The 1,011,750-nt window shown below is 41.7% G+C and overlaps 3 protein-coding genes across 14 annotated transcripts; 1 reads left to right on the top strand and 2 right to left on the bottom strand.

The window, feature by feature from the left end:
* Nucleotides 1–12,151: 12,151 nt before the first annotated feature.
* rasal2 (RAS protein activator like 2) lies at nt 12,152–430,507 on the bottom strand. 10 transcript variants are annotated; one of them, XM_063063734.1, is made up of 18 exons: nt 430,126–430,507; nt 291,487–291,611; nt 266,584–266,710; nt 190,568–190,665; nt 138,068–138,186; nt 103,245–103,398; nt 84,750–84,848; nt 78,100–78,654; nt 71,400–71,544; nt 66,348–66,492; nt 65,041–65,277; nt 64,360–64,561; nt 54,555–54,736; nt 50,351–51,227; nt 49,241–49,372; nt 31,264–31,466; nt 24,696–24,783; nt 12,152–17,753 (listed from the first exon to the last, which is right to left on the bottom strand). In XM_063063734.1, exons 1-18 carry the CDS (start codon nt 430,256–430,258, stop codon nt 17,589–17,591), a joined length of 3,786 nt encoding a protein of 1,261 aa, XP_062919804.1. In that variant the 5' UTR covers nt 430,259–430,507; the 3' UTR covers nt 12,152–17,588. The 10 variants fall into 10 exon arrangements, with proteins under 10 accessions (XP_062919804.1, XP_062919809.1, XP_062919810.1 ...); XM_063063733.1 differs by having other exon boundaries at nt 12,153–17,753; nt 54,555–54,757; nt 430,126–430,506; XM_063063735.1 differs by lacking the exon at nt 430,126–430,507 and adding an exon at nt 377,846–378,096 and having other exon boundaries at nt 12,153–17,753; nt 54,555–54,757.
* A 70,833-nt stretch (nt 430,508–501,340) lies between these two features.
* Nucleotides 501,341–925,147, top strand: atf6 (activating transcription factor 6). Its single transcript, XM_063063732.1, has 16 exons — nt 501,341–501,596; nt 538,584–538,651; nt 549,967–550,078; nt 552,434–552,513; nt 554,634–554,754; nt 580,028–580,210; nt 608,480–608,697; nt 641,432–641,617; nt 644,574–644,665; nt 652,873–653,007; nt 665,905–666,015; nt 671,044–671,143; nt 698,180–698,247; nt 721,427–721,538; nt 812,697–812,781; nt 922,804–925,147. The coding sequence occupies exons 1-16, from the start codon at nt 501,521–501,523 to the stop codon at nt 923,043–923,045; spliced, it is 1,989 nt and encodes a 662-aa protein (XP_062919802.1). The 5' UTR covers nt 501,341–501,520; the 3' UTR covers nt 923,046–925,147.
* A 12,843-nt stretch (nt 925,148–937,990) lies between these two features.
* Nucleotides 937,991–1,008,644, bottom strand: LOC134354655 (olfactomedin-like protein 2B). 3 transcript variants are annotated; one of them, XM_063063730.1, is made up of 9 exons: nt 1,008,544–1,008,644; nt 1,007,910–1,008,123; nt 1,007,111–1,007,374; nt 991,694–991,801; nt 984,472–984,654; nt 974,297–974,519; nt 968,492–969,925; nt 960,018–960,194; nt 937,991–938,844 (listed from the first exon to the last, which is right to left on the bottom strand). In XM_063063730.1, the coding sequence occupies exons 2-9, from the start codon at nt 1,008,078–1,008,080 to the stop codon at nt 938,243–938,245; spliced, it is 3,162 nt and encodes a 1,053-aa protein (XP_062919800.1). In that variant the 5' UTR covers nt 1,008,081–1,008,123; nt 1,008,544–1,008,644; the 3' UTR covers nt 937,991–938,242. The 3 variants fall into 3 exon arrangements, with proteins under 3 accessions (XP_062919800.1, XP_062919799.1, XP_062919801.1); XM_063063729.1 differs by lacking the exon at nt 1,008,544–1,008,644 and having other exon boundaries at nt 1,007,910–1,008,475; XM_063063731.1 differs by lacking the exon at nt 1,008,544–1,008,644 and having other exon boundaries at nt 984,472–984,651; nt 1,007,910–1,008,475.
* Between the last annotated feature and the right edge of the window lie 3,106 nt (nt 1,008,645–1,011,750).

The following is a 1,011,750-nucleotide window of genomic DNA, read 5'->3' as shown; positions in this document are numbered from 1 at the left end:
TCAGAAATTTGGAGATTTCTACATCCAAATGATAAGGAATTCTCCTTTTTTTCACATGTTCATCGTTCTTTTTCTCAAATTGATTATTTCTTGATTGACTCTTGTTTGATTTCATATGTAGTTGATTGTAATTATGACAGTATTGTTATTTCAGAACATGCTCCAATGAAACTTTCCATCAAGTTAATGGACACCTCTTGTACTAGCAGACAATGGCGATTTAACCCTATTTTGCTTCAAGATCAGGACTTTGTCAAATTTATAAAGGAGCAGATTGATTTCTTCTTTTCAACTAATACTACGGAAGAAGTTTCCAATGGAACTGTTTGGGACGCCTTTAAAGCTTATATCCGTGGTCAGATTATTTCTTATTCGGCCGGTTTGAAAAGATGTGTTAATAATGAAATACTTTTGTTGGTTGATAAGATTAAAGAAGTCAATAAAAAATATGCTATTTCTCTCAGTAAGGAGCTGTACAAACACAGAGTTGAACTCCAATTAACATCCTCGATCGAAAATCAACTAGAAGTGATTTTTATATTCATAGCGATAAATCGGGTAAATTACTGGCCAACCAATTGAAATTTGATTCGGTTAAACGTCAAATTACTAAGATTCGCAAACAGGATGATACTTTCACAGTTGATCATGTTGGGATAAATCAAACCTTTCAAGAATTTTATACCTCTCTATATCACTCTGATTTTCCTCATGATTCTAATTTCATGCATGATTTTTTTAGGTAAATTTAGTTTTCCGAAATTATCAACCGAAGAGTCCCTATCATTAGAAATTTCCATTTCAGAGGAAGAAATAATTACTGCAATCTCATCATTGAGTTCCGGTAAAGCACCCGGTCTGGATGGGTTTACAGTGGAATTTTAAACATTTTTTTCCTCCATTCTTTCTTCTAAGTTGTCTAGAATATTCAAGGAAGCAATCAGTTTAGGTAAATTACCACAATCGTTTGACGAAGCCTCTATTTCCTTAATTCTTAAAAAGAATAAAGATCCTACTGATTGTGCATCATACAGACTGATATCTCTTCTGAATGTAGACTCTAAAATTTTTTCAAAAATTCTAGCAACTAGGTTGGAGAAGGTGTTACCTCAAATTATTTCTATGGATCAAACCGGATTTATTAAAAATCGCTATTCATCCTTTAATATTAGGAGGTTAATGAATATTGTTTATACCCCCTCATTTACTACCCTGGAATGTATTATCTCTTTAGATGCTGAGAAAGCCTTTGACAGAGTTGAATGGCCTTATTTATTTAATGTTCTTGAGAAATTTAATTTTAATTTGACATTTATATCTTGGATTAAATTGTTATATTACTCCCCGGTAGCCTCGGTTTGTACAAATAATTATAGATCTCCTTTTTTTCGTCTTTTTCGTGGCACTAGGCAAGGTTGCCCTCTTAGTCCTTTACTATTCAATATTGCTGTTGAACCTTTAGCAATTGCTATTCGTGACTCGCCAAATATTGTTGGGATTACCCGTGGAAACGAAATACATAAATTATTATATGCAGATGATTTGTTGTTATACACCTCTAACCCGGAGAAGTCAACTCCTGCTATCTTAGACCTGTTAGCTCAATTTAGTAACTTCTCTGGTTACAAATTGAATCTTAATAAGAGTGAATTATTCCCTTTAAATAAGCATGTACCTACTTATGGACGTTTACCATTTAAATTGGTTACTGATTCATTTATATATTTAGGGATAACAATTACAAAAAAAATAAAGATTTATTTAAAGCTAATTTTTTACCTTTAATTGATCAGATTAAACTTTTATTTACCAAATGGTCACCAATCTCTTTGTCTTTGATTGGTCGGATTAATGCTATTAAGATGATCATTTTGCCCAAATTTTTGTATATATTCCAATCGGTTCCAATTTTCATCCCAAAATCTTTTTTTGATCACGTAGATTCAAAAATTTCCTCATATATTTGGCAGAATAAAAATCCTAGGTTGGGAAAAAGGTATCTACAGAAATCTTAAAAAGGAGGGGGGGCTTGCCCTCCCGAATTTTAGATTTTATTACTGGGCAATTAATATTCGATATTTAAAATTTTGGTTACGAGATTTGGACGTATCTTTAAACCTTCATTGGGTAAATCTTGAATCTAATTCATTACAAGGGTTTTCCTTGGGTTCGGGTTTAGGAACTTCACTTCCTTTTACTTCTTTTAAATTATATAAACAAATGAATAACCCAATAGTTAAGCATACTTTACGTATATGGTTTCAATTCCGAAGATTTTTTGGGTTTAATCAATTTATTCTAGCAAGTCCCATTATATCAAATTTTCTTTTTCAACCTTCCACGATGGATCAAGCTTACTTTGATTGGAAAACCAAAGGTATAATATCTTTTCGCGATTTATTTTTGGATAATCGTTTTATGTCTTTTGATCAACTCTCTAATAAATACAATTTACCCAGATCTCACTTTTTTAGATATTTACAGATTAGAAACTTTTTAATTACTGTTTCCCCTAATTTTCCACACCCATATCCAATGGACATTTTGGAAAAAATCTTAGATTTAAATCTCTCTCAGAAAAGTGTAGTAGCAATTATATATAATATAATTGTGAATTTATGTCCTGATGCTTCTAATAAAATTAAAGCTGACTGGGAAAGAGAACTTGAGATTAATATACCGACTGAGAAATGGGAAAAAATTATTCAGTTGGTGAATTCATCCTCTGTATGTGCTAAGCATAGGTTGATACAGTTTAAAGTAGTGCACAGGCCTCATATGTCCAAAGGTAAACTATCTCGTTATTACTCTTATATTAATCCAATATGTGACAGATGTCATTGCGAGATAGCTTCTTTAACCCACATGTTTTGGTTATGTCCCTTATTGGAGAAATATTGGAAAGATATTTTTGATATTATTTCAACGGTCCTAAACATAGACTTACAACCTCATCCAATTACTGCTATCTTTGGACTACCAATGATAGACTTAAATAATTTAACCTCTTCATCACAAAAGATGATTGCATTTCTTACTTTAATGGCTAGAAGGTCCATTTTGTTGAATTGGAAAGAGATTAACCCTCCTAAGGTATTTCATTGGTTTTCACATACTATGTTGTGTTTGAATTTGGAGAAAGTTAGAAGTGCAGTTTATGACCCCTCCATTAAGTTTGAAAAAACTTGGGAGGCCATTCATTCAGCATTTTCACTTGATGTAATTTGATCATTTCCAAACTTGTTTTATCTCTCTGTACTGTTGTTGGAGGGGAATGGAGTCGTCGATGCTGAGGTCTTCTTCTTTTCCATTTTTAAATTGTTAGTTTTGCCCAAGTCTTTTAGTTTAGTTGATTAATTCTGTTTTTCTTTGGGGATGGGGTTTTTTTTTTTGGTTTTGTTTTTTTTTCTTTTTCATGATTTTTTTTCAGTTTTTTTTTTGATTTGTATTATCCGTTGTAAGTTCTACATGATTGGGAGCTTTGTTAACTTACACTATTTGATTTTACAATTACTTTTCCTAAGTGTAACAATATTTCTCCTACTATTTGTATTATTGCTATGTTTTGTTTCTATACTTCGAAATTAATAAAAAGATTGAAAAAGAAAGAAAAGAGCCTTTCTCCATGCAGCATTCATCTTGCATCGACAAGAGGTGGGGTGGGTGGCTGTGAGACGGGTGCATCCTAAGCACCAACCTACAAACCTGTTTAATTAACCAACCAAATGTTACTGGAGATAATTGAGGCCTGCCAGTTTGTCTGTATTGGTGTTTTCTTGAGATTTAGCAATTCAAGTTTCTCTTTAGTTGCCTCTTAAATGTTGTGAGAGTATCTGCCTCCACCACCTCAGACAGAGTACTTTGGGCTCCAATCATTCTCTGTGAGGAAAAATTCCTCTCAGATTATCTCTAAACCTCTCAATTTTAACTAATGTCCTTTTATTTTAGTTTGCCCAGCCACAGGGAAATCAAGTTATTTCCCCACCTCAAGAGCTCTCTCACCCTCTCCATCTTCAGTCCCTCCACTTTCCCACCTCTTTGGCCTCCTCCTGCTCCCTTACCCTGCATAACTCAAGGTCTCTGTGACCACCTTCGAGATTACCACTTCACACTTCCATCACTAGCCTCCATCTGAACTTCCCTCCCACAACCTCTCCTCCACTGAGACCATAAGACCAAAAGTGATAGCAGCAGAATTAGGCCATTTTGGCCCATCAAATCTACTTCTCCAATTCATCATGGCTAATTCATTCCCCCGCCCCCCCCATTCTTCTGCTTTCTCTCTGTAACCTTTCACACCCTATTTAATCTGCTTTAAACACACCCAACGATCTGGCCTCCACAGTCACCAGTGGCAATGAGTTCCACAGATTCAGCACCCTCGAGCTAAAAAAATCCCTTCTCATTTCTGTTCTAAGTATATGTCCCTCTATTCTGAGGCTATGTCTTCTGGCCCTAGGCTCCCGCACCATAAGAAATATCTCCTCCACATCCACTCCATCTAGGTTTTTTTTTGAGACATCCCTCAAGACTTCATTCATTGACTACTGGGTCCCAGTATCACTTGACCTTGCAGTCACTGGGTCCCAGTATCACTTGACTTTGCTCCTTGATGGGTTAAATGTACCATCAACCCTTGCACCTCCCCACTCTACCTCCTGAAGCCCATCTAAGATTTCACAACTCTATCTTGACCCTCTATGTCCCATAACCACCCCCCTTCCCACCCAGGGTAGCTCCAAAATACCAGCACAGCCAGGCTTTTGCTGTCCACTGACATCAGGGAGCTCTGTACCAGATCTGCAGACTGTGCTAAATGTGGGACAAGTGGTGTCAAACAGGACCAGTAATTTGAGCTGAACACACCTTCTGCTTATTCTGTTGTTTGAAGCTGGTTTCTGTAGGCTCTCCTTGGAGAAATTGAAGGCATTCAGCATTTTTCCATTTACTTCTCCAGACTGAGTGTCTTTTGGAGTAGGGACACCAACCAGCCAGGTAGTTTTGATGTTCCACTTTTTCAAGGAGGCTTCAGAAATGCTTTCTCCGTTTTTCTGGAAATCTCACAAGTATTGTAAGGTTAATTCCTAGTGTGCTGGGGCTGAAATGTGTAACACCTACAAACTGCAGAAGAAAGAGCAGTGATCTTATTGAAACATGTATGATCCTGAGGGTTGGTTATCAGGAGGAACCTAGGTGCCTGGGAGTACTATAGCACAGAAGCAGACACTTCTCGCCCACCTTGTCCATGCTGATCACAAAATGCAGGGTTGTGGAGTACAAGCTGGCAGGTCACCAGTTCATCCCCCCTCTCCCTTCTCTTTTCCCCCATTCTGGCTCCCCTTTTAACTTTTCTCTACACTTTACCTGCTTATCATCTCTCTCTAGCGCCCCTTCTCTTTCCCTTTCTCTCATGGTCCACTCTCCTTTCCTATCAGATTCCATCTTCTCCAGCCCTTTACTTTTACCACCTATCAACTCTCAGCTTCTCAATTCATCCACCCACCCATCTATTTTCCCCCTCACCTGGCTTCACCCATCACCTATCAGCTTGTACACCACCTTTTTATTCTGGCTTCTTCTCCCTTCCTTTACAGGCCTGTTGAAGGGTCTCACCCCAAAACATCGACTGCTAGTTCCTCTCCATAGATGCTGCCCGACCTGCTGAGTTCCTCCAGCATTTTGTGTGTGTTAGAATTTAGAATTCAGAATTTATTTAAACTTACATCCATCTCACAATGTGAGGGAGTAAAAATCTTTGCATTATGACTCCATTGCAATGTACAGATGTGAATTTAAGTCTAATGGCTTGCAGAAAAGAAGCTGTCCTGTAGCCTGTTGGTCCTGGCTTTCATGGTGTGGTAGCATTTGCCAGATGGAAGCAGCTGAAACAGTTTATAGTTGGGGTGACTGGTGTCCTTGATAATCTTCCAGGCCTTCTTTCTACACCTGCTGCTATAAATGTCCTCAGTGGAAAGAAGTTCACATCCACAGATGTGCTAGGCTGTCCATACCACTCTCTGCAGTGCCCAGCGATCGAGGTTGGTGCAGTTCCCGTACCAGGCGGTGATACAAGTCAGTCAGTATGTTCTCAATGGTGCCCCTGTAGAAGGTCTTGAGGATTTGGGGGCCTATGCTGAACTTCTTCAGTCTCCTGAGGTGGAGGAAATGCTGTTGTGCTTTTTTTTTGCTACAAATCCGAGGTGTACAGTCCAGGTGAGGTCATCAGTGGTGTGTATACCAAGGAACTTGAAACTACTTACCTTCTCAACGGCGGAGCCATTGATATTGATCGGACCGAGCTTGTCTCCATTCCTCCTGTAGTCCACAATCAGCTCTTTTGTTTTTTGGACATTGAGGAGGAGGTTGTTGTCCTGGCACCACTGTGTCAGAAGTGTCATCCTCTCCTCTGTAGTCTGTCTCATTACCGCTAGAAATAAGGCTGATCAAAGTTATATCATCTGTGAATTTGGTCAGCATATTGGAGCTATGTGTGGCAGCACATTCATGGGTGTGAAGGGAGTAGAGGAGGGGACTTGGGACACATCCCTGGGGGGCACCTGTGTTGAGGGTCAGAGGTGAGAGAGCCCATCCTTACCACCTGTCAGCGATCCGATAGGATCCAGCTGCACAAGGTGGGGTGCAGGCTGAGGTCTCTGAGCTTCCTGTCAAATCTGGAGGGAATTATGGTGTTGAATGCCGAAATGTAGTCTAGGAACAGCATTCTAACATATGCATCCTTCTTCTCCAGGTGAGTGAGGACAGTATGTAGTGCTGTGGCTATGGAATTATCGGTAGACTGTTTCCGTCAGTAGGCAAATTGTAGGGGATCCAGTGTGGGTGGTAGCATGCTTCAGATGTAGTCTTTAACCAGCCTCTCAAAGAATTTGCTTATAATTGAGGTGAGTGCGACAGGGCGCCAATCGCGCAGGCATGCTACCTTAGTTTTCTTAGGCACAGGGACAATGATGGATGATTTCAAACAGGAGGGTACTACATACTGGGAGAGGGAGATACCAAATATGTCCGTAAACACGCCAGCCAGCTGTTCAGCAGACACTTTGAGGACCCGCCCTGGGTTGCCATCTGACCCCGATGCCTTGCGGCTGTCGACATGTTGGAATGTTCTATGTAGCTCACCCTCAGAGATGACCAAGGTGCAGGACTCGTCAGCGGCTGTTCCCGGGGGTTCAGTCCTATCAATCTGAAATCGAGCATAAAAAATATTTAGCTTGTCCAGGAGTGAGGCGGCAATGTTTTCTGTACTGTTGCGTTTCCTCTGGAAGTCTGTGCTGGTGTGTGGTCCTTCCCATATGCTGTGTGTCATTGTTGGAGAGATGTGACCAGATTTTGTCCCTGTGTTGCTGTTTCTCTGATTATGGAGATTCATTTATTTATCACATGTACATTGAAACATACAGTCAAATGTGTTGTTTGCAATGTAAGGAACCTAGGGATATACTGTGGGTAGCCCACAAGTTTGGCCACACATTCTGGTACCTGAGCGTATTGGTGTCAGGACCCAGGTCCGGGAGCAAGGAATGGACTAAGATTTGGCCGATCTTAGCACTGGGCCAAATCGAAAAGGTCAGCGTGACGAGGGATGGGCTGATTTGTCTCTGCGATGAACTGAGGCTGTGGCCTACAACTAATGAACTCCTGAATCGGCTGCAGTGATGACTGGCTCCATGGCTGTGAACTCACTTTCAGGAACATCAGTTCTGAATTAAATTTGCTTGCTTTTGTTGTTTACATGATTTTTTTTCTCTCTGCACTTTGGGTGTTTGATGGTCTTTTTTAAAAATGGGCTCCATTGGGTTTTTTAATTTTTTGTCTGCCTGTAAGGAAATGAATCTCAAGGTTGTATATAGTATACATACTTCCATAATAAATGTACTTCAAACTTTGAACCAACAACACATGCCCACAATGGCCGGCAGAACAACACAGAACACATCAACACACCACCAGCAAAACCCATCCATTCATATACCCACACACATACACAGTTCTCCAACCACAAGACAGCCTCGAGGCCTTTGGCCTTCAGTGTACTTGCAGACAATGGGCTTCTGACTCCCCCAGTGGACTCTCAAGAGTTTGTAGACTCAGGGTTTTGACTATCGGGCTTCGATGTCCAGAGAGCTGAAGCTGTGAACTGACTGTTATTTGGCTGTGGTCCATGGAAAGGATTCCCAAGACTATGAGGCATCCAAGTAAAATGACCCAAGATGGAATTTGTATACTTTTCCAAAGCACTTTCAATATATCTTCTGCCACATTTTTTGGATTTGTAAACTAGTTTCCAGGGATTCAACATTACCAACTACATCTGCCTGGATGATCCAGAATGTGCATTTTGTGTATAAAGTCTTTTGAAAACTTGATGACAGTATAAAGAGATCTTTACAGATTTAACTCTGTACTGCAGTCATTAGAGTTGACCATATTAACCTGTAGTCCTTCTGTTCCATGTCAAATGGGATGAACACTATACTCTTCAATGAGATGCAAGTATGTTTTGGGTCAACAAGTGGTTTTATCCACATAAACCAGATGTGAACTGTACAAAGTATAACCTTTTCAACCCTTTGGGCAAAATAATAATGGAGTTTCTGATGAATTTCTTTTTAAGAGTAGCTCATAAAAGCTTACAGTTTGTAACTTCAGTCTAGCCTAACTCCCCAGTTGAAAAATATCGAGACTTCCACATGAAAACTTTTGATTGTGATTTTAGAGCTGAAGTGTCAATTTTTTGTCAACTTCATTGACTGAAGTTGGTTAGAAATTCTCACACCACAAGATTCAGGAACAAAGGAGTTTAACTTCACTTACCCCATCATTGAAATGCTTCCCAACCTATGGACTCACTTTCAAGGACTCTTCATCTCATGTTTTCTCAGTATTTATTGTTTATATATTATTATTCTTAAGCCTTTCTTTTTGTATTTGCAGTTGTTGTCTTTTGCACTTTGCTTGAATGCCCATTAATTCTATTATGGTTATTATTCTATTATCGATTTGAGAATGCCCACAAGAAAATAAATCTCAGGGTTATACATGGTGACATATATGTACTTTGATAATATATTTACCTTGAACAAGGTAAAACAATAACAGAATGCAGAATAAAGTGTAACAGCTAGAGAAAGCGCAGCACAGGTAGGACAATAAAGAACAAGGTCATAAAGAAGTAGCTTGTGAAGTCATGTCCGTTTTATCGTATAAGATAACCACTGAGTAGTCTCCTAGCAAGGTAGAATCTGTCCTTGAGCTTGGTGATATGTGCTTTCAGACTTCTGTATCTTCTACTTGATGCAAGGGATAGAAGAGAGAATGTCCAAGATGAGTGGGGGCTTTGATTGTGGCGGCTGCTTTACTGAGGCAGCAAGAGGTGTAGATTGAGTCCATGGAGGGAGGCTGGTTTCTCTGAACTGCTGAGTTATGAACACAACTTCTGCAGTTCCTTGTGGTCATGGCAGACAAGTTGCCCTACCAAGCCATAATGCATCTAGAAAGGTTGCTTTCTGTGATGCATTGATAAAAACTAGGGGTGTCAATTGTGATATGCCAAATTGATTTCGCCTTCTGCAGAAGCAGTACAGCTGGTGAGGTTTCTTGACCATGGAATTTACATAGTTGGACCAGTACAGGCCATTGGTGCAGTTCACTCATACGAACTTTCAACTCTCTCAACCTCAGCAACATTGATGTAAGCAAGAGTATGTGCAATGAATACCCCCTTTGTGAAGTCAACGATCGGCCCTTTTGTTTCATTGACATTGAGGGAAAGGTGTTCTGCATAGCACTAGCGCCCTATCTCCTTCCTGTACTCAGATCCACCATTTTTTGTGATACAGTCCACTACACCGGCATCATCTGCAAACTTGCAGGTGCTTGAAATTGATCTCCCCTTGTTTTTTGTCTATCATTAAAGAGGGATTATTTCCATTTATTCTGGCAAAATTTCTAACCATCTGAAACACTTTAATCAGGTTAAGTGAATACAATTGCTTCTATTAATAACCCTCTAAATCCTCAAATGATTTTGGTGAATCTGGGGTGCAGCACCTCCAAAGTACATTGTTTCTGAAATGCATTGCATAGAACTGAACAAATACAGTGTGAAAACAAGTCTGTTAGACCACCAAGTCCGTGCCAAGCCTCAGACACACATTTACACTAATCTATCCCTGTATTCCCATCAGATTCTATGACTTACCTGCACACTTGGGGCAATTTACAGTAGCCTATTAATCCAGCAACTAGGCAGAAACTGGAGCACCCAGAGGAAACAGATACGGTTACAGGGAGAACGTGCAGACTCCATAGACTCGATTGAGCCAGGTCTCTAGAGCTGAGAGGCAGCAGCTCTGCCAGTTGTGCGATTGTGCCACACATTGGCAGAGCATTTCAATTTCTATGCCATTAGTTAGCCATATTCTGCCTGTTGAGATAAAGGCTAACTTAGCATTAGTTTTTCTGCTGATATTTGTTCCTGTCTTGCTTTATTTGGGGTTTTATAATGTGGACTTCTGAATCTCACTGCTTTCTTGTTGTCCCTAGTTTCTTGGCATTTAGAAAGTGAACTTATCCATTTTCTTAGGTTGGAAGTGTACGGCTTCACACATTGATCTCCAATTGTCAGAATCGTACAGTGCTTCAAAGATCTGATTCACTGTAATTCACCAGGTTGGGGATTTCAGCATAAAATTTGAGATTTTTAAAATATTAATTATTTTTCTTCCTTTCCATTTCCCATGTGAACACTAGCAGATGGGCCATTACTCCAGGTGAACTTACTCCTGCGCACAAAGGGGTGCAGAATTTACATTCACATTTCCCTCTGGAGTAGACCAGAATCAGAATCAGAATCAGGTTTATTATCATTGACTTGAAATTTGTTGTTTAGCACCAGCAGTACAGTGCGAAGATATAAAAAAAATTATAAATTACAACATTTTAAAAAATAGGCAGAAAAGGAATAATAATGTTCATGAATTTGTGGACTTCAGAAATCTGATGGCAGAGAGGAAGAAGCTTTTCCTAAATGTGTGTTGAGTGTGGATCTTCAGGTTCCTATACCTCTTTCCAATGGTAGTAATGAGAAGAGGACATGTTCCAAATGGTGAAGGCCCTTGATAATGGATGCTTCCTTCTTAAGGCAAGTTCTGGATGGTGGGGAGGGTTGTGCCCATAATGGAGCTGTCTGAGTCTCCAACCCACTGCAGCCTCTTGTGATCCTCTGCATTGGAGCCTCCACACCAGATGGTCAGAGTGCTCTCCACCATACAGCTATAGAAATTTGCAAGAATCTTTGGTGACATAACAACCTCCTCAAACTCCCAGTGAAATATAGCTGGTGGTATGCCTTCTTTATAATTGCATCAATGTGCTGGGGCCAGAACAGCTCCTCTGAGATGTTGATGCCCAGGCCCAGGAACTCGAGGCAGCTCACCCTTTCCAGCATTGACCCTTCAAAGATTCAAAGTACATTTATTATCAAAGACTATAAATTATACAACCTTAAGATTTCTCTGCTGACAAGCAACCACAAAGCAAGAAACTCTAAAGAACCCAATTAAAATAAAATAAAGAGCAACATCTGATGCACAGAAAGTGAAAAAAACACAAATCATGCAATCAATAGAAGCGAGCAACAGCATTCTGAACCAAACTGAGTCCTTAGATCTGAATCCCTGGAGTGGGCCCAAACCTCGGTCTCAGTTGGTCATATTAGTAGGACAAATCGCTGCGAAGCTCGCAGACACCAAGCACAGCAGCCAGCCAGTCTCACAGCCTCAGTGTCATGGAGAGAGGAGTGAACATCACAGGAAAGCAAGCAAAATCAGCCCGACCCTCACCTCCGGTCCTGACACCATACCTTTCCAGTCTATCTGGGCCGGCATTTAAATTGTTCAAACAGTAGATCGTGCCTCACATTAGGACCTGAGCAGTGAAGATTGGTGCACATTGTCTCAAATTCCCCTTCTTGAAGTCCAAAGTTTCTTGGTTTTGCTGATGCTGATACTAAATTGTGGTTGCAACACCCCTCTACTAGCAGAACTCTCTCACTCTTGCACTTTGCCCGATTGCCATCTGAGATTTGAGTAGTGTCATCTGTAAATTTATAAATGGTGTTTCAGCTGTCCCTTAGCCATACAGTCACGAGTGTAGGGAGAGTGGGTTAAGCACCCATTCTTGTGTTGATAGTCAGTGAGGAGAAGATATTATTACCAATCCACACTGATTGTGGTCTCCTGAAAAAGAAGTTGAGGATCCAGTTGCAGAGGGAGGTACAGAGGCCCAGGTTTTGAAGATTGGTGAATATTGATTTGTATATGATTCAATAACCATAATCAGAAATTTACTTTGTGCTAATTTTATGCAGCCTCAAGATCCTTAATTTCTCCCCACAGAAACTTGTTTCATTCTTAGATTTTAAAAATACAGCAAATGCTGAAAAAACATTAGCTCCATTTTTCTTCTCTCAGATGCAGTCTAACCTATCGAGTATTTCCAGCAGTTTCTCTTTTTACATTCTACATGTACATGGCACAGTTTCGGATTTCACTATTGTGTTTGATCAGATTTCACAAAAATTCTCAAGAATGTTTCTGAAAATGAGTTGATTTATCTTTTATTGAAATATCCTTCCTACATTATTTTTCTTTCATCAAGAGGCTTGTAATTATATTTTTGCAGAATAAGGTGAGGAACATTCATTTCTATTTTGTTTGGAAATACAGATTTATTTTTACAAAAACCCAATAACCTCAATAATCTAGCATTTAGATTAAAATTCATTTTGTTGCTTTGGTCTTCAATTCAGTTCAGAGAAAGCCAACAAGCAGAGCTCCCTGTTGTTACCAATCTGCTCCTTTCAACAAAATCTGACTATTCTATTGCTCTGCAATGCAACAAAAATGGAGACAAAAGTAATTTCACTCTGGTGACTCAGAAAATAGCCATGTCATCCTGAAAACAAAAGGTCTTTCACCTCCTACAATCTGAGGTTTATGTGGTGTGCTGATCTTAGTAGCATTGTTTGAATGCACTTACTGAACAGGATGTGAACCGTTTTGTCATCCTTCTCTTTCTGAAAAAAAGCTTATTATTAAAAATAGGGTAACAAACATAAGATCAGACAGCAAACACTTAAGCCACATTTTACAAATATAGGTAATATTGCATTACCAGCATTGAAGGCTTTATTTCAGTGTTTTACTCTGACTACATAAACAATAGTGCTTTTCTGTTAGAGCGTTAAAGACGCAGATTGCAATACAATGCAATTTCCACTGATACAAAATCATTTGAGAATGTCTTTGAACCTTCATGTCATGTTACAAAACAAACAAATTTAATGTGTTTTCCGAACAATAGCCAAAAATTTCATCAGCTCCTGCCATTCAAGAATTCCTCAAGAGACAAAAAATGAACAATAATTCTCAAGTTGTTCTGTGATACAGTTGATTTAAATACTGCTTCAGCTGAGCAGCAGAATCATATCATCTCAAAGCAGACCTTTAATCAAATGGCATATGCAAAGCAACTGACCAAATGTTCTAAACTGAACATTGAGACTCGCAATCAATTTGACATGGACTGTTGTGAGGTGGACGATGCTGGTATCTCCTGTTCAACAGTTGCCAGGTTCAAAGCACACTCATGGTTGAGTAATTCTTTCATTTTACATTTGTCAAGTGGTTAACCACATATGCAGTTTATGCAAGTTACCTTCTGTGCTAGTCGAGGCCAGGTAGCTCCTGTGATGGGCCTTCAATTAGGTGTTCCTTTGGGATATCTCTTTAACATCTCTGATTGCTTGCATCCATTTTTTCAATTCATTCATGTTACCAAGCCAGCATTTTTTACCCATCCTTAAATGCATCTAAACGAATTGGTTTCCTGAGCTATTACAAATGACGGATTTGAGTCAACTAGCAACTAACAGTCTCCTGGAAGAACTCAGTGGGTCCAGAAGTTGAGAAGTGGTGTTAGTGGTGGGGTGGGGGGATAAATTACTAACATTTCAGGTTGAAACCCTGCATCAGCTGGTAGTTGATAAATAAGAAATGGAACAAGAATATACTATATTGTCCCTCAAATCTACTCTCCCAAACAAAAACATAATTGATCTCTTCACGTGAACTTCACTTTCCTCTCCATAATCCAAACAATGCTTGATTTGATGCTATCCAAAACTCCCCCTGATCCTTCAATACAGCAGATGACTCAGCATCCAGAGTTCTCTGGGGAAGAGCATTTCAAGAATCTATATCCATCAGAGAGAAAAGAAAATCCCTCTCATCTCAGTCTTGAGTATGTATATCCTGAAGTTATGCCCATGAGTTCTGCATTCTCCCATATGGGGTGGGAGGGAGAGGGGAGAAGCAGCCACACAGCAACCACTGCCAACATCCTCATCAGAATCAATAAAATCACCTCTTAATCCACTAAATCCAATGCAGATGGTTTAATTAATCCTATTAAGATGAATTCTTCATCCCAGTAATTAATGTAGTGATCCTTTTCTGCACTGCTCCTTAAGCAAATATATTCTTAAATAAGGAGACCAAGACTCCAGCACTTTACATGTAGTCTCAACAAAGCCCTGCAGATGTAAGAGTATTCATTCATACTCCATTCTTCTTTCAATAAAAGTCAACATGCCAAATTATTTGCTTCACCTGCATATTAACTCTGTGCATAAGGCAACAGGGCAGGTGTATGTCCCTACCATTTTATATGGATGGTCAGGAGTAGGTCCTCAAAGTCCTCCCGCCACTCTACATGATCATGGCTTCATCTTGTCTTCTGTGCTAGTTCAGTCCTCAATTCACCAATCTTTCAAAAGCATACCTATCTCCTCTTCAAGTACCTTCAGTGATCCAGCTTCCAAAACCCTCCAGGGTAGAGAATTCAGGCGATTTCCCACCTATGAGTAGAAGTTCCAATACACCTCAGTTTGAAATGACCAGCCTCTAATCTTGTAACTGTCTCTTCACTTGACATTCTTCCACTGGTAGAAATCTATGTATGTAATACTTTACCTTTTGATATCTCTTAACACAATGCATGATCTCACATTTTCCTATGTTAAACTCCATTTGCTACAATACTGATCACTCACTTAACCTACCTACAGTACGTCCAGTTGCAGAGTATAAAACATGCCCTCCATCCACGTCCAGCAAACTTGGACACTTTGCACTCTGCTATCTCTTCCATCCAGGTCTCTGAAATAAATCATATATCACTGAGGACCAAGAACTGATCCTTGAGATATTCCACGAGTTACAAATTTCTGGATGAAAAAGACCTGTTTATTCCACCTCTCTATTTTCTATACAATAATCATTCTTCAGTCCATCCTGATCCACCTCCCTTAACACCATCAGCAGTTTATCTTGTGTACCAACTGGTTGTGTGGCACCTTGTCAAACACATTCTGAAAATCCAAATACTTACAGAATTCCCAAATGTATCACGTGATCTACCTTTCATAAGGAAATTGAGCATTTTCTAAAAAAGATATTTAGCTGTCTTGGCCTGTTGCTCTCAAGCTTCTCTCCCTTGCCACATTTTGTTTCCAATCCATTATCATCTTTTCAGGAGATACGGAAGTACTTATTCTCATCTATTTACTGAGTATATATTGTTATAGTAATAATCCCAAGTTCTTGCCTCCCTTGTTCCTGCTATTTTTAATTTCTTCCAGTTGTGAAGACAGATGCAAACTGTTTGCATTTCAATAATTTCCCTGTCTTATCTTCAGTGGAACCAACATTTACTTCTGTTATTCCTTTCTTCTTGACATATTTAAAGCTCTCACAGTCCATTGCTTGGTAATTGACTCTCAGCCTTTTTCTCTTTTTATCAATTTTTTGGCCATATTTTGTCTCTAAAGTTCCCCTAATTCTTCACAACAAAAGACTTCTTTTTACCCTAACACCATCATTAACTTCTTGATCAGTTATGCTTGGACCCTCTTTTTCCCTAGAGTCTTTTACCATCATAAGGGAGGGAGGGAGATCCAATTTTAATAAGTGACTACAAAGTTCAAGTACTTTTAGACTCTTTAAAATAAGCCCCAGGAACTACAAGAAGTCTACCAGTAGTCAAGTGCAACATTTCATCTTAAACATTACCCGCAGAACAGTTGCAGGAGATACTTGTACTGACTGGCTGTGACAGAATCAAAGTTGAGTTAAAGATAATCTGATCAGTGTTTTGGATCTCATCCAGCTTTTGTTTAATTTTCCTGATAAAAAGATGCCCTGCCATATCTTTTAATGCTGTTTCCTTTCAAATCAGCATGCAAGATTGTATGCAGAAAAGCTACAGATATTAAAAGAAAAAAAAATTGAACAGTATTTTATTTTCTTTGTCTCATTGCAACAGTTCTCATCAAAAGTGAGCCAACAATTTAAGATTAAACTCACACTCTTCACATCTTCAATAAACAAAAACAGCAGCAGTAACTGCCAGAAATCTACCAGCAGTTGATTGGAGGGAAGGGAAAACTTTCTAGCTTCAACATTCTTGCAGAACAGCTCCACGAGACATTCAAATTGGTTAGTTAGATACAAATTTGGCAAAACATTATTCTAATAAAGTTAGATGCATTGAGTTAAAAAAACTAAGGAGATTCATTTGGAAAATGAATTGACTTTAGAAAGTAAAGCGTGCTTGCAAATCATGCTCTGCATTATTACCGTTCCCTTTATCCATTATGGCAGAACCATCATTCCCCAAATCACTTTGTTTTGTAGAACCACAGAAAATGGTCATTATCATCATCATGTATCTCTCTCTCTCTCCTCACACACACACACACACACACACACGGCAGCATTTTACTTTATACAGTTTTCTAAAAGAAGTAATTTTGAAATATTTCTTCCTATGGTTGCATTCTTGAACACTTTTCAATGTGATAAAGTTTGATTTCAAAAACAGAATTATTTCTAAGGTATTGTGATATACAACTTGTCTTTGTTCATGACAGATTTTCCTGCCAAAAAACTCGTAAAATATCTTAGTTTTAACATATTTAACATGGGGTATTTTACCCTGCAAGTAACCAATGTAGTGTGTTAATTAAAGAAGCAGACACTTCACATACTGTAATCTCTCTCTTTTTTTAAACAGACTAAATTCTTTCTATGTGCTTCTTAGTTAGATATGTACACCCTCTAAGCCAGAATATTTAAACTTGAAAATACACAACACTTGAAAATTCCACTGCTTGTGAAATAATTGTTCCATTCTCTACTGTTTCTTTGGAACTTCTTGCAGAGTAGGAAGTCTGACAGAAATAATTAGAAAAAAAGTTACTTTAAATTCTAAAATTATTTACCCCAATACAGTCTTACATTTCATTTCTGTACAGGTTTCATACAGTTTCCACAGTGGAGTAAGACTTCCGCAGACTGCACATGATGATATTAGGCATTGTCCCCATGAATAATCTTTTACAATCCAAAGCATTATAAAACAGTCTTAGCAGCACCTGTGAATAAATCAGGAGTGAATTCAGAAAGCTAAATCCATGTGAGTCTGCCGAGAAACATCTAGATTCTCCCTCAACAGCTGCTGTTCTTGAACTCCCCGTTCTCTGTTATTGACAGCTTGGTGGGGTTGGTGGGAGAGATCCCATTGCGAGTTTGCATGCTGTAACGTTCCTTGACCTGTGTTAGAGCATTCATCAGCCGAGAGTTGGCAGAATCCAGGGTGACGATTCGTTTCTCCTGAGAGAAAAGCGAAAGCAGGTCAAGTACTGAGAGCTGGGAATGAGCTGAATTTCTCTGGCAGCAGTGTTTGGGTGATTTTTAATAGTATAAAAATGAAACAAATATCCATACCATTCATTGAGATTATCAGCAAAGAAAAGACACAACACAGATAAAGGAGAAAGGAAGTGGACAAAGACCTGAAGAAAATCCTCCGATCCAACTTCCTCCAAAGTACAGACTATTGCAATGGCTCAGGCATTTTTTCTTCCGTTGCTTAAGTTCTTTATTACAAGATGCAATGCAGACCCCAGCATAAGCACCATCTACTGTAAAGGCATTGGCTTCGTCACCTACAGATGTTTCACATATCACCTCCATAACATGCACATTTTGCACAATTCTCAAACATAATAAAGGTGAGTGCTTTTCTTATGCTCTGAATTCATCTGGCTATATTAACAGAGATTTTTATTTGCATTGGAGCACGTTGAAGAACTGAATTTCCACTTCTGGGACCAGTTGAATTTATACAGAAGGTGTTACGATTTCACAAGCATTCTGATGACTGGGTGGCAGGGAAAGTGAGATGATGCAAATTTCGAAGGCAGTAAGTGAAGATGAGTAGAATGAACCAAAAATTGTAAAAAAACAAAAGTGATGCTCTCCCTGAGTGTAAATTGCATGCTATTAGTTCAATATTTCATCTCCATTATACAGTATGTGCTCCTTTCACTTCCTAGAGGAAAAAAAATGTTCTTGGCTGGTATCACTATGTCAAATGATGAACTTCTCTATATATTTTTTAGAAAAGAGTCAGAGTTTCAGATAATTCATCGAAATATCTGGCATTCCAATAAAATTATGCATTTGACAGAACATCAGCTTGTAAGCTTGAAGCTTCATTATTCATCCCTTTAGGTATTGTGCAGACAATGCTGATGAGCTATTTGATCAAGGAAAATGAGAGCTAATTATTTCCAGTATCTCTCACTGGATAGCCACTGGGAGCTAGTGCAATGGCTGATTATAACATCCACAAACCAAGGGCACAAAGGAGGAATATGGTGTTTTAACTTCACTCTAGTTGAGATCAACCAAGAACCAACTTAAAGTTTGAAACTTAGAGCTTTCTGATGATAATCTTTTAGACGATGCTTTGTTGAACCGATTATGAACTTGAACATTCTCTTGGAAATTAGGAGGACTCCTGACTGGTGTGGTGGCCCAGTACATTTCATTATCTGTTAATAATTTATATAGGCTATAAGGATTCTGGCTTTGGTGCCTAATCCTTTGTTGATTGATCTCACCCATGGCCCATTTCCCATGGCTATTAAGAGAGTCTACTTGAAAGAATTATCCTTGGCATTCATGATCTCCCACAACTGAACTGTGTGGCAATCACATTTCAAGCTCTGCATGTCAAATGGCCATTTGACCAAAGAGTTATCAATGCCAAGGGTATCTGTAGATGGAGGGAAAACAGGTTAAAGAGAATGGAAAATTTGGATGTGTTCCTTTCAGATCCTTTGTGTGTTCACCATAATCGTATGGAGTTACACCATGTTTGGTAGTCATGAGTGAACCACATACTTGCATTGTGATGCTTCATTTACATCTTCGAAATTTCTCTGATCTTGCCATTGCTCTTTTTCAAAAAAGAATATATGGTGTTGATATATGCAGTGAGGAAAATAATATACACAGGCAGAACGTGCAATGACAAGTCCATACAATGGTAGCTGGAGAAGGAAAGGACCAGTGGGGTTTTCTCATCTCTGTGAACTTCTTTGCTAGAAAACAGAATCTTACTTGCCTGTTATGCTCATCCCATCCTCACAATTGACCTGTAATCAATACAGTGAACATGTCATGGGCAATATTTGGCAAGCGTAGCTACTTTCTGAAGAAACAGCATCTTTGTGATGATTACACAAATGAGGGAATAAAGCACATTATTACACACAAGGTGACCAAACAATCGATGATGTTAGCCAAAGGTCATGTCAAGGTAGATATTAATTATTCAAAAAATTAAAGCAGGATGGATGTGGAAGTGTTTCAATGTTGATCGAATTACCTCCCAACCAGTGACCTCACCAAAAGTGACATTGCAGTTCTCAGCTGGGCCACTGGGAAGAACATCTAATGGGGTGGTGAGCAACTGGAAGAGATTTTGGGAGAAAGAAAATTTGTGGAAGAGCAGAGAACAAAAGAAAAATATAAGATAGAATGGTAAGAGAAATTAGAGGGAACAGGGAATAATTATGTTAGTGCTGTGGATAGCACAGCACTTTACAGTGCCAGTGACCTGGGTTCGATCTGCACTGCTGTCTGTAAGGAGCCTACATGTCCTCCCTGTGGAATGTGTGGGTTTCCTCCAGATGCTCCAGTTTTCTCCCACAGTCCAAAGACACACTGGTTGGTAGGTTAATTAGTCATTGTAAATTGTCCTGCACTTAGAAAGGTTTAAATTGGGGGTTGCTGGGTGGCGCGGCTTGAAGGGCCGAAAGGGCCTATTCCACGCTGTAGATCAATAAAAATAAATAAATAAGGGCTGAAAATGACAAGAGCGAGGACAGGACAGAAGCAGAAACAGATAGTTGGAGTGATTGGCCAATGACTGGCAAATGGAGTTTAATGTGGGTAAGTTTAAGGTTACTAGTAACTTCAGTAAGAGAAATCAACAAAGATTATTAGCTAAAGGTAGAGAAGATGAAAGTGAGTGAAGTACAGAGGGATCTAGATGTTATATTAAATGAATCACAAAAAACTATTAGACAGATTCAACAATATTTAAGAAGGCAGGAGGTATTTTGTCCTTCGTTGTAAAGGCGTTGGAATTTAAGAACAGTGAGGTTGTATTGTAATTGTACAGTGTTGGTGAGGCATCATTTAGAATACTGTGCACTGTTTTGTTCCCCTAACCTGAAAAAGGACATAGAAACATCGGAGACAATATGAATGTGATTCACAAGGCTAATTACCGGGATGAGGGGGTTGTTCTACCAAGAAAAACTCAATAATTGTGTCTGTATTCCTTGGAGTTCATAACAATAAGGGATGACCCGACTCAAACATATAATATGACGATCCTAAGGAGGCTTGACGGAGCAGATGTTGGGACATTTCCACTAGCGGGAGAGTCTTGAATTAGCTACAAAATAAAAGGTTGCTCATTAAGAACTGAGGTTCACAGAAATTCCTTCTTTCAGATGGTGGTTAATTTCTGGAATTCTTTGCCCTGGTGGGTGGCAGAAGTTGAATCATCAGACAAATTTAAATTGGGAGTGAATAAATATTTGATAGGTTGAGGTATATATGCAGTGGAGAAATGATATAGATGAGGAGTGAAGGCCACCATTGATCAACCCTGATCATTTTAAATGATGGGACACACTTAAAGGGCCTGATTGCCCACTCTTGCTCCTATTTTCTAGTATTCTTGTATTCAGAGGAAAGACTATTATAAAAGAAAACAGCAGAAAGATACAAGCTTGCCAATCCAATTAGAACATAAATGATGTCTGTGCTGACATGATGCCAAATTAAACTCATTCCATATACATGGTCTATGTCCTCCCATTCCTTGAATGTTCACGTGCCTATCTAAATGCTTCTTAAACATTGTTCTCATATCTGTTTCCATTACCTCCCCTGGCAGTATATTCCCAGCATCTACCCCTCTCTGTGCAAAAAAAAACAACTTGCCTTGTAATCTCCTTTAAACTTTCTCTGTCTCACCTTAAAGCTATGCTCCCTGATATTTGACCATTTCATCCTGGGGAAAACACAGTTCTGTCTTCTATATTTTTATCAGGTCACCCCTCAGCCTCTGATGCTCCAGTGAAAGCAATAAAAATTTGTCCACCTTGTCCTTATTACTAATACTCTCAAACAGGCAACATCCTAGTGAACCTCTTTTGCACCCTCGCCAAAGCTCCTACATCATTTTTGTGATGGGGTGACCAGAACTGTACATAATATGCCAAATATAGCCTAATCCAAGTTTTATACAATTGCAACGTGCCTTCCCTACTGTAATACTCAATGCCCCAACTGATGAAGACAAGCACCTTCTTTACCACCCTTGCTACTTGTGTCACCACCTTTAGGGAGCAATGTTTTGCATTCCAAGAAACCTCTGCATGTCGCATCTGAAGTCCTGTTGTTTCTCGTACACTTTTCTCTAACATTCCATACTTGGCCAGATTAAACTCCATCTGCTATTTCTTCACCCACATTTCCTAATGATTGATATTTTTTGTGTCCTTGGACAACCTTCCTCACAACCCACAATCCCATCAATGTCTGTGTCCTCTACAAATGGCCTACCTACATTTTAATCCCAATCACTTATATCACAAATAACAGAGTTCCCAGCACTAATCCCTTCAGAACATCACTGGTCATAGACCTTCAGTCAGAATAACACCCTTCATCACTATCCTCTGATTTCTATGGTCAACCCATTTTGAATCCAATCTACCAAGTCACCATGAATTCCATATGCCATAATCTTCTTGATCTCACTGCTTGTCAAAAGCTTTACTAAAGTCCAGACAGAGAATATCCACTGCCCTAACCTCCTCATAAAACTTGATAATCAAGTTTCTAAGACATGACCGTCCCTGCACAGAGCCATGCTGACTGTCCCCATTAAGACTGTATCTTTCCAAATGCAGGTAAAACCTATCCCCTAAGAATTTTCTCCAATAAATCTCCTACCATAATCTGCCTACATATCTGTTCTATCTCCTGCTGAATACTGGGAGAACTATAGTATAATCCTTCAGGATGATTACACCTTTCTTATTCCTAAAACCTATCCATGTAGCCTCACTGGATGAGCCCTCCCAGATACCTTTAACTACCACTGACAATCTCCCTGATCAGTACTGCAACCTCCCCCCTCTGATACATCCATTTACATCTCATCTGAATCAACTTTGGATCATGTGCTGACAATCCTGCCTTTCTCTTAGCCAAGTCTCTATAATAGCTACGACATTGTAGTTCCATGCATTAATCCTGGCTCTGCCTTGCATTAATACAAATACAGTTAGGCTCTATCAGCCCCACAGTTCATAAACCTGGCTCTGCCTGTACTTCCTATCAGACTTACTTGACTTAACCTCTACATTCCACTACAGACCTACAATTCTGGTTCCTATACCTCTTTCACACTTGTTTAACCCATCCTGGGTAGCATTTACAAACCCCCATGTAAGGATATTGTTGTCCCACCTGCTCCGAAAAAGAAACCAATATTCCATATAGCTGAAGTCCTCTCCTCTGCAGCAGTTCCTTAACCATGCATTCAATTGGACTATCGTCCTCTTTCTTGCCTTGCTATCATGGAATATTATTCAAGGCTAACCATTAATCAATAATGTGGAAATTTCAACTGCTCAGACCGATTTCCAGTGAAGGAAAAGTTTGTGAATGGCACAAAATATTCCTTCCTTTGCTCTCATCCACCGTTCAACACATGCAAAATATTTCAGTAATTATTTGACTTACTTAATCAATATTTCACTGAACAGTTAAATAAGCAATGAAAAGGAAGTTCTTGGTTTAATTTGGATTTGTTGCTATGTTACCATTTGCCTATTCTTTTTGTTTTGTAGATGGTGCTGGTGTCCCTGGATTATAGTTATCTTTTGTTCTTTCCACAGCATGAATATGAAACTAGTTGTTGAAAAATGTAACAAATGAGCAATAAAGTTAGCTTTCGCCAGTGATAATTCTCAAAACAATGAAAAAACACATTAAAAACACACATGAAGATCAATTTAACCACAATACTGACTAAAAATCAACATGCACAAGCTTAACACTGAACACTTCTTACTGAAATGAGAATCCATTCAAAAATTGAGACACTAATAAATCACAAAAATCTTGCAATGAGGTAACACTAGAACAAATTAAGAAAGTTATAAATAATACTCCTAAATGTCTTAAAGAAAAGTGACTATATGATGAAGATGACTAGACAGATAGCAGTAATAATCGGTGCCAGCTTCTGCAAGTGCTTGGAAAAGAATCTCACAGTAATTTCAGAACTAGTTGATATGAGGAGTGCGGAGGGTGTGAGCTGCAGTGTCCAACAACTAAGCTGAAACCAAGTCATAGCCTTTTCTTGTCCTGGTATATTTATGTAAACCTCTGAATTACTCGTAATGCTCATCTTCTGAGCCCCTTTTATTATAGGCTATTTTATTTTCAAAATATAATGAAGGACTCCTGCATTCCAAGAACAAGCCATAGATAGCAATTGTACATCGCGGTTTGCCTGGTCGAAGTTTAATGATGACATCTGGTTAAACCTAAGGAAGACTGAGGATACCGACATTGATCCAGGTTACAACTCCATTCTTTCTTCCTAGTAACAGAGGCTGAAAGAGACACTTCATTAATTCAGTGTCATACCTGACTTTGAGATGAGCATCCACCCACATATCTGTGCCATCAGTAACTTGGGATATTATACCAGCTGAAGGAATTGAATTTGCAGAATTGAGTACGTGTTTTGTGTAAATGACTCAAGATAAATTTATCCCCAATTGTACTTTGTTTCTTCCTGTAGTCAACTTCTGCTGACTTCACAGCAGCAACTCCCAGCAGCTTCCAAGCTTGTGTGGTTATCATGGGTTTCATTATAATTCTCAATTAAGCACTTTTCTTCTCTGTGTAATTAACTTAATCTCACCCCTAGGATTCTCTCTGCACTACATAGCATTACCCCTCACATGGTAGTCTTTTTATTCCTTATTCATTAACTTTCAGGAACAAGTGTTCTACATTCCCTTTAGACTTCTCATTATTCCCACAACTGATAAAAAAATAAGTACATTCAGCGGTCATATTGTAGACATTGTGAATCAAAATGAAATGTGATCATTGCAATGTTCACAATAAAAAGCATTTGACTGAACACTGAAGTATACTCACTTGGGCTTCAATAATCTTCTGTTTGGCATCAATTACCGCCTGCATTTCTGAGTGATCTTTCCTCAGTTCTTCTTCCACTGCCATGAGTCTACAAACCAGAGAAGATAAGCAATGTGTTATAATTGTTAGAAGTGCACATAAGACACCAAGAGCAGTTTATGTTTTGTGACGAGAATACACATAAAGTTAAGATGTTTGCTGGCCTGGGCTAGCATCAGTGGCATCAGCAGTTGGTCTGCCACCTGCCCTCAGGGGAAGGAGAGATAAGGAACAATGGAGCAGCGTCTGGAGATGTGTAATGAAGGGATGTGGGAGGGAGAGCTGTCTGGAGCGGCTCCCCCCTTTGAACCCTGAACTGTTTGAAGTGATGGACAGGCGATACCCCAGCAGGGGGATAAAAAGGGACAGGTTCGCTAAGACGACACACGCCACCCGAGGTAACGAGACCCTGGAAGCGGTACGCTTCTCACGAGTGGGTGAGAAGTACCAGACAACGACCAGGGTGGAAAGGTACGATCAGCGGGAACCCGGTGTGTGTCCGCCCTTGCCTGGGTGCTGGGTTCACTGCAGAGGATCGACCGCATCTGGAGGAGGGGTCACAGTCGGTGACCTCAGGTGACATCACCAAGGACCCGCCCAAAAGTTGCTCGTGAGCAATCTCGCTGGTCTGTGAGTGAAGCTGTGCTGAATGATGAGTTGTTCCTATTCTATGTCTCTCTTCCCCCACCTTGTCCATCGCCATGGCACGATTACTGCGAACTGGACTACTAACTGGACTGAACTTTGAGTCATTTTGAAATTGGTCATTTACCCCTAGACAACGATAGAGCTTGATTGATGCTGTTATCTTAATGCTGTGCACATGTGTGTTTATCATCACTGAACTGTTGCATTTATTATCCTTTCGATTACTGTGTTGCTTGTTTCTTTAATAAAACTTTCTTAGTTCTAGTACTCCAGACTCCAACTGAGTGATCCATTTCTGCTGGTTTGGCAACCCAGTTACGGGGTACGTAACAGTTTCACCAGGGATGACATCTAAATCTCTTTCAGTCCAAGTTCATCTTTTTTTTTATTTACCCTTAAGCTCCTTCAGTCATGCAGGTTATCCAGATCCAGCAACCAAACACCATTCATCAGTTCTTATTCCTGCTGCTCTGATCTGGCAGTTGGTGCGATGCCCAGCATTGATTTGTTGCTCTAATTCCTTCTCCCTGTACTGCAATGGTTCAGACTTCATATCTAGCATAGTTGAATTTTGGAACTTAGTTTCAACATCTAATAGAAGCCTAAACTGATAGGCTAACCCATGAAAAATTTGGAATTCACATTTGTACACCATGTTGTATGCAGCTGTTGTGCTATTTCCCATTCAGTCACAAGACAATTTAATAGCGGCAAATGAATGCTGTGCAGAATAGGTACTTGATGTCCTTAGTCTTCTAATTGACACATTTTTCAGTTTATTGCTTATTGCTTATGCTCTATGGGTTGTGGTCCCAGTGCAGGTCAATGGGAGTAGGTAGTTTAAATGGTTCGGCGTGGCCTAGAATCAGAATCAGGTTTAATATCACCAGCGTATGTCGAAGGGTTGATTCCGTGCTGTACTTTTCTATGACTCTATGATCAATAATGCTGCTAGTTTCTAACTTTCAAGGTACTGACGTCAATGGGCGACATTTTTCCACTGACTGGACACTATATAGTTTTTACACTAAACAGAAATATTTCACAACCTACCATGCAGCAACAATCAGCCTAAACATGTAGTGATAAAGCAGGAATTATTACAAAATTAATTGGTCAGTCTGGTGTATACCTTAGATCTAGTGATGCTCACACAACTTGTATTTATGTTATGTCTTTAAGCGTAGAACAAATGACCCAAGACAGTCCATATGACAGTATTTCAGAGAAAGGGGGCTTACAGCAGAAAATATGTCACCAATTATGATGTCATTGTGTGGATCGAATATAGGATGGTTTGGTATGCAGAAGAGACCAGATTCAGAAAGTTTTGCAGGACTTGAAGAGCATGGATTGCCTACAACAGGAAAAGTTGCTAAGATTTCGAGGGAGATGACAAAAAAAGACATTTTAAGAGCCTGTAGATAGGGGTTGGAATGATCAAGGGGTACTTTCTTGTGGTTTGGGAGAACAATGCATTAATTAGTTACCACGTTGGTTCAAGCCTGGTTGTTTCTTAAGTCTTAAAATTTATGGCATCGGGACATTTCACACAACCATGGATACCTATAATAGTTCTGATGCTATTTCTGGTTTACATTCCTTGAAGCCTCCTGGGGCCATGAATTTAAGAAGATGCAGGAACATACCTATGTGGTTTTGAAAGCTCTCATTGTCATATCCAAGTTGCATTTAAGAATTTCATAGTCTTTTCCTCACTATGACCATACAAAATAAAATCTGGTAATCTAATAAGAACGGCCTTTCCTCTTATGGCTATGACAGTATAGTAATTGAAGTCCTAGACTGTTGACATAGAAACACATTTTTAAATGTGAAAAATGTAAACACAGAAACCTGGTTGCAAGGTGGAGATGACTGGGAATTAAATATCCAAGGGTATCAGGTAATACAGAAAGATAGGCAGGAAGGCAGAGGAGGTGGTGGTGGTGGTGGTGCTCTTGATTAGAGAGGAGATCAGGGCAATTGTGAGACATGATATAAGATCTACGGAGCAGAATGTTGAGTCCATCTGGGTAGAAGTTAAGAATAGTAGAGGAACAAAATCACTGGTGGGTGTTGTCTATAGGCCACCTAATAAAAATATTGCAGGGGCGATTAACCAAGAAATTACTGAGGCTTGTAAGAGCGGAACGGCAGTTGTCATGGGGGATTTTAACTTCCACATAGATTGGGTGAATCAAGTTGATCAAGGAAGTCTTGAGGAGGACTTCATAGAATGCATCCGTGATGGCTTTCTTGAGCAGCATGTCAGTGAACCTACAAGGGAAAATACTATTTTAGATCTAGTCCTGTGCAATGAGACAGGTAAGATTAACGATCTTGTAGTCAGGGATCTTCTTGGAAAGAGTGATCATAGTATGATCAAATTTCGCATTCAGATGGAGAATGAAATAGTTAGATCTACATTTGTAAAACTAATGTATTATGCATGAACAAGGGAGACTACAACGGGATGAGGGAGGAGTTGGCAAATGTCGATTGGGAGCACAGGCTATTTGGTAGAACAGCTGAGGAACAGTGGAATACTTTCAAAGAGATTTTTCACAGTGCTCAACAAAAGTATATTCCAGTCAAAAGTAAGGACAGTAAGTGTGGGGAGAGCCAGCCTTGGATAACTAAGGAAATAAAAGATAGTATCAAATTAAAAGCTCATGTGTACAAAGTCGCAAAGAATAGTGGGAGACTGGGGGATTGGGAAACCTTAAAAAGCAACAGAGAACTAAACAAGAAATAAAGAAAGGGAAGACAGAGAATGAAAGTAAATTAGCACAAAATATAAAAACAGATAGCAAAGGTTTTTATATAGAGCGGAAGAGGGTGGCTAACGTCAACGTAGGTCCCTTGGAGGCAGGAAGGGGAAATTGATATTGGGTGATAAGGAAATGGCTGAGGCATTGAACAACTATTTTGTGTCGGTCTTCACGGTGGAGGACATGTCTAATATGCCAAAGAAGGATGTTATGGACGAAATGGGAGGTGAGGACCTCCAATGAATCACTGTCATGAAAGAGATAGTGATGAGCAAACTAGAGGACCTGAAGGTAGATAAGTCCCCTGGTCCCAATGGGATGCATCCCCGGGTGCTGAAGGAATTGGCGGAGGTTACAGTAGATGCGTTGGTAATTATTTATCAAAATTCTCTAGACTCTGGGCAGGTCCCGGCGGATTGGAAGACAGCAAATGTCATGCCACTTTTTAAAAAAGGTTGTAGGCAAAAGATGGGCAACTATAGGCCAGTTAGCTTAACGTCTGTAGTCGGGAAAATGCTTGAAGCTGTCATTAAGGAAGAAATAGCGAAACATTTAGAAAGGAGTGGTTCCATTAGACAGACACAGCATGGATTCAGAAAGGGCAGGTCCTGTTTGACAAACTTATTGGAGTTCAGTGAGGACATAATGAGTGCAGTGGATAGAGGGGAACAGGTGGATGTCGTATACTTGGATTTCCAGAAGGCGTTCGACAAGAGACTTATAAATAAGATACAGATGCATGGAGTCGGAGGAAGTGTATTGGCATGGATAGTGGACTGGTTAACCAACAGAAGGCAGAGAGTTGGTATAAATGGGTGTTTCTCTGGTTGGCAGTCAGTGGTGAATGGGGTGCTGTAGGGGTTGGTGCTGGGCCCGCAGCTGTTTACCATTTACACTGATGATTTGGAAGAGGAGACTGAGTGCAGCATAGCAAAATTTGCTGATGATACTAAACTGCGTGGAAAAGCATATTGTACAGAGGATGTGGAGAGTCTGCAGAGGTATATAGATAGGTCAAGTGAGTGGGCCAAGGTCTGGCAGATGGAATACAACGTTGGTAAACGCAAGATTATCCACTTTGGAAGGAATAATAGAAGAGCAAATTATTATTTAAATGGTGAAAGATTGCAGCATGCTGTTGTTCAGAGGGACTTGGGAGTGCTTGTTCATGAATCGCAAAAAGTTGGCTTGCAGGTACAACTGGTTATTAAGAATGAATGTTGGCCTTCATGCTAGAGGGATTGAATTCAAGAGCAGGGAGGTCATGCTGCAACTATACAGGGTACTGGTGAGGCCGCACCTGGAGTACTGTGTGCAGTTCTGGTCTCCATACTTGAGGAAGGATATACTGGCTTTGGGGGCAGTGCAGAGGAGGTTCACCAGGTTGATTCCAGGGATGAAGAGGTTAACCTATGAGGAGCGATTGCATCGCCTGGTACTATAGTCTCTGGAGTTCAGAAGAATGAGAGGAGATCTTATAGAAACATACAAAATTTTAAAAGGGATAGATAAGATAGAAGTAGGAAAGTTCTTTCCATTGGTAGGTGAGACTCGAACTCGGGGACATTGCCTCAAGATTCAGGGGAGAAGATTTAGGTGGAGATGAGGATTAAATCTTTTTCCAAGGGAGTGGTGAATCTGTGGAATTCTTTGCCCAGGGAAGCAGTTGAGGCTTCTTCACTAAATATATTTAAAAAACAGTTAGATAGGTTTTTACATCGTAAGGGAATTAAGGGTTATGGGGAAAAGGCAAGTAGATTGAGCTGAGTTTACAGACAGATCAGCCACGATCTTATTGAATGGTGGGGCAGACTCGATGGGCCGCCTGACCTACTCCTGGTCCTATTTCTTATGTTATGTTCTTAAAATCCATAGTGGCAGTTAAAGACTTAAATTGAATGTTACTGCTCTTAAGAAAATTTGGCTTATGCACTCCGGAGTTTAGGGAAATGAGAGGTGATCTCATTCTTACATGGCTTGACAGTCTAGATATAGCGATGGTGCTTCACTTGCTCGTGTGTCTAAAACTAGAGTAACAGTGGAAACTTAGGGAGATGGCTCTTCAGGACTAACATGATTACAAAAATATTCCACCCAGAAAAAAATGAATCTGGAATTTTTTACCCAAGTGGTCTGTTGGGCTCAGTAGTTGATCGTATTCAAAATAGAAAAACAGATTTTGATATTAAGGAAATCAAAGATATCGGGTTAGTGAAGGAAAGTGGTTCTAAGTGGCCAAAATCTATTGCTGAGGCCCATTCCTGCTGTTTCTTGTATCCTCATGTGTACTTATATATAACAGAGATTGGTGAGTTTTCCCAAAGTTACTAGCAATCCAAGGATATGGCTCACAAATGTAACCTATTCTGATATGATTTAAACAGGTTCCAACTTCACTTGCGGCAATATTCACTTGAAAATGGTGAGAAAGCGTAATGAATGGATCTCTCAGAATGAAATTATGCCACTCAAACACAAGCACTGACAGACCTAATAACTGAACTCCTAAACTTTCAGACAATTTGCTTATTGTTAATATTTTGCTGGTAGTTGCTGTGCTCTTGTTAAAACATAACAGTCTTGTTATGTATAGGTCCTCCAACCCACTGAGTCTGCGGCATCAAGCAAGTTCCCATCTGCACTAATCCTATTTTATTCTCTCCATATTTCCATGAACTCCCTTAGATTTTATCACTCAACCACAAGGGAGGGGCAACCTAGAGTGGCCAATTAGCTGACCAACCTGCAAGTCTTTGGGATGTGGGAGGGAACTGGAGCAGTCACAAGGAGAATGTACAAATGCCACAGACAGCACCCAAGGCCAGGATTGAGTCTATGCCTCTCATTTTGGGAGGCAGCAGCTCCTCTAGCTATGCTATTGTGCTTCCCTATGAAAAAAAGTGGGATGTTTGTTGTTTACACAATACTCTCTGTTGATTTGGCACCTTAACTTACAGCAGATCAATATAGGTGATAGGGAATTAAGTGCTTTAAATATGCTTCAGAGATTTAGTTCAACTTAACGTTGTGTTTGATATAGATATCATTGCCCTGTGCTATGTTCGATGTAAGTACTCACTACTCCGACAACCTGCAGTGTAGCTGACCTGCTGATGATTGTTTTCATCTGGCTGTCCTTCTCTTCCTGCTGCCGACGCAGTCTCTCCTCACTGTCCTCCAACCTAGACTTGTACTCAAGCAAGAGCTTCTGCATCTGTTGCTCCTGGGCAAGCAGGCGCCGCTCATACTCCTCGAGCCTGCGACTCGACACCTTCAACCGATCCTTCAGCTTCGTGATCTCCTGCTCATACTGGAAGAGAAATCAGGTGGTGTTACACAACCAAACAGAAAGCACCAAAGGTGAAGTTTGCTTGCTTTCCCATTTGTTACAGGTCAACAAAGATGAAGCTGTATGAATGGTCTAGTCCACTGTAAAGCAAAGATATTTAATAATTGCACAAAATGATCCCAACTCAGCCAACAGAAATGCAGTAGGATTTGGGGGAAATAGAGGATGACCTTGTCCCTGTACACAGTGTAAAAGTGGCTGCTTCTCTCCAGAGAATCTCCTTGTCTCTACTGCACATTCTACACTGGCAGCAAAGCCAAGATGAGATTTTTTTTTAACATACCAAAAAGACTTCATTCATAAGTCTTCTGGTCAGCTAGGGAAACGTACCTTAAAAGCAGCTGGGCATGGAATGATCAAAATGTTAAAAAAAATATCTTTTTGTTTCCCTAGGTGGGACAGTCATTTCTGGTTTATGTTTTCAAATAGACAATTTTCCTGTTGTAGTCTCCACAGAGAATTCATGTAAAAAATGCATCAACTGTAGACAGACCCATGTCGAGCAGATTTGAACCTCAGACACTACTGAAGATCACATTGTTTTCACCCACAGAATTTTAGAATCATAATCAAAATCAGGTTTATTGTCACTGACATTGGTTGTGAAATTTGTTGTTTTGTGGCAGCAGTACAGTGAAGGCATACTAAATTAAAATAAATCACAACTAAAATAAACACTGCAAAAGAGGAAGAGCGAGATATTGTGAATGGGTTTACAGACTGTTCAGAAATATGTTTGTAGAGGGGAAGAAACTGTTCCTAAAATGTTAACTATGGATCTTCAGGCTCTTGTACCTCCTCCCTGATGAGAAGGCATGTCTCGGATGGTGAGGGTAAATAATGATGGCTGTCCTCTCCTTGAGACACCAGCTTTTGAAGATGTCCTCAATGGTGGGGTACTGCTAACTACTTATCTCTCCTTGTAAAGAACACTAAGGATAGTGGTAGGGAAATAATTATGTTGAGGATAAGACTAAAACTGCTTTTAGATTGAGAATTAAGTTTTAATTCTGAATTTGAATGACAATATTTTGGAGAAACAGCCTAAAGATAGTTTCAATGATTAAGTTTACTTTTAGAGGAGAATATTAAGATCTCAGATGGTTTCAGTGGTCTGAGTCAGGGGTCCCCAACCTGTTTTGCACTGCGGACTGGTTTATTATTGACAATATTCTTGTGGACTGGCCGACCCGGCGGGGGGGGGGGGGGGTGTAGGGTTGCCAACGGACAAGAGTAGCAGTCTTTACCCTGAGAAAGACTACAATGACCATGAAGCCTTGCGCGGGCACCAGTGCGCATGAGTATACGTGCCAATTTTTATCTACAAATCGTTTTTGGCGATTCTGTTCGGGGGGGGGAAGCGACCAGAGCGTGAGTGGGCCAGTGAAGGAGTGGAGCTTTGAGGCTTTGACTCGAGAGATTCTAGCAGTTTTGGCAGTTGGTCTGTGCAATCAAGTCAATCAAGATTTGAATAGATCAGCAGAAAGCCATTGATTAGACAATCAAGATTTGAATAGCTCAGACTCAGCAGAAAGCAGCTGATTGGGCAGTCAAGGTCAGGTGACCAAACATTTTGAAAAGCTCAAACAGATAAATAGAGGGATAGCTCAAGCGAAGCGGCCAGTGGAAAGCAGCCAGTGAAGGAGTGGAGCTTTGAGGCTTTGACTCGAAAGGCTTCGACGAGAAGAGGCGGAGGACAAGCTAGCTCGCAGTTAGTTTTTACAATGTCCCCTGAGACGGTGATGTGCCTCTCATGTGAGATGTGGCAGTCTTGGGGGAATGCCCCTCTCCCGCAGAGTCACATTTGCCAGAAGTGCATACGGCTGGGCGATCTGGAAGACCGTGTAAGGAATCTGGAGCAGCAGCTGGATGACCTTCGACTCATAAGGGAGAATGAGGCAGTCATAGATGAGAGCTACAGGGAGGTCGTCACACCGAGGCTGTCGGAAGCAGGTCGTTGGGTGACAGTCAGAGGGGGGAAAGCGAAGGTGAGCAGACAGGTAGTGCAGAGCACCCCTGTAGCCATTCCCCTGAATAATAAGTTTAACGTCCTGGATACTGTTGGCGGGGATGACCGACCAGGTGTGAGCCACGGTGGCAGGGCCTCCGGCACTGAGTCCGAACCTGTGGTGCAGAAGGGTGGGACGGAGAAGAGGAGAGCTGTCGTCATTGGAGACTCTATAGTCAGGGGAGCAGAAAGGAGATTTTGTGGACGTGAGAAGGACACCCACATGGTTTGTTGCCTCCCGGGTGCCAGGGTCCGGGATGTCTCTGACCGGGTGCACGACATCCTGGTACGAGAGGGAAAGCAACCAGAAGTCGTGATACAGGTTGGGACCAACGACATAGGCAGGAAGAGGAATGAGGTCCTGAAGTGTGAGTTTCGGGAATTAGGCAGAAGGCTGAAGAACAGGACCTCAAGGGTGACGTTCTCAGGATTGCTGCCAGTGCTACGTGACAGAGATGGTAAGAGTTGGAGGAGATGGCAGTTGAATGTGTGGCTGAGGAGTTGGTGCAGGGAGCAGGGTTTTAGATTTTTAGATCATTGAGATTTCTTCTGGGGAAGGTGGGACCTGTACAGATTGGATGGGTTGCACCTGAACTGGAGGGGGAGCAATATCCTTGCAGGTAGGTTTGCTAGCATGGTTCGGGAGGAATTAAACTAATTTGCGAGGGGGATGGGACCCAGAGCAATAGAGCAGTGAAAGAAGTGCATGGAGTAAAGCCAGATCTAACATACAGAGAGGCTTTGAGGAAAGAGAAGCAGAATAAACGGTGTAAAGACAGTAAGGTAGAAGGGCTGAAATGTGTGTACCTCAATGCAAGAAGCATCAGGAACAAAGGTGATGAACTGAGAGCTTGGATACATACATGGAATTATGATGTAGTGGCCATTACAGAGACTTGGCTGGCACCAGGGCAGGAATGGATTCTCAATATTCCTGGATTTCAGTGCTTTAAAAGGGATAGAGAGGGCGGAAAAAGGGGAGGAGGGGTGGCATTACTGGTCAGGGATACTATTACAGCTACAGAAAGGGTGGGTAATGTAGCAGGATCCTCTTTTGAGTCAATATGGGTGGAAGTCAGGAACAGGAAGGGAGCAGTTACTCTGCTGGGGGTATTCTATAGGCCCCCTGGTAGCAGCAGAGATACAGAGGAGCAGATTGGGAGGCAGATTTTGGAAAGGTGCAAAAATAACAGGGTTGTTATCATGGGTGACTTTAACTTCCCTAATATTGATTGGCACCTGATTAGTTCCAAGGGTTTAGATGGGGCAGAATTTGTTATGTGTGTCCAGGATGGATTCCTGTCACAGTATGTGGACAGGCCGACCAGGGGGAATGCCATACGAGATCTAGTACTAGGTAATGAACCGGGTCAGGTGACAGATCTCTCAGTGGGTGAGTATCTGGGGGACAGTGACCACCGCTCCCTGGCCTTTATAATTATCATGGAAAAGAATAGAATCAAAGAGGGCAGGAAAATTTTTTAATTGGGGAAAGGCAAATTATGAGGCTATAAGGCTAGAACTTGCAGGTGTGAATTGGGATGATGTTTTTGCAGGGAAATGTACTATGGACATGTGGTCAATGTTTAGAGATCTCTTCCAGGATGTAAGGGATAAATTTGTCCCGGTGAGGAAGATAAAGAATGGTAGGGTGAAGGAACCATGGGTGACAAGTGAGGTGGAAAATCTAGTCAGGTGGAAGAAGGCAGCATACATGAGGTTTAGGAAGCAAGGATCAGATGGGTCTATTGAGGAATATAGGGAAGCAAGAAAGGAGCTTAAGAAGGGGCTGAGAAGAGCAAGAAGGGGGCATGAGAAGGCCTTGGCGAGTAGGGTAAAGGAAAACCCCAAGGCATTCTTCAATTATGTGAAGTAAAAAAGGATGACAGGAGTGAAGGTAGGACCAGTTAGAGATAAAGGTGGGAAGATGTGCCTGGAGGCTGTGGAAGTGAGCGAGGTCCTCAATGAATACTTCCCTTCGGTATTCACCAATGAGAGGGAACTTGATGATGGTGAGGACAATATGAGTCAGGTTGATGTTCTGGAGCATGCTGATATTAAGGGAGAGGAGGTGTTGGAGTTGCTAAAATACATTAGTACAGATAAGTCCCCGGGGCCTGACGGAATATTCCCCAGGCTGCTCCACGAGGCGGGAGAAGAGATTGCTGAGCCTCTGGCTAGGATCTTTATGTCCTCGTTGTCCACGGGAATGGTACCGGAGGATTGGAGGGAGGCAAATGTTGTTCCCCTGTTCAAAAAAGGTAGTAGGGATAGTCCGGATAATTATAGACCAGTGAGCCTTACGTCTGTGGTGGGAAAACTGTTGGAAAAGATTCTTAGAGATAGGATCTATAGGCATTTAGAGAATCATGGTCTGATCAGGGACAGTCAGCATGGCTTTGTGAAGGGCAGATCGTGTCTAACAAGCCTGACAGAGTTCTTTGAGGAGGTGACCAGGCATATAGATGAGGGTAGTGCAGTGGATGTGATCTATATGGATTTTAGTAGGCATTTGACAAAGTTCCACACAGTAGGCTTATTCAGAAAGTTACAAGGCATGGGATCCAGGGAAGTTTGGCCAGGTGGATTCAGAATTGGCTTGCCTGCAAAAGGCAGAGGGTGGTGGTGGAGGGAGTACATTCAGATTGGAGGATTGTGACTAGTGGTGTCCTACAAGGATCTGTTCTGGGACCTCTACTTTTCGTGATTTTTATTAACGACCTGGATGTGGGTGTAGAAGGGTGGGTTGGCAAGTTTGCAAACGACACAAAGGTGGTGGTGTTGTAGATAGTGTAGAGGATTGTCAAAGATTGCAGAGAAACATTGATAGGATGCAGAAGTGGGCTGAGAAGTGGCAGATGGAGTTCAACCCGGAGAAGTGTGAGGTGGTACACTTTGGAAGGACAAACTCCAAGGCAGAGTACAAAGTAAATTTGTAGGAAGGGGAAAAAAGATTATGAGAGAAAACTGGCAGGGAACATAAAAATGGACTGTAAAAGCTTTTATAGATATGTAAAAAGGAAAAGACTGGTAAAGACAAATGTAGGTCCCCTGCAGACAGAAACAGGTGAATTGATTATGGGGAGCAAGGACATGGCAGACCAATTGAATAATTACTTTGGTTCTGTCTTCACTAAGGAGGACATAAATAATCTTCCAGAAATAGTAAGGGACAGAGGGTCCAGTGAGATGGAGGAACTGAGCGAAATACATGTTAGTAGGGAAGTGGTGTTAGGTAAATTGAAGGGATTGAAGGCAGATCAATCCCCAGGGCCAGATGGTCTGCATCCTAGAGTGCTTAAGGAAGTAGCCCAAGAAATAGTGGATGCATTAGTGATAATTTTTCAAAACTCGTTAGATTCTGGACTAGTTCCTGAGGATTGGAGGGTGGCTAATGTAACCCCTCTTTTTAAAAAAGGAGGGAGAGAGAAACCGGGGAATTATAGACCGGTTAGCCTAACGTCGGTGGTGGGGAAACTGCTGGAGTCAGTTATCAAGGATGTGATAACAGCACATTTGGAAAGCGGTGAAATGATCGGACAAAGTCAGCATGGATTTGTGAAAGGAAAATCATGTCTGACGAATCTCATAGAATTTTTTCAGGATGTAACTAGTAGAGTGGATAGGGGAGAACCAGTGGATGTGGTATATTTGGATTTTCAAAAGGCTTTTGACAAGGTCCCACACAGGAGATTAGTGTGCAAACTTAAAGCACACGGTATTGGGGGTAAGGTATTGGTGTGGGTGGAGAATTGGTTAGCAGACAGGAAGCAAAGAGTGGGAATAAACGGGACCTTTTCAGAATGGCAGGTGGTGACTAGTGGGGTACCGCAAGGCTCAGTGCTGGGACCCCAGTTGTTTACAATATATATTAATGACTTGGATGAGAGAATTAAATGCAGCATCTCCAAGTTTGCGGATGACACGAAGCTGGGTGGCAGTGTTAGCAGTGAGGAGGATGCTAAGAGGATGCAGGGTGACTTGGATAGGTTGGGTGAGTGGGCAAATTCATGGCAGATGCAATTTAATGTGGATAAATGTGAAGTTATCCATTTTGGTGGCAAAAATAGGAAAACAGATTATTATCTGAATGGTGGACGATTAGGAAAAGGGGAGGTGCAATGAGACCTGGGTGTCATTATACACCAGTCATTGAAAGTGGGCATGCAGGTACAGCAGGCAGTGAAAAAGGCAAATGGTATGCTGGCATTTATAGCGAGAGGATTCGAGTACAGGAGCAGGGAGGTACTACTGCAGTTGTACAAGGCCTTGGTGAGACCACACCTGGAGTATTGTGTGCAGTTTTGGTCCCCTAATCTGAGGAAAGACATCTTTGCCATAGAGGGAGTACAAAGAAGGTTCACCAGATTGATTCCTGGGATGGCAGGACTTTCATATGAAGAAAGACTGGATGAACTGGGCTTGTACTCGTTGGAATTTAGAAGATTGAGGGGGGATCTGATTGAAACGTATAAGATCCTAAAGGGATTGGACAGGCTAGATGCAGGAAGATTGTTCCCGATGTTGGGGAAGTCCAGAACGAGGGGCCACTGTTTGAGGATAGAGGGGAAGCCTTTTAGGACCGTGATTAGGAAAAACTTCTTCACACAGAGAGTGGTGAATCTGTGGAATTCTCTGCCACAGGAAACAGTTGAGGCCAGTTCATTGGCTATATTTAAGAGGGAGTTAGATATGGCCCTTGTGGCTACGGGGATCAGGGGGTATGGAGGGAAGGCTGGGGCGGGGTTCTGAGTTGGATGATCAGCCATGATCATAATAAATGGCGATGCAGGCTCAAAGGGCTGAATGGCCTACTCCTGCACCTATTTTCTATGTTTCTCTTTATGTTAAATGGCAGGATACTTGGTAGTGTGGAGGAGCAGAGGGATCTGGGGGTACATGTCCACAGATCCCTGAAAGTTGCCTCACAGGTGGATAGGGTAGTTAAGAAAGCTTATGGGGTGTTAGCTTTCATAAGTCGAGGGATAGAGTTTAAGAGTCGTGATGTAATGATGCAGCTCTATAAAACTCTGGTTAGGCCACACTTGGAGTATTGTGTCCAGTTCTGGTCACCTCACTATAGGAAGGATGTGGAAGCATTGGAAGGGGTACAGAGGAGATTTACCAGGATGCTGCCTGGTTTAGAAAGTATGTATTATGATCAGAGATTAAGTGAGCTAGGGCTTTACTCTTTGGAGAGAAGGAGGATGAGAGGAGACATGTTAGATGTGTACAAGATAATAAGAGGAATAGATAGAGTGGATAGCCAGCGCCTCTTCCCCAGGGCTCCACTGCTCAATACAAGAGGACATGGCTTTAAGGTCAGGGGTGGGAAGTTCAAGGGGGATATTAGAGGCAGGTTTCTTACTCAGAGAGTGGTTGGTGCGTGGAATGCACTGCCTGAGTCAGTGGTAGAGGCAGATACACTAGTGAAGTTTAAGAGACTACTAGACAGGTATATGGAGGAATCTAAGGTGGGGGCTTATATGGGAGGCAGGGTTTGAGGGTCGGCACAACATTGTGGGCCGAAGGGCCTGTACTGTGCTGTACTATTCTATGTCCTATGTTAATCACGACCGGAATATAGGGGTTAAGAGGCTAATACACTCAATTTCGTTTCTAAAAGGGCTTATCTAACGAATTTAATATTAAACACACAGCGCATATTTTCCTTGCACGAATATAGTGATAAGACAATTATCAGGGGAGGACAGGGGAGCTTGAAGTAAGTGTTGAACGAACTTCCAGTAGAAGTGGTAGAGGCAGGTTCGATATTATCATTTAAAGAAAAATTGGATAGGTATATGGACAGGAAAGGAACGGAGGGTTATGGGCAGAGTGCAGGTCAGTGGGACTAGGTGAGAGTAGCGTTCGGCGCGGACTAGAAGGGCCGAGATCGCCTGTTTCCGTGCTGTAATTGTTATATAGTTATATAAGTCACTTAGAAGTCAATAGCATCATAACATTTTAAGTAACATTTGGATATTAAACACACAGCACATATTTTCCCCGTATGAACGTATAAAATCATTGCAACACACCAATATCGCTGAATCAGTGGGAGCCCTGGGCTTGATTCCATGCAACAAGACCGTCCCATCGAGGAGTAACGGGAGACAACGATACTCTAAGGGGGTTCCTTATGTCCAGTCTATTCCACAATTTAGTTTTCGTTGCATTCATTGCAGAGATATGTTGGAAATGGAAGCAACATTTTAAGTGCTTTCATGGCTATCTCAGGATATTTAGCCTTGACTTTGATCCAGAATGCCGGCAGAGATGTTATGTCAAACATATTTTTCAGCCCGCTGTCATTTGCAAGTTCGAGGAGTTGATCTCCTTCCCGCGCTGACATGGGTGACGGAAATGAGGAAAGGTGCAGCTGACTCATATCGTTTCCTCACGGCCCGGTAGCGCATGCTTTGTGGACCAGTACCGGTCCGCGGCCCGGTGGTTGGGGACCGCTGGTCTGAGTGATGCAAGGGGTTTGAATACTATTAGTTGTCCTAGTGATGGTGACAATGGGAGCAATGATAGCAAGATGGCAATGCTGTGACAGCAGATATATGAGTGAATGAGATTGTAGTATAATATCCCACTCTTCTGTAAGTTCTAACAAAAGGATTTTTGGCTTTTAGTGGTTATTGTGAGCATAATGAAAAACATCATCCCAATACAGATATTAGAGTGGATGCAGTGTAGTGGATGAAAGAAGTTTGATAAATATTCCACTACAGTCTCTCATTCCATGAAATGTCATGTTGATGCAGGCTGCTGTCGATAAGATAGCTGAGGAGAGTTTAAATGTGCAACATGTAATGTTTTTTTAATCTCTGAGAGGTCTCAGCCGTCATGAGACACCCAGTGGTGTACTATCAAGAGTACTGGAAGATAAGGCACTGAGTGAGAATGACAGTAAGAATGGAGCTAATAGAAAAATGGTTGGTTGATGTCAGTCTGGATTAAAGAGAAAATTGTTAAGTTATTAGAACTGAATAGGATAGTATGCAAAGTGGAAAGATATTAATGTGTTAGTAGCCAGAGAGATGCCAGCTAAGGCTACGACCACACTACGCCTGATAATTTTGAAAACGCCGGTTTCGAGTAAAAACGACAAGCATAACACTAAGCGTTTTTCAAAATATCTCTGTCCACACTAACACGGATATTTGGGCGAATCTCCTCTACTGGGCACGCGCAGGACCCACAGAAAACAAGCGAAGAGGAAACGGTATACTTAGTGCACGTTTGTCCAGTTACAGAGTAGAAAAACTTCAAAGGAATTGCTCTTGGCTCTCACGCAGGAGGACTTAAAACTGAAAAGAAACAAATACTGGAGCGTATGGAGGCAACCAACAGGGAGTTCATGGACAGTATGACCCGGCTGATGACGAACATTGAAAAACTGACTAACTCTGTTGCAATAATAAAGCACCTTGTTAAATGTATCAAACGTCTGCATCAGTGTTATCTTGTATTTCCATACAATGTTATATTACGCTGTTACACATCTATTGTCAGAGAAGTACTTGCATAAATAGGTAAACCACCTTCATACAAGCAAGGTCAGAAAACAGGGCAAAGTGAGTATACTTATTTATTCAGTAAGCTATGAGTCAAAGTATTTGGTGAGTACATTTCTAACTCTTCTGGCTTCAGTCTCGTTGCCGTCTGTTCTGAAATTGTTAGGTTGTGTGGGGGGTTGTGTTCAAGAAAACAATGAAATGCCGTGCTGCGGCTATCTGTTCCGGCACGTCATGACAGCGTTTTTAAATAGTCAAAAAAGCTCACTTTACAATTTAACTCTCATGCCATTCACACCGACTGTGCGTTATAACAGCCGTACGGCAGTGCTTGCGCAGTACCAAGCAGAAGCAGAAAAAGCATTGTTGTTGTGGTGTTGTCATGACAGCGTTTTTAAATCTCTCCGTTTACCCTGTACACACTACAAAGGATATTAGGTGTTTTCAGATTTATTCACTCTGGAGACCGTTTCTGAAAATCTCCGTTTTCGGGGGATGAAACCGCCGCTTTAGTGTGGATGGAGGGTCAAAACGAAGAGAAAAAGCTTCGTTTTCAAAATTATCCAGCGTAGTGTGGACGTAGCCTAAATCTACAGGTAAAAGGCACATAGCCAACATTAATAGGAGGCATACAGGTTTGATAAATAACTGTTGAGTCACACAAAGAACTGGAACCAGAACCTCAACTACATTAAGGTTCTATTTCTAGTATTTGTCTGTTGTAGTTAGTAAACAAGACTAGGTACCTTGTGGATAGATGGGATACTAAAAGCTGAAATTCCTGCTTGGAGTTACTGAATAACAATTAGGTCTAATGCATTGAAAACTTTGGCTGAAATTCTCACATGAAGACAAGATCATCTTAACTAATGAACAGCAAAAATAGTTTCTTTATGGCAACCCCTGGCAGCAATCAGGATATTGCTATTTTAAATAATTTTTTAACCGGGTCTAAAAAGAATTTTAAAAATTACCACAGTTTAGAACATAGAATAGTACAGCACTGTACAGGCCCTTTGGCCCACAATGTTGTGCCGACCCTTAAACCCTGCCTCCCATATAATCCCCCACCTTAAATTCCTCCATATACCTGTCTTGTAGTCTCTTAAACTTCACGAGTGTATCTGCCTCCACCACTGACTCAGGCAGTGCATTCCATGCACCAACCACTCTCTGAGTAAAAAACCTTCCTCTAATATCCCCCTTGAACTTCCCACCCCTTACCTTAAAACCACGTCCTCTTGTACTGAGCAGTGGTGCCCTGGGGAAGAGGCGTTGGCTGTCCACTCTATCTATTCCTCTTAATATTTTGTGTACCTCTATCATGTTTCCTCTCATCCTAATTTTTTTTAATTGACTTGGCAAAAGCCTTTGATTTGGTTTAACACAAACTAATTAGCAAGACATTATGCCTGTTAGGGGTCTGCAAGGATTTTATAGGGTTAGTTTTAGATCTATATTCCATATGTTCCACTCTTTTTCCCAAAGGAAGGACCCATGAGAGTGCTCCCACTTCAATCAAAGTGGAATTAAGCAGGACAATCAGCTTTCAACCATTTTATTTAATTCCATAATGGACATTTTATTGCTTGTTACAGCAAAATGGGAATGGTTTTTATCTCAATGGTTTTGACATGTCACGTGCAGCACTTGTCTTTGCTCATAATGGTGCATTAATTAGCAACAGGATATTCTAAGGGCATGGCTATAAAGCTTAAAAATTGTGGAAATGGTTTGCAGTAGGACAAGTTTAGAGCGAATACTAAGAAGCGTTTCCTGTGATGGTCCAAAATATGAGTTTTATTTAAAACAATAGCAAGAAATGGAAGATGAAACATGAAGAGCATCATTTTATTTTTCACATCAACCTTCCTGTATTAACAATAAGCTTTTGGGGACCTGCTCCTGGGGACCCATGACTGGCCATTTTTTGATATCCCAAGGACATGGCCTAGAAGACAAGCAGGTATTCGGGGTTCCAAGGCTTTGTGGCCCTAGGGACGAGCTGATTCTATGCCCATGCCACCGACTAAAGCATCGTGTGAGAAAACAGGAGATATAACTTGGTGAATCACGCACAGTCTCCCTTTCTCTTGTTGGTGGGGGAGAGTTTCTCAAGTCAGAGAACTCAGGGAAAAAGAAGTGACGCAGTAGACTTTTACACTGTAATCAGCAAGTTGTTTGTCTCCTCTCTCACTATGAAAGGGGAGAATGAGCCTGTGGTATGTTGGACTGTCTGGTGAACAATAATTAGTTTTTGTTGTATTGGAGATCACGGTCTTTCTTAGGGGCTTTACTATTATTTGCTTGTCTGGTGGAGGGTGCTGATGCTTTTTTTTGCTGAAGTGGGGGACTTTGGGGTTCTAACGTTTTTATTGACACTCATTCTTTAGAGCACTCTTCTGATTTCATGGATGTCTGCGAAGAACAAGAATTTTAGGTTGTATATTGTATACATTCTCTGACAGTAAAAGGAACTTTTGGACTTCTGAACAAAAGTATGTGATGTTTGGGATGAAGGGGATTGTTCTAGAAATTCTAAAATTGAAAATCCCAATACCCAGAACTATAATAAGAATATTGAAAAGATTTACTAAAGCCACTCATAAACTTTGTTTAAGTTTACAGGGACTGATTTATCAGATTAAATTAGATAGAACGTGGGATTCAAGCAACTTGATAATAATGGTACAAATTCAGAGAGTGTTTAAGTTGGGGAACCTCAGAGTAATGTCATTGTTTCGAGGAACTTAACTGACAGATAAAGAGTTTGTGTACTGGGTGTGTTTGCCTCAGCAAGGGGTTGGGGTAAACTATTTTAAAGAAGACATTAACTCCAATGATTGGATTAAAGATTTCAGTCCTTTCACCAAGTCAAATGTTATTAAATGCATTTTAACTAGATCTGATACATACCCCCAGAAATATAGTCTTGCTACTGCAAGATAAATCACGGATAAGACTGTAGAAATTTGGGGGTGCGGGGTTAAACAAACCTTTCCAGATGCTACCCTGCAATAAAAAAGCCCTGGTCAGAGGTCCAACTAAAGTTTAGATATGTCGATCTATTCATTTTAAAAGCTCTTGGTTTGTTGATGCAGATGGACAAAGATGGACTTGCGACAACATATTTAAGAAGGGAAATGCCACTGCTATCATTGACATCAGAACAGTGACTCCTTGGGTAAATCTTTCAGTGAGAATTAAAAGATGTTATTGCCTGGGCTGCTAAGTTCCTCCAGTGTTTTGTGTGTGTTGCTGTCCTTTTTAAATGTATTTTTTATGATCTCAAAATCCAGCTGGTCATCAAGAACTTAAAGTACTGCAGGTCTACCCCTTCAAGGAGTTGCTCATTGGCAAAGCAACTGAAAGAACTACACATGGTACGGACTGTGCTGCTGCCTGCGTCAGAGTGGCATCGAAGCAGTCGGTGAATGAAGGCAGTGTGCAGTCCAACAATGAATGATCACCTTAGGCGCTTTTCTTGTGGCCGCAAGACCCCATTGGACATTGTTAATACGGAATGCTGCAAGTTCAATTCACTGATTTATTGGCATGGGAGGGGAGCTGCATGGCTTAGGTCGTAGTGAGGATGTGTGATATTGCCTATTTGCGGTTGCCCAGGAGAGAAGCGCCAGAGTCACTGCAGCACGATGGCCAGCCAAGCTGGAGTTGATGTGGCCCCCATTGTTTGCTCAGCAGAAGACACCCATATTGTGTTCGATTACAGAGTGCCCCGATGTTCATGGTCTCAGGAGCATGGACTTTTTTTTTCTGTGACTGTATTTTACTGGTAGCGAATACGGCTTGCTATTTTATATGTGCTTTATGTGCCTTGTTGTGTGTGTGACTGTTGATACTGTGCTTTGAACCCTGGCTCTGGAGTACTGCTGTCCCATTTGGCTGTATCCATGGAGTTCATGTATGGCTGAACGACAATTAAACTTGAACATAAGACATGATTAAAGAGTGATACTCAGTGGAGTTTGTTAGCTTTTTATGGCTTTGTCAAGGGCGCAGGGGAAATGGTCCCCTGAGAAAGATGAATGAACTTCCTAGGATCACAAAATCTAAAAGGTTTCAAGTTCAGCACTTAAGTAAATAAATTGGTTGATTATTGTCATAAGTACCAAGGTACAAAGAAAAACTTTGTTTTGCATGCTATCCATAAAAATTTCATTACGCAAGTACATTGAGGTAGTACAAGAGAAAAACAATAACAATGTAGAATATAGTGCTTTAGTTACAGAGAAGGTGCATTGCAGGCAGACAATAAGGTACAAAGCAATGACATGGTATTGTGAAGTTAAGAGTCCACCTTATCATACGACCATAAATATAGGAGCAGAATTTGGCCATTTGGTTGTTTGCTCCACATCATGGGTGACCCAATTTTCCTCAGCCCCAGTCTCCTGCATCCCTTCAAGCCATGACCAATCAAGAATCTATCAAACTCTGCCTTAAATATACATAAAGACTTGGCCTCCACAGCTGCCTGTGGCAAAGAATTTCAGAGATTCACCACTCTCTGGCTAAAGAAAATTTGTGGACAGAACTGAAAAAGTGTGTGCGAGCAACGAGGTCTACAAATCTGACTCAGTTACACCAGTTCTGTCTGGAGGAATGAAACAAAATTCCAGCAACTTATTGTGAGAAGCTTGTGGAAGGCTACCCAGAATGTTTGACCCAAGATAAACAATTTAAAGGCAAATACTAACAAAGTGTATGTAAACTTCTGACCCACTAAGAAAGTGATGAAAGAAATAAAAGCTGAAATAAATCATTCTCGCAACTATTATTCTGACATTTCACATTCTTAAAAAGGTGATCCTAACTGACCTAAGACAGGGAATGTTTTCTAGGATTAAATGTCAGGAATTGTGAAAAACTGAGTTTAAATGTATTTGGCTAAGATGTATGTAAACTTCTGACTTCAAATATACCTATCCAAAAGTCTTTTAAAAGACTCTATCATATCCGCAGCCGGCAGCCCATTCCACGCACTCACCACTCTCTGAGTAAAAAACTTACCCCTGACATCTCCTCTGTACCTACTCCCCAGCACCTTAAACCTGTATCCTCTTGTGGCAACCATTTCAGCCCTGGGAAAAAACCTCTGACTATCCACACGATCAATGCCTCTCATCATCTTATACATCTCTTTCAGGTCGCCTCTCATCCTCCGTCACTCCAAGGAGAAAAGGCTGAGTTCACTCAATCTATTCTCATAAGGCATGCTCCCCAATCCAGGCAACATCCTTGTATATCTCCTCTGCACCCTTTCTATAGCTTCCATATCATTCCTGTAGTGAGGCGACCAGAACTGAGCACAGTACTCAAGTGGGGTCTGATCAGGGTCCTATATAGCTGCAACATTACCTCTCGGCTCCTAAATCCAATTCCATGATTAATGAAGGCCAGTACACCGTATGCCTTCTTAACCACAGAGTCAACCTTTGATTCTGTCAACCATAGATGCTTTGAGCGTCCTATGGACTCAGACCCCAAGATCCCTCTGATCCTCCACACTGCCAAGAGTCTTACCATTAATACTATATTCTGCCATCATATATGACCTACCAAAGTGAACCACTTCACACTTATCTAGGTTGAACTCCATCTGCCACTTCTCAGCCCAGTTTTGCATCCTATCAATGTCCCGCTGTAAACTCTGACAGCCCTCCACATTATCCACAACACCTCCAACCTTTGTGTCATCAGCAAACTTACTAACCCATCCCTTCACCTCCTCATCCAGGTTATTTATAAAAATCATGAAGAGTAAGGGTCCCAGAACAGATCCCTGAGGCACTCCACTAATGACCGACCTCCATGCAGAATATGACCCGTCTACAACCACTCTTTGTCTTCTGTGGGCAAGCCAGTTCTGGATCCACAAAGCAATGTCCCCTTCGATCCCATGCCTCCTTACTTTCTCAATAAGCCTTGCATGGGGTACCTTATCAAATGCCTTGCTGAAATCCGTATGCTCTACATCTACTGCTCTTCCTTCATCGATGTGTTTAGTCACATCCTCAAAAAATTCAATCAGGCTCATAAGGCATGGCCTTCCATAGAAACTATAGAAACTACAGCACAGAAACAGGCCTTTTGGCCCTTCTTGGCTGTGCCGAACCATTTTCTGCCTAGTCCCACTGACCTGCACACGGACCATATCCCTCCATACACCTCCCAGCCATGTATCTGTCCAATTTATTCTAAATGTTAAAAAAGAACCCGCATTTACCACCTCGTCTGGCAGCTCATTCCATACTCCCACCACTCTCTGTGTGAAGCCCCCCCTAATGTTCCCTTTAAACTTTTCCCCCCTCACCCTTAACCCATGTTCTCTGGTTTTTTTCTCCCCTTGCCTCAGTGGAAAAAGCCTGCTTGCATTCACTCTATCTATACCCATCATAATTTTATATACCTCTATCAAATCTCCCCTCATTCTTCTACGCTCCAGGAAATAAAGTCCCAACCTATTCAACCTTTCTCTGTAACTGAGTTTCTCAAGTCCCGGCAACATCCTTGTAAACCTTCTCTGCACTCTTTCAACCTTATTTATATCCTTCCTGTAATTTGGTGACCAAAACTGAACACAATACTCCAGGTTCGGCCTCACCAATGCCTTATACAACCTCATCATAACATTCCAGCTCTTATACTCAATACTTTGATTAATAAAGGCCAATGTACCAAAAGCTCTCTTTACGACCCTATCTACCTGTGACAACACTTTTAGGGAATTTTGTATCTGTATTCCCAGATCCCTCTGTTCCACTGCACTCCTCAGTGCCTTACCATTAACCCTGTATGTTCTACGTTGGTTTGTCCTTCCAACGTGCAATACCTCACACTTGTCAGTATTAAACTCCATCTGCCATTTTTCAGCCCATTTTCCAGCTGGTCCAAGTCCCTCTGCAGGCTCTGAAAACCTTCCTCACTGTCTACTACACCTCCAATCTTTGTATCATCAGCAAACTTGCTGATCCAATTTACCACATTATCATCCAGATCATTGATATAGATGACAAATAACAATGGACCCAGCACTGATCCCTGTGGCACACCACTAGTCACAGGCCTCCACTCGGAGAAGCAATTCTCTACTACCACTCTTTGGCTTCTTCCATTCAGCCAATGTCTAATCCAATTTACCACCTCTCCATGTATACCTAGCGAATGAATTTTCCTAACTAACCTCCCATGCGGGACCTTGTCAAAGGCCTTACTGAAGTCAATGTAGACAATATCCACTGCCTTCCCTTCATCCACTTTCCTGGTAACCTCCTCGAAAAACTCCAATAGATTGGTCAAACATGACCTACCACGCACAAAGCCATGTTGACTCTCCCTAATAAGCCCCTGTCTATCCAAATGCTTGTAGATTCTGTCTCTTAGTACTCCCTCCAATAACTTACCTACTACCGACAAAGCCATGCTGACTATTCCTAATCATATTATACCTCTCCAAATGTTCATAGACCCTGCCTTTCAGGATCTTCTCCATCAACTTACCAACCACTGAGGTAAGATTCACTGGTCTATAATTTCCTGGGCTATCTCTACTCCCTTTCTTGAATAAAGGAACAACATCCCGAGCCCTCCAATCCTCCGGAACCTCTCTCGTCCCCATTGATGATTCAAAGATCATCGCCAGAGGCTCAGCAATCTCCTCCCTCAGTAGCCTGGGGTACATCTCATCCGGTCCCAGCGACTTATCCAACTTGATGCTTTCCAAAAGCTTCAGCACATCCTCTTCCTTAATATCTACATGCTCAAGCTTTTCAGTCTGCTACAAGTCATCCCTACAATCACCAAGATCCTTTTCCACAGTGAATACTGAAGTAAAGTATTCATTAAGTACCTCTGCTATTTCCTCCAGTTCCATACACACTTTCCCACTGACACACTTGATAGGTCCTATTCTCTCACGTCTTATCCTCTTGCTCTACACATACTTGTAGAATGCCTTGGGGTTTTCTTTAATCCTGCCCGCCAAAGCCTTCTCATGGCCCCTTCTGGCTCTCCTAATTTCCTTCTTAAGCTGAAAGCTGCATAATGTTGTGTCCTGGAAACAGCCTGATTTTTTTCTTTCTTCATGTGAACTTTGCTACTACTAATTTGCAAAAAAAAGTCATTTTTATCAAGATTCCTCATTCCATAATGTTAATTTGTTGAGCAAGCAAATTTTATCATACCTTTTCTGCGTGTTTGCTCTCCTCCTGAGTTTGGTCTGTCTCGTCATCCTCTAAGTACTGTCCATTATTTAGAACCCAGGCAGCGGTCCTTTCCACTGGTGACATTGTGGCAGTCTCAACCGGTGACTGAACCTTCAATGAATAAAGTCAGAGGACTAACTCAAACTTGCACACTGTCAGTGTCACAATCACAATCTACAGGCTCAAGCATCAGACATTGTCTTGCAGTTATGCTCTTGTCCTCACTGTGTTACTCCAAGTAACAGGACTACACACTGGCTGCAAATGAAGAAACCAATGCCAAAGAAATGTAGGAAATATTTTGTAATTATCACTGTCTCAGGTAATTGATGTTCACAAGAATGAAGCAGAATATTCTAGTGGAAACAGCTAATGTTCTCCTTAGAATATGGAGCTTATTGTTGACAAAATTACAAGTACAGATTTACATATTTATATTAACATTAAATTTTCTCAATGCATTGTGAAGTTTGTGAAGGAGAGGGAATCTGTTATGGTCATCCAACTGAAGAATGCTAGTACTGGAGGGCTGTTTTTGGCATGAATAACCTCTTCCTATTCTCAAACCAGGTGTAATGGGAATTAAGTACAAGAAGCAGTGCTGTAACTTCATTTTTAGCTCAGCACTGCTGCACCTGGGTCAAATTTCCAGACCCAGACCAGGCACTATGCCACTTCTTTAGAGAATGAGGATGCACATCAATGAGAGAACAGCAGAACCAGGAAATATACGAAATGAAAACCATCAAAAGTTCCTTCTTGCTGCTGCTAATCAACTTTAACCACACAAAAGCAACTGGTGCTGAGGGCAGCACCAGCTGCTTCTGAGAACTAGCCTGATGGTTCTCACACTAGCAGTTTAAGTGAAGCATCTGCAGAACAGCACCCCAGCAGAAACCAACATATTCATCAGGATGGAGCTCTCAGTAAAGTCGATAAACAAAACAGCTGATAAAAAAAACAGGTGCTACACAGTGTCAATAGCTTAGAGCAGGGGCTCCCAACCTTTTTTATGCCATGGACCAATATCATTAAGCAAGGGGTCCATGGGCACTAGGTTGGCAACCCCTAGCTTAGAGGCTTTCTCACCTGGTGTGCCTGCTGCTGCCTATGTACTGCCCGGACTTTGGGCACCGGACTTTCTCCTTTTGAAGAAGTTGATGGTTGTCGTGAGCGGTTTTCATTGTGTGGTGGCTCGGGTGATGTAGATGCTAATCCTGTTATGCTCCCAGTGCTTCTCTGTGACAAACTAAGAGGTAACAAATGTGATGCTTTTGCTCGACTGCTGGAACCTGACAAATCTGTCCTGCGGAGCTGTGAATGCCCAATGCTGTTCTGCCGTGGCAATGCTACGGGAAGATTGTTCCTGTCTGGCATGGTGTGTCGTTTGGAGTAGTCTTCACTGTATGCGCTGCGTTTGGCAAAATCCTCAATGCTGCTATTACTGGGGCCACTCAGTTTGCTGATCAGCTCCTCGCTGTTGGTATGGCTCCGGGAGCTTGTGGAACTCAGGTTTTCAGAACTGGAGTCCATGCCAGTTTTACTGCTTCCTGCTGGAGGGTTGTTCAGTTGGTAAACAGGGTTTTGGAAAGACAGAGGTTGAAGGCTGCTCTGTTGGTTCAGAGCTGGATGCAAAGGCCTACGGATTTGAGGAGCACTCTGTGCCCCACTCTGCAACTCTCGCAGCTGCTTGATGTTTGCTGTATGTGTAATTGAAGCCTGGCTGCCAAGTTGCCGGACCTGTACACTGGAAACAACAGGAACACTATTTGTCCCTTGAGTTACAGCTGTGCTCTGCAGATCCACGAGTGATACACTCCTGCCGTTATGTAGAGCGGACTCTTCTTCATCCCTGTCAGAGTACGTCATACTGTGTGTGGAGGCTGGCTGACCTGGAAAGTGCTGCTTGCTCTGTAAAAACACTTCAACGTTTTCTTGAGTTGGAGATTGCAATTGCTGCACATCACTGAAATAAAAATGTATTTTTGCTTGCATATTTACACTTCTTTAAAAAAATCTCTCTCCAAACATTTATTAACATTTATTAATATATTTATTCTCTACCCAGCTCTTCAATTCTCTTATACTAGATAGTGTTGGTTATTCACTGATCAGGGTGCCATGCTAGTTGACCAGTTTGCTGAGCTCTGCTACTTTCACAGAGCATAAAGAATTATGGAAGATCATTAAAAAGATGAATCTCAGATAACTGTTAAGGAGATGTGATGAAGAGTGTGCAAATAAATAGTGCAGGAGGGAAGCCTGGAGTTTAGTTTTCTGGGAGGTGCGACCAGTGCTAGCCAGAAGGTTTGACATCAGTGCAAGAAGATTTGAGAGTCTAATTGGAGAGAATTTAAATAGTTTGGCATGGAGGGAGGTGCTTGTGGACAGAGAAACAGGAGCGAGAAAGGCAAAGCTGATTGTGAAAACAAGAAATTAGCAAAAGAAGTTTGCCAAGGAAATAAACAATGGAAAACAATGTAACAGATGAGTGCTTCACAATTCTGTATTTCAAGGAATTAGGACAAGTATAACAGGAGGTTAAGTACTCCGTGCAAAATCAATGTATAATGATACCACAATCACTGAAAAGAACCTTACAGCAGGCAGGATAGCAGTGTGATGTTGCTAGCTATTGACTTAAAAAGGGAGGGTTGGCAATATTGGTTTCAGGAATACGTAATGGCTGAGTAAAAATTCCCTGAGGTTAAGTTTCTAAGGTGGTGTAGGAAGAGCATAATGTACTTGTTCCATTTCAATGTATTGGTAACGGTACTTCACATGAATTTGAATGACCCGACCACAGACACAGCCTAACCATTAATTTCTGAAGGGGGTGCAGGTAGGGGGTTGTCAACGGAAGTCAATCCATTTTTCCACTGTCTTGATAGCATTAAGCTCCAAGTTGTTACAGGTACACCATGCTGCAAGACGGTCTACCTCTCTTTGATAGCAAGTCACATCACTATTAGAGATGAGACCAATTACAGTCATGTCATCTGGATTTGTCTGTGGAGGCAGTCATTTGTATAAAGTGAAATAAAGTGCTTATAGACATTGACTCAGACAAGTAGGAGCCCAGCCTTCCTGTCAGGAAGTTCATAATCTGCGGACAGATACTGTCAGCTCGCCAGGTTAGCTCGTTGGCTGTCAGCGACCAAAATTAAAAGACCTGTTCATTGCCAGAATGAAGAAAAGAGCTGGTAAAATTACTGCTGACTCCACTCATCCTAGCAGTCATCTATTCACCAAATTGCCATCAGGGCAATGCTACAATTCCATCACTACCAGGACCACACGTCACCTCCGAAGTTTCTTTCCTGCAGCTATCCAGCTTCTCAATAAAACTCACTAGAGATCCCAACGGAGGTATATTCAGTGACCAATTTATTAGGTACAGTAGTGGAACCCGGAGTGATCTCCTGCTCCTGTAGCCCATCCATTTCCATTTCAAGGTTCAATGTGTTATCTATTCAGAGATGCTCTTCTGCAGACCATTGTTGTAATGGATGGTCATCTGAGTCACTGTCACCTTCTTGACAGCTTGAACCAGTCTAGCCATTCTCCTCTGATCTCTCTCATTAACAAGGCATTTTTGCTCACAGAACTGCCACTCACTGGACTTCTTTTTTGTTTTCACACCATTCTCTGTAAACTCTAAAGACTGTTGTGTGTGAAAATCCCAGGTGATCACCAGTTTCTGAGATAACCAAACCACCCCATCTGGCACCAGCACTCCATGGTCAAAATCACAGATCACATTTCTTCCCCATTCTGATGTTTGGTCTGAATAACAGCTGAACCTCTTGACTGTGCCTGCATGCTTTTATACACTGAATTATTGCCAAATGATTGGCTGATTAGATATTTGCATTAATGAACAGGTATACAGGTGTTCCTAATAACATAGCCACTGAGTTTTGGCAAGATGGTTAAAATGGTGCAGGTTGCATTTGCCTTTATTGGATGAGGCACAGAATATGAGAAGGACAATGTTCAACCTACACATAATCCCAGCTATTGAAGGAATGCACATTTAGGAGGAGATATGAGTCAAAGTGGAAAAGGGGAAGATGACAACAGATTCCCTCATGAAAGGTTTCATATTTCATTTCCCTTGTGACAAAGGAAAGAGGTCATTTGGCTCACTGGGAGTATGCTGGCTCTCAGAGCAATCCTATCAATGTCATTCCCCCATGTACCCTGGGCCAGGACACTGTGGAAAGGACCCATCACCCTCAGGAGAATATTCCATCACTGGGAGCCAGAGATTTAATTCAACAGATTGAATGCTTACCAGGATGTTGAAGATTTCTTTGAACCAAAGGGTAGCATGGAGCTGAAATTCATGACTGAAAAGCTCTGACCTCACTATAAGCATCAACAGAAAATGCTGCAATGTATCAGCACAGAGAGAATTGCAATGTTAACATATAAGTATGTTGAAATTTTGTGCAAACCTGGGCGCAACAATTGCAGCAGGTATGGAGAAACAATTGTTTCAATCGACAGAAGTAGTAATTTGGAATCATTGAGTTGTTCAGTACAGAAATGGGCCCTTAGGCCCAATTCATCCATGCTGACTGCAGTGCCTATCCATGCTAATCCTACTTGCTCCCATTAGGCCCATATCTCTCGACTCTTCCTATCGACATCTCCATCCTAATGCCTTTTAAAGACCATAATTGTATCCACCTCGATCACATCCTCATTCCACAAAGCCTCTGAGATTTCTTTTAAACTTCTTCCCTTTCACTTAGAACATATAACCTCAAGCGACTCATACTAACTATCCTATCAATGCCCACCATAATTTTATAAATCTTAATGGGGTCACCCTCAACTTCTTATGTTTCAATGAGGAGAAACACAGCCTTCCCAATCTCTCCTCCATTGAAAGCAACATACTGGTGAATTTACATTCATTAACAGCAGCTCAGCTTTGGTGTGAGAGAAAAAAATAGAAAAAGGTCCAAAATTCTCTGTCTCTCCAATCCCTTTCTTTGAAGACAAAATACCTTGATTTAGACAACTAATTCTAAACTTCATTCTAAAAATCCCCTTGCTTCTGGTCCTCAACCTCCAATTGAATTTTGACACAGTTTGAAATAGTGTTCAGAATTAGGGCAAGCAGACTTCTACAGTCCATTTCAGCAGTAATGAGTTCACTCACGGACTAGTCCAAGGGAAGGAGAGAAACGAAGAGTTTATAAAAGACCCTTTTTCAACCAGGGCAGCCACACAACAGACAACATAGAGGTGAATGTGAGAAAATTTGGCAAAAATATCCTACCTGTCAGCTGGATCCTCGAATATCCGCTGCAGCCCAGATGATACACTGCCACTCACATTTGGGGATGAGCTGAGGTTCTCCCCAAATCGCCGCACCTGCTGCTGAATTGGTGTGGGGCTAGCTAGTGATTTGGTGATATCGCTGAGTATGCGTGGGAGAGGACCGAGCTTCGCTACTGTTGCCTGTAGAAATGAATTTTCACCCTGGTTGGACAGTACCACGGAAAAGCCCACAATTTATTTGGTGGAGGATGGCGATTGATGTGAACAGACCAGAATGCAGATGTTCCGAACAACATAACCATGATGATTGAGGGAAGGAGGGAGGGAACAAAATGATGCAGGGATGAATGGAAGGGAAGAAGAGAGAAAGGGGACATAAAGAAATTAGAAACAAAACTAATGTTACTTAATGTGGCTTCAAACTGCTCCACAACTTTGCAGCATTCATTTATTGAAAACATGCAAAATAAATATCTTAAATGACTAAAAAAGAAGCAACTTAAAAGAAAACATTCCATCCATCCAGACAGAGTGAAGGTCAGGCAAAAGAACAGATACTAACAAAAAGAGTAAAACCAAACTATATAAACATGCAAACAATTTAAATGCCAGTTTGATGTTCACAATGTTAATTGTTACTTCTAATTAGAAAGACAGAAAAAATACAGTACAATAATACAGAATAAATTCAGCCTTAAGACAAATGATGAAAGAAAGTAGTCTGCATTGGACTTTCTACAAAAATACTACTCTTTGTCTCACCATTTCTCTCACACTAAAGTCATCCACCTTCACAGGCATGATACAAGGTAATCCTGTCCATTTCCCCCCATTAGCTTCTACAATGGTATGATTCCATCATCTCAATTTTCTTGTCCTCATCAAGCAGGATCTTTACTTCTTTCACCCAAAGAGTCTAAATCCCCTTGCAATCTTTTTCCAAATTTTGACCAATACTAACTACAAACCAAGGAGCAAATTAAGTCCTAAATGTGGAGAAAAACAATACACCAACACTCTAAATGAGTAAATCCTACTTTAATGCCATTCCAAAAATAAATAAAACTATTTATCTTCATATGGAAGCTTAAAGTGAAATTAAAACGATTAAAATTAAAACATATTTTATGCCCTCCTTTTATTTTGCTGAAACATGCAGAGACAAGAAATTAATTTCTGAACAGGAACATCAGTGAATGAACTGGCCGTCCAACCAAACCCCTTCAACAGTTAAAACAGCCAGATGCATGTATGTAATTCCTATATCTTAGCAAAAGCTCCCCAAGGCATTTCATAGTAGTGCTATCAATCAGAAATGGTAAGTAGCTTGTAAGATTTGTTCACAAAAGATTTTAAGAAATGCCTTAAAGGAGACAAAAGAGTTACAAAACCAGAGATTTACAAAGGGAATTCAGAACAAATGACCTGGACAGTTAAGGACACAGTAACAATAGTGTATCAACTATAATCACAGACAATTAGCAGGTCATGTGGAAACATGCAGATATCTTTAGAAAATTACATGTCTTGATGGAGACAGAGGGGAGCCTGTAGATATGGTTTACAGTATTTAGATTTCCAAAAGGCTTTGAATAGAAACACTAATAGAGGCTGATACATAAATTGAGGGCTCATGGCACTGGAGGACATGTGCTAGAATGAGCAGTATACAGAGAAAACAGAATTAGTGCTTTTTCAGGGGTAGGAGAATGGAGTACCCCAGGGATTAGTTCTTTGCCTTCGATTATTTACTTATATGAATAATCTGGAAGATGAGGATGGGTCGTGGTAGTGGGGGTAAAGCATAAATTTGCCAAAAGAGGGAATTCTAACAATATGAGAATATTGTGACCCAGGTGTAGGGTAGAAATAGATTGATTGAATGGGCAAAAACTTATAAAGTGTAATTCAATGTGGCCACACACTTTGTTAGGAAGAACTAAAAGTTGGTTATAATTAAAATGGCGAGGGATTACAAATGAGTGGAGGCACAGACATTCTTATGCAACAATTACATAAAGTTAGCAGACAGGTGCAACGGGTAGTTAAAAGGGCATAAAATATGAGTACACCCTGGGAAAGGTTTCACTGGTAACGTAATGGTTTTTCTGTAGCAGCAGTGTTTGGGTTATGGCTAGAGATAACAGGGGTTTGGAATGTGCGCCGTTGAATGAAGGGAGTGTTTTTTTTTCTTGTGTGCCTGAGACTGAGGTGATCCGGGTCTTTTGTTCTGCGGAAGATGGGTAGACAAGATGCCACAGACACCAGGACGGAGTGGACTTGGAGTGGAGCTGGGAGTTGACAAAGCCCAGGAAAATTGATGGAGGACCAACAGAAGGAAAACCGTGAACTCGAACTAATGCACATTAGACTGTTTCATTAAAATGGATCCTTTTTCTTTTGTTTTACTTTACTAACTTTTTGGTCAAATCAGGAATTATAAAGCTAAATTGTTTAGTTGTACATGGTGTACTGTCTGTTACTTTGTGGTACTGATATGTAACGGGGGAACAGATCACACAGCATCCACACAAACAAGAGATATTGCACCTCAGATTTCACATGTTTGATGGGGCCAGAGACTGTCTTCCCTAGACTAACGCTGCCAGCTGAACCTGAGGGTTACAATTGTGGGAGGTGATTTCATTGGATGCTGTGTGATTGCCCCGAGCATTTAAGTCTTTAAGTCTGTGCTAAACTATTGTCTGGTAAAGCGATTACGATATGTAGGTATGGATGCTGCCAGGTTTGAGTGGTGGTGTGCATCCACCCGGTTGCCAGTAACAAATGCATACGTGTTGAGTGGGGTGGATATTTGTACTCTGGATGAATTGCAAATTCGAGTTTTAAGTACCATTAAAGCTGTAGGCAAAGTTATAATTGTGGAATGGAGAATTGATAAAATGACGGGCACAAACTTGTTTTAGTTCACACTAGCACTGACGTAACAGCAGTGGAACTGCCTGGTACTACTGGGGCTCCAGGAGAGCGGGGGGGGCCATGGACTGTCTATACTTTCCAGGAAGAGGAGAGTGTAGGTGAGCGGGCCGAATCGCAAGTCGAGTCTCCTGTAGCTGGGTGCAGAGACTTCAAAGACAGGGTTCTCTCATTTTTGCTTAGCAAAAGGAAGGAGTGGTCTGATTTGGAATGTCTAATGAGTCCCCCTCCTCCAGGGAAGAGTGAGAATTCTGATTTAGTATCTGCCCTTACTTCTCCGGCGAATAAATGGGAAAATGGCCAGGTTCAAAGTCCCACCTATCATAGGCTCCGCCTATTCTCAGGAACGAAGCCAACCCCTAAAAGGGAAGAGGAGGATGAGACTTGGGTGGATCAGACCTCTCAGTTGTTAGATGAGCGCCAGTGCTCTGATGACATGAAGCAACAGCGATTGGTTGAAAGTTTGAGTGAGCGGGCTGCTGACTGAGTGAGAGCCGTAAAGGCACAGAACCCCCTTGCCACTTCTGCGACCTACATGCAAGCACTAGAGAAGGTGTTTTGTGCGAAGGGAAGCCCAATGGAACTCATGATGGGGTTTCAGAACACATGTCAGGAGAAGGGGGTAGAAGCTTTCAGCCTACATCTTTCGGCTAGAGAGGCAGCTAAATTGCTTGCGGCGTAGAGGCGCCATTCAGACTGCTGAGGTTGATCAGTTAAGACTGGACCAAATAGCGAAAGGCGCCCAGTCCCAGAATCTGATTACTTGGGGTCTCCGACTGTCTTGTAAGACTCGCCCCCTCCCTCATTTGTTGAGCTGATCAGAGAAGTACGAGAGGAGGAGAATGCGTCAGAGGCATTGGAGATCTCTGTCAGCAGGGTACAGTCCTCAGCAGTGGTCCCCTGCGGTGAGGTGACCACAGATAGCCTGCCCCAAGGAGTGGTAGAAGAGATTGTGGCAGAGTTGAGAACTGAGATGTCCTGGTTGTTATCAGCGGGTGTTATCACAGGCCAATTTACAATGACCAATGTAACCAGTATGTCCCCGGCCCATTCAAGGAAACTGGAGTACCTGGAGGAAACCCACACAGTCATGGGGAGAATGTATAAACTTCTTTTGAGTCCAGATAGGGTAAATGCAAGCAGGCTTTTTCTACTGAAGTTAGGTGAGACCAAAACTAGAGGTCATGAGCCAAGGATGAAATCTTAAATGTTTAAGGGAAACATAACATGGAACGTCTTTGTTCAAGGTGGTAAGAGTGTGGAATGAGCTACCAGTGGAAGTGGTGGATTCGAGTTTGATTTCAAGTTGAAGAGAAGTCTGGATAAATACATGGAAGGGAGGGGTATGGAGGGCTATGGTCCAGGACCAAGTTGATGAGACTAGGCAGAATAATTGCTTAGCATGGACTAGATAGACAGAAGGGCCTGCTTTTGTGCTGTGCTTCTCTATGATTCTATATGTAGAATTATAAGAGGAATAGAGCAGGTCGATAATCAGAATCTTTTTCCCATGGTAGGGGTATCAAAAACAAGAAGGTAGATGTATTGTAAGAGAAAGGAGTTTTAGAGGAGATCTGTGAGAATGTTTCTTTTTTTACACAGACAGTGGTTGACATTTGGAACTCATTGCAAGAGGAGGTGTAGAATCAGATATAACCACTCTGTTTAATAGACATTAAGATAGGCACTTAAACAGGCAAAATAGACAGGATACAGACCTAACAAGGCCACGTAAAATTAATGTAGGGGGCAAAGGCAAGAATATGATGGGTTGAAGGGCCCATTTCTGTGCTTTACAATCCTATGATAAGGCAGGCTTGAAGGGTCAGATCTGCTCCTTCCTCCATTTTCTTGTGTTCTTATGACACAAATTACCAAGTTGGGTAGAGGTGAAATCAAAGAGAGATTTAAAATATAGATGAGGATGTTAAAATCAAACACAGGCAAGAGATTATGGTAAGCAATTTAATGCGAGGGATGGGACATCATCCCCACCCATTTTCCTGTTGCAAATATATCAGTCATAACAGTATTGGTGTGAGAGATGTGACGACAAACCAAGTTATCAGAAGATTGATGCTGATGAGAAGAGATAAGTGAGACAATGGAGAAACATTCAAAATGCTAATAAGAGAGAAGAGAGAGATTAACGAGAAAGAAACACATTTCAGAATATTGACAGGCCGGTTGCTTTGAACCTGAACTGTTTGAAGTTTGATGGACAGGCGATACCCCAGCAGGGGGATAAAAAGAACAGGTTCGCTAAGGCACGACACACACTACGAGATCATGAGATAACGAGACCCTGGAAGAGCAGTGTGCCCCCACAAGTTGGTGAGAGTTTGGAGGTCTAGTCGCGGGAACCGACCATTGACGCACAGGGTGAAAAGGTACGATCAGCGGGAACCTGGTGTGTGTGTCTGCCCTTGCCTGGGTGCCAGGTTCACCGCGGAAGAACGGTCGTATCCGGAACGGAGGGGTCACAGTCGGTGACCACAGAAGACAGAAAAAAGGGTCCGCCCGAAAGCTAACTGCGAAGAACATCTAAGGTCTGTCTGAATCAAAATTTGCATTCTCTCTCTCTCTCCAACGGCACAACAGCGATTACTGCGAACTGTACTAAGCTGAACTGAACTCTGCGTCACTTGAGTCTGATCATTTTACCCCTAGACTGCGACAGAGCTTGGTTGTTCCCTATTACCCTAGTTCTGTGTACATGTGTGTTTTATCATTGCTAACCTGTTGCATTTATATCCTTACGATTAGAGTACTGTGTTACTTATTTCTTTAATAAAACTTTATTAGCTTCTGTTAAACCAGACTCCAACTAAGTGGTCCATTTCTGCTGGTTTGGCAACCCAGTTACGGGGTACGTAACAGTGACCACTGCAGAAACAAAGTGATGTATAAAATCACAAGGGGTATTGATAAGGTGACACACACAGTCTTTCACCTGGGAAGAGGAATTAAAGAGTGCATAGGTTTAAGGTGAAGAGTGAAAGATTTAAAAGGAATCTGAGGGGAAATTTCTTCACACAGAAGGTGGTGAATATATGGAATGAGCTTCCACAGAAAGTGGTTGAAGTAATTACAATAACAAAATTCCAAACACCTTCACATGGAGAAGAGGGGTTTAGAGGATATGGTGAATCTAACTAATTTGGTGAAGACTACTGTTCGGATGGATGCATTAGGCTGAAGGGTCTGTTCCCATGTTGTATATGCATTACTCTATGAATGTCCACACATTAAGAACCATTAGAAATTACAAATAATTGTGACACATGTCCCTCACTCAAAAACCATGTTTCTCTGAGCCCCTGCTGTGCACAACATGATTTTATTTGTGGCTCAAACATTATTTGATTCCATTTTGCCCTTCACACAGAAGAGTGCACTGGCCACTTACGGCGACAGTGATTGATGGCCATTCTCTGGGCTGTTCAGTAATGTCTTGGGAGCTCAGTGAAATGTCACCTTATGTATTCCAGACCTGTATTCTGAAGCACTATACAATTCTGCTCACTAACAGAAGTGGTGTCCTGAAGATCACTTTGAATTCAGCTGTTTTATATAATGACACACATCTGATTAATAATGTCAAAGGATCCTAGCAACATCAATAACTGGACATTAATCAGCAACTAATAAGTCGTACTTGAAGTCCAATCTTAGTCATTATTATTATTGAAAAGCAATCTGTCATGGCAATACATGATTCTAGATGCTCTAATATCTATTATACACACTAGGTTAAGAGTTCTGATTCTTACTGCAAACATTAGAGATAAAATAAACAGATGTTGATTTGAGCCAACGAAGGGGAATCAGTGATTGCAAAATGAGACTCAAGTTCCAGCAGCATGTTTCACGAGCACCATCAACACTGGATTTCAATTCTCTAATGGGAGGAGCAGTGAATTGGAAAGGAAGTGGGAGAGGGGAATGAGGAGCAATAAAATTGACACTGCATCTGTACAACAGATGAACGACCAAATGTCCTATCCTGTGGCCTTCTTAAAACTGGAAATCAATTGCAGTTTCTAACTCAACTTGGAGTCTGCATCCCAATGGCACGTATAGTTAAAGTCAGAAGTTTACATACACCTTAGCCAAATATATTTAAACTCAGTGTTTCACAATTCCTGACATTTAATCCTGGAAAACATTCCCTGTCTTAGGTCAGTATGGATCACTACTTTATTTTAAGAGTGTGAAATGTCAGAATAATAGTAGAGAGAATGATTTATTTCAGCTTTTATTTCTTTCATCACTTTCCCAGTGGGTCAGAAGTTTACATACACTTTGTTAGTATTTGGTAGCATTGCCTTTAAATTGTTTAACTTGGGTCAAATGTATTGGGTAGCCTTCCACAAACTTCTCACAATAAGTTGCTGGAATTTCTCCAGACAGAACTGGTGTAACTGAGTCAGGTTCGTAGGCCTCCTTGCTCGCACACGCTTTTTCAATTCTGCCCACAAATTTTCTATCGGATTGAGGTCAGGGCTTTGTGATGGCTACTCCAATACCTTGACTTTGTTGTCCTTAAGCAATTTTGCCACAACTTTGGAGGTATGCTTGGGGTCATTGTCCATTTAGAAGACCCATTTGCGACTGAGCTTTAACTTCCTGGCTTAAGTCTTGAGATGTTGCTTCTATATATCCACATAATTTTCCTTCCTCATGATGCCATCTATTTTATGAAGTGCACCAGTCCCTCCTGCAGCAAAGCACCCCCACAACATGATGCTGCCAACCCCATGCTTCACGGTTGGAATGGTGTTCTTCAGCTTGCAAGCCTCACCCTTTTTCCTCCAAACATAACGATGGTCATTTTGGCCAAACAGTTCAATTTTTGTTTCATCAGACCAGAGGACATTTCTCCAAAAAGTAAGATCTTTGTCCCCATGTAAATTTGCAAACTGTAGTCTGGCTTTTTTATGGCGGTTTTGGAGCAGTGGCTGCTTCCTTGCTGAGCAGCCTTTCGGGTTATGTTGATATAGGACTCGTTTTACTGTGGATATAGATACCTGTCTACCTGTTTCCTCCAGCATCTTCACAAGGTCCTTTGCTGTTGTTCTGGGATTGATTTGCACTTTTCATGCCAAAGAACGTTCATCTCTAGGAGACAGAATGCATCTCCTTCCTGAGCGGTATGATGACTGTGTGGTCCCATGGCGTTTATACTTGTGTACTATTGTTTGTACAGATGAACGTGGTACCTTCAGGCGTTTGGAAATTGCTCCCAAGGATGAACCAGACTTGACATCATTTTCTGACTTCAATCCGATAGAAAATCTGTGGGCAGAACTGAAAAAGCGTGTGCGAGCAAGGAGGCCTACAAATCTGACTCAGTTACACCAGTTCTGTCTGGAGGAATTCCAGCAACTTATTGTGAGAAGCTTGTGGAAGGCTACCCAATACATTTGACCCAAGTTAAACAATTTAAAGGCAATATTACCAAATACTAACAAAGTGTATGTAAACTTCTGACCCACTGGGAAAGTGATGAAAGAAATAAAAGCTGAAATAAATCATTCTCTCTACTATTATTCTGACATTTCATATTCTTAAATAGTGATCCTAACTGACCTAAGACAGGGAATGTTTTCTAGGATTAAGTGTCAGGAATTGTGAAAAACTGAGTTTAAATGTATTTGGCTAAGGTGTATGTAAAACTTCTGACTTCAACTGTACATTGAATTTTCCAGTTTCAGAAAGTCCACATTCCATCTCCTCCTTTCTCTCTGCTTCTGATCCACACACATTCTCCAGTGACCTTCCTGGTCATACAGTTTTGATTTCCTCTCCCATTTGGTTCTATCTACTTGTCACCCACACACTTTATCTATTGAATCTCAACTGGTTCCATCACATCTCAGCACATACAGTTTCTTGTATATGTGTATTACCTTCCAAACTCTGTCTCTACCATCATCCTCTCTTCTCACCTGGCTCCATCAGCTCTTTGTTCTCCCTTGCCCGATTTTCTTTATCTCTGCCTATCACCACCAGTCAGTGTCTCCCAACTCCTCCCTTCTCCTCCCCTACCTAGCTCTATCTTTCCATCGTCCCCCTCCCTACCTGGATCCAGCTACATCAATAAGCCCATGCCTTGCTCCTCCCTTTCACTTCTTTACCTTGGCTATATCCACTCTACACCCTCAATCCTAATGCAAGGTCTTGATCTGCAATGACGACAATCAATTGCTTCCTGATCTGCTGTGCTCCTCCAGTGATTTGTTCTTTAGGGCACAGCACCTGGAGTCTTTTGCACCTTCAATCAATTGTAGAGCTAGTTTTTAAAACCATTCTTCTTCTAAAATTTTGCTGAAGTAACTTGAGAGAAGTTCAGCCAGACCAAAAAAATTTGTTTCAATTTAATTACCAAATACATTATCATTCCTAACCAACAAAAAGCATAATCCATTTTCAGTAACTACAAGATTACTAACTTCTCTTCTAAATTAACAACCATTATGCCAACTCCTTGATTTTATAGATTCTGTTGAGAGAAAAACTCCTTAGCTTGCATTATTTCTCTGGGATGCATCTCATGTTTGCCCCCCTAAGTCATCACAGCTCATATTAGCTCCACAGCATCACTTCTCCAACTATACCTCACTATTCCATACAACACAAGTCTCTCAAATAGAAACATCAATGAATAATGTTTTCTGGCCTTCTGAAATAAAAATGCTAGCCTCATTATTTCAGCATTAATCAGAAAAGTGAAGTTTAAAATGTTAAAGCAGTAAAGTATTAAAATGTGCAAAAATAAAACATGCATAAGATTAAAAATATCAGACTATTAAAATGCTTAATATTGTGCCTCAACTACAATACTAAATAGTCAATTCAAATACCTTATCAAGTTGTGACACCACTTCCCAGAGCAATGAGTGCAGGACAGAGAGCTCACGACCAAGGTCAATATATCCTTCAAAGCCTGGCGTGTTAGATATTGTGTCTAGGTTTGAGATTTCCACCAGAAAACGTTTCATCCCACTCCATTCATGTTCCAAAAAATCATTCATAAACGCCATGTATTCTTCTTTGTTCCCAAACCTATGGAAATCAGTGGAAGTGATTGAAAGATGAAGTGCTGACTGTCACAGTGGGAAATGATGTATGGGTTAAACATTTGTTATCAGTGTAGCCTGCAGAACATTGTCTCCAACTAAAATTAGTTCTTAACAGACTATCTCTAGCTACCAGACATACATGAAGTTGTAGATTTAGCATCCTGCACCCTCATATTCAGCAAATCAGAATGCTGAATGGACTCGTAACCATAGTCAACACACTTCTTTACTTGTCTTTAGAATTACTTTCTCTAAAGCTCACTATAAACTGCTGATCCCCATGATTAAATTATTCACTCTCAGATATTAATTTAGACTTTCAAGAATTACAAAATACAAATTAGGGCTATCAGAATTCATAATACAGATGAAATTTCAATACAAAACAAATAATTAACCTTGACTCACATAACAACTCAAGCAATGAGATCAATTCAGCACACATGGCACTGCATAACGTACTTGGTAAAATTGGCAAGATTCTGGATGACTTTGGCAATGAGGGTGAGGGTGCGAGAAGTTCGATCATCTGGATACTCCTGCATCAGGCCAAAGAGGCTGGGTGACATGATTGCAGGACAGAGGAAACGTAGGAAGAGTGAGGCACTGATTAGGCGCTCGCTGGTTTCGTGCTTCCCACGGATTAAACATTGCTGCTTCCACGAGGCAAAGACTTCTTTAAGTTCCCGTGGAAACACACTGAAAAAAAAACAAAGTTAAGAAAAATAGATGAGTCATGTGGCAGACGAACTGGTATTTGGCCTGCACAGACTTTAGCTTCCTCTCATCCATCATGGATATTCCTAATTTTCTGGATGCTATATCAGAATTATAGTGCTTATATTTATTCATACTGGGTTTGAGATCATCTTCTGGCTACCTTCACATTCCAAAATTCTCCATAAAATAATTAACTAACAAAATATTTCTGTCGGAGTAGGTGCAAGAAAGAGAAAGATAAATACAAATTCAGCACTGATGGGAAAACAGAATGTAGAAACATAAACATAACAGATAAAAATTCAAACTGCTAAAGAGAAAAAAAGGAAGATTTTGTCACACAAGATGTGCAATGGATTTCTAGATGACTGAATTTGGCAGAAATAATTAAGGGCCACAGAAAGCTCAAGAGACAGGTACATGAATGAACAAGGATTGCTGAATAGCCTCCCTATTGTCCCATTAATTTGTAGCATAGATAAATCAATAAGACTGATAAGCTGGCACACTTTGTACTTTGGTGGTGCTAGACTGGCAGGCTTTCTGGATTATTCGATGTTATTTCTATAATATGCCAACAGCCTATTAATTCATTTTTCTCAATGTTACACAGTGTGACAATAGTTTTTTCAGTGAACCAGAAAGGTTCAAAGGAAATGCAGGAACAGGAGTCCCAATGAGTGTAAAAGGGAGGCTTAAAACCAGGACCCTACAGAGTAAAATGGAGAAATGGGAAGTGGGGCCTCAATGAGCATTGATAAGTATGGGAACCAAAGCCCCATGAGTGGAAAAAGAAGAATGCAAACCTGGGTCCCAATGATGGAGATTACAGAAACAGGGACCTCCTGGAGTGTAAAAGGGAGCGCAAAACATCACTGGGTGAAGCAGATGCCAGACTATGCAGATTTTCAAATTGATGAATAGTGGATTATTGGAATTTAACTGGTACTATTAACAGACCAGATAATTCAGAAATCTGACATCTTCTTTGAAAAAAAATATTTACATTCAGTTTCCCTTCACTTCCTTCCCAAATGACAGTTCCTTACCAGTAAGAGTTGATAATCTTGCAGAAAGCCAATTCACAACACATTTTGAGGTTACTCTGATGTTCTGGCAGTTCACTCGACGAACACTTACTTGGGTCCACCTCACAATTTTCATCTGATTCATAAAGTGCCTTTATGAACTCTCCTGAAACAGGATACAAGCAGGTAAAATTAGGTTAGTATTATTGTTTACTGGAACAATAGGACCACTACATTCTAAACCACAAGAACAGTGACACCTCATTGGTTCAACAAAGATCAAATTCTTGCCTCTGTGCTCACTGATCATCATTAAGCACAATCTTAAGAAATGGAAAAGTACACAGATAATTTGCAGCAACAAAAGCTCTTTTTATTTAGCAAACAAGTCCAGCATCAAAATCAACACATTTGGTTTCAAAGAGAGTTGCTTTTGATGAATCTTGAACATGAGAAAGTCTGCAGATGCTGGAAATCCAAACACACACAAAATGCTGGAGAAACTCGCAGGTCAGGCAGCATCTATTGAAATGAATAAACTGTCGGCATTTCGAACCAAGACCTTTCTTCAGGACTGAGAGGGAAGGGGGAAGATGCCAGAATAAAAAAGCTGAGGGAGGAGAAGGAAACTAGCTGGAAGGTGATGTGGGAAAGGTCAAGGGCTAGAGTGCAAGGAATTTGATAGGAGAAGAGAGTGGGCCACTGAAGAAAGAGAAAGGGGAGGGCACCCAAGTGGTTTGAGGGTGGTTGATTACCTCTGCTCCATTCAGCACAAGCAGAACTTCCCAGTGGCCAAGCATTTTAAATCTGGATTCCAACATGTCGGTCCATGGCCTCCTCTTGTGCAACGATGAGACCACCTCGGGTGGAGGAGCAACACCTTATATTCCATCTTGGTAGCCTCCGACTTGATGGCATGAATATTGATTTCTCCTTCCGACAAAAAATCCACCCCCCCATACCCCACTCTGACATTTTACCTCTTCTCACCTGCCTATTACTTCACGCTGGGTCCCCTCCGCCCTTCTCTTTCTCCTTTGGTCCACTCTCCTCTCTCATCAAATTCCTTATTTTTCCAGCCCTTTACCTTTCCCACCCATATAGTTTCACCTTTCACCTTCCAGCTTGCCTCCTTCCCCTTCCCCCACTTTTTATTCCAGCATTTTACCCCTTCCTTTCCAGCCCTGAAGAAGGCTCTCAGTCTGAAATGTCGACTGTTTATTCATTTCCATAAATGCTATCTGACCTGCTCAGCTCCTGCCACACTTTCTGTGTGTTGCTTCTGATGAATTATTTTTTTTCTTCTGAGGGTCTTGGTCCAAAATTGTTTATTCCCCTCCATAGATGCTGCCTGACCTGATAAGTTCCTCCAGCATTTTGCGTGTGTTACAAGAATAAAGATGTCATTTTTAGATGTAACCGGTGGCCTTCCACAAGAATCAGTGCTTGAGTCTCAGGAACCTAACGACTTTGATCAGAGGGCTCAGTGTTCCTAAGATACAATGTAAAATCAGGTAGCAAGTAAACACAGAAAATTACATCACAAACAAGAGAAAATCTGCAGATGCTAGAAATCCGAGCAACACACACAGAAGGCTGGGGGAACTCAGCAGGCCAGGCAGCATCTATGGAAAAAAGTACAGTCGACATTTTTGGCCAAAACTCTTCAGCAGGACTGGAGAAAAGAAGCCTAGGAGTAAATGTAAAAGGTGGGGGGAGGGGAGGGAGGGAGGGAGGGAACGTTGACTCAGACCATGAGAGGCCTGCATCGGGCATTTTCATGCCTTACAAGGCATGGATTGGAAGTCTGTGTAGCGCGCCACTCCTCGCACGGACTCAAGCAATGTGTGATTAAGTGCCTTGCTCAAGGGCACAGACACGCTGTCACAGCTGAGGCTCGAACTAGCAACCTTGAGGTAACTAGACGGACACCTTAACCACTTGGCCACGTGCCCAACACGTGGAGGGAGGGGACAGAGAAACACCAGATGATAGGTAAAACCTGGAGGGGGAGGGATGAAGTAAAGAGCTGGGAAGTTGATTGGTGAGATGAGGTGAGAGAGGGAAAAGGGGATGGGAAATGGAGAAGTGGGGGGGTGTTGGGGGGCATTACCAGAAGTTTGAGAAATTGCTGTTCATGCCACCAGGTTGGAGGCTACCCAAATGTAATATGTCTTGTTCCTCCAGCCTAAGTGTGGCCTCATCACAACAGTGCAGGGGGCCATGGATGGACATATCGGAATAGGAATGGGAATGGGAAGTAGAATTTAAATGGGTGGACACTGGAGATCCCACTTGTTCTGGTGGATGGAGCATAGATGCTCGGCGAAGCGGTCTCCTAATCTACATTGGGTCTCACCGATATACAGGAGACCACACCAGGAACACCAGACACAGTAAATGACCCCAACAGACTCACAGGTGAAGTATCACCTCACCTGAAAGGACTATTTAGGGCCCTGGATGGTAGTGCGGGAGGAGGTGTAGGGGCAGGCGTGGCACTTATTCCCTTTATAAGGATAAGTGCCAGGAGGGATGAATGGACAAGGGAATCCTGTAGGGAGTAATTCCTGCGGAAAGCTGAAATTTGGTGGGGTGTGGGGGGAGGGAAAGATGAGCTTGGTGGTGGGATCCCGTTGGAGGTGGCAGAAGTTTCGGAGAATGATGAGGTTAGTGGGGTGCTAAGTGAAGACAAGGGGAACCCTATCCCTGGCAGGGTAGTGGGAGAATGGGTAATAGCAGATGTGTGTAAAATGGAAGAGATGCGGTTGAGGGCAGCATTGACGATGGAGGAAGAGAAGCCCCCTTCTTTGAAAAAGGAGGACATCTCCTTTGCTCTAGAATGAAAAGCCACCTCCTGAGAGGATATGTGGCAGAGACGGAGAAATTGAGAAAAGGGGATGGCGTTTTATGCAGATGATACTAAGATAGGTGGAGTTGTGGATAATGAAGTAGGTTTTCAAAGCTTGCAGAGAGATTTAGGCCAGTTAGAAGAGTGGGCTGAAAGATGGCAGATGAAGTTTAATGCTGAAAAATGTGAGGTGCTACATTTTGGTAGGACTAATCAAAATAGGACATACATGGTAAGTGATAGGGCATTGAAGAATGCTGTAGAACAGAGGGATCTAGGAATAATGGTGCATTGTTCCCTGAAGATGGAATCTCATGTGGATAGGATGGTGAAGAAAGCTTTTGGTATGCTGGCCTTTATTAATCAGAGCATTGAGTATAGGAGTTGGGATGTAATGTTGAAATTGTATAAGGCATTGGTAAGGCCAAATTTGGAGTATTGTGTACAGTTCTGGTCACCGAATTATAGGAAAGATGTCAATAAAATTGAGAGAGTACAGAGGAGATTTACTAAAATGTTGTCTGTGTTTCATCTCCTAGGTTACAGAGAAAGGTTGAACAAGTTAAGTCTTTATTCTTTGGAGCGTAGAAGGTTGAGGGGGGACTTGATAGAGGTGTTTAAAATTATGAGGGGGATTGAAAGAGTTGACGTGGATAGGCTTTTCCCATTGAGAATGGGGGAGATTCAAACAACAGGACATGAGTTGAGAGTTAAAGGGCAAAAGTTTAGGGGTAACATGAGGGGGAACTTCTTTACTCAGAGAGTGGTAGCTGTGTGGAACGAGCTTCCAGCAGAAGTGGATGAGGCAGGTTTGATATTGTCGTTTAAAGTTAAATTGGATAGATATATGGACAGCAAAGGAATAGAGGGTTATGGGCTGAGTGCAGGTTGGTGGGACTAGGTGAGAGTAAGAGTTTGGCACGGACTAGAAGGGCCGAGATGGCCTGTTTCCGTGCTGTAATTGTATGGTTATATGGTTTTTACTAGTAGGGTGGGATAAGGTATAGTCTAGGTAGTTGTGAAAGTCCGTTGGTTTGTACTAGACATTGCTGGATGAGCATTCTCCAGAGATTGAAATAGAGAGGTTGAGAAAGGGAAGCGGGGTGTTGGAAATAGACCAGGTGAATTTGAGGGCAGGGTGGAAGTTGGAAAATTACATTTAAGTGATTGGGCATTGAGATAATACTTGAACTGAAGTATAGTGAACTTATTTACAAGGGTACAAATACAAAGAGAACTTAGTAAATGTCGACATTTGAGAACCTTGGGAATGCTTCTTTCAGAATTACAATCATTTGGAAAGTACTTTTTACTCTAGGCTACATTGCGAGAGGGTAGGAGTTAAAATGTAAGGAGGTGCTGTATGCACACAGGGCTTGGGGAGACTACCCAGGTCACAATTTTGGTTTCCTTCACCAAAGAAGGATTTATTTGCTTCAGAAGGATATTCAACAGACTCTGGGATGTAAAGTTGCCCTTTGAAATAAGGCAATAGACTGTGCTAGTGTTCTCTGGAAATCAGCAGAATTAGAGGTGGTCTTAAGGGTTTCACAGGGCAGGTGGTGAGAAGCTATTATATAAAAATAAAGAGTATGGTATATCCTTCATTCCCTATTTGAATATATATTCTCATGAGAGGAAAGCATCCACTAGTTTGTGTTGTAAGCACTGCAGCAGATTGCAGGAAAGGTCCCTGGTTGGCTCTCTCCACTGGAAACCAGTTTTGGAAGCAAATATCATTCTGCACACTGTCACAGGGTATCAATACTGCAGTGTCAGAACCAGCCGTGCACCTACTGTGGTGAATACGTCTTGGCCTATACTCTTATGCTTTCAATGATTTTGTGTAAATCAACTCTAGATTTGAAGTCAACAATTGACCTTGGGGACAACAACGGCCAGCACTTGCTTCTGAGTCTGATTTCTACAGCAAGTGTACATTCACGTAAACTTTTCTTATGGCATGATTTTGTCACTAATGTGAAAGAGGACAGAGTTTCCCAATACTGCAAAAAGATCGAATAATATCCCAGGTAAATCCAGTCAAATTTGGGTCATTATTATTTACATTTAGAGGAGGGGGGAAATACAATGTTTGTCATCCTCCCTCATATATTTGCATGTATTTTCCTATACCAAACTGCTCCAGGGCACCTGTGTGATAGCAGTAGCATCAGTGAACCGAAGACAGACCAGAATATTCATATATCATTGTATCTTACCTAAGGCATCATGGAGGTACTTCTGGCCAACAAGCTTCAAATATTCTTCTATGGCTTTTGTTGCTAAGGTATTTTCCCTGAAGAGGAGAACATCATGCTCCCCACATCGATCCACCTCAGACATCACCAGGTCCGTCAGGAAATCCTGAATGCAGAATGAATTAAAAGCCTCAATGGTGGGCAACAGCTGATGTTCTATAAAGTGTTGAGAAAATGAAATCTTCACCTTCACTAACATGAGCACTCACTCACAGAGCTTCAATCTAAAGAGATTAAGACCAATTTGTGAAAGCATAGAGACTGGAAATGAGGCCTATCTAGGTGAGTGGATCATTCCCCATTACCTACTGTGTACAGGAGCTGGCACTGAGCCAAACACGGGGCATTCAATATGTGACTCTGTGTAGCTTCAGGTTAATTCTTTAAATGTAGTTATTGGGAAAGAGAAGCAATGTAAAAACTTCTGTTTCTGAGACATTGAGATCTTGACGTTTATGCCAATGAAGAAAGAACATTTGATATTGAAATCCTCTTATGTGGGCATTCCAACACATAAAATTATCCAAAAATTTGACTGTTAAGAAGAAATGACATGATACCTGTTTCTAAAGTAGCTGAGCATAATACAGACAATACTGAAGACTGTAAAAACATAATAAAGATTGAGCAGCAGCATGAAGCGCTTACTGAATAAAAAAATCAAGTGGTTCCAAGCAATTACAATCAACATACATCTCCCTTATCTTTCAGACCGTCCAGGATAATTTGAACCAGTGCAGATAATGTCATAGCAGGCACCACTTTGACCGAGTTTTATAATGTGGTGCAGTCAAATTAACACCAATTCAGTTGTTAACCTGAGAATGCTGTGCTATAAATAACACGTCAATCATGAGTAGTGATTCACACATTTCTCAAAAGCATTAATTAAACAAAAAGACAAAATGTTAGCAAGAGAGAATTTAAGCAAAACTGAATGCAATACTGTTCGGTGGAATCAGTTTTCAAACCATTCAGTTGCATTGGAGCAGGGTTAGATAGGTTACAGTCACATTATCATGAAGAGATTCTGCATGGAAATAGGTTCTTCAGCTAAATGAGATAACGCAGACCACCAAGCGCTCATATTGACACCAGTTTTACTCTAAGCCACTGTATTCTCCTTGTATTCTTATCAATTTTCTCCAAATACCACACATCCACACATAAGAGGCAATCTACAGTGGTCAATTAACCTATCTGTGGAGGAAACCAGAAGAAACCCATGCAAACATAGAGAGAAAGTGCAGATTCCACACACACACAGCACCCAAGGTAAGGACTGAACAGATGTCACTGGAACAGCGAGGCAGCAGCTCTACCAGCTACAGCACTGTGACAATTATCAGTTTCATCAACAGGTTGGTAATAGTTCCAACAAGAAATTAATGTTGTATACATATTCATAACCATATAACAATTACAGCACAGAAACAGGCTATCTCGGCCCTTCAAGTCCGTGCCTAACTCTTACTCTCACCTAGTCCCACCGACCACTATCACCGGCATGACTCGTGAAGTTGGTTGACTTCAGGCTTCTGTACCTCCTACATGATGGTATCAGTGAGAAAAGAGCATGCTCTGGGTGCTAGGGGTCCTTAATAATGGATGCTGCCTTTCTGAGACACCACTCCTTGAAGATGTCCTGAGTATTTTGTATGCTAGTACCCAAGATGGAGCCGACTAAATTTACAACCCTCTGCAGTCTCTTTCGGTCCTGTGTGTAGCCCCCCGCCCATACCAGACAGTGATGCAGCCTGTCAGAATGCTCTCCACGTTACACCTATAGAAGTTTTTGAGTATATTTGTTGAAGAGGAGAGCCATCCGCAGTACCACTGATGTGGCAGAGGGGGCCTCAAGATGGCTGTGGCTCAAAAGAGGGGAGCCATGGAGTCATAAGAAGCTAGCCATCTGGACACAAGCTGAGATCTGATCAGCCCCAGCTGGGTCACCTGGAGGAGGTTGTATGATGTCGAAAGACCCAAAACACCCGATGATTCCAGGAACATCACTGAAGATGTGTCCAGAAGCATCAGAAGATGTATGTATACAGCCTGACATACCAAATCTCTTCAAACTCCTAATAAAGTATAGCCGCTGTCTTGCCTTCTTTATAACTACATCAATATGTTGGAACCAGGTTAGATCCTCAGAGGTCTTGACACCCAGGAACTTGAAACTGCTCACTCTCTCCACTTCGGATCCCTCTGAGGATTGCTATGTGGCCCTTCGTCTTACCCTTCCCGAAGACCACAATCAGCTCTTTCGGCTTACTGATGTTTTAGTGCCAGGTTGTTGCGGCAATACCACTCTACTAGTTGGCATATCTTACTCCTGTATGCCCTCTCGTCACCATCTGAGATGCTACCATCAATGGTTGTATCATCAGCATATTTAGTGTTTAAGCCTTGCCTAGCCACACAGTCATGGGTACATAGAGAGTAGAGCAGTGGGTTAAGCACTCACCACTGAGGTGCACCAGTATTGATCGTGAGCGAGAGGATATGTTATCACCAATCTGTACAGATTGTGGTCTTCCAGTTAGGAAGTCAAGGATCCAATTGCAGAGGGGGTTGCAGAGACCCACGTTCTGCAACTTTTCAATCAGGATTATGGGAATGATGATAGTAAATGGTGACCTATAGTTAATGCACAGCCTCCTGACATAGGTGTTTGTGTCATCCAGGTGGTCTAAAGTCATGTGAAGAGCCATTGAGATTGCATCTGCCGTTGACCTATTGTGGTGACAGGCAAATTGCAATGGGTCCAGGTCCATGTTGAGGCAGGAATTCAGTCTAGTCATGATCAACCTCTCAAAGCATTTTATCACTGTAGAAGTATTTTGTTGTTTTACCTGTAAAAGATGTTTGGTTGGTGGGAACAGAAGGATGCAAAAGAACAAGTACGGTATCTTATGTGGCTGGAAAGCAAGATGGTTTGGGACGGGAATGTTTCTTTATGAATGCAGAAAGGAGAGTGAAAGATGGGTGTGAGGATGGCTGTGAGTTTGAATGTTGGAAATGGCAGATGACAACTCACTGAACTTCTGGTTTGCCAAAAGATGGATTCAGGAGTAATCCCATGAGGAAATGGGTGAGAACCCAAAGTAAGTGAAATGGAATGGTCAAATCAAAAGCCCTGTCAAGTGCAGTGCATAGAATTTTAGGAAAAAGAAACAGCACTTCGTTTTCCAACAGTTCCATCTTAAAGGTTCTACAATTCAAGAAAAGAAGCATTTTTTTCTGCAGATTTGCAGAAAATGCAGTAATTTTGTACAAAGTTCAAAGTATCAAGGTACATATATGCCACCATATGCAACCCTGAGATGCTGTAATTTCAGACAATGATGTTTTAGCGAAATCAATGTGCCACAATTAGTGAACTGGCAAAGACAATGACTCTAAGCCAAGCAGTTTCCAGTTGGCAAATTATTCCCCCTCCCCACATATCTCATCCTTGTTCCCCTTTGGTCAGATAATTCAACACACAATAAAGCAAACAAAAACATGTTCGTGAAATTTTCAGGAAACATAAAATTACACTGTTTTATAAACACGAGATTTTGCAGATGCTGGAAATCTAGAGTAACGCACATAAAATGCTGGAGGAACTCAACAGGTCAGGATCAACAGCATCTATGGAAATGAATAAACAGTCAACGTTCCAGGCCAAAAGCCTTCTTCAGGACGCTGTTTTCTGTTATAACACTGGCAAACAAGAGTACCTTGGTTTTAAAAGTCTGTAAATTGCTTTCAAGGGAAGGTATGAAGATTAAATATGGGCCGAAGGGCCTGTACTGTCCTGTACTGCTCTATGTTCTATGTTCTAATTTTTAAAAACAGCCAAGTATAACATTCCAGCTAATCATTTAAGATCTCTTTCATTCATTGTCACACTCAAAGAGACAAAAGTCAAACTTAGGATTCTCCAACACCGTTCCGTCAATACTGAACTTGCATATTTATGGTACCTATCACAATCCTAAGAAATTTGAAAGAATTGCAGATCTAGAGGAGTATCTTCTTTGAAGTATCATAACACTGTGATATGAGAAATGCAGAAGCCAGCTTTAGCACACCGCATGAACATCAATGTGAAGTGCGCTGGGGAAAGATGGAGGGCTACTGTCCCCAACTCTGCTGGAGGCTCAGCGGTCTATCCTGGGGTTGGAGGGGTGTGTGGGTGAAGAGAGGAAAGGGGCTTGTTTGCTGTTGTGTTGTTTTCTGCTAAGCAGTGTGAGCATGCTATGCCGGCGCCCGAATGTTGGTTGTTAAGGGAAATGACACATTTCACTGTATATAACAGGAATTCTGCAGATGCTGGAAATTCAAGCAACACACATCAAAGTTGCTGGTGAACGCAGCAGGCCAGGCAGCATCTCTAGGAAAAGGTACAGTCGACATTTCAGGCCAAGACCCTTCGTGTCTCTAGGAAGAGGTACAGTCGACATTTCAGGCCAAGACGCTTCACTGTACAGTTTGATATACATGTGGCAAATAAATTAATCTGAAAATGGTCAGATAACTTGTTTTTATGATGTTGAAGGACAGCTGCAGTGAGGGAATGGGGAATCCCAGGTCTTGTAAACTGTGACATGGTACGTTTTACATCCACATTAGTGATAGAAAGGGCCTTGTACAACGTTCCAGGGTGTAGATCAGCCCCCCTCACCCCCGCCACCCCGGTCTCAGGACTCTTTTATCAGACAGAATATCATTAACCCACTGAGCCAATGCAGCAGCTCAGAAGGTTGCTCTTGCAGACAAAGGTTACTAAATAATCAGAGATATAGCCCGAGTTCACATGGTCCATTATTGCCTCCTGACAGTTACCTGACCTGGGGCACAGTTCTGAAACACGAGTTGCAACAGAGTTTCCATTGTAATTGCTCATTCAATATAATGACAAACACAGTAGCTGTGACCTTATTCTAGCAAAGGTTCTTTATCTTCTGAGCTTTAATGAGAATTTTCTGCTGCAGACAGCTGTAGCAACAATTATGAATGATTGGCATGCCTTTCTCTCGCAAGTGGAGACAGAAACGGAAGAGATTTAAAACTGAACAAGAAAATATTGGAAATCTCAGCCTTAGTGATAAATATTCCAAAAAAACAAATAAACAATAAACCACTCCAATATAAAACAGAGAACATAACACAAAAACAGATTAAATTGCCACAGTGGGGATTATTTCAAATGTTTAAACTTCAAAAGACTGTGACTGAACTACAGACAAGACACAGCTGCAGAGAAGTAATATTTATTTTCATTTGATGACATCAATTTGCAAAAGCCCAGAGATGGGAAGTTCAAAGACCCAGGGAGTAGGAATGCCAACGACACACACAGCTGCAAGAAAATCTGCAGATGCTGGAAATCCGAAGTAAGACACACAAAATGCTGAGGGACTCAGGAGGTCAGGCCGTATCTATGGAAAAGAATAAACAGTTGATGTTTCGGGCTGAGACCCTTCTTCAGGACCGGAAAGGATGGGAGAAGGTGTGGGGAGGGGAGGAAGAAATACAAGGTGGTGGGTTATAGTTGGAACCAGGAGAAGAGAAGAGGGTGAAGTAAAGAGCTGGGAAGTTGGTTGGTGAAAGAGATACATGGAGAAGGGGCAATCTGACAGAAGAGGATAGAAGACCATGGAAGAAAGGGAAGATGGAGGAGCGCCAGAGGGAGGTGATGGGCAGGTATGGAGATAAGGTAAGAGAGGGAAACAGGATATACACAACTGACAGGGTGGACAATTCAGTCCATTTTGATAAAGGCTTGACATTGCAAGATCTGTGATTTACACACTGCTGCAATAGATATAGGCAATATCAATGACTGTATTTTACTGGTTGGTCAAAAATAGCATCGATAAAAGGGCTTCAGCTATAATGGATTCAAACCACATCAAAGATTATATTTAATAATTTAATCTAAATTATGTCATATTCAACAGCAAGAAATGTGAGAATTACTATTTGGAAAGATATAGAATGATAGAATATTTTCTGCTTTAGGAAGACTGATAAAGATTTGAATGTGTGTGGGTTCTCAGTGGAAACCCCAGTGAAATGGTTCCAATGTAATCCCAGAAGAGCAAACCGATGATGGTGTAAGAATTCTCCCCATTCTCCCCAGCTGTCCTTCATCAATGAGCCTCAACAGTTACCGTCAGCTGACTGGGCGGCAATCACTGAATGGTTTGTTTCCTTGCCTGGTATCATGGTAGAAGGCCAATATGTTTTCACATTGTGTTGTCTCACTGCATCAGAGTTCTAAACCAAATAAAAAAGTGCCATCAACTGAGACAGGTCGCAGGAGATCAGCTAAATTTGTACCAATATGTTCATCTCTCAGGAAAATCCACGACTCTACTGGTTTTTAACATCCAAACTTAGAGTTTCAAATGACAAATATGCACACAGATTAACAACCACCTAGAAAATATCAATTACTTCATGGGGTCTGAATAGAACAAGATGCCGCTGAAAGACCCAGCAGTTTAAATTGACTGAAATAAACAGTTGAAACATTAAAAAAAACACAGAAGAATTTCATTGTTCAAATTTGCTGATAAGGTGTCAATATTTTTATCTGGTTCAGCTTATTATCACAACAAAAGATAGAAGGCAGTTCCAATATCACTGTAGTAATTGTTTTGCCTACCTTTGCACGACCAGTACTTTGCAGGATATGAACAAGTGCACAGGCCATCTCTTCTTTGTTCTTCACACTGATAACTGGCTCCAGAACAGAGCACAACATGGTATAGTTATTGGTGACAAACTCTGCAAACTCCTTATATAGTTCCATAGGCAGAATGGCAATTGTCTGATAGCGGCATTTAATGCGGATACAAGGGCTTCCTCCTTTGCCCTTGTTTGAGTTTGGTGTGCTGACAGGGTACCATTTCTCTATGAACTGTCGTCCAGTGACACTAGTGATTGGAATATTGATTAATCCCACATAATTATTCTTATCTTTCTTTTTCTTCTTGTCCATATCCTTGTAAATATGCACAGTAATATTCCTGACCATTGGCAAAGTGTAAAATTCAAAGTGCTCACCCCAAAAAAGGTTATCTGCTTTCATTTTACTGGTAGTTCGTGCATAAAGTGTGTCATCCAGGCACAGTTCACAGAAGTACCTCTTTTTAGGGGCTAAATCTTTTGCTTCAATAATCCAGAGCCGGAGTACATTTTCTGCACGGCGACAGTTGTCCTGCAAACATAAAGCAGTTCATCTATCAGTATTTCTTAGTCCAATCACTTCTTGATTATTTTTCATATGCACAAAAACCCACCCAGGTTACTGAGTCCAAAGCATGCCGTTTTTTTGTAATTGATAATAATGATGATGATAGGCAGAACTGAAAGGCTGGATATTTGATCCCAGCATGAGTTACATTCCCCTCTAATTTCCTAATAATACATTTTTATAATACGTGATAGACTAGGACTTGTTTGAAGGCTTTTCAAGTCAACTCCAAATTGAAGCTAAGTTTACTGTCATTCATCCATTCACATGTATATCACCAAACGAAACAACATTCCTCCGGACCAAGGTGCACAACATAATACATATAACTCACGCACACAACACATAAAGTAATATTACCACAAATAAATTAACAAGGTGCATTTGCAGCAGAAGTTAAAGAGTAAACAGTGACAATAACAATAATTCCCAAAAATACAGCTGGAAACTGACCATCAAAGTAGATCATCCTGTCAACCTCCGGTAAATTTATAAAAATGTAATGATTAACTTTACCAGTACTTTATATGGCTTATCTGGAATTATCAAATCAAGTTGCCTTCTGATAAAAAAATCTTGAGAAGTGACAACTGGGGATTAACAGCATGAATTTTTGGGCACTTCCAATGGTCAAAATGCACTTTTAATAAGGGTCCACTTGATGCTCTGTTGTCTGAATCATTAACTGATTAAAATCACTGATTACCAAGAATAAAATTGGGAGGAAATGGAGTTTCAGTAACAGTGAAATTGGAAGGGGGCTGGTGGCAAGGATTCAAACATTTCTTGCTCATTTGCAAAATTCTATGAGCAATTGTTTTTCAATTGGTTTATAGATAGTCTTAAATAAAAATCTTCTGATGAGACATGAACTTATAAGCCAAGGAGCTAGAGCTACTGCACTGTGTGGTTGACTAGTAGGCTTGTCATGAGGCACATCAAGACCCTGCTGTCCCCCTCACTGGACCCCCTGCAGTTCGCGTATCATCCCAACTGCTCAAGAGACGACACCATCGCCAACACCTTCCACCTGGCCCTCACCCACCTGGACAAAATGCTGTTCATAGACTTCAGTTCAGCATTCAACACAATCATTCCTCAGCACCTGATTGGAAAGCTGAAACTGCTGGGCCTGAACACCTCCCTCTGCAACTGGATCCTAGAGTTCCTGACTGGGAGACCTCAGTCTGTCCGGATTGGGAGCAGCGTCTCCAACACCATCACACTGAGCACGGGGGCCCCCCAGGGCTGTGTGCTCAGTCCACTGCTGTTCACTCTGCTGACCCACGCCTGTGCAGCAATACATAGCTCAAATCACGCATCAAGTTTCCTGATGACACGACCGTGGTGGGTCTCATCAGCAAGAACTATGAGTCAGTATACAGAGAGGAGGTGCAGCGGCTAACAGACTGGTGCAGAGCCAACAACCTGCCTCTGAATGTGAACAAGAGATGGTTGTTGACTTCAGGAGAGCACGGAGCGACCACTCTCCGCTGAACATTGACGGCTCCTCTGTTGAGATCGTTAAAAGCACCAAATTTCTTGGTGTTCACCTGGCGCAGAATCTCACCTGGTCCCTCAACACCAGCTCCATAGCCAAGAAAGCCCAGCAGCGTCTCTACTTTTTGCAAAGGCTGAGAAAAGTCCATCTCCCACACCCCCATCCTCACCACATTCTACAGAGGATGTATTGATAGCATCCTGAGCAGCTGCATCACTGCCTGGTTTGGGAATTGCACTGTCTCGGAACGCAAGACCCTGCAGCAGATAGTGAGGTCAGCTGAGAAGATCATCTCTCTTCCCGCTATTACAGGCATTTACACCACACGCTGCACCCGCAAAGCTAACAGTATTGTGAAGGACCTCACGCATCCCTCACTCAAACCCTTCTCCTTCCTGCCATCTGGCAAAAGGTACCGAAACATTCGGGCTCTCACGACCAGACTATGCAACAGTTTCTTCCCCCAAGCCATCAGGCTCCTCAATACTCAGAGTCTAGACTAACATCTACATCATTTATTATTATGTTGTAATTTGTCCTCTACTGTGCCTACTGTCTTGTTTATTAATTATTGTACTGCCCTGCACTGTTTTGTGCACTTTATGTAGTCCAGTGCAGTTTTTATGTTGTTTTACGTAGTCTAGTGCTATCTCACATAGTCTAGTGTAGTTTTATGTTGTTTCATGTAGCACCATGGTCCTGGAGGAACATTGTTTCGTTTTTACTGTGTGCCGTACCAGCAGCTTATTCTCGAAATGACAATAAACTTGACTTGACTTGACTTGACTTCCTGCATATGATGAGGAGAAACCCATTTCCCTCTACAGATGCTGTGATACAGTAGCAGATGTAGGGCTGTAGCTAAACTGAGGGGAAGCCCCACAATTTGCAGAACCAAACTGAATGAGGGTCAATCCTGTACACGTTCCTGAGCACAGTCATTAGAGCATGACAACCACTGGCCCTCTTTGGTATGCTCACATAATTGATTGAAGAGGTTGAATCGAGGATTTTGTACTTACAAAAGTAATTTACCATTGCTTCAAGGATGTCCAATTGAGAATAGAACATTTGAAAATATATAACACAGAGCACCAGTAAACCTCATAATCAGAACTTCTTGTGTGATTTCGTTTGGTGTTATGTTTTGTTATATTTCCAAAATACTTTTGAAATGTTCAAACTGTAATCACGACAAATTATTATCTTTCATGAAGTTGAACAGAAGGCAGGCAAAAAACGTTCGTCGGCATGTTATTAATGCAATCTGTAATTTAGCCTGCTTTCAAAAAGAATATCAATGCAAAGGAGAACATTTAAAGATCTGATGACCCGTGTACTGAAAGCATCCTATGCATAAATTAATATACACTTAGAGATAACATACAAAGCTGCAGATGGAAACGGAGGAAAATTAATAGTCACAGGTGGAAGAGTGTAGTAATTAATCAACACTAATGGAAAACGGAAAAATGTGATCGAGAAAGTACTAAGTACACACGCGTGAGGAGAGACATAATCAATCCCAGAATGCAACCAGACCAGGTTGAGCACACCCCATTGATAATATTGACACAAATTCTGATTAGGTGGAAGTTTGCAGCAGGCGCACTTGAAAGCAGCTGGCTAATGCAGGGCGGACTATTGGTTCAGGTGGTAAATTGAATGAAACATTGCACTGGGCGAATAGTTCACATACATTGCCACGTGAGTGACTTGTGGGCCGATTCAGTTTACTCACAAGACTGACAGTATGAACAAGGTTGTGGATAGAGCAATGTCACGTACACACGGGTGAGCACACTGTAATGTGCTGCAGTTTTAGAAAAAGCCCTGCTCACGTGAAAGCAATGCTTGCCTCATGCAGTCCCACAACACCACACAAGCTGTACATCATATTACTATTTATCTGAAGAACACACCAGCATTTGAGCTGCCGGCAAGCAGCAATGAAAAGACCTGAAAGAAGAACAGAATGTGACGGTGAACTGCGACAAATATAAAAGCACAGAGTCAGACACAGGTATGAACACTGTCAAAATTGGAGTGCACCCACCGTTTCCAGGTTTTACAGTCCTTGGAGACAGAAGGCAGAGTCCTAACAGCATTATATAAGGCTGAGAGGTGAATAACAGCATTACTGTTAGGAGCAGAAAGTTGCAGATTAAATCAGCAAGACAGACGTGATTATTCAGACCTTATGAGCATGCACATCATTACATTCTGCATCTTCCACATCATGATGAGTATACACAGAACTTTGTAAACGTGGTTAGTTGAAGTTATGAGCATTGCAGTTCAATAATAATGGCCCCTCCAAATGCTTAATTCTGTTCAGAAAGATCAGCATAACATTAACATCCTTGAGAACACTGAATCTGCCACGACTTCCTAAGTATGACAGCATAAGTATCATTGACCACTGCATCTGATGAACCACGTTAGTAATGCAGCAAGTAGCATTATTCAGAAGAGTCTTTTACAGCACCCTTATTGTAATCTGAATCCAAAAACAAGATGAGATAAGCCTTATTACCTAACTGCAGTGCAGAATAAAACTGACCCAATGAATCAATGAGGTTTAGGGCAGGTTTCAAGTGATAATTCAAAGTGACTTACTGCTAGAGTCAGCATTACTTCATTACTTTATATGCAATGTATTTGACTCAATTGAAAAACGCATCCAATTTGGCTGGACACCAGTGTCATGAAGTAGTAAATGCTGGATGAACACGCATCTACACTCAGTGGCCACTTCATTAGGTACATCTGTACACCTGCTCGTTAACACAAATATTTAATCAGCCAATCATGTGGCAGCAACTCAGTGCATAAAAGTATGCAGACATGGTCAAGCAAATTTCAGAATGGGGAAGAAATGTGATCTAACTGACTTGGACGGTAGAACAATTGTTGGTTCCTGATGGAGTGGTTTGAGTTTCTCAGAAACTACTGATCTCCTGGGACTTTCACACACAACAATCTTTAGAGCTTACAAAAAATGGTGCAACCCCCCCCCCCCCAAAACACCCAGTGAGTGGCAGTTCTGTAGTTCTGTGGGTGAAAACACCTCGAGGAGAATCACCAGATTGGTTCAAGATGACAAAAGGTGAGAGTAACTTAAATAACCACATGTCACAACAATAGTGTGTAGGCGAGCATCTCTGAATGCACAACACATCGAACACTGAAGTGGATGGGCTGCAGCAGCAAAAGACCACATTGGACTCCACTCCTGAGGTCACTTTATTAAGCCAACTCCTCTACTCTGCAACATCTGATCTCTTCTTTAGAGAAGGAATCACCCATGGATGCTATCAATTGAAAATGACGTATCCTCAAACCTCTGAAATACAAAACATCCTCTTGCATGTTAAGTTTTGTATGATATTGTGTCATTGCAGGCCAAAAGGATACTGAATCTGAGAAAAAAGAATGTTATATGCTGCAGGAAACAGATTGAAAATCTGGGAAGCTGAAATAAAGCACAAGACGAACACTTGGTGCAAAGTTTAGTTCAAATAATAGTTTTGGAATGGTCAGCTTGCTTGAGGACAAGAATCTCAGGGTAGTGGAAAGTGACTGAAATGTGACATATATGTACTTTGATAACAAATTTACTCTGATGTTTGCAATGAGCAGTGGGATCTCTTATCCCACTGCTAAGTTAAGATGAATGGCACACACATGAAAAGCACCCTGCAGCATGTGTGCTTCAAGGAACAAACTACAGAGGTGAGCTACTGGACCCTGATGAGTGTGTAAACAAGTAGATTACTCACACGCTGCTCAATAAAATCATGACATTGATCTGATTTGAGCAATTCCGGGAGTAAAAGATTAAAAGAGTAGCTATATATCACATATACATCCAAACATTGAAACATACAGTGAAATGTGCTGTCTGCGTCAATGACCAACACTGACTGAGGATGTGCTGGGAGTAGACTGCAAGTGTTGCCATGCTTCCACACCAGCACAGCATGCCCACAATTGACTAACTCTAACCCGTATGTCTTTGGAATGGGGCAGAAAACCAGGAGCACCCAAAGGAAACTCAAAGGTCACGGGGAGAACGTACAAACTCCTTACAGACAGCAGCGGTACGGTATTGAACCTGGATCACTGGTGCTGTCATAGCATGACGTTAACTGCTACGCCACTGTACTACCCATGTACAGTATTAATTACCTCAATAACTCTTGTTTTCTTTTTCCTGAGAGACCCTTGATGAAGGGGCAAGAAGGGATCCCTTGATTTAAGAAAGGATCACGGCTTTGCAGGATATCCATCCCACCCTCGGAGTTAGTTCCTCATTAATGCAGAATGATTTAAAAGCATGTCTTTGTCATTTACAGATAACAAGACTAGATAAGAGCAAACTGTCCTGACATTCACTTGCTCTTGGTAATAATCTTAATACTGTCTATTGGATTGCCTAAAGCGCACATTTTTATCAGCTAGGTTTGATAATCCAGCTGCCAAATTTCTTTACTTTGAAAGTACAACAAACAATTTTAATATATTTAGTAACACATTTTTACTAAAACATAACTACCTTGTTTGGTTGCACAGTTCTCCGAAGGTTCTCCATCCACTTATCTCTCTCTGCCACAGATGAGCAGCTAAAGCACTTACTTCCTCCTGTGTATGACACCTGCAACACAAAATATGTCAGGTTATACCTGGGCATGCTACAAGTGCAAGGTGAAAAGTGCTGCTTCTTTACGTATCGAGACAGAGTAAAGAATTCAATTGTACCACAGAGACAAAATTCAAAAGAGCGAAGAATGCAGGACTGAAGATGCTGTATTTAAATGCGCGTAGTATTTGGAATAAGGCGGACGAATTTGTGACACAGTTAGCGACTGGTTGGTATGACGTTGTGGGCATCACTGAGTCATAGCTGAAAGAAGGTCATAGTTGGGAGCTTAGCATCAAAGGATATGTTTTGTATCAAAAGGACAGATAGGAAGGCATAGGCAGTGGTGTGGCTCTGTTGGTAAGAGATGGAATTACATCTTTAGAAAGAGGTGACAAAGAGTCAGAGAATGTTAAATCTTTGTGTGTGAAGTTAAGAAACTGCAAGGGTGAAAAAACCATTATGAAATCATATATAGGCCTTCAAATAGTAGCCAAGATGTGGGGTTAAGATTGCAAAGGGAGCTGGAAAAGACATGTAATAAGAGTAATGACACAATTGTAATGAGGGACTTCAATATGCAAAGGGTCTGGGAAAATCAGGTTGGTATTGGATTGCAAGAGAGGGAATCTGTTGAATTCCTGTGAGATGGCTTTTTAGAGCAGCTTGTGCCTGAGCCTACATGAGGAAAGGCCATCTTAGATTGAGTGTTGTGTAATAACCCAGATCTCCTTGGGCAGCTTAATGCAAAGGAACCCTTAGGAGGCAGTGATCATAATATGATTGAATTAATTCTACAATTTGAGAGGTAGAAGCGTAAGTCAAATGTATTAGTATCACAATGGAATAAAGGGAATTACAGAGGCATAAGACAGGAGCTTGCCAAGATGAATTGGCAGAGGATACTGGCAGGGATGATGACAGAGCAGAGATGCCTGATGTTTCTGGAAGTAGTTCACAAGGTGCAGGATAGGTATGTCCCACAGAAGAAGTTGCTCTCAAATGGCAGAGCTAGGCAATGGCATGGCTAACAAGGGGAGTTAAGGACAGCATGAAAGCCAGGGAAAGGGTATATAAAGTAGCAAAAGAGAGTGGGAAGTTGGATGATTGGAAAGCTTTTAAAATCCAACAAAATGCAACTAAAAAAGCTATAAGAAGGGAAAAGATTAAATATGAGGGCAAACAAACCAATAATATAAAGTAGGATACTAAAAGTTTTCTCAGTTATATAAAGAGTAAAACGGAGGTGAGAGTTGATATTGGACCACTGGAAAATGATGCTGGTGAGGAAGTAATGGGGGACAAAGAAATGACAGATGAACTTAATGGGTACTATGCATCAGTCTGGCTGTGGAAGACACTAGCAGTGTGTCAGAGGTCCATGAGTGTAGGGGAGCAGGAATGAGTGTCATTGCTATTACAAAGGAAAAAGTGCTAGGCAAACTGAAAAGGTCTGAAGGTAGACAGGTCATCTAGACCAGATAGGCTACATCCCAGAGTCCAGAGAGAGGTTGCAAAGAGATAACAGATGCATCAGTCATGAATTATTCAAGAATCACTTGATTCTAGCATGGTCCCGAAGGACTGGAAAATTGCAAATATCACTCCTGTCTTTAAGAAGGGAGGAAGGCAAAAAGGAAGGAAATTGTAGGCCAGTTAGCCTAACCTCAGTGGTTGTGAAAGTGCTGGAGTCTATTATTAAAGCTGAGGTTTCAGGGTACTTGGAGACTAATGTTAAAATAAGTCAAAGTCAGCATGTTTTCTGTAAAGGGAGATCTTGCTTGACAAATCTGTTAGAGTTCTTTGAGTAAGTAACAAGCAGGGTGGACAAAGGAGAGGCAGTGGGTATCATTTACTTGGATTTTCAGAAGGCATTTGATAAGGTGCCACTCATGAGGCTGTTTAACAAGATAAAATCCTATGGCGTTACTGGAAAGATACTGGCATGGATAGAGAAATGGCTGACAGGCAGGAAAGAGCGAGTAGGAATAAAGGAGGCCTTTTCTGGTTGGCTGCTGATGACTAGTGGTGTTCCTCAGGGGTCAGTTGGGACCACTGCTTTTCACATTGTCAATCATTTAGATAATGGAAATGATGGCTTTGTGGCCCTCAAAGATAGGTCGGGGGTAGGTTGTGCTGAGGAAGCAATGCAATTGCAGCAGGACAGACAAATTGGAAGAATGGGCAAAACAGTGGCAGATGGAATACAGTGTTTGGAAATGTATGATAATGCATTTTAGAAAAAGGAACAATAGTGCAGGCTTTTAACTAAATGGGGAGAAGATTCAAACATCAGAGGCGCATTGGGACTTAGGAGTCTTCATGCAAGACTTCCAGAAGGTTAATTTACAGGTTGAGTCTGTGGTAAGGAAGGCAAATTCAATGTTGGCATTTATTTCAAGGGGAATAGAATATAAAAGCAAGGAAATAATGCTGAGGCTTTACGAGACACTAGTCAGGCCGCATGGAGTATTATCAACAGTTTTGGGCTCCATATCTCAGAAAGGATGCGAATCCAAAGGAGGTTCACCTGGTTGATTTCGGGAATGAAGGCCTTAACATATGAGGAGCGTTTGGCAACTTTGGGCCTGTACTCACTGGAATTTAGAAGACTGCGCGGGGAATCTCATTGAAATCTACCAAATGTTGAAAGGACTAGATAAGGTGGATGTGGAGTGGATGTTTCCTATGGTGGAAACAGCCTCATAATTGAGGGGCAACCTTTTAGAACAGAGGTAAGGAGGAATTTTTTTAGCCAGAGAGTAGTAAATCTGTGGGATCTGCCACAAACTGCAGTGGAGGCCAAGTCCATGGGTATATTTAAAGTGGGAGTTGATAATTTCCTGATTGGTCAGGGCGTCAAACAATATGGCGGGAAAGCAGATGTATGGGGTTGAGTGGGATCCGGGATCAGCCATGATGGAATGGCTGAACAGACTCAATGGGCTGAATGGCCTAACTCTGTTCCTGTGTCTTATGGCCTTACGTAATGAAGCATTGAAAAAAATACCAGTTCAATGCTGATATCAAACATTTGAGTGCACCATTGGATCATGGATCTTAAAAGCCAGCTTGAAGACATTTTATGGTTTTACAGGAATGCTGGAGTCATGTATTGTGTACTAAGATAAAACTGTTTCATGTAAATTGTGTAAGTATCCCTCAGAAGAATGGATGTTTCAGTTACATTTGCACTTTGCTGTAACCCAGTCAAGAAGGAAGAATTTATCAGGCTGACAAAACAGAGCACAGTAGCACCAGTCAAAGCCAAAGGAATACAAATAAGACTGACAACATTTAACTCCATCCCTTCACAAGGAAGGTCAGTGCGGAACTACCTTTCCAGGAATTATACACTTATTACTTGCAAAAAGCTTTTGTTTAAACCACTAATCTTTACCACAGTATGCCAAAGTGCAATAAAAACTACTGGAGCGCTACACCACTCACATTCTCCAATGTCAGGAAAGTTCAAATACCATTTACATCTCTTAGCTAAGTGTTTGAAACTCCTTTCAGGCAGGTCAAAAGGACATCCTGTAACATTGAGTGGTATCTGTTTAACCCAGAGGTAGCATTAGAGCAGCAGCACCTGGGAAACCATATCCTTTGTGGTTAAGGAGTCATCTCTGTGCCAGTAGAGGCACATTGGCATTTCCTTTACCAGCAATGGGAGGTCAGTGCCAGGATCCAAATTCAAATAATGTTTGCTGTCTGAAGTTAGCAACCTAGGTGTCCATAGAACTACATATGGAGTATTTGAGGAAATAGTCACATGCTAAAACTTGGAAGAAATTTTGCCTGCAGCCTTCTGTTACCATGGTGAATCTGGTATTTCTGAGGAGAGCATTTCCTATTAAGAAGGCCATTGACGGAACTTATTGACAGAGGATAATAACATTACATTAAAATAAGCAGATCCAGTAAAAATACTGAAAAGGAGAAATCTCAAAGTTCTGTGAGCTCTTATTACAAAATGCTGTTTTAATAAGTGAAATTACAAATGCACTGTCCCTTTAAATATCATTATTCATTCACACATGAATGAGGAGGCTCTGCCTTCAAACCACCGGACGTCCTCAATGAACCTTTGATGATACCACCGTTGCACAAATTTTAAACTTAAGCTAATCTTTCGGGCTGCAGTCTGTCCATCACCTATACCACCCTTTCCAACATCTTCTTGAGGATTCCTCTCTCTTTCTCTCACTTAATGCTTGAACTTTGTCATGCATCTGAGTCTATATCCTTTATTTCTCTAATTCTACAATGGTCTCCTCTTCACCATTAGAGTTTATTATTTCCATTATTATACTTACTGGAAGGAGAGAACACACCAGGTTACTTCACCACTCAGTGAAATACCAGTTTCCACTGTTGCCATTTAATTATACATTCAATAATCACTTTATTAGACACCTCCTGTAAAGCGGCCACTGCGTGTATGTTGGTGGTCTTCCGCTGCTGTAGCTCATCTGCTTCAAGGTTTGACGTGTCGTGCATTCAAGGATGCTGTTCTGCACATCACTGTTGTAACCTGTGGTCATTGTCAGTTTGAACCAATCTGGCCATTCTCCTCTGACCTGTCATTAACAAGGCAATTTTGCCCACAGAACTGCAGCTCACTAGATGTTTTTTTCTGTTTTTCACATCATTCTCTGTAAACTCTAGAGACCGTTGAGAGTCCAAATCTCAGGAGATCAGCAGTTTCTGAGATATTCAAGCCAGTCCGTCTGGCACACACAATCATTCCACAGTCAAAGTGACTTTGATCACATTTCTTCTTCGTTCTGATGTTTGGTCTGAACAATAACTGAACCTCTTTGACCATGTCTGCATGCTTTTATGCATTGAATTGCTGCCACATGATTGGCTGTTTAGATATTTGCATTAACAAGCAGTTGTACAGGTATACCTAATAAAGTGGCCACTGTGTATAATTATTAATTCGGTCTCAAAGCAACACAAGGAAAACCCAGCACTAGTTCAAGTGTTGAATTGAAAGAACTCAAGTGAGATAAACAGACTCAAGCCAACACTGGGCTGAAGGATGGTGGGGTAACTGAAAAAGATTTGGGAAGGTACAGAAAGAGTGGAGAAGTTCCAGAGATGGGGTGAAATGATGTGTGTGGAGAATAATAATTTTAAATTTTATCTGCTGGGCAAAGGGAGACAATATTGGAAAACTATATATACAAGGGGTGATTGATAAGTTCGTGGCCTAAGGTAGAAGGAGTCAATTTTAGAAAACCTAGCACATTTATTTTTCAACATAGTCCCCTCCTACATTTACACACTTAGTCCAGCAGCCGTGGAGCATATGGATCTTGGACCTCCAGAAAGTGCCCACAGCAGGGGTGATTGATAAGTTCGTGGCCTACAATAGAAGGAGGTGAGTTATACAGCTCTTGTTAAATGCACAAGCAATTCAACTTTGGGTGATTATGCAGAAAGTTTGAAGTTAATAACTCATATCCTTCTACCTTAGGCCATGAACTTATCAATCACCCTTCGTATGTAGGGTCTCGGGCCCAAATGTCGACTTTTTTCCATAGATGCTTCCTGGCCTGCTGAATTCCTCCAGCATTTTGTGTGTGTTGCTTGGATTTCCAGCATCTGCAGATTTTTTCGTGTTTACAATTTACGGCATTGTAAGATTGCATGCAGGATTTGGCCAATTGCATTGTAACTAGATTGAGGCGGAAGTCAAGAACAAGACTGTGGACATTACATGTCCAGGATTTGGTCATTCAGCTCTCAAGGCAACTCCACTATTCAGTGAGAACATAGCCAATCTCTATCCTGAATTCACCCACATGCTTTGGCTCAGCAAAAATCTCAGATTTATATTTATTAACTGAACTAGTATATCTTGTTTTTTATAGGAAGGCATTGCACAAGTATTTAAAACTGATTGCTGACTTTGTTCTAAAACAGCCTGGTTCTGATTAAGGATTTCCTTAAAAGGCATCTATCTTCCTCAAGCATTTCAATAAAATTATTCATTATCCTTTAACTTCTGCTGGGATTCCCTCAAGCTTTAATTGCAGATAACTGTATCTTATTTGGAAAGTTCCTCAATATCTTCTAGTAGTGTGTGAAAAATAATCCACTGTAATTTTAGTTAGTTCTTTAAATAAAATTCAACAGCCCATCCCATAACAAATGCACGTTGCTTCTCTCTAATCACTTTCAAAACTCTGCTCTGCTGCCCTGTCATTCTGTCCTCCATTATAAATTTCTTGTTTCCCCCCCCCAAATGATGAATGTTAATTAACAGAGCATTATTGCATGGTTTCTGTTTCACTGTAAATCCTCAAGCCAAAGAACAATTTCAGAACTGACAGAGCTTGGAGCCATAAAGCAATAGAATCTGTAAATCCTTCACCATCTTCCTTAAAATGCTGGGATGAAAACCAAGAGGACATGGGTTCTGTAAGTCTTCACAGACACTTTATTTTTCCCTTAAGCTTTTTGTGTGTCCCCTTTACCTTTATTATGCCTTTTATTTATTATTGGTTTACCCAGAATGGCAGGTATATTAATCTTCTCTTTTACTGTAAGGGCTGAAGTATTATTCATCGAACTTACCATTTCCTTATGAAATCAAGGCGAAAGAAAATTAGAAAATAAACATTTGAAGAGCATAGGGAATGAGAGAAGGGTAAACAACACAGCAGTAATATTTTGTATTCATTGCTAAAAGGCAGTATTGCTCTGAAACAAGAGGGCCATTTGTAAAGTATAATCACCAGTGCTGCAGTTAGCAACATAAATGTGTCAATATATCTCACGTTGATAGCCAGGATGCATTTCTTCCATGGATCTTAGGAGATGCTGCAGTATTTGTCAGCTCACAATGGACAGTAGCACCAATGGCAACTACCAATGAGGGAAAGCAATAGGGAGTGATTACTAAAGTGTTTTCCTTCTCAAATCTGATCTTTAAATGTACTACACATTTTAGCAAATTTTAAACATTTTGGAAAACAGAGTACTGTGTTGGAATGTTAGTTTTCTGGAGGTTGATGATGCAATTTTTTAGCAACCTTGCTGATTTGACCAGGCTAGCAAGAATGCACTACAGGTGTACAGACTCAATATGCTAAGTGTGGCTTGATCTGCAGCTGTTTCATGTCACTGTCACTCATAGTATTCTCTACAGACTGCTTGGTAACAAGGGCATGAAAGTTCATTCAAGAAAGACAATGCGCAAGTAGCACAATCATTTCTGGCAGAGTAGAATAATTAATCACTTATTGTTCAAGGTCATTCAAAAGGACTACGCAGAGCTGTGCAGTTCTTTGGTATATTGATGCACTTTTCACACAAGGCTCAGAAAGCGCTCCTGCTTTGGAATTCACAACAGCACTTGCCTGATACTCAGTTAAGAACACAAGGATAGAAGCAGGAATAGACCTCTGGCCCCTGAAGACTGCTCCACCATTCATCAAGATCAAGGCTTGCCTCCTGCCTCAGAGTCATGACCATCACAATTCCCATATCTCTTGATTTCTTTACTGGTCAGATATTGACTGACTTCTGATTTGAATGAACGCAACATCTGAGCCTCTACAGCTCCGCCCTCCAGACTACTAAATATCTAAGGATTCAGTGAAAGGCATCAGAATCTTAGTTTCCTGGAAGCTCAGACCCAAGTTCAAAAGAACATTAACAAGATCTATTTACCCCTGTAATCAAACCATCTCATTTTAAAGGTTATCATTTGCCTCTTAATTGCTTTCTGCACTGTATGGTAGCCTTCAATAGCACACCAGATCCATTTGAGTATCAAATCTCTCATCACTTAACAAGTACTCTGCTTTTCTGTTATATGCACAAAAGTGAATGACCTCGTTTCTCCACATTATATTCCATCTGCAGTGAACGTACTCATTCACTCAGCTCATCCACACCCCCTTCAAGCATTTTACAACCTTCTTTGTACTCCCAATTCTATTAGCTTTGTCTCAACGAGAATCTTAGCTAAATTGTTGATATGGACAGTGAAAGGCTAGGGAACAAGAACCAAACCTTGCGTGCTTGGCAGTTTGTCAATCTGAAATGTTCTTAATTCCAGCGTCTTCCTTCTATCAGTCCACATCAGTCCATGTTAGTAAATGAACTGCAACTTCATCCCTTACAACCTTGTTGACCAACTTTCAATGTAGGACCTTATCAAATGTCTTCCAAAATTCCAATTATATTTCATCCAATATAGCTTATTATGTATTCTACTTATCACATCCTGAAAGAATTAGTCGAATAGGATGTTCCTTGCTTAACCACATGGACTTTGCTAAATCTTATTCTTTACAAGGTATAGGCCATCTCCATGTTATGAACACTCAATTTATGGACACCTATGTATACGCAGAGACCACATCATCAGCTACTTCTGTACACCTAACTGCTTGTTAATGCAAATATCTCATCAGCCAATCATGTGGCAGCAACTCAGTGCATAAAATCATGCAGACATGGTCAAGAGGTTCAGCTGTTGTTCAGCCCAATCATCGGAATGGGGAAGAAATGTGATCTAAGTGACTTTGACCATGGAATGATGGTTGCTGCCAGATGGGGTGGTTTAAGTATTTCAGAAACTGCTGATTTCTGGGGACTTTACAGAGGATAGTACGAAAATCAAAAAACATCCAATGAACTTTATTAGGTACAGGAAGTACCTGATAAAATGGTCCTGATGATGTGCCTCAGCCCTAAATGTCAACTGTTCATTCCAATCCACAGATGCTGCTGAGTTACTCAAGCATTTTGTGTGTTGCTCCAGAGTTCCAACATCTGTAGAATTTCTTATGTTTATACTCCGCTGGTTACTTTTGGACATCTGATATTCTTAAATGCAGATACCAGATTTTAATTAACCATGATGTCAGTCCAACAAGCCAGATTTCCCTATTTTCTCTTTCCCTCCTCTCTTAAAATGTGGGGTCAGATTTGCTAGCCACTGATCCTTGGGACAATTACAGAATCTTCAGAACCTGATAACCAGAGCACTCACATCATCAAAAGCCAACACCATTAAAACTTTGGGATACACATCAATGGGATTTATCAGTTTTTAAACATGCCTCCTTCATCAGTACTATTTTTTGTGAGTAAATCTTTGTTCCTTCACTTCTTCATTGTCCAAAGTATTTGGCAGGGTTTGTGTATTTACTTCCCTAAAAGGAAATGTTTAATTTTTCTGCCTTTACTCCTCATTATAGGTTTTGTTTGTCTGAAAGGAGCTTTGTTTGCCTGCACGATTGCATTCCTTTTTATTTCCCCACAGAAGTTTTTAAAAGTTGTTTTAATGTTCTTCACCAGCCTGCATCTACGTTCTGTATTTCCTTATGACATGAGAATATCAGACCATAAGACATAGGAGCAGAATTTAGCCATTTGCATCCACTCCACCATTCCATTATCCCTCTAAACCTCATTCTCCTGCCTTCTCCACGTAACATTTGGTGCCCTGATTAATCAAGAACCTATCCGTTTCCACTTTAAATATACCCAATGACTTGGCCTCCACAGCTGTCTGTGGCAATGAATTCCCCAGATTCACCACACACTGGCTGAAGAAGTTCCTCCTGATCTAAGTGGACATACCTCTATTCCAAAGTTGTGCCCTCTTCTCCCAGATTCCCCCACTACAGGAAACATCCTCTCCATATCCACCCTATCTAGGGTTTTCAATATTCGATAGGTTTCAGTGAGATTTCCCCCCTCCTCATTCTTCTCAACTCCAGCGAGTTAAGGCAGAGCCATCAAGCACTCCTCATATGTTAACCCTTTCAGCACCTAAATCATTCTCATGAACCTCCTCTGGAGTCTCTCTAACACCAGCACATATTTTCTTAGATAAGAGGTCAAGATTGCTCACTACACTCTAAGTGTGGTCTGGCTAGTGCCTTATAAAGCCTCAGCATAACATTCTTGCTTTTATATTCCAGCCTTCTTGAAATGAATGCTAACATTGCATTTGCCTTTCTTTCCAGCAATTCAACCTACAAGTTAACCTTCAGGCAATCCTGCACGACGACTTCAAAGTCCCTTTGTACCTCTGATTTATAAATTTTCTCCTCATTTAGAAAATAGTCTACACCTTTATCTCTTTTACCAATGTGCATGACTATACACTTCCCTGCACTATATAAAGTTCCCCTGAAGGAAATCAAACTGACTTTGACCTAATTATTTTATCATGTGCCTCCAAGTACCCAGAAATCTCTTCCTTAATAATGGACTCCAACATCTTCCCAATCACAGGCTAACTTACCTATAATTTCCTTTCTTCTGCCTTGCTCTCTTCTTGAAGAGTGGTGTGATGTTTCCAATTTTCCAGTCTTTTGGAACTATTCCAGAATCTAGTGCTGCTTGAAAGACCACTACTAATGTATCTAAAATGTCTTCAGCTACCTCTTTCAGAACTCGGGGATGTAGGCTATCTGGTCCAGGTGACTTCACACTTTTCAGCTTCCAAGCACCTTCGCTTTAGTGGTAACAACTATACTTACTTCTGCCCCGAAACTCTTGAATGTCTTCCATGGAGAAGGCAGACGCAAAGTACTTCGAAAGTTCTTCTGCCATTTCTTTGTCCCCCCCAATTACTATCTCTCAAGCCTTATTTTCCAACAGTCCAATACCTGAAGAGAGAACTGCTGGCTTCACATAATAAACAGAGTCCTGACGAAGGGTCTCGGCCTGAAACGTCGACTGCGCCTCTTCCTATAGATGCTGCTTGGCCTGCTGCGTTCACCAGCAACTTTGATGTATGTTGCCATAATAAACAGGTTCTGTTTCTACAATATTGTTCAAAATAAGTCAATTTTGTCCATAAATAAGAAAGTACACAAAAGTCATTCAATATGGTAACCAGAACTCCATGGTACGGTAATAAACAGCATCAAAAGCACAAAGACTGATAAGAAAGAACAGTAACTATGAGTGGAGAGAGAAAGTGTTTCTGTTTCTGCTATTTGTTGGAACGAGCATATACATTGGGCGTCTGAATTTAATAATATTATGGGAGCTTGTTTGTTTGTCAGGTGTCCCTAAGTCAAGTGATCTTAATCCAGGGATGGCCTGCAGGCTATTCAGCAAATTGTGCCTCTGCCATCTCCCAATTCAATCCCACCAATGTCCTTCCCTCATTTACTTCCTATAACCTATTTTCTCACACTTGTCCAACTGTCCTCCTCAGCACAGTTCTTAATGCATCCAATTCTTGGGCAATTTTTGAACTAAATGCCCAGAGCTACCGAGTTGATATCACAACATTCAATGTATTCTCTCAATCAACCACAGCCAACTCTCCTATTATGCCTTCAAAGCTTCATTAGTTTGCCATAGTTTCACACTGAAATTGCACAAGTTTAACTTTCAAATTTATTATCAATTCTTTTCCATTACTATCAATTCCCCAAAGGCTCTTGTCAACAGAATTATTCTGTAATCAATTTCTTCTTGCACAAAACACGATTCAAACCAACATTTTTCCCTCTCAGTCATTCCTCAACATATTAATTAGGAAAAGTGAATACACTCCATGAATTCATCTTTGACATAATCATAGCAATTTTGATTTAGAGTGTGTGGAAAAGGAGTTTAGCATGCTGGCCTTCAACAGTCAAGGCATTTTGTATCGGAGTTAAGACATGATTTGCAGTTGTACAAGTTGTTGGGTGAGGGCACATTTTCAGTACTATGTTCAGTTTTGGTCACCTTGTTAGAGGAAAAACATAGTTAAACTGGAAAGGGTGCACTAAAGATTTACAAGGACACTGCCAGGACTAGAAGGCCTCAGCTGTAGGAAGAGGTTGGCCAACGTTGGAATGTAGAACGATGGGTGATCTTATTAGAGGTTTATAAAATCATAAAGGCATAAAATAAGGTAGAGGGGAGATTTAAAAGGGATTTAAAAGGGCAACCGTCTCACACAGAAGGTTATAGCATGTGGAATGAGCTGCCCAAAGAAGTATCATTCAACAAGCACTTGGATAGGTATACACAGAGATGGGTTTAAAGAGATACAGGCTGAGCATAGGAAATTAGGATTAATTCCATGCTCACATGGAATAGTTGGCTAAAGGGCCTGTATTCATGTTTTATTGCTCTATGACTCTATAATCTTATCCAGCTACCATTGGGTAGAAGGTATAGAAGTCTGAAGTACCAGGTTCAAGAACAGCTACTTCCCTTTAATCATTTGGTTCTTGATCCAACTAGAAAAACTCTAATCACCACTACAGTTTAGCAACACCATGGGCATTCTAGTCACTCTGGGGTGTTTTTTTTTCTTTTGTCCTAATTGTACTTTTTCTTGTAAAAATTGTATATAATTTATGTTTAATTCATATTTTTCTTGCGAATGCCGCCTATATGATGCTATGTGCCTGTGATACTGCTGTAGGTTTTTCATTGCACCTGTACATTCAAGTATGTGCACCTCAACTTTATGATTCTATGAAGGTTTAGTGGTTGCTAAATAATTCCTACCATGTTTTCTCCCTTTGGGATGTCTTAGCCTACAGCAAATTGATTCAGTTTTACATCATGATCCGTCAAGCTAAGATTATTTTCTGTCAGTGCACTGATCTCCTCCCTTACAAATAATGCTACACTATCCCTATTCCTTTTTGTCTCCTTTTCTTCAATGTAGAATATTTGGATTCAAATATATAGTTCCCAGCTTTGGTTACAATGCAGCCTTGTTTCTACAAAGGTAATTAGCTCACAGATGTTTACTTCCATTTGTTCTTTTGCAATCAGTGGATGAAAAAGTCCCCAAATGTTCCATGGTTATATGCATACAATCTGAAAAGCAGCCAGTGGTTGTAAAGTCATAGCACACAAGATTGAACAATTTGGGATGGGGACAATTAGCATGAAAGATCAGTTATTTATATAGGCTGTTTTCTGCAACAGCTTTCATATCAACGAGGCTTCTCAAAGTACAAAGTGCAAGCCACTTCTACATTTGAAGTTACTACTAGCCTCTAATGTTCAGTATAGCAACTCATGTCTTCCAATCAGAATCCCATAAAAACCAGACCACTCAGTTTCGTAGTTTCTTGAGTGGCATGAACAAAAGGTATATGTGGCCAGAACAGCATTCCAGTTCTTTGAATTTTTACATGAGGATCTTTGACTAGGAGCTTTCACTGAATGTCTCAATCAATGATTCATACCTCGAACAATGCAGTTCTTCCTTTGCACAGAAAAGTCGATTTTAAAAAAGTATTCAAGTACTTCAACTGGATTTCCACAAGAGGTCAGCTGACTTAAAAATTGAATATTGAACCTTGCTGATGTCAGGCTTATCAACATCAAATATATTTTCTCTCACATAATAATGGTATAAATGCAGTATTTTACCAGGGAACTACCTGCATTAGAGGGCATATGCCATAAGGAGAGATTCTTCTTTACTCTCTCTGGAGCAGTGCAGGCTGAGGGGAGATCTGACAGAAGTTTATAAGATTATCAGAGGTAGAGATAGACAGCTGGTATCTTTTTCCCCAGAGCCAAAATGTCTAAATACCTGAGGTCATGTATTTAAGGTGAGATGGGGTAAATTCAAAGATGTGTGGGAAAGTTTTTTTTAAAACAGAGTGGTGGGTACCTGGAACATGTCGCCAGAAGTGGTAGTGGAAGCAAATATGACAGAGGTGCTCAAGAGGCTCTTAGATAGGCCGATGTGTGTGCAGCAATGGAGGGATATGGACCTCATTTATGTAGAAGGGATTAATATAATTATAGATTAATTAGTTCAGCAAAGCACTGTGGTCCAAAGGCCTTGTTTCTGTGCTGTACTGTTCTATGGTCTTCGTATGAGCAAAAGTCATTGAAATACAAGTTCATATCTCACTAATCTGTGTGAATGCAATATTTGTATAAATATGGAACTCAAAGTCCAGTCAGTATGACTGACATTTCACATAAAGTTGTTAGTAGAGGTACCAGAGTCTGATGATCAATTAAAAAATGAATCCCTAATGTCCAGTGAGTGCTTGTACATTTAGTGGATCCTATTGTAAGCTTCGCTGCATTAAAACTTCATTTAAAAATTCACACAAAAAAGAGCAGAAACTTCAAAAAGCACCCATATTACACTCTCCCAGAATTCAGTGTCTTCAAAAAGGTAACTAAACAAAAACTGCAGGAATAAAAAGGGGCACAAAATCTGTGTTGAGAATAACAGTGAAGTCAACAGTAGAAGAAATTGTGACAAAAAATATGCACAGTGAAGCAGTAAATTCAGGAATCCAGAAATTGCTCAGTTGAAATCTTCTACAATAAGCAGAATCAATGTATTGACAAGAACTTCAACTGTGTATGAATACTGAAAACATTCTTTGTTAAACAGCATATTGTGCTGTTATCCTTCAAGTCAAACAAAAACCTGTGTCTTGTAGTTCAGCACTTATTCTTTCAGGCTTATCCTCTCAAAATTATATTTAAAAATAATTTAATATATCTTTTTCAGCTTTGACTTTAATCCTCAGCCTAGAAATTGCTATCATGCCTTCCAGCACTATTTGTGGAAGTCTTGCAAAGATTATCAGGTTTCTCAGTGTAACACTGTAGTGTGTTCATTTCAGTGTGGCATTACTCTATTGATCTATTAACAATTCTCACTGCTGCAGAAAGCTAGCAGAACAGCTGCAATTTTGCAAGCTACTCTTAAGGAACATACCAAATTACAACCAAGATTCTTCCAGCTTCAGAGGTGTGCTTCTACTTAATGACTGAATAGTACAACGATTGGGGTAGGTGAGTGGGGGCAAAATCAATGAATATTCACATTGCAAGCACCAACCACCTTCCAACCCACCCATCCTCTCTTCCTAATCTTGTGGTCTGAAGGAAATGCACATATATTCTTCCCTCACTGAGCATGCAACATGGGTAAGCTTCCAATTACAACATTCAGCAGTGAACTGTGAAGGTTATGAATCTCAGACTGTAGATCTTTCCTCTCCCACCACACCCCACCATCTTCTATTACTCTCCAACTCTTCAGCTGCAAGTGGGTTAGGGGGAGAACAGCTGAGGAGAGAGGGGTGATTACGGAATGGTTTGAGAAAGAGGATACCAACATCAGTGGCTTTGCACATACTGTAGATTAGCACACCTTGTGTGAATATGTCCTAAACTCTTGTAGCAGTCCCTAGTTTTCAATTGTCTTGAACTTTTTGTCTTTGCATGAAGACCTTGATTTTTTAAAGATCTCGAGTTAACACTGATCACCTCACTGTAACAGAAATCCCACCCAGACATAATGTTGCTCTCCTCCAGATTATGTCTCCTTTCAGTTATACAATCTCTTTCCTTATGCAGTGGTATTAAGAAATTTCTAGTCTCCAATTCTTTCTTTCTGTAAAATGTAAAATATTTGGTCCTCTTCACTTGTTAGCTTTATAGAAGGAATTCTTTAGTAAAACTGCTTGTTGATATGACTGTTCTAGATGGCAGAGATCCAGTTGGAAGGAGGAATGGCACATCAAAAAGATGATTTCATCTGCTGGCAATCCTCCTTAAGGTCAGCAGCAAACTCCATCATCTTGAACCAGAATTTGCGGCTATAGAGTTACTCGTGCTGCTGTAGATTATGAGCTTGAGATACATGGGATCACAGGATGCGATTCAGTTTCTGCATTATCATTTGTAATGATCTCTGAAAACGATTTGTAAATCCATGTTTCTATGTGACAGTGGAGTTCCAACCAGAAGTGAAAGGGGATACAGGACATCTGGTGCTGCAAAATGAAGAATGGAATTGAAGTTTGTGCCTTTGATACATAAGGGATTTCAATTGTGAGAGATTAGAAATGCATCACTCAGGGTCACCAGGCTGGTAGGTTAGTCTGGTAACAACCTGCCTTGAGAGCTCACCAAAAGCTTGCACTCTCTAGCAGATAACCACAACTTGCTTAGTTGCAGATAAGTATTGGGAGTAAGGAGCCGGTGATTGTATTAACGTTAAAAGGGTAAAGGCTTTGAGGTAAAACTGCAAATTAATAAAATCACCTGCTCCACCAACATGTTGCATATGAATTCTGTGCGCTCCTACTCTCACTGACTGTACTTACAGCTTGAAATAGTTATATGCTGTGAGTTATACTGCAAATCCAGTCTCTCGAGGCAGACATGACAATTAGTCTATAAGAAAATTTCGGAGATTCCTTGTATATTAAAATTGTAGTCATAACTACTTAAAAAAAATCTCAGAAATCATTCACCAAGTTCAAATCTCCTTTAAATATTGGGTAATATATATAACTTTACTGAAATTTTAAACACGATCAACAATAATATTTGGATTTAACATGTTTCAGGACATGGCACAAGCTCCTAAAGCAGGGATCACTTCCAAAGAAGGCAATGACCCAATTCTTTCTCATCAGATTTAATTTGTTCCTATCAAATTGAATTTACTCAAAAGGAAAACTTAATTCCTGCTTACCGGTAGCTACTTCCTGTCTGTCTTTCAGTTGACCTAGACAATATGTTAAACTAAAATTGTTCATATTTATCCAAAAAATTTACAGTGCTTCTTTCTTGACAGCTGTATACTTAACACACTTGATTTAAAAAGTTACCTGATTTTGGTCTCCTCAGGACAAATAACTCCATCTGAGTTTCCAGGCTTCAATTAAAGGCAGTAAGATTTCCCCTCTCTTGAGGGGAAGCCTTGTCCTTTCAAAAACAATTAGTAACACCACTTGATGCATAATCAGCAAAAAATGTCATCTCATTTCATAATGCAGCCATAGATTAAAAGTTGGTCAATTCATCAGAATTTCAAAACATCAGACTTTTACAATGAAAGCTATTAGACTTGTGACCAAGTCAGGAACATTGTAGATATTTCAGAATTAATGAACATGAATCATTAACATCATTCTCAATGACTGTTTAATGCCACGAAAAATCAAATGTTAAAACTAGGAACTTAAATATTTCTTTTAATAAACATAAAGGACTGGCAGTGATTTATAGATGAGCTTGCGTTGCTTAACATGAATCATCAGCTGAAATGTAACTACCTTGTTAAAGGAACTTAACAGGTAAGGCAGCATCCGTGGAGAGGAATAAACGGTCAATGTTTTGGTCGAGACATTTCAACAGAACAGTTTATTCCTCTCTATAGGTGCTGCCTGACCTGCTGAGTTCCTCCAACATTTTGAGTTTGTTGCTCTGGATTTCCAGCATCTGCAGATTCTCTTGTGTTTATACCCTAAGTATAGTTATAAGTGGCACCAAAAGTGCAGCCATTGTATATCCAAATAGTATGCAACAGTAAATTCCGGGACCGATTCCTGCTCACAGAAAATGTTCCTTATACCTACCAAATAGGTAAGTGATTACAGATTGTGGAGAAAAATTTTAAAAATCTATCCAGCTCATGGTGGAGCCTGCGACTGAGAAACAGGAAACCACAAGCTCCTTGTGCTTTAGTAAAAGGTTTGCAAATTCCCAAATCATAGCCATGCCACAGTCAGCATCTATCTCATATGTGGTACACAGGAGCATGCTCTCTTTGGGATGTCTCTCTGCTGGTGGTCATTCATTAAAGTAATTGCAGGAGGGGAAGAGAGGGAAAGAGAGAAATTGGCAGTGGTTAGAAAATGGAGGGTGGAAGTTAGAGCTTGTTTAAGGGTGGGGGGTAAGGTTTGATATCAAATATTGGTGTGGGAACAGTGCATTGTTTGGTAAGGGAGAAGTCTGGCATATTAGAAACGCATGTTTATGGGGAGGAGGTATTTGGTACAATGAAGGATGTGGGAAGGGACAGCAATGCTACAGCTGGCTGTTCCTCACTGCCTCAGACAGCAATTAAATTTCAAACAAGAGGAAACTTGCCTAGGATCTGCTCCAGGAGACTCCCCTTAGGCAGTAGTGCTCTGAAAACATAATTATTCTCAGAATGGCCAGCAATGGGCACTCTGGGGAAAGTGACCTAATTTCTTGGGATACACTCCAAATTAAGTCATTCCTTGCACAAGTGAAATGAAAAGTGTGCCAGGTGAACAAAGGTGCTACATGTTCAGAAAATGCAGCTCAAATTTCCAGATTGATGCAATTTGACCCAGAGATAGTCACAATCACATTCCAGTCCACCACGGGGACTAAAGAACTAGATGACTGAAATTCTCAGTTACTTCATCTATACTTAAAGACGACTTGCAGAATTCAAGTTAAATTAAATTCATAAATTATGAGAGCTACAAAATTTACCTGCTCAACTATGCTGGTGAATAATGTGTTTTGTAAATCACCTATGACACAAACAGGCATTTAAGTTCTGTTGTATCACAATTTAATTCTGAGTCATTCGTAGCCTTATAAAATGCACCATACTTCTGATCCCAGATAAAACCTAGTTAGATGATAAAACTGTACCTCAAAGCAGAAGTCTTGCCCCAGGATACTACTGTGCAAAGGTTTAATAAAGACATCCTGCTCCATGCTTAATTCCAATGTCTCGATTGCACTGCTAGGGCTCAGCAGGGATTCATGCGAATGAGATTCTTTCAATTTTGGTAAAGCACGAGACCTGCAAAGAACAATAAATAATTCATGGTAAAATGCATCACATAGAACAAATAAAAACTTCAGTTTTACCAATCCTATTCTATAAACAAACACAAGAGATTTAAGAGATAATGAAGAGTAGAACCATTAATGATTGTACTTGTCTGTTAGAAAATAATACAGTGGATTCCAGTTAACCAGGACACATCAGACCAGCACATTTTGGTTCAATTAAGTGGCTGCGCCAGTTAGCCTAAGTTACATTGAATTAGTTAAAAATGCATTAAAAAAGACAAACTACATTTAACTGAGCAACAAATTATGTATTTAAATGTAATACAGAACAAATTAGAACATTGCCAATACTACTACTGTACTATAAAGCTGTGTATTAGTTATCAAAGGAGAATAGGCTGTAAATGAAGAAAATCAGCGCAAACACTTAGCAGATAATGGACTACCTTCATACAATGCTTCTGACAAATGCATCTTCCAAATCTTCAACTTTATTCTAACATTCAAGATGATCGATGGTACCTTCAAATTCTTCCCAGCTTAGGTAGTTCCTAACTTGTTAACTTCACTCACAGCCATTTCTAGCATTTTCAGGCATGAAGCTTGAAACTGCAGTGAGCTAAACGGTTCTGAATTGTCTTACTGCTTATTCTTTGCCAACTATCAGTGACAAAAATCACTGCTTTTTGAACACAAACACACGCTACTAATGGAAGTTACAAACTATTTGCTCCAATCGCAGTGTAGTATCTAATGGCCACTCATGTGCAGGCAACTGACGATAGTTAGGAATTGTTCAGCAAATCTGCTGTCCCAATTAAGCAGCATATTGTCCCAAATAAATGAAGGAAATCCCAGCTATTTTTTCAATTAGTTTTTATATTTTAAGGGTTGTTCTAATTAAGCGGCTGCCCCAATTAAACAATGACCTGAAAGGGGGCCTATTTTGGTTTGCTGCTGGTGACAAGTGGTGTTCCACAGAAGTCGGTACTGGGACCACTTTTCATGTTATATATCAATGATTTGGATGACAGAATTGATGGCTTTGTGGCCAAGTTTGTGGACTATACAAAGGCAGGTGGAAGGGCAGGTAATGTTGAGGAAGCACGGAATATGTAGAAGGTCTTAAACAAATTGGGAGAATGGGCAAAGAAAGAGCAGATGGAATATAGTGTAGAGAAGTGTATGGTCATGTACTTTGGTAGAAGGAATAAAGGCTAAACAGGGAGGAAATTCAAAAATCAGAGGTGTATAGGGACTTGGGAGTCTGTGTAGAATTTTCTAAAGATTAACTTGTAAGGTTAAGTCAGTAGTAAGGAAATGAAATGTAATGTTCGCATTTATTTCGAGAGGATTAGAAAATAAAAACATAGATGCAATATGAGGCTTTATAAGGCACTGGTCAGACCACATTTGGAGCATTGTGAGCAATCTTGGGACCCTTTCAAAGAAAAAATATGCTGGTACTGGAGAGGGCCCAGAGGAGATTCACAACAATGGCTCTTGATACGAAAAGGTTAACAAGTGAGGAGCATTTGACAGCTTTGTACCTGTACTTGCTAGAGTTTAAAAGCATGAGGAGAGATCTTATTGAAACCTGTTGAATAATGAAAGGGCGAGACTGAGTGGAGGTGGAGAGGATGCTTCCTATAGTGAGTGTCTGGGACCAGAGAACAGAACCTCAGAAAAGAGGGATCTCCACTTAGAACAGAGATGAGAAGGAATTTCTTTAGCCAGATTGTGGTGAATCTATAGAATTCATTGCCACATACCGCTGTGGAGGCCAAGTCATTGGGTATATTTAAAGGAGATTCTTGGTTAGTCAGGGCATCTAAGGTTATGGGGAGAAGACAAGAGAATAGGATTGTGAGGGAAAATAAATCAGCCATGATGAATGGCAGTCAGACTCAACGGGCCATTTGGCCTAATTAACTGAAATCCACTGTACATGAATATAATAGTGGGAAGGGGTAAATTCACAGAAAAAAAACACACAACAGAAATATATCTTTCTTTATATAGAAACTAAAAAAAGTGGTACCTTGCAGCAAATGAGTGATTATACTGGACCAATGTCCATAGTTTATCAGCATATCATTGCTGAAACCTTCAGGTATTGAAAAAAATTGCAAAATGACAATGCAATATCACACATCAAGATTACACAGCAAAATGACAATGGGAAAAAAATCATCAGCTTATTTTCATTTTGAACAAATTTGATTAGAATGCAATATTCTAATTTACTTTGCAGAGTAAATCCTTTTAGGAGTCAGAAAGTATTTGCCTTCTTAAAGCACCTGCCTTTTCACAGTGACACCACTATACCCTTGAAGTTCTCTCTGCAAAAAATTTGCACACAGCCAAGAGTTAACAGAAAACATGGTTGTTAAGGAAAATATGAAGCTAATTCTCCATCAAGATATGAACGTCTCTGATCTCCTCTTCACAACTAACCAGCTGATCACCTGTTCACTGAAATATTAACTAGTTCCCCAAATAAAGTACTTAATAGCAATGGCTGACAAATAAAAAAAATTACAAAATGGAATCACAGACTGCTTTGCTCCCATTTATTTTTTTCTCCCTTTTTTAAGTGGCACCAACCCAAACGTGATATCAGGAGCTCCACAATGCCTCATTCCGCTGGTAATACTTGTATGTCAGCTTTGACTAAAGATGTAGGTAGTTATTCACATTAAGGGCAGGGCAGGGAAATCACAGCCAATACGTTCAATATTTGCTGGAAAATGTACACAGTGTAATTTCAATTTAGACTGGCATCATTGGCAAAAACCAGGATTCATTCTTTTATCACTCAAATCCACACAAGAGTAGTGATTAAACCTCAGGATGCTCCAAACTATTTTGGCTCAACAGCACACAATCTGCTATTTTTTTTTTGAAGAGGAATATACTTGCATTTTACTGAGGGGATGGGTGTGTCATTAGCTGTCATAACTATTCTCTCAGTTCCTAAATAGAAAAATACATTCTCCCATGAAAAACTTACTCAATGGTTTATAACCTCAGGCAAGTAATGCGGAAGATATTTAAAACATAGTAACCTTGAACAATTAAAATTACTTGCTTATATTTTAGTAATTAGAAAGACATTTAAAAAATCACCTTCTATAGTTTGTTCTTCCTCTTTACAAGCCTGCAGGCACCATGCCATGCATGCCTATCAGACCAATGCTAATGCGCTGGATACTTTGAAGGAACTGCAAGAGCAAAAATCTGCTCTCTATTTTTTTTCCAAATGAAGAGAGAAATGCCTGGACCTTGCCTGGAAATTTCTAATAAGACAAAGACCAGGAACTTACCAGCATTCACTGCAGGTAATATGGACACCCTTAATATAAATTTGAAAATAGAAATTTGTTCCCTGTACAGCTCCAAGGTCTGTTCTCTGATTAACAGGAAAAACATAGATGTTTACCCTAACCCTCCTAACATTGCTGCTCCAGTGAAAGAGATGCAGAGTACAGATCTTCAAAAACGTATAAAGCTTGAAAAAGTAAGGTTCCATGAGTGCCAGGGCCATGCTTCAGTTTAGTTGGGAAACTGACAAGTCAGCACATATGCAAAACAAAAAATGAAACCGCAGCTTGTGTGCAATGTCAAATACTGCAAAGCCATTAAACAATTCAATTCAACCAGTACATTAACAAACGCTTTGGGGACGTGAAAAAGCACTGAACAACAAACAAGCTTAGATTTAAGAAGGCACATTTAAAGCATCCTCCATTTAAAGTCTGGAACAATTGTGGTTTTCCATGGATTCCAAAAATAGATTTGACTCAGAGGTAGGAATGGATACTGCTGTTCTGCTTTTGTACCGTTTTTATTTTGAAAAACATTCAGAGCTTAAGAATAAAGACAGCATGAATAAAAAAAAATAGCTCACTAAGTCCTCCCAGAAGAACAATGTATGCACAATAATGGATATATCTTAATGCTCTCTGCAGGCGGAGGGGTAGGAAGGGTGACTTGATGACTTCCTTGCTCACTAGCAAACCCCCTCCTTTCACTATAGTCCACAAACCAGCCTGCAAAAGGTAATTCTTTCATGTTCTCACATTGATGGGGGTTAAATCTCCATGTGCAGTCTCACAACCTTTATGCTTGCAATTTAAATTCTTTGAAAGAATTCTATAACTTTATCTCTTCCCATAATTCATCAAGAAACCTGCATGCAGGGGCAAAACAACCATACCAGTCACAGTTTTCTTTAAAAAGCAAATCTGCATCCGTAAAGTGAAAAAGTACATTTATAAGCTTGTACAGTATTTTCATTAAACACATAGAATTGCTCAGAAAAATGTTCCACTGTTTCAGTGGAACAAGTTGACCGATTCAGAAATATGACCCAAGGCAAGGCATACCGTACACATTCTTATTCTGTATCTTTATTCTAAGAAATGTAGTGAAATCAGTTAATCTCCGACCCTATTGAATTCTTCATCATAGAAGCGCTGACCCAAGTGTCATTTCAATGCACCACATTTAGGCTAGCTTCTGATATCTTGGGGTTCCTATGCACAGATAAATTTAGCTAATAGTCACTTCTAATTTGCCTTTATAGCAATAACACATTCTCATTTGCAAAGGAAACTTAGTGTGAGTCAGTGAGTAAATTTACAAAGACTTCAACATAGCATGAATGCTTGCAACTGCAGTAACACCTATAATCACTTTTCTTCATGTGGAAATTATAGTTGCAAATTCGTATCATCAACTCTTCATTATAGGCCTGGAGAACATGCTTTTGTAATCAGCTGGAGCTGGGCAAGGAGGTTTGAAGAAAAATGAAACAATAGCAATGATTAACTAATGCTAGTCATCATTTTGTGGTAGGTTGCCACACTACAGCTGAAGACATGATAACAAGTCAGTGGGCCACACACGTGCAGGCAATAAGAAACACACAGGCCAGACACTGGGGCGCAGAAGAAAGCATCCAAAAATGTAATCTCCATGTCAAAACATCAATGGCATCAAGCACACATAGTATTTTTCAAAATTCTGTTGTTAAGCCTGGAAAGTGCTCAAACAAACTGACATAATATTATACTTACATTAGACAGCAACGAAGCCACTTAACAGAACATCCCCAGATCATGATGATGGTGCTACCAGTTATGGGAAAAAGTGACTTCACCTTCCCCCTTCTCCCAAGACCAAAGGTAAAGCCAATTCTCACAACAATCTTCAAAACACACCTTGAGTATGATGGTTCTCCAGTATTTTCAAGACCTCAAGTGGCCTTCAAATCTTCAGAGGTTAATTCCATCAATGATAGTTTTGCTCCTGAAAACATTATGTCTGTTAAAACAAACTACCCTGGTCATCTCCACATTGCAGGCTTACACACTTTTAAAACTCCATGGGAAAAAAAGTTTCAAAATAAAGCTTTTTCAGAAGAGACTCCAATTTTAACAATTGAAGTATTCCATTACAGGCCAGTTATCAGGTCATCTCCAGTTATTACTCCTTCTCCCATAAGACAAAAAAAAAGCAGTCCTCATCATTTTAGTCAAAGCCGTGAAACATACTAGTTTTTCTCCTGAAAGAGCAGAGCCAAGTATCCACCATGTTCTGATCACTCGAGGGCTGGGGCATTTCCCCCCCTTGGTTAAATTACTTGGCTGAATATGTGAATTATCTTCACTTGTTGGCAATCCTTGTGCAGAAGAAGGCAAGATTCTTCCAAGTTCTACCCATCAGAGGCATTAAAACAGCCAGTCTTCAAATTCTCCTTTCAAACACACAGCTAGTCTAGGTCAAAGCACTCTCATTTCTTCCTGGAATACAATGGGATTCGAATGATTTTCTTCACTTCCAGGCACAAGAAGCAGTGATTCGTTCTTTGCATATTTCAGTACTCTGCTCAACACAAGGAAGCACACTGTTCAAAGGGCTGTTAGTGATTCTTAAACAAATCTAACAATTCATCACTGCCTCTGAAACAGCAAAACATGGGCCTGACGTATATTGTTTTGACCCACCTGGGGCAGTTGTTATGGCAATGCACCTATGAGAAGATTAGTGTCTGAAGCCAGCAGGGGCCATGAGCACCACAGTCACTTGAATCCTGCTTCTTTACTGCAGCGCTCGCTTAATAGCACAACAAACACAGCAGAAGAAATCAATGTGACCCTCAAAATGAACAATAGTAATTTCACCTCGAGATGTACTGTCCATCACATGACATCTTCAGCCTCTCTGAGCAAACTCCAGCTGAGCAATGAGCTCGAGTGCAGCAGCCCACTGCGTAAAATGCTCTCATACAGATGCTTTCATCTGGATTCAGGCCAAGTTAAACTGTAGTGACAGGGATTAAATATAGAATGATGGATGGTCAGAAGTACAATAAAAGATACCTACTAGCCAGAACACAGCTTATTAATTGTACAAAGCCAGGAACAAGGGATAAAATGTACACCATCATAATTTATCCTTAAAACAACAAGAGAAAAAAAAGATTTTAAAAATATTTTAAACTGGTTTACCCCCTATTAATATGAAAGCTGACATTTAGCAAGTATGAATTTCTTGCATAGGTAGCCACACAGTTTTAATTAAATGCAACAAATCAGGAAACTGAATGATGAAAGCAAAAGTAAAATATCGACTGAACAAAATAAATGCTAATTAGAACCACACAGGATGGCAGAATAACGGCTGCATGAAGCAATCCCAGAAAGGAATATGCCTTTCATCAATAAATCTCAAATTTAGCAGGCACAATTGTATTATGCCAAACAAGATATATAGGATTGTGTGCCATTAAGTCTTTCACAGAGAGTAAGGTTATGAAAGAAAACATGAACAGTTAAGGAAAGGAAATGAGCACATTCATAAAAAAACATTCTTTGAAACAGATGAGCTACAACAGAATTAAGGTAACATATAATCTCACTTCACTGCCTAGCATCTACATTCAAATGAAGAGGTAAAACTGACACATGCAGTTAAACTCTCATGTTACATGGGCCACAATGATACTCTAAATCATGTAAAATTACATTCTGCACGTTGAACAGCAGCACTCCCATGGTACTTAACAAAGTGTTTGCCTTGGTTTGTGCTTGTCCTAGAACTCAGATCCTTTGAATAAGGATGAAAACCTCACAATGACTCATTTGTTTAATTAAATTGCCTTGGACAATTTAATTTTAAAAATGCCAAAGATTGCAAACTCCATGCAACCTTGTTTTGAAGAATATTCGTTGCACAACAGCTATTTTCAATTTTAAGATAATTCCTTGCTGTTATTCATTAGCAAACTAAAATTCAGCAATTTTGTACGAAGACAGGCATCCAAAATTGAAAGTGAACACAGTATGTATGAATATATGTATCATATTTTCATTAAGAATTTTTTAATATGCAGATACTGAAAGTCTGAAATAAAGACAGAAAATGCCACAAACACTCAACAGGCAGTCAGCATCCATGGAAAAAGAAATGGTTAACGTTTTAGATCCAGGATCCATCATCAGAACAAAGAAAACAAGTTAGTAGAAGAGATGGGGGAAGGGTAGGGAGGACAAAGGGAACATCTCCAATAGGATCTGACCAGAGGATTTAATATGGCAGTTAAAACCAGATTGAACTTCTTTGTCCATGTAACGTGCTGCTAATGGTAAGGTTCTGGGTCACCCCCAGCAGACCAGACGCTACTAAAGAAAAACTATGCAAATATGATGATAGCAAGAAATGGCCGGTACTGATAGAGACAGAGAAAAAGGGTTACTTAATTTTGATTCTGAACCTTAAAGGCTACTTTCTGATGAAGCATCCCAGGTCTGCAATATTAAAGCAATTCTCTCTCCATAGATGCTGCCTGATCTGTTTTGTCTATCCATCATTAGTTTGTCCATCATTTTGTTTATACAGAACTTTGAAAAAGTATTCAGCCCCAACAACTACTTTCATATTTTACTGTCTCATTTTCTAAAATTTAAAATATATTGAAGGAGAATTTTGAGTGAATCTACAAAACATCATGTCAAATGTGAGGCTGAAAAAGTATACATCCCCTTTGTAATTACTATGTCAACTTTCCTCAGGTGCAATATATAGTATTGTCGTACCAACTCACCAAATGTGTTCATGTAAAAAATTTCAATGAATTCATAAGAATAAGTACCCCTCTCTTTGAAAGGTCCAATAGCATGGTAGATTTTCAACAGACCAAATCAAATGAAGAAAAAAGAGCACTCAAGACAAGTCAGGGATTGATAATAGAGATAAGGGGGAAGGGTACAAGTCCATCTCAAAGACAATGAACATCCTTTGGAGCTCAGTGCAGACCATTGTGAAAAAAGTAGAAAAAATATGAAACTACAGCTACACTACCTAGGTCAGACCACCCCTCTAAACTTAATCGCCAGAGAAGAATGACACTTGAAAGGAAGGGTACTGTGATGTCTGTGGCTGCAAATGGAGATGAATTTCATGGTTTCACAATTTCTAAGGCCTTGTACAAAAAGGGTATTTATGAAATAGTGGCAAAGAAGAAGCCCTGGCTAAAACAAAAAAGCACATTCTTGCCTGTAAGGGTTTGAAAAACATCACTTAAAAGAGACTGTAAAGATGAGCAAGAAAGCTTTGTGGTCAGATGAGACTAAAGTTGAATTTTTTGGCCTCAACACTGAATGGATGTGTGGCATAAATCTAATACTACGCACCAGCCAGTTAACACCTTCCCTACTGTAAAGTATGGTGGAGGTAGCATCATGCTATGGGATTGCTTTTCAGCAGCAGGGAATGGAAATCTGAACAGGATTGATGGAAAGAGATATACAGAGAGATCCTTGATAATAGCATGCCAGCTTCTGCCAAAAAGCTTAAACTGGGAAGGAAGTTCGTCTTTCAGCAGAACAATGACCCAAAGCATAGTGCCAGAGCAACCATAGAGTGGTTTCAAATGAAGAAAATTGATGTCCTTGAGTGGCCTAGTCAGTGTCCAGACCTTAACCCAGTCGATTATCTCTGGCAAGAGCTTCAGATTATTGTCCACTGCCACTCCCCAGCTCAACTGGCACAGCTTGATTGGGCAAATCTTGTTCCATCATGTTGTGCAAAGTTAATTAAGACCTATCAAAAAAGACTACTGGCTGTAATAGCTGTGAAAAGTGGTTGAACTAAGTACCAAGCCCGGGGTGGGGTGGGGGGGGGGGGTGGGGTTGAATCTTCTTGAACTGATGACATTTCAGTTTTTGAATTTTTTTTGTTTTTCATGCTTTACAATTTTTCTTGTTTTTGGGCTCTGATGTGAAGAAAGGGCCACGTGATTCACAAATAAATATCTCAGTTAAACTGTTCAAAATCCTTAATTGTAATACTCATTTATGTGAACAAAGGGTTGAAGGCTGAATACTTTTACAAGGCACTGTGTTCTTGACTTGCAAATACCTTTAGCTACCATTCAGTCATCCCCGAAGACTTGAGCATATCAGTGGTACAAACATCCCACCCTGCAAAAACTCATTTCAGGGAGGTAGCACCATCAATTTGCGGGAGACTCCCGGAACTTCCGGGAGAGGTGGGATGTCTGCATAGAGTAGCTCCTTAGCAGCTAGCCAGCTAGTTTAAATAACGTTAGTTATGCTAATGAACGAATGACACCTGTTAAACTCACCTCAGCATGTCTTTTACAGTCTTAACCCACCATGGGCAATAGAAAAATCACTGTTGCGAACAGTGCAGCGAGCAACACTGTCATTAATTTTGACCCCTATTAGGCAGGGGTACACTTTAGTGTAGTCTAGGGTGACGTACGTTTTATATTTTCTTTTTTTTTGGAACACTCTGCCATGGCACACACTCCCTCTCCCCTCTCCCTCCCCCCCCCCGTGGTCGCTCTCCCGCGCTCTCTCTCTCGCTCTCAAAAAAATTGGTTTCCCGGACATTGTATATAATTTGCGAGCATCAGGGAGCCACTATTAATATGCGGGTGACTCCCGGAACTTCCGGGAGAGGTGGGATGTCTGGTGGTATTTCAGTGATTGGACGTCTCAATCAAAGTGGTCATCGCGACACCCATTCTGCACATCCATTTCAAGCTACTGGAACACTAGGCCTTGATAGTTAGAACTTCTGCTTGAGCTGGGATATCATTACAGTTCAGAGTGTTTATGATGATTTACTGACTACAATCAGTCTCTGCAACATGGGTGTGTTTAGACTAAGTAGTGGGGGGAGGGGACGAACTGGAAATATAAGGATGGAGATAAAGGAAAAGTGAGAATAAGAAAAGTTAAGAAAGACAGCAGAATCAGCAGAGCAGAAAGCTCAAGAGGGGATCGTACAGTGTGGCCAAGTGAAATAGGAATTGATATGGGAGGGGAGGGGAGTAATGAATTAAAAGTATTATATATGAATGCACGGAGTATAAGAAATAAAGTGGATGAGCTTGAGGCACAGTTGGAAATTGGTAAGTATGATGTTGTGGGAATAACAGAGACATGGCTTCAAGTGGACAGGGCCTGGGAAATGAATATTCAAGGGTATACGTCCTATCAAAAGGACAGACTGATGGGCAGAGGGGGTGGGGTAGCTCTGTTGGCGAAGAATGATATTCAGTCCCTTGCGAGGGGGGACATAGAATCAGGAGACGTAGAGTCAGTATGGATAGAACTGAGAAATTCTAAGGGTAGAAAGACCCTAATGGGAGTTATCTACAGGCCCCCAAACAGTAGTCTGGATGTAGGGTGTAAGTTGAATCAAGAGTTAAAATTGGCATGTCGCAAAGGTAATGCTACAGTTGTTATGGGAGATTTCAACATGCAGGTAGACTGGAGGAATCAGGTTGGTACTGGACCCCAAGAAAGGGAGTTTGTGGAGTCCCTCCAAGATGGATTCTTAGAACAGCTTGTGCTGGAGCTTACCAGAGAGAACGCAATTCTAGATTTAGTGTTGTGCAATGAACCGGATTTGATCAGGGACCTCGAGGTAAAGGAGCCATTAGGGGGTAGTGACCATAATATGATAAGTTTTAATCTACAATTTGAGAGGGAGAAGGGAAACTCGGAGGTGTCAGTATTACAGTTAAACAAAGGGAACTATGGTGCTATGAGGGAGGAGCTGGCCAAAGTTCAATGGAACAATACCCTAGCAGGGATGACAGCGGAACAGCAATGGCAAGTGTTTCTGGGAATAATGCGGAAGGTGCAGGATCAGTTCATTCCAAAGAGGAAGAAAGATCCTAAGGGGAGTAAGGGGAGGCCGTGGCTGACAAGGGAAGTAATGGACAGTATAAAAATAAAAGAGAAGAAGTATAACATAGCAAAGACGAGTAGGAAGCCAGAGGATTGGGAAATTTTTAAAGAGCAACAGAAGGTAACTAAAAGGGCAATATGTGGAGAAAAAATGAGGTACAAAGGTAAACTAGCTAAGAATATAAAGGAGGATAGTAAAAGCTTCTTTAGATATGTGAAAAGAAAAAAAAATAGTTAAGACCAAAATTGGGTCCTTGAAGACAGAAACAGGTGAATTTATTATGGGGAACAAGGAAATGGCAGACGAGTTGAAAAGGTACTTTGGATCTGTCTTCACTAGGGAAGACACAAACAATATCCCAGATATAATAGTGGCCAAAGGAACTAGGGCAATGGATGAACCAAAGGAAATTTATATTAGGCAGGAAGTGGTGTTGGATAGGCTTTTGGGTCTGAAGGCTGATAAGTCCCCGGGACCTGATGGTCTGCATCCCGGGGTACTTAAGGAGGTGGCTTTAGAAATCGTAGGTGCATTGGTAATCATTTTCCAATGTTCTATAGATTCAGGATCAGTTCCTGTGGATTGGAGGGTGGCTAACATTGTCCCTCTTTTCAAGAAGGGAGGAAGAGAGAAAACAGGGAACTATAGACTGGTTAGCCTGACATCGGTGGTGGGAAAGATGCTGGAGTCAATTATAAAAGATGAACTTACGACACATCTGGATAGCAGTAACAGGATCGGTCTGAGTCAGCATGGATTTACGAAGCGGAAATCGTGCTTGACTAATCTTCTGGAATTTTTTGAGGATGTAACTATGAAAATGGACAAGGGAGAGCCAGTGGATGTAGTGTACCTGGACTTTCAGAAAGCCTTTGATAAAGTCTCACAGAGGAGATTAGTGGGCAAAATTAGGGCACATGGTATTGGGGGCAGAGTACTGACATGGATTGAAAATTGGCTGGCTGACAGAAAACAAAGAGTAGCGATTAACGGGTCCCTTTCGGAATGGCAGGTGGTGACCAGTGGGGTACCGCAGGGTTCAGTGCTGGGACTGCAGCTGTTTACAAAATATATTAATGATTTAGATGAGGGAATTAAAAGTAACATTAGCAAATTTGCCAATGACACAAAGCTGGGTGGCAGTGTGAAATGTGAGGAGGATGTTATGAGAATGCAGGGTGACTTGGACAGGCTGGGTGAGTGGGCAGATCCATGGCAGATGCAGATAAATATGGATAAGTGTGCGGTTATCCACTTTGGTGGTAAGAACGGGAAGGCAGATTATTAGCTAAATGGAGTCAAGTTAGGAAAAGGGGAAGTACAATGAGATCTAGGTGTTCTTGTACATCAGTCATTGAAAGCAAGCATGCAAGTACAGCAGGCAGTGAAGAAAGCTAATGGTATGCTGGCCTTCATAACAAGGGGAATTGAGTATAAGAGCAAAGAGGTCCTTCTGCAGCTGTACAGGGCCCTGGTGAGACCACACCTGGAGTACTGTGTGCAGATTTGGTCTCCAAATTTGAGGAAAGACATTCTTGCTATTGAGGGAGTGCAGCGTAGGTTCACAACGTTGATCCCAAGGATGGCGGGACTGTCATATGTTGAAAGGTTGGAGCGACTGGGCTTGTATACTCTGGAATTTAGAAGGCTGAGAGGGATCTTAATGAAACATATAAGATTATTATGGGATTGGACACGCTGGAGGCAGGAATGTTCCCACTGATGGGTGAGTCCAGAACCAGAGGCCACAGCTTAAGAATTAGGGCTAGGCCATTTAGAACGGAGTTGAGGAAAAACTTTTTCACCCAGAGAGTGGTGGATATATGAAATGCTCTACCCCAGAAGGCTGTGGAGGCCAAGTCTCTGGATGCTTTCAAGAAAGAGATGGACAGAGCTCTTAAAGATAGCAGAATCAAAGGTTATGGGGATAAGGCAGGAACTCTGGATACTGATTGTGGATGATCAGCCATGATCACAGTGAATGGCAGTGCAGGCTCGAGGGGCCGAATGGCCTATTCCTGCACCTATTGTCTATTGTCCTTAAAACCCTTCCAACTGCAATTTATGGAAGGAAGAACAGCCAAACTATTTCAATCCTTTTCAAATGCATAAGGTTTCAAGAAGCTACATTAATTTTAAGGGCAGACTACTCGCAAATTCACAGAGCAAGTGAAAGACAGGTATTTCTGCTTTAACACAATGGTTACATTCTTACAAACCTCATAAACCTCATTGAAAGTCTTGACATAGAAGAACAGGCTACAGTTGCCTACAAAGCTCAGGTTTAAACATGTTTCCTGTATGTGATCACACTATAACTAATACAACCTGTGTAATGCAAATAATGTTCCTAAACCACTAATCTTGTTATAACCAATTTTCATTATGGTAATGTGCATTGTAGCAGACTTAGCTGCAGTCATTATTGCTCTATTTAATATAGTTGTGTCTCTGAGCAGGAAAAAAATCTGATTATAATGCCTTAAAGCATCAACATTATATTTGCAAAGGTAGGTAATGGCATTAAGCAAGAATGATGAATTGAATGATTTTATGAAATAACACAAGATTTAAACCCAGCAATGTTAAATGGATCTGCATTTCAAAATGTGTTTGATATGGAGGAGTTACAGGTGGTGGTGTTTTTATACATCTGCTGTTCTTCAGACTGAAATAGGTTTCAGATTTGGGCAGTGTTGTCAAAGGAACCTTTGTGAATTGCTGCAGTATGGCTTGTAACTTGTGCACACTGTGGACATAATAATCTAGCAGTAATGGGAGTGAATGTTCAAATAATTAGCCAATCATGCAGACTGCTCTCTCCTAACTTTTGTTGAGCCTTGGATGTAATAAAGCAGTTGTACTTATGAAAAAATGTTCAATTACATAAGTGGACTGGCCTTTGGGAATCCAGAGGCAAGTCATTTACTACCAATTGTATCATCATTATTGTAGCAATTGTGTGGCAAGCATATTTAAGCTTCTGTCAACAATGACCAACAGCATGTTGACGAGGAAGACAATGATAGTAACCCTAGTGAAGCTCAAAGGATCTTGTCAAAGTTGATTATTGCCCAGCACTTTGTTGACACCAAAATTATTTGATATTTATTAGCAGACAGGTGAAGCTTTGACGTACTGTATGTAAACAGGGACTGCTCTGTATTGGAAATGAACTGCAAAATGTGAACGTGCCCTACTTCAGACAAACCAACAGAGATAGCTGAACAAAGGACAATGAACTCAGGAACTCCTGCAGGAAAAAATCCTGTGGCCACATTGAATGACCTGCAACAACCACAATCTTTGGTTCTTGGTATGAATCCAATTATTGTAAAGAATTTTCCCTCAATTCTCATTAACTTGATTTTAACACGAGCTGCCTTGGTGTATAACACCAAAATAGCCTTCCACTTGTTACGGATGATTGAGAAAAGACTGTCATTGATATGATTGGATTCATCTGCATAGCTTGATCCTGACCTCCAGCAGCTCCTGTATGAATTAGCATGTTAGTGTGGAATTTTGTGAGGGATTTTTCCAAGTGCTCAGATTTCCTCCCACATTCTAAAGATGTGCTGGTAGATTAATTGACAGATGTAGTTGCCTGTGTTTTGTGTGAGTAGCAGGAGAGTTGATGAGCAGCTGAGAGATAAAAGGAGATAAAAGTATGTGAGGCAAAGGCACTGAGGGGAAAGGTCTGGAAAATGTTAGTTTTCTGCTTCTTGTGGGCAGTTTGTATCTGGACAAAATTGCATGTTGTAGCTGGCTCTGAAACACAAGCCTTCAGCCACGGTACAGTCATGTAAAATACGGAAGGAAACATCTAACTGGAAAGAGTCAAAGATAGTGGAGGTAGGCAAACCAGATGTCTTTGTTCTTGCCATGTGGTTGAAGGAATAGAGGTCTCCATTCCATGAAACTGCTCTGCAATCTCCATTTTGTGAACTGGTTATACTCAAGAACAGCTGTATCAAAGCACTTAAAATTGGATACAGTAAAGCTCTTGATAACCTACTGAACTAAAGATTATTTCCAAATAAAAAGTTACTTGTGAGATTTGTTTTGGTAAGATGGAACTTGCAGGTTTATGAATAGATTTATCAATAGGGTAGTTTATGTCTGACCTGAGTAACTTGAGCCTAGAACTGGCTGATCTGCTCTGATTCAGAACAAAGAGATATCAATTACAAGTTGATACTTGTGAGAGGGGCAAAAAATGACACTGTCTTGGACTAATGAAAAGCTGACACACATTATTAAGGCAGGCCAGAGCCAATAAGATCGAAACACAGCATATTGAACTGATAGGGAAAATAAATAAGAATGAGGGGCATCAGATGCAATTCCAGAGGCTAACTATTGCAAGGAAGACCCTAATGCCAGGGGCTGGGAGAAGAAGGATCAATTGTTTGGCTAATGGGAGTTCCCCTATTTCAGTGTTATAAATTGGAGAAGTGGTCTGTGAGTATTGGCACACAGGGAACAGTAGGATCCATAACATAAGTTGTTAGCTGGGATCAACATATTTGTGTAAAGACAATAAAATACAAGCTTTGAATTAATTTAAAGTTGTGTAGTGAATTGACTAACTTAGATCTGTTCACGATAGGTCATGTAACTATGCACTGAATGATGTTGAGTCAAATTGGAGGAAATCAAATTAGATCTTTGAAGGAGACACTTCTTTTGGTGGATAATCTATAGGGTGTTTCTGGCTGAAGGCAACTGGAAATACCTGCAGAATTGTCTTTTGTACTGACACATGGGTCCACTACTCATGTATATATGGTAGACCTTAATATGCATTGTTGACTATCAACATTCTGTGAAGGAGTTCCTTTGGAGTGACACAACATTGAACAGGATGTAAGCTTTTTAAATTCACACAGAAGTTGGTCAGGAAATTCCACAATATGGAATAAAAACCAGTGTGGGTTCAGTTCTGTTCTCTGGCCTGCACAGGGTGGTATAAAAGATCTACAATTATCCTACATGACTGTGACCTGGAACATGAGAAAAAAATGTGCTGCTTTTGATTGGTTTCAGTAAAACATGGCAAAAAGATCACGATGAACATTATGTTAAAAACCTCAAAAGTTCTATTAGCAAAGCAGTTGCTTGAGTGAACAGTCAGGGAATAACCAGAACGAATGGAATTATGCTCAATCTAAAGTTTAAATCAGAAACACTGGCCTATTTTAATAAAATGTATATTTCCTGCAGAAGCCCCAGGAGCCATTTATCACTATATAGTAAAGAAAACTTTATCATGCAAACCTTCTTGGAGTCAAAGATATTTATTTTGTATCCTGTAGATGTGATATGCTCAAAAAGAAATCCACACACCAGAGACAAGGATGAGAAATTGTAGATATTTACTATAACAAAAAAAACAACAAATGAGCACCAAGAAATCAGCATAGGACACCTTGCTGTGGCTGTGCTAAAGCAGTTTACAAGTTGCAAGGAAAACAGCTCATATTGGGGTCCACAACACAGAAAATTCTCAGCTTTGATGCCAGATAAATCATATCTTATGGCAGCATTTTCACTGCCCAATTAAATCAATTTCTTTAAATACTAAATATTTCAACCCTTCCCTATGCTCATACATTTGAGAAAGAATGAACGTAGCAGCCTGACTGACAGCAGATGGTATGAGTAATATCTGAAGGAAGCTCTATCTCTGATCCTCATGCAGAATTAATCAGCTTAATTACAAGATAAACAAATGCAAATTAAAACTGGTGATGATCAAATATGATGACTCCAATTGTTTTAACTGAGGACAATTTGTTTAGTACTGAAACACTCCTTTTGTGAAGACCCACCAGATATACAAGAGTAGTTGCAGTAAGATCAGAATATTTCTCTCAAGGTCAAAAGAACTAAGTTGAATCTATTTGTCCAATTTCTAGCATGAATTGATAAATAACAATCATGATTGGGTTACACTTTGCATCCCAAAGGTTTCAACTGCTAATCCACGTTCACAAACACATTTTCTAACATCAATAACTAATCAGTGGTACCAGAACTTTTCCTTATTAAGCTGTCATAATTTCCTCTTGTTAGTTATGAGGTTGCTGAATTCATTGCTGTCCAATCAAGGTGAATTCAGCAAAGGTCAGGGATCAGACTTGGGATCCTTATGGTAAATACAGCTCAAAGTTCCACTGGAACAAAAATAGATACTTGGCTCATTTAGCATCAGTTCTAAGACCCAGCACTTTATCAGTTTCAACCTCCAGATTCATTGGCAGTCTCACCTATGCTCATTGAAAGTGTTACGTACCCCATAACTGGGTTGCCAAACCAGCAGAAATGGATCACTCAGTTGGAGTCTGGATTACTAGAACTAAGAAAGTTTTATTAAAGAAACAAGCAACACAGTACTCTAATCAAAAGGATAATGAATGCAACAGTTCAGCAATGATAAACATACATGTATATAGAATTCAGATAACAGGATCAATCAAGCTCTATCGTTGTCTAGGGGTAAATGACCAGTTTCAAAGTGACGCAAAGTTCAGTTCAGTTCGCAGTAATCGATGGACAGTGGGGGGGGGGGGGGGAGGAGAGAGAGAGAGCAAAACGAATGAATATTCAAAACGGCTTCCACACACAGACCTTCGCAGTCAGCTTTCGGGCGAGTCCTTTGTGATGTCATCTGAGGTCACCGACCGTGACCCCTCCGTTTCCAGATACGATCGTTTCCCTGCGGTGAACCCGGCACCCAGGCAAGGGTGGACACACACCAGGTTCCCGCCGATCGTACCTTTCCACCCTGTGCGTTTATGGCCCGGTACTTTCCACTGACTTGTGAGAGACGCACCGCTTCCAGGGTCTTGTTACCTCGGGTGTCGTGTGTGTCCTGCCTTAACGAACCTGTCCCTTTTTATCCCCCTGCTGGGGTATCGCCTGTCCATCACTTCAAACAGTTCAGGGTTCAAAGGGGGAGCCGATCTTGACAGCTCTCCTTCCTTCATTAACATCTCCAAATGCTGCTCCATTGTTTTCCTTATCTCTCTCTCTCTCCTGAAGACAGGTGGCAGACCAACTGCTGATTCCACTGGTGCCAGCCCAGGCCAGCTACATCTTAATCTATGTGTATTCTTGTCACAAAAGCTATAAACTGCACGCAAAAATGCAGGTATCAAATCAACTACTGAGGATATACTTTCTGCAAGGAACTATTTTGTACTCCTTTTCAGAGGAATAACACAATATGGACTTGATAGACAATGCTTGACTGCTGCAAAGCGCCCAGCATGACACCATAAATACAGTTTTTATTCCCAGCCATCTGATCTAATAGACATCTAAGGCATCATCTACCTATTCAGAAATACAAACAATAATTAATTAGACAAACTTGCTCAAGTCCATTAAAGTGCTCTCTCCAGAAAACATTTATTTTAATTCAGGCCTGTAAGGGGCACCTGAAATGATCTGGTCTCCCAGGATATAAACTAATTGCAGAAAAAAGCTTTTGTTCAATTTTGCCAACTGCTGCATTTTGTAAAATGGAATTATTCTTCCTTTTGCCATTTAATTTGCCTAGTTATTGTTCTACTTTCCAGAAAGAATGTAACTCTATTCTAAAATGCCTTTTGATCCCTCAAAGGCCATTCCATTTTATGCGCTTTGACAGCAAAATTCAATTAAATTTTTGTCATTATTTATCTAGAGATTAAAATAGGCAATGTTGATCAAAGATATCAACAAAATATATTTTTGCAGGCTAATGTCTGTATCTAGCTCTCTTTGGCAATGAAAAGCTGTGTTTAGCTTTATTCCATCAGCCAGCTTCAATTGCTCTGGACTAGTCTAATTTTCTCATAGCTACCATCCTATTGAACTTAAATGAGATTTCAAATTCCATTAAAGCAGTCCAGTGATTGTAATGGTTACCTGGATAAAGCTGAGAGTTGAAATCACATCAAGGTAAGTTGGAAAACTGAATTCAATAAATCTGGTAATAGCATGGCTAGTAACAACCCACGCTACAATGAAACTTGAAAGCATCTCATTGAGGACCAAATATTGCCCTAATCTCATCCAGGAAGGTAACCTTTCACTTTTACCTCATCTGGATGTGACAGAATAAGGTTAACAGTTAACAACATTATAAACAACTAGGGTCAAAACTTAGCAACCTTATTAAAAATATTTGAAGATAATTTTGAGCCATAGAGTTCTATAGCATGGAAACAGGTCCTTTGCTCCAACTCGTCCACGCAGACCAAGTTGCTTACATGAGCTACTTTCAATTGCCTGTTTTTGGCCATTATCCTCCAAACTTTTTCAATCCATATACCAGCTTAAATACCTTCTAAAAGTTGTAATTGTATATGACTATACAACTTTCACACAACAGCTCATTCCATATACCTAACCTGTGTGTGGAAAACCTTGAGCCTCAGGATCCTTTTAATTCTTTCCCCTCTCATCTTAAATCTATGCCCTCCAGTTTTAGACTCCAAAAATACTGTGAGTTTTCACCTTATCTATGCACCTCATGGTTATATATACCTCTACAAGGTTTCCCCTCAGCCTCTTACATTTGAGGGAAGCAAGCCCCAGCTTATCCATTCTCTCCTTATACTCAAGCTGTTCGATCCCAATAGCATCCTTAAGAAATCTTTTCTTTGTCCTTTCCATTTTAATGTCATTATTCCTATCATTCACTGACCAGAAATGTACAGAATATTCCAAATGTGGACTCATCAACAACTGGTACAGTTGTAACAAAATGTTCCAGCATCTGCAGTCCAATGTCCCAACTCTTCTACTCAAAAGTCCAGACTGATGAAGGCAAATGTGCCAAATGCCTCCATCAAGAAACTATGAACTACCCTTTAGTCTCTGTTACTGGAGATTCCCTCCAGTAACTCCACAGCCCTGAAATTTACTGTGCAAGTCCTGCCATGATTTAACTAAACAAAATCAAAATGCATGTCTGAATTAAGTTCAACCTGCCATTCCTTGGCCCACTTTTTCAGTTATTCTAGATTGTGTTATTATCTTAAATAGCCTTCTTCACTGTACACTATCACCGTTAAATATTTATTCACTATAAGTTTTGGTATCATCCACAACTTTATTAACCATGCCAATGGTACTCTCTTCCAAATTATTGATGCACAGTAGATGACAAACAAGAGGGGACTAGCACTGATCCCAGTGGTATACTGCTGGTCACAGGCCTTCAATCCTGACGTTTCATTACCTACTTCTGACTCCTACCATTAAGCCAATTTTTATGTCCAATTTGCAAACTCACCTTGGATCCCATGTGCTCTAACCTTCTGAACTAGCCTATCAGATTGGTAGTTTGTCAGAGGTCTTGCTAAACTCCATATAGACAACATTACCACCCTGCCCTTGTCATTCCTCTTGGTCACATCTTCAAATAATTCAATCAAATATGTGTGAGATGAGTTCTCATGCACAAAGCCATGTTAATCACTTCTCCATTATTACCTTTCCAGATGCAGGTGGACCCTGACTCTCAGATTCCCCTCCAGTAACTTCCACACCACTGATATCAGGAAGTACCAAGTAAAGCAGCTACTGAGTGTATTTCTGAATGTTCCTGTTCTTTTGCTGCTGCAGTCCATCCACTTCAAGATGTGATGTGTTGTGCGATCAGAGATGCACACCACTGTTGAAATGGGTGGTTAATTGAGTTACTGTCGTCTTTCTGTCAGCTTGAACTAGTCTAGCCATTTTCCTCTGACCTCTGGCATTAGCAATTCACTTTTGCCCGCAGAACTGCTGCTCACTTGATATTTTCAGGGTTTTTTTTGCACCATTCTCTGTGAACTATAGAGTGTTCTGTGTGAAAATCCCAGGAGATCAGCAGTTTCTGAGATAGTCAAACCAGTCTGCCTGGCATCAACAATCATTCCACTGTCAAAGTCACTTTGATCACATTTCTTCCCCATTCTGATATTTGGTCTGAACAACAATTTAACCTCTTGACTATGTTTGCATGCTTTTACGCTTTGAGTTGCTGCCACATGATTGGCTGATTAGATAGTTGCATTAACAAACAGTTGTACCTAATAAAGTGTCCACTGAGTGTCAATACTATAGCTTTAACCACATTTCAGATTTATAATACAAGAGCAAATGTTCCGTTATTTTGGCAAACACGAGGAATTCTGCAGATGCTGGAAATTCAAGCAACACACATCAAAGTAGCTGGTGAATGCAGCAGGCCAGGCAGCATCTTTAGGAAGAGGTACAGTCGACGTTTCAGGCCGAGACCCTTCGTCAGGACTAACTGAAGGAAGAGCTAGTAAGAGATTTGAAAGTGGGAGGGGGAGATCCAAAATGATAGGAGAAGACAGGAGGGGGAGGGATGGAGCCAAGAGCTGGACAGGTGATTGGCAAAAGGGATATGAGAGGATCATGGGACAGGAGGCCCAGGGTGAAGGAAAAGGGGGAGGGGAGATTAAACCCAGAGGATGGGCAAGGGGTATAGTCAGAGGGACAGAGGGAGAAAAAGGAGAGAGAGAGAGAAAGAATGTGTGTATATAAATAAATAACGGATGGGGTACGAGGGGGAGGTGGGGCATTAGCGGAAGTTAGAGAAGTCAATGTTCATGCCATCAGTTTGGAGGCTACCCAGACGGAATATAAGATGTTGCTCCTCCAACCTGAGTGTGGCTTCATCTTTACAGTAGAGGAGGCCGTGGATAGACATATCAGAATGGGACGTGGAATTAAAATATGTGGCCACTGGGAGATCCTGCTTTCTCTGGCGGACAGAGCATAGGTGTTCAGCAAAACGATCTCCCAGTCTGCGTCGGGTCTAGCAAATATATAGAAGGCCACATCAGGAGCACCGGACGCAGTATATCACCCCAGCTGACTCACAGGTGAAGTGTCGCCTCACCTGGAAGGACTGTCTGGGGCCCTGAATGGTGATAAGAGAGGAAGTGTAAGGGCATATGTAGCACTTGTTCCGCTTACAAGGATAAGTGCCAGGAGGGAGATCAGTGGGGAGGGATGGGGGGGACGAATGGACAAGGGAGTCGCGTAGGGAGCGATCCCTGCGGAAAGCGGGGGGGGGGAGGGAAAGATGTGCTTAGTGGTGGGATCCCGTTGGAGGTGGCAGAAGTTACGGAGAATAATATGTTGGATCCGGAGGCTGGTGGGGTGGTAGGTGAGGACCAAGGGAACCCTATTCCTAGTGGGATGGCGGGAGGATGGAGTGAGAGCAGATGTGCGTGAAATGGGGGGGATGTGTTTGAGAGCAGAGTTGATGGTGGAGGAAGGGAAGCCTCTTTCTTTAGAAAAGGAGGACATCTCCCTCGTCCTGGAATGAAAAGCCTCATCCTGAGAGCAGATGCGGCAGAGACGGAGGAATTGTGAGAAGGGGATGGCATTTTTGGAAGAGACAGGGTGAGAAGGCGAATAGTCCAGATAGCTGTGGGAGTCAGTAGGCTTATAGTAGACATCAGTAGATAAGCTGCCTCCAGAGATAGAAACAGAAAGATCTAGAAAGGGGAGGGAGGGAGGTCCCCACTGAACTCGTTTCTGCATACCTCGACACGGTTTTATCCCCCCTTGTTCAATCCCTTCCTACCTATGTTCGTGACACTTCTCACGCTCTTAAACTTTTCGATGATTTTAAGTTCCCTGGCCCCCACCGCTTTATTTTCACCATGGATGTTCAGTCCCGATATACTTCCATCCCCCATCAGGAAGGTCTCAAAGCTCTCGGCTTCTTTTTGGATTCCAGACCTAATCAGTTCCCCTCTACCACCACTCTGATCCGTCTAGCGGAATTAGTCCTTACTCTTAATGATTTCTCCTTTGGCTCCTTCCACTTCCTCCAAACTAAAGGTGTAGCCATGGGCACCCGTATGGGTCCTAGCTATGCCTGCCTTTTTGTTGGCTTTGTGGAAAAATCTATGTTACAAACCTATTCTGGTATCTGTCCACCACTTTTCCTTCGCTACATCGACAACTGTATTGACGCTGCTTCCTGCACGCATGCTGAGCTCGTTGACTTCATTAACTTTGCCTCCAACTTTCACCCTGCCCTCAAGTTTATCTGGTCCATTTCCGACACCTCTGTCCCCTTTCTAGATCTTTCTGTCTCTATCTCTGGAGACAGCTTATCCACTGATGTCTACTATAAGCCTACTGACTCTCACAGCTATCTGACTATTCCTCTTCGCACCTTGTCTCTTGCAAAAATGCCATCCTCTTCTCGCAATTCCTCCGTCTCCGCCGCATCTGCTCTCAGGATGAGGCTTTTCATTCCAGGACGAGGGAGATGTCCTCCTTTCTTAAAGAAACGGGCTTCCCTTCCTCCACCATCAACTCTGTTCTCAAACACATCTCCCCCATTTCACGCACATCTGCTCTCACTCCATCCTCCCGCCACCCCACTAGGTATAGGGTTCCCCTGGTCCTCACCTACCACCCCACCAGCCTCCGGGTCCAACATATTATTCTCCGTAACTTCCGCCACCTCCAACGGGATCCCACCACTAAGCACATCTTTCCCTCTCCCCTCTCTCTCTGCTTTCCACAGGGATTGCTCCTTACGTGACTCCCTTGTCCATTCATTCCACCCCCCATCCCTCCCCACTGATCTCCCTCCTGGCACTTATCCTTGTAAGCGGAACATGTGCTACACATGCCCTTACACTTCCTCCCTTATCACCATTCAGGGCCCCAGACAGTCCTACCAGGTGAGGCGACACTTCACCTGTGAGTCAGCTGGGGTGATATACTGCGTCCGGTGCTCCTGATGTGGCCTTCTATATATTGGCTAGAGCCGACGCAGACTTGGAGATCGTTTTGCTGAACACCTATGCTCTGTCCGCCAGAGAAAGCAGGATCTCCCAGTGGCCTCACATTATAATTCCACATCCCATTCCCATTCTGACATGTCTATCCACGGCCTCCTCTACTGTAAAGATGAAGCCACACTCAGGTTGGAGGAGCAACACCTTATATTCCGTCTGGGTAGCCTCCAACCTGATGGCATGAACATTGACTTCTCAAACTTCCGCTAATGCCCCACCTCCCCCTCGTACCCCATCCGTTATTTATTTATACACACACATTCTTTCTCTCTCTCTCTCCTTTTTCTCCCTCTGTCCCTCTGACTATACCCCTTGCCCATCCTCTGCGTTTAATCCCCCCCTCCCCCTTTTCCTTCTCCCTGGGCCTCCTGTCCCATGATCCTCTCATATCCCTTTTGCCTATCACCTGTCCAGCTCTTGGCTCCATCCCTCCCCCTCCTGTCTTCTCCTATCATTTTGGATCTCCCCCTCCCACTTTCAAATCTCTTACTAGCTCTTCCTTCAGTTAGTCCTGACGAAGGGTCTCGGCCTGAAACATCGACTGTACCTCTTCCTAGAGATGCTGCCTGGCCTGCTGCGCTCACCAGCAACTTTGATGTGTGTTCCTTTATTTGGTATAGTTTTAGTGAAGTATGACTTGCAGAAACTCCCTTTAGCTATTTTCCACATAGAAGTATTTCCTATCATAAGTGCTCTTTGAAATGACATAGTTTATACCTTATCTACTGCATTATCTTCAATTTACCCCCTTTAAACAAAACATTTAACTGTATGCTGATTGCGTTCTCTGATTACCAATGAAAGAATTGCTTTCCATTCATAATGCCTACTGATATATATCAAAATATCTGATCAGTACTGCTATACCATTGCAAAACTTCCTGTTGTGAAATCCTAACTGGAGCAATAACAGCCATCACAAACTTTCTTTATAATATCAACTGCAATATATTATAACATATTGATGCAATTATGAAGCAGTTAAATCATATTTCATTAGAAGTTTGATGAAATTTGCTATGTCACCAAAAACTCTGGAAACTCTGAAAAACTTCTCCAGATGCACTTGGAGAGCATTCTGACTGGTTGCATCATAGAGGCACCATTGCAAAGGACTGGAAAGGAGCTGCAGACGGTTGCAAACTCAGCCAGTTCCATATGAATACTAGCCTACCCATCATCAAGGACCTCTTCAAAGGTAATGCCTCTGAAAGGCAGCATCGATCATTAAGCCCCCTCTCTACCCAGAAAATGCCCTTTCCTCATTACTACCAAGAGGGAGGAGGTACAAGAGCCTAAAAACACTATGATTCCATGTTTCAAGACTCAACATTTCGGGAACTGCTTTTTGCCCTCCACCATCAGATTTTTGAATGGTCCTTGAGTACATGAACACTACCTCACTACTTTGTTCTCTTTTTGCACTACTTATCTTTCATATTTCTTACCATAACTTACAATACTTTTTAACGTATTGCAATGTACTGCTGCTGCAAAACAACAAATAACATGACATATGTCAGCAATAATAAAACTCAATCTTATTCTGAATTCAATTATGATCTATAGTCTGATCTAGAGAACTATCTCTGTAGTTTATGTCAATAGCATGGAATGATAGTTTTTTAAAAAACTACATCGGATGTGATCGTTTAGCCCTATGTGATCACTTGCCGAGATAAAAGTTATCTGGGCAGATCAGTATTTCTACTAAGCTTTCTAAGTTTAGCAGGTTTCAGCAGTTGTGTATACAGGTGTCCCCCACTTTTCAAACATTCACTTTACGAAACCTCACTGTTATGAAAGACCTACATTAGTACCCTGTTTTCGCTAACAGAAGGTGTTTTCACTGTTACGAAAAAAATCAGCACGCGATAAAAGGCGATAATTAGGTGCCACCCGACAAATAAATGTCGGCCCAGATCGGAGGGGATGCAATCGGCACTGACCTGGGCCGACAATTATGTGCTGGGCGGCACCTAATTAATTAGCATGTTTATTTCGGCTTTTTTTCTTAAAGATGTGCTGTGTGCCTTCCAGCTACCGCTGGACCCCTGCATGCTTCGCGGCAATGTATCGGTCGGTGGCCTGGAGGGTGGGGGCCACTGCACCACCCCAGCCTGTGACGACTCAGTCTAACACACCATCATCAGTGTGCTCTGCGCTGAACCAATTCCGGTAAGTGATATTACACTGTACATACATTATTTCTACTTTATATAGCCTGTGTATTTTTACATGTTATTTGGTATGATTTGGCAGCTTCATAGCTTAAAGGTTACTGGAGAGAGTGTTTTTGCCAACAGCACTTGTGTGAGATTTTCTGCCGAGAGCGTTTGCGTGAGATTTTCACTTCGGTGAACAGTGCCGGCAATGATGGTGGAAAAGTATTTCTACTTTATATAGGCTGTGTATTTATAATATTATTCCTGCTTTTACTATATGTTACTGTTATTTTAGGTTTTATGTGTTATTTGGCATTATTTGGTAGGTAATTTTTGGGTCTGCGAACACCCATAAAATTTTCCCATATAAATAAATGGTAATTGCTTCTTTGCTTTACAACATCTCGGCTTACGAACCGTTTCACAGGAACGCTCTACCTTCGGATGGCGGGGGAAACCTGTAATTGAAGCATTTTTTCAACATGAAGTTTTCAACTTCTGCACATCACTTAAATATTGAATTTCAGACTCCCCTTATGCTCTGATTAAAAAAATTACTTAAAATTTGACTATAATCATTCAACACACCAAGTTTAAATTCCACATTAGTAATCTCTCAAGCTAATAGGAAACTGTAATTCTCAATCACTTTATCCAGACTAATTGTAATTTCACACATCATAATTATAAGGCACCTTCAATAACAATTACAATAACAATTACAAATACTAGCATTCCTGTCACCATGCCACAGAATGAGACAACAGGCATTCTAATACTCTGCTGTTCCAAAAACAATCTGTAATTATATTTTATTTAGGAAGAATCAAGAACAAAATGTGAAATAGGTCACTTGCCTGCAGCTCAATGAAAGTAAACAACTTCACTGGAGATAGAAAGCCAGAAGCTTTGTGCAGATGGCTTATAATAGATAAGACTATTTAATGAAGGCATCCATTGGAGCTAATGTTTTCTTCAGGAGTAAAACTGTTCAAAGGAAGACCCCAGTGCTAACATACCTTCACTATGGTTCCTGTATGATAAGTGAAGGCAGTGTACTTTGAATGGCTGCTGCTCATACAGATTATCTTTTTCATCAAACAACACCAAACAACATCTGACCACATGACTTTTTTTAATCCTGAGGGTGTCTTCCATGCAAATGGAGATGCAATGTCAAATGAAGTAAAATAAATGAAATGTCCTTTTTATTAAAGACTCAAAGATTCAAAGTACATTTATTATCAAAGTACGTAAGCGGTAAACAACCCTGAGATTCATCTGCCCCACAGACAGCAACAAAACAAAGAAAAACCATGGAACCGTTTCAAAGAAAAACATCAAACACCCTCTCCCCACATGCACAAAGTATGCACAAATCGCCCAAATGCCAACAAAAGATAAACAGGTGAAAAACACAGAAGATAAAACACAAAATCAAAAGAGTCAAGGCATATACAATTCAGCTCAGTGTTTGTTATCTGCAGCCTGCCTCAATTCAAAATTACCCAAAATAGCAACAAAAAAATTGAGCAACCAGAACCCAGAAACACATCATGACATGAACTAAACAGACAACCACACTTTCCAGAAACAAGGAAAATATTTTTATTTTGAATGTAACATCACTCAAAAAGAAAGCTGATATGATCTTGCATTCGTCAATACTGGCTGCATATTAAGTATTCAGTGCTGGTAAAAGATGTGACCAGAATTTGTTTAACAAAACATACTGATCACATAGTTAGAACTCCTTCATGCTGACAGAAGAAGTCAGTCTCCTTGCTCAGTCTAATTCAGACTCATCTTATACTATAAAGTCTTCTTGCGTCGAATCACAAATTTTCCACAATTCTTTCATGAGATGGATCAGCTGCTAAACCAAGAGACCAAAACTTTTTTTTAATCTGGTTTTTAATTTGTGCTCCAGTTGTCCATAATAACCTACTTTTGAGTTTGCTAACCTAGCCAAACATGAATCATGACTCTAAGTGAAGGAGATCTGTCATCAAGAACAAAAGAGTTATACATTCAAAAAGAAAAGAGACGCTACAACCCACCGACTCTTCAACTACTTGGACTACACCTCTCTCCACCCTGTTACTTGTAAAAATGCCACCCCTTCACTCAATTCCTTCTCCTCCACTGCATCTGCTCTCATGATAAGGCCTTTTATTCCAGAATTAAGGAGATGCCCTCTTTTTTCAAAGAAAGGGGCTTCCTTCCCTCTAACATCAGCGCTGCCCTCACCCACATTTTTCCATTTTGCGCATGTCTGCCTCACCCCATCCATCTGTCACCCCATCAGGGATAGGGTTCCTTTTCTCCTCCTCACCTACTACTCCACCAGCCTCTATGTCCAGCACATAATTCTCCGTCACTTCCGCTACCTCAAACGGGATTCCACCACCAAGCATCTGCCATCTCCAAGCACATCTTTCCCTCCCCTCCCTCACTTACCGCAAGGATCGCTCCCTACACAACTCCCTTGTCCATTCATTCCTCCCCACTGATCTCCCTCATGGCACTTATCCTTGCAAATGGAACAAGTGCCACACCTGCCCCTACACCTCCTCTCTCACTACCATTCAGGGCTCCAAACAGTCCTTCCAGGTGAGCTGACACTTCACCTGTGAGTCTGTTGAAGTCATCTACTATATCCAGTGCTCCCAGTGTGGCCTCCGACATAGATTGGAAGACCACCACCCTGTCCGCCAGAAAAAGAGGGATCTCCCGGTGGCCACCCACTTTAATTTTATTTCCCATTCCCTTTCCTATATGCCAGTCCATGGCCTCCTCTACTGCCGCGATGAGGCCACAGTCAGGTTGTTGGAGCAACAGCTTATATTCCGTCTGGGTTGCCTCCAACCTCATGGCATAAACAGCAATTTCACGAACTTTTGGTAACTGTCACCATTCCCCATTCCTCCCTCTCATCTTATCCCCTTACCTGCTTATCACCTCCTTCTAGTGCTCCTCCCCCTTTCTTCCATGGCCTTCTGTCCTCTTCTATCAGATTTCCCCCTTCTCCAGCCCTTTATCTCTTTCACCAATCAACTTCCTGCTCTTCACGTCACTCCTCTCCTAGTTTCACCTATCACCTTGTGTTTCTCCCTCCCCTCTCCCTCACCTTCTTACTCTGACCTCATTCTTTTTTCTCTAGTCCTGATTAAGGGTTTCAGCCCAAAACATCAACTGTTTACTCTTTTCCTAATGCTGCCTGGCCTGCTGAGTTTCTCCAGCATTTTGTGTGTGTTGCTATAATTTGCCATGTTGACTTAGCAAATACTGGAGGAAATAATGAGTAGTGCCTAGCAACAGACAGCTTGTTTATTGTATTGGTTACAAATCAAAGTGAAAAAAAGTCAAGATCGTTGGATTCTTTATTATTTTGGTTGAAGCTGCACAAACTGCAAATAACAGTTGGTGCCTCAGAGAAGAGGCCTCCTCACCATCTCGTAATTAAAATGACAGTAGTGAACTGTAAAAATAAAGTTCTCGAGGTTAAAGCGTTAGACATGCTATTATAAAGTTGCATAAAATCTCAAGTAGAGCATAATGGGAGTCGTTGCCATCTTTGTCCCCTTCCTGGTCCCAACCAATCACCATATACAGTTCACCACTGGTTTCCACCTCTCCCTATCTGGTTCCTGTCCCATTGACCAGTCACCTCTCTGCCCATGGTTCTCACTATCACCTTATTAATTCATCATGTTCCAGCATTCGTAGCCCCTTATTTTCTTGCTTATCTCTCTCCAGCAGCTGTCTCCAATCTCTACTTTCCCTTCCCTGTACCTCACTCCATTGGTTTCTCATTTTTTCTCTCTGTTGGCCCCCATCTGCCATTGCCTCCAAAATCATTTCCCCTCCTTTTCCTTCCCTGGCTCAACATGCCCATCATCTTTCATCCCACCCCAGTCCACCAATTACCTCAGACTCTTATCGCACCATTAGCCTTCTTTTTAAGTTGAACATCATCAGTTCCTTTCCTTCCACAAATGCTGCTCAACCCACTAAATTCTTCCAACAAATTGTGTGTTGCATCAAAAAGTATCTCCAGCAGCTGTTATCTGCTGTGGAAGCCTATTGATAACTTCATCTAAACTCCATCAAATTCTGTATCTTGTACTACAATCTGGAGAAATCAAAGGTGCACTTGCATATTTCTCAACTGTTATTTTATAAGATGTAATTGTTGATAGTAGTTTTTTTTATAACATGTAAATTTTTGGTGAATCATGATATCAGAAAGCTTGAACTTCAAGAATTGGAAAACTGTAAAGGGTTTATAGAATTGTCATCAGCTTCACTCAGATTTACTCACTATCACTGTGTTTTTCTCTTCAATGAAAACTCTGCTTTAATTCCTTAAAGAATATAAAAAAGTTCAATTCCATCAGTGTCGGTGAATTGCAGTCATCCAAATTTTGACATAACTTTGAAGGAAAGCCTTTCTCTCAACTACTCTTTTGTCACTGAATAACAACCCAACAACTGTGTCAGAGTTTGAAACCCATCACCTCCTACAAGCAAAACCAAGCAACATATGTAAATGACAACAAGGTTTCATTCCCAAATGAGCTCAACACCTTTTATGCTCACTTGACTGAGAGAGCATGGAGGCATTCTTAAGAATCCCCATAGCTCCTGACCATCTTGTGAGTTCAGTCTCTGAGGCTGGCATGAGAACATTCTTCAGGAGATTGAATCCATGGAAAGCATCTGGCTTTCCTGTGCTAATCAACCAGCTGGAGTATTTTTACAGACATCTTCAACCTCTTGCTTCAACAGTCTGAGGTACCCATCTGCTTCAAGCAGGCTTCAATCATTGCCCAAGAAGAAAGTGGTAACCTGCCTCATTGACTATCATCCAGTAGCACTTGCATCCACAGTGATGACGTGCTTCAAGAGGTTGGTCATGAAGCATATCAACTCCTGCTGGAGGAGCGAACTGGGTTCATTCCAATTTGCTTCCCATCATAACAGGTCAACAGCAAATGCCATTCCATTCGCTGTTCACTCAGCTCTGGAACATCTAGACAATGAAGATGCATATATCAGGATGACTGCAACTCAGCATTCAACACTATCATTCCCTTCAAAATCATCATTAAGCTCCAAGACCTGGGCTTTGGTTCCTACCTGTGCACTTGGATCCCTGATTGCCCCACTGGCAGACCCTGTTGGTACAGATTGGCAACATCTGCTCCACAATCACCATCAAACCAAGTGCACCACAAGACTGTGAGCTTATTTTTTCACCATGCCTATGATTGTGCGACTAAATACAGCTCCAATGCCGCATTTAAATTTGCTGATGAACCACTGTTTTTGGCTGAATCATAGGTGGTGGCAAATCAACAAAGAAATTTGAAAATCTGATCGAGTGGTACCACAACAACCTCTCACTCAATAACAGCAAAACCAAAGAGCTGATTATTGACTATAGGAGAAAGAAACTGGAGGTCCATGAGAGAGTGAGTACCCACTAGGGGATCAGAGGTGGAGAGGGCCAGTAGCTTTAAATTCCTTGCCAATAACATATCAGAGGATCTGTCTTGAGACCAGCACATAAATATCATCACAGCACGTCTGCTTTCTTAGAAGTTTGTGTTGCTTCACCATGTCACCACAAACTTTGACAAACTTCCATAGATGCACCATGGAGAGTACCCTAACTGGCTGCATCATGGCCTGGTATGGAAACACCAATGTTCAGGAAAAGAAAAGGCCACAGAAAGTGGCAGAGAGAGCCCAGTGTGTCATAGGCAACACTCTAAGTACATTTATAATGAGCACTGACACAAGAGAAAAGAATCCATCATCAAATAGGCCATAAACAACAGGAATTCTGCAGATGCTGGAAATTCAAGCAACATACATCAAAGTTGCTGGTGAACGCAGCAGGCCAGGCAGCATCTATAGGAAGAAGCGCAGTCGACGTTTCAGGCCGAGACCCTTCGTCAGTCCTGATGAAGGGTCTCGGCCTGAAACGTCGACTGCGCTTCTTCCTATAGATGCTGCCTGGCCTGCTGCGTTCACCAGCAACTTTGATGTATGTTGATCAAATAGGCCATGCTCTCTTCTTGCTACTCCATTGGGTAGGAGGTACAAAAACCTTAGGTTCTACACCAATAGGTTTTTATTTTGTTTTATTTAGAGATGCAGCATGGAACAGGCCCTTCCAGTCCAACAAGCTGCACAGCTCAGCAACCCACCAATTTAACAGTAGCATAATCACTGGACATTTTACAATGATCTTCTAAACAGTACTTCTTCAGGCTGTGGGAGGGAATTGGAGCGCACGGAGGAAAACCACATGGTCATGAGGAGAATATACAAACTCCTTACAGACGGTGCCGAATTGAATTCCAAACTCTGGAACTCTCCAAGCTGTAATAGTGTTGCTGTAGCTGCGCACTACCACACTACCATAGTTATTACCCTACAACCATCAAGCTCCTGAACCAGCGTGGATAACTGCAATCACTAAAACTCTGAACTGATTCTGTGACTTACAGACTCACTTTCAAGGACTCTTACAACTTAAGGTTTTAGTACTTTTTTAAGTTGCTGTTTGCCTTCTTTTGCACCTTGGTTGTTTATGTATGGCTTGTCAAATATTCTATTGTATTTCTTTACTTTTCCTATAAATGCCTGCAAAAAAATTAATCTCAAGATGGACATGTTAATATACCATATTTTGATAACAAATATGGTTTGAATGTTGAAATCTGGGAACAGCCCAAAACCTAAATTTTTATTAGTGCTTCTAGAAATTTGCTCCTAAGTTGTGATAAAGAAATGAAATTTCACAATTTCTTTTTCTCAAAAAAACACTGCAGAAAATGCTGTACTCCTCCACCTGAATTCCACTTAATTCTTTGGCATGCTAATGATTTGAAGAACTAATTAACATTCTCAGAGACAGGGAGGCACTTAGACAAGAAGCAATAAACTATAAGAGGATAAAGGGGAAGACAGATACACATTAACAGCCATTATATTTCTGCTTTTACATAATTCAAGACAATAATGTAATACAGATGACTGCCGTTCCTCAAATAATCCACAGACACAATTACATAAAAACACATCATGTACAGTTTGAATTCCCCTTATCCGAAATGGTTGGGGCTGGAAGATATTCAGATTTTTTTTCGGATTTTGGAATCTATAATGAGGTTGCTTGGGATCGCCATCATTTTTGACTCACTTCAGGCTTTGTCTTAACACTTGCTCATCACGTGTATGTACTGATACTGCTGTTCTGCATGTTAGATTTTCCTCAGCGACTATCTTGGTTAAACGCATCAATTATTTTTTTCTGCTGCTTCATGATTAGCAGATGCTTTATCACCTCAAATCTTAAAAAAAAGCTGTGCCTTTTCTGTGGAATATAGTGAAAAAGCCCTGGTATTCTGCATTCCATTATTCGCCAATAAAATTCCAAATTCTTCACCAAGTTTCTTGTTGTTGGCTTAACATCTGTTCAAATTTGATGAGATCAAGTTGTGTATTTTAAGAGAATTGTATTTTTAAATGCACAGCAATTAAGAATTCCCTACAAAATTTTGTATATGGATCAGATGAGAGCATGTCAGGATGTATCATTAAATCAAACATAAAAGAATCATCAACAGCCTCACACTCAAAATGCTGGTGGAACGCAGCAGGCCAGGCAGCATCTACAGGAAGAAGTACAGTCGACGTTTCAGGCCGAGACCCTTTGTTAGGACAAACTTAAAAGAAGAGAAAGTAAGAGATTTGAAAGTGGGAGGGGGAGGGGGAGATCCAAAATGATAGGAGAAGACAGGAGGGGGAGGGATGGAGCCAAGAGCTGGAAAGTTGATTGGCAAAAGGGATACAGAATTGGAGAAGGGGAGGATCATGGGACAGGAGGCCTAGGGAGAAAGAATGGGGGAGGGCAGCCCAGGGGAAGATGGAGAGCAGGCAAGGAGTGATTGTGAGAGGGACAGAGAGAGAAGAAAAAAAGGGGGGAATAAAAATAAGGGATGGGGTAAGAAGGGGAGGTGGGGCATTAATGGAAGTTAGAGAAATCAATGTTCATGCAATCAGGTTGGAGGCTACCCAGACAAAATATAAGGTGTTGTTCCTCCAGCCTGAGTGTGGCTTCGTCTTGACAGTAGAGGAGGCCATGGATTGACATAACAGTCTCCATTCCTTTTATCCTGTGCTTCTGACTTCTGCTCAACTGAAAGGCCAGACTTTACATAATCCCACTCCACCTAAAAGCATGTCCTCTCTCGCTCTCTCTCGCTCTCTCTCTCACAGACACAGAAAATCTCTGCAGGTTTAGCCCTCAAACGGATTTCACATCAACAGGAAAAAGGAGTCAGAGTTTTAAACACATGTACAGTTTTCTACAACTAGCCATCTTCAATACTCTAAAATGCAGGTGAGTAAAACGATAATGTTTTACCGGTCACTATCAGAGTTCCTCAGTGATGGTAGTATCTGACGGAAGCTGGTGTTGCGGTCAAGTTTTGGCTGGCTCTTGGTTCGTTTGATAGACCCCTTTAATCTTTTACTGAAAAATCCCTGCAACAAAGGGAGAAGAAAAAATAATTAGCATTTCAAGTAAGTCACATTTAAGTTGATCTATGAAAGACAAATAAAGCTAGCAATGTACTTGCTGGATAGTTGTTAAAATATGAAAACAAACTATACTGATTCTGTTCTCAACATAGTACATTCTCCATTCAACCCTTTCAAATTCAAACCACAAATGATAAAAATTTATGTCTGCTGAATTAAAATTCCATGATATTTCCAATTAAAAATTATTAATAATACTTGCATTAAAGCCCAAACATAATAAATACTGCCCTCTGCAAACGTATCCTTGACTTCCTGACCAATAGACCACAGTTGGTAAGGACGGACAACCACAACTTTAACACGATCAACCTAGTGCCCCACAAGACAGCATTCTTTGCCCCCTACTCTACTTGTTATGCACTCACAACTGCGTGGCCAAATACAACTCTAATTCCATCTACATGCTTGCAGATACCACTGTAGGAAGCTGTATCTCAAACAACGACAAGATGGAGTACAGATAGGAGGTAGAGAGCCCGCTGATGTGGTGTCAAAAGAACAAACTTTCTACCCATGTCAGTCAAACAAAAGAGCCAGTCATGGACTTAAGGAAATTCGATATGGTATCGACGATTCTTACCAATGCTTACAGATGTACAACAGAAAGCAACCCATCTTGATCTATCTCAACTTGATTTGGCAACTACTTTGCCCAAGACAAGAAATTGCAGAGAGTTGTAAACATAAGCCCGGTCCTTCATGCAAAACAGCAATTTCATTGACTCTGTCTACATTTCCCACTGCTTTGGGAGAGCTGCCAAGGGTTTCAGCTCAAAATGCCGACTGTACTTTCTTCCATAGATGCTGCCTGGCCTGCTGAGTTCCTCCAGCATTTTGTGTGTATTGCTCAGCTTCTATCCTGCTGTTTATAAAATTTTTGAACAGCCTTCTTCTATGTTAAATATAAATGCCTTAATCTGTCAATCTATTTGGTCATGGACCTTGCACTTGTTTACCTGCCCTGCATATTTTCTGTAACTATAGCACCATATTTTGCATTTTTAAAAGTTTTTCGTATTACCCTGACATGTGTATGGAATGATCTGTCTCAATGGCATGCAAATGAAAGCTTTTCACAGTATCACGATACACCTGACAATAATAAACCAATTACTCTATTTTAAAAAGTAACAGAGATTTCAAAAGAAACAAGTGGGACAATCAATACATTCTGTGTGCCATGATTCCCAAGAAGACATTGGAGTGTGCATAATTAGGCAACTGGCAAGGGCCAATAAAAAGAAGTCAGGTTTAAGCGGAGTGGCCATTGTATGAGTAGGCCAGAGTTAGAGGGGGAGTTCACACTTTGGCTCATAGAGGTAGAAGTATATTTTTAATATATATATTTTTATATATTTTTGTGTTTTTTTTTCTTTCTTTCTTATTGCATAGTTAGAGCAGTGGGGATGCCTGGCAGGACAGTGGAATTCTCCTCTTGCGGAGTGTGATAAGGCAGGAGGCCTCCAGTGCCCCTGATAACAACACCTGCAAAAAGTGCATCTAGCTGCAGCTTCTTTCAGACCTTGTTAAGGAATTGGAACTGAAGCTGAATGAACTCCAGATCATTTGGGAGGCTGAGGGGGTTGATTGATAGGATTTACAGGGATGTAGTTACACTCAAGGTGCAGGACCCTGGTAACTGGGTGATCATCAAGAGGGGTAAGGAGATAGACAGCCAATGCAGAGTACCCCTAGGGCTGTTCCCCTCATCAACAGGAGGATTGCCACAGTTAGGGAGGATGACCAAGCAGAGTAAAGTCACAGCAGTTGGATTTCAGGCACTGAGTCTAGATCTGTGGCTCAGAAGTGAAGGGGGTTGAAGAGGTGAGCTCTGGTGATATGGGATTCCTTAAGTGAGGGGCACAGAAAGGAGGTTCTGCGGACAAGAATGAAATTCCTGGATGATATGTTGCCACCCGGGTGTCAGCATCACGGACATCTCAGATGGCGCCCACTGCATTCTTAATGTCAGGGTGAGCAGCAATGTTTGTGGTACACGTTGACTAATGACATGGGTACGAAGGGCGAAAAGGTCCTGCAAAGTGATTTCAGGGACTTAGGTGCTAAGTTAAAGGACAGAAGCTCCAGGGTTGTGACTCAAGATTGCTAACCATGCCACATGCTAGTGAGGCCAGAGGTAGGAAGATCATACAGTTTAACACGTGGTTACGGAGATAATGCAGAAGAGAGAGGGCTTCAGATTTTTGGATCATTGGGCTCTCTTCCAGGATAGGTGGGATCTGTACTGGCAGAATGGTTTGCATCTGAACTGGAGGGGGAAGAATATCCTTGCAGGAAGGTTTGCTAGTGCTGCATGGCGGTTTAAACTAGAGTTGCAAGGGGATGGGAGCCAGTGAGCCAGTGCAGTAGTGTAGCTGTTGTGGAGAAAGATGTTGTTAAGCCCACATACAGAAACAGGAATCAAAAGGTTAAGCATGGTGTAAACGATGTTCTGAGTTGCATCCCTTTCAATGCAAGAAGCATTGTAGGAAAGGCGGATAAGCTTAGGCCATGGATCAGCATGTGGAATTATGACACTGTAGCCATTAGTGACACTTGGTTGCAGGAGGGGCAGGACTGCAGCTCAAGGTTCCAGAGATTCATTACATTAGATGCAGTAAAGTGGGAGGGATTAAAGAGGGAGAGGTGGCATTACTAGTCAGGGAAAATGTCATGGCAGTGCTCAGACGGGACAGGCTGAAAGCTCGTAAACTGAGGCCATATGGGTGGAATTGAGGAATAAGAAAGGGATGACCATATTAATGGGATTATGTTATAGAGTCCACAACAGTCCAAGGGATTTGGAGGAGCAAATTCGTAGAGAGATTGCAGATGCTTAGAAGAAACAAGGTTGTGATAGCAAGTGATTTTAGCATTACACCTATTGACTGGGACTCCCATACTGTGTAACAGCTGGATGGGATAGACCAAATGTGTTCAGGAAAGTTTCCTTATCAGTATGTAGAGGTTCCCACAAGAGAGAGTGAAATACTAATCTCCGATTAGAGAATGAGACAGGATAATTCAAGATAATTATGGAGAAAGATAGGTCAGGTCCTCTGGAGAACTGCAGAAAGACCAATTTTAATAGTATCAGACAATAGTATCTGGCAAGTATGGATTGGGATAAGTTGTTTTCTGGCAAAGGTGTGCTTGGTAATTGGGAGGTATTCAAAAGTGAAAGTTTGAGAGCACACTGTTTGTATGATCCTGTCGAAGGCATGGATAACACTTTTAGGGAACCTTGGTTTTCGAGAGATATTGAGGCCCTGGTTAAGAAGAAGGAGGAAGTGAATAGCAGGTATAGGCAGCAAGGAACAAATGAGGTATTTAAGGAAATATAAGTGCAAGATAACTTAAACAGTAAATCAGGAGAGCTGGAAAAAGGCATGAAGTTGCTCTAGAGATATATTAAGAGTAAAAGGATAGCAAGGGATAAAATTGGTCCTCTGGATAACCAAGAGTGGAGTAAAAAGAATTGGGGGAGATCTTAAATTGAATTTTTTTTTGCATCTGTATTTACTTGGGAGATGGACACAGTCTATAGAAGTGAGTCAAAACAGCAGTGAGGTCATGGACTGCACAGATTACAGAGGAGGAAGTGTTTTCCTGTCTTGAGGAAAACTAGGGTGGATAAATCCCCAGGGCCTGACAAGGTGTTCCTTTGGACCCTGTGTGAGGTTTGTGCAGAAACTGCAAGGGCCCCAGCAGAGATATTTGAAATGTCCTTAGCCACATGTGAGGTGCCAGAAGATTGGCAGGCAGCTAATGTTGTTCTGTTGTTTAAGAAAGGCTTTAAGAATAAGCCAGGAAATTATAGGCCGGTGAGCCTGACATCAGGAGTGGGAAAGTCACTGATAGGCATTCTAAGGAACAAGATATATACTGAAAGGTCTCAGCCCAAAATGTCGACTGTACTCTTTTCCATAGATGCTGCCTGGCCTGCTGAGTTCCTCCAGCATTTTGTGTGCATTGCTTGGATTTCCAGCATCTACAGATTTTCTCTTATTTACGCGCTGTAAGTATTTGGATACACAGCAACTAATTAGCAATAGTCAACATGGTCTTTTGTATGGTGGGTCATTTTGAGCCAACCTCATGGAGTTTTTTGAGGAAGTTACCAGGAAAGGATGAAGGTAAAAGCAGTGAATGTTTCTTAACATGGTCTTTAGCACAGCCTTTGACAAGGCCTCACATGGGACGTTCAGTCGTTTGGCATTAAAGATGATGGAGTAAACTGAATAAGACAATGGCTTCACTGGAAAAGTTAGAGAGTGGTAGGAGATGGTTGTCTCTCTGACTGGAGGCCTGTGACTAGTGGTGTGCTGCAGGGATCATTGTGGATTCTGTTGTTTGTCGTCTACATCAACAATCTGAATGATAATGTGGTTTACTAGATCAGCAAATTTACTGATGGCACCAAGACTGAGATGTAGTAGACAGCGAAAAACACTGTCAAAGACTATGCATATCTGGACCAGGTGGAAAAATGAGCCGAAAACTGGCAGATGGAATTCAATGCATACAAGTGTGAGGTGTTGCACTTTGGAAGGACCAACCAGGTTAGGATATATTTTTATCTGTCTGCAAACATAGTTAGTATACATTTGCCTCTTTCTTCCAAGTCACTAATATATATAGTAAATAGCTGTGTTCCCAGTATCAATCCACACGTTGCTCCACTGGTTACAGGTTGTGAACCTAAGGACACCTCTCTTATCCCAATTTCCTGATTCCTGCCTATTTGACAACCCTCTTTCCATATGTATGCATAACCTTCAACACCATCCACCCTCCTTGTTAGATTACCAGTGGGCAGAAAAAAAGAGGATTTGTGGATGTTCTCAAAATGCAACATCCCCAACAACACCTGAGAATCAATGGCACATAGCTGCTCAAAATACAGAGTAACCATTCAGAATGGCACCAAAATAACTATTCCATGCAGCAGCCCAGTGTATGAGGGACACAGCACACTACCTCCCAAACTGCTCAACCACCAATCCTGCCACAAACTTCCTAGTCCCTCCTATGGCACACGGCACCCTCCTCAGTCACTTCTGAACCCACAGAACTTCAGTAAAGTATAACCAACTGAAGAAATAAGACAAATCTTAAATTTAACTTCAAATCATCATCTTCTATTACATAACATAAGGAACAGATGCAGGAGTCAACATTTGACCTCTTCTACCTGTTCCACCATTCAATGACATCATGGTTAACATTTCATTTCAGCACCACTCTGTTGTATAAATCGTATATCCTCCAATTTTCCACATTCCCAAAATCCTATCCATCCGTCTGCCCTGAAGAGACTCTGTACTGAGTGGCACAGCCCTCTTGGGTTGAGAGTTTTAAAAATTTAACATGCTTCAGATGCGGAAATTTCTTCCCAGTCATGAATGGTCAATTCATTATTTTGAGATTGTAACCTGATTCATATCAGGCCAGCCAAAGGAAACGTCATTCTTACACCTGGCCTGTCAAAGCACCTGAACCACCTCATTCTCCATCTCTCACCTCTCTGTTCTTTCCCTCACCTCTGCCATACCATCTCACACACCCTACACCGCCCACCTACTTAAGCAATTTAAAACTTTCTTTAGTTCTGATGGAGAGTTCATGGCCTGAAAAGTTGACTCTTGTTTGTCTGCCCACCGATAGCTTTTGTCCTGCTGCTGGAAAAGTGTTTCCAGTATTCTGTATTTTCTTGTGGATTTCCACCATCTGCAATCTTTTGCAGTAACTGCTTATCTGTTGAGCATATCACATGCAGGAGAGACTGAATGCTTCCAGAGTTAGAGATCATTCAATCTCTAATTCCAATTAGATTTATTAACCCAATGTCAGTTACAGCTAGCTACAGAACAATATGAGACTCCTGCAACTGCTTTCATCCAGCAGGAATGGATGATAGCAAGAAACAAAATGGTAATTCAGAATTGAAACACAGTAGTGTAGTACCTTATCCCTAACGCCACTGGCTTTCTCAGAAACATCAACAGGAATCTTCGAAGCATAATTTTAGGTGTTTTCCAATACACTGCAAAACAGGTTTGTTCACATATACCTGCTGAGAGCTCCAAAAATTCTGTTTGAATATAGGCAGGCTAATTAATCACAAAACCAGAAAGCTTGTTTCAAAAATAACTAATTTGCTCATAAAAGAATCACGTCATCCTTGTAATAGGAGTATAAATTCTTCCAACTGAAGTGAAGCAGTTGTCAAATCTAAATAATATGTCTTATTAAAAATCACTCAAGATTTTATGCAATCTGATCTCTCTGAACTTAAGACTATTAGTGTAATATAGGAAAATGAGAGTAAAAGTTGCAATGAACTTTAACAGTCAGCACTCTCTGCGTTCTGAACACCAATGTGAAGCAGGGTAAATATATCTGCTTTTTTTTTGCAGCCTGAAGAGCTATGTGCATTTCAATGAAATCACCTCTGACTCCTCTAGCCCACTTATCCTATCCTCATATGACAAACCGTATATTCCATGAATCAATCTGGGGAACCTTTGCTTGCTCCCTCTACTGCAGGTATACATTTCTATAGGTAGGGAGACAAGACCTGTGGATAATATTGTAGCCACATGCAAACTGACCAGGTCCCTATACACTCAATGCAAGAATTAGGGAATATTTTAGAATCTATTATTAAGGAGGTGGTAAAAGGACACTTTGAAAATAATAATCAGACTGGTTAGTGCCAGGAGGGATTTACGAAAGGGAAATCATGTTTGACAAACCTGCTTTTGTAATTGTAGCAAGCAGAACAGACAGAAGGAACCCAGTGGATACCATGTATTTGGCCTTTCAGATAGCCCATAATAAATTCCTACACAGTGCAGTTACAAAATAAACTTAAAGCACAATGGATTGTGGTAATGTACTGGCATAGATTGATGATTGGTTAATAGACAAACAACAAGGTAGGCATAGGAACTCAAGGGGTAGCCATAGGCACCTGAATGGACCCCAGCTATGCCTGCCTTTTCATTGGCTACATAGAAAAGTCCATGTTCCAAGCCTTCCTTGGTAATGCTACCTAACTCTTCCTGTGCTATATTGACTACTGTATTGGTGCTGCTTCATGCACCCATGCTAAATTCAAAAATTTCATCAACTTTGCCTTCAACTTTCACCTTACCCTTAAATTCACTCGGTCCATTTCTGACATCTCTCTTCCCCTTTCTCGATCTCTCTGCCTCTATTTCTGGACATCTTTTATACACCTAATGTTTCCCACAGTTATCTTGATTATACCTCTTCCCACCCTGTCTCCTGTAAAAATGCTATTCCCTTTTCTCAGTTCTTTTACCTCTGCCACATCTATTTCCAGGATAAGACTTTCCTTTCAAAGACATCAGAGATGTTGTCCTTCTTCAAAGACCCCTTTCTTCGATCATTGATGTTGCCCTCACCCGCATCTCCTCCATTTCTCGGACATTCATGCTCACCCCATCTTCCTACTGCCTTTTGTCCTCATCTAGCACCCCATCAGCCTCTGCATCCAACACATCATTCTCTGCAGCTTCCACCATCTTCAACTGGATCCTATCACAAAACTCCTCTTTAACAACCGCCCCCCCAACTCCTCCACTTTCCACAAAGATTGCACCCTCTGTGATTCCCTTGTTCATTTGTACCTCCTGGCATATATCCCAGCAATTGACAAAAAGTAGAATTTCCCCATGTCTAACCATCTTAACTACTATCCCCATTCCTGTTCCAACATATCAGTCCATGGCCTTTTCTTTTGCCATGATGAGGCCACTCTCAGGTGGAGGAGTAATATCTCATTTTCTGCCTTGGTAGCCTTAAACCTGATGGCATAAACATCGATTTCTCCTTCTGGTAATTTTGCCCCCCCCCCTCCAACTCTAGCCTCTTACCTATTCTCCTCACCTCCCCCCAGTACTCCTCCTCCTTCCCTTTTTCCATAGATCAACTCTTCTCTCCTATCAGATTCCTTCCTCTCAAACCTCTACCTTTCCCACCTCCATCTGACTTCACATATCACAGTCTAGCTAATCCTGCTTCCCCCCACCAACCTTTTTATTATGTCATCCTCCCCCTTCCGTTCCATCCCAGAAAAATGGTCCCGGCCCAAAACATCAACTGTTTATTCACTTTCATGGTTGCTACCTGACCTACCAAGTTCCTCCAGCCTTCAGTTATGTGTTTCTTTGGACTTCCAGCATTTGCAGAACCTCATTTTCAAGGTGGGAATAGCTGGGTCAAGAGACTGATTTGTGGAGCTCTGATAGAGTTGATGCTGGATCCCAGTTGTTCTGAATCTGCATCAATGATTTGATGTGGGGTGACGATATAAAGCTGTGTGTGTTGTGAAGAGAATGCAGAGAGGTCTCAGGAGATATTGGTGCACAAGGTAAATGAGTGAGGCCAAAGCAAATTAAATATAGAAAAATGTGAGGTCATCCATTTTTATACAAAATATAGAAACTCAGAGTATCATAATGTGGGTACGAAGACAATTTGAAAGGGGCTTGGTGAGACTGCACAAGAAACAATGTGATCACTCAGGAAGGATACACCTGCAATAGAGGCAGTGCAGCAAACATTTCATCAGCTGGTTGATGGCGTCCTGTGAGGAGAGATCAGGCAAAATGGGGTAAATACTCCAGACTTTAAAAGAATGACAATACCAAAAACAAAACTCTTAAGGGCTTGACATGATGGATACAGGAAGGATACTTCCCTCCAGTGGGGATCTGAAACTAAGGGACACTGCACTAAAATAAGTGACTTGCCGTTTGAAACACACACAAACAGCATTTTCTTCACCAAAAGCATGATACATCATTGGAACGGTGTACCTAAGAAGATTGGAGACTCAGTTCCGAAATCTCTGCAAGTCAGAAGTAGATTTTTAGATACAAAGGAAATAGAGGGAATTTTATGTTAGTTGAGTAACGTGAACATGGAATACAAGAATAGCCGTGGTCTTACTGATGATCAGTATGTACATTCACAGTGACCCAATCACCACCAGCAGCAAGTTTATCAGAGTAATATTGCATCAAGAAAGCTTGAAATAAATAAGATTTAGAATGATGACACTGCCTCACTTGACCAGAGTCTGCACTGGGATTGGGAATCTTGTGGACCAGTGGATCATTAAGAGCACCAAATTTCTTGGTGTTCACCTGGCGGAGAATCTCACCTTGTCCCTCAACACCAGCTCCATAGCAAAGTCAAAGCTCCCAGCAGCGTCTCTACTTTCTGCAAAGGCTGAGAAAAGTCCATCTCCCACCCCCTATCCTCACCACATTCTACAGAGGTTGTATTGAGAGAATCCTGAGCAGCTGCATCACGGCCTGGTTCGGAAATTGTACCATCTCGGATCGCAAGACCCTGCAGCGGATAGTGAGGTCAGTTGAGAAGATCATCGGGGTCTCTCTTCCTGCCATCACAGACATTTACACCACACACTGCATCCGCAAAGCAAACAACATTATGAAGGACCCCACGCACCCCTCATATAAACTCTTCTCCCTCCTGCCATCTGGAAAAAGGCACCAAAGCATTCGGGCTCTCACGACCAGACTATGTAACAGTTTCTTCCCCTACGCCATCAGACTCCTCAATACCCAGAGCCTTGCTTGACACCAACCTACTATACCCTCTACTGTGCCTACTGTCTTATTTATTATTTATTGTAGTGCCTGCACTGTTTTGTGCACTTTATGCAGTCCTGGATAGGTCTGTAGTCTACTGTAGTTTTTGTGTTTTTTCTTACGTAGTTCAGTGTAGTTTTTGTATTGTTTCATGTAGCACCATGGTCCTGGAAAATGTTGTCTCATTTTTACTATGTTCTGTACCAGCAGTTCTGGTTGAAATGACAATAAGACGTGACGTGACATGACTTGAATCGAATCAGAGCTTGGAAGCCATCATGTAGTAAGCAGAAGCTGCAAGTTTCTGAGGGCAACTAAAGGATTATCTGTCAATCCTCTTGATTGAAAGAATCAAAAACTTAATATGATCAGAACCAATCAAGATTGATTGATATTGTTCCTTGCAGTTTTCCTGGAGTTGTCATATGTTGAAGATCGCATTGATTGTGCTCGCAGTGGATGGAATCCACACTGTATTCAGGGAGCAACTTTTTAGTTTCTGGAAGCAAGCAGTGGAGAAGACCCTTGCAATGAACTTCCTGGTGGCAGACAAAAGAGTAATCCCTTGGTAATTGCTAAATACTGTTTTGCTTCCCTTCTGAAGATAGTCACGACATTTCTGAAGTCTCCCAATGTATGTCTGAGTCATGGAGTAATACAGCCTGTTGGCCCAATTTGTCCGTGCTGAGATGCCTCTTCAGTGGTACAGGAGATGTCAATTAATGCATGTATGAAGTTCTTTTCCATCAACCTTTAAAACTTCAGCTGGGATACTACCTGCTTTGGAGGCTTTCTTGTTTTCTCAGTTGATATATGGACCTTCCAGCCCCTTGCCTGACTGGAATGGCAGCTAGACTGTGTTGAAAAATGTGCAGTGATTAAGGGTCAAGGGCACTTGCACCAAGATAGACTCTTGGACAATAAGTTCTTCAAAGTGCTGTTCAAGTGGGCATTAACTGTGTCACTATCTGTGATAAGTCCTCGATCTTGGCACTCTACTAAAACAGCAGTGAAGAAGGTGATAGCCATATCATGACAATTATCATTAATTACTGGACTAACCATTCTTCATGCACTATATCCCTATCAGCTTCGCCCGAAATAAAATGATGGAACAGAAACTATACTTCCAGAAAATTAATGTTTTAGGTTTCAAGGTTCCCACAAAGAAAGTGTTTCTAGTACATTGCTCACAACCCATCTGATGACTCCTAAACAACAGAAGATGAAAAATGTCATTGTAGTTGGATTGCCCTGAAATTCTTCCATAAGCTGTTAAGGAATTCTGTTTCTCCTCCAGAAAATTGCAGGACCAGCTCAATGGAAACCGGGAGATCCAGAAGAAGATATAGCATATGCTAATTAATCATAAATTCAAAGTACTCTTGCATCGGAAATTCCATCATTTCTCAAGGGGAGAGCAATACTCTGCAGACATTAGAAAGCTAAGGCATTCTCTGTCAGACCGTAAACAACTTGTACAAACAAACACGCAAACACCAGGAAATCTGCAGATGCTGGAATTTCAAGCAACAAACATAAAAGTTGCTGGTAAACGCAGCAGGCCAGGCAGCATCTCTAGGAAGAGGTACAGTCAACGTTTCGGGCCGAGACCCTTCGTCAGGACTAACTGAAGGAAGAGCTAGTAAGAGATTTGAAAGTGGGAGGGGGAGGGGGAGATCCAAAATGATAGGAGAAGACAGTAGGGGGAGGGATGGAGCCAAGAGCTGGACAGTTGATTGGCAAAAGGGATATGAGAGGATCATGGGACAGGAGGCCCAGGAAGAAAGACAAGGAGGGGGGGAAGCCCAGAGGATGGGCAGGGGGTATAGAGAGAGGGACAGAGGGAGAAAAAGAAGAAAGAGAAAAAGAATGTGTGTATATAAATAACAGATAGGGTACGAGGGGGAGGTGGGGCATTAGCGGAAGTTTGAGAAGTCAATGTTCATGCCATCAGGTTGAAGGCCACCCAGACGGAATATAAAGTATTGTTCCTCCAACCTGAGTGCAGCTTCATCTTTACAGTAGAGGAGGCCGTGGCTAGACATATCAGAATGGGAATGGGACGTGGAATTAAAATGTGTGGCTACTGGGATATCCTGCTTTCTCTGGCGGACAGAGCGTAGGTGTTCAGCGAAGCAAAAAGAAAGGGGCTTCCCTTCCTCCACCATCAACTCTGCTCTCAAATGCATCTCCCCCATTTCACGCACATCTGCTCTCACTCCACCCTCCCGCCGCCCCACTAGGAATAGGGTTCCCCTGGTGCTCACCTACCACACCACCAGCCTCCAGGTCCAACATGTAATTCTCTGTAACTTCCACCACCTCCAAAGGGATCCCACCACTAAGCACATCTTTCCCTCCCCTCCTCTCTGCTTTCCACAGGGATTGCTCCCTACGCGACTCCCTTGTCCATTCGTCCCCTCCATCCCTCCCCACCTATCTCCCTCCTGGCACTTATCCTTGGAAGCGGAACAAGTGCTACACATGCCCTTACACTTCCTCCCTCACTACCATTCAGGGCCCCAGACAGTCCTTCCAGGTGAGGTGACACTTCACCTGTGAGTGGGCTGGGGTGATATATTGCATCCGGTTCCCGATGCGGCCTTCTATATACTGGCGAGACCCAACGCAGACTGGGAGATTGTTTCGCTGAACACCTACGTTCTGTCCGCCAGAGAAAGCAGGATCTCCCAGTGGCCACACGTTTTAATTCCACGTCCCATTCCCATTCTGATATGTCTATCCACGGCCTCCTCTACTGTAAAGATGAAGCCACACTCAGATTGGAAGAACAACACATATTCCGTCTGGGTAGCCTCCAACCTGATGGCATGAACACTGACTTCTCAAACTTCCGCTAATGCCCCACCCACCCCCTCGTACCCCATCCGTTATTTATTTATTTATATACGCACATTCTTTTTCTCTCTCCTTTTTCTCCCTCTGTCCTTCTCACTATACCCCTTGCCCATCTTCTGGACTTTTCACCCCCTCCCCCTTTTCTTTCTCCCTGGGCCTCCTGTCCCATGATTCTCTCATATCCCTTTTGCCAATCAACTGTCCAGCTCTTGGCTCCATCCCTCCCTCTCCTGTCTTCTCCTATCATTTCGGATCTCCCCCTCCCCCTCCCACTTTCAAATCTCTTACTAGCTCTTCTTTCAGTTAGTCCTGACGAAGGGTCTCGGCCCGAAACGTCGACTGTACCTCTTACTAGAGGTGCTGCCTGGCCAGCTGTGTTCACCAGCAACTTTTATCTGTGTTGTACAAATAGACAGATCTGATGAAGTGGCAGCTCCTTTGTTTTCAGATTGGTGACACATAATATATTCAAAGAACAAAAGAAAGCACATATTTCATCTACAAACCTAGCAGAGACGGTGGAAAAATTGAACTTTTGTGTCACTGCCAAGAAGAATATTTTGTTTAAAACCTACATTCAAATTGTTAAGAGTTTTATATGAAACCCATAAGACTATTTAAATTTAAATAGCCAGAAATGTATTTCCACATTAACATTTAACGTGGCCCTTTTTTTGTTGAGATACAACACAGAATAGGCCCTTCCAGCCCTTTGAGCCGTGCTGCCTGATTTAATCCTAGCCTAAATATGGGACAATTTGCAATGTACCTACTAGCCGGTACATCTTTGGACTGTGAAAGGAAACCAGAGCACCCAGAGGAAACCTGTAGGGTCATGGGATGAACATACAAGCTCCTTACAGGCAGCGGCGGGAATTGAACCTGGATCGTTTGGTACTATAGAGTGTTGTGCTAACCACCACACTACAGTGCTGTAGTTTTCTGAGATTCCTTTGTCTCCAACACTTCAGCTTTCTGAAGTGGCTGAAGAGAGCTGGACTATGCATGCCAATACTCATGACCTACAAATGGACAGCTGAGAGCATCTTAACAGGTGGCACCATATGGAAACTCCACTGCGGCAGACAGAAGGGCTCTACAACGGATAGTTAAAACTGCCCAGTGCACCAGCCTACTCACCATCAAAGACATATATACAGAAAGGTAGCAGAAAAGGGCCAGCAATATCATGAAGGATCCCACCCACTCTGCTCATCAAGTGTTTGTCCCACTCCGATCATGGAAGAGGCTATGCAGCATCCATGCTTGGACCACCAGACTCAAAAAGTTACTTCCCCCAAGCTGTCAGGCTGATCAACACCTCCACCCACTAACCCACTCCACCACACTCCTCATCACCACTATTTCATCATTTCCGGTCGGAATCACCTTATATGCAGATATTCCTGTACCTAGCATTGTTTTATCTATATATAAGTCTGTGTATTTAAGCTAATCTTTAACTAACCAATTCTGATAAAACAGAAGACAAAGACTTCTCCCAAGAATCAAAGCAGACTAAATCAAAGTTAATGAACCTTAAACATAAATCCAATACAGAACATGTTTTTAAAACAAGCTCTATCTGCCACTCCGCTTGGCAACAAATGTGCTCCAATTCATTATGGTTTTTCACATCAACTTTTGGAACTTCCGTACAAAATAAGGCCTGAACAAAAAGAAAAAAACTAAAATTAAAGATGTGACAATGACAGCCAGCTCATCAGTCACAGAACTTCCATCAAGTTCCAGGAACCACAAGGCCTATTATCAGAGATGGCATAATTTCAGACCCTCATCAATTAATGTTGGGCCTCAAAACTCAACTCTATTACTTTCAGACTCCTGGGCTGCCAATAATGTTTAAAAATAATTATTTCTGTAATAATACTTAATACCTCCAAATCACAATAGGCAGTCCCAGGGGAGAAAGGCTTATGCATTTTCAAGAACTCCTGAAGGCAAGAACTGTCAGAACGGATATTGGCCCAGATTTTTAGGGCCACCTGCATTTAGCCATTTAAATGGAAACAAACCTAGATTTCAACATATTGGTTTTCAAATGTAGAAGTCCGGAAATTACATGAATATTTGGAATGCTGAACCTGTTAGTTTATCCTGCTACTTCACTGGAGGAGCTCAATCCAGCCAAAATTCACCATGTTTTATGCTTAGGAAATTATCATTTATATCCAGCACCACATTAGAACTCCATGTGGCCTCCCCCCCACCCATGCCACATAGTAGCTAGACAAAAGGAAGACAATAGCAATGGGGGAAGGCAATTATCGTTTTCTAAAACTATTTCAGTTGTTTTAAAAATTATTTTCATTTCTATGTGCTCCAGCTCATCTTAATTCAAATTGTTTGAATTGTTTACTTACTTTTAGTATTTAAGCACAGCAGCACCCCTATTTCTTTCGGAGTTTACAAAGGTTTGGCATGACATCTAAAGCTTGGACAAACTTCTGTATATGTATAGTGGACAGTATATTAACTGGCTGCATCACAGCCTGGTATGGAAACACTGATGCCCTTGAACAGAAAATCCGACAAAAAGTACTGGATTCGGCCCAGTCCATCATGGGTAAAGCACTTCCCATCATTGAGCACATCTACATGAAATGTTGTCACGGGAAAGCAGCATCCATTATCAGGGACCCCCCACCAACCAGGACATGCCCTCTTCTCACTACTGTCATCAGGAAGGTGGTACAAGAGCCTCAGGACTCACACCACCAGGTTCACCAGGAGCCTAATAGTTATTACCCCTCAACCATCAGGCTCCTGAACCAAAGGGGATAAACTTCATGCCCCATTGAAGTGTTCCCACAACCTATGAACTCACTTTCACAGACTTTTCATTTCATGTTCTCAATATTTATTGTTTATTTAATTTATTATTATTATTTCTTTCTTTTTGTATTTGCACAGATCTGTGTCTTTTGTATACTGGTTGAATGCCCAGTTAGTACAGTCTTTCATTGATTCTATTACTGTTAGTATTTTATTATGAATTTATTGAGTATGCCCACAAGAAAATGAATCTTGGGTTGTACATGGTGACATGTATAAACTTTGATAATAAACTTATTTTGAACTTAGAACTTCTAAAAAATCCTTTGAGTGGTAGAGAATTTCAGAGATAATTGAATTCCTACAGCTTTGAGAATTGGACAAATTCAAGACAGTGCTTTACTAGTTCTCAAAGCCCTTGGGTGTTTCTTAAGTAACGAGGTAGCTTTACTTTACTTTTCTGTTTTTCCATTATGAACTACACTTACTGTTCTGAACTCACTTCATTTCAGGTTCAGCAGCGCAGAAAATTTTTTCAAGTCTATCACTGGATCTGAACCGGAGAGGTTAAAAAACAGATTTTGTAACATCCAGTGACATGGGCATTAAATCTGTTGGTCACTTACTTCAAGTTGCAGTTCAGAAAAAAACATACTGAGGCTATACGTTTAAGATAGATATGGCTGGCTAATTTATTTGTAGGTAAAGTCAACAGCAAGTTACAAGTGCAGTGGCACAATTGTTGCTTCACTGTTCCTGCAATCGTGAACCCCAGTGCTGTCTGCATAGAATTTGTACATTCTGGCGGTAATGTTCTGAGTTTCCTCCCATATTGCCATAGCTGGTAGAGCTGCTGCCTCACAGTTCTAGCAACCTACGTATGACTGATCTTCAGTGTTGACTGTGTGGAGTTTGCACATTCTCCCAGTGAACATTATGTGTTTCCTCTCATATCCCAAAGACATGCAATTTGCCACCGCAAATTGATCCCATTTGTGTAGGTTAGTGGATAGAAACGAGAGGAGAACAAAAATGGAATTCATGTAGATGGGTGCTTGGATTCAGTGGGCTAAAAGTGTTTGTTTCCATTCAGTTGAACCTTATTCTCCGACTTGAACATTTTGGGAGAGGTGCAGAACCGTGGACCATCAACAATTGTGCTCAAAACGGCAGATCATTAATAACAGTAAAACACTTCACATGATAAAAGGACAATGTACAAGGTTAAAAGAAACAACTACCTATCTTCCTTGACAAAAAGGACAATTAACAGCACAATGCTATTGATAACCTAATTCACTCAGAACTCAATAACAGAGATAGGGCTGCTACCCATCCAGTTATTTTCAATGCTGAAGAGAACATACCCATTGCTATTGATGACACCAATGAATTGCTATTTACAATGTAGTTAACAATATGCTTTTCGTAATTTCAGCATATATTACCTAGAAGATTGACTCTTTCTATACAACACTGCCCTCTTCATTTAATCTATTATTTAAAAAAACACACAATAAAGACACATGACAGTGAGTTTTCATCCATTATTTCTCCGTGAGAAATTCCTTTTTATTTGAAAGCCCAGCAGAATAGGCACAGACTTTATGATACAGTACAAAGATATACACAGAAAAAGCATTAAATCCAAATCCTCAGTCTAACGTGATGGCAGCAACAGAAAGCAAAGCAGATTCATGGCATTGAAGCAGAGAAGGATAAATGGGTCAAGTATCAGTCAAATCTTGCAAGAGGTGGAATAGCAGAGAAATAAATGAGAAAATAGTGTAAAATATCTTATTTATGACTTGCTTCCAACCCTTTTAATGAGCCACAATTAAATGAATAATCTGCCCCAAACTGATTGATGATCCAATCTTCTTGCTTTGTCTCAGATGAGGTAATAAGATAAAGGACAAAAAGTTAATGCTGGGAACATACACAGACAAAGTGGGAAAAATGAAATGGCATAAAGATGAAAATGTTCAAAGAGAGAAAAAATATTTACATACTGTAGACATTGCACTTCAATTTACTTGAACCTTTTCCTGCGGATGTGCTGCGCTTCAAGTACTGTTCTACACATCCATTACTTTGCATTATCTTTGACCTTCTCTTCTGTGCACTCAGTGGACACAGAAGTAAAAAACTACAGAAGCAGAAAACTTATAGGGGTACAGGTAAAGTATATTAATTTAAACACCAAATTTAAATTAATTTCACTATTACGTTGAAATCATTGTGTTACTCCTAAAGTGCTGTCAGTGGATGTTCGATCATTCTAGCAAACAAGGCAAAACAATATTGGACTGCACTTGATTCAAGACTGTTAAGTTACATCACTACTTTACTACTCATTACTTACGAGAGCACATTTGCACCCTTTCACAGATATTATATATGTATATATAAATAAAAGAGAGAGATAGTGTGTGTGTAAGTACTGTGCAAAAGACTGGGCACATTTATATAACTAGCATGCCTAAAACTTTTGTACAGTACTGTAGTAGTTATGTCTTATGTACTGCTGATAATAATGAGTGATGATAAACCTGATTCTGATATGGGTCTCTTTTGTGGACTGAGATTGGGAGGGGTAGGGAGAAGGGAATTATAGTTGGGAAAGGAGAAGGGAGACATTCTGTAATGATCAATAAACCAATAGTTTGGAATCAAATGACCTTGCCTGGTGTCTCAGGGCTGAGTATGTCTGCACCTACACCAGCCTCGTACTCTTTTTCTGCTACCTATCCCACACCCCTCCTGTGGCCTCTGCCACCCTCGCCATTCCCAACATTCTTTCCTCCCACCAGATTTACAAACTTGCTCTCCACTCCACTTTGACAAATATAGTACTGTGCAAAAGTCTTAGCACACATGCTATCTACAACATTGAATCACAGTGGATTTAATTTGGCTTTTCTGACACTGATCAACAGAAAAAGGCTCTTTATTGGGGGCAGAGTACTGACATGGATTGAAAATTGGCTGGCTGACAGAAAACAAAGAGTAGTGATTAACGGGTCCCTTTTGGAATGGCAGGCGGTGACCAGTGGGGTACTGCAGGGTTCAGTGCTGGGACTGCAGCTGTTTACAATATATATTAATGATATAGATGAGGGAATTAAAAGTAACATTAGCAAATTTGCCGATGACACAAAGCTGGATAGCAGTGTGAAATGTGAGGAGGATGTTATGAGAATGCAGGGTGACTTGGACAATAGACAATAGACAATAGACAATAGGTGCAGGAGTAGGCCATTCGGCCCTTCGAGCCAGCACCGCCATTCACTGTGATCATGGCTGATCATCCACTATCAGTATCCAGTTCCTGCCTTCTCCCCATAACCTTTGATTCCGCTATCTTTAAGAGCTCTATCCATCTCTATCTTGAAAGCATCCAGAGACTTGGCCTCCACAGACTTCTGGGGCAGAGCATTCCATATATCCACCACTCTCTGGGTGAAAAAGTTTTTCCTCAACTCCATTCTAAATGGCCTACCCCTTATTCTTAAACTGTGGCCTCTGGTTCTGGACTCACCCATCAGCGGGAACATGTTTCCTGCCTGCAGCGTGTCCAATCCCTTAAAAATCTTATATGTTTCAATAAGATCCCCTCTCAGCCTTCTAAATTCCAGAGTATACAAGCCCAGTCGCTCCAATCTTTCGACATATGACAGTCCCGCCATCCCGGGAATTAACCTTGTGAACCTACGCTGCACTCCCTCAATAGCAAGAATGTCCTTCCTCAAATTTGGAGACCAAAGCTGCACACAGTACTCCAGGTGTGGTCTTACCAGGGCCCTGTACAACTGCAGAAGGACCTCCTTGCTCTTATACTCAATTCCCCTTGTTATGAAGGCCAGCATACCATTAGCTTTTTTCACTGCCTGCTGTACTTGCATGCTTGCTTTCAGTGACTGATGTACAAGAACACCTAGATCTCGTTGTACTTCCCCTTTTCCTAACTTGATTCCATTTGGATAATAATCTGCCTTCCCGTTTTTACCACCAAATTGGATAACCTCACATTTATCCACATTAAACTGCATCTGCCATGCATCCACCCACTTACCCAGCTTGTCCAAGTCACCCTGCATTCTCATAACATCCTCCTCACATTTCACACTGCCTCCCAGCTTTGTGTCATCAGCAAATTTGCTAATGTTACTTTTAATTCCCTCATCTAAATCATTAATATATATTGTAAAGAGCTGCAGTCCCAGCACTGAACCCTGCGGTACCCCACTGGTCACCGCCTGCCATTCTGAAAGGGACCCATTAATCGCTACTCTTTGTTTTCTGTCAGCCAGCCAATTTTCAATCCATGTCAGTACTCTGCCCCCCAATACCATGTGCCCTAATTTTGCCCACTAATCTCCTATGTGGGACTTTATCAAAGGCTTTCTGAAAGTCCAGGTACACTACATCCACTGGATCTCCCTTATCCATTTTCATAGTTACATCCTCAAAAAATTCCAAAATATTAGTCAAGCACGATTTCCCCTTCGTAAATCCATGCTGACTTGGACCAATCCTGTTACTACTATCCAGATGTGTCGTAATTTCATATTTTATAATTGACTCCAGCATCTTTCCCACCACTGACGTCAGGCTAACCGGTCTATAATTCCCTGTTTTCTCTCTTCCTCCCTTCTTGAAGAGAGGGACAACATTAGCCACCCTCCAATCCACAGGAACTGATCCTGAATCTATAGAACATTGGAAAATGATTACCAATGCATCCACAATTTCTAAAGCCACCTCCTTAAGTACTTTGGGATGCAGACCATCAGGTCCCGGGGACTTATCAGCCTTCAGACCCAACAGCCTATCCAACACCAGACAGGCTGGCTGAGTGGGCAGATGCAGTTTAATGTGGATAAATGTGCGGTTATCCACTTTGGTGGTAAGAACAGGAAGGCAGATTATTATCTAAATGGAGTCAAGTTAGGAAAAGGGGAAGTACAACGAGATGTAGGTGTTCTTGTACATCAGTCACTGAAAGCAAGCATGCAAGTACAGCAGGCAGTGAAGAAAGCTAATGGCATGCTGGCCTTCATAACAAGGGGAATTGAGTATAAGAGCAAAGAGGTCCTTCTGCAGTTGTACAGGGCCCTGGTGAGACCACACCTGGAGTACTGTGTGCAGTTTTGGTCTCCAAATTTGAGGAAAGACATTCTTGCTATTGAGGGACTGCAGCGTAGGTTCACAAGGTTAATTCCCGGGATGGCGGGACTGTCATATGTCGAAAGATTGGAGCGACTGGGCTTGTATACTCTGGAATTTAGAAGGCTAAGAGGGGATCTTATTGAAACATATTAGGTTATTAAGGGATTGGACACACTGGAGACAGGAAACATGTTCCCGCTGATGGGTGAGTCCAGAACCAGAGGCCACAGTTTAAGAATAAGGGGTAGGCCATTTAGAATGGAGTTGAGGAAAAACTTTTTCACCCAGAGAGTGGTGGATATATGGAATGCTCTACCCCAGAAGGCTGTGGAGGCCAAGTCTCTGGATGCTTTCAAGATAGAGATGGATAGAGCTCTTAAAGATAGCGGAATCAAAGGTTATGGGGATAAGGCAGGAACTGGATACTGATTGTGGAATATCAGCCATGTTCACAGTGAATGGTGGTGCTGGCTCAACGTGACAAATGGCCTACTCCTGCACCTATTGGCTATTGTCAAAGGAGAAACAGATCTCTACAAAGTGATCTAAATTAATCACAAACATAAAACACAAAATAATTAATTACATAAGTATTCACCCCCCCCCCCTTAATATGACACATCAGATCATCACTAGCACAGCCAATTGGTTTTAAAAGTCTCATAATTAGTTAAATAGACATTTGTTTTTGGAGACCTGTGTGCAGTCAAGATGTTTCAATTGATTTAAGTAAAAATATAACTGTATCTGGAAGGTCCAACTGCTGGTGAGTCAGTGTCCTGGCAAAAGCTACACCATGAAGACTAGAGAACATTCCAAGCCACTCCATGAAAAGGTTATTGAAAAGCACAAGTTAGGAGATGAAGACAAGAAAATTTCCAAGTCATCAGATATCCTTTGGCGTACAGTTAACTCAATTGTCAAGAAATGAAAAGAATATGGCACAGCTGTAAATCTGCCTAGAGCAGGCTGTCCTCAAAAACTGAGCAGCCATGCAAGAAGGAGACTAGTGAGGGAGACCACCAAGAGACCTATCGAGGAGTCACAAGCTTCAACGGCTGAGATGGGCGAGACTGTGCATGCAACTGTTGCTTAGGTGCTTCACCAGTCACAGCTTTATGGCAAAGAGAAAGACTGTTGAAAAAAAAACTCACATGAAATCTGAGCCAGAGTTTGTCAGAAGGTAAGTGAGAAACTCTGAAGTCAGCTGGAAAAAGGTTCTGCGGTCTGAGGAAACCAGAATTGAGCTTTTTGGCCATCACTCAATGCTATGTTTGGTGTAAGCCAAACACTGCACGTCATTAAAAACACACCATCCTTACCATGAAGTATGGTGGTGGCTGCATCATACTGCGGGGATGCTTCACTGCAGCAGGCACTGGAAGGCTTGTGAAGGTAGGGGGTAAAATAAATGCAGTAAAATATAGGGAAACCCTGGAGGAAAACCTGATGCAGTCTGCAAAAGAACTGCAACTTGGGAGAAGATTTGTTTTCCAGCAAGACAATGACCCCAAGCATAAAGTCAAAGCTACACAGGAATGGCTTTTAAAAAAAAAACAAATTTAATGTCCTGGAGACCAGAGTCCAGACCTCAATCCCATTGAGAATTTGTGGTTGTACTTGAAAAGAGCTGTTCACTCACGATCCCCACGCAATTTGACAGAGCTTGAGCAGTTTTGTAAAGAAGAATGGGAAAAATTGCAGTGTCCAGATGTGCAAAGCTGTTAGAGACCTATCCACACAGACTCAAGACTGTAATTGCTGCCAAAGGTGCATCTACTAGATACTGACTTGAAGAAGGTGTATACTTATGCGATCAATTATTTTGTGTTTTATACTTGTAATTAATTTAGATCACTTTGTGGAGATCTGTTTTCACTAAAGAGTCTTTTTCTGTTGATCAGTGTCAAAAGAGTCAAATTAAAACCACTGTGATACAATGTTGTACAGGTGTCCCCCGCTTTTCGAACATTCGCTTTACGAAACCTCACTGTTACGGAAGACCTACATTAGTACCCTGTTTTCACTTTCAGAAGGTGTTTTCACTGTTACGAAGAAAGGCAGCACACGATAAAAAATCAGTGCGCGATAAAAGGCAGCATGCGCCCCGAGCAGCCGCTCTGCCCTGGATTTGGAACGGCATTGCTTAAAAACGTTGCATTGAGCAGCCGTTAGCAAGATGAGTTCTAAGGTGTCGGAAAAGCCTGAAAGAGTAAGGGTGTTACACTTAGCGTAAAACTAGACATAATTAAGCATTTTGATCGTGGTGAACAAAGCAAGGACAAAGTGAGTTTGGCTTGTGGAAGTTGACGAAGATGATGTTGAAGAGGTTTTGGCATCCCATGACCAAGAAGTGATAGACGAAGAGCTGATGCAATTGGAAGAGGAAAGGATAATAATCGAAACCAAATGCAACTGAATGCAGAAAGTGAAGCAACTGCGTGAGATTTTCGCTGCAATGATAAAGTACAACTTTAATTTTGAAAGGGTACGTAGGTTTAGGGGATATTTGCAGGATGGTTTGAGTGCTTACAAACGACTGTATGATAGAAAAATGCACGAGGCTCAGCAGTCATGCAAGCCTTCCACATCAGCCACAGCAGACGATGAACCTTGACCTTCGACATCGAGGCGGGCAGTATTGGAGAAGATGAGCTGCCTGCCCTGATCAACGATGAGATGACACCCCCGTGTCCCAACACCCTGGCCCAGGACAGATACTGTACCAATTCGCGAAGAACGCAGCGGTAGCCGGGAGGCACACAGCACATCTTTAAGATAAAAGCCGAAATAAACATGCTAATTAATTAGGTGCCGCCTAGCACGTAATTGTCAGCCCAGATCAGAAGCGATGCAATCAGTAATCGCCTCTGATCTGCGCCGACATTTACGTGCCGGGCAGCACCTAATTAATTAGCATGTTTATTTCGGCTTTTATCTTAAAGATGTGCTGTGTGCCTCCCGGCTACCGCTGCATTCTTCGCGGCAATGTACCCAGTCAGCAGCCCGGAGGTTGGGGGCCACTGCACCACCCAGCCTGCGATGACTCAGTCTAACACACCATCATCAGTGTGCTCGGCGCTGTTTTCCCAATTCCGGTAAGTGATACTATACTGTACATACATTATTTCTACTTTATATAGGCTGTGCGTTTTTACGTGTTATTTGGTAGATTTGGCAGCTTCATAGTTTAAAGGTTACTGGAGAGCGCGTTTATGCCAACAACGCTTGTGTGAGATTTTCTGCCGAGAGCGCTTGCATGAGATTTTCGCTACGGAGATCTGTGCAGGCAGTCGGTGTAGAGAAGTACTTCTGCTTTATATTGGCTGTGTACTTATCTTATCATTCCTGCTTTCACTATATGTTACTGTTATTTTAGGTTTTTTGTGTTACTTGGCATGATTTGGTAGGTTATTTTTGGGTCTGCGAACGCTAACAAAATTTTCCCATATAAATAAATGATAATTGCTTCTTCGCTTTACGACATTTCGGCTTACAAACCGTTTCATAGGAACGCTCTACCTTCGGATGGTGGGGGAAACCTGTAAACAATAAAATACGAAAATTTGCAAGGGGGAAATACTTTTTATAGGCACTATATACACATATACACACATATACAGGTTCCCCCCGCCATCCGAAGGTAGAGCGTTCCTATGAAACGGTTTGTAAGCCAGAATGTCATAAAGTGAAGAAGCAATTACCATTTATTTATATGGGAAAGATTTGTGAGCATTCGCAGACCTATACCAAATCATGCCAAATAACACATAAACCTAAAATAACAGTAACATATAGTAAAAGCAGGAATGACATGTTAAATACACAGCCTATATAAGGTAGAAATACTTTTCTACAATCATTGCTGCACTGTCCACCGTAGCGAAAATCTCACGCAAGTGCTCTCGGCAAGATCACTCTCTCCAGTAACCTTAAGCTATGAAGCTGCCAAATCATACCAAATAACACACAAAAATACACAGCCTATATAAAGTAGAAATAATGTATGTACAGTGTGATATCACTTACTTGAATCCGGAAGACAGCACCGAGCACACTGATGATGGTGTGTTAGGCTGAGTCGTAGGAGGTTGGGGTGGTGCAGTGGTCCCCAACCTCCAGGCCGTGGACCGATACCGATCCCCGAAGCACGCAGGGGTGCAGCGGTGGCCGGGACGCACCCAACACTTCGTTAAGAAAAAAGCCGAAATAAACAAGCTAATTAATTAGGTGCAACCAGGCACATAAATGTCGGCCCAGATCAGGATATCATGAGCGATTGCCCATTGCATCACCTCTGATCTAGGCCAATATTTACTTGCCAGCTGGCACCTAATTAATTAGCTTGCTTATTTAGGCTTTTTTCTTAAAGATGTGCTGCGTGCGTTCCGGCTACTGCTGCACCACTGCATTCTTCGTGGCAGCTCTGCAGCCTGGAGATTGGGGTGGTGGGAAACTGGGGTGTCATCTCTTCGTCATCTGTTTCCATCAGGGCAGGCAGGTCATCTTCTATGTCTGCCTGCCTCGATGTCGAAGGTCGAGGTTCGTCGTCTGCTGTGGAAGGCTTGAAAATCGACAGTATGCTTGACTGTTTAGCCTCGTGCATTTTTCTATCATACAGTTCTTTGTAAGCACTCAAACCATCCTGCAAATATGCCCTAAAGCTACGTACCCTTTCAAAATTAAAGTCGTACTTTATCATTGCAGCAAAAATCTCATGCAGTTGCTTCACGTTCATTTCGCTACTGCATTCGGTTTCAATTGTTATCCTTTCCTCTTCCAATTGCATCAGCTCTTCATCTAGCAGTTCTTGGTCATGGGATACCAAAACCTCTTCAACATCATCTTCGTCAGCTTCCACAAGCCAAACTCACTTTGTCCTTACTCCGTTCACCATGATCGAAACGCTTAATTATGTCTAGTTTTACGCTAAGTGTAACACCCTTACGAGCTCTTTTAGGCTTTTTCCGATACCTTAGAACTCACCTTGCTAACGGATGCTCAAAATAAATCGACATAAAGCACAGATGCTCACAGGCACGTGTTTAAGGAATGCCGGCTAGAATGCAGTTCCGGGGGAGGTGCTTGGCTGCTCAGGGCGTGCGCTGCCTTTTCTCGTAATATTGAAAACACCTTCTGTTAGCGAAAACAGGTAACTAATGTAGGTCTTTCGTAACAGCGAGGTGTCATAAAGCGAATGTTCGAAAAGGCGGGGACACCTGTATATAATACAATCAAAAGAGCCTTTCTCAATGACATCACCAGATTCCAGCAACTGTAGATTTATCAAGAGTATACATATCCCATCTATCCAACTATTGATTTACAGAAATATCATGTCTTATCTCAGCTATCATCCTGTGACCAAAGTGGGACTGCTTATTAATTCATAAGTCTTCCATTATTGATGGGCAAGAATATAATATTGCAAAATGTGCTGCAACTGCAAATAGTTTGAGATTGAGAAATGGAGCTGTGTATGTCAACCACTCATTCAAGTGGACATTGTGACATCATAACTGAATAAGTAATATTTAAAGATAGAACAAAAATAAAAGAAGCCCTTCTATAACAACTTTTGCAGCTGGGTGGATTGTCTTAAAGAAAAAAGTTGTTTGCAAAAAGGAAGACCCCAGTAATAGCTATGTGACAATGATCACGTAATCTAATGTTGGTTGAGGGAAGAATATTTTTCTGGTGAAAGGAAACACGTTCCCTGGCATTCCAACACAATTGCAGCGTTATTTACATCCAGCTGAGATGGAAAACCAATTTTTAACATCACATTCTAAGTATGGCAATGCTAGAAGAACAGCAATCTTTCAGTACTACACTAAAACATCAGATTGGAATCTATGCTGACAGCACCAAACAATCGATACCAATTCAGAAAATAACATGAGCTACAATAAGCATCACACAAAATTTTAATTCACATCAAAATTGAAGGCTACTCGTTGAGATAATCTCGCAGAAATGGAAAGGTCCTGTTTCCTAAATTAACCTATTTTCTTCACTTCCACTGGCAGCTTGTTCCACAACACTTACCACCCTCTCAGTGAAGAAGATCCTCCTCATGCTTCCCTTAAGTATTTTATCTTTCACCCTAAATCCAAGACCTCTAGTTTGAGTCTCACCCATTCCTAGTGGGGGAAAAAAACTGTTTTCATTTACCCTATCTATTCCATTCATAAGTATGTATACCACTTATAAAATTTCCCTTCATTCTTCTATGCTCCGAGGAATAAAATCGTAACCTATTCAATATTTCCCTGTAACTCAGGTCAGCAACATCTTTGGACCACTGGATGACGCGATGGGAAGAAACATTAAAGGTACAGCCATATCAAGAGCATGTTACCCAAAATTGTTAAATTCAATGTAGATTCAGAAACTTCAACATATCCAGACAAAAAATGAAGTGCAACTTATTTGAGCTTTTGGTAGACAATATTGGAGCAATGTAGAAGACTGGAAGTAGAGAGAGCAGGGAGAAACTGGACCAGAGAGATGAAGTAACAAGAGGATGAAATCTCAGGGAAACTCTTGTAGATTAGATGGATGTTCTGCAAAGTGGACACACAATGTGTATTTGGTTTATCCAATCTCCAAAGGATATTGTGAGCACTGAATACAATACACTAAAAACAAAGAAGCAGAGTCAAGGTAGGATCTTGGAAATTGCAGCACCACCAAGCTAGAGTCAATAAAGAGAAGTGTCTCAAGGAAGGAGATCAGAACTGCTTGGGAGGCAATGCATGATTTCTTGACAGCCATTGCTTATTGCAAGAAAGAGGTGTTGCCAGTCAGGGTTGAAAACTTCCCGCCAGAAATAGGCATGAAGTTGAAGGTGATCCTAATTCTAAGTTCAAAATCATTTCTGTCTCTTCATGTTCTGGTCCAATTTCTTTCACTTTTCTTTTATATCTCCATCTGCCTCGTTTTAAAAAACTGGTCTGCAGTCTATCACAGATGCTCCCTTTGTTCTCACCACTCACCACCTTTACTGCAGTTGAAAAATAACATTTATCGTCTTCTTTTCCAGTCCTGATTACAAGTGCCTAATTTGAAATGTCAACTCTGTTTTGTTTACCACTTATGTTCCCACTGACCTTGAGCATCCTGAATCTAGCTTTGCACTCTTTTATTTACGACGCATTTACAAGTAGTCCAAGCAGAGACCAAGTATAACCTGTAATGGGTTCAACACCCCACATCAAAGGGAACCACTGCATTAGTGGAAAATATGTAGGCAAATTTGTGCAGACACAAAATAACATCAGAAAATGATGCAAATTTTCAGCAGTTCAAGCAACTGATCATTGATTTGTCTTTTAATCGTAAGATGTGCAAAGATTTTTGGGAAGTAAAGGTATCTCTAGAATTAAAAACAACCGGATTAATGCAGGATCTATATAAATAGATGGTTGATGCTTGGTTTCCATGCTGTATCTCTTGATGACAAACTAATTGCAGCTTTTTGTAAGCACCTAACTTGGCATGTTAAATCAAAATTTCCATAAATGTTGACTTAACAGATGTATATTCCCAATATTTTTTATTTAATTCGTAATTTCTACAACCCAAAGATCCAAACTATCCCCTTGGTTCAGTTTGTTCCCAACTACATCAGTGAGACTTCTCATGCCCTCAATCTCCTCAGTAACTTTCAATTCCTTGTCCCTATCGGCTTCATCTTCACCAAGGATGTTCAAAACTTTTCTATTCTATCTCCCATCAAGAATGCCTCAAAGCTCTCTGCTTCTTTCTTGACAAAAGAACCAAGCAATCCCACTCTACCACCATCCCTCTCCGTTTGTCAGAACTGGACTTCACCCCGAACAATTCTTCCTTCAGCTCCTCTCACTTTCTCCAAACGAGGGATAGCCTAGAGCATTTGTCTGGGCCCCAGCAATGCCTGTCTCTTCGTTGGCTACATAGAACAGTCTATGTTCGAGGTTTTCCCTTAATACTTCCCCTCTTCTTCTGCTACATTGACAATTGCATTAACGCTGCTTCATGCACCCATGCAGAGCTCACCAATTTTTATCAACTTTCCCTTTAACTTCTACCCTGCCCTTAAATTCACTTGGTCCATCTCTGACACCCCTCTCCCCTTTCATGTTCTCTGTGTCTCCATCTTTGAAGACAAACTGTCAACCAACATCTTTCATAAACCTACTGATTCCCACGGTTATCTGATTATACTTTGCTTCACCCATCTCCTGTAAAAATACAATTCCCTTTTCTCAGCTTCTTTGCCTCCACTGCAACTGTTACTAGGACACGGATTTCAATTCCAGAACATCACAGTTGCCCTCCTTCTTTAAAGGGAGGAGCTCCTTCCCTCTACTATTGACACTGCCCTCACCTGCATCTCCTCCATTTCCAGTACATCCGCGCTCACCCATCCCGCTGCCATAATAGCAACAGCCTCTCTTGTCCTTACCTACCACCCCATCAGCCTCTGCATCCAACACAGTAACTTCCACCATCTTCAAAGGGATTCTACCACTAAGCACATCTTTACCTCTTCCCCCCAACCCCTCCCAACTTTCTGCAAGGATTTATTCCCTCTGCGATTCTTTTATCCATTTGTCCCTCCCTACTAATCTCCCTCCAGGCACTTATTCCTGCAAGCAGAAGCACCTGCCCATAAACCTCCTCCCTCACCTCCATTGAGGGCCCCAAACAATCCTTCCAAGTGAGGCAACACTTCACCTGTGAATCTGCTGGGGTCATCTATTGTGTCTAGTGCTCCCAGTACAGCTTTCTCTACATTACTAAGACCCGATGTAAATTGGGGGATCACTTCATTGAGCACCTCTACACCATCCACAAGCAGAACTTCCTGGTAGCCAAACATTTTAATTCCGATTCCCATTCCTGTCCTGACGTGTTATCTATGGCCTCATCTTGAGCCAAGATGAGGCCACCCTCAGGGTGGAGGAGCAACGCCTTACATTCCATTTGGGTAACCTCCAACCTGATGGCATGAATATAGATTTCTCCTTCCGGTGAACAAAAATTCCCCCCTCCCCTATCCCCCACTTTGACTGTTCAGATACTCTCAGCTGCCTATTACTTCCCCCTGGGTCCGCCCCTCCTTTCCTATGTCCGCTCTCCTCTTGTATCAAATTCTTTCTTCTCCAGCCCTTGACCTTTCCCATCCACCTAGCTTCACCTATCATCTTCCAGCTAGCCTCCTTCCCCTCCCCACTTTTTATTCTGCATTTTCCCCTTACTTCTCAGCCATAAAGAAGGGCCTCAGCCCAAAACGTTGACTGTTTACTCATTTCCTTTGATGCTGCCTGACCTGCCGAATTCCTCCAGCACTTTGTGTTGATTTGGATTTCAGGCACCTGCAGACTTTCTCATGTTTGCATTTTGCTTTTATATCTGTATTTGTGTACAAACATATGTAATTGCATTTGAGTGGAATCACCACATTAATCAAACAGAGCTTCCATCCCATTGCCCTGACTGACACAAGAAGAGACACCCAGGGAAGAAGTAAGATAAAGGCAGTTGCCCACATTTCCACTTTTCCTTTGTGTTGACTTCTTCAAAAGGGAATGGCACAAATGGATAAAATAAAAATTATAAAACATGATTTTTTTTAAATTAATAACTAATGATACTGTAACAAATTGTAGGTGGTCAATAATAAAATTTTGCTTGGCAATTAATGCACACTAAAAGGTCAACACAGACAAACTCAAGGAAGGAAGAACAGGGAAGCCACACATTATCAAATGGTTGAAATACTAATTGAATGGTAACATACCTATCACTGCAGCAAGGTCTTAAAAAAAAGCACTTGGATTTATTTCTGGACAGATAGAAAAGTAGGGAAGTTCTGCTGAATCTCTATTGAGCCTCCATTAGGCCACTTAGAATGCAGTACGAGTTTGCTAGATTATTTAAAAAAAAATCAAGATATTGGAGAGAGCAAAAGGAACACTTACAAGGATAATAAAATATAGAAAAGTACAAGATCAAAGATTCAAGTTTATTCGTCATGTGCATATTGTAATATATAGTGAAATGTGCCATTTGCATCAACAATCAACACACCAAAGGGTGAGCTGGGGGCAGCCTCGAAGTGTCACTTTACATTCCGGCACTAACATACAGAACTGTGCAAAAGTCTTGGGCTTTTATATGGATTCAGATGGTATGACCTTCACAGAACTCTGATCTCAACATCATCACGGCTCTCTGGGATTACCTAGAGAGACAGTCGAAGTTTGCAGAACGGTGGCAGGTTCTCCAAGATATTTGGAACGATCGACTATCCGATTTTCTTATAAAACTGCAGCATTACTGCACCCAAGAGAATTGATGCAGTTTTAAAGGCAAAAGGTGGTCACACCAAATATTGCTTTGATTTTGTTTTTTTTTTACTGAATACTGCTCTTTAATATATTTTTTGATATTTAGAAATGTTTTATTTCATCTTGGTGATTGTATATTTATATCTTGGTGTTGTAGTGATGATTTGCAGCAGACTGAAAAGCTTGAGCATGTAGATATTAAGAAAGAGGATATGCTGGAGCTTTTGGAAAGCATCAAGTTGGATAAGTCGCTGGGACCGGATGAGATGTACCCCAGGCTACTGTGTGAGGCAAGGGAGGAGATTGCTGAGCCTCTGGCGATGATCTTTGCATCACCAATGGGGACAGAAAAGGTTCTGGAGGATTGGAGGGTTGTGGATGTTGTTCCTTTATTCAAGAAAGGGAGTAGAGACAGCCCAGGAAATTATAGACCAGTGAGTCTTACCTCAGTGGTTGGTAAGTTGACGGAGACGATCCTGAGAGGCAGGATTTATGAGCGTTTGGAGAGGTATAATATGATTATGACAGCATGGCTTTGTCAAGGGCAGGTCATGCCTTATGAGCCTGATTGAATTTTTTGAGGATGTGACTAAACACATTGATGAAGGAAGAGCAGTAGATGTAGTGTATATGGATTTCAGCAAGGCATTTGATAAGATACCTCATGCAAGGCTTATTGAGAAAGTAAGGAGGCATGGGATCCAAGGGGATATTGCTTTGTGGATCCAGAACTGGCTTTCCCACAGAAGGCAAAAACTGGTTGTAAATGGGTCATATTCTGCATGGAGATCAGTCACCAGTGGAATGCCTCAGGGATCTGTTCTGGGACCCCTACTCTTTGTGATTTTTATAAATGACCTGGATGAGGAAGTGGAGGGATGAGTTAGTAAGTTTGTTGATAACACAAAGGTTGGAGGTGTTGTGGATAGTGTGGAGGGCTGTCAGAGGTTACAGCGGGACATTGACAGGATGCAAAACTGGGCTGAGAAGTGGCAGATGGAGTTCAACCCAGATAAGTGTGAAGTGGTTCATTTTGGTAGGTCAAATATGATGGCAGAATGTAGTATTAATGGTAAGACTCTTGGCAGTGTGGAGGATCAGACGGATCTTGGGGTCCGAGTCCATAGGACACTCAAAGCAGCTGCACAGGTTGACTCTGTGGTTAAGAAGGCGTACAGTGTATTGGCCTTCATCAATCGTGGAATTGAATTTAGGAGCCGAGAGGTAATGTTGCAGCTATATAGGACCCTAGTCAGACCACTTGGAGTACTGTGCTCAGTTCTGGTCGCCTCACTACAGGAAGGATGTGGAAGCCATAGAAAGGGTGCAGAGGAGACTTACAAGGATGTTGCCTGGATTGGGGAGCATGCCTTATGAGAATAGGTTGAGTGAACTCGGCCTTTTCTGCTTGGAGCGATGGAGGATGAGAGGTGACCTGATAGAGGTGTATAAGATGATGAGAGGCATTGATTGTGTGGATAGTCAGAGACCTTTTCGCAGGGCTGAAATGGTTGCCACAAGAGGACACAGGTTTAAGGTGCTGGGGAGTAGGTACAGAGGAGATGTCAGGGGTAAATTTTTTACTCAGAGGGTGGTGAGTGCGTGGAATGGGCTGCCGACAACGGTGGTGGAGGCGGATACCATAGGGTCTTTTAAGAGACTTTTAGATAGGTACATGGAGCTTAGTAAAATAGAAGGCTATAGGTAAGTCTAGTAATTTCTAAGGTAGGGACATGCTCGGCACAACTCTGTGGGCCGAAGGGCCTGTACTGTGCTGTAGGTTTTCTATGTTTATTATTTTTGAAAGCATCTTTGCTTTACAGATTTTCTTTTTACATGGCCTAAGACATTTGCTCAATACTGTAGCATTCTAACAATGCTTGGCAGAGCAACACTGAAGGTTGTGTCAATCTTCTAATCTACTCTAAGATCAATGTAACTCTTTCTTCCCCTATAGACCTCTATTTTGTTTCGTCCATGCGCCCATCTAAAAGTCTCTTAAATGTCCCTAATGTAGCTGCCTCCACCGTAATTCCACCACACTTTCCACGCAACAACCAGACTGTGTAAAAACCTTACCTCTGACATCCCCCTATATATTACTCCAACCTCCTTAAAGTTATGCCTGTCATATAGCCATTTCCACCCTGGGAAAGAGTCTCAGGTTCTCTACGCTATCTTGATCTCTTACCATCTTGTACACATCAATCAAGTCACCTCTCATCCTCTTTCACTTCAAGCGATATCCCGAGCTCGTTCAATCTTTCCTCATAAAACATGCTCTCTAATTTGGGCAGCTCCCTGGTAAATCTCCTCTGCATCCACTCTAAAGCTTCCACATCCTCCCTATAATGAGGAAGACAGAGCAGAAATATTCTAACTGTGTTCTAACCAGTTTTATAGATTGGCAACATTACCGAATAGTTGTTGAACTCAATCCCCGATTAATGAAAGCCAACACATCATACACCTTCTTAACAATCCTGTCAATTTGCATGGCAACTTTGATAGATTTATGGACATGGACCCCAAGATCCTCTGTTCCTCCACACCAAGAATTCTATCATAAACCCTGTACTCTGCTTCCAAGTTCAACCTTCTAAAGTGCATCACTTCTCACTTTAATGGATTGAACTCCATCTGCTGCTACTCAACCCAGCTCTGCACTCTGTCAATGTGCCACTGTACAACAACAACCTACACTATCCACACCACCACCAATCTTTGTGTCATCTGTATGAACTTACTAACCCACCCTTCCACTTCCTTATCCAAAGCATTTATGAAAATCACAAAGAGCAGGGGTCCTAGAACAGAGCCCTGCACAACACCACTGGTTACCTACTTCCAGGGAGAATACGCTCCATTTACTACCATTCTCTGCCTTCTGTGGGCAATCCAATTCAGCATACACAGATCCCATGCTTCCTGACTTTCTGAATGAGCCTACCATGGGGAACCTTATCAAGCATCTTACTTAAATCCAGATACACCACATCCACTGCTCTACCTGTTTTCACTCCCAACTCAAAGAATGCAATCAAGCCCGTGAGGCATGGCCTGCTTCTTACAAGGCCCATGCTGACCATCGCTAATCAGACTATGCATCTCCAAATGTTCCTAACTAGTATCTCTAGGAATTCTCTCCACTAGTTTGTCTGCCACTGACATAAGGCTCACTGGTGTATAATTCCCAAGGCTATCACTATTACCTTTCTTGAACAAAGGATTAACATTTGCCACCCTCCAGTCTTCTGGTACTATTCCTGTGGCCAGTGAGGATGCAAAGATCATTGCTAAAGACACAGCAATCTCTACCCTCCATTTTTGTAGTAACATGTGGTATATCTCATATGGCCCTGGGCCTTATCTATCCTAACGTTTTTCAAAAGTTCCAAAACACAACATCTTCCAGTATAACACGCTGTTCTCTCTGCTGTCTTCACATTTGTCAAGGTCCCTCTCACTGGTGAATACTGAGAGTATTCATTACAGACAATGCCTATCCTCCTCCAACTCCAGGCACATCTTTTCCTTTTACCTCTGATCGATCCTGCCCTCACTCTAGTCATCCTCCACAACCCCTCGACTAATGAAGACCAGCACACCATATGCCTTCTTAACAACCCTTTCAATTTGTGCACCAACTTTGAGGGATCACAAGATCCTTCTGTTTGTCCAAACTGCCAAGAACCTTCCCATTAACCCTGTACTTCACCTTCAAGTTCGATCTTCGAAAGCATATTACTACATACTTTTCCAGACTGAACTCCAACTGTCACTTTTCAACCCAGCTCCGCATCCTATCAATGTCCTGTTGTAACCTACAACAACCTTCTACACCACTTACCTTCGAGTTATCGACAAATTTACTAACTCACCTTCCAACTCCTCATCCAAGTCACATACAAAAATCACAAAAAGCAAAGGTCCCAAAACAGATCCTTGTGGAACACCATCGGCCACTGACCACCTGGCAGAAAATATACCAGCACATCAGCAGGTTCCAGTCAATCAGCCTGTTCTCTGCTGTCCTCATATTTGTCAAGGCCCCTCTCACTGGTGAATACTGAAAGTATTCATTACAGACAACCCTCTACCACCATCTGCCTCCTGTGGACAAGGCAATTCTGAATCTACACAGCCAAGCTTCCCTGGATCCCATGCCTCCTGATTTTCTGAATGAGACTACCATGGGAAACATTCACTCACAGAATCTGGTCCACGTCCCTTTAAACTAGGGGTTCCCAACCATTTTTATGCCATGGATTCCCACTATTAACTGAGGGGTCTGTGGAACCCAGGTTGAGAACACCTGCTCTAAATTGGCATCAATGCCTAAATACTTCTTTAATATATCTAATGTACCTGCCTCAACCACATCCTGTCAGCAGTTCCATATACCTCCCATCCACTGTGTAAGGAAGTTGCCTCCCAGGTTCTATTCCAGCGTTTCACCTCCGACAAAACCATGTCCTCTTGTTTTTTGCCTCCTTAATCCTTGGATGGCAGGGTGAAGATACATCTCTACCAAAGGAGATGTAAGGCTCTCCTTCCCTCCACGAGCCTGTGGGTCACAATTGGGCAAGGTGTAGCACTTGCTTAGCACCCACCCCCCCACCGATCAGGGAGGAGGCAGTGGATGGTCATATGAGCAGCTGGTGCAAATCACATGTCCTGATTATGTGACTACAGACAGAAGGCAGACAATCTTGAAGAGAATTGATAATGGCTGGGGTCACTCGTCTTGTAAAGACATTGCCAAGAAGAAGGCAAATGCAAATTACTTCTGTAGAAAAATTTGCCAAGAACAATCACAGTCGTGGAAATAGAACTTATGAAAATAATGAAGTATGATGCATTCAAATTCCTTCTGTATGAGCCACTCTACTGCAAAGCACAACACAGAGTTAAAGCGATAATGTTTGTGAGTGCTACACGCAGAACAAGGAGACAACAGAATACTTAACCCAAAGCTCTAACACATTAAGTGCCTGCAGTAGCTAAAAACACAGCCTGCACATACATTTCCATGCCGACAGAGATTATTCATAAATACATTAATTTTCTGCACGTATACAGATGTAAAATGTTTGAGGACCAACAAGAGAGATCAGAAATAACATGGCGGCCATTTTCACTTTTCTGGATGGGAGGGGGGAGAGAGTGGGGGGTAGAGAGAGTTGGGGGCGTGGGGGGCTAGAGAGCTGGGGATGAGGGGTGTGAGGGTTAGGGGTGGGGGAGAGGGGTGCAAGGGGGAGAAGGTGAGGGGGTGAGGCAGTAAGGGGGGTGAGAGGGGTGGGAAAAGAAGAGAAAACGACACTCTATTTAGTGGAGGTGCCGTTGACATACAAATGGTGAAAAAAAAGGCACCAGTAGTCTCGTGAGACCGTGGATTTGCACCTTGGAAGATGTCCAGAGCGCAGGCCTGGGCAAGGTTGTATGGAAGACCGACAGTTGCCCATGCTGCAAGTCTCCCCTCTCCACGGCACCAATGTTGTCCAAGGGAACGGCACTAGGGCCGATACAGCTTGGCACCGGTGTCATTGCAGAGCAATGTGTGGTTAAGTGCCTTGCTCAAGGACACAACACGCTACCTCAGCTGAAACTCAAACTAGCAACCTTCAGACTACTAGACCACTTGGCCACATGCCAATACAATGGTAACCAATGGACCAATTTGACCAAAGAAACACACCCATATGGATATCCAGAAGGTCAACGAACAGTTTGCATATTTTAATAAACTTTTTGTGTTTATTTAAACACAGGAGGTAGGATGACAAAATTTGAAATGGCACTGCAAATATGTCAGTTTAAACTTGAGAGACTGCCTGGACTGACTTGCCCAGGTTTGCTCGTCCAGTTTATGCTGCAAACATTGATGGTAAAGCCCCATGTTCCTGCATAATTTTACTCATCTCAACAAGTTATTTCCTTTGATTACCTTTGTTGTATAGTCCACTCAATGAAATTAAACATTCATCTGTAGCTTACCTTCTCATTTGCTTCTGCCCCAATTATAACTCGACACCTCACAATATCAAATCTTTACCCTAATAAATATAGTTCACCCTCCTGTTCACAAGGCTGATATTTCAAAATTTCCTCCAACAAAAACAAGTTTAATAAACAAATTCAACAGATCCAAATGACATCCCAGAAAAACTGTAATAAAAAAACACCATCAAAGTCGGCTACAAACAATATGAAACAATATATGCTTACATCTGCTAAAGGTAGGAATCAGTATATCATTACCTGCAGTGGATAAACAGTCCGGCCAATCCATATTGTATGGATTCATTCAATTAAGCAATTCACAATTTAACCCTGTCTTTGGCTTAGCAGTAACAATGCAGCGTGTAAATGCATCTATTTCCCGCCATATTATATATTTAACAAACTCACGCCAGTAGCTGAACATTCCAAATGAAAACTCCACACCTTCAAGAATTCCACTGTGTCCACTTGGGAAGGTCAGAGTTCAACTCAAATATTTCCTCACTCTGCCACTCCCAGTTTAAACTCAAGTCTACAACTCTGCTCACTGAAACAGTGAAATTCTTTCCCAGAAGTTGCCATGGTTGGAGACCTCTCCCTAGCAACAGGCACTTTCCTCCTGTAGCCTATCAGTGCATTCTTTTAAGGCGGAATCAGGTACTCAGTTCTTCCTGAATGACTCCCGGTGTAAATGGCAACAGATTGCATAATTAGGAGAAAGGAATAATTTTCTTTGTTTAAAAAAATTCAAACCAGTTTACAACCCTTGCCAAATCCAAAGAAGCTGCTATTTCAACACTTGGCAGCTGAATAAAATAACACACTGGTAAAAATACAATCGCTTTCAATGATTATTATGGAGATCAAAGAGGACAGGAGTAAACCATACAATTACTGCAATCCACCTTAAGCCTGTAGCAGTTCAGTCATGTAAAACCAGTGTTGAATTACAAGTTAACCATTTACCCCAGTATCCTTCTATTTTAAAATAAAGCCAGTACCAGTTTCTGCAGTGACTCATGAAAACAAATCCAGTACATCCATTAAATTGCAAAGCAGGCGTAATGCCATTCCTCAAGAAAATAGAAAGCAATCATGAAAAAGTTTGCTTGGTGTACTTAAACAAGTATTTAGGCTGAGAATGAAGTCCATAACCATCCACAGAGAACAAACGAAAAACAAAAGGAGGAGCTCACAAGAGTAAAGAGCGACATTTCCACTAGGACTGGAAAGAAAGGGGGAAGATGCCAGAGTAAGGTGGGGGTAGGGGAAGGGCTATAAGCTAAAGGATGATAGGTGAAACCAGGTGAGGAGGAAGATAGGTGGATGGGGAGGAGGGATGAAGTGAGAAGCTGGGAGGTGAGAGGTAGAAAAGGTAAAGGACTGAAGAAGAAAGAAGCTGACAGGAGAGTGATCATGGCAGAGAAAGAAAGAGCAAGAGCACCAGAGGGAGGTGAGAGGCATGTGAGGAGAAAAAAGGGGTAAGGGGAGCCAGAATGGAGAAATAGAGGAAGGGGATGGGGAGCTATTACTGGAAATTAGAGAAATTAATGTTCATCCCATCATATCGGAAGCTATCCAGACAGAATCTGAGGTTCTCCTCCAACCTGAGACTGGCCTCATCGTGGCAGTAGAGGAGGTCATGGACTGATATGTTGGAATGGGAATAGGCAGTGGAATTAAAATCCCACTTGTTGCAGATGGAGCTAAGGTGCTTAACAAAGAGGTCCCCAATCAATTTTGGGTATCAACAATATAGGGGAAGCTGCACCAGATACAGTAGATTACCTCGAAAGAGACTCAAGAGAAATGTTGCCTCACCTGGAAGGACTGTTCAGGGGTGAGGAAGGAGGTGAATGGGCTTCTGTAGCACTTCTTCCACTTGCAGGGATAAGTGTCAGCAGCAAGGTTAGTGGGGAGGCACGAATAGATAAAGGAAGCAGGGACAGAGCCATCTTTGCAGAAAGCAAACAGTGTGGTGTGTGTGGGGTGGGGTGGAGCTAAGGTATGTTTGGTCACAGGATTCCATTGAAGATGGTGAAAGTTGCAGAGAATGATATGCTGAACGCGGAGGCTCGTGGGGTGGTAGGTAAGGATAAGAGGAACTCTATCCCTGTTAAGGTGGTGGGAAGATGGGGAGAGCGTGGATGTCCAGGAAATGGAGGAAGACACAGGTAAGGACAGCATAAATGGTAGAAGAAGAGAAAACCCATTCTCTGAAGGAGCAGGATATCTCTGGTGTACTGAATAGGAAAGTCCCATCCTGGGAACAGAAACAGCGTAGACGGAGGAACTGAGAAAAAGGAACAGCATTTTTATAAGTGAGAGGGTGGTAAGAAGTATAGTCAAGATAGCTGTGAGAGTCAGTAGATTTATAAACAATATCAGCAGAAAGCCTGTCTCCAGAGATGGAGTCAGATAGATCAAGGGAGGAGAAGTGTCAGAAATGGACCAAGTGAAGTTAAGGGCAGGGTAGAAGTTGGAGGCAAAGTTGCTGAAATTGTCAAGCTCAACATGGGTGTATGAAGCAGCACCAATGCAGTTGCATCATACCACATCCTAAATATTGAGCAAATACAAGTTGTCTCTGTGTAATGAATGGGTTCTGATTTTGTCCACAAATCAATATTGTCCATTAGTTGAAAAATGCACAAAAATCACTTGATATGGTAAGTATGCCTCTGCTGTTTTATTATGAACAGCATCAAAAGCACATAAGGCAAATAAGAAAGAAAATACTATTGGGGGGAGGGTGAGGGGGAGAGGGAAGATGGGTAGAGAGAGGGGAGGGGGGAGGGGGAGGGGGGAGAGGGGAGAAGAAAGAAAGAGTTCTGCCATTGGTAAAAACAAACATATGTCAATACCTGTGACTTGGTTTGTTTAGATTTTTATGTCCATAAGTCAGGAGTTGGTAAAATGGGGACTGCCAAAAATGAGAATGTCCTCCAAGACTTTTTGGGACTCTCAGAAATACAATCTTGTCTAGTCTAATATCATTCTCCCCTCACTGCTCATCTCCTACAATATGCTACCACTCTCACCCCATTGCCCCTGTATCACTGCTGATCTATTCTCTCCGAGATTTGACTCCAGTCACAAAAAACACAGACATCTCTACTGATACCTGTAGGGTCCTCTTCTTCCTGCTGTCTTTGGGACCCAACAGCACACATAAAATCTGTTTCCCACATTGCATCCACCTCCAGTAATGGAAATAGCAATAACATCAGAACAAGGGATCTTTATTTTTAAATCATCCAGGCTGTCTCAACCAAACAGGGGTGTTGTAATCCTTGATAATAATCATACCAGCACTTTCAAATTACTGCTTTGTTTGCAAAATGCCCAATGTTATAAACTGCATTATATAAATACTAATCTCTCTTCTTTGCATTGGTCTTGCAGTTGTCTCACAATTTGCTTTCCAAAAAAAAAATATTCATTCATTTTCAACTTATTGAAATACATGAAATTAGCAGTCTGTTTTGAATTTGGTCATCCTTGAATTGCAATTCACTCACATCTGCAGTATTCTGGAATGCACTGAAAAGTTAAAACTATATTCATTTGAGGAAAACCTTCCCTTCTTTGCAAAAGCTTCAATCAACTTTAGGAGACAATTTGATCTTTTTGGCTCTGAACTTTATAAATATGTAGCATTATTATTGCAACATATTAAATTTTCATACATCATTATGAAAAAAACCAAATTATTGTCAGGATGCTCATTTATTTAATCTGGTAAGGAGATACCAGGGCACTTTGAAAAAAGTTCTTAAAATGATGTATTGTACAACCAATTCTTGACAACCTCTTGGGATCACCATGCAGTGGATTCTGGTTAATTGGGACACATTGGGATCAGTACATTTTGGCCCAATTAAGCAGCTGCCCCAATTAACCTAAGTTTCAAGGAAATAGTAGAATGGTATAAAAAAGACAAACCACTGCTTAACTGAGTAACAATTTATGTACTTAAATGAAATACCGAATAAACTGTAACACTGACAATACCTTTACAGTACTATAAAAGCGTGTATTAGTTCCTAACGTATATTGACAGAGGAATTCATCTGCTGTGTTCATTTGATTAATGGTAAATGAACAAAATCAGTGCAGATAATGGACTGCCTTCGTACAATGCTACTGATGATTGCATCAACCAAATCTTAATTTTCATTGTAACATTCAAGATGATTGTCAATACCTTCATAATTCCTAACTTGAAGTTTCATTTACACTCCGGCCATTTCTGGCATCTTCTCCAAACCTGAATGCTTAAAACCACACTGAGCAAATCAATTCTAAATCATCTTGCAGCCTATTTTGCACGAACTATCAGCGACAAAATCACTGCTTTTTGAACACAAACACACCTAATTGACACTATTTAAAAACTGCTCCCTCTAAGGACAGTGTAGTGTCTAACATCCACTCAAAATGCATGAGACTAACACTAGTTAGAAACTGCTCGGCAACAGTTTCTTGCCTTAATTAAGCGATATAGTGTCCCAAATAAACAACTGGAATCTCGACTATTTCATCAATTTAGTTTTTGTTCTTTAAAAGTTGTCCCAAATAAGTGGCCACCCCGATTAACCAACTATCCAGTTAACCAGAATCCACTGTGTCCATGTACAAAGTCACTAAATTATTTACTTATTTAGCAATACAGCACAGAGTTGGTCTTTCCACCCCGTCGAGCTATGCCACCCCAGCAAACCACAACAAATCCGATTAACCTTAATTAATGATCAGGCATCCTACCCAATATATCTTTGGACTGTGGGAGGAAACTGGAGCACCAGGAAAAAACCTACTCATTCTACAGGAGGATATATAGAAGGCGCCGGAAATGAATGCTAAATGCAAGAACACACCAAGCTGTAATACATTTGTTCTAACTGCTATGCTAGTGTGGCACCCAAGTGTTCAAATGCCTGAAATTATCCTTAATTTACAACCCTTGACAATGCATTGTACAAGACCCTATTCATAAATTTGTTTCCTTAAATAGAGGGTGCTAATATCCTTTTAGAACACTTTTTATGATTGCAAGATCTTGCTGGAGATTAAGAACTTAAAGTACCGCAGGACTACCCCATCAGTGAGTTGCTCAATGGCAGAGAAACTGAAGGAGCTGGATTTGGTGCAGATCGTGCTGCACTTGCATCAGAGAGGCTTTGGTGGAGTCCATGTGCGAAGGAGGCATGTAGTCTTACAGCGAGTGACCATCTTAGTCATTTCCTTGTGATCACAAGACCCTTTTGGAAATTGCTAATGTGGAATGCTGCAAGTCCAATTCACTGATATAATGGCGTGGGGGAGCTGCATGACCTCGGTCATAGCGATGACATGGCCTCAAGCTGTGGAGTTGCCTGTTTACAGCTGCCGTGAGAGAGATGTCAAAGCCAGTGGACTCCATCGCGAGTGGTGTGACCTACTGTCCAGGCTGGAGTTGGTTTTGCCCCGACCCCAGTGTTTGCTCTGCTGAGGACAAGCTGCATTGTGGTTGACTGCAGATTTCTGCGGCAATCATGGACTCAGGATCTGGACTACTTATTTTATGTGGCTGTATTTCACTGATATCTTACATGTGCTTGCTACATTGTATTACTACAGTTATGCTGTTGGGTATTTTATTTTCTACAGATGTTTTGAAAAACACTGTGGGTTCTGTTAATCAAATCTTACAGTTCAGAATTTTGTTTTCTGTTAAGATAATGAGCCATTTGATTATAGAATAGTACAGTACAGTACAGGCCCTTCTTGTACAACATTGTTGTGCCGACCCTCAAACCCTGCCTCCAATATAACCCCCCACCTTGAATTCCTCCATATACCTGTCTAGTAGTTTCTTAAATTTCACTAGTGTATCTGCCAATCAGGTTTGTCTTGATAACATTCTGTCCAATGGAATGCCATAGAACATTCAACAGAGAGTAGCTGCATCCAATTTCTAGGAGAATGTGGGTTGCTGTTGGGAGGGGGTCCTCTTTTGCCTGAGTTGAGGGAGAGGTGAGGAGCACAATGAAAGATACTTGTGGAACCCTGCTCGAATGACAAACACCATTGTAAGAAATTTTTTGTGCAGACAAATGGTTCCACGGAGGAAGTGCCAATACTTCTGAGTTAACCAGTTAGTTCATAACAGACCGAGGAAAGTTCGAATCATAGCAGGTCCTTTTCACGCAGAATGTGGGTTCAGCACCATGAGTAAGTAAAGTGAAGCACGCAACTACACAGCAATGAGAACATGAGCCTTCAAAGTGTATTTGTAGGTCATAGAATCAGTTCAGAGTAGTTGTAATTTAAATTCAGATTCAGATTGCAAGATTGCAAGACTGCATTGAGTTGGCGGACTACAATATTCAGGAATTCGTCCTCGAAACTAAATTAATATGCCAGTTGTCATCCATTTCGTCAAGACCTGTGTGGATGAGTGTGTGCTTTTGAGAACAATTTAGACATACCCAAACCAAAAACAGTGGATGAACAAGGAGATTAGTAATCTGTTGAGGACTAGATCTGTGGCCTTCAAAACTGGTGACCTTGAAGTCCAGACACAACATGTGGAAGGCTCTTTTAAGAACAATTTTGATCTAAGTTAGAGACTGAATCAGATGCACGACAGCTCTAGCAGGGTTCCCACCTGCTTCAAAAGGGCACCAATCATACCAGTGACCAACAAGAGCAGGGTGAGCTGCCTCAATGACCATCACCTAGTTGCACTCACATCCACTGTGATGAAGAGCTTTGAGAGGTGAATTATGACCAGAATCAACTCTCAACTAAGCAGGGACCTGGACCTGCTGCAATTTGTCTATCGCTACAATAGGTCTACAGCGGCCATAATCTCAATGGCTCTCCATTTGGCCTTGGATCACCTGGATAATAGCAACACCAAGGTTAGGCTGCGGTTTGTTGATTACAGTTCAGCGTTCAGTACCATCAACCCTCAGTGCTAATCAACAAGATCTAAGTCTTGGGCCTCTGTCCCTCCTTCTGCAAAAGAATCCTTGACTTCCTCATTGGGAAATCTAAGTCAGTGGAGTTTCTGTGCATCCTCCCTGTGGAATGAGTGGATTTTCTCTGGGTGCTCCGGTTTCCTCCCACAGTCCAGAGGGTAGGTTAACTAGTCATTGTAAATTGTCCTGTAATTAGGTTAGAGTTAAATCGGGGTTGCTGCGGCAGCAGAGCTTGAAGGGCCAGAAGGTCCTATTCTGCACTGTATTTTAAATAAATAATAAAAATTAATTAATAATTAACAGAATCTCCTCCTCACTGACAATCAGCATTGGTGTACCTCAAGGATGCATGCTTCGTCCACTGCTCTACTCTCTTCACCCATGACTATGTGGATAGACTCATCTCAGATGCCATCTGTAAATTTGCCAATGACACAACTATTACTGGCAGAATTTCAGATGGTGACAAGGAGGCGTACAGGGGTGAGATAGATCAGCTGGTTGAGTGGTGTCACAACAACAACGTTGCACTCAACATCAGTAAGATAAGGAGTTGATTGTGGACTTCTGGAAGGGGAAGTCAGGGAACATACAAGTGTCCTCATTGAGGGATCAGCAGTTTCAAGTTCCTGCATGTCAACGACTCTGAAGGACTATCCTAGGTCGAACATATTGATGTAATTACAAAGATGGCAGAACAGTGGCTATAATTCATTAAGAGTTTGAGGAGACTTGGTATGTCACCTAAGACTCTCACAAGTTTCTTTGAATGTACTGTGGAAAGCATTCGAGCCAGTTGCATCAACATCTGGTATGGAGGGGCCACTGTATAGGACCAGAAAAAGCTGCAAAATGGTGTAAACTCAGCCAGCTCCATCATGGGCACTAGCCACTCCAGCATCAAGCCATCTTCAAAAGGCAACATCTGCCATAAAGGACCTCTATCACCCAGGAATGCCCTCTTCTTACTGTTATCATCATGGAGATGGTACAGGAGGCTGAAGACACAAAGTCAATGCTTTAGGAACAACTTCTTCCCCCTCTGCCATCAGATTTCTGAAGACAATGAACCCATGTACACTACCTCACCAGTTTTTCTGTTTTGCTCTCTTTACGCACTACTTATTTAATTAAAAATTTTTAAATATCTTTCTTATTGTAATTTATAGTTTTCTTATTATGTATTACTGCTGCAAATACAAATTTCACGACATATGCCAATGATATTCAACCTGATTTTGAGATTCATTTATGTATCATGTGTACATCAAAACATACAGTGAAATGCATCATTTACGTTAACAACCAATATAATCTAACGGTATGATGGGGCAGCCTGCAAGTGTTGCCACACATTCCGGTGCCAGTATTGCATGCTCACAGTGTTCAACAGAATGACACAAAACACAATAAAGAACAACAGAAAATAAGCCCCAATGCTCTCACCTACCCACAAACACATACACAACCCTCCAACCTCAGGACAGGCCATCTTTGGCTTTCAGCAGACTCGTAGATTTACATACATTAGGCTTCAACTTTCCTAATGGCCTCACAGAAACTTTCAGACCCCAGCTTTGACCATTGGGCCTCAGCTTCCGGATATCTGATCGACCTTTCAGGCTTCGATCTTCAGTATCAACCCCAGGACTAACTGATGATGATGTATGAAGACCCTGGATGAGGATCCCAAACACTAGACCTCAAAATACAGGTCTCGCCAATGACTGAGACCCAAAATATTCAGCCTCGATCAACAAATTCTCTGATGATCAAGACCCTGAACACTAGGCTTAGTGTTATCAACACTGGTAATCCATACAGGTTCAGGAACCTGATGGTTGTAGGATAATAACCGTTCCTGAACCTAGTGGTGTGGGATTTAAAGCTTCTGAACCTTCTGCCTGATGGTAGTAGCAAACAGAGGGCATGGCCTAGATGGTAAGGTATACATATTTTGTTAATAAATTTACTTTAAATTTTGAAGAATACAACATTCTATAACCCAATAAATGTGTTAGTTTTGGTAGCAACAACTATAAGGCAAAATTAAATCGTGAACCTAAAAGACAATGAAAACTTCAGATTTTTCTTCCAAGCCTGCCTTTAACAGAATACCAATGGTACTCACGAGTTGAAAGATTAAGATAAGTTCCAAACCCTTATCAATATTCCAGCAGCAAACACATTCAACTAAGTGCCTGGAGAGTATGGGTTTAGGCTCTCCCGCAATATCCAAGATTGAGAATTTGTCACAAATCAACAAGTTTCATATACAAATAAGGGCAACACAAACAAAGTGCCAGAGGTACTCAGTGTTATTTATTAGACAGAGAAAGGAATACAGCAAACAATAAAACTCTCCATCCAGGATATGCCCTCTTCTTGTAATTGCCATCAGGGAGGAGGTAGAGGACCCTGAAAACCCAAAGCTCAATAATTCTTCCCCTCCACATCAGATGTATGAATAATCCATGAATATTACCTCATTTCTAGGAAGAGGTACAGTCGACATTTCAGGCCGAGACCCTTCGTCAGGACAAACTGAAGGAAGAGTTAGTAAGAGATTTGAAAGTGGGAGGGGGAGGGGGAGATCCAAAATGATAGAAGACAGGAAGGGGAAGGATGGAGCCAAGAGCTGGACAGGTGATTGGCAAAGGGGATATGAGAGGATCATGGGACAGGAGGTCCGGGGAGAAAGACAAGGGTGGGGGGGGGAACCCAGAGGATGGGCAAGGGGTATAGTCAGAGGGACAGAAGGAGAAAAAGGAGAGTGAGAGAAAGAATGTGTGTATAAAAATAAGTAACGGATGGGGTGCGAGGGGGAGGTGGGGCATTAGCGGAAGTTAGAGAAGTCGATATTCATGCCATCAGGTTGGAAGCTACCCAGACGGAATATAAGGTGTTGTTCCTCCAACCTGATACAACGCCTTATATTCCGTCTGGGTAGCCTCCAACCTGATGGCATGAACATCGACTTCTCTAACTTCCGCTAATGCCCCACCTCCCCCTCGCACCCCATCCGTTATTTATTTTTATACACACATTCTTTCTCTCACTCTCCTTTTTCTCCCTCTGTCCCTCTGACTATACCCCTTGCCCATCCTCGGGGCCCCCCCCCCGTCTTTCTCCCTGGACCTCCTGTCCCATGATCCTCTCATATCCCCTTTGCCAATCATCTGTCCAGCTCTTGGCTCCATCCCTCCCCCTCCTGTCTTCTCCTATCATTTTGGATCTCCCCCTCCCCCTCCCCCTCCCACTTTCAAATCTCTTACTAACTCTTCCTTCAGTTAGTCCTGACGAAGGGTCTCGGCCTGAAACGTCGACTGTACCTCTTCCTAGAGATGCTGCCTGGCCTGCTGCGTTCACCAGCAACTCTGATGTGTGTCGCTTGAATTTCCAGCATCTGCAGAATTCCTGTTGTTAGCGTTTTTAAAAAAAATACTACCTCATTGTTTTTTTTTGCGTTCATTATTTACTGTATGTAATTGACAGATTTTTTTTTACCTTTGCACTGTACTGCTGCTGCAAAACAACAAATTTCACTCAAAATGTCACATGTGTCAGTAATAATAAATATAATTTGGATTCTTCTCCAATCTACTGGATATAGGATTTAATATTGTAAATGTAAAGAACATCAGACAAATGGAAGTGTTTATTTTAATTGTGTAATTTCAAGAGACACATCTTCCAATTTTTTTTTAAAAAAAGGACAAGAATACCTATCATCAGGAATTAGAAATTCATTTACTGAAAACATGTACAAATCTGGTATCACTCCTGCTATGAATGCAGGGATTACAATAAAGTATCACCAGCAAATCTTGTGGGGAAAATATCCTGTGAGAAGATACTCAACAGAACTGGTCCTACATTTTCTACAGATGATCTTATTGAAACATATAAAATGCTGAAAAACAATCAAAAAGCTGCAGAAGCTGGAAACTGAAATAAAACTAAAAATGCAGGGAATATCCAGCAAATGCAAATAAATTGCTGTCTCACTTGAAAGGAGTGTTTGAGTTCCTGGATGATGGGAAGAGAAGAGGTAAAAAGAAAGCCAGCAAGGCATCCCTTATAGTTGGAAAAGTAAAAAGAAGAGTGGGTGTAGCAAAAGATAGAGTGAACTGGAAAGTCACAGAGAGCATGGGAGAATGCCAAAAGGGAAAGTGACACTATACTTGGCAATGGTTTCCCACTGAAGGTGGCAGGAATTACAGAAGATGCATTGAGCATGGAAGGTTGTAGTGTAGACAACCAGGGATTGCTCTGCTTGTGCTAAGTGGAAGGAGAAGAGACTGAATCTGAAGTCTGGTAAGTAGAACTCATAGTAACAATGTAGAGGGGGGACATGGTAAGGCATCTCACAAGCACTGTTTTACTTTGTCTTATGAGAAAAGTTATAACAAAACTACTGAAACTGGCAAAATCAAAGTAAAAATGAGGTGAAGCTAGAGGGGGAGAAGCTGTTCCTAAAGAAATAAATATGGATCTTCAGGCTCCTTTACCTCCTCTCCAATATTAGTAATGAGAACAGGCCATGTATCAGTTGGTGAGGGTCCTCTTGAGGCACTCCCTCTTGGAAGATGTTCTCAATGTGAGAAGGACCATGCCCCATTGGAACTGGCAGAGTCTTTTTCAATCCTGCACACTGAAGACTTCTTACAAGTTGTCAATGCAACCAGTCAGAATGCTCTCCACCAAGTATCAAGAGAAATTTGCAAGAGGTTTTTGTGATGTAACAAATCTCCTGAAACTTCGAATGAAGTAAAGCCACCTGGGTGCCTTCTTCATGACTGCATCAACATGTCAGCCCCAGATGTTGATGCCCAGGAACGTGAAGCTGTTCACCCTTTCTACTGCTGACCCTTCAATGAGAACTGGTGTGCTTGCTCCTGATTTCCCCTTCCTGAAGTCCACAATCAATTCCTTTGTCTTGATGACATTGAGTATGAGATTATTTGTTGCAACACCACTCAGTCAGCTGACCTAATTCACTCCTGCATGCCTCCAGTCACCATCCGAAATTCTGTCAACAACAGTGGTATCATTGGTGAATTTATAGGTGGCATTATAGGTGTGCTCTGCTAAGCCACACAGTCATGTCAAGAGAGAGTAGATGGGAAGATGGTGTTTAACAGCAAGCTGTAATTGATAAACTGCAGCCAGACATATGTTTGCTATTTTCTGGGTGCTCCAAAGCAAAGTTTATTTGCTATGTTCTTAAATTTTTTAAACATAGAAAATAAATTAATTTTAAAGGAACTTAACTTTTCTTCAAGTCCATAATTTACAATGATATGTTTTGTTGTAACTATATCAGCAATTCAACCAGTTGCAGTAAATCAAAAGAGGCTTTGGAGGTTTGGGACTGAGGATGGTCTTGCATAATTTTTGCAGCCAAAAAGTGTAGAGATGAAATCAATATCTGCTATTCCCACTGACCTTTGAGAGGAGCTATCAAGGAAGTGCATGATGTTCTCTACTGATCGCAGGAGTGTGCATTGCTGTGCCTGAGCAATCATAACCAGGATTAATTATCTTCTACTGTTTTCAGTCAGGATCCCTTTTGTTTAAAGACTCATCTGTCCATGTAACAATCACCCTGGGTCACATCTCAGTTTACATAACAACAACTTGGGTCCTTTTGACTCAAAAATGTAATATGGTTTGCAATAAACAATTAAATTCTGCCATTTCTCCCAATACATCACTTACCACCAGTCCTCATCGAGAGATCAGTAGGGGAAAGGGTGAGCAATTTCAGGTTCCTAGCTGTCAACATCTCTGAAGATCTATCCTGGGCTCAGAATATTGATGCAATAATGAAGGAGGCACGAAGCGGCTTTATTTCATTAGGAGTTTGAGGAGATTTGGTATGTAACCAAAAATACTCGCAAATTTCTACAGATGTACAGTGAAGACCATTCTAACTGGTTGCATCACTGTCTAGCATGAAGGGGCATTAGGTGCCTGGCATGTAAGCTCAGCTTGCAGCCATACAATCACTCTATGCTTTTTTTTTGGCGGGGGGAATCAAGGGGGACAGTGGGGAAGGAGGGCTGTGTGGGATTGTGGTAAATCCACAAGCCTGCTGGTTTGGATTATGATAAAATATCAAGGAAATGGTTACTTTGCAATCCTGTTAAATTGATCGCATTAACTGACAATACTAGCTTACAGCAATTGTTACCTTTACTGCTCAGTAAGTAATGTTCACCTATTAAAAACATGGTTACACATGAACGTTCAATAGTAATTAACAGTTTGATGCAAATAACCCAGATTAGATTTGCAATTCAGCATAGAGAGCATTTAAGATCAGCATGTTGCATGTAATAAAGCAGATTAATTGCACTAGTTTGTGATATGTGGTACAGCAATTTTATATAGATATTAATTTGTCTAAAACTCCAGAAAATAACTGTATCCTTACTGATTGTTTCTCAGCATCATAAAAGGAATTAAATGGTAAGGTACAATCAGACTAAACATCAGCGCCTGTAAATTCATGAGAATTTAGATGATATGCTTTCATTGAAGTGCAGAAGTATCATATATCCCAAGGACAATTGTATGAAATCTGATCTCTTCTTTGAATGACACAAGGTTGAATTGAAATAATACACTGACATGAATCAGGGAGTATCAGTTGTAGGTACACGTACTGTATATTCCTGGAGATTTTGAAGAACTCGAAATATTTTGAATGGAATTAGTGGATGCAATGCAGAAACATGGAATATTTTTGTGGTAGTGGAGGACAAATGGCGAGGGATCTTCAGCAGTGTGAGCAAATGCAAAGACTTTCCACTGAAACCACAACTTGTTTTTTCACAAAATCCTTAGCAATGTCATGCATGAAATTCTGTCAATACATTACATTGATTATTTTAGGGAAGTGAGGATTATTACAGACAATAGAGTCCACTATATATTTCTGATGTAATATTTAACTGCTGGTTTTAAGATATAACTTCTGAACACAATTCAGTGATGTCTTGGTCTGCTTTGTTTTAGTTGATCTCACTCAAAAATTATTAGCAATTTGATGAAGGGAAATAAACAAAACATCCATATTTTCAGTGACTGATCAGAATCCTATGTTTTCACACTCGTAACAACCAGCCTACTATGTTTGGTTGCAATGGATTCCCACATAGCACGTTAATATTTGGTTGAGAATATAGCTACAGAACAAATGATTTTAGTGCCAAACAATGGCTAAACAATTGAACCTGCAAGCATCTTTGACTCCAAGGGGAGCAACACAAAATTAAAAATGAAAAGTTAACTAAATACTCAGTAAAGTTAACTCCTGCTTCTCAGGCTTCCCCATCTATTCTTTAACCCATGCTTAACAACACCAATACTTGCAAGCACACCAAATCATCTTAGAAACTTTGAGTGGCATTTCCTTACTCTATTCCTTTATGGAAGTCAATGAGTCATCTTAATGATACTCTCAAAAGAACCCAAATCAATATTCTGTCTTACAATTGGAATTGTAATGTGGAAGCTTATTTGGGTGGGAAGGGAGCTGGGAAAAATGTTACTGGTTGGTTCTCTGAATCCCTGAAGTCAAATATAGACTCAATTTCCAATACTAAATTGGAACTCCATGTGGTGTTACACTATAGCTTGTTTGAACCCCTTCAAAAGAAAGCACAGTTGTGGCCAATGCAATGTTCTGTTTTAGGCTAGAAAGTTTGGGACATGACAGTCGAAAAATTCATAGTATGTTCTGACCAGACATTTTAAGTGTGACTCCTGAGAAAGAAATCAATACAGTCACTCAGTGTGATGGTTCCATGGAAAACATTGGCTATCAATGTATAGTAACATTCTTTCAAGTTTTGGTTGCCAAAAAATCAAGCAAGGAATTGCAGAAGATAAATGTCAAGTAAGAGTTGGTGATTCAATAAGAAATCAATGCTGAATGACACTGCAATATTTTATAATCTGCACTGTAATATCCCTGCCAAGACACATGGTATTCAAGTGGTACTTCTCTGTACACCACACTTAAAGATCACAGCTTCTAAATAATGACAAAGTGGTTTTGTTTCCTGCCTGGACAAAGAAACAAACAATTCTAATATTCAAGACTGAAACATCATAGCTGAATTATTTCAATATTAATCTTCTACTTTCATGAATGACACATTTTAAGATCTGTCTCTTTAAGATAACTTTGAGTACATAGATTTGCTATGTGACCAATGAGTGATCAGTTCACCTGCTTAGGGTCAGCTAAACTGAGAGATGATTATGAAATATTAGAACAGTTTGCTCATCTGATGCAATTGAAATCCACAACTGCCTTCTGGGACTATGTAGTTATATTGTTGGTCAACGTGAATTAGTATTTAACTATTTTGCACTTGATGAACTGTTAGTGACATAATTGAAACTGATCATGTTAAATAGATCTATTAAGATATCACTTATAGTTTAAAAATTTGTGTGTTTATTGTAGCACATACTGGGACGAAAAGAAACATGTATATTCCAATTGAGGATACGCCACCTTGAATGGGGATGTGGAGTCCTCCATCCCATTTGCTTTCTCAGATGATCCTGGCCCTGATATACTCCTACGACGTGGGGAGCGGTCTCCAGGTGGCTCTGCAACATATATATGTCTAAAGTCAGCTTTTGATTCATTTAAGCACAGTACTGTTGAAGAAACAAAATGAATTAGGATTGCTTTTGCTGAAACCTTAATATTCATCAGAATAAAGTCTCCAAATACTCACTGGAAATGAACAGTACCACACACAGCAGGTAAATCAAACTCTTTGTACCAAAAGTCTCAATGCTTTGAAATTCATTTCATAAATGAGACTACATTGCAGCAAGACAAGGGCAGGGACATGAGCCATGGAATAACTGGAGACTAAGAATTCTCAAACTTGCCCAAGAAAGACAATTGTAAAGCAGCCTTCACAGTACTCTGCTGCTACTGGGTAATGAGTTGTCATAGTCTGCAACTTGGGAGCTAGGATGGTCCTTCTTGTTATACCCACTGTCAAAAACCTTTTCAGCCAAGGCTAGAGAGTCCACAGGGAAAAACATGTGGAATTTCTTACTCCCTATAATTCATAACTTAACAAAATTTGACATTATAAATAAATACGCTCACATTTTTTTCAGTGAACAGTCTTTCTTTCTTCAATGGAGTTTATGACACTCTAGACTTTACACCTTAGCTACATAATCTAGTCTACATTGGAACTGATCTATTAATTTAGCACCACCTCAGCATCTCAAGTCTTCATAGATCTCCACCATAGATGTAACCTGCTTAGTGAAAAATATGTCAGACTCTGTTCACAACTTTCTCTCCTGCCAAATTCAAATTACACCAGCATAATCACAGTATAATGGTGGGAAATATAGGATAAGCCATACAAAAAATTTTACACTTCACTTCTCTGTTTAATCACTAAAAGAAAGTAGAAAATCAAGTTATTTGTTCTACCTTCTAAACCACCAAAAAAACCCCTCAGATGATACTAAGAATGTTGTTCTATCCTTGACAATTATCTAGTCATGATGTGGAGTTTAAACTTAATTGGTTTAGTTTTACAATACTTGGTAAGCTTTTGTGTTTTGATGCTCCCATAGAAGACTAATTTTAAGTCAGATGACAAAATTATTTTAATATTCCTTATGAACATCAGGAATTTTACCATGTTGCAGATTATCATAATAGGGACTTAAACAAAATTTAACTGTAGTTTTATGATCTCCACAAGAGATAGGATGTAATATGGACAATTATTTACTGTTTCTGATAAATACCTGGAATGTGACCTATGCTGAAGGGTGATGTCATTGTAATCTTGGAGAAGAGACAGAGAATATGTAATTGTCATAAGGTGGTGGCTGGGAATGGACCTAAGTGCAAGACACAGACACTGAAGTACTAGGGACAGGACTAGGATACAGGGTGAGAGCTAGGAGCCCGGGCTGGGACTCCGAGCCAGAGACTGGACAAAGACCCAGAACCTGGGTCTTGCCTCTGGCTTGGACCCCAGAACTAGGCAAGGACATGACTTGGCTAGCAGGCAGGACGAGGCTGGAGTCTTCAGACTTGAGGCGAGGCTGGGGACAAGAGACGAGGTGAGGCTGGGGACCAGAGACTTGAGGCGAGGCTTGAGACTAGAGGCTTGAGGCTTGGGGTCTTGAAGCTTGGCTTGGGGCGAGGCTCGGCTAGAGGCTTGAGGCGAGGCTTGGCTAGAGGCTTGGGGTCTTGAAGCTCTTCCTGGGCAGGGCGCGATACTCCTGGGCAGGGCGCGGTACTCCACCTGACGGTGGCAAGGGACAGGAAGGGACAGAACCCACTGCAGGGTAACGGCAATACGGCCTGGCTTACCAGATGGAGGCAAAGGACAGGAAGGGACAGAACCAACTGTAGGTAACGGCAAGATGGCCTGGCTTACCTGGCAGAGGCAAGGGACAGGAAGGGACAGAACCAACCGTAGGTAACGGCAAGACGGCCTGGCTTACCCAACAGAGGCAAGGGACAGGAAGGGACAGAACCCACCGCAGGGTAACGGCAAGACGGCCTGACTTACCTGGCAGAGGCAAGGGACAGGAAGGGGGCTAGGTACAGGGTGGCTCCAAGACAAGACTTCAGGTGATGCGAGGCGAGAGTTACCAGCAAGACAAGGCAAGGCTTCAGGCAATGCAAGGCAAGGCGAGAGTTACCAGCAAGACAAGGCAAGGCTTCAGGCGAGGAAACAGAAGGCAGGGGAAGGGACACAAGGAGTAAGGACAAGAACAATCCAGCAGCCATGCCCTGGTCTCTTGAGGTATTTATGCAGCCAGCCCCAATGAGAATCAGCTGCCTCAATTAGTGCTCAACAGGAACAGAAACAGGGTAGATAGGAAAACCTGGAGCAAGGGTCGATGGACCGGACCATGAACCGGAATGCGGACTTCATGGACCAGACCATGACAGTAATTTGCAATGTGGAACAGATAGTAAGGGGCAACACAAATGCAAGGCCCATCAAATCAAAGGAAGTGTAAACACCCAACTTCAAACTGTCTGACTGTTATTCTTATTACAGCAATGTTGAAATAGCCTGCCAAATGATAAATTTTTTTTGGAGATAGTTTTGATTGTTTCTACACGCATGTAGATAATAATCGTATCACCAACAGTTCCCAGAAAGTAGAAGCATTTGTGAGAATTCCATTACAAGTATTTTAAATTTCAGCTTCTGCAGCATTTTCTTCATTCTTTTCCACTTTTTGGTGAAACATCTTCCTTTCTTTGTTCATCTTCTCATCCAGGGTCACCCAGCTGATTCTCTTAGTTCATAATTGATGGTTTTAAGCTTTTAAAAATGTCTCCCCAGCAAAATCATTCACTGAGGCCACTCTCATTGTTTCTTCATTTCTATAACACAGGGGAAATTGCCAAGACTCCAGAAGCAATATTTTAAAAAGTGCTTGGCAAGGACATTACTAATTATATTAAACCAAGATTGTATCGGCAAGCTTTAATCAATTCCACTTTCAATAAATACATGTATAATGAATGGCTGGAAATGCAGCCAAAATAACTTTTTGCAGAATTAATTGTTGATAATGTAGTAATCATTTATTTAATAAAACTTCACATTAAAATTCTGAACAACTTCATTCTCATTTGATGACAGTATAGTGTTCGGCTTGACAGAACATGAATGCATAAATTGGATTAAATTGGGTTGGTTTCTTATGTCCTCAGACTCATATTGGATCAAGCTAGGCAGTTCGTTTTAAATGCAAACAGGAAGTGTTGGAAACACCCTGAAGGTCAAGCAACATGAGTAGAAATTGAATACCAGTCAGTTAGCATTCAGGTCAAAGACTCTTCGTCAGAAGTATTACCTATTTTTCTCAATCCACAGATGCTGCTGACCTGCTGAGTAGTTTCAGAATGTTGTTTTTTAATTTTAGATTTCCAACACATGCAGTTGTCTGGCAGGTCAAGCTATCTAAATCTGCCAAAAATATTACAAAGTTTTTGTCCCAAAACAAGGGCAATTTTGTCAGCTGCTAATGCTTGGCAGTAGACCAGGCTAATTATCAGTTTCACCACTTGCTTATAGTACTGCTTTGGTGTAGATGCCAGGCTCTAAGTTGGCTCTCTATTCTACCCTACCCGGCCAGAACCACCTAAACCTTAACACCATTGTGATATCCTGCACCTTTTTTGGCAACACATCGAAATGGCCAACATGGGAAGCACTGCAAAAAGGAAGCATAGTTCATAAATAAGCATATTATCGAAAAGAAATATGTGCACACTGTCTGAAATTCAAAGGAATCCAAAATACAGTACTATCCCGAGACATAAGAACTGCAGATGCTGGAAATCTGAAGCAGCTGGAGGAACTCAGCAAGTCAGACCACACCTATAGAGTGAAATTAAAAGTTGACATTTCAGGTCCTGATGAAGGGTCTTAACCCAAAACATCGATTGTTAATTTCTACCCCCACCTCCCCATAGATATTGTCTGTCTCACTGTGTTCCTCCAGCTCCTTTGAGTGCTACTCCATTGCTGTCTGGGTACCAATGAAGCCATTGAAAGCTGCCAAATAGGTGAAGACACACACTAGATCTGCCGTCTTTCCTCTGAAACCTGGATATTTAGTCTGAATTGATGGGCCACCATCACAGCATCTGACGGGGAACAGAAGAGCAACAAACAATCTGCTGGAGGAACTCAGTAAATTGTTGAGTTTCAGGTTGAAACCGTATGTCAGCACTGAGAGTGGAGAGGTGAGATGGCTGGCATTAAGAGGAGAAGGGGAGGGGCAAGAAAGGATTCAGAGGCCATTGGAGAACTGAGGAGGGTTGTATGATGACAAGCATATAGTGTCATGTAGAGGTGGTGAGCGGGGTGGCACTCGAAGACAGTGGGAGGTGAATGATCAATGGAAATAGAGGCAAAAGCGAAAAATCAACAGTTGGAGCAAGGTTGTGGGAGGGTTGTGTGAAGATGGGATACAACTGCCAGAGGGAGATAAGCAGGACTCTGTAGAGGTTGATTACCTGACCCAAGTCAGCCACGACTTGTCAGTGTGCCAGATTTGGATACAATAGGGAATTTTAAGAGACTCCTGGCTAGGTACATGGAGCTGAGAAAAATAGAGGGCTATGGGTAACCCTAGGTAATTTCTAAAGTAAGTATATGTTTGGCACAGCATTGTGGGCCGAAGGGCCTGTATTTTGCTGTAGGTTTTCTATGTTCTATGTTTCTATTTGGATTGGGTATCAAAAAAATTAATCTAAATTCACTAACTTGGTCTGGATTAAATTTGCCTGCGGTTGGGTCAGGTCTTAACTTTATGCTGAAGCACAGCCCCAGAACACTGGTTTTAAATGTCAAAGCAACTGAACTGGGGTCAGTAAAGGATGAATGAAAATGAATCAAATCCGCCAATGCTTCTGTTCTCTCTTTGGTGACCAGCCTGGAAGAGAGAAGAAGAAACAGAAAAAAGAGAAAAACAGAAAACCAAGCAGCAATCGGTGAAAATTGATGGTAGTTAAGAAAAGATCAGAGTGTGGAGAACAATCTCTCAGCCATGTGCAATCTGCAAGATGCAGTGTAGCCACTGACTGATGTCTTTTAGACAACACTCACATTGCAGGAACCGTAAATTCTAAAATGGGCCAGCAGAGTGGATGAATGGGGAAAATTTTCCCTTCCTGTCAAGACACCATCTCTCACTGAGAACTATTTAGCCCTTCCTTCATCAACATTGCATCAAGATCTTGGAATAAATTTCTTAACAAGACCACAAGGGCAGCAGCAATTCAAGATAGCAGCTTCCCACCTTCCCAGGGACAACTTGAAAAGGGCAATAAAGCTGGACAGTCACATTGTCCACATTCCATGAAAATAAAATGGAGAGGGTCCATACATATAGAGCATGCACCCAAGGGGTGGGGGGGGGGGAATACCGTGTGTTCATACCTGTATGCAAGTCCATGGCTCTATAAGCATATTCTTGTGCACATATGTGTGTGTGTGTGTGTGTGTGTGTGTGTGGGGGGGGGGGGTTCTGTGAGTATGGATAGAATGAGGAAAGTGTATAATAGCTGTAAATTAACTGTAGTTATTGTGGCCAGATCAGTCAAGCAGTTGTTTGTGCTATCCTGTGAATATGTAAGAGCCGCCATTAACTCTTTCAGAATAACACTATCTGTCCAATTGGGAGTGAAGAAAGGTAAGAGCATTACTGAAATGAAACAGGGTAAGAAGAGAAGATAAAGTCTGGAGTTGCACGATAAACGACTCCTTCAGGATACAGAACATACAAAGATGTCAATAAAATATTCATTAATGACAGAAATGTCTCTTTATCACCAATTGATTGCCATTTCTGACAAAATAACAATATTAAATATCAGGAAGAATTTCATTAGATGCCTTTTGTCAACTAAAAAGGATGCAATATACCTTTCCTATTGCCTCATGAATAGCAACCGAAGCTGCATCTCCGTCTGTTGCATGAACTGATTACCAGATTTGATTAGTTGAGAAACCAACAACCCTGATATTACTTTTGAAATGTGAGGATCTAATACTTGTTGAAAAATTGTTGTGAAGTTTTATACCCTGTTTACACTTCATAAATTACAGCTGTATTCATCTCCACATCAAATTCAGAAAATATAGTAACACTTCTGATTATTCAGAAATCCTACATATAGCATCTCTCGCCCACTTCTTGGAACATGAATCAAAGGGACGAGGTATGCAGCCAGAGCTAGAGTTAGGGCCGGAAACATGGGTAGATTTGCAGCAAGAGCCGGGGTCTTTACATATCCTTTTCCCTTTAAACTCACTAATATTTTGAAAATTTATTTTGCATAAAATGTAAAAATAGTTGGACATTAATAGGAGTAATATCCAGCAGTCCAGAAAATTTGGTAGTCTGTCACTCCCAATGACCTGAGTGCTGAATTATTACTAATATACCACATGCCAATGTCTATCTATGTATGTCTAGTACATATGTCTAGCATTGGCAAACTTGAACCAATGCAACAGCCTCCTTGGATTGAAGCTAGAGGGAAATAAAGGGCTTTACCCAGATCACGCTGTCACAGTCATTAGGATTTACATCACATTACCTGGGCCTTCTGTAAAAAAAAAAGTCACCTCTGCTTACTATAAAATTTGAGAGGTCACAACTGTCATTGAGTTATTTTCGTAAATGGCTCTATATTGCACGTAACCCTCCAGTTCGGCTGGTGGCGTTAGTCTAGGGAAACTTGCCAAACTTATGAAATCTGAGGTGCAATATCTCTTGTTTGTGTGGATGCTGTGTGATCTGTTCCCCCGTTACAAATCAGTACCACGAAGTAATAGACAGTACACCATGTGCAACTAAACGATTTAGCTTTATAATTCTTAATTCAACGAAAGGAAAACGAAAAGGAGAGGGCCCATTTTAATGAAACAGTCTAATGTGCATGTTGGAGCTCATGGTTTCCCTTTCGTTGGTCCTTCATTGATTTCCCCGGGCTTCGTTGATTCCCAGCCCCACTCTGTCCTGCTGTCCATGACCTCTCCTTTCTCGCGTCTTCTCTGTTCATCTCTCGCCAAACAAAGGAACCCAGATCACCTGGGTCTCAGGCACACAACAAGAAAAAACACTCCCTTCATTGGATGGCGCACATTCCAAAGCCCCCGTTATCTCTAGTCATAACCCAAACACTGCTGCTACAGAAAAAGCATTACATTAGCAGTGAAACCTTTCCCAGGGCGTTACATTCAGGTTTAGCATCAGACACCAAAACAGAGAATACACTGAGATGGTTAAGAAACCAATAGACTTGCAAAAATACAGTCACTTAAGATGCAGATGCTATCATCTGGAGTCTAGTATAAATTACGACCCATTGAGTTCATACAGCAGTTTTGTTTTATGCACCAGAAAAAGAAGTTAATCTCTTTACAACTTAGATTATACTGAACACATCACATTTCTTTAAAGTGCTTTGATGAATCTACATAAAATCTTATCTGTAATTTACTCATTAGTCTTGACTGATGTAGAGTCTTAGCAGTTGATCATAATACGGTGAAAGTCGGTTGTGTTATCAACATTATAACTGCAAGTTTCAGAAATGCATAACAAGAAATCTGGACAACAACAATATCTGAGTCATCAGTGTTACTGCTTCCTCTGTTTAGTGGCTTATTGCTACCAATTCCAGAGGAATGTGATGTATGAATCCAGTTTATTCAATTAATGGATCCATTTCCCCCACAGAACCCCATTATTCAAAGCTGATTACTAATGATTAATTACTTACTATTCCCTGCAGTCGATGGGTCAGACAAATGGCTCAGGAACAAGTGCTGACTGAAATATTTTTCCAGCCAAGACTTAATACATCATTTAATACATTAAGACTTAATACACTAAGTTATTTATCACTTTCTATGACTCAAACAAATCCTTCTATCAATTTGGTGCAATGAAAGAAATTACTACGCTTTACAAATAAACCTTAAGCATTATGTACACCATGCTTCAATGTAGATTATGACCGCAATATGTTTGAGAGACAAAACAAGGTACTGGATTGCTATAAAAACAAAACTGGCTGGGGCTCCCGCTACAGCACTATAAATACTGGTATTTCTTATATTTTGTATCTTACAAATATCTAATTTATGAAGACTGGCAGCACAAACTTTATCCTCTGAATAAGTTTTAAAACCGTTGCTCTTACAGCATATCAAGGTTATGTTCAAAAATACATCCATTGCATGTTGAAGGGGTGGAAGCCAATACAACAGCAACATTTAAGAGGCATTTAGACAGGTGTACAAACAGGTGAGGAACTGAGGGATATGGACCACATGCAGGCAGATGTGCAATTAAATTCTGCATCACGGTCAGCAGAGACATCCAAGGCCAATGGGCCCATTCCTGTGCTGTACAGGTCTATATGTGGAACAAAAAAACACGCTCATTTCCTGGACACAAATTACAGGAAACTCAGAGATAGAGCAGAAAACAAGATAATTACCACCCTTTCAAATCTCATCGCAAGAAAAGTAATCCATGGAAATCAAATCAACAAATAAATTCATACTGTTAAGTTTCCAGATCGGCTTACTGCTACTGCATTATAGCTCTACTGTTCAGTTGCTGGCATACTGAGCATGAAAGTTGTATGTCAAAGTCTAGTCTTGCAGCCCACAATACACTAGGTCTATTCCAGCTTCAGACCCAGCTGTCCCGGATATTTCATGTAACTCCGTTACACTCTTGACCCCGTTGAGCATACGAACACAACATAGCTAATGTAACCATCAACATAAAAATTAATAGTTTGCATATGAAACTGTTAATTGGATTAATCAGATCTCAACTACGAATGCAGTTGCAATTAATAACCTAATATAGTTTTAATCCAAATCAAAGCAATTTCCGAGAGAAAACCATATTGCAGATACTGGAAATCTGAAATAAAAACAGAAAATGCCAGAAATATTCAACAAGGCAGGCAAAATTTGTGCAGAAAGAAACAGAATTAATATTTCAGCTCAACCTCTTCACCAGGTTTAGTTATCGTGAAGTCATTAAGCAAAAATAACTAATAAATGTGCTTTTATAACTAGTAAGCAACATTACCTTCCCTGCCTCACCATACTCTGCTGGTACAGTTCAGTGACCATCACAGGAAATGGGCAGACTTAAGTAATTATATATTAGGTATTTTACAGGAAATATTTCATTGCCCTGCATTAGTTTTTGATTAGAATCACAAACAGGCTCTGGTGTTTTTGCAACAAATATAGAAAAAGCTATAATTCAGCAAGACCCAACTAATATCAGAAATAGGTGAAATCAACAATTCTATTCATCTGTAAGCAGCTCAAGCTGCAGATCTCAAATTATTATTTGGCATTCTGCTTGGAAATTCATAGCTTTTATAATTCAGACTCTTATAAAAGTGCATGTTCTCAGTCATTCTTTAGCCAGCAGTGAGACAATAACCTTCCAACATACTGTATGGCTTTAAATGGAAGAAACCAATACAGAAATGGACGATTGTAATCAAGATGCTTGGATCATGGTTAGATTAGCAGAACTTCTTCCATTGATATTTGTTTGGCTTTACCTCTCCATGGACACATGGCTGTGCACTACATAATGTACTGGGTGGGCACAGGAGTACATTCAGCCAGAGACTCATTCCACCGAGATGCAGCACAGACCGTCATAGGATGTCATTCCTGCCTGTGGCCATCAAACTTTACAACTCCTCCCTTGGAGGGTCAGACACCCTGTGCCGATAGGCTGGTCCTGGACGTATTTCATAATTTACTGGCATAATTTACATATTACTATTTAACTATTTATGGTTCTATGACTATTTATTATTTATAGTGCAACTGTAACGAAAACCAATTTCCCCCTGGGATCAATAAAGTATGACTATGACTATGACTATTTTACATATTTATCAAATCTGAAATTTATACCTACCCTCAGGGTATACTGGATCTGACTAAGTTGTATTAAATGGACTACAACATGGGCAACTCATAATCCGTATGTGCCGTGAGAAAGTACAAACTGAATGGAACAAGAATTGGTGGGGAAGAGATGGGGATGGAGGTTTGTGCTGGGAATTAAGCATCAACAGATTTAAAAGCAATCTCAAGCTGTGACTCAGTGATGGCATTTACACATTACTCACACTTCTGAGTGAATTCTGGACATTTTATAGAAGCCATCACAAATTCCAAGTATAATTCAGTTGTATATGGGGAATATAATTTTCTGAATTGGCACTACAGATACAAATGGAATAAATGCAGATGTTCAAACAAAGGTTAGTATTGCCCCACAAATGGTTTAGGATGCTATGATTTGGTTTAAGAATTAGTGAAACTAACGTTTCAAACAAAATTAGACCAATCAATAATTCAACTCAATTCTTTTCACATGCTTGTGCCATCAATTGCTATCATGCTACCTGAGGTAAATAACTGGCACTCTACAAGCATCAACTTCCTCACTGATTGTTAGTTACATAATCACATTACCTGCTGTGATCAAAACATCTTTCATGACCAGCGTTTTCTAGCAAGGAAACACTTCTGAATGTATGAGAAACTGCAGTGCAAGCAAATGTAATACTGCCCCAATCTTGCTAATCAAGCAATGTGTTTGGTACACTGAACATATAAGCTTTTAAACAAAAACTCGTGTAACTCCACCAACTTACCACATGCACCGAAAGGAGAGCTGGGACTTGGCTGATCTCCGAGACAGCCATATTCGCCGGAGGCCTGCACTGTACAGTGGTGACAAAATGAAAACACCAGCGTTGACAAGGGAGTTGTTATCGAGCATGACTGCATTGGCACCGAGCTGGCACCAAGATGAGGCTGGCCCGCCGATGGAAAGAGTGGCTGGTGATGCAAATAAATCCAAGTTATAAACCACTTGATGTAAGGAAGTACAGTATGTGGTAGAGTGTTAAGCAAGTGATACTCAGATTCCTCTTCCAAGTGATGATGAATCATCTTATTCATGATTTAACACATATAATACCAAACTGTTATTATGCAAAATCTGTTCTCTTAAGAACGGTACCCTAACTCTAATGCATACTAAGCAGATCTGAAAATTTTGTTAACAATACATTGTCTTTCAAAATATTACATAGAAACAGAAAAAAATCTATCTCACTCATTCCACTTCTCAGGTCTGATTATAATACTTAGATTGTGTGAAATCTACATTGAAAATACAAAGCTAAACCAGCCACCTTGCCTAATAAACAAACAATTTGAATAATCAAAATAGAAGGTAGTCCAAAACAACATGTGAAACAAAAATCTTTCATTTGCTCCTCTTTATATACCTCCTCTTCTGAAGATGCTGACTCTTGCTTCAGGCTGTGATAACTCGCTTGTGATCCTGCACAGTCAAAGATGGACAGAAACAAATTTCTAGCCTCATACTTTAGTCACAATATCTATCAGGGTGTTTTGACAGTTGGGGATCTGCCTACTTTCTTTTAAGCGAACAACTATAGCCTCAAACAAAACACAAATTTTAATCACAAGGCTAAGGCTCCTTTTAACTTATTCTAACAGCATTTTTTCCATCAGAAAGCTTAAAGAGTGAGCCAGACGATTCAATCTTGCAGTGCCCCTTCTTGACCTCATGCGGTATACATTCACACTGCTTCATTTTCCAGTAACAGCCTCATTATCATACCAGGCATTGCATCTACCAGCCTAATTTGTGACACACTAAAAGATCAAAGACAGGCACCATCAATGAAAGTTCAAGGCCCACAGCCAGTAATTACTCTTCCTTAATTGTGACAATTTGCCAAGACAAAATATGAATAATTTTTTTGCCATTCCTACACAACCAAATTTAAAAACACACTTTGCCACCACCATCTAACATTCAAGAATATCAACATGCTTTTGAAGATTCTTTCACTACAGACATCCTCTAGTCATCTACCTGAAACACGTGCTCTCACCCAATAGATCTGGCTGCCTAATGGAGCATTTCCTGCAATATCTTGTTTAGTGAAGTACATGAAGGTGGTGTTGGATTCCTGTCTCAACAGAAAAAATCCACAAATATGAGATAGGTTTCAATGCAGAAGCAGCAGCTGTAATTCTAACACTTTATAACATCAACTGCGGTGAACATGACAATAATAGCCCAAACTCCTCTGCAAAGAAGAACTAATAGTAAAAAAACATAAAATGGGAAGCAAGAGTCTTTCAAATGGAAAACATAATCAACCTACAGCTAAGTGGAAAAAGTATTTAAATTCATCGAAGTACTGCATGCGCTACACGCCACTCCCTGTGCAGTCAGAAATAAACTGCACTAACATTATGACCATCATCAGTTAAACTAATTAGAAAATTGACTATTTGCAATATACTCTGATTTTTCCAACAAATGATGCTATTTCTTCCAGAGCTTCAAAGAAACACAGAAAATCCACCCACACATTTATATAGAGCTTCTTTTTTAAATTGATTGGCCCAATAAAAATCTCTTTTACTCAAGATCTTCTCTATAAATGGATCAGAATAGTAGACCTAGGATCACTGTACAACAATGCCGTGCCATGAACTAATACCCCAGCTGATATTATCAAATTAAAAGTGAGCATTCCAGTGTGTGATCATTAGGACGAATAAAAATGAAAACATAGCAGGTGTTCACCTCCCATCCCAAGTCCTCTTAAAGTAAACAACAATGCACTCTGCTGCAGCATATAGGCAAAACACTTCTACAAACATGTCTTTGTTTTTATATTCTCTAGTTATCAAGTAAATAAACCTATACTGATGTCCGGCAGGGTTCCAATTTACAAGTTAATAGTCCTGCTTTGTAGAAATAAACTCCAGTGCTGACATCTACAGCTTTCTTGCTGCAAACTGGAAATATTAAAATGCTCCCTTTGTGTTATAAACACAATTATTCGGAATGCTTAAATTTTTTTGAATATGAAACTCCTTTGTCTGCAGTCCATTGACACTACACAACTCTCAACTGTTCTACATCACTGTTTTTGAGCAGAAACTTAGCACTTTCAACAGGCAATCACAAAATTTTTATTTTCAATTCCTTTATCTGTACTTCAAGAGAATATTTTAAAAAATCAGAAATTCCTTTGTCTGCAGTCCATTGACACTGCACAAAATCTCTCAACTGTTTTACATCACCATTTTTTGAGCAGAAACTTAGCACTTTCAACAAGCAATCACAAAACTTTATTTTCAATTCCTTTATCTGTGTTTCAAGAGAAACCCTTTGAAGCAAACATACACACCCAGCAGCAGCATTTCAGAGAACAAATCAGCTAAGCATGAGATCAAAGGTTCACAATTACCACCAGCACCAGAATCTCTGCATACTTCTCAAACACCAACTCGATACAGCGCATCTCACCCTAACAAGCTTCAACATCCCAATTAGCCTTGCATCACCCACTGGCGACTGGCACTTTGATCAAATACACACAAGACAAAAGACCTTTCCAAGGGTTTAGGGGTCAGGTAAAATCTGCTTTCTACCGAGCAACAAAAGAAGCTGTTCCTCATCTTCAACGCAGTTTGACCACTCTGCTCTACCATGGATGAATGAACTCATTGTCTGTCCACAGAATCTGGACTCTGGCCACAAAGGCTGCACAAAATATACCAACACCTTTCATACAGCTCTGTTATCCTTTCTCATATATTACAACAAGACAGCCAGCCAATAAATGGATATGCAAAGTGTTTTATTGATCACTGGCCTCTCTCATTGGAGCACAACACGGTTCATATTGATGGATTTTAATGGATTGTATAAAAGCTGCCAAGAGAGATATTAAAGCTTTTAGTGCATTTCCTGGATAAGATTTTCTGTGCCTGTGCATCTGCAGTCAGCAGCATTAACGATTACCAGCTGATTTTATCCAGCAAACCAAGTACTTTTTGAAGTCCTTTTATCACAACCAAAGCAAATGAATTTGTTTTCTAACGTAGCCTTTATTTTCAAGAAACACAAGAAGTTCCCATTTCCACATTATTTATTTATTTAGAGATGCTGTGCAGAGTAGGCCCTTCCCGCCCAGCAATCCCTGACAACCCCGATTTACCCTAACCTAATCAGAGGACAATTTACAATGACCAATTAACCTACCTGGTACGTCTTTGCACTAAGGGAGGAAACGGGAGAACCTGGAGAAAACCCACACAGTCCACAGGGAGGACGTACAGAGACTCCTTACGGAAGATGCTGGGATTGAACGCCAAACTCCAATGCCCTGAGTTGTCGTGGTGTCCCATTATTATTCAGGAAAGCAGGAAATTCTCGAGAAGTATACTATAACAGGACACAGCACTCCCAGGCATAAACTATCCCAAACAATATTTTCACATCTTTAAGGGAATTATCCAATCCCATCCTGGCCTCTCTGCAAATTATATCTGAATCATTCTAAAAATCACATCCTGAGTAAAGTGTTACCCAATTAAGTGACAACAAACTTGACTTTGATTTAGAGGTGAAAAGAAACACAAAGAGAAAGGCAGAAAGAGCTAAAGAGACAGAGAGTGAAGGTTTCTCATTTTTTCATGCAGAAGTGGAATTACCTGTAGAATTCATACATAACAACTGACATACATAGACTTGGTATGTCCCGAAGTGCACACAAAGATACTCTGAGATGTAACAAATATCTGAGCCTCAAATTGTGCACTTGTCCCATATGATGACTCTTTTCTTGGGTTGAAGCATGGATGGAGTCAGGGAGTAAAAAAAAAGGGCATAAATTACTCAGTAGTCAATTTTCAGCAATGCAGCACATAAATCAATTCCTAGTCTACTAAGCACTACGAATAGAATTGAATCTCAGTCTATAACTTGCATTACTGTGCAGACATCACAAAGGAATTATGGAGAGAATATTTGTCCAAGTATAAATGTAATCACCACAGAAAAATAATGAAAAAGCCGTAACAGAGAAACAGCACTGGGGAAACTAACTAGAAAACATTTCAGTACAGGGTTTACTGGCACTTGTCTATAAAGCCTGACAAGGTGCTATAACCAATCCAAGATACGAATAAATTAATGTGGCAAGTTATAATTTAAGTGGTGCTTATTGTGTAAGGAAATGAGTTTATTCACCCACGTTACCAAATTTTGAAGATTCTAGCTTTGTCTGCTGTGATAAACAAAAAGGAATTCAAACTGAATCCAAAAGAACAACACTGGACACAAGTACAAAGATGTCATGCACTTATAGACATCATATCACAGAAACACAGGTGAAAGATGGACAGCAGCATTTTACTGCCTGGGCTTTCTGACACAGTTTGTAGGCTTATAGCAAAAGAGGAGAAAGAAACAGGAAAATCGATCAAAAGCAATGGGCAATATCAATAGTTTCAAGCCACCCATGAGCTAGCTTCTCTGTTTCTTTAACAGGCTCTGAAAATCAAGTGCAAAAGTAGTTTTCTTTAAATAAACAACCTTTACCAAAATAGTAGATTACTCCATGAATGCTCTTCAATGCTGTAGCTTCTGAAGAAAAATAATAAGACACCCTCCACTAAGGGCAGCAAGCTCCCACATAAACACCAGTGACTGGTATAATAATGCATCAAAATCACAACATGGGATAGTCAGCTCTTTGAGGTATCCTTTCTTATACAAGCTACCCTGGAGCATTGATAAATCACAAGTTGAAATGCAATTATCTGTTGATGACAGCTGGTGTATATTGTCAATACAGTACAGGTTGAGATAACTGGCATTTTCACTACTACTGGCTGTTCACCAAATTAGCATTACTTACAACTGCTCCTTGGTAGTTTAGAACCAGAATCTGGTTTATTGACATGAAATTTGCGATTTTGTGAGTAGTACAAAGCAAAAACATAAAATTAGTATAAATTACAAAATACTACCCGGGGTGCTTAAGGAGAGCTAATCTGCCCCAAAAATTGCTGGCTAACTTTTAACAATGTGGGATAGAGAGCATACTGACATATGGAATAACAGTGTGGTGCTCTAGCTGCAGCAAGACAGATCACAAAGCACTCCAACGACAGCTAGAGTAGGACAGCTCAGCACATCATTGGGACTCAACTACCGGACCTGGAGATAATCTACAACTCTCGATGCCTATGGCACGCTCGTAACATCATTAAAGACCTGTCCTATCCCAGACACTGTTTGTTCAATTTTCTGCCATTTGGAAGGAGATACAGAAACATCTTAGCCAGGATAGCAAGACTGAAAAATAGCTTCTTCCTGAGGGCCGTTGTGCACCTGAATAATGCTACAGCCTGAATAATGCCAATGGTCTTTGAGTGTTACGGACTATCAAAGTCACTTGTTGCATGTAAATAAGGGATTTTTTTTTAATTAAGCTGCACCACATGCATTGTAAATATGTTTTTGCACAGACTGGAGTAGCACTGCAATCTTATTGTCTAGGGCAATGACAATCAAGTTCTACTCTATTCTATAATAAATAAATAAATAAATAAATAAAAGAAAATAGAAATAATTAGGTAACATTCATGGACCGTTCAGAAATTTAATGGAAGAATCATTGAACATGAGGCTTCAGACTTCTACACCTCCTCCCTGATGGTAGTAACGAGAAGAGGGTATGTCCCTGATGGTGAAGGTTCTTTCTGATATATGCCACCTTCCTGAGGAAAAGCCTCTTGAAGATGGCTTCCATGGCAAGGAGGGGTGTGCCCCTGATGGAGCTGGCTGAGCCTGCAACCCTCTACAGCCTCTTGCAGGCCTGTACATTGGAGCCTCCATACCAGACTGCTGTTGGTAAAATCTCGGATGATGACAAGGTGCACTGAGGTGAGACTGATCAGCTAGTTGAGTGGTTTGCAACAACAACCTTGCATGCAACGCTAGCAAGATCAAGAAATTGATTGTGAAGAACACACAGCAGTCCTCACTGAGGGATTAGCAGTGGAAAAGTGAGCAGTTTTAAGTTCCTGGATGGCGATATCTCAGAGGATGTGCACTGGGACTAACATATTGATGCAATAATGAAGAATGCACACCAATGGCTCTACTTTGTTAGAGGTTTGAGGAGAACTGGCATATCATCAAAGACTGTTGCAAATTTCCATAGCTGTACAGTGGTAGCTCAATTACTGCATTATGACAACAAAAGTGAAAAAGGCGGAGCTTACATGTACTGTACCTCCAAAGTGATTATTTCTACGGCAGTCTTTTCTGATGATATATGGAATATTGTTTTTCCAATCCTAGAGGAGGAACGGATGCAGCAGGTAGTGCTACTGCCTCAGAGCTCCAAAAGTCAATATTCCATCTTGGCTTCTGGTGATGCTCATGTGGTATTTATAGTGTCTCCCAGTGGACATGCTGATTTCCCACTGTACTCCACGCTTGTACCCACATTCTAAAAATATGCTACTTCAACTGACTGCTGTAAATTATCCCTAATTTTCTGGGTGGGAGGAGAATAAAGGTGCAGTTGCTAGTTACATAAGAGAAAATACAGGGAAACAAACAGGGGAAATGGGATTGATCGGCAAACTAGCATAGAATTGATGACAGAATGAAACCCAATGAAAAAAATACTCTGTTCTCTTCCTCATCTCTTTTTGTGGCACATGGATGACTGAAGTCTAACCAAACTGTGGATGATTTTCAAAAGAATTGTAAATGTTACCAGCAAAAGTGTGAAAAAGTAATACTGTTTTTTGATAAGAGAAATGTGCCAAAATTGGTAGTCACTTTCACTTGTGGCGTTCAAACCACATTTTTAAAACATATAAATTGGTTATCTTATGGATCCTGTGGTGAAACAGCTTCAGGTCCTCCGCAAACATCATTCTTCATCAAGGACTGGGAAGTAAACAGAACAGCAGTCAGGTTGTGATTACTTCACTACCTCTGAAAGCCAGGCCAATGGAGACAGTCTCAACACATGCCTCAATCCAACCCCAGAACAACTTAACTCTAACTCTGTAATGAAGTGACAACTCTTCCACACCACACCAAACTGCCTCACCTTCACCAATAATCCTTCATCCCTATCACCTCCTTGATCTCAACAAATTCAGGCAGCTCCACTAGTGAATTCCTGACTGTGCTTGAATGCTGGCGTCTAAATGGAGTGCTTTGTTGCAGCAGGTAATGCTGCTGCGTTACTTCCCCTGCCATCTGGACTGGATTCTGACCTTGCAAGCTATGTAGTTTGCACAGCATGGGTACCACAACTTCCTTTTCCAAGGCAGAGATATGCTGGTTAGTTAACTGACTGTGGCTAAATATTCCTCAGAGGCGATGAGTTGCAAAAGAATCAAAATGGAACTGATGGATTTGTGCGTAGTGGTTAACATAAAGCTCTTATAGCTCGGAGCATCAGAGATTGGAGTTTAAGTCCAGCGTCCTCTATAAGGAATGTGTACATCCTCCCGTGACCACATGGGTTTCCTCTGGTGTTCCAGTTGCCTCCAACAATCTAATGAGTTACTGGGCATTACAACTCATTGGGCTGGAAGGGCTTGTTCCGTGCTGTATCTCTTAAAAAGAGACAGGGGAATAAGAGCAGGAGTGGAACCGATGACACTGCTCTGCTGGGACTCGGAGTGGACACAATGAACCAAAAGACCACCTTCTGTATTGTAATCAGTAAAGTCCAGATCAGCTGTCTAATCCACAAGAGAACAAAATGAAACTGAGCAAAACATACACAAATGAGTCCTGATAAACAGTCAACTGTTTATTTCTCTCTATAAATGCTGCCTAACCTGCTGCGTTCTTCCAGCATTTTCTTCGCTTTACTCTGGATTTCCAGCATCTACAGAGTCTCTTGTGTTTCAAAATTGATCAAAAGCTATTTTCTGTACATTGCTTCAGACCCCACATTTTATTTGACTTCAGTAAGGTTAGAAGGATACTAGTCTTAAAGGAGTTACAAAATCTCTAAAAGGGCATTTTCTTTGCCATGTACTTGACATTCCATGGCTCTCACAGACTGGAATAGAAGGCAGATATAGAGAAGGCATCTGTCTATCTCTCATTATGAGCAATCTTTGACTGCTTCACTTCAATTCTCTCTGCTCACAGCATGAAGTCAGTGTACTGATATGCAACACACATCAAAGTTGCTGGTGAACGCAGCAGGCCAGGCAGCATCTCTAGGAAGAGGTACAGTCGACATTTCAGGCCGAGACCTTTCGTCAGGACTAACTCAAGGAAGAGTGAGTAAGAGATTTGAATGTGGGAGGGGGAGGCGGAGATCGAAAATGATAGGAGAAGACAGGAGGGGGAGGGATGGAGCCAAGAGCTGGACAGGTGATTGGCAAAAGGGATATGAGAGGATCATGGGACAGGAGGCCCAGGGAGAAGGAAAAGGGGGAGGGGGGGGAAACCCAGAGGATTGGCAAGGGGTATAGTCAGAGGGACAGAGGGAGAAAAAGGAGAGAGAGAGAGAAAGAATGTGTGTATATAAATAAATAACGGAATGGGGTAGGTGGGGGAGGAGGGGCATTAGCGGAAGTTAGAGAAGTCAATGTTCATGCCATCAGGTTGGAAGCTACCCAGACGGAATACAACCTGAGTGTGGCTTCATCTTTACAGTAGAGGAGGCCGTGGATAGACATGTCAGAATGGGAATGGGATGTGGAATTAAAATGTGTGGCTGATGTGCATTTCTGTAGGAAGGCCTCTGTAGCATTGACAAAATTAATTTATCATGACTGCTTGAACGTTACCGGTTTCACCATGCTTTGCAATTTCTTTTCTCAGATCATATAGAGAGTGCATTGAAGGAAAGTGACTGGGCTGTTGAAGGTCTTCACGTACCTCACTGACAGAAGGTAGATGCTCCATTGTATTGTTCTGTGTTCCTGGATGCCTGAAGTCACTCACACTGCCTGTATGCTTTCTGCATGCCTTAAGCATTAGTCACAACATGGACAATAAAAGGGTCTGGCTACTAGTGATTGAAAGACATGGCCCCAAATTTTTCAGACATCACTCAAACACCTGCTTCGCTGCAGTTAAGGTCCTTAAGATAAATAACCCTCTACTCTTGTCAGTTCAGCTGTTCAGGGGTGACTGTCCTATGATTTTTGTGGAATTACATCATAATTTTTCTAGTATTTATTAAGGACAACCATAGTGCAAAATAAAATCCTTTTCACTTTAGTTTTTCTTATGGTTTTATGGTCCAATTTGCCAGCTGCTATCAACTGAATAAAACAAAGCTGTTTATTTACATGTCCTCTTGACAGCACATGTTGTAATTTCACTTGGAATGAGATTCCCACTTTTCACTGGGTTTCATGCCTTAAATATGACTTAGAACATCGAGACTATTTAACAAAACAGTTTAATGAACAAAAATGAAGGCAACAATCAGAAACTAGACAATGCTGGGAACAAATTAACTCACATTGCATATATTTGCTCAATATTCAACAGTTATTAAAATAGGACCAACTTTTCTGCTTGGCAGTGCTGGCTGTGGGTGACAGCATGTTAGCTGCTTTGCAAAAATACAACCTGAAGTTTCTCTGAGAAACTTAGTTAGAATCTGATGAGCACTATATTGGTTCGCTATAATTACATGCTGCTGTAGGCTTGTTTTTGCCAACATCATCCATGGACTCAGGGATTTGGGCTATATGATATTTTTGTGTGACTCTATTTTTACTGCTATCTGTTAAGTGTCTTGTGCTGTGTATGACTGATGGTAACGTGTTTTGCATCTTGGCCCCGGAGGAACGCTGTTTTGTTTGGCTGAATTCATGGGTATTCATGTATGATTGAATGAGAATTAAACTTGAACTTGAAAGAAATAATAAAAAGATGTACCAATAATTGCACAATGGTTTAGGAAGGGGTGTAATATTTAACAGAATCTTTTCTGCACCATTCTCTGCTCCACAAGAGGGACAATATAAATTTCCAGATCAACGTATATATCCCAAAAATATATGTTAAGACACCTATTGTCTCCTCATCTAGATTGAAAACAAAAGATCATAGTGGTGGAAACACATTGCAGGTGGTCTCAGAGTTACATACGCCCAACTATGGACACCCCAAATGAGAACCTGTATTACTAATTTCAAAGGTACAAATTACATACAAACTTTCATTCCTCTCTTTCCATTTCTTGTAATTGTTCAGGTCCTGAAGATCTCTTGGTCCTTTCCACTTCTTATCAGTCTTAATTATCTTTGATTCATTCATTGTAATACTATAGAAGTGCAGTTACCCTATCAAGTGACTTTTTTAAAACATGTATTTTCTGAGTTATGGACAAAATTGACTTTTAGACTTCTATGAAAATGAAACCTATTTGTTAGCTGGAGACAGCCCACACTTTAAAACATTAAATTCAGGGTGAACCATAAAATGATTGTCAAAATCATGGACTAACAATACAAGTCATAATAAAATTATTGCTTCAAAATTTTCATTCTGCCTTCTGCCCTTTTGAATGATTCAATCGTTAATTTTTGGTCTTTTACTTTAAAATGCTTCTTTTCTCCTCGTTTCTCCACTTTACTATAAACAAGGAATTAAACATGTGGAATATGTCTGAGACCATCTAAAAAATACCCACTCAGAACAATTCTGCATTACAGGCATTTAAGTAATGGGTAGAGACATGAATGGGATCAGAGCTCAAACTCATCACTTCTAAAGTATTTCAGATTGTTCTGCCAAAATAAAAATGACTGTGGATAATTTTCATTAGAGCAGATTGCATTCCAAGGCCAAGTTCCCAAATTAAATGACTGCAGAATCACCTCATTGAACTGCTGGACAACTAGGAGAACGTACAAAGTAATTTCCTAAAACCTTATATGGCAGCAAATTATGAGCAGTCAATTCAAGAATGTATAACCATGTAATAAATAGGACCAAGAGATCTTCAGGACCTGAACAAATGCATCATAGGAATTTGAAGGTGATGACACTGCACTGTGCCAGGGACCTGGGTTCAATCCTGATCTCAGGCACAATCTGTTGGTTTGCACTTTCTTCAATCTGATCAAACAGGTTTCCTCCAGGTGCTCCAGTTTCCTCCCACGTCCCAAAGATGTGCTGCTTAGTAGCTAATTGCCACCATAAGCTACTCCCTCATGAAAAGGTTAGAGTTGATGAGAATATGGGGAGAATTTAAAAAATGGAATTAGTGGGGAGAATAAAGAAAATGGGATTAGTGTGGATTAGGGTGATTGGATATTTGATGGGTGAGTGAAAGGGCTGTGACTCTATGACTCTATAACCTCCAAAGTTCCATCGATACTAGAAATGTATTCCGTATACATACTTTGATAACAAATGTACTTTGAATCTTTGAATTGTAAGAGCGAATATAACACTACACTTTCAGGATGAAGGGAGAGTGTAATCAAGGAACTAAAGACAGTTAGAGTGACATCATCAGAAAGTAAATGGCCAGATTCTATTATGAATGAAGTGGTAATAAAGCATTAGGAAAATAAAACAGTTTTGGAGTAAACATGAATTTGTGTCTGACAAATCCACTGGAATTTATTGACGTTTTAAGAAACAGATAAGCCAGTTGATGTGATGTATTTTGACTTTCAGAATAAAATGTCACAAAAGAGATTATCCAACAAAATAAGGATGCACATTATTAAGGATAATAGACTTGCTAATAGCTGAAAGAGTAGGAATAAACAGGTCATCTAAGGAAAGGAGGCTTTGACCAGTCAAATCTGCCAGAAATCTGTATGAGAGTTCCAGTTATTTACTATCTGTATCAATGAGTTCAGTGAAGTAGTATCAAGTGTATTATATCCAGATTTCTTATGAAACATAGCAAAATGCAAAGAAACATCAGGGGACCGTAGACAGATGACGACTCTCCAAGTTGGATAGAACGTGAAAAGATATGAAGTTATCTCTTTTGATCAAAAATGTAGCAAGACAATGATGTTTTCAACAAGAAAGATTGAAATGTGATGGTTTCCAGAAGAACAGTCCTTGTATATAAAATATATAGGTTTAGCAGACAACTGGAAATTAAGCAGATTGATCACCTTTATTGCCAGAGGATTTAAGTACAACAGCAGACATGGTTTTGCTCTAATGCAATAGAATACTAGGGAAAGGGGTTGAGGAATATTGTGCATAAGAAGAATAACCAGGTTGTTTCCTGGGATGGGGCTTTGTTACATTGCACAAGAGATGAAGGAGACACAGCGTGTTTAGTCTTGAATTTGGAAGAATGAGTTGCATTCACAATTGCATAAAATTTGTAAAGGACTAAGCAGTGTAGTAGAGTTTACATTTTCACTGGCTTGGATGTCTAGAACAAGGGTTTAATTTCAAAGTAAGGAATAACAATTCAAGATAGAGATAAATTAAATTTCTTCAGCCAGACTATACTAAACCTAAGGAACTCTCAATCCAAAAAAAGTTGTGAACACCCGGTCACAAAGTACAGGTCAAAATGGAAATCTAACCAATTTTCAGATATTACGGAAATCAAAGGAACTGACACTGATGCAAAAGATCAGAACGGGTCAGATTGGATGGCAGAGCAAGGCAACACCTGCTTTGATTTATCTTACATTAAGTTCCTATTCAATCATTGTAGCTCACTGTAAATAATGAATTAGGAGTTCCATTGGTTGGTCTGATGTAATAATAATAAAAACTAGAGTCTTCAACAGATAAAACACACATTTATGAACCACATCTGAAGAGGCTTCAGCTTCAGAGAAGTATAAAAATTTCCTGAATTTTCTAAAAGTGCCTCAAGTAATTGCAGTTACTGTCCACCGAAGAGAAAGGGGACCTCCATTTCATTGCATACGAAAATCAAATACTTCCAACTCACAAGATGTAAAAATTCAATCATACTACCTTATTGACACATCTAAACGGTCTATCCATCACCAACTACCTTCAGGAGAGAAATCAAACAGAGAAGTGAAACATTACGTCCCCGCTGTATACCATCGCCATTTGCTTGTAGTATTTTACTAAGTTGGAGATAGATACGCTGCTACTTGCTAGTATGGCACTAATTACAACAAAGTGAACTTACTTTGAACCTATAAAAATTTCCAATCATCCATGCTGAACTTGCACTTTCCACCAATGCCAAGAATTAAAACAATTCACGTACATCTTTACAGAAGTATTTACTACACACAAAACTATTTTAACAGAATTTTTCCACTGTAAAAAATGTTTCCTTGTAACACAACACAATGCAAAGCACAGAAACCCTCAGGCACTGACACAAGTAAGCCAATACCAAGACATGATTGCATGCAAGTTTTAAAAATGTTCATTATGCAAGAAGTTAACTACTGGTAAACAGCTAAATAAAGAAAGCAAATGCAGTATTATGTCTCAGTGAAGTGGAAGGAGTAACTTTGTGTGCAGAATAGGGCATCAAACAGAAAAAATGTCCCAAGGACTCATCGCAAAAATTATGTTAGGATATATAATCAGAAGTTTGGTTTAATAGGTAGATTTTAACAACTATCTGAAAGTGGCTTAAGTGGTATCTCCAGATCTGACCTCACTTGAAGGAATTCAGAATTCTTAAAGGGTTGCGAGATCTGAGATGGATTAAGAGATTAGGAAGAATATGGTCATTTTCTCCCCAGTGAGAACCTGCTCTCACTGGAGTTCTATAGATATGCAATTAAATTTATTGAAGGATAAGCCCTGACAAATATAATTGAAGATTGGCACTGAAAATTAAAATATTTTTGGAATTCCTCTTAAAATGAATTGTGGACTTGATCAGGCATTTCCACTGCTGTCACTGTGAATTCATAGCAGATGTTCTTGTATTTTATGATATTCAGAAAGAGTTAATGTGATACTGCTCAGTACAGTGGTAGGGGGAAAAAGTCTGTTTCACTTATAATTGTGCAGAGTTGAAAATGTATGGGAATTAGGAAAGGATGGATCAGTACACAACCTTAAGGAACATTTTAGTATTGGTAATACAAATAAATCTTGTTTCATGTGGCAAAGATGAATGATTTATGCTAAGTAATTCAAATAAGGTCATCATTGGGACAAGCTAAATCAGATGAGGTTGTTTGACATGCTTATAATTGAATTAAACAATGTCACTATGAAAAAATGCACCTTGCCCACTTTCATGAGAAAAGGCAAAACAATTGGGTGTTGCAAAATGATAGTAAGGTTTAAGAGTCATTTAGACATATGGTAAGCAATAGAGTGATATGGATCACATGCAGGCAGATAAATAAACCTTCAGTAGACCATGACCATAAGATACAGGAGCAGAATTAGGCCATTTGGTCCATCAAGTCTGCTCCACCATTTCATCATGGCTGATCCATTTTTCCTCTCAGCCCCAATATCCTGCCTTCCCCACCCCACCCCTCGTATCCCTTCCTGCCTTGACCAATCAAGAATTTATCAACCTTTGCTTTAAATATACATAAAGACTTAGCCTCTACAGCTGCCTGTGGCAATGAATTCCACAGGTTTGTCACTTTCTAGCTAAAGAAATTCCTCCTCAACTCTGTTCTAAAAGGACACCCCTCTGTTCTGAGGCGTGTATTCTGGATTTAGAGGCTCCCACAATTGGAAACATCCTCTCCACATCCACTCTATCAAGGACTTTCACCTTTCGATAGGTTTCAATGAGGTCACCCCTCATTCTTCTGAATTCCTGTGAATACATGCCCACAGCTAACAAACACCCCTCATATGACAAGCTGTTTATCCAGGAATCGTTTTCGTGAATCTCTTTTGAACCCTCTCCAGTTTCTGCACATCTTTTCTAAGATAAGGGGCCCAAAACTGCTCACAATTATCCTTGCTTTTATATTCTAGTCGTCTTGAAATGAATACTAACATCGCATTTGCCTTCTTCACCACAGACTCAACCTGCAAATTAACCTTTAGGGAATCCTGCACAAGCTCTCCCAAGTCCCCTTGCGCCTTAGATTTTTGTATTTTCTTTACATTTAGAAAATAGTCAGCTCTTACATTTCTTCTACCTAAGTGCATAACCATACACTTCCCGACACTGTATTCCATCAGCCACTTCTTTGCCCATTTCCCTCATCTGTCTAAGTTGTTCTGTAGCCTCTCTACTTCCTCATAACTACCTGTCAATAGTCAGTGTAAACATGGTGGACTGAAAGGCTTTTCCTGTGTTATACTGTTTCATATTCTATGTTTCTGGAATGTTGTTTTAGACTCTTCATTAAATGCTGGAATTCAATTCTGATTATGCCCCATACTACCTCATGGTTGCTTGTATTTTTGTTATCTCTATTTCATATTGCAAAATAGTTGTACTACAGAGGAGAATACCCTCCATGTGAAGATGGGACTTTGAGTGCATCAAATGCAGACATGGTGGTGGTTCTTCATCCTAATAATGTTGTGAATGGATACATCAGGAAATGATAGTTTACAAAAGCTGAAGTCAATTGGGTTTTGGTTGTCTCGCCTTTACAGGTTAGTCTGATATTTTACCAGATTCATCCAGAGTGACACTATCAAGCCAAAATTGCTGATAAATACTGCCCTCAGGGATTACAACGACATGCTCAATAGAGAGCAGGATAACAATCAACTGAGGAATGCTGATGATTAGCAAGAGTTTTCCTACCCCTATGTGTGACCAAATGCCATAAGAAAACATAAGGTCAAGTGTCACTCAACAACCTTTGGGTCTCTATTGCTACAAAGCAAGGCACAGTTTAGGAAGCTAATAGAAAGGTGTTGAACCATGATTGAAATATTCAAGTAGCCCCAAGACAGTAATTACATCAGCCTTTTTATTGAATTATCTGTGGTCAACCGTCACAACTTTCTAGCCCTCAGATATTAACAAAGAGGTTCTTGCAAAGTTCATTGGATTGGGTTGCTTGAATCTAGTGCCTAGGATTGATGTAAAGCAATTATAATTTTAGATATCTTACACTCAATTCATATAACTGGGTCCTTGGCAACTTCAATTGAAAGTAAACCAGTAGCAAGCAAAACTCATCTTGACACAAGGTCAATAAAGTTATTGCTGAACACAATATTGAGAACACTGCTAATTCTTGTTCGGCCAGTATATCATGCTCAAGCAACATGACTATAAACCCGCAGAAATGGGTCACTCAGTTGGAGTCTGGATTACTAGAACTAAGAAAGTTTTATTAAAGAAACAAGCAACACAGTACTCTAATCAAAAGGATAATAAATGCAACAGTTCAGCAATGATAAACACACATGTACACAGAATTAGGATAACGGGATCAATCAAGCTCTATCGTCGTCTAGGGGTAAATGACCAGTTTCAAAGTGACGCAAAGTTCAGTTCAATTGAGTTCAGTTCAGTTCGCAGTAATCACTGCCGTGGGAGATGGACAGTGGGGGTAGGAGAGAGAGAGCAAAAACGAATGAATATTCAAACGGCTTCCACACAGACCTTCGATATTCTTCGCAGTCAGCTTTTGGGCGAGCCCTTTGTGATGTCTTCTGAGGTCACCGACCGTGACCCCTCCGTTTCCAGATACGATCGTTTCTTTGCGGTGAACCTGGCACCCAGGCAAGGGTGGACACACACCAGGTTCCCGCCGATCGTACCTTTCCACCCTGTGCGTCTATGGCTTGGTCCCGCGACCAGCCCTCCAAAACTTCCCACCAACTTGTGGGAGACGCACCGCTTCCAGGGTCTCGTTACCTCGGGGTGTCGTGTGTGTCTTGCCTTAGCGAACCTGTCCCTTTTTATCCCCCTGCTGGGGTATCGCCTGTCCATCACTTCAAACAGTTCAGGGTTCAAAGGGGGAGCCGATCTTGACAGCTCTCCTTCCGTTAAACTCTCCCGTCCCTTCATTAACATCTCCAAATGCTGCTCCATTGTTTTCCTTATCTCTCTTTTTCCTGAAGACAGGTGGCAGACCAACTGCTGATCCCACTGGTGCCAGCACAGGACAGCTAACATCTTAATCTATGTGTATTCTCGTCACAGATACAATGTAGAAAAGGCCCTTCTGGCCAAAATAGCCACACTACCCAGCAACCCACCTACTTAACCTTAGCCTAATCAGAGGACAATTTACAATGACTAATCGGAACATCCTTGGAATGTGGGCGAAAACTGACACCCAGAAACACACACATTCACAGAGAGGACGTACAAACTTCTTACAGCTGCCACCAGTAGTGAGCTCTGACGCTTGAGATTAATAACATTATGCAAACCACTATACTACCATGGCACCTCTCATTTTTGTTACAGATGAAAATGTTATTCTCTTCCAAAGTAGCAATTGAACTCACACTGCAGAAAATAAGCTAATCGTATCATTAGATCTAGGTTAATCAAGTCACCAACCAATATTGCCTTGACCATCAATTGTTTACACAGACACAATACCACAAATGTCCTTGCCTCGTGACCAAGTAACTTTCTCCTTTTTAGATCATTACTCCTTTCTCATTTCTTTAATAATAATTTGGACGCTCCAGTAGGAAGTGCTTCAATTTGCTGCACTGTGGTCACTTGATACTATCAATATCATCACCATTTGTCTCATATCTACTGGGCACATCTCCAGTCGCACCATCACCACGCAATCAAACAAAATAAATAATTCTTCTTCAACTAAGATGCTGTAATGTATTCAAATGCCAGCTTTGAGAAAACGATGTAAATTTTGAATTCATTTCTCCCATTTGGCTACATGAAAACAATATTTCAGTCCCTAGATGAGACTGCATGGATCATTGAAAATTGAGAAGGCAGCCAGAAAGTTATGGAGTCCATAAGACATAGGAGCAGAATTAGCCCATTCAGCCTGAGGTGTTTTCTCCACCATTCCACCGTGACTGATTTATTATTCCTCTCAAGTCGATTCTCCCACCTTCTCCCCATAACCCTTAACACCTGACTGATCAAGAACCTATCAACCTTCAATTTAAACATACCCAATGACTTGGCCTCTTCTAGCTGTCTGGCAATAAATTCCAGAGATTCACGACCTTATAGCTAAAGAAATTCCTCCTCACTGTTCGAAATGGGCATCCCTCTATTCTGAGCCTTTGCACTCTATAGATTCCTCCACTACAGGAAACATCCTCTCCACATCCACTCTATCTAGGCCTTTCAATATTCAATAAGTTTCAATGAGATCTCTCCCCCCCCCCCGCCCATTCATCTAAACTCCAGTGAGTACAGGCCAAAGGTAATCAAACTCTGATCATACATTCCAGGAATCTTTCTCATGAACTTTCTCTGGATTCTCTCCAATGCCAGCACTCTTTTCTTTGATAATTGGGCCCAAAATTGCTCACAATTCTGCAAGTGTGGACTGACCAATGCCTTATAAAGCCTTAGTATTACATCCCAGCTTTTATATTCTAAACCCCTCAAAATAAATGCCAATGTTACATCTGCCTCCATCACCACTAATTCAAACTGCAAGTTAATCTTTAGGGAACTCTACCAAAGCCTTTCAAGTCCATTTAAACATCTGATTTTTGAGTTTTCTCCGCCTGTTCAGAAAATAGTCAACAACTTTATTCCTTCTACCAAAGTGCATGACCATACATTTTCCTAAACTATATTTTATCTGCCACTTTTTTGCCCATTCTCTTCATCTGTCCAAGTCCTTCTGCAGACTCACTGCTTCTTCAACACTTCCTGCCCTTCCACCTACATTCATATTGCCCACAAACTTGGCCACAAAGCCATCAATTCTGTCATCCAAACATGGGCATACAAGGTGAAAAGAAGCGGTCCCTATAATTTCCTTTCTTCTGCTTCCCTCCCTTCTTAAAGAGTGCAGTCACATCTGCAATTTTCTAATCCTCTAAATCACTCCAGAATCTAATGACTCTTGAAAGATCACTACTGAAGACCCTAGAGAGGCTCGTCCTCGCTCACCTCTGACCCTAGGTCAAATCAGCCCTTGATCCCCTGCAGTTTGCCTACCAGCTCATTGGAGTTGATGATGCTGTCATGCACCTGCTGAACACAGCTCACTCCCACTTGGATAAGTAGGACAGCACTGAGACAATCACGTTTTTTGATTTCCCAAGTGCCTTCAAATACCATACAGCCCTCATTGCTGGGAGAATAGCTCCATCCATTGCAGGGTGGTACTTCCATTGTATCCTGGAAAATGCAGACCACAGTTTGTATGGCTTCAGAGCTGTGTGATGGAGATGGCTATAAGCAGCACTGGAGCCCCATGGGGACTGTATTGGCTCCCTTCCCGTTTACCCTGTATACCTCAGACTGTAGATACAACACTGATTCATCTGCAGAAATTTTCTGATTAACTCAGCAATAATTGGGTGTATATAGGGAGGACAGGAGGACGAATACAGGGCCCTGGTGGAGGACTTGGTCAAAGGTGCAAGCTGAATCATTTGCAGTTCGAGTAAGGCAAAGGAGATGGTGATGGACTTTAGGAAGACTAAGCCTGCACTGCTCCCGGTTACTATTGATGGTGAGGATGTGGATGTGGTCAGGACCTACAAGTACCTGGCAGTGAACCTAGATGACAGACTTGAGTGGAGCACCAACACAGAGGCTATGTACAAGAGGGGCCAGAGTTGCCCCTACTTCCTGAGATGACTGAAGTCCTTTGGAGTATGCAGGCCTCTCCTTCACATCCTCTATCACTCTGTTGTCACCAGTACAATCTTTTATGCTGTGGTGTGCTTGGGCAATGGCTTCAACATGGGTGATGTCAACAGGCTTATTAAACTGATTAGAAAGGCTGGCTCTGTTATAGGAGTCAAACTCGACACACTGGAGGCTGTGGTAGAACAAAGGACCCTACAGAAAATCCTGGCAATTCTGGACAATGTTTCTCACCCTCTGCATGCCAACTTGGCTGAACAGAGAAGCACTTTTAGTAATAGACTAAGGTAACTGCACTGCTCCAAAGAGCGCTATATGAGGTCATTCTTACCCTCGGCCATTAGGCTCTATAATGAGTGAACTTGTAGTTGGAGAAATGATGATCTCTTTCCTGTTATACTGTTTGAGGTAGTTTATGTTTTATTCTTTCTTATTTCTCTTCTGATACATGTATACATGTGTACTTGTAATGCAACTAATACCCTGTAATTTCCTTTGGGATCAATGAAGTATCTATCTATCTATCTATCTATCTATCTATCTATCTATCTATCTATCTAATGCCTCTACAATCTCCTCATCTATCTCATTCAGAACTCTGAGGTGTAGTCCATCGGGTCCACATGGCTTATCTACCTTCAGACCTTTCAGCTTTGCAAACACCTTCTCCTTTGTAATAGCAACTATATTTACTTCTGCCCCCACTCAATTTTCTGGCATACTGTGAGAGACTTTCACAGTGAAGACTGACACAAAATATTTATTAAGTTCAATGCGGCATGACTTTGTCCCCCCAATTGCTCTCTCCAGTGTCCGTTTCCAGTGGTCTAATATCCACTCTTGCCCCTCTTTTACTCTTTATATATCAGAAAAAAATGTTTTGCATCCTTTTTATATTATTGGCTAACTTACCTCAATATTTAATCTTTTCTGTCCTTATGGCTTTTTCAGTTGTCTTCTTTTGTTTTTTTAAAAAAGCTTCTAATCCTCTAACCACACCAGTTTTTGCTATATTATATCCCCTCACTTTTGCTTTTATGCTGTCTTTGACTTCCTTTGTCAGCCCAGTTGTGTCATCCTGCCCTTAGAATAATTCTTTGGGATATGTCTATCCTGCACCTTCTGAATTGCTCCCAGAGAATTGAGCCAATGCTGTTCTACCATCGTCCCTTCCAATTAACTTTAGCCAGCTCCCTCTTGTGCTTCTGTAATTCCCTTAATTCCATTGTAATACTGATACATCTGACTTTAGCTTCTCCCTCTCAAACTGCAGGGTGAATTATATCATATTATGATCACTGCTTCCGAAGGGTGCATTTACCTTAATCTCCTTAATTAAATCTGTTTCTTTGCACAACATCCAATCCAGTATTGCTTTCCCCTGGTGGGGTCAACCACTTGCTGTTCTAAAAAGCCATCAACAAATTCCTTCCCTTGGGATCCAACGTCAACCTGATTTTCCGCATCTAACTGTATATTGAAATCTCCAAATGACTATCGTAACATTGCCCTTTTTACATGCCTCAGCTATCTCCCATTGTAATATGTACTCCATATCCTAGGTACTGTTCAGAAGCCTTTAAATAATTCCCATCACAGTCTTTTTACACTTACAAGTTCTTAACTTTACCCACAAGGATTCTACATCTTCCAATCCTATGTCACGTCTAATGGTTTGATTTCATTTTTTACCAACAGAGCCATCCACCCCCTCCGCCTACTTGCCTGACCATTCAATACAATGTGTATCCTTGGATGCTAAGCTCCCAACTATGATCTTTCAGCCACAACTCAGTGATGTCTACAACATCACAGCTGCCAATCTCTCTACCCTACAAGATCATCTACCTTATTATGTATACTATGTGCATTCAAATATTACACTTTCAGTTCTATATTAATCATCTTTCTTGATTTTTCCCCCATTTTACATTTCAACCCATCCCACTGACTGCAATTTAGCCCTATCATCTACCTGTCCTTCCTCAGTCTCACTACATGCTGCATCTACTTGCATACTAACCGCCCTATTCTTATACCCTTTCACTTAAGATCCCATTCACCTGCCAAATAAGTTTAAATCCTCCCCTATAGCTCTAGCAAACCTGCCCACAGAGGTATTAGTTCCACCGTGTACCCCACCCCACCCCCGGTTTAGGTGTAACCTATCCTTTTTGTACAGATCATATCTTCCCCAGAAGAGATCCCAATGATCCAGAGATCTGAAATTCTGACTCATGCACCAATCCCCAGCGACACATTCATATGCCAAGTCATTCTATTTTTACGCTCATTAGTGCATGGCACAGGCAGCAATCCAGAGATTACCGCCCTTGAGGTCCTGCTTTTCAGTTTTCTACCCAACTCTCTACATTCTCTCTTCAGGGCCTCATCCCTTTTCCGACCTATGTTGTTGGTACCAATATGTACAACAACTTCTGGCTGTTCACCTTCCCCCTTTAGAATGCTGTGGATCCAAAACATCCCTGACCTTTGCACCTGGGAGGCAACATACCATCTACGTGTCTTTTTCCATATCCATAGAATCTCCTGCCTGCTCCTGACTCTATTCCTCTTCCCCCTCCCCTTCCTTATTGAGCAACAGAGTCAGACTCAGTTGCAGAGAACCAGTCGCTGTGGCTTCCCCCTGTTGGTCAACCCAACCCAGCCTTATCCAGAACAGTATACTTATTATTGAGGGGAATGGCCACTGGCTACTCTGCACAGGCTGCCTATTCCCTTTCCCTCTCCTAACAATCATCCAGATACCTCCTCATAGCTCCTATCTATCACACCTTCACTCTCCCATATGAGACAAAGATCATTGAGCTGCAGCTCTATTTTCTGAACACAGTCTCTGAGGAGTATAGCTTGATACACTCCATGCAGATATAGTTATCAGAGGGACTGAAAGTTTCCCAGAGTTCCCACATCTCACACGAAAAACATATCATTAAACCTGGTCTAATTCTCACCCCCCCCCCCCACTAACTATGTACTAATGGGCAAAGAAAGAAAAAAAAATTCACTACTTACTTAGGGCCTCCCCCGGTTTACACCAAAGCCTGACCACTCTAACCCTGGCCGCCCTGCTTTTAACTTACTTCTTTTTATTGGCTCAAATAAAACTCACTCCCAATGATACTTCCTGCTTTTAAATGGCTCCTTCTCTGCTCAGCTCCCACTCCCTCACTAGCAGCTATGAGTTATTGAGTTATACAGCACAGAAACAACCCCTTCAACCCAACACATCTATGCTGACCAAGATGCTTATCTGAGAAAGTTCCATTTGCCTCCACTTGGCCCATATCCAGCTTGGATCTATTACCCATCCTTCTATCCATTACCCATCCAAATGCCTTTTAAACCTTTTAATTATACCTGCCCTTACAGCTTTCCCTAGCAATATACCCACAATCATTGTGTGAAAAAAGTTGCTCCTCAGGTCTCTTCTAAATTTTCCCCTCTCACCTTAAATCTCTGCCCTGCAATTTTAGACTCCCTCGTCCTGGTAAACAGGCTGTGATCAACCACCTTATCTGCTCCCCTCACAATTTTTATATATCTCTACAAGGTCACTCCTCAGATTCCTCCAGAGAAAGGTGACACAACCTGGTGAGTCTCTTCTTAAAAACTTAAGACTTCCAGTCCCAGTAACATTAATTGTGAAGCTTGTCTGCAACCTTTCCAATTTAATGACCTCCTTCCCTGAGCTTGGCAAGCAGAACTGAACACAGTACTTCAAGTGTGGTCTTACCAATGACTCATAGAATTGTAACATGACATCCCAACACCTACACTCAATGCCCTTTATGATGAAGGCAAACATGTCATACACCACCTTCAAAAACCTGTCTATCTATGTCAACACTTCCAGGGAACAATGTACCTGCATGTTTAGGTCTCTCTGTTCTACAGTACTGTCCAGGTCCCTGTGCAAGTCCTGCCCTGGCATAACTAACCAAAATCTGGCCACGTAGGGCTGCATTCCATGCAAAGTGACTGAACGTCAGCCACCTAAACCATACAAGGAAGATGGCATATTTACTCCAACTCATGTTAATAAAACCTGGAGTGAAGTGTTAAAATTAGGTAGGTTGAAGAAATTGGGTTTCTTTTTCAGCCTAACTGAATCATCTGCTGTCTGGCCCAGACTATGCTGATTTAATACAGCTCAAAACAAAGGTGCTTCCAGTTCAAACATCCTCCATTCATGACTTATAACAAATCAAGAGGTTCAAATTATGAGGATTAATCCCTTAAAAGCAGAGGAATTATATGGGTTCTATTATTCAGGTAATCAAAATATCAGGTGAAACCCTTCACATTTATTTATCCCAAAAGCTTTCACTCTACTGTAAGTAATCTTTTTAACAATTCTCCCTGAAAACAATTACACACAGCATGTCCTGGAAACAGTCAAAAGTCATGTTCTAAAGCAGGGGCTCCCAACCTTTTTAACTGCCGTGGACCTCTACCATTAACCAAGGGCTCTGTGGATCCTAGGTTGGGAACCTCTGCCAGAGTATTGGTTGAACAAAACTTCACCATTGTCCAAAATCAGTTCAGACCTAGAAGATTAACCCAAGCATAAAGAGTATGTGATTGCACAAAATCAAGTAGCTGCTGCAGAAAGAGAAACTGAGTTAAAGCTTCAGGTCAACAATCCTTTAGAATGACTTGCTGAGGGCTTCCAGCATTTCTTTTGGTCATTTTTTCAGATTTCCCACATTCTGCAGATTTCCTCATTTTTATTTTGGGCATGCAATTACGCTGACCTGCGTAATGTCTTGCCACCACTGAGCTGGAAAGCATTATCAAGGCACATACACATCTTTGAATAATTACATGCAGCAACATTTCCAAGAGGTTGTTTTCTCTGGAGCTTTGGAGGCTGAGGTGCAGTGTGGAAAATTATGAGAAGCAGAGATAGGGGACATATTTGAAATATTAGAGCTCTTTCTACACAGAGAGAAGTAGTTGCATGCTATGCACTGAAGGAGGAGCAGAAAAAAGCAGATACAACTGCAATGTTAAAGAGTCAGGTGGACAGGTGCAGGAACAGGCAGAAGATGGAGGGATATAGGATCATTCTGGGCAGATGAGACTAATTTAATATGGCATCATGATTGGCACAGGCATGAAGGGTAAAACACCTATTCCTGTCCTGTAACATGATAAATTATATAATGTCTTGATAGGGAAGGGTAAATGGGAAACTACTGTCATTTTTTTTAAAAAAGTAACATCACAACTCCATAGAGAAAGTTGAGTTTTTAGTTTGACTGCCCAAGGAAAAATAGGTCTTTCAAATAAAGTGATTTGAAATAGGGGGGTGTCAAAATACTGGAATAAAAATGGCATAACCTATTACCATAACTGCAAGAGCATTCAAGAATAATAAGAAAGTAATACAAAAATAAAGATAAATAGGACCAAAAAAATTGGAACACAAATATACTGCTTTATCTCGGTGTAACTGCCAAAGTATGAGTTCTATGAAAAAGGAAGTTTCACACAGCTGCTACATAACCGCAAACAATTTTAATGGATTATCAGATCTCAGCTCATCTGGTTAAATTACAGATTTTATCTGGCCATCAGTTAAGGTATCCATATGCAGTCCAATCTGCAAAAGTGCCCATGTGCAAATACATAATGATAGAAGCTAGAAAATCTGGTATATTGCTCCTTAATTGATTATTAATATAAATAAAAAATAACAATAGATTTTAAAACATTAGTAATCGAAAACACTTGCACTGTATGACTGGGGCAATGAGGTGGGGAGTGGTAGGCAAGTGAACACTTTGAATGTTACTGGGAAAAGGAGTGAAGTCTTTCTGAAACACAACGAGCTTTGATCTGGAAAGCCGCATCTGGATGGATGGTAGAGCAAATTCAACAATAGCTTTCAAATATGAAGTACAGAAGTAAAGCTGAAGAAAATAATCAAAGTTTAATGGAAAGAATTGGTGAAGATTAATTGGACTGTGACTTGAAGGGAATTGCAGGATCACAATGATTAAATATATTTTAAAATCCTGAATCAATAAATATAAATGGGACTTACTCCAAAGCCACTTTCTTTGGAACTGTCAACAGTTTTTTTTTACTTCAAAACTAATCTTTCTTTAAAATAACTCTCAGCTTCCATGCTTGAGTAGAGAGGCAGATATGTGGTTGAGTTACATGCATCAAGAGAATCAGGCTTGATAATCAAATGGGGAAGAGGAGAAACAATGCAAAGTATCCATTTAGTTTTCTGCCACCTTTCTAGGATTTCTTCCTTACCCAATACTATACTCCCAAGAATGCACGGGTATCTGAACAGACAGTGGCAGTGCCAATATGCCCATATGAAACCACCTTTAAAATCCTTTCCTTCAATATGATATGGAGAACATGGGACAGGAAGCAGATACATAAAAATAAATCAGTGTCACAGCATGATTGGCTTGATCAATAATCCTTTTAATGCAAGCAATCTTTCCCTGATCCAAAGACTGGATCGCATCTCGGGTAAATCCCTCACCACTATTGAGCACATCTATATGGAGTGCGTTGCAGAAAAGCAGCATCCAACATTAAGTACTCCTCCACCCTGGTCATGCTCTCTTCTCACTGCTGCTGTCAGGAAAAAGGTAGAGGAACCTCTGGACTCACACCATCAGGTTCAAAAACGGTTACAATCCCTCAACCATCAGGCTCTTGAACAAGAGAGACTAACTCACTCAACTTCATTCACCCCATCACTAAACTGTTCCCACAACCTAAGGACTCACTTTCAAAGACTCTACATTTTATGTTCTCAATATTTATTGTCTTATTTATTTGTTATTATTATCATCACACTTTTCTTTCTTTTTTTATTTGCACATTTTATTCTCTTTTGCACATTGGTTATTTGTCTGTCCTGTTGGGTGTAGTCTTTCCATTGCTTCTATTGTGTTTCAAGTATCTGCTGTGAATGCCTGCAAGAAGATGAATCTCAGGGTTGTATATGGTGACATATATGTAAGTTGATAATAAATTTACTTTGAACTTCGAACAGAGAGCCTAGCTGCTATGATTTTGATGAGGCACTTGACAAGACAAACATCATCCACTAGCAAGCGAACATTTTCCAGCAGTGTCTTTCATCGCACATACATTCAGGTGTGAGGAACAATCATGCCAACCGACTCTTTAAAAATACCACAGTGACTTCTGGCTGAAAAACAATCCACTGTATTTAAGAGATTTTAATGACTAAAAATAAAAAAGCTTTTTAAAATTTTCTTTGTCAACCACACAAAGTTTAGGTTTATACAAGTCAATTGTGCTTGTATAGCACATAATAGCTACAATAGTGGGCCACAGTATATTTTTCTGTCTTAAATAGCAAGGCACATATCCATATGCATTTGTGATATAGTCCCATTTAACCTGCATTGTAATGTTCCTGTTGCAAACCTCCTTTAATGAATGCTGTGAATGCTGTGAACACATACCAATCCTCATAGAGGGATCAGAAGTGGAGAGAGTGAACAGTTTCAAGTTCCTGGGTGTCAAGATCTTTGAGGATCTAACCTGGCCCTAACATATTGATGCAGTTATAAGGAAGGCAAGACAGCGGCTATACTTCATTAGGAGTTTGAAGAGATTTGGTATGTCAACAAATACACTCAAAAACTTCTATAGATGTATCATGGAGAGCATTCTAACAGGCTGCATCACTGTGTGGTATGGGGGGGAGTTACTGCACAGGACTGAAAGAAGCTGCAAAGGATTGTAAATTTAGTCAGCTCCATCTTGGGTACTAGCCTACAAAGTACCCAGGACATCTTTAGGGAGCGGTGTCTCAGAAAGGCAGCATTCATTATTAAGGACCTTCATCACCCAGGACATGCCCTTTTCTCAATGGTGTCATCGGGTAGGAGGTACAGAAGCCTGAAGGCACACACTCAGCGATTCAGGAACAGCTTCTTCCCCTCTGCCACCCGATTCCTAAATGGACATTGAACCCTTGTAAACTACCTTACTTTTTTGAATATATAGTATTTCTGATTTTGCATAATTTTTTATCCATTCCATATACATATACTGTAATTGATTTAGTTATTTATTTATTTATTATTATTTTATTTTGGTTTTTTTCTTCTATATTATGTATTGCATTGTACTGCTGCTGATGCTAAGTTAACAAATTTCACGTCACATGCCAGTGATAATAAACCTGATTCTGAATTCTGAATTCCTCACATAGGCTAGCAACAGCCAGCTTGTTTGTTCTTCTGCACTTACAGTTACGTCATTTTCTTTAAACCATCAGGCCATCCAGGAAAGGGATAATATTTTTCATTCCCAGATTGTGAAATTAAAAAATGGCCTGTATAACACAATTAAATTCAGACTCTAGTACAGCTAACCATCTCTGCAAGTTTAATAACTCCAGCAGTGCTCTGCACAAAAGCACATGATGACTTTTTTGCTGATGTGCTCATAGCTAACTATTCAAAAAAGAGGTAATTGTATAAGAAATTGGCACTGTCTTGTTCTTTTTTTAAAAAATCATAATCCTTCTGTTAATCAGTTCCATTTTCTACTGAATATTTTTTCCCAACTTCACACAATCTCCAAAGTCTCTTCAATGGTCAAGACCACACATTTGCTCTTGACCATTGAAGATATATTTAGAGTTCAGCATGGCGCTCTAGGATGCTGGTCTACAGTGTAATTAAGCTAAGCCTCAAGAACCCTCACAAGTTTTAATCATTTCACTGAAGTCACCATGTTCTCTGGAGGTTATTCACCAATTAAAAATGGCTATTTAATACCCAAAAGCATGAGCTTTTCCAACTGTAGCATAATCCTTGAAAACTCCCATTATTAATTTACACTCAAAGGAGGCGATCTGAACAATGAAGTCAAGAAGATATGAGAAATAATGAGCATAAAAAAAGAGAGAGGATACCTATGATTGTTCCAGTGCTCAACAGTGTGAATAAATCATCAGGTCCAAATAACTCGTATCTGATACAGTTTGGAAAAGGTGGATGCACTGACTATCATTTTTTAATTGTCTATAGATAATTATCATGGAGCTAAAGTACTATAAGATTGTCAGGTGGTACAGGTTCTTAAAAAGAGAGAAAAAGAAGACACTGACAAATTACCAAGCCTGACAGTCTATCATTGATACTTACAAAACTACTAAGTGATTGCAGCACAGGAAGAGACAATTTGGCCCATCAATAACACTGAATGTATGCACGAGCAATGCAGCTGATGTCACTCACTATCCTTTTCCCTATTGGCCCCGAGAAAATCTTTCATTTTACATACTTATCCAACTCCCTTTCAAATGCTACATCTGAATCTGCCTCCAGTAATACCCTTGACAGTGCATTCCATATTCCAACCTATGTTGCAAAAATTAAATTTCCTCATCTAATTTTTTGCTCTTGTCAATTACTTTCATTTTATGTTCCCAGGTTCTTGACCCTTCCACCAATAGTGGCTATATTCTGTTTTCTTCAGTTTTGATAGAATACCTATGATATGCCATCTTATCCAATGTCATTTGGATGTTTATAACTGGCATATCAACCACACTTCCCCATTAATTCTCTCCAGTAACTGATCAGGAAGTATTACCCAGTGAGTTAGGTGTTTTGTCTTTAACAAATCAGTGCAGCCTCCCTATATTCAATCCACTAAAGTGACAGTAAATTTCAGTTTCTGATGATACTTTCCAGAGCCTCAGCGTCACTGAAATTAAACTGACTGGTCTGTTATAACCAGGTTCATCCCAACATCTGGTTTTGAATAAATGTGTACCATTAATAATTCTCCAGTACCCAAGCACACCCCCTGAATTCGATTACGTACAGAACATGTCTAACTCCTCTCACTTCCTTCAACAACCTAGGATACAGACCGACTAGACCATGTGTTTTATCATCTCAATAGAGTTAAACCATTAAGTACCTCCTCTTCAACACACACAAAATGCTGGAGGGACTCAGCAGACCAGGCAGCATCTATGGAAAAGAATAAACAGTCGACATTACAAGCCAGACGCTTCATCAGGACTGGAGAAAAAAGATGAGAAGTCAGAGTAAGAAGGTGGGGGTGGGGGAAGAAAAAACATAACCTAGTAGGTGATAGGTGAAATTGGGAGAAGGGGAGGGGTTGAAGTGAAGAGCTGAGAAGTCGATTGGTGAAAGAGATAAAGGGCTGGAGAAAGGGAACCTGAGCGGAGAGGACCGAAGGACATGGAAGAAAGGGAAGGGGGAGGAGCACCGGAGGGGGGTGATGGACAGGTAAGGAGATAAGGTGAGAGTGGGAAACAGGAATGGGGTATGTCGAAGTGTGGGGGGAAGCATTATTGGAAGCTTGAGAAATCAATGTTCATCCCATCAGTTTGGAGGCTACCCAGACTAAATACAAGGTGTTGCTCCTCCAGCCTGAGTGTGGTTTCATCGCAGCAGTAGAAGAGGCAAGCACTGACATGTCAGAATGGGAATGGGAAGTAGAATTAAAATGGGTAGCCACTGGGAGATCCTGCTTTTTCTGGTGGACGGAGAACAGGTGCCTGCCGAAGCAGTCTCCCAATCTATGTCAGGTCTCACTGATATACAGGAGACCACACCAGGAGCACCGGATACAGTCGTTGACCCCAACAGACTCACAGGTGAAGTGTTGCCTCACCTTCAAGTGGCCCTGAATGGTAGTGAGGGAGGAAGTGTAGGAGCAGGTGTAGCACTTGTTCTGCTTGTAAGAGCCTGCTGAGTTCTTCCAGCATTTTGCGTGTGTTACTTGGATTTCTCTCTTGTTTGTGATTGAAGTACTTCCTCTTTTTACCTACTTTAATCCTATCAACAATATCAGTTTTATCTTTCTTTGTTGATATTTTAGCAGCTTCTTCTTCCTTGTTGAAAACTGATACAAAATAGTCAGTTAATACCTGTGCTATGACCATTGCTTTCATCAGTAAGTCTTCTTCGGACCTTGGTCAATTCCACCTCTTACAGTCCTTTTCCTGTTTAAAAAAAACACTGCTGGAGGAACTCAGTGGGTTTTTAGCATCTGATGCAGGGTCTTGGACCCAAAATGGCAACCATTCATTTGCCTCCATAGATGACCAGTTGAGTTCTTCCAGCAATTTGTTTTGTGCCCCAGATTCCAGCATCTTCAGTGTCTTATGTTTCCATTTTCCTATTCATTGGCTATGGCATATTTTTATTGCCAGGTTTCCTCGTGTTTTCTTTGCCTTACTCATTTTGTTTTTGTTTTGCTTACCCTCTGAAGTTACTGTTATCAGCCTAGCTTTCATGTGTTAACACATGGCAACTGATCTTCTTTTCAGTATTTTTTTATTAAGATCAATAGAACTCTGGTTTTAGTTTCTCCACACTTTTCTGTCAGGGGAGCATACCTTGACCATGGCTGGAACATCTACACTTCAGACTCCTCCCAAGTTCAATTATATTTTTGTCTTGCCAAGCCTTCGTTCAAGTTTGCACGGGTGATGCAAATTTTTGAAGAGATAACATGAAGGGATGTGGAGGGCCGCACATCTGACACATAAAGAAGCAATTTAGCAAAATCAAAGCCAATGGATGTAAAACTTGCTTAGTGACTGCAAAAGGTCACAATATGTGTGGGTAAGAGTTTAAATGAACGAAAGGTTGCAGGCAAAGGTATTCTTCAGGGAACAGTATAGGATTTGTTGATTTGCATGATAAATCTGCATTAATGATTTGTATTTAAATAGCCAAACCATGTCCAATACACAAAAAAATGGCAGTGTGCCCAATCACAAAGAAGGCATTAGCCTTCTGGAATTATCAATACATTCAGATAGGTATGTGATAAATGAAGTTCAGTCTGAAATATTTTTGAGAAGGACAAATAAGGCACTGTAAACACAACAAGTTGAAGGATACATTAAGAGCATTATTTAGAATCAAAGGACATTCACAAGGAAATCACTAAAATGGCATATGAATTGAGTTCAGCTGAGGTTGTTAACCCAGCTATAAATGAAGCAGAAGGGAGATTAAATTGAGGTATATGAAACTGGTGACGAGAGGGCATACAGGAATGAGATATAGCAGGTAGTTGAGTGGTCTCACAACAACAACTTTGCACTCAACGTCAGTAAAACCAAACAAATGATTGTAGATTTCAGAAAGGGTAAGACGAGGGAACACACACCAGTCCTCAGAGAGGGATCAGAAGTGGAAAGAGTGAGCAATTTCACGTTTCTAGGTATTAATATCTCTGGGGATCTAACTTGGTCCCAATATATCGATGCAGCTATAAAGAAAAAAATAGTGGCTATATTTCATCAGGAGTTTGAGGAGATTTGGTTTGTCACCCAAAACATTCGAAAACTCCTACAGATGGAGAGCATTCAGACTGGCTGCATCGCTCTCTGGATTCAGGGGAGATGGTGGCTGCGGCACAGGATTGAAGTCAGCTGCAGAGAGTTATAAAATTAGTCAGCTCCATCATGGGTACTAGCCTCCATTGTATCCAAGACATCTTCAAGGAGTGGTGTCTCAGAAAAGCAGCTTCCATCATCAAGCACCCCAACCACCCAGGACATACCCTCTTCTCATTGTTACCATCAGGAAGGAGGTACAGAAGACTCCCCTCCACAACCGATTTCTAAATGGACATTGAACTCATTAACACTACCTCACTGCTTTTTCTAAAATTTCTGTTTTTGCACTACCTATCTTAATTTATATATACACACACATACATACACACACACATATGTAAGTATATATATATATATGTATGTATGTGTACACACACACACACACACACACACACACACACACATATACGGAAGGGAGGGTGGAAGGGAGGGTAGAAGGGAGGGTAGAAGGGAGGGTAGGAGAGAGAAGCGGCTGATATAGACTACTAACAACATCAGCATGTTGGAGAAAAAAAAGTGAATAAGTTTTTTACCAAAGTTTGAAAACTTTAAACAAGTTTTGCTTACAATTAATTGAACTGATTAGAACAACAGTTCCATCTATTTACACAGCAATAAGGAGCTAATTCCTTCTTTGTCCTTGGGAGTTAAAATCACCAGTAGTCGCAGTTCAGTGATATGATCCATGTTGAAAGGTTCACTATTTTTAGCTCAGCCTATAATTCAGCTCCAAGCTGAGTGATGTCTCAATCACATTAAAGTTCCTTTTGTTAGAAAAGGAAGACAGTGCCACTTTTTCCTGGCCTTTCTAATGACCCTCAACTCTCTCATCTTTCACATATCAATACATCCCATCTCCTGTAAATTGCCAAAGCCGTGCATCAGATACTTCATTCTATAAAACTACTGCTATTTAAATTGTGAATTCCCAACATACAGACTAGAATAACATGCACATTCAGTATAGCTTCATTGATTATTGATGATCTTTTACAAGAAGAGCCTTAAGTCAAAGTGATTCTGAAATGCACTGAACAAAAATAGTGACAACATAGTTTATGGGGAAATAAAAACTAAGCTTTGCCTGCTTTACTCAAAACAGTAATACTGTCAGCTGCAGCTGTGGATAAAGTACTAGGCAGGTCATCAAAATATCACCTGATTAATGTATCTAAGTCTCAAAATTTACTCACTGTGATACTCATCTGTGGACTGCATGGTCAGAGTTCTCCTTTTTCAAGCTTCTTCAGCACTGAACAAAATAAGAAAGAACTACTCGTTTTCAATCAGCCCAAAGGAATGCACAAAAGCATGCAGGAAAGCCTGTTTCAGAATCATTTCTTCCTTTTTTGATTTCACAGACAATATCTCTAAAGTAGCAAACCAAAGTCAGTCTCCAACACTCAGCTCAAAAATAATCTTGTTCTTACTGAGCACAATACTGGTAACATCAGGGACAAATAGTTTGACTCCACCCTCTCCCTCCACTCCCTGAGAATTTGTATAGAAATGACAGTGAACTTTGAAAGGCTTTCAGAAAATAAACGAAATAGCTCAGAATAGCTCACGCATGTACCAGAAAACCAGGTATGATTTGCGGAGGACAATTTCAAGGGTGAAGACACAATTTCAAATGAGGTTGGAGGCAACATTGGATCCATGGCATTTCTGGCAGGGTCTGCAAGACATTACTTCCTACAAAGCAAAACCCAATAGCATGAATGGCAGCAATACTTCATGACCAGATGAACCCAACGCCTTCTATGCCCACTTTGAAAGGGAGAACACAACTTCAGCTGTGAAGATCCCTGCTGTACCTGATGACCCTGTGATCTCCATCTCAGAGGCCGATGTTAGGTTGTCTTTAAAGAGAGTGAACCCTTGCAAGGCGGAAGGTCCTGATGGAGTACCTGGTAAGGCTCTGAAAACCTGTGCCAACCAGCTAGCAGGAGTATTCAAGGACATTTTCAACCCCTCACTGCTACAGGCAGAAGTTCTCACTTGCTTCAAAAAGGCAACAATTCTACCAGTGCCAAAGAAGAATAATAAACACAAAATACTCTGCAGATGCTGGGGTCAGAGCAACACTCACAACACGCTGGAGGAACTCAGCAGGTCGGGCAGCATCCGTGGAAACGAACAGTCAACGTTTTGGGCCGCAACCCTTCGTCAGTAACATAACAGTAATTTAAATAACCACACATTACAATCTGGTGCACAGGACTATCTCCTTATTAGGTACTCAAGTGTATTCCCCTCCCATTTTAGCATTTCCAAGGGACCACTCCTTTCAGTCACCTGTTCCATCCCCACCAACAATGACTTGTCATAGAGTCATAGAACACTACAGCACAGAAACAGGCCCTTTGGCCCATCTAGTCTGTGCCAAACTATTAATCTGGCTAATCTTATCAACCTGCACTTAGACCTTAGCCCTCCCATTCATGAACCTATCCAAATATTTTAAATGTTGAATTCTTACCTGCATTCATCACTTCCGCTCGTTCCATATTCTCACCACCCTCAGAATGACGTAGTCCCTCCTCATGTTCCCCTTAAACATTTCACCTTTCATCCTTAACCCATGACTTGTTGCCTCACCCAACCTCAGAGGGAAAAACCTGTTTCCATTCACCTTATCTCTACCCCTCATTCTACTGCACTAGGTAAATCTGCACGAGAAATAGGTCTTAATCTATTCAACCTCTCCCTATAACTTATGTCCTCAAGTTCTGGCAACATCCTTGTGCAATTTTCTCCACACTGTTTCAATTTAATTGAGATTTCCTGTAGGTAGGTGACCAGAACTGCGCACACACACAATACTCTAAATTAAGCCTCACTAATGTCTCAAACAACTTCAAATGCAAAGGTACTCTCCCATGCAGGAGATATAATGGCTGTCCTTTGAACTCTTCCCTTCCCAGTATCTTGGGACTCAATCATTCGTTCCACATAATGCAGCAATTCACTTGAATTATTTCGAATCTCATATATTATATTCAATGTCAACAATATGGTCTCCTCCACGTTGGGAAAAAACAAATATACAGAAAGTTAGGTGATCACTTTACAGAAAATCACTGCTCAGTCTGCAAGCATAACCCTGAACTTCCAGATATCTGCCACTTCAATTGCCCATCACATTTCCACTCCAACATCTCTGAATGTGGCCTCTTTCACTGTCGAAATGACATTCAACATGGTTTCAAGGAACAACACTACCGTTCATCTGGGCACAGTGGAGCCTTCAAACTCGGTATCAATTTCTCCAGTGTTAGACAAGCTTCTGTTTGTTTCTGTTTGAATTATGGCTCCTGTCCATAAATAAAGGCCACCAACCCTTTTTCTTTCATTTGTGTACTCTACTCTGCTGGGGTATATCCCCCGGACTGTACAGCATTACACAGACTTAACAGCATTAGCACGTTACATAGACAACAATGATTCTTTGCCACTTCACCCAATGACAGCTGCATACTTACAAGTTTCATTTTGATTTGCAGAATGCCCAAAGGCTTCTCAGCCCTTCCCATTTGTGAACTTAATTTGAACCCTGATATACCGTGCATTTGCATGCTTCTAAAGTCATTTGATTTAGATTTAAATTAGTGCACTAACAACAGGCAGCAAGGGAGACAAAATGAGCACTTCAGAAGAAATCTGCTGTAACTTCAAAATTAGTTGTAAAATATCAAAATAATCTGAATCAGAATCAGGTTTAATATCACCGGCATATGTCATGAAATGTATTAACTTAGCAGCAGCAGTACAATGCAATACATGATAAATACAGAAAAAAACTGAATGGCAGTAAGTATATATGTGTATATTAACTAGCTGAATTAAGATAAATAGTGCAAAAACAGAAATTTTTAAAAAGTAGTGAGATAGTGTTCATGGGTTCAATGGGTTCATCAGTTAAATGGAGAAAGGTGCTGTTGTGCAGTCCCTCGGTCATTTTCATTCCCAGCAGACACTTAAAAAGCAATTTTAATAACGTTTGTTGCATGGTTTCCAAATTAGATCTATTTAATATTAGCCAAGTTGATAGCATCATCACAACTTTCAATGAATTTCCTGAATTCATGCCTGAAAGAAACAGGCTTCAGTCAAGGGGAGTTTTTAGTTACAAAGATAGCTGGAAGAAGAAGAAGACAAAGACGAAGAAAAGAAGAAGAAGAAAGCCCTTAACTCCAAGTGGAGTCATCGGGACGCCGTCATGACGGCGTTTTTTTTAGCAGGTTTTCTTATTTTTATGAGGTTGAGTTGCTAGCTCGATGCTCAACCCAGCATGGATGGAAAGCGTGCAAGGGAGCCGGCTGGATTCGAACTCGGGAACCTTCACTCCGAAGTCCAACGCTGATGCCACTACGCCACCAGCCTGCTTAAAGAAAGTTAGAACCTTATGACAAATGATTTTTCATTTGAGATTCATTGCTGACCTCAAATTCAGAGCCAATACTTCAGAACAAGTTCAATTTATTCAGGAACGACAATGTCCTAAAGCAATTTGAACCACATAAGTTAATAGGAAACCAAAAGCCCAAGGATGAGTCATAAAAGTATCATTTAAGGAGTGAATTGGAAAGTGTGGAGGAGAGGATTTAAGAGGAATTACAAGAGGTTCAGATCCTGATAGTGCAACACAGAAGATTAGTCATCAGTTTTGCCGACTGTACCATTAAAGGATCATCAGCAGCAAAGATAGAATTTCATATTAAAGTTGGAAATCAGGGAAGCTGGAAACGGTTATTTTCCCAGAATGGAGGACACCAGAATGTTTTGTTCCCAAGGGGTCAGCAATGGGACTTACTGCTTCCATTCGATATAAGTCAGTGACTTAGACATGGCTTGTTATTAAGTGCATCAATATCTACAGTTGTAAAAATTAAGCCAAGACTTTAATTCTTATTGTTATAGATGTCTATCAGTAACCTCACGTAGTCATAGAACACTACAACACAGAAACAAGCCCTTTGGCCCACCTGGTCCATGCCAAACTATTAATCTGCCCGTTCCATCAACCTGCACCTGCACCACAGCCTTCTGTATCCCTCCCATCCATGTACCTATACATATTTCTCTTAAATGTTGAAATTGACGATGCATCCACCACTTGCACTAGCAAATCATTCCACACTCTCAGCACTCTCTGAGTGATAAAGTTCCCCCACCCCGCATGTTCCCTTTAAATATTTCATCTTTCACCATCAGCTCATGACCTCTAGTTCCAGTCTCACCCAACCTCAGTGCCTACTTGCGTTAACCCTACTTATACCCTTCATAACTTTGTATACCTCAATCAAATCTCCCCTCAATCTTCTACATTCTAAAGAATAATCTATTCAGCGTTCCCCTATAACTCAGGTTCTCAAGTCCCAGCGACATCCTTGTAAATTTTATCTGCACTCTTTCAACCTTATTTACATCTTTCCTGTAGGTAGGTCACCGAAACTGCACTCAATATTTCAAATTAGGCTTCACCAACGTCTTATAGAATTTCAACATAATATCCCAACTCCTGTAGGCAATACATTGATTTACGAAGGCCAATGTAATAGAAGCTTTCTTTACAACCTTATATACCCATGACACCACTTTCAATGAATTATGGATCTGTATTCCCAGATCCCTCTGTCACCTCGCATCTTAACTGCCTTCTAGTATTTACATCTTTTCCCAGTCATTTTGTGATGATCTCATCTGCATGTTAATGTGTTCACAACTGCATTGATCAGGTCAGACAGCAGGAGTTTAGGTTAACAGACAATGTTGTTTCTTCTGATTAGGTTGCAATCTCAGTCAGTCACAAATAGAGTCTTGAGCCTGGACAGCATTGCTTCTTCAGAGAATTGCTAAATAATAAAAGTTTTAAAAAAACAACAAACATCTTGATACTTAAACAGTTACTTCTGCTAAAAAGCAGAGATCAACAAAAAGCCTCTGACCCTGGATAGTGAATACCCATCACAGGCAATGTAAGGTAAAATGACCAGATTTACAGATAACAGAGTTTGGAAATGTAGCATACAGTGAGAAGGAGAACAAAAAAAATTCAAGGTGACGTTGACAGAATGGTTAGACTGGGCAGACTAGTGATTGAAAACATGCAGAACAGAAAAGTGTGAAATGCTACAATTCAGCAGAAAGAACGGAGAGACGATGAAGACTAAGGAACACAGTTCCAAATAAAGTGCGCATAGGGTCTTGCTGTATATGTACATAGATCACTGAAAATTCTTGAAAATTGCAGGTTATTTTGAGGGAGTGCTTCACACAGCACAAAGAATTCATAATTAAGGTGATATTGAGTATAAAATCAGGTATTTATGTGGAAAAATTCTTAAAGTACAAAAACTAATCAAGAAAATAGCCACAATTTCATCCATTTATTTGGGACACTATGCCACTTAACTGGGACAGGACACTGTTGCTGAACAGCTTCTCACTAGAATCAGTCACAGACACGTGTGGCTGTTGGACACCACGCAGTGCTTAGAGTGAAGTTATTTTAAATCACACCAGATGCACGTGTTTGTGTTCAAAAAGCAGTGATTTTCCTCACTGACAATTGGTGCAAAATAAGCCGCAATACAATTTGGAATTGTTTTGCTCACTGTGGTTTCAAGCATTCAGGCTTGGAGATGCCAGAAGTGGCCAGGAATGAAAATGAATCGATTTCACTACTTCAACAAGTTAGGAATTATAAAAATTTTTAAGGTATTGACAATCATCTTGAATATTCCAATGGAAATTATGATTTGGAAGATGCAATCATCAACAGCATTGTATGTAGGCAGACCATTATCTGCATTAGGTGACTGTTCAAAATTTGTTCACTTTCAGTCAATCAAACAATACGGCAGTGTGTTGGCTGTCCATCACACTGAATGGTAACGGTGAAACCTGTGTGGGAGAGTTTTAAAAGTGGAAAAGCCATTGCACTGGGACAGTTCCACTCTCTTGACCTTGGAAGTCTGGGTCCAGTGGTTTGAGTAGTCATCTAAACCTGGGGTCTTCCTTGTTTTCAGCGGATAACCATGATTTCTTCTGTGCCTTATCATGCTCTTTGCTCTCCATGAAGTGCTACAGAACCGCCATCTTGGCCATTGGATCTCACCGGCCCAGTCCGTCAAACTGACTTCAAATGCTAGGAAAGGGTATTTCCCTATTTCACTGAGGTATGAGGCCCACCAGCCACCTTCAACTGGTTTAACCCGCCTGTCAAAGCGGTGGACAGGGGTGTAGCCTCTATCACATGCAAACTGCTACTTGGAGCATAAGTGAGAGCCCAGAGTCCGATGGGGACCAAAGGCAAGGGAGCTACCCCAGAATGGACATGACAAGCCCCTTCACCAGAGGTGCTACCCTTCCCTGGACACTCCACACACAGCAATGTATACTTAATGAATTCCTCTGTCAGTAAATATTAGGAACTAATACACAGTTTTATGGTACTGCAGTAGCATTGGTTTTGTGTTCCAATTTGTTCTGTATTTCATTTAAATATATAATTTATTGCTCAGTTCAACAGTAATTTGTCTTTTTTATACCTTTTTAACCATTTCCATGAAACTTCAGCTAATTGTGACAGCTGGTTAGTTGGGCCAAAATGGTCCCAATGTGTTTCAATTAACTGAAATCTGTTGTTTTTCAAAATACAATTACATAGGCACTTAAGATAAAATATTTGTACGGCTGAGTAAGGAGCAAAGAAATGAGGATGACAACTAGGAATTGGCTCAGTGGTCTATCTATATGCCACTAGAACAGCAATTATTTTGGTAGCTAAAGGTACAAATATCATTGGTGAAGTGATTAAACCATGGGATATGTACCACAAGAGAGCTAAAGAGCCAGAGAATTCTTGGGAGGTCAGTAGAAGAGATAAGAAAACCTATAACCTTATGGTCTGCATCATTAAATTAACATTTTCTTGTTCTGGAAATTAACTTGTTCTAGAGCTGCTCCAGCCTATGGTTAGGCCACACTTAGATCCCCTCCAGTTCACCTACCAGCCCCGACTAGGAGTTGAGGATGCCGTCATCTACCTGCTGAACCATGTCTACACCCAGCTGGACAAACCAGCGAGCACTGTGAGGGTCATGTTTTTTGACTTCTCCAGTGCGTTCAACACCATCCGCCCTGCTCTGCTGGGGGAGAAGCTGACAGCGATGCAAGTGGATGCTTTCCTGGTGTCATGGACTCTTGATTACCTGACTGGCAGACCACAGTACGTGTGCTTGCAACACACTGTGTGTCCAACAGAGTGATCAGCAGCACTGGGGCTCCACAGGGGACTGTCTTGTCTCCCTTTCTCTTCACCATTTACACCTCGGACTTCAACTACTGCACAGAGTCTTGTCATCTTCAGAAGTTTTCCGATGACTGCCATAGTTGGATGCATCAGCAAGGGAGATGAGGCTGAGTACAGGGATACGGTAGGAAACTTTGTCACATGGTGTCAGCAGGATCATCTGCAGCTTAATGTGAAAAAGACTAAGTTGCTGGTGGTGGACCTGAGGAGAGCTAAGGCACCGGTGACCCCTGTTTCCATCCAGGGGGTCAGTGTGGACATGTGGAGGATTACAAATACCTGGGGATACAAACTGACAATAAACTGGACTGGCCAAAGAACACTGAAGCTGTCTACAAGAAGGGTCAGAGCCGTCCCTATTTCCTGAGGAGACTGAGGTCCTTCAACATCTGTCGGACGACGCTGAGGATGTTCTACGACTCTGTGGTGGCCACTGAGATCATGTTTGCTGTTGTGTGCTGGGGCAGCACGTTGAGGGTAGCAGACACCAGCAGAATCAACAAACTCATTCGTAAGGCCAGTGATGTTGTGGGGATGGAACTGGACTCTCTCACGGTGGTGTCTGAAAAGAGGATGCTGTCTAAGTTGCATGCCATCTTGGACAATGTCTCCCATCCACTACATAATGTACTGGTTGGGCACAGGAGTACATTCAGCCAGAGACTCATTCCACCGAGATGCAACACAGAGCATCATAGGAAGTCATTCCTGCCTGTGGCCATCAAACTTTACAACTCCTCCCTTGGAGGGTCAGACACCCTGAGCCAATAGGCTGGTCCTGGACTTATTTCCTGGCATAATTTACATATTACTATTTAATTATTTATGGTTATATTACTATTTAATTATTTATGGTGCAACTGTAACGAAAACCTATTTCCCCCGGGATCAATAAAGTATGACTATGACTATGACTATGACTATAGCTCAATTTCTCACAGCTTCTGCCTGACCTGCAAAATGTAACCAGCAGGTTTTGTGTAATTGAATACTCTTCACTTGTTTTATCAACTGACCATTCCCATGACACTGCACACTATGGCTGTAGCATTTCTGCCATCTACAAAAAGCACAAATGCCCAGATCTCCATCAGAAGGCAGAATCTCAGGTGGTGACAAGAAGGCGTACAGAAGTGAGATATGCCAACAAGTGGAATGGTCACATACCAATCCTCATAGAGGGATCAGAAGTGGAGAGAGTAAGCAGCTTCATGTTCCTGGGTGTCAAGATCTCTGAGGATCTAACCTGGTTCCAGCATATCGATGTAGTTATAAAGAAGCCAAGACAGTGGCTATACTTTATTAGAAGTTTGAAGAGATTTGGCATGTCAACAAATAAACTCAAAAACTTCTATAGTTGTACCGTGGAGAGCATTCTGACAGGCTGCATCACTGTCTGGTATGGAGGGGCTACTGCACAGGACCACAGGACCAAAAGAAGCTGCAGAAGTTTGTAAATCTAGTCAGCTCCATCCTGGGCACTAGCCTACAAAGTACCCAAGACATCCTTAGGGAGTGGTGTCTCAGCAAGGCAGCATCCATTATTAAGGACCTCCAGCACCCAGGGCATGCCCTTTTCTCACTCTTACCGTCAGGTAGGAGATACAGAAGCCTGAAAGCACACACTCAGTGATTCAGGAACAGCTTCTTCCCCTCTGCCATCCAATTCCTAAATGGATACTGAAGCTTTAGACACTACCTCACTTATTTTATAATATACAGTATTTCAGTTTTTGCACATTTTTTAATCTATTCAATATACGTAATTGATTTACTTGTTTGTTTATTTATTATTATTTTTTATTTTTTTTTCTCTCTGCTAGATTATGTATTGCATTGAATTGCTGCTGCTAAGTTAACAAATTTCACATCATATGCCAGTGATAATAAACCTGATTCTGATTCTGAATGTCATATCTGAGGACAGTGAGAAATGTTTCCTGATTTTAAATGTTTAATCTGAACAAATACTCTTAGATGCTTGGCATCATATTTCAATAATTAGGCAATATGTGTTGTTTGCATCAGTGTAAGTGACCTTGTCTCTAAATACTAAAATCTGTATTTTCAATCCTGGTCAAGAGCTTGATACCTTTCTCACTGATACTCTGTGCTGAAATCAACAAAAGTTAATTCACGCAATTCATCATTTAACAAAATCTGAAGTTTCAGTTGATTATGGTATCAAAATTTTACAATCACAACTTATTTAAACACTTGGCATTGTCTGCTTGGATCAGTAACACCTACAGGCCTGAATCATGTTCATATGAGACAAATTCCCATCACAGTGAAGATACAGAAGTTCTTATTTCCTCGTTAACAAACATCACAAGCTGATTAGTGTTGCAGGAGGAGCCTTGATATTTCATTGCAATTTATTAAGTGAAGCAGTCTGGACAAGTTGCTAAGGTCAAACATAAATATGAGTTCTTCAGTTGTTGCCATTTTCAGTTGTTTTACAGTTGAGAGTACAACACAAAAGGGGACTAATAATGTATTAAAATGTAAATAATGCACTGTGCAAAAAGCCTTAGGCACAAATATATATAGCTAGGGTGCATAAAACTTTTGCACAGTACTGTATTTATCAACATGGAGCGCAGAGCCAGTTTGTAAATCTGGCAGAGGCAAAGGATATTGGGAATGGTGAGGGTGGAGTGCTGTGGGGGCGGTGTAGGGCAGTTGGCCCTGAAGTGTCAGGAGCAGGGAGTGGCGCGGGTGCAGACACATCCAGCCCCAAGACATTTGATTCTAAACAATTAGTTTATTGATAATAACAGAATGTCTCTCTGGTGCTTCCCACTCCTTCCCCCTTTTCCCCAACCATGATTCTCTCCTCTTCCTGCCCCCTTCCCACTCTCAGTCCTCAATACAGACTCATATCAGAATCAGGTTTATCATCACTCACATATGACCGCTAGAAAATGAGGCAGGAGAAATAATAACGGGGGACAAGGAGATGGCTGATAAACTAAATAAGTATTTGGTGTCAGTCTTCACTGTGGAAGACACTAGCAGTATGCTTGATGCTGTAGTGTGTGAAGGAAGAGAAGTGGGTGTGGTTACTATTACAAGACAGAAGGTGCTCAAAAAGCTGAAAGACCTAAAGGTACACAAGTCACCCAGACCAGAGGAACTGCATCCTAGGGTTCTGGAAGAGATAGCATTAGAGATTGTGGTGGCATTAGAAATGATCTTTCAAAGATCATTGAACTCTAGCATGGTGCCGCAGGACTGGAAAATTGCAAATCTTACTCCACTCTTGAAGAAAGGAGGAAGGCAGCAGAAAGGAAATTATAGACTAGTTAGCAATGGTTGGGAAGATGTTGGAGTCAATTGTTAAGGATGAGGTGATGGAGTATTTGGTGACACAGGACAAGATAGTACAAAGTCAGCATGGTTTCCTTCATGGAAAGTCCTGCCTGATGAACCTGTTGGAATTCTTTGACGAGATTACAAGTACGATAGGTAAAGGGGATGCAGTGGATGTTATATAGTCGGACATTCAGAAAGCCTTTGACAAGGGTGTCACACATGAGGCTGCTTACCAAGTTAAGGGCCACATGGTATTACTGGAAAGTTGCTAACATGGTTAGGCCATTGGCTGATTGGTAGGAGGCAGCGAGTTGGAATAAAAGGATCCTTTTCTGGTTGGCTGCCAGTGACTAGTGGTGTTTCGTAGGGGTCAGTGTTGGAATCACTTCTTTTTATGCTGTTTATAAATGATTTAGATGATAGAATAGGTGGCTTTGTTGCCAAGTTTGCAGATGATATGAAGATTGGTGAAGGGGCAGGAAGTGTACAGGAAACAGGCAGGCTGGAAAAGGATTTAGACAGATTAGGAGAATGGGCAATAAAGTGGCAAATGAAATACAATGTTGGAAAATGCATGGTCATGCACTTTGGTAGTAGAAATAAATGTGCGGTCTATTTTCTCTTTGGGGAGAAAATCCAGCAATCTGAGATGCAGAGGGACTTGGGAGTCCTTGTGCAGAACACCCTGAAGGTTAACTTGCAGTTTGAGTCGGTCGTGAGGAAGACAAATGTCATGTTAGCATTCATTTCAAGAAGTCTAGAATACAAGAGCAAGGATGTGATGCTGAGGCTTTATAAGGCACTGGTGAGGTTTCAACTTTAGTATTGTGAACAGTTTTGGGTCCCTCATCTTAGAAAAGACGTGCTGACATTGGAGAGGGTCCAGAGGAGGTTAGAACATAGAACAGTACAGCACAATACAGGCCCTTTGGCCCACAATGTTGTGCCGACCCTTAAACCCTGCCTCCCATATAACCCCCCACCTTAAATTCCTCAATATACCTGTCCAGTAGTCTCTTAAATTTCACTAGTGTATCTGCCTCCACCACTGACTCAGGCAGTGCATTCCACGCACCAACCACGCTCTGAGTAAAAAATCTTCCTCTAATATGCCCCTTGAACTTTCCACCTCTTACCTTAAAGTCATGTCCTCTTGTATTGAGCAGTGGTGCCCTGGGGAAGAGATGCTGGCTGTCCACTCTATCTATTCCTCTTAATATCTTGTATACCTCTATCATGTCTCCTCTCATCCTCCTTCTCTCCAAAGAGTAAAGCCCGAGCTCCCTTAATCTCTGATCATAATCCATACTCTCTGAACCAGGCAGCAACCTGGTAAATCTCCTCTGTACCCTATCCAGTGCTTCCACATCCTTCCTATAGTGAGGCAACCAGAACTGGACACAGTACTCCAAGTGTGGCCTAACCAGTTTTATAGAGCTGCATCATTACCCCGCAACTCTTAAACTCTATCCCTCGACTTATGAAAGCTAACACCCCATAAGCTTTCTTAACTACCCTATCTACCTGTGAGGCAACTTTCAGGGATCTGTGGACATGTACCCTCAGATCCCTCTGCTCCTCCACACTTTCTAAGTAACCTGCCATTTACTTTGTACTCTGCCTTGGAGTTTGTCCTTCCAAAGTGGACCACCTCACACTTCTCCGTGTTGAACTCCATCTGCCACTTCTCAGCCCACTTCTGCATCTTATTAATGTCTCTCTGCAATCTTCGACAACCCTCTACACTATCCACAACACCACCAACCTTTGTGTCGTCTGCAAACTTGCCAACCCACCCTTCTACTCCCACATCCAGGTTGTTAATAAAAATCACAAAAAGTAGAGGTCCCAGAACCGATCCTTGTGGGACACCACTAGTCACAACCCTCCAATCTGAATGTACTCCCTCCACCACCACCCTCTGCTTTCTGCAGGCAAGCCAATTCTGAATCCACCTGGCCAAACTTCCCTGGATCCCATGCCTTCTGACTTTCTGAATAAGCCTACCGTGTGGAACCTTGTCAAGGATGATTTCAGGAATGAAAGGATTATCATACGAGGAATGTTTGGTGGCTCTGGGTCCGCACTCGCTGGGATTCAGAAGGATTGCGGGCGGGGGGGAATCTCATTTAAACCTTTTGAATGTTGAAAGGCCTAGACAGAGTAGATGTAGAAAGGATGTTTCCCATGGTGGGAGAGTCTAGGACAAGAGGGCATAGCTTCAGGATAGAGGGATGCCCTTTCAAAACAGAGATGCAGAGAAATTTCTTAGCCAAAGGGTGGTGAATTTGTGGGATTTGCTGCCACATGCAGCTGTGGAGGCCAGGTCATTGGGTGTATTTCAGGCAGAGATTAACGCAACGTCAAAGGTTACGGACAGAAGGCCGGAAACTAGGGTTGAGGAGGAGATAGAAAAGAAGGATCAGCTATGATTGAATGGTGGACCAGACTCGATGGGCCAGGTGGTCTAATTCTGCTCCAATGTCTTATGGTCTATGTTCTTATATATCATGAAATTGTTTTTCCCATTTGCTGCAGCAGTACAGTGCAATACATAAAATTACTACAATCCTGTGCAAAAAGTCTTAGGCATCCCATCTATATACATGTGCCTAAGACTTTTGCATAGTACTGTATATGCAATAATGTGAAAGGCAGAAACAACAGAGAGTGAGAATAATCATTTAAGCATTTACTAAAACAAGCTACTTTAGAATCAACACATTTACATTTGCAATTTGCCCAAAGGTTTTCAAATTCAGCACTGACACCTTCAATCATTAGTACCACATTTGGAATCCAAGACACTAAGTGACATTCTGTAGATCCATAAAACATTAAAAGTAGTAGCACAACTAGAAAAATGACACAGAAAGTATAAAAGCTAACTTCTACAAAAGCCAAGGAGGTATGTTAAACATAAATTCAACTTTGGATAAACCACACTTAGAATACATAAAAACCGAGAGACATAATGTAAAGGTGGACAAGGATGATTCTATTTATCCAGTCCTTTCACAATAAATTCTTTAAGTCTCAGCTAGAAAAAGGATTCCAACCTGGATCTGTTCAAAAAGATGATATTGAGTGGGTGAAGAAAAGAGTTGCAAGATGATTCTCGGTTTTAAATGTTTCATGAAGATTGATTATAAAAGCTGGCATTCCTCATTCAAGAGATAAATGGACAAGGAATGTATTTTCTAAATTTTGTCAAGATTAATCAAGGGAAAATATTATTTCTGAGTGGAAAATTTAATTCAAGCAAACAAACAAGTGGAGAACCTCAATGTACAGGTCATGTTGCCATTTATCAGTATTCAATGCCATCATCCCCACAGTACTAATCAACAAACTTCAAAACCTGGGCCTATGTACCTCTCCGTAGAACTGAGATTCTTGACAGTCAATGCGAATCAGAAACAGCAACTCCTCTTGCCGACAATCACACTGGAACACCTCAAGGATGCATACTTAATCCACTGTTCTACTCTCTCAACACTCATGACTCTGTGGCTAGTGTGACGAGAATACACATAAAATTAAGATGTTTGCTGGCCTGGGTTAGCATCAGTGACATCAGCAAGTGGTCTGCCACCTGCCCTCAGGGGAAGGAGAGATAAGGAACAATGGAGCAGCGTCTGGAGATGTGTAATGAAGGAACGGGAGAGAGAGAGCTGTCTGGAGCGGCTCCCCCCTTTGAACCTTGAACTGTTTGAAGTGATGGACAGGTGATGCCCCAGCAGGGGGATAAAAAGGGACAGGTTCACTAAGACAGACACACACGCCACCCGAGGTAACGAGATCCTGGAAGCGGTGCGCCTCTCACGAGTGGGTGAGAAGTACCAGACAACGACCAGGGTGGAAAGGTACGATCCGCGGGAACCCGGTGTGTGTCCGCCCTTGCCTGGGTGCCGGGTTCACTGCAGAGGATCGACCATATCTGGAGGAGGGATCACAGTCAGTGACCTCAGGTGACATCACCAAGGACCCGCCCAAAAGTTGCTTGTGAGCAATCTCGCCGGTCTGTGAGTGAAGCCGTTCTGAATGATCAGTTGTTCCTGTTCTATCTCTCTCTTCCCCCACGTTGTCCATCGCCATGGCAACGATTACTGCGAACTGAACTTTGAGTCACTTTGAAATTTGGTCATTTACCCCTAGACAACGATAGAGCTTGATTGATGCTGTTATCTTAATTCTGTGCACATGTGTGTTTATCATCGCTGAACTGTTGCATTTATTATCCTTTCGATTACTGTGTTGCTTGTTTCTTTAATAAAACTTTCTTAGTTCTAGTACTCCAGACTCCAACTGAGTGATCCATTTCTGCTGGTTTGGCAACCCAGTTACGGGGTACGTAACATAAGTGGGGGCTCGTCCAGGATTTTGAACGCTAAATTTGGGACAGAGTAAATTGATTGGGTTAAAATTCTCGAAAGAAAGAAAAGACAAACAGCAGAAATGGAGGCTGAGGAATTTCTAAAGGCGCTGACCTTGGAGGCATTAGAGGATGCCAGGAAATCGGAATTGATAGCTGTGGCCAAACGGTTAAATCTTGCTAAGGTGAAGTCGACAATGAGGAGAGAGGAGATACACAGAGCTATTGTAGAGCACTATGTATCTAAAGGTGTGTTTCCCCAAGGTGAGCTGGGGGTGGTGTCTATTGAAAAACCTGCTGGAGACGCGGTACAGGTACAGTTTGAAAAACTGAGACTCGAGCACGAGTTCCGGGTACGACAGTTGGAAAGAGAAGAGAAAGAGAGAGAGAGACAGTTAGAGAGAGAGGAGAAAGAGAAGCAATGGGAGCGAGAAGAGAGAGGGAAACAGAGGGAAAGGGAATTTGAGCTGGAGAAGTTAAAGATAAGGGCCGAGCAGGGGCTCGTGCCGAACCAAGGTGGAGGGTTCCGGGCGACCCAGGAGGTTAGGCTGGTTCCCCCATTTGACGATACCGACGTGGATCGGTACTTTCTCCACTTCGAAAAAGTGGCTATAAGTCAGGACTGGCCGAGGGATAAGTGGGTTGTGTTACTTCAGAGTGTACTGAAAGGGAAGGCCCAAGAAGCTTACTCAGCTTTGTCCGCGGAAGATGCCCAGAGGTATGAGGTGGTGAAAGAGGCCATCCTCAGGATTTATGAGTTGGTCCCGGAGGCATACCGGCAGAGGTTCCGGAATGCGAGGAAGCAGTGGGACCGCACGTATTTGGAGTTTGCCCTTGAGATGCAAACATATTGTGAGCGTTGGTGCGCCTCGAATGGGGTAGAGGGGGATTATGACAGACTGCTGCAGCTGATCCTGATTGAGCAGTTTAAAGGTTGTGTCCCTGAGGGTATGAGACCCTACCTCGATGAGAAAGAGGCAGCCACATTAGCCGCAACTGCTAAGTTAGCGGATGAGTATGCGTTGACGCATAAAATGAAGTTTGCCCCGAGTAAAGGCTACCAGAAGGGTAGTCAGGACGGTGGGGAGAGTCCGCCGGAAAAGTCAGAAAGTAAGCCGGGGACTAGTGAAAAGGATAAGGTAGACCGGAAGCAGTCTGGTAGGAAGACTCCTGGGGTCGTCTGTTATAATTGTGGGAAAGTCGGACACTTTGCGTCCAGGTGCTTTGCCCCAAGGAAGCAGATGGGGAAAGGAAAAGCGGAAATTTTGAATGGCTGTATCGAGCTGTTAAGCGAACCGCTAGGGAAGGACAGGTCTGAAAAAGTCCAGGAAGGGCGCGAGAGGATTATCTCGGCCGGACTGGTGTCAGTGAAGGAGAGGTTAAAACCAGTTCCAGTGCGGATCTGGAGAGACACGGGAGCGTGTCAGTCACTAATACTGAAGAGTGTATTAGAGTTTAGCTCAGAGACCCAGACTGGGGAGGTAGAGGTCAAAGGTGTTGGGGAAGGGACAGAGTCAGTCCCTTTGCACCAGATACACTTACAGAGCAACCTGGTCTCTGGACTAGTCACGATCGGGGTGAGGTCCGAATTACCGATGAAAGACGTGGAAGTCTTGCTCGGTAATGACATCGCCGGAGGAATCGTGTTCCCAGTCGTGAGATTGACAGATCAGCCTGCCAGCATTGAGGCCCCGCCCCTGGACTCACAGGTTCATCGCGGGCCCGCGATAGTGAATTTAGCTGAAACATTTTTGCCAACCTTGTATGAGACAGGGTGTAGTGAGATAAGAGGTAGTGAGGGAGCTGGGACGGACGTAGCAGTAGCCAGGAAAGAATTTGTGCAGACGCAGGAGCGAGACGAGGGGCTGATAGTTGTGGCAGAGACCGCTCTCTCTGACACAGCCTTGACAAGCTATTGTGCGGAGGAGGAAAGGGAAATCAAGGACAGTATCCGCAGATGAGGAGTGGGGGGTGGTGCAAAAGAGTTATGGGGATGAGGTTTTTAACATGGCCCACGAGGTACCACCCGGTGGACATTTTGCGGTGCTGGAGGAAACAGTTGGTGGAATCATGAAAGAGATTTACCGGCTGCCCAGGGGGAAAAATGTTATTGATCATGACCGACGCGAACTGAGACGGTCACCGGCTTTTGATATGCTAACAAACCTAGTCGGTGTTAGCGTGGAAATCAAAGAAGCTAGGGGCCCCCTGATAAGAGGAAAAAACCATTTTGAAAAGATTAGGATGGGATCGGTCAGATGGGAGAAGGCTATTGTTTTGGCCAGGTCTACTGATAAGGTCTCTCCCTTAATCCCCAAACAAAGCGAATCTTTAGCAGAAGTAATTAAACGACTCGCACCCATGTGTTTGATTGTCCCGAGGAAATGCAAAGAACTGGGACGTTGGGTGATTGTGGTTACAATAGGGCAGCCAAGTAAACAACACCCATATTTAATGAGTAATTCAGTGACTAAAGGGCTGATGAACACAGAGGTGTGTATTGGCAATTTAATATGGCTGTCTGAAGCCAGTTTGATAGTGAACCTTGAAAAAAATGAATTCGGCCACACGAGGGTCACTTACCTGGGAATTGTGGTGACACAGGAGCAGCTGGCAGTGATGCAAGCTACAGTGCAGGCTATCGCTGACCTCCCAAGCCCGACAGACAAGAGGGCCCTCAGAAGGCTCTTGGAGATGGTGGGGTACTGCAGGAAGTTTTGCAATAACTCTGCGGTCAATACCCGTTCCCCTCCTACTAAGCCCTTGCGAGAGAAAACTGAGTCGGAATGGGACGACCCTTGTTATTGTGGTCCGGGACAAAACCAAATGAGAGGTTACACTGGTCGCAATTCATCAGTGTTTTTGGCCACTATGAAGTTTGCTGAGTTGGAGCCTGGTCTAAGGGATTATTAACAACACGTGTAAAAGGAACAGAAAATGTGATGACTGTCTGTCAAGGCGTTGACAGCTTCAAATTCTCTGTATTAGCCAAATAACTGATAAAGATGCATATTTGTGTGTGTATCAAATAATGTAGTCATGTTTGTAATTTTTACCTCCCGGTAAAAATCCTTTAAAGGGGGGAAGTGTGACGAGAATACACATAAAATTAAGATGTTTGCTGGCCTGGGTTAGCATCAGTGACATCAGCAAGTGGTCTGCCACCTGCCCTCAGGGGAAGGAGAGATAAGGAACAATGGAGCAGCGTCTGGAGATGTGTAATGAAGGAACGGGAGAGAGAGAGCTGTCTGGAGCGGCTCCCCCCTTTGAACCTTGAACTGTTTGAAGTGATGGACAGGTGATGCCCCAGCAGGGGGATAAAAAGGGACAGGTTCACTAAGACAGACACACACGCCACCCGAGGTAACGAGATCCTGGAAGCGGTGCGCCTCTCACGAGTGGGTGAGAAGTACCAGACAACGACCAGGGTGGAAAGGTACGATCCGCGGGAACCCGGTGTGTGTCCGCCCTTGCCTGGGTGCCGGGTTCACTGCAGAGGATCGACCATATCTGGAGGAGGGGTCACAGTCAGTGACCTCAGGTGACATCACCAAGGACCCGCCCAAAAGTTGCTTGTGAGCAATCTCGCTGGTCTGTGAGTGAAGCCGTTCTGAATGATCAGTTGTTCCTGTTCTATCTCTCTCTTCCCCCACGTTGTCCATCGCCATGGCAACGATTACTGCGAACTGAACTTTGAGTCACTTTGAAATTTGGTCATTTACCCCTAGACAACGATAGAGCTTGATTGATGCTGTTATCTTAATTCTGTGCACATGTGTGTTTATCATCGCTGAACTGTTGCATTTATTATCCTTTCGATTACTGTGTTGCTTGTTTCTTTAATAAAACTTTCTTAGTTCTAGTACTCCAGACTCCAACTGAGTGATCCATTTCTGCTGGTTTGGCAACCCAGTTACGGGGTACGTAACACTAGACACAGCTCAGACACCATCTATAAATTCACCAATGACACCACTGTTGTTGGCAGAATCTCAGAAGGCAATGAGGAAATGTAGAAGAGTGAGATAGATTGGCTGCTTGAGTGGTGTGCACCAACCCTGTACAACATCAGCAAGACCAAGAAATTTATTGTAGACTACAGGAAGGGAAAGTGGGGAGAATACAGACCAGTCCTCATGGAGGAGTCAGTGGTGGAAAGGATGAGCAGCTTCAAGTTCCTGGGTGCTAACACCTCAGGTGATCTATCCTGGGTACAATGTATTAATAAACCATAAAGAAAGCTATACTTCATTAGGAGTCTGAAGGGATTTGGTATGCCACAAAAACTCTAACAAATTTCTCTAGATGCATGGTGGACTAGATGCATTCTGACTGGCTACACCATCGCCTGATCTAGAGGCTCCAATTTAAAGGAGTGAAAGGGGCTGTAGAGTGTTGTAGACTCAGCCAGCTCCATCACAGACACTAATTTCTCCACCATTCAAGTTATTCAAGATTGTTTAATGTCATTTCTAAGACACAAGTGTAAAGGAGAATGAAATAATTGTTACCCTAGATCCAATGCAGCGCAAAAAAAAAGATAAAGAGAACAACAAAAAAGACAATAAATATAAATACAGACGTTTAATATGTACAGACTGATTGAATGTACATAAAGTGACACTTAGCACAGAAGTGTCTGAACAGAAGGTGACTGACAGGAAATGATAAAGCAGTCATGGTGGGAGTTTTGGGGAGGTTAGTGGGTGGAGGGGTTGATCTACCTTACGGCTCAAGGAAAGTGACTTTTCAGTGGTCCTGTCATGGATGTTATGTTGCCTCCTCACTGACAGGAGTGTGGCAAACAGTCCATGAAAAGGATGGGTGGGATCCTTCATAATATCACTACCATCATAATACTACCATCAGGGAGGAAGTACAAGAATCTGAAGACCTACATTCAGCATTTTAGGAACAGTTTCTTCTCCTCTGCCATATCATTCCTGAAAAGTCCATGAAGACTACCTCATTATTCCTCTTTTGCAGTACTTTGGTTAGCTATTACTTTTTTTGTAACATAGTAATTTTTTTGTCTTGCACTGCACCACTGCCACTGACATATATCAGTGGTAATAAACCCAATTTTGACAATTTTAAGATTATCAAAGCCAACTTTAGGTTAGATGTCAGAAGTGGTTCATTTCCCAGAGAAATGAGACTGCAGGAAGGTTTCATCTTTACTTCAAGCAATTTTGAATCTGCTTCTACACAGTGATCCCAAAATAGGTACTGCACAGAATTATTCAGACCAGAGTGATATCCTGAATTCCAGTTATGCAAGGTGGTCTGAGTTTCCTAGATTTGTTTTTCCCAAATTGCCCAGCTACTTTTAAATCACTTTTCTCTTCCTCACACAAATCATATCTAGGTGTCAATTATCAGCTTCAATTTTTCTTATTGCTTTTTGATTTTACATTTGGTTCAATAGTGCCTTTTTTGCGCGGGATTTCCAAGAACTCTGCAGTAAGGTCTGATGGATACCAAAAATGAGAACTGAATCTACACTTTGACAGAAGTAATTAATCTTAAGACACAATGGAAACAGAAAATCTATTACATATCAGGTCTATAATAGAGAAGCATAATATAAAATATACCTGGCAACAGAATTAAGGGGCAATGAATGTATGAAAAAAGATCTAATGCTAAACATATAAAAACGAAGACTGGAAACAAAAAAATATTGTTATGCAGGCAAAGAATATTGAAAAGCACAAATTGAATGTTTTGCTTTAATCTTTACAAAGATTGTTGGAAATGTCACAATAGAGGAAGTTGTAGAGAAAATAGCTGGAGAGATAAAGATGAAGTTCTTAAATACCTGTACTGCTCACGATGAAATATTATTTGGGTCACTTCATATGTAACCACGCTAATGAGGAAAATAACGATACTTATGGCTGCAATTTTTCAATTATCTTGAACACAGGAGTAGCAACAGTGAACTATAGGGTTGTAAATGTTACAAACAACTTTATTCAAAAGAGATATAAACCTGTTAACTTCAGGCCTTTCTCATATAAATAAAAACTTCTGGCAAAAGAGAAGAAGGGTAGGAGTAGGGGAATCAGTAGAGCTGAAGACCTATTTAATGCTGCAGGTTAGGAACTGGAAAGCAGAATCTGAAAAGGTGAAGAAAACCAATGTAATAACAACTTATAGACTTAACTTGGATCATTACCTGCGAAGGAAAAGTATGGCAATATGGCACAAATTCTTGCTGAGCAGATGTTACAAACCAATGTTGTGTAATTTTCCTTCCTCCCTTCTGGTAAACATAAAATGACACAGATTGAGGTGTTTTGGGAAGGACAGGTATGGTTCAAGAATTCACTTCAAAAATGCAAAAGAATCATTATTAGTACTTAAGCAAAGCAATGTTCTGAAATGACTTAACAAATGTGCACAGAAAACGCTTACCAGAATTGATGATCCTAACTAACTGCTCCATTTTGCCCCAATAAACTGAATACCACTGAAGGTAAATAATATCTTCCTTGGATGCTCCTGGTGAGTTGGTGTACAAAAAGAAAGCAGCGTATCCTAATACAGCTGGCCAATGATATTTTCAGAAGTTGTACAGTTAAATAAATCAAGAACTGAAGGAAACTGCAACTTTCATGACACCAGCAGGAGTTATAACCCTTCTGTGGCCAGTCAGGTTGCCAAGAATATACTTCAGATTTGTCTTAAGAAAAATCATTGGATTCTGTGCTCTCGCGGCAGCCTCAGCAAGCTGTCCTGAATACACACATTTTGTTGAATGTAATTAAAACCCACTCCATTCTTCAAAGGTCATTTCATAAATAATAGTGCCCTGTTTACAATAATTCCAGTCACCCACTTGTTCAGTTATTTCATTACTGTGAGACACACTTGCAAAGGGTTTATTTATCCCAAAGTTTCAATATACAATAGAAAGCTGATCCCATGCAATGCATCCTTTTGTTGAGCAGAAACCTGATCCAAAACTTTTGCTTTTAAATTGAAGTCTGCTCGATGATAACCCAACATCTTGTTTTTGCATTAGGAAACAAGTACAAAATTGTATGCAACTGTGTTATTGCTATCTACTCAAGGTTCTGAGTAACTGTTATGGCACCAATATCATGAACACAATTATAACCCCTCAGTTTTCAATTTTAATTAAACCTCAACTACTTGCAGCATGAACAGTACACATTTGCCAAGAAACAGCAATCAAAAGAATGTTTAGTGTCAGAAAAGCCCACATGGTAAGGAGTGGGTATCTGAGATAATTTGCCTTTCTTGCTAACTGAAAGATCCTTCAGTACAACTGATAGCTTTTTAAAAAATCTGACCAGTTCAGGTTCAAACCACTTGGGTGTTTTAGTCACCTAGCAGCATTGTTCAGTTGCATGAAAAGATACACAATCATCTATCTATTAAAACAGTGAGTGCGCCTGTTGCACACTGTTTTTAAATGTCTTAAACATCTTGATCTTTAATTATGGGTCTCCCAGAACGGTGTTAATGGATATTCCTGTGTTGATTTCACTGCAAGTTCCACTACTGATCTATTTCAAGATAATGCAAATTGCTGGCAAAGATCACAGCTTGCAACCTCAGCAACAACCCTTACCAGGTCATATTACCATACAAATCCTCTTCTTGGGCAGTCCTTTGGGAATAAAATGACTTGCTTCCACTCTGGATTCTGAAATAGCCTCCAAGTCAAAGTGGGTGATTCTCTCTTCCACATAAGAAACAGGAAACTGCTATGGGGAAGTGGTTAGTTTTGTGAGGGAGCAACATCCTTTCATCCCAGAGCTGTTGTGAGCTCCCAATGCATTGCCTTGAGGTTCTCAATACCATCCCAAATCATGGTCCACAGGTTACTAGCTATCAACAGGGATGTTACATCTCTTTCAGTAAATTTTAAGTGTAACCTTAGATCTTTTTTTCCTATCTGCCTGGTAATCTCCTGTGAGAGTTAGGGAAAAAAATGATAGTTTCTGGAGTTTGGTGTCCGGGATATAAATGACTTAACTAGCCCAGCCTAGCCAGTGGAGAGTAGTTAAGGCCTTGATGTTGCAGACACTGGCCTGAGAGAGAACATTGGTTCGTTTAACCTGCCAGTGAATTTGAACAATTTTACAGACACAACATGAGTGTTATTTTTCCAGCGTCTGGAGATAACGGATGATAAAGGTAGTTCAGGTCTCAGAAGAATAGAGGAGGGCAGAATCAATGCTATATATAAAAGCATGCAGTAGCATTTGCAGCCTCAGAGTCTCTTTGCTGAAAAGCATAGGAGTGTTCTCAGATGGTCAGGAAAACAGGTGAGGGACAGTGTTTGTAAGAAGCGTGTTCTTAGTGCAAAGGGGCTGCAAAGGTCCTCTAAGGCTACAGCCAAGCACTCCTGACAACAAACTTTCAGGAAAATCTTTGCTGTAAGTAATACAACATAAACGTAAAACCAGAATCAATGAGTTTTGGGAAAGTTGGTGATGCCAACAAATTCCCATGTTTGCTCAAGAATATTGAAAAAACAGTAGACGAAGCTTTCTCTGCTTGTGTCTATGTGGAGCTTGGGTGATTCTACCTCCCCTCAACAACCCCCGTGGCCACTTTATTAGATATATCTGTACACCTGCTCATGAATGCAAATGTCTAATCTGCCAATCCAATCACGTGGCAGCAAAATACATAAAAGCATGCCAACATGGTCAAGAGGTCCAACTGTTGTTCAGACCAAACATCAGAAGGGGGAGGAAATGTGATCTCAGTGACTTTGACCATAGAATGATTGTCAGTGCCAGATGGGGTGGTTTGAGCATCTCAGAAACTGCTGATCTCTTGGGATTTTCATGCACAACAGTCTCTTTACAGAGAATAGTGCAACAAAACAAAAAAACATCCAGTGAGCAGCAGTTCTGTAGACGAAAATGCCTTGTTAATGAGAGAGTTAAGAGAAGAATGACCAGACTGGTTCAAGTTGACAGGAAGACAGTAACTCAAATAACCACATGTTAAAGAGCATCTCTGAATGCATAACATTTTGAACCTTGACGTGAACGAGCTACAGCAGAAGAAAACCACAGATATAAACCCAGTGGACACCTTATCAAGTACAGGGGATATCTAATAAAATGGCCACTGCGGGTAAATAGCAAATTATGAGATGTGGTAGAAGTCTCAGCAGCGTCCTGGAATAAACCTGAAGATAAGAAAGTGAGACATTACCATCCAACTGCAAAGCAGCCCAAGCATTTTGGTGAAACTATAATTGATCTGTGAGGTGATTACCAAACTCTGTGAGGATGGAGAGTCCAACATGACTACTAAAACTTCAAATCGTATGAATTCACAGAAAATGCCATCAGTTAAAGCTGACTATTCAATCATCAAATGAGTTTTAATGTCCAGGACTATACATCTGAAAATCACACCACAAAAGAATGTTGAGTATTACACTATTGTTGATGTCACTTTAAGAATCAACATTAAGATCAACATTAGAATTTATTTTCAGAGCAGATGAAACACTTGCCAGAAAATCAGAGGTCAAATTTATCACCAGGTACAAAGAGATTAGGGAATGGATACACTATTGCTCTACCTCAAATTACACTTTTTTCAGCTGCACAGCATCCATTTTTCCAGGTTTAAGCAAAAGAATTGTTGGTTCTTCAGTTTCAAACATTGTCTATCACCAGTTTGTACAAAGGCCAAGCATACCTACAGCTTCAAACCCCAAGATTCTCAATAAGTGTTTTTGGGAAAAACTAAATGTTGCCCAATAAATCAAAATGGTCTCCGTCATTAGCAGAAAGACTGTATCTACAATAACAAGATGATATGAAAGGCAGAACGCATCATGATATGACTGACCTGGGCAACCACAAAAGCTACTTCTCTCTGCATTTGCATAATCAGGAATGGAACAGTAATAACTCTTGCCAATTTTTGTTTTAGGCTTACACTTAAATCATACAAAGAAACACAGCAACTATATGTCTCAGCTCTACTCTCTTGAGAGGACACATAAGCAAACTACAAATGCAAATATATTTGCTAATGGAGTCATTCCAGATGAAAAATGAAACAATACCAGTTTTGAAGGAAATAATGGCACTAATTTCTTGTAACCAATAAGTAATTTCTTCAGAAATTATGTCGGTTAAGTCAGACCCATTTCATAGATATAAAGCAAATACACCTGCAGATGCTGTAATATGAAACAAACAGCAGAACTGCTGGAAGAACTTATCCAAATAAGCAGCATCTCTGGAAAGTTGAAATCGTCACTCCAGAACAAAAGGAATAGTCCCCACAAGATTCACCAATCCATAATGTTCTAGCTGATCCAGTCTTAGTTGTGTCCCCTACTTCTTTGCTAGTTCCCAAAAACCATTAACTTCATTATAGTCTGAAAACCTGACCAATTTAGCGATGAATAGATTCAGTGATTCAGATTGCACAACTCTGTGTGGTACAGAATTGCAGAAGTTCATAACACTCAGGAGAAATTCTGCCTTAGCACCAACGTCCTCTCAAACTATTCTCCCTGGTTTAGGACATCCCCACAAGAAGAAAATATCTCCTTTATCAAGCTTTCTTGCAATCTCACTTGTTTTACCTTTCACTCTTCCAAATTCCCAGTATACTCAATCATTTCTCATAGACAAACCTTTCTTCCCACAAAATCTAATAAACTGCTCCCAGTGCCAAGCATATACTTCGAAATATGGAGATCAGAACTGTATGGAGCACTTCAAATGTGACAGCAAGAATTTCCCATTTTTAAATTCTGCCTCCTGTACATTAGAGACCTCAATCCCTTCTTTGAGACTGCAACCAGTAGAACAGATAAGAGCATAATTTGACAGTGTATTGGAACTGTGGAAAAGCTTTCAATAAGGTGCCACACAAGACAGAAGCAAAAAAGGCTGGAACACACATTTTGAAGATGACTGATGCATGGATTGTGGATTAGCAACAAAATGGAAAACACAGGGTAGAAATATCTAGGCCATTTTTAGATTGTGAGTTTGTGACAGCAAGATGACAGACAAAACGGTGCTGGGGCCCTAGGTGTTGACAATCTGTATCAAGATTTTGGTATTAAGTGTAATACATCCAGTATTGCTAACGATACAAAACTGTGTCAATGGTTAACAAGAGGATGTTCAGGAGTTAATAACAAATTAAAAGGATGGGGAAGGATAAGGCAGATGGAATACATGGGAGAAAAACTGTAAGATCATCCACGTCAAAGTAAAAATTTTTTTCTTTTTTGAAAATAAAGGTGAGATTGAAAAATGTTGGTGTCAGAGGCACATGAGCAATTTCATGACACGAATCACTGAAAACACTGGTCAAACTCTGATAATTCACTCTTTAAAATCTGGCCCATCATCTGAAATCTTAATGATGCCCCACTTGGCTCCAGGGAGAACAAAGAATGAGGCAAATGGACAGAGGCTACCCAAAGTAATGCTTCCAAACAGGTAACATAGATGACCTATTATTTCCAATCAATGCTTGCCTGGCTCCCTTCCACTTACCAAGGCCTCTATTCCCCCATTCCCTTTCAACTGCTCAGTTCCCCCATGCTCTTTAAATTGATCTTTTTCTGTTGTCTGTGTTCCTTTGAATGACGTTTCTGTTAAGTAAGTGAGGTGCAAAGACATAAAACTGCTATAACTTACAAAATAAATACTGCTAAGATAAGAGAATAATCAAGTGGTGATCATAGGCTCATGGATCGATCAGAAATCTGATGGCGGAGGGATAGAAGCCATTTCTGAGTCATTAAGTGTGGGCCCTCAGCTTCCTGTATTTCTTCCCTAATGCCCCAGTAAAGGGAAGAGAGCATATTCCATGTGGTGAGGGTCCTTACTGATGGACGCCACCTTCCTGAGGCACCGCCTTTTGAAGACGTACTTGATGACTCCGCAACCTTTTGCAACCCTGTGCATTGGAGCTTGCGCACTGGACAGTGTGCATCTATAGAAGTTCCTAAGTATTTGGTGACATGCCAAACCTCTTCAAACCCTAACATAGAGGCACTGGCATGCTTTTTTCTTGATTACATCAACGTGTTGGGTCCAGGATAGACATTAACACATCCTCACCCTTTCCACTGCTGAGACCTCAGTGAAGACTGCATGTTTTCCTAACTTCCTCTTCCTGAAATCTACAATCAATTCCTTAGTCTTGCTGACACTGAGTGCAAGAGTGTTGTTGTGACACTGCTCAACTAGCTGATTTATCTCATTCCTTTCCCTCTTTGTTGGCAGTTGAGATTCGACCAACAACACTGGTTTTAATGGTGAACTTATAGATGGCGCCTGAACTGTGCTTCACCACACAGTCACGAACATAGGAAGTGGAACAGTGGGATAAGCACACATCCTTGAGGTGCATCTTTGTTGAATATCAACAAGAAGGAGATGTTTTTACTGATCCACACTGATTGCGGTCTCCTGATAAGGAAGTCGAAGATACAGCTGCAGAGGGATTTACAGAAGCCCAGGAAAGTAGGAATGATATCATGCAACACACAAAAAGTGCTGGTGGAACGCAGCAGGCCAGACAGCATCTACAGGAAGAAGTACAGTCAATGTCTCGGGTCGAGACCCTTCATCAGGACTAACAGGAAAAAAAGATAGTAAGAGATTTGAAAGTGGGAGGGGGAAGGGGAGAGCCGGAATGATAGAAGACAGGAGGGCGAGGGGTGAAGCCGAGAGTTAGGAAGTTGATTGGCAAAAGGGATACAAGGCTGGAGAAGGGGGAGTATTGTGAGACGGAAGGCCTTGGAAGAAAGAAAGGGGGAGAGAAGCACCAGAGGAAGATGGAGAACAGGCAAGGAGTGATTGTGAGAGGGAAAGAGAGAATGAATGAATGAATGAACGAATAAATAAATAAATAAATAAATAGCTAGATAGATAGATAAATAAATAAATAGGGTTGGGGCAAGAAGGGGAGGAAGGGCATTAACAGAAGTTAGAGAAATCAATATTCATGCCATCAGGTTGGAGGCTACCCTGACTGAATATAAGGTGTTGTTCCTCCAACCTGTGTGTGGCTTCATCTTGACAGCAGAGGAGGTCATGGATAGACATATCAGAATGGGAATGGGACGTGGAATTAAAATGTGTGGCCACTGGGAGATCCTGCTTCCTCTGGCGGACAAAGCGTAGGTGTTCAGCGAAGCGGTCTCCCAATCTGCATCGGGTCTCACCAATATATAGAAGGCCACACCAGGAGCACCGGACACAGTATATCACACTAGCAGACTCACAGGTGAACCGTCGCCTCACCTGGAAGGACTGTCTGGGGCCCTGAATGGTGGTGAGGGAGGAAGTGTAAGGGCAGGTGTAGCATGTGTGCCATGACGCTGAACTCTTCTTCTGCTGGCTCCATCTTCGAGCTTACTTCTTTGGCAAGGACTCTCCTACCCCCACCGATGACCCCTTCTCCTGTCTTCAACCCTCCTCCTCTTCATGAACACCCCGCTCTAGTTTCCTGCCTGCTCTGGATCTTTTTATTGCTAAATCACAGCTGCCTGGACTATCCCTCTTCCTGCCCTGTTACTTGTAAAAATGCCATCCCCTTCTCGCAATTCCTCCGTCTCTGCCGCATCTGCTCTCAGAATGAGGCTTTTCATTCCAGGACGAAGGAGATCTCTTCCTTTTTTAAAGAACGGGGCTTCCCTTCCTCCACCATCAACTCTGCCCTCAAACGCATCTCTCCCATTTCACACACATCTGCTCTCACCCCATCCTCCCGCCACCCCACCAGGGATAGGGTTCCCCTTGTCCTCACCTACCACCCCACCAGCCTCCGTGTCCAACATATAATACTCCGTAACTTCCGTCATCTCTAACAGGATCCCACCACTAAGCACATCTTTCCTTCCACCCCCCCACTTTCTGCTTTCCACAGGGATCACCCCTACACAACTCCCTGTCCAGTCGTCCCCCTCATCCCTTCCCACCGATCTCCCTCCTGGCACTTCTCCTTGTAAGCAGAACAAGTGCTACACATGCCTCTACACTTCCTCCCACACCACCATTCAGGGCCCCAGACAGTCCTTCCAGGTGAGGTGACACTTCACCTGTGAGTCTGCTGGTGTGATATATTGTGTCTGGTGCTCCCAGTGTGGCCTTCTATATATTGGTGAGACCCGACGCAGACTGGGAGACTGCTTCCCTGAACACCTACACTCTGTCCACCAGAGGAAGAAGGATCTCCCAGTGGCCACACATTTTAATTCCACGTCCCATTCCCGTTCTGATATGTCAATCCATGGCCTCCTCTACTGTCGAGATGAAGCCACACTCAGGTTGGAGGAATAACACCTTATATTCCATCAGGGTAGCCTCCAACCTGATAACATGAACATTGATTTCTCTAACTTCCGTTAATGCCCCTCCTCCTCTTCTTACCCCCATCCCTATTTAATTTATTTTCTCTCTCTTTCTCTCTCACAATAACTCCTTGCTGTTCTCCATCTTCCTCTGGTGCTCCCCTCCCCTTTTCTTTCTTCCAAGGCCTTCCGTCCCATGACACTCCCCCTTCTCCACCTCTGTATCCCTTTTGCCAATCAACTTCCCAGCTCTTAGCTCCATCCCTCCCCCTCCTGTCTTCTCCTATCATTTCAGATCTCCCCCTCCCACTTTCAAATCTCTTACTATCTCATCTTTCAGATAGTCCTGACGAAGGGTCTCGACCCAAAATGTTGACTGTACTTCTTCCTATAGATGCTCCCTGGCCTGCTGCATTCCACCAGCATTTTGTGTGTGTTGCTTGAAATTCCAACACATGCAGATTTTCTTGTGTTTGCATGATATCACCCAAGAAGTGAATGATTAGCAGACTAGGCATGAGCATTCAAATCGACTATTCCTGAGCCTATTAGTAAATCTCAAGCATATGGCAACTTATATGTACTTTGATAATAAATTTACTTGGAACTTTCTTGTTTATATTCTTGGGGTCCATGTCATTGATTGTAAACAGTTGAATCATTAACAGTGATCCCTCTGGAACCCCAGAAAGTACAGTTTCATCACCTGAAAATGACTCATTTATTTCAACAATCTTGTCTGCTCTGGTACCCATCCAACTGTTCTTCTTACTATGTTACACCTATCTCAACAGACTTTTGCCTTGGGAAATTACCTTTTATGTGGTGCCTTATCAGCAACCACTGGAAAATCCAAACACATTCCTCTTACCCACAGTGCCAAGGACATCCTCAACAAACTTTGATTCATCATAATGGTTGCCCTTAAGTTCACCTTGGTTTGGTGATACTGTGATTTTCTGGGTATCCTGCAGTTACTTCCTTCATAATGAATTCCAACAGTCTCCCATTTGCTGTCTTGCTTCATCTTATGTAGGACATGAAATCATTGCCTCGATGGAATTAGGGAATTTTGCTATATCACAGAACTAATTTCTGTAGCCAATTAGACTTGCAGTCTTGTCAGCCTTCAGTCCTATCATTTCATAAAGTCATTTCTACCCTTGTTAAGACTTAAGTAGCCCCAACCCCCAAATTTACCTGGGCACGTTAAAATTATTCCATTGTGAAGAAAGATACATAAAATTGGTTCATGGCCCAGATCTTGACCCAGATCTTACCCTTCACCTCCACATATACTGCCTGACCTGCTGACTTCCTCCAGTCATTTGTTTTTTTGCTCTGAAGTTAGGAAAATTTTGGAATAACAATATTATACAGCAGTAATGGCCATCTTAGGGTATAACTTATTTCTGCATATCATGTCAAATAAAACACAGCATTATTCAGTACTGGGAGTGAAATTTGAACGAGTTCCAACAATTAACAAAGGTCAACATAAAATAGTTACTGGAATTTTTGTGTTTTATGTTCACAAATTCTACAAAGAGATATGTTCAATTTTCTTTTCCCAAATAAAAGTGACAGAAAATGAGGCATGATCCCAGTCGAAAATAACACTGCTTAAATTACAGAGATAAATTGAAAAAAAAGGGAGAATTTTCCCAACAAAACAGAAATAATTATGACTTGGGTTTTCGAGCAGCTTTGTACAGTGATGTAAAACATAACCTATTAATAGTCACAATTTAATGATCTCAATCTTCACCATGCTACTGGAAAGATGGCATATAAAAAGAATGCATTTATTCCCTTACTGGGAAAAGGAACTGAGTCAAAGCAGTAATATCTCATACTTCTCAAACAAGATCAATAACATTTTGAGCAGTAATGGTTCAAGCTCTACCATGAGGCTACTTCTCAAATTCATTGGAATCTCTCACATCATACCTCATAGAACTGAAATTCATTGGCAGCTTTGTTTTAATTTTGTTCCAGGCCTTTCAAAACTCATTGAAACTTCTCCAGTCTGATTAGAAATTCTACCAAAATCAGACAAAATATTTTGATTGAAAACAAACAAAATGTTGAACATTTTTAAACAAAATGTTGTTTCATAAAAGGGTTTGTGTTTTAGACAAACAAATCCCATTCCTCACAACTGATTTTGTATCTCCAAAATCACATTTCCAAAAAACACCAAATTTCCCAAAAAGGAAATCTTCGAACAGTGCAGAGAACTGATTCTGCTGATGCAAGCTACTCATTCGGGAATACATTATCTCACATATCTATTTTTAAATCTTTTTATTTTACGAAGCAGGACACAAGAGCTTTAGGGAGAAAAGGGGCAGAATAAAAATATACAAGTGACCCTAGCAAGCTGTATTGAACTTGGGCAGGTAGTTAACACAACAGCCAGGAGATGGCGACATTACCTGTTGAGCTGGAAAGATAGTTTCCCTTTGCAAATTAGATTTCACATTTTGTCCATTAGAGGGCATCCTTAGAGACAATGTGCAATCAAGATGTGAAAACCAGAGATTCAATCAGTAAGCATTACTCAGTACTGCAGCCCGGCTGAACTCACCCAGTTTAGTGTTGCCATCCTGTTGATAGTCTGGGAACTGTCCCTCGGATGGAACGCTAACTGTCCGCCGCAGCATTCGTCCTTTTGAGAACTCCACCTGTTGATCTTGTAGCATATCGACGTTTACCTGTGCAAGAATGACATTGGTCAACCCCACAACTTCAAGCCTGCCAAAAGACTGCACCAACTGCAGGATTATTCAAATTGCAAGACACATTTCTATGCTGAAACATGTGACATGAAGATTAAAGCAGTGTTTTAACTACAACAATCTGGTTACCATGAACTTGCCAGAACTGCATTCTTACACAAATGGGCTCAGTAGATACAACCAATGAAATTTCCATTCAAATTTTGATCAAGGGAAAATGGAGAACTCCCCAAAACTGAGCAATCTGCTCCTTTGTGCTATACCATCACGGGTAAAGGCCTCCCCACTGTTAAGTACAACTACACGGAGCACTGACGCAGGAAAACATTCATCATCAAGGTTATGCTCTCTTCTCATCGCTGTCAAAAGAAGGCACAGGAGCCTCAGGACCCACATTACCAGGTTCAGGAACACTTATTACCCCTCGACTATCAGGCTCTTGAATCAAAGGGGATAACTTCACTCAACTTCACTCATTTGCCCCATCACATATGGACTCACTTTCAAGGACTCTTCATCTAATTTTCTCTTATTTATTATTATTCTCTTATTATTGATTATTTATTATTAGTTTTCCTTCTTTTTGTACTTGTACTATTTGTTGTCTTTAGCACATTGATTGTTCGTCCATCATAGTGGGTGTGGTCTTCCATTGATTTTATTCTGTTTCTTCTACTGACTGTGATAGCCCACAAAAAAAAGAATCTCAGTATATATATGTACTCTGAATATAAATTTACTTTGAACTTTGAAAGTTTACGAATTCCGTGAATCTATTGGTTTGGCTTTGATTACCTCAGACCCTCTTAGCTGAGTGTTATTCTTCTTCAAGAAAGAATATTTGTTTGGAAAAGGCTATGTCAATCACTTTGGTGATAATCAACACCAACATCTTCCCGACCACTGAGGTAAGACTAACTGGCTTACAGTTTCCTTTCTTCTGCCTTTCTCGCTTCTAGAAGAACGGAGTGACATTTGTAATTTCCCAATCTTCTAAAATCATTCCAGAATCTAGTGATTCTTGAAAGATTATTACTAAAGCCTCCACAATCTCTTCAGCTATCTCTTACAGAACCTTGGGGTGTACACCATCTGGTCCAGGTGACTTATCTACCTTCAGATCTTTTAGTTTCCCAAGAACCTACTCTCAAGAAATGGTAATTTCAAATGCTTCATGACCCCTAGCACTGGAACTTCCACCATGCTACTTGTGTCTGATGCAAAATACTTATTCAGTTCATCTATCATTACCTTGTCCCCCATCTCCAGGATCATTTTCCAGCAGTTTGATATCCAATCTCACTTCTCTTTTACACTTCATGTATCTGAAGAAACCTTTGGTATCCTCTCCAATATTATTGACTAGCTTATTTTCACATTCTATTTTTACTTTCTTAATGACTTTCTTAGTGGCCTTTTATTGGTTTTTAAAAGCTTCCCAATCCTCTAACTTCCCACTAATTTTTGCTCTATTATATGTCCGCTTTTGGCTTTTATGTTGGCTTTGACTTCCCTTGTTAGCCATGGTTGTGTCTTCTTGCCTTTAGAACACTTCTCCCTCTACGGGATGTAAATATTCTGTGCCTTCTAACTGCTTCCAGAAATTCCAGCCATTGCTGCTCTGCCATCTTCCCTACCAGTGTTCTTTTCCAAACAATTCCTCTCTCATGTCCTCTGTAATTCCCTTTACTCCACTGTAATATTGATACATCTGACTTTAGCTTCTCCTTAGATTTCAGGGTGAATTTGATCATATTATGATCACTTGTCCCTAAGGGTTCTTTTACCTTAAGTTCTCTGATCAATTCCAGTTCATTGCACAACTCCCTATCCAGAATAGCTGAACCCCTAAGTGGGCTCAACCACAAACTGCTCTAAAAAGCCATCTTATAGGCATTCTCGAAATACCCCCTCTTGGAATCCAGCACCAACTTGATTTTTCCAATCTACTTACATATTGAAATCCCCCATGACTATTTTAACACTACCCTTTTGGCATGCATTTTCTATCTCCCACTGTAATTTGTAGACCACATCCTTACTACTGTTTGGAGGTTTGTATACAACTCCCATCAGGGTCTTTTTACCCTTGCAGTTCCTTAGCTCTATCCACAATGATTCATCACCTTCTGACCCTTTGTCACCTGTTGCTAAAGATTTGATTTCATTTTTTACCAAGAGCAATGTTCCTGCCTTCCTGCCTACCCATTCGATACAATGTGTATCCTTGAACATTGAGCTCCCAGCTATAATCTTCTTTCAGTCATGATTCAGTGATGCTTACATCATACATGCCAATCTGTAACTGTGCTACAAGTTCACCTACCTTATTCTGTATACTGCGTGCATTCAAATATAACACCTTTAGTCCTGTATTCATCTTATTCAATTTTATGTCTTTTAAGTTGCAACTCATCCTGCTGACTGCAATTTTGCCCCATCAACAGCCTCTCCTCACTACACATTTCCTGTTTGTAAAGCAGCTCCCTCATCTTCAGCAGCCTTTCCTATATACTTCTTGCGTTGAAATATAAGCAGCTCAGGTTACTAGTCCCATCACACTCAACCTTTTCCCATTCCCCTGCAACTCCTAGTTTAAACCCCACCATGCAGCATTAACAAACCTTCCCACTCATTCCGCTCCAGTTCAGGCACAAACATTCTGTTCTGTACAGGTCCCACCTTCCATGGAAGATAGATCAATGATCCAAAAATCTTATGTCCTCCCTAATATACCAACGCCTTAGCCACATGCTCAACTGTATAATCTTCCTAGTTCTGGCATCACTAGCAAGTGACATGGGTAGCAATCCTGAGATCACAACCCTGGAGGTCCTGCCCTTCAACTTAGCACCTAACTCCCTGAACTTCCAATGCAGAACCTAGTCACTCATCCTACCCAGGTCGTTGGTACCTATGTGGATCATGAGCTCTGGCTGTTCACCCTCCCGCTTAAGAATGCTGAAGACTTCATTACAAGATGTCCCAGGCCCTAGCACCTGGGAGGCAACATACTGTTGTTCTCGCTTACAGAAAATCTCCTGTCCATTCCCCAAACTAATGAATCCCTTATCCCCACAGCGTTCCACCTCTCCCCACTCCCTTCTAAGTCACAGAGGTAAACTCAATGCCAGAGACCTGACCACTGTGTCTTTTCTATGTTTGGTCATCCACTCCCTCTCCCCTAACAGTACCTAAAGTGATATACCTTTTGTTCAGGGGTACTCCTTAACCCCTTTCCGCTTCTGGACCCCTGTGTCCTGCACCTTGGATGTAACTACCGCTCCATATGTCTTACCCATCTCCCTTTCAGCCACCTGAATGATCCAGAGTTCATCCAGTTCCAGTTCCAACTCCTTAACACAAATTGTCAGATGCTACAGCTGGATGCCTTTCTCACAGCATTTGCAGTTGTCAGGAATACCGGAGGTCTCCCTGCCTTTCCACATCCTGCAAGAGGAGCATTCCACTGTGCTGTCTGGCATCCCTACTGTCCTAACAATGCAGATATAAAGAAGGGAAGGAAAAAAAACTTAACCTAGTGCTTTTTTTTTGCTGTTTCTCTAAAGTCTCGAAGAGCTAAAGCCTCAAGATCACCACTCTGACTTTGTCCACTCAGACGACGGCTGCTGCGTTTGGCCTGCCTTCCTTTAATTTGCTCTTGCTAATCAATCACAATCAGTGAATTGAAATGAATTGATTTTATTACATACATCCTTCGTATACATGAGGAATAAAAATCTTTACGTTCCATCTCTGTCTAAATGTGCAATATGCAATTTATAATAAATATTATGTACAACAGGAGTCAATATAACATAGAAATACAGTTGAATTAAGCATGAATTACAGCATGAGTTAAGCAGTCTGATGGCCTGGTGGAAGAAGCTGTCCTGAGGTCTGTTGGTCCTGGTTTTTATGCTGCGGTACCATTTCCCAGATGGTAGCAGCTGGAACAGTTTGTGGTTGGGATGACTTGGGCCCCCCATGATCCTTCGGGCCCTTTTTACACACCTGTCTTTGTAAATGTCCTGAATACAGGTTTCCCCCGCCATCCGAAGGTAGAGTGTTCCTATGAAACGGTTCGTAAGCCAGAATGTCGTAAAGCGAAGAAGCAATTACCATTTATTTATATGGGAAAAATTTGTGAGCATTCACAGATCCAAAAATAACCTACCAAATCATGCCAAATAACACATAAAACCTAAAATAACAGTAACATATAGCAAAAGCAGGAATGATATGATAAATATACAGCCTATATAAAGTAGAAATACTTTTCCACAATCATTGCTGCACTGTCCACCGTAGTGAAAATCTCACGCAAGCGGTCTCAGCAGAAACACGGCGCAAGCGCTCTCCAGTAACCTTTAAGCTATGAAACTGCCAAATCATATCAAATAACATGTAAAAATACACAGCCTATTATAAAGTAGAAATAATGTATGTACAGTGTAGTATCACTTACTGGAATCGGGAAGACGGTTTGTTGAGCACACTGATGATGGTGTTTTGATTGTGGTGAACGAAGTAAAGACAAGGCGAGTTTGGCTTGTGGAAGTTGATGAAGATGATGTTGAAGAGGCTTTGACATCCCATGACCAAGAACTGATAGATGAAGAGCTACTGCAATTGGAAGAGGAAAGGATAACAATCGAAACCGAATGCTGCAGCGAACAGGCCGTGGACAGAGACCGATTCGCGGAGAATGCAGCGGTAGCTGGAATGCATCCAGCACGTCTTTAAGAAAAAGCCGAAATAAACATGCTAATTAATTAGGTGCCGCTCGGCATGTAATTGTCAGCCCAGATCAGAGGCGACCCAATCGCCTCTGATCTGGGTCGACATTTACGTGCCGGGCGGCACTAAATTAATTAGCATGTTAATTTCGGCTTTTTTCTTAAAGACGTGCTGGATGCATTCCAGCTACCGCTGCATTCTCTGCGAATCGGTATCTGTCCGCGGCCTGTTCGCTGCAGCATTCGGTTTCGATTGTTATCCCTTCCTCTTCCAATTGCAGTAGCTCTTCATCTATCAGTTCTTGGTCATGGGATGTCAAAGCCTCTTCAACATCATCTTCATCAACTTCCACAAGCCAAACTCGCCTTGTCTTTACCTCGTTCACCACAACCAAAACACTTAATTATGTCTAGTTTTATGCTAAATGCAACACCCTTACGAGCTCTTTCAGGCTTTTCCAATACCTTAGAGCTCACCTTGATAACGGCTACTCACAGGCACGTGTTTAAGCAATGCCGGCTAGAATGCCGTTCCGAATCCGGGGGAGAGCGGCTGCTCGGGCGCGTGCTGATTTTTTTTGCGCGCTGCTTTTCCCGTGCGCTGCCTTTATTTGTAACAGTGAAAACACCTTCTGTAAGTGAAAACAGGGAACTAATGTAGGTCTTTCGTAACAGTGAGGTTTCGTAAAGCGAACGTTCGAAAAGCGGGGGACACCTGTAGTGGGAAGTTTACATCTACCGATGCACTGGGCTGTCCACACCACTCTCTACAGAGTCCCGTGATTGATGTCAATAGGGGCTAGCTTGTCTCCATTCCTCCAGTAGTCCATAACCAGCTCCTTTGATTTTGTGATGTTGAGGGAGAGGTTGTTTTCTTGACACCACTGTGTCAGGGTGATGACTTCTTCTCTGTAAGCTGCCTCATTAATATTACAATGCTCTATTACACTGCCATATCCCACTTGCTGCTGCCTTTTCTACTTGGGCAGTGGACCTGATTGAAATCCACTCCTCTCAATCTTCTGATATCTGCATTGGCTGCTGGTCAATGCTCCATTATGCTGAGGTCTATATTGCTGAGGTCTCAAAGATGATGCAAAGTTGATCAATGCAAACATACGTGTGAAGATGGTGGTGATATCATCACCAGTTGAAAAATACAAATTGGTAGTGAGTGTAGTAGTGCCGCACACCATGGCCAAGATCTCTCTTGAAGATATAGTTACAAACCCTGAAGTGACATTTTAATCAAGCACCCCCAGAAACTTAAAGAGTTACACATTTGGATCATACAACCTAGAAATTGATGAGATGATTGATGAATATTTGTCAGATTGAAGAGAATAATTATATGCTGCCCCTTCAGACCTCACTAGATTGTGTGCTTTAGGATCTTTTAGCATGCGGGCTGACAAATGAGAAAATCCAAGCAATGGATCTGACACAAGAGGAATTACACAAGACTGCTAAGTGCATGGATAGTGCACTGAATTTCATTCTTGACACGACTAAGAGGTATTGGATAGCAGCTAACCCCAAGTTGGTAAAGGCATCATGCACTTACTGTCAGCTGAGTCCCACTGATGGCACAAGCAACTTGGATTGATGAAAAACAATGGACCACAGTCCTGCCAGAGATGGAAAGTCAGCCAAGAAAATTGGAAACAAGAAGTCTCATTTCTGCTTTTATACAAGTCACCTGGCTTCAGAACATCTACATTTTAACTGCCACCAAATAGGACATAGTGCACGGGTTCATAAGGAGGATCAGCAAAATGAGTCCTGTTCACCTCATCTGCAGAATGTACAGAATAGCAAGTTTGAGGTACTATCCATGGGACAGAATTAAAGAACAAACAGGTGGAGTCCTACATGACAAATTAATCTACTGTTCATCATCAGGAAAGATTATTGAGAACAGCTTTCTTACTGACTGAAAATATCAACATCTGCATCGATACTGCAGCAAATTAATCTGTTTCATGTATCAAAAATACCTCAACCAATTTTGTTCGAAGCAAAGTAAACTCAAATCACCGTCACACCAGAATCACTGAGTCAGAAACATGAAATAACAATACAATAAATGTTTAATTTGTTATTGACTAAGTATTTATAAATAATTAGCTGCCTGTTGAACTTCTATTCAATGTAAGCAACTAATGAACAAATTTTGATTTTTTTTTAAAAGTTGTTTTTTTTAAGGGGTATGGGTGCGCTATATTCAAAATGCATCCAGACCTACAAGAACCTGGTTATTATTGCGTCAATGTCTTTTCTGCTGTGTTTGCTTACCTTCAATAAGTTTGCCTATTTGTTACTTACTTAACTGTACAGGTTCCACAAATAATAATGACAACAAACAAAGGCATGTGATGTTCACGTATTCAAAAGTGTACAGAACATGTATTTGTCATAATACATTTTTTTTTACTTCATTCAAAATTCTTCTGCAATATTTCCACATTAGCACAGAAAGATCCAGGCTCCCTAGTTTCCTTCCTTTGTAAGTGTCCAACATACGGCAAACATTCTAAGTCACATTGGAGGAGATAAAAGCCTGAAGAATCTTACAGAAGGAAAGAGTGCAGAGAGGTTGAGAGAAGGAATTCACGATTTCAAGGTCTACATTGCTGTAATATCGCCATAACTACAAATGGTTTCATTAACTTTAGAGATGGACAAGAGGCCATTAAAAAAGTAACACAGCTTAGAAAAGCAAAAGGGCTGGAAAAGTTTGTCATGAGATTGCATAAAGGGGGTTTCAGCGAGGGATAAAATCTGAAGCAGATGCACGCTTATTAAATTGCAAAATAATTCATCTTGGTTTCCTGGAGAATTACATAGAATGGAATTATATATTTTTTCCTCCAAACACAACAAAGACACAAGCCCACACTGTCAAATGTACAGTGTATGAGAGTATGCTATATACACAATCCTCATCTTCCACCAACTCCACTTTAAGCAAGTCATTAAAGGGCAAAACAATGATGGACTGACTTCCCTAGTGACTTCCATGTAGTTCTGGGGCTCACATCAAAACAAATGCATCCAATTCACTGTCTATGGTCATATTGTCCTAGCTATACAACACAAAAAGGGCAGTTAGGCCCAACTACTACTGGACTTCTGGTGTGATGTTCGAAATTCTATGTGTGTTTGCCTGTGCATTGCCATTTGTGCAATTCGTTCTTTTCTCACACATTGGGTATTTGATGTTTTCTTGAATGTGTTCCACGGTATTTCTTTGTTTTTGGCTCCCTGTGGGAGGATGAATCTCAAAGTCAAAGTCAATTTATTATCAAAGTACATACGTCACCATATACAACCCTGAGATTCGTTTTCTTGGAGACATCCTTAATAAATCGGTAACAGAATAATAACCGTAACAGAATCAATGAAAGAATGCATCAACTTGGGCATTCATCCAGTGTGCAATAAACAAAACACTGTGCAAGTAGAAGAAAGAAATAATAATAATTATTGAACTTGGTGGTGTGGGTCTCCTGCACTGTCTTACTGATGAAAGCAGTAAGAAGAGAGCATGTCCAGGGTGGTGGTAGCCCCTGAGGGTGGATGCTTCTTTCCAGTGACAGCATTTCATGTAGATGTGCTCAATGGTGGGGAGGGGGTTTACCCATGCTGGACTGGGCCGTATTCACTACTTTTTGCAGGATTTTCCATTCAAGGGCATTGGTGTTTCCATACCAGGCTGTGATGTAGCCAGTCAATACACTTACCATTACCTATCTATAGAAGTTAGTTAAAGTTATAGAAGTCGTGCCAAATCTTCACAAACTCCTAAGGAAGTAGAGGTGCTGCCATGCTTTTTTTGTAATTGCACTCGTGATGGACGCAGGAAAGGTCCTCCAAAATAATAACACCGAGGAATTTAAAGTTGCTGACCCTCTCCACCTCTGATCCTCTGATGAGGACTGGCTTCCTCCTCCTCCCAATAATCTCATGCAGACATTGAGTAAGAGGTTGTTGCTATGGTACCATTCAGCCAGATTTTCAATCTCCCTCCTATATGATGATTCGTCACCATCTTCGATTTGGCCTGACAGGGGCATCATCAGCAAACTGAACAGGACATTGGAGCTGTGCTTAGCCACACAGTCATAGGCATAAAGCAAGTAGAGCAGGGGATTAAGCACACAGCATTGTGGTGCACCTGTGCTGATGGAGACCGTGGAGGAGATGTTGTTGCCAATCTGAACTGACTGGGGTCTACAAGTGAGGAAATCAAGGATTCAATTGCCTAAAGAGGTATTGAAGTCTTGGAGCTTATTGATTAGTTCGGAGGGAATGATGGAATTGAATACTGAGCTGTAGTCAAGAAAGAGCATCATGATATATGCAGATGTTCCAGGGTTGAGTAAAAAGCCAATGAGATAACATCGGCTGTGAACTTGCAGGCAAATTGGAGCAGATCTAAATCACTTCCCAGCCAGGAGTTGATACGTTTCATCACCAACCTCTCAAAACACTTAATCACTGCGAGTGCAAGTGGTAATGGACGATAGTTATTGAGGCAGATTACTGTGTTCTTCTTAGCATTGGTATAATTGAAGTCTGCTTAAAGTAGGTGGGTACCTCAGTCAGGCAAAGCGAGAGGTTAAAGATCTCAGTGAACACTCCAGCCAGTTGATCAGCACAGGTTTTTAGTACTTGGCCAGGTATCCTGTCTGGGCCAGATGCTTTTCATGGGTTCACCCTCCTGAAGGCTGCTCATATATCGGCCTCAGCAACTAAAACCACAGAATTATCAGGGGCTGTGGGTGTCCGTGATGGTTCCTCCATGTTTTGACAGTCAAAGTGAGCATAGAAGGCATTAAGCTCATCGGGAAGCCAAGCCTTGTCGTCATATATGTTGCTTGATTTCACTTTATAAGAGATGATAGTATTTGAGCCCTGCTATAACTGTCAAGCATCCTTTGCTATTTCCAAGTTTAGTCCTGAATTGGCACTTCACCCATGAGCTGGCTTTCCGGAGACGGTACTTGGACCATTTAAAACCTTCTTGGTCAAAGTTGTAATCTGTGGCACAAACAAGAGAAAATCTGCAGATGCTGGAAATTCGAGCAACACATACAAAATACTGCAGGAATTCAGCAGGCCAGGCAGCATCCAGGGAAAAAAAGTACAGTCGACGTTTTGGGCTGAAACTCTTCGGCAGGACTGGACAAAAAAAAAAGCTGAGGAGTAGATTTGAAAGGTGGGGAGAGGGGGGAGAGGGGAGAGAGAAATGCCAGGCGATAGGTGAAACTTGGTTGGGGACGAATGAAGCAAAGAGCTAGGAAGTTGATTGGTGAAAGAGACGGAAGGCCACGGAAAAAGAAAAAGTGGGGGGGGGAGGGTGAGGAGCACCAGATGGATGGGCAAGGAGATAACATGAGAGGGAAATGGAGATGGGAAATAGTGAAGGAGGGGGGCATTACTGGAAGTTTGAGAAACTGATGTTCATGCCATCAGGTTGGAGGCTACCCAAACGGAATACAAGGTGTTGTTCCTCCAAGCTAAATGTGGCCTTATCACGACAGTGGAGGAAGCCATCGATGGTCATATTGGAATGGGAATAGGAAGTGGAATTAAAATGGGTGACCATTGGGAGATCCTGCTTGTTCTGGCAGACGGGACGTACATGCTTGATGAAGCAATCTCTCAATCTATGTTGGGTCACTGATATAAGGAGACACCAAGAGCACCGAACACAGTATATTACCCCAACAGACTGACAGGTGAAGTGTCACCTCAACTGGAAGGGCTCTTTAGAGCCCGGAATAGTAGTGAGGGAGGAGGTGTAGGGACTTGTTCCGCTTGCAAGGATAAGTGCCAGGAGGGAGATCAGTGGGGAAGGATGAATGGACAAGGGAGTCGTGTAGGGAGTGACCCCTGTGGAAAGCAGAAAGTGGGGGGGAAGGGAAAGATATGTTTGGTTGTGTGATCCAGTTGGAGGTGGCAGAAGTTTTGGAGAATTATGTGGTGGGGTGGTAGGTGAGGACAAGAGGAACCCTATCCCTTATAGCGTAGTGGGAGGATGGGGTAAGAACAAATGTGCGTGAAATGGAAGAGATGCGGTTGAGGGCAGCGTTGATGGCAGAGGACAGGAGGCCTCTTTCTTTGAAAAAAGGAGGGCATTTCCTTCATTGTAGAATGAAAAGCCTCAACCTGAGAGCAGATGTAGCACAGAGGGAGGAATTGAGAGAATGGGATGGCATTTCTACAAATAGCAGGATGGGACAAAGTATAGTCCAGGTAGCTGTGAGAGTCCATTAGTTTATAATAGACATCAATAGATGAGAGAGAGGAGAGAGGAGGGAGGAGGGAGGAGGGAGGAGGGAGGAGAGAGGAGGGAGGAGGGAGGAGGGAGGAGGGAGGAGGGAGGAGGGAGGAGGAAGGAGGGAGGAGGGAGGAGGGAGGAGGGAGGAGGGAGGAGGGAGGAGGGAGGAGGGAGGAGAGAGAGAGAGAGAGAGAGAGAGAGAGAGAGAGAGAGAGAGAGAGAGAGAGAGAGAGAGAGAGAGAGAGAGAGAGAGAGAGAGAGAGAGAGAGAGAGAATATGAATGAATGGACCAGGTGAACTTGAGGACAGGGTGGAAGTTGGAGGCAAAGTGGATGAAATTGACGAGCTCAGCACGGGTGCAGGAAGCAGCACCAATGCAATTATTGACGTAGCGCAGGAAAAGTGCGGGGTGATCACCAGTGTAGGCTTGGAACATAGACTGTTCCATGTGGTATGCCACAGGGATCAGTGCTGGGTCCATTGTTATTTGTCATCTATATCAGTGATCTGGATGATAATATGGCAAACTGGATCAGCAAATTTGCTGATGATACAAAGATTGGAGGTGTAGGGGGCAGTGAGGAAGGTTTTCAAAGCTTGCAGAGGGATTTGGATCAGCTGGAAAAATGGGCTGAAAAATGGCAGATGGAGCTTAATACAGACAACTGTGAGGTATTGCACTTTGGAAGGACAAACGAAGGTAGAACATACAGGGTAAATGGTAAGGCACTGAGGAGTGCAGTAGAACAGAGGAGTCTGGGAATACAGATACAAAATTCCCTAAAAGCGGCATCACAGGCAGATAGGGTCGTAAAGAGAGTTTTTGGTACATTGGCCTTTATTAATCAAAGTATTGAGTATAAGAGCTGGAATGTTATAATGAAGTTGTATAAGGAATTGGTGAGGCCGAATCTGGAGTATTGTGTTCAGTTTTGGTCACCAAATTACAGGAAGGATATTAATAAGGTTGAAAGAGTGCAGAAAAGGTTTACAAGGATGTTGCCAGGACTTGAGAAACTCAGTTACAGAGAAAGGTTGAATAGGTTAGGACTTTATTCCCTGGATGCGAAAGGATTTAGAAGGAGTGGATTGGGACAATTTGTTTTATGGGAAGGATGTAATAGAGAAATAGAGGTCATTTAAAGGTGAAATTTTGGGGGTTCAGAATCTTTATGTTCCTGTTAGGTTGAAAGGAAAGGTTAAAAGTTTGAGAGAGCCATGGTTTTCAAGGGATATTGGAAACTGGGTTCAGAAAAAAAGAGGGATCTTCAATAAAGTTAGGCAGCTTGGAGTTAATGAGGTACTCGAGGAATATAAAGAATGGAAAAAGAATCTTAAGAAAGAAATTAGAAAAGCTAAAAGAAGATACGAGGCTGCTTTGGCAAGTAAGGTGAAAATAAATCCAAAGGGTTTCTACAGCTATGTTAGTGGCAAAAGGATAGTGAGGGATAAAATTGGTCCTTTGGAGAATCAGAGTGGACAGCTATGTAGGGAGCCAAAAGAGATGGGGGAGATTTTGAACAAATTCTTTACTTCGGTATTCACTAAGGAGAAGGATATTGAATTGTGTAAGGCAAAGGAAACAAGAAGGGTAGTTATGGAAAGTATGACAATTAAAGAAGAGGAAGTACTGGCGCTTCTAAGGAATATAAAAGTGGATAAGTCTCCAGGTCTGGACAAGATATTCTCTAGGACCTTGAGGGAAGTTAGTGAAGAAATAGCAGGGGCTCTGACAAAAATATTTCAAATGTCATTAGAAACGGGGATGGTGTCGGAGAACTGGCGTATTGCTCATGTGGTTCCATTGTTTAAAAAGGGTTCTAAGAGTAAACCTGGCAATTATCGGCCTGTGAGTTTGACATGAGTGGTGGGTAAATTGATGGAAAGTATTCTTAGAGATGGTATATATACACTGTAATTATCTGGATAGACAGAGTCTGATTAGAAACAGTCAACATGGATTTGTGCGTGGAAGGTCATGTTTGACAAATCTTACCGAATTTTTTGATGAGGTTACTAAGAAAGTTGACGAGGATAAAGTGGTGGATGTTGTCTATATGGACTTCAGTAAGGCCTTTGACAAGGTTTCACACGGAAGGTTAGTTAGGAAGGTTCAACCATTGGGCATTAATATGGAAGTAGTAAAATGGATTCAGCAGTGGATAGATGGGAGACGCCAGAGAGTAGTGGTGGATAACTGTGTGTCAGATTGGAGGACGGTGTGTAGTGGTGTGCCTCAGGGATCTGTACTGGGACCAATGTTGTTTGTCATATATATTAATGATCTGGATGATGGGGTGGTAAGTTGGATTAGTAAGTCTGCAGATGATACTAAGATAGGTGGCATTGTGGATGATGAGGTAGGTTTCCAAAGCTTGAAGAGAGATTTAGGACAGTTAGAAGAGTGGGCTGAAAGATGGCAGATGGAGTTTAATGCTGAAAAATGTGAGGTGCTACATTTTGGTAGGACTAATCAAAATAGGACATACCTGGTAAATGGTAGTGCATTGAAGAATGCTGTAGAACAGAGGGATCAAGGAATAATGGTGCATAGTTCCCTGAAGGTGGAATCTCATGTGGATAGGTTGGTGAAGAAAACCTTTGGTATGCTGGCCTTTATTAATCAGAGCATTGAGTATAGGAGTTGGGATGTAATGTTGAAATTGTATAGGGCATTGGTAAGGCCAAATTTGGAGTATTGTGTACAGTTCTGGTCACCGAATTATAAGAAAGATGTCAATAAAATTGAGAGAGTACAGAGGAGGTTTACTAAAATGTTGCCTGGGTTTCATCTCCTAAGTTACAGAGAAAGGTTGAACAAGTTAGGTCTTTATTCTTTGGAGCGTAGAAGGTTGAGGGGGAACTTGATAGAGGTGTTTAAAATTATGAAGGGGATTGATAGAGTTGATGTGGATAGGCTTTTTCCATTGGGAGTGGGAAAGATTCAAACAAGAGGACATGAGTTGAGAGTTAAAGGACAAAAGTTTAGGGGTAACATGAGGGGGAACTTCTTTACTCAGAGGGTGGTAGCTGTGTGGAACGAGCTTCCAGCAGAAGAGGCTGAGGCAGGTTCGATGTTGTCGTTTAAAGTTAAATTGGATAGATATATGGACAGGAAAGGAATGGAAGGTTATGGGCTGAGTGCAGGTTGGTGGGACTAGGTGAGAGTAAGAGTTCAGCACGGACTAGAAGGGCTGAGACGGCCTGTTTCCGTGCTGTAATTGTTATATGGTTATATGGTTATAAGAATGAGGGGAGATTTGATAGAGGTATATAAAATTATGATGGGTATAGATAGAGTGAATGCAAGCAGGCTTTTTCCACTGAGGCAAGGGAAGAAAAAAACCAGAGGACATGGGTTAAGGGTGAAGGGGGAAAAGTTTAAAGGGAACATTGGGGGGGCTTCTTCACACAGAGAGTGGTGGGAGCGTGGAATGAGCTGCCAGACGAGGTGGTAAATGCGGGTTCTTTTTTAACATTTAAGAATAAATTGGACAGATACATGGATGGGAGGTGAATGGAGGGATATGGTCCGTGTGCAAGTCAGTGGGACTAAGCAGAAAATGGTTTGGCACAGACAAGAAGGCCCAAAAGGCCTGTTTCTGTGCTGTAGTTTTTCGATGGTTTCTATGTAGACGAAAAACAGGCAGCCATAGCTGGGACCCATACGAGTGCCCATGACTACCCCTTTTGTTTGAAGGAAGTAGGAGGACCCAAAGGAGAAATTATTTAGAGTGATGACAAGTTCCACTAGGCGGAGGAAAGTGGTGCTGGAGGGCAACTAGTTGGGTCTGGTGTCCAGAAAGAAACGATGAGCTTTGAGGCCTTCCTGGTGAGGGATGGAGGTATATAGAGACTGGACATCCATAGTAAAAATAAGATGATGGGGGCTAGGGAACCTGAAATCCTTGAAAAGATTAATAGCACATGGTGTGTCACAGATGTAAGTAGGAAGGAACTGAACAGGGGGGGATAAAACAGAGTCAAGGTATGCAGACGTGTTCAGTGGGGCAGGAACAAGCTGAAACAATAGTTCTACCTGGACAAGTGGGTTTGTGGATTTTGGTTAGGAGGTAGAAACATGAGGTGTGGGGCATGGAAACTATAAGGTTGGTGGCTGTGGATGTGAGATCCTCAGAGTCAATAAGGTTGATGATGGTGTGGGAGACAATGGCCTGGTGTTCCTTAAGTCCTGTTCAAGGGGTAAGTAAGAGGAGGTGTCTGAGAGTTGGTGTCGGGCATCAGCAAGGTAGAGGTCAGTTCACCAGACTACTACGGCACTTCCCTTATCTGCAGGTTTGATGATGAGGTTAGGACTAGTGGCGAGCCGAGCACTCTGAAGGAATGAGGTTGGAATAGGAGAGAGGAGTGTTAAATTATTGACTGTTTATGTCCCATTGGCAGTTGGCAATGAAAGGGTCCAGAACAGGCAGAAGACCAGGGCGGGGTGTTCAGGAAGAGAAAGTGGAAGAGGGTTGAAGACGGGAGAAGGGGGTCATCAGTGCGGGGGGTGGGGTCCTTGCCAAAGAAATAGGCTTAGAAACAGAGGCGGCCAAAGAAGAGCTCAGCATTGTGGCAGGCACGGAACTCAGTGCGTGGGCACAGGGGAACAAAAGTGAGGCCCTGCTGAGGACAGAACATTCTGCCTCAGAGAGGGGAAGGTCTGAGGGAATAGTGAAAACCTGGCATGGATGAGAGCTGGGATCGGAGTGGGGGAAGGGGATTGGTGTGACTAAGGGGAAGGGAGGTTTGGAGTGTTCAGGGGTGGTGGTGTTAGAGGAAGGTGGAGTCTCCAATGGCCCAAGAGCAGGCAGTGGGACCTGAGAGAGATGAGATTGCGGAGTGGTGGTCAGGGAAGGGAAAACAGGGGTTCCAGCGGCAGCCTGTGAAGACACGGCCTGTTATCTGTCTACATACTTTGACAACAAAGGTGCCTAGAACTTGCCCATGCTAACCAATTTGCCCACCAAGCTAATCCCATTTCCCTCTAAAGCTTTTCTATCTATGCGCATGTCCAACTTTTTAAAAATTTATAATTGTACCCAACTCTACCACTTCTCTGGCAGCTTGTTTGAAAAAGATGCTCCGCAAGTCTCTTTTAAACCTCATTTTAAACCCATGCCCTCCAGTTTTGAACTCTCCTATCCTGCTAAAACAGCATGCTACCCATCAGACCATGCCTATGGTGAAGAATATTACTGCTGAACAAATAAAACTTCCATTTTCACCCAGGAAACATCAAGCACTCCCAGGTCAATTACAGTGCTAAACTCTTTCATGTTTGGTCTCACCATCCCATAGAGCGGAGAATGCTAGCTTTGTCTGAACTCGCATCGAGCTCAGTCTCAAGTTACAGTACCATGTGCTGAATGAATTGCAGTTTCTCAAATAACTTTCAAACCTCCGTTTAATTTAACCTGGACATGCTACAATGTCAAATGTTTACCAACATAGAAATGAACCATTCAGCATATGCAGTTGCTCTTTCTAATTTTCAAGCTTGTCTTCAATTTTATTGCACAGAGCAGAAGTGGGCGTCAGAATCATCCAGCAGTGAAGCCCAATCACTTCTGCAGCTAAATTGAGAAATTGGCCAAGATATATCAAAGGAACTTGATTTTGGTGCCCCTTTGAAAGAATGGTCGATTCGTATTCTCCCTTTAGCCTGTCACCCTCAAATGATCCTCTCTACTGATTATGAATTTATGACCCTTGTTGCTGTATGTTGCACCAGAAATAGCTTTCCTTCACCTAAACTGGTAAATTGATTTATTATTCACATATACTGAGAAAGTATGAAAACTTTTGTTCTGCATGCAAGCCATTTATCACAGCAAGCCACTGAGGCAGTACTTGGGGAAAAATAGTAACAAAATGGAGAATGAACTGTTGATAGTTCATAAACAAGATGCTTGAAATCTAAAGCAATACATGTAAAATGTTGAATGAACTCAGCAGATCAGGCAGCATCTATGGAAATGAATAAACAGTTGACAATTCGGGTCGAGACTCTTCTTCAGGACTGGAAAGGAAGGAGGAAGATGCCAGATTAAAAAGGTGAGGGGAAGAGAAAGAGGCTAGCAGGGTGATAGGTGAAGCTCGATGAGTAGGAAAGGTCAAGGGCTGGCGAGGAAGGAATCTGGCAGAAGAGGACATTGGACTACAGGAGAAAGGGAAGGAGAGGAGGGGACCCAGTGGAAGGTGACAGGTAGATGAGAAGAGGTAAGAAGCCAGAGTGGGGAATGGAAGAAGAGGGGAGGAGGAGGGAATTTTTTCCTTACCAGATGGTTGAAATTGATATTCATGCTCTCAGGTTGGAGACCACACAGACGGAATATAGGGTGTTGTTCCTCCACCCTGAGGCGGCCTCAACGTGGCAAAAGAGTAGGCCATGGACCGACATGTCGGAACAGGAAGGGGAAATGGAATTCAAATGTTTGGCCATCGGGAATTACTACTTGTGGCAGATGGAGCGGAGGTGCTCAGCAAAGCGTCCCATAAATGTAGACGAGGTCACATTAGAAGCACTGGATAACCCTAGCAAACTCATCCTAGTTGCCTCACCTGAAAGAACTGTTTGGTACTTCAAATGGAGGTGAGGGAGGAGATAAATGGTGAACTGTTAACAGTTGCAGAGAAAGTGCAAAGCAAGCAAGACAGTAAGGCATTCTATTCCATTCAAACTTATCATCTTGGAAGTCTCCAGGTCATCTCTTGAACTTCCCACATTCCAGAGGGAAAAGTTTCTAACTTTTTCAATCCTTTATCAGAGCCAAAGTCCCTGATAGTAACAGAGTAACAGAACAAGCCCTCAGCCCAATTTGTCCATGCCGACCAGGATTCCCACCTAAACTGATCCCATTTGCCAATGTTTAGCACAGATCTCTCTAAACTTTTCCTACCCATGTACCTCACCAAATGTCTTTTGGCTATTATTATTATTGTATCTGTCTCAACTATTTCCCTGAGAACTCTTTCCATATAGGTATCATCCTCTGTCTGAAAATGTCCCTCAGGTCCCTTTTCATTCTTCTAAATCTTTGTTGCACTCTTTCTATCTTAACAATGTCCTTTCCATAATGATCTTTAATAATATCCAGGGCTACAATTAATGCTATCACTCCAAGGCTTTAATTCATTACACACAATCATTATGGCAAGGAAGGCCATTCAGTCCATCAGGTCCATGCTAGTTAAAATATAGCTACCAGAAATTCCTTGTTTGGTTTATTATTGTCACATGTACCAAGATATAGTGAAAAGATTGTATTGTATACTTGTTTATACAGATCAAATCATTACACGGTGCACTGAGCTGGAACAAAGTGTAAAAGCTACTGAAAAGTGTAGTACAGGTAAATGCAAAGTACAATAGGTTGGGTGAGTGGGCAAACTCATGGCAGATGCAATTTAATGTGGATAAATGTGAAGTTATCCACTTTGGTGGCAAAAATAGGAAAACAGATTATTACCTGAATGGTGGCCGATTAGGAAAAGGGGAGGTGCAACGAGACCTGGGTGTCATTATACACCAGTCATTGAAAGTGGGCATGCAGGTACAGCAGGCGGTGAAAAAGGCGAACGGTATGCTGGCATTTATAGCGAGAGGATTCGAGTACAGGAGCAGGGAGGTACTACTGCAGTTGTACAAGGCCTTGGTGAGACCACACCTGGAGTATTGTGTGCAGTTTTGGTCCCCTAATCTGAGGAAAGACATCTTTGCCATAGAGGGAGTACAAAGAAGGTTCACCAGATTGATTCCTGGGATGGCAGGTCTTTCATATGAAGAAAGACTGGATGAACTAGGCTTGTACTCGTTGGAATTTAGAAGATTGAGGGGGGATCTGATTGAAACGTATAAGATCCTAAAGGGATTGGACAGGCTAGATGCGGGAAGATTGTTCCCGATGTTGGGGAGGTCTAGAACGAGGGGTCACAGTTTGAGGATAGAGGGGAAGCCTTTTAGGACCGAGGTTAGGAAAAACTTCTTCACACAGAGAGTGGTGAATCTGTAGAATTCTCTGCCACAGCAAACTGTTGAGGCCAGTTCATTAGCTATGTTTAAAAGGAAGTTAGATATGGCCCTTGTGGCTACAGGGGTCGGGGGGTATGGAGGGAAGGCTGGGTTCTGAGTTGGATGATCAGCCATGATCATAATAAATGGCGGTGCAGGCTCGAAGGGCCGAATGGCCTACTCCTGCACCTATTTTCTATGTTTCTATGTTTCTAATAGCATAACAAAGTGTCCATTGTACATGATCTGAGATTGAAACAATCATTTATAAAGTCCCAGAAAGATGTCTTTCATTTAATAAATTTGAATTTGAACCTGAATAGCCTATGAAATTTGATCGTCATACACTTCTTTTGCCACCTACAAGGAATTTTGTAAAAGGACATCTCTTAGTGCTTAGCTATACTCAAAGATCATCCAATGTATCATGTACCCTTTCCATGCAAGCCCTCCCAAACTGCATATTTTCAGGTTATTGAGCTCCACCTGCCATACATATGACCTGTCTATTTCATCATAAAGTCTGCAACGATTCCAATTAAGTTTCTTTTTAATTATCAACAAACTTCTTACACCATGAATGAAGATTAATGGATACAAACCTCCACTTGAAGATGACCAAAGTAAATCACCATCATAAGAGGTGCAGTGGTGGGCAGTGGCTGTTAAGTTACCAGAAGACTACAGACAAATCAATAAACCAACATGCAAGTTGTACAAGTTAACTTCAGTTAATAACTTGGAACTTTAAAACAAAAAAATCGTTTGTTACAATGATAACAAAAATGGATTGTAAAATGAAAAACAACCTATTTCACTAATACCCCTTTAGGGAAGAAACTTTGCCTGGCCAATACAAGAATGAGGTTATCCATTAACTATCTATTTAAATAGACTAGCAAACTTCTCTGTTTTATCCAACTGCAACATGAAAACAGGAAAAGAATGAACTACATGGACCACCAAGCATAACCCACTCACTGATTTCAGACAATGCAATATCACTGCCAGGTCAGTCAACCATCCAATATCCTCCTCACAAATATCTGTGTGGGAGTGTTATCTAAATTGGAAAAATAGTTTCAAAGTTGAGTCAAAGTAGAGGCTGACATAGTTTATCTCAGTGAAGAGTGGATGTGGAAAGGATGCACAGATTCTGAATATGCAGACCTCTCTTTAAAACTAAGATAAAGTGGACTTTCTTCAGCCATAGGGAAGTGAACCAGAGGAATTAATTGTTACAGATGGCTGTGGAGGTCAAGTCATAGGGAGCATTCAAGGTAGCAACTGATGGTTCTTAATTGGCAACGGAGGTTAAGGATCATGAGAAGAAGGTAGGAGAATAGGGTTTTCAAAAAAATCAGCCATTATTAAGTGGTGGAGTAAATCCGATTGGCTGAATAGCTTAATTATGCACCTATATTTGATGGTCTTGATGTGCCAGAGTCCTCAATCACAATCGTTGGCAAATCATTCTACTAACAGGACAAATCTGCGAGAGATGGCAGTAGCAGAAGGGAGACCTCAGACCTCACTGCACCAAATAAACTTAGGCAAGGTAACCTTCTCTTGAATACACCTGCCATCCTTCTTCAGCTCATGAATCATTATCGTTCCTTCATGTTGAAGAACTATTCTGATAGAGGTCAAGGACCTGAAATATTAACACCATTCCTCTCTCCAGGATTCTGTCTAACCTGCTGTTCTCAGTATTTTGTGTTTTATTTCAGATTTCCAGCATCTGCAGTTTCTACTTTTCCATATGAGGGATAATCCTGTAGCCACAATATGCCGATGCAATCATCCATAACATTTTTGGTAATAGTGAGCCTGTAAGAAACATGGGCAGACTAAATTCCATGTACACCAAAAATATTATCCATGCATTGTGTTGCATGGCACAATAATTATGTTAAATGCATTGGTATTGGTTTACTATTGTGAGATGCACCAAGACACAGTGAAAGCTGGTCTTGCATACTGTTCATACAGATTTAAATCATTATACAGTGCAATGAGCTAGAACAAAGTAAAACAGTAAAGTGTAAAAGCTAAAGAGAAAGTGCAATGCAGGGAAACAATAAAGTGCAAGATCATATCAAGGTAAATTGTGAATTCTTTTTATCTAACAAGGTCCGTTCAAGAATCTGACTGATAACCGCGGGATAGAAACTGTCCTTGAGTCTGGTAGTACATGCTTTCAGGCTTTTGTATCTTCTTCCCAAAGCCGGGGGGGGGGGGGGGGAGAGAGAGAATGTCTAGGGAGAGCGAGGTCTTTAATTATACTGGCTGCTTTACTAAGGCAGCAGGAAGTATAGTATATGTCAGAATCAGAATCAGTCCACAACTCTCCGCAGTTTCTTGCAGTTGCTATACCAAACCACTAAACATTCTCATAGCATGCTTTCTGCGATTCATCAATAAAAATTGGTAAGGGTCAACAATGAAATGCCGAATTTATATAGCCTCCTGAAGAAGTAGAGATGTTCGTGTGCTTTCTTGGCTGTGGCATCAAAGTGGTTGGACCAGGTCCATCTATTGGTGATGTACACACCCGAGAACTAGAACTTCAACACTATTGATGTAGACAAGAGCATGTGCACTGCTCCTCTTCTGAAGTCAATGATAAGCTCTCGTTTTCTTGACATTGAGGAAAAGGTTATTGTTATGACACCATGTCACCATGCTCACTATTACTTCCAGTACTCCAAATCAATGTTATTTGAGATACAGCCCACAACAGTGGTACCATCTGCAAACTTGCAGGAGTTAAGAACAGAATCTGACCAAGTCATGAGTGTACAGGTGTAGAGAAGGAGACTAAGGACACAACTTTGTGAAGCACCACTGTTTAGAATAATCGTGGTAGAGGTGTTGCTTCCTGTCCTTCCTGATTTGTAGTTTGTTGATCACAAAGTCAAGGATCTAGTTGCAGAGGGTGGAGTTGACTCCCAGGATCTAGAGCTCAGTGATGAATTTGCTTTGATTAATAGTAATGAAGGTGGAACTGTAATTAATAAACACTGATCTGATGTAGGTGGCTTTATTATCCAGATGCTCCAGAGATGATCGTAGCCAGGGAGCTCCCATTTGGTGTAGACCCATTTCTCCAATGGTAGGCAAATTGCATTGGGTCAAGGTTGTCTGGGAAGTTAGAGTTGATACATACGATGACCAGCTTCTCAAAGTATTTTATGATGGTGGATGTCAGAATCACTGAGTGGTAACCATTATGACACATTACCTTGGTTTTCTTGGGTGCCGGGATGATAGTGCTCTCCTTAAAAGCAGGAGGAACCTCAACTTGAAGCAGGGAGAGGTTAAAAATGCTTGAATTACCTCTGAGAGCTGATCAGTACAGGGTAAACAGACGCAGCAGGGACACCATTCAGGCCTCATGCTTTCCATAGGATCACCCTCCAGAGACTGATTTTACATCCATGACAGTGACTGCAGATGGTCTCGTTTCATACTCATTTCCCTTCTGCTCAAAACATACAGAGAATTGTGAAGCTCATTACGAAGGAATTGTGCTGCTGTCAGCAATGCTATGCAACTTTGGTAGCCCATTAGGTATGCAAGCCCTGCCACAATTGACGGCTGGACTGGGACTCAGTTTTAGACTGGTACTGTCTCTTAACATCTCTGATAGCTTTAGAGAGTACATATCTTGTTTTCTTATAAAACTCAGGATCACCTGATTTGAATGCTGCAGACCTAAACTGGAGAAGAGAGTTGATCTCCCAGTTCATCCACGGTTTCTGGTTTGGGAAAACCCAGATTGTCCTCTTTGGTACAAATCCTCAACATACTTGCTGATAAGGTCCCTGATGGTGTTGTCATACTCATCTTGGCTGGCAGCTGAATCTTTGAACATGGACCAGTCTACTGACTCAAGCAGTTGCATAAAATCTCATCTGTTTTCCCAGACCAGCATTGTATGACTTTCTGTACTAGATTCTATTTGTATGCAGGAAGTAGGAGCACAGCCTAGTGGTCTGATTTACCAAAATATGGATGAAGGATGGTTTAGTAGGCACCTTTGATGGTGTATACCAATGTCAAGAGTGCTTGATCCTCTGATGGGTCAGGAGACATGCTCTTGAAGTTGTTCTGGTTAAAGTCACCGTCAATGATGAAAAAGGCCTTTGGGTATCCCTTTTCAAAGCTGCTGACCACAGAGTATAGATCACTCAATGCAGGCTCCATGTCAGTTTGAGGTGGGGTGGAGACTGCCATCAGGATAGCTAAAGTGAATGCCCTTGTCAGGTAGTATGGGTGACACTTCACCGTTAAGATATTCAAAACTGAGTGAGCAAGAGTTACTCAGAACTGCCACGTCTGAGCACCGCGAGGAGTGCAGATTCCTCCATCTCTGATTTTGTCTGAGGATGCCATATAACTGACTAAATAAACGTCCTTTATTTAGAACAGACCTGCAGTTCATATCTGAAAATTCATGGATGATAAATAGACAGATCAGGATACAGCCACAAGGTGTAACCACATAAGCTTCATTCTACCATTACATTCAAAATAAGATGATCAATTATGGGGAGGCAATCAACAGTGAGGAGTGCAGTAAAGGAACTGGATCAGACAAATTAAACATGGTGGTCACCTGAAGCACCACAGGATGACAGAAGTGGTGAACAACAAAAACAGCATGAAATGGACAAGGACATACATCTAGTAAATTAGATCAAAACTCCAAACTGCAACCACATCTTAGTATAAATTGTGATGGACAATTCAACAGTTAATGAAAGGACAATCTAAAGACCTTAATGATGGCAGAGCCCCTGCATGTGCACTCTTGCAGGTTTAAGGATTCATAAGCATGTTTAGCCAGAGGGACTGAGAGGATGATCCACCTTAGCTTCCTCTAGAGATCCACAAAATCACAGAAGCCAATCTTCAGCTATGTCCATTCACTGTACATGGTATCAAGAAATGGCAAAAAGTACTGATGCAACAAAGTAAAGGAACACAACGACACACCAGGTATAGTACTCAAGACTTGTGCTAAAGTACTAGTCACACCTCCAGTTATTTTTTCCAGTATAATTCCAACTTGGGTATCTACCAGACAATATCTCGGGTGTGGTGCTGAAGACTTGTACTACAGAACTAATCACATCCCCAAGACAAGCTGTCCCAATATAATTACAAAACTGGTATTTACTTGACAATGAAGAAAACTGTCCAGGTAGGGTTCAGGACATGCTATTTTTCTAGTGATTTCAGTGTCAGATAAGATTTCCTTGTGCCAAAAAGCATGATAATCCCAAAAATCGCATAAAATCTCCCCCATCTCTTTCATGTCAGCCTTTTGTTTTTTTAAAAAAGGTTTTAGAAAAGCAAAGTGATCAAGGAGATCAAATGATGCAAAACATTTCTTTTAATTCATTTAAAAATTATTTGACCACGTTCTGGAATACTCTGTCTCTACTGAGAAGCGTCAAAAGCTATAGAGTCTATTCATGCAAACCTCAGCAGCTTATGAAAGCCTGACTGAGGTACCCCCTGTACATACAAATGAGCATTAGGGAGACCAGCGAGATGGAATTGCAGGTTGTGCAGGGCTGCAGCCATCTTCTGGGTGACAAACAATTCACAGAATTGCAACAGAATCCTATCATAACCTGGGGAAGAATTGCACATAGTTGTTGGTCATTTTGCTGATTAGCAATACAGGCATTATGATTTTTACCTCTTCTTCCCTGTTCAGAAGGATCATCTGGCTGTCAGTTAGCATACAATATTTCTGATCCCAGGCTGTTTCTGCATATGGGGACTGGCCACAAGACAGTCTGTGTGTTGGAGGACCTTTCACATCTGCAAATAAAGAGACACAAAACAGATTAAACGTCTTTCTCTATAAACTTCAAAAGATGTCAAAACAAAATCTACATTTCCAGCATCTAACTTAGGGAAACTATTTCCCTTCTGTTGTTCACCAGTTGAAAGCATTTCTGTTTGAGCTTCAGAATGTCAACCTTCAACAATTCATGGACAACTCCCATGAGAATTGAGAGGAAGTCAAGTTCTATTGTTAAAGTAGGAGGTCAAGAAGTACAAAGTAAAAGAACATTAATAGATTGAAGCAAGAGTAGGGCATTCCACCAGTTGTGTGTACATGATCATTTAGTAAGATTGCAGCTGATTTTCAGCAACAGTACTACTCCCCTATTCCAACCCTACATCCCTTCACCTCTTTAATATCAAAAATAATTTCTTGTGAATTGACTCATCAGGTGAGCTTCCACAACTGCTTTAGGTTGAGAATTCCAAAGATTCAGTGCAGTACGTGAACGTCTTCTCATCACTTTGAAACTGTGATCCCAATTTCTGGACAATATTGCCAAGAGAAACGTTAATTCCACATCCACGCTGTCAGCTCCTCAGAGATTCATATTCATTGAGATTGTTTCATAATTTTCAAAAATATGGAAAGGACTAGCTCACTCGCTCTCAGATTCAGATTTATCTGCCACACATACATCAAAACGCAGTGAATTGAGTCATTTGCATTAACAACCAGCACACGCAAAGATGTGCCGGGAGCAGCCTGCAAGTGTCACCACACATTGTAGTGCCAATATACCATGCCCTTTCCTCTTTTCATACAAGTCTGCTATCCATGAAATCAATTGATGAACATTGCAGAACTCCCAAAATCACAGGGGATCCTTTCTCAAGTTGGAAAATTCGATCTATGACAACATTCTAGAGCTTTATTATAATGGGAGCATCACATTTCTGTTACTCTGGTCGACTTTTGCAACATACTGACTGCCTTCTTAACAGCTTTCTCAACCTGCATTTTAATTTCCAGAAATGTATTACAAGGATACGAAGATCTCTTTATACTTCTCAACAAATGAAAATTTCAGCACGAAAATTTTTGTGAAGAGCTTCCATGCTGAGCAGGAGCCACTTATTTCCAAGCTGTTTTGTTTTGATTAATCAAACCTCAGTTTGAGTTATTAAATCCTCAAAATTATATGCTCTGATTCTGTTCAGAGGCATTGTAAGACATCTTACTGAAGGCCATCTGAAAGTCCAAAATCAACAAGCAGTCTGCTTGTTCCAACCTCAACAAATATCTAATAAGTTTGTAAATCACAATCGTAAATCCATATGAACTCCACCCATTATATCATTAGCTTCAATGTTGCATTGTGAGAGTGGCTGCAGTGAGGCTGAAGTGTTGTACTTGAGACGCAAGTGCTGGAGCTTTGTTTTCAGAGGCTTTGTCAAGGAGGCTGCATGTGGAAAGGGAAGATAAAGTGAGATCTTTTACTTTCCTCTGTAGTCCTGGTGTTCTACAGATGAATGGGAAAAAAAAATCACAGAAACCTCCATTGTCTCTGTTAGAGTACCTAGCTGTGGCTCCTACCTCACTGCAACAAGCAGCTGAACTTACTCAGGGACATTTGCACTGCTAAGAATGACAGAAGCTTTAGTTAGACTACACAGGTGGAATGCAGAGGGCTCCACAGTAGTGTAGCGGTTAGCACGATGCTATTACAGCTTGGGCATTCCGGAGTTTGGAGTTCAATTCTGGCACCATTGTAAGGAGTTTGTACGTTTTACCAATGACTCTGGGTGCTCTAGTTTCCTCCCACAGTCCAAAGGTATACCAGTTAGTAGGTTAATTGGTCATTGGAAGTTGTCCTGTTAAATAGGTGGGTTTCTGGGCAGTGCGGCTCATTAAGCTAGAAGGATTGTTCCATGCCGTATCTCTAAATAAAATTAAAAACATAAATGAGAAGGGAATGATCACTTTGTTGTGTTTGCATAATAGACCTTCCAACAGTCAGCAGGAATTAGAGGAGCAAATATATAGGGAGATTACAGAGAGCTTTCGAAAAATGACTTGGTGATTTTAATATTGATACGCTAAAAGAAATTGTTAAGTACGCGCAGGAAAGTTTTCCTTAATCATTATGTGGTTGGTCCAACGAGAGAGGGGCAAGCAATCAACCTCCCAGCACAAAAATCAGCTGAGCAAATGACAGACATGTCTGTGGGGATGCATTTGGGGACTAGTGACCATGATTTATGTTTCAAAATAGAGATGGACGATCCACAAATTGAAGTCTAAAATTGGGAGAAGGCTAATTTGATGGCAGGATTTTCACTGGACTTACAAAGGTTGATTGGAAAAAGTTGTCAGTGAGAAAAGGAATCTCTGACAAGTGCATGGTTTTTGAAGTGAGACAGTGTAAGAGTAAAGGACAAGGGGAGCCTGGTTGAGGAATGATATTGAGGATCTGGTAGAAAACAGGTGGTCCCTGTCAGATATAATCGGCTGAGACCAAATCTTTATACTATCTGCCATTCTTCAATAGCAACAGCTGTACTTTTTTTTCCAAATGTATTTTATGCTTGAAACAAAAGAGCAATCATGTAATCTCAATTCTTTAAAAGTCAACTATTACTTGTTTACCATCAGACCTTTTGATGTAGCTTCTCAATCTACCATAACCAACCCGTTTCCCCAAATTTTGCTTCAGTCTGATTTGAAAGACCCATTTCAAATTGCAAGTTCTTTTGAACAAAAGGCTCTTAACAAGCAGATTTTCAACCTATCCATTCTCAAGACAGAATATTAGATCAAAGACAGATAGCACCTGCATTACTTACTTAACATACTGATCATTAAAATTATCTCTTATACAGTTATAAAAATTCATCTTCAACAGCATCGCTGTTAGCTTGGTTTGCCCAGTCTACATGTAGACCAAAGTCCCATATGGCTATTGCATTACCCTTGTTATCTGCTCCTCTCATTTCCTGATACACTGTACACAAGGGGAAAACAGAACCATTACTGTTTGGGGGCCAATATATCATTTCCACAACTGTTTTTTGCCTTTGCTATGTCTTATTATCCACCCAGATTAATTCCACTTCTTGGCAATGTAGATCTCAGGTCCATTGTCCCAAGCCTTTTTTATCTATTAAGTTAATACCAAACTATATGATGATTAGGATATCAGAATCATAGTCAATAATTCACACTTGCAGAAAGGAGTTATAAAATCAAGCTGCTTGAGGGAGGGGTTTAGAACAAGTTGGCAAACTTTGCAGTTTTTATTGTTTATCCATGGGTTATGTGAACAGCTGGCAAAACCCTCCTTTAATGTTCATTATTAATTACTTTTGTGAACGTCATGTGAGCCACACTCATGAACCATTCCTTTCACTGACAGTACCAACACAATTTTATAACATCAACAAAGTTCAAACCCTGCTCAACCCAGACTGTGAGAGCTGAGACTGCTACTCCTTCATTGACTATGATGATAAAAGACCATTGTGAATGAGCATGTCTTCACATTCACCACTTAAAACTCTGTGAAGATATAATGTGATACAATGTGATTCAATGTGCAGTTAAATCAATGTTGGAAAGGTGCACCAAAGCTAATATGGTTTTCACTCATACTATGCAAACTGGTAGTACAGTGACATACCTGCAACGCTATGGCTACTAGCGTCAAGCAGTTTGCGATATACTTTTTTCCAACACAATAAATTTTTTAAGAATAAACTTATATTAAGAGCAAAAATAACGAAGTCTGAGTGAAATTCGAACACAAAACATCAAAGCTCACAACTAATTGATACACCTATGTTTTCTATCTTTTAAATAAATCTGACAGAAAACAATAAGCACTTGACCAATGAGTCCTTTACGACCTGATATGTATCTTCATGTGCTCTACTAAGTTACTTGCTTTCACTGTTGAACAAGTGTTCCAACAGACCTCAGAAATCCATCGAAAAGGAAGATACAGACAGATGAAGCAGTTGTCAAAGAAAACAGAGGTGCAATAAGTCCAGTGTAACCTAGAATGTGCATGCTTTATTGTCAATGTGATTATCAATTCAACTGAGATCTATTAAAGGAACCCAGGTTCATCAATCTTACCAAAGATATTGATCAAAAATATAATAAATGAATAACCAGTCACTAACAGAACAAAGATTAAAGGAAATATTGAAGATCTAATCACAAAAATTGGTATTCAAGCTCCAAATATACCACATTATAACAACAGCTCATACAAAAAAAACTAATTTATACTTCATAAGTTAATTGGTTCTCTAAACTGGGTGAAACAAACCAGTTCCAGCATTGCCAATCTCCTGTAGTGGTTATCAGCCTATACATTTTCTTTTGCATGCTACACCTCTTATACTTTAGCTTGCATGGGTGCTATCCCATCAAAATACTGAGGTTAGAATTTCTTAGTTTTGTATATTCATTGTGTATCAGATGTTTAAAAAGGCCAGCTAGCAGGGCTGCAACACCAGCACAATAACCTGACCCACTATACCTGAAATCTCAGATGCACACGATTTCGAACAGAAGTACAACAACCTTCTTTTCAGACCCATTCGATCCATCAGGAATTGCCAACTGCTGCATCCAATTCGTCACTACGTTCGACACTTGCAGCAGTAGAAGTCCTTATTCATTCTAAAAAGGAACAACTCTGCTGCAGAGATGAGCACACTAACTAATGCCCTGCTCCATGTAATGCACAGCTACCAAATCAGTTTGCACATCACATAAGTCTTCTTTTACAAAATTCTATATCTTCTCAGCTTAGGTGAACACATTCCCTTCTCTGCAATCAGAAATACTGCAGTACAGTTACTGGCATTGAACTGAGCAAAGCGACCACCCCCTCCTCTTTTTAAAAGCACTACATCACAGAATCACAAGACGCCCAACTTTGTGTGTGACAGGAATGCACAAACTGCAGTCTGCAACATCCTTGCCCTGCAAATACAAGTCAAACTGTCTTCAGCCTGATAGCAACAATAAATATTCTGATCAAATACATCCCAGAAACTGCAGTACGTAATTGGCGCGTGGTGTTGACTACCAAATATGATCTTCCCATTTGTAGATATCCGTGTATGCACCATGTTTCTTCTCATTTTCTAATAGTAAATATGGGTAATATAATTATGCTTAGGACTTTAGTGAAGTCTTCTACTTCATAGATTTAAGCTCAGCTAAATCTGAAGTTTTAATTTTTACATTGCTTTACTTGTAATCTACCAACCCCAGTTCATACTGACAACTTCAACAGAAGTAACAACTTAATTCCTCTGATAAAGGTGATTTCTTTGGTGGGGGTGGCATGGGAAAAGAATGCAATCAATTTCTCAACAACAAATAAGTACAATAAATTATTGGAAGTACACAACTATATAAAATAAAAGAATCCAAAATAGAGAAAATACTCTTTTTCCCTCTTCAACATTAACAAATCTTTTTCCTCAAATTTCCTTTTTTCAATATTGGAGACATCCTCTTTCTTCGAAGAACAGAGTTTGTTAAAGCTGAATCTGAATAAAACTCGGGAGACCAACTTCTTATAGTTACAATAGTTTATTGCGCACCCTCCTTCAAGAGTTTCAGACCCAGTTGTCAGAGGGAAGGCAAGTAAGTACTGCCACCATCCGACAAGTGGGCCCACTCTCCCCGGTTACAGCCTTATATTTATACATAGTAAGCCCCACACATTACTATTGCAAGATGTCATTTGAACTGGTACGCCCACCAAGTCTGTTGGTGAGAAACTTAGTAACAGATAAGAGAGTCTGCTAGATCAAGGCTTAACTACAGATGGATGTGTTGTCCAGTCCTTATCAGTTATTCCCTTTGCTAGGCCCTGACTTAAAACAGATGAATGTTCATTCCTATCCTTATCGGTGAGTCCTCCTTCCCCTACTCAAACGAGGGTACAGTCGGCCCTCCTTATCCGCGAGGGAATGGTTCCGGGACCCCTCGCGGATACCAAAAAACGCAAACGCTCAAGTCCCTTATTCAACCTGTCTCAATGCAGTGGACCTTAGGACCCAGCGGAACCCCAGACCTTATTTAACCTGTCTCAGTGCGGTGAACATTAGGGCCCAGCGGCGGAGCTCTGAATCCGCAGTATTTCTGTTCACGAAAATAATCACGATTGCGATTTAAAATAAAGTGGAAATAATAAAGCGATCGGAAAGAGGTGAAACGCCACCAGTCATTGGAAAAGCGTTAGGCTACAGTCGGAACGATTTTAAAGGATAAAGTGAAAAAATCCCTGCCCCGATGAAAGCTACAGTTATTACTAAGCAACGCAGTGGTTTAATTATTGGGTTTTGGGATTTTGGGTTTTTGATCCTCCAGATCAACCCGGCAGGGACGGAGAGCGCGCTCGGAAGCAGTCTGTCACTGGCCTGAACTTGGGAATTTCCGTTCCCGAGCCCGCCGCTGAAACATACATTTCTTAAGTGTTTTATATGCAAAGAAAGGTAAAATATATACTATATACTAAGACAAACGTTTGACTAACTGACACTAAATAATATCGGATGTACCTGTTCCGACTTACTTAGTAAGAGAACTTTCGGTTTTTTTTCGATCCCGATCCATGATAACCTACTTACATCCTCCCGTATACTTTAAATCATCTCTAGATTACTTATAATACCTAATACAATGTAAATGTTATGTAAATAGTTGTTATACTGCATTGTTTAGGAAATAATGACAAGAAAAGAAGTCTGTACATGTTCGAACAACAAGTGCTGGAAAAGCACTTACGGGTTTTCTCGATTCGCAGTTGGTTGAATTCGCGCATGCAGAACTCGTGGATAAGGAGCGCCGACTGTACAATGTACAATGCTATCAAACTCTCAATGTCTCTCTGCAAACCAAGGGAGAACTAGTATAAGCCGGTTTTAGCTAACTGCTGAAGACAGAGTTTACTTCAGTTCAAAAATTCCTTTTCAGTCCCAATTATTCTTTTCGCCAGAGGTTACATAGGTTCAAAATTATTTTCTATATCCTCAATTCCTCAGGTTCCCTCACTCTATCATCAGTGCTGCCCTCACCTGCATCTCCTCTACTTCCCAGACATCTACCCTCACGCCATCTTCCAGGTGCAAAACAAGACAGGATTTCCCTTGTCCTTACTTATCGCTCCCAGAGGCATTTACATCGAACACACCATTCTCTGTATCTTCTGCCTTCTTAAGATCACAAAACCGTAACACACAAGAGCAGAATTAGGACCATTCAGCCCGTTCAGTCTACTCTACCATTCGATCATAGCTGATCCTGTATCCCACTCAACACCATACACCTACCTTCTCGCCACATCCTTTGATGCCCTGGCCGATCAGGAAATGATCAACTTCCGCCGGACCTGGCCTCCACTGCAGTCTGTGGCAGAGTATTCCACAAATTTACTACTCTCTGGCTAAAGAGATTCCTCTTTATCTCTGTTCCAAAGGGTTACCCCTCAATCTTGAGGATGTGGCCTCTATTTCTGAATATCCCCACCATATGAAACATCCTCTCCACATTCACCCTACCTAGCCCTTTCAACATTTGGTAGGTTTCAATGAGATCCCCACCCATTCTTCTAAATTCCAGTGAATACAGGCCCAAAGCTGCCAAACGCTCCTCATATGTTAACCCCTTCATTCCTGGAATCATCCTCATGTACCTCCTCTGGACTCTCTCCAATGACAACACATCCCTTCTGATATGGGGCCGAAAACTGTTGATAATACTCTTCAGTGCGGCCTGACTAGCGTCTTATAATGGCTCAACAATACCTCTTTGATGTTATATTCTATTCCACTGGAAATAAATGCCAACTTTGCATTTGTCTTTCTTACCTCAGACTCAACCTGTAAATTAACCTTCTGGGAGTCTTGCATGAGGACTCCTAAGTCCCTTTCCTCCTCTGATGTTTGAACCTTCTCCCGATTGAGCTAACAGTCTGCATTATTGTTCCTTTTACCAAAAAGCATTCTCATACATTTCCCAACACTGTATTCCATCTGCCACTTTTTAAGCCTATTCTTCCAATTTGTCTAAGTCCTGCTGCAATCGCATTGCTTCCTCAGCACTACCTACCCCTCCACCTATCTTTGTCATTCACAAACATTGCCACAAAGCCATCAATTCCATTATCTAAATCATTGGCAAACAATGTGAAAAGCAGCAATCCTAATACAAACCCTGAGGAACACCAAAAGTCAACCAAGAAAGGTCCCTTTTATTCCCACTCACTCTCTCCTGCCTGTCAGCCACTCCTCTGTCCATGTCAGTATCTTTCCTGTAACACCACAGGATTTTATCTTGTTAAGCAGCCTCAAGTGTGGCATCTTATCAGACATCTTCTGAAAATCCAAGTAAATGACATCCACTGCCTCTCCTTTGTCCACCTGCTTGTCACTTCCTTGAATAATTCTAACAGATTTGTCAGGCAAGATTTCCCTTTACAGAAACCATGCTGACTTTGACTTACTTCATCGTTAGTCTCCAAGTACCTCGAAACCTCATCCTTAATAATAGATTTCAATACTTTCCCAACCACTGAGGTTAGACTAACTAGCCTATAATTCCACAACAGCCCTTTGCCTCTTCCACTTATCATCTCCTAACTTCTCATATCATTTCTTTTCATTCCCCCTCTCCTACCCACCTACCTCCCCCCTCTCACACTCAAGAGAAAATCTGGAGATGCTGGAAATCTGAGCGACACACACAAAATGCTGGAATAACTCAGCAGGCCAGGCAGCATCAATGGGAAAAAGTACAGTCAACATTTTCGGACTGAAACCCTTCGGCAGGACTGTACAGTCAATGTTTCAGGTCGAAACCTTCGGCAGGACTGTGCAATTGACATTTCGGGCTGAAACATCGACTGTACTTTTTCCCATAAATGCTGTTTGGCCTGCTGAGTTCCTCCAACATTTATGTGTGTGTTGCTTGGCCTATAACTTCGTTTCTTTTGCCTTCCTCTCTTCTTAGAGTGGAGTGACATTTGCAATCTACCAGCCTCTGACACTAGGCCAGGATCAAGTGATTCTTGAAAGATTATGGTTAATGCCTCTGTTATCTCTTCAGCAACCTCTGTCAGAACTCTAGGATGTAGTCCATCTGGCCCAGCTGACTTATCCATCTTAAGACCTTTCGGTTTGCCTGGCACTTTTCCCCTTTGTAATAGCAAAGGCACTCACTCCTGCTCCCCGACACTCACATTCCTCTGGCACACTGCTAGTGTCTTCCACAGTGAAGACAGGTGCAAAGTACTCATTAAGTTCATCTGCTATTTCTTTGTCCCCATTACAACCTGACCAGTGGTTCAATATCAACTCTCACCTCCCTTTTACCCTTTATATAACAGAAAAAACTTCTGGTATCCTGCTTTATATTATTGACTAGCCTGCCTTTCATCTTTTCCCTTCTTATAGCTTTTTCAGAAGCCTTTTGATGGATTTTAAAAGCTTCCCAATCATTCAACTTCCCACTCACTTTTGCTACCTTATATACCCTTTCCTTGGCTTTTATGCAGTCCTTGACTTCTATTGTCAGCCACGGTTGCCTACCCCTTCCAACTGAGAACTAGTTCCTCTGTGGGACATATCTATCTTGCGCCTTGTGAACTATCTTCAATGGGATCCTACCACTAAGCATACCTTTCCTTCTCTCCCCATCTCTGCTTTCCACAGGGATCACCCTCTCTGTGACTCCCTTATCCGCTCATTCCTCTCTACTGATCTTGCTTCTGGCAGTCGGATAAGTGCTATACCTACCCTTTCACCTCCTCCCTCACCATTATTCAGGGTCCCAAATGGTCCTTCCACGTGAGGCAACAGGCCCCCTGCAAGTCTACTGTATCCAGTGCTCCCAGTCTGGCCTCCTATGTTGCAGTGACACCTGATTGAGTGTCTGCTTCATCAAACACCGTCGCTCCATTTGCTACAAGGTGCAGGATTTCCCAATGGCCACCCATTTTATTTTTACTTGCTATTTCCATTCCAACATGTCAGTCCATGGCCTCCTCTACTGCCACAATGAGGCCACTCTAAGGTGGAGGACCAACACCTCATATTCTGTATGGTAGCCTCCAACCTGATGGCATTAACACTGATTTCTCTAAATGCCAGTCATTTCTCCCCTTTTCCTTTCTCTCTTTTTCCATTCCCCATTCTAATACCCATCTTACCCTTACCTACTCTTTACATGCCTATCACCTCTTTCTGGTGCGCCTCCTCCTTCTCTTTTCCCCATGGTCCACTCTCCCCTGCTACCAGATTCCTTCTTTTTCAGTCCTTTCCCACCTATCACCTTCCAGCTTGTACTCCTTGTCCTCTCCCCAACTGCTTATTCTGATTTCTTCCCCCTTCATTTCCACTTCTGATTAAGATCTTGGCCCAAAACATTGACTGTGTATTCCTTGCCATAGATGCTGCCTGACCTGCTGAGTTCCTTCACAGTATTACGTGTGTGTGTGGCTCTGGATCTCCAGCATCTGCAGAATCTTATATTTATGATTTGTCAAAGTAGTCACTCTATCAGTGTCCAATTTCTCTATCACAGAGACAACTGCACTGAATGTAGTTTACCAAAATGGAAGAGGTACAAATTGATCATTATTTTATCAAAGAAAACTATTTGGACCCCTGGACAATGGGAAGGGAAGAGGTAAAAAAAACTAGTGTTGCATCTCTTGCATATCAATGTCATTTATTCCCTCCAGTACTCCCAAGTCCAGCCTCCATCCACGTCATTGAGACCCAAAGTAGACCGTGCTCAGCTTTCTTTGCTCCACCCATCTTAACACCCATAATCTTCCTCTAGCCCACCATTTTAATTCCACTTCCCATTCCTACACGGACATGTCTGTCCACAAACTCCTCTACTGTTAAGTTAAAGCCAGACATAGAGAGAAGAACAACATCTCATATTCATCCTTTATAGTCTCCAACCTATTGGCATCAACACCAACTTCTCTAACATACAATAATCATTCCTCTCTGTCTCCACCTTCCCCTTTGTTTTCTCTTATCCCACTGGCTCTTTAATCCCTTCTCTTTTCCCTCCCCCACCTTTCCAACCTGCCCATTACCCACACATTCCTCTCACTGTTTCCCCATCTCCTTCCCTTTATTCCATAGTCTGCAGTCCTCTCCTATCAGATTCCATTTTGTTCAGCCATTTGTCTCTTCCACCCATCATTTCCCAGTTTCTGACATCATTCCCACTTCTGCACCCTCCCACCTCACTAGGGAGCTTCCCACTACCCCAACCTTTTATTCTTTCTGCGTTCTTTTATTCTATTCCTGATGAAGGGTCTTGGCCTGAAACAATGACTGTTCATTTCTTATCACCCTCCATAGATTCTGCTTGACCTGCTGTGTTTCTCCAGCATATTAGTGTGCTGTATCTCCTACAGTTGCATGGGTATGTCCTGCAGGCAGACAACAAGATGTTGGACAAAATAAGCCTATAAGCATATATGTTGAGGAAAAAACAGTCTCTTAAGGATACTAGAAGGGGACCATAATGATAAAGTATGTAAAGGGTTAACACGGTCAGTTAAAGAATAGCAGCCTGTTTTTCTGTAAGAACCTGCTGATGATCAACAGATGTGCTAAGCCATGCTGAGCCACATTTCTTCTTGGAGTTAGACAGTATTTCAAGCTCCTTGGTACTGTCATGCACATAGATAAGTCTGGTTCCAGCCTGTCTTGTGTGGGGGTATCTGAACATCTATATCTCTCCTGCAAGAGAAACTGCCAGTTAGTCGGTGGACCGAGCAGGAACAGACTGTTCCTGTTTGAGCGACTAACTGAAGTGCCCCGGAGGCTTTGAATAAAGAGTTTGTACTTATGCCGTATGAGTGACTTTATCAGGATTCGACTTCCACAATAAACTTATGGTGTCACTTCATTGAAAATGGCAGAAATTTATACATCACACCAAACCGTCTATTTACGAGTACAAGGTTGTCAATAGATGATGCCAAGATAAACATACAAAAGATACTTCAAAAAGCTACAAACAGGAAAATAACAAGAAAAATTCAAATGCAGTATTCAACACAAATAAATAGGAAATTCTTCAGTATATACAAACAGGAGATGGTCACTCAGCTCATTCAAACCGCTCCATCGTTCAATAGACCACAGTTGATCTGGCTGCAATCGCAACTCCATATCCCCCTACCCTTAATAATCATCCACTCCCTTACTTAGCATGAATCAATCTAATTCTGTCTTAAAAATATTCAAAGTCTCTGCTTCCACCAACCCTTTGAGGAAGAATTTTTCAAAGATGCAGGATCCTCAAAGAGAAAAAAGATTTCACCTTGTCCATCTTAAATACGTGACCCTTAATTTTAAGCACAATAGGTCAAGAATTTTCCACAAGAAGTATCATCTCCATATCCATCATAGATTTTTGTGCTTCAATTCTTTTCTTTCATTTTACTAACATTCAGCAGTACAAGCCTACCCCACTCAACCTCATCTGATCAGGTAATCCACCCACTGGAGGCCCAGTAAACTTTCTTTGTTCTGCTTCCAATTCATTGACATTCTTCGGTTAAGAGGGAAACGCTATTGACAGTACTCCAGAATGAATTGCACCATTGCCCATAACTGCATCATAAACACACAAATTTTGCAATGAAATCCCCCTGCAATAAACAATAACATTTTGTTAGCTTTCCTAATCACTTTATGTTTGCCAATCATATACCAGGGTATTCAGATATGCCTGTATTTCAGAGCTCTACAATGTACGACCATTCAGATAACATGTTCGTTTTTATTTTCACAAATGCTGGAGCAACTCAGTAGCTTAGGCAACATCTATGGAAATGAACCAACAGTTGACATTTCGGGCCGAGACCTTCTTCAGGTCTCAACTGAAACGTTGAATGTTTATTCATTGCTACAGATGCTGCCTGCCTTACCGAGTTCCTCCAACATTTTGTGTGTATTGCTTTGAATTTCCAGCATCTGCAGAATTTCTTGTACTTTTCCTTTTACTGCCAAACTGAATAATCTTATATTTATCCACATTATCCTCCATTTGTCAAATCTTGGCCCATGCACTCAATCTATCTAAACTCCTTTCAAGATTCCTCATGCCTTCTTTACAATTACTTTCCTATTTCTGTGCCATCAGCAAATTTAGAAACCATATCTTCAGTGGCTTAATCCAAGTCTTTATTATAATTTGCTGAAAGTTGACAACTCGGCATCAATCTGTCACATTGCAGCTCACCAACTGAGTAAGATCCATAAATACCAACTTTCTGTTGCCAATTACTCATTATTCAGATAGATATTTTACCTCCCACAGCATGAACTTTGGCTTTCCGAACAATCTCTGATGAAAACATATTTATAGAATGTCTTCTGGAAATCTAGGTTCATTGCATCCATCAATTCCCCTTTATCCACAGCACATGTAACTTTAAAGAACTGTAGAAAAAATTAAAGTACAGATATATACAGTGTATGACATTTGGAAAGATATCATTCGTGGCATTCCAAGTAATCCAAGTCTATCCCAAGGATCCAACGCTTCACCAGATTTAACAATGACACAGATAGTGCAAGGTTATGGAACTCTATAAGGATATAAAATGGTCCTCCGTTGGTCAGGGTCGACCAAGGATGTTACATCCTAGCCAACTGCTTCGAAATCAATACACTAATCAATATGCAAGCCAGGGCAGTAAAATATGGAAAGAAAACTGTTGCCCATGCAGTAGGTTCCTTCTCTCCAAGCAGCTGATGAATCCAAAAGAATGGCAGAGGCCGATACAGTTTGGCAGAAGCGACATCACAGGAGTTGCCAGTCAGTGCTGAACTCAATGTAGGACTACCTTAGGAACTTCTGCTCCAAATTTTTCCTTGGGCTTTACTTCCGAAGCCTTCCCCATGAGCAGGTATAGCCGCAAGGCAGTGAAGGTTTGAGATTAGAGTTTTCTTCCTCCTGCACCACAACTGAGGAGCCCCATCAGCCTAAAGTGACTGGTTTAAGGTGCCAGTTGCCTGCCTTGCCTCTTCTCCGGTCAGTAGAAACAGTTCCACCAGGCTTAGCCGCAAAAGAAAGCCAAGAGATGGACTCTGTTGTCCAGGAGGTGTACGCCATTAGGAGCATTTAACAGATAGAGGGAGCTCATCCCCATGCTCCACCCATCCCCCCCCCCCAACCAACTTCGCCAGCCTTAGGAACGAGGATGTAAAACTAATATTCAATCTAAAAATGGCAAAATTGAACACAGAGAGAACACAAGGAAATATAATTTTTTGGATACGCAACTACAGCCTTGCCAACAGTAGATGAGTTATGCTAGTAAGTGGGCTTCACTGAGGGGTTGTCTTCAGCAACTCCTGTAACTGAGCCACTGCTTCTGCCCATCAATTCCTGGCTTGCTGGCTTGTCCTGTCACTCTGAGATGTTTGCATAGGGATATTGTGCACATACTGTAACCCAGCTAATTAATCAGTGATTTTTTAAAATTATAGTTATGAAGAAATGAATGATCAGAGGCTAAGAATGCAATGATCACTTTTCAAAGAGACTTCATCCCAATGCATGGTAAACTCACGTGAGACTCAGAATCAGAATCAGGTTTATTATCACCGGCATGTGATGGGAAATTTGTTAACTTAGTAGCAGCAGTTCAATGCAATACATAATATAGAAGAAAAATAATAATAAATAAATCTTATTTAGTATACTTTATACAGTATATGTATATTGAATAGATTAAAAATCATGCAAAAACAGAAATACTATATATTTTAAAAAAGTGAGGTAGTGTCCAAAGGTTCAATGTTCATTAGGAATCAGATGGCAGAGGGGAAGAAGCTGTTCCTGAACCGATGAGTGTGTGCCTTCAGGCTTCTGTACCCCCTACCTGATGGTAACAGTGAGAAAAGGGCATGCCCTGGGTGCTGGAGGTTCTTAATAATGGATGCTGCCTTTCTGAGACACCGCTCCCTGAAGATGTCCTGGGTACTTTGTAGGCTAGTTCCCAAGATGGAGCTGACTAAATTTACAATCCTCTGCAGCTTCTTACAGTCCTGTGCAGTAACCCCCCCCCCCAAATATCAGACAGTGATGCAGCCTGTCAGAATGCTCTCCATGGTATATCTATAGAAGTTTCTGAGTGTATTTGTTGACATACCAAATCTCTTCAAACTCAAAGTATAGCCGCTGTCTTGCCTTCTTTATAATTCAGGTAGAATACTCTGCTTCTATATCCAAATAAGTTGTTAACACTTAAGGGGCACTGCAAATTGCTTGGAAGGATGCAGAAAGCTGCAAAAGCAAGTTGATTGATGGGAGAAGTCAATGCAGAAAAAATGCAACAGCATCTATTTTGAACCTCAGAAAGATCCATTTAAATATCTTCTAAACAGTGCAAAATTGAAAATTATACAAGAACAAAGAAACTGGCAAAAGCTGAACTGGTAGCCAAAAAAACTGGCATATAGTATCATGTTTCCCCATGGAACCTAGAAGGCAAAGAGATGAATAAATGCTGCAGATGTACAGATTTCTGAGCACATTTGAAGTGCAATCCCCACTAATCAGACCAGAACTGATTACAATACTCGGAATGGGGTCTAACCAGAGTTTTATACAGCTGCAACATTACTTTGTGGCTGTTGAACTCAATCCCCTGGCTAATGAAGGCCAACACACCATACACCTTCTTAACCTCCCGATCACTTGCACTGCAACTTTGAGGGATCTATAGGTGTAAACCCCAAGATCCCTCTGTTCCTCCACACTGTTAAGAATGTGCCATTTCATTATAGAAATTTAATATTACTTCGCTGGTTTGAATGTACAAAACAAAACCTATATTTACTTAGCACTTTCACTATTATTAATCATGTTTACAAGTTTAATTTTGAAAATTCTATATGGAGAGAAACATTAAATCATCACACTTACATACTGAAGGCTAAATAAATTTAAATTGTGCATTATCACATCATTCATAGTGATAGTCATACTTTATTGATCCCAGGGGAAATTGGTTTTCGTTACAGTTGCACCATAAATAATAAATAGTAATAGAACCATAAATAGTTAAAATAGTAATATGTAAATTATGCCAGGAAATAAGTCCAGGACCAGCCTATTGGCTCAAGGTATCTGACCCTCCAAGACAGGAGTTGTAAAGTTTGATGGCCATAGGCAGGAATGACTTCCTATGACGCTCTGTGTTGCATCTCGGTGGAATGAGTCTCTGGCTGAATGTACTCCTGTGCCCAACCAGTATATTATGTAGTGGATGGGAGACATTGACCAAGATGGCATGCAACCTGGACAGCATCCTCTTTTCAGACACCACCGTGAGAGAGTCCAGTTCCATCCCCACAACATCACTGGCCTTACCAATGAGTTTGTTGATTCTGTTGGTGTCTGCTACCCTCAGCCTGCTGCCCCAGCACATAACAGCAAACAAGATAGCACTGGCCACCACAGACTCGTAGAACTTCCTCAGCATCGTCCGGCAGTTGTTAAAGGACCTCAGTCTCCTCAGGAAATAGAGACGGCTCTGACCCTTCTTGTAGACAGCCTCAGTGTTCTTTGACCAGTCCAGTTTATTGTCAATTCATATCCCCAGGTATTTGTAATCCTTCACCATGTCCACACTGACCCCCTGGATGAGATATTGCACACCATTGAGACTCTTGTTGGTCAGGATCAATCATGGATATTGCATCCCAGTTGTCAACATGACACGCAAGCCAGAGCAATACAATATGGAAAGCAAACTATTGCCCATGTAGCAGGTTCCCCTCTTCACGCAGCTGATGAATCCAAAGGAGCTGCAGAGACCGACACAGTTTGGAACCAGTGGCGTCACAGGAGTTGCCAGTCATTGTTGAACTCAACACAGGACTGTCATATGGACTCCAGCTCCGGATTATTTCCCCGCGGGGTTTACTCCCATAGCCTTCATCGTCAGTGGACATAGCCACAAGGCAGCAGACGTTTGAGATCAGACTCTTTCTTCTCCTAGATGAGCTGCCTCCCACAGCTGAAGAGGCCCAACTGCCCAAAGTAACTGGTTTTAAGGTGCCAGTAACCAGCCTTCACCCTTTTGCCTGTCAGTAGAAATAGCTCCACTGGGCTCACACGTGAAGGCCAGGAGCTGAACTTGATTGTCAGAGGCTATTTGCATACCACTCATTGAGAAAAGGGATCATAATCTTGGAAAGTGTGTAATCACAAAATTCTCAATAATACGTGGGCTAAAAGTGTTAACTGTGAATGGAATTTATATAGGATAGGTATACATCCTACTGAGTATGCAACAATAAATAAGGGTTAACATAATTATGTTTTAGATCAGTGGTCCCCAACTACCGGACCGCGAGGAAACAATATGATTTGGCGATATGAAACAATATGAGTCAGCTGCACATTTCCTCATTCCCTGTCACGCACTGTTGAACTTGAACACCTCCCCCTCCTCCCGGTTGGCCGGTCTGCAAGATTATCGGCAATATTAAACTGGTCCGCGGTGCGCCAAAGGTTAGGGACCCGTTTTAGATGATTAAAATATCTGGCAGATATAATGAGGAGAAAAGAAATAAATCACCCTTAAAGTCATTCCATCCAAATCCACTCACCTCAACACTCTTGAGGATAAAGAGGCCCTATGGGGGATTTACAAGTATATTTCCTGGGATAAGGGATTACATTTATGATAGATGTGAGAACATGGATTGTTATCCTAGGAGCAGAGGAATCTAAGTAATGTGTTGTAGGTGTTCAGATGATATCGTTCTTAGTTTCTCTGGACTTAAAGCATTCAGCAAACGATCAAGGACCAATGGATTTAGAGTAATCAGCAAAAGATACAAATCTTACATGAAAGAAAACATCAAAATTAAAATTGTTATGAATTGCTCCTTTCACATTTAAAAGGATGCTTGAAGATATTCAGCAATCATGATGCATGGGGTTGAACAACATCCATTTTCCAGATTTATTCAATTTGTGCATGCACACTTGCTGAATAAGCAGAAAGGTGCAATCTGAAAGTGCGGTGGATGGTGGTTCAATTACTACCTTTTGAAAAAGAATTAGATATTTACAGATAAGCATCAGAGAAACAGGACTTAACTCAATTGCTGCACAAAGAGTCAGCAAAAGATTCTCTGGGCCATGCAGCCTACTATAACAATTGCCGTGTTTGATTTTATAACTGAGCTGTCCAGAACAAGGGACATAATCTTGAAATGGGAGAAGGGATGTTCAATACAGAGGTCATGAAGCACTTCTCCACACAAAGTGGAAATCGTAAACTCTATCCCAATGAAATTTTCAGCTGGTTTGATTGTGTATTTCAAGATTCAGACGAAAAATGAAACCAATGTTGGTATATGTGATTAAACCATAGTTCAGGTATAATTTAGTGAAATGGTGGAATAGTTGAGAGCAATTGAATGGCATTCTCCTGCAACAATATAAATTATCCGTAGTTTGATTCCCCATGAAATAACAAGTGTCAAGTACATTCAGATATAAACTTTTTGGCATGTATCTTATCTCCTAACTTCCCAGAGCTGATTTATCCACCAGCAATGCTAAATTCAGACTCCTTCTTGACCCACTGAGTTCCTCCAGTACACTGATTGCAGCTCCCATCCTTGCAATATGTACTCTCTTGTATCTCCATTAAATGCTGGCTCAGCCCACACCCCTTTAATGAATATAATAAAAAAAAACGAGTAACACCACTATAGTAGCATCAGAGCGTAAGTTCCACCTTAAATGTGGATCAAGAGACTAACATATGGTACATACCTTTACAAACAAAAACTGCATTCAGTGATAATGCTGTTCTCACTCATGATGATTGGGTCAGTCAAAAACAAAATAACATTGTGGCTTGAAATGTAAATTAAAACAGAACTTCCTGAAAACACTCAATGAAAGATCACCAGCATGAAGCTCTATCGTCTCCCTTTCCACTGATACTGCTTGACCTGATTTTATAATATCCTATCTATCAAGCCTGATGATTAAAATAAAATATTTCAAAGAATATAATTTGTAGGAAATAATTTGGAAAGTGTGTAATTCCAATGGTCGATGGTTGGGCTGAGTTGTTCTCTGATCCTGGCAGGAAGAATTTCACCTCAAACTTGAAGAGAAACATGGTCAGCATCGAAAAGAAAGACATACTGATCCTCCTGGTCAACTTCAACTTCCTTATTGCTTTTGTTTTGGGAGATTGTCTCCTTTCTTTTAAGGATGAGAAATTGCTTGAAGAACAATCCAGTCATAATGAACATTCTATTCCATTGAAGGGACAAAAGCAAAGCCACATAGCAACAACCAGAATCATGACACAGGCAGTGATTACAATACATGAAGGACTGCCAGACATCACACGCACCATGACAGGAACCAGTAACAGTTAGACCATCTATAACCTAATCTGCTCTATCATCTCCATCAACCATGTCCTCAACCATGAACACCAACAGAAGTGTTGTGCAAGAAAATCAATGTTGAAGCTCTCAAGCACTCCTCAAAAGGTAGCTCATCTGAGGCAGTGTTTCAAAGGCAACTTATCAAAATCAAAGATATATCTGTAGATGCTAAGAGCAACAAATGCTGGAAAACTCGTCAAGTTATGTGGTATTTGTGGAAACAATTTGAGTTGGAACCACAAAAAATAGGTCACTATAATCAGTAACTGTAAAGCAGCGGTTTCCAACCCAGGGTCCACAGAACCCTTGGTTAATGGCAAGGGTCCATAGCATAAAAAAGGTTGGAAGCCCCTGATGTAGAGTCTCTTGGCCTCTTCTATGAGGAAGTACAAGGAATGGTCCAATGAGAGTGACCATAAGACCAAGAAACTAGTAAACCACAAACAAAGTGCATCTGGATCCACCATTTTAGATCCACCAATTAGCTCCACCATTCATCAAGAGAAAAGGAACATTAATATAAGCACCTGAAAGATAAAGTCCTGGAGAAAATCCTCAATCTAACAATTGATGGACAGAGGCTCAGCAATTCACCAAGAGCCACTTTCGGTGTGGTTTTTTGGCACTGTCAATGCCACCCATGACCCGAATTACCTTGAGGACCCAATGGGAAGATGAACAAAGATAAGGAGGCAGTCAACACCCACTGAAAAGATAACTTCAAAGGCCTGCCCAACCACAACTGAGTGCTTGATTTCATCCCACTGTAACCTACTTGGCCCAGCCTTACAAGTCACTTCTGACCAACAAAACAAGTCAAACAGGCCATATTCAAATAATGTACATCAAGTACCAGGCTTCAATGCAGCAGATTTTCCCATTTCAGAAAACCCATTCATCCACAACCAGAGTAAAATAGCTCAACTGTATCTAGCCCCTATAAGTCAAAATCTGTGGATTCAAGCAGAAAAAAATGAATAATGTTCTTGAAATCCTGTTAGAAGTTTCACTATGAAATTATACCAATTCATTATGTACTAGCTGATTCGATAACTACCATCTTCCTCATTGCATAACTATTAAACTTCCACACAAGCACGTAATGCTAACAGAAAAGTTGATGTCCATAACTAAAAATATTTATGCAAATGTTCTGAAATGCCACTTCGTTGCATTACATTGATTGCTCATTGCAGAATGACAAAGCTTTTCATCTGTGCATATCGCCATTATACAAGTGTTTAAAATATTTGCAACCTACCTTTTATTTAACACTTTTATTAAGATGGCATGATCAATGGTACAGTTATTTTTCTGGGATTGTGTTACGTAACATTTCGTCTTAATTACTGAGCAAGGACAATGACTTCCAGCTCATACTTAATCTTGATTTGGCAAGTCGATGGTAACATGAAACCAGAAAGGTCTTTCATATTTCACCTAATCTCTCAAAGAACATTTGCCTCTTTTCCTCACGGCCTCCTCTACATTGGTGAGATCCATCAAAAATTGGGGGACCACTTCACTGAGCATCCCCGCTCAATCCGCCAAATGTGGAACTTTCTGGTGGCCAAATATTTTAGTTCTCATTCCTGTTCTGATATGATGGTCCATAGCCTCCTCTTGTGCTGAGATGAGGCCATCCTCAGAGTGGAGGAGCAACACCTTATATTCCATCTGGGTGGCCTCCAACCTGATGGTATGAATATTGATTTCTCCTTCTGGTAGAAAAAAATCCCACCCTCTCCCCACTTCTTTTCCCCCAATCAGGACTTTTACCTCTTCTCTCCTGCCTATCACTCCCCCCTTGGGTCCCCTCCTCTTTCCCTTTATCCTATGGTCCACCCTCCTCTCCTATCAGATTCTTTCTTCTCTGGTCCTTCAACTTTCCCATCCATCTGATTTCACCTATCACCTTCCCTCACTCCCACTCACTTTTTTTTTATTTTGCCGTTTTCCCCTTTCCTTTACAGTCCTGAAGAAGGGTCTCGGTCAGCAACATTGACTGCTTATTCATTTCCATAGGTGCTACCTGACCTGATGACTTCCTCTGCCACTTTGTGTGCGTTGCATTGGATTTCCAGTATCTGCAGACTTTCTCATGCATATGATTTGTTCCTCTTTTAAAGTTGTTTTGTTTAATGTCTATAGTTTGAGTGGTAAAAAGATCTGATAAGGAACATAATTGAGGTCTAACTCACTTCAATGCAAGTAACTACATCACTATGAAAACATTATTTGTAACATGATGCTGTTCTGACTAATAACCAGACAGCAACAATGTTGAGAAGTTGTTTAAGTTACTTAGTAGCTAGCGAAGTATTTTTCCTCAAAGAGATTTCTTTAAAATCCACATTTCACCGTACTTAGAGAGATGTCATAAACAAAAGTCGCCCAAGATAGACTGGCTAAGAATGCAAAGGCTCATCAGTTGTCCCCGTGCTGTTTCATACTTCCATTTAACAGTAAAAGTACCATATAATGAGATAGATTTATCAAATGAAAGTAAAAAATAACAAACTGAAGATGCTTCCAAACTATTTCCAAATACAAACATTTCACAGTGCTTCAGTAAAAGAATCATAGTTTTAATATGTCTGCTGCCAACATTAAAGAACATAATCACTCCTTGAAGAGAAAACTGTTCACTAATACATCTAGTCCAAGTCCAATTTTGAATTTAAATTGCTCTTTGGCAGCATAGCACTTTACTCTTACTTGAAGGAAATTTTTTAAATGTAATAAAAAAAAGTACCTACATCTTTGCTCGCAGGAGAAAAATCACCACAGACACACACAATTTAGTTGATGTTTGTAAATATTGTATGAAATTTTTAAATTTGCTTGCATTGCAAAAAAGTTGACCAAACATCTAATAAAAACAAAGAAGTGTATGTGAAGATGGGAACAACTAATCATGTTGTCTAGCTACCTTCTAAAAATGACCAATAATGTGACAGCATTCAAATGTAAAGGATGCAATAAAAAACTCATTCACATTTGAGAGCTCTTACCACTTGCATAATTTATGTTTGTTAAAGAAATACATCTCAGAGAACCTCAAGTATTTTATATGTGGCCCTTTAAGATACTTCTGACAGCTGTGATTACATGGAATATATATGGATTGCTGTATCATCTTCCTTAGTCATAAATGGACCACAAAAATTAAAGAAAGGAACAGCGCTGGCATAATGGTTAAGTTTCTGGACTGGGGGGGCCAGCATTAACAATCCAGAGACATGAGCTCAAATCCCACAACGGCAGCTGTGGAACTTAAATTTAGTTAAAAATAACCTGGAATTTAAAAACGAAACATAAAAACAATTGTGAAACTACTGGATTATTACATTTAAAAACATCTAAGGAAATCTGTTGCGTTTACCTATTTTGAGCTGTACATAACTAACTCTAGACACATAGCCATGTAGTCAACTTCAGCTTACCACTGAACTAGTCTAGCGAATCACTTGGATATATTATGATAGTAATGTTAAAATGAAAAAAGAATAAAACCAGTAAAGGCTTCCTGGGATTGACCTTAGTATGACAAAGTCACAGCCAGTCACTCAAACATGCAAAATCGTCCTCATAAACATTTGACCATCGACATTCCACGAACAAGTCAAACAGCCACTAGACATAGTTATACTTAGAATCATATCTTTGACAGAATACGGCAGACTCTGCCAATCCTTGGATACCTCCTGTTCCACGGACAGGGATACAGGTAGGTGGAATGAACCTGACAAATTTTGTGAGGTCTCAGCATCAGATTAAATGTGGGCAAGAATCCTACTGATTTCTACCTACTTTCTTCCCTCATGCTGATGCATCTGTACATCTCCATGCTTTACAACACTCTGAAGAAGCACTGAATCTCAATGCCTCAATTTCAACACCATTTTCTGACCATATTCCTGATTTTTTCAATATCCAAAAATCTATCGATTAATTATATTTTAAATGCAATTAATCTCGCAATTGCTCTGCAGTGTGGCGAATTCCAAAGATTCATCATGCTCTCATTAAAAGGCATTTCTCCCCATTTTAATCCTAAATGGTCAATGCCTAATTTGTGACTGAGACTCCTCATTCTGGGAAAACATTAATCATTCATCAATACCACCAATCACTCCCAAGGATTCTGTACACTTTAATGAAGCACCTCTCATTCTTACAAACTCTGGTAATGGTGGCCTAGCCTACTTCAACTTTCATCATAAAACAAAACCTGCCTTCCCAGTCTGGTGATTATTCTGCTGTACTCATGTCCAATAATGAGATCAATATTGGACAAAATAATCCAGGTGCTGTCTCAACAATGCCCTATAAAATCACGGTAAGAAATCATCCTTCTTGTACTTAAATATTCTTGCAATAAATATCAATTTACCATTTGCTTTCTATATTACTGCTGCAACTGCATTTTTGATTTCAGTGACCCATATACAAAGACATTCAGGTTTCTTTGAACATCAACATTTCCCAATTTCTTTGCATTCACAAAGTATTCTGCTTTTCCATTTTTGTAACAAAATGGACAACCTCACGTTTTTCCACTTTGTAGTCCATCTGTCAAGATATTGTTTCCTCACTCATCTTGTCAAAATCTCTTTGTGACTCTATTCCCAGCAAACTTGGAAATATGGTCACCTCAGCCAAATTATTAACGTAGATTGTAAATATTTGGAGCACAAGCTCTGACTCTTGCATTGCTCTACAGATCACAACCTTCAAAGGTGAGGAGGACCTATTTATTCCTATTCATCGTTTTCTGTGTTACCAATTATCAATCCAGAGAGAAAATATAACAACAATTTCACATTTTCCTAACTTGATCATCAATCTCCTGCATGAAACCTTATTGAAATCCTCCTGAAAATTACGTGACACATACAGGTCCCTTTCTCTACCTTTTTTATGCACAACCTCAAAGAACTAAAACAGCAGTCAAACAGGATGCCTTTTTTATTAATCCATACTGACTTTGCTCAATCATATTCTTTTATATAGTGATCAACCAATCTTTTTATGCAACATATTCCTAGCTGTCAATGTCAGCCAACAGGGTGGTAGCTCCCTAATTCCTCCCCCCCTAACTTCAGACATGGTAAAGTCTGCTGAAAGACAAAATAAGTATTATTTAAAGAGCAGATGCCTATTCCAATTAGCACAGCATTACATCTATTTTAATAGGGTTTGAAGATTCATTCCTATGTGGCTTTGTTGTTTCTCTATGGATTGTGTAGACAGTGTTCCATAAAAATGTCATGGCATCAGAGAGATCTAATTTTCAGAAAGTCACAAATTGGAGCTAAATCTTGCTCACAAAAAAGTCCTTATGGAGAATGCAAATTATTTCGCCAGCTAGAGAAAAGTTTAACATCTAGAGGGCTGAAAAGGTGAAATTATTACTGAAATACTGTGTTATGTAAATTTACCAATGATCAAAAAGATGAAAGTAATACAAAGCCAGCCTAATTAACTTGCCCAGTTTTGGTTGACAATGAATTTATATTAAAAATACTGCATTTATTGCATATTATTTTGACTTCTTACAGATGTCGAGTTCTTTTTAAACTCAAAACCAGAAATCAATGACTTCAGCTGAAATGCATCATGACTGCGTGGCGGGGGAAGCCTCACATCATTTTCTCTTGCCATGATACACGACTTGCAGCCTTCAAAGTATTCAATGGACTCATTTAACCTTAAAGGTACAATGTAAATCTGCTTTGTCCTATTTCATAGAATCTTATTTTGCCTTCTCAAAGCGTAATATATTTAACTTATTCACAGAGGGATATGTTCTCATTTGTACCAAGTTATGCACATAGCTCCCTTGGGCAATTGTTAATCTAAGCCAGTCAGTGTGAATGTGATTTTGTCTGGATGCAACCTGAATTACAGCTGCAGAACTAAAGACTGTTTATACAGTATAAACGTTTCCTTGGTTTTGGTATGGATTTATGTTCAAAAATTCCGATGACCATTCAGATTTCCAAGAACAATTTAGGTAGAGCTACTGATACATTTGGGACTTAGAACTCCAAGAACAGCTGCAATCAAAGCAGAAACCACACAGCATGTGGTCACCTAAGAATCATATTTAAAACTTCTTAAAGTCTTAAGCTTTTATTGAACAAACAAACAAAGCCATTAATGAAGGGATCTACATAAATAAATCTCAAATGAAATAAGTACAGTTTTGCTCTGTACAACACTACTTTGAAAATGATTCCTATTAACAAATGTGTGAGTTCTCATAATTCCATATGTAATACTTGATTCAGCATTGCGCGTAAAACTATGAGAGTTCACAAGAACACTTTGACTTTATTTGTAGACATATCATAAATATTTTGGCATACATGAGAAAATCTGCAGATGCTGCACACACCAAATGCTGGAGGAACTCAGCAGGCCAGGCTGCATCTATGGAAAAGAGTAAACTGTCAGCGTTTCAGGCTGAGACCCTTCATCAGGACTGGAAAAAAAGATGAGAAGTCAGAGTAAGAGGGTGGGAATAGTGGAGGAAGGAGTACAAGGTAGTAAGTGATAGGTGAAACTAGGAGAGGGGGATGAAGTAAAGAGCTGGGAAGTTAAGTGGTGAAAGAGATAAAGGCCTGGAGAAGGGAGAGTATGCCAGGAGAGGGTAGAAGACCATAGAAGAAAGGGAAGGGGAGGAGCATCACAGGGAGGTAACAGGTAGGTAAGGAGATAAGGCAAGAGAGGGAACCAGGAATGGGGAATGGGGAGGGGGAGGCTATTACTGGAAGTTCAAGAAATCCATATTCATGCCGTCAGGTTAGAAGCTACCCAGACAGAATATAAGGTGCTCCTCCAACCTAAGTGTGGCCTCATCGCAGCAGTAGAGGAGGCAATGGACTTATTGTACTGAGAATGAGAAGTAGAATTTAAGTGGGTGGCCACCGAAAGATCCTGCTCTTTCTGGCGGATGGAGCATAGGTACTCAGCAAAGCGGTCTCCCAATCTGCATCAGGTCCACCAATATACAGGAAGCCACAATGGGAGCACCAGATACAGTAGATGGCCAACATCTACTGAAGTATCACCTTACCTGGAAAGACTGTTTGGGGCCCTGAATGGTAGTGAGGGAAGAGGTGTCAGAGCACGTGTGGCACTTGTTCCACTTTCATGGGTAAGTACCAGGAGGGAGATCAGTGGTGGAGGGACGAATGGACAAAGGAGTCGCATAGGGAGCAATTCCTGTGAAAAGTGTGTGGGGGAGGGCAAGATGTGGGATTCCATGGGAGAATTATGCGCTGGATGTAGAGACTAGTAGGATGGTAGGTGAAGACAAGAATAACCCTATCCCTGGTGACGTGGTAGGTGGATGGGGTGAGAGTAGCCGTGCGTGAAATGGAAGAGATGCAGATGAGGGCGGTGTTGATGATGGATGAAGAAAACCCCCTTTCTTTGAAGGAGGAGGACATCTCATTAGTTCTAGAATGAAAAGCCTCATCCTGAGAGCAGATGCAGCAGAGATAAAGGAATTGAGAGAAGGGGATAACATTTTGACAAGTAACAGGGTGGGAAGAGGTGTAGTCCAGGTAGCTATGAGAATCAGTGGTTTATAAAAGATATCAGTGGATAAACTGTCTCCAGAGGTAGAGATACAGAGATTGAGAAAGGGGAGGGAGGTGTTGGAAATGGACCAGATAAATTTGATTGTTTCACGTAGCCGGCCAAAAGGCAGGCATAGCTGGGACCCATGCGTCTTCCCATGGCTACACCTTTCATTTGAAGGAAGTGGGAGAAGTCGAAAGAGAAATTATTGAGAGTGAGGACCAGTTCCGCCAGACAGAGGAGAGTGGTGGTTTAGGGGAACAGGTTGGATCTGTTGTCTAGAAAGCAGAGAGCTTTCAGGCCCTCCTGATGCAGGATGGAGGTGTAGGAGGGACTGGACATCCATGGTAAAAATAAAACGATCAGGGCCAGGTAACTTAAAGTCATTGAAAAGATCCAGAGCGTGTGAAGTGTCAGAGATACAGGTAGGAAGGGACTGAATCAAAAGGGGTAAAACAGAGTTAATAAACGTTTGGTGAGGTAAAAACAAGTAGAAACAATGGATTTGTGGATCTTGGAAGGAGATAGAAATGGGAGGTTTGGAGTAAGGGAACCATAAGGTTCGTGGGAGTGGATGGGAGATTCCCCAGAGTTAATACAGTCAGTGATGGTGCAGATGAAATGGCCTAGTGCTCTTTAGTGGGGTCCTGTTCGAGAGGTAAGTAAGAGGAGGTGTCTGAGAGTTGTCGCCTGGCCTCAGCAAGGTAGAGGTCAATCCGCCAGACTACTACAGTTTCCCCCTTATCGCAGGATTGATGGTGATGTTAGGATTGGTGTGGAGGGAGTGGAGGGCACTACATTCGGAAGGAGCAAGGTTTGAACTGGATCTTCTTGCCCTTGCCCACCACCCCATTAGCCTCCACATCCAGCACGAAATTCTATGTAACTTCCGCCATCTCTAACGGGATCCCACCACCAAACATCTTTCTCTCCCTCCACTTTTGACTTTCCGCAGAGATCGGTCCCTATGCGATTCCCTTGCTCATTCATCCCTCCTGGTACTCACTCTTGCAAGAGGAACAAGTGCCACACCTCCTCCCTCACTACCATTCAGGGCTCCGAACAGTCCTTCCAGGTGAGGTGACACTTCACCTGTGAGTCTGCTGGGGTCATCCACTGTACTCGGTGCTCCCGGTGTGGCTTTCTGTATATGGGCAAGACCTAACGTAGATTGGGAGACCACATTGCCATCCACCAAAAAACAGCGGGATTGCCCGGTGGCCACCCATTTCAATTCTACTTCCTATTCCTATATGTCAGTCCACAGCCTCCTCTACTGCTGCAATGAGGCCACACTTGGGTTGGAGGTGCATTATAATTCATCTGGGTAGCCTCCAACCTCATGGCATGAATATCAATTTCTTGAACTTCTGGTAATTGCCACCCCCCTTTCCATTCCCCATTGCCATTTCCCTCTATCATGCTATCTCCTTGCCTGCTCACTACCTCCCTCTGGTGCTCCTCCCCCTTCCCTTTCTTCCATGGCCTTCTGTCCTCTCCTAGCAGCTTCCCCCTGCTCCACCCCCTCATCTCTTTCACCATTCAACTTCCCAGTTCTTTACTTCACCCCTCCCCCTCTCCTGGTTTCATCTAACACCTTGTACTTCTTACTGTGACACCTTTTTTTCCAGTCCTGATGAAGGGTCTTAGTCCAGAACATCGACTGTTTACTCCTTTCCATAGATGCTGCCTGGCCTGTTGAATTCCTCCAGCATTTTGTGTGTGTTGTTTGTTACAAAGATTTCAGCACCTGATGATGCCTGCATTAGAGGTGGCCAGGGACAACAAGGGGCAAAACCCTTGTTTCCAAGAAAACAGCACAGGAAAAGCAGCACACATCAAAGTTGCCAGTGAACGCAGCAGGCCAGGTAGCATCTCTAGGAAGAGGTACAGTCAACATTTCAGGCCGAGACCCTTCGTCAGGACAGGAAAAGCAGATCAGATGATTTGACCCAAGCGTAAAAACATTCATAGTCTTAAGAAACACGTTTATGGTAATCTGATGCATTCCCTCCTAAATAAAACAAAATACTCAAGCTAGTTTCATTTTTTAAAGCAAAATCAACTTAGATTATACACACTTTTCAAAAAAGCTGTCAACTTAAACCTCTATTTCTATAATAAATCCTGTGCAATTATGTATCCAGACCCCACCATATTAATTATCACATGCCATCCCAAGGAAAGTCCCCTCCCATTTTCAGTTTTAAATTGGCAGCTGACAGGTGCAATGACTATTTGTCTGATAATGGAAATTCATTCAGACAATTTAAACTTAAATATCAGTTATATAATGCAAAAAGTCCTGCAATGTAAATGCAACTGGCTTATCAACCAAGAACATCTTAAGTTCCCTAGCAGCACAATATTGTGGAGAACATCATGATTTCAAATAATATCTAATCACTGATCCTTTGTTAGCAAGTGTGTGAAGAGCATTTTCCAGTTTGTTATCCAACAAATGCAGTTTCAACAGATCAATTTCATGCTTCAGATACTTCAACATGTGAAAAATGCTAATCTGTGGCCAAAATACCCCTCTAGTGCAAACACAGCTACCATCTGCTCATCACAGATGTAACTGAACAGTTACTCACAATCTTCTGTATAACTTGAATAGGATATTAAGCACAATGGAGAACTAGTATACCATAGTACACAGTGTTCTATCTCATGATTACTCTTCTGCATACTGATTAACAATTGTGTCCAGGTTCAAGAGTACTTTTTTCCCTGTTCAGTACGTGCAAATTTGAGCACAGGTCAAATACCCTGTAATGAAAGCCTGAACAAGAAATTAAGAACATCTAAATCAAAAAGCAGCTAACACAATCATAATCAAGACAAAAACCTTCAATCAGAAGCATTTGATAGCCTCTAAGTTCATCCAATACTGTGGCCTGAGCAAGATTACACAACAGTGAAAAAAAATAAGATGGTGACTTTATTTGAAAATGGAAGAAGATCTGCTTTGAAATTGTGCCATTAATTTAATTTATCTTTACAGCTTTTTCGTCTCCATGTCGTTCCCAACACACTCAGCTGAAAATTAAATCCGTCTTTCTAAAATTCCTGTTTCAAATAATCACATTTACCTCAGTTTTAAATTTAAACTATTTTCAACATTTTGATCTGAAGACAATTTCCAAAAGCATTTGAAAGGGAAGAACTATTTGGTAATGGCAAATACACAGTAACATTGAAATTTCATCCATCAATGCCAGCAAATCATTTTCTGCTCAATCCCTACTTATATATAATCTTCATATTAAAATAACTTTAATCATATTCTGAAGGAGCATACAATACTTAACAAAAGAAAATAGCAGTTTGCAAAAGCTAAGACATTCATTGCTTAGTACAGCTCAGTGTTCATTGGTTTTTATGTATCCAACTTCCACAGTAACAATAAATAGATGCTTTTCAGCAGGAGACAGAATGGTGATCACATGAAAATGACTGATAAAATTAAAGAACATGTCTCCTAAAATTGAAAGTGTAAGCAAGTACTTTCTGTGATCAAGCATATGCACAACTGCATCTATCTGAATTGGTTAAGCTCACTGTGGCAAAATAAAATTATAAGCACTTAAGCAATATTCAACAACAGAATAAAAAATCTGTGCAGTTCAGTAGTAGACCCTGCTGCCATATTTACACTGGTAAGTCCGACAAAATACCACAGTTTAAATATTATCTTGTACTTTGAGCACATTTAAAACATCCAACAATTGCAGTATTTTGGTTACAAGATTGCTGACTCACTGGTGCTTCTCACCTTCAACTGTTTCAGTTGTCATCAATGAGGGCTCCAAATTACTTGGCTTTGAAAATGCTGACATTTGAATGCTTTTCTATTAGCTCTATTAAAATTCTGCAATCAAGAGAACAGACTGGCCATGTCCAACTTGCAATGCCAAATTTATTGAAGATATCTTACAAATACATTTGCCAATCTGAAAATGACTCCATTCTTAGTTTTTCCCTCTTTCATCCATGCTAATACATTGCCCTCAACTCAATGAATAAGTTCTTTTATACCTTCCACAAGACAGCCAAATATCCTCCATCCTAGGTCATCTTGCTCAAATAACTTAGCAAAATTTGTGAAACACAACTCCCCTGCATAAAAATATTTTGTACTCAACTGATCATATTATAACCTTCTAGGTGTCCTAATTGCTTCCAGCACAAGGAATTCAGCATTTTGTTAACAATAAATTGTAGGCTAATTGGTCTACTTTCTTTTATCCTCCTTTCTTAAGATGCAGTGTTATATTTACAATTTCCGATCCAGGGAACGTTGGAGGGTCATCCTCCTCCAGTGCCTACATGGGCTGGACCTCACTACATGGTCCACAAATAATCTACTCAAACACAGGCGATAGGCACCGCAGTAGCGTATTGGTTAGCGCAACACTATTACAGCTCTCGGTGTCAGAGTTTGGAGCTCAATTCTGGCACCATCTGTAAGGAGTTTGTACACTTGCCCCATGAATGTGTGGGTTTCCTCTGGGTGCTCCAGTTTCTATCTGTCTGTCTGTATCTTGTTTTACGGCGGTTGGCATCCAGCTTAATGGTGCATTACTGCCACCCTCTGCTCCAGAATGTGCACTAGACATACATTCTAAATCCCTTCACCCAATCGCGCGCGCGCGCACACACACACACACACACACACATATAAATATATATATATATATATATATATACAAACCTACACTTCACCCTCCCATCTTTGACCATCCTAGCATCCTATTCCTGTTTATTCGTCATATTCTATAAAAAACCCCTGTATCCCTTCAAAACACTAAAAATACCCGGACTTGTGCTCTCTCACCCATGCCCAGCAACCCTTTTAATGTGAATTCCTGCATCCCCAACTCCCTTAATTTATTTCTCATCATCTCTCTCTGTATCCCATACTTCCTGCAACTCAGAACTACATGTTCTACTGACTCCTCTTCCTGACATTCCTCACACAATCCTTTTTTGTTTTTTCCCTATCATTTTCAATGTTTTGTTTAATGCACAATGCCCCAGCCTTAACCTAGTCCACACAATTTCCTCTCTTCTATTTCCACTACCTACCCTAGTAAATGCAACACTCTTTTGCATTTGATATAAATGCCTCCCTTTCCCCTCCCTGTCCCATCTTTCTTGCCACATTCGGTTGACTTTTTCCCAGATTACACACTTAACCTCTGCTTTACTGATACTAATGTGCATTTCCACATTTTCTTTCTTTAACGCCCTCTTTGCCAACTCATCCACCCTCTCATTCCCCTTCACCCCCACATGTGCTGGAACCCATAGAAATTTTACCTGACCTCCCTGATTACTAACTGAAGGACTTCATAAAGTACATCTTGCCGACTGTTTGTGTGAAAAGACCTTAAATTTGCTAGAACTGAGAATGAATCTGAACATATCAATGCTTTGGCTTGTCTGGCTTTCTGCAGCCATTGCAACGCAACCAACACTGCCAGCATCTCCACTGTAAACACCCCTAACTTATTAGATGTTCTTCTGCTGATTCCAGTGCTCCAGTTTCCTACCACAATCCAAAAGATGTACCCTTGGTAGGTTAATTGGTCATTGTCAATTGTCCTGTGATTATGCTAGGGTTAAATAGGCCAATTGCTGGGTGGCAAGGTTCATTGAGCTGGAAGGGCCTGTTCTGTGCTGTATCTCAAAATAAAATAAAAATCATGAATGACTTTATGCTTCTCGCACCATCTGATATTGTTCATGCATTTAAACCTCATCTTTGTCTATTCCATATGGGCACATCAGTGTTCAACAAAACACACCATCACGCTGCTGACAGATAACTCCACCTTTCGAGATCTCCTGCTGTCATTAAGTTGTCAAACACCTTTTTGAAATGCAGCACTGAATAAATAGATATTCCCTCTTAATTTAAAATAAAAGAGCAAAAGCCATGACCTTCTCCTGCCATCAACAACCTTCTTCCCCAACTACATCCTTTTCTGCTTCTGGCATATCTGCAACTGAACAAGACTGCATAAACTTTGACGTCACATGACACTGCAATGAGGTTCAGAAAATCTATTCCAGCCATGAATTATGGAAATTACTATCTCCATAACATCATCCATCTCCACTAACAAGCTGCCAAAATCTCAGCCTATGCTTTATACTCAAGTCTTGACTATGCCAGGTTAGCTTCCTTCATTATACTCTTAAATCCCGTGGATAAAACTTTGTCACCCATTCAAGCTTCAACTTCAAGTTCAATTATCATTCAACCACACATGATTATAGTCAAATGAACAGTGTTGCTCCAGGGCCAAGGTGCAAACCCATTACCAATAGCACACAGAACATTGCACATAGCACAAATAACACATATGGTTTCCGATTTCAGAAAAACATGCAGTCACAAAGAAAAAATAATTATAGCCCAAGTTCCTAAGAGGCATTATTGTAGATTGTCCTTGTCCAGTTCCAAGCAGGAGAGCAGCAGTGAGTGAACACTAAAGAGCAGCACCAACTGAAGGCACCAGCCCCCGACCCAGGACAGGCTCCAGGATGCCCAACAGAAGCCCATACTCTCTCCTACACAGTCTCGGCTCTCATCCCCTGGGCACCTGCAACAAATCATACTGTGGCCTCAACATAGCCCTCAACACAACCGAGGCAACGCAGCTCCCCCGCCATCGGTCTCACCAGGGAACCAGACTTGCAGCATTACCAACGTCCAACAGGGCCTTGCGAACACAATAAGAATGTCCAAGACAACCACACAGTCCGTTTGTTGGATCATACACCATCACAACACAACAGTACACAACAAATCCAGGCAATACCACAACAGTGGACGTCTACATCTGCGCCAAGTGCATCGAGATGCAGCTCCTAAGGGACCGCGTTACGGAACTGGAGCTGCAGCTCAATGACCTTCGTCTGGTCAGGGAGCGTGAGGAGTTGGTAGAGAGGAGTTGCAGGCAGGTGGTCACGCCGGGGCCACGGGAGGCAGACAAGTGGGTCACGGTTAGAAGGGGGAAGGGGAAGAGTCAGGTAATAGGGAGTACCCCGGTGGCTGTGCCCCTTAACAATAGGTACTCCTGTTTGAGTACTGTTGGGGGGGACAGCTTACCCGGGGGAAGCGACAGTGGCCGTGCCTCCGGCACAGAGTCTGGCCCTGTAGCTCAGAAGGGTAGGGCAAGGAAGAGGAGGGCAGTTGTGATAGCGGACTCGATAGTAAGGGGGTCAGATAGGCGATTCTGTGGACGCAGTCTAGAGACCCGGATGGTAGTTTGCCTCCCTGGTGCCAGGGTCCGGGATATTTCTGTTCGTGTCCAAGATATCCTGAAGTGGGAGGGTGAGGAGCCAGAGGTCGTGGTACATATAGGTACCAATGACATAGGTAGGAAAAGGGATGAGGTCCTGAAAGGAGAATATAGGGAGCTGGGAAGGGAGTTGAGAAAAAGGACCGCAAAGGTAGTAATCTCGGGATTACTGCCTGTGCCACGCGACAGTGAGAGTAGGAATGCGATGAGGTGGAGGATAAATGCGTGGCTGAAGGATTGGAGCAGGGGGCAGGGATTCAAGTTTTTGGATCATTGGGACCTCTTTTGGCGCAGGCGTGACCTGTACAAAAAGGACGGGTTACACTTGAATCCTAGGGGGACCAATATCCTGGCAGGGAGATTAGCGAGGGCTACTGAGGTGACTTTAAACTAGAATGGTTTGGGGGAGGGAATCAAATTAAAGAGGCTAGGCGTGAGGAGGTTAGTTCACAACAGGGGGATGGGAACCAGTGCAGAGAGACAGAGGGGTGTAAAGTGACGGTAGAAGCAAAAAGTACTAAGGAGAAAAGTAAAAGTGGCAGGCCGACAAATCCAGGGCAAGCATTAAAAAGGGCCACTTTTCAACATAATTGTATAAGGGCTAAGAGAGTTGTAAAAGAGCGCCTGAAGGCTTTGTGTGTCAATGCAAGGAGCATTCGTAATAAGGTGGATGAATTGAAAGTGCAGATTGTTATTAATGATTATGATATAGTTGGGATCACAGAGACATAGCTCCAGGGTGACCAAGGATGGGAGCTCAATGTTCAGGGATATTCAATATTTTGGAGGGATAGACATGAAGGAAGGGGAGGTGGGGTGGCGTTGCTGGTTAAAGAAGGGATTAACGCAATAGAAAGGAAGGACATAAGCCGGGAAGATGTGGAATCGATATGGGTAGAGCTGCGTAACACTAAGGGGCAGAAGACGCTGGTGGGAGTTGTGTACAGGCCACCTAACAGTAGTAGTGAGGTCGGAGATGGTATTAAACAGGAAATTAGAAATGTGTGCAATAAAGGAACAGCAGTTATAATGGGTGACTTCAATCTACATGTAGATTGGGTGAACCAAATTTGTAAAGGTGCTGAGGAAGAGGATTTCTTGGAATGTATGCGGGATGGTTTTTTGAACCAACATGTCGAGGAACCAACTAGAGAGCAGGCTATTCTGGACTGGGTTCTGAGCAATGAGGAAGGGTTAATTAGCAATCTTGTCGTGAGAGGCCCCTTGGGTAAGAGTGACCATAATATGGTGGAATTCTTCAGTAAGATGGAGAGTGACAAAGTTAATTCAGAAACAAAGGTTCTGAACTTAAAGAGGGGTAACTTTGAAGGTATGAGACATGAATTAGCTAAGATAGACTAGCAAATGACACTTAAAGGATTGACGGTGGATATGCAATGGCAAGCATTTAAAGGTTGCATGGATGAACTACAACAATTGTTCATCCCAGTTTGGCAAAAGAATAAATCAAGGAAGGTAGTGCACCCGTGGCTGACAAGAGAAATTAGGGATAGTATCAATTCCAAAGAAGAAGCATACAAATTAGCCAGAGAAAGTGGCTCACCTGAGGACTGGGAGAAATTCAGATTTCAGCAGAGGAGGACAAAGGGCTTAATTAGGAAGGGGGAAAAAAATTATGAGAGAAAACTGGCAGGGAACATAAAAACTGACTGTAAAAGCTTTTATAGATATGTAAAAAGGAAAAGACTAGTAAAGACAAATGTAGGTCCCCTACAGACAGAAACAGGTGAATTGATTATGGGGAGCAAGGACATGGCAGACCAATTGAATAATTACTTTGGTTCTGTCTTCACTAAGGAGGACATAAATAATCTTCCAGAAATAGTAGGGGACAGAGGGTCCAGTGAGATGGAGGAACTGAGCGAAATACATGTTAGTAGGGAAGTGGTTTAGGTAAATTGAAGGGATTGAAGGCAGATAAATCCCCAGGGCCAGATGGTCTGCATCCTAGAGTGCTTAAGGAAGTAGCCCAAGAAATAGTGGATGCATTAGTGATAATTTTTCAAAACTCGTTAGATTCTGGACTAGTTCCTGAGGATTGGAGGGTGGCTAATGTAACCCCACTTTTTAAAAAAGGAGGGAGAGAGAAACCGGGGAATTATAGACCGGTTAGCCTAACGTCGGTGGTGGGGAAACTGCTGGAGTCAGTTATCAAAGATGTGATAACAGCACATTTGGAAAGCGGTGAAATCATCAGACAAAGTCAGCATGGATTTGTGAAAGGAAAATCATGTCTGACGAATCTCATAGAATTTTTTGAGGATGTAACTAGTAGAGTGGATAGGGGAGAACCAGTGGATGTGGTATATTTGGATTTTCAAAAGGCTTTTGACAAGGTCCCACACAGGAGATTAGTGTGCAAACTTAAAGCACACGGTATTGGGGGTAAGGTATTGATGTGGATGGAGAATTGGTTAGCAGACAGGAAGCAAAGAGTGGGAATAAACGGGACCTTTTCAGAATGGCAGGCGGTGACTAGTGGGGTACCGCAAGGCTCAGTGCTGGGACCCCAGTTGTTTACAATATATATTAATGACTTGGATGAGGGAATTAAATGCAGCATCTCCAAGTTTGCGGATGACACGAAGCTGGGTGGCAGTGTTAGCAGTGAGGAGGATGCTAAGAGGATGCAGGGTGACTTGGATAGGTTGGGTGAGTGGGCAAATTCATGGCAGATGCAATTTAATGTGGATAAATGTGAAGTTATCCACTTTGGTGGCAAAAATAGGAAAACAGATTATTATCTGAATGGTGGCCGATTAGGAAAAGGGGAGGTGCAACGAGACCTGGGTGTCATTATACACCAGTCATTGAAAGTGGGCATGCAGGTACAGCAGGCGGTGAAAAAGGCGAATGGTATGCTGGCATTTATAGCGAGGGGATTCAAGTACAGGAGCAGGGAGGTACTACTGCAGTTGTACAAGGCCTTGGTGAGACCACACCTGGAGTATTGTGTGCAGTTTTTGTCCCCTAATCTGAGGAAAGACCTCCTTGCCTTAGAGGGAGTACAAAGAAGGTTCACCAGATTGATTCCTGGGATGGCAGGACTTTCATATGAAGAAAGACAGGATGAACTGGGCTTGTACTCGTTGGAATTTAGAAGATTGAGGGGGGATCTGATTGAAACGTATAAAATCCTAAAGGGATTGGACAGGCTAGATGCAGGAAGATTGTTCCCGATGTTGGGGAAGTCCAGAACAAGGGGCCACAGTTTGAGAATAAAGGGGAAGCCTTTTAGGACCGAGATTAGGAAAAACTTCTTCACACAGAGAGTGGTGAATCTGTGGAATTCTCTGCCACAGGAAACAGTTGAGGCCAGTTCATTGGCTATGTTTAAGAGGGAGTTAGATATGGCCCTTGTGGCTATGGGGATCAGGGGGTATGGAGGGAAGGCTGGGGCGGGGTTCTGAGTTGGATGATCAGCCATGATCATAATAAATGGCGGTGCAGGCTCGAAGGGCCGAATGGCCTACTCCTGCACCTATTTTCTGTGTTTCTATGTTTCTAATGGCTTGCAATGGCCAGCTTCATTACTAACAAACAACTCAATGATAGGATAGTCATGCAGTACATGATGGTCTTAGTATCCAGCAGTGACTTGCGATTGTATAAAAAGACCAAAACAAACAAAAACATCTTTAATATTACCCAGAGTGGCCGCTGAATCTAAGCATGCCGGAGTCTTACTGGAAGCTCGATTCTGACTTACACCGAATTCTGTTAATCTATCATTCTTGGGCATGCTTAGCCGACAGTCCATATTAATCAGAAATGTTCCAGCTTCAAGACACTCACATCCCCCGCCTCCAAACTCTTCTATGGTTTCCTCCCTCCCCATCTGTATGATCTCCACAAACCCTTTGAGGGCCGTACTGAAATCCAATTTTGACTTCCCATATTTAGTTCTTCCAGCAAGTGGCTGTTTTATATTGAGACATCAAAGCCTTACAGTTCTAAAATTCCCTACATCAACCTCCCTCCCCACTCTGATCTTCTCCTGAAAAAGAACTTCAACATTTGTTTACCTCTACCTGATTCTCATTCCATCAGCATCATAATGGCTTTGATAACATAGATGTGAAACTGCTGGAGTCATTTTATTTATTGAGATACAGTGTGGAATAAGCCTTTCTGGCCTTATGAGCCACACCGCCCGGCAATCTCCCGATTTACTCCAAGACTAATCACAGGACAATTTACAATGACCAATTAAGCTACTAATCAGTACGCCTTTAGATTGCATGAGGAAACTGGAGCACTGGGAGGAAGCCCACACTGTCACAAAAAGAATGTACAAACTCCTTACGGGCAGTAGCAGGAATTGAACCGGGTCGCCAGTTCTGAGAAGTGTTGTGCTAACCACTATGCTACCGTGCCATCCATTAAAGTTGCTATATAAATATAGTTTCCAAATTAAGATACCAAATGACATTCGAAAGATCAGTCTCAAAAGAACTATAATAAAAAGTAATTGCGAGAATACACGCTCCTTCATTCTATACAGACTTATGACTTAATCACAGTGCTGTAGTAGTCAATGATCTCATCAAGTGCAATAATATGACTCAAGCAAGGATAAGTTAATCCAACTCTTGCTGGCAATGCAAAAAAACATGCATTTAAAACAAGCAAATCAGATACAATGAATATTCTGTAAAACTTAACTTTTCTGAAACTAAATCCAAAGTGGGAGCACAACCTCAATGATGAACTGTTGCGTTGTGAAAGCAAATGCCAGGAGATTCTCCAACTACATGATACTTCATCTGGTCACCAGTCATTATTGCAACATCAAGTAGAGCATTATTACTTCATTGAGTAGAAGTTTCCAACCTCTTTTTATGCCATGGTCCAATATCACTAATCAAGGGGTCCGTGAACCCTAGGTTGGGAACCCCAGTCAGATAGCACCCACGGAGGGAATTACTGTCCTCTCTTATCAGATTCCTTCTTCAGCCCTTTGCCTCTTCCACCTATCATCTCCTTACATCTATCATTCCTTTTCATTCCCCCTCTCCAACTCACCTACCCACCCCACCCCACAACAGGCCAGGCAGCATCTATGGGAAAAAAGTACAGTCGACATTTCAGACTGAAACCCTTTGGCAGGACCTTCTCACTTGGACTCACCTATTACCTGCCAGCTTGTCCTCTTCCCTCTCCCCCTATCTTTTTATTCTGGCTTCTGCCCTCTTCTGTTATGTATTCATGGATTTCTTGAACCTAACGGGTTACCGTCAAGCTTTCCTGTAAGTTACATATTGAACGCAATGTGAGAGGGCATTCTGGGTAGATGACTTACAAGTAAATAAACAGCAGCACACTTGTTCCTCACCTCTCTGTCTCTCATGTGTTATTCACGGTCACCGGGCTGCCCAGTACCACAAGCCTAATATCTTCCTTTCCAATCCTGAAGAAGGGTCTTTGCCCAAATGTCGACCGTTCATTTCCCTCCTACCTGGCTTGCTGAGTTCCTGTAGTATTTTGTGTGTATTTGTATGTTAAGTGTTGGTTAAGGAAGTAGAAGGAAATTTAAGAATCAAGTGACACTAAGCAGCTTAGATACTCTTCTTTTATTTTCAAAAATGTGGTCCCCAATGAAAAAGTAATGCAATTAAATTAAATGCATTCAAGCACATAAGAATAGATTGGGAAAAAGCCTCTTGTCAGGAAGTTGAGCGAAGGTTAAGAGGGACAATTATTCAGAAATAAGAGCTACAACCAATGCTCCATTAGACATCCTCCCCCAACATTCCCACAAGACCTTTCCCACCACCACGTTAGCACCTTGCAAACATACAGCCAACTGTTTATGAATTATTTCAACTATAACTGAGCAGTAAACTTTTCCGTATTGTAATGCAATGACAAAATACATACACATATAATTCTTTACTGGGTCAAACAACTCTTTCTCATCAGTTCCCCAGAATCAAGGGTGACTTCAGATTCTGAGTGCAACTGCACAAATGCCACTGAAGGTGGGGGGACAAAAAACATTGTGACCACACAACTGTAGTTTGAAGCTCATATACCAGACCTTTGCAAGTAATCCAATCAAGGTCAAACAAATATAACAAATTACCCATCAGCTGGCACGACTGAAAACACAACTGTTTCTGGCGGCTTAACTATTCTAACTGACTTGAACTAACACAAAAATGAGAATTATTCAATCAAAATGTTCTTCATATTTATCAGAGAAGTGCTGACATGAGCACTGGGTGCAGATCATTAGAACAGTCAAATGGAGCAAGAAATATTAACCTGCCTTTCTCTTCAAGCACATATAAATTAAATTAGCATAGAACCCTTGAGAATATATAATTAGAAAACAGCTAATCTATGATATAATGCTATTAACTGGTTCATTTTTCCAGTTAACTTGTTTGGGAAATAGAGAAAACACATTATAAATCAATTATTTAAGACACATTCCCACTATCATCACACTTCCTTTGGCTCAATTTAAATAAAACAATCAACAGGAAAATTTTTCAAACTACATGAAAAGTCAACAAAACTTTCTTTCATGGTGGCTAGGTGTTATTTTTGGCAAGAATTAGTATGGAGCATTCGGGTATTTACAATCTGTATTAATGATTTTGATGAAAATATGGAATACAAGATACAAACTTGCTGATAAAAAGCTTAACGGAAAAATAAACTGCGAGAAAAACAGAGTTGGAAAGGAATGCAGATGAGTTACAAGAATTAATATAAAGATGGCAAAAGGGACATGAAGTACGAAAATGAGAGGAACTTGGAGGAAAAAAACCTTTTTGTGTACAAAAATTTGTTGGTTTACAGAGGAATTTTAGTGGCTTGTGTATGAAATGCAGAGAAAGATCTAAAATGTGTAGCTGTTGGGAATCTGTGGGAACAGCTAAGACAATTAATGTTTTGGTTCAAAGACTCTCCATCATCCACAGAATTTCAGCTCTGTATGCTTTGTGGACCTATATTGCTGCTTCACCTTATTCTGAGCTTTAAATTCTGCTCTGATCAACCGAATCCCAAATTTATGAATTTTATTTTGGATTTCTGTATTCAGCATCTACTGTATTTTGCTTTTGTTCAATTACGTTTGCTCTTGATAGTCACATAGACATTCAGTTACATCTGCACACAATTTCCTTTGGACAAATAAAGTTCATTGATTCAAATAATGAGTCTGATTGATTTGCAGCTCATTGACACAATAAGCTTGATTAAAACAGAGCTGAAAATATTCCTAAGCACATCAATTTGGTTAATTGAGATGATAAATATAAATGCTCTAATTAGTTTTACTCTGGGTTTTCCCACCCAGAGTTCAAACCACTAGATTTTCAAAATATACTTACAGTATTTTCTTCTTGCAGTGCCAGGCGTTAACCCATGAACATTGAATAAGTTGCATCTATTTTCATTTCCCACAGTAAAACACAGATGTAAATGATTTCTACATTCAAGATAAAACAGCAATGTACTTAAGAACATAAGAAATGGAAGCATGAGTAGACCACTTGGCCCTTCAAATATACGCCTCCATTCCATGAAAGTTTGGCTAACTTTCTACTTCAACACAATTAGCCTGCTGTGTCCCCATACCCCTCGGTGCCTCGAGTATCCAGAATTCTAGCAATCAATCATTATGACTCCACAGCCCTCCAGGAAAGAGAATTCCCAAGGGACACCACTCTCAGGAAGCAACAAGAAAGTCAGCAACTGGACTGAAGAAAGGAGGATGAAATAAAGCAATTTAACACAATGACAAAACCTTGAAAACACGCCAGGGATTCATGAAGGCACTCGGTAGCCACTTTATTAGGTATAGGAGTGGAACCTGCAGCGGTCTTCTGCTGCTGTTGCCATCCACTTCGAAGTTCAACATGCTGTATGTTTAGAGATGCTCTTCTGCACACTGAAGACTGAAATGACAAACTGTGAACATCCTCAAGGAAGACATTGCATCCATCTGTATTAAGTGGAAGTTGACATAAGCATTTACACTGAAGAATGTAAAGTAATGGAAATGACAAAATATAATATATTAAGGCACCTGGCACACTTAAAAGTAGCAGTGTACCCGATGGTGAGGAAGTATGCTCAAGAATATGGAAAGATATCAATGGATTGTTCAGGATAGCACAAATGCCCAAGTGGAATTCAATCTGTACAAGTGTGAGTAATGCATTTGAGAAGGGCAAACAAGGCAAAGCCATAGGTGATAAATGGTAGGATACTGAGAAAGGTCAAGGAACAGATCGATTTTGGATTCTGTCCACAAATCCATTAAGATACCAGGACAGGTAAGTGTGGAGATCAAAAAGGCATACTGAAAACTTTATTTCCAAAATCTTCATTTGCCAAAGTATAAAATACACTAGACAACGGGGTGACCCGTTGGGGCACCCTTTAAGAAGGGTAGTGCAGTCTGATGTGACCAGAATGAACATTAAATTTTCCTGAATGCTATTGGTATCACTTTGCTTTGGAAACTGAAGTAGAAAACCTCAGTTTATTAAAGAAGAGTGATGCACAGCAAAGCAAATATAGCTCCTCCTCGTTTAACGAAGGACATTTTTGATGGCATCATTTCTGGTTTATCTGCCACCCTCGTGCTTCTCGTTGTCATTCTGGAGATGTGCAGTCCTTTCATCCTCCGGTCTCTTCATCTCTTCTGCTGTATGCTCTTTGTCTCTGATCCTGGAGACGTGCATTTCTCAGCTCCTTTGTCTCTTCCTCTCTCCTCCTCCTGTGCCTGTTTTTGTCATTCTCTGGATTCTTTCAAGAAAGAGTTAGATAGAGTTCTTAAAGATAGTGGAGTCAAGGGATATGGGGAGAAGGCAGGAATAAGGTACTGATTGTGCATGATCAGCCATGATCACAGTGAATGGTGGTGCTGGCCCGAAGGGCCGAATGGCTTACTCCTGCACCTATTGTCTATTGTCTCTTCAGCTCTTCTGCTGTTTGTTGTTTGTCTCTGATCCTGGAGACATGCATGCCTCTCCTCCTCTGTCTCTTCTTCTTTCATCTTTTTTTGTCCCGACTCTTTGATCCTGGAGTCGTGCGGCCCTGGCCTCATCCGATCTTGTTCTCTCCTTTCCTTGCCGCTTCCCGACGACGTTTGGCGTCATCTCTTGACCATAATGTCCCCCTTCCCCTTCCACACAGCATAATTAGGCTGACCATTTTTTTTACTCTAATGCTGGATAGAAGATACGAAGCGCTAACACCAAAGGATGTTGATTATTCTTGATGATGTGGTTGGCGCTCTCCTTAATGGACAGGATATAGTCACCGCTGTCCTTTGAATGCAGCAAAGGGTTTTATGGGTGTCTCGAAGTACGTCATTACAATAAAATTTAATTATCTCTTATTGATGGGTGGACATTAGATCTGACCCAATCCTGCACATGCTGATGGTGATTAGCAGAATGTGACCCCTCGAAATAGAGCTGCCCTGCCCTTTTGCTCCGGTAGGTGTTGCTGCTGAGGCTGGCCGTGCACATGCGTCGGGCTGTCGCGTCCCGATTTCCATGATGGCCAATCGGGTCTTGGGTGAAAGTGAGCCTGTTGATTTTTGGCGAATGAGCAATTTTATATGAATATATAACCCTGAACTTTGCCTGAATTCTGTAAGTTAGTGCATTTTAATTCGATTTAGCCAGAAAAAGTGCCACCGTAATGCACCATTTGCACTAATTGGAGGTCACAAACAGAGCATAAGAGTTTTAGTAGTATATAATGAACAGACAACAAGTAAACGGAAACTGGGCCACCGCTTTGTACTGTATACTTTTCTGACTACGCAGCACTGCATGGAGAAAGATAATTGCACAAGATAACAGAGTAGATTTAAGAGGATGTTGCTAGAGCTTTGGCATTATAGCTTTAAAATTAGACATCAAGACTTGGGTAATTTTCTGAGAAAGAAAGAGGCCAAGATTTAATTGAACTATATAAATTTGTGAGAGGCAAACAGAAAACAACATGTTTACTTTAGCAGAGAGATCAATAGATTTAAGTTAATTGAATTTGGACAGTGATAAGAAGGGAGTTGAGGATAAATTTTTTAAAGTTAAAAGTACATTTATTATCAAAGTATGTATACTATATCCAACCTAGAGATTCGTCTCCTTATAGGCAGCTACAAAACCTAATAGAAAAAAAAAGAATGGTCTTATTGCTTTTTTTCCATTAAAAAAGACCATCAAACACCCAACGTTTCGGGGAAAAAACAAATCGTGCAAACAATAAAAACAAATAACAGTCAGAACTGAAGTTCACTAAAGGGAGTTCACAGCCACGAAGCAAGTCATCACTACAGCCTCTACAGGCCACGGCTCAGTTCAGCGCACAAATGAGAAAACCTTGCGGAGAAGCAAGATGAACACCAGCCCATCCCACTCCTCCGGCCCTGACAACTTAACCTTTTCAATCTGGCTCAACGCTTAAATCAGCCATAACTCAGGTCCGTTCCTCACTCTCAGACCCAGGTCCTGCCACATCAATATGCTCTCAGGCCCAGGCCCAACCGCCTGAATTCGGCCCATACCCAACCTTTCCAATCTGACTTGGTGCTTAAATTGGCCAAACAGCAAACCAATCTCTTGGGTTCCATTGGCTCAATTCAGACCATACCCACCAGGCCGCAACCATCTAACACCTTCGAAACTTCACACCGCAAAAATGCCGGGTTCAAAAACTCAACTCTAAAGTTACGGGATATTGAGTGCAGTGATCATTTCCAAGAAAAATTGTGATTAATAAAGTAGGTAATAGCTTTGTTTGCTACCAGCAAATCATTGCTGTTTTTCACCAGCACCATCTTAAACCAAAACCATCTTTATCTTAAATAAATGGTGGGGATCGAGAGTCCATTTCCTATTAAGCAGAAACCCTCAATACACAACAAAGCCATAATTTAAAAATCCTGGACATTTGTACCACTTGGATAAGCACTTTAAATGCCAGAACCAGTGAAGCTTTAGAAAAGGGATGCAAAGTAAGATCAGCCAAGTAGAATTATACAATATGGCTACCTGATGTGTAGAAACTTTTGATAATTTTGTCCATTGAGTCTACAAAAGCACACTACTCCAACCCCAAACTATTCTCTATAAAGATTCTTCCATTTCATCACAAATGACAGCTATACCGACAGCTCTGAACATCAGTTTAATGGGCACTTATATCAACTTAGACAATTTCTGTGAATTTGATTCACACCTAAATCAATTTAAAAGGTTGTCTGCCAATGGTAGCACAGTACTATATTAACAATAAATGCTCATATAGTAGGCTTTTAGTATTTGAAGGTTTGAACCACTGCTTAAAGTAAGTCAACCTTGCACGATATTTTTGATTGGGTGCATGTGAAATATAGGCACAAATAATTTACATATTTACCTTTTGACAGTGAATGACATTATTGCAAGCTTGCTTCAATTCATTTTCCATCATTCTGCTCATATTTTTAACTCACACACACCAATTTTTGTTGAAATTACATTGAAGCATGTAAATACATTTTATTTTGAGAGAATTACAAGCATTAAACCAACCTAGCAAGGAAAAGCAAAAAATAGTATAGAAGTGCTGAACATAAGACAAAAAAATCAGTGTGGTTACATGATAAACTGCATGTAATTAGAAATCCAACAAACTTTCATTTCTTCACATATAATTGATACACTGTGGAGTCAAGAGCCATGCATCACCCAACCAAATCATAACCTTTTGTTTTCATTACCTGATCGATTACTGTCACAAGTTGGCTATAATTTGACAATAATCACAGTTAATCATATGAAAAGGTGTTCTTTTTTCTCTCCACCTATCCAATCTCTCATGAAATGTCTTCACCAAATTTCTAAATCAATGAAAAATTGATCATATAGTAAAGTGTTCAAATAGAAGCAGGTTGCCAATGTTTGGGGAAGACCCAGAATAAATGACATTCTTTGATCATAACACAAACACACACACAGATAAGGAGAAATAGGATTAAGATCCTACAGTCAGATTCTCAGGAGCTATTGAAGAATTTTGAAAGTAAATGCTTAAGGGATAATGTCCAGTTCTATGTTTTACATTTTGAGATTAGGATTAGAAGGCAGACTAACATTTGTCTCAAGATGATGCTTTAATTTCATGGGGAACTGGGACCAGTTCAATATGGGTGTATTGCGTTTTGACAGGACAAGAATCAGTTTTTGAAAAGGTTCACTCATGTAGTTGGAAAGGTTTGAACTAAAATGGCATTGGGGTAAGCAAATACATATAACAGTAGAAACGAGAAATACTTTATACTTTATTGTCGCCGAACAATTGATACTAGAACATACAATCATCAGGGAGGGATAAGGGAGGGTTAACCAGCAGTAGAATTGGAAATAATGCTTCATTAGGGGACAGTGTAAGACAGAAGCATGACAGGTAATGCAAAACCTTGAACTGGAGAAAAAATTTAGACAAGATGCAGTAGAACCAAATACATGTACAAAAATTGAAAGAGGATAATGGGTGACACATTAAAATAGTAACATTTTAGATGTAGAATACAGGTTTGCCCCCCCCCATCCGAAGGTAGAGTGTTCCTATGAAACGGTTCGTAAGCCGAAATGTCGTAAAGCGAAGAAGCAATTACCATTTATTTATATGGGAAAATTTTGTGAGTGTTCGCAGACCCAAAAATAACCTACCAAATCACGTCAAATAACACACAAAACCTAAAATAACAGTAACATTTAGTAAAGCCAGAAATGATATGATAAATACACAGCCTATATAAAGTAGAAATACTTTTCCGCAATCATTGCCGGCACTGTTCTCCATAGCGAAAATCTCACGCAAGCGCTCTCGGCAAAAACATGGCACAAGCGCTCTGCAATAACCTTTAAGCTATGAAGCTGCCAAATCATACCAAATAACACGTAAAAATACATAGCCTATATAAAGTAGAAATAATGTATGTACAGTGTAGTATCACTTACGGGAATCAGGAAGACAGCGCTGAGCACACTGATGATGATGTGTTAGGCTGAGTCGTCGGAGTTTGGGTGGTGCAGTGGCCCCCACCCTCTAGGCAGCAAACCGATACCGATCCGCAAAGCATGCAGGGGTACAGCGGTAGCCGGGAGGCATACAGCACATCTTTAAGAAAAAAGCCAAAACAAACATGCTAATTAATTAGGTGCCGCCCGGCATATAAATGACGGCCCAGATCAGAGGCAATGCAATCCGTAATCGTCTCTGATCTGGGCCAACAATTATGTGCCGGTTGGCACCTAATTAATTACCATGTTTATTTCGGCTTTTTTCTTAAAGATACGTTGCGTGCCTCCCGGCTACTGCTGCATTCTCCGTGAATCGGTATCTGTCCGCGGCCCAGGGGTTGGGGAGGTGGGACACTGGGGTGTCATCTCATCATCGATCAGGGCAGGGAGGTCACCTTCTCCTATCTCTGCCTGCCTCGATGTCGAAGGTCGAGGTTCATCGTCTGCTGTGGCTGATGTGGAAGGCTTGCTTGACTGCTGAGCCTCGCGTATTTTTAGATCATACAGTTCTTTGTAAGGACTCAAACCATCTTGCAAATACGCTCTAAACCCAAGTACCCTTTCAAAATTAAAGTCGTACTTTATGATTACTCATTTGGTTTCGATTGTTATCCTTTCCTCTTCCAATTGCATCAGCTCTTCATCTATCAGTTCTTGGTCATGGGATGCCAAAACCTCTTCAACATCACCTTCGTCAACTTCCACAAGCCAGACTCACGTTGTCCTTACTGCATTCACCACGATCGAAATGCTTAATTATGTCTAGTTTTACGCTGAGTGTAACACCCTTACCAGCTCTTTTAGGCTTTTCCGATACCTTAGAACCCATTTTGTAAACGGCTGCTCACAGGCATGTGTTAAAGCAATGCCGGCTAGAATGCAGTTCCGAATCCGGGGAAGAGCGGCTGCTTGGGGCGCGCGCTACCTTTTATCGCGCGCTGCCTTTTTCTCGCTGCTGCTTTTCTTCGTAACAGTGAGAACACCTTCTGTTAGCGAAAACGGAACTAATGTAGGTCTTTCGTAACAGTGAGGTTTTGTAAAGCGAACGTTCGAAAAGTGGGGGACACCTATATATATAGGTATACACCTATGTGTGTGTGTATGTGTGTGTGTGTATGTATATATATACACGTACACACACAAACACACACATACATATATATACACTTATAGAAGGGGAAGTATAGGGAATCAAAACTTGAATTTTAACAATAAAGGAAATAAGGAATAAGATGAAATAAAACAAGATTTATGAGGCACATCAGGGGAATAGTTCAAGTAAGCACCTGACTGAAAGAGACCATGGAAATGGAAATAGGAAGGGAAATTTTTTTTATTGCAATTCATATTAAAGAAGATCCAGAGGTTTTCTATAAGTATGTGAATAGTATTAGGGTACATTGGCAAGCAACCACCCTTACACTGGTTGCAGAAATCTCTGGGTTGAGAGCTGTGCAGCCAAACAGAGGAATTCAATCTAAGAGGCCATGCTAAGTACTCCAGCCCACCCAAACCCAGACCTCACAGGCTGCCATTGCACATGGCTCACTCCACACTGACAAGTAGCAAAGAAATAATTTTAATTGTTTCATTGCTGAAGGAATGCTAATGGAGGACTGAACCACAACCAAGTCTATATCACAGCAGCAGGAAAGGCAAATGTTTGTGCAGTTAGCACAGCATTTTGACAAAACTTCAAAGAGAATACTACCAAACTACACCAAGTCATTGATAGATAGGAACAATGAATTTTAATGGAGTGAGGTGTGATATTTTTGACAAAAGAACAAGAGTCAACATAAACCAAATGGCAGAGATACAAATGGCTTATAAGAAAAGAAGATTTGAATGCATATATTGAGAAACATTTGAAAGTGGCAGCATTTGTAAGAGTAATTTACAATCAATTTAAAAGGTAGAACACAAAAGCTGGAATGCTATAATACATTGGTTTAGCAACAATTCAAGTATTGATTCTAAAGACAGTCATGAAAATACAAGTAGTACACAGACGTGGTGGAGGAAAGTTTCCCTACAATAGTTCTTGGAATGACTTGATTTCAGCTGCAGAAAATGAGTTTGATTTCTTTGAAGCAAAGAAGGAAGTTGGGCCAAGACACAAAATATATGCATATCATAACTGCTATGAGTAAACACAAAGATATTGCTTAATGGCAAATGGTTTTAAAATAAGGGAACTGATGAGCAAAGATGTGGTGAATACTGCAAAAAAAAACTTGTGTCGAACGTAGTTATGAACTGGAATCCACCGTCTATAAGCCAGTGCTAGGGAAAATGTCAAAGGCAGCTTTCAAAGGGGAATTGGATACTATTTGTAAATCATTTCTAGAACTACAAGAATAGAACAGAGGAATGGGATCAATCAGAGACAAAGTCATTAAAGACTCAATGGGTAAAATAATCTCTTACCACTGCACTAAGAGATTACATGTCAGAGCTTTTTTTAAGAAATAAATATTAATTCTCAGATACTGGATTGTTAGAGCAATTTTTGGGGTTTAAGACACATACATTTAGCAATGTAGGTGTCCTAAACACATACATTTACCAGACTTCACATCTTAAAATGTATTGTGGATTTAATTTGGAGCGCAGCTCTGAACAATGGTTTCCAAACCAGACAATGCTGATTAAAATTTATTTGGATGTCTATGATATGGATGCGAATCACAAGCTGTGAAGGTTGTATGTAGTTACAAAGAAAGCATTGTCCATACACTGTAAATTTGGAATTGTCCTTTGATATTTGGCACACAAGCCCCACGTTGGCCCAGCCAGACCTTTGAGTGAAAGCATCTCCCATATGATGCCCTGATGTACCTTGTTTTGTCAAATAAAGAAGCTGCTTTGATTCTACCAGTACGTTTCTCCAGTGACTTCATTCATGCAACAATATGGATATTACTTGCAAGGTTACATGAATTACCCTGCTCTAGTTGCATTTGATCAGGTAGTGATGGAGATTTAGCGCACAAAGACATCACTCAACATGCACAACACTAAAATAGAGTCTGATTTTCTTGCTGTTTTGCTTGCGTTTTCATAAGAATTGGATGATCACATTCCATCAGATAATACAACAAATCTCATTCACCAAAAATCTATAATAATTTATAATAAATAGAACAGTAAATGTAACATAGAATACACTCAAATCAACGTGAGTTAATCAGTCTTATGATCTGATGGAGGAGGCTGTCCCGGAGCCTGTTGGTCCTGGCTTTTATGCTGTGGCACCGTTTCCCAGATGGTAGCAGCTAGAATAGATTGTGGTTAGGGTGACTCGGGTCCCCAATGATCCTACGGGCGCTTTTTACACACCTGTCTTTGTAAATGTCCTGAATCATGGGAAGTCCACAACTACAGATGCGCTGAGCCATCAGCACCACTCTCTGCAGAGTCCTGCGATTAAGGGAAGTACAGTTCCTATACCAAGCAGTGATGCAGCCAGACAGGATGCTCTCAATTGTGCCCCTAAAGAAGGTTCTTAGGATTTGGGGGCCCATACCAAACTTCCTCAACTATCTGAGATGAAATGGGTGCTGTTGTGCCCTTTTCACCGCACAACTGGTATGTACAGACCATGTGAGGTCCTCGGTGATGTGGATGCCGAGGAACTTAAAGCTGTTCATCCTCTCAACCCCAGATCCATTGATGTCAATAGGGGTTAGCTCGTCTCCATTCCTCCGGTAATCCACAACCAGCTCCTTTGCTTTTGCAACATTGAGGGAAGGGTTGTTTTCTTGATACCACTGTGTCAGACAGATGACCTCTTCCCTGCAGGCCACCTCGGTATTGTTTGAGATAAGGCCAATCAATGTAGTGTCGTCGGCAAATTTAATGAGCAGATTAGAGCTGTGGGTGGCGACACAGTCATGGGTATACAGGCAGTAAAGGAGGGGACTTAGTACACAGCCCTGAGGGGCTCCTGTATTGAGAGTCAGAGGGGTAGAGGTGAGGGAGCCCACTCTTACCACTGCCGGCGATCTGACAGGATCCAGCTGCACAAGGCAGGGTCAAGGCCGAGGTCTCAGAGCTTCCTGTCGAACCTGGATGGAACTATAGTGTTGAATGTTGAACTGTGGTCCAAAAACAGCATTCTCACATAAGCATCCTTCTTCAGATGTGTAAGGACGGTATATAGAGCAGTGGCTATTGCGTCGTCTGTCGATCGGTTGTGTCGGTAGGCGAATTGTAGGGGGTCCAGTTTGGGTGGTAGCAAGCTGAAGGTGTAATCCTTGACTAGCCTCTCAGAGCATTTACTTATTATTGAGGTAAGTGTGACAGGACACCAGTCATTCAGGCATGTTACCTCAGTCTTTTCGGTACAGAGACAATGGTGGATAATTTGAAGCAGGAGGACACTCTACACTGGGAGAGGGAGAGATTAAAAATGTCCGCAAACACACCTATCAGTTGAGCTGTGCATATCCTAAGTACCCGCCCTGGGATGCCGTCCGGTCTCTCAGCCTTGTGACTGTCCCCTCGTTGAAAACATCTGCATACCTCAGCCTCAGAGATGACCAGGTTGCAGGTTGTAACGGTGGCTTTCCTCGGAGGCTCAGAGTTAGCAACATCGAGCTGAGTGTAAAAGCGATTGAGCTCATCTGGGAGAGAGGCCACGATGTTGGTGGCACCATTTGGCTTTGAAGTCTGCGATGGTATGCAGCCCTCGCCACAAGTCACGTGTGCTATTTGTTGTGAATCTTGACTCAATTTCGTCCCTGTATTGTTGTTTCGCAGCCTCGTTAGCTTTGTGCAGATTATAGCTGCTTTTCTTGAGCTCCAGCTGATCGCCAGCAATATAAGCTCAAATACAAATTTATTTATCCCCATCTGTTTAATTAAACAGCCATCTCCTAAAATTTGTTTTGGTGGTTTCCTTAAAAAAAACACAGCCTCATTCTAATTCAAAGCTAACCTCTACAAAAGACACTTTTTTTCCCCACATTGCTCAAATTGGAGGGCAGCAATCTCTTTTGATCAATGTTCAGGTATTACTGACAAGATATCAGGAATTAAAAAGCCCAGACAAACCTTCAACTTATGCAAAGAATGAAGAACATGAAATAAATACAGGTGTCCCCCGCTTTTCGAACGTTCGCTTTACGAAACCTCACTGTTACGAAAGACCTACATTAGTTCCCTGTTTTCGCTTTCAGAAGGTGTTTTCACTGTTACAGTAAAAAAGCAGCGCGATAAAAGGCAGCGCGTGCCCCGAGCAGCCGCTCTCCCCCGGATTCGGAACTGCATTCTCGCTGGCATTGCTTAAATACGTGTCTGTGAGCAGCCGTTAGCAAGATGAGTTCTATGGTATCGGAAAAGCCTGAAAGAGCTCGTAAGGGTGTCGCACTTAGCATAAAACTAGACATAATTAAGCATTTCGATCGTGGTGAACAAAGCAAGGACTAAGTGAGCTTGGCTTGTGGAAGCTGACGAAGATGATGTTGAAGAGGTTTTGGCATCCCATGACCAAGAACTGATAGATGAAGAGCTGATGCAATTGGAAGAGGAAAGGATAACAATCGAAACTGAATGAGTAATGATAAAGTACGACTTTAATTTTGAAAGGATACATAGGTTTAGGGGATATTTGCAGGATGGATTGAGTGCTTACAAAAACTGTGTGATAGAAAAATGAGCAAGGCTCAGCAGTCAAGCAAGCCTTCCACATCAGCCACAGCAGACGACGAACCTCGACGTTTGACATCGAGGCGGGCAGTCATAGGAGAAGATGAGCTGCCTGCTCTAATGGAAACAGACGACGAGATGACACCCCAGTGTCCCACCACCCCAAATCCCAGGCTGCGGACAGATACAGTATCGATTCGCGGAGAATGCAGCAGTAGCCAGGAGACACACAGCACATCTTTAAGAAAAAAGCCAAAATAAGCATGCTAATTAATTAGGTGCCGCCCGACGCGTAATTGTCGGCCCAGATCAGAGACGACGCAATCGGAAATCGGCACTGATCTGGGCCGACAATTACGTGCCGGCCAGCACCTAATTTATTAGCATGCTTATTTCGGCTTTTTTCTTAAAGATGTGCTGTGTGCCTCCCGGCTACCGCTGCACCCCTGCATGCTTCGCAGCAATATATTGGTCGGTGGCCTGGAGGGTGGGGGCCACTGCACCACACCAACCTCCAACTCAATCTAACACACCATCATCAGTATGCTCAGCGCTGAGCCAATTCCGGTAAGTGATACAACACTGTACATACATTATTTCTACTTTATAAAGGCTGTGTATTTTTACGTGTTATTTGGTATGATTTGGCAGCTTCATAGCTTAAAGGTTACTGCAGAGCGCGCTTGCGCCGTGTTTTTGCCGAGAGAGCTTGCATGAGATTTTCGCTACGGAGAACAGTGCAATAATGATTGTGGAAAAGTATTTCTACTTTATATAGGCTGTGTATTTATCATATCATTCCTGCTTTTACTATACGTTACTGTTATTTTAGGTTTTATGTGTTATTTGGCATGATTTAGTAGGTTATTTTGGGGTCTGCAAACGCTCACAAAATTTTCCCATATAAATAAATGGTAATTGCTTCTTCACTTTACGACATTTCGGCTTACGAACCGTTTCTTAGGAATGCTCTTCCTTTGGATGGCGGGGGAACCTGTATTGCACTTCAATAGAACTGAATACTATGTTGTTAATTTCTCAAAATGTTTCATGAAGTGTCTACTTAAGCTTTAAAACTTTGCAATAGATCAAAACAACAAATAAGACACGTCTGACATAGATCATTGCTATTGTTAACAAATTGTCAGAATCAGATTTAATATTACTGACATATGATGTGAAATTGTTGTTTTGTTGAAGAAATTCACACCAGTTACTGAACACATATATGATTAGAAATGCATACATTCCAAAAATGATCCCCTCTAGGACGACTTCCATTACTGTTATTGTTCCTTACAACACATCTCAAATAATAAAATGAGGTACTAGAGTTCTGCACATCAGTCTTCAGAATCAGAATCAGGTTTATTATCACGGGCATGTGACGTGAAATTTGTTAACTTAGCAGCAGCAGTTCAATGCAATACATAATCTACCAGAGAAAAAAAAATAATAAATAAACAAGTAAATTAATTAACACACATCAAAGTTGCTGGTGAACGCAGCAGGCCAGGCAGCATCTCTAGGAAGAGGTACAGTCGACGTTTCAGGCTGAGACCCTTCGTCAGGACTAACTGAAGGAAGAGTTAGTAAGAGATTTGAAAGTGGGAGGGGGAGGGGAAGATCCAAAATGATAGAAGAAGACAGGAGGGGGAAGGATGGAGCAAGAGCTTGACAGGTGATTGGCAAAGGGGATATGAGAGGATCATGGGACAGGAGGTCCGGGGAGAAAGACAAGGGTGGGGGAGGAACCCAGAGGATGGGCAAGGGGTATAGTCATATAGTCAGAGGGACAGAGGGAGAAAAAGGAGAGTGAGAGAAAGAATGTGTGTATAAAAATAAATAACGGATGGGGTACGAGGGGGAGGTGGGGCATTAGCGGAAGTTAGAGAAGTCGATGTTCATGCCATCAGGTTGGAGGCTACCCAGACGGAATATAAGGTGTTGTATCAGGTTGAAGGAACAACACCTTATATTCCGTCTGGGTAGCCTCCAACCTGATGGCATGAACATCGACTTCTCTAACTTCCGCTAATGCCCCACCTCCCCCTCGTACCCCATCCGTTATTTATTTTTATACACACATTCTTTCTCTCACTCTCCTTTTTCTCCCTCTGTTCCTCTGACTATACCCCTTGCCCATCCTCTGGGTTCCTCCCCCCCCTTGTCTTTCTCCCTGGACCTTCTGTCCCATGATCCTCTCATATCCCCTTTGCCAATCACCTGTCAAGCTCTTGGCTCCATCCTTCCCCCTCCTGTCTTCTTCTATCATTTTGGATCTCCCCCTCCCACTTGCAAATCTCTTACTAACTCTTCCTTCAGTTAGTCCTGACGAAGGGTCTCGGCCTGAAACGTCGACTGTACCTCTTCCTAGAGATGCTGCCTGGCCTGCTGCGTTCACCAGCAACTTTGATGTGTGTTGCTTGAATTTCCAGCATCTGCAGAATTCCTCGTGTTTGCGCAAGTAAATTAATTACATATATTGAATAGATTAAAAAACGTGCAAAAACAGAAATACTATATATTAAAAAAAAGTGAGGTAGTCTCCAAAGCTTCAATGTCCATTTAGGAATCAGATGGCAGAGGGGTAGAAGCCATTCCTGAATCGCTGAGCATGTGCCTTCAGGCTTCTATACCTCTTACCTGATAGTAACAGTGAGAGAAGGACCCTGGGTGCTGGAGGTCCTTAATGATGGACGCTGCCTTTCTGAGACACCGCTCTCTAAAGATGTCCTGGGTACTTTGTAGGCTAGTGCCCAAGGTGGAGCTGATTAGGTTTACAACCTTCTGCAGCTTCTTGCAGTCCTATGCAGTAGCCCCTCCATACCAGACAGTGATGCAGCCTGTCAGAATGCTCTCCACGGTACAACTATAGAAGTTTTTGAGTGTTGAGAAGTTTTAACATTAAGAACAATGTTACCGCGAGAATCTCAGTAAAGAATGATATCCTGGGAAATGAGCCACGCCAAGTCAGCAAATGTCAGTGAGGGAACATATAGGAAATGGTGATAATAGTATTGTTAAATAGTAGGATATAGACCACCCCAAGATTAAAGCAGTCGGTTGGGGAAGGGTGCGATTTAATGAATAATAACACATCTGGTCCATGTTAAGTGAAATAAAGGCTTGGCAGGTAATACCGTAATTGAGCAACAGGGAGGTTTTAAAGTGTGCATGTTTCAGCCATAGCTGAGGCAAGTTCTCCTGAGGCAGATAAAAATATCAATGCCAGAGCTCCAGGATGGCAAAAAGCACATTTAAAAAAAAAAGGAGGTGCAAAGTAAAGCATTTGACAGATGCTGAATTTTAATACATGTTAATCAGGTTCAGAGGGCAAGTGAAAAATGAAATGAGAATGGACTAGTAACAAACATAAAAGGATACTATAACCATGTGAACAGAAAATAACTAAAAGGAGGTGGGGCTGACCAGAGCAAAAATAAATTTACTCATCAGGGCAGAGGACATGAGAAACTTTATGTTAGTGTTCACCAGCAAAGAAAGATGTAATTGAGATTCTGAATGTCCAAAATATTGATAAAAATTTGGAACTATAAGGACTAGTTACGCTTCACATCAATAAATCATCTGGCTACATGGTCTGCATGCCAAATTGCTGAGGGAAGCACAGCTCTGGCTTAAACTACCAAACATCTACTCATTCAAGAAGTACCTCAGGGTCAGGATGTTACAACTGTTTGAAGAAAGAGGATGCAAGGGTAACTCCAGTTAATTACAGACTCATCAGTTTTATTGTAATGGGGCAAGCTTCAGAATCAATAATCAGGAACAGAATCTGTGGTCACTTGAAAAAGTGTTGATAGATTAGAGAAAACTAGCATTGGTTTGTTCAAGAGATAATATACTCAACTAGTTGGTCAAAGTTTTTGATGAAGTGGTGAAAAAGGTTGATGTGGCCAATATGGTTTACATGCACTTCCAGAAGACACTGAGAAGGGGGCACATAATATTCTTTCCATTAGACTGAAAGTCATGTTGTGTAAGATGACAGCATTGACAGAAATTGACTGAGTAACAGACACAGAGGGCAGTACTAACTGGGGGGGAAGTGTCCAGTGGGGAAACTCCAGGTGTCAGTATGAATGATTTGGACTTGGCTATAAAAAGCACCATCTCCAAATGTGCAGATGATACAAAACTTGGAAGCCCAGTAACCTGTGAGAACAAGGGCAATATATTTCAAGGAGACAGAGACAGAGACAGGCAGGTGAAATGAATGTATCAACGGTAGATAAAATAGCAGCCTGAAGGCCCACATTTAACATTTTAGGAACAGTTTCTTCCCCTCTGCTATCATATTTCTGTTACAGAGGGTAACAAAGAAGTTAATAAAGCATATGGTATCCTGAGCTTTAATTTATAAATAGAAGCATAAAATACAAAAAGTCATGATGAACATTCATAATGCACAGGCTTGGCCTCAGCTGGAGTACTGGAGGACTGATCATAGTTCTAGGTGCCTTATTTTTGTAAAGGTGTAAAGGTTTTGGGGACCCTGCAGAATATATTTACCAAAATCATTCCAAGGAACTGAAACAGAGGGATAAATCGTTTCTAAAATCCTTGAGTCGATAAGAAAAATAAATACAGTGGATTCCGTTTAAATGGACCATCGGTTAATCAGGGCAGCCACTTATTTGGGACAACTCTTAAAAAGAACAAAAATTAATCAAGAAAATTGCAGGGATTCCCTTCATTTATTTGGGACACTATGCTGCTTAATTGGGACAGGAAACTGTTGCCAAACAGTTTCTGACTAGAGTCAGTCGCGTGAAGATGCCACAAACAGCCAAGAGTGAAAACGAAACAATTTCACTATTTCAACAAGTTAGGAACTACAAAGGTATCGATAATAATCTTGAATGTTACAATGAAAATTCAGATTTGGAGGTTGCAATTGTTGAAAGCATTGTATAAAGGTAGTCCATTATCTGCACCAGATGTCTGTGCAGGTCTTGTTCATTTACAGTCAATCAAAACAGTATGGCAATGTAAGCTGGATGAATTCCTCTGTCGATAACTACTAGGAACTAATACAGTTTTACAGTACTGTAGTAGTACTGACAGTATACTAATTTGTTCTGCAACAAGATCTAATTTGTTTCAGGCCTTCACTACATTATACCTATTTTGTCGTCCCTGTTAAATAATACTTGATCACCAAACCAAAGTTAAATTATTGAATTTCACTTGAGTTCACACTGATGAACTTTCCAAAGTCTTTTCCAGAGCGATGAATGCAATGTGTATAGCTGCACCAGCATACAGAAATGCCATCAGTCCAATTCATAGGGAAGCTTTGACATTCAAAGCATCAAGTGTTAAGGTCATAAAACAGACTAAGTATCTATTTCAAGAGATATGCAACAGCTGATGGGCCATCATGACTTAGAAAAGGAGTGGCCAGCACAGTTCAAAATACATGCTTTGAAACCATCAAGTAAAATCCTCTGCTCACATTTCATATTTTAATTTGCCAAGAATTCCAATCAGCAATAACTCCTTATTCCCACTCTGTATTAGTATGATTAGATAAACACTGTAAGCAAGCTACAGGAGAAGCCAGCAGGACATGTGACATGGCTGACCATAAAAGTATTAAATGGGAAGCAATTGAGAGCAGCAGTGGAGTCCAAGCTAGCTAACAGTAGCAGAGATGAATTGCCTTAATGTTCTCATTTTTGGACAACTGCAACAGAAAATGTGCACTTTCAAATCTGAAGTGGATTCACAAACCTGATTAGTTTTACCTTTCCATCAGTGTCATTTCCTTACAAGCTGTAATACTTTGCTGCTAATTGCAAATTTGAACCTTGAAGTAATTAACAACCAGTTTTCCTATTCTCAAATTTTGCTCAAATCATTAATTGAATTCTGGGAAAGAACAATGTACATGTGATAATCTACTTTCTACTTTCTGAGAAGTTTATGTAAATTGACAAACTTCTGGAGATGGACAGTGCAGAGGAGCCTAACTGCTTGCATCACAGCCTGGTATGGAATTACCAATGCCCAAGAATGGAAAAGTCTCCAGAGAGAGGTGGATACAGCCCAGTGTATTACAGGAAAAACCCTCCCCACCATTGAGCACAATCCTAAGAAGCACTGCCACAAGAAAGCAGCATCCATTATCAAGCATGGCCACTATCAAGGCCATGCTCTCTTCTTGCTACTACCATCAGACAGAAGATACAGGAGCTTTAGGTAGTATATGGTGACATACAAAGACCTCAATAATAACTTTCTTTGATTTTAAAGGAAATTATGATAACAAGAATATCAAACAAACAATTTTTGTAATTAATTTACGATGACCAACATGGAAGAGTTATTGAGAGTCACGAGGCCACAAAAGACAAACATGAAAATTGTCAGAGATGCAGATGCAAGAAGTAAGAAAAGAAAATACTAGAAATTCTGGCATTTTTTGTTTTTATTTCAGATTTCCAGTAGATCCAATTCTTTATGACTTTCACCAAGTCGGTTATTTGGCCCGATGTTAAACTGCAATAAAAACAGATCCCTTTCAACTTAAATTTGACAGTGCCCCCATCTCCTACTTTGTTTATTGGCTCAGTGATCTCAAGGCTACAATTAGCTTGAAGTCTGACATGATCTAATGTTCATTTTATTGTGGACCTGATGAGCTCTGAATATTAACCTGTTCTGTGATAAATAAGTGCTATGTACACATATCAAACTGCAGAAATTCAATTTCAAATCCTGTCAAAAACTGAGCCCAAAGTTTTATGAATAACATTTACAAATGCCCATATAGTTTGCACATTAATGGATCAGTAATGAACTCGTAAGAGTGACCAAATTAAAAATTCTGCTTTCCAGATTGACGTTTAGCAGATTGCAATGTAGGTCAGTTTTTTTTTTGATAATCCTCTGTGAGTTATCTCATCCTTGAAATCTGCAGTTATACATACCAACTATAAATTTGAGATATAGTTAAAAGAATAATGACATTTTATTTATGGCTCAGAAGTAAACACTATTTCAAGCAAATGGCACAATGATGTTAAATTATTTCAATTAAATTCCTCTAAAAAATGCAAGAATTCTTTATTGAAAAGTGTAGCTTAACTTCAACTAAGACCCATGCTCAGATTTATTACCTTTTCTCTTCTCTTTGAAATCTTGGCAATGTACTAAACGTAACACCTTGGATCCTACCAACAGTTTTTTTTAATTGATGAAAAATCTATCTCCTGCTTTACTATGAAATCAATACGAAAATTTTAATAAGTTGTCTTCATTGATCTTCCATGAACAAATCAACATGCAAAACTTATTTGACCTTTTATAAGATAAACAGGAACCTTCATCAGACATCTTGCTTAACCTCATCAGGTCAGCCAACAAATTTTGATAAACCAATGGCTTTGTGGTGTGATTGGCAAAGTTAAGTCAGCATACACCCAAATATTTTATTACCTGTATTTCACTTAGAAATCAACTATCACCTGCCTGCTGTGTTCCTCCAGCATTCTGTGTGTGTTGCTCGAATCAACTATCAAATATGCTTTCCCTCTACATGGCTTCCTAATACTTCCAAGTACTTAAGAAAATTTAGAATTTCAGTGTCACCACTTTGGCGGTAAATTACAGTACTCTAAACACCAAGTCCTGATGCTGGATCTCAACCTGAAACATTCGTAATTTCTTTCCTCCCAAAGATGCCACATGATGGCTGAATTCCTCCAGTAGATTGCATGTTGCTCCAGGTTCCAATGTCTGTGATCTTATGTATCACCAAGAAAAGATGATGTGTTCAAAGGGAGTAATCAGTCTAAATAAACCAATGCAGGTCTTTGCTGACCTGGAAGAAAAATCGGAGGTCACCTTCCAAAACCTATAATTCCAAACAAAAACGAAATCCTAGAAAAGGCCATAATTTGTGTGAATCCTTAGTTCAATAACAACACCACCTCTAATGATGAAAGCTCTATTCAGCAACAATACACCTAAGATCCACACCACTGATAGATTTTAGTAATCCTTTTGAGAAACAAAAACAGATTTCAAATGCAGGTTTTAGCTTTTCGGGTTGCTTTGTCAGCAAAACACACTTTGAAGCAGCATCACAGCAAGGTAACAACACCTCAGCAAACACAATTCTGTTATTATTCCAACTGTATTAGCTTTTTCACATATTTAACATGCAATGGAAATTTTTGTTCTAGAACTTCACTCCATTCAAAGGCAGATATTCAGGTTCTTCCAAGAACTTAGCTTTTTAAAAAATACAAGAGAGATACACATTGTTAAATTTTACAAAAGCAATGTGCAATGCATTATGAACATATTCCTAGATCATGACTACTTTGCAAAAAAGTGCACAAAGGTGGACTTTCTGCCAACATCGCATATTTTGTTCCCAAAGAGACTGCTGGAGGGAAATAGACAGTAAAGACTTTTCCTTTTGACAATTTAAAACAGTTTTGGTTTATGGCTGAAAACCTACCAAGATGTAATTTGGTATAGCAGACAGATGTTGCGTTCTTTATCACTGTCATTTTAGTTTTTAAATCACACCGTTAGTTCTTTGCACTTTTCAACATCCAACATATACAGATTAATTACTTGTCTTGTTTATTATTTATTGTAATGCCTGCACTGTTTTGTGCACTTTATACAGTCCTGGGTAGGTCTGTAGTCTTGTGTCAGACATCCCACCTCTCCCGGAAGTTCCGGGAGTCTCCCACATATTGATGGGGGCTCCCTGATGCCCGCAAATTATATACAATGTCCCGGAAATTGATTTTTTTGAGAGTGAGCGTGAGAGAATGCGTGAGAAAGAGCGAGAGAGAGAGCGCAAGAGCAAGAAAGCAAGCGCGAGACAGCGAGCGTGAGTGAGAGCAACCACGGGTGAGAGAGCTCAAGAGAGAGAGCGAGAGCAAGAGCGACAAAGCAAGCACGCGTCAGAGAGAGAGCGAGAGAGAGAGAGAGAGAGAGAGAGAGAGAGAGAGAGAGCAAGAGCGAGAGAGTTCCAAAAAAAAGTCAGAGTGGCAGAGTGTTCCAAAAAAAGAAAATATAAAACATACGTCACCCCAAACTACACTAAAGTGTACCCCTGCCTAATAGGGGTCAAAAATAATGACAGTGTTGCTCGCTGCACTGTTTGCAACAGTGACTTTTCTATTGCCCATGGTGGGTTAAGACTGTAAAAGACATGTTGAGATGAGTTTAACAGGTGTCATTCGTTCATTAGCATAGCTAACGTTATTTAAACTAGCTGGCTAGCTGCTAAGGAGCTAAACTATTGCAGACATCCCACCCCTCCCGGAAGTTCCAGGAATCTCCTGCAAATTGATGGTGCTACCTCCCTGAAATGAGTTTTTGCAGGGTGGGATGTCTGTAGTGTAGTTTTGTGTTGTTTTACATAGTTCAGTGTAGTTTTTGTATTGTTCATGTAGCACCATGGTCCTGAAAAATGTTGTCTCATTTTTACTGTGTACTGTACCAGCAGTTATGGTGGAATTGACAATAAAAAGTGACTTGACTTGACTTGAAGTAGGTAGATTGAGAAGCAAGACCTTGGAATGTGGAAATTTAATCTAAAACTGAATTTTACACTTCCTCTTTCACGAAACCCTTTTCACTTGAAAATTCTTCAAGCAAAAAACCACTTGCCTTCAAACATAGCTAGTAAAGTTTTTCCACAAAACCCTTCCTGAAGGATCTTAGCCCAAAACGTCAACTGTTTACTCTTTTCCATGCTTCCTGGCCTGCTGAGTTCCTCCAGCATTTTACGGGTGTTGCTTGGATTTCCAGCATCTACAGATTTTTTCTTGTCCACAAAACTCAAGTCTGATGGCATATTTCCCATTTCCCTGGATGAATACAGCTCCATCAAAACTCAATAAACTCAACATCATTGCTGTTTAAATCCAAGATTCTGTTAGAAGTCAGGAATGAGGCATTAAACTGGTTGCTTCACAATCGTTTTATTAAGAGTTGATAGAACAAAAAGAACAGGAACAGAACAGTGACAGAGGGGTCTCATTACTTGAGGACAAGAGGATCTAAAGAAGAGAGAGATGGCACTTAGCACAAAACAGCTACTTTTATACCATAGCGGTAGGAAAATTCCATTCTAAGCTATAAATAACAATAGAAAATACTTAATCAATACTGCAGTAAAAAGTTAACCAGAGAAAATACTAGCCACTTAATGAAATACAAAGTTTTCCAGAACTAGAGGCATATTAAACTGTTAAGCGTAGAACAGCTACTTAAAATACAAGCAGATAATTAATTGTTCAACTGCAAAGAAAATAGCAATTAAACAGTCAGATTCAACAATTCCCCTTTGATTCTAAATCACATGTTTAGACTCATTACATCTAAAAATTCAGAGGCAAAAAAACTTGTGCTATATATGTTACATATAGAATAATCAAAGACATACTTAGGTTATAAAGTATCAAACTATATATTCTTCGAAATATTCATAAGATCATATCATGGTTAGGCAGATTATGCAAGTTTGAACTATTCTGCTTATGTTCGCCTTTAAACAAGTAAAAAAGATGTAAGTTATGATAAGGTATATTAGTATGAATAATATGACTCATAATATTGAGTAACCCCAGCTTCCAAGGCTTTAATGAATCCAATCAAAAAAATCCCATCCATCACATCAGTGTATTTTAGATACTTCTTTAAAAATATGATCATGCCAAATTAGTTATACACCTGATGAATCCAAAGATACAAGTAAAATGCTCCTTGCCTATAACTGCACATATTCCCCCCTTAACTGGTGAGATCTAATGCCATACCATTTTGAAGAACCATCTTACGCATGGCAACCATTTCTGTTGTTACTTTTCCCAAGGCTTCAGCAGTGTCTTCGCTTACTCTTTCCAAGGATGCAGGAATATTTTTAATCTATTTTATATTCTTTGCAAACCATAAAACAGGAATAAAATTAATGCATAATTATCTTTTCTGAAATGCCACATTTACTTCTAGACTTGGGAGGTAAAGATAAGGTGTGTGCAAGTCTCATGGCAGAAAAGGCCAGTGAGCACTGTGAGGGTCATGTTTTTTGACTTCTCCAGTGTGTTCAACACCATCCGCCCTGCTTCGCTGGGGGAGAAGCTGACAGCGATGCAGGTGGATGCTTTCCTGGTGTCATGGATTCTTGATTACCTGACCGGCGGACCACAGCACGTGTGCTTGCAACACTGTATCCAATAGAGTGATCAGCAGCACTGGGCCTCCACAAGGGACTGTCTTGTCTCCCTTTCTCTTCACCATTTACACCTCGGACTTCAATTACTGCACAGAGTCTTGTCATCTTCAAAAGTTTTCTGATGACTCTGCCATAGTTGGATGCATCAGCAAGGGAGAGGAAGCTGAGTACAGGGCTACGGTAGAAAACTTTATCACATGGTGTGAGCAGAATTAACTGCAGCTTAACATGAAAAAGTCTAAGGAGCTGGTGGTAGACCTGAGGAGAGCTAAGGTACCGGTGACCCCTGTTTCCATCCAGGGGGTCAGTGTGGACATGGTGGAGGATTACAAATACTTGGGGATACGAACTGACAATAAACTGGACTGGTCAAAGAACACTGAGGCTGTCTACAAGAAGGGTCAGAGCTGTCTCTATTTCCTAAGGAGACTGAGGTCCTTTAACATCTGCCGGACAATGCTGAGGATGTTCTACGAGTCTGTGGTGACCAGTGCTATCATGTTTGCTGTTGTGTGCTGGGGCAGCAGGCTGAGGGTAGCAGACACCAACAGAATCAACAAACTCATTCGTAAGGCCAGTGATGTTGTGGGGATGGAACTGGACTCTCTGACGGCGGTGTCTGAAAGGAGGATGCTGTCCAAGTTGCATGCCATCTTGGACAATGTCTCCCATCCACTACATAATGTACTGGTTGGGCACAGGAATACATTCAGCCAGAGACTCATTCCACCGAGATGCAACACAGAGCGTCATAGGAAGTCATTCCTGCCTGTGGCCATCAAACTTTACAACTCATCCCTTGGAGGGTCAGACACCCTGAGCCAATAGGCTGGTCCTGGACTTATTTTATAATTTACTGGCATAATTTACATATTACTATTTAACTATTTATGGTTTTATTACTATTTAATTATTTATGGTGCAACAGTAACGAAAACCAATTTCCTCCGGGATCAATAAAGTATGACTATGACTAAAACATACCCGAAATAAGATTCTAACCAATTACATGGAAGTGAGATGTGGGCTCACATACACTACACCTTGGTCCATGAACGTAGACCATTTCTTACTACTTGACAAGAGATTTGCAGAATTGTAATATTTCTGATTGTCAATAACACAAGTATACATTACAGGTGTCCCCTGCTTTTCGAACGTTCGCTTTACGAAACCTCACTGTTACGAAAGACCCACATTAGTTCCCTGTTTTTGCCAACAGAAGGTGCTTTCACTGTTATGAAAAAAGGCAGCTCATGGAAAAAAGCAGTGTGCAAAAAAAGGCAGCATGCAAAAAAAAAGCAGCGCACGCTCCAAGCAGCCGCTCTCCCCTGGATTCAGAACGGCATTCTATCCGGCATTGCTTAAACACTGCACCAGCCCAGCCTCCAACGACTCAGCCTAACACACCATCATCAGTGTGCTCTGCGCTGTCTTCCCAATTCCCATAAAGTGATACTACACTGTACATACATTATTTCTACTTTATATAGGCTGTGTATTTTTACATGCTATTTGGTGTGATTTGGCAGCTTCATAGCTTAAAGGTTACTGGAGAGAGTGTTTTTACCGAGAGCGCTTGCATGAGGTTTTCTGCCGAAAGCACTTGCGCTGTTTTTGTCGAAAGCGCTTGTGCCGTGTTTCTGCCGCGAGCGCTTGCATGAGATTTTCGCTACAGAGAACAGTGCAGGCAATGATTGTGGGAAAGTACAAACGTTTGTATTTCTACTTTATATAGGCTGTGTATTTATCATTCCTGCTTTTACTATATGTTGCTGTTATTTTAGGTTTTGTGTGTTACTTGGCATGATTTGGTAGGTTATCTTTGGGTCTGCGAACGCTCACAAATTTTTCCCATATAAATAAATGGTAATTGCTTCTTCACTTTATGACATTTCCGCTTACAAACCGTTTCATAGGAACACTCTACCTTCAGACGGCGGGGAAACCTGTATAATCATCTAAACTAGCACATCTTTAGGGAAAAATTGGCAAAAATATAACAACAACAAATAATACTGGAATAAACTTTACAATATCCAGTGGTTGGTGACTTGCTTGAAGTCTTCCAGCTGGTTAGTGATTTGCTCACTGTAACCCAGCAGCATAGCCACAGTGACAGAGGTGACCAGTACATTAACCATAGCATTTATTGTCTTTGCCAGACAGCACTTCCATTCACTTGCAGTGATTGGCATGTATCCACTTACTTTTATCTTCTACTTTCACTGTTGGTAATTACAGCACTTGATAAGGACCTTTCCATCAAACTCCCTGTACTTCCTTATGAGGTTTCTTAATCAGAACCCACTCATCAGGAATCAGGGTGTGTCCTCCTTCTGTTAGGTCTTCCCAAGCAGCAGAAACCCTTTGAGAGCTGACTGTACAGCTTGGATTAATTTCACACAATTGTTAACTAAATTGTCTGCCTCTCTCAGATTGAGGGCTCCCAGCAGTGACATAGGACACCCAGTAACGACTTCAAATGGACATAGTTTTGTTTTCTTGGTACACAAGACCATAGGCCATAGTATACTTTCCTTATGATACTTAGTCAATCTCTCAATGGTCTCATTCATTCGTTCAATTTATCCAGATGAGTCTGGATGATGTGGACAATGAAAAGACCATTCAATGTTCATCAGTTGACATAATTCCTGACGAACACTCGCAGTGAAATGTGCTCCTTGGTCAGCATCGATATGACATGGCCATTCCCAATCTGGGAATATAGCCCTTGATCAAAGTTTTTGCTGTTTGTACGGTAGTAGCTTTTACATTTTAATACAGCAACTTCTGATGGCAGCTGTATGACATCCATAAGTTCTTTTAGCAGTTGCTCATTCTTGACAAAAGTTTCTACAACTGTAAGAAATCCACTTTGTCGCTATAAGTTGATCCAACAACCAGATTGATCCAGCAAATAGATCATGATCCAAATAGATTACAACCAAGTAGATTGTGCAACCACAATTTTCACCAGATACCAAAATAGATTGTCATGCGACCAAAATAGATTGTAACCAAATAGGTTAGGACCAAATAGATTGCAACCAATACTTCGACAGCTGTTTCTCTTTCAAATAGCAGCACAGAAGTTCTCAATCCTGATATCCATCTGATATTTGAAGCCAGAACTTTTCTCTCAGACAGCAGAGGAACAGAGGAAGTTCTTACCCCTTTTGTCGTACACTAAAAAATCTCTCTATTTGTCTTCAAGTGTAACAAATTTTAAGCTTTGGAAGATCATCACTAACTACTCCAGTTTGTTGGGATTCTAGTGTTTAAATCTAAGGTTCTTTTAGAAGTCAGGAATGAGGCATAAAATCTGTTGCTTCATGATCATTTTAATAGGAGTTGATAGAACAAAGAGAACAAGAACGGAACAATGACTGGGGGGGGGGTCTTATTACTTGAAGAAAGGATCTAAAGAAGAAAAAGATGGGGCCTAGCACAAAACAGCTACTTTTATACCATCATGGAAAGTTCCATTCTATAGATAATAATACAATTAGAATATACTTAACCAATTTATAGGCATCTGTTAGTCTCATGAGACCATGGATTTGCACCTTGGAAGGTTTCCAGGGCGCAGACCTGGGCAAGGTTGTATGGAAGACCAGCAGTTGCTCATGCTACAAGTCTCCCCTCTCCACGCCACCGGTTTTCCAAGGGAAGGGCATTAGGACCCATTCAGCCAAGGCTCGAACTAGCGACCTTCAAATCACTAGACGAACGCCTTAACCACTTGGCCACGTGCCAACACACTTAACCAATACTGTATTAAAAAGTTAACCAATAAGAAAATACTAGCCACTTAATGAAAGACAAAGAAGCTTTCCAAAATTCCAAAGTCAGAGTGGCAGAGTGTTCCAAAAAAAGAAAATATAAAACAGTACGTATATTTCAGTAGTTATAAGATTCTGGATGTCCTGCACCTATTCAAAGGATGAGGGGGAAAAAAAGCATTCTTAAAATTATAAAATGCAAGCAGATAATTAATGGTTAAACTGCAAAGAAAATGGCAAACAGTTGGATCCTACACCATCCACGACAAAGTGATATCCTTGATTGGTACTCCATACACCTCCACAAAATATTCCCCTCCTCCACTTTGATGCACTAAGTCTGTAGTGTGCCACACAAAGTCCAAAGCCATTATTCACCAAGGCTATTTTGATAGTACCTCTCAAACCCACAACTTCCTCCATTAAGGCAGATGAGTAGTAATTACACGACCCAAGTTTCTTATGAGAGAACATGAATCCTGAAACACTCTGCCCAATAACACTATAGGAATTCATTCAACTGATGCTCTGCAGCTCTTCTTGGTGGAGCCTCGCCACCACCTTATCAAATAATGAAAAATTAATGCTGGCCTTGGCAGTGAAACAACATCACTTAAAGTGAATTAAAAAGAACATACCCACTTAATATTCTACAAATGTTGAGTGCAAGTTTTAACCCTGGTACCAAAAAAGTAACACAAAGCAAAAGAGCAAAAGGATGCACTTTTCTCATACAACTACTTTGAGAGATCTATGCATCAGAACAGCCGGATTTTTTCTTTCTCCAAATGCTTTACATCATGGATATATCTAGATTCAGCAAGCTCCCCATCCATATGAACACCTCACTTGCACAAGTGCCTGTCAAGGCCCTATAAAAGTGCTAAGCAGCCACACATCATCTAGGTATTACTTTCTCACACAGATTTCACATCTGGCTCTTCTTTATGATTCAACTGGCTTGAAAACCAATCTGATCAAAATTGAGTGAAGACAAAAACAAATGTCTGAAGATGAAACAAATGGAAGGTTGGATTGGTGGTGTGGCACTGTAGCCAGTTGATACTGGTTTGTGAGACATGAACTGAATGCTGCTCCAAAATATCAAACACGGTACATTTTAGATAGTCCTTAGCTAAATGTGCCTCATCCGAGTCACTGAGGCCCATGTTCAAAAACATACTCCAATTATTTTTCTTTCAAAACTTCAAGAGTAGGTTAAGCAACACACACAAAATGCTGGTAAAACACAGCAGGCCAGGCAACATGTATAGGAAGAGGTACTGTCAACGTTTTGGGCTGAGACCCTTTGTCAGGACTAACTGAAAGAACAGATAGTAAGAGATTTGAAAGAGGGAGGAGGAGGGGAAAATGATAAGAAATGATAGGAGAAGACAGGTGGGGGAAGGATGAAGCTAAGAGCTGGGAAGTTGATTGGCAAAAGGGATACAGAGCTGGAGACATGGAAGAAAGAAATGGGGAGGGGAGCAGCAGAGGAAGATGGAGAGCAGACAAGGTATGATTTTGAGAGGGAAAGAGAGAGAGAAAAAAGGGGGGAATAATAAATGAAAAAATAAATAAAGGATAGGGTAAGAAGGGGAGGTGGAGCATTAGCGGAAGTTGGAGAAATCAATGTTCATGCGATCAGGTTGGAGGCTACCCAGACGGAATATAAGGCGTTGTTCCTCCAACCTCAGTGTGGCTTCATATCGACAGCAGAGGAGGCCATGGATTGACATATCAGAATCGGAATGGGACGTGGAATTAAAATGTGTGGCCACTGGGAGATCCTGTTTCCTCTGGCGGCCAGAGCGTAGAAGTTCAGCGAAACAGACTCCCAGTCTCACCAATACACAGAAGGCCGCACCGGGTGCACTCTCACCAATATACAGCAGGATCTCCCAGTGGCCACACATTGTAATTCCACGTCCCATTCCCATTCTGATATGTCAATCTATGGCCTCCTCTACTGTCAAGATGAAGCCACACTCAGGTTGGAGGAACAACACCTTATATTCCGTCTGGGTAGCCTCCAACCTGATCGCATGAACACTGATTTCTCCAACTTCCGCTAATGCTCCTCCTCCCCTTCTTACCCCATCCCCTATTTTATTTCTTTATTCATTCATTATTCCCCCCTCCTTTTTTTCTCTCTCTCTTTCCCTCTCACAATCACTCCTTGCCCGCTCTCCATCTTCCTCTGGTGCTTCCCTCCCCTTTCTTTCTCCTGTGTCTCCAGCTTTGTTTCCCTTTAGCCAATCAACTTCCCAGCTCTTAGCTTCATCCTTCCCCCACCTGTCTTCTCCTATCATTTCTTATCATTTTCCCCTCCCCCCTCCCTCTTTCAAATCTCTTACTATCTCTTCTTTCAGTTAGTCCTGACGAAGGGTCTCGGCCTGAAACATTGACTGTACCTCCTCCTATAGATGCTGCCTGGCCTGCTCTGTTCTACCAGCATTTTGTGCGTGCTGCTTGAAATTCCAGCATCTGTAGATTTTCTTGTGTTTGCGTTCAAGAGTAGGTTACTTGTAAGCATTCATTGATTTATCAGATTCTGAAAGGTTCTTGATTTTGTTTTACCTTTTCAGCACGACTGGTCAGTATTCAGATTGGTTGTATTCCTTTCACTGTGAACTGGTTCTTAGAATGATCATCTGAATTTGTCCCAAAAGGAAATGTGTTTTTAATGTGTTTTGTTTTCACATATTCATCTTTTAAATACACAAAATCTCATTTCTCCGATTTTGAACCCATGCACTTCATGTTGAGCACCAAATTTGAAAGCCAATAGTGCACACTATAGCAGTTTCAAAATTTGCCAGTGAAGATGCAGACTGCAATGAGATGTCACAACTACTTCCCATCAAACTTTTTTTTTAGCTGCATTCTTTAAAAGAACAGAAGTTGGATTTTTCACAATCAATCACATATTCAGACCTAAAAATCAGTGGTCCAGAGAATTAATAAGCACTTTCAGAACAGAAAGATATTTCATAAAATTTAAAATAACATTTCTCCTGTATTTTTTAGACAAATACTGTGACAAGATATATTCTGAAAAGTGCCAAATTATGCACATCATGAAACTGTTAGAAGAGGAGTGCATGAAAAAGGATCTAGTGCTTTCAATAGAAGAGAGTATATTTGAATAAGTTCAAAAATAAAATTTCGCATTAATCAATCATTGTACTCAAGTACTACCAATTGAATGGCTACAGATTGCATGCAGGAACTTTATAGATTTTATTTCTAATAAGATCTATTTCAACATATCTTCTTGCTGTTGAAGAAATCTGCTGCAATAGTTCAACTGTATTGCTTATGAAGACTTTTCCCTTTTCCTGCACGTACTGAATATGGGTAATGGCTGGTGCTGCAGTTTGTCATGCAGAACAGGTGGCCCAAGTGTATGCGAAGTTACAGTGATATTCCAGTTGGTATCTAATCAAAGAATGAAGAAGAAAACTTAAGGTTGAGGGAATGGAAACTTTTTAAGAAACAGGTCTTCTATCCCCAACACCCTACAGCTAAAAGCATTCTGAGAACAAAAGAAAGTACGTATATTTCAGTAGTTATAAGATTCTGGATGTCCTGCACCTATTCAAAGGATGAGGGGAAAAAAAGCATTCTTAAAATAAAATTGTGGCAAATTATCGTCTCAGCTTTGCACAAAAGAATCAGAAATAACAGATTGAAACAGGAAATTAAACTGCACAAACACTAAATACTTGACACGTGTAATTTATAAACAAAATCTGAAAGATAAGTGTTTTATTTCAAATTTGGAAGGTCAAATCTGCCAGTCATTCGATCACGAGACTCTATGTGAAGTCCAACAGAGGATTCTTACTCTGCTAGAAGTACCCTTCACCCAGGTCTGGGGAAATCATTTCTTAGATGTTGTGCCAGTCAGACTTGATAAAAGATCCAACACACCTTGGATGTAATGGGGAGTGTAAGGCAAAATATTAGGATGGAAAGGCTGCTTTTTAAATATTATTTTGTTTTATTGGTCTTGATTACTTAGAAGGACTGATATTTTAGTTAAGTTTAATTTTCAAGCTGTATTAATAATTGCAGTTAAATTTTGTCATCTTTAACAGGGCTATTAACATCAGAGTCATTCAGAAATTCTTATGAATAAACTGCAGCTCTACTGGATGTCAAGTGCTGTCATGGCTGTCATAAGAACTTAAGAACATAAGGAATAGGAGCTGGAGAAGGCCATCCGGCTCATTGAGCCTGCCCTGCCATTCAACAAGATCATGGCTGATCTGTCCGTAAACTCAGCTCCATCTACCTGCCTTTTCCCCATAACCCTTAATTCCCCTACTATGTAAAAATCTATCTAACTGTATCTTAAATATATTTAGTGAGGAAGTCTCAATTGCTTCCCTAGGCAGAGAATTCCACAGATTCACCACTCTCTGAGAAAAACAGTTTCTCCTCATCTCCATCCAAAATCTTCTCCCCTGAATCTTGAGGCAATGTTCTAGTCTCGCCTACCAATAGAAACAACTTTTCTACTTCTATCTTATCTATCCCTTTCAAAATTTTGTATGCTTCTATAAGATCCCCTCTCATTCTTCTGCATTCCAGAGAGTATAGACCCAGGTGACTCAATCTCTCCTCATAGGTTAACCCCTTCATCTCTGGAATCAACCTGGTGAACCTCCTCTGCACTGCCTCCAAAGCCAGTATATCCTTCCTCAAGTATGGAGACCAGAACTGCACACAGTACTCCAGGTGTGGCCTCACCAGTACCCTGTATAGTTGCAGCATGACCTCCCTGCTCTTGAATTCAATCCCTCTAGCAATGAAGGCCAACATTCCACTTGCCTTCTTAATAACCTGTTGTACCTGCAAGCCAACATTTTGCGATTCATGAACAAGCACTCCCAAGTCCCTCTGCACAACAGCATGTTGCAATCTTTCACCATTTAAATAATAATCTGCTCTTCTATTATTCCTTCCAAAGTGGATGATCTCGCATTTGCCAACGTTGTATTCCATCTTCCAGACCTTGGCCCACTCACTTAATCTATCTATATCCCTCTGCAGACTCTCCACATCCTCTGTACAATTTGCTTTTCCACTCACTTTAGTGTCATCAGTCCCCCCTTCCAAATCATCAATGTAAATGGTAAACAGCTGCGGGCCCAGCACCGACCCCTGCTGCACCCCACTCACCACTGACTGCCAACCAGAGAAACACCCATTTATACCAACTCTCTGTCTTCTATTGGTTAACCAGTCCACTCTCCATACCAATACACTTCCCCTGACTCCATAAATCCATATCTTATTTATCAGTCTCTTGTGCAGCACCTTATCGAACGCCTTCTGGTAATCCAAGCATACAACATCCACCTGTTCCCCTCTATCCACTGCACTCATTATGTCCTCAAAAAACTCCACTAAGTTTGTCAAACAGGACCTGCCCTTTCTGAATCTATGCAGCGTCTATTTAACGAAACCACTCCTTTCTAAAAGTTTCGCTATTTCTTCCTTAATGATAGCTTCAAGCATTTTCCCGACTACAGATGTTAAGCTAACTGGCCTATAGTTGCACGTCTTTTGCCTATGTCCTTTTTTTAAGAAGTGGTGTGACATTTGCCGTCTTCCAATCCGCTGGGACCTGCCCAGAGTCTAGAGAGTTTTGATGAATGATTACCAACGCGTCTACTATAACCTCTCCCAATTCCCTCAGCACCCTGGGATTTACCCCATCAAGACCAGGGGACTTATCTACCTTCAGGTCCTCTTGTTTGCTCATCACTATCTCTTTAGTGACAGTGATTTTATCGAGGTCCTCACCTCCCATTTTATCCATAACATCATTCTTTGGCATACTAGATGTGTCCTCCACCGTGAAGACTGACACAAAATAGTCATTCAATGCCTCAGCCATTTCTTTATCACCCAATATCAATTTCCCCTTCTCGTCTTCCAAGGGACCTACGTTGACTTTAGCCACTCTCCACCGCTTTATATATTTATAAAAACTTTTGCTATCCGTTTGTACATTTTGTGCTAATTTACTTTCATACTCTATCTTCCCTTTTCTTATTTCTTGTTTAATTGTCCTTTGTTGCTTTTTAAAGTTTTCCCAATCCTCCAGTCTCCCACTACTCTTTGTGAATTGGTACACGAGCTTTTAATTTGATACTATCTTTTATTTCCTTCGTTATCCAATGCTGGCTCTCCCCACACTTACTGTCCTTACCTTTGACTGGAATATACTTTGGTTGAGCACTGTGAAAAATGCCTTTGAATGCATTCCACTGTTCCTCAACTGTCCTATAATAGCCTGTGCTCCCAATCAACCTTAGTCAACTCCTCCCTCATCCTGTTGTAGTCTCCCTTGTCCAAGCATAATACACTAGAAATCATGATCTCAAAGTCAACATAAATTTACTATCAAAGCACACATATTTCACCATATATTACATTGAGATTCATTTTACTGTAGATATTTACAGAAAAATAAAGAGATATATGATGATGATGACTTCGACTCAGACCTGAGAGGCCAGCATCGGGCATTTTCATGCCTTACAAGGCACAATTCGAAAGGCTGTGTGGGACGCCACTCCTCGCACAGACATTTCACTGTATTATTTTACGAGGCCGAGTTGTGAGCTTGACATCAACCCGGCGCGACTGGAGAGGACGCTTGGAGGCGGTCTGTCACTGGATTGAACTTGGGAACCTCCGTTCTCGAGCCTGGCGCTGATCTCACTGTGTCACCAGCCGACATCATAATCAAAGAGATACAATAGAGTTTATGACAAAACTGTATAACTAAATATGGACAAATATGCTAAAGAAAATAAACTGCATAAATAAAAAGACAAATAAATAATACCAAGAACATGAGTAGTCAGTCTGTAGGTTGTGGAATCAGTTCAGAATTGAAGCAAGTGAGCCCAAAAGTGATTTGAGAAAGTGGCTGAAGAAGAAAGAACTGTACAGATTTATTGAAACAAGCAAAATAAGTACAAAGGCTGCAAACAGATATAGAAGAGGTCAAATTATTGGGCCGAAAAGAACTTATTTATGCTCCAATGCAGCTTATCCCTTATAGTGATAATAGCAACAGTGGTCCAGACAAAACTTCTCAAATTGTCATTTAATGCTTGTAATCATTGTCTATTGCTCTCAGTCATAAAGGTTGTGATTTTTGTAGATACAGTATACAGATGGTTGCTGCTCTGATTCACAAAGAAGGCACGACTGCACCTCTACTTTCGGAGAGGTTTACACAGATTTAGCATGCCCCATAAAACCTTTCTATAGATGCACAGTGGAAAGTAACCTAACTGGTTGCATCAACTATGCAAAACACCAATGGCCAGGAATAGAAAAGGCTACAAACGTGCTGGATGGAGCCCAGAACATCCAGGCAAAGCCCTCCCTACTACTGAGCACTTTTACAAGCAGCACAACGAAACAAAAGCAGCATCCAACATGAAGGACACCCACCATCCAGGCCATGCTCTCCTCTCAATGCTGCTATCAGGCTCATGAACCCAACATGGATAACATCGCTTACCTCAAATCTGAACTGATTCCACAAACTATGGACTCACTTTCAAGGACTTTTCATCTCATGTTTTTGGTGTTTATTGCTTATTTATTTATTATTATTATTATTTCTTTTTGTATTTCCACAGTTTGTTGCCTTTTTCATATTGCTTGTTTGTCCGTCCTGTTGGGGGTGGTCCTTCATTGATCCTGTTGTGCTTCTTGGATTTTCTGAGTGTGTCCGCAAGTAAATGAATCTCAGGGTTGTATATATGTACTTTGATAACAAATTTACTTTGAAGACTTCAAAGAGATCAGCAATAGCATGTAACTTGCATTTATTTTGTTACAGTTCCAACTTTCGGTTTTTCACATCAGAATTCTTTATGGAGTCTGGCTGAAATCAAAACGTGCAGTTTAACTGAACTTCCATGATACCTATGTATCAGCTTGAAAAATGATTTTCTTGCCACATAGTAAATGAAGTGCTCTTTCAAGTACTGTCCGATTCCTCACTAATTTGACGGAACTAGTACAAATCTGGTTCTGCAAGAAATGTTAAACCCCAAAAAGGCTAATCAATTTTAAAAATACAGTGCAAAATATAATGCTCCACATATGTTGCAACAAAGCATTTTACACAACCCTGGAAGACTTGAACTCATTACCACAGAATTTGCAACTGTGTTTTGCCAGCTGTCTCCAGTGCCGTAGTGATAATGTTTAGAATACAATACTGCTGATTAATAATGTTGGCATTTTTATTTTCTAGCCACATTGATCTAAATGGTCATTAAACTTTAAATCGCTACAATATTCAAGAAACTTCTCCCAATGCACAGCTAATAGATTTATTCCCATTCAAAAGTAACAACTATATTAGTAGTATGTAAATGTGTCAGTGCAGGAACCAATTTGTTTATTTACACTCTTATCACATTAGCTGATTGTTCTTTCCCATGTATTCTTCACGTTTACTATGACAAGCAACTCAAAATATAAATCCATATCTGGCTTCTAAGGCACAGCATCTTCAAACTTCTATTCAGAAACTGAGTGAAAATATTTTCAAACAATGCAATTACTCTGAAGGGAACAGAATACTGGTATCCTTTGGGAAAATTGCTAATGTTGTTTTATGTTCACTAGGTATTTTTTCTTCTACCCTCTTTCCCCTCAACTCCAAAAGGAGGTCCTGATGCTATTGAGTGGAATTCACCTGCTTTAAACACCTCCAACAGTAGAATTAAGAACTTGATTGAACTATGTTGCTGACATGTAGAAATATTTTTGAGCTGTAATATTGTGATTTTTTTAAAGAAACACTTTTGCCTCCATTGGTACAATAAAGGGTGAATTTGGAATTTAAGGTCTTCAGTTAACACACACAAATAACTGGCTACTTGTGACCTTAATAAAATCTGCAGGTTATGGTCTGCAATCTCAAATTGAGCTTTCCCCTGCTGCACTCTTTTTCTTCAGCAGTTCCTCACTTGTTTCCATTCCAGTTTTGTGAGCTGCAAAGCCAATGTAGAAAGATGAGATGCCTGCACTGCTGTGCACTCAGAACCCAAGGTCTAAGCCATTTCTGATTCGTTTTTTGAAGCATATGATAGGATGGGTTTTACACTCAACACTTGTAAGGTAAAGCAGCTTGGCTCGATCTCTGAGCATACACAAATATAGACAGGCAGCAGATGCCAGATCTGACCAGCAGGCAGGCACTCAGTGCAACACCTTACAGCGCCAACTGCAAGATCAGGATTTGATTCCACGTGCTGTTTGTAAAGAGCTTGAACATTCTTCCTGTGACTGTATAGGTTTCCTCTGGGTGCTCTGGTTTCCTCCCACATTCCAAAGGCATACATTTAGGGTTAGTGAATTGTGGGCATACTATGTTGGAGCCGGAAGCGTGGCACACTTGCTGGTTACTGTGGCACACTTGCTGGTTACTAAGCACAACCCTCGCTGATTTGATTTGACAAAAACGACACATTTCACAGTACGTTTCAACTTACATGTGACAAATAAATAAAGCTAATCCACTGAGATAATGGCCTTCCTCCAGCTTTGACCAACTTTTCCTTGCTGCCCTCTAAAAATAAAAGCTAATGGAAAATGTAAGCTGCTTCTCTTATCTGAGGAGCCACATCACAGCAAACCCACAACAGCGTCCAAGTTCAACATCCCCAGCATCGAGGTTCTAATTACACTCAGTCAATTCTGTTGAGCAAGCACTCATGAACTTTAAAATATACCTTCCCCACTAACTCTTAGCGATCTGTGACCCACGCCTGCACAGTCTAGTGAAGGAGCGTTCAAACCGTATTAAAAACCTTGGGTGAATGCACTGGCATCATAATGAAACCCTGTGTAAAAGCAGGAAGAGTACACTACACAACAAACTACCTACCTGCCCACTCGTCAGATCAGCCATCGTCTGCCCATCTGCATTTGCCCGAACTCACGAACCGAACTTCCAGAAACATTGACTCAAGTTTCTACGTGCACACAAATGTTACTACAGCCGTAGTAAACACAAAGTTTAAATTATTAATAGATAAATTGATGCCGAGGGAAAGATGAACAGAAACAGCACATGCCTTAATCATTTACTTCAGTATCACAATTGCCATCTGTTTCCCAATTCAAACATTTCCTGTGACAGTAGCCAGTCCGATAAAGCAGCTACTAAAAATACACCTGCTACAGGAGTTATGTGAAAACATGAAACACATACAGGAAGTGCTTCAAATAACATGGAACACTTTACAGCCATGTTGTTCTAAATTAAATCTCAATCCCCACTGTGTCTGAATTTATAAATCATGAGACACCGCAGAATTTAACTGAAGATTCCAACTGAGAACACAAACTCTCCCATTGTCGGTCTCTATATGTTGTGAAACAGGGAGTTTCAGTGGCTACACATGCAGGTTTGTTGTTCATAGTGGCCCCAGCACACCACTTCCTTTTAGTACTTCCCTGAACTCCACTCATAGAAAAGTAACTCCCTGTACATCCCTGAAAAGGCATTTATCCTCCATCTGTTTTGAACTACATTTTCAACACTTGAGGAAATAGTTGCCCACATCACAGATCAGTATGGATTCACTTTTTCTTGACAAATCTAAAAAAAAAGCAGTCTATATAAAACAGAAACTGTTGGAAATGTTCACTGTCGGTAGAGGGAAATCAGTGAAGCTTTCAGTTTGGACTATTTTTCTGCAATTGCCAAAATTTAAAATACATTTGGTTTTAAGCAAATACATAGATAATGTGATTGCAAAATGTGTGGGAGGTAAAAATTTGAAGTAAGGTTATTAACAGGATTACAAATATGAATGATTAATTGACATGAGAGATGCAAACCAAAAAGTGGTGTTAATGGTTAAAAGGAGAAATAAAATACGATATACAAGTACCTATAACTGACAACATCAATCACTGCAATCAATAAAACACTTGTAACATAAAATTGGTGAACTCAGTCTGAAGTTCATCCGGGTGCAAAATCTGCATAACTGAAAGTTGAGGTGTTGCTCCATGGGATACAGACTAGTTATTAGGAACAAATTAAGAACAGATCATTAAGGCAATACTTCCTAATGAGAGGGAGAAGATGTATTTGAAGGTAGCATCATCGTAAAGGTTGTGGGAATAACAGAGGATGGAAAAATTCAACTGAAGGATAAAAGGAATCCATTTATGGTTCTAAGAAGAGGGAAGACAGAGAGCAAAAGTGTTGGAAAAAGAACAGACATGGACCAGGGTTCAATCAACCATTCTGTAAAGTCATCTTTAAGAAATATATTAAAAGCATCAGTGTGGAAAATCACACCATTAGAACATAGACTAAGAAAAAAATGTGAATGTTTCTTGTGAAAATCAAGTTCATCCAGCTCATGCTTGCTGCTTAACCTTTTCAGGACTGCACTGACTCTCCAGGCACTTCAAGCCTAGTCAGCTAGTCTAGGAAAGATCTGGATCTTGTCTTGATGGTTTTACAACCTCAAATTGTTGATACAAAAGGGCCTTCAGAGACCACTGATCCAAAATCAGTTCTACTGAACTGGATTTGAGACTCAAGCAGCTTTAAGTCAGTTTATAATTTTGAATAGAAATTACAAAAAAAAAGTAAAGGTAATGAGAAAACAGGAGAAATAAGACAAAATTGCTAGAAGTTAATTGCTGGTTAATTTTAAATTTGCTTGCAGAGAACTGCTTAATGTACGTTAATTCAAACATTTTAATTAATTTATTACCAAAGTATACATTTACAGGAAGAAAAACCTTGATTAAACCTTGCTCACTCCAGCCTGGAGATCCCCAAAATTTCTGATCTAACAATCCAGAAATTTCATGAGTAACATAACTAGAAGCAGTGCAACTTTTAGAAAGGAGTGTTTCAATTAAAGTGTACACACCCTTTCACAACACACCAAACTAAATGTCATTCAAAAACCCCTCTGTTATTTTTTCTTCTTTCTCTGCACTTCCCCAAAAGTTAAAAACTCACATTAAGTGCAGTTTCGGCGTGACTATGCTGGATCGGGAGTGGTGATGGGCTCAATATCTTGTTAGTGATTGTGCTGAGTAAGAAATCCATAGATCCATAGGGTGCTAAAACAGACACTTGGGTCCAGTGAGCTCACAACAACCACCAAGTATCCATTTACATTAATTTTATTTTATTCTCCTCATATTCACATGAACTCCCACCATTTTCTTCCACTTGTCTACACACTACAGGAACTGAGGGAAGAGGTTGTTGGGGCTTTAGCCATAGAACTCATCCAGATGATTGGAGGTGGCAAATGTTATTCCTTTGTTCAAGAAATGTAATAGGGATAACCCTGGGAATTATAGACCAGTGAGTCTTACATCAGTGATGGGTAAACTATTGGAGAGAATTTTTTAATTCCACAATTTATTTAATTGAATGTAAACAACCCAGCTCATGTAATGGAATGTGAACTCTAGCATATTACACCACGCCCCCTGATTGCTAGCCTTGTACTTCAATCCAAAACAAATTGATTCATCTGACACCACAGTACACCAGCATGTTTTCTGAGAGGTTGCATTGTTACGCCTAAACAGAGCTGGAAAAGGTTCCCAACTAGTATGATAAATAATAGAAGAAAGACCAGCTCATGAAACAATTCTCCTGATTTCAATCCCACGATAAACAGGAGTTCATCAACTGTCAAAAATATATAGCTCTGAGACATGAGAAATGTAACCACAATTTTGATCCTCACTCAATCATAACTGGAGCACAGAATTACATGAAATAACAACATGAGCTTTGAGGAGAACAGTCCACAAAAATCATGTTTAGAGTAAAAATTTTCCAATTACCTACCCGTCACTTCCCTGGCTGAATGAATAATTGTAACATTGTCACTTCTATGCCAAACCTTAAAAAATCTGGAACATTAGCTTTGCAAAACTGTACTTGTTGTTTTGTGTTCAGTTTGAATTGCTGCATTAAATAATGACAAACACTTTTCCAAGAGCAAAAATTTATACCACGTTTATATTAGATTCTTAGTCAACCACAATCCTGATCCAAACACAATATTTCATAAGATTCAAGAGTCAATTCTGTAAGGCCTGAACTTGCCAGCAAATTCCTGAGGAAGTTTGAAGAGAAGCAAATATTTAGCAACTTAAAACAGTTTTTTTCCTGGCTTTGAGTCAGGCAAAGCAACACACACAAAATGCTGGAGGAACTCAGCAGGTTAGGCAGCATCGATGGAAAAGAGTAAACAGTCAACATTTCAGGCCAAGACTCTTCTTCAGGATTGCTTAGGGAATGCCTGTCTGACTCAAGAAACACACCTAAAACATGCAGGATTCTACCAGCCACCAATCAACACGTAATCCACATAATCCAACTTCTACTGTGATTAGCTTTTCATCCCCAAAATGTTCAGAATAACAGGATATGAACCTAGAACACTTTCATTGCCAATGAACATGTTGGAAAGAAAAACAGAAATATTGGGGCCAATTACAAATTTACACAGCTACAAGAGGAAGTCTAGGCAGCATTTTGTATGTCTTAATAGTTACACACCAAAGCTCAAAGCTCAACGCTTCTTTTTGGATTCCAGACCTAATCAGTTCCCCTCTACCACTACTCTGCTCCGTCTAGCGGAATTAGTCCTTACTCTTAATAATTTCTCCTTTGGCTCCTCCCACTTCCTCCAAACTAAAGGTGTAGCTATGGGCACTCGTATGGGTCCTAGCTATGCCTGCCTTTTTGTTGGCTTTGTGGAACAATCTATGTTCCGTGCCTATTCTGGTATCTGTCCCCCACTTTTCCTTCGCTACATCGACGACTGCATTGGTGCTGCTTCCTGCACGCATGCAGAGCTCGTTGACTTTATTAACTTTGCCTCCAACTTTCACCCTGCCCTCCAGTTTACCTGGTCCATTTCCGATACCTCCCTCCCCTTTCTAGATCTTTCTGTCTCTGTCTCAGGAGACAGCTTATCCACTGATGTCTACTATAAGCCTACTGACTCTCACAGCTATCTGGACTATTCCTCTTCTCACCCTGTCTCTTGCAAAAACGCCATCCACTTCTCGCAATTCCTCCATCTCCGCCGCATCTGCTCTCAGGATGAGGCTTTTCATTCCAGGACGAGGGAGAGGTCTTCCTTTTTTAAAGAAAGGGGCTTCCCTTCCTCCACTATCAACTCTGCTCTTAAACGCATCTCCCCCATTTCATGTACATCTGCTCTCACTCCATCCTCCCGCCACCACACTAGGAATAGGGTTCCCCCACCAGCCTCCGGGTCCAACATATTATTCTCCGTAACTTCTGCCACCTCCAACGGGATCCCACCACTAAGCACATCTTTCCCTCCGCCCCTCTCTCTGCATTCCGCAGGGATCGCTCCCTACGCAACTCCCTTGTCCATTCGTCCCCCCCATCCCTCCCCACTGATCTCCCTCCTGGCACTTATCCGTGTAAGCAGAACAAGTGCTACACCTGCCCTTACACTTCCTCCCTTACCACCATTCAGGGCCCCAAACAGTCCTTCCAGGTGAGGCAACATTTCACCTGTGAGTCGGCTGGGGTGATATACTGCGTCCGGTGCTCCTGATGTGGCCTTTTATATATTGGCGAGACCCGACGCAGACTGGGAGACTGCTTTGCTAAACACCTACGCTCTGTCCACCAGAGAAAGCAGGATCTCCCAGTGGCCACACATTTTAATTCCACATCCCATTCCCATTCTGACATGTCTATCCACGGCCTCCTCTACTGTAAAGATGAAGCCACACTCAGGTTGGAGGAACAACACCTTATATTCCGTCTGGGTAGCCTCCAACCTGATGACATGAACATCGACTTCTCTAATTTCCGCTAATGCCCCACCTCCCCCTCGTACCCCATCTGTTACTTATTTTTATACACACATTCTTTCTCTCACTCTCCTTTTTCTCCCTCTATCCCTCTGAATATACCCCTTGCCCATCCTCTGGGTCCCCCCCCACCTTGTCTTTCTTCCCGGACCTCCTGTCCCATGATCCTCTCATATCCCTTTTGCCTATCACCTGTCCAGCTCTTGGCTCCATCCCTCCCCCTCCTGTCTTCTCCTATCATTTTGGATCTCCCTCTCCCCCTCCAACTTTCAAATCCCTTACTCACTCTTGCTTCAGTTAGTCCTGACGAAGGGTCTCGGCCTGAAACGTCGACTGCACCTCTTCCTGGAGATGCTGCCTGGCCTGCTGCGCTCACCAGCAACTTTTATGTGTGTTGCTTGAATTTCCAGCATCTGCAGAATTCCTGTTAGTTACACACCAATCATACTTTATACATGGATCAGAAAAACTCAAATTTTAGATTGCTAAAATATTCATGCAATATTACGAAATACTTTTTAAACTGCTTGCCACTGCTATGAAATAAGATCGACAAAGTTTGTTGTTAATGTCATTACTTGCAAAACTATAAAAACAGCTAAATCATGAGTTCTGCAAATGTCCTAACAACTTTAAAAAACTAACACCACAGTAAGTTCAAGACATCCAAACAATCCGTTTAACCAGCAGATGCAGCATAAACATTTCTCCACCCACAACAGAAGTAAAAATGACTTCTAAATGTGCTCTTAATTTCAATTGTTTTCATATTTTATAAATAATTTTAAGGCAAAATGTATATGAAGCTATCAACTCTCACATCAATGTTGGTCTTGATACTTCCATGTGCAAATACTCGATTTCTTCACTTGCAGACCCAGTCAGTTTGGATTGGCAACATCTCCTCCACAACCTCCATCAGCACAAATGCAACACAATGACATCATTTTATCAGAGGATCTGTACTGATACCAGCATGTAAGTGCCATCACAAAGACAGCATCTCATCTTTCTTAGAAGTCTACACAAATTTGGCAAGCCATCTGAAACTTTGACAAATTTCTATAGATGCAAAGTAGGGAGTATCCTGACTGCTTGCATCACGGCTTGGTATGGAAACACCGATGACATGGAACGGAAAAGCCTACAAAAAGTGATAGATAATTATGGGAAGGGCACTGCCACAAGAAAACAGTATCCATCATTAAGAATCTCCATCACCTAAGCCATGCTCTCTTCTCACTGTTGCCATTGGGCAGGAGGCTCAGAAGCCTTTGGCCCCAACATCACCAGGTTCACCCCTCAACCTCAAGCTCCTGAACCAGCATGGATATTTCACTCACCTCGACAGTGAACTGATTCCACAACCTACGGACTCACTTGCAATGGCTCAACAACTCATGTTCTCAACATTAATTATTTATTTGTGATTTTTTTTTTTTTTTTGATTTGCAGTTTGTCTTATTTTGTACAATGGCTGTTTGTTAGTCTTTGTGTTTAGTTTTTCATTGATTCTATTGTATTTTTTCATTCTACTATGAATGTCTGCAAGAAAATCAATTTCAGGAGAATATATGGTGGCATATACTGCACATACTTTGATCATAAATTTACTTTAAATTTGAACACAAAAAGCTGTTTATAAAAGTATTAAGCACATCCTTGCTCTGTCTCTCCGGTTTGAGATAATAATATAAAATCCAGCAATTGCTTGCTAGGATTTAAAAATTTTTTTAATTACATTCACCTGCTATGGATTGAATTTAGCATTGTTTCCCCCCTCCTACTTCATACAAGGACTTTTAACACAGAATACCACAACAAAATCATGCTGGCACTGAGGCAAATTCCCACTAATGCCTTTCAACTGTCTGTCGCATTTGCCATTCAAGGACCCTCCTGTTCTTATCCATTGTGAACCACCACCTGTTATTTCTGCCCCATTTCTTTATGCTCATGTTTTCACTTACTCCTATCCTTCCTCATTCATTATCTTTAACCCCTCAGAAACTCCTGCAGTTGAGTTAACTTTAATTATTATTATTCAATAGCCAGAATTGTCAATGACCCCCAACCCTGTTGTCATGCAGTTCATTTTTTTTTACTGTTCTCTCATCAAATATGGACATCACTGGCATAATCAGGAAGAGGCATAACTAATTTTAAACTGAGTGACTTTCTAGGTAACTATACTATTGTTAATCTGGATTCATGCAATTTCAACCAAGTAAAGGTTCATGAATAAAATTCTACAAAACTTATAGTTTATTGGACTTTATTACCAATACAGGTTGAGTACCCCTTATATGAAATACTTGGAGCCAGAAGAGTTTTGCATTTTGGAGTTTGGAATATACAATGAGATAAATTGGGATTGCTATCATTTCCAACTCTGAATGTATGTGCTACCAGTAAGCAGACTTTGTTATACACTCGTTCATCACATATGTGTACTTAACAGCAAAAGCTATTGCATACCATTAATATAATGAAAATATAATGTGTGAGGGTAACAAAAGCAGCTCAGCAGCATTGGGGAAATTCAAGTGGAAAATCAACTTGTCGGTGAACCACGTCAGAACAAACCCTTGTTCAAACCGTATGACATTTCTATTTGAGATCCTGAGGAAGGAGTATCAGCACTTATAATTACTTCACTGGTAATTAATTTCTTTGAAATGCTCTGAAAATGACATAAAAAGGACTGGATTAATACCATCACTACCCAAATTGACACAGAAACAAACAAGTCACAAGAATAAACACAGAATTAAAGGATTGATGATAGAATAAGTTCCTTTTCATCAGACACAATACTGGGACGGAAAACATTTACACCAATCACCCAATCAGAATGACATGATGTCCTTGCAGAGCAGACCTAAAGAAATAAAAGCAAAATCTCTAGGAAAGAAGCAAATGCTTTGAGCTGTCAAGAACCCACAGGCTTAAAGACCAGGAAAGTGGTGATTGTTCAACTTGAAAGATTTGTTTGCAAAAAACAAACCTAAATATAAACAAAATAAGTAAAATGAACATAAAACAGAATTAATTAAGAGAAAACATTAATAATTATGGAATAAATATATTCCAAAAGTCATCCAACATCTTAAAAAAAATTATGAGACTTGATACTTAATCAAATGTGGTTGACAATGTTTTAGAAGAAGAATCTGATGCGTGAATGGCAAACTTTCAGAACACTTACCACATGGAGGTACAAAAGTCCACTTTTTCTGGGGCTTCAGCTTGTACACTGGTGGGTCTCTACGGTGATAACACCTTTGACCTGACTTCACCAGCATGTGCAAATGTGGACAAGGCTCTTAAAGTTGTCTCTGATCTTTTAAGACTTTGCTTGACCTTGTCACTATATCAGAGATTTGGCCTTCACAGAACATAGCTATTTTTGGGTTGGTCAAAGAATGTAGCCTTCATTATCTGAGCTTGAGGCACGCATTTCTTGTATATCAGCCAGAGAAGACTGCCTGTATCCAATTATATTTGTGTGAACTATGCGTGAGATATGCTTGCTAAAGTCAACAGAAGCTTTGCTGATTTCTGCACCATTTGCATTAAGGCTAAATTAACACTTAAGAGCTCCTTTGGCAGAGAGCCATTTGTCAACAGATCTTGTGGATACCATTCCTACTAACCATGTCGAAGTTTCTTATACAGGTCAACAAATGCTGCATCAAGAGGTGCCTGTTAATCATGTTGACAACAGTTGCCATGGGAAACTGCAGAATAACCTAAGCAGGAAGGAACTCAAAACGAATAAGTTGTGTGAAACACAATATTACACAGTAAAATCAAAAGTATATAGACCGTGCAAGCGTTCAATAATTATCTCTCCTTTTAAATTCCTGTCCAGTCAGGTTAGTTTATTCGGTAAACCATCTATTTAAACAGCAAGGAAAAAAAACAAGCCACAGCAACTTCTTTCTGTAAAAATTAGGGTATTTCATGAGAAAAGGAGGAAAGCTGCAAATGAATTTGTACAAATCCAAGACATATGCAGCACAGTGGTAACAAAGTTTAATTTATTACATACAACTAACAGTGTCCTTTTGTCATCAGACGCAGACTTTTATTAAGCAGAGATGAAAGATGCAACATTTGGTCACTTATTGGAGCAAATATAGGTTTTGGCATTAGGTAACAGTTCACACTGGCAAATGACTCACACAACAAAAAGTGATATTTAGAACCATCCTAAGAGCAAGAAACCAAGTCATGGTCCTACTATACACACTCCTCATACTACCTCAACTGCGGGTTTATTTTCCCGCCAATCAAAATCTTTGCAAGCCCAAGCATAAAATTTAAGCGAACAGATTGATTTCTCTTTAGAACTAGAATAATGCTCCGCATAGATCAGTAATCTTCAAATCTATCACATACTCACACAACATACTTGCATGGAAACTACTGTACATGGAGCATTTCAGATTTAATTTTCAGAACATAGCAGGCAGACCTAGTTAAACACTTTTGCAGTATCTTCTCATTTGTATGCCATCATGTACTGAATGTTTCTGATTAGTGAAAAACTTGTACTGTTGTTAGCTTATCAGCTGATAAGCCTTCCTTAAGATAAAATTCTTTTTCTAAAGCAAATCAAGTAAGTAACTTCAATGTAGTTTTCAAAGAGGAGCACGCAAACCTTCTTGGCATGCCAAGAAAGGCCTCAATAGAGTGGAGAGGATGTTTCCTATGGTGGGGGAGTCTAAGACCAAAGAACAGTGTCAGAATACAGGGACATCAACTTAGTACGGAGATGAGGAATTTCTTTAGCCAGACAGTGGTGAATCTGCAGAATTCACTGCCACAGGGAGCTGTGGAGGCCAAGTCATTGGTTATATTTAAGGCAGAGGTTGATAGATTCTTCGTTAGTCTGAGCATGAAGGAATATGGGGAGAAGGCAAGCGACTGGGGCTGAGAGGGAAATGGATCCAGCTTTGATGAAATGGCAAAGCAGACTCAATGGACCAAATGGCCTAATTTTGCTCCTATATCTTATGGTATAATGTATTAATATCTGATTTACACGACTAGATTGTTGCAAAATAGCAACAAACTCATACTGGGGTATCGACTTTTGGTCCAAATACTGAGTCATAGTTTTGAAAACTACAGTGTCTTGAAGGCTGCATACTTCTCCAGATTTAAACCTTAGAAAAATACAATCTTGTTGTTATGGCCCGGACAAGCTGGCCTTCACCTATAGACAGAAACAGGCACTTCCAAAAATTGAGACATTTTTCACAAACCCAATCAATTGAAAACAGCAAATGAAATACTACTATTATAGAAAAATAGGGTAGAATTAAAATATTTAACTGTGGATAGCGAAAAATCATCAGCAAGCTAATCTTCAGTACTGACCAGATGACTAATGTGTGATATACATGATACAAAATTAATCAAATAACCTCAACTTAACAGGATATCCCATTGAAATCAACGGACACAAGACACTTACCAAAATTCTTCAAACCATGTGGTGTTTAAAGGAAGTGGAGATAATTAATGCTTCATAAATAGGCAAGTACACTAAAAACAAAATACCACTTGAAACCTCAGCCAAAATCTTTCTTCAAGTGAAGGACAAATGGATGCTCTGTAGCAAACTGAACAGATGGACCAAGATCAGTGAACACAGCTGTTTATTCAAAATGGATTTCCAAAATACAGCAACAGGAACACACTTATCCTTCTTCCTTTATCCTCTTCTAATATATATTTGATGTAAAATACTCACTGCATCTTTAGCAACCATGTTAATTCTAACCATCACATTTCATGGTCAGACAGACGTCTCTTTTACCATCTGTCATGATTAAAATTCTCTCCAAAACCAATGCAGCACATGATTGAATAGCAGACATTATCAGTTATATTCCTCATTCAAAACAGAACTGTGCATGATTTTTAAATGCTAGATTTAATCACAAGACTCAAATGAGAAATGGAACTATAACATCTTAATATTTAAACACTTTTGCTTGAACTACAGTCCAAGCAATATGGATAATACAGGTCGACCTTCACTAATCCAGCACCATTGGGACCTGAGGAGTGCCGGGTTAGTGAAAATGCTGAATTACAGAAGGATCACATTAAGCATAATCAGTGCCGGTTTATCGAAGGAACCGGATTACAGGTAGTCGGATTAGTGAAGGTTGACCTGTATTAATTAATTCAAAATTCAAAGTAAATTTATTGTCAAAGTACATGTATGTCACCACATACAACCCTGAGATTTGTTTTCTTGCAGGCACACTCAGTAAATCCAAGAACCATAAGAGGATCAATGATGTGGACAAACAACCAATGTGCAAAAGACAACAAACTGCAAATACAGAAGTTAAGAAATGATAAATACAGTAAATAAGCAATAACTACCAAGAACATAGATGAAGAGTCCTTGAAAGTGAGTCATAGGTCATGGGAATATTTCAATAATGGAACAAGTGAAATTGAGTGGAACTATCCCCTTTGGTTCAATAGCCTTGTGATTGAGGGGTAATAACTGTTCCTGAACCTGGTGCTGAGAGTTCTGAGGCTCCTGTACCTTCTTCCTGACGGTGGCAGTAAAAAGAAGGCACCTTCTGGGTGGTAGGGGGTCCCTAATGAGGGATGCTGCTTTCCTGTGACATTGCTTCATATAGATGTGCTCAATAGTGGGAGAAGCTTTACCCGTGGTGGACTGGGCCATAGGATTTTCCACTCAAGGGCATTGGTGATTCCATATCAGGCTGTGATGCCGTCAGTCAATATATTCTCACCACATATCTACAGAAATTTGTCAACATCTCTCTGGAATAGTCTAGTATCCCCTTGCTTTTCAAGGCAGCAGCCATCATTCCAGTGCCAAAGGAGGTTATAGGAACCTGTCACCTGGTGGCATTAATCATCAACCATTATGAAATGCTTTGAGTGGCTGGTCATGGAGTACATTAAAGCTTTACTCCCAACTACATTGGAACCTGTTCAAAGTAACACACACAAAATGCTGGAGGAACTCAGCAGGTCAGGCAGCATCTATGAAAAAGAGTAAATAATTGACATTTTGGGCCAAGACCCTTAATCAGTCATGATGAAAGGACTCAGCCGAAACATCAGCCTGACCTGCTGAGTTCCTCCATCATACCGTGCGTTGCTTTGGATTTCCAGCATCTGCAGATTTTCTCGTGTTTGTGGTTGGATCCTTTACAGTTTTCTCATTGCTCAAATTAATTCACTGATGATGCAATAGCCTCTGCCCTCCACCCTCTCCTGTCCCACCTGAAAAATGGGGTCCCGTATGCCAGGCTGCTATTTATAGACTTCAGATTGGTATTTAACATCATCATACCCCAGAAACTGGTGGGAAAACTGCCCTTACTGGGTCACAACACCTCCCTCTGCAACTGTATCCTGGACTTCTTAACAGAAAGGCCATAGTCAGTCCACGTGGGCAGCAACATCTCTAGTCCTATTACACTGAGCACTGGCGCTCCCCAGGGCTGTGTACTCGGCCCACTTTTGTTCACACTGCTGACACATGACTGTGTCACAGGATTCAGCTCAACCGTGTCATCAGTTTGCAGATGACACATCAGTGGTTGGTCTCATCAACAATGATGATGAGAAAGAGTACAGAGAGGAAGTGGAAAAGCAGGTGGACTAGTGTGAGAAGAACAACCCAAGTTTGAATGTGGAGAAGACCAAGGAAATGATTGTGAACTTCAGGAAGGTACCGAGGAGCCATCCCCCTCTAAGAAAACATGGCTCCTCCATAGAGAGTTAAGTGCACTAAGTTCCTGGGAGTTCACATCACGGATGACCTTACCTGGTCCCTTAATATCACCTTCCTGAACAGAAGGGCACAGCAGCACCTCCACTTCCTAAGGAGATAGAGGGAACTGACAGTCCCCTGTCACCACCTCATCTTAACTGAATTTTATAGGAATGCCACTGAGAGCATCATGACAAGTTTCATCTCCAGCTCATATGAGAGCAGCAGAGCATCAGACCAGAAATCCTTACAAAGGACTGTGAGAACGGCCTAGATGATCACAGGGGTCTCCCTAACATCCATCGGGGATATTTATCAGGCACACTGTGTATGCAGGGCCCTTAGTATTACTAAGGATCCCACCCACCTATCCAACACCATCTTTGACTTTCTACCATTAGGCAGGAGATGCCAATGCATAAAAACAAGAATGCTCAGGATGGGAAACTGTTTCTTCCCTCAGGCCATTAGGCTTCTGAACTCCCTGTCATATCACATTCGAAGTATCGTTGCCTAATACATTCTGTACCCTACAATATTTAATTTATGCACTTTAGTTTGTCTATTTATGAGTAATTCATCTGTAGATTTTATCCTTACTTTCATAAGTTATTGTGTTATATGTACTACTGTGCTTTGCACCCTGGTTTGGAGAAGCGTCTCATTTGACAGCATACATGTATATAGTTAAATGACAACAAACGTGACTTGACACGTCAAAGTTTTAAATGCTATGCCAAATCTGCAAACTAAGGAAGTAGAGGTGCTGCCGTATTCACTTCATAATTGCAGTTATGTGCTGAGCCCAAGACTGGTCCTCTGAAATGATTACACTGAAGAATTTAAAATTGCTTCCCCGTCCACCTTTGATCATCTGACGAGGACTGACTCATGGACATCCGATTTCTTCCTCCTGAAGTCAATAATCAGCTCCTTGGTCTTGCTGATACTGAGTGAGAGATTGTAATTGGGGCACCACTCAGCCAAATTTTCAATCTACCGCCTACATACTGCTTTGTCACCAGCTTTGACTGAAGAGAATGTGGCTTAGATGGTGGGAGTTCTTCATGATGAATGCTGGCTTTTTGTGGCAGTGCTCCTTGCAGATGTGCTCAGTTATGGGGAGGGTTTTGTCTGTGTGGACTGGACTGTATCCACCACTCCATGTAAGGTTTTCCATTCCATGGCATCACTGTTTCCATACCAGGCTGTGATGCTAGTAGTCAGGATATTCTCCACTTTGCATCTACAGAAGTTTGTCAAAGTTTCAGACGACTTGCCGAATTTGTGTAGTCTTCTAAGAAAGATGAGGTGCTGCCGTGCCTTCTTTGTGATGGCACTTACATGCTGGTATCAGTACAGATCCTCTGATATAATAATGGCAAGGAATTTAAAGCTACTGACCCTCTCCATCTCCAAACCCTGATCCCCTGATGAGTACTGGCTCAATGACTTCCAACCTCCTCCTCTTGTAGTCAATAATCAATTGACTGTGCTGACATTGAGAGAGAGGTGATTGTTGTGGCACCATTCAACCAGATTTTCAACCTCTCATCTATATGGCAATTCATCACCGCCTTTGATTTGGCCAAGAACAGGAGTATCATCAGCTAATTAGCATATGGCATCGGCACTGTACTTAGCCACATAGTCATAAGTGTGAAATGAGTAGAGCAGCGGGCTAAGCACACAGCCTTGTGGTGCACCTGTGCTGATGGAGACCATGGAGAAAATATTGTTGCCAATCTGAACTGACTGGGATCTGCAAGTGAGGAAATTGAGGATTCAATTGCACAAGGACGTATTGTGGCCAAGGTCTTGAAGCTTATTGATTAGTTCTGAGGGGATGATGGTATTGAATGCTGAGCTGTAGGTGATAAAGAACATCCTGATGTATGCATTGTTGCTGTCCAGATGTTGCAGGATTGAATAAGGAGTCAATGAAATAGCATCTGTTGTGGACCTGTTGTGCCGGCAGGCAAAATGGAGCAGATCCAAGTTGCTACTCAGGCAGTTGTGTGCTTCATCACCAACCTCTCAAAGTACTTCATCACTGCTGATATAAGTGTTACTAGATGATAGTCGTTGAGGCAGGTTACCACATTCTTATTAGGCACCAGTATGATCGAGGCCTGCTTAAAGCAAGTGGGTACCTCAGACTGCCTAAGTGAGTAGTTAATGATATACTCCAGCCAACTGATCAGCATAGAACTTTAGTACTCAGCCAGGATGCTTTTTGCAAGTTCACCCTTCTGAAAGATGTTCTCACATCAACCCCAGAATCTAAAATGACAGGGTTATCAGGGCCTGTGGGAATTTATGAAGGCTCCTCCATGTTTTGATGGTCAAAGCAAGCATAGAAGGCACTGAGCTCATCTGGAAGTGAAGCCCTGTTGTCACCTATGTCGCTTGATTTCACTTTGTAAGAGGTATTAGCATTCAAGATAATACCACAGCTGTTGAGCATCCTTCATTGATTCAAGCTTAATCCAGAATTGCACTTCGCCCATGAGGTGACTTTCCAGAGATTGTACCTGGACCTCTTGCATCTTTGATCGCCAGACCTAAAGGCCTCTGATCTGGCCCTTAGCAGATCGTGAATCCCATGATTCATCCAGGGCTTCTGGTTGGTGAAGATTCTGAATGATTTTGTGGGGACACACTGTTTTTATTAAGTCAGTGACAACCGTGGTGTATTCATTAGATCCACTGATGAGTCTTTGATCATGGCCTAGTGACCTGACTCAAAGCAATCCCATAGCCACACCTCTGCCTCCCACATTGTTCCTGTCTCTGGAGCTTCACTCTTCAGCCTCTGCCTATCTGCAGGTAGGGCAGCCAAGTGATTAGATTTCCCAGAATGCAGTCTGAACATGGAATGGTAGGCAATCCTTATCGTAGTATAGCAGTAGTCTAGCGCGTTGGAACCTCTGGTAATTGGGCAGAGATTTCTTCAGACAAGCCTGGTTGAAGGCCCTGATTGATTTAAAATGCGTCAGGGTAGACTGTTTCTTGTTTGCTGATGTCTCAAGTGATGATTACAGTTGGCCAATGGTGGTATGTGAACTGCAGTCAGGATCATGGAGAACTCTCTTGGTAAACAGAACTGCAAATCAGCTGATTAATTTATTCGATAATTTCAAAGGTATAAAACTGAGAGTTTCAGCTGAAAGTCGTAAGCTGCAATTTCATTTGTTCTGCTAACTGCAGTTCAGAAATCAACTAGAAACTTATTATTGGAGTTCTTGTTGGTTCTTTCTAATGAGTTTAAAAGATAATGGAAAAGACAATTAAATGGATGTAAGATTAACTTTGAAAAATAAAACCAAGTGGTTAAATTTGAAATATCATTTTAAAATCCTCCATCAACATATGTACATCTATTAAAATAGGCATTCTTCCTTTCTCCATTATATCTAAATATTGACATAGAGGGGAAAAATATACAAAAGCCATTTATTTAAAATTAGTACTTCCCAAGAGAGCAGGAAATGATCCTGCCCATAGTCTTGAATGCAGATTTGTTTATATTTTTAAAACAATGACAGTATCTCAAAATTTGCATCTCTGTTATTTAACATACTATTGTTCTACAGTATGTTGGCACATGGTTGCAACAATGCTTCAAAATCCATTGCCTAGGAGTTCAAGGTCAGCAAGTGTCAAGGATTTCAGATCTCTTAATGCTGAGATGAAGCTGTAGATTAATAGCAATCTGAAACAATTGCTGCACTGGTTTGAACAACACATCAAATGAACAGCTTTCATTTATATGATAACTTTAACACAACGAAAGGACCACATAGAGCGTCCACATGGTATCCCTACATGTCTTTATGAATGCTGATCTTACAGTCACCAATTAAACCAGTGTCACAATATGGCCAATGACCTCGATCGATACACAGGGAGATCAGCGAAACACACAAATGTGCTTGACCTGAGTGTTATCCAAAAAGTAAAATATATTGAACCACAAAAAGAGCTTGTATAAAGACATATAACAAATATTTAATAGGAGCAAAACAGTGGCTCCCCAGTCTGTTTTGCAATTCACTAAAATTAAGACTCTTATCTCAGAGTCCAAACTTCCATTGCAGACTTGAATGTAATTGATCCACAGCACTCAGGGCAGAGTTGAATAATAAAGATAACCAAAAGCTTATCCACTCAAACATCTCGAAAGGAGAGGAAATAAGAGAGGTACAAACCAGTGTTCAACCTCTATGTAGATGTTACCCCTGTTCCCAGCATCAACACCCAAACAAGGACAAGTTCTCCTTTTGTTTAAACAACTTTACTTTCAATGTCTCCGTTCAATACCCAAGGGCCACCACCTTTACATCCCACCATTCCCCACCCCCCGTCCACACGCACACGCATTATAGGGAGAGTGCACATACGTAATAAATAGTTACATAGTCCAAACGAACAGAACTCAACACCCAGTTTCCCATCCCATAACCTTCAATTTCCTTTATGACCACTTCTCAAATCATGACATGTTTAATTACATGCTGCCTCTCTCAGCCTCTTCCGTAAAACAGATTTCTGCTGCTCTGTCATAACTCTTACTTAATGGCATAACTATATCCTGTGCTCTTCACCGTGTTGTGCTGAAAACCGTTCTTTCCTATTTTTTAAATTCCTCTTTAATATTCGTTAACCTCAGCCATTCTAATACAAAATATCTTTATTTTTCAGAAATTTTACATAAGTTTGAATCCAAGAGGAATTTGCATGTGCCTTCTTCATTGGCTTACAATTCATCTACTGGTGCAAGTAAAAAGTAGCAAAGGTTGATAGGTAAATGGGACATATTAAGGGAAGTGAATTTTAAGGGATATATCAAGGCAGAGAGGTAGAAGTGTTTGTCAGGAATCTTTACGGGGATAACAAAATTCCTGAAGGAATCAATTAAAATAGTAATCTGTGAAAATACAAGAAATGCCAAAACAAAAGAAAGTGAAAGATAGCAGAGATCTGCACATGTTACAGGGCTACAAAAATGGTTGCAGAGAAAAGGATGAACAAAATCTTGGAGGAATACGAAAACAATGAATAGAAGCTGGGGAAACAGTCTGTTTGAAAATTAGTAGTAAAAATTTTAGATGTTCAAATGTACACAAAATGGAAGTTAGAAATTTGGCCAGGAGTCTTATTGATATTAAAAATAGCCTGGGTGAGGGTTCAGAAGTATTGGAATGGAATTAGGCTTGGACAGGCATGTGGAGTTCCAGAACCAAATACTCCTGTCAATGGAACATCTACATGTTTGAAAATTTAACTCAAGTTCAAAGCGACGCTATGAATTTGGCAGGTTTTGAGAAAACTGTCTTCCATCTTCCCACAGTCAAGCATCAAGTAAATCAATAAATCAAGGGTTGTGCAAGATGGCAGCAAAAAAGAAGGGGTTGCCAGTGAAGTTGGTGGTAAAGTGAGGATGGGAATCTGTCGTAGAAATGTGAGATTTTCTGACTAAAGGCAAAGGCAGGTGTGATAGTGTCCTAAACAACATCTCTTACTTAGTTAGAGCACTTTCCAAGATGTTTCAGAAGCAAAAATCACAATTTGCAACAATAGCTTGCAGGAGGGCTCATTTGATTCAATTAGCAGGATTTGGCCCAGCAACAGAAGAAGGATAAGTTCATCTGGACAGTAAAAAGATGAGACAGATCACCCATCATTAAGCAACTGCACAATTAAATAGGCTGACATAAGCTTTTCCTTTATATTCCTGTACGTTTCCATCAGCCTAAAATAGCTTCACTCCTTGTGTTGTTCAACCAACTTCTCCTTGCTTGTTTCCCTTCTCTTCTAAAGTGTTTTACTTACTACTTGTTGCTCCTCCTTCAATTGTACATATGGTAGGTACACTGCTAAAATACGAATTAACTAACTTGCAGGTGACAGGCTTGTGCACATTGGTACCATATATTCATGCAAACGGATTCAAATGTGACAAGAGACACCTCCTTCACTTGGCAACAGCTTGGAATGGAATTTACTAGTTCATTGTGATTTTGAGCTTCTCTATTAATTTGGTTGGGAAATTAGTCTTAAGTTTTGACATGAAGATTCTGTGCACCTCTAGGAACTATCTTAAATTTTCGATAGCTTAGTATGATGAGATTTCACTGCCTTATAAGGAGATTACTGGGGGGCAGCAACTTAAAACAACAGTTCAAAATTAAACTTGGCCGTTCCTGTTCCTAATTACAATAACTTTCAGGTAAAGACAGAAAAGACCCAGTGAGAAGAAAAGCATCAAAATTATTCCATTAGCTGGCTTTACCCAAAGCAAATGAATGGCAGAGAATATCCCTGGGTACATAAATGGTTAAAAAACAAAATTTCTTTAGAAAATGAAATGATCTATTATAAGATAGTGTATAAGATGATGAGAGGCATTGATCGTGTGGATAGTCAGAGGCTTTTTCCCAGGGCTGAAATGGTTGCCACAAGAGGACGCAGGTTTAAGGTGCTGGGGAGTAGGTACAGAGGAGATGTCAGGGGTAAGTTTTTTACTCAGAGAGTGGTGAGTGCGTGGAATGGACTGCCGGCAATGGTGGTGGAGGCGGATACGATAGGGTCTTTTAAGAGCCTTTTGGATAGGTACATGGAGCTTAGAAAAATAGAGGGCTATAGGTAAGCCTAGTAATTTCTAAGGTAGGGACATGTTCAGCACAACATTGTGGGCCAAAGGGCCTGTATTGTGCTGTAGGTTTTCTATGTTTCTATTTACTCCTGAAATATGAATATAATTGAAAATGCTCATAAAGGTGATTGTGAACTGCTGTCTTCAACGATTGGCAGTGAAAGTACTTCCAGTGTTTGATTAGAAATCCCAAGGTTCTGGCCAATCTATGATGAAAATATAGTTGTATTTCTAAGTTCTTGGTTAACGATAAACAGGAGTATAAAGGTGATGGCATTCCCTTCTTGTCAGTGTACGGCTAATGACTTGAAATCTTTTAATTTTAAGCAAATCTTGTGGAGCTTTATTTCTGTTTTATTTTACAAAGCCTGGAAGTGGTTTTCCTGTTTGGAAAAAGAGTTTCGAGGAATTTCCTATAGGTATTACAACTAACTGACTGGATAACAGGAAAGGGAAGGTTAACATCCTGCATAAAGGTGGCGTTGTGAGTTACAAAAAGGGCTGGAAATGATATCACTAATGGGCTTGAGAATATGTTATATTTAGAATGAAAGAGTATTTTGTTGAGCAGAATACATTGTTGATAGCTCAAGGAGATGACAGATTTAGATGCACCATCTATGGCTACTGATGGGGAACAGACATGAAGCCCCCATTAAGAGTATCTGTATGCCAGAACAGCAATACGTTTAAAAACTGGGATTCAGTTCCATTGGGAAATGATGCTCAATCAGCTACTGTATAGAATTTTCTATATGTCTGTATCTCTGCATTCTAACTACTAGTCACCCAAGCACGAAAAACAGGTATATAAACCAAGCTGTAATTAAGAACTTGAAAATTTTAAATATAATTTTTAACTGAAATGATCAGACAAAAGCTTGTGCACATCTTTATGACGGGAAATTCTTGCTGGCATGGTCATTTGGTGTTCATTTAAAAACCAAAGGGAATTTTCTGCTATGGAGAAGATTTCTTTTTTAAGCAATATTTTGTGCTAATTATAGCAGCTTGTTGTAAATACTCAGCTGATCAGGTAGCATCATTCGAAAGAAAAAAAACAATCAACATTTCAAGTTGATTACTCATCAGAATCTTACTGAAGATCATCAATCAAAATATTAACTGTTTCTCAACAGATGCTGACTGTCTTGCTGTGTATCCCCAGCACTCTTTTTATTTCAGAGTTTCAGAATATGCCAATTTTTTTAATGACATCTTATTTTGGAGTAGACCACATTGTACTCGTTGCCTGTAATGCCACATGTATTATTAGTATGCAACTGAACAGTTTTATGCTTTCAATACATGGTTCTTGAGATGAAAGATCAACATTGAGATACAGAGTACAGTGCTTGGCAACAGCACTAATAAATTGTGCTACACAGAGCAGTACTGTAGCTTCATGTTCAATTCATCTTCAGAGCTTTGATGAATCATTGTTATAATTTATCAGGCATGTTCCTGATCATTATTTTAAATAATATTATCATGACAGAGGGGCTGAAAGAGAAACTCACAGCCCCATCTAGCTATCCTAATTGGAACTGTGTTATTATAGATACTAAGTGTTGTGGCTTAATGCCAAATAAGTTACTGATGTTAGTTACTTTGATCGAAAATATAAAGTGGCAACTTGGCCAAATAATCAAACAGTTCCTGCAGAATTAAGTCCAGGTGAAGGAACTTGGATTTCTGGCACAGGAGGAAAAGTTCTTCCTTCGTTCCCACCACTGACTTATTCTTGGAGATCAACTTCCAATGCCTTACTTCAGCAACCGCTTCTTATATTGCGAGATGAGCAACAGGCAACCAAATACATTTGCCACATTTACAGTCAAACTCGTAGTGATCCGGCAAGGCCTCTGAAGCCAAACCTGAGCAGTATCTCCTAACCCCTGTACAAGCTGACAGCCTTCTGCTGATGAGGGTGAAGCAGGAATGATTGAAGTGACTAGCAGAGTGGGACTCCAGAAACCATCAGTGTGACTGAGATATGGAATAAGAGGTTGCAGGCCATAATTAAACCTAAGCTCTGGGATGCAGTGGAGTTTCCGTGTGGTAGACAACTCTGCCTCTTCAAAACACAATGAGGGAGGAGAAAGGATGTCATGCTTTGTTTGAAATCCAGGAATGGTAAGGAAGTGTGTATCTATATTAAACAATCGCCTAATTAAAAGCAATGTGGATCCCTGTCTGCTAATTAAAATGGTAAACGAGTGGAACATGTAACTGGTTTGACTACTCATCTCAAGGTGATTTTTGAAATAATGTGTAGTTCAGTTAATTGTGCAATTAATAATAGCAGCTGAAAGTATTGTACTTACTGATCAATTCATAATACTAATTTAAATAATTTTATAATAAACTCAGTGTTTTAATGGGAGTGAAGCAGCTGATGATTAAGTGATACTTCTGGCACAAAGCAGCATTTACCACTATAAAACAGGACACAGGTTTTGTTTCAGACTTTTCAAGTTCTTATTGTTTTTGCCCCATTCTATCCCATAAAACACAGATAATATACATGAACTTTTTTTAAGTCTAGATTAAGGGTTTTTAACTTTTACATGAACCACCACCACCAATTTACACCGTCACCCCAGCCCCGCACAACTCCATGAAAGGCCCTCTATTTTAATGATGGACTAGAAGGAGGATGGAATACTAAATTTGTGTTAAACATCTTTCTTTTTAACGTGAGTATGAGATAAAACTACATTTTTGTTTCATACTAGTGACAAAACCACAAAAAAAATTTTAAAAATTCACTTTTTAATTGTAATCCCACTTCTTTTTACATTTGTAGTTAACTCCCAAATCTGTTTCCCCGCCCACAAAATAAATAAATAATACAAGAGATCAAATTTAGTTTAACCTATTTGCAAAGATTTTACAATTATTTCTGCTCCTAAGGATTATAGACAACACTGAATAGCAGGAATCATTTCCTGCCTGCTCAGATCAGAATGGCCATTTTAGGAATCTGGTGGAGGGCAAACATACATCATGTCCTTCCCAGTGGAGCACAGCGAGTATAATTTGGGCCTCCCTGCAGGGAATATACTTAAAGTGACTCTTTCTATAGTCCACATCTCATAGTGTAGATAAGGACAGGCACCAATGCTACCTAGAGCTCTTGGTTTTCAAATACTTTTTTCCTTTAAACAGCCATTGCTTATGCTGTTGCACAGAATACAATGGTGAATTTTACAAAATATCGGAGAAGTGGTCTCGTCATTAACTTCTATCAATTGTGGGGAATGGGATGAAAACTGATGCAGGCACAACTGACCCTATTAAAATAAATGGAGGATAATGCCTTCAAGGAGAAAGATGAAATAGAGATATACTTATGATTTTAGTTTCAATGTTCTGGCTGGTTTTATCGAGTAGATTCAAAAATAACAATTTGCTTTCTTTTAGCAGATCCTAAGTGTTAGTGAATTTTTTACTGTCAAAGATGCACAAAAATGCAATAACCACGACAGCTGTAGATACTGGGGCGGAGCTTCACCAGCTGTCAAAGCAGTTCTCTAAGTGCAGCTGGCTGTCTGCACTTAGACAGCTCTGTACTGCATTCTGCTATGCTGAAATGCTCACACCTGGCCTCCCTGTGAAACAGTATGCTTGGAGCCACACTAGAAAAAACAGCTGTAAGATTTTACCCTTCAACATGCAGACTGCACTGTCTTTCTGTGTTAACACAGCAAATTTCCAATGGCCATTGAGTTTCCCTTTTTGTCTAAACACCTGGAGTTACATATGGCCAGACTGGTTAAAAATGGCAATTTTCATCCCCTTAAGGATATCAGTGACATATTTCATCCCAATCCAGAGGATTCTTCATTAACAAATTTGCATTTAAAAAGAACTTCTATTAACCGACTAGATCAACAGCCTCTTGGTGCTGACTGTTGCACCTCGCTTTTACCGTTAAGTTTCATGACATCAAATCACCAATAGGCATTGAAACCTCCCAATTACACCTCCTTTAATCACTGCTCTTCTGTCTTGAGCAACACTTGGAAATTCAGGCAAAGAAACTGAAAACTACTGAAGTACAGAGACCTGGATGCCCTTACGCACAGTTAATAGATATACAGCAAGCAATAAGTTGGAATAGTAGCAAGAGGATGAGAATAATTGTTAAGTCATTTTAAAGTAACTGTAATTTCATTGTGAGGCTGCATCTTGAATACCATGTACACATCAGGGCCCCTGATCTAGAGGAGGACTTGATCACCACCTCACAAGTCCAGCAGTTGCAAATACACCTGTTCAGAACAGACACAGTAGGTGCAGCCATCATATCCTACTTGCAGAGCCCCATCGTTTCAATGAGGAAACATTTCATCGTGCATGAAAACTGGATGGATGAACAGATGCTATTGGTTTAAGACGCAATGGAATATCAACCTAGTCAGCTGGTGGTGTAGTCGCATCCGCAATGGACTTCGTGGAAAGTGGGTCCGGGTTCAAATCAGGCCAGATCCTTGCACGCTTTCCATCTGTGCAGGACTGAGCACTGAGCCAGCAATTTGGCCTCTTAGAAAACAGACAAACATTAAAGAAACAGCAAGGTTGCTGCCCAATGTGCCATAACATGCGATGAGGAACAACAATGAAGTATCAACAGCAGCAGAAGTCTACACCATTACAATCCCTAGCTACAATGCTCAGCATATCTCACCCACTCCATCGTCACAATCAGGCCTGGAGAACAACCGTGACAACCCTGGTTCAATGAGCAGAACAGTACGAGGCACACCTAAAAATAAGGGGCCAACCTGGTGAAATTGCAAGACAAGATGACATGCGCTAAGCAGCAAATGCAAAATGGAACAGATTTAAGCAATCCCACAATCATGAGTGAAGATCACAAAGTTCTGTAGTCCTGCCACAGCTTATCATAAATCGTGGATATTAAATACCTTGGCAAGGGGGTAGCTCCAAAATCATCCTCACCCTCAGTGATGGCAAGACCTAACATACATGGATAAAAGACAGCAGTGAAGAGTTTGCAACCATGTTAAACCAGATGTGCCAATTGATGATCTCAGCCAGTTCACAAAATTCTCATAATCGTAGAAGCCAATTTGATTCATTCATATGGCATCAAGAAATTATTTTTAAGAAGTGGGTGAAAGACAGACTGGAATGTAGAGTTGAGAATGCAATCAGATCAGACTCAAATCATATTGAATGGCAAAGCAACTCAAAAAACTGAGTAGCTTATTCCCATTCCTAATTCACATGTTTATAAATGGCTGCAAAACACTGCATTTGACAGATGTCATGGGATCAGACAGCATCCTGGATGGAGTAATGATGAGCTGTACTTGGGAATTGTACCTCCTGTCAAGCTGCTCCAGTACAGTTAAAGCACTGGCATCTAGCCAATAATGTAGAAAACTGCACAATGTTTTGTTCAAAAAGAAGGGATTGATCCGATATTGCTAACTATTGCAGTCTACTCTCAACCATCACAAAGCAATGGAATGCGTTATTGAGCGTGCTATCATGTGGACATACCAATAAACTGCTTAATTATTCACAGTTTGTTTTCATCAGGACCACCTGGCTCCAGACCTTATCACAACCTTGTTTGAAACAAGATCAAACAGCTCAATTCTAGAGGGAAGTTAAAAGAGACTGCCCCTCACAATATATGGTCAAATATGCAACTAATAAACCCAAAAAATCTTAAGCAACACACAAATAATGCTGGAGGAGGAATTCAGCAGGTCAAGCATCTATGGAAACGAATAAAGATTTGAAGTTTCAGGCCAAGACTCTTCAGGACTAAAAAGGAAGGCATGGGGCGGTGGGGGTGGGGGGGGATGGAGGAAAGAGAACTAGCAAGAAGGTGATGAGTGAAGCCAGGTGGGTGGTGGAGGGGGGATGAAGTAAGAAGCTGGGAGGTGAAAGGCAAAGGGCTGGAGAAGAAGGTATCTGATAAGTGCAGTGCATGGCATGAAGAGGGAAAGAAAAATACTTCAATGATTAGAGTTACAACTTGTCATTTAAGAGGCAAACATCCCAAAATACCAATGTAAATACCAATTTACATCGGTGGTGCGCAAGTGGAACAGGTCAAAAGCTTTAAGTTCCTCGGGGTCAACATCACAAATGACCTGACTTGGTCCAACCAAGCAGAGTCCACTGCCAAGAAGGCCCACCAGTGCCTTTACTTCCTAAGAAAACTAAAGAAATTTGGCCTGTCCCCTAAAACCCTCACTAATTTTTAAAGATGCACCGTAGAAAGCATTCTTCTAGGGTGCATCACAACCTGGTATGGAAGTTGTCCTGTCCAAGACCGAAAGAAGCTGCAGAAGATCGTGAACAAGGCACAGCACATCACACAAACCAATCTTCCGTCCTTGAACTCACTTTACACCGCATGCTGTCGGAGCAGTGCTGCCAGGATAATCAAGGACACGACCCATCCAGCCAACACACTTTTCATCCCTCTTCCCTCCGGGAGAAGGCTCAGGAGCTTGAAGACTCGTACGGCCAGATTTTGGAACAGCTTCTTCCCACCTGTGATAAGACTGCTGAACGGATCCTGACCCAGATCTGGGCCGTACCCTCCAAATATCCGGACCTGCCTCTCGGTTTTTTTGCACTACCTTACTTTCCATTTTTCTATTTTCTATTTATGATTTATAATTTAAATTTTTAATATTTACTGATTTCTACTATTTTTAATATTTAATATTTGTAATCCAGGGAGTGGGAAGCGCAGAATCAAATATCGCTGTGATGATTGTACGTTCTAGTATCAATTGTTTGGAGACAATAAAGTATAAAGTATACTGCTGCAAATGCTGTTCAGGGCAGTTTCCCTGATCAGCTAGCTTCAGCTTTTTCATCCATTACTTTTCTTTCATCATTGGGTCAGAGGTGATCATTGCAAGAAGTTCATCAGCCTTGTAGGGGTTACTTTAGAGATGGTCAATAAATGTAGAAGTAATGAACCTTTGTATGAAAATAAGATTACATATCAAATCAAAACATGGTATACCCTTGCATTCACTATAGGTTGCATCAATCGGGCAATCTGAGGTGACATATTTCTTGTGTGCAAAAGTGCTCTTTCAATTGAGAAATTGTCCAGGTAAACCAACAATGGGGAAAACACTACCCTAGGACCCATGAACAAGTGTAGGTTAGGTCTTGTTTGGCAATACCTTGCCAGCTCTTCCGTTAATGATGCTTCCACGAATAGCTCAGAACAGCATTTAGACCAAACACATCAACAGTGGCATTTTCCATTCTCTTCATTGGTTTTGTGTTTCTAGTTTCTGCAGTATTTTCTGCTCCAACTATCATACGCACCATTATCAGCAGAAACCACCATAATGAAACAGCTCTTACTGCATCTAATTGTACCGTAATACTCTATCAATATTATGCACTAACTTGGGCAACATGGTAGCTTAAAAATTAGCTTAACTTTACAGTGCCAGTGAACCAGAATTCACTTCCACTGCTATCTGAAAGGAGTTTATACATTGTCTCCGTGACCACGCCTGTTTCCTCCAAGTGCTCCAGTTTCCTCCCAGGCAGCATTTAAGCATCTAAGCAGCTGAAAGGTCTAGGGCCAAAACGTCGACTGTACTGGTTTCCATAGATGCTGCCTGACTTGTTGAGTTTCTCCAGCATTTTGTGTGTATTGCTTGGATTTCCAGCATCTGCTGATTTTCTTTCGTTTGACAATGCCATCAACATCCTTTATAATTTAAAATTTTCACCAAAGTCAGCACACAAAAGAGTTATCTACTTAAACATCAGAGACTTTTCACGACTAAAGACAATAACAATAGGAAAAGTGTTACACTGGGGGTATAAAATTAATACCACAAAAGTACACAAAAACAACACATTAATTTAGCATATTTGGTGCAATAAAATATTAACAGGCATATTATCAAACAAATGCAAGCATTATGAAAAGAGTAATCAAACATTTGGTCCATGGTGTGTCTGAAACAGAATCTTAATGGAAAAAATAGTAAGGTTGAGAGAAGAAAGGGAATTCCAAATCCAGGGACTAAAACACCCAAAGGCTTGGCTGCCAGTAATAGAGGGATAAAACAGGGCTTAGGACCTCCTGCATACTTGCATAATGTTTTTCCACTGATTAATTCAGAGATAGACATCTTTGATTTCCAGACCTACACTTCCGGTTGAGCTGAAGAATTGCCACTGAGGATGGAGAGATATGCAGCCTGAATCCCAAATACGCTTGAAAAAGAAGCCAAAAGGAAAACTTGCACGTTGATGAAGCAACTAAAAGAGTTCTGGACTGAACATCAGTCTTCCAATACCTCAAGATCTTAAGCACTCTTGTTAAAGCCTTGTAATGGCACTTGCACAATTTGAACAAAGTTGCTACAGTGCAGGAAACTGCATCAGCAGCTCTAGCTGTTTTCAGAACCTGTTGAAGGCAGACACATGAAATTGAACAGTGCAAGTGGCAAGTTTCAACATGAAATCTGACTGAGTGAAATATTTAATTATCCTTTACTCTAAAATGGCCAACAACTGTTCTTTGAAAAATCATGAACAATACTCGGTGAAAATCCATAGAAACAGCAAAGTGTTTTGGTAGTGTTAAAGATACTGATGAACCATATGCTTACATGGATTGTAAATCTCCTGTTATCACATAAAATATCACAAACAACAATGTAAAAGTAGTTATAATCATAAGACACCCGAAGGGTAAGAGACTCAAGCAAGCCAAAGAAATACTTCTTTCCAGACCCTTTCATCTGCCCCATGGATCATTAACAATAGTACAGCCCACAATTTTTCTCTGTAATCTTCTACCCATGCCACTTTCCAGAAAATTAATTCCACATATTTCACGCACAAAATATTGTCCACAAAGCCACTAAAAAAAGCAGTTAAATAATTACCTATTTTAGTCATAAATAGCTACATTATTAAATAAATTGAAGCAAACTTAACAATGAATAATCATTCACCTCAAGTGTTCATCAACACAATACCAATACTTACAAAAATTGACTGTGGTTCTGGAGATGTTAATAAAAGTTATAGCAATTTCCACCAAAGATTCAAAACTAAAATATCCTCAGTTACTGAAAATCTGAAATACAAACAGAAACCACTGGGAAGAGGCAACAGGGATCAATGCAGCTGAACTACGAAAGCATCACTGGCTGAGAAAATTAACATTATTTCTTTGTACTACCAAAGCTATTGAGAATTTCCAGTCTTTGTTTTTTCAAGTATTTTAAATTGACACACTTATGCCCTCAATTGGCCCAATGAGAAGACAGCACTAACTGTGCTCAAAACTGCTGGGCTAAAAGAGTCGATAGATATCTCAGTCATTCCTGAATCTATATCTGTAAAGGATGGGTAAAGTAGAAGAGGCTGTCTAGCAAGTTGACAGATTGGAAGATATGCAAGGGAGCGTCTGTCCATCTTGGGGAGGTGTTAAGATTCCTGGATGGTGGTAAGGGAGGTGATGAGGGGACAGGAGGACAGGTGTTATACTTTCATAGGTGGAAGTGTCAGAGGTTGGGGAGGGGTGGGCAGGGTGGGATAAGCAGTCCTCAGAAGAGCTGTCCTGGCAGAAGGGGGGTGGGGAGTGAGATTTATTTATAAATTGAGATACAGTGCAGTGTAGGCCCTTCTAGCCACACCACCCAGCAATTGAACTCCGAAGCCCTGAGTTGTAATCACGTCGTACTAACCTCTATGCTACCATGGCACGCAGGGGAACAAAGAGGAAGTATCACTAGTGGTAGGATTATGATCAAGCTGGTGGAAATGGTGGAGAATGAATGATGTGTTGGATGCAGAGGCTCATGGAGTGAAAGATGAGGAACTCCATTGCTGTTCCGACTGTGGAGCAAGGGATGAAAACAAGAACAGACAAATGTTTTGTGCAGAACATGTAGTCTGTCTGCAATGGCCAGATCAAGCTTCTGGTTATATATTATTCTAACTTTTCCTTCTCTCTCACACTAGCCTGTCTGCTCTTGGTTTTCTCCATTGCTGCGGAGTGGCCAAATGCAAATTGGAAGAATACCTTATATTCCATTCCATTTGTTGTGTTTTTTTCTCTCCCTTTCCTCTACTTGATACCATCTGCCTATCACCTCATTTAGTTCCACCCCCTCCTGCACATAATTTCATCTCACATCCCCACTCCATCTGCTTCCACTTTTAACCTATCAGCCACTATCCTAACCCACCCATAATGTTATATTGACAGTTCCTGGGTAACAAGTACCTTCTCGCTTTACAGACACCCTTGGGTCAATTTAGTCCCCAAGTCAGAAAATATATGAATACCATTCAATGTCATAACCATGCATCTGGAGTATTGCAAGAAAAGGCATCAAAGAACAAACAACTGATAAAGAACAATTACTAAAAGTAAATAGGGAAAGAGGAAATCAGTTCTACGTATGTACATTGAACTATCAAATTTATTAAAAATATGGGAGTTTGTTAATATGCATGGATGTCCGCAAGTTGGGTGTTCATAACCTGGAGATAAATGTTTACTGGTCATCTTCCATCTTCCCTCTCCACTCTGATGCAGAGTCCCAACTAAAACGTCCACTTCTACCTCAGAGATAATCTAGCATTCTGCTAATTTTTTTGCAGATTGCAGGATCTGGAGTCTCTTATGAGGCCTGTTTCATGCACACAGTTATTATTCATATTGTACCTCTTGATGATATCATAATATGAAACCACATAATAATTCACAAATCAATCTAATGTTGTCCAATCCTGATGAGAGCACCCAGAATTTTAGCTATACATCCACCAAGTCAGGGACATGATCAATTTTATTCTCCTTTAAATATAAATAAAAATTGATGTCAACAACTTTCAGATGCATGTGGCTCAGCCACTCATTGAATAAGATTGCCACTAGAGGAGACAAAGACTTGATGGGTTTCCATAATGATCAATTGCTTGGACAAAAGTTCAAATCACAATTTGTCCTGATTTTACTAACATTAGTCACAAAACTAGAGCCAGTTTCACTATGCTTTCAAAAAGGTAAACAGGCTGTCAAGCTCCACCAACTGCCCTCTAACAACAGCTATTTGATGTGAAGTTTCCAGGTACAATATCGGCATTCCCTATCCCAACTCCTTTCCTTGTTGGAGTCAGGTCAAGGTCACACATTTTAAGTGGTGACCTGGATAAGGCAATGCATAATTTTAGGGAAGAGATATAAATGGATAAAACAGGCAAAATAGCAGAACGAAATTTCAGACAAATTTCAAAATTACAACTTCCTAGTACAAATGAATTCTAACAACATTGAAAGCTATGAAAGTGGCTTCACTGTCTATCAATATGAAAAAAAAGATTTCATCCTGACATAGGATCCCAGTCTACTCTGGAATAATCCAGAAGGGAAATGGGCCCTTCAAACCAGCTAGTCCATGGCAACCACAGCACCCTCCCTACAAGTCCAAGTTGCCCGCATTCAGCCCATTACTCTGCAAGCCTTACTCCTCATAATTTTATAAACTCCTAGGTCACCCCTCATTCTCCTGTGCTCCAGGGAATAAAAATACAGCATGGTTAACTTCTCCCTATATGTCAGGCCCTCTTGTCCCGGCAGCATCTTCAGAAATCTCTACTGTATCTTTTCCAGCTTAACAATGTCTTTCCTGTAACAGGGTGACCAAAACTGAGCACTATACTCCAAGTTGTATAACTGCATCATAAAGTCCTAACTCCTAAATTGATGGTCTGACTGAATTAAGGCCAGCATGCTAAATGCCTTCTTCACCATCTTACCAACCTGTATGGTCACTTTCAGTAAACTGTCACTTGCACTCCCAAGTCCCTCTGTTCTACAAGATAACATTTGTCAGTGCCCTGCCATTCACAGAATAGGTCTTCCATTGTTTTGACTATCCAAAATACATCACCTTACCCTTAGATAAGTTGAAATCGATTTGTCATTCTTCAGCCCTAACTGATCAAAATCTCTTTGTAAGTTATTGTAAACTGTTTCACTATCAACAACACATCCAGTAAACTTGCTATTCATGCCATGTACATCCATATCCAACTGATTTAGAAGATTAGTTTTATTTGTTTACATCAAAACATGTAGTGAAATGCATTGTTTGCATCAAGGACCAACAGAATTGAGGATATGCTGTGGTCGGACGGCAAGCAGACTGCTTCTGGGGCCAACATAGCATGCGCCACTCCTAATGCTAACCTGTATGTCTTTGGAATATGGGAGGAAACCGGCGCACACGGAAGAAACCCACCCAGTCACAGGGAGAACTTTTAAACTCCTTACAGTGATGGAAGTTGAACCTTGTTCTCTGGTGCTGTAAAGCATAACACGAACCACTATGCTACCATGCAATTTACATAAGTAATGAATAACAGAAGTCTGAACATCAACCCCTGGGGCACTCCACTAGTCACTGGCCTCCATTCAGAGAATGAGCCTTCAACCATCACCCTCTAATTCCAAACATAGAGCAAGTTCTGAATCTACCTCAGTTGCTCCCACCCACCCGAATCCCATACAATCTGACCTTTAAAATCAGCTTGCTATGTGGGACTTTGTCAAAGGCCTGACTGAAGTCCAAATAGACATCTACTGTCCTACCTCCAGCAATTCCCTTACCTACCTCTTTGAAACACTCCAAAAGATTTGACAGGCCTCCCACACACTGATGGTAGATCTTGTCCGACAGAATTCTCTCCAATAATTTTCCTTCAGCTGAAGTCAGGTCAGGCTCACTGGCCTTTAATTCCTTGACCTGTCCTTGCTACCCTTCTTGAACAATGAAACAATATTAGCCACCCTCCAGTCTTCTAAAACTTCACCAGTGGCTAACAACAAAGCAAGTATCTCTACAAGGGCCTCTGACTTCTTCCTTGGTCTCCCTTAAGGTCTGGGGATGCACTTGGTCAGGCCCTGAAGATGTGACCATCTCAATGCACTTCAAGGCAGCAAATATCTCTTCCATCTTAATATACCAATGATCCAAGATGTCACTACTTATTACCCTTATTTTTTTTTGGCATCCATAATGTTCTCCTTAGTAAATGCCAAAGAGAAATAGAGATACAAAAACCTCAGCCCTTTCTTATGGCTCTACACATAAGCAACCCTGGTAATCTACAGAAGACCAAATCACCTGTTTACTGTTAATGTGACTGAAGAACCACATTTTCTGCTTTTTCCTTACCAGAGCCTCAAAATCTCTCATCAGCCAGGGTTCCCTGAGCTTCAAATTCCTACCCTTCACACTAAAAGATACATGCTGCCCTTGGACCTCTGATATGACCCTTTCAAAAACTTCCTGCTTGCCAATTGTTCCTTTGCCTTTAGATAGAGATACCAATCGGCCCCAGCAAGATCCTGCTTAATGTCATCAAAGTTGGGCCTGCTCCAGTTCAGGACTTTAACATGTGGACCTGCTCTATCTTTTTTTTGTTGCCTATTATAAGATTGAGAGAATTGTGGACCCAAAGTGCTCCTCAATTGCCAGTTCAATTACTTAGCCTGCCTCATTTCTATGAGGTCCAGTATTCCTACCCCAGTTGGTTCCTCTGTATATAGCAAAAGGAGATTGTTTTGTTTGCACCACACAAATTCTGACCCATCCAAGCGTCATTCACTCAAAAATCCAGAAAATAAGTCATGCAGAGACAACAAATCAAAGAGCACAGAAATAGGTAGTTCATTCCACCACATTCATGCCAACCTTTTTGCCCAGCTATACTAATCCCAGTTCCCCACATTAGGTCCATGTCCTTCCTTGCACTGCCAATTCAAATACTCGCCAAAATGGAAAAAAATTCAGAAAATGTGTAGCTCAAGTGTCGATGGTTGGGTTGTGTTGCTCTCTGATCTTGGCAATTTACTTGCAAACGGTTTGTCACCATATGAAGAGCATCACAATGCACTGATGTCGTCTCCTCGCATGGTGACAAAACATTTGCAAGGAAATTGCCAAGATCAGAAAATAACTCAACCCAACCATCTGTCTAAATATCTCTTAAATGTAGTGATTGTATCTGATTTAACCACCGACTCTGGTGGCATGTTCTAATATCTACCGCTCACTACATAAAAAAATTCCCCTTCGAATCTCCTTCCTCTAACCATAAATCTGTACCCTCTTGTTTATGATACTCCAACCATGGAAAAAAATTATCTACCTTATTCTGACAACTTTATAAACTTCAATCAGTTTACCCCTTAGCCTCGTTTCCTCCAACAAAAACAAGCTTAGCCTATCCAATCGCTTCCTTTAATTAAAGCCCTCCAATCTTGGCAACATCCGACTCTATCCTCTCCATCACAACCCACATTCTTTGTATACTATGGTGCCAGAACGGCATACACCTCTCTGCCTGCAGTCTAATTAATGGTTTGTAAAGTGGCAATATTAAATACCAACTTTTATATTCTGTGACTTGGTCAATGAAAGCAAGCTTGCCATATACCTTCTTCACCACACTATCTACTGTGCTGTCGCTTTCTGAGAAGTATGAACTTGAACCCCAAGTTCCCTTTGTTCATCAATCTTTCTTAGCACCTTACCATTCTCTCAATGCCTCTTACCCTTATTTGACTGAACAAAACGCATTACCTTGCACTTGTTGGAATTAAATTCCATCTGCAAACACACTGTCCAACTTTCCATCGCATCCATATCCTGAGGTAGCCTTTGACAACCTAGCTAATCACAATACAATCAAGTTTATGTCATCCACAAATATACTAATCACATTTGTCTCTCAGAAATGCAATGCAAAATCAAATGACTGTTCTGAGAATGATTACCTATAATAAGTGCAAAATGAGTCATTTTTATTAGTTTGGAAATGTCAGCAGACCTTAGCCAAGTTTCCAAACAGTTGCTCAGAAAGCAGAGAGAAACATTGCATCTAATCTAAATAATTGCACTCAGAGAATTAATCCCACTTAATCACACCAAACAGTAAACAGTAATTTCTTACTTATGAAATTAAATTACATAAGAAATTACAATTGACACATGTATTTATGATCAAAAGCTCATAGTTTTCTGTGAAAAGCAGCAGGATCCAGGAAAAGATGTTTTATAGGATCATAAGAGATAGGACCAGAATCAAGCCATTAAGCCCATCTAGTATGCTAAACCATTTATCATGGCTGATCCATTTCCCTCTCAACTCTATTCTCCTGCCACTCCTCAAAACCTTTCACATCCTGATTAATCAAAAACCTATCTAGCTCTTGATTAATCAAGAACCTATCTAGCTCTTGGTCTCCACATATGCATGTGGCAATGAATTCCACAGATCTGTTTCAGACAGGGGGAGCAGGACTGACAGGAAACAAAGCCAATAGTGGCAATTGTTAATACTATAGTTTCTGGGTCCAGTTAAGATTATCCTTAACATAATGAAGAGGAAATAATATGCTGGTCAACATCTGCAAGACTTGAAATTTAACACTGCTGCAGTTTCTCAGTTTTTTCCCCTATGAGATTGTAGGCAATTCATTGAAACATTATGACCAATAATTCTCCAAATTCTGCAATTTGGAATAACATCAAATAGTATGAAAAATCTGCCAGTCTGGCACCACTACTAAGTGTGCCAGATTAACAGAACTTCATTGTATTTTAGCAGTGGCTAGTCCTACTTGTCACGGAGAAATGAAATCTCAGTAATCATCCTTCATGCTTTCAAGTATGGTTTTTGAATTGCTTCCTTCAGATTGAGGGGTTGATGGGGGTTTAGTCTGATCAAAGCGCAATTGGGCCATTAATTTTTATTCTTAAATTATATTTTATTGCATATGATTGAATGCTGGCAGATAAGAAAGTTCTTGAAGCATGCAACCTAGAATTGAATCTGCAAGAAGGCTTTAAGATCAAAGTAGTTAGTGTACCAATCCTTTCCCTAAACATTCCTATCTGTAATCAATATCCTGAGAAGATTACATTTTGTTGGCTGAAAATGCTGACTGAGTTTTGTGGCTAAATTGGGAAAAATACACAACATTGTAGATGCTTTGCAGGTTCATTAAAGGAATCCCACAATTTTTAACCAAATTTGATGACACAAAGGTTGAAGATCTTGCGGATAGTGTGGAGGGCCGTCAAAGGTTACAGCGGGACATTGATAGGATGCAAAACTGGGCTGAGAAGTGGCAGATGGTGTTCAACACAGATAAGTGTGAAGTGGTTCATTTTGGTAGGTCAAATATGATCGCAGAATATAATATTAATGGTAAGACTCTTGGCAGCGTGGAGGATCAAAGGGATCTTGGGGTCCGAGTCCCTATATAGAGGAAGCTCAAAGCAGCTGCGCAGGTTGACTCAGTGGTTAAGAAGGTTAACACTGTATTGTCCTTCATCAATCGTGGAATTGAATTTAGGAGCCGAGAGGTAATGTTGCAGCTATATAGGACCCTGGTCAGACCCCACTTGGAGTACTGTGCTCAGTTCTGGTTGCCTCACTACAGGAAGGATGTGGAAACCATAGAAAGGGTGCAGAGGAGATTTACAAGGATGTTGCCTGGATTGGGGAGCATGCCTTATGAAAGCAGGTTGAGTGAACTCGACCTTTTCTCCTTGGAGCAATGGAGGATGAGAGGTGACCTGATTGAGGTGTATAAGATGACGAGAGGCATTGATCATGTGGATAGCCAAGGGCTTTTTCCCTGGGCTGAAATGGTTGCCACAAGAGTACACAGGTTTAAGGTGCCGGGGAGTAGGTACAGAGGAGATGCGAGGGGTAAGTTTTTTTTTAAAAACGCAGAGAGCGGTGAGTGCGTGGAATGGGCTGCTGGCAACGGTGGTGGAGGTGGATACGATAGGATATTTTAAGAGAGTTTTGGATAGGTACATGGAGCTTAGAAAAACAGAGGGCTATGGGTAAGCCTAGTATTTTCTAAGGGAGGGGCATGTTCAGAACAACTTTGTGGGCCAAAGGGCCTGTATAGTGGTGTCGTCGTCATTGACATGGCTATCCCTCGAGGTCGAGGATGATGGTCTTCATTCTGTTGATCTACTTATGGGCTCTCAAGTGGCTTATGAGTCCAATCCTGGCTTTGAAAGTTCTTCCGCATTTAGGACAGGTAGTTCCAGATGGCAGATCGGGCTTTGGTTGTTGCTGCCTCTCTTTCCATTTTCTTCTCTTTTCTTCTAATTCTGCACATCCATTGGCTTCGAAAGTTGCTGTTCCTTCTCGGATGATGGCTTGCCAGAGTTTCCTGTCCTTGGCATTGGTTTCCCAATTGTTGATGTCAATGTTACATTTCTTCATGTTGGCTTTAAGACGTCTTTGAATCCCTTCTGTTGTCCGCCTCTTTTACGTTTGCCTTCTTTAAGCTGGGAGTAGAAGATTTGTTTCGGCAGACGTTCGTCTTTCATCCGAACAACATGACTGCTCCATCTTAGTTGGTTCTTGATGACGTAGGCTTCAATGCTTGTTGGTTTTGCTTCATTTAGCACACTGACGTTGGTTCTTCTATCTTCCCAGCTGATATTTAAGATGTCTCGGAGACAGCATTGATGGAACTTTTCAAGTGCTTTCAGATGTCGTCGGTATGTAGTCCAGGTTTCTGATGCATACAGGAGTGGTGGGATTACCACTGCTTTGTACACTAACATTTTGGTATCTGTTCGGATGTCACGATCATGAAAGACTCTTGTTCAGAGACATCCAAAAGCTGTTCCAGCGTACTTAAGACGATGTTGGATCTCGTCATTAAGGTCGACGCTGGAGAAGAGGTGACTTCCAAGATACGGAAAGTGGTCCATGTTTTCCAGGGTTGTTTCGCCAAGTTGAAATGATGGTTCTATCCGATGGTGTAGGTTTTCTATGCTTCTAATTGCTTTTGACGAATGAATACTTGCAAACAGATGCAAAATTGAAGCCTGATCTGTGGGTTTGTTTATTTATTTAGAGACAGAAGGTTTATTTCCCATAAATGATAAAAGAATACATTTGTTTTCACAGGAAAGCTGTCCCTTCCAAAATCATTAGAAGCTGTTGGATATTTTAGTGATAACCAAGTAACTAATCCTTTGGTTCCCTCCAAGCACTTGAGTCATCTAGGGTGAATACTGTAGATAAGAGAAACTGAGAAATACTTAACCCACATCAAGTACCTCTGATTATTCACCATAATTTATGGTAATCACTACAAATCAAAAGCTCTTCAGAATTAATAACTATAAGCATTGAAGCAAGAGGAATGGTGGCGGGTGGGGTGGTGATAAGAACAATCTCGGTTTATGTTATGGAAGTTTGATCAGATATGAAGTTTAAACCTGATTCACTAGCAGACAATCTAAAGTCAACCTGAGCCAAAATGTTTGAAATTATATTCTCCATGACAAAAATCAACCAACAAAATATGTCTCCGATTTTGTATTGATCTGTGAGGATGATATGCCTAATATTGATCAAAAAGAGAGGACCCTTGCAGTAATACTAAACAAATCATTCTAACCTGGCTTTATCCTAGAATGGCATGGCCTGACATGACCCAGGAACAAGGAGCAGTAGTCAACCAATTGGAGCCTATTTTGTCATTTATCAATATCATGAATCTTCAAACCACAGTTCTATTTTCCTACACCATCCCAGAAGCATAACTTCTCTTTCATATCCCGAAATTATTCAATCTGAGTTTTGAATCAATTTAATGACCATAGACCTTTATGTAAGTGATGTCCAAAGATTCGTGCTCTCTGATTGAAGAAATTTATTTTCATTTCAACCCAAACGGTTTACCTCTTATTCTGAGACAGTGACCACTAGTCTTAGACTTCTCAGACAGGGAAAACTTTTCATTGAGATCAAATTCCATTCTCTTAAGCTCCAGAGAATGCAGGCCTCCTTGATGCAGGCTCTCCTAATCAAATAGTAAACTTTGTAGAGTAGACTGTTCAGAACTCCATGCAGCACTCCAAATGGGGCCTTACCAATGTCTTGTACAGCTATAACATGACCTTCTAGATTCTATACTCAATATTCTGACCGATGAAGGAGAAGGTGCCAAAGGGCTTCTTCATCATCCTATCTACCTGTATCACCACTTTCAAAGAACTATGTCACTGCACCCTCAGATTTCTCTGTTCTACATTTCCCAATGCCCTACTATTCAATAGGTACATCCTGTCCTGGCTTGACTGACCAGAATGAAACACATTGCGTTTATGTTAATAAAACTCTGTCTGCCATTCCTTGACCAAATAGGCCAATTGATCAAGATCCTGTCCTTGATAACCACCTTTACTGTTCATTCTACCACCAATGTCAGTGTCATCTGCAAACTTACCATGGTATCTACAATCTCAATATAAATGATAAACAGCACCTGTCTCTGTGGTACACATTTGGCCACAGGCTTCCAGTCAGGAAAAACTGGACTCCTCTACAACCCTCTGACTCACATTATTACAAGCTAATTTGTATTCATTTGGCTAGTTTGCCCTTGATCCCATGTGATTTAACATCCTGGAATTAGGGTGTCATCATCTCCAATTAAGGCATAGAAGACGTAGACACTTTTGCAGCAATGAGGTAATCAAACACATGCCTCTGACTGAATCAAGAGTTGGTGCCATGAGATCTTGGACTTAGCTCACTGATGAAACTAAGTGTTGCTTGTTTTAAAGATTTATAACACGGAGGACTTCCTTAGAGTTTGCTTGCCTTTTCCTTTACGTGCCTGTTGTACCTTCTTGGAAATCTTATGTCAATTTCACTTTTGTGTTGAAATTAGCAAGGAGGGTCAGTTCATCTCTCAATTGAATTATGGTCAGGTATTGTTCTAAGTTTGGATTTTTTTTTAAATCCTGATTAGCTTTGTGTGTTGCTTCCAGAATAAAGCATATTTGCTAATGGCTGTTGTGTGCAGGATCCATCACAGAATCATGAGAACGGTCATAAGTCATTTGATTATTCCAAAAATTCCAGTTGTTAATTTTTGATAGAAAAACCCCTGAACCCTGACCTAGCATTTGTTTTGCAAATTCCAGTAAAAATAATTTCTGGCAATTTTATTTTACAGTTATGGCATACCCATCATTTTCCTTTGGATGGTTAGTTTGCATTTACATCTAGTACAGTTCCACAACCTTTCATTAATCACACTTCTTGTTACTTAATCTGTTTTCCCTTCCTTCTAATTGCATATCTTCCTTTTGCCTAATGACAGCTAAACAGTGTTTCACTCTACATAGAAATTGTCTGGCCTGCTGAATACTTCAAGCATTTTCAGTTTTTAGTTCACATTTCTGCATCGAAACAGACATTTTACTTTTGTGGTTCTGTTTTTCATTTCCCATTTATTTCTTTTCCTTTGAAATTTTTATTATTAAAATAAGCGCTGTCACCAAGTCAAGCACTGATTCTCATGCAATGGACTATGTCTGGTGGCACAAAACAGGATGTCCTCCCTAAATTAAATGCTGAAGTATTTGTGAAGTCATGCTTCATGTTTTGTTTGTGTAAATGTTTAATCTTTAACAGGTCAAAGTGAATTTATGAGGAAATGGCTTTAATAATATGCTGATAATACCAAATGTTGGAATACTGGGCTCTAGCCAATAAGAATTTAACCATGGACAGCTTAGTTGATTATCTGAGCAGACCATGGGGCTTATCATCAATTGTGAAATTTCAGTCTTCTTCTGAAACGTATAAATCACTTTTAATATGATGTAAAATAGTGGGTATGGAATGTGGAGGCCACAAGGAGTTTCCCTAAATTAATCGCAAATTTTGCCTCAAGAGAAGATAGTAACGATGTCACCCTATGGTTGTTGAATAGAAACTGTAGATATGAAAAGCCAACGCTTTGAATGAACCTCAAAAAAATAAAGAATAAGCATTTTTGTTGCAACAAAATAGAAGGCTTATTCATGCCTTCTGGGAATTGGGAATTCAATTGTATAATGCAAAAGAACCAAATACAATGTTGTATTTACTGAAATGAGAAAATTGTTTTCAGTATGTGAAGTATGTTTTGAGGACTGCTGCTGGTATTTATTCGCTGTTTGTAGCATCGGTGCTCCTAAATAACTCATTTGCCTTTTTTTTTAATTTTAAACTTTTTGTAGTCCCAAACAAGTTTACAATTTGCTATGATTAACAATACCCCAAATGTGGTGTATAAGATGAAAGCTTACATGTATCCACTAATACTATGGTGCACTATACCAAGTAATGACACCTGTTTTGTCATTTGCTTTGTGTAAGACGATGCAGGACACATCATTTGAAGTAGACATTATTAAAAATTAACTGTTATACTGACCAGTGACAGAAGATACAGCGATATATCTCTTTACTCCTTGCCTAACATGAACACATGGGCATTTTCAACATAGGATAACTCCACAGTGAAGAAATTCTACTGAATTTTCCATTTATATTGCAGGTACACTGTGACCAACTAAAACAAATTTATTTTATGAGATCAGTAAACTCTGAACTCCTCAGTTGGAATTTAAGCTTAGCTATTCAGGCTGTAAATTCACTGAGAAATCCTTTTCTTGATTAAAGAAAGAATAACATTTTCAGTTTGGTGTCATTCGATTATGAGTCACTGAATCTTTTAAAATTTGTTTTAGAAAATCCATCAAGAAGGGTGACAAATAAGGACAGAAGATGTTATATTGAATGCATAAAGTATACAAAATAAAGTAGATGACTTTCTAGCGTATTTAAGAGATTGGTTGGTATGACATTGTGGGCATCACTGAATTGAGGCTGAAAGAAGATCATAGTAGGAAGCTTAACATCAAAGGATACAAATTGTATCGAAAGGTTAGACAGGTCAGCAGAAGGGGTGGGTGGATGTTAGTAAAAAAATGTAATCAAATCCTCAGAAAGAGGTGACATATTATCAGAAAATATAGAATCCTTGTGGATAGAGTTAAGAAACTGCAAGGGTAGAAAGACCCTGATAGGAGTTATATACAGGGTTCTGAACAGTACCCAGGCTGTAAGGTACATATTACAACGGGAGATAGAAAATGCATGTCAAAGGGCAAAGTTATGATAGATATGGGGGATTTCAATATACTGGTAAATTGGGAAAATCCAGGTTGGAGTTGGATTCCAAGTCAGAGAATTTGTAGAATACCCATTAGATGGGTTTTTAGAGTAGCTTGTAATTGAGCACACTCGGGAAAAGGCAATTCTGGATTAGGTGTAGTGCAATGAACCAGATTTGATTAGGGAGCTTAAGGTAAAGGAACCCTTAGGAGCAGTGATAATACAATAGGCTTCACCATACAGCTTGAGAGGGAGAAGATAAAATCAGATGTATCAATATTACAGTGGAGTAAAGGGAATTACAGGCGTTAGAGAAGAGCTGGCAAAAGTTGACTGCAAGAGGATACCAGGGATGACAGGGATGATGGCAGAACAGTAATGGCGAGAGATTCTTGGGGGCAGAGGGGCAGTCAGCATGTGCAATATAGATACAAACCAAAGTAGTATTCTAAAGGCGGGACGACACAACTGTAGCTGACAAGGGAAGTCAAAAACAATAAAACAAAAGAGAAGGCATATAATACAGCAAAAATTAGTGGGAAGTTACAAGATTGGGAAAACCAACAGAAGGCAACTAAAAAAGTCATAAGCAACACACATCAAAGTTGCTGGTGAATGCAGCAGGCCAGGCAGGATCTCTAGGAAGAGGTACAGTAGACGTTTCGAGCTGAGACCCTTCGTCAGGACTAACTGAAGGAAGAGCTAGTAAGAAAAAGTCATAAAGAAAGAAAAGATGAAACATAAAGATGGCCAGTAATATCAAAGTGGACGCCGAAAGTTTTTTTCAGATTTATATAGAGTAAAGAGGCAAGAGTAGATATCACACCACTGGAAAATGATGCTGCAGAGGTAGTAATGGGGGACAAGGAAATGGTGGATGAAATAAATAAGTATTTTGCATCCATCTACACTGTTGAAGATACTAGCAGTTTGCCGGAAGTTTGAGAGTGTCGGGGGGCAGAAGTAAGCTTAATTGTTATTACTTGAGAAGCTGAAAGGTCTGAAGGTAGATAGTCACACGGATCAGATGAACTGCACCCAAGGGTTCTGAAAGAGGTAGCTGAAGAGATTGTGGAGGCATTAGTAATAATCTTTCAAGAATCACTAGATTCTGGCATGATTCCAGAGGAATGGAAAATTGCAAATGGTTCTCCGGCCTTCAAGAAGGAAGGGAGGCAGAAGAAAGGAAATTATAAGCCAGTTTGCCTGACCTCAAAAGAGTTAACATTGCAGGTTGAAGACTGTTCATCAGACAGTTCAAACGAAAGGTCTTAGATGTTAAACATTAGCTTATTTATCTTGTCCCACAGATGTACCCTGACCTGCTGATTATTTTCAGGATTTTTATATTATTCTTTTAAACTACAGATATTCATAGTTCCAGAAAAATCCATACCCTCTCAAGAACTTATCCAGTTCCCATCTGAAGCAAAACAGAAAAAAAAATCATAACTATAGTGTTCACATCTGCTCAAAGACAATGATCTGGAAATGATAACTCGCAACAGCTAACTTGACCCTGAATTAATGTGGATTAATTTAAACTCCTAAATTGTCCTACCACTGATCTAGTTCAAGTAAATTATACTCTGTGACAAAAATAATTCTCTTCATTTTCAAACCCCCAGACACATCTTCTCAGCTACTGACATTTGTACTGAATTGGAGCCAAATCCTGGAACCTAAAAATACATCCAAGATGAGAAAACACGAGTCTGCGACAAATCTTCATCAACCCATCCAGTCAGCTCGATTTCCCTACCCTTTTCTCATAACCCTGAAACTAAGCGCACTTAAAATATATTCAATTCCATATTGAGAAGTAAAATTATAGTTTGTACCTGTGAATATTAAGTGTCAACTCACCATCATTTTTCTTTTATTGGCAGGACATTATATTCCCACAGAGCTATTTGTGCTTGCAGATAACTAACAAACACCATATTCTGTGCAATTATACAAACGTACCTAAATCTAGTGTTTAACACCATCATCTCCCTCAGTACTAATCACCAAACTTCAAAACCCAGGCCACTGTAACTGGATTCTCGACTTCCTTATCAGGAAACCGCAATCAGTGCCGATCAGTAACAACATCTCCTCCTTAATGACAATCAACACAGGAAACGTCTCTACACTCATGACTGTGTGGCTAAGCACTGATGAAACACCAATGATAAATTCACCAATAACACCACTGTTGTTGCCAGAATCTCAGTTGGCAATGAGGTAGTGTACAGAAGTGAGACAGATCATTTGAAAAGATCAACAACCTCACTCAAAGTCATCAAGAGCAAGGAATTGATTGTGGAACTCATGACAGGAAAATCAAGAAACTTTCAGTCATTAAGGGTTCAGTGGTGGGAAGGGTGAGCAGCTTCAAATTCCTGGTCATGAACATCTCGGAAGATATATCCTGGGCCCAATATATTAATGCAATCATGAAGAAGGCGTACTAGTGGCTATACTTCATTAGGAATCTGACAAGATTTATTACGTCACCAAAGACTCTTGCCAATTCTTCCAGATACAGGTCGACCTTCACTAATCTAACTACCTGTAATCTTGTTCCTTTGAAAATCCGGCACTGATTATGCTTAATGTGATCCTTCTGTAATTCGGCATTTTCACTAATCCGGCACTCCTCAGGTCCTAATGGTTGCCAGATTAGTGAAGGTCGACCTGTATATGGGAGAGAGTAAACTGACTAGCATTACTACAGCCTTGTACACAGCCTCCAATACACAGAGTGGCGCAAGACAGCTTTAGGGTCAGTGGTTCAAGGCAGCAGAATCCATCATTAAAGACCCTCGCCATCTGGGACATACCTTCTTGCAGTATTACCATCAGCGAGGAAGTACAGAAACTTGAAGACCCACACTCAATGTTTTAAACACAGCTTCTTCCCCTCCACCAGATTTCTGAAAGGTTCATGTACACCTTCTTTTACACTTTTGTAATTTATAGTAATTTTACCTCTTTACGCGGTACTGCAGCAACAAAACAGCACAGCACACATCATCTGTCAAAATTCAAAGTAAGTTTATTATTGAAGTAACTATATGTCACCATACACATCAAAGTTGCTGGTGAACGCAGCAGGCCAGGCAGCATCTCTAGGAAGAGGTACAGTCGACGTTTCAGGCCGAGACCCTTCGTCAGGACTAACTGAACGAAGATTTAGGAAGAGATTTGGATCTCTTACTAACTCTTCCTTCAGTTAGTCCTGACGAAGGGTCTCAGCCTGAAACGTCGACTGTACCTCTTCCTAGAGATGCTGCCTGGCCTGCTGTGTTCACCAGCAACTTTGATGTGCGTGGCTTGAATTTCCAGCACCTGCAGAATTCCTGTTGTTTATATGTCACCATATACACCCCTGAGATTCATTTTCTTCTGGGCATACTCAATAAATCTATAGAATAATAACCACAACAGAATCAATGAAAGACTACCCAGCTAGGATGTTTAACCAGAATGCAGAAGACAGCACTGTGCGAATAATAATAATAATAATAAATAAAGCAGCAATAAATATCAAGAAGATGAGATGTAGAGTACTTGAAAATGAGTCCATTAGACTGTGGAACACTGCAATGACAGGTCAAGTGAAAATGAGTGAAGTTATCCCCTGAAGTTATCAGGTTCAAGAGCCTGATGACTGAGGGGTAACTACTGTTCCTCAGCCTGGTGGTGTAAGTACTGAGGCTCCTCTACCTTCTTTCTGTTGGCAGCAGTTAAAAAAAGAGCATGTCCTGGGTGCTGGGGGTCCCTGATCATGGATGCTGCTTTCCTGCAACAGCATTTCACATAGATGTGCTCAAAGTTTGGGAGGGCTTTACCCACAAAGGACTGGGCCATATGCTCTACCTTTTATAGGACAATCTGTTCAAAGACATTGGTGTTTCTATACCAGGCTGTGATGCAACCAGTCAATACACTCTCCACTACACATCCATAAAAATTTGCCAAAGTTTTAGACATCATGTCGAATAACAATGATAATAAATCTGATCAATACAACAAAATGCACAAGGAACTCAGTAGGCCAAGAAGCATCGATAGAAAAGGGTACAGTCGATGTTTCTAGCCGAGAATCTTCAGAAATCCTGCTAAAGGATCTCGGCCTGAAAGGTCAACTGTACTCTTTTCCATAGATGCTAGCTGGCTTGTTAAGTTCCTCCAGCATTTTGTGTGAGCTGCTTGGATTTCCAGCATCTGCAGATTTTCTCTTGTTTACGATAAATCTGACTGTGGGCCTATCTTTGTCTCCCACGTCAAAAACTTGGTATAATATGGTACCACATTCTGTCTTGTGCTAGTCAACAGTCTCACTTCTTAATTGACCTTATTCCTCTTCTTTTATATTCTGGTGCCAATCCTCTTGTCAGTTTAGCTCAAACTATCTTCAGCTACAATGGTCAACCTTTCCATAAGGACATCAGTCCCAACCCAAATGAAGTGCAACCCATTAAATTTCCAACAACTACATTTCTATACTTGGCATTTCATCTTTGTGTATTCCAATGCACTTGATAATCACCACTCAGACCAAACGTTCAAAGAGTCAAAACTTCCAGCTGTTCTCCTTTATACCCAATAGAGAACCTAAATACTGAACAAATCAGGATAGAAATGCATCGGCTGAGAGCCTATACTACACAAATAAGTGATCTTAATAATGAATTAGTCTCTCCAAGGAGTACAAAACTTTCTTTTTGTTTGACAATTCTCTCAGGATAGCTCTTGTGGGTGTGCTAAGATGAAAAGATACCACCCATAAACCCCTGGTTATTTGCACTCTTTTGATCAAGGGCCTTGAGTTTTTGGACCCAAGTATAAAAACAGTATTTTCCCCACAATAAGAGACAACTGCCACAGCCAAAACCATTCCCCAAGCTTTTTTCATAGTCAGACAAATGAAACTAAATAAATTATTAAGCAATGAATCAAGCAGCAATGAATCAAAGCAGATTCTTCTTCCTCATGACAACTTTCTGCCAATAAAACATCAGACAATTTTCACAGTACATAGGACATTAGTCACAAATCTGTACAATTAAATCTAAACTAGCCCTGTTTCACAGTTGATCAAAAATTTGATGAGAGCACACAACATTAACTGCCAAACATCATCTAATAACACGGTTACCATTCACTAAGAATTTAAGCAGATTTGAGGCAGGATCTCCGATTCTGACAGCATTGTTACAACTCTAAACAAAAATCTTGCTAATTTTTCCTGAGTGAAATGCATAAATCCTTATACAATCTAGGTCACCCCTCATTCTCCTGTGCTCCAGGGAACACCATCTAAAATTTTCCTTACAGAACGTCTACCAATTTTGGTTTGATTTATTCCCCTTAAATATGAGGATTGGTGCTTAATTTTAATGTTTCATTATCATTGCAGTTGGCTTATGAAGCTAAATAATGAAGTTTTTGGTGCAAAAGAATAACAGCACATAAACATTCTTTTACCCTTATAAAACGTGCTATCTAAGAATGGTACCTCAGTCAAAATAGATCTAAAAGTAAATGTGCTTAAAGACTCACAGTAAATTAACAGGGGCATTGTTGACAAAAAGGTTGTGCTCTTTTTAAACTTTTTTCCCCCACATTTACTGTTTGCAAGTTATCACAAATTTACTGTTTGCTAATTCATGCACAAGGAAATCAAATCAATTCAGAAGTTTTGCAAATGGTAAGTCAAAAGTTTTTTTTTGCATCAGAGAATTAGGAATAAGAAATAGTTAAAAGCTACCACCTTTACAGATCTTCCGATCTTCCAAAGAATGAAGCCAATTCATCAAGCACATTCAGGGATTTTCTAAGTCTGTGAAATAATGACGTGATGCCTCACTGCAGTAACAGAGCATGATTCAAATGAGGCTTCATTTGAGGATATACACACAACAGCCTTGCTGCTGAGGGTCAGCTGCTTGAAAAATATAACTGCTGTGCTTGAAAACATGTGATACGGAAAATTTTTCTTTCAACATTAACTGCTACTTCCTTCATGCTTGATTTTTTCAAGCTTTAAACTGTCACTGAATCCAAGTTACTCACTTTCAGCCCCCTAAAAAATTGATCTTAAGCTGGCTAGGGCATTAAGTTGCCATTTCCCTCAGTGACACCAAGTAATTGCCCGGCCCCTACATAGAATACATCCAAAACAAAGGGAATTCCAAAAAAAATAAACAATTTCCCCATCTAGTTTGTTGATGTTTTCTGAAGATTAAAGCTTCTCACTGTAATTAATAGCAAAAAAACACATATATAAGGGAAAATTTCATCTTTCAATGGGAGCACCAAGTTCAGTGAAGTCTCATCTGCGGCTGTTAAAAAGCAACACTGACATCATTCACAAGAGCAAGTAAATATTTGTGACTGTGGTTTCCAGGTAACAAGTATTCAAACACACGAACATGCCAAACTATTTTCAATACCAGTGTTAACAGCAGCACCTTAAAACAATGTTGAACATGATTGAACAATGTGGTAAAAGCATCAAAGGAATTGATGCTTTTACCACATCCTCTTCTTTCAGTTAGTCCTGACAAAGGGTCCCAGCCTGAAACGTTGACTGTACCTCTTCCTACAGATGCTGCCTCACCTGCTGCGTTCACCAGCATTTTTTGTGTGTTGCTTGAATTTCCAGCATTTGCAGATTTCCTCGTGTCTGCAAAGGAATTAAAATTCAGCTAAAAAGCTGAAACCATGGTTCAAGAGCCTGACTACATGACACAACCCGACTATATTTCAAGTTTGAGTCCAATATCAAAAAAAATTTTTGAAATCTTTAGATTTGGATCAGATTTGTATTTTATACCTGTGCTGAGTTTTTCTATGCTCCTCCGAAAGAGGGAACAATGGGGTGTTGGGAGTAGAAGAGACCAGGTCGGGCACATTCCAGCAGAACACAAGCCTTCTAATTAGAATTATCAACACCAGGTGGTCTAATTTTTTTTTTACCAATTTATGTCCAAATATCTACAAAATTAAAGTAATTCATAAATCTGAATCTACTATCTATAAGAAGACATGCATAACATGCTTAGGCAACAAATTCTTGAAGTGACACCAACACCACTGAGTTGTTAATTTAGGCAACACAGCCTGAGTAATGAAAACACCACACTGCCGTTATAGACACCAACTGCATTGCTCTACATATTAGATTTCTCAAATGCCACCTGCCCAAATACAGAGTATCCTTGAAGTTTCAGTGGGCTCTATCGATCTTGGCACCACGTTAGTCTGTTCTGCAAATGGTGCTGTCAAAGGTACAAAACACCTGCGAAGGTTGAGAAAAATCAAATAGAAGGTCTGGCATGAGAAAAATTTAAACTGCCAAGCTGAAATTCATAGCTGAATTTCCAGTCATGAAGTGACAATAAAAATGAGCCAAGTGTATAACAGTGGCAATTCAAAAATCACTTCTAAAAGGTCTGATTGTCATTTTCTACTATTTATGCAATATTAGTTTTCAAATATCTCAATTCATTGTTAACCACAGAGCAGCAAAATAATACCTGTGATTTACTTCCAGGTGTTTTATCACAATCACTTACAAACCCCTTTTCCAGAAAAGTTGGGATATTTTCCAAAATGCAATAAAAACAAAAATCTGTGATACATTAATTCATGTGAACCTTTATTTAACCGACAAAAGTACAAAGATTTTCAATAGTTTTACTGACCAACTTAATTGTATTTTACAAATATACACAAATTTAGACTTTGATGGCTGCAACACATTCAACAAAAGTTGGGACAGAGTTAAAATAAGATTGAAAAGTGCACAGAAAAGTCATGCTACTGTGACAATTATAGCCACCTGGGCTCGGGAGTATTTCGGAAAACCATTGTCACTCAACACAGTCCATTGCTGCGTCCAGAAATGCAACTTGAAACTGTATTACGCAAGGAGGAAGCCATACATCAACTCTATGCAGAAACGCCGGCAAGTTCTCTGGGCCCGAGCTCATCTCAGATGGACCGAAAGACGGTGGAACCATGTGCTGTGGTCAGATGAGTCCACATTTCAGCTAGCTTTCGGAAAAAACAGGCGTCGAGTTCTCCGTGCCAAAGATGAAAACGACCATCCAGATTGCTATCAGCGAAAGGTGCAAAAAGCCAGCATCTGTGATGGTATGGGGGTGCATCAGTGCCCACGGCATGGGTGATTGCATGTATGTGAAGGTACCATATATTAGGATTTTAGAGAGACATATGTTGCCATCAAGGCGACGTCTCTTATCGGGACGTCCATGCTTATTTCAGCAGGACAATGCCAGACCACATTCTGCACGGGCTACAACAGCATGGCTTTGTAGACACAGAGTGCGTGTGCTTGATTGGCCTGCTGCCAGTCCAGATCTATCTCCTATTGAAAATGTATGGCGCATCATGAAGAGGAGAATCAGACAACGGAGACCACGGACTGTTGAGCAGCTGAAGTCTTATATCAAGCAAGAAGGGACAAAATTTCCAGTTGCAAATCTACTACAATTAGTATCCTCAGTTCCAAAATGATTAAAAAGTGTTATTAAAAGGAAAGGTGATGTAACACAATGGTAAACATGCTGTTGAGTGTGTTGCAGCCATCAAATTCTAAATTTGTGTCTGTTTACAAAATACAATTAAGTTGGTCAGTAAAACTATTGAAAATCTTTTCTTTGTACTTTTGTCAGTTAAATAAAGGCTCACGTGAATTAACATATCAGAGATTTTTGTTTTTATTGCATTTTGGAAAATATCTCAACTTTTCTGGAAATGGGGTTTGTATTTAAATTATAAGAACTTGGTATTAACACAAGTCACAGAGATGTTCATTCCCTACCAAAGTGTGAGGATGCTCAAATTTCTATCTCCTACTACAAGAGAAGAGACAGAAAACTCATTCAGGGGTGGGCAGAACGAACTGATCACTATAACCTTCAATCTTTCATTGCTTGATCAATTCCCAACAGAATGTACATATTAAAAACTTTTTTTTAAATTACGAAACACTACTGAAGAAATTTGTTGATCTTTTAAATTATATCAAGAAATGTATAAATAGTGTATTGCATGATTTATTATGTGTATTGCACAGGTTTAATTTTATTTTAAACACTCATTCTAAGATGAACTCAATGCCTTTTATGCACACTTTGAGAGGGAGAATAAAACTACACCTGTGTGAATCCCTGCAGGTTCTAGCAACTCTGTGATCTGTCTCAGAATATCTTTCAAGAGGGTGAACCCTCACAAGGTATCAGACCCTGATGGTTTACCTCGGAGGGTTTTGAAAACCTGTGCCAAACCCTTGGTGGGACTGTTCATGACATCTTCAATCTCTTTTTGCTGCAGTCAGAATTTCCAACATGCTTCAAAAGACTGACAACCATATCAGTGCCCAGGAAGAGTAGGGTGAGCTGACTCAATGACTATCATCCAGTGGCACTTACATCTACTATGATGAAATGCTTTGAGAGGTTGGTCATGGCTAGAATCAACTCCTGCCTAAGCAAGGACTTTGGATGGACTGCAATTTGCCTATTGCCACAATAGGTCAATGGATGCAATCTTACTGTCTCTTCACTCGGACTTGGATACCTGTACAATAGCAATATCTACAGTATGTTAGACTGCTGTCTATGTATTACAACTCAGCATTCAACACAATCATATCCTCAGTTCTAATCAACAAGCTCCAAAACTTGGGTCATTATCCTGGGTCACTGGATCCTTGACTTCCTCACCGGGAGACCTAACTATGAGCGGATCAGAAATAACATTTCCTCGATAATCAACACAGGTGCACCTCAAGGATGCTTGCTAATCCTACTGCTCTACTCTCTCTACACCCACGACTGTAAGGCTAGGCACAGCTCAAACACCATCTATAAATTTGTTGATGACACAACTGTTGTTGGAAGAATTTCAGATGGTGATGAGGAGCAAGATAGATCAGCACATTGAGTGGTGTCGCAACAATAACAACCACCTTGAACTCAACATCAGTAAGACCAAAGAATTGATTGTGGACTTCAAGGGGAAGTTGAGGAAACACACACTAGTCCTCATCAAGATTATAAGCACCGGTAAGGGTTGGCAGGTTCAAATTCCTGGGTGTCAACATCTGTGAAGATCTATCCTGGGACCAACATATTGACACAATTACAAAGAAGGTATGACAGTAGCTATATATATTTTTTTTTCTAAGGAGTTTGAGAAGAATTGGTGTATCACCAAAAACATTTGCAAATTTCTACAGATGTACCATGGAGAGCATTTTAACTGGTTGCATCACTGACTGGTATAGAGGAGCCGTTGCACTAGATCAGAAAAAATTGCAGAAGGTTGTAAACCCTCCCAGCTCCATCACGGGCACTAGCATTGAGGACATTTTCAAAGGCGATGCCTCAAAAAACTAGCAGCCATCATTAAGGACTCCATCATCCAGGACATGCCATCTTCTTATTGCTACCATCAAGGAGGTGGTAAAGGAGTCTGAAGATACACACACACACACAATGTTTCACAAAGAGCTTCTTGCCCTCCAACATCAGATTTCCAAATAAACAATAAATCAATGAACACGGCCTCACTATTTTTTCTCTATTTTTGCACTACTTATTTAATTTGATTTTTTATACTGTGCCTTGAAAAAGTATTCAGACACCAACCCTTTGTTCACAAATGTATTACAATGTTATTTAACAATTTTACTGAGCATTTTTATTTGTGAATCATTTGCTCTTTTTTTCACAGTAGACCCCAAAAACAGAGAAAATTGTAAAGCATGAAAAACTGAAACTTCAAAAACTGAAATGTTAACAATTCAGAAGTATTCATCCACCTTTGCTCATTATCTAGTTGCACCACCTCTCAGAGCTATTACAACCAGTGGCCTTTTTGGATAAAATTTATTAGCTTTACACAATGTGATGGACCAAGACTTGCCCATTCCTCTTTGCAAAATTTCTCAAAGTGCACCAAGTTAGCAGTGGACGGCAATCTTCAGGTCTTGCCAGAGATGTTTGATCAGGTTAAAGTCAGTACTTTGGCTCAGCACTCAAGGACGTCAATTTTCTTCATTTGAAGCCATTCCATGGTTGCTTCGGTCGTGTGTTTTTGGTCGTTGTCCTGTTGAAAGACAAACTTCTTCCCCAGTTTAAGCTTTCTGGCAGAAGCTAGCATGTTTTTGTCCACGATCTCACTGTGTTTAGCAGCATTCATCTTCCCATCAATCCTGACTAATTTCTAGTCCCTGCCGCTGAAAAGCATCTCCGTAGCATGATGTTACTTCCAACATACTTTACAGTAGGGTTGGTGTTACCTGACTGATGCGTAGTATTAGATTTACACCATACGTACCATTCCATTTTAGTTTCATCCAACCATGAGACCATTTTTCACATCTTTATAGTATCTTCTAAATGAAGCTTTGCAAAGTGTTTATGGGCAAGGATAGTCCTTTTTTTAAGCCAGAGCTTCTTCTTTTCCACTCTTCCATAAGTATCCTTTCTGTGCAAGGCCTTAGAGATTGTGGAGCCCAGAACTTCATCTCCAGTTGCAGCCACTGACTCCTGTAACTCACTCAGAATGACTGTTGGCATCATAATAGCCTCTCTTGCAAGTGTCATACTTCTCTGGTGACTAAGTTTAACAGGGTGGCCTGACCTAGACAGTATGGCTATGGTTTCATATTTTTCCACTTTATCATGATGGACTGTACTCAGCTCCGAGGTATGTTCAGTGACTTTAGGATGGTCTTGTACCCTTCCCCAGAGTTAAGCTTCTCTATTATTATTTTCCTGACTTGTCTTGAATGCTCTTTTGTCTTCATTTTGGTTTTGTCTGGTGAAAATCAACCATACTGTTGGACCTTACAGAGAAAGGAGGTATTTAGTCTTATTAACTCATTTAAAGTAAGTGTTCCTCCAATTGCACCTGAGAAAAGTTAGTAATTACAATGGGGCTGAATACTTTTACAGTCTCAAAATTTTGGTTTTTAATTTTTGGTAAACCCTTTGCAGGTTTAGGAATTTTTCTTTTGATTTGACACAATGTGCAATGTTTTGTAGATTAGCTCAAAAAATCCTACTTCAATATATTTTAAATTTAGAAATTGAGACAGTAAAATTGTGAAAATAGTTGTGAGGGCTGAATAGATTTTCAAGGCACTGTATATAATTCATAGTTTTTATTATTATGCATTGCAAGGTACTGCTGCTGCAAAACAACAAATTTTGCGACATATGCCAGTGATATTAAAGCTGATTATGATTCTGTAGATTGTCACTGTGATAGTACCTTATTAAATGATAAGCTCATTAAAACTATTAAGAGAAATACAGGAACAAACTTAGCACTCGACCTTAAGTCAGTTACCATTTCATCCAACTTACAATTCACTAAATAGAAAATTGAAATAGTGATTTCTGACACATGACACAAAAGAAACAGTATTAAAATTTGAAAATATTGGAACTGCTCAGAGAAATCGCCCGTCATGTATTATCCCCCATCGCCCGTCATGTATTATCCCCCATCTGCCCAGAATGAAGACCTTTAAATTACCAATGGAATATATATTTCACATACCAAGTATCTGATGTACCTAATGCAGATCTTATGGGACAGAACTTAGGAATATGGAAACTGATAAAACAAAAGTTAAAACAAAGTTAGTATAATTATTTTATACTTTTGTAGACTCATGATTTTACAATTAAAGCATGTTCTGATTAAAATTAGTTCTTACATAATACAGACATATATTTCCAAAATAATTCAATGATTCAGTTCAATATAAATCGCTTCATTCTATATTTGCAGAATAATCCACTAAACCTGAGAAACAGGAACTGAAAATATCCAGGAAAGATCTTGTTAGTTTTCAATGTTTCTGGGTGTTCATATGTTCACAAGGAGGGTATCTGATGAACAATTCTATATAACAATTGCAATAGCTCTATTGTAATGATGCTTTGAAATAGACCAAAGTACATCAATCATTAATTGCTGCCATACTGCCACTGACTTCCCCATACTATGGCAAATTCAATTCATTTGAATCCTATTCCTATCCCAGAGTACTCAAATGGTCCATTTCTTTCATTGTACAGGACATTTCTACTTCATTTTCTTTCAACATAAAGACTAATTCCAGCCACACCAAAGTAATGATTGAACTAGCTGAACAAAAGCATCATTGAAGAGTCAGCCTGAGCTGAGGTTCACACAGCCAAACCATTTCCTGATACAGTCATTGACAAACTGGAAGCAGTGACTCTATGACCACAACACATACAAATTCAGTAACTACTTCAACCTAACCAGACACCCAGCACTTCTGAATTCATTACGATAAAGCTTTTTCATTAATTTTAACTCCATGTGCAATGAATGCTATCCTTTAACAAACTTTTGACCAGGACTCAGCAGACTTCAAATAAAAATCCCAACTAATGCAGAAAAAAAAATTTCACCTCAGGAATACTGCCTACCTCTGCCATTTTGTTTTGTACATTTAACATCACCCCTTCTCTCACTGAACCTTTCACTCCCACATCAGCTTGAGACTAAATTATTCCAATGCCCTCCTCATCAGCTTTCTGTATTACCTTATCCAATCTACATAATTTTTGTCCATTAGTCTAATATTAATTTATGCTCCAAAATCCATTTACAAAAATGTAATTTTACTGTTCAAATTCCTCCACGAGGCCACATCCCACAAGTCAGTAATCACTTAGTCTTCAAGCACACTGGTCCAAAAACAATTCATTTTATAGCTATGGATTTTTGCTTTCACTGGAATCACTGAAAATTTGTTTCAGCAACCTCTATTCTTCCAAACCATTGTGCATCTGCATCTCTATGACTGCTCAAATCCAACTTTCTTGGTCAAATCACAAACAAGAGAAAATCTGCAGATGCTGGAAACAATTTTGTGTGTATTACTGTTTTTATCAAATCTTTGGTTCGATCAATTGATTCTTACCATACTTCTTTGATACAGAACCTGTTATCCTTTTATGGGCATTCAACAACAAACAACAAAAATACTCATGAGTATAGCAACAAATAGGACATCAAATCTAATTTCCACAGAGAAACTTGCAAATCTAGAAATAATGATGCCTTATTCAGTCTGTCAGATATTCAATGTCTGCAATTTCTACTAGCTATGTAAGATACCAAGCAGGACATTGCACTTTTCACTAAATGCCTCTCGGCTATGAGGAAAACTATGAAAGACAGGCAAGCATACAGATTCACCCTTCTGACCTCATGAATTCCCATCCTTACCAAGCCCTGAAATAAGTTTCAGAAGATCATCCAGCTTACTTGGCTGCATCCTAACTTCAAGTTCTCATCAGAATTTGTAACCATTTCTATAGAAACAGAATCAATGACATACATAAATAGCATCAATAACATATGTAGTCTACCAAAGAGGGAAAAGAAGTAATATGAACTATGATTTCTAAAATATATGTTCAATCGCCCCTGATTCCTAAATCCCTACATGTACTGAATATAGACATTTCACAATATTCTCTCAGCTTCCTACCATGATGTTTAAGTGTATTAAAGGGAATATGGGGCAATTTCTTGAAAAATAACACAATGATAATGCACAAAGGATAAAATTAAAATGTGATTTCTGGGACAGTCGAATGAGCATAACCTCAAGATTGAGCACTTCACCATACATTCTGATGAAGCTACTCTCCGGACCAAAGTTCAAAATGCTTTATTAAGTAACATATACTGTACTGAACGAGTTTTCTTCACTCTCAACACTCCGCTTGCAATCATTGTGCCCATAAACACTTTTGGATAATCTGCCTTTGTGGCAGATGACAATACTTCTAAATAAATCTCTTTTTAAAAAAAAATCTTTTTATAATTTCACAGGTCATGCAAGCAACACCCAGATTTTCACATCATTTCCAGTATTTTATGCTAATCTTTCAATTTCAATTTTCACCTTTTACTTCATCCCATTCACTATAGTTCCAGCCACTACATTCAAGCCTTTGTTATAACAATCTTCCAATAATAATATTTGAGCAAAACCAGTGCTAAATGACGTTTCCTGGGGGTTATCTGCATTCTTGTTGGAGGGGAAAAAATAATAATATTCACTCCCTACCAGTGCCAAACATCCTGAGGCAAACCTGAGTGATTCATGAAAACAGCATTTCAATTCAGATTAGGTCCATAGTCCAGTTTTTAAAGAGTATTTAATATTCACACTTTAAACAGCAAAGTAGAATGCTACTAGTTGATCGATATGATGAATATAACGAATAGCTGAATCATACAGGTCCTGCAAAATATCAAGGCAGTCCTTCATTCATAAAGGTGATTATCCCTTGCAGGCTCACATCAGTACGGAAAACGCCCAAAAACTTCAGACTCTAATATTTTGACTGGGATCAAAAGTTACTGATGGTTACAATTCTATGGCTGATTTAGGAAATCAATATTTCAAGCAAGTTGAGGCACTTCAGAGCATTAGTATAGCATGCCTGGTTAACTATTCCTTGCCGTTGAAGACATTAATCTTGGTTAAATACAGCACACCTAAACAAAAAGCAATTCATGGATAGTGAAGCAAAAGATAAGCTTGACCTTAAACACTTCTACTTGCACCTAACACTGCCCACAAACTGAAATGCTTGAAATATAGCATACTATATACAACTTCAGAAGGTGACACCACTGAAATGTGTTACAATGCTGATTTAAACTTAGCAATCTCAATTGAGGAATAATTTCATTTATTCCACACAAATACGATAGTACAACTATCAAGCAACACACATAAAAGTTGCTGGTGAACGCAGCAGGCTAGGCAGCATCTCTAGGAAGAGGTGCAGTCGACATTTCAGGCCGAGACCCTTCGTCCTGATGAAGGGTCTCGGCCTGAAACGTCGACTGCACCTCTTCCTAGAGATGCTACCCGGCCTGCTGCGTTCACCAGCAACTTTTATGTGTGTTGCTTGAATTTCCAGCATCTGCAGAATTCCTGTTGTTTGCGTTTTTAGTACAAACTATTCTGTTTTAGTCTGTTCCCTTAACAACAGACCAGCTAGTAAGGGGCACCTGCCAGGATTAGAATTGGACTGCACTTATAAGTGCAAACTAACAATAAGTCACATGCAAGACTCTTAAGAGTTAACACAAAATAACTATGATGTAAATAAATCCCAAAGAGGTTCTGTTGCTCACTGAAGTTACTACTCTGATAGCATCTAGCAAACCAGCATGAGTCTGTGCAAAATAATATGGATGTTTCACAGTGCCGCCTTAAGCAGAGTTAATAATAAGTCTGCATTTATCCAGCAAGCACTCCTTTGTGCCTATTAGAGACAAGCAGATGAGGATGGTTACTTCAGTTCCCCTCTGTTTCTCAGTGGCTACCCAGAAGGGGGAAAAAAATCAATAACAAAAGAATTCAAAAAAGGCAGTTTTAGTCTTTTGTTCCTGGACTAGCCAACTAAGGAACGTACAACATGTTGAAAAAGTGTCAAACTTAGTCAGCTGGAATTGAGTCAGCATGACTTCAAACTTACTATTCTGCCAGAAGATGAAATCACACTGCATTCATTAGTGTTACTCAGATGAATTTCAACAGGACAGCTAACTCCAGCCCTACCCATGTTTAATTCACCCTCCCCCATTCTTTTCCTGAAGGGAGTGGTTCCTCATAGGACAGTGGTGTGATAGAACCCTGGCACTCTACACAAACTTTATTCCCAAACTGCCTTACTCCCTTGGTTTGTGCTAGAACACATTGTACATCAGCAAGATATTCAACTACAAAAACCACAAAGTTATACTTTGTTGAATGCCTTGATAAAAAGCGGAATTTGTCTGTAGCCAACCATTTTAATTCCAATCCCCATTTCCATTCCAACATATCAGCCCATGGCCTCTTCTACTGCCATGATGAGTTGGAGAAGTAACACCTCATATTCCGTCTGGGTAGCCTCTAACCAGATGGTATAATCATCAATTTCTCCAACTTACAGCAAGTTTTTCCCCCTCAACCCTTCCCTCTTCATTTCCCCACTCTGGCACCCCTCTTACCCCTCTTCCTCACCTCCAATTGCCATTCCTCCTTCCCTTTCTTCCATTATCCACTCTCCTATCAGATTCCTTCTTCTCCAGCGCTTTCCTTTTCTACTTATTACCTCCCAGCTTCTCACTTCATACCCTCTCCCCCACCCACCTGGCTTAACCAATCGCCTAGCTTGTCCTCCTTCCCCTCACCCTCCTCCTTATTCTCACTTCTTCCCCTTTCCTTTCCAGTCCTGATGAGGAGTCTTGGCCCAAAACATCAACTATTTATTCATTTTATTAAATGCTGCCTGACCTGTTGAGTTCTGCCAGCATTTTGTGTGTGCTTCACTTGGTACATTTACCGATTCTCTATGCAATGCAAAATTGTTTTTCTAACAAAGTTTCTTCTCCCTCATCCACTGTCATTATAGTTAATTGGTATCCACATTTCTACTAAATACAACAAATTCAGCTTCTTAATGACACATTTAATAAAACCACTGGGAAGCCCCTCAAAACTCCAGGCCATAAAATGACAGCTGATCAATGCCATTTCTTTTTCTCTCCACAAGTCTTAATTTAAGGCTATAAGTTCCGACTACTCATCAGAAAATAATTCCTATTTGTTGAATGTCCTACTTGCGCAATGTTCCTGCACGGACAAATCCGAAGCTAAATAATTCTCCAGTTCCAAGATTCTTCCTTCATAATTCACCTTACATTCTGGCACCCGATTTCCTTTTCCATTACCTTCACTAACATGAACACTTTTCATACTCTTTATACCTTAAATATAAAGATGAACAAAATAATTTTAACACAAAACTGTAACTGGTGCATCATGAAGCAAACATCTTTTTCATTGACAAAATGGAATACTTCATCCAACATACAACTTACAATTGCTGAAACAGAAACAATGAGCACAATTTGAACATAAGATTGAACATCAATGGAGTTGAGCAACTGCTCATTTTTAATCAGGTTCATTTGTTACATTCCAAAAGTATTAATTGTCAGATTGGAAAAATAAAATACAAAGTCCTTTTACTCATTCACTTGACTGCAGACAAAGTTGAAATAACCAAGATTAAAATTAGTATTTTGTTTATACACACTGCTCTGTTTCTTGTAATCAAAAATTGTTTATTAGTTTTGTAAAGAGAACACTAAATAAAAAAACAATTTTAATCTACAAAACAAGTTAATCAACGGTATCTTGTCACTAATTACAGCAGAAAAACAATTATCACAGTTTGTAGCCTTGTAGCTTATAAAACTTTACCCACATAATATTGCTGCTAATACGTTCAGATGTGCCAATTTGACTAGAAGTACGCTCCAAGTGAGAAAGGCACTCTCTCAAGCAGCACTCAGACATCCTAACGTTCAGAATACACTTCGCAAAACATAAAAAAAAGTGAATTCAATAGAATATTATAAAGTTAGCTCGTTCATTTCCTGTTCTTGCTTCCCATTGCTTCGCATCCCTTTCATGTGGTCGTCTCCCCCCTCCTGTTTCGCGGTATTTTCCGAACTCATTCCTCAATCACAGTGACCGTCTCTCAGTCTGAGTCTTGCCAGCTCGCTCGTCTGTGAAAGGCGCCCATCAGCGTCCGGTTCCCACCATCACTCACGAGTTATCAGGCATAAAGTCAACGGCCTACGTCCCTCTCCATAGTCCCGCCTGACCAATGGCCCTCGTCCTTCACCCAAAATACTGACCTTTCCCTATAATCTCCAGCAACTTGTACGACCATACCTATCCAATACCTAGTGCCTCCAGTACTCAGCTATAACCCCTGCCCCGACCTTTGTCCCCGCCACTCCCATCCATCGTCCTGCCAAGAACCTTCACCCCATCCACTGTCCACTGACCCCCTCCTCACTCCTCAGGCACTGCTCCCCCTCTTACCATACACTCTGATCCATCCCTGCTGTTGACATACAGACTCCAGTAAAATCCGTTCCACCGGGTCCAGCGCGGACTCCTCCACCCCGGTAGCCGGCAGCAGGTCCAGCCTCCCGGCTCCATCCTGCGCTTCCATGCCGGCTGCAATCCTGCCGGCGCCGGCTCGTCCGAACAGAAAGCCCAGCTCCGGGCCACTTCCACACCAGTGCCCGGGGCCTCGGCAGACGCTCCCAGCTTCCGCTTCTATCAAGCAAGGCAAAGCAGCAGGGAAAAGAGAGCAAACGGGAAACAAATCAATCGGATCGGCCCAGGATCAGGACATGAACTGCTGCCGATACCGGCGCCAGAACTACTGCACACAGCGAGCCATGGCAACAGGCTCCGCAATCGCCCCCAGAGCCATCGCACAAAGCAACAGCCCTACAATCATATCCAGAGCCATCGACCCCGTCCCCAACCAGAGATGCCACGGTCACGCCCAGAGTTCGGAGACCCCAGCCACATTTCTCAACATTGTACTTGGGCTTAACAGATCCACACAACTCTTCACTTGGCCCTTCCTTCACCCTTCCAACGCAATCCCATCCCTTAATCGGTCCCTTTTCCTGTCTTCCTCAATCTTCCTTCCTCCCTTCAAATATTTTCCTCCTCAGCTTCCTCCCCTTCAATAACCACCTTCTCACAGCTCCAGCCCCTTCATCACTCAACCCTACTCCCTTTGCTGCTGATCCCTCAAATTCAGTTTCCTCCTTCATCAGCCACCTTTCCATCACCACCTCTTATCCCCCTCCATCTATTCTCTCCTCTTCTTATATCATCTCCCATGCTCTCACCCACCAGATCTCACCACACACTACTGCTACAGCTACTCCTTTCTCTAAAGGTCAGATTGTGCCTCAATCACCTCTCCAGGACAACTTCCCAATTATTGATTTTTCTCCTAAAACTCCAGCACCAGTGTTATGTATTAACCTAATTTAGATTTTTGCGCAGAAAATCTTCAACCAATTGCAACAAATGGAAGTCTCATCAAAGGCAAGAAACCATAACTCTGGTAGTTCTCTAATAATCTATTGAGTAAATGTTCCCATCCCTAACAGCAGGGTCATTTGGTGGGAGAGTAGGCTACTTTGTTCATATCACTGTTAAGTTTCCCACATTTTGCTGGAGTCAGACCCATCTAGGAAAATATTCCCAACATATTTCTGATTTCTTCCTTACACATGATGGAACAATTTCCAGAAATGAACGGCCTGCTGCAGGATAAACCTCCTTTGAGCAGTGCTTATAGCCACATGATTTATATAGATGGCTAGATTGAACTATTGGCCAAAGGTGGCATACAAAGCATTGATGATATAGAACTATGCTGTTGAATTATAATGAGAAATTGGTAAACTTACTCTTGAAAGTGGCTACTTACTGGCTTCATTTGTTTTATTATCTGAGGGGGTGAATGGAATTAAACGTTGAATGCAATTATTATGGAACAAGTGCCTGCCCAACTTTGTGATAGAGGACAGATCATCAATGAATAACAGAAGATAGTCCAAACTAGGATACAAAACTGATATAAACCTTGAGGTTGAAGTGACCAGTTTCCTACAGCAATAACCATTTACCTTTGCAAGAGCAATCCTTTGTTGATGGAGATTTCTTCAAATTGCCATTGATCCGAAACATACCAGCCTCAATCAAATGCTGGCTTGACATGAAAATCACTCAGTCTCACCTCACTTGACCATGTTTGGAATGAGCTGTAATAATGCCTGAAGATGAGTGATTCTGGTGAAGCCCAAGGTGAGTCATTTTTTGGGTCAATAACATCCATTTATTTGTGGCATTTATCATCAGTTTTCTGTCAACTGTGAGTATCAGGAGCACATGGTAAATAGTCAAAATGGGTTTGTTCTACTTGTTGAAGATGGGATATATATAATATAAGCTATTTTTCACACTTTCAAGTCAATACCCATGCTTTCCATTGCCAAGACCTCTCAACTAAAGATGTAGTCAGCTTTGGAGCATCAACTGTTTCCTTATGTGGTCCAGAGTAAATTGAACTGCCAATGACTGTGGTGGTGGGGAACTCAAGTGGAGGCTTAGATGGATTATCTCATTGTTAACACTTCATCTTTCGTCCTCATGTGCTGGCCTTTACCATCAGTGGGGAGGGAGTTGTCCTGTGAAGCAATTCAGCCTTTGATTGTTTAATATTCCAGCACAATTCACAAATGTAGTAAAAACTGTAGTCCATCAGGGGTTCATTACTTCCTCCCATCCAGTCCATCTTTGTGGTGCATCACCAAAGGAAGGCTAACTGTAATATCAAAAATGCCTGCCCCCAGTCATTCCCTTGTCTCTCTTCCACCTTCTTAAAGATGCATGAGCTTAAAACTCAGATGACCAGACTCACAAACAATTTCCCCCATTGTTATCAGACTTCCAAACCAATTACCTCTTTCAAATTTCCTCCCCTAACCCTTACCTTCACCTCTTTCTTTTTGTCACTTTAGGATTTTTTCTGAACTACTTTAGTTTGCACCATGATACTTCGTGCCATTTTGTTGTTTTGGCCCCATTGCTAAATTTATTGTTGTATTTATTATTACACTGTTTACAATGTGAGTCACACAAACAAGGAATTTCATTACACCCTGGTACGTTTGACAATAAACTCATCTGAACCTGACCTCATATTTCCTCCCTCCCGCAACCTCGCTACATCTTGAAACCAAATTGTTTTCTTCATTTCCAAGTTCTTTAAACTGAAACCTTAACTCTATTTTTCCTTCCACCAAAACGCTGCTTAAATATTTCCAGCATTTTCTGTTTTTATTTTGGAATTCCAGCACCAGCAGTTTTTAAAATTTTCAGTTAATAATTGAGTTGAATTGGTATATTGTTGCTGGTTACAGCCTACGTCATCTTAAATAAGGATGCACAATATGCATAATGAAATAAGTTGATGGGTGTGTGTTGTGCCTGTTTGAATTACCCTTTATGGAGCCTTCACTCACTCCCAGACCACAGAACCCACAACCACACCCAGTCCAGATAAAGAATCAACCCAAAATGTCTACTGTCCACTACCCTCCATATTTGCTGTCTGACTTTCTGAGTTTTGCTTGTGCTGTGTGTGCTGATTCAGATTCTAGCATCTGCACTCTCTCGGGACACCATCACCACCAGAATCATTGTACCAAAACAAACCTCCTACAATCAGATTGCACCTTGCACATACCACAATGCGATACTTAATGTTCTGGATTTATTGGTACTTTTCAGGCCAGTGGTGTTTTTGGGTGGAGGTTAGTGCAGCCCTTAATTTGCGTGTCTCCAGGATTTTATTACTGCTAAAAAAAATCTCTGATACACAAACTTCCCCATCTCAAATAACTTAACTCAATTGATGCCTATAATTATATGAATAGTTCCCTGTTCCATCATCGTGGTGGGTAACTGAATCTACCACCCTTCCCTTCTGTCTCACCTACAACCCACCAGTCTTTCTCCTCAATAAACTGGAGTCCCTCCTGCATTGTTGTTTATCGTCAGTTTACTCTGTCCCAATAAAAAGTGCTCAAGTGTTCTAAGAAAGGGTCTTTGAGTTGAAAACTTAACTCTGTTTTTCTTTCCACTGATTCTTCTTGACCTGCTGAGTGTCTCCAACATAATCTACAATTTTGTATTTTATTTGAGATTTGCACCACCTGCATCTTTTTGATTTTCATTTGCCCAACAACAAGGAGCTTCCAACAGTATCTATGTGCAAACTGATCATGGTTTCTTCAATTGTCAATCAATGTGCAGTAAATTCCAAGGAATGTACCTCTTCAATCTTTGATTCCAGCTTACAGATGGTATCCCAGTAGGATTACGCTATTCCTTTACCCACCTGCAAACAATCCTTCCACACACACATAGTTTCATTTATGTTTCCATGTTTCCTGGCGAGTCACTTCGGGCCATTGAGCCTGTTACATTCACACATTCCCATCAACAACTGCAGCACGTCAACACATGAGGAACAATTTTCTTTGGCCAACTAACATACCAACCTGAATGTCTATGGGTGGAAACAGGAGCACCCAAGAAAACCCCGTGTGGTCACAGGGAGAATGCACAAATTTCTCACCGACAGCACCGGAGATCAGTATTGAGTCTGGATCACTGGAGACATGAGGCAGCAGCTCTCCTAACTGTTCTGCCCATTATGACTACAACCTACAATCAACGGCAGTGTATTTATATGGCACAAACACTGGCACCCTTAAGCCAATGAAAGTCAACAGCCTCTGCATCTGCTTCTCTGCAAAGCTTTCCGCTTCTTTCTGGACAACAGACCCAACCAATATCCCTACACCACCACTCTCCTCCATCTGATAGAGCTAGCCCTCACCTTCAGCTCTTGCACTGACTTCAAACCAAAGGCGTAGCCATGGGTGCTCACATGGGTCCGAGATATGCCTGCCTTTTCATCAGCTATGTGGAACAGTCCGTGTTCCAAACCTACACCGGTATCACTCCCCAACTTTTGCTATGCTGCATCGAAGACTGCATTGGTGCTACTTCCTGCACCCGTGCTGAGCTCATCGATTTCATCAAATTTGCCTCCAACTTCCACCCTGCCCTCAAATCTACTTGGTCCATTTCCAACACCTCTCTCCCCTTTCTCATTCTCTCTTTCTGCATCTCTGGAGACAGGCTATCTACTGATATTGTTTCTAAAACCACAGACTCTCACAGATATCTGGACTATACCTCTTCCCACCCTGTTACTTATAAAGTGCCTTCTCCTTCTCTCAGTTTCTCTGTCTCCACCGCATTTATTCTCAGGATGAGGCTTTTCATTCCAGACAACTGAGATGTCCTCCTTCTTCATAGAAAGGGGATTTCCTTTCTCCACCATCAATGTTGCCCTCACCTACATCTCTTCTATTTCATGCACATCTGCCCTCATTCCACCACACCAGGGATAGGGTTCCTCTTGTCCTCACTTACCACCCTAGTAGGCTCTGCATCCAACACATAATTCTCCATAACTTCCACCATCTCCAACAGGATTCCTGCACCAAGCACATCTTTCCCTCGCCCCACCTTTCCACTTTCCGCAGGAATCACTCCTTGCACAACTCTTTTCCACTCGTCCCTCCCCACTGATCTCCCTCCTGGTACTTACCCTTGCAAGTCAAACGAGTGCCACACCTGCCCTGACACCTCCTCCTTAGCTACCAAACAGTCCTTCCAGATGAGGCAACACTTCTCCTGTGAACTTGTTGGGTCATCTTCTGTATCCAGTACTACTGGTGTGGCCTCCTGTATATTAGTGAGACCTGGCGTAGATTGGGAGACTGCTTCACAGAGCACCTCCACTACAAAAAGCGAGGTTTCCCGGTGCCTTAACATTCCCATTCTGACATGTCAATCCATGCCCTCCTCTGCTGCCACAATGAGGCCACACAGGTTGCAGGAGTCACACCTTATACTCCGTCTAGGTGGCCTCCAACCTGACGGCATGAACAGCGATTTTCGAACTTCCAGTTGAAGTTGAGATGCAACAGGACTTGGGAGTCCTCGTACAGGATACCCTTAAGGTTAACCTCCAGGTTGAGTCGATGGTGAAGGAGGCGAATGCAATGTTGGCATTCATTTCTAGAAGAATAGAGTATAGGAGCAGGGATGTGATGTTGAAGCTCTATAAGGCACTGGTGAGACCTCACTTGGAGTACTGTGGGCAGTTTTGTTCTCTTTATTTAAGAAAGGATGTGCTGATGATTCCTGGAATAAGAGGGTTAACATATGAGGAATGTTTGTCCGCTCTTGGACTGTATTCCTTGAGGTTTAGAAGAATGAGGAGAGACCTCATAGAAACATTCAAATGTTGAAAGGCATGGACAGAGTGGATGTGGCAAACTTGTTTCCCATGATGGGGGAGTCTAGTACAAGAGGACATGACTTAAGGATTGAAGGGCGCCCATTCAGAACAGAAATGCAAAGAAATTTTTTTAGTCAGAGGGTGGTGAATCTATGGAATTTGTTGCCACGGGCAGCAGTGGAGGCCAAGTCATTGGGTGTATTTAAGGCAGAGATTGATAGGTATCTGAGTAGCCAGGGCATCAAAGGTTATGGTGAGAAGGCGGGGGAGTGGGACTAAATGGGAGAATGGATCAGCTCATGATAAAATGGCGGAGCAGACTTGATGGGCCGAATGGCCGACCTGCTCCTTTGTCTTGCAACCCGCCCCCCTCACCATTCCCCATTCCTGTTTTCCTCTCTTACCTTATTTTCTTACCTGCCTATCACCTCCCTCTGGTGCTCCTCCCCCTGCCCTTTCTTCCACAATTTTCTGTCCTTTCCTATCAGACTCCCCCTTCTCCAGCCCTTATCTCTTTCACCAATCAACTTCCCAGCTCTTTAGTTCACCCCTCCCCCTCTCCCAGTTTCACCTATCACCTGCCACCTTGCACGACTTCCTTTCCTCCCTCCCATCTTTCTCTGACTTTTCCCCTTCCTTTTCAGTGATGATGAAGGGTCTCAGCCCAAAATGTTGACTGTATTCTTTTCCATAGATGTTGCCTGGCCTACTGAGTTCCTTCAGCATTTTGTGTGTGTTGCTTGTATATCCTCACTCCTCACTGGAATAGTACCACCTACCATCTGAAGCTGAGGAGCAAGCAAACAGACAATGCCAGCTACCCTATACTTGACACATTACTGCTGCAACTGTGTGTAAGTAGGTGTGCCAGGAAGGACACAGATCTTGATAGTGGGACCAGAATGGACAGGAAGCCAACTGGGCAACTTCCTGTAGGGACACCACCCAGAAGATCCTGAATTGCCTCTGTAGCCAACTTGGCTGGTCAGTAACCCACCTGGTCGAGAAAGGCTCGGCTGCACTCCTGAGATTTACATCTCAGGCACTTGTTGGTTTGCGCATTGTCCAAAGATGGGCCATATGCCGCTTGAGTATCTTGTGAAGGACAACCCTCAAGCTTTGCATTGTGACCATTCAAGCCCAAGCGAGACATCTGGTAAACGCCAGAAAATGGTCAACGTAAGAGTCGGTGGATGGTCTTCAAGAAAAAATCTTGAACGCAACAGCAGATATGGACAACTGAGTCCACTACCTGGTCTTAATCTTTATTCACTTTCTGTATGCTTTCTTTATGATGCCACTATATTGTTCTATCATATCATGGCTCACCTTTCAGTGGCCAGGGCTGATTGCTAGTCCCAGTCCATCTCTTGTCCATCCATTACTTTGGTGGATGGAGGCAAGAAGAAGATTTAGAGTCATCATTCTAAGCACAGCTATCTAATCACAGTTGGTTTTTGACTCACAGTTGAGTAACTTCATTTCCTCCAGGACAAGTAAATAAAGCACGAAAAGGAAATTTTAAAACTAGATTTAATGCCTTTACAATAGTTTCTTCTGGGCTGTGATGCAACCATGTTTACTGTAAACTTTAGAACAATCCTCTGCCATCAGATTTCTGAAAATCCACGAACAATACCTTGAATTCTTTTATTACCATAAGTCGATAAGACCAAAGGCTTTTTTATTTTTGTAACTTATGGTAATTTTTTTGTCTTGCCACTATTAGAACATCTACACAGAGCGCTGTCACAAAAAGCAGGATCCATCATCAAGGACCCTCAACATCCTGGCCATGCTCTCTTCTTGCTGCTACCATCAGGAAAAAGGTACAGGAGCCTAAAGACCCATATCACCAAATTCAGGAACAATTATTACCCCTCAACCATCAGGCTCTTGAACCAGAGGGGATAACTTCACTCAACTTCACTCGCCCCATCACTGAACTGTTCCCACAGCCTATGAACTCACTTTCAAGGACTCTTCATCTCATGTTCTCAATACTTATTGTTTATTTATTATTGTTATCTTTTTTTCTCTTTCTTTTTGTATTTGCACAGTTTGTTATCTTTTGCACATTAGTTATTTGTCTGTCCTGTTGGGTCCAGACTTTCATTGATTCTGTTTTGTTTCTCGTATTTACTGTGATTTCCTGCAAGAAAATGAATCTCAGGATTGTATATAGTGACATATATGTACTTTGATAATAAATTTACTTCAAAACTTAGAAATTTGAACTGCTGCTGCAAAACAACAAATTTCATGTGATATGTCAGTGATAATAAACTGATTCTGTCAGAGTCTATCAGAGGGGCAGAGCAAAGCCATGATGGCGCTAAACGGCAACTCCTTTACTTGGATCTTCGGAAACAGCTCTGTTTCTATCTTTGATATCTCTTTTTTTTCTTTTCAAGGTTCTTTTGAAGACCCTGACCTGGAGTTACACTCTGACTTCAGTTCTTCGCCACAATGTGACCCGCTCTCAGGGCCTCATTGTGGTGATATCACGTGTAAGAGCATGATAGGAGAGAGTTCTGAGCATGCGCAGAAATGTTAGAATGATCTAGAACATGGCTTGGTAAAATGTGGTTTGTTCTTGTTGCTGTAAATAAAAGTTCTAATTCTTCCAGAATATGATTCTTTATTGTTAACCCACGGTATGTATAAATATAATAAGAACACTACCTGGTATCAGAAGTCAGTCTGGAAGAATAATACGTTCACTAACACGGGAGAAGCGAAGATAATTGAAGAAAAAATAGTTCGAACTGTTTTGGTGTTTGCTAACAGTTTTACAGGTGGAAAGTTTGCAACCTCCACCAACGCTTCAGCTGACTGGGAACGTAGCTGAGAACTGGAGAAAATGCAAGCAGCATTTTGAAATATATTTATCGGCGATCGGAGCAGATAAAAAACGGGATAAAAACGAAAGCTGCGCTTCTACTCCACGTAATTGAGGTATACAGGTTTCCTCCGCCATCTGAAGGTAGAGCGTTCCTATGAAACGGTTCGTAAGCCAAAATGTTGTAAAGCGAAGAAGCAGTTACCATTTATTTATATGGGAAAATTTTGTGAGCGTTCACAGGCCCAAAAATAACCTACCAAATCATGCCAAATAACACATAAAACCTAAAACAACAGTAACATATAGTAAAAGCAGGAATGATATGATAACTACACAGCCTATATAAAGTAGAAATACTTTTTCACAATCATTGCTGCACTGTTCTCTGTACCAAAAATCTCATGCAAGCGCCATCAGCAGAAAATCTCACGCAAGCGCTGTTGGCAAAAACACGGCGCAAGCGCTCTCCAGTAACCTTTAAGCTATGAAGCTGCCAAATCATACCAAATAACACGTAAAAATACACAGCCTATATAAAGTAGAAATAATGTATGTACAGTGTAGTATCACTTACCAGAATTGGTTCAGCACCGAGCACACTGATGATGGTGTGTTAGACTGAGTAGTTGCAGGTTGGGTGGTGCAGTGGCCCTCCACCCTCCAGGCCGCCGAGCGATACATTGCCACGAAGCATACAGGGGTGCAGCGGTAGCCAGGAGGCACACAGCACATCTTTAAGAAAAAAGCCGAAACAAACATGCTAATTAATTAGGTGCCGCCCGGCACGTAAGTGTCGGCCCAGATCAGTGCCGATTTCTGATTGCATCGTCTCTGATCTGGGCCGACAATTACGTGTCGGGCGGCACCTAATTAATTAGCACACTTATTTCGGCTTTTTTCTCAAAGATGTGCTGTGTGCCTCCCGGTTACCGCTGCATTCTCCGCGAATCAGTATCTGTCCGTGGCCTGGGAGTTGGGGAGGTGGGACACTGGGGTGTCATCTCATCATCGTCTGTTTCCATTAGGGTAGGCAGGTCATCTTCTATCTCTGCCCACCTCGATGTCAAAGGTTGAGGTTCATCGTCTGCTGTGGCTGATGTAGAAGTCTTGCTTGACTGCTGAGCCTCGCGCATTTTTCCATCACACAGTTCTTTGTAAGGACTCAAACCATCTTGCAAATATCCCTTAAACCTACATACCCTTTCAAAATTAAAGTCGTACTTTATCATTGCAGCGAAAATCTCACGCAGTTGCTTCATGTTCAGTTGGCTATTGCATTCGGTTTCGATTGTTATCCTTTTTTCTTCCAATTGCATCAGCTCTTCATCTATCAGATCTTGGTCATAGGATGCCAAAACCTCTTCAACATCATCTTCGTCAGCTTCCACAAGCCAAACTCACTTTGTCCTTGCTTCGTTCACCACAATCAAAACGTTAATTATGTCTAGTTTTACGCCAAGAGTAACACCCTTACGAGCTTTTTTAGGCTTTTCCGATACCATAGAACTCATCTTGCAAATGGCTGCTCACAGAGACGTGCTTAAGCAGTGCCGCCGAGAATGCAGTTCCGAATCCGGGGAGAGCGGCGCTGCTTTTTTTTCGTAACAGTGAAAACACCTTTTGAAAGTGAGAACAGGATACTAATGTAGGTCTTTCGTAACAGTGAGGTTTCATAAAGTGAACGTTCGAAAAGCGGGGGACACCTGTATAATCATTTTATTTTTGAAGATGGAGATAATTTAAAATTGGAATCGAATAATGGGCAGATTTGAAGCATTTTGTATACTGAAGTGTAATTTGACGTATGAAAGGCACAGATTTTTTACATGTGCGCGGAGAGCTGCTAAAACAATTGATCAATATGTTACTGAATTGAGGCACCGGAGCAAAACATGCGAATTTGCAGAACTGACAAACTCTCTCATTAAAGACAGAATTGTTTGTGGCTTTCAGGATAATGGTCTGAGAGAAAGACTGTTAAGAGAACAAGATTTAAATTTGGAAAAAGCTTTGAGCTTTGCAAAGCTTCACATTAGGGTTATGATTAGGGTTAGGGTGATGTCACAGGCTAGTGAACTTTTCATTAAAAACTACAATGTAGAATCTGTGGAAAAGCGCAAACATATTAGAAAAAATAATAAAACAACAACAAAACCAACAGAGAGCAAGATGTCACCTGAGAGAATTAAACTATGTGATCGCTGTGGGCAGCAGCATCAGCTTAAACAGTGTCCGGCGTATGGGAAAATGTGCAACGACTGCGGTAAGAGTAATCATTTTTCATGCTGTTGCAGATGTTGAAAGAAAATAAAACAAGTAAAGGTAGTGCTTGAAAATGAACTTGAGGAGTTTTATATAGATGTGCTTTGTGAAAACAAACAAAGTAAGAATGACTGGACTATTCCATTGCAAGTGAACCAAAACAATATTCTGTTTTAACTTGATACTGGAGCACAAGTAAATGTTCTTGCAGAATCTGAGTTTAATGCATTAAAGCCAAGACCAAAGTTACATAAGACAAATATAAAAGTGACTGGATATTCAGGTGCAGACATTCCAGTTAAAGAAACATGTGTGGCAGAAATATCACACAAAAATATTGTGCACACGCTTTCATATGTGGTAGTGCCAAAGAATGTACAGCCAATACTGGGTTTATCTGCCTGTAAGAGACTGAATGTGGCGAAAAGAGCTTTCGTCCTGGACGGTGACACAGAGTCAGAATACAGTGACAGAATGGAACGGCTAGAAGTCATAAAGCAAGCTCCCAGACCCATCCCTTTGTTACCAGCATCTGACAAAGCATTGCTACCAAAACCAAGAGTTGCAATTTTGCCCTCTGGAAGTAACACACATGCATCAACGGGCCATGCATTCCGTCACAATCTCACCTCTGCAGGAGGACAGAGGCCAAACTTGCCGGTACAGTACAATACTGATATGAAGCCAAAGAGTGACAAGAACCAGGATCCAATTGAAGAAGTGAAAGCACAAGTGAAGGAATTGAGAAGTTTTATTGAAATAATGAAGTCTCAGCATAAAGAAGAGATTACGCAGTTAATGAATGAATTATATGAAGAAAAGAAGATTTGTATTTCATTACAAATGGAAGTGGAAGGAATTAAGAAAGCTACAGTATTGAAGAAGTGCAACCCAGATTATACATGGTCCAAACAGAAGAAGGAGCAGTGTTAAGAAGAAATTGCAAAGACCTTAAGAAAGAGCCAACTTCAGAGTTTCAGTTAACTGATGCAGACCAGACAAAACATGGAAATAACAATGAAACACAAGAACTGTGTGAACCACTTAGAAAGATTACTCATTTTTGTAAACCCCCAGAGAGACTGATAGAGACATGTTAAATTATGCATTTGTTATAGTCTATGTTGCTAATTGTTTTTCTTTCTAAGGAAAGGAAGATGTGGTGATATGACGTGTAAGAATGTGATTGGAGAGAGTTCCGAGCATGCGCAGAAATGTTAGAATGATCTGGACATGACTTGGTAAAAAGTGTGTAACAATCCGTTTTATTGACTCGTGTATGTCTAGGGGAAATCAGTTAACTCAGCAGTCTCATCACGCCCATGGGGGCGGGGCCTGGCCAAACCTTCCCACTCCACACCTCCACCCCTTGCCACTGGCACCCCCCGGGAGCCTCATCTAGCTCCTCCTCTGGCACCTCCTGACTTGCGTCCTCGGGGAGGGTGTGGAGACCCCATGGCCCTGCCTCCCCCGGGACTTGGACTGTCGCTGGTAGTTCTAAAGTCATGACGTCGGCACTCATCCAAACCAACATCCAGCTGGACTCCAGTTCTTTCCCATACCTTCTAGCTATAAGTTCTAACTGCCCGATACCTTTAATCAGACTCAACCCTCGCACCAGTACATCTGCCGGAATGCGATATTCGACCCCACTTAACACGCACGCATGATTCACCGGTACCTCCTCCCATTCACACCAACTTACAATCTTATCTCGATCCACCTGCACACCACTTAAGGCAACGACTAGTACAACTTTCCCGAAAAGTCCAAATCCCGGACGAGCCCCCACTTGTAACGATCCGTTATATTGACTCGTGTATGTCTAGGGGAAATCCCGCCCAGCACCTGCTTCAACACTCCCTTCAGGGTCAGTCACAGCCCAAATCAATCCCAAACATCAATCATCAGCCAGCACACCCAGTAAATTTTAACAAATACACTTTATAGATATTACTAATTCTATGACATCAATATGAATTTGATACCGAGAGGAAAGTAATGAAAAAAAAAAGCACCAACACTTATCAAAGTCCAAGTTCTTCACGCTCTACCGTTGGAGCTCAATCGATTCCTGACGACCACCCGGATCCTGTCGACTCACGGCTTGGGACCACCCGGAGTGATCGACCGGAGCCTCTCCGCAAGTCCGCCGTCCTCCCCATCTCTCCTCCGACTCTCCGTCTCTCCTCCGTCCTCCCCGTCTCTCCTTCGACTCCCCATCTCCCCTCCGACTCCCCATCTCTCCACCATCCTCCCCGTCTCTCCTCCGACCTCCCCGTCTCTCCTCCAACTCCCTGTCTCTCCTCCGACTCCCCATCTCTCCTCCGACTCTCTGCCAAAAACCCCCATCCACCGTCCTCCCCATCTCTCCTCCAACTTCTCGTCTCTCCTCCGACACCCCATCTCTCCTCTGACTCCCCGTCTCTCCTCCGACTCCCCGTCTCTCCACCGTCCTCCCCGTATCCCTTCCAACTCCCCGTCTCTCCTCCGACTCCCCGCCAAAACCCCGTCCACCCTCCTCCCCATCTCTCCTCCGACTCCTCGTCTCTCCTCCAACTCCCCGTCTCTCCTCCGACCCCCCGTCTCTCCTCTGACTCCCCGTCTCTCCTCCGACTCCCCCCAAAAACCCCGTCCACCGTCCTCCCCGTCTCTCCTCCGACTCCCCCCCAAAAACCCTGTCCACCATCCTCCTCGTCTCTCCTCCGACTCCCCGTCTCTCCTCCGACTCCCTGTCTCTCCACCGACTCCCCGCCAAAACTCAGTCCACAGTCATATCATACAGCATGGTATTCGAAAACAAAACGATACATAACCACCCATTGGCTAATAGAACCCCGCTATCTCACTTTAAAGTAAAACAAACTACTAGCGCAAACTCTCTTCAGCGTTTAACACAACAAAGCTGCATTCCCCAGATTAACATAACAAAGTCGCCATTTTAACTCTAACAAAAAGAGAGACCCCATACACGTGGTTTGGTTTTATTGCTGTAAATAAAAGTTCTACTTCTTCCAGAATATGATTCTTTATTGTTAATCCACAGTACGTATTAATATAAAGAACATAACACTCATGACTGGCTGCTTTTTGATATGCTAAGGGCGCAGCCTGGAAGATGAGCGTGCCTTCGGTTTCTGGATTTTCATGGCTCTGGAGACGTGCTGATTCCAGGCCAGTACCCCTGACTGAAGCGTTGTGGGAGAACACGGAACATCAGGAGCAGTGAGTTGGCTTCCGTGGGTTGTGTGTCCGAAGAGCCACGCCTTTCTGGGGCCGACTCTTTGGGTGCAGAGCTTGGAAAAAGCAACACAACAGACTTCTAGCATCATAACTAAGCAAGTTGTTTGTTATGTCTCCCCTCTTTTTTTTCTTAATTAGGGAGAAAGAGAGAGCCTGTGGTATGTCAAATTACCGGGTGAACGAGTAGTCTTTGGGGTACTGCTAGTTTGTGCCTTTACTGATGATTGCTGCATGCTTAAGTGTTCAGTGGAGGGTGCTGATTTTTTTTTGCTGGTGGGAGTTGGGGGGCCATTGCCTTGCTGCTGCTTGTGTGTATGAGGAAGGGAGTAGGGGGGAAACTTTGGGGTTCTAATGTTTAACTGTCATTCATTCTTTGGGGCACTCTGTTTTCATGGATGTTTGCGAAGAAAAAGAATTTCAGGATGTATATTGTTTACATTTCTCTGATATTAAATGTGTTGGTGCGTGGCCAAGTGGTTAAGGCGTTCGTCTAGTGATTTGAAGGTCGCTAGTTTGAGCCCTGGCTGAGGCAGCGTGTGTGTCCTTGGGCAAGGCACTTAACCACACATTGCTCTGTGACGACACAGGTGCCAAGCTGTATGGGTCCTAATGCCCTTCCCTTGGACAACATTAGTGGCGTGGAGAGGGGAGACTTGCAGCATGGGCAACAGCTGGTCTTCCATACAACCTTGCCCAGGTCTGCGCCCTGGAAACTTTCCAAGGCGCAAATCCATGGTCTCATGAGACTAACGGATGCCTATAAAATGTACCTATTGAAATATATTGAGCCTATTGATTCTAATTCCGACCTAAACAGATTAAACTCAAGCCACTCGCAGTATACTGTCCAATCATACTCAGAACAATCAGGCCCAGCACCTGACCTGTTTGAGCCCATTACTGCTTGTCCCTTTCAGCTACAACCAATAGGAGCGTAAGCAAAATCCGACAATCGTTTGCTGTGTATTTGATCTCAGTTATATTTTTGCCGTAGATATCTTCATGTTATTTTAGAGTCAATTGTGCATCATTTGTTAGTGCCCTTACCTCTGAACCAGAAGCTTTTTGGTTCAAGTCCTCCTGCATTAATTTAAGCAAAAATATCTGGTCTGACATGGTAGAAATGAGACTTCAAACCAAGATTCCATTTAGATTGTCACAGGCATAAAAGAGCTCATTAAATTATTTAAAAGAAAAGCAGAGGAGTGATCCCTGGTGTCATTGCAGTTTCAATTTGACACCACAGAAAAGGGGTTATCCAGTAACTGTCGTACTGCTGTTTGTGGAAGCCTGTTGTACACAAGCTGACAGCCATGCTTCCTGCTTTACTTCAAAGTAATTGCACTTTAAAAGTATTTAATTGGCTGCAGAACAGTTTTTGACATCCTCAGGTTACTGGAGTGCACTTTCGATTATCTGACAGAATAGAAGGATGTCCTTCTATGGGTAATGCATAAATACAGCTAATGGAGAGGAACAGCATATCCACCGCAAGGACTCAACCAAGGGCTAGAGCATCACTACATGTGCATCGTCTGCACCAGGTTACATTTTGGTAGCAGATCTACTTGAAGACCATGCACCTGGATTAGCCCGAGCAGGTGCATACCTATCAGCACCACCCCACGGCTCTGGCCTCCCCTGAACACCTCATTGAACACCTGCTTCAGCCAGTGCAGGAGCTGCTGACAATGCCCTGGCATGCTGCCATTATCTGTCCTTCGACCTGTCAAAATGATCTTAATAGCACAACCTCACAACCATATTCAAAGCTGTTGCGGCTCCAATGAAAAGGCAACAATGGCCTTTTTTCTTCTGTACTGCTTACTTGGCTGGTCAGTGTCCTAAAGAAGCTGGTACAGTATATGTTAGAAGCAATACCCATCCCACATGACGTTGATGACTGAGAGTGAGCTGCAGTTGATTCACCCTCATGAAGTCTCTGACTACAGCAACCACCTAGAAACCTCTCTCAGATGTCATCCAATACCCATGCCTAAAGTTAACCTGCCACAGAGGCACCAGTCACCTAACAGTGAGCAGTGTTACTGGCACTGCACTTCAGAGCTCAGCAAGGTTACACAAGGAAGACTGTTTCAACTGCAGACTGGTCAATCTGCCCAAAGGTAATCCAGAGTCAATCATGTACATGCAACTCTTCTTTAATCCTAACACTGATTTTGACAATTTACAATCTTATTTGCGTGGTTTACAACCTGCTGTCTCCAAAATATTTTTTATCTTCTATCCACTACATTCCATGGCTGCAGAAGAAGTTCATCTGCGGTCACATCCTTACCCTCCATTGAGGGTTTGAAGACCAAGCCAGGATTTCCAAAGTAACAATGGCGACACACTGGCCCAGGGAGTAATGCTGCTCTTTCACAGCTCCAGAAACCAGAGATGTCCCCAGATGTTATCCGTGTGAAGTTTGCATGTTCTGTGTTAGACCATGTTTTTCCTCCAAATGCACACCTTTCCTCCAACATCCCAGACATTCTGGTTGGGAGGAAGGTTGACTGGCCACTGAAAGTTACCCCTACTGTAGGTGGGTGGCAGGAGAGTCAGGGGAGTTAGAAACATAGAAATATAGAAAACCTGCAGCACAATACAAGCCGTTCGGCTCACAAAGCTCTGCCGAACATGTCCTTACCTTAGAACTACCGAGGCTTACCCATAGCCCTCTATTTTTCTAAGCTCCATGTATCCATCCAGGAGTCTCTTAAAAGACCCTATTGTTTCTGCCTCCACCACCACCGCTGGCAGCCCATTCCACGCACTCACCACTCTTTGCGTAAAAAACCTTACCCCTGAAATCTCCTCTGTTCCTACTCTGCCCTCTCTTGCTAGGCCATTTCAGCCCTGGGAAAAAGCCTCTGACGATCCACATGATCAATGCCTTTCATGATCTAGTACACCTCTATCAGGTCACCTCTCATCCTCCATCACTCCAAGGAGAAAAGGCTGAGTTCACTCAACCTATTCTTATAAGGCATGCTCCCCAATCCAGGCAACATCCTTGTAATTCTCCTCTGCACCCTTTCTATGGTTTCCACGTCCTTTCTGTAGTGAGGCGACCAGAATTGAGCACATTACTCTAGGTGGGTCTGACCAGGGTCCTATATAGCTGCAACATTACCACTCAACTCTTAAACTCAGTCCCATGATTGAGGAAGGCCAATGCTCCGTATGCCTTCTCAATCACAGAGTCAACCTGCGTAGCAGCTTTGATTATGGACTTGGACCCCAAGATCCCTCTGATCCTCCGCACTGCCAAGAGTCTTACCAGTAATACTACATTCTGCCATCATATTTGACCTACCAAAATGAACTACCTCACACTTAACCTGGGTTGAACTACATCTGCCACTTCTCGGCCCAGTTTTGCATCCTATCAATGTCCCGCTGTAACCTCTGACAGCCCTCCACACTATCCACAACACCCACAACCTTTGTGTCATCAGCAAATTTGCTAACCCATCCCTCCACTTCCTCATACAGGTCATTTATAAAAATCACAAAGAGTAGGGGTCCCAGAACAGATCCCTGAGGCACACCACTGGTCACCAGCTTCCATGCAGAATATGACGCGTCTACAACCACTCTTTGCCTTCTGTGTGCAAGCCAGTTCTGGATCCACAAAGCAATGTCCCCTTGGATCCCATGCCTCCTTACTTTCTCAATAAGCCTTGTGGACTATGCCTAATCATATTATGCCTCTCCAAATATTCATAAATCCTGCCTCTCAGGGTCTTCTCCATCAATTTACCAACCACTGAAGTAAGACTCACTGGTCTATAATTTCCTGGACTATCCCTACTCCCTTTCTCAAATAAGGGAACAACATCCACAATCCTCCAATCCTCCGGAACCTCTCCTGTCCTCATTGATGATGCAAAGATCATCGCACGAGGCTCAGCAATCTCCTCCCTCGCTTTCCACAGTAGCCTGGGGTACATCCTGTCCGGTCTCGGTGACTTATCCAGCCTGATGCTTTCCAAAATCTCCAGCAATTCCTCTTTATTAATATCTACATGCACAAGCTTTTCAGTCCGCTGCAAGTCATCACTACAATCACCAAGATCCTTTTCCATAGCGAATGCTGAAGCAAAGTATTCATTAAGCACCTCTGCAATCTCCGGTTCCATACACACTTTTCCACTGTCACACTTGATTGGTGCTATTCTCTCACGTCTTATCCTCTTACTCTTCACACACTTGTAGAATGCCTTGGGGTTTTCCTTAATCCTGTCCGCCAAGGCCTTCTCATGGCCCCTTCTGGCTCTCCTAATTTCATTCTTAAGCTCCTTCCTACTTGCCTTATAATCTTCTAGATTCCTATCATTACCTAGTTTTTTGAACCTTTTGTCAGTCTTTCTTTTCTTCTTGACTAGATTTTCAACAGCCTTTGTACACCACGGTTCCTGTACCCTACCATCCATTCCCTGTCTCATTGGAACGTACCTACGCAGAACCCCACACAAATATCCCTTGAACATTTGCTACATTTCTTCTGTATGTTTCCCTGAGACTGTATTTCCCTTTACTCCAATTAAACATTTCCATAACTTGTCTGTTCCTATCCTATCCCTCTCCAATGCTGTGGTAAAGGAGATAGAATTGTGATCACTATCTCCAAAATGCTCTCCCATTGAGAGATCTGACACCTGACCAGGTTCATTTTCAATACTAGATCAAGTACAGCCTCTCCTCTTGTAGGCTTATCTACATATTGTGTCAAGAAACCTTCCTGAACACACCTAACAAACTCTGCCCCATCTAAACCCCTCACTCTACAGAGGTGCCAATAAATATTTGGGAAATTAATATCTCCCACCACAACAACCCTGTTATTATTACTCCTTTCCAGAATCTGTCTCCCAATCTGCTCCTCGATGTCCCTGTTACTATTGGGTGGTCTATAAAAAACACCCAGTAGAGTTATTGACCCCTTCCTATTCCCAACTTCCACCCACTGAGACTCTGTAGACAACCCTTCCATGGCTTCCTCCTTTTCTGCAGCCATGACACTATCTCTGATCAACAGTGCCACGCCCCCACCTCTTTTGCCTCCCTCCCTGACCTTTCTGGAACATCTAAAGCCTGGCACTTGAAGTAACCATTCCTGCTCCTGCACCATCCAAGTTTCTGTAATGGCCACAACATCATAGCTCCAAGTGCTGATCCATGATCTAAGCTCATCTGCTTTATTCATAATACTCCTCACATTAAAATAGGCAACTCTCTAACCATCGGTCTGAATGTGCCCCTTCTCTATCACCTGCCTATCCTCCCTTTCGCACTGTCTCCAAGCTTTCTCTATTTGTGAGCCAACCTCCCTTTCCTCCGTCACTTCAGTTCAGTTCCCACCCCCCAACAATTCTAGTTTAAACTCTCCCCAATTGCTTTTGCAAACCTCACCACTGGGATATTGGTCCCTCTCAGATTCAAGTGCAACCCATCCTTTTTGTACAGGTCACACCTGCCCCAGAGGAGGTCCCAATGATCCAGAAATCTGAATCCCTGCCCCCTGCTCCAATCCCTTAGCCACGCATTTATCCTCCACCTCATTCTATTCCTATACTCACTGTTGCCTGGCACGGGCGGTCATCCCGAGATTACTACCTTTGAGGTCTTGCTTCGCAACTGTTTTCAGGACCTCCTCCCTTTTCCTACCTATGTCGTTGGTACCAATACCAGCCACAACCTCTGGCTGTTCTCCTTCCCACTTCAAGACATCAAGAGTTGATACGTACGTGCAAGAAATTAGGTGACAGAAAAATTTAAAATAGTGAAATAGAACCGATCGAATTGCTCTGACAGCCAGCATAAATCAAATGGGCATATTGGCCTCTCCCCACGTGAATAAACCTGTGGTGTCCCTTGGGGATATGTTCTGTTATACCCTACTCTGCTCGTTTTTTTAATAATTTGCTTAGATGAGGAATTGGAAGGATGGGTTAATTAGTTTGCAGAAAGGTTACAACAGGATGCAGAACTGGGCAGAGAAATGGCAGATGGAGCTCAATCCAAAAAAAGATATGAAGTGAGACAATCTGGATTCGTATAAGTGTGGATGAACAGAGGGATCTTGGGATCCAAGCCCATACATCTGTCAAAGTTGCCGTGCAAGCTGTTAGGGCAGTTAAGAAGGTGTATGATAAGGGATAGAGAGGGGGGGAAGGGGAGGAGGGGTGGCATTACTGGTCAAGGATACTATTACAGCTACAGAAAGGGTGGGTAATGTTGCAGGATCCTCTTTTGAGTCAGTATGGGTGGAAGTCAGGAACAGGAAGGGAGCAGTTACTCTATTGAGAGTATCCTGGTGGCGCAGTGAGATCAGTGCCAGGCTCGAGAACGGAAGTTCCCGAGTTCGATCCAGTGACAGACCACCCCCAAGCACGCTCTCCATCCGCACCAGGTTGATGTCGAGCTCGCAAATCGGCCTGGTAAAATAATACAGTGAAATGTCTGTGCGAGGAGTGGTGCCCCACACAGCCTTTCAAACTGCACCTTGTAAGGCATGAAAATGCCCGACGCTGGCCTCTCAGCTCTGAGTTGACATCATCATCATCTATAGGACCCCTGGTAGCAGCAGAGATACCGAGGAGCAGATTGGGAGGCAGATTTTGGAAAGGTGCAAAAATAACAGGGCTGTTATCATGGGTGACTTTAACTTCCCTAATATTGATTGGCACCTGATTAGTTCCAATGCTTTAGACGGGGCAGAGTTTGTTAAGTGTGTCCAGAACAGATTCCTGTCACAGTATGTGGACAGGCCGACCGGGGGAATGCCATACTAGATCTAGTATTAGGTAATGAACCGGGTCAGGTCACAGATCTCTCAGTGGGTGAGCATCTGGGGGACAATGACCACCGCTCCCTGGCCTTCAGCATTATCATGGAAAAGGATAGAATCAGAGAGGACAGAAAAATGTTTAATTGGGGAAGGGCAAATTATGAGGCTATAAGGCTAGAACTTGCGGATGTGAATTGGGATGATGTTTCTGCAGTGAAATGTACTATGGACATGTGGTCGATGTTCAGGGATCTCTTACAGGATGTTAGGGATAAATTTGTCCCAGTGAGGAAGATAAAGAATGGTAGGGTGAAGGAACCATGGGTGACAAGTGAGGTGGAGAATCTAGTCAGGTGGAAGAAGGCAGCTTACATGAGGTTTAGGAAGCAAGGATCAGATGGGTCTATTGAGGAATATAGGGAAGCAAGAAAGGAGCTTAAGAAGGGGGCATGAGAAGGCCTTGGCGAGTAGGATAAAGGAAAACCCCAAGGCATTCTTCAATTATGTGAAGAACTAAAGGATGCCAGGAGTGAAGGTAGGACCGATTAGAGATAAAGGTGGGAAGATATGCCTGGAGGTTGTGGAAGTGAGCGAGGTCCTCAATGAATACTTCTCTTCGATATTCACCAATGAGAGGGAACTTGATGATGGTGAGGACAATATGAGTGAGGTTGATGTTCTGGAGCATGTTGAAATTAAGGGAGAGGAGGTGTTGGAGTTGTTAAAATACACTAGGGTGATTAAGTCCCCAGGGCCTGACGGAATACTCCCCAGGCTGCTCCACGAGGCGAGGGAAGAGATTGCTGAGCCTCTGGCTAGGACCCTTATGTCCTCGTTGTCCACAGGAATGGTACCGGAGGATTGGAGGGAGACGAATGTTGTCCTCTTGTTCAAAAAAGGTAGTAGGTTTGGTCCGGATAATTATAGACCAGTGAGCCTTACGTCTGTGGTGGGAAAGCTGTTGGAAAAGATTCTTAGAGCAAGGATCTCTGGGCATTTAGAGAATCATGGTCTGATCAGGGACAGTCAGCACGTCTTTGTGAAGGGCAGATTGTGTCTAACAAGCCTGATAGAGTTCTTTGAGGAGGTGTCCAGGCATATTGATGAGGGTAGTGCTCTGGATCTGATCTACATGGATTTTAGTAAGGCATTTGACACACAGTAGGCTTATTCAGAAAGTCAGAAGGCATGGGATCCAGGGAAGTTTGGCCAGGTGGATTCAGAATTGGAACACTCACAACACGCTGGAGGAACTCAGCAGGTCGGGCAGCATCTGTGGAAAAGATCGGTCAATGTTACGGGCCCCTGCCCCTTTTCTTTCTCCCTAGGCCTCCTGTCTCATGATCCTCTCATATCCCTTTTGCCAATCAACTGTCCAGCTCTTGGCTCCATCCCTCCTCTTCCTGTCTTCTCCTATCATTTCGGATCTCCCCCTCCTCCTGCCACTTTCAAATCTCTTACTAGCTCTTTTTTCAGTTAGTCCTGACGAAGGGTCTCAGTCTGAAATGTCGATTGTACCTCTTCCTCGAGATGCTGCCTGGCCTGCTGCGTTCACCAGCAACTTTTATGTGTGTTGCTTGAAATTCCAGCTTTCCTCGTGTTCGGTTCTGGGACCTCTACTTTTCGTGATTTTTATTAACGACCTGGATGTGGGGGTAGAAGGGTGGGTTGGCAAGTTTGCAGACGACACAAAGGTTGGTGGTGTTGTGAATAGTGTAGAGGATTGTTGAAGATTGCAGAAAGACATTGATAGGATGTAGAAGTGGGCTGAGAAGTGGCAGATGGAGTTCAACCTGGAGAAGTGTGAGGTGGTACACTTTGGAAGGACAAACTCCAAGGCAGAGTACAAAGTAAATGGCAGGATACTTGGTAGTGTGGAGGAGCAGAGGGATCTGAGGGTACATGTCCACAGATCCCTGAAAGTTGCCTCATAGGTAGATATGGTAGTTAAGAAAGCTTATGGATTGTTAGCCTTCAGAAGTCGAGGGATAGAGTTTAAGAGTCATGAGGTAATGATGCAGCTCTATAAAACTCTGGTTAGGCCACACTTGGAGTGCTGTGTCCAGTTCCGGTCACTTTACAATGGAAAGGATGTGGAAGTATTGGAAAGGGTACAGAGGAGATTTATCATGATGCTGCCTGCTTCAGAGAGTAGGCATTATGATCAGAGATTAAGGGAGCTAGGGCTTTACTCTTTGGAGAGAAGGAGGATGAGAGGAGACATGATAGAGGTATACAAGATATTAAGAGGAATAGATAGAGTGGACAGCCAGCGCCTCTTCCCCAGGGCACCATTGCTCAGTACAAGTGGACATGGTTTTAAGGTAAGGGGTGGGAAGTTCAAAGGAGATATAGGAGGAAGGTTTTTCACTCAGAGCGTGGTTGGTGCATGGAATGCACTGCCTGAGTCAGTGATGGAGGCTGTGTAACTGGGAATAGGGTGGAGGGAAATGGGGAAGGACAATGCAGATTGAAAAAAAATGAGGTTCCACTTAAAACAGTGGAAAGTCCAAACTGTGGGATTTAGGTGCTACCTTTTAAACTTTGGTTGTGAGGTACTTCCTCCTTTAAATGACAGTACATCATGTGGAATGAAATCTAAGTAGTTGTGCAAAAATGACTGAAGCCAAAATCATCTCCAAGCATCCATTTTTGATAAAGCCCTTCAGAGACCTCCTCAATATATTGACCAGGACACAAAATTCCACAAATGTGATTTTGAGGGACAAACAACGCTGCATTTAAAAAGTTGCCTTCAAAAGCTTCACCACTTCAGACATGGAGGAGGCATATTTTAAGCTACCTCACTGTAAGGAATTCCCGAGGATTGGATAGAACACCTTTTTAAAGGGATATCAATTTTAACAAGGAGCCTGTGTGGCCTATTGCTGTGCCCAGAGAGAAAGCCTCTCTGTCTCTCTTTCGATGATGTTGGAGATTTATGCATTTGAATCATGGACAATGGACTTTTTCATTTTTATGGTTTTTATATTCAGTGTTTTTGCCCGTTCTTTCTCGGGATTGTTTTGTGCATGGGGAGAGGGTCAGGGGGTTCAATGTTCTTGTTGCGTTTTTGTTAGTTTTTTGTGTGGGAAGAGAGATATTTGGAGGTCAATATTCTAGTGTGCTTGATGCTGGAGGAGGGAGTTTGGTCGTGGGGGTTGATGGTTGTGCTGCCATTCCTTTCAGTATGGTAAGGTGTGGGTTTGCTGTTTCCTTCTGAACTGACTTCCTTCGTTTTATTGCTATCTAGAGAAGACAGATCTCTTGTACTATGCATACATACTTTGATAATAAATGAACATATTGTCCTTTGATTATGCTTGAATGAAGAAGGAATTAAAGCCAATTGCACACACCATACAATAAAACTCTAAAAATGTGGCATTTGTTGTTCAGAAATCTTGTTGGGATTTTATTGCCTCAGTTTTGATGTGGACGTTAGTGTGGGGTGATTGGTGCTTAGTGAAGGCTGCTGCTTACATGACTTTTTTAAGGCATAATAGTTGTTCCCATGCTGCTTGCACCTCATGTCTTCTTCCTCAATGTTTGTTTTACTGAGAAGGCTCAAATAACCATGACGACCAACTGCAATTCTCAGGATCATGAGTGCAGCCCTACCTGTGAGGAGGAAAATCTGTCCATCTGAGAACGAATTTGATTCCTTCATCTTTCCATTGTCACTTTCCCATTCTCTCCCCCTAAATGAAGAGCTGTCTTTGAAGAGAACACTTTCTGCCAGATTTATTTCTCTCCTAAGTCAGGAAATTGTTGACAGCAACTTTGTCATCAGAGCCAAATGTTAAGAGCTTGAAACACTTGGAAAGTTACGATTTTCTGTTCATCTTCCAACTTATGGGCACTTCCATTCAGTTGATTTTCCCATGTGTTATTCTTCATCCGTACCAACGCTCATGTAGATTACAATTTGATGTTGAGGGTGCATGAATGATTGAGTTCTTTTCTCATCCTGTAGAGTGAACAGAGCACACCGGAAGTAAGTTTTGTGGCTCCCTTTTTTCATTATATAAAATAAACAGATTTAGAAAGAAAGAGCAATCTTTCTCCATTTGACATATTTCCACATACTCCTCTGAATAATATCCTTATCTTTTTTCCCTCTTTAAGAGTTACTTTTCCATCTTCCTTGATCTTGTGTTCCATTCTTTGCCAGTGGTCACTGAAGGACTCTCTTGCTGCCATTCTAAAAACAAACAAATGGTGGAATTCAATAGTGGGCAACACAATTTAAATGAAATGTCAAGGTGTTGGTGACGGTGCATCGGAGATTTTTCCAACAGTTGAAAACCTTAATTTGTATCAGATATAGAAGTAGTTCTCCTTTCATCAGAGGAAATCGAGAGGAAATTCAATAGAGGTGTTCAAAATTATCAAGTTCTTCTGAAATGTGGTAAAGGAGAAACTGATTTCTGTGGTAGTGTATTGTATTAACCAAAAGGAGCATAGGATGGATGAAGGGATTATAGCACATTATTTTATTATGGTGTGGAATATCCTGCCTTAAGGGAGGTGGAAACAATTAGTAATTATCAAAGCAGAATTGTTTTAATGTTCAAAACATTAGTGGGGTTTTCAGCAAAATGGGAAAAAAGGGATAAATTGGACAACAATTTCAAAGAGTTGGAATAGACACAGTGAGCCAAATGGTCTTCTGCTGTTTTGTTTCTTTCTATGATTCTATGGGAGATCTCGACATCCTCACTGTCTTATTTGATAGCTTGCTGCATTTCTTTTTAAAACAATTGACCCTGTTTTATCTCTTAGTTCATTAATGTCAAAGGATTTTTTTCTTTGATAATCCATTGAAGTGTTAGAGGCAAAAGATGCATTTGGATCACAAAGACCTTCTTTGTAAGATTATGAAACAGGACCTGGACACAAACCAAATCATTTGCCAAATATTTCTGTTGGAACTTTGACCAATCTATAAAGGGAGAAACAAATTAACTAGAAAGGAAAACTGTGCAAAGCCAGCCATTAAACACATCAAGAAAATTTGTGTGAATCAATTATATTCTTCATGAAAGATTGGTGATCAGGACTAATTTTGTTCACATGAATGAGAAAGTATGAGAAATTGTACAAGATTTTTCCTCTCAATCGGCCTTAGGATTTTAACTGTTTAGCTCACCTCTCCATGCTTAAGGGGATGTTTAATCACAATTCAGCAGGTAGCATTTCGCATAACCTTCGTATGTTCATGTCAAAAGTTCAAGTTGTGACTCAATTAGAGGTTCCTTCATTTCTAAGAATAATATTCCCAATATAATATAGACGTAGATCTCACTTTCACATTATTATATTTGGGATATTACTTTGTTTTGGTCTTGGCTAACACCTCCACTATCTCCTTGTGATCTGTGCAATGTAAGTCCTTGATCATGGGTGGGCTGAAAAGCAAACAAGAAAACCTCAGAGTTAAAGTGGTAATTAATAACTCTTTAATAAAACAAAAAAAAAGCTATGCAAAGGCTAATGCTGCGTGGAACATAGCAGTTCTTATGCTGGGAACATGGAAGATAAGTAAAATATGCAGGCAGAAAGGTCACTGAGTATTCTGGAATGTTGCTCAATTAAATGATTAAATCTGTGACTTTTTTTGTTAGAACTTCACCCCTGAGGAAATTTAAATGGAAGAAGTAGAATCAATAATAGCGATGGATTGTACTGCTTCCAAAAGGTACTGCCTTGACCATAACATTTAAGAGTTTTGGCAGCCACTAAGTGTATTGTTTAGTTGATTTCCTTTCATTGAGAGTAAACCTACTTGCCGGGTGCTGCACAAGTGGTCTCCACCATGCTAAACAACAGATCAAGCGACAGAACTTGTGGCCATCTGTCTCCAGACAGTGTTCCTGATTTTATTCAGAGATTTGAAGAGAGTTCCTGCCTGGAACCTAAGTGTCTCCTTTTGAAGGGAGAAACGAAATGCTATCTTGAGTCTTGTCAGACTCCTTGTGAGTTCCAGATAAAAAAAACTCTCTGGACCCTGGTGACCAACAAAACAATTCAGAATTAGAGTGTACTGTCTCTACCCACCTCCCTCATTAATACATTTAGTGCCTCACACAGTCTTCTCATTAGTCATGTGCAACTAATTGGGAATTCAGATGTGCGTGCTTGTGTTTCAGTTGGTAAACATTCATCCACAAGATATAAAACTTATAGTCATTTAGCAATTGTTGCTAAAATGATGAAAAACCAAGTGTGTGAATAAGAATTAAGGCTTTGTAGCAAGGTACATTTATACTGCTCTGTTTCAATTAACAATGACCAAAAACTCCCTTAGAAGTTTGCTAAGGTTTGGCATGACATCTAAAACCTTGACAAGCTTCTATAGGTGGGTGACTGGCTGCATCACAACCTGGTATGGAAACATCAATGCCCCTGAATGGAAAATCCTTCATAAAGTAGTGGATGTGGCCCAGTCTATCATGGGTAAAACTCTTCCCACTTTCAGCACATCTACACGGAGAACTGTTGCAGGGAAAGCAGCATCCTTCATCAGGAGCCCCCACCACCCAGGTAATGCCCTCTCCTCGCTGAGGAGCCTCAGGACTCACAGCAGCAGGTTCAGGAACAGTTATTACCCCTCAACCATTAGGCTCTTGAATCAGTGGGGATAACTTCACTCACCTTCATTTACCTTATCACTGAACTGTTCCCATAACCTAATGTTACATACCTCATGGATATCTTGTGACTGTCTTATGAGGATGATGTAATGGTCTTGCGGAGGTCACATGATGTAAATTTTCCCACCGATGTGAAGTCATGTGATGACCTGTTCTCAACAGGTATATATAAGGGTAGACCCCTGGTGACGCAGTTAGTTTTTCCCAGTTGAGTTTTAAGTTTAGTTTGTCCATTACTCCGTATTGCTGCATATTTTTTTATGATGCAGTTTCGTTTTAAAACAGAGTTTTACTTTCTATTGTAAGGTACAGAAGTGTTGGGCCAGTAACTTCACCAATCGCTGCCAGGTTTGTTGATGTATCTTTTCAGTAGTATTGGAGAGTGAGGACGGGAACCTGAAGGGATCGTTCAGCAGTTTTGGAGAGGATCGGCCATTATTGAATTTGTTCAAGTAAGAGTGATCTGCATGAGATAACCTCTGCTAAAATCAGCAGAAAAAGTTGTGCAGTATCTACTCTATGGAGGAAAAAGGTCAGTGCCTTTAAACCGTTTTATTTCCATCATCGTGAGTCCTGCGAAGAAGGCAGGTTCTGGCTGGGATCGGCAGTAACGTCGAGTCTTCGAGGAATTCTTTACTTCAGGAAAGTCTCTCCTAATTGACTGTATAAATCTCTTGGATTTACAAATTTACCATTCTAAGAACTGTGTTCTAATTTACCACTTTAAGACCATGTTCGCATTTACCGCTTTAAGAACTAATACTGAGTTTGGTGGTTTGTTAAATGGCCACATAGCAGTTTACTTCCGGTTAAGGTTTTCGTTTGTTTATCTTTTTACTAATTTTGAGCAGAATTTAATAAATCTTTATTTGTTTATAAAACCTGACTCATTTCTATATTCATTGTTGCCAGTCATGTGACACTATGCACTCATTTTCAAGGACTCTTCATCTCACGTTCTTGATATTTATTGTTTATTCATTATTATTTCTTTTTTTCTCTTTCTTTCTGTATTTGTACAGTTTGTTGTCTGTTGGTGCTGTCTTTAATTGATTGTATTGTGGTTATTGGACTTATTGAGTATGTCCTCAAGAAAATAAAACTCAGGGTTGTATGTGACGATATTCATGTACTTTGATAATAAATTTACTTTGAACTTCAAGCTCTGACCAGCCAAGTGAATAATATGGCTACAGAAGCCTGCCAGGGGTGGGAATCCTGCTACATGTCAGTCACATTCTATCAGCCCAAATTCCTTCCACCATATACACTGAACGAGACAGGAGTGTAGTTGAATACTCTCCCCACATGTCTGGATGAAAGCAGCTTCAAACTCACTGAGAAAGCTCAACATCTCAACTGGATTCCATCTACCACATTAAATATTCTCTCTCTCTCTCCACCACCTTGGCTGCAATATGTGTCATCTACAAAATGTACTGCCGTAACTCATTCGAAATCCATTACCTCTACCATCAAAACGAGAAAGGACAAAATCGCTGCCACCTGCAGATCCCTGTCAAGTTAGACACAATTTTGTCTTGTGAAAATCTTGCTGTTCCTTCATAATTGCCAAGTCTAAATTCTGTATCTCCCTGCTCAACAGCATTGTGGTGTTCCCACCTCTAGAGGGAATGCTGCAGTTCACAGAGACAGCTTGCCAGGACTTTTTAGCAGCATTTAGGTTTGAGCTATAGGTACTGGCCTTGACAAGTCAGATTCATGCATACACACAGCTGTAACAGCGGACAGGACTACTGTGCTCTCATCCTCAAAACTGCCTCTGGAAAGAAGAGCAAGCTAGGTCAAATATATCAGACGGCAAGGAATTGGGAACTGTTCATCTCCAACTCTGTACAAGGCCATGCAGAGTCAGAAAGCAGCAACACCTTCACACTGGAGGACAGTCGCCTTCCTGTGCCGGACACCATTAATGCTTCCACACTGCAGCTGATATATCATCATTCAACTTCCATGAAGGTAGCTTCCAGACCATTTTTTTTGCCTCTCTCTGGACTCAGGCTGATCTTACCAGATGATACTAACTGTCACTCAAGAGCATTTTACTGTCCACTAGGATCAAGTTGATGTTAATTTGTGATCAGGGAGCAGCTTCCTGATAAAACACAAGAACTATCAGGGGGCAGAGAGCTATATAGTAGATGAATAACAACAGAAAATACTGGAAACACTCAGCAGGCCAGGCAGCATCTGTGTGTATTGCCCTGGTTCATATTTTTACTGTTATGCTGTATGTATTTCATTTTGGGCAGTTCTGGAAGAGCAGCTTGTTTGGGTTATTGTTGAAGATAAGAGATGAGGAGAAATGTGTGCCATCCAATTTGGATGGTCAGATTAAGAGGAGGTTTCCCTGGTGAGGGACACTAAGGTTGGGCTTGGAGCTTTTGTTTGAGAGGAGATGAAGAGAGAAGACACTGGGGAGAACTGGTCGAGGGATACAATGCGGTGGGAGACCCGTCTGTTTGAGATGGATTGCGAGTGATGTTTGGATGGAGGTGTGGGCTTTCACGTTGACCAAGGGCCCAGCGCCTGAGCGATAGGGAAGTTCAAGATGAGCTCCAACTTGTGCACATTTGACTGGTTAATTAGAATGGGCCCTATTCTTTTTATTATTCTTTATGAACCCTTTAATTAAGATTCATAAATATAATTCCTTTAATTGTATGTGATATACTGCCTGTTATTTCGTGGCACTAATTTGTAACCGGGTAGCAAATGACACAGCATCCACACAAACCCGGGTTTGGGGTGGGATCGAGTGGTCTCAATCTCATGAGTTTGGCGGGACTTGAGAATGTCTTCTCTAGACTTGCACAGCCAAGGAAACCTGGGGGTTTCATGTGGAAAGAGCAACAAGGTGAATGTTTCATATCAGAATCAGAATCAGCTTTACTGTATTATCACCAACACATGTCATGAAATTTAATGTTTTCTGGCAGAAATACAGTGCAAGACAAAAATCACTGTAAGTTACAATAATAAACAAACAAACACATGAATAAATAGTGCAAAAGAGGAATAGTAAGCTAGTGTTCATAGTTTCATGGACCATTCAGAAATCTGATGCCAGAAAGGACGTAGCTGTTCATAAAACCTTGAGTGTGGATCTTCAGGCTCCTGTACTTCCTCCATGATGGTAGTAATGAGAAGTGGGCATGTTCCAGGCAGTGAGGGTGCCAGCTTTTTCAGGCATCGGCTTTTAAAGATGTTCTGATAGTGGGGAGGCTTATGCCCACGATGGTGCTCAATGACCCTGTGTCAAAACGCAGCTGTGGTGGTAGTTGGTGGCCAGGATTGGTACGTATCTGGAGGTTTTTCCATCACAGCTGTGTGATTTGGGCCACACCAGATCCTCACTCTGTCGCTCACTTATGTGAGAATTACAACATCATTGCCAGCATGAGACTACTGTCCTCCTTTGTGACGTCATTCAGGACCAGCTCTCAGCCAATCCAGAACCAGCTATCCCAAAATGCCCCCACCCACCCTGGCACTGTGCAGACACAATAAAGCTTAGGCATCCGCAATGGACAGTCACTGTCCACACCAATGTAAAAGAAGCAACCTCCTTGCAGGTAGAGATGAAGATCTAGCAAAGGTAGCAGGGGTGGGGGAATGAGGAGCGTACAATTATAGAGTAGTGAACAAATAAAGCCAAATGGAAAGTGAGCACAGTGGGGAAGCAGGGTGGTGAACTGCAAGGCTGAATAAACATCAACTGTTTATTCCTCACCATAGATGCTGCCTGAATGGATATGTTCCTCCAGTATTTTGTGTGTCTTACTCAGGACTTCCAGAATCTGCAGAATCTCTTGTGTTAAATGTGAAGCACCGTCTCAAAAAAGAAGTTCCTTTGATTTCACAATTTACATTGTACATACACTAAAAGACCTTTGAGCATGCATACACACATGAATTGCATCTCTATCATTAGGTCCTTGAGAAATTACTGCAGTAATTACTGCACACTGCTGTTTCTCATTGCAATTCTTTCACTTTACCAACCTTGGTAACACTGAAAGTAATAGTCATAGTCATACTTTATTGATCCCGGGGGAAATTGCACCATAAATAATAAATAGTAATAGAACTATAAATAGTTAAATAGTAATATGTAAATTATGCCAGTAAATTATGAAATAAGTCCAGGACCAGCCCATTGGCTCAGGGTGTCTGACCCTCCAAGGGAGGAGTTGTAAAGTTGGATAGCCACAGGCAGGAATGACTTCCTATGACGCTCTGTGCTGCATCTGGGAGGAATGAGTCTCTGGCTGAATGTACTCCTGTGCCCACCCAGTACATTATGTAGTGGATGGGAAACATTGACCAAGATGGCATGCAACTTAGACAGCATCCTCTTTTCAGACACCACCGTGAGAGAGTCCAGTTCCATCCCCACAACATCACTGGCCTTACGGATGAGTTTGTTGATTTCTGAAAGAAAGGGGAAAACAGTGATCCCTGTAATTTTTAATTACCAGTGTGTGCAAAAATCTTGTGCTGTGCAATTTTTTGCCCAGTGACAACAATATGTGTGCACTGAATTTTATATAGAGTAGTATTCATTTTAACAGCTAGCAAAACACTGTCAATAAGAACTTCGATCTCTTGTGGGTTTGATCGATTTCGCTCTCGTTCATCTGCACTCTCACAAAATATACATAGCAGGGCTGTAGTGAATAATGAAGGATTTTCTCGCCGGAGCTTTTGCACACTGTACATATGTGATTTACTTGCTAAATGACACTTTGAAAAGTTAAGTTTCCAAGTATCACTGCACTTCTTCCCGCTTGTAAATACTCCAGCAACTTTTACACCATGACAATACATGCAGATAACACCAATTTTTGTATTGCATATAAATATTTCTTGTAGCTATATGTTCCTGACCTCATGAGCTTGCAGTGTAGTAATTTCTACTGTTTCATTAAGCCATTCCATTTTAAATGAACTAGCATTTCATTTGTGCTTCACACCCTTTGCTTCTTTGGAATTTGACATAGTGAATCAATAACCTCTTTGATAAAAGCAGTATAAATAAGCCATTTCTAAAACCTGCAGAAAAAAAATCACAAACTCCACGTCGTCAACACCGTCTGCATCAGAAACCAGAAAAGGAAATGTGCTGGCGCACTATCGTGAAATATACTTAACATGCCAATGAGGTAGAGGGTGACCTTTTGTGCAGTTTAAATTCCTTTGTGTATTAGCAGCAAAAGATGTGTCTGCACGCACACAAGCACACTTTGGAGGGAACATTGGGGAAGGGTCCTGAATCAAAGAAAATCTGTTGAAGTGAGTAATGTGGTCAGTGTATACAAAACATCCAAATGATAGATAAATGTATTATGAATGCATTAAAGCTCTTACAGCCCATGACCTAATTATGTTGTAGTTAAACGTAAGTATGTTTTTCCACTCTTTCAGCGAGAGGGTCAAATGAAATCTGATTACCGTGATGTGTTGCCTATTGGGGTCATGGGCCATGGTAGATGAAGGCAGAAAAAGCAAGTTCTGCTGTCGCTAAATACATCACCCTGTTGATAACAGTCTAAGGAGCAGAGTGCACAGATGGGTAGGGTACAAGCATCATCTCAGGAGAACATCTGAGAGAACCATTCATTGAAATAGCTATAATTGAGGAAGGAGAAAGAAACCTTAAGTTTGACTTTGCTGATTAATAGTCATTCCCCAACTTACAAACCATGACACAGAAGGAGGTCATTCACACCATTTAGGTGTCCCAGCAGAGGAATCGTATTTCCAGCCTCCTCTTCATTTCTCATGTAGAGCTGCAGCTTATCCTTTCACAGATGTCTATCACTTATCCTTTAATTTGTCATTGATTTGGACTATGGGGTAATTTACAGTGGCCAATTTGTCTTTAGGATGCATCTGGCATCAATCCACGCGGTCATAAGAAAAATGTGTAAGCTCCACAGACACTGCAACCAAGAACCCAACATAACTCGGGTCACTGGAGCTGATAGAAAGCAACATTGCTTGCTGCACCATTATGCTGCCCATGATGCCTTCACCAGCCTTTATTCTTTGAGAGGTCTGAGGTTCTGTATTTAGGAGTGATCTGTGTAGATAAATCAGGTGTTCTTCCTAATGCTGTAATCACCAAAACAAGACCATTTAAGTCTGAACATGACCTCAGTCTTGACTGACAAAGCACTTCAGGCACCGGAGTGAGCCTGGAGGTCTGCAGAAGGTCACATCATTGGATCTGCTTGGTTCAATAAACCTGAGGCTGTGATGGCTCTTCCTTGAATGTGGGTGTATGGTTTTATCAGAATTAGAATCAGAATAGATTCATAGATTCTTTATGGATGTTGTATGTGCGAATGAGCATTTATATCCCACCTCCCTCAGGTTTTCTGACCTTGCTTGTGGACCGTCTGATAGCTCTGAGGAAACCAGCAGCAGTACCAGTGTATGGCCTATTGCATTTGAAGTGTTGAAATGTGAATGTAACCTCCGAGGTCAATGGAAGTAGGATTCAGATTAAGTCATTAGCTTCCAGAGTGTTCAGCAGTCTGTTGATACTGTAGATCAAAGTTGAAATGTCCCTTCAATTAATGGCGTGCAGACAAACCCCAACCCCCAACAAAGAAACAAAGTGTCTCGGGAGCATCCAATGACTGCCTTGCTTCAGAAGACTGTGACCCAAATTCAACGGAAATTCTTAAAATTGTGTTGCTGAAAGAACAGCATTGACTGAGGCATTTCTGATGCCAAAAACACATCACCAGTGAATGCATGATTCCTGATGGGATGTGTTTGGACGAAGTTCCAGAGTGACTTGAAATAACTTTTAATCTGGAAATAATCAATTTTCATTTAAATAAACAGTCTCTCTGTTTTTGATAGTTCTAAGAATGTATTGGTTATCAAATGAAACTATTTCTAAATAAAGAAACACATGCTCAATAAATCTACTTATGTTGTGCGTTTGAATGTAAGGCGCTTTCTACTCATAGCAATGTACAAAGTGTACATGGTTAACATAAGCCATGCATATCTCTAAAATCAGCAAGTTCTTTGCACAATATTTTCTTGAAAATGAAAATGTGTAGTAAAGAAAAAGGGCCACATGAAGCCTATAAAAACTGTTTAATTTTGTCATGAGCACAAAGGAAACCGGAGCTCAAACAGCCCATTGAACTATTCATCATGATCATCAACTTCACCTCCAACTTCAGAATCGATCAGATCGATTATCACTGTCCAATGACATGAAACTTGTTATTTTGTGCCAGTAGTACAGGGCAAAAACAAAAATCTATAAATAATAGAAGTAAATAAATAAGGTAAACAAAAATAAAGTAGTCGTCATGGTCCGGTCCGTGAAGTCCATATTCCGGTTCACGCTCCAGTCAATGGATCCTTGCTCTGGGTTTTCCTGTTTTCTCCCTTGTTCGGTTGGGTGCCTTAATTGAGGCACCTGATTCTCATTTCAGTCTGGTACATAAATACCTCTGCAAACCAGGGATTGTTCCCTTCCCTTCTGCACCTCCGCCTGCAACCTCATCAGTATCCCCATCAAGTTCAACAGCCGGAGTGAGACCGGAGCCCTACCACGCCAAGAGAGGGAACTATCTATCATTGAGTTTGGAACTGTCTCTTTGTGTCCCTGTGTTTAGTGTCTGTGTCTGTGTACGAGTCCCGGCCCTATGACCTGTGCTCCCCAAGGAGGGGTCCCAGCTCTGTGCTCTGTGTTCCTGTGTTCCAAGACCAAGTCCAGATGCCATGTTCCAGCCCTGTCCAAATCTGAGCTTCATGTCCTCGCCCAGACCAGGAGTACCTTGCCCAGCCTGGTGCTGGAGATTCCTCGTCCTGTGCTGGATTGTCCCCATCCGAATCCTTGGCAGTTTAGCTTGACAGTTTACCTCAGCAGTCATCCTGGCCCTGCGTCCAAGAAAGGGTCCCGGCCCTGCATCCTAGAAAGGGTCCCTGCTCTGCGCTCCAAGGAGGAATCCCAGCTCCGTACCCAAGAGCCTAACCAAGCCGAGTCCAAGAGCTGGGCCAAACCCAGTTCAAGAGCCATGTCCTGTGCTGGAGATTCCTTGCTTAGCCCAGGAGTACCTCGCCCAACTTGGGAGTGCCTCATCCTGTGCTGGAGTTCTCTCTTCCTGTGCTAGAGTCTCTCGTCCTGTCCAAGCCACGTCCAAGAACCTCATCCTGTCTAAGTCATGGCTTTGTGTTCTCATCCTGTCCATGTGCCTTGTCCTGTGCAGGAGTTCCACGTCCAGTCCTGTAGCCATGTCTCATCCTCACCTAGATCCAGGGTCCAAGACCGAGTCAAGACCCAGGTTCCGGGTCCCTGTCCAGTCTCTGGCCCGGAGTTCTAGCCCAGGCTCCTAGTTCCAAGTTCCTTGTCCTGGTCCCGCTTTCCTAGTCTTAGTCCTGGCCCAGGCCCGGTGTCCTTGTCTCATCCAGGGCCTGTGTCGATGTCCAGCGTTGATTCTTCCCTTGCTTTCTTGACAAACCTAGTCCTGTTCCTAGTACTTCAGTGTCTGTGTCTTGCATTTGGGACCGCCTTCAGTGCCCCCTTATGACAGAACAGTCCAGTCAAGCATGGACCCAGCGACACAGATACTGTTGTTTTACTCTCACCATCCTGGGTTCCCTCCTGTTGAATGCACCCCCCCCCACCCGCCCATGTAGTCCATAGTCTGGCAAAGCCTTTTGGGTCACCAGGAGACTCCAATGGGGGGTGGGGGTGATACTGTCATGGTCTGGTCTGTGAAGTCCGCATTCCGGTTCATCCTTGTTCCGTGTTTTCCTGTTTTCTCCCTTGTTCGGTTGGATGCCTTAATTGAGGCACCTGATTCTCATTTCAGTCTGGCACATAAATACCTCTGCAAACCAGGGATTGTTGGCAGGACTGTTCCCTTCCCTTCTGAACCTCCGCCTGCAACTTTGTCAGTATCCCCATCAAGTTCAACTGCCGGAGTGAGACCGGAGCCTTGCCACGCCAAGGGAAGGAACTATCTATCGTTGAGTTTGAAACTGTCTCTTTGTGTCCCCATGTTTAGTATCTGTGTTCTGTGTACGAATCCCAGCCCTACGTTCTGTGCTCCCCAAGGAGGGGTCCCGGCTCTGTACTCTGTGTTCCTGTGCTCAAGTCCAAGGCTCTGTGTTCCTGTGTTCCAAGACCAAGTCCAGGCACCGTGTTCCAGCCCTGTCCAAGTCTGAGCTTCATGTCCTCGCCCAGCCCAGGAGTACCTTGCCCAGCCTGGTGCTGGAGATTCCTCGTCCTGTGCTGGATCATCCCCATCCGAATCCTTGGCAGTTTACCTTGACAGTCATCCTGGCCCTACGTCCTAGGAAGGGTCCCAGCCCTGTGTCCAAGGAGGAGTCCCAGCTCCATACCCAAGAGCCTAACCAGCCGAGTCCAAGAGCCAAACCAAATCTAGTTCAAGAGCTATGTCCTGTGCTGGAGTTCCCTTGCCCAGCCCGGGAGTTCTCTCGTCCTGTCCAAGCCACGTCCAAGAACCTCGTCCTGTCCAAGCCACGTCAAGATCCTTGTCCTGTCCAAGTCATGGCTTTGTGTTCTTGTCCTGTCTATGTGCCTTGCCCTGTAGCCACGTCTCATCCCCCACCTAGATCCGGGGTTCGAGCCCAAGTCAAGACTCAGGTTCCGTATCCCTGTCCAGTCTCTGGTTCGGAGTCTGAGCCCAGGCTCCTAATTCCAAGTTCCTTGTCCTGGTCCCGCTTTCCTAGCCTTAGTCCTAGATCAGGCCCCGTGTCCTTGTCTCATCCAGGGCCTGTGTCAATGTCCAGCGTTGATTCTTCCCTTGCTTTCCTGACAAACCTAGTCCTGTTCCTAGTACTTCAGTGTCTGTGTCTTGCATTTGGGTCTGCCTTCAGCGCCCCCCTTATGACAGTAGTGGCTTGGTCTGTTCAGAAATCTGTTGGTGCAGGGGAAGAGGGAGCTTCTAAGTCATTGAGTATGGGAGTTCAAGCTCCTGTAGCTCCTCTCTGATGGTAGTAGCAAGAAGAGAGCAAGTCCCAGATGGTGAGGGTCACTAATGGTGGATGCCACCTTACTGAGGCATCACCTTGTGAAGATGCCCTTGATGATGGGGAGAGTTGTGCGTGTGATGGCGCTGGCTAAGCTTGCAACCCTGAGCTTTAGAGCCTCTGCACCAGGCTGTGATGCAACCAAATCCTGCCAGGTATCCAAAACGCAGGACATCTCTGTTGTCCAAATTCAGTCCATCTCGGCTTTGAATATATTCAAGAGAATGCCTTTACAATTCTTCTGATGAATACAGAAAAAAATCTATTCGACCTTTCCTCATAAAGCATCTCCTTCATCTCAAAAATCAACCCTGCGAACCTTCTCCAAATGATCTCCAATGCTAGTATACACTCCTCCTTAAGGAGCAAACTAGAAGCAGTACTACAAGTGTGAACTCACCAACATGCTATGTAGCTGCTCCTATCCTTCTTCCAATTCAAGTTGCAAAAAAACTGTAAAGCAATTCTTTACTTTGGGGAAAAATGTGTACCAAATGCAGCAGTCAAGAATGCAGAGGTTGCACATACAACATTTGGCAGCACTTTTTATTGTGTTAGGCCAAATCTGAGAAGGTATAAACAGAAATAAGTTAATTATGACTTTCTTTACGAGCTGCAAGTGTCGTTATTAATTGTCATGTGGTAACTTGCCTTCTTTTGAAAATATGCATAAATAAGAGTTTATCTTGATTCAGTTCAGACTTTATGGAGCCTGATAGGAGAGTTTTGTTCTTAGAACTAGGAAAATCATTGTTCAAAAATGATACCTTAAATATGTCCTAATCCCTTCAAAGACACGGGGTGGGGTGCATGAGAATTAATTAATTAAAGCTGAATTGTGAAGGCTGAAAGCTGATCATGAAATAACCTGATTTTCTTTTTTAAAATAATCAGATTCATATGTGCCTTTTTGAGAAGGAAATCTACCACCCATTCCCTGTCTTGTCAACACCTGACTCCAGACAGCTCTGCAGTTCACTCAAGATGATCTGTCAATTGACAGACCACGATAGTTGAGGATGGAAAATTGACATTGACCTTGCCTTTCCTTTGTGCTAATGACAAAATTGAACAGTTTTCACAGACTGAATTAAAGAAATGTATTTTCTGTAAGTCGCTGTGGTGTGCTGTGTTTGGGGAATTTTTGGCTTCAGTTTTCCCTCTTTTCAACATCTCCAGGTAAATTTAGCAGCTAATTACATCTCCCTGCCCTGGGGCTGTGCTTGCTACTCACAGGAAGATGAGTAATAAATGAAATAAATAAACAATTCATGAAGGGGCCTTTGTTGTGTTGGAGTCTTGAGTGTTGATACTGTTCCTCCCTCTTTATTCTTGATAAGCATGTGGGAGTCCATAGTGAAACTTCTGAACTGAGAAATTATTTACTCAATTTGAACAATGCAGCACTTGTTTTCTTGCTCAGGAGTTGGATTCTGTCCCATTTGGGTGTGTGGCTATAAAAAGAATAAAGAGAAACTTGCATGCATATAATAGAAATATACACACACATACAGAAATGCCCTGCACGTGTGCCCGTGTGTAGAACACATGCCACACACACTCATCACATGCCTGCACAAGAGAGACACTCTTTCTCTCTCCCTCTCCCTTTCACAAACATATGCATAAATTGCATTTAACTTACACTTTCGATTAAATAAAAAGGCAAGTCACAGGAGTGTAAACATCCAAGGACTGATATTCAGCCAACAGGCAAATTCTTGAACAGGTAACCAAAACGTGGTAAAGAAACAGATAATAAGAAGCACAAAGCAAGATCTTGGGAAGTGTAGAGATTCTGGGAGGGAATCCCAGAGATTAAGGCTGCAAATGTTTCAGGCACAGCCGCCACTGGTGTAAAAGTTAAAATTGGGAAAGTACACTGACATCTTAGATTGTGATAGGCTGGGGATAATTGCAAGAACAAGAGGGGTGAAGCCATGAAGGATTTTGAAAATTGCGAAAATTTGATAACCAAGGTACTCCCTGTTCAAACAAGAGTCAGTCTATGAATTGGTGAGCACAGAGGAGATAAATGAACAGGACCTAATATTGACTGCAGGTTTTTAGATGAGCTGAAATTTTCAGAATGCATGGATTTAGGCTGGCAGGGGGACACCTGAAAGACAGATCAAAAGTTTAAAAAAATTGTGTTTCAACATCTGATAAGATGAAGTATGGGGAACGTGGATGTATTAGAGAGGTGACAAAGGCATTTTGGACATGGAAATGTAAGGGGAAGCAGTCTCTGTTCAAAATCAGATTGAATGATGGAGGAAAACATAAACTGATGGAGGAACTCAGCATATGTGGGGAGAAGGGTATTGTTGAACAGAAATGCTGATAATCTTTTCTCCCCCACAGTTGTTGTATGATCTGCAGAGTGTCTCCAATAGGCTGGGATTTTCTGGCACTGCAGATTCCAGCATCTGCAGACTCCAGTGTCTCAAATTTAATGATAGTTGCAAAATCCCTTTGGTATGTATCAGTCAGTGGTTGGGAGCAGGATAGAAACAATGGGCAAAAAGAGAATTGTTCTGGTGTGACCTGAACTCAGTATCTGCAGAGATTTAATGCAGTTTCATTCTTGTCCTAATGTTCTTTTGGGAGACATTCAATTGTTCATCTTCTTGGCATTAACTTTATGGCTTATTAGGTTTCAATTAAAGATGAACTTGCAGCATCATGACACAAAGAGGATTCAATGTGAACCAGAGATGAACAGCAGATCAATTCATTCAGGTGTGATACATGGGCAAAGAGTTTATCTGGATGATGAGAAAGTTAAGCTAGAGAGTCTATGTAAGTATGTTCCAGTTGTGACAATTCGGAAGAAAAGGAATGAATGAGAAAATGAAATGATAGAATGGTTGGTTTTAAAATCTAATTGTCAGCATCTGGACATTGCTGGTAAGGTCAGTCTTTATTGTCCATCTCTCAACTGTTTGCTGCTGCAGTGCTTCTGGTGAGGTTACCGGCACAGTGCTGCGCAGTACTTCTGGTGAGGTTACCGGCACAGTGCTGCTGCAGTGCTTCTGGTGAGGTTACCGGCACAGTGCTGCGCAGTATTTCTGGTGAGGTTACTGGCTCAGTGCTGGTGCTTCTGGTGAGGTTACCGGCACAGTGCTGCTGCAGTGCTTCTGGTGAGGTTACCGGCACAGTGCTGCGCAGTGCTTCTGGTGAGGTTACCGGCACAGTGCTGGTGCAGTATTTCTGGTGAGATTACCGGCACAGTGCTGCTGCAGTGCTTCTGGTGAGGTTACCGGCACAGTGCTGCGCAGTGCTTCTGGTGAGGTTACCGGCACAGTGCTGCGCAGTGCTTCTGGTGAGGTTACCGGCACAGTGCTGCTGGTGCTTCTGGTGAGGTTACCGGCACAGTGCTGCGCAGTGCTTCTGGTGAGGTTACCGGCACAGTGCTGGTGCAGTATTTCTGGTGAGATTACCGGCACAGTGCTGCTGCAGTACTTCTGGTGAGGTTACCGGCACAGTGCTGCTGGTGCTTCTGGTGAGGTTACCGGCACAGTGCTGGTGCAGTATTTCTGGTGAGATTACCGGCACAGTGCTGCGCAGTGCTTCTGGTGAGATTACCGGCACAGTGCTGGTGCAGTATTTCTGGTGAGGTTACCGGCACAGTGCTGCGCAGTGCTTCTGGTGAGATTACCGGCACAGTGCTGGTGCAGTATTTCTGGTGAGGTTACCGGCACAGTGCTGCGCAGTGCTTCTGGTGAGGTTACCGGCACAGTGCTGCTGCAGTATTTCTGGTGAGGTTACCGGCACAGTGCTGCTGCAGTGCTTTTGGTGAGGTTACCGGCACAGTGCTGCGCAGTGCTTCTGGTGAGGTTACCGGCACAGTGCTGCGCAGTGCTTCTGGTGAGGTTACCGGCACAGTGCTGCGCAGTACTTCTGGTGAGGTTACCGGCACAGTGCTGGTGCAGTATTTCTGGTGAGGTTACCGGCACATTGCTGGTGCAGTACTTCTGGTGAGATTACCGGCACAGTGCTGCGCAGTGCTTCTGGTGAGATTACCGGCACAGTGCTGCTGCAGTGCTTTTGGTGAGATTACCGGCACATTGCTGGTGCAGTATTTCTGGTGAGGTTACCGGCACAGTGCTGCGCAGTGCTTCTGGTGAGGTTACCAGCACAGTGCTGCTGCAGTATTTCTGGTGAGGTTACCGGCACAGTGCTGGTGCAGTATTTCTGGTGAGGTTACCGGCACAGTGCTGCGCAGTGCTTCTGGTGAGATTACCGGCACAGTGCTGCGCAGTGCTTCTGGTGAGGTTACCGGCACAGTGCTGCTGCAGTGCTTCTGGTGAGGTTACCGGCACAGTGCTGCTGCAGTGCTTCTGGTGAGGTTACCGGCACAGTGCTGCGCAGTATTTCTGGTGAGATTACCGGCACAGTGCTGCGCAGTGCTTCTGGTGAGGTTACCGGCACAGTGCTGCTGCAGTGCTTCTGGTGAGGTTACCGGCACAGTGCTGCTGGTGCTTCTGGTGAGGTTACCGGCACATTGCTGGTGCAGTATTTCTGGTGAGATTACCGGCACAGTGCTGCGCAGTGCTTCTGGTGAGATTACCGGCACAGTGCTGGTGCAGTATTTCTGGTGAGGTTACCGGCACAGTGCTGCGCAGTGCTTCTGGTGAGGTTACCGGCACAGTGCTGGTGCAGTATTTCTGGTGAGGTTACCGGCACAGTGCTGGTGCAGTATTTCTGGTGAGATTACCGGCTCAGTGCTGGTGCAGTATTTCTGGTGAGGTTACCGGCACAGTGCTGCGCAGTGCTTCTGGTGAGGTTACCGGCACAGTGCTGCTGCAGTATTTCTGGTGAGGTTACCGGCACAGTGCTGCGCAGTATTTCTGGTGAGGTTACCGGCACAGTGCTGCTGCAGTATTTCTGGTGAGGTTACCGGCACAGTGCTGCTGCAGTGCTTTTGGTGAGGTTACCGGCACAGTGCTGCTGCAGTGCTTTTGGTGAGGTTTCCGGCACAGTGCTGCGCAGTGCTTCTGGTGAGGTTACCGGCACAGTGCTGGTGCAGTATTTCTGGTGAAGTTACCGGCACAGTGCTGCGCAGTGCTTCTGGTGAGGTTACCGGCACAGTGCTGCGCAGTGCTTCTGGTGAGGTTACCGGCACAGTGCTGTGCAGTGCTTCTGGTGAGGTTACCGGCACAGTGCTGGTGCAGTATTTCTGGTGAGATTACCGGCACAGTGCTGTTTTGGTAAAAGTTAACCAATTTCATGACATATGCCGGTGATATGAAACCTGATTCTGATTCTGATTAAGAACGGTGTGCAACTTGGAGAGGAACCCACAGGCAGTGGTGTCTATGACTTTCTACAGGAGTCCTGTTGAGAGAGAAGGCGAGATCAGAGTAGGGAGGCACCAGCTCTTTGAGCTGAGAACATCTGTTTCTCATTAATATTAATGACTTGCACTCCATGTAAATAACTCAGATTTTTGATGATCTACTGGAATGATCAATGGAATCAAATGATACAGCTGAGAAATTACAGAGTAACTGAACAAAATTTGAATGCAGGGCAGAGATCAATGGAAGATTAAATTTAATGGACACTAAGCATGTAAGAAGGAAAACTAAGCATTATTTAACCCTATGAATCAACTAAAATAGCCAAAGATGAATCTGAAAAAGATTCAGGAAACCTTGCAGAGTTTAGACTCAAATATCTGATTGATGCACAAAACAGTCTACAAACCCAATGAACTGTTGAACTCCTGTGACCAAGACAGCTGTCATGCTAATATTGTCCAAAGCTCTGTGCACACTGCAGCTTGAGCACTGTTAATCAGCATCTATGGAGGGAAATGGACAGTTGATGTTTCAGGTCCAGACAAAGGTTCTCAACCTGAAATGTCAACTGTCCATTTCCCTCCCTAGATGCTGCACAGGTGCCCGATCCGTTGAGTTCCTCCAGCGTTTTGTGTCTTCTCCAAGTTCCAGCATCTGTAGTCTCTTGCGTCTCTACCTTGAGCACTGTGTTGAGTTTGGTCACTGGGATACAATGGAGTTATTCAGCTGCAAGGAAGGAAGTATACATAAGGTAGATACTTTGTGGCAAAGTACCTGAATTAAGAGGAAAGATAGGAGACATTTGAGTTTCTCGCCCCAATTGAGGGAACAATTGGGTAATGAGTGAGGATTATTGAGGAATAAAGAGAGATCTAAGGAGAGTACTCATTTAGAGAGAGTGGTCACAAAGAACTGGATTAGATGATTAAGGATGAAACACAGTGAGTTTATTGCTACGTGTACAAGTATGGCACAGGAACAAAAGAAAATATCACAGGCACATAGGTACAGAAAACACACAACAGACAAAATAAATATACATGAATTGTTCATGAATTCTACAAGACAGCTAAGATAGGAAAAAAAGACAGTGTAAAAACCAAGTGCAAAAATAAAGTCATAATCAGAGACGTTCTACAGTGGAAAATGTGATTCGTAGTGATCCATTGCTGTGATAGAGTTGGGATTGTGCAGGTTCGTTGTAGGGATATGCTGTAACTGTAACTGAACCGGGTGCTCTGGAATTTCAGGTTTCTGTACCTTCTGTCTGAAGGTAGCAGTGAGAAAACTGCACAATCTGGGTGATGGGAAACTTTGATGAGGGATGCCACCTTCTTCATTCAGCATCTGAAGATGCTTTCAATGGTGGGGAGGGCAGTGCCTGTGATGCAGCCTCTTGCTGCAGGGTGGATAGGAAAAGTAAAGTGCTGGAGAAAAAGAAATCTGATAGGAGAGGAGAGCGGACCATAGGAGAAAGGGAAGGAGGAGGGGACCCAGGGGTAAGTGGTAGGCAGATGAAAAGAGGTGAATGGTCAGAGTGGGGAATAGAAGAGGAGAGGAGAAGGGAATTATTTTACTGGAAGAAGAAATAGATATTTATGCCATCAGGTTAGAGGCTACCCAGATGGAACATAAGGTGTTGCTTCTCCACTCTGAGTATGGCCTCATCATGGCACAAGAGGAGACCATGGACTGACATATTGGAACAGGAACGGGAATCAGAATTAAATGTTTGGCCACCAGGAAGTTCCACTTATGGTGAATGGACAGAGGTGCTCAACGAAGCAGTACCCCAATTTACGACTGGTCTAACCGATGTAGAGGAGGCCACAAAAGAGCACCGGGACACAATAGACGACCCCAGCAGATTCATAAGTGAGGTGTTGCCTCACCTGGGGCCCTGAATGGAGGTTAGGGAGGAGGTAAATAGGCAGGTGTAGCACTTTGAGCACCTGCAGGGATACTGTAATTTGCTCTCCTTGTAGTAAATATGCCAAATATCTACTATATTGTTGAAGTGTCAGTACTTGAGGGAAGATGAGGATGGGGATGGGGTTGGGTGGGTGCTGATCTCAAGGTTCCATGCACAGCTGTTTCAAACCATTAAGGAGATGTATCTTTTCTTTTTTGCTTGTAATTTGACCAGTAAGTAAAAACTGTGAGAGGTGGAGGTCTATAACAATGAACCTTCAATGAATTTCAAAGTAAATTTATTATCAAAGTACACAAATGTCACCATATACAACCTTGAGATTCATTTTAATTAATTGACCTAATTAATTTAAGTGTACACACAAATCCAGTTCTCAATTACACAGTGCATGGAAGGATTCAGAGAGCACAGTTTGGAGATAGACTGTGGCTGCCAACATTAGGTGTTGAGTCTAGTTTGAATGATCATCTGGTCTTTTCCATCATTTTCAAACCTGCATCCTTCTGGAGGTAATTTTACATACAGGCAAAAAAAAAATCAACAGAGGATTCATTTCCCTTGCACTACATTCAACTTTGGATCACCTTGACAATAAGAATACACATCTTAAGATATTATTCATTGATTACAGCTCAACTTTCAACACCATAATACATGATCTCATTGTAAACTCTTGAACCTAGGCCTTGGGACCCCATCTGCGACTGGCTTCTTGACCTTCTGACCGACAGGCCTCAGTTGGTAGGAATGGTGGTAACATTTCATCCATCCTAATTCACAGTACTGGTGCTCCCAAGGGCTGCCATGCTCATTCCTCTGTTCTACTCCCTGAGAGGTTCAAATTCAGCGCCAACTTGATCTTGTGAAATGGTACCTAACCCTTAATGCCATCAACACACCTAAGCTGGCTCCTGGCCTAAGGAAGCAGGGAGCTGGGAGTGGTGAACCCTACTCTGTTCTCATCAAAGGACTGTTGTGGAGATGGTTAACTGCTTCAATTTCCTTGGCATACTTGTCACCAGAAACCTGATGTGGTCTCACCATATTAACGAATGATCAAGGAAGTGCATCAGGTATACACTTTGTTAAGAGGATAATAAGATTTAGATCATCCACAGGGATTATCTGAACTTTCTAGATGCACTATAGAGAGTATCCTGATGGATTGCATCATGGCTTGGACTGACAACTGCTCTGCTGTCTCATTGGAACCTGAAGAGAGAAGTAAACCTTGCCCAATCAGTCAAAGACTCATCACTTCCTTCCATCCAGTCCATGGTGTGTTACATCAATAAGGCTAACAGTGTAGTTAAGGATGCTTACCACCCTGGCCATTCCCATTTTTATCTTCTTCCTTCTAGGAGAAGATAGAGGAGCTTGAAAGCCTGGATGACCAGACTCAAGAACTTCTTTCTCAACGCCATCAGACTTCTGAACCAATCACCCGTTTCACATCCCCTTTCCTGTTGTGCAGCCACATTCTTGAACCCTTGATTCTACCTCTTCCGTTTAACGTTTCCTTATGCCCTACTTCAGTTTGCTGCTATAATACAACACTATAATTTGTACCATTCTTTTATTTTACACACATTATTGTATTTATTATTATCATGTATGCTGTTACTCTGTAAGTTTCATTTGATCAAGGAATTTCATTACATCCCAGTGTATATGACAGTAAACTAAATTAACGAAATAACTGATAGTGTGGTGACAATCAGTAGAACCTACAAGCTCAGAAATTGTGAGTAACAGGTATGGGCTTTTCCATTGTGCTGGTGAAATGACCTTTGGTTTGGGTGTGAGATTGGTGTGGAGGTTGAGAATGAAGACTGCCCATCATTCCCAACTCCTCCATGGTCCTCCCTTCAACCCCTGTCTCATTCCTTCTCTTCTCTTTATATCAACTTCCTTCCCCTTCCAGAATCTCAAATCCTGATGCAGGGCCTCCACTCAAAACTTTGACATTTTCTATCCACCTCCCCCACCACCCCCACCCCCCACCATTCACAGGTTCTGGTTGACTTGCTGAGTTGCTCCAGCAGTTTGATTTTGGATGAGTAGTAAAAGTTTCCTTTGCCATTGACACCCATCCCTTGCAATACACAAATGAAAATACACACAGCCATATTCAGACATAGACACATGTATAAACACAGCAAAAAATATTCAGTTAGGCAAAAATAGAAAACACCTAAAGATATAAAAACAGACACTTATTGAACACAAAGGACCAATTATATGAATAGATACAAATACTCACAGAAGTAAAATCAGACACATGTCCATACATTACTGTGCACTAAACAACAAATGCATTGCTATCATTAACTCAATTAACATTAGTCACTATGCTCAATGAACATTTTCTCCTTAATTGTTGCAAAATTAAGACTATCGTACTCTCAAGATGGCATGAATATAGATGCCCAAAATATTTCCATTAAAAACTACTTTTGAAGGGTCCTCTCTTGTGTTTTCATAAATAAGACACTCATTTACAAAAAAATTCCACGGTCTGAATCAGGTTGCTCAAGTTACAGTTCAAAGGCTTCAAGGCTTTTTCAATGAACCCAACACACTGAAGACACCAGACAAATGTGAACCCTTTTAATTTTTTCTCACTCAATATCCAGGTCACCACTGGAGCAAACTAATTACAGACAAATTCTGTTTGAAAATGATGCTGCCTGTTTATGAAGAAATGCGATCACCAATGAAAGTAAGAGCACATTGTGTTGAAACTAACGATGCAAACAAACTTCCCACAGCTTTTGAAAGTACTCTAATGTTGTAACGAGAACACACAACAGCAACCTCTATTTATAAACAGCTTCTAACATCCCAAGGCACTCTGCAGGAATGTTATCAAATCAACTCAGAGTGCTGCACGGAGATGTATTCGGACAGATGGTGGATTTTAATGAGCTTCTTTAAGGAGAGAAGTGTACAAGTGTGAAGTTGTAAAAGAGAGAAGTCCAGAGTTCAGGGCTGAGGCTGTTGAAGGCATTCTATTTTGTTTTGCCAGACTTTGCTCCTTTCACTGAAACTGCCAGACAGATGAGCCAGTAGCTTGGGTTTTGCATGAGATTTTTTAAAAATTCCTGTTTGTTGATTCATACATGGCAGAAAAATGACAAACATTGTTAAAATCCTAACTTTCCTGTTTCTTATCATGTGGTTAGATTTGGTGCCGGTTGAGAGATGGAGTCAATAAAAGGCAATATCACCATCTGGTGGATAAGAGTGTCCTTTCTTGCAACTTCAGCAAAGTCTGAGGTTTAAACAAGATTGTTGATTTATTAAAAACTTTTTGGAATAATAAAATCATACAGCATTGGCAAAAGTCATTCTGCTTTAACAGGATGAGGTTTCTCTTGGTCAACCCCTGTAATTTTAACATACATAACTTACATTACGGAATCAATCCATGCTTCTGGCAAAACCTAAAAGAATAATTTTCCACTACCTCTTCAGGTAGGATTTTTCCAGATCTCAACAATTCCAACTGTGAAAAAAAATCTTCTAATCTCCCCTTAAATTATATTACTAATAATTTTGAATCCAAGGCCTATTTAAGTGGCCCATAGGGCCCATATGACTAAGGGTAAGTTGTCTCGTTTTTATTTGGATATATCTCCGTATTGTGATAAATGTAATAATGGAGAAGCTTCACTTGTATTGGACATGTCCAAGTCTTGGAAAATATTGGAAAGAAGTATTTCAAACCTTTTCAATACATTTTAAAGTAAATTTCAAGCCTGATCCTTTGACTGCTTTATTTGGTATTGTTGGAGGAAAGGATATTATTTTGGAGCCATCTGATTTGCACATTTTGGCTTTTATGTCTCTTATGGCCAGAAGGACTACTACTACTACTACTACTACTACTACTACTACTACTACTACTACTACTACGTCGACTCAGGCCTAGGGGGCCGGCATTGGGCACGATGACAGACTCTCCACTTCTCCCTCTCCCTCATCAGTGTGTTCAGTTCATCTAAGTAGCTGCGCCGCTGTCTTTTAGGAGCGTGTTGACCATAGTCTTGGGAGGGCGCCCAGGGTTCATCCTCCCGTGCTTGGGCTCCCGTATGATGACTAGACTGGCAGGTAGCTCGGGGTGGCGTAGACAGTACCCCGCTAGTTGTAGTCCAGAAGGACACTTTTGCTTAAATGGAAAGATGTGGCCCCTCCTATTCACGCCCAATGGTTACGTGATGTGACATTATGTTTAAATTTAGAGAAGATTCAATGTTCGATCTTTGAATCTAATCAAGACTTTCAAACATTGTGGGGACCCTTTCTGAATTATTTTCAAAACCTTTGATTTGCTGTTAAAGCACAGATGATGACTAACGATCTTTTTTCTTTTTTTTCTATTAATCAGCTTCGGTCTTGGTAATGGGTTACATTTTTTAAATTAAAAAATTATTATTTCTCAATGTTACAAACTAATTGATTTGTACGAATATAGGGCAAGGAGTCTTTATATGCGATTTAGTTTAATGTATTGACATACATATATTTCCTGTACTCTGTATTTTTATATATAAATTAATAAAAATATTGGAAAGAATCCAAGGCCTTTCGCAATTGGCCCACTTCCAGCGGGAGTAATTTTTCTCTGTCAACATTATCTTGATTCTCCTTGTAGAGAGAACAATCTGACCTTTCCCAACCTCTCCTCAACAGAGGCTGCTCATTACCAGCAATGCATCTTCCGCACCCATTCTGTGTTACATGATTCTTTTCTTGAACTGCAGTGAACAGCATTATTCAGATTACACCTGCTGATGGTGAGCTACTGACATAAAATTCTCAAGTATATATCCAATTGCAAGTTAGTATTAACTCTTACTTTCTCACACACCATCTTCCACGTCGTGCATGGCTCTTCATTACAATTTTCTGTGTTTAATATTTGCCTTGCCTCCTTTCTGCAGATGTAATCAAATGTTTGAACAGCAGCTGACGGCCCTGCAGTGCACTTGCAAGGCTGAGAGCTATATGAAAAAGGAAATCCAAGAGGTGATACACCATAGTTTAAATGTATAAACTAGTGATAGCTGGAGTGTCAAGGAGGTAACACAACAGCCAAGACCTCATATGCAATTGAATTCATACTAAAATACCGGTGAAGGCTAAAGCTCCTTGAGGAAATATCACAGCGATGATAGCCAAAGTGCAAGAAGCTATGATCATATTGCCATTAGTTTCAAAGTAAATATGCAGAAAGATGGGTCTGATCTGCAGGTTGAGATTCTAAATTATAGAAAGGCCAATTTTGATGATATCAGAAAGTATCTGGCAAGTGTGGATTGGGACAGGCTGTTTTCTGGCAAAAGTGTACTTGGTAAGTAGGAGGCCTTCAAAAGTGAAATTTTGAGAGTATAAAGCTTGTATGTGCCTGTCAGAATAAAAGGTAAAGATAACAGGTTTTGGGAACCTTGGTTTTCAAGAAATATTGAGGCCCTGATTAAGAAAAAAAGGTGCATAGCACTATAGGCATGTAGGAACAAAGGAGATGCTTATGGAGTATAAGGAATGCAAAAGAATGCTTAAGAAAGAAATCAGGAGGGCTAAAAGAAGGCATAAGGTTGACCTAGCAGACAAGGTGAGGGAGAATCCTAAGGGATTCTACAGATATGTTAAGAGCAAAAGTATTACAAGGGACAAAATTTGGTCCTCTGGAAAAACAGAGTGGTAATCCATGCATGGAACTAAAAGAGACGGGGGAAATCTTAAATGAATTTTTTGCATCTGTATTTACTTGGGAGATGGAAGTGAGGTAAAGCGGGTATCGAGTTTATGGACGCTATACAGACTACGGAGGAGAAGGTGTTTGCTGTCGAGGCACATTAGGGTGGATAGATCCCCAGGGCCTGACAAAATGTTTTTCAGACCCTGTGCAGAAACTTCAGGGGATTTGGCAGAGATTTTTGGTATCTGTCCCTGGAATAGCTGATGACAGTACCACACAGCTGGTACTCCCGAGTACACTTACTGACTGACCCTTGTGCCTCCACACATACATCACACCTCTGATTTCTGAGGAAACCCACTCTTTCCCTGGCTACACACATAAAAATTGCTGGTGAACACAGCAGGCCAGGCAGCATCTCTAGGAAACGCAGCAGGCCAGGCAGCATGTACTTAGAGAATGCCTAAGTCTTACTTGCCAAGAATATTTCAGGTCCTCTTCTTGCCCTCCCAATTTCTTTCTTAAGTTTTCTTCTATAGCCTCCATTTTTTTTAGGAGACTCACTCTATTTCAGGTCCCATGTGGTCTCTTCTTACCTTAGATCAAATGTTCAATATCCTTTACCATACATGGATCCCTAATCTTGCCATCATGCTAGCCCTGAACTCTTATGAATTACCTTTTAAAGACTCTCACTTGTCTGACGTAATTTTACTGCAGCATCTGTTCCATAAGACATAAGATCATAAGATATAGGAGCAGAAGTAGGTCATTCAGCTCAATGAGTCTGTTCCACCATTCAATCCAATTCTTCCAGTCATCCCCACTCCCCTGCCTTCTCCCCATACCCTTTGATGACCTGGCTAATCAAGAACCCATCTATCTCTACCTTAAATGCACCCAATGATGGCCTCCACAGCCTCTCGTGGCAACAAATTCCACAGATTTACCACCCGCTGACTAAAGAAGCGGACCCAAATGCAAGACACAGACACTGAAGTACTAGGATCTGGACTATGTTTATTAAGAATGCTAGGGAAGCCAAGGAGCCAGGACAAAATGATAACACAAAGGTAGATGAAGTGTGACAAACCGGAAAACCTGGACTTGGACTTGGGACTTGAACTTGACAGGGAACTCAGGTCATGACTTGGGACTTGGGTCTTGGCAGGGACTCGGTACCTGGGTCTAGACTTGGCTTGGACTGGACTCGGGCTTGGCTTGGACTTGACTTGGGCTTGGCTTAGACTTGACTCTCGACTTGGACTTGGAACTTGACTCTTGACTTGGACTTGGAACTTGACTCTCGACTGAGACTTGGAACTTGCTCACGCCTTGGACTTGGAACTTGACTCTCATCTTGGATTGGAAATTGACCCTCGAATGAGACTTGGAACTTGGCTCACACCTTGGACTTGGAACTTGGCTCACACCTTGGACTTGGAACTTGACTCTTGACTTGGACTCGGAACTTGACTCTTGACTTGGACTAGGCTCAGAATTGACTTAGACACAGGACACAGAACACTGAGCCGGGGCTCCTCCTTGGACACAGGACATAGAGCTGGGGCTCTTCTTAGTCACAGGGCACAGAACACTGAGACTGTTCCCCCCTCAGGGTAGCGGAAAATGGCCGGACCTACCCAGCGGAGACGAATGGCACGATGAGACAAAACCACACAGTGATAGACGGTTCTTTTATCTTAGCATGAAGTGGCTCCAAGTAGCGGCAAGCTCTCGACTAGGCCCCAGAACTACAGACAGTGGTTCTTGACTCACTGCGGTGGATTAACTTGATGGACCCGTTCCAGCGAGGATTCTGGCGAGGTTACTGACAAGGCTACTGATAAGGATGGTTCAGCAAGGAATCACTGGACCCCAGAGCTATTTATGTTGCCAGCCCAAAACGAGAATCAGGAGCCTCAGTTAAGGCACCCAACGGAACAAGGGAAAAATGGAATAACCGGAGTACGTAATCCACGGACCAGACCGTGAACCGGAATGCAGACTTCATGGACTGGACTGTGACAAAGTAATTTCTCTAGATGGACGTCCTTCAATCCTGAAGTCATGTTCTCTTGTCCTAGACTGCCCTACCATGGGAAATAACTTAGCCGTATATAATCTGTTCAGGCCTTTTAACATTTAGAGTGTTTCTATGAGATCCCCCCTCATTCTCCTGAACTCCAGGGAATACAGCCCAAGAGCTGCCAGATGTTCCTCATACAGTAACCCTTTCATTCCTGGAATCATTCTCGTGAATCTTCTCTGAACCCTCTCCAATGTCAATATATCCTTTCTAAAATAAGGAGCCCAAAGCTGCACACTATACTCCAAGTGTGGGCTCACAAGTGCCTTATAGAGCCTTAACATCACATACCTGCTCTTATATTCTATACCTCTAGAAATGAATGCCAACATTGCATTCACCTTCTTCACCACCAACTCAACCTGGAGGTTAACCTTTAGGGTATCCTGCACAAAGACTCCCAAGTGCCTTTGCATCTCTACATCTAAATAATAGTCTGCCCGTTTATTTCTTCCACCAAAGTGCATGACCATACACTTTCCAACATTGTATTTCATTTGCCACTTCTTTGCCCATTCCCCTAAACTATCCAAGTCTCTCCGCAGGCTCTCTGTTTCCTCAACACTACCCATTCCTCCACTTATCTTTGTATCAAAATTAGCCACAAATCCATTAATCCCACAGTCCAAATCCTAGACATATATCGTAAAAGCAGTGGTCCCAACACTGACCCCTGTGGAACTCTACTGGTAACCGGCAGCCAGCCAGAATAAGATCCCTTTATTCCCACTCTCTGTTTTCTGCCGATCAGCCAATGCTCCACCCATGCTAGTAACTCTCCTGTAATTCCGTGGGCTCTTATCTTGCTAAGCAGCCTCATGTGTGGCACCTTGTCAAAGGCCTTATGAAAATCCAAGTACACCACATCTACTACATCTCCTTTGTCTACGCTGCTTGTAATTTCTTCAAAAAATTGCAGTAGGTTTGTCAGGCAGGATTTTCTTTTCAGGAAATCATGCTGGCTTTGGCCTATCTTGTCATATGCCTCCAGGTATTCCATAATCTCATCCCTAACAATCGATTCCAACAACTTTCCAACCACTGATATCAGGCTAATAGGTCTATAGTTTCCTTTCTGCTGCCTCCCACCCTTCTTACATAATGGAGTAACATTTGCAATTTTCCAGTCATCCAGTACAATGCCAGAATCTATCGATTCTTGAAAGATCATTGTTAATACCTCCACAATCTCTCCAGCTACTTCCTTCAGAACACAAGGGTGCATTCCATCAGGTCCATGAGATTTATCCACCCTCAGATCATTAAGCTTCCTGAGCACGTCCTCAGTCATAATTTTCACAGCACATACTCTATTTCCCTGTCACTCTTGAATGTCTGGTATACTGCAGAAGTCTTCCACTGTGAAAACTGGTGCAAAATATGCATTCAGTTCCTCTGCCATCTAGACATTTCTCATTTACAATATCTCCAGCGTCATTTTCTATTGGTCCTATCTCTACCCTCAACTCTCTTTTACCCTTTATATACTTAAAAGGCTTTTAGTATCTTCTTTGATATTAATCACCAGCTTCCTTCCATAATTCATCTTTTCCTTCCTAATGACCTTCTTAGTTTCCTTCTGCAAGTTTTTAAAAGCTTCCCAATCCTCTATCTTCCCACTAGCTTTGGCTTCCTTGTATGCCCTCTCTTTTGCTTTTACTTTGGCTCTGACTTCATCTGCCAGCCATGGTAGCGTCCTTCCATTTGAAAATTTCTTCTTATTTGGAATATATCTGTCTTGCACTTTCATTTTTGGCAGAAACTCCAGCCATTGCTGCTCTGTTGTCCTTCCTGCTAGTACCTTTCCAGTCTACCTTGGCCAGTTCCCCTCTCATGCCATTATAATTTCTTTTATTCCACTGAAATACCGACACATTGGAACTTAGTTTCTCCTTCTCAAATTTCAAAGTGAACTCAATCATATTTTGATCACTGTTCCCTAACGGTTCCTTAACCTTAAGCTCTCTTATCACCTCCGGATCATTGCACAACACCCAATCTAACACAGCCAATCCCTTCAACAACAAACTGTTCTAAAAAGCCATCCCTTAGACAGTCTAAAAATTCTCTCTCTTGAGGTCCAGTATTTGGCTGGTTATCCCAATCCACTTTCATGTTAAAATCCTCAACGATTATCATGACATTGCCCTTCTGACATGCCTTTTCGATCTCCTGCTGTAATTTGTAATCCACATCCCAGCTGCTGTTTGGAGGCCTGTATACAACTGCCATTAGGGTCCTTTTACCTTTGCCATTTCTTAACTTAACCCATAGACACCCTACACCTTCCGATCCTATGTCATCCTTTTCTAATGATTTAATATTATTTCTTATACACAGGGCCACACCACTCCCTCTGCCTACTAACCTATCTTTCCGATACACCATATATCCTTGGACATTCATTGTTTGGTTTTGTGGCTCTGTGTTCCAGTCAAGACCAAGTCCAGGCTCTGTGCTTCAATCAAGTCCAAGTCCAGGCTTCGTGTTCTGGTCAATTCCAAGTCCAGGCTCCGTGTTCCAGTCAAGTTCAAGTCCAGGCTCTATGTTCCAAGTCAAGTCTAAGTCCTGGATCCGAGTCCAAGTCAAGTCCAAGTCCTGGCTCGGTGTCCAAGTCAACGTTCAAGCCAGTGTAAGAATCCTAACCCTCTCTCCATGCCTGTGTCCTGCACTTGGGTCCACTCCAGCCGTTGATTGCAACAGAACGGACCAGCCAAACACGGACCCAGCGGACACAGACACTATCTTACAAACTCTCGCTAACTAGAGTACCCTCCTGCCAAACCCCCCCCCCCACCTGTCCGGGTTGTCGATAATCCGGGAAAGCCTGTTAGTTCGCCTGGAGGCTCCCATTGAGGGGGGTGGTATTGTCACAGTCTGGTCCGTTGTCTCCTCATTTCAGTTAATTTCCTGTTCCCCATGTTCCACTGGGCTCCTTGATTAGGGCACCTGATCCTCATTCGAACTGGCAGCATAAAATTTTTAGCTCACATCTTCTCACTGCTGGTTCGTCACCTCAGCAGTGCGGCTATAGAGTGCTGCCAAGAATGAGTCGAGTCGAGAACCTGCCATTCGCAGTTCCTGGGTTGAGTCTAGAGCCTGTCATCCGCAGTTCCTAGGTTGAGTCGAGCGCCTGTTGTCCGCAGTCCCTGTGTCCAGTCTAGAGCCTGCTGTCTGCAGTTCCTGGGTCCAGTCTAGAGCGTGCCGTCTGCAGTTCCTGGGTCGAGTCGAAAGCCTGCCATCCAGCTGAGTTTTGCCAGCCATTTGCTGCTTCACATGCTGCGTGGAGTTGAGATACGAATGGACTGTTGTTGTTTTTTGTCGTCTTGTGTCCAGCTGAGTATTGCAGGCTGTTTGCCACTGCTCTGAGCCACGATATGAATTGTCTGTCGTTGTTTGGTTTTGTGGCTCTGTGTTCCAGTCGAATCCAAGTCCTGGCTCGGTGTCCAAGTCAAGTCCAAGTCCTGGCTCGGTGTCTAAGTCAACATTCAAGTCCGCGTAAGAATCCTAACCCTCTCTCCATGCCTGTGTCCTGCACTTGGGTCCGTTCCAGCTGTTGATTGCAACAATGACTACCGCATTCCTCATCTTCTTCTCTCCATTCTGCACCACAGAATCAGGTTCAGTGCTAGAGATCTGATCGCCGTGGTTGTCTTCTGTCAAGTCACTCCCCTCAACAGCACCCAAAACAAGATAACGATTACTGAGGGGGATGGCCACAGGGGTGCTCTCTACTATCTGAGCTCTTCCCATCCCTTCCCTGACAGTTACCCACTTATCCAACTCCTGCAGCCTCGGGGTGACTAACTCCTTATAGCTCCCATCTGTCCCTTGCACACTTTCCTTAATAAGCTGTAGGTCATCAAACCACAGCTCCAGATCCCTAACACGGTCTCTCAGACGCTGCACCTCAGTGTAACTGGCGCAGATATGGCCATCTGGGAGACTGGAAGATTCCCAGAATTCCCACATCTGACACCAAGAGCTAAGTACTAACCCTTGACATGCTTTTTATTCTGCTAAGAAAAAATGGAAAGAAAAAAAATGAAGTCCACTCACCCACTTACCTTGCCAAAGCCCTACCACTCTGTCTCAGATCACTCTGTCGATGACCACTCCTTTGATGTCTGCTCCACTAGGCAGTGTCTCTCTTTTATGCCTGAACCTTCCCTGCTATCTAACTCACGCTTGGTGTTCTGGTTATAGCCGCTGATAGGCCACATACAGTGGACAAATGCTCTTGAAGCTCCCTTTATCCAGATCATCTCTTACCCTATTGAGATCAGCCTTCCTCAGATCTATTAACTTGCGACGTTCTACTTTGAAAGTTATGGAGCCATACTTCTCCCACGTTCCCTAACTTGTCTCTATCTATTAAATTGAATTGAACTGGCTTTATTTCTTACATCCTTCATGAGGAGCAAAAATCTTTATGTTACGCTTCTCTCTAAATGTGCAATGTGCAATCATAGTAATTTATAATAATTTATAATAAATAGAACAGTCTACTTTGCAGACTAGACTTGCTTGACATTCACATTTGAATTAGTCTCACCACCTGCTGCAATTTTATACAGAAGACATACCTGGATAGTTTTCCAGATTGTTGTACAGATGCTGGTGTAGTATGATTGGAGGTGCAGTTTGTACTGAGTGTAAATCTTCATGATAGATTGGCCCAAAAAGTTATAGCTCAGGCTAGTTGGCAAATTTGTTCCAAAAAAATTGCCTTGTTACTAATAGGAGGCAGAGGGTGGTGGTTGAAGATGCCTTTTCTGACTGGAATATATCACAAAGATCAGTGCTAGGATCTTTGACATTTATGATATACGTTAACAACTTACATGTGAATTTACCAGTTATGATAGATCAATTTTAAGATGACAAGAGGATTTGTGGTATTGCAGATAGCAAGGAAGATTGTCTTAGACTTTTCCCAGAATATTGATCTGTTAGAAGGTTGGGTGGAGCAACAGAAGATAGAATTCAATACAGCCAACTGTGAAGTAATGCAGTTTGGAAGATAAAAGACATCTATAGTAAATAGTAGCCGGCCGGTGGTGTAGTGGCATCAGCACCGGATTTCGAGGTGAATGGTCCCGGGTTCAAATCCGGCTGGCTCCATGCACACTTTCCATCTGTGCTGGCTGAGTAACCCAGCCTTGTAAAAAAGACAAATGATAAGGAATTGGCAAAAATGATGCACTCACAAGGCATGAAAAGGAACAACAACAACAACAGTAAATGGCAGGTCCTTGGGAGTATTGATGAATAGGGGAACCTTGGGATGCAATTCCATTGTGACCTGGCAGTGCAGCACAAAATGTGGTGAAGAAGGCATGCACAATGCTTGCCTTCATTTGCTGTTGCATAGAATTAAGAACAGAGGCATCGTGTTTATAAAACACCTCAAATACTTGTGTGCAGTTCTGGTTGCCATACTATCGGTGATTGTACTGAAGGGAGAGCAGAAGAGGTTCACCAGAATGTTCCTAGGGCTGGAGCATTTTGATTATATGAAAAGATTAGATGGGCTGGGTTTGTTTTCTCTGAAGAACTGGAGGCTGGAGAACGACATGATGAGGGAGATACAGAGGGTGGACAGTAACAACCTTTTTCCCTTGGTGGAAACAAGAGAATGTGTGGATGTAAGGTCAGAATTAGGAAGTGTAGAGGAAATCTAGAGGGAAACTTTTCACTCATAGCGAATGGAACCTGGAATGTGTTGCCAGAGGGGGAGGCAGAGGCAGGTACTCTCACAACATTTTGGATGCATCTGGGCAAGATCACCTGAATCTCCAGAACATATGAGGCTTTGGTCTAAATGCAGGTACTGTATACTGACAAGTACAGTGGTCGGCATCAACACAGTGCGCAGAATGGCCTGTTTCTCTGCTGTAGTACCCTATGAATTTCCATGAACCCCATCCCTGCAGGCAATCTGTTTTACTGGTCATGAGATCACTTAGCTATCCATTGAGATCCTGGGTCCAAGTCTTGAGCTCCCTGAAATTGGCCACACATTGACTTCATTGGTCAGGGGATTGAGTAGGGCAGCGGTCCCCAACCACCGGGCCGCAAAGCATGTGAGGAAGCGATATGATTTGGCGATAGGAGTCAGCTGCACCTTTCCTCATTCCCTGTCACACCCACTGTTGAGCAATCACGCATGCGAGGTCATTACCCGCGCGTCATCCATGTCAGCGCGGGAAGGAGATCAACTCTTCAAGCTTGCAAATGACGGCGCGCTGGAAAGTCTGTTTGATATAACATCTCTGCCGGCATTCTGGATCAAAGTCAAGGCTAAATATCCTGAGATAGCCACGAAAGCACTGAAAACGTTGCTTCCATTTCCAACATATCTCTGCAATGAATGCAACGAAAACTAAATTGTGGAGTGGACTGGACATAAGGAACCTCCTTCGGGTATCGCTGTCTCCCGTCACCCCTCGATAGGACCGTCTTGTTGCAGGGAAACAAGCCCAGGGCTCCCACTGATTCAGCGATATTTGGTGTGTTGCAATGATTTTATATGTTCATACCGGGAAAATATGCGCTGCGTGTTTAATATCCAAACGTTACTTAAAATGTTATGATGCTATTGACTTATATAACCATTTAACAATTACAGCATGGAAACAGGCCATATGGGCCCTTCTAGTCCGTGCCGAACGCTACTCTCACCTAGTCCCACCGACCTGCACTCAGCCTATAACCCACCATTTCTTTCCTGTTCATGTAGCTATTCAATTTTTCTTTAAATGATAATATCGAACCTGCCTCTACCACTTCTACTGGAAGTTCGTTCAAAACTTACCTCAAGCTCCCCTGACAATTGACTTATCACTATATTCATGCGAGGAAAATATGCGCTGTGTGTTTAATAAATTCGTTAGATAAACCCTTTTAGAAAGGAAATTGAGTGTATTAGCCACTTATTACCAATATTTTGGTCGTGATTAAGACCCCCCCAACAGAATCGCCAAAAACGATTTGTAGAAAAAACCAGACACGCATGCGCGCTGGTGCCCGCGCAAGGCTTCATGGTTATTGTAGTCTTTCTAGGGGTAAACCCAGCGTATTTGACTGCTACTCTCGTCCGTTGGCAACCCTACCCACCCCCGGTCGGCTGGTCCGCAAGAATATTGTCAATATGAAACCGGTCTGCAGTGCGAAAAAGGTTGGGGACCCCTGGAGTAGAGGACTAAGGAAGTTGCTGTATTATAAAACTTCAGCTAGGCTGCACTTGGCATATTATGTCCAATTTTGTTTGCACATTTACAAAAATATGAATAGCTCTGCCAGGATAATGCCTGGATTAAAGGGTATGAGCCAGAAAGAAAAGTTGGACAAACTAGGGTTGGTTTCTATGGAGCATGAGAGGCTGAGGGGTGATCTGGTGCAAGTCCGTTGTTGCAATGAGCGAATGAAGCAAACCCAAGTGCAGGGCACAGGCACGGAGATGAGTTAGGATGCTTACGCAGACGTGAATGTTGAACAGCAAACGGGAGGGATCTTGACACAGAGAGACAGAGTTCATAGGTAAACCTTGAAACTGGAGCAGAACACACGGTCGTAAGCAGCCGGGAAATGTTAATTACCACACAGGCAAAACCAACGATCTGGTGACTAGTGGTTATAATGCCAGGATTCTTATGCTGCAGGTCTTGATGGAAACCAGGTGTGTCATCATCAAAGAGAATTAGAAGCAAATGGGAAATTAGTGGTTGGAACCATAGCACAATCAAAGGAAATTAGGAGAAAGATACGGAATTAACAATCGGGACCATTACAACACCACCCCCCCCCCAAACAGGAGTCTCCAGGCAGACCACCAGGCTTGTCTGGATTGTCTCGATGGAAACCACGGATGAGGGAAGGATCCAGAATGAAGGAGCGGGGAATCCAGGAGCGTTCCTCCGAGCCATATCCCTCCCTATAGACCAGGTACTGGAGACCCCTGCCTCAGCGGCGTACATCCAGTATTTGCTGGACAGTGTATATGGTGTGAGCAGAATTATCTGCAGCTTAATGTGAAAAACACTAAGGAGCTGGTGGTAGACCTGAGGAGAGCTAAGGTACCGGTGACCCCTGGTTCCATCCAGGGGGTCAGTGTGGACATGGTGGAGGATTACGAATACCTGGGGATACCAATTGACAATAAACTGGACTGGTCAAAGAACACTGAGGCTGTCTACAAGAAGGGTCAGAGCCGTCTCTATTTCCTGAGGAGACTGAGGTCCTTTAACATCTGCCGAACGATGCTGAGGATGTTCTACGAGTCTGTGGTGGCCAGTGCGATCATGTTTGCTGTTGTGTGCTGGGGCAGCAGGCTGAGGGTGGCAGACACCAACAGAATCAACAAACTCATTCGTAAGGCCAGTGATGTTGTGGGGATGGAACTGGACACTCTGGCGGTGGTGTCTGAAAAGAGGATGCTGTCAAAGTTGCATGCCATCTTGGACAATGTCTCCCATCCACTACATAATGTACTGGTTGGGCACAGGAGTACATTCAGCCAGAGACTCATTCCACCGAGATGCAGCACTGAGCGTCATAGGAAGTCATTCCTGCCTGTGGCCATCAAACTTTACAACTCCTCCCTTGGAGGGTCAGACATCCTGAGCCAATAGGCTGGTCCTGGACTTAATTCATAATTTACTGGCATAATTTACATATTACTATTTAACTATTTATGGTTCTATTACTATTTATTGTTTATGGAGCAACTGTAACGAAAACCAATTTCCCCCGGGATTAATAAAGTATGACTATGACTATGACTACGCTGGGTGGTCGTCAATGATCCGGGCAGGTGGAGGGGATTTGGCAGGAGGGCACAAAGGGCTGACAGATACAGGTTTCAATTGGGAGATGTGGAACGTGGGATGAATGTGCATGGATCCAGACAGTTTGAGTCTGACCACTAAGGGGTTGATGACACTCTCAATCTCAAATGGTCCCAGGTAGTGAGGCACAAGTTTATTGGGTTCATTCTTGAGGGGGATGTCTTTTGATGAGAGCCAAACCTTCTGCCCAGGCCGATAATTTGGTGCAGGAATTCGATGGCAATCGGCAATCCTCCAGTTGCGGTCGGCTGAGCGGAGCAGGGCTGCGCGTGCAACCTTCCAGATCTTGCGGCACCGGCAGAGATGGGCCTGAACAGAAGGCACAGCAATGTCATCTTCATGAGCGGAGAACAGAGGGGGTTGGTAACCGAGGATGCATTCAAAGGGAGACATTCTGGTGGCGGTGCTGACCAGGGAGTTGTGGGCGTACTTGACCCAAACGAGATGGGTGCTCCAGGATGACAGGTTGTTGGCGGTTATGCAGCGCATTGCTGCTTCCAAATCCTGGTTTCCTCATTCTGTTTGACCGTTAGTCTGCGGATGGAAGCTGGAAGACAGGTTTACTGAGGCTCCAAGGGCTTGACAAAAGGATCTTCAGACTTGAGAGAGATTGATGGGAGAGAGCATCTGGCTTCTTGTTCTTGGACCCGGATGATAGGTGAGTGTGAATCTAAAACGGCCAAAAAATAATGCCCAACGGGCTTGCCAGTGTTACGAGAATACACATAAAATTAAGATGTTTGCTGGCCTGGGCTAGCATCAGTGGCATCAGCAGTTGGTCTGCCACCTGCCCTCAGGGGAAGGAGAGATAAGGAACAATGGAGCAGCGTCTGGAGATGTGTAATGAAGGGATGTGGGAGAGAGAGCTGTCTGGAGCGGCTCCCCCCTTTGAACCCTGAACTGTTTGAAGTGATGGACAGGCGATACCCCAGCAGGGGGATAAAAAGGGACAGGTTCGCTAAGGCGACACACACGCCACCGGAGGTAACGAGACCCTGGAAGCGGTGCGCCTCTCACGAGTGGTGAGAAGTACCAGACAACGCACAGGGTGGAAAGGTACGATCAGCGGGAACCCGGTGTGTGTCCGCCCTTGCCTGGGTGCCGGGTTCACTGCAGAGGATCGACCGCATCTGGAGGAGGGGTCACAGTCGGTGACCTCAGGTGACATCACCAAGGACCCGCCCAAAAGTTGCTCGTGAGCAATCTCGCTGGTCTGTGAGTGAAGCTGTGCTGAATGATGAGTTGTTCTCTCTGTCTCTCTTCCCCCACCTTGTCCATCGCCATGGCAACGATTACTGCGAACTGAACTACAAACTGGACTGAACTTTGAGTCATTTTGAAATTGGTCATTTACCCCTAGACAACGATAGAGCTTGATTGATGCTGTTATCTTAATTCTGTGCACATGTGTGGTTATCATTGTTGAATTGTTGCATTTATTATCCTTTCGATTACTGTGTTGCTTGTTTCTTTAATAAAACTTTCTTAGTTCTAGTACTCCAGACTCCAACTGAGTGATCCATTTCTGCTGGTTTGGCAACCCAGTTACGGGGTACGTAACATAAGTGGGGGCTCGTCCAGGATTTTGAACGCTAAATTTGGGACGGAGTAAATTGATTGGGTTAAAATTCCCGAAAGAAAGAAAAGACAAACAGCAGAAATGGAGGTTGAGGAATTTATAAAGGCGCCGACCTTGGAGGCATTAGAGGATGCCAGGAAATCGGAATTGATAGCTGTGGCCAAACGGGTGAATCTTGCTAAGGTGAAGTCGACAATGAGGAGAGAGGAGATACACAGAGCTATTGTAGAGCACTATGTATCTAAAGGTGTGTTTCCCCAAGGTGAGCTGGGGGTGGTGTCTATTGAAAAACCTGCTGGAGATGCAGTACAGGTACAGCTTGAAAAACTGAGACTCGAGCACGAGTTCCGGGTACGGCAGTTAGAACACGAAGAGAAAGAGAGAGAGTTAGAAAGGCGAGAGAGAGAGAAAGAGGTAGAAAGGCAAGAGAGAGAAAGACAGTTGGAGAGAGAAGAGAGAGAGAGGGACAGACAGTTGGAGAGAGAGGAGAAACAGAGGGAAAGGGAATTTGAGCTGGAGAAGTTAAAGATAAGGGCCGAGCAGGGGCTCGTGCCGAACCAAGGTGGAGGGTTCCGGGCGACCCAGGAGGTTAGGCTGGTTCCCCCATTTGACGATACCGATGTGGATCGGTACTTTCTCCATTTCGAAAAAGTGGCCATAAGTCAGGACTGGCCAAGGGATAAGTGGGTTGTTTTACTTCAGAGTGTACTGAAAGGGAAGGCCCAACAAGCTTACTCCGCTTTATCCGCGGAAGATGCCCAGAAGTATGAGGTGGTGAAGGAGGCCATCCTCAGGATTTATGAGTTGGTCCCGGAGGCATACCGGCAGAGGTTCCGGAATGCGAGGAAGCGGTGGGACCGCACGTATTTGGAGTTTGCTCGCGAGATGCAAACATATTGTGAGCGTTGGTGCGCCTCGAAGGGGGTAGAGGGGGATTACGACAGACTGCTGCAGCTGATTCTGATTGAGCAGTTTAAAGGTTGTGTCCCTGAGGGTATGAGACCCTACCTCGATGAGAAAGAGGCAACCACGTTAGCCGCAACTGCTAAGTTAGCGGATGAGTATGCGTTGACGCATAAAATGAAGGTTGCCCCGAGTAAAGGCTACCAGAAGGGTAGTCAGGACGGCGGGGAGAGTCCACCGGAAAAGTCAGAAAGTAAGCCGGGGACTAGTGAAAAGGATAAGGTAGACCGGGAGCAGTCTGGTAGGAAGTCTCCTGGGGTCGTCTGTTATAATTGTGGGAAAGTCGGACACTTTGCGTCCAGGTGCTTTGCCCCAAGGAAGGAGACGGGGAAAGGAAAAGCGGAAATTTTGAATGGCTGTATTGAGCTGTTAAGCGAACCGCTAGGGAAGGACAGGTCTGAAAAAGTCCAGAAAGGGCGCGAGAGGTTTATCTCGGCCTGACTGGTGTCAGTGAAGGAGGGGTTGGAACCAGTTCCAGTGCGGATCTGGAGAGACACGGGAGCGTGTCAGTCACTAATACTGAAGAGTGTATTAGAGTTTAGCTCAGAGACCCAGACTGGGGAGGTAGAGGTCAAAGGTGTTGGGGAAGGGATAGAGTCAGTCCCTTTGCACCAGATACATTTACAGAGCAACCTGGTCTCTGGACTAGTCACGATCGGGGTGAGGTCCGAATTACCGATGAAAGACGTGGAAGTCTTGCTCGGTAATGACATCGCCGGAGGAATCGTGTTCCCAGTCGTGAGATTGACGGGTCAGCCTGCCAGCATGGAGGCCCCGCCCGCGATGGTGAATTTGGCTGAAACATTTCTGCCAACCTTGTATGAGACAGGGTGTAGTGAGATAAGAGGTAGTGAGGGAGCTGGGACGGACGTAGCAGTAGCCAGGAAAGAATTTGTGCAGACGCAGGAGCGAGACGAGGGGCTGATGGTTTTTGCCGAGACCGCTCTCTCTGACACAGCCTTGACAAGCTATTGTGCGGAGGAGGAAGTGCTAAGGAAGAAAGGGAAATCAAGTACAGTACCCGCAGATGAGGAATGGGGGGTGGTGCAAAAGAGTTATGGGGATGAGGTTTTTAACATGGCCCACGAGGTACCCCCCGGTGGACATTTTGCGGTGCTGGAGGAAACAGTTGGTGGAATCATGAAAGAGATTTACCGGCTGCCCAGGGGGAAGAATGTTATTGATCATGACCGACGCGAACTGAGACGGTCACCGGCTTTTGATATGCTAACAAACCTAGTCGGTGTTAGCGTGGAAATCAATGAAGCTAGGGGCCCCCTGCTAAGAGGAAAAAACCATTTTGAAAAGATTAGGATGGGATCGGTCAGATGGGAGAAGGCTATTGTTTTGGCCAGGTCTACTGATAAGGTCTCTCCCTTAATCCCCGAAGGAGTAATTAAACGACTCGCACCTATGTGTTTGATTGTCCCGAGGAAATGCAAAGAACTGGGACGTTGGGTGATTGTGGTTACAATAGGGCGGCCAAGTAAACAACACCCATATTTTTCGAGTAATTCAGTGACTAAAGGGCTGATGACCACAGAGGTGTGTATTGGCAATTTAATACGGCTGTCTGAAGCCAGCTTGATAGTGAACCTTGAAAAAAATGAATTCGGCCACACAAGGGTCACTTACCTGGGAATTGTGGTGACACAGGGGCAGCTGGCAGTGATGCAAGCTACAGTGCAGGCTATCGCTGACCTCCCAACCCCGACAGACAAGAGGGCCCTCAGAAGGCTTTTGGAGATGGTGGGGTACTGCAGGAAGTTTTGCAATAACTCTGTGGTCAATACCCGTCCCCCTCCTACTAAGCCCTTGCGAGAGAAAATTGAGTCGGAATGGGACAACCCTTGTTGTTGTGGTCCGGGACAAAACCAGATGAGAGGTTACATTGGTCGCAATTCATCAGTGTTTTTGGCCACTATGAAGTTTGCTGAGTTGGAGCCTGGTCTAAGGGATTATTAGTAACACGTGGAAAAGGAACAGAAAATGTGATGACTGTCTGTCAAGGTGTTGACAGCTTCAAATTCTCTGTATTAGCTAAATAACTGTTAAAGATGTATATTGTGTATGTATCAGATAATGTAGTCATGTTTGTAATTTTTACCTCCCGGTAAAAATCCTTAAAGGGGGGAAGTGTTACGAGAATACACATAAAATTAAGATGTTTGCTGGCCTGGGCTAGCATCAGTGGCATCAGCAGTTGGTCTGCCACCTGCCCTCAGGGGAAGGAGAGATAAGGAACAATGGAGCAGCGTCTGGAGATGTGTAATGAAGGGATGTGGGAGGGAGAGCTGTCTGGAGCGGCTCCCCCCTTTGAACCCTGAACTGTTTGAAGTGATGGACAGGCGATACCCCAGCAGGGGGATAAAAAGGGACAGGTTCGCTAAGGCGACACACACGCCACCCGAGGTAACGAGACCCTGGAAGCGGTGCGCCTCTCACGAGTGGTGAGAAGTACCGGACAACGCACGGGGTGGAAAGGTACGATCAGCGGGAACCCGGTGTGTGTCCGCCCTTGCCTGGGTGCCGGGTTCACTGCAGAGGATCGACCGCATCTGGAGGAGGGGTCACAGTCGGTGACCTCAGGTGACATCACCAAGGACCCACCCAAAAGTTGCTCGTGAGCAATCTCGCTGGTCTGTGAGTGAAGCTGTGCTGAATGATGAGTTGTTCTCTCTGTCTCTCTTCCCCCACCTTGTCCATCGCCATGGCAACGATTACTGCGAACTGAACTACAAACTGGACTGAACTTTGAGTCATTTTGAAATTGGTCATTTACCCCTAGACAACGATAGAGCTTGATTGATGCTGTTATCTTAATTCTGTGCACATGTGTGGTTATCATTGTTGAATTGTTGCATTTATTATCCTTTCGATTACTGTGTTGCTTGTTTCTTTAATAAAACTTTCTTAGTTCTAGTACTCCAGACTCCAACTGAGTGATCCATTTCTGCTGGTTTGGCAACCCAGTTACGGGGTACGTAACACCAGGAATTCAGGTGTTTGGCGGTTTGGATGCATGTGAGATTCTTGTGATCTGTCCAGATGATTAATGGATGTTCTGCTCCCTCCAGCCAGTGCCTCCACTCCTCCAAAGTGAGTTTGACGGCTAGTAACTCCCTGTTCCCTATGTCGTAGTTCTGTTCGGTGGGGATAGCCGGCGAGAAAAGAAGACCCAGGGACAGGGCTTTTGGTCTGGGTCAGAGCGTTGGGAAAGGACCGCTCCCACCCAGAGTTGGAGGCGTCAACTTCCACAATGAATTGATAAGAGGGGTCAGGTTGGACCAGGATGGGAGCAGAGGTGAAACCCCTCTTCAGCTCAGAGAAGGCTGAGTCTGCTTCGGGGTCCCAGTGAAAAGGGGTCGTAGGAGATGTGAGTCGAGTAAGGGGCGCTGCCACCCGGCTGTAATCCTTGATGAAGTGACAATAAAAGTTTGCGAACCCCTGAAGTGGCTGGAGTTGCTTGAGTGTCGTGGGTTTTGGCCACCCCACCACCACCTAGATCTTTTCAGGATCTGCCTTCACTTGCCCGCTCTTGATGATGTACCCTAAGAAACTGACAGAAGGGACATGAAACTTGCACTTCTCAGCCTTCACAAATAGTTTGTTCTCCCAAAACCTCTGCAGAACCTGACGGACATAGTGGGTGTGTTCCTAAGACTGCGGGAGAAGATTAAGATGTCGTCCAAATAAACAAAAATGAAACAGTTAATAAGGTCCCTAAGGACATCGTTTATCAAGGCTTGGAAGACGGCGGGGGCATTGGTGAGACCGAATGGCATGACCAGGTATTCGATGTGCCGAAGAGGGGTGTTAAAAGCTGTTTTCCACTCATCTCCCTCCCTTATCCTGACCAGGTGGTAGGCACTTGGTAGATCCAACTTAGAGAAGATGGCGGCTCCGTGAAGGGGTTCGAAAGCAGAGTTGATAAGGGGCAGCGGATACTTATTCTTTATGGTTATGCTATTCAGGCCCCGGTAGTCAATGCAAGGATGCAGTGAGCCGTCTTTCTTCCCCACAAAGAAGAAACCTGCACCAACAGGGGAAGCTGAGGGTTGGATCATGCCTGCCGCGAGACAGTCATTAAGGTAGGCCTCCATTGCTTCACTTTCTAGCTGGGACAGGTTATACAGCCGACTGGTGGGTAGAGGGCTCGAGGGAGAAGGTCAATTGCGCAATCGTAAGGGCAGTGTGGAGGCAGGGAAAGAGCCCGTTGTTCGCTAAACACTTCTCCCAGATCATGATACTCTGCTGGAACCTTGGATAAGTCAGCAGTTTCAGCGGCAGATGAGGTCGCGATGACTTTCATAGGGAAAAGGGCCAATTGTGGACAAGTGGAGTGACAGAACAGACTCCAGCTGACTATCTTCCCGGTGGACCAGTCAATGTGGGGATTATGGCAGTTTACCAGGGATACCCAAAAACTAGAGGAGCTTGAGGAGAGGAAATTAGGTTAAATTGTACCTGTTCCCCATGGTTCTGGGAGAGAATAAGAAATAGGGCTGGTGTGCAGTGTGTGACTCGGGCCAGGAGTCTACCGTCCAGTGCCCAGGCTTCCAGAGGGGTACTCAATGACTCCTGAGGAATTCCGGCCCGGGAAGCTATGTTTCCATCCAAAAGGTTTCCCTCAGCGCCGGAGCCACTAGAGCTGACAGAGGCAGGGACTGTTGGTTGTAACGTAAAGTAGCTTGGATTTGCATCCAGGTTCGGGGGACAGAAGGGAATGTTGTCTGGCTCACCAGGGTCCCCCTTTCTACTGATGAGCCTTCCCTTTTGGCTGAAGGGGGCAGGTGGCACGGAAGTGGCCGGACTGGCTGCAATAGAGACACTCCCCCACTCTCAATCTCCGGAGTCGCTCTGTGGGAGAAAGACAGTTCTGTCCTAGCTGCATGGGTTCCTGTCCTGGGGTGGTGGAAACGGCCGGGCTGGGAGCTATTCTAGGAGCAGGAGGAGAAGAGAGACTTGTGCAGGTGGGAGACAGTAAAGAGTGCCATGATCAAAGGTGGTAGTCGACCAGTTCTTTCCCTATGGCATTCTCGAAGACGATTGTCCAACCTGGTGGCTAGGCAGATCTAGCAATCCAGGCTGTCGGTGTCATCTCTTGCTGCCAACTCGTCTTTCACCACATTGCTGAGACCATTCCGAAATACCCCTTGGAGTGCCTCAGCGTTCCACCCCGAGTCGGCTGCTAATGTCCGGAACTCCACAGAATAATCGGCAACACTGCGTGAGCCCTGATGGAGAGTGAATAGATGCTTAGCGGCATCTTTACCATGGATCGAGTGGTCAAAGATCTTTCTCATTTCCGCGATAAAGGTGGGGAAAGAAGAGCAGATATCCAGTTGATTATCCGAAACAGCTGTAGCTCGCGCTAAGGCACTTCCCCGCAACAACCCCGTGATATAAGCTATCTTTGACTTATCCATGGAGTACGTGGATGTCTGCTGTTCAAACACCAAGGAGCATTGCAGAAGGAAGGCCCGGCACTTCCCCAAATCCCCAGCGTAGTGTTCTGGTTCAGGTACGTGCGGCTCTCTTGACAGGGGTGTTGCTGACACATAGCGGGTTGCTACTACAGGCTGTCTGGGCTGGTTAGACAGAGTTCCAGGAGTGGATGGGGTAAAATGAGTGGATACATGGTCCACCTGGTCACCGATCTTCGTTACGTTAGCAGACAAGGAACGAAGGTTCTCCATGACATCCCGGAGAAGTTGATTGTGCAAACCAGCAGGGAGCCCTGGCTGGGGAGGGCTTGTTGCAGGGTATTCGTGTCTGCTGGGTCCATTGTGGCCAGATCGTTCTGTTCCAATGAGCGAATGAAGCAAACCCAAGTGCAGGACACAGGCACGGAAATTGAGTTAGGATGCTTACGCGGACGTGAACGTTGAACAGCAAACAGGAGGGATCTTGACACGGAGACAGAGTTCATAGGTAAACCTTGAAACTGGAGCAAAACTTAGATCACATGGTCTTAAGCGGCTGGGAAACGCTAATTACCGCACAGGCAAAACTAATGATCTGGCGACTTGTGGTTGTAACGCCGGGGTTCTTATGCTGCAGGTCTTGATGGAAACCAGGTGTGTCTTCATCAAAGAGAATTAGAAGCAAATGGGAAATTAGTGGTCGGAACCGTGGCACAATCAAAGGAAACTGGGAGAAGGATAGGAAATTAACAATAGGGAGAGTGACATCTGTATAATTATGGGAGGTATAGATAGGGCAGGCGGTCAGAATATTTTTCCCAGGATAGAAATATCAAGTACTAGAGGACATAAAATTAAGGTGTGAGGGTAAAAAATTAAAGGAAATGTGCGCGGCAAGATCTGTTTTTGCAGAGACTGGTGGGTGCTTAAATTGGGCTGCCAGGGGAAGTGGTGGAGGCAGATAGGACAGCAGCACTAAGAGCTTGTTAGACCCATGGATTTGCAACTAATGATGGAATCTCCATCCTGTACTAGTCTATGTTCTGCCTGCTGCTTTTGCTGTTTTTTTCACGTCCTGTACTGTTGACATCTCAGCATCTGAAGGTCCTTCCATATTCCTTGCCACTTAACAAGGCTGTGCAACAATTTTTCAAACTCGAATGTTCAGAGACTTTTAAATTCTCTTGATTATTTTGAATAAAAATAATTAGTGATTAAAATACTTTTTTCTGAAAAGAATTAAAACATAAAAATAGAAGGAACAAAACTTGACCAGTCAGAAACAAGAGAAAATCTGCAGATGATGGAAATCCAAGCAACACACTCAAAATGCAGGAGGAACTCAGCAGGTCAGGCAGCAGCTATGGAAAGGAGTTAAACAGTCGATGCCTCGGGCCGAGACCCCTCATCGGGACTGGAGTCAAAGTAAGAAGTTGATATGCATTGTCGTAGTTTATCTCCAGAACAGGGAATGTATTCACTTCAGTGGGGTCACAATCCCCCAGCAGGTATACCCCCGCCGTGAAGCGGACTGACAGATGATAAGCGCATCCGCCAACTTCTCGCTGGTCAAATTGCGCGATTTTGAACTGCCGCTGATTGACCCACCCGGACTCGCCGTAGTCGTCAAAGAGTTATGGTGAAGTAGGACGTGTTGTTTGTGACGGAAAGCCTGAGACCCGAAACAAGGGCGACGAGGAACTAAACCGGGATTCAACCAGGAGAGGAAATAAACCGGAGACGAAGCAATCTGACACAACTAGGAGAGGAAATAAACCAGGGAGGGCACCAGAACGGATCGGGAAGCCGGGGCATGGCGGCCGACTTCAGTGAGCTCATGAACGTCGCGGGCTGCGAGATTGGCAGCGGGTCCTGGGACCGGGATTGGGGTGAGTGTCGGGAGGCCCGCAGTAGGCCAGCTCCTGTTCCGGTGGGATCTGACTCTGTAACGTGTCGGCCTTCCACGAAGACCGCAAGTTTTGCCGAGGCTCCTGATCGTGTAATTGCAGATTGAGTGACATACTTTATTTAAAGGCCAGTGAAAGTGACCATCGGTTTCTGTGAACGGCAACGATGCTTTCGGTGACATTGGGTTGTAATGTTATCCAATTAATTTATGAAATGTAGTTTTTAGTAATGTTATAAACTGGCAGCTGTTGTCATTTAATCTGCATCATCCAAGGACCCCACAGTATTTTCTTCTGATTTGTTTCACGCGAATTTCATGCTTCGTTTGTCCGTTAGTGGTTCGTTTTGAGATGTGTTGAATGTAGCTTCCTCCTTGCGAAGAAGTTCCGGTTATGGAAACGTTGAGAATTGATTCCTGTAGTGTCAGTGAATGTTTAAATGACCGACAAATGACTCGTAACACGAATGAGTTTGGCATCAAAGAATTCCGAACTACTGCGAGGGATTTCTCCAGCCAAAGGCCTCCTCTCCTGTTGACCCTGTTGACCGCATCAAATGTTTATGTCAGGTCAATGAAAATCAGAATCAGTGGTGAAATTTGTTGATATGAGACAGCAGTACAATGCAATATATAATCAAAAAAACCTGCATTTACAATAAGAAGTAGATAATATTAAAAAGTTAAATAAGAAGTGCAAAAAGAGAAAAAAATGCAGTAAGGTGGTGTTCATGGGTTCAATGTCCATTTAGAAATCAGGTGGCAGAGAGGAAGAAGCTGTTTCTGAATCATTGAGTTTGTGCCTTCAGGCTTCTGTATCTCTCCCTGATGATAGCATTGGGAAGAGGGCTTGTCCTGGGTTTTGGGGGTCCTTGGTGATGGATGCCGCCTTTTAGAGGCATTGCTCCTTGCTCCTAGATGTTGGGGAGGTTAGTGCCCATGATGGAGCTGACTGAGATTACTACTTTCTGCACCTTATTTTGATCCTGTGTACTGTTTCCACAGTAATTTGCAAGAGTCTTTGGTGACACACCAAATCTCCTCAAACTCCTAATGAAATATATCTGCTGTCATGTCTTCTTTGTAACTGCATTGATATGTTGGGTCCAGAATAGATCTCAGAGATGCTGACACACAGGAACTTGAAAGTGCTCACTTATGATCCCTCTGAGGACTGGTGTGTGCTCCCTCATCTTACCCTTTCTGGTCCATAATCAATTCTTTGGTCTTACTAATGTTGAGTGCAAGGTTTTTGCTGTGACACCACATGTAATTATGTAAATATTTAAGTTTAGTCCTGGAGTTTCACATAGCCATTGAACTATGATGACTGTATCAGTGGTTTCCTGGGATGGTTCTAATACCCAGTTACGATCTCTTGTTCATTAATTTCTACAAGGCTTCAGCGGAAGTATGGCAGGAATTTTGCTATCAGTAGTCAGGAAATGACTAAATAATCATCACAGGATTCCAGGCTGTTAAATATGAGGAGTTTACTGATGCAGATAATGCTTTGTTTGCTGAATACTGTTTCTGATTCTTGCATGTACAGTGAATTCTGGTTAATTGGGACACATCGGGACCAGTATATTTTGGTCCAATTAAGTGGTTTCTTCAATTAACTGAAGCCTCCATGACACTATAAGATATAGAAGCAGAATTAGGCCATTGGCCCGTCGAATTTGCTCTGCCATTTCATCGTGGCTGATCCAATTTTCCTCTCAGCCCCAATCTCCGACCTTCTCCCTGTATCTCTTCATGCCCTGACCATGGAAAGAGTGTAGAAATAACAAATTAAGTAACAAACTATGTATTTAAATGGAGTACAAAACAAATTAGAACACTACCAATAGTACTACAGTACTATAAAACTGTGCATTAGTTCCTAACAGTTATCAATGGAGGAATTCATCCAGTGCAAGCAATGAACGATATCAGTGCAAGCACCTAGTGCAGATAATGAACTGGCTTCATACAATGCTATTGATGATTGCATCCTCCAAACCTTCATTTTCTTTGTAATATTTAAGATTATTGACAATACCTTCAAATTCTTTGTTGTTTCTAACTTGCTGAAAATGAGTGAAAAAATTTCATTTTCACGCCTGGCCGTTTCTGACATCTCCAAGCCTGAATGCTTGAAACCACAGTAAGCAAAACAATTCTGAACTGTCTTATTGTTCATTTCTTGCCAACTATCAGTGAGAAAAACTTCTGCTTTTTGAACACAAACACATTCAACTGACACTAGTTAGAATTTGTTTGGCAACAGTCTCTTGCCCCAATTAAGTGGCATAGTGACCCAAATAAACCAGGGGAATCCCAGCAAGTTTCTCAATTCGTGTTTGTTCTTTAAGAGTTGTCCCAAATAAGCGGCTTCCTTGATTAACCAATGGCCCAATTAACTGCAATCCATTGTACTGAATTATAGATGACTCTTCTTCAGCTTGTGACACTTTGATCTCACAATCAAAGTTATGAATGAAGAAGTGATGCACCATACCTGAGCATGACCAAAATGTTCTCACAGAAAACATTTCTCCCATCGTAGCAATACCGCCCTTTGTTGTTGATGTCAATGTCAGAATATTCAGATGAACTGTAACATTTGGCAGATTACTTTCAAATACATGCGATGATGGTAGTCATTCAGATCGCAATTATGCATGCAGACAGCAATGGTACGCAGATACCGTGCAACGAAATTGCACCACTTGCATTTGGATTGTGGAAGCTCATGAGGATCAGCCTTGATTTCATTTTATGGTGATGCCAGTTTGAGTGGCCATGTGGTCCACTCCTACTACTATTTCTTATAAGATGCCAAAATAAATGCTCAGGCTCTGATGTTCTTGCAATGGGTAGGAACTCCGAGCATTCATATTTTGGCTGATGACATTGCAGAAAGCTGGCAATTGCATCATTGAGCTAAAAGACGGAAAGCACTCCAAGGGAGGCTCAAAGATGTGTTTCAGGACCTTTCTGGGGGCATTTCAAATCTGGCCTTGAGAATTTTGTTTGTGATCACTTCCTCTTGCTAATGCTTTATTCATACTTGGTGTGGGAACCATGTGCAGAGTCAAGCTATTGAAGTGGAGTAGAAGCTTGAGTAGTACAAATTCTGCAAAAGCAGCATGTCTGCGTTGCTCATACTACTTTATGTGGTTTCTCTCGCCCATTCTACCGCAGACAGTTTACACTGAAAACGGACTTGCCAGATACTTGTGTATTTGCAAAAGACATCAGTAATGTGGCCACCTTGAAGGTGAACTGAAGGACTGGAGTTGGTTGAAAGATTCTGGTCTTGTTCAAAATTAGATTTAACATGCTGAGATCAGTGAAATAAAACTTCTGTATGTGTACAATCCAAGTCAAGTCAAGTCACTTTTTATTGTCATTTCGACCGTAACTGCTGGTACAGTACACAGCAAAAACGAGACAACATTTTTCAGAACCATGGTGCTACATGAAACAATACAAAAACTACACTGAACTACGTAAAACAACACAAAAACTACACTAGACTACAGACCTACCCAGGACTGCATAAAGTGCGCAAAACAGTGCAGGCATTACAATAAATAATAAAAAGTCAATATGCACAGCAGAGGGCAGTAGGTTGGTGTCAGTCTAGCCTCTGGGTATTGAGGAGTCTGATGACTTGGGGGAAGAAACTGTTACATAGTCTGGTTGTGAGAGCCTGAATGCTTCGGTGCCTTTTGCCAGATGGCAGGAGGGAGAAGAGTTTGTATGAGGGGTGCGTGGGGTCCTTCGTAATGCTGTTTGCTTTACGGATGCAGCGTGTGATGTAAATGTCTGTAATGTCGGGAAGAGAGGCCGCTGCAGGGTCTTGCGATCCGAGATGGTGCAATTTCCGAACCAGGCAGTGATGCAGCTGCTCAGGATGCTCTCAATACAACCTCTGTAGAATGTGGTGAGGGTGGGGGATGGGAGATGGACTTTTCTCAGCCTTCGCAGAAAGTAGAGACACTGCCGGGCTTTCTTTGCTATGGAGCTGGTGTTGAGGGACCAGCTGAGATTCTCCGCCAGGTGAACACCAAGAAATTTGGTGCTCAAAATTATCTCTACGGAGGAGGTGTCGATGTTCAGTGGAGAGTGGTTGCTCCGTGTCCTCCTGAAGTCAACAAACAATTCTTGTTTTGTTCATATTCAAAGACAGGTTGTTGGCTCTGCACCAGTCCGTTAGCCACTGCACCTCCTCTCTGTATGCTGACTCGTTGTTCTTGCTGATGAGACCCACCACAGTCGTGTCATCGGCGAACTTAATGATGTAGTTTGAGTTGTGTGTTACTGCACAGTCGTGGGTCAGCAGAGTGAACAGCAGTGGACTGAGCACACAGCCCTGGGGGGCCCCCGTGCTCAGTGTGATGGTGTTGGAGATGCTGCTTCCAATCCGGACTGACTGAGGTCTCCCAGTCAGGAATTCTAGGATCCAGTTGCAGAGGGAGGTGTTCAGACCCAGTAGGCTCAGCTTTCCAATCAGTTTCTGAGGAATGATTGTGTTGAATGCTGAACTGAAGTCCATGAACAGCATTCGAACGTACATGTCTTTTTTGTCCAGGTGGGTTAGGGCCAGGTGGAGGGTGATGACAATGGCGTCGTCTGTTGAACGGTTGGGATGGTACGCGAACTGCAGGGGTTCAGTGAGGAGGGCAGCGGGGTCTTGATGTGCCTCATGACAAGCCTCTTGAAACACTTTATGATGATGGATGTGAGTACGACGGGACAGTAAGAGGCAGTACACTGAAGACTTCTTCGGCACGGGGACGATGGTGGCGGCCTTGAAGCATGTAGGAACGATGGTGCTGCTCAGGGAGATGTTGAGGATGTCAGTGAGAATCTCAGCTAGCTGGTCTACACATCCTCTAAGCACTCTGCCAGGAATATTGTCTGGTCCAGCAGCCTTCCGTGGGTTGACCCTGCACAGGGTTCTCCTCACATCGGCCACAGTAAGACACAGCACCTGGTCATTTGGAGAAGGAGTGGTCTTCCTCGCTGCCATGTCATTTTCCACCTCAAAACGAGCGTAGAAGTTGTTCAACACATCTGGGAGGGAGGCATCTCCAGCACAGGCAGTTGGTGTTGTCTTGTAGTTGGTGATGTCCTGAATGCCCTGCCACATGCGCTGCGTGTCGCCACTGTCCTGGAAGTGGCTGTGGATTTGCTGGGCGTGTGCATGCTTTGCCCCTCTGATGGCCTGGGACTGTTTGGCCTTCGCTGTTGTTAGGGCTGCCTTGTCGCCTGCTCTGAAGGCAGAGTCACGGGTCCTCAGCAGCGCAGGCACTTCCGCAGTCATCCATGGCTTCTGATTAGCGCGTGTAGTGATGGTCTTGGCCACAGTGATGTCATCAATGCACTTGCTGATGTCGGTAGTCACTGATGCCGTGTACTCCTCTAAGTTGGTAGAGTCGCTATTGGTTGCAGCCTCCCTGAACATGTGCCAGTCAGTGTGCTCAAAGCAGTCTTGAAGAGCAGAGATGGCTCCTGCTGGCCAGGTTTTCACCTGCTTTTGAACTGGTCTGGAGTGCCTAATGAGCGGTCTGTGTGCTGGGATGAGCATAACAGAGATGTGGTCTGAGTAACCAAGGTGGGAGCGGGTCTCTGCCCGGTATGCGTCAGGAATGGTTGTGTAAACAAGGTCCAGCATGTTCCTTTGACAGCTGTAATATATGGAAATCTAAGTAATGCCTTGGGGGCTCAGCACATTGCTGGAAGAGGCCAGCATTTATTGTCTGTTATTGTCTGTCTTTCAGAAGGTGGTAGTGAATCACCACAGTCCTTCTCTTACCAGTTTGGTCATCTTTGTGTTACTGTAGCAGCCAGTAGTTCATCTACAATATCACCTCCATTAAAGAGCATTGAGTTGATTTCTCCTGACAGTTCATGCTAGGATCTTGTTCCACTCATGAGTCTGATTAAAGTTTCATTTCTTAGCTATTTTACTTTCTGAAGGTAGCCTTTTCAGTATTTCTTAATACCAGCTCTTCTGGCTGCTATCGATGCCCTGGATTCAGTTGGAGTAATCTTGGCGTTGACTCACTGTTTCTTATTTTATTACAACCATTCATTCCTGCCAGTAAATGAAGCTGAGAATGTGTTACATCAGGATATTGTCCCTTATTTTGTGCTACTTTTGTTATAAAATGTAGTTATTCTCATTTCATTGAACCTTAAATAGAAATTTACTAGTTTCTTGCAGAGTCAGAATCCTGTGATCAATGAACACTGGAGCTTTATTCTTTGAATTAAATCACAAATCAGTCCCTTGGATCTTCAACCATTGTTATGTTTGGCAGCTTCTAAATGTCTGGGAGGCAATATACACTATCCATTCTTTTATTTTGTAGCCTTGTAACCTTTAAATTACCAAGCTTCACTTGCTGGAGTGTTGCAATTGGAATGGAACATTGCACATTCCCATTTCTAACCTTTTATATGCTATGGGCCAATACCATTAACCAAGGGGTCCGTGAACCCGGGGTTGAAAATTCCCGTTTTATTGGAAGGAAGGGCATTGTAACTTTAAGGAATGGCATAATAATGCCGTAGGGCTGAGGTAATTGACCTTTAGCAACTATATCAATCTTTTAATGTGTGTTGTGGTTAGTTATCAGAGGACAAAATGGATATAATGCCAAGGAGGATTTTGACCAAAGAGAATGATTTTTTAGCTGCCCTGTTTTAGCTCAAGCCAGGTGCATTGACTAGGCAGCAGAAAGAAGAACTTTATTAATGTTTTCACTTTAACAGGAACAAGCTTTGTTTATCAATAGCCCATTTATACCGTATATATGTAGACAGCACCAAACATTAGCTTCCCCTTCACCAGTTTTCTTCAGGGATCACTCCCTCCATGATTTCCTTGTTCATCCCTACCTCTCTAATTTCCCTCCGGCACTTGTCCCTGCAAACAACCAAGTGCTACACCTGCCCATTCACCTCCACTGTCACCTGTATTCAGGGTCCCAAACAGTCTTTCCTGCTGAGACTGTGAAATCTGCAGGGGTTGATCAGTTGTGTTTGGTGCTCCCGATGCAGCCTCCTCTACATTGTGAGACCCATTGCAAGTTTGGGGACCACTTTGTCGAGCACCTTTGCTCCAAACATTTTAATTCTGATTCTCATTCCTGTTTCAACATGTTGGTCCACGGCCTCCTCTTGTGCCACGATGAGGCCACCTGCAGGGTGGAGGAGCAACACCTTATATTCCATGTGGGTAGCCTCCAACCTGATGGCATGATTATCGATTTCTCCTTCCGGTAAAAAAAGAATTCCCTCCCCCTCTCCTCTGGTTCTGCTCCTCACTCTGGCCACTTACCTCTTCTCACCAGCCCATGGTTTTCCTTGTCCTTCCTTTTCTCCTACGGTGAACTCCCCTCTCCTATCAGATTTGTTTCTTTCCAGCCTTCACCTTTCCTACCCACTTGGTTTCACCTATCACCTTGGTGCTAGCTTCCTTCCCCTCCCCCCCCCATCTTTTTATTCAGGTGCCTTCCCCCTTCCTTTCCAGTGCTGAAGAAGGGCCTCAGCTTTTTTATTCATTGCCATAGATAGTGCCTGACCTGCTGTGTTCCTCAGCATTTGTATGTGTTGCTTCGGTTTTTCAGCATCTGCAGAATTTCTCATTTTGTTTTCATGTGTGTTGATGTGTGGGCAGTGTTCATCTTGCCTAATGTTGCAAACGGTAAAAGCATACTCAGTGGATGGAAGTAGGCTTTGTTTTTGTCAACATTGCACTTTATTGTCATAGTTTATGTAACCAAATCAGGAATATGATAGTGTTTTACGTTTGGGGAAGGTCACGTCACCAGTTATACATTTTCTCAGTTAAAGAACTTTTTTCTGTTCAGGAATGTACAGGAAGGCTGTTGACATCTTGGTGGTATTCACCATGTGCAACGTAACTTTGAACTAGTATGCAGATACAAAATTATGTCAGATTTCATTGTGGATTAGATGTGATGGTAGGTGATACTATTGCATGAATTTGATGCAGGTGTTTAAGGTCACTTTCATTTATTTTCCTTAAGATTAGTTTGAGAACTGCAAGATTGATTTTTTTTTATCTGTAGCTCTTTTAATAATATGAAAATTAGCATGTTCATTACACCTTTACATTGTGTTTAAAGGAATCTGTATTTTTTCATGGGTGAAGTTGGAAAATAAAGTGATGCAGTCTCTCTGTGAATCTCTACATGGAATAATAGGTGAAATTGATCTTACTTTGAACTGGCAGCTTACTGTGGAACTACTACAATCCACTCAATATTTCTGATGTTTCAGATATGAGCAATGAAAAATTATATCGGTATAACAAGTCCAAGATGAGGTTGATGTTAAACGTAGGGGTTACCGGCATAAGGAAAGTTAACCGATTTACTGATTTGTATTTGCTCACATTTTAGGGCTTGCTTTATGATTTAGAAGTCGCCAGTGCCATCAGGAATTCCAGAAGGTGTTTGATCTGAAGCCCTAGATCTGCTTGTTTATAACATTACAGTACTTTACCTGTGAGATGTCTCTCAGATGTAGGAGTTTGGCTTTTCAGCTCTCTGTATCTGGTAGGTGTAATTTTATAAGGTCCCTAATATGATATTAATTGTGTGGCCAATTGGGAATATTCAAATAACCAGGCTGTACAAATGGGAGAAAAAATGGGATAGCAGGCAAAGATGGCCAATCCTGATGCAAACCAAAAAGATGGAACAAATTATCTAAAGTTTGAGTTCGATGTTGAGTTTTGCAGACTACAACCGTTGAAGTGTTGTTCTTTGAACTTGCGTTAATTTCTATACTCAGTTTGCTTTCATCAACATAGTGTCTAGTCTGTGTAACCCTCAAGGTCGGCCGGTGGCGTTAGTCTAGGGTAAGACCGTCTCTGGCCCCGCCAAATCTTGTGAAATCTCGTTTTTGTGGATGCTGCGTGATGTTTTCCCCTGTTACAAATCAGTGCCATGAAATAACAAACAGTGTCTCTCTTCACAACAGTTATAACAGACAATACCGGCTGCTCCAATTCTCACGTGACATCCACTGCTAGCAGCCTTCCGCATAGTCTGTCTATCAGCTCCATCATATGGGGGGGTGGGGGGGCACACCCGCTGATAACAACTGGGACATCTCAGTTCTCAACTCTGCCACAATCTCCTCTACTATTCCCCAGGGCAGGCTGTCCGCGGTCACTTCACTGCAGGGGACCACGACCGAGGATTGTACCCTACTGTCAGAGGCCTCCTGCGCCTCTGACACATTGTCCTCCTCTCGTACTTCTCTGATCAGCTCAACAAACGGGGGGGGGGGGGGTGCTGCGTCTTACGAGAAAGTTGGAGACCCCAAGCGATCAGGTCCTGGGCACCTTTTGCTATCTGATCCATTCTTAACTGATCCACCTCAACCGCCTGAATGGCCCCTCTGCACCGCAAGCAATTTAGCTGCCTCTCTAGCCGAAAGATGTAGGCAGAAAGCTTCTCCCCCTTCTCCTGACGCATGTTCTGAAACCCCGCCATGAGCTCCATTGGGCTTCCTGTCATGCCAAATGCATTTTCCAGTGCTCCCATGTAATTGGCAGCCTTGGCTTGGGTATATTGGAACTTCACGGCTCTCACCGTGGCAGCAGCTGGCCCACTCAAACTTTCAACCAGCCTCTGGTGTTTTAGCACTTTAATCAGAGCACTGGCACTCACCTAACAACTGAGAGGTCTGCTCTGCCCAAGTCTCATACTCCTTCTCCCCTTTAGGGGTGGGTTTCGTTCCTGAGAATAGGTAGAGCCTGCCATAGCTGGGACTTTGGACCTGGGCATTTTTCCATTTATTCACCAGGAAGGTAAGGGCAGATACTAACTCAGAATTCTCACTCTTCCCTGGGGGATGGGGACTAATTAGACATTCCAAATCTGACCATTCCTTCCCCTCACTCCCCAGAAACAATAGAACCCTGTCTTTGAAGTCTCCGGCCTCAGGTACGGGAAACTCGACTTGTGATTCAGCCCTCACCGCTATACTCTCCTCCTCCCTGAAAGTACAGACAGTCCATGGCCCCACCTCACCTGGGGCACCAGTAGTACCGGGCAGGTCCACTGCCATGACGTCAGCACTAGTAAAATGAGCTCTGTGCCCGCCACTTTATCAGACCTCTGCCCCGCAATCGTAACTTTGCCGACAACTTTAACAGTACTTAACAGGCGAATTAACAATTCATCTGGAGTACAAATATCTACCCCACTCAACTCGCACGCGCTAGTTACCAGTAACCCCAGTGGATGAACACCACCGCTCCACCCCGGCAGCATCCACACTAGTACAGACTTGAAACACACAACCCACTGGTTCAGTGCTCAGGGCAATCACACAGCATCCAGCGGGATCAATCTTGGACAAGCCCCCACAATTTTAACCCTCAGGGTCGACCGGCGGCGTTAGTGTAGGGAAAGACAGTATCCGGCCCTGCCGAACTTGTGAAATCTTGTTTATGTGGATGCTGCATGATGTTTTTCCCTGTAACAAATCAGTACCACGAAATAACAAACAGTACACTACATGTAATTAAACAATTTAGCTTTATATTTCTTAATTTGACTAGGGGCAGTAAAGAAAAACAAAAAGAGAAATTTTAATGAAATAGTCTAATGTGCACGTTGGAGCTCACGGCTTCCCATCCATTACTTCTCCATCGATTTCCCCTGGGCATCGTTGACTCCCGGCCCCATTCCACATCCACTCCGTCCTTCAGTCTACAATCTCTCTGTTCTGGCATCTTCTCTCTCCATCTTCCGCCGAACAAAAGCCTGCGAATCCCTCACTCTCAGAAATGCAAGAAAGAAAAACATTCCCCTCATTGGACAGCGCACATTCCAAAGCTCCCATTATCTCTAGTCATAACCCAAACACTGTTTCTAAAGAGAAACCATTACATTAGCAGTGAAACCTTTCCCAGGGTGTTACAACTGTTTAACAAATTAGTTTAGCTACTTAAATATAGTCATAGTCATACTTTATTGACCCCGAGGGAAATATGATTAGGCAAAATACTATTCTTCCCCTTCTGCTTTTTGAACTTAAATGAAAATGGCCCATTTTATGTTAAGAACTGAACAAAGTTAATATGAACATAAAAGGAAAAAGTAGTCCACCACAGAAACCCTTTTGCCAACACAAGGTCCATATCCTTACATTGTGTGATTAAAGTGCAGGTTTCCCCCGCCATCTGAAGGTAGAGTGTTCCTATGAAATGGTTCGTAAGCTGAAATGTCATAAAGTGAAGAAGCAATTACCATTTATTTATATGGGAAAAATTTGTGAGCGTTCGCAGACCCAAAAATAACCTACCAAATCATGCCAAATAACACATAAAACCTAAAATAATAGTAACATATAGTAAAAGCAGGAATGATATGATAAATACACAGCCTATATAAAGTAGAAATACTTATCCACAATCATTACTGAACTGTTCTCTGTAGCGAAAATCTCGCGCAAGCGCTGTCGGCAAAAACATGGCGCAAGCGCTCTCCAGTAACCTTTAAGCTGTGAAGCTGCCAAATCATACCAAATAACACGTAAAAATACACAGCCCATATAAAGTAGAAATAATGTATGTACAGTGTAGTATCACTTACTGGAATTGGTTCAGCGCCAAGCACACTGATGATGGTGTGTTAGACTGAGTCGTTGCAGGTTGGGTGGTGCAGTGGCCCCCACCCTCCGGGTCGCCGACAGATACCGAACCGCAAAGCATGGGCAGCGGTAGCCGGGAGGCATCCAGCACATTTAAGAAAAAAGCCGAAATAAACATGCTAATTAATTACGTGTCGGGCGGCACCTAATTAATTAGTATGTTTATTTCGGCTTTTTTCTTAAAGATGTGCTGTGTGCCTCCCGGCTACCACTGCATTCTCCATGAATCGTGGGGTGGTGGGACATTGGGGTGTCATCTCGTCGTCTGTTTCCATTACAGCAGGCAGCGCATCTTCTCCTGTGACTGCCTGCCTCGATGTCGAAGGTCGAGGTTCATCGTCTGCTGTGGCTGATGCGGAAGGCTTGCTTGACTGCTGAGCCTCGTGCATTTTTCTATCACACAGTTCTTTATAAGGACTCAAACCATCCTGCAAATATCCCCTAAACCTACGTACCCTTTCAAAATTAAAGTCGTACTTTATCATTGCAGCGAAAATCTCACGCGGTCACTTTCGGTCCGTTTGCTACTGCATTCGGTTTCGATTGTTATCCTTTCCTCTTCCAATTGCATCAGCTCTTCATCTATCAGTTCTTGGTCATGGGATGCCGAAACCTCTTCAACATCATGTTCGTCAGCTTCCACAAGCCAAACTCACTTAGTCCTTACTTCGTTCGCCACGATCAAAACGCTTAATTATGTCTAGTTTTACGCTAAGTGTAACACCCTTACGAGCTCTTTTAGGCTTTTCCAATACCGTAGAACTCATCTTGCAAGCGGCTGCTCACAGGCCCGTGGTTAAGCAATGCCGGCGAGAATGCAGTTCCAAATCCGGGGAGAGTGGCTGCTCGGGGCGCGCGGCGCGCTGCCTTTTATCGCGTGCTGCTTTTTTTTACATAACAGTGAAAACACCTTCTGAAAGCGCAAACAGGGTACTAATGTCGGTCTTTCGTAACAGTGAGGTTTCGTAAAGCGAACGTCCGAAAAGCGGGAGACACCTGTACACATTACGGTTCGGAAGAAAATTGTATTAAGTTTGAACCAGATTTGATTTTTACTCCTCATGTATATGAAGGATGTAAGTAATAAAGTCAATTCAATTCAGTGACAATGAAGTAAAATTAAAGTCTAACTGTGGATGGTGTGTGACTTTTGGTAGTGGTTATGTCTTCATACCTTTATGCTTAGACTGTGATGCTGTTGGGTTTGCTGACTCAAACTAGACCTTCAGCCCTATCCGATATAAATAGCCATGAGTACTCTCACTGAAGGGAGATTAAACTGTGACTACACAATCTTCAAAGACTAGTTTACTTCCCTGTTTATTCTCCATGGTGAGCTTAGTGAGTTTAGCTGCCAATACGCACTATTTGAGCGGTGGGTCCCCTCTCCCTACCGAGAAAAAGATTCTAACAGCTAACAAAGTAGTTTAAAATACAGTTCATTTATTTTCAGTGATATCTGCATAACTTCAGACAACATTCTTAAAGCACATTTAAAACACTGAGGATTTCAGTGGAGGAGGAGGAGGAGGAGGAGGAGGAGGAGATGGCGGCGCGATGCAGTGTGCAGTGGCCACTCCGGTGATGAATATCTGTTGTCTGTCAAGTAGGGTGCCGTGCACAATCCTGATTTGATGGTGACAGACGTAAGAGTGTGGAGGAACATCTGGTAAAACTTCTGAAATGGCTGTTTCACTGCTGCTGTTACTGTGTGATCCTGAATCTCAGGAGGGGAAGGCCCCGAGTCCTTGGCTTTGCTTGTTGCTCGGTGGCTGGGGCGGGGTTGAAACGCTCGGCAGAGATGGTGCTCGGTGTCGGAGGGCTGGTCGGAGGCTCAAAGTTCTCAGACAGACTCCGAGTCTGCTGTGGTTGGGTGCTTCCAGGATGCTGCATTGGCAAGTTTGCGGTGCTGAAGTTTCATGGCAGGGAGAGTTTCTCCCTTCTACCGTCTGCGTGAGATGATGGGCTATTTGGACTTTGAGACTTTTTTTTACCGTGCCCACGGTCTGCTCTTTATCAAATTATGGTATTGCTTTGCACTGTTGTAACTTTATGTTATAATTATGTGGTTTTTGTCAGTTTTAGTCTTGGTCTGTCCTGTGTTTCTGTGATATCATACTGGAGGAACATTGTATCTTTTCTGAATGCATGCATTTGTAAATCACAATAAACGAGGACTAAGTGTCCTCATAATCTAATCTAATCTAATTTCTGTATTAACTGTTTCCAAATTACAAGCCATTTCTAAAACACAAAGTACAAAAGATTTCCAAAACATAGGTACAATCCTGTAAGCTAAAAAGACATGCCAACGAGTTGCAGATGAACAAGTTGTCTGTCATGGAAACCAAAGCTAGAGGAATAGATTCTAGTTCACACCTTGTTTCTTTCATGATGCATGATGTTCCTTACCTTATTTCTAATTAATCTAAATTGCTCTCTACATTTATACCTTTTTTCTACCACTTGGGTAACTTCACATGCATATGTATTTCCTCAGCTGTCCATTTACACAAGTGGTCTAAAAGTATCTTGGAGACAGAGTTCTCAATTAATGCTGTAAAACTAACTTGCTTGAGTACATAAAACTCCCAGTAGTAATAGATAGTTATTTAATATGCTAAGTGTTATTATCCATCTGTTCTGCAAGCTTCCTTGAACTAAGCAACGTAGTCAGCTTGTCTGTTTGAAACAAGCCAAATTACACAACCCATTATCTTCTACTGCATCGCTCAAGCAGTTAAACCTTGAGGTATGAGTCAGCAAGTCTGAGGAGCCATAAAGACATTGTTTGCAAAGCTGTGTTTTTAACATCAAATTGATTACATGACATTTTCGGAACTGAAGACTGACTTCCATGTTATGACCAGAAACTAAACAATCTGTTAGTTGGAAATTTTCTGACATTTGTTTGTGATCTTTCAAGTGGCAGCTGCTTTGTTTAGAAAGCAAGCTTTACAAAACCTGAGACAATAATTGAATGCCCATCACAAGTTGAGGTGGTGATTTGATAGTTTCTCAAAGGTTCGAAGGTTAATTTATTATCAAAACATGCATCTATAAACAACTGTGAGATTTGTCTTCTCCAGATAGCCACGAAACAAAGAAAGGACATGAAAATCATTCAGAGAGAAACATCAAACCTACCCCCCCACCAAAGCACCCTCTCCTCCACACAAAATGGTACATGAACACTGACTCTCAAGAACAACCCCTCCCCACACAAAAATTTCTAACAGAATATCAACCCCAAACACCTTCCCATTGCACAACAAAACTGAAAAGGAATGGGCGATTTAAAAAAACAATATAAAACCCATAAATTTGAAAAAGTCCATAGTCCATTAACGCAGTAGTCCAATCCATAACCGCAGAACTACGATATCATCCTATGGTATCACTGACACTTATCGAAAGAGAAGGACACCACGTGAGGCAGAGAGTCCTATTCACCTGCCATCGCAAACCACGTAGTAAAATGCTGCTCGCAGACTCTGGCAGCGATCAAAAGGCAGGTAGTTGGTGGTGAACGCTCACTTGCCTTCTGCATTCACCTCAATGTCTCAGTCTTCCTCAATGCTTTAATCAATGATTAATGGATGCTTTAAAAGGCAAAATGGAGTTGAATATCGGCTCATGCCATGTCTCCATGTCTCAAAGTTTCTTCGCATCGAGGCTACCTGAGTAGGCACTCACTTCCTGGAATCTTCTCAGAGCCAGCAAAGCACTGGATCATTCAAACTATCTCCAAGCTGTAAATTGCAGGCTCTGACACTTCCAGAAACACATTTAAGGTGAAAAGCAGACGTAAAAGAAGTAAAATAAATTATTTTTGTTTGCTACCTGGAAGATGTCGACTGAGGGAGCGTTGTATGCTGGTGCCATCCTGCAACATTCTGTAGTGAAAGCTGCCTACTACAGACTTGATGATGGAGAGAGTGGAGATAAAATTTACCAGCGTCGATGTAAATATCAGCAAGTGATTAAAAGTGTTATCTTCTTCTAACTAATGTGGCCACTGTGCACATAACAGTCTCGTATTGTGTCAATCAAAGATGCTGCATCCTGTATCCTCCTGAGCACTATTGCTGAGCTCCATGAGTCCAGCAGTGGAGTGGGAGGTCAGGTAAGCTGACATGTCCAGCTCACCTTGCACTTGCGTAATTGAATATACACAGAAGTTCAAGAAATTGTATCGACTTCTGAGGAACCACCAGCTACTTGTCAGCTCAGCTTGGCAAAGGCCAGCCCAAACTGACTGGTGATTAATTTCCAGTCTTCTAGCTTTATTTTTAATTTGCTCATTCATGTTGTGGAATAAGCAATGGAAATGTTGTGAAAGAAGTTGATAACTTTCTCAAAGCCAGTGAAATTATAAGTATAAATAAATGAAAATATGAGGGGTGATTGATAAGTTCGTGGCCTAAGGTAGAAGGAGATGAGTTATACAGCTCTCGTTACATGCATGCGCAGTTCAACTCTTTGAGTGATTATGCAGAAAGTTTGAAGTTAATAACTTATTTCCTTCTACCTTAGGCCACAAACTTATCAATCACCCCTGCTGTGGACACTTTCTGGAGGCCCAAGATCCGTATGCTCCACGACTGTTGGACTAAGTGTGTAAATGTAGGAGGGAACTATGTTGAAAAATAAATGTATGTCTTCACAGCGATTGCGCAACCACCAACTGCGACTCCAGCCTTGAACTCCAGGCCGGGTCTTTATGTGCTGCTATTGTGACTCCCGTCTCCTCTTCCCCCACCACCACTCCGCAGCCCCGTCTTCCTCAGATCCCACCGTCAACTCCTGGGCCCTCAGAGGCTCCATCTTCCTGTCACCCCAACCCTCCCCTCTCCACTGACACCACCAGCCTCCCCCCTCCCCGCTCTGATCCCAGCTCTCATCCGTGCCGGGTCTATACCATCCCCTTTGACCTTCAACTGTCGGAGGCAGAACGCTCTGTGCTCAGTAAGGGCCTCACGTTTGTCCCCCTTCGCCCACACCTCAGCGAGTTCCGTATTTGCCATGATGCGGAACTTTTCTTCCGCTGTCTCCGTCTCCGAGCCTACTTCTTCGGCAAGGACTCTTCCACCCCTACCGATGACCCCTTCTCCCGTCTTCAACCCTCCTCTTCTTCATGGACACCCCGCTCTGGTCTTCTGCCTGCTCTGGATCTCTTTATTGCTAACTGCCGACGGGACATCAACCGTCTCGACTTCACCGCACCTTGCCCCCATTCCAACCTCACTCCTTCGGAACGCTCTGCTCTCCACTCCCTCCGCACTAATCCTAACCTTATTATTAAACCCGCCGATAAGGGGGGTGCTGTTGTAGTCTGGCGTACTGACCTCTACCTTGCCGAGGCACAGCGACAACTCGCGGATACCTCTTCTTATTTACCCCTCGATCGTGACCCCACTAAGGAGCACCAGGCCATTGTCTCCCACACCATCACCGACTTCATCCGCTCAGGGGATCTCCCATCCACTGCTACCAACCTTACAGTTCCCACACCCCGCACTTCCCGTTTCTACCTCCTACCCAAGATCCACAAACCTGCCTGTCCTGGCCAACCTATTGTCTCAGCTTGCTCCTGCCCCACCGAACTCGTTTCTGCATACCTCGACACTGTTTTATCACCCCTTGTTCAATCCCTTCCGACCTATGTTCGTGACACTTCCCACGCTCTTAAACTTTTCGATGATTTTAAGTTCCCTGACCCCCACCGCTTTATTTTCACCATGGATGTCCAGTCCTTATATACTTCCATCCCCCATCAGGAAGGTCTCAAAGCTCTACGCTTCTTTTTGGATTCCAGACTTAATCAGTTCCCCTCTACCACCACTCTGCTCCGTCTAGCGGAATTAGTCCTTACTCTTAATAATTTCTCCTTTTGCTCCTCCCACTTCCTCCAAACTAAAGGTGTAGCTATGGGCACCTGTATGGGTCCTAGCTATGCCTGCCTTTTTGTTGGCTTTGTGGAACAATCTATGTTCCGTGCCTATTCTGGTATCTGTCCCCCACTTTTCCTTCGCTACATCGACGACTGCATTGGTGCTGCTTCCTGCACGCATGCAGAACTCGTTGACTTCCAACTTTCACCCTGCCCTCAAGTTTATCTGGTCCATTTCCGACACCTCCCTCCCCTTTCTAGATCTTTCTGTCTCTGTCTCTGGAGACAGCTTATCCACTGATGTCTACTATAAGCCTACTGACTCTCACAGCTATCTGGACTATTCCTCTTCTCACCCTGTCTCTTGCAAAAATGCCATCCCCTTCTCGCAATTCCTCTGTCTCCGCCGCATCTGCTCTCAGGATGAGGCTTTTCATTCTAGGACGAGGGAGATGTCTTCCTTTTTTAAAGAAAGGGGCTTCCCTTCCTCCACTATCAACTCTGCTCTTAAACGCATCTCCCCCATTTCACGTACATCTGCTCTCACTCCATCCTCCCACCACCCCACTAGGAATAGGGTTCCCCTGGTCCTCACCTACCACCACACCAGCCTCTGGGTCCAACATATTATTCTCCGTAACTTCCGCCACCTCCAACGGGATCCCACCACTAAGCACATCTTTCCCTCCCTCCCTCTCTCTGCATTCCACAGGGATTGCTCCCTACACAACTCCCTTGTCCATTCGTCCCCCCCATCCCTCCCCACTGATCTCCCTCCTGGCACTTATCCATGTAAGCGGAACAAGTGCTACACATGCCCTTACACTTCCTCCCTTACCACCATTCAGGGCCCCAAACAGTCCTTCCAGGTGAGGCATCACTTCACCTGTGAGTCGACTGGGGTGATATACTGCGTCCGGTGCTCCCGATGTGGCCTTTTATATATTGGCGAGACCCGACGCAGACTGGGAGACCGCTTTGCTGAACATCTACGCTCTGTCCGCCAGAGAAAGCAGGATCTCCCAGTGGCTACCCATTTTAATTCCACATCCCATTCCCATTCTGACATGTCTATCCATGGCCTCCTCTACTGTAAAGATGAAGCCACACTCAGGTTGGAGGAACAACACCTTATATTCCGTCTGGGTAGTCTCCAACCTGATGGCATGAACATCGACTTCTCTAACTTCCGCTGAGGCCCCACCTCCCCCTCGTACCCCATCTGTTACTCATTTTTATGCTCACATTCTTTCACTCTCCTTTTTCTCCCTCTGTCCCTCTGAATATACCTCTTGCCCATCCTCTGGGGCATCCCCCCCCTTGTCTTTCTTCCCGGACCTCCTGTCCCATGATCCTCTTGTATCCCCTTTTGCCTATCACCTGTCCAGCTCTCGGCTCTATCCCTCCCCCTCCTGTCTTCTCCTATCATTTTGGATCTCCCCCTCCCCCTCCAACTTTCAAATCCCTTACTCACTCTTCCTTCAGTTAGTCCTGACGAAGGGTCTCGGCCTGAAACGTCGACTGCACCTCTTCCTACAGATGCTGCTTGGCCTGCTGCGTTCACCAGCAACTTTGATGTATGTTGCTTGAAAAATAAATGTGCTAGGTTTTCTAAAATTGACTCCTTCTACCTTAGGCCACAAACTTATCAATCACCCCTCGTATGTTAACAGACCTGCATTTCATGTTATGACTAAGGAAGATAGTCTCTGTAAAATGATATATTTCTTTTTGTTTAAGTGGATTGCTCATGGTGCATGGAGGACATTGATATAATTTGCTGCTATTTCTATGGCAAACTTGGAAACGCTTGTAATTCATTATCAATGGAGCTGTAGTATAATGAAGTCTTGAAACCAAGGACTGTTAACACTGTTTCATTCAGCCAAATGTGAATCTTCAACATCTGGTGATATAAGTTTCTGATGTGGATTGAATACTTGTGCCAAATACTGGGGTTAGAATCATTGTAAGGTTCATTACAATCTTTGGCATCCTTTTTTCAACTGAGTTCAGTTCATTAATGTTTCGGCTGTTTGGAGTAGCTATATCTGAATGTTTACTAACTGAGTGTACTATCTATGAAGTATCACTGTTTCTGTTTTTTCTGTTTATGCAATGTGGGGATGAGAAAGGATCGCTTAAGTTGCCCATGACTACTTGGCTTTTGAGTGGCTGATAGTGAGCCATATCCTTTACTGTTCATTGTGCAAAGAGCATGATGATAGGGGGACTGAAAGCAGTGGATTCAAATGAGTTGTTTTGTTTTGAATCATGTAAACTTTTTTTGAGCATTGTTGGAATTGTGTTCATCCAGGCAGCTGAACTGCTTCATCACTCTAAATATGTTTTGAAAATGGTGGGAATGTTTTGTACTGTTAAGTGGTGATTTATTTACCCCACGTTTCAGTTGATGCTCTTATAATCTGGCACCCATTGGACTTTGGTGCAGAATTGAAAGATTTTTCAGGCAAATAAATATAGCAACATGCTTCTAATTCATTTACTTTTCAGGTGTTATACAATGATATAATAGATTTTTGACACTGCTGTACATTAAGCACTTAAAGTACTGCAGGTCTACTCAATCAGAAAGTTGCTCATTTGCAGAGAAACTGAAAGAGCTAGAATGTGTGGATCGTGCTACTGCCTACATCAGGGAGGCTTTGGAGGATTCAGTGTGTGAGGGCAGTGTGCAGTCCAACAGCGAGTGATTGTCTTAGTCACCTTTCTTGTGATGACAAGGTCCTGTTGGAAATTGTTAATGTGGTAGGCTGCAAGTCTGATTCACTGATGTACTGGTGGACATCGGGGTAGATGATGATGGAACTGCATGGCATGGTCGTAGTGAGGACTAGGACTCAAGCTGTGGTGTCGCTTGTTTACAGCCACTGGGAGAGAGGCGTCGGAGTCAGTGCCCTCCTGCAGAGGCTGTGTGGCATGGCATCCAAACTGGAGTCAGTGTTCGCTCAGTAGAAGACAACCTGTATTGTGTTAGATTGCAGACTGCAGCAATATTCATGGACCCAGGTTCTTTTTTGATATATTTTTGAGTGACTGTATTTTACTAATATCTTACATGTGCTTGCTATCTTATATGCGGCCTCTGCTGTGTGAGACTTTTGGTACTGTGTTTTGCACCTTTGGCCTGGAGTAATGCTCTTTCGTTTGGCTGTACTCATGGGTGTTCATGTTGGTTGAATGACAATTAAACTTGAACTTGAATTTGATTTTCAAGTAATTGGTTGAGAATAAAGGGAGTGTGGGAGCTGGATCTTGGTGAGCACAACCGGAATATAGGTGATAAGTCAATCGCATCATAACACTTTAAGTAACGTTTGGATATTAAACACACAGCACATATTTTCCCCATATGAACATATAAAATCATTGCAAAACACCAATATCGCTGAATCAGTAGGAGCCCTAGGCTTGTTTCCCTGCAACAAGACGGTGCCATCGAGGGGTGATGGGAGACAGCGATACTCGAAGGGGGTTCCTTATGTCCAGTCTATTCCGCAATTTAGTTTTGGTTGCATTCATTGCAGAGATATGTTGGAAATGGAAGCAACGTTTTCAGTGCTTTCGTGGCTATCTCAGGATATTTAGCCTTGACTTTGATCCAGAATGCCGGCAGAGATGTTATGTCAAACATACTTTTCAGCCCGCCGTCATTTGCAAGCTCGAGGAGTTGATCTTTTTCCCGCGCTGACAAGGATGACGTGTGCGTAATGACCTCGCATGTGTTCAAGCTCAACAGAGGGCATGACAGGGAATGAGGAAGGGTGCAGCTGACTCATATGGCCAAATCATATTGTTTCCTGGCGGCCTGGTAGCACATGCTTTGCGCCCCGGCACCGGTCCGCGGCCCGCTGGTTGGGGACTGCTGTCCTAGGTGATGGGGTTCCTCAATGATGCATGGTGCCTTTTTGAGACATTATTCCTTGAAGGTGTTTTAGATGTTGGGGAGGCTCGTGCCCATGATGGAGTGACTGAGTTCACAACTTACTGCACCTTATTCTGAACAGTTAGAATGTTTTCAATGGTATATCTATAGAAATTTGCAAATGTCTTTGGTGACACACCAAAACTCCACAAACTCCTAATGAAATATATATGCTATTGTGCCTTCTTTGTAACTGCATTGACATGCTGGGCACAGGATAGATCCTCAGAGACATTGACACCCAGGAACTTGAAATTGCTGTCCCTTTCCATTATGGATCCCTTGATGAGAACTGGTGTGTGTAATTATTGTTCCTGAACCTGATGGGTGGGACCTTAGGATGCTGTTCCTCCTACGCGATGGCAGTAGTGAGAAGAGAACATGGTCAAGATGAGTGTTGCCTGGACCTTGCTGTTTTAAACACTCTTATCATTTGCAAATATTCATTCCTGAGGGAAGAGTTTTGAAGTAGTTGATTTGATTCAGGGCCCTGGAGAAGATGGTTTGGTTGAGGTTGTTGAGTTATTTTGTGGAGAAAAAATACAGCATCTTTAATTCTGCTTCCTGCAACCTCAGCAATTCTAATTTGCTACTTCCTTCAATTTTGCCATAGTTCCTTGATCATGTCTTGATCAAACGCTGTTTTAATGTTAAAGCAGTCACACTCAACTTGCTCCTGGAATTTTTTTTTTGCCCATGTTAGGTCTATGTCTTTGCAGTGCCTAAATGCAGCTGCAATAAACAAATTATTACTGAAATTTGGAATCTTTCACCCAATCCATTATTTGGTTTAGTCTAGTCTCATTGAGCAATAATTGGTCACAGAGGAATTTTCCTTTTTATTGTAGACAGGAACGGAAGGCAGTTACACATCAGAATCAGATCAAGTTTAATATCACCAGCATACATCGTGGATTTGTCTTTGCGACAGCAGTACAATGCAATACATAGTAATAGAAAAAATGTGAATTACTATATATATGGCAGAGGGGAAGAAACTGTTCCTGAATTGTTGAGTGTGTGCCTTCTGTACCACCTTCCTGACAGCAGCAGTGAGAACAAGGCTGACCTGACTGATGGGGTCCTTAGGAATGGAAGCTGTCTTTTTGAGGCATCACTCCTTGAAGAAGCCCTCATTTAACAGTTTTAAAAAATAACAGCTTTGCTGCAATTCACAGAGGATAAGATTTGATCCAGGATATTGGAGGGTTTATGTTTTTCTTTGATATTTTGCAGTGTTGACTCTTTATTCCTTTCTGTGTGTGTGTTACTTTGGATTTCCAGCGTCTGCAGAATCTCTTGTGTTTAATATATATATTAATGTTTAATCTCTTGTGAGTATACACACACACACACACACACACACACACACACACACACACACACACACACACAATATCTTTCTTTTGGAAACATAACAGAACTGAATATTCTGTAATATATTTAACCCAATACTCATGAGAAGCATCAACTTGGTCTGTTGGTCTGGAAAGCATAATTTTCGATCACCCAAATGTAGTTCAGCAACAATTTGTAACATACCAATAATACTGTCACAATTCTCCACAGATCTGCTTCACATTGGCCGAGTAGTGGTACCCGATAGATCCTCAGAAAGTCAAAAGTTAAGTAATAGGAAAGTTAATCTTTGTCTCCCCATTTCTGCCGCCCATTCCTGCTTCAGTTATTAAAGGCTTTCAGTTATTTTCCTCAATCAAACTGACTGTTCTGGTGTCCTGGACTATATTTCCTCTTCTCTTTATCCTGCAAATAATTCATTGCCTTCGCATAATCTTATGACCTTTGTCGCATCTATGTTGCCAATATCACCTTGCATATCTGAATTTTCAATATGCCTTCCATTTTTTAAATGAACTGAGAACTCCATTTGGTGTTCATTGCATTTCTTTGACTTACTGTGTCATCCCTTGTTCTCTCTCATTGTCCTGAACTTCCACTTATTCATTTATTTTATTTAGAGATACAGTATGGTATCAGGCCCTTGGCCCAAGGATCACACGCTACCCAATTACACACATGTGACTAATTAACTTACTAACTGGTGCGAATATGGGAGGAAACCAGAGTACCTGGAGGAAATCGATGTAGTCTGGAGGAGAAAGTACAAATTCCTTTCAGATAGTGGCAGAATTGAACTTGGGTTGTTGGCGCTGTAATAGTGTTATGCTAATCGCTACACTCTGTGTTGCTATCCATCTGTGAGCCTCCATATTCAGTGGTTTAGCTTCCCTCATCTCCAAAGTACTGCAACCACCAACACAACCCTTCTCTTTCCAGACGGTTTCAACATTTTAATTAGACAGTTTCCTCTGCAATCCATTGTTATTGTATAAAGTTCTCTCCTTCTCAAATAAACACAGGAAATGAGCACCATTGTTTCTGCATGTCCCTTCCTGCAATCCAGGGCCCCAAACATTCCTTTCCAAAAAAACAGCACTTTATTTCAGTTGTTATTCTGCATTTGGTGATTGTAAAGTTGTCACTTTATGAATGATGTGAATGGGATGCCTTTCCCAATGCTTCTCTTAGTCTGCAATGTGACCTTGAACTTCCAGTTGCTTGTCACTTCAACCGCCTGACCGCATCTCATTTTGATCTCATATACATTTTCTCCACCTCCACAAAAACACTTCCGTTGATCTAGCACTGTGGCAGCATTCTTGTCGTGACATTCAGTTCAGCAATTTCACATTGTAACCAGTGCTCCCATTTTCTCATCAAGCACTATCAGTGTTTTTGCTAATACCCTGTGTTCTTTGTCTGAAACAACAAAGCAAAAATTAGTGAGAAGATAGAGGATTGGGAAGTTTTTAAAAACCTACACAGAGTAACTAAAAAAATCATTAGAAGGGAAAAAATGAAATATGAAAGCAAGCTAGCAAATAATATCAAAGTGGATGGTAAAACTTTTTTCAAGTATTTAAAAATATAAGAGAAATGAGAGAGGATATAGGACGCTACAAAATGAGGCAGGAGAAATAATAATGGGGGACAAGGAGATGGCTGACAAACTAAATGAGCATTTTGTATTAGTCTTCACTGTGGAGGACACTAGCAGTATGCCTGATGTTGTAGTGTGTGAAGGAAGAGAAGTGGGTGCAGTTACAAGAGAGAAGGTGCTGAAAAAGCTTAAAGACCTAAAGGTACATAAGTCACCTGGACCAGATGAACTGCGTCCTAGGGTTCTGGAAGAGATAGCGTTAGAGATTGTCGTGACAGTAGAAATGATCTTTCAGAAATTACTGGACTCTGGCATGGTGTCAGAGGACTGGAAAATTGCAAATGTCACTCCACTCTTTAAGAAAGGAGGAAGGCAGCAGAAAGGAAATTATAGACCAGTTAGCCTGACCTCAGTGGTTGGGAAGATGTTGGAGTCAATTTTTAAGGATGAGGTGATGGAGTACTTGGTGACACAGGACAAGATAGTACAAAATCAGCATGGTTTCCTTCAGGGAAAATCTTGCCTGAGGAATCTGTTGGAATTCTTTGAGGAGATTACAAGTAGGATAGATAAAGGGGATGCAGTGGATGTTGCATATTTGGACTTTCAGAAGGCCTATGACAAGGTGCCACATATGATGCTGCTTACCAAGTTAAGAGCCCATGGTATTACAGGAAAGTTACTAACATGGTTAGATCATTGGCTGATTGGTAGGAGGCAGCAAGTGGGAATCAAAGGATCCTTTTCTGGTTGGCTGCCAGTGACTAGTGGTGTTCCACAGGGGTCGGTGTTGGGATCAATTCCTTTTATATATAAATGATTTAGATGATGGAATAGGTGGCTTTGTTGCCAAGTTTGCAAATGATACGAAGATTGGTGGAGGGGCAGGAAGTGTAGAGGAAACAGGCAGGCTGCAGAAGGACTTAGACAGATTAGGAGAATGGGCAATAAAGTGGCAAATGAAATACAATGTTGGAAAATGCATGGTCATGCACTTTGGTAGTAAAAATAAATGTGCAGACTATTTTCTAAATGGAGAGAAAATTCAGTAATCTGAGATGCAGAGGGACTTGGGAGTCCTTGTGCAGAACACCCTGAAGGTTAACTTGCAGGTTGAGTCAGTGGTGAGGAAGGCAAATGTCATGTTAGTATTTATTTCAAGAGATTTAGAATACAAGAGCAAGGATGTGATGCTGAGGCTTTATAAGACACTGGTGAAGCCTCACCTTGAGTATTGTGAACAGTTTTGGGCCCCTCATCTTAGAAAAGATATGCTGGCATTGGAGAGGGTACAGAGGATGTTCACAGGGATGATTCCAGGAATGAAAGGGTTATGAAGAACATTTAATGGCTCTGGAATTCAGAAGGATGGGGCGGGTGGGGGATCTCATTGAAACCTTTTGAATGTTGAAAGGCCTAGACAAAGTAGATGTGGAAAGGATGTTTCCCACGGTGGGAGAGTCTAGGACAAGAGGGCATAGCTTCAGGATAGAGGAGCGCCCCTTCAAAACAGAGATGCAGAGAAATTTCTTTAGCCAAAGGGTGGTGAATTTGTGAAATTTGTTGCCATGTGCAGCTGTGGAGGCCAGGTGGTTGGGTGTATTTAAGGCAGAGGTTGATAGGTTCTTGATTGGACATGGCATCAAAGGTTACGGGGAGGAGGCTGGGAACTGGGATTGAGGAGAAGGAGGAAAAAAAAGGATCAGCCATGATTGAATGGTGGAGTAGACTCGATGGGCCAGATGGCCTAATTCTGCTCCTATGCCTTATGGTTTTATAGTCTAAAACCTTTGATTTTAAATTCTATCATTATCCCTCAGGTGACTTTGATTTCTGCTGCCTTTCACTTTGCTGTAATCCAGATCGACGCAGGTCTTAACTTTTCATTTATTTCTGCCTTCCCAATCACCAACCCCACCCCCATGTTATAAACACTAAAAATTCTGATGGGAATCCAAAGCAACACACTCAAAATGCTGGAGGAGCCCAGCATCCATGGAATTTAACTTACAGTCGATGTTTTGGGCCAGTTATATTTTAATATACTGTTGCATAAGGGACTTAAAGATGTTTTACTCTGTTGAAGTTCTGGCAAAAATGAAAATTAATAGGAAATAGCAGCTGCACTCAGATATTTCTTGTGTCTCCATTTTGCTGCCCCACTGTGAAGCCTCTTCAGCGTCAACATCTGGACTGTGAGGGTGCATACATCAGGATGTTCTTGATTGGCTATAGCTCTGCATTCAAGGCCATCATCCCCTCAAAACTAATCAATAAGCTCCTTGATCTTGGCCACCATACCTCCTTGTACAACTGGATCCTCACTTGTCATCTCCTCCACAAATGCCAGGCAACACAAGGCTGTGCACTTGTCTTACTGCACTACTTGCTTTGTACCTATGATTGTGTGGCTAAGTACAGCTCCAATGCCATATTGAAGTTTGCTGAAACGACACTACTGTCGTTGGCTGCATCATCGATGGTGATGAATAAGCATACAGCAGGGAGATTGAAAATCTGGTTGAATGGTGCCAGAACAACAACCTCTCACACAATGTGAGCAAAACCAAAGAGTTGGGTATTGACTACATGAAAAGGAAACCGGGAGTCCAAGAGCCGGTCCACATCAAGGGGTCAGAGGTGTGGAGATGGCCAGTAGCTTGAAATTGCTCTACGTTATCATTTCAGAGGATCTGTCCAGAATCCAGCAGAGAAGTGCCATTATAAAGAAGGCACAATAACGTCTCTACTTTCTTAGAAGTTTGCGAAGATTTGGCACATCATCTAAAACTTTGCCAAACTTAGATAGATACGTAATGGAAAGTATCTTGACGGGCTGCATCACGGCCTGGTATGGAAATATCAATGCCTTTGAATGGAACAGTCTACGAAAAGTAGTGGATACAACCCAGTCCATCACAGCTAAAGCTCTCCCCACTATTGAGCATATCAAGGAGTGCTGTCGCAGGAAAGTGGCATCCATCATGGATGACCCTCACCATCCAGGCCATGCTCTCTTCTCACTACCGCATCAGGAAGGAGGTACAAAAGCCTTGGGCTCTACACCACCACTTTCAGAAACAGTTATTACCACTTAACCATCAGGCTCTGGAACCAGAGCGGATAACTTTATTCTCCTCGATACTGAACTGTTTCCACAATCTGTGGTCTCATTTTCAAACAATCTACAACTAGTGTTCTCAACATCTATTACTTATTATTATTAATTTTCTTTTTTAAAATTTGCACAGTTTGTCTTCTTTTGCACATTAGTTATTTGTCTGTCTTTATATGCAGTTTTCATTGATTCTATCGCGTTTCTTTGTGTTTACTGTGAATGCCCACAAGAAAATGAATCTCGGGGTAGTGTACAGTGACAAATATGTACTTTGATAATAAAATTACTTAATTTTGAACTTTACGGTTCCCCTTCTGTGATCTCTGCATCTCTTCTGTTTATCGATCACATGCTCACTTAGTCCCAGGGTACATATCTCCACTGCTATCTTGAGCCACATGCCCATTTCTGGACCTCCCAGTTTGATACTAGGAAGGATCCAAGGTATTTGCATTTATGGATACACTTCTCCCATCTTACCACGCCCCACCCCTTGCCTCTTACCACCCTCAACTCTCCCATACCCCTTTCCACTCCCCCCTCTTCCACTCCCCCTCTTCTACCCCCCACTCACCCGCTCACCAACCCCACACATATCCGCCCTCTCTCTCACACACAGACAACCTCTCTGACCCCTCCCCCTCTGACCCGTCCCCTTCCGACCCCTCCCCCTTCCACCCATACGCCATCCCCACACACACCCGCCACTCCCACACCCACACCTCCTCTCCCACACCTCCTCTCCCACAAAACCCCTCCCTCCTACAAAACCCCCCTCTCTCCCACAGATCTCCTCTCTCCCACAAATCCCCTCTCTCACAACCTCCTCACCACAACCCCCCTCCCAGATTACCCCTCTCCCACATTACCCTCCCATCTCCCACAAAACCCCTCTTCCTCACTCCCACAATACCCCCCTACCCTCCCACAGCTCCCGCTCGCTCCCACAACCCCCACTGTCCCACAAACCCCCTCTCTCCGGCACACACAACAACCCTTTCTATCCCACACACACACACCAACCCTCTCTCTCCCACAGACCTCCCTCTCTCTCCCACAGACCTCCCTCTCTCTCCCACAGACCTCCCTCTCTCTCCCACAACACCCCTCTAACACAACACTCTCCTCCACACACACCCTATCTCTCCCACAATGCCCTCTCCCACAATGCCCTCTCCCACAACCCCCCCTCCCACAACCCCCCTCCCACATCCCCCCTCCAACATCACCCTCCCATCTCCCACAAACACCCCTCGCTCCCTCAAACCCCCTCCCTCTCTCTCCCACAAACCCCCTCTCCCTCCTCTCCCACAACCCCTTCCTCTCCCACAAACCCCCTCTCTCCCACAAACCCCCTCTCTCCCACAAACCCCCTCTCTCCCACAAACTCCCCCCTCTCTCCCACAAACTCCCCCCTCTCTCCCACAAACTCCCCCCTCTCTCCCACAAACTCCCCTCTCTCTCCCACAAACCCCCTCCTCTCCCACAACCTCTCCCTCTCCCACAACCCCTCCCTCTCTCTCCCACAACCCCCTCCCTTTCTCTCCCACAACCCCTCACCCTCCCACAACACCCCTCTACCACAACACACACCCCCACACACCCCATCTCTCCCACAACCCCCCCACAAACACTTCCCCTCCCACAAACACCCCTCTGTCCCTCAAACCCATTCTCCCTCCCTCCTACCAACACCTCCACCCTCCCACAACCCCCGCTGTTCCACAAACTCCCTCTCCCTCCCTCCCACAACACCTCCCACCCTCCCACAGCCCCGCTCGCTCCCACAACCCCCACTGTCCCACAAACCCCCTCTCTCTCCCATACACACATCCACCCCCTACTACACACACTCCCCTTTCTCCCACATCCCCCCTCTCTTTCACCCCCTTTCTCCCACACACCCCTACTCTTTTTCACCAACCTTTCTCCCACACACCCCTTCTCTTTCACCCCTTTCTCCCACACGCCCCCTCTCCTTCACCCCCTTTCTCCCACACACTCTCCCTCTCTTCCTTACCATTTCAGTTGCTGCAGATTCTTCCCTCCTATTCCAGCAGTGGGTGCTCATGTCTCATCATTTTCAGCATGTTCAACCACATGAGCACCAAATGAGCTGAAACAATAAGCATTTGGTTACTGCCCAAACTGAGGAATGATTTTGAGCATTGAGTAAGAAAATGATGCTAACTGAAAAGATAATGATTTTTTATTGTCTCCCTACACTATGCTGCCTGTAGTACTGACAGATGTGAGCAATGCAGGTACCATTTTTCACACAAAACAGTGGTAGTGTATCAGGAAGCTATTCCTTAGATATTTATTTACAAATGCTGTAGCTTAGCACAGGGTATTAACTGTTTTTGGAAGTTCTTCAATTTTTAACTCTTTTCTGTTAATGTATCGTCAAAACATTTGTGATTATTTGAACCCAAGCACAGAATTCATGACGTCTGTCCTTCATAATGTCTTCCTTATCCAAAACAAAATAGTATTTTCGGATGTAGTTCTTTGTAAGTACATTCCAAGTAAATTGAACATCCCACGTAATTCTAAGGTGATGTTTTCATTGGTTGGAATTGGAAATTGTGAGGTATTGGATAGATATTGAACAGCAGTGTTATTAATGTTCAAAGTTCAAAGTAAACTTGCTATCAAAAGAACATCTGTGTCATCATATACAACCCTGAGATTCATTTTCTTGAGGACATACTCAATAGATTCATAGATTATTAACCGTAACAGAATCAATGAAAGACCACACCAACTTGGGAATTCAACTGATGTGCAAAAGACGACAAACTGCGCAAATACAAAAAGAAAGAAATAATAATAAATAAGCAGTAAATATCAAGAACATGAGATGAAGAATCCTTCAAAGTGAGTCTATTGGTTGTGGAAAATAATCAATGAGGGGCCAAGGGAAGTTGAGGGGTTTAAATATGGCAGGGGGATGGGAACCAGTGTGATAGAGCTGAGGATGAGCCAGCAGGTTAACTAGTAGATGATGGATGTAACATCATGTAAGGAAGGATAAACCAATGATTGGGTACAAATGCAGACAGAGTGGGAGACTTACATTGTACCACAGAGCTGAATTCAAAAGGGCGAAGAATGCAGGACTGAAAGTGCTCTATTTAAATGCACGTAGCATTGGAAATAAGGAGGACGAACATGTGATGCATTTAGAAGTTGGTCGGTATGATGTTGTGGGCATCACTGAGTTGTGGCTGATAGAAGGCCATAGTTAGGAGCTTAACATCAAAGGATATGCTTTGTATTGAAAGGACAGTCAGGAAGGCATAGGCGGTGGTGTGGCTCTGTTAGTAAGAGATGGAATTACATCTTGAGAAAGAGGTGGCATGAGGTCAGAGAATGTTGAATCTTTGTGAGTAGAGTTAAGAAACTGCAAGCATAAAAAAAAACCATTATGGGAATCATATATAGACCCCCAAATAGTAGTGAAGATTTGAGGTTAAGATTGCAAAGGGTGCTGGAAAAGGCATGTAATAAGGGTCATGACACAAGTATAATGGGGAATTTCAATATGCATGGGGATTGGGAAATTCTGGTTGGTGTCAGATCACGAGAGAGGGAATTTGTTGTATGTCTATGAGATGTCTTTAGAGCAGCTTGTGCCTCAGCCTACTCAGGGAAAGGCTATCTTAGATTGGGTGTTGTGTAATAGCCCAGATCTTATTATTGAGCTTAACGTAAAGGAACCCTTAGGAGGCAATGATCATAATATGATTGAATTCGTTTTGCAATTTGAGAGGGAGAAGCATAAGTCACAAGTACTGCAATGGAATAAAGGGAATTACAGAGGCATGAGAAAGGAGCTTGCCCAGGTTGATTGGAGGAGGATACTGGCCGGCAAGATGACAGAGCAGAGATGGCTGAAGTTTCTGTGAATAGTTCACAGGACGCAGGATAGATATGTCCCACAGAAGAAATTGTTGTCAAATGTCAGGGGCAGGCCACTGTGGTTGACAAGGGAAGTTAAGGACTGCATAAAAGCCAAGGAAAGGGTATATAAGGTAGCAAAAGTGAGTGGGAAGTTGGCTGATTGGGAAGCTTTTAAAATCCAACAAAAGGCAACTAAAATGGCGATAAGAAGGGAAAAGATTAAATATGAGGAGAAACTAACCAATAATATAAAGCAGGATACCAAAAGTTTTTTCAGTTATATAAAGAGTAAAAGGGAGGTGATAGTTGATATTGGACCACTGGAAAATGACGCTGGTGAGGTAGTAATGGGGGACAAAGAAATGGCAAATGAACTCAATTGACTTTGCCTGAGTCTTCACTGTGGAAGACACTAGCGATGCGCCAGTGGTCTTTGAGTGTCAGGGAGCAGGAGAGAGTGCCATTGCTATTACTAAGGAAAATGTGCTCGGCAAACTGAAAGGTCTTAAGGTGGATAAGTCACCTGGGCTAAGTGGATTACATCCCAGAGTCCTGAGAGAGGTTGCTGAAGAGATAACAGATGCGTTAATCATGATCTTTCAAGAATCACTTGAATCTCCAATAGTCCCGGAGGACTGGAAGATTGCCAGTGTCACTCCACTCTTTAAGAAGGGAGGAAGGCAAAAGAAAAGAAATCATAGGCCAGTTAGGCTAACCTCAGTGGTTGGGGAAAGTGTGGGAGTCTATTATTAAGGATAATGTTTCAAGGTACTTGGAAACTAATGATAAAATAAGTCAACATGGCTTCTAGAATATAGAACATAGATATCTACAGCACATTACAGGCCCTTCGGCCCACAATGTCGTGCCAACCATGTAACCTACTCTAGAAACTGCCTAAATTTCCCTACTGCATGACCCTCTATTTTTCTAAGCTCCATGTACCTGTCTAAGAGTCTCTTAAAAGACCCCATTGGATACGCCTCCACCACCATTGCTGGCAGTGCATTCCATGCACCACCACTCTGTATGTGGAAAAACTTACCCCTGACCTGCCCTGTGTACCTACTTCTAAGCACCTTAAAACTATGCCCCCTTGTATTAGCCACTTCAGCCCTGGGGGAAAAAACCTCTGGCTATCCACACGATCAATGCTTCTCATCACGTTATACACTTCTATCAAGTCACCTCTCATCCTCCGTTGCTCCAAGGAAAAAAGGCCAAGTTCACTCAGCCTATTTTCATAAGGCATCCCCTCCAATCTAGGCAACATCCTTGTAAATCTCCTCTGCACTCTCTCTATAATATCCACATCCTTCCTGTGGGGAGGTGACCAGAACTGAACACACTACTCCAAGTGGGGTCTAACTAAAGTCCTATACAGTTGTAACATTACCTCACATCTCTTGAACTCTATCCCACAGTTGATGAAGGCCAACACACCATACACCTTCTTAACAACACTGTCAACCTGTGCAGCAGCTTTGAGTCTCCTATGAACATGAACCCCAAGACAGATTTCTCTGATCCTCTGCACTGACAAGAGTCTAACCATTAATATTATATTCTGTCTTAAAATTTGACCTACCAGAATGAACCCCTTCACCCTTGTCTGGGTGGAACACCATCTGCCACTTCTCAGTCCAGTTCTGCATTCTATCGATGCCCCACTGTAACTTCTGACACCCCTCTAGACTATCCACAACACCCCCAACCATTGTGTCATCAGCAACCATTGTGTCATCAGCAAACCCACCCTTCTACTACTTCATCCAGGTCATTTATAATAATCACAAAGAGGAGGGGTCCCAGAACAGATCCCTGTGGAACATCACTGGTCATCGACCTTCATGCAGAATATGAACCATCTACAGCCGCTCTTGGCCTTCTGTGGACAAGCCAATTCTGGATCCACAAAGCAAGGTTTCCTTTGATTCCATGCCTCATTACTTTCTGAATGAGCTTTGTATGGGGAACCTTATCAATTGCCTTACTGAAATTCATATACAGCACAGCCACTGCTTTATCTTCATCAATGTGTTTTGTTACATCCTCAAAGAATTCATTCAGGCTTGTAAGACATGACCTGCCCTTGACAAAGCCATGCTGACTATCCCTAATCAGATTATGTCTATCTTAATACTCATAGATCCTACCTCTCAGGATCTTCTCCAATAACTTGCCTACCACTGAAGTAAGACTAACAGGTATATAATTTCCTGGGTTATCCCTACTCCCTTTCTTGAACAAGGGAATGACATTTGCAACCCTTCAATTCTCCAGTACTTCTCCCGTCCCTATTGATGAAACAACGATCATCATCAGCAGTCTCCTTCCTCACTTCCTAAGGTAACCTGTGGTATATCTCGTCTGATCCTGGCGACTTATCTAACTTAATGCTTTTCAAAAGCTCCAGCACATCCTCTTTCTTAATATCCATATGCTCAAGCATTTTAGTCTGCTGTGGATTTGTGTAAAGGAAAATCTTGCCTGACAAATCTGTTGGAGTTTTTCGAGGAAGTAACAAGCAGGATGGACAAAGGAGAGGCAGTGGATGACATTTACTTGGATTTTCAGAAGGCATTTGATACAGTGCCACACATGAGGCTGCTTAACAAGATAAAATCCTGTGGTGCTACAGGGAAGATACTGGTATGGATAGAGGAATGGCTGACAGGCAGGAGCCAGCAAGTGGGAATAAAAGGGGCTTTTTCTGGTTGGCTGCTGGTGACTAGTGGTGTTCCTCAGGGGTCGGTATTAGGACCACTACTTTTCACATTGTTTGTCAATGATTTAGATAATGGAATTGATGGCTTTGTGGCAAAGTTTGCAGATGATACAAAGATAGGTGGAGGGGTAGGTAGTGCTGAGGAAGCAACGTGATTGTAGCAGGACTTAAACAAGTTGGAAGAATAGGCAAAAAAGTGGCAGATGGAATACAGTGTTGGGAAATGTATGATGATGCATCTTGGTAAAAGGAACAATAGTGCATAGGGATCAGATGTGCAGAGGGACCTAGGATTCTCGTGCAAGACTTCCAGAAGGTTAACTTACAGGTAGAGCCCATGGTAAAGAAGGCAAATGCAATGTTGGTATTTATTTAAATGAGAATGGAATATAAAAAGAAGGATATAACGCTAAGGCTTTATAAGACACTAGTCAGGCTGCACTTGGAGTGTTATCAACAGTTTTGGGCCCGATATCGCAGAAAGGATGTGTTGTCATTGGAGAGTCCAGAGGAGGTTCTTGAGGATGATTCCAGGAATGAAGGGCTTAACATATGAGGAACTTTGGGCCTGTACTCACTGGAATTTAGAAGAATGCGGAGGGAATCTCATTGAAACCTACTGAATATTGAAAAGACTAGATAGGGTGGCTTTGGAGAGGATGTTTCCTCTGGTGGGAATATCCAGAACTAGAGGGCACAGTCTTAGAATTGAAGGGTGACCTCTTAGAACAGAGGTAAGGAGGAATTTTTTTTAGCCAGAGAGTTGTGAATCTGTGAAATGCTCTGCCACAGACTGTGGTGGAGGTCAAGTCTGTGGGTATATTTATGGTGGAAGTTGATTGTTTCCTGATTGGTCAGGGTATCAAAGGATATGGTGAGAAGCAGGTGTACGGGGTTGAGTGGGATCCGGGATCTACCATGATGGAATGGCGGAGCAGACTTGATGAGCTGAATGGCCTAATTCTGCTCCTGTATCTTATAGTCTCATGGAGTGGAGATGTCCCCTTTAGTTCAAGAGCCTGATGGTTGCTATTTCTGAACCTTGTGGTGTGAATTCTTTACCTTCGTCCTGATGGCAGCAGGGAGAAGAGAGCATAACCTGGCTGGTGGAGGTGCCTGATGATGGAAGCTGCTTTCCTGAGATAGTGTTTCATGTAGATGTGTTCGGAGGTGGGGAGGGCTTCACACATGCTGGACTGGGTGTATCCACTACTTTTTGTAGAATTTTCCATTCAAAGGAATTGGTGTTTCCACACTAGGATGTGATGCAGCCAGTCAGTATACTCTCTACTATACATCTATAGTAGTTTGTCAAAAGTTTAGATGTCATGCCAAATCTTTGCAAACTCCTGAGGAAGGAAAGGTGCTGCTGTGCTTTCTTCATAATTGCACTAATGTGCTGGGCCCAGGACAGGACCTCCGAAATGATAATACTGAGGAATTTAAAGTTGCTGACCCTTTCCACCTCTGGTCTTCCGATGAAGACTGGCTCATGGACCGTTGGCTCCCTTCTTCTGAAGTCAGTAACCAGCTCTTTAGTCTTGCTGACATTGAGTAAGAGGTTGTTGTTATGGCACCACCTAGCTAGATTTTCATTCTTCCTCCTATATGCTGATGCGTCACAACCTTTGATTCAGTTTATGGCAGTAGTGTTTTCAACAAATTTGAATTTGGCATTAGCCACATAGTCATAAGTGTAAAGCGAGTTGAGCAGGGGGCTAAGCACACAGCCCTGTGGTGCACGTGTGCTACTGGTGATCGAGGAGACGATGTTACCAATCTGAACTGACTGGGAGCTGCAAGTGAGGAAATCAAAGATCCAATTGCACAGGAGGTATTGTGGCTAAGGTTTAGGAATTTATTCATGAGTTTTGAAGGGATGATGGTAATGAATGCTGAGCTGATGTATGATTGGAAAAAGGTCTCTTTGCCAAGTAGTAGTTGTTCTAGTATAATAATTTCTGCCAACAGGCTTTTCATCTCCAACCATCAATACCCTGCATTACTGAGAGAGCTGATTGTTAACACCAAAGAATAGTGAGCTTCAAGTAAATTACGGAAATTAAAAAAAATAACAGCAACGTGTTTTATGCATCAATAAGCATTAGCCAAGTCTCATAAACAGGAGAAAGTCTGTAGATGCTGAAAATCCAAGCCATGCACCAAATGCTGGAGGAACTCAGCAGGCAGGCAGCATCTATGGAAAAGAGAAAATAGTCAACGTTTCGGGCCAAGACCCTGGAGTTCTGCAGTATTTTGTATGTGTAGCCAAATCTCATAGTCAAGCAACTGCTATTTTCACGTAGACTTTTCATGTATCACTCCTCTTTTACAACTGTTTGATGAACTGGTACACTTCACAGCCAATAAAGAGCTTTTGATGTGTGATCTCCACTGTGGTGTGGGGAATGCAGCCTGTTTGCCCCATCATGAGGCCCCCTCAATCAACTATGATATTGGACAGAGGAGAGAAATATTGGTTTCAGCTGTTAGAACTCTCAAATTGGTATCTGGGGGAACTAATAGAATTGAAGAATACAAAAATCCAAACAGGAGATATTTTAGTGCATTTAAGACCATTACAACTTAAGAGGTAGTAGTCTTTAATTATTCAGATCATTCTCTATTTTACTACTGAAATCAATATAAAAATGAATTTTGCATTATATGCCAAAAATCCACCTCTGTGCAGGTTTATGATTTCAATTTTTTGTTAATTATAGAATCATTGCTGTTTGAAGAGCTGAATGATTCCAGTAACATGTTTGAAGCTTTGAAGAACAATCCATTTGTAAGTACTAATAATTCATCCTGTCTTTAGCCACAGATGAGTTGAGCTGTTTGGTTGTTCACACTGTGGTGAAAACTTTCCTCTTAGCTAGTTAACTTAAACAGAAACACTACTTGGATGATTGTTAACCAGAGGACATGCATTTGTGATAATTGGTCTGCTGTTTATCAAATTACGGTATTGCTTTGCACTGTTGTAACTATATGTTATAATTATGTGGTTTTGTCAGTTTTAGTCTTGGTTTGTCCTGTGTTTCTCGTGATATCATTCCGGAGGAACATTGTATTATTTTTTAATGCATGCATTTCTAAATGACAATAAATGAGGACTGAGTGTCCTCATAATCTAAAAAAAATGAAATTCCACTACCTGAATAATTGGAAGCACAAGTTCAAAGTACATTTATTATTATTGTACGCAGTGTACAACCCTGAGATTCATCTTCTCCACAGACAGCTATGAAACAAAGAAAACCATGGAACGTGTTCAAAGAAAAACATCAGCTCCCTCCCGTGCAAAAAAAATCACAAAAACAGCAACAAGAACATCAACCCCATTCAAATGCAGGGACCTCCCCTTGGAAGCAGTGAGCGAGAGGGAGGGAGAAAGACTGTCACGTACCAACACCTTCTGCTGGCAGCAGTGAGTGAGAGGGCGTTTAACACTTTAGGTTTAACAAGCCTTTCGTACTTGTCTCGATGTTTCAGTCTTCCTCAACACTTTTAATTGGCAAGATCAATGAGAAATGGAGATGATCATGGTTTCTAAGCTTCTTGGCCTCAAGGCTGCTTGCCTCCCGGAACTTCTTGGGGATAGCAAAACACCAGATTGCTTAATCGGCCTGAAAACAAACTGTAGATCACAGGCTCCAACAGTACCAGAACCATAATGTTCCGTATTGTTATAAGAGTGCTGAGCCCTCTTCTGTACTTTCTTTTCACCTATGACTGCGTTCCTGTACATGGTTCTAGCTCCATAACCAAGTTCGCAGACGACTCTTGGTCCCTGAACTCTTCCATCCTGATCAAAAAGGCGCAACAGTGCCTTTATTTCCTGTGGAGCATGAAGAAAGCTCACCTCTGTCCCAGGATACTGACAGACTTTTACCGCTGTACCATTGAGAGCATATTCACCAACTGTATCTTAGTGTGGTATGGCAATTGTCCTGTATCAGACCGCAAAGCACTCCAGCATGTGGTGAAAACTGCCCAGTGGATTATCGGCACCCAATTGCCCACCATTGAGAACATCTACCATAAACACTGCCTGGGCAGGGTGAAAAGCATTATCAGGGATGCATGTCACCCTAACCATGGACTCTTTACTCTCCTCCCATCCGGTAGGCGCTACAGGAGTCTCCGCTCCCGCACCAGCTGGCACAGGAAGAGCTTCTTCCCTGAGGCTGTGACACTGCTGAACCTCTCATCACAGTGCTAAGCAGTATTGCTTCCGTATTGTACTGTCTCAGTACTTTTATATTTGTGTGCTGTGGCACTTTCTTTATTCGCAGTTATTTTGTAAGTAACACTATTCTTTGCATTTCTGGTCAGATGCTAAATGCATTTCATTGGCTTTGTATCTGTACTCGGCAATGACAATAAAGTTGAATCTAATCTAATGTAATAATATATAAAAGAAAAAGAAGACGTGAAAGAAACAGTCACCTGTGTTGGGGATGTTTGCTGCTGCCATCTTCTTCCAGATGTGATTGAAATATGCTGACATTTGAATGTGACTGAAAATGATGCCAATTTCATAAGGCCTCAAAATTATGTTATGTTCTTCAACCAGAAATGGTTAACAGTTGTCAAACGCCAGGTGTGGTTTATTCTCTCTGCTACATTTCAAAGATTTCAAAGGTACATTTAATGTCAGAGAAATATATACAATATTCACCCTGAAATGCTTTTTCTTCACAACCATCCACGAAAACAGAGGAGTGCCCCCAACCCCCCCAGCTCCCCCCTCCCGTGTGTAAGCGGCAGCAAGCAATGATTCCACCCTCCCCCCACTGGCAAAAAAAAGCATCAGCACCTGCCACTGAGCATTCACGTGTGAGCAAAGACACCGTCAGTCTCTCTCTCTCTCTTTTTCTCTCTCCCCCCTCCCCCCTCTCCCTCCCCCTTTCCCCCCCTCTCCCCCTCTCTCTTTCTCCCTCCCCCCCCTCTCCACCTCTTCTCCCTCCCTCCCCTCCCCCCTCTCCCCCCTCCCTCTCTCTCCTTCTCCCCCTCCCCCTCCCTCTCTCTCTCCCTCTCCCTAATAAGGGATGAAGAGGTGTCTCTGCTTCACAACGAGGGGGAGACATAATAAACAACTCAATGGTTTACGATGTTAAAAGTCTGTTGCGTCGCTTTTTCGGAGTTCTGAGCCCAAAGATCTGGGCACACAGCCTTAGATCTTCCGACTCCCATGACACACCAATCTCCTGCCCGGACACTGACCTCCAATGACCCCGTCTCCAGAGCTATGAAATCTCAGCCCTCCAAAGATGAGCGAAGCTCTTAAGCTGCGCCCTTGGCGTGCCGAATAACGGCCATTTGTGAAACCCCAAGAACGGGTCCCATTCCTGCAAAGAATTGTAGTCAGCATGGAACTCCAGGCCAGGGTCTTCAAAAGAAAAATAGAAAAAGAGCTGTTTTCGAAGATGCAAGCAAAGGAGTCACCGTTAGGTGCCATTGATTCTCCTAAGCATTTTTGACAGCATGAAATAAAAGTCTACTAGATTGTTCTGGGAGTACATGTCCATACCTCATTGAAATGTAGAACAGAACATCTACAGCAAGTTTCAGGCCCTTCAGCCCATAATGTTGGTCTGACCATATAACCTACTCTAGAAGTTGCCTATAATTTCCCTACTGCATATCTATTTTTCTAAGCTCTGTCTGAGTCTCTTAAAAGACCATATTATATTCGGCTGTACCACCTTTGCTGGCAGTGCATTCCACACACCCATCACTGTCTGTGTGAAAAACTTGCCTCTGACTTCCCCTTGTACCTACTTCCAAGCACCTTAAAACTATGCCTCCTTTGTTAGCCATTTCAGCCCTGGGAAAAAGCCTCTGACTCTCCACACGATCAATGCATCTCATTATCTTATACATCTCTATCAAGTCACCTCTCATCCTTCGTCGCTCCAAGGTGAAAAGGCCAGGTTCACTCAGCCTATTCTCATAAGGCAGGCTCTCCAATCCAAGCAACATCCTTGTAAATCACCTCTGCACTCTCTCCATGGCATCCACATCCTTCCTGTAATGAGATGACCAAAAACTGAACATACTACTCCAAGTGGGGTCTAACTAAGGTCTTGTATAGCTGTAACATTACCTCACGGCTCTTGAGTTCAATCCACAGTTGATAAAAGCCTTCTTAACAACACTGTCAACCTGTGCAGCAGCTTTGAGTGTCCTGTGGGCATGGATCACACTGCCAAGAGTCTTACCTTTAATATTATATTTTGTCTTCAAATTTGACCTACCAAAATGAACCACTTCACACTTATCTGGATTAAACTCCATCTGGCACTTCTCAGCCCAGTCCCACTGTAACTTCTGACAATCCACAACACCTCCAACCTTTGTGTCATCAGCAAACTTACTAAGCCACCCTTCTACTTCTTCTTCCAGTTCATTTATAAAAATCTGTTGGAATTCTTTGTCTATTCTGCTGTTATTTTGTCAAAGGAGAGTCAGATGTTGTTTACCTGTATTTTCAGAAGACTTTGGCAAGGTGCTGCTCATGAGGCTGCTTAACCAGAAAAGAGTCCATGATATTACAGGAAATATTCTAGCATGGATAGAAGGTTGGCTGACTGGCAGGAGACAAAGAGTGGAAATAAAGGGGGCCTTTTCTGGTTGACTGCTGGTGACTAGTGGTGTTATGCAGGCCTCTGTGTTGGGACCACTTCTTTCACGTTATACCTCAATGATTTGGATGACAGAATTGATGGCTTTGTTGCTAAGTTTGCAGACAATATAAAAATAGGTGAAGGGACAGGTGGTGTTGAAGAAACGGAGTCTGCAGAAGGATTTTGATAGATTAAGAGAATGGGAAAAGAAATGGCAGATGAAATACAGTATAGAGAAGTATATGGTCAAGCACTTTGGTAGAAGGGATAAAGGCGTAGATGGTGTACTAAATGGGCAAAATATTCAGAAATCCATAGTGCAAAGGATCTTGGCTAACCGACTGCAGGATTCCCTAAAGGTTAACTTGTAGGTTAAGTCTGTAGTAATGAAGGCAAATGCAATGTTAGCATTAGGATCAGCATACAAAGGCAAAATTGTAATTCTGATGCTTTTTAGACATTGATCAGATGGCATTTGAAATTTGGTCTCTTATCTAAGAAAGAATGTGCTGGCATTGAAGAGAGTTCAGAGGAGGTTCACGAGAAAGCTCCTGGGAAGGAAAGGGTTAACATATGAGGAGCGTTTGATGGCTCTGGGCTTGTACTTGCTGGAGCTTCGAAGAATAAGAGGCGGGGTCTCATTGAAATCAATCGAATATTGAAAGGCCTTGATAGAGTGGACGTGGATAGTGGGGTATGTCTTGGACCATGCGGCAGAGCCTCAGAATACAAGAATGCACCTTTAGGACAAAGATGAGGATGAATTTTTTTTTTAGTCAGAGGGTGGAGAATCTGTGGAACTCACTGCCATGGACGGCTGAGGAGGTCAAGTCATTGAATATATTTCAACCGGAGGTTGATAGGCCTTTGATCAGTAAGGGTGTCAAACGCTATGCGGAGGAGGCATAAGAATAGGGTTGAGAGATATAATAATTCAACCATGATGGAATAGCCGACAGGCCCGATAGGCCGAATGGCCCAATTTTGCTCTTATACTCAATGGCTACTTTATTCTGTACCTGTTGTATGTAAAAAAAAAACACTGGTTTTATGTTCGTGGTCTTCTGCTGCTTTAGCCCATCCTCTTCAAGGTTTGATAAACTGTGCATTCAGGGATGCTCTTTTGCACACTACTATTTGAGTTAATGTCGCCTTTCTGTCAGCTTGAACCAATCTGGCCATTCACCTCTGACCTCTCTCATTTACAAGGTGTTTTTGCCCACAGAACTGCCGCTCTGGATGTTTTTTTGTTTTTTGCACCATTCTCCATAAACTCTAGAAACTGGCTGTGCTTGAAAATCCTAGGAGATCATTGGTTTCTGAGATACTCAAACCACTCCATCTGGCACCAACAATTGTTCCACAGTCAAAGTGACCTAGATCACATTTCTTCCTCACTCTGATATCTGGTTAGGTTAACTGAACCTCTTGAGCCTGTCAGCGTGCTTTTAAGCACTGAGTTGATGCCATGTGATTGACTGATTAGATATTTGCATTAACAAGCAGGTGTACCTAATAAAGTGGCCATTGACTGTGTGTCAAAGGTACATTTAATGTCAGAGAAATGTATACAATATAAATCCTGAAATTCTTTTTCTTCGCAACCATCCACAAAAACAGGAGTGCCCCAAAGAGTGAATAACAGTTAAATGTTAGAACCCCAAAGCCTCCCCCCAGCTCCCCACTCCCACACATAAGCAGCAGCAATGCAACGATCCTCCCTTCCCCACTGGCAAAAAAAAAGCGTCGGCACCCCTCACTGAGCACTCAAGTGTGCAGCAAAGCAACAGCAAAGACACAGACTTGCAGTACTCCAAATACTACTCGTTCACTCAGTATTCGACATACCACAGGCTCTCTCTCTCTATAATAAGGGAAGAAGAGACGTCTCCGTTTCACAGCGTGAGGGGAGACATAACAAACAACTCGCTGGTTTATGATGTTAAAAGTCCATTGTGTTGCTTTTTCTGAACTCTGTGCCCAAAGAACTTGGGTTTTGTGTTGTGTAATGAGCCAGATTTGATAAGGAAACTCGAGGTAAAGGAGCTATTCGGAGGTAGTGACCATAATATGATAAGTTTTAACCTACAATTTGAGATGGAGAAGGGAAAATCGGAAGTGTCAGTATTACAGTTGAACAAAGGGGACTGTGGACCCATGAGGGAGGAGCTGGCCAAAGTTGACTGGAAAGATACCCTAGCAGGGATGACAATGGAACAACAATGGCAGGTATTTCTGGGAATAATACAGAAGGTGCAGGATCAGTTCATTCCAAAGAGGAAGAAAGATTCTAAGGGGAGTAAGGGGCGACCGTGGATGACAAGGGAAGTCAAGGACAGTGTAAAAACAAAAGAGAGGAAGTATAACATAGCAAGGATGAGTGGGAAGCCAGAGGACTGGGAGACTTTTAAGGAGCAACAGAAGATAACTCAAAAGGCAATATGGGGGGGAAAGATGAGGTACGAAGGTAAGCTAGCCAAGAATATAAAGGAGGATAGTAAAAGCTTCTTTAGGTATGTGAAGAGGGAAAAATTAGTTAAGACCAAAGTTGGGCCTTTGAAGACAGAAACGGGTGAAATTATTATGGGGAACAAGGAAATGGCAGACGAGCTTAACAGGTACTTTGGATCTGTCTTCACTAGGGAAGACACAAACAATCTCCCAGATGTAACAATGGCCAGAGGACCTAGGGTAACGGAAGAACTGAAGGAAATTTGCATTAGGCAGAAAATGGTGTTGGGTAAACTGATGGGACTAAAGAGTGATAAATCCCCAGGGCTTGATGGTCTGCATCCCAGGGTACTTAAAGAGGTGGCTCTAGAAATCGTGGATGCATTGGTAATCATTTTCCAATGTTCTATAGATTCAGGATCAGTTCCTGAGGATTGGAGGGTAGCTAATGTTATCCCACTTTTTAAGAAAGGAGGGAGAGAGAAAATAGGCAATTATAGACCAGTTAGTCTGACATCAGTGGTGGGCAAGATGCTGGAGTCAATTATAAAAAATGAAATAGTGGCATATTTGGATAGTAGTAGCAGGATAGGTCCGAGTCAGCATGGATTTACGAAGGGGAAATCATGCTTGACTAATCTTCTGGAATTTTTTGAGGATGTAACTATGAAAATGGACATGGGAAAGCCAGTGGGTGTAGTGTACCTGGACTTTCAGAAAGCCTTTGATAAGCTCCCACATAGGAGATTAGTGGGCAAAATTAGAGCACATGGTATTGGGGGTAGGGTACTGACATGGATAGAAAATTGGTTGGCAGACAGGAAACAAAGAGTAGGGATTAACAGGTCCTTTCAGAATGGCAGGCAGTGACTAGTGGGGTACTGCAAGGCTCTGTGCTGGGGCCGTAGCTATTTACAATATACACTAATGATTTAGATGAAGGGATGAAAGGTAACATTAGCAAACTCGCAGATGACACAAAGCTGGGTGACAGTGTGAAATGTGAGCAGGATGTTATGAGAATACAGGGTGACTTGGACATCTTGGGTGAGTGGGCAGATGCAGTTTAATGTGGATAAATGTGAGGTTATCCACTTTGGTGGCAGGAACAGGAAGGCCGATTACTATCTGAATGGTGTCAACTTAGGAAAAGGGGAAGTACAACGAGATCTGGGTGTTCTTGTTCATCAGTCACTGAAAGTAAGTATACAGGTACAGCAGGCAGTGAAGAAAGCTAATGGCATGTTGGCCTTCATAACAAGGGGAGTTGAGTATAGGAGCAAAGAGGTCCTTCTGCAGTTGTACAAGGCCCTGGTGAGACCCCACCTGGAGTATCGTGTGCAGTTTTGGTCTCCAAATTTGAGGAAAAACATTCTTGCTATTGAGGGAGTGCAGCGTAGGTTCACTGGGTTAATTCCAGGGATGGCGGGAATGTCATATGTTGAAAGATTGGAGCGACTGGGCTTGTATACCCTGGAATTTAGAAGGATGAGAGGGGATCTGATTGAAACATATATGATTATTAAGGGATTGGACACGCTAGAGGCAGGAAACATGTTCCTGATGTTAGGGGAGTCCAGAACCAGAGGCCACAGTTTAAGAATAAGGAGTAGACCATTTAGAACGGAGTTGAGGAAAAACTTTTTCACACAGAGGGTTGTGGATCTGTGGAATGCTCTGCCTGAGTGGAGGCCAATTCTCTGGATTCTTTCAAGAAAGAGTTAGATAGAGCTCTTAAAGATAGTGGAGTCAAGGGATATGGGGAGAAGGCAGGAACAGGGTACTGATTGTGGATGATCAGCCATGATCACAGTGAATGGTGGTGCTGGCTCGAAGGGCCGAATGGCCTACCCCTGTACCTATTATCTATTGTCCGTTGTCTCTGGGCACACAGCCAGCAGCCAGCTTTTTGCTTTGGATCTTTTCCGCCTCCCATGACACACCGATTTCATGCAGAGGCAATGACCTCGAGTCCACCTGCCTCCATAGTCATAGTCATACTTTATTGATCCCGGGGGAAATTGATTTTCGTTACAGTTGCACCATAAATAATAAATAGTAATAGAAATAGTAATAGTAATACTACTATTAGTAAATAGTAACAGTCATGGAAATATTAACTAGTAATAAATAGTAATAGAACCATAAATAGTTAAATAGTAATATGTAAATTATGCCAGTAAATTATGAAATAAGTCCAGGATCAGCCTATTGGCTCAGGATGTCTGACCCTCCAAGGGAGGAGTTGTAAAGTTTGATGGCCACAGGCAGGAATGACTTCCTATGACGCTCTGTGCTGCATCGCAGAGGAATGAGTCTGTGGCTGAATGTACTCCTGTGCCCACCCAGTACATTATGTAGTGGATGGGAGACATTGACCAAGATGGCAGTCAACTTAGACAGCCTCAGCATCGTCCGGCAGATGTTAAAGGACCTCAGTCTCCTCAGGAAATAGAGACGGCTCAGACCCTTCTGGTAGACAGCCTCAGTATTCTTAGACCAGTCCAGTTTATTGTCAGTTTGTGTCCCCAGGTATTTGTAATCCTCCACCATGTCCACACTGACCCCCTGGATGGAAACAGGGGTCACCGTTACCTTAGCTCTCCTCAGGTCTACCACCAGCTCCTTAGTCTTTTTCACATTAAGCTGCAGATAATTCTGCTCACACCATGTGACAAAGTTCCTACCGTAGCCCTGTACTCAACCTCATCTCCCTTGCTGATGCATCTAACTATGGCAGAGCCATCCGAAAATTTCTGAAGATGACAAGACTGTGCAGTAGTTGAAGTCTGAGGTGTAAATGGTGAAGAGAAAGGGAGACAAGACAGTCCCCTGTGGAGCCCCAGTGCTGCTGATCACTCTGTCGGACACACAGTGTTGCAAGCACATGTACTGTGGTTTGCCAGTCAGGTAATCAAGAATCCATGGTACCAGGGAAGCATCCACCTGCATCGCTGTCAGCTTCTCCCCCAGCAGAGCAGGGCGGATGGTGTTGAACGCACTGGAGAAGTAAAAAAATATGACCCTCACAGTGCTCACTGGCTTGTCCAGGTGGGCATAGACACAATTCAGCAGGTAAGACACAGTTCAGCAGGTAGTTCTCCAGAGCCATGAAATCCCGAAACTCCGAAGGTGAGCTAATCTTCTAAGCTGCATCCTTGGTATATCGAATAACAGCCAATCATGAGACCCCGAGAGTGGGTCTCATTCCCACAAAGAATCGAAATCAACGTGTAACTCCAGGTCAGGGTCTTCAAACGAACCCTGAAAGGGGAAAATAGAGATATTAAAGATAGAAATAAAGCTGTTTCCGAAGATGCAAGCAAAGGAGTCGCCATTAGGCACCATCGTCTCCAAAGCTCCTCCTCCATATCATGTGTCTTATGGTATTATGGAATTACCAATGCCCAAGAATGGAAAAGCCTGAAAAAAGTGGTGGATACAGGCCAGTCCATGACAGGCAAAGCCCTGCCTGCCATTGAACACATCTTCAAGAAGAACTGTCACAAGAATGTAGCATCCATCATCCAGGACCACCACCATCCAGGCCATGCTCTCTTCTCGCTGCTGCAATTGGAAGGGAGATACAGGAGCCTTTGACACCGCACCACCAGGTTCAGGAACAGTTATTACCCTTTTCCATGGGGCTCCTGAACCCTCCATGGCGTGGCTAACTTCAGTCTCCTCAATGCTGAGCTGACTCCATAACTTGTAAACTTACTTTTCAAGTTCTCTACAACTCAGTGTTATATATTTACTTTTATTGTTTGTGTGATTTATCGTTTGTTGTCTTTTGTACATTACTGTTTGCTAGTCTTTGATATTTAAAGGTTTTCATAAATTCTGTTGTATTTATTTTCTTGAATATGCCTACAAGAAACCCAATCTTAAGTTAGTATATGTGACATATACGTACTTTGATCATAAATTTACTTTGAACTTTGAAGTAAATCAACTATCAAGTCCATAATGCAAATACCAAAGCTGATTCTCAAAAGTAGAAATGTACAGGGCAGCCAAAACAGGAAGTAAGAACTACAAGACAATACTATTGACTAAGAAAGATGTTCTAATGTAAGTCTCAGAGACTGAAGTCACAGGCTCGTCAGAGGCTCTGTGGGCTCATGAAGGTGCCTCCGCGTTCTGTCAGTGAAAGCTCCTTACTTTACAAAAAAAATTGTTCTCACACTTTTCCTTGGTAAATAATGCTCTTGCCCTTAGCTTTGCCAGTTGTTCCTGTATCACATTAAATATCCCACACTGACTTTGTATAGTTATTAAATTGGCCTTTCTGCAGTTAAGTTTATTTGATTTGTGGCATGAAAGTAGGAATGATGAAATCTAAAATACACCTAAGTAACTTTGTCCTTTTCCCTTATGAATGCTAAATTAATTATGATAATTATGACTTAATTTAATTTGCATGCCTTTGGATTATTAACCATTAAGTTGAATACGTATGGCACATTTGTATCAGGGGCATGGTATTGCGGTAAATTATTCTCCAGAAATTTAGCGCCTTTCAGTACCCATTCACCTTTGACTTTCATGGAAATATCATGAAAACCTTACTAATGCTCCATACTTGTATTTATATATCGTGCTGCTTACTAAAGTCCTGAGAAATTTGATTAAGCCTAAATAACATCCCACTGATTGATATTCTCTTGTGATTTCATGAAACTTGATCCTTAATTGTCAAAGTTTATCTTTGCCTTTTGCCATTTTCCTTTAAAATATTGTGATATTTAATAAGTTGTTTGGAAATATAGTATTTCTCATTGCACAATTTAACAAATTGCTTCAGTTTTTGTCATTTTAAATTTCATCGTAAAGTTGTTTATTTTAGAACTATAAGTTTTCACACCTATTGAGCTAAATGAATGTTTTCAAGGTTGTAATACCAACATGGATATAACACTGTGCATTGTATTGTATTTGGAAATAGTGAAGACAAAGTTAATTGAACGATGTGTTCACACTGACAAATAGTAATATTTGTGTTTTTGTCTTTCATTAGGATAGTGACATGGAGGTTGATTTTAGTTTGGAATTCACACCCTGGGATTATGATCCTTGGGGACCAACATGCAGCTCATCTCCAGATATTCCCTCTTCCAGTGATTCAAGTTGTAAGTATATCTGTAAAATGTGAGTGATAGGCTTCGATTATACTAGCCAATAAAAAAAACAAAACAGAAAAAATTGGGAATTATCAGTGTGTCATGTTGCATCAGTGAGAAATCAGAGTTGATGTATTAGGTTGATGAATGGCCATTAATCTGAGATGTGAATTCCTCTCTCTGCCTGATCTGCAAAATGTTTCCCGAACTTTCTGACTTTTGACCAGCTGTATTTTCCTTGCTTTTAGAAGCTTGCGTTTAAAAAGGGAAGGAAAAAGCTGATATCAGAGACGGCAACAATTTGCGGGAGAAACTGAGGTTTGAGCAGCGTCTGTTGGTAGTGATGGGGGAAGGAAGTATTTGGGTCAAAATCCTGCTTCAGGGCTGTAAATGGAGAAGGGAGATGGCCAGTATCAAGTGCAGAGAGGGAATGGTGAGACAGGAGCCCAATGTGGACTGAGGAGGAGTGAAAGGTGGCAGGCAAGTTGAACCAGGGAGGGGGTTTAAATTTGGGTGACTGTGGGAGGGAAATAATAGATGGAAGCGAAGAGAAAATGAATGAGATGCAGATGGACTGGCGTGTAAGGAGAGGTGGCTGAAGGTAGTAGATAGATGATGGAGTTTGAGAAGCAGGAACACAAAGTGCTGGAATCTGTTAAGTACATGAGGTGATAATGGGAACATAGGGGAGAAGTGAATGGCAAATGAAACCAGAACCGGATTTATTGGGTGGGGATAGAGTTTGTGAGTGAACTATGAGTCTGGTGGGTGGATAACAAAAATGAGTGGTGGGGAGGGGAAAGAGGGGACAAATTTGGGGTGATTAGAATGGGGGAACTGACCAGAAATGAGGGTTATCTAAAATTAGAAAATTTAATATACATGCCAAAGGGTTGTAGACTACTCGTGCAGAATATGAGGTGTTGTTCTTCCAGTTTGTATTGGGCCCCACCCTGAACTGGTAGCCCCTTGTGTTTTTGCTTATCCACTCCAGTAGCTGTCTGCAACCTTCATTCACTTTTTCTCTCACCTCACCTCTCTTACCACTCTTTTTCTGTCTCTTTGTTTGCCACTATCTAGCTTCCAACTCCACCCCACCCTTCCCTGCCTATTGCAACCTGGCTGACCTTTTTTTTACCCTTTCTTAGTTCACCAATCACCTTGGATTCCAGTATCACTACTCCTTTTCTTCTATTTACACTTGGTATCTCCCTTCTCCATTCATAGTCCCAATGCAGGGTTTCTACAAAGACACCCCACCCTGCAAAAACTCATTTCAGGGAGGTAGCACCGTCAATTTGCGGGAGACTCCCAGAACTACCAGGAGATGTCTGCAATAGAGTAGCTCCTTCGCAGCTAGCCAGCTAGTTTAAATCACGTTAGCAATGCTAATGAACGAATGACACCTGTTAAACTCAACTCAGCACGTCTTTTACAGTCTTAACCCACCATAGGCAATAGAAAAGTCACTGTTGCAAACAGTGCAGTGAGCAACACTGTCATTATTTTTGACCCCTATTAGGCAGGGGTACACTTCAGTGTAGTCTGGGGTAACGTACGTTTTATTTTTTTCGGAGCAGTCTGCCATGGTGCGCGCGTGCGTCTCTCTCTCTCTCTCTCTCTCTCTCTCTCTCTCTCTCTCTCTCTCTTCCCCCTCCCCTCTCTCTCTCTCTCTCTCCCCCCCTCCCCTCCCCCTCTCCCTCCCCCTCTCCCTCCCCCTCTCCCTCCCCCTCTCCCTCCCCTCTCCCTCCCCTCTCCCTCTCCCTCCCCTCTCCCTCTCCCTCTCCCTCCCCCTCTCCCTCCCCTCTCCCTCTCCCTCCCCCTCCCCCTCCCCCTCCCCCTCCCCCTCCCCCTCCCCCTCCCTCTACCCCTCTACCCCTCTACCCCTCTACCCCTCTACCCCTCTACCCCTCTACCCCTCTACCCCTCTCCCTCTCCCTCTCCCCCTCTCTCTCTCTCTCTCACACAAACAAATTGGTTTCCAGGATATTGTATATAATTTGCGGGTATCAGGGAGCCACTATCAAGATGTGGGAGACTCGCGGAACTTCCGGGAGAGGTGGGATGTCTGTCTACATGAAATACCAACAATCATTTCCCTCCAGCCCTCACAGATATTGCACAAGCTGCTGAAATGCTTCAGAAGATTAGATCATATTTCAGATTCCAGTGTCTATGGTCTCTTGTCTCTCCAGTAGCAGAGGCAGTTTAATTTGAGAGTGAGCAATAAAACTTGCTCTCTGTCAATTGAATTTTAACAGATCAGGCAAAAACAGAATAATTGCCTGTTGATATACAAATCCTTTTACTGGATTAGTTAAGTTTATTTAAAAAAAAGTTTCTTTGTATGTCTTTCTCCTGTAGATGGACAAACAACATCTGAGCCTCTGTCTCCAGCTTCAAACTCTTCGGTACATTCTCCTGCAGATTCATTATTACAACATGTAAGCAGTTGCTCCTATTTGCCTAAATGTTTTATGAGTATTTTCTAACAGTGGCATTCACAAAACTACTTTGCAATTTTAAAGCTCTTTTTGATTTTATTGTTTTATTCTGGAGTGCTTGTGTTTATTTTTTAACACCACTGTACTGTCAAACAATATGTATTGTAATTTGTGTTCATAAACAGCTTTCATTGAATGATAATAGGAAGACAGTGAACGGCAGGTGTCAGAAATTAAATTTTATAATTAATTAAATTGGGCAAACTATGAGAGGATAAGAAATGAGTCCATATGAATTTAGTGTTCACCAAAGCATTGTAGCATTTATGTGACAGCTGCAAGCTCTGCAGGTGGCCAGATGGAGGAGACTAAATGTTCATGTTGACGTTAGAAAATGGCTCATGCATTTGAAATTTGATGCCTGATGCATTATAAAACATTGCATGCTTGTACCCTTCTACACAGTTCTGTCACATCCTGCCAGTTTTGGTACGTGACCAAAATCCCAACAATCAGTCTCTTTCCACCAAATGTTGTTATTTTTATTGTTTTGAGTATAAGAGTATGAAACACCAGAATGCTGCCAATTGGTTCTTTGGGTCAGTAGGGTTTTGATCCAGTAAGATTACATCTGCTCCAACCTTGGACTTAGTGCTGTTTTCCTCATCTCTCTCCATAATCTACATTCCCTTCAAATATGTGTCAGTCACTGCCTTGAATGTATTCAGTGATTTAGTCACTAAGGCTCTTGTGACAGAGAATTCCAAAGGGTAACAACCTTCTGACAGAAGAACTTTCTTAGTTACCTTTTAAAATGTAATTTCCTCACCACTGGCATCTTGTACCTTCTTAACTGAAATAAAAATATTTATGCATAACTTGCACTTACAAATTGACATTCAGTCACTTGTAATTGGCCATGTTTACATGTCAATTCTTTGTGTCTCTGTCCCAAGAAAGTGAATTCTAATAATACCTCCGCAATAGGAATATGTTAATTGTTTTCTGTCCTTTGTTTCTCGTGCCTTTGGTAAATAATGGAGTGACAATCAGCAATTTTCATTTCCAGAATTAAAGTTTTTGATGATTGAGGATTTGCATCTTCAGCAGCACAATTTTTGTACCAAATGGAAATGATTAAATGCTTGGAAGTTATTTACCTTTTAATCTCATTATCTTTTTCATTCCTTTGAAGTTTAAATTCATTCATTTCCTGCCTTTGATTTGGTTTCATTATTTGTTATATTTCCAGTATTTTATCCATTAACCCTGAAGAGTAGCTGCATTCTTTATATAACACGTGTACTTCTGCTTGACATTTTTCATGGCGAATATTCATAAAAATTGCAACAGATGGCCTGCAAATGCTCCTTCTCATAACATACATTGTTTCTATACCAGACTGTTTCAACCTTTAAAAGATCAAAACAGATAGTTGTAGTTTTGTATAGTTGTAGGAGGTGTTCGTGTTTAAATTAATTTGCCTCAAGTAATGATTGTTTCTGTCTTGCTGTTCATGTTCTTATGTTGAGACTAACTAGACTTTATAACATTTTCTGAATTATCTTGATCCCATCTAACCCATTGATTGTCAATTTTATTCCATTTCATTTCTTTTTCACATAATGAGTATCCTCTTCATCTTTTTTTCCTGTTGTTTCTAATTGGAGTATTTAATTTCTTGGACTTTCTCCCCAATCTTTTTTCTCACTGCATACATGACTGAATTCAACTGCTTTGAACAAAAATGAGATGCTATCCCTATCAATGGGCAAACATTCCAGAGTAACCGGTGGAGCGTTGTTGGAACATTGTGCTCCTTCACTGGGATTCCAAAATTACTTGGCTTTCCTTGCAGTGATGCCAGTATTCCCTCACAAAATCTGTTCCACAGTTGAACTTTTGGTCAGAGTTGAAAGCACTTTTTTGAAGTATGAAGTATAATTTGCTGTTTTATGGCAAATATGGACCAACAAAATTTTGGATACACAGTAAAGCATTTGGAACAGTCAATTATGTGGTGTTCTCAAAAATGATATCAGAGGAGATGTATTTTGGAGGTGTATGACAGAATTTGTCTTCTGTTGATATAATTACTGTGATTGCCATCTTTTAAACAGGAAGATCTTCTCTGCTTTTCACCACAGTCCTCTCCAATCTCAGCATCTAGTACAAGCAGTGAATGTTCTAACACAGCAGAAGAGTTAAAAGTGAAGCATTTGCCTGAAGTAAAACCTCAAGGTATGGCTACCTGGAAAGGTTGAGTGGGCTGGGCCGGATTCTTCTTGAGTTTAAAAGAGAAGGAGGGTCATGAATTGGAATCATGAGATCCTGAGGAGTCGTGATTGGAATTTGGAGAAGATATTTCCTCTTGTGGGGAGAATATAGAACGAGGGTTAATATAGTAGAATAAGGTTTTTTTTCAGGCAGAAAAGAGGCCAAATATTTTTTTTCCTGGGAGTTGTGACTATTCTTATGCTGTTCCTCAAAAGGTGGTCTTAAAATATTGTTCAAACTCCTGGTTTTCCACCTCTTACATGTCAGTTAGTCACAGGCTCATATAGCATTGACACAGGCCCTCTGGCTCAACTCAACCATGACAACCAAGATGCCTATCTAAGCTAAGTCCATTTCCCTACTTTTGGTGCATATCCCTCTCGAAACTTTTCCTATCCATGTACCAGTCCAAATATTATTTTAAATATTGTGTATGTCTTTGCCTCAGCAGTTTTCTCTGGCAGTTCGGCCCATTTCAAGCATTATGTGTATTATAGTTAATATATATTAACTTCCATATCCAGGAGTGCCTAATACTCCCTGTCTTTATAATATCTGAAAGCTGTCTCATATTTGAGATTTCTTTTTAAGCTTTTGTTCACCTCCAGTTTTAATTGCTGTGCTGTTAAAAATTTTGTTTTAACTGCTTTGGATGTCAACTCCAGAATTTCAGCCCTTTGCCACCTTGTTCCTTTTTTCTCGGCGGGACACTGTTTAAAAGTCACCTTGACCAAACTTGTAGACATTTGCTCCAATGTCCTTTTGTGGTTTGGTGTCAAAATTCTGAGAATTCTTGTATTCATTTCAGTTATTTTACCAAAAGTCACTATTTATCATGAGATTTCCCTTTTAAGACAGAGGAGGTGAATTTTTTCTTGGAGGTATTAAAATAGAGGAGCTATATACCATACAAGCAATCTCTTTGGCCCATAAGTCCAATTGAGTTTTGGGCCTTTGCAATTCTTTCTGAAAAGGTGATGATGTAAGATTCTTTTAATATTGTTAGGGCAGAGGAAGCTTGATTCTCAATTAAACAATAGTAAAAGGTTAGTTTAAGTAGTTGGGAAAATCCTCCAAAAAGTAGTAGATACGGCCCAGACCCCATCACGAGTAAAGCCGCCCCCCCCCCCCCACTCACCGTTGAGCACATCATTGTACATGAAGTGTTGTTGCAGGAAAGCAGCATCCATCTTTAGGGACCCTCACCACTCAAGACATACTCTCTTCCCGTTGCTGCCATCAGGACAAAGGTACAGGAGCCTTGGGATTCATATTTCCAGGTTTAGGAACAGTGTCTGTCCCTCAGGCTCTCGAACCAAAGGATATAATTTCAGTCAACTTCACTTGCCCCATCATTGATTGAAATATTCCCACAACTATGAACTCACTTTCAAGGACACTTCATCTGTGTTCTTGATATTTATTTATTATTATTTCTTCCCTATTGTATTTGCAATTTGTTGTCTTTTGCATGCTGGTCGAACACCCAAGCTGGTGCAGTCTTTCATTGATTCTATTATGGTTATTATTTTATTATGGAGATGCTTGCAAGAAAATGAATTTCAAGGTTGTGTATGGTGACATATATGTACTTTGATAATAAATTGAAATTTGAATGTGAAGTTAAAGTGACATAGAACCATAGAACCATAGAACATTACAGCACAGAAACAGGCCTTTTGGCCCTTCTTGGCTGTGCCGAACCATTTTTCTGCCTAGTTCCACTGACCTGCACCTGGAACATATCACTCCATGCACCTCTCATCCATGTACCTGTCCAAGTTTTTCTTAAGTGTTAAAAGTGAGCCTGCATTTACCACTTCATCTGGCAGCTCATTCCACATTCCCACCACTTGCTGTGTGAAGAAGCCCCTCCTAATGTTCACTTTAAACTTTTCCCCCGTCACCCTTAACCCATGTCCTCTGTTTTTTCTCCCCTAGCCTTAGTGGAAAAAGCTTGCTTGCATTCACTTTATCTATACCCATCATAATTTTAAATACCTCTATCAAATCTCCCCTCTTTCTTTTACGCTGCAGGGAATAAAGTCCTAACCTATTCAACCTTTCTCTGTAACTCAGTTTCTCAAGTCCTGGCAACATCCTTGTAAAACTTCTCTGCACTCTTTCAACCTTATTAATATCCTTCCTGTAAACTCCATCTGCCATTTTACCGCCCATTTTTCCAGCTGGTCCAAATCCCTCTGCAAGCTTTGTAAACCTTCCTCACTGTCCACGACACCTCCTATCTTTGTATCATCAGCAGATTTGCCGATCCAATTTACCACATTATCATCCAGATCAATAAACTGGACTGGTCAAAGAACACTGAGGCTGTCTACAAGAAGGGTCAGAGCCGTCTCTATTTCCTGAGGAGACTGAGGTCCTTTAACATCTGCCGGACGATGTTGAGGATGTTCTACGAGTCTGTGGTGGCCAGTGCTATCATGTTTGCTGTTGTGTGCTGGGGCAGCAGGCTGAGGGTGGCAGACACCAACAGAATCAACAAACTCATTCGTAAGGCCAGTGATGTTGTGGGGATGGAACTGGACTCTCTGACGGTGGTGTCTGAAAAGAGGATGCTGTCCAAGTTGCATGCCATCTTGGACAATGTCTCCCATCCACTACATAATGTACTGGTTGGGCACAGGAGTACATTCAGCCAGAGACTCATTCCACCGAGATGCAATATAGAGCGTCATAGGAAGTCATTCCTGCCTGTGGCCATCAAACTTTACAACTCCTCCCTTGGAGGGTCAGACACCCTGAGCCAATAGGCTGGTCCTGGACTTATTTCATAATTTACTGGCATAATTTACATATTACTATTTAACTATTTATGGTTTTATTACTATTTAATTATTTATGGTGCAACTGTAACAAAAACCAATTTCCCCAGGGATCAATAAAGTATGACTATGACTGTATAGATGACAAATAACAATGGACCCAGCACTGGTCCCTGTGGCACACCACTAGTCACAGGCAATCCTCAATCAGAGAAGCAATCCTCCACTACAACTCTCTGGCTTCTTCCATTGAGCCAATATCTAATCCAATTTACTTCCTCTCCATGTATACCTAGCGACTGAATCTTCCTAACTAACCTCCCATGTGGGACCTTGTCAAAGGCCTCACTGAAGTCCATGTAGACAACACCCACTGCCTTCCCTTCATCCACTTTCCTGGTAACCTCCTCGAAAAACTCTAATAGATTTGTTAAACATGACCTACCACGCACAAAGCCATGTTGACTCTCCCTAATAAGTCCCTGTCTGTTCAAATACTTGTCGATCGTATCTCTTAGTTCTCCTTCCGGTAATTTACCTAGTACCGAGGTCAAATTTACCGGCCTGTAATTTCCCAGATTACATTTAGAGCCTTTTTAAACAACAGAACAACATGAGCTATCCTCAAACAACAGAAATTCTGCAGATGCTGGAAATTCAAGCAACACACATAAAAGTTGCTGGTGAACGCAGCAGGCCAGGCAGCATCTCTAAGAAGAGGTGCAGTTGACACTTCAGGCCGAGACCCTTCGTCTCTTCCTAGAGATGCTCCCTGGCCTGCTGTGTTCACCAGCAACTTTTATGAGCTATCCTCTAATCCTCTGGCACCTCAACTGTAGATACCGACATTTTAAATATATCTGCTAGGGCCCCTGTAATTTCAACACTAGTCTCCTTCAAGGTCCGAGAGAATACGCTGTCAGGTCCTGGGGACCTACTTATCTATTTATCTATGTAAACACGAAGAATTCTACTCTGATTTCCCTCAAGCACCTCCTCCTCCTCAATCTGTAAAGGTTCCATGACCTCACTACTTGTTTGCCTTTTTTCCACTGACTCCATGGCAGTTTCCTTAGTAAATACAGATGCAAAAAACCCATTTAAGGTCTGCCCCATTTCTTTTGGTTCCATACATAGCTGACCACTCTGATCTTCAAGAGGACCAATTTTGTCCCTTACTATCCTTTTGCTCTTAATATACCTGTAGAAGCTCTTTGGATTATCCTTCATCTTGACTGCCAAAGCAACCTCATGTCTTCTTTTAGCCCTCCTGATTTCTTTCTTAAGTTTTTTTTGTACTTTTTATACTCCTCAAGCACCTTATTTGCCTCCTGCTTCCTGTACATGTCATACGTCTCTCTCTTCTTCTTTGTCTGAGTTCCAATATCCCTTGAGAACCAAGGTTCCTTAGTCTTATTCACTTTGCCTTTAATCCTGACAGGAACATACAAACTCTGCTCTCTCAAAATTTCTCCTTTGAAGGCCTCCCGCTTACCAATCACATCCTTGCCAGAGAACAACCTGTCCCAATCCACACCTTTTAGATCCTTTCTCATTTCTTCAAATTTGGCCTTCTTCCAGTTTGGAACCTCAACCCTAGGACCAGATCTATCTTCATCCATGATCAAGTTGAATCTAATGATGTTATGATCACTGGAACCAGAGTGTCCCCCTAAACACACTTCCGTCACCTGTCCTAACTCGTTTCCTAATAGGAGGTCTAATATTGCATCCACTCTAGTTGGTACCTCTATATATTGATTTAGAAAACTTTCCTGAACACATTTTACAAACTCTAACCCGTTTAGACCTTTAACAGTATGGGAATCCCAATCAATATATGGAAAATTAAAATCCCCTACTATCACAACTTTATGTTTCCTGCAGTTGTCTGCTATCTCTCTGCAGATTTGCTCCTCCAATTCTTGCTGACTATTGGGTGGTCTGTTATACAACCCCATTAACGTGGTCATACCTTTCCTGTTTTTCAGCTCCACCCATATGGCCTTGGTAGACAAGCCCTCTAATCTGTCCTGCCTGAGCACTGCTGTAACATTTTCCCTGACTAGCAATGCCATCCCACCCCCCGCACCCTGCATTCCTCATTTTTTAAAATTATTTAATTATTTATGGTGCAACTGTAACAAAAAACAATTTCCCTCGGGATCAATAAAGTATGACTATGACTACACCAGTTCCTCAGCCACGTGTTCATCTGCCAGAACATCCTATTCTTACCCTCACTGGCACGTGGCACAGGTAGCAATCCTGAGATTACCACACTCGAGGTCCTGCTTTTTAACTTCCTACTAAGCTCTCTATACTGTCTCTCCAGGACCTCCTCACTCTTTCTTCCTACGTCAATGGTACCGATGTGTACCATGACATCTGGCTGATCACCCTCCCACTTCAGAATGCTGTGCACGCAATCAGAGACATCCCTGATCCTGGCACCCGAGAGGCAACAAACCATCCAGGAGTCTCTGTCATGATCACTGAACCTCCTTTCTGTACCTCTAACTATTGAGTCCCCTATCACTACCACTCTCCTCTTCCACCCTCCCTTCTGCACTGCAGAACCAGACTCAGTGCCAGAGATCCGGCTGCCACAGCTTGTCCCAGTCGGAATACTTGTCGTTGAGGGGAATGGGCACGGGGGAACGCTGCTCTGACTGCCCTTTCCCCTTCCCTCACCTGACATCATCTACACTTTTAAGTGACAGGGTAGACATAAACAGCTAAGAGGCCTACTTCAACATATAATTTTTAATTCTATTTAATTCTATCTCTGTGTGAAAACTGCCTGATTTGGATGGGTAAAATATAAGGGTAATGTTACCCTTTTACCACTGTACCATTGAGAGCATACTCACCAACTGCATCTCAGTGTGATATGGCAATTGTCCCGTGTCGGAACGCAAAGCACTCCAGTGTGTGGTGAAAACTGCCCAGCGGATTATCGGCACCCAATTGCCCTCCATTGAGAACATCTACCATAAACGCTGCCTGGGCAGGGTGAAAAGCATTATCAGGGATGCATGTCACCCTAACCATGGACTCTTTACTCTCCTCCCATCCAGTAGGTGCTACAGGAGCCTCCGCTCCCGCACCAGCAGGCACAGGAAGAGCTTCTTCCCTGAGGCTGTGACACTGCTGAACCTCTCATCACAGTGCTAAGCAGTATTGCTTCCGTATTGTACTGTCTCAGTACTTTTATATTTGTGTGCTGTGGCACTTCCTTTATTTGCAGTTATTTTGTAAATAACACTATTCTTTGCATTTCTGGTCAGATGCTAAATGCAGTTCATTGGCTTTGTATCTGTACTCGGCACAATGACGAAGTTGAATCTAATCTAATCTTATCTAAATATTGCACATTTTTTACATTTTTGACACAACTGTCCTAGTTGGTTTTTAAAAACGCAAACACGAGGAAGTCTGCAGATGCTAGAATTTCAAGCAACACACATAAAAGTTGCTGGTGAATGCAGCATCTCTAGGAAGAGGTACAGTCGACGTTTTGGGCCGAGACCCTTTGTCAGGACTAACTGAAAGAACAGCTAGTCAGAGATTTGAAAGTGGGAGGGGGACGTGGAGATCCGAAATTATAGGAGAAGACAGGAGGGGGAGGGATGGAGCCAAGAGCTGGACAGTTGATTGGCAAAAGGGATACGAGAGGATCATGGGACAGGAGGCCAAGGGAGAAAGAAAAGGGGGAGGAGGGAAGCCCAGAGGATGGGCAAGGAGTATAGTGAGAGGGACAGAGGGAGAAAAAGGAGAGAGAGAAAAAGAATGTGTGTATATATAGTGAGAGGTATATATATAGAGAGAGAGAGAGACCGTCCGTCCGTCCGTCCTAGTTGGTAAATATTTTTAAGCAAATAAACTCTTGACTTCACTCTGAAAGTTGACCTTAAAAGTCCATCAATGTTGCACGAGTACTATCATCATGTTTGTGCCAAACTGATAAAATTCTTTTTGTTTAATTGTGCCGGAGTTAGTATTCAAGTGTCTTGTGATCCATTTACCACGGGACAAGTTGTGCTTTTACAAAATAGAAGTCATCTGCTTAGGGAGAATAAAGATGTTTCTCGGTGGAAATAGTAATATCTATTATAAAGAAAAATGACATTTGTACTAAGCACTCACTAGCTTGATTCCAGTGATTGCGTGTGAGACAGTAATTTTAGCAGAAAAATATATACTGCTTTATCAATAATAGGACATGCTACTCAGAAATTTGATTCTGCCAATAATATGCAATGGCATGAAATTATCTGTTCAAAAATTACTGTGTACATACATCTATTGATGCTTCTGGACACTTCTTCAGTGATGTTCCTGGAATCATCGGGTGTTTCGGGTCTTTCAACATCTTACAACCTCCTCGAGGTGACCCAGCCGGGGCTGATCAGACCCCAGCTTGTGTCCAGATGGCTTGCTACTTATGACTCCATGGCTCCCCTCTTTTGAGCCACAGCCATCTTGAGGCCCTCTCTGCCGCATCGGTTGTACTGCGGATGGCTCTCCTCTTCCTCTCTCCCTCGATGCTCAAAATGCTGAAGGCTCTATCTAAAGAACGGGCTGCGGATCCCCTACAACCAACCTCCACTGGGAGACACCTCGCTCTCCATCCAGCCTGCTGACAGTTGCTGACCAGTCCTGCGTACTTGGAGAGCTTCCTTTCAAAGGCCTCCTCCAAGCTATCTTCCCATGGGACTGTCAGCTCCAGCAGCACCATTTGCTTAGTAGACTCAGACACTAGGATAATGTCTGGTCGCAGGGTGGTGGCTGCGATATGGTTGGGGAACTTCAGCTGCCCTTCAAGGTCCACCAACAGCTGCCAGTCCCTTGCAGAGGTCAGAATGCCTGCAGAAGTTCTTTTGGCAGGTATTGGCTGCTCCACAGCTCTGACAAAGGCAATGGTCTGCTTGGAGGGTCGGGACCGCTTCGCCCACTCAACTCCTGCGCTGACGGCTTCAGCGATGGTCTTCAGGACCTGATCATGCCTCCACCTGTACCGTCCCTCACCAAGTGCCCTTGCACAGCCACTGAGGATGTGCTCCAGGGTTCCTCGCTTGGAGCACAGTGGGCACGCAGATGACTCTGCCTTGCCCCATGTGTGCAGGTTTGATGGGCTTGGAAGCACATCGTACACTGCCTGGATGAGAAATTGGATGCGGTGTGGTTCGGCTTTCCAAAGATTAGCCCAGGTAACTTTCCTGTCAACCGCATTCTCCCATCTTGTCCAAGCTCCCTGTTGCTTCATTCCCACCACCTTGCAGGCTCTTATCTCCTCCACTACTGCTCTCACCTCCTTCTGAACTAGACGACGCCTTTCCTTCCCTCTGGTGTCCATTTGGGGAGTTGGAAAGGATCCTAGCCCAGCTCAGCCTCGTGTGACCACTCCCACCAGCCTCCTGTGACGTAGCCTCGCCTCTGCCTCCTGAACAGCTGCCTCTGCCCTCCACTTCCTGCAGTACTTACTTGGATCCCTGCTCTAGCCACTCACTTGAGTCCCTATACTGTAGCACTTCTCTGGCTTTTGTTACCTTGAATTCTTCCTCCAAGGATTTGAAGGGCAGTTGCAGTTTGTTGTGGTGTCCATAGAGTGCGATGCTGCTCAGGCTCTTTGGCAGTCACAGCTATCTCCTGAGGTGGTTGCTGACCCTCCTCTCTAAGGTTTCGACAGTCAAGATCGGAATTGCATAGACGAGGAGGGGCCACAGGATTCTGGGAAGAATGCCATGCTGATACACCCAGGCTTTAAACTTCCCAGGTAGGCCAGACTTGTCCACAGATTTCAGCCAGCCATCCAACTCGGTACAGGTTGCCTGAATGGATGTTGTGTCCCTTAAAGAGCTGTCAAAAACTTTGTCTAAGCTCTTGACTGGCTTTTCTGTGATGGTTGGGATGGCTGTGCCTGCGATGCTGAACTGGAACTTGTTCTCCACCTTCCCTTTCCTCAGCACCATCGATCTTGATTTGGCAGGTTTGAAACGCATCCGGGCCCACTCCACCAGCTTTTCGAGCCCTTGCAGAATCCTCCGGCAGCCTGGGACTGATTCTGTGGTGACTATGAGGTCATCCATGAATGCCCTGATAGGTGGTTGTTGTTGAGCGGAATTCATTCTGGGCCCTCTGGACTCTGGTTCAGCAGACTTAGTGAGCATGTTGATGGCTAGGGAGAACAGTGTCACTGAGATAGTGCACCCTGTGATGATGCCGACCTCCACCTTGTGCCAGGTTGATGTAACTGCTCCTGAAGAGACCCTCATCCTGAAGTTGCTGTAATAATCAGCGATAAGGTCTCTGATTCTGCTGGGGACGTGATATTTGGTCAGTGTGAGCTGCACCAGCTTGTGCGGAATGGAGCCATATGCATTTGCCAGGTCGAGGCACAGCACTGACAGGTTGCCCTTGTTCTCTCTGGCCTCCCTGATGAGCTGTGTCACCACACCGATGTGCTCCAGACAGCCCGGCATCCCTGAAATGCCACCCTTCTGGACTGATGTATCAATATAGGTGTTCTTTGCTAGGTAGGTGCACAACCGGTTGGAAACTGCACTGAAGAAGATCTTCGCCTCGACACACAGCAGGGAGATGATGCGAAACTGATCTATCTGGGTGGCATTTTCCTCCTTCGGGATCCACACCCCTTCAGCCACTCTCCACTGTTCTGGGATCTTCCCCCTTCTCCAGAAGATTCTCAGGATCTTCCACAGACGCAGCAGGAGTTTGGGGCAGTTCTTGTACACTTTGTACGAGGTGTTGCTTGGTCCTGGAGCCGAGCTTGCCCTTGCTTTGCGGACGACCTCTCTGACTTCCTTTTGTTGCAGCTCTGACATGTCGAACTGCACATCCGGTTCATGTGGGTCTGTTAGGATGTCGCACTCTCCCAACTCCTGCTCTCTTTCAGGATCATTATACATCTTCTTCAGATGTTGGTCTATGTCTTCCTGCGAACAGGCCAGTTTCCCACTTTGCTTCTCCCCCAGCAACTCCTTGGTGAACTTGAAGGGGTTGGCGATAAAGGCAGTACGTTTTCGAGCCCTTTCACGACGCCGCCTCCGATGCCACTCTGCCCGGCGGAGGACCCTGATCTTCTTTCGTAGTATGCACATCAGCTGGGCCAAGCCAATGCGCTCCTCTTCTCCTGCCTCCTTATTTTGGGACTTCAGCGCTTTCATCTCCTGCCTGATGTTGTGGATCCTCAATGCTCTTTGGTTCTTCGAGTAAGATGTTTCGGAGCCTTCCTTCTCCTCTTCTCCGAACCGTTCAGCTATGATACTAACAATAATTGTTGTCATGGTTTGCAGCTTTCTATCAACCCCTCCCTTCGCCGTTGCCTCCAGAATTTGGTTAACATCGTCATCAAACTGCTTCCACAGTGAAGTCATGTTAGCTGCAGGCCATTTGATCCGCCTCCCGTTAGATTTCATGTTCGAGGGATTAGTTTGCAACACTTGGAGGTTCCGGGCACTATGGGGTGTCTCCGGGCCTGGCCCCTCCTTCGTCTCACCAGGTTGGACACCTGCGCGTTGTGCTGCTCCTGCTCCCGCCAAACACTTCATCCTCGCTTGGTGGATCTTTAAGCTGCGATCGTTCTTGCAGATTTTGCCACATGCACACTGCTTCCTCATTGTCGTTTGTTCATTGCCTGGGTCTGATGTCGTTATGTCCATCCGACTGGGGTGCTCATCCTCTCCCCCCCCCCCTCGGGCACCCCGGGGGTATCTTTTCCTTAGATTCTTTGTGGCTTTTGTGGGGTACTCCTCTCAGAGGACGCAGATTGGGTTGCCAACCCATTCTGCCCTGGTTGCCGTCTCTCCGGGCTGTCATTGACTCTCCAGTCGTCACCACTCTTTTCCTGGTTGTCACCCAGTCTTTCCTGGTTGTCACTGATTAACTCTGGGTGTAAGCTGTGTACATACATCTATTGATACTTCTGGACACATCTTCAGTGGTGTTCCTGGAATCATCGGGTGTTTCGGGTCTTTCAACATCATACAGCTTCCTCCAGGTGACCCAGCTGGGGCTGATCAGACCCCAGCTTGTGTCCAGATGGCTAACTACTTATGACTCCATGGCTCCCCTCTTTTGAGCCACAGCCATCTTGAGGCCCTCTCTGCCACATCGGTGGTACCTGTGGACTCTTCCTCTCTCCCTCGATGCCCAAAATGCTGAAGGCTCTAACTAAGGAACGGGCTGCGAATCCCCTACAACCAACCTCCACTGGGAGACACCTCGCTCTCCATCCAGCCTGCTGACAGTTGCTGACCAGTCCTGCGTACTTGGAGAGCTTCCTTTCAAAGGCCTCCTCCAAGCTATCTTTCCATGGGACTATCAGCTCCAGCAGCATCATTTGCTTAGTACATTCAGACACTAGGACAATGTCTGGTCGCAGGGTGGTGGCTGCGATATGGTTGGGGAACTTCAGCTGCCCTTCGAGGTCCACCAACAGCTGCCAGTCCCTTGCAGAGGTCAGAATGCCTGCAGATGTTCTTTTGGCAGGAATTGGCTGCTCCCCAGCTCTGACAAAGGCAATGGTCTGCTTGGAGGGTCGGGACCACTTCGCCCACTCAACTCCTGCGCTGACGGCTTCAGCGATGGTCTTCAGGACCTGATCATGCCTCCACCTGTACCGTCCCTCACCAAGTGCCCTTGCACAGCCGCTGAGGATGTGCTCCAGAGTTCCTCGCTTGGAGCACAGTGGGCACGCAGATGACTCTGCCTTGCCCCATGTGTGCAGGTTTGATGGGCTTGGAAGCACATCGTACACTGCCTGGATGAGAAATTGGATGCGGTGTGGTTCGGCTTTCCAAAAATCAGCCCAGGTCACTTTCCTCTCAACCACATTCTCCCATCTTGTCCAAGCTCCCTGTTGCTTCATTCCCACCGCCTTGCAGGCTCTCATCTCCTCCACTACTGCTCTCCCCTCCTCCTGAACCAAGTCTGCAATAATAACTGGTACTGTTATTGGAGGAAATCGTTTATCTAATTGTCTCATCTGACCTAGCTTTTAAATTCAGGTAAATTTGGTATCTGGTTCAATTCACAAGGTGAAGGACAATCAGAGGTCAAACTGAATTTATTGTCCAGGTACCTGTATGTTACCATAAACTGCCCTGAGATTCATTTCCTTGCAGGTATTTAGAAATACAATAGAAAGTACAAAAAATACATAAAGAGTGACAAATAACCAATTTGCAAAAGAAGACATACTATGCAAATAAAAGTACTGAGGACATGATTTGTAAAGATTCCTTGAAAGTGAGTCTTTCGGTCATAGAATCAGGTCAGAGTGAAGTTGTCCATGTTGTTCTGGAGCCTAATGGTTGTAGGGTGAAAGCAGTTCCTGAATCTTGTGGGGTGGAACCTAAGCATTCTGTATCTCCCACCCAGTGGTAATAGGGAGTTAAGAGCGCTTGGCCTGGATGGTGGGGGTCAACACACCACAGCAAATTCCTAATCTATGTAAACGTATATGATGAATAAAGTTGATCCTTTGAATGCTGCTTTCTTGTGGCAGCATTTCATGTAAATCTATTCAGTGGTGGGGAAGGCTTTAGTTGAGATGTAATGGGCTGCCTCCACCTTTTCTGAAGGCTTTTCTTTTTCTGGAAATTGGTGGTTTCATACCTGGTCATGATGCAACCCATCAGGATACTTTCCACTGTGCATCGATTTGTCAACTTTTTTGGCAATGTGCTAAATCTGCTCAAACCTCTGAGAGAGTAGAGGTGCTATTATGCCTTCTTTGTGATGAAACTTAAGTGCTGGCCCCAGGAGAGATCCTCTGCTATTTTAACACCAAAGAATTTGAAGTTTCTGATACTCTGTACCTCCAATCCCCTAATGAGAACTGGCTCATGGACCTCCACTTTATTCCTCCTGCAGTCAGTAATCGGCTCTTCAGTTTTGTTGACGTCGAATGAGAGGTTGTTGTTGTGGCACGATTCAACCAGATTTTCAGTCTCTCTCCCATATGCTGATTCGTCAACCACCTTTGATTTGGCTAACAACAGTGGTGTCATCAGCATACTTAAATACAGCCTCAGAGCTGTGCTTAACCCCACTATCATACTTATAAAGTGAGTAAAGCAGGGGCTAAGCACACAGCCTTATGATGAGTCTGAAAGAGATGTTGTTAGAGTCATAGAGAGCTACAGCACAGAAATCGGCCCTTTGGCCCATCTAGTCCATGCCAAACTGTTATTCTGCCTAGTCCCATTGTCTTGCACCTTGATACCCCTCCCATTCTTGTATTTATCTAAACTTCTCTTAAATGTTGAAATTGAACCCAAATTCACCACTTCCACTGGCTCTTATTCTATACTCTTACCACCTTCTGAACAAAGAGATTTCCCCTCGTGTTACTCTTAAATATTTCACATTTCACCTTTAACTCATGACCTCAAGTTCTAATCTCACCCAACCTCAGTGGAAAATACCTGCTTTGAATAACCCAATCTATACCCATCATAATTTTGTATACCTCTATTAAATCTCATCTCATTCTCCTATGTTCCAGGGAATAAAGTTCTAACCTATTCAACCTTTCCCTCAAGACCGGACACCATAACACCCCAACATATATCTGCAACATTACATCCCAACTCCTGTACTCAGTCGTCTTGATTTATGAAGGCCAATGTGCCAGAAGTTCTCTTTACAATCCTATCTAAGTGTGATGCCTCTTTCAAGGAATTATGAATCTGTATTCCCAGATCTCTCTGTTCTATCACCCTCCTTGGTGCCCCACCATTCATTGTTTAAGACCAATCCTGGTTTGTCCTCCCAAAAGTGCGACACCTCACACTTGTCTGCACTAAATCCCATGTGCCATTTTTCAGCCCATTTTTCCAACTGGCCTTTATTGTCCACTACAACCCAATCTTGGTATAATTTGCAAATTTACTGATCTAGTTTATCACATTATCATCCAGATTATTGACATTGATGACAAACAATGGACCCAGTACAGATTCCTGGAGCACATCATGAATCACAGGCCTCCTGGCAGAGAGGTAGCTTTCTACTGCCAGTTTCTGGCTCCTCCTGCAAACCATAGAAACCATAGAAAAACTACAGCACAGAAATAGGCCTTTTGGCCCTTCTTGGCTGTGCCGAACCATTTTCTGCCAAGCCCCACTGACCTGCACAAGGACCATATCCCTCCATACACCTCCCATCCATGTATCTGTCCAATTTATTCTTAAATGTTAAAAAAGAACCCGCATTTACCGCCTCGTCTGGCAGCTCTTTCCACACTCCCACCACTCTCTGTGTGAAGAAGCCCCCCCTAATGTTCCCTTTAAACTTTCCCCCCTTCACCCTTAACCCATGTCCTCTGGTTTTTTTCTCCCCTTACCTCAGTGGAAAAAGCCTGCTTGCATTCACTCTGTCTATACCCATCACAATTTTATATACCTCTATCAAATCTCCCCTCATTCTTCTACGCTCCAGGGAATAAAGTCCCAACCTATTCAACCTCTCTCTGTAACTGAGTTTCTCAAGTCCCGGCAGCATTCTTGTAAACCTTCTCTGCACTCTTTCAACCTTATTAATATTCTTCCTGTAATTTGGTGACCAAAACTGAACACAATACTCCAGATTTGGCCTCACCAATGCCTTATACAACCTCATCATAACATTCCAGCTCTTATACTCAATACTTTGATTAATAAAGGCCAATGTACCAAAACATGAGGAATTCTGCAGATGCTGGAAATTCAAGCAACACACATCAACGTTGCTGGTGAACACAGCAGGCCAGGCAGCATCTCTAGGAAGAGGTACAGTGGACGTTTCGGTCTGAGACCCTTTGTCAGGACTAACAGAAGGAAGAGCTAGTAAGAGATTTGAAAGTGGGAGGGGGAGGGGGAGATCCAAAATGATAGGAGAAGACAGGAGGGGGAGGGATGGAGCCAAGAGCTGGACAGTTGTTTGGCAAAAGGGATATGAGAGGATCATGGGACAGGAGGCCCAGGGAGAAGGAAAAGGGGGAGGGGAGGAAGGAAAAGGATGAGGCTTTTCATTCCAGGACGAGGGAGATGTCCTTTTTTAAAGAAAGGGGCTTCCCTTCCTCCACCATCAACTCTGCGCTCAAACGCATCTCCCCCATTTCACACACATCTGCTCTCACTCCATCCTCCCGCCACCCCACTAGGAATAGGATTCCCCTGGTCTTCACCTACCACCCCACAAGCCTCCGGGTTCAACATATTATTCTCCGTAACTTCTGCCACCTCCAACAGGATCCCACCACTAAGCACATCTTTCCCTCCTCCCCCCCTGATTTCCGCAGGGATCGCTCCCTACGCGACTCCCTTGTCAATTCGCCCCCCCCCACCCCATCCCTCCCCACTGATCTCCCTCCTGGCACTCATCCTTGTAAGCAAAACAAGTGCTACACATGCCCTTACACTTCCTCCCTTACCACCATTCAGGGCCCCAGACAGTCCTTCCAGGTGAGACGACACTTCACCTGTGAGACGGCTGGGGTGATATACTGCGTCTGGTGCTCCTGATGTGGCCTCCTATATATTGGCGAGACCCGATGCAGACTGGGAAATCGTTTTGCTGAACACCTACGCTCTGTCCGCCAGAGAAAGCAGGATCTCCCAGTGGCCACACATTTTAATTCCGCATCCCATTCTCATTCTGATATGTCTATCCACGGCCTCCTCGACTGTAAAGTTGAAGCCACACTCAGGTTGGAAGAATAACACCTTATATTCCGTCTGGATAGCCTGCAACCTGATGGCATGAACATTGACTTCTCAAACTTCCACTAATGCCCCACCTCCCCGTTGTACCCCATCTGTTATTTATTTATATACACACATTCTTTCTCTCTCTCTCCTTTTTCTCCCTGTGTCCCTCTGACTATACCACTTGCCCATCCTTGGTGTTTTTTCCCCCCCCCCTCCTTTTCCTTCTCCCTGGGCCTGCTGTCCCATGATCCTATTATATGCCTTTTGCCAATCAACTGTCCAGCTCTTGGCTCCATCCCTCCCCCTCCTGTCTTCTCCTATCATTTTGGATCTCCCCCTCCCCCTCCCACTTTCAAATCTCTTACTAGCTCTTCCTTCAGTTAGTCCTGACTAAGGGTCTCGACCCGAAACATCGACTGTACCTCTTCCAAGAGATGCTGCCTGGCCTGCTGCATTCACTAGCAACTTTGATGTGTGTTGCAATGTACCAAAAGCTCTCTTTATGACCCTATCTACCTGTGACACCACTTTTAGGGAACGTTGTATCTGTATTCCCAGATCCCTCTGTTCTACTGCACTCCTCAGTGCCTTACCATTTGCCCTGTATGTTCTACCTTGGTTTGTCCTTCCAAAGTGCAATACCTCACACTTGTCTATATTAAACTCCATCTGCCATTTTTCAGCCTATTTTTCCAGCTGTTCCAAATCCCTCTGCAAGCTTTGAAAACCTTCCTCACTGTCCAGTACACCTCCAATCTTTGTATCATCAGCAGTTTACCACATTGTCTTCCAGATCGTTGATATAGATGACAAATAACAATCGACCCAGCACTGATCCCTGTGGCACACCATTAGTCTCAGGCCTCCACTCTGGGAAGCAATCCTCTACTACCACTCTTTGGCTTCTTCCATTGAGCCAAATTACCATCTCTCCATGTATACCTAGCGACTGAATTTTCCTAACTAACCTCCCATGCGGGACCTTGTCAAAGGCCTTACTGAAGTCCATGTATAGACAACATCCACTGCCTTCCCTTCATCCACTTTCCTGGTAACCTCCTCGAGAAACTCCAATAGATTGGTCAAACATGACCTACCATGCACAAAGTGATGTTGACTCTCCCTAATGTCCCTGTCTATCCAAATGCTGGCATAATATACATATTACTATTTAACTGTTTATGGTTTTATTACTATATTATTTGTGGAGCAAATGTAATGAAAAGCACTTTCCCCCGGGATCAGTGAAGTATGACTATGGCTATGAAATATATACACCTCAGAAGATTTTTACCACCACTCACAACCTTTCTATTTGCAGCTTTGCTTGAACTTTTAACATCATTTATTTTCACCTCAGTCCCACTGTCAGCTCTGGCACTCTGGTTCCCATCCCCCTGCATATCTAGTGTAAAGCCTCCCCAATAGCACTAACAAACCTCCCTGAAAGGATATTGGTCCCCTTGTAGTTCAAGTGCAACCTGTCTCTCTTGTACAGGTCCCACCTGCTCCAGAAGTGGTCCCAATGATCCTGAAATCTGAAATCCTGCCCCCTGTTTATTTATGTTTTTTATTATTATTTAATTATTTATGGTGCAACTGTAACAAAAAACAATTTCCTCCGGGATCAATAAAGTATGACTATGACTATGACTGCACCAGTTCCTCAGCCACGTGTTCATCCTCCAGATCATCCTATTCTTACCCTCACTGGCACTTAGCACAGGTAGCAATCCTAGGATTACCACCCTCGAGGTCCTGCTTTTCAACTTCCTACCAAGCTCTCTATACTCACTGTCCAGGACCACCTCACTCTTCTTTGCTATGTCACTGGTACCGATGTGCACCACGACATCTGGTTGATCACCCTCCCACTTCAGAATGTCATGCAAATAATCAGAGACATCCTTGACCCTGGCACCCGGGAGGCAACAAACCATCTTGGATTCTCTGTCACGACTACAGAACCTCCTATCTGCACCTCTAACTATCGAGTCTCCTATCACTACTGCTGTCCTCTTTATCCACCCTCCCTTCTGCACTGCAGAGCCAGACTCAGTGCCAGAGATCCGGCTACTGCAGCTTGTCCCAGGTAAGTCATCCCCCGCAACAGTATCCAATGTGGTATACTTGTTGTTGAGGGGAATGGCCACAGGGGAACCCTGCTCTGCCTGCCCTTTCCTCTTCCCTCACCTGAAAGTGACCCAATTTCCTGCGCTCTGTTCCTTTCGCGTAACTACCTCCCTGTAGTCATAGTCATTGTCATACTTTATTAATCCCGGGGGCAATTGGGTTTTGTTACAGTTGCTCCATAAATAATAAATAGTAATAGAACCATAAATAGTTAAATAGTAATATGTAAATTATGCCAGTAAATTATGAAATAAGTCCAGGATCAGCCTATTGGCTCAGGATGTCTGACTCTCCAAGGGAGGAGTTGTAAAGTTTGATGGCCACAGGCAGGAATGACTTCCTATGATGCTCAGTGCTGCATCTCGGTGGAATGAGTCTCTGGCTGAATGTACTCCTGTGCCCAACCAGTACATTATGTAGTGGATGGGAGACATTGACCAAGATGGCATGCAACTTAGACAGCATCCTCTTTTCAGACACCACCGTCAGTTCCATCCCCACAACATCACTGGCCTTATGAATGAGTTTGTTGATTCTGTTGGTGTCTGCCACCCTCAGCCTGCTGCTCCAGCACACAACAGCAAACATGAGCGCACTGGCCACCACAGACTCGTAGAACATCCTCAGCATCGTTCGGCAGATGTTAAAGGACCTCAGTCTCCTCAGGAAATAGAGACGGCTCTGACCCTTCTTGTAGACAGCCTCAGTGTTCTTTCACCAGTCCAGTTTATTGTCAATTGGTATCCCCAGGTATTTGTAATCCTCCACCATGTCCACACTGACCCCCTGGATGGAAACAGGGGTCACCGATACCTTAGCTCTCCTGAGGTCTACCACCAGCTCCTTAGTCTTTTTCACATTAAGCTGCAGATAATTCTGCTCACACCATGTGACGAAGTTTCCTACTGTATCCCAGTACTCGGCCTCATCTCCCTTGCTGATGCATCCAACTATGGCAGAGTCATCCGAAAACTTCTGAAGATGACAAGACTCTGTGCAGTAGTTGAAGTCTGAGGTGTAAATGGTGAAGAGAAAGGGAGACAAGACAGTCCCCTGTGGAGCCCCAGTGCTGCTGATCACTCTGTCGGACACACAGTGTTGCAAGCACATGTACTGTGGTTTGCCAGTCAGGTAATCAAGAATCCATGGTACCAGGGAAGCATCCACCTGCATCGCTGTCAGCTTCTCCCCCAGCAGAGCAGGGCGGATGGTGTTGAACGCACTGGAGAAGTCAAAAAGCATGACCCTCACAGTGCTCGCTGGCTTGTTCAGGTGGGTGTAGACACGGTTCAGCAGGAAGACGATGGCATCCTCAACTCCTAGTCGGGGCTGGTAGGCGAACTGGAGGGGATCTAAGTGTGGCCTGACCATAGGCCGGAGCAGCTCCAGAACAAGTGTCTCTAGGGTCTTCATGATGTGGGAGGTCAATGCCACTGGTCTGTAGTCATTGAGGCCGCTTTGGCACAGGGACGAGGCAGGACGTCTTCCACAATACAGGAACCCTCTGGAGCCTCAGGCTCAGGTTGAATACATGGCGAAGTACTCCACATAGCTGAGGGGCACAGGCTTTGAGCACCCTGGTACTGACACCATCCGGTCCTGCAGCCTTGCTTGGGTTGAGATGTTTCAGCTGTCTTCTCACCTGTAGAGCTGTGAAGCCCACCGTGGTGGTTTCGTGTGGGGACGTGGTATAGGCATGAGAGCAGGGTGGGGGACTGTGAGGAGGGGTAGGAGGGGAGAGTGGAATATGTGTTGGTTGGGGGCCGACAACAGATGGCTCATGTGTGGGATGGGCAGGGGCCACACTGTCAAATCTGTTAAAGAACAGGTTAAGTTCATTGGCCCTGTCCACACTGCCTTCTGCTCCTCTGTTGCTAGTTTGCCGGAACCCAGTGATGGTCCTCATCCCCCTCCAGACCTCTGTCATGCTGTTCTGCTGGAGTTTCCAGTCAAGCTTCCTCCTGTACCTGTCTTTAGCCTCCCTGATCCTGGCCTTCAGGTCACTCTGTATTGCCCTCAACTCCTCCCTATTTCCATCTCTAAACGCCCTCTTTTTAGAGTTCAGGATGTCCTTAATGTTCTTTGTCACCCATGGCTTATTTTTTGAATAACAAGGACAGTTCTTGTTGGAACATTGCAGTCCACACAGAAGTTGGTGTAATCAGTGGTGCTCTCTGTGAGCCCATCAATATCCTCTCCATGTGGCTCACAGAGTGCCTTCCAGTCTGTCACCTCAAAACAACCCTGGAGCGCCTCATAAGCCTCCTTCGACCATTTTCTCACTGTCCTCGAGGTTGCAGGTTTACTTTTCACCAGAGGTACGTAGCAGGGTTTTAGATGCACCAGGTTGTGATCTGACCTTCCCAGTGGGGGGAGGGGAGAGGGGCTGTATGCATCCCTAACGTTAGTATACATCAAATCCAGAGTCCTCTCCCCTCTGGTTGTTCAGCTCACATACTGCGTGAAGTTGGGCAGTGTTCTAGCCATGGTAACCTGGTTGAAGTCACCCGAGATGGTAATGAGGGCATTTGGGTGCTGGGTTTGTAGTCCGGCTATGACGGTGTAAATGATGTTACCTGCTGACGTCGGGTTGGCAGAGGCAGCGATGTACACAACGACCACAATTGCATGCGAGATTTCCCTTGGCAAATAATATGGCTGGATAGTAGCTACTATCTATAATCTCCTCATTCTTCTGAATGATCCAGAGGTCATCCAGCTCCTGCTCCAGTTCCCTAACGCAGTTTGTTATTAGCTGCAGCTGGATGCACTTCTTGCAGGTGTCGTCGTCAGGGACACCGGAGGGCTCCCTGACTTCCCACATCCTGCAAGAGGAGCATTCCAAAATCCTGCCTGGCATTCTCTCTACTCCAGCAATCTGGACAAAAAACTTACCGGAACCTACCCTGGCCTCTGCCTGTTCTCACCGAAGCCTGTTGAGCCAAAGCGGTCCCACTCTGCTCCCTCTCACTCCACTGCCTGCTCACAATGCTGCCCGCTGTATATGGTGGTATCTTTTTAAACCTTGGCGCCGTACGTCATGCGCCTGCGCAGTGCAGACCCTTCTCTCCGAGCACTGTTTAAAAAAAAAGACTTTTTCTACGTGATTTCTTCACTCCCTTCTTCTCAGCTGCTTGCTTCGACTGAAACAAGAACCGTTGAAAATTCCTCTTTTTAAACCTTGGCGCGCTACGTCATGCACCTGCGCAGTGCAGACCATTCTCCCAATGTTGAATGCAGTTTGCTACCTCATCTTGAATGCCAAGGGACTGAACCTTTTTGATCATCCTCCCATGCAGGATTTTGTCAAAGGTCTTGCTAAAGTCCATGTAGACAATATTTACTGCTTTTCCGTCATCAACTTTCTTGGTAACCTGGAAAATCTCTATAGTTTGGCTTGACATGACCTACCATGCACCCACCCATTTTGACTGGGCCTAATCAGTCCCTGTCTATCTAAATACTTATTTATCCAGTCCTTAAAAGACCTTCCAATAACTTACTGACATTAGGCTCACTGTCCCAAAATTTCCCGGTTTATTCTTCGAGCCTTTCTAAAACAACGGAACAACATTTAGCAACAACAGAACAACATTTAAATACCCCCCAATGCTTCGACACCTCACCTGTGGCTAAGGATGTTTTAAATGCCTCAGCAAGGGCTCCCATATTTTCTGTGTTAGCTTCCCACATCGTCCGAAGGGACTCCTTGTCAGGCCCTGGGGATTTATGCACCCAAATTTGCCTCAAGACAGCAAGTGCCTCCTCCTCTGTAATCCGTATACAGTCCATGACCTCACTGCTGTTTTGCCTCATTTTTATAGACTCTGTGTCTGTTTCCCAAGTAAATACAGATGCAAAAAATCCGTTTAAGATCTTTCTCATCTCTTTTGGCTCCATGCATGGAGCTCTTTTGGACCTTGCTGATCTTCAAAGGGACCAGTATTGATCCTTGTCATTCTTCTGCTCTTAACCTATCTGTAGACTCTTTCGGGATTCTGCTTCACCTTGTCTGCTAAAGCAACATCATGCCTTCTTTTAACCCTCCGTCTTAAATATTCCCATGAATTTCTTCTATTCTTCAGTATCTCATTTGTTCCGTGCTGCCTATACCTGCTATGCACTTTTTTTTTCTTAACCAGGGCCTCAATATCTCCCAAAAACAAAGGCCCCTAAGCCTGTTATCCTTGCCTTTTATTGTGACAGGAAAATACAAGATCTATACACTTAAAAGTTTGCTTTTGAAGGCCTCCCACTAACCAAGCTTGCCTGTGCCAGGAAACACCTCCACACTTGCCAGAGCCATTCTGATACCATCAAAATTGGCTTTTATCCAATACACATTCTCAACCCGAAGACCAGACTATCCTTCTCCATAATGATTTTGAAATCTCCATACATCTTGAAATTTGCCAATCTGTACTAACTGGGGCGTGACATCCAGGAAATTGTGGAAACAGCTGCATAAAGAATTGTTGAAGCCCAGGTTTTGAATACTTCAAGTTATTCGCTATATAATCTCAAAATTAATTGCTTTTCCCATTGTTGGTTACATGCTGATTGTTCCAGAGTTGGAGATAAAAATGATCTCTTTGGCTAAACCACATAATTTTCCATCCTAATTATTATTACTCATGGAATATTGAAATATTGGAGTTAGATTTTATTTCTGATATGTAGCATTATAAAATCCAAGTGCATGAATATAAATGTAAACATTATGATTGCCAGCATAATAGGCTACAGCAGCTGTTGTAGTCAGATAACCCCCCTCTTTTGCCTTGTGCATGAAGCAATGATTCTGTTGCCAGTTTGCATAACCCCCACCTCTTTTCAGTAGAAGTTGAAGCAACCTTGCTGTTTTTCCAGAGATGTCCAGATTCCATGATCTGCAGCTCAAATTCAAAGCTTCTCATTAGCCAAGAATTGGGTAAAAATCAATTAGAACCCTCTCCATTTACATAGGGTACCTTCTGTGCACTCAGTGAATTTGAAACTTGAGTAATGTTTCATGCAGCTTCTGCAAACCACATTCCATCTACCACCAAGGATGGGGTATGTATCTGTCTCATGAGACATTGTTGCTGTTCCATTCTTCATTGTTAAGAGGACAAAATTAGTGTCATTCATTCATTCACTTGCCATTCTGATTGGGCCCAAAGTTATGGTTCCTTTATTTTTACAAGGTCCAATTCTTGAAACTCCCAACCTATCACCATTGTGGTTGATGTGAAAATGAGATTCAGATTTTGTATACCGAGGCCCATCCAGCAGAAAGGAAGAGTGTGCAATGTCTTCATTAAAATCAGACTTGCACCTTGAGGTGAAATAGTCTGTCAAGCCAATGAAGAATGGGTAAATAAAGGAAAAAATTGTCAGTACTGCATGTAGCTTGTGAAGAAGTAAATTGACAGTGTAAGAAGCTGATGAAGAACTGGGAGAAGTGATGATGCAAACCCAAGTGATTTGGAAGTGAATTTCAGGATTTTAAGTGCAGATTATTCTACTATCAGTGTTGCAGTTAAGGGAGAGGAGATGGGAGTTGAAGCATCAAGATTATGAAAATTGATGGCAGTTATTGCTTTCACAGGTGGGTGTTTTGAGTTCTTGGGTCAATTGATGCTGATTAAAGATATTTATGTTAATGTCCTGATATGAAATTATACAGGATTAAAAGTACAGTTGTCCCTCGGTATCCACGGGGGATTGGTTTCAGGACCTCCTGCGGATAGCAAATCCGCGGATGCTCAAGTCCCTTATATAAAATGGTGTAGTATTTGCATATAACCTACGCACATCCTCCCGTATACTTTAAATCATCTTGCGGTTACTTAAATACCTAATACAATGTAAATGCTATGTAAATAGTTGTTATACTGTATTGTTTAGGGAATAATGACAAGAAAAAAAGTCTGGCAACACACATCAAAGTTGCTGGTGAACGCAGCAGGCCAGGCAGCATCTCTAGGAAGAGGTACAGTCGACGTTTCAGGGAAGGGTCTCGGCCTGAAACGTCGACTGTACCTCTTCCTAGAGATGCTGCCTGGCCTGCTGCGTTCACCAGCAACTTTGATGTGTGTTGCTTGAATTTCCAGCATCTGCAGAATTCCCGTTGTTTGCGTTTTTAAAAAAAAGTCTGTATATGTTCAGTACAGACGCAACCATCGTAGCTCTTCTGGGAACGCTAATGCTGCCCCGGCATTAGCTGATACCGATTCTCCCGTGATCTTTAAGTTCTTGAGGCTGTAGCGCTTTACATAGCTAGCCAGCCATCCCTTACTAGCCTTAAACACCTTCCTCTCGCTCACAACACAAGTAGCGAACGATGCTCAAACAAAAGTGCTGGAGAGAGACTGAGGATCTATGAAATGGCGGGAGACTACAGCAGGGTATGCCTACACATCACTTCATTTGCGTGGATTCAGTGTAGTGCTCGGCAAATACAAGTTTTGCTTTTCGGAACTTGAAGGAATTTTTTTTTCGAATATTTTCAATCCACAGTTGGTTGAATCCGTGGATGCAGAACCCGTGGATACGGAGGGCCAACTGTATATTAAACATTTGAATAAGTGGTGTGTTGGAGTAGAGCTTGAGAGATCAGAGAGGAGATGATGTAAAGTTTTGTTCAAGTTGTGATGGTCGGTTTCAGCAAGAAGGGGAATGGATCTGAAAGTTGTCATATACAGTCTTGAAAATTAGACTGCGATATTATTAATGTTGAGGTGTTAGGATTATACTTGCGCTCTAACTGATTAGGAAAGTTACTGAAGTTATGTAAGTGGAAGAAAATACAGTTTGTGTTAAGACCATACCTCTGAAGCCAACTTTGTGTTAAAGATATTTATTGCCTTCTGTTTTATTTTTGTTATACATTTTAATGTAGTGACAGTTTTACTTGAAGTGATGTCGGGAGCAATTGGATCCACCTGTTGATGGTATGCCAAGTGTGTGAGCAGTTTAGATTGGTCACTTTGAAAAATGCTGATCATTATTTTTCTGTTGACTAATTTGGCTAGTCTTGTACAGTATGAATTGCCAAGAGAAATGAATATTTTCTTGCATGTTTCTCCCTTCTTATGTGAATCCATAAGATGGTAATGACTTTAGTGATTTCTAAAGTGTTAGAGAAACATGTCTTATGGTTTGATATGAAGAAACTGGCCATATGTAGGGCAAAGAAACTGTAAGCACAGGAATGTGTTTGGCCGTTGTCGCCACTAGACACCAAAGTGTCCAACATGTGTTGTCAATTGCCAAAATATAGGCAGTATTTTTCAAAATTGCCTCAGCAAGTCTGAATTTAATTGCAGTTCTTAAAAAGCAATTTGATTTAAATTTCTTTTTATTTCTGTGTGTGTGTTTAAAATAATAAAAAAATGTTAAAGCTACATTATGTGTACCAAGAGTTTGATGTAAGAGATTTAAAGTTGAAAGTGTTAAGATTAATGAACAGGGATAAGTTGTTTACTTGCATTTGATCATGAAATGAAATGATTTAACTTCTCAAAATTCTGCTTTGATACCAAATTTGTAAAACCTTTTATTTTAATAACTCATTTTTGCACAAATAATTAAAAACACAATTTTTTTTTGTTTCAGTAAATGTTCCTTCAAATGTATCAAAGCAGAAGCCAATTCAACCAAAGCCCATCTTTATTCCGGCATTACCAGTTTCACAGCCAAGTCCAGGGCTAACTGGGAAAACCATTATAATTAAACCAGTTCAAACAGTCATGTCCATTCAAAAGCAGAAGCCAATTAGAATCTGTCCTGCTCCTACTGGTGAGTATAGCCTGATTTTTATTTTTCCTGAAGATTACTTTTTGTGTTAATTATTTAGAACAAGAGTATGACTTCTGGAAATATGAACTTCTCTGGAGAGTGGCCACATTCATGCTGTAGAGCTCATGGTGCTGCTATTGCCAAATCAATCTGCCCAGGAAGCCTCGAATCATCATGAACATAAAGGCTGAGTCTAAGCATATTGAGCCTAATACCAAGCATACTGAAATCCACAGACAATTTGAATATGATATCAGAATATAATTCAATGCAATACAATAAAGCCACTTCTTCTGAGTGAGAAGCTGCAAAGAATGGGCGTAGACAAATCCACCATCTGGATTACTGATTACCTGACAGATAGACCCCAGTTGGTATGACTGGGCAGTCCTGTGTCTGAGATGGTGGTGAGTGGCACTGGAGCACTACAAGGGCCTGTCCTGTTTCTGTTTCTGTTCACACTGTACACCCCAGACTTTCAGTACAAATTTGAGTCTTGTCACTTGCAGAAGTTCTCTGACTGCGGTGGTTGGGTGTTTCAGAGATGGGCAGAAGTTGGAGTACAGAGGACTGGTGGACAAGTTTGTAGAGTGGTGTGGGAGGAATCATTTGCTCCTGAATGTGGCCAAAAGCAGGGAGATGGTGATTGATTTTAGGAGGAAGAGGACTGTGATGAGTCCTGTATACATTCTGCAAGAAGAAGTTGAGGTGGTGGAGGAGTCCCAATGAGATGGCATGCAATACTGGATCTGCTATTAGGGAATGAGACAGAAGTTTGTGTAGGAGAACATTTTGCATCTAGTGACCACAATGCCATTGGTTCAAAGTAAACATGCAAAAAGATAGGTCCATGGGTTGAGATTCTAAATCAGAGAAAGGCCAATTTTGATGGAATCAGAAATGATCTGGCACGTGTGCTTTGGGACAGTTTTCTGGCAAAGGTGTAAAAGTGGGAGGCTTTCAAAAATGAAATTTTGAGAGTACAAAGCTTTGTGCCTGTCAGAATAAAAAGTAAAGATAATAAGTGTAGGGAACCTTCAAGAGATATTCAGGCCCTGGTTAAGAGAAAAAAGGAAGAAAGTATAGGAAAGTAGGAACAAATGAGGTGCTTATGGAGTACAGGAAATGCAAGAGAATGCTTAAAGAAAGCAGGAAGGCTAAAAGAAGGCATGAAGTTGCCTTAGCAGACAAGGTTAAGGAGAATCCGAAGGGATTCTGTAGATACAGTGCCTATAAAATGTATTCACTCCCCTCCTCCCAGAAGCTTTCATGTTTTATTGTTTTACAACATGAATCACAGTTGATTTAATTTGTTTTTTTTGACACTGATCAACTCTACAAATCTCTACAAAGTGATCTAAATTAATAACAAATATAAAACAGAAAATATTTAATTGCTGCATAAGTATTCATCCCCTTTATTAGGGCACACCAAATCATCACTGGTGCAGCAAGTTGGTTGTAGAAGTCATGGAATTAGTTAAATAGAGCTCACCTGTGTGCTAGGTGTTTCATTTGATTGTAGTAAAAATATACCTGTACCTGGAAGGTCCAACTGCTGGTGAGTCAGTATCCTGGCAAAAACTATACCATGAAGACAAAAGAACACTCCAAGCAACTCCACAAAAAAGTTTTTGTAAAGCACGAGTCAGGATGGATACAAGAAAATTTCCAAGCACTGAATATCCCTTGGAGTACAATTAAGTCACTCATTAAGAAATGGAAAGAATATGGCACAGCTCTAAATCTAGCTAGAGCAGGCCATACTCAAAAACTGAGTGGCTGTGCAAGAAGGAGACTAGTGAGGGAGGCCACCCAGAGACGTATGACAACTGTGGAGGAGTTACAGGCTTCAGTGGCTGAGATGGGAGACACTACACATACAACAACTGTTGCCTGAGTGCTTCACTGGTCCCAACTTTATGGGAGAGTGGTGAAGAGAAAGCCACTTTTGAGAAAAAACTCACTTGAATTCTTGGCTAGTTTGCCAGAAGGCATGTGGGAGACAACAGAGTCAACTGGAAGAAGGTTCTATGGTCTGAAGAAACCAAAATTGAGCTTCTTTGGCCATCGGACTAAACACTATGTTTGATGTAACACTGCACATCATCAAAAGTCATCCCTACTGTGAAGCTTGTTGGCTGCATCATGTTGTGGGGATGCTTCACTGCAGCAGGCCTTGGAAGCCTTGTGAAATTAGTGGGTAAAATGAATGCAGCAAAATACAGGAAAATCCTGGAGGAAAACTTGATGCAGTCTGCAAGAGAACTGCGACTTGGGAGAAGATTTGTTTTCCAGCAAGACAATGACCCCAAGCATAAAGCCAAAGCTACACAGGAGGGGCTTAAAAACAACAAAGTTAATGTTCTGGAGAGGCCAGGTCAGAATCCAGATTGAGAATTTGTGGCTGGATTTGAAAAGGGCTGTTCACTCATGATCCTCATGCAATCTGACAGAGCTTGAGCAGTTTTGTAAAGAAAAATGGGGAAAAGTTTCAGTGTCTAGATGTGCAAAGTTGACAGAGACCTATCCACACATACTCAAGGCTGTAATTGCTGCCAAAGGTGCATCTACTAAATACTTAATTGAAGGGAGTGAGTAATTATGCAGTCAATTATTTTGTTTTCAATGATTATAATAAATTTTGATCCCTTTGTGGAGATCTGTTTTCAGTTTGACACAAAAGTGTCTGTTTTTTGATTGGTGTCAACAAAAAAGCCAAATTAAATCCACTGTGATTCAGTGCTGTAAAACAATAAAACTTGCAAAGGGGGTGAATACTTTTTTATAGGCACTGTATGTTAAGAGCAAAAGGATTGCAAGGGACTAAATTAGTCCTCTGGTAGACCAGAATGGTAATCTATGTGGAGCCAAAACAGATGGGGAGATTTTAAGTACATTCTTTCCATTGCTATTTCCTTTGGGAGATGGATACAGAGTCTGTACAAGTGAGGCAAAGCGGCATCAGCTTCATGGATCCTGTACAGATTACAGAGGAGGAGGTGTTTGCTGCCCTGTGGCAAATCCGGATGGATAAATCCCTGGGGCCTGACTGGCTAGGTGTTTCCTTGGACCCTACTGCTGGGTCCCTCACAGAAATATTTTCAAACATCTTTAGCAATAAGGGAGGTACCAGAGCATTGGAGGATAGCTGACGTTGTTCTGCTGTTCTAGAAAGGTTCCAAATATAAACCAAGAAATTATAGGCTGGTGAGTCTGACATCAGTAATGGGAAAGTTATTGGAAGGTATTCTAAGAGACCGTATATATAAGTATTTGGATAGACCTGGACTGATTAAAGGTACTTCAGCATGGCTTTGTGCATGGTAGCTCATATCTAACCAATCTCATAGAGTTTTTCGAGGAAGTTATCAGGAAAGTGAATTAAGACAAGGCAGTGGATGTTGTCTACATGGACTTTCGTAAGGCATTTGAGAAGGTCCTGCATGAAAGGCTGGGCAAGAAGGTTCAGTCGCTTGGCATTCAGGATGAGGTAGTAAATTTAATTAGACTTTGGCTTTGTGGGAGAAACCAGAGGGTGGTGGTAGAGGGTTTCTCTCTCTGACTGGAGGTCTCTGACTAGTGGTGTGCTGTAGGGATTGATGCTGGGTCCTTTGTTTGTCATTTATATTAATGATCTGGATGATCGTGCGGTGATTAGCAAATTTGTGGATGACACCAAGATTGGGCATGTAGGAAGGCTATCATGGCTTGCAGAGGGATCTGTGTCAGCTGGAAAAATGGGCTGATAAATGGCAGATGGAATTTAATATAGACAATTGTGAGGTGTTGCACTTCAGTAGGACCAACCAAAGTAGGTCTCGCACAATGAATGTTAGGGCATTTAGGGCTATAGTAGAATAAGGAAATTTGGGAATATAGGTCCATATTTTATTGAAAGTGGCGTCACAGGTAGATAAGTTCGTAAAGAGAGCTTTTGGCATGTTGACCTTCATAAATCAATATATTGAGTACAGGAGATGGGATGTTATATTGAAGTTGTATAAGTCCTTGGTGAGGCCTAATTTGGAGTATTATGGGTGGTTTTGTTTACCTACCTGCAGGAAAGATGTAAACAAGGTTGAGAGAGTACAGAGGAAATTTGCAAGGGTTATGAGGAAAGATTAAATAGGTTAGGACTGTATTCTTTTGAATGTAGAAGATTGCGAGGAGATTTGAAAGAGGTATATAAAATTATGAGGAGTATAGGTTGGGTAAATGCAAGCCGGCTTTTTCCACTGAGGTAGGTGGGACTACAATCAGAGGTCATGGGTTAAGGGTGAAAAGTGAGAAGTTTAAGGGAAACATGACAGGGAGCTGCTTCGCTTAGGGGGTTGTGAGAACGTGGAATGAGCTGCCAGCACGTGGTGCATGCAAGCTTGATTTCAACTCTTGGATAGGTACGTGGATTGTAGGGATATGGAGGGCTATGGTCCTGTTACAGGTCATTGGGACTAGGCAGTTTAAATGGCTTTGGCATGGACTAGACAGGCTGTAGGGCCTGTTTCTGTGCTGTACTCCCCTTTGACTCTATGTTTATAATTAGGGACTGATGGTTATAAAGAGCTGTATTCTTTGGAGAACAATGATGTACAGTATAATGGTACAGCATGGATGTTGATGGAATAGTTCACATTTTAGCCTTTCCAGTGCGAGGATTGATGCTGGCTCAAGTCCAGGCTAGCATCCAGAAGCAAAATGGATGCTCTCATTTTGAAGGGGTTGATATTCTAGTTAAATGGTTGACAAGATAAATTATTTCTAATAATTTATATGTGTATATACTGTAATTGTCCTTGTTCTTGACTTGGCAAAGATACAAGCAAAGCAAAGCAAAGACAGCTCCTTGTCAGAGGCAGTTGAGTAATTGTAGCATAGATCTTTGACATCCCTGATCAACACTTATTTGCAAAAGAGAAGTACTTCCAAACATCTCAGAAGGTTATGATGTAGAAGCCTGTCTGGTGAACTGAACCTGGTCCTCTGTGGAGCAGTCCATCAACGCATTCCACCAGTTGTTTCCCTATTAACTATTCTCTGTGTACTAGAGTTCAAAGGCTGCACATATCAGAAATAAAATGAATGGATGAAGTCATTTGCCTCTTGAAGGGAAAGATTGAATAGTGATTTAAGATGTTGGGGACTTCCGGTAGCGCTCATGGAGTGAAGTCGCGTTCTTGACTCGCTCCATTACCTCTGAGTTTTTTTTCTTATGATCAGCTATATTTTAATTAACCATTAAGGCATCAACTTTTACTTTACTTTGAAATAAATTGGGCTCTCCGATAATTGGATGCGTTTAAGGTCTGCTATGTCTAAGAATGGAAAAAACGGGAAGGATGGCAAACCTCCGGTTAAACCGAAAGGTACTGATTTCCCTCCGACTGAACCACCGGTGACTTTGAAAGCTATATTGGAGCTAATTCGGGAGGAAATTTCAATTAGTTTCCAGAAAATTGCCGATTCAATTGAGAAGATACAAATATCTATTACGGAACATCGGTCGGCTATATCTGATCTTCAAAAATCCACGCAACAAAGTGAGCTCAAGATGGAGAAAATCGAAGAAACAATTAATGTAATGAAGAAGAAACTCGACTTTCTGACCTTTAAAAACTCTGACTTAGAATCTAGAATGCGACGGCAGAATCTTCGAATGACTGGGGTGCGTGAAGCTGTTGAATCCGATAACCCTATGAAGTATTTTTCTCAACTTTTAAAAGATGCATTTCCTACTGTATTTCCTGACCAACCACCGTTATTGGATCGTGTTCACAGAGTTCCATCATATTCGCCTAGGTCAGATAAACCTAGACATGTCATTTTACGTTTTCATTACTTTCAAGACAAGGAGAAACTGTTTCGATTCTTTCGATCTAAAGGTTTCATTGAGTTTTTGGATCTTAAGTTCCGATTCGTGGAGGATTTCAGTAAACCAATCCGGGATCAACGGGTTCATTACAGATCTGTGATGTCGGAACTCTACAAGATGGATTTAAAACCAGCGCTGCTTTACCCAGCACGTCTAAGGATTCGCACTTTGGATGGAGCCCTCCGTTTTTTTTGATTCTCCATCGGATGCCCAGAGTTATCTGGATCAATTTTCACCTTCAACATCTTAATCGTAATATTTTAACTATCTCCGTTGATCGGAGGCTGTGAATTTGTCGGTCTTAATTTTTTTTTGCCCTATTTGGGCAGAAAAGTTTATTTTTGATTACTTAATATGGTTGCTAAACTTTCTTTTTAACTGCATCATTTCTTTCTTTTTCCCAGGGGATTCTGGGTGGTTACTTCCTTATCGTCATTTTACGTATTTCCTTTGTGGCCTTAAATTTTGTAGTTTTTTTAAAAATCTATTTTGTTTTGTAGGTTTTTATAACTAGTTTATGTTAATAATCTCTTTTTTTTGTTGTTTTGTTTACTTATGGGTCTGGGGTTTATTGCGGTTTTTTTTATATTTTCTGGCTTTTATTCTGTTATGTGTTTATTTTAATTGAGTTATCTTTTTTTATTCTTTTACTGTTTTATAATCAGCTGATCTTTTTTATATTTACACTTTTTTTTAGGGAGCGTATACCGGAAGTCATGGGGGTAGTTTTAGTGCTTGCTTCTTTCGGGCTGGTCTGTGTTAGATTTAGCCTTGGCCTTGGGGTCATGGGGTGGGAGGTGGTGGGAGGGGCTTCACATTTTAGTTTCTTTCTTCTTGGGCTATATATATTATTGAAGTATTGGTTGCGTTCTTCTTCCCGGTATCTCTTGTATGTTCTGTTCCCTTTCCGGGTTCGTGGGTCAAGCCTATCGTCAATCCTCCTTGTTGCGGGTTGACTTTAGGGTTTATGGAGTCTATTATTAATTTTGTCTCCTGGAATACTAATGGTCTTAATCATCCTATTAAAAGGAAAAAAGTTTTTAAAGTGTTCCGGAGACTTAAAGCACAAATTTTATTTTTACAAGAGACCCATGTGCGGAGGGGGGACAGACTACGTTTTTTTAAATTCTGGAAGGGCCAACAGTTTCATTCGAACTCCAATGCTAAGATTCGAGGCGTCTCTATTTTTATAGACTCCTCAGTTACTTTTATACAACATGATATTATTTCTGATCCGAATGGTAGATTTCTATTGGTTAGTGGTTTACTATTTAATAAAAAAGTAGTTTTGGTTAATGTTTATGCTCCTAATATGGACTGTCCGGAATTATATAAATCAGTATTTAATCAGTTTCCGAATTTGAATGAGTTTTCATTGATCTGGGGCGGAGATCTTAATACCTGTTTGTCTCCAGCTTTGGACCATTCGGCTCCTTTACGGACCTTACCTAATAAATCTGCAACTTTGATTAATTCATTCCTTTCTGATTCTGGGTTGACGGACATTTGGCGTTTTTTGCATCCTCAGGAAAAAGATTTTTTTTTCACATGTTCATCATTCCTATTCAAGAATTGATTATTTCTTTATTGATTCTCGTCTTATTTCCTCAGTGATTAAATGTGATTATGACTCTATAACCATTTCGGATCATGCTCCACTTAAGCTTTCTATTAAAATTCTGGCCAATATACAAAATAATAGACAATGGCGTTTTAATTCGCTGTTGCTTCAGGACTCGGACTTTGTTAACTTTATGAATGAACAGATTGATCTTATTTTTACAATTAACTATACAGAGGATATTTCTGTCAACATTCTTTGGGACACTTTTAAAGCTTATATTCGTGGTCAGATTATCTCGTATTCTGCTGCTTTGAGGAAGAAGCTGAAGCAGGAGGAGTTGGTAATTGTGGACAAGATTAAGGAAATTGATAAGAAATATGTTATAGCTCCTTCTGAGGAGTTATATAAACAAAGAACTGAACTTCAAATGGAACACAGTTTATTACTCTCGTCCTCGATTGTAAACCAATTAAAGAAAACAAGAAGTGAATTTTATGTACACAGTGATAAAATTGGCAAACTGTTGGCTAATCAATTGAAGTCTAATTATGCTAAATCTCAAATTAATCAGATTTATAACCAAAATGATCGACTGATACTTGATCATGTGGGGATTAATCAAACCTTCTGTGATTTTTACTCTTCCTTATATCAATCAGAGTCTCCTCGAGATTCTAAATATATGAATGATTTTTTAGATAATTTAGACTTCCCTGAGATTTCACAGGATATGTCTTCTATGTTAGATACTCCCATTACCATGGATGAGATTAAGAATGTTATTTTCTCTATGAATTTGGGGAAAGCTCCTGGCCCTGATGGGTTTACCATAGAATTTTATAAATGTTTTGCTCCTTCATTAATCCGTGGCTCTGTAGGGTTTTTGAGGCTTCATTGAAACTTGGTAAACTTCCTGAATCTTTCAATAGAGCATTAATTTCTCTAATATTAAAGAAGGATAAAGATCCTGCTCAATGTGCATCTTATAGACCAATATCTTTATTAAATGTTGATTCTAAAGTTTTTTCTAAGTTATTAGCAAATAGATTAGAAAAAGTACTTCCTTCTCTTATTTCGGAAGACCAAACGGGTTTTATTAAAGGTCGTTACTCTTTTTATAATATTCGCACACTGTTAAATATCGTTTATACTTCCTCACAAAATGTTCCTGAGTGTGTTATCTCTTTAGATGCTGAGAAAGCTTCTGATAGAGTAGAATGGCCTTATTTATTTAAGGTGCTTGAAATGTTTAATTTTAGCTCGAAATTTATATCCTGGATATCATTCTCCTGTGGCCTCGGTCCGTGCTAACTCTTTAAGTTCACCTTTTTTCCCTCTTTTTCGAGGTACTCGACAAGGTTGTCCTCTTAGTCCCTTATTATTTGATATTGCATTAGAACCTCTTGCAATTGCCATTCGAGAATCTCCAAATATTACTGGGATAACTCGGGGCTTAAAGTCCCATAAATTATCACTCTATGCTGATGATTTACTTTTATATATTTCTAATCCTCAGAAATCCATCCCGGCTGTTTTAGAGCTATTAGCACAATTTGGTCTCTTTTCAGGTTATAAATTAAATCTTAGTAAGAGTGAACTCTTTCCGATTAATAAACAACTTCCCTTATATTATAAATTTCCATTTAAATTGATTAATAATTATTTTTCATATCTTGGGATTAAAATTACGTGTAAATACAAAGATTTATTTAAGACTAACTTTTTACCATTAATAGACCATATTATTCAACTTTCATCTAAATGGTTTCCTTTATATTTAACTTTGATTGGTCGTATTAATGCAGTTAAGATGTTTTTTTTGCCAAAATTTTTATATATATTTCAGGCATTACCAATCTTTGTTCCAAAATTTTTTTTTGACAAAGTTGACTCTAAAATTTCTTCATTTATTTGGCAGAATAAAAACCCGAGACTGGGTAAAATACATTTACAGAAAGCTAAGAGAGATGGAGGCTTAGCATTACCTAACTTTAGATTTTATTATTGGGCAATTAATATTCGACATATGAAATTCTGGTTACTTGACCAGGATATACTATCCATTCCTAAATGGGTAGCATTGAAATTACAATCTGATCAGGGTTTTACACTTGGTTTTATTTTAGGTTCCTCTCTTTCTTTTGATTTGAAACGCCTTAAACAGGTGTCTAACCCGATAGTTAAATATACCTTACGTATTTGGTTTCAATTCAGAAAATTTTTTGATCTTAATCAATTTGGGTTAGCGATTCCTATTTTAGGTATCATATTTTTTCCTCCCTCTTTTACGGATCGTGCTTTTCAAATTTGGAAGACTAAGGGTATTTCACAGTTTTTGGATTTATTTTTAGATGGTTCCCTTATGTCTTTTGAACAATTATCTAATAAATATAACTTATCAAGAATACATTTTTTTAGATATCTGCAAGTTAGAAATTTCCTAAGTACTATACTTTCTTCCTTTCCAATGTTTCCTCCTACATACATTTTAGATACTATAATCAACCTTAATCCATGTCAGAAAGGTGCATCGGCTATGATTTATAATATTATTATGAAACTTAGGAAAGCTCCATTTGATAAGATTAGGGTAGATTGGGAACAGGAATTGGGGTTTACCATTTCCGTGGATGACTGGGGGCAGATTTTACAATTAGTCAATACTTCCTCTATCCGTGCTAAACATTCCCTAATTCAATTTAAAGTTGTTCATAGAGCACATATGTCCAAAGATAAGTTAGCGCACTTTTATTCTCATATTAATCCTTCTTGTGATAGATGTCCGGGGCAGATAGCCTCTTTAACTCATATGTTTTGGTCTTGCCCTACTTTGGAAACTTTTTGAAGAGACATTTTTAATATTATCTCCAAGGTATTGAATATAGATATCTCTCCTCACCCTATTACTGCTATCTTTGGACTACCTAAAGTTTCCAGTAATCTTTCCCCTTCAGCCCGTAGAATGATTGCATTTCTTACTTTAATGGCGAAAAGATGTATCTTACAACATTGGAAAGAGCTTAATGCTCCAACTACCTTTTTTTGGTTTTCTCAGACGATATTATGCTTGAATCTGGAGAAAATTAGAAGCAATCTTTATGACTCCTCATTTAAATTTGAACAGACTTGGAGATCTTTTATTCTATATTTTCATTTAATGTAATATATACCCTTCTTGTTTTTTTTTACTGTTTTTAATGGAGGTCGGGATTGAGGACGTGATTTTAAGTTTAACTCTGTTTGGTTTCAAGTTAGCCCATTGCTTTGCTTTGCTTTTAGTTAGTTGCACGGTGGGTTTTTTTTTGGGGGGGGGTTTCCTTTTCTCTATTGATATATATATATATAAAATTAGTATACTATTATGTTACCTTGGTATGTTATGTTTAAATTCCATTGTTCGTAGTATTTTTTTTGCATTAATATCTTCTGTAATTTTATTATATTCTAACAGTGTATTAGTGTCTATATGGCTTACCTTTTTGTATACTTATTCAATAAAAAGATTTAAAAAGAAAAAGATGTTGTGAACCAAGGCTTACTTTGATTGGATAAATGGATGGTAATCAGTATTGAATCTGAGGCAACTTCTTTAATAGGGCATGGTCAGAGTAAAGAACTTGATACCATGTGGTTGAGGCCAGTGGTATTGATACCCAAGTGTAATATGGGTGACCACTTGAAAAACCGAATCCAAACTAACAGCAGAGAATTCTGAATTATCTTAAAAATCTCGATGAAGTGAATAACCTAGAAGGAAGGTGCAATTTAAAGCATTACGTTAAATGCTGATTGTACCAAAGTGAACCAGTGAACATCTTTGGTGTTTAATTCAGTTATCATTTTAAATATACGTACATATTCTATTGGGAATGGAAGATTGGACATGTTTCCACTTCTGAAAACAGATACTCAGAATAATAAATGCAAACAACAGGAATTCTGTAGATGCTGGAAATTCAAGCAACACACATCAAAGTTGCTGGTGAACGCAGCAGGCCAGGCAGCATCTCTAGGAAGAGGTACAGTCGACGTTTCAGGCCGAGACCCTTCGTCAGGACTAACTGAAGGAAGAGTGAGTAAGAGATTTGAAAGTTGAAGGGGGAGGGGGAGGGGGAGATCCAAAATGATAGGAGAAGACAGGAGGGGGAGGGATGGAGCCAAGAGCTGGACAGGTGATTGGCAAAGGGGATACGAGAGGATCATGGGACAGGAGGTCCGGGAAGAAAGACAAGGGTGGGGGGGAACCCAGAGGATGGGCAAGGGGTATATTCAGAGGGAGAAAAAGGAGAGTGAGAGAAAGAATGTGTGTATAAAAATAAATAACAGATGGGGTACGAGGCGGAGGTGGGGCATTAGCGGAAGTTAGAGAAGTCGATGTTCATGCCATCAGGTTGGAGGCTACCCAGACGGAAAATAAGGTGTTGTTCCTCCAACCTGAGTGTGGCTTCATCTTTACAGTAGAGGAGGCCGTGGATAGACATGTCAGAATGGGAATGGGATGTGGAATTAAAATGTGTGGCCACTGGGAGATCCTGCTTTCTCTGGCGGACAGAGTGTAGGTGTTCAGCAAAGCGGTCTCCCAGTCTGCGTCGGGTCTCGCCAATATATAAAAGTCCACATCGGGAGCACCGGACACAGTATGTCACCCCAGCCGAATCACAGGTGAAGTGATGCCTCACCTGGAAGGACTGTTTGGGGCCCTGAATGGTGGTAAGGGAGGAAGTGTAAGGGCATGTGTAGCACTTGTTCCACTTACACGGATAAGTGCCAGGAGGGAGATCAGTGGGGAGGGATAGGGGGGACGAATGGACAAGGGAGTCGCGTAGGGAGCGATCCCTGCGGAAAGCAGAGTGGGGGGGGGGAGGAATTCCCTTGAAGGAGACTAGTGTTGAAATTGCAGGGGCCCTGGCAGAAATATTTAAAATGTCGCTGTCTACAGGTGAGGTGCCGGAGGATTGGAGAGTGGCTCATGTTGTTCCATTGTTTAAAAAAGGATGGAAAAGTAATCCGGGAAATTATAGGCCGGTGAGTTTAACGTCGGTAGGGGGTAAGTTATTGGAGGCAGTACTAAGAGACAGAATCTACAAGCATTTGGATAGACAGGGACTTATTAAGGAGCGTCAGCATGGCTTTGTGCGTGGTAGGTCATGTTTGACCAATCTATTGGAGTTTTTTGAGGAGGTTACCAGGAAAGTGGATGAAGGGAAGGCAGTGGATATTGTCTACATGGACTTCAGTAAGGCCTTTGACAAGGTCCTGCATGGGAGGTTAGTTAGGAAAATTCAGTCGCTAGGTATACATGGAGAGGTGGTAAATTGGATTAGACATTGGCTGAATGGAAGAAGCCAAAGAGTGGTAGTAGAGGATTGCTTCTCTGAGTGGAGGCCTGTGACTAGTGGTGTGCCACAGGGATCAGTGCTGGGTCCATTGTTATTTGTCATCTATATCAGTGATCTGGATGATAAGGTGGTAAATTGGATCAGCAAATTTGCTGATGATACAAAGATTGGAGGTGTAGTAGACAGTGAGGAAGGTTTTCAGAGCCTGCAGAGGGACTTGGACCAGCTGGGAAAATGGGCTGAAAAATGACAGATGGAGTTTAATACAGACAAGTGTGCGGTGTTGCACGTTGGAAGGACAAACCAAAGTAGAACATACAGGGTTAATGGTAAAGCACTGAGGAGTGCAGTAGACAGAGGGATCTGGGAATACAGATACAAAATTCCCTAAAAGTGGTGTCACAGGTAGATAGGGTTGTAAAGAGAGCTTTTGGTACATTGGCCTTTATTAATCAAAGTATTGAGTATAAGAGCTGGAATGTTATGATGAGGTTGTATAAGGCATTGGTGAGGCCAAATCTGGAGTATCGTGTTCAGTTTTGGTCACCAAATTACAGGAAGGATATAAATAAGGTTGAAAGAGTGCAGAGAAAATTTACAAGGATGTTGCCGGGACTTGAGAAACTCAGTTACAGAGAAAGGTTGAGTAGGTTAGGACTTTATTCCCTGGAGCATAGAAGAATGAGGGGAGATTTGATAGAGGTATATAAAATTATGATGGGTATAGATAGAGTGAATGCAAGCAGGCTTTTTCCACTGAGGCAAGGGGAGAAAAAAACCAGAGGACATGGGTTAAGGGTGACAGAGGGAAAGTTTAAAGGGAACATTGGGGGGGGGCTTCTTCACACAGAGAGTGGTGTGAGTATGGAATGAGCTGCCAGACGAGGTGGTAAATGCGGGTGCTTTTTTAACATTTAAGAATAAATTGGATAGATACATGGATGGGAGGTGTATGGAGGGTATGGTCCGTGTGCGGGTCAGTGGGACTAGGCAGAAAATGGTTCGGCACAGCCAAGGAGGGCCAAAAGGCCTGTTTCTGTGCTGTAGTTTTTCTGTGGTTTTCTATTGTTTCTATTCATAATTTACTGGCATAAGTTGCATATTACTATTTAACTATTTATGGTTCTATTACTATTTATTATTTATGGTGCAACTGTAACGAAAACCATTTTCCCCCGGGATCAATAAAGTATGACTATGACTATGAGACCCAAGAGGAAGGAGATGATTTTAAAGAAACGTGACATCAGAATGCATGCCAACCAAGTGAATAAGGTTCTGAAGCAAATATTGTCTGCTTACATCTTGACCGGCATTCAAAACATGCGTGTGAATGGACACAAGGAATACTAAAGATTGAGATTCATCTTCTTGTGGGCATTCACGGTAAATACAAAGAAACAATAGAATCAATGAAAAACTGCACACAAAATAAGACAAACAAAATGGCTAGCACGAGAGGGCACAGTCTTAAGGTGCTTGAAAGTAGGTACAGAGGAGATGTTAGGGGTAAGTTATTTTTACGCAGAGCATGGTGAGTGCGTGGAATGGGCTGCAGGCGACGGTGGCGGAGGCAGATATGATAGTGTCTTTTAAGAGACTCCTGGATAGGTACATGGAGCTTAGAAAAATATAGGGTTATGGGTAACCCTAGGTAATTTCTAAGGTCAGGACATGTTTGGCATAGCTTTGTGGGCCAAAGGGCCTGTATTGTGCTGTAGGTTTTCTATGTTTTTATATTTCTAACCATTGTGCAAAAGAACAGATTGCACAAATACAAAAGGTTTCAAAGGTACAATTTAATGTCAGAGAAATGTATACAATATACATCCTGAAATGCTTTTTCTTCGCAAGCATCCACAAAAACATAATAATGATAAAATTATAATATATATTGAGAACATGAGTTGTAGAGTTGTTAAAAGTGAGTCCATTGGTTGTGGTATCAGTCAGTTCAGTTTTGGGATGGTTGAAGTAATCCACTTTGGTTCAGGAGCCTCGTAGTTGAGGGGTAATAAGTGTTCCTGAAGCTGGTAATGTAGGATCTTAGGTTCCTGTACCTCCTTCCTGATGTGCCAGTGAGAAGAGAGCATGGCCTGGATGGTGGGGGTCCTTGATAATGGATGCTGTTTTTCTGCGACAGTGCTCATTGTAAATGTGCTGAATGGTGGGGAAGGGCTTTACCTGGATGAAGCAAGTGGAAAGGAGCTTGGAATAATAATACTAATAATTCTGTGTTGGAGTCTTCTTGTTTTTTCCAGCGAAATGTTGATCCTTTCAGCTGTAGTAGTTCGTAAAGTGATGTAATAAACTGGCATATGAAAAGTGTTCTGATGTATTATGCTAATGCAAATGCTTCATTATTTTCTTCAAACCTCTATTATAGTAAACCCAATCTTTGGATATGTTTGAGACATTATGTGGATTGAGACACACTTGTATCAATGTTAGCAAAAAGAGCTCTTGCATTTATTAGGTTCAGACCTTGGTAGATATTGCAAAGGTGTTCTTGTCTTTTGGGTTCAATGTTTGGAGAACAGAAGTGAAAATCAAAGTCAAGATTTCTCAAACTTGCATAAGAACAAGATGAAGCTACCAAACGTGCGACAGCTAACTGATAGTTCAAAAGGTGAGAAATTTGACTAAAAACATTAATAATAACACATTTTCTGAGGTAAATTGTGGTAAATTATTGCCACAAATAATGAAGGCAAGTGAAGACGAAGCGAATTCGAGGGATGAACCATGCTGATACGTTACAGAATCAATGCAGATGGAGAGTGAGCCATTCAAAGAGGAAAAGATGAGGCAGAGGAGTTCTGATGCCTGTACAACTGGCCTGGGTGCGAGGTTGGATTACTTTGGGTGCTGAACAGATTTGGAAAAATCAGAAGTGACTTCAGGCTGGGTGGCGAAATCTGTGCTGGAGCAAGTTGTAGGTGGCGTGTTCTAGGCCCAGAGCCTTTCGCTGCAGTGGTGCCCAGGTCCTATTTCAAAGTACAATATGCTGTTCGGACAACTTAAACGCTGGCCCAGGTAAAATGAAAAGACGGGGTGTTGAGATCGGAGGTGAGAGCTGAATTGGTTTGCTCTCCCATGATGTTCACTTCTCTCTCCATGGTGCTGAGGCTATAAAGACTGCCCTGGCTGCTGTGCTCTGTGCCTGCTAGGGCCTACTCCGAACTGCTCAGGGGTTCGGATTTAAGGACTCATTTTGGTTTGAAATGTTGCTTGCTTCTGTTGTTTGCATGCTTTGTTTTTCCCCTCCTTTCTCTGTATATCAGGTGCTGGTCTGTTTTTTTAATTGGATACTTTCAAGTTTCTTGCTTTGTGGCTGCCTGTAGGCAAACAAATCTCAAGGTTGTATATTTTATGCATTCTTTGATTAAAAAATGTACTTTGAAACAGAAGAATTAAACAATGAAAGGTGAAAAGGTTGGTAAAAATGTGTCAAGTTAAGCTCTCCGAAATTGTAGAATGAATTTCATAAACACGTGAATTGAGTTTCAACATGATTGTGGGAAAATGTTTATTTTATGGTGGAACAATGGTAGTTTGCAAAAGCAAGGGAAGCAAGAGACCCCAGGAGCACCCTCAGCAGGGGCTGAATTATGCTGAAGGCCCTGAGAAGAAGGGCCAACGAAGTCCGGAATAAGGGAATTGCCAGAAACCTAATGTTGGTCAAATTCCAGATTGTAGGATTCGTTGTGTAGATGACTTGACTCGTGGTGGGTGTGCCCTGATTCAGAGGGATGCACATTTCTCATAGTTGAAAGAGGCACTAATATAGGTGTTAATGTGTGCTCCCTTTTTAAACAATTTTGGCCAAGAGAGTTGAATAAACAATTCCAGGCAAGTTCAAGCAACACACATCAAAGTTGCTGGTGAACGCAGCAAGCCAGGCAGCAACTCCAGGAAGAGGCACAGTTGACGTTTCGGGCTGAGACCCTTCGTCAGGACTAACTGAAGGAAGGGCTAGTAAGAGATTTGAAAGTGGGAGGAGGAGATCCAAAATGTTAGGAGAAGACAGGAGGGGGAGGGATGGAGCCAAGAGCTGGACAGGTGATTGGCAAAAGGGATATGAGAGGATCATGGGACAGGAGGCCCAGGGAGAAGGAAAAGTGGGGGGGAACCCTGAGGATGGGCAAGGGGTATAGTCAGAGGGACAGAGGGAGAAAAAGGAGAGAGAGAGAGAAAGAAAGAATGTGTGTATATAAGTAAATAACGGATGGGGTACGAGGGGGAGGTGGGGCATTAGCGGAAGTTAGAGAAGTCAATGTTCATGCCATCAGGTTGGAGGCCACCCAGATGGAATATAATGTGTTGTTCCTCCAACCTGAGGGTGGCTTCATCTTGACAGTAGAGGAGGCCGTGGATAGACATATCAGAATGGGAATGGGATGTGGAATTAAAATGTGTGGCCACTGGGAGATCCTGCTTTCTCTGGCGGACAGAGCGTAGGTGTTCAGCAAAATGATTTCCCAGTCTGCGTCGGGTCTCGCCAATATATAGAAGGCCACATCGGGAGCACCAGACGCAGTATATCACCCCAGCTGATTCACAGGTGAAGTGTCGCCTCAGCTGGAAGGACTGTCTTGGGCCCTGAGTGGTGGTAAGGGAGGAAGTGTAAGGGCATGTGTAGCACTTGTTCCGCTTACAAGGATAAGTGCCAGGAGGGAGATCAGTGGGGAGGGATGGGGGGGACGAATGGACAAGGGAGTCGCGTAGGGAGCGATCCCTGCGGAAGGGAGGGGGGTGGGGGAGGGAAAGATGTGCTTAGTGGTGGGATCCCGTTGGAGGTGGCGGAAGTTACGGAGAATAATATGTTGGACCCGAAGGCTGGTGGGGTGGCAGGTGAGGACCCGGGGAACCCTATTCCTAGTGGGATGACGGGAGGATAGAGTGAGAGCAGATGTGCGAGAAATGGGGGAGATGTGTTTGAGAGCAGAGTTGATAGTGGAGGAAGGGAAGCTCCTTTCTTTGAAAAAGAAGGACATCTCCTTCGTCCTGGATTGAAAAGCCTCATCCTGAGAGCAGATGCGGCGGAGACGGAGGAATTGCGAGAAGGGGATGGCGTTTTTGCAAGAGACAGGGTGAGAAGAGGAATAGTCCAGATAGCTGTGAGAGTCAGTAGGCTTATAGTAGACATCAGTAGATAACTGTCTCCAGAGATAGAGACAGAAGGATCTAGAACGGGGAGGGAGGTGTCAGAAATGGACCAGGTAAACTTGAGGGCAGGGTGAAAGCTGGCAAGTTCATATTGTTGTAAAGGGAGTTACAACCTCATGCACAATAGGATACAGGATTTGTGTGTTCACTTACCAAATTCTAGTTAAAGAATTCATTGGAATGGGCTGGCTGGAGCCTTTCAAAATGTCTCTGAGATACTGTAGTTGTGTACATAATGATGTTATAATAATTCTCTGAGAGGAAGTAGCACATCATGTGCACACATTGGGGAAGGAATATTCCCAATGCGACTGAAGCTGCTCTGATGTTCTGTGGTCGAAGTGAAGCCATTAACAGGAGCAAAATGCCAATAGCTGATTACTACCTCTCTGGTTGCTCATCCATTGACAACCACAATGCTGCTGTATCCCTGGGTAGCCCCTGGTACAGTGTACTCTGCCTTCACATTAAGGGGGAAAAAGTTCTTGAGGAGGAGGAAGATGGTGAGCAACAGATTAAAAAGGGAGTGAATGACTGGAAGAGTTAATGGGCCATAAACACAAAATTATTAGATTTATTCTTTATGCAAAAACAAACTGATATTTGTTTTATGGCATCAGAATTTACAAACTAAATACTGCCCTGGCATTGAGATGTAAAAGCCTTCCAGAAACACTCCCAATCTACTTCAGAGGTTCTTTACAAACTTACTGCAATCTTTGAACAATAAAAAGTACATTACACTGAAGTTCTCACAAACCTCTACTCTACTGATTGCTGTTTGGAGAATGCATTACATCGAGTCTAAGTGGGCAGCTGGCCCATTACTGACCCTCTGGGTAGCATAGCTGCCCTTTACTGAGAGGACTCTTGCTCTAAATGTGGAATGAACTGAGATTTCAATTTGAGAAACCATCTTGAGAGTTCATTGGTGTATGAAGGATCCAGCAGAAGTTGCTGAGATGAGAAAACTTAAATGTGTACTTCAACTTCACAAGTCACTTAATAATTTTGAAACACAGTCAAGTTCCTTTGCACAGGATGGCCATTCAAGATTGTACCTGGGGATGAAAAATTATCCATGTGCAAAAGAAAACAGAACTGAGAATTCATTCGGATAAGATTGATTCATGCTACTGGCTTTGGCTTTGACTTTGACTTAGAAATAGCAGATAGTTTGAGTATATGCAGCTATTACAATCCATGTTACTATTGTGGATAGTCTTGGAAAAGTCTTAATTGGGAAAAAATATTTGAAATGGCTGAGAATGTTATCGACCATGTGATAACGGAATTGAGAATATGATGGTTATTTGAATGAGTAAAATATTTATCAAAAATAATTTGTACTGTGACAAAATGAACAGAAGACCCCAACTAATATTATGCAATTGTCACAAACATGATCCATTCAAACATGAGATCTCAGTATTGTATATGATTATTGTTTCAGTACCAATCAAATATATTTTGTTGTCAATTTAGATGAAGCAGAGGATTTTTATTCCTGCTTTTCTTTCCAAAGCAAGTATGTTAAGCAGAACATTTTCTTTAAAAATTATGTCCTTGGAAAGGCAAAAGAAATATAGGAAATTTGTAAACACGAGGAAATCTGCAGATGCTGGAAATTCAAGCGGGGTGGGGGAGAATGTCGACTCAGACCATGAGAGGCCAGCGTTAGGCATTTTCATGCCTTATAATGCGCTGATTGGAAGTCTGTGTGAGGCGCCACTCCTCGCCCAGACTAGAGCAATGTGTGATTAAGTGCCTTGCTCAAGGGCACAAACACGCTGCCACAGCTGAGGCTCGAACTAGCGACCTTGAGATAACTAGACGAATGCCTTACACCACTTGGCCATGTGCCCAATTCAAGCAACACACATTAAAAAATGCTGGTGAACGCAGCAGGCCAGGCAGCATCTATAGGAATTTGTTTTGCAGACTGCAAGATAGTAAAATTGATATTGTGGCAGTTGAAGGAATGCAGAGAAGTAGCAGAATAGAATCTGAACAAATCAACGTATGCTTTCTACTCTGCCTTTTCTTTAAAATAATGGACCTGCTTCTTCCAGGGTAGACCGAACCAAAAATCCCCTTTGATCTGGTAGTTTGTCTCTCTCCTTGCAGATTAGAATACCTGTTTGCTTCTCCAGATTTAATATAGCACAGTCTTTAAGGAGAAAATTACTGCCCATTCAATTGCTAAGAGTTTGGAAATTAAAGCGTGTTTTCTTTTGCTAATCCAGGCATTTGCATATGAACAGAATTCAAATGATCAAGTGGCATGGTGACTTGGAATTTATGTCCTCTGGTTTGCAGAACCAGCAGTATAAATAGCCATTGTCTCTAAAAGCCCCTTGGTGTTGAAGTGTAAATTAATCAAGCCAACAAAGATTTACATTTTACATTGAGTATATCAGTAATGTCCAAACGTTGAGAAGTGGGAATGAATGAACATCTCATGGGGTTCCCCTGGGTTCCTCTAGGAAATTGATTTGAACAACCTCTGCATGTTCGAGGTAATTTCAAGTTATAAAATATTGCATACAGAAAATGTGAAGACTGGCTTTCCAGAGGCCTTAAAATTTTGGTAGATGCATCATTATCTTTCAAGTTCGTTCTTAACTGCTGAGGATCCACCCATTGACAAAGAATACTCAGGTCCAAAAATTTCAAGAACTGAGACTGAACTTAATCTGGAATGCATTTGCAAACATTGATCAAATTAGATGGGATTATAAGAACGCTATAACACCATATCACAAAATGTTTCATTTCTCTTATCCTTTAGTATATGGGAAACTGTAATGAGAAGTCAGTGAGGGAGGTAACTATGGGAAAGGGAGCAGACATTCAAGTCCAAATTTGCACCAAGAACCTGTAGTTCAAGAAAATAAAAACTAGAGGAAGTGAAAGTATGGATTCATTCTGAAGAATATGAATACAGGCACAACTACTGGGTATTAAGAAAATAAATAAATAATACCAGAAAAATGAATAAATTAATTGTAGCACAGATACTAAGATACTTGAAATAGTGCTTTGGTTGTCAGTTTATCTCAATTAGTAATGATGTTGTTCAGGGATGTTTAAATACATATATAATAATGGAAACATAAGAAAAAAATAAGAACAGGAAATACTGTTGCCCATGCAGCTTCTCTGCAGAGATAAACTTTCATTATTTTTAAATAACAAATGTTGATAATAGTGGGAAAGTTAAATTTAAGTTCCAAGAAGCTGTATGTCTTGAGTAGTTAAAGACTGAGTCCCTGGAATGGGATTTTACTGGAGCATTGACCAAGTAACTGTAATGAGTATCTTGGAAATATCTATAGTAAAATAGTTGAATGCAAGAAGGGTGAATTGCAGACCTCAATTTCAAATTTAAGCCAAATAAATGTGTGCATCAAACCATTCCACTTTGAAATACTAAAGAATGCTTCAGGGCAGATAACCTGATTGTTTTGAAGCCCAGACAATTGCAGAGTTTTTTTTGTTTTAGCCTGCACCAAAAACGGGGTGCCTCAGTAGTGTCAGCATGGCACTATGAAGCTCAGGATGTCAGAATTCAGAGCTCGGAGTACAATCCAGCATCCTCTAAGGAGTTTGTATGTCCTTCCCTTGAAATGCGGGGTTTTCTTCCAGGTGCTCCCGTTTCCTTCCATGGTCGAAGACTTACCAGTTAGAAGGTTAATTGGTCATTGTAAATTGTCCTTTGATGAGGCTAGGGTTAAATTGGGGGTTGCTGGCAGTGCAGCTCAAAGGGCCTTATTTTTAAATAAATGTCTTCCTGTTTACAGGAATGATATATTGGCAAATTTGTCAAAGTGTTTTATTTGTCATCAACATTCCATCCTTCACCTTCCAGGTGAGGCATCACTTCACCTGTGAGTCGACTGGGGTGATATACTGCGTCCGGTGCTCCTGATGTGGCCTTTTATATATTGGTGAGACCCGACGCAGACTGGGAGACCGCTTTGCTGAGCATCTACGCTCTGTCCGCCAGAGAAAGCAGGATCTCCCAGTGGCCACACATTTTAATTCCACATCCCATTCCCATTCTGACATGTCTATCCACAGCCTCCTCTACTGTAAAGATGAAGCCACACTCAGGTTGGAGGAACAACACCTTATATTCCGTCTGGGTAGCCTCCAACCTGATGGCATGAACATCAACTTCTCTAACTTCCGCTAAGGCCCCACCTCCCCCTCATACCCCATCTGTTACTCATTTTTATGCACACATTCTTTCTCTCACTCTCCCTTTTCTCCCTCTGTCCCTCTGAATATACCTGTTGCCCATCCTCTGGGTCACCCCCCCCCCGTCTTTCTTCCCGGACCTCCTGTCCCCTGATCCTCTCGTATCCCCTTTTGCCTATCACCTGTCCAGCTCTCGGCTCTATCCCTCCCCCTCCTGTCTTCTCCTATCATTTTGGATCTCCCCCTCCCCCTCCAACTTTCAAATCCCTTACTCACTCTTCCTTCAGTTAGTCCTGACGAAGGGTCTCGGCCTGAAACGTCGACTGCACCTCTTCCTATAGATGCTGCTTGGCCTGCTGCGTTCACCAGCAACTTTGATGTATGTTGCTTGAATTTCCAGCATCTGCAGAATTCCTGTTGTTTGCGTTTAAATTCACTACTGCGAAGCCTCTTCCGGTGATGCCTACACCAAAGAAGTTTAGATCCTCTCTTCGACGGGAGTTCAGTGAAACCATCTCTCACTGCTCCCCATCTGTAATTTCTTCGGCTCTTCAACTTTTCGACCACACTTTGACTCAGACTCGCTATCACAGCCATATATCCTTTCTTGGAACGTGCCTCCGTCGCCAACTTACTCCAGTTGGCTTTAGGATTCGTTTCCAAGCCTCTCAATTTGGACCTTCTGAGGATCCCAGGTACTCACATTTTATTGACTCTGCCTCTCGCCGCTTCTCCCGTCAAGCTCTGAAGGCGACGCTCTCCACCATGAGGAGGTACTTGGTGTCCCTATCCCAGACCCTTCCACACCTTCGGGACACTTTCTTCGCCGTCTGTAATGGTCCTACCTGTTATTTCATCCTCCGTCGGATTCACGCCTGCAATCGCCGTTTTTTTGACTTTGTCATGTTAGGCAAAGATCGCAAGATCCTACATCTACGGACTCCAGAGCCTGCCGGCCCTGACGCTAGCAGGCATGAACTCAGATTGCGGCTCCTGCCATTGATCTCGGCGGCTCCAACACCTCAGGGCATATTCAAAACCCGGACTCCAGCAACTACCATGGACACCTTCACAGCGATTGCGCAACCACCAACTGCGACGCCAGCCTTGAACTCCAGGCCGGGTCTTTATGTGCTGCTATTGTGACTCCCGTCTCCCCTTCCCCCACCACCACTCCGCAGCCCCGTCTTCCTCAGATCCCACCGTCAACTCCTGGTCCCTCAGAGGCTCCATCTTCCTCTCACCCCAACCCTCCCCTCTCCACTGACACTACCAGCCTCCCCCCTCCCCCCTCTGATCCCAGCTCTCATCCGTGCCGGGTCTTTACCATCCCCTCCGACCTTCAACTGTCGGAGGCAGAACGCTCTGTTCTCAGTAAGGGCCTCACGTTTGTCCCCCTTCGCCGACACCTCAGCGAGTTCCGTGTTCGCCACGATGCGGAACTTTTCTTCCGCCGTCTCCGTCTCCAAGCCTACTTCTTCGGCAAGGACTCTTCCACCCCCACCGATGACCCCTTCTCCCGTCTTCAACCCTCCTCTTCTTCATGGACACCCCGCTCTGGTCTTCTGCCTGCTCTGGATCTCTTTATTGATAACTGCCGACGGGACATCAACCGTCTCGACTTCACCGCACCTTGTCCCCATTCCAACCTCACTCCTTCGGAACGCTCTGCTCTCCACTCCCTCCGCACTAATCCTAACCTTATTATTAAACCCGCTGATAAAGGGGGTGCTGTTGTAGTCTGGCGTACTGACCTCTACCTTGCCGAGGCACAGCGACAACTCGCGGATACCTCCTCTTATTTACCCCTCGATCGTGACTCCACTAAGGAGCACCAGGCCATTGTCTCCCACACCATCACCGACTTTATCCGCTCAGGGGATCTCCCATCCACTGCTACCAACCTTATAGTTCCCACACCCCGCACTTCCCGTTTCTACCTCCTACCCAAGATCCACAAACCTGCCTGTCCTGGCCTACCTATTGTCTCAGCTTGCTCCTGCCCCACCGAACTCATTTCTGCATACCTCGACACTGTTTTATCACCCCTTGTTCAATCCCTTCCGACCTATGTTCGTGACACTTCTCACGCTCTTAAACTTTTCAATGATTTTAAGTTCCCTGGCCCCCACCGCTTTATTTTCACCATGGATGTCCAGTCCTTATATACTTCCATCCCCCATCAGGAAGGTCTCAAAGCTCTACGCTTCTTTTTGGATTCCAGACCTAATCAGTTCCCCTCTACCACCACTCTGCTCCGTCTAGCGGAATTAGTCCTTACTCTTAATAATTTCTCCTTTGGCTCGTCCCATTTCCTCCAAACTAAAGGTGTAGCTATGGGCACCCGTATTGGTCCTAGCTATACCTGCCTTTTTGTTGGGTTTGTGGAACAATCTATGTTCCGTGCCTATTCTGGTATCTGTCCCCCACTTTTCCTTCGCGACATCGATGACTGCATTGGCGCTGCTTCCTGCACGCATGCAGAACTCGTTGACTTTATTAACTTTGCCTCCAACTTTCACCCTGCCCTCAAGTTTACCTGGTCCATTTCCGACACCTCCCTCCCCTTTCTAGATCTTTCTGTCTCTGTCTCTGGAGACAGCTTATCCACTGATGTCTACTATAAGCCTACTGACTCTCACAGCTATCTGGACTATTCCTCTTCTGACCCTGTCTCTTGCAAAAACGCCATCCCCTTCTCGCAATTCCTCCGTCTCCGCCGCATCTGCTCTCAGGATGAGGCTTTTCATTCTAGAACGAGGGAGATGTCTTTCTTTTTTAAAGAAAGGGGCTTCCCTTCCTCCACTATCAACTCTGCTCTTAAACGCATCTCCCCCATTTCACGTACATCTGCTCTCACTCCATCCTCCCACCACCCCACTAGGAATAGGGTTCCCCTGGTCCTCACCTACCACCCCACCAGCCTCCGGGTCCAACATATTATTCTCCGTAACTTCCGCCACCTCCAACGGGATCCCACCACTAAGCACATCTTTCCCTCCCCCCCCTCTCTGCATTCCGCAGGGATCGCTCCCTACACAACTCCCTTGTCCATTCGTCCCCCCCATCCCTCCCCACTGATCTCCCTCCTGGCACTTATCCGTGTAAGCGGAACAAGTGCTACACATGCCCTTACACTTCCTCCCTTACCACCATTCAGGGCCCCAAACAGTCCTTCCAGGTGAGGCATCACTTCACCTGTGAGTCGACTGGGGTGATATACTGCGTCCGGTGCTCCCGATGTGGCCTTTTATATATTGGTGAGACCCGACGCAGACTGGGAGACCGCTTTGCTGAACATCTACGCTCTGTCCACCAGAGAAAGCAGGATCTCCCAGTGGCCACACATTTTAATTCCACATCCCATTCCCATTCTGACATGTCTATCCACGGCCTCCTCTACTGTAAAGATGAAGCCACACTCAAGTTGGAGGAACAACACCTTATATTCCGTCTGGGTAGCCTCCAACCTGATGGCATGAACATCAACTTCTCTAACTTCCGCTAAGGCCCCACCTCCCCCTCGTACCCCATCTGTTACTCATTTTTATGCACACATTCTTTCTCTCACTCTCCTTTTTCTCCCTCTGTCCCTCTGAATATACCCCTTGCCCATCCTCTGGGTCCCCCGCCCCCTTGTCTTTCTTTCCAGACCTCCTGTCCCATGATCCTCTCGTATCCCCTTTTGCCTATCACCTGTCCAGCTCTTGGCTCCATCCCTCCCCCTCCTGTCTTCTATCATTTTGGATCTCCCCCTCCCCCTCCAACTTTCAAATCCCTTACTCGTTAGTCCTGACGAAGGGTCTCGGCCTGAAATGTCGACTGTTCCTCTTCCTAGAGATGCTGCCTGGCCTGCTGCGTTCACCAGCAACTTTGATGTGTGTTGCTTGAATTTCCAGCATCTGCAGAATTCCTGTTGTTTCCATCCTTTATTGTAGGTTTATGATTTGAGATTGGATCAGAATTCAATGAAACTATGTCATGCAGGCAAATATGATCTTCTTACAGATATTTAAAACAAAATCTCATTTGATTCAGAGCAATCAGTTAGATTTTCAAGCTCTGAGGTTGCATCTTTAATTTGCGTTGTGTTAAAGAATATCAGCTGGTGATGTGATGATCAATATTTCTCCCGCTGATTTAAATGTGAGTCAAATAATTAAGAGATAAATGAGAGAAATGCCATTTTATTCATGGTACTTATGATACTGTGAAGTTTATGATTAAAAGCTATCTATTTCACTTATCTCTTACTGGGAAGAGATATATGTGACTCCAGACCCAATGCAAAACATTGACTCTTTACTGCCATTAATTCTTCATAAACTATTGAATTATAGCAAAGAAACTTTGTTAAAATGGAATGAGAATAAAACCAAAGAGATTACCAGACATTACTGTACCAAAGTCACTCCCAGCCAGTTAGCCTTGCAGAATACTCCTTTTGAATATTTCAAATATAAATTGGGAGAAGTATTCCACAAGAAATTGCATAACAGCCTGATTTATTCAAACTAGCAGAAATGTATGTGACAGAGAACCTGCCAGGTTTACTTTGTCCCTCCAACAGGACAAACTTGTCAAAGGTGACCCTGTGAATTTGAACAGGCAGGAGGAAATTGTATCAGGTTACAACCTTGGCATCATAAAGTTGCCTTCAACTTGGGGACTGAGTGCTGCATCTCAGAAAAGACTATTTCTTGAAAAGATTGTTTAGTGGAGGAACAGGTCAGCTACCAGTCTGGCTGTCCAACACCTTTAATCTCATGTGGAAATTAATACTGCAGCCCTGTTAGAGAGTGTGCCCTCATCTGAGATATAGGGGGAGAATTAGAATGCAATGCACAGTTAAATAATCTAGCTCATAAAAGATTATGAAACTAAAGTACATTTTGTTGCTAATAGATCTATAGCAAACTCATTAAGTCTTATTTTTTGAGCTAATGCACCATTGAAGTGATAGAACAGTGTAGCACAGGTTGTTGTGCTGAATTAATTAAGTTAATGATGGCTGATTATGCAAATTCTTTCTGCTTGGACATGGTCCATATCCTTGCATTCTTTGCATATCCACGTGCCTGTCTAAGAGCCTCTTAAATGCTTATAAAGCTTAGGTACCCTAATTTTCAGAGATGGACCTTCATTGCTGCCCTAAATGCCAGTGGTGTAATGAATAGTAAGTAACTTAGCAGAATCAGGATCAGCTTTATTATCACCGGCATGTGAAGTGACATTTGTTAACTTAGCAGCAGTTCATTTCAATACATAATCTACCAGAGAGAAAAAAAAGTAAAATAAAAATAATAATAAATAAACAAGTAAATCAATTACGTGTATTGAATAGATTAAAAAACATGCAAAAACAGAAATACTGTATATTAAAAAGAAGTGAGGTAGTGTGTGCCTTCAGGCTTCTGTACTTCCTACCTGATGGTAACAGTGAGAAAAGGGCATTTCCTGGGTGCTGGAGGTCCTCAATAATGGACGATGCCTTTCTGAGACACGGCTCCCTGAAGATGTCCTTATTTTTAAATAAAAACATTTTGATGTGGAATAAACATAGATTTTCACTAATAATGTACACCCTGTTGAAAGTTTTGTGCTATCTAGTGTTCAGGCTGAGGGCTTTTTGTAATGATTTACTTGGAAAGATTTAGGTTTTTTATGAGGGTTTATTAGCAGTAATTCTGCACTTTTTGGATTCTTTCTGTAAACGTACACCCCGAGCAATTTTTGTAGTTATGCAGCCATGTCTATCAAAATAATATGTTTGAGCCCCAGCTCATCATGCTTAAGTATGTATCAGATATGTGGTTAATCTTAGATGCCTTGCAGTGCAACTGGTATTTTTCTTTTTGGATTGTGAGTGCAGCTTAACGTCTTGGATAAATAAACCCTCAGCTTCTGTCCAAAACCTCATTTGCAAAAATGCGGACTGTGCTGTGTTTTTTCGATTATTTAATTTGGAAGATTTGTTTTAATCTTAATTTTGTACTAGCCTTGATTCTGTTCAGTTTAAATATTTTATGATTGAATATCCATCAAAATGAACTTCAGGATGAAATTGGTACATCATATACCCACTGATTGGATGACGTTTCTTTGCTTTGTTTTCTCTTTAGGTCACCCTGTAGTGGTTTCTCAGCCTCCAGTGGTGCAGCTTCAGCCACAAGTTGTTCTTAATTCCCACCCCATTATAAATGTGGATGGAGGAACCAGTACGATGGGTGCAGTACCAGTGAGAATACTGACAAATAACAACAGCTGCATTATGAATGAAAAATCTCCATTGACAAAAACAGTTATTTCAGCATCCACACATAGTGATAAGAAGCAAGATGTAAGTTTCACTTTCTTGTCTTTATTTTTGCTTCATGATGTCCCAAGTGGGCTGCTTTCTGAATAAGTGACTGCTCGGATTAACTGATGGCCCAATTAACCAGAGTCCACTGGATTTTTAATTTTGTTTTGTATCTTTGTTCTGAAAATGTCAGTATTTCTGTTAACATTTTCTTTAATTTGGCAATATAGCGTAAAACATTTAAAAAATAATCTCATGAAAGTAAGGAAATTGGTCATGGAATCAAGAAAGAAAAGTTAATACATATGTTTATGTTTCATTAGTGACAGTGATGTGAACTTTTTCCTTTTGAAGCTTTTATGCAAATCCAACTTGAATTTGTATGTGCAGGCCAACTAAACAGTTTATATTCTGGAAAAGCCTAATGCTTAAGGGCTCATTTGCGTGACATCAAATTCAGTCCAAACTGCTGGTTGCCCTGCTAACCTTGTCACTATAAATGCAGGGAGGGGGAGGTTGAGATTGATTCCTTTGTTATCTGCAGTAATCCAAGAGCATTTCACAGGGTAAGTACAGTGGCATGCAAAAGCTCGGGCACCCCTGGTCAAAATTTCTGTTACTGTGAATAGCTAAGTGAGTAAAACATGACCTGATTTCCAAAAGGCATAAAGTTAAAGATGACACATTTCTTTAATATTTTAAGCAAGATTACTTTTTTATTTCCATCTTTTACAGTTTCAAAATACAGGTTTCCCCTGCCATCCGAAGGTAGGGTGTTCCTATCATGCCAAATAACGCATAAAACCTAAAATAACAGTAACATATAGTAAAAGCAGGAATGATATGATAAATACACAGCCTATATAAATTAGAAATACTTCTCTACAATGATTGCCTGTGCTGTTCTCCATAGCAAAAATCTCACGCAAGCACGGCGCAAGCGCTTTCCAGTAACCTTTAAGCTATGAAGCTGCCAAATCATACCAAATAACATGTAAAAATACATATCCAATATAAAGTAGAAATAATGTATGTACAGTGTAATATCACTTACGGGAATTGGGAAGACAGTGTTGAGCACACTGATGATGGTGTGTTAGGCTGAGTCGTCGGAGGTTGGGGTGGTGCAGTGGCCCCCACCCTCCAGGCACCGAACTGATACCGATCCGCGAAGCCATGCAGGGGTCCAGCGGTGCCCGGGAGGCACCCAGCACATCTTTAAGAAAAAAGCCGAAATACACAAGCTAATTATTAGGTGCCGCCCGGCACGTAAATGTCGTCCCAGATCAGAGTCGACGCAATTGGCAATTGCCTCTGAGCTGGGCCGACATTTACATGCTGGGCGGCACCTAATTAATTAGCTTGTTTATTTCGACTTTTTTCTTAAAGACGTGCTGGATGCCTCCCGACTATCGCTGCATTCTCCGCGAATCGGTATCTGTCCGCGGCCCGGGGGTTGAGACCACTGGGGTGGTGGGACACGGGGGTGTCATCTCATCGTCGATCAGGGCAGGCAGGTCATCTTCTTCAATGTCTGCCTGCCTTGATGTCGAAGGTCGAGGTTGGTCGTCTGCTGTGGCTGATGTGGAAGGCTTGAAAATTGACGGTATGCTTGACTGCTTAGCCTCGTGCATTTTTCTATCATACAGTTCTTTGTAAGCACTCAAACCATCTTGCAAATATGCCCTAAACCGACGTACCCTTTCAAAATTAAAGTTGTACTTTATCATTGCAGCGAAAATCACATGCAGTTGCGTCACGTTCAGTTCCTGGACGACTTCACTTTTGGTCCGTTCGCTACTGCATTCAGTTTCGATTGTTATCCTTTCCTCTTCCAATTGCATCAGCTCTTCATCTATCAGTTCTTGGTCATGAGATGCCAAAACCTCTTCAACATCATCTTCGTCAACTTCCACAAGCCAAACTCACTTTGTCCTTACTCCGTTCACCACGATCAAAACGCTTAATTATGTCTAGTTTTATGCTAAGTGCAACACCCTTACGAGTTCTTTTAGGCTTTTCTGATACCTTAGATCTCATCTTGCAAACGGCTGCTCACAGGCACGTGTTTAAGCAATGCCAGCTAGAATGCAGTTCCGAATCCGGGGGAGTGCGGCTGCTCGGGGCGCACGGTATGCTGCTTTTATCGCGCGCTACTTTTTTCACGCACTGCTTTTTCGGTGAGCTGCCTTTTTTCGTAACAGTGAAAACACCTTCTGTGAGCGAAACACCTTCTGTCTTTCCTAACAGTGAGGTTTTGTAAAGCGAATGTTCAAAAAGCAGAGGACACCTGTAACAAAAAATGAAAAGGGCCCGGAGCAAAAGTTTGGGCACTCTGCATGGTCAGTACTTAGTAACACCCCCTTTGGCAAGTATCACAGCTTGTAAATGCTTTCTGTAACCGCCTAAGAGTCTTTCAATTCTTGTTTGGGGGATTTTAGCCCATTCTTCCTTGCAAAAGGCTTCTAGTTCTGTGAGATTCTTGGGCTGTCTTGCATGCATTCTCTTTTGAGGTCTATCCACAGATTTTCAATGATGTTTAGGTCGGGGGACTGTGAGGGTCATGGCTTGCGCCTCTTGATTTTGTGATGTGTTTAGGATCATTATCCTGTTGTAGAAGCCATCCTCTTTTCATCTTCAGCTCTTTTACAGACGGTGTGATGTTTGCTTCCAGAATTTGCTGGTATTTAAATGAATTCATTCTTGCCTCTACCAGTGAAATGTTCCCCGTGCCACTGGCTGCAACACAAGCCCAAAGCATGATCGATCCACCCCGTGCTTAACAGTTGGAGAGGTGTTCTTTTCATGAAGTTCTGCACCCCTTTTTCTCCAAACATACCTTTGCTCATTGCGGCCAAAAGGTTCTATTTTGACTTCCATCAGTCCACAGGACTTGTTTCCAAAATGCATCAGGCTTGTTTAGGTGTTCATTTGCAAACTTCTGACGCTGAATCTTGTGGTGAAGATGCAGGAAAGATTTTCTTCTGATGACTCTTCCATGATGGTCATGTTTGTGCAGGTGTCGCTGCACAGTAGAACAGTGCACCACCACTCCAGAGTCTGCTAAATCTTCCTGAAGGTCTTTTGCAGTCAAATGGGGGTTTTGATTTGCCTTTCTAGCAATCCTACGAGCAGTTCTCGCAGAAAGTTTTCTTGATCTTCCAGACCTCAACTTAACCTCTACTGTTCCTGTTAACTGCCATTTCTTAATTACATTACAAACTGAGGAAATGGCTACCTGAAAACGCTTTGCTATCTTCTTATAGCCTTCTCCTGCTTTGTGGGTATCAGTTATTTTAATTTTCAGAGTGCTAGGCAGCTGCTTAGAGGAGCCCATGGCTGCTGATTGTTGGGACAAGGTTTGAGGAGTCAGGGTATTTATAAAGCTTTGTAATTTGTATCAACTGGCCTTTCCTAATGATGACTGTGAACAAGCCATAGCCCTAACAAGTTAGTTAAGGTCTGAGACCTTGGTAAAAGTTATCTGAGAGCTCCTGGGGTGCCCAAACCTTTGCATGGTGCTCCTATCTTTTTTTTCACTCTAAAATTGTACAAAACAAAAATAATACACTAATCTTGCTTAAATGTTGAAAAGAATGTTTCATCTTTACCTTTATGACTTTTGGAGATCAGTTCATCTTCTACTCACTTTTGACCAGGGGTGCCCAAACTTTTGCATGCCACTGTATGTTTGTAGGCACACTGTTCTTGAAGAACCCTTCAACCTCCTATCGGAATATAAGTTTTCCTCTGTGAATATACTTGACAGATTGCCCAAACATGTTTGGATTGCGGATTGTGAAATTATTGTGCTACTATGCACGAGTGCCCAGTTCAGATGTGAAAAGTTAGAGTTAGTGTTTATTCCAATCATTTCCATCTTTCCAGCCTAGCAGAGTATTTAAAAGTTTGAGTAAATGTTCAGATGCCATATTTCTCCAATACTTTGTTGTCATGCTTTCGACACCAAAGGCAAGACACTAAGCAACTGGAAACCAGTATGTGTCTTGAAATGTTCTTTGCAAAAGTGTCCTGGGAAGGGGACTTGTCTGAAAGTGTAGGTTGATTATCCAGGAGAGGTGGAAACATCTTTTTCTCTATTGGACGTGATTAATTACTGATCAGGAAACAATTAAATAGTTGAAAGCTACGAACATTGGGTTGTGGTAGGGTAAGCATTAAATGAGACAAACCAGATGATGGATACTCTGATTTTGAATTTTGAGGTAGATGGAGTGGATCGAGTTGTTTCAGTTGGTTGTGTAGGTTCTCTGATCTACTTGTTATGTAATCGCTACCAGGCAGTGCTTCTCATGTGAATGACTTGCCTTTTGTCAGAACATTTTAAGACCATTTCTAAAGTGTACCTTCTAAGCTTAGTTCTAACCTTTAATACACCCAAAGCTACCATCCTTGCAATTTTGTATTGAAACCTGTGAGGATGTGACATATTATCATTTGATCTCTGACGAAAAACAATAGAACATAAAGTTAGTTTCCTTTCTAATCTCTCAGCTTTTCAGTACCATGTAGTATTTTGAAATGCAGTGACTGATCATTATATAAAAAGTGGCACTGAGTTCAAAAATCTCTTTGTAAAAGATTGACATGATTATTTCAACTCTGCACTAGAATTTTATCGGCCTCATGTAATATTTTTCTTTGTGCCTTTACTGTTTACTGCTGTTGGTCCAATGATATTAGTGTTTTCAATGATGAATAATTTAATCAAGCTGTGCCACTTCGAGGATCCAAGACATCTTCAAAAAGTGGTGCCTCAGAAAAGTGCCTCTCTGACTAAAGTAATTTCTCCACTTCTCTGTTCTAAATGGACATCCTTCTATCCTGAAGTCATGCGCTCTTGTCCTAGAATCTCCTACCATGGGGAAATAACTTTGCCATATCTAATTTGTTCAGGCCTTTTAACATTCAGAATGTTTTTATGGGATCCCCCCTCATTCTCCTGAACTCCAGGGAATACAGCCCAAAAGCTGCCAGACATTCCTCATGCAGTAACCCTTTCATTCCTGGAATCATTCTGTGAATCTTCTCTGAACCTTCTCCAACGTCAGTACATGTATATCCTTTCTAAAATAAGGAGCCCAAAATTGCACACAATACTCCCTAGTGTGGTCTCACTCGTGCCTTATATAGCCTCAACGTCACCTCCCTGCTCTTATATTCTGTACCTCTAGAAACAAATGCCAACATTACATTCATCATCTTCACCACCGACTCAACCTAGAGCTTAACCTTTAGGGTATCCTGCCAAGCACTCCCAAATCCCTTTGCATCTCTGCATTTTGAATTCTCTCCCCATCTAAATAATAGTCTGCCCGTTTATTTCTTCCACCAAAGTGTATGACCCTACACTTTCCAACATTGTATTTCATTTGCCACTTCTTTGCCCATTCTCCTAAACTATCTAAGACTCTCTGCAGGCTCTCTGTTTCCTCAACACTACCTGCTCCTCCACCTATCTTTGTATCATTGGCAAATTTAGCCACAAATCTATTAATCCCATAGTCCAGATCATTGACATACATCATAAAAAGCAGCAGTCCCAACACCAACCCCTGTGGAACTCCACTGGTAACCAGCCAGAATTGGACCCTTTATTCCCACTGTCTGTTTTCTGCTAACCAGCCAATGCTCCACCCATGCTACTAACTTCCCTGTAATTCCATGGCTGTTATCTTGCTAAGCAGCCTCATGTGTAGCACTTGTCACAGGCCTTCTGAAACTCCAAGTACAGCACATCTACTGCATCTCCTTTGTCTACCCTGCCTGTAATTTCCTCAAAAGATTGCAGTAGGTTAGGCAGGAGTTTCCTTTTAGGAAACCATGCTGGCTTTGGCTTATCTTGTCATGTACCTCCAGGTACTCAGTAACCTCATCCCTAACAATTAATTCCAACAACTTCCCAATCACTGATGTTAAGCAAACAGGTCTATATTTTCCTTTCTGCTGCCTCCCACCCTTCTTAAATAGTGGACTAACATTTGTAATTTTCCAGTTATCTGGTACTATGCCAGAATCTATCTATTCTTGAAAGATCATTGTTAATGCCTCTGCAATCTCTCCAGCTACTTCCTTCAGAACCCAAGGGTGCATTCCATCAGGTCCATGAGATTTATCCACCCTCAGACCATTAAGCTTCTCAGTCGTATTTTTCACTGCACTTACTTCACTTCCCTGACACTCTTGAATGTCTGGTATACTGCAGATGTCTTCTACTGTGAAGACTGATGCAAAATATGCATTTAGTTCTTCTGCCATCTCTGTGTCTCTCATTACAATATCTCCAGCATCATTTTCTATTGGTCCTATATCTACCCTCAACTCTCTTTTATCCTTCATATACTTGAAAAAGTTTTTGGTATCTTGTTTGATATTAGTCACCAGCTTCCTTTCATAATTCATCTGTTCCTTCCTAATGACTTTAGTTTCCTTCTGCAAGTTTTTAAAAACTTTCCAGTCCTCTATCTTCCAACTATCTTTGGCTTCCTTGTATGCCCTCTCTTTTGCTTTTACTTTGCCTGTGGCTTCACTTGTCAGCCACAGTAGTGTCTTTCTTCCATTCGAAAATTTCTTCTTATTTGGAATATATGTCTTTCACTTCCCTCATTTTTTGCAGAAACTCCAGCCATTGCTGCTGTGCTGTCCTTCCTGCTAGTGTCCCTTTCCAGTCAACTTTGGCCAGTTCTCCTCTCATGCCATTGTAATTTCCTTTATTGCACTGAAGTACCGACACATTGGAATTTAGTTTCTCCTTCTCAAATTTCAGAGTGAACTTGATCATATTGTGATCACTGTTCACCAAGTGTTCCTTAATCTTAAACTCTCTTATCACCTCCGGATCATTGCACAATACCTAATCCAGCACAGCTGATCTCCTACTGGGCTCAACAACAAGCTGTTCTAAAAAGTCATCCCTTAGACATTCTACGAATTCTCTCTCTTGAGGTCCAGTACTGGCCTGGTTTTCCCAATCCGCTTTCATGTTAAAATCTCCAATGGTTATCATGACATTGCACTTCTGATATTTCTTCTATCTCCTGCTGCAATTTGTAATCCACAGCTCGGTTGCTGTTGGAGGCCTGAATACAACTGCCATGAAGGTCCTTTCACCCTTGTCATTTCTTAACTCAACCCATAGATCGTAAGTTATCCCTTTCTAATGATTTAATATTATTTCTTATACCCAGGGCCACACCACCCCCTCTGCCTACTAACCTATCTTTCCGATAAACTTGAAAAATAGAACAAAGTCTGTGACTAAGGCTTGAATTCATGATCCTCCAAACTGGAAAAGAGAATGCTACCAGCTGATTCAAGGTTGGCATCATATGCAGAGTATATTCATATTTTGTTATTGTGCATTCAGCTTTATTTTAACTATACAAGTTGCTAATTTATATTGACCCTATGTTGGGCAACTTTCCATCGGCAACTTTTGAAGAGGTAGAGATGAAAGTTCCACTTCACTTTTCTTTTGTTGCTTTGAATGATTATTTTTGTTTAGTATCTGTCACCTCTTCAGTTACATCATACAAGCTGTCCCATTTTATTGAGTGACTTTTGCTCATGAAACAGGAGTCAAGAAGGACTTTTTCATTGATGAATGGCTGCTTTAAATTGCTAAGTAATAAGTACCAAAGCCTCATAGTTACTAAATGTAATTGCACTTATGATATGTGTGTCAGACAGAGTGGTCAGCAGTATTGGGGCTCCACAGGGGACTGTCTTGTCTCCCTTTCTCTTCACTATCTACACCTCAGACTTCAACTACTGTACAGAGTCTTGCCATTTTCAGAAGTTTTCTGATGACTCTGCCATAGTTGGATGCATCAGCAAGGGAGATGAGGCTGAGTACAGGGCTACGGTGGGAAACTTTGTCACATGGTGTGAGCAGAATTATCTGCAGCTTAATGTGAAAAAGACTAAGGAGCTAGTGGTGGACCTGAGGAGGGCTAAGGCACCGGTGACCCCTGTTTCCATCCAGGGGGTCAGTGTAGACATGGTGGTGGATTACAAATACCTGGGGATACGAATTGACAATAAACTGGACTGGTCAAAGAACACTGAGGCTGTCTACAAGAAGGGTCAGAGCTGTCTCTATTTCCTGAGGAGACTGAGGTCCTTTAACATCTGTCGGACGATGCTGAGGATGTTCTACGAGTCTGTGGTGGCCAGTGCTATCATGTTGGCTGTTGTATGCTGGGGCAGCAGGTTGAGGGTAGCAGACACCAACAGAATCAACAAACTCATTCGTAAGGCCAGTGATGTTGTGGGGATGGAACTGAACTCTCTGATGGTGGTGTCTGAAAAGAGGACACTGTCCAAGTTGCATGCCATCTTGGACAATGTCTCCCAACCACTACATAATGTATTGGTTGGGCACAGGAGTACATTCAACCAGGGACTCATTCCACCGAGATGCAACACTGAACGTCATAGGAAGTCATTCCTGCCTGTGGCTATCAAACTTTACAACTCCTCCCTTGGAGAGTCAGACACCCTGAGCCAATAGGCTGGTCCTGGACTTATTTCCATCTGGCATAATTTACATGCAAGTTTCCCCCACCATCCGAAGGTAGAGCGTTCCGATGAAACGGTTCGTAAGCCGGAATGTCATAAAGCAAAGGAGCAATTACCATTTATTTATATGGGAAAATTTTGTGAGCGTTCGCAGACCCAAAAATAACCTACCAAATCATGCGAAATAACACATAAAACCTAAAATAACAGTAACATATAGTAAAAGCAGGAATGATATGATAAATACACAGCCTATATAAAGTAGCAACACACATCAAAGTTGCTGGTGAACGCAGCAGGCCAGGCAGCATCTCTAGGAAGAGGTACAGTCGATGTTTCAGGCCGAGACCCTTCGTCAGGACCTCTGATCAGAGCAATCATCTGATCTGGGCCGACAATTACGTGCCGGGCGGCACCTAATTAATTAGCTTGTTTATTTTGTCTTTTTTCTTAAAGATGTGCTGTGTGCCTCCCTGCTACCGCTGCATTCTCCGCGAATTGGTATCTGTCCGCGGCCTGGGGTTTGGGGTGGTGGGACACTGGGGTGTCATCTCATTGTTGTCTGTTTCCATTCGGGCAGGCTGCTCATCTTCTCCGATGTCAAAGGTCGAGGTTCGTCGCCTGCTGTGGAAGGCTTGCTTGACTGCTGAGCTTCGCGCATTTTTCTATCATACAGTTCTTTGTAAGCACTCAAACCATCTTGCAAATACTGTATGCCCTAAACCGACATACCCTTTCAAAATTAAAGTCGTACTTCAGCATTGCAGTGAAAATCTCACGCAGTTGCTTCACATTCAGTTCCTGGATGACTTCACTTTCGCTACTGAATTTGGTTTCGATTGTTATCCTTTGCTCTTCCAATTGCATCAGCTGTTCATCTATCAGTGCTTGGTCATGGGATACCAAAACCTCTTCAACATCATCTTCGTCAGCTTCCACAAGCCAAACTCACTTGGTCCTTACTTCGTTCACCATGATCGAAACGCTTAACTGGCCCACCACCTCGAAGGAGTCTTGATCATAAGCGGGCCGAAACTCCTGAAGACAGGTGGCAGATCAACTGATGATCCCACTGGTGATAGCACAGGACGGTTAACAGCTTAGTCCATGTGTATTTTGTAACTTTGTCTAGTTTTACGCTGTGTAACACCCTTACGAGCTCTTTCAGGCTTTTCCGATACCTTAGAACTCATCTTGCTAACGGCTGCTCACAGGCATGTGTTTAAGCATTGCTGGTGAGAATGATGTTCCCGGGGAGGAGCGGCTTCTCTGCCTTTTATCACGCGCTGCCTTTCTTCATAACAGTGAAAACACCTTCTGTTAGCGAAAGCAGGTAACTAATGTAGGTCTTTTGTAACAGTGAGGTTTCGTAAAGCGAACGTTGGAAAAGCGGGAGACACCTGTATTTTTATTTAATTATTTATGGTTTTATATTGCTATATTTATACTCTATTCTTGGTTGGTGCAACTGTAACGAAACTCAATTTCCCTGGGGATCAATAAAGTATGTCTGTCTGTCTGTCTGTCTGTAATCATCATTATTCTGTTGTTCATCCAACTAACATTCCCACCTCTGAGTCCTCCAAGAGACCAGAGCTCTGCACTTCTGCATTTCAGGCCTCTTGCTGCGTCATTGGCAAATATACATCAAAACTTGGGTTTTAAAACCCTGATATCTCTTCCATACAGTGTCCCTTGGTACCTCTTTTCCTTTAGCTTATTGCTTTAAATCTCCCACAGAGTAAGTTTTGGTCTTCTTTCCTGGTTCCTCATTTTCTGATTCATAATAAGTATCCTGGAGGATACTTTTATTCCTTGAGGGAGAATTAAATTTAATAGGTTAATCTCCATGATGAGAATCAATAATGTGAGACAATTTGCAATTATGATGATAAGGAGGCAATGGAGATTTCATTGAGGTCTACAGGGAATGGGTTTACTTAAAGTGTTGCATTGGTGGATTTTTTTTTTCAGGCTCATTAGTGTCTAGGGTTTCAGTGAATGTTGTGTAAGTGACATCTGAAATCATGAATTTCATCAAGTCAGGAGCTGTGGTATTTGCTGGGATTTGGATATGTTGTTAAGTCTGCAACAATTTGTGGCCTATGATTAGTTGCTTAGTTCATTGTGTTCAGTTATTCACTATTTTCAAAGAAGAGTTTGTGAAGTGCTTAGGAAAAAGGAACAAGGAGCTGCCAAACCAGCAAAATGAAAAATAATCAATAAAATAGTTTTTTAGTTGTACAAGGCCTATTTCTCTGGAACCTTCTGAGAGATGAGGACAGACAATTCTGGAAGTGGACAAATACATGAAACTTAAACCAGAGTTTACTTGTTCACATTGAGTTGTCAATGTGTTGTTTGAAAGTTCTAGTTACTGGAAAAGAACGTGTGAGTACATGTGACATGTCTGGATGAAAGTGCATCAGCTTTATAGTGTCACATACCAAATGCTGCAGGAGCTCAGCAGGTCAGGCAGCATCTCTGGAGGGGAGTAAACATTCGGTGTTTCAGGCTGAGACCCTTCATCAGGACTAGAAAGGAAGGGAGAGGAGCCAGAATAAGAAGGTTGGGCGAGGGGAAGGAGAACAAGCTGGCAGGTGTTGGGTGAAATCAGGTGAAGGGGAAGGTGGGTGGGATGAAGTAAAAAGCTGGGAGATGACAGGTAGAAGGGGTAAAAGCCTGACGAAGAAGGAACACGATAGGAGAGGAGAGTGGACCAAGGGAGAAAGGGAAGGAGGAGGGACACCAGAGGAAGTTGATGAACAGGTGATGAGAAGAAAAAAGAGAAGAGCAGAACCTATATGAGAATGAAAAAAGTGTGTGTGGGGGGGGGGTAAATACCTTAAGTTAGAGAAATCGATATTCATGTCATCAGGATGGAAGCTACCCAGACGAATGAGGTGTTACTCCTCTAACCTGGGTATGGCCTCATTGGCAGCAGACGACAAGGCGGAATAGGAATAGGAAGTCAAATTGAAATGGGTGGCCACTGGGAATTTCTGCCTTCTGTGGCAGACTAGGTGCTTGATGAAGCGGTCTTCCAATCTATATCAGGTCTCACCAATGTAGAGGAGGTCACACCAGGAGATGACCCTGAAAAATTGCAGGTGAATTGTTGCCTCACCTGGAGTCTTAAATTGTGGTAAGGGAAACATAGAAACATAGAAGATAGGTGCAGGAGTAGGCCATTCAGCTCTTCGAGCCTGCACCGCCATTCAGTATGATCATGGCTGATCATCCAACTCAGAACCCTGTACCAGCCTTCCCTCCATACCCCCGATCCCTTTAGCCACAAGGGCCATATCTAACTCCCTCTTAAATATAGCCAATGAACTGGCCTCAACTGTTTCCTGTGGCAGAGAATTCCACAGATTCACCACTCTCTGTGCGAAGGAGTTTTTCCTAATCTCGGTCCTAAAAGGCTTCCCCTTTATCCTCAAACTGTGACCTCTCGTTCTGGACTTCCTCAACATCAGGAACAATCTTCCTGCATCTAGCCTGTCCGATCCCTTTAGGATTTTATACATTTCAATAAGATCCCCTCTCAATCTTCTAAATTCCAATGAGTATAAGCCTAGTTGATCCAGTCTTTCCTCATATGAAAGTCCTGCCATCCCAGGAATCAATCTGGTGAACCTTCTTTGTATTCTCTCTATGGCAAGAATGTCTTTCCTCAGATTAGGGGACCAGAACTGCACTCAATACTCCAGGTGTGGTCTCACCAAGGCCTTGTACAACTGCAGTAGTACCTCCCTGCTCCTGTACTCGAATCCTCTTGCTATGAATGCCAGCATACCATTCGCCTTTTTCACCGCCTGCTGTACCTGCATGCCCACTTTCAATGGCTGGTGTATAATGACACCCAGGTCTCGCTGCACCTCCCCTTTTCCTAATTGGCCACCATTCAGATAATAATCTGTTTTCCTGTTCTTGCCACCAAAGTGGATAACCTCACATTTATCCACATTAAATTGCATCTGCCATGAATTTGCCCACTCACCCGACCTATCCAAGTCACCCTGCACCCTCTTAGCATCCTCCTCACAGCTAACACTGCCGCCCAGCTTCGTGTCATCCGCAAACTTGGAGATGCTGCATTTAATTCCCTCATCTAAGTCATTAATATATATTGTAAACAACTGGTGCCCCAACACTGAGCCTTGCGGTACCCCACTAGTCACTGCCTGCCATTCTGAAAAGGTCTTATTTATTCCCACTCTTTGCTTCCTGTCTGCCAACCAGTTCTCTATCCACAGCAATACCTTACCCCCAATACCGTGTGCTTTAAGTTTGCACACTAATCTCCTGTGTTGGATCTTGTCAAAAGCCTTTTGAAAATCCAAATATACCACATCCACTTGTTCTCTCCTATCCACTCTACTAGTTACATCCTCAAAAAATTCTGTGAGATTCGTCAGACATGATTTTCCTTTCACAAATCCATGCTGACTTTGTCCGATAATTTCACCACTTTCCAAATGTGCTGTTATCACATCTTTGATAACTGACTCCAGCAGTTTCCCCACCACCGATGTTAGGCTAACTGGTCTATAATTCCCCGGTTTTTCTCTCCCTCCTTTTTTAAAAAGTGGGGTTACATTAGCCACCCTCCAATCCTCAGGAACTAGTCCAGAATCTAAAGAGTTTTGAAAAATTATAACTAATGCATCCACTATTTCTTGGGCTACTTCCTTAAGCACTCTAGGATGCAGACCATCTGGCCCTGGGAGCAGGGGTAGCACTTGTCCTGGTTGTAGGTGTAAGTGCCAGGAGGGAGATCAGTGGGGAGGGGTGTGTAGACAAGATAGTTGCATAGAGAGTGATCAGTTAGAATAGCTATTGTGATTTTTTTTCTATCGAGCAGGCTGTATGTCATACTCAAACAGCTTACTGGCTTATTCTGGCCTGTTGACTGAGTATGGTATCGAGTGCAAATTCTTCTGGTTCAGTTATGCAAAAGTGAAGTGAAGAGGGAGCAAAGGATAAGTAAGTGTCCAATTTGTGGCAGAGACTGTGTGTATTATTTGGTCAAACATTTCTCTAAAAGCAGTTGCCAACATGGCACACTTCAAAAGTGAGCTGCTAGAGTTGGGATTTTAAAACTTGAAAGCCTTTTCTAATTGCTTTTCCAGTTTGTCTGCAAATTTCTTCAGATCAAACTGATTTTACTGATTAGCTTGTGAACAAGAAGTAGTGATCTCAGCTCAAGCATATTTCAGGGGATTAAAGTAATATGGTTGAGTCTGTGTTATGTTGGAAGCCACCTTGCTAGTTCATAAAGCCTCTCTTTCCCCAAATCACTCTAAATGACGACTGCAGTCACCTTATGTTAATAAAAGAACTGAATTTGCACTGCGATTTTATTTTAAAAAATGTATCTCACACCAGTTGTGGAGGACCTTTGCTTCGTCTGCCACTAAACGTGGGATTTCCCTGTGACCACCTATTTCAATTCAACTTTGCATTCCCATTTCTATATGTCAGCTCATGGCCTCCTCTACTGCCACAATGTGGTCACACTCAGGTTGGGAAAAAAACATCTTGTATTCCATCTTGGCAGCTTCCAACCTGCTGGTATGAATATTTGATTTCTCTAATTTTTGGTTCCCCTCTCATCCTTTCGCCACACCTGCCTATCAACTTCCTCTGGTACTCTTCCTTGTCCCTTTCTTCCATGATCCAGTGTCCTCTCTTGTCATTTTTCTCCTTTTACCTCTTCAACCTATCACTTCTCAGCTTCTCACTGCATCTCCGCTCCCTCAGCCACCCACATTCCCCCTCATCTGGTCTCACCTATCACCTGTTAGCTTGTATTCCTTCCCCTCCCCCCATCTTCTGGCTTCTGCTCCCTTCCTTTTCAGTCCTGATGAAGGGTCTCAGCCTGAAATGGCACCTTTTTATTTCCAAATGTAGATGCAGTTTGGCTTGTTGAATTTCTCCAGCATTTTGTGCATGTTGCCTCTTGCACTGATGCATTTTAATAGTGATCTAAGATTTGAATGTTAGGTGCCGGGTGGTGCAGGGCAGGGTAATGGTGTTGGTACAGAGGTGGGTGATGAAGTCTCTGACTATGAAATTGTTTATCCTCTTGGGATGAGTGGAAATGCAGAAATTACGTGACTTTCAACTTACTCACTTCATGGCTTAATTGTTGGAATTGAGCCATGAAGTGAGCAAATGGAACTTTCCCATAATGTCAGCAATATTGGACTTCATTGTACAAGGTTTCACAATATGACATTGTTATTTTTTTCATCAAATAAACTAATTTAGCCTTTGCTCTGATACGTTTGGTGAGTTGAAGTGCTAAAATGACTAGAATGAGTTTGCTTTCTGACTATCAACATGAAAAATGATTTTTGATGATTAAGCACAAAATAGCTATCATTTGATACATTTGTATCATACACAAAATGATGGAAGAACTCAGCAGGTCAGGCAGCATCAATGGAAATGAACAGTCGATGTTTTGGGTTGAGACTCTTCTTCAGGACTGAGCAGAAAGGGAGAAGATGTCAGAATAAAAAGGTGGGAGGAGGGGATTGGGGCTAGTTGGAAGGTGATAGGTGAAGCTAGGTTGGTGGGAAAGGTCAAGCACTGAAGAAGAAGGAATCTGATTAGAGAGAAGAGTGGATCATAGGAGAAAGGTTAGGAGCAGCGGACCCAGGGGGAAGTAGTAGGCAGGTCAGAAGAGATAAAAGGTCAGAGTGGGAAATAGAAGGGGGAGGGGGCGGGGAATATCTTTCTTTTTCTCTCCTTATGTGAGATGAAACATGAAATAACAGTTGGTGGTTGGTTTTTGGTCCAGAAAATGTGTGATCTGAGTTGCAGAAATCTAGTGAGATCTCACCAAGAGATCCAGGTCTCAGAGATGATTGTACATCTCAGGGGACTCAAAAGACATTAATGAGGCTAACAAATCTGCTTTTGGCCATGATATGATTGATGACTGCCTTTCCAGGCAAGCTGTCTACCCATGGAATAAAAAAAGTAGAAATCCTGATTGACACAGTAATTGGCTGTTGTTTCCAAATAGGGGTATGGTGGACACAACTGTGTTGCCCTTGAGGAGGAACCAAGTAAAGCTACCTTCAAGGTCACAGAGCAATGATAGGTGATGGAGACAACTGTCACACAAGAAATTGAGGGATGGATGTTAACAAGGATTATTATTACTAATGTAAATGATACCCATTAAACATAAAACATGAAATGTGTTGTTTTGCAGCAGTAGTGACTGCAAGACATAAAAATTAATCTGGTTCCACAAATAAACGGTGCAAAAGACAAAGTTTAGGTCATGGTTTATGGACTGTTCGGAAATTCAAATGGTGGAAGGGCAGAACGTTGAGCATGGGTCCTCAGGCTCCTGTAGCTCCTCCGGTTGTAGTAACATGATGCAGACATGTCCTGAATGGTGAGGGTCTTTAATGGTTATATTTAATAGGGTAACATTAAGAATAAGTGATTATGCTGATAGAACTCTTCTCTCAAATATTTATCACTGTTGGAAAGGCTTGCAGTTACAAACATCAAGAAGAGGGTGCATGTTCTAAATTTAAGTGTGTGGATATATTTTCATTATGTCGTTTATGAGTTCTCATGGCTTTAAGTTATTTGCAACACCAAAATCTTGATTTTAGAGCAAGATTAGAGGATGCAGAAGCATCAAGAAAGCAGGCAAAAGTCCTTTTAATGTGGAGGGAGGAGTTTGCACCTCTCTTGTTATCTAGCCTGTAAGTAATTGGAGCTGGAATTACCGCGGCTGCTGGCACCAGACTTGCCCTCCAATAGATTCTCGTTAAAGGATTTAAAGTGTACTCATTGCAATTACAGGGCCTTGAAAAAGTCCTCTATTGTTATTTTTCATCACTACCTCCTGGAGTCTGGAGTGGGTAATTTGTGCGCCTGCTGCCTATTACAGGTTGAATGAACTTGGCCTTTTCTCCTTGGAGTGACGGAGGATGAGAGGTGACTTGATAGAAGTGTATAAGATGATGAGAAAAATTGATCATGTGGATAGTTAGAGGCTTTTTCCCAGGGCTGAAATGGTTAACACAAGAGAGCACAGCTTTAAGGTGCTTTGAAGTAGATACAGAGAAAATGTCAGGGTCAGTTTTTTATGCAGAGAGTGGTGAGTATGTGGAATGGGCTGCCGGCGACAGTGGTGGTTGCAGATACAATAGTGTCTTTTAAGAGACTTCTGGATAGGTACATGGAGCTTAGAAAAATAGAGGGCTTGGGTAACCCTCTGTAATTTCTAAAGTAAGTACATGTTCGACACAGCATTGTGGGCTGAAAGGCCTGTATTGTGCTGTAGGTTTTATATGTTTCTAATTGTATTTTCAGGAGTATTTGTGATAGCAAAATGTAGCGCAAATGTTGCAACAGCCACAATACTTTATATTATATTTGTGGTGAGTATACGCTTAAATCTCAAAGATGGAGCATGATTCCTTTTATTAAGAAAGCCTATGAGCTGTAATTTGTGTGCAAAATTGGTGACCAAGACAAAGCCTGGGCCCCTCACATTTGTTGCACAATGTGTTGTCGATCTTAGAGCTTGGCTCAGAGGTACTCGGAAGTTAATGCTATTTGCTGTCTTGATTATATGGTGAGAGCAGTAGGATCATGTGACAGACTGCAACTTCTGTCTGACCATTGGGTCTGGTTTCTCTGCTAAAAACAGGGATTCATTGAATACCCCAATCTCCCTTCAGCTATGAGATCTGTGCCGCATGATGATGGTATTCCAGTATCAAAGCCACCAGAGACATGGAGTCCAGAGAAGGCAGACGAAGATGCCATGATGCACGAGCCAGGAATGGAAACCAACCCCGACGCAGATACAGATTTTGAACCTTTTATGTTGCATAGGCCTCATCTGATAGCTCAAGCTGAGTTGTGGCCTGGTCAAAGACTTGGGTTTGTCAAAGACAAAAGCAGAATTATTGAGTTCAAAAACTGCTATCACCAGGCACAAAAAATTCAGTGAAGAATTTTGATATTTGAGACAGATGTTTCCCAGAATAATTAATGTCAAGATTAAGGAAGACATTTTTGCTAGTCTAGAAATCAAACAAGTCATCAATGACAGGCAATTTGAAGAACTTCTCGTGGGACCAGAGAAAATCACATGATGGGCATTCAAGGATGTTGTTGAAATTTTTCTTGACAACTACAGCACCCAGCTACGTGCAGCTGGTTGACAACATACTTCAAGCATACAAAACCATGAAGTACAACTTGTCACTAAAGATTTATTTTCTGCATTCCCATTTAGACTTCTTCCCTGCTAATCTTGGAGCTGCCAGTGACAAGCATGGTGAAAGATTTCACCAGGACATTGCGGTCATGGAGAAACGGTATCAGGGCAACTGGAATCATCAATGCTGGTTGATTATTATTGCACTCTTAAATGAGAAGTCTTGGACACTGAATACAAATGAAAATCATTAACAAAACAGTTTCAGCTTAGTCAAACTATTTTATAGCATTAGCACCGTTATGCAGTTAAACGCATGATATTCAACAAAAATTAATTTCCTATTTCTTCAAATTCCTGTGTGATACAAGTACAGTCAACCTTCACTAATCCAACTACCTGTAATCCGATTGCTTCGATAATCCGGCACTCCTCAGGTCCCAATGGTACCGGATTAGTGAAGGTTGACCTGTAGTCTGAAATCATGTTTGCTTTCAGCATCTAGTGGTCTGTCATAACCACAACAATATTCTGAAGAAGCAACACTTCTGAAAAAAATTGCTGTCTGGTATAAAGCTCCAATAAACATCAGTTAATCAATTTTGAGATAGGCGCAACCAGGATTAGTTTCTTTCCCTGAGCTACTAAAGAAGAGTAACAATCATGAAAGAAGGTCAGAACAGAATTAGTGTAAAAAATTAACTTATGGGTTGGCTGGTGGCGCAATGACATCGGCGCCGGACCCAGGAGCGGAGGTTCCTGGGTTTGAAACTAGTCGGGTCCACTGTCGAGTACGCTTTCCATCCGTGCCGGGTTGAGTGTTGAGATCACAACTTGACCTCTTAAGATAAAGGGAAAATACCGCGAAAATGTCTATGCGAGGAGTGGCGTGTCACATGGTCTCTCTCTCACTCCGCGCCTTGGAAAAGCCATGAAAAAGACATCATCACGGACACACAGATGGACACGCAGGCGCACACACAGACTCGCTCGCACGCAACATACATCAAAGTTGCTGGTGAACGCAGCAGGCCAAGCAGCATCTATAGGAAGAGGTGCAGTTGACGTTTCAGGCCGAGACCCTTCGTCAGGACTAACTGAAGGAAGAGTGAGTAAGGGATTTGAAAGTTGGAGGGGGAGGGGGAGATCCAAAATGATAGGAGAAGACAGGAGGGGGAGGGATAGAGCCGAGAGCTGGACAGGTGATAGGCAAAAGGGGATACGAGAGGATCATGGTACAGGAGGTCCGGGAAGAAAGACGGGGGGGGGGTGACCCAGAGGATGGGCAAGAGGTATATTCAGAGGGACAGAGGGAGAAAAAGGAGAGTGAGAGAAAGAATGTGTGCATAAAGATGAGTAACAGATGGGGTACGAGGGGGAGGTGGGGCCTTAGCGGAAGTTAGAGAAGTCGATGTTCATGCCATCAGGTTGGAGGCTACCCAGACGGAATATAAGGTGTTGTTCCTCCAACCTGAGTGTGGCTTCATCTTTACAGTAGAGGAGGCCGTGGATAGACATGTCAGAATGGGAATGGGATGTGGAATTAAAATGTGTGGCCACTGGGAGATCCTGCTTTCTCTGGCGGACAGAGCGTAGACGTTCAGCAAAGCGGTCTCCCAGTCTGCGTCGGGTCTCACCAATATATAAAAGGCCACATCGGGAGCACCGGACGCAGTATATCACCCCAGTCGACTCACAGGTGAAGTGATGCCTCACCTGGAAGGACTGTTTGGGGCCCTGAATGGTGGTAAGGGAGGAAGTCTAAGGGCATGTGTAGCACTTGTTCCGCTTACACGGATAAGTGCCAGGAGGGAGATCAGTGGGGAGGGATGGGGGGGACGAATGGACAAGGGAGTTGTGTAGGGAGCGATCCCTGCGGAATGCAGAGAGAGGGGGGGAGGGAAAGATGTGCTTAGTGGTGGGATCCCGTTGGAGGTGGCGGAAGTTACGGAGAATAATATGTTGGACCCGGAGGCTGGTGTGGTAGGTGAGGACCAGGGGAACCCTATTCCTAGTGGGGTGGTGGGAGGATGGAGTGAGAGCAGATGTACGTGAAATGGGGGAGATGCATTTAAGAGCAGAGTTGATAGTGGAGGAAGGGAAGCCCCTTTCTTTAAAAAATGAAGACATCTCCCTCGTCCTGGAATGAAAAGCCTCATCCTGAGAGCAGATGCGGCGGAGACGGAGGAATTGCGAGAAGGGGATGGCATTTTTGCAAGAGACAGGGTGAGAAGAGCACGCACGCAGGCAAGCGTAAAAAAAAATTAACTTGTTGAATATTTTTTATTGCCAGTTGTATTTGACGATTGTATAACTGATGAAGTTCATCACTGGTGAGTTACTACTGGCAAAAGGCAAGGCTGTTGAATCTGACTTTCCCCAAGCTTTATAAATAAGGAGGGGCAGCAATCAAATTGCATTGGACACATGGCTAGGAATTGGGTCATTTAACCCAGACTTTCTTTGCTGGTGTTTATCTTCTGCTCAGACTGCCTCTTGTCTATTTTGATAGAAATCAGACATGTAACAACAAATTATTAACTAAGATTGCCTTGCCATTTTGTCATTATTTTCCTGGACAAAATTAATTTAAACTCTTCAGTTATTTCTTAAAATTGCCCTAATTGATAAATGGGCTTGGGACACATGGGTGGGACGCCATAATATTGGAGTGAGGGGACGATAGTCAGGGGTAGAGGAGAGCACATGGTGTGAATGCAAGAACAGACAGTTATCAGGTATGTGTAAGAGTTCTGCCTCAATAATTTGGAATATGAGACCGACATGAACTGAACGCTAAAGATAGCGCACTGTAATAGCTTACTGAACTATTTACCCTGCTGTGGAAATGTTTCTTTCCATTGTTCACTCCACCTGCATCTCTTATTTTAATAAGCCTCAGGTTGTATATAAAAATAATTGGGGTGGTATGTATGTGAGCATGTTTTCCGTAACTGGATTGGTCTGCTGAAGTGGTTTATCAAGTGTACATCAATTCAGTGCACAGCACCTGGAAGAGTTTACTGGTAATCATGAACATTGCATGTCTGCTGCTGTAGGACTAATTTGTTTCTGACATTTGGATGTTTAGTATTTTCAGGCTATGTTGACCAGAGATCAAATGGTAATTTCTGATTTAGAATCACCAGAGGGCAGGTGCATAATAATGGAAAAAGCACAACTTTGCAACGCAAAATAAGTACTGGAAATTTGTGTCTAAGCTTTAATATTCAGTCAACTACTGTTTACCAGCCATATATGATCACAATACACAATGCATCAGACCATGAACTGGGAGCTCACAGGTTGTCACAAGTAGTTTTCAATCACCCACCACTGATATTAAAGTAAGGAAAAGCTGGCCACCACTGGGCTCAAGTAATAATTTTTCAAAGTCACCACTAATTGTACTAATGTATTGCTGACACTAAACCCATAAAGTGTACCAGAAACTTAGGATTATTGTAAACCTCTCCCTTCAACAAAGATGTGTTTACAAGGTTTTCTAGGAAAGCTTGGAAGAGCTGGCACCTTTATTATGGAAATGGAGTATTGGATGTTTTGGATGCACACAGAAATGAAGATTGCATCTGTTGCAGGATTATTGTTGCCTTAAAATATGTGTAATGTAAATTAATAGAATATGCTCTCTCTGATGTTTCATGTAATCTATTACTGTATTTCATTAAAAAAGTCAGCATAATGGTGCATGAATTAGAAAATAGATTCAAGTTCATTACATTCATGTCCTTATTCTGTCAGTAGTTAGTGGGTTAAGTCATTACATTTCAGCATTCCCTTAAAATGTTTATTCCCCTGAATGACATTATGACAAGATTATTACAACATTATAAAAAAATCTGAGATCCAGTTATAAAATGTTGCATTTTGATGCATAGACATTCTTTTTGTGATTGAAGAAAAAATTGGCAAATTTTCAAATAGTAGAACATTCCAGTCTTTCAACACTAAATGATGTGTGTCCTGTGTTGATGTGAAAGAATATAGATGAACCTGTTGATCTCACACTGTCTTAAATATCGTGAAGCGGATTCTGAGTCATGGGAAAAAATGTGGATACTGGAAATCTAGAAAAAAACACAGAAAATGACGAAACATTCAGCAGGCCCCATATTATTTATGGAGGCAGTCAATGTTTGTATCAGAATTGGAAACGAGAGAGATAAAAGTTATTTCTGAATCTATTCGATTGCAATAGTTGGATAAAATCCCTTGGCAAAGTAGTGGCTCTTAAACACCTCTCTTCAGTTGGTAGAGTACTTGAATATGAGAGGGGTGAAGCCATGCAGTCATATAATAAGATAACAAATTGGAAAAAAAAGATATTGGTGTGTGGATTTAAAATCATCATAAAGAGCAAAGCAGCTTAATTGGGATAATTAAATATGTCAATTTAAGGCAATAACGCATTTTGAGAAGAAGCGAACAGAATGAATTATGAACTTCGTTAATCCACACATGGAAAACCGATCACAATTTTCACCACTATGAGATTCTTGGATGCTATGGTAGTACAGTGCTTAGTGAAATGCTATTACTGCGCCGGCAACCTGGGTTCGATTCCTGTCAGAGTTTTCCCTGTGACTCTGGGTTTTCTATGGGTGCTCTGATTTCCTCATACATTCCCAAGATGTCTGGATTAGTGGGCTAATTGGTCACAAGGGTGTAATTGGGCGATGCGGACTTGTTACTGTGCTGTTTCTCTAAAAAGTAAAATATTGCATATTAAGCATACAGAGAATCAGATTTACAAGGATAGCATCAGAATTAAGGAAGCACTTTATAGGAAGCACAGAGTGCTAGTCTTTTTCTCTAAAAAGTAGTAAAGTCTGTAAAAGTAATAGAGGGCTTATAAAAAATTGTGTAAAGTTGTGAGGATAGACAGTATTGTTTCTGTTTATATTAGAATTCAAAATGATGATGACAGATAGAAAATGATCAGCAATGAATCCAATGGTGATTTCAGAACAATGATCCTCAACCACATAATGCTCAGAATATAGGCCTTATTTAAAAATCGTTGCAATGTTGAAAGGGAGTTTTGTTGATTACATGAGAGGAGAATAGAATAATATGCTATTAAGTCTTTGCAAAATACTTCTGGTAATTCTATTTAATTCAGTATCCCAATTTTTTTTACAGTGAGTCTTGAACCACATGAAACTCAGCTTTTTCCAAGATCACAGGATTTCTCAAGGTTCAAGGAAAAGAGCTGATTGATGTAATCATAGAGAAATGTTTATTGTAAATATCATAGAATGACAGTGTAGAACATTTACATGACTTACAATAGATGTAAGGTATCCCTTACAATGGATCAATCAGACAAACAGCGTGGCCAAATGTTCCAGCTTGAGATGTCAGCAGCGAAGAGCTTTTTTTCCCCCCTTGGTTTTCTATTTAACAGCTAGCATTAAGGATCTGCTTCAAAGAACTTTTGGTTAGCTCCCAGTATTTTAGCCGCCTTGTGCAAATCTATATCCATGTCAAGAGTTTGACAACTGCTATCTGTCTGTTAGTATCTTTGTTACTTTAGCCTATCAGGTAAACAGCTAATTTGACCAACATCTTCTTTATTGGATTAATATCATCGCTGGTTTTACTCAAGCACTCTTGATATATCTGGTCAGGTTATTATTTCTGCTAACCCCATTCTGGTGGCACATGCTTAATTAATTTACAGTTATTAACTTCAGGTTATCCATTCCCCATGTGTGTCAATTTCACTTTCTCTGCCCTTAGCCAGTTTAAGAGGGCTGTAAAGGAATCTTCAAAAAGATTTTGTTTAAGAATCTGTGTCAATATCTTGTGTTGATTGTCACTATTACAAAATATAGGTAATACTTTTATGCAACAAATATCTCAACCTTTTTAACAAAACGTCTCATAGCTACTCCAGAACCAAACTTCTAACACAGTGATGATGTAGCCTCTAACATCTGCAGCTGGGTAGTGGTCAGTGTTAAAATGTCTATGTAGGAGCCATGAGTTCTGCATTTTGTGTTTATTATTATGGTAACTAGTCACACTAGTGGGGGTGTGGTAAATGCGAAGGGTATAAGGTACATATTCATGCTTATTTTGTGGCAGTTTCTAGCTTGGGGCCAGCAGAGGTCATATCTTTGACTGCTAAGATAATAATGCTTAATTGTATATTTGCGAATTGCTGATAAAGGATTGAAATAGTCATAGTCATACTTTATTGATCCCAGGGGAAATTGGTTTTCGTTACAGTTGCACCATAAATAATTAAATATTAATAGAACCCGAAATAGTTAAATAATAATATGTAAATTATGCCAGGAAATAAGTCCAGGGCCAGCCTATTGGCTCAGGATGTCTGACTCTCCAAGGGAGGAGTTGTAAAGTTTGATGGCCACAGGCAGGAATGACTTCCTATGATGCTCAGTGCTGCATCTCGGTGGAATGAGTCTCTGGCTGAATGTACTCCTGTGCCCAACCAGTCCATTATGTAGCTATGGGCACCCGTATGGGTCCTAGCTATGCCTGCCTTTTTGTTGGGTTTGTGGAACAATCTATGTTCCGTGCCTATTCTGGTATCTGTCCCCCACTTTTCCTTCGCTACATCGACGACTGCATTGGCGCTGCTTCCTGCACGCATGCAGAACTCGTTGACTTTATTAACTTTGCCTCCAACTTTCACCCTGCCCTCAAGTTTACCTGGTCCATTTCCGACACCTCCCTCCCCTTTCTAGATCTTTCTGTCTCTGTCTCTGGAGACAGCTTATCCACTGATGTCTACTATAAGCCTACTGACTCTCACAGCTATCTGGACTATTCCTCTTCTCACCCTGCCTCTTGCAAAAACGCCATCCCCTTCTCGCAATTCCTCCGTCTCCGCCGCATCTGCTCTCAGGATGAGGCTTTTCATTCCAGGACGAGGGAGATGTCTTCATTTTTTAAAGAAAGGGGCTTCCCTTCCTCCACTATCAACTCTGCTCTTAAATGCATCTCCCCCATTTCATGTACATCTGCTCTCACTCCATCCTCCCACCACCCCACTAGGAATAGGGTTCCCCTGGTCCTCACCTACCACCCCACCAGCCTCCGGGTCCAACATATTATTCTCCGTAACTTCCACCACCTCCAACGGGATCCCACCACTAAGCACATCTTTCCCTCCCCCCCCTCTGCATTCCGCAGGGATCGCTCCCTACACAACTCCCTTGTCCATTCGTCCCCCCCATCCCTCCTCACTGATCTCCCTCCTGGCACTTATCCGTGTAAGCGGAACAAGTGCTACACATGCCCTTACACTTCCTCCCTTACCACCATTCAGGGCCCCAAACAGTCCTTCCAGTTGAGGCATCACTTCACCTGTGAGTCGACTGGGGTGATATACTGCGTCCGGTGCTCCCGATGTGGCCTTTTATATATTGGTGAGACCCGACGCAGACTGGGAGACCGCTTTGCTGAACATCTACGCTCTGTCCGCCAGAGAAAGCAGGATCTCCCAGTGGCCACACATTTTAATTCCACATCCCATTCCCATTCTGACATGTCTATCCATGGCCTCCTCTACTGTAAAGATGAAGCCACACACAGGTTGGAGGAACAACACCTTATATTCCGTCTGGGTAGCCTCCAACCTGATGGCATGAACATCGACTTCTCTAACTTCTGCTAAGGCCCCACCTCCCCCTCGTACCCCATCTGTTTCTCATTTTTATGCACACATTCTTTCTCTCACTCTCCTTTTTCTCCCTCTGTCCCTCTGAATATACCTCTTGCCCATCCTCTGGGTCACCCCCCCCCCTTGTCTTTCTTCCCGGACCTCCTGTCCCATGATCCTCTCGTATCCCCTTTTGCCTATCACCTGTCCAGCTCTCGGCTCTATCCCTCCCCCTCCTGTCTTCTCCTATCATTTTGCATCTCCCCCTCCCCCTCCAGCTTTCAAATCCCTTACTCACTCTTCCTTCAGTTAGTCCTGACGAAGGGTCTCGGCCTGAAACGTTGACTGCGCCTCTTCCTATAGATGCTGCGTTCACCAGCAACTTTGATGTATGTTGCTTGAATTTCCAGCATCTGCAGAATTCCTGTTGTTTGCAGTCCATTATGTAGTGGATGGGAGACATTGTCCAAGATGGCATGCAACTTGGACAGCATCCGCTTTTCAGACACCACTGTGAGAGAGTCCAGTTCCATTCGTACAACATCACTGGCCTTACGAATGAGTTTGTTGATCCTGTTGGTGTCTGCTACCCTCAGCCTGCTGCCCCAGCACACAACAGCAAACGTGATAGCACTGACCACCACAGACTCGTAGAACATCAGCATCGTCCGACAGATGTTAAAGGACCTCAGTCTCCTCAGGAAATAGAGACGGCTCTGACCCTTCTTGTAGACAGCCTCAGTGTTCTTTGACCAGTCCAGTTTATTGTCAATTGGTATCCCCAGGTATTTGTAATCCTCCACCATGTCCACACTGACCCCCTGGATGGAAACAGGGGTCACCGGTACCTTAGCTCTCCTCAGGTCTACCACCAGCTCCTTAGTCTTTTTCACATTAAGCTGCAGATAATTCTGCTCACACCATGTGACAAAGTTTCCTACTGTGAAATAAGGAATTCGACTCTTTGGAGCAATCTTTGGAGCTGTGGTTGTGTCATGCAAGTGTAACAATTCCATCTGGGGTCGCAGGCTGGTGGCAGTGGTTATGATTTTGGATCAGTTTTTGCTGCTACAGTCTCCATTGCTTCATTTAATTTGCACATATTCAGAGGTCACAAACAGCATTGTGATAAGGACTAGGTAATTGCTTGCTTGTTCCTTGAAGGATGAATGTTGACTAGGACTATTAAAATAACTCCCCTGTCCTTTGAAATGAGCCTTTTTTTAAAACATGTATCTGAAAGAGTAGATAGGCCTAGATGTAAAATTCTTTTCTGAAGCATTGCATACTTGACACTCCAGAGAGTAAACTAGATTTCTTTTGTGTTTGTGTTTCTGGGATGGCCTTTAACTTCATGTGTTCAATGGGATTGAACGTTACACAGTATATTTGGGAGTTCAAACGTTATGAAATAATTGGTGCATTTCTTTAATTTCTGCCAAGTTTTCTGCCCTCACTATATTTCGCCCAATAACTCACTTCAAAGGGTAGGTCAAACTGTGTTCTATTTGGTAAAATAAAATTGGTGTATTTTAGTGTTTATTGGGATTGCTATTGGGGCAGGTTGATCTGCCAGATCAATTTACTGATTTCCATTTTGCCAATTCACAGTGGTTTTGCTGTAATTCTACTCTTCCATAATCATGGTTTTCAGAATCTCAGTGACTTGGGAAGAGGAAATTTCCGGAGTGTAATCACCTTGATTCTGTTGGTGGTGCTGGTCTTGTTCTACAGTGCAGTGTCATCATGAACTTTTAAGACTTGTCTAGTTCCATGCTACTGTTAGGTAATGAAGCTTGCATTGTGACAGTAACTCATTTAACTGTAACCAAGCAACACACATAAAAGTTGCTGGTGAACGCAGCAGGCCAGGCAGCATCTCTAGGAAGAGGTACAGTCGATGTTTCGGGCTGAGACCCTTCGTCAGGACTGTCAACTGTCAATTGAAATTCCAGCATCTGCAGATTTCCTTGTGTTTTTGTAACTGTAACCAAGGTGGTTTCTGTCAGAGAAGAGAAAGTTGGGCACAAAGAAGGAATGGGAGCTACATGAAAGCGGTCCAACCAATAGACTTTAAGGTAACCAAGAGAGCAAGGTGACCAAGAAGTCTGTTTAGGAAGGGAGTTTCTGAAGATGTCTTCAGAAACTCAACAGATCAGGCAGCATCTGTGGAGGGGTGAATAAGCAGTTGATATTTCAGACTGAGACACTTCATCAGCACAGTAAGGAGAGAAGTAGCCAGAATATGAAGGAGGGGGATGAAGTACATTGGCAGGTGGTAGGGAAAGCTAGGTGATGGGGAAGGTGGGTGGGGGAGATGTAGGAGTGGCATGAAGTGATAGATGGAAAAGGTAAAGGGCTGAAGAAGAAAAGGAATCTGATAGGAGAGGTGAGTGGACCATGGGGGAACGGGGAGGAGAGACAACAGAGGGACGTGATGAGCAGCTGAGGAGAAGGGAAGGAGTAAGAGGGCAGTCAGAATGGGAGATTTAAAAAAGAGAGAAGGGGGACAAGTGTAACAAATTTTATGTCACTGCATGAAGAATGAAAAGGTGGATTAAAATGTGAGGTTGGTTGTGATTGTAGAGATGGGTAGATTGGAGTGGTTATGTTAGGAGTGAGGATGAAGGCTTTGAATTGAGTGCTTTAATGAGAGCCAATGTGAAATGGTAAACATTGATCATAACTGAGAAATATTTTGAGTGAGGAAGTTTCTTGGAATGGAGTTGGTCTCTATTGCTGCTTCTTGTTTCATGAGTTTACTATCCATCTCAATTCCTTGTCTATGGGTTAGATTTTGTTGAGATTTGCTGTCAGTTCTGTGAAGAACTGAGTATTTAACTCGATTCATACTAATAAATTTGTGACTTTTTGAATGCATGGGTCATGGATTTACTGACCCAGTTTAAGCACTTTTTTGTATTCAACAGTGGGGCAAAAGGCTTTCCAAGAATTACAGAGAAACCAGCAGCTGGATTCACTATACAATTCATTTGATAAGATATCTTACAGCTGTGAGCAAGAAACACAAAGAAAGACAATTAACACATTCATAATAATTTGAATTAGTCAAATACTTAAATGCTGTCAGATGATTTAACAATAAACTGTGATTTAGTAATTTCTTTATTTTTGTATGTTACTATCACTACTGAATTGAAAGTATTAAATAGAACTCTGTTGGCTTTGGTGCGTTTGGCATCCAGTAAATATTCTCAAAAGTTTTGTTGGGAATGAGGGTTTGACAGCTGCATGGGATGTTTTGGAGAAGATTGTGCAGCTTGCTGCTGAGTGTGGGTGGTGGGCTCCTCTTGACAAAATGCAGATCTGTGTTTCTTTGAACTACTAACTGAACAGATGTGGTTGACATATTTCCATGTGCAGGTGTTAGGCTTAAACACGATTATTGCTCTGGTAATTTACTTTCCTTGTTTATTTTTGCACGTTCCATTGGAAAATTTCTGTGTTCAATTAACTAATTTTTCTGAAGGCTGAAGATAAAAAGTAAGCTTTGGAAATCAAGTGGGTTATCAGAGCTAGCTTTGGCACCTCTTTGCTCATGTGTTCTTAAAGTGTGTACTGTTATATTAACACCCAAAATTACAATTTCTATTCACCCATTTACCATGACAATACCATCAAAATTATCAGTTCATGTAGTGATCACCAATATTGAATGGTATAAAAATAACGTTAAGCTGTACCTTTAAAGTTTCTTTGATGTAAGGCCTCTTGTGTCATTATAAACTTGTTATTCAAGATTATTTAATGTCATTTCTAGGACACAAGTGTAAAGGAAAATGAAATAACTGGCACTTCAGATCCAATGTAGCACAAAAAAGCAATAAGATAAATAATAAAGAAACCTAAGTTTTTAAAAAATCTGATGGTCCTGGAATGGATGCTACGTAGCCTCCTTCCTGATAGGAATGAGACAGACAGTTCCATGAGTAGGTTGGGTGGGATCCTTCCGGATATTGCTGGTCTTTTTCTGGCACTATAACGTCCTTGATGGCAGTATGGTGATCCTACCTGTTATAGAGCCCTCCTGTCCACAGTGGTGCAGTTTCTGTACCATACTGTGATGCAGCATGTTAGGATGCTCTCTACTATACATCTGTAGAATGACGTGAGTATAGATATACATAGTCCAGCTCCCTTCAGCCTCCTCAGAAAGTAGAGGCATTGGTGAGCTTTTTTGATTGTGTAGGATATGTTCTGGGACCATGAGAAATTGTGCAAGGTGTGCAGTTAGGAGTTTGAAACTGCTCACAGTTTCCACTGCTGTGCCGCTGATGTAAAGAGGGATGTGAGTGGTGTGAACTCTCCTGAAGTTGATAACCATCTCCTTAGTCTTGTTGACATTGATGTTGTCAGCCCAGCTGCCTTAAGGGTGTTGACTGTCTGCAAATGAAATGCAAACACTGCCCAATCTGTGCCAACCAGTGATTTGAGAACATAGATAAACTCCTGAAAAAGAAAAAGCATATATAATTCTACACTGAGTCAAGAATGTATAAGTCCTGTGGTTGATAGGCATGTTACATCATGTGAGCCAGCTGCAGCTGATCTCCAAGTCTGCTGGTGTTATGTAAATACAGATCTACTCAATTATTAAGGACTCATCTGATACATGTTGCTTGTGCATTCTTTAGGTAAGCAGGCATAATTCGTTTTAAAGAACTGCTTGATTTGCAAATCAAATTGTACTGACTGTCTTTCATTCAAATTAAATCTTTGAATGTATTCTTTTGTGTCCCAAAAATGATAATAGGATAACAAATTTGAAATTTTGAGTGAAATCTATTTCACTTATGCATTCAGAAATAGATTTGCAAAATGCTTCTTGGACCAATAGATTCAGTGATTACAAAATGCTGCATGGAGTTATGTTATCCCCATTGAGTGTGCAGTGAGTTAATTCAAGGATGTAGTTGTGTGTAACCATTCCCAGGCTGAAACCTATGGCAAGTTCTACTGTACCAGATATGACATTTTAATGTTTCTCTGGGCTTTCAAATAATCATTTGGGATAGAGTGTACCCTTTTAAAAAGCTGTGCTTTTAATAGATGACCTTTCGGATGGAGCGACGCTGTCTCTGCAGGTAGCTGCAATTGAAAGCAGGTATTTTATGTATCAGTGATGGAATATTTCCTTATTCAAAATTATTATGGGTGAGATTGAAGCGCCAAGTGTTGGAATATTTTGATTGTGATCAACAGCACCATTTTCCTCCTTTTTAATGGAGATGTGACTTAGTTCCATCAGAATTGCATTCTCAGCACTCTTGGTACTATGTCATCCTGTCATAGATTGGGTTTGATGTGCAACAGGCAGGCACATTGTCTGTGAGCAGTGCTTTCAGTCTGTTATAAACCCTCTGCTTCTTTCTGCTTTGATAAAGGGATGCAGGGTTCTCAGTTGAGAATTCTCTTTATCTATTCAGAGCAGCCTGCGATTCCCACGAGTAGGTGATGATGTAATACTATTTCAAGCAAAACATCTTTGAAGTATTTTCTTTCCCTACTTAATGCAACTTGGAGGAGTATGTCTGTTTCAGGAGTCTGGTGTTGGGTCTACAAAAACAGAGGGGCTGCACGTGATATCCAGTGGAGTCGACTTTGGGGCTTCATTGCTGGAGAAATGTTGGTCTGGGAGGGTACACTGATATTGTTTTGCTTATCCTGTTAGTGGATTTCGAGGAGGTTGAACAGAATGTCCATTTTATACTCATAGATGAAGGCATCTTAACAGGTCCGCAGCAGTCCCAAACTGGTACCAAGAGTGTAGCTTTGCCTTAATATTAGTAGGTGACTGCGCAGAAATCCATGATGATTGAAAGTCAAGGGTCACTATTGGGCGGTAGATGATGAAATTTGTACCACATTTGAGGTCTTGAAACTCAGTCAATGAATTTTGTATGTACATCGGTGTTATTTGTCTACTAGAAGTTAATGGCTGAAGTTACGTTGATCCTGGAATGAAGGCAACATCGGTTAAACAGTTTCTCTTATGTCCCCTAGGTTAGCACTGCTCCAGTGGGAATCTTGCGATATTGTATTGAGGAGAGAAAAACTGAGATAAATATTAAGGCAATGCTGCAGTCTTGATACCAGTTTGTACTGAGATCGGGACTGTTGTGGACCTGTTTGTTAAGATCATGGTTTGAATGTCTTCATCTACGAGGTATAAAATGGAGATAAATTTCTGCGGAAGATCTGAATTTATATTGCCTATGGGACTAATGAACTATATAGGATTTGCATTCACATTTCATTAAACAGGAGTGTAATAAAATTTACTGGACATATTCAGCCAGAGATTTAGACAAGTTGCTTAAAGCTAAATGAATGAGAAGAGAGACATCTGTTTTAATGTATGTTGGATAAATTAAGTGTAATGGAGCTGGGACAATGAATATTTCTGTCCATTGCATTTTGTTTCACATGCAAAAACTGACTTGCCCCAACCCTAATGGTTTATATTTTTTTGACCCTGAACTACAGAGTCTTTTTCTCCAAAATCTCAGTCCAGTGTCATTGTACCCTTACTTCTACATGTACTTTTGTAACATTGAAGCAAGTTCGTGGATTTGGTGAATGAGACAGAAACACTGACTGCAATTAAGTATACTAATCATTTATTTACAAACCGTAAAAAATTCGACCAAACATTAAGTCTCCTGAAGTTGCACAAACTACAGAACTAGTTAAAAGTGCACATGGAACATACCTTTCCAACGGTTCCAGGAACAAAGGGAAAGAGAGTATCTCTTACAAGTGCTATACTTTATACCCTTGAGGTGTTTGAAATTGGACACTCGGTGCCTTGGCACGCAAGCCAACCAATGGGAAGAGCAGCTGCCGTTTTTAAACTGATCAATCTCAATGGGAGTGGCTTTCAACCAGCAAATATGCCACCCCCCCACACACACAAAAACACACACACACACACACACACACACACACACACACACACACACAGGACAACTTTGTAAAATGCTAGAATTTTTTTTATCTTTTTGACACTAAGGCATTGTTGGCAAAGCTAGCCTTTATTGCCCATTCAGAAGGTGATGGTGAAACACCTGTTTGAAATACTGCAGTGAATGGGTAGGAAGTGCTGCTGGGTAGGAAGTTCCAGGATATAGACCCACTGAGGATATGATAGACCCACTGAGGATATGTTTCCAAGTCAGGATGGTATGTAGCTTGAGGAACAAAGCATAGTGGTAGTGTTCCTTTGTATCTTCTTCTCTTGTCCTTGGTGGTGGTTAATAATAAAATTCAAATTTATATCAAATAATTGCAGACAATTCATTTAAAATTGTTTTTCAATCATTATACTTTTTAATGTTGCTATCAAATAGGTAAGTGCACTAAGACGACAAGAAAGAATGATTAAGAATCGTGAATCAGCATGTCTTTCCCGAAGAAAGAAGAAGGAATATCTACTGAATCTGGAGCACAGACTGAGGTCTGCACTTGTTGAAAATGCCAAGCTTAAGAATGAAAATGGTTCTCTTCAAAAACAGCTCCAAGAGTTGATGTCCGAGGTCAGTAAGTTTCCAGAATAGGCTTGAATCTGGATGTTGGGGATGAAAAAGTTCACTGCCTGTAGATTATACAGGTGATAATTTAATAATCTTAAAAGATGCAGTGCAATATTTTATTAGAAAAGATGAGCACTTCTCAAAAGCAATTTTAATTTAGTTTGCTGGGAAAAATTGGCATGCTTTTAGTTCATTTGGAAAATGGCCCCATTTACATGCACAAATGTGGCAATTGTTCCAAACATCTGGCATAAGTGGAACTTGAGCTATTTTTGAACAGAGAATAATCACTGCCAGATTACCAAGGAGTAACCTGGTGTAGAATATAGAACAGTGAAAGTATAGCACAGTATTGGCCATTTGGCCCATGATGTTGTGGCTTTCGGTCCAACCCTTCCCTCCTACACAGCCCATAACTCTTCAATTTTGTTACATCTATGTGCCTGTCTAGGAGTCTTTTAAGTGTCCCTATTGTATCAGCCTTTTGCTGATACAGTATTTTGACCTCCTAGAAGACATGAAACCTAATTTGGGAGAGTTGGCGACTCAGTGGTTGGTGGAATTTGCTGGGAATTGGTTAGGGGCAAAAAGGGAATTGACGCCTGATGTGGTTAGAAGTTGAGAGATTGGAGAATCAGTGTTTGACTGGGAATGCCGAAGTTGGTAGTTAGAACTTTTTGATACCTAGGCTGGTTGGGAGAGCGGATGTAGTTGGTTCTGTGTGGTTGGTGGGAGGGGATAGTCAGAACCAGCCGCAAAGGATTGAAAACAAAGAAAGGAGTTATACAGTGAAAGCACGACTGTTCCAAAGTGCCCAACGACAGCTGCCTTTCAGAAGAATATTATTTAAAGTTTTTGGCAATGCAATGCTCCGAAAGCTGCAATGCATGCAGAATTACTTCATTTGATGCAAATCTGTTGTGGGAATCAAATGTAACTCACGCCCAGAACCTTGAGTGGAATTTCTGGAGTGACATGACATGAAGATTTTAGCGTTTCATTTGAGAAAAGGGAAATGCTCAATGTTCTGTCAATAGATTTTTTAGTCAGTGGACCCTCCTCCTGTAGCTGCATGATACTTCGCTTCTGTTGTATTAATGCAGATTTTGTATTTCCACAAGCAGGGAAGAATGAAAAGGATATGCTGCTGGTCCATCAGAGATAGCAATTAAGAATATTGCTGACAAGACTGCTAGTCTCAAATTTGCTCTTAGAAGGTGATGATTGCTTCATGCAGTGGTGTGGTTTGTGTGGCCATTTCCCAGCAGTTGCATCTTTTTTTAGATTATGAAGACATGCAGTCCTCTTTTAAAGTCATTTAGTAATGCATGTATTAAGAAATGATGCAATATTTCCTCCGGTGTGATATCACAAAACACAGGACAGACCAAGACTGAAAAAACTAACGAAACCATATAATTATAACATATAGTTACAACAGTGCAACAATACCATAACTTGATGAAGAAGTCCATGAGCACAATAAAAAGTTCAAAGTCTCTCAAATGTCCCACATCTCACGCAGACAGGAGAAGGAAGAAAAACTCTCCCTGCCATGCCCGACCACAGTCCGAATCTGAGTCATCTGAAAACTTTGAGCCTCCGATCAGCTCTCCGACACAGAGTGCTCCTTACGATTCAACCTCAATCCCGGTCGCCAACAACAGGCAAAGCTGGGGATTTTGAGGCCTTCCCTCCAGAAGATTCCCGACCACGCAGTAACAACAGCAGCGAACTGGCATTTCAGAAATTTCTCCAGATGTTCCTCTGTGCTTTCACGTCTGTCTCCATCGGATCAGAATTATCCACAGCCCCTATTTAATGGATACGATATCATTTTTCACTGGAGGGCGCGCACACGCGGCGAGCTGCTCTCTCTCCTCCCGCCTATTCCTTCAAAACATCCTTCATCTTATTGATGTTATAGCCCAAACTTGATTTGGCACTAGATTTATCTAATCCTTTTAGTGGGCATCAGAGAAAGAATTTCTTCACCCAGGGCATGGTTGGAATCTGGAATATTTGCCTGGCTCAATATTGGAAGTGGGTACTCTCAAAGCATTTAGGAGAGCATTGAAATTGCCACAACCTGGAAGATGAAGGATCAGGTGCTCATATCAGTGATAATATTAGATTGTCAGCATAGACATGGAAAGCCCGTGGGCTGATTTCTGTGCTGTCTGTGTTTATGATGTAATGAGGTTTTACAAGGCTCTGGTGAGGCCTCACTTGGAGTACTGTGAGCAGGTTTGAGTTCCTTATCTAAGGAAGGATGTGCTGACACTGGAGAGGGTTCAGAGGAGGTTCACAAAAATGATTCTGGGATTGAAAGGCGAATCATATGTTTGATGGCTTTGGGCCTGTACTCACTGGAATTCAGAAGAATTGAGGGGGGAATCTCATCGAAACTTATCAAATCTTGAAAGGCCTTGATAGAGTGGATGTGGAGAGGATGTTTCCTATGGTGGGGGAATCTAAGACAAGAGGACACAGCCACAGAACAGAGGGATGTCCATTTAGAGCAGAGGTGAGGAGGTATTTCTTGAGCCAGGGAATGATGGATCTATGGAATTTGTTGCCACGGGTGGCTATGGAGGCCAAGTCATTGGGTATGTTTAAGGTTGATAGATTCTTGATTATTCAGGGCATGAAAGGATATGGAGAGAAGGCAGGAGATTGGGGCTGAGAGGGAACTAAATTAGCCATGATGAAATGGCAGATCAAACTCGACTGGCCAAATGGCCTAATTCTACTCCAATATCTTATGGTCTTTTGATGTGAATCAATTAGTTTGGCCTCTTGAAGATGGTATGTTGAGATCAAAGGGGTTCAAAAGTTTATGCATGAGAGAAGGATAGAGTAAAAGAAGAGGATCTCACAATCTTGCAAAATTAGTGTTGATTTGGTACTTCAAGACTCTGCTGTTTATTTGGAAAAATAACAATTTTTCATCTTTCAGAATCAGCAATTAAAAGTTTCTGCTCCAAGAAGAAGAGCTGCATGTGTCATGGCATTGTTGGTGTTCATAGCATTCAGTTATGGTCCTGCAAGGTAAGTTTGAATATTTGAATATTTATTTCCATATCTTGATTCAGTATCTAAATGAGAAACATGCCAATCTCTTTTATTAATTATGTTCTGGTGTGTAAAACTACATTGACAGATCAGACATCAATAGCTCTTGCACCTCAGTACCTACAAGTGATTAATATCCAGCATTTTAGTTTCATAACTTAGCCACTCCAGGACATTAACTTTGTTGTTTTAAGCTATTCTTGAGTAGCTTTGGCTTTATGCTTCAGGTCATTGTCTTGCTGAAAAACAAATCTCCCAAGTTGTAGTTCTCTTGCAGACTGCATCGGGTTTTTCTCCAGGATTTTCCTATTTTTGCTGCATTGATCTTACCCTCTACTTTCACAAGCCTTCCAGTGCCTGCTGCAGTGAAGCATCCCCACAGCATCACGGTAGGGCCAGTATGTTTTGATGATGTGTGGTGTTCGGCTTACACCAAACATAGCATTTCGTCTGATGGCCAAACAGCTCAATTTTGGTTTCATCAAACCATAGAACCTACTTTCAGCTGACTTCAGAGTCTCCCACATGCCTCTGCCAAACTCTAGCCAAGATTTTATGTGAGGTTTTTTTCACAGTGGCTCTCTCTTTGCTACTCCCCCATAAATTTTCAGTGATAAAAGTGGAATTGGAATTGATTTATTATTATCATATGTACTGTCATGTACCCCGTGACAGGTTAAAGATCCAGCAAAAATGGAAAACACTTTGGAGTCCAGTATTGCTATTAACTAATGGTATTTATTAGTAACTACACAATACAGTAATATAAAATCAGATAGATCAAACAGGTTAGCAATGATTAGATAAGTGTAAGTGTGGAAAGACATGAAAACCAAGCTTCTTCAAGTCTAGGGGTAAATAGATAGTCTTACAATGATGAGTAAAGTTCAGTTCAGTTCGTGGTATTGAGTTGAGTAGTGATGGAGAGAGAGAGAGATTTGAGTCTTCAGATGAGCTGACGCTGTCGATCTTCCCGTTGTCCTCCGAAATCCTTTAGAAGTCTCTGTCTTTCCATGGCAAGCCAAAAGCTGACGACAGTAGTCAGTGTTCTTGTAAAAGTGTAAGCACGAGCTGAAAGGCAGACTCTGCCCCTCTCTCTCTCAACAGAAATTCAAAAGTTAGTCTCAGTTCTTTCTTGTGCCTTAAAGTGAAAGTCCACAACAAAAAGGAACCCCAGGGGTACATAACAAGAGAAACCATAACACCATTTCAAAGCAGTCTTTGCCTCTCTCTCTCTCTCTCTTAATAACAAGGTGTTTGTGTTGTACACCTCTCTCCCTCTTTTTAAAGTTATAGTCCATAAATAAACAGGACCCCTAGGGGTATATAACAGTACTGATGTACGATCGAAACCTTCTTGCATTACCGCACAAGCAAATCAAATCATTCATAGTGCTTTGAGGTAGTGCAACATAAAACAGTAACAGAATGCAGAATAAAATGCAACAGCTACAGAGAAAGTGCAGTTCAGGTCAACAATAAGGTGCAAGATCATAATAAGGTAGATTCTGAGGTCAGGAGTCCATCAGGAGTCATGAATGTACTGGTGGTGATCTCCCAACAGGAAGTTGTCCTTGTGCCTGGTGGTATGTGCTTTCTGGCTTTTGCATGTTCTGCCCAAGGGGAGAGGGGAGAACAGCGAATGTCTGGAGTGGATGGGGTTTTTAATTATGCTGGCTGCTTTACTATAAATTTATTAATATTCTTTTTCCAAAGATTAATATTGATATGAATAGCTTAAATTCTGTTCTTATATTCATGAATAAGAAAACAACAACAAAAATTAAATAAATTTGAGAAAAGCGATTTGTTTGCTGAAGTCATGCCTTGGCATAACTTGACACTTTACAACAATCAGTTGGTGATGGGCAGTTGTTTTGAAATTGCACCCACAGAGGGATTCCATACAGCTGGTTAGTTTTGTAGTTTAATTCTGTTGTCTTTATGTCTTTATCAGCTTTTTACCCCCCTTCAATCACAACCCTTGCCCATCTGTTCATAATCTTTAAAGGGACTTGTCTGAATTTCCTGATTCTGATTCTCATTCTAATATTAACTGGTAAAGAAATGTCTACCTCTTTCTGCAACTGGATTCTTGACTTCCTCATCAGGAGATCACCACGTACACATTGATGATAACATATTCTCGCTGACAATTAACACAGATGGGCTTCAAGGATGCATTCTTAGCCTACTGATTTACTCTCTCTACACTCATGACTGTGGCTAGGCACAGCTCAAAGGCCATCTATAAATTTGCTGATGACACTACTGTTGTTGGCAGAATCTCAGTTTCTGATAGCACATCATTCAAAGAGGGGTCTTCAGCAAAAGGATTGGAAATCAGAATCCCTATTACGGTCAAGAAAACCAAATTAGAAAACTCTATCATGAACCCTGATAGACAGTGTCCGGTCCATAAGAATTGGATTTAGAGAACTTTGAGAAAAGCCGTTCGTAGTTTGGAGATGCTTTCTAAAGGAGTACTCAGTATGTTTCAAATGTTGTGCTTCAACAGCACACCAAGCAAACAACTGTGCAGCTACCACACACTACACTGATGCGACAGTGACCGGCACATATCAGCACTTCATTCAGGGCTAGCGCCTTGGGCTACTACTGATTTCTGCACAACCACAGCAGAGCGTGGTGGGAGCCAGCTGAGTATTCATCTGATAGAGCTACTCCCTCATGCAAAGAGGTGTGCAGGAAAGGGTTCCATAACAAATCCTGCTCCAAAATCCTGTCTCGTCAACATCTATCTGAAAGGACAGCCTGAGAAAAAAAATTTAGATTTAGCCAAGCTGGTCTTCTGTCACTCAGAAGCTTATTATAAGCTAGCACTTTCCACGAAAGGTGAGGCCTTCCTTTTATTCATGATCAAGGAGTTTAGCAAAGACAAGTCAAACAGTTGGGTAGCTCTCCATGACAACTCCTACCAAACAACAGAGAGTAGGCCCTTAGTCGACTCATGTCTCTCAGACTCACATAGAGAGAGAAACCAGAAATGAAAGATCATTACAAGAAGTTCACGGAGAAACTCTTCACTAGCAGTTGAAATAGCAAAAATGACAACAAAAGGGCTGGACACAGAACTAGATGATATCAAGATCTTTAATTGACAGCAATGTTTTGCCTGCTTATATATTGAATGAAACAAGGAGTTCCATGTTTATGTACATAATAGGATCCAAGACATCAGGTGATCAACTCAGAAGAGCCAATGGATCTGTTTCTACTGATCTCTACTGGCTAACCATACCACAAGAGGGCTCCAAGCTAATCAGCTCACCCTGTCCTCATGGTTAACTGGCCTGGCATATCTTGCTGATCCCCACCAGGATCATCATCAAGGCGGTATTTTTGAAGTGAGATAGTTAAAGCCTGTGTAGTAAGCCTGTTCTCAAGACAAGTCTCTGAGACTATCTTTCTTTTACTAAAGATTTAGAGAAATGATCATTTGACTGTTAGTTTCACTGGTTAAGTTTGACACCTTAAGGATGGCAGGCGAGTAGTATTCTGGGCTCTAGAGACGCAGTTTCTTTTGTATAAACATCATTTCTTGTATGTAAACTTTTTAATTTCATTTCTTGCACGGGTAAATTTGGATTTTGTTTTGAAGCACATGGTGGACCGATACCTATCTCTGTCCACTCTTCATTTGCCCTTGAAACAGCAATATCTGTGAGTTGTAAGTTCTGTTAATATTGGTAAACATTGAGCAGATATTTTTAAGGAAGTGTTATGTTTATCGCTTATCGTTGAGATATTGTTGTTTCATGAGTTTACTCTTGGTTACATGTCATAGTTATGGAGTATTATGGAGTTATGTGTATATTTCCTTGGTTAACACTGGTTGTGAGAATAATTGAGTGTTAGTATATTCAGCCATGCAGCAATTCTGTATTGACTTTAATATGTATTTCACTTAACTTTCTGCGGTTTCACAAGTAAGATCTCATTAAAAGCCCTGAAGGAAGCTTCTGACCCTGGCGATTTTTGAGAAGGCGTTTAACTCACATAGCTTTTTATATAAGCAACACACATAAAAGTTGCTGGTGGAATGCAGCAGGCCAGGCAGCATCTATAGGAAGAAGTACAGTGGACGTTTTGGGCCGAGACCCTTCGTCAGGACTAACTGAAAGAAGAGCTAGTAAGAGATTTATATATGCACACTACAAGGGCAGTAGTTTGAACCTTATCGATTTTTATTAATGCACCACAGAATGCAGCATATCTGGATGTATCTACTTTCCCTATGACTGCAGTAAACTGCAGAAAGTTGTGGTTATAGGTCAGTACATCACAGAAACCACCCTGCCCTCCATGTACTCTGTCTATACTTCGTGCTGTGCTGGTAAAGCATCCAGCATAATCACATACAAAAGCAAAAAAGCAAGTACCACACCAGGCTCTAGGATAGCTTATTCTCTCACTGTTGTAAGGCTATGGAATAGTTCCCTTGTCTCGTCATGTATATTATTGTGTACCTACATTGCTCTTTCTCTGTAGCTGTTGCACTTTATTCTGCATTCTTTTATTGCTACATGTTGTACTATCTCAATACACTGTAATGATTTGATCTGTACAAACAGTGTGCAAGAGAAGCTTTTAGCTCTATCTCAATGCATATGACAATAATAACCCAATTCCAATATTTACATCTTGATCTTTTCTTTATGGTATTAATGAAGTCCCCAGGTTGGTTTAGTTAGTGAATTTCAATAATATAATTCAGATTCCTGAATCTAACAAGTACATGCAAATACCCTCAGCAATGATCCCAGAGGAGTACTCCTCCCTGCTGCCTGAGAACCTTACCAACTAACTTGGATCATGTATCTGTTTTTCATTTGTTAACCAGTTGGAAATGCATTTTGGTACTTGTTTTCCACTTCCACGTGTGCCAACATCAGTAATAATAAAAATATGTGGCCTTGCAGCTCTAGTTTCAGATTCTGTGTTGAGCATGAGGCTCTCTTGAACATCCACGTACTTCTAAATATACCCCATGTGGCCTCCTGTATATTGGTGAGACCCGACGTAGATTGGGAGACCACTTCGCCAAGAACCTGTGTTCTCATCTGCCCGTAAAAGCAGGATCTCTCAAAGGCCACCCATTTTAATTCTACTTCCTATTTCCATATTCCTGATGGCATGAACATTAAGTTCTCAAACTTCTGGTAATGCCCCACATCCTCCTTCACCATTCCGTATTCCCTTTTCCTTCTCTCACCTTATCTCCTTTTCTGCCTATCACCTCCCTGTGGTGCTCCTCCCCCTTTTCTTTCTTCCATGGCCTTCCATCCTCTCCTATCAGATTTCCCCTTCTCCAGCCCTGTATCTTTCACCAATCAACTTCCCAGCTTTTTACTTCACCCCTTCTCCCCCTCCTGGTTTCACCTATCATCTGTGCTTCTTCCTCTCCTCCCCCACTTTCTTATTCTGACTCCTTATCTTTTTTTCTCCAGTCCTGATGAAGGGTCTCAGCCCGAAACGTCGACTGTACTCTTTTCCATAGATGCTGCCTGGCCTGCTGAGTCCCTCCAGCATTTTGTGTGCGTTGCTTACATTCCCAGCATCTGCCTATTTTCTGTTGCTGTCCATGTATTTATCTAGATTGCTTTCAAATGCTGTTAATGTACTAGCCTCAAATATAATTTCTCTTAGCTTATTCCAAATGTGCACCACCCTTTGTGTGAAGAAGCTGCCTCAATGCCCTTTTTCTCACCTCTGATCATAAACCAATGTCTTCTTGTTTTTAGCACTTCCTTCCTGGGAAATGGACTATGTGCTTTCACCCTGTCTGTGCCTCTTACGATCTTATATACCTCTCTCGGTTCACCCCTCAATTCCTTGCATTCCAGTCAATAACTCCCTAGTATATGCAACCTCTCCTTGTAACCCAGGTCCCCAAGTCCAGGTAAATCCCAGTAATTCTTTTCTGTATTCTTCAAAGTTGCTGCGTTCACCAGCAACTTTGATGTGTGTTGCTTGAATTTCCAGCATCTGCAGAATTCCTCGTGTTTGCTTTTCTGTATTCTTTTTGGTTTAATAACAGAGTGACTGAATTCATGGCAGATGCAATTTAATGTGGATAAATGTGAAGTTATCCACTTTGGTGGCAAAAATAGGAAAACAGATTATTATCTGAATGGTGGCCGATTAGGAAAAGGGGAGGTGCAACAAGACCTGGGTGTCATTATACACCAGTCATTGAAAGTGGGCATGCAGGTACAGCAGGCGGTGAAAAAGGCGAATGGTATGCTGGCATTTATAGCGAGAGGATTCGAGTACAGGAGCAGGGAGGTACTACTGCAGTTGTACAAGGCCTTGGTGAGACCACACCTGGAGTATTGTGTGCAGTTTTGGTCCCCTAATCTGAGGAAAGACATCTTTGCCATAGAGGGAGTACAAAGAAGGTTCACCAGATTGATTCCTGGGATGGCAGGACTTTCATATGAAGAAAGACTGGATGAACTGGGCTTGTACTCGTTGGAATTTAGAAGATTGAGGGGGGATCTGATTGAAACGTATAAGATCCTAAAGGGATTGGACAGGCTAGATGCAGGAAGATTGTTCCCGATGTTGGGGAAGTCCAGAACAAGGGGTCACAGTTTGAGGATAGAGGGGAAGCCTTTTAGGACCGAGATTAGGAAAAACTTCTTCACACAGAGAGTGGTGAATCTGTGGAATTCTCTGCCACAGCAAACTGTTGAGGCCAGTTCATTGGCTATATTTAAGAGGGAGTTAGATATGGCCCTTGTGGCTACGGGGGTCAGGGGGTATGGAGGGAATGCTGGGGCGGGGTTCTGAGTTGGATGATCAGCCATGATCATAATAAATGGCGGTGCAGGCTCGAAGGGCCGAATGGCCTACTCCTGCACCTATTTTCTATGTTTCTATGTTTCTAATACGACAGGTGTGGCTTCACCAATGTCTAAAATAATGACAATGTAACTTTCCAACTCTATACTTAAATGCACTGACTGAAGCATGACAAATGCCTTTTCACCACCCCATCTACCTGCAACACTGCTTTCGGCAAACTCTAAGTATGCCCTCCGAAGTCTTTGTTCCATAAGAGCCCCATGGCTCTTACCATTCACTGGTTCTATCCTGGCTGATCTCCCAGAATGCCAAATGATGTGAGGTATGTACAGGTGGCCCCTGTTTTCTGAACGTTTGCTTTACGACACTTCGCTGTTATGAAAGACCTACATTAGTTACCTGTTTTCGCTGACAGAAGGTGGTTTCACTGTTATGAAAATTCTCTTGTGTGCTATGATATTTTTGAGCATAGGGTTATTATTTATTAATTATTAACAATAATTATGGACTTTTTTTAAGGAAAAAGAATTAGCCCTGTTGCTTATTTAGATGTATTCATTGTTACTATTAATAAATTAATATTAACATAATCAATAATATTATTATATATAATATAAAATTAATATTAATATTGGTAAAGACAGATCAAAAGAATATAGCATTTTAGAAAATCTGTCCAAAAATTATATTAATCTTTAAAAAGACAAATGAAAAATAACTTCATTTCTAAATAATATTCTTCTTGCAACCATTTGCTATCCAAATGCTGATGTGTACACCAGGCACCTGAGAGGATTTCAAAATGTATAATCCAGTGGCACATTTTCTTGCAATCATCCAGGTGGTGCCAAGCTGGTGTGAGACATTTCCTGTTAAAACATTACTCTGCGCTTGGATTATAAAATATCATTTTCTACTTCATTTAGCAGTAAAGGTAATAATTGTGTATCTTTTATTATGGACGATTGGTAAGGAATATAGGGGTGGCATTGCTTGCAATGTGCCATCTTGCGCATGCATTGCATAGGTTCACCACCCCTGATTTAGACCAAACACTAAATTAATATTGGACAATTACAACCAGGCAAGTCTGCAAAATGGCAGTTGTGAGTTTGTCATAGAGGTCTGACATTGAGGATTAGGCATCCATTTTAGACATTTTGTGAGTATTAAGACATCAGCTATACCCAAGAAATGTTTGGTTTTGATAATAAAAGATATTGGAAAGTGATTTAATCATTTCTCATATTTTTCAGTCCAAATTAATTGAAAACAATTTGCAGAACACTATTCTTAAACTATAATATTTATCAATTTGATGCAAAAGTAACTATTTCTCTGCTTTTATTTAGCATATGGGAGAGAGACTCCGGTGCTCTGCAGACTACCGTCAGATCTGCCATCCACAACAGACATCTATTGGGATTTTCTGATGAAAATGATGCTGGAGTTGATCAGGAAACACTTACTGAAGGCAGCAGTTACAGGTAATTTGCTCATACCCCACTGACCTGATGGTATTTTAGCTTGAGCAGGTGAAGTTATGAAACATTTTGCTTCCCTTTCACTTCCTATGACCCATTACTAAAGTTATTATCTTTATTATATTACCAACAAAAGGCTTTCCTTAAACTTACATATTTAAAGTAATAATATATTCTTGCTCTCAGTAAAGTCTTATGCTGTAAAGAATTTCAATTGTGTATGTTTTTTCACATCCAAACACCTCAAGGTGTTTTGAAGAGAAGGGAATGAAATGGAGAGGAAGGACAAATGGAAACATAGAAAGAAGTGAAGGGATGTTATCTAGATGTGATAAGAAGAAGGCAGCTATATTTTATCCAGGATAGAAACAGTGGAGGACTTTTAAATCCATCAGAGTACAGCCAGGGATTCATGTGCACTTCCTCCAACCTTGTCTATTGCAATCAGCACTTGTGTGTTGGTCCTGTACACTGGTGAAACACAAGAGTAGATGAGGAAACTATTCTGCAGAGCACCTGCACTTTCCCTACAATAGCCATTTTATTGGTTCATTAGTATGTCATTTTAGCTGCCCTTCCCACTTAAACAATGACATGTCTGTCCTCGGCCTTCTCCACTGCCATAGTGAGGTCGAACACAAACTAGAAGAACAGTATTGCAGATTCTTCTTAGGTAGCCTAAACCCATTAGTGGTATGAACATTAAATTTTCCAATTCATTCCCTGATACTCCTTTCTCTCAACAGTGCATTCAGGGTCTCTTTCTTTGTTCATTTTTCCCCTTCCATTCCTTCCTCCCCTTCATTTCGAGCATCCTTCAGCCTTCCTCACCTGTTTCCATCCTCCATGTACAGATCTACCTTAGTTTCTTCTTCCTTGGTTCACTTTTCTCATGCCCTCTTCCACTGGCCCACCTGTCTTTCTCTTTTCCTCTCAGTTTTCCAACTATCATCCGCCAGTCTTTGTCTCAACACTCCCTCTCCCTGTCTCTCCACCCACTTTTATCTGCCTATCATCCCACTCTTTTCCCTCTCCCCCCACCCCACCCCATCCCCAGACTGGTTCTGCCATTGCAGCCTCGTATTCACCTCTCCTCTCTTCAACATACAGTGGATTTCAGTTATTGGAGCCTTTGGTTAATTGAGGCAGCTTCTTATTTGGGACAGCTCTTAACAAAAATTAATTAGTGTCGACAGTGAAGCTGATACAGGAATGAGATTAATTCAAGTATAGTATATTATATGATTGCAAACGTCAAAATATTCATTCTTAATGCTTGTTCTATGTTCATATGGTGGCAACTGAACAATCAGATTCTATGATTTAAAAAAAACTCAAAAAACACAGGATAAGATTTTAATATCCCTCGTGCCAATGGGTTATGAGTACTTGATCAAGATTGTCTTGATGTTGGGAGTAGCACAGGGTTGACATGCAGGGATTTTCAAATGGGCATTCTCCTTCCTTGATGTTTCATCGATTAGCCCACTACATCTCCGGAAGATGACTTCTGGTGTCCCAGAGTCAACCCCCCTCCCCCCCCCCCATTGTGTCTTCCCACTCTCTTGATGTTATCTTGGAGCTCAGGAGAAGTATTTTCACTTGATCCAAAGCCAGTGACTGCTTCTTTCTGCTGCCACTTTACAGTCTAACCATGGATCCTAGCTCCTTCAGCAATTTGATGGTGGATGTGGCTATACTTCCCCTACAACCCACTTTCACAGGACATACTTTGGTTTTCCAGCCCTTTCGTTGAGCTTCAGCTCCTAGATCTGCACAGCATAGCCTCTTGTGCTCATATGTTTCAGCCACTGAATCCTCTCACAGGACTATGAGTTTCCCCCCCTCCCCCTTTTCTTTCTCCCTAGGCCTCCTGTCCCATGATCCTCTCATATCCCTTTTGCCAATCAACTGTGCAGCTCTTGGCTCCATCTCTCCACCTCCTGTCTTCTCCTGTCATTTCGGATCTCCCCCTCCCCCTCCCACTTTCAAATCTCTTACTAGCTCTTCTTTCAGTTAGTCCTGACGAAGGGTCTCGGCCTGAAACGTCGACTGTACCTCTTCCTAGAGATGCTGCCTGGCCTGCTGCGTTCACCAGCATCTTTTGTGTGTTGCTTGAAGTTCCAGCATCTGCAGATTTCCTTGTGTTTGAGTTCCACAATGTAGAGATCTGTAATGAATAATGCAGAGATAGTCAGGTTAATCATTATATGATCTTGGCAAGTTTATTTATCAGGCACTTGACTGATTGTTATTAACATAAAATCCGTATCTGGTTTTGGTCTGCCTTTATGGTTGCATCCATTTCATTCATGAGAGCTTTTATTATTTAAAAGAGAAAAATGTTCTTCTTTGAAACTTCGCTTCCCCCACCCTTAATTTGAAAGGCTAGAATTACAAAGAAAGTTGTTAATAAACAACTCAAAATGTGCACGTTTAGTTCTGCTGCTTCTTCTCTACTTTTATAGCATGTATTGGCCTGGATTTCCTCCGTGTATTTTGTCTAACTGTGGTAATGGTAGATTTTCAATGTGTCCCTTTAAATAAGTTCAACATTCTTTCAGAAATCAGTGATATAGAAGCAAAGGATGTGACAGCACTGTGTGTGGAACTGAAGTGACATAAGAGGTAGTAACAGATGTGGACAGAGAAAGAATGATCTGAGTTTTGAGTGTCTGTTAAAGCCTTCTTGTACATAATATGCATTCTTAATAAGATGTGTCAAGAATGAACCTTTTCATAATTTACATGCTGCCATTCTTTCCAATTCTGAATTAAAATGCCTTGCATAACATCAAGCACAGTGAATCTGGCAGTAGTTTGCTTGTTGAGCGTAAGGCAGCAATCTCGGACATCAGCAGAACAGAGTGTTTTTGAAGATCAAAACCTTTAACCACATCAAGGTTGCTGCTTACTTTATGTTCAGAAATGTGGACAAATTACAGCAGACAGCTCAAACCTCTGGAGAGTTGTCACCAATACAACCTTTGCAAAACACTCCAAATCAGGGTTTCTCAACTGGGGTTCTGCGAGAGATCATGATTTTAAAAAAAACTTTTAAACTTCACGGGATGTGCAGTGCTAGAGCTTCCACTGGTGGGCAGTGACCAAGCAGCCCCGTTAGCAATTTCATTAGAGGTCTCTCAACCCAGTATGGCCGTGTGCAGTAAGACCGTGTTTATTTGGTTGAGTCCATTCTCAGCTTTTGACGCGAGATAGGGGAGGCCATTGATAATTAGTGAACACTGTATTGCACGGAGGGGAGGATGTTAGGCTGAGGAGGAGCACGAAGTGCGTTTTCTGAGCATTGAATGGGCAGAATGTTTGAGCTGAAAGATGAATTGCAGGAGTACTTTCAAGAAAATAGTAGGCCAGATTTTGCTGAGTGTTTTGAAGTTGAAGAGTGGGTGCAGAAACTAGCCTACTTACCAGACATTTTTTACCATATGATCCAGTAGAACAAGCCTCTGCAAGGCCCTGGAGAAAATGTGTTGACTTCAAGTGACAAGGTTCTTGGATTTAAAAGGAAACATAATCTTTGGAAAAATCATGTTGCAAAAGGAAATCTTGAAATGTTTGCACTGTTGATTGGGCTTGAGAGTGAGGAATGATATTAGAAGGTCTCAAGACTTATTGAAAACCACCTGGAAGAACTGCAGAAAAAAATTGAACAATATTTTTTCTCCCTTTCCACACAAGTATATGACTGGGTGAGGGATCCTTTCTCTGAATCTTCTGCTCAGCCTGAGAATTTCTCTTTGAGAGAAGAGGAAGAACTTTGAGGTGCAGTCTGATTGTGGACTCAAGATGAGACTTGCTGACCCTGCCCCTGGGCAAGTTCTGGATTTCTGTGAAAGAAGAGTATCCTGCCATTCATAGAAAGGCAAAGGACATTTTGCTGCAGTTTTCAATATAGTACATGTGTGAACAAGCTTTTTCTTGTTTAATAAGCATCAAGAGCTAGGATAGAAATCATCTCATTTCAGTTGAAGGTGAAATCTGTGTGTGCTTATCTGAAGTTTGACCCAGAATTGAGTATTTATGCAGCAACAAACAAGCACAGGTTCCACATGCTAGGCCTGTATTTGAGCCTGATCATGTCACTTTAAAAATAAAATGTTTTTTCAAAATCTTGTATAAAATTATGTCTGAGGCTATATTTTATTCATATTTCTTTGGCTTAAGGTTCTCAGTAACTTTACTATTCAACATTGTCAATAAATTTTCATGTTGTAAATAGCATTAATTAAAATCAATTTACAACCTTTATTTAAATTAAATCTACTGAACCTATCTTTAGAAAAATTAAATCCCATTTTGGGATAAGCCAGTTATTTAACAGAAATTTATTATGTTTGCCTTCATGAGGTTTTAAAATTTATGAAATGGAAAGAAAGATTAATTTCAAGAAAGAACAGTATCACTAAAGGGGTAGTGGTGAGCTAACTTGGGATTAAAGATAGACAAGACCCCTGCTCCTAATGGAATGCATCCCAGGGTACTGAAAGAAATGGCAGAAGTTATAGTAGAAGCTTTGGTGATGATTTACCAAAATTCTCTGGACTCTAGGCAGTCCCAGCGGATTGGAAGATGGTGAATGTCATGCCACTGTTTGAAAAAGGATGTAGGCAAAAGACAGGTAACTATAGACCAGTTAGTTTAACATCTGTAGTTGGGAAAATGATTGAAGCTGTCATTAAAGAAGAAATAGCAAGCCATTTGGAAGAAATGGATCCATCAGACTGATGCAGCATGGAGTCAGCAAAGGCAGGTCCTGTTTGACAAACTTGCTGGAGTTCTTTGAGGATTTAACAAGTGCAGTGGATAAAGGGGAACAGATGGATGTCACTTACTAGGATTTCCAGAAGGCATTCGATAAGGTGCTACATAAAAGACATCCATAAGATAAGGATGAATAGGGTTGGGGGTGGTGGGTTAGCATGGATAGAGGATTGGTTAGCTAACAGAAAGCAGAGAGTTGGAATACATGGGTGTTTTTCTGGTTGGCAATCAGTAGTAAGCAGTGTGCTGCTGGGGTTGGTGCTGGGCCTGCAAATGTTCACAATATACATTAATAATCTGGAAGAGGGGACCGAGTGTAGTGTATCTAAGTTTGCTGATGACACTAAATTGAGTGGAAAAGCAAATTGTGCAGAAGCTATGGAGATCTGCATAAAGATATAGATAGGTTAAGTGAGTGGCCAAGGGTCTAGCAGATGGAGTACAGTATTGGTAAGTACAAGCTCATCCACGTTGGAAGGAAAAATGAAAGAGTAGACTATCGAAATGGTAAAAAATTATCAGCATGCTGCTGTGCAGAGGGACTTAGCATGAATCACAAAAGATTGGTTTGCAGGTGCAGCAGGCTATCAAGAAGGCAAATGGAATGTTGGCTTTCATTGCTAGAGGGATTGAATTTAAGAGCAGGGAGGTTATGTTGCAACTGTACAGGGTACTGGTAAGGCCACACCTGGAGTACTGTGTGCAGTTTTGGTCTTCTTACTTGAGGAAGGATATACTGTCTTTGGAGGTGGTGTAGAGGAGGTTCACCAGGTTGATTCCAGAGATGAGAGGATTAGACTTTGAGGAGAGGTTATAAATAGTTTAAAATGATGTGGAAGGGTAAAAAAAAAGCAACACACACACAAAATGCTGGAGGAGCTCAACAGGCCAGGCAGCATCTATGGAAAAGTGTATAGTCGACGTTTTGGGTTGAGACTCTTTATCAGGACTGGAGGGAAAAAGATAAGGAGTCAGAGTTAGAAGGTTGGAAGAAATACAAGGTAATAGGTGAAACCAAGAGGGGGAGAAGGGTGAAGTAAAGAGCTGGGAAGGTGAAAGAGGTAGGACTGGAGAAGGGGGAATGTAATAGGAGAGGACGGAAGGCCATGGAAGAAAGAAAAGGGGGAGGAGCACCAGAGGGAGGCGGTGGGCAGGCAGAGATGTAAGGTGCAAGAGGTAAAAGGGAATGGAGAAGGGAGGGGTCCGTTACCGGAAATTCGAGAAACCAATGTTCATGCCATCGGGTTGGAGGCGACCCAGACGGGATACAGGGTGTTGCACCTCCAGCATTTTGTGCGTGTTGTCTGGATTTCTTGCATCCGCAGATTTTCCCTTGTTTGTGGTTGGAAGAAAAAAAAATTGGTATCACAATCAGGACCAGAAGTTTGAGGTTTTGAAAAGCATGTTTGTAAGTACTCGTATAACTTAGTCAACATATGACCTATTTGAAATGTTTGACTTTTGACACTACTCTAAAGTGTCTTTGAGCAAGTTGGTCAGTTAATTTTAGCCAACGCTTCAGTGGTTCAACAAGATGGTGCTTTCTGAGGAACTCTTGTGAATCAATGCAGTCAGCACAACAATCAACTCTGAAGTTTTAGTATGCTGAAATCCATTGCAATCGTTTATCTTTTGCTACATCCATATCTCTTGGTCTCAGTACATTATTTATTACCGCAATAATTTTTCGTCGTTTGTTATTTTTTAAAGTATTGTTCCAGCCATCCCTGGTCCAACATGGAGCTTTGAAGGCATTGCAATTTTGTTGAAAATATGGTAAATAACATTGGAGGATTTAATTCAACAAATAAAACATGTTAGTTTATATGCATGACACAATTTTCCATTGTAATTAAACTGGCTCGGCCTTGGGAAGTGATCATTATCAAATGGCCCATCCCAACCTCTGGCCACATCTTAGTCATATGTACTTAGCATTTGTTTTCTCAGCTTTAAATCATTGAAAGAAAGGTTAGAAATTCCAATGACTAAAGTAAAGTTGGTGTAGCATTGTTTGTTTAACCAGTGACAGAATTGCAAGCATGAACATTTTTTTGGGCACAGTTAGCATTTGCTTAGCTTTGTCAACTGATTGTTAATTAGAATAAGTCATTTGCTGAATTGTTTTAAGAGATTTTCTGATAAAAATGTTGATGTGAGAAAATATTGCATTTGCTTTGTGTTTCTGTACATTTATCCTTTTGGGTGCAGTTTTGGCTTATTGTCCCTAGCCATCGAGCATATCTACAAGTAGAATAATGGTTTGCAGATGTTTGTTCTTATTGCATGATGATTTGGGAAAATAACAAGAAGCTTGTGCTGTAAGGACTGTGATGAAAGAGGGTTACAAAAGTACACATAGACTAAGATGTTAGCTGTCCTGAACTAGCACCAGTGGGATCAACAGTTGATCTGCCACCTGTCTTCAGGAGAGAGAGGTAAGTAAGACAATGGAGCAGCATTTGGAAATGTTAATGAAGAGATGAGAGAGTTTAACGGAAGGAGACACCGGTCTGAATATTGTCAAGACTGGCTCCTTTTGAACCCTGAACTGTTTGAAGTGTGATGGACAGGCGATACTCCAGCAGGGGGATAAAAAGGGGCAGGTTCGCTAAGAAACGACACACGACACCACGAGGTAATGAGACCCTGGAAGCGGTGTTCCCCCACAAGTCAGTGGGAGTGTTTGGAGGTGTGGTCGCGGAACCAGCAATAGACGCACAGGGTGGAAAGATACGGTCGGCGGGAACCTGGTGTGTGTCCGCCCTTGCCTGGGTGCCGGGTTCACCGCTGAAGAACGATCGTATCTGAAACGGAGGGGTCACAGTCGGTGACCTCAGAAGACATTACAAAGGGCTCGCCCGAAAGCTGACTGCGAGGAATATCGAAGGTCTGTTTGGAATCTGATTTGAATATTCATTCGTTCTCTCTCTCTCCCTCTCCAACGGCACGACAGCGATTACTGCGATCTGAACTAAACTGAACTCTGTCACTTGTGATTGAACATTTTACCCCTAGACTGCGATAGAGCTGATTGACCCTATTATCCTAGTTCTGTATACATGTGTGTTTATTCATTGCTAACCCGTTGCATTTATATCCTTACTATTAGAGTACTGTGTTGCTTATTTCCTTAATAAAACTTTCTTAGTTCCAGTAATCCAGACTCCAACTGAGTGGTCCATTTCTGCTGGTTTGGCAACCCAGTTAACGGGGTACGTAACATAAGTGGGGTTCTCGTCCAGGATTTTGAACGCTAAATTTGGGACGGGGTAAATTGATTGGGTTAAAATTCCCAAAAGAAGAAAAAGGCAAACAGCAGAAATGGAGATTGAGGAATTTCTAAAGGCGCTGACCTTGGAGGCATTAGAGGATGCCAGGAAAGCGGAATTGGCAGCTGTGGCCAAACGGTTGAATCTTGTTAAGGGGAAGTCGACAATGAGGAGAGAGGGGATATACAGAGCTATCGTAGAGCACTATATATCTAAAGGTGTGTTTCCCCAAGGGGAGCTGGAGGTGATATCTATTGGAAAACCTGGTGGAGACGCAGTACAGGTGCAGCTTGAAAAACTGAGTCTCGAGCACGAGTTCCGGGTACAGCAGCTAGAACACGAAGAGAAAAAGTTAGAATGGCAACGAGAAGAGAGAGAGAGAGGCAGTTGGAGTGAGAAGAGAGGCAGAGGGGAAGGGAATTCAAGCTGGAGAGGTTAAAGATGATGACAGAGCAGGGGCACATGCCGATCCAAGGTGGAGGGTTCAGGGCGACCCAGGAGGTTAGGCTGGTTCCCCCATTTGACGATACCGATGTGGATCGGTACTTTCTCCATTTCGAAAAAGTTGCTGCAAGTCAGGACTGGCCGAAGGATAAGTGGGCTGTTTTGCTTCAGAGTGTACTTAAAGGAAAGGCCCAACAAGCTTAATCGGCTTTGTCCGCGGAAGATGCCCAGAGGTATGAGGTGGTGAAAGAGGCCATCCTCAGGATTTATGAGTTGGTCCCGGAGGCATACTGGCAGAGGTTCCGGAATGCGAGGAAGCAGTGGGACCGCATGTATTTAGAGTTTGCCCGTGAGATGCAGACGTATTGTGAGCGTTGGTGCGCCTCGAAGGGGGTAGATGGGGATTATGACAGACTGCTACAGCTGATCCTGATTGAGCAGTTTAAAGGTTGTGTCCCTGAAGGTATGAGACCCTACCTAGATGAGAAAGAGGCAGCCACGTTAGCCACAACTGCTAAGTTAGCGGATGAGTACGCGTTGACGCATAAAATGAAGTTTGCCCCGAGTAAAGGCTACCAGAAGGGTAGTCAGGACGGCGGGGAGAGTCCGCCGGAAAAGTCAGGAAGTAAGCCGGGGACTAGTGAGAAGGATAAGGTAGACCAGGAGCAGTCTGGCAGGAAGTCTCCTGGGGTCGTATGTTATAATTGTGGGAAAGCCGGACACTTTGCGTCCAGGTGCTTTCCCAACTGGCTGTATTGAGTTGGTAAGCAAACTGCTAGGAGAAGAGAGGGCTAACAAAGTTCAGGAAAGGCGCGAGAGGTTTATCTCGGCCGGATTGGTGTCGATGAAGGAGGGGTTAAACCCAGTTCCAGTGCGGATCTGGAGAGACACGGGAGCGTGTCAGTCATTGATATTGAAGAGTGTGTTAGAGTTTAGTTCAGAGACCCAGACTGGGGAGGTCAGGGTCAAAGGCATTGGACAAGGGACTGAAGCAGTGCCTTTGCACCAGATACACCTACAAAGCGACTTGGTCTGTGGACCGGTCACGATAGGGGTGAGGCCCGAACTACCAATGAAAGGCGTGGAAGTCGTACTCGGTAATGACCTTGCTGGGGGAATTGTGTTCTCGACAGTGAGATTGACAGGTCAGCCTGCCAGCATTGAGGCCCCGCCCATGGACTCACAGGTTCATCCTGTTTGCGTAGTGACTCGCTGTATGTCCAGAGAGACTGCTGAGATGTTTCTACCAGCCTTGTACGAGGAGGGGGTAGAAAGTGAAAAGAAGGAGCGTAATGAAACAGGGGGAAGTGGGGAAATTAAGGTAGATTTATCATTAGAAAAGAAGGACTTTATACAGGCACAGGAGCGAGACGAGGAAACAGCTCTCTGTGAAACAGAATTAGGAAGGGAGCCAGTGAATTATGGTGTGAAGGGGGAGGTGCTAAGGAAGGAAGGGAGACCAAGTACCGCAGATGAGGAATGGGGGGTGGTGCAAAAGCGTTATGGGGATGAGATTTTTAACCTGGCCCACAAGGTACCCCTCGGTGGACATTTTGAAGTGCTGAAGGAAACAGTCGGCGAAGCCATGAGAGAGTTTTTCTGGCTGCACAGAAGGAAGGATGTTATTGATTTTTGCAGATGCGAACTGAGACGGTCACAGACTTTTGATATGCTAACAAACCTAGTCAGTGTTAGCGCGGAAATCAATGAACTAGGGTGCCACCTGATAAGGGGAAAAACCATTTTGAAAAGATGAGTATGGTACCGACCAGATGGGAGAAGGCTATTGTTTTGGCCAGCTTTGCTGATAAGATCTCTCCCTTGATCCCCGAACAAAGCGACCCTTTAGGAGAGTTAATTAAACGGCTCGCACACGCGTGTTTGATTGTCCCGAGGCGATGCAAAGAACTGGGACGTTGGGTGGTGTTTGTCACGCTAGGACAGCCTAGTGAGCAACAACCCTATAGAATGAGTAATTCAGTGACGAAAGGGCTAAAGAACACAAAGTGTATATTGGCGATGTAATACGGCTGTCTGAAGCCAGCTTGATAGTGAACCTTGAAAAAAATGAGTTCGGCCACACGAAGGTCACTTATCTGGGAATTGTGGTAACACAGGGGCAGCTGGCAGCGATGCAAGCTAAGGTGCGGGATATCTCTGACATCCCAACCCCGACAGACAAGAGGGCCCTCAGAAGGCTCTTGGAGATGGTGGGGTACTGTAGGAAGTTTTGCAAGAACTTTGCGGGTACTACCCCTCCCCCTCCTACTAAGCCCTTGCTAAAGAAAACTAAGTCGGGATGGGACGACCCTTGTTATTGTGGTCCGGGACGAAACCCAATGAGAGGTTACACTGGTCGCAATTCTCAGTGTCTTCGGCCACAATGAAGTCTGCTAAGTTGGAGCCTGGTTTGAGAGGGTTATTAAAAATTACACATATAAAAGGAACGAAAAATGTGATTGCTGACTGTTTGTCAAGGTGTTGACAACTTAAAATTCTCTGTATTAGCCAAATAGCTGATGAAGATGTATATTTGTGTGTATCTAAATATATATTCATGCTTATAATTTTTACCCCGGTAAAAATCCTTAAAGGGGAGAGGTGTGACGAAAGAGGGTTACAAAAGTACACATAGACTAAGATGTTAACTGCCCTGTGCTGGCACCAGTGGGATCAGCAGTTGATCTGCCACCTGTCTTCAGGAGAAAGAGAGATAAGGAAGACAATGGAGCAGCATTTGGAAATGTTAATGAAGAGACGAGAGAGTTTAACGGAAGGAGACACTGGTCTGAATATTGTCAAGACCAGCTCCTTTTGAACCCTGAACTGTTTGAAGTGTGATGGACAGGCGATACCCCAGCAGGGGGATAAAAAGGGGCAGGTTCGCTAAGACACGACACACGACACCACGAGGTAACGAGACCCTGGAAGCGGTGTGCCCCCACAAGTCGGTGGGAGTTTTTTTGGAGGTGTGGTCGCGGGGCCAGCCATAGATGCACAGGGTGGAAAGATACGGTCGGCGGGAACCTGGTGTGTGTCTGCCCTTGCCTGGGTGCCGGGTTCACCGCTGAAGAACGATCGTATCTGAAACGGAGGGGTCACAGTCGGTGACCTCAGAAGACATTACAAAGGGCTCGCCCGAAAGCTGACTGCGAGGAATATCGAAGGTCTGTTTGGAATCTGATTTGAATATTCATTCGTTCTCTCTCTCTCCCTCTCCAACGGCACGACGGCGATTACTGCGAACTGAACTAAACTGAACTCTGTCACTTGTGATTGAACATTTTACCCCTAGACTGCGATAGAGCTGATTGACCCTATTATCCTAGTTATGTGTACATGTCTGTTTATTCATTGCTAACCTGTTTCATTTATATCCTTGCTATTAGAGTACTGTGTTGCTTATTTCTTTAATAAAACTTTCTTAGTTCCAGTAATCCAGACTCCAACTGAGTGGTCCATTTCTGCTGGTTTGGCAACCCAGTTACGGGGTACGTAACAGGACAATGAACTGCACCACAGTTCCCAAGATTAGCCAGCAACCTTCTCTTATCCCAATTAAAAGAGGTGTAGTTTTTTCACTGAAAATTTGTTCATGCCAGTTATTTTAAATTTGACTGCCTTCTTTATTTCATTTCTTACTTTTCCATGGTCAATTCTGCTGTAGCTCATTTGCTGAACATTGGGTATCATTTGACTCATTGTTCTGTTGTTTGTTCAACTTCAATAGATTTCTTCTTGGTAAACACTTCAGCTCCTTGGTATTTGAATATTGTGTTGTCAAGGATTATATCCATTGGTCAGAACTTGCAATTTTTTTTCCTAATGTCAGGAGAGTAAATGACATTGCCAGCATGAGGCCACCTTTGACTTGATAAGATAGGTAAATTTGAGTTATTTAGTTGGTACAACATTATTTAAAGCAAACATTTTACCGTATTGATCCTTGTATTAAAAAGAGGTTTCATACTTAAAGTTGATTTGTCTGCCAGTGATAAGAATTGGTTGTTTCTGGTCTCCTTCCGAAATCTGAAGATTGCCATAATAGAATGCCAGGTTTTGTTCATCAGGGGGAGGAGGAGCACAAAGCACACTCGGGATGTAGTCTGTTATGAGAAGAGGTGCAATATGTCATAGAACATGCTAGAAATTGTAAAATGGCATTGAGCATTATTTGGTTCTGAACCAAGTAGAATTTTGTTTTAATGGAAAGAGAAAATATACACTGAAGGTGCATGTATTTGCTTTTGCAACTGAAATATCACAGTAATGATCCAAGCTTTCAGTTGTATCCTCTGATTATTTTTATTTACATTCATTGAGGGCAATAGGACCAGTTCTGCAGATATTAGTATTTTTTTCGGGAAAGCAAAGCTAAAAAATCAAACCATGTTTCTTTCAGAAATGGAATTTCATTTTCGGAAAAGAAGGATCTAATGGTGGTAAAGAAGGAGCCTCTTCTCTTTGTCCAACAAGCATGTCAACCTCAAGTCAATAAGACTGAGTCACTTCGGTGAGTAATAAATGCTATAGTCTGGAAACCATCAACAGTTCTTTATTCATTTAAGTTCTCTAAATACTAATTGGTTCTTTATTTGAGGAGTTAGCTTTCTGGCTTAAGGATATGAATTGAATGTTTCTGTAAATGTTAATCATACCCAGGGCCGGATTTAGTGGGGCCAGAGCCCCTGGGATGGAGGCCCTGATGGGCCTTTGCCGACACCGTAAAATGCTGCTGTACCAAGCAAAAAAAGGCAAGAACAAGAGCAAAGGTCGTACTCAAAACTGTTCTTTCAGTTCTGTATCTTTTCTTCTGCTGTCAGACGCTAGTGTAATGTAGGTCAGTATTGTTTTCCTGTGGTATTCGCTATTTTCATGCCCTCCTAGGCGCTCAGCGGCGTGTTTCCAGTTGCTAAGTTTTGAACGTGGACTGACAGTTAACATCACTGAAGATGGGGCATGCAAAACAAAACACACAGCTGCTGGAAGAGGAATATAAGTATATGTACTCACCGTTTACGAGCTTGCATTTGAAGTGAAGGGTCTCGGCCTGAAACGTCGACTGCGCCTCTTCCTACAGATGCTGCCTGGCCTGCTGCGTTCACCAGCAACTTTGATGTGTGTTGTCTGCTGTTTGTATACTTGTTCCGAAACTTTGATATCCACATCCTTATTCTGGCGGGACTCCGGCCCTTTCATAGCCCAGTATGCTCGGACTGAATCATCCAACGTTCTTTTCCCCAGTGAGCAGGATCAGTGATGTAAGGATCCTCAGTAGCGGTAACGTTAACATTAATGGCAGCTCGACTTGGTTGTTCAGAAGCCTTTGTAGTCGGGAATCCCAAAGTCATGCTCTCTGCCTCTTCAACGTTAGAGGCAGGACGGTGGTCCTGTGCTAATGCTGGTGCTAGCGCTAGCTGTTAAACAAGTCTCCATTTGTTCACCAGTCTCAGACTGTGTGACAAGAGTGATGGTACTGCTGCATCATCAAGAACAGGTTTAAGAATTCCTGTCAATTTCAATGTCTTTTTTAATGCATCTTTCTCATGGTCCTCTTTTTCTTGTTTCTTTTTTCTTTTCTGTGCTCCACTCTCGTAATTTTTTTTGTCCGCCATGATGATAGCTACCTATTTTGGGCCCTTCTGCAGCTCTGGCCTCTGGGCTGCAGCCCATCCTAGCCCTACCTAAAGTCCGGTCCTGATTATACCCATCAATTAAATCAGTAGTTCTGCATACTGAATATTTCGAAGAACTTCCTTTGAGTGAAAGCTTTGAAAATAGTGTTCTTCCAAAGAATTTTAAGAAGTTGCTCTGGGTGTGGTTTTAAATTGTCCCTTTACAGACTGAGTAGAATGGTTAGTGTCAATGTTTTCCTTTTGTGGTGGTATGAGCCTGTGTTGAAGAGAGAGGTGATTGTTGGCAATGCTACTAATGGTGAGAGCCGAAATTTCAAAAGACAAAATACGTTTGCTTTCACATTTTGAGCCCAGATTTGGTAGGGAGTAATTCTTTTCAAACCTTTAAACACCTGAGCCTGATGGAATAGATTTTGGGAAAAAAAAAGCAGTGTTGCTAAAGGACGGGTAGATATTGTATCCAATTTCAGACCAGTAAAGCAGTAAAAATTTTACAGTTGCCTGGAGCAAGGCGGAGGTTTGCTGACTGAGTTTGCTTTTGTACTTGCCTTGGAAGTGCAATCCGTTCATAAAGTGGTCCATTCCTTTGTACAAATGGACAAATGAAAGAAAAATTACTCCCTGTGCTGAGAAAACTGATTGAAACATTTAAGGCCTGCTTACTGTGTCTGACTCTCTGGACAACTGTGTTCTCTCTGGACAGGAATGCAAGCTGAAGTCAGTTTAGCCCACCCAGTTTGTAAATGGCTTTCACAGGACATTAAAATGTATACTGTTGCCAAGTGTTGTCTGAATAAAAATACATTTAAGTGGGAGCTTAACATATTGAATCTCCAGCTCACGGAATGGTGGCACTTTAAACATTAAAGCACTTGACTCATTTGCAGATGGTGAAATACTGGAACAGTTAGCATATTTGACTTCTGTATTTTTTATTTTCTTTCCTCCTTTTCAGCATGACAACAAAGCAAACTTGTACTTACATAACGACTTCAACGTATTAAGTTGTTTGAAGTCACACACTCACAGAGACAACCTATAATGTGGTAGATGGTTTGTCTTTAATTACATTGATCAGCTGTTACATGGACAAGAAAAGGAAATAAAAATGGTAATTAGATTTGTTTATTTATAAGAAGGAATGGACAATAACAATGGACAACATAGCCTCACAGGCTCCAAATTAACAAAATAACTTAACAAGAGAAAATTTGCAGATGCTCAGAATCTGAACAACACATACAAAATGCTGCAGGAGCTCAGCAGGCCAGGCAGCATCAAGGAAAAGAGTACAGTCAATGTTTTGGGCTGAAACCCTTCGGTAGGACTGGAGAAAAATGTTGAGTAGGTTTAAAAGCTCAGGGGAGGGGAGAGAGAAACACGAGGTGATAGGTGATAGGAGCTGGAAATCCAAGCAACATACATAAGCTGCTGGAGGAACTCAGCAGGCCAGGCAGCATCTATGGAAAAAAAATACAGTCAGTGTTTTGGGCCGAAACCCTTTGGACTCTCCAGCATTTTGTGTGTGTTGCTGAAGAGTTCGGAGTTCGGAAGAGATAGAAGGCCATGGAAGAAAAGAAAGTGTGGAGGAGCACCAGTGGGAGGCAGTGGGCAGGCAAGGAGATAAAGTAATAGAGGGAAAAAGGGATGGGAAATGGTGAAGGGGGGAGGTGGGGGGCATTATCAGAAGTTTGAGAAATCGATATTCATGCCATCAGGTTGGAGGTTACCCAAACAGAATATAAGATGTTGTCCAACTTAAGTTCAGCCTCATCACAATAGTAGAAGAGGCCATGGATGGACGTATTGGAATGGGAATGGGAAATGGAATTACAATGGGTGGCCGCTGGGAGATCCCACTTTTTCTGATGGGAATTTTATTATTTTGTTATTTAATAAAATAACTTTCCATCCCCTCCATACAGCAGATCATTATTTTCTATTCCTCAGTTATGAAACAGAATCTGTTGTCAAGTCAGATTAAAAGATTTTAGGGCTGATGACAAAATTGGATCAAATGGGTTTATTTTACAGAGCAAAAAGGAAAGTGGCAGTGAGCCAGAGCAGCTTAAAGAGAGAATTCCAGAGCTTTTGTGGTAGCTGAAGGCAACTCCACAAAAGATGGAGAAATTGAGTTCAGGAAAGGTCAGAAGGCTAGTATTTCCCATATATTTTTGTGTTCAGTGGAATGGAGATGTAGATACATGGCCATGGAGGAACTGAAAACAAAAAAAGGAGGATTTTTGTGTGGAGGCTGTGTTTAACTGAGAACCAACATAGCTCATTCAGCATTATGAGTGACTTCGAGAGTTTGGACAGGGCTAGTGGATTCTTAGTTGATGTCAATTTTGAGAATAGCAGAAGGAAGGAACTTGGCTCACTTTATTTTGAGTAATTGTGGCTCTCAGATGAACAAAACTGAACTGATAAAGGTGATGGCTTGCAGCTCATTGTAAAATGCTTATTATTTCAGAACATAAGAGGAGTTTATATGACAGAAACGCTCATATTGTTTAGGAGGTTTGAGCTCTAAATAATTGGCTCCATTTGTGCACTAACATTTACTACAAGTAAACATTTTTTTTATGGAGTTTAACAGGAATTTATTCTAATTTGCCAAAAGGAAGTATTTCCTTTGCATAGTTAGTCCACTCCTGTGGTGCCTGCTCTATCACTTCATGTTTTTGAAATGGAAACATCTGGGGAAAATTTGGGACCATTAATCATGATCAAGTTTTGACCATTGGAGTTAATATAAATTCACATTGAACGTAGATTTTAGCAACCATGGAGGACCATCCAGTCAGTTCCTTCAGCACCTGCACACTGCAGAATTGAAGTATGTATTGGAGATTGGATGAGAAATGTGTCCGATGCCCTCTGCGTCATTGAACTCACCATGATGTCTTATGGTTACTCAGGAGTATACTGGGCTGTGCAGCTTGATACTATTCTGCCCACTGTACTTCATTCATTTCAATACATTCAGTAACCTTCATTAAGTCAAGTGGACTTTATTATCAAATGTACATGTATTCCAGTTGCAGTTAAAAAGTTACTGGTAGAGCATCTTAGGCATATAGCATTAGAGATACAACATTTACAAGAAAAGCATAAATGAGGTATCAATTATGCAACATTATGCAATAAAGAACATAATTAGATCAAAGAAAAAAGTAGCACTGTGTTCATTTAAAAAGTCAGATGAAACTGTTGATATTTTATATTTTAGTTCATAGGAATGTTTTTTAAAAATTACGTAAGTTTAATGTGGTTTTAAGTGAATATTATTCTATTGTTTTTTTATTTCTATTTTGCAACTGTTTCTAAATGTCTCTGAACAACAAAAGCAGTGGCAAAGAGCTTCTGACACCGCGAGTTGTTGTAGGCCAACAGTGGGCAGGCCCTTACTTTCTGCAGCCTGTGGGGTAGTTACTGCCCACGGACATTGTAATAGTATCATATCAGTGTGGTGATCACAATGTCAGTGCAAGTGTTCCCACAAGAGGCAAACACTAGGCACAGGCAGGGTGCAGGGTGAAGGGTGATACAGACCATTAATTCAGCTGTAGCATATTTTTCTGCCTAGGAATATGTCAACACAACTTAACTATAAATCTCCAAGAATGCTATTGATGTATTAAAAGTGATTTATTATTGTAAGCAATATGTACCTTGGCACAGAGAACTGAAAATTTGTGTAATAAAAATTACCAGTCACAATCTCTCCAACTGATTATATGTTGTCATGTAAATTTATATTTGTATTGCGTTCATCATCATTTAATAATATTCCCACAAGCACTTTGATTGTCCAGACATAAAGTGAGGAATATCCAAATCAGTGCTGCAGTGACGATGAAACTGTTCTTGATTAAACACTTTTCTCCATTTTGCTGCCACAGGCTTGCTGATGAACTTCGTGGGTGGGTCCATCGACATGAAGTAGTCAGAGACAAGTTGAGGAAAGGATATAAGATGCTTCATAAGTTGAAGACTGTACCGGTATGTACTTTTTAGAGGAAAAAATGCTTTATATCATGTCAGTGAAAAACAAGTAAAAAGTCCAATAATAAATTAAGTCTTAAATATGCTGGAATATTTGGATAAGATAAGTGCAGTAGGCTTTGAGTGAGAACTTCAGGAGTTCAGTAAACAGTATGATACAATGGAGCCAAAAAAAAACTGTTTCTAGATTGTTACAAAAGGATCAGATTATGACTCCAGTTGGCATAAAAAATTAAAACTCCTGTTACATTTTTGTTTCTTTTCTAGGCCTTTTGCTCAAAGTATCATCATTTCTGCTAAAGTTGTCATTAGTTGTCAGGAGGCACAGTCTCAGAATCCAAGAATGTCCCTTCAAAACAGACATGAGGAGGAATATATTTAGCTCGAGAGTGGTGAATCTGTGGAATTCGTTGCCACAGTTGGCTGGATAGGTTCTTGATTTGTAAGGCCATTACAGGTTATGGGGAGAAGGTAGAAGAATGGAGTTGAGAGGGATAATAAATCAGCTATGATTGAATGTTAGAGCAGACTCTTATGGTCTTAGGAGTCTCTGTCCATTCCATTCTATTGTGCATGTCCACTGATCCTGATGTATAGATCAGTTTCAGATAAATGATCAGAAAATCTTTGAGTAAATTTTCTTAACGGCTAGATTCTTAGGATCTGAGGGCAACTATGTCAGGTGGAGCTGGGGAGAAATTTGTTCATGGTGGTACATATTTGGACTTCTTAACCATAGAAGTTAGTGAATCTCAGCCATCAAGTGTTCAGAAGACTGATGCCAATGGATTTCTAAATGCCTGAAAAGTTGAATGTTGGAATCAGTAGCAGAAGTAAATTGTGTACAAGAATCAACCTTGATTTCATTGGATAGTGAAGCACAATTGAGGGTTTATATAGGGTACACATGCTGAAGTGTTTCATATGGATCAGTAGGTTCATAGGTTCGCGGATCCCACCAAGTTTGGTGGAGTTGTGGACAGTGTAAAAGATTGACAAAGAATACAGCGGAATATAGATCAGTTGCAGATATGGGCAGAGGAATGGCAGATGGAGTTTAACCCAGATAAATGTGTTACACTTTGGTAGGGCAAATGCAAGGAGACAGTACGCTGTTACAGGCAAGTTCATCGCTCCATGAAAGTGGCTACACAGGTTGATGGAGTGCGATTGTGAGAGGCTGGACAAACTTTGGTTGTTTTCTTTCGAGCGGCAGAGGCTGAGGGGAGATCAGATAAGAGCTTTATAAGATTATGAGAGACCTAGATAGAGTATCTGTTTCCCAGGACAGGAATGTCTAATACCAGAGGGCTTGCATTGAAGGTGAGAGTGGTGGGTTCAAAAGGTTTGTGATGGGTACGTTTTTTTTAACTCTGAGAGTGGTGAATGTCTGGTATGGTGGTACAGTCTTTTGAGAGACGTTTAGATAGGCACATAGGGAAGATGGAGAGATATGGACGTGGTGCAGTTGGAGGGAGTAGTTTTTGGGGTTTTTGATTTACTTTTTAGCTAGTTTGGCACAACATTGTAGGCCAAAGGGCCTGTTCCCATGCTCTACTGTTCTATGTTTTATGTACTCTGATCTTGTGTCTCAGCAGGATTCCTTTTTCCCATTTTGGAACATGATAACTGTCAACTTGAATGGCTTTATAAACCAAGAAAATATTTTAATAAATGTGAAATAGACAGAATTCTTTTAGAGTACATATCTGAACAACCTTTTCAAAGAAAAATATAAGTTCCCTTTCCCTTTCTTTAAATTATGGCTTCTGACGGATCACGAATGACTTTTAAATTAGCCTTGGTGTTGCATCATTATCAAATTTGTGTCACTTGAAATAACGTTGAATTTAGAAGGTGGATTGTAATACTTGAGTACATAAGAGTGGATGTGCTTGCATTGAATTCAAGATCCTTCAGAAAGGTTTGATGATTGATGTATGATTGATCACTGATTACTGTAAATTAAATGATTACATATGCTGCTACTGTGAGTGCTGAATTGAAATGAAAGGCAATATTCCAAATGCTGAATTTGGACACATTTCTTATAAGTGGGATATACAGAGTAGCTAATTAGTCAGCTTAAGTTGACAGGGTGTTGAGCAGGGGTGTTCTGTAGTGTGTGACACATTCTGATGGATACAGGTGTCCCCCGCTTTTCAAACGTTTGCTGTACGAAACCTCACTGTTACGAAAGACCTACATTAGTTATCTGTTTTCGCAAACAGAATGTGTTTTCACTATTACGAAAAAGGCAGCGCGCGAAGAAAAGCGCGCGCCCCGAGCTGCCGCTCTTCCCTGGATTAGGAACTGCATTCTCACCGGCATTGCTTAAACACGTGCCTGTGAACAGCCATTAGCAAGATGAGTTCTAAGGTATTGGAAAAGCCTGAAAGAGCTGGTAAGGGTGTTACACTTCGCGTAAAACTAGACATAATTAAACGTTTCGATCATGGTGAACAAAGTAAGGACAAAGTGAGTTTGGCTTGTGGAAGTTGACGAAGATGATGTTTAAGAGGTTTTGGCATCCCATGACCAAGAACTGATAGATAAAGAGCTGATGCAATTGGAAGAGGAAAGGATTACAATTGAAACCGAATGCAGTAGCGAATGGACAGAAAGTGAAGTTGTCCAGGAACTGAACGTGAAGCAACTGCGTGAGATTTTCGCTGCAATGATAAAGTAGGACTTTAATTTTGAAAGGGTACGTCGGTTTAGGGCATATTTGCAAGCTGGTTTGAGTGCTTACAAAGAACTGTATGATAGAAAAATGCGTGAGGCTCAGCAGTCAAGCATACTGTTGTTTTTCAAGCCTTCCACATCAGCCACAGCAGACGACCAACCTTGACCTTCGACAACGAGGCAGGCAGACATAGAAGAAGATGACCTGCCTGCCCTAATGGAAACAGGCGACGAGATGACACCCCAGTGTCTCACCGCCCCAACCTCCGGGCCACAGACAGATACCGATTCGCCGAGAATGCAGCGGTAGCTGGGAGGCACACAGCACATCTTTAAGAAAAAAGCTGAAATAAACATGCTAAATAATTAGGTGCTGTCCGGCACTTAAATATTGGCCCAGATCAGAGGTGATTGCATTGCGGAGAATTCAGCGGTAGCCGGGAGACACACAGCATCGCCTCTGATCTGGGCTGACAATTACGTGCCGGGCAGCACCTATTTAATTAGCATGTTTATTTCGGCTTTTTTCTTAAAGATGTGCTGTGTGCCTCCCGGCTACTGCTGTACCCCTGAATGCTTCGCGGATTGGTATCAGTCGGCGGCCCGAGGGTGGGGGCCACTGCACCACCCCAACCTCTGATGACTCAGCCTAACACACCATCATCAGTGTGCTCGGCAAGTTGTCTTCCCAATTCCCGTGATACTACACTGTACATACATTATTTCTACTTTATATCGGCTCTGTATTTTTACGTGTTATTTGGTATGATTTGGCAGCTTCATAGCTTAAAGGTTACTGGAGAGAGTGTTTTTGCCAAGTGTGCTTGCGTGAGATTTTCGCTACGGTGGACGGTGCGGCAATAATTGTGGAAAAGTATTTCTATTTTATATAGGCTGTGTATTTATCATATCATTCCTGCTTTTACTATACGTTACTGTTATTTTAGGTCTTATCTGTTATTTGGCATGATTTGGTAGGTTATTTTTGGGTTTGCGAACGCTCACAAATTTTTCCCATAGAAATTAATGGTAATTGCTTCTTCGCTTTACGACATTCCGGCTTATGAACCGTTGCATGGGAATGCTCTACCTTCGGATGACGGGGAAACCTGTACTACTGATCAGTCAGTTTTGATCATCACACAGGCTGCTGAGTAAATTTATCAACAGCAACACAGCTTTCATGTATGCTTTTAAAATAGGCAACGCTTCAAATGAGCTACTCCATATGAAGAAATATTTGGAAAGTTGACCAGAAACTTGGACAAAAATGTAAATTTTAAAGAAAGTCTTGATGTGGAAAGAGAAATTAGAGGAGTTCAGGGAGAGAGTACAGGATGCAGCATTTGAATACGTCAATGCACAACAAGGAAAAATAGGATGAACACTTTTTGTGACACAAACCATTGACATAGTGGTGAGGTTCTCCTTGGTATCGTGAATAGATAGAAACCAGTACTCACGAAGGACAGCATGCAGATGAGAAGTAAGAGAGGGCCAAGCATAAATTCATTCAGAATACTATGAAGTAATGGGAAGAGGACACAATGCAAATGATTCTTTGGCCGGGTCTTGATACATAGAAATAGCTGGGTGATTTTTTTTCAAAAAAATAGTGGTGACATCTAGTTTGAAGATGGGGATGAAATTGTTTAATGGAGGTTTGGAACATATGTTTAGTAATCAGCAATTCAGTAATATCATTGAGAGATCAGAAGATGAATTTCATGGACTAAGTAGATGAGCATTGACTTGGGAGAGACCATTGTTAGGTTCAAACATAAGAACTGAAGTTGTGAACATACATGAAAACAGAATGAGGATAGAGATGGCCATCTCAGTGATTAGGACAATGGAGATGACAAGATTAGCGGCTGACCATTGTGGACAAAATTTGATCTCACAGTTACCATTGTGAATTCAAGATCAGTCTTCCAGAGAGTGAACTCACAGAACGGTATCCCTGTCTGTGTCCTTAAATCCTACACCAATCAATTGGTGGGGGTATTGCAGACATTTTTAACTTCTCCCTTAGTCTGAGGTTTCCACCAGCTTGAAGAAACCACAATCATCCCAGTAGCAAAGAAAAACAAGGTAACCCAGTGGCTCTGACATGCACCATCATGAAGTACTGGTCATTAGCATGCATTTAATTCCAGTTTTCCACACAACCTTAATCCACAGCAATTCACCTACCACCAAAAACAGGTCTATGGCAGATATCATCTCCCTGTCTCTACACTCACCACTGAGGCATACGGACAATAAAGACACCTGGTTAGAGTATTGTTTATTGACTGAAGCTCATCCTTCAATGCTTTAATTCTAAACAAATTCAGTGTCAAACTCTTAGATCTGGGGCTTAACACCTTCCTTTGCAACCGGATCTTTGATGCTGTGACCAGTAAGGATCAGCAGTAACACCTCTACATGATTATCCTCAATACTGATGCCCCGCCAGGTTGCGCCCTTAGCCTTCTACTCTGTATACACTCACAAATATGTGGCCAGATTCTGATCTAACTCCATCTATAAGTTTACAGATAATACCACTGCAGTGAGCTATATCTCAAATAGCAATAAGCCAACATACAGAAGGAGGTAGAGAGCCAAGTGACTTGGTTTCATGACAACAACGTTCCTCGCAATGTAAACAAAACAAAAGAGCTGGTTATTAGCTTCAGGAAGTGGGGCAGTGTTTGCATCAACGGTGCTGAGGTTGAAAGTGTTTAGAATTTCAAGTACGGGTTTCCCCCGCCATCCGAAGGTAGAGCGTTCCTATGAAACGGTTCATAAGCCGGAAGGTCGTAAAGCGAAGAAGCAATTACCATTTATTTATATGGGAAAAATTTGTGAGCATTCGCAGACCCAAAAATAACCTACCAAGTCATGCCAAATAACACATAAAACCTAAAATAACAGTAGCATATAGTAAAAGCAGGAATGATATGTGATAAATACCCAGCCTATATAAAGTAGAAATAGTTCCCTACAATCATTGCCTGCACTGTTCTCCGTAGCGAAAATCTCACGCAAGCGCTCTCAGCAGAAAATCTCACGCATGCGCTCTCGGCAAAAACACTCTCGAGTAACCTTTAAGCTATGAAGCTGCCAAATCATACCAAATAACACATAAAAATACACAGCCTATATAAAGTAGAAATAACGTACGTACTGTGTAATATCACTTACGGGAATCGGGAAGACTGAGCACACTGATGATGGTGTATTAGGCTGAGTGGTTGGAGGTTGGGGTGGTGCAGTGGCCCCCACCCTCCGGGCAGCGAACTGATACCGATCTGTGAAGCGTGCAGGGGTGCAGCGGTGGCCGGGAGACACCCAACATATCTTTAAGAAAAAAGCTGAAATAAACAAGCTAATTAATTAGGTGCTGCCCGGCACATAAATGTCAGCCCAGATCGGAGGCGATGCAATCGGCATAACGACAGTATGCTTGACTGCTGAGCCTCACGCATTTTTCTATCATACAGTTCTTTGTAAGGACTCAAACCATCTTGCAAATATGCCCTAAACCGATGTATCCTTCCAAAAATAAAGTCGTACTTTTCTGCAATTATTGCAGTGAAAATCTCTATCTCTCTCTATTTCTCTGTCTCTCTCTGTCTCTCTGTCTCTCTCTCTCTCTCTCTCTCACTCTCACTGTCGCACTCTCTCTTGCTCTCTCTCGCGCTCACTCTTGCGCTCTCTCGTTCTCAAAAAAATTGGTTTCCGAATGGGAATGTGAAGCAGAGTCGAAGCGGATATGTCCATACATGGCCTCCTCTACTGCCATGATGAGGCTAAACTCAGGTTGGAAGAGCAACACCTCATATACCGTCTGGGTAGTCTCCAGCCCCTTGGTATGAAAATGGAATTCTCCAACTTCCGGTAATTCCCTCCCCCTCCTGTCCCCTATCCCAGATCACTCTGCCCTTCTCCCAGCTGCCTATCACCTCCCTCATGGTTCTGCCTCCTTCTACTACCCATTGTGCTTTCCCCTATTCCTTCTTCACCTTTCCTGCCTAGCCCCTCCCTGCTTCCCCTTCCCCTCCCCCACTCCTTTATTTTTCCCCTTACTGGTTTTTCACCTGGCACCTACCAGCCTTCTCCTTCCCACCCTCCCCCTACCTTCTTTATAGCGTCTCTGCCTCTTCCCTCTTCAGTCCTGACGAAGGGTTCCGCCCGAAACGTTGACTGATCATTTCCACGGATGCTGCCCGACCTGCTGAGTTCCTCCAACGTGTTGTGAGTGTTGAAATGAAATACCTACAGCATAGCAGTAAAAATCTTAACCAGGGCATTACATACATCACCTGTTTTGATATCATGCACAAACTTACTAACAACACCTTGTACAGTTGCATCCAAATTGTTTACATAAATTCCAAGCAACATTGGTCCCAGGATGAAAGCCACTTGACACAGGCCTCCAGTCTGAGAAATGACCCTCAACAATCACTCTCTGCATCCTCCACTGAAGCAATTAGTACGAGTTTAATGTTTTTCAACCATACATGAACACAGCCTAATGAAACAGTGTTACTCCAGGGCCAAGGTGCAAAACACAGTACCAACAGTCACACACAGCATAAAGTATATATGGCATCAGTGTGGACATGGTGGAGCATTACAAATACCTGGGGATATGAATTGACAATAAACTGGACTGGTCAAAGAACACTGAGGCTGTCTACAAGAAGGGTCAGAGCCGTCTCTATTTTCTTGAGGAGACTGAGGTCCTTTAACATCCGTCGGACGATGCTGAGGATGTTCTACGAGTCTGTGGTGGTCAGTGCTATCATGTTTGCTGTTGTGTGCTGGGCAGCAGGTTGAGGGTAGCAGACACCAACAGGATCAACAAACTCATTGTGTAAGGCCAGTGATGTTGTGGGATGGAACTGGACTCTCTGACGGTGGTGTCTGAAAAGAAGATGCTGTCCAAGTTGCATGCCATCTTGGACAATGTCTCCCATCCACTACATAATGGACTGGTTGGGCACAGGAGTACATTCAGCCAGAGACTCTTTCCACCGAGATGTAACACAGAGCGTCATAGGAAGTCATTCCTGTCTGTGGCCATCAAACTTTACAACTCCTCCCTTGGAGGGTCAGACACCCTGAGCCAATAGGCTGGTCCTGGACTTATTTCCTGGCATAATTTACATATTACTATTTAATTATTTATGGTTTTATTACTATTTAATTATTTATGGTGCAACTGTAATGAAAACCAATTTCCCTTGGGATCAATAAAGTATGACTATGGTTATGACTATGACTATAAGCTAGTAGACATATGAGATATCAGTAAAATGCAGTCACACAAATTATAGTCCTGAATCCACGAATGGTGCAGCAGTCTGCAGTCAAACACAATACAGCTTGTCTTCCTCCGAGCGAATATGGGGGGTGAGGAAGGGAAGGTGGGGGGCAGCACCGACTCCAGCGTGGACACCATGCCGCACCGCCTCCAGTGAAACGCGCTGACTCTAATGCCTTTCTCCTGGCCGGATGTAAACAGGCAACATGGTGGCTTTAGGCTTGGCCCTCACTATGACTGAAGCCATCTATCTCCTTTCTGCCCCTGCTGCACACCAATAAAGCACTGAATTAGATTTGCAGCATTCCACATTAACAATGTCCAACAGGGTCTTGCAATCAAAAGAAAAGCAAGTAAGGCAATCACTTGCTTTTAGACTGTGCACAATTCCTCTGATTCCTTTCTGGCGCAGGTAGCAACATGCTCAACACCAAGTCCAGCTCCTTCAGTCTCCCCACCAACAAATGACGCGCTGATGGGTCTAAACTCTCCCTGGATCCTTTGTAATCTATCTTTATAGACTCACCTGCACTTGTAAATATTCTTGCTAAAGCCCATACAGACAACTGTCACTGCCTTACCCTCATTTACCTTCTTGGTTACTTCCAAGAGATTAGTCAGACATAACTTCCCACACAATAAGCTGTGTTGAGAGTCTCAAATTTGACCCTGTCTCTCCAAATTTGGTAGATCTCATGCTTTAAAATTCCTTCCAGCATTTGCTGATGTCAGACCAATTGGTCGGTAGTTCCCTGACTTGTTTTTGGTTGATACCCTTGTTAAGCAATGATACCAAATTAGCCATTCTCCAGTCCTGTGAGTCCTCACCTGTGGCTGGAGGTGAAGTAAAAATCTCTGCAAGGGCCTCAAGAATTTCTTTTTTAGCTTTCTACAAGGTCCAGGAATACACTAGGTTAGGCTCTGATAACTTATCCACTTAATGCCCTTTAGGGTGACCAGCACTTCCTCCCTACTGGTTTGTAGTCTAACATAATACCACTTATTTCCCCAAATTCCATTGTTGTTTTCTCCCCAGTAAAAACGGAAGTGAAATAGAAACATAGAAAACCTACAGCATAATACAGGCCCTTCAGCCCACAAAGCTTTGCCGAACATGTCCTTACCTTAGAAATTACCTAGGGTTACCCATAGCCCTCTATTTTTCTGAGCTCCATGTGCCTGCCCAGAAGTCTCTTAAAAGACCCTATCGTATCTGCCTCCACCACTGTCGCCGGCAGCCCATTCCACGCACTCACCACTCTCTGCACAAAAAACATACCTCTGACATCTCCTCTGTACCTACTTCCAACCACCTTAAAACTGTACCCTCTCATGCTAGCCATTCCAGTCCTGGGGAAAAGCCTCTGACTATCCACACGATTAATGCCTCTCATCATCTTATACACCTCTGTCTGGTCACCTCTCATCCTCTGTTGCTTCAAGGAAAAAAGGCCGCATTCACTCAACCTATTCTCATAAGGCATGCTCCCCAGTCCTCTTCCTAGAGATGCTGCCTGGCTGCAGCAACTTTTATGTGTGTTGCTTGAACATCCTTGTAAATATTCTCTGCACCCTTTGTATGTGTATGGTTTCCACATCCTTCCTATAGTGAGGCGACCAGAACTGAGCACAGTACTCCATTAAAAATCTCACCAGTTTCATTTGGCTCTGCAGACAGACTGCCATGCTGATCTTAAGATGATCCATGCACTCCCTCAACACCCTTTTACTCTTAATGTACCTAAAGGCGCTTAGGTGAATGTGCTTTGAATGCAACCTTGAAAATGAGTTGCAGACGGGAAGCCTAGGCTTCATTGAGTCTACAGCCTTATTGGTTCTTTGTGTCTGGACTGATACTTAAGTTAAATAGTTAACCATCTATTGATGGATCTATGTTGTGGTTATTAACAACTCTTCTAACCATAGTATCATGACCCATCAGGTCAGGACTGAAGGGAGTCTGCATTAGCTGCAGACTAGTGCAAAAAAACAGCTCGAGGAACTCAGCTGGTCAGGCAGCACCTATGTGTCCTGATGCAGGGTCTCTCAATCCAAACTGCTGACATTTACTCACCCGCCCCCCCACCCTTTGATACTGCTTGACCCGGTAAGCTGTTTTAGCAGTTTGTTCTTAGCTCAGAGTGAGTGTATGACCCAGCTATTTTTGTGGATTCAGATCTTGCACAACATTAAGGACAGCTTGTCCAACCTTCCCATGATTCCAACTGAAGAGCTACTTTGCCAGAGAAACCACCAAGGATAGAAGTCATTTGACATGATGTCTGAGAGTTGAACATTGTGAAGAAGATTTTGGTGAATTTTTATGCTACCTTCGTCTAAGTTGAGGATTTTTCAGCTGGTTGAGTCAATGTCAGCAAAGTGTGAAATGATGAGGTAGAACAAAACCAGGTCTTAGTTGATGTTAAGTTCCACAAGATGGACTCAGATGTAGGCAATAATAGGTGCTATGCCTGATGGGGTGATATTGTTCAGGTATTTTCCAGTTTTTCTGTTAAGATCACATTGGTAATGTAGTAATCTCTCAGTAAAACAAGCTCTGTTGTAACAAGCAACACACATAAAAAAATGCTGGTGAATGCAGCAGGCCAGGCAGCATCTATAGGAAGAGGTACAGTCGACGTTTCAGGCCGAGACCCTTCGTCAGGACTAACTGAAAGATGAGATAGTAAGAGATTTGAAAGTGGGAGGGGGAGGGGAGATCTGAAATGATAGGAGAAGACACGAGGGGGAGGGATGGAGATAAGAGCTGGAAAGTTGATTGGCAAAAGAGATATCAGGCTGAAGAAGGGAGAGGATCATGGGATGGGAGGCCTAGGGAGAAAGAAAAGGAGCGGGGAAGCCCAGAGGATGGGCAAGGAGTTATAGTGAGAGGGAAAGAGGGAGAAAAAAGAGACATAAAAAGGGAAAAGAAAAGAAAATAAGAATAATAAATAAATAAGGGACGGGGTATGAAGGGAGGGTGGGGCATTTTCTTCGCAGTTGAACGGGCCACGACTGTGCAAGCGCGTGTAAGTTGGACTGTGAGGCAGCGGGAGTGTTTAAAAGAGAGCAGATTAACGGAGTGGGCGACGCAGTAGAGGGAGACAGAGTAGGAAGGCTTTGGCTCCTGAGGCTTCGGCGAGCAGAGGCTAAGGAAGAGCTTCACTCCAAGTGAGGTAAGGTTGGGTAAGTTCCTTTAATAAATCTAGTTACCTAAGGAGTAGGTAATGGAGGCAGCAGTTAGGGCAGTTGAGTGCTCCATTTGCAGGATGTGGGAGGTCAGGGCGAGCACAATTGTCCCTGATGACTACACCTCTAAAAGGTGCATCCAGCTGCAGTTCTTGACAAACCGAGTTAGGGAACTGGAGCTGGAGCTGGATGAACCTCAGATCATTTGTGAGGCAGAGGCAGAAATAGAGAGGCGTTACAGGGAGATAGTCACCCCTAAGAGTCAGGAGACAGGTAGCTGGGTGACTGTCAGGAGAGGGAAGGGGAAGAGACAGAATGAGCAGAGCACCTCTGTGGCCGTTCCCACCAATAATAAGTACATTGTTTTAGATACTGTTGATGGTGACGACCTACCAGGGATAAGTTGCAGTGGTTGCGTCTCTGGCACCGAGATGGGATCCTCAACTCAGAAGGGAAGGAGGGAAAAGAGGAGAGCAGTAGTGATAGGAGATTTGGTAGTTCGAGGGATAGATAAGAGGTTCTGTGGAAAAGATCGAGAATCCCGGATGGTCTGTTGCATCCCTGGTGTCAAGGTCCGTGGTATCTCTGATCAAGTTCTTGGTATTCTCAAGAGGGAGGGTGAGCAGCCGGATGTCGTGGTCCATGTAAGGACCAATGACGTGGGTAGGAAGAGTGAGGAGGTCCTGAAAGGTGAGTTTAGGGAGTTAGGTGCCAAGTTAAAGGACAGGACCTCCAGGATAGGGTTAGGGTCAGGATTGCTACCAGTGCCACATGCAAGCATGTTTAGAAATAGTAGGATAGCGCAGATCAACACTTGGCTGAAGACATGGTGCAGGAGGGAGGGCTTCAGATTTATAGATAATTGGGCAGTTTTCCAGGGAAGGTGGGACCTGTTCCGGCGGGACGGTCTACATCTGAACTGGATGGGGACAAATATTCTTGAAGGTAGGTTTGCTAGAGAGGCTTCGGTGGAATTAAACTAGATACGATGGGGGAGGGGAACCAGAGTGTTGGAACAGATGTAGGGAAGAAGGAAGAAAAAGAAAATAGTAAAGTTGTTTGCACCATGAGTGATAACCAGAGAGTAAGAGGTGGAAAATTTCTTAAATGCATTTATTTTAATGCTAGGAGCATTATAAGGAAGGTGGATGGGCTGAAAGCATGGATTGATACCTGGAAATATGATGTGGTAGCTATTAGTGAAACATGGTTACAGGAGGGGTGTGATTGGCAACTAAGTATTCCTGGATTTAATTGTTTCAGGTATGATAGAATCAGAGGGACAAGAGGGGAAGGTGTTGCATTGCTTGTCAGAGAAAATATTACAGCGGTGCTCTGGCAGGATAGATAAGAGGGCTCGTCTAGGGAGGCTATTTGGGTGGAATTGAGGAATGGGAAAAGTGTAGTGACATTTATAGAGGTACATTATAGACCACCAAATGGAGAGCGAGAATTGGAGGAGCAAATTTGTAAGGAGATAGCAGATATTTGTAGTAAGCACAATGTTGTGATTGTGGGAGGTTTTAATTTTCCACACATAGACTGGGAAGCCCATACTGTAAAAGGGCTGGATGGTTTGGAGATTGTAAAATATGTGCAAGATATATTGCTGCAAAAAACTATAGAGGTACCAACTAGAGAAGGGGCAGTGTTGGATCTCCTGTTAGGGAATGAGATAGGTCAGGTGACGGAGGTTTGCGTTGGGGAGCACTTCAGGTCCAGTGATCACAATGCTATTTGTTTCAATATAATTATGGAGAAGGATAGGACTGTACCCAGGGTTGAGATTTTTAATTGGAGAAAGGCTAACTTTGAGGAGATGCGAAAGGACTTGGAGGGAGTGGATTGGGACAATTTGTTTTATGGGAAGAATGTAATTGAGAAATGGATGTCATTTAAAGGTGAAACTTTGAGAGTACAGAATCTTTATGTTCCTGTTAGGTTGAAAGGAAAGGTTAAAAGTTTGAGAGAGCCATGGTTTTCAAGGGATATTGGAAACTTGGTTCGGAAAAAGAGAGATATCTACAACAAATATAGGCAGCATGGAGTAAATGAGGTGCTTGAGGAATATAAAAAAAATCTTAAAGAAATTAGAAAAGCTAAAAGAAGATACGAGGTTGCTTTGGCAAGTAAGGTGAAAATATATCCCAAGGGTTTCTACTGTTATATTAATAGCAAAACGATAGTGAGGGATAAAATTGGTCCTTTGGAGAATCAGAGTGGACAGCTATGTGTGGAGCCAAAAGAGATGGGGGAGATTCTGAACAATTTCTTTTCTTCGGTATTCACTAAGGAGAAGGATATTGAATTGTGTCAGGTAAAGGAAACAATTTTGTTCTATATTATTCATTGGTATCCTATATGATTTGGAGTTCTGTTAATTAAGTATTATTTGGTTCTATAATTATTCATGTTAAGTACAACAATGTATTCCCAATAACTTTGTACTATTATTATGTTATGTTTATATTTTATGAAACTAATGAAAAGATTGAAAAAGAAAGAAAGATAGGTGGAGTTGTGGATAATGAAGTAGGTTTTCAAAGCTTTCGGAGAGATTTAGGCCAGATAGAAGAGTGGACTAAAAGATGGCAGATGGAGTTTAATGCTGATAAATGTGAGGTGCTACATTTTGGTAGGCCGAATCAAAATGGGACATACATGGTAAATGGTAGGGCATTGAAGAATGCTGTAGAACAGAGGGATCTAGGAATAATGGTGCATAGTTCCCTCAAGGTGGAATCTCGTGGATAGGCTGGTGAAGAAAGCTTTTGGTATGCTGGCCTTTATAAATCAGAGCATTGAGTATAGGAGTTGGGATGTTATGTTGAAATTGTAGAAGGCATTGGTGAGGCCAAATTTGGAGTATTGTGTACAGTTTTGGTCACCGAATTATAGGAAAGATGTCAACAAAATAGAGAGAGTACAGAGGAGATTTACTAGAATGTTACCTGGGTTTCATCACCTAAGTTACAGAAAAAGGTTGAACAAGTTGGGTCTTTATTCTTTGAAACGTAAAAGATTGAGGGGGGGATTTGATAGAGGTATTTATAATTATGAGGGGGGATAGATAGAGTTGATGTGGATAGGCTTTTTCCATTGAGAGTGGGGGAGATTCAAACAAGAGGACATGAGTTGAGAGTTACAGGGCAAAAGTTTAGGGGTAACATGAGGGGGAACTACTTTACTCAGAGAGTGGTAGCTATGTGGAACGAGCTTCCAGCAGAAGTGGTTGAGGCAGGTTCGATGTTGTTGTTTAAAGTTAAATTGAACAGCATTTAATAGCATAATAGATATATGGACAGGAAAGGAATGGAGGGTTATGGGCTGAGTGCAGGTTGGTGGGACTAGGTGAGAGTAAGAATTCGGTATGAACTAGAAGGGCTGAGATGGCCGGTTTCCGTGCTGTAATTATTATATGGTTATAACGGAAGTTAGAGAAGTCAATGTTCATGCCATTAGGTTGGAGGCTACCCAGACGGAATATAAAGTGTTGTTCCTCCAACCTGAGTGTGGCTTCATCTTGACAATAGAGGAGGCCGTGGATAGACATATCAGAATGGGAATGGGACGTGGAATTAAAATGTGTGGCCACTGGAAGATCCTGCTTTTTCTGGCATACAGAGCATCGGTGTTCAGCGAAACGACCTCTCAGCCTGCGTTGGGTCTCGCCAATATATAGAAGACCGCATTAGGAGCACCGGACACAGTATATCACACCAGCCGACTAACAGGTGAAGTGTCGTCTCACCTGGAAGGATTGTCTGAGGCCCTGAATGGTGGTGAGGGAGGAAGTGTAAGGGCATGTGTAACACTTGTTCCGCTTACAAGGATAAGTCCCGGGAGGGAGATCAGTGGGAAGGGATGGGGGGAACAAATGGACAAGGGAGTCGCATAGGGAGCGATTGCTGTGGAAAGGAGTAAAGGGGGGGGGAGGGAAAGATGTGCTTAGTGGTGGGATCCCATTGGAGGTGGCAGAAGTTACGGAGAATAATATGTTGGACCCGGAGGCTGGTGGGGTGGTAGGTGAGGACAAGGGGAACCCTATTCCTAGTCGGGTGGCAGGAGGATAAGGTGAGAGCAGATGTGCGTGAAATGGGAGAGATGTGTTTGAGAGCAGAGTTGATGGTGGAGGAAGGGAAACCCCTTTCTTTAAAAAAGGAGGACATCTCCTTTGTCCTGGAATGAAAAGCCTCATCCTGAGAGCAGATGCGGCGGAGACAGAGGAATTGTGAGAAGGAAGTGGCATCTTTACAAAAGACAGGGTGGGAAGAGGAATAGTTCAGGTAGCTGTGAGAGTCCGTAGGCTTATAGTAGACATTAGTAGATAAGCTGTCTCCAGAGATAGAGACAGAAAGATCAAGAAAGGGGAGGAAGGTGTCGGAAATGAACCAGGTAAACTTAAGGGCAGGGTGAAAGTTGGAGGCAAAGTTAATGAAGTCAACGAGCTCAGCATGCGTGCAGGAAGCAGCGCCAATGCAGTCGTCGGTAGCGAAGGAAAAGTGGTGGGCAGATACCTGTATAGGCTTGGAACATGGATTGTTCCACAAAGCCAACAAAAAGGCAGGCATAGCTGGGACCCATACGGGTGCCCATGGCTACACCTTTAGTTTGGAGGAAGTGGGAGAAGCCAAGGGAGAAATTAAGAATAAGGACTAATTCCGCTAGACGGAGGAGAGTGATGGTAGAGGGGAACTGGTTAGGTCTGGAATCCAAAAAGAAGCGGAGAGCTTTGAGATCTTCCTCGTGGGGGATGGAGGTATATACGGACTGGACATCCATGGTGAAAATAAAGCGGTGGGGGCCAGGGAACTTAAATTCATTGAAAAAATTCAGAGCATGAGATGACTCACGAAGTGGGAAGGGATTGAACAAGGGGGGAATAAAACAGTGTCGAGGTATGCAGAAATGAGTTCAGTGGGGCAGGAGCAAGCTTAGACAATGGGTCTACCTGGACAGGCAGTTTGTGGATCTTGGGTAGGAGATAGAAACGGGAAGTACGGGGTGTGGGAACTATAAGGTTGGTAGCAGTGCATGGGAGATCCCCTGAGCTGATAAAGTTGGTGATGGTGTGGGAGATAATGGCCTGGTGCTCCTTAGTGGAGTCATGATCGAGGGGTAAATAAGAGGAGGTATCCGCGAGTTGTCGCTGTGCCTCGGCAAGTTAGAGGTCGGTACACCAGACTACAACAGCACCCCAAAAAAGTTCTATTTTAGCTTCATCAGCCCACAGGACTTGTTTCCAAAATGCATCAGGCTTGTTTAGATGTTCCTTTGGACCTTTTGAATAGAACTTTTGGCTGCAATGAGCAAAGGTATGTTTGAAGAAAAAAGGGTGCAGAATTTCATGAAAAGAACCCCTCTCCAACTGTTAAGCATGGGGGTAGATCGATCATACTTTGGGCTTGTGTTGCAGCCAATGGCACGGGGAACATTTACTGGTAGCGGGAAGAATGAATTCAATTAAATACCAGCAAATTCTGGAATCAAACATCACACCATCTGTAAAAAAGCCGAAGATGAAAAGAGGATGGCTTCTATAACAGGATAATGAACCTAAACACACCTCAAAATCCACAATGGGCTACCTCAAGAGGCGCAAGCTGAAGGTTTTGCCATGGTCCTCACAGTCCCCCGACCTAAACATCATTGAGAGTCTGTGGATAGACCTCAAAAGAGCAGTGCATGCAAGGTGGCCCAAGAATCTCACAGAACTAGAAGCCTTCTGCAAGGAAGAATGGGTGAAAATCTCCCGAACAAGAATTGAAAGACTCGTAGGTGGCTACAAAAAGCGTTTACAAGCTGTGATACTTGCCAAAGGGGGTGTTTCTAAGTACTGCCAAGCAGGGTGCCCAAACTTTTGCTTCGGGCCTTTTTTCCTTTTTTGTTATGTTGAAACTGTAAAATATGGAAATAAATAAGTTTTACATAGAAACATAGAAACATAGAAAATAGGTGCAGGAGTAGGCCAATCGGCCCTTCGAGCCTGCACCGCCATTTATTATGATCATGGCTGATCATCCAACTCAGAACCCAGCCTTCCCTCCATACCCCCTGACCCCTGTAGCCACAAGGGCCATATCTAACTTCCTTTTAAACATAGCTAATGAACTGGCCTCAACAGTTTGCTGTGGCAGAGAATTCCACAGATTCACCACTCTCTGTGTGAAGAAGTTTTTCCTAACCTCGGTCCTAAAAGGCTTCCCCTCTATCCTCAAACTGTGACCCCTCGTTCTAGACCTCCCCAACATCGGGAACAATCTTCCCGCATCTAGCCTGTCCAATCCCTTTAGGATCTTATACGTTTCAATCAGATCCCCTCTCAATCTTCTAAATTCCAACGAGTACAAGCCTAGTTCATCCAGTCTTTCTTCATATGAAAGACCTGCCATCCCAGGAATCAATCTGGTGAACCTTCTTTGTACTCCCTCTATGGCAAGGATGTCTTTCCTCAGATTAGGGGACCAAAACTGCACACAATACTCCAGGTGTGGTCTCACCAAGGCCTTGTACAACTGCAGTAGTACCTCCCTGCTCCTGTACTCGAATCCTCTCGCTATAAATGCCAGCATACTGTTCGCCTTTTTCACCGCCTGCTGTACCTGCATGCCCACTTTCAATGACTGGTGTATAATGACACCCAGGTCTCGTTGCACCTCCCCTTTTCCTAATCGGCCACCATTCAGATAATAATCTGTTTTCCTATTTTTGCCACCAAAGTGGATAACTTCACATTTATCCACATTAAATTGCATCTGCCATGAGTTTGCCCACTCACCCAACCTATCCAAGTCATCCTGCATCCTCTTAGCATCCTCCTCACTGCTAACACTGCCACCCAGCTTAAAATATTAAAGAAATGTGTCATCTTTAATTTATGCCTTTTGGAAATCAGTTCATCTTTTACTCGCTTAGCTATTCGCAGTAACAGAAATTTTGACTAGGGGTGCCCAAACTTTTGCATGCCACTGTATTGTTATCCAATGTTTCTTTGCCTAGTCATTTTTCAAGCCAGTTAGCTCCTTTGCCTTAAATAAATCTTTCTAGTTTCTAAGTGGCATTCAACAGATGAATTGTGTTTTAAACTGTGTGAAAAATCTCAAGTTCATGTAACCAGACTGTTAAGCGACCTGTATTTTCCATAAACTCTCTTATTAACAACATGAACCACTGCAACACATTTTTCATTTCCTTTAATGGTAGTCAAATGTAGTTTGAGGGGATTCAGACCAGTGGACTCTAGTAAACCCAGAATTAAATGATAGGTAGGAATGAGGTACCGTTTAAAAGAAAACGTGTAAGTTTAATCTTGTTTTTTTTTAAACTGCTGCTTAACTTTGGCTCCAAGCAAAACATGATTTTTAAGGCTGGCAGTTTATTTCTACTTTTTTTTTTCCATGGTTGTGTTTCTTTTTCAAGTACATTGCTGAAGTTGGCATACGTTTAAAGGATAGTGGTTTGTGTGCACGCAAAAGCAAAGTTTTAATCTAACAAACATTAATAACACCTGTTGCTATGATTAAAGTCTATTATAACATTGTATCAGGTTACCTCACTAACTTCACAGACTACATGTAATCGTGTTGTTTTGTACATTGGATTGGAAAAAGCATCTTGCTGAGAGATGAAACAGTATTTCTGATGAAGTAAAACAACCCACTCATTTGGAGGTTCCCTTCCACGCGCTCCAGTTTTCCTGGCTACTTGCTTCAGTTCTTGGCTTCATGGCTCAGATTGAATAATAGATCATCAAGGAATTTAATAAATAATTTACCTTATTTCAATGTTCATCTAACTTGGTCAACAATTTCTAGTAAATCTGGGAAATAAGTTCTTTATTTATTTAAGTTCTGCTTAGATTTTGGTTTCATTTTCTTTCATATGCTCTTGCAACAGAAAAGGAACCCTTTGGGCCCATTGAGCCTATGCTAGCTCTCAAAGCAATTCCATTAGTCCCATGCTTCCAGTTATTTCCCGAAAACCTTTTCTCACCTTCTGATTCGACTATCACCCATCTGCATTAGGAGAAATTTCCATTTGACAATTAACCTACAAACCAGCACGTCTTGGAGTCATAGGGAAACATGCTAACCACAGCAACCTCGCTGTAGTCCTACTTGCCCTGATTTTGTATTTTGAAAGCCACTTTCCTGTATCTATCCAAATGCCTCTTAAATGTTACAGTTATATCATCCTTGACCAATTCATCTGGCAACTCATTCCAGATACTGATAACCATCCATTTAAAGAAGTTGATTTCAAGGTTCTTAAATCTCTCCCTTCTCTTGTATCTGTGCCTTCTAGTTTTGGATTCCTCAACTGGGAAAAGATCATGACTGTCCACCTTATCCTTGCTGCACATGATTTTATAAACATCCATGAAGTTATCTCTCATTCTTCTATGCTCCAAGGTACAGAGGTCCAACGTGACCAATCTTCCTTTGACTCAGATACTTTAGTCCAGATAACATTTTGAGAAATGTTTTCTGCACCCTGTCCACCTTGACAATGTCTTTACTATAACAAGATAACTAAAGCTATGCAACAAAACTGTATGCAGTACTCCAAGTGCAGTCTTATCATCATCTTATATACTGCAACATAATGTTCCTGCTCTTAATCTTAATGCTATAACTGATGAAGTCAGGAATGCTAAATGCCGTCTTCACCACCCTGTGTACTTGTGCAGCCACTTTCAATGAACTGTGCACATGTACTCCTGGGTCCCGCTGTTCCACAACACTCATTAGGGCCCTGGCATTCACTGTTCAAGTTCTGCTGGTATGACTGTCTAAAATGCATCACATCACACTTAATCCATTTGCCATTCCTGAGTCCATCTCCCTCACAAATCAATATCTCTTTGCAATTCATTGTTTCACTATCAAAAAGAACTATTTTTTGTAACATCAGCAAACTTGCTAATCATGTCAGATACTTTAATATCCAAATCATTTACATGCCTAATGAATAACAGGATTCCCAACACTGATCCTTGCGACACCCTACTGGTCACTGACCCCCAGTCAGAATAGTCCTTCATCCTGTTCTTATCATTGAGCCAATTATGAATCCACCTCGCTTGCTCCCCCGAATCCCATGTGACCTAACCTTCCAGATTAGCCTACCAACGTTCACATAGACAACATTCACAGTCCTGTCTTCATCTATCTTCGAAAAACCTCAAAAGATTTGACAGTTATGACCTCTCACACACATAACATGCTGACTATTCCTGATCAGGCCTTGACGACCCAAGTAGTGGTAAATCTTGTCTTTTAGAATTCCCTCCAGTTACTCCAGTAAAGATAGGCTGACTTGCTGTAGTTCTCTGGTATGTCCTTGCAACCCTTCTTGAACAATGGAACAACATTAGTCACCCTCTGATCTTCTGGAACTTCACCAGTAGCTAATACTGATGCAAATATCTCTAGAAAGATTTCCATAATTTCTTCCCTGGCCTCCCATAATGTTTAGGAGTGTACTTGGTCAACTTGTGGATTTACTCACCTTTACTGTCCTTCAAGGCTGCAAATACCTCCTTCTTCATAATAAGCATCTGATAGAAGATCTCACTATTTATTCCCCTCATTTCTTTGGTATGCATAATATTTTCCAGTGGTGGTGGAGCTGGTAGTAGTAGTGCAATCCCTCGATACACATGTGAAGTTCTCCTAAGGAGTTGCCTATTGGTGGGTCCTCAGGTGGCTGTAGAGGCCGATCCAGGATCCACATACTCTGGTGCAGTGTGGACAAGAATAAATGTTGGTTGTGGTCAGTAGTTGTGTTTTTTGCTTATTCAGTCTGTCCTTTTGCAGTTGTCACTTGTTCTCTGTGGCACAGCGAAGATTGCTCTCATGTAGCACAGCTCCCACTTGAACAGGTTTCACCCAGGTTTATCTAATACTGTAAGTGCTCATGTCGTCCCAGTTTTTAGATGTAATGTTGAATTCATCAAGCTGATTTTGATGTTATCTTTGAAGTGTTTCCTTTGCCCACCAGGGGCTCACTGACCACCTTTCAGTTGGGAGTAAAGGATCTGTTTGGGGAGACACGAGTTTGGCATCTGGATGATATGACCTATTCCTTGGAGTTGGTATTGCTTTATTGAGGTGGAGATGCTGATCATGTTGGCCGCCTCCAGTATGCCGGTGTTCGTGTGACTGTCCTACCAGCTGATCCTCAAAATCTTTCGTAAGGCTCTTAGGTGATATTGGTCCAGGGCTTTCAGGTGTCTGCTGTATGTGCGCCATGATTCAGCACCATACAGAAATGCAGGAAGAATGGGTGCTTGGTAGACCAAAAGTTTTGTTTGGCTCTGTACATCATGGTCTTCAAAGACTCTTTTCCTTAACCTTGCATAGGCTCCACTAGCCCTACTCAGACAGTGGTTAATCTCTGAGCTGATGAGTCAAGTCAAGTCAAGTCAATTTTTATTGTCATTTCGACCATAACTGCTGGTACGCTACACAGTAAAAACGAGACAATGTTTTTCAGGACCATGGTGCTACATGAACAATACAAAAACTACACTGAAGTACGTAAAACAACACAAAACTACACTGAACTACAGACCTACCCAGGACTGCATAAAGTGCACAAAACAGTGCAGGCATTACAATAAATAATAAACAAGACAATATGCACAGTAGAGCGCAGTAGCTTGGTGTCAGTCCAGGCACTGGGTATTGAGGAGTCTGATGACTTGGGGGAAGAAACTGTTACATAGTCTGATCGTGAGAGCCCGAATTCTTCAGCGCCTTTTGCCAGATTGCAGGAGGGGGAAGAGTTTGTATGAGGGGTACGTGGGGTCCTTCATAATGCTGTTTGCTTTATGGATGTAGCGTGTGGTGTAAATGTCTGTAATGGCGGGAAGAGAGACCCCGATGATGATCTCAGCTGACCTTACTATCCACTGCAGGGTCTTGCGATCCGAGATGGTGCAATTTCCGAACCAGGCAGTGATGCAGCTGCTCAGGATGCTCTCAATACAACCTTTGTAGAATGTGGTGAGGATGGGGGCGGGGGGGTACTTTTCTCAGCTTTCACAGAAAATAGAGACGCTGCTGGGCTTTCTTTGCTATGGAGCTGGTGTTGAGGGACCAGGTGAGATTCTCCGCCAGGTGAACACCAAGAAATTTGGTGCTCTTAACAATCTCTACGGAAGAGTCGTCGATGTTCAGCGGAGAGTGGTCATTCCATGTCCTCCTGAAGTCAACAACAATCTCTTTCGTTTTGTTCACATTCAGAGACAGGTTGCTGGCTCTGCACCAGTCCGTTAGCTACTGCACCTCCTCTCTCTATGCTGACTTATCATTCTTGCTGATGAGACCCACCACGGTCGTGTCATCGGCGAACTTGATGATGTGGTTCGAGCTGTGTGTTGCAGTACAGTCGTGGGTCAGCAGAGTGAACAGCAGTGGACTGAGCACACAGCCCTGGGGGGCCCCCGTGCTCAGTGTGATGGTGTTGGAGATGCTGCTTCCAATTCGGACTGACTGAGGTCTCCCAGTCAGGAAGTCTAGGATCCAGTTGCAGAGGGAGGTGTTCAGACCCAGTAGCCTCAGCTTTACAATCAGTTTCTGAGGAATGATTGTGTTGAATGCTGAACTGAAGTCCATGAACAGCATTCGAACGTACATGTCTTTTTTGTCCAGGTGGGTTAGGGCCAGGCGGAGGGTGATGGCAATGGCGTCATCTGTTGAATGGTTGGGACGGTACGCAAACTGCAGGGGGTCCAGTGAGGGGGCCAGCGGGGTCTTGATGTGCCTCATGACGAGTCTCTCGAAACACTTCATGATGATGGATGTGTGTGCGACGGGACAGCAGTCGTTGAGGCAGGACACTGAAGACTTCTTCGGCACAGGGACGACGGTGGCGGCCTTGAAGCACGTAGGAACAATGGCGCTGCTCAGGGAGATGTTGAAGATGTCAATGAGAATTTCAGCTAGCTGGTTTGCACATCCTCTAAGCACTCTGCCAGGAACATTGTCTGGTGTAGCAGCCTTCCGTGGGTTGACCCTACACAGGGTTCTCCTCACATCGGCCACGGTAAGACACAGCACCTGGTTGTTTGGAGGAGGGGTGGTCTTCCTCGCCGCCACATCATTTTCCACCTCAAAATGAGCGTAGAAGTTATTTACCGCATCTAGGAGGGAGGCATCACCAGCACAGGCAGTTGGTGTTGTCTTGTAGTTGGTGATGTCCTGAATGTCCTTCCACATGCGCCGTGTATCGCCGCTGTCCTGGAAGTGGCCGTGGATTCGGTAGGCGTGTGCACGCTTTGCCTCTCTGATGGCCCGGGACAGTTTGGCCTTCGCTGTTGTTAGGGCTGCCTTGTCACCTGCTCTGAAGGCAGAGACACGGGTCCTCAGCAGCGCAAGTACCTCCACGGCCATCCATGGCTTCTAGTTAGCGTGTGTGGTGATGGTCTTGGCCACAGTGACGTCATCAATGCACTTGCTGATGTAGCTAGTCACTGATGCCGTGTACTCCTCTAAGTTGGTAGAGTCACCATCAGTTGCAGCCTCCCTGAGCATGTGCCAGTCAGTGATTTTCCAAATTTCATTTACCCTTTCTGTTAACCACCCTTTTTCAGCTGGTACCCCTGCCATTTGTGTGATTCATTGAGGTCACAATTAGACAACAATTAGATCTTTTTAAATGGCAGAGCAAATCTGAGAAGTTGGATGCCCCATTCCAGTTCTTAATTTTAAAGTCTAAGTCAAAGCTGTGTTTATTGTTAGATGCACAAGTGCATGTATGTAGAGATGTAATGAAAAGCTTGCCCACAGCAGCGTCAGAGATGTAAAGTATCATATAAGTAGCATTCACGAAATACATAAATAAACCATAAGTATGTTTTTCCCAAGAAAGAATGCAGTCAGAACAAAATAAAAACGAAGTCCTTTGTAGTGCAAAGTGAGCAAATTGTCATTAAACTCTAGTGATTAGAGTTGTGCCAGTTAGTTTAAGCACGGAATGGTTGAAGGGAAGTATTTGTTCTTGAAGCTACTGGTGTGGAACTTTATTCTTTATACTTATTGTCGTAGAACGTACAATCATCACAGCGATATTTGATTCTGCGCTTCCTGCTCCCTGGATTACAAATCGATAGGAAATATTAAAAATTTAAATTATAAATCATAAATAGAAAATAGAAAAATGGAAAGTAAGGTAGTGCAAAAAAACCGAGAGGCAGGTCTGGATATTGGGAGGGTACGGCCCAGATCCAGGTCAGGATCCGTTCAGCAGTCTTACCACAGTTGGAAAGAAGCTGTTCCCAAACCTGGCCGAACACGTCTTCAAGCTCCTGAGCCTTCTCCCGGAGGGAAGAGGGACGAAAAGTGTGTTGGCTGGGTGGGTCGTGTCCTTGATTATCCTGGCAGCACTGCTGTGACAGTGTGCGGGTAAAGTGAGTCCAAGGACAGAAGATTGGTATGTGTGATGTGCTGGGCTGTGTTCACGATCTTCTGCAGCTTCTTCCGGTCTTGGACAGGACAACTTCCATACCAGGTTGTGATGCACCCTAAGAGAATGCTTTCTATGGTGCCTCTGTAAAAATTAGTGAGGGTTTTAGGGGACAGGCCAAATTTCTTTAGTTTCCTCAGGAAGTAAAGGCGCTGGTGGGCCTTCTTGGCAGTGGACTCTGCTTGGTTGGACCAAGTCAGGTCATTTGTGATATTGACCCTGAGGAACTTAAAGCTTTTGACCTGTTCCACTTGCACACCACCGATGTAAATTGGGTCGTGTGGTCCGCTACTCCTTCTGAAGTCACCAACCAATTCCTTCGTCTTACTGACGTTGAGGGATAGGTTATTGTCTTCGCACCATGCCACCAGGTTCTTAATTTCCTCTCTGTACTCAAACTCATCATTACCCGAGATACGGCCTACAATTGTTGTGTCATCAGCAAACTTTATATTGAGTTTGATGGAAACTTGGCTACACAATCATGGGTGTACAGTGAGTACAGTGGGGGGCTGAGTACACAGCCTTGTGGGGCACCGGTGCTCAGAGTGATTGTAGAGGAGAGCTTGTCCCCTGCTTTTACAGCCTGGGTCCTGTCTGTGAGGAAGTTGACGATCCAGCTGCAGATCTGAGTGCTAAGGCCCAGGTTCCGGAGCTTAGGAATCAGCTTATTTGGAATGAAGGTATTAAAGGCAGAGCTATAGTCAATGAAAAGGAGCCTTATGTATGCATCTTTATTCTCCAGGTGTTCTAAGGAGGAATGCAGGGCCAGAGAGATGGCATCTGCCGTTGACCTGTTGCTCTGGTTGGCGAATTGCAAAGCGTCGAGGTTGACTGGTAGGCTGTGGTTGATGTGTGCCATAACTAATCACTCGAAACACTTCATAGCAATTGATGTCAGATCCACAGGTCAATAGTCATTCAGGCATGCCACCTTGCTCTTTATCGGCACTGGGATTATCGTTGCCTTCTTAAAACACGAGGGGATCTTAGACTGAAGCAAGGAACAGATGAAGATATCAACAAACACTCCAGCTAGCTCACTTGCACAGGCCTGGAGAACCCGTCCCAGGACGCCACCTCGACCCGTCGCCTTCCTTGGATTTATCTTCAGGAAGGCCCTTCTAACGTCCTCCTCGGTGACGATGAATCTCGATGCCACCAGGTCCGGTTCATCTGGATGGAGTGAGATGCTCCTCTTCTGTTCGAATCTTGTGTAGAATATGTTAAGTTCGTCAGGAAGAGAAGCGCCACAGTTATTGATATTCCAAGCCTTTTCTTTGCTCCCAGTGATCTCATTTAGACCCTGCCATAGTCTACTGGCATCCCTCTGGTTAGCCTGGGCGTCCAACTTGACTCGATATTGCCTCTTGGCGCCCTTAATGGCTTCCCGGAGTTCACGCCTGGATTCCGTGTAGCGACTGGTATCCCTGGACCTAAAAGCCGCAGCTCTAGCCTTCAAAAGGGACTTGACCTCATAATTCATTCAAGGTTTCTAGTTAGGGAATACCCAGATCGTTTTGCGAGACACACACTCCGTGCATTTCCAAATAAAGTCCGTGACAGCTGAGGCATACTCATCGAGGTTAGCTGCCAAGTCCTTGAATACTAACCAGTCCACCGATTCAAAGCAGTCATGGAGGACCTCATCCATTTCCTCCGTCCAACGCGACACTACTTTTGACACCGTGACCTCCTGCTTCAGTTTCTGTTTGTAAGCTGGGAGGAGGAGTACGGCCTGATGGTCTGATTTTCCGAAGTGAGGTCGTGGGATGGAACGGTAGGCATCCTTGACTGCTGTGTAGCAGTATTTAAGTATATTCAGGCTTCTGTACCTGCAAGAAGATGGCATGGCCTAGCTGGTGGGGATGTTTGGTGATAGAAGTTGTCTCCTTGAGGCAGCACCTCCTGTAGATGCTGCCAAAGTTAGGGGAGGGATGGGCCTGCAATGTGTTGGGCAGCGTCTTGCAGTTTCTTAGGTTCCTGCTCATTTTACTTGCCATATGACACCATGATGCAATCAGTTAAAACCCTTTCAACAATTTATCTGTTTAAGTTATTAAGTATGTAACTAATTTGTATGCATATACAGGTATGTTACCTTTCACAGACATTCTTGTAGTTCCTCCTGTTCATCCCCACGTTCTTGCTATTTAAGAATGATTCTGAAAGATCATCAACCTTAAACATCAACTTTGTTCCTCTCTCCATTATGTTCCTTGTCTTGCTGAGTACTTGCATTTTCTGTTTGTATTTCAGATTTGAAATCTTGTTTGATGAATTTTCAGATTCAGTTGATTGACTCTTTTCACAATATTATTTCTGTATTGGAAATAGTTGGTAATATGGCTTATTCAATTTCCTTATAGAAACATGTGGAGGAGAAGACTGATGTAGCCCATTATGTTACAAGGAAGTACATAGAGGTCGATGAGAAGTAAGTCAATGGCATCCTGATAAAATGTTCAGTTTTTTATGGTGCAATTCAATACAAAATATTTCAGGAATCACACATCTCAAAAAAAATCTGAATATTTAAGATGCCCAGGAAGAAAACTGTGTTGTGGGATTCTTCTTGTAAAGACATGGAATGGTCTGATGTTCTATGACTCTGAGGTTTCTCTCAAAATTATGCCATAGTTGAATGGCTTGGGATGACTTGTTGTGGGACCTTTATAATTCCTCATTTTTGTGCCAAAGAGTGATAAGTCAGTCTGCACATACTGTGGTCCAAACTTAACCTGACACTTCGAATGAGTATTATATAAGGATCATATAACCATAGAACATTACAGCACAGAAACAGGCCTTTTGGCCCACCTTGGCTGTGCCGAACCACTTTTCTGCCTAGTCCCACTGACCTGCACCTGGACCATATCCCTCCATACACCTCTCATCCGTGTACCTGTCCCAGTTTTTCTTAAATGTTAAAAGTGAGCCCGCATTTACTACTTTATCTGGCAGCTCATTCCACACTCCCACCACTCTGTGTGAAGAAGCCCCCTCTAATGTTCCTTTTAAACTTTTCCCCCTTCACCCTTAACCCATGTCCTCTGGTTTTTTTTCTCCCCTAGCCTCAGTGGAAAACAACGGAACAACATGAGCTATCCTCCAATCCTCCAGCACCTCACCCGTAGATATCGACATTTTAAATATATCTGCCAGGGCCCCTGCAATTTCAACACTAGTCTCCTTCAAGATCCGAGGGAATATCCTGTCAGGTCCTGGGGATTTATCTTCTTTGATTTGCCTCAAGATAGCAAGCACCTCCTCCTACTCAGTCTGTATAGGTTCCATGACCTCACTACTTGTTTGCCTTATTTGCATAGACTCCATGCCAGTTTCCTTAGTAAATACAGATGCAAAAAACCCATTTAAGATCTCCCTCATTTCTTTTGGTTCCATATATAGCCAACCACTCTGATCTTCAAGAGGACCAATTTTATTCCTTACTTTCCTTTTGCTCTTAATATACCTGTAGAAGCTCTTTGGATTATCCTTCACCTTGACTGCCAAAGCAACCTCATGTCTTCTTTTAGCCCCCCTGATTTCTTTCTTAAGAATTTTTTTGTACTTTTTTCTCCTCAAGCACCTTATTTGTTCCCTGTTTCCTATACATGTCATACATCTCTCTCTTCTTCTTTATCAGAGTTCCAATATCCCTTGAGAACCAAGGTTCCTTATTCTTATTCACTTTGCCTTTAATCCTGACAGTAACATATGAACTCTGCACTCTCAGAATTTCTCCTTTGAAGGCCTCCCACATCCAATCACATCCTTGCCAGAGAACAACCTGTCCCAATCCATGCTTTTTAGATCCTTTCTCGTTTCTTCAAATGTGGCCTCTTTCTAGTTTAGAACCTCAACCCGAGGACCAGATCTATCTTTATCCATGATCAAGTTGAATATATTCTTTTTTGATTTTTGTAAATGATATTTTTCCAATTCTTGGTCTCTTATTATTCCAAACAAAAGATGAAATAATAGAATCAACCTGATCAAAAAACTTCTTAGTTAAAAAATAGGAATATTTTGAAATACATATAAAAATTTTGTTGAATTTTGGTAACTGCATGAATTCAGCCAGCTAATGAAAGTGTAAGTGGATTCCATCTACAAGATATTTGCTTCATAAAATCCACTAAGGGAACCAAATTAGCTCTATAAAGGTCTCCATAATTTTTAGTGATGATAGTACCAAAATATTTGAACGAGTCCGTATGTTTAAAATGAATGTCATCTTATATAGAAGCAGAATCATTTAAAGGAAATAGTTAACTTTAATTAAGGTTTGATTTATATCCCGAAAACTTTCCAAATTCATTTAATAATTTCAATACACTAGGAATGGATTCTTCAGGACTCGAAACATAAACTAAAAGATCATCAGCATAAAGGGACATCTTATGAATAGTCCCATTTATGGAAATTCCTTGAATATCTTTAGCTTCACGAAGTGCAAAAGCCAAAGGTTCCAACATCAAATTAAATAACAGGGGACTTAATGGACATCCTTGTCTTGTACCCCGTGAAAGTCGAAAAAGTGGAGATCTGCAATTATTAGTAATAACTGTGGCAATAGGGCTTTTTTATATCATTCTAATCCACTTATTTAAATTAGTACTGATGTTGAATTTCTCTAAAACGTTAAATAAGTATTTCCATTCAACTCTATCAAATGCCTTTTCAGCATCAAGAGAAACAACACATTGGGGAGTCTTAGACAGGGATGAGTATATAACATTTAACAGTCTCCGAGTATTAGAGAAGGAATAACGGCCTTTTATAAAACCTGCTTGGTCCTGAGAAATAATTTTAGCTAGAATATTCTCCAGTCGATTAGCCATTATTTTTGAAAGAATTTTAGCATCCACATTTAATAGTGAAATAGGTCTATATGAAGCGCAGTCAGTAGGGTCTTTATCTTTCTTAAGAATTAAAGAAATAGAAGCTTCATAAAATGTGGGAGATAATTCTAACAAAAAAGAATCTTTGAGCATTTCCAACATACATGGAGAAAGCAATTCTTCAAATTTTTTAATAAAATCCGACAGGAAAAACCATCCAATCCAGGAGCTTTACCAGATTGCATTGAAAGAATAGCTTTCTGAATTTCCTTTTCAGTAATAGGAGTATCAAGAGTTTGTTGATCTTCAACAGATATTCTAGGAAAATCAGTCTTTGTAAAAAGGCATTCATTTTAGAAGGATCAGCTGGAAACTGAGATTTATAGAGTTCACTGTAAAAGTCCTGAAAAATTTTATTGATGTCTACCATCTCCCTTACGAATTTTTAAAATTTGTCTTTTAGCTCCAGTTGCCTTTAACTGGGATGCTAATAGCTTATTATTTTTGTCTCCAAACATATAAAATAGACTTTTTAATTTAAGCAAATTTCTTTCAATAGGATAAGTTAATAGTAAATTATATTGTGATTGAAGTTCAACCCTTTGTTTAAATAAATCAATGTTTGGAGAAACTGCATAAATATTATCCAAGTCTTTAATTTGTTTTGAAATCTTATCTAACTCTATTTTTGTCTGTTTCTTAAGCTTAGCCAAATAGCAGATTATCTGATCTCGCAAATATGCTTTAAGTTCATTCCATATGATCAATTTTGACACATCTCCGTATTATTAAAATGAAAAAAATCTTTTATCTGAGTAATAAATTTTCTGGAAAACACCAAGCCAAATTTATAATACCAACATCATTCAATTCAAAAGTTAAGCTTAAAGGCGCATGATCCGAAACGGCGATAGCGTCATATTCACATTTCTGGACTTTGGATAAAAATTGAAAATCAGCTATAAAATAATCAATTCTCGAATATTTTTTATGAGCATGTGAATAAAAAGAATAATCTCTATCATCAGGATTTAAATTTCTCCAGATTTCGATCAAACCATAATCAATTAAAAAAGAGTTAATAAGTGATGCTGAACAACTCGGAAGCCGCTGATTGGTTGAACTCTTGTCAATCAAAGGATTTAAACAAGAGTTAAAATCACCACCCATTAACAACATTTATTCATTTAAATCTGGCAATAAACCAGATACATTTTTAAGAAAACAATCAACACACATCAAAGTTGCTGGTAAACGCAGCAGGCCAGGCACCCCACCAGCCTCCGGGTCCAACATATTATTCTAAAAATCTAGGACGAGGGAGATGTCTTCCTTTTTTAAAGAAAGGGGCTTCCCTTCCTCCACTATCAACTCTGCTCTTAAACGCATCTCCCCCATTTCACGTACATCTGCTCTCACTCCATCCTCCTGCCACCCCACTAGGAATAGGGTTCCCCTGGTCCTCACCTACCACCCCACCAGCCTCCAGGTCCAACATATTATTCTATCTAGGACGAGGGAGATGTCTTCCTTTTTTAAAGAAAGGGGCTTCCCTTCCTCCACTATCAACTCTGCTCTTAAACGCATCTCCCCTATTTCACGTACATCTGCTCTCACTCCATCCTCCCGCCACCCCACTAGGAATAGGGTTCCCCTGGTCCTCACCTACCACCCCACCAACCTCCGGGTCCAACATATTATTCTATCTAGGATGAGGGAGATGTCTTCCTTTTTTAAAGAAAGGGGCTTCCCTTCCTCCACTATCAACTCTGCTCTTAAACGCATCTCCCCCATTTCACGTACATCTGCTCTCACTCCATCCTCCCGCCACCCCACTAGGAATAGGGTTCCCCTGGTCCTCACCTACCACCCCACCAGCCTCCAGATCCAACATATTATTCTTGCCTGGCCTGCTGCGTTCACCAGCAACTTTGATGTGTGTTGCTTGAATTTCCAGCATCTGCAGAATTCCTGTTGTTTACATTTTTAAAAAAAGAAAGATCACCTACATTAGGTCCATATAGATCAACCAGAGCAATTTTTCTATTACAAATTGTTCCTTTGACAATTAAAAATCTACCATTAATATCTGACACGATATCTTCTTGGATAAATAAAATATTAGATTTAATAAAAATAGATACCCCCTTTGTTTTATTTTGACAAGTGGCATGATATTGAAGGTCCTTCCAATGTCTTAAAAATCTTATTTTGCTTAATAGGGTGATTCCAGCCACGTACGTTCCAACTGATAACGTTTATCTGTTTAACTGCCATAAAATATTTTTTTTAACACGAAAATACGTGCATACCAATGCGGGCTAATCAAAAATGGCGGTGATGAGTATAACCATATTGAAAACACGCATGCTCTGGAACTCCATAATGGGAAAAAATACGAGAAGAGAAAAAAAACGAAAAAAAATAAAATTAATCCAACTGTAAGACCTATAATTCAATACTACCCCCAATCCTCCCACCATCCCAAAAGATAGAAATCCGACAAAAAGAAGAAATAAGCCGGAATGCATCCCCATAGGAAAAGAAAAAAGAAACAGAACTCTGCGAGCTACTCAATTTAAATAGTAATTTTAAAAGTTTTTCTTAATTCCCCCCTCCCCTTTACAAAAAAAACACACGGTCCCAAGATGATAAAGCCCTACAGAGAAAAAAAATGGTGTTTATACTTAATCATTAAAAATAAACTGGGGAATGCAAAAACATTCTCTAGAGACGTCAAAGCAATAAAATTAGACCTAAACAATATAATCTCTAACGAAAAAAATCGGCACCATTATCCCTTTGACTTGCTGCCTGATGAAAAAACACTGTTTTTGACAGGAAAAACTAAAACTAATTAACTATTTACTCAGCACTCCTCGCTATATATGTATATAAGCAAAAGTCTATATAAACTATCACTTAATTAATGAAGAAAAGGAAAAATAAAAACAGATAATCAAACCAGTTAACAATCTGTCTGTTGTGTTAATTCACTCAGTAAACCAAGCAGACTTCGGAAAAGTCATCCATCAGTCAAATCAAGAAGCTCACATCTTCTTTAAATAGTCCATCGATCAAAGGATATCTTCAACATATCAGAAATCTTCAAAGCCTGTTTTCTTTCGAAAAGTTATTCAGCAGCCCTAATACCATTCAGACCTCAGCCACCTCCAAAATAGAATTAACATAGTCCAATGCCTCTTGGGGATCCAAAAAAACACATGGAGTTGAATCTTTAGGAAATAACCAGGCTGGATAGCGAAGTGATGGGAATAATCCCTTAGCATGGGCTATCTTCATAGCTGGAACAAATTTGATCCGCTGTTCCATAACTTCCCGTGGATAATCTTCATAAAAACGAATCTCGGAGCCATTAAATTTAAAAACTCTCTGTTTTCTTGCACATTTTATGATTTGGTCTTTAACTATAAAACTAAGAAAACTGACCAAAATTACCCATGATTTAGCTGAATCTTGAGATTTCAGAAAATTCTGTGTGCTCCCTCAATAGCGGGAGGCTGAGGTAGAATATCCGGAAACAGCAATTGAAACAAATTAGCAAAATAGTCCAATAAATTCCCACTCTCAGAACCTTCCTTCAGTCCAACAATTCGAATGTTATTCCGACGAGATCTTGCTTCTAAATCGACTATCCTGTTCCAAGCGAGCTGAAATATTTGCTGTCTGACGCTTCGACTCTTTAAGCTCAGTATTCAAGGAAATAATATTTTCCTCTACAAACTGAAAACTCTGTCAGAACGACTTCATCTCAGAAGTGTTATTGTCTACTTTCTTGTCAAGAGCCATCAACGCACGTTCTAAACGCTCAGCCCAGACAGGCATATCTTCCGATTTTTCTTTCGAAGTTTTTCCCTTTCCATTGCTGGAAAAAGATGGAGGTCTTGCTCTGCCTAATTTAAGAATGTATTATTAGGCGGTTAATATACATTATGTGTGTTCTTAGTTAAATTAAACTGATAAAAATGAACGACCACCTTGGGTTGATTTGGAACTGAAAGCCGTGAAACAATTTTACTTAACTTCGTTATTAGGAGCGTCTTTACCTGTACAACTATCCAAAATTTCTATTCTAAATTTATATCCTATGATTAAGCAGTCATTACGAATTTGGTACCAGTTTTGTAATTTTTTTAATTTTAAAAAATTTAACCTTCTTAGCTTAATTTATCTAAACCTTCACTTAGTGATCCTACCTTTTTTCTTTGGAGGAATAAAGGAGTTTATTCCTTCATGGATCTGTTTTAAGAAGGTCGATTGATGTCTTTTGAGAAATTAGTAACTAAATATTCTCTCTTGCACTCACATTTCTTGCATTATCTTCAGGTCAGACATTTCTTACAAGAATAAGTAACTTTAGAGAGAGGTGGGACTGCGCAGGCGTGTGACGTCGGGGAGTGGAGCACGGAAGGTTTAAAAAGACACAAATCCTGATTTGGGTTTAATTTGGAGAAGGAAGTCTGAGAATTGGAGCAGGAGTGCGGAAGAAGCCTTTTTTGAGTTTTTCGGGTTTTTTTCATCTGTGTTCAGAGAGGTGGGACTGCGCAGGCGTGTGACATCAGGGAGTGAAGTGCAGAAGATTTAAAAGGAACAGAGCCTTATACAGCGGGCGGCATAGTTTGAGGGCTGCGGAATGAGTCAGGAGCAGAGTGAAGGCTCAAGGGCTTTGGCTCAATGGGCTTAGGTGGAAACAGGCGGGGCAAGGAAGGATTGGTATTCATTTTTTGTTGTTATTTGAGGAGAGAGGGAAGTATGAGTGTGAAGGCAGCTTGTTGTTCTCAGTGCCAGATGTGGGAGGTCGTGGAGTCTCCCAGCCTCCCGGACGTTCACATCTGCGCCAGGTGCGTCAAGATGCAGCTCCTAAGAGACCGTGTTAGGGAACTGGAGCTGCAGCTCGATGACCTTTGTCTTGTCAGGGAGAGCGAGGAGTTGATAGAGAGGAGTTACAGGCAGGTGGTCACACCGGGGCCACGGGAGGCAGACAAATGGGTCACGGTTAGGAGGGGGAATAGGAAGAATCAGGTAATAGAGAGTACCCCTGTGGCTGTGCTCCTTGACAATAAGTACTCCTGTTTGAGTACTGTTTGGGGAGACAGCATACCTGGGGGAAGCAACAATGACCGAACCTTCGGGACAGAGTCCGTCCCTGTAGCTCAGAAGGGTAGGGAAAGGAAGAGGAGGGCAGTAGTAATAGGGGACTCGATAGTTAGGGGGTCAGATAGACGATTCTGTGGATGCAGTCTGGAGACCCGGATGGTAGTTTGCCTCCCTGGTGCCAGGGTCTGGGATGTTTCTGATCACGTCCAAGAGATCCTGAAGTGGGAGGGTGAGGAGCCAGAGGTCATGGTGCATATAGGTACCAATGACATAGGTAGGAAAAGGGGAGAGGTCCTGAAAGAAGAATATAAGGAATTAGGAAGGGAGTTGAGAAAAAGGACCGCAAAGGTAGTAATCTCGGGATTACTGCCTGTGCCACGCGACAGCGATGTAGGAATGCAGTGAGGTGGAGGATAAATGCGTGGCTGAGGGATTGGAGCAGGGGGCAGGGATTCAAGTTTCTGGATCATTGGGACCTCTCTTGGCACAGGTGTGACCTGTACAAAAAGGACGGGTTACACTTGAATCCTAGGGGGACCAATATCCTGGCGGGGAGATTTGCGAGGGCTACTGAGATGACTTTAAACTAGAATGGTTGGGGGGAGGGAATCAAATTGAAGAGACTAGGAGAGAGGAGGTTAGTTCACAAAAAAATGAAAGCAGGTAGACAGTGTGTGAGGGAGGATAGGCAGGGGACAGAGATCAGGAACACTCAGACCAAAGATGTAGGGGACAAGGAAGAAAAAGATAAAAAAGTTGTTTGCTCCATTAAGGATAAACGGAGAGTGGGAGGTGGAGAGTTTCTTAAATGCATCTATTTTAATGCTAGGAGCATTGTAAGAAAGGTGGATGAGTTTAGAGCATAGATTGATACCTGGAAATATGATGTTGTAGCTATTAGTGAAACGTGGTTGCAGGAGGGGTGTGATTGGCACTAAATATTCCGGGATGTCTTTGCTTCAGGTGTGATAGAATAAGAGGGGCAAGAGGTGGAGGTGTTGCATTGCTTGTCAGAGATTATATAACAGCAGTGCTCTGGCAGGGTAGATTAGTGGACTCGTCTAGGGAGGCTATTTGGGTGGAATTACGGAATAGGTAAGGTGTTGTGACGCTTATAGGGGTGTATTATATGGGGACCAAGAACTGGAGGAGCAAATTTGTAAGGAGATAGCAGATATTTGTAGTAAGCACAAGGTTGTGATTGTGGGAGATTCTAATTTTCCACACGTAGACTGGGAAACCCATTCTGTAAAAGGGCTGGATGGTTTGGAGTTTGTCAAATGTGTGCAAGATAGTTTTTTGGCGTGATACATAGAGGTAGCAACGAGAGAAGGGGCAGTGTTGGATCTCCTGTTAGGGAATGAGGTAGGGCAGGTGACGGAGGTATGTGTTGGGGAGCACTTCGGGTCCAGTGATCACAATATCATTAGTTTCAATATAATTATGGAGGAAGATAGGACTGGACCTAGGATTGAGATTTTTGATTGGAGAAAGGCTAACTTTGGGGAGATGCAAAAGGTTTTAGAAGGAGGGGATTGGGACAATTTGTTTTATGGGAAGGATGTAATAGAGAAGTGGAGGCCATTTAAAGTTGAAATTTTGAGGGTGCAGGATCTTTATGTTCCTGTTAGGTTGAAAGGAAAGGTTAAAAGTTTGAGAGAGCCATGGTTTTCAAGGGATATTGGAAACTTGGTTTGGAAAAAGAGAGGCAATAAATATAGGCAGCTTGGAGTTAATGAGGTACTCGAGGAATATAAAGAATGTAAAAAGAATCTTAAGAAAGAAATTAGAAAAGCTAAAAGAAGATACGAGGCTGCTTTGGCAAGTAAGGTGAAAATAAATCCAAATCGAAAGTTTCCTCAGTTATGTTAATAGCAAAAGGATAGTGAGGGATAAAATTGGTCCCTTAGAGAATCAGAGTGGACGGCTATGTGCGGAGCCAAAAGAGATGGGGGAGATTTTGAACAATTTCTTTTCTTTGATATTCACTAAGGAGAAGGATATTGAATTGTGTCAGGTAAAGGAAACAAGTAGGGTAGTTATGGAAAGTATGACAATTAAAGAAGAGGAAGTACTGGCGCTTTTAAGGAATATAAAACTGGATAAGTCCGGACAAGATATTCCCTAGGACCTTGAGGGAAGTTAGTGTGGGAATAGCAGGGGCACTGACAGAAATATTTCAAATGTCATTAGAAACGGGGATGGTGCCGGAGGATTGGCATATTGCTCATGTGGTTCCATTGTTTGAAAAGGGTTCTAAGAGTAAATCTAGCAATTATCGGCCTGTGAGTTTGATGTCAGTGGTGGGTAAATTGATGGAAAGTATTCTTAGAGATGGTATATATAATTATCTGGATAGACAGGATCTGATTAGGAACCGTCAACATGGATTTGTGCGTGGAAGGTCATGTTTGACAAATCTTATTGAATTTTTTGATGAGGTTACTAAGAAAGTTGATGAGGGTAAAGCAGTGGATGTTGTCTATATGGACTTCAGTAAGGCCTTTGACAAGGTTCCACACGGAATGTTAGGAAGGTTCAATTGTTAGGCATTAATATGGAAGTAGTAAAATGGATTCAGCAGTGGATGGATGGGAGACACCAGAGAGTAGTGGTGGATAACTGTGTGTCAGATTGGAGAAGGGTGTGTAGCGGTGTGCCTCAGGGATCTGTACTGGGTCCAATGTTGTTTGTCACATATATTAATGATCTGGATGATGGGGTGGTAAATTGGATTAGTAAGTATGCCGATGATACTAAGATAGGTGGTGTTGTGGATAATGAAGTAGGTTTTCAAAGCTTGCAGAGAGATTTAGACCAGTTAGAAGAATGGGCTGAAAGATGGCAGATGGAGTTTAATGTGAAGTGCTACATTTTGGTAGGATTAATCAAAATAGGACATACATGGTAAGTGGTAGGGCATTGAAGAATGCTGTAGAACAGAGGGATCTAGGAATAATGATGCATAGTTCCCTGAAGGTGGAATCTCGAAAGCTTTTGGTATGCTGGCCTTTATTAATCAGAGCATTGAGTATAGGAGTTGGGATGTAATGTTGAAATTGTATAAGGCATTGGTAAGGCCAAATTTGGAGTATTGTGTACAGTTCTGGTCACCGAATTATAGGAAAGATGTCAATAAAATTGAGAGAGTACAGAGGAGATTTACTAAAATGTTGCCTGGGTTTCATCTCCTAAGTGACAGAGAAAGGTTGAACAAGTTAGGTCTTTATTCTTTGGAGCGTAGAAGGTTGAGGGGGGACTTGATAGAGGTGTTTAAAATTATGAGGGGGATTGATAGAGTTGACGTGGATAGGCTTTTTCCATTGAGAGTGGGGGAGATTCAAACAAGAGGACATGAGTTGAGAGTTAAAGGGCAAAAGTTTAGGGGTAACATGAGGGGGAACTTCTTTACTCAGAGAGTGGTAGCTGTGTGGAACGAGCTTCCAGCAGAAGTGGTTGAGGCAGGTTCGATGTTGTCGTTTAAAGTTAAATTGGATAGATATATGGACAGGAAAGGAATAGAGGGTTATGGGCTGAGTGCAGTTCGGTGGGACTAGGTGAGAGTAAGAGTTCGGCATGGACTAGAAGGGCCAAGATGGCCTGTTTCTGTGCTGTAATTGTTATATGGTTATATGGTTAATTTTCCATATATACAAGATTCTGACCTGTTAGACATTTTTTTAAAATGAATCCTTTAGTGAAAGGTTTTATTGGGAAAATTTATAATTTACTATTACCACAATATTATTATCCTTTACTTAAGATTAAGCAAGATTGGGAAAGAGAGCTTAACATGACCTTGATAACAGAGGATTGGTTGTGAAGTTTGAAGTTGGTTAACTCTTCTTTGATTTGTGCCAGTCACTCTCTAATTCAGTTTAAAATTGTACAATGTTACTATTTGACAAAAGGGAGACGGTCTAAGACATTTCCTAATGTTGATAGTCCGTGTGATAGGTGTAAAACTGACTCGGCTATATTGACACATATGTTTTGGTCGTGTTCTGTATTGAAACAGTTTTGGAAATCTATTTTCTCTATAATTTCTAAAGCTTTAAAAACTAATTTACAACCTGTGACAAGAATACACAGAGATTAAGATGAAGCTGGCCTGGGCTGGCACCAGTGGAATCAGCAGTTGGTCTGCCACCTGTCTTCAGGAGAGAGAGAGAGATAAGGAAAACAATGGAGCAGCATTTGGAGATGTTAATGAAGGAAGGAGAGCTGTCAAGATCGGCTCCCCCTTTGAACCCTGAACTGTTTGAAGTGATGGACAGGCGATACCCCAGCAGGGGGATAAAAAGGGACAGGTTCACTAAGGCAGGACACACACACGACACCCAAGGTAACAAGACCCTGGAAGCGGTGCGTCTCTCACAAGTCGGTGGGAAGTACCGGGCCATAAACGCACAGGGTGGAAAGGCACGATCGGCGGGAACCTGGTGTGTGTCCACCCTTGCCTGGGTGCCAGGTTCACCGCAGGGAAACGATCGTATCTGGAAATGGAGGGGTCACGGTCGGTGACCTCAGATGACATCACAAAGGACTCGCCCAAAAGCTGACTGCGAAGGTCTGTGTGGAAGCCTTGAATATTCATTCGTTTTGCTCTCTCTCTGCTTCCTCCCACTGTCCATCGCCACGGCAGCGATTACTGCGAACTGAACTGAACTAAATTGAACTGAACCCTGCGTCACTTTGAAACTGGTCATTTACCCCTAGACAACGATAGAGCTTGATTGATCCTGTTATCTTAATTCTGTGTACTGGTATGTTTATCATTGCTGAACTGTTGCATTCATTATCCTTTTGATTAAAGTACTGTGTTGCTTGTTTCTTTAATAAAACTTTCTTAGTTCTAGTAATCCAGACTCCAACTGAGTGATCCATTTCTGCTGGTTTGGCAACCCAGTTACGGGGTACGTAACAAACCTAATAAATTGACAGTTTTGTTTGGTATAATTCCCCAATATATTCATGGTAATTCTATATCAGACCAACATGTAATTGCATTTGTCACATTATTGGCCAGAAGGGCTATTTTATTGAAATGGAAAGATGCCTCTGTTCCCACTTTGATACAATGGTTCTCTCAGGTGATAATTATGTCTTAGTTTGGAGAAAATTAGAAGTCGAACTTTTGATCTTCGATTTGACTTTGAGAAAAGGTGGGATTCTTTTGCCCGCTACTATCATTTGATTTGAGTTAGTTAAGATGGTCCCCTTCTGATTCTTGTGTAATTGGATTTGGTTGGTGGATTGATATTTTTCTTTTATAGAAGCTTGTATGGCATATAGCTCCGGGGTTGTGCTCCCAATGGTTTTTTTTTCTCGTTTTTTTTTCGGTTAGTAGGGTTTTTTTTGTTTTAGTTATTAGGGGTTCTTTTTTCCTTCTTTCCTTTTTCCAAAAAAAACTAATAGTTTTAACATTTTGTTTTTTCTTATTATTATTAGTATATTGTTTAGCTTGGTTAATCAGTTATTTGATAGTTTAACTCTTATTGTATATGTTGATATATTGATTTGACTATTTTAATATATTTTTTTGTTGATTTTCAAAAACAAAAGTTGAATCTAATGGTGTTATGATCACTGGAACCAAAGTGTTCCACTACATACACTTCCGTCACCTGTCTTAACTCATTTCCTAATAAGAGATCTAATATTGCATCCTCTCTAGTTGGTACCTCTATATATTGATTGAGAAAACTTTCCTGAACACATTTTACAAACTCTAACCCATCTAGACCGTTAACAGTATGGGAGTCCCAATCAATATGTGGAAAATTAAAATCCCCTACTATCACAACTTTATGTTTCCTGCAGTTTTGAACTTTTATTGTCATTGATGTAAGTAGGTTTATTGGCCCAGCTTAATATTTTTATATTGTGCCATAGATGGATCTCTTTCAGAATACTAACCTATTTCTCAGGAGGCAAAACAGGAATGAGTAAACAGCTGTCTACTTAGGTGTTATCTGTGCTAGGAGGGAGGAAACCAAAGTTAAAAATAAATTTATTATCCAAGTACATATATGTCACCATATACTACTCTGAGATTCATTTTCATGCAGGTATTCACAATAGAACAAAGAAATACCATAGAACTGATGAAAATTTGCAGGCATATTCTGACAAAACATATGCAAAAGAAGACAAGCTGTGCGAATACAATAAATAGGTAGATAATACTGAGAACATGAGTTGTAGAGTTCTTGAAAGAGAGTCCATAGGTTACGAAATCAGTTCAGTGTAAGAGTTTACTAAAACAAAGACTTAAGTGTTGCTTTTTTTTAAACCAGTGACCTCTCCAATTTGGCTTTAAGTGCTATGCAAAAAAATATACGTGGAAACAATGAGTCGACGTTTCGGGCCGGAACCCGAAAGGCCAGGCCTTCTCCTTCCCACCCTCCCCCCACCTTCTTTATAGGGCCTCTGCCCCTTCCCTCTACAGTCCTGACGAAGGGTTCCGGCCGGAAACGTCGACTCGTCGTTTCCACATATGCTGCCCGACCTGCTGAGTTCATCCAGCGTTTGTGAGTGTTGCTTTGACCCCAGCATCTGCAGAGTATTTTGTGTTTAAAGTAAACATGGTGCATCAAGTAAGAGAGAATCCCAATTTGTTGGTCAGCACAACTTGGGTAAGGTCAAGGAAACAGCCATTGCTGTCTGCTCACAAAGAGATTGTGCAAATTCAACCTTGTATTTGTACAGAAAGCAGACTTATTATTCTTTCAAATCAGATGGTATTAGAGAAGATAGTTGATGTTGCTCTTATGTTTATCCTAATTCATATTATCCCAGTTGGGAAGGTATGATATCAAAGGGTTGATGAGATTATGTGTTACTGCAGCAAAGACTGCTTCATCACCTGTTCTTTTCAAGACAGACACACTTGCTGCCTTTCCAGCAATATGGTTGGCATCTGTCTGTCTTGAAGGACAATGGGTGATGATGATCATCACAAACCTAGGTGGAAGGTATGGAGATCCTCAGATGCCCAGTCGTCAAGATCCCCTTCTCGGCCTCACCAGTGTGGTCCAAAGAAAGGCTTATGAAACAATACATTCAGCACCAGGTTGGCTGCAGGAGCTGCCGGAAGGATGTTCAGAGACGTCCAGCTGCTTTAGGGGTTCCACTCCGGATTTGCTGTCTGGGTTTACTCCCATAGCCTTTGTCTCTCATGAAGCTGCAGACAAGGCAGTGGAGCTATGTACTCACAGCTGAGGATCTGGTTCACAAGCACCAGGGCGTGTACACACATTGGTGGGCCTGCGTGCTACGTGTGCAGAGCCAGACCCATCCTCTGTAGTTCAGCCTGAGTCTGAAAGTAGTTCATTTTCCACGTGTTGCTAGTGTGGAGACACTACATGAGGCTTACTGTTGGAGAGGCTATGTACTGGCAAGGAGAGACTTGCACTTTTAGCTCTCCTTTTGGCAAGACTGTTAGCCAACAGTGGAAGCTGAAAGTGAGAGTTACCAGGACTATCCACTATACTACCACGCTAGTCGCATCACAGGAACCATTTTGACACTATACTGCAAGCGATATAAAGAACTAGTTTTGATCATTATAAGCTCTTTGTCTGTAAAGAAACTTGAAATTATGGGACAGATTACATTCAGCAAGTTTTAATTTTGTAAACAACAGGAATTCTGCAGACGCTGGAAATTCAAGCAACACACATCAAAGTTGCTGGTGAACGCAGCAGGCCAGGCAGCATCTCTAGGAAGAGGAACAGTCGACATTTCAGGCCGAGACCCTTCGTCAGGACTAACTGAAGGAAGAGTTAGTAAGAGATTTGAAAGTGGGAGGGGGAGGGGGGAGATCCAAAATGATAGGAGAAGACAGGAGTGGGAGGGATGGAGCCAAGAGCTGGACAGGTGATTGGCAAAGGGGATACGAGAGGATCATGGGACAGGAGGTCTGGGAAGAAAGACAAGGGCGGGGGGGGGAACCCAGAGGATGGGCAAGGGGTATAGTCAGAGGGACAGAGGGAGAAAAAGGAGAGTGAGAGAAAGAATATGTGTCAAAAAATAAATAACAGATGGTTGATGATGCATTGTTCAAAATTTTTTTAAGATGTCGAAGAAATTTAAGTTTTAAGTATAGGTTAAGTACCCCTTATCTGAAATGATTAGGGTCAGAAGTGTTTTGGGTTTTGGATTTTTTTCAGATTTTAGAATATATAATAAGATAGCTGAGATTGCCATCATTTCCAACTCAGAGTTTATGTGCTATGGTAAGCAGTTTTTGTCTTATAATTGTTCATCACATATACGTACTTAACAATAAATATTATTACATACCATTAGTGTAATGAAAATATAATGACTGCAGTGTAAGTAGAATACCTGAATCAGTTGTTGAACAACAACAAATAATATCAGGCTTTCAGTCTACACCTACAATGCCATGTTTTGATTAAAAGATTACACTACGCTATTTGTATTTTACTTTAAAAGTTTTATGTAGGATATAAAAGCAATCAGCGTCGTATATTTGTTCTAGTGTTAGATTTTCATGATCAGCAGATGCTTTAAAATTTTAATGCTGTGCTTTTTCTTAAATTGCTGCAACCAGCCTGCTGAATATTCACAGTCACGTTCAATTTTTCAGTTCATCGTGATAGATCTTTGTTTATTTCATGGTCAGCGTACCGTTAAGTGGCATATGTTTACTCCAAAGCTGACAATACATGATTGAGATCTTCATTTAGCACTTTATGTAATGTTTTTCTATTTTTCATTCACTTCTATTCATTATATATGGGAAGTCATTTCTCAGAACTGTCTGTGGTGTTCAGAGACCTGTGAATCACGTCAGATCCTTGCTAGTGCCTTGTGGAATTTTTCATTTGTGTTGTCATGTCAGTGCTCAAAAAAATGGATTTCAGAGGTTTTCTGATTTTGGAATTTTGGATAAAGGACTCTCAACCTCTATTCCCAACTTCAAGCTCAGTGGTGACTCATGACCCATCATGTTTTTATTTAGATCTCCAGCTCAATTGTGAATATGCAAATATACTTGATTTTAATGCTTACAATGAGACATTTGTTTTTTTTTGATAGGGCGGAATCTGAATAAGCTCTCTCAAACTGGTAGCACAAAATAACAAAGTCACTGTAGAGCCTGAGCTTCTCAAGCATCATTTGAAAATGAGGAGAGTTTTGTGAGCTTTTCAATCTAACAGAATGCAGAAGCAAGGAAAGAGCAAGATTCCAGATATACAATTTATATTCTTGGAAGGAAAATGAGACTGAGGTGATGTAATTCAGTTTTTTCAAGATTATGAAGGGAAGTGCTTAACTGATCCAGACAAATAGGAAGCATAACGTCTGTGGAAAATTTTTCAGAAAAGGAGGGAAAATGCCCAGAAATTCCCATTGATGTAGAAAGACTTGGAGGAATTTGTCTGTGCAAAGTTTGAAAGTAATGGTCTCCATGGAAGTGATGGACCCATGTTTAAAGATATTGGTTGTGAGCAAGTTGAATGTGACTTGCCAGCCTCATTTGTTGCTCATTTGTTACCTGATCAGTATCCAGAAATTGAACTAGCTGGATCTCAAGGGGCTTGGTCTGTCTGATGGCGGAGCCTTGCTTTGTAACTGCTGTCTATAGTCAGCTAGAATAAGCTTCATGAAATGGAAGAAAAGAGTTGACAAAGCTCGTTCCACCCGTGTTAGCTGTTAGTGTACAGAATCCTTCAGAATGTTGAGGGAGTTCAGAATCATTTTGTTAGGAAAACAATTAAAATGGATATTTTAGTCACTAAAAATTAAGACAAAACAAATTGCTTAAAATGACTAATTTAAAATCATTTAAGCAAACACAATTTAAAACAAAAGGGGAAACTTGTCTTGTTTCTGTATTTTAAGTAACTATTTCCATTCTCAAGACTGGGTAAGGAGAATATTTGATCAAAGTTGGGAAACCCAGTATAATTGCAGGAGTCACCTCGTGGGTGTTAATACTGCAAGTTCCACATTGAACAGTTAGTCTTTCTCAGTGAGTTTCAATCCAGTTCTTGGGATGTAGGTGTTGTTGACACAGTTCATATTTATTGTTCAATTATCTTTCTCAAAATTTGATTTGCTGGACCACCTCAGTGTTCATTTGAGGACTAGTGATTTGAGCATTCAAGTTGGGATAATGTAGGGAATTAGTTTCCTGCTCAACTTTGATAACAATTACTTACGTTGAAAGGTTTTGATTATTGCCAAAAGGGCAAAACATGGTGAATGCAGTGGCACTTGCACAACAAAGGAGTTACTGCCACATCAGGTAAATACTTCCAAAAATTAAGTTATTGCACACTCGATGACAGCAATTGTTCAATGATCTCAGATAACAGCATTTAAGACAATTTTAAAAATGAAGACTTGGGAAAATTAACAACTAGTACTCTAGAAAATGTGTACTATTGGTGAATTAAATACCTTAACAATACAAGCTAAATGTTGAGAGTGAGTTCATAACTGGGTGATTTCATAATTGGATTGAGTTTATAAGATATGCAGATGTGAACACTGATGGGTTACTAAATCTGTTGGGGGAAGAAGGTGAGAGAAATTAGTCAGAATAATAAAGGACATTGCAAAAATTGCCATATATGTCAAAAGAAAACTGAAGCCAAATAGAAGAAAAAGAAATACAGCCGGAATCATAAGAAAAAACTTACTGGAGGTAATTAACAGAAAAAAATTAATATATTAAGTGCATTTGTAGATTTTTTTCACTAATAATAAACTCTTAACCACCTTGATAGAAGAGTGAAAATTAAGATTAAAGGTATAACATTGTGTCTAGCAATGGTTGAAAAGCAAATTAAACCAAGTAAGAAAGGAACTGAAACAGTGTAAGTCCTTGAACGGACGCAATTCATTATGATATCCTTGTGTAGCAAGGAAGTTATATCTGAGCTTGTCTACTCCTAGTTGGTTCTCATTAGTGGATAATTAACCATTAACGCGAGTATTTTCAAATAAAGCCAAAATAATAACAAGCTCCACCAGCTATGACCTGGAGGAAAAGAAATCTATCACTGGAATTAAAACAGTGGTATTGTATTCAATGGTGGGCACGTGGCCAAGTGATTAAGGCGTTCGACTAGCGATCTGAAGGTTGTGAGTTCGAGCCCCAGCCAAGGCACTTAATCACACAGTGCTCTGCGACGACACTGGTGCCAAGCTTTATGGGTCCTAATGCCCTTCCCTTGGACAACATCGGTGTCGTGGAGAGGGGAGACTTGCAGCATGGGCAACTGCCAGTCTTCTGTACAACCTGCCCAGGCCTGCACCCTGGAGAGTGAAGACTTGGTCCATGGTCTCGAAAGACTAACAGATGCCTTTATTTATTGTACTCAATGACAAATAACTGTTTTACAGTCCACTCTGAATGGCTTGATTAACCTTGTATAAAAAAAACAAAGAAAACTACTTAACAAAGGAAACCATTCCCCTCATTTAAACACACTTGTATATAAAGAACCGGTACACCAATGCTGGGTAAAGACACTAAGTTTCTGATTGTCAGGATTGTAAGTGAACCATTTTTCTTTGCTAAGGATAAAATGGCTGCGGCGCGTGTGTATCACGAGGCTCAGTGTCTTAATTGCATTTCATTGGCTTTGTATCTGTACTCAGCACAATGACAATTAAGTTGAATCTAATCTAATCTAATTTCAATTTCTCTGTGTAATCAGAAAATCCATGACTCTATAGACGACTGTAATAAACAAAGTAATTTCCTGCTTTGATTTTTTATTACCTTGTACAGGTTGAGCACCTCTTATCTGAAATTCCAAAACCTGAAAAAAATCTGAAATTCAAAATTATTGAGCCCTGACATGATATCACAGTTTGAAAATTCTGCATGGTGCAGGGAAGGTTCCCAGACTGTGTGCACCACAGACAGTTCTGAGAAGTGACTTCCCATATGTTAATGAAAAATAGAAAAACACTGCATAAAGTGAAAAATGGCTATCTTGATGGTGTATCGTCAGCATTGGAGTAAGAATATGCTGCTTAATGGTATTGTTGGTATGAAACAAGCAAATATATCTATCACGATGAAATGAAAATTGAAGGTAATTGTGAATATTCAGCAGATTGGTTGCAGAAATATAAGAAGGGTCATGGCATTAACTTTTTAAAAGATTTGTGATGATAAGCCTCTGCTGATCACAAATCAGCAGAGAAATTCATTGAGTTTGCCAGGATCGCTGCTGATGAAAATCTAACGCACTGAACGGCTGCATCAATACATTTGTGTGATGAACAAGCTCAAGACAAAGGCTGCTAACCGGTAGCACATAAATTCAGAGTCGGGAATAATGGGATGCCAAACAGCCACTGATTGTCCACCTGGGGTTCTGATGGTTCGATGTACACATTATTCTTTCATGTTCAAAATTAATAAAAGTATTATATAAAACTATCTCTCCCCCATTGTAGCTGTGATGGAACGGCAGTGGTTTGAAATCGATGGCAGATATGAAGCCAATCACTATACTGAAACATGGTAATAGACATGATTGGAGGTAGTCATTCAACTCTGACTGTTTGTGGAGGATGTCAGACTGCTCCAATTGTGGACTGTTCACTGTGGGCTTCATACCAGCCAGCTGTACATAAGCTGTATATGTTTTGTAAATGGATTTTGTGTTTAGACTTGGGTCCCATTCTATAGATGCAAGTATTTTAAAATCTGAAACACTGCCGGTCCCAAATATTTTGGATAAGGTTCCCTCACCCTGTACCATACCAACAATTTACAAAAAAGGGATTTTCCAGTTAACTCTACTATATCCTTTAATATTAATGCAAGTTCAGCACTGCAGCATCTCCTCACTTAGAAGCTGAAAAGCCAAAGTTTCCTCAGAAATCCAAACATTTGACATGATGAAGGGGGTTTTCCTCAGCATTGTGTTCAGCAGTTGATTATCTCCTTAATATCTTAGAGGCCCACTTGAGCGCTGCAGTCAATCTATAGACCAGGGGTTCCCAACCTTTTTTATGCCATGGACCCTTACCTTTAACGGTGGGGTCCGTGGACCCCATGTTGGGAACTCCTGCTATAGACTGACCAGAATGTGCACAAATTGATTGTGGGTCCTTTGCCATGTATTTTGCTCTTCAGACTGTGTAATTGAGCATTTTATAATCTTTAATTGGTGAAGCCCATTTGTCGTCCATGTTTACCATTCTGTATATGATGACTAGTAAGTATTATTTATCTTCATGAGCCTGCTGTACCCAAGCATAACTCCCATAATGAGTAGCTAATCACAATAAGCTGTTGCTTCTTTCCTGAACTGCTGCATTCCTGAGTGAACTGTCGTGTCAGTCCAGGTTTGCAGAATATACAGCTAGTTTAAGGCTGGAATCCCAAAGCATTGCACTGTGCAGTGATTAATACCTTAAAGCTATCTTGGGCAGGAGTAATGATAAAAATTTCAGATACTTCCTTCCAGAACCAGCATCTGGTTCTCTTGAAGAGGAATTTAGATGCTGGTTATAGAAGGAAATGTCTCTTGGAACTGGCTGCGATTCAATGTTGCTGTTTGGAAAATCAACTGATTGCAGAAAATTTTACACATTTTCTAATATTTGTGTTGAGTGAAAGACATCAGCTAATTATGTTGATGACATAGCTTGCATATGGAAATATTGACCAATAGTTGGCATCAATTGGAAATGAGGGAAAAATCTTGACTGACATCCATATCTTGATGATCATGCCTATATGTCACTTCTTTACAAAGACATAAGTTTGTCTCAATGTAAAAACAACAGTTCAGGCAGAACAAATCATGCTTCAGAAATCTAAAATGTGTGGAAGCAATTTATTTGGAATAAATTTTGTTAAAGCACTCAATCGTCAATCATCTTCCTTCTTAAACCAATATTTTTCATTTCCAAGTTAGAACTTTGCGAATGTTCAGAGATTGATTAATTGGTTTTCTTCTTTATGACTAGTTTTGATTACAGAGCTTAAGGTAGAGGAACCATTACGAAGCAGTGATCATAATATGATAGAATTCACCATGCTATTTGAGAGGGTGAAGATAAAGTCAGATGTATCACTATTACAGTGGAGTCAAGGGAATTACAGAGGCATGAGGGAAGAGCTGGCCAAAGTTATTGCAAAGGGACACTAGCAGGGATAATGGCAGAACAGTAATGGGAAAAATTCGGATGACGCAGGAAAGATGTATCCCAAAGACGAAATGAGTATTCTAAAGGGTGGATGAGGCAACTGTGGCTGACGAAGGAAATCAAAGACAGCATAAAAGCCAAAGATGGGGCATATAATATAGCAAAAATTAGTGTGAAGTTAGATTAGGAAGCTTTTGAAAACCAACAGAAGGCAACTGAAAAAACCATGAGAGAAATGATGAAATATGAAGGTAAGTGAGCTAATAATATAAAAGAGGATACCAAAGGTTGTTTTCAATATGTAAAGAGTAAAGGAGAGGCGAGAGTGGGTATTGGACTGCTGGAGAGGTAGTAATGGGGGACAAAAAATGGTGGACAAACTTAATAAGTACTTTGCATCTGTCATCACTATGGAAGGCACTGACAGTATTCCAGTAATTTGAGAGTGTCGGGGCAGAAATGTGTTTAGCTGCTATTACTAAGGGGAAGGTACTTGGGAAGCTGAAAGGTCTGAAGGTAATTAAGTTACCAGGACCAGATGTACTACACTTTAGGGTTCTAGAAGAGGTAGCTTAAGAGATTGTGGAGGCATTAGCAGTGATCTTTCAAGAGTCACTAGACTCGGAATAGTTCCAGGGAACTGGAAAATTGCAAATGTCAATCCATTCTTTAAGAAGAGATAGAGACATAAGAAAGGAAGTTCTTGGCTAATTAGCCTGAGTTCAGTGGTTGGGGAAGATATTGGAATTGATTATGAAGGAAGAGGTTCGGGTATTTGGAAGTACAAGATAAAGTAGGCCAAAGTCAGCATGGTTTCCTTAAGGGGAAATCTTGCCTGACAAATCTGTTGGAATTCTTTGAGGAAATAACAGGCAAGGTAGACAAAGGACAGGTAATGGATGTTGTTTATTTGGATTTTCAGAAGGGCCTTGATAAAATGCTGCACATGAGGCTGCTTAACAAGATAAGACCTATGATATTATAGGAAAGACACTGGCACAAATAGAAGACTGGCTGACTAGCAGGAGTCTGGTACTGGGAATAAAGGGGGACTTTCTGGTTGGCTCCCGGTGACTAGTGGTGTTGTGTATATCGAAGATTTAGATGTCTGAACTGATGGCTTTGTGGCCACATTTGCAGATGACAGGAAGATAGCTGGATAGGCAGGGAGTCTGCAGAGGGACTTAGACAGATTTATAGAATTTATTGCCACAATAAATTCTGTGAAGGCCAAGTCATTAAGTATATTTAACGTGGAAGTTGATAGGTTTTTGATTAGTCAGGGTGTTGGGGGTTACGGGGCAAAGGTAGGAGAATGGAATTGAGAGGGATAATAAATTAGCCGTGATGGAATGGTGGAGCAGAATTGATGTGCTGAATGGCCTAATTCTCCTGTGTCTTATGGTCTTACATATTTTTTTCCTTTTAGATCATACTTTTAGCAGTATTGCCTCATGTTTCTCGTATTTTAACCCATACTTCTCACCTTCACAGAAACTCAGGGAATGAATTGCAAGTTTATTATGTGCCAGACAGACATTATCCAAGCTTCTTTGAAGCCATCCGTAGGAAAGGAGATACATTTTATCTGATATCATTTCGGAGGGTAAGTCTATGTTTTTGTTGTGAAGATAAGTACATGCTTTCTCTTTGTTGCTCTGACAACCGTAGTAAAACAAAACCATGATAATAGTTATCTTTTCCAAATTATTTGTTGTTTCTGAATGAATTGGTCCTATGGGCAATAGCAGAAAAAAAGCCATTGTTGGAATTTCGTTGATGATATTCGATTAGCCAAAGATGGGTAACTCAACGGTGATACTAAAATTAGACTATTAGAACATTGTAAGAATCAGTTGTTGGTACTTAAAAACATGTTCTGTTGAGCATTTCAACTGGATGCAGTACTGAAAGCTTCAGGGACTCCCACAGGTTTGGTGTCAGGAGTGGGAAGTTGGACTTCTGAAGAGAAGTGGAGATTCAATGGTCTCAGATTTCATATAATGGAGCCATGATAAATACAATAACATTAACTTAAGCAACACAAAACTCAGTAAATAAAATCCTATTATTTTTCCTTTCTGTTATGTGAACGTATCAGCTCAGTTAAGACAGATAGATGTTGGTTCACGGTATTAACATCTGTGTCAGTGAGTTTGATAAATTCAAGTTGATTATTTTCTAAGCATGAAGTGGTGGATTTTGAGTTTGAGCAAGGATCTGGAAAATTAATGCTTCACAGTGTGGTAAATAGGCAGTGAGGGTAAAAGCTGTTGATGAAAAGAGACATCTCCTAAATCAGTGCTGTTGCTAGTTTTCAAGTAATGTAAATTGGCAATGCTAGCTGATAAGCTTGACATATATTGCAAATATGTTGCATTGGAAAGGTTTCAGATCATGTTACGGCCCTGGAAATTGTATATTTGATTCATCAGTTGGGCAAGCAAACCTGGTTTGCTATTGAATATTCTCAATACAGGTGAGAGAGTAAACTTGTCCAATCCTGTTCATCCGTTTAAGACTGAGAAATAATTTTCATCACTCAGTGTCTTTCAGGTCATGACAAAGAAATCTTTTTTTTGTGTCATCCCTGACATACAAATCATTCTAAATGCTTATTATGTCTATCATTTTGTACGTTGTTTATTTAGTAGTTTGAAACATTCTCCAATTTTAGCTAATACCCTTTTGTACTAATGTTTTGGTTTGCACAAAATGGTGTCCTTGCTGTCTTGTGTCTGTGCCTTTTAATATTTGACTTGGATCGCAGAAGTTCACCTTTTGGTTGTCTCCTGTTTAGTTTCTAAGAACTGTTTTCTCTATCTCTGTTATCAGGGATGTGAACTTTAAAAAGCAATAACATTTTTATTTTATCCCCACCTCCCCCTCGTACCCCATCTGTTACTCATTTTTATGCACACATTCTTTCTCTCATTCTCCTTTTTCTCCCTCTGTCCCTCTGAATATACCTCTTGCCCATCCTCTGGGTCCCCCCCCCGTCTTTCTTCCCGGACCTCCTGTCCCATGATCCTCTCGTATCCCCTTTTGCCTATCACCTGTCCAGCTCTTGGCTCTATCCCTCCCCCTCCTGTCTTCTCCTATCATTTTGCATCTCCCCCTCCCCCTCCAGCTTTCAAATCCCTTACTCACTCTTCCTTCAGTTAGTCCTGACGAAGGGTCTCGGCCTGAAACGTCGACTGCACCTCTTCCTAGAGATGCTGCCTGGCCTGCTGCGTTCACCAGCAACTTTGGTGTGTGTTGCTTGAATTTCCAGCATCTGCAGAATTCCTGTTGTTTACGTTTTTATTTGATGTATAATGCACTGGCTTATATGTTCCTTTGGACACATTCATATTTTTACATTAAGATTATTCAATTCATTAGCATTAAAGACTTGTGCTTCACTGGAATATGTGACAAAGATATGTGTGAGGAAGTGATCTTTCAAAGTTTTCTATCAGCTGAAAGGCCTCCATTTTCTACAGTTGACTTATTTTATGTGCTTCATTGATAGGTGGATAATTAGTTAAGCCATTGTGTGGGAGTTTGCCATAAATCCATGTAAAATAGTGAATGAATATGAAAATTAAAATTGATTTTTATCAGTCTGCAGAAACTTGATTATGTAATTTAAATTTAAACAATGCAGTACTAGAAAAGTAGATGGTGATCTGTTTAGGTTTGTGATGTAATCCATGAATCCTTAGTGTGACAACAAAATACTATGCATTATTTAAAGAAAACAAGGAGTTTAATTGTTATTCTGTGCAATGTTTAGCCCCCAAAACATCACAAAGATGTGGTTTGTCAGACTCCTCCATGCATATTAGCTGTTACTTTTAACAGAAGTTTTCTGATTGGAAAGTATTTAGTTGACTGTAAAATATTTTCCTGAAGTCATTAAATGCGCGAAATTAATATAAGTATTTCCTTCTTACTCCTTCCTCCTTGAACGTGATGTGTTTTATTTCATATTGTTGGATTGTATTAAAAGGGTCAAAGAGAACATTGTTTGGTATTGGCTGAAAATATCAGCACCTGGGCTTATGGTCGCTAAGGTAAGGTGAAAGGCAAGGCTTAAATTAAGCCTCAGATTTATGATGGTCCATATGGCAAGCATTTGTGATCACGTTGTACAGCATGACAACTTCTGTTTGTGAGAATGAAGGATTTCAGACTAGACAGCAGCATTGGGCCGCATGTTGTTAACAATTGTAATGGTGAGCAGGCATCACTTTTTATTTATGTGAAATAAATAGCCTGAGGAAACTAGTGAACAACTGTGTATTTCATACTATTTATGCAGCAATACTAAAATCTGGCTAAGTGGTTTTGGCAACACAGTGCTTCTTTGTGCACACTGGATTCCTCCCTGAAATAGCCTCATTGTTTGAAATTGATTTTCAGGCGTCTGGTAATGAGGAACAGCTCTTTGTTGGAATTTGTAATTAATTCCTGATTCCAGATCATCTGGGCAACTTTATTTAGATATTTGGCCTGCAAGCTTCTATGTTGAGAATTTTTATTTGGTGACCTGAAGTTCATCTTTTTGACATAATTAGATTTGGGTGTGTTAAAAGGTTTTAAAAGAAATGTATTCAAGAAAGGGATGTGGAATAGAAAATTTTGTCCATTATTCAAATACAAGGACCAGCTCTCCAAGACCTACATCTGATTGGGACTTCATCTTTGGAGATGACACATTTGGTACATGGTGAAAACTAAATGGTTGGCTCTATTGTACATCAGTGCAGTAAAATATTTGAGTAAGTTTTGTAAACATGGGCATCTTTCAAATTGTTTGCATATCAAAATCAAGGTCTAAGTCAGTTTTACCATCATATGCATCTATGCACAAGCACAATGCAAAATTTACCTGCAGAAGTCTCATCTTTTTGCATGGTGACAGAATGGGAACACCAAGGTACATCTGTGGCAATGCCATCAGCCAGCTCCCAAAAGACAGGCAAATTCCTCTTTATTTCTCCACTCTCCTTGGCAATATGGTACAGATTCTGTCAAGCATTACGTGAAGGTGATAATTCTGGTCATAACCGAGCAGGATGTGGTCGGAATCCCTCAACTCAGGAGTGATTTTGACATTCTGTGAAATTGTACTTTTGGGACATGTGTGGCTATTTTATTGTTAACATTGAAGAGATTTTTTGACAGTAAAGAATTTTTTAAAAAATGTTGAAGCTGAAAATCTGAAATAGAAGTGAAAAATGCTGGAAGGTGAAACTGGTCAAGGTCCCTTTACCAGATGAATGGTCTTTGAGCTGAGACACTTTCCACAGATGCTCCCTGATCTTCAGAATGTTAAATCTTTTGAAGATAATTTTCTGTATATTTTTGGCATTTTATTCTGTCTATTGTTATTCCTTATAGTTTTTTTGGGAGAATCGGTATTGTTGCATGCTGCCCTTCATGAGGAGGGCCCTGTCGATCTGAAGTTAGTTTAAGAAAAAAATGCTTAAAAAATTCACTGTAACCCAAAATTTTGGAATGATTTCCTCTATAGTCAAGTGTATTGTGTAATTAAAATGACATGGTGTTGTTTTGTTAAACCTCCTTTGCTCGTACCAAAATAGAGCCTCTATTTGCTAGAGCAAACTTTCATTGTCTTGTTTTATTCAGTAGCTTGTTTCAAACATCGTGCAACCATTTAATATCAGCAAAATGTAAAACCAAAATGTAAATCGCATCTCTGAAGTCAGCTAGTGTCCTGTGAAATTCAAGGTGGCTACCAGAGGGGGTAAAAAGTCTTATATATGTTCAATTACTTCAGAGGTTCCAGGTTTTTTTGAAATCCTCATTGGAACTGGATTTAGCAGTTGCTTGCAGTTTTGCAGTTTGCATCTGTTACGTCCCCCTATTGGCTCTAGTCTAGGGGTGTTGGGGAAGAAACTTAACAACAAGTCCTCCCAGGTTGGAGGAACAACACCTTATATTCCGTCTGGGTAGCCTCCAACCTGATGGCATGAACATCGACTTCTCTAACTTCCGCTAATGCCCCACCGCCCCCTCGTACCCCATCTGTTACTTATTTTTATACACACATTCTTTCTCTCACTCTCCTTTTTCTCCCTCTGTCCCTCTGAATATACTCCTTGCCCATCCTCTGGGTCCCCCCCGCCCCACCTTGTCTTTCTTCCCGGACCTCCTGTCCCATGATCCTCTCGTATCCCTTTTGCCTATCACCTGTCCAGCTCTTGGTTCCATCCCTCCCCCTCCTGTCTTCTCCTATCATTTTGGATCTCCCCCTCCCCCTCCAACTTTCAAATCCCTTACTCACTCTTCCTTCAGTTAGTCCTGACGAAGGGTCTCGGCCTGAAACGTCGACTGTACCTCTTCCTAGAGATGCTGCCTGGCCTGCTGCGTTCACCAGTAACTTTTATGTGTGTTGCTCCCTCAGTGTTGTGTGTTGTTTGTGACAGGAAAAGGGACAGTCACAAATGGTCCTATTTGCAGAATATTCACAGTATTTACAGAAGTGATTGAGGGCAACCAAATCCAAGGGAGTAATCCAAAAGCCAAAATCCACAATACGAAAACACAGGCCAGAGCATGAAGATTACAAGTTTTTTAATGTGGAAACTAGTGTGATTCTTTTACTATCAACTCTCCCCAGCTGCTCTCTCTACTTTTTTTTATCCCCCCATTTCCCAGATGCCAAACTCTATAAATTGGACTCTCCAAATCTTGATAGGAGCAGTCCTGACAAGGAGACAGATCCAGCAGTGCTCTAAATGGAGATTGACAGCTGCGCAGCTCACCTTAAACAAGAAAAGCTGGACAGAGAGAGAGAGAGAGAGAGAAAACAGAAAACAAAAGCACAGGCACACATGGGCATGCGGTGCGCATGCACGTAATGGCATGTAAGAGATGCTGTATTGTACTCTTAAGTGCTGAAATGGTGATCACAGATTTTATCAGGAGATTTGACGTACATGATTCAGAAACAATGCCCTTTATTGCTAATGTTTCTGAGAATATTTTTAAAAGTAACCTTACCTCTGCAAATGTTGCAGGTTCACCATTGCATTGTCTAATTCTGCACGGGGTATTGTCCTCTTTATTACCATTCTTTCCATTCCAGAACATCTGAGAATCCTCCTTGTCCTTTAGTCCCTCTGCACTTATCTCTCTTGGCAATTATCCCCGCAAGCAGCACAAGTGTAACACCTACCCAAGCACCTCCCTGAACACCATTCAGGGCCAACAACCAGTCCTTCTAGGCGAGACAACACTTAAGCTGCATTGGTGACATCTGACAAAGATTAGGGACTGACTGCTTTGTCGAGTACCTTCACTCCATCTGCAACAGGCAGGAGTTCCCAGTGGCCAACTATTTTAATTCCACTTTTGATTCCCATTTGAACATGTTGGTTCATGGCCTCATGTGCTTGATGATGAGACTGCTCTGAGGCTGGCAGATCAAACTGACCTACTGAGTTCCTGTAGCATTTTCTCTGTATTTCCAGCATCTACAGAATCTCTTGTATTCTTTCTTTGTTCCTTGAAGATCTGCATTTATATATCATTGAGTAGACTGCATGCAGCTCTCACCTGTGGCTCCCCGTAGCTGTTTGCATGCGACAGCAGCCACACCCCGGGCAACGGCTTCGACAAGCCGGCTAAACCAGGTGAGGGTAGCTGACGGGTCTGAAACCCTCGGTGAGATAGGGAGTTGTCTATCCCAGCATGTGAAGACAGACTCTGGCGGATTGAGCGGACGAGACCAGCGGAAGGTCCAACGGTCAAGAAGGTGGTCTCTGCAAGCATCGTGGAACGTGTAGAGCAGGACAAGACACAGAAGACATCCTGGTCATCCACTGCACCTAGACCCATCTCCAGCCATCTAGACTCTGTCTTGCCAGTGGATCCAGATGGGAATTGGGAAGAGAGAGTGAGGCTGACGCTGCGCAACTCTCCCTCACTTAAATCCAAATCACGCGCTAGTCTCGACACCATCATAATGGTGTCGAGGTCCTCATCGACGTCAACGATGGACGAACAAGCATGATGTGAATATCTCATTGGAAGAAAAATTCTGAAATCGTCAGTAGATCAACTCCTGATCATGCTCATCAACATAGAACCACTTTTATAATCCCTGTTTACTTTTTTTTAAATCACATCACATGTAATTGAACTGAATTGACTTTATTTCTTAGATCCTTCACATACATGAGGAGTAAAAATCTTTACGTCTTTGTCTAAATGTGCAATCATAGTAATTTATTATAATTTAGAATAAATAGAATAGACAATGTAACACAAAAATACACTCAAATCAGCATCAGTTAATCAGTCTGATGGCCTGGTGGAAGAAGCTGTCCCAGAGCTTGTTGGTCCTGGCTTTTATGCTGAGGTACAGTTTCCCTGATGGTAGCAGCTGGAATAAATTGTTGGTGGGGTGATTTGGGTCCCCAGTGATCCTTCGGGCCCTTTTCTCACACCTATCTTTGTAAATATCTTGAATCATGGGAAGTTCACAACTACAGATGCGCTGGGCTGTCCGCACCACTCTGCAGAGTCCTGCGATTACGGGAGGTACAGTCCCATACCAGGCACTGATGCAGCCAGTCAGGATGCTCTCAATTGTGCCCCTGTAGAAAGTTCTTAGGATTTGGGGGCCCATAGCAAACCTCCTCAGCCATCTGAGGTGAAAGAGGTACTGTTGTGCCTTTTTCACTACTCAGCTGGTATGTACAGACCACGTGAGGTCCTCGGAGATGTGGATGCTGAGGAACTTAAAGTTGTTTACCGTCTGAATCCCAGATCCATTGCTGTTAGCCTGTCTCCATTCCTCCTGTAATCCACAACCAGCTCCTTTGTTTTTGTGACATTTAGGGAAAGGTTGTTTTCTTGACACCACTGTGTCAGAAAGGTGACTTCTTCCCTGTAGGCCACCTTGTTTGAGATTAGGTCAATCAACGTAGTGTTGTCAGCAAATTTAATTAGCAGATTGGAGCTGTGGGTGGCGACACAGTCATGGGTAACAAGAAGTAAAGGAGGGGACTTAGTACACAGCCCTGAGGGGCTGCTGTGTTGAGAGTCAGAGGGGTGGAACTGTGGAAAGGCATATCATGCATAAAATGATTGGGTAAGTCTGAGATCCAAGACATTGACAAATCACATTATAGATGGTCTAGTATTCCTTAGTTTGCTGAAAATAAGAGTAGATATATTTATCTTTAATTTGAGTTAATGTGTATGGAGATTTGCAACACCATTAATAGAGCATTTGTTGGGAAGAAGATACATCATCTCTGTATCTGACACTTTTCTGCTGCAATAGGTAGCAGTACTATTCAGGATTTGTGGCACACTGTCAATAATGATTCAATGAATCATTTTCTTCTGGTTTAATGGAGCACCGATTCAGTTTGTTCCCACATGTCTTTGTGTTCAAGTACTGACTGAAGCTTTCTGCTTACATTTAGTGTAAATTCCCATTGAATTTCACGTAACTGTTGACAAGGTTTCTGTATAGGTCTGAAATGTGAGAGTAACTTCTGGTCTCCATTCTGCACCATTTGCAAAGTTCCTGTGTATCAATTTGTCAGAAAATCACTCCTGGACTCAACACACTGATGCCTTCATGAAGAAGGCATGCCAGCAGCTGTTCTTCATTAGGAGTTTGGGGAGATATGGTATTGTCAATAAAGACTCTAGTAGATTTGTATAGATGCATGGTGCAGAACATTCTGATTGGTTATATCACAATGTGCAGGATTGAAAAAGGCTGAAGAGTGTTGTAGGCACAACCAGCTCAAAGACAGGCATACATTTCAACCATTAAGGTCACCTTCAAGAGGCAGCATCAATCATTAAGGATCCTCACCACCCGGTACAGGAGCCTGAAGACCCACACACAATGTTTTATGAACAACCTCTCCTGTCTATGATCAGATTTTGAAATAGTAAATGAATTAATGACTACTATCTCGCTATTTCTGTTTTGGGCTAGTGCAGGTAGGAGTGGGGTGATAACATGGATGAATGTGTGGCGAAGGAGATGGTGCAGGGAGCAAGGTTTCAAGTCCTTGGATCATTGGAACCTTTTCTGGGGAAGGGGCAACCTGTACAAGAGGGATGGGTGGAACCTGAATTGGAGGAGAACCAATATCTTGTCCAGGAGGTTTGCTGGTGCTACTCAAGGAGAGTTTAAACTGGTTTTGCAGGCAGCTGGGAACAGGAGCACCAGGTCAGTAAGGGTAGGATCGGACCAGAAGGTAGAAGTCAGGGAATGTATTAAAAGGCAAAATCAAAATAACAAGTATGATGGGTTGGATAGTTCGAAGTTTGTATATTTTAATACTAAGTGTATTATGGGTAAGAGTGATGAATTTGGAGCATGGATCAGTACAATGTTGCAGCCATTACTGAAACTTGGGTTGAGAGAGAGGCAGGGTGGTTGATTAATGTACCAGGTCTTTTGAAGTTTTAGAAAATATAGAGGAGGAGGTAAAAGAGGTGGGGGGGAGTTGTACTACTAATCAGGGACAGTATCACAGCTGTGCTCAGGGGAGTCATAATGGAGAGAACAGAAATAGGAAGAGTTCAATCACACTGACAGGATTGTACTACAGATCTCCCAATAGCCACCGGGTCATTAAGGAAACAGATATGTCTTCAGATTCAGGAAATAGGTGTTTAAAAAAAAAAGAGGCTGTTGTCATGGGGGATTTCAACTTTCCTAATAAAAACTGGGTCCTCCTCAGTGCAAGGGGTTTAGATGGGGCAGTATTTGTTAAGTAGATCCAGGAAGGTTTGTTAAATCAATATGTGAATGAGCCTGGCCGGGTGACTAACCTTTCAGTGGGTGAACAGGTAGGAACAGTGACTACAACTCCTTAACTTTCAAGATAACTATAGATAAGATAGATATGGCCCTTGCAGTCGAGTCTTAAATTGGAGTAGGGTAATTAAGAGAGGAATTAGGCAGGAACTAATTGGGAGCCCCTTTTCTCTGGCAAGTCTACATCAGACATTTGGATGGTGTTTAAAGATCAATTGCATAGTACATGAAAGTTATGTTCCTGTTAAAAGGAAAGACAGGGCTAGAAAGGTAGGTGAACCTTGGATGTCCAGAGAGGTGATGAATTTAGTCAAGAAGAAAAAGTATGTAAATCTTCGGAAGTTAGGATCAAACGAGGCACATGAGTATAAAGAAGCCAGAAAAGAACTAAAGAAGGGAATTAGGAAAGTCAAGAGGGGCCATGAAAAGACCTTGCAAGAAGAATTAAGGTGAATGCCAAGGTTTTCTGAACATACATCAAGAGCAAGAGAATAATTAGGGAGAGGGTGAAATCACAAGGATGGGGGGAAGGAACATTTGTTTGGATGCAGAGGATGTGAGTGAGGTACTTAATGAGTATTTTGCTTCAGTTTTTACCAAGGAAAAGGATATGGAGGACCAGGAAATCAGTGCTGAATATATCAGAATGTTAGGCTATTTAGAGGGCAAGGAGGAGGAAGTGTTGGAAGCATTAGATTAAGGTAGATAAGTCCTCAGGGCTTGATGGGATTTACCACAGGTTATTGAAGGAGGCAAGAGACAAGATTGCAGGGCCCTTGGCCAGTATCTTCATGTCCTCTCCAGCCACAGGCAAGATCTCAGAGGACTGGCAAGTGGCTATATGTTCCTCTTCTATTTAAGAAGGGAAAAAGGGAAAATCCTAGGAACTATAAACCAATGAGTCTCATGTCAGTTGTAGGGAAACTGCTGGAGAAAATTCTTAGAGATAGGATATATGAGCATTTGGAAACTCAAGGCTTAATTAGGGAAAGCCAGCTTGGCTTTGTGTGTGGCATGTCTTGATTGAGTTTTTTGACAAGGTGACAAGAGATTGATGAGGCTAGGGCAGTGGATGTTGTTTACGTGTATTTTAGTAAGGCATTTACAAAGTCCCTCATTGGAGAGTAATCCAGAAGGTTAAGATGCAAGTCCACAGCAGATTGGTTGTTTGGATTCAGAACTGGCTTGCACATAGAAGACAGAGTGTAGAGGCTGAAGGAACTTATTTGAGCTGGAGGTCTGTAATTAGTGTTCCACAGGGATCCGTGCTGGGACCTCTGTTGTTGGTAATGTATATATCAACGTTTGTAAATGACCTGGATGAAAATATAGATGGGTGGGTTAGTAAGTTTGGAGATGATTCCAAGATTGGTGGAGTTGTGGATCGTGTAAACTGGCATAGAATACAGCACAATATAGATCAGTTACAGATATGGGCAGAGAAATGGCAGATGGAGTTTAACCTAGATAAACGTGAGGTGTTGCACCTTGATAGGGAAAATGCAAGGAGACAGTACAGTGTTAAGGGCACAATCCTTAACAGTGTTGCTGATGAGAGAGATCTTGGAATTGAAGTTCATATCTCCTTGAAGGTGGCTACACAATTTGATAAGGTGGTTAAGAAGGCTTATGGAATGCTTGCTTTTATTAGTCGAGGCACTGAGTTCAAAAGTCAAGGTTATGTTGCAACTTTATAAAACTCTGGTTAGGTCACATCTGGAGTATTGCATACTGTTCTGGTTGCCCCACTATAGGAAGGACATTGAGGCTTTGGAGAGGGTGCAGAGGAGTTTTACCAAAATGCTGCCTGCTTTTGAGGGCGTGTGCTGTCGCGAGAGGCTGGATAAACTTAGGTTGTTTTGTTTGGAGCACCAGAGGCTGAAGGGAAATCTGACAGAGGTTTATACGATTGAGAGATATAGATAGAGTGGACAGAGAATATCTGTTTCCCATGGTTGACCCAGATGATGTGAGGTGTTGCACATAGAGCTTGCATTGAAGGTGAAAGGGGGTAGGTTTAAGGGAGATGTGAGGGTAAGTTTTTTTGCTCAGAGAGTCATGGATGCCTGGAATCTGCTGCTTGATAAATACATTAGATGCTTTTAAGAGACGTTTGGATAAGCACATGGATGTAAGGAAGATGGAAGGATATGGACATGGTGTAGGTAGGAGGGATTAGTGTTTGGGTGTTTTTGATGTGCTTTTTAGCTGGTTCAGCACAATATTCTAGGCCAAATGCCTTGTTCCTGTGCTGTACTGTTCTATTATCTATTTATTTTTGTAACTTACAGTTGTTTTTTAATGTCTTGCACTGTACTGGTGCCATGAAACAACAAATTTCGTGATAGTGATAATAAACCTGATTGTGATTCTGATTCGTTTGGCTTACAGATTCTGAAATTCTTTCTATATTTACATCTTGTTTGCTCACCTCTTCTCTTTATAATGGACCTCTGTTAAAACTATCTTCATTGACCAAGGATTTTATCATCCATCCTAAATTCTACTTTTGACTTGGAGTTCTTTTTGATTATTCAGACTTTACTCAGACTTGTTGAGGTTTTTTTCAATATTATAGTACTTTGTAAATGCAGATTATCCTTGCAACAGGATCTGATTGATTGGGATCAAATATCTTGAAGGATTGTTAAACTCTGCCTCAAATCTCTAGCAACCCAGTTTTAATTCCGACTGCCTCATCATGGGGTGGGGATGCTACTGCACAGGATCGAAGAAAGCTGCAGAGAGATGTAAACTTAGCTCCATTATGAGCACTGGCCTCCATAGTATCCAGGACAGTTTCAAGGTACGATGCCTCAAAAAGGCGTGTCCATCATTAAGGGCCCCCATCACCCAGGTCTTGCCTGATCGTTACCATCAGGAAGGATGAACAGAAGTGTGAAGGCACATATATATATTAACTGTAATTCACAGTATTACATTGTAGTGCTACTGCAAAGTGAACAAATTTCATGACATACACTGGTGATGTTAAACCTGATTCTGGTGCTGTGTGTGTGGATAGCATATTCTTGCTATGATCACGTATGTTTACTCTACAATGCTCCACTTTCCTCCTGCATCCTAAAAATTAGGTTGATGCGTTATTTTGCCATTATAAATAACTGAGTGTATATAGGTGAATAGGTGGGCTTGTGGCCAAGTGATTAAGGCATTGGACTAGCGATCTGAATATCGTGAGTTCGAGCCCCAGCCGAGGCAGCGTGTTGTGTCCTTGAGCAAGCCACTTAACTACACAGTGCTCTGCGACGACACTGGTGCCAAGCTGTATTGGCCCTTGCTCTTCCCTTAGACAACATCGGTGTCGTGGAGAGAGGAGACTTGCAGCATGGGCAACTGCCGGTCTTCCATACAACCTTGCCCAGGCCTGCGCCCTGGATAGTGAAGACTTTCCAGGCGTAGATCCACGGTCTCACAAGACTAACGGATGCCTTTAAATATGTGAAGAGTAGAATTGAGGGGGTGGGGGGAGAGTTATTTGGAACATAGGATGAATAAAATGCGATTTGTGTAGAATTACTTACCATAAATAGGTGCTGGGTGGTCCAAACAGACTTGGTCAGCTAAAGGGCCTGTTTTTGTGCTTGTATGATTCTATAACTTTAAATTCATGCCTGCAAAAAAAAATGTTCTCTAAAGCAAGTAGGGATGTGGAAAAAAACGTTACTTGAATGATGCAATATTTGAATGATTGCATGTGTATAATCTGCTGGGCTTCATTCTTGGATCCTCCAGAGATTATAAATTATGTCAGACCAATGTAAAATTAATTGTCTTCAGGTGGTATGTTTACATATCATCAAACACTGTCTGGTCAGGTCCACAAACTCTTCTTATGAGTAGTGTCACTGATCTACATTCCAAATATGTGACTCTTCAAAAGCCCTAGAGCCCAACCAAATAAGTTCTTCAAAAGTTACTGTCTGAAGTTGTTGGCCTCTTTCCAAAGCCTGCAGATCCATGTTTAGACCACAAGACCACAAGACAAAGGAGCAGAAGTCGGCCATTCGGACCATCGAGTCTGCTCCGCCATTTTATCATGAGCTGATCCATTCTCCCACTTAGTCCCACTCCCCTGCCTTCTCACCATAACCTTTGATGCCCTGGCTACTCAGATACCTATCAATCTCTGCCTTAAATACACTCAATGACTTGGCCTCCACTGCTGCCTGTGGCAACAAATTCCATAGATTCACCACCCTCTGACTAAAAAAATTTCTTCGCATTTCTGTTCTGAATGGGCGCCCTTCAATCCTTAAGTCATGCCCTCTCGTACTAGACTCCCCCATCATGGGAAACAACTTTGACACACCCTCTCTGTCCATGCCTTTCAACATTCAAAATGTTTCTATGAGGTCTCCCCTCATTCTTCTAAACTCCAAGGAATACAGTCCAAGAGCGGACAAATGTTCCTCATATGTTAACCCTCTCATTCCCGGAATCATTCTTGTGAATCTTCTCTGTACCCTCTCCAATGTCAGCACATCCTTTCTTAAATAAGGAGACCAAAACTGCCCACAGTACTCCAAGTGAGGTCTCACCAGCGCCTTATAGAGCCTCAACATCACATCCCTGCTCCTGTACTCTATTCCTCTAGAAGTGAATGAACCAACATTGCATTCGCCTTCTTCACTGATGACTCAACCCGGAGGTTTACTTTAAGGGTATCCTGTACGAGGACTCCCAAGTCCCGTTGCATCTCAGAACTTTCCCCATTTAAATAATAGTCTGCCCGTTTATTTTTTCTGCCAAAGTGCATAACCATACACTTTCCAACATTGTACTTCATTTGCCACTTCTCTGCCCATTCTTCCAATCTATCCAAGTCTCTCTACAGACTCTCCGTTTCCTCAGCACTACCAGCCCCTCCACCTATCTTCGTATCGTCAGCAAACTTAGCCACAAAGCCATCTATTCCATAATCCAAATTGTTGATGTACAATGTAAAAAGAAGCAGCCCCAACACGGACCCCTGTGGAACACACTGGTAACCGGCAGCCAACCAGAATAGGATCCCTTTATTCCCACTCTCTGTTTCCTGCCAATCAGCCAACGCTCTATCCCCGTATGTAACTTTCCTGTAATTTCATGGGCTCTTATCTTGTTAAGTAGCCTCATGTGTGGCACCTTGTCAAAGGCCTTCTGAAAATCCAAATATACAACATCCACTGCATCTCCCTTGTCTAGCCTACTGGTAATTTCCTCAAAAAATTGTAATAGGTTTGTCAGGCAGGATTTTCCTTTAAGGAATCCATGCTGAGTTCTGCCTATCTTGTCATATGCCTCCAGGTACTCTGTAACCTCATCCTTGACAATCGACTCCAACAACTTCCCAACCACCGATGTCAAGCTAACAGGTCTATAATTTCCTTTTTGCTTCCTTGCCCCCTTCTTAAATAGCGGAGTGACATTTGCAATCTTCCAGTCCTCTGGAACCATGCCAGGATCTATCGACTTTTGAAAGATCATCGCTAATGCCTCCGCAATCTCCACAGCTACTTCCTTCAGAACACGCGGGTGCATTCCATCTGGTCCAGGAGATTTATCTATCTTTAGACGATTCAGCTTCCTGAGTACTTTCTCTGTCATCATTGTGACTGCGCACACTTCTCTTCCCTGCCACCCTTGAGTGTCTGGTATATTGCTGATGTCTTCCTCAGTGAAGACTGATGCAAAATACTCGTTCAGTTCCTCTGCCATCTCCTTATCTCCCATTACAATTTCTCCAGCATCATTTTCTATCGGTCTTATATCTACTCTCACCTGTCTTTTACACTTTATATACTTGAAAAAGCTTTTAGTATCCTCTTTGATATTATTTGCTAGCTTCCTTTCATAGTTAATCTTTTCCCTCTTAATGACCTTCTTGGTTTCCTTTTGTAAGGTTTTAAAAACTTCCCAATCCTCTGTCTTCCCACTAATTTTTGCTTCCTTGTATGCCCTCTCCTTTGCTTTAACTTTGGCTTTGACTTCTCTTGTCAACCATGGTTGCATCCTTATTCCACTCAAAAATTTCTTCTTTTTTGGAATATACCTGTCTTGCACTTTACTCATTTCTCGCATAAACTCCAGCCACTGCTGCTCTGCTGTCTTTCCCGCCAGTGTCCCTTTCCAGTCAACTTTGGCCAGTTCCTCTCTCACGCCACTGTAATTTCCCTTACTCCACTGAAATACCGACACATCAAATTTCGACTTCTCTTTTCCAAATTTCACAGTGAACTCAATCATGTTATGATCACTGCCTCCTAAGGGTTCCTTCACCTCAATCTCTCTAATCACCTCCGGTTCATTACACAATACCCAATCCAGTACAGCCGATCCCCTAGTGGGCTCAACAACAAGCTGTTCTAAAAAGCCATCTCACAGACATTCTACAAATTCTCTCTCTTGAGATCCAGTGCCGACCTGATTTTCCCAATCCACTCGCATGTTAAAATCCCCCGCAATTATCATAACACTGCCTTTCTGACAAGCCTTTTCTATTTCCAGTTATAATTTGTAGTCCACATCCCTGCAGCTGTTTGGAGGCCTATAAATAACTGCCATCAGGGTCCTTTTACCCCTGCGATTTCTGAGCTCAACCCATAAAGATTCTGCACCTTCCGATCCTATATCGCCTCTTTCTAATGATTTAATATCATTTCTTACCAATAAAGCCATGCCTCCCCCTCTGCCTACCTTCCTATCCTTCCAATACACCGTGTATCCTTGGACGTTCAGCTCCCAGAGACATGCATCCTTTAGCCAGGTCTCAGTGATGGCCACAATATCATACCTGCCAATCTGTAGCTGTACGACAAGATCATCCACCTTATTCCTTATGCTGCGTGCATTTAAGTACAACACCTTAAGACCAGTATTTGATACTTTTCGCTTTGATTTCACTGCAACTTTATTGCACTGCAACTCATCCCAATGGCTACAAATTTGCCCCATCACCTGCCTGTCTTTCCTGCTTTACTGCTCACTATCTTAGATTTATTTCTGTTTTCCCCTTCCTCCGCTCTGTTATTCCGGTTCCCATCCCCCTGCCAAATTAGTTTAAACCTTCCCTAACAGCTCTATTAAACTTTCCCGCCAGGATATTGGTCCCCTTTGGGTTCAGGTGTAACCTGTCCTTTTTGAACAGGTCATACTTCCCCCAGAAGAGATCCCAATTATCCAAGAATCTGAAGCCCTGCCCCCTACACCAGTCTCTCAGCCACGCATTCATCTGCCTGAGCCGACTATTCTTGCCCTCGCTAGCACGTGGCACAGGTAGCAATCCCGAGATTACTACCCTGGAGCTCCTGCTTCTCAGCTTCCTTCTTAACTCCTGGAAATCTCTCTTCAGGACCTCCTCCTTTGTCCTATCTATGTCATTGGTACCAACATGTACCAAGACAACTGGCTGCTCACCCTCCCCCTTCAGAATATTCAGGACCCGATCCAAGACATCCCGTACCCTGGCACCTGGGAGGCAACACACCATGCGGGTATCTCTATCAAGTCTCCTGTCCATTCCCCTGACTATGGAATCCCCTACGACTACCACATTTCTCTTCTCCCTCCTTCTCTCCTGCACAACAGCGCCAGGCTCAGTGCCAGAGACCCGGTCACCGTGGGCGTCCCCTGTCAGGTCATCCCCCTCAACAGCATCCAGAACAAGATATCTGTTGCTGAGGGGGACAGTCACAGGTGTGCTCTCCACTATCTGGGCATTTCCCTTCCCTCTCTTGACAGTGACCCAGTTTTCTGACCCCTGTAGCCCAGGGATGACTACCTCCCTGTAGCTTCTGTCTATCACCTCTTCACTTTCCCTAATAAGCAGTAGGTCATCAAGCTGCAGCTCCAGATCCCTAACACGGTCTCTGAGGAGCTGCATCTCAGTGCATCTGGCGCAGATGTGGCTATCAGAGAGGCTGGAGGTCTCCCAGGATTCCCACATCTGACACCTAGAACAAAGCACTAACCCTGCAGGCATGCTATCTAATTCTACAGGAATGAAACAGGAAAAATAAGTCTACTCACCCACTTACCTCTCCAAACAGATGAACTTTTTAAACTGTTAGCTCGTACCATTAACTGTGAGAGCCCTGCTATTCCTGTCTGTCCGGGCCGATTCACGAAGGGGGGGGGGTGGTGGGAGAAAAAAAAAGAGTTGGCGCTTCGCTCTCGCCTCTTCCCGTTTACCGCCGAAGCCCGTTGAAGCCAAAGCCCTACACTCTGCTCCCACTCACTCCGCTGCCCGCTGTATAGGGTGGTCTCCTTTTTAAACTCTCCGAGTGGTCCTGTTGACATTACGCGCTGGCGCAGTCTCGCCCTTCTTGCACTAGAAGAAGTTTCTCAAAGAACTGCCTTCTTTCAGAATTCAGCTCCCACGACGCTCTGTAGTCCCGATCCAAAAATACGAGATTAAAGAGATTAACAAATAAAATTCATAATAAGCACTGCAGATCATACTAACTTGCCTTTATGGTTCTCTTAAAACTGAAAGCAAATTATTTGATGTGTCACCAAGAAATGGGTGATTTGAACTTGCTGAGCATTTTTAAAGCAATTAAGAAAAATGTACATTTTGTGATGTGCGTTGGTGCTTTAGTTTAGTAGATTTGGTGTGAGAGTGAATTTGAATTGGTTGTCATGGCACCATGGAATCAGACATTTATATAACTGGGATTTGGTATCAATCCAAATTCTTAATTTGTTAAAATCTTTATTACAGGAAAGCATAGTTATGCATATAGAGTAATTATCAGGATTGGTTAATGGGTAGATTTTCTCCTTTATGTTTTCAGAATGCCATTGACTTAAGCAGAAATAAAAAAAAAATAAGCTGAACCACCTATTCATTATTGTTCTGTCCAAATATACTGATTTGGCAGCTGATTTATTGCGGAATATTTAAACAAAATCTGTTACCTTGTTAAGAATAGAATAGAACTTTGTCATTGCTCAAGGTGGCAACATTACATTATGGAACTATATTAGTCAGAAAAAATTAAAATGTAAGAAGGGAATTGCACCTTGCAGTGGTCAGGTTCATTGTCTGGATTTTAAAAAGTTACATTGCAATCTACTGTTGAACATACTTCTTAAGATGAGAAGGGATTTAAAGTTGCCAAGTGAGAAATCAGAAAATGATTTGTAATTACTTAAGTTTCTGGTAAGCTTCTGTGGAACTATTCAGAATCAGAGTGTGTGCAGGGTGGAGAATTAAAGTTGTCTGAGGACTGATTTGTGCTTGCACTACTGAATCTGCCTTAGTGACACTGATGGATGAGAGTGGACATTTATCTGATAAATATTGTTCTGAAAGTATGACCAGACAAGGCAATTGCTTGGTTTTGCCTGTTTTTGAAACATGTAAGCCATTTCTGTTTGGAGGTTTGGCAGAACTGAGTGGCTTGTTGGTGTCCCAGAGAGCAGTTAAAGGTGACTACATTGTTGTTTTGTTGTGGTATTCATCACTTGCAGAGCTGCTAAAGTAAGGGTGGTCGGCTGTACAATTGTAAACTAGGAGAAGTTTGCTAACATCTGATGATTTTAAGAAAATACGAAGTGAAACTGTAATTTTATTTTTGCTATTTTTCTCCCCAACATTTTCTATTCATTAACAATGATTCAGGAGAATGGGGATAATGTCCATTTGTCAACTTAGTGGATAATTAACTTTTTACATTTCATGTGAGGAAAAAGTAAGCACTTCCCCTCACGAGGAACTGTACTCCTGATCAGTTCCCTATAAATGCTTCAGCTTTCAATAGAGATTTACTAATATTTCCAACTGAATTAATGCAGTTCTTCACTTTTTTCCTCCAGACCTTGACATTATATAATACATTCAGTAGTAAAATAGATTTTTGTCATGTTATTGGGTTATGAGGAAGGAGACAAAAGGAATGAAGGCAATTAACAGGATGTGATATGTGGAATCTCTACCATTTGGCAGTGGTGCAAATAGAGGAGTGCAGGGTTTCGTATCTTTTTGTGTTTGGTTATCAATTAGGGGGTGTTGTTAATTTTTTATGATTAGAGTTGGAAACTAGGTGGGGACAGTCAATGAATGGGCAAAGTGTAAAGTAACTCAATGATACCCTTTACGGAAAGAATATTTGAGTAGTAGAGTGGATATGCTGCAATATGGAGACCTGGTCAAATCAGTTGTGAAATATTTATAAAGATCTGGTCTCACCTATCCAAAGAATGGTATTTTTATAGCAGGGAGCGTAGAGGAGATTCATTGAGGAGGGGTTATGTGAAGCAGACCTGTTCTGTCTAGAGTTCATCAGAATTGGAGCCAATTGCCGAGAAAAGTACAAAATTCTTTTTCTGGGTTTGATAAGGTAGAAGAAAAAGATGTTAATTTATTTCACTAGAAACACCAATTTCTGAATTAATCAGCAGCTATTCAAGACAGAATGGAGAAAAAAAAATCTTAACTCAGAGTATTGTGAATTTTTGGAATTCTCAGTCCCAGAAGGATGTGCAAGCTCAATCACTGAGTATGTTCCAGATGATGATTGACAGATGTTTAAGGGAATCAAAGAATATGGGAATGGAGCAGTAAAGTGGGGTTGAGTTGTATGATGAGCCAAGATCTTACTGAATGATGGAGCAGGAATGAGAATCCAAATAGCCTACTTCTTAAGACTAACTAATGAACTGACATTGTCCAGCCTTGCTCCCACAACAGCACTACTTCCCACTGCCTGTGTGTCCCAACGTGCTGCCCTATCTCTCCATGGTTTGAGTGGTCAGTAATATCTTGAAAACACCAGAAACAGCAAGGTTGTAGTCAGTGGTGCTTGTTATACTGAAGTTTTGATGCTGCTATCATTTGTTCGACTGATACCTTCATGGTCAAAGAGCTGAGTCTGGATGCTGTCTCTCCCTGCCTACCAACTATGAATAAAGCAAACAAAAAAGAGAGATTTAGAAAACCGGATGTAATACTGAGCTGATGAGTTGAGGGAACAAAGAGAATCAAATTCAGTTTATTATCTCTATTCTTTATGACCTGAATGGGATGCTTCAGGGCATAATGAAACAGCAAAATACTATAAATTGCAAAGAAATTGAAAATGCATAGTGCAAAAATGGAATAACAAGGTAGTATTCATGGACATTTCAGAAGTTGGATACCAGAGGGGTAGTAGCTGTATTTCAATTGTGAGTGCAGGTCTTTAGACTCCTTTATCCCCTCCTTGATGGAACTAATGAGAAGAGGCCATACCCCATATGATTCAGTGTCCTTAGTAATGGTGCCACCTTCTTGAAACACTGCTTCTTGAAAATGGTAAGGAAGGTTCTACCCCTGTGATGGAGCTGGCTGAACCTATAACCCTCTGTAGCTTCTTGAGATCCTGTGCATTGGAGCCTCCATACCAAGTTGTGATGTATCCAGTCAGAAAGCTTTCCACCATACAAGCGGAGAAATTTGCAAGAGTATTTTGGTTGCATGTCAAATCTCATCAAATTCCTAATGAAGTACAGCCGCTGATATTTCTTCATTGTGATTACATCAATATGTTGTGCCCAGGATAGAGTATCTAAGATGGCAACACACAGGAACTTGAAGCTGCTCACCCTTTCCACCACTTACCCCTCAGGAGTTGTTATCACTGGATCACTTTGACTGTGGTTTCCCGACGAGGAAGACGAGGATCCAGCTGCAGAGGGAGTTTCAGAGGCCTAAGTTTTGAAGCTTGGTGATTATACTGAGGAGATGATGGTGTTGAACATCAAGCTGCAATCGATTGCTATTGCCTAGTTGTTCAAGGCAGTGTGGAGAGCAGGTGAGATTGTGTCTACTACAGATTTGTTGCATGGTGGACAGATTGCAGCGGGCCTAGGTTCTTGTTCAGGTAGGAGTTAATTCTTGCCACGACCAGCCTCTTGAAGCACTTCATTATGGTAGATATGAGTGCTACCAGTTGATAGTCATTAATAGTCATTCACACTGCTCTTCTTAGACAATGTATGATTGCAGTCCTTTTGAAGCAGGTAGGAACCTTAGGCAGTAGCAGTGAGAGGAATCTTAAACACTTCAGCTAGTTGGTCGGCACAGGTTTTCAGTACCGCCTCAGGCACACTATCAGAGCCTGATGTCCTGCCAAGGTTCATCTTGAGGGATGTTTTGACATCAGCTCATGAGAGAGTGATCACTGGGGTTACCAGGAGTAGTAGTATTCTCCCTTTCAAAGTATGCATAAAAGATGTTGAAATCATCAGGGAGTGAAGCTTTGCTGCCATTTGTGTGGTTAAGTTTGGCCTTATACAAAATAATGTCATACAAACCCTGGTATAGCTGTCGTGTATCCGATTGCACCTCTAACTTCACACGGAGTTGTCTTTTTGCTCTCATAGATCATATCTAGACTACTTGTATGTAGGGTTCTGAATTGCTGATTTTTAATGCCATATATCTAGCTTTCATCAGACTAAATTGCTTGGTTTATCCAGGGCCTCTGATTTGGGAAAACTGGGTATGTTCTCGAAGGCACACATTTACGCACGCAGTCAGTGAAAACTGTGGCATATTCATTCAGATCTGAAAATGAATCTTGGAATATAGTCTAGTGCACCAATTCAAAGCAGTCCTGTAAGAGCTTCGTCTCCTCCCTCGGCAGTCCTCAGAGAGTGGGAAAAAGAGACAACACACACACAAAGGATAAAAAAGTGAAGAAGAACTGAATCCAAGGGACAAGATGAGAATGGAAGAACTACATGAGGGAATAAAGAGAGAAGTGGAAAGAGAAGTGCTGAGAGAAAAGGACAGAGAATGAGGATAACTTGGGGTATTGAAGCCAAAACAAAAATATATAAAATTTTGCCATGACTCTTGTAACTTTACAGTCCAAATTTGGCATCTTTTCTATGGAACCAAGTTACTGTTGGATGACTAGTGAGATTTCTTCATGTTACTTCTTATATGAACTCTGCTTATTAAGATTGAGAGGGCTTCTCCATAGTCAAATGCTTTATAGCATTTTGAAGTAGCATTGATGAATAGGGTTGCATTGGTCTCTCTTTCATGTCAAGGTAAAGGAAGAATAAATGTTTGGTCATCTGGGTTCTGGAAGATCTTTAAACAACCAGAATAAAACAAATGAATGAAATTTGTTTTCATGTTAAAATTGATTCCCTCCTGATTCCTGACATTGTAGAATAGCATTTTGCTTTAATTAACCAAATTTATAGAGAATGAAGATTTATGCAGGATAATTTCACCGTGCAAAACTTTGTGTATTTTTAGTGGCTGTTTTATTAGAACTGATTCTGCTTTAATTTGCAGATTAGAGATCCAGTCATTTCTGTAATATGGACAATGTTGAATCAGACTTCCAGTGAATTACTCTATATTTGTGTGCAATGGGCCAGATTGTACTGAAAGCTGTAAGCATATCTGTAGAAGACCACTAGGTATTGTGTGTATGTATTTGACCTCTAACCCTTTCCATGCATTGACACCAAAGACTTTCCATATGGATCAGTGCTGAGGCATATGATATGCTTGCTATCTGGTCTCAAAGATTTATGCAATTGAACAGAACCTGTGATCTGCATTACAAGGGTAGGTTTTTCTTATTTAATGCTGATATTTTAATTAACATAATGGTTACTGGCCAGCTCCAGTATGACCCTGCCCTAAAACTAAACTAAACAGTGAAGAAATATATAACTGCAGGTAATGAGTAGGATGCTTATTTTGTTAACAATTTCACAACAAGTCAGAAGTATTTGCAGCATCATCTACTCCGAAAGTAATACTTACACCCGATGATAAACTCCATGTTGTTAATATGAGCAGTTGTGTAAGTGCTAACTGCCAAAGAAATCTGTGAGTTTTGTCACTTCCTTGGTTAATCTGATGTCCACTCAGCGTAACAAATACAGCATAGTACAACTGAGTGAGTACAATTACAAAAGAGTATGAACAATATATGGGTGTCCTTCAGGGGAGATGACTTGAGCCTTGCAGCAATGAAATGTGTTTTAAAAGCTGACATCCTGATCTGAAGCAAATCACAGGTCAATGTTCTTACAACAGTTTATTTATTTCTCTTGTTCTCCAATGACTATGTAACAGCACATAAGTTGCTGGGTGTAAAGATGTATGTAAATTGATGGAAGGAATAAGATGGATTTTTTTTTACCTCTTAAAGGAATGTGTAGTTTGTCATCCATGGGCGGTTCTTTGACAATACTTGTGTCATTCGTGTTTACCTTGCTGAACGTGTTAAAAGTTTGTTTTCCTTCTGGGTTGCCTGCAACTTGACAGCATGAGCATCGATTTCTCTAACTTCTGGTAATTCCTCCTCCCCTCCCTCTTCTCTTTTCTTCCATTCCTCATTGTGGCTCCACTCTTAACCCTTCTGTTCTCCTCACCAGCCCATCATCTCCCTTTGGTGCCCTTCCTCCTTTTCTTTCTCTTATGGTTCACTCTTCTCTCCTGTCAGATTTCATCTTCTTTAGCCCTTTATCTTTTCTACCTATCACCTCCCAAATTCTCACATAATACCCACCGACCTTTCCCATCACCTAGATTCCCTTATCACCTGTCAGCTTGTGTTGGTTCTTCCTTTTCCCAGTCCTGATGAAGGCTCTTTGTCCGAAACATTAACTGTTTATTCTTCTCTGTGGATGCTGTTTGACCTGAGCTCCTCCAGCATTTTGGGTGTTGCTCTGGATTTCCAGCATCTGCAGAATCGCTTGTGTTTAAAACTGTACTATTTCCTGATTAAAATGACACAGATAATCGTATCTGCCTGTCTGCAGCATGGGGGGTGGGTGAGGTTGGGTTCTCCTTGAAGTTTTAGTCTTAATGTTCTGTGGATGGAAACATTGCAATAAATCTGATTGGGCCTCTGGGATATTACATCAGAAGCATGGTTAATTTAAGTTAAAGAGCAAATAGAGTAGTTTGAATGAAGCACTTCTCATTCATTAGCTGGTTGAGTGGTGTCACAATAACAACTTTGCACTCAATGTCAATATGACCAATGAATTAATTGTGGACTTCAGGAAGTGGAAGTCAGGGGAAAACACACCAATCCTCATCGAAGGGTCAGTGGTGGAAACAGTAAACTGTTTCAAGTTGCTGGGCATCAACATCTCAGAGGATTTATACTAGGCCCGATATACTGATGCAATCTCAAAGAAGGCAAGCAAGCAGCTGTACTTATTTGGGAGTTTTAGGAGATGAGATGTTTCACCAAAGACTCAGCAACTCGAACCAGTGCCCCCACCCCCAATGGCAGCAACTCGAACCAGCCACCCACCCTCACCCTGAGGAAAGTGACTCGAACCAACAGCCTCTCGTGAGAACTGCTTGCTGTCCTTTGCATTTGCCTCAATGTTTCAATCTTCCTCGCCACTTTAATTGGCAAAAAATGTAGTCCATCATGGCCTCTCGTCTTGCCTCTGAGCTTCTCCTCATAATAGCTTGTGCTCGCATTCCTCTCCTGGACTTTTCTTGGGGATAGCAGAGTGCTAGCTCACTCCATGGAACTACAGGCTCCAGTCACAGGCTCCAACAGTTGCAAAAACAACAAAAAGAATAAGCAGAAGATGTAGAAAAGCTGAAATGATTGACTATCTGGAAGATGTCACCCAAGGGATCATTGTTCACTGGTGCCATGTTGACTGCTGTTCATTTTTTTTGCTGTTGAAATTATTTGCTATATGCCTTATCCCCAGAATACACCCTAACAGCTTTACAATCATCAAAGACATCTTTAATAGGTGGTGCCTCAAGAAGGTGGCATCCATCAATAAAGACTCTCACCATCCAGGACATGCCCTCTTCTTATTACTACCATCAGGGAGGAGGTACAGGAGCCTGAAGACCCACACTTAATGTTTTTGGAACAGCTTCTTCCCTTCTTAGATTTCTGGATAGTCCATGAACCCATAAACACTACATCACTATTTTGCTCGCTTTTTGCACTATTTATTCATTTTGAAGTATATTTCTTATTGAAAGTTACAGTAATTTTTTTATATATTGCACAGTATTGCTGCAGAACAACAAATTTCACGAGAACAATTCTGATCCTGCCTTACAACAGTCTTTCAGAGACAATTCACTATTATATAGGAAACTTGGAACAATACCACAATAAACTACAGGACTGATTATGATAGGCCAGGTACTTATCAGGATACCGGGGAGAGCTTTTTGAAATAATTCACAAGATACTTTTATCTAAGATGACTGGCAGACACTGGATTTACACTAATTATGCACCTGCTTGATGGGTTTGACTCGGTAAAATTCATTCTTCCACCATCCATCTGCCTCATTGCTCATATGTTCTTCTGGTATTGTGCACAACCAGCTAACAAGTGGAGGACAACAGTACAGCAGACAACAAAACAATGAAACTGGATGTATTTGATATTGATAGCATCAAAGGATTGGAATTGTGATGAACTTTATTTAGAGATCCAGTGTGGAATAGGCCCTTCTGGCCCTTTGAGCCTTGAAGGATATTAAGGGTGATTATGAATATAAAGAGAAGATAAACATCTAAAAATAATTTCTCACTTACAAATAAGATGGTTCCTTTAAGAAAAATAAGGTTTGGTGTTGTGGACTCCTCATCTGAGCAGAAACTATTGTTGAGAATGCTTCCAAACTATTTTCCATCTGTCAGTTGCATTTTTGCTTGTTCTCAGGCACTTCTGCCCACCTGAACTTTCAGTCAACACTTTTAAGAACAAAACAATATTTGAGTAACCGAGGGTAGACTTGGATTCCTCATCATTCAAATGCAATTGAAATAAGAATCATTAAGTTAATTGTTTTTTATGGAAGTGTTTTATTCCTTTGCTTGAGGGTCTTGCTGTCTCAATTTAGTGATGCTGCCAGCCACTTTATTATAAAGCTTAGCTGTAGATCTAAAATGCTTCATGAGACACTTTAGTTTAGGACTCCCATAAATGCCAGCAAATCAGTTTTCAGGGCATTGGGTTGATCTAATGTCATCCGTTACATTAAGTAATTTCTTAGACAGATGTAAAAAGGAAATTACCAGGGAAAATGATTTCCCTTAGAAACACAGCTGTCTTCCTGTCACTGTTTGCTCTCTTCTTGGAGACTGATTAACTTAGAATTGTAAATTGCTACTAAAAGGTACTGGAACAGATTTGTAAGCAACAGAAAGGTTGCAGTTGTGAAAGAAGTCACTACAAGGTGTACTTTTCCTGCAGAATTAGTCTGCAATAAGCTGTTCTGAATTTGAACAAACACAACCACATTTGATGCTTTCAAATTTGTTATAAACACATCCGAAAGGAAGAAGATTTGAAACACAATTTGCTTTCCCTAAGTCTTTGAAAGTTAATTTTTAGTGCCAGAAAGATTCTTCAGCAGCTGATAATTACAACTTAACATAATGTTATAAGCTTGGTTTTGCTGGAAAGGACAAAGCAACTTAGCTGATGTCATTGATTAAATGTAGTAACAGAAGTTAAACATTAACCCTCTAAAATAATCGATTTAATAGTTAGACTTTTTTTTTCACTGAACTTTTGGCTAAATTACTGTGTAATTTAACAGTGATTCCCACCGTAACATGTGTCCAAATAGTGAGGACTACAATCTAAAACAGAGAGTTTGAGAGATGACAACCAGTGTATTGGATGTCTCCATAGCCGCCTCTTTCAAAACAGTGACCAGTAGGTCATCAGATCCTGGGATTTATTAGCTCTCCATCCCATAATTTTTTCCAGTGCTGTTTTTGAATTAAAGATCAAGTACTGATGGAGGAAATTTACTTCATCAGCACGATCTCAAATTGGGAAATAAAAAATTGAATTAATGTGCCATGGGGTTTATGCCTTGTTTTTGCATTCTCTGGTTCACTTTGAATGCTCCTCATTCTGAATTGAACATTGTATGACAGTGATAAATAACTTTGAACAAACAGATTTTGTTGTTCAGGGATTGCTTTTGGAGAGATTGATAGAGCTTCCCTTGTGATTTCCCCAATCCAATACTGTACATAAGGCAGAATCTTGTTTTTATTTAGTATCTTCTCCCAGTCCCTTCACACAAGCAATTAGAAATTACTTTCAGATGTTTTGCAGGAGGGACTTCCTTCAAAAAGCTGTTTTGGAAATGTCAAATCATTACCCTGACAACTTTCTTCAGTAGTACTTTGGTGGTCTTTCTTTTGTTATTAAGGCAATTGATGTTTAGATTAATAGGCTTTTTCCTTAATATGTTTGCTGTATTCCCTTCTTATTTTGAATGTTGTTAATTTATTGATGAGGATAAAGTTGCAATCCTGCCCACCATTTTTTGAAGAAAGCCATTGCATTAACTTGTGAGCTTCTTGGCTTTGTGATCTAATATTGTATATGGAGGACAGTGTTATCCTAGCATCTTGGAAAGTACACAAGGAAGCCAATCAGCCTTTCATGCCTGTGCTATTTTTCTAAAACTATTCAATCTCCCCCCCCCTTTCCATAACCTTGCAAAGTCTTTCTATTTATGTTTTAAAATTCAAGATTGAATCTATTTTAACCTTTCTCAAGGAATGCATTCTAGATCACTGCAACATGCTCAAATTAAAAAAAAAGTTTCCTCCTTATTTCTTTTACAAATTACATTAAATCTATATGCTCCAATTCCTGATTCTCAGTTGAAACAGATACTGCCATTTACTGTATCCAAAGGAATCAATTTGAATCTTTATGTTAAATATCTTTACAACTTGTTCCGTTTTAAATGTGGTTGTCGTAGAAAAATCACACCAATACGCAGCAAGTAAGGCAGCGTTTATGAAGGGAGAAAAAGAATTCTGGTTGCTACTCTTTCAATGGCAATTATCAGTGACCTGTTGTATGCCTATGAGCTTCTTGGCTTCTTGATCTATCGTTCCATATGGAGGGTCCCGCTGAAGGGTCTCGGCCCAAAATATAGACTGTACTCGTTTCCATAGATGCTGCCTGGCCTGCTGAGTTCCTCCATTTTGTGTGTGTTGCTTGGATTTCCAGTGTTACGATTTCGTAACATACCAGCAGCAAGAGATGACAAATTGAGTTGGGTTTTAATATTAAAAACACCATATTTATTTACATCTACTCAAAAATATAGAAAATTAAATAAACTACTTTCTGAAACAGAAGTTAGCAGTGTTATGTGTCTGTAGCTCCCTTACAGTAAAACTTAGAACCCGTTCTTAACAAATCTTACTCAAGCACAGTCTTAAAGTGGTAGTTCAGACAGTCCCAGTAATTCACGAAATAGGTGAGAGGAGAGACTTGTGGGTTCACAGTGCAGTGACGAGACAATCATGACGAATTCCAAAGATTCCATGGCTAGCGAACGAAGAAACGGTTACTGAAGATCCCAGCCGAGGAATACATGTTCCGAAGCCCACAAAGAGTGATTTCACAAAGTGACTGTCACGAAATCCACACCCATGGATCATACGAAGGACAGACACGTCTCCACAATGCACAGTGTGCCACTGATTAACCTAATCCTTTGGGTATGGGTAAAAGCATTAGACTTTACCCTTCTCGATCATGAGCTGTTCCCGGATAGCTCGAAATCTGCAGTCTTCACTTTCTCTCTCTTTCCTTCGATTCCTTCTCAGTACCATGACCACATTTCTTTTATACCGTCGGCATAGGTCATAAGGTAACGCTCACAGAAACGAAACTGTGGACTCCCAGTAAAACGAAACCGGGGACATGTAACACCAGTATTTGCAAATTTTCTCTTGTCTGTTCTATATGGAGGAGTGTTTTATCATGGAATCATTAACAGTATGCAAGGATGTTCCTCAGCCTTTAATACCTGTGCTATTTTTCTAAAAAAACTATTCAATCTCCCACCCCCAGCTCCATCATGGGCACTTGCCCTCCCCTCCACCCACCACCATTGATGACGTCTTTAAAAGGCAATGCCAAAAGAAGATGGCATCCATCAGGAAGGACCCTCACCATCCAGTACATGCCCTCCTGTAATTACCACCATCAACAAAAAGGTACAGGAACCTGAATTTGCACAATGTCTTAGGAACAATTTCTTCCCCTCCACCATTAGATTTCTGAATGATCCATGAACACTCTACACTATTTTGTTCTCTTTTAGCACGAATTTATTTTTGTATATTATTGTAATTGAAAGTCATTTTTTAATGTATTGCACTGTACTGCTGCAGCAAAATAACAAATTTCATGACATATGTCAGTAGTAATAAATCTGATTCTCATTCGTAGCTTCCATATTTCCTTACAGCATAAAGTGAAGCCATTTCAGCCCACTGAGTCTGCGTCAACCCAGACAGTATTCCCATTCTTCTACTAGTGTTCCCTGTAACCCTGTTCTCCTCAGCCATAACCTAACAGCCCCGCACATCTGTGACACTCACTTCGCCTAGCGGCTTAATATGGGGGGGGGGGCGCGGTGATAACCCCCTGCCCGGCCAAACTTAAGAAAGCTCGTTTGGGTGGATGCTGCGCAATGTGTCCCCTGTTACAAATCAGTACCCTGAAATAACAAACAATACACAATATGTGATTAAACAATTAAGCTTTATAACTCTTATTTTGACTATATGGTTAGTAGAGAAACAAAATATAAAAGAAAAAGGGCCCAAATCATAAGATTTAATAATAAACAGTCTGTGCACAAAAGTTGGAGCTCACAGAGTTCAATAATCCTTCTTCCACCATCGGGCCCCTCCGAGCTTCGCTGACCTTCGGACCCCTGCTCCGAGTCCACCCTGTCTGGCAGTCTACCAGATCTCTGCATTAGCGTCTTCTCTCTTCATCTCTCCCTCTTCCTCTGGCAAAAGCCCGTGAAATCAACTGCTTCCAGAATCACAAGACAGGGCAGCAAACTCCTGATTGGCTAACCTCTGCATTCCAAAGCCCCGTTAATCTCGAGTCATAACCCAAACATTGCTGCTATAGAGAAACCATTACCTTAACAGTGGAACATTACTTTGAAGCTATTACATTAGCCTTAGCAGTGAAACCTTACAGCGTGTTACACATCTCTGAGGTGTGGGCTGAAACTGGAGCACCTCGGAGATACCCACATGGTTACAGAGAGAATATGTAAACTCCTGACAAACAAGTTAATAGGTCAGGATCAAAGCTCGGTTGTGGAACTGTAAAGCATCAGAATTATTTTGCTGTTTTTGCAGTTGTGCAGAATCAGGTTTATTATCATTGACATATGTCATGAAGTTTGTTGTTTTCCGGCAAAAATTACAATAAAGTACAAAAATTGTGCAAAAGATGAATAACATGGTTGTGTTCATAAGTTCATTGACTATTCACCTCATATGTTAACACTTCTGTTCCTGTGATCATTTTTGTGAACCTCCTCTGGACCCTCTCCAATGCCAACACATCTTTTCTTAGATTTGGGGCCCAAAGCTGCTCATAAGTGTGGTCTGATAAATTCCGTATAAAACCTCAGGATTACATCTTGCTTTTATATTCTAGTCCTCTCAAAATGAAGGCTAACATTGCATTTGCCTTCCTTACCACTATCTCAACCTGCAAGTTAACCTTTAGGGAATCCTGTATGAGGACTCCCAACTCACTCTGAACCTCTGATTTTTGAATTGTCTCCCCATTTAGAAAATTATCTACACTTTTATTTCTTTTACCAAAGTGTATGACCATACATTTCCTGGCACTATATTCCATCTCCCACTTCTTCGCCTGTTCTCCCGGTCTAAGTCCTTCTGCAGATTCCTGCTTCTTGAACACTACCTATCCTTCCACATATCTTCGTATCGTCTGCAAACTTGGCCACAAAGCTATCATTTCTGTCATGTGAATCATTGGCATGTAATACGCAAGGAAGCGGTCCCAACACCAATCCCTGTGGAACACCACTAATCACCGGGGAGAGAGGGGGAGAGAGAGATATTCCCCAACTAGCAGGCTCCCATCCACCACCCCCCCCAATGTAACTAATGAATCCAAGGGAACAGCAGGGACTTGGTACAGTTTGGCACTAACATTGTCACAAGATTGCCAGTCAGCATTGAACTCAGCACAGGAGTCCAGCTCTGGACTTTTCCTTGGAGTTTATTCCCAAAGCCTTCACCATGTTTGGGTATAACCGCAAGGTAGCAGAGGTTTGCGATCAGAGTTTTCCTTCGCCTAGATGAGCTGCTAACCACGGCTGATAAGTTCATCTGCCTGAAGCAAATGGTTTTAAGGCATCAGTGACCCACCTTTGCCCCTTCTCCTGTCAATAGAAGCAGTTCCTTTGGGCTGAGTAGCTAAGCCACAGGTGAGGTTATTTGAGATGGGGAGCATTTAAATCGTAGTGGGGGCTTATCCCCACTACCTCCCCTGGCTATGACAACCTTAAGGAACCTTAAGTAATAAGTTTTGTTTGTTGTTCCTTTCCGTGCCTTGTGGTGCATTGGGTGGGAACCTTGCTGTTTCTTTAGCACTTGTCTGTTTTTTTACAAGGTCGAGTTGCTAGCTCGATAGTCATCCCAGCGCAGATGGAAAGCGTGCAAGGAACCGGCCGGATTTGTACCTGGGATCACGCGCCTCAAAGTCCGGTGCGGATGCCACTACACCACCAGCTGGCTGAATAATGAGTACTATAGTCTAAATAAACAAGGACATAAACCAGGACTTCAGGAAGGCTAAAACTAAGGAACACGAATCAATCCTCATAGAGGGATCTGTAGTTGAGAGAAGGAGCAATTTCAAGATCCTGGGTGTCAAGATCTCTGAGGATCTAACTTGCTCCCAACATATCAATGCAGCTATAAAGAAGGCAAGACAGTGGCTATGTATCATTAGGAGTTTGAAATGATTTGGTTTGTCACCTAAAACACTTACAAACCTCTATAGATGTACCGTTGAAAGCATTCTGACAGGCTGCATCACTGTCTGGTATGGGGGCGCAGTGGGTGGGGGGCTGCTGCACAGGACCGAAAGAAGCTGCAGAGGGTCGTAAATTTAATCGGCTCCATCTTGGGTACTAGCTTACAAAGTACCCAGGACATCTTTAAGGAGTAGTGCCTCAGAAATTAAGGACCCTCATCACCCAGGGCATACCCTCTTTTCATTGTTACCATCAGGAAGGAAGTACAGAAGCCTGAAGACACACACTCAGCAATTTAGAAACAGCTTCTTGCCCTCTGTCATCCGATTTCTAAATTGGCATTTAACCCAAGAACACCACCTCACTTTTTTATATATATTTCTGTTCTTGCATTTTTAAGCTATTCAATTAACATATATACTTACTATAATTGATTTACTTATGTATTCTTTCTTTCTATATTATCTTCTATTGCATTAAACTGCTGCTGCTAAGTTAACAGATTTCGCAACGGTGGCAGCATATTTAGAAACATAGAAACATAGAAAATATGTGCAGGAGTAGGCCATTTGGCCCTTCGAGCCTGCACCGCCATTCAGTATGATCATGGCTGATCATCCAACTCAGAACCCTGCACCAGCCTTCCCTCCATACCCCCTGATCCCTTTAGCCACAAGGGCCATATCTAACTCCCTCTTAAATATAGCCAATGAACTGGCCTCAACTGTTTCCTGTGGCAGAGGATTCCACAGATTCACCACTCTCTGTGTGAAGAAGTTTTTCCTAATCTCGGTCCTAAAAGGCTTCCCCTCAAACTGTGACCCCTCGTTCTGGACTTCCCCTACATCGGGAACAATCTTCCTGCCTGTCCAATCCCTTTAGGATTGTATATGTTTCAATAAGATCCCCCCTCAATCTTCTAAATTCCAACGAGTATAAGCCTAGTTCATCCAGTCTTTCATCATATGAAAGTCCAGCCATCCCAGGAATCAATCTGGTGAACCTTCTTTGTACTCCCTCTATGGCAAGGATGTCTTTCCTCAGATTAGGGGACCAAAACTGCACACAATACTCCAGGTGTGGTCTCACCAAGGCCTTGTACAACTGCAGTAGTACCTCCCTGCTCCTGTACTCGAATCCTCTTGCTATAATTGCCAGCATACCATTCGCCTTTTTCACCGCCTGCTGTACCTGCATACCCACTTTCAATGACTGGTGTATAATGACACCCAGGTCTTGTTGCACCTCCCCTTTTCCTAATCGGCCACCATTCAGATAATAATCTGTTTTCCTGTTTTTGCCACAGTGGATAACCTCACATTTATCCACATTAAATTGCATCTGCCATGAATTTGCCCACTCACCTAACCTATCCAAGTCACCCTGCATCCTCTTAGCATCCTCCTCACAGCTAACACTGCCGCCCAGCTTCGTGTCATCCGCAAACTTGGAGATGCTGCATTTAATTCCCTCATCCAAGTCATTAATATATATTGTAAACAACTGGGGTCCCAGCACTGAGCCTTGCGGTACCCCACTAGTCACTGCCTGCCATTCTGAAAAGGTCCCGTTTATTCCCACTCCTTGCTTCCTGTCTGCCAACCAATTCTCTATCCACATCAATACTGTACCCCCAATACCGTGTGCTTTAAGTTTGCACACTAATCTCCTGTGTGGGACCTTGTCAAAAGCCTTTTGAAAATCCAAATATATCACATCCACTGGTTCTCCCCTATCCACTCTGTGTCAAAAATACTTAATTTTCTTATAGTGGTTTTGCATCCCAAGTAACAAATTGTGAGAAGTTGCTTCTTGTGGAAAATGGAAGTGATCAGAACAGCATGCAACACGGTTCATGGCAACACCAAGAAAAGTTGATATTTTTTGAGAGCAGACACGAGGAATTCTGCAGATGCTGGAAATTCAAGCAACACACATCAAAGTTGCTGGTGAACGCAGCAGGCCAGACAGCATCTCTAGGAAGAGGTACAGTCGACGTTTCAGGCCGAGACCCTTCGTCAGGACTAACTGAAGGAAGAGCTAGCTGCCTGGCCTGCTGCGTTCACCAGCAACTTTGATGTGTATTTTTTGAGAGCAGTTTGTTTTGGTTAGAATGGGATGTTTAAGAAGAACAGGAATGGAACGAAAAATAACTTTTCATTAATGGACTAATTATGTGTTGCCTTCTTATTAGGATTTGCTGTAATAAATAGAATTAGCAAGCAATTAATATAGATTGTTTAACTTCCACAATGTATAAAGGCTTGTGACACAGCCAAACATCTGGTCTATAGTAGTCTTGACTGATAGGCTCTGTTTTACTTTATTGTTATACAAAATCAAATTCATTTGACAACATTTATTTGCATACCTCTTCCACAGTTATTGGCTGATATGGTCATTTAGATTTATCTTAACCAGAATAAAGGGTAGATTGCTCTTATTAAGAGTGTCAAGTAATTGTTAGCTTTTCCTTCACTATTTGTTGTACAGATTGTTTAATGCTGAATGTGCCAATAATATCAATAATTAGTTTGTAGGAATATTACCTGAATTCTCAAATCTGCAAATCCTTAATTTGATTTGCTCCTCTGCATTTTTTATTTTATTCCTTTCTTTTAGTTTCTTCTTAGATGTTCTGATTCTGTGGGTTCTGAGGTGGCTGTATGGAACCCATGGGTTCTGTAAGGTGGGACAAAAGGTAATTGGCATGTTGAGAAGGTGGTTTCGGAGGTGTATATGCATTCTACACTTAGTGCAGGCCTTCCTTAAGCTCCAGACAAAACTACTAGAAATTCTCTTTGTTACCCAAAATGGAAGAGCCAGGCATTCACATAAATCAGTGATGGTGATATAATTATTCAGAGAGGCTTGGAGAGCCTCTCCAAGAGAGGTTGAGCAGGTTGGACTTTTTTCATTGAGTGTATGAAAAAGAGGGATGATCTTAAGGAGTTGTCTAAAACTGAGGGGCATAGATGGGGTGAATACACGCAGTCTTCTCAGCTCTGAGGAATCATAACATTAAGGTGAGAAAGAAGAGGTTTAATAGGATCATGAGGAGCAACCTTTTCACCCAGAGAGTGGACAACTAGGGGAAGTGGTTGAGGCAGGCATATTACCAACATTTAAAGGGTATTTGGATCGGTACATTGACAGAAAAGGAGTAGAGGGATATGGGCTAAATGCAAGCAAATATGACTAGTTTAGATGGGAATCTTCATCAGCATGGACCATTTGGGTCGCCGGATCTATTTCCATGCTGTATGTGATTTTATGACATTTGAAACTCAATATAGACATCTTGTGGGTGGGAACATGCATCTTTGCAGTGAACTGGACCAGAAATGGGATACTAATGCTCAAGACGAGCGGGGTGAGTTGCTTCAATGACTATCATCCAGGTGCACTCTGATCTACTGAAGTGAAGGGGTTTGAGAGGTTGGTCATGGCCAGCCAGAACCAACGCCTGCCTAAGCAAGGACCTGGAGCCACTACAATTTGCCTATTGACACAATAGGTCTACAGTGGATGGAATCTCCCTGGCTCTCCACTCGGTCTTGAATTGCCTAAACAATAGCAGTACCTAGCAACACACACAAAATGCTTGAGGGTCTCAGCATGCCAGGCAACATGTATGGAAAAGAGTAAGCATTCAATGTTTTGGGTTGCGACCCTTCATCAGGACCCACACAACTGGCTTCACCGATCACCTTCTAGCTTGTCCTCCCTCCCCTCCCCCCATCTTTTTATTCTGGCAAATTTCTCCTCCTTTTCCAGTCCTGATGAAGGGTCTCGGCCCGAAATGTCGACTGTTTACTCTTTTCCATAGATGCTGGCTGACCTGCTGAGTTCCTCCAGCATTTGGTGTGCACAGCATCTGCAGATTTGCCTGTGTTTGGGAATAGCAATACCTATGTCAGACTGCTGTTTGTTGATTACCGCTCAGGATTCAACACAATCGTACCCTCAGTTTTAATCAACAACTCCAATACCTGGATCTCTATACCTTTCTCTGCAACTGGACCTTTGACTTCATCCTCAGGAGACCATAGCCAGTGCAGATTAGAAATAACGTCTCATCTTTCCTGATTATCAACACTGGTGCACAAAGATGCGTGCTTAGCCCATTGCTCTACTCTTGTCTACACACATGACTGTGTTCCATATGGCTAGATACAGCTCAAACACCATCTATAAATTTGCCAATGATGTTGGGTGCATCTTTCATGGATTCTTTTGTGGTTCTTGGATTTACTGAGTATGCCTGTAACCAAACCAATCTCAGGGTTGTATATGGTGATACATATGTACTTTCATAATAAATTTTAGATGGTGATGAGGAGGCATACAGAGTGAAGCAGATCAGTTGTTTGAGTGGTATATGCCAGTGATATTAAACCTGATTCTAATTCTGACCTCACAGTTGTGTTTCTTGAGGGTAGGGAGAGCACTGTGAAATAGTTTTCCATTCTAAGGTTAATTTTCCCTGCTAAATTCTGTAGATATTGTTTCTAGTAGGCTGATTAAAGCTTGTGTGGTACAACAGCAATCAAAACAGTGTGACTTTATTGTTTTAGTGGACCTCCTGCATCTGTAAAAATATCTTTGATGCCCTGCCATCTGAAGTACATAATTCTGATACAAGAGGCAGAATAGTTTAACTGATCACACTGGATGTTGTTTGTTTTCTACCAACAATAAAATGTGTTTTAAATTTATATTTTGTTTCTGATAAACAGGAGGACAGAGGGATATCTTTGAAAAGAGAGAAAAAGTGGGGAACACATACCCTGCAACTTAATCACTTCAGCTTTTGTTGGCATCCAGATTGTAACTTTAGTGAATTGTGGGACAGACCTCTCCATTGATTATTTCTCTTGATTATTTTCACTCTGCACGTTATTGAAAAGTTCGTCTTCACACAAGGTCTACAGATGATAATATAAATCAGCTCTTGATCAGACAATTCCTCCGTCTCCGCCGCATCTGCTCTCAGGATGAGGCTTTTCATTCTAGGACGAGGGAGATGTCTTCATTTTTTAAAGAAAGGGGCTTCCCTTCCTCCACTATCAACTCTGCTCTTAAACGCATCTCCCCCATTTCACGAACATCTGCTCTCACACCATCCTCCCACCACCCCACTAGGAATAGGGTTCCCCTGGTCCTCACCTACCACCGCACCAGCCTCCGGGTCCAACATATTATTCTCCGTAACTTCCGCCACCTCCAACGGGATCCCACCGTTAAGCACATCTTCCCCTCCCCCCCCCTCTGCATTCCACAGGAATCGCTCCCTACACAACTCCCTTGTCCATTCGTCCCCCCCATCCCTCCCCACTGATCTCCCTCCTGGCACTTATCCGTGTAAGCGGAACAAGTGCTACACATGCCCTTACACTTCCTCCCTTACCACCATTCAGGGCCCCAAACAGTCCTTCCAGGTGAGGCATCACTTCACCTGTAAGTCGACTGGGGTGATATACTGCGTCCGGTGCTCCCGATGTGGCCTTTTATATATTGGTGAGACCCGACGCAGACTGGGAGACCGCTTTGCTGAACATCTACGCTCTGTCGGCCAGAGAAAGCAGGATCTCCCAGTGGCCACACATTTTAATTCCACATCCCATTCCCATTCTGACATGTCTATCCACGGCCTCCTCTACTGTAAAGATGAAGCCACACTCAGGTTGGAGGAACAACACCTTATATTCCGTCTGGGTAGCCTCCAACCTGATGGCATGAACATCGATTTCTCTAACTTCCGCTAAGGCTCCACCTCCCCCTCGTACCCCATCTGTTACTCATTTTTATGCACACATTCTTTCTCTTACTCTCCTTTTTCTCCCTCTGTCCCTCTGAATATACCTGTTGCCCATCCTCTGGGTCACCCCCCCCCTTGTCTTTCTTCCCGGACCTCCTGTCCCATGATCCTCTCGTATCCCCTTTTGCCTATCACCTGTCCAGCTCTCGGCTCTATCCCTCCCCCTCCTGTCTTCTCCTATCATTTTGCATCTCCCCCTCCCCCTCCAGCTTTCAAATCCCTTACTCACTCTTCCTTCAGTTAGTCCTGACGAAGGCTCTAGGCCTGAAACGTCGACTGCGCCTCTTCCTATAGATGCTGCTTGGCCTGCTGCGTTCACCAGCAACTTTGATGTATGTTTCTTGATCAGACATGTCATTTCCAACAACTGAGACTTAAAAGAAACAGGGTAGTCTTCAGCCTTTGGTGGGGTAGGCATTATTTTTCTTATTTAAAAAAAGCGACCGAAAACCTCAGTCTACCTAGGGAGTGAATTGACTCTTCTAATTTATAAAATAATTATATCGGTTGCTGATGAGTTTTTATAATAATCCATTTTAATTAATCTCTTGCTTAAAAGGATTCTCATTATATTCAAATGTTCTTGACTTTGCTTGAAGAAATTATCAGAATTAAGTGCCAAAATCAGTATTTGGTTTTTAAAGCAAAGTGCCTTCTTGCAAGTGAACAAATATAATCTTAAGAGGTTTGGCTTCACAATTTTGGATTACGACTGGAAATCATAAGTACTTTCTTAGTTTGTCTGAATAATGATAAGACCGTCAGCCTTACCTTGGAAAGCTCCAAGTCTTGCATGCTCATAAGGGACTCTCAGGCCACGCACACAAAATTCTGAAGAAACTCAGCAGGCCAGGCAACATCTCTGGAAAAGAGTACAGTCAATATTTCAGGCTGAGACCTTTCAGCAAGTCTGGTGAAAAATAGATGAGGAGTCGAGTTAAAAGGTGTGGAGGGGGAGGGGAGAGAGAAAGACAAGAAAAAACCGGGAGTGGGGGGGCGGGGGAGTAAAGAGCTGTGAAGTTGATTGGTGAAAAAGATACAGGGCTGGAAAAGGGAGAATCTAATAGGAGAGGACAGAAGGCCATGGAAGAAAGAAAAGGGGGGAGGAGCACTAGAATGGTAGTGAGGAGGGAGGTGTAGGGGCAGATGTAGCACTTATTCCACTTGCGAGGATGTGTCAGAAGGGAGATCAGTGGGGAAGGATGAATAGACAAGAGTTGCGTAGGGAGCAATCCTTGTGGAAAGCAGAAAGTGGGAGGGGAGAAAAGATGTGCTTGGTGATGGGATCCTGTTGGAGATGGAGGAATTTGCAGAGAATTATGTGCTGGACTAGGAGGCTGGTAGGGTGGTAGGTGAGGACGAGAGGAAACCTATCCCTGGTAGGGTGGTGGGTGGATGGGATGAGAGCAGACCTGCGTGAAATGGAAGAGATACGGTGGAGGGCAGCGTTGATGGTGGAGGACAGGAAGCCCCTTTCTTAGAAGGGGGACATCTCCTTCGTTCTGGAATGAAAAATCTCATCCTGAGAGTAGATGCGGGGTTGACAGAGGAAGTGAGAGAAGGGGAAGAGGTATAGTCCAGGTAACAAATGAGAAGATATAGAGATGTTGGAAATCTGAGCAACACGCACAAAATTCTGGAGGAACTCAGCAGGCCAGGCAGCATCTATGGAAAAAAAGTACCACTGATGTTCCAAGTACTCCTTAGCTCTTTTCTCCAGTCCTGCTGAAGGATTTCAACCCGAAATAACGACTGTACTTCTTTCCATAGATGCTGCCTGGCCTACTGAGTTCCACCAGCATTTTGTGTGTGATAGTCCAGGTAACTGTGAGAGTCTGTGGGTTTATAATAGACATCAGTAGATGAGCTGTCTGCACAGATAGAAATGGAGAGACCATGAAATGGAGGAAGGTGTCGAAAATGGAACTGGTGAATTTGAGAGCAGGGTGGAAGCTGGAGGCAAAGTGGATGAAGTCAGCAAGTTCTGCATGTGTGCAGGAAGCAGCTCCAATGCAGTCCTCGAAGTAGCATAGGAAAAGCGGGGGATGGTCACCGGGGTAGTCTTGGAACATAGACTGTTCCACGTGCCAACAAAAAGGTGGGCATAGCTGGGACCCATAGGAGTGCCCATGGGTACACCTTTTGTTTGAAGCAAGTAGGAGAAGCCAAAAGAGAAATAATTAAGAGTGAGGACGTTCCGTTAGATGGTTGAGAATGGTGGTGGAGGGGAACTGGCTGGGTCTGGTGTCCAGAAAGAAACCTAGAGCTTTGAGGCCTTCCTGTTGGGGGGGCGGGGGAGGGGTGGAGGTGTATAGGGACTGGACATCCATAGTAAAAATGCGATGATGGGGGCCAGGGAACTTGAAATTATTGAAAAGATCCAGAGCGTGTGAAGTGTCACAGATGTAGGTAGGAAGGGACTGAACAAGTGGGGAAAACAGTTGAGGTATGCAGATACGAGTTCAGTGGGGCAGGAACAAGCTGAAACAATGGGTCTACCTGGACAAGCAGGTTTCTGGGTCTTGGGTCGGAGATAGAAGTAGCAGGTGCAGGGTGACGGAGCTATGAGGTTGGAGGCAGTGGAAATGGGAGACCCCCAGAGCTAATAAGGTCAATGATGGTGTGGGAGACAATGGCCTAGTGCTCCTTAGTGGGGTCCTGTTTGAGGGGGTAGTAAGTGGAGATGTTTGAGAGTTGTTGTTGGGCCTCAGCAAGATAGAGGTCAGTACACCAGACTACTACAGCACCCTCCTAATCAGCCGGTTTGAGAGTGAGGTTAGGATTAGTGCAGAGGGAGTGAAGAGCTCAGCGTTCGGAAGGAGAGAGGTTGGAATTGGAGAGAGAAGTGTTAAAAGTCAAGACACTTGATGCCCACTGTCAGACTTGCAGCTTTCTTAAAGAATATGAACACAGATTGGAATAGACTAAGAAATGCTATTGATAGCCAGGATTTTTTTTAAGAAAGCTCAGAAGGTTAGAGTGGAAAGTTATACTGACAATTCGAAGGCAGCCTGTGTATGTAGAGAAGCAATAATTATCGACTTCGAATAATTATGAGAGACGAAGGTGGATTAATCAGATGATGGATAGTGAATAGAAACTATAGAAACTACAGCACAGAAATGGTGACTAATCAAGTATTTTGAATTTATTTCCTTTTCAACTCTTTTGTTTCCAAAATATTCCAATAGTTGATGAATTATCACTTCCTCAAATGAGCAGCTCATTTCTTTTAACAGCTGAGAACCTGCATTGGGCCTATCAAGCAGTGATTATAAGATATCCGGTGAATGGTCTGGTTCCTTTAAAATATTTTGGAAATTGAGAATAATTTTGTTCATCTGCCTGCTGTTCCTATCCGACAAAATTTTAACCAAAGGATTGTAAATATAGCAATCAACAATTTTTGCTTAATTGTCAGTTAATTTCACACATGCTAAATGTTGTTAGATTTCTGTGCATCATTACCTTACACTTCATAGTGAGGTGTCAGCCTTAGTTTAAGATTATGGAAAACCTTCCACAGGTTTTTTTTGCGTCATCCGCAGAACACTCTGAAGTCCACTGTGGTTGTGAATATGCTGAATCTTCTACCTCACCCAGATCTGAAATACATCAACACACATCAAAGTTGCTGGTGAACGCAGCAGGCCAGGCAGCATCTCTAGGAAGAGGTACAGTCGACATTTCGGGCCGAGACCCTTTGTCAGGACTAACTGAAGGAAGAGCTGGTAAGAGATTTGAGAGGGGGAGGGGGAGATCCAAAATGATAGGAGAAGACAGGAGGGGGAGGGATGGAGCCAAGAGCTGCACAGTTGATTGGCAAAAGGGATACGAGAGGATCATGGGACAGGAGGCCCAGGGAGAAGGAAAAGGGGGGTGGGGGGGAAACCCAAAGGATGGGCAAGGTGTGTAGTCAGAAGGACAGAGGGAGAGAGAGAGAAGAAGAATGTGTGTATATCAATAAATAACGGATGGGGTACGAGGGGGAGGTGGGGGATTAGCGGAAGTTAGAGAAGTCAATGTTCATGCCATCAGGTTGGAGGCTGCTTCACCAGCAACTTTGATGTGTGTTGCTCCCTGTCCTGTCTTCTCCCATCATTTTGGATCTCCCCCTCCCCCTCCCACTTTCAAATCTCTTACTAGCTCTTCCTTCAGTTAGCCCTGACAAAGGGTCTCGGCCCGAAACGTCGACTGTTCCTCTTCCTAGAGATGCTGCCTGGCCTGCTGCGTTCACCAGTAACTTTGATGTGTGTTGCTTGAATTTCCAGCATCTTCAGAATTCCTCGAGTTTGCATTCTGAAATACATCCTCAGCTCCAATCATAAAGAATGAAAATGGTTTCTTTGACCCAACTTGTGCATGCCAACTATGTTGCCAGTGAGTCCCATCTACCTGCTTTTGGCTCATAGCCCTCAAAACTTATCTATGTGCTTATCAAGGTGTCTCTTAAATGTTGCTGCCTTAGCCACTATTTCTGGCTACTTGTTCTGAATATGCACTAAATATTCAGAATCTACTCTAAATCTCTCACGTCAGATTTTAAACCTATGTGCTCTTGTTTTATCATCCTATGTGCTCCTGTTTTTAGCATCCCCTCCCTGGAGAAAAGACTATGTGTTTTCACCCTGTCTATTCCCCTCATGATCTGAAATTGCTCAATCCTGTCGTCCCTGAATCGAATATGTTCTAGGGAAAAAAAAACCCTATTCTATGCATCCTCTTCTGATATCTCATGCCCCCCAAGTCCAGAAAACATCATGGTAAATCTTTTTCGTACTTTTTCTATTTTTCTAACACCTTTCCTACAAGAACATTACAAAAATTGTACAAGGTACTCCAAGTGCAGCCTCACCAATGTCTTAAATAACTTCAACATAGCGTCCTACATTCAGTGCACTCTGGGGCAGTGTGCCAAGCACCTTCTACACCATCCTCTCTAACTGTGAGATTTCTTTCAGCAAACTATGCACTTAAATACACTCCCAGGTCGCTCATTCATAACATTCCCAGAGCCCTACCATTCAGTGCCTAAATCCAATCCCTGTTTGATCTCCCAAAGTACAATACCTTACTTTATTATGGATTGAAAGCCATTCGCCAGATCTCAGCCCACGTACCTAGCTGATCAAGATCCCCTTGTAATTTTTTATAAAGCTCTACACTTTGCACAACACCATCTATTTTGTATCCATAAATTTACTAACCATGCCTTTTGTAACTGCAAATGACATAGGTCCCGGCATTGACCCCTCTATCACACCACTAGACACAGGTCCCCAGTCCAAGAAAAAACCCTCGATCAATACCCTTTGATTCCTACCACTAAGCCAATTCAGCCAATTATGAATCCAATCTGCTATCACTCCCTACATCCCATGGTCTAAACTTCCAGACTAACTTGCCATGAGGGACCCTGTTAAAGGCCTTGCTAAAGTCCATATAAGCAACATCCTCTTCCCTACTCTCATGGTATTCATCTACCCTCTTGATTACCACCTCAAAAAACTCCAAGAGATTTGTCAGGCATGATTTCTATGCTAAAGCCATGCTGAGTGTCCCGAATCTCTTCCAGGTATTGATATCTCCTTCTGGTAATTTTTAATACTTTTATTTTTTATTTATAAAAATTTCCCCATCCCTCTTTTCTTTTGTTCCATTCCCTACTCTGGCCTCATAACTTTTCTCCTCACCTATCACCTATCCCTGGGTCCCCTCCTCCTTCCCTTACTCCTGTGGTCCATTCTTCCACTCCAACCCTTTACCTTTTCCACAGACCTGGTTTCACCTATCACCTTCTAGCCTGCCTCTCTTCCCTTCTTCCCATCTTTTTATCTAATGCCTTTCCCCTTCCTTTCCAGTCCTGAAGAAGGGTCTCAGCTCAAAACGTCAACTATTTATTCATTTCCGTAGATGTTTCCTGATCTGAGTTTGTCCAGCAATTTTGAGTGTGTTGTTCACAGCTGAGTGATATGGTGTTTAAGTAGGGAAGTGAAATTGAAGCCAAGGATATCTCATACTTTGTCAAGTGGTTTGAGGAGATGACCTTCTGGTAATATCCTTTTGTCTTGCATGAGTATCTTTTTAAATAGATTTTTTACCATGTTTTTGTTTGGATGGGGCAAGATTGTAATATTTGTCTCTTTAGCACTTGGTAGCCTACAATTGTATGTCTTAGCCTCCAGGCTGGATTCCTGATAGAACTCCATATGACTAGTTTGGTGCAATGCTGATGATGTCAGCCTTAAAGGTGCCTCATCCTAAAATAAACTATTCATATGCTTTGTACTGAAGATTTTGTACTATCATCCACTTGTCCTAAGACTGAAATCACCCTACACTTGGACTGCAAGCAGTCCTTTAATGGAAGTCCAACTTTCAATTTTCAATTTAATGTGCATTTATTGATATAATTTTGATTTTGCATCAGTACTTCATGCTGAGCGTTTATTCTGCATGAATCATGTGTGTTCTTCATAGGAATAAAGATATTTTATTCTCAGTTAATTGTATGGCATTGAACACAATACCTTGTAGTATAGCAGATGAATTCTATCGATATATATAGAACCCCCATCTTATTATTCTGGTGTTTTTCCCCTTCCTTTCAAATCCTGAAGAAGAGTCTTAGCCCAAAATGTCAGCTGTTTATTCAGTTCCATATATGCTTCCTGATCTGCTGAGTTCCTTCAGTATTTTGCGTGTGTTGCTTTGGATTTCCAGCATCTGCAGACTTCCTCGTGTTTAGAATAAAGGAATTTTGATGCGAACAAACATAACTGAGCACAATACGGAATTGAAAGATTTGGGATTATGAAATTTAGCCTCAACTTCACCAGGCACAAACCAGCACATATAGTTTTATGATCCACCATCAGCATTATATCACTGCTCTCCACTGCCAACGGTCCTCCAGTGAAGCACTGAGCACAGTGGGAGTTTTATAATATTGGAAACACAAACAGAGAAATTGGAAGAAGAGTTGGTAATTTATCTTAAACTGTTTCTGAAAATTAATTACACTCTAGATTATTTGAGTATTCTCTGCTCTTCCAAAATAAATCATAATTCTTCATGACTATACTTGTTTCCTGATACTGAAATTAACTACACTACAGGTTACAAGCGCAGCACATTCAAGACCAGACCCAGGGCATCCTGGATCTGATTGTCAAAAAGCAAGTTGTTGCTGTGAATGCCCTGCTGGGTTATTATGAGACCAATTAGAAATGGGCACATGGTTCCATCTATTTTCCTGTTGACAAAAAAGCCAAGCCAGTATGTTAAGCAAAGTACTGTGCACTTCACTCAAGACTTTGCAGAAACTTATTTAGCTGCTATACTTGAGCTGAGGAACATGATACAATCAAAATAATAAGCGATTTGTTGTTAATGAGCACTTCTCATATAAAGCTCAGATGCACTGGGATTTTTGGAATGTTGATGTTGTGGTCTGTTGGTCTTAGTGACATCATTTGATGCTATACTTTTAATAGAAGTGAAAGTGCTGTAGAGAAACTAGTAATTTGAGAGAGTGGGGATACAGAAGTGGGTCTACTGATGAAGTATATGTGTGTTTGCCTTGTGACATCAGTTATTTAAGAAAAAGATAACTAGAATACATGGAATAACAAAACAAATAAATGAATGATAAGGAATCAGTGCATGCTCATTTGAGCACACTCGGCCTTTTCTAAAGATTATGTATTTTTTATTTTCCAAAATAACTGTGAATCCAGCAGAGGATTGATTTTTAGCTTTCAGTCCGGAGGTTCCTTGAATATGGTCTATGGAGCATTGTGTTCTTTTTGATGAAATGGTGTAAATTTACAGAGCAGAGCAGCACATGAGGTTGACAGAGATATAAGTTTGATGTTTAACGCTGTATTTCTGAGGGTTTGTGCAACTCCAATACTTTTACTCCACCTTTGAATGTTTAAAATATTCACATGGATAGAAGGGATATGCAGGTATCTTTCCATTGTTCCATATTGGTTATACATTTTGTGTAAGAAGCTTCTTGTTTTATGAACCTATCTGGCCAAGTCTTTAACAATGAAATTCTAGTGAGCACAACATTTATTGTTCATTTAAAACAAAATCAGAAAAAACTGAAAGAATTCAGTCCATCAAGCAGGATATGTGGAAAGAGAACCCAGTTAATATTTCCTCAGAATGTCCTTTGTTGCTGTTGAAGCAATAGTGAACATACTTCTTGAACCATTGCATTCCTCATAGCCAAGATAATACTGCAATGTTGAAGTATTTAAAAGTGTACTGAAATTTTCCATGTCAAGCTGCCAGAGGCCCTGAGAAGGAAAGCTGCTCTTTTGACTGGAGAGTAGGTCTCAAGATTAAAAAGAAATTTATAAATCTTGGGTGCTTTGAATCTAATTTCCTGAGAACTTGCTTGTGAGTCCAGTGTTTTCTTTTTCCTTTATGGTTTTATTGCTGAATAGTAATTAATCATCCAATTAGGACTTCTTTGCGTTCGTCTTCCATTGTAATGGATAATGGACCAGAATTTACTCAGGCTGGTGTGCTGCCTACCTTTGCTGTTTGCTCATCTACTTAACCCACTCTTCCCCTGATCACATCTTCAAGTTGAAGCTTGGCGTCCAAAGGCAGTTCAAATCTGATCTGTCGGAGTCTTAGATCATTAATTATAAGAAATTCTTGGCACATTATTGAATGATATCACCAATCTAAACCGTGTCAAAGAGTTTGAAGGTTTGGCATCCACAGTCATACACAGCAATTTAAGATTGAGCGTATATTTTAAAATAGAAAGAAAATGTAAAGAAACATAAAGAGTCAATAAAGTACATAAATAATTTAAATTTATAATTTATAAATTTAAGCTTGCATTTCTGTTCAACCATTCCTTTCTATTGAACTGAATCAAGTAATTCAAATGAAGTGAAGAGTTCAAAGTTCAAAGTAAATTTTATTTTATGTGGAAAGAGAACCCAGTTAAGATTTCCTCAGAATGTCCTTAGTTGTAACTCTGATTCATTTTCTTGTGGGCATACTCAATAAATCAATAGAATAATAAACATACCAGAATCAGTGAAAGACCCCTCAACCAGGGCATTCAGCCTGACTGCAGATGTAAACAAACCATGTAAATACATTAAAAGGAAATAATAATAATAAGTACTGGATAGATATCGAGAACATGAGATGAAGAGACCTTGAAAGTGAGTCTGCTAGTTGTGGGAACATTTCAGTGGTGGGACAGGTGAAGTTGAGTCCACTTTGGTTCTAGAGCCTTATGGTTGAAGGTTAGTAACTGATCCTGAACCTGGTGGTGTTAGTCCTGAGGCTCTTGTACCACCTTCCTGATGGCAGCAGTGAAAAGAGAGTATGTCCTGGGTGGTGGGAGTCCCTAATGTTGGATTCTGTTTTCCTGGAACAGCATTTCATGTAGATGTGCTCAGAGGTTGGGAAGGCTTTACACATGATGGACTGGGCCGTATCCACTACTTTTCGTAGGATTTTCCATTCAAGGGCATTGGTGTTTCTATACCAGGCTGTGATGCAACCAGTCAGTACTTCCTGCACTACACACTTATAGAAATTTAACAATGTTTTAGATGTCTGCAAACTCCTGCTATGCTTTTTTCATAATTGCATTTGCATGCTGGGCCAAGGACAGTGGGACAGGTCCTCCGAAATAATAACAGAGGAATTTAAAGTTGCTGACCCTCTCCACCTCTGATCCTTCATGGAGGACTGGCTCATAGACTTCTGGTTACCTTCTCCTGAAGTCAATAATCAGCTCCTTGGACTAGCTGACATTGAGTAAGAGGTTGTTATGGCACCACTCAGCCAGGTTTTCAATTTCCCTCCTATACGCTGATTCATCACCTCCTTTGAATCAGCCCATGACAGTTGTCCCATCTGTAAACTTGAATATGGAGCTGTGCTTGGTCACACGGTCATAAGTGTAAAGCGTGTAAGAGCAGGTGAGCAAGCACACAGCCTTGTGGTGCACCTGTGCTGATGGAGACCGTGGAGGAGATGTTGTTGCCGATCTGAACTAACTGGGGTCTGCAAGTGAGGAAATCCAAGATCCAATTACACAAGGAGTTATTGAAGCCAAGGTCTTGGAGCATAATGATTAGTTTTGAGGGGATAATGGTATTGAATGCTGAGCTGTAGTCAATAAAGAACATCCTGATGTCAAAATGTTCCAGGGTTGAGTGAAAAGCTGTTGAATAGCATCTGATATGGATCTCGTGCTGTGGAGATTGGAGTAGATCTAAGTTGCCTCTCAAGCAGGAGTTATGTTTCATCACCACCGTCTCAAAACACTTCATCACTGTGATCACTGGTCTTTAAGGCTGGTTACCGCAGTCTTCTTGGGCACCAGCATAGAACATAGAACAAAGAATAGAACAGCACAGCACAGGCCCTTCGGCCCACAATGTTGTGCCGACCCTCAAACCCTGCCTCCCATATAAGCCCCCATCTTAAATTCCTCCATATACCTGTCTAGTAGTCTCTTAAACTTCACTAGTGTATCTGCCTCCACCACTGACTCAGGCAGTGCATTCCACGCACCAACCACTCTCTGAGTGAAAAACCTTCCTCTAATATCCCCCTTGAACTTACCACCCCTTACCTTAAAGCCATGTCCTCTTGTATTGAGCAGTGGTGCCCTGGGGAAGAGGCGCTGGCTATCCACTCTATCTATTCCTCTTATTATCTTGTACACCTCTATCATGTCTCTTCTTATCCTCCTTCTCTCCAAAGAGTAAAGCCCTAGCTCCCTTAATCTCTGATCGTAATGCATACTCTCTAAACCAGGCAGCATCCTGGTAAATCTCCTCTGTACCCTTTCCAACGCTTCCACATCCTTCCTATAGTGAGGCGACCAGAACTGGACACAGTACTCCAAGTGTGGCCTAACCAGAGTTTTATAGAGCTGCATCATTACATCACGACTCTTAAACTCTATCCCTCGACTTATGAAAGCTAACACCCCATAAGCTTTCTTAACTACCCTATCCACCTGTGAGGCAACTTTCAGGGACCTGTGGACATGTATCCCCAGATCCCTCTGCTCCTCCACACTACCAAGTATCCTACCATTTACTTTGTACTTTGCCTTGGAGTTTGTCCTTCCAAAGTGTACCGCCTCACACTTCTCCGGGTTGAATTCCATCTGCCACTTCTCAGCCCGCTTCTGCATCCTATCAATGTCTCTCTGCAATCTTTGACAATCCTCTACACTATCTACAACACCACCAACCTTTGTGTCATCTGCAAACTTGCCAACCCACCCTTCTACCCCCACATCCAGGTGGTTAATAAAAATCACAAAAAGTAGAGGTCCCAGAACAGATCCTTGTGGGACACCACTAGTCACAATCCTCCAATCTGAATGTACTCCCTCCACCGCGACCCTCTGCCTTCTGCAGGCAAGCCAATTCTGAATCCACCTAGCCAAACTTCCCTGGATCCCATGCCTTCTGACTTTCTGAATAAGCCTACCATGTGGAACCTTGTCAAATGCCTTACTAAAATCCATATAGATCACATCCACTGCACTACCCTCACCTATATGCCTGGTCACCTCAAAGAACTCTATCAGGCTTGTTAGACACGATCTGCCCTTCACAAAGCCATGCTGACTGTCCCTGGTCAGACCATGATTCTTTAAATGCCTATAGATCCTATCTCTAAGAATCTTTTCCAACAGCTTTCCCACCACAGATGTAAGGCTCACTGGTCTATAATTACCCAGACTATCCCTACTACCTTTTTTGAACAAGGGGACAACATTCGCCTCCTTCCAATCCTCCGGTACCATTCCCATGGACAACGAGGACATAAAGATCCTAGCCAGAGGCTCAGCAATCTCTTCCCTCGCCTCGTGGAGCAGCCTTGGGAATATTCCGTCAGGCCCTGGGGACTTATCCGTCCTAATGTATTTTAACAACTCCAACACCTCCTCTCCCTAAGTATCAACATGCTCCAGAACATCAACCTCACTCATATTGTCCTCACCATCATCAAGTTCCCTCTCATTGGTGAATACCGAAGAGAAGTATTCATTGAGGACCTCGCTCACTTCCACAGCCTCCAGGCACATCTTCCCACCTTTATCTCTAATCGGTCCTACCTTCACTCCTGTCATCCTTTTTTTCTTCACATAATTGAAGAATGCCTTGGGGTTTTTCCTTTACCCTACTCGCCAGGGCCTTCTCATGTTCCCTTCTTGCTCTTCTCAGCCCCTTCTTAAGCTCCTTTCTTGCTGCCCTATATTCCTCAATAGACCCATCTGATCCCTGCTTCCTAAACCTCATGTATGCTGCCTTCTTCCACCTGACTAGATTTTCCACCTCACTTGTCACCCATGGTTCCTTCACCCTACCATTCTTTATCTTCCTCACCGGGACAAATTTATCCCTAACATTCTGCAAGAGATCTCTAAACATCGACCACATGTCCATAGTACATTTTCCTGCAATAACATCATCCCAATTCACACCCGCAAGTTCTAGCCTTATAGCCTCATCATTTGCCCTTCCCCAATTAAAAATTTTCCTGTCCTGTCTGATTCTATCCTTTTCCATGATAATGCTAAAAGCCAGGGAGCGGTGGTCACTGTCCCCCAGATGCTCACCCACTGAGAGATCTGTGACCTGACCCGGTTCATTACCTAGTACTAGATCTAGTATGGCACTCCCCCTAGGCGGCCTGTCCACATACTGTAACAGGAATCCGTCCTGGACACACTTAACAAATTCTGCCCCAACTAAACCCTTGGAACTAATCAGGTGCCAATCAATATTAGGGAAGTTAAAGTCACCCATGATAACAACCCTGTTATTTTTGCACCTTTCCAAAATCTGCCTCCCAATCTGCTCCTCTGTATCTCTGCTGCTACCAGGGGCCTATAGAATACTCCCAACAGAGTAACTGCTCCCTTCCTGTTCCTGACTTCCACCCATACTGACTCAAAAGAGGATCCTGCTACGTTACCCACCCTTTCTGTAGCTGTAATTGTATCCCTGACCAGTAATGCCACCACTCCTCCCCTTTTTCCGCCCTCTCTATCCCTTATAAAGCACTGAAATCCAGGAATATTGAGAATCCATTCCTGCCCTGGTGCCAACCAAGTCTATGTAATGGCCACTACATCATAATTCCAAGTATGTATGTATAATTGAAGTCTGCTTGAAGCAGCTGAGTATCACACACTGCCAAAGCGAGAGGTAAGGATCTCAGTGAACACACTAGCCAGTTGATCAGCATAGGTCTTTATTAGTTAGCCACGTCCCCATCTGGGGCGGATGATTTTTGTGGGTTTACCCTCCTGAAGGCTGCTCTCACATCGGCTTCAGAGACTGAAATCATAGGCTCATCGGGGATGTGGGAGTTTTGATGGTTCCTCCATGTTTTGATGGTCAAGATGAGCATAAAAGGCATTGAGCTCATCTGGAAGTGAAACTCTGCTGTCTCCAATGTCATTTGATTTAACTTTGTCAGAGATGATAGCATTCAAACCCTGCCATAACTGTTGAGCATCCTTCGCTGATTCACGTTTGATCCAGAATTTCCCCTTTTTCCCATGTTGGCTTTCCGGAGTTGGCTTTCTGGGCCTCTTGAATCTTTTCAGGTCACCAGACTTGAATACCTCTGATCTAGCTCTCCGCAGATTTCAGATCTCATGATTCATCCAGGGCTTCTGATTGGGGAAGACTCTGAATGTTTTTGTTGGTACACGCTCATCTACAGCTGTTTTAATAAAGTCCATTACAACCATGGTTTATTTGCTGATATCACTAGATGAATCCTTGAGCGCGGTCCCGTCCAGTGACTTGAAGCAATCCCGTAGCTGCTCCTCTAACTCCTGTGACCACCTCTTTGTTGTCCTAATCTCTCAAAATTTGCTGTTTATCCTCTGCCCATATGCAGGTTGGAGAAGGACAACCAAGTGATCAGATTTCCCGAAATGTGGTCTGGGCCTGGAATGGTAGGCATTCCTTATCTTAGTATGACAGTGGTCTGGTACATAGGACTTCTGATGATACATGGTAATTGGGCAGGGTTTTCTTCAGACAAGCATGGTTGAAGTTTCCCACTATGATTTGAAATGCATCAGAATGGACTGATTCTTGTTTGGAGACGGTATCACACAGTATCTTGAGCACTTGATTATAGGCGTCCACTGGTGGTATGTAACTGTGGTCAGGATCATGGATGAGAACTCCTTTGGTAGATAGAACTGACAACATTTGACCATTGGGTGTTCCAAGTCGGGGGAACACAAGTTCGAGAAAACTGCCACATCGGAGCACCATTGAGAGTTTAGCATGAAACCCATACCACCTCTTTTTGCCTTTTCCAAATCAGCAGTTTGGTCTATTCTTCAGGTCCAATTGCTGTATTTGGCATGCTAGGAGAAAGGCATGTTTGTCAAGCATAGAATAGAACAATCTCCCATTTCTCTCCAATACAGCAATCTTGCCCTCACGTCCCCAATTTTGTTCTCCAGCGACTGCATGCTTGCCAACAAGATGCTGCATAGAGGAGGCTGCACTTCAGTCTGGCTTATAGATTCCCCTCCTGCATTGCATGGCGATGAATTTTCATTCTGTTAAGGGTTCCATAACTTATTTGTCCGCTGAGTCCTTCAGATGTTCGTGAGATTGTAATGAGAGTAATTCAAAAGGAGTATATTTAAAAGAATATTTGGAACTATTGTATGCAGTCCACAGAATGTTGCCAATGAAATTACTGGCGCCATCTTGCTTTATCATAAATTTCATATTTACTGTATTTTTGGTCATTACACTGGAGTTCCGAACTTTCTCATGGTTACATAAGCTCAAAACATTAATTCTTTTTTTATCTATTCGTGCAAATATATCCCATTTGCAGCATCCTATGGCCTAATTCTTTAACAATGAGACAGCTTTCTGCTATGCTTGGTTTGTCACATTAAGTGAGAGGTTTAACACTCATATTCAGTCTATCATACTTGTTCCTTGTTGAGGAATAGCTATAAATAAAATTGTGTAAGTCTTTGAACATTATCGCTGACAGATTGTTTCAATTAAATCCAGACATTTTATCTGCAGTTGAAAATCATTATCAGGAAAGCTGGTTAGCAGTAAGTCCATTTTTGAATAAGGTTTGATATGAACTTGAACAGCTTAGAGAACATTTGCACGTCAGCAACCAGCAGATGAAATCTGCATCCAGTCGACTGGAACTTCGGCAACTATGTGGCCAACATTCCAAGTCACACCAGATGCAAGAACTACTTGTTGACTTATACATACGGAACCCATTTTAACATAAGGCTCCATTAAGGAATAATTCAATTAAATCAACGTTTTCAAATCCAGTTTCTGACAAGTCAGTGATGTGCTCTTATTGAAAAGTATGAATTCAGCTGAAATTATGATTGACTTTGCCTTGATGATTTGAAATTGTTGTTCTCAAGATCCATGAGATTGAGTTGTTAGCATAATTTAGGTTTTGCAATTACATTGTAGAAATAGTCTGAAGTTACTCAGCAAAAGGATCCTTTCAGTTGCCAATTACACCTGAGTATTTTCCTGATGAATTTATAACCTGCTGAATAGCTTCTGAGAATCAAAGAACTATGGTACAGAAAGGAGGTCATGCTGGCCTACAAAGAAGAACTGCGGAAATGAATTCTAGTTTCTAGCTCTTGGTTGGTTTTGACACCTCCAGTGCGAATGCATCATTGTGATAAGAAGTGACCCCACAGGCCTGAGGTTTCCCACAACTTGGCCATTTCTCTGTTTATGAAAACACATTTTTTAAAATCTTTATTTAGGGTTATGCTAAGGCATGAAAAAGGATTTAAAAAGGGAAAAAATTAGTTTCTAAAAGGACCCTGAGGAAAAAGGGATGAAAATGTTTGGCAAATGAACATTGACCTTTTTTTCTCTTACTAGTCTCTTATTTTATTTTTGGTGTCTGGAACAAAGCTTTACTCTACCAACAAAGATTTTGGAAAAGGGAATGATTTCAGACAGAATGCAGTTATGTAGAAGGTGGGGAGGAAGAGCATCTGAGCCAAGGCATAATTAATAAATTGTACAAGAACACAGAATTACCACACAGGTCAAGTCTTTTGTAATCAATCAGCTGAAGTAATTAGTTTCGCATGTCACCATTACATCTTTAGCTGAACATTATGACAGTCTTCCACAGAGAGTAAACATGGCTCCAAAGGAACAAAGCTGGTTCCAAAAATTAAAAACTAATTTTCCCCAGCTCAAAAAAAATAAAAGCAGTACTTACTATAGTTATTCATAGTCCTTGGAAGTACTGATTGGTGGTTTATATGTAACGCTCAGGGCTATCAGCTCACGTTTATCCAGGGGAAACCCCGTCCACCCGCCAAACCGTGTCTCACGTTTGCGTAGTTGCTGTGTAATGCACCCTGGTACAAAATAAAGTAAGGGCATCCGTTAGTCTTGCGAGCCCATTGGTCTGCACCTGGAAAGTCTTCACTCTCCAGGGGAAGGCCTTGGGCAAGGTTGTATGGAAGACCAGCTGTTGCCCATGCTGCAAGTCTTCCCTCTCCATGACACCAATGTTGTCCAAGGGAAGGGCATAAGGACCCATACAGATTGGCACCAGTGTCGTCGCAGAGCAATGTGTGATTAAGTGCCTTGCTCAAGGACACAACACATTGCCTCGCTGGGGCTTGAACTCACGACCTTCAGGTCACTAGTCCAATGCCTTAACCACTTGGCCACGTGCCCGCGTGCACCCTGGTACAAACTCACACATCAAATATCAGACAGCATACAATGAACGATTTACAGATTACACTTGATGCATCTAACTGGAACTATGTAATTAATAGAGATACAATATAAAAGGAAAGTAAAAGGCGCCAAACTTATCAGAGTTCAACCACTTTGTGCACAACTGTTGGAGCTCAATTAACGGGGTCTTCTGTCCACCAGTCAATCTCCTCCGACCTCCTCGACCCCCCGCCTGGGACCACCCACGGTGGTCAACCAGAGAGTGTCCAGCACGTCCTTCCTCTTCGGTTCTCCTCTTGAAAAACTCATGCACTCACCCAGGTTCCCACACATACAGATAGAATAACATAGCTTCCATTGGTTAGTTCTTCCATTATCTATAACTATAACCCAAACATTTCAGCTACAGAGAACATTACCTCATAGTTAACATTGCAAAGAAGTCACTTCATTATTACACTTCAGAGGAGCCATTTTATAATTAGCAATTAACAGTTAACATTACAGTTAATATTACTGAGAACCCTACATACAGAACAAAACAACAAAATTCATCTGAACATGTATTCAGTCAGCAACTCTGGTACTGAGTATATTTTGGCCTTTTAAAACATGTTACCAAATTTAAATATGAACCACCTCTCACAGCAGTAGTATAGATATGAAGGACTAAATGGTTTCATGTGAAGTTCTGTAACAAGATGCTGTCACACAAAGTCTATCATTTCTTTATATATTGAAGAGCCAATGACAAGACTAGTTTCAAATAATGTCCTCAGACATAAGTTTGTTGTATGAAGTAGAAATTGAGTAGAATCTGTACCCTCTTTTGTTAAGAAAAATAGGAGGAACATCCATTGATATCCTTTATTTTTATCGGTCTCAACAGGCTGGTTGCAGGGTTTTTTCCTCCTTAGTTGAGAATTCTGGAACCATGGTCATAGTCCCATAATGGGTAGGCTAATTCATATTGAGATGTAGAGAACTTTCTTCACGATGTGGTAAACCTTTAGCCTTCTCATCTTTGAAGTGATATTGAATTTCAGTTATTAATTTCTTTCAAAGATCTGTGGATTTCTTGATGATAATCGAATAGTAGACATTGCAAGAAAGTGCTGTTGAGGTAGAAGATTGGCCAAGATTTTAATGATGGATAGAAGGGCTAGGTGGTCAATGCTAGAACTGTTGATAGGTTATGTTCACTGAAGTGGAAGAAATCTTTTCAGAGATGTGGTCTATATTTGTACCAAGGTGTGCCCAGGGCCATATATTACCACCACCATTATTTGTGCTTCCATTATGTCACCAGACTTCAACCATGCTCAGCTTATCAGCTGCTGAGGATTTCATCCATTCTTCTGTTTTCCCACAGACTTCTTGCTGACTTCACATTTTTTTACTGTCTGTAACCTTAAGGTCATCCAAAATAATGGTATCCTGATGCCATCTTGCACCATTTACACACTGCCGCTGTGCTTCTGAACTACGAGTTCTTGTTTCGATAGTATGTAGATTTTTAAATTCTCATCCTTGTTTTCGAAACCGTCGACATGTCTTTTCCCCTCTCTCTGATATCCTCCAAGAATTCAAACCTGTTCCCTTAAATTCTGCCCCTACATCATTCTTAACATGTAATAGTTTAAAATTAATGGCTGGCCATGCCTTATGCTCTGGAATTCCCTCCCAAAATCTCATTCTCTTTCCATAGATGATGCCTGACTGGCTGAAAGCTTTGCACATTTTCTGTCTTTTGTTTTAGATTTCCAGCATCTGAAGTTCTTTTGATTAAAGTATACATGCACTGGTTCTTCTTGTTCAACCATGTACTGTCTTGAACTTCTCAAGACATTTAATTTTCATTCACAACATGATAAAGAAAAGTAAGCAAGTTCTACATTAGAGAGGTAGCTGTTCAAGACTATTCAAATATTCCCCATAGGAAACTGGTTGAAGTATTTAGGGCCACCAATTGTATCGGTACATGTATAAGTCCAAATAAATGTATTATTTCAGAAGTCAGAAGAATGAGGGGTGACCTTATTGAAACCTATCAAATGGTGAAAGGCCTTGATAGAGTGGAATGTGGAGAGGATGTTTCCTATGGTGGGAGTGTCTAAGACCAAGGACACAGCCTCTGAATAGAGGGACGTCCTTTTAGAAGGGAGTTGAGGAGCTATTTCATTAGCCAGAGAGTGATAAATCTGTAGAATTCTTTGCCACAAGCAGTTGTGGAGGCTAAGTGTTTATGTACATTTAAGGCAGAGGTTGATAGATTTTTGATTGGTCAGAGCTTGAAGAGATATGGGGAGAAGACAGGAGATTGGGGCTGGGAGGGAAATTGGATCAGCCATGATGAAATGGTGAAGCAGACTTCATGGGCCAAATGGCCTAATTCTGCTCCTATGTCTTATGGTCTTACTTATTTTCAAACTGAATGAAAAGCTCGCAAAAACAGAATAGGAAGATGTTGCTAATAGTATGTCATAACTCCATTCATGGAACTGTAAACCAGAACCTATTGCTGGAGCAAGTCAAAGAATATACAAAAAATTGATAAGTAAGGAAAAATAAGAGAACAAGGCAAAGCTAGCTGAAAATAGGAACATGGATAATAAGGGTTTCTACAGAGTTGGACTTCATCCAAGGGTCTTCAGAGTGTTTAGTGCGGTAGTTAATGTGTTGGCCTCAATTTTCTAAAATTCTCTAAATTCAAGGGAGGTTTCATTCCACTGGAATATAGTGAATGCAGCTCCTTTATTCAAAAAGGGAGGAAGTGGCAGACCAGTTAGCTGAATATCTGTTGCAGGAAGAATGTCAGAATAGAGAAGGTATTGCAATTTAGACAAATACGAAATGATCAGGAAGAACCGAGTTGGGTTTTGTGACAGGGAAATCAGGTTTGATGAATTAATTGGAATAATTTGAGGAAGTAATGCATGCTGTGGGTAAAGGAAAGCCAGTGGATGTGTTGTACTTAGATTTCCAGAAGGCATTTGATTAGATGCTGCAACAAATTATTGTGGAAAATAAAAGTCATGGTAATGCATTGGCAAGGACAATAATGGGAATCAGAATTGCATTCTTTTGTTGGGATTACAGCTTTTTATGAGTTATGTAAATGATTTGGATAAAGGCACTGATTGCTAAACTTGCTAATAATTTAAAGACAGACTGGAATTTAATTTGTGAAGATGACATAAGGCTACAAAGGGAAATTGATAGGTGAATGGGTAAAGGTCTGGAAAATGGAGAATAATAAGGGAAATTGTGTAATTGCACATTTAGTTAGGAAATTTCTAAATCAGTGGTTCCCAAACCTTTTTTGGGTTACTGCATGCTTGGCTCCCAGACCACAGCCTCAGCGTCCCTCTCTCCTTTCCATTCATTATGTAAAAGCTAGAGAGAATTTTGATTTGCAATGCACAGTGAAAGAAAATAGGAACTGCAAATTCAAAGCAGTGACAAGTAATTGCAAAAAAATTTCAAATCTATTTAAAGCTACAAAAATTATTTTGTTCCTTTATTATGGTAAAAGCAATTTTCATCAACAATTTTAGAGTATACATTCGTAGTCCAAGTATTTACTACTTGATTGCTTTTTCACCTTTCAATGAGGTGGATGGGCTTGGTGCAGCTTCTCAAAAACAGGCTGAATGTTACACAGGAGTCTCAGATTCCCATATTAGGAATATGTAGTCTGTTTCATTGCTTTGAAAAAAGTTGGGCAGCTGCACTAAAACTGCGTTCCACTAAATATGATGTCGGAAAGGTAATGAAGAATATCTTGACATTTTTCCACATTCCAGGATAGCATTCCGAGTTTTCTTTCTACAATCAAAAGTCTTAATGTGATGTTTTGAACCTCTAGCTCAAAGTCATTTTGTAGTGAGATATGTTTCTTTCCTCTCCATTCTTCCTGTTGATTTCTCATTACAAGTGTTCAGGATGGAATGGATTTATTGGCCAATCTGGAATTTGGATCAAGAGAAGATCCTGAAATTTCTCTGACAATTCTTTAAGCAGCTCACCCAGGTGGACACAGCATACTTGAAGACCATCATCTGCTCTTTTTCTTTCCCTTTTGGCAAAGAGAGGCTCAGAAATCGGAAAATGTTGTGATAGCCAGTGTTGCACTTAAATAGGGTTATCTTGGACAGAAATATGGAGACAACTGTTTTGACCTTGATAAGATTCACATTCTTTCCTTGCAATTCAATTGATTTCATTAAACCTTGAAAATAATTCTGGCAAATAAGCAATGCCATGCCTAATATTCTTGAGTTGATTACTGAATGAAGCATTTGAATCTTCAAAGAACTTTATCAGTTTCAAAGAGTGCATTAAAGTGTCGCAGGCAGTTTCCTTTTGAGAGCCATCTGACTTCTGTGTGCAACAGCAAGCATTCCATCTGTTTATTGTTCTTAAATCAAAGCTCTCAAACCAGTCAATTGAAAGCATGGAACTTGATTTTATTTGCTGCTTGTGAAAACAGTATTAAATGATTGTAAGCTGGCACTTATCCTTGTAAGCGGAACAAGTGCTACACATGCCCTTGCACTTCCTCCCTTACCACCATTCAGGGCTCCAAACAGTCCTTCCAGGTGAGGCATCACTTCACCTGTGAGTCGACTGGGGTGATATACTGCGTCCGGTGCTCCCGATGTGGCCTTTTATATATTGGCAAGACCCGACGCAGACTGGGAGACCACTTTGCTGAATACCTACGCTCTGTCCGCCAGAGAAAGCAGGATCTCCCAGTGGCCACACATTTTAATTCCACATCCCATTCCCATTCTGACATGCCTATCCACGGCCTCCTCTACTGTAAAGATGAAGCCACACTCAGGTTGGAGGAACAATACCTTATATTCCGTCTGGGTAGCCTCCAACCTGATGGCATGAATATTGACTTCTCTAACTTCCGCTATTGCCCCACCTCCCCCTCGTACCCCATCTGTTATTTATTTTTATACACACATTCTTTCTCTCACTCTCCTTTTTCTCCCTCTGTCCCTCTGACTATACCCCTTGCCCGTCCTCTGGGTTCCCCCCCTCCTTGTCTTTGTCCCTGGGCCTCCTGTCCCATGATCCTCTCATATCCCCTTTGCCAATCACCTGTCCAGCTCTCGGCTCCATCCTTCCCCTCCTGTCTTCTCCTATCATTTTGGATCTCCCCCTCTCCCTCCCCCTCCCACTTTCAAATCTCTTACTAACCCTTCCTTCAGTTAGTCCTGACGAAGGGTCTCGGCCTGAAACGTCGACTGTATCTCTTCCTAAAGATGCTGCCTGGCCTGCTGCGTTCACCAGCAACTTTGATGTATGTTGATTAAATGACTGGTGCAGCTGATCACTTGGGTGTTTTGCGACAAGATGTTGCCTATGAACTACATAATGAATGGTAAATATGTCAGCTTCATCTTTTTTCAAGAAAGTAATGATCCTATGGTGGCGTCCTGTTATGATGATGCCCCATCTATTGCACAAGCAAGAATGTTGGTAAGTGGAATGTATTCTCTTTAAAAAATTTTCAACATCCCGAAATATTGACGACTCCTTCATATCTGTGTCTTGTATCCTTGTAACTAACAACTCATGGATCATGCTTTTATCCTTTATGAAGAGAACACAACCAAGAAGAAAGATATGTTGCCTGGCAAAGTTGACTCGTCCAACTACCTAGCAAATACTGTTGTCCTAAGTATCTTCCGCATGCTGAGACATTTCATCGACTCGTCTTTGAATAGAGTTGTCGCCAAGCAGAATCACTTTAACAGTATAGGTAGGTGGCTAATGCAAAACTCAGAACCTCTCTTACTATAGGCAGCATTAGCTCTTCTCCAGTTGTGTGGGGCATTCCAGATTTAGCAGTGAGCAATGCAGTGAAATGTATGAACCATGCAAATCAGTGCTATTTTGTTGTGAAGTGCAAGCAAATGTGTTTTGAGGTTTTTCCATTTCGGGAAGTTTTCACAAGGTGAAAACTTTATCTGCTTCTGCCATTTTTCTTATGGATTAATGACCATAGTCAATTGCTTGTTATTGAAGTCCAACATCAAGTGCTGCATCATAAAGGGGAAAGTAATAATATCATAATAGCTCAGGCAAAACCTGACTCACTGCCTGAAAAGTTGGGTAACAATATCTCAATTGGGCCATGAGAAATGCAGTTAAGACCATTCAAAAGGGCAGATTCTGAACTCTACCCTATTACGTACCCCGTAACTGGGTTGCCAAACGAGCAGAAATGGATCACTCAGTTGGAGTCTGGATTACTGGAACTAAGAAAGAAACTAAGAAAGCTACTGAGGTGAAAGAAAATAAGCAACACAGTACTCTAATCAAAAGGATAATAAATACAACAGTTCAGCAATGATAAACACACATGGGAGGCAGACAAGTGGGTCACGGTTAGGAGGGGGAAGGGGAAAAGTCAGGTGATGGGAAGTACCCCGGTGGCTGTGCCCCTTAACAACAGGTACTCCTGTTTGAGTACTGTTGGGGGGGACAGCTTACCCGGGGGAAGCGACAGTGGCCGTGCCTCCGGCACAGAGTCTGGCCCTGTAGCTCAGAAGGGTAGGGCAAGGAAGAGGAGGGCAGTTGTGATAGGGGACTCGATAGTAAGGGGGTCAGATAGGCGATTCTGTGGACGCAGTCCAGAGACCCGGATGGTAGTTTGCCTCCCTGGTGCCAGGGTCCGGGATATTTCTGATCATGTCCAAGATATCCTGAAGTGGGAGGGTGAGGAGCCAGAGGTCGTGGTACATATAGGTACCAATGACATAGGTAGGAAAAGGGATGAGGTCCTGAAAGGAGAATATAGGGAGCTAGGAAGGGAGTTGAGAAAAAGGACCGCAAAGGTAGTAATCTCGGGATTACTGCCTGTGCCACGCGACAGTGAGAGTAGGAATGCGATGAGGTGGAGGATAAATGCGTGGCTGAGGGATTGGAGCAGGGGGCAGGGATTCAAGTTTTTGGATCATTGGGACCTCTTTTGGCGCAGGCGTGACCTGTACAAAAAGGACGGGTTACACTTGAATCCTAGGGGGACCAATATCCTGGCAGGGAGATTAGCGGGGGCTACTGAGGTGACTTTAAACTAGAATGGTTGGGGGGTGGGAATCAAATTAAAGAGGCTAGGCGTGAGGAGGTTAGTTCACAACAGAGGGATGGGAACCAGTGCAGAGAGACAGAGGGGTGTAAAGTGAGCGTAGAAGCAAAAAGTACAAAGGAGAAAAGTAAAAGTGGCAGGCCGACAAATCCAGGGCAAGCATTAAAAAGGGCCACTTTTCAACATAATTGTACAAGGGCTAAGAGAGTTGTAAAAGAGCGCCTGAAGGCTTTATGTGTCAATGCAAGGAGCATTCATAATAAGGTGGATGAATTGAAAGTGCAGATTGTTATTAATGATTATGATATAGTTGGGATCACAGAGACATGGCTCCAGGGTGACCAGGGATGGGAGCTCAACGTTCAGGGATATTCAATATTCAGGAGGGATAGACATGAAGGAAGGGGAGGTGGGGTGGCGTTGCTGGTTAAAGAAGAGATTAACGCAATAGAAAGGAAGGACATAAGCCGGGAAGATGTGGAATCGATATGGGTAGAGCTGCGTAACACTAAGGGGCAGAAGACGCTGGTGGGAATTGTGTACAGGCCACCTAACAGTAGTAGTGAGGTCGGAGATGGTATTAAACAGGAAATTAGAAATGTGTGCAATAAAGGAACAGCAGTTATAATGGGTGAATTCAATCTACATGTAGACTGGGTGAACCAAATTGGTAAAGGTGCTGTGGAAGAGGATTTCTTGGAATGTATGCGGGATGGTTTTTTGAACCAACATGTCGAGGAACCAACTAGAGGGCAGGCTATTCTGGACTGGGTTTTTCAGCAGGTTTTTCAATAGACACCACCCCCAGCTCACCTTGGGGAAACACACCTTTAGATACATAGTGCTCTACGATAGCTCTGTGTATCTCCTCTCTCCTCATTGTCAACTTCCCCTTAACAAGATTCAACTGTTTGGCCACAGCTGTCAATTCCGCTTTCCTGGCATCCTCTAATGCCTCCAAGGTCGGCGCCTTTAGAAATTCCTCAATCTCTATTTCTGCTGTTTGCCTTTTCTTTCAGGAATTTTAACCCAATCAATTTACTCCGTCCCAAATTTAGCGTTCAAAATCGCGGACGAGAATCCCACTTATGTTACGTACCCCGTAACTGGGTTGCCAAACCAGCAGAAATGGATCACTCAGTTGGAGTCTGGATTACTGGAACTAAGAAAGTTTTATTAAAGAAATAAGCAACACAGTACTCTAATCAAAAGGATAATCAATACAACAGTTCAGCAATGATAAACACACATGTACACAGAACTAGGATAATAGGATCAATCAAGCTCTATCGTCGTCTAGGGGTAAATGACCAGTTTTAAAGTGACGCAAAGTTCAGTTCAATTGAGTTCAGTTCAGTTCACAGTAATCACTGCCGTGCCGGTGGACGGGGGGGGGGGGGGGGAAGGAGAGAGAGTGCGAAAGGGAATGAATATTCAAAACGGCTTCCACACAGACCTTCGATATTCCTCACAGTCAGCTTTTGGGCGAGCCCTTTGTAATGTCTTCTGAGGTCACCAACTGTGATCCCTCCGTTTCAGATACGATCATTCCTCTGCAGTGAACCTGGCACCCAGGCAAGGGCGGACACATACCAGGTTCCCGCCGATTGTACCTTTCCACCCTGTGCGTCTATGGCTTGGTCCCGTGTTCAGCCCTCCAAAAGCTCCCACCGACTTGTGGGAGGCGCACCGCTTCCAGGGTCTTGTTACCTCGTGGTGTCGTGTGTGTCCTGCCTTAGCGAACCTGTCCCTTTTTATCCCCCTGCTGGGGTATCGCCTGTCCATCACACTTCAAACAGTTCAGGGTTCAAAAAGGAGCCGATCTTGACAGTTCTCAGACCGGTGTCTCCTTCCGTTAAACTCTCTCGTCTCTTCATTAACATTTCCAAATGCTGCTCCATTGTCTTCCTTATCTCTCTTTCTCCTGAAGACAGGTGGCAGATCAACTGCTGATCCCACTGGTGCCAGCACAGGACAGTTAACATCTTAGTCTATGTGTACTTTTTGTAACCCTCTTTCGTCACAACCCCTTTGAGCGCCATATCCTAATTCGCAGGAACAGAGTATGGGAATCATACTAGCTAATACTAACTGTAGTACTGAACAGTAATGATGCATAGGTCAGCTTCAGAAATAACACAATTTCTTCTGTCCAGCTTTCTCAGGATATGCCAAAATCTGAGAGAGCACAGGTTAGCAAGAGATGAGGTGATTACATGATCATTGTAATCAATTATGAGGCACTGAGGATCAAATGGTTATAATAATTAATTCTTTTCTTAAATTAAGCTTGTAATCCCACAGCTCCCACCACCTTGCTATTGAGCAATGTTCCCTCTAAGGTGTGCGTGTGTGCGCACACACATCTTTTGCTACTAGTTCACAAAACAATTTAAAGTGCACAAAAGGTTGTCACCTTCTACCTCATTGGCATGTTAAGTGTATTTCATGATCATACACAATCACATTTCCTTTTCCCATTTCTGATGTGGGCAGTGTTGACAACATGGAGTTTGCGATGATTTGTCTACAGATTTTAGAACTGGCTTATTTATATTGTATTTATTGAAGAAATTATTGATTCATTATGTTGAATTCTAAAGAAGCAAAGGGCGCGAAGTGCAGAAGAATTGCTAGTTCATTTAAAACAGAATGGCTTAATGAAACAGTAGAAACTGCTACACCGAAAGCTCATGAGGTCTGGAACGTGCAGCTATGAGAAATATTTATGTACAATACAGAAACTGATGTTATCTACGTGTATTATTGTAATAGAAAAGTTGCTAGAAAGTTTACAAGTGGGACGAAGTGGAGTAATATTTGGAAACTTGACTTTTAAAGTGTCATTTAGCAAGTAAATTACATACGCATGGTGTGCAAAAGCTCCGGAGAGAAAGCCTTCCATTACCCACTACAGGCCTGCTACTTCTGTTTTGTGAGAGCGCAGATGAACAAGAGTGAAAATGATCAAACCTAAAGGAGATCAGAGTTCTTATTGACAGTGCTTTGCTAGCTGTTGAAATGAATGCCTCTATATATAAAATTCAATGTGCACATGTTGTCACTGGGCGATAAATTGCATAGCACAAAATAACACGCTCTGGACATTACAAATTAGAGGGAACATTGCTACTGAGCGCTCCTTAGGAAGTCCCACCGCCCCCAGGGGGAGATCCCAACCTTTACGCCACGGACCCTTACCATTAATCGAGGGGTCCATGGACCCCAGGTTAGGAAACCCTGATCTAAATGTTGATACAGTTCATGATTCACAAATGGGTATCGTGTAGATTAGGCAAGGAAAGCTAACCAGTGTTCTGATATATTGCAAACACAATTGAATGCTCAGTTACGCAAACAACAGGAACTCTGCAGATGCTGGAAATTCAAGCAACACACATCAAAGTTGCTGGTGAACGCAGCAGGCCAGGCAGCATCTCTAGGAAGAGGTACAGTCGCCAGGCAGCATGTTGCCTGGCCTGCTGCGTTCACCAGCAACTTTGGTGTGAATGCTCAGTTATGAAGGTTATACTTCAGTTATATATTTGTGAAATTACATCTGTACTATTAACATTTGGAGTGATAGAGTTGTACAATCAATAATGGGGTGTATTGGACAATAAAATCTGTGCTGACCATCAAGCACACTTCTACACTAATCCTGATATTGCTCCTGGAATGCCATTCAACAAGACAAATGCAGTAAGAAGGTAATGGTAGAATAAATGTTATTATTTACCAAGAACTGGCTGTCTTGTACATCCTGATGCTTGTAATGATTCATGGTTCTCTTGGTTATCCAGTTTTGAGCTGTCAGATCTGTTCTGACATTCAGCACTTTTTTAATATCACACACTATGATTAGGAGTATCCTCAATGTGAAGATAGGGCTTTGTGCCTAAAAGGAGTGTACAGTGTCTACTGATACGGGAGACATAGATACTTACTGCTGTGGATTGGTGAGGATGAGGGTCAAATAGATTTATGCCTCATGTTGTTTCACTTACTTCCAATTACAGACCTAGCTGGCAGTCAGTGATGTACCATGTCCAAAATAAACTTTGTGACCTGGTTGCTCTCAGTGCTTCTTTGAAGTGAGGAGTACTGAAGGAGGAGAGTGGGTGATAATCTGGAGACTTTCTCATTGCCTACGAGGCTTCATGAGAGTTGGAGTTAATAATGAGGTCTGTCAGGACTATACAGTGTGTCACTGGTTGGAGTCTATACAGCCAGAGATAGAGGTGTCTGGCATGTTGTCTGTAAGGTATGATTCAGTGAAGATAACTTTTCCAGTGGGACATTTACCCAATTTAGACAGCAGTTCCCAGATGAATGTGAGGAAGACTAGACTGGGAGATGTTGGGGTTTTCATTGGTTTTAAAGCTTGAGAATTATATTGACATTTTCTATTTGATACGGGTATCAAAATTCTTTTGGTAAGTGAAGCTGAAGTGCAGATAGGCACATGAACTAAATAAGTAGAAGGTCAGTAAAAGGACTGAATGATTTTCTCTGTTCATTCTGGATCATTAATCTCTCAATATGTTGAAAATACTTCCCAATTTCATAAATTTTCAGAAAGCTTTAGTTATCATAATTGAGAGGTGGATTGTAATTATAGCATCATAGACATTTGGAAGACATCTTGGTTTAATTGCAAATTGATGAAGCATCGGTTTAATATAATCTTACACTTATAAGATGGTAAGGATTAATTGAATGGAATTTTAGAATTGCCATGGAATTACTAACAATTTGTTGTGTTGCATCTATCTGGCTTCAAAGAAGAGGTAAGTAAGGATAACTTCCATATTTAAATTTAAATTCCTGAACTCCTTGCTCCAATCTAAGCCAGACCACTGATGTCCATTTATGTTTTGGATTGACCAAGAATAAATCCATTTTACCCATTCCTGTTTGCCCTCCAGGCAAAGAATACACTGGCATTGATTCCAAAACCAGAAACAAATCCTTGACATCTCACCAAAGACATCAATAAAATGTTACAGAATGTGTGCAGTTGAACCTCTGCTTTTAATTATTGCATTTTTATAAAGAAAGGAAACACTGTATTATGCTACAGTTCTGCACTTCATTACTGCATGGCAACTGAAATAATCATCGAGTTTCTTCTCTATTTTATTCAACATGAAATTAAAACTTATGTTTTGATTTTAATTCCTCACAAGTATCAAATTATCTGGACCTACAGATAAGACATATAGCTGAATATTGAGACTGAGAGGAGATTGTGGTGAGAGGAAGTTTGGAAAGAACATGGTTAAAAAAAATCAGTATTGAATCCACCCTGTGTCATAGAAGAGACAGAGCTTGTTTTTGTAAGAGCACACCCGTCAGATTAGTCAGATTAAACCATATAATTGGTCAGTGCTAGAAATCATGTAAGTGAGGTAAAAACAGGCCAATCTCATTCCTGAGGACATACATAAAGTTCAAGTTCAAATTTAATTATCGTTGAACCAATGCAGCTAAATGAAACAGTGTTTCTATGGGGCCAAGGTGCAAAACACAGTACCAACAGTCACACAGCACAAGGCACATATAAGATAGCAGTAAATATACAGTCACACTGAAAAAAAATATATTATAGCCAAAAGTCCCTGAGTGTCATGTCTTGTAAATTGATGGTGCATGGGTGTTATCAGCAGGAGCAAGAAGTTGTCAGCAGTCTGCAGGCAAACTTGCATACACATGCACACAGTCCAACTTGTCATCCCACTGATCAAACACTGGAGAGCAGCTGCCAGCCGAGCATGGGTGCCATGCTACACTACCTCTGGCATCTCCGCTTCTGGAATGCAAGTCTGTGGCATAATGCAGGCTTATTCTTTGTTATGACCGAGTCCACACAGCTCCCTTGCAATCTGTCTCCCCAATAATCAAGGGAAATGGACTTGCAGTATTTTACATTATCGATGTCCAACAGGGTTTTGCATTCGCAAGAGAAACGTCCAAGGCATTCACTGGCTGTTAGACTGCCCAACGCCTTTGCACACTGGCTCCAATGCCTTCTTGCAGCAAGCAGTAACACGGTCAGCACCATCCAGCTCCTCCAGCTCCTTCTCAACAAGCAGCTTGCTAATGGAGTAGACTTCCAGCAGCTGAAGTTCTTAATGATCAGCATTGCCCTGCAATTGTAAAGAAAGAATGTTTAAAAAAGGTCAAAACACCTTTCAGTCCTGCCGAAGGGTTTTGGCCCGAAATGTCGACTGTACTCTTATCCATAGATGCTGCTTGGCTTGCTGAGTTCCTCCAGCATTTTACGTGTGTTGCTCAGATTTCCAGCAGCTGCAGATTTTCTAATTTGTGATTCAGAAACGCCTTTGGTTGGCCCCAGGGAGGCTGTTGTGTCCGAACATACTGCCACCTTACCAGAAGATAAAAGATGCTTAAAAAGGCATAATTGAACATTCTTTACTTGAATGGCTCCAGCATTAATGAAATAAATATAAATAAGTACAAACTCATTGTAGAGACATGGCCGCAAAGTGATGTCTCTGTATTGCAATGTTTAAGGCGTGGTTAATATGCTTGCAGCTGATATACAAAGTAGGTGGTCATTGAGACGGTGATGAAGGAACTTCTTGCGGAAGGTGATACTGTATGTGTGTTAAATGTGCTGCCAGAGGCAAAGTTTGACACGTATGAAAAAGCATAATTTAAACATGTAGACAGGTACATGGATGGGAAAGGTTGAGCGGTATATAGGCCTAATACAGACAACTAGGATACGATTAGATGGACATCTTGATCATCAAGGGCAAGTTGGGCCAAAGGATTTCTTTCCATGGTTTATTTTTCTATAAATACTTAGTATTCTTTGATGACTCTGGCCCTGTATTCACCAGCGTTCAGAAGAAGAGGGGTGACCTCATTGAAACCTATGGAATAGTGAAAGGCCTTAATAGAGTGGATGTGGAGTGGATGTTTCCTATGGTGGGGGACTCTAAGACCAGAGGACACAATGTCAGCAAAGAGGGACATCCTTTTAGAATGAAGATGAGGATGAATTTCTTTAGCCAGAGAGTAGTGAATCTGTGGAATGTATTGCCACAGGTGGCTGTGGAGGCCAAGTCTTTATATATATTTAAGGTAGAGGTTGATAGATTCTTGACTGGTCAGGGCATAGTCATAGTCATACTTTATTGATCCGGAGGGAAATTGGTTTTCGTTACACTTGCACCATGAATAATTAAGTAGTAACAAAGCCATAAATAATTAAATAGTAATATTTAAATTATGCCAGGAAATAAGTCCAGCATGAAGGGTTACAGCAAGAAGACAGGAGATTGGGGCTGGGAGGGAAATCGATGAGCCATGAGGAAATAGCGGAGCGGGCTCAATGGGCCAAATAGATTAATTCTGCTCCTGTATCTTATGGTCTTATGATCAGCTTGGGATTCCAGGATATCCCAATTGTACACTCCAGGATAGATTGAATTCACTAAGTGTTTAAGAAGTGTTTTTCCAGATCAATATACTGAGGAGCTATCAAGGGAACTATTTTAGGTGGGGTACCGTGTAAAGAGAATTGATAATTTTCTAAGGAAACAGTATAATAGAGTGCAGTCAACAGACTGAAAGTGATGACATTCAACTTGAAATCAAGGTCTAAGTCTCAACAAAGAAGACAAGTATGAAGTTGAATATATTAAATTGGCAAATTACATTTAAAGTGATTTGTTTGCTTCCTGAAAGCAAGAGTTTTTGCTGATAAAAATATTTAAAATTTTAAGGCAAAAAAGACAAATTTCAAAATGGTGTCAAAGGTAAAAGTATATTATGTTATCAAAAGAACAGTAAGCTAGAGTGGACAAGGCCACACAGTCACAGAGAGAATGTGCAAGGTCCAAATGGGCAGCGTTGGAGGTCAGTATTGTACCTGACTGTTTGCAATTTATGTTAACGATATCAATAAGGAACCAAGTGTAAAATGTCTCAAGTTTGCTAATGATAGAAAGATAGATGATGTGAGTAGTAGGGAGACAGAGAGATTTCAGGGGAGCAGAAACTTGTTAAATGAATGAATGAGGCAACGGAAAATGAAATTTAAAGTGAAAAAATGTGAGATCCATTTTTGAAAAGAATTCTAAGAAGTATTTTTTGAAGGGTGAAAAATTAAAGAATGTTGTTATGAGTTTCTGAGTCAGAACTGCCAGACACAAGCACCTACCTTTGGCCCATTAAACATTCACTTTGAAAAATCACGAGAACTGTAGTTGTTCGAAATCTGAACTAAAATCAGAAAATGCTGGAGGCATTCAATTCAACAAGTGTGGCAGAATCTGTGGAGAGAAAGGCAAATTGATGTTTCAGGTTAAAGACTAAATTTGCTTTAACTGATTAAGGAAAGATGTAGCTCCTTAGCTTGCTTGGTCCTTCAACAGAAAGACCTTCAGTGCCGAAAGGCTAAAAGGCTGACAAGCACAGATGCCTACATTGTAAACTGTAAACTGATATCTCTGGATGCAACAATTTTGATAGCTTTCATTTTGCAAGAACTTGATCTTTGGAATTTTTCCTCTGGAATCACTGCCACACACTACCTGAAACAACTCCTGTGAACAAAAATAACATAATTTTTCAGCAGTGCTGTTTAAAAATACCTGAAGTTCCTGGCCATTGAAATACTAGACATGTGTTGAACAACAATAACTTTGAGTTAAGATTAGAAATAAGATTTATAGGAACTGGAAGGCAACTTATTCACACAGAGGTGATATGTACATTTGCTAGAAAAAAATTGTGAACCCTTTGCAATTACCTGTTTTTCCGCATTAATTACTCATAAAATGTAGTGCTATCTTCATCCAAATCACAATAATAGACAAACACAATCTGCCTAAACTAACAACACAGAAACAATTGTACTTCTTCTCATCAATACGAAGTACGCCATTTAAACAATCACAGACTAAGTTCAAAAAAGTTTGTGAAACTCTGGGGTAATGCTTTCTACAAAAGCTATTTGGAGTCAGGTGTTTCAATTAATGAGATGAGATTGGAGATGTGGGTTGTAGAGGCATCCTGGCCTATAAAAATGACACACAGACACACAAAGTCAAGTTACTGGCAGAGCTGTTCTTCTCAAGAAAGATCTGTTTATGTGCACCATGCCTTGATCAAACCAACTTTCAGAAAGAAGAATTGTAGAGATACATGAAGCTAGAAAAGGCTACAGAAGCATTTCTAAAGATCTGAATGTTCATCAGTCTACAGTAAGAGAAATTGTCTACAAATGGAGGAAATTCAGTACTGTTGCTACTCTCCCTAGGAGTGGGTGTCCTGCAAAGAACATACCAAGAGCATCAGCAGGTTGGACAGCATCCGTGGAAATGAACAGTCAATGTTTCAAGCCGAGACCCTACACCAGGACTCGTTTGTTTCCACGGAGTCCTGACGAAGGGTCTCAGCCGGAAACGTTGACTGTTCGTTTCCACAGATGCTGCCCAACCTTCTGAGTTCCTCCAGCGTGTTGTGCATGTTGCTTTGACTCCGGCATCTGCAGAGTATTTTGTGTATACCAAGAGCATGATGTGCAATGCTGAAGGAGGTGAAGAAGAACCCAAGGGTAACAGCAAAAGACCTGAGAAATTTCTTGAACTTGCTAAAGTCACTGTTCATGTGTCCACTATAAGAAAAACACTGAACAAGTATGGTATTCATGAAAGGACACCATGGAGGAAACCACTGCTCTCCAAATAAAAAAAATGCTGCACGTCTCAAGTTTGCAACAGACCACTTGGATGTTCCACAATGCTTCTGGGACAATATTCTGTGGACAGATGAGACAAAAATTGAACTCTTGGGCAGAAATGCACAAAAGGAAAAAGGACACTGTACACCAACACCAAAATGTCATCCCAGCTGTGAAGCATGGTGGAAGGAGCATCATGGTTTGGGGCTGCTTTGCTGCCTCAGGGCTTGGAGAGCTTGCGATCGTTGAAGGAACAATGAATTCAAAATTGTATCAAAATATTTCACAGGAGAATGTCAGGATAGCGGTCCGTCAGCTGAAGCTTAATCAAAGTTGGATGATGCGAGAAGACAATGATCTGAAACACGAGCGAATCAACGACAGAATAGTTTCAAAAGAAGAAAGTTAGTATTTTGGAATGATCAAGTCAGAGTCTAGACCTTAACCCAATTGAGAAGCTGTGACATGACCTGAAGAGGACTGTTCATGCAAGATATGCTAGAAATATTGAACTCAAATGGTTTTTTTTAATGAAGGAATGGTCTAAAATTCCTCCTTGCTGTTGTGCAAATCTGATCAGCAGCTGTAAAAGGTTTTACCAGTTAAATACAGAGGTTCACATACTTTCTTTAGCCTGGACTGTGAATGATGAAACAAAGTGTTCAGTAAAAACATGAAAAGTACAATTGTTTGTGGCTCATTTGTTTAGGCTGAGTGTGCTTGTCTATTGTTGTGAACTAGATGAAGATCAGACCACATTTTATAAATAATTAATGCAGAAAACTAGTTAATTGCAAAAGGTTTACGAACTTTTTCTTGCAGCTGTGTCCGGAACAAGGCTTCGGTCAGGTACAATAACATTTAAAGCAATTTGACAGCTAGATAGAGATTTAGAGGGTTTTCAGCCAAACCTGGGCAAATGTGACAAGCTTGGATGGTCACCTTGACTGGCACAGTTGGGTTGAAGAGCCTCTTTCTGTGCCTATAGCTGTATAACTCTATGACTCTAGCAACAAATCTCAATTGAATGGTAAGTAGTGGGGCTGACAATGGGAGAATTTGCCTGTCATCAAAATGTCCTGTAAATTCCTATATACTGATTGGTAGAGCATATGTTGCCTCAATTAAATATTTCACCCAAAAGATGTAAGGATAATTTCATTTAGATTATTGTTTTAAAATGTTATCTGTTATACATACATCTTCACACAGCAGAAAAATTAATAGAATGTTTCTACAGAAGCTATCATCACATTATTAAAGTGCATTTCCAGTGACATATTAACCTCCTGGCAAAAGTTGGAAAGGAACTCAGCAAGGTTTCTTTTCATGACTGTACAAGGAGCATTTGTTACACTGACCCTTCATGTGGTGGATTCACCTAGTATGAACTAATTGCTACCATAACCTTAATGACAGGCAGCTTTGCACAGCAATAACATAAGCTTCAGAATGCTTGCAATATGTAATTGAACGGAAGCAGCTTGGCAGTGCTGATGTGAAACAGCTGTGACACAGTAACATCTCTGTTGACGTGGCTGAATTGATGAGAACAGAGTTTGGGCAGCTGTCTGCTCTGAGTTTCTGTTCCAAGTGTATGGAACCATTTGTGTAAAAATACACCAAACACAAAAAAGAAACATTTTTTTGAATGTGTGCACAAACATATTACAGATTTATTTTATTTTCATGATGTAGACATTGCTCTCATAGAGCATTTATTCTCTATGCCCAAAAGGCCTGGGGAAGGTGCTGGTAAGCCACCTTGTGTTACTATACCCTTCTGGTGAAGGTCCTCACTTACACAGTTCTTTCGGGTAAGAATAGAGATGAAGAAAATGTTACATAGCTCACACTTAATATGCTTCATTCTTGAACACACTTTTCTGGTGCTTAATGTTGTGCCAAAGCTAGACCTTTTTTTCCCTTCAGAGAATAACATCACACTCTTAATATGTGTAGTAGTGACCAGAATTCATTGCCTTCGGATGGAAAGAGCAGTTCTTTATCTTACAATATTTAAAAAATTACATCTTGGGCAATTGTCCAGAATGATCATTGAAGTGAGAAAGTGCTTTCCATGCCACATATTACAGTGAGACAGTGCCATTTTAGCCAGACCTAACATAACAGTTGGAGTATTAAAAGAATACAGCTATTCCACTTACTGTGAATGAACAGTGTCATCAATCACAAAGGTTAACTTTTTATATCAACCTATTTCAGAGAGGGAAAGTTACGAGAAAAAGTGTCATTCTTCTTTATGGCTTTCTATTTTTAATAAGCTTTTAATTATGGGCCATGTATTTGTGCATGTGTATGTATGTTTTTTATAAAGTGAATATGTTGGATATTATTAAATGTGTTACTGATTAAAACTGTGAAAATCCCTTGTGTTAAATTGAAAAAATGCTTTATATTATACAAAGTCTAGCAGGACCACAATTACATATTTCTGTAAGCAATATTTCTTAACCATCCATTTCTTGGGATGTGGGTTCGGTTCCAGATCATCACTGATAGGTGGCTAAATGGTTATGTTACCATAAAGCATGATTAATGATCTTTTTAATACATTGTTTTAAAGAATTGATAATCTGTAGGTTTTCAAACACTTTTATTAGTTGTTTCCTCTTGGACAGGAGTTGTTCCAGGTATCTGGAGGGAGTGCCAGGGCTTTGTTTAAGAGCAAGTTCATACTATTTACTTGCAAACAGAAACATATAGTTGGCTTGCACCAAACTAAGTCATATGGTGCCTTTTGCCTCACTGCAAAAATGCACCCCCCCCCCCACAACTACATGCATTACATGCATCTTCCTACCCAGTTGATTGATTGAGTGATTGCCTTACTTTTGCCAATTTCCTTTACTGGATCAACAAGAAGTTCACTTGGATGGATTACAATAAGTGAATTTCTATTTTCTTTTTAATTTACTTTCTATCCAAAATATCTTTATTAAGGTACTTTGGATGGAAAGGAAACAGGGATTCAAAATACACAATGGCACAGAAGTTAACTCTGAAGCTGAAGAACTCTGGGCTTAATCCTGACTCATTTTTAAAGTAGAAATTAGAGGGAAATAAGTGGATGAATAGAACTGATAAAGAATGCTTTTAGACTTTAGATAGATTCAATGGACAGAATGGCCTCAAGTTGTAATGAAATAATATGAGAAGACCTAATGCAATAAACAACTGAAGTCAGTTTAGTAGCTTATAAAGGACAAAGTTGTTGCCCATATCCTCAAGTGAGTTGTTTTCAAAGGCATTGAAGATGATGCAACTGATATCACAGGTAAAGAAGCAGATTTGGAATAAAACAGAAATCTGATTTCATGACAGACTGGGAAGGAGATAATTTCTGTGCTCCTTTGGGTTTTCATTGCTGAATATATTGTATATATTGTCAGATGATAATCAACTGGCTAAAGTTAGTTTGTGGCATAATAAGCCAATGTACATTCTGAGAATTATTTGTTTTTTTTCCTTTCCCTTTAAAATTTTATTGCGAGTTGCATTACTCATCTTTACAATGCTACGTGAAAATTTCAACTGTTTCCAGTACATTATCCGGAGAAGGGAGAAGTCTTCAATGAGTACTTCTGCTCTGTTTTTACTGTGTGGAACGACTTGAAGACTGAAAAAGCGAAATAATTGATGGGGATGTCAGAGGTTAGTCTCTGAAACAGCAGAGGGTGCAAGTTTCTTAAAACGTATGATGGAATTAAATTTCCAGGATCTTTTATACTTTATACTTTATTGTCACCAAGCAATTCATACTAGAACGTTCAATCATCACAGCGATATTTGATTCTATGCTTCCCGCTCCCTGGATTACAAATATTAAATATTTAAAATATTAAAAATAGTAAAAATTAGTAAATATTAAAATTTTAAATTATAAATCATAAATGGAAAATAGAAAGATGGGAAGTAGGGTAGTGCAAAAAAACGAGAGGCAGGTCCAGATATTTAGATGGTACGGCCCAGATCTGGGTCAGGATCCGTTCAGCAGTCTTATTACGGTTGGAAAGAAGCTGTTCCCAAATCTGGCCATACAAGTCTTCAAGCTCCTGAGACTTCTCCCGGAGGGAAGAGGGACGAATAGTGTGTTGGCTGGGTGGGTCGTGTCCTTGATTATCCTGGCAGCATTGCTCCGACAGCGTGCGGTGTAAAGTGAGTCCAAGGACTGAAGATTGGTTTGTGTGAAGTGCTGCACCATGTTCACGATCTTCTGCAGCTTCTTTCGGTCTTGGACAGGACAAATTCCATACCAGGTTGTGATGCACCCTAGAAGAATGCTTTCTATGATGCCTCTATAAAAGTTAGTGAGGGTTTTAGGGGACAGGCCAAATTTCTTTAGTTTTCTCAGGAAGTAAAGGCGCTGGTGGGCCTTCTTGGCAGTGAACTCTGCTTGGTTGGACCAAGTCAAGCCATTTGTGATATTGACCCCGAGGAACTCAAAGCTTTTGACCTGTTCCACTTGCGCACCACCGATGTAAAGTGGGTCGTGCGGTCCGCTACTCCTTCTGAAGTCAACAACCAATTTCTTCATCTTGCTGACATTGAGGGATAGGTTATTGTCTTCGCACCATGCCACCAGGTTCTTAATTTCCTCTCTGTACTCAAACTCATTATTACCTGAGATACAGCCTACAATTGTTGTGTCATCAGCAAACTTAAGGAAACTTGGCTACACAATCATGCGTGTACAGTGAGTACAGCAGGGGGCTGAGTACACAGCCTTATGGGGCACCGGTGCTCAGACTGATTGTAGAGGAGAGCTTGTCCCCTATTTTTACAGCCTGGGTCCTGTCTGTGAGGAAGTTGAAGATCCAGCTGCAGATCTGAGTGCTAAGGCCCAGGTTCCAGAGCTTAGAAATCAGTTTATTTGGAATGATGGTATTGAAAGACAGAGCTGTAGTCAATGAAAAGGAACCTTACATATGCGTCTTTATTCTCCAGGTGTTCTAAGGAGGAATGTAAGGCCAGAGAGATGGCATCTGCCGTTGACCTGTTGCTCCAGTAGGCGAATTGCAAAGCATCGAGGTTGACCGGTAGGCTGTGGTTGATGTGTGCCATAACCAATCTCTCGAAGCACTTCATAGCAATTGATGTCAGAGCCACAGGTCGATAGTCATTCAGGCATGCCACCTTGCTCTTCTTCAGCACTGGGATTATCATTGCCTTCTTAAAACACGAGGGGATCTTAGACTGAAGCAAGGAGCAGTTGAAGATGTCAGCAAGCACTCCAGCTAGCTCGCTTGCACAGGTCCGGAGAACCCATCCTGGGACGCCATCTGGGCCCGTCGCCTTCCTTGGATTTATCTTCAGGAAGGCCCTTCTAACGTCCTCCTCGGTGACCATGAATCTCGATGCCACCAGGTCCGGTTCATCCGGAGGGAGCAGGACACTCCTCTTCTGTTTGAATCTTGCGTAGCATACGTTAAGTTCATCAGGAAGAGAAGCGCCACAGTTATTGATACTCCCAGCCTTTTCTTTGCACCCAGTGATCTCATTTAGACCCTGCCATAGTCTACTGGCAGCCCTCTGGTAAGCCTGGATTTCCAACTTGGCTCAGTAATGCCTCTTGGCGCCCTTAATGACTTTCCGGAGTTCACGCCTGGATTCCGTGTAGTGACTGGTATCCCCGGACCTAAAAGCTGCAGCTCTATCCTTTAAAAGGGACTTGACCTCATAATTCATCCAAGGTTTCCGGTTAGGATCGTCCTGCGAGACACACAGTCCTCCGTGCATTTCCAAATAAAGTCCGTGACAGCTGAGGCATACTCATCGAGGTTAGCTGCCGAGTCCTTGAATACTAACCAGTCCACCGATTCAAAGCAGTCACGGAGAACCTCATCCGTTTCCTCTGTCCAACACAACACTACTTTTGACACCGTGACCTCCTGCTTCAGTTTCTGTTTGTAAGCCAGGAGGAGGAGTATGGCCTGATGGTCCAATTTTCTAAAGTGGGGTCGTGGGACGGAATGGTAGGCATCCTTGACTGCTGTGTAGCAGTGGTCAAGTATATTCGGGCCTCTAGTGGGGCAGGAGACATGTTGGTATAACTTTGGCAGCGCCTTTCTGAGGTTGGCCTGGTTAAAGTCCCCAGCTGTAATGAGCAAAACCTCCGGATACCTGGTCTCAAGTTCACTGATGTTTGCATACAGTATGTTCAGAGCACACTCCACGTCTGCTTGGGGGGGAATGTAGACCACTCTCAGTATGAGCGAGGTGAATTCCCGTGGCAGATAGTAGGGACAACACTTCACTGACAGGTGTTCCAGGTCCGGGCTGCAGGAGCTTGTCAGCGCCACTGTGTCCGAGCACCACCCAGTGTTGATCAGTAGGCAGACTCCACCTCCCCTCGTCTTGCCCGAAGACGCCGTGTGGTCCATCCGATGGATCGAAAATCCCTCCAGTCGGATGGCACAGTTGGGGGTGGCAGGAGAGAGCCAGGTCTCGGAGAAACAGAATACACAGCAGTTCTGCACCTCCCTGCAGTAGGTGAGTCTCCCTTAAGATTATCCACCTTGTTCTCTATGGCAGCGGTCCCCAACCACCGGGCCGCAAAGCATGCGCTACCGGGTCGCGAGGAAACGATATGACTTGGCGATATGAGTCAGCTGCACCTTTCCTCATTCCCTGTCACGGCCACTGTTACGCATGCATGCGAGGTCATTATCCGTGTCAGCGCGGCAAGGAGATCAACTCCTCGAGCTTGCAAATGACGACGGGCTGAAAAGCATGTTTGACATAACATCTCTGCTGGCATTCTGGATCAAAGTCATGGCTAAATATCCTGAGATGGCCACGAAAGAACTGAAAACGTTGCTTCCATTTCCAACATATCTCTGCAATGAATGCAACGAAAACTAAATTGCTGAATAGACTGGACATAAGGAACCTCCTTCAAGTATCGTCTCCCATCACCCCTCGATAGGACTGTCTTGTTGCAGGGAAACAAGCCCAGGGCTCCCACTGGTTCAGTGATATTGGTGTGTTGCAATGATTTTATATGTTCATATGGGGAAAATATGTGCTGTGTGTTTACTATCCAAATGTTACTTAAAATGTTATGATGCTATTGACTTATATAACCATATAACAATTACAGCAGGGAAATAGGCGATCTCTGCCCTTCTAGTCCGTGTCAAACGCTACTCTCACCTAGTCCCGCCGACCTGCACTCAGCCCATAACCCTCCATTCCTTTCCTGTCCATATACCTATCCAATTTTTCTTTAAATGATAATATCGAAGCTGCCTCTACCACTTCTACTGGAAGTTCGTTCAACACTTACTTCAAGCTCCCCTGATAATTAACTTATCGCTATATTCATGCGAGGAAAGTATGCGCTGTGTGTTTAATATTAAATTCGTTAGATAAAGCCTTTTAGAAACGAAATTGAGTATATTAGCCACTTATCACCTATATTGCGTTCGTGATTTACACCCCCCGACAGAATCGCCAAAACCGATTTGTAGAAAAAAATCAGCACGTATACGTACGCGCAAATTACGCATGCGCACTGGTGCCCACACAAGGCTTCATGGTCATTGTAGTCTTTCTCCGGGTAAACCCAACGTATTTGATGGCAACACTACCCCCCTCCCCCCCCACTGGCCGGTCCGCAAGAATATTGCTAATATGAAACAGGTCCACAGTGCGAAAAAAGTTGGGGACCCCTGCTCTATGGCTTGCACATTAGCTAGTAGGATGGTGGGCATAGGGACCCTGAAGCCCCTCAGCTTCAATCTCACCAGCAGCCCAGCTCTTTTCCCACGCTTCCTCAGTAAATAGTGCATCTTTCCAGGTTTCCATCGATGCAGTGTGTTGTTGTCAGCTCTTTGAGGTTGGTGGACGCATCCCACGGGGATCGATCGGTGGGTCGCGTTGTCAGGCGCTCCGGGTTGGGCCAAGTGATGGGGGAGGCTCCGCTGCCACCCCCAGCTGCTGGGGGCCCGGGCTGTCGATTGGGTCGGAACCGAAGCCGACACTTAATCCTGGATGGCCGGGATCCTGGCTGAAACAAGTCCATAAGCCGAGTCACAGTTGCGGAGGCCTCCGCTCCAGCCAAGCCTTGGGCTCGATTTCCGAGGTCAGTGGCAGAGGCCTCACTTCTGGCAGCTGTGGATGGCTACCAACAGGGCTTTACGGTGGTTGCTCTGGGGAAGCGTCTGGGGCACCTTGAGGTCTCCGCCGTCACTTCTGTGTGGTCGTCTGCTCCGAAGAGGTGCTGGTCAGAATGGGCCGTGTCTCCAAGCGCTCCGGCACGGTAGCAGACTGCGGGCCTCCGGGGACGTGGTGGGCCTCACTGGTCGGTTCCAGGCGTGGTCCGGAGTTTAAGAAGCAATTCTGGCGCGGTGGTCTCCAGCTGGTCTCTCAGTAGCTTCGCCAGAGTGTTGTTGATCTTGCTAGGTGTAGCAGATTGGAGGTTTAGAAGGGTTTCTCGGGTATAGGATAGTGGAGAGGGCAGGTTGCTCAGGAGAGCACGCGCGAAGTCGCCAGTTACCGGCGCTATCTTTCGTTAAAGAAAATCTGATCTAATCTGAAAAATGCAGGAGGACTGTGGGAAACTGGAATTGTGGGCGTCCTTGCTGAGATATATACATGATTATTCCCCAGGAAACTTTATTTAAGGAGGGCAGCAAAGAATAACCTGAGAACTGTAGACTATTGAGCCTAACATCTCTGGAAGCTAAGCTATGCATGTACAGGTGTCCCCCACTTTTGGAATGTTCGCTTTACGAAACCTAATTGTTACGAAAGACCTACATTCGTACCCTGTTTTCGCTAACAGAAGGTGTTTTCACTGTTACGAAAAAAATCAGCGCGTGAGAAAAGGCAGCGCACACCCGAGCAGCTGCTCTCCCCCGGATTCGGAACTGCAATCTCGTCAGCATTGCTTAAGGACGTGCCTGTGAGCAGCCGTTTGCAAGATAAGTTCTAAGGTGACGGAAAAGCCTGAAAGAGCTCGTAAAGGTGTTACACTGAGCGTAAAACTAGACATAGTTAAGCATTTCGATTGTGGTGAACGAAGTAAGGACAAAGTGAGTTTGGCTTGTGGAAGCTGACGAATATGATGTTGAAGAGGTTTTGGCATCCCATGACCAAGAACTGATAGATGAAGAGCTGATGCAATTGGAAGAGGAAAGGATAACAATCGAAACCGAATGCTGTAGCGAACCGAACGTGAAGCAACTGCGTGAGATTTTCGCTGCAATGATAAAGTATGACTTTAATTTTGAAAGGATACATCGGTTTAGGGGATATTTGCAGAATGGTTTGAGTGCTTACAAAGAACTGTATGATAGAAAAATGCGCGAGGCTCAGCAGTCAAGCAAGCCTTCCACATCAGCCACAGCAGACGACGAACCTCGACCTTTGACATCGAGGCGGGCGGTCATAGGAGAAGATGAGCTGCCTGCTCTAATGGAAACAGAACACGAGATGACACCTCAGTGTCCCACCACCCCGACTCCCAGGCCATGGACAGATACCGATTCGCGGAGAAAGCAGCGGTAGCCGGGAGGCACACAGCACATCTTTAAGAAAAATGCCGAAATAAACATGCTAATTAATTAGGTGCCGCCCGGCACATAAATGTTGGCCCAGATCAGAGGCGATGCAAGAAAATACTTAAGAAAGAAATCAGGAGGGCTAAAAGAAGACATGAGGTTGCCTTGGCAGTCAAAGTGAAGGATAATCCAAAGGGCTTTTACAGGTATATTAAGAGTAAAAGGATTGTAAGGGATAAAATTGGTCCTCCTGAAGATCAGAGTGGTCGGCTATGTGCGGAACCAAAAGAAATGGGGGAGATCTTAAATGGGTTTTTTGTGTCTATATTTACTAAGGAAACTGGCATGAAATCTATGGAATTAAGGGAAACAAGTAGTGAGATCATGGAAACTGTACAGATTGAAAAGGAGGAGGTGCTTGCTACCTTGAGGCAAATTAAAGTGGATAAATCCCCAGGACCTGACAGGGTATTCCCTCGGACCTTGAAGGAGACTAGTGTTGAAATTGCGGGGGCCCTGGCAGATATATTTAAAATGTCGGTGTCTACGGGTGAGGTGCTGGAGGACTGGAGAGTAGCTCATGTTGTTCCGTTGTTTAAAAGAGGATCGAAAAGTAATCCGGGAAATTATAGGCCGGTAAGTTTGACGGTACTGGGTAAGTTATTGGAGGGAGTATTAAGAGACAGAATCTACAAGCATTTGGATAGACAGGGACTTATTAAACATAGAAAATAGGTGCAGGAGTAGGCCATTCGGCCCTCTCTGTGTTAAGAAGTTTTTCCTAATCTCGGTCCTAAAAGGCTTCCCCTCTATCCTCAAACTGTGACCCCTCGTTCTGGACTTCCCCAACATCGGGAACAATCTTCCTGCATCTAGCCTGTCCAATCCCTTTAGGATCTTATACGTTTCAATCAGATCCCCCCTCAATCTTCTAAATTCCAACGAGTACAAGCCCAATTCATCCAGTCTTTCATCATATGAAAGTCCTGCCATCCCAGGAATCAATCTGGTGAACCTTCTTTGTACACCCTCTATGGCAAGGATGTCTTTCCTCAGATTAGGGGACCAAAACTGCACACAGTACTCCAGGTGTGGTCTCACCAAGGCCTTGTACAACTGCAGTAGTACCTCCCTGCTCCTGTACTCGAATCCTCTCGCTATAAATGCCAGCATACCATTCGCCTTTTTCACCGCCTGCTGTACCTGCATGCCCACTTTAAATGACTGGTGTATAATGACACCCAGGTCTCGTTGCACCTCCCCTTTTCCTAATCGGCCACCATTCAGATAATAATCTGTTTTCCTATTTTTGCCACCAAAGTGGATAACTTCACATTTATCCACATTAAATTGCATCTGCCACGAATTCGCCCACTCACCCAACCTATCCAAGTCACCCTGCATCCTCCTCACAGCTAACACTGCCGCCCAGCTTCGTGTCATCCGCAAACGTGGAGATGCTGCATTTAATTCCCTCATCCAAGTCATTAATACATATTGTAAACAACTGGGGTCCCAGCACTGAGCCTTGCGGTACCCCACTAGTCACTGCCTGCCATTCTGAAAAGGTCCCGTTTATTCCCACTCTTTGCATCCTGTCTGCCAACCAATTCTCTATCCACATCAATACCTTACCCCCAATACCATGTGCTTTAAGTTTGCACACTAATCTCCTGTGTGGGACCTTGTCAAAAGCCTTTTGAAAATCCAAATATACCACATCCACTGGTTCTCCCCTATCCACTCTACTAGTTACATCCTCAAAAAATTCTATGAGATTCGTCAGACATGATTTTCCTTTCACAAATCCATGCTGACTTTGTCCGATCATTTCACCGCTTTCCAAATGTGCTGTTATCACATCCTTGATAACTGACTCCAGCAGTTTCCCCACCACCGACGTTAGGCTAACCGGTCTATAATTCCCCGGTTTCTCTCTCCCTCCTTTTTTAAAAAGTGGGGTTACATTAGCCACCCTCCAATCCTCAGGAACTAGTCCAGAATCTAACGAGTTTTGAAAAATTATCACTAATGCATCCACTATTTCTTGGGCTACTTCCTTAAGCACTCTAGGATGCAGACCATCTGGCCCTGGGGATTGATCTGCCTTCAATCCCTTCAATTTACCTAACACCACTTCCCTACTAACATGTATTTCGCTCAGTTCCTCCATCTCACTGGACCCTCTGTCCCTTACTATTTCTGGAAGATTATTTATGTCCTCCTTAGTGAAGACAGAACCAAAGTAATTATTCAATTGGTCTGCCATGTCCTTGCTCCCCATAATCAATTCACCTGTTTCTGTCTGCAGGGGACCTACATTTGTCTTTACCAGTCTTTTCCTTTTTACATATCTATAAAAGCTTTTACAGTCCGTTTTTATGTTCCCTGCCAGTTTTCTCTCATAATCTTTTTTCCCCTTCCTAATTAAGCCCTTTGTCCTCCTCTGCTGAACTCTGAATTTCTCCCAGTCCTCAGGTGAGCCACTTTCTCTGGCTAATTTGTATGCTTCTTCTTTGGAATTGATACTATCCCTAATTTCTCTTGTCAGCCACGGGTGCACTACCTTTCTTGATTTATTCTTTTGCCAAACTGGGATGAACAATTGTTGTAGTTCATCCATGCAACCTTTAAATGCTTGCCATTGCATATCCACCGTCAATCCTTTAAGTGTCATTTGCCAGTCTATCTTAGCTAATTCACGTCTCATACCTTCAAAGTTATTGACCCCTTCCTGTTTCTGACTTCCACCCACACTGACTTAGTAGACAATCCCTCCATGACAATCCCTCCTTTTCTGTAGCCGTGATACTATCCTTGATTAGCAATGCCACCTCCCCACCTTTTTTGGCTCCCTCCCTGTCCTTTTTGAAACATCTAAAGCCCAGCACACTCAGCAGCCATTCCTGCTCCCGAGATATCCAAGTCTCTGCGATGGCCACATCGTCATAGTTCCACGTATTGACCCACACTCTAAGTTATGTTCGCCTTGTTTATGATACCCCTTGCATTAAAATAGACACATCTCAAACCATCTGGTTGAGTACGTTTGTTCTGTTTTGTCTACCTATCCTTCCTCATAAACTCCCTACAAGCTGTCTCAACTTGTGTGCCAACCATCCCATCCTCTGCCTCTTCACCGATTCCCACCCCCCTGCAAATCTAGTTTAAGCCCTCCCCAATAGCATTAGCAAACCTCTCTCCCAGGATATTGGTTCCCCTCCAGTTCAGGTGCAACCTGTCACACTTGTACAGGTCACCCCTTCCCCAGAAAAGGTTCCAATGATCCAATGACTTGAAACCCTGCTCCCTGTACCATCTCCTCAGTCACTCATTTGTCTGCACTATCTTCCTGGTTTGACCTTCCCTAGCTCGTTACACTGGGAGTAATCTGGAGAATATCATCTTGGAGGTCCCGCTCTTCAGCCTCCTTCCTAACTCCCTAAACTTACTGCACAGGACCTCTACCCCTCTCCTGCCTATGTCACTGGTACCAGTATGTACCACAACCTCTGGCTGCTCACCTCCCTTCAAGGATATTCTGTAATCTCTCAGAGACATCCTGGACCCTAGCACCCGGGAAGCAACACACTATCCTGGCGTCTGTTTTGCTGCCACAGAATCTTCTATCTGTCCCCTAACTATCAAGTCCCCAATAACTATTGGTCTGGCTGCTGCCGCCTTGTCCAGGTAGTTCAACCCCTCATCAGTATCGAAAGTATACCTGTTACTGAGGTGAATGGCCACAGGGGGATGGGGATCCTGCACTGACTTCCTTCTCCCTTTACCTCTCTCAGTGTTCACCCATCTACTCCCTGAATTCTGCACTCTGGGTGTAACCCGCTGCTCAAAGGTCTTATCTATCAATTGCTCTGCCTCCAGGATGATCCTTAGTTCATCCAACTGCAGCTGTAGCTCCTTAGTTCATCCAACTCCATCTCCATCTTCTTACTGTGGACTTTAAGGAACTGGAGTTGGCTGCACAGCCCCCAGGTGTAGTTATCTGGGAGACCATCAGGTTCCATGAATTCCCACATCCTACAGGAGGAGCATTCCACTGCCATATCTGCCATCCTGCCTGCACTGTACTATGACCAAGACCAAATAATGAAAGGAAAACCCTATCCTCTCGTCTGTTTCTTTGACCTCAGCCTCTTCTCATCAAAGCCTCTAAGTTCCCAGCCCCCACTCTGATGTTGGCCGCTCCACTAGACCCTATCTCTTTTTTATGGTTTAAAAAAAATAATAAACTCCCATGCAAGAAGAAAGAACTCATCACGTTTGTGGTGCTCCGCCTGCCTTCCACTGCAGCCAATGCCTCTGATGCTTCCTGCGCACTGGCTACTGTTTTTAAGTAAGACCCCTATTAACATTGTTGACTATTATATGACAGTGTATCTTATGCCATTCTACATTATAGAAACATAGAAAATAGGTGCAGGAGTAGGCCATTCGGCCCTTTGAGCCTGCACCGCCATTTATTATGATCATGGCTGATCATCCAACTCAGAACCCCGCCCCAGCCTTCCCTCCATACCCCCTGACCCCCGTAGCCACAAGGGCCATATGTAACTCCCTCTTAAATATAGCCAATGAACTGGCCTCAACAGTTTCCTGTGGCAGAGAATTCCACAGATTCACCACTCTCTGTGTGAAGAAGTTTTTCCTAATCTCGGTCCTAAAAGGCTTCCCCTCTATCCTCAAACTGTGACCCCTCGTTCTGGACTTCCCCAACGTCGGGAACAATCTTCCTGCATCTAGCCTGTCCAATCCCTTTAGGATCTTATACGTTTCAATCAGATCCCCCCGCAATCTTCTAAATTCCAACGAGTACAAGCCCAGTTCATCCAGTCTTTCTTCATATGAAAGTCCTGCCATCCCAGGAATCAATCTGGTGAACCTTCTTTGTACTCCCTTTATGGCAAAGATGTCTTTCCTCAGATTAGGGGACCAAAACTGCACACAATTCAGATTAGGGGACCAAAACTGCACACAATATGTGGGAAACATTTTCTTAAAGCTCCAATTAGATCAGTTCAAGGTACATTTAAATCAGTATATCGCTCAATCCCTCTGCACCCTCCACCTCTCATCTCCCATCGTGCCTTTGGGAGCCTCCACTGGTGGCAGGGCACCAGTTGATGCCAGCCTCACTAAGTACTCGAGAGGCGCCACATAGTGTGGGCTTTGTTAAAACCATGCCTGGAGGAGGTAAGGGGACAACAGGTTGTAATCTTTGAGTTCATCCTCAGACTCTGGTGCCAATTGTTTCTTTTTAAATATTGTCTCTGTTATACTTTGCCTGTTCTTTTTGTATCTCTTATTCACATTCTCTGCTTTGTTTTTATAGGATTCAATCAACTATTATTCATTTCACATCTACATTGAACAAAAATATAGGCCACCCTGCAGTCTTCTCTTCTTTTCCTTTCTCTAACAACATGTTTGCAGACACTCACAGTCTATTCCACCCAGCAATATACTTCAACAATCTTAATGCTCTCTGGTCCATAATGTACAGACATGAAGTCCTTTTAGAGACTGGGGCAGGGATCTTTTATACTACCTTTCTCTCCCTTTCTCTCTCTCTGTCTCTCTCACTCACACACACACACACACACACACACACACACACACACAGAGTCAGGGCACATATGCACACACAGACACACACATTTCAGAATTATTTTTTTTAACCACACACTTACTGTGCTTCCATGGGATCTGACCCAACTGGGGAAACCTCTTTACCAGCCCTGACTAGGAGTTGAGGATGCCATCATCTCTACCTGCTGAACCGTGTCTACGCCCACCTGGACAAGCCAGCGAGCACTGTGAAGGTCATGTTTTTTGACTTCTCCAGTGCGCTCAACACCATCCGCCCTGCTCTGCTGGGGGAGAAGCTGACAGCAGTGCAGGTGGATGCTTTCCTGGTTTCATGGATTCTTGATTACCTGACTGGCAGATGACAGTACGTGTGTTTGCAACACTGTGTGTCCGACAGAGTGATCAGCAGCACTGGGGCTCCACAGGGGACTGTCTTGTCTCCCTTTCTCTTCACCACTTACACCTTGAACTTCAACTACTGCATAGAGACTTGTCATCTTCAGAAGTTTTCTGATGACTCTGCCATAGTTGGATGCATCAGCAGGGGAGATGAGACTGAGTGCAGGGCTACAGTAGGAAACTTTGTCACATGGTGTGAGCAGAATTATCTGCAGCTTAATGTGAAAAAGACTAAGGAGCTGGTGGTAGACCTGAGGAGAGCTAAGGTACCGGTGACCCCTGTTTCCATCCAGGGGGTCAGTGTGGACATGGTGGAGGATTACAAATACCTGGGGATACAAATTGACAATGAACTGGACTGGTCAAAGAACACTGAGGCTGTCTACAAGAAGGGTCAGAGCCGTCTCTGTTTCCTGAGGAGACTGAGGTCCTTTAACATCTACTGAACGATGCTGAGGATGTTCTACGAGTCTGTGGTGGCCAGTGCGATCATGTTTGCTGTTGTGTGCTGGAGCAGCAGGCTAAGGGTAGCAGACACCAACAGAATAAACAAACTCATTCGTAAGGCCAGTGATGTTGTGGGGATGGAACTGGACTCTCTGGCGGTGGTGTCTGAAAAGAGTATGCTGTCCAAGTTGCATGCCATCTTAGACAATGTCTCCCATCCACTACATAATGTACTGGTTGGGCACAGGAGTAGATTCAGCCAGAGACTCATTCCACTGAGATGCAACACAGAGCGTCATAGGAAGCCATTCCTGCCTGTGGCCATCAAACTTTACAATTCCCTTGGAGGGTCAGACACCCTGCGCCAATAGGCTGGTCCTGGACTTATTTCCTGGCATAATTTACATATTACTATTTAACTGTTTATGGTTCTATTACTATTTATTATTTATGGAGCAACTGTAACGAAAATCCAATTTCCCCCGGGATCAATAAAGTATGACTATGACTATGACTATTTTCTCTGCTGCCATAGGATCTGACCTGGACCAGGGCAACTTATTTTCTTTTGTTTAACATGTTCCTGCAAGATCTGATCCTGGACCAGGGCAATTTCTTCCTGTGCTCCTGTGGGATCTGACCCGGCCAAGAGCATCCTATTTTAACATCCTCTGTGGGATCCAACCTGGACTGGGGCACCCTCTTTGTATTTACACTGCAGCTTTCCTCTGTCAGCAAATAAGCTGTTGGCGTCCCTTGACCGCTCCACACAGGAAAAAAATTTGTATTTCAGCAACCAACTCAGTCTTTTGCTCAAGTATGCAGTAGGATTCAGGACTGATCAGCTACTGGGGCTGAATTCTTTTCTGCTGTATAACAAAGACAAGTGTTAGCCATCTTGGTGGAGCTTCCAAGTAACTGTCATCATTGATTAACTGGATGCTGAAAACTTGCACTCATTCCTCAATTACATATTACTTTATTTGTCCTCAAGTAGAACAGCATGGCTCCTGTCACCACATTGTTCTGAAGTCAGACAGAAAAATGTTGTTTTCATATAAAATTGACTAGTGTTACTAGTATGCCATTTGGTAATGTGTATGTTTGAATTCCTTGCTTGCATAATCGATCACCATTCACAATAGAGGTATTAAAAATTGATAGAAACTACAAGCTTGCATTTGATGATGTGTTGAAGTTAATAGAGCAATTAATTGTCCCTTAGTTAGTGTGGGTGTTTGGCATCCTTACATTATATTCTTATCTTGTGTCCAGTAAGTGAAAATGGCTCCAGCAATCTGATTTGCAAAGGGAAGCTATGCTCTTCAAGGATATTTCTTGACTGGGCTGTCTGCACTCTATTTGCAGTCTTGGACATTATGATAACCCTTGCCTTAGTGCAACTTCCATATGTGCATTGATATATTTATGTTTAGTGACAGATTGTATCCTAGGTGCCTTTCATTTGGTAATGGTGATGGGGCTTGAGTCATTCTTTGCCTGTATGTGGACCAGAGCCATGAGAAGTATGTTGGCATAACCATGGTTCATAGCTGCACCAAATCCAACAAAGTCTGTGGGAGAATTTCAAATGTTAAATTGATTTTGCACAAGAAAACAGAATGACACATCTCCATTCATTGCCTGCAATCTACACACAAAACACAGTTAAAGATTCAATCGTCAAGTTAAAAAATATATAGAGGTCCTCAAGCACCAGTCGTGATAACCTTCCTGAATAGGAGTAATTTGAAAACACTGCATCTGCAATCTAGGATTCTGCTAGATAAACACTATTGTTGTAATTTAGTGATGCCCTCCGACTTGAACTTTATTTTTGTCTTGTTCCAAATTGTTCAGCCACCTAACTAACATTGAATGATTTCAACCTTTGTTAAATAACTCAAAGGGGCATTATAAGAATTCAACAGCCTGGGATAATAGGGCAAAAGACTGTTAAAAATGAAAAAAAATTGTGTTATGTAGAGCACCAATATTTTGTTGCTTGGTAACAATTAATATTTTTCATTCTAGTTGGGAATAGAAAATGAGCGTGATTGACAATTGGAACACATTCTCAGTTCCTGTGCCATGTTGTAATGGGGAAGTCAACAATAGGAAAACAGATTATTATCTGAATGGTGGCCGATTAGGAAAAGGGGAGGTGCAACGAGACCTGGGTGTCATTATACACCAGTCATTGAAAGTGGGCATGCAGGTACAGCAGGCGGTGAAAAAGGCGAATGGTATGCTGGCATTTATAGCGAGAGGATTCGAGTACAGGAGCAGGGAGGTACTACTGCAGTTGTACAAGGCCTTGGTGAGACCACACCTGGAGTATTGTGTGCAGTTTTGGTCCCCTAATCTGAGGAAAGACATCCTTGCCATAGAGGGAGTACAAAGAAGGTTCACCAGATTGTTTCCTGGGATGGCAGGACTTTCATATGAAGAAAGACTGGATGAACTGGGCTTGTACTGGTTGGAATTTAGAAGATTGAGGGGGGATCTGATTGAAACGTATAAGATCCTAAAGGGATTGGACAGGCTAGATGCAGGAAGATTGTTCCCGATGTTGGGGAAGTCCAGAACGAGGGGTCACAGTTTGAGGATAGAGGGGAAGCCTTTTAGGACCGAGATTAGGAAAAACTTCTTCACACAGTGGTGAATCTGTGGAATTCTCTGCCACAGGAAACTGTTGAGGCCAGTTCATTGGCTATGTTTAAGAGGGAGTTAGATATGGCCCTTTGCCATAGAGGGAGTCAGGGGGTATGGAGGGAAGGCTGGGGCGGGGTTCTGAGTTGGATGATCAGCCATGATCATAATAAATGGCGGTGCAGGCTCGAAGGGCCGAATGGCCTACTCCTGCACCTATTTTCTATGTTTCTATGTAATATAACTTATCTTATCCTCATGGGATAAAGATAGTGTTTACTTGAAAGGACTTCATGTTTTGAAACCAGTTTTTCTTCCATTTATCAAAGCAATGACTCAAAAATTAAGCTCAATTGAGTGTAATTGACTTTGTTCAGAAGAAGCTGTTCTGGGTGCTGTCTTATTTGTATTTGAAAAGAACTGTTCTTATTCCTTCATCCTTAAAGGATGTTCAGAAGCAGAATGAAATATGTTCACAAGCCATTCCTTGTGGTTGCAAACACTGGATCAATTAGTTATTCTCCGGCTCACGGTAGAAATGATATACATAATGGAAATTACTTCACTGAACTCAGCTAGAGCAGCACTATGAATTGAGGCTTCAAGGCATTGAGGGGGGAAATCTGACATGATTTGCATTGTCACCGAATGTATGTGCAGATGTGAGGCTTTCAGGTCATCACAGTCAAACAGCATTTCAATGCTCATTCAGCAAATCATCAATGCTAAATGATGTCCTTATGTTGGAGGATTACTGTTGTATCCAATAAACTGGGAATCCAACAGGAGTATAAGTTTTCAGCTGAGAGGCTGAGAACGCTGGAACGAAGTTTAGAAACAGCCTTATTCAGCTGGACTTCAAGTTTGCAGATAGGATTAAATGGGTGAATAGAAGGATCACCCATTTTCAATCATGTGAGTTTGAAAATGTTAGAATCTAATTTATTTAATAAACTAAAGATTGATTTATGATCATTAAATAAACTGAAGGCTGAATTTATGTCCCAAGATATGACTTGCATCTTACCTTTTGATATTGGTAGCATACATTGTGAAACGATTTTATCTGCTTGTTTTTCAGGATCATTTTTTGCTACCAGCTATCAGCCATAACAAGACAACCAGACCAAAAATGTCTCTTGTTTTACCAGCAATGAACATTGATGGTAAGTGAAACATATTTGAATGAAGGGTTAATATAGTTAACAACTATCCAGGTGTTCATTTTTATGTGTATATATAATGTACATTTAAACCTTTAGAGAAAACAAGAAATTGTGTAAACACATGCAGGGAACCTGGAGATTTGATAAACCAGACAGAGAAAAAAAATCAAAGGAATGAGAGAGGAAGATTATTAATTACTGTTAATTTCCTATGCTTTATATGATTTAGGATATTTGTTCTTCATTTAAAAAAACAGAGGTAATTGGAATTCATAATGACAAGTGCATGGTGTTGGAACCATGTGGAGGATGCCCATACTTTAAAAAGGCTGGATGGCATAGAGTTTGTCAATTGTATTCAGGAAAGTTTCCTTAATCAATCCATTGAGAGTCCAATATCATATTTCCCATGAATGAGACAGGGCATGTAACAGAAGTTTGTTTTGGGGAACAGTTTGAATCTTGTGATCATAATGCCATTACTTTCAAGGTAATTATGGAGAAGGATAGGACTGGTCCTTGGGTTGAAATTCTAAATTGAAGAAAGGCCAATTTTAATGGTATCAGAAAGGATCTGGCAAGTGTGGATTGGGACAGGTTGTTCACTGGCAAAGTTGTGCTTGGTAAGTGGGAAGCTTTCAACGGTGAAGTTTTGAGAGTATGGTGCGTATGTTCCTGTCAGAATAAAAGGCAAGGATAACAGATTTATGGAACCTTAGTATTTGAAAGATATTGAGACCCTGATTAAAAAGAAGAAGGAGGTGTATAGCAGGTATAGGCAGGAAGGAACAAATGCTGTACTGGAGTATAAGAAGTGTAAGAGAACTCTTAAGAAAGAAGGTTAAAAAAAAGTATGAGTTTGCTTTAGCAAACAAAGTGACGGAGAATCTGAAAGGCATCGACAGATATTAAGAACAAAAGGATACTGTAGTAAGGGACAAAATTGATCCACTTGATGATCAGAGTGGTCGTCGATGCATGGATCCAAAAGATATTGGGGGGGGGATCTTAAATAGATTTTTTCCACCAGTATTTGCTCAGGAGGCGGACACAGAGTCTATAGAGGTGAGACGAAACAGGGCTGAGGTCGCGGACCATCTGTAGTTTACAGAGAAGAAAGGCCCTGATGAAGGGTCTCAACTCGAAGCATCAACTGTACTCTTTTTCATAGATGCTGCCAGGCCTGCTGAGTTCCTCCAGCATTGTGTGTTGCTTAGACTTCCAGCATTTGCAGATTTTCTCTTGATTTTTCCCACATGGGAGATTGGTCAAGAAGGTTTAGTTGCTTGGCATTCAAGATGAGATAGTAAATTGAATTAGACATTAGCTTCACAAAAGAAGCCAGAGTGTGGTAGGAGATGGTTGTTTCTCTGACTGGAGGTCTGTGACTAGTGATGTGCCGCAGGAATCAGTGCTGGGTCTGTTGTTGTTTGGCATCTATATCAATGATCTGGATGATAATATAGCAAACTGGATCAGCAAATTTTCAGGTGACAGCAAGATTGGAGGAGTTGTGGACAGCAAGGAAGCCCATTAAAACTTGCAGAGGGATCTGGACCAGCTGGAAAAACGGGCTGAAAATGGCAGATGGAATTTAATGTAGATAAGTGTGACACGTTGCACTTTGAAAGGACAAACCAGGGTAGGACTTACATAGTGAGTAGTACAGCACTGAGCATTGGATAGAATAAAGGGATCTGAGAATACAGATACATAATTCCTTGAAAGTGGTGTCATGGGTAAAAAGAGCTTTTGGCACATTGACCTTCATAGATCGTAGTATTGAGTACAGGAGTACTAGTGATCTTGAGTTAAGAGTGAAAGGTGAAATGTTTAAGGAGAATATGAGGGGAACTCCTTCATTCAGAGGATGGTGAGAGTGTGAAATGAGCTGCCAGCAGAAGTGTTAGGTGCAGGTTTGATTTAAGAGAAACTTGGATAGGTAGATGGATGAGAGGGGTGTAGAGGGCTATGGTCTGGGTGCAGGCTGATGGGACTAGGCAGATACATAGTTCAGTGGACTCAATGGGCTGAAGGGCCTGTTTCTGTAGTGTTCTATACGTGTCACTGACTCTTTCATTTGCTGCTTGTGGGTGATGTTGTTTCCTGAATTTTTGTAGTTTGCTAATTCCCCAGAATAATGGTAGGATCTGGTTTTCTAACCTGTGATGCTTCTACTGGCAGTAGACAAAGTGCTCTTCACAGAAAATAAATCAGATGTTCACTACATAAAATTAAATTTTTAAAAACTGGAAAGGATTGATTTTTCTGCAAGGGCTGTATCCATTCTTGTTTTTTACATAGTGGAATCACTTAAACTAATTGTGTAATTTTTTTTTAAAGTCGCTTCTTAATGTCTTTTGAATCAGCTCATGTTTATCACCATAGAGGACTGTTTATTTCAGTAAGCATGCTGGCAAAATAGTTACCGCTGTTCTCATCTCTAACTAAAGCTCTGTTGACCCTTTGGATCCTAATGTTTATGTGCTGTGGAGGAGCATCAGGTTAGAACTGTAGCCCTTTTATTGTTAAACCATAACACTTGGTGAATTATAGCCTATCTAAAAAATGAAAATTGCTGTATTTGTGCCATATCTTGGGTAAATAATGAAGAAATTAGTAGTTGAAAATGTCAACCACTGATTGTTGGTTTAGTCTGGTCAACACCCAATGCTCCATTTTCTTCAGATGGCGCCATCTGTCTACAGTTTTAACTCCCACTCTATGAAAGTTAGAAAATTTTGTAGTATGACTAATTTTTCTTAAACCATGCTGAGGGATAATTTACCAGTTGAAGAATACAAAGAGCAAAATCAGAAGGGATGAAGTAAATTAGTAGTGACAATTTTTTGCTTGTGTTGATAATGGGAACAGGGCACAACAGTACAGTGAAGAATTCAATCTTCCATTTTTCAAGAAAGAATGAGTTGGAGGAAACTGCATTTGAACACTCTCCCTTCATTACACTGGCTAATTACACTGGACAGTAGATGTTCCTTGGTTGTTCTCGCACTGTTTCACCTCATGTTTTTTCATATTCAAAAGTGCTTCATTGCCTGCAGTGATGGTATCTGATTAATGGAATCATTCAATTCTCCATGTTGGTTTTGAATTAACTTTTCCTGTAAGTTCAATCCTAGCCCGCAGAGAATTTTGCCTTCTACGTTTTGTACTCCCTCTGCATGTGAGCCAAGAACCTTATTTTACTTTTCATTATTTGTTGCTTGTGCTGGTTGCCATAGGGTACAGGACATGGATAAATGGGAGGAAAAAGTTTTTTTTTACTATTTTACACATTCCTTACATTTTAAAGAATGCAGGTGAACTGGGAAAATCAGGTTGGTACCGGACTCCAGGATAGGGAGTTTGTAGAGTGCCTACGGGATGCATTTTTGGAGCAGCTTGTATGAGAGCTGACCAGGGATAAGGCTATTCTGGATTTAGTGTTGTGCAATGAACAGGATTTGATAAGTGATCTTGAAATAAAGGAGCCATTAGGAGGTAGTGACCATAATATGATAAGTTTTTATCTGCAAGTTGAGAGGGATAAGGGCAGATCAGAAGTGTCAGTATTGCAGTTGAACAAAGGAGACTATGGAGCCACGAGGGAGGAGCTGTCCAAAGTTGACTGGTCAGATATCCTAGCAGAAAAGACAGTGGAACAGCAATGGCAGGTATTCTTGGGAATAATGCACAAGGTGCAAAATCAGTTCATCCCCCGGAGAAGGAAGGATTCAAAGGGGGGAAGTGGCCACAGTGGTTGACAAAGGAAGTCAGAGATAGCATAGCATTAAAGAAGAAGTATAACAGAGCTAAGGTGAGTGGGAAGATGGATGATTGGGAAATTTTTAAGGAGCAACGGAATTTAACTAAAAAGGCAATACGGGGAGAAAAAATGAGGTATGAACACAAGCTAGCTAGGAATATAAAGGAGGATAGCAAAAGTTTTTTTAGGTATGTGAAGAGAAGGAAGATAGTTAAGAACAATGTTGGGCCCTTGAAGAATGAATTGGGAGAAATTGTTAGGGGAAACAGAGAAATGGCAGATGAATTTAATAAGTACTTTGGATCTGTCTTCACTAGGGAAGACACAAGCAATCTCCCAGATGTATGGATGGGCCAAGGACATAGGGTAACAGAGGAACTGAAACAGATTGACATTAGGAAGGAAACATTGATGAGTAGACTGATGGCACTGAAGGCTAACAAATCCCCAGGTCCAGATGGTCTGCATCCTAGGGTACTAAAGGAGGTGGCTCTGGAAATTGCAGGTGCATTGGTGATCATTTTCCAATGTTCCTTAGATTCAGGATCAGTTCCTGAGGATTGGCGAATGGCTAATGTTATCCCACTTTTTAAGAAAGGAGGGAGGGAGAAAACAGAACTATCACCCTGTTAGCCTAACATCAGTAGTGGGGAAGATGCTAGAGTCCATTACTAAAGATGAAATAGCGGCATATCTTGATAGCAGTGGTAGGATTGGGCCGAGACAGCATGGATTTACCAAGGGCAAATCATGCTTGACTAATCTGTTGGAGTTTTTCGAGGATGTAACCAGGAAGATAGACGCGGGAGATCCAGTGGATGTGGTGTACCTTGACTTTCAGAAGGCATTTGATAAGGTACCACATAGGAGATTGGTGGGCAAAATCAGAGCTCATGGCATTGAGGGGAGGATATTGACATGGATAGAAAACTGGTTGGCAGATAGAAAGCAAAGGGTGGCAGTGAATGGGTGTTTCTCGGAATGGCAGGTGGTGACTAGTGGGGTGCCACGGAGCTCGGTATTGGGATCACAGCTGTTTACAATTTACGTCAATGATTCAGAGGAAGGCATTGTGAATAACATCAGCAAGTTTGCTGATGATACTAAGCTGGGTGGCAGTGTGACGTGATGAAGATGTTAGGAGAATTCAAGGTGACTTGGATAGGCTGGGTGAGTGGGCAGAAACTTGGCAGATGGCGTTTAATGTGAATAAGTGTGAGGTTATTCACTTTGGGAGCAAGAACAGGAAGGCAGATTATTATCTGAACGGTGTGGAGTTAGGTAAGGGTGAAATACAAAGAGATCTAGGAGTACTTGTTCATCAGTCTCTGAAGGTGAATGAGCAAGTGCAGCAGGCAGTGAAGAAGGCTAATGGAATGTTGGCCTTTATTACAAAGGGAATTGAGTACAAGAGCAAGGAAATCCTTTTGCATTTGTACAGGGCCCTGGTGAGACCACAGCTGGAGTATTGTGTGCAGTTTTGGTCTCCAGGGTTAAGGAAGGACATCCTGGCTGTGGAGGAGGTGCAGCGTAGGTTCACTAGGTTAATTCCTGGGATGTCCGGACTGTCTTACGCAGAGAGGTTGGAGAGACTGGGCTTGTACACGCTGGAATTAAGGAGATTGAGGGGGGATCTGATTGAGACATATAAGATTATTAAGGGATTGGACAAGATAGAGGCAGGAAATATGATCCAGATGCTGGGAGAGTCCAGTACCAGGGGGCATGGTTTAAGAATAAGGGGTAGGTCATTTAGGACAGAGTTGAGGAGGAACTTCTTCTCCCAGAGAGTTGTGGAGGTGTGGAACGCTCTGCCTCAGAAGACAGTGGAGGCCAATTCTCTGGATGCTTTCAAGAAAGAGCTAGATAGGTATCTTATGGATAGGGGAATCAAGGGTTATGGGGACAAGGTAGGAACCAGGTATTGATAGTAGATGATCAGCCATGATCTCAGAATGGCGGTGCAGACTCGAAGGGCCGAATGGTCTACTTCTGCACCTATTGCCTATTGTCTAAAATGAAAAATGACTGATGCTGGAAATCTGGAATTAAAAAATGAAAATGCAGATAAGGCAGCAAATTGGAAAGAGAAACAAAGTTAATCTATCAGGTCAGTTCCACAATTTTTTTTCTTTCTCATGTTTGTCTGGCCTGCTGAGGTATGTTTCTTTTTTTAGTGTATTTTACTTTTTATTATTTTATTCTGATACAGTCAGATTCCGGTAGAGAAGAATTGAAGCAATGTACAGGTGGCTCCGGTTTTCTGAATGTTCGCTTTACGACACCTCGCTGAAAGACCTACATTAGTTACCTGTTTTTGCTAACAGAAGGTGTTTTCACTGTTACAAAAAAAGGCAGCGCACGCCCGAACAGCCAGGCTCCTCCCCCGGAACTGCATTCTAGCCGCCATTGCTTAAACACGTGCTTTATCTCGAATTTATTTTGTGCATCCGTTAGCAAGATGAGTTCTGAGGTATCGGAAAAGGCTAAAAGAGCTCGTAAGGGTGTTACACTTAGCGTAAAACTAGACATAATTAAGAGTTTCGATTGTGGTGAATGAAGTAAGGACATTGTCCGCACGTTGAACTTGCCTGCGTCCACCATTTGCACTGTTTATACGTAGAGAGAAAGAATTTTGAAAGCCGCCGATGTTACTGTTGGTTCTGCTCGTAGCTAAGTGGTCTCTCTTAGTCGGCATCCAATAATAGATAAAATGGAAAGTCTATTGCTTGAGTGGATTGATGGGTGTCCAAAGCGTGGTGTTCCATTAGGTTTTCTTATACTTAAGGAGAAACTAGTCAGTTTTTTTAATAAGCTGAAACAGAAAGCACTGTACGTTGGTGATGAAAGTGTTGTGAAGGTGGAATTTAAAGGTAGTCATGGGTGGTTTGATCAGTTTCTGAGGCGAGGGCAGCTTCACAGTTTAACATTTACCGGAGAGAGTGCTTTGGCTGATACTGAAGCTACCGAAAAGTTCCCAGCAGAACTGAAGAAAATAATTACAGAGAGTGGTTATTCGTATAAGCAAGTGTTTAACTGTGACGAAACTGCAATTTATTGGAGTCTTCCCGATTCTGGTAAGTGAAACTACACTGTACATACATTATTTCTACTTTATATAGGCTGTGTATTTTTATGTGTTATTTGGTATGATTTGGCAGCTTCATAGCTTAAAGGTTACTGGAGAGAGTGTTTCTGCCAGGAGTACTGCCGTGAGATTTTCGCTGCGCTAGACAGTGCTGCAGAAAAGTATTTCTACTTTATATAGGCTGTGTATTTATTATATCATTCCCGCTTTTACTATATGTTACTGTTATTTTAGGTTTTATGTGTTATTTGGCATGATTTTGTAGGTTATTTTTTGGGTCTGGAAACACTCAGAAATTTTTCCCATATTAATAAATGGTAATTGCTTATTCACTTTACGACATTCCAGCTTACGAACAGTTTCGTAGGAATGCTCCACCTTCGGATAGCGAGGGAAACCTGTATTATTTGTTTCTATGGCTATTCTGTAGCCATGGGCCCCACTTATGCTGGCCTTTTCGTTGGCTACATAGAATAGTCCATGTTCCAAACCTTCCCTGGTAATGAGCTCCAACTCTTTCTGCACCACATTGACAATTGCCTTCATGCTGCTTCATGCACTCGTACTGAGCTCATCAGTTTCATCAACTTTGCTTCCAGTTTCCACCTTGCCTTTAAATTCTCTGTCCCGTTTCTCGATCTCTCTCCTTCCATCACTGGAGACAAATTGTCGATCAATATCTTTTATAAACCTCTTTCCAATATTTTTATTAATTTATATATAAGAATTCAGAGTACAGGAAAAAACTATGTGTCAATACATTAAGCTAAATCCATATAAAGACTCCTTACCCTATATTCGTACAAGTCAATTAGTTTGTAACATTGAAAAATAATAATTTTATTATATAAAAAATATATAACCCACTACCACGACCGAAGCTGATTAGTAGAAAAAAAGAAAAAAGATTGTTAGTCATCATCTGTGCTTTAACAGCAAATCAAAGGTTTTGAAAATAATTCAGAAAAGGTCCCCACAATATTTGAAAGTCTTGATTAGATTCAAAGATTGTACATTGAATCTTCTCTAAATTTAAACATCACATCACATCACACAACCATTGGGCATGAATAGGAGGGGCCACATCTTTCCATTTAAGCAAAAGCATCCTTCTGGCCACAAGAGACATAAAAGCCAAAATATACAAATCAGATGACTCCAAAATAATATCCTTTCCTCCAACAATACCAAATAAAGCAGTCAAAGGATTAGGCTTGAAATTTACTTTAAAAAGTATCGAAAAGGTTTGAAATACTTCTTTCCAATATTTTCCAAGACTCGGACACGTCCAAAACATATGAATGAGTGAAGCTTCTCCATTATTACATTTATCACAATACGGAGATATATCTAAATAAAAACGAGACAACTTATCCTTAGTCACATGGGCCCTATGGACCACTTTAAATTGAAGAAGAGAGTGATGGGCACATAACGATGAAGTGTTGACCAATTGGAAAATTTGATTCCAAGTTTCCTCAGAAATTTAAGTCTGTAAATATTCTTCCCAAAGATTTTTAATTTTATCTAAAGGAACACTTTATGTGTCAATGCAAGGAGCATTCGTAACAAGGTGGATGAATTGAAAGTGCAGATTGTTATTAATGATTATGATATAGTTGGGATCACAGAGACATGGCTCCAGGGTGACCAAGGATGGGAGCTCAACGTTCAGGGATATTCAATATTCAGGAAGGATAGAGATGAAAGAAAAGGAGGTGGGGTGGCGTTGCTGGTTAAAGATGAGATTAACGCAATAGAAAGGAAGGACATAGGCCGGGAAGATGTGGAATCGATTTGGGTAGAGCTGCATAACACTTAAGGGGCGGAAAACGCTGGTGGGGGTTGTGTACAGGCGACTTAACAGTAGTAGTGAGGTCGGAGATGGTATTAAGCAGGAAATTAGAAATGTGTGCAATAAAGGAACAGCAGTTATAATGGGTGACTTCAATCTACATGTAGATTGGGTGAACCAAATTGGTAAAGGTGCTGAGGAAGAGGATTTCTTGGAATGTATGCGGGATGGTTTTTTGAACCAACATGTCAAGGAACCAACTAGAGAGCAGGCTATTCTGGACTGGGTTTTGAGCAATGAGGAAGGGTTAATTAGCAATCTTGTCGTGAGAGGCCCCTTGGGTAAGAGTGACCATAATATGGTGGAATTCTTCATTAAGATGGAGAGTGACATAGTTAATTCAGAAACAAAGGTTCTGAACTTAAAGAGGGGTAACTTTGAAGGTATGAGACGTGAATTAGCTAAGATAGACTGGCAAATGACACTTAAAGGATTGACGGTGGATATGCAATGGCAAGCATTTAAAGATTGCATGGATGAACTACAACAATTGTTCATCCCAGTTTGGCAAAAGAATAAATCAAGGAAGGTAGTGCACCCGTGGCTGACAAGAGAAATTAGGGATAGTATCAATTCCAAAGAAGAAGCATACAAATTAGCCAGAAAAAGTGGCTCACCTGAGGACTGGGAGAAATTCAGAGTTCAGCAGAGGAGGACAAAGGGCTTAATTAGGAAGGGGAAAAAAGATTATGAGAGAAAACTGGCAGGGAACATAAAAACTGACTGTAAAAGCTTTTATAGATATGTAAAAAGGAAAAGACTGGTAAAGACAAATGTAGGTCCCCTGCAGACAGAAACAGGTGAATTGATTATGGGGAGCAAGGACATGGCAGACCAACTGAATAATTACTTTGATTCTGTCTTCACTAAGGAGGACATAAATAATCTTCCAGAAATAGTAGGGGACAGAGGGTCCAGTGAGATGGAGGAACTGAGCGAAATACATGTTAGTAGGGAAGTGGTGTTAGGTAAATTGAAGAGATTGAAGGCAGATAAATCCCCAGGGCCAGATGGTCTGCATCCTAGAGTGCTTAAGGAAGTAGCCCAAGAAATAGTGGATGCATTAGTGATAATCTTTCAAAACTCGTTAGATTCTGGACTAGTTCCTGAGGATTGGAGGGTGGCTAATGTAACCCCACATTTTAAAAAAGGAGGGAGAGAGAAACCGGGGAATTATAGACCGGTTAGCCTAACGTCGGTGGTGGGGAAACTGCTGGAGTCAACAACAGCACATTTGGAAAGCGGTGAAATCATTGGACAAAGTCAGCATGGATTTGTGAAAGGAAAATCATGTCTCACGAATCTCATAGAATTTTTTGAGGATGTAACTAGTGGAGTGGATAGAGGAGAACCAGTGGATGTGGTATATTTGGATTTTCAAAAGGCTTTTGACAAGGTCCCACACAGGAGATTAGTGTGCAAACTTAAAGCACATGGTATTGGGGGTAAGGTATTGATGTGGATAGAGAATTGGTTGGCAGACAGGATGCAAAGAGTGGGAATAAACGGGACCTTTTCAGAATGGCAGGCAGTGACTAGTGGGGTACCGCAAGGCTCAGTGCTGGGACCCCAGTTGTTTACAATATGTATTAATGACTTGGATGAGGGAATTAAATGCAGCATCTCCACGTTTGCGGATGACACGAAGCTGGGCGGCAGTGTTAGCTGTGAGGAGGATGCAGGGTGACTTGGATAGGTTGGGTGAGTGGGCGAATTCGTGGCAGATGCAATTTAATGTGGATAAATGTGAAGTTATCCACTTTGGTGGCAAAAATAGGAAAACAGATTATTATCTGAATGGTGGCCGATTAGGAAAAGGGGAGGTGCAACGAGACCTGGGTGTCATTATACGCCAGTCATTGAAAGTGGGCATGCAGGTACAGCAGGCGGTGAAAAAGGCGAATGGTATGCTGGCATTTATAGCGAGAGGATTCGAGTACAGGAGCAGGGAGGTACTACTGCAGTTGTACAAGGCCTTGGTGAGACCACACCTGGAGTATTGTGTGCAGTTTTGGTCCCCTAATCTGAGGAAAGATATCCTTGCCACAGAGGGAGTACAAAGAAGGTTCACTAGATTGATTCCTGGGATGGCAGGACTTTCATATGAAGAAAGACTGGATGAACTAGGCTTGTACTCGTTGGAATTTAGAAGATTGCGGGGGGATCTGATTGAAACGTATAAAATCCTAAAGGGATTGGACAGGCTAGATGCAGGAAGATTGTTCCCGATGTTGGGGAAGTCCAGAACGAGGGGTCACAGTTTGAGGATAAAGGGGAAGCCCTTTAGGACCGAGATTAGGAAAAACTTCTTCACACAGAGAGTGGTGAATCTGTGGAATTCTCTGCCACAGGAAACAGTTGAGGCCAGTTCATTGGCTATATTTAAGAGGGAGTTAGATATGGCCCTTGTGGCTAAAGGGATCAGGGGGTATGGAGGGAAGGCTGGTACAGGGTTCTGAGTTGGATGATCAGCCATGATCATGCTGAAAGGTGGTGCAGGCTCGAAGGGCCGAATGGCCTACTCCTGCACCTATTTTCTATGTTTCTATAAATCAATTCACATTATTGGCACTCCAGTCGCCATCCTAAGGATTCAGATAATGGAACACATTACACTGTCTATACAGTGGGCAGTGTATAGCCACCTCCGCTACGACAAAAGCATTTCCTAAACTGGCACTGCTTCAGAGCAAGGTAGCAGCGACTGCAAGGGAACACCATTGCCAACAAATTCTTCTCTAAACCACAGACATTCAGATTTTAAATCTATTTTCTTTTCTCGTACCTAGGTTGAAATCTTGGAACACTCTACCCAACAAAGCACAAAAAAAATCTTCCTATAAGATCATAGCAATTTGATCCACATTTGTCTAAAACCTTTCATCCTATTAAACAAACATAATGGACACAAAATGCTGGAGGAACTCGGTAGGCCAGACAGCATCGATGAACAGTCATTGTTTCAGGCTGGGACCCTTCATCAGGACTGGGAAGGAAGGAGGAAACCACCAGAATGAAAAATGCTGAGCGAGGGGAAGGAGGACAAGCTAGAAGGTGATCAGTGAAGCCAGGTGGGTGGAAAAGGTAAAGGACTGGAGAAAAAGGAATCTGATAGGAGAAGAGAGTGGACCGTGGCAGAAAGGGGGAGAAAATAGGCAGGCAAAGAGACAAATAAGAGGGCCAGAGTGGTATCAGAAGAAGAGGGAAGGGGGAGGGGGAAAAAAGAGAAAAAATATTACCAATGTTCCTGCCATCAGGTTGGAGGCTACCCAGACATAATATGAGGTGTTGCTTCTCCACCATGAGAATGACTTCATCGTGGCGGTGAGGAGGCCATGGACTGACATGTTGGAATGTGAATAAGGATAGGAATTAAAATGGTGGACCCCCAATCTATGTCAGGTCTTAGAGGAGGATGCATTGGGAACACAGGATACAACTGATCACCCCAACAGATTTGCAAGTAAAGTGTTGACTAAACTGGAAGGACTGTTTGAGGCCTTGAATGGAGGTGGGGGAGGAGGTGAATGCGCAGGTGTAGAATTTCTCCTGCTAGCAGGGGTAAGTGCCAGGAAGGAGAGTAGTGGGGAGGGACAACTGGATGAGAGAATTACAGAGGGAGCAATCCCTGTGGGAAGTAGAGAGTGAGGAGGGGTGGAGAGTAAAGATGTTCGTGGTGGTAGGATCCCATTGAAAATGGCAGACATTGCGGACAATGATGTGTTGGATACAGAGTCTGATTGGGTGGTAGGTTAGGACAAGAGGAACTCTATCCCTGTTAAGACAGCAGGAAGAAGAGGTGAGCGTGGATATCCAGGAAATGGAAGTGATGTAGGTGAGGGCAGTTTCAACGGTGGAGGAAGGGAAACCCATTCTTTGAAGGAAGAGGGCACCGCTGGTGTTCTGGAAAGGAAAGCCTCATCCTGGGAACAGATGCATTGGAGACAAAAGAACTGAGAAAAAGGAACTGCATTTTTACAGGAGACATGGTGGGAAGAAATATAGTCAAGATAGCTGTGGAATCGTTAGGTTTATAAAAGATATTTAAATTGGGCAGACTCCCTCAATCTTTTTATGAGGCTTCCATCTTGCTCATTCTTAAAAAGAATAAGGATCCAACTGAATGCTCTCCTTATAGACCAATTTCTTTATTTAATGTTGATGTTAAGATTTTATCTAAAGTTTTGGCCCATAGGATTGAAAATATTTTACCATCTGTCATTTCTGATAACCAAACCAGATTTATCAAAAATCGATATTCACACTTTAATATGTGCCGGTCATTAAATGTAATTTATTCTCCTTCTAACATGGTATCGGAATGTGTGGTATCCCTAGATGCTGAGAAAGCTTTCGACAGATTTGAATGGAATTACTCATTTAAAACTTCGGAAAAATTTAATTTTGGACCTGTTTTCATTCAATGGATTAAATTACTTTATTTCACCCCTTCTGCTAGGGTTATCACTAATTTTCATAACTCCAAACCATTTAAGCTTCAACGTGGCACTAGACAAGGTTGTCCGTTGAGCCCTTTGTTTTTTGATATGGCCTTAGAACCTTTAACCATTGATTTTCCAGAATCTAATGATATCACCGGTATTTTAAGGAGACACACTATTCATAAACTCTCGTTGTATGCAGATGATTTGCTGCTATTTATTTCTAGTGTTGAGACTTCATTACCCCATGTGCTTTCTTTACTCTCCTGTTTTAGCCAGTTTTCAGGTTATAAATTAAACCTACATAAAAGTGAATTTTTCCCTTTGAACAATTTGATACCAACAAATTCTAAACTTCCTTTTAATATTGTAAGAAACCAATTTACCTATTTGGGTGTAACAATCACTAAAAATTATAAGTGTCTATTTAAAGAAAATTTTCTTACTCTATTGAATCACGTGAAAAGAATACTATTAAATTGGTCACCTCTTTCGTTATTGTTAATTGGTCGAATTAACTCTATCAAAATGAATATATTACCTAAATTTATATATCTTTTTCAGGCGTTGCCGGTTTTCATTCCTAAATCCTTCTTTGATTCTCTTGACTCTATTATATCTTCTTATATATTGAAGAATAAGCGTTCTAGATTAAATAAAATTCATCTTCAGAAAGATAAAAAGAATGGAGGATTAGACTTACCAAACTTTACATTTTATTACTGGGCAGTTAATATAAGAAATCTTACATTTTGGTGATATTATATTAATCTTGAGGATTGCCCAATATGGGTTTTTTTAGAAGCTAATTCTGTTAATAAATTCTCTATTATTTCTCTTCTTGGATCCTCACTTCCTTTATCTTTGAGTAAGTTAACTCATAATCTGGTAGTTAAACACACTATGAGGATTTGGATACAATTCCGAAAATATTTTGGCTTATTGAGGATTTTTTACGGCCTCAAGTAAGTACATTTCCTAAAAGTCCTGATAAGAATCTACTAGATGTAATTTTTAATCTGAAACCTTTTTATAATGGATCTATATTTAATATTTATAATATGCGGTTGGGAATGAGAAACATAGAAACATAGAAAACATAGAAAATAGGTGCAGGAGTAGGCCATTTGGCCCTTCGAGCCTGCACCGCCATTTATTATGATCATGGCTGATCATCCAACTCAGAACCCTGCACCAGCCTTCCCTCCATACCCCCTGATCCCTTTAGCCACAAGGGCCATATCTAACTCCCTCTCAAATATAGCCAATGAACTGGCCTCAACTGTTTCCTGTGGCAGAGAATTCCACAGATTCACCACTCTCTGTGTGAAGAAATTTTTACTAATCTCAGTCCTAAAAGGCTTCCCCCTATGGCTATGTAAAACTATGGCTTTTACATCTGTATTTTGTTAAAAACTTGATATTGAACTCAGTGTGGAAGCTTCGTTTTACAACAGACTATGTAGATGTGTTCATGTCATGATGAAGATAAAATACAGTGAGCAACTTAACTTAATTATGAAACAGGTAATTAAAGTTCAAACCTGGGACTGAGGAGTGTAGTATTTCACCATAGTTGTCCCTGTAGAAATCTTGTCGAACACTTAATTTTGTTATTCAATTCAACAAGATGGGTTTCACAGAAAGAACCTCAAGGCTATTGGAATTGTGGGTGTCCAGGGAAAAGATTTAAATTCAGATAGATTGTGTTTAGTTGTATCTGTTCCATGTACTAAGCCGGCTGGTGGCGCAATGGCATCGGCACCAAACTCCGGAGCGAAGACTCCCAAGTTTGAATCCAAGTTGGGCCACCCCCTGAGCACACTTTCCATCTGTGCTGGATTGAGCGTCGAGCTAGCCACTCGGCCTCCTAAAAAAAAAAAGGGTCAAGTCAGGAACGTTCATATCATGACCTGGTTAATCCGAAAGGAGACCACTCCTGATACCATGCACTAGACAAGAATGGCTGACTATCTGGTGCGACACGCTAAAAAAAACTAAGCTGATGTCCAGTTGCACACTTTCAAGTAATGCTGTAAGGCAGCAAGTTAATAGAATTACTTTGAAATTGATTTAAAAAAAGCAGCTCCCAAGGGGCTTTTCTGTGTTGAATATGTGTTTGATTTTGAATGCGTGTTTTGCAAGATTCTTGCTACTTGAATGATTTAAAAGTACATTTGAACATTGCAAGGTATTATAACAAAGCTCTTTAACTGCTCGTGTCAGAGGCAGAGTTGATTATTTTTGAGTAATTGGGAAGCTTTTTTAACAAACACTAAAGATGCTCCTTAATACTGAACGGCATTCTCTAATTTGCCCATGAGGGACTATCACTTGAAGCTGCGAGCAGTTTCAAACTCCTGGGAGTGCACATCTCACACAGCCTCTCATGGAACCCAGAACACATCCTATACGATCAAGAAAGCACACCAATACCTTTACTTTCCAGGGAGGCTGAAGAGAGCTGGACTATGCACATTAATACTCACGACTTTCTGCAGATGCACAACAGTGAGCATCCTAACCTGCTCTATCACTGCATGGTACAGAAACTGCACTGCGGCTGACAGGAGGACTCTGCAATGGGTAGTCAAAACTGCTCAACGCCTCACCGTCACCAGCCTACCCGCCATCAAGGACATATATACAGAAAGGTGCTCGAAAAAGGCCAGTAATATCATGAAGGATCCCACTCATCTTACTCTTGGACGGGCTGGTCCTGCTCCCATCAGGGAGGAGGCTACATAGCATCCACACCAGGACCACCAGTCTCTGAAACAGTTACTTTACCAGAGCAGTAAGGCTGATCAACACCTCCACCCAGTGACCCTCTTTACCACCACTATCATTTCTTGTCAGTGTCACCTTATTACACACACTCCAGTATCTAGCATCACTTTACATACAATCAAGAAAAAGTTTGTGAACCCTTTGCAATTACCTGGTTTTCTGCATTAATTACTCATAGAATGTGGTCTGATCATCTAAGTCATGATAATAGACAAACGCAGTCTGCTGAGACTAATGAAACACAAACAATTGTACTACTTCTCATCAATACTGTGTATACCACTTAAACAATCACAGTTTAGGTTCAAAAAAGTATATGAACCCCTGGAGTAATGCTTTCCACAAAAGCTAATTGAAGTCAGGTGTTCCAATCTTTGAGATGAGATTAGAGGTGTGGGTTGTAGAGGTGCCCCGTCCTATAAAAAAGACACAGACCCGACTGGCTGTTGAGGGAGTAGCAGCACTTTTATAGGTGCTCCTAGTCTTTTTAATTTACTGCTTCCAACTTGTTTTGAAAACTTACTTTTAAATGCAATATTGCTTTATGATGAGTCGTGCTAAAGCTACTAAAAAAGAAGAGGACCCTCTGGTAACTTTGGGATCTATTATGGTGACACTTCGGAAGCATAAAAATGAAGTTTCGGAGGAGTTACAGCAGCTCAGTGCTGAATTTAAACGGATGGATGGAAAATTGGATTCTATTCAAAAACTTTAAGTGAACACGATAAATGGATAAAAGAGAACAAAGACATTTTGACAACATTCGACGCGATGGTTGACGGCCCGGAACAGACCTGTGATAAACAGTTAAAGGTTAATGAAACATTAAAACAGAAGATTATTGACTTAGAAAATAGAAACAGAAGAAATAATCTACTTATTCTGGGTTTTAAAGAGTCATTGGAAGGCAATCAGCCTTCGGAATTTTTTGCAAACCTTTTGGCTAATTTATTTCAGAATATTATCAAATCTCCACCTAAAATAGACCGAGCTCACAGATTGCCTGTAACAAGACCTCCTCCTGGAGGACGATCCCCTCAGTGATAATTTGTCTTCGCGACTTTCAAACAAAGGAACTTTTAATTCGTGAATCTCGTAGGAAAGGTATGATGGATTATGAAGACCAGAAGTTCAGAATTGTGGAAGATTTTTCACCCGAGGTGTTGAATGAATGCTTCAAGTTTAAAAAAGTCATGTCTGAGCTGTATAATAAAGGTCTTAAACCCTCTCTTCGTTACCACGCTCGTCTTAGAATCATTTTGAAAAATTACTCTCAGAGATGGTTTCATTTGACCGAAGAGGTGCAGGATTTCTTGAGTGCCGAATCAATTTCAGAAGCTTAACTGTTCAATAATTCTTTACACAAATTTATGTTGCGTCTGCCTGATGGATCCTATTTTTAGAATTAGCAGTCTAACCGTTCATTACTTTCTTTTATGAGCAGTTTTGTTTTTACTTTTGGTATACCTTCGTATCTAATTTTTTTGTACTTTTATTTCCTTGTTTAGAAAATTAAGGATTTAATACTAGTAAGTTTTCTTTGAGTTAATACTTTCTAAGTTAATACGTTTTGAACTTTCATATTTCTTTCTAATATTTTTATACTATAATTTTAATGAGGTTTTTTTTAATATGTTTAATTTTGCTCTGTTTTTTTGTTGTGTCTTGTTGGAACACAGTTTTGCCTTGAAAATTTATTTTTGGAGCTCAGCCAATAGATTTTCTTGGGAGGGATGGTAGGATTAGCTGTCAACTGCCCTTTGGTCGATCTTCTCTCTTTGGGCTGGTGGTGGGGGGTGGTTTTCTTTTTTTCTATCAGCTGTTTGGCTCTCTTAGCTTCATTTGTTGCTTGGTAACTTTTTCTTAAAGCTCATTGTTTGGATTTAATATATATTCCAGCAGTTTTTATTCCAACATCTCCTTTAAGCAATATTTAAAATGGACCATATTTTTAATTTACTAAGTTTTAATGTGAAAGGATTAAGCCATCCTGTGAAACGTAATAAGATACTTAATTATATTAAGAAATTGAATGTCTCAATTCTATTTTTACAAGAAACACATGTTCGTAGATGTGATAATTTACGTCTTTTCAGCCGTTGGAAGGGTTTATCTTTCCATTCCTCCTTTCAGGCTAAGGCAAGAGGAGTTTCGATTCTTATAGACAATTCAGTTTCTTTTGTTCAACATAATGTAGTGTCTGATACCAATGGGCATTCTGTTATTGTCTCAGGGAAATTAGATAATAAATTAATGTTTTTGCTAATTTGTATGTCCTGAATATAGATGATCCAAGGCTTTTTTGAACTTTTTTTTTCCGCTTTTACCAGATTTAAGTTTATATTCTTTGGTTTTAGGAGGAGACTTCAACTGTTTAGATCCTGTTTTAGATCATTCTTCTTCTAAACGATTGACTTGTAGTAGATCTGCTTCCTTTATCCAATCTCTTCTAATGAAATGTGATATTGTTGATGGTTGCCATTTTTTACTCATTTTTTTCTCATGTTCATCATACATATTCCAGGATTGATTATTTTTTTGTTAATAGCCAATTGATTCCATTAGTTCAATCCTGTGAATATAAAGAAATTACTGTTTCAGATCATGCTCCTGTGCTTTTTTCTTTAAATCTTCTGGGTATCTCCCAAATAAACAGATTCTGGTGTTTTAGTCCAACTTTGTTATCAGATAAAGATCTTCTAAAATTTTTGGAGAGACAAATTATTCTTTTTTTTGACGAGAATACACTAGAAGAGACGTTTAGTCTTATTTTATGGCTTTTAAGGCTTATCAGTCAGTCAGTGGGTGCTGTCTCGAATCTGGGGTTGGCGGCAACGCAACTCCATCTTCTTCGATCTTGCGACAGCACCGAGTAACGCCTCTCCTCCAGTTTGTTCTCGCTGGCTGCCTTGGCACCGCCCGCTGAACTTGAGCCCGAGGCCGTGTTGGCCTCCAGCTGTGGCCGCTTCTTCGAGCTCAGGCCTTCCTTAGGCAGAGGCCTTGGGCAGGTCCAGGCACACGGTGCAGCGCCCAAGTTCATCATACCTCTTCTAACTAGCTGCATAGCATACGATTCTTAGATATGTGGTGAGGCTTTAATCTCTTGCACGGAAGATGGCCGTTGGCTCACAAGGAGCTCATCTGTCCTTTGTCAGGTCTCGTTTTTTTTTAGTCCTGCTGGGTGTCGTCACACCCTGCTCACCAGACTAAGTCTGGTGGGGGATCTGGCCCAAGGCTTATATTAGAGGTCAAATTATTTCTTTTACCGTAAGCGTTAAGAAAAAAGCTGATATGGAGAGAAATGAGTTAGCCAATCAGTTGAAACAATTAGACAAAAAATATGCTTTGGCTCCAGATCCTGTTTTATATAAAAGACATGTTGAAATTAAAACTAAATACCACCTGCTCTTAACTTATCCAATTGAAATGCAACTTTTAAAAGATAAAAGTCAGTTTTATGTTCATGGAGATAAAACGGGTAAACTGTTGGCTAACCAATTAAAGGCCTTTATAGTTAAATGTCAAATTAAAGACATTTGTAAAGCTAATGGTGATAAAACATCTGATCATTTACAATAAATGATGCTTTTAGAGAATTCTACTCCAAACTTTATAGTTCTGATCCTCCTAAAGATAATGCTCTAATGAATAATTTTTTAGATCGATTAAACATTTCTACACTTTCTAATGATATTCGAAAATTGTTGGATCAACCTATTTCCTATGAGGAAGTTGCCGAGGTTGTTCACTCTTTGCACTCAGGGAAGGCTCCGGGTCCTGATGGATTTTCTGGAGAGTTTTATAAGGCTTTTTCCTCTTTGCTTATACCTCGTTTATATTCAGTCCTTGCCGACTCTTTTAAATCAGGTAAGTTGCCACAATCTTTTTATGAAGCCTCTATTTCGCTTATTCTTAAAAAGAGTAAGGACCTAATTGAACAAACAACAGGAATTCTGCAGATGCTGGAAATTCAAGCAACACACATCGAAGTTGCTGGTGAACGCAGCAGGCCAGGCAGCATCTCCAGGAAGAGGTGCCCCACCTCCCCCTCGTACCCTATCTGTTACTTATTTTTATACACACATTCTTTCTCTCACTCTTTTTCTTCCTCTGTCCCTCTGAATATACCCCTTAACCGTCCTCTGGGTTCCCCTCCCCCCCCCTTGTCTTTCTTCCCGGACCTCCTGTCCCATGATCCTCTCGTATCCCTTTTGCCAATCACCTGTCTAGCTCTTGGCTCCATCCCTCCCCCTCCTGTCTTCTCCTATCATTTTGGATCTCCCCCTCCCCCTCCAACTTTCAAATCTCTTACTCACTCTTCCTTCAGTTAGTCCTGACGAAGGGTCTCGGCCTGAACCATCGACTGCACCTCTTCCTACAGATGCTGCCTGGCCTGCTGCGTTCACCAGCAACTTTGATGTGTGTTGCAGGACCTAATTGAATGCTTTTCTTATAGACCTATTTCCTTACTTAATGTTGATACTAAAATTTTACCTAAACTTTTGGCTTGTAGGATTGAAAATATTTTGCCATCTATTATCTCTGATGATCAGACTGGATTTATCAAAAATCGATACTCCCACTTTAATATTCGTTTATTGAATGTTATTTATTCTCCTTCTAGAGATTTTGGAATGTGTGATATCCTTAGATGCTGAGAAAGCCTTTGATCGGGTTGAATGGAATTATTTATTTAAAACTTTAGAAAAATCTAACTTTGGGCCCGATTTTATTCAGTGGATTAAATTACTTTACTTATCTCCCTCCACTCAGGTTCTTACTAACTCTCAGTACTCTAAACCATTTAAACTTTATCGTGGAACTAGACAAGGCTGTCCTTTGAGTCCTTTGCTTTTTAATTTGGTCTTAACACCTTTAGCTATTGCTTTCCGGGAATCTAATGATATCACTGGTATTTTAAGGAGGGGTATTACCCACAAAGTTTCGCTTTATGTTGACGACCTTTTGTTCCACATTTCTAATGTGGAGTCTTCTTTACCTTCTCTACTTTCTTCACTTTCCTGCTTTAGTCAGTTTTCTGGATATAAACTTAACTTTCATAAGAGTGAACTTTTTCCTTTGAATAATTTGGTATTAGTTAATACTAACCTTACTTTTAAAATTGTAAGAAGTCAATTTACTTATTGGAGCGTAACAATTACTGGGAATTACAAATTCCTTTTTAAAGAAATTTTTTTTACACTTTTGAATTATGTTAAGAAGGCACTTTCAAATTGGTCACTGCTCTCTCTATCGTTGATTGGCCAAATCGAATCCATTAAAATGAATATTTTGCCTAAATTTTTATATTTATTTCGTGTTTTTATTTCTAAATCATTTTTTGATTCTTTGGATTCTATTATATCATCTTATATATGGAAAAATAAAATTTCTCAATTAAATAGAGTTCATCTTCAAAAAGCTAAAAAGAATGGAGGTTTAGCCTTACCCAATTTTAGGTTTTATTACTGAGCAGTCAATATACGGAATCTTACGTTTTGGTTATATTATATTAATCGAGCGGTCTGTCCGGTCTGGGTTTCTTTAGTAGCTAAATCTGCTAATAAATTCTCTTATCATTTCTCTTCTCCGATCCTCAATTCCTTTGTCTTTAAGTAATTTAACTGATAATTTTGTAGTTAAACACACTTTGAGGGTACAATTTAGAAAATATTTTGGTTTACTGAGTTTTTCACTTTGCAGTCCCATTTTTTCTAACTTTTTTTAAACCTTCTATGTCTGATGTAGTTTTTAAAGAGTGGAATAGATTGGGTATTAAATGCTTTCATGATTTGTTTGTTGGAGATAGTCTCTCTTCTTTTGAACAACTGTCAGTTAAGTATAGCCTACCGCGAACTCACTTTTTTCGATATTTACAAATTAGAGACTTTTTGCGTTCTGAAGAGCATATATTTCCTACAAGTCCAGATAAAAATTTACTTGATATAATTTTTAATTTGAAACCCTTCCATAATGCATCTATGTCTAATATTTATGGTATGTTGCTGGGAATGAGAAATATCTTTGGGAACAAGATTTACAGATTTCAATTTCTGAGGACACTTGGAATGAAAATTTTAAATTGATTAATATCTCATCGTTATGTGCCCGTCATTCCCTTTTACAATTTAAAGTGGTTCATAGAGCCCATATGTCTAAAGATAAGCTGTCTCGTTTTTATTCAGATATATCTCCCTTTTGTGATAGATGTAATAATGGAGGCAACATCCTTGTAAATCTCCTTTGCACCCTTTCTATGGTTTCCACATCCTTCCTGTAGTGAAGTGACCAGGACTAAGCACAGTACTCCAAGTGAGGTCTGACCCGGGTCCTATATTGCTGCAACATTACCTCTCAGCTCCAGAAATCAATCCCACGATTGATAAAGGCTAATGTACCATATGCCTTCTTAACCACAGAGTCAACCTGCGCAGCATCTTTGAGTGTCATAGGGACTCGGACCCCAAGATTCCTCTGATCCTCCATACCGCCAAGAGTCTTATCATTAGTACTATATTCTGCCATAATATTTGACCTACCAAAATGAACCACCTCACACTTACCTGTGTTGAACTCCATCTGCCACTTCTCAGCCCGGTTTTGCATCCTATCGATGTCATACTGTAACCTCTGACAGCCCTCCACACTATCCACAACACCTCCAACCTTTGTGTCATCAGCAAATTTACTAACCCATCCCTCCACTTCCTCATCCAGGTCATTTATAAAAATCATGAAGAGAAGGTGTCCCAGAACAGATCCTTGAGGCACACCACTGGTCACCGACCTCCATACAGAATATGACCCGTCTATAACCACTCTTTAGCTTCTGAGGGCAAACCAGTTCTGGATCCACAAAGCAATGTCCTCTTGGATCCCATGCCTCCTTACTTGCTCAATAAGCCTTGCATGGGGTACCTTATGCCTTGCTAAAATCCATATACACTACATCTACTGCTCTACCTTCATCAATATGTTTAGTCACATTCTCAAAAAATTCAATCAGGCTCATAAGGCACGACCTGCCTTTTGACAAAGCTATGCTGACTATTCCTAATCATATTATGCCTCTCCAAATGTTCATAAATCCTGCCTCTCAGGGTCTTTTCCATCAACTTACCAACCACTGAAATAAGACTCCCTGGCCTATAATTTCCTGGGCTATCGCTACTCCCTTTCTTGAATAAGAGAACAACATCTGCAATTCTCCAGTCTTCCGGAACCTGTCCCTTCCCCATTGATAATGTAAAGATCATTGCCAGAGGCTCAGCAATCTCCTCCCTTGCCTCTCACAGTAACCTGAGTTACATCTCATCGGGTCCTGGAGACTTATCCAACTTGATTCAAGATTCAAGACTCAAAAAACTTTATTGTCATTCTAACCATACATCAGCTCTGCAGGGCAGAATGAGACAGCATTTCCCAGGAGCAGTGCAATCATAACATAACAAACGCAACACTAAATAATAAGCATAACAATAGATAGTAAAACACAACAGCCACATGTCAGTTAAAATCAAGATATAAGTGTCCAGTGTAAGTTAAGAGTGTTCAAAGCAGAGTCAGGTAGAGCAGCTATTTAGCAATCTGACTGCCTGTGGGAGGAAGCTGTTTAGTAGCCCTGTGGTTTTAGTTTTGATGCTCCTGTAACGTTTGCCTGATGGCAGAAGACCAAACAGTTCATGGCGAGGGTGTGAGGGGTCTTTAATGATGTACCGTGTCTTCTGGAGGCATCAACTCTGAAAGAGGTCTTGGACAGAAGGTAGGGAGACCCTAATAACCTTCTCTGCTCCCCTAACCACCCTCTGCAAGGCTGTTTTGTTGACAGCACTGCAGCTGGTGTACTGGGTTGTGATGCAAAAGGTCAGCACACTCTCAACCACGCCTCTGTAGAATGTAGTTAAGATGTTAGTGGGGAGTGATGCTTGTTTAAGCTTCCTCAGAAAGTGCAATCTCTGCTGGGCCTGTTTCACAATCCCAGTGGTGTTCCTGGACCAGGTGATGATACAAAGATTGGAGGAGTAGTGGACAGTGAGGAGGGTATTCAGAGGGATTTGGAACAACTGAAAAAATGGGCTGAAAAATGGCAGATGGAGATTAATACAGACAAGTGTGAGGTATTGCACTTTCGAAGGACAAACCAAGGTAGAACATACGAGGTAAATGGTAGGGCACTGAGGAGTGCAGTAGAACAGGGGGATCTGGGAATACAGATACAAAATTCCCTTAAAGTAGCGTCACAGGTAGATAGGGTCGTAAAGAGAACTTTTGGTACTTTGGCCTTTATAGATCAAAGTATTTGAGTATAAGAGTTGGAATGTTATGGTGAGGGTTAGGGTTAGGGTTGTGTGCAGTTTTGGTCATCTAATTACAGGAAGGATATTAATAAGGTTGAAAGAGTGCAGAGAAGGTTTACAAGGAAGTTGCCGGGTCTTGAGAAACTGAGTTACAGGGAAAGGTTGAATAGGTTAGGACTTTATTCCCTGGAGCATAGAAGAATGAGGGGAGATTTGATAGAGGTATATAAAATTATGAGGGGTATAGATGGAGTGAAGGCAAGCAGGCTTTTTCCACTGAGGCTAGGGGAGAAAAAAACCAGAGGACATGGGTTAAGGGTGAAGAGGGAAAAGTTTAAGGGAACCTCGGTGGGGGGGCTTCTTCACACAGAGAGTGGTGGGAGTGTGGAATGAGCTGCCAGATAAGGTGGTAAATGCGGGCTCACTCTCAACATTTAAGAAAAACTTGGACAGGTACATGGATGAGAGGTGTATGGAGGGATATGGTCCAGGTGCAGGTCAGTGCGACTAGGCAGAAAAATGTTTTGGCACAGTCAGGAAGGGCCAAAAGGCCTGTTTCTGTGCTGTAATGTTTCTCTGGTTTCTAAAGCGCCAGCACATCCTCTTTCTTAATGTCTATATGCTCAAGCTTTTCAATCCACTGTAAGTCATCCCTACAATTGCCAAGATCCTTTTCTGCAGTGTATACTGAAGCAAAGTATTCATTAAAGTTGCTGGTGAATGCAGCAGGCCAGGCAGCATCTCTAGGAAGAGGTACATTCGACGTTTCGGGCCGAGACCCTTCGTGAGGACTCAGCCTGGCCTGCTGCGTTCATCAGCAACTTTGATGTGTGTTGCTTGAATTTCCAGCATCTGCAGAATTTCTCGTGTCAAAGTATTCATTAAGTATGTTTGCTGTCTCCTCTGGTTCCATGCACACTTTTCCACTGTCACACTTGATTGGTCCTATTCTCTCACGTCTTATCCTCTTGCTCTTCACGTACTTGTAGAATGCCTTGGGGTTTTCCTTAATCCGGCTCGCCAAGGCCACCTCATGGCCCCTTCTGGCTCTCCTAATTTCATTCTTAAGTTCCTTCCTGCAAGCCTTATAATCTTCTAGAACTCTATCATTACCTAGTTTTTTCTACCTTTCATAAGCTTTTCTTCTTGACTAGATTTTTCAATAGACTTTGTACATCAGGGTTCCTATACCCTACCATCCTTTCCCTATCTCATTGGAACATACCTATGCAGAACGCCACGCAAATATCCCCTGAACATTCGCCATATTTCTGCCGTACATTTTGCTGAGAACATCTGTTTCCAATTTATGCTTCGAAGATCCTGCCTGATAGCTTCATATTTCCCCTTACTCCAATTAAACGCTTTCCTAACTTGTCTGTTCCTATCCCTCTCCAATACTATGGTAAAGGAGATAGAATTGTGATTACTATCTCCAAAATGCTCTCACACTGAGATACGTGACACCTGAACAGGTTAATTTCCCAATACCAGGTCAAGTACAGCCTCTCCTCTTGTAGGCTTATTTACATATTGTGTCAGGAAACCTTCCTGAACACACCTAACAAACTCCACCGCATCTAAACCCCTTGCTCTAGGAAGATGCCGATCAATATTTGGGAAATTAAAATCTCCCACCACGACAGCCCTGTTATTATTATACCTTTCCAGAATCTGTCTCTGTATCTGCTCCTCGATGTCCCTGTTACTATTGGGTGGTCTATAAAAAACACCCAGTAGAGTTATTGACCCCTTGCCGTTCCTAACTTCCACCCACAGAGACTCTGTAGACAATCTCTCCATGGCTTTCTCTTTTTCTGCAGCTGTGACACTCTGATCAGCAGTGCCACTCCCCCACCTCTTTTGCCTCCCTCCCTGACCTTTCTGAAACATCTAAAGCATGGCATTTCTAAGTAGCCATTCTTGCCTCTGAGCCATCGAAGCCTCTGTAATGGCCACAACATAGCTCCAAGTGCTGATCCACGCTCTAAGCTCCTCCGCTTTGTTCACGATGCTTCTTGCTTTAAAATAGACACATCTCAAACCATCGGTCTGAGCGTATTCATTCTCTATCACCTGCCTATCCTCCCTCTCGCACTGTGGGCTTTCTCTACATGTGAGCCAACCGCCCCTTCCTCTGTCTCTTCAGTTCAGTTCCCACCTCCCAGCAATTCTAGTTTAAACTCTCCCTTAGCAAACCTCCCTGCCAGGATATTGGTCCCCCTCAGATTCAAGTGTAACCCAACGGTGGTAGAGGCAGATTCAATAGGGTCTTTTAAGAGACTCTTAGATAGGTATATGGAGCTTAGAAAAATAGAAGGCTATGCGGTAGGGAAATTCTAGGCAGCTTCTGAAGTAGGTTACATGGTCGGCACAACATTGTGGGCCGAAGGGCCTGTAATGTGCTATAGATTTCTATGTTTCTATGTTTAAAACTATGTGGTATTAAAAAGGGCAAATGTCTGGAAATGAATGATAAAGTTCAAAATCTGATATTTTTTTTCAAGATGGCACTGAGCTGTGGACTCCATTGAGATCGTGGTTCAGGTTTAATTGTTATTTTTTAAAGTTCGTAGGGATGGTTTTGGGCCGGAGGGGGGAGTTGGAGGTCAGGGTAGGGTTTAAGAAACATAGAAACATAGAAAATAGGTGCAGGAGTAGGCTATTCGGCCCTTTGAGCCTGCATCGCCATTTATTATGATCATGGCTGATCATGCAACACAGAACCCCGCCCCAGCCTTCCCTCCATATCCCCTGACCCCCGTAGCCACAAGGGCCATATCTAACTCCCTCTTAAATATAGCCAATGAACTGGCCTCAACAGTTTCCTGTGGCAGAGAATTCCACAGATTCACCACTCTCTGTGTGAAGAAGTTTTTCCTAATCTCGGTCCTAAAAGGCTTCCCCTCTATCCTCAAACGGTGGCCCCTCGTTCTGGACTTCCCCAACATCGGGAACAATCTTCCTGCATCTAGCCTGTCCAATCCCTTTAGGATCTTATACGTTTCAATCAGATCCCCCCCTCAATCTTCTAAATTCCAACGAGTACAAGCCCAGTTCATCCAGTCTTTCTTCATATGAAAGTCCTGCCATCCCAGGAATCAATCTGGTGAACCTTTTTTGTACTCCCTCAGATTAGGGGACCAAAACTGCACACAATACTCCAGGTGTGGTCTCACCAAGGCCTTGTACAACTGCAGTAGTACCTCCCTGCTCCTGTACTCGAATCCTGTCGCTATAAATGCCAGCATGCCATTCGCCTTTTTCACCGCCTGTTGTACCTGCATGCCCACTTTCAATGACTGGTGTATAATGACACCCAGGTCTCGTTGCACCTCCCCTTTTCCTAATCGGCCACCATTCAGATAATAATCTGTTTTCCTATTTTTGCCACCAAAGTGGATAACTTCACATTTATCCACATTAAATTGCATCTGCCATGAATTTGCCCACTCACCCAACCTATCCAAGTCACCCTGCATCCTCTTAGCATCCTCCTCACTGCTAACACTGCCACCCAGCTTCGTGTCATCCGCAAACTTGGAGATGCTGCATTTAATTCCCTCATCCAAGTCATTAATATATATTGTAAACAACTGGGGTCCCAGCACTGAGCCTTGCGGTACCCCACTAGTCACCGCCTGCCATTCTGAAAAGGTCCCGTTTATTCCCACTCTTTGCTTCCTGTCTGCTAACCAATTCTCCACCCACACCAATACCTTACCCCCAATACCGTGTGCTTTAAGTTTGCACACTAATCTCCTGTGTGGGACCTTGTCAAAAGCCTTTTGAAAATCCAAATATACCACATCCACTGGTTCTCCCCTATCCACTCTACTAGTTACATCCTCAAAAAATTCTATGAGATTCGTCAGACATGATTTTCCTTTCACAAATCCATGCTGACTTTGTCCGATCATTTCACCGCTTTCCAAATGTGCTGTTATCACATCCTTGATAACTGACTCCAGCAGTTTCCCCACCACCGACGTTAGGCTAACCGGTGATATTGGGGAGTTAAAGGTCAGATTAGGACTTAGGAAAAGGGATGTGGAGGAGTTAGAGGTCAAGCCTCTGCTCCATGTTCGTCATTCGAAATCCAGTGATGAGAGCTTCCAGTGTCCAGACCTCCACTTTGCACTCTGCAGCGTGGATTTTGGCTGTTCCAGTAGGTGTGTCTTGGGATCAGATGTCCGTGCAAGCAGAGGCACAAGGATGCAGAAGGACAGGTCAGTCGGTGCACCCTGAGTTTGAGCCTGGAGTTCAGTGTACAATCATTGCCTAGTCTGGTGAGCAACAATGAAGATCGGAGCCCTAAGGTCGATTGGAAATCTGGAAGGCAAAGCTGAATGAGTGAGGCCTGGAGACTGGAGGCTCAAGGCCTGTCCTGGAGTTGGAGGGCTGTCTACATGGATACGTAGGTGGGAGGGAGTAATGCAATTTGTTTTGCTGTTATTGGTTTGTTGCTTGTTGTGTTCTGTGTTGTTCTGTTGAGCATTGTGGACATGCTATGTTGGCACTGGACTATGGTGGCAACACTTGTGGGTGCCTCAGCGCACCTTTAGGTTGCATTTCACTGGAGTTTTCGATGTACATGTGATAAATCTGAATCTGAAAAATGTTTCTCAAAGTTCAAAGTAAATTTATTATCAAAGTAAATGTATGTCACCATATACAATCCTGGGATTCATTTTCTTGTGGGCATGCTCAATAAATCTATAGTATGATAGCCATAACAGGATCAGTGAAAGACTCAACTTGGCCATTTAGCCAGAGTGCAGAAGACAACAAACTGTCCAAGTACAAAAAGAAAGAAATAATAATAAATAAATCAGCAAAAAATATTGAGAATGTGAGATGAATAGTCCTTGAAAGTGAGTCCATCAATTGTGGGAACATTTCAATTGTGGGGCAAGTGAAGTTGAGTGAAGTTATTCCCTTTGGTTCAAGAGCCTGATGGCTGTGGGGTAAAAACTGTTCCTGAACCTGGTGGTGTGGGTCCTCAGGTTCCTGTACCACCTTCCTGATAGCTGCAGCGAGAAGAGAGCATGTCTTGGGTATTGGAGGTGGGGGCAGGGTCCCTGATAGTGGTTGCTGCTTTCTGTAAGGTTTTGCAATTAAAAGAATGGTTTTTAAATTGATTTTTGAATAGGTTTATATCTGGGGAAAAGAGCTTGCAAGCCAAGTTTATGGGCAATTAAAATGACAGATACAGATTTCGTAAATCTTTGATGGAGGGGAGAGTGCTGGGAAGGAGGATGAGTAATGTTGGAAGAACTGCCAAAGTTTACTCAAAGCCATTCCAGCAATTACAGGTGTTTGAAAGATTCTGTGCAATGAAGTGGGGGCACTTTTCCATTGTCAGAAGCAATAGTGATTTCTTCATTACAAATTAATACAAGATCTGTGCCAAAGTCATAACTGACAATTCTGTTTTCTGTATTTTCTTGATGGATTGTTACATTGGTAGGACAAGAGTTACTTGATACATTCTGACAATTTGTAATATACAAATATCTTGTCAAATAAAAGCAGAGGAGAGAGGATATATGATGAACTCTGGCACTCAATATAAAGAAGTCAGTGTTTTAGGAGAGCAATGAATTTGGTTCTGACACCTACAGCACCAAAATCGATAATGCTGGTCAGATATGTGCCTTTAATAAGGGGTATTATGTATCGATTTAGGAATGAAAATGCTGCCTGATCATATTCCTGATTGCAAATGTTGAGGTACTGACATGCATAGTCCAATATCCTGAGAATAACATTTGTTTGCACTTCGGTTTTGGAAACAGGACGCCCACAGAATACTTAAGGGGGATAATCTTCAAGGGAAATAACTGGTAGAGGAAGCACAGTCATGCTATATAAGACAAGGCCATGTTTGAACTGAAGACCTGTACAGATCAAATGTTTGGAAATGCATTGTTTCCATTCCATACGAGTGACCAAGATTTTGATTTTGAATGCAGACTTTAACAAAATTGCTAATATAGAGAAAGATTACAGAAGGATGATACAACACAATATTTACAAGATAGGTTTAGAGGTTATCTGCTGTAAAAATAATTAGCAAATACAACATGTTTAATATATATTCCATATTGTTTAATGAAGATGTACTTCCCGGGTGTCCAATGACTATAACATGAGTTAGCAAAATGATACTTCATGGGGTTATTAGAGGTATTAACTTACAATGTCTAGACATTAGAAATTATTTTTTAAACAACTGGAATTATAAGTTGTGATGTCAGACCGTAAAATGTTCCTTCAGATTCAGCCAAGACTTGGAGTTAAATTAATGTAAAAGATATTTAAAACTAACATAAGGTGATTAAAAATACAAGAATGAACAATAAATGTTGTACTCTCCTAAACTAGTTGGCACGTTGGATATACAGCTGGATATAATCATGGTAGAGTTAAGGCTGATTTATACTTCTGCGTCAAATGCACGCCGTAGGTACAGCATAGCTGCAAACTCTACAATTTACTCTATGCAAACCCTATGCCACAGCCTAACGCGCGCCTCTCCTAAAATGTACTTTGCGTTGTGGCGACGCAGACCGAAACAACTGTGATTGATCCGCTTGATAGCATCGCATTTCCTCCTACGCTGCAATAGCTTGCCATTGGGCAACTGAAGGGCAGGGAAGGAACTCTGGCTGTAATGCTTTCCATAAAGCTTTACAGACCTCTGAAATTATGGAGGACACTTTTCGCTTTTATGAAAGACCTACATTAGTACCTGTTTTTGTTAACCGAAAGAGAATTTTCACTTTTACGGAAAAAGACGCTCGCTTTAAACTTGTTTACCCCGAGAAAGACTACAATGACCATGAAGCCTTGCACAGGCAGGTGTGTGCGCATGCATGTCGTGCACATGCGTGTACGTGCCGATTTTTTCCGACAAATCGATTTTGGCTCGAAATTCCCAATTCTGTTAAGTGACACTACACTGTACATACAGAAAATTCACCCTCAATCAGTTTCAGTCGCCATTGTTTGAAGTTTGAGTTTCTTCGTGTTGAATTTCAACACGAAGAAACTCAACACAGTGACATAGAAACCCCACCGCCAACTAGCATTTTGGCGGTGAATTGCAGAGCGACGCAGACACATCAACGCACAAGTATAAATGCTCACAACGGCGTAGCCCACTTGCGTAGGCTACGGCATAGAGCTAGTACGCCCAAGTATAAATCAGCCTTTAGCGTGCAAGGTACAAGTTTCAGTGCACTAGTAGTCTTTTATCATTGTTGACCTCCCATACATTCTTAATTAATCCACATTGAAATGGTTGAAGCCAAATGACTGAATTCAAACCAATGTCCAAATTATTTTACAAAATTAAACATCTGATTTTAAAAAATAGTTGCTGTAATTCTGTATGAATATATTAAGAGTCGGGTGGTGCAACCAGATGCATAACAACTCTCACTACTGGAATTACGCATCTGGTGCAGATGCAGAGGATCCCAGCTTTCTATTGTGGTCCAAAGTTGTGACTCAAGTGTAATCCATACAGGGATTTATCTCACCTTTACAGCTGTTCCAGTGGTCAGAGTGCTTTTAGGTAAGCTGACTTTCAACAGTGAGTGAGGCTGCACTATTTCCAGGAAGCTATAGCTTGCCATCGTGAATAAAAACCCAGAAGCTAGCGGTTGTGTCACCCACAATTAATAATACAGAATACACTGGGATTTGGGATGCATATTGTAAAATTTGCACCTATCTGGAAAGTCTGAACAAACAGGGCTCTTTTCACTGCAAAAGCAGAGCCAGCAGAAGCCTTAAAAATTTTGAAGTTTTCTGACTGGAGAAGTGCAGAGAAGATACTTCTGAGATTCCACAGTTAGAGTTACAAACTTAAAAAACCTGCAGCACGATACAGGCCCTTTGGCCCACAATGCTATGCCGAACATGTACTTACTTTAGAAATTACCTGGGATTACCCATAGCCTTCTATTTTTCTAAGCTGCATGTACCTATCTAGGAGTCTCTTAAAAGAACCTATCATATCTGCCTCCACCACCGTTGCCAGCAGCCTATTAGAAACATAGAAAATAGGTGCAGGAGTAGGCCATTTGGCCCTTCGAGCCTGCACCGCCATTCAGTATGATCATAGCTGATCATCCAACTCAGAACCCTGTACCAGCCTTCCCTCCATACCCCCTGATCCCTTTAGCCACAAGGGCCATATCTAACTCCCTCTTAAATATAGCCAATGAACTGGCCTCAACTGTTTCCTGTAGCAAAGAATTCCACAGATTCACCACTCTCTGTGTGAAGAAGTTTTTCCTAATCTGGGTCCTAAAAGGCTTCCCCTTTATCCTCAAACTGTGACCCCTCGTTCTGGACTTCCCAACATCGGGAACAATCTTCCTGCATCTAGCCTGTCCAATCCCTTTAGAATTTTATACGTTTCAATAAGATCCCCCCTCAATCTTCTAAATTCCAGCGAGTATAAGCCTAGTCGATCCAGTCTTTCATCATATGAAAGTCCTGCCGTCCCAGGAATCAATCTGGTGAACCTTCTTTGTACTCCCTCTATGGCAAAGATGTCTTTCCTCAGATTAGGGGACCAAAACTGCACACAATACTCCAGGTGTGGTCTCACCAAGGCCTTGTACAACTACAGTAGTACCTCCCTGCTCCTGTACTCGAATCCTCTTGCTATAAATGCCAGCATACCATTCGCCTTTTTCACCGCCTGCTGTACCTGCATGCCCACTTTCAATGACTGGTGTATAATGACACCCAGGTCTCGTTGCACCTCCCCTTTTCCTAATCGGCCACCATTCAGGTAATAATCTGTTTTCCTGTTTTTGCCACCAAAGTGAATAACCTCACATTTATCCACATTAAATTGCATCTGCCATGAATTTGCCCACTCACCCAACCTATCCAAGTCACCCTGCATCCTCTTAGCATCCTCCTCACAGCTAACACTGCTGCCCAGCTTCGTGTCATCCGCAAACTTGGAAATGCTGCATTTAATTCCCTCATCCAAGTCGTTAATATATATTGTAAACAACTGGGGTCCCAGCACTGAGCCTTGCGGTACCCCACTAGTCACTGCCTGCCATTCTGAAAAGGTCCCGTTTATTCCCACTCTTTGCTTCCTGTCTGCCAACCAATTCTCTATCCACATCAATACCTTACCTTCAATACCGTGTGCTTTAAGTTTGCACACTAATCTCCTGTGTGGAACCTTGTCAAAAGCCTTTTGAAAATCCAAAAGTACCACATCTACTGGTTCTCCCCTATCCACTCTACTAGTTACATCCTCAAAAAATTCTGTGAGATTCGTCAGACATGATTTTTCTTTCACAAATCCATGCTGACTTTGTCTGATGATTTCACCGCTTTCCAAATGTGCTGTTATCACATCTTTGATAACTAACTCTAGCATTTTCCCCACCACCGATGTTAGGCTAACCGGCCTATAATTCCCCGGTTTCTCTCTCCCTCCTTTTTTAAAAAGCGGGGTTACATTAGCCACCCTCCAATCCTCAGGAACTAGTCCAGAATCTAAAGAGTTTTGAAAAATTATCACTAATGCATCCACTATTTCTTGGGCTACTTCCTTAAGCACTCTGGGATGCAGACCATCTGGCCCTGGGGATTTATCTGCCTTTAATCCCTTCAATTTACCTAACACCACTTCCCTACTAACATGTATTTCGCTCAGTTCCTCCATCTCACTGGACCCTCTGTCCCCTACTATTTCCGGAAGATTATTTATGTCCTCCTTAGTGAAGACAGAACCAAAGTAGTTATTCAATTGGTCTGCCATGTCCTTGCTCCCCATAATCAATTCACCTGTTCCTGTCTGTAGGGGACCTACATTTGCCTTAACCAATCTTTTTCTGTTCACGTATCTATAAAAGCTTTTACAGTCAGTTTTTATGTTCCCTGCCAGTTTTCTCTCATAATCTTTTTTCTTTTTCCTAATTAAGCCCTTTGTCCTCCTCTGCTGGACTCTGAATTTCTCCCAGTCCTCAGGTGAGCCACTTTTTCTGGCTAATTTGTATGCTCCTTCTTTGTAATTGATACTATCCCTAATTTCCCTTGTCAGCCACGGGTGCACTACCTTCCCTGATTTATTCTTTTGCCAAACTGGGATGAACAATATATGTAGTTCATCCATGCAATCTTTAAATGCTTTCCATAGCATATCCACCATCAACCCTTTAAGTGTCATTTGCCAGTCTATCTTAGCTAAAACCACGCACTCACCACTCTCCGCATAAAAAAGTTACCCCTGACATCTCCTCTACACCTACTTCCAAGCGCCTTAAAACTGTGCCCTCTCGTGTTAGCCATTTCAGCCCTGGGAAAAAGCCTCTGACTATCCACTTGATTAATGCCTCTCATCATCTTATACACCTCTATCAGGTCACCCCTCAGTTCATAAATACAAGGTGGTCACTAATCAACTTGTAAAAGTATTGAAGTGAAACTTCATTATTTAGAAAGCAGTGAGAAAGCTGAGCTCCGCTGGTCAGGGTTGACCATGGACGTTGCATCCTGGCTGTCTGCATGATATGTAAGTGAGGTCAATTCAATGTGGAGAGCAAGTGATGCCCATGTAGCAGGCTCCACCCTCCATGCAGCTGATAAATCCAAAGGAACGGGACAGACCGATACAATTTGGCGCAAGCAGCGTCGCAGGAGTTGCCAGTCAGCGTTGAACTTGACATGGGACTGCGTTAGGGACTCAATCTCTGGATTTTTCCTCGGGGTTTACTCCTGAAGCTTTTCCCATGAGCAGGTATAGCCGCAAGGCAGCTGAGGTTTGAGATCAGAGTTTTCCTTCTCCTAGATGAGCTGTCAGCCACAACTGATGAACCTCATATGCCTGAAGAGATTGGTCTTAAGGTGCCAATAACCCACGTTTACCCCTTCTCACGTCAATAGAAATGGTTCTGCCAGGCTTAGTAGCTTAGCCACGTGTGAATGCCTGGTGCTGGACGTGGTTGTCAGAGCTTATCTGAGACCTTAAGTTTGGTATAATTGGTTTGTTAAGGTTGTTATAGCCAGGGGGCAGTGGCAATGAGCTCCCACCACCTATTAAATCCTCCCATTGGTGTGCATCTCAAACAGCCTCTGACTCAAAAATATAATGTAAAGGTATTTAAGTAAACAACACATTAATTTTAGTGTAATCCAAGGAAAATTGAAAGGAAAAGGAAATGGCAGGATAGGTTGATAAGCTGTGATGCAGCAAGATTGGACTGAACACGTGGAATGTAAGCACTAGCATAAAGCAATTGTGCCAGTGGCCTCTTCCTGTGTTTTTAAGAGTGGGTTGTGATATGAGGAGTTCAGTGAAATTTTGAAAACTCTCCTTTTCTGCCCTGATGAGTTAAGTGACTTCACTAAGCCAGATATCACAACTAATTTATGTACAACTTTAAAAGCTGATTTTTAATTATATCTTTTTTCTTTACTAAATTCTTGAAATCATAGCTTGGGTTCAGATTGTTAACGATGAATGCTATTTGTAGTTTATTTTGTGCTTGGGTTTGGGGTTCAGTTGTTGTTGTTCGTCCATCATTGACGTCGATGAAGACCTCGACACCATTATGATGGTGTCAAGACTAGCGCGTGATTTGGATTTAAGTGAGGGAGAGTTGCGCAGCGTCAGCCTCACTCTCTCTTCCCAATTCCCATCTGGATCCAGTGGCAAGACAGAGTCTAGACGGCTGGAGATGGGACTAGGCGCAGTGGATGACTGAGACGTCTTCTGTGTCTTGTCCTGCTCTACACGTTCCACGACGCTTGTAGAGACCGCCTTCTTGACCGTTGGACCTTCCATAGGTCTCGTTCACTCAATCCGCCGGAGTCTGTCTTCACATGCTGGGATAGACAACTCCCTATCTCACCGAGGGTTTGAGACCCGTCGGCTACCCTCACCTGGTTTAGCCGGCTTGTCGAAGCCATTGCCTGGGGTGTGGCCGCTGTCGCATGCAAACAGCTACAGGGAGCCACAGGTGAGAGCTGAGTGCCAGGTGGGGACCAAAGGTGGACTAACCGCCCTGAAAAGGACGCGACATGTTCCCCCACCAGAGGTGCTACCCCTCCCTGACACCCCATACACCCCGGGGGGTTCAGTTACTTTGAGAATATCAACCATATTTAATTTTGCTTAAACTTTGAAATGGTTAGTTACATACCAGCATTTTACATTGTATCTCCATCATATATATTCAGGGGAATAGCAGAGAACACAAAACAGCAGGAAAGTTCAATTATCCCAGCATAACTTGAGCTAGTAATAGACTTAAAGCCAAAGGAAATGGAATTGTTTCTAAGCTGTGTCCTTGATTCGAGTCCCTTCATGTGAATCTTTCTTGACCTGAAACTCCAAATGACCATTTCCCTCTTTAGATAATGCATGACCACTACAGCTGCTTGTTTTTTTTTGTGTACCAGCTTCCTTTCAGAAGTCATTTATGCTAGCTGAGTACATAAAAACTGCCACTTCTTTCAGGTTCATGACCACTGAAGCTTAGGTTTGGTAAAGTCAATTGAATAATGATCCTGGCAAAAGAGAGTAGCAGAGGAATTTCACTCAACATTCTGTGAATGTTTGTATGATCTCTTCTTTTTCTACAACTATCTGACAAGGTGAATGGGCAAAATGAACAAATAATAACCACAGCACTATAGAAAATAAGGCTGAGGGTTGTATATGGTGACATGTGTACCTTGATAATAATATTTACTTTGAAGAAACTTGAGTGACTTTCAAATTCAAAAGATTCAAAAAACTTTATTGTCATTCTAACCATACATCAGCTCTGCAGGGCAGAATGAGACAGCGTTCCTCAGGGGCAGTGCAATCATAACATAACAAACGCAACACTAAATAATAAACATAACAATAAATAGTAAAACACAACAGCCACGTCAGTTAAATCAGTTATAAGTGTCCAGTGCAAGTTAAAAGTGTCTAAGCAGAGTCAGGTAGAGCAGCTATTTAGCAGTCTGACTCCCTGTGGGAGGAAGCTGTTTAGTAGCCTTGTGGTTTTAGTTTTGATGCTCCTGTAACGTTTGCCTGATGGCAGAAGAACAAACAGTTCATGGAGAGGGTGTGAGGGGTCTTTAATGATGTACCGTGTCTTCTGGAGGCATCAACTCTGAAAGAGGTCTTGGACAGAAGGTAGGGAGACCCCAATAATCTTCTCTGCTCCCCTAACCGCCCTCTGCAAGGCTTTTTTGTCAACAGCACTGCAGCTGGAGTACCAGGTCGTGATGCAAAAGGTCAGCACTCTCTCAACCACGCCTCTGTAGAATGTAGTTAAGATGTTAGTGGGGAGTGATGCTTGTTTAAGCTTCCTCAGAAAGTGCAATCTCTGCTGGGCCCGTTTCACAATCCCAGTGGTGTTCCTGGACCAAGTGAGATTATCTGAGATCTGCACCCCAAGGAACTTGATGTTTTCCACTCTCTCCACTGTGGAACCGCTGATGCTGAGGGGTGTGTGCTCAGGCTGAGACCGTCTGAAATCAACGATCATCTCCTTGGTTTTGGTGACATTCAGTATGTTTGACCTCCTCAACCAATCTTTCAGGGTTTTTACAAAGTTTTGTGTTAAAAAAACGACTTGGATCTCATAATGAACAGTAACCAACTGGCAGATATCAGAGGCATGGAACCCTGGGGCATATAAGTGGTAGTGGCAGGACAGACAAGCTGTGGAAGTTCTGGCTGTCATTTCTTCATCTCTTTGCCATCAGTTTCAACAGAAGAGGCTGAAGTAAATGAGAACATAAATGATTTTTGTAGACACAAGGTACTGCAGTTGCTGGAAATCTGGAGCATTACACACAAAGTGCAGAAGGAGCTCAGCTGGTCAGGCAGCACCTAAAGATGGGAATAAACAAGTCGACATTTCGGGCCGAGACCCTTCATCAGGACTGGATAACAAGGGGGAAGAAGTCAAAATACGAAGCTGGGGTGGGGTGGGAAGAGGGTAGATGAAGTACAAGGTGGCAGGTGATAGGTGAAACCAGGGGAGGGGTGAAGTAAGGAGTTGGGAATTGGATTGGTGAAAGAGATAAAGGGCTGGAGAAGGGGGAACCTGACAAGACTATGGAAGAAGGGGAAGGGGGAGGAGCACCAGAAGGAAGTGATGGGCATGAAAGAAGAGGTGTGAGAGAAAAACAAGAATGGGGAATGATGAAGGGAGGTCATAAACTGACATGTTGGAATGGGAATGGGAAATAGAGTTGAAGTGCTTGGCCACTGGGAGGTCCTACTTTTGGGGGTGGATGGAGCAAAAATCTGCAAAGCGGTCTCCCATCTACTTTGAGTCTCACTGATATACAAGAGGCTGCACCAGATACAGTAGATGACTCCAACAGACTTGCAGGTGAAGCGTCACCTCACCGGAAAGGACTGTTTGGGGCCCTGAATGATAGTGAAGGAGGATGGGGTAAGGGCAGATATGCACAAAATGGAAGAGATGCAGGAGAGGGCAGTGTTGATGGTGGAGGAGGAGAAGCCCCTTTTTTTGAAGAAGGAGAACACCTCAGTTAATCTTGAATGAGAAGCCTCATCCTGAGAACAGATGCAGCAGAGACAGAGGGACTGAGTGAAGGGGAAGGGGATGGCATTTTTACAAGCAACAAGGTGGGAAGAAGTATAGTCCATTTAGCTGTGAGAGTCAATGGGTTTATAAAAGATATCAGTAGATAGACCGTCTCCAGAGATAGAGACAGATCGAGAAAGGGGAGAGAGATGTCAGAAATGGACCCAGTAAATTTGATGGCAAGGACAAAGTTGCAGGCAAAGTTGATGAAATTGACAAGCTCAGCATGGGTGCAGGAAGTAACACCAATGCATTGATCAATATAGCATAGAAAAAGTTGGGGAGTGATGCCAGTGTAGGCTTGAAACATGGTCTGTTCCATGTAGCCAACTAAAAGGCTGCTCCCATATCTTATGATCTTATAAGGCAGGTGTGTGGGGTTGAGCGGGATCCAGGATCAGCTATGATGGAAGGGTTGAGCAGACTCAATGGGCTGAATGGTCTAGTTCTGCTCCTATTTCTTATGGTCTTATAAGGTATAGCTGGGACCCATGCGAGCTTCCGTGGCTACACCTTGTGTTTGAAGGAAGTGTGAGGAGGCAAGGAGTAATTGTTGAGGATGAGGACCAGTTCTGTCATACAGAGGAGAGGAGTGGTGGAGGGGAACTGGTTGGGTCTGTTGTCCAGAAAGAAGCAGAGAGCTTTAAGGGCCTCCTGATGGGGGATAGAAGTGTACAGGGACTGGACATCGATAATGAAAATGGGACAATCGAGGCCAGGGAATTTAGTCATTGAAGAGATGTATGAAGTGTCACAGATGTAGGTAGGAAGGGGGATAATGAACCAAGGGGGATAAAATAGAGTCGAGGTAAGCAGACATGTGTTCAGTGGACTAGGAGCAGGCAAAAACAATGGGTCTACCTGAGCAGTCAGGTTTGTGTATCTTGGATAGGAGATAGAAACGGTAAAGGAACTAAGAGGTTAGTAGCAGTAGGTGTGAGATCCCCAGGGTTGATAGGGTCAGTGATGGTGCAGGAGACAATGGCCTGAAGCTCCTTAGTGGGGTCTTATTCAAGGGGTAAATAAGAGGAGGTGTCTGAGAGTTAACAAGGTAGAGGCCAGTCTGCCAGACTACTACTGCACCCCGCTCCGCTTTATCTGCATGTTTGATGGTGAGCTTGGGATTAGAGAAAGAAATGTTAAAGTTGAGATTGTAGATGTCTCATTGATGACGGTTGAAGACATGAACATAGATTTCTCGAATTTGCAGAAACCACTGCACCCTGTTTTTCCCATTCTGGTAGCCTTCTCACCTTTTCTGTTCTCCCCCATCCTCATTACCTACCCAGCACCTGCCTCTAGTTCCCAGCCTTCTTCCCTTTCTCCCATAGTCCACTGTCCTCTCGTATCAGGTTCCTCCTCCTTCAGCTATTTACCTTATCCACCAATCTCTTCCCAGCTTCTTACTTCATGCCTTATCACCTGCCAGCTGGTATCCCCCCTCTCCTCAGACCACCATCTTATTCTGACTTTCTCCCCCTTTCTTTTCCAGTCCTGCTGAAGGGTCTTGGCCTGAAACATCAACTATTCATTTCCCTTTACTGATGCTGCCTTGCTGATTTCCTCAAGCATTTTGTGCGTGTAGATTTCGAGCATCTCCAGAATCTCTCATGTCTGTGTATAAATGATGAGGGGCTAACTGCCAAAAGCAATATAATGTATGACTCCCTTTGTGTAGCCAGCAGAACTGATGCAAATGATTATTCCAAATGCTGATTTCTAATGGCATTTAGTTGTCTTCTCCAATTCAAATGACATTGACTCCAAGATAAGAACTTCAGTCCAAAGTAATTAACAAGAGCCTCAAACCTTTGGGCAAATGTTCTTCTGGTTACTACACTGTCTTCCAGTTACACATTAAGTTTGGCTGAGATGTAGAACTGATGGCATATATATTGATAATAATTTTTGTTTAACTTTCAACCTTCCATGTGGAACCTTGTCAAAGGCATTACTGAAGTCCATATAGATAACATCCACCGCTTTACCCTCGTCAACATTCCTAGTAACCTCTTCAAAAAATTCAATAAGATTTGTCAAACAGACCTTCCACGCACAAATCCATGTTGACTGTTCCTAATCAGACCCTGTCTATCCAGATAATTATACATAACCATCTCTAAGAATACTTTCCATCAATTTACCCAACACTGACGTCAAACTCACAAGCTGATAGTTGCTAGGTTTACTCTTAGAACCCTTTTTAAATGATGGAACAACATGAGCAATATGCCAATCCCCATTTCTAATGACATTTGAAATATTTCTGTCAGTGCCCCTGCTATTTCCACACTAACTTCCCTCAAGGTCCTAGGGAATATCCTGTCAGGACCCGGAGACTTATCCACTTTTATATTCCTTAAAACCTCCAATACTACTACTACTTTAATCATCATAGTTTCCATAACTTCCCTACCTGTTTCCTTTATCTTACACAATTCAATATCCTTCTCCTTAGCCAGAAAAAGTGGCTCACCTGAGGACTGGGAGAAATTCAGAGTTCAGCAGAGGAGGACAAAGGGCTTAATTAGGAAGGGGAAAAAAGATTATGAGAGAAAACTGGCAGGGAACATAAAAACTGACTGTAAAAGCTTTTATAGATATGTAAAAAGGAAAAGACTGGTAAAGACAAATGTAGGTCCCCTACAGACAGAAACAGGTGAATTGATTATGGGGAGCAAGGACATGACAGGCCAATTGAATAATTACTTTGGTTCTGTCTTCACTAAGGAGGACATAAATAATCTTCCAGAAATAGTAGGGGACAGAGGGTCCAGTGAGATGGAGGAACTGAGCGAAATACATGTTAGTAGGGAAGTGGTGTTAGGTAAATTGAAGGGATTAAAGGCAGATAAATCCCCAGGGCCAGATGGTCTGCATCCCAGAGTGCTTAAGGAAGTAGCCCAAGAAATAGTGGATGCATTAGTGATCATTTTTCAAAACTCTTTAGATTCTGGACTAGTTCCTGAGGATTGGAGGGTGGCTAATGTAACCCCACTTTTTAAAAAAGGAGGGAGAGAGAAACCGGGGAATTATAGACCGGTTAGCCTAACGTCGGTGGTGGGGAAACTGCTGGAGTCAGTTATCAAAGATGTGATAACAGCACATTTGGAAAGCGGTGAAATGATTGGACAAAGTCAGCATGGATTTGTGAAAGGAAAATCATGTCTGACGAATCACATAGAATTTTTTGAGGATGTAACTAGTAGAGTGGATAGGGGAGAACCAGTGGATGTGGTATATTTGGATTTTCAAAAGGCTTTTGACAAGGTCCCACGCAGGAGATTAGTGTGCAAACTTAAAGCACATGGTATTGGGGGTAAGGTATTGATGTGGATAGAGAATTGGTTGGCAGACAGGAAGCAAAGAGTGGGAATAAACGGGACCTTTTCAGAATGGCAGGCAGTGACTAGTGGGGTACCGCAAGGCTCAGTGCTGGGGCACCCCAGTTGTTTACAATATATATTAATGACTTGGATGTGGGAATTAAATGCAGCATCTCCAAGTTTGCGGATAACACGAAGCTGGGCGGCAGTGTTAGCTGTGAGGAGGATGCTAAGAGGATGCAGGGTGACTTGGATAGGTTGGGTGAGTGGGCAAATTCATGGCAGATGCAATTTAATGTGGATAAATGTGAAGTTATCCACTTTGGTGGCAAAAATAGGAAAACAGATTATTATCTGAATGGTGGCCGATTAGGAAAAGGGGAGGTGCAACGAGACCTGGGTGTCATTATACACCAGTCATTGAAAGTGGGCATGCAGGTACAGCAGGCGGTGAAAAAGGCGAATGGTATGCTGGCATTTATAGCGAGAGGATTCGAGTACAGGAGCAGGGAGGTACTACTGCAGTTGTACAAGGCCTTGGTGAGACCACACCTGGAGTATTGTGTGCAGTTCTGGTCCCCTAATCTGAGGAAAGACATCCTTGCCATAAGGGGAGTACAAAGAAGGTTCACCAGATTGATTCCTGGGATGGCAGGACTTTCATATGAAGAAAGACTGGATGAACTAGGCTTGTACTCGTTGGAATTTAAAAGATTGAGGGGGGATCTGATTGAAACTATAAAATCCTAAAGGGATTGGACAGGCTGGATGCAGGAAGATTGTTCCCGATGTTGGGGAAGTCCAGAATGAGGGGTCACAGTTTGAGATAAGGGGGAAGCCTTTTAGGACCGAGATGAGGAAAAACTTCTTCACACAGAGAGTGGAGAATCTGTGGAATTCTCTGCCACAGGAAACAGTTGAGGCCAGTTCATTGGCTATATTTAAGAGGGAGTTAGATATGGCCCTTGTGGCTAAAGGGATCAGGGGGTATGGAGGGAAGGCTGGGGCGGGGTTCTGAGTTGGATGATCAGCCATGATCATAATAAATGGCGGTGCAGGCTCGAAGGGCCAACTGGCCTACTCCTGCACCTATTTTCTATGTTTCTATGTTTCATTTCTATCATTCTGTGAGGAATGTGAGATTTTCAATAATAGGAAAATAGTGATTAACATGTGGTTCAAGTGTTATACCACTGAAGATCTATTTAAATTGGGTAACAAAGAATTACTTAAAATATGAAATAGCCGGAGGTAATGTATACATAAATATAACAATTATTTATCTTATATAAGGCAGGGGTCCCAACTTTTTTTGCACTGCAGACCGGTTTACTATTGACAATATTCTTGCGGACCAGCCGACCCGGGGGAGGCGGGGTAGGGTTGCCAATGGACAAGAGTAGCAGTCAAGTACGTTGTGTTTACCCCGAGAAAGACTACCATGACCATTAAGCCTTGCGCGGGCACCTATGTGCGCATGTGTGTACGTGCCGATTTTTTTCTACAAATCGTTTTTGGCGATTCTGTTCGGGTGGGGGGGGCGGGTGTTAATCACAACCAGAATGTATGTGATAAATGGCTAATACACTCAATTTCGTTTCTAAAAGTGTTTATCTAACAAATTTAATATTAAACACACAGCGCATATTTTCCTCACATGAATATAGTGATAAGTCAATTATCAGAGGAGGACAAGGGAGCTTGAAGTAAGTGTTGAATGAACTTCCAGTGGAAGTGGTAGAGGCAGGTTCGATATTATTATTTAAAGAAAAATTGGATAGGTATATGGACAGGAAAGGAATGTAGGGTTATGGGCTGAGTGCAGGTCGGTGGGACTAGGTGAGAGTAGTGTTCGGCACGGACTAGAAGGGCCGAGATGGCCTGTCATTGTCTTGGTCATTCCTACATTGGTTAGGTCAACTAACTGTTCAGGTTTGATGATATCTCACTTCAACAACCCCACCTCACTCATGAACTGTGAGGAGATGACTCTAAATTATTTATGTAATCCAGAGCAGTTCTGTTACCTAACATTTATTGATATCAGTGATTCTGGGAAGTGAACTCTCAAATGAATATAGAATCAGGTTTATTATCACTGACATATGTCATGAAAATGTTATTCAGCAGCAGTACATTCCAGTACATCACATTTACTATAGGTTACAATAAGACGTATGAAAGGAGAGCAAAATAGGTAGTGTTCATGGACCATTCAGAAATCTGATGGAGGGAAGAAGCTCTGCATCTTCAGGCTCCTGTACCTCCCAACTGGTAGTAGCAATAGGAAGAGCCACGTCCTGGGTAGTGAGTATAGCAAGTGTTAAAAATTGAATCTCAGTTCTCATTTAAAGAAATTGAGTCATGACTTTTTCCCCTTCACTATCAGTTTAAGGTCTATAAGAATAATCAATTAATGTGACAATTAAAAAGTTGATGTTAATTGTAATACAATTGTTAATAATATTTAAATAGTATTTATCTATTTTAAAATTTCAACTCCTATGCAGGTTTGAAATGCTTGTTAAATGTTGTCATGTTGAATGACCGGTGTAGTTTAAGCTATTGATTTTTCCAATATGATTATGAAGACATGCAGTCCTCTTTTATTGTCATTTAGTAATGCATGCATTAAGAAATGTTACAATATTTCCTCCAGTGTGATATCACAAAACACAGGGCAAATCAAGACTGAAAAAACAAAACCACATAATTATAACATATAGTTACAACAGTGCAACAATACCATAACTTGATGAAGAATTCCATGAGCACAGTAAAAAGTTCAAAGTCTCTCAAATGTCCCACATCTCACGCAGACGGGAGAAGGAAGAAAACTTTCCCTGCCATGCCCGACCACGGTCCGACTCTGAGTCATCGGAAAACTTCGAGCCTCCGATCAGCTGTCCAACACCGAGTACTGAGCACCATTTCTATCCAAGCGATTCGACCTCAATCTCGGTTGCCAGCAGCAGGCAAAGCCGGGGATTTTGGGGTCTTCCCTCCAAAAGATTTCTCGATCGCGCAGTAACAACAGCAGCGAACCTGCGTTTCAGAAATTTCTCCAGATGTTCCTCTGTGCTTTCACATCTGTCTCCATCAAATCAGAATTGTCCACAGCCCCTATTTAACACATACGATATCATTTTTACCGGAGGGCTGCGCGCACATGGCGCGCTGCTATCTTCTCCTCCTGCCTTTATATGACTCTTCAAATTTTCAGCCTGAACCTTGCACTTCTCCTGCAAGAAATATATCATTTCGGTATCAATTAATATTTTGCACCTAACTTGATTTGTTTTAAGGTGTAATCTTGTTGAAGTACTAACTCAACATACAATCAGTGATGCGCCAATTGTGTAACACCTTTGGGTTTAATTGCAGAAGAATATCAGATCTAATGAAGAAAATTTAATTCAGCATCAATGTATTGCTGATAATATGTGAGTGTGTTTCAGCTGTATTGTTTCATACCTAATTGGATTAGATTACTTCTCACTGACAACTGCTAAGTACTTTTAGGTAAGTCATTGTTACATGCATTTGCTTAACGTTGTGACTGAGCCCCACTGCCCCCTTCAACGCAGAGGAAATCCCCCTGGGATACTTTGGTTAGCACAAGAAACTGCAAACTGAACATCAGTCACCACAACAATAAGTTACACCACCCTTTAATACAAGTTGGTTGCATTTCTTTAATTAAAACTGTTATAATCCAAGCTGTTCTCTAGTTTAACTTCTTAGTGATTTCATGCTGGAATACCCATATGCAGCTTTCCATGCCAAGAAGAAATTCTTCCACTTTTTCCTTAAGCCTTTCTTTCCTTTTCTGACCAAGAATTGGTAACAAATCCCTTTAACTTTTGAACTTGTAGTGGACAGTTTTGAATTTTGTGGTGGACAATTCCTTCTGTATAGCTCATGGTGTTGGATTACAATAATTTCCTATGCTGCACATAAGCAAGCAATGTGTCAGAAAAGTTATGTTATTCCTATTCCATTTTCATTTTGATTTTGTAAATACAATGAGTTAAAAGTTTCAGCCATGGGTACTTTTGGTTACCTTTCCCACCCCATCAAATAGACTCAAAATTCAAGATTCAAAAACTTTATTGTCATTCTAACCGTACATCAGCTCTGCAGAGCAGAATGAGACAGCGTTTCTCAGGAGCAGTGCAATCATAACATAACAAACGCAACACTAAATAATAAACATAACAATAAATAGTAAAACACAACAGCCACATGTCAGTTAAAATCAAGTTATAAGTGTCCAAGTTAAAAGTGTCCAAAGCAGAGTCAGGTAGAGCAGCTATTTAGCAGTCTGATTGCCTGTGAGAGGAAGCTTTTTAATAGCTTTGTGGTTTTAGTTTTGATGCTCCTGTAATGTTTGCCTGATGGCAGAAGAACAAATATACAGTCTGACCTCATTTTTTCTCTCCCCTATGTTCTCACAACCCTCAGGGTAATGCACTGATATTCAGTCCTGAATCAAAATATTAAAGCAGAGAAAGCGCAAGTGAACTGAATGTATTTTAGTCACCAAGTTCTTATTTACAGCATTGTCATAATATCCAGAAAATGCTCAACTTGAAAATTCAGGTACATTTTATTTAAACTCCTGCATCCTTTTCAGTAGTTAAATTAGTAGGTTCAGTTATAATAATAAAAAATATTTAAAATAGATATGTGAAAACATCCTTTTTTTGTCAAGGTACAGTAAATTTGCTGATTTCCTGTTGCAGGAAGATAGGTTGACAGTGAAATTTAGCTTTTATAACTTTTGTGAACTTCGAACGGAAGTGAGATGTTTCTCAAATGTTACCTGCTTCAGATTATTGGTGTTAAATTCCTGTCTCACAGGAGTTTGTAAAAAGAGCTGAGTCTTATTGAACTATATGGCATTTCCACCCCTGCAAATATTCCCTATGTAAGTACCACTTGTTCCGGATTCATGTATAGGCACTTGAATGCATTAGTTCAAACTTGCTACAACTGTTTGCCAGAGAACTAGGCTCCAAGCGGACGGCAGCAATAGTTGCAGTTTTTTCCTTGTATTTATGGTGGAAATTCTGCTTTTAAAACCTCTACCAGGTCCAACATGGCCATTTATTTGAATGGAGATATTTGGTTGCGAGGAATGGAGTTGTAATTTTTTTCCAACTGTTTTAGTTTATTTTAATGTTATAATTCTTTTTAGTATATTTAAATTTTTGGTTTTACTTTTAATTTAATGGTTTTAATTATTTTAATTGTTTTGCTGTGTTATTGAATGTTTTGAAGGCTTCAATCTCCAGAATAAACCAGGGGACTTGACTCATCAGACTAGAGTTTTTTTTTTAAGTACTTTTATATTCAGAACTTGTTTAATAATGATGATATTTATATTGAAACATAATAAAAGAAACACAAGAAACAGAAGCAATGATTCAACACGCTGCAGTATTTTGATACTCTTAGGACAATGGTACCAGGCTGTTAGTTTTTCTGGGTACTGGATGATAACCTATGTATCTCCTAACCCTGCTGATTTTACACAGTGGTGTAATGGATGCTGCAATGAGCTAGGTGAGTTCCAAAGAGAACATAGGGAACAGAATGAAAAGGAGCCTGAAAATGAGGGCTCAGTAAACTTTAAAAATGAATGTGAAAATAGGCCACTTAAAGGGTTTTGAGGGAAAAAAGCATGTGAATGTGCCCCAGTGAATTTGGAAGAAGAAAGAGAATAGGGTCCTAGGTAAGTTTAAAAGAAATGAGGGTAGTGGTGTGTCTATTCTGCCAAATACAACCTCTGGAAAAAGTCCAAAAGTCTTGTGAAACATCATTTTCCTTCTATCAATCCATATTGGTTCTCACCAGTCTGATTACTTCTTAATAATAAATTCGATTACTTCCCTACTTATAATGTGGGGTGTCACTTGCCATCTTCATGACAGCACCCAATGAATCCACCACCTCCATAAATATCTCCTTTAAAACTCCAGGATGTGAGTCATCAAGAGATCTATTGCTTTTCAGAGTTATTGAAATCTTCAGGATACATTTTTCATTAATGGCCTTTTGACCTTTTGTTCTCCACTATATCTGGAAGGGTTCCTTGTTTTCCATTAATGCAGATACAAAATACTTATTTTCTCTGCCATTCCATTTTAACATTGGTAACGCACTGTATGGTTTCACTGCTAATGTAATGGTTTCTCTATAGCAGTAATGTTTGGATTATGACTAGAGATAACAGGACTTTGGAATGTGGGGCTCTCCAGTGAGAGGGAGGTTGTTCTTTTTGTGAGTCTGGGAGCAGGGATTTCGCGGTCTTTTGCTGGGGAGAGATGAGGAGAGAAGACGTGAATGGAGAGAGTTAGTAGACAGCCAGACAGAGTGGACTTGGAGCGAGAGTCCGAAGGTCAGTGATGATTGGGGGAGGTTGATGGTGGACGAACGGCCTTATCAGTAAGCTCCAATGTTTGGGCTCAGTTGTTTAATCACATATTGTGTACTGTTTGTTATTTCATGGTACTGATTTATAATGGGGATACATCGGGCAGGGGGCTATCATCCCCTAGATTAAGCCGCTAGCTGAACCGAGAGTTACACATCAATATAATTTCTTCTCTGTCGGCCTAGAACAGGGGTTCCCAACCTTTTTTTATACCATGGACCAATAGCATTAGGCAAAGGGTCAGTGGACCCCGGGTTTGGAACCTCTGGCCTATAAGGAACCTGCATGTATCTGTATTTGTGTTTCTCACTAGCCCAAATTCATATTCTACTTTCTGTTTCCTTATCAATGTGTTGCTTCTGCTTTGAATTCTGAAACTTTCTCATTAATAACCTATTTGGGGAAGTGCATGTGGAGCTGTGGAGTATGATGGTAATGCATTCCTTCTGTGTTATTAAAGTCGGGTATGTGCTCTGCTCTGTTTGGTACCTTGTCTCAGTCCCACCTCAGAAACAATATAGTAGAATCGGAGGTAGTCCAAAGGAAATTCAGCAGGTTAATTCCTATAAAGAGAGGCTAAACAGCTTTGGTCTATATTTATTGGAGACAAATGATGGTAATCATACTAAACTATAAAATCATAAGGAACTCCGACAGGGTGAATGTTGAGATATTTGTACTTGTGGGAGATTCTAAAGCAAAGGGTCATAGTTTCAAGATAAGTGGCCAATCATTTAAAACTAAGGTATGTAGTAATTTCTTCTCACAGTGGGCGATGAATCTCTGGAATTCTCTACCCAAGACACTTGCCGAGGCTTGTTCATTTATAGTGAAGGTCGATGAATGTTTGAAAGACTAGGCGTTATGGATTATGGGGATCCGTCACAGAAGAGTAGTTGTTGCCTGGGGCAGATCACCCATGATCATATTGAATGGCAGGACAGTCTTGAGGTGCCAAGGTAGCCTATTCCTGCTCCTATTTTCTTGTGCCATGCAGTAGTCAGATGTAACTATATATGAAGGAATAACCATTCTGGTTGATAAATTAAACAATTCTGTGGATACCATAAATATAAAATGAAAACAAAGAATGTAAACACTGAGCAGATGGGGGGGAGAGAGAATTTTAATGTTACAGATTAATAACTTTCATTTTGATGGATGATTATTAATCAGCAAGGTTTATTCTCTTTCCTTCTGCAATGTACCAACTGTTTTGCTGTGTGCCCTGTTCTTTATTGCATCAAGTCAGTACATTTATGAAATTTGTATGTAGCGTTACAGGCTGTCTGGTGACTATTCTGATTAAACTGTGCTGAGGTTTAGTGTCCTTCAGCTGCAGGAACAGCATAAACAGCTAACAGTTACAAATGAAAGTGGATTGGCAAGGAAACCCGCCCTATCTATAACTGTGCTTTGGAGTATTAGTTTCCGTTTGCTTAAGACAAGTATTATTTGTTACCTGAACAGTGGTAGTCCCAGGTGTATGAATGACTTGCAAACAAAAATATTGCAGAATATCTTACCTCTAGCAAGGAATGCTATTGATTGAGAACACTTGTATGATGAAATTAATAACAGTATTGTCATTGATTGGAAGATGGCTTAGTTGCAGGTGAATGACAGCTTTCAACAAAAGGGGTAACAAAAATCTGTACTGTTTAAAAAGAAATCTGCTTCATTTTGCTTTTCAAGAAATGATATCAAAAGTGGACACGGGAAACTCAGCAGTGATTGTATCTGGATGTATGAAAGATAATTGACAAAATTATGTTTAGAGGGCTCTGCGTTGAGCATCTCCTTGCAAGTGTTCCAGTTAAGGCTTTAATATTGCCTAAAAATTAGGTTTTGTTGGAGTGCTTTGACAGTGAGAAGAAGACACTGAATGCAGATCTCCAGGAACTGCTATGGCTATTACTGCTGTTAACTTTACAAGCCAGCTTTAAACCTCAGTCAGACGAAATCAGTTGACAGATTCAAGCCTCAGTGAGATCAAATCAGAGTGATTTGGACATGAGAAGTGGCTTAGGATCTAAAGAAAGAATTTGAAGTGGAGGTTTATAAAGTTAAACCATATGTTGGTTGCCTGAAATGGCCAAGCGTTACGCTTATCGGTGATATGAATCCATCAAGATGGGTTATAAGAGGTAGGTCTTATCATTATGTTTTTGGATGAAATGAAGTAACTTGCTTGATGGTGATGCGGGTTGCTGCTATTGAGGAAGGGGAAAGTGAAAACTGAAATTTTTACATCTGGTTTCAAGATTTTTTGTGGTTGTTATTATGTGTCAAAGAATAAATTAGCTTGAAACAGTGAAACTGTTTGTGAAGTATAGTATTCATGTATAACCAGAATGGTGTATTAAATCAAACAGACACACCATCCTTCTCCAATAAAAGGAGCATAAAATTGATAATATTGCTCTCCTATTGGGCAAGTTATTTTACTTCCCACTTGAGGATTTACTTTGTTTTTTCTAGGGACCTCTCTCGCAGTTTGTGTTCATCCCTTCTGTTGCCTTGTACTTGAAAAGAAGATGTTGGGAAGTCTTGAATGGGATTGCAAATTTAAATTGGTCAACTCTGTGATGGAATATTTTGTTTCTCAATCTATCCCATACCTCCCCTTTTCCTAAGATACTTATTCATGCCTAATGAAGGAAATCCACCCAAAACACTCGTCTTTTGCAGAATCTAACTTCTGTTGAATTTTATTTCTGGCTTCATAAATAATTTGGCTGCATTTTTAGCCTGCCATTCTTTCTTAAGCTAATTAGCGGTTCAACTGTTTGATAAACACAGGACTAATAGTGGACAGGAAGATCTTGCAAAGACCAAGAACGTTGAATGCTCTCCCAGTTATTTTGTCTGGCATCAATGCAAAAATAATTAACAGGCAGGATCCAGTGAGAATTTTTTTTTCTCAGATGGTGTAAGAGTATTTTTAAAATCTTTTTCAATGGGCATGCTGAATATTACTATCTCTGACGGTGTGGAGCTGTTTTGAAGTACCAGGCAAATTTGTAGGCAGTCCTGGATGAGACTGGAGCTGTGAAATTTAACTTGCAGATAAACCTGTAGTTGCTGAGCCAAAATGATTCTCCAATTCTGATGACTTTGAAAATTCACTGATATTGTTACTTATTCATTATTGCACCAAAAGAAAGAAAAGGAACAAATAAAGATGTTTACAACTCAAAGCTTTTAAATGTTTGTCTTTCATATTCCAAGTAGCTCTGCTCTGCTTCAATTTCAAATACTCTCAAACAAAGTTCAAAGTAAATTTATTATCAAAGTACGGATGTGTCATGATATACAACCCTGAGATTTGTTTTCTTGCGGGCATACTCAGTAAATCTAAGAACCATAATAGAAACAATGAAATATCACACCTAATAGGGCAGACAAACTATCAAAGTGGAAAAAACAACAGACCGTACAAATGCAAAAGAAAAAAAAATAATAATCATAAATAAAGCAGCAATAAATATCAAAAACTTAAGAAGAGTCCTTGAAGGTGACTCCATTGGTTGTGGGAACATTTCAATGAGGGTCCAAGAAGTTGAGTGAAGTTACCTCCTTAAGAGCCTGATGATTGTAACTGTTCCTGAACCTGGTGTTGAATGAAGCTCCTGTACCTTCTTCCTGATAGCATGTCCTTGGTGGTGTGGTCACTGATGATGGATGCTGCTTTCCTGCGACAACGCTTCATGTACATCTGCTCAATGATGAGAGGAGCTTTACCCGTGATGAACTGGGCCATATCCACTACTTTTTGTAGGATTTTCTATTTGAGGGCATTTGTGTTTCCATACCAGGCTGTGATGCAGCCAGTCAGCATACTCTCCACTACACATCTATAGATGTTTGACAAAGTTTTAGATGTCATGCCAAATATTCGCAAACATCTAAGGAAGTGGAGGCACTGCCGTGCTTTTTTCATAATTGCACTCATATGCTGGGTCCAGGACAGATCCTCCAAAATGATAACGCAGAGGAATTTAAAGTTGCTAACCCTCTCCACCTCTGATTCCCCAATGAGGACAGGCTCATGGACCATCAGTTTCCTCCTTCTGAAGTCAATAATCAGGTCCTTGATCTTGCTGATATTGAGAAAGAGGTTATTGCTATGGCACCTCTCAGCCAGTTTTTCAATCTTCCTCCTAGATGCTGATTCATCAATACACTTGATTTGGCCTACAACAGTGGTGTCATCAGCAAACTTGAATTTGCTTTAGTTTTGGTTTATTGTCACATGTACCAAGACTACAGTGAAGAAGCTTATCTTGCATACAGTTCATCCAAATCAAATCATTACACTGTGCTTTGAAGTAGTACAAAGTCAAAAAAGTAGCAGTGCAGAATGAAGTATATGAGCTACCAAAAAAGTACGATACATCTAAACAGTAAAACTGAGCTCAGTGGGATAGAAGCTGTCCTTCAGCCTGGTGGTATAGGCTCTTCAGGCTTCTGTATCCTCTGCCCGATCGGAAAGGGGAGAATAGGGAATGTGCGGGGTGGATGAGATCTTTGATTATGCTGGCCTCTTTACTGAGAGTGCAAGAAGAGTAGACAGAATTCATAGAGGGGAGGCTGATATCAGTGATGTGCTGAGTTGTGTCCGCAACTCTACAGTTTCTTGCTGTGTCACATGTAGAACAGTTGCCATACCAAATCATTTGCATCCAGAAAGAATGTGTCTGTGATACGACGATAAAAATTGTTAAGGGTCAATGGGGAATGCTTCCTGATGAAGTAGAGGTGTTGGTGAGCTTTCTTGGCCATGGCATCCAGTTGTTTGGACCGTACAGACTATTGATCATGTTCACATATAGGGCTTGAAGCTCTCAACCCTTTCAAGCTCAAAGCCATTAATGTAGATAGGAGCATGTCTACCACCCTCCCTTCTGAAGTCACTGATCAGCCCTTTGTTTTGTTGACATTGAGGAAATAGTTGTTGTCATGACGCCAGGTTGCTAAGCTCTGTTATCTCCTTCCTATGGTCTGACTCATTATTTGAGCTGTAGTGCCCAACAGTGGTGTATCTGCAGAGTTGCAGGTGGAGTTAGCACAACATCTGGCAACACAAGGTGTACAGTTCTTCTGTAAATATGTGATTTTTGGATCAAGTGTCTGATTGCTATGATTTACCGGATAGAAGGTTTGAAAGTCCTGCAGTTAGCTCTTCATTTTCCCAGGTCTTGTGAACTGGAATGATTGGAATTGCAATCTGCTTCAGACTAATGGTAAATTGGAGTCTGGTTGATGGAAATTTTTGAAGAAAATGATTTCAAAGTGATCACTCAAATGGATTTTAATAGCTTACTGTCTTCCTTTAATGGAGAACTCGAGAGAATATGGTGTAAGTTAACCTTCGAATACTTTATCCTGCTAAATTAACAAAGTAAAAGTAAAGTAAGATTCAGGTAATTTAAAATTCGAGCAACTGTTATGCTTCCTTTGGCAGAAACTGCTATTCTGACACCTTCCAATCACCACAAGTTCTTCATTCCATTTACCATAGTAAATTCCAGACAAGTGTGTATCTCTCTGCAGTAGCACAAAAAGCATTTATTTCACTGCCCTATCCCTCTCTCACCCTTCCACATGATGCCATGTTAGCCTCTCCCAGTTGAAGTGGCCAGTCTCGTTGTGTTGATTTTGCTATTACGACTCACTCCTTGCAATAAATGCAATTTCAAAAACAAGTTGTCATCCAGATGCCTGCAAATATTTACAAAGAAACTAAGATTGAAGCAATGTCGAATTTTGAGAATCTGACATTGCATTTGAATGAACATTAATTTTCTGTGTTTCTGTAATTGCTGGAACCAAGTGAGGACAATAGAATTATAGATAAATGGACTTCAAATTCTTAAATCAGTATGTGAAGCAATTAGCATTTTTATTTTCTCTTTTAATTAGTACTTAATGAAAGTTTTGAACATGCAAGAAGTGGGTGATGTGATTGTTGGAGCTGAGGGAACTGTCCATCAGATAGAAGCTTTCTGTGTGCTTTTAGTAACAAGTGAAAGGAGAATCACACTATGAAGATCTAAACATAGTTGCAGAATATTTCAACTTATCCATCCAGAAAAACACAAACGTTAAGTGAACACAGTTATTTATCTTTCATCAAAAATGATTATTTTTGAAGAAGTGTCTTGGCCCAAAACATAGACTGTTTACTCATTTCTGTAGATGTTGCCTGACTTGCTGAGTTCCTCCAGCATTTTGTGTGTGTTGCTTATTATTCAAAAGTTCAGAAATAATGACTGATTGAAATATTCAACAGATTAACCACCACCAGAGGAGAGAGTGAACCCAAGTTGCTAACCTCTCATTAGAACAAGGTAAAGTTTGAGATAGTACAAGTCTTAACTTACAGAGGAAGAGAGAGTATCAGAAAGAACAAAAGGAAGGTCAGGGACAGAGTGAAAACTAGTGGAGACCAAATGATCCAAACAGTGACGAGCCTCCAAAAAGTGGGTGGTAAAGACTAGTGACCAACAAAAAGGAAGACTATATAGAAGAAGGTGAAAGAGATCTGGAATTAGCAATAAAACTGCTTGTTGGAAATGTGAGATGCAAGGCTGAAGTGGCATTTCAGAAAATTGTCATACTTGGACAAAATGGAGTTGCTTTCTCTGTATAAGAGCTTGTTTGCCAAGGAAAACAATAAATCTTAATAATCTAAGCCAATCTCTTAGTTGCAGGTGGCATGAGTCACTTGAGAACAGCTGGGAAGCCTAATATTATTACTATGTTTCACAATATTTTCATTGCATGAAAGCAATTAATGCTGAAAGTTTGGTCTATAGCCTGCTTTCCATTTATTGCTGTGAATCTTTTATGATTTAACCTGATTTTAAATCAAATTAAAAGAATTAGTAGGTCCACATAATCAGTTTGGTTTGATCAGTTTTGGAAAATAATTAGATTGCTGTGTAAGAATACAGTAATTATTGGTTGAATACTTTGCAGAGGCTGTTACCACAGGGTGTGTTTAAGAAATTTCATCTCCAGATCTAGATTCCAAGATTATTTGACTATTAGCATAACCGCCGTGATGCTATTGCTGTTTGCTAACCACCTTCAGTCTACTTATCTCTGGAAGTACATGTCCTGGATTAATCAGAAGAAGGAAACAGCACTTTGTGTATTTCACTCAAAATTGCAGTTCACAAGGGGGATAAAAAGATGATTTAAAATTCCCCAGTGATAGTCCGTGTGGGTGGAAGCTTGCATATTCATTGACCTTGTATTAATGAGCTTGGTCGTCACTGGACACATAGTCTCCTTCCAGCAAGAGGCCAGCTGTGATATTAGTTGTGAGCACGCTGCTTAAGTAATTACACTTAATTCTCAATGGGATTTAAGATAACAAATCCATTTTAAAGTGCCTACATCTTCCTTTACTGCAATATAAAAGAGACTTAATTGCATTGATACTTGATATGTTGTCAAATAGGTCTTTCTAAATTCCAGTCACTGAGAACCAGTGGCAGGAGTCATGGTATTCATGGGGTCAGGATGGAATGTGAAAAACCCATAATCTTTGACCTTGAGTAACTGTGGATGTTGGTTCTGCATGAGCTTTAAACTTTTGGAATTCCTTGTTTGCTTGTTGCTTGCATTGCTTGCGTTGCCCTGTCTAAGAATTTATTTTCAGATTGTTAGTATAATGGAATTTTCTGATCATCAGTTAAGTTTACCTCCTTGCTACCTACTATCTCTGATTTGCCCAATACATTCTGGTTGATATCACTTAATGAGAAAATGCTTTTCGGAAGTTTGTACCAATAAATTATAGTCCTTACAAGGAACACTACAATTTCTTTTCCCTAATTTTTAGTTTATTTCTTAGATATATCTCTCTTCTAATGGATCTTTTGAGGCACAGTCTCTGTTTAACATGCTTCAAGAAACTAGCAAGCTGCCTGGTTTATCAATGAGTATCATTTAATTTACTGTGGTCCCATTTATTAAAGCCTGAGTAGTGTATACTTTTAAAATACCCAAGCTTTATCACCAAAGAAGAGCCTTTCAAAGAGGCCTTTTATGTTTTCTGAAACTCACTCAAGTGTTGAGTCACTGCCATGGCATCACTTACAGGGAACATTCCAAAACAGCTCCTTTGGAGTCTGTGGTGGAGCATCAGCAGTTCTGGACTGCCACAAGCTGCAATCTAAGAAAGAATACTCTTCAGCCAATCATAGGATTTCCTGAGTCAGATAGTTTTGGCCAATTTGAATCTGCACAGAGTTCTGCCTGGAGTGGACCTACTCCAACATGTGTCTAATAACTGACATCAGCAGAGCAGTCAGTCAGGAAGGCCTGTGTAATTGAATGCTCCAGTCATTTAAAAATAATTGAATTTTAAGAATTTTTTGGTCTGGTCACCCTCTATTTTAAAGAAAAGGATGAATGTAATTGCATTCTTTAGGTGTTTTCTAAGAAATTAATAATTGATGTTTTCTTGGAAAGTTCTATTGATCTGGCTTGCATGCTGTCAGGAATGATGAGAGGTCATTGACGTATACCTACCATCCAAATTGGCCATCCTCGCCCTGATTTTCAGTCATCTTCAAACCTGATCTTAAAACCAGACAAATTGGAAATGAGGAAAGATACTAGATTAGAGGGAAAGCCAAAATAAAGGATAAAACATTCAGGATGTTAAGAAATATTGTTTAAAGAATGGAGCTCCTGAAATATTTGGATTGCCTCTGTACAGCAGTGATGATATCAGGATGCCTGTTATTACACATGATCAGGTTGACTCAGAATCACCTGATTATAAAGCTGTTCATATCTATAGATGCCAGGAAAATTTTCAAATCCATTTAGAAATTTTGAAATACTGACTGAATTAAGCCATTCTGCACAAATAAAATTAAGCACAAGTTTTAAAAAAAAGTAGATTTAGGATGAATTCACCTCCAATGTTGTTACAGTTTTTCAATCTATTTTCAATCTAAATAGAGAATCAGAGCACATATCCTGCAATCATCTAGGCCTGATGCTGACACCATCTTGTTGGTTGTTTGCACTCTTGGTAATGACTCAGTGACAGCATGCTGTTTCCTTTCTTTCAAGTTGCCCCGAAAGGCACTCTGAATTGAGATTGAGAGTTTGAATTTCCATGTGAAATCAGACAATAAGCAGCAATGGTTCAAAGACTCAAAGTAAATTTATTATCAAATTACATATATGTCACCATATACAATCTTGAGATTCGTTTTCTTGCAGGCATACTCTAATTGCGTAATAGAATAATGAATAATGACCATAATAGAATCATTGAAAGACCTCACCAGCTTGGGCATTCAACCAGTGTGCAAAAGACAATGAACTTCAAATACAAAAAGAAAGAAATAATAATGAATAAGGAATAAATATAAAGAACATGAGATGAAAGAGTACTTGAAATTGAGCCCATAGGTTGTGGGAACATTTCAGTGATGGGGCAAGTGGTGCTGAGTGAAGTTATCCCCTTTGGTTCAAGAGCCTGGTGGATGAGGGGTAGTAACTGTGCCTGAACTTGGTAGTCTGAGTCCTGAGGTTCCTGTACCTTCTTTCTGATCGCAGCAGCGAGAAGAAATCATGACCTGGATAGTGGGGGGTCCCTGATGATGGAGGCTGCTTTCCTGCGACGATGTTCTGTGTAGGTGTGCTCAATGGTTGGGAGGGCTTTAGCTGTGATGGACTGAGACCTTTCCACTACATTTTGGAGGATTTTCTATTCAAGGCCATTGGTGTATAATTTAAACGCAAACAACAGGAATTCTGCAGATGCTGGAAATTCAAGCAACATACATCAAAGTTGCTGGTGAACGCAGCAGGCCAGGCAGCATCTATAGGAAGAGGCGCAGTCAACGTTTCAGGCCGAGACCCTTCGTCAGGACTAACTGAAGGAAGAGTGAGTAAGGGATTTGAAAGCTGGAGGGGGAGGGGGAGATGCAAAATGATAGGAGAAGACAGGAGGGGGAGGGATAGATCCTGTCCCATGATCCTCTCGTATCCCCTTTTGCCTATCACCTGTCCAGCTCTCGGCTCTATCCCTCCCCCTCCTGTCTTCTCCTATCATTTTGCATCTCCCCCTCCCCCTCCAGCTTTCAAATCCCTTACTCACTCTTCCTTCAGTTAGTCCTGACAAAGGGTCTCGGCCTGAAACGTCGACTGCACCTCTTCCTATAGATGCTGCTTGGCCTGCTGCGTTCACCAGCAACTTTGATGTATGTTGCATTGGTGTATAATGCCTTCTTCATAATTGCACTTATGTGCTAGGTCCAGATCCTCTGAAATAATAACACTGAGGAAGTTAAAGTTGCTGACCCTCTCCACTTCTTCTGATTCCCCCAATGAGGACTGGCTCATGGACCACTGGTTTCCTACTCCTGAAGTCAGTAATCATCTCCTTGGTCTTGCTCACATTGAGGTGAAAGTTTGTTGGCGTGGCATCACTCAGCCAGATATTCGGTCTCCCTCCTCACCATGGTGATTCATCACCACCTTTGATTCAGCCAACAATAGTGGTGTCATCAGCAAATTTAGATGTGGAATTGGAGCTGAGCTTAGCCACACAGTTGTAAGCGTAAAGCAAATGATAAATATTGTACCATCTGTTACTCAGTCACTTCCCTTGGCACAGCTAGGCACTGCTAGGAAGTTTCATCCTCTTGTCTCCTGACATGCACATATGCACTTGCCTATTTTTGTGATGGCTGTGATTAGTTGTAAGTGTTAAAGCCAACAAGATTCTTCAGTGTCATTATCTCAGCCAGTTGGCTTCTACTATTGAGTATCATTGAAAAAGAATCAAATTATATCAGGCAGTCCAAATGATGGGTTGAAATTTACTTGAGAAGAGGGAGTAAAAAAGCCATCTGCTGATTTGATTGAGTTGGCAAACATTTTTAAGGTTGTTTGTCATGATTTCAGATGGCAACATAAGACTCATCTGTAATGAAGCAGTGGTCAAACGTTACATTTAAACCAGTAATGATTGAGAGCCCTGAGACAATTGAAATGATTTCAAGTATTCATTTATTTTATTTATTGAGATACAGCGGAGAATAGGCCCATCCGGCCCTTCAAGCAGTGCCGCCCCAGCAACCCCCCCACCCCCCGATTTAACCCTTGCCTAATCACGGGACAATTTACAATGACCAATTAACCTACCAACCAGTACGTCTTTGGACTCTGGGAGGAAACGTGATGTATTTACAGACTTAATTACAAGTATAAGGAACATGAATCAGGAAAGAAAATAACCAGAAATTGGTGGCTTGAGGCTACAGTTTAGCTCAGAATGACCTGATTATAGAATGAGTTTAGTGTTTGGTTCTAAAAGTTACTCTCAATTCATCAATATTTTGTTCTTTCAATCTTTTACGTATTATCAGGGATAGCACTTCTATGCAGTATCAAGGAATTGCTCAGATGAACTTTCTGTTAGTCAGGGGTTCCCAACATGGGGTCCACAGACCCCTCAATTAATGGTAGGGGTTCATAGCATAAAAAAAGTTGGGAATCCCTGGATAAAGCTTTGTGTGGCCTCTAGGTTGATATTAATTATCATGGCTCATATGCAAAGGCAAACAGGAAATTGGCATTATTTTTCAATTTATTATGCTGTCATTAAAAATGCAGAATTTCATCTCAGTACTATTGGTGAAATGTTATCAGATACAAGCAACAACTTCAAACGTTACACATTGACTCTAAAATAGTTCTGCAGAGTCCCAAAGCAGTGATAAGCACTGTGTGAATACAAGTCTTTCTTTCCAACACCTCAGGGAATCTGGAACTATGTCATTGTTATTCTGTGTAGTCAAGAACTAACTTTGAATAGGTAAGACCAATGCACACAAAACACTGGAGGACTCCTGATGAAGGTTCCTGAAACGCCAACTATTCATTTTCCTCCACTGATGCCATCTGACCTGCTGAGTTCTTCCAGCATTTTGTCTGTGTTGATCCTGACTTCCAGCATCTGCAGTCTCTCATGTGTCTTCAATATATAACAGACTACTTTGAACAATGAACTACTGCAATGTTTTTACAATGATAGTTCATCATTTGGTAAGCCAAAGTAAGCAAACTGCAATTCCTGCAAGAACTGAAACAAAGTAGTTCAATGGATATGGGCAAATGGAAAATGAAGATAAACATGGGGTCTGGGAGAAGATGTATACTGCTTAATTGCTGCTGTGCAGAAAGGTCTAATTGAAGGCTTTGACCACCACAAAGACATTTGATATTCTCACAGTCTCTGGCATAAAGCAAAACGATATATATTAGGAAACATAATTGGGGCATCTTGAAGTTGTGAAAGTATAAATGCAATTTCTTTATCTTCTTTAAAATTGCCTTTGTTATTCTAAAAATTTTAATCCTCAAAAGTAATTTTTAAAATGTTGATGTCATCCAGATCTCCTCTAAACTGAAATTGCAAGTGGTGTTGTTTTTCGGATTCGAAGTGCAGTCAAACCACCAATGTTTGTTTGCTTATAAAACCTTCAGTGGAGGGGTGCAAATCATGATGTAACACTGGATTTTTTAAAAAAAAGTTTTTATTTTTACAATTTCTCTCATTCTGAAAATTAAAATGTTAAAAATCTCTTTGGTCTCAAATTTTCCAGGAACTTGCCGGTGAGGTAACATGCCAATAATGGGATGGCACTTACTTAAGTTACTCTGATATGCTGCCCTCTTTTTTTAAAGATACCTTGTGAATCCCAATTTCAATATTCAGTGATAATGTTTTGTGTTGTTTCTTATTGGGCAGTTTCAAATATTGCTTTACCCAGGAGAATAAATTGAATTTCTTTCACTTCAGTGAGTTTCTCTTGTTAAGTCAACTCTGTTGTTGGCTTGCTGGAATTACATCTGGTGTTGGGGAGGGAATCTTATAACATTCCATCATTGTTCTCACTGAGGCCAGCTGGTCCCAGGTCAATGATTAACTTTTGGATTGAATTGCAACTCAAACTATTTGAAAGCCAAAGTACTTCAATTGAAATGGAGGTAACGGAAATTCGTGGCTGGTAGAGGGATGTTGAAAGGCCTGCTATGAGAAGCTTACTCTTTCATTCTGCTGTTACATTTGATTATGTACTGCAAAAGTGTCTATTAAATGGCTTAATGGTAGGCAGTGAGACTGGTGCCAAATACCCGGTTGTGAAGGAAGCAGCTGCTTTGGCTCCACAGCATGGCTTCAGTCCACTCTTAGACTTTCCATTGTAAAATGTTGCAAACACAGCAGAAGGCCTCAGCAAGTACAGTAGAATGATCGCCACTCACATTTAAATGTTATTTGAGCAACATTTCAGACAGACATGTGGGAGATTTCAAAGAGCTTTCTACTTTATTCCTGTATTTCTGCCTTTTGTTAAGGCGTGGTTAACTCGGACATAACAGACAGCTTTGTTCAGATGCCAGGATACCAGCTAATTTGAACAGGTCGTAATAGCGCATTACACAGCAAGTCATGTGGTGGTGGCTTGTGCATGATTATAAGTAACAGATGGTGCAGGGACGTGTCCACCATTCTTTTTTCCTCTGCTGTTTTAGAAGCTCTTTTCATTCATTGTAAACTGTTCTACCTACCCAGAGATTTTCACTCTGTTATCCTGGCTGGATCCAATTTACATCCCCCCCCCCCGCCACACGAACACTTGGTCTACACAACGGCTGTTGGCTGATAACATCGATGATTTAGAAAATTTATTATTGTCATTTTTATTATGGGGTATCTTAACCATTGTAAGTGAAATATGATCTGGCCAAATACCACCAGATGATTAGCTGCCCCACATGTGAAGACAGAACTTTAGACTGCTTCTCTACCAACATTAAAGGGGCATTCTGCCATTTTCCTCGGGCACCTTTGGCAACTCTGACCATAACATGATCATGCTTGTTCCCATCTGTAAACAAAAACTGGAGCAGTCTAAACTAACTGGGAGTGTCGGAAGATGCTGGATCCTAAGGCTTTTGGAAGGCTAAGAGACAGCTTAGGCTCTACGAATTGGAAGACCATGGAAGGTTGATGTCGCAGTATAGATGAATATGCTGACACTGTAATGTCCTTCTATGAAGATGTGTGTCTTCCTAAAGAGATCATGCTGAGGTTTAACAGTGACAAGCTGTGGTTCACAAGGAGTTGAGGACTCTAGGATTTGCAAAGGATCATGCCTACAGATCTGAAAATAGAGAGGAATATAATTCTGTAAAATGATAGTTTAATAAAGCTCTGAAAGTAGCAAAAGCCACTTACAAGGATCAGCTAGAGAGAGACTTCAACAACAATAGCTGGGGAGTCTAAAGTTCCACTCAAAGTCTTACCAGTTTCAAACAGAAGTGTTCCCAAATCTTCCTCTCCCTTACCTTGGCTAATTAGCTCCATTAGTTTTATTGCCACTGAGCTATTTAACACCTCCCTGCAATTATGTAGGGTTCCAGACTGCTTTACAATTTCTACAATTGTGCAAGTTCCCAAGGAGGACAGAATCACTGAATTATAGTGATAGAGGTGGTCACAGCACTCTCAATGATGGCTGAGTAAAAATTTATCAGGATATAACCTGAGATTTTAATTTTCCTGAACTGGCAAAGGTAAAACAATCTCTGCTGGGCTTTCCTGTGATGAGCGTAATGTGATTGTCCCACTTCAATGTACTGGTAATTGTGGTCCCCAAGAAATTGAATGATTCGACCACAGACACAGGCTGATTATTAATTTCCGGGGAGCGGGGTGGCAGGTAGGGCTAGGGGCCAGTTGCTCTGACTTCAGTAGTTAGACAACTTTTGAATGTCTGATGTTGGCCTATTTTAAGTCCATTACTGATCTCTTCCTGACCTGTCACAGTTTGCTTATAGAGCAAGTCGCTCAGTTAAGGATGCAGTTAACATGTGCCTTCATCACATTCTTCAACATTTGGACTCCACCCCCACCTCTCCCCCCATTACGGACGAGTTGCTCCACAGCAAGTTTAACCCAGCCAGCTGTAGCCGACAGTATCTGCCAGTGGATTATGAATTTCCTGACGGGAAGGAAGTAGCATAGAACATAGAATAGTGCAGCACAGCACAGGCCCTTTGGCCCACAATGTTGTGCCAACCCTTAAGCCCTGCCTCCCATATAACCCCCCCCCCACCTTAAATTCCTCCATATACCTGTTAGACTGGGTTCCTGCTTGTCTGATCCAATGTCTATAAGCACAAGCTCTCCCCAGGTCTGTGTTCTTTCACCCCTCCTGATCTTTCTTTATACAAATGACTACCTCCACAGACAAATAAATTAAAATGCTAAAGTTCACGGATGACACAACTGTAGTTGGTCTCATCTCTAATAATAATATGACAAGCTATCAAAGAGAGGTAGACCGTCTTGCAGCATGGTGTACTTATAACAGCTTGGAGCTTAATGCTATCCAGACAGTGGAAATGAGGATTAACTTCTGTCAACAACCCTCCTACCTGCCACACCCTCCCACAGAAATTAATAATCAGGCTGTGTCTGTGGTCAAGTCATTCAGATTCTTGAGGACTACAAAACCCAGTACATTGAAGTGGGACAATCACATTACACTCATCACAGGAAAGCCCAGCAGAGATTGTTTTTCCTTTGCCATCTCAAGAAACTTAATATCTCAAGTAGTACCCTGATAAATTTCAACCATCATTGAGAGTGTTGTGACCATCTCTATCACTATTTGGTTTCCCACTGCCTCCTCCCTCTTAAGTCCAGGTCATTGACTGTCTGCTACTGACATTAAAAGAACTGTTCCTCGCCAGAACAAGAAAAAAATCACTGCTGACTCCACCACCATAGCAATCAGCTATTCGCCAAATTGCCATCAAGGAGATGCTACAAGTCCATTACAACCAGGACTACACGTCATCTCTGAAGCTTCTTTCCTGTAGCTATCCAGTTTCTCAACAAAACTTACTTTGGTGTAATATCCTAATTGTCCCTCCACAACATCTGTTAAATGGGTTTTCCTGCTTTCCTTGTTTTGTTGATAATTACTTAATGTATTCACGTTCACATTTATTTCAGTTTGATTGTTGATTGTTCACGATGTTTGCCCTATTGTCTTGTAAACTGTTGGTTGCTATTATGCTGTCTGTTATGGTATTGGCCTGTCTTATGCTTGGCGCTGAACAACAATCAATTCTGGTGTGTTTCATGCACTGGCAATAGTGATTCTTGTTCTGAATAGTGCAACTGCTGAGGTTTTCTGTTCTCCATGGTTCTCTCGAAGTTGGCAAAGGGACAAAAATTTATCATTATTTAAACTCAATGTGATTACGATGTGTATTAGACATAAGTTGCTTGAATGCCTGGCAAAATAATGAAGGTTGAATAATATAAAGCGAGGGTTGCATTCACTTTTTCAAAGACAGAAAATAACTTTTCTCTGACAAGTTCCTATGGATGTCTCATGGAGTTGTTATGGTGGAGTCATTTGTGCGCATTTCGCAACAGAACTCTGATGTCTTCTATGTTTTTAGAAGTTGCTGAGAACTGCATGTCATGGTATTCCTGTGAGTTTTGTACTACTTGATCATATCAATGAATTTATCATTGTGTACTGATCAAATTTCAGTTGGAACTTACTATTAAGTGCGCACACAATTAGCTTGTGTAGCAACTATCATTTACAATGGATTCAAGCAAGTGAGGGCTAGGTTACTCATGAACCAGGTCACATGTTATTTACATTAAAGCTAAATCATCCACTCCAGTGGAGTTTAGTTGAATCTTAAAACTATATGAACCTCACTTCCTTGCCCGGCAATGGCCTCAACTAGAGTCTGGGTTAAGAGAAGTCAAATCAAAAATTTTTTAGCTGATTTAGAGTGGCATTGGAAATCTGTTCTTCGGCAAATTTGTGCCTTTGTTTGTCATGAAAATTAAACAATAGGAACTAAAGAGGTTACTTTAGTCCCTTGAATACCCTTCAATACCCTTCAATTTAATGTGAAGTATATCACCTTGCATATCAAACAAAAATCTATCAACATCCAAAAATAATTGTCTTTTCATATACAGTATTAAAGGAGTGATATTGTTGCATTGTCTTTAGTATCTTTTGAACATTTGTCTAATGCTCTGTGCCTATGGTGCTGCTGTAGGTAACTTTTTTGTTGCACCTCTGTATAAATGTACTTATGCAGAAGATGATAAACTCAACTTTGACTTGAGTAGTATTCCCATTGAGAACAAGTTTCTCTATGTTTGGTCAGTACATGGAATAGAGCTGAGCTGAGATGGTCTACAATTCAAAACTGTATCACTTTTCATTGTATCCTCACTTGTAGTCATAGTCATAGTCATACCTTATTAATCCCGGGGGAAATTGGTTTTCGTTACAGTTGCTCCATAAATAATAAATAGTAATAGAACTATAAATAGTTAAATAGTAATATGTAAATTATGCCAGTAAATTATGAAATAAGTCCTGGACCAGCCTATTGGCTCAGGATGTCTGCCCCTCCAAGGGAGGAGTTGTAGAGTTTGATGGCCACAGGCAGGAATGACTTCCTATGATGCTCAGTGCTGCATCTCGGTGGAATGAGTCTCTGGCTGAATGTACTCCTGTGCCCACCCAGTACATTATGTAGTGGATGGGAGACATTGACCAAGATGGCATGCAACTTAGACAGCATCCTCTTTTCAGACACCACCGTCAGAGAGTCCAGTTTCATCCCCACAACATCACTGGCCTTACCAATGACTTTGTTGATTCTGTTGGTGTCTGCCACCCTCAGCCTGCTGCCCCAGCACACAACAGCAAACATGATAGCACTGGCCACCACAGACTCGTAGAACATCCTCAGCATCGTCCAGCAGATGTTAAAGGACCTCAGTCTCCTCAGGAAATAGAGACGGCTCTGACCCTTCTTGTAGACAGCCTCAGTGTTCTTTGACCAGTCCAGTTTATTGTCACTTGGTATCCCCAGGTATTTGTAATCCTCCACCATGTCCAAACTGACCCCCTGGATGGAAACAGGGGTCACCGGTACCTTAGCTCTCCTCAGGTCTACCACCAGCTCCTCAGTCTTTTTCACATTAAGATGCAGATAATTCTGCTCACACCATGTGACAAAGTTTCCTACCGTAGCCCTGTACTCAGCCTCATCTCCCTTGCTGATGCATCCAACTATGGCAGAGTCATCGGAAAATTTCTGAAGATGACAAGACTCTGTGCAGTAGTTGAAGTCCGAGGTGTAAATAGTGAAAGGGAGACAAGACAGTCGCCTGTGGAACCCCAGTGCTGCTGATCACTCTGTTGGACACACAGTGTTGCAAGCACACGTACTGTGGTCTGCCCGTCAGGTAATCAAGAATCCATGATACCAGGGAAGCATCTATTTGCATTGCTGTCAGCTTCTCCCCCAGCAGAGCAGGGCGGGTGGTGTTGAACGCACTGGAGAAGTCAAAAAACATGACCCTCACAGTGCTTGCTGGCTTGTCCAGGTGGGCGTAGACACGGATCAGCAGGAAGATGATGGCATCCTCAACTCCTAGTCGGGGCTGGTAGGCGAACTGGAGGGGATCTAAGTGTGGCCTGACCGTAGGCCAGAGCAGCTCCAGAACAAGTATCTCCAGGGTCTTCATGATATGGGAGGTCAAGCCACCGGTCTGTAGTCATTGAGGCCGCTGGGGTGCAGCGTCTTCGGCACAGGGACGAGGCAGGACGTCTTCCACAATACAGGAACCCTCCGGAGCCTCAGGCTCAGGTTGAATACATGGCGAAGTACTCCACATAGCTGAGGGACACAGGCTTTTAGCACCCTGGTACTGACACCATCCGATCCTGCAGCATTGCTTGGGTTGAGACGTACATTGTACATTGTTTACTTACAGCTCAATAGGGTGTTTCTTAGCTGTGGCTTTTTGCAGACTTTTGACAGTTTCACAAAATAGATATAAACATCCCACAGTGTATTGAAGGATAGGCAGTCTAGGAGAGGTTCAAAGTTTCAAGACCTTGGCCTCAGTACCTACTTGATTTCCTTATTTGCCGACCCCAGTCAGTTTGGATTGACAACGACATCTCATTCACAGTCTCCATCAGTGCAAATGCACCACAAGGCTATTAGTTTAGCCCCCTGTTCTACTCACTTTACACTTATGACTGTGTGGCTAAGTGTCATATTTAAGCACACCACTGTCATTGGCCAAATCAGAGGTAGCAATGAATCAGCATATTGAATCAGCAGATTGAAAATCTGGCTGAGTGTTCCCACAACAACCTATCACTTCAATGTCAGGATGACCAAGATGATGATTATTGGCTTACGGAGGAGGAAACTGGAGGTCCATGAGCCCCTCTCCCTATCCCCCTCCCACTTTCAGCTTACAATAGAGATCCATATCAGAATCAGGTTTATCGTCACACATATGTCATCAAATTTGTTTTTTTTGCAGCAGCAGCATTACAGTGCAAAACATAAAATTACTACGGTACTGTGCAAAAGTCTTGGGCACCCTAGCTATATATACATGTGACAATTTTCCACACTGCTGTGTAGATGCCGCTGTTGTAGCTGTCCTGGAACAGCATGGCCGAGGGTGCAGCAAGTTATGGAGCACAAATCTTCAGTATTTTTGGTGGAATGTTGTCAGTTGCAGAGACCTGTATCAATAGTATTTTCTAAAGTTCACATTCTTTAATGTGGAAACTGAAGTGGATGTACTCCATGTTTCAAAATGTAATACGTTCTTTGTGGATTGTTGCAAATGTTCCAAATGGGTCAGCTGGGTGAGAGTGTCTGATGTTGAAAGACTCAAAACACCTGATGACCCCAGGTTACATTACTGATGATGTGGCCCAGTGCAACCTAGGATATATCTCAGCATCCTGGTAAGGAATAGATAATCTAAAGACTACAAGTGTTCAAACCATTCTTCTGAGTAAATAAAACAACTTCTTAGAACATTTATCATAATCTTGTGATGATTGTACTTGAGGAAATTGGGAAATTGCTTTCTAATGACAAAAATACAGATTTTTGTTTGCTATAGTTTGTAGGTTAGATCTTTAGGCAGGTGTAACACCTTTATCTTGTCCTTATAATGAGCATTTTAGATTTCAAATAAGATAATTCACTGACAGTATATCTTTACACATCCTATTGAACTGAAATTAAAAGACTGAATACAGAAGAAACAAATATATTGAATCGAAATCCTTCTCTTAGATGGTCACTTTTTGGGAAAGTCAAGTGGAGATGTTTCATGTCTTAAAAACAAAATTCATCTAATGTGATTTTATGCAAATAGACCTGTAAATGTAAATACAATTCAGGAGTTACTGAATTACAAGAGTTACTCATTAGACTAATTTGCTCATTTGAGGAAAAATTGTGAAGTGAAGCTGAAGTAGTACTATCTGGATTTATGGTGTACAGTATCCCAAAGCAAATCAAAGTAGTTTGCACATGAAACTACCTTTCAAATTTGACTGTTACATGGACAAATAATTTTGTGTCTCTCCACAAGGAGAGACTGTAACTTTGTTAAAACATCTGACTCTCTCCAAGGAGTGCCTTTGGTATAGGTCATACGAAGGACTTGAAACTTTTAGTGTTTGTCTGAATAGAGTAACAAAGAAGTTATGTAATTACAATGAAAAGGCAAATCACATAAGAATATTTACTAGTGTACCCTATTCCCAAGAGCATAAACCATAGAAACCATAGAAACTACAGCACAGAAACAGGCCTTTTGGCCCTTCTTGGCTGTGCCAACCCATTTTCTGCCTAGTCCCACTGACCTGCACACAGACCATATCCCTCCATACACCTCTCATCCGTGTATCTGTCCAATTTATTCTTAAATGTTAATAAAGAACCCGCATTTACCACCTCATCTGGCAGCTCATTCCATACTCCCACCACTCTCTGTGTGAAGAAGCCCCCCCTAATGTTCCCTTTAAACTTTTCCCCCCTCACCCTTAACCCATGTCCTCTGGTTTCTTTCTCCCCTTGCCTCAGTGGAAAAAGCCTGCTTGCATGCACTCTATCTATACCCATCATAATTTCATATACCTCTATCAAATCTCCCCTCATTCTTCTACGCTCCAGGGAATAAAGTCCTAACCTATTCAACCTTTCTCTGTAACTGAGTTTCTCAAGTCCTGGCAACATCCTTGTAAACCTTCTCTGCACTCTTTCAACCTTATTTATATCCTTCCTGTAATTTGGTGACCAAAACTGAACACAATACTCCAGATTCGGCCTCACCAATGCATTATACAACCTCATCATAACATTCCAGCTGTTATACTCAATACTTTGATTAATAAAGGCCAATGTACCAAAAGCTCTCTTTACAACCCTATCTACTTGTGACGCCACTTTTAGGGAATTTTGTATCTGTATTCCCAGATCCCTCTGTTCTACTGCACTCTTCAGTGCCTTACCATTCACCCTGTATGTTCTACCTTGGTTTGTCCTTCCAACGTGTAATACCTCACACTTGTCTGTATTAAACTCCATCTGCCATTTTTCAGCCCATTTTTCCAGCTGGTCCAAGTCCCTCTGCAGGCTCTGAAAACCTTCCTCACTGTCTACTACACCTCCAATCTTTGTATCATCAGCAAATTTGCTGATCCAATTTACCACATTATCAGCCAGATCATTGATATAAATGACAAATAACAATGGACCCAGCACTGATCCCTGTGGCACACCACTAGTCACAGGCCTCCACTCAGAGAAGCAATTCTCTACCACCACTCTTTGGCTTCTTCCATTGAGCCAATGTCTAATCCAATTTACCACCTCTCCATGCATACCTAGCGACTGAATTTTCCTAACTAACCTCCCATGTGGGACCTTGTCAAAGGCCTTACTGAAATCCATGTAGACAATATCCACTGCCTTCCCTTCATCCACTTTCCTGGTAACCTCCTCAAAAAACTCCAATAGATTGGTCAAACATGACCTACCACGCACAAATCCATGTTGACTCTCCCTAATAAGTCCCTGTCTATCCAAATTCTTGTAGATTCTGTCTCTTAGTACTCCCTCCAATAATTTACCTACTACCGACGTTAAACGCACCGGCCTATAATTTCCCGGATTACTTTTCGATCCTTTTTTCAACAACGGGACAACATGAGCCACTCTCCAATCCTCAGGCACCTCACCCGTAGACAGCGACATTTTATATATTTCTGCCAGGGCCCCCGCAATTTCAACACTAGTCTCCTTCAAGGTCTGAGGGAACACTCTGTCAGGTCCCGGGGATTTATCCACTTTAATTTTCCTCAGGACAGCAAGCACCTCCTCCTTTTCAATCTGTACAGTTTCCATGATCTCACTACTTGATTCCCTCAATTCCATAGACTTCATGCCAGTTTCCTTAGTAAATACAGACGCAAAAAACCTATTTAAGATCTCCCCCATTTCCTTTGGTTCCATACGTAGCCAACCACTCTGATCTTCAAGAGGACCAATTTTATCCCTTACAATCCTTTTGCTCTTAATATACCTGTAAAAGCTCTTTGGATTATCCTTCACTTTGACTGCCAAGGCAACCTCATGTCTTCTTTTAGCCCTCCTGATTACTTTCTTAAGTATTTTCTTGCACTTCTTATACTCCTCAAGCACCTGATTTACTCCCTGTTTCCTATACATTTCATACAACTCCCTCTTCTTCTTTATCAGAGTTGCAATATCCCTCGAGAACCAAGGTTCCTTATTCCTATTCAATTTGCCTTTAATCCTGACAGGAATATACAAACTCTGCACTCTCAAAATTTCCCCTTTGAAGGCTTCTCACCTACCAATCACATCTTTGCCAGAGAGCAACCTGTCCCAATCCACGGTTTTTAGATCCTTTCTCATTTCTTCAAATTTGGCCGCCTTCCAGTTCAGAACCTCAACCCTAGGACCAGATCTATCCTTGTCCATGATCAAATTGAAACTAATGGTGTTATGATCACTGGAACCAAAGTGCTCCCCCACACAGACTTCCGTCACTTGTCCTAACTCGTTTCCTAACAGGAGATCCAATATTACATCCCCTCTAGTTGGTCCCTCTATATATTGATTTAGAAAACTTTCCTGAACACATTTTACAAACTCTAAACCATCTAGACCCCTAACAGTATGGGAGTCCCAATCAATGTATGGAAAATTAAAATCCCCTACCACCACAACTTTATGTTTCCTGCAGTTGCCTGCTATCTCTCTGCATGGTTTAAATCTTCCTGATTATCTTTCATTTGATTACTTTGTGTATCTTAAACTAAACTTGTTGGTCAAGCTATGATTCAATTTTATAATTTTCATTTTCATTAAAAATTAGGTCATAATGTACAGCATAATGTACCCATACATTAACAATTTTCTCCACAGAATTGAATATGACCAATAGTTAGCCATGTGACAAAATTTGTTAGCAAATGGTTTGTGTCACTGGGCTTCACAAGGATCAGAGAAACATCATTCTTCTTAGGATAGGTATTTTCTTTCCACTTCAAACTTTTTCATCAGTCTTATTAGTCTCAAGCTCCTTTTTCTGACAGATACCATTTGTTTGGAAGTAGCTGTCCAGATATACATTATCATCAAGTGTTCTCTTATACTAATTGAAGGGAGTGCAGACAAATCCACACATTACTGAAAAACTATTTGGAAAATATTGTAAAAGCAGAAGCACATCAATAATGTATTAAGGCCATGCAATGGTCCTGTTTTGCAAAACATTTATGTTTGCCAAACTATGTGACTGCAAAAATATGTCCATTTGGTGTCTTGGAGCTGCATTTTGTGGTATAACTGCTACCTTATCATTTATATGGTCTTTACATTATTGAATGACCAATTTCAACCATTTCATTCTACAGGCCGCCAAGATGATGATGTACTTTTTATGAACCCTACAGCTGGATTAAAGTACAATTACATCTGTTGCAAATGGCAAAGCACTTTAACCCTACTGCATTTAATTCACTGCCTATAGCTATTAACATATAGTCATTGCAGATTCAGTCATCGATTTTTTTTGTGCATTTTTCTATGAACCACATTGTGTTGCACAGTGTTACTCACTCCCAAAGCCAATGCATTCATTATCTATTTTAAAAGTTCCAGTCATGGCTGTATAAAATATTTCAGGAAGAGGAAATCGACATCTCTTAAGAGAAATGTATTGACATTTTCAACTTTAAGTGTAAAGTAGAAAACAAAAACACATTTATTAAAAACATGAGGGTCTGTCTGGTTCGACATCAACTGTTGTACTTGTGTTGAAGAATACATAAGCAATGCTATTGTTACAATCCACTTTTTAAATGGATAATCAGAGGTACTCCCCTGTTATAAAGACATCGGCATTGCAATTGCCATCTGGATGACTGGTGGATGAATTTTAAACTTTTGCATTAAGATTTTCTTTTAATTGGCTTTGCCTTCCCTTCTTATGACTGTCTTTGTTACTTTTTGATTGCTGCACCTGGTTCTTATTGAATATGGCTGAATGTTCGGCTTTCTTGGGATATTCCTTTGATTATATGAATTATGAGGTTTGAGAAAATATTTGAATGCACGAACACCCACTTAGCAATGGACCTGGAGCAGCAAATGCCCTTTAGGTGGAGCAGTTTAGCTCAGAGATGATTTCAGAGACTCTGTGGCCTTCAAAATTTGGAGGAAAGCTCTGCACCGCTGTTAATCCCATGTCAAGTTGGGAAATTTGGCTTTATTTTATTACTGATGTTGGTTCTTTTAAAACTGATCCGTCCTGGCTGTTCTGCAATTGCCATAGTACAGAACTCAGAATTGATAAACTGAATTTTTTTTTACATATTTTCCCATGTCTCCCAGTCATGCCAAATATTTGGTGACTTACATCACTCATACTTTAACCTAATATATGCACTTGCTTTTCTGTTGTTTATGTATTATTCTAATTTACGAGAACTTAGCTTGGTTGAAATACATTGTTTAATAATTGGGGCTAGAAATTTTATTCAGTGGTATCCTTATGCAGGTTGATGTGAGATTACTCTGTCCATTATGATCCCATAGCTTGCACGGTTTTCTAGGTCTAGTGCCTCTTTTGAAATAATAATCATGGAAACAATGTGCTAATTTATCAAGCATTTTGGTATCATCAACCACAATTTCTTGCCTTATCTGCTTGGTACACAACTCCAGTGATATATTGCATTCTGTGCCGTTGAAATATATTTAGACATAAAACCCTGCAGATGCTGGAAATCTGGATCAACACACACAAAATCTGGGGGAAGTCAGCATGTCAGATAGCATAAGTGGAAGGAAATGAAGGTTTTAGGCTGAAACTCTTCATCAGGATTGAAAAAGCAGGGGCAGAATCCAAAATAAATGAGTAGGGGGAGGAGCAGGAGCAAGCAGATAATAAATTGGGAGGGGGAATAAAAAGGGGAATTATGTGAGAAGCTGAGAGGTGTTAGGCAGGGAAGGCAAAGACCTGAAGAAGAAGGAATCTGACAGGAGAGGACAGAAAGCCTTGAAATAAGAGAAGGAGGTTAGGAACCAGAGGGAGAAAAGTGAAAATGATGGGCAGGTCATGAGAGTTGGGGAGGGAAACAAGGCCAAAAGGATAAGGGAAAGAGACGTGGATGTGGGGGTGGAACAGGGGAAATCAGTTACTAGCATTTTGAGAAATCAGTGTTGGAAACTACTGTGAGAGAATTTGAGGTGTTGTCCCTCAAATCTATGTCTAGCTTCAATTTAGCAGTAGAGAAGGCAATGGACAGACATGTCAGCATGGGAATGGGAAGTGGTTTTAGAATAGGTGACCACTGGAGATCCCGACTGTTACAGTGGACGCAATGAAGGTATTCAATTCAGTGATTCCCCTAATCTGCATTGGATTTCACCAACATAGTGGAGGCCACGCCAGGAGCGCCAGATGCAATGTATGGCACCAGTATGTTTGAATTTCCAGTTGGCTGTCAGTTTAATTTCTCATCTCTCTCCACTCCAACTTCTCTGTGCACTTGTATTATTACAGCCCATGTTAAGGTCAAGGAGCAGTACTTGCTCTTCTGGCATGGTACTTTACAATCCTCATGATTTATTATTGATTTGGCCTATTTCAGATCAACAACTTTTATGGATTGCATCAAAACTGGCCAGTCTGATGAAATGTAAAGAGTTGTACGCATGCTTTTGGAGCAGAATATTGATGCACTACAGAGAAGGCTAGACAAGTCCATTAGTCCAGTTCGTGATATTCCCCACCCAGTGAGTTTCTAGTCTCATCTGGGATTTCTGGAAAGATATGGAATAAACCCCAATAGTACTGGGAAGATACTAATAAGTACTAATACCTAAAACCATTGGAGTTCAGTGAAAACAGACTAAGAATCTGGTTTAATATCACCTACATCATGAAATGTGTTGCTTTACGACAACATTACAAGACATTAAAAAATAATTTCAGGATCAGAATCCTTTATTATCCCCAAGTATGTGGATACATACAGGGAATTTGATGCTGGTTTCCCTGAGCTCTCGCTGTACAGAATCAAAAAGTAAACAAAACAATAGTGCAAATAATCATGAACTATATACAGTGAGGTATACCTGTGTATGTACAGGTGGACTTGGTTTATAATAGACTAAAATTCAAGTGTTCATAAGACTGATGGCATACGGAAAGAAACTGTTCTTGTACCTATTTGTCCTGGCATACAGTGATCTAAAGCGCCTACCAGAAGGAAGGAGTTGGAACAGGTGATGTCCAGTGTGTGATGGGTCTACAATGATGCTGCTTGCTCGCTTCCTGACTCTAGATGCATATAAGTCCTGGATCGAGGGCAGTTTCACACCAATAATCCTTTCCGCAGCCCTGACGGTTCTTTGGAGTCTATTCCTGTCTTGTTTGGTAGCTGATCCAATCCAGATAGTGATGGATGAACAGAGAACAGACTGGATTATTCCTGAATAGAATTGAATCAACAGCTCCTGAGGCAGGTTGTACTTCCTGAGTTGACAAAGGAAATACAACTTCTGCTGAGCCTTTTTGTTAAGAGTGTCCACTTCAGGTCCTGGGAGATTGTGACACCCAAAAACCTGAAGGTCTCCACAGCAGACACAATACTGTTGGGTATAGTGAGTTGGGGGAGTATTGGGGGAGTGTTTGTAATTTGTTACAAAAATAAATAAAAGCAAAAGACTAATTATGAAGTAGTGTTTATGGGTTCATAGATTGTTCAGAACTCTGATGGTAGAGGGCATGAAGCTGTTTCACGCACATCTGCTCTCACCTACCACCCCACCAGCCTCCGTGTCCAACATATAATTCTCCGTCATTTCTGCCACCTCCAACGGGATCCCACCACAAAGCACATCTTTCCCTCTCCCCCCCCTTCTGCTTTCTGCGGGGATCGCTCCCTATGCAATTCCCTTGTCCATTCATCCCCCCCATCCCTTCCCACCAATCTCCCTCCCAGCACTTACCCTTGTAAGCGGAACAAGTGCTACACATGCCGTTACACTTCCTCCCTCACCACCATTCAGGGCTCCAGACAGTCCTTCCAGGTGAGGCGACACTTCACCTGTGAGTCGGCTGGTGTGATATACTGCATCTGGTGCTCCCGGTGCGGCCTTCTATATATTGGCGAGACCCAACGCAGGCTGGGAGACTGCTTCACTGAACACCTACGCTCTGTCCACCAGAGAAAGCAGGATCTCCCAGTGGCCACACATTTTAATTCCACATCCCATTCCCATTCTGATATGTCTATCCACAGCCTCCTCTACTGTCAAGATGAAGCCACACTCAGGCTGGAGGAACAACACCTTATATTCCATCTGGGTAGCCTCCAACCTGATGGCATGAACATTGACTTCTCAAACTTCCGTTAATGCCCCTCCTCCCCTTCATACCCCATCCCTTATTTATTTATTTATTATTTTTAATATTCTTCCCCTTTTTTTCCTCTTCTCTTTTTTTCTCCCTTTGTCCTTCTCACTATATGCAATTGCCCTGTTTGTCTGCAATCGCCATTTTTTTGACTTTGTCTGCAATCGCCGTATTTTTGACTTTGTCATCGGATCCATGCCTGCAATTGCCGTTCTTTTGACTTTGCTATAACTCCTTGCCTGCTCTCCATCCTCTGGGCTCCCCTCCCCCTTTCTTTCTCCCTAGGCCTCCCTGTCCCATGATCCTCTCCCTTCTCCAGTCTTGTATCCCTTTTGCCAATCAACTTTCCAGCTCTTAGCTCCATCCCTCCCCCTCCTGTCTTCTCCTATCATTTCAGATCTCCCCCTCCCCCTCCCACTTTCAAATCTCTTACTATCTCTTCTTTCAGTTAGTCCTGATAAAGGGACTCGGCCCGAAATATCAACTGTACCTCTTCCTATAGATGCTGCCTGGCCTGCTGCGTTCACCAACATTTTTTGTGTGTGAAGCTGTTACTAATACTGAGTGTGGTCTTCAAGCTCCTGTTTTTCCCTGATGGTAGTAATGTGACGAGGGCATATCCCGGGTAGTGAGGATATTTAATGGTGGTGCTGCCTTCTTGAGGCGACACCCCTGGAAAATGTCCTTGATGACAAGGAGTGTTGTGCTTGTGATGGAACTGGCTGAGTCTACAACTCTCTGCAGCCTCTGGCATTCCTGTACATTGGAGGCTTCATATTGGCTGTGATGCAACCAGTCAGAATGCTCTATTCTGTACATCTGTAGAAACTTGCAAGAGTCATTGGTAACTTAACAAATCTCCTCAAACTCCTAATGAAACAAAGTCGCTGGTGTGCAAAGCTTTGTGATTGCATCAATGTATTAGGCCCAGGAGAGATCCTCTGAGATGTTGATATCCATGAACTTGAAACTGCTTTCCACTACTGACCCCTCTCAACAAGGACTGGTGTGTATTCTCTTAACTTCCTCTCCCTGAAGTCCACGATCAGTTCCATGGTCTTATTGATTTTGAGCATGACCTTGCTGTTGCAACACCACCGAACCAGCCAACCTATCTCACTCCTGTACTTCTCCTTTTCACTACCAGATATTGTGCTGTCATCACCAATGGTGGTGTCTTCAGAAAATCTGTTGATGGCATTTGAGCTTTGTCTAGCCTCTTGGTCATCAGTGTAGAGAGAGTATAGCTATGGTACATTTATGAAACTTATTCACTGAAAGACATATCTTTGCAGTGCAGGTTGCACCAAGCAGATTTGGCTGATATCAACCCCATAAAGGACACTGTGTTCTTATAGTAGAGCATAAGTAAAGGCTCCATCCCTGAGATACCAAAGTAAGATTAAAGATTTACTATTTAATAATTAGAATTCTAGGAACACTCAGCATGTCAGACAGCATTTGTGGAAGGAGAAACACTTCATCAGTATTTCAAATGAGAGTCTGATGAAAGGTCTTGGATCTGAAATTAAACTCTTATTTCTCTTTCTACAAAGGCTTCCTGACATGCTGAGTGCATCTGTTGTCTTAATTCGTTTTTATTTTGTTCCATTACAGCACTTGTAGTGTAGTCATTCACTTAAGCCTGCAGTTGTGGGAAGAGATCTCAAAATTTTCTCCATTTCGTCCCAAGTGATTGCTTCTGTTTTTTTTGCAATACAAAACCAGCATGTGTAAAAATGGAATGGAAAAGTTGTTGAAAATTTTGAAATTGCAGTTACTTATATCAGCAGCAATTGATGTTTTTTAAAAAATTTCAGTTGTATCATTGTATTATACATTGGCAGAGTGAGCATGACTGCTGCCTCAGAGCACCAGTAACCTGGGTTCTAACCTGACCTTGAGGGCTATCTGTGGGAAATTTGCATGTTCTCCCTGTGACCACAAAAAATTTCTCCTTGCTACATCCCAAAAATGGTAGATTTTAAACTGTAAATTGCTTCTGGTGTATCAGTGAGTGGTAGAAAATGGAAGTATTTGAGGGGCTTGTGGAAAGAACTTTAAAAATTGATATTTGTGTAAGTCTAATGGAGTGAGTGCCTGGTGTTTGGTATGGACTCGGTGAGCCCAAGCTACGTGGCTACATGCTGCATGACTTTGTGATCTTTGACAAGTAGTGAGCTGCCCAACTGAAGGCCAAAGGGGAGAATGTCCTGGTTTTTTCACCTCAGTTTGCAATTCTAATCCCAAAGCAGTTAGCCATAGATTGTTATAAAGAATAAAGCAGAGCAAATTGCAAAGGTTAAAGGCTACAGTTGTAGATCTGAAGTTACCCAACCTCCCCCACACTGACAGAGCACTGCTTGTGATTTGAATGCTGTCACATAGTGATGCCCTTCATGTTCCATACAGTAGGGTTTGAAGTAAAAGTTGAACACCATGAAGGGTAAGATTATGGGAAAGATGGAGAAATTGATGAATAATTTGCATCAGCAGTTTTCACACACAGTTTTGTGACTTGCACAAAATAAATGTAAATTAATCTATCGGTTTCAGCACCAGTAAAGTTGATGTCGATGTTCATGCCATCAGGTTGGAGGCTACCCAGACGGAATATAAGGTGTTGTTCCTCCAACCTGAGTGTGGCTTCATCTTTACAGTAGAGGAGGCCGTGGATTGAACATCGACTTCTATAACTTCTGCTAATGCCCCACCTCCCCCTCGTACCCCATCTGCTACTTATTTTTATACACACATTCTTTCTCTCACTCTCCTTTTTCTCCCTCTGTCCCTCTGAATATACCCCTTGCCCATCCTCTGGGTTCCCCCCCTCCCCTCCTTGTCTTTCTTCCCAGACCTCCTGTTCCATGATCCTCTCGTATCCCTTTTGCCAATCACCTGTCCAGCTCTTGGCTCCATCCCTCCCCTTCCTGTCTTGTCCTATCATTTTGGATCTCCACCTCCCCCTCCAACTTTCAAATCTCTTACTCACTCTTCCTTCAGTTAGTCCTGACGAAGGGTCTCGGCCTGAAACGTCAACTGCACCTCTTCCTAGAGACGCTGCCTGGCCTGCTGCGTTCACCAGCAACTTTGATGTGTGTTGCTTGAATTTCCAGCATCTGCAGAATTCCTGTTGTTCAAGTATCCTGCCATTTACTTTGTACTCTGCCTTGGAGTTTGTCCTTCCAAAGTGTACCACCTCACAATTCTCCGGGTTGAACTCCATCTGCCACTTCTCAGCCCACTTCTGCAACCTATCAATGTCTCTCTGCAATCTTTGACAATCCTCTATACTATCTACAACACCACCAACCTTTGTGTCATCTTCAAACTTGCCAACCCACCCTTCTACCCCCACATCCAGGTTGTTAATAAAAATCACGAAAAGTAGAGCTCCCAGAACCGATCCTTGTGGGACACCACTAGTCACAACCCTCCATATAACCGTATAACTATATAACAATCACAGCACGGAAACAGGCCGTCTCGACCCTTCTAGTCTGTGCCGAGCGCATTACTCTCACTCCAAATCCGAATCCGCATTACTCTCCAATCTGAATGTACTCCCTCCACCACTCGCTTTCTGCAGGCGAGCCAATTCTGAATCCACCTGGCCAAACTTCCCTGGATCCCATGCCTTCTGACTTTCTGAATAAGCCTACCGTGTGGAACCTTGTCAAATGCCTCACTAAAATCCATGAAGATCACATCCACTGCACTACCCTCATGTATATGCCTGGTCACCTCCTCAAAGAACTCTGTCAGGCTTGTTAGACACGATCTGCCCTTCACAAAGCCATGCTGACTGTCCCTGATCAGACCATGATTCTCTAAATGCCCAGAGATCCTATCTCTAAGAATCTTTTCCAACAGCTTTCCCACCACAGACATAAGGCTCACTGGTCTATAATTACCCAGACTATCCCTACTACCTTTTTTGAACAAGGGGACAACATTCGCCTCCCTCCAATCCTCCGGTACCATTCCCGTGGATAACGAGGACAGAAAGATCCTAGCCAGAGGCTCAGCAGTCTCTTCCCTCGCCTCATGGAGCAGCCTGGGGAATATTCCATCAGGCTCCAGGGACTTAGCGGTCCTAATGTATTTTAATAACTCCAACACCTCCTCTACCTTAATATCAACATGCTCCAGAACATCAACCTTACTCATATTGTTCTCACCATCATCAAGTTCCCTCTCATTGATGAATACCGAAGAAAAGTATTCATTGAGGACCTCGCTCACTTCCACAGCCTCCAGGCACATCTTCCCACCTTTATCTCTAATCGGTCCTACCTTCACTCCTGTCATCCTTTTGTTTTTCACATAATTGACGAATGCCTTGGGGTTTTCCTTTACCCTTCTCATGCCCCCTTCTTGCTCTTCTCAGCCCCTTCTTAAGCTCCTTTCTTGCTGCCCTATATTCCTCAATAGACCCATCTGATCCTTGCTTCCTTAACCTCATGTATGCTGCCTTCTCCCACCTGACTAGATTTCCCACCTTACTTGTCACCCATGGTTCCTTCACCCTACCATTCTTTACCTTCCTCACCGGGACAAATTTATCCCTAACATCCTGCCAGAGATCTCTGAACATCGATCACATGTCCATAGTACATTTCCAGCAAAAACATCATCCCAGTTCACACCTGCAAGTTCTAGCCTTATAGCCTCACCATTTGCCCTTCCCCAATTAAAAATTTTCCTGTCCTGTCTGATTCTATCCTTTTACATAGAAACATAGAAAATAGGTGCAGGAGTAGGCCATTCGGCCCTTCGAGCCTGCACCGCCATTTATTATGATCATGGCTGATCATCCAACTCAGAACCCAGCCTTCCCTCCATACCCCGTGACCCCTGTAGCCACAAGGGCCATATCTAACTTCCTTTTAAACATAGCTAATGAACTGGCCTCAACAGTTTGCTGTGGCAGAGAATTCCACAGATTCACCACTCTCTGTGTGAAGAAGTTTTTCCTAACCTCGGTCCTAAAAGGCTTCCCCTCTATCCTCAAACTGTGACCCCTCGTTCTAGACCTCCCCAACATCGGGAACAATCTTCCCGCATCTAGCCTGTCCAATCCCTTTAGGATCTTATACGTTTCAATCAGATCCCCCCTCAATCTTCTAAATTCCAACGAGTACAAGCCCAGTTCATCCAGTCTTTCTTCATATGAAAGACCTGCCATCCCAGGAATCAATCTGGTGAACCTTCTTTGTACTCCCTCTATGGCAAGGATGTCTTTCCTCAGATTAGGGGACCAAAACTGCACACAATACTCCAGGTGTGGTCTCACCAAGGCCTTGTACAACTGCAGTAGTACCTCCCTGCTCCTGTACTCGAATCCTCTCGCTATAAATGCCAGCATACCGTTCGCCTTTTTCACCGCCTGCTGTACCTGCATGCCCACTTTCAATGACTGGTGTATAATGACACCCAGGTCTCGTTGCACCTCCCCTTTTCCTAATCGGCCACCATTCAGATAATAATCTGTTTTCCTATTTTTGCCACCAAAGTGGATAACTTCACATTTATCCACATTAAATTGCATCTGCCATGAGTTTGCCCACTCACCCAACCTATCCAAGTCACCCTGCATCCTCTTAGCATCCTCCTCACTGCTAACACTGCCACCCAGCTTCGTGTCATCCGCAAACTTGGAGATGCTGCATTTAATTCCCTCATCCAAGTCATTAATATATATTGTAAACAACTGGGGTCCCAGCACTGAGCCTTGCGGTACCCCACTAGTCACCGCCTGCCATTCTGAAAAGGTCCCGTTTATTCCCACTCTTTGCTTCCTGTCTGCTAACCAATTCTCCACCCACACCAATACCTTACCCCCAATACCATGTGCTTTAAGTTTGCACACTAATCTCCTGTGTGGGACCTTGTCAAAAGCCTTTTGAAAATCCAAATATACCACATCCACTGGTTCTCCCCTATCCACTCTACTAGTTACATCCTCAAAAAATTCTATGAGATTCGTCAGACATGATTTTCCTTTCACAAATCCATGCTGACTTTGTCCGATCATTTCACCGCTTTCCAAATGTGCTGTTATCACATCCTTGATAACTGACTCCAGCAGTTTCCCCACCACCGACGTTAGGCTAACCGGCCTATAATTCCCCGGTTTCTCTCTCCCTCCTTTTTTAAAAAGTGGGGTTACATTAGCCACCCTCCAATCCTCAGGAACTAGTCCAGAATCTAACGAGTTTTGAAAAATTATCACTAATGCATCCACTATTTCTTGGGCCACTTCCTTAAGCACTCTGGGATGCAGACCATCTGGCCCTGGGGATTTATCTGCCTTCAATCCCTTCAATTTACCTAACACCACTTCCCTACTAACATGTATTTCGCTCAGTTCCTCCATCTCACTGGACCCTCTGTCCCTTACTATTTCTGGAAGATTATTTATGTCCTCCTTAGTGAAGACAGAACCAAAGTAATTATTCAATTGGTCTGCCATGTCCTTGCTCCCCATAATCAATTCACCTGTTTCTGTTTGCAGGGGACCTACATTTGTCTTTATCAGTCTTTTCCTTTTTACATATCTATAAAAGCTTTTACAGTCCGTTTTTATGTTCCATGATAATACTGAAGGCCAGGGAGTAGTGGTCACTGTCTCCCAGATGCTCACCCACTGAGAGATCTGTGACCTGACCCGGTTCATTACCTAATACTAGATCTAGTATGGCATTCCCTCTAGTTGGCCCGCTGTGACAGGAATCTATCCTGGACACACTTAACACATTTAGTTATATAACGTTGAGACTGGTTTCAGTTTACTCAACTAGAATCAAGGTCTTGGAAATGTTTGACTTTATAAACGTTGCTGGCTTTATTGTAGTTGTGTACATGAGAAGGAGACATGTTTGAGTTAAAACAACTTGCATTTGAAAATGCTCGTCCTCTTTTTCTTCAGAGCCTTGGATTGCATTTTGGGTTTGAGTTCATTGTGCTTGTAAGGAAGAGTTTTAGGTTAATTGGGTTAACTTATGCCCAGAGGCTATTGGATACAAATTGTTTCCACAGGTCAACTGTAATAGTGTGTGGCTCGAGAAACTGGGAAGCTCCCAGTACATATCAAGTTAAGCTCTCGATTGAGGTAATGCTATTGAATGTGATACTGCAATGATGAAGCTTCAGTCTACCTTTGGCCATATTTTAATAGATTGGATTGAAAAGTAAATTTTCTCAGCACTTTGCTTCCTCATTTTAAAAATAAATTCAAAGTCAAAGTTGAGTTTATTGTCAGAAGATTCTGACTGGTAAGCCTAAAAATACAATTCAGAACTTGATGGAAGAGAGCAAAGGTTGTGTGTTGGCAAAATAAGTCGTATTGCTGTAATTTGCTTTTGGCCATGCTGTTGATTGACAAGATGCCCAAAATCTCCCAAGATACTTTATCTCAGTAAAGCAATGAGATTAGTGTATGTGTAAACACAAAATAGTCTGCAGATGCTGGGGTCAAAGCAACACTCACAACACGCTGGAGGAACTCAGCAGGTCTGGCAGCATCCATGGAAATGCTCAGTCAACATTTCGGGCCGGAACCCTTCGTCAGGACTGAAGAGGGAAGGGGCAGAGGCCCTATAAAGAAGGTGGGGGGAGGGTGGGAAGGAGAAGGCTGGTAGGTTCCAGGTGAAAAACCAGTAAGGGGAAAGATAAAGGGGTGGGGGAGGGGAAGCAGGGAGAGGATGGGCAGGAAAGGTGAAGAAGGAATAGGGGAAACCAGAATGGGTAGTAGAAGGAGGTGGAACCATGTGGCAGCTGGGGGAGGGGGCAGAGGGATGGGGGACGGGAGGAGAAGGGAATTACCAAAGTTGGAGAATTCAGTGTTCATACCAAGGGGCTGGAGACTACCTGGACGGTGTATGAGGTGTTGCTTCTCCAACCTGAGTTTAGCCTCATCATGGCAGTAGAGGAGGCCATGTATGGACATACCCGAATGTGAATGTGAGCAGAGTTGAAGTGGGTGGCAACCGGGAGATCCTATCTGTTGTGGCGGATGGAGCGGAGGTGCTCGATGAAGCGGTCCCCCAGTCTGCGTCGGGTTTCATCGATGTAGAGGAGGCTGCACCGGGAGCACTGGATGCAATAGATGACCCCAACAGACTCACAAGTGAAGTGTTGCCTCACCTGGAAGGACTGTTTGGGGCCTTGAATGGTGGCAAGAGGGGAGGTGTAGGGACAGGTGTAGCACTTACACTTACAGGGATAAGTGCCGGGTGGGAGTTCCATGGGGAGGGACGTGTGGATCAGGGAGTCGCAGAGGGACCGATCCCTGCGGAAGGCGGAGAGTGGTGGAGAGGGAAAGATGTGCTTAGTGGTGGAGTCCTGTTGAAGGTGGTGGAAGTTGCGGAGGATAATGTGCTGGATCCGGAGGCTGGTGGGGTGATAGGTGAGGACAAGGGGAACTCTGTCCCTGTTGTGGTGCTGGGAGGATGGGGTGAGGCCAGCATTAGTGGGGAAAGTAAAAGCCAAAGTTACAGGTCAAAGACCCTTCATCTAAACTGGAAAAGTAAGAAAAAATTTCAGTTTTAAGTTTCAAAAATGGCAGGGAATAGAGTGACCAGAAGGAATGTCTGCAGTAGGGTGTGGATCAAAGTTGAAATGAAAACAATTGCTTTGAAAACCAGCAGTTAGAAGCAGAAAAGAAAAAAATAATACTTTGGAACAAAAAGGTGCAGTTGCATACAAAATGATGGAGGAACTCAGCAGGTTAGGCAGCACCTATGGAGAGGAATAAACAGTCGATGTTTCAGGCTGAGATCATTCAACAGGACCTGAAGGAGAGGGGGAAGAAGCCAGAATAGGAGCAACTGAGAGCTCTGCTTTTGTCTTCATTTTTGTCTCTTTATTTATTTCCTTTCACATTCTGCTTCTTGGTAAATTATGTTGCAAAATTTTAATCTTAATGCTTATTTTGCCTCTGCCCTTCTCCTCTTACCGTTGATTCTTCTCCCTTCAGTGCTTTTTACTTTCAGTTCTCCTGCTTCATTTTCTCTTTGTCCTCCCACTTTTTCCTCTCCAAGATGCTTCCCCATAATTTCTCTTTCTTGCTGCCCCTGGAATCTCCCTTTCCCATTCTATGTCATAAATTCATTTCCACTTCCTTGCCTGTTTTTCTCTTCACTTTGAGTGAGTTTTTTTCCATTGTTACCTTTGCATACTGAAAGTAATTCGTGGTTGAAGTGTGATTAATTCAACAAATATTAGCAAAGGTTTTTTTAAAATCTTTATTATACAGCAGGTTTATTTTCTGCAAAATACTAACTACTCTTGCATGGCAGTTGTAAAGCTTCTTACTCGAAGCAGTTAACTATTTCTTATGGTAAAAGGGTACTCGTAACACACTTTATTAATGTCAACAGTACAATTCTTGGAGACTGTTATATTTGTCATCAAAGGCAACCTCATATGGTTCTTGTTAAGCTGTGGCCATGAATATGAGAAAAATACTTTGTGTTCAAAAATACATTGTGAGGTTTCTGAGCATTTCAAAATTCATCCTTTTATCCAGATTGAACGATAGCTGTTCATGCATCATATTGTACACACCAATGATTTTGTAGCTTTAAAAACTGTTCCGTATGTATTCATTTATCACTGTTAACTCTGATCAATCAACTCCAACTTATACTGATGTAATTTTCTCTTTCAAGATGGCAAGTAAGTTATTCCATCCTTTGGAAAACTAATAGCAAGATTGATTGACTTGCATTTTTAATGGTAATTGCTGAATTTAATGCTTTGTTAACGTATTTCAATTAATCCCAGTCCAAAGCAATATCTCTGGAAAAAAATGAACTGTTTGTTTCACAATTGTTAACCAATTGGAAACTATAGTTACAGTGATAAAGATGTTGTAATTAATCCAAGGATGTGGAAATGAAATCAATGAATATTCTAGTAAACAGTTACCTGTAACTACTGGAAATTTATGAGCAAGTATGTTGATGCATTCTCTAGTGTCAGTCTGATCCCTGGTCTTAAGCTTTTCAACATCCATGAAAGTCAAATGGGGTTAGAGACCCTTTCCTATAACTCAGTGTTTCTCCAATCACCCTTTTTACTCAGAGGATCAATGCTTGTCCGACCCTGTTGCATTTTGACTCTCCCTTAAGGTAGAGGTAAATGGGTGAGGTTATAGATCCTCTGTTGATATAGTTTGCTCACTACAGCATGAAGCAATCTCTACCAGAAGGAACAAGAACCAAAGGATCAAAAGGATCAATTTTATTCCCCATACTGTACATACATTAACATGTATTAGAAATTTGCTGTAGTGTGATGGTACAACATGCAACAAAAACAACATTCAACAATTCTAAAGAATAAAGAATGAAAAAATAAAGTTAGATTTTAAAGTATGGATATGGAATAAATGTGCTTAAATACCAGTATGTACATTATAAATGTTTTATAATCAACATTATAAAAAGTGGTTTAAAGCGCCATTTCACTTAGTAAATAAATAGAATGCGCTTTGCCCTTGAGCATCTTGTGTAAATTACTTTCTATTCTGCGTTATTTCCAAAAATGCAATTCATTCATAAAATTTAGTTTCACAATAGAGGACATTCGCTCCCACTAGCATCTAGCCACAGATGTTCACAGTATTTACATTATGACATTATTTTTTCATCAGTCATAAAGTTGGAAGGTTTTTTGAATTACACAGAGCCCAGCTCTTCACTGTCTAGTGATAGGAGTCCCTACATTGAATCCTTTACTTACACAGTATTTACTACGAAGCTTCAGCAAGTCTTTCAGCATGTATTCCTTATACCTTGGGATGTGCCAGTCTGCCACATTCAAATCTCAAACTCCTAATGAAATATTGTTGTTGGTGTGCTTTCTTCATAATTACATAATTCCTGGGCATTGAGCCCAGGATAGACCTTCAGAGATCCTGACACTCAGGAACGTGTTGCTTCCGGTACTGACCCCTCAATGAGGACCATTGTGTGCATTCCCAACTTCCCCCTTCTGAAGTCCACAATCAGTTCCTTGATTTAACTGATGTTGAAGGCAAGATTGTTGTGACACTACTCAACCAGCCATTCTATTTCACTCCTGTACGTTGTTAGAGATTCTGCCAACCTCAGTTGTGTCATCAGCAAATTTATAGAAGGCGTCTGACCTGTGCCTAGCCCCACAGTCATAAGTGTAGAGAGAATAGAGAAGCGGGCTAAGTGCATGTGCACATGTTTTGATTTTCAGTGAGGAGAAGTTTGTTGATTAGTTCTGAGGGAATGATGATGTTGAACAGCCTGATGTAGCTATTGCTGTTCTCCAGGTGGTCTAGGGCTGAGTGGAGAGCCATTGAGATTGCATCTTATGTGGACCTATTGTGGTGGTATTGTAGCAGATCCAGGTCCTTGCTTAGACAGGGGTTAATTCTGGCCGTGATCAACTTCTCAAAGTACTTCATCACAATAGCTGTGATTGATACTGGGCAATAGTTGTTGAGGCAGCTCACCACGGAATGATTGGAGCACTGAATGATTGACGCCCTTTTAAAGCAGGTGGGAACCACCTACTGCAGAAGTGAGAGATTGAAGTTGTCCTTGCACTGCCGCCAGTTGGTTGGCACAGGTTTTCAGAGCCCTACCAAGTACGTCTTCAGGGCTTGACGCCTTGTGAGAATTCACCTTTTTAAAAGATGTTCTGGCGTCAGACTCTGAGACAAAGATCACAGGGTCACTGGATGCAGCAGGGGTTCATATAGAAGTAGGTTTATTCTCCCTTTCAAAGTGTGCATAAATTCAGGTCTGTTATGTTCTCTGTGGTTTCAAGCATTCAGGCTTGGAGATGCCAGAAGCGGTTGTTCGACATTACAGAGCAAACCATTTTGAAAAAGCATCAGTCATATGTGCTTGTGTTATGTTATCCATTTGGGCCAAAGGACGCCAATTCAAAAAGCAGTAATTTTTTGATAATTTTGTTTATTTTAACTTTATGCAGGAAGGCAATAAAGGTAGTTCATTTTCTACATAAGGCGTCTGCGCTGAATTTGTTCATTTATAGTCAATCAAAAGGACATAGCAGCAATGAATTCCATTGTCAATAACCATTAGGAACTAATACATAGTTTTCTAATACTGTGGTAGTGTTCTAATTTATTCTGTATTTTATTTAAATGCATTCATTTAAATTTAAATTTAACCCATTTTTACAAACGGACACATTTCTATGACAACAAGGTTTAGGCTACTAAAATGTTACATCTGGTCAATTTTGCTGTATGCTTCCAAAACATGGACTATAACACCAGAACTCCAAAGAAACTTAGAAGCAACAGAAATGTGGTTTCTTAGAAGAATGTTGAAAATATCATTTAGAGATAGAGTAACTAATGAGACAGTACTCCAACGTGCCCATACAAAAGAAGTCTTTAATGAGAGCATTAAATGAAAGGAAACTTAAATTCCTGGGCCATGTCATCAGAAATAGAATGCCTTACATTACAAGGCCGTATGCCTGGGAAACGCAGAAGAGGAAGGCAAAGAAGAAAATATATGGACACTGTAAAAGAACTAAGAGATCTAAGTGTGCGAGATATCATTGACGCTGCATGGGATCATTTGATGTGGAATGCCATGATCGCCCAAGCGTGTAATGCACAAGGCACATGAAGAAGATTTAAATGTGTAATTTGTTACTGTATTGAATGGTAGTTTGTCTTTATTATGCCTTTTAACTATTTCCATGAAATTTTGGCTAATTGGGACAGCCACTTAATTGATCCAAAATATATGATCCCAATGTGTGCCATTTATCTGGAATCCACTGTATTTGCTGATTCCCGTATTGTGGGTCAAATAACACAAAGACTCGTCACTTTCCAGCGCCATCTGACGGGTAGATGTTATCAGATAGTTCCATGTCTTCCCTCTATTTTTCCAGATGTAATGCTGGATTTTCCAGATGCTTTTCCCATACACTCACCGAAGAAAGCACATCAAAAAAGGTGTAGGACCATAGAAAAACACTACCCATGCTTTTCTTGGCACACTGATCCTTTTGGCTAACCATATATATGATGTTGGAAATTTAAATTATCTAATTTGCTCAACTTCCCACATCATGCCAGAGTCCAGTTAGATCTATTTGTGTCATGATAATACAGACAAATTGTTTTTGTTGTTTTTACAGTTAATGCTTTCAGATGTACGCAAGATTTTGCCTATGTGCTGTTATTCACTATTGGTTTGAACACATTTCAGAATAAAATTGTGGAAAACATAAACACTGACACTTTTTCTTAATTTTGTTTACCATATCTGTCATTAATTTATGATAAATGCTAATTAAGATAAGCACAGAGTCATTTCTTTGTGAAACTTGATGAAAAATTGCAAAAAAAAGACTCCTTTTACGCTGATCTTTGCTTTCCTGTGCTGGTGTGTCTTTAAAAATTCTGACAAACTATTCCAGTTCTCTGGTGCACATGATGATAATGACCTTCAACAGATACCCAAGCCCTTATTTTTTGGAGGTGAACTTTATCAAAACCCTGAGGCCTTACACTTGTTCATACTGTTTGTACGTAAATTTAATGTTCCCATTAATATAATGAACATATAATGTGTGGGGGTAACAAAAGCAGCTCAGCAGCATCAGGAGAGTATCTGAATCAGCTGTTGAACAACAAACAACGGCAGGCTTTCAGTCTCCCACTACGATGCTGTGTTTTGATTAAAAGGTTACAGTATTTGTATTTTACCGTTTTTGTAGGTTTTATGGAAGGTATAAAAACAATCAGTATTGAAGATTTGTTCTGGTGTTAGATTTTCATCAGCAACGCTCCTCACAAACTCATCAATGAATTTCTCTGCTGCTTCTTGATCAGCAAACGCATTACTTCTAACTTTTTTTTCATCTTTAAAAATTTAATGCTGTGCCTTTTCTTAAATTTCTGCAGCCAATCTGCTGAATATTCACAATTATCTTCAATTTTCAGTTCTTTGTGATAAATCTTCCTTTGTTTCATGATCAGCATATGTCCACTCAGATGCTGACGAATCCATTCTTTCAATACACATTCGAGATCTTCAATTTTGTTTTATGCTGGTTTTTTTCCTATTTTTTATTACCTTTTGTTCATTGCATATATGAGGTAATTTCTCAGAACTATCAGTTATGCGCAGCTACCTGCCATCTGTCTCCCCAATAAAAAGAAAATGGACTTGCAGTATTTTACATTACCAATGTCTAACAGGGTCTTTTCAACTTTAGAATCTGTGACTCATGTCTGAGCTTGATGTTCCTTTTTGTTTGGCTGCGAAGCAGCAAATCTGAATTCACAGTGTTACACAGCAACGTTTTTGAGAGGATGTCGGAGGTCAAACCCGACATCCTCTGTAAGGAGTCTTTGTGTGTCCTCCCTGTGGAGTGCATGGGTTTTCTGTGGGGATCCAATTTCTTCCTGCAGTTCAAAGGTGCATCGGGTAGGTTAATTAGGCATTGTAAATTGTCCTGTGATTAGGTTGGGGGCAATCAGGGTTGCTAGGGATTGTTGGGCGGCATGACTCAAAGGACTGGAAGAACCTATTCCACACAGTATTAAAAATAGAAATAAATAAAATAAAGTATACCAATACGACAATACAGCCTTAGTTCACTTTGCTGTGCAAGTCATGACCATACTTACTGTTGTATATAAATATTCTACGGTAGTGTGAGTAGTTGGCGTTGAACTGAAAACCAGATCTGGAGTGTGTCTGGCTCTTCAATTTAGGCCAATCTGGAACCAGCTCTGGGCTCAGTTATGAATCCATCAATGGAGCAAGACATTAGAAAGCAAGAAACTTCACTGGTTGTCTTATGTACAATCCATCCATTTTATAAAATATAAAGAAAGATCCTGCCTTACAGAAGACCACCTTGGGCTCCCAGTCATAGGCCCAGATAATGTTGGCTACCATAGAAAACTCAAATGGAGACACAAGGAACTGCAGGTGCTATAATCTGGAGTAATAAACTCTCTGTGTATCCCACGGTAGGGATGAAGGAATTATTGGTGTTCTGTGTTGAAACTCTGCAACAGATGTTGCTTGACCTAATGAGTTCTTCCTAAGATTGTTTATTGTTTTGGAAAACTTAAAAGCAGGTCTCAACCCTCCAATTTTAAGGCCTAACTGAAACAAGTGTCACTTTTGTATTAGGATTTAGCATAAATGCCATAAAAACTAGCATTTTAAATTGTTTGACATTATTGTGCAGGCTCCATGCAAGGAGAACCTAACCAAAAATCAATTTAAAAAATGCACAACCTAACACATGAAGATATCAGATCATATGCTCACTTGCTATGTCTTCTCTATTTTAAGTGTTTTAAAATTCAATAGAGAATGAAATATTTGCAATTGCTTTTTCTTTTATTTAAGTACTATTATGACAGAATAAAAAGCCATAATTTGAGAAGAACACTGCAAGTCTACAAAGCTTCAGATTTCCCAGCCACTTTTTTGTTTATATGAAAGTCTGTCAATTGTTGAGTATGAATTTTAATTAAGGAATTTGCAGCACAAAAGAGTAAATAGGTCACAGTTGCTAATCATTGGTATTTATTGGTTGTACTCTGTTGATGCCTGCTGCCTTGTGTGTGGGCATTATCTGAAATGGTAACATTGCAGACGGGAAAAATAATGAAGTTAAAGAAGAGCCTAGGAAGTCAAACATATTGGCAAAATGATTTGCAGATGCACACTAAATGTCTTCTTCTGTTTAATATGCACTCCAGTCGAATGGTCACCAAGAGGCAATCGTGCTACCCTGCATAGGTCTGTACCCGAATTGTGTGCAGTTCTGATCTGTCTCCCTAAGGAAAGGGAATGCAACAAAGGCTCTGCAGAATTTGGAAGTGGGGAAATTCTATTCTTTGAGGAGAGATTAAGCATACTTTGGGATTAAGAAAATGAGGTGACCACATTGAAATGTACAAAATAATTTCAGGATTTCTTAGAGTAGATGTAAGGATAGGCTTATCTAGAATTAGGGGTCACAGTCTCAAAACAGAGAGCAGACCCTTCAGTACAGAGTTGAGAAAAAGTTTCTTCACCCAGAGGGTAGTGAAGCTCTGGAATTCTTTTTCTCAAAGCTGTGAATTTTGAATCATTGTATATTGAGAACAGAGATAAATAGATGTTCAGATATAAAGAGAAATAAGCGATATGAAACTGTGAGATATGATTAATTTGCAGTACAAGCAGGAATGGTCAAGTTGCTGCCTTCTGCTGTTGTTTTATGTATGGTTATTAATCTAATACAACTCTTCACAGATCTTTGTTAAAAGACAATGGAGCAGAATTAGGCCATTTAACCCATTGAGTCTGCTTCGCCATTCTATAATGGGTGATTTATTATCCCTCTCAATCCCATTCACCTGCCAAGGTAGTAATCTCGGGATTACTGCCTGTGCCACGCGACAGTGAGAGTAGGAATGCGATGAGGTGGAGGATAAATGCGTGGCTGAGGGATTGGAACAGGGGGCAGGGATTCAAGTTTTTGGATCATTGGGACCTCTTTTGGCGCAGGTGTGACCTGTACAAAGAGGACGGGTTACACTTGAATCCTAGGGGGACCAATATCCTGGCAGGGAGATTAGCGGGGGCTACTGAGGTGACTTTAAACTATAATGGTTGCGGGGTGGGAATCAAATTAAAGAGGCCAGGCGTGAGGAGGTTAGTTCACAACAGGGGAATGGGAACCAGTGCAGAGAGACAGAGGGGTGTAAAGTGAGGGTAGAAGCAAAAAGTACTAAGGAGAAAAGTAAAAGTGGCAGGCCGACAAATCCAGGGCAAGCATTAAAAAGGGCCACTTTTCAGCATAATTGTATAAGGGCTAAGAGAGTTGTAAAAGAGCGCCTGAAGGCTTTGTGTGTCAATGCAAGGAGCATTCGTAATAAGGTGGATGAATTGAAAGTGCAGATTGTTATTAATGATTATGATATAGTTGGGATCACAGAGACATGGCTCCAGGGTGACCAGGGATGGGAGCTCAACTTTCAGGGTTATTCAATATTCAGGAGGGATAGACATGAAGGAAGGGGAGGTGGGGTGGCGTTGCTGGTTAAAGGAGAGATTAACGCAATAGAAAGGAAGGACATAAGCCGGGAAGATGTGGAATCGATATGGGTAGAGCTGCGTAACACTAAGGGGCAGAAGATGCTGGTGGGAGTGTGTACAGGCCACCTAACAGTAGTAGTGAGGTCGGAGATGGTATTAAACAGGAAATTAGAAATGTGTGCAATAAAGGAACAGCAGTTATAATGGGTGACTTCAATCTACATGTAGACTGGGTGAACCAAATTGGTAAAGGTGCTGAGGAAGAGGATTTCTTGGAATGTATGCGGGATGGTTTTTTGAACCAACATGTCGAGGAACCAACTAGAGAACAGGGTATTCTGGACTGGGTTTTGAGCAATGAGGAAGGGTTAATTAGCAATCTTGTCGTGAGAGGCCCCTTGGGTAAGAGTGACCATAATATGGTGGAATTCTTCATTAAGATGGAGAGCGACATAGTTAATTCAGAAACAAAGGTTCTGAACTTAAAGAGGGGTAACTTTGAAGGTATGAGACGTGAATTAGCTAAGATAGACTGGCAAATGACACTTAAAGGATTGACGGTGGATATGCAATGGCAAGCATTTAAAGGTTGCATGGATGAACTACAACAATTGTTCATCCCAGTTTGGCAAAAGAATAAATCAAGGAAGGTAGTGCACCCGTGGCTGACAAGAGAAATTAGGGTTAGTATCAATTCCAAAGAAGAAGCATACAAATTAGCCAGAGAAAGTGGCTCACCTGAGGACTGGGAGAAATTCAGAGTTCAGCAGAGGAGGACAAAGGGCTTAATTAGGAAGGGGAAAAAAGATTATGAGAGAAAACTGGCAGGGAACATAAAAACTGACTGTAAAAGCTTTTATAGATATGTAAAAAGGAAAAGACTGGTAAAGACAAATGTAGGTCCCCTGCAGACAGAAACAGGTGAATTGATTATGGGGAGCAAGGACATGGCAGACCAATTGAATAATTACTTTGATTCTGTCTTCACTAAGGAGGACATAAATAATCTTCCAGAAATAGTAGGGGACAGAGGGTCCAGTGAGATGGAGGAACTGAGCGAAATACATGTTAGTAGGGAAGTGGTGTTAGGTAAATTGAAGGGATTAAAGGCAGATAAATCCCCAGGGCCAGATGGTCTGCATCCTAGAGTGCTTAAGGAAGTAGCCCAAGAAATAGTGGATGCATTAGTGATAATTTTTCAAAACTCTTTAGATTCTGGACTAGTTCCTGAGGATTGGAGGGTGGCTAATGTAACTCCACTTTTTAAAAAAGGAGGGAGAGAGAAACCGGGGAATTATAGACCAGTTAGCCTAACGTTGGTGGTGGGGAAACTGCTGGAGTCAGTTATCAAGGATGTGATAACAGCACATTTGGAAAGCGGTGAAATGATCGGACAAAGTCAGCATGGATTTGTGAAAGGAAAATCATGTCTGACGAATCTCATAGAATTTTTTGAGGATGTAACTAGTAGAGTGGATAGGGGAGAACCAGTGGATGTGGTATATTTGGATTTTCAAAAGGCTTTTGACAAGGTCCCACACAGGAGATTAGTGTGCAAACTTAAGGCACACGGTATTGGGGGTAAGGTACTGGTGTGGGTGGAGAATTGGTTAGCAGACAGGAAGCAAAGAGTGGGAATAAACGGGACCTTTTCAGAATGGCAGGCGGTGACGAGTGGGGTACCGCAAGGCTCAGTGCTGGGAACCCAGTTGTTTACAATATATATTAATGACTTGGATGAGGGAATTAAATGCAGCATCTCCAAGTTTGCAGATGACACGAAGCTGGGTGGCAGTGTTAGCTGTGAGGAGGATGCTAAGAGGATGCAGGGTGACTTGGATAGGTTGGGTGAGTGGGCAAATTCATGGCAGATGCAACTTAATGTGGATAAATGTGAAGTTATCCACTTTGGTGGCAAAAATAGGAAAACAGATTATTATCTGAATGGTGGCTGATTAGGAAAAGGGGAGGTGCAACGAGACCTGGGTGTCATTATACACCAGTCATTGAAAGTGGGCATGCAGGTACAGCAGGCGGTGAAAAAGGCGAATGGTATGCTGGCATTTATAGTGAGAGGATTCGAGTACAGGAGCAGGGAGGTACTACTGCAGTTGTACAAGGCCTTGGTGAGACCACACCTGGAGTATTGTGTGCAGTTTTGGTCCCCTAATCTGAGGAAAGACATCCTTGCCATAGAGGGCGTACAAAGAAGGTTCACCAGATTGATTCCTGGGATGGCAGGACTTTCATATGAAGAAAGACTGGATGAACTGGGCTTGTACTCGTTGGAATTTAGAAGATTGAGGGGGAATCTGATTGAAACGTATAAGATCCTAAAGGGATTGAACAGGCTAGATGCAGGAAGGTTGTTCCCGATGTTGGGGAAGTCCAGAACAAGGGCCCACAGTTTGAGGATAGAGGGGAAGCCTTTTAGGACCGAGATTAGGAAAAACTTCTTCACACAGAGAGTGGAGAATCTGTGGAATTCTCTGCCACAGGAAACAGTTGAGGCCAGTTCATTAGCTATATTTAAGAGGGAGTTAGATATGGCCCTTGTGGCTACAGGGGTCAGGGGGTATGGAGGGAAGGCTAGGGCGGGGTTCTGAGTTGGATGATCAGCCATGATCATAATAAATGGCGGTGCAGGCTCGAAGGGCCGAATGGCCTACTCCTGCAGCTATTTTCTATGTTTCTGTGTTTCTATGTTTCTCCCCAGACCCTTTCCCTGATTAATCAAGAAGCTATCAATCTCTGCTTTAAATATACAGAATGACTTGGCCTCCACAGCTGCAGGTGGCAATGAATTCCACAGATTCACTGTCTTCTGGCTAAAGAAATTCCACCTCATCTCGGTTCTAAATGGATGTCCCTCTAATCTGGGGCTTTGCCCTCTGGACCTAGACTCGCACAGTATAGAAAACATCCTCTCAACATCCACTCTAACTAGGCCTTTAAATATTTAATAGGTTTCAATGAGATTCTCTCTTATTCTTCTGAACTCCAGAGGCTTCAGATGCCCCTCATATGTAAACCCATTTGTTCTCGGGATCATTGTCATAAACCTCCTCTGGACCCTCTCTAATGTCAGCACATCTTTTCTTAGGTACGGGGCCCAAAGCTGCTCACAATACACCAAGTACTGTCTGACCAATGCTTATAAAGCCTCAGCGTGGAGACCATGCTGCTGCATGCTACTTGGAGGCACTGGAGTTGGGGTGCCTTCGAGTTGCTGTGAAGGTGGCGTGCAGTAAAATCGTAAATGACTGTCTTAGATGTTTGTTTTGCGATCACAGAAACCTGTTAGACATTGATTGCTGCAATCCTGCTTCCCGTGTTTGGTGGGGGTCATGAGGTGTGGGGGCAGTGCCACTGCAGTTGTACTAGAACGAGGCCTCAGTTTTCGGGCTTGCATTGTAGAGTGGCATCTGCGCTCGGTTGACGGGGGGAGGGGGGTGGGGGGCGGCCACTCCTGTTGATACTGACCTCAAGTGGCAGATCAGTGGAATTATAAGCTGGACTGCCGGGAACCATTCATTAGCAGGACTTGGAACTTGGAACTCGGAACTCAGGATCTTGGTCTAAAATTTGTTATTTTAAATAACTTTTTTTCTTGTTATTTTGAATGCGTGGGTAAGTTTTTGCAACTTGGCCCCTGAGGAACACTGTCTCATTTGGCTGTATCCATGTATGGTTTAGATGACAATTAAACTTGATTTCATTTGATTTGATTATGTTCTTGCTCATATTCTAGTCCTCTCGAAATGAATGCTAACATTGCATTTACCTTCCTTACCACCGACTCAACCTGCAAGCCAACCTTTAGGGAATTCTGCACAAGGGCTCCCAAGTCCCTTTGCACCAGAGAATTTTGAATTTTCTCCCCATTTAGAAAATAGTCTATGCCCTTATTCCTTTTACCAGTCAACCAGTCTTCTATCTATGCAAGTAACTTTTCTGTACTATTGTGGGCTCTCATCTTGATAAGCAGCCTATGTGTGGCAAAAGCCTTCTAAAAATCCAAGTAAATTTCCTTTCTTCTGCACCTTTCCCTTTTCATAGTCATAGTCATAGTCATAGTTTATTGATCCCGGGGGAAACTGGTTTTCGTTACAGTTGCACCATAAATAATTAAATAGTAATAAAACCATAAATAGTTAAATAGTAATATGTAAATTATGCCAGGAAATATGTCCAGGACCAGCCTATTGGCTCAGGGTGTCTGACCCTCCAAGGGAGGAGTTGTAAAGTTTGATGGCCACAGGCAGGAATGACTTCCTGTGACGCTCTGTGTTGCATCTCAGTGGAATGAGTCTCTGGCTGAATGTACTCCTGTGCCCAACCAGTACATTATGTAGTGGATGGGAGACATTGTCCAAGATGGCATGCAACTTATACAGTATCCTCTTTTCAGACACCACCGTGAGAGAGTCCAGTTCCATCCCCACAACATCACTGGCCTTACGAATGAGATTGTTGATTCTGTTGGTGTCTGCTACCTTCAGCCTGCTGCCCCAGCACACAACAGCAAACATGATAGCACTGGCCACTACAGACTGGTAGAGCATCCTCAGCATCGTCCGGCAGATGTTAAAGATTTTAAAGATTGGAGTGACATTTGCAATTTTCCTGTCCTTCGGAACCTTTCCAGAATCTAGTAATTCTTAAAAGATCACTACTAGTGCCTCTGCAATCTCTTCACCTACCTCTTTCAGAACCCTGATTTATCTACCTTTATCCTTTCAGCTTTCCAAGCACCTTCTCCTTAATAATAGCAACTACACTCAATTTTGCCCCATCACTCTTGACTTTCTGGCTTGCTGTTTGTGAATACTGATGCAAAATACTTACTACATTCGTCCACTATTTCTTCCTCCCTTATTACTACCTCACCAGCATCATTTTCCTGCTGTCTAAAATCTACTTTCACTTACAACACACTGGAGGGACTCAGCAGGTCAGGCAGCATCCGTGGAAAAGAACAGTCAACGTTTCAGGCCGGAACCCTTCGTCCGGACTGAAGAGGGAAGGGGCAGAGGCCCTATAAAGAAGGTGGGGAGAGGATGGGAAGGAGAAGGCTGGTAGGTTTCAGGTGAAAAAACATTAAGGGGAAAGATAAAGGGGTGGGGGAGTGGAAGCAGGGAGGTGATAGGCAGGAAAGGTGAAGAAGGAATAGGGGAAAATACAATGGGTAGTAGAAGGAGGCGGAACCATGAGCGAGGTGATGGGCAGCTGGGGGAGGGGGCAAAGTGAAATAGGGATAAGGGGAGGGAATTACCAGAAGCTGGAGAACTCTATGTTCATACCAAGGGGCTGGAGACTACCTAGACGGTATATGAGGTGTTGCTCCTCCAACCTGAGTTTAGCCTCATCATGGCAGTAGAGGAGGCCATGGGAATGTGAAGCAGAGTTGAAGTGGGTGGCAACCGGGAGATCCTGTCTGTTGTGGCGGATGGAGCAGAGGTGCTCGACGAAGCGGTCCCCCAGTCTGCGTCGGGTTTTACCAATGTAGAGGAGGCCGCACCTGGAGCACCGGATGCAATAGATAACCCCAACAGACTCACAAATGAAGTGTTGCCTCACCTGGAAGGACTGTTTCGGGCCCTGAATGGTGGCAAGAGAGGAGGTTTAGGGACAGGTGTAGCACTTACGCTTACAGGGATAAGTGCCGGGTGGGAGATCCATGGGGAGGGACGTGTGGATCAGGGAGTGCGGAGGGACCGATCCCTGCGGAAAGTGGAGAGGGGTGGAGAGGGAAAGATGTGTTTAGTGGTGGGGTCCTGTTGAGGGTGGCAGAAGTTGCGGAGGATAATGTGCTGGATCCGGAGGCTGGTGGGGTGGTAGGTGAGGACAAGGGGAACTCTATCCCTGTTATGGTAGCGGGAGGATGGGGTGAGGGCCAAAGTGCGGGAAATGGAGGAGATGCGGGTGAGGGCATCGTTGATGATAGCAGAAGGGAAACCACGATCCGTAAAGAAAGAGGGCATTTGAGATGTCCTGGAACGGAAAGCCTCATCCTGGGAGCAGATGCGGTGGAGACGGAGGAACTGGGAATAGGGAATGGCATTTTTACATGTGGCAGGGTGGGAAGATGTATAGTCGAGGTAGTTATGAGAGCCAGTGGGCTTGTAGAAGATGTCAGTGGACAGTCTGTCTCCAGAGATGGAGACCGAGAGATCGAGAAAGGGGAGAGAAGTGTCCGAGATAGACCAAGTGAATTTGAGGGCTGGGTAGAAGGTTGAAGTAGAGTCGATGAAATTGACGAGCTCAGCATGGGTGCAGGAAGCAGCACCAATGTAGTCGTCAATGTAGTGAAGGAAAAGTTGGGGACCAGAATAGGTTTGGAGCGCAGACTGTTCCACGTAACCAACGAAGAGGCAGGCATAGCTGGGGCCCTACTCTCACTTTTCTTTTACACTTTATATCTGAATCTGAAAATTCTTTTGGTATTAATTTTTTGGTTAGCTTTCATTCACATTTCATGTTTTCACTCCTTATGGCTTTTTAATTGCCTTCTGTTGGTTTTTAAAAGCTTCCCAATCCTCTAAGTTCCCACTAATTTGACTATATTATATGCCCTCTCTTTTGTCTTCATGCTGCCTTTGATTTTCCTTGCCAGCCACAGTTGCCTCATTCTCCCTTTATAATATTTCTTCACCTTTGTGGTGTGTCTATCCTGCGTCTTAGCCATTGCTGATCTACCATCATTCCTGCTAGTGTCCCCTTCCAATCAACTTTGGCCAGCTCCTCTGTCATGCCCCTGTAATTCCCTTTGCTCCACTGTAATACTGTTACATCTGACTTTATCTTCTCCTTCTCAAACTCCAAGGTGAATTCTATCATGTTATAATCACTGTCTCCAAAAGGTTCCTTTACCATAAGTTCCCTAATCAAATCTGATTAATTTACACAACATCAAATTCAGAATTGCCTTTCCATTAGTGGGCTGAACCACAAGCTGCTCTAAAAAACTATCTTGTATGCATTCCACAAATTCCCTCTTTTGGGATCCAGCACCAACCTGATTTTCTCAATATACCTGCATATTGAAATCCCCTATGGCTGTTCCCCTTTTTACATGCCTTTTCTAGCTCCTGTTGTAATTTGAAGGATATCCAGACATTGGCCCCTGAGACAGAGATCACAGGATAGCCATGTGCTGTAGGGATTTACACAGGTGTAGTGTTCTTCTCCTTTTCAAAGTGTGCATAAAAGGCGCTGAGTTTATTGGGGAGAGAAGCATTACAACCATTTATACTGTTAGGTTTTGCCTTGTATGAAATAATGCCAGGACAGTTGACATGCCATCTGATTGTGCCTCTAGCTTCAGTTGGAGTTGCCTTTGTTCTCATGATGGTCTTCCATGTAGCTGGTCTCAAATTTAACAGTTAACCTTCACAGTTAACAACTCAGTTTATATTCAGACCCCTTATTCATTGAAAGTTATCTTTTATTATTCTCATTTTGCAAACAAGTCAGAAAATAATCCTGATGGTTAATATTTCCCAAACACTCGGGCATTGATTGAAAATTAACCACATGTATTTCAATTAATTATGTAGTCATCCAGATCTCAAAAAGATGTCAGTCTTTCATATTCCAGCTCCTCCGTTTAATCAACACACATCAAAGTTGCTGGTGAACGCAGCAGGCCAGGCAGCATCTCTAGGAAGAGGTACCTCTTCCTAGAGATGCTGCCTGGCCTGCTGCGTTCACCAGCAACTTTGATGTGTGTTGCTTGAATTTCCAGCATCTGCAGAATTCCTCGTGTCCTCTGTTTAATAACTTACCTGCAACAATTTAAGGATAATTTTACCCATGTTAGACCTTATGTAATAATTCACTTTTTTTTTCTATGTTTATCATGTATTGCACTGTGCTGTTGCTGCAAAGCTAATGAATTTCACCACATATGCCAGTGGTATTAAACCTGATTCAGATTCTAGTTCTGATCTACCTTAAATATAGTATATATGCAGCAGATAAACATCCCCATTACTAAAGAAATAGAATATTCTGCTGTGTGTGGTGGGGAAGGCACCATAAAGTACATCAGTTTGATTTAGGACCCAGTATGAGAATATACCAAGGAAGACAATGAAGAGCATACACAGTGCAACAAAAGCAGGACGAGAAGGCAGTGTGTGAGGAACGCGTTTACTCTGTCACACATGGATTTTCAGTGAAGGGTTGCTCCAATGTAAATTGCTTCATGGGAACTGTGGGAGTTCCAGTTTTTTAGTAAGTACTGCAGAAACTTGAAAAGCTGGGGTTGTCTCATTAGTGAATAAGTATGAGGGGATTTAAGAGAGGTGTTCAAAATTGTTACGGATTTTGATAAAAGATCAGTAACTAGAAGAAACATCTAAAATAATTTGCAGAAAAGCTCGAGGGAGTATGCATCCTTCATCACTGAGGTCATGTACTCTCCTTTACCATCAGGGAGGTGGGACAGGAGGCTGCAGATCCACACAATGATTCAGGAACAGTTTCTTTTCCTCTGCCATCAGGTTTCTGAATGGACCATGACCTCTACTTCATTATTTCTCTTTCTGCACTATTTATTTATTTTGGAACTGAGAGTAATTTTATACCTTTGCCCTGTACTGCTGCCACAACACATAAAATTTCATATCAGTGATAATAAACCTGATACTGTATTTCTCAAAATTATTAGCCTTTTTATTCATTAATAACGTTTGTGCTGCCACTGCCAGCATTTATTGCTCATCTTTCACGGCTGCTATGAGGTACCTTCTTCAATCACCACAATCATTCTGTTTGGAAAACCCCCCAAAGGGTTGCTTGATAAGGTTGAGATCCAGTAGCTCATATTTCCAAACTGGAATAGTATTTGATTTGGAAGGACACTTGCATGTGGTGATGCCCATGTGCCAGCTCTCCTAGATAGTCGAAGTGATGTGTTTGGGACGCATAGTAGAATGCATTTCCTGCAAAAGTTGAGCATGCAGACTCAAAAATAAGTAGTTGTACATTGGGGGTGGGGGAATTGCAGGCATGTGGAGCAAGAGCTATGTCATGGAGCTGATCAAACACCATGACATGATCCTCCTGTTATGTAATATTCTAAATACTGCGCAGAAAGTGTTATTCGCAATATTGTAGGAAGTGAATCCACCAGATGGAGATGCAGATGGTGCATCAAGTTTATCTGATTTCATTACACTTGAATCAATTTTGTAATGTGGAAAAGAAAGTGACTTGTTGGAACTTCTGCCTCTCAGTTACTATCATGTTTACCCTGTACCTGTTCGGATATAGACCCAGCTCAAACATTGTGTCACCAAGCTAGTTGACTAACTCAGAAATAAATGTTGAATAAGTTTTGACCAAGAGAAGGACAGATTAATTATTTTATCTGGAAGTAAACTAGAATACCAACTATGTAGTGGTTAAATTTCCATTTGATACAAAACATCTGAAGGCAGTTATGAAGTAAGTATAAAATGAAATCAAACAATAATAAGTGGAAGCTGTTGTAACAGTGGGTGATAAGGAAAATTAGAGGACAGGATGTTGCAAAATGTCTACATGGTGTTGATGTAACGGTGAAATCTTGTCACTTTATAAATCAGTACTGGTATGGTTCAGCTCAGTGCAATACAGGTAGGATATTTTGGCAATAGACACGATGCAGAAGAGATAATTAAAAATGATTGAGAGATAATGGATTGCTGACAGATAAGATGTATTTTCATTAGCTTAGAATAGCACATCTGTCTGGTCAAGCATGTGGTTTGAGCATTTTTCCTTTTCCTAAACTGCTGTTGTGCAATGTCCGTTCTTTGAACGTGAGACCAACCTCTTCTACCACCATCACCCCTCCGGACAGTATTTAATTTTATGCAAGCTCCAAGACTCAGTATCATGCACGTTTATACACAAAGAGACCATTGCGCTGTCTCTGTCTTCTGATATCCATTTTTAATATCCCTTTATTCCAGGAGAATTGGTTGATACAATTTCTTTCAACTTTACTTTTCATAAGTCAGTGATCCACCAGACAAATAATGCATCACTTTAAAATATTTTCTGAAGATCATTTGTATATAGAAAGAGAATGATGAACAAGTTTTGATCATTGCCTCAACTGCCTCTTGTCTGTTGGCAGGCTGTGAGAGATGTGTAAAATTCATTGCCACATATCTCGTGCTAATTCATTTCATGTGCACAAAATGTTAGGAAACATTGGCTTCCAATTTAAAATATGTACTGGTTAATGTTAAATTCATAGACATCTGTCATTGTAGTCTGTTCCAATACTGCTGCCTCTTTCAATTTGTATTGATCTCGGATGTGATACTAAGAGGTAATGTTTCTGATCATTGTAATTAAGCAACTCAGTCCACATCATTGCATTTTGAATTCATATTTGGCATTTGCTTAGTTGCAGATGTGGACTGCTACACAATATCAGCCATCTCTTCCAGCCTGTCCACTAGAAATTGATCTGGAAGGTAGCCCACTCACAGCGAATTATAGAGTGTACTGGTACTAAAAGTTGAATCATCTTCAGCGTCAGGAATGCCTTAAATTGAATCACATGAAATGTTCATCACCAGCTTTTGACTCAGGAACTGGTTCAGCCACATTAGAAAAGTTGTGGAGAAGAGTCAATGATTTCTGTAACTGCTAGGTTGCAGGGCACTGATTCACTTTGGCTCTACTTATTCTATCCCTCAGTTGTTAATATTTACACTTGGCACTGGCCACACAGAGAAGTTATTCCATGCTAGTTTTCAACCTTGTCATTACATGACAACCCCTGCCAATTCCAGGCAATAAAAAAGTTTGCTAGTTGAAATAATGCAGGCCTTTTGTTTCTATATTTGGGCAGGAATTTGATTCTGTTCAATTGCCTTTTATTTTGTTGATATGCTAGAAGATAATCCTAAGTAGACACTACTAGATCTTTAATCTTTGTGACATCCCTCTGTATAGAGGAGGAACTGATACCAAGAGTTTCAGTGAGCTTAAAGTTCTGCCACACACTTTACAGAGGAGTGCAGGCAGAAGCATAGGGCAGGAAGTACAGAATCCCTAGATCCCACACCACCAGGTTCAGGAACAATTAATTCCCCTCAACCATCAGGCTCCTGAACCAGTGTGGCTAATTTCAATCATCACCACTCTAAACTGATTGCAAGGATTTTACAGCTCGTGTCCTTGGTATTATTTTTAATTATTTGCACAGTTTGCCCTTTTTTTGCACAATGGTTGTTTGTCAGACTTTGTTTATCTATAGTTTTCCTTAAAATTCTGTTGTACTGTATTTCAATTGTTCCCTGAAAATGTCTGCAAGAAAATGTATCTTATGGTAACCTCAATGGTAACATATATGTACTTTGATGACAAATTTATTTGAACTTTGAATGTTGGGTCCGAGTTCAAAGCCCTGTGAAAGTGGCTGCACAGATTGATCACGTGGTAAGAAAAACATACGGCATGCTTGCCTTTGTTAGTCTGAAGTTATGTTGCAGCTTTATAAAACTCTAGTTCGACAGCATTTGTACTATTGCATTCAGTTCTGTAGCCCCATTGTAGAAGGATGTTCAGGCTTTGGAGAGGGGGCAGAAGAGGTTTTCCCGGATGCTGACTGGATAGAGGGCATGTGCTAAAAGGAGAAGTTAAATACAGACTTTTGTTGTTTTCTCTGGGGAGGTTGAGGCTAAGAGGAGATCTGAAAGAAAGGTTACAGAATATGAGGGGCACATATAGAGTGGACAGCTGGAATCTTCTTCCCAGGGTTGAAATGTCTAATACCAGACAGAACTCTGTCAGATCTACCAAGGTACAGTGAAAAGCTCTCCTTGCTTCCTGTAGACACAAATCAATTCATTACACAGTTCTTTACACAGGGTAAAGCAGTAACACAATGCAGAGTAAAGTGTAACAGCTACACACAAAATGCAGTGAAAGTCAAGAATATGGTGCAAGTGCAGAACGAGATAGATTGTCAAGTCAAGATTCTATCTTATCATACTAGAGGAACATTCAATAGTCCTATAACATCAGGGTAGAAGCTGTCCTTGAGCCTGGCAGTACATGCTGTTAGGCTTTTGTATCTTCTGCCCATTGGGTGACAAAAGGAGAAAGACTGTCTAGGGTGGGTGGGTTTTTGTTTATGCTGGCTGCCTTACTGAGGCAGCAAGAAGTTTAGACACGATCCATGGTGGGGAGGCTGGTTCTTGTGATGTGCTGAGCGGTATCCACAACTCTCTGCAACTCCTTGTGTCATGGTTGAGCAGGTGTCATACCAAGCTGTGATTCATGAGATAGGATACTTTCTATTATGCATTGATAAAAATTGGTAAGTGTCAACAGGTTCATGCCAAATTTCTTTAGCCTCCTGAGGAAGTAGAGGTGCTGGTGAGTTTTCTTGGCTGTGCTTTCTGTGTAGTTGGACCACGGCAGGCTATTGGTTATGTTCAATCCAAGGAACTTGAAGCTCTCAATCCCCTCTCTCGAGCTCAGCACCATTGATGTATATAGGACCATGTGCAACACATTCCTTCCTGAAGTCAATGACCAGCTCTTTCGTTTTGCTGACATTGCCACTCTTCCAGAATTACCCTTTTTGTGCAAGGCCTTAGAGATTGTGGAGCCATGAACTTCATCTCCATTTGCAGTCACTGACTTCTGCAGCTGACTCAGAGTGACTGTTGGTGTCACAGTAGCCTCTCTTACAAGTGCCATTCTTCTCTGGTGACTCAGTTTTATAGTGGTGGCCTGACCTAGGCAGAATGGCTGTAATTTCATCTTTTTTCCACTTTTTCATAATGATGGTACTAAGCTCTGTGATACGTTCAGTGCCTTTGAGATGGTCTTGTACTCTTCCCCAGATTTGTGCTTCTCCATTATAATTTCCCTGACTTGTCTTGAACGCTGTTTCGTCTTCAGTTTGGTTTGGTCTGTTGAAAATCTACCATATGGTTGGACCTTACAAACAGAGGAGGTATTTATTCTTATGAATTCATTGAAAACAGGTGATCCTCCAATTTTCTACTTCAACAAACTCGGTGAGTTGGTAAGGAAATGTTGTATATTGCACCTGAGGAAGGTTAGTGTAGTAGTTACTAAGGGGATGAATAATTTTTCAGCCTCACAATTTTGGTTTTTAATTTTTTGTAAATTGTTGAAAGCTTTTGGATTTTTTTTCTTTTGATTTGATATGATTCACAGCGTTTTATAGATTAGCTCAGAAAAATCCTACTTCAATATATTTTAAATTTAGAAAATGAGGCAGTAAAACGTAAAAATAGTTCTGGAAGCCAAATACCACTGAAGGCACTGAACAAGAATGCACAGGAAATAGAAAAACATAGACAGTGTGTAGGCAGAAGAGATTATTTCAGAATGTTTACTAATTTAATTAGTTTGGCATAACATTGTGGACCAAAGGGCCTTTTTCTCTGCTGAACTGTTCTGTGCTTTATATTAATATTTTTGCTCTCTTCTTCTCCAACCGTCTTTCAGTTTCCTCTCAATCTGTCCTTTATCTGCTACCTTCTGAGTACCACATCAGCACCATCTGTTTTCCCATCTCATCTCAATGGCTATTGAAGCATTGTTATTTTCATTTATTCGTTTTTCAGATTGCATTTATTGCTTCATTTATTGTCTTTGCCAAGGCTGTAGTGAGACAACCTCTGGGGCTGCTGTGGCGAAGGAGCTCCCATAATGCTGTTGAGCTGGGAGCTCCAGGATTTAGACCAGAGATGGTGAAAGAATAGCAATGTATTTCAATTCAGGTGATGTTTAATTTCATGTGAAACTTTCAGGTAATGGTGCTTCTCTATGCCTTTTTGGTGGTAAAAGATTACCACCACAGACATTGTCTGGACAAGTCACTGTGTGTAATAGAGACCAATCAATTGAACTGGTTTGAGATTGTTGGATGGGGTTGCAACTGCACTCGTCTAGGCAAGTAAGGTGTATTTAATTCTGCTCGTAATCAGTGGAAAGGCTTTATGGTGACAGGAGGTGAGTATCCCCCTGCAGTGTACTCTGAACAGCCACTATATGTATATAGTAGGTCCAATTGAATTTCTGTCAGTGACGGCCCCTAGGATGTTGATAGTTGAGAAGATCACACTGCTTACTGACAAGGATAAGTGGCTAGATTGTATCATATATTTATTTTGGAAGATTAGGCATTTTGTGGCTTAAATCTGAAAAAAGTGAAAATGTCAGATATGGTTTCCTTAATCAGAATCAAGTTTAGTATCGCCAGTATATGTCATGAAACTTGTTAACTTTGCAATGCAATACATGATAAATATAGAAACAAACCTGAAATATGGTAATTTTATATATATGTATATTAAATAGTTATGTTAAATAAGTAGTGCAAAAACAGAAATTTTAAAAGGTAGTGAGGTGGTGTTCATGGGTTCAATGTCCATTTAAAAATCAGATGGCAGACGGGAAGAATATAAGTTGAAATTTGTTGTTTATTCACTGCCTTCATATGTTCATTGGTTTCTACTTCTGTCATTGGAGCGTACAGTCCAAATTAATTACTCACTTTGGCAGAAAAGATGTTTTTTTAAATAAAAATCATAGCTTTTTTCAGCTGCAAAATTTGATGATCTCATACAGGTCCAGTTGGTGCACAATTCTGAGATTTCACTTCTCAGTTTATCGTGAGCTGCAAATTAAATCACCCACAAGGCAGGAAGTGCATCAGAATGAACAGATGGGTGTCAGTGCTGGTACTGAATCAGTGCCACACATTGATGGGATGTATTGCCAGAGTAGGTGCTGGAATCAGAAATTATTTCTGTGATTTAGATAAACACTTAAATAGTCAAGGCATTAAAGGATGCAGGCATGATGCAGGTAAATGGGAGTAGTGTTGATGGGCAGAAAGGTTGGCATAGAGATGGAGGGCAGGAGAGAGTGTTTCTGTGCTGTAAGCTGATATCGTCAGTCCCTTCACTTCACTGCTTTTTTGTTCTCTGAGCTAAGCAGCAGGTATTTTATTTCCCTTCAGTGGGAGGCAAAAAAAAAATGAACATGACGTGTCTGGGTAATAGATTATCCTTTTCATCAGTAGCCAAACCAAATAACTGAAGGAATCTGAGATGAAGTTAGGCATTCACAATGTAAGAGCAATGAACTGTGTGCAATGGTCAACCAACATCACTGAAACAAATCATTTAGCTCTAAGAGTGAGTTATTTATCGGCCCTTCTGGCACATTTTAACGCCTTACAACACTTCATAATTAATGGGCTGTCATTCAAGAAATAACTGTGAAAATGACTCATTTGCCAAATAATTCAACTGATTCACTCACAAACTCTAGGGAACAGAACCTGCCTTTCTAATCATCTGGTGGGTATAAAACTAATCCCAAATAAATGTTTGAGTCGGAACAGCCTCACAAGCTGCTCAGCTGTAAAATCAATCCCCACAAAGGGAGAGGGCTCAGAACACTTTATTATGGAAGGTAAGAATGGTGATTAAAGATATTCCCTGTATTCCAAGAACACATTTTAAAGTGGACCAAGTCACAGCAACAGCTTGCATCAATAATATATATTGATTATTTTTTCCGTGATGGCTCTGACATTAAGTTTAAATGCCTAAACAAACACAGAATATTCTGTAAATACGCATCAAGCCTTGTCAAGGTTTAAGATGCTTATGTTTCAGGTGGAAGCCCTTCATCAGAACTATAAACTTATAAAATATAAGAGAGCTCCTTAATAATACTGTGGAAAAGTAAGAAAAACAAGAATTTAATCATTTTATTTATTTATTTATTAACATACAGTGCAGAATAGGCCCTTCTGACCCTTCAAGCCATGCTGCCCAGCAACCCCCTAATTTAATCCGAGGGGTAATTTATAATGACCAATTAACCTACTAACTGGTACATCTTTAGACTATGGGAGAAAACCAGAGCACCAAGAGGAAACCAACACAGTCATGGGGAGAATGTACAAACTCCTTACAAGCAGCAGCGGAAATTGAACCCAGATTACGTGTGCTGTAAAGCGTTGTGCTAACCACAAGGTTACCGTACACCTCTAACTAGTCACGACCTTTTCTCAATGTAAGTGACTTCTGGTTCTATTTATATTTTTCATTTGTGGATTAGGTTTCCTTTTTATTTTTACCACTCATCTTTCTTGTTATCAGGTTGTTTGCTCATTATTGGAGCTGGCAACCATCTGAGCAAGCAGCTAAGTGAGATTGAAAAGGACTTGAGAAAATCAACTGGAATTTGGTAGCATTTGTTTAAGCTAGCTCTACTGGTTGGTACATGAAAGGATGTTCCATGTGTTCAGTATGAAATTGAAGTTACTTAGCAGTGATTGAGCTCACATTGGCAACATAAATACTTTCATTTGTAAGTGTGCAGCATATTCCGCTTTATAAATTTGCTAATTTTTGCCACTGCTTTTATGTGTTTCAGAGCAGTTTATCAATGAGCCCAAGGATCATGAGGTAATGATGCAGATTGATTGTGAAGTAATGGCCACCAGAGTCATTCACATCAAGACATCATTGATACCTGCCTTTCTACGAGAACAGCAGGAAAACCGCACGGCAGCATATCAACAGCCAGCACCAGCACCAGCACCAGCACCACCTCACACTGCACCACCTATCATCACAGAGTCTGCCCAAGGGACTGAGTTCAACATTTACCAGTAGTGTGGTACTCACCTGAGAACATTGTGCTGTAAACCACTGCACTGCAGGTGAATGTACACTGACTCTGCGGGTCACTGTTTCCAAGGACTCATTCAGTGCATTTGAAAATAAGATGATTGGATAGAAGTTTTTCTTCAACTTAATTTAATGTAAATTCAGATCAAACTAATTTGAAACTAACTCTCTATGATTCTGGCCTGTTTAAAACCTTGTTTAGAATAGATTTTACTGGTGAATTGTTGCAGCCATGGGCTTTGAAAGGTGAAATGCTTTGAGGGAATCAAAAAAGGTAAAAGCAATAGGCTGAAGCATCTTTAATCTTTACAAAAAAAAGCCATTACCACAGTAAGCACATGTTCACCATGAAATTTTGGTTTTGAAATGTGCTTTATAACCAAAACTGTTGCGTAAAATGGATGTTCATATCAGTGCTCAAAAAATAATTCAATTGAAATAAACTTCTAATAGATAGTTATTTTTGGGTAAACCTACCTCTCACTGAGCCAAAATTTCAAGTCACAAGAGCCTTTTTCTCTTTGAGCTATAAAACCTATTGCTTTTACCGACGGGAAACTTGGTGGTTGTACAGTTTTGATTTGTTGCAGGTGTCTTGTTAATTTTTGCTGGGTGAGTGTTTTCCTGAAGATGTTACCCACTGACACCATCGGGCTATGCATTTTTTCGTGCATACCAGAACTGTGGATCATTCAAGAATTTTGCTTAATAATCTGCATAAACTCATTGATTAAATAACAACTCACTTCACAGTTGTGAGGGTGAAACAAACTTCTGGAAAGTGTATTCATATATAAATATATTATTTCTCCTTAATCTCATCAATGACCATTATCATGAGCTTGGTCTCTGCAGGCCTTGTTACCTTGTCTGATGTAATTGAGCTTGTTTTTCACATTCGGGTCTGTACACAAAGTACAAGCTGTTTGGCAGTTGTGGTCTATCGTAAGCTCCTTTCTGCATAATGTAATGTTTCATTACCGGGTATTTTATTGGATTTGTGATCGTGGGCATAGATCATACTAGCTAATTTCTGACCTCTGGATCCTGGCAGTGATGAAACAATGTAGTCACTATTCATCACTATTTGGCTCATCACTGACCAGAAATCAAATCTAGGCTATTATGGCTGTGCACAGTGAATATTTTAGTGGATTCTTGGTCATCGCATTGTGGATCTAGGTCAACCATTTACTTTGGTGTTCAGACTTGACTACTCTTCGGTGTTCCTTCTGCAATCAATGACTGAGACCGCAATTATTTGTGAATTATTCCAGTTCACTGGAATTTAGCTACATTGTGATCAGGCACCAGGGATGTTTGAAAGAGAATCACTGTTTGTGCAGAGTTGAAAACGACCGTGTGCTGAACAGTGGCCAGAACTTCCAATCATCAAATTTGGCCGGTCTCATTCCAGTGTGAGGGAACACCAATAAGGATAACGTGCTACTATTGAAGCCATAGGATCTCACCGTTTATTTTAGAGGTGAAGGCCACATCATTTGCAACTGTCTCCAGGCTTGTTAAAATAGTAGCCTGTGCTACATTAAGGATTTGTTCTTTGTCCCTTACAGTTCATGACTGTAAGTTATTTTAAAGAATGCGCTTCTGTTTTCAATGTTCCTACTCTCTTCGTTTATATAATTTATTTTGTGATATTAGTTATTTTTTGTTACTTCTGGAAAATTGTGAAATTGCAAACATTTCTGTATGCCAATAAATTTGTTATTTATCTTCTCTATTTATTTATCTGTCTTGCTGTTCTATGGTAATTCTTTGGACACTTGTACGAATAATGCATCTGTTATAACTCTTCTATGACTCTTTCAGCTTCTCTTTTAGTTTTGGCAGATGTAATATGAGTAGACTCTCGCTCAGTGTATTGCAGCTTCCCACTTTGATTAATTGTATGTAGTCCATAGAACAAACTCAATTGTACTAGAGTGTTTGAAGTGAGGAAAAAATGAATTTCTCCTGATTTTACTGGTCATAGCTTCAGCTCTGAGTAAGTGATTTCAAACAATGAGTAATTATATTATTTAAGAAGTAAGTTATAAATATTCCATATACTTTCTAATCTGAGCCACTAATACCCCTTTCACACACAAAGAAAAGATGTTCCACGGCTATCAAAAGGCACTAGCACCACAGGTTCATGGGTATACTACCACTGCCAGCGGGGTTCCTTCCAGTCTTTCACTATGGTACCTTGGGAATATATCCTCACTCCTTCAATGTCATTAGATGGAAAATCTTCAATTCCCTCCCCAGCAGCATTGCTGTAATACAGCACTTCAGAAATAATTTGGAATGAACAAAATTGCCAGTGATCTCCACATTCTAAAATAAAATTTAACACAGGCTTTGGAATATTTCACAGTACTTTCAAACAAAATTTGACACTGGCGTGCTGCAGGTGATCAAAGCTTCGTCGAAAACTGGGGTGCAGGGGAACTTTCTTTGGGTGCCAAGAATCAGAATCAGGTTTATTATCACCAGCATGTGACATGAAATTTGTTAACTTAGCAGCAGCAGTTCAATGCAATACATAATCTAGCAGAGAGAGAGAAAAAATAATAATAATAAATAAAATAAAACATACTAATAAATAAACAATTAAATCAAGTATATAGAAACATAGAAAATAGGTGCAGGAGTAGGCCATTCAGCCCTTCGAGCCTGCACCGCCATTTATTATGATCATGGCTGATCATCCAACTCAGAACCCCGCCCCAGCCTTCCCTCCATACCCCCTGACTCCTGTAGCCACAAGGGCCATATCTAACTCCCTCTTAAACATAGCCAATGAACTGGCCTCAACAGTTTCCTGTGGCAGAGAATTCCACAGATTCACCACTCTCTGTGTGAAGAAGTTTTTCCTAATCTCGGTCCTAAAAGGCTTCCCCTCTATCCTCAAACTGTGACCTCTCGTTCTGGACTTCCCCAACATCGGGATCAATCTTCCTGCATCTAGCCTGTCCAATCCCTTTAGGATCTTATACGTTTCAATCAGATCCCCCCTCAATCTTCTAAATTCCAATGAGTACAAGCCCAGTTCATCCAGTCTTTCTTCATATGAAAGTCCTGCCATCCCAGGAATCAATCTGGTGAACCTTCTTTGTACTCCCTTTATGGCAAAGATGTCTTTCCTCAGATTAGGGGACCAAAACTGCACACAATACTCCAGGTGTGGTCTCACCAAGGCCTTGTACAACTGCAGTAGTACCTCCCTGCTCCTGTACTCGAATCCTCTCGCTATAAATGCCAGCATACCATTCGCCTTTTTCACCGCCTGCTGTACCTGCATGCCCACTTTCAATGACTGGTGTATAATGACACCCAGGTCTCGTTGCACCTCCCCTTTTCCTAATCAGCCACCATTCAGATAATAATCTGTTTTCCTATTTTTGCCACCAAAGTGGATAACTTCACATTTATCCACATTAAATTGCATCTGCCATGAGTTTGCCCACTCACCCAACCTATCCAAGTCACTCTGCATCCTCTTAGCATCCTCCTCACTGCTAACACTGCCACCCAGCTTCGTGTCATCCGCAAACTTGGAGATGCTGCATTTAATTCCCTCATCCAAGTCATTAATATATATTGTAAACAACTGGGGTCCCAGCACTGAGCCTTGCGGTACCCCACTAGTCACCGCCTGCCATTCTGAAAAGGTCCCGTTTATTCCCACTCTTTGCTTCCTGTCTGCTAACCAATTCTCCACCCACACCAATACCTTACCCCCAATACCGTGTGCTTTAAGTTTGCACACTAATCTCCTGTGTGGGACCTTGTCAAAAGCCTTTTGAAAATCCAAATATACCACATCCACTGGTTCTCCCCTATCCACTCTACTAGTTACATCCTCAAAAAATTCTATGAGATTCGTCAGACATGATTTTCCTTTCACAAATCCATGCTGACTTTGTCCGATCATTTCACCGCTTTCCAAATGTGCTGTTATCACATCCTTGATAACTGACTCCAGCAGTTTCCCCACCACCGACGTTAGGCTAACCGGTCTATAATTCCCCGGTTTCTCTCTCCCTCCTTTTTTAAAAAGTGGGGTTACATTAGCCACCGTCCAATCCTCAGGAACTAGTCCAGAATCTATTGATAGATATTGATAGATTATTTTAAAATGTGCAGAAACAGAAATACTGTATATTTAAAAAAGTGAGGTAGTGTCCAAAACTTCAAATTCCATTCAGGAATCAGATGGCAGAGTGGAAGAAGCTGTTCCTGAATCATTGAGTGTGTGCCTTCAGGCTTCTGTACCTCCTACCTGATGGTAACGGTGAGAAAAGGGCATGCCCTGGGTGCTGGAGGGTCCTTAATAATGGATGCTGCCTTCCTGAGACACTGCTCCCTAAAGATGTCCTGGGTACTTTGTAGACTAGTGCCCAAGATGGAGCTGACTAGATTTACAACCTTCTGCAGCTTCTTTCGGTCCTGTGCAGTAGCCCCTCCATACAAGACAGTGATGCAGCCTGTCAGAATGCTCTCCACGGTACAACTATAGAAGTTTTTTTGATGTATTTGTTGACATGCCAAATGGCTTCAAACTCCTAATAAAGTTACCACTGTCTTGCCTTCTTTATGACTACATCAATGTGTTGGGACCAGAGATCTTGACACCCAGGAACTTGAAGCTGCTCGCTCTAACCACTTCTGTTCTCTCTCTGAGGATTGGTATGTGTTCCTTCATCTTACCCTTCCTGAAGTCCACAATCAGCTCTTTCATCTTACTGACGTTGAGTGCCAGGTGGTTGCTGCAGCACCACTCCACTAGTTGGCATATCTCACTCCTGTACACCCTCTCGTCACCACCTGAGATTCTACCAACAATGGTTGTGTCGTCAGCAAATTTATAGATGGTATTTGAGCTATGCCTAGCCACACAGTCATGTGTATAGAGAGAGTAGAGCAGTGGGCTAAGCACACACCCGAGGTGCGCCAGTGTTGATCGTCAGCAAAGAGGATATGTTATCACCAATCCACACAGACTGTGGGCTTCCGGTTAGGAAGTCAAGGATCCAATTACAGAGGGAGGTACAGAGGCCCAGGTTTTGCAACTTAATCAGGATTGTGGGAATGATGGTATTAAATGCTGAGCTATAGTCAATGAACAGCATCCTGACGTAGGTGTTCGTGTTGTCCAGGTGGTCTAAAGCAGTGTGAAGAGCCATGGAGATTGCGTTTGCCATTGACCTATTGTGACAATAGGCAAATTGCAGTGGGTCCAGGTCCTTGCTGAGGCAAGAGTTCAGTCTGGTCATAACCAACCTCGCAAAGCATTTATGGAAGAAAGATTTAACCCCTGAGCCTGGAAAGAGGAATGCAATAATTAAAATATGGGATGGCCAAGACTCCATAAATGAAGAACTGTAAATATGTTAGGTAATTATTGGCCCTGATTAGATTACTGAGCCCAGTGTGGACTCAGGGAAACCAAATTCTGTAAATCTCCATTTAAAATATACATAATACCCTCTGCATAGGGATATTTCTCCTTATCTCAGTCCTAAATGTCTACTGACTTTTCCTGAAACCTTGCCCTAACCACAAAACTTTACACCGCACGCTGTTACTATTGATTTGTAATCCAGGGAGCGGGAAGCGCAGAATCAAGTATCGCTATGATGATTGTACGCTCTAGTATCAGTTGTTTGGTGACAATAAAGTATAAAGTAGAAGTAAAAGTGCTGGATTGTCTGGTTGGATGAAACAATTCTGATTATCTAAATAGTCCCATGTAGTGTCACCTCTCATTTTCAAAACTCCAGTGGGTGAAGATCAAACATCTCATTGGACAACTCCCTCATCTTGAAATCATTTTGGTGAAGTTTCAATGTGCAAACTTCTAGCAAGTAGTTCATTTGTATTGGAGAACAAAACTGTACACACTACTGCGATTGAGGTCTCATCAAAATCATGCATGAAGTTAGGAGGAGTTCCTTCCCTTTCTACCCCAGCCTCCCCAAGCTTTTCTAATGGCTTGGGCACTCTCAGATTGGAGGAGTAAGGCCTCATTTTCTATCTGGGTAGCCTCCAATCTGATGGTATGAGTATCTATTTCTCTAACTTCTAATTTCTCTCCCCTTCTTTCTTTTTCCATTCCTAATTTTGGCTCTCCTCTTAGCACTTCTCTTCTTATCCACGCATCACCTCCCTTTGGTATCCTCCTCCCCTTTCTCCCATGGTCCACTGTCCTCCCTTTCAGAGTCCTTTACATGTTCTAACTATCATCGTCCATTCTCATCATCATCATTCTCACTTCAACCCCATCACCTGGTTTTACCTATCACCTTCAAGCTTGTACTCCTTCTCCTCCCCTGTTCATATTTTGGTTTCCTCCCCAGTCCTGATGAAGGGTCTCAGCCCAAAACATTGACTAATTATTTCCCTCATCGATGCTGCCAGACCTGAATTCCTCTGGAACTTTGTGCGTTGTACAAAGTTCCCTGCTTCTTTAAAAAAAAGCATTGTATATCTAGTTGTCTTGCCAATGTGCACAGCCTCACATTCTCCATATTATCTGGCACATTTTCATCCATTGCTCATCAATCCTCCTACCTTCAAATTCTCAGCAAGCTTGTCTCATTATCTCAGTCATTAGAAGATACATTGAATAGCTGAGGGCCCAACACTGATCTGTATAATTATATTACACAAAAGAGCAGTGGAATTGAGTTGAATATGAAACACTAGTTCACTACAAAGCCACAGACTAACAGCCAGTTACGGCTCAGGGTGTCTTGGACTTGCCGGCATGCTTTGTCTAACACACAAGTACACAATGTGCTGGAAATCAGATGTGGGGATATCTGAAACTTCCACAATGCTGTTGGACCTGCTGTTCATCCCAACAAAAGAGCACTAATGCATTGATGAAATGATCACTTCACACCTGACCCCTGGGTTTACACCAAGTAGTACTTGCTTATGAACAGAACAACCACATTCATTTCATGGGAAGTGTTGCCACTGTAGAAAGAGGCAAATTTAGAATTATTTCCCTTCATTTTATTTTATATCTGGTAATTAATAGTTCATTATTTTTAATTTAATATTTTAAGCTAGTTATACATCTTATGAACAGTTCAATAGAAGCTTGTGGATAACGCACCAGGCCTACTCACCAGTTGTGACCGCTCCACTTTTAGGGTGTGGGGGATCAACTTGCCTGTCACTCTGCCTTTTGGCTGCCAACCATGCCAAAGGCAGCTGCCTGGCCCAATGTGATCAGACACATGTTGGCCTTGCAACATTAAGGTGCATAAGATTTTCATTCAACAAACATGACAAGTATTTGGAGCAAAAGAGCAGTGTGCCACAAAGTTACTGGAATTGTTGGTGAGCAATGGGATCATACACTTATCTCTGTATATCACAAATGTGGGGAGAAAAACATGAGATTTGTATGGGATTAGAGTAAATTGTTGCTTGAAAGTTGGTGTGGATTCCATGGGCTGAAGGACCTGAGCCCACACTAGACAAATTTATAAATGGACTAACATTAGATTCTGTCCAACTCAGTCTATATATGAATTTATTTGCAATGAAGTGCCTCTAGCAATCTCTCAAAAATACATGTGTTGTATCACAGTAAAACATGATATTATGAAACAATAATACAATATTAGTTGTCTATCTATGTAAAATATTGAGTCAAATAGGTAATGAACCCAGTTACCCATTACTACAACTCAATATGTGACTTTTAATCAGAAAGCCCAATTATTAAAAGCAAAATAAGTTGATTGTAAAGTATCATTTCAAAGAAAGATGTTTGTGCAGTTAGCGTAATATATTGCTGCAGGATATTTATCTGAAACTTTCTAAACATACAACTTCCAATAAAAGGTTTCAGCTGTGATTAAAGTATGTTTACAATCTTATATTTCTTTGAACTTCAGCATGTCTTCTAAAACTTTGACAACCTTCTGTGCATGCACAGTGGAGAACATCCTAACCAGTTGTAACACAGCCTGCCATGGAAACACTAGTGCCCAGGAACAGAAACGTCTACAGAAAATCCTTGATACAGCCCCATAGAGTCCTCTCTACTAAAAAGCACATTTGCAAGGAGCGCTACCACAAGAAAGTGGCATCTATCATCAAGAACCCCCCCACCCATCCGGGCAATTCTCTCTTCTCACTGCTGCCATCAGGAAGGAGGTACAGCAGCCTTCGTTCCCACACTACCAGATTCAGAAACAGTTATTACCCTTCAACCATCAAGCACCTGAACCTGAGTGAATAACCCCAACACTGAACTGATTCCACAACCTATGGACTCATTTCAAGGACTCTACAACATATGTTCTCAAAATTATTTGTTTTCTTCACATTGTTTGTTATTCTTTGCTTATGTATAGTTTTTCATAAACTTGATTGTATTTCTTTATTTTCCTATAAATGCTTGCAAGAAAATAAATCTCAAGGTAGTATATGGTGACATTATAGATATTTCGATCATAAATTTACTTTGACTTTGAAATTGCATTGAGGAAATCATTAAAACTGTCATCCAAACTAATTGAAATTTACCAGAAATGTAAACAACAAAATTTTGAAAAACAGTATGTATTTTAAATTTCTATAAAAACAAACATTTTAAAAATGATTCTCACCACCTTTTCTCTTAACTGATACTGAATTTTAAGAAGGAATTTTGCCCGCCGTATTCAGTTATTGGGATTCAGCTGGTGTTTAAGATTAGAGCTTGTCTTTTAACTAAACTATTTTAACCATTCCCAGCTTATGAAAATTCAGTATAACTAGGGACCTAGATAAGAAAGCATATCATTTATTGCAACATGCACAAAATATTGATGCCGCCTGACCTCCAACATTTTGTGTGTGTTGCTTTGGATTTCCGGCATCTGCAGATTTTCTCGTGATTGTGACTTGATTTATTGTACCAGGAATTTTTTCCCAGTAATTTGATGCCTTCAAATGGTTACTACAACAGTAAACTGCTCAGATAAAGTGTAACAGTTTTAAAAAATCAATATTATATTTATCTATTACCTCAGCTTTTGCACTGTAGTATCCTGCCTCATCTTCATTGTCTTCAATATTGTTGTTTACATCAATATAAATGTAGCCATATCATCCTGGCTAAATTTGAAGAGACAATACCGCTACCTTCAAGTTTAATAGCCTACTTTTAATAAAAGGACTTAAAAAAACACAGGGAAGGATTGTTAACCAGTTTGAAGGCAAAAATGGCAGATGGGTAAAAGGCTAGAGTTGAAGGAAGAATTAATTGGATGCAGGAACATAACTGAGATTTCAGTTCTCATTTCTTGAAACAGGCAATAAAACCTTTTTTTCAGGACATTAAAAAATATTAAATAATTACAAATAACAGTGTAAAAAAGTGCAAAGCACATTTATATAGCTAGGGTGTCTAAGACTTTTGCACAGTACTTGTCAACATGGAGTGGGGAGCAAGATTGTAAATCAGGCGAGAGCGAAAGATGTTGGGAATGGCCAGAGTGGAGTGCCACGGGAGGGGTGAGGGACAGATGGCAGAGGTGCTGGGGTGGGGGATGGTGCGGTTGCAGACACACCCAGCCCTGGGACACTAGGCAAGGTCATTTGATTCCAAACAGTTCATTTATTGATTATTACAGAATGCCTTTCTGGTGCTTCTCTCTCCCATCCCCTTTTTGCAACCATGATTCTCCTCTCCCTGCCTCCTTCCCACTCTGTCTACAACAGAGACCCATATCAGAAACATGTTTATCATCATTTACATGTCATGAAATTTGCTTTTCTTTTGCAGCAGTGGTTCAGCGCAATACATAAAATTACTACAGAACAATGCAAATGTCTCAGGTACCCTAACTATATATATCCGCCTAAGACTTTTGCACAGCACTGTACTTATTTTAAATGTCTGGAGAATAATACTACACTAGAATTAGACTCAAGTTTCAATTGTCAGATTTATTATACAGTAATAGAAAAGGCTAATAGGCCCTACATCATATGTGTTCATAATTTTTATCACACTTAATAAGATTCCTAAGGGATAGAATGCAGTAAGACATTTGCAACTGCTATTGCTAACTATGGTATCAGTAACAGTCTTCCAAACAGTTCATCTCCGCTCTTCATTGCATGCAGGAGCAATTTGATTGACCATCTCGTTGAAGGAAGCAGATGACCAATGAGCTGAAACTGCAGCACTGACAAATATCAAGGTGATTAGAACCCAGATAATTCAGGTAACTAACAAAATTAAAAGGAGCTCTTTATCAAGAAAATACTGATAAAAAGTTATTTTTTTTATTTGAATTGAGTGGATTAGCTTCTCCTTCTCACACCTACCTGCTGACAATCACAACGTTGGCTACACTTTTAACAAAGTCAGCAGCAAAATTTTACTGTCTATGAAACAAAGAATGAAGTCTGGATTCTGAAAAAAAAATTAATGTTCCCTATACAGACAAGTGTGAGGTATTGCACTTTGGAAGGACAAACCAAGGTAGAACATACAAGGTAAATGGTAGGGCACTGAGGAGTGCAGTAGAATAGAGGCTTCTGGGAATACAGATACAAAATTCCCTAAAAGTGGCGTCACAGGTAGATAGGGTCATAACGAGAGCTTTTGGTACATTGGCCTTTATAAATCCAAGTATTGAGTATGAGAGTTGGAATGTTATGGTGAGGTTGTATAAGGCATTGGTGAGGCCGAATTTGGAGTATTGTGTACAGTTTTGGTCACCTAATTACAGGAAAGATATTAATAGGGTTGGAAGAGTGCAGATAAGGTTTACAAGAATGTTGCCGGTACTTGAGAAACTGAGTTACAGAGAAAGGTTGAATAGGTTAGCACCTTATTCCCTGGAGCGTAGAAGAATGAGGGGAGATTTGATAGAGGTATATAAAATTATGATGGGTATAGATAGAGTGAACGCAAGCAGGCTTTCTTCCACTGAGGCAAGGGGAGAAAAAAACCAGACGACATGGGTTAGGGGTGAGGGGGGAGAAGTTTAAAAGGAACAACAAGGGGGGCTTCTTTACACAGAGAGTGGTGGGAGTGTGGAATGAACTGCCAGATAAAGTGGTAAATGCGGGCTCACTTTTAATATTTAAGAAAAACTTGACTGGTACATGGATGAGAGGTGTATGGAGGGATATGGTCCAGGTGCAGGTCAGTGGGACTAGGCAGAAAAATGGTTCGGCACAGCCAAGAAGGGCCAAAAGACCTGTTTCTGTGCTGTAATGTTCTATGGTTCTATACCACTCCCTTTGGAATTTCATGAAGAAATATTTACATTGATCACAAAACTTTTCCTGGTTTATTCATTTACAGAACGTGGACAAAATTGTCATTTCTAGTGTTCAGTACCCACCCTTGCTCTTGAGAAGTGATGGTAAGCTGTCCCCTTAGAGTCATAGAGATGTACAGCACAGATATAGGCCTAATCCATGCCAAACCACTTAAACTGCCTACTCCCATCGATCTGCACCGGGACTGTAGCCCTCCATACCCCTCCCATCCATATACCTATCCAAACTTCTCATAAATGTTGAAGTGGAGCTTGCATGCGCCACTTGCACTGGCAGCGCAGTTTACACTCACACAACCCTCTGAGTGAAGAAGTTTCCCCTCATGTTCTCCTTAAACTTTTCTCCTTTCACCCTTAACCAATGACCTCTGGTTATAATCTCACCCAACCTCTGTGGAAAAAGCCTGTTTGCATTTGCCCTATCTATACCCATCATAATTTTGAACACCTCTATCAAATCTCCCCTCAATCTCTATGTTCCAAGGAATATAGTCCTAACCTATTCAATCTTTCCTTCACTCAGATTCTCCAGTCCTGGCAACATCCTTGTAAATTTTCTCTGTACTCTTTCAACCTTATTTACATCTTTCCTATAAGGGGTGGATGACCAAAACTGCATACAATACTCCACATTAGGCCTCACCAATGTCCTATACAACTTCAATGTAACACCCCATCTCCTGTACTCAATACTTTGATTTAGGAAGGCCAATGTGCCAAAAGCTTTCTTTACAATCCTATCTACCTGTGCTGCCACTTTCAATGAATTATGTCCTACCTTTCACTGTGTAAGACTTACCCTGATTGGTCCTACCAAAGTCAATCACCTCACATTTGTCTGTATTAACTTCCATCTGCTATTTTTCAGCCCATTTGTCCAAACGGTCCAGATTCCACTGCAAGCTCTGATAGTCTTCCTTGTGTCCACTACACCCCCAATTTTAGTGCCATCTGCAAATTTGCTGACCCAGTTGACCACATGTAGATGACAAACAACAATGGGCCCAGTACCAATCCCTGCGGCACTCCACTAGTCATAGGCTTCCAGTCAGAGATCCAACCATCTACTACCACTCTCTTGCTTCTCTCACAAAGCCAATGTCTAATCCAATTTACTACCTCATCTTGAATGCCAAGCGACTGAACCTTTTTGATCAGCCCCCTATGTAGGATCTTGTCAAATATCTTGCTAAAGTCTATGTAGACAACATCCACCTGCCTTGCCATCAACAACCTTCCTGGTAACTTCCTCAAAAACTCTATAAGATTGGTTAGACATGATCTACCATGCATAAAACTACGCTGTCTATCCTTAATCAGTCCACATCTATCCAAATACTCATATCCAGTCCCTTAGAATACCTTCCAATGACTTTCCCACTACTGATGTTAGGCTCACTGGCTTATAATTTCCTGGTTTATTTTTAGAGCCTTTTTTAAACAGCAAAAAAAAGCTATCCTCCAATCCTGTGGTACCTGACCTGTCACTAAGGATGATTTAACAATCTATTATTATGATGAGTTCATTTTATCTGAGTGAAATATTTTGTTCAATTTATATCTTAAAGCAATCACTGATTCATTCCATGTGTCAAGCAGAAACCTGATTTAATCATAATGGGATTATTTAAAATTTCATTAACATTTTGTCAATTTTTAAAATTCCCATAGCACATTCTAATTAGCTCACAACTATTACGTTAAAGAGTCATAGAATTTCAATATTCAATAACCAATAAAACACTTCTCTTTATCTGTAGTTACATTGTGATGCATACTGCTAACAAAGATGGTATTCGTTTATTTTTACCAAGATATTATATACTCCCAAAAATATGTTCCTTATGACATTATGTACCTCCGTAAAAAGGTGAGAAGAGTAAGAAGTTAGTACACCCCTTCCCCACTTCTCCCACAAAACCTCTTCATAAGTCTGTATGTCCAATTCATCCTGATCTTACAGAGCAAGATAGATCTTATCTGTTGTTGAAGATTTTGGAGCTTAACAGTGCCATAAGTTCCATATGTCAGTGCAGTCCCTTTTAGAGGTATTTAGTGGTTATATCGACAATAACCTCTTTCCAAAAGCAAATAGAATAACCAATATTTACAGGGAGCTATGATGTGCCTTGCCTGTGTACGTGTGTTGCTGGGAAATGCCCCACCAGTGCAGAATGGAGGCAGGGGTGGGAAACTGGCTGCTGGCTTGTTCTCATGGCTCCAGGACCTGAGTTCAGTCTAGTTCCTGCCCTCCCTCCCAAACCCATGTCTTCAGTAAAAGGCTTGGAAACTTCTGCCCTGACAAAGTTTCCTACATAATTTCAGGAAAATCCCAACCAATTGCCAAGTAGAACCACAGAAAAAGATTTAATTATTAATTTATTTTAATCCTGAATTGGGTTTCTTACTGTGGGAGCCCACAAGTTTAGCGTTATGGCACTGTGACAAGGGGAGGTCTTATACTGAGGTTAGGTTCTTCTGTGCAAGGCAACTGATGTAAAAGGAGCATGTGGGTTTTGTTGGCAAAGACACACGCCAACTTTAAGAAGGAATAAACATTTTGAAACTCAGTAAGAATGCCTGACGGGATTGATTTTTCCTTTTTATCATTGAAAACCAAGAGGGAATTAGAGTGCAAATTTCTATTTATTTTATGTTTGGCTTTGGAAAGTCCTGTCCTCACCCTCAGGATAGAAAGTAGAAAGACGCGGTATTCCATCACCTTGGTGAACACACAAATTTAGCCCTAAATGGGAAGTCTAATGGATGTCAGCAGCATGAATTATATCGAATTCTAGTTGCTCCAGGTTGCTGATGTTCCCAGCAAACCAAACAGTCTGCTTTGAATCAGTCATTCAATATAAATGTCATAACCTGCAGGGCATGTTGTAAAGAAGCACCTGAACAACATGCCATTATTTTCTTTCCAAAGTGGTTTAAGATGCCACATCTCCAAGATGGTTAATACTGGCATCATTAACTGCACGTATTACATTGTATTGCTGACAGTTTCAGACACTAGCAATCTACAGTTTTTATTTTCACTGGTCTACACTAAATAACTAAATATTCCCACCCAGAAAGTGTAAGATCAGCTTGTTATCCAATTTATTTGCAAAAACTAAATGTTGGAAAATTTTACTTGTGAATTATAAAGCACATGATCACTAATATTAAACACCACAGGAAACAGCCATTTCTAATTGGTGAATGTAAGGTGCAACACATACTTCAATAATTCATACCTTTCAGTCATGGAGGAGATAATCTACAATACAGAATGCTTGGATATAGTGATCAGCTATTTGTCCTTGAGAAGACAGTGAAACATTATATTATTTGTTGTTATGCCATCTATCAAGCCATGAGGTTAAGATGCTTAAAGCAGCTGTTTCACAATTTAGAAATTATAAAACATAATTGGACCTGTGGAACTGAATCATCCCTGTGATTATTCCCAAAGGTAGCATGAAGATCTGTTCAAAGTGCAGAGACAGGGGCAGAGAGGCTGGTTTCTTCACTGCAAAGTGACCAATGCCAGAGGAACATGCAATTTTGTCAGTCAGAAAGTATGCCAAATTTGAGCAGGAGGAATGATCCATTTGAAACACGGCAAGGAAGACTGGTAGGCATCTTGTTTCTCTCGGTCATGACATGAAAGGTGTGCAATTATTGTATAAAGCACAGGATAAAAGAAGGCCATTTGTGTGTCTGTATTTCTGTCCCTCTTAAAGCAGGTTACTTTGATTACATTATCACAAAACAGATTGATCTACAATCTGTTAATTAATATAAGAACATCAATCCCCTTATATTTCTTTTATAAAGCCAAGTGCTGGAAGCTCATCAAGTGTCTATGGGTTTTTCATTCTAATAAGCGAATGTGATACCATACGTGACCTGATGGCCTTTGTCCCATGCATACAGGATGCGCTCTTTGGGGTTATAGTCAATTTGAGTGGTGTATGAATACTCGTTGATAAATGGCAGCCTTGGATTGATCTGGGTGTTTGTGTGAGTGTCAAAGGCATATGAAATGTTAGCATGCTTCTTGTTGTAGCTGTCCACTGCATACAGCACACCGCAAACTATAAAGCAGTTTCCATAAAAGTTCTTCCTCAGGCCAGTCCTCCAGGTGGTCTCCTTCTGGATGGACAAGTCAACAGTGTTGAGCCTGCTGATGATGATGACTTCTTGCAAGGAGCCCACATCATCGATGGCTGGGTAGATAATCCAAAGACCATTTTCATCAATGGCAAAGTCTATATTAGAGTGGCCCTTCCACCTCCAGGGAGTGGCCTCATCATACACCACGTCATGCACCAGGCTCCAAGCTGCCACGTATCTTTGCCTCAGGTCATATTTGATGATGTTACGTGTGAAGGCTCTGTTGTAGTAGAAAGCTCCATGATACACCACATGGCCTGTCCCAATCCAATTGTAAGGTAGTTTGTAGGAGTTACTCCAGCGACCTAGAAAGAAATACAAGAGAATTAAAGTAAATTTTTCATCTACTTCCTGGCCTCTTGATTCCTATTCAGCTTCCATCAGCACCACCTGTTAACCAGCATCTGTCCAACTAGCTTTATCCAGGCAACAGTTAGTATTTTCATATGGCTGGGTAGCAGAAAATACCGATGGCTGTCAGAAGGTGGGGCGGGAGCTGAATTGGAAGGATGGTAAGCCTTTTATTCAGCCTTTCAAACTTATCATGGCTGATTTGAAGTTTAGCTCCATCTTCCCACCTTGGTTCTGTAGCAACACAGCCTGGTTCCTTTGTTTGATGTGGGAGCAGTGTAAACCACAGAACAATGGAAATACCATCTCCCAATTTTGAAATTAATCATAGCACTCCCATCTTAAATCTATTAGACCCATTTGGGCTAGATCCCAACTTGGACAGATGAATTCTACACCAAGCAATGTATCTGGCAAAAGAAACTTATCAAAACAAATAACGCAAACACGAGGAAATCTGCAGATGCTGGAATTTCAAGCAACACACATAAAAGTTGCTGGTGAACGCAGCAGGCCAGGCAGCATCTCTAGGAAGAGGTACAGGCGACATTTCAGGCCGAGACCCTTCGTCAGGGCAAACTGAAAGAAGAGCTAGTAAGAGATTTGAAAGTGGGAGGGGGAGAGGGAGGTCCAAAATGTTAGGAGAAGACAGGAGGGGGAGGGATGGAGCCAAGAGTTGGACGGTTGATTGGCAAAAGGGATATGAGAGGATCATGGGACAGGAGGCCCAGGGGGAAGGAAAAGGGGGAGGGGCCGTGGATAGACAGAATGGGAATGGGACGTGGAATTAAAATGTGTGGCCACTGGGAGATCCCGCTTTCTCTGGCGGACAGAGCGTAGGAGTTCAGCGAAACGATCTCCCAGTCTGTGTCGGGTCTCGCCAATATATAGAAGGCCGCATTGGGAGCACCGGATGCAGTATTTCACCCCAGCCGACTCACCGGTGAAGTGTCACCTCACCTGGAAGGACTGAGTGGGGCCCTGAATGATAGTGAGGGAGAAAGTGTAAGGGCATGTGTAGCACTTGTTCCGCTTACAAGGATAAGTGCGAGGAGGGAGATTGGTGGGGAGAGATGGGGGGGGACGAATGGACAAGGGAGTTATAAAAAAATAAATAACGGATGGGGTAGGGGGGGTGGGGCATATATATTTTGCTCTCACTGCATCCTCCCGCCACCCCACTAGGAATAGGGTTCCCCTTGTCCTCACCTACCACCCCACCAGCCTCCAGGTCCAACATATAATTCTCCATAACTTCCGCCACCTCCAACGGGATCCCACCACTAAGCACATCTTTCCCTTCCGCACCCTCCCCCCCGTTTTCCGCAGGGATCGCTCCCTACGCAACTCCCTTGCCCATTTGTCCCCCGCCATCCCTCCCCACCGATCTCCCTCCCGGCATTTATCCTTGTAAGCGGAACAAGTGCTACACATGCCCTTACACTTCCTCCCTCACTACCATTCAGGGCCCCAGACAATCCTTCCAGGTGAGGTGACACTTCACCAGTGAGTCGGCTGGGGTGATATACTGCATCCGGTGCTCCCGATGCGGCCTTCTATATATTGGCGAGACCTGACGCAGACTGGGAGATCATTTCGCTGAACACCTACGCTCTGTCCGCCAGAGAAAGCAGGATCTCCCAGTGGCCACACATTTTAATTCCACATCCCATTCCCATTCTGATATGTCTATACACGGCCTTCTCTACTGTAAAGATGAAGCCACACTCAGGTTGGAGGAACAACACCTTATATTCCATCCGGGTAGCCTCCAACCTGATGGCATGAACATTGACTTCTCTAACTTCTGCTAATGCCCCACCTCCCCCTCGTACCCCATCCGTTATTTATTTATTTATATACACACATTCTTCTTCTCTCTCTCTCTTTTCTCCCTCTGTCCCTCTCACTATACCCCTTGCCCATCCTCTGGGCTTCCCCCCTCCCTCTGTTCTTTCTCCCTAGGCCTCCTGTCCCATGATCCTCTCATATCCCTTTTGCCAATCAACTGTCCAGCTCTTGGCTCCCTCCCTCCCCCTCCTGTCTTCTCCTATCATTTTGGATCTCTCCTTCCCCCTCCCACTTTCAAATCTCTTACTAGTTCTTCTTTCAGTTAGTCCTGACGAAGGGTCTCGGCCTGAAACATCGACTGTACCTCTTCCTAGAGATGCTGCCTGGCCTGCTGCGTTCACCAGCAACTTTTATGTGTGTTGCTCAAAACAAATAATAGTTTAGTCTAATCAGATTTTGCAAGGTCTAAAATCTACACTACCTTTTATCATTTTTCTCAAAAAATAAATGAACAAGTATAATTTTTTTGGTTATTTACAATGCCTATAAAAGTATTCACCTCCCCCTCCCCCGGAAATTTTCATGTTTTATTGTTTTACAACATTGAATCACAGTGGATTTAATTTGGCTTTCTTGATACTGATCAACAGAAAAAGACTCTTTCGTGTCAAAGCAGAAGCAGATCTCTACAAAGTGATCTAAATTAATTACAAATGTAAAACACAAAATAATTGATTGTATAAGTACTCCACCCACACCTCTTTAATATGACACACCAGATCATTACTGCTGCAGCCAATTGGTTTTAGAAGTCACACAATTAGTGAAATGAATATCTGTTTTTGGAGACCTGTGTGTAATCAAGGTGTTTCAATTGATTGTAGTAAAAATACACCTGTACCTGGAAGGTCCAACTGCTGGCAAAAACTACACCATGAAGACAAGAGAACACTCCAAACAATGCCGTGATAAGGGTATTGAAAAGCACAAGTCAGGAGATGGAGACAAGAAAATTTCCAAGTCACTGAATATTTTTGATGTACAGTTAAGTCAATCATCAAGAAGTGGAAAGAATATGGTACAGCTGTAAATCTGCCTAGAGCAGGCCATCCTCAAAAACTGAGACCGTGCAGGAAGGGGACTAGTGAGGAAAGCCATCAAGAGCCCTATGACAACTCTGGAGGAGTTACAAGCTTCAGTGACTGAGATAGGAGAAACTATGCATACAGTTGTTGCCTGGGTGCTTCACCAGTCACAACTTTATAGGAGAGTAGCAAAGAGAAAGCCACTGTTGAAAAAAACTCACATGAAATCTCAGCTAGAGTTTGCCAGAGGCATGTGGGAGACTCTGAAGTCAGCTGGAAGAAGGTTCTATGATCTGATGAAACAAAAATCGAGCTATTTGGCCATTGGACTAAACGCACTGGCGTAAATCAAAGATCGCACATCGTCAAAAACACACCATCCCTACCGTGAAGCATGGTAGTAGCTGCATCATGCTGTGGGGATGCTTCACTGCAGTAGACCAGGAAGGCTTGTGAAGGTAGAGGATAAAATGAATGCAACAAAATATAGGGAAATCCTGGAGGAAAACCTGATGGAGTCTGCAAGAGAACTGCAATTTGGGAGAAGATGTTTTCAAGCAAGATATTGACCCCAAGCATAAAGCCAATGCTATACAGAAATAGATTAAAAACTGCAAAGTTAATGTCCAGGAACGGCCAAGTCAGAGTCCAGACCTCAATCCAATTGAGAATCTGTGGCTGGACTCATGATCCATATGCAATCTGTAGTGTTCAGATATGTAAAGTTGATAGAGACTTATCCACACAGACTAAAGGCTGTAATTGCTGCCAAAGGTGCATCTACTGAATACTGACTTGAAGGGGGTAAATACTTATGCAATGAATTATTTTGCATTGTATATTGGTAATTAATTTAGATCACTTTATAGAGATCTGTTTTCATTTTGACACAACAAGAGCTTTTTTTCTGTTTATCAGTGTCAAAAAAAAAAGCCAAATTAAATCTGCAAACAACAGGAATTCTGCAGATGCTGGAAATTCAAGCAACACACATAAAAGTTGCTGGTGAACGCAGCAGGCCAGGCAGCATCTCTAGGAAGAGGTGCAGTCGACGTTTCAGGCCAAGACCCTTCGTCAAATTAAATCCACTGTGATTCATTGTTGTAAAACAATAAAACATGAAAACTTCCAAGGGGGATGAATACTTTTTATAGGTACTATATTTAATTGGATGCTCTTTATCTAGTTTTAGGGTTTGCATGAAGATCTGATCACATTTTAGGTCATATTTATGCAGAAATAGAAACTTCCTAGCACCACTTTATATCTCACTCTGGTCTCCTTAGAAATGGTCTTGCAAATTCAAGGACAATCAGGGATGAGGGCAAAATCCAGATGCTAAAAAATTAACAAATAGTAAAAAAAAATGATTTTTCATTGAACTACTAATGACATTAAGGATAAAGGTGATAGCCATCTTAATGAGTTACTACCTTTTTCTGGTTGGAAAAAAATGCTTGTTCAAAAGTGATTACCCCTGAGATTGTACTATGTCTTATTGGGACATACATTAACTAATGCAAGTTTACACAATTCTAAATCCTTTAAAACCTTATACAAAGATAATTGTCATTTCTATGATCAGAAAATAGCACTTTTATAATTTTTATTAGTTTTGGTCCATAAAATGGTCGATATTTATTCCTAATCGATTAATTTTCATTTACACTACAGAAGCTGGCAGAGTGTCACCTTTTTAATGTGTACATTTTCTGTTGAAAAGATGTCTGAACTGAAGTGAATTATCCTGATATCCACCCAACTGCATAGGCTAATGGTCCTTCAGATAGTTCCATGAACACTTTTAAAGGAAGAGAACTCAGAACATTGAGTTTAACAAACAATCATTTCCATTGTTAGCATGTCTCAGCGTTACAGAGACAAAGGATCCTAAGAACAACCTTGCATGCTCAGGTGGCTATCATTTCAAGGTTAAATAGCAATCTTGAACTCTGGAGGCAGCCTGAAATACTCATCAAGTAAGGGTTCTTAAATCACACTGCAGTCTTCAATGGTGGGTTTGTTCCAGATGTGTCAGTTTTCAGATGCATAATCCAAAATGAGCCTGTGGGGCCAGGGCAAACATCTTGAAGGCTGCTCTGATACTCTTGAGTTAGCAACTAGTGTAACCTGCTGATGCTGGTATTGATGGCTAACTGCTAAAATGTCATTATTTAGCCCACCATGGCCCTTTTTACCTGGCCAGCAATTTATACATATAGCATTTGATTAAGCCATTATTCATGGTCATCAAACCAAATAAGTCCAATTGTCACTGCTTTCTTTACAAAGAGGTGACTGAAGTTGAATTACTCTTTACCTCACGCAAGTCATCTTTGGAAAATTTCAATCTATAAATTTTAATTGGAATTGGTTTATTATTGTCACATGGACCAAGGTAGAGTGAAAAGCTTGTCTTGCGTACTGTTCATACACATCTATTCATTGTGCAGGGCATTGGAGTAGTGTAAGGTAAAATAATAACAGAAATAAAGTGTAACCTACAGAGAAAGAGCAGTTCAGGTTGACAAGAAGGTGCAAGATCATAACAAGGTAGATTGTGAGGTCAAGAATCCATCTTATTGTGCTAAGGATCCATTCAATAGTCTCATAGAAGCTGTCCTCGAGCCTGGTGGTATTTGCTTTTGTATTTTCTGCCCAGTGGGAGAGGGGAGAATTAAAAATGTTCAGGTGGATGAGGTATTTGATTATTCTGGCTGCTTAACTGAGGCAGCAAGAAATATACACAGAGTCCAAAGAAGGGAAGCTGGTTTCCATGATGTGCAGAGCTGTGTCCACAACTCTTGCAGGCAGAAGAGCTATCATACCAAGCCATGATGCATGCAGAAAGGATGCTTTCTGTGGTACATTAATACAACTTGCTAAGTCAGGAAGTAAAGGTGTTGGTAAGCTTTCTTGGATGTGGCATCAACATGATGGACAAGGGCAAGCTGCTGCTGATGTTGACTCCTAGGAATTTGCAGCTCTTAACCTTCTCAACCTCGGCACATGTACACCACCCGCTTCCTGAAGTCAATGACTAGCTCTTTTGTTTTGTTGGCATTGAGGGAAAGGTTATTGTCTTGACATCATGTTATTAAGCTCCCGACCTCCCTGTTTTCAGGCTCATAATTATTTGAGTTACAGTAAACTTATATCGAGCAAAATGTGGCCATGCAGTCCTGAGTGTACAGTGGTTAGAGCAGGGGGCTGAGGACGCAGTCCTGTGGAGCACCAGTGTTGAGAATAATCATGGCAGAGGTGTTGCTGCCGATCTCCACTGATTGTGTTCTGTTGGTCAGGAAATCGAGGGTGCAGTTGCAGAGGGAGGTCTCAAGATGGCGGCACGACGCAGCTCGCAGCAGTCACTCCGGTGGTGATGTCTGTTATTTGTCAAGTAGGGTGCCGTGCACAATCCTGATTTGATGGAGACGGACGTGAGAGCACAGAGGAACATCTGGTGAAACTTCTGAAATGCCTGCTTCACTGCTGCTGCTACTGTGTGGTCCGGAATCTCCGGAGGAGAAGGCCCCGAGTCCTCAGCTTTGCTTGTTGCTCGGCGGCCGGGGTGGGATCAAAGCCCTCGGCAGAGGATGGTGCTCGGAGAGGCTGTGTCAGAGGGGCTGATCGGAGGCTCGAAGTTTTCGGACGGACTCGGAGTCCGCTACGGCCGGGTGCTTCCAATGGTGCTGCATCGTCAAGTTGGCGGCGCTTGGAGGTTCATGGCGGGGAGAGTTCCTCCCTTCTGCTGCCTGCGTGAGATGATGAGCCTATCAGGACTTTGAGACTTTTTTTTACCATGCCCATGGTCTGCTCTTTATCAAATTATGGCATTGCTTTGCACTGTTGTAACTATATGTTATAATTATGTGGTTTTGGCAGTTTAGTCTGGGTTTGTCCTGTGTTTTCTCGTGATATCACTCTGGAGGAACACTGTATCATTTTTTAATGCATGCATTTCTAAATGACAACGAGGACTGAGTGTCCTCATAATCTAATCTAATCTAAGAGTCTGATAATGATCTTGCTTGGAATTATAGTATTGAAGGCAGAGCTGTAATCAATAAACAACTTTTAACATGAGTAAAATAGAAATAAATAAAATGACTACTAGTTTCTCAGGGTGTTTAGTTTTTCTTTGAAACTCTTCTTAACCTTCTTCACCGAATTCCCACCAATCCACAGGTTACCATCCACTCCCAGTGACTCTCTTCAAAAAATGAAAGCAATCTCCAGGAAGTGGTTCACTTTCTGCATACTTGATTCTCTTCCTTCCAGCTCACCATTTCCAGGAAAGCAATTGTGGGCATAAAATTCAGTAAATGGCACACTATGCTCCTAGACCTCTTTAGTGGATTACGTTTTTGAGGTGGCAGAAAATTACTGTAGGTTTCGATTATACATTACAGAAGATTTAGTGCAGGCACACTTTAGAAATCCATCAAAAACAGATGTATCAGTATTTTCAAACAAGAGAAAATCTGCAGATGCTGGAAATCCAGAGCAACACACATAAAATGCTGGAGGAACTCAGCAGGACAGACAGGAAGAGTACAGCTGACGTTTCAGGCTGGACTTTGGAAAAAAGCTGAGTAGTAGATTTAAAAGGTGGGGGAGAGGAGAGAGAAAAACACAAGGTGATGGGTGAAACCTGGAGGGGGGGTGGTTGAAATAAAGAGCTGTGCAGTTGATTGGTTGAGAGATACAGGGCTGAAAAAGGGAGAGTCTGATAGGACAGGATAGAAAGAAAATCAGGGAAGAGCACTAGAGGGAGGCGGTGGGCAGACAAGGAGATAAGGTGAGAGAAGGAAAAGAGGATGGGGAATGTTGAAGGTGGGGAGAGGCATTACTGGAAATTTGAGAAATATATGTTCATGTCATCAGGTTGGAGGATACCAGATGGAATAGACCATAAGACAAAGGAGCAGAAGTCAGCCATTCGGCCCACCGAGTCTGCTCCGTCATTTTATCATGAGCTGATCCATTCTCCCATTTAGTCCCACTCCCCCGCCTTTTCACCATAACCTTTGATGCCCTGGCTACTCAGATACCTATCAACCTCTGCCTTAAATACATCCAGTGACTTGGCCTCCACCGCTGCCCATGGCAACAAATTCCATAGATTCACCACCCTCTGACTAAAAAAATTTCTTTGCATTTCTGTTCTGAATGGGCGCCCTTCAATCCTTAAGATATGCCCTCTCGTACTAGACTCCCCCCATCATGGGAAACAACTTTGACACACTCACTCTATCCATGCCTTTCAACATTCAAAATGTTTCTATGAGGTCTCCCCTCATTCTTCTAAACTCCAAGGAATACAGTCCAAGAGCAGACAAACGTTCCTCATATGTTAACCCTCTCATTCCCAGAATCATTCTATTGAATCTTCTCTGTACCCTCTCCAACGTCAGCACATCCTTTCTTAAATAAGGTGACCAAAACTGCCCACAGTACTCCAAGTGAGGTCTCACCAGCGCCTTATAGAGCCTCAACGTCACATCCCTGCTCCTATACTCTATTCCTCCAGAAATGAATGCCAACATTTCATTCGCCTTCTTCACTACCGACTCAACCTGGAGGTTAACCTTAAGGGTATCCTGTACGAGGACTCCCAAGTCCCGTTGCATCTCAGAACTTTGAATTCTTTCCCCATTTAAATAATAGTCTGCCCGTTTATTTCTTCTGCCAAAGTGCATAACCATACACTTTCCAACATTGTATTTCATTTGCCACTTCTTTGCCCATCCTTCCAATCTATTCAAGTCTCTCTGCAGACTCTCCATTTCCTCAGCACTACCGGCCCCTCCACCTATCTTCGTATCGTCAGCAAACTTAGCCACAAAGTCATCTATTTCATAATCCAAATCGTTGATGTACAATGTGAAAAGAAGCAGCCCCAACACAGACCCCTGTGGAACACCACTGGTAACTGGCAGCCAACCAGAATAGGATCCCTTTATTCCCACTCTCTGTTTCCTGCCAATCAGCCAACGCTCTATCCACATATGTAACTTCCCCGTAATTCCATGGGCTCTTAAGTAAGTAGCCTCATGTGTGGCACCTTGTCAAAGGCCTTCTAAAAATCCAAATATACAACATCCACTGCATCTCCCTTGTCTAGCCTACTGGTAATTTCCTCAAAAAATTGTAATAGGTTTGTCAGGCAGGATTTTCCTTTAAGGAATCCATGCTGAGTTCTGCCTATCTTGTCATATGCCTCCAGGTACTCTGTAATCTTATCCTTGACAATCAACTCCAACAACTTCCCAACCACCGATGTCAAGCTAACAGGTCTATAATTTCCTTTTTGCTTCCTTGCCCCCTTCTTAAATAGTGGAGTGACATTTGCAATCTTCCAGTCCTCCGGAACCATGCCAGAATCTATCGACTTTTGAAAGATCATCGCTAATGCCTCCACAATCTCCACAGCTACTTCCTTCAGAACATGCGGGTGCATTCCATCTGGTCCAGGAGATTTCTCTACCTTTAGACTATTCAGCTTCCTGAGTACTTTCTCTGTCGTAATTGTGACTACGCACACTTCTCTTCCCTGCCACCCTTGTGTGTTCGGTATATTGCTGATGTCTTCCTCAGTGAAGACTGATGCAAAATACTCGTTCAGTTCCTCTGCCATCTCCTTATCCCCCATTACAATTTCTCCAGCATCATTTTCTATCGGTCCTATATCTACTCTCACCTGTCTTTTACTCTTTATATACTTGAAAAAGCTTTTAGTATCCTCTTTGATATTATTTGCTAGTTTCACTTCATAGTTAATCTTTTCCCTCTTAGTTTCCTTTTGTAAGGTTTTAAAAACTTCCCAATCCTCTGTCTTCCCACTAATTTTTGCTTCCTTGTATGCCCTCTCCTTTGCTTTAACTTTGACTTCTCTTGTCAACAATGTTGCATCCTTTTTCCATTCGAAATTTTTTTCTTTTTTGGAATATACCTGTCTTGCACCTTCCTCACTTCTTGCATAAACTCCAGCCACTACTGCTCTGCCGTCTTTCCCGCCAGTGCCCCTTTCCAGTCAACTTTGGCCAGTTCCTCTATCATGCCACTGTAATTTCCTTTACTCCACTGAAATACCGACACATCAGATTTCGGCTTCTCTTTTTCAAATTTCACAGTGAGCTCAATCATGTTATGATCACTGCCTCCTAAGGGTTCCTTCACCTCAATCTCTCTAATCACCTCCAGTTCATTACACAATACTCAATCCAGTACAGCCGATCCCCTAGTGGGCTCAACAACAAGCTGTTCTAAAAAGCCATCTCGCAGACATTCTACAAATTCTCTCTCTTGAGATCCAGTGCCGACCTGATTTTCCCAATCCACTCGCATGTTAAAATCCCCCATGGTTATCATAACACTGCCCTTCTGACAAGCCTTTTCTATTTCCTGTTGTAATTTGTAGTCCACATCACTGCAGCTGTTTGGAGGCCTATAAATAACTGCCATCAGGGTCCCTTTACCCCTGCGATTTCTTTGCTCAACCCATAAAGATTCTGCACCTTCCGATCCTATATCACCTCTTTCTAATGATTTAATATCATTTCTTACCAATAAAGCCTCGCCTCCCCCTCTGCCTACCTTCCTATCCTTCCAATACACCGTGTATCCTTGGACATTCAGCTCCCAGAGACATGCATCCTTTAGCCGCATCTCAGAGATGGCCACAATATCATACCTGCCAATCTGTAGCTGCTCGACAAGATCATCCACCTTATTCCTTATGCTGCGTGCATTTAAGTATAACACCTTAAGACCAGTATTTGGTACTTTTTACTTTGATTTCACTGCAACTTTATCGCACTGCAGCTCATCCCAATGGCTACAAATTTGCCCCATCACCTGCCTGTCTTTCCTGACATCTTTACTGCTCACTATCTTAGATTTATTTCTGTTTTCCCCTCCCTTTGCTCTGTCATTCCGGTTCCTATCCCCCTGCCAAATTAGTTTAAACCCTCCCTAACAGCTCTATTAAACCTTCCCGCCAGGATATTGGTCCCCTTCGGGTTCAGGTGTAACCTGTCCTTTTTGAACAGGTCATACTTCCCCCAGAAGAGATCCCAATTATCCAAGAATCTGAAGCCCTGCCCCCTGCACCAGTCTCTCAGCCACGCATTCATCTGCCTGATCCTACTACTCTTGCCCTCGCTAGCACGTGGCACAGGTACCAATCCCGAGATTACTACCCTGGAGGTCCTGCTTCTCAGCTTCCTTCCTAACTCCCAGAAATCTCTCTTCAGGACTTCCTCCTTTGTCCTATCTATGTCATTGGTACCAACATGTACCAAGACAACTGGCTGCTCACCCTCCCCCTTCAGAATATTCAGGACCCGATCCGAGATATCCCGTACCCTGGCACCTGGGAGGCAACACACCATGCGAGTATCTCTATCAGGCTCACAGAATCTCCTGTCCGTTCCCCTGACTATGGAATCCCCTATGACTACCACATTCCTCTTCTCCCTCCTTCTCTCCTGCACAACAGCACCAGGCTCAGTGCCAGAGACCCGGTCACCGTGGGCGTCCCCTGTCAGGTCATCCCCCTCAACAGCATCCAGAACAAGATATCTGTTGCTGAAGGGGACAGCCACAGGTATGCTCTCCACTATCCGGGCATTTCCCTTCCCTGTCTTGATAGTGACCCAGTTTTCTGACCCCTGTAGCCTAGAGATGACTACCTCCCTGTAGCTCCTGTCTATCACCTCTTCACTTTCCCTGATAAGCAGTAGGTCATTGAGCTGCAGCTCCAGATCCCTAACATGGTCTCTGAGGAGCTGCATCTCGGTGCACCTGGCGCAGATGTGGCCATCAAGGAGGCCGGAGGTCTCCCCGGACTCCCACATCTGTCACCCTGAACAAAGCACTAACCCTGCAGGCATGCTATCTAATTCTACAGGAATGAAACAGGAGAAATAAGTCTACTCACCCACTTACCTCGCCAAACAGATGAACTTTTTAAACCGTTAGCTCGTACCGTTAGCTGTGAGAGCCCTGCGGTTCCTGTCTGTCCGGGCCGATTCGTGAAGGGGGGGGAGAAGAGTTGGTGCTTCGCTCTCACCTCTCCCCGTTTACCGCCGAAGCCCGTTGATGCCAAAGCCCTACACTCTGTTACCGCTCACTCCACTGCCTGCTCCGACAGCTGCCCACTGTAGAGGGTGGTCTCCTTTTTAAACTCTCCGCGCTGTCCTGTTGACGTCACGCACCTGCGCAGTCTCACCCTTCATGCACTCAAAGAAGTTTTTTTAAAAAACTGCCTTACTTCAGAATTCAGCTCCCACGACGCTCTATAGTCCCGATCCAAGAGACAGCCGTTGGTAGCAACCTCCCTTTTTAAACTCTCCGTGCTGTCCTGTTACGTCATGCGCCTGCGCAGTCTCATCCTTCTTGCACTCGAAGAAGCTTTTAAAAAAACTGCCTTCCTTCAGAATTCAGCTCCCACGATGCTCTGTAGTCCCGATCCAAGAGACAGCTGTTGGTAGCAACCTCCCTTTTTAAACTCTCTGTGCTGTCCTGTTACGTCACATGCCTGCGCAGTCTCATCCTTCTTGCACTCGAAGAAGCTTTTAAAAAAACTGCCTTCCTTCAGAATTCAGCTCCCACGATGCTCTGTAGTCCCGATCCAAAAGGTTAGGTGTTGATCCTCTAACCTGAGTGTGGCCTCATCACAACAGTAGAGAAGGTCATGGATTGACATATCAGAATGGGAAAGGGAAGTGGAATTAAAATGAAAAGCCACTGGGAGATCCAGCTTCTTCTGGTAGACGAAGCATAGGTACTCAGTGAATCAGTCTCCCAATCTATGTCAGGTCTCACCGATGTACAGGAGGCCACACCGGGAGCACCAGATACAGTATATCACCCAATCAGACTCACAGGTGAAGTGTCACCTCACCTGGAAGAACTGTTTGGGGCCCTGAATGGTAGTGAGGGAGGAGGTGTAGGGGCAGGTGTAGCACTTATTCTGCATGCAAGAGTAAGTGCCAGGAGGGAGATCAGTGGGGAGGGACAATTAGACAAGGGAGTTGTATAGGGAGCGATCCCTGAAGAAAACAGAAAGTGAGGGGAGGAGTAAAAATGTGCTTGGTGGTGGTGTCCCATAGGAGATAGCGGAAGTTCCGAAGAATTATGTACTGGACGTAGAGGCTGGTGGGATGATGGAGGATGAGGTAATAGCAGACTTGTGTGAAATGGAAGAGATGTAGTTGAGGGCAGTGTTAATGGTGGAGGAAGAGAAGCCCCTTTCTTTGAAGAAACAAGAGAAAATCTGCAGATACAGGAAATCCAAGCAACACACACAAAATGCCCTATATTTTTATCTCCAGACCTGCTGAAGGACTTGGCCCAAAACATCAACTGTACTTTTTAGATTAGATTAGATTATGAGGACACTCAGTCCTCGTTTATCATTTAGAAATGCATGCATTAAAAAATGATACAATGTTCCTCCAGAATGATATCACAAAACAAAAGGACAAACCAAGACTAAAACTGACAAAACCACATAATTATAACATATAGTTACAACAACGCAAAGCAATACCATAATTTGATAAAGAGTAGACCATGGGCATGGTAAAAAAAAAGTCTCAAAGTCCCGACTGACTCATCATCTAATGCAGGTGGCAGAAGGGAGAAACTCTCCCTGCCATGAACCTCCAAGCACTGACAACTTGCTGATGCATTGGAAGCACCCGACCACAGCCGACTCTGAGTCTGTCCAAAAACTTCGAGCCTCTGACCAGCCCCTCTGATACAGCCTCTCCGAGCACCATCCTCTGCCAAGCGCTTCGACCCCACCCCGGCCGCCGAGCAACAAGCAAAGCCAGGGACTCGGGACCTTCTCCTCCGGAGATTCTGGACCACACAGTAGCAGCAGCAGCGAAGCAGGCATTTCAGAAGTGTCACCAGATGTTCCTCTGTGCTCTCACGTCTGTCTCCATCAAATCAGGATTGTGCACAGCACCCTACTTGACAAATAACAGACATCACCACTGGAGTGGCCGCTGCAAGCTGCGTCGCGCCACCATCTTCTCTTCCCTTTTTTCCATAGATGCTGAGTTCCTCCAGCATTTTGTGTCTATCAGTATTTTCCTAGAATCCAGTTTCTTTTCCTGAGGGAAGACATCATGATTGTTTGAAGTTACTGCTGGCTCCACTCTAGGACACAATTTGTGTTGCCATTCCTCGCCGTTGCTTTTAAGCAGCAAAAGGTGACTAATCATCCTTGAAGTTTGAGATGATGTGCCGAATCTTCGCAAACTTCTAAAAAAAAAAGGCATTGCCATTCTTTCTTTGCAATGGTACTTACTTGCTGGACCCAGGACAGATACTCCGAAATGATAACACCAAAGAATTTAAAGTTGCTGACCCTCTTCAACTCTGATCCCCTGACTGGTTTGTGGACCTCCGGTGTCCTAATCCTGAAGTCAATAATCAGCTTCTCAGTCTTGCTGACATTAAGTGAGAGGTATTTGTTGCGGCACCACTCAGCCAGATTTTCAATCTCCCTCTTACATTCTGAGTTGTCACCACCTTTGATTCAGCCAACAGTGGTGTTATCAGCAATTTTAAATATGGCATCAGAATGGACGGCTATGTGCTGAGCCAAAAGAGATGGGGGAGATTTTGGACAATTTCTTTTCTTCAGTATTCACTAAGGAGAAGGATATTGAATTGTGTAAGGTAAAGGAAACAGGTAGAGTAGTTATGGAAAGTATGACAATTAAAGAAGAGGAAGTACTGGCACTTTTAAGGAATATAAAAGTGGATAAGTCTCCGGGTCCGGACAAGATATTCCCTAGGACCTTGCGGGAAGTTAGCATGGAAATAGCAGGAGCTCTGACCGGAAATATTTCAAATGTCATTAGAAACGAGGATGGTGCTGGAGGATTGGCGTATTGCTCATATGGTTCCATTGTTTAAAAAGGGTTCTAAGAGTAAACCTGGCAATTATCTGCCTGTGAGTTTGACGTCAGTGGTGGGTAAATTGATGGAAAGTATTCTTAGAGATGGTATATATAATTATCTGGATAGACAGGGTCTGATTAGGAGCAGTCAACGTGGATTTGTGCGTGGAAGGTCATGTTTGACAAATCTTACTGAATTTTTTGATGAGGTTACTAAGAAAGTTGACGAGGGTAAAACGGTGGATGTTGTCTATATGGACTTCAGTAAGGCCTTTGACAAGGTTCAAAATGGAAGGTTAGTTAGGAAGGTTCAATCATTAGGCATTAATATGGAAATAGTAAAATGGATTCAGCAGTGGCTAGATGGGAGACACCAGAGAGTAGTAGTGGATAACTGTGTGTCAGATTGGAGGATGGTGTGTAGCGGTGTGCCTCAGGGATCTGTATTGCGTCCAATGTTGTTTGTAATATATATTAATGATCTGGATGATGGGGTGGTAAATTGGATTAGTAAGTATGCAGATGATACCAAGATAGGTGGTGTTGTGGATGATGAGATAGGTTTTCAAAACTTGCAGAGAGATTTAGGACAGTTAGAAGAGTGGGCTGAAAGATGGGAGGTGGAGTTTAATGCTGAAAAATGTGAGGTGCTACATTTTAGTAGAACTAATCAAAATAGGACATACATGGTAAATGGTAGGGCTTTAAGGAATGCTGTAGAACAGAGGGATCTAGGAATAATGGTGCATAGTTCCCTGAAGATGGAATCTCATGTGGATAGCTTTTGGTTTGCTGGCCTTTAGTAATCACAGCATTGAGTATAGGAGTTGGGATGTAATGTTGAATTTGTATAAGGCATTGGTAAGGCCAAATCTGGAGTATTGTGTACAGTTCTGGTCACCGAGTTATAGGAAAGATGTCAATAAAATTGAGAGAGTACAGAGGAGGTTTACTAAAATGTTGCCTGGGTTTCATCTCCTAATTTACGGAGTTGAACAAGTTAGGTCTTTATTCTTTGGAGTGTAGAAGGTTGAGGGGGGACTTGATAGAGGTGTTTAAAATTATGAGGGGGATTGATAAGAGTTGACGTGGTTAGACTTTCTCCATTGAGAGTGGGGAAGATTCAAACAAGAGGACATGGGTTGAAAGTTAGAGGACAAAAGTTTAGGGGTAACGTGAGGGGGAACTTCTTTACTCAGACAGTGGTAGCTGTGTGGAACGAGCTTCCAGCAGAAGTGGTTGAGGCAGGTTCTATGTTGTCATTTAAAGTTAAATTGGATAGATATATGGACAGGAAAGGAATGGAGAGTTATGGGCTGAGTGCAAGTTGGTGGGACTAGGATATGGTAAGAGTTCGGCACGGACTAGAAGGGCCAAGATGGCCTGTTTCCATGCTGTAATTGTTATGTGGTTATATGTGGCATTGGAGCTGTGCCTAGCCTCACAGCCATAAGCATAAAGTGAGTGTTATAGCGATTTTTGGGGTTAGCACAGGTGGCAATTAACTTAACCAACTTTGGCCACTAGCCTTCAGATTCAAATATGCACTTAAGCTTAAATTTAAAATGCAGACCAGACAGACCAGGAAACAAGCATTAAACAAATTGTCTACATATGCATAAATCCAATCAACATCCCATTGCACGGATACAACAGTAATTAACACTTATTGTGGGTGTGATATTGGAAAGATCCAGGCATTTGAAATTGTCACATATGAAGCTCAAAGAGGGCATTGTAAATATGGATTTGTTTGAATTGTCCTGCATTTTCTTTGATCTTTAGCATATAAAATGAGTGTAAACCTTTCAACTGAAAGGGCCTCAGTATGATGCCTACTGTATCTTGTTTTGTCAAATAAACAGGCTGCCTCATAATTACCAGTACTTTTCTCAGGTGACTTCATTCACACAACATTTGGTGTCAGATGTGGAATACCTTCTGTGACCCATCATGTGGCTAATGATCTTAGCAGTCTAAGTGGGCGAGCATTTTAGAATTAGCACTCACACTTCGATCTGCTCAGGTCGGTGGTACATGGAATGCAAGGTATCATGAACACAGGGAGCTGAACTGGTAGATATAAAAGTGGTGTGTGCATACGTGCATGAGTGCTTATGTAAGAGACAAAACTTTGTGTATTAATTTGGTGAGATGAGGCCACCAGTTGCGAAAGGAAGTTATTGAAGGCCAGCGGGGGCATATATATACTTGTTCCAGGAGCTGCATTTTAGTATACACATTTTGCAAGTTTATTGCAAAGGACTACAGTGGGGATATAACCATATGACAATTACAGCACAGAAACAGGCCATCTCGATCCTCCTAGTCCATGCCAAACACTTACTCTCACCTAGTTCCACTGACCTGCACTCAGCCCATAACCCTGTATTCCTTTCCTGTCCATATAGCTATCCAATTTAACTTTAAATGACAATATCATGAGTTTAGACACACATACGTGGCAGATTGCGGAGTATGCTGTGGTTTAAGTGTGTACTGTTTAACTTGTATCTGTCATTTATGTTTTGCATTGTGTGGGAATTGCTGTGGAGATATTTCAGGCAGAGATTTCACCCCGATGTACCTGTCAGGATAGCACCTAATGAGGTCAGGCAACGTCAGGTCAAGAACCCTGATGATCTGAACTAGCCCTTGACTCTGATTATGACCATTCATAAGCCCTTCACCCCCGGGGGAGAAACAGAGCATTTTGTCAGAGTTGTCCTCACTTAAAGTCGCATGTGAGAATTTGGAATTCTGGCGCAAGCTCGAGGAAGTGGTTGAATTTCATCAGATGCATCCTAAAGATATACACATGTTGGTAAAAGCAAAGTGCCCGAGGATTATGTGGGACAGTATGGCCGAGGGGGTGCAAGGTGGTACATGGGCAACTTCTAGGAACTCCAGCAGTGAAAAAAGATTCCGCTCTTTTAAAAAGGAAGTGAGGCAGCGACTAGCAGGAAGTGAGAGTAACTGGCGAACAATAATGGCAGTGATTCAAACAGCTAGATAGACAGAAGGTAATTACTGAGCGTATGAGGAGTATTCAGGGTTGGATAATCCAGGGAGGGATGACCCAGTCCTGAAAGTGATGAAGGAAGGCCTGAGCTCAGCCCACCAGCGAGTTTTAGAGTTAGAGATAGCAGTGGGGTTGACCTAGTTTCATGGGCCAATAAGATAGACCAAAGAAAATGCAAGAAAAATTGTAAACTGGCTGTAGTGGATGTAGCTGCTGTGATGTCATAGAGGGTTTGCTTGTGTGCTAGCAATGAAGGCACCTAGCAAAGGACTGCCAGACCAAGCATAAAACAGTAAAGGAGTTGATATGCTACAGCTGTGGCCTACCAGGGCATGGTTGGAGGCAGTATCCAAAAAAAGGGAAGAAAAACAGGTGAAAGTCACAGTGAAAGCAGAAGACACCGAGAGCATGACAGAAGTCCGTGAGTAGCATGCTAAAGTGTACTCTGTAATGGTAACGGTACTCTGTAATGAAGGCTGGTTGCTGAAAGTAGATTACAGTCGGCCCTCCTTATCCGCGAGTTCCGCATGCGCGAATTCAACCAACCGCGAATCGAGAAAACCCGGAAGTGCTCTTCCAGCACTTGTTGTTCGAGCATGTACAGACTTGTTTTTCTTGTCATTATTCCCTAAGCAATGCAGTATAACAAATATTTTACATCTCACTTACATTGTATTAGGTATTATAAGTAATCTAGAGATGATTTAAAGTATACGGGAGGATGTAAGTAGGTTATCGTGGATCAGGATCGAAAAAAAACGTAAGTTCTCTTACTAAGTAAGTCGGAACAGGTACATCCAGTATTATTTAGCGTCAGTTGGTCAAATGTTTGTCTTAGTATATAGTATATATTTTACCTTTCTATGCATATAAAATACTTAAGAAACATATGTTTCAGCGCCGGGCTCGGGATCGGAAGTTCCTGAGTTCGATCCAGTGACAGATCACTCCTGAGTGCGCTCTCCATTGCTGTTGGGTTGATGTGAAGGATCAAAAACCCAAAACCCAATAATTAAACCACTGCATTGCTTAGTAATAATTGTAGCTTTAATTGGGCAGGGCCTTTCTCATTTTATCCTTTAAAATTGTTCCGATCATTGACCGACTGTAGCCTAATGCTTTTCCAATGACCAATGGCGTTTCACCGCTTTCTGATTGCTTTACTATTTCCACTTTAATTTAAATCACGATCGTGATTATTTTCGTGAAGAAACACTGAGGATTTAGAGCTCCACTGCCGGGTCCTAATGCCCACCGCACCAAGACAGGTTAAATAAGGTCCAAGGTTCCCCTGGGTCCTAAGATCCACCACATTGAGACAGGTTGAATAAGGGACTTGAGCATCAATGGTTTTTGGTATCCGCAAGGGGTCCCGGAACCAATCCCTTGCAGATAAGGAGAGCCGACTATATAAGTTGAATAGCAGAGAATAGAAAAGATATTGGGGAAAATAGATGGAGGGGGATTTAAGTTAAAATAGAGACAGCAACAGCAGGTTCTACAACTTCGATGGTATGGCAGTCTGAGAAAGATTGCACACAGCATCTGAAGGCAGTCACCCCCACCCTGAATAGTATGATGGCGGGAAGACCCAGGCATTTGAAAATGTCACATATATAGCTCAACGAAGGCATTGTAAATATGGATTTGTTTGAATTGTCCTGCATTTTCTTTAATCTTTAGCATATAAAATGTGTGTAATCCTGGGCAGGCAGACCTTTCCACCAAAAGGACCTCAATATGATGCCTACTGTATCTTGTTTTGTCCAATAAAGAGGCTGTTTCATAACTACCAGTCTTTTCTCTGGTGACTTCATTCACACAACAGTGAGTAGAGCAGGGTCGAAGCACACAGCTTTGCAGTGCACCAATGCTGATGTTGATTGTGGAGGAGGTGTTGTTACCAGTTTGACCTGACTGGGGTCTGCAAGTGAGGAAATCGAGGATCTAGTTGTACAAGGAGGTATTGAAGCCAAGGTCTTGAAGCTTATTGGTTAGATTTGAGGGGATGATAGTATTGAATGCTGAACTGTGTTCCCAAAAAAACAACCATGTCCTAAGACTTTGTCCCTGATTTTTATATCCTTCATCTAGTGGAATGCATCTAGATACTTCTTAGACATTGTGAGAATTTTTGTATTCACTATTCCCATGGGAATTATATTCCAGATTCCAATCATTCTCTGGGTGGAAAAATTCTTCCTAAGATCCCATCTAAACCATACTGTGCAAACGTCTTATGCACATATATGTAGCTAGGGTGCCAAAAACCTTTGCACAGCACTGTAGTAATTTTATGTATTGCACTGTATTGCTGCTGCAAAAAAATTCATAATATATGTGAGTGATGATAAATCTGATTCTGATGTGGGTCTTTATTGTGGATTGAGTGTACGAAGGAGGCAGGGATGGGGGAGGGAGGAGGAAGAACCAGAGAGACATTCTGTAATGATCAATAAACCAATTGTTTGGAATCAAATCACCTTGCCTGGTGTCTCAGGGCTGGGCACCACCCCGGCACTCCTTCTCTGCCACCTGTCCCATACTGCTCGGGCAGCACTCCACCCTTGTCATTCGCAATATCCTTTGCTCCCGCCAGATTTACAAATTCGCTCTCTGCTCCATGTTAACAAATACAGTACAGTGCAAAAGTCTTAAGCACCTTAGCTATATATATTTGTCTATGACTTTTGCACAGTACTGTGTCTTAACATAGACCTTGGCCCTCTGGTTTTAGACGACTCTGCAAAAGAAAAAATGTTTCTTACTATCTGCCCTGTCTGTGCCCTCCACAATTTGGTATGCCTCAAATGGTCATGCCATGGACTCATATTAGCTCATGCATCATCTCAAAACTCACTCATCCACCAACCTTTCTACTGTCAACATATGTGAACATGTTGCACTGCCTTTTCAACTAAGTCACTGATATAAATTATTAAAGCTCAAGTTCTAGGATAATCACTCTGGTATCTCATTAATAAGAGTCTATCAATGCAACAAAGACCAATTTCCATCTGTGAACTAATCCTTTGGGGAATGTAGGATGTAAAAATAAAATGTTCTCTAGGTTTGATTGCTAAGTGAGGAAGGAGTGTAGCACAACTTGTCCTTAAAATTGTTCACAAAAAAAGGAAGGAATATAAACAGAAAATGTTAGAAACGCTCAGGAAGTCAGGCAGCATCTGTGAAGCAAAATATTTCAGTGTTACTGGTTCAGCTTAATGGCCTTTCAGAAGTGAGAAAAATATAGGTGTGTATTCTTGGAACAACATGAAACTTCCTTGTATTTTAGATAGTTCACTCACCTTGTCTGAAGTTTTCCAAGTTGCGAAACTCTACCAGTGTGTTACCATAATAGTAATTGGTGATGTAAATTTTATCACTTCGTGCTAATGGATCCTTCATCCAGGCCCCTTCATTTCTCCCATAAGTGTGTTTGGTCTTGGGTTTAGAGATGGTAGACAAAGTCTCTTTGCATTCACCTGCAAGTAAGAATATTGGCATGTTAGCTTTACTGTATGTCACATAATAATAACCCTCTGTACAATAACATCAAATATTCTTGCAGGCATAATGATCAAAAAGCCCACAGTCAGACACGCAATCATTATGTAGGTATTGCAGATCACCCAAAGAACCAATGCTCATACTGCCCTGCTAAGTTGAGAACTTCAGCAAGACAAGAACACAGAAAAGAAGCAACACACATCAAAGACGCTGGTGAACCCAGCAGGCCAGGCAGCATCTCTAGGAAGAGGTACAGTCGACGTTTCGGGCGGAGACCCTTTGTCAGGACTAACTGAAAGAAGAGCTAGTAAGAGATTTGAAAGTGGGAGGGGGAGGGGGAGATCCAAAATGACAGGAGAAGACAGGAGGGGGAGGGATGGAGCCAAGAGCTGGACAGTTGATTGGCAAAAGGGATATGAGAGGATCATGGGACAGGAGGCCTAGGGAGAAAGAAAAGGGGGAGGGGGGGAAAACCCAGAGGATGGGCAACTGGTATAGTTAGAGGGACAGGGAGAAAAAGGAGAGAGAGAAAAAGAATGTGTGTATATAAATAAATAACGGATGGGGTGTGAGGGGGAGGTGGAGCATTAGCGAAAGTTTGAGAAGTCAATTATATAAATAAAGAAAAGAAGCAGTCTGTTCTTATCAAGATGAGAACTCTCAGTACCTTTGGTACAGAAAGCCAACTACAAGTGTGGTGAAACTGCCACCCATCAAGCTCACAACCTACCTCCTTGAACTGAAAATGGTTAAAACAATCTGATGTTATGCTATAGTACATTAATAAATACTCACTGTTATTAATCTGTTGGCTTCTCTGCATGAAACATGAATATAGTTTAAATCAAAACTATCACTGCTGTTCACTTTTATTTAAGAAAACAAATGCACAGTAAATGAATAGAATCAAGCCAGCTAATGGCAGGCCGCTCAGCCTTGCAAAAGTGCTAGGGAGTTTACTGGAGAAATTTCCAAGGGGTAGGATTTATGTATATTCGGAAAGATGGGGACTCATCAGGGATAACCATCAAGGCTTCATGAGGGGAAGACTCCTGTCTCACAAATTTTTTGAGGTGGTAACTAAGAGAAACAATAGAGAGAGGGGAAGGAGGATTTGTGTAGATGGGCAAAAAGGTGGGCATGCACGCGATGGGCTGAAGGGCCTATTTCTGTGCTGTATGACTCTATAGTTGCAGAAAATCCTCACCTCTGAAAGCAATAAGATAAATTTACCAACACACACAAATTTCTGGAGGAACTCAGCAGGCCAGGCAGCATCTAGGAAAAGAGTACAGTTGATGTTTCAGACCGAAACCCTTTGGCAGGACTAGAGAAAAAAAGTTGAGGAGTACATTTAAAATGTGGGGGGAGGGGAGAGGGAATCACAAGGTGATGGGTGAAACCTGGAGAAGGAAGGATGAAGTAAAGAGCTGGGAAGTTGATTGGTGAAAGAGACAGCAGGCCATGGAAGAAAGGAAAAGGGGGAGGAGCACTAGAGGGAGGTGATGGGTGGGCAAGGAGATAAGGTGAGAGAGGAAAAAGGGGATGAGAAATGGTGAGGGGGGCGCGGACGGGATTACTAAAAGATTGAGAAATTGATATTCATGCCATCCGGTTGGAGGCTACCCAAATGGAGTATAAGATGTTGTTCCTCCAACCTAAGTGTGGCCTTATCACAATAATGGAGGAGGCCATGGGTGGACATATCGGAATGGATATGTCACGCCACCCCCCATTTCCCCTCCTTCACCATTTCCCACCCCCTTTTCCCTTTCTCACCTTATCTCCTTGCCCGCCCATCACCTCCTTCTGATGCTCCTACCCCCTTTTCTTTCTTCCATGGCCTTCTATCCTCTGCTATCACACTCTCCCCCTCTCCAGCCCTGTATCTCTTTCACCAATCAACTTCCCAGCTCTTTACTTCATCCTTTCCCCTCCAGTTTCTCTCTCCCCTCCCCCCACCTTTTAAATCTACTCCTCAGCATTTTTCTCCAGTCCTGCTGAAGGGTTCTGGCCTGAAACATCGGTTGTACTCTTTTCCTGGATGTTGCCCGGCCTGCTGAGTTCCTCCAGCATTTTGTATGTGTTGCTTGGATTTCCAGCATCTGAAGATTTTTTCTTGTTTGTGATTGGAAGATAAATCTACCATTCCAGCTAAGAAACAATTCCAAATATGTACTGTAACAGAAGTATTAGCACTTATATTGAACCTTTCACATCATTGGGGTATCCTCAAGTGTTTCACTGCCAATGAACTATTTTAGTCATCTTTGTAAATTTAACAGCCTATTTCTACACAGCAAGTTTTATATGACAATGACCAGATCTTCATCCTTTCAATAAGTAATGCTTTTTTCAGGAATAGAAGTGGCTAGTACACTTGGGAAAATTCTGATTTTTTCAAAATAGAGCCATGTTTTAAAATGCACTTGTGAGAAAAAAAGTGGGTCCTCAATTATAATGCTTAATCTAGAATTAGGATGGCTTCCTAGTGGATGAGTCAGATTAAGTAAAATGCAATTTATAATTTAGGACATTCTGATGACAGACACTTCAGCCAGTAAATTTTTGGCAACCATTCCCAGCTGGTCAGACACTTTGTGCTACAGTTTTGGAAATTGCCTGCACATAAAAAAGTTTGATGCAAAAAATAAGTGATTTAAAGCATTAGTGGGCTTGTACTTCAGATAAATGTCAGAGCCTTGTGAGTTTTGATTGGGCGTTGACAATGGAAAGGTTTGACATTAAGTACTTATAACCGTAGCAAGGATTTTCGTCTGACCCATGGACGAAACAGAAACTGGCTCAGCCAGTGGCTCCCCTACTGGGATTCCATTAGACTGTATTTTGCTTCAGAATCTTGTATGATCCTGGAGCAGCTGGAGCTGTGGATGCAGGTGGAATAAACGGAGCATTGAGCAGCTCTGTAATTAGCGAGCTTCAATACTGAACATAGAATATCAAAGCTCAGTTAAATTGTTACTGGATACTTGTATGTTGCCGAGACCACTGATCCAGCTTGGTTTACCGTGCATTACAAGCTAGGTTCACTTTCTAGGTTATTCTCTTTCTAGTCAGGGTTTCATGTTTCACTGTTATTCTTTACTGGAATGTGTGTACAGTATATTAGTACATGTGCAAGTCAGTCAAAGACAGTATCACTCCTGTTTCACAATCCCATCAATACCACGAGATACTATGGCTGTCTGTGTTTCTTAAATGATAACTGGTCAACTCACTCTCAGGACCTTTAATGTCACCATTAATCCAAGGTGTTTCATAAAGTGAGGAAGGAAGAGACCCTGAACTATTTTGGAAAGCATCAAGTTGGATAAGTTGCCGGGACCGGATGGGATGTACCCCAGGCTACTGTGGGAGGTGAGGGAGGACGTTGCTGAGCCTCTGGCAATGATCTTTGCATCATCAATGGGGACGGGAGAGATTCCAGAGGATTGGAGGGTTGCGGATGTTGTTCCTTTATTCAAGAAAGGGTGTAGAGATAGCCAAGGAAATTATAAACCAGTGAGTCTTACCTCAGTGGTTGGTAAGTTGTTGGAGAAGATCCTGAGAGGCAGGATGTATGAATATTTGGAGATGTATGAATATTTGGAGATGTATAATATGATTAGGAGCAGCCAGCATGGCTTTGTCAAGGGCAGGTTATGCCTTATGAGCCTGATTGAATTTTTTGAGGATGTGACTAAACACATTGATGAAGGTAGAGCAACAGATGTAGTGTATATGGATTTCATCAAGGCATTTGATAAGGTACCTCATGCAAGGCTTATTGAGAAAGTAAGGAGGCATGGGATCCAAGGGGACATTGCTTTGTGGATCCAGAACTGGCCTGCCCACAGAAGGCAAAGAGTGGTTGTAGACAGGTCATATTCTGCATGGAGGTCGGTCACCAGTGGAGTGCCTCAGGGATCTGTTCTGGGACCCTTATTCTATGTAATATTTATAAATGACCTGGATGAGGAAGTGGAGGGATGGGTTAGTAAATTTGCTGATGACACAAAGGTTAAGGTGTTGTGGATAGTGTGGAGGGCTGTCAGAAGTTACAGCGGGACATTGATAGGATGCAAAACTGGACTGAGAAGTGGCAATGGAGTTCAAACCAGATAAGTGTGAAGTGGTTCATTTTGGTAGGTCAAATATGATGGCAGAATATAGTATTAATGGTAAGACTCTTGGGAGTGTGGAGGATCAGAGGGATCTTGGGGTCCGAGTCCATAGGACACTCAAAGCAGCTGCGCAGGTTGACTCTGTGGTTAAGAAGGCATACGGTGTATTAGCCCGCATAAATCGTGGAATTGAATTTAGGAGCTGAGAGGTAATGTTGCAGCAATATAGGACCCTGGTCAGACCCCACTTGGAGTACTGTGCTCAGTTCTGGTCGCCTCACTACAGGAAGGATGTGGAAGCCATAGAAAGGGTGCAGAGGAGATTTACAAGGATGTTGCCTGGGTTGGGGAGCATGCCTTATAAGAATAGGTTGAGTGAACTCGGCCTTTTCTCCTTGGAGCGACGGAGGATGAGAGGTGACCTGATAGAAGTGTATAAGATGATAACAGGCATTGATCGTGTGGATAGTCAGAGGCTTTTTCGCAGGGCTGAAATGGATGCTACAAGAGGACACAGGTTTAAGGTGCCGGGGAGTAGGTACAGAGGAGATGTCAGGGGTAAGTTTTTTACTCAGAGAGTGGTGAGTGCGTGGAATGGGCTGCCGGCAATGGTGGTGGAGGTGGATATGATAGGGTTTTTTTTAAAGAGACTTTTAGACAGGTACATGGAGCTTAGTAGCTGTAGGTAATTTCTAAGGTAGGGACATGTTTGGCACATCTCTGTGGGCCGAAGGGCCTGTATTGTGCTGTAGGTTTTCTATGTTTCTAGCACAGACACAGACGAGTCAGCCCACCATGCTAGGGTAACAATAATCAGCACAGGGTTACTAAAACCACATACCCACTTTAGTCATGCATTAAAACTTTCCTCATTGCATTGTAAAGGTCCTAACAGCACACTTTATCACATTGAGCTACTTGGTAATATTTCCTATTGATCCATCATTATCCCTGGGAACCACTTAAGGGTAAAAAACTGAACCGTCTTGATACACTAGAACTTAATACTAGGCCCTAGCCTCTAAATAAAGAGAATGAACTACTTTTAGAAAATTGCAATTTGAAAGCAGTCTTTCTTACCCCTATTGTGGGCTTGACCTCTTTGTCCATTTGGATCAAGGCTGGAATGACATCTAATACTAACTGTACCGGAGCACAAAGAAAACATCGATGAGGAGAGTTTTATGAATTCTTCTTCCTAGATAGACAATTTGGATCAAGGATGATGCTTGCATTCCAGTTTTGGGAGTCCTGAAATGCCACAGTGGACAACGTGAGAGCCCAGGCTCTTCTACAGAAAGGGCCTGATGCGGCTTTCCTTCTGTGTGCTCCTGATGCATGGATCCAGTACCAACCCCAAATGCTTCTTCACCACTTTTAGTGGTTACGGGCTAAAGATTTCCAGAAGTTCAAAGTAAATTTATTTTCAAAGTATATATATGTTACCATATACAACTCTGAGATTCATTTTCTTGTGGGCATGCTCAATAAATCCATAATAGAATAATTACCATAACAGAATCAACGAAAGACCACACCAACTTGGGTGTTCAACCAGTCTGTAAAAATCAACACACTGTGCAGCTACATAAGCAATAAGTATTGAACAGATGAGATGACATGTCCTTGAAAGTGAGTCCATAGGTTGTGGGAACATTTCAATGATGAGGCAATTGAAGTTGAGTGAAGTTATTCCCTGGGGTTCAAGAGCCTGATGACTGAGGGGTAACAACTGTTCCTGAACCTGGTGCGTGAGACCTGAGGCTCCTGTACATTCTTCCTCATAGCAGCAGCAAAAACAGAGCATGAACTAGATCGGGGGTGGGGGTGTGGGGTCCCTGATGACGGATGCTGCTTTTCTGCGACAGCATTTTATGTAAGTACGCTCAGTGGTGTGGAGGGCTTTACCCGAGATGGACTGGGCTGTATTCACTACTTTTTGTACAATTTTTTGTTCAAGGATATCAGTGTTTCCATACCAGGCTGTGATGCAGCCAGTCAATATACTCTCCTCTGCACATCTTTAAAAGTTTGTCAAAGTTTTAGATGTCATGCTGAATCTTTACAAACTCCTAAGGAAGTAGAGGTGCTGCTATGCTTTTTTCAAAATTCCACTTATGTGCTGGGTCCAGGAAAGCTCCTATGAAATAATAACACCGAAGAATTTGAAGTTGCTGACCCTCTGCATCTCTGATCCCCCAATGAGGACTGGCTCATGGACCTCTGGTTTCCTTCACCTGAACTCAATAATCAGCTCCTTGATCTTGCTGACATTGAGTAAGAGATTATTGTTATGGCACCTCCCAGCTAGATTTTCAGTCTCCCTCCTATATACTGATTCATCATCACCTTTGATTCGGCCAACAACAGTGGTGTCATCAGTAAACTTGAATATGGCATAGAATCTGTGCTCAGCCACACAGTCATAGGTGTACAACAAGTAGAGCTAATCACACAGCCTTGTGGTGCACCTGTGCTGATGGAGGTGGTGGAGATGTTTCCCTTGGCCCATTGGTATTTACCAGCATTTGACTCTGTATCCAAAGGTCCAACGTCTGAAAATTTTTAAAACTACAAAAGGAAATCAGAAATAAAACCAGAAAATACGAGAAACACAAGGCAGGTCAGGCAATATCAGTGGAATATGAAACAGGTTCAACACTTCAAACTGAAGATCCCTGTACAACACTGGAAAAATGGGATAACAAACTTGTTTTCTTACTTTTCTGTTTCTAATGAGGGATCGTTGACTTGAAAGATGTTGACCATTTCTCTTTCCACAGGTGCTTCTAACACAGGGGTAGGCAACCTACCAGATCCGGCCTGCGAGCAAATATTGAGATACTATGCTTATCTGGCCCACAAGCGATTTTTCCTTATTCTGAGTGTTTCACGCAACCACACTAATGGATATGCATGGTGTCTTGTTACACTGGCCCCAGGTTCTGTTTTGTTCCAAACCAAACACTGGTATATACGAATGAGGGGAAGGCAGACTACCCCATTAATACGTATTAGATACCCACCGTGCGTGCGCAGGTTTTCAGATGGGATCGTTCAAATTTGTAAACAGAAACAGCGTCACTGTGTTTTAACAAGAAATCCATGCTAAATATCCAGATATTTATGTGCTACAATACTTGTTGAATAACTCGCGTTTTGAAATAAAATCAAAGAAAAAAATTCCAATGGCAATGAATGCAAAATGCAGGAAGGTAGACGCTGAGTGCCAAAAAAGCAGTGAAAATGAAGGAAATACCCGTGCCAGCTACAAAGTCTCAAAACGTATTGCAGAAAAGATGAAGTCTTACAAATGGAGAGTTTGTCAAAGAATGTTTACTGGCAGTGGTGGATATTGTTTGTCCTGAAAAGAAATCTTTATTTGCATCTATCAGCCTGTCAGCAAGAACGGCAAGTTGAAGAAATATCAGCCGATGTTAAAAGTTGTTTAAGGGATGCCTGCAACAAATTGCATTTTTTTTTCAATTGTGCTTGATGAGAGTACAGACTTGAGAGACACTGCTCAACTTGCAGTGTTTGTGTGAGGAGTGACCTCGACTTTTCAAATTTTTGAAGAGTTTATTCAATTAATTCCCATGAAGGACACAGTTACTGGAGCAGATATTTTTGAAGCTTTGCTGAAAATGATGTCAGAAATGAAACTTAATGTGTCGAAGCTAATTGGCATCACAACTGACGGGGCACCTGCAATGATGGGACAGAAAAACTAAACTGAGTTCTTTGATTACTAATTGGCATCCTGGTTAAGCACAGATGATTTTCTAGCATGTGTTATTCATTAATTTGAGGCAAAACATAACTAGATGTACTTAAATGGATAATTCCCATATTTCAAGTTTTTTATGGCATTTATCTGGCCCACCGTCCGCTCATTAATAAGTGATCCGGCCCACAGTGGGAAAAAGGTTGTCGACCCCTGGTCTAGCATTTCAGGTGCTCCAACCTACCTGTTTACCACCTATTTGTGTGGAAGCTTATCAAAGTGTGATTATAAACCACAAGCGAATTCAAAGCATGCAGTTATCAAATTATAACCTTTCCCAATAAATGGAATAAACTCAGCACAATTTATCAATATATTCTGCAATTATAAAAAGCAAGTTCTGTTTTGATGGGATCTCACGTACCAAAACTTCGGTAACCATCATTCCAATTGTAGCTTACACGTTGTCTCCGTGTGCCCTCCATGTGGAATTTCCGTCTGGCAGCGGGAGGAAGTAAGGTTGTCCTGGCATGTGGAGAACGGGTTTTAGTTCTTTGCTTGGGGGTGGTGACGGTGCCTGCCATGGTTGAGGTGATGGTGGGTGTGGTGGTGGTTGGTGTGGTAATAGTGGGTGTTGTGGGCACTGTGGTGATGTTGGTGACAGTAGGTGCTGTGGTTGTAGCAGATGTGGTGGTTGGTACTGTGGTTGGTATAGTTGTGGTGGGGGCAGCTGTTGTGGTGGTGATAGTCATTGTGGTGAGTGTTGTGCTGGGTTTGGTGGTTGCAGAAGTGGCGGCTGTGGGAGGTGTCATCCTCCTGATGGTTGGCATTGTGGTTGTATTGTGTGTTGTAATGGGTACACTTGTCATAATGGTGGGTGAGGCAGTGGTTACAGTGGTGGGTGAGGCAGTGGTTACAGTGGTGGGTGCAGCAGTGGTTACAGTGGTGGGTGAGGCAGTGGTTACAGTGGTGGGTGCAGCAGTGGTTACAGTGGTGGGTGAGGCAGTGGTTACAGTGGTCATAATGGTGGGTGAGGCAGTGGTTACAGTGGTGGGTGCAGCAGTGGTTACAGTGGTCATGGTGGTGGGTGAGGCAGTGGCTACAGTGATCATGGTGGTGGCTGCAGTGCTTGTTGTGGTGGGAAGCTCAGTGGTTGCTGCTGCTGTTCCAGTAGTTGTGGGGACCGCAGTGCTCAACCTAGTTGTGGGCAGGTGTTTGGTATTAGTTATGTGGGCTGTGGTGGGTGGGGCAGCAGTTGTGTCCAAGTGGGGTGGGATATTTGAAACAGTTGCTGCAATGTCATTGGGGATGATGATGGGAACTTCGCCGTTAGGAATTGTTGTGGTGGTGACTGCAGGGGATGTGAGAGCAACTTTGGATGGTGGAAGGGAAGCAGAAATTCGTGGGGATGTGATGTCAGTTGCATGAGTCGTCGCAGGAGGGGGAATTGGGACTGTGGTAAAAGTTGTGTTTACTGTGGAGAGAGTGTGGGTAGGAGGTGGGATAGAAGCAGTGGTGTTGATAGCTGTGGCAGACTCTGAGGCATCGGTTTGGCTGGCCTGAGCAAGATGCTGTTCTGGAGTGATCACAGTAAAGTTAGTTATATTGGTACCACTGGACGTGACCGTCATACTGGGAATTGTTGAACCTATGACAAGTACTGGACTAACACCAGTCAAAGCCTTCGTCTCATCTGTGATATTCAGCTGATCACTGGATTTTGTTGCTGTCTCTGAAGTGATGGTTGTCAGGGCAGGAAATGGTGCCTGAGAAGCATTAACTACAGGATCCATCTGTTTAATAGGCTGATCATCCAAAAAGAGGAGAGTTCCATCCTCGCCACTGGCAGAGCTGGCTTCTGTTCAGAGTAAGAAACAGTGAGTTAAATTCTGCTGAAAGGCCCCATCTGTAACCTAAATCTTTAATACCTTACTTATGTTAACCTCTTGCTGTATACTTCCTGTTTTTAAATGAAACTCAGTATCCAATAAAACCTTGTTTATTTTTACATTATTTCCAGAATAAAGATGATTGCAGCAGTGGATATTTTACTGGCTATAGTTAGCTTCAGTTCAAAGGTAATTAAGTGGTAACATCACTATTGGAAATGAAACTTGTTCCAGTTATTGACATTTCCCACCAGGTTGTTCTTAAACACTTGAGTCAGTAAGGGTGAAAAACAGATCTCTAGTAAGAATTCTCAGAGCCTGAGGCCTTTTAAGATTCTCCAGTGTTACTTTCTGGAAACATGAATTAGCACAAACTAAATCCTGGTGCAAGTCTACATACAAAAGTTTGCAATGCTCTTCAAAATAAGTAAGTCACATTGTGCTTTTCTAAACATATCAGCAGTGTAAATCCTGCCCTAAAACTATCTCTTAAGTCAAAATGTCTATTTATGATTAATCACCTATTAGACAGAAAACCCCCCATCCTTTCTACTGGAGTAATTGTTAACTTGGGCAACAAGTATGGAAAGCCATAGCTGTCTCCAGTTACTCAGCTTGATTTTATAGATCAATCTAGGAATTCCTTCTCACATCTCCAGCAATAACACTGTTCAATGGAAGATTGGACAATAGCAATTTTATACATAATTCTGGGTGTCCGTCCATCTGGCAAATGATTAAACTGCTGACTTTACAGCAGGACTTTATTTTACCTAGCACTGCTTTCACTTCAGTGTAAAACTCACTCAATATGCCAGCAATAGTGCCACACTCTTATACAACTGTACTGGTCTGAAAAGTACTGGTTCTTATTTACGAAGGTTTTACTAATCATGTTTCCTCTGAAACCATGATATTCATAGGGTCAAGTCTGAAATTGCGCACTCTATCCTCATGGATATTCCATCTAAAAATGCCCTTAGGTATGATTATGAACTGCTCTGCCATAGTGGATAAGAGAGGAGAGTGGACCATAGGAGAAAAGGGAGGAGGAGGGGCACCGGTGGGAGGTGAGAAGAGGTGAGAGGCCAGAATGGGGAATAGAGGAAGAGGGGAAGGGGAGGGTTTTTTTTACTGGATGGAGAAGTCGATGTTCATGCCATCAGGTTAGAGGCTACCCAGGTGGAATAGAAGGTGGCGTTCCTCCAACCTGAGGGTGGCCTCATTGTGGAACAGGAATGGGAATCAGCATTAAATTTCCCTCCCCTCCCCTCTGCCTCTATTCTCACTCTGACCTTTTACCTCTTCTCAACTGTCTATCATTTCCTTCTGGGTCTCCTTTCCTTTCTCCTATGGTCCATTCTCGTCTCCTATTAGATTCCTTCTTCTCCAACCCTTGACCTTTCCCACCTACCTGGCTTCACCTATTGTCTTTCAGCTATCCTCCCACAACCACCCCCCCCCCCGGCAATCTTATCACTCTGGCTTCTTTCCTCTTCCTTCTCAATCTTGAAGAACACTCGGCCCAAAACGTCAACTGTTTATTCTCTTCCATAGATGCTACCTGACCTGCTGAGCTCCTCCAGCATTTTGTGTATGTTGCTTTATACTTTTGTGTCAACAATTACATGCAAAACACCTAACCACTGTAAAGCAAATATCCTTAACCAGTGAGATTGCTAACGGCCAGGTTTCACTTCAGCTCAGAATTCATTGCTCTAGGTCATCACAGGAGTCACTCAGGGCAGAGGGGTACAGCCTAATTGAAGAAGATCCATATTTACAGAATTGCTAGTCACTCTTTGCCTTGCTGGATGGTTATTGAGATATACAACTACTCCAAAGAACAAGTTCGGAGGCAGCTTTAGAAATGTCATCATATGATCCCTTGACGCAATGAATTCCAATTGAATTTATGTGACCTACGGCCCTTTTGATTTAAACTGGCCACTGTTAATGACAGTTGTAATTACCCTAAAGCTTGCAAGTTAAGAAAATGCTGCAGGTGACACTTTTTACATAAATCCTGTTCTTTAAGCATAAATAATTAATCCTCTTTTAAATGTCAATGACCATCCATCCAATTAATAACCAACTGGGAGCCTATCCATTCACAACATGGAGTCACTTTCACTTTTCTCCCAGTCAACACAAAGTGAAAGGCAATTCAGCATGGCACTTCTTGTAATCAAATTTATGGGTTTGCAAAGAGGGGCAAATATCAAAGGTATTTGGTTACATAGCTTATAAAACTCATTTCATTTTTTAAATCTTTTTATTGATATACAGTATAATCTTCTACAGCTATAAAATACCAAAGTTCAACAAATTAGTATATATATAATTAATAAAGCTGAAGGAAAAAAAACTTGTATATGCTAATGAAATTTTTTATATATATATATATATATATATATATATATATATAAAAGGAAAAAAGAGAACCCCAACTAACTGAAAAAAAAACCCCACTAACTACAAAAAAAACCCATTAGGAACCAACTCCAAGAGCAATACGTCTTACAATCAGCTATAAGTATATATAAAAGAGAAAAAAAACAACCGCCAAATCACATTTATATAACATAAAACTGGAAGGAAACCAGATAAATTAATCCAAATTAAATGATAATATTTGGCAAAAGAGCCCCACCTTCTCTCAAAATCGAATCAGGGATCAAACATTCTACTTCTAATTTTTTCCAAACTAAGACATAACATTACTTGGGAAAACCATTGAATTAGTGTAGGAGCAGCGGTATCTTTCCACTTCAATAAAATAGCCCTTCTTGCCAACAATGTAACGAATGCAATTACATGTTGGTTTGAAAATGAAATACCCTGAATATGATGCGGAACTATTCCAAATAGAGCAGTCAATGTATTAAGTTGTAAATTAATTTTCAAAGCTTTAGAAATTGTAGAAAATAAAGAATTCCAAAAAGATTTCAATGAGGGACATGACCAGAACATATGTGACAAAATAGCTACTTCATTTTTACACCTATCACAATAATTGTCTGTATTAGGAAATATTTTGGATAGCCTCTCCTTTGTTAAATAATAACGGTGAACAATTTTAAATTGAATTAAACAATGATTGGCATATATCAAAGAAGAATTAACCATTTTCAGAACTCGCAACCAATCTCCGTTAACAAGAGTCATATTAAGTTCTCTTTCCCAATCTTGTTTAATCTTTAGTGAGAGGTTATCTTCTTGTAGTCAAAGCTTAGAAAACTCATTGTTTTCCCATATGTGATACTGGACCATCCTTGTTAAGAGAATAATGCAGTTTATGATGGCTTGCCCTCCAGAATTCCCAGGATCTTAAATCATGTTTGCTATAGCAAATGGCAATAATACTGTAGAGGCAAAAAAAGTCCTTTGAGCAGTTTGGTTGTTGCTAATAAAACTAATTGCAATGGAGAAAGAGCTGGTTAACTGACAGACTGAAATCATCCAATCTGGTAACAATTTGTCTGCATTCTGATTGGCAGTCTGCTTCAGGAATGAATGTATCTCAACCAATGGCAAGAAGCAGTGTGGATGAAGCAGTGAAGCAATGAGATGGTTGGAGGTTGAAAATTATGACCTCCTCCAAGGCCACATCTGGCAATGTGACTGGAACTGGAAGAGATAGTGTTACACTCTACTGGGAGTGGTATTCTAAGCTTGCTGTTAAGGCTTGTGCATAGCGGCAAAATACAAGAAGCTCTGCATTGCCTTAGTTGTTATCTGCAACTGGATAAAGCATGAAAAAACTGTATGTTCAGCATTTTGATCAGCACAGAAATTGAAACTGATTTGATTTTCCTTAACAGCAAGGGTAATAGTGGCTGTTTTGTAAAGTGCTGGGCTGAAGCCAAACATGTGATTCTGCAGACAAAACTGTGCAGCAGCCAACAGCTTCAGAGGGTCCCAGACAAATATTTTCCTTGACAAACCCGAATGCTGTTTTCAGACTGCTGGATCACCAAAGATCTTGTGCCAAAATAAATCACTCTATGCTATGACAAAAATAAGAAAGTTTGTGAGAACGGGCTAAATACATTCAAGGAAGAAAGATGGAGGTGAGAATGCACTAATGAAAGACAGATGTGTAACTGGGTGCATTGTAAGGAGGATGTGTGAAAGGAAATGGTTCATGAATCAGTGATGCAGAAAATGTCCATGATCAAGGGGAAAGATTTGCCTCATCTCTATCAAGCAAGAAAGAACGAAACTTGGATTCATTTTTCACACCTTCACAGTACCAGGACATCTGAATTCACTCATAACCTGTTGCTCTTCTTTAAAACATATCTCCACAATGACAGGAAACATTTTGGTGCACTTACGCTCATCCTCTGCCACCTCTTCATCTCCCACTGCCTCTGAAGCTTTAGCCTTGTAGTACGTGGCTCGTATAATGGTTGGTCTTTGGGAATGCCTATGTTTGTGATGTCTCTCAAACTGCTTCTGCTCTGTGTGCAACACAGTGACTGGTTTGGTGTCTTTGTTTTCACCCCTCTTCCAAAGGAGCTCTTTGTTAAACTTTTCAGGTATGTGGATATGCCTTTCCTTCAAAGAAATCAGAATCAGACAATTCCCAGGTTAGCAAGTCACACTGCAGCTTTGCCAAGTAAAATACTGATGCCTAGAAATTATACCTCACCTTGCAAGAACCAATAATGCTGGAATGTGATAATGCTGACATGCTGGGATATGGACCGTCCAGCTAGCCTCCTTCCCTCTCCCCACCCACACCTTTTTAATCAGCATATTCCCCCTTCCCTCTCAATCCTGAAGAAGGGTCTCAGCCCAAAATGTCAGCTATCTATTCATTTCCATAGATGCTGCCTGACCTGCTGAGTTCCTCCAGGATTTTGTGTTTGTTGCTTTGGATTTCCAGCATTTGCAGACTTTCTCGTATTTATGTACTACCTTTGCATGTATTGAGCTCACAGCACTTTGCTTCCTTGCTAACTCCCAGGTTAGTGATCATTAATTCTCAAGTCTTGTGCTACATGTAGACCCATTCATGAGTTAATTGGTGTCAGATTTCAGGCTCTTAGAGAGCTTCTGTCCATTGATAGAAATGTCTGTGGGGCAAACAGCTCGAGTAGCCACAATAAACACAATGCAGAGAAGGAATGTACTCCTGCTTCATTGCCACAGATCATCATATTTTATGCATAAGGTTGCGGATGATTCGTGCTGTGTATATACCATGAAAAGGGAAAGGCATCGAAAATCTAGAAGCAAGTCTCCCTTCAGCAAGGAGAAACATATTAAAAAATTCCATAAATTAATTCATGCTGTAAGAGTTGGTGTCACGTTCCTCTCTGTCTCTTTCTCTTAAACACACACTCACTTCTCATTGACTCAACAGTTCTTAACTCAAACAGAGCTCACAACAAATATTACACACAATCACAACTGAACTTCGGTAATCAAGTAATTTCAGGAGAATTTCCTGAGCCTTGCAGAATGAAGCCACTTGAACAGGTCCTGTCAAAACACGCTGGTGGACCTTGCTGTCCCAAAGCTGACCTGGAGATAATGTAAGCTTGTGTTTCCCAACCGGACACCCAACTGGAGTTGAGGCAGTTATGCACATTTCTAACCAGTGATTTCAGGTACCTTTACCACTCTCAATAATGAGTGAGATGACTATGTATATTTGATATCTACAAGACACTTATCCAAACTTGTCTAGGTTTTAATTTCTATCATTATAGAGTTGCAGATGACACCAATACCCAGCTGCTATTTACACATTCAGAGCACAGTGCAGATGAGGAGAAAGAGGACAACATATCACTTCTGGCACCAGCAAGATCAGCTCAGATATTAGTACCACAAGGGTTAAACAGACAGCATTACAGACACACCTTCTACCCATCAGGTAGAAGATACATCTTCATTTTTAAATCTTTTTATTAATTATTATTGAAAATAGACAACAAAAAATATATTAAAATAAGCAAGTCAATATATCAATATGTATAGGAGTCAAACTATTAACCAAGCTAAACAGTATATCAATAATAATAATTTTAAAAAAACAAAATGTTAAAGCTTTTTTTTTGAAAAAAGAAAGAAGGAAAAAGAACCCCTACTAACTAAAACAAAAAAAAACCCAGCTAACAAAAAAAAACAAGAAAAAAAAAACCATTTGGAGCACAAACCCGGAGCTATACGCCATACAAGCTTCTATAAAAAAGAAGACATCAATCCACCAACCAAATCCATTTACCCAAGAATCAGAAGGGGACCATCTTAATTAACTCAAATCAAATGATAGTAGCAGGCAAAAGAGCCACACCTTTTCTCAAAGTCAAATCAAGGATCAAAAATTCGACTTCAGATTTTTTCCTAAGACATAGCATCACCTGAGAGAACCATTGTATCAAAGTGGGAGCAGAAGCATCTTTCCATTTCAATAAAATAGCCCTTCTAGCCAATAATGTAACAAATGCAATTACATGTTGGTTTGATATAGAAATACCATGAATATATTGAGGAATTATACCAAACAAAAATGTCAATTTATTAGGTTGTATATTAATGTTTAAAGCTTTAGAAATTGTAGAAAAAATAGATTTCCAAAACTGTTTCAATACAGAACATGACCAAAACATATGTGTCAATATAGCTATCTCAGTTTTACATCTATCACACTGACTATTAACATTAGGAAATACTTTAGACAGTCTCTCCTTTGTCAAATAATAATGACGTACAATTTTAAATTGAATTGAAGAATGACTGGCGCAAATCGAAGAAGAGTTAACCAACTTCAAAATTTGCAACCAATCCTCTGTTATCAGGGTCATGTTAAGCTCTCTTTCCCAATCTTGCTTAATCTCAAATAGAGGATAATTATCCTGTTGTAATAGTAAAAATTATAAATTTTCCCAATAAAACCTTTCACTAAAGGGTTCATTTTTAAAATAGTGTCTGACAGGTCAGAATCTTGTATATATGGAAATTACTTAAATATTCTTGTAAAAAATGTCTGACCTGAAGATATTGCAAAAAGTGTGAGTATGAAAGAGAGTATTTAGTTACTAATTTCTCAAAGGACATCAATCGGCCTTCTTGAAACAAATCCATAAAGGAATAAATTCCTTTATTCCTCCAAAGAGAAAAGGTAGGATCACTAAGTGAAGGTTAGAAGATACAAGAGCTTCAGGACTTGCACCACCAGTTACTACCCCTCAACCATCAGGCTGTTGAATAAAAGGGGTTAATTACACTCACTTACCCCATCATTGAAATATTCCCACAACCAATGATCTCACTTTTAAGGACTTGTTATCTCATTATTTATTGCTATTTATTTATATTTGTATTTGCACAGTTTGTTGTCTTCTTCACTCTGGTTGACCTTTCATTGATCCAGTTATAGTTACTATTTTATAAATTTGTTGAGTAGGCCCACAAGGAACAGAATCTCAGGTTGTATATGGTGACATACATCTATTTTGATAATAAAATTCACTTTGAACTTTTTTGAACATTTCTTATGGAGAGGCACCAAGCTACAGTTAATTCATAAAAATGAGGAGACTAGTTTTAATTCCTCCGAGAAAGAAGTTACGTATCCCTTCTATCCTGGAAGACTTGGATAAGGACTTTGCAAGGAAACATATACAGAAGGCTGTTGCATATCCATCTGGAAATACATGGTGCTTGTCCAGCCTGCCTGCTATCAAGTGAGAGATGCCAAGAAGTATGGAGAAGTTCATTTACAGCCACTCACAAGATTTCAGCAGAGCCAGTGTCAGTCAGTCAGCAAGCATTGACAGTTCCCCGATACAGCAGCCAATGTCACAAAAACAAAGAAGCTGGTTGTGGACTACAGGAGGAATGGAGCCAGGCTAACCCCTATTGACTTCAATGGATCTGCTGTTGAGAGGGTGAACAGCTTTAAATTCCTCGGCATACACATCACCGAGGATCTCATGTGGTCTGTACATATCAGCTGTGTGGTATGAAAGGCACAACAGTGCCTCTTTCACCTCAGACGGCTGAAGAAGTTTGGTATGGGCTCTCAAATCCTAAGAACTTTCTATGGTGGCACAATTGAGAGCATCCTGACTGGCTGCATCGCTGCCTGGCATGGGAACTGTACTTGCTTCAATTGCAGGACTCTACAGAGTGGTGTGGACAGCCCAAGCTTCTGTAGATGTGAACTTCCCACTGTTCAGGACATTTATAAAGACAGGTGTATAAAAAGGGCCCGAAAGATCATTGGAGACCCGAGTCACCCCAACCACAAACGATTCCAGCTGCTACCATCCGGGAAACAGTACCGCAGCATAAAAGCCAGGACCAACAGGCTCCAGGACAGCTTCTTTCACCAGGCCATCAGCTTGCTTAATTCAACTGTATTTCTATGCTATATTGACTGTCCTGTTGTACATACTATTTATTATAAATTACTATAAATTGCACATTGCACATTTAGACAGAGACATAACATAAAGATGTTTACTCCTCATGTATATGAAAGAAGTAAGTAATAAAGTCATTTCAATTCAATGAAGCAGGAGGGTGATCTTACCCAAGTGGAAGGAGGCCACCCCGCCCAGTCATGTTCAATGGCTATCTGACGTTATGTTGTGCCTTGATCTAGAGAAGATTCATTGTTCGATTTCTGATTCTAAACATGATTTTCTAATGTTATGGGGACCCTTTCTGAATTATTTTCACAATCTTTGAACTGTTATTAAAGTATGGATCTGAGCCATTATTATAATGTCATATGGTAAGGTATTTTTCTTTTTTCTTCTTTTTTTTTACCAACCAGCTTACTTTGGTAGTGGGGGTAGATTATTTTAATAAAATACAATTATTTAATTTTATTTCATTTCATTTCATAATTCAATCTTTTTTTATACATGATTGATTTGGAATATGGGATACTGTGATCCTATTACTGTGATTTAAATGTAATATAATTCATATTATTTACTTGTATCCTTAGGAATTTTGTATTTGTATCCATATAATATCAATAAAAATGTTGAAAAAAGAAAATGAAGCAACTTTCAGCTACCAAGTTGCCTGTCAAAAGTCTTTGTGCCTCAATCAACTCTCGTGGCAATTCCTACCACAGATCTATTTGCTGCAACGCTGTAGTAAACTGCTGTTCTTCAGAAGCAGTGAGATGCCAGTTACCACCAAGTACCTTCTGAAAGATGAATGTACGCTTTGGTGTAGATAATCGTGATTACAGTGGTGCGTTTGTGGTCAAACCACAGATAATCTATTGGACACCTGATCTCTGAAGTGCGTCACTGGCATTGTGGAGCTAGGAAGTGTCATCTCTTCATACAATGCCAACACAGCTCGCTAAACTAACATTGCAGTCGCTGAGATCAAGGCAACTTAATCCCAAAATGAGTCTTTGATAATTAGCGCTGGCTATAGTCATTTATCTGCAATGCTACTAATTATTGGCGATAAAGGAATTAAAATTCTACAAAACAGCTAAGTGGAATGAGTCAGGGGCATTGTAAGTAAAAAAAAAATCTTTGTTGTTGCATTATGATGGAAGGAATGAAGACCTCTATTTTGTGAAACTGTTCTAGCAACCACCATTTTGTGGACTATTTTCTGAACTGGTTCTTGCTCAGAGATAGAGGATTGAAACAATGGAAAGCGGGCTTAAAGAAGCCCCTGCTGACTGCTGAAGACTTATGGAAGAATTATCTGTGTCTGTGAACGTAAGTGTTTGACTTGAATTGGCTGGAACTGGTCTCAAATATCCTGACTTAGGGAAAAACAAGGGAATGGCATCAGAGGCAAATTCTTACTTGGAAGAAGAGCCAATCAGGAGTAGACATAGGCTCACCAGAACCAACAGAAACAAAGCATTTTGGTACAGAACTGATAAGAAAAGAATAATAATGAAGGATTTCAGATGCAGAGCAATGGAACTCTGGAGACTGACTATTGGAAGGGAAGAAACTCATACCAGGGGCAAGGAGAAGAAGGATCAATTATTTGGCCAACAGGAAATCCCCTTTTTCCATGTTACATGTTGGAGTGATGGTCTAGGTAAGCACTGGTATAGATGGAAAAACAGCATTCAGGAATCACTGGCTTGGAGTCAACGTAAATGGATATTTAGGTTAATACAATAAAGTATGAGCTCTGAATTAATAACAATTTACATGGGCATTTACCTAACCTAAGTTAGCTGTCAACACACTGAACGGTAGCAGCTTTCCACCACTGGCAGCAACTAAAATACCTGTGAGTCCATTGTCAGATTACCACTAAGGAGCAGCACGTGGGTGAACTGCCAGCATTATTATCCATCTGGTAAATTCCATTTGACTTTTCTTTCAAAGATTTATCAATTGAAAATTTCTCAAATTCATCTAGTACAATAGCTTGAATGAAATGTACAGTTGGAATAACAAGGGAGGCTTTAGAAAGTAGGGACACTGCATATTGCAATGCACTTTCTGTGCGTAATCTTTACATGTAATGAATGCATTACAACCAGAGACTTCGAAGAGGTGACTGCTCTGTTTAGTATCTGCAATACAATGGAATTGGTACAAGAGAAAGAAAGCTAGTTTGCAATTAAGTTTAAAGTAGTCAGGGACAAACATTTTAATGGCTGCAATCCGCATTTGCCACTGGTAGGGTAAATGGACATTTTTTCCAGTGTTTTTATTATCCTGGACACTTAAGTTTCCTTCCGGGGAAGCTTTATGTTGCAGAGCCTTCCTAGAACCTACACCATAATGAGTAACATAAAACTTAAATTCTATGTTCTTTCAGGTATGTGTGGTGAGTGTAAAGAATATTGTACTGACAATGTAATGATTTAATCAAATGAGTAGCCTTCTTGATAGCGTAATTGGAGACACCAAAAATTCCCAAGGGAGTCCAGTGAATTTCATCTTACAGATTCCCATCCCTTGCACTGGTGATGGTTAACGTATTAGACATCTGACATGAATCGTGCTGTCTTCTTTGGTGTTTGACTGAAATAGTGATGTTAAAGCACAAGTTCAAAATTGGCACAATCCATAGTTTACAGTCCCATCTGCCAAGAATCTCCTCAGGACTCAAAGCTGCACTCTCATAACTTGGTGCCTAACATCACAATATAGTTGCTGAATCTCTTAGTTGAGCTGAAGGAGTAAGAGATTTTAAAAGTCTTTCTGTTCTGGCTAATACTAAGCAAGCCAACTGTGTCAATAATATTCCAATCGCAAGTGCAGAAACTTGCCTCTTCTCTGTAAACTTTCCTGCTGAAACGATTCCTATGATGAGGTGAGTAATCTTCATGAGTATGGCTGCTGATGATAAAGCTAGCTGATTTTTGCCTTTCATACAGTTGGAACCTTTGGTATTATTTGGTTGATTAAGGCAGAGAAATACTTGAAGGAAGGATACTTTGAATTTGCTTTTAATCATCAGAAATGGTCGGCCTTTTCTCTAGGCCAAGATATTCACCTGAAAAATAGGGCTTTAATGGGGCATGAATATCTATGTTGACTAGCCTGGTGCAAGCTGGTCTGCTTTTATTATAGACCCTGTGGAGGATATAGAATGGTACCTGAAGACTCTGTCTGACATCCTGGTCTTCCTCACCAATCTCTTCCACCTCTACCTCCTCAACCACCTCCTTCTCGTCCTGAACATCAGACTTTTGTGCTGAGGTTGTGGACCTTCTATCAGAGTGTCTGGAGATACAAGAGACTGCAGACTTTGGAATCAGGAGCAACAAAAAATCCACTGGAGGAACTTAGCGAGTTGAGCACCATGCGTGTGAGGAAAGGATCTGTCAATGTTTCGAGTTGAAATCCTGCATCATTGTTCAGTACTACGATAAAATGTCTGGCCTTCAATGGAAAATGTCCCTGACACAGTGCAGACACCAAAATCTCATTGAGGCCTCTCAACTGGATCCAGTGGCACTTTTTTTTCCCCAAAGAAAAACAATGTTCACACTCTGACTAATATTTAACCCTTCACTGACTTCTCTGAAATACACTAAGTCAACACTGCTTGCTGCTTTTGGGAGTTTGTGCCTAGGTTAGATACTGCGTATTATTTATTGTAACACTGAATATACTTCAAGAGTACTTTAAAAGCTGTAAGATGTTTTAGAATGGTCTGGAGTTAAGAAAGGCACTCTATACATGTTCACACTTATAGAAGGCTAATAGTTGGGAAAATGCCAGGGAGTGTTTCTGAATTTCATTAGTGAATTTCATACTGTAATATTCCTTGGCCCTTTCAAAATTTCACAGCAATCTCCAACCATCCCTATTGATAGCCCTTGATATTTTCAAATTTTCTTATCGCACATACCTCCAAATTCTTACAGTCATTGATACTTCAATAAAGGGTTGTTGTCATGGAGGACTTCAACTTTGCTAATATGATTTGCCCCTCTTCAGTGCAAAAGGTTTAGATAGGTTGGAATTTGTTAGTTGTGCCCAGGAAGTATTCCTGACACAGTATGTAGATGAACTCTGATGCTATTAGGCAGGAACTTGGGAGCATAAATTGGGAATGGATGTACTCAGGAAAACGTACTTCCAAAATGTGCAGCAATACACACAAAATGCTGGAGGAACTCAGCAGGCCAGGTAGCATCTAGGAAAAGAGTACAGTTGATGTTTCGGGCCAGAACCCTTTGGCAGGACATTTTGTGTGTGTTGCTCGGATATCCAGCATTTACAGATTTTCTCGTTTCCAAAATGTGGAGGTTGCTTAGAGAGAACTTAGATATGGTTCTGGATAGGTTTGTCCTATTTAGGCAGGGAAAGGATGGTAGGGTGAAGGAACCGGGACTTGACAAGAGATGCCAAGACATCTAGTCAAGAGTAAGAAAGAAGCATACTTAAGGTTTAGGAAGAAAGGATCAGACAGGGCTGTGGATATAAGGTAGCTAGGAAGGGTCTTAGGAGAGCTAGAAGGAGACATGAGAAGATCTTAGTAAGTAGGATTATGGAAAACCCCAAGGCATTCTACATGTGTGTGAAGAACAGGATGATGATTATAGTGAGGGTCGGACTGATCAGGAACAAAAGAGGAAATGCGCCTGGAGTCTGAGGAGGCGAGGGAGGTCCTTAATGAATATTTTGCTTCAGTATTCACCAGTGAAAGGGACCTTGACAGATATAGGGTCAGCATAGAACAGACTGATATGCTGGAATATGTCAATGTTAAGAAAAAGGTGTGCTGGAACTTTTGAAAAAAAACTGAGGATAGATAAGTCCCCCAGTCTCGATGAGATATTCCCCAGGTTACTATGGGAAGTAAGGGAAGAGCAGCACCTTTGGCAATGATCTTTGTGTCCTCACTTGCCACAGGAGTAGTGCCAGAAGATTGGAAGGTGGCAAATATTATTCCTTTGTTCAAGAAAGGTAATAAGGATAACTCTGGGAATTAGAGACTGGTGGGTCTTATATCAGTGGTGGGCAAACTATTAGAGAGGATTCTTAGAGACAGGATTTATGAACATTTGGAGAAGCAAAGTATGATTAAGGATAATCAACTTGGCTTTGTGAGGGGCAGGTCAGTTCAAGATTCATTAAGGATGTTTAAGATATTCTTAGATAGGCATATGGATGACAGAAAAATGGAGAGTTATGTAGGAGGAAAGGGTTAGATTGATCTCGGTATAGGTTAAAGGGTTGACTCAACAATGTGGGCCAAAGGGCCTGCACTGTTCTATGTCCTAAAACAGTGGTAGTCCTGCCACATTAAGAAGCATAGCCTTGACACTTTGTCTTCAGAGATCAGGCTGAAAACAGCTCGGGCTGATTAGATCTGTTGGCCTATTCTTTAGAATCTTAGGCCGAAATGAATTTGGGCAGTTTCAGCTTTGTTTGGATTGGGCACTGAGCACGTAACACAAAGTGCTTAATTTGGCGCTAGTAGAGTGAATATGCTCAGAGTAAATTAGGAAATGGAAAATTGGCACTTGCTGAAATAGTGGGATGTGTTTTTTTCCCCCCAAGAGTGTGTGGCTCATTGTTGGAGCAGTGTTGAAAAAACTTAATCTTTTGTGGGCTAAAGGTCACTGGAAGCGCTAGGTTACATTTTCATCAACTTTGTGTATTGGACAACTGAACCCAGCTCTTCTGTCCTGGCAGAGGAATCACAGAGAAATTCTTCTGCGGGGATTGGCAAACTAGATTAAGTTACAATAACATAGAAAAGCAGCACCACCATTTAAGCTCAGTAATTGGCATGTTGGAAATGTTTGAAGACAGCACTGGACACATGCCCCAATATTAACCAACCTTCATCCCTAGGAGCACAAAATCTGGCAGCAACAATTGACACTTCCATTAAAACACTTCAGACTTTCATCCACACATTTGTATCTTGATGGCTAGGGAGAGGGAACATTTGTAGACAATGTCTGTTTCAAACATTGAAGAAGTTCAATTTAGTCATAGCTACTTTTTTGCTTAATAGTCTCGGAACCTTTTCTGATGAAACTGGGAGTCAGATGTTTGGATGCAGTTATTTGCCTGCTTACCTCTGACTGGGTGTAGGTATTAGCCGCATCTCTCTGCAGTAGATTTGTGCCAATGTCGGTCATCTCTTTCTTCAGGCTGCTATAAGTGGTTGTGTGGTTTTCCTTCTTCTCCATCTTACTCTGAGCCTTGTTGACGTTGTCTGTACTGGGCCTATCTCCTTCCAAAGTATCTGCAGTCAGCTTCTGGAGAGAAAGGGAGATCAATAATCCAGTGTACAAACACACCCTGCCTCCTCTTATTTCCCCATGCTGTCTTTTGATTGGTCCTTGGTGAGCTTTCACTGAGATTATTTCTGGAATTTCAAAATCACATTAATCCACTGGTATTACACAAAGTCTGCAGGCAGCTTTGATCATTTCCTATATTACTCCTTACCTAAGCATTGAGTAGATATTACTTAATGGAGATCACCAGCTAGGTTGGTATTTGAACTCTTAATCTCTGGGGTTTTATCTTACAACTCCATTATGCAATGCAGTCTTCACATTTAATCAACAACTCTAAACACTGCCTGTTGGCTCCTTCACATATACCATTGTCAGCTGTTGTACAAGAAAGATGAGCAGCTTACTCTCTAAATCATAAATTCAGCATATCTCCTTATTTCCAATTGACTACAAAGTGATTGAAATCTAGTGCATGGAACTTGCCACAGAGCATAAACAAGCATAGAATTTTTCCCTTTTGGGGTACAAAGAGCATTCTGAACTTGGCCACTTTTTCAATGCCAGGGATATCCACAAAATGCACTGCTTTTTGCAGTGTAACAGGGTCAATAAATTATCAGGAGGTCTGATCACTGGATCCTGCTGAATAGATTAATATTCAATCTATGTTAATACCTATAAACAACCAGCATTACCTCTTCACCCCCTCTATTCTACATCTGTTCATTTCTCCATTTTCAGATATGGCCTAATAATTCTGTCTGCTTTTTCGGAACCAATATACATCTGAGGGTACAGAAGTAAATCATAGATTAACAAACTTCAAAATTCACAGTAAATTTATTATCAAAGTACATATATGTCACCATATACAATCCAGGTTCATTTTCTTGCAGGAATACTCAATAAATCCATCATAGAATAATAATAATCATAATAGAATCAATGAAAGACCACACCAACTGGGTGTTCAACCAGTGCTCAAAGGACAACAAACTCTGCAAACACAAAAAAAATAATAAATAAATAAGCAATAAATATCAAGAACATGAGATGAAGAGTCCTTGAAAGTGAGTCCATAGGTTGTGGGAACAGTGATTGGGCAAGTTGAGTGAAGTTATCCCATTTGGTTCAAATGTGATATTTAATCTCCAGGTAATATTTAACAAGAGGGTAAGTTTTCTCAATATTCTTAACTATATTATCTTAAACAGCAGCAGGGAATCCTACTCTAAGAACATTGGGTACTGCAGGGCTACTCCATCAGTGAGCTACTTGTTAATTGGAGTAGCTGGACTGGTGTCAGCGGTGGAGCCGGCTGAGATGTCGAAGGAGCCAGCCATGATGTTGGAGAGAAGGCCGGCTGAGCTGTCGAAGGGACCGAGATGGTGGAGAAGGAGTCAGTCAGGATATCAGTGGAGCCTGCTGGTGTGTCAGAGGAGCTGACCTGGCTGCAGACTGTGTTGCTGCCACTACTTGGAAGCATCGAAATTGGTGCCATATAACTGTGGGAGTTTGTCTCGGACATTTCTCTTGTGATCGCAAGACTCTATTGGACGGTGATAATATAAGTTGCTGCAGGCTTGTTACCCTTCTCTGGCAACATGGGAGCTGTGTAGCCTTGGTTGTTGTGAGAGCTAGGCCTCAAGCCTCAGGCTTATTTGCTCCTGCAGACCAGGGAGAGACACTGAAGCACTTATAGCATGGCGCCTGAGCTCGGTTGGGGCCTGGTCTCTCCCATCGTAGCTGCCCTTCCATGTTCAAGTGGTGGAAAGACAGGATAGATTGTGTGCATTTGTACACTGCCAGACTGCCAGGAGACTGTACCATTGATTGCCAGACATATATACCTTTTTTTAAATGAATATGCTTCTTTGCTCGATATTTTGAATTATGCCACTTGCTATTTTTGAATGTTTCGCTCCTTGGCCCCAGAGGAACGCTGTATCATTCAGTTGTATCTATGTATGGTTTGAATGATAATTAAACTTGATTTGATTTGATTTGAAACAGATTATATGGCTGCTTATCTCTAAAGGGGCTTGTCTTTAAAGGAAGGAGTGAAAATAGGGAGTGAGGGTCTGTTTGCTGGATTATTATAAATGGATAAAATGACAGACTGAACATTCAAGGCTGATGAGAACTTTGCGCACTTAAAGGTTCTTACTAGTAAGGATGGTCAGATTCCTGGAAGGATAGATGCAGAGAACAATAAGGGTAAGAGACTGATAACAGGCACTATTTCACTTCAAGTTGCCTATCGCATTTGAATGAGAAAAATAGATGGCCTAATGTGGAAAAGGGACATGAGGAAGGGAGAGTTTTGAAAATAAAAAAAACTACAGATGCTGGGAAATCTGAAATAAAAACAGAGAAATACTATAAATGGTGTCTGTGGGAAGGAGAAACGGAGTTAATGTTTCATATCTAGAACTAGAAAAGGAGTTTTAAGTTGCAGATGAAGCGTGGGAAGGATGGATGAAACAAAGAAGAGTATTCTGGATAAGATGAGACCAAATAGGTTAATGAGAGTTTTATCTGGTTTCATTTTCAGGCACAGAGACGAAGCTCAAGGTGGCTTCTCTGCACCCCGCTCATCTAGAAGCCCAGGTGATTAACACTCAAGGTCGTGTGACTGGAGGTCTTCAACTATAATGATCTCTGAGTATCATAAAGGCTACAACACCAAAGGTAGTCATTCAGATTTTATGATATACTGCAATAATTTGATTATATCATCCTCTCCCATTGCCTCTTCACTATCGAGGTGACCAGATCACTCCTGCCAAGCTCCAGTCTAATTCACACACTGTCGTTTTGGTGACCCCTAACAATTTATCCCAGACCCCTTTCATTCTACCCTCCACCAAAATCTACCACACACATTGTATTTCCTATATGTGATGATGTTACCTAGCTTCACCTCAGCTTCATCATCACTGTTGACTCCTCTACTGTCGCTAACCCAATACAACCTTATCAATACAATATTGGGGTGACCAAAGTAAACAATTGAGTCCATTACTAACTCTGTCCATTGCTACCTACTCCACCAATCTTACTGGCAACACCATTCAGCTGTTCACAACCTTGGTGTTCTAATTGGACATTGTGTTGAGTTTTGGATGTTGTGTTCAGGGCATCACTGAGAATATCTATTTGGACCTCTATAAATTATTTAACTCTGCCACTACCTTAACTTATCAGCTGCTGAAATTCTTTTCTCAACCTGTGTTGCCTCAAGACTTGACCTTTCAACACACAAGGCTGACCTCCTTATTCTGTTGTCCATGAATTTGAGGACATCCAGGTGCTCTTATTTCTTTCAGGCCCTCCTCACCTATTATACCTGATTATAACTTTTTTTAAAATTCTTGTTTTAAACCCCTTACACAGGCTCATTAATCCTTATCTCTATATTCTCCTCCAACCATCTAATTTTCCATGGTATCTTGATGCCCTCCACCTCTGGTCACCTGAGCATTATCAGATATAATTGCTCCATTTGTAGTTAAGATATAATTGCTCCATTTGAGCTAAGCTCAGAAAGTCCCCAACCCTCCAGAAACCTCTCCACCCTGAACTCTCTTATCACTCTATCATCCTTATAAGCTCTCCTTTGATTTGGCTCTGACTTTATATGGCTTGGCATTAACATTTGTTTGAAAACATACATTTGAAGCACCCTGGGGCATTTTTACCCTGTTACAGCTGCAATACAAATTGAAGTTGTTGTTCTGTGAAAACATTTAATCAGATTTTACAATGATGCCTCTGATTCTCATCTTGCATGTGATCATCACTGAAAATACTTTAACCCTTCAAATGACTTAGCATTGCTTTTAGCTTTACTCTGCTGCATGCTACCCATTACTGTTCATGATTTCCTTTGTCTGATACAAAAAAATTATTGTCCCACTGTTTTAAAAAAAAGCCTTTCGTCTAACAGCTTAGATATTTTGAAGTGTTTTATGGCCATAGTAGCATTTTCTGAACAACAGGATATAAAACAGCAGATAATCATACACTCACCATGCTTGCTAAACAGCAATGTGATAACAATTAGATAGTCTGTTTATCCATATTAAGTGATGATACTATTTTTATAGAGAGTAGAAATGATTGGGTAACTCTACCATCAACCAAGCCCAGAAGTGCATTGAAGTGAATAACTGAGTTTTATAATATGCATGTAATTTGACTGTTACAATCCCAACATTCTGCCTAATACTGCCTTAAACAGACTGGCTGTCGATTAAAACCCTTTCCTTATTTTTTTCGTGTGATACTCTCCTGCTGTCCTTCAAAGTAGTGTTATGAGATCTTCAGAATCTATTTTTGAAGCAGCCAAAACCTTGCTTTGGGATCTCATTTAAAAGGCAGTGCCTCTGACAGCACATTACACCCTAGTGCTACACTGGAATATGTTAATTTTTTGCCTACAGTTCTCTGCAGTGGGGTTTAAACTCACAACCTTTTGATTTAAAAGCAAGGATATTACCAGCCAAAAGTAAGGCCGGCATGCGAGGAACTACTTGTGATATCATCCATCATTCTGAGCCCCGTCTTGTAAATGCAGGTGGTGTTAGAATAAGAAATATGTTCAGAAAAATCTACCTCTTCTTTCAATCAAGGGAAATAGTTTTAATATTCCCACTTAACTTAAAACTTGGACTTGAATGTAGCACCTGTTCTACCATATGGTCAGTTCCTCTGTTTTGCTTTGAACTAAGCTACCATTCCTCTCTGTTCATCCTGTCTTCTGTGTGCAACAAGCCTAGTGCATCCAGTAGCTCAGTTTGAACCTAACAGCCAAGTGTAGCTTGATAATTCCATTCACAGACTCTGACAGATGCTGAAAGATTCAAGATTTCCCCTTGTTGACTGACTTCATTCAGTTGTTGCAGTGATGCAGTGTGTAGGTGATGACACCGAGAATAAGCAAGTTCACAGATAAGCTTTCTTTACAAACATATACTGTATTCCCAGCCAGAAGAAATATAGATTCATTTAATCTGAAACAGATTTTACTGTCCACTCACTAACCATTATTGCTTGCCCCTTTTACAGTGAGTCAATAAATGTGTTGTCTATTTTCACATTTCTTTATAACTACAATTGGAAATTATTAGCCTAAGACAGATGGTCAATCACAGTCGGGGAGGTGTGAAGTTGCTATTACAGATTTATTGTACACCCTGCATACTACCTCCCACAGTCAGGTTTTGATTTATGGGAATTTTAATAAAAATTCTTCAATGTTGCCATTTATAATTTTTAAGATATATATGATGAAATTAGTCAGACCTTAATGGTAGTTCACCTTGAGAATTCAAGGTGTTTAAGCGAAATGGAAATTATGAAGAATTATATCAGAGCAGCAAAAAGGTTTTAATTGCCATTTTAAAATTAGCAGTTATGTCATGTTAATATTTCACTTCGAGTTTACCTTGCAATTAAACAATAATATTTCTGGGAATTTAGGAATCAGATGACCTGTTCTCGTGGTTCAGGAAGATAGTTAGGAATCTGATATGCCCCTACTGTTGAAAATGAGTAATATACCTTCCCTGGACAGACAACACAAAATAGTACAAAGTCTTGCTGTGCTCAATCCAAAGAATGGCTTCCTAATTTACAGATTTGCCTATAAATAAATGATTTGATGAAGAGGCATAACAATCACACAATCCTATCAATATGTGAAATTGGGTATAATGAGATCATAATACAGGTAGAACTCTAAAGCATGCAAATATTTCACAAAAAATCACTCTGTTTATTTCAGCTTAGAACAATTAATGTTTCCAGCATTGTCGAGTACAGTTATTAACTCTCCCTCTGCAAAAGCTTTGTACAAAAAAGCAGAGGAAAATGTGCTGTAATGATTCAAATTGTCATTCAGGAATATAATTTGCAATTGCAGTCTTAACTGCAAATTATTTCTTCCAGGCTGTTTCTGAATCGATTCAAAAATCACTCACTACCAAACATCAGCAACTTTCTCATCCTGAATGGGATGAGGGAGTTGCTGATACTTTTACAGTAGTTATGTCCTACCAAACTACAGTCACTTTTAGTTAGTTAGTCCTGACGAAGGGTCTCGGCCTGAAACGTCGACTACGCCTCTTCCTAGAGATGCTGCTTGGCCTGCTGCGTTCACCAGCAACTTTGATGTATGTTACAGTCACTTATACAAGGCAGGAAAAGACAAGACATGACATTATTTGACAAAATATCAAGCAGTCTTTTGATACCTATCCATCCATCAACAGAGAAAGCATTTTTTTTGTAAAGATGAAGTAATGGGTGACAATTGGACAATTCTATTCTGTTAGTGAAATAGCAAGTGTCTGATAGGCTGAAGGTTCAGATGATTAATTTTCCTTGAATCCAATAAAAGGACAGCACAACTTTCTCAGCAGTTCTTTCAGCCTCCTTTTGTCACTAGGATCTTAAAATTTCTTCCTGTTCAGCCAAATGCCCTTCTTCAGGTTATTTCCATATCACTCTCCAATGGAATGAAATTGTTGCTCCTCCTACCACATGGAAAGGTTCAGTGGACTAGTAGAGATGCATTAGGGAAAGTTAGAGAATTAAAGTTGGAGGCAGGATTAGAGGTAACGGGGGAGGGGTTTGCAGGTGTGGCAGGCATGGAAACAAAAGTATAGAAAGATAATGTAGTTGGGTAAGATGAAGTTAGGTTGGAGGGAGTTCATTTGGAGTATTGAGAGCAGCAGAACATTTTTAGATTCGGCTTTTCTATGTAGTTCTAAACCAAACCATGACAAAGGCTGAAAGTTGAGACTCAGTGACTCTCGCTCTGATTTCCCTCTGTTGTAGAAAACATACCTGCACTGACTTTTATGGCTTAGTGTGGGCCAGCTATTATGCTCCTGTATGCACTGCACTTACTTCAACAAGTTACAAGAGAATAGGACAGATCCCATGGAACTATGGTCCTGCTCAAAGTCCTGTTTAAAGTTTTTAAGTCTTGACCTTTAAGACTGAGGGTTGGAAAATATTTGAGTCAAGAAGTAAACAAGTATCTTACCTCTTCCAGTTTTTCAATATGTTTAATGAGTTTGATTGTTACGGAGTGCAACTTTAAGAGATCCAATCCAAAGACGGTGCTTTCTAAAAGTTCCATCATTGAGGAGAGCTGTAGACAAAATGAAAACGTGTTGAAGCTATACTTAATTGAAAGTATAAATCACAGGTCACCATCACAAAGTTACACAATCAAACACTAGCCTGGAGACAAACTGGACTAAAGAGAAAATGACATTCTTCTTTGGTATTGCCAACATATATTAAAAGACAATAAGTATTTATCTAATGGTAAAAATTAAGAAATATTAATACTGACCTCCAATAATCATTATAATAAGTGGTTGTAAGAGTTTTGTGGATACTGGAATAGTTAAAACCAGGGTGGCTGCCTGATTTAATGGCTGTGTTGAAGGGAGTAATGTTTGATCCTCATGTAGATGCATGGAAGATGTACTCCATGCCAATACCCAGATTAAAACTGTTGCCTTGTTATGTTCTTCTACAAAATAGCATGTTGGTCATGGCCAGGGTATGTTCCAAACATTGCATCAAGAAAACTCACATTGGGGGTATTAACTTCCTTTATTTCTTCCCTGCCAAGTGCACTTTGTTAGAGATCTGAGCCCTTTCTGATTTACAAGAATGTTGCCAAGATTGGAAAAAATTAGTAATAAGTGAAGTTTGGAAAGGTTTGTATTGATTTCAATGGACCAGTAGAGGCTAACGGAAGATTTACAGTACCTATAAAAGGTATTCAGCCCCTGGGATGTTTTCATGTTTCATTGTTTTACAACCTTCAATCACAGTGGATTTAATTTGGAATTTTTGACAAAAAGACTCTTTTGTGTCAAAGTGAAAACAAATTTCTACAAAATGACTTAAATTAATTGCAAATATAAAACACAAAATAATTGATTGCATAACTATTCACCCCCTTTAATATGACACACCAAATCATCACTGGTGCAGCCAATTGGTTTTAAAAGTCACATCAGTAGTTCAATGGAAATCTGACTTTGGAAATCTGTTTTTGGAGACCTGTTTGCAATCAAGGTGTTTCAATTGATTGTAGTAAAAATATACCTGCATCTGGAAGGTCCAACTGCTGGTGAGTCAGTATCCTAAACTACAAAAATACACCATGAAGACAAAAGAATACTTGAAACAACTCTGAGAAAAGGTTATCAAAAAGCACATGTCAGAAGGTGGATACAAGAAAATTTCCAAGTCACTGAATATCCCTTGGAGTACAGTTACGTCATTCATCGAAAGAATATGGCACAGCTGTAAATCTGCCTAGAACAGGCAATCCACAAAAACTGAGTGACTGTACAAGAAGGGGACTAGTGGGAGAGGCCACCAAGAGACCTATGACAACTCTGGAGGAGCTACAAGCTTCAGTGGCTGAGATGGGAGAGACTGCACATACAACAACTGTTGCCCAGGTGCTTCACCAGTTGGAACTTTATGGGAGAGGTGCAAAGAGTGGAAAGCCACTGTTGAAAAAAGCTCTCATGAAATTCTGGCTAGAGTTTGCCAGAAGGCATGTGGGAGACTCTGAAGTCAGCTGGCAGAAGGTTCTATGGTCTGATGAAACCACAATTGAGCTTTTTGGCCATCAGATTAATTGCTATGTTTGTTGTAAACTGAACACTACACATCATCAAATACACACCATCCCTACCGTGAAGTATAGTGGTGGCTGCATCATGCTGTGGGGATGCTTCACTGCAGCAGGTCCTAGAAGGCTTGTGAAGGTAGAGAATAAAATAAATGCAGCAAATACAGGGAAATCATGCAGAAAAACCTGATGCAATCTGCAAGAGAACTGTGACTTGGGAGATTTGTTTTCCAGCAAGACAATGACCCCAAGCATAAAGCCAAAGCTACACAGGAATGGTTTAAAAACAACAAAGTTAATGTCCTGGAATGGCCAAGTCAGAGTCCAGACCTCAATCCAATTGAGAATATGTGGCTGTACTTGAGAGGGGCTGTTCACTCACAATCCCCATGCAATCTGACAGAGCTTGAGTAGCTTTGTAAAGAAGAATGGGGAAAAATTGCAGTGTCTAGATGTGCAAAGCTGTAAGAGACCTACCTACACAGACTCAAGGCTGTTATTTGCTACCAAAGGTGCATTAACTAAATACTGACTTGAAGGGCGTGAATACTTAAGTAATTAATTATTTTGTGTTTGAGATTTGTAATGAATTTAAATCACTTTGTAGAGATCTGTTTTCACTTTGACACAAAAAAAAGTATTTTTCTATTGATCAGTATCAAAAAAGCCAAATTAAATCCACTGTGATTCAATATTGTAAAACAATAAAACACAAGAACTTCCGAGGGGGTGAATACTTTTTATTGGCACTATAATTAAAGTGAAAAAAATAATGAAGGCCCTAGACTGGGGAAATGGGAAGGATCTATTTGCTTTAGCAAAACTGTAAAAAAAAAACAAATGTTAGGAGGAAGGTGAAGGAATGGATATTTTTCATCCAGAAGCTAGAAGGGATCTGGAACTGACTATCCAATAGGGGAGGCAGCAACCATCATCTCATTAAAAAGTAGTTGGATGTGTAATAAAGAAATGTAAGCCGAAGAGACACAGAATTAGTCCTGGAAGTGGGATCAAACTGGATGGTTTCTACAGTCAACACAGACAGAATGGGCCAAATGGCCTTCTTACTGTGTATCTTTTTCCTTCTCTCTTTCTCCCTGTTTGGTTCCTGTTCTTGGCATTTTTTTCCCTTTTCCTTTGTTTATTTTCTCTGGCATTGACATTATAGACACCCCAACCGAACCAAATTTCACATCATCAGCAAATTATCTGTGTGAGCTCAGCTCAGTTTTGCCCACATACAGTTGTGAATTAGAACATTATTTTCTGGTTGCTAAACATTCCTGAGGATTTGAGAGGTCGACACAAGTCAGTAAATGAAGTGATTCATTGCTGACCTCTATAGATAATGCATGAATTTGGGCTCCATCTGGCTGTTGCCTCTAGTCTGGTGGCACATTTATTGTACTTAAGATAATGGTGTTGCTAACAAGGCCAGTCCCTAATTTCACTCAGAGATCACGGTGAACTACTGCTACCCGCTGAACTCTTACAGTGCAATTACTTCAACCATGCTGTCATTTAGGAAGTTTCCAGGATTATGATTCACTTACAGTGAAGGATGGCACAACTGCAGTTTGATGAAAGGTCATCATCCTGAAACATTAACACAGATGCTGCCCGACCTACTGAATATTACTAGCAATATTTGCGTAATGTCCCATATTTAATGTTTGCTTTAAGTGAAGTCAGTTAATCTGGAGCATTAAAAACAAACACTTGCTCCAGGGGTCTTTTTTTCCTTGCTCCAAATTACTGCATTGCAGACTTTTGTTTTTGGTGGAATCTTGCAAAACCCATGAAGAAACGACTCTCTAGCAAAGTGGACGTGGAATATTGGAGATCAATTAATTTATAATTAAGGGGTGCCTACAGTGCAAGATAAATGTGTGTACCTCAATGCAAGAAGCATCAGGAACAAAGGTGATGAACTGACAGCTTGGATACATACATGAAATTATGATGTAGTGGCCATTACAGAGACTTGGCTGGCACTAGGGCAGGAATGGATTCTCAATATTCCTGGATTTCAGTGCTTTAAAAGGGATAGAGAGGGTGGAAAAAGGGGAGGAGGGGTGGCATTACTGGTCAGGGATACGATTACAGCTACAGAAAGGGTGGGTAATGTAGCGGGATCCCCTTTTGAGTCAGCATGGGTGGAAGTCAGGAACAGGAAGGGAGCAGTTACTCTCTTGGGGGTATTCTATAGGCCCCCTGATAGCAGCAGAGATACAGAGGAGCAGATTGGGAGGCAGATTTTGGAAAGGTGCAAAAATAACAGGGTTATTATCATGGGTGACTTTAACTTCCCTAATATTGAATGGCACCTCATTAGTTCCAAGGGTTTAGATGGGGCAGAGTTTGTTAAGTGTGTCGGGGACAGATTCCTGTCACAGTATGTGGACAGCCCGACCAGGGGGAATGCCATACTAGATCTAGTATTAGGTAATGAACCGAGTCAGGTCACAGATCTCTCAGTGGGTGAGTATCTGGGGGACAGTGACCACCACTCCCTGGCCTTTAGCATTATCATGGAAAAGGATAGAATCAGAGAGGACAGGAAAATTCTTAAATGGGGAAGGGCAAATTATGAGGCTATAAGGCTAGAACTTGCGGGTGTGAATTGGGATGATGTTTTTGCAGGGAAATGTACTATGGACATGTGGTCGATGTTTAGAGATCTCTTGCAGGATGTTAGGGATAAATTTGTCCTGGTGAGGAAGATAAAGAATGGTAGGGTGAAGGAACCATGGGTGACAAGTGAGGTGGAAAATTTAGTCAGGTGGAAGAAGGCAGCATACATGAGGTTTAGGAAGCAAGGATCAGATGGGTCTATTGAGGAATACAGGGAAGCAAGAAAGGAGCTTAAGAAGGGGCTGAGAAGAGCAAGAAGGGGGCATTAGAAGGCCTTGGCAAGTAGGGTAAAGGAAAACCCCAAGGCATTCTTCAATTATGTGAAGAACAAAAGGATGACAGGAGTGAAGGTAGGACCGGTTAGAGATAAAGGTGGGAAGAGATGCCTAGAGGCTGTGGAAGTCAGCGAGGTCCTCAATGAATACTTCTCTTCGGTATTCACCAATGAGAGGGAACTTGATGAAGGTGAGGACGATATGAGTGAGGTTGATGTTCTGGAGCATGTTGATATTAAGGGAGAGGAGGTGTTGAAGTTGTTAAAATACATTAGGATGGATAAGTCCCCAGGCCCTGACGGAATATTCACCAGGCTGCTCAACGAGGCAGAGGAAGAGATTTTCGAGCCTCTGGCTAGGATCTTTACGTCCTCGTTGTCCACGGGAATGGTACTGGAGGATTGGAGGGAGGCGAATGTTGTCCCCTTGTTCAAAAAAGGTAGTAGGGATAGTACGGGTAATTATAGAGCAGTGATCTGTGGTGGGAAAGCTATTGGAAAAGATTCTTAGAGATAGGATCTCTGGGCATTTAGAGAATCATGGTCTGATCAGGGACAGTCAGCATGGCTTTGTGAAGGGCAGATCATGTCTAACAAGCCTGATAGAGTTCTTTGCGGAGGTGACCAGGCATATAGATGAGGGTAGTGCAGTGGATGTGAGCTATATGGATTTTAGTAAGGCATTTGACAAGGTTCCACACAGTAGGCTTATTCAGAAGGTCAGAAGGCATGGGATCCAGGGAAGCTTGGCCAGGTGGATTTAGAATTGGCTTGCCTGCAGAAGGCAGAGGGTCGTGGTGGAGGGAGTACATTCAGACTGGAGGATTGTGACTAGTGGTGTCCCACAAGGATCTGTTCTGGGACCTCTATTTTTCGTGATTTTTATTAACGACCTGGATGTGGGGTTAGAAAGGGGGGTTGGCAAGTTTGCAGACAACACAAAGGTTGGTGGTGTTGTAGATAGTCGAGAGGATTGTCGAAGATTGCAGAGAGACATTGATGGGATCCAGAAGTGGGCTGAGAAGTGGCAGATGGAGTTCAACCTGGAGAAGTGTGAAGTGGTACACTTTGGAAGGACAAACTCCAAGATAGAGTACAAAGTAAGTGGCAGGATATGTGGTAGTGTGGAGGAGCAGAGGGATCTGGGGGTACATGTCCATAGATCCCTGAAAGTTGCCTCACAGGTGGATAGGGTAGTTAAGAAAGCTTATGGGGTGTTAGCTTTCATAAGTCGAGGCATAGAGTTTAAGAGTTGCGATGTAATGATGCAGCTCTATAAAACTCTGGTTAGGCCACACTTGGAGTACTGTGTCCAGTTCTGGTCACCTCACTATAGGAAGGATGTGGAAGCATTGGAAAGGGTACAGAGGAGATTTACCAGGATACTGCCTGGTTTAGAGAGTATGCATTATGATCAGAGATTAAGGGAGCTAGGGCTTTACTCTATGGAGAGAAGGAGGATGAGAGGAGACATTATAGAGGTGTACAAGATAATAAGAGGAATAGATAGAGTGGATTGCTAGCGCCTCTTCGCCAGGGCACCACTTCTCAATACAAGAGGACATGGCTTTAAGGTAAAGGGTGGGAAGTTCAAGGGGGATACTAGAGGAAGGTTTTTTTTACTCAGAGAGTGGTTGGTGCGTGGAATGCACTGCCTGAGTCAGTGGTGGAGGCAGATACACTAGTGAAGTTTAAGAGACTACTAGACAGGTATATGGAGGAATTTAAGGTGGGGGCCTATATGGGAGGCAGGGTTTGAGGGTCAGCACAACATTGTGGGCCGAAGGGCCTGTACTGTGCTGTACTATTCTATGTTCTATGTTCTAAATGACCCATAAACGTATTGTTGATATTGAAGTAGGATAGAAGCTGGAGAACTCACTTGCTCTTCATCAAAAAGTGAACTGAAATCTTCACTAACAGCTAAGGAAGCACATGGGGTTTGGCTTAATTTGACAGATGTAATTAAAATGGAACAAATGTTAGAAAATAACAAATGATTGAAAGGCTGGAATCACAAATCGCCAATAAACTTCTGCCATGCAGAAGAAGAGAAGTGAGAGGTCACAGTTCCCGATGTTGACAGTTCTACTGATCAAGTAGCAAGCACGATGTTACTTTAGACCTAATATATAATGCTTCAGAATGAATTAGGAATTAAATTTCATCAATGCAAATGTTTTCTTTAAACTGTATTTCCATTGTGAAAAAGAATTACGGAATAAGAAACACCACTATCTTCATTACAGAACTTCACAGATTCAGCTAATTCACCACCTCCTGCCATCAAAAATAATCAACACACCAACATGCTGTATTATTTCTCACTGATATTTTTATTGTTGGTATCATATTCCATCTGACTCGAAAACAATTTTTATGGGAATGATACTCTGACAGCATTGATTGCCTTCACAATAGCCAGTGTCAACAAACCAGTTACCCACTGAGAATAACTATTGATCATTAATCCTATCACTTTCTGTGACCTGCTGTGTGTTAAATGGCAACCATCTTCCCCAAAGTAACAACAATAACTGTCCAATGTAATTTACTGCACAAGAAAAGCAGTGGGATATTTCTGAAATAGTGTTTCATTAATTCAGCGTCTTTCTTTTCTCTTTTTTTGTGTTCCCTGGATTATTCTTCCAGCTCTTGAGTGAGTAAGTGACAGCAACACACACAAAAAAATGCTGATGAACGCAGCAGGCCAGGCAGCATCTATAGGAAGAGGTACAGTCGACGTTTCGGCTGAGACCTTTTGTTAGGACTAACTGAAAGAAGAGATATTAAGAGTTTTGAAAGTGGGAGGGGGAGGGGGAGATCCGAAATGATAGGAGAAGACAGGAGGGGGAGGGATGGAGCTAAGAACTGGAAAGTTGATTGGCAAAAGGGATATGAGGCTGGAGAAGGGAGAGGATCAAGGGACAGGTGGGACAGGAGACCCAGGGAGAAAGAAAGGGGGAGGGGGAAGCCCAGAGGATGGGCAAGGAGTATAGTGAGAGGGACAGAGGGAGAAAAAGGAGAGAGAAAATAAATAAATAACGGATGGGGTACAAAGGGGAGGTGGGGCATTAGAGAAGTCAATGTTCATGCCGCTAACTTCCGTTAATGCCCTACCTCCCCTTCGTACCCTGTTATTTATTTGTTATTATTAATTTTTTTCTCGGTCTCCTTTTCCTCCCTCTGTCCCTCCCACTATACTCCTTGCCCATTCTCTGGGCTTCCCCCCTCCCCCTTTCTTTCTCCCTAGGCCTCCCGTCCCATGATTCTCTCCCTTCTCCAGCCTCATATCCCTTCTGCCAATCAACTTTCCAGCTCTTAGCTCCATCCCTCCCACTCCTGTCTTCTCCTATCATTTCGGATCTCCCCCTCCCACTTTCAAATCTCTTACTATATCTTCTTTCAGTTAGTCCTGACAAAGGGTCTGTACCTCTTTCCATAGATGCTGCCTGGCCTGCTGCGTTCACCAGCATTTTTTTTGTGTGTGTTGCTTGAAATTCCAGCGTCTGCAGATTTCCTTGTGTTTGCATTTTTAAAATGAGAGCAACAACTTATTTGTTTTGTTCTCCTTTTAAATGACATTAAAAATGTTATTTTGGTTTTTATTGGTGTTAATGACCATCTCATTTGTGGTTGCCAAAACAATACTAACCAAAGACCTGTTCATTCAATATCATAGTCTATTCTTGAGAACATAAATACCTTGCACAAGTTGGGATGAAAGTGAATTGCAAAGTGGACATAAAAGAGACTACAAAGAGATGTCAACAGGCTAAGTGAGTAGGCAAAGACATGGGGCAATGGTGCATTATGGGAAAATGTGAAATTATCCATTTTGTATGGAAGAATTAAACAGCATATTGTCAAAATGATGAAAGACTGCCAAACTCTGAGATGCAAGGGCCTAGGGAGTTCTAGTGCATGATTTGCCAAAGGCAAGTAATTAGCTAACAACATAATTGTTTATTGCAAAGAGGAACTGAATTCAAATGTATGAAAATTATACTTTAGTTCAGATTCAGACCTATTTTATCAAATGTACATGAAAACATACAGTGAAATGTGTCGTTTGAACTAACAACCAACACACCTCAGGATGTGCTGGGGCAGCTCATAAGTGCCGCCAATATAGCAAGCCCACAATGCTAGTTGAACAACACAGAACACAACAGACAACAAAACAACAACAAAAAAAAAACCCTTTCCACTCTCCCAACCTCCCTCACACCCACACAACCCTGCAACTCTCGGACAAGTCTCCAAGACTCCAGGCTTCAACCACTGGTTTATGACTTCCAAGCTTCTCGTCAATCTTTGGGCTTCAATCTTCAGTATCGACCCTTAGACTCAAACCACAGGGGCTCGAACTCTGAGTGCGTCAACTGACCCGCCCTCATGCTCACATGGAAATGCGCGAACCTGGGACATCCCAAATGCCATGGATGTCCTTCATCCTACACCCACATTGATGACCTTTTTAGCGCGGAGCAGAGGTCTGGGCTCTGAATATGTATTTCCCATATTCACATTGCTGGTCTTTCGAGCATGGACTAGAGGCCCCAATTCCAGATGTCCTTTGTCACCCATCCACATTATTGGCCTACAAACGCAGAGCACAGAATGGAGGCCTGACCTCTAATTCCTCCACATCCCTGTCCCCAAACCCTACATCATTGTCCCTAATCCCTATCCTGATCCCCAAATCCCCTCTCTGTCACCAAAACCTTCCTCATGAAATTAAAAAGCACGAGACACGATCCCGACAGAGACAGCAACTCACCGCCATCTTGACGTTATAGGACATTGGAATACAATGTACGTATTGGTCCGTTTATTTAAGGAAGGACATTAGTGCATTGTATGCAGTTCAAAGAAGACGGACGGACTCAGCTTGCACTTGTTGGAGTTTAGAAGCAACTTGATTAAAATGTACAAAATCCTGAGGTGTTTTTTCTAAATAGGTATAGAGGGGATGTTTGCTTCATGGGGGAATGAATGTTGATAGGTAACTTTAAAAAAAGGGACTCCTTACAGGTATCTTAATATGTGATCATAAGGCTCTTAAGTGACTTATTGACACCCATTAAGACTGAATATTTTAAGGAAGAGATGGATAGACAAATGATCACCAAGGTGGTGAAAGGTTACCACAAGTAGAAAGGAATGTGATTACAATCTGATCTCCTGTCATTTTATTTCAAATGCCAGAGTTGTCTATAATACGCCATGTTTCGCACCTTTACTTATGACTCACAAAGGGCTCAGTGGTCTCTCTATCGTCGTTGTGGCTATCCCTTGAGGTCGAGGATGACGGCCTTCATTCTGTTGATCTACTTATGGGCTCTCAAGTGGCTTATGAGTCCAATCTTGGCTTTGAAAGTTCTTCCGCATTCAGGACAGGTAGTTCCAGATGGCAGATTGGGCTTTGGTTGTTGCTGCCTCTCTTTCCATTTTCTTCTCTTTTCTTCTAACTCTGCACATCTGTTGGCTTCGAAAGTTGCTGTTCCTTCTCGGATGATGGCTTGCCAGAGTTTCCTGTCCTTGGCATTGGTTTCCCAATTGTTGATATTGATGTTACATTTCTTCATGTTGGCTTTTAAGACATATTTGAATCTATTCTGTTGTCCGCCTCTTTTATGTTTGCCTTCATTAAACTGGGATTAGAAGATCTGTTTCGGCAGACATTCGTCTTTCATCCGAACAACATGACCGCTCCATCTTAGTTGGTTCTTGATGACGTAGGCTTCAATGCTTGTTGTTTTTGCTTCATTTAGCACACTGACATTGGTTCTTCTATCTTCCCAGCTGACATTTAAGATGTTTCGAAGACAGCATTGATAGAACTTTTCAAGTGCCTTCAAATGTCGTTGGTATGTTGTCCAGGTTTCTGATGCATACAGGAGCATTGGGATTACCACTGTTTTGTACACTAACATTTTGGTGTCTGTTCGGATGTCACAATCATGAAAGACTCTTGTTCGGAGACATCCAAAAGCTGTTCCAGCGCATTTAAGACGATGTTGGATCTCGTCATTAAGGTCGACATCGGAGGAGAGTGACTTCCAAGATACGTTAACTGGTCAACGTTTTCCAGGGTTGTTTCGGCAAGCTGAAATGATGGTTCTATCCGATTTGTCTCAATTGGTGACGGTTGATAGGTGATCTTACTCTTCTTGGAATTGATGATAAGTCCAAGTTTCGTGTATGCACAGTTGAAGGTAGTCAGAATCTGTTGTAGGTGGTTTTCTGAAAGAGCTGCAACACTGTTGTCATCTGCGTATTGGAACTCGATGAGGGAACTCATGGATATCTTTATTTTGGATTTGAGATGGGCAAGATTGAAAAGTCTGCCATCTGTTCTGTAGACAATTTCGATTCCTGGGGGTAGGTCGTCCTTGATAATGTAGATGATTGTCGCAATGAAGATGGTGAACAAAGTTGGGGCAATCACGCATCCCTGTTTTACTCCTGATCTAACTTGAAAAGAGTCACAGTTACTGTTGCTGACCATGACTGTGGCAAGCATGCCATTGTGGAGGAGCCTCAGGATTCAAATTAACTTTTCAGGGCATCCATAGGTGGGTAGGACATCCCATAGGAGTTCCCTTGATACCGAGTCAAAGGCTTTGGTGAGGTCAATGAATGCCATGTACAAAGGTTGAAGTTGTTCACAACATTTTTCTTGTAGCTGTCGCATTGTGAAGAACATGTCAATTGCTCCACGCAATGGTCTAAAACCAGCTTGTGTCTCCAGAAGGATCTTCTCAGCTAAAGGCTTGAGCCGGTTGTTCATGATGCGGGTGAGGATCTTTCCTGCTGTTGCTAACAGGGAAATTCCACGATAATTTCTGTATTCGGATCGATCGCCTTTCCTTTTGTAGATGGTAATGATTGCTGAGTCCTTAAGGTCTTCGCCCTGTGTCTCTCTATGCCAACTCTCAGAACAACTCCTTCAATCCAATGCATCCTCTTATTTCCCAGTAGCTTATTTTCACCTATGTGTCCATCATCGCCAGCCTGAATTTCCTACCACCCACTGAAATATTGGGGAAAATGTATAGCGACCAACTTGTGAAGAAACCGGAGTATCAGGGAAACCCACACAGTCACAGGGAGAACACAAAAGTTCCACACTGCCAACATCTAAGAATAGCATCAGACTCGGGGTAATTGGAACTGTGAGGAATAACTACCCTTAATCTAGTCTCAAAGAAACAAGCTTTTCTCATGAATAGGAATAGGGAGTCTGGGGGAAAATTTGGAGCTATAGAGCAATAACTTATTCAATGAATTGTTTCACATTTTGAATTAGTAAATTAACATTCACCTGTGGATCTGGTAGTATGTTGGTGCAGAGTTATCAAACACAACAAATGCTTTGGCCCTAATTTTTGAAGATCACCATCTTATTGCATTCACCATCTCTGTGGTTTCCTAACAGATGCCTAAATAAACATTATTTATGAGTATGGTGTTTGGTTGACCTTCCCCAAGGTTAGGTCGGAAGGGAAAGGGTAATGGACTACATCACTCCAGCATCCAGTTTCAAACTCCAGCCCTGGCCAAAACATTAAAATGGTGCAATTAAACACTGACTGAACAGCAACTGATCTTTCAGATTCAATAGCTTCTCTCTTGTGAGTTGCTTTCTGTGAACCTCTCAACTATCTTGGAGTCAGGATATCATCTTGATTGCAATGCATTATCTGGCCTTCTTTCAGATAACTTGGCTGATAGCCGGTGGTGGGGGGTGGGGGGGATGGTTTCTAGAGTCTAATGATACCCATATTCTTGGAACAATCCATAGCCTTCCCGAGGCACACCTTACAAAAACAAAGGACATTGAACATTCTTCAATTGGTAACACAAAACACAAAGACAAATCAATAAAGTAAGAAAAAGAACTCCAGTTGAATGGCTTCCAACGAGAGAAGGTTTTCGCAGCTGTCAGAGTGGAAGTGGAACACGAGGATGCCAGAGAATGAAACACCCTTATGCATAGTTCCAGAGTGTGTCTAGTTGGACTTTGTTCATGTTTCCAGGCTCCAAGTACGTAATTGGAACTGATGAAAGGATTGTGGTTGGATTTATGGAGGCCTTTCTCAGTGATTCCTGAGTAATACTTTGCAGCTATGCCAGCTATACTAGCTTGCTGCTCCTGGGTTCCTTTAGCATACTGCATTTACTATGACTTTCCTTTCTGTGTTTCTCTCTTCTGAAGAAATAACCGTTGAGTTAATGCCCGCAAGCAACCCTCATGTGATGCCAACACAACATTGCCCTGGTTTGTTGAATGATTGTGCATGTTGCACTTCTTGACTACTGCAGCATCATACTGTACTTCCAAAGCAGTCTGTCTGTTCCAGCTATGCTTGTTTTCTATCCCATTTCAGGGGTGCTTTGTCAACTGAGGTCATTATAGTGACAATCCCTACAGAGAGTCTAGTACATTCCAATTCAGTTTAACCCTGAACAACAGTGACAAATTGAAGCCACTAATCTGATTTACAGACAGAGTGTTACAGTGAATACTTATTAAAAATAATTGGCTACCGGTTGTGGAAATGGATCTCACATACAATATAGATTACAAACACCAGGAATAAATGGATTTTGTTCATTCACCTGATTTTTTTCTCTTGCTGAGAGATTGATTAGAAATCTTTTCATAAGATGTCTACAGATCTATTTTTGTTTCACATGTCTGTGCAGACTTTGGTTTCTGGACTGTTTAGCTGGTAAACTTGGACATTAAGAGCTTAAAGACAATTATAAGTTTTGGTGACAATTTTAAGTTTTGGCTACATACATCAAAGTTGCTGGTGAATGCAGCAGGCCAAGCAGCATCCATAGGAAGAGGCGCAGTCGACGTTTCAGGCCGAGTTAAGTTTTGGCTAGTGCTTTACCTGTTGTGGTACTATCGTTGGGTCTTTTTTATGGTTTATTGAGATCAAGTTTTCAAAGACGACCTTTCACACCAAAGGCAATAGACCCAGATCAGACATGTTGAACTTGTACCATCTATAAACAGAATTGTGTGTGAAAAAAAAACAAACTGCTGGAGGAATTCACTGGGTTGAGCAGTAGCTGCTGAGAATCAGGAATTGTTGACCCTGCATTGGGTCTTGAACCTAAAAATCAACAATTGTTTCTATTGTCCCCATCCCCACCTTAAGAGATACTCAATAATCTTTTGCAAAATAGGTCAGAAACAAGGTTGTCCATCCCGATCAATTCCTCAGTCAGTTTTAGCATCATTGGACTGCATCAAGTTGATCATTCCAAGAATTCCTGAATGTACTTTACAGTTTATCCTTAGCCATCAGCTAAGGTGTAACTTCCCAATGTGAAAAGGACATATTCGAGGGAGCTTTGGGAAGATTCTTTAGAAGGCACAAAGGATTTCCGTTCAAACAGTTCTACCGGATACTACTTCCTGTCTGGCCATATTCCCAAAGGGAAATAAGAGAAAAGTGAACTCATTCTTCAATTTAGCAAAACTCTAGTTCAGGTCAAATTTATAACATAAAGTATATTTCCATACTTTTCTGTGATTTAGGACACTAAGCCATTAGACTGAAATGGAGCTCAATGTTGACAGTTGAGTTTGTTTTTGTATGAAATGTTTACTCACACTGAAAATCTTTCATTATGAGTAACTTCCCATCTATATAACTGTTGTCGGGTTCACCTTTATATGAATTATCTCTTTATCTCACCTTCCACTTGACAGCATGCAAGCCTCTATATACTCCTCCTCCCCTTTGTGATATTATTCTTTTGAATCAGTAAGGCCAGATGGTGGCTGCTCCTCCTGCACCTGTTTGCTGTCCCATCACAGTTGTTTCTGTGATCCTCCCCCACACTTTTTATTCATTTCCAATTTAACTCCTAGTTATGGACAGTTCTCAGGAATGGAACCCTGTCCTAACTGTTTGTAACTTTCTAATCGTTAGCACTGAGCCCCACTGCACTGGTAACCATTTTATGTAACCTGCCTTAAACTTGCTTGTGGAATTAGATTGCAAATGTTTACAAGGTACATCTAGCCTCTGAAGTTTGTTTTGGGGTAGTGGAGGTATAATTTGTCCATCTGAGTTGATCACCCCATCCTTGACTAAGCTGTTCCACCGTGAACACGATCTGTTATGAGTCAACATGATGCTTTTAGATCAGGTCATGTATAGCACATACCTCCACACACCTCTCAGGTGTGTTTCTGGGGTACAGGGGCTAGAGACCTCGTGCCTGTTATTTTTTTGTGTTCTATCGCTGAGCAGCAGTGAACCATCTGATTGGCCTATCAGAGTTCTCTTTGGGAACTAGTTGACTTGATCAGCATTTCTGATCTGACTATTGTTCATGATTGCACTTAATAAAAAAAAGCAGGAATTAATATCTGGGGAGAAGAAGAGATGTGGAAGTGGTTGCAAGCTGCAGGTTCCTCATATCCAGAACACTTTAGTACAGCTAGTAGAGCACTACAGCATAGAAACGAGCCCTTTGGCCCATCTAGTCTGTGCCAAACTATTAATCTGCCTAGTTAAACAAATGCACGCTGTGGGGGGAGGACCATGAGCCAAAGGATTTACTTTTCATATGATGTCAGGTGGCGACCATGCTTGGTGTTGCACCCGACTAACAGCTGGCGGTTGGAAAGGTGGGGGGGGGGGAGTTCTTAGGTGACGCCACGCCAATCCTGCTGGTGGGAGATGTGATCAATCGATGTCGTGGATCACTTCCAGAGACTGGTGCCACCGTGAAGAATGTGTGTCCCTTTCTCCCTGCCTTCCAGTACCCACTTTTCCCAAATACCTTCCCAAGCAGACGCCCTCTCCTCACAACCCCGGTACTTGCTTGCCAACACAGCCAGCCTCACAACCAACCTTGAATCCGCCGCCCGCCGCCTCCCGGGGCTTCTGCAATCTGATTGGCTGGTGGCAGGGACCGAGCGCCGAGGGCGGGGCGAGGCAGGTACATTTACAGTGCGGGCCCGAGCTGATGGTTTCTATCGTGTACGAGTCCTCCGAGCTGCCGGTGCCTTCCTCCATCCGGCGGCAGGCGTCCCGGCCCAGGGGTCTAAACACACATTGGCATCGGCAACTCGAGCCCTCGGACACGGCTTTCAGTTTGTCATCGTCCCATAGCAACTAGAGGCAAGCGAACAACAAGTTCGTGAGTTAAGGGACACATAGAAATATATACAGTGAAACGCCGCACTAATGATTGGCTGTAATAAGTAGCCATATAGTCAGCTCTACGCAGTTAATTAACGCAATAAGTTTTTTTTTGGATAGAAGTTTATTAGCAGCTTACCTCAGCGTACTTGGTTAAACGATTGAATAACATGTATCGGTCTCTTTGAATAAAGATGCGCCACAGGAGAACAGTGTCAGGGCTCTCAGAGACAAGAGGTACCCGACTCTCCCTCTCCGCTATACGAACTCAGTAATAAATGTACTGAATGGCTTTGTACTTAAAATGAAAACGGCATCATGGTGCTGCATGAAAACTCAGCGTTGCAACTCTGCAACATAGTCATCAGGTTTGTTTACAAATATCTGACTGACTCGCATACATCATTACCTCCTTGCAACAAAATCAAAACTGAAGTCGTCCGGTTGTGTTGCCCGCCCTCCCCCACCTTTACCTTTAGCTAATTTATTAATAGAGTGTTGATCTTACCTCTGACGGGGTGTTGTCCTGCTTCTCAGGTTGAGGAGCTGTTGTCCTCGTTTGAGTCTCATCCTTCGATTCCTCCCAAACATCTGGTGTCGGTTTGGGAGATTTCCTGGTGGGGTTGCGGAGACCGCTACACAGAACGAAGCCCAAGGCGAAGACTGCTCCCAACAGCATCTTCGCCGGCTCCTTGCACCTCGCCCTCGCCGGAGATGTCTGCCTGTTCGAGGCGTTGGCAGGATTTGTCAGATCCAGCTGACAGTTGCCAGCAATTGCAGGAAACGGGTGCGGATTTCCCCCAAAATCGGCAAGATCAAGGCTATCGCGCAAAACTGAGAGGCTAGCCTGCTTTTTCAACGAGCGAATGGGGGCGGGAAGCTAATTGTGTATAATATTGGGCTGCCCCTCACAGCAAGAGAGAGGGAGTGCTCACTTCTCGTTTGCGACTGATTTGGGTATCTCGTTGTTTGTAGCCGAGTGGCTGAATGGAGCGAGAGAATCTAGGTGGAGTCAGCATTCTGCTGGTGGGGTGGGTGCGTGGGATGGGGAAGGCGGGATCGGCCAGATTTTAAGTCTTTCTGAATAAAACATAGAAGCAGCGAAGAGGGGTTCAAAAAACCAAGGATAATGTCTCACTTACCATTTGGCAACATTCAGAACTCACGCGCCGACAGAAACTCCACCTCCGCTGTACTGTATTTTAGTTTTTCCTTAGATGGAAGGGCATATTGTACAACATCATGCCGTGGCTTTTAATTATCTTGCTCAATGTTTTAACTGTGTGACTGAAGTGTTAAAAACGTTTCAAGAGGATAGCTTCAGTACCCAGACAAGATAAGCAGAACTTGGTAGCTCAAGGAAGAAACTGGGAGAGAGCTTGACATTTTCTCCCACAAACGATGTTCCTGAGATTATTTTAGGTTTTAGCACAAAAGAAGACCATAAGATATAGGAGCAGAATTAGGGCCATTTGGCCCATCAAGTGGAGAGAATCCACAGGAGGATCACAAGGATGATTCTGGGAATGAAGGGGTTAACATATGGGGAATGTTTGGCAGCTTTGGGCCCGTACTCACCAGAATTTAGAAGAATGTGTGGGGATGTCATTGAAAGGACTAGACAGGAGAGGATGTTTCCCATGGTGGGGGTATGCAGAACAGGATGGCACAGCCTCAAAATTGAGGGGTGACCTTTTAGAACAGAGGTAAGGAGATTTTTTTTTTTGCCAGAGCATAGTGAATCTATGGAATGCTCTACCACAGACTGTGGTGGAGACCAAGTCCGTAGGTATATTTAGGGTGGAAGTTGATAGTTTCCTGATTGGTCAGGGCATCAAGGCAGGTGTATAGGGTTGAGTGGGATCACCATGATGAAATGGCGGAGCAGACTCAATGAGCTGAATGGCCTAATTCTGCTCCTGTGTCTTATGGTCTAAGTCTGCTCTGCCATTTCATCATGGCTGATTCATTTCCTTTTCAGCCCCAGTCTCCTGCCTTCTCCCCATAACCCTTCATGCCCTGACTAATGAAGAATCTATCAAACTCTGCCTTAAATGCACCTCCACAGCCACCTAGGGTAATGAATTCCACAGATTCACCCCTCTCTAGCTAAAGAAATCCCTCCTCATCTCTGTTCTAAATGGACATCCATCTATTCTGAGGCTGTGCCTTCCGGTCTTAGACTCCCCTACCATAGGAAATACTCTCTTCACATCCATTCTCTTGAGGCCATTCAAAATTCAATAGGTTTCATTGGGATTCCCCCCCCCCCCACCATTCTTCTGAATTCCAGTGAATCCAAGCCCAAACCCTAGAGCCATCAGTTGGTTGTCATATGGTAACTCTTTCATTCCTGGAATCATTCCTGTGAACATCCTCTGAATCCTCTCCAATGTCAGCACATCCTTTCTTAGATAAGGGGCCCAAAACTGTTCACAATACTCCTAGTGGGGTAAACTACCTTCAGATACCCCAACATTTGAGATGGTTTGGACCCAAGTGCTGCGGTATCTGAAGCAAGGTTCAAGACAGGATTTCAAACTGGATCTGAGCTCAAAGCAAATACTAGACAATATCACTTATGATTGAGCGCTGCACCTTAGTTCAGGTGTTCCTTAAATAGAATTCTTGTTGCCAAAACATGATTACCTATTAGTGGGACCATCCTGAACCCTTAAAAGGGCTGCACTAGCTATCTGTACTCTGAGGAGTTAGAGCATCTGAATCCAGGAAGCTGGTGTGGTTGGGAGCGTCTTGCAACATTTTGGGTGTTCCAGTGCTTTGCAGTCTCTGAGAAGATTCTGGGAGGCAGAGGTAGTGAGCACAGGCAGGCTGTGTGATGGAGCGTAAGCCAATGTTCGGTTCCATTCCACTGATTAAAGCCCCCGTTGTTCACCGATTAAAGCGACAAGGGAGATTGAAACATTGAGGTGAATGCGCAAGTTTGGAGATTGTTTGGGTGCTTCAACGCTCTGCGGTCTCCGAGAGGTTTCCAGGAGGCGGAGGCAGCATGCGTGAACTTTGTGGCGGGTAGGCTGTGGGGCAGAGCACAAGTGATGTTTGACTCCATTTCGCCAATTAAAGCTTCCATTGTGCACCAATTAAAGCAATGAGGGAGACTGAAGCACTGAGGCACTTGTGGGGGGTAAGCGCCAGCTGCCTGTCTCTGCTACGTTACTGGAGAGGGGAGAGCCTGCTGCTGTACCCAGAGTATGTTACCCAGATTTTCTACGTTTTGGATGTGGGCTTGGACTATAGTCTTATATTCAGTCTTAAGGTTTATTATATGCTGTGTTTTTCACCCAATCTTTCTCATCTTTTTTGGAATGAAGGAGAGTCTGGGGGTCGATATACCTGTTCTCTTTTTGTTCAGTTTTTTTTTGTGCAGGGGGAGGGATTTTGGGAATGATGTGCCTGTTCCATTTTGTTCATTTATTTGTGTGGGGAGGTGGGATTTGAGGGCTGATGATCATGCTGCCTTTCTTTCTTGGTTTCGTAGCTATCCAGAGAACAAGAATTTCAGAGTTGTACACTTTGATAATAAATGAACCTTTGAACCTTTTACTTTTTCTACCAAAGTGTATGACCAAATGCTTCCTGACACTGTATTCCATATGCCACTTCTTTGCCCATTCTCTCAATCTAAGTTCTTCTGCAGCATCTCTGTTTCCTCAACACTACCTGCCCATCCACCTATCTTTGTATTGTCCACACACTTGGCCACAAAACCATCAATTCTGTCGTCCAAATCATTGATATACAGTGCCTATAAAAAGTATTCACCCTCCCCCCCCCCGGAAGTTTTCATGTTTTATAGTTTTATAACATTGAATCAAAGTTGATTTAATTTGTCCTTTTTGAAACTGATCAACAGAAAAAGACCTTCGTGTCAAAGTGAAAACAAATCTCCACAAAATGATCTAAATTAGTTATAAATATAAAACACAAAATAATTGATTGTATCAGTATTCACCCCTTTATTATGACACTCCAAATTATCACTAGTGCGATCAATTGGTAGTAGAAGTCACATAATTAGTTAAATGGAGGTCTCCATGTGCAGTCAAGGTGTTTCAATTGATTGTAGTAAAAATCACCTGTATCTGGAAGGATTAACTGCTGGTGAGTCAGTATCCTGGCAAAATCTACACCATGAAGACAAAAGAACATTCCAAACAACTCTGCAAAAAGGTTATTGAAAAGCACAAATCAAGAGATGGATACAAGAAAATTTCCAAGTCACTGAATATCTCTTGGAGTACAGTTAAGTCAATCATCAAGAAATGGATAGAGTATGGCACAGCTGTAAATCTGCATAGTGCAGACCGTCCTCAAAAACTGAGTGACTG

The sequence above is a fragment of the Mobula hypostoma genome, chromosome 12 (assembly GCF_963921235.1).
Source record: "Mobula hypostoma chromosome 12, sMobHyp1.1, whole genome shotgun sequence".
NCBI classification, from domain to species: Eukaryota; Metazoa; Chordata; class Chondrichthyes; order Myliobatiformes; family Myliobatidae; genus Mobula; species Mobula hypostoma.
This window is presented reverse-complemented; position numbering and strand designations above follow the sequence as displayed.

Coding starts and splice junctions, on each gene's coding strand:
- rasal2 (XM_063063733.1), bottom strand. CDS start 430,258: ATGGAAGCGCAGGATGGAGCCGGGAGGCTGGACCTGCTGCCGGCTACC. Junction 66,493..71,399: donor GTACCTCCATGATGCCTTAG/GTAAGATACAAT, acceptor ATCCTGTTTCAG/GAGAGTTCATAAAGGCACTT. Junction 49,373..50,350: donor GGCAGCAGCAGGCACACCAG/GTGAGAAAGCCT, acceptor TATTCATTGAAG/GTTCAGTCACCGGTTGAGAC.
- atf6 (XM_063063732.1), top strand. CDS start 501,521: ATGGCGGCCGACTTCAGTGAGCTCATGAACGTCGCGGGCTGCGAGATT. Junction 641,618..644,573: donor TCCAAGAGTTGATGTCCGAG/GTCAGTAAGTTT, acceptor TTCATCTTTCAG/AATCAGCAATTAAAAGTTTC. Junction 698,248..721,426: donor TACATAGAGGTCGATGAGAA/GTAAGTCAATGG, acceptor TCACCTTCACAG/AAACTCAGGGAATGAATTGC.
- LOC134354655 (XM_063063730.1), bottom strand. CDS start 1,008,080: ATGCTGTTGGGAGCAGTCTTCGCCTTGGGCTTCGTTCTGTGTAGCGGT. Junction 974,520..984,471: donor ATACCTACACCCAGTCAGAG/GTAAGCAGGCAA, acceptor ATTTCTTTGAAG/GAAAGGCATATCCACATACC. Junction 969,926..974,296: donor AGAGGTGGCAGAGGATGAGC/GTAAGTGCACCA, acceptor TACTCTGAACAG/AAGCCAGCTCTGCCAGTGGC.